At 43.5% G+C, this 1,006,726-nt stretch overlaps 2 protein-coding genes and 10 long non-coding RNA genes across 46 annotated transcripts; 6 read left to right on the top strand and 6 right to left on the bottom strand.

Annotated features, from left to right (window-relative positions):
* The first annotated feature begins 17,173 nt into the window (after nt 1-17,173).
* On the top strand, nt 17,174-23,296 carry LOC137477450 (uncharacterized). 3 transcript variants are annotated; one of them, XR_011001008.1, is made up of 5 exons: nt 17,174-17,867; nt 18,511-18,621; nt 19,681-19,724; nt 20,366-20,469; nt 23,254-23,296. It is a non-coding gene; the product is annotated as an uncharacterized lncRNA (long non-coding RNA). The 3 variants fall into 3 exon arrangements; XR_011001007.1 differs by lacking the exon at nt 23,254-23,296 and adding an exon at nt 20,621-21,720 and having other exon boundaries at nt 17,175-17,867; XR_011001009.1 differs by lacking the exon at nt 20,366-20,469 and having other exon boundaries at nt 17,183-17,867.
* Nucleotides 23,297-47,536: 24,240 nt separating this feature from the next.
* LOC137477462 (uncharacterized) lies at nt 47,537-50,147 on the bottom strand. Its single transcript, XR_011001013.1, has 2 exons — nt 49,370-50,147; nt 47,537-47,749 (listed from the first exon to the last, which is right to left on the bottom strand). It is a non-coding gene; the product is annotated as an uncharacterized lncRNA (long non-coding RNA).
* A 1,249-nt stretch (nt 50,148-51,396) lies between these two features.
* Nucleotides 51,397-168,020, top strand: IKZF2 (IKAROS family zinc finger 2). 23 transcript variants are annotated; one of them, XM_068196571.1, is made up of 11 exons: nt 51,399-51,667; nt 52,538-52,607; nt 52,740-52,816; nt 53,035-53,070; nt 54,359-54,407; nt 55,123-55,227; nt 113,116-113,382; nt 123,270-123,437; nt 146,132-146,269; nt 153,822-153,965; nt 158,967-168,020. In XM_068196571.1, the coding sequence occupies exons 5-11, from the start codon at nt 54,374-54,376 to the stop codon at nt 159,689-159,691; spliced, it is 1,581 nt and encodes a 526-aa protein (XP_068052672.1). In that variant the 5' UTR covers nt 51,399-51,667; nt 52,538-52,607; nt 52,740-52,816; nt 53,035-53,070; nt 54,359-54,373; the 3' UTR covers nt 159,692-168,020. The 23 variants fall into 23 exon arrangements, with proteins under 23 accessions (XP_068052689.1, XP_068052679.1, XP_068052683.1 ...); XM_068196573.1 differs by lacking the exon at nt 51,399-51,667 and adding an exon at nt 51,998-52,178; XM_068196568.1 differs by lacking the exon at nt 52,740-52,816.
* Nucleotides 168,021-243,320: 75,300 nt separating this feature from the next.
* On the top strand, nt 243,321-246,263 carry LOC137477637 (uncharacterized). The gene is made up of 3 exons (XR_011001116.1): nt 243,321-243,537; nt 243,633-244,743; nt 246,108-246,263. It is a non-coding gene; the product is annotated as an uncharacterized lncRNA (long non-coding RNA).
* Nucleotides 246,264-246,485: 222 nt separating this feature from the next.
* Nucleotides 246,486-250,575, top strand: LOC137477636 (uncharacterized). Its single transcript, XR_011001115.1, has 3 exons — nt 246,486-247,355; nt 249,431-249,532; nt 250,385-250,575. It is a non-coding gene; the product is annotated as an uncharacterized lncRNA (long non-coding RNA).
* Nucleotides 250,576-258,645: 8,070 nt separating this feature from the next.
* On the top strand, nt 258,646-841,552 carry ERBB4 (erb-b2 receptor tyrosine kinase 4). 6 transcript variants are annotated; one of them, XM_068196531.1, is made up of 28 exons: nt 258,646-259,061; nt 489,652-489,803; nt 572,147-572,333; nt 656,769-656,903; nt 676,257-676,322; nt 683,392-683,510; nt 687,436-687,577; nt 688,997-689,110; nt 690,954-691,080; nt 693,864-693,937; nt 695,452-695,542; nt 696,997-697,196; nt 706,152-706,284; nt 708,285-708,378; nt 709,846-710,000; nt 715,940-716,014; nt 733,796-733,928; nt 736,518-736,640; nt 737,962-738,060; nt 758,506-758,691; nt 813,995-814,150; nt 817,207-817,282; nt 819,263-819,409; nt 820,651-820,748; nt 823,717-823,887; nt 836,332-836,379; nt 837,205-837,496; nt 839,380-841,552. In XM_068196531.1, exons 1-28 carry the CDS (start codon nt 258,968-258,970, stop codon nt 839,814-839,816), a joined length of 3,924 nt encoding a protein of 1,307 aa, XP_068052632.1. In that variant the 5' UTR covers nt 258,646-258,967; the 3' UTR covers nt 839,817-841,552. The 6 variants fall into 6 exon arrangements, with proteins under 6 accessions (XP_068052632.1, XP_068052633.1, XP_068052635.1 ...); XM_068196532.1 differs by lacking the exon at nt 715,940-716,014 and adding an exon at nt 715,777-715,821 and having other exon boundaries at nt 258,647-259,061; XM_068196536.1 differs by lacking the exon at nt 258,646-259,061 and adding an exon at nt 327,027-327,156.
* On the top strand, nt 307,780-317,526 carry LOC137477635 (uncharacterized). Its single transcript, XR_011001114.1, has 3 exons — nt 307,780-307,937; nt 308,572-308,647; nt 316,896-317,526. It is a non-coding gene; the product is annotated as an uncharacterized lncRNA (long non-coding RNA).
* Nucleotides 513,465-516,910, bottom strand: LOC137477448 (uncharacterized). The gene is made up of 3 exons (XR_011001004.1): nt 516,841-516,910; nt 514,976-515,034; nt 513,465-513,759 (listed from the first exon to the last, which is right to left on the bottom strand). It is a non-coding gene; the product is annotated as an uncharacterized lncRNA (long non-coding RNA).
* On the bottom strand, nt 653,759-656,771 carry LOC137477449 (uncharacterized). Of its 2 annotated transcripts, none has more exons than XR_011001005.1 (3): nt 656,173-656,771; nt 655,795-655,890; nt 653,759-654,062 (listed from the first exon to the last, which is right to left on the bottom strand). It is a non-coding gene; the product is annotated as an uncharacterized lncRNA (long non-coding RNA). The 2 variants fall into 2 exon arrangements; XR_011001006.1 differs by lacking the exon at nt 653,759-654,062 and adding an exon at nt 655,330-655,580.
* Nucleotides 770,088-772,294, bottom strand: LOC137477634 (uncharacterized). Its single transcript, XR_011001113.1, has 3 exons — nt 772,059-772,294; nt 770,515-770,640; nt 770,088-770,432 (listed from the first exon to the last, which is right to left on the bottom strand). It is a non-coding gene; the product is annotated as an uncharacterized lncRNA (long non-coding RNA).
* A 14,235-nt stretch (nt 841,553-855,787) lies between the features above and the next one.
* On the bottom strand, nt 855,788-966,377 carry LOC137477440 (uncharacterized). 4 transcript variants are annotated; one of them, XR_011000995.1, is made up of 6 exons: nt 965,394-966,369; nt 961,527-965,048; nt 958,673-958,769; nt 890,038-890,283; nt 870,139-870,209; nt 855,788-856,045 (listed from the first exon to the last, which is right to left on the bottom strand). It is a non-coding gene; the product is annotated as an uncharacterized lncRNA (long non-coding RNA). The 4 variants fall into 4 exon arrangements; XR_011000998.1 differs by lacking the exons at nt 855,788-856,045; nt 870,139-870,209 and adding an exon at nt 871,296-871,412; XR_011000996.1 differs by lacking the exons at nt 855,788-856,045; nt 870,139-870,209; nt 890,038-890,283; nt 958,673-958,769 and adding an exon at nt 960,421-960,714 and having other exon boundaries at nt 960,777-965,048.
* LOC137477441 (uncharacterized) lies at nt 954,408-957,963 on the bottom strand. Of its 2 annotated transcripts, none has more exons than XR_011000999.1 (3): nt 957,860-957,963; nt 956,971-957,010; nt 954,408-956,425 (listed from the first exon to the last, which is right to left on the bottom strand). It is a non-coding gene; the product is annotated as an uncharacterized lncRNA (long non-coding RNA). The 2 variants fall into 2 exon arrangements; XR_011001000.1 differs by having other exon boundaries at nt 954,408-955,050.
* Nucleotides 966,378-1,006,726: the final 40,349 nt, after the last annotated feature.

Raw genomic sequence — 1,006,726 nt, 5'->3', positions numbered from 1 at the left:
GCCTTTACACAAAGCATTTTTGAACAAACAAAATGCTAAGCAATACCCTTCTCTGACTTCTCTCTCTCTGCAGTCCTAACTTCTCCCTACAAATGATACACGGGACATCTCCGTCTCACTAAAACATGGAAATGTATAGTACCCACAACTGAATGGGAGTGATGAAAGCTTAAAAAGGGCTCAGAAAGGTACTTCAGGGAAGATTATGTTTAGAAAACTGTTAATAGTGGCGGACAAAAGGATCTCAGACTTCTCGGTTTATTTAAGGAATCGCGAAAGATAATGTCAAAGGGTAGGAAAGGCTATGCAAAGATAGAACCATATCAAAAGAGTAGATCTGGGTAAGATATTAGGAATAAATGTTCCCTGTGAGGAGGGTGAGGCCCTGGCTCTGTCCAGAAAAGCTGTGGTTGCCCCACCCCTGGAACTGTCCAAGGACAGGCTGGACACGGCTTGGAACAACCTGCTCTAGTGAAAGGCATCCCTGCCCAGGGAAGGGGTGGGATTGGATGGGCTTTAAGGTCTCTTCCAACCTAAACCATTTTGGGATTCTATAATGCCCAGTAATACAGAGAATTCGCTAAGAATAAGTCATAACTAAAAGCAAAGAGCAAATTTGTTAACAAAGCCAACTGATTTTCAAGTATCCAGAAGGATTTTAAGAACCACGGGGTTCTTTTTTAAACATTATATTCTCCATTCAGACACCAGCTAGTTCAGGACATTTTCAGAAGTCAGATATAGTCAGTGCACTTGCTATGAAAAAAGTTGAAGCAAAAAAATAACCAATTCCATCATACATGGACGTTTGCCAGTATTGTAAAGGACCCATAGAGTTTATTTGATTACTTTTAAATAAAAGTCAGTTGGTCAAAGATTGTTATTTCCCAAAGATTTAAAGCTTTGTTTGGAAACAGTGTTGGGTTGGCAACTTCTAAACTCTTTAATGTCACCCCACTGTGACTATATAAATGGCCTCATCGTACTGACATTTTCCTTCAAAAGGCATAACAAGCCAACTAGTCTCTCTCTACCTCGTTCAGAGCCACCTGCCATAAATACTTTGTATTTGATTATTGCTAAGCTGAATTTCAAGCACCCAATTCACCCCGGTTTATAGCCTCATAACAGTCTGGGTTATAAATGATTATCATCTCCCAAATGGCAGCAACCAGTGCTGTTACTGTATCCCATAACTTCTCGTGAGAAAGACATGGAAGCAGCATCTGCTATAGCTTGAGCATTTCATTAGACAGGCTGTTTGCTTTTCTCACAGAGCAAAGACTGAGGCATGTACTTCCACCAGATCTGCCTGATAGATTGGCCAGACAAGGCAGAGGGTTTAAAAGAGATCGTTTATGAAAATTGGACAAGCTGGAATGCTCCAGAAGCTTTGCCTGTGCTCCCAATCCCTAAAAGCCGGGTACTCTTCCCTTTATACCACCACCTGAAAGACTGAGACTCTCCTTGCATTCAGAGCAAAATATCCCCTCCTGCTGAATTCAACAATCAAATTGGCTGCAATTTTGACAAGTAGAATTAAAAAACCAGAACAACCACGTGAGCTACTTTCAGTGACTTTCCCTCCCCTAGAGGAACACATCCAAAAGGTTCAGTATATGCGCTTCATCACAGCAGACAAGCAACCAACAAAGAATTTTCTGCCCCACTGACTTTCACACACCCATTTCGAATTGTTCTTCGGTGCAGCTTTTGGGGAGGAAGGACGAGGCAATGTCAGCAATTCAGCTTTCTGAACGAGCACAACGCGTGGCTCTAACAGCACTCTCGCAATGACAGTCAAGAGGCCATTGTCCACACGGTCATGGCGGAGCACGGGACCACAGCTGGAAGTCAGAATGAGTTGGCAAACATCTTGTTCCAACTTCTGCTGTGCCATCTGGCTTCCAGAGAGGTGACTGACGTTAAATGTATTTTCTCTGTATTGCCATCTGGCAGCTGCTTGTACAACAACAGAGTAACATGCAGAATTTGGCTAAGACTTATCCCAAGAATCACATCAAGGATACTTGTAACACAGACTCTGAAATGGGAAAAAAAGCTTACAAGGAAAGTTTTGTCAGCTGCAGGCATGAAAGGCACAGAGTATTGCAGGTGGGTAAGAGGGATTGGGAAATTATATATCCCTGTGTTTTGCATGTGCTTATTTTACAGAGTTCCCATAAAAGTTTCTACAGGGAAGGAAAGGACATGCAGGCAGGTTTCCAAAGGACACAAATATTGTATCCAGTGAAATGTCTGTTCTTGAGAAGCATCAGCACATTTGCCATGCTGTGGAAGCACAGTCACTTTCCCAATTTTAGAAAAGCAGGACTTTTTTTTTTCCTGCTGTAATGTTGTATGCCAAAGGTACTTCCAATAAAGGAAGGAGATTTAAGGAATTGATTAGTACAAACACAGTCTCAAAAAGAGAGACTCTGCTACTTTAACAGAAATTTCATCTAAAAATGTCAGGATTGCCAAATGCAGTGTAACTACAGTGTAATAATACCTGTAATACCAGGTCATTTTTATAAAGGTCACATTTGCAAAGCCATAGTAACCTTGCTGAGCTTTAAATGTAACAGAATAGGGTGCTTTGGAAAAACAGGGTAGGATTTTTAATAACTATGATCCCACGACAGCTTAAATCAATCAACTTTGTACTCCAACTCCTGCTGGGCACTCCTGCTTTTTTCCTTGCTCCTGTGTTGGTGCTCATATGATTCTCAAATAATTTAAACCTAAAAAACTGAATCCAGATGATTTTTTTTTTTAAAGGGGGGGGGAGTTAGTTTTTTTTTTCCTGTTTGGTTATTTTTTTTTTTTTTTTAAGAGGAAAAGTGACACTAAAATACTAGATGTTTGGCATTCAGAGTTAAGCTGAAGTGATTAAATGTATTTTATCTCTACTCTGTAAGAACATTAAATATATAAGGCTCTGTTTAATTTCCATGTATTTCTATAAATTAGATGTAGGATACACTAAATCTCTTTAAAAAGGGTTTGAGGGGAGATGATATGAAAACAAAAATGTCTGTTTTCCAACACATCAGTAGTTCTGCTGATGGTTGTTCTCCTAAGTATTTCATTGAAGCACAGTGAGCATTTTGTGGAATACTAGTTACACTACTTAATCACCAAATACAAAACCTTGCTTTCTTTAGTACATTTCTAAAATTCAGTCTGATTTCTGGCTTCAGTGTCACACAGCCCTTTCACAGGGAAGAAAGAGACAATAATCTGCTCCAAACCCAACAATATAAGTGAAAACAGAAGTGTGAAGAGTTTTGACTGCATTTAGAGGAAAAATTGGGAGTCAAGAGTCAAGCATTTTGTCAATAATGCAGCAAAGACATCAGTACAGCATGAGCCCAGGACATGGCTCTGAGGGGTGCAGGTTTCCCACTGCAGTCCTGGAATGGTAATGCATACACTCCAGTCTGTACACTGTAATGTATAATAGAGGAGTCATTCCATCCACACTGATGCTGCTCTTGCCAAGAACTACATTCTCCACACCTCTGGCTGGTGTTGCCCTTGAAAATCATCAGGAGCATGAGCTGTTCTAAATTTGGGAGCATTTCTGCATCACAGGTATAATAAATAGTGCTAAAAGACAAGAGACTTGCCACACAGTAACTTTTTACTTTACAAGTGGGTGGAGTGAGCAGTGTTTTCTCTAAACTCCAGCTTTGAGAACACAAGTATTTATACAGCTTATAGGGACTGATGATCATTGGTTCCTGATAATTAGAGGCTTTTTGCTTAGTATGTTCTTCTCCCCTTTGAAATTAAGTTTAGTTAACGTGCTCTTCAAGGCAACTGTGACCACAAAGCAGCTAATACACTCCTACTACAAGTTAAGAAAAAAATAACTCCATGTGGCTATAGTAAAAGGAAAAGTCACCACCCTTAGCACAAAAGACCAGAGAAAACAAAGTGCTGTATTTTTTGCTAGTCTGTACTTAGCAAGACATGCAAGAATTGAGACACCACCACATCAGAAAACATGAGCTAAAGGACAGGCAACAGAAAAGCTTGCAGAAACTGTTCCTTTTTCTTATTTTACCATGCTTCCAAGGGCTTCACTGCTTGTTACCCAGGTGATGTATCTTCCCATTGGAAACCTTAAGACTCATGCTAAAAATAAGCATATGCCAGAATCATTTTAGGTGGTCTCCTGATATTTTTGTTTTGTTTTGTTTTTGGAGGTCATTTATATACATGCTCACATTTAAAACCAGACATGACAAAGTTTTCTCTGTCAAAATTTACATAAAGGAACACATCTAACAAAACCACAAATTATTCAAAATTATTCGGTGCTTCAACAACATTTTCTCCCTGCACCCAATCCTGTCTTTTATCTTTAGTAAGATAGAGTGCAGTCTCCTTCACTTTCTTCTTTCTTGTTGCCCCCAAAACACTTGCCTGCTTTTTCTTGATGCTATCCTTGCTTGGTCTCACTCCTCTCTTTTTTTTTTTTTTTTTTTTTTTTTTTTGCTCTCGCTTTCCCTATTCTGACCAACTATTTACATTTCTGTTTTAGCAACTTTTACAACCCTTTGCCATTTCTTCAACCTGTGTTTTCAGAGATAGGCCTAGAATAAACTGTTTATTCCTGTTCTAAAAAAACAGGAAATTATACCCATAAATGGTCCAAGAGGTCACAGAATTTGATGCAAAATGGGCAAAGAGTATCAGGGGATTTGTAGCCAAAAGCAACATTTGCTAGCAGAGCTTTTAGCCAAGCCTTTCCTCACCTGCTTAAAGCTTGTTGCCTTGATGGAGACCAAGCATGGAGTTTTAAGTTCCTCAAGCATTTGCTTTGGTTTTATTGCAGTATCATTTTTTTCATATAGAGAATATGAAAATATAAATAATTTCAAAGTGTTCACCTGTAATCTGTTTTAGCTGAGCTGAGGGTGGCAGTGTATACTGCTTTCTCTAGCAGTATACTCTGTAATACACAATGAAGACTGCACTGGCTTTATATCCATCTCTTTGCTTTGTTATTATTAACAGAAATATAGAACTCTGGGCAACAATTCTATAAAAATGCACAATTTTGATTTTTTTTTTTTTTTTAGAAAAACCAAAACTCTTCTGTGTCAAATACTGATTGTCATTTGTGATGTGAATGAAGTATTTAATGCTTTTCATTTTCACATGCCTCTGATGAAAGCAATAGCACAATATTGGCACCCTATATCTAAATGTCAAAGCATTGCTTTGTGGGACTTTTAATATTTTGTTTAAATATTGAAGTGCCACAAAATTGAAACCTGGAAATGCTATGTTTAAGTTCTTTCCTTTTATTTTCATACTACTTATAGCACAGCCATAACTTTTGCTGTCAAGCCATTTGCTTTTTTTTGTATAGAACAGAGCGAGCAAATGTTGGTAATTCAGCTTCTCAAACTAGACATAAATCTCGGGCACCCTGTGCTGCATTTGAAGATGCCCAAAGTGGTTTGAAATGGACTCGCTCACACACTGGAAGCTTACCTTAATGTAAATTATTCTCATAATTATACTTCAGATACATTCCCAGTAACTTGGAGCCAAATACTTAACATAAGGTGAGAATCTAAAGAGGCCTACAGGGACACAGGAACCAGAACCCAAGAGGCTTTCACTGACTCCAGATCCTTACAGTTGGCTCTGCCAGCTTGTCCCCTTTCTGGAAATGGCAATTGCAGTGCCTGTGTCCAAGAGAGACTTGCTGCATCTGGGCCCCCAGTGGTGTGCAGTCCACCTCCTGGATCCAAGCCCCCAAGCAGGATGTCCTTTCAGATAAACTCTTTCCAGCGCAGCTTTGACCAGAGGAGGCATCTCCTGGCTCTGTGTTGATTTCTGTCCTCCCCTCCCGAGGCTGTGAGCTGTCCAAACCAGGCATTTACAAGGCTGTGGATTCCTCCCCACTGGTCAGGCACAGAGAGAAATGTAGCCTTACTTTTAATAGCAGCTTACTCTACTGGAAGTTAAATTATATAGCTATTTAAGGAATACAAAATTTATCTGTTTAAATGACCTGACTTTGCAACAAACACCTCCCTGTAAAGGCATTTCTGACCCTTCAAAATATACAGCTGAGTTTGGAAGAGAAAATTCATAATTTCCTCACATAAATTCACCTTCAAACTTCTGAACACATATTCAGACTTCACTGGCACATAATGTGAGTCTGGCCATGCCATTCACAGGCCAGCATGAGCATCTTTTCCTTCACAGAAAAGCCTCAGCTCACCTTGCTGGGCTTTGTAGGGTTGATGACTCTAGAAATGGTTGTGTTCAGAAGTGACTGTTCAGTGCCAGCTAGGTGAGGTGTGGCTCCCTAGGTATTGTTCTTCCCCAATTGAAACCCCACATCAAAGCGTGGCTCCTTATAGTCCATTCTTTTGGCAGTGAGAAATCTAAAACAAAGCATTCACAGAAAAGCAAAATATGTTAAGTAACCCATCCATATCCCTTTTGACATTTCCATCAGAGATGTGCAATTTTCACTTCACATTTTTCATCAAGTTTTTTTAAAGCACAGCCAACATTAAACCTTTACAAGCTAGGGACTACAAATCAGTTATGTCTGAACACATGACAAGTGGCTACAATTGCTATTCCCACCCTTGCAGAAGGCAAGATCTGTTGCTTGAAAAAAAACAAAAACAAAAACAAAAAAACCCCAAACAGCAACAAGAAAAAAAAACCCTAATAACAAAAAAACCAAGCCAACCTCGTGGACAAAAGCATCTTTACACATGAAGCTGGGGTTCTGAGTGAGCCAGAATTTTTGAAAGGAGTACCTATGTGTCCAGACCCCAATTCCTTCTCCCTCTCTCCTGTTCAGGAGAGAGCATGCTTGTATGGCACAATGCAAAGTACCTGTGTGTCTTCAGCTGTCCTGGGAGACTTCACACGACATCAGACCCGTGGTGGGCCATCAGCTGGAGCGCTCCTGAGCCTGGACAGCCTTTCTTTTGCACTTCAGTTGGCAAGGCAGAGCATCTTGCCAAGTCTACACCCTCCTTAGCCCATGCCAGGTGATTTCACAGTGAGCCAGCAATTACTCTGACTGGCACGTTGTCAGGTCATGTGTCAGATACATTTATCTCATTTACAAGCAGAAGATTCTCCAATGAATAATTCAGATAGAAATAATCACCTTCATTGTCCATTTTCCCAACCCCAGGCTCTGTCTCTAACAAGCACCCACTGAACCTGGCGAAACATGTTGACCACAGAAGGAGCAATTTAAAAATCAGTGTGTGCACACGCAGACATCCCCCCATGATTTTACTTACTGCTAAATGCAAACAGCAATCTGTTGGCCCAACCCTCAGTGAAATCATGTGAGGTTTTCCTATCAACTTAAAATGGAGCTGGACTGAATCTAATAATCTGAACCCATAAAGTTTATCATTCACAGGCTCTCATCATCACATGTAAAATGATGCGCCTTGTGGAAGCTACTTGTTATTTTCTACTCACCAGCCTCAGGGCATATGGGTTTCCACACAGCATATAAAAATAGCAATAGATACACTGTGATATTGCCCAGCAAATCTAAGGCTAAAGGAGGTAAAGTTATGTCAGCAATGTTTCCTTGATCCTTCGTTTTTTAAATGATATTTGCCATACTTTGTAAATCCATGGCTAAGTCTTTTTTCTCCTCATTGGTGCCTGAATCTCAATTATAAAACTATTAAGATGGTGCAGAGAACTTATTTCTTCATCTGTGTACTATCCCATGGGTTACCTTACTTTGTGCAAACAAAACGGCAGAAATTTTGGTAATTCGATTACGTGGCATAATTTGTGCTGAATAGCAACTCTGATGAAAGTGTTAAAACATAACCCATTCCCCCAGCCTGTTTTTTCATGCTGAGAATGGCTGGTGAGATCTGTGTGATTGTGACATCCAGCCCAAATCCCAATATCTGAAGGAAGATGTGTAGGAGCAAGTACCAGTCCATTTTTTCCCTAACTATATCAGCTAGTCCAGTTTAAAAATATTATGATTCTCCCCAAACTGTGCTTGAAGAGCAGCAATTTTAATCACAGGAGGAATGTAGGAATAACCTTTAAACTTCACACACTAAATTATGTCACAGACAGAATAGAACTATGGATTTTGCCTTTATGGCAAGAGGCACAACAGAGGATTGGTTTTCTGTTTGATTCTGAGCAGTCTAACTGGACATTTTCAGACTTGACATCTCACTTGCTTCAATTTCCAGAATCCACCACAAGACTTCCTGAAGGAAATTGGGCTCAAAGCAGGATGGCACCTGAACTGGACAAAATCTGCCCACATCTCCAGCTGCAACCCTGTCCATACTCTTATTCACCTGTGAGATGAAGGTGAGTGCCCTCCATCCAGCTGGAGCTATTCCCAGTAAACCCAAGTGAGGAGTTCAGTCTGTATATGAAAAGTCTTGTGACCATTAAACACTTTGCTTGTTCCATCATTACACAGAACACAATGCTTAATTAGCTTTTGATTATCACTCCCATTACTGTAAATTAATATTAACAAGTAGCAATGATTCTCAGCATTGATGAAATGGGTCCCCTTTTGTGGGTTTGTACCCAGACACACAGACCAAAAGCCTCACTGTGAAAATCCAGAGTGCACTGACACGGGGAGCTGGAAACCAGCTCTGGTTCCAGGTTCATGGATGGACTTTGCTGAGTGCTTATTCTTGCACATGTATGTAATGTAGATATCAGTTCTGCAGTTTTAGTCCACCTTGGAGCTACTGAGCATGATAGCATTTCATTGCCAATATAATTTTATAGAGGCACTGGTTGTTAGGATGAAGCTTTGTTCACCAGAGTTAACCATACTGTCTCAATTCATCATGCACCCACCAGACCATAAATCTGCTAATTAAAGAGAGATGCATCTCCAGCTACAGTATTTGGACTGTGCCTTCCTCCCAGGCAGGGATTCAGTGATGTTTCTCTCACTGCACTGTGTCAGCTTGATGCTTTCACTGGTCACAGCTAATTAGGACTGAGTGAGCTGTGCTATTGTAGCTCTAAAATGCTGATGTTATAAGCAGCTCAAACCCAACACAGGAGGCTGAGAGGAGCCTCCTGAAGGCACAGCAGTCTCCATAGCAGCCTCCCTGCTTCCCTGACCATAGTCACTGCTTTGTGCATCCCCCTTAGAGTTTGTCCAGGAGCAAAGACAAAGCACAACTTGGACCAGGCTCAGTTGGTTTCAATTCCAAGACTCATACCCATCTGCTGCAAAGTGCAGTGGATCAGGTGTGAAACCTTGGTAGGACAGGAGGTCTCTATCTGAGCCTTAATGAAGGGACCATTTGACTTGGTCAACATTAAGCCATGTGCCATTATCAATGTTGAAAGCCTGTGTGAGCACTGCCAGCTTTGCCCTTAAAATTCCCTGCTTTTCTGTAATTATATCATGGATAATAAGAGCCCTTAATGGGGTTATTTATAATCTTTGTCTGATCCATCCTCTTTACTCCTTAGCCATTACCACATAAAGATCCTTGTTTCTGCACAGGGAATTTGTATTCCAACCATGTCAATTCCTCTAACAGTGCACTGTCTGATCCTTTATTAGAGGGAAGATTCCAGATCTGTTAAAATCGGGGAAAAATCCTATGGCTGTCAATGGTCTTTGTATTAGGACCCCATGAAAACTTTTTCCTCCTGACAAAGCAGAGTAAATTTCCACAGACCAAGCATTGTTGAGGCAACCTGTTAATATTGAAAAATCAAACATGTACAATTCCTTCCCTTCCCATTTTCTCAGGTGTTGCCACATCAACTTATCCCCTGTGGCAGTGATGAACCCTGGCAGCAAGAGCACATGCATGTTGTCCACAGCCAAAGGAGAGACAGTGATCCTCTTGCAAAAGTCAGGTAATTTCAAAACTTCTCCAGGCATCCCAGAATATCCCCTTAGTGAGCAATTAAAATTATTCTCTTTTTTTAATATTTGAAAACTTTTAAACTAAAAAGCACTTTTAAATTTTAAGGTATTTTGGCCTAAAGTGTGAGGCCATCTTGCAGCACACACTTTGCATTCATTGTGCTATTTCCCCAAGGATGTGTTGTGCTACCCAGTTTCCCTCCCAACCAGCAATTTCACAAATTGACAAACTATAAGAAGGGCTTCTTTTATAGAATGAAGAATCAATAGCTGTCTACTTGGATAGCCTCAAAAAGCGCTTAACTTTTAATTGAATGCTGGAAAAGAAAATGCAAAGCACAAGAGCTCAAAACAGCATGAAGCCTGCATAATTATCTTTCTCCTTGCAGTTCCTCATGTGGGCTGGAGACTAATTAAACACATGTGCAGGCTACAAAATGATTTGCCCTGATATATCTTTTGTCAGTTTGCAAGGGGACGTAAGCAGAAGGAAAGTACCAGCAAGGAAGAGGAGCCACAAGCACCTGTCTGATACTGTCATTTTCACTGGTACCTTTGCTTTAACTTCAACCATCTAGAGCAAAGACAAATTAGATTTTGCATCTGCTTTGCAATGTGACAAAGTTCAAGACAATGGTGAACTCGGGCTTCTAGAGTGGTATAAACACACATGCAGGAGTTTTGAAGCACTTTGATGCTAACTTCACTCACTATACAGATATATTTTTCATTATAGGGCTACCTACCCTAACATGAGCCATTACATAACCCAAAAATAATTTAAAAGTAGCATTTTTCTTCCTTCTGGTGCAGAAACACAAAACCAAGTAAAGCTTTTAACCTTAAAATTCCTTCTTTACCATTTATCATGTTAACCAACATGATAAAAGAGCCATTAAAAACATATCTGTTTTTTAATGTAATACTTGTAAAGTATTTCTGCAGCATACAAGCCCTACCTCCCTCTTCTCCCTTCTCTCCAGAAGAAAAAAAGATTTCTGCCTGTTCACCAGGACCTTAAATCATGTCTCTTTTCACATCCAAAGTAAAAGCACCTGCCCAGTCTGGCAGGATTGAACTAGAGCCCAGCAACCGTTGCCCTAGTAGGAGGAAATATTATTAACTTTAATTCATTCACATCAGCATTGATCAAAAGCCGTTACTGAGTACCAGGAAGATACTGGAATGTCAGTACATGGCACTCAAGGCCAGTGTAATTCCCACAGAAATGAAGGATGCTGTGATCAGTCCAAACAATTGTGTGCAATTATAATGGAAAGTTCTGATCTGTGGATTTCCCCCCCCATGCACTCTATGAAGGCTCTTACATCCAAAGGCATCTGTGAGTCTTCAGTCCCCGAAAAATTGTCAGCTACCCCATAAACTGTAGCTTTTTGTAAAAAAAAGCACATTTTTAAGGTGATGATGAAAATCTTCAAATGATATTTCCCACCAGTGAAGCACTGCTCAAAAATGGTGCTGCTCCGGGGTGTGCAAATTAAAATGAAACTTTCAGATGTGGCAGAGTGTGGCTCTGGCAGAATAGTTCAATGCCACTCTAGAATCCCAAGAGTTCTGGTGGAACAAGACTGGAGGATTTTGGATGTGTTGTCAGTCTCTCAAAAAGCCATGAAACTTTTAGATACTGAAAATCCTGGAATCCCCCAAGCAGAGGGATGCCTTCCTGAAAACATTTGCTGTGAGAAGATGGAATGGGTGAAATCTTCCAAGATAAATGATCCTTCCTCATCTTTAGCAGCATTTGCACTCCATCATCATTTTAAGGCCTCCAACATAAATAAATGCACCACTGAACCCTGTCTCTGGTTCTTCTCCATTTTGCCACTCCTCTTTTCTGCTGAATGTTCTGCTCTCTCTCCGTGCCCGGGGAAGCACAGGAGGGGTTGTGGGGACACAGCAGGGGTGGATGACTGGTTTCTTTTGCTCTCACTCAAATGCTCTCTGGATGAAGCTCCTTTCATCAGCACCATTGCCCCACACTCCAGCAGGAACTTTCTGTCGCCAAACTGCCTCTCTCCCCTTTGCAAACCACTGAAAGCAGGAGGGGACAGCGGTGACAAGAGGGCTGGCTGCTCACATGTGTCCTCACCGTGGCAAACACCACGCTCAGGTTCAGCCCGGTGAATACCAGCTGAATACATGTGAGCTGCCTGGGGCCACCTCAGGCCATCAGCTGTCCCAGAGCTGTCCGGGAGTCGTTCTGAGTTCAGGTGTCCCCAAGCACAGTTGTCCCTGAGCGGTCCCCTGCTTGCCCAGCCCTGTAGCTCGGCTCCCATGGGATGCACAGCTCCTGCGAGCGCATCCCTGGCCGCCGCCAGTCCCCATAGCGCGGCCAATGCTGCCACCCTAATGCGAAGCAAAGAATTATCTGCACCGGGCAGGAGGAGAGAGCCTCTGTCCCTGTCCCTGCACTGAGTGACCTCAGGGAACCAAGCTGAGGGCGTGGCTGGAGGGGATTTTGTGCGCTCGTTTGCAGAGATTTAAGAATAGGCATCAGCGGCCTCCTGCAAGGCACGGGAGCTTCTCGGAAAGGCATCCCAGGCTGGGAAAAGGGATGCACAGTGTTAGAGGTACAGCCCTGGCTGATGGGGAGCAGGGAGATGAGAGGCCACTCGCCCTGCTCAGCCCCTGAGTGGTCAAACAAAGAATTATTAATTTCCTATATGATTTTTTCACAGTCATATGGTGTGAAAAATCGTTGAAGAGAAACCTTCAAAGTATATCTGGCAGAGCATTAAATTGATGGGAAAAGACCACTGTCATTTTTATCCATCCTAAATCATTAGGTAACATGATTTAAAAAAAAAAATAAAATCCTAGGAGTATACAGAATAGCTGAAACAAATGCTGTTGGGTATTAGTTGAATATTTTGTCTCTGGGAACGTCTCGGTAACTGGTGTCCGGAGCAGCGGGGAGGCACAAGGCAATGCTGACATCTACTGTCGGCAGCCCCGAACCGCCCGCACCTCCTGCCCGCAGCCGCACCGGCGCCCGGGAATCCCGGCTCCAGCTGGGGCCGAGCACACGCATCAATGAACCACGGCAATATAACCCCGGCCAGGATGTTACAGCCCCAGAGAACGAGTGATCCGAAGCGCAAATATTTATAGAAATGTGTATTGCACTGCTCTCAGTTTTGTTGCTGGGCTAAAGCACCTTCAAAGTACATATTCTCAGAGCAGGTAAACATTTGCTTTCTTTAGGACACCCACAGGACTTTGGTGCATTGATTCCCTCCTCCTTCTGGACTTACTTTCTCTGTTAAGTTTTACACTGTTCCTTTCATCCAATTAGTACTAAAATCTTCCCTTTTTTTTTTTTTTTTCATCACGGTGCAGATAGAAAACATGTTTTATTCCCTGCAGCAAGAAAGCATAAACTGCCAAAAAAAAAAAAAAAAAAAAAGCCCTGAAGATTACAAATTAAATTTATAAAGGTGTTTGTACTTCTTCTACAGTGCTTGAATGCTGTATCTGTAAGAGTGACATCCAGGAATCCCTTGTATTGTACCTTACAGGAACCACCAATGGGGGGAGGAATAAACCTTGGAGCTGCAAGGCAACTGCAAATACTGACAGGCACTGGGAATTATTAGAAGCAGAGAAATTGTGTATGGCTGTGCATCTGTTAGGGAGAATAAGCAGCATCCACCCCTTCATGCACAGCAAAGCAGGCAGAGTGGCTTTCAGGTGTGTGTGATAAGGTTGTAAAAGTTTATTGCAAGATGAGCTATTCCTGCTCATATCTTAATGGAGTAGTCTAATTAGAAACAATTAATTTACTTATAAAGTGGTATTGCAACCATTGCTGCTGGCATCTCCTTGACTCACTGTGCTCAACAAGCAGCTATTGTTGCAAAGTCAGACAGACATTGCAAAAGATCCTGCTATTTCTGACATATCTCATCAAAAGTCACTTGAAAATAAAAGAGGCTTTGGGCTTGTCTTTCCTCTCCCATCCTTATCTATGTTCTGTGCTGGTAGGCACGAGGCCCAGCTGGGGAGCATTGGAACAAACTCTCCAAGATCAACACCCCACGAGCATTTTAACTAAAATACCAGGTGCATTTGGATAGGGATGGTGGCTTTGCTGTGACTCTGGGGAGGAGAGCGCTAGGTGGGCTGGTCAGAATTTTTCTGATGGAAGAGTTCATCAAGAGAAACTCCTCAGACAGACTGGTAACAGTGGTGGGGCTCTCTGGTGTGCTGGAAAGCTTGAGCTAATCCCCTTCTGTTTCTCAGTTTGGGCTCAAATCTCTTTCTTGCTTCCTCTTGTGTTGGGTAATTTAGAGGAGTAGTATTTCCTCCCTGCTTCAACAATGTTGTGCTCCCTTGAATAAGAAATGGAGGAACCTTGGAAAAAAAGCTCCCCTTTTTCAAGATAGAAAAGTGGTATCTAGCCAGACTCTTCTCTTTCCTCATGTTTATATTCTAACACCATCTGCCTCTTGCAATGTGTTTACTGTACACATGTACCATAAAGAGTTGTTTGTTTGTTGGATGAGTTGGGTCATGGTGCTGTCACTGTCCCAGCTGTACCTTCCTGGTTGGTTCTGACTGTCTCCTTGCAGGAGCTCACAGGTTCCCTCTGCACAGGAGTAAAATGGCTTCTGTGCTGATGCTTGTTTTTATTAAGAGAACATTTGTAGAGCCTCAGTAGGATGGAGAGCTTTGTTTTGTGGGTACTGAACACTAATCATTCTCATGCGGGTGGGTGGGAAGGAGGAGGAGGAAGGACTGCATGAGACAGCAAGGGGGGAATGGGAGTCTGTGGGATCCTGGTGGCCACAGGCCACCCTCTGCCACCCCTCAGAAATGGGGACCTGAGCTGACACCTTGTCATCTTGGCTAGAAGCACTTTGGCAGATAAAAGGAGTCTGGATGGTTCCCAGGAAGCTCCAGCCCATTTCCTGCAGCACAGGAGGTCCCAACTGCAACCCCTGAGCTGGGGGAGGCTATGGCCTGTCTGGTAAAGCTGTTTTGAGGGAGATGTCGTGCTTTCTAACACAGTAACAGAATAAAACATCTCTGTGTCTAAAGGGAAAGTGGAAAACACTGTTCTTGTGCCCTGGCTCAGAGCATTCAGCCCTACCTTGTGCCAGGGCACTAAAACTAGCAGAGCAGAGACCAGGGCTGGCTGCTCTGGGGCAGGGTTTGGGGGGTGCCCACAGCTGGCACCCTCCAGCTTAAGGAGAGTTGAAGGGAGCTATTTTGAAGTAACAATATAATCCCACTCTCTTTTTTTTTTTTTTTTTCCAGTGTATGAGGTAATGAACATCTTTAGTGCTTAAAGGTGCTGTGAGAAGCTGCAGGGCATGTGTGAATGCCAACATTTTATAGAAGGGGTGGTTTTATTGCCAGCAGACTTTAAAAAAAATCCCTGCAGTTTATATTAATAAGATTGGATGTTATTGCATGTCAGGAGTTATTGTGATTTATAAAGTACTTCTTACGTGGTGTGTAATGAAAACCCTTGGCTTTCAGTCCCAGTCACTAACAGGAGATGATAGCAGCTTTATCTGCAATAGCCAACTTGACCTGGAACCTTCTATCACTTTTAATGATGCTTAAGTGCTGCCTTTTGCTTTCACCTGAGTTTAGGGTAGAGTCAACTTTCATAAAGTGAAAAAATAGCAGAATCCTTTTCGGAAAAAAAAAAAAAAAACAAACCTGTTAAGGGGAAGAACTGCACTGCTTGGTATTAATGTCCCAAACAGCCCTGCTCTGTAAGTGCAGTGCAGCAGAGTTGGTCCTTTAATAACATGCTCTGTCTGCTCTTCCCAAGCCTCTCATTCAGGACTATTACTCTTCTCTTGAGAATTTCACACGTCCTAGAGATGACAGAAACATAACAGGGAGAAAAAAGGTGTGGAGATGAGTGTAAGTAGATGGATGGGTCCGCAGCTAGGAAATTGTTTCTAAGTGTGTTTCTTGAAAATAAATTTAAGAAACCAAGCTGTATTAAAACTCCCACAAACCTGTATTTAACATCAAAAGTGTATTGCTGTGAGAAGAGACTCTTTCAGAAGGGGATTACATGCTGTATTATTCTTTGTCCCAAAAGCATGTGTATATATATATATATATATATAAATTTTAAGAAGCAACAGGCACAGGGCTCCTTTGTTACTTCTCTGTTGAGTTGTCCTTTGAAGGATTCGGTAAGTTGTGGGTACAGCTTGATAACTGGTCATCACCATCCTGCCAGAACACAACCCAGCACAGAACTTCTGACCTGTGCATCATCTTTGCAGCATGAGCTGTTTATTTATAGTCCTGTGGCACCCCCAGCGCTGGAGCAAGTGGGAATTCCTGGAAAGACAAAGAGCTTGGCAAACTCCCTGGGTCAGGAAAGGTGTCAGAAATGGCTCCAGCCTGAGCAAAGCCCAGGACACACTAGCACTGCTCTGGCACCACAGGGCAACAGGACAGGTTTAATTAATAAGTTAGCTAATCCAAAGCAATTAAAGTATCCTGTTGGGCTAATTGCAGCAGAGTTTCTGGGCAGAGCTGTGTTTTTCTACTGTACATGTAGGGCTGCAGGCACAGCAGAATTCCCACTCTTGCCTCTCCCAAGTCCACTGGGGCAGCCTGTGAGCCAGATGCTGGAAACAAGTGCAATAGCACTTTTTTCCAGAGGTAAGTAAAAGAGCTTCCCACCTAGGGGGCTGAAAAAATTCTCACAAATACCCAGAAATGTGGTCATTTTTTGGCAGTGAAGATCGGTGATGTCACTTGATCTGGTCTGGACCTTTTGTCACCAAGCAGGGCTGGCCCCATCCTGCCGCACTGCACATGGAAAAAGCTCCTCTCAGGCTCTTGCTGGATTTTCACACCTACAAAACCCCATGAGCTATTTTGCTGGCAGCTGGGACATATGGGAAGGCTGGAAAAACCTGTCTGAATGGAATTGCTACTGGATAAATTGTAATTGTACTTGGCAATCCAGTCTTTTAGGTTGTGCTTTCTTTATAACTAAACACAAGACTAGGTACAAGGCAGAAATATGATGTAAAAGGAAAATAAAAATAAAATATATTTAACTTTGGGCGATGACTGCCGTCTTCCTTTGAGATGCAAAGGCACATCAGGAAAATAGCAAGGAATAGACTTCTACAGAATCAGCATAGCAGCCACCAGATCCAAGTACAGGGGATGGTACAATTACTTAGAGAATGGCAAATATTTTACAGAGAGCCTCCCTCTGAAATGCAGGTGGAGAATGACCACAGATGCTTCCAGGAGACTTAATTGTCCTTGCCAGCAAGGCTCATTATCCATACATAAACATATGTGCTGCCTCTCAACAGCAAAGTGCAGTTTTTTCAAGAGAGTATTTTAAATCTGAACTGCTTGAGTGTCAAATTGGTTCAGTCTGGCTTCATTTTAATTACAGCAGCCATTGGATCATGCTGGTGGGTGAGGGAAGATGTGCTACTTCTGTAGGCAAAGGAAGATATATTTGCAAAATTACTGCCTAAAAACACTGCTCTGTCTTTCATCATCACCACAAGAGTGAGAATGGAGGTCAGCAATGAGCCTTAGGGCCAGTTCCTGTGGGGTTCTCCTCTGGGCCTCAGCCAGGGTTACCTTCTTAAGAGAATGCTGCCTTTTGTTGATGGAAACTATGGAAAGTGAGAGCTGGACCTTGGGTTTGTTGCCCTACAGCACCTGCAGCCCCTTTTACCAGAGCAGACACGTGGAAAACACAGCCAGGTTAGACCAATAATGGTATTTAATCCTCATGCTGCATTTGTGTGAGGCACTGGAGAGGAGAGCCCTAGGGAAGCAGGCAATTTCCTGCAGGTATTTAACAAGGTGTGGGAGGAAAATGAGGAGAGGGCAGTACCTCTGGAGGCAGGATTAGTAATGAAGGGGTTTTCTCCCCTCAGGCCCCATTTATAACCACCTCACTGGTGATGAAGGTGAGGCCCAGGTACTTCAAAGTAAGTGTAATGTTGGGAGTGGGCTCAGAAAGAGCTGCCTTTGAAGTGTGACTTGAGAATAGTGGGTTCGGCATGGGACAAGAGGGATGAGTGTCTTGACAAGTGCAACAATTTGGGTGGAAGGAGGGAGAGGATTTTTTTTTCCTAAGCTATTATATCAATGCTAATCTGGAGACCTCTTCCCATCTCAGCTTGGCCAGAGTTCTCAAATAATAGTTAACTGCGGTAGCAATGAAACTGCTGGATGTTCTGGTTGGTGAAGTAGAACTGAAAGGTGTCAGGCAGTGCTGGATGAGAAGGAGGATTCTAATAGGGTGGTGGTCACTCTCCTGGGAATGAACCATGGGCAGGAGTGAGCCAAACCCACTTCAGCAAGCTGGCCTTGGCTGGGGCACAATACCCTCAGCTTTCAGAGCTCAGTAATCCTGCTCTTCACAGAAAATGAAATCAAATCACTGTGGTTGCTTTACATGTACCCCAGCCCTTGGTGAAGGACCCTGGGGGCCCCACCACTGCAGCTCAGCAGCATGAAGGGACACTGCTGACACACAGCCTCTGCTGTTTACCCAAAGCCTGAGCACAGTCTGTGAGTTTTATTTATTTTTATTTCCATCCAGCACAGATGCCTATCAGTATGAGACACATACTTGCATGAGCTTCTCCCATGAGCAGGATTGCAGACTTTGCAAGCATTATTGTTGGGGTGTTTTCCTTCTTCAAATAGCCAAGTTGCTACACTTAAATGTGAGTTTTTGGGGATGCTGAAAGCCTTTTAGAAGTCCCTTTGTCCTTGTACTGCAAACTTGGCAGCACAAACTTTGAGAATGCAGGAATGGAAACTCGATGCCTGCAGCAATTCTCTCTAAGCTCGTACCATTTGTGAATAAAGGTTAATAATGTTTGAAACTCTTAAAACTCGGTTCCATTTACCATCCTTAGGCAAAGGAAAACAAACCACTACCAAAAAAAACCCCCACCCTGTAAGTAGTATTAGTTCAGGAAAACAAGTAGCAGGTTTTGTTCCATCCACTGTCAAGAACAGCAAACCAAAGTGTACAATCTAGCCCAGGCATTAAAACCATAACCAACAAAGCCAAGTGATAACTGACCAAGCAGTAATAGGTTAAAAACAAGATGATCTGACAGGCCATCATCATCTCTAACACTGTTCTTGCCAGTGTCAGTGTTTAGGGCTCTCATTCTTGCTGTTTCCAGCTAAAGGCGCTCAGTTTCCACTTTTTTCTACCTCCTTACTACCATGAGCTTTTACTCAGAAGATAGGAGTTTTCCAACTCCAGTGGCACATTTAGAAAACAAGGTGTTTTTCCCAGATGGAGGCTGAAGTCCCAAACACAAGCAGTGATAATACATTTAACCTACTGGGGACAAAACAATCACAAAAACACCCAACACGGTTCTTGCTCACTCCTCATTAGTAAGACCTGAAAAACAGCAAAAACCCACAAAGAGTCGTCTCTACAAGGCCAGGAATATCTGAGCCCCGCTGGCTAATTCCTGCTCTTATGGAGGAGTGGTGACTGCAGCCTCACAGCACAGCTGTAGCTGAGAAGAGTTTGAGGGGGGGCAAGAAGGGATGTGGAACTAGAGAAGCACGTGAGGTTGAGGGGTGCTGCCAATGTCTTGCCCTTGTTTGGATTCTAAAACTCCCAGTATACAGGCTTCTGCCCTGTATTCAAAATTTATGAGCCAAATCCTGCAGAAACAAAGACAGTGGTTTTAAAGAAAAATCACCCTGAACTGGGATTTGCATTGATCTGTTTGTTTTCCCTCTGGGTCTTTCAGCCTGCAGAGTGTTGCTGAACCAGGGTTTTCCATAACCATGAGAGGTACACATTTTCCTCTAAAAAACCCTCTGAAAGCACTTGGGGTGCTGACAAAATGCCTGGTGTTGGACAGGCTTTGGGATTTGGCTGCAGCTGAAGGTGGTTGCATGAACAACTTTCGTCATCTGCAACCTGAGGTGTGGGGTTTGTTAAGAAGACAGTGGTTTTGGTGTAAGAGTCTGCTGCACCTCACTTTGGCGTGTCCTGAGTGAAGGAGGGAGAAGATTGAGTTCTTGGCGGTGTGTTGCTGTGGAGGTGTTTGATGGGTTCTGTTGTATTTATCCTTTGGAGAATTTGGAGGTCTGTTCTCCTGTGTTGGTGTTGCAAGCCTGGCACTGAGTGTAACTCAGGGCTGCTCTCCACAGCATGTGGGGTCTGTCTTTTACAATGTGACCTAACTTCATCCTCTAGGAGTGAATAGTGTGCAAAGAAGTACAATAATATTCCTTGTCTGTGTTGTTTTCCTCTTGCCTTGCCTGTTTCTAAAGAGATAGCACCACAGTTATGATTCCACAAACTTGCCCCCTGTGCTCAGCTTTCTGCAGCACAGCACTTGCAGAGCCCAATCTCAGAGCAGTCCCAGTCCTGGTAGGAAAGCCTGGCTTGCGTTAATAAGGCCATCAAAGATCCAAAACCTTTCCCAGCCTTCTGCTGGGCTGATTGACCTTCTGAGGAGTTCACCTGGAGCCTCTGAAACGACTCAAGTCTCCCACTGTGTCGATCAAAGGAAGCAGCTCTCTGTGGTGAGGTAGGGCCTATCAGGGTGTAACAAATAAATCGGACTGCTGGCCAAACTGTCAGAGTTTATGTTAGATCTCAGGTGGGTGACAACCAGGCACTGCTATTATTATGGAAAACACCATATCTGAGATTATGTCCCCATGGCCCTCTTCCCCCAGGTGCTGTATCTACTTGGAGCCTCTTTCTGCTTGAGCAAGGCTCCATGGGGAGGAAGGGAGTTGCTCCAGGTTATGTGACAGCCCAGGGCAGAGCTGAGGCTGGACATGGGCTATGCCAGTTGTCCTAGCAGAGCTTGCATATAGCTCCTGCAACAGGAGCAGCTGTAAAAATAATCTACAGCTTCTTTTTTCACCTCTTCTTGGTCACGTTTTGATTTCCCAGGGGACTTAGATTGTCTGGAGAAGCTGTGGCTGCCCCATCCCTGGAAGTGTCTAAGGCCTGGTTGGACGGGGCTTGGAGCAGCCTGGGATAGTGGAAGGTGTCCCTGCCATGGCAGGGGGTGGAGCTGGATGAGCTTTAGGGTCCCTTCCAACCCAAACCATTCTGGGATTCTCTGACATCCCCTGAAAACACCAATTCCCTAGTGTTAGTGCAGGTGGGGCAAGCTGGCTCCAACATTTGTTCCCATCCCTCCAAACCCATCCTGAGTGGCAGCTGCTTCCCTCCTCCCCTCCCACACACCTTCCTGGGGAGCACAGGCTGCAGTCCTCCCCAGGTGTACTGCCCAAAAGGCCTTTGCCCGTGGCTTGCATACAAATTGCTGCCATTGAGTTTTGTTTTTTTTTTTTCCCCTTAGCTGAATTATTGTGAGAATTTCAATTTAGTAAGAGAGGAGCCTCAAAAGTGTAGCTTCTGTGTCCAGGGGGAGAGATTGCTGCTTTTAAGGTTTTCCTGAAAAGTGCAGGTGGCAGAAGGAAAGCCCACGCACCTGAGGCCAGCAGCTGGCACAGCAGCCTCCTGCTTGGCTCCTCTCTGCCATTTTTGGGATACTCAGGTGCTGTTTCAGGGCACATCAACAAATTTTTCACTGCCAGCAAGCCTGCAAGGAAAGACTGCTCTGCGTGGGTGATTATTTTATTTTCTTGCCTTTTTTTTTCCCTTTCCCACCCCAGCCAGAGCCTTGGCACAACTTCTGGCTCTCCTACGTTGCCATCTGACGGCAGCACACGCCTTGTGTGGTGCTTGGCACCTGCAGAAGGGCACCTCGGGCACGGCTTTGGGTGAGGAATGGTGAAGCCTCTGCCCTGCCTTAGGGATGTAGCAGGACCTGGATTCATGTGTGATATCTCACCTGGGGTTTCTTCCCCCTGGGCCCTAATCAGGAGCTCCTCTCTGCAGAGGAGAGAGCAGGAAAAGGAAAACCAAAATTCAGGTTTCTGCAAGATGCACCGTGCATGCACCAGCCTGCTTTCAGTGGCTGCAGGGGGATACCAGCATTGTTTTACCTCTTATTTTTGAGACCAGGCAGAGCTCACTCCTTACTTGTCATTGCAAATGGGTAACATCCAGCTCTTCCCTCTTCTCTTAAAGAAATTGCTTTAAAAATAATCTACTTTTTTTTTTCCTTTTAACTGAAGGAGGTTCATTTGTCACTCAAACATACTTGTTGGTTAGCTGCATGCATGTGTACTTCTCACTTTGCTTAGAGGGCTGTGATAATCCTTAAATCTGCTTTTAAGCCAGCCTGGTCTCCTCATTCTGTCTGCTGTGGGCAGCCTGTGGCAGCCTGAAGTTTAAACGGCTGGGGGCACTCAGGAATGGGCCATTACCACATTTAAATATTTCTTCTAAATGCTAGGAAAGGCCTCAGCAGGGGGAAAAAAAATATTTGCATGCTTAATTAACTGACCAAGATAATTAATACATGCCCAGCTCCAGGCCTGCAGGGAAGGTACCAGAGTCAATTGATCCAGCTGTTATTTAACAGTGCAAAAGCTTTAGTGCTTCAGTGAGGTTAGGCATGTAGTGGGCTAATGTCTCGTATAGCTGAAATATTTGGAAAAAGCCATCCCAACTCTGCTAGGGCATCAGGAATCAGTAGATTTTTTTACTCCTGGCCAGAGGAGGCTGCCTGCACGGGGCAGGGCTTGTTCCTGCCTGGCCCCACATGCCTGGGGCAGTGGACTGGGATGCTGAGCTTCTCCAGGTGCCTTCAGGAAAGTGCTGCTGGCTCAGGATCTGCCAAGCCTTCCCTGTGGGTAGACTGGAGGTGAAAAACAAGCAGGTTTATTCTACGCTGAACATGCCCACGTCTTGTCACACAAATGTGCAGCACGGATGAAAACAAAAAACAAGCTACAGATGGACACTGGCAACCTGTCGCTAAGCACAAGCCTCTAAATTCAAAATAAACATAATGCAGCAGCTCAGCGTGGTCTCAATGGGATCCATGAATTTCCACAGTGGATATTGTAATGTCCTGATCCTTGTGCACCTGGGACTTGATTTCAGTTCAGATTTCACCAGTGTGTAAAATAAATGCTTGAATGGGTCATAAAGTCTTGTATTGGCTCTTGGCTACGTAGGGGAGTGTCCAAGTCCAGTGAGGTAGAAGGCCCTTGGGAATCCCTGGAAGTTTGGCCAGAATTGCCTCCTGAAGGTGCCTTGATCTGTTCTGAGACTTGCAGATGCTGCCTAGGTCATTCGAGAGAAGTTTCTTCCATCTTAGTAGACACTTACAGCAAAGACATCACAACTTCAGGGCCCTTCCAAAGGATTATTCCCATGCCCATGTCCACCTGCTGTTCAGCCGTTTTTCCTTAATGCCTCTCCTTGGCCTCTGTTGCTGCAGGTGGCACCTCCTGCTTGCCCTGTCCCACAAGCAAGCCCAGAGACGAGGCAGCTCTCCCCAGCTCGTCTGACAGGCTGCACACAACAGAAACAGCCAAAGGAAACCATGCAAATGCTATTTTCCTTATTTCTGGAGGGCAGGAGCTGAGGCAGCAAAGGCATTTCTGTAGAACTGCAGCTCCTCTGGGCTGCCTCCCATGCAAATTTTTTTCTGGAGGCACTTAAGATTGAATTCCAGCTGCCAAGGATTTCTGCTCCTACCCAAGGAGATAAGAGCAGCTGCACTTGGCCAGACCCAAGCTCCCTCTTGCCTGGTATTTCATCTTTGGCTGATGAGAGATCAGAGGTGGCTGAGGATGCAAAAGCAGGCACTTCCCTCACCTGACCTCTCCATCAGCCACACATCACCTGCCCGTGGCTGCCAGAGCACCAAAAATCCCAGGGCCTGCCTCTCCTTGGAAAGGGCTCCCAAATGGGCACAGGGTGCTGTGAAGATCCTTGGCTCTGAGGAATTGATTGTGTGGCTCATGGATCTGTGTGTGTGCCAGAGTAATTAACTGAAGTGAAGCACATGCTCTCCCAGTCTTACACGCCGTGGTTAAGACAGAAATGAAGAAATGAAGATGACCATCAAAATTAATTATGTCTCTGTTAGTAAGGCTCAGGGACTTCTCTCAGCTATGTAATTAATTTTAATTGTGAGTGAGTGACTCCTGTTAGGGCTTCAACTGAGATACTGCATCTCTCTCCCCCAGGGAAGACCATAACTATTCCTGCACACGAAGGTCTATGGAGAGAGAAGACTTTTTCATGTTTGAAAATTTCCCAGCTGATGGAAATAGAGAAGCTCCTGCTGAGAATGTCCCTCTTCACCCTCTTCAAGGGACTGAAGGGGTCTCTGCACATCAGTGAGGAGCACAGTGTCTTGTACTTGGGTTTGCACAGCCAGAGACAGAAAACAGAATTAATACTCTGGTCCCACAAACCTTGTTTTTTTCTCAAAGGCCATGACTGACACCAGCCACCCCCTGGTGAGACGAGAGGACCTTGCAGATGCTCATGCTTCTTCAAACGTGCCTCACTTGGGTCAGCTGGGTTTATCACCCCGTCTCTGCTCCTTTAGGTGGTGTGTAGCCTCCAGCTGTGCCAGGGACTCCTGAGTACAGGAATACATGCACAGAGAGCAAGTTACAGCAGAGGGAGAGGCAGAGGTCACAGAAGGACTTTACTCTTCTCACTGCCATGAAGTTGCTGAAATTCCAGGACAATGACAGCAGCAGCTGGATGGCTTTCCCTGCCAATAAAGGGTGCATTGTTTCTGGTCTCCCCAGCCTCACCAGCGATGCTCTGAGGTCTTCACCAGAGGAGTTATCCATGGCTAAGCCTGGTGTAGGGGGTGCTCATGTGAGTGCAGCAGAGCTGCACGGGGGGTCAGGGAATGCCAGGATGGGAAACTTTGAGCAAGGCAGGTCCTGCACTCTTTGTTGTCAAGCAGGTAAAACTTTTTGTGTGACACACACAGATTTTAGCTATATACATAGCAATTTAACTTAAAATGCATTTAAAAGGTCAAAGTGCTAAAGCACAAAGACTTACAAAGTATAACTGTAATAATTACCCTTATGGAGAAAATACTTACACTATCTTAGCTTTGATTTGCTGCTGAAATAACTTCTAGTGGCATGGAAAAAAAAAAAAAAAACAAAAACCAAACCCAAACTATGCTATGTTTTAATTGCAGCCTGGCTTTTGATCAGATGTGTATTTTGAATGGAAAAAAAAAAAAAAAGAAAAAGAAAAAAATAGGAGGGGAGAGAAAAATGTGGCTTTGTGTGTATTCTGTGTTATATTATTATTCAGTAAGCCTTAAACCATAAAAGCTCCTACGGGAAGATTCATTATCGCATTAAGTACGAGATAGGGAGGGGATGCCTTGCTGGCAGCCGCAGACAATATGTTGCTGTTTTACTGTGTTTGGGTTGATCCCCCCCCTCCCCTCTGGGGGCTGCGTGTTCTGGAGAAACAGTTTAAGACACAGTTGGATTGTGGGGGGAAGAAGAAAAAAAAGGAAAAAAATTAATAAAAATAAAGAAGAAGGAAGGCAGATGGAGGCAAGTGACCGCAGTGCAAAGCGCTGCTTCGGCAGGCTGGAGGTTTATAACGGCTCCCTCCGACTTCAAACACCTCCCCAGGCTGCAGAGAGCCCTCGCCCTGCGGCTTCCAGCCCGACCAGCGCCGGCCGACAGAGACCCGCGGGGCCCGGCATCCCCCACGGGGCCCGGCATCCCCCACGGGGCCCGGCATCCCCCAGGGGGCCTGGCATCCACCCGCGGGGCTCGGCATCCCCCACGGGGCCCGGCATCACCTCACGGAGCCCGGCATCACCTCACAGAGCCCGGCATCCACCCGCGGGGCCCGGCATCTCCCCACGGGGCCCGGCATCCCCCACGGGGCCTGGCATCCACCCGCGGGGCCCGGCATCTCCCCACGGAGCCCGGCATCACCTCACAGAGCCCGGCATCTCCCCACAGAGCCCGGCATCACCTCACAGAGCCCGGCATCTCCCCACAGAGCCCGGCATCCCCTCACAGAGCCCGGCATCCCCTCACAGAGCCCGGCATCCCCTCACAGAGCCCGGCATCTCCCCACAGAGCCCGGCATCCACCCGCGGGGCCCGGCATCCCCCACAGAGCTCGGCATCTCCCCACAAAGCCCGGCATCCCCTCACAGAGCCCGGCATCTCCCCACAGATCCCGGCATCCCCTCACAGATCCCGGCATCCCCTCACAGAGCCCGGCATCCCCTCACAGAGCTCGGCATCTCCCCACAGAGCCCGGCATCCCCTCACAGAGCCCGGCATCTCCCCACAGATCCCGGCATCCCCTCACAGAGCCCGGCATCCCCTCACAGAGCCCGGCATCTCCCCACAGAGCCCGGCATCCCCCCACAGAGCCCGGCATCCCCTCACAGAGCCCGGCATCTCCCCACAGAGCCCGGCATCCCCCCACAGAGCCCGGCATCCCCTCACAGAGCCCGGCATCTCCCCACAGAGCCCGGCATCCCCCTACAGAGCCCGGCATCCCCTCACAGAGCCCGGCATCTCCCCACAGAGCTCGGCATCTCCCCACAGAGCCCGGCATCCCCTCACAGAGCCCGGCATCCACCAGCGGGGCTCAGCATCCCCCCACAGAGCCCGGCATCCCCTCACAGAGCCCGGCATCTCCCCACAGAGCCCGGCATCCCCCCACAGAGCCCGGCATCCACCCGCGGGGCCCGGCATCTCCTCACAGAGCCCGGCATCCCCTCACAGAGCCCGGCATCCCCCCACAGAGCCCGGCATCTCCCCACAGAGCCCGGCATCCCCTCACAGAGCCCGGCATCTCCCCACAGAGCCCGGCATCCCCTCACAGAGCCCGGCATCCCCCCACAGAGCCCGGCATCTCCCCACAGAGCCCGGCATCCCCCACAGAGCCCGGCATCTCCCCACAGAGCCCGGCATCCCCTCACAGAGCCCGGCATCTCCCCACAGAGCCCGGCATCCCCTCACAGAGCCCGGCATCTCCCCACAGAGCCCGGCATCTCCCCACAGAGCCCGGCATCTCCCCACAGAGCCCGGCATCCCCTCACAGAGCCCGGCATCTCCCCACAGAGCCCGGCATCTCCCCACAGAGCCCGGCATCCCCCGACAGAGCCCGGCATCCCCTCACAGAGCCCGGCATCTCCGCACAGAGCTCGGCATCCCCTCACAGAGTTCGGCATCTCCCCACAGAGCCCGGCATCCCCTCACAGAGCTCGGCATCCCCTCACAGAGCCCGGCATCCCCCCACAGAGCCCGGCATCCCCTCACAGAGCCCGGCATCCCCCCGCGGGGCCCGGCATCCACCCTCGGGCATCCCCGCTCCCCCGGGCTGGGCTCTCCAGCCCCGCACCGGCCATCCCTGCCCTCTCCACTGCTCTACAATGTTGTTTTCTCTCCCCTGGCGCTATCCCCTCCTGCCCTCTGAGAGGTTCTCTTTCTATTCCCGGGGAGCTGCAGGGTGACAGGAATGGCAGTGGTCTGGCTCAGGCAGGGAAAGGAATTCCTGGAAGCAACCAAAAATATTTGCAGAGCACCCAGATCTCCTAGTCGCAAGAAATGGGGAAATAAGTGTTTTCCTGCCTTAATCATTGATTTACAGTGGCTCAGCTTGTGGGTGACTGATCTGAGCCAGCAGTGGGGAAAAAAGAGCGGAGATTTTGGAAAAGGCTCAACACCTGTCTTCTGACAGGAGGCCGGATTCAGGCATCTCTTATGGGATGCTCACTAATGAATAGCCTGGCAAGCAGGGATTCTTTTTAAATAACAGTGTAGGCCGTCTTCTCATACTGATGCTACACTTAAAAAAGAAGATATTAAAGCCCATTTCTTCTGCTTTGAAAACTAAAATCCTTGCGACAGAGGCCTGGCTTGGATTGTTCTTTTGGCTACAAACCCCATCTTCCTGCAAGGGAATTCTGCAGTTTCAAGACTAACTGGTTCCCTAATTTGTGTCTTTAAAAGAAACAAAACCAAAGATACATCACTTGCGCATTATATTTTATTGATGTTACTGTAAAATACATATTTGCTTGCATTCCTAATTGGGGAAGCACAGATGGCAGTGGCTTCTGCTGGAGTGATACGCTCTTTAAAATATCTGGTAACATTACAACAAAGTGTAGTCATTAAAATAAGTGTCTGTGTGTGCTGCAGGATTTTCGTTCTTAGGAGCAAAGCTCTCCCCTGTTCTAAGGAGGGAAGGCTTGGTTTAACCCCTGCCTGGGCTGGTACCTGGCATGGTGGAATAAATCCAGAACAGTGGGATAAATCCAGCATGGTTCACCTGACTGTGGTGCTGCCAAAACCGCCTGCTTGAGGGCAAATTTATTCTTTCTGCATGAAGGTGTTCACAAGGGGGTGATGTGTCCACAGGGTCTGGAGTTGGTAGAAGTCGTAGATAAATTTCTTTTGGTGTTGTGTGTGCAACAGAAGGGTAGCTGAGGAGCAGCCACTGCCTCCTGGAAAATGCATTGGTGCTTAGGGTGTGCTGAGGGCTTGGCCCTTGGAAGGATACTGCTGTTCTGGAAGGGGAAAAATAAGAAAAATTAAGAGAAAAACATTAAAAATTAAGAGGGGAAAAAAAAAAAAGTGGTAGCATTGGATAAAGGCTGTTCATCTTCAGAATTTCTTACCCAAATCAAACTGTCGTGAGCAACCACAGAGCAAGTGAGCAGCACTTTACAGAACACTTGCAATGTGTTGGCAGCAAGCAGTGAGCATGGGCGGAGAAGGAGGGAGAAGCTCTTTCAGTGGTTTCATTTTAAAAGCAGCTTTGCGGTGAAGCCATCAGGTGCCCTCTGCGCTTTGACCTGTGACCTGCTCTTTTCCCCGGCTGCAGCTTTGCCACGGACACCTCAGCCCCTGCTGAGGTACCCTGAGGTTTGGGTACAGCTCTGCAGCATCACTTGTGGACCACACCGGTGCCCTGATGCCTTGCCTTGTGTTAGGGGGGTTAAAATGCCAGCAGCTCATGGAGAACTGGAGTTTCTCTGTTTTCAAAGGCTGTACTCTAGCCGTGCGCTCCCGGGCGTTCCTGGTGTTATGAGTTTTGCAGTCTGTGCAGAGGCTCATCCCGTGCCTGGATTGCCATTGCAGCAGCATTCCTCATCCTGCTCGGCCACACACTCAGAGCCATCAGCTCCTTTGCTTTTAATTTGCAGCCTTACTACCCAGCTCACAGAGCACTGGGGTTACCAGGGACTCCCTGTTGTGGTTTGCTATGGAAGTGAAGGTTGGCTGTAAAAATCCAGGCCTTTGGCACAAGAGGGAGTGAGCAACATGACAGCAAGGTATGGAAACCATATATCACTTACCTCCCATGCCTGCTCTGCTCCTGCTGCAGGGGGAATGTTGCCATGGGATGGTATAGGATGGCTGTAGGATCACTGTGTTTTCTCATGGCAAGCTTGCCCTTTGTTCATTTGTAGCAGGATTGAATAAGCCATTGGGAATGCCATGGGTGTAAATATGTCTCGTTGTTTAACACAGAGCGTGATTCACTGAGGAGGCTTTTCTGTTTTTTTCCCCCTATTATTTTTGTGTTGAAATTAACAGGTGTGTGAGGATTTGGGGGAGAGGGAGAAAGTTAGGCAGGTGAAGCCCTGGGGAAGGATTTCCCTTATGGCAGCACAGCTTCCTGATGAATGGATCAAGAGCAGCTTGGGGGTGTGGAGGGTGAGCTGGACATGTGCACTCCCAGCCCAGAAACCAAATGTGTCCTGGGCTCATCCCCCAGCCTGGGCAGCAGGGGAGGGGGGATTCTGCCCCTCTGCCCCTCTCAGCGGAGACTCCACCTGCAGAGCTGCCTCCAGCCCTGGGGCCCAGCACAGGAGGAACATGGCTCTGTTGTAGCCAGTCCAGAGGAAGCTGCTGAGATGATCAGAGGGTTGGGGCAGCTCTGCTGTGAGGGATGGCTGGGACAATTGGGATTGTTCAGCCTGGGAAAGAGAAACTTCCAGATGATGTAATTTTAGCCTTCCAGTACCTGAAGGGAGCCTGCAAGAAAGATTGAGAGAGATTATTTACACGGGCCTGGAGGGCCTGACAGGACAAGGGGGAATGGCTTCAAACTGACAGAGAGTAGGTTTCCATTAGATATTAGGAAAAAATTCTTCCCTGTGAGGGTGGGGAGACCCTGGCACAGGTTACCCAGAGAAGCTGTGGCTGCCCCATCCCTAGAAGTGTTCAAGGCCAAGTTAGATAGGGCTCAGAGCAACCTGGGATAGTGGAAGGTGTCCCTGCCCATGGCAGGGGATCAAACTGGATGGGCCTTAAGGTCTCTTCTAGCCCAGGCCGTTCTGTAATTCTGTGTTCACATTTTGGAGCGGGAGGAGTTTCCAGCACCTGGGCACGGGGAAGGTGCGAGAGCTGACTCGCTCTAAGCTTTGAGCAAGCTGTCAGTGCACTGCTAAGAAAGAGTCGCTCAGGGAAGAAGACTCCCCTGGCTCTCCACTCCCCCAGGCAGCATTCCCCAGGGGCACCAGGGAAGGATGGGGTATTTTTGGGGAGCGCTCTGGCAGCGGTGCCACGTGTTCCAAATGGAGCAGGTCAGCAGCTCTGTCTAAGGTATCAGTGCGCCTCCAGCCAGAGCAGGTGCTGGGGGAGGAGGCTGCGAAGGAGGGGGGTGAGATACCAGCTGCGTTATTAAGTCTGATCCCAAACCCTTTGAAGTCAATAGAAAAATTATCCTTGACTTTGATAGACTTTGGATAGCGCCTTTTAAGTCATGAGAAAGACATCCACGTTATTAAACCTGCAGCAGAACGCTACTGTTGGTTACATATGCTTTTATTTTTTAATGGCAGTGGTAGGCTTAGCCTTGGGCACTATCTGAGACTCATAAATAACCCATGTCAAGTGTAACACACCTACTGAACAGCCACAGAAGACAGAGGACTTGGCTGTTTATCTCCCTGCATTTTTCAGTAACGAGCCACTTGTACATTAGGAGGGGTAGATGTCCTCTAGCATTCATTAATAAAGCATCCCTAAACAGCCAGGCTTCTCCTTGATCATGCAGGGCTAATGCGATAAATATCTTCTTTCCACACTCTCCTGACAACTGAAAGGCAGGAATGCAGTCTAACTTACCGTGTCAGTCGGGCAGGAATATGACAGGGCTGACTTCTCCTTCACATCTGTCATGTTGAGGTCCGGCACCCGCTCGCTGCCAGGACAGCGAAAGCAGAGCAGGGAGACTTTCTGGGAAAGCATTCCCAACACAGCACTGGAGTCACCTCCCGTGGTTGTGGGATGGGTGAAACCCCATGGGAAAAATGGATGGGGCTTGGAACAACCTGGTCTACTGTGCACTGCCCCTGCCCATGGCCGGGGGTGGAACGAGATGAGCTTTAGGGTCCTTTCCAAACCAATCAGTTCTAACATTCTATGATAAATTCAGAATATTTTCAAAATATTATTTCATAGGCACCCACAGGGATGTGTATGCAATCCCCAGCCTGTTTGGTCAGCGATAGGCAATTGTTGAAGGTCAGATACCACCATCAGAATAGCTTGGGGACGACCAATTGCCCTCAGGACCCAAAACAGGCCTAAAAAGCATCTGAATTTGTTCATCACTGCTTTTATACAGCGTTTTGGTATTTTCTCCCAGTGGCTGATTCCAGCTGGAAGGCCTTATGTGAATTTACATCACTGATACATATATATATATATATGTGTGTGTGTGTGTGTGTGTACATGCAAATTTATATTACTGAGATATATCTATATGTAAATATACATGATATATATATATAAATATATACTGATACCAGCCATGCAGTCATTGACCTGTGGCACCAGCGTGTCCCACAGCAGGCACAGAGAGGCACTGGGTTAATTCAGGCAGCAGAGAATTGCACTGGGGACTTCAGTTCAACCCTCACATCACTTGCAACCCAGCAGTCCTTGAAAGCCCCCGATGTCTGTGAGTTTGTATCTGGGTTTTTGCTCAGCTAACTGCTCCCACCTCTTTCCCAGCATGCAGGTACCTCACTCGAGCCCTCCTGGTTTTGGAGGGGGCAGGACAGACTCCCCTGCTGTGACTGCTGTGTAAAGGTATTTTTCTTCTCTCCCCCAGCCCTGTGTTGATACTCATTCTCTCCCTTCCCACCTCTGCCCCCCACTAATGACCAAGGAAGGCTGAATTCCTGAATGGCCTGGCTGCTCCGAGGCTGACTCTGATGGCTTAGCTCAGCTCTCTGCCCCCATTTTATTGGGCTGATTTAACTGCACGGCACAGCCAGGGATTCCTGCTCAGGAGGTTTGAGATGGCTGGTGGGGAACAGGTCTGTGATGGGCTGTGTTTGCACAGCAGGATTACTGGGGATGCCTGGTCTAGAGCAGCCTCAAACACTGAGCCAAAGCCGGTTTGCTTCTAAGCCATTTAACCCTTTAAAAGGAGAAAAAAGAAATAAAGGAGGTCAACCATGAAAGAGAATTTAATAATTGCAGCTCATACATAAATATTTGCTGCTTCTCCCAAGTGCATGATTCCTCCAGTTTCTCTTGATAAAGAGGACTACCCGTGAGACTCTTGGTTTAAAAATATTTCTGTTTCCAAAGCCTTTTAAGGTCTTTATATAGTCCATACTGCTGTGGGGGAGGGACAGGGAGAGGGGCCAGAAGGGGCCTGCATATGCAGAAGCAGCTCTTTGTCATGTCCTCTATTCCCTGAGTCAGGGTGCAAAGGAGACCCCCTCCCTCCAAATTGTTGTTCCCTGTTTCCTTCCCCTCCCTGCCCCCTGGGCTGGCAGGAGCCAGAGCAGCAAGCCAAGGTCTGTAGATTTTTTTTTCCCTTTCCCAAGCAGCTTTCTCCTGGCAGCAGCCCTGTGCCATCCTCAGGGCAGCAAAATTCACAGAGGAGCACAGTGAAATAGCATCCTCGTAACTGGGAGTGTATTTCCAGGCAGTCTTGCTGCAGCAAGAGCAGGCTGAAGGACAGAGCTCGGGCTGAAGGACAGAGCTCAGGCTGCAGCTCTTGCCTTGTGTGTGAGCTGGGCTACCGGAGCCCTAACAGGAGGGAGCAGACAGGGCTTCGGCAGGAAGCTGCTTTAGGGGAATGTGGATTAATCCCCCTCCTTAGCCCCTCTTTAAATGATCACAGGCTGGAGGGTATTTTAAAAGAAGCTAAAAGGAAGACACTTCACTGCTTTATCCCCATGGCTTTGGATTTTCAAAGGAATTTGAGTATCCAGAAAGACTTTTTTACTCTGCACAGGCCATGCATTCTCAGCAGTCTCCTTTTCTTGTACCATCTTTTCATCTCTCTGATCCCTTTCTCTTGCTGAGCCACATCTGGCTTTCCTGAAAGCCAAGCCTCAAAAAAACCCCATACATTTGAAGCGTTCAACCTGTTCCAGCCCTCATTTTCCCTCAGAGAGGTTCGGACGTGCAAGGACAGTCCTCTGCAGCAGAAACCTTAGAGTAAAAGTGTTAATTGCTGAAGGTTTGGGGTTTGGTTTTGCTAACCACAAGTGCAAGTGGAAACAGCCTCGTAGGATACAGTTGCTCTGAGAGCTGGCAGGTGTTAAATAGCACACCAGGGCTCCAGCATCCTCCTGCTGCTCGGCTTTGTGGTGGTTTCTGACTAATAGGCGCCAGCTTCACTTCTACCTTTGAGGAGCCTTGGCAGATGCTCGCTGAACCACCCCCAAGGCTCCAGTCACGCTAAGTTAAAGCCTTGTTCAAACCCCGGGAGGCACAGTCCATCCCACAAACTGATGTATCAAATGGGGCTTCTCCGACGTCTTAAAAGCAGCTTTCCACTCTCTTGCGTGTGGGCAGAAACCCCAAATCCTTATGACATCTATATGAAACTGCCTCTTTCATGTCGAGCAGTTTCCATCCAAGACACTGAACTGAAATTTTATTTTGATGTACCAAGTGTGCCTGAGGTTAGTTTCTTACAGGGCAGGACATGGTAAAGAAGGAAAACTGACTTGGTTATTTCCCCTTTCAGAAAACAGGTCATTCCTAGGGACTCTTTAAACATCTCCCTTCTCCTCTCAGCCTCCTCTTTCCACCTCCTGATCTTTTTCAGGGGAAGGAACAAAAGTGTTTGTGAAATGCAGCCTTGCTGTATTTGTAGCACCAGGAGCCCCAGTGGGACAATTGCGTGTGTAGCGGTTGGGGAGCCAAAGCCTGGCCCTGCTCTGGTTTTATGTCCATGATCTTGCGTGTACAACAGGGCTTTTGTAATACAAGAAGTTCAAGATCAGGAACGTTCCAAGCTTCCCTTTTAAATTCTTAAAAAAAAAAAAAAAAAAAAAAAAGGGGACAACTGGGAAGTTCCTGGTTTTCCCAAATTTCAAGAATTTTGCTTATATGAAGAGGGTTTGGAATGAGAGTTTTTTCTAGCCATTGTGCTTCCAAGGCCAAGTGTGGTGTGTGCCAAGAGCCCAGACTGGAAGGGTAGCCAGGGCCAGGGCCATAAGCTGAAGATGGATTTTCAGGTGGGTTCAGGGAGAGCCAGCGCTCCCAGCCCTGCTGCTGACAGCACTACTCCAAACACAATCACAGCAGCATTCAGTCTAGGACAGCTCTGTCAGGCAGAGATCCCCCATTCCCCTGGCATGCTGCAGAGATGAGGCCGAGGCTCTCCCAGTGCCCGCACACAGACCACGGTGCCATGAGCAAGGACGTGGCTCTGTGCTCCTCCTGCCTGTCTTGGATGCAACCCCAGTTCCTTCACTGTGTCTTTTGCCACCCAGCCCCTCCTCCTGCCCTGTGTATCTCCTCTCGTGCACACCTGCCTCTCTCTGTTGTGGCTTGGCTTCTTTGCTCCGCTCACAGGAAGGGCCCAGGGGACACCCCAGCCATGTGGCATCACTCTTTCCCTCTCTCCCCCAGCTCCCACCTACCTGGATGCCCTGGCAGTGTTTTGGCCACGTTTGACAGAGGGGTAACCACTGTCAGAACGAGCAGCACCCTCGGTTTTCACCACTGGGGGCAGGTGGGGAGAGGGGAGGCACCTGCAGGTGGGGTCTGCTCCCCATCAGCACGTCTGGAGCCACAGCTGCCAAGTGGAGTTGGTTCAAATAGAGGTGGCTCTTCCTTGCAAAGAAAGATTTTTTTGGGGGTAGAGAGTGAGAAATGAAGGAAGTTCAAGAAATGCACAGAGGCCCAGAGAGGGTGATGGGGAGTTGGTGCAGCTGGAGCAGGGCGGGAGGTGCAGCCAACAGCTCCTGTTTCTGTGCAGCCCTCTGCAGCCAGGCTGGCTGGCCCTGAGCTCTGGGGTAACTGGTACCTCACCCAGCCCTCTGCTCTCAAAGGACCCTCCAAGATGTGTTTTTCATGTCCAATATGCTCCTCCAGACTGGTGCTGGGCAAACGTTCTGCAGGACGTGACACAGCCAGTTCTCCTGCAGGAACCTTCCCCTAACCCTGGCAGCACAATTCCCTCCTCCCTCTGCCTGCCCTTGGTTGTGCCCCTTTGATGCTGCAGCACTCTTCCTTGGGGTACTGGAGCCTGGATCCCATAGGAATTCCAGATCTGCACCTCAGATCCCTTCCCCATGGCCTGGCCCAGACAATGGGGATGTGCAGTACATCCCATGGGCTACTTTGGTCCAGCAGTGGGTGGTTCAGCATCAGTGATGCATGGCCCAGCCAAACTCATCTTCTAAACAAAAGGAGACTCTTGAACTGCCATGGGAGGGGTAGAAGGGAGTCTTTTCCAGGAGCTGTTAATACAGCATTTTTGCATTGGTTTATTTTATTATTTTTTACATAAAACTATAATCCGAGAGCTGAATTTTATCAGAATGTCCCTTATTGCACACCTGGAAAGAGGGAGGAAAGAGATTTATTTATATTTTAACCTGTGGAACACAAAGGAACTAAAACATCCCTGCAGATCTTAAAATCCTTGATACTTCTGCATTCCCTCAGAAGTTGAAAATGAGCAGAGTTTAATTTTAAAGCCCTCGTTCTGTGCCTTTGAAACAAACATTATCTTCCTGCTGATAAATGATTAAAGTACCAGCGATTTATTTTTTAAAGGAAAAGACCACAGGAATTTCTGAGCTCCACACCCCTGCTCAGGTATAAATTTGTCCTTGCTGAGATGATGTTCCTGTACTTTACTCCCCATACACTTCCCACCCTAATAACATAGGAAACAAAAAGGGGTTGCCCCCAAATAATAAATGCAATGACCAGGAAATGGTGGCTTTAGTGAAGTTATGCTTGATATGGCAATTTCCAGTGGTGATGTTCTGATGCTGAATTCAGTAACAGTGAATTTGGTTTTTCAGGGGTTTTTTGTATGTGTGTGTGCACACTTTGGTTTTAACAACGTTATTACAACCAATGTTATGGACAAACTTGAAGGTGCAAGATTTTATTCTTTCTGTGCCACCATGGATAATGAAGTTTTATCAACTCCCTTTTATTATAGTAATCTAAAACTGTATCCTGTAATAGGGTCATAAACATTTAATGAAAGAGAATGCTGTGTGAATTAAAAAAAAAGAGAGAAAAACAGGCTTTAGGGTGGACAAATGGAGAACAATAGGGAACCCAAATAGCTCAGGTGTCTCTAGTCCAGAGCCTCAGTGAACGGTGCTTCTCCACCCTCATCACTGGGCCAATGTGTAGCCTGGGCATCTCTTGCTTCATTCCCATCAGTGGGATTTTCCCCTGAGTTTAAACTTTACCATGCCCAAAGTGAGGTGCTGAAACACTGCCCTGATCTTTATGATGTCTCTATTTTTTCCCCCTGCAATTTCCCCTTACTACCCTTTCTGGTGTGTTCTGTGGTAACTTCTAAAGTATTGTTTCACTGTGTAAGTAAAGCAGGGGGCTGTTAATTCCTGAGCCTCCACGAGCAGCACAAATGCTGCCCAACTGCCACCCCCGGTGCTTTCAAAGAGCAGCTGTGCAGTGCTGTGCCATGGCGGTTGCAATCACTCTGCAATGACAATATAGGAAAAACTGATAATAAACATCAAACTCATCTGCCTTTTACCACAGAGAAAGTTCAAGTGTGGTGGAAAGTTTTGGGGGTTGTTGTGTAAATTACCCCTCACTTGCTGGCTCTGTAACCTTTACTGGGGAAAGTTTGCAGGCTGGGGAAGAGGGCAGGCATCCCACGCCTCCCCAGGTTTGAGAGAGGAGCTTGGGACCCTGCTTGGGGGTTTTGAGGATGGTGAAGAGCTTGGGAAGGATGGATGCCATACAGAGGGGGATCTGGAGAGCACTGGGAGCTGAGGCAGTGGGAAGATGTGAGGCGTGTTTCACCCTGGGAGAGTTCCAAGAGATCACCTGCAAACACATACAGCTGCACAGGCAACTCCGTCATCTGCTCTTGGTCCTTCAAAAAGCACACCTAAAAACATCCATCATTAATTTTGGGTAGCCAGCCTCCCCAGGGTGTACATGTAAATGTTAAGGTGTATCCCCTTGCTGAGAAGTAGCTGATATGACACAAAATAATAACCTGGCCTGTTATCAAAACACGATAAGGTGGCCTTTGCCATGCCAAAATTGGCTTACAGCACCCTAAAACAAATAGGCACAGGTAGGCAAACAAAAAAATGGCCAGGACTATGACAATTCCCTGTGTACAAGGGCCACTTGTTGGGAACTGCTCATGCTCAGCCATGTGAACTTGAGTTAGTGTGGAGGGGTAAAATAGGCAGAGAAAAAAATGATCTGGAACACCCTGGTGTTTGTGTGTAGCCATGATTTCATTTGGTAAGTACTGTGGTTAAAAAATCACTGATTGTTGGAAACTTGATCAGAGTAAGCAAATAATATTATTCCTTAGTTATCTGCACGTGTTCTCCTTTCACAGAGCTTTGGCTGGGTACTGCTTGTTTCTGTCCTTTTTTCCTTCTGTTGCCATGCCTGCAGCTATGGATTAACAGCAAGAATAAAATTATAACTAGCTGAAAATTTTCAGTGATTTTTTAATATAAAATTTTAATTTAAAAAAGAAATTGCTGGTTCATTAATTGCCATTTACCAACCTGTTTGTTGGGTTTTTTTTTCTTGAGAACACTGAGGATCATGAATCATGAAATATGTTCCCAAAAGTTGCAAACTTTAGTTCAGGTGGACATTTTTCAAGTTTGACTGGCAGAAATATAAATGGAGAAAAAAAACCCCAACAATTCAGAGTTTTGATGGAAAAGATTTTACCAAATTGCACATTCTTCTGTGTGGCAAGGTATATTGGAAAGGACATGCCTTCACTACAGTAAACTTGCAGAGCTGGTTGGTTTGCTTCTGTTTCTCCTCCTCTGGACTAATGATTGTGACAAATTTATAATAGTTTGTACTAAATCCTAACTTTTCCCTTTTTTTTTTCAATCTTAGTGGAGTAAGTTGTGTCCCAAAAGGACTAATGTGATGTAGAGAGTGATGTGATTGAAATTTTATTCTACAACTACAGAGGTTTTCCTTTAGGTCTGTTGCAGGTGGGCTTTTTGTTCCCCCTGCTTTGTTTTAGTGAAAATGGGGAACGTGGTTGTGGAAAGAGAAGCTTTAAAAATAACACAGGATCGGGAAGCTGCCGAAGACAAAGTACATAAATTACCAGAGTCAGCTTTCAAAATGCGCCTGTGCAAGTGTTACACTCAGACACGTTTCCAAAAGTAAACTGGAGTGGTTGCAAGATAAATGGTGCCCCAGAGAAAAGCAATAAATAGCCCAGCCATGTGCTCGCTGTGCCTCAGCTCTGTGCTCCCATTATTTATGGAAAGATAGAAGTTGAGCTGCAGAGAACCCTTTGATCAGCGTATTTATTTTTCTAATCACCTTTAAAGACAATATTAAACCACCCAAAACACAAGAGTCACTGCAAGACTGGAAATTGCCAATGGATTTTAAATATGCATTAAGGGCAAAAGAATTGGGATGAGTGCAGTTTCCCTTGAAGTCTCTCGCTGATAGCTGTGATACTACAAAGAATTCTTAGTCCACTGAAAACCAGCTCTTTTCTGTACTTTATATTGCTCTTTCTGCTCTGTCCTTGCTTCTTGCATATGTGGATTATAAGAACTTTCAGCCCTTCTGTTCTGTGATGGTCATGGGAGACTCTTGCAGAAATATAAGTACTGTAACTGTTAATATGCATGGGAAGGTTAATTTAAACTGGAAGAGGCACTTATGGAGCTCATTCAACTTCTGGATGAAAAAAAAGGGCTAAATTAAAATGAAGATACTGGTTAAAGTACTCTGTTGAATTGACACCGAAACATGAAAATTGAAAGGAGGAAGTCTATGTATTTAATGCCACTGAAAGGAACACTGAAAGAACAAGACAGAAAATGCCAGCCACATCTGCAGTACTTAGTTATCAAAGTAAAAGACAACCCTTTGTCTCACAACTGAGAAAAAGCTGGTAAAATGACAGAAATTCTGCTTGTGAGTGTATAAACAAGATTGCACTAAAAACACTGTTAAAACTGGCTCCTGGGATTTTCCCTCTGAATTCATATCACTTACAGAAAGTATCTGGATTGTACTGGGTGTTTGGATCTCTGTGTAGATTTTGAGCTATCCCAGCAAAGGTATGGGAGGTCAGCAGGGCTGAACACTCAGCCAGCAGGTGAGTGCATATAAACACACAGTAACCTATGGCATATGGGATATGGGATATGGGATATGGGATTAGTCTTTACCCAGCAGCACTGACTGGCTGGTGACTGTTTCCATGCAGGTGTGATCCCAGTGAAATACATGGATAGGTGACTTTGGATGGTGTCCATGTTGTCTCTCTCTGAGACAACATCCTCAGCATCCAAACCTTCAGATATGTTGATGTCAGTTTGCTGAGGGAATCTCGTGTGCAGTTCCCAAATGGAGCAAATTATCCCTCTTTGTGGACTTTGAATAAGCAAATACTCTTATGTGATGGGGTGGTCCTTTTCCAGAAATTGCTTTGAGAAGTAAAAGTTGAAAGCTAAACAGCACAAGGTTCATCTATATAAACAGTTCTCTCCATTAGAGTCCCGCTATATAGAGACAAATTTAGTGTGAATAAGGAAAACAATTTTTCAAACAGAAGTCAGCAGAGAAAGTGCATCATTTGTGTGGGCATGAATTGGGTTGGGGACTTACCTACAGTCTCATAACCCCACAATTACCTTAAAGTATAGCCTGAAAATCCCAGGACTCTATTGAACATCTTTTTTTTTTTTCCCTTCCCTGTATAACATAAAGAGCAATTTACAGACAGATCGTTCTGATGTTATGCATTTTTGCATGCCTGAAATCACGGCTAAGCTTTAAGCAGGGAAAATCAATAAACGATGCGTTGCCACCAGCCATTTCTACGGCAGCTTGGTGTTATTTTAATGTGTTACTGCTGCAGGAAGAAGGCAGGGGAAGTGTATCTGCTGCTGCAGTTTGGTGTTAAATGTTACCCTCTCTCTGGGTGGAGCACGGGGAGCCCAGCTCCTCCCGGCGAGGCTACAGGGTGTCCCTCTGTCCCAGCGGTGGCCGCCACCCCTGGGCAATGGTGACACCGGGGGATGAACGGGCTCCTTGTTCTCCAAGGAACCACCTCAAGCTCTGGCCATGAGGCTGCTCGTTGTGGTTTGGGAGAAACGGTAATTCAGACAAGACCAGAAACTGAAGTGAGATGCAATAAAGACTATTTTTTTACTGCGAGGGACAGGTTGGCAATTCCTGTAATAACTGCTGAAGCTGCCAACCCTTCCTGCTGTGCCTGTGCTTGCATGGGACTGTCCCTCCCACTCCTCCCTCGCTGCTCCTAAATCCTGGGGCAGGCAGGGCACCTCTGCCTGCTCACAAAGAGCCCTGGGCCGAGGAGTTTTGCCTTCCTTGTCCCTCAGGGACCTCTGTGAAAGGTTAACGCTTCAGACCCAGGACGCGGGCAGTCAGGGTGGGATCTTCGTCCCTTGTAACAGTGGTGCCGGATAAGTGGCAATTGGGCGTCCCTAAAGTCTTTGGGCAGCTCCCCCTGATGGCACTGTCCGGGGATGTTTGTGCTCTCCCTAAGGACTCCCAGCCTCCATGCAGCCTGTCCTGAAGTCAGGAATTTGTTGAAGCTAAAGTGGATATATATAGCATTAGGGAAATACAGAGCAACACTGTGCCCCTTCCTTAGAGAGGTAGCTGTCACATGTTGCCTCCAACTTATTAATTAACCCACTAGGAAACATCACCAAATAATGTGTCATCAATAGTGTGACATCAAATAAACTTGTCACTTCATCAAGTTCCTCTAAGACTATGGATGGGGTTGTTTTGCTTGCCTGGAGAAGTTAAAAGCTAAAATGAGAACTGTAAAATCAAGTCAGAGTATTAATTTCTGTGAGGGATTTAAAAAAAATAAAATATTAGAATAGCTTGGGATGATCTGAAAGTGTTCAGAAAGAGAGTACAGTTTACCCCAGTTTCCTTTTTCCCTTGAGGTTGATCCAACTCCAGCCCTGGCAGGAAGATTGTGCATGGATGAAGCTGCTCAGTGTTAAAAAAACCTCTTCCCTGTCTAACGCTGTAAGTTACCCTGTACTGTCTGCAAGCTGTGATAAGAAACAGGACAGTGCAGTCGAGATACCATGCTTTAAATTTTGGATAATGTACTAGCGGGATGTTTAAAATAGCTAAAGTGCAAACTGATCACGTGGGCATAAAAGCTGCGCTGGTTACATAAAATATAAAAATGTACCCTTCAGCCCAGTGACATGTTCCATGTAGGAGATGATGTACTATATGAAATCAGTAACATATAAGAGAGTGGAGAAGAGTTTCAAAGCCCAGATGGGAGCAAGGAGTAATAGCAGAGGGTAGAACATGATGATATATGGCCATGAGGAGGAAATAAGAATTAGATTGAATCTCAGCGAAAATTGAAGTTCTCCATGAGAAGATAAATATAATCTAAAACAAAGATGTTTGGTAGGAAAGAGCTACTTAAAAGGCAATCCCATTGGAAGTGCCTAAGTGGAAAAATCAGATATGAACATGACTGAAAAATAGATGTCTGATGGCAGTGCAAATCTGGCCTGTGCTGTGACAGGAAGGCGGGAGGAGACACTTCCTCACACAACACACAGGCGACAGCACTTGGTAGGAAACATTATCTTTGGGAGCCTTGATAATAACATTCCAGTGACTGGAGGAGAGAGGATTCTGCAGAGAAGTTTGGGATGCATTAGGGACAGACTTGTGCCAGAGCACAACTGAGCAAGTCTGGCTGAGTGGCCACCAGCACATGGATGGGCGCTTGCAAAGAGCTGATGCAGGGAAGTGTGGTGGACCGTGGGCACAGCAAGTCTGGGACTGATCAAATGAAACATCTGCTCCTATTTCAGGGGGAAAAATGGTCCGTTAAGCTGGTCCAGCTTCGAACAGAAAGGGATGGGAGCCCTGACATCTGTCATGTAAAAGGAGTTTTTACCACTGAGCGACTGCATTGCTCAGGAGCCAAAGGGAGCTCGAGTGGAACATCATGTGTCTCCCCACTTTGTGGCAGTGGGGTTTTGGGGCTACCGCTTACAAAGCCGAAGTCATGCACTGTAAGCAAGAAGGGCTGAGATGAGCTGGGAGCTTGTTACACCTCTCAATTGTCCTGCTCTGCCCTGAAGCCAGGCCTGCTCGATAGTTCAAAATGTTTCAAGTACTGGGGGTGGCCAGTGGGTGTCAGTTTTGCTCTATGAAGCAGCTGATGGAGCTTCCCTTATCTAAAGTGAGAAACCACCTTTTAAAGGAGGCAGTGGAAAAAAACATTCCCATGGAGAAATCTGAGGTCAGCCCCACAGCTCGGTATTCTGATTTTTCATAGCTCTATCTACTTCAAGAGCAGTCACAGACAGTAATTCTTAGACAAGACAGTTTTCCTCTTTTGGTATCTGTGATTTTAGGGCAATGACAACTAAATGAGGGTTTTCACAGAGCTCTTTTGTCTTACAAAAGAGGAAGCCACCACCTACAGCCAGACAAAAGCTTTCTTTTAAAGGGTCATATGTGTAAATGTGCAAAAGTCTCACATGAGCCTTCTTGGATAACTTCATTGAGGGTTGTGATTATGTTGCCAGCCAATTAAGCTAACTCAGTATAGTGCAGAAATCACTTAAAGATCAAGTCAACATTAAGGACCTATAGTTAGTTTGGATAAAATTTCCATAGAAAACATAATGTCATTTTAAGGATCTTTTCCAACAGCTATTTTAAATGAAACTTCAGAGCTGAATGTAAAATTATACCTTTGTTGAATTAAAAACCAGCCCAACAAACCAGCAGCAAGCCACTAGGAAAAGCATTTGCCTTTATAATGCAAGGATTAAGCTGAGACCTCGGGCTTCCATAGGACTTCTTAACCCACTCTGTGAGTGTTTGGCAGGAGGAAGTCTTGTTCTGAGAATAACACTCCTTACCAGTGTATGGATGCAATAAACCAGCAAAAGCAATGAGGAGAGTAATTTTGAAAACAAAGACAATGATAATATATGAAAAAGTTTTTCTATTCATGTCCTCGTTCATAATGCCGTAAAATTTGAATCTTTTATTTTTTACTTTCATAGATTTTAGACAGATTCTTTTCAGCTGGGGTAACTAGGAGGAATATGTTCATGTTAGAGGTATAAACTCAGGCTTGTGCATTGAAGAAAAGATACCTGAAAAAATAATGTCTTCTTTAGCCATCATTCCACCACCCAGAATTTTATTTGGAAGAATCCCTTGAAGTTACTAATAAATAGAAAGAAACACACATCTCAGAAGAAAATGACCACATATGTAGCCGGGAGCAAAAGATTGTCTCTTTAATATAGAAACCAAATGATGTGTTCATTGATTTATATCCCCAAAGGAGAATTAAAAAATAGAAACACCTCCCTCTTAAAAAAAACCCAAAAAAAAAAAATAAACAGGAAAAAGGAGGCATATTCAAACCACAAGAATGAGGTTATGTTTTCTTTGCTTGCACAGTTATGTGTGGGTAATGTCTGGATGTACAGAAATGTTATTCCTTTCCTCAAGTAAAATAAGAATAATAAATAAAACTTTGGAAAATGAAGAGGTCTTATACCACTAAAAGAATCAGTCTCCTAAAAAGCTGTGGAGCACTCTGTCAGCTCTGCTACTGGAGCGAGACAGAGCAAAGCCTTGCAATAAAAGTTAACATGCAGCTTTAAAAGGCTGTGGTCACGTGTTGTTTCATGCAGTGCTAAGAGTAGCATAAAAAGATGCTAATGTTTTATTTTTATGATCTAAATTGTTATTTGCGGTTAATCAAAGTTAACCTAGCTCTGCTTAAAGCTGATTATGTGGCCAGTTAATTTCAGGTGTCTCTTTTAATAATCAAGCCGCAGGACACCTCTAGGATGACACTTTGCTTACAGGCACAAAGGAGGCATAAACCCCCCTTTTTAAAATGTCCCTTTGCCCACTGGCATGGCTCCATCCCAGCTGTGTCCAAGTCCCTGCCCCTGGGGTGTTGCTGGTTCTCAACACAGTTGACAGAGGAGAAGCAGTACCATCAGCTTTATTTTCACAGTGAAGAACAGGAGTATGGACAGGGATATTCACCCACTGTAAGGAACTAATTTAGCCAGCTGGTATATGCAGCCTCCCTCCGTAGTCACCGGAGAAAGAAATGCTCCTCTGGAGAGTGACTACAATCAGGAATCTAATTTTGGTACTTGCAGCTGCAAAATGGACACATCAGTCTTTTCCATGGACTCTAGAAGAAGATGAGGAATAGGAGGCTAAGCAAGGTGCTTATGGCAGAATAGCCCTTGTAAATGGAGGGGGAAATTAATAAACTCCACCAAAGCAAAGCATTGTAAGCTAGTCATCCACAGTCCAGACTTGCACCTAGGCCCCAGGCTGTCCTTCATCTCTGAGATGACAGTGTCAGCCTTTGGCTCAGCTGTGCCTCTTCTGGAGGTAGAGGGCTGGGTGGTTTTGTTTTCTCAGACTATTTTATGTTCTGACTTCATTACCCATGAGACTCATGACACACCATCTCTGCAAGGACCTAAGGACTGGTTTGTATGACAGCTTTTCACCCCCAGTGCTCAGTGCAGTTGTGATCCTTCACACTGCACTGCTCCCTCTGAGTCCATGCCTGGTGCTGAACAGCTCGGAGGGGACTGACTAATCCCTGACCCGGGACTGCTGCACCCACCCCCTGAATCAGGTCAGACTGCAGAGCCACACACCCGCAGGAGTTGTTGTCAGGCTGAAAGATGCTTTACCTGTTCAGTCCCTGCCATCCACAGAAACCAGTTTTAGCAACCTAGCCTTTTCCTGGCTCTCTACAAGCACTGGCTTGATCCTGGAAAAGCAGAGAAGGAAAAGGAACAAGAACTATTGAGGGTAAAGTATGTTCCCGTAGATTCATGCTGACTTTTCTGTAGCTATGCACACTGAACAGGGGTGGTGTTGTTTTTGGAAATGTGGTGAGTGAGGACTGAAATGATTAAACAGGACATCCTTCAGGTGCTTTGAAGAAAGGCCCTGAAACCACCCAAGTAGAATCAGGGAAAACAGCCTGTTTAACTTGCTGGGAGATCTGCAAGCTGCTGCAAAGTAAGGTGTGATGTGAGCTCAACATACCAGTTACACCCCTCATGCGCAGCACCGCTCTTCCAGCAAAGGATGGGGGTGACAGCTAACTAATGGCACTCGGGGACACGGGCTGGTGGTGGGCCTGGCAGTGCTGGAGCAACAGCTAGACTCAGTCTTAGAGGTCTCTTGCAACCTAAATGATTCAATGATTTTGTACCAGCTCCTGTGAAGCGAGAGTGTGCACAGTCAGTGAGACAACTTCACTCCATGAGGTCATGACCTCACTAAGGTCAACTATTATTTTCCTCATTGTTCCGTATTTTTCAGAGTTCAAGCTGGGCTGGCACTAACAGACCTAAATGACCTGGATCAGCCTCAGCTAGAGCCTTCACCCATGCTCCTAGCTCAGGTCAGGAGCTCATTTAAGCTCAGCCCCGGACTTTGGCTTTGTTTGAGGAGGGCTGGTCTCCTGCAAGCCATGGACCCTGCTGTTCCTGACCTGCAGATTGACTCCTTGGCTTGACCCCTGAGCTGCCTCATCGCCACAGCTTTCCCTGTGGGTTCTTGGTTAGACTGGCCATCATCTCTGGCCTGGGTGCTGTGGGCTGGACCCTGGGCTGCTGAGGCTGCTGCCAGGCTGGCCTGGGGCACCCCTGTGGCCCCTGGGCCCGGGAAGCCACTGGCCAGTGCTGTGCACTTACAGGCAGGCTGGATTAAATGAGAAAATGTCCTTATTCCTCAATTCTTTGCCAAGCTTTAAAGAGATGCAGTAGAAACTCTTTTCAAGTACAGAAATGCATACATTGGGTGGCTGTATCTATTCTGTATTTCACCCAGCATGAATAGAGCAGGTCAGTGTTGGAAGCCCTACAAGACCTGCTCCCACAATGTTCATAGCCAAATTTTGGTAGAAGTCTTCTGTGTTGTAGAAGATCTTTCAAACCCAAATGGCAACTCTGACCTTTTGACATTCGGCATTCATGGTAATCCTGTCATAGAGAAGTGGAAGAACTCCATTCCCACCAAATTTTCAGCTGTTGCAAAGCTGTGAGCCTGGTTGTTTGTCACTGAATGTTCCCTGGTACTTTGCAATACTCAACATAATTGATACCTGTCATTTTGCCAAATTTTGAGTAACAACTGTCTCTCTGCCTAAATGCCTCCAGCAGCTCCAGTAATTTAAATAGATCCAGCACACTTCTGTATTGGCTGCTTCATGAGCTTCATAATTCTGTGGTGTTCTCTGTGCAGTATGGGATGTATATAATTCTGTTGGTACTGTGTTTTTCAGCCATAAGCAGAGCAAGAGTTAATTCTTATTTTTGTTGAAGTACTAAGTGGGAAGCTAGGTCATGCATAAATCCTCATTGTGCTAGGTGCTGTACAAGCAAGGAATAAAAATGATCCCGGGCTCAAGGATTCTCTGTTAGTAGCTTGTGTCATAATTAAATTTTGTTAGGACACTTTAGAATTTCCCTTCCTCATAAATGAAATATCCATATACATTTATAGCTCTATAATAAAAGACAAAATCTGTACACTTTTATTGTGGATGATAAAAAAGAAAATATAATACTGTTTTCCAAGTAACTTGGATATAGCAATTGGAATATGTGAGGGTGAGGGAAAAGATCTGTTTCTTGTATACGTCTGGGTTATATATGCCTAAAGTTGTCCACTTTATAGAGAAAGGAAGAAGTATTTGTTGTAAAAATAGTCTCACATGGAGCACACTGAATTCAGGTGGAGAGCACAGAGCACGAGTTGGTGCCCTTTTAAGAATCAAATATTGTGTCTTCATGAATAAAGCTCTGACAGTAAAGATAGAAGAAAATACAGGAACCATGTGATATATTAGCAGAATGTTTTACAAAGTCCCCCACAAAGCATCCGCTGCTCTTGAAAAGCCTAACCAGCCCAAGTGAGAAACTATTCACAAATTTAGTATTCAGATTACATACTCTGCCTTTTCAACTGCTCTCTGTACAATGAATGCCTGTACAACTACACTAACAGACACAGATCTACAGTTTCTGTGGCCTTTGAGCTAATATGAGTATTATGCCTCTCCATAAATTACATCTGCATGTCCTGAAAATACCAACTGTTTTACTAGGAGTTAATCTATAGGCTTTTATCTTGGTGAAATACAAGGGGTACAGTATGTTGCATCCCTTTCAAAATTAATAGAGTATGCTCTGAAGGTATTCAAGGATGTTCATTATTTTCTTTATAGGTCCATTTATTGATACATATAAGCATAAAACAGTGCTTCATTGTAGGGAAGAGGAGGAGATGGAATAACGAATAGATTCGTGCTTATATGGTTTTTAGATTGCCCAATGCACAGTTAAGTAAAGAAAGGTCTGTGTTTGTCCTCTTCACAGTATATTGGGACTGGATCCAGTTCGTCTTCAAAGTGCCCCTTCTGTGGGATGGGAAGAGAGGCCTCAGTCCAAGAGAAGAGAGCCGACGCAGCGGTCTGCTGCTCCGCCTGCTCAGCGCTGTCCAAGGCAACAGTGTGGCACATCAGTCTCTGCTAATTTGCAAAGTATACATAAGTCTGGAGCTCTACGCTGTGCTGAGCTACTATTTATGTGAACACCCAATAGAAGGTTTTGGGAGTGAATTCCTACAGCACCTTGACCTTATACAGGCATGCAAAAAAGGGAAATTAGAAACTTTAAACCAGAATTTATATAAAAAGCATGATGGAGGTTTTGAATACTAATTCTCACATGTGCATATACACACATATATGGGTTAAATGTTTAAATATTTAGCTGAAAACAGGCTGAGCCCATCAAACCTATCAAAGCACATTGCTGTCAAATGATGAGAAATTAAACTCTCCTGTGAGACCAGGGAGCTCTGTTATCTCCAGCACACAGGAGGGGAACCAAGGCTCAGGGAGACTGAGCAAGTGCCAAGGAGGACATCACAGCTCTTGTGTAGGTGGTTGTTGGCACAGCCTGTGATCCTGGGGACAGCTGGACTTGTGTGGCAGGACAGTGTCCCAGGGCAGGCAGGGGTCCTGTGGATGGCAAAGGAAAGGGGCTCCCAGGAGCTTCAGGAATGGCTCTTTCAGAGGTGTGCCAGAGAGACCTCTGTAATGTGGCAAAGCTGAGAACTGCTCTTGGGACGCTGCTCGGCAAAAGAAAAGCTCTCCTTGCGTTAATTGCTGTGTTTCAGAAATGCAGAACTAAAATGCAGGGCAGTAATAGCTTGGCCAAAATAATGCGGAGGCCTTCTGGTCATTGTTGGATATGAATCTGGCTCCCCTGATCCCCAAGCCATCACTTGGCCCTCAAGATCACCACAGCAGCTCTGCTGAGCTGGGCAATGTAAATCACCGTGGAGCTCTTGCTACAGCCCAGAGCCAAGTTCTGCCTTGAAACCAGTGATTCAGCCCAGTGTTGCTGTAGTGAGGATGTGCTCTTCTCTGCAGCCCTTGGAGTTAGCAAGCTGATTTACAAAGCCAAGTCCTGCTACTTTATTCCCTGCCACATACTCTTTCCTTGGTCACTCCTCCTTGTTTTCACAGCTTCATCTGGTTTCAAAAGCTTGCAGAGCAGCTTGATTTAAAAAATCAGAAAATATTTACTGTAGAGGATGGGTCTGGCTTTTCCCATCAGCTTCCATGGCTCAAGCAGGTTCCAGCAGCTTTGGGAGAAAAGCTGTTAGCTATTAAGTTATTACCTGTATGGAGAGCCAGCTGGAAGCTTTCAGTTTTCAACATTTTGATGAAAAGCACCATAAAAATCTTGACAACAAGACTTGTAGCATTTCAATGACATGTTTTGCATTTGTCCCTGCTTTTAATGGTCTGTAAAAGTGATCGAAGGCTTCAAAATGCTGCCGAGACCCACATCTCAGGAATTTTTACCCCCCAAAATGAAGAGGGGAAGGGGGTGGGGGGAAAGACAAAACACCAAGTGTGTGCTGTTGAGTGAATTAATTTGGACAGCTTTTGGGAATTCACTTTCCATCTGGAGGAGAGTGTCCGCAAGGAGAGTTATTCCGGCATAAACTGTTACGGTATAATTACCCAGCTCCAGCTATGCCAGTCTATTTTCTGGTGTAGGCAAGCCAAGTCTAGTTGTTGATACGTGGGCGTGGGAAACATGAAGTCTGCTTTCTAGGCTCAGCTCTGAGTGCTCTCTGTGGCCAGTCCCCTGACCTTTCAGCCTTCTTCCTATGCAAAATGAGAAGTGTTAAGTTAAACCCACTTCACAGATGTGGCATAATGACTAATTGGCTCAAATTGTGGTGTTGGGGAGAGAGCTGTCAATTAACTGTAGTGTCTTGGGCTGCCTGAAACATTTAGTGTCTTTTCCAAAGTGGGGCTTGTCTCCGTCTCTCAGGGTTGGGTGGCTCTGCTGCTGTTCTACAAAGCACAATCTCATTTGATGTGAAGTGGCAGTGCTAATAAAACCTGGGGTTCACTTTGTCTCTAACAACAGTATTGTGCTTGTGTGTAGTGAGAGCAAGAGTTAAGGCTTTAGCTTCAAGATTTTGTAGTAAAGATTTTGCCTCAAAGCAAATTTTTCCAGTACCTAGAGCCTTTGATATACAAAGAATGTGGGTATGCAGTGATGGTGGTAGTTCCATTGGCGTTTGTCTGAAACTCAGTGGCAAAATGCAGGTGTTACTCTCCTTTGGTACCAATGAAAATCAAGGATAACTCTTCCATTATTCCCATAAGTTGTTCTGTTGGGTCAAAAGGCTCAGGGGTGTATGGGCAGCCTGAATCTTGATCCTTTCTAGTGCTTACTTGCTTAATTTTGCAAATTGAAATTTCATAATGTCCCTGCATATCATGCATGATAGACCTCATGCATGACCTCAGCTTCTGAATGGGCCTTGAACTCTGGTGCCTAATGATGGCATTACCAGGGTCACCAGCAGCCAGCAGTTCATAGACAAGAGAGCAGGACCATGCTGTTGTACCTGGTGCAGGACCTGCAGGGAAAACTTCTGTGAGGAAGCATATTGGCCATTCCCCCTCGGACAAGAGTGTTGGGCTGGGTCAAGCCCCTGAGCGGGTCTGCGAGGCTGTCTCCTCAGTGTGCGGATGTCCCCTCGCTGTGGGAAGTACTCGGGGCCGTTCCTTCAGCCTTGGCTGTAGGGCAGCCAGAGGATTTCCCTCAGGATATCAATCACTTTTCCCAGCACACCGCCTTCTCGGTACAGGGGTGGAATGCCATATAGAGGCTTTACTCACACCCGGGCCGTCTCTCCGCGGAAACTCCGCTCATCTCGGCCGCGAACGTTCAATTAAGTAACAAGCCGGGCCGCCCCCCTCCCCCGGGCGGCTATAAATAGAAGTGCTGACTCATGACTCCGCCGGTCCCTCCGCCCGGGCGGCGGCTGCCGGCGGGGTGCGGGGGCCGCCCGGCGCGGGCCCGCGGCCGTGCCCTGAGGGCCCGCGGCCGTGCCCTGAGGGCCCGCCCGCCCGCCCGCGTGAGGCGCGGGGCGCGCACTGTGGTGGCGGCGGCGGCGGCGGCCGCACTTGTCCTGTAATCGATTGCCGAGCGCGCTGAGCGGCCTCGCGCCGGCTGCGGGCACCCGCCCCCCGCCGCGCCGGCCCCGCGGGGGCTGAGGCGCCGCGGGGCGGGAAGGGGTCTGAAGGGGGGGAGCGAGTGTGTGAGTGTGGCACTGAGGGTCCGTGGCACTGAGTGTGAGTGCGTGTGCGTGTGCGTGAGGGACGGAGTGGGAGTGAGGCTGCGAGCGTGTCCGTGTGAGGGACTTTGAGGCAAGAACTGAGTGTGAGGGAGTGCGTGTGCGGGGCTGAGTGTGAGGGAGAAGGTGTGAGGGGCTGGCTGTGCGCGAGGGACAGTGCGAGTCCGTGGGGGATGGAGGGGTACCGAGTGTGAGGGAGTGAATGAATGTGTGTGGGTTTGAGCCCGAGGGAGGGACGGTGTGTGTCTGAGGGAGGAGGTGTGTATGGGTGTGAGGGAGTGCGCGTATCGGTGAGGGATTGCGTGTGTGTGTGTGTGAGAGAGAGGCAGGGTGTGCGCGTATCTGTGTGTGAGGGAGGGAAGGGAGTGTGTGAAGGAGGGAGCGAATGAGTGTGTGTCTGTGGGAGGGAGGGAGGGAGAGCGGCCGCCGCCGCCGCCGGATCGGTTTCTCGGGGTTTGACCAGCTGTCCCAGGCTAACCCTCTGCTCTCTGAAGATGGAGGAAGTAAAAACAGGATTACCCTTAGCTACGGCTCCTCCGCCGCCTTAGTCCCCCCACAGCCAACTGCCGTGCACAAACACACCTCCACTGGGCAGAGGGAGCCGACACTAATAAACACACAAACAAAAGGGGGATGGAACTGACTCACTGCCTGCGCGGCTGAGGTAAATCTGCGCCTGGCTTCTTATTATTTCTTTCTTTTTCTTTCCCCCCTCCCTTCCTCCCCTCCTCTCCTCTCCCTCCCCGGTCCCCCCTTCCCCGGCGGGAGGAGGGACAGCTCCGTTCCGGGGCCGGCGGGACGCGGGGCTCGGTCCGTCCGTGCGGGTCTGTGTGTGCGGAGGGTCCCCGAGCCAAGCGCGGCTGTGCAGCATCCCCGCGGGCGCCGATGACTTGTTGCTGTTAGCCCGAAATATTAAAAAAAAAAAAAAAAAAAAAAAAAAATTAAAAAAACCCCAAAAAACCAGCCAAACGAAAACCCCCCACGAAGACCAGAAGAAAGCAGGGGCAGAAGCCGCGGCGGGTCTCGCCGGTCCGTTACCCAGCCCGGCCCCGCTGCCATTTCCCTCGGCGCCCGCCGCCACCTGCGCGCCCCCGGGGGGCTGCGGCCTGCGGCGGGGAGACGGGGGGAAAGGGAATAAAATGACAAGCGAGGCAGGACTTCCATGACTTTGACAGGTTGTGGCAGGGGCGGGGAGAGGCAGGATGAGCCGCGGAGCCCGGCGTCGCCCAGGGCCGGAGCGGCGCTCCGGGGAAGTTGGCCCGGGTTTGCTGCGCGGGGTGTGAGTGCGCCCACCGGGGCCCCTCTTCCCATCCCGGCCCTCATCCCCTCTTCTCATCCCTCCCCGCAATCCCTCCGCTCCCCCCGATCCCATGGAATCCGTAAGGAACCGGTGGATCAAGTTTTCCTCTCTCTCTCTCTCTCTCCCTCCCTCTCTCCCCGCGCTAGTTAATCGCATTGCTGTAGCACCGGCTGACCTCCCTCCCTCCCTCTCCCTCTTTTTTTTTTTTCTTTCGTTCTTCATCTTCCTTCAAAGTATGTGCCATTCCTGAGCGAGTTTCCCCGCCGGCTCATCCCGGGGCTTCCCGGCTCCGCATGCCCCACCTGTAAGTGGCGGAGGCGAGTTTCTCTCCCTTATCCCGCTCCCCTTCCCCGTCTCTCTTTCCACCCCTCTTCTTCCCCTGCCTTTAAAAAAAAAAACATTTTTTAAAACTTTCTCCATCTTGTTGTGTCTTCAGCTCGAGCAAAACTCTCCCCCTCCATTCCTTGTGGAGAGGCTCAGCAGCTGGGATTTGCCATCACCAGCCTAAAAATGGTGACCAAACTTTTTCTTTTCCTTCTCCTCTTCCTCTCCCTATTGAAGAAATAAAAAAATAAAATTCAGGCTATGTTTTAATTTAGGTTATGGATGTTTCTGTGTTTCTTTTTGTTTTCCCTTCTCTTCCTCCTCCCTTCCTCCCCTTTCTTTCCTTCCACTTCATTGGCTGGGATGATCTTTCCCTGTTGCTTCTGATGTTTCTTTCTTTTTCTCAGTGTGTGCCTGCCTACCTGGACTAGGGGGAAGATAAGGTAATTTTGAAGGGCTTGAGGAAGTGGCTTACCTGTTCTGAAAACTTTTTTTTGCGTTTTTATTTTTTTGAGATTTCTTTTTAAGAGTTGTGAAAATCAGTAATTGAAGAGAGTTTGGTAGCAGCTAGGCAGGTTGAAATTTAAGTGTTATGTGCTGAATGCCTTGGGAATTTGATCTGCTTTATACCAAAGAAGAGCACAGAGAAAAGTATTTATTTATTGGGGGAAAGGCAGGGAGTGGGGGGGGAGGGAAGGAAAGAGGGTTGAGGGAGGGGGAGGGAAGTGGTTTTGGAGACAAGAAGTGAAGCTGCCTGTTTTCCAGTAAGTAATGGAGAAATTCCAGGAGCCAGGGCTAAATATACTTGGCGATCAATACAGAAATGGCTCATTGTGAATAATTTAGCTGCCTGGTGCAGTGAGAGTTTTGAAACTAAAGGCAAAAAAGAGGCCATGGAGGGAGAGAGGAAATAAAATTTTCCTCTGGTCATGTCAGATTCTTAACTTTTCTACTTAAAAGAACATAGTTATGATTATTGATCTCTCCTCCCCCCACCACCCCCCAAACAATATATATCAAATGATAGCTAGGGGGTGTCATTCTATACAGTTACTTGGGTTTCGGGAAAGTAATAGCTTGTTCTGTGTCAGCAAAGTGCTTCCAGAAACTTTAAGATTGCTTCACACCACAAAATGCGTGATCTGGGAGTATGAAATGTGATGTTTGGCCTTCTGCTGTGGCGAATAAATAGGGTTAGGGTGAACAGGTGTGTATACAGGTGTGTGCACACAGAGGTGTGAGCCAAAGCTGGAACAACTGTGTCCAAGGGGAATGGACACGGGAGGGTTTATTTTGTTTAGACCAGGAGGCAGTGTCTTGTAGTGTGTGTGAAAAGAGCAGTTGTTATCCACATCCTCAAAGTCTGTTCTGGCTGCAGATAGAGCAGATAATTGATAAAGCATTACCATCCCAGCTTGAAGAAACAAGAAGTCAGGGAAGAACTCTCAGATCAGGCAGAAATGTGAGTGGGGCACAGAGAGAGAGGTATGGTCAGACCAGGATGATCCAGGTGCCACCTGGCCAGGAGGCAGCTGCATGTCTACTCACATAATTTACAGGAAGAGTTCGGTGATTTGCAAACGAGCACACACGCAGTGCACTTGTGTGTTTCTCTAGGCAGTGGTTGCAACAACAATAAAATGGGCAACTACTTAGGGCTTTAAGTAAGTTTAATCATTTAATGGTTGATACTGACAGGCGTCTCTGAAGGTGTACTTTTCTGCCTTGCAGCACTGCACTTTGACTATGGAAGCAGAGGCTGTTGATGGATATATTACATGTAAGTAATTATTTTGTTTGAATATTATAAATTACTTTTCTTTTCCTACTCTCCTTTGTATAATGCAGAAACCTGAAAGTTTAGCTTCCTTGTGTACAGTGTCTACACTGACGCTGAATTAGTAGCATTTAAATATAAAGTCTCTGTATGAGTGAAAAATGTATGGGGATGGGTGTATGGATGATTATCTCTAGGTTTAAATATTTGCTGAGGGTGAATGAACCTTGCAAATGAGAGAGTTCCTCTCCAGAAATTCAAACTGCAGCCAAAAACTTTTTATGCCTTTCCCTATGTATTTCTCTTGTTTTCTGTGTGAGGGGTTGTGCTTTGTTTAACTGTCAGTTAACCCAGAGCTTTTGGGGGAAGGTCTGTATGGTGAATTATTATTCTAGTCTTCCCTTGCCCAGCCTGGATTGTCCCTGTCTGCTAATGGAAAAGTAATCCTAACTTACTTAAAACCAAGCAGCTGGGACAGGGTTTGCCACAGGAGTGTGAGTAAAAGACTGGTGACAGTAGCTTTGAGGGGACTCTTAAAATCAGCCCAATGTTTACTTGGGGCCACTTAGAGTCGAGATCTGACAGGCTCTGGAAGACCCCCCCAGTAAAGGAGGGAAGGGCAGGGGCGAAGGGAGCGAGCGGTTGTGGTTCTTAATCTTTGTGTATCTCTGCTGAAGAAGGGGATACAAACTTACGGGGACCTGTGTTGTGCTCGCAGGTGACAATGACTATTCGCCTGAAAGGGAGCACTGCGGCATGGCCATCGACCTCACCTCTAGCACTCCCAATGGGCAGCACACCTCCCCCTGTCACATGGCAGGCAGTAAGTCTCCTCTTAAGCCTGTTTCTCTCTAGCTGAGGGTTGGGTTGGTCTGGTCCTCCCTGGTCCTTGGTTTGCTTACCAGGTCTTAGCCACTGCTGTTGGCATTGCTAATAACAGAGGAGGACAGGGAAGATTTTTTTTTTTTTTTTTTTTTGGTTCTTGTTTGTGCTGGTGTCTCATCCAAACATGAATGGGATTACTAGTCTGAACTATCCCAAGGTGGCATTTGAGAGCTGGTCCTTACCTGCTCCAGGTAGGAAAACACTAGGCTTGACATGTGCTGGTTTTGTTTCCTCGGGTTCTGAAATCCAAATAGAAATTATTGTTATTATTATTATTTCTATTACTTACTTTGCTTCCCAAAACAGCTTGAAGTAGCTTTATGTGAAAACAAACAAATTTTATTTACAAAACTATAGTTTATTTTAACAAGCTGAAAGGAGTTTGGTTTAGAATGTCGGGTAGAAACTGAGAGTTTAGTGAGTCTGCACAGTAAGTCTCAAGAGCTGATAACACTTATAGAATTATTTTCCTGTTATATATGGGAGGTAGATAAATGTAGTTTATGCAATTTCATAAAAGCAACAATCTTCATTTTCTGTGTGTGTGAATGCCCTACCTTGTTTAAGTGTTGGTTACAGTGTTACATCAAGATATTTACCTTAATGTAACCTCTGCACTTATAGTCCAGAAAAAATGTAGTGCGCTTTGCTTTCAACATACTTGGTGTTCCTCTCTATGTGATACTAATTTTCTTTCTGGTTTTTGTGTACTACAGATACATATTTCTCTATTTAAACCAATGGTTAGTAAAATGCCCTACTAAAATCTGTGAAAGAAAGAGAGGGCTTCTAGGATTGCTTGCTTAAAAATGCACAGTGTATTGCCTTCAGAGTCTTTCTGAGAAAAAGATGTTACTTTCCTTTAAGAATTCTTTCCTCTTGCAAATTACGGGTAAAGCGCAGTTTTATGAGCCTTTAAACTGAGGGTTATTATGAAGATCTCTCAATTATATACATGTTGCTGGAGAATATGATTTCTAATACCGTGGACTGAACTTTATATGACAACCACCCATAATTCAGCATCTTTAGACAATTCCAATTGTGCTGCACTGGGATTCTGATATACTTTATTATGTTGTAAAAGTTTTACTACTCACTTTCTTCATTTTCTTTGTTTCCCTTTTATTAATGGGAAGGCTTCATTGGAAGGGGAAAAAGTATCTGTGTTTTAAATCTTCTTTATAATCTAGACTGAAAACCAAAGTCAAATTAGGAATTAAAAGAATGAAGTCAGGCAAAAGGCTTTAACATACTCAGTGTTTTCATGTTCATGGTGTTAACATTTTCAATGGTTTTTAAGCTTCATTAGTTCTTTGCAACACATATGTATCTGCAGCCTTGGTGAATATCTTAGGGTTTTTTTAGAGGGGTTTTTTGGCCTATCATAGGTGTTTCAAATGCTTTGAGATTCGGATGTGCTGCTGTTGAAAAATTAAGGGCTCTGCCTGGGTTTCCCAAGCCAAACAAAACTCAAGCTTCTTAAATTTATTGTAATTTATTTACTCTTTGCAGGCTTAGGATTGTTTTGCAGAGAGGAAGCTTGTGCTGCCTTAAACATGGAAGATATTGATCAGAGGTTGTCGGCTTTTGTGGCAGCTGTTACATTGGTTCATTTAAGGTTTTTGGCCAAATCTTGAATCTGGCATGTGTAGGCTAAATCGTCAGGCTGGGCTTTTGAGCTTTACACCTGTTTTGTGGGGCACAGGAAATCCTTTTAAAGGTTTGGTAACTCAGGGGCCCGCACCACTTTTTAAAAAGTCTTTTGGGGGTTTTTTGGTATTTTAAAAGGAAAGATGGAGGTGGAATAGCTGTTTGAAATATTTTGTATGAATTTAGTAGCTCCCAGTGGATTGACCCATCATCCATTGTTTTAGGTACGGGCAGTGGTTGTGTTCTATTTCAGACTGGTTTGATTTCCAGTGGGTTGATGGAGATTAAGGGATGTTGGCTGCCATTACAGCAAAGCCCAGGACGTGTCATCCTGACTGGGTAGGACTTGGGAATGGAGGAGGTGATGCCAGGAGCAGACCCCAAATACTTCGTTTCTTGATTGATTGCCAGTCACTGCCAGAAGTGCATGGCCCTCTTTGGCTGTGTGCTCTGGATGTGCACCTGCAAGGTAGAGATTGAAGTTTTGACCTTTGTTCTTCTTGCCTTCTACTGAATTGTTTTGAACCACAGCTCTTAATTTAGTCAGAATATGTGCTTGGCTCAGAAGGAGAAACACCAAAAGAAGGAAATTTCTTGGATCTGTGCTTAAATGACTGAGTAGTGCTCTCCCAGCAACAGCAAAATTATGTGCTGGGTAAAGAGTCTTCTATGTTCATCAGCCCCTGGCAATCTGTGTTAGTAGTTCTGTCTGGATTACTGATGTTTTCAGGTTCTATTCCAAAAGGGTTTGGGTCAAATATTTTGGCTGCTGCATCCTTTAACCTATTGTCATTTTCAAGTATCTAGATGGTATTTGTAGGTTATGGACAGGGATGACACTCAATTTTCCTCGTGAATGAGATGATCCTGAAAGATGAATCACACTAAATCACCTGTCATAGCTAACTGATGATCTTACATATACCTGCCTTTAGCAGAAAACTGCATGTGTGTTGGCAGATGCTCTGTTCTAAAATACTTCACTGTAGTTTTATGTAAGCAAAGATTTTAAATACATGTAAATAGTCAAACTGTAGAGGCTGATAGATCATCTCACTTTTCTCTACAGCAAAAGATGAATTAGTGTTACACCTGCTGAGTACAGATAATATATTTACATAGCCCCAAATCTGGAAGTCCAGATTTTCTTTTGATCTTCCGTAGGAAAACTCTTACAAAGGCTGACACCCAGAGCTGGGTGTCACAGGCTTGCTCAATTAACTTTGTGTTGGTACTAGAGAGTTCCCTGCATGGCCCTAAGCCCCCCCACAGACCCCACTGAGTTCAAGGGAGTCTGTCTTGTTCCCGTCCGTGAATGTTGAACTGGGCTATAAGTGATCAGAAACCTCCGAATAGGAACTGGCATGCTAATTAAAGGCTAATGGGGAATCCTTATAAAAGAGGCTTTAAAAAGAAATAATTCCCAGTCACCTCCCCACAATGCCACACTGAGTTCTTACTACAGTTATTAGAGATATTTTTTTTTCCTGTAGGTTAAAATGGACTTAGAGGAATGTCTGCTTTAGAAACTGCAGGGGCACAGTTGTTCAATTAGTTTGCTCAATCATTGCTTTGTATAGGATGAAGGACACTTTTCTAAGATCACTGGCCTGGTATCATAGGAAAATAGTAGCAGCAGCTATTAGCATCTGACAGTCAGCGACAAAGGCAATTTCCCCTTAAATTAGAGGCTTGACAGTGGGTGTTCCAGTTAACTTTCTTATCTTTGCTTTCATAGACAAAAGGAGCCCTTAAATGAAACAGAGTCAGAACAATCATAAATATCAAACCCAACATCTGATGTTTGAAACCGATTAAAATTGTGGTATGCTTTCCAGAGGTGTTTATAGTAGCTTGAAGCGTTAGTGAGTTATGAGAATTATTTCATTAAGAGAATAAGCCACATCGGCTGACTCTGCTGCTGAAAATAATGAGGCGATCGCCTTTTCTGCGTGGTGGGGAACGATCGCGCTGTCTGACGAGATCACTAATTGGGACAGCAGCACTAAGTGGGAATGATTTCAGCAGTGGTGTTTATAGAGAACTTGGGCAAGGTTTTATTATAATGTAGCCAGTACTAAATTCCAAGTGATCAGGGTAGATTGTCGGTTGCATTTTTTTTGTGGCATCAAAGCCCCAAATCTTTCCTGATCACTTGCATTTTTCAAGCCTGAGTTGTCATAGGACTCCTGTTTTGTCACAGTTGTGTTGTCCTGAGCAGAGTTACATGTACCACAGCTGTATTGGCACATCTGTAGGGATAAAGAAATGTAATTTTGAAGCCTGACTGTTGGACTGAAACCACATAAAGTTAAAAGTTGCTCTCTGCCTCAGCTCTGTGGCAAACAAGTCTTGTCACCATCAGAATTTACTCCCAGGCATGTGAGGCTGAACCCTGCTCTGGGAGTCTTTCCTGGCTCAGTATGTGTTGTGGACTTTTTAGTAGGATGAGGTGATGGAGGCTTTCCTTTAGGGAGGGTGGTTGAAGCTGGCTGGTCTGGGCTGCAGAGGGGGACTGAATTAGTGCTTTGAGGCAGTTACTCCCCTGATGTGTGCACTGGGGCATGAAGAGATCTGGCAGCCAAACTGCTGTGCTCTGAACTGGGGATTCAGGTCTCCATTTCTTCCAAATATCTTGGAAAGTGCTAAAAACCCGGACCTGATCACCTCGAGATGCTGAGGAATCTGCTTTCCCTGGCAGCCTTTAAGGATTATGGTAGGCGGCATTTATTGGTCTGGGTATCTCCTGCCTCAGTGCAGGGAGGTGGACTTTTGACAGTCACTTGAGATGTCCTCTAGTCCTTTGTGTCTGACTTTGCAGTCTTGACACTTTGATTTTTTAGAGCCCAGCTATGGAATTGCTTGGTGATGCCCAATACAGATGTACCTGTGGTTTGGCAGGTTGAAGGACAGTGAAGATGGACTTTGCCAAGATGAGCTCAGACATGAGGGATGAGCTCAATAAAGTGTGGCAGGGAACTGTAAGAAGTGAGCTCCTTGGGCACTTACAAGAGCACGGTCTTTTATCCTGACTTCCTGAGAATTGCCAGGGCAGTAGTAGTAATCAAAGTTTTAGCCAATGCATTTAGCTTTCTTGGAGTTTAAGAAGAAAAATTATTAAATGGAAAGGAAATCATCAGGGTTTTAACAGTAATAGAGGGGTTTTCCACACCTAAGAAACCAAAGCTCTGCAAAGTAGTGCTACACTGTGTTTCTTGAAAAAAACTACAACCCAAACAGAGGAAAGGGTTAACTGGAAATTCAGCATTTCCTGGGATGTACCTTGAATTGTTACAGCGTTATCCACATCGGTTCAGATTTTTCACACTGGTGTGGTTAAAATAATGAAATAGTTCCTCTGATACGAACTCTGTAAACCAACACAGAGTAGCCACTGAAATGAGTTGGTGTTTGAGTATCTGTGGCCCACACTGCAATGGTGAAGGGCTCCCCTGTGTGCTTTTGCTATCTTCTGTCACAGCCCTGGCATTCCCTATGGAGCCGCATACTTGGCTGCAAAAACATTCCTCCCTCTCAGAGAGTGTTATAACGAGGGTGGAGTGAAATGATCAGTTAATCTCATTAAATAGGTTTTTATTCATTCTGATGGAAGTCCCTTGAAAGGTCATCTGCCAGGGCTTTGTTGCAGCACACACCTTTCTTGGGAAGCTTCTGTTATTCTCTTGGACTGTCAGGTTCAGTTAACTTTCCCTGGTACACACCCTGTTACAACACTGTGCTCTTGCTAGCTTTGTAGTCAGCAAATTTTCAGTGTTTGCTTCTGGAATTTCAGTTCCTTTTCAGACATGCCAATGAAAAGAGCAATCCTCATCTTCCATGAAATATGACACTTTGATAGCAGCTGGATGACAGATACCTGTTGGAGAGTGTTCTGTGTTTCCCATTCCTAAATCTGGGGGAAGGTGCGACTGTTGAAATCAATGGATATCTTCTCTCAGGAAATTGGTTCAAAGGCTTGTTTCCAGTTCCTGTGGGCCACAGGCTCTGTCTAGTCCTTCAGCCAAGTGATGTAGGTTTCCAGGTTGGCAGGACTAAGTTCTAGAGGTGGAAATGCAGCTGCCTGTGCTACCTTTGTGCAGTACTGAGGGTGAACAGTGCTTGTCTTTCCAGTACCAAGAGGGCACCTTGAAGGAGTGATGCCATTCTATCTAGGAGGAAAAGGCAGAGCCTCCTTTCTGCCTTTTGCTTCAGTAATCCCAGTGAATGAAAGTCCTTGAAGAACCCACCTTGAAACGGGTCTAAAATTGACCTGTTCTAAAATTCTGTAGAAAATTGAAGAGAAGGCTGAGCCACTGCTCTGTGTAGTATCAAGACCTGTTACCAGCCCAGGTGAGGAGCCTGTGCCACAGCGTGTTTTCCCTTCCTTAGGGTAGTGGGTGCTTGTTTGGAGTCCAGGCAGCTGACTGCTGCATCCCAGTGGAAGGAAGCAGAGCTGGATTATCACTGAGAAGCAAGGAACATGACAGATATGGCTCCAGGCTAGGTCACCAGAGGCCCAGTTTTTCTCCAAATTCTGGTCATTGTAGGGAGTCCCTTCATGTTTCTGTGCTTTTTTTTCCCTCTTGCCTTTTATTTTCTGAATCACAGAAGCCGTAGATCACTTAGGATGGAGACTTGGATGGTACATGTTAGCCTTTGTCAAAAGCAGGATTTTTTTACAATATCTTCTTTGCTTAGGGGTTATTTTGCATTTAATTTTTGCAGCCCCACAATGGGATGCATTCAGAAGTACCTTAATACCAGTGCAGCTTATTTCCTGTCCTGCACAGGAATAATTGTGGTGGTCCTAAAGTACCCTGTTGTGGTGTGATTACATTACAACAACCACGGAATTTTAACTATTCCCACACCACTGAGCATTGCCAGGTCTATGTGTGGACGAGCTCCTATTCACACTGCCCAGTAAAATGTGCCCTTGATCTGGAGCCAGGTCTACATTACTGGCTTCTGCTGGCACTGCTGTGTCAGCCTGTGGCTTTCAAGAACTGTAATCCCTCACAGGCAGAGAGATGCTGGCAGAAGAGCTCTGAGCATAGCCCTGGCTGGCAGGGTCACCTGCAAGTGCTGTTACAGGTGTTACATTGCAAAGGACTGTAAAACAGCAGACACTGTTCCTGGAAAAGCATGGGCTTGATTGATCCCCCTCATTTCTGTGCTGATAGGTCATGTCAACTTCTCTGAATTAGAATGTCTTTTTTGGGTTTTTAAAATGACTTTTGCTTTCTCTCTGCCTCTTACTTTCAAAAAATCTTTCCAGGTTGGGGGTTTATTCCTGTAGCGCTGTGTGGCCAAGGCATGGCACCACAGAGTGATGCTCTGCATGCATTGTATGAGCTCCTTTAGCTCATGGTTGCTCTATGTTTGTCCTGTCCAGAGAGGTCACAGGGCTCTTGGTCTTCCCTTTGGTGAAGCTCAGGTTGGTGGCCAGAGCCCTGTGTCCTATGGGTGTAGGCATTCAGCTCATGGTGATTGGCAGTGGGGCTGCAGCCCAGCCTCATCCCCAGTGGGCACAGCTGTGAGAAGCAGGTGAGCAGCATTGACAGCAATGAGCCATGGAGTGCCCAGGTGCACTGAGCAACCACCAAAGGGAACAGAGGGCACACAGGTGCACTGCATGCACAGGAGGCTATAAAAGGCTGGGCTGAAGGACAAGAAGGGCAGATGCTTGCAGCCTTCTGAAGTGCCCTGGTGTTGCTCTGTGTGGGCAGGTGGCTGAAGCCTTCTGCTGTGGTAAGGTGTTACTGTGTATGGGCAAATGCTTAAAGCCTTCTGAAACTGTGTGGTGATCCTCTGTGTATCGTGGCTGTCTCAGCTGTGACATGTGCTGTGACATATGGGGGGGAGGTCAGTCCTGGGGCCAAACCATATTCCCACCCCCAGTGTGGATGGTGTGAATATCTGTGTCTACCAGCTGGTAGTGAAAAAAAAAAGAGGAGTTGAAGTGTATCATTCTCCTACACAGGTAGGAGCCCCTCTTCTTAGCAGACTGTGGGTTTTACACAAGGCATGAGCCAAGGAATCTGATTCACTACAGACCTGTATGCTCTCCCCACCATGGTTTCATGTTACTTGGAGAAGCTGCACAGACTTTTTTTCTAGCCTCTTTTCCTGCTGTGGGATTGGTACCTATCACCTGTGAGGTTGCTCTGGGCACAGGTGTAGTCACTGCAATAGGGGAGAGAGAAGGGAAAGATCAGTGTGAATATTCAGGTCCCTGCCCTGTCTCGGACTTGGCGAAGGCCTTTGGAGGACTTGATGCTACTGTCCACCCTGAAACTTCATGCAGTGGGGTAGAAGATCCAGCTGCACCTTGGTGCTGCTGTTGTCAGGCCCTTTGTCCTGGGGGGTTGGATGTCTCAAATGTTTTTCAAAGGAGGTAGGGCATCCTGAAGTACATAAAGCTTGTTTATCCATTCACCTTGTTACCTGTCCCACCTATCATCTTTTTTTGTTATGCATCTTCTCGTGTGAGGGGGTAAGGCGGGCTGTGTTTCCTCTCCGGTGAATGGAAGATCTGAGCTGGGCTTATGGGAGAGATGCTCCGGTGGCAGTTAAACCACATTCACGGCAAAGCTTGACGTTCCGATGGGGGGATTTTCTTGTTTATCCCCTCTGTTCCTCCACTTGAACAAAACAAGTGTTAGACTAAAGGTATCTATGCTGTGAACTTTGGCATCAGGCTGGAGCTTTCTCATCTTCTTTTTCGTGATGGTTTCCTTGCATTCCACCCCTCCAAATTCCATCAGAAGAAAGTGATCTTGTCCTGGTTTTTCTCAAGGGGCATGTGTTGCCTCAGTCCATGAAAATCAATGTTGGTTAGTGGCACAGAATGCGGGCTGCAGAGCCCTGTGATATGCTTAAGTCTATGGTAATTTGTCTCATAATTGTTCTTGGATTTGGGAATGCCTGTGTGCAATTCTATGAGAATTCATACCTAATATTTTCTAGACATCAACTCAGCTTTTGGACATTTTATGATTCCTTTTGCAAGCAAAGTTGCTTTTTTAGGTAATGATCTAGCCATAAAACATAAACTGAGAGAGTTTTTGGTAACTCTATCTGTGTGCATCATTTAAACTTCAGCAGTGTGAATTAAACAACCGCTTTATTCCAAGGAGCAGCAAACAGGATGGTGTGAATTCCTTCATTTTGAAAATGAAAGAAGTTTCTTCTTTCTGTATGAAAACAGCAAGTCTTTTTACCCACAAGAGATGAGGTTTATTCATTTGAGGGAGAGTAGCTGTTCTCTTAAAGTTGTGGATGGTTTAAAAGCTTCCAGGAAAGAGTGGCAGTAGACTGAAGACCTTGTTCTGGTTAGCATCCAGGTCTGTGATAGAGGGAGACAGCTCAGGCAAAAGAATAAAATGGTGTTTGGTTTTTAATCTTGCTTCTTGAGAAATTGATATCCTGCAGGCTTTGCCTTGTCAAGATAACGGCCCCTGAAGGAGAATAAATCTTATTAATTAGCAGTTTTGCATACTGCTTTTAATTGTTCATTCCTAGGTACAGGCTTTGTATTGCACGTGCACTGTTGTGGTGAGGGGCCTCTCTCCTGCAGCCCTGGAGGGTCTACCCGAGTGTAGAAATATTTCAGAATGCACCATTGGGCCTTAAATTTACTCAGTGCCTTAATCCTCATCACCTTTCAGATTTAGGCATGTTCTAAATGCAGTTGTAAGTAATAGTTTTACAGTTTAATCTCCCAAAATTGGGTCAACCTTACCAGCTGTTTTGACCTGGTTACCAGCACAGGTAGTTCCTTGGTGAGTCAAATGCATCTTTGTGCAGCTGTGTGGAACAGTCTGGGGTGTCAGCTTCACTTGAAACCCCCTGTTTGAAATTTTCCCCCTGCCTTAAATGCACAGGCCTCTCTCTCTATCCCTGTAGGGTATTATCCTTTGGATAATCTCATCTTCGAGAGAGCAATATCACAATATTTCCTTGTTATATTGTGCTTTTTCAGTTTTAAGCGCTTTACAGAGGATACCAGTTGAAGAGATACAAATGAGTGGACAGAATTTTAGGCTGAAGAGGTGGAGAAAAAGTTGGGAAATTAATCTTAGAAGAATTGAGCTCCTGTAGGTGGAAGACAAGTCAGCTTCCTAATTTGTGTACGTGACTGCAAATTGTCAGAGTATAGGTAGCTCTCAGGAGTTCAGAAGAATGATGTGCTAGTTGTGTATGTAAGGGTCAAGTAGTATATAACGTTAGCAGACTGAGAGCTCTGTGAGTTTATTCTTGGCCTTCTTTTAAATTTGTATTCTACGAATTGCACAATTTCTTTTGCCACAATCCCAGTGTACCTCCATGTGAATCGCAGAGTGTTCTCATAGTCTAAACGCTATGACCCATCAGCTGCCCCCAAATTACCTAATATCAGGTAGAGAAGGTTGTCAGCCAAAGAAAATGATAGGAAAATGTGTCCAGCCCTGGTTTCTGACAAGCCTGTACATGTGCAGTGGAGTAATACAAATGGAAGGCACTTAGAGAGGGTTTCAGCCACATACAACAGAGAAGTACAGGCTTGAAAAATACTAGGAAAGTGCAATTCTTATGCAATGAGGAAGCCAGAAAGAGGTATGGGAATTGTGCCTTGGCTGAAGGAAAAACTATTTAGCACCGCCCTTTTCAAATGTCAAATGCATGGGAAAAAGTTGTTGGAAGCCAGTCTCTGCTAAGTTTGCTGCTTGCAAAACCTACTTTTTGTGAGATGTTTGTGCAAAAGCACCTCTCTGGTCTGCCTGTGAGACCAGACATGACTCAGGCTATCAGCATGTAACATGGTTTCAGGTTGCTGTCTTACTGCTCTTGGTCTAAAATGCTGGAAAGGAGGTGTTTGCTTTTTTTTCCTCACTTTTCAAGTGCTTCATTCATTTAATGTCATTAGTGCTATTGTTACTTAAATTTACCTTCTGACTGGTAGCCATTAAATATTTATAGAGAAATCAATAGTAGTGAGATTTTTGCTCAAGTAAATATATATCACATATGTACTCAAAACCAAAGCAAACTGCAGTGCATTCCAGGAAATAATCTATAGTGCTGCTCTGTGATGTTCTTCCTCATCTTCATGTCAGGATGTTTTATCTATGTCCCAGCTCACCCGTTCCTGCTCCAGAACTCTGGCTGTTCTTTTTGACGGCCTAGAACAACGGAGCCTTAGGAAAAGAGTAGAAGTGTTTTCACAGTAGAAATGTGAATGATAATTGCCATAAAATTATCCAAGGTTCCTTAATGACTGGATGCAGGGAGATCCTTAGCTTTGATGTTATGTCTGGTGGACAGCACCCCAGCCAGAGACGGCTGTACTAGAAGAAGAGAACGGAACTGGCTGGAGGCAAACCTAGCCCTTCCTAGCATTTGGAAAGGGAAAAGTATTTTTGAGAGAAGGTAGTGATGTGGCAATGGAAGATGATGGTTTAAAGCCATTTCAAACCAATGCCTCAGAAAAAAATAGGACTGGGCTTAAAGTGGCTTTGGAACCAGGCTTAAGCTCATTGGAGGGGAATAGACAGAGGTGTGATATAGACAACACAGCCCATATGCACAGGGCAGTTTATTCTCCATATTGGGTCTCAGCAGCATTTTCTTGTGCAGCTATAGATGGAATAAGTCTTTGTAGACCATCCAAGAGATGACCTTAATCAATTGTTCTGGCCAGGTGTTTTGGAAGGGGGAAAGCTTCCTTATGAGTCAGTGATGAAATTTCAATTTATAATTATGACTGTAGTTTATAATAATAATTCTAATTATATATTTACAGTTTAACCTACTACAATGTAAAATGGTAACATTTGCTGAGCTTTGGCTGCTTTCAGATGGTGAAAATGTGCTGGTGGTTGTTGGCTGGATTTCAGAAATGTTTGTCAAAATTTTGTGTGCTATGTGAACAACAAAATTTTGTGTGGATTAAGCAATTATTAATTCTCTCCCATTATCCATCAGATAAAACTACAACTAGCTCATTAACTAAAATTAATTGTAAATAAAGCCGATCTGTTGTTGAGGAAACTAGTTAGAGTGGTAATTGGGTAATGATGATGCATTTAATTTCATACTGCAGATTTAAAAGCTACTCCTTTTGGCAGTGATAGAGCAAGGTGTTCTGAAATGAAGCCCGGTGCTTGTCACTGTCATTGTCCTCTTAATTAATGCCACCAGGACTGCCTGTGTTTTGAATCTAATTAGTGTCCCCTGCAGAGCACTTGGAAATGTCCTGATTCTGCTCACACTGAAGCCAGTGGTTAAACTATTTTGTGACCTCTGTGGGCAGGAGGTAACACAGGAGGCAGTGTGGAAGTGGTGGTGTAGGACATGGTGCACTCCTGGCTTTCCTCCTGCCGCAGCACATCCTCATGTCTGAGCTCTGGGAATAGTGGCTGTGCTTTGGGATTTGCTACTCACTTGCCATGGAGATAGATCTGGAGTTTCAGGCCAACAAAACTGAATTGTGACTCAACCTTTTAAAAATGATTGAGTGAGTAATTTTCTATGCAGCTTCATTACAGTATCTTTTGCCCCAAGGATTATTTACTGTAGAGTAACTTCCAGCATGTTTTCGCTGCTATTTGTAATGTTAAATTTTCATAAGAAAGGACTTGTTTAAATAGGATAATGTTTTTATCCCAAATTGCCCAGTTCTAATGGTAAAATTGGCTTCACGAGTAAAATCAGCAGTTGTACCTGCTAGCTTACGTGCACAATTTCTTGGTTATTTGTTTCTGTTTTCAAAATTTATTAAATGCTATTATGAGATGAGCACAGTGTGTTTGAGTTTAGCCAACTACAATTTCAGTCCTTAACAAAGAAATGGGCATTGGGTACAGAATATATAATTCAGGAGAGCCACCAAGTTGTTCAGAGGGATGGAGCACCTTTGCTCTGAGGAGAGGCTGAGAGAATTGGGATTGTGCAGCCGGGAGAAGATAAGGATTTGGGGTGACCTAATTGTGGCAAGAAGAATTGAGAGTGACTGTTTACAAGGGTCTGGAGTGACAGGACAAGGGGGAATGGCTTCCCAGTGTCAGAAAGCCGGGTTAGATTGAACATTAGGAACAAATTTGTGACTGTGAGGGCGGTGAGGTCCTGGCACCAGGTTGCCCAGAGCAGCTGTGACTGACCCTGGATCCCTGGAAGTGCCCAAGGCAGGTTGGAGAGGGCTTGGAGCAAGCTGGGATAGTGGAAGGTGTCCCTGCCCATGGCAGGGGGTGGGATGAGATGGGTTTAAGGTCTCTTCCAACCCAAACTATTCTCTTATTCTCCTTGTCCTATCATTTGTAATCACTCTACTGATATTTTTTTTTCCCTTCTGACTTGGTTTAGAGGGAATTACAGAACTAAAGCATTGACTTAATCTTTAATGTTCCTACTTACCAGACATTAGGGGAATATAGAATAAATATATTTTACCTGTTTTATTTTTAACTTTTTCTCTGTGAGGTTTTTTTTCTTTTGTGCTTCCTGGTCCATGGGGAGAAAAACCCTTCAAGCATGTTGTAGTTACATCACTAATATTAGAACTGAGTAATCGGGTGGCTTTGGCAGCAGTCTCGTTTATAAATTGTTGGTGAGCAGATGGCTCACCAAGTTGGCATGCCAGCTCCAAACTTTCACAATCATGAGTCAAGTTTTAAATCCCAAGATTGTCTTACATACCATGAGGGGTTTTTTTTTATTTTTAATGTGTGTTTGTTTAATAAATGTAACTCTCGATGGGTCTTCTCATTCCTGAGCTGTGTTTTGTGCTGAAGCATGGCTTTTCAGCAGTCTCTGGCTTTGGGAATGCCTTTTTTCCTTAATTTAATGAAAGTGGAGACTTTTTTAGTCACATATCTTAAAATCTTGCTGCTAAGAAAAACTAATAAATGACAGTGTAAGGGACATAAAAGTGAGACTTGTAAGCTCTGGCTAATGTCAAGAAGTTCAGATGATTGAGATCATTCACAAATGAACGTATAACAACTTTTGGTTTGTATGCACAAGTATTTTTTAAGAATAATTTGCTGGTATTTGTTATCCTGGGTATGCAGTTCTATGCCGATTTGTTTGTTTTCTGAGTGCAGGGCTTAAGTCATTAGGCAGCATAGAGTACAAATGTTACATTTTGAAATGCAAGAGTGAATATTTTCTGTAAGCAAAATGTAGCAATAAGGAAACTGGGCCGAGCAAGAGCGCTCAGACATTGCCTGTGAGCACAATGAAGTTCCAAAAGGGTCGGATCTTGAGCCACTTGAGAATTTGGACTAATATTTCTGGAAGGATTTCTGCTTTTTTTCTTTTTCCTTTTCAAGCTATTCCTTTAACTAAAATTAATATGGTATATGTGGGTTATAATGCATTGTGGGACCTGTTATGAAATGATAATTAGACCTTATTTCTAAATGATTCCACACAAAGTGTGCTGTTGTAAATGCTAAACAACTGTGTTTCTTCCATAATCATGTAATTGGTGTGTGCAGCTAATTAGTGTGTGTTCAGTTTAGGCCCAGATTTTTTGGAAATGTCTCCTGTTCTGGTCCTGATTTAGCAAAGCTCTTAAACAGATGATTAACTTCCATTGGCTTTAATAGGACTTAAGCACATTCTTAATCAGGGCCATTGTGTCAAATCATGTCTCTTGGTGACAATCAGAACAACCTGCCAGAGCCGTAGTAAAAATATCTGTAGGCCCTTCTTAAATTTAGATTAATCATTTCTTTAATTTGTGAAGCATTTTTTTTTCAGAATCTGATACTCTGTGTAGGTACCCTTCTCTCTCTTTTTAAGCAAATGGTTATTGTCACAATCTAATTGTATGTGTAAAGTTTAAAGATTTTAACTAGCTTGGCAGGCTGTTTACATCAAATCTGTTCAATACACCTTTGAGATGGAGAAGAAGAAAATAGGCATCTGAGAGTGCCTCACTGGAATATAAATGTCAGTGCTGATAGATATCTATGATAGAAAATTTGTGTGGGAGTAATAATTTAGTAATAAAATAGGTCAAATTAATTTTTATGCTGAAGGGGATACCTTACAATAACCATTTTGTAATTTTATGTTTGACAGTTTGCTCTGCATTATGTGGATAGGTGGAGCTGAGATAATGTAATCCATTTCCAGTTGTAAACAAGATTGCTTTAAGAGCTGCAGTAGTAAGATGCATGTTGGCTGACTTTAAGCTGAAAGGTAATTGCCTCTGAATATTAATGTGCATGTGGGGATTTTGTTTTTAATTCTGGGATTTTGTATTTGCCCTATAGCAGCTCGTTTTCCCAAACCCCGCTTTGCTGCTAATTGAAGCTGATGGCAAGTGTTGAATTTTGGGTCCTTTGCTTCTATTTTATGTGGCCTGTGTTCCTTGGAGAACGCTGCTTTCTTTGGCTGTTACTTTTTTTTGTGTAACCACCTTTCAAGGTGAGGATTTTTGGAGATGCTCTTGTTGTCCTACAGCAGCTATGAGTAGTTCCTGGCATGGAGGAGGAAGGATGGAATTGTAGGTTATGGAAAAGGGGAGAAGTTGCTGCACTAACTAAATTGGAGCCTCTTAGAGAAATGAGAGTTGAGGTGCTGATCCATGTGCTCTGTAGCTGGCAAGCTTTCTCATGAGTAATTTAAGACCTATCCAAAGCCCACTGTACTCTGTGGGAGATTCTCTGATTCCACACACTTGTGGAGCAGACCCCTATCACGGGGACAAGCTGTAGGTAGTGACAAGCACGGTCTGGGGGAACATCAGCTGGGCTGTGTTTGAAATTGTTTTAGGCATGGAAGGCTACAGCCAGATTACAAGCAAGCTGTACCTCAGCTTTCCATTTAAATTCCAGCCCTTGGCTTGTACAAGCTGTTCCATTACCACTGCTTACAGCAAGGCCCAGCACTGGTAACAGCAGGATTGGTGTTGAGCAGGGTGTAGCTGCAGCTCTGCTCTGGAGCAATCTGCAGCTGAGCAGTGCTGCAGGAGCTTGGAAATCTGTTGTGTGCAGGGTTTTGACCTGCACATGTTTTAATTGCACCGGGTGTGTGGGCTGTCATTAGTTAGGACTGTTTAAAGGTGTTATACCTGGCAGGTGCCCCAGATGCCCTTCTAGCTGAGATGACTATTCCTGAGACAAGCATTCAAAGCAGAGTTCAGCATTCCTTGTTCTCTGTGGCAATGCCAGCAATTTCTTCTGGAAAAGAAAAGCCAAATAACAAAAAGGGGTATTTTTAGCTTGGATCGATTTGCTGATCCAGTTTAGTGCACGGTCTCACACAGTGAGAGGGGGGGTGTCTGAGCAGGGATGGGAGCTCCTAGCTCTTTTTCTGTTTCTGCAGAGGCAAAGGCACTGAGCTGTGCCGATACCTCACACAGGTCATCAACTGTGTGGTCAACAAGACAGGCAGTTGGCTTTTCTGCTGCCTCTAACCCAGTGCAAAGGGTGGTTGCCTCTTGCAGAGGGATGGGGCCAGCAGCTCAGAGGTGCTGGGTTCACAACCAGCCCTTTCACAGGTTGCCTTTATCTCACAGCTCACATTTGGACTGTAACCTCATATAACACCTTTAGTTAAACAGTGGTGGTGGTATGAGTGGGAACCACTGAACAGAGACAGACTTGAATCTTCCACACTCCTGCACCTTGCACAAACTTTGGGGTATTGAGCTTTTTGGCTCAGAATGATTTTTAAATTTCCATAGTGCCCCATCTCCAGTGATTTGGTCTGACACTTCCTGAAGTTCAGGGGAGTCTTCGTGGTATTTCAGTCATTTTTGCAACATGATGCTGCTTGTAGCAAAGCTGTTCTATGGATGCCTTTGCTAAAAAATTACTTAGCTACAGAAACATTTGACTGTAGGCTGGTAAGCAGAAAAAGTGAGGGTGTGTGGGTTTGTGAATGTATGTTGCCCATTAAGGAGTCTCACTCAATGCTGGGTGCTTCATTACAATGAGAAAAATAACATAAAAGGATTCTAATAGCTAATTAACTTGTTCACTAATGGATCAGGCACTGTCTTAAGGGCAGTAGTTTAAAAGAGTCTGTTTAATGAAAGTTGACTGCAGGTATGTCCTGTGGCTATTACAAACTTTGTTTTATAATAGCATGTATTTTTCAGTAGCTCCTTGCCATGCTGTAATGTGGTTGGAGTGGGAGAAATTAGAAAACTGACCATTTCCCGGCAGATAGCGATAAGTTTCTACTCAGTCAGAATGCTCTATACACTGTGATAGGTTTATAATTATTATCCTAAGATTGATGCTTTTAGGGGGGAGTGTAAATTTGTGCAGCAGTAATCCATTAAGAAATCAATAATCATTCCATCCTGAAATGCAGTTTCTCTACAACATTATAAATACACACCAAAGATTTGAAACTCTGTCGGTTTCCCCTTCTCCACCCCCCTCCTCCTGCTTCCCTGAACTCCAGGTTCAATGCCCTTTGTTGTGTTGGAGAAGCAGTTCTGTGGTGGGACTCTTCTGGCAGGAAAAACAAGGCTGATGGTATCAGCAGGACCCTGAGAGCCAGTAGTGCTTTTTAGTGCAAACTTGCTTTCCCACCAAAAGTACACTTTTTATCTTGGGGAAATTCTCCCTCTCCTCTGCCAGGGTTTCATCCCTGCTAGATGGGGATGATGAAGATTCATGCCTTGTTCCTCTGCAGAGAACAGTGGAGAGGAAGTATTGTAGAAGTGCAAAGTCCTTGTATGTGTACATTTCCTTTTCCTCGTTCAGACTTGGTTCTTCATGTAACAGTTCAGAGGTTTAGCTATCAGAGACCAGCACATCCTGCAGGACTTCCCTTTTTGCTCTGAATTCTCCCTAGCTGGGCAAACACATTTTTGAATTGCTGCTATAAGTTGTCCCCTGATATAAAGAGCTGGAAACATACTTTTTCTAGGAGTGAGGGTGATTATAACTGATAAATAGTAGCTGAGCGAGGAAGAGTGGGAGTATTATTTATGTTTCTTTGTGGAGGAATAAATTAAATGGGGTGAGGTGCTGGGTCAGCCTGGTTTTGATCTTGCAAGGAAAATTGTGGATGGAACAGGGAGATGCTATTGCTGTAGCAAGAACCACAAAACGAGGAGTATATCTAATATTACATTTCCATGGCTTTTACTTTTATTATTCCTCTACTTTCGTTTTGTTAGAGCTGGTTGAAAAATCATTTCTAATAAAAAAAAAATCTCATTTTTCCATTTCAGTCTAAATTACTATTATTTTTAGCCAGCTCTGCTGTTGGTTGAAAAAATGGGCATTTGTTAATGACAGAGTTAGTTTTTAAACCCATCATAGTTGTTTAGGCCAAAATTCCCTCTTCCTCATCTACCTCCAAAAAAGCGTGCTTGGCTTGGTATGGGTAACTCAGATATGCCTCTTCCTCCTCTGAGAACACTGTCGTCCAATTCATGGGTGGTCACCAGCCTCTTCAGCTTTGAGAGGGAGAAGAAACAGTATTTATCACACCTTTGCTTTTGAGATTTGAGAATCTCAGGTTATATGCAGAGGTCTAACAAGTGTGAAGTGTGAGTTTTGACTGTGATTTGGTACATGTGTACCTTGGCTTATCTGTGAATACCCACGTGGATAGAATCATACGTGTGTTTTAGTGCTTGCAGACAGGGAGTGTGGGTGAGCTGGTGATGAACAAAACTGGACACCAAGAAGCCAAACACTGATTCTCACCTCTGTAAGTTGCTCTAGAATAATCCAAGGCTATTGTCATGGTAAATTCTCTCACTGTGATCCTGTATGGAAAGAGCTTTCACACATGGCTTGACTGTGGGGACACTTGCCTTTCACTGGTTTTCACTGGAAGTGCATAGTTGGATGCTAATAGGAAAAGACCCAGATACCAGCAAAAGAAAGGTCTTGTCAATTGTGTTCAGCAGATTTTCATTCAGCATTGACTTCTTTTTTTTGAGTTTTTTTCTGTAAGGCCATGAACCCTATACTGGGTACTTTCAATAAAGAATAGTTCTTCATTTACCGAAAACTGTCCCTCTTGCTCAGATGCTGGTAGTATGTGTTTAGCAAGGGCTGACAGTTTATGGGTTTTGACTCTTCAGTACCTTGTAACTGGCTTCACTTCTTTGGTCTTCACACTGATTAATGCTTTTATACATCACTAACACCTAATTTTGAAAAAAAAAAAATTTCCTCTTTTCCATCAACTTGTGATACAGAAGCAGCAGCTGATTGACAGCTGATTTTTTTCTGCAATGGTTTGCTGAAGTGTTCATGCCAATGACATGTGGCTTTTCAGTGAAATAGGAAGACTTTATCACATCTTCTTGTTTTACCCATTACCTTTTTTTTCCAGTGGTTTGCAGAACAGTGAGTGCTAAAAGCCCAGTATCAGCTCACAGGATGCCGAATTTAACAGATAGACCTTTATTAGCTCTCGGTTGCATTTGTCTTTACTTCACAAGTCTCTATTTAGAATTACCTGTAAATGGTTATTTTCCAGTGTGGTTTTCAAAGACAAACCACTTTTTTTCTTATTGTTGTTGCTGCTGGTTTCTTTAACTGCTAAAAGCTCATCACCATGTATATAACTCTTATGTGTCCACTGATAGCTTGAGTGGCAAGTTACAGAAATTGATGTAAGTGGCTTTTTGGAAAGAAAATTCTTCAAAGAGAAATATTAAACAAACGGAACAATTAAGAGATGCCATCTCAATCAATAAGTTAGAGTTAATTGGCTGTGTACAAAGCATTTTTAAACAACTTCCCTGAAGAGTCTGTATATTGAGCTTAGAGTGCCTTTCTAGTGAGGCTATTTTCAAAGGCTGGTTTCCTCTAAAAAAGTGCTCGTTTTCAATTTTTTTTTCCTAATTTCCAGACTGAATGCCATCTTGCATATGGGTCTCATTGAGTGAATATAAGACTATTTAATAACAGCTTTTCATTTCTTCCTTTGTGTGTGTGTGCCCCTCTAGGAGTATCCCATGTTCTAGTGACTGCAAACTGCTGGTCTAAAAAACAGCCAGCAGCTGCTCTCAGCCTGTGGGCAATAACAGCACTTCAAATGGGCTGTATTCAGGCATCTGTGTTACCTCATTTTTGTATTTCTGTTGACTTTATCAAAGTCTCCCAAGTGCAAGACATTGACCACAAGCCACGTGTTGGGACCAACGGTCTTAAACTGATAGTTCAACTTCATACTTGTAAGAGGTGTCATAAACCCTATTGGAATTAAAAGGAAAAAAAACCTCTAAACCCCCTTGTTAGTACCCTCGGGTTATGGATACATTTCCAAAAGGGTATTTTATGCCAAGCCTTCAAAACCCTCTTTGATAATGAACAGGCATCATTCTCTGAACCTTCAGTGACTGGAGGTGGAAGAAGAGCTTCCTGTCTCTTAGCAGGAGCTACCTGTCTCTTTGGAGTGCCTCCCTCGGGGTGTTGTAGGCCTGACTTTTAGAGATGGCAGAGATTGCTAGACCACGTCCGAGCGGATCAGGAATTCGTGCAGTTGGACATTGGAAGAGTTGGTCCAAGTGGCTTGGTCAGTGGCACGTGGTGAGACAGCACCCAAGCCTCACACCTGCTGAAATGCCTGTCTTCTATCTATGAGTTCATTTCACCAGACCAGTGTTTTTTGCTTTTTGGGTTATGTAGAGCTGTTAAATGTGTTTAATGAAGCTGCCTCCCTATTTTTTTTTTTTCCCTCGACCCAAATGTCACCTGTAAAAGTCAAAGTAAATGGTAAGAAAGGAAGAAATCGCTAGCATGAAATCTGGAGAAATAAGTAGTTCAAAGCAAAAAGCAAAATACTTTCTTAATGCTTTTCCTGGAAATTGTTCTTCCCTTTTGACCCACAAAAGGTCCTCACTGTGACTTGTAAGCTAAAGGACTGTAATTCTGGGTAATAGTTCTCAAATAATTTGAGCAGTGCTGCATTCAGATGAAGAAATGTTAACAGGTCTTGTCCAGGCTGATTCTCCCTTGTGCGGTTGGGTAAAGGAGTGGGGAGTAAATCATTGAGTAGGTATATCTTCCATTCAGCAGGAGCCGCACATGATGGGATTATTAGTATTTCTAAACTAAAGCCCCTGACAGATCCTTGGATGCTTAAAGCTGTTGTGATGCTTTACCAGATGGTTCAGAAACTCAGACTGGAATATCTCATTGGCTGGTGCTAAACAATGACATTTCAAACCCACACGTTTGTTTGGATTTTAATTTTCAGGAGGATTAAAGCTTTTTGGGATATGGGCTGTCTCTTTCCATATATATGCTCAGCACCTTATGTAGTTTAGATGCTTTTGCAGTGTCTTTATAATTCATCATATTACAGAGTATTTGGAACTGTTGCACATTTTTAGCCATGTGGTCCAGCAAAGTGCAGACAGGGATAAGTGTGCAAGTTGTTTAATGCAATGAGTGTGATGACTGCGACTGCTTTGTCTTGTATCTGGTAATTGTGTGAGCAGGTGATTATGCTGAAATGTGCCACTTTTGATTCTGTATCCCTCTGTTCTTTTCACTTCTCAAATCTTGTCTTTGAAGCCTCTGTTCTGTAAATACTAATGTGTTTGCATAACTTGTATTCGGTGCAGTGTTGATGCTTATTCCTCTTAGAGGTTGAACTGTTCAGTCCTGACTCTACTTAATACATTGAATGAGACCCTGCTGCTCTTGGGGAGATGATCAAAGGAAATTGGTTGGGTTTTATTCCCTTTCAGTCCCATGACATTTTGAAAACTGGATGGAGTGTCCTTCTGGAAAAATCTAAAAAATTTTTAAGGCCTTCCAAATTAGGCAGTCCTGCCTGGCTGCCAACATGTCCGTCCTGGTTAAAACTATCTTTCTGCTACTTTGGAACTGTCTTGGAGTGGGAATGGAAATATTACTATGAAATTCCCTTCTGAATTCCTTAGGGCAAAGATTACTGTTTTGTTGTGTGCAGATAATACTGGGTAGAGGCAGGCTACTATGTGAAAATGTGCACAGATAATTTTGGGATCAGGGGAAGGATTTGAGATAAGTGTTTGAGGAATGGAGGTCTCATTTATAATGCTTGTTTAAACAACAGTGTTGATGTACATTCTAGAGAGCAGTGAACCAGGATGCTTTGTTGACAAGTCTGGGAGGTTCAGCCTTTTTTGTCCCTCTCTTACCCTTAACAACTCAATTAAGAGAATAGCATCAGTGGGAAAAGAGTTCAGTTATGGTGAGAAGAAAAAGGACATTTGACATAATTATTTTTGTGTTAGACTGGTACGTTCTATCCCACTGTTCTCCATATGATTCATTCTATTTGTGCATGATTGTTGCACAGTATTAAATAATGTGCTTTTCTTTCCGTTAAACAAGTATTCCCCTAGCTTGTCTCAAAAGCTGACACGTTCATTCTTCACTCAGGGAGTTCTGCATCTGTCGACACTTCAGACATAATCAGTTTAGATTTCAGCAGCTGATTAGTGCTCACCTCTAACCAAACTCAGAAGCTGTTCCTCCAAATGGTAACAAATAATTTCCTAATTAGTCCTCTGCATAATGAATAGCAGGGGCCGTAGCTGAAAGCTAGTGCTCTCCGAGGCCTTCCTGTTCTAGTCCACTGGCCTTACGGACTGTTGGATCAGCATTTATGCTGAGCTTTTCTTCCCCCACCTTAAAATGCCTTGCTGAGCAATTAATTATGCACCTGAAGATAGGCATTTGGCACGCAACAGTATTCCACACACAGCTATGAAGGTTTCATTAGAGGCAGGTAATTTCTGTGTGGTTATGAAAGCAGGAGCAGGAATGCTGGGCAGCACTCCAGGATTATCCTATAGCGCCTGGAGCCGGTGCGTGTCCCTGCGAAGCTGTTTGACCTGGCCGGCTGATGCAGCCGAGCGCGGCTCACGCTGCCTCAATGCTGCCTTCAATACTGCCTCAAACACGAGCCCGCCGAGTGCACGGAGCAGCAGCTGGAGAGGGGAGGACAGCGTGGAGAGAGACTCCTCTCTACTCCAGTGCCTGGCTACTTGTGACAGCACCAAGTTTTACCAGGAAGTTTTATATGGGTTTATGCTTTTCTGAGTCTGATTAGCTAGTTAGCAAAACATGCCCGTCCCTGTCCATTAAACTCTGTGTACTTCCTCTTAGCTAACACTTACTTTGCACAAGCCTGGGGATTTTTTTTTTTAATAAATCTATGTCTACAGAGGCGTAATTTAATAAGTACCACTCACCAGGATGGTACAGTAGCCACTGGCATCTCTCAGAACAAAAGTCATGTGAGCAACTATAGCTGGATTAGTGTGACCTCAATAGTACAGAGAATTGAGGAAAGAAAAGAGAGAGGATAAGGGGGAAAATGCCTTAAGATGCCTTCAGGAAGCTGTGCAACTAAAGTTGTCCGAAGGCAGGCTGAGCCAGCTGAATACCAGAGTACATAAATATCTGTTAGTTTAAAAAGAAGTTTTAAAATGTCAATTGGATTTTCAGGTTTGATTCAATTACTTTTTTAAACCCTGCTTAACTTTGAAATTGAGAGGGTCTATTTTAAAACATAAATCAACAGCAACAGAAAAATCACTTAAATAACAGCAAAAGTGCTGCTTAAATATTTGCTGCTGAAATGTTAGAGTGTCTAGCTACTAAAATTGGGAATGTCACAAAATCAGCACCTAAAAGCAGAGCTTGTTGCTTAAAGTGCTTTATTACTGTAGCTGTTACTTTTTCTGTTGGTATGGGGATATTTTCTTCAGTTTATTCAGAGTTCAGTCAAAGTGGGTAAGGCGGCTAGTAGGTGGAAAAGCAGAAAGATTTTTTTCTCCTCTGCAAGCTGGTGAATAAAAACTGGTTTGAGAGGTTGAGGCCAATTCCATTTTGCATTCAGAATAAGGATGACATGAGTGATGAATTTAAAAATCACTTACAAAATGAAGCTGTTAATTATCTTTAATGTATTAACATGTAAAACAAATGTGTGAATAAATGAATGTTAAGCTTTTTAAATAACTGCACAGTATATCCCCTGAGGTAATAAAAAGTGCCTAATCTACTATAAAGCTTTCATTTATTTGCAAAATCACTGGTCTCTGTGGCTAATAGTTTTTGTTTAGAAAACAGCTGAGAAGTGCAAATACAAGATTTAGCTACAGTATTTAAACTGAAGTTTCCTGGTTGCTTTATTAAACTCCAACTTTAAAAGACTTATTACATTGCTTTGAGTATGAATTGGTTCACTGTGTCTTCCTCTTTTATAAAATATATTTATCTTGGAAACAAGGACTAGTGTATACCTAATCTATCTGTGTTTTGGTGCTGTAGCTGCTATGCTTTCCTGAGAAAGTTGTTAGCTTAACTAAGATAGAAATTGATACAGCTTTTTCAGAGTACATGAGAAAATGTCTAAATGAAAGATTGTGGAAGGCTATAAAAGATGGGACTACAAGGAGGTGGCAAGCTCCTTCAGTCCCAAACCAGATCTGTTTCAAATATTCATTAAGGAATTGCCATTAAAAATGGGGAGCTACTTATGGCTCTTCTAATTCACGTCAAATGACAATATCAACGTGAAAAAAGCAGAAAATTGTACAGGAAGAGTTGCCTCATTTGGGCTGGAACACTGAAAATGAGATGTAACGTGGGAGTGTGTGGTGCAGGGTCGGAGACTGGGGACTGAATTTCCACTGTAACCTGCATGGCTGGAAATGAATAGGCTGGGTTTAGGTGATGTGAGATGTCTCTTGGGCAGCATCATGACAAAGTTAGGAAAAAGGCACGTGCTGTGACGTGATCTTGCAGGTAAAGTGTTTCCAGTGGAGAAGGGAAATACTGATGCTGTTTCACCAGCCTGAGCAGCAGGGTAGCTTGGCCCACACAGAGATGTGCGCTTCAGCCATGAGACATCTTCTGTTTCAGCAGTTCCCTTTTCAGATTAGTCTGGAAATCTCTCCTCTCTGTCAGGAAATGAAGGTCTGTTCTGCCATGTCCAGTCCACCTGGTAAAGTAAACCTTTTGAAAGGGCATGGGATCAGGCCCATTGAGCAGTACAGGAAGGGGTAAATACCAGGCAGGGTGGCAGGTTATTTAAACGTACAAAATTGTCACGAGAAGCAGCAGACGAGGAATGAAGCAGAGTTACCCTTTTGCTTGTGCCAGAATGTGGGCAGCAGTCTGACACATTTCTGAATGGGATCATATGGCACGATGGCCTGACGACAGAGGGCTGAGAGTCACGTAGGGCAATGAGGCACCTTTTACCTCTGTAGGGGTCACCAATTGTGTGCCTATCTGAGCCCTAGGCAGCACCTTCCTCATCTTCTCAAATTTGCACTCCAAGGCTGGTGGCAGCCCCTCTCTGCTCTGAAGTCCAAGCCAAGGCCTGCAAAGGCTGTACATGTACACCAGCACTCCCTTTGCATGGATCACAGTGTGGCTGTGCTGCAGCAGAAATGTCTTTTCCATGTTCTTTTTGTGACTTTGTGCAGCTCCAGCTTGAGTTTGCTACCCTATTGATTGGCATGAGCTTCAGTAAGAAAACCAAGATTTTCCTTGGCAAGACCTATGCTAGGTCTATATCAAGGAAGCAGTTGCCTACAGGAGGTCCTGGGATATGTGAAGGTATGGTTATGAACTCCCTTTAGCTGGACGAGCTTTTCTGTATTTTACTACAGAGCTGGGATAGCTTGGAGTTAGTGAGGACTAAAAGTTTGTTCCTCTTTGCATTTGCTTTGCCACAAGGTAGCACAAAAATGAAAGTCTTCAGACCTTCAGCATTTCAGATGAATGAGTAGCAGCAGCAGTCAATGCTCAGACTTATGTCTGAACCAGTGGAGATTTAACTCTTCCTTGGCTAACTGAAATTCTCACGGCTATGAGAGTTTTGGCTGAACCGCATACTATTTTTCATAAAACCTCCTGCAAGTTTTGTGTAAGTATGCTGGCAAGTTTGCTTTGATTTTTATGGAAGATGCTTGTACAGATCGAAACCCCTCCACTGGTGCCAAATTTTCATTTGGCATGAAGTGCCGTAAGTATGGATCTAATAAGGGCTTCTGATTTAGAGCATCTGATATTCTAGTTTCCTAACTACTGGTTTTGGGTTTTTCTATATGTGCAATCATTTTTATTTAAAGTAAAGCTCCATGATAAAACTTGGTTTTGTTTCCTTTCCCATGTGCTTATCATAAGAGGAAAACAAATGCCATTCTTCTGTAATACCATTGAAATAATGAATTCACTCCAATGATCAAAATTCAGTTTGGTCATTCCTTCACTGTGAATTCTGTCAGACAAACAAAGTGTGCTGCCCAGGTAGAAGATGAGACAAGGGATTAATTGGAGCTGGCTACCTGGAATTTTCGGGCAGTAGTTAGTAGAAAGAATAAGGTTTAATGTTTTTGAGATCTGTAAATGTGCCTCTTAATGCCAAAACATTAATGTCTGGGATATATTTTCAAAAGTACAGTTCACTAATCCTGCTATCAAATAATGGGATTTATGCATGTACCTCCCTTGAGCTGCTTTGAAAACATACCTTTAAGTGTCAACAGTTTTCTGGACGCACATTTAAAACTTACAGAATTCTTTAATTGCTGTGAGTAGGAATTTGCCAATGCCCTCAGCTTTGATCACATCTGAGGTACATACTGGAAGGAACTACTACAAGAGAATTTTTGGTATACATGGCCTAGAAAAGCTGGGTTTTTCCAGGAGATGTATTTCTGTAGGAACATCTATCTATAGTGCTGTTCAGGAGAGGCCATTCCAACCACCCTTTCCTCAAGATATCTTGTCTGTCAGACCCGAACAATACAAACTTTTTCATGGATATATGCACTGAATATGGTTTGGTGAGTTTTTGAGGGCATAAGATTCACCACAGATTAGTACGTGCTCACCCTGAGATGGGTTCTTGGAATGTGATAATTCATTATCTCATGGAAAGTGTGACAAATGGGAACCGGTCCTTGCAAATTCATTTCCATGTCTACACCTATTTTGGCTGCTGGGTTACTATCACTGCAAGGGCTGCTTGGCAAGAGGAAGGAAAAGTCTGGTTGAAAAATATTGCTGACTTTTTACCTGCTTCCTTGGAATGGAAGACTGAGCATCACATATACTTTTTCTTCTTATCAAGGAATTTGTTTCCTGGAGGCAGTCTGAAAAATGGCACCTGGTATCCCTGTGTGCAAACAGACCTCAGTGTAAGGAAGCATCCTGTAAATACCGCATTAGCAATACTGGGAAGACCTGGTGCCTTCAGGATTTTTCTGCAATAAAACTGGGGGAAAACAGAACAGTTGAGTTGAGAAAGATGTATTTAAAAGCTAGGAAACAGAGAAGTGTCTTCCTTTGTTCTCTCAGTAGTTCTGTGGAATAATCACTTTGGAAGCATCTGTGACACATTAGAGGAGCTCATTATTGCCATTTAGATATGGGCTATTTTGAGAGACCAAGGGCTTTCCTAATATTTTGCTAGATATACGACATGCTATGTGATAAGAATGGTAAATTTCCTGCTTTTCTTAATCCCTCCCAGTGATCTATAGCATTTGAGGTTCTTAGCTCAGTGCAAATGAGCAAAGTTGATGGTTTTGTCTGCTTGATGGTGGTATAGCTAGCAAATTTGAGGACATTTTAGGGAAAGGAGGAAGTCTTTGGAATAATTTTTTCACTTTTCTGAAAGGAGTATCAGGTGGCCTATGCTCACTGTCTTTTATTCTTTCTGAGCTACTGGATGCGGAATTTTTGCTGTTGACTGGCTTTTCAGCAGCAACTGGTCCAACACAAACCACTAGATCCAGGAGCTTTGGCAGATTCATCCAGGACTGCCACTTAGTAAGTCTGCTCTAAGCTCAGTTAAAAACTTCAGATTTCTCCTCCAAGTTACATTTGCCTGAGTTAACCAAGCATTGAAACAAATCTGTGTACTTCTGTTCTTCATTTTACACTGCTGCTTCATTTCTGGACCTTTTAGCCCTGTGAAACAGTTGGCGTGTGAACGATGTCTGTCCCTCCTGTACTGATAAAAAAAACTCAAAAAGGTCTCCTCAAAATTGTCTCTGCTGTTGGGAATCAACCTGCCTCCTTCAGTTGTTCTTCATAATGTGTAGGGTTTGGTATTTGGCATTTCCCTGATTGTTTTTCACTGGACTCTTTCTGGAATGGTAATAATATGCCCTTGAGAAAGTGAATTGGGACTTATACAAGTTCATCACTTTTAGCAAATGTCTTGGATCTTATTTTGGAAACACACTAAAAGCAGTGTGGGCAGAAGAGGGGGAGAGAATCTGTCTCTCTGCCCCCCTCAGGGGTGAGATCCCTCTGCAGGTGAGACCCCACCTGCAGAGCTGCCTCCAGCCCTGGGGCCCAGCACAGGAGGAACATGGCTCTGTTGTAGCCAGTCCAGAGGAAGCTGCTGAGATGATCAGAGGGTTGGGGCAGCTCTGCTGTGAGGGAAGGCTGGGACAATTGGGATTGTTCAGCCTGGGAAAGGGGAGCTTTAAAGGAGACCTTTTTGCAGCCTACCAGTACTAGAAATGAGCTGACAAGGAAGATGGAGAGAGACTATTTACTAGGGCCTGGAGTGACATGACAAGGGAGAATAGCTGCAAACTGACAGAGTGCAGGGTTAGATGGGATATTGTGAAGACATTTTTCCTTGTGAGGGCGGTGATGCCGTGGCACAGGCTGCCCAGAGCAGCTGTGGCTGCCCCATCCCTGGAAGTGTTCCAGGCCAGCCTGGGTGGAGCTTGGAGCACTCTGGGATAGTGGAAGGTGTCCCTGCCATGGCAGGGGGTAGGAGCCAGTGGTCTCTATGGTCCCTTACAACACAAAGCTGTTCTTTGATTATATGAACATTTATGTGCTTGTTTACCTTGGAGTAACGCTCTCCTCATTCCCCAGGGCACTGAAGGCCACTAGCAAGCCCCTTGGGCTGGTACCAGACTTGAGTGTGCACCTAAGAGCCTTGTTGAACGAAGCTTTCTAGATGTATTAACCCCATACTTTGCTTTTTTCCTAGTTCCCACGTGTGGTACTGGCATTTCTCATCCAAACTTCTGCCATGATCCATGGTTATGAATGGAGGACCCTCACTGACCATAGTCCTGGAGTGGCAACTCTGTTTCAGTTTCCTTAAGCCCCATCTTAAACTGGGCTAGACTTTTGTCCTCTTCTCCTCTGAAGCTTTTCTATAGCTCTTGTAGTTTCCAGAGCAAACATCTTTACATAGTCTTGTGACCCTCATCTGTTTTTTTGCTCTGTCTGGTGTGCTGAGCTGTGGTTTTGAGCACTTGTGCACACTAAACCCCAAGCATGAACAGTGTAGGCACATATGGCTGTAAACTGATGAAGCTATTTCAAGCTCACATTTATCAAACATCACTTGATATACGATGGATCTGTTCCTTCACTGATCTAGTCCTCTTTCAATTTAATTTCATTACTTTGCTTTTTAGCAACTGTAAAATGACGTGCAAACATTACACATTGAAGCATGGTGAAGGGAGAGTGGACAACAACCACATCTTGGTCTTGCTATACTTCTGTCCAATACATATATTGGGCAAGAAGATACATAATACATAAAGGCAAGAAGAGCTTTTATAAGTAAATTATATATTTTTAAATAGAGGTTTAAACTGACTCCTGGAGTCATCTTATTTCATTCCAACCTGAAATATTTTCACTTTTGGCACCCTTTGGCTCCAGCCCTTATCTCTATTTACTGTATAGGCTCCTCCTTAGATCTTCTTCCAAAATGTTTCACCTTAGCTGTTGCTGTCTGGTGCAGAATCTTGTGCTTTTTAGCACTCCGAGTATACAACATCCCGCGAAATTCCTTCATGGCACTGCAGTACCATCCCTGGGAATTCCAGAGGCTTTGCTAAGCATGACCTCTTCTGCCTCGGTCCAGCTGCCGCAGTCTTAAGCACATTGCTGTCCACATTATGCTAGCATTTCATTCCTGTGGCATGCAGTTTCCAAAACTTTCCCACCACAATTCATTTTCTGCATTAGGGCTAATAATACTACCTCTTATCTCTTTACCAGATATAAAGTGATATTAAACTGAAGGCCTTTCTAACATAATTCACTGGGAATTAAGTCTGTGTTGTAGAAAATTTGGTAGGGGGTCATTTTTGTGACAGCATAATTCTTGTGATAGATGAGAGTTAAGCTTCTTTCTATACAATAGGTTGTATTCCTTGTAAAAGTTTGATGTGAATAAAAAAGGGTTTGGGTTTGTTATTCATGGGGATGCAAGTTTGTGGCATTCCTTCTTTTTTTTCTTTTTTTTTTTCTTTTTTGATGGTATTATCTGAAAACAACGTAATAGGCTTATTTCTGGTTTGCAGAAAAGGCATTTTTAGTGCTAGCTGATAGTGAGCCAAAGTCTCTGAAACCTTAAAGTTGTGGTTAGCAGACAGCCAGTCTAGGAAATTAGGTCACCATTACCTCACTATTCTGTTTTCTTCTTTTATTTTTTTTAATTCTGTAGTATATCCTGTAGTTGACACTGCTGCTGTCTTTCCAGTGACACCCAATATGGTTGGATCCCAAGCTGGCAGTGAGAAGGCCCTGAAGGCAGAATCTGAGGCTTCAGAGGGGTGAATTCAGAGTGTGAAATTGGTGCCTGGTGTGAAGAGCAGTGGCTGGCTTATTCCAGAAAGGTCTGGGCACAAACTAGGAGTGTCGGTGATGGGTCTGGGGGATTACAGAGCTCAGGGCTGGAGTTGCTTCCCTGAGGACTGTGGCTCGGCAGGGAGGCTGGGTGTGATCCTGGTCCTTGTGGAGGCAGCTGTAGGTGCTCCTCCTGCCTGAGTGGGTATTTGCCCCTGCACGCTCAGGTGTCGCAGCCTCCACTGCAGCAGAATCATCCCTGTGTGGGTTGGTGGGATGAGGTGGGAGCCAAAGTAACTTGAAAACCCATACCTATTTATATAAATATAAAAAAAATTTGATTTTTTTCTCTCTTAGAAATGCTATTAGCGGAGTCTGGGAGTAGCTGAAAGCTTTATCCCCATCTGTTACACTATGCATGGCTCTTCTAGGTGTGACCTTATCAAAGCTGGAATCAAAACACACAGTAAAACTCAAGGCAGGCTTGATCTAGTTGAGATTCCCTTCAGTAGACCATGGCAATGGGGAACAATGGATGTTCATTCTTTCCTTAAGTGTGGTTTTATCAGCAATTAATGTGTAATAATAGTGCTTCCTGGCTTCAGGATCCTTCTCCCTGCTTTCAAATTTGTATTTGCTCACTTAACCTAAAATAAGGAAGGTTTCTACACCAACTTCACTAGTGACTGAGCCAGTGGAGTCACAGCAGCCACGTTAGAAGAACAGGTATTTGTTCCGTGTCAGTGGGATTATTAGTTAAATTCCAGCTGCAGATCTTTTACTGTTGAGTTTTCTTCACAGGCCAGCAGGAGAACAGTTTATTGCTGGATTAGTCTTCCAGGCCCAGGGGAAAAACCTTTCCAAGAAAACTGACATACCATTATACAGGGCTGGATTTTTAGATTTTTTTTTTTTTTGATTGCTTTTCAGGTGTGCTTTTCCTGTTTTGGGAGTCAGTGGGAATATTGTTACTAACTCGGTACAGGATTATGTTACAGGGAGAGAAGAGACTGGAAAGAGGAAAGAGAAATCCAGTGGTCAGACTTTGTACTTGTCTCTAAGGCCCAGACTCCAGCAGAGGAGCAGATGACTTGAGTAGATCAAAGCAAAACTGGCATCTCCCCCCTTAACCTGAGTCTCTTAGCCTGACTCAGTGCCTAGGGAGAATGTTCAGCCATGCAGGTTTGGGTTTTTGGGAGGGGTGGTTGGTTTTGGGGGAGGCAGTTCCTCACACAAGTTGAAAGGTGGGAACTGTAATTTATATATTGTTGAATTAGCTTGCAGGATTTTAATAAATACTACAGCATCAGCTTTTTTTTTTTTTCTCCTCCTTCACCTGTGACAGCTTCAGTTTACAGACTCCATTCTTCTTGTGGAAATTTTATTGTGTGACCGTTTCCTTGTTTAGTAATACAGTGGCTTGGGAGGAAGCAACTTTATACTTTTGATCTAATTTTAAAGCCTCAGAATAGGTCATTCACTCCTCCAAACAATTTCTGAAGATTTTCAAATAAGGCATAACTTGATTTAGAAGGTGAGGAGTAAAGTGTCAGGGCCAAAACTTTGAAGGAGCTTTTATGTGTAACCTTATTGGGATTTTTAATGGGCTAAATACAGCACTGTAGGCAGAAGCTGTAAGCTGAGAAGCCCTCCATCTCAGCAGATCCTTGGGGATATGCCCTTGGGAGGGTTTCAGACTGCAAGAAAATGTGGAAAAACAAGAAGATTGCTCTGCAGGGATGGACATAATGTAGGGAGAGGTTGGGAAAGATAAATCCTTCTGGCCCCCTTCATTATGAGAGTAAAACGACACTTTTGGCTAGAAGCCAGTGAAACCTGGGAGATCTAGGATGGCGCAGACAGGACTAGCAACAAGTTTTGTCAGGGAATGGATTGGATGAGTGCAGATCTGCCTCAGCTCTGTGGTTTTTGTTCTGAATACAGAGCATTAACCCCTCTGTTCCTGCTGCTTTCCAGAAGCAGAAACACGGCCGAGCCACTCAACCCCTCAGAGCAGATGGGAAAAAAATCTGCAGTGGATTTTAATTAAACTTGGAAAAACAAGCGGAGGTAGCGGAATGCTGTGACAGGAGGTGTAGGATTGCTGGAGGAGCATGTTGTTGTGATGCTGACCCGATGATACAGAGGTTAACAGCCATCCCATCTTCCCCACGCAATCAAAATTCAGCAGCAGCATGGAGAGGGAGGGGGCTGCCAGCCAGATTGGCTCCCTCATAAGGAGCATTAAAACAAACAAACAAAAAATGTATTTTTCAATCAAAAGAAACTGAAAACTATTTTCAGCAAGAAATGCTGCACTCTATTGTCGCGACAGGTGATTGTGATTTAAAATTTTGATATTTTGGCTGCACCTGTGTTGGCCCACCAAGGTATGGCTGAGATGGTGTTTTCAAGGAGAGAGGAAAAATGCCAGTCATCTTGAAAGCCTTAACTCTTAAATTAACTGAAGTGCAGCACATTCTTTATTTCTGTAGAAACACATTTTTCTGTAACTGCTAATTTATCAGGCCTGTGATAGGCACAAAGCTTGACTTTGAAATTAGACTTCAGGGGCTAGTTTTTCCAAAGCTTTTGGGGTTGTTCTGCTCCTCTCAGAGTACATCTGCAGTGTGGTCAGAGACATGAATGAGGCTTCTGGGCTGGCTCTAAATGAGCTGGTGTGTATGGGCAGGGAGGGCCAGCACTGCACTGGTTTTGGCTATCAACCCTCCCAGCCCAGGGCAGCCCTGGCACTGCAGCCGTGTGCCAGCACCCAGGAGAGCAAGGGAGCAGCAGATGCTGCTCAGAGGAACCTCCAGGCTGAACATTATCAAGAGTCTGTGGGCACTTGCACAATCCCATGATCTTCAGGGGATGGTATTTAATTTTTTTTTTTTTTTATGGAAGTTGCATGTAAACAAAACAGGGTAGAATTTTGACCTGTAAATAGGATCTATTTGGGAATAAGCCTTTTCCAGAGGTATATAATGATAGTTTTCATTTCTTCAGTTAGAAACAAATGAGGGCCACAATCCTAAAAAGGCTCGTGTGGAGGCTTTATTTAAGATACACCATGTACTGAAATTAGCCTGTAACTTCAGGGCTCTGAAGTTCAGTGTGCTCTTTTTGAGAGCCTCTGACCATGGAGTGTTTTACCTGGAAATTTTTGTGCTGACTGCTGTAAGTCTAGCCATGATATCTTTTTTGTTTCTAGAACCTACAATTTAATGTCAAGTCCAGCTTTTTACAGCCAGGAGTTAGCAAGGAGCATTTCACTTTATAATGATACAAGGTAGAGCTGTCAGGTTTATTAAAATGTCCTTTTTCTAACATGGAGGAATTAGCAGTTGTGTTTTAGAATAGGAGGTCAGAATGATGAAAACACCCATGTGAACAGCCTGATGTCATTGAAGCTTTCAGCAACCAAAACCCCTAGAAAATACTTTACAAGATTTAAGGACACCCGGCATTTAATTTTACATCCCTTGGGGTTTTGCACTGGCAATGCCCTAAGGAATGATACCATTGATAAAATAGGGTTTTTTTTCATGAAACTTATAACTAATCTTTTGCTGCATAGGAGACAAAATATGGGGAAAAGGTGCTGAGGTGTTGACTGTTGTAGTACCAAGGAATCATGAATGAAATCCGAATTGCCTTGTGTCTGAAGGCTTCTGAGGGCACTGGGGAAGTGTGAAAGGAGTTGCTGTTTGCAGTCAGGTCATCACACTTAGAACAGCATCTTAGCTCCAGTTCTAATTTTATGCTCTTACTTTGCTTGCTTTCAAATATTATCAGCCTCTACCATTCCCAGGGTGCTGGTTATAAACCACACCAAACCCTTGAATCCTTGAGTCCCTTTTTCTCGATGACTTTTCCTGCTCTGGGGTATGAAGTACGTGAGTGTTATCTGCCCACCTGGAGCAGATCTGAGAGGTGCTGTGGTCTGCAGGAATGAGAACTGGGTTGGAAGGCAGGAGGTGGTGAAATCTACTTCTGGATCACAGGGCAGACTTAAGCTGCTTACCTTTCTGTTTTATTTTCCCCCCCAAGGAAGTAAAGGAGTAAGGATGTTTCCCTGCCTGCCTCCAGGATGGGTGGTGGGCAGAGAGTTGATTAAATCCCACCTGAATCCAGGACAGGAATGTCCTTTAGAGGCAGTTAATAGTGGCCTGGTAGAACCATAGTGGTCTTTCCATGTGGTTGCTCTGTGTGGTGTGTGTGTGTGATCTGTGCTTTCTGCATTCCTGACCCTGTTTACTTGTGGCTCTGGAGAAGGAGATGTCACGAAGGTCAGACAGCTCTGTGCATTTTACACAGGCGTCTCCAACCTCCGGGTTTCTTGCGGGGTGCCCTGGTGCTCTGAGGACACTTCCATGGTTAAATGTGGTCAAAAGCTGCGTGTCCACTGAACACCAAAAAGTCACTTACGGGAATCCTGCCTCTCGCTTTTGGCTTTTCTTCTGCAGTTTTACTTTATGAGCACCTTTCCTCCAGTTGGGGGAAAGGCTGGCAAACAAACACCCTCTCACCTGCCAGCAAGGACCACACCTTGGCCTTCCTGAGAGTCATAGCAGTCAATAATTTATTGCAGGGAGTACAAATCTGTTTTTCAGTTCTGCTCAGGCAGCAACCAAAGAACTCAAACCAATTGGTGATAATGTCTGTTAGAGTAACCTCTAACCTGAGAGCAGCCAGTCTTAACAAAAGCCAACTAGTCTTTTTTGTAGTTTTTAAAATTCCTTAAATAGTACAGGAAACCTGTTGATCCTTCACAGTTTTGCTGTAGGAAGAAGTGATTGTTTTTCAATCCCTTAGCTAAGGACCCAGGCTCATACGGTGTGTTCCATTCCTGGCAGCAGGGAAAGGAAAGGATAGGACAGGACCCTCATCCTTTGCCTGCTTGTTCTCATGTACTTGCTATCACAGGCTGTGTGGTCCTCTTCTTCTGGTTGAGTGGTGTGACCAGGCTGGGCTTCAAAAATCAGATAAAAACCTAGAGCTGTGAAAAACCAAGAGTTCAAAAGCTAAAACAGTGTTTTCTACAAGTGGATTTCTTAATTTTCCCATTTTTATGTGGCTGTTCTGGTTTAGAACATAACCAATACATCTCTCTTCAGCAGTAACTAGCTTTTATAAAAATCACTTAATAAGAATCTTTTAAATTTATTAAAGTGATTTTTTCTCCATTACTTTTCTTAATTTTTTTTTTTAAGTCCTAGAAAATTTTCAAGCATGTGTTTCTTTAGGATATTTTCTTTTGTCTTTTTTTTTCCACCCCTTTCAGTAAACCTGTAGGTTTTCTTTTCTGTTTCAGTTCATAGGTCTTTGAGAAGATTGTTTCTTTCAGGGAGGGTGGGGAACTGTGTGAGTCAGCCTGCAGGACTTTAGCCCTAGCAATACTTGTGGAGTAAGGAGGTACTCCAGCTTCTGTTAATCCACTCTTTTCCAGCAGTATGCTCTCATGCACACTCATAACCTGGGATTAAACCTGGCCTTGCTCAGTGTCCTGGCTGGAAGCTTGATGGGGAGGAAGGCTTTGCATGACGGATGACCGAGTGCAGCCCTGTGTCCTGGCATTTTCAGGGCAGATCACAACATGCCTGTAACAAGTCCTGAGGTAATTACCGTGGTCACAGCATGGGAGCTCAGGCCTGCCCCCAGAAGAGCAGCATATGTAAGGGCCTGTTGTTTACTAGGCAGTGAAATGAGCTGATCAGAAACCTTCAAGCTCCCTGCCCTGTCTTCAATGGAGAGAGCGTCAGTGCTTTAGGGAAAGGTGACAGCCAACAAGCTGTGGCCTCTGTGCAGGCATGGACAGGAGTCCATGGGGGTGGACAGGTCAGACCAGGAGATCCTAACAATCTCTCCTCGTCCTAATGTGTCCAAATCCTGCCATTCTCTGGACTCCTTAAACCATCCTATCCCCTTCATTAGTGGTGTTTTTCCTTTTGCTGTTACAGGGAGTTAACAGTAGGTTCTGCCTTGCTGTGGGATGCTCTGTGTGAATGCACGTAGCCTTGTTGCAAAGTTGTAGTATATGAAAACTTTCCTAGCTTGGTCTGTCTGTCTCTGTCTTTCCCCTCCTGTTTTTCTGTAGTTGTTTCTCTCATGGGAATGGGGGAGAGAAAAGGGTCAGTTTTTACCACTCTAGAGCAGAAGAGTGGATCTTGGCCGTTATAAAACAGCATCACTGGAAAGATTTTGACTGTATGTGAAAGACAAGTGCATGTTATCTTTCCTTCTTCCCAGCTTGAGTTTGTATTTTTTTTTCCAAGAATCAATAAAGTAATTAAGATAAGTACAGAATTTTCTTCTCTCATAAATTAATCTGTAAAAGGGAATTTCGTATAAGCAATTCCAGTAACATAAAACACTCTTGACTAAAAACTTCTCAATGCCAGACAAGGCTTATAATATTGCAAGAACATGACCTGAACATCATGTGTAAAACATGGAGATGAAGGCAGAGGTAAGCCATGTAATTTTAGGATTTTTGAAGGACCAAAATAAGCAAGAAAATAGAATAGGGAGGTGGTGGGCCATCTGAGTGTCCCCCCACAAAGCTGGGGAGGCATAACAGTATGGTCCAGCTTTACTTGTTATCTGCCAAGAATGACTTGCTCTGAAGATGATTAAGGACCATTGTCTTAGTAATAAATGGTTTCAGCTGGAATGGCTGATAAAAGATTGTCCAGCTTCTATGTGGAAGGATCTGTGAAGTTCTGTACTGAATAATGCCATCCATGTGGAGTTCATTTTGAGGAACTTCAGCCTTGCAGAGGTGAGGTATCTAGTCCAAACTAGTAATTTTATCTTGTACTGTAGGCTTTTCCAGAAACCATCATCTCACAGAACAAGTGGGATGAAGTTATTTGCCCTCTGGAGACACTTATTTCTTTGGATTGACTTCACAGGGAACCTAGACAGTGCTAGCAGGGACTTGGATAACTAGCTGTTAGATCTGTAAAACTAGGTGGCATAAACTTGCCCTTGCAGCAGTAAATGGTGAAGTGATGGTGTAACTCCCCATGGGGAAGGACCAAGAGAGATGGGAATGTGTGCCCAAAACCGTTTTGGAATTTGAGTATGGTGAGGTCACCTCTCATGTTGGTTACTTCAAATGCAGTGGTTGTTTTGATATATATGCTCATAACAGTAAGGATCTTTGTAGCAGCATCCAGGGTGCTGTCTGCTAGTAGAACTCTTGTGCTCTAGAGTGAGGAATTTGGTTAAATATACACACCACCAGATGATTATGTCTGAGATTAAACTGGGGATAAAAATGACAGACTTCGGTATGTTTGCTCAAATAACAGAGATATAGTGACTGCTGTACAAGCTTGATAGTACTTTTTATTCCTTCTGGTATGACTGTGGTACCTGGAATCCTTACCGAGGAGCAAAGTCCTGAGAATATTTATGGAACTCATAAATATGAAACACTTTCACTTTCCTCTGCTTATTTTGCTGATATGACAAACTAAACTAACCAACTCCACTGAAACATTAGCACTGCTTATGCAACACTTCACTCAGGCTTACTGCTGTCTCCCATTGCCCATCTCCATTCTGATTACTACTTCTGTGGACTTTATGGAGTTTTGTGTGACTTTTATGGAATGGAGAAAAGGGTCTCAGTCTGGAAAGTACTTTGACTTACATCGTGGTTAGAATTATGTCAAGGATCTTCCTTGTTCTTAGGTGGAAGAACACTCCCTGAGTAGGAGTAGTGCCAGCTTTCATCTGCTTGTGGAAGTGACTGGACCAGCATCACACCCTTGGTTAGACCAGATACTCATCCACAGCTTGACTGAGTCACACTGGCTTTAAGCTTTGAGGCTTCAGTGGCTGCCTCTGGACCTGTCCTTGGGCAGCACAGCTGCTTCACAAAGGGCTGGCTTCACTCGAGGAGCCTTTGTGGGTTAGGAGCCAATTTAGCATTTGCCAGGTTGTCACAAGTGATAGTACAGCCTGACAAACAGCATAGTGGATAAAAGGATGCAGCCCCTCTGCTGCAGTTCTCTGCCCTAGATGAGGTGCAGAGTCCAATTTTGAAGTTACTAGGTCTGAAGCTTCTCTTGATCATATCTTGATCACATGATCATTCTTTTGAACATTCTTGCAAAAGAGCTGTTCAAAAAATTTAGAGCATATGAGGTTTTGTTTAAATGCATCTGAGGCATTGCCTCGATCTCCCCCCTTTTCTGTTTATCCAAGAGGGATTTCAGAGGGTGATGTGTTCTCTTAATGATTGCCTGACTTGTGGGAGAGTATGGAATGCCAAAGGTGTGACGAACACCCTAATCCATTAAAAATGTGGCTAGTTTTTTTCCCTGTCAATACAGAAAAAAATGAAGGTAGCAGGATGTAGGGGATGTGTAAGACCTGCTAGTGCCAAATCTGGGCTTGTGAGTGCTGTTCCTGAGTGTGAATGGTAGAGAGCTTGCTTTATATTAGCTCATAATAGTGTCTTGCTTTGTACTGCCCATAGCTATTGGTTTTTTATTTATTTATTTTTTTAACGTGGAATTTTGTCTGAAAACATGAAAAGTTTGAATAAACACTGAAATGTGAGGCTGGTCTGTTATCTTCAGTGTGTTCCCCACTATCTACGCTGTATCTCCAGATACATAACATTGCAGGCTGACTAGACCTTTCCTCCCCCCATGCCCCCTAATCTGTCAAGCCACATCCAGACTGCTACAATTCTGAAGTTTTCTGTTATTGTTTGGTGGTGTGGTTGTTTGGTTTTTTGGGGTTTTTTTTTGTTGTTTTTTTTAAATATGAACAAGTCCATATATTCAGTAACAAATGCCCTTGTAAACTATTTTTTTTTTGCAAAGTTCCCTCACTAGATCCACAGTTAAGAGAGCAACTGGGTGTTAATCCAGTAAGCAGAAGGGTGCAGAGAAGCTGCTGCAGCCTTTGACCAGCAAGAAGCAGTCCTGATAGCATCTGTTGTGCGAGGATAAGGACTGGAAATGACAAGGCCAGTTTTGGAGCAACGGTATCCGTGTTTCTCTACCCTTGAGGACGAGGGGGACAAGTGCCTACATGTGTTGGATTTTGTTAGCTGGATCCAGTTGCTGTGTTGAGTTAATGAAGGTCATGCTATTCTGTGGAATGTTGGGAAAGCAGGAGAAGCCGAAACCGAGCTGGCCCATCCCCAGGCAAACTGGTTTTAACCAGGAAAAAGTCAGAGAATGCTAAGAAACTTCTTGTACATCACCTCAGGCGGTTATGTATTCTGTTTCCTAGTTACATTTTTTTTTTTTCCTGGTATCAATTCCAAAACAAACAAATGGAGAGAGAGAGAGAGAGAGAAGGGAGAAAGAGAAAAGCATTCCTTAAAATAACCCTTTAACATCTTGGGCCAAATTCTCTTCTCCTCGAGCCTGAAGATGCAGCCTGTCTGTGCTGATACTGATAGGGAGCACCCCAGATCTGTGCTGCAAGGGTTGTAAAATTAAACACTGATCCTTGTTTCTTCATTCAGAAGTAGTGTCACAGGGCTGTGGCCCATCTTAGGCACTGCAGTAAATAACAGCATAGATGAGTAGGCAGTGCAGGTACAGACTTCCTGACAGACCTTTCTTCTGTCTCTTGGGTAAAACAGCACAGGGCAGGAAGGAACCCTGGCACTGTTTAGGATCTGCAGGCACAAGCTTTGATGTTCTAGCAGTAGCTTGGGTTTTCAGAAGCAGTTGTACAGCACTAGTGTTTCCTGTTGGGCTTACTGGGAGAAATGGCACGACCAAAGGCCACTCCCAGAGTGCTGCAGGTTACTGCCCTGCCTTGGGAATGCTGAAACCTCAGGCTCTAGGGCTGACTGCACATTTTCACTTCACTGGGGCATTTGCATTGCATGATTGTCATACTGCAATGCTTGAATAAACCTTCTTTTTTTGTCTGTGGGTGAGCACATCCACTTCCACTCCTACTCTGTGTTATTCTAGTCTTTCAGCTAACTTTTGCCTCCAAAAAGTTAGGGAGTTGATCATGCCCCACTTTGGAACTGACCATTTGATCTGCTTGAGAGCAAAAGTAGAAGACATTTCTCAACTTCTCTGCACCGCTGCCCTCTGTGTCATCATGTTTTGAGCTCCTCTATACAGCTCTTAAAGTGCTATATAAGGTTCTGAAAAGTATCACTTTTCAGATAGCTTGGCTGGGTGCTGGAGGCAGGAGGGCACACAGTCTCTTTGGCGTGCTCCAGCAGCCAGTGGAAACAAGGGTAAGCCAGCTCGCGTATGTCTTAGCTTTGGCAGGGATGATCAGAGCCGTAGCTCAGCAAGAAATCAGCATTCCCTCTGCAAGTGAAAGGTCAGGAATGCAGAAAGCTCACTGCCTTTTTAAGAAGGTTGAAAGTTTTAAAAGTTTGCCCTCTGTTTTTTTTTTTCCAAAAAGAGAACGAATCGGAGGATAACAGTCCCATTTTCTGGTGTATGTTTGGCTGAGAATGTGTCATCTAATCTGCTTAAGAAATGGTCGCATGTAATATTTTGAAAAACTGGTAACCTCTGGGTCAAATCCATTCCATTCAGCCCTGCTGTTTGCTTGATGATTGACCAGTAGCTGGTGATGTTTGGTATCTAGCTGACATCCAAGTCCTTTCCTGAATTCTCCTGCCAACAGTTAAAGGTACAGTAGAAACAAAAGCTATCAGCAGATATTTCCTCATTAAAACCTGTGCTGCTGGGCTCAGGGCAGACCGATGAGTTCAGGCTGCTGCTCTGCAATGTTTTTCAATCAAGGACATCCAAACCCAAGCTAAGAAAAGAGCAGAGCTTCACCAGCAGCAGCAGCACATGTATCTGCATTTATATATATGTGTGTGTGTACCTCTTCTATCAAAAGCACTGGCACAAATGCACTGTTATCAGCCTTGCTGTGAGAGTGGGTGGGAAACTATTCAGAGCAGCTTTTTCCCACTGGAAGCCTTTGGTGTCTAGAAATCAAAGCTCTCTGCAGATGTGTGTGAGTCTTGATGAGATCTAAATTGAGAATTCTAAAATCCAGATGGAATTTGTGATGAAAACAGATGCGTGATCAACACCCTTGCCAGCTTAGAAGGCAGAGGCTGCAGCAGTGCCATGAAGAGCTTGGGCTCCATCAGCCTGAGTAAGTGCTCAAAGTGTCAGGCAGAGGCCAAAGGGAGGCAGAGGTTTTTCCTTCCACCTGAATCAAGGTCTACTTCATCTTCATGACTTTCACAATGTCAGCCTTGATATTTTCTGTTCATGCAACCTCTCTTTAAAGTTGATACTCGTCATGTTGTTTATAGAGGATAAAATGGATTGAATACTAGATAAGATTTTGTTCCCTGTCTCTTCAGAGGAATGCTTCTTTAGCGGATGTTGTTTCTTCTTCTTTCCAAATTACTATTAATTATCTATTTTGCCCTGAATCATCATCCAGATTCTGTGTGCTTTAATCAATGTATTCTGTTTGCAGTGTAAGAAAAAATTACTGTAGTGACACAAAATAATTTCTCTTCTTAGTATGGTACCCAGCCGTACTTTTAACATTGGAAATAATGAGTCATGGAATCAAGAGCACGTGATGTGGTCTTTGTGAAAGACATCTCAACTGGCATGGGGTCATATTATAAGGCATCAGCCTTAGAAATTTCTTCCCATTCGCTCAAACAATTTCTCTATTGTGCAAACATATGTGAAGTCCTGCCTGCCTTTCTCTTCCTTGCAGTCTGTGTTAAACTTCATTTGGCACTTGGATTTATGTTCCAAGCTTTTCTTCATCAAATTCATTGAACCCAACAGTAGATAATTTAAAGGCTGTACAGAGATATTTTTTCTGAAGGGGTTATAAAAGAGGCAGACTGCTACTTCTAGCTTGAGCCAAAATATATGGAGTGAATATTGTGCAAGTTTCTTTGCAAGCAGATGTATCTTGTCCGTGACAGAGAAGGCACTGGCTTTACAAATGCTGGGAGTCATGTAAGTGCTCTGTGTCACCCTGAATTAGGATTTGTTTCTGCTTCCATTGACTTAAGCACATGAACATTAATCTCCAACGTTAATCAATTTATTGTCTCTGAGCCCCCATAAGATAAAGAATTACAATCTCTATTTTGCAGATGAACTGAGTTGCAAGGAGATTCAGATTCCTATTTAAACATGTGTTTGGGCACCTAAGGATGCAACTAGATGCCAAGTAAGATTTATGAAAGTGTCTTAACTGATCTTGAGGGGAAGTTTAGAGAAGTGAGGGGATTTATAAATTCAGTAAGGCACTGAAGTATCTATAAGAGCCTCGTGCTGACTTCCCTGGTCTCACCTGTGTCTGGGAGCAGAGCTAGAGCTGGGTCCTGGAAGAGCCTGAGCCCTGCACTTGAGCACTGCTCACACCGACACGCACAGACTTTGTTTGTTCCCAGCCTTGTCATTCCATCACTGCCCCCTTGCCACCCCAGGGTAATTTTCAGATGCTTTCTCTCCAGGCACAGCAGAGGGTGCAGCTCCAGGACCATGGAGGTGTAGTGGCTGCAGAGCTGCTTTGCTTTGTTGTGCCTGGGCAGCCAGTGAAGGCCTCTGAATGAACCGCCTGTGCTGAAGAATGGGCTAGGTGGCTTAGCTGTATCACTCTCCAAAATATTATGTAATTATCATATATTGTATAGTTAAGGACATGCAGAGGTGTCAAATGTTTGCTTTTTTATTTTTTTTAATTAAAAAAAATATTTATTTAAACAATGCCCATTTCAGAAAGACTTCCTTTGCTCCTGGTGCAAAAGACTGACTTGAGACTTGTTTGCATCCTTACAGCCTGCTGGGAATGAGCTTGTTGTGGAAACCACTAGGTGGAAATGACAAATAATAAATTTGTTGAAAAATGCAGCTTGTAAGCAGGAACCAGAATGAAAATTGAGTCAAGTTAGATGAAAACGTTGGGGGAGAAAATGTTTCAGCAACACTAAAATGGCTTTTGATGTTTGAAAGTAGAAAACGTTTCCATGTTTGTTTCAAAAATATGTATTTCAGCTCAAGAAGGCCAGCACTAGAAGGGGGGAGGTGACACAACTTCAGAAAGGTTTTATTTTCTTTTTGCCCAAACAAATTTCTTGAGTCAACTCAAATGATTTTCATAGCAAATGAAACATTTCTGTTTGTTTGACCCATATGATTATTTCTTTGTGTTTGTAGTCACTGTGAAAACTCTGTTTTCCCTATGTCTCCTACCAGAACTGCAGGTTGGAGACTGGAATATTCCACCTCCGTGTGTGCGGGGTGCAGCTGCTTGAAATAAATCTCTAAGTTTTAAACATCTCAGACTCTGCCTCATGGTAGATGCTTTATTCTTACCCTGGAGTGAGAATCCCCTGTTGATGGTATCTTTAAGGAAGCTGCTGATCCCAAAGCCCCAGGCCAGAAACCTGGCAACAGAGTAGTAACAAGGCATTGTTATAGGAGCAAGTCACTTTGTCCAAAGAGTCTTTAGTGTATATGCACGAATAAAAGTGGTTGTGAATGTTCCAGAACTTTAAAAGAAGTCAGTGAACTCACTGTGCCCATGCAAGCAGATAAATGAAGCATGGCATGTGATGTATAAAATTATATGTCCCTCCTGGGAGCCTTCCTGAACCCCTCAGATCAGATTTGGCACAGGGGTAGTTGAATCTAACATGGCTGTGACTGTAGCCTTCACAACTAGAATTGAGCGGGTACATACACTTGATGGGAATGTGACAAGGGAAAATTGAAGGTAAAGTCTGCTAGACAGCCAATAAATTTCCTTTATATCTTTATCTTTTCCTTGCTTGGCAATTATTTCAGCAGGTGCTGAACTACTTTCTGCCTGCTGTAAATGAGGGGGACTCAAACGACCTACTGTAAATTCTTGATATTTCTTGTACTTATGAGAAGACATAATCATCTGAAGAACTTGTATATTTAGTGTGGATTTGGGTGATTTTTAAATAATGCCTTTTTTTTTTTTTTTTAAGCCCAAGATTGGTCATAACTAGTGTTAGGTTGCTTAGTACTCTATAACTGAGATGTGTTCATATTGTCACCAAATAGGTAAAAATCTGTTTTTAAAATGGTAGGGTGGAGTTGCTGCTCGGTGGAGTTGCTGCTCAGGTCGTTCCACATTATTTGTTGTAATTCAGTAGCCAGTTATAGACAGCATATCACTATTAGGTTATAGCCCTCCTAGGTTATGGTTTTTAGAACCGTAAAGCAAGACTTGCAGGGTTTCAGGGGTTGATTACAGAGAGGTTTATTGTTATTTCTTACACTTAAATCTGCTAGGTATGTTAAAACATCCAAGCAGGAGATCTGGAATAGCAATGATGTGCAGTTAAACACTGAAAAATGCCTACCTCTTCTACAGAGTACAGCTACTAAAGTATTGCTTATTGTGCATTAGTATTCTGTGTTCATTACCTGCAGAGCTACTACAGGCAGTAGAGTGAGCAGGCTGTACCATTTGTGACTTCATGCTACAGTATTCTCGCTTGCCTGCACAGTTGACCCGATCCTGTATGTCATCAGGGAGGAGATGTTTAACTTGTGACACTGCTAATCCTTTCCTGAAGGCTTTTCGTTCTTCCTGCATGTTGTCCTTTCGTTGCTTTTGTGAGCTGGAACATGCTTGCTCAGCCCAGTGATGAATTCATGTAATTACCTATGGATGTACCGAGGTCCTGTTGACTTTAACATTAAAGATCAGTGATTGCCTAAGTATTGCACTGAAACAGGACCCCCAGGCATTTTCACATGCACAGGCTAACTTGGGAATTGGTGCACCTTATTGTAGTCCTCCACTGCTGGGAAGGGAGAGCAGGCTGGAGGCAGCCAGGAACACAGCAGCCAACAGGGTGCTCATCTCCCCCAGGAAATCCCCAGTCCACACAAGTGGGATGCATGGAAACAAATTGTGGCGTTAGACAATGTTCAGAGTGTGTATTTGGTTAATCCAGTTCTAGAGAGTTGGGCTGCCTGCAGGTGGGAGTTCACAAAGGCACATGTACCTGCAAGGAAGCTGCAGGGTACTGCTGTGTGTGTAGTGTGTACCTCTACAGGACCCCCCTTTGCTGGAGCTCTGGGGGACAGAGCCCTTCCTGGCTCAGCCAGGTTCTCGTGCAAGGTAGGGGTGATGTGTAGCTGCTCTTGGTAAACATGCTTGTCTCCATGTTTGTATTTTGCTGATAGAAATGCAGCTAGTGAATGCATTGTGATAGTGCTGTGATTTACAGGGACTGTTTCAATATTGTCAAGCCCGAAGAGTCTGGGTTGAGCTTGGTATGTGGAGGCATCAAGCCTTCAGAGAAGATGATTGTCCTCAGGTGGAATGACTGATATTCCTGGGAATCAGAGTTACAAAAAACCTTGAGTCTCCAGTTCGTGTATTGTTCCAACCCAGTAGTCACATTATATATTCCCTGTAGGGGCTCATTTGATCCTTTCAGGTACAGTTTGCGCTCACAGGAGTGCTCGCTCCTTAACAAGAGGGGAGATGGTGCTGTTAGAGCAGTTCCAGCCTGGGCTTCTGCTGAAGTTCTGTGGCATTGTATTCCCAAGCTGGTGATGGAGGAGTGGACCTTTCCTTTCTCCATCCCTTCAGAAGCCATCCGTGCTGCTTCCTCAGTGCTTTGATATTCTGCCAGCTGAGGGAGGGAAGAGCCATTTATAAATATTTCTGGTAATACAGTAAGTACTCTCACATGTTTTGCTCACTCATTTTCCGTATCCAGAAATCTATCCGACCAGAATCAGTTCACTCTCTTTTATTAGCAGAAATAGATCCACAACAATTAAAATTGATTTAAAAAAAAAAAAGAAAAAAGAGAAGCAGCAGCAAGCACATCATATTGACTGTGTGTATATTCACACTGCCTTCCAATCCATGGATAATTACCCCTCAGAGATTGTGTACTATGTACAGTATGATGATGGAATTATGCACTTTAAAGAGCTTCAGTGAGCCTCTTAGATTGCCAGTTTCTTTTCCCTTTTCTTCTTTTTTCCCCTTTTTTTCATTGCAGTGAGTAATGATTTTTAAATGCACATGACCTGTCCTCAAAACCAAAGTAAGTCATGTCAGTGATGTTTTGTCTCTGGGTCTGACTTTCCTTGAACTGATGCAGTAGAGGTGTACCCCTGAGATGAAGTTGCATGGTCAGGGGATCTCTTGGGATTGCTGATCCTCATTAGTGAGGGGAAAGGCAAGTGGAACTTAGAAGTGCTTATTCTGTTTGGCAGCAGGCACCCAAATTGCACTTCCTCGAAGGAAAGAGGGCTTGAATGAGCTTGTGGGTACAAATCCATAGGAAAGCAGGATTTGTTATTTTGGCTGATTGTGGGTCATCTGACCTGAACACTAAGAACCAGGGGTAGTGGTTTCTCTGAACTGGTCAGAGCCAGTTCAACTGTTTTGATTCGCAGTTTCACACACACTCACAAAATTAAAATATTGTCTATACATTTCAGCCTAACTTGTTTTTGGCAAAGTGATAAGCAAGTAAAAAACAGGGCCTCGTCGTAGGAAGTGTCAAGCCATCTTAATTTTAGGCAGAAATACCAGCTCCTCCTAGAGGAAAAGAGCCAGTCCGTAAATAGCTCCCAACAGATCCTTTACCCAAGCAGACAAAAGGGTGTGACGTGCAGGAATTGCTGCTAATGCCAGATTTCATCTTTCCACTGGTAATGTGTCACCTGGGTTTGAGTTTGTCTAAGGTGTGACTTGGTGTTCAGGCAGGAGCGTTCATTGATACTCAGTGAACAGCTCCCCAGATCCTTTGCAGCTCTTGAGGGAACATCTCCAAAGGAGTTGGAAGGGGAGGTACCTATTGAACCACAGCCATGGGGACTGAGGTTGCAGGGCTGCTGGTCTCTGTGTTCTGTGACTGCAGCTCTATTTACAGATTTTTATCTTTTGTTGACATCTTTAATAAATGTTTGGTAACAGCAAGTGGTGCTGCATCCTGTTCCACCGGCTTGGACCAGCGGGCTCTTGTGTTAAAGGGAGAGTTCCCGAGCACAACTTATTGCCCAAAAAGAGTCTTTTTAACTGGGACTAGAGCAGCTGTGATATCCTCACAGCTGCCTTGCTCCTATTCAAGGGTGAATGAAGGGGAGCTTAGGAGTGCTCCCAAGAGTAGGCTGGTGTGTACAAGCCAGCCCTCTCTTGCCATCCCTCCATCCTCAGGGCTCTGTGTCCCAGGAGGTGCAGTGTCCTTGCTGTCCCCCTGTAACCCTTGCTTCGAGCCTGTATGTGTGGCTCTGTGGGGTGGTTGGACACGTGGTTCCCATGGAGCAGCTGAGTTTACGGGACACGTTTGGGAAAGGCCTGAGGAAGTATCAGATGCTTCAGTGTACGCAGCTCGTATGTCTCTGACTTCCTGATTCCCCTGGGTAGTGGTGAGTGGTGCTCAAAGGCACTGACAGCACCTTTCCATGTGCTTGGTGATGGCCTGAGCTCCTCAGCAGCCTGAGCTGTTCCGCCTCAGCCTCCAGTCCTGCAGTCCATGGGGGATCTGCTCAGGGCTCCCGGGTGCTCTGGTGAAAATGAGGGGGCTTTTTGTGCTTCAGTGGGCAATAGGAGAAAATGTCCCTGTTTTTGTCCCTATTGTTATTGTTTTAATCTAACTTGGGGAGTCATTCCTTACTCGTTAAAGATGTAAATTTTAGGTGCCTAATTATGTATTTCACTTGCCAACTCTCTCCATCCCCTTTCTTCCATGATCCCACTACCCTCTTCCCTTCTCATTCCCTTAAATGTGTGTAGATGATGAATAGCAAATCTTCTCATAGAATTCTTCAGGAATCTTTAGTGTAGGGTTTTGCTTTTGTTTGCTTTTCTGGTGACTTGGAGATGGCATGGTGAGAAAAGAAACATGTGAGCTAAACCTGTTGGTTTGAACATTGTGTCAGAAAATATCCATAAATTGCAAGTTACTACACAGATGTATAGATTTAATGAGACTGTGTAATGCCATTTATTTATGCTAAAGAATCTGACACATACGGTACTGAAAAAAGTTAATACTCTAAGAGTTATTTTATATTTTTCCATTGCCATCTGTCACTGCCTACATAATAATGATACAGGTGAAAGCCTAGCACTGCTTTAAAAAAATCAGAATGAATAGTCATTTAAATGTCTTGCTGCTTTAATAGCTGGTGTGTTTTAAGTTGTGGGAAGGAGGCAGCAGAGATACCCTCCCCCTGTTTTCAGTATATTAAAATTTGAGTTTAAACAGATTTGGATTCTTGAAGTGATTTATGAAAATGGAAAATGACTATAAACTCTACTGTCCTTTACATTTGGAAAAGTTAAGGGACTAAACCAGATGCTGCCATCCTTGTAACATACCATAAGTGGCTCTTGGAGCAGCCCTTTCATGTGCATCTTGAGATGCGGGTGAATTTTTATGCTCTTAAGTTCTGCCTTAATGGGCTGAACTCAATACTGCTGGGATCTCTGAACTGTGAGCAGGTATTTCCAGATCCCTAAATCCTCATCCTCATCTTCCTTCTCAAATAATTAAAAAATAAACCATGTAAGGAAATACAATCTTTTTTCTTTAGCTGCCTCAGGTAAAAATACATGTTTCAAGGCAGCACCACGCTGACAGAAGTCAGCGTTTACAAAGACACTGGCTTTTAAGAGGTCTCCTTGAACATTGTGTAGTCATACTGTGGTTAGGCAGAGCTGCTTTCCCTTTTATTTCCTTGAGTCGTGCAGGACTCCAGCCCGGCCGTGGCTGCGAGGTGCACGGGGAGAAGTCCCTGTGCTCAGGCATTTGCAGAGATCCAGGGCTGCACATGGACCTGGGGACCTGCTCATTGCTTTGCAGCAGCCACCTGCCTCCCAGGGTGCAGACAAGGCTTTGGCTCAAACAAAAACAGGTTTTGTTGTTCGTCTGCTTTTTACAATATAGTGACAAAGACAGAAAATATTTTTGTGGCAGGTGCTTATCCTATAATTTTCCATGGGTTGATGAGTTTGGGAGGTGCCTTATTTAGAGGAGGAGGACATGGCTAGGTCAGGTTGCATTAAGATGATTTAGAGTTTATATAATGAGAAATAAATAAAACTTTTCCTGAAAGCTGTGAATGATGATGTATAACTTGGTAATGAAAACCTTTCACTGATTTAAGATAATGTCTTTAGTGGTAAAAATGCCGGAAAATGAAGCAAGGTCCTGACCCAGAGAAGTGATTCCACTGGCTTCAAACAATTTCTTCAGGTGTATTTTCAAATATAGTGTAGATTCCTAATGGAAAGTTCCTTATAAATGAAATAATCATTACTGTTTTAATTATGACCCTTTGTGTACGCTGGAAAGAATCTTAGGAAGTCCTGCACTTTTAAAGAAGCAGAGACAACAATGAGTGAGCCAATAAGGTTTTCGTCTCTTCAAATGGATGTTATCAATCACTTTATTTTTGTTTATAAGGGATGATCCATATATAGCTGTAGTTTATCAGCATTTTCCATTACAAACTTCTGCTTTTTGTACAATTTAGAGCTCTCAGCAGCCTTTAGGGGTGAATGTTGTGTCACTCCTCAACGAGTGTTTCTTCTGCTCCCTCATTAGGATCTGAACTGGTCTTAAAAATGTGTTCATGGTTTCATGTTTTGAGAGACAGCGTGGTTCACTACAGGACTGAGCCTTTATTTTTCCTCCTCTCTCTGCTTTTCTGTGTGTATCAGAAATAGCTCTACTGAAGTAAAGAAGAGCTGTGGTAGGAGAGGAGACTGACAGTATTTAACGTACATGGTGCAGACAGTAAGAGACTTGCTTTCGGTCGGCAAGGGAAAGACTGTGGGAGACCACCCACAGCACCAAACCTGCCTCCTGCACTGCACAGCCACTGTGACATGGAACTGCACAATGGAGGGGGCCCTGGAGAAGAACAGCTGCTGGGCACCACCGCCCCCAGCATCACCTGCCCCTCGGAAACAAGTGGGAAATTATTCACACAAAGGCACAAAGTCCCAATGGCTGCAGCATGCAGGAGGAGAGAGCAGGGGAGCACAAGGGCTGGGTAGGTCTTGTGTAAAGACAGAGTTTGCCAGATGACATTTCTCCAAAAAACCATGTCTTGTACAACAGCAAAAGGAGAGAAAAAAGAAACATCCTGCTGCCTCTCACCCCATCAAAACAGAAAAGAAAAGAAAAAAAAAAAGCAGAACAATATGTTGGATATAAAGATACATCCAACAATTGCTCCTAGTTTGACCTTAGGGAAAAATCTGTGTCCAAGACGATCATCTGAGTTAGCTTGAGCATCTGTAGAGGGGGCAGCAGCTAGGAGCACAGTCCTGCTGTGTTCACTCACCTTGCATAGGGATCAGGTCCTGACCCTGCAAAAGGGATGGGGGAATGGGAAAGGCAAACTCTTCCTTGCACCTATGGGGAACTGGCAGAAACCTTCTGTTATGTTAAGCACAATATTTGTTGCACTATATTGCTTTGTAAGTACAGGCACAAAGGGAGGGGGAGGCTGGGTCATCAGGAGTACTTTTCCTACCCTGGGATATGAATACACGACTCCGGCTTGTGTAAGTGCCGTTTGCGTAGATGCATTTGTGGGTGAAATTTGGCCTGAGGTGTTTCTGGAGAGGAATCTTGCGACACTGAGCAATCATATATATTCAATTAGGATTTCGTACTCTTGCCAGATGGAGGTATGCAGCATGGGTGACTTGTGGTGAGCAAACAGTCATGCCTGAAGGCTGGGCATCTGGGGAAGATTCTGGGATAGGTACTGCCATACTTACTTATGCCAGGGAACTCCTTACTCAGTGTCCCAGCCTTTGGACTTCAGCAGGAATCTCAGTGAATGTGACCTTGTGGGAGACTGGAAGGATTGCTGGCTCAAAACATTTCTGGCATGTGTGTTACTGAAACCATCAAAATTGGGCCCTGTGATAAAAAAGAGATCTCAGCTCTTAATGCTGCTCTTGCTGGGATGCTGTTTGCTTAAATCGGAGCCCTTCCATCTTTAACTGTGGTCTTTTCAGCTTCATATTTGCATAAGCTTGTATGGCCATTTGAGCTTAAAAGTTGTTTAATGCATTTTAGTGCAGTAGTCTTCATTCCTTGTGTCTGGCTCTGGAGACCTGCGTTGGGAGAAGCGACCTGGTGATTTAGAACCATTGCTGCTGAAAGTGTGTGGTGACATCTGGGGTGCTGCTCCACGTGAGCCAAAGCTGGTTGTTGTGATGGCACAGTGCACCTGGTCAGGAGCCTGATCCAGCTGAAAAGGGTTGATTTTTCTCAGAAAGATTGGTTTTCAACCCAGTTCCATGATCACTGGTGCCAGTGTAAAAGATGGAAGGGGTGGGGATTGAGGGAGGATGGCAACCACAGTTTGTGTCAGCTAAAACCTGACTGAAGCTTGGCTTAGCTATGCAACAGCATCCTAATTTAAACTAAACTTGGGTGTAACAGACCTGTTAGTCTACACTTACTGCACATACCACCTCCAGAAGATATGAAATAAGTCTTCTGTTGCATTTAGTGAGAGTTTAAATTGACTTCAGAGGTAGCAGGCTTAAACTGAGATTCTTCAATGTGAAAACTAAAAATTTCTAAGGATCCCTAAATAAGCCGATCAGTTCTCACTGAATTTCTGGCGCATTAAGCACCTCCTTGTGGGCTTGAAGAATCCCGTTTGCGGCACGCAGAAAAGGACTCGGCACAAAGTTTCTGAAACATTCCATTCTCTTTTTTATTAGTTGTGAACTATTTGGTTCGATTGAACTGTTGTGAATGAACAGAACCCTGCAGAGGTCACTCATGACAAGATGGTATCACCATCTACCATCGCCCTGGCTCGGTGGCCAAAAGCTAAATCTTTAGAGCTCTCAATAAAGAAATTTGACATCCAGCATTGGGAATGTCCGTGATCTTACATTTTGGGACTTGAGTCAAGAAAAGAGTTGGGTAATTTCCCTCTTTTGCAGGTGACATTCACTCTCATTTGTTCCATCCAGATTCAGCTTTACTTCTCTCTAAGCCTCCAGAAAGCTTCAATATACTGTAAAAGCAAAACTGGCTCCTTTGAAATACACATTTCTAACTCTTGACTGAAACATCTTCCATTTCTGTGTTGGAAAGACAGCACTGCCCACAGGTGCCATTGAATAGATGTCTTCCTTTCTCCTGAGCAGCAGATGTGCTGCTGGTGCCTTGAGCAGATCTCACTGTGCTTTATTCCTCAGCATCACAGCTTTGGAGTGATACCCGTTCCTCAAGTACCTGTTCATTTCTCAGGAACTAAATGGTATTTGCTAAAGCTATTTGTTTTTTAATGTCAACCTGTTAGCTAAGTACTTTGTGGCTGTGAGGTGACAACAGAGCTGATTCTGTGCCCTGTTCTGCCACTGCTTGGCTGGCATTCTCATCCCTTGTGTGTGTGCCTTTTTAAAAAGGGGAGACTTGCTGGTGCTCCCTTGTTTACACATTTAATAGCTCACAATTAAGCTGAAATGAACTTGAAAAGAGTCGTTAACTAAGGCCCAAATTCTATCAGCAACAAGAAACTCAAAGATTAAGTTTTCTTTCACTCAAGACTATTTTGTACCATTTCAGGAGGAAAGTGTGTTTGAACATGCATTAAAGTCTCACTACACTTCTGGAGTGATGTAAACACCCTCTTTAAGGACCCTTTTTGCTACCAGAGTGCTCTCAGATTGAACAAGAGCCAGGGATCATTGTTTCCAACTTCTGGCATTGCCTACCTTGAACTTTCAAAATCCATCAAGATAGAAGGGTTCTCCCCCTTCTTCCTTTAATTTTCATCTTACAAAACACTCATCGGTTTGCCATGCCGGTTCTTAAAATTAATTGTATTACACTTACCCTTGCTGAGTGCTTTTGATAGTGTAGAAACAGGGAGTTTAACAGTATAGGGACACACCAACTCCAGGCCTTGTGATGTGTAAGAATTGGGTTCAAAACCTGTTAGAAACTGGGTCATTTTCTATTTGTCTGTAGCTGCCAATTAGCAATGTCATTAATCCACTGCCTAGGAGATGTGCATGATTAAAATAGTGTCACTGATCACTGACAGGACAATATGCACAAGGCTGTGCTGTAGCTGCCTGTCATTGTGCTGCTGTAGGTAGGGCTTAGCCTTGTTTTCCAGAGGGAAGTAACAATTTCATAATTTCTTTGCATCTGGGTGTAAAGACAGACACATCATCTGGGCTTTGAATGCTGCTTTTTGTTGTGTTCTGGACAGGGAACCCGGAGCAGACCCTGGGATTGCTGGTGCCCCACCTGGCACCCACTCTCTGGCCCCTTTGGTTAGGGAACACATTGTGTCTGTGAATGTCCTTCGCTGTGTTCACCCACGGAGCCATCCAAGGCTCCTCGGGGGCGGCGGGTTTGAATTTTGCCTCCTCAAGGATGAATATCTGAAGCTGGGCCAAAGCTTTGCTTCCTGCTGGTGAGAGAAAGGGCGATGGGGGAAGAGGCGTGGGAGGCCTTGAGGAGTCTGGCTTGACTTGCTGCTGCTCCAGGGGCAGCAGGAAGGGGCTGGTGGTGCATGGCTGCTGCCAGGAACGGCCAACCTCCAGCTGGAGACCACAAACCCTTGGTGACAGTGGCCAGCCTGGCTTTCCAAGGCCACAGATAAAATAAGCATTGACCTAAGACAGCAGACAGTGGAGGAGACAGAGGGGTACAGTTCTGCTGCCTTCTTCCTGGTGTGTTGGACAGGAGGAATTTTGTTCCTTAGTGGGAATTGTGCTCTTGTTGCTTGCTTAAGAAGATGTCCAGTGCTTTAATTTAAGCTCCACCTGAGGATCAAATCTCTCAGCAAGACAGAAGGTTTTTTTTTTCCCCCCATCTCACTTTTGAGGGAAAAACATTCCATGACAGAGGATGAAATACCAGGAATGTTTTTTTTAGGTGAACCTTCCAGCTTCTGGTTTGTAGCCACAGTAATTTGTGGGTGAAGGAAATATTTTTGTACTGAAAATTTCCCAGGAAACTGTTTAACAGGGAATTGGAGTTTAATTGGCACTTATGAGACATTAACAATAATTGTATTCAATTTGGCCACTCAGGAAGAAGTGTGATTCAGGATCAGCTGATTTATGTGCTGAACAAAAAGGGGGAAAAAACCCCAACCAACCAACCCAAAAAAATAAAGAAAAATTTAAAAGAAAGCGACTTGAATGTGTGAACTGGTGAATACGTGCCATTAGCTTCGCATTCCCAGGTAGAAGCTTTGTTGTGCTTGTCATATGTTTTTCCCCACAAGGTGTTTTGCTGGACTGGAAAAAGTAGAAGGAACGTATATTAGCTGGAGGGAAATGGTATGACTTCAAGTTCATGTTTTGCAGTGACCTGGATTACAGTTTTATCCCTGCTATCTCATTTGCTGTCTTTTTTTTATTTTTTAGGAATGTCCCAAAAACTTTAAAAAACCCCAAAAAATCCATTTACTTGTTTATGCTTTTATCAAGCATGTGAACAAGAAAAGCAAGGGAACACAGGGTGAAATTTGATGTGGGGCCTTGTGTATGATGCAGGATAGCCATCAACATCCCTTGAACATTTATTTTTCCTTTGCAGCAGAGTTCATTGTGCTCCCTCAGTGCTGTAGGTGAAAACAAAGACAGTGCCACTACTAAATGATTGCAGCTTCCGAGGCTGGCTGAGAACAGAGAAAACAAACTATATGCAATTTAAGTGCCTGTTTGTTTGCAAGCTGCCACACAGCCTAATATATACACCCGTATGATGTAAGGCAGGGGAGATGACCTGATTAGCAATGCCCTCGAAACGAGCCAAGGAGATCCCTGCTCCCCTCCTTGGAGACCTGGTCCCAGCTGGAGGAAACCTTTCTGCAGCTACCAGAGGGTTTCTGAAAATGGCAGTGGCAGTGCTCCGTGTGCATGAGGATGAGGGAAGGAGGAAGAGCAAACAGCCTGCACAGCTCATGGAATAGCTGGGATGTTTTGAAGGATGTAGCTTGAGTTCCTTGGGCTTTGTGAGCTTGGTGTGCATGGGGAGGCTGTGCTTCAGCAAAAGGCTCATGCCGCTTGGTTGTGCTGCTTATCCTGCTGCATGAAAGCATAATTCAGTAGAAAGAAGTGCTAGGGGAAGGCAGATAAAGTAAGTGGTCTTCCCATTTGTAAGCTCTCCCAACCTTGTTCTCATGTGTGCTGAGCAGGCAGAGCTCCACAGCTGTGAATGGGAAGTCGTGGTGCTCAGCACTAATTGCATTCCAGTGTTTATTACTTCAAATCAGAGAAACAGACAAAAATTTATATATGTAAGAAAACACCTAAGATCCAAGACTTTCTCTTGTGAGTACATGCACAGTTAGGATGTGGCTTTTGGATATTTTGTGCAGTACCGTGCCAGGACAGCGTGCAGGCTCGTGGCAGCAACCTGGGGTTTTAGATGAGGAGCCCAGGGCACTATTTCTGGCTCTGCTGTAGCTACTTGTGTGGCCGAGTGTATTAAATCCTGCTCCTAAAGCCAGCGAACCGTTTCTTTGGGCTTCATTCTCAGACTTGCTGAATGCCCCGAAAGGCTGCTATTATTAGAAGGAACTGCCATTCCTTCGCTCTGAAAGTGGGCTGTCCATAAATCACCAGTGTGTGCTTCCCATGGGGAAGTGGATCTGGGACCTCTGCTCTCTCCCTGACAGCCCACGGAGCTGCCAGAGCTCCTGCTCTTCCTCCTTTCTGCTCAGCCTCTTCACAAGGGTAGATCCTCCCGGTAAGGCTGCTGGCTGTGCCACTTGGGCATGGCACTAAGGCAGGATGGCTTCCCATGGCTTTTCTTGCTGCCCTGGTGGGGCCAGTCCACTCCTGCTGCCCCATGCAAACTGCCTCCTCTTGACCCGTTTCTACCCCAGGGCACTGCCTGGGGCCACATCCTAGCTGACCTCTGAGTTTGGGCTGGTTTTTACTCTTTTAAGAGCAATAAATGCATCTCTGTGGCAACAAAAATATTAATTCCCTTTCTATAAGTGATGCACTCAAATGTTTTGTAGTTACAGACCATTTGGATGGTGGTGCCTGTGCTGATACTGTGATCTGCTGTGATCTGATGCAGCAGTGTCCTTGCTCTGGATGGGCTTTGCCATAATAGTACTTTCTTTTCATTTCTTAGCTCCCGTTCGTGCCTTGATGAGTAGTGGAAGATGTTTGAACAGTTTTATGGTTAAAAAGAAACATCTTACCATTGCTTGGTCTCTGGTTCCTTTACTCTGTTCATTATGCTTTCCCTGATAGTAACATCAGTGACTTTGCAGTGTCAACGTCAGTCTCTGAACCGTGTTTTCTGGGAAGAGGAAGAAGGGAAGATGAAGGAGGAACTCTAAATAGTAGAGTTTTTTCTTCTGACATTTCCAGGCCAGCTGTTTAAAACTGTAATGCCTCAGAGTTTACTTAAAATTCTGTCATTGGGTTCATGTATGGGGACCCCTTGGCAGTTGCCATGGAGTACATGTGGCCAGAGTTTGGTGACGCTGGGCAGGCCCAGGGCGCAGATGTGTGCTCCAGGTCCGCTGCAGTCACTGGCACTTGTGCCAATGGCCTCAGTACAGAGGTCAAAGACTGCTTAGATATGAAGGCTGAATCACCTCCTTGTTAAACCCCTCAGCAGGATCAAGGCTTAGGGAAGCAGACACGTGGGCTTGCCTTCTGGCTGACACTGTGGATGGAGGCTCTGACTCAGGGACGGACCTTTCAGCAGGTTTGACCAACTGTTGAGGTGTTAAAATGGGGGCATTTGGTGATTAAAACCCCCCTGCACTGACACGCCTTTGTGAAAATCCCAGTACATTTGTTTCCTTTAGACTTGTTGATCCCACAAGCTCTCAATGGTTAGAGGAGGTTTATCCTCTCACCTGAGGATCTCAGAAATCAGCAGTGAGCCTGCCAGTCTCACCAGGCAGATGTGAAAGTACTTCAACTGCACGTATTTCTCTTGCAAATATAAATAATCCAGCAGTGTAGGCTTCGCTGCAGCCCTGTTTGCCTTGGCAGTATCCCATTGATGTGAATCAGAAGGTGGGAGCAAAAAAGCACTGGAGGCTCATCCTGAGACTGCTCTCCCCTCCATCAGGGAACCTGTCCGTGCAGGCAGGGTGATTGGGAGATTACTGGCACAGCCCACAAGCCTGGCTTCACTAGATCTTTGCGTTTGGAGCAGTCCTGCTTTGTCTCCTTGTGCTGTGCCTTTGGGAACCTTGCCTCTCGGGGCACTGGGCAGGAGAGGCCTGGAAGGAGCAGCTCTGGCTTTGGCCTTTGGTCCTGTAGCTTTGGCTCCTTGAGAAGAAGGTAACTCTCGTGGTGCAAGTTGAGAAGCAGGAGGTTGGTTCTTAATCCTGCTGCATCTCTGCAACTTTTGGCAAGTGTCTGGGTCACACTGTACCCGAGTTCTTAAGATTTAAAATAGGGATAGAAATTAGGAATTGAAAAAAAACCAAAACAAACCAAAAGCTTAAAGAAGTAAGTGGTTTTAACTTGCGATGCCATCAGCACCATGAGACTCATGATGGTTTGAGCTTCAAGGCTGTGATTTAATATTGATAACAGTAAAAAGTTTATCATGGTATTAGTAGTTGGGAATGTGGAAAATACATGGGTTTAACTTTTTTTTTTTTCCTTAATTTCAGCAAATTCAGTAAAGCTAGAAATGCAAAGTGATGAGGAATTTGACAGGAAGCCCCTGATTCATGAAGATATTATCAGAGCTCACGATGGAGGAAGCAGCCTGGAAGATCCCTTCATTGGGAGTAACGAGATGGTGGATAACAGAAAGATGCAAGAGCTATCAAGCGAGGGAGGAATCCGGCTTCCGAATGGTAAACTGAAATGTGACGTCTGTGGCATGGTTTGCATTGGGCCCAATGTGCTAATGGTACATAAAAGGAGCCACACTGGTAAGCAGCTGAAAGAAAATCTGTGGCGATGTTGATGTTACCTGACAACTCTTATCTCTTCCCTTTTCATTCTTGGGGTAGCAGGAGGCTGGAGTGGGGGAAAATGGGCTTCATTGGTTTTGTTTTTCTTCCTGCTTTCCAAACTCTGGTGCTGCTCTCTTGCTGGCAAGCATGGTGCTTCCTTTACTTTGATTTCCAGCCTTTCGTTCTTAAAAACAGTGCAAAAGTCTGGAAATTGCTTTTCTTACTGTTCTTGACTAGAGCAAGATGGTGGGAGTCATTCTCTGGCGTGGCGTCGGGTGGGTCGTGTTGTTCGTGTGTGTGCAGTGCAAAGCTTTCGAGCCTTTAAGAGGAGTCTCAGATGTTCTTCCATTGGAGGTGCTCACAGGTGGAGAAGACCAGCAGCTTCCTGGGGATCTCACACTTCTTTTGGAAGTGGCTGGGCCTGGGATGAGCAAACCCTGGAGGGGACACTCATTACCCAGTGGTCCTGATGCCAGGGTGGGCTTGCTGCTCACTGTGTGACAGCTCCCTCAGGGAGACCTCAGCTGAACCCCGCCCCTGGCTCCCTCACACCATCTCAATACCATTCTGGAGGAAAGTTTCCGTGCTTGGTCTCTCCCAGCACTTGTATTTTTATTATTTTTAAATTATTCTTATTATTTTAAAATTACTGGTTTTCCCAGCTCTTGTATTTTTATTTTTAAACAACTTAACAGGCATGTAGGTTGGAGAATTTAAGAGGCAAAGGGAACTTCTGCAATATGCTAACTGGGCGGGTCTTTGTGGTTTGAAAAATGAGGCCCTGAGCTTAAACTGGGGTATTTCAGGGGACTTATGGCTAATGTGGAAAAATGGTGTGCCCAGGAAGCTGGTACTCACTCCCCTGTGCTGCCCACTCCTCAGGTGGGAGCAATAGTCACCTCCAACAGAAGTACAGATGGTGCCAGAAGATGATGCTCTGTGGTCTTGCAGCAGTCTACCTTTGATTCAAAAAAGCACTTAAGCTTGTGCTTAACTTTTATGAGATTTAAGCACATGTAAGTCACCTGAAGGGCTTCAAGATACGCTTAACTTTGGATGCACACTTAAATCTTATTAAGGTTAAGCACAGGTTTTTGTGGTGGAGCCTCAGCAGGTGTTTGTTGTTTGTAGTTTTTGGATAGTTTGCTTTTTATCTTTGCTATTATGTAATGGGGTGAGAGACTCACACTGGCTGAGATCTGTGAAAATATAAAAAGAAAGGTGGAATTTTAGAGTAGAGTAAGAAAGACTGTGTAATCCCTTTGTAAACTAGGTAGTTTGTAGTCCAGTAGTGTGCTCTTGATGGGCAAGAAATCAATAGAATTTCTGTACAGAGGAATAATAAATATATATTACATAGTTAATCTCCTGTATATGAGTTATATTGATGAAAACTTGACCTAAGTGTGTAATGCAAAGCATGGTAGTATCATTTATGATGTACTCATGATTTTAGACAGGAATTACGAGAGGGGAAAAGCATTGGCTGGAGAATCAAAACCTTGATTAACAATTTGACGTGCTGTTACTAGAAGAGGGAAAGAGAAACAAGAATGTACCAGACTGAGTCTCCAACTTGCAACCTCCCAAAAAGTTTTCACTGGTGCTTGCATGTGTCTGAGCATATGTATTGTAGGTGCATCAGAGTCCATGTATTTGAACTCCTGCAGCTACACTAGCTGGGCTAAATTTAGATTTAGGTACTTAATTAAATGGTCTGCATTTCTGAGATACTAAATAGCCGGTGCATCTTTTAAATGAAGGCAAGCTGCCTTTTTCATATTAAAAGAAAGATGTGTAAATTCAAAGTGAAAGAAACAAAATCTCCTCTGCGTGCGGGCAAGACGGCCGTCTGCGGGTGCATGGGCAGCAATTGCATAACTGGTAGCTTTTTCCTTCGGGCTACTGCTGGCTCCTCAGAGAGCTCTGACTCTTTTCCCATCAGAGCAGAGGAGCTGGGATGTGCTGTTCTATACAGATGATTTCAAGCATATAGAAATGGCATTTCTTTTAATGCGCAGCTCGGTGCTCTGTTCTCGGTAAACCAGTTGGCAAATTTTGCAGAGGATTTTTTTTCCCCTCCACTTTGTTTGTTTGTTTTTTAATACATGCTGCTACTTTGTTGTCCACAACAGAAGGAGAAGTTTGCTTGGATTTCCACATCCTGGATTTTGAGATGTATTTTTAACATACTGCTGGTATCTATCTTGTAAAGTGCAGTATTTTAAAATATATTGCCACTTCCTCAGCAGCCGGGTGTGATGGGCTGGCCCCAGCTCTGGAATGAGCCCTGACCTGTGGGTAGTCTGGTTTTGCAGCCCAAGGGAGAATGGTGGAGAGAAGGGAGGTTGTCCCTAGTGAGTGGAAACAGATGACATTCTTTATCAGCTAATCCAACCGGCATGTACATCCCTACCTCTCAAAGCCAATTTAAGTATGTTTTGGGAGCTGAATCCTGCTTTACTCTCCTCTTTAACTGCACACAACCAGATCTGGCCAGTTGTTTGCATTGGCAAAAACTGAAGTGCTTTTCCCTTCCCCGAAAACCTGTCAGCATTTTATGTAAATCACCCAAAATGCTGTGGTCCATAGCAGAAGCTGTAATTTGTGTGTGTGCTGGGATGAGTGCAGCTTTCCTTGCACAGGGGATCGAGTCTTGGCAAGAAGCTGTGCTGTGGGCTCTGGCTGTGCTATGCACAGAGAGGGACATTTCTTCAGCCATTATTCCTTTGTTCCTGAAGAGCAGTTGTCTTCCCTGCCAGATTATGGTAGTTCAGTCAAACAGATACAGGGATGGGGAAAATAATCTGTGTCATGAATGAGGCAAGAGTAGGTGAGCTCAGTGTCCCATCTCTGATCCTGGTGTGCAGTCACCCCTTCCTGTGATAGATCAAGCTGGGGATTGCCCGTTCATCCCTCAGATCATGGTCCAAGTGATGCTCTGGTCTGCAGCCCCTCCATCACGGGGCCCATGGCACTGCTGATTGTGTCAAACACAGCATTTCTCTGAAAAACTGATAATTGAAGTGAAGTGGTTTTGTACTCTGCCTGGGCACCAGGAGAAGTCCCTTCTAGTTATTTGTCATTGCTGACAGAAAATAAATAAAATGCTTGGTGTGGGAATTAAGCGTGATGCAATCCCTGCATTAGGGAGCAGGGTAACCCCCTCCCTCATGTGCCACATCCGTGTGTCAGAAAAATAGCTTGAGCTGGATTTATTTCCCTCTTTTCCCATACTATGTTCTTTTGGTCCAAATTTCATACTCCACAGCATATTCCTCAAGTTGCAGGATCTCTATCAGTTTTTTTGTTACTGCAGGAGATGACTTGGTCATAGAATATTGCCATTGGATACTCCAGAGATTTGTTCTTAGTGATGGAGAGGGAAGAGGGGGATGGAGAAGAAGCAAATAATCCAGGATTTCTGAGATCATGAGAAGGAACCTCAGTGGTTTCTCACCTCTTTATGTTTCCTGCTGTGGGCCTGAATTAAAATTTCCTTGCTCCTGGTTTCTGGTAAAGCAGGAACCATATTCTGCTATAGCTGTGCTGATACTTCTGTGCTCTGCAAGGTCCACGTGTTGTTCTCCCTTTTGCTGTCAATTGTGACCCTTTTAAATTTTTTTTTCTCTGCTGTAACATCCAGTCCCTTATCCAGTTCACTTCTAGATTTTGAAATGTTTTTTTTTTTAATTTCTAAGGAAAGGCTGGTATCATAGAATAATGGAATGGTTTGGGTAGGAAAGGACCTTAAAGCTCATCCCATGCCACACCCTGCCATGGGCAGGGACACCTTACACAAGCCCAGGTTGCTCCAAGCCCCATCCAGCCTGGCCTTGGACACCTCTGAAGACTGGGCTTCCACAGCTTCTCATCCTCATTGTTTTATGAAGCACAGAGGTTAAATGCTTTCTCTGTGTAGATGCAGCAGCAGCACGGTGGCAAAGCTCAGCCTGGGCAGAGGCAGTGGGGACGTCAGCCTTGCCCCACTCTTACTTTGGGCTGCTGGTATGTTGCTTTTAGGGTTTTTTGAGGGTGTTAACTACAGGACAGTCTCAGATCTTTGCTTGGACTCCACAAACAGTTTGATATCTTAAGTCAGTGAAATGAGTTGTGTGCCCATGAGGGGATGTTCAGCCTCTGCTTTAGCACCCTTAGCATTACATCTGAACTTATGAACTCTGGAACTCTGAATGCAATTTAACTTTTTTTCCCACGCAGAGTTCAAGTTTTTAGGACAGAAGTAATAAATGAGGAAAAACCCAGTTGTGTTGTTCCATATAAAAAGCTTGTATGCCTAAGCAGCTAACCAGGAGCAAATTTAAACAACTGGTCATATAAACACATTTTGATGAACTCCACTGGACTGCCTCTCTCATTTTACTGGTAGAAAGGGTTTTTTTGGTTTAATTTCTAATTTGTAACCTACTGCAGCCTTCCTGTCTCTTGCAATGTTAATAGATTTGGCACTGAATAAAAAAATTTAGGGCTAAATTTCTGAAAGTCCAGTTTTCTCTTAGGTTCTGAAGTCTAACTTTCTGAAAAGTCACCTCTTTTCCTACTTAAGCATAAGGAAGGGAAGGTGGGATCTTTGAATTTGCTCTGGGCAGAAGGATGTGTTTTACTTACAGTTCTCAATAACTAAGTTCTTCTGATAGTTTTGCCAAGTTCACTTACAAGATTTTTCTGTCTTAAGGATGCAGTCATAAATTTTGCAGAGGACAATTGGAAATCACCCAGGATTTCCCAGGAATTTTTCACAAGAGATTTGTCACTACTGTTTTATAATAAACTGCCCCATCGGGAAGCAGTTTTTTTTCCAAAAAAAACCCCTACTAAAATCACTGATTTCATGCAATGTGCAGGCTGTTGAATGAATTAGATAGAACAGTAAGGAGGTAATTATGGTCCCTGGAATAACAAACAGAGAAATGGAGCAAAGTCTGCTGCTTTGTGTCTCACTTGGGTAAATGCAGGTTGGAGCTGACTGCTGTCACTGTGCTGGGAGCACTGCTTATAATTCTCTTGTGTTCTGGGACAGAGCAGAATCACAGCATTCGCAGGATCTGATGGATTGGGAGAAATCTTTCATTTTAACAAAATTAATATTAACAAAAAGCCTATTGTGGAAGGGTGAAAATCGGTATTGTTAGTAAGAGCAAATACTTTCTGATGGCAGCATGGGCACAGTAATTTTGTATTAAGAGGCTGGAAAGGAAAAATCCCGTTTGAGAAGTACTTAAGCTGTACTTTGCATATCAAAAGTATCTGCCACACAAAAAAGGTTGAGTTCCCAGATACACATTTAACCAGGAAAGATGTTGAAGCCCCTCTGGACCTGGTTTTTATGTAGCAGGACTGCTGCTGTAGGAATACCCTGACTGTGTTATTGAGAACCAGTGCATTAATTTGTGAGTCACTCCCTGTTTGATTTCAAAAGGACAAATATTACCAGCCAAGGGCTAGGAAAATCGAAATCTCCTTGGTTGCCAGGTCTGTGGGCTCCACATCCTCAGACAAATTTCTGTTTTAATACAGAAAATATCTCAGCTTTGCAGCAAAAAGATCAGTGTTTTGCACTGGTTTGAGATTCGAAGAAGGTTAACTCATACTGAAACTTCTGCACAGCACTTCCGTGCCAAGGCGGGAAAGGCGTACTGTTGTGCAGGGAAGCTTCCAATTAAGCAGAAAAAGGAGTTGGTTTGCTTTTTGAAACAACATTTGACATCTGTGAAATCTATTAGTAGGAAGTTCATCGGTTCATTTGCCTGGTTTCAGGTTGTATCAGCCAGCCAGCACTCGCAGCTCGTGCAGGGAAGTCTCCATCCAGCTGTCATGTCTGAAAGATACTGTGAAAGAAAGGCCCAGGTCTGCTTTGTCCTGTCTTCAGGGGGCCACTTCACCATTTGTCTCAGGATTTGTTTACTCGAGAGCAAGTTAACCTGTGCACTTCAGATACTCGTATAACTCAAGAGCAGTAATATTTCATTACTATTTATTCATTATTAGTTTTCCTGGAGGAGACACAGCAGTAATGGATGCATGTTAAACAGTGAACTGTGAGGTTTCAGCAGTATTTTACTGTAATTTCAAGGTAAATATTGAAATAATACATTTTAATTAATATTTAACTGTACAATGATAAAACTCTATGGATGTATTTATTTATTAATTTAATTATTCCCTGGCACAAGCCCCTCTTACAAAGCCTTTAGGAAAGATAATACTTGGCAGCTCCGGCTTATCTTGCTTTGTCCATTCCTGAAGTAACTTAGGTAATTAAATTCCCTCTGCTGGAGAGCAAGGGTTTTTAGACATTCCTGGTTTTGTCTGGCTTTAGACTCTAAATCTGGAGTTGAAAAGAAACATCTTTTTTGTTTGGTTGGCTCTCCCTCCCCCTCTTGCCACTCTGAAAGTCACTGAGTTGGAGGCATTTCTGCGCTGATTTAGCTCAATAATAGAGAAGAGGTTTAACACTTAAAGTAGACGAAACGTTTTTTGTAGTTACGTTGCAGTCACATAGTTTCCAGTGCTGAAAAGCACAATGCTTGCTTGTGCAAAGTCGCCTTTCAGCAGAGTTCTTTTTTTATTAAATCAGTGTAAGTACATAGAGTCAAGGAGGAAATACTTAGATGTAAGTGATGAGGAAGCACACCGTGCTTATAATTGTCATTACTCTCTTGGAGTCGTGTGTGCTACCTTTAATAGGTCCATAGTTCTGGGTATATCTGTGTTAGCATCACCCCCCAAAAACACTCTAAGCACAGTCAGGGGCCATCATGTAGAGAAAAGCTGTGTTTAAAGACTTTTTGTGAGTGGATGTTTAGTTTGAAGGATGATTGATTTCAGCTTATGGATGAAACCTCTGAGTTTTCACAGAAAAGTGAGGGAGGTGAATAAGGATGTCAAGGTTGTTATGTTGTTACTGGTAAGTAATAATTCTGGAGAACAGTTCACAAAACTACCAGGAAAAGGCAGCAGGAGAAATAATTGGAACACAGTCTTTTTAAGGCATTGAAGTGATAAAAAAGGCTTGTTTGCTAGTATCTGGGATGGGCATCAGACAGCACAGTTCTTGGAAAACAACAGAGACTCTTCTTGCTATGCAGTCGTTACTTCTCTGTGCACCCTTCTATTGGATAATGGCCTCTCAGATTAGCTGTGCTAAATGTAAAAGCTGCTAATCAATAGCACGAAGGTGTGACCAAAATTGCATCCCTCAAGCCTGCGGCTTAAACAAGGAGCTGGAATGGAGTGATTGGACAAAAGTGTAGCAAACACATCAAAGCAGCTATTTACCCAGAATGAAGCCAGTAGGAGAAATGAATTCAGGCTGCCTTTAAATAGATCCAAAGGTTATTTAAGGTAAAGTGTGCTATTGGAGCGGATCTGTCTGTTGCAAGAGAGGAGCAGACTACGGGTGATTTTGTGGTGAGTGTTTTCATGTCGTCTTTGCCATCAAACTGTGGTGCAGTGGCTATTTGAATTCCTGACTGAAAGCTTTCAGCATCTCTAGAGCAGCCAGTTTTTGGGGGAGTAATACCTGCTCATATGTGGCCTCCAAAATGTCAGAGATAAGTGGGTGATGTACTGGGTAAAACGCAGTAACTGCATAATTTTAAATACAGCAGGAGTCAAAGGAAAGACTTTAGACTTGGTAAGAAACGTGCTACCTTCTTTCATGTTGTCATCCTGAAACTGAAGCTATCATTCCAGAATACTCAGAAATGTGTCAAAGGAAAGGGTTTTGCCTGTTTTCTCAGACAGTGAAAGCAAAACAGAAAAGAAAAAAAAAAAAAAGAAAAAGAAAACCCATGTATTTTTCTACTGCAGTCTCTTTACAGATCTCTGTTATGGACATTTTGAAATGATAGAAAAGAAGATAATGGCTAATCAGATCATTTAAGTATAGTGTGGGAGTTTGAAAGGGAAACCACAAACTCTTTATCAATTCTAATGAGCTCGTGTTCAGTGTATTGGAAGAAGAGCTTTATGCTGTGATTTTTTTATTGTTATTACTCCATAATGTTCTCGGTGAGACTGTAGGAACCTTAGTATCTCCTTGAGTACCTCTGCGGCGGCCTCAGATGTGATTTCCATCTCCTACGTGTGAAATAAAGTTGCAGAGTATGGCATATATGTGGCACACCTTGTGCTGCCCTCCTGGCAGCATCGTAGTCCTGGCAGTGATTTGAGCCACTGACACAAGAATTGCTTGTGGAAATCTGTAAGAACTCTCTCCCTCCCTCTCCTTGCATTTGAATCTCCAGATGTGTTTTGGACTTCACCCTAGACAGACACATGAACGACTTTGATACAAAGGGAGCATTCATTTTGTCCAGCAAGGGAGTAATTGTTTTAAAGCAATTGTAAAAGGCTTTGAAGAGATGTGAGAGATCACACAGTGTTTGTTTTTCACAAGGTCTGTGCTTCAGGCCACTGAATTCAAACTCAGAAGGTCCCAGCAGGATTTGGTCAAGATTCTATAATAGGTGATAACACTGAAAAATGTGGATAAGGTTGCTTACATCTGAAATCTGATGATCAAGACCTTGTTGAGCTGGGGCCCTGCTTAGTGTAGACATTGGGTAATGCTTTAAATTGGAAGAGGGTAGATTTAAATCAGGTATATATGGAAGAAATTCTTCTCTATGAGGGAAGTGAGGCCCTGGCACAGGTTGCCCAGAGAAGCTGTGGTTGTCCCATCCCTGAACATGTTCAAGGCCAGATTGGATGGGATTTGGAGCAATCTGGCATAGTGGAAGGTGTCCCTGGCCATGGCAGGGGGTGGAGCTGGATGGGCTTTAAGGTCCCTTCCAACCCAAACTGTTCTGGAATTTGATGATCTAAAGTCCACCTGCACTAAAGCACTTGGATAAGTGGCTAGCACAAGTATATGCTTGTGTTCAATTGATCTGCTCAGCAGGACATAAGCAGGTGATTAGAGCTGACTGCCTGTGCAAGACTGCTGGAACACTCTGACTGTCCTCAACAATGTTGATAATAGAGTATGGTTTTGATAATGTTCCAGAAGGCCTGTGTGAGTTCATCAGAGCTTTTCCTCTAAATATTTTTTTTTTAAAAAGGTGGGGTTTTTTAATGGACCCAATCCCCACTGTCTAAGGCAAATATGAAGGCTTAACATAAAAATAAGCTTTGGATGTGTGTGAGAGTGTGTGTGAACACATGGGATGAAGTGATAGGGTAAGGTCTAGGGTTTTTGTTAGTTTTTCATCAAATCAGTCTTTTTAATTTTATGTAGAGTGCAAATTTGTTTGCTTTACAGTTTAATGGTATAAGATTTTTCTCAACTTTCAGTACTGCCCAGAGCTTGCAACCCTGATCCTCACTCACATCCATGCCCTCCATGTCACTCTAGCAATGCAAAGCAGTTTTTAAAAAGGGCTGTCAGTTAAAGTATAACGCAAGCAAAAGGATTGGTTTGAACCAAAGACCTTAACACCTTTGCTAAGGTCCAGTTGTTATGATCAGTTCTGAATACTCATATGGATTGGACCTATATTAAAAATAAGTGGAAAACCATAGAAGTAAATACTGCAAAACCACAGCTATGGATCTAAATTTTCATCAGAGCTCATCTTTTAAGAAGGATAGATGCTCTGAGGTGAAGAACTTTCAAGAAAACCAGGAAGCATTGCTCACCTCAAGGAAAGAGCCTCAAATCACTATTGGAGGCTTTGCCCATTGTGCAAAAGAAACGGCCTCTGACTTTAGAAGTGCCGTGTGATGGTGGTGGTGGGGACTGTACCCATGTGCAATGGCACTGGTACAGAGTGGGAAAGTGGCCTCTGTGCATCCTCCGATGTGTGTTGACAGCTCTCTCCCTTCCCCTTCCCTTCCAGGTGAACGCCCCTTCCACTGTAACCAATGTGGAGCTTCTTTTACCCAGAAGGGGAACCTGCTGAGGCACATCAAGTTGCACTCTGGGGAGAAACCGTTCAAATGTCCCTTCTGTAGCTACGCCTGCCGGCGGAGGGACGCCCTCACAGGACACCTCAGGACACACTCTGGTGAGCCCACCTTGGCTTCTCCTCACACCTCTTCCTTCCTTTATCACTACCGTCCCAGTGCAGCAGGTAGTGAAAATAAAGTGTAGCTCTGGGTCTGTACCGTCCTCTTCAGAGAGTGCAGCTCTCAACTTTGGGAAAGCCTTGATGTGAATCAGAAAAGTTGTGGTTCAGCCACACCTCTCCTTTTGTGTAACTGAGCTCCTCTGCTGATGCTATCGCATTTCCCTCTCAGTGTCTCCTTGGGTGTATCCCGGCTTCGCTGGCAGATTGTTTTGACATTCTGGGCCCCAAAGTGGCTGTGAAATTCCAGAGATCACAAAGAATAACTGTGGGCTCTTGGAAGTCAGCTTTGCAGTTCATACCCATTTCTTCATCTAATAAATGCCATATGCTGGTTGAGTTCAAACTTGTTCATCTTTCAAAGCCCTCTAAATTGCATTTTTGATTCAGATCTTGCTGTGAAGTCCTAGCTCATGGCAGCCACGGCACTCACCCTAGAGCTGAAGGTGGTCAAGAGAGACTGGGTTTCTCTTTCCTTAGGTCATAGGATCATGTCTATATCAAGTCTACGTGATACAGTTCCTTGAGAAGTTGTTCAGAAATACCTGTCTCATAGCTGGTAGTTGTGTTGGAGCCCCAGCAGTTGGGATCAGCTGTGGTTTTAGTCCCTGTCCCTGCACCTGGGGCTGCATTCTGCCCATCCACTCATCTGTGCAGGACTCCTGAGTAAGATCTTAACTTGCTGCGTTTGTATCTCCTGAATGTTCTACTTGTGTGTTTGGGCCATTTATAAGAGGCTGTGTGTTTAATTGTTGAATGAGCAGAGATAATGGAGCTGGTTGCAAGTGGCAGCATTATGGATAAACTTCTTTGAGTTGTTAGCAAATGTGTGATTACTGAAATACAGTGGTGGAAGTGCAACTGCAGGCAGAAATCCTGCATGAGTTTCCTGACTTTATATGTATTTCTTCTCCAGAGTCAGCCTCACTTCAGTAGGTGTTTCTGTTTTAGGAGCATTGAGTTGGTCTTAGGATACAGAGTTGCTTTGGCATTTCCAAGAATAGGAAAGAATAAGCTAGTAAGCTTCTTCAAGTAGATTTGGGAGCATGCAGGATGCTGTATTGATGGGAAATGCTGACAGAAAGCTTTCAACTTCCACGGGAGTACAAGAGTTGGGACTAGGCTTTGAGAGAATTGCTCGAGCTGGATTTGATCTGAAAGTCAGTAGGAAAAATGTCTGTGGAACTGTGACATTTTCACACATCTGACAATAACTGTAGTTTCAACTGGAAATTTAAAAAGAAAACAGAACACAATGCAAATGTTCACAATTAAAACAAAAAGGGAGTTGTGACAAAAACATATCCCATATTACCAAACACAAACATTGCAGTTGAAGACCTCACAATTATTAATATACATTTTGTTACCTAGATACTGCCATTGACAGAGATTGTTCTTTCTGTGGGAAGAACACGTGGCTGATGGTTCAGTGTTTTGCGTGAGGATGAAATGTAAAGGTGTGGGATTTTCAGAAGGCACCTAAGTTGCTTGGCACCAGTTCCCCTGGAGCTCCTTCCCTAACTGACTTAGCCATGCTCAGCTCTGCTCACTTTGTAATTTTAGGCTTTGTTTTCAGTGGAGAAAGTGTCACCCCTCTAAGCACCCAGATACAGCAGCTTTCAGCAGAGGGCCAGCAGGAACAGACAAGTGCTCTCACAATACTCTCCAAGGCAGCTCTTAGAATTCTTAGCATTCATAGGTGAAGAGTTAAAACCTGGATTATTACCCTAAAACCTGGTATCCCCCTGCACAAAGGTGAAATGCCACTCGGGCCACAGGCATGGAAGTTAAGGTGTCTGTCCCTGCCATGTAAGCAAGCTGGGCTGGCTTGTGCACACCTGGATCATGGAGAAGATGGGTAGATGTCCCCAAGGGACTGTAAACAGTTTGGTATCAGTGTGCTATACAAGCATTCTGTACTTCATAAAGTACACATCAAAGTCTGTATGTAGGCCTGAAAGGAGGAGCAGATCCAGCAGCTGTAGTGAAGGTCTTTTCCAACCCAGATGATTCTATGATTCTGCCAATGTTTACATCTTCTGCTATTTCTGACAAGAAAAGAGGATATCTGATAAAATATAGAAAGAAGAGGTTGAAAACTGTTTTGAAATATGAGACTTCAAGCTAGTTTCAATCTGGTACACTTAGTGTCTAAATTGAGGTGAGTCTGAATATATTTTTGTAAGAGGAAAGCTCTTTAGATCAGATCCTTAGCTGATGGAGATCGGAATTACATTCTCTAAGTAAGGAAAGTACTTCTGTTTTGCACCAGCTGAGAACCTGGTGCACAGTTTCATAAATGCAACACCAATTCCCTTTTTTGTTAATTTATGTATGTATATTCTTTTCCTACTTAAATAAGAATTCTGTTAATAAAAAAAAAAAAAAAAAAAAAAAAAACAAGCAAAACCCCTTGATCTTTTCTCCTTCCCAAGAAGGTTGAAAATACTATGGAAGGCAAATTATGCAATAAACAAATTGAAGAATTCTGTCTTATCTCTTTTTTTTTCCTTAGTTAGTTTGACTTGTGGATTTCAGAGCACTTTCCTAGTGTCACCACTTAGTCAGTGACATCTTCTCACTGCTGCTTTTTAGTCAGTTCTTTCCGTGCTTAGTGAAGTTTTCACACAGTACAACAGGAAAGGTAAAAAAAATAAGGAAATGTAAATGCAAATAGAAATTAGTTGAAGCATCTCTGAAATATCTGAAGTAGCCAATACTTACTAGTAACATAAAAATAATTAATTTTTTTTAATTTGGATTGATGTTTGTTCATGCTTTTTAATGTTATTTCCTGTTAGTTTGAAAATGTTTCTAAGCATCACAATCTACATTTTGCCTCCTTTTCTTGTGCAGAATCATATCTTACTGTGTAAGTGTTCCCAGGTTAAGTGGTTAACAAAATATTGCTTTGTATCTGTAATGCTGCTACTGCTGTTTAGCCCTAAATAATTAAGGACTTATCTTGCAGTGATTTACTCCTGCAGTTATTTACCTTTTACGGACATACAGAGTTCTGATGAACTTTGTCTGTATTTTCCTCCCACATGCAGCTGCTTTGGTTTCAGGAATATAATGATGCCTTCAGGATGTCAGTAGGATAATGCCTGGGGAGAGATTCATGTGCAGAATTACACTAAGAGTGGGCATGTACCTCAGGGTACTTACAGGACTTTCAGGTGTTGTTTTCAGAATTAACTCCATAGTTCCACAACCAGCTAATGTAAGAGAAGTGCCAGAGAGGTCTTCCAGGATGGGAATGTAAGGCTGTGGAGTGCTGGGCCAGAAGTTGGTAGCCCCTTCCTGCAGGATGCACTGGATAAATCAGCAGGGATTAGCTTCACCTTGCCTGGCTTTTGCTGTGTTAAAGGGAAAAACATCCAGGCAAAGCCAATCTGCTGATGGCATTCATAGAGTACCTGCTATCTCAGCCTGAGACATGCCTGTCTTCTCCATCCCCTCTGGAATTGCACATCAAAACACTGGCAAAGACAAACTGTATGAGAAAAATTCTGCTGTGGGCAGTTAATGAGCAAGTTGTTTTAAGAAGTTTCAAGGAAGGCAGCTGAATCTGACAGGTCAATCTTATGGTTAAAGCCATCCAGATGTTGACCTCCATACTTTGAAAGGTATGACAGCCTGATGCTGTTTTACCCTAAAGAGCCAGGCATCCTCAGATGGGCACATAAACTTAGCAGTTAGGTTTTGGCATGGATTTCTCTTGTGTCTAAAATGGAGCTGAATCAGTCCTTCCCTCATAACGCTATTGTAAACATAAATGCTCTGACAATGCTTGAAAAAGTCAAGGCTGCACTGATGAGCAATGTGGAAGAGCCCATAGCAAACACAGGCACCTGAGTTTTCAGAGCAGGACTTGGGCAGTAAGCGAGAAATGAGGGAGGGGATCACTTGCTAAGGAGAAAACAAAACTCAGAATCGGTTTTGAGTAAGTGAGAATCATCCATCCATTGCACTAAGAAAGGATGGTCCTGTGTGCCAATTGCTTAGTGCTTAAAAGGCTGTCTCATCATGTTTGTCCACATAGACTGTCCACATGGACATTAATTCTGGAATTTCCTGATTTTTCTTTTTACTTGGCAGCTTCAGTCATATCGTTACTGTGGGAGTATGTAAGTGTTATTCGTATATGAAAGCAGTTTTACTGTCTTTTTCTTCCTAAAAAAATGGGTAGTCAGATTTTTTTTTCACAGAAGATTGTCCTCACAATACATTTTAAAATTTGCTTTGAAGCTACTACTTTCCTGTTCAGAAAGTGTCCCCTCCAAACAATTTTTTTGCTTTTAAGAAATATTTTTCTTTCCCATCTTCCTCCTGCATTGCTGCTGCATGTTGTTTGTTTCTGCTCAGCTCTCCAATAGCACTGAACTAATGGTACCCCTTTATTTGCAAAAGAAAAGCAGAAAGCCTTTGTTTTGAAAAGAAGGGCTTAGGCAAAAACTCCCAAAAGCACAATCTTAGCAAACTATGTACAGTGTGCAAGATGAAAGGCATGTATGATGAAACAGGAAAATGCTCCGTTCGTGGAAACTCTTTCCATATTTGTTGGTTAGCAAGTCCATCTTTGTCATGTCTTCTTGTCCATGAGGACTTTCCTTTCAGGCCTGCCTGGGTGGCAGTGAGCCATCCCAGGTGTGCTCACATGCCTGGAGTTGGGTGGCAGACCTGAGGAGTGCAGTCTGTGCGTGCAGCTGTGCTTGGAGGTAGAAGGAACCTGTTCCCCGATCCTGATGACATGCCTACCTCAGTACATGTCTGGGAGAGCCCCACTTCTGAGCAGCTCATTTTGGCTGAAAAATTGGATGAACAAGTGCTGGAATACACAGTGCTGTCCATGAGTTCCCCCCTGTGAAAAGACAGTCAGAATTACTGAAACAGTAGCAAGGATGGTTATTAAGAATAATGAAGTCAATGCTTTAAACTGCTCTTTTTCATCTTGAGGGAACTTTTGCCACTATTAACATCTCCACTCTTAAAAGGCCCAGTATCTACTCTGTGACCATGTTTTTGAGGATGGGAATGTCATAATTAGATGAATCTTGTGATCTGAAGTTCTCATTACACTCTGAACTGGACTGACTCAAACACTTTGTGAATGGGGAAAAAATTCAAAGCAGACACACAGGATACTGTCTGAAAAATCAAACATGTATGTGAAGAGGCAAGGGGATATTCTGCATACAAATGCCATTTCTCCAAATAGCTTAGCAAACAGCATCTTCCCTCAGTTGTGATGAGCTGGTGGGTATTTATGCTGTTGATCTGATACTTAGAGCTCTATTTAATCAGGCAGAGCTGCTCTTCCTCTCAGGTTTTCTTATGCTGTTTCAGTTAAACTCAGTGGAATTACCCTCGTCACAAAATCATTTTGGGTTTTTCTTATCAGGCTGCGGGTTCCAAACCGCTGTGAGCATGTGCGCAATCCTGCAGTGGCTCTGCTTCTCATTACTGCTTCCAGCACCTAGAGGCCTTCACTCCATGCTGGAGAGAGTCTAAAAGCTCTGATATTCTGCTTTGCTTTTATTTGTGTGTGTGTTTTTAGAGGTAAGCTCAAAATGTATACGGGGTAGGAGTTTGCTATGCCAGGGCTTTATGCCCTGGGGATCCTTGTTTAAAACTGAATCCTCTGTGGAGCCCTCTTGTATCCCATGCTTTGCTAGAGCCCCACCTGGACCTGATCCTTGGAGTGGAGGGGTCTTAATCTCCAGAGCAACTACTGTGATAAATACTGGTGTCGACTATATGGAACGATTATCTTTTATGCTCAGCATTATCTCAGTATAGAAGCTTGGTCTTTTCTACAGAGCATAATTACCACTGAGAAATCAAGAATCAAAGAAATCTTTGATTTAAATATGCTGTAGGATCTTGATCATTCCAGGAGTACATTTGGTCTTTGTTTTCAGGGCAGCTTGTGAAAAGATACGGTTCCATCCAAAGCAAGGAGTGTTCACTTGTATGTTTTGGACTTGAAATTCCATGAAGATTCCCTCTTATCTGCTGTAGTTTAGGAATCAGTCTTTAACTCTTGAATGCAGGAAATCTGCTTCTGACAGACGGAAGACAAACAGGAGGAGTGGTCCTGGCAAACAAAGGTAGATGGGCTGTGTACCAACCTCATGAATCCCTCTCTCTCTTAGGACTAGGGATCAGCTTTTCTTCTCCTCCACTCCTGTCTGGAGTGTGTGACTGAGACAGCAGGAGCAGATGCCCTGCAGCTCCCTGTATCTTGTGATGCCCCAGTGCAAGCAGATGAGGTGGTTTAGGCAGGAGCATCACAGTGTAAGATTCACATGGGGTTATCTCTCATTAATTGTGACCGGTTCATTCCTGATGAAATACCCACGCAAGCATGGAAGCTTGTGTTTGGGATGAAACTGCTGACATCCGTTTTCTGTGTGTCTCCTGTCTCCCCTCCATGTTAGCAATTCACATCCTGGCATCTTTACCTGGATTTGTCCCTTTCTTTGTTGCCTCAGACCACATGGAATGGAACAAAGCACCTGGTCCTGCCCTTCTGGGGTACAATTTGGAGAGCACACAGGCCCCTCTCTGCTGCTGCCAATTCCTAGGCCAGCCTTGCTGTTCTGGCACAGCAAAGACAGTGCTTTTATTTCCTCAGGGCTTTTATTCTGCCACAGTGCTATATGTGGGATTTCACTGGCATCAAAAAAGCATGAATGTGGTAAGACTTCTGCATATAGAGCAGCAGTGCTCCTAAACACCATGCCTAACCTGTTTTTTAAACATCCAGAGAACTGTTTCTGTTGCCTCCCTAGGGAGACAATTCCACTTCGCATCTGCTTTTTATAGCTGTGACTCTCATCCTGATATTTAACCTTAACTATTCTTTATTTTGGTGCAGATTATTGCTCTTTCTAACACTATCTTTTGTGACTGTGAGTAATTTCTGTGCTCAGTTCACACTATGATAGGCTGTAGTCATACGTCTAGCATTGATTCTCTTCTAGTCTGTCTTTATCTTCCAGTCCTCTAGTCTCTTTTTTATTACTAATTTTGAATGTTTTTGCTACCCTTATTCACTCGTTTATGAGGGAACTAAATTACAAAGTCATTTGATGCTTTGGAAATGGGGGCCAGTGCAGATGCAGACCCCTTAACCTTATCTCTGCCTCAGTTGCCTGCCAGTAAAATGGAAATAAAGAGCATTTCTCCACCTAGTTGAGATGGTGAGAGGGCAGCACGTGGGAATTGTGGCAAGGCACAAATGTATCGCTGTGATGAAGGTCATGTGAGTACATAGTAGAGTACTCAGTGGTGCTGGTGCCCCATCTGCACAGCGCTGTACATGATCTCCTTAGGTTTACTTAGCCTTTGTGCAGTAGTGAAACGAGATAATTACAAAGTGGAAGGAATAATAACTTCGTATTGTTACCATAACCACTGAGGTATTAGACCCTGATACCAGTGTGATTATCTCAGACACAATAGTAAGGTGATTATTAATAATACTAAAGGACTTACTACTTAGCCTGCAATTTTTGCGTCGTTTCTTTAAAAACCCCTATCTATTCCATCAGTCCCAAGCCTGTGTGAAATTGGTATGAGTTGTTGCCTCCTTGTTATCTGTTTTTCAGTGATGAGAAAATGAAGCAGGAAAACCCCCATGAGACCCAATTTGCAAATTCAGGGACCTAAGCACCAAGGTAGCTTTGTGTGCATCACTTGTCTTTGTGCACCAGAACTGCTGCGGACAGGCTGGCAGGTGAGACTCTAGTAGCTCAGGTATTTAAAGATCTGTAGTCCTTTGCTCCTGTCAGTTCCAGCTAGAAACAGTTCCCTTGTTTTTCTTGTCACCAGGCATTGTTTCAGAAATGCAGTATTTTTATGCTCAAGTTAGCACATGTACATACAAACCCAGGATTTAAGGTGCAGGTGTTGCATCTGCAAGGATTTGGGTGTCTCATTGTCTTAGGATAAGCTGGAGGGACATGATGCAGCACACCAGGAACCCTCCTGGTCCAGAGCCAGCCACTGAGGTATCTGCAGTGGGTTTTGCAGACAGAGATTCAAGAGGTGACAGAGAACTTTCTCATGCAGTTGAGATGTAAACATGGTTTAGACATGAGCAAGGCACATCTCAGCAAAGCCAAGACCACTTCTGAGCAGCAAATATCACAGCAGCTCTAAGGAGCAAACATGTGTTGGGTTCTTTTTTCCCCCCTGAGAAAATTATTTTCAAGGGCAAAAAGCTTCTGCATATTGTCTCCGGGGAAAGGAGATGCAGCATTTGGAGTTGGCCTTTGTCAGTTCTTGAAGGAGTTTGTGAAACATTTCAGCTTGAGAATGTTTGAGCAGTGGTGTGAGGCCTTCTTTCATTGATGTCTTGGAGCTGTGTTACAGGGCAGTGTGACAGGGAGAACCACCCCTGACATTTTTGACAGCATATGTTTTAAGGTGTAAAGAGGTATTTTTGCCATCTGGAAATGAACCCAAGAGAAACTAAAGGGGGACAAAAATAACCCATAACCCACGCCACAGCAGAGTTGAGGAAAGCTGCTGCTGATACATTCTCCTGAGCTCTCAGCAGCCTGTAATTATGAATTGGCTTACAGCTAAGATATTGATGGATATCACTCAAGAAGGAAAATGAGAATGTCTAGATTTTTTTTTACATTGAACCTGTACTGAACTCTGTGTGACTCTCCTCCTATTTATAACCCTGTGTGAAGTTCAAGGAAACTTGTCCTGGAGGTTTCCCATGAGAGGGAACTGTGTTTTTACCTGACTAAAGCTCTCTGGATATTTTCCCATTTTTTATTTGATCTAAGTGTGAACTTTCTCCACCCTCTGCCCCTCCTTCCCTTCTGGAGTGGTTAGAGAGGTTGATTGCAGCCAGGATTACACAAGAGATGCCAGTTGCATACATGTTTTGCATAACTGTGCTGTGTTGATTTCAGACAGGGTGCCCCAAGTTCCCTCCCTGCCTTGCAACAGCAAGTCAAGATCTCTATCTTCATTCCTGAAGCTGGAGAAATGCTGGTGAGGCCCTGACTATTGAACCTTTGACAAAGAGCACCTGGATGGGACAGAGCTATCCCTGTGGAAGGGCCTCTACTTAGAATTTGTTTGGGCTCTTTGTATGAAAGGTGCAAGAGGTACTGCCACTGGGAAGGGCTGCAAGTGATCTGTGCCAGCTGCTCTGTGTTAAGGGATTGTGCTCCCCAAGCACATGTTCTTTCCTTCTATTCCAGCAAGAGGCATAAATGTTCTCATCTGCTCTGAGACAGCCAAGGACCTCTCTTGGGGAGAATCCTGACTGGAAAATTAAGACAGGCTCATCCCAGTGCTCATTTTGGGACTAGTTCAATGTGGCTTTTATCTTTAGGAGCAGTGAGGTCTGCTTGATTTCAATGAGAATTAGGGGCTTTGACAGCCTAAGCCCTAGCCTGTGTTCCAGTTCCTTTTGCCAGGAAATAGGTAGATACTTTCTTCCTCCTGCCTCATTTATTTGGAGTGCAAGACAAGACCAAACTGGATGGGGCTTTGAGCAACCTGGTCTAGTGAAAGGTGTCCCTGCCCATGGCAGGGGGGTTGGAATGGGATAATTTTCCATCCCAAACCGTTCTGTGATTCTGTGACAACACCACAGGGTCCCCCCCCAGCCAAACAGAGCTGGAGCTGTTCCTAACAGGTGTTGCCTCGTGGGACAGAGCTGGCCTCACGGCTGGCCAGAGCCCAGATGATTTAAGGGCTTCAAGGTCTTTCTAAAAAATAAATCACATGCAAAAAATACACTGCAGAGAATCTGATGTCGAGATTTTTGTATAGAAAAGTGACATGGGCCATAGACTCTCTCTCACTTGGATACCCTTCATGTGCCTGCTTTTTGCTCGTTTCCTTGGAGACAGTGTCTTGTCTGAGAGCAGTTAGCCTTGGCTAGGAAAGGCCTGACATTTCTGGTTCGTAGGATAAAGCTCTGCTGATGAATTTTCCAACAACCACAGAGGCAGGATTTGGTGCAAACATAAGCAGTTCTGAGCAGGGTTATCATGTGGGCATCTCTAATACCTCTCTGGGGACACCAGTGAAGTCCCTGGTGTGAAAGCAGGGTTCAAAGATCCTCGAGGAGAGCTCGGCGATCCCTGTCCCTCAGGTATCAGAAACGTTTGACAAATTTCTCCCTTCCCTTTCCTTCTTCCAAAGAGCTGAGTCAGCTGGACTGGCATGTCTGGAACTCTGTGGCACCGGAGCAGGCAGTCTGCCAGCAGCATTACACACTGCATCCAAAGGAACACGTCACTCCTCTCTCTCCTTTTTTTTTTCCCTTTGCAATCCCCACCCTCTGCCTTTTATTTTTCCTTGTTGATCCGTGTAGGTGAGTCAGAGAAACCTGCTCATCCACAGCCTGTTCCTTCTTGCCAAATCCTGGAGCAGCACTCCCAGTTCTTGTTGGGTGTCAGGAATAGGTTATGAAAACAAAAACTGATATAGTCAGTGTACTGGGTATGGAGCCCATAGTTTAAATGCACACTGAATGTGCCACTTAGAATGGCTTCCTAACCTTTTATAGGAGACACCTTACTCTGTGCTTCATATAAAATATTAGTTTTATTCCGTAAAACACCAGGATGGAACAGGGAGATTATTTAAGGCATAAATTGGAGAACATTTGGGGAGAAAATCCATCTTCATTCTGAAGTTTGAAGCAACGAAAGAGTGGAAAATTTCAAGTAGGAAATCGGGTAGTTCATGGAAGTGGTTTTGACTGATGTTTTGGTATCAATTGTAGTTTTACTAATCTGAAGAAATTCTATGGATATTGCCACGTTTCCTCAGAGTTTGCACTATTGATGAGTTTCTGACCCCAGGAAATAGAACATCACAGATCTGGGTTCCCATATCAGATACTTACAAATAAGAGTGCAAGGTGATAAATTGGCCTTTTTATTTACCTTATAATATTTATTTCATGAGTGGGAAGGGAGTGAGCGAGCAAACATGCAAGGTAACTTTTCCTCTTTGGTCAGCTGACTCAGGAGCCGGGTGTCTAACTTGGGGTGAAACTGCAGGTGTTGGTAATGCTGTAGGGCCAGGTTTGTCTCACTGTCGTAGCTACATTTCCATCAGGCAGCATCACACCTTGATTTTTGGCATCTTGTGCTGGACTGAAGCTGTTCAGCTGCAAAGAGTAGATCGGTCACCAGGAAAAGTGCTTTGTTGGACTTTTACGTGCCATAGTAAAATGTCCATGTTAGCTATATTGTGAAAAATGTATCCATTTTGTTCATATGGTCTTCTACAAGCAGCAAGTTTGTTCCAAGAGCTAAAAATGAGCCAACTTTGAGAGGCTGCAAGTACAGTTCTGGCTGAGAAGCATAAGATTTCTGCCTTGATCAGCATGAAATGCTGGAGTGCAGGTCCTGGGACAGGATCACACCATGGTGAAGAGAAGGGAAAGGCCATTTTGTGTCAGGTGATCAGGATGACTTTGTGCCAGGTCACCAAGATGACTCTTGGTGAGATACAGTCATTTCTCTGAGTTCCAGCCCAAAAGAAGAGGAGAGGAAGGTTTATTGCCCAGCCACCTTCTGCAGGGGAAGAACCCAGAGGGCCAAGAGAAAGGGACTTGACAAAGGCAAGACATCAATGTCGCAGGTGGGAATGAACTCAGATATTCTAAATTCCCACCTGCTAACTCACTTACAAGACTTTCCACAGAAATTAAAAGAATAGATGATTAAAATAATAGATGTAAAAAAAGATACAGATTTTTTTTCTTCTAGGTATTGAGGAACAAGAAAATTTACATCTTTTCACTCTTGATTCAGACTTCTGGGTGAAATCACCTATTTCAAAGAGCTTAGTGTAGCCTTCAGTATGTTTTTTTTTTTTTTCTCATCTAATGTAGTAAAGTATATTCAGAGTTTCCTAAATTCCCTGCTTTTACAGGAAACCTTTTTAAAATATTTCTGGATATTTTCTGTTGTCCAGCTTTTCTTTCTTTACTTTCAGCCTAAGCAGTTGCTTTTTCTTCCCTTCTTTTCTTTTTCTTCCTTTTGGTTTAATTTCACACCCATATTTAATTCCCTTACATTTTGTAAACCTCCCTTTCAGTCACAATTAGTTTTTGAATCTATCCAGGACTTGTAGTGCAAAGCTAATTGCACCAAAAAGGAAACATCCTAAACCCCCAAATCTTTCCTTCCTTCCTCCCTTTCTACTCATTCTCCCTGCTGAACAAACCTAAAAAATCCTGGGTATTAAGAAGTACTCTGAAATTGTTGGTTTTTATTTTTTGTATTGAAACAAACAACTAACAACCCTCTCCCCCCCCAGAACAAACAACACCACCACATAGGAAAAATATTGAGACTAACAGGAATTGCAGAATTTTATTACTTAGAAAAGATTAATCTAGCTCCAGTATCAGACCTCGATACTTGTGCTAGAACAGAAGCTGTCCAGTATCTCAGATTCCTCTCTTAAAGGACCCCATCATCCTTTAAAGGATATCTTTACTGTTAATTCTGCTGTGCTGAGATCTGTTTTTACAAAATGGTCATGATTTCCTCCTGCCAAATACTGTGGTTAATTTTGACTGCGGAGCAGTAAAGACCACTGGTGTAGGTGAGAAAAGTCCCACCTTTATTTCAAGCTGCTCTGCATTGTTGGTGATAAACACACATGTTGTGAGGCAGAGAGCAAGAGCAGGGGATGGGAAAGCTGTACAGGTGGAAGGAAAGAGTCAGCTCTCCTGCTGTTTGACCTCATTTGACCCTGGTGCAAGACATGGCAAAACTGCCTGCCTGAACAGCAGATCTTGATGAGGGTAGCACGAAGGCATGGGCCACGCTGATTCCTGGGCAGTTAGAAAAGTGTGAATAACAATTTTCATGTCCCAAAGGAGCCCATTAGTTTCACAGCCTGACCTGCTTTTGGAAACAAGATTTCCTTCAATGTTGGCCTTGATCAAAATAAGTGCAAACTCCCAACATCAGTGGTGAGGAAAAGAAGAGGAGCTGTCAGTATTACTCTTCCCAAGTTGCTGTTATCTTCATGACAGCTTGGTCTTAATTGTCTGTTTCCAAAACTTTGTTTCTGACAGTGACAAGAAAAGGGAAAACTTAGAGGAAGGGAGTATGTTCTTCCTACCTGCTAATACAAGACATAAAACTGAAAGGTGCCAGGTGCTAAAAGATGCTTTTTCTCATGCATGAGCATGTAGGTGGAACAGGGGAAATCATTGCCACAGAATGAGAAGAAATGAGTTAAAGGGCTTGCTCAGTGATTTTATGCAGGAGAAAACTTACTTATTGTTCTAGTGAAAGCTAAACATGGTGTCTCTCTATCTCCTGTTGTTTATATAGTATAGGATATGTGGTAGCACTCTGGCACTGTCTGCTCCAAATAATTCTTAGATTCTGTTGGCTTTGTAATGCTCAGGGTTTTCTGCAGGATATGGAAAGGGGCTGCGCTTGGAATAAATGCAAACTGCACACAGCTGATATGAATTGGCTTCAGGTTATTTATTCCATAAAGAAATCTGGCCTAACATCTACATTTGTTTTACCCAAAGAGAAAACAAAAACCCCCAAACAAAAGCTCTTGTGAAGGGAGTGTTTGTCCAGCAGCATTCCTGATCTGCACCGAGGTGCCCACACCCTGCGCTGCCCCTGGGAGCTGTTCCTCCCCACCTGCAGTGGCAGCTGGGCTGCGGTGGATGACGTGTGGATCTCCAGGCACCTCCTGACATTCCTGCTGAGCTGTGGCTCTGACAGGGAGCGGACAGGACAGGGCAGAGAGGAACAACTAGGTTGGCAGAGAGGCCAACCTAAACTTGTTTTCATTTTAACTGCTCGCTCTGTGGCTGGGGCAGGGTTAAAATGAAGAGAAGCCAACAAGCACGTTTTGTAAGGTTTGCCTTGTGAACCAATTAACACTCTTCTTTATCAAGTCAACTTTATATAATGTTAAACATCTGAAGTGGAGTGGAAAGTCACAGAGTTAAGGTTTAACCTCTTTCTTCAGCCTGTTCCCACCCACATCCAGATAGCATGGAGACATTGCAGGGTGGACTTTGCAAAGTCACCTCTTGTATTCCTTGGAAGGCCTCTACCCCTTTTAAAAGTTAGTGATGATAAACCTTGCTGCTTCTAAGTCACTTTGAAGCCAACCAGGTGATAAAATCTGGTTGGGATAATAATAATAATAATAATAATAATAATAATCCACCAATTATTTGGTGGACTTCCTGGTTTGTGTTAGTTCATCTCAGCACCAGAGTGCAATCTAAACAGAGTCCTTTCTAATATTATTTAAACATTTCAGAATCCATGTAGAATCCCTAGCAACCCCATCAGTGCTGGGGTTCTGGACCTTCTGGGACATGTTGGTGTGGGACTTGGGCAGTGCATCCGGGTCAGTGGCCTCACAGCGTTAAGTTCAGAACATTTGCACTTGAAATGTCAAAATATATGTGGGGAGGGAAATCAGAATGCTTTGTTGGCATTAATGTAAACTACAAATTGAGTGTCAGGTTCCTTTTGCCAGATGTGAATGAAGGGAACAGTTAAACTATGAGAAATACATGAGGAGAGCTTCTATGTAGTGTAATATGTGTTTCTTGAGACATAGAATTGGAGCACATACCCATGAATTTAATCTCTTTCAAAACTAAATGCAGCATTATTGTCCCTATCTGTGTTTTCCTTGATTTGGTGAATAGTTTATTTTCATGTTTTCACGTAGACAAGTACATTTTCCTTTGTTTTTTGCACATACACAGATACAACATATAAACCTGCAAAGTGAACAGGTGCTGCAGGAAGAAAATGTGCTGCATCTTCTGTGCTGCAAAGGAAAAAAATGGGGTGTAAGATTCTTGCTTTTTCTTGGTTTGAATGGGTGCTGCAAGATTGCAGCAGGAGCCGTGTGAATATTTGGACAATTTAGAAGATTTCAGTAATTCTGTGACTGTGCCAATGAAATAGGAGTTTGTTTGCTTGTTTGTTTATTTGTTAAACTTCTGGCACAAAAAGGGCACCTATTTATTTATAACCCTGGTGGCAGATTGAAACATTGTTTTATCTGTAAAATTCTGCAGATTAGTTAATAAGTAAATACAGTCTAATGAATCATATAACACAGCCACTAATAGCTGCAAAATAAATTGAAACATCTATGAAAGTAATAACAGGCGGCAGGCAGAACCTCCTGAAGGTACAGATAAGGACCCAACTCCTTAAATGCTTTACCTGAGCACTGATATTTACAGATTTACTCTAGATTCTGGCTGTGTGGTTCCTATAGACAGTGTATGGATAGGAAAAGTTTCTCCTGAATAGCGCATTTACTTCTAGCCAAGCTGTAGCTTGGATGAAGTCCTCAGGGTTTATGTATAATCTGGTGTTCAGCACTGCTTGTTGTGGCATATTGAGGGAGAGCTGAACACTGGTACAGTACTCACTGCTTGCTGCTTATTTGACAGTGCTGTAAACAACTGGCAGGTGGATGCAGGTGTCAAGCTGCAGGTTTGTGCCCTGGAGGTGTTTACAGGAGAGGCAGGCATGTCTAGAGAGCACCAGGGTTGGAGGTGCGATGTTTTGCTGTTGTTTCACTGGGTGCTGATGTCCCACGAGTATCCAGCTGTGTTTCACTGCCAGCTGCAATAGGACGTGGTAGCTGTCAACAGAAATCATTTATCATTGACTGCCCCTGTGCAAAAAGTCAGGACAAGCTGCTTTTTTGTTTGCTGAGAACCTCACAAAATGTTGTGGCTGTTGGACAGCCACGTATATATCAATGGCAATTGATAATAATGTTGACTGAGAGGCATTGGGCCATGAGGTCATGAAGTCAGTCAAGTGCTCTATTGCGAGCTCCAAGTCAAGACCTGTATGTAGGCTTCTCCTGTTGTACAGTACATTTTAAGTTTTGAACCTTTTGAGGTGTCCAGAAACCTTATTAAGAGCAAATCTTAATAAGATTTGTGTGATCTTCTCTACCACATGATCTGGTGACCCAGCCCTTTACCACATGGCCTCATGAGCCCTAATACTTGGCCCAAAATATGTTAATCTAAAAGGTCCTTGTGAAATGGAGACATCAGAATTCCACGAGGTCCAGAAACGTATCCACATCCCTTGAAACATACCCCAGGTATTGCTGCCTGTTCTTGGACTGGGAAGATTAAAAAATTAATGTGAAGTTTTCATAATATGACTAGAGATTTTGTTCTTTCTGAAAATTAGATTGCGTTAAGATGTTGCAGGTTGGGCCCTCAGGAGAGGACGCACTTGACACTGCGTGTCTGCAGTCCATGTGTTTGTGTGCTGTAGCCTTTATTTCAGATGTTTACATGTTGTGACTTCTGCATGCAGGTTGCCTTGAACAATCTTGTACTGGTTGTGGGACTTGACCTTATTTCTGAAGTCCAGTATGTATGAGTATTGTGTGTGTGTGTGATTTCACTGGCAAAAAAAAAAAAAAAGGCAACGCATCAAAGAGCCCCCATGAATTTCAATTAACACATTTACAGTCATTAAGCACAGCAGTGAGATACAGCTTCAGAGTGGGAGGCAGTTCCCTTTGCAAAGCTACGTGCTGCTCAGAGCCAGCATGGGCTTAGGTCTTGCTCTAATTTTTTTTTGTGATTAGTTCGTTCAGGGGTCTGTTATTCATGTAAATATTTTTGTGTGTGAGACTTTGAGCCAGGCAGCTCTAGACAAGCCGAGGTGCAGTGTTTAATTACAGTAGCGAGGCACAGCCACCGTGTTGCATCTCCAGAGTCTCAGCCCTCCTGCTGCAGCCTCGGCTCTGCCTCGGCCCTCTCTGGCTTTCGGATCCTTGGCACGGGGAGCTGGAGGTGGCAAGGACAACCGCAGCTTTTATTGCCACCTTCCTGCAACTATTGCATCCTCTTTTTTTTGTCCCATGTGGGGTAAATGTCATCAAGCTCGGGGCATTTGACATCCCTTGTGCTCAGTTTCCCAGTCTGAAAGGACTCTGTGCAGCACGTGGCCTCACAATGCCACATGCTGTTTTATTTCTGATTTGATTTTCTTATTGTTCCTCTGTTCTGTGCCATCCTAAGTATCTCCTCCCGCTCTTTAATGTTCACTCCCATATCTAATATAATCACAGTGTATTATTAAGTCCTTAATTTCTCAGTAGAGGTACCAGTGCTATTTTTCTGTGTCTCCCTACTTGTGAGTGCTCCACAAAATTAGCCTCTGTGCATCTGGCAAAGTGCACAAGTTCATTTACATGCTGTGAAGAAGGGAATTATTACCTTAATCATACGTATGAATAATTGAAGCCCAGGAAATCAGAATAACTTGCCTGCAGTCACAAATTTGTAGTGTAACCAGGAGGTGAACTGTATGCTCCCTTGTCCCAACCCATTGCCTTAAATCACATTTCCTACCTCTGTGTTAAAGCTGATTGTGCTCTGATAGGTCCCATTCAAGGCAAAGGGCTGCTTTGTAGGCACTGTGTGACTGCAGAACAGTTCCCTTCACTTAGGCACCTTCCAGTTTGAGGGAAGAAAACAATTAGTGAATTAATAAAGGTTATGGTTATGATGGGGGAATCACTGATATGTTGAGATGCTCAAATGCATCCAGGAAAGGGCAACAAGGCTGTTGAAAGATCTGGAACACAATACCTGTGGAGGAGTGGGTGAAGGAGCTGGGGTTGTTTAGCCTAGAGAAAAGGAGGCTCAGGGGAGGCCTAATTGCTCTCTAGAACTCCCTGAAAGGTGGCTGTAGTCAGGTGGGAATTGGTCTCTTCTCTCAGGCAACCACTGACAGGACAAGAGAATACAGCCTTAAGCTGTGCCAGGGGAAGTTCAGGCTGGACGTCAGGAAAAAATTCTTCACAGGAGTGATTGAGCATTGGAATGCCCAGGGAGGTGGTGGAGGCACTGACCCTGGAGGTGTTGGAAAAAAGATTGGGCATGGCACTCAGTACCATGGTTTAGTTGATAAGGTGGTGTTAGGTCATAGGTTGGACTTCATGATCTCAAAGGTCTTTTCCAACCTAGCTCATTCTGTGATTCTGTGATTCCGTATCAGCTGAAGTATCAGCTCAAAAGAACATTTTAATTTAACACTGCTCCAGAAAGCTTCAGTCGGAGAATACTGGTGTTTGCTCCAGCTCTGGGGTGCTGGGGGCTGAGCAGGAGTTCAGATTTTACAGAAGTAAGTGAACTGCTGTCGGAGGGTCTCTTGATCTGAGCCAAAAGTAGCTGTGTTAGATGGCCATGCAGTGCACAAATCCTGGCTGGCTCCACTTCCACAGTCTGGCCGGGGCAGTAGAGCAAAAGTAATGGAAATCTGGGACAAGCCTCTGCTCCTTGGACTGGGCCAGCCCACGTGACACGGGCAGCAGTGCCCAGCCCTGCCCGAGCTGGACGTGTGAGTGCTCAAACTATGGCCATGGACATCAGCGAATGGACAGGGAGAAATTCTGCTCTGCTTTGCTGCAGAGGAGTATGTGCTGCCCAAACCAGGGAGTGTAGTGTCAGTGCTCTTAAGGGAGGCAGGATTTTAGCTCACTTAAGTGCACTGCAGCTCTGAAGCCATTCCATAAGCCTTTCTCGCTCTATATGCTCATGGCAAGGTGGTACCTGGGATGCCTTGTTGTTTCCCTTTGACTTACTTTATATTCTGCTATTCACTCCCATCTCTTTTGAGAGCAAAATGCTGTGTGAATGCCTTGCGGGCTCTTTCTCTTTCACTGACCTTTTTTATGACTGTAAAGAAGTTTCCTTAGGCCCAAGTCTGCTTTCTGTCTTGAATATTGACCTTAAGAGTTACACCATCTCGTTGTCGCTGCACGCAGAGTTCCCAGCTATCAAAGTTCACCCATAGGACTCAAAGTATTCCTAACTCGGAAACACCTAGCTTTTATGTCCTCCTCCTCTTTCCCCTCCACCCTCCACATGAGCATTTTAATTTCACAAGCAAAATCCATTTTGCTGTGAATTTTGATGAGTGGTTCACCTGTTTCCAGGGTAAAAATTTGTACTTCAAATTTAAATGTCTTTTTCACTGTGACTGTCATAATATTTTCCATTTGAGGCTGAGATTCCACCGTGGGTTTTCTGTGCCATGTTGTCATCTGTCCAAATCTGAGCTTAAATGTGTGGAAATTCTGACATTTCAGTAAGAAATATAAAGTGGGTTTTTTATGTTCTTCAAGTTAGCTGTTTCATAGGTGTGGCCACTGGGTTTTGCCCAGCACTCTGGTCTTTCCCAGTTCAACAACAGCTCGAAGATTTCTCAAGATTTTTGGGCTTGTTTGCATTGACTGTGCCATGTCATTTTTGTGAGAAAAAGCGACGGTGATTTTTTATCTGATTGTTGATCCTGAAAAGCTGATAATAGACTAATTACCCCAGACCAGGCATTTCCAGCCTGACTTTGCTTGGCAGGAGATGGTTGCGTGTGACGCCGAATGTGGTGTCCCTGTACGTGCAGATCTTGGAGAAGGCAGTTTCAAATCAAGCAAACTTGGAGCCGTTTCCCAATGAAAATCGCTCTGTGGTAGAAAGACCCATCTTTAGTGGGGGTTTTCAGAGGGGTTTGGTAGTTGTAGTGCTGTTGGACTCCTTCCCCTCGAGTCAATGCCCTTTAGTCAGACTGCTTATGCCCAGTAGTCTGAGCTACATGTTTTGGGGCAAATTGTGAATATCGCTGTTTACCTACACTCAAGTATTTGACAAAGGCTGAAATATTTTTCGTCAGTCATGTGGTTTCGTGTCAGGTTGTTATGTGGAACAAAGTATGCTGTTGAGATTATCACTGAAATTGCATTCTCTAAAAGGTTTTTGCAGCTTTCTATCAGGTAATATGAAATACATAGAAAAGTACACCCACTGGCAACATTCACTTCCATTTTTTTTTTTTTTGTCATTAACTTCTTTGAGAATACAAGGGGATATTTGCAGCTGTTTCAGTGGCTTGACATTTGTCACAATGATACAATTTCTAAAATGTTGACTGTAATTGCTGCCTCAGCTCACTGAACCTCTTACCAAGCGGGCTGTGAGAATTGCTGGTGACACAAACTCCTGCTATCAGAACTGATTCCATTGTGGTCTGACCTGATCAATTGCTCTTTAACGCAAGTCCCAGTCGCTCTGTGTAATTCTATAGTGTAAATCTCTGTGTAATTTTATAGTGTAATATTTTACACCTTTGGGGCTATGATGTGATTGCATCTCTAGAGCCAGGGGGACAGAGTTGGGAAATGAACCCAAGGGAGTTGGGTTCACTACTCAGCTGGTGCTCACAAACTTCATTCTTCACAGCTGTGTATTAAGGAACATGACCAACACTTGCCACATGTTGTTTATTCTCTTATCTTCCCGCCAGAGAAGGGAACATGTGTACTGGGCCTATTTCTTTCCTTGAGGAATTATGTTCCTCAAATCCCATAATGTCTTTATCATTAACTTTTATCCTGTCTATTAACCTTCAAATTTTATGGAATTTTGGTAGCTGACTGTTCTTGATATCATTGGAAAAGCTCTGCCATGTTGTATGTGAATAGTTACTGAAATGGTTGCAATGCAGGGAGCAACCTTTTGAAGAGGTCTAATAAAACCTCTTTTTTGACTGTTAACTATTAATTTTTTATGATATGAGCTTGTAGCAGAATATTTCTCTCGGTGTTAAATGATAATAATGTAATTAATTGTAGCTGCCTAAAATAGCTGCAAGCAATCACCCCTTTTCTTTCTGTCTTACAGTTTATCTAAGTTGCTTGATAGCTTTGTGTAGCCAAACTGGGTGGGCTAATTCAGCCCTGCTTCAGCTCAGTTAACATAATTCCTTCCATTGCACTGGATTTTTTTATTGGACACCACATTAACTTCTAATGAAGGTGTTGGACTGCCAGTCATTGATGCCATCTAAATGCACAATGAAGCATTGTAATGGTGATTATAGAAGCCTCTCCATCCTGGGGAACCTCTGGTGGTGTGTTTTCTTAAAGGTGCCTCCAGAATGAACTGGCTGGTTTATGTTTAAGAGCTGGGTCTCGATCCAGATCATTCACATCAAGGGCAATTATTGTGGGAATGATAATGAGTCTCACACTGGGCCTCCACTGAGAATTCCATTACCAGCATCAGTTATGGGAACAGTGTAAGCAAGCGAGCAAACTAAAATGAAGGCCACAATCACTCTTGGTCTAAGACACACTTTCTTGAGGATAAGCCTTATCTCGAAACAAAGAAATCCACAGTTTGGATACTTACTAAAAGCAGGGTTTTTTTCCCCTTGCTGGAAAACTTGGTTGCATCACTAAAATGTGCATACAAACTTTTTGGGAAAACCCGAAACTTTCTGCAAGCATGTTTTGTTCATCAAATTCCTTTTTTCATGTTTGAGCCCTCTGCCCAGCTTATTCTTGGCTGTGCCTGTCCCCCCACAGCTTCCCTGCGTTTCCCCATCCCAATGGTGACGATGCAGTTTGGCTGCAATTAGCACAGCTCAGGTTTCATTAAGTAAATGACTGTGAAAAGCTTTCAATATTGGGACAAACCCAATAGAAACATGTAGATTACCCAACAGAGGATGTTCTCCATTTCTTGGGCCAGAAACTAGAAATCTTACCTAAGATTTTCAAAACTCTGGAAGAAGTTTGACCTTCCCCTTCCCTCAGCCAGCTCTCAAGTTTGCAGCCGATGGTGTTTTACAAGACTTGCAGCACTGACTTAATAGCTCTTTAGTTATTAGAGGATAAATGTTCATGTTCTACAAGTTTAAATTATATTAAAAGCCTTTATTAGCACCACTTGGCAAAATACCTTCTGGCTAGCTCTCTGGCCTTGGGCTAGGCCATTCTTGTGGTTTCTTAATGACATACTATGAAATGGATATAATTTATGAGAATTTGGTGCCAGGTTTTGCGTGTATTAAGAAGCATTTGCCATTTGTGCTTAATGCTGCTGAGCAAAATGAAAAAGATTAAAAACTCGAGTTACGTCTTGCATTCATCTGGCTTGATTTTCATTGTACATGGCCTTTTGTATTATTATGTATATATATTTATACTATATATTTTTTTAATATTATCTGCTCTCTGAATTACTGGTGGTTTTTCAGTTCTGGCACATAGCAGTGCTATTACCAAAGTTACTTTCAATTTATTTTCCAACCCTCCCTGAGTAATTCTGGCAAAGTATTCTCAATGAAAGAACTCTGAGCCACGTAATAGGTTTCCCCACAGTTGGGAGAAGAATTAGGCCACTGGGGCAGCTCATTTTTGTGACGGCAACTGTGCCATGGGCCAAAGGCCTCAGAAGTTTCTTTCCCACGAGACTTGATGCTGGGGTGTGATTCAGCTGGTTGGTATTTTCCCCCTCTCAGCATCTGTTTATTTGCTTTGCCACCAAGGCCGCCTCCTTTTCCTTCTGCTGATACAGCGTCAGTGTGAAAAGCGGATGGGGCAAAGCACCCGGCGGGTGGGAGGAGGCGTGTGCGGTGGGAAAAGGGGCCTGGGAGAAAGACCTGGGGCTCGAGCAACCTTTCTTAGGTGTCTTTCCATCACAAGAGTTGTTTGGGGCGGAGGTGTGAGCTTTGGTGATTGCAGAAGCGGGCGGCCGTGGATCTGACCCGATGCTCTCATTCTTTCCGCAGTGGGGAAGCCTCACAAGTGCAACTACTGTGGCCGGAGCTACAAGCAGCGCAGTTCTCTGGAGGAGCACAAGGAACGCTGCCACAACTATCTGCAGAATGTCAGTCTGGAGGCTGCTGGGCAGGTCATGAGTCACCATGGTGGGTGCAAACCGCCTCCAGAGCTCCCTTGGACTTGGAGCGACTCACGCGCGTTTCTTTCCATCTCCTTTTCTTCCTTCCTTTCGTCTTCGCATCGCTTCCGTCTTAGAGGTTGCTTACACTCACAGAGGCAGGAGGAGAAAAGATGGGCTGAAATCCTCTCTCTGTCCAGTTTAACAGCCCTATTTGTGTTTATTTTGTTTAAGTCAGTATTTCACTTTTTAGTATGTGTACATATGCAGGCATGAAAATAAAGCCAAGTCACCTGTTCAAAATTATCCAAAAAGTCACATCATAGAATGGTTTGGGTTGGTAGGGTCCTTAACGTTCACCCCCTGCCATGGGCAGGGACACCTTCCACTACACCAGGTTGCTCCAAGCCCCATCTGATCTGGCCTTGGACACTCCCAGGGATGGGGCAGCCACAGCTTCTCTGGGTGACCTGTGCCAGGGCCTCACCACCCTCACAGGGAGGAATTTCTTTACAGTGTCCCATCTGTGCCTGCCCTCTGGCAGTGAGAAGCCATTGCCCTTTGTCCTGTCCCTCCATCCCTTGTCCCAAGTCCCTCTCCCGCTCTCCTGGAGCCCCTTCAGGCACTGGAAGTGCTCTAAGGTCTCCCTGGAGCCTTCTTTTCTCCAGGTGAACACCCCCAGCTCTCCCAGCCTGGTTCCAGAGCAGAGGAGCTCCAGCCCTTGGAGTATCTCCAAGGCTTCCTCTGGACTCACTCCAACAGCTCCATGTCCTTCTTATGTTGAGAGTTGAAGCCATGTATAAAATGTGTGATTCTCTTCCCCTTCCTTTCTGATAGTGAGTGATAATTAGGAAAAAAAAAAAAAAAGGATGGCAGAGGTATTCAGAAGTCATTATTTCTACCCTCTGTAATACTATCTTATTCCTCCAAAAAAGGGAGGGATGGATGTAAAAATCTCTAGAGCAGTATGGAATTCAATAGTGTTGTAGAAAGTAATTATAACCAAAAAAAAAATGTTTGTATGCATTTACATTTGCTAGTATTAGTATGTTAACTAACACTGCATGTGTTAATGTACATAAGGGCTGAAGATTGCCAAAAAGATTGTTGAAAGCAAGAAATGTCAAACTCTGTGAATTTGTTTTCAGAAATTTCTGGAGCTATTAGTATGGATAATGAGCATAATGTCTCAGACTGCAGGGTTGAAGGCTTATCTGTAGCACTAAATGCTAAATGGTAGCTGTCCAAAACAGTTATAATTTTATTCAAAATTAGTGTCTCACAAACTCTTCTAAAATGGAACTTCTTTTAACTTTTCAAAGTTGTCTTTAGATGTTTGATACTTGAAGACTTTAATTTTTTTTACTATTCAGAAAGTATAAAAATGGAATGTTTTCCATTTTGATTTAAAATTACCATATACCTACAAATACCAAAGAAAGTTAGTTTGTGGGTAAATGAAAAGGCAAAAGAACACTTCCATTTTTCTTTTCATTTTGCTTATCATGACTGAGTAGAGACATAGGGCTTCATCTGGAAATAATTTTTCTAAAATCATTTTTAAAACCCTGAAAATGCGAGCTCAAATAAAATGTATTCAGCATTGCTACTATAGGCTATATTTTGGTGACAGAAATCTCCAAAATATTTTAAATAGTACTTTCCCATGACCAATTTAAGCCTATGAAGGCACATTAGACAGTTTTAGTACACGTTGCCAAAATATTCATACAGCTCTATTAAGTAATTGCTCTCTTTATAGACACCCTGGAGACTAAAGTCAACATTTAAAATGTCATGGATGTTTTTAAGGTATTGACTCAAGTGATAATGTGCCTGAGGTGGCTTTTTTCTGGTAAAAATCAGTGAAAAGGCAGATTTCAGGGCTTTGCTCTTTGGAGGTACCTGTTGTGGGCTTGGCCAAGGAGTGTGAGGCTTAGGTAGAAATTGAATCTCTGAACTGATTCCCAGCAAAATACCCACTCCTTGGGCCTGTCTTGTTAACCAGGGAGGGATGCCTTCAGTCAGCCTTTCCTTAGGGAATAACAGGAGCCTGCCCGTAGCCCTGGCAGCCAGGATGTTTGAGATCCTGTTGTGGAGGAGCTTCCCAAATGCCGCTCAATGTCTGGCTTTATTAGACAGTAATTATTAAAATAATAAATTAATTAAAATTTCTAAGGAAATCTAAAGCTTTTTCTAAGCTGCCTAATGCCATGACAAGAAGGGTAAGTCCTTAACCTTGTCTGCCCAAAGAAGCTGCAGTGATTGACCTTGCATTGATTTTTCTACCACCTGAAGTTAAACCAGTGCAAATCCCATGTGGACAGTTCTTTTATTTACAGCCTGACTGACTTTGCTTGGGCTTAAAATAGAAGTGTTCACACAACCACTTCACTTTTCTCAACAAAATTAGCTTAAAGCAGCACTTTGAATTCAACTAGTGCCTCTTTCTCCTCCGGGCAAATATGTCTGTGCCTCCCCTGGTGAATGTTTAAGGGGATGTTTGATCCACTGTCTCCATTTAGTTGTTTAGTGAGGGCACAGCGAGGATAGGCAGCGACAGGGAGCTCCAGATTCAGCTGGGACCAGTCATAAATCTCAGCTCCCACCCCAGCACCACTCACACCAGTGAAGCTCAGCGGGAGGGTCATGAGCACCAACCTCTAGAGGTCTGCAGCAAAGTCCTTTTTCCTGAGACTGTAAAGACACCAGGGAAGAGTACAAAAATGGTTACGCAGCTTAATGTTAGGCCTTTTACTAACCCTGAAAAAACTGTATTCATTTCCTTGTCTCCCATGTCACACATGGAAATTATATTCCTGAGGATGACTAAGAGTATGTTTTGGAGACTTTTATTTTGTATCCCACTGGGGTGAGCTTTCCTAACTCTCTTTCCAAATACTTGGTGTTTTGGTTTTGCTGGGCATTTTGAAGCACGGGACTGCGTTTTGGTGTGACTCCTGCTCACAACTTCACCATTGCACACAGAACAGGGAGACGTGGGGATTTTCTGATCTCTACTAGCATTCTGCTCCTCCTGATTTTAACAGCACCAGCATTGGCCAACATTAAGCACTGATCCAAATTATTTCTGCAGAGACTAATTGTTCCAGAAAACTGGAAGCAGCCCCTGGAGGGTTTGGACTTTTTTCAAGCATTGTGCTCAAGCCCATCAGTTTTTAGGCATGCTACAGACATCTACTTTGGTGCTTTCAATTATCACTTTCTTGCAGATGGCTGGGTCACCTGACTGAAGCCACAGGGGGAAACAAGAGAGGAGGAAGGAGGGCTAGTTTATGGGGGTGGGTAGGAATCTCTGGGTCTTGCTTCATGCTCTTGCAGGGTGCCAGTTGCTTGTTGAGCTGCTCCTCCTTGTGTTCCTGTTCCCTGCTCAGTAGGACAGATACTGCAAGAGAGATCCCATGATTTTGTTGTTGAAATTTTTCAGCTAAGCAGTGGTGGCTCTGGAAGAAGAAATTAAGTCTCCCGTCTCCTAGCTCACAGTGCAAAAGGGACAGTCCCTGAATGCCAAGAACATGCCCTTTGCAGGAAAGAACAGGGAGAAATGTTGAAGGCTAGCTATGGTTTGCACCCAGTTATGTCTTCTTCTCCACTGCCACAAAGCCGAAAGTCCAGAGAAATTCTTCCAGGAATGGAGAAGGGTACTCTTTTCAGGAGAAGGAGAAAGAAGCCTAGCCCTAGGCTGTGTGAGGCTCAAAGGCCAGCTCCACATAAAACACACAATGGCCTTGTGTCTTTCCCTCTTACATAGTTGCTTAAAACATCGTTAAAATGCTGGTCCCACAGGACACTTCCCACCAGGGTCCATGGGAATATTTCCTGTCATTTCTCTGCACACACACACTTCTTTTAAATAGCAATATTGTGAGCCTTAGAAAGGAAATTGAGGTTGATGGAGTAATACTAATTTATACCAGCTGAGACTTAGCCCAGTGTCTGGTGTCTGCACACAAAATATTTATCAGTAAAACACACACTGGGTAATTTTTTTGCTTCTCTTTTTTCCCCTATTCTTTTCTCAGTGGTACAGCATAAACTCTTTTAATAGTTCATGTGGTTTCTTACAAATTAAGAAGTAAAAAGTTAAAGATATTCACTATAATTGAAAAAACAATGTCTTCAGGAAAAGAAAGACTGTTCTGAAGAATATCCAAGTTTATGAATTAAGAGTTTAGCTCAGAAACAATACTTTGTATTAACTACAATTGAGTATTGACAGTGTCAGAGGCAGTAAACTCTTCCATGGGCAATCCAGGAGCACACCCTGACAGGTGATGAACATCCCTGAACAGAAGCATACTCAAGCGTGGGCTTTTCCTGGGCTGGAAGTTTGATTTTTAGAATAAAAAAGTCTTCCTGAGCTGAGACTGTAAATGTTCAGCATAAAATGAGTTGCTGTATCTGAGCTAGTTATATCTTGTCAGCTGTTCAAGGTAATGAAGTGGGACGTACTACAACAAGAAAGGAATTGCATTTACTGCTGAGTAAATGTGTACATGAGCTTCTACTACAGAGCAGCTGATTGTTGAGAACTGATAGTTGTGCGTGATCAGTTTGGTTTCCCTCTTTCTTATTTTATTTTTCCTTAAAAAAAAAAAAAAAAACCAAAACAAACATCTGGGCTTTTTTTGTGTGTTTTTTAAATTGAAATGAAAATGAATATATCTAGAATTGTCAATGTGATATTTAACTTTTTGGGTTTCTGAAATGTGATGTCTCATCTGTTTGGTCCAGTTTTGTGTACTGTTTAAATGATTTCAGAAACTAGACTATTCCCTTCTTTCCCTTCTCCCGGGAAATCTGCATAACAAAACACACTCTGGTAACATATTTCCATCATAACACAAATATTGGTGTGATTCAGTGATTCTTTTGCAAAAGAGAAGTGCCCTGGATTATAGACTTGGGTTCTGAGATGGGAAAAATTACCTTCAGCATGAAAGATGGAAAAGAAAATGCTTTTATTGTTGATGATTTTAGTTTTAAAATGAGTCCAAGCAGGATTTTTGCCTGACTTAGAGAAGAGCAGATGTCTTTTTTAGCACTATTCATTTTTCATGGAAGAAAGGTTTCAAATTATGTGTAGGAAATTTTACTCACATATGCCCATCAGCAGAATTATTTAATTATTACCTAATTGTTATAAGACCATACAAATGTCACTACATTTGGGGCTTATTCAGATGACTTTTAAAGCAATCAGGAGCTTTGAACTGGTTCAGGATGCTTTGCACAGGTGTTCCTAGGAGGGATCGAGCACCTTCCTAGTACCACACCACCAGCCTTGTGTGTCCTGTGCACCAAGGGCTGGAAATCCTGGAAGTTGCACCCAGGTGGACATAGCCCATGGCAGTCACATTCCGGGATTCACACCCTGTGTGCATGCATCCACTGAGCCTGGGGAAGCCAAAAAGGACAGTCAGATGCCAGTTCCCAGTGAAAATCAGCAGGCATCTTTTCTTGCTGCCCAAATCTCCCTGGTAAATACTTGAGTAGTGCAGATAGCTCCTGACCAAGTACAGTATTTAATTAACCTTAAAACTTTACCCTTAGCTATTAAAGTATTCCAAGCCTCTCAGTCTGCATTGGGCATTAATTAGGTCACTTGAACACTGCATCCCATTTTGTTGCAACATTAGATTCATTTCATATTTATGCTTTTTTCCCCTCCCTTTCAGTGATGCCAGCAGGACTGCCTTGTAAATGAGAAACCATTGTGTTTCTCAGGGGGAGCATCCTGTACAAATAAAAAAGCAGCAGAGTAAATCATTTTACAGCATATGGTAGATTCTAAGCCTCAAAGTACTCAGCTTTCCATAGCAGCAGAGGCTCAAATGGAATCAAATGAATAAATTGCCATGTTTTCTTATTATGATGATGTCTGAATTGAGAAGTTCACCTGAGCAGATACTCTGTTTTGTAATTGCCTGGTATTTGCTCTTCCTTACTAGAAAGAAGGCAGAGACAAGGCTTTTATCACCCCATTTTAGTGTATTATGTGCTAGCAAACAGCTGTGTTTTGGAACAGGGGGGTGATTATTCCATGCCAGGATCCTGGAGGTAGTGCAGTTCCACGGGAGGAAAGTGGGCTGGTGGTGTTCATTTATGGCACTGTCTGGGAGAGGGTGTCTGTGACACACAAGGCTGCCATGGTGAGAGACCGGAGGAGGGCTGGCAGAACACAAGGGTGCCAGGCCTTCTCTGCCACCTCTGCAATACCCAGCACTTTGCTGGGAGCCTGATCTAAGACACACAACGCAATGGGTTCCTCTCAGTTTACAAACTGTAGGAACTCTGTGCCCCAGCACCCCAGTTTCTGTTTTTCTGCCATCCATTCTTTATACCCCAAACATCCCATTAGCACATGGCCTAGTGGCTGATCCCTTTCAGGTTCTTCTTGCTACCTTCTGAGGATGAATGCAGGGACAATTAGGCCTGGTATTAAACTCATAACAGCAGAGCAGAGCTACACACTTGATAGATATTGCAAATGACTGGGACTCTCCAGGCCTGATCCACAGTCTGGTACGGCTGATTAGAAGAGGATGATTAGAAGAGGGTGCTCAACAAAACCAAAGGACTTTGTAGGTGCTTAAGAATGACTATATCAGCAAGTGGCATAAAACCCTGTGCAAGTGGCTCACTGCCCTGGTTAGAAGCCTGTGCAATTCCTACATTTTAGTTTTAGCACCTTATTCCCTAAACCAACAAATTACAGGAGTGAAATGAGTAAAGACAGAAGTTATTGATTTTTTTGGTTTTGTCTCAAATACAGTATATGAGAATTCCCCCTGTTGTAGTTAGCACAGGAATGCTCCCTGCTGATCCCTCCTCCCTGATGATGTGAAGTAAGATGCAGAAAACCTCTCTTTGCAGACTGTTGGATCTGAGGGGATAAAATATTAATCAAAAAATGGGTAGTTTCTGGATCTGATTCTGAAGGGAATTTCCATGTGATGGTAATCTTGTAATTCCAGTACAGTGTGTGTTGATTTTACAGTCTCATTACGTTGTGAAGAGAGGAAATATGCTTTAGCAAACTGATGCTTCATTTGAGAACCCTTTGTCTTAGGGAACACACAGCCAGGCCCAGCAAACACGACTCATCAATGCCGTGTGTGATTTTTAATCATTGAGATTAGTGCAAAAAGATAATACCAGGAGTAATTATGCTGTATGTGTGAAGGGAATACACAAAGAATGATAACTAAAGATTTACATTAGTGACAGGTGACCATATTGAAGAGTAATTAATACAAAATGTCACCTACAGAGTAAGTTTTCAAAAGTGTCCTATCCTCACTGGTGATCTTGAGTGTCCAGAATAAAACAAGCCCTTTTATAAATGCTGAAATTTGGTTTTCTGCTAAATAACATGTTCCTGGGGAGGGATGTTTTGTGAATGTGGCTCTGCTTACAGGTGATTGCTGTCTTGATGCCCAAAGTGTTCTCACACCTTGCTTTATGTTGTGTTGCACAATCAGCAAGGCTCAAATTATTTGTGTTGTCTGTGAAGTGTAGGCCAGACCTGTCTGATACCATTTTTTTGTTTTATGTAGTACCTGCTCTGGAAGATTGTAAGGAACAAGAGCCTGTGATGGACAACAATATTTCTGTGGTGCCTTTTGAGAGACCTGCTGTTATAGAGAAGCTGACGAGCAACATGGGAAAGCGTAAAAGCTCCACCCCACAGAAGTTTGTGGGTAAGCTGGAAATGAGCCTTTTATTCTTTTTTGTGCATGGATATAGGTTATGTGCTATTTGTAATAGCCAGAAGAACAAGGGGAAAAGTAGCACTCTCACAACTTGGTTCTGATACAGCAATGGAGGTGGTTAAATCACAGCAAGAAATCATGATAATTATTGAATTAATTTTACTAGTCCAGAGAATTCAAAAGTGAAATCCACTATCATGAAAATGGCTCAGAAAACCTTTAGCATTTTACTTAATGCTGTTTTGTTTGTGGTTTTTAAAAACTTCTCTCTAGCCCTTTTGAGATTTAGACTTGTCATCTTCCCTTTCCTTGCTCCGGAAAAAGAAAAACAAACTAAGACTGTCATATAATTATCTGTCTCCATATGTGTTAAAAAAATAAACAACAAGTATCTCAAGACTTCTAATTTGTATTAAATTTTGGCACTTGGCAACAACTGGTCTGATAACACTGGAATGAGGAAGTAAATCACATCCCTTGTGTTGGAAGAAGAAGTTCTTGCTCTGAGTGCAGCACTCTGCACACAGTAAACTTATTAATGCATGAATACAAAACAGCATTGGGTGGCTTTTAGTTACTAGATTTAGAATCCTAGTTCAAGAATCCATATTTTGCTTTGTGTCTTGACATATTAAAATTATTCAGCTTGTAACAGGTGACAGTATGGAGAATTTTACTTGGTTTGAGCTGTAACTTAAAGCTTCTTTTTACTGCTACTGAAGCAATGTAAAACTTCCTAGGAGGGAAGCTGAAACAGAGATTTGTTTGGGAGAAGTGTCAGACTCTGAAGTCACGTAATAGGCGTTTTCCTTTCCACGCTCACTCCCTGAAGGGCAGTCACACAGAACTTAAGGGTGTCTCATTCTGCCTACACTAAGGACCCTTACAGAGAACATCACAGGACTGTAAGTAATTAGCACAGCCATTTAGAAAAATTGTTGCCCCTCAGCTAAATGGAGATTCAGATGGATTTGTTAAATCACCCCTGAAGGTGGCTGTAAGGAAGCCGCATGGCTTGGGACAGCAGGGGGCCAGCAGTGTGCAGCAGCTCACCTGGGGGGACTGACACACTGACCTGGCTGCTCTCAGTCAGCTGACCATTCCCAAATATCGGTGCTGAGCCAAGGTTAGGCCAGCAATGATCCATCCCACATGGGGAGTGTTGGGAGACAGCAGTATTTCCTATGTTGTTATATATTCAGACCAGAAAGGTGATTTTACTTGTCCACTCATGCACCATTGACCATATGTTGTTCTTGTGTTCAGAGGTAAATTTATTGATTGGAAATCTTTGCCTGAGAGATGCTATACTATGTTATTATTCTCTTCAGCAGGTTATACGACTTTGTTGTTAGATAAGTCTGTTTTTTTCTATTGATGTAACATATCACTATCCATATGTAGGAAAAGAAGTACCCCCTTTCATATTTACCATATCTTATTTTTCTGATCTTTAGTGGCATCAGAGTGTTTATATTGAATAACAGCAGTCTTCACTTGGCTCCCTTTCTTTCTTTTTTTTTTTTTTTCTTTCCCCTCCACCATGACCTCACTTTTCTTCCCCTTTTCTCCCCAATTAAATATTGTTCAGCTCTATCAGGAAGAATGTGTAATGGTTCTGTTGCTTGCAGGAAATTTTCCTGTGCATACTGCAAGCATGGCACCCGTCCAAAACAACTTAATGGTGTTTATGAGAAGGTCATGTAAGCATAAGCTAAAATCTTTGCATGCTACATCTATCAGTGCTTTACTGCTCTTTCTGCTCAGCAATCTCCAAGGGACTGTGGTTATGGACCACAGTCTCTCCTACCGCTGACATTTCAGGAGGAAAGGAAGCAGCGTACAGCAAATAGAATGAATTCATTTCTGAGTGAGAGACTTGGTTATATATCTGCTCTTGAGGTACTGGTCTTACCAAACCAGTTGAAACAGTGCAGGCAGAGAGTACAATTTGCAATGTGCAGGAGTGTGAGTACTTCATTTTGCTTCGTGTTCAATGAGGGAGAGGCAGACACCAGTTGAATTAAAATCAGACATCTTCAGGCTGGTCATGTGGAGCAGATTCAGATATTTTCAGTTGGAATTTGGAGCTTCCTCTCAGAACGTCACCGAGGTTATGAACTGGCAGGATGCAAAAGGAGACATTTATGTGGCTTACGATAAGACCGTGGTTGTTAGAGTAAGAATTAAAAATACACGGGCGTCTCAGAACAGATGAAGATCAGCCGGCTGCCAAATTACACTCAGCTTCTGGTTAATGGGGGTCAGGGAGAAACTTCCCCAGAGGGAAATGCTGGAACAGCTTCCTCCAAGGTTTCTTGGAGCTTTCTCCCAAGTGTCCAGCATTGCAGCTGCTTTAGCTACTTGATGAGATGAACTACAGGTATCACAGGACAGCTGTGTCTGTGTGCTTTGATCTAGCTTCAAATACCTGTTTTGGGGTTTATTTGAATGTCATATAGCTAGAGGGGAGGAAGTTTTTTCTTCTACTACACTAATGTAGGGCAAGGATAAATAGACTTTGAGCATAGTTTAAATGAAAATTCAGAATGATTGGTCTGATTAGCTGATTTTAAGTGTAGAATTGGCTAAAAAGGAATTTAATTTGGAAACCACATTGTACTGGTCTGGTACATTGGACTGTTTATTGGTTATTTCTGAGTTCTGCGTTTTACACCCTCTCCTTCCCGTGTTATCATTTATTTTGCTTTTTTATGTCACACTCCATTTCTCAGGCTCTGACATCTTTGGAACTGGTTCATAATTAAAGGAATAAATAATTCAGGTCACTGGCAATTTACAGCTTTCTTTGCTGTCTCTGCTGGAGTAACTAAACATGGATGATGAAAGGAATCAAAATAAGGTTTGCATCATTTATCCAAGTAGCCCATAAAGGATGGGTAATATTTCTTCATCTGTAAAGCCTACAAAGGACTGACAGTGTATTTGGCAGCTGGATCAGACCCTCGCCAGATACATTTCTTTATCCAAACACAAGAATGACACAGGAGGCCAGAGCAGGTGACCGGTACCAGTGGGCACCAGACACACTTGCCTCCTAGAGCTGTCCTCCAGTCCCCCTTTGGCCCTACTTGGGAAGGGGCTGCACTGTTTCACAGGAGGCTGGAGCCACGTCCAGTTGCAGAGCTGTCCATCCTGTCTGTGTCAGCACAGCCATCACAGGCTGCCAGAGCACAGCAAAACACTGAAAGGAGGATGTTTGATGGCAAGAATCATCCACCAGTCGTGTCAGATTACCAGGACCATCACTGAGTACACATCAGAGGTACACAAGCATGGTATGGTGTCCAGCCATGTGAACAGTATTGCTGAACAGAGGAGGAATATTCATGTGCTTCACTTTAGACTTACACTGAATTACCTTGATAATCAGGGCTAAGTTCCCCAGCAGAAGTGATGCATCATCATCTCTAAGGACATCATGGTTCTTCTCTATGCATCACTTTAGAATAAGTCACGCTGAGTGGAATGAATTATTATAGTAAAAAATAAAATGCTGAGTGATAGCTGTGTTGAAATGTACTAATGCAATTTGGAAGAGATTTGGGATTACAGTTCTGTTTCTTATAGTGGTTTATACACATTGTGTTCCAAACAATTTTGGCAAAAGGTGATAGAAGAAGCTTCTTGAGTAATTTAATTCTTGAGTAGCCAAACCACTTGTAAGTATTGTCTTCTTGAATATATTAACTTACACTACTAGGAAAAAAGTCTGGTTTTATGTACCAAGTGAAGTAACAAAGACAGTGAAAACCAACCAGTATTAATTATCAGACTTCATAAAATCAGCTTTAAATGTTAGCTGTCAACAACCATGTAATTGCATGTGTGAACACATAGGAGCATGTGCATCTTGTATCATATACATATAACCTTTCCTGTTTAACAAAAAGTTATTCCATGAGCTTTGCCTGTCCTGACTCTCCAAAGCCATCACTGAAAACGCAGTGCTGCTGAGCTGAGCCCTGGTGTAAGCAGTGGTCAATTTGTTCACCTCCAAGGAGAGCTGTGATGTGTAACCTGGTGCCCTGTGACTGCCGTAATGTACCAGCACGTGGTTCTGGTTTTGCACATCTGTCATGCCGTTGATGTTAAAAGGTTACTAGGATGTGAGTTAGGATTCACAGTGATGAACCAGCCAGCTTCAGCATCATTAGGTATAAATTTATCCTGTGTCAGTGAAAGGTGCTTTTATCTTTTGCTAAGTGAAACAAAGCTTTACACCTGGTTTCTCTATTTGTTTTCTTACCTAATTAGACACTGGAAAGGAAGCAGTGTGTATGTCTTTTTTTTCTTAGTCCAAAAAGGATAGAATCTTTTTTTTTTTTTTAAGGGAGGAAAACTGCAAAGATCAGCCTCCACTGCTCCTGTAAATGGCTTCATTCTTGGCCACATGCTTTCATTTAATGTTTGGGGGTTTCTTCTGCTGGTTAAAGGATTTACATATTGTGCCTCTAAAGGTGCCACCATAACAAGCCCCCTACCTGTTGTTTGGGTTTCTCACTGTTCAGCCCTGTTGTAAGGTAGGTGTGAGGCACCTCAGATTGTGGGCCACATGTGAAATAGTCCCTTGAATTTTGGGGAGAGTATGTCTAACGGTATACTCTGTCAGAACTTCAGTGGCCTCAGTATTTCAATCCAGATAACATGTATTTCCTAACTTGAAGAGTGGGCATAGTCAGGCTCAGTTGAAGATTTGGAATTGCTCTGAAAGTTGCTGCAGCCACATGTTTCGTCTGGAATAAATTTAAAAAAAAAAGAAGAAAGCTCTTGGTGAGGTTACTGTTTTACACATTACAGGACAGGAACTTTACAGGAGATCGGTAATAAATTAGAAGGAGATAAACTTTAGACTCTAGAATAATTTCACCCCAAGTAAGGGGGTTTCTGTCCCTCCCCACTCCTTTTGCAGTGAAACATTGTAGTGATTATGTTGATTTTGCTCATGGATTTGCTTTTATCTCTTAGGTGAAAAGTTCATGAGATTTGGCTATCCAGATATCCCCTTTGATATGAACCTAAGCTATGACAAGGAGGCTGAGCTGATGCAGTCTCACATGATGGACCAAGCCATCACCAATGCAATCACCTACCTTGGAGCTGAGGCACTTCACCCCCTGATGCAGCACACACCGAGCACAATTGCAGAGGTGGCCCCGGTCATCAGCTCAGCTTACGCTCAGGTCTATCATCCCAGCAGGATAGAGAGGCCCATCAGCAGGGAAACAGCCGACAGCCACGAGAACAACATGGATGGCCCCATCTCCCTCATCAGACCAAAGAGTCGAATCCAGGATAGAGAGGGCTCCCCCAGCAATAGCTGCCTGGATTCTACTGACTCAGACAGCAGCCACGACGACCGCCAGTCCTACCCAGGAAACGCTGCCTTAACCCCCAAGATCAAGCCAAACCCGGCTTATGTGAAGGAAGAGGCCAAGCCTTTGGATGTCACAAAAGCTTCTAAGGGCTCTTTAAAGGATACGTACAAGGTGATCAACGGAGAAGGGGAGCAGATTAGGGCTTTCAAGTGCGAGCACTGTCGCGTCCTCTTCCTGGACCATGTCATGTACACCATCCACATGGGCTGCCACGGCTACCGGGACCCGCTGGAGTGCAACATCTGTGGCTACCGGAGCCAGGACCGCTATGAGTTCTCGTCGCACATAGTCCGGGGGGAGCACACATTCCGCTAGGCCTTCTCATCCAAAGGGGACTCGTATGAAGTACAAGAACTGCACATGAAGAAATACTGCACTTACAATCCCACTTTTCCTCGGACATTGAGACGCCTATTTTGTTGTTGTTGCTGTTGTTGTTGTTGCCGTTGTTTAATTATTATTATTAACCTTATTTTTTGTGGACCCAACCTCATTTGCTCTGCCCAGCTTAAGAGTGGAAAGAAGGAAGGGAATGGATAAAAGAGGGGTTTGTTGTGGCAATCAGTTTTTGGGGAGTGACCCGCCTTGCTTTCTGTGGGAATTGGAAGGCAGTCTGTGTCCGTCTCAGTCAGTTGTACACCATGTCCTCTTTTGGGATGTCGCTCAACCATGCCAGGTGCTTTCAAATCCCAACAAGATGCCACTCATTTGGAATTGCAGAGGAATAGGTAGAAACATTTCAGAGGAGAGCCTTTTTCTAATGTGAACATATGGTGCGAGCTTTTGGTGGCTGGAGGAAAGGGGGGGAACTTTGTGCTGCAGAATGAACAATTATTTTTAAAGCAAAACTGGTAGGGAGTTAGGAGCATGAATCAAAGTCAATATTCCTCTCAAAATTACTTTCAAGGGTGAGCTGTTTTCCTGGGTTCAGTGTGTATTGCCCCTCTAGAATGTAAATAAATGGAAAAAAAAAAGAAATGTATGTCTTAACACTGTACCACATTACAGCAGTTTAGTTTCATAAGTCTGAGGGCCTTCTGTGGGAAGTTTGAGGCTTTGTGTTTTTATTTTTCTTAACTTATGAAGCACCTTTTTTTAGAATTGTTGATATTCTGTTACTCCATGCCTATGTTTTGTCTCACTGGCTTCTTAGAGACCCTTGGGAACCTTATTTCTTTAGTTGCACCCTAAGTTTTAAGAAAGAACATTTAGAAATAACATTTATACTTGCTTCTAGGACAGTAAGTGGCCTAGGAGTGGATGAGAGTCTGTAGTTTACTCTGCTGCTCTTCAGAAATACTTTTGGGTTAAAATTACGGATTTAAAAATGACAAAAGTACTAGTAGCAAATTGTTCTTTAAATATAGGTATATATAGATACATAATTATGTAAATACTTTCTCATTCTACTGTCACAGTGTTAACCTCTTGGCAACAGCCTAAACTAAGACTTGCAGCTGGGAAAGCGTTAGGAGCCAGATCCTTGGCCAGCATTAATCCTCTTGGCACCATTGAATTTAATGGAACTGCCCCAACTACTTCAACTACATCAGGATCTGAACCTTGACTGTTTTTTCTCTTGTTGACTCCTTACTTGGTAATTTGCTGAAACCACTGACTTCCTTTTGTTTGTATGTCATCAATTCTGCTTAATTCAGAGGTGGAAGTATTAGCAGGTTTTGCTGGATAGCCTTGGCTCCTGGTGAGCACAGAAACCTGGCAAGTCAACAGGTCACATACAACCATCCCTACTTCTTCAGAAAGAGATAAGTGGAGATGTAGGTGCTGTATATTGATTTGGACTTAAAAGATTTCATTTTTATTCCTAATTTAATAATTTCCCCGTAGGGAAAGCAAATGGAGAAATACACTCTGAAGAGAGTCCTTGACCTACAGAATGGACAAGAAAACAAGTCCACTGATATGTTTTGTTTCCTTTCTTTCTCTCTCAGTAAAAAACAAAGCCAGCAACCACCCGGCAAGTTGCATCAGTAAAAACTGGGCTTAAACTTATAGGACAGATTGCCATTGAAACCCAACTGTTTGTACCAATCACAATTGAAATGTTGTTGTTTGGCAACAAGAGCACAGCTTGAGAATGGAAAGATCTGGATGGGTTTAACCCCCTCAGCACACACGGTCTCCATGCGCTTGGGGGGACCTTTTCCAAAGGATAAAGTTACTAAAGTATAAAAGAGAGAGCAAGATCAGGCCATAATGAATTCCCATCTGCTCCCTCCAATCTGTGCACTTGATGCATATGCCAGTTTGCTGTTCGTTTTGAGGGTACTGGATTTTTTTCCTGCTCTTCCTAGACCTGGAGCATTTGAAAGTAGGAGCTGAAAGGTATTGATTGAAATCTTTTTATGGTGACATTCTTGGCAGCTAGAACCTGTGTTTAGAAAGAATACAGTAGATCATGGCCAGATTACCTGATGACTGCTTCCCAGCACTGCAATGCTATTAAGTAGGAGCTGGTAAAGTCTTGCAGTAGCCTATTAATTATAATACAATATGGAGAGAAATGTCATCTTGTGTAATGTGAGACCTATCAAGGCTGGGAATATGCAGGCTTTGGAGAGACAGATTTAAAGATCTATTCCCAACATTGTTCTTAATGTCCTTGGGTTGCTCCCCCTCCTTCTTTCTTCACCCTAATGTAGAAGAAACTGGGGCAAATGAACCGGTGCCATCCTCCAGACCATTCTCATTGTCTTGTGCCTGGTGCAGTCAAAAGAGTTTGTGCAGGAGAAAAGCAGGGAGATGCTGGAGGGCATCGCTTTTATTCTGTGTGGCTGACTCTCTGCAGTGAGGGAAGTGGGCTTAGGAGGCGGGCAGCTGTGCTTTGTGTCAGGATGTGACTGGAAATTAAGAAAAGAAAAAGGTGGTGGTGATTTGCTGAGGCAGGAAAGGTCCTTTAAGAACAAGGTAGAAAGGGAAAGGTTCTTGGGCCTTGAGGGTTGCTGGGCTTTCCTGGGCCTCCAGAAAAACACATGCCCAAGCTAGAGAGAAAGGTTGCCGGCAAATCCCTTCAGTCTCTGGGGGAAACCGCTCTCCCCTCTGTGGTCAGTGAAAGAACATTGGGCTGTGGTTTCTTGGAATAGCTAGCACTAGGGAAAAAGTGTTTAAAATTTCTGCCTTTGTTTGGGAAAGCACCGGAATACGGGAAAGGTAGAGAATCTCTTGTGTATCCACAGATCAGTTGGCTGCAATTACATCTGCAGTTCGTTAGTGTGCACTTGGGTTCACTGATGACTCACTGGTGCCTCCAGTAAGGTGTATTCTGTGGCTGTTTAAAGGATCACATGGGAGGCCCACTGGTTTTGGACCTGGCTTCCGTTAAGTCCAGCTTCTTGATCTAATGGTAGCAGCTCAGGTCTGTATGTCCTGGTGTCACAGGCACAGGGAACTGGGGAGGCACTGGGGAGTTATCTTAAAGAAACTACATTTTTTGGAGAGGAAGAAACTTGAGGGGTCACATTGATTTTTTACTGTCAACGTCCTTTTCTAAACATTCACAGAAGACTTTTATCCTAGGGTTAGGAAAAGAAGAAAGATTAAAGTCTAGTTCAAATTTTGAACAAAATTTTGAATTATGTACTTTAGAATTCACTTCCTACTGAAAATTATTAGAGAGCTTTATGTAATGCAGTTTGTTCCTTCACAAAAGTGAGCAAAATGGGGCAGCAGAGATTTCTTTGGTTTTTTTTTCTTGCTTGCTCTCTGCAAGAATTGGATTTCTAAGAAAAGCTCTTGAGTTTCGTCAAGTTCATTAGTCATTCATAGTGTACTAGGAATTTCAGTAGCTAATCCTTGGCCTCTAAATCCGTTTGTTCTGAGTATTTGGTGCTGGAAATCGGATCTGGCTGATTTTCATTGGACTCTTTTGAAATTCTTGGAATCAGGTTTCCGGTTAGAAACATGCATTTGCAAATTTAGAGTTGGCTTCCTGTGAGCATTCCCCATTTTCATTAAAAAAAAAAAAAAAAACTCTGCGCACTTCTCTGCCAGTAAACCCTTTTGCTTCTTTTACATCAAAAATGGCAATATTCTGACTCAGTTTAGAGGATTACAAGGCTATTAATTTAAAGAGAAGTGTGACTGCTTATTCTGCTCTTGGTGTGATCCATATCCTTGGAGCAAAGGGCATTATCTATATATCTGCAGTTATGACTGATTAATTTTACAGCCCCCTCTCTTTGTAATCTGTTAGGAGTGCACATCAAAATATATTGCATTTTTCAGTAAAGCCTGCTCTTTACTCAGTAACTTATGGGATTAAAATAATTTTATTCTCTTTAAAAAGTGCTTTCGTCTATGATGTGATGTGCAAGGTGTCTAGGCATTAACCTGTACAGGTCTGTAGCAGAGAGGAAGATTTTTAAGCAGAGGGCTTGATTGTTAGTGGTACTGGTTTCTACAATGTTAGGACCCAGCTCACAAAGTAGCCATGTGGACCTAAAGTATGTTTACTGCAAGGTGAAGAGATTCTCAATTGTCAGAGTTTGCAAATTTCTTTCTGTTTACAAGGGCTTCCCTAAATTTGTGCTGTCAGGCAGGAGGTCAGTAATGAAACCCAACCCTTCAAAACTGGGCTTTCATGGGGCATTATTACTGTTGCCCAGGCCCTGGGCTAGCTTGTTCTGATTTGAAAGAAGCCAGGCAACAGACACTCCTTCCTCCAGAGAGAAACTTTGGAGATAACTGCAGCAAAGGTGCTTATTTCAGCCAAGGGCAGGAGCTACAGTAATGCAGCTCCTTCACTGGATAAATTCCTTTCCTTAACTCTTGCTGTGCTTTTTAATGTAATGAGGGGGGATGAGGGAGGCTGCCAGGGTCACCTAAAGTCAGTGACTTTCCATTTTAGGAAAAGGGTGATGAAATTGGCTTTTCTGCTAGTAATTCACATCTTAGCTTGGCTTAATAGCATTTAAAAACAAAACTGGATGGCCTGTGGTCTGGGGCAGCTGGAGAGCTTGAGAAAGTACATTTATATATATATATATATGGTATTGTGTAGTTAGAGATATGCTTTATTGTATATGTGCCTTTTCCAAATGCATTTTGGGAGATCCTGATGTCGTTTGTGATATCCTACCAGACCCTTTCAGAATGCACAACAAAAGCCAACCCAAAGGAAACATCCCTTCTCTTGCTCTGCACCCTCCTTGGCAGCTTGACCCGGAGAGAGGACCCTATTCAGTACTTTGCTGTGAGATTTCCTGGAGTCAGGCAGCTTTTAGGAGTGGGAAGGGCTGAAAATCACCCCAGCAAAGTGCATTCCAGCTATCCAGCCAGAGCTGGTCTGTAGCTAGTCCCAGGGAGCACAGCATCCCCAGCACAGTGGCTGGACTTGCCGTGGCAGCCCCCAGCTGCACCGTGCCCTACGGAGAGCCAGGGAAGTGTCTCCTGTTTCCTCCCTCTCAGCGCTTTAAGTAAAGCACCCTTGGAAGTGGGCTTTGCTCTGCTTTAGAGTTCCCACTTAGGTCTGGGAGCAGACTTTAAAGCACTTGCTTCTTGCTTCAGCCTGGAAAAACACATGTGGCGAGTCCTTTGGAAGTGGTTTGCAAGTTTGCCTGTCGCGCTGCTGCCACCGCAGGCATTGGCACAGAGACCAGAGAAGCTCATCAGTAGGAGGCATTCAGGGGGCTCACGAGGTGGAGCACTGTGGTGACGAGCACAGTGCTGGTTCTGGGACTTTCCCAGCGGGTTGGTGACCTGGTTTCAGGTGCAGTTGTTCCCCCTGCAGGGCTGTAGAGCTGAGTGTGCCAGCACAGCCAAGGCAGGAGGGCCACCGTGGGCAAGGTGGCTGGGCCAGCAGGCTTTGGGCAGACCCTGAGCCCAGCAACAGCCCAGAGCCACCCCCTCGGCAACGCTCTGCTGAGCCCAGGCCAGAGCTGCCAAAGAGGGGTGGTGAGGGGAGCAATTAGGTAGAAAAGAGCTAGAATTTGCTTCATAGTGAATAGATTCCCTCATGTCCAATTGATGTGTTATGAGATAAAAGCAAAGGAGAACACCACTGGTTTCCAATTTAGTTTCTAATTTGACCTCCTACAACAGCACCTTAAAGGGTGGGTTGTGTCCTTCTTGTACCCAGCTCTGAAATGTGCAGAGGACAGTCAGGAGGAGGGCTGGGCTCAGGCTTTGCCATGCTGTGTGCTTATCAGGCCAAGAAAACAGTAAAACCAGTCTCTGTTTAGTTCACCTACCTTCCCAGTTGATCATGCAGATTCCTGGTTCCTGTTCACTTCCAGCCTTTGGAAAGGTGTTTATCAGTGTGCACACTTGGGTCCTCATCTTTGAAGATAACTTCCCATGCTATCTCCTTCTGTACAAACTTCTCCTTTTCATCTTGGGGCCTAATTAATCAGTGGACAGAAATGACCATTTCAACAAAAACCTGCATAGTTGTAGTAAAACTAACATTTTTTTACCGTTGGAAAAAAAAACACAAAAAAACTGTGATATTTTGACTAGCAGTACGTGAAGTATTTCAACAGAGTGAATGACAGTGAAGTTAATCAGATCATGTCTTGAGAGGGGCTGGTACCATGTGGACCCTGTTGGGAGAAAGGGAGCAGCCTGGCCCAGAGCTGGAGCTAGCGCTTCCTTTCCATAGCGGGTGCTGGTTTAGGCAACTGCACTGCAGCCCAGGAAAACATTAGAGCACCATCAGCCTCGTGCCATCCCTTTGGCTGGAGCTGGACATGCACAGGAGCTTTGCAGCTGACCGTGTGTCTGATCACTCCCATCACCTGTGGGATCAGGGTGCAGCACAGCAGCTCTGGGCAGGCCTGGGTGGCGGCGCTGAAGGCGTTCCCTTCTTCCGTGTAGCAGCCTTAATCCCTGGCCCTCGGCGGTACCTGGGTACCCACAGCCTCTGCCTGTGTCACCGGGCTGGGTAAAGACGGGGGGAGCACGGCTCCTTACGGGCACAGCGGGGCCACTTTGCAGTAAATTGGGCCATTTAGTTTTACCTCAAGTGACATCGAGTAAGAAAAGCTTCTTGCAGGGGTGGAGGTCACTGAGTCCCTACTATGCACTTACTGGGATTTGACATTGCTTACTGGAAATGGATGTTCGTTCCTGAACACACTGTAACAAGGGAAGGACTTTTTTTGCTTGTTTTTGTAGTCATTCAGATTCTGAAACTGTGATCAATTATTTGACGAATTGTCAAGTGTCCTCAGAGCTTGAACATGTTCACTTCCTCACCATGTAGCAGTCTCCTCTGGCTTTCTGTGCTTTTCTCTTTCCCCCTTTTCCTTCTCGGAGCTTTAAGTCTGGGCCTGCTCTTATCTCCTGTAGCTTTGGGCTGTCTAGGGGTTTTGGGGGGGTGGTTTTTGGGGTTTTTTTGTTCATTGGCTGTACAGTCTGTTTACATATTTTTGTACTCAAGTGTAGTTTTTTATTAAAAACAGAAAAAAGGAAAAAAAAAGTCGATTTGAGAAAAAAAAAATAAGGTACGTACTCTTTGTAACACTTTAAAGATCTAGGGTACCTTCAAGATGACTCTACAGTGATGTAATTATAATACTGTATATTTGCCTTCCTTTTTAGTTGGTTTTATTTTCTGTTTTGTTTTGGTTTTTTTCCTAAAATATATATCTTTTTATGAGAAACTGGAAACTTTTAATGCAAATGTTTAGAAAGATTTAAAATTGTAAAGTTAAAAAAAAAAGTCATATAATTTTTTTTTCCTGTTGGAAAAAATGCTTTAAAAAAGTTTTACTACTGTTATATTCCAGGGTGGGGGTTACCAACCCCAAATTTGCTTCTTATGCTTCATTCTTGGATCCTGCTTTCTAAACGTGATCATTGCAGACATGGATGATTTGCTTGTATTAATTCTAAAAACAAAAATCACCAACATTTGGGTTATTTTTCTGTTCAAGTGCAATACTTACCCTGACATCTTATTAATATACAGTGGTTTCTGTGTTCCTTCCTCAGTGCACACAAATCAGTGAAACAAAATGCTCTGCCCTAAATGCATTTAAAGATATGGTCCAAGTAAACTGATTGCGACTGACAAAAGATGAGAAACTGTAAATTAAGGCTAAAGCCCATAATTCACCTCCTGCTTGTCGTTGGCATTGAAACACATCCGCATCCAGAATTAAGGACATACCTGTTCTTGACTCTTCCTTCCTCTTCTTTTCTAATTGCAGCTTTTTTAAGAAAAGCACTTAATATTGGTGTTTATTAAAAATGACAAAAAATAAAAAAGATCTTTTGGTCTGATCCAAAACCCACTCAGTGGAGACTCCTGTTGAATTTGACGATGGATTTTGGATTAGGCCTAATCTCTTAGCTAGGGCAAAACTGCCATTTACTCTAGGGAGAGATTTGCCTGCGTAAGAATTACAGGACTCATGTCCTTTATCTACCTGAGAGACCAGAAAAGCTTCTTTAGAGTTGTCCTTGTCTTATATAAGTTTAGATGGGACTTGTTTTACATATCATACGTATTTATATATAGTGTATTTTTAATGCCTTCCCTCCCGCCCCCCAGTAGACTGAAGCCGCTGTTGTGTAAATATGTATTTAGGTACGTAATAAAAAAAAGGAATACAATCCCATTGAGATTTCTTGGAAAGGCAGTTACTGCGCATGCACAGTAGCCACTTTTGTCTTTTAAATTTGTATTTAAGAGATTTCTTTTTAATAATAACAAAGGCGAGGAGACTGCCTCCCCTTCTGATTGATTGCCAAAATCGTTGCCCAGCCCCTGGGGTCTGAGCTGAAGAAGAAGAACGCGTTCAGTGCTCACTGTGGCGGTGCCCGCTGGTCTCGCCCCTTGGGCCAGGCTCTGGGAGCCTCCCGTGGGCGGCTCGGCTCCCGCTGCTCCCGGGGCCCGCGCTGAGCAGCGGGAGCCGTGTGCGGCCGGGCAGCGGAGCTCCGGGCTGCAGGTGTGCCCGCTTGTCATGGCATCTCCCCCGGGCGCTCTGCCCTCCTCAGTGCTCTTTTCCTGACCACAGCCGGCCGACTGACCTGGGAAATTACCCCTTTTTTCCTCCCAGGTGTAAGAATTTTTAGTTCTGTGATAGATCTGAGCTCAAATTGAGGAATCTTTTAAATTAAAAAGAATATATACAAAAGAAAAAAAAAATTAAAATTACATCAGAGTTTACTCGAAAAGCCAGTGAAGATGCTGGGAATTGTCCCACTTCTTTATGTGTTCATTGGAAGGTGCTCTTACAAAAGGAGTTCAGAAACAATCCCTTTGACAGTGGTGCATGTGAGCAACCCTAATGTAAACCTGTATCCCCCTGCTAAAAGAGTTTTGCCGCTATAGACTGAACTATGGGACTTGTTGTTATTTTTATTTTCTTCTTAGCATACATGCATACATATGGTTGCACATCTGTATGTGTGTGCTCTGTACCTGTGTGAGTGTTGTACAGCCATGTGAGAGTGGGAGTCCGTGTGTGTGTGCGTGTATAAATAAAAGAAGCTGCAGAAACTTTGTAATACTTTGTGAAAAGGATTATATTATAAAGGTTTGTACTGTCTTGAGTGCACAGCTACTGGAATAAATGTAGGGAATCTCAGGAACAAGCATATAATTTGTCCAAGACTTATTTCTTCTCAGAAGTGTAAGTGCAGTTTTTAATTCTGTATATTATTTAATATTTTACCAATAAAAATAAACTTCTGACATGAAAGGGTTTTCCATTCAAGCTTTCTGGACACATTGGTGTATGCATACACTTTTACAGCAGGAAACACACGTGGTTGTTTGGCCCCTCCCAGGAATCATTTCTACCTGCTCACAAATCCTGTTAATTAGCTAGAGAGACTGGCTGTGTTATTGGCTGGGGTTCTGAGCACAGGTTATGAGAGAGGGGAGTTGAGCACAGATCTGCTTTTAACACTCATTGGAGCTAAAGAAATGCCTTCCATCAGCTTCAGCATCCGTGAGAGATGTGTCCACGAGGGTCCTGCTGTGTCAAATGGTGGCACCAGTCACCTGCCAATGGCTCTGTCATGTTTTTGAAATGAATTAGTGGCCTAAGATTTTTCTGGAAACACTTGGACTGCACACACATTTCCTTTGAACCCTTCCCTCAGCATGGGGTTTTGGCTGAGTTTGCTCTGTCATTTCCAGAGGTGGTGTTCCCAGTAGGGATTTGTTGGGCATTTCACATTGCCCAGCTTGTCCTTCCTTTCCTAACACAGCTATCGACCTGGTAGCATTTGCAGTACAAACTCTTCCGACTAAAAGGAAGATCTCATGAAGCTTCATAAATTGTTTGTTGTTTGTTTTACAAATCTCTTGTAAATTCTTGGTTAAAGATTAACCAGCCTCTCCCCATAATAAAAGTGTTCATCATTCACATGAGAATGGAAATTCCTTAAGATATCATCTGAATAAAAGTTAATCTTCCTTTAAGTCATGTTTGATGTATGTTGTCTCCAAGGAATGCTTCTGTTCAATGTGCAGAATTTCCAGATTCCTTTCACACAGGATTGCTGGATACTGATTTTGCTTCAAAAAGCCCTCAAAATTCAGCTAATGGGACAGTCTGAATCTTTAGTGTCTGGAGCAGAAATCCCATTGTGCTATTGTGGGATGGAAATGACTGGCTTGATGGACTCAAAACTTATTTGAGATGGGTGATGCTCTTTTCATTGACTTTAGCTCAGGGTCTGAGATGATCAGGGGAGAGCTCATAGGCAGAAATTAAATGACTTTACAATCCTTAGGATTGCTGAGTCATTTTCAGGGGTGAGACTGTGCATGGCCTCACATTATTAAGAGGCTCTCAGAAATCTCCAGGCCTTGATTCAGGGCCAGCATGGTGGTGCGCCTTGTCTGGGCAAGAGTCACACCATGAGGTGCCATTGCCTTTCCCTTTAGATCACCCTGTCAGGAGCTGCAAGCAAAGGGCAGGTTGACCTCACCCATTCAACTTTTATCTAGGCAACAGGGAATCGTGTCTGGTCCCTCCTCTGCATGGCTTTTGCTGGGAAACTCTTGCTGTATCAAAACCAGCCTTTTCCTCTTTACAGCAACAGATGCTTAAAAATTACTCCAGTGGCCAGTGTCGGCGATGCTGCCATCACCCAGTCTTCCTTTGGTCTATGGGAGGCCAGTGGTTTAAAAATACTGAATTATTTTCTTTGTTGCCACATCAAATGATGCACCTTCGGCGGTCTTTGAACTGCAGCATCACACCTCACATTGATAACTGGATCAGTCTCATAGCCAGGTAAGTGTTTGCATTTCTGATCTACCAGTCCAGCCCTGCATTCTGCCACTGGCCTTCTCCAGCTTTACCAAAACCTGTATCATTTTCCCGGTTAATAAAGATTAAGCCTTGTTTTCTGGCTTTGGCCTCTATAGCGCTAGTATTTTTATTTTTATGCCGTACTTTCAAGAACTTACTGGAGTTTCTTCTGAGGGTGAGATTGTTTTCCAAACGTGGCGAATCAAAGCACGTTTTTCTCCATCTCTGTGCTCAAATGACAAATCCCAGCCCTGCCATGAATCATTTCCCACCATGACACTGTGGAATATATAACAGAGCCCTTGTTAATGGGAGACAACGGCAGGGCCTCAAAATCCCATTATGAAACTCGCAATAATCGAGGGACTAAAAATAAATTTTGCTTGGATTGCAGTTTGAACATGCTTGGGTTGTTTTTTTCTTTCTTTTTAGTCGATTCTAATGTAGTTAGTCCTCAATAAACCCAGCTTTACCCTTGTGCCCTTCAGTGCTTATTTTTGTCTCCTCTTGGTGCATCATATAAACATTGTCATAACTTCCAGCATGCAATTATAAGTGTTTGTTTTGGATTTTTTCACAGCAGAGTACCTCAGGAGCCACAATGACTTCTGGATTCAATGAAATATGAGTTGAAAGGATTACTGTGTAAATGCAGAGTCGCCTAAAATTTTAGGCTAAGAATGAAAGCTCTTTTCAAAGGAATATACTTGTGAAATAGCCTTTGTGTTTCCTGTTAATTCCTGGTACAAAGATTAGGGATGGAGTCCCAGAGTACGGTATTTTCCAGGGATTTCTGTCAGGGGAGAAACGGAGCCCTGGTAATGAGACTATAGAAGTGCTCAATATTATCTCATTATTTTTCATTAATCCGCGCACACCAGCCCGCCTCCGCACGCTGTAATTCCATGTTACCACCCATGTTCACATTAAAATAGGAACAGATTATTCAAGACTCCCACACAAATCGTGAACCTCTATCCCTTCTGATCTGTCACCGGCCATCCCTGAGACAGAGGAACCTCTTCCCTAGGCGAGGAGTCATCTTTAAACCTGGCAACCCAGCCCTTCAGAACTAAATGCCTATTTTTATTCCTGGCAAATGCTCCTGTGGTATCCAACATCCAAGCCTGGATGAAACTACCCTGTCAGAACTGATTTTTAACAGAAAATTGCTTTTCAATGAACCCATTCTCTATGGAAAGTGTATGCTTTTCATAGATTTGGGGGATTTGGGGATTTTTTCCTTCAATAAGAAAGCCTGAAACTCTAAACCCTCGGAAGGTTTCTGTGCTATTTTTTTTTTTTTTTTTTTGGTTTCAAGAGGAAATACTTCCCTGCCCTCAACTCCTGTTTTCATATCAGTTCAAATAATGTCAAGACACTCTTTGCTGCTCTTTCCCATTATTTTTTGTACTTTTCCTGTTTCAGGCTGCCTGCATGTAGTTGATAGGGTGTGGTGAGGAATGTAAATTATTATTTTCATGTAGGTGTGGTAGCTATTCAGTTGTAAATCCTGTTTTCAATCCTTCTGACTATTTTATTTGTGATCTGTAATATTGATTTGTCTTCTGAGCAGAGAATGCTGCAATCTATCAGGAGCAGGGACATTTTATTTCTTGCTAAAATAATTCAAAGCACTCCCAGAAATCTGCAAGATAGGAAAAAAAGAGATCTTCCTTGAAGCCTTTTTTTTTTTCCCTCTTTGAAATGAGTTGAGGAATTTGTTTCTGCGGTTGATTTGTTTTTATCAGTTAGTTGCAAAATCTGACCAGCCTCGCCTTCCAAACCCATCTCCCATGATAACCTGCCACTGGCTGTCTCTTGATAACCGACTTTAAAAAAAAACAAGTTAAAAGGTTTGCATCTGAACGCGGCTCAGGCTGGTGGAGGAACAGGGCTGAGCTACAACAGGCAGCTCTGCAGTTGCTGTTGGAGTCAAGTGAAGATGTCAAGCTGTTCCAGTTCCACACAAGCCATAGCAGCCGTGCCTGGAACACAGCTGTATTTTCCCACAAGCTGTGAGGGCCCTTTGGCAGCCGCAGGCCGCGGGATCGCAGATGCTCCAGCTCTCCGAAGCCTTTCCAGCTGCTCCTGCCTTGGGAAGGAGGAGCTGCTGGGTCAGGCACCAGGGTACCTCACCCATGGAGCCGACCCTCTGCCTGAGCAGCCTGGAGGGAGCTAAGCAGATCTGCCCCATCTCTGCCAGTGATGCCTCAGGTTTTAGCTTTTCTATTTTTCAGATTCTGTACTTTAGTGTCTAGGTCTGAGCTTCATAATAGGGGATGGTGAGCTCTCTTCACAGAGTAGGGAGACAAAACAATTCCTTTCCTAGCTTGGGATCAAGGACAACCAGTCCAAATCTCAGGGCCAAGAGCATAAAGAATGGTGAATTGAAGACAGAAAACCAAGCAGGATGGGACTTCATAAGCTAAAGCTGTAACTGAACAATTAACTCCAATATGCAAATGGACCAGAACTTGTAAAAATGAGAGACCCCGTAACAAGTGGTGTATTTTGTGACCATTTTGGTTCATCTTGGGTGTAGCCCTGGCTGGGCTCTTGTGCTGCCCAAGGTGGATCCATTGAGGCCTTTTAATAAATCCCTGCTTTATTCTTTAACTCTGTCCAGCCTCTGTTCTAGGCCAGCCTTCACAGGGCATCACCAGTGCTGCTCTCAGCCCCGGGGCTGCTGTGTGAGCTCCTCTGGCTGTGCCCTCCTCTGTGCCCAGCCTCTCCTGAGTACCTGTCCTGGTAACAGCTATTATAGCCAAAACCATTGCTACAGCTTCTGCCTGTGTTAGTGCAACTTGGCCTCTAGCTGTCAGTTCAGTCTATCTCATTTTGGGATAAATCTGGAACCTAGGAATAAAAACACTGCTGATTTTTAAAAAATTATTTATATTTTTATGGCTAGCTTTAGGCCTGTAGCATTCTTGTGCCTGAGGCTGACTAGCAAGAGTTGATGTTCTCTGTGAAAACTGAAGTTTAGGTGTCACATGCAGCATACTCGAAGCTGATGGCCTGTTCTGGCCAGTGTACTACGAAAAGCCTGGAATACTGTTGTCCTTGGATACCTCTGCATATTGTTCTCTATCAAAAAGATCTTTTGAAGGCTGACCTGAAAACAACCCATGTCCTTGCAGCTTGAAAAGCTTCTCCTTTCCCTGAAGTGGCAGAAGTGAGCAGTATTTGGTCACAGGTTGTATTTCCCAAGCAGTGAGTGCGTGGTTGGGATGTCTGCAGCACAATACTGAGTGCTATGCTGCTGCTGTGTGGCCATCAGGAGGCATTTAAAGTGCTTTTTCTTGGGAGTTCTTTTCAAAAACTTATTTCTTTGGTCAAGTGTTCTCTTTATTTGTCTTCAACTTTCCTCCCCATTTCTTCCAGTAAGAAAACAGAAGTTGTCACTAGATAATAGAACACAGCAAGGTTTAAATCAAGGTGGTTAATATTGATTATTTGCATGATGTTTGTTTCTAGAAGCCCTTCTGAGCAAGGTGGTGTTCTAGCACTGAGCAAAAAATAAATCCTGGCTCGCACTAATGTATTTAGCATCTAATTATAAAAAGAAACCAAGCTTCTTCTCATTTTCAGAAGTCCAAAGACCTTTCTGTAATGCTTCTTTCCTTTATTTGTCTGAACCTGGTTATCAGATTTGGAGACAGTGTTCCCATAACTGTCTGTCTGGCATTTTGCTGCTCCTTGAGACTATTCCCTTTGTAGCTCCATATGGCTGTACACAGAGATGGACCTCCTTGTGTCCCCAGAGCAGCTCCACAGGATTGTGGAGCAGTGAGCTGAGCTCCCAGCTCAGCAGTGGTAGCTGAGCTCAGAGCCTTGGCTCCATCCCTGCTCTCAGGGCACAGCTCCCTGCCCATAAGCAGCATCACTTGGGTGCCGGATCTGGGGCCGGGATGTGCTGAAACACGTGCTGCTCAAATGAGTCCAGCTGCCCAGCAGATCCGGATGGCTTTGGATAACTGACATCCTGATCTTATCAGATCTGCCTCATCTCTGAACGTTACCGGCTCTGTTTCTCTGGGGTTTTTTGTTAGATCTTTTGATAAGATATTAAATTATCTGGGTCTAAACCAGATCTCAAAACACTCAAAACACTGCAGCTGGATGATGTCCTGGTTGTCGGTCCTAGGTGAAACTCACTGGTAGAAAGATCTTTTTAATATGTGAGCACTGATTTTTTGTTTTCTCCAGAAGCAAAAGAGAGGGGAACGCACTAACAGTGTCAAACAGATACCAGTTTTACCCTGGTCATATCTGCTAGAAAGGAAATCTCTAAGCTGAAGCTGGTGTGATGCACCTTGTACAAGACACTTCAGCTGCTCTTAGGAGACAATTTTATGTAAGAGGAAATGTAAAGGACTTTCAGCGTTTGATACAGACTCAGTTATAGAAGAAACCCTAAGCTCTTAAGGAAGAGGAGGTTTTGAAGATAACATCCCTAGCCAGTTGGCTCAGCCTCACGTGAAATTGCTGATATTTTAGTGATCTCTGGCTCACCTGTTCTTGTAGGACTGCTCACACACTTCATTTCATTGCACAAATGACTGCGTTGCCCAGACTTCTTTGAGACCCAGGCTGCCAATAGAGAGACCTTTGCTGTTATTTCAGGTCGATCTGTGCATGCCTAGGCAAGGCTGAATAAACCACAGATGACCTCTGATGTAATTTTACCTTTAGTCATCTGCCCCATTCCACTGCCAAGCTTGCTCACACAATCTCCTAACCTGGAGATTCTTTTTAGGGCAAAATAATGGTGGAATGAGGCAAATGGGGATTTTCACAGCATGGTAATTCTCACACTGCTGCCCTGCCCTGCCCTCTAATTCATCATTCCCAGAGCCTTTGCACCACTTGGCTTATCCCTGAGCAGAGGGTTTAGTGCAGGCACTGCCTATCTGTGTCAGGAGGTATTTGGGCAGGAGTATTCCACAACAGCTATTTTGGGCTATTTCCCCACATCGAGAAGCTCTAGTGCTTATCTCAATGGAACGAAAGTCAAGCCTGTTCTTCTAGATAAAATGCTTTCCCCTCCAACTGCCTGATGCCTTATCTCTGGTCTTGCAGCATCACCCATAACCCCTCTCCTGACCCACTTAACTTTCTGCTTTCAGCAGAGCTGGGCTGGGGGCAGGGAGATTGATTAATGAATAATATTCACTTCTCTAATGCGAAAACTCTTCAAATGGTCCATGCTCACGTAATTAGGAGAGAAATCTCTATTCTTAATCAGCTGATAAATTATCTATGGGCAGACCTTTAAGAATGTATTTCAGGTAGCTTTGGTTCACATAAGTTATTGGGTTTTAAGCGTTTTTCAGAATCTCCTGACAAAGAAAAGAACTTTAATGATATTATTTGACACTCGCCACCTTGATTTTCTTTGCCTGTTTAAAAAACAAACCAAGACTGTTATCTCTTTTCCATATCCAAAATAATTTCTACAAAATCAATATTTTTGCAAGCATAGTAATAAGGTAATGCTTGCTTCTTGAGCTTCAAAAATTAGATAGGGACTGAATATAGGCAGTCAAAGCAGCGAATGTGTTGACTCTTACATTCCAATTTCAGCAGCAGGTACAGCCAAGGCAAGCTTGTTTGTTAATTTATTTGGAATTAAGCTGATACTTTAAAGCCATTTCCTAGTGAATGATTATCAAAATGTTTTTATCAGCTGGAACTGACTGATGTTCTTTCAGATAGTTTCTTGGAGAACCAGCATGTGTGTAGTTAAACAGAATTCAGTCTAGTTTCCTGTTTGAATTTTTTTTTGTTGCCTTTGTTGCCTCTATTCTTTTCAGTGTGCCAGGGACTGCTCAGAAAATGCTCTTCTCCCTGAATGTGTATGCAGAGAAGTCCATTGGTGTGAACAATCCTGTTCACTTGTTGCCACTGGATGGTCTGGTGAAACCAGGAGGGGTAGAAATTCTGGCCGTTGTGAGTAAGATTGCTAAATGTGGGGACTCTGGACCTTCTAGGATGGAGTTTTGGAGAGGACGCCATGGACACTGCAGTTGTAAACATGATCAGGAAGTGGGACTGACATAAGGGCCTTCCCCCTCCTCCCCACACCAGTTTAGGGCACTGGTGAGTGCCTTAGAGAGGCTGAGCCCTGCCGAGGTACAGGTGAGCAGACTCTTGCTTGACTTTATCATTTCAGCTCCAAGGAGAGTCAGAAAGGGGTGTGATCCCTTTCCCACATCCAGGAGTTGTCACTGGGTTCTGCTATGGGGAAATGACAAAAGCAGCAAACAAATCAGTTAATGGAAGTCTTCACAGGGCACAGAGCCTCTCGTGTTCTTGCCTTTGCCTTCATTGCTGCCACTACGTGAGGTGTCACTGTCACATCTGCTGCTTCCCAAGGACAATTTCACCACATCACCTCTGGTTTTTGAATTTTTTTCCATGCATTCTTTCACAGGTGGGGAGGAAGAGTGAAGTCTGCCATACTTGGCCAGCGTGGAGCTCTGATTTCACTGTGCTGGCATATTGCATTGCAGCCATGTGTCACAGATCTTTTGCTTGTCATGTCCCATGTTCTCACTATTCCCTGTCACTTTAAAATTAATTCATTGTTAATCACTTACTCCACCCAGATGATACCCATATTCTTCTACTTGCAAGGCACCACCTGATGCTTCATTTGGGGAGAATGGAGGGAGGGACAAAAAAAGGCTGACAATTGCACTGTGAACCAGTAGAATTAATTTGTCCCATATGCAAAATGTAATTTGAACAGTATGAATAATGAAGCTCTTTGGTCAGAGCACTGCTTCTCTGGATACCGCAGTGCAGTTTTTGTATACAAGGGAACAGAAAGACAAAAGGAGTGAGATCTTCCTTTCCTAGTTTGTATGGGACACTGCGCTCCCAGCTCTTGGTGGATGACTGGGGGAAATTTGCATTAATCGTCGCTATATTCAAGTGTAACCGTCTTCTCAGTGCCACTGCCTGAGTCACTTCTGGTAGAATCACAGAATCATGGCATGGTTTGGGTTGGAAGGGACCTTAAAGTCCATCCAGTTCCACCCCCCACCATGAGCAGGGACACCTTCCACCACACGAGGCTGCTCCAAGCCCTGTCCAACCTGGCACTGGACACTTCCAGAGATGGGCAGCCACAGCTTCTCTGGGCAACTGTTCCACTGCCTCACACCCTGAGTAAAGAATTCCTTTCTACCATCTAATCTAAATCTCTCTCTTTCCGTTTGAAACCATTCCCCCTTGTCCTACCACTATCTGCCTGTGTAAAAAGTCACTCTCCCTCTTTTTTACAGCTGTGCTCTGAGTCAGGCAGGAATTTTCTGAGTCACAGAATGCTTGAGGTTGGCAGAAACCTCAAAAGATCACCTGGGACAACTCCATCCTCAAACAGGGCCACCTAGGGCAGGTTGCCCAGAGGTTTTGAATGCCTCCAAATGTGGAGTCACTGCCACTTCCCTGAGCAGCCCGTGCTGGTGTGTGACCACCCCCAGGGTTGCAAACACGTTTTTTTCTGGTGCAAAGCTCCCATTGGGAAACAGGATGTCCGCGTGAAGCGGGGCAGATAAGATCAGGGCAGAGTTCCTCCCTGTCTCAGCCGGCCTCTGGGCTCCAAAGAGCCCCTCATCTGCCAATCCCCAGCAAGGAAGCCTCAAACCACAGCTGGGAACATTTTGAAACAGATTTTTGTCACCCAGCATCGTGGGGGGAGAATAGGCCCTTGTAGCCGTGAACCAGCGATGACAAGATAAAGGCACCCAGCTCATCCTCTGTACCTGTCCAAGGAATTTCAATCCCTTCCTTTCAGGATGCGGTGGAACTGGGACATTTCTCTTTCACAGCTCTCCTCGCTCTTTTGTTTCCTAATATAATGTATATGCACACCTGTTTTTTAATGTATGTATATGTAGAGGGTCTGGCAAAGTGGGATGTGCTAAAATGGTGATTTTTGGTGCACAGTTTGAGGAAATACAGCCATGAAAGTCTACAGATGGATTCCTACTGCGTTGTGTGGTTCATCTCAGGTACCATTAAGAGCCCAGAGCTTTGCTGGGCTTGGTTGATGTTTGACATCAAGCCAAATCCCTTTGTACCTTCCTCAGTTCACAGGAGGCCTTCTGCTTGCAGAGGAGTTGCAGAAGAACACAAGAGTCATGAGGTGCCCAGAGAACGCCAAGTGTGGTTTAGGAGGGGTTCTTCAGGTGGCAGCTTGGAGATCTGGTGAGTGATCAGGTAATTGACAGCTGGTCTCTGCCATCCTCCTTGGAAGAAGGGACTAAGTGTTAAATCTCTCTGGAGAACAGAAGGAAGGGAAGCCAGAAAATCCCCCACAGGTGGAATGAGATCATATCAAAAGCTGCAGAATTCCAAATGAAATTGATTCACTTTGCTCCCAAATGAGCATCTGAATCAGTATGAATCAATATAAATGGCATCAATAAATGTATCTTGTTTTCTTCCAGTTTAACATCTGTTTTCAGAAGGTTCTCAGAAAGCATTTGGATACATCAGTGCAAGAAATACTGCTGTCAGATAAATTCAGATTATCCTGGACCACTACAGGGTATTGTATCACAGAATGAAAACAGGCAGCAGAGATATAAAAGCAAAGAAACTGTTAGTGCTGATTTCTTGGGAAATGTCAGAAAGGCTGATTTGAGAAGTGGTGGTGTTTGAATCCCAGCACACACTAACATTAGTTTTGCTGCTGTTTGCCCTGAACTTCTGCAGCACTAGCAGAGAGAGCTCAGTCTCCAGCAACACTAAATAATACTGTTTTATTCAGTTTTGTGAATTTCACCAATAAATAAGTATGACTTGTCTTTTTTCAGAACTTAGTAATCTCTGGCATATCTGGCACTACTTCTGTTTTGAAAAAGGCAGTATCGTTACCCAAATTGTAATGACTCCTGAATTCTTTGAAACCTAATTGCAGAGTATGTTAATCTGGTTTTTTAGCTGTTTTCTAACATGAATTGGTGTTGGTGCATGTTTGTACCCAATATGTGATGTGTGCCACCCAAAAAACATGAAGTTAACATGAAAACCAACCAATAGCTGGAGTAATAAAAAGGTCAAATACATTATTAAGCATTAAAATTCTGAGAAGTCCCTGTTGTGCAGGAGGTCGTAACAAGAAGAGGAAACAGCACAACACGAGCGATCTCTTGTGATAAAGATCTGGTGGGCAGAGAAGAGCAGAGGAAGTAGAGCATGTGTGATGATTCCCGTTACAGGACGTGGCCCTCCTCCTCCTCCCCATCAGGTGGTGTGCTCAGGGCTTTGGCTGAAATACTCTGGAATTTGGATAAACTCTAGAAATAACGTTACATTTTTGTTTATTTCGTCAAGCGAGTGGGAACCTTTGTTTTTATAGTTCTAGAAAGGCATCTGAGGCTGAAGCTGTCCCATCCCAGTAAAGCACCCTCTTCTCGTCTGCCTCTCAGGTCTGAGCTGGAAGGAGATGATGCCACGTGTGCAGGGTCATGTCACTGTACCGTGCCTCGTGTGTACCTCAGACACCAGTGCCCTGAGACCTGGGATGAGTCTCACTGTCCCATTTTGACACCAAGCAGGTCCCCCATTGCTAGTGACAAGTAGGACTACAACAAAGACCTCTATTAAGCTCTTGTGAAAAGCTGTAAATGTTTTGAAGCTTCCATTGCCACTTTAAAGGTTCTGTAAAGCTTGAGCAAGTTTGTGGTGTTGAGATGCACCATCTAAGGGATGAGCAAAAGTTGGTTAAATTTCCTCAATTATAAAGAAGTAATTTTTTGTTCCTGTCACTCAGTATAACCTGCTGTGTGCCTCCACCATGAAGGCTTGGATTTTGTGTCTCTTAATCCCTTCACCCGCAGGTAAAGCCGGTGAAGAGGGGGAGGTGCCAGATGTTCCCCGTGTCCCTCTGTGCCTCAGCTGCGGCTCATCCTGGAGCTTCCCGATGTCCCAGAAGAGAAGAGTGAGAGAACGTCTCTTGGGATACACTGCGCCAGACTGGTCCTGTGCCCTAGAGTGGGTCACTGGATGTGCTCCTCCGATGAGGACACACATGGGCAGGAGCAGGATGGTTTTCCCCGTGCCCTAGAGTGGGTCAGTGGATGTGCTCCTCTGATGAGGACACGAGGGGCAGGAGAGGGATGGTTTTCCCCGTGCCATAGAGTGGGTCACTGGATGTGCTCCTCCGATGAGGACATGAGGGGCAGGAGCGGGATGGTTTTCTCCGTGCCTGCGGGTGCTGGGATTGCTGCTGCTGAAATGCAGAGCAGCAGAGGGGGCATCGGTGTTTCTTGGTTTTATCTCTAGTGTAGGCACACGAAGACAAAGAAAGAGAATTGAGGAGAGGAGGAAAACCGTCCAATTTCCCGAAGCTCTCTGAAGAGCCGTGGGTGATTGACTGCTGGGAGCGCTCAGGCAGATTGGGTGGGGTTTGCTAATTCAGCCATGCGTGCAGTCACACCGGGGAGGGGGTGAGGAGAGGTGATGGCTTGGGAATGTGTCATGAAAGTCACTGAGGGAGCGAGGAGCCAGGGGAAAAACCAGCTCTGCTCCGGGAGAGGACGGGCATCACGTCAGCCACTGCGTTTGGGAAGTGCTGCTGCATGCACAGAGATGCAGGCAGGAGCCCACGCTGGCTCAGGGGAGTTTTTGACTTTACTAAAGTCACTCTATAACTTCACCAGCTTCACTCCCCACGCAAGTTTTATCAAGCTCCACTAATAAGTTAGAAGCACAGAAGTACAGACCTGAAATGGGCTGTAGGAAACCAAGCAGTCTAAGAACACCACACAGAGACAAGTTTAACTGCCATGGTAAAAAAAAAAAAATTGCTTAAATCAGGGTAATATTTCTTCGAGTCTTCATGCAGATCATCTCACCCCAGCCTGGCTCAGGTGGAGACAGTAAATTCTGGCCGTGTGTGGTTCATCTCCCCAGCTCCCTGAAGAACACCGGGTCCCCTGCTTGTGTCTCCCCATCCTGCCCCAGCAAAGGCCACTGCTGCAGGGCAGGAGGGGTGGCTCACCCCCCTGGCCCCGGGCTTTGTGTTAGAGCCAGCATGCAGAAGGCTTGGGATAACACAAACGGGTACTTTGGGTGCCGTCATGCTAATTAGTCAGCACTCATCAAGATAGCTGGAAAAATAATTTTGCAGATCGTATCAGACTAGTTTGTGGTTGGCTTGAACTAGTGCTTTATTCTGCAGATACAGAAATCTGCAGCATTTTTAAAAGGCTGGACTTTTAAAAAATGTTGACTTATGAGTTTTCTTTTTTCCCATTCACCACCGAAAGGAACAAAAAAAAAAATCCAAACAAAAGCCTTATCAGTGCCTGTTGATTTGCTTCCCTCCATGGCTTTATTTCTCCTTTTTGCTTGCTACCTGGTGTTTTCCCTGTCTTTTGAGATCCCTGTGAAGCAAAAGGGGCAATGAAACTGGCAGTGCAATATTTTCTAGCTACCTCTATGCTTTGCTGTGCTGATATGAAAAGATAAAACTTAAATCCAGCCCTGAGATGTTCCTGTTTCAGGCCTCCAAATAATATTCTAACCCTCTTGCAAGCATGCTAGGACAGCAATTCCTTGCTTTTTGTGTAGGTAGCAAAGAAATGATCCTTAGCTCCGTTGCTGGCTGTACTGTGGGAACCTCTCAGCTGATGCCGTTCTACCCCTCATGCAGCTGGTTTGAAGATCCCTGGGATTTAGTTTTGAAAAAAAAAAAAAAAAAAAAGTAATCATTCAAAAAACAAAGAGCTTCCTTTGAACTCCTTCTGTCTCCTTTCTAACAAGGGCTGCTTTTCGGTCAAGAACCTGCCTCTATTATCAAGCAGAAGCTTCTTGGGAAGGATTTTTTTTTCCTTTTTTTTTTTTTTTCTTTTTTTTTGTCCCCCACCCCGCCAGATGAACGATTGGCCTAATTCAGGAACACTAAAACTATTACTCTTTTTTCTGAGCAGCAGAAGCACACCTGTAATTTCTCGCGGAATATGCTTTGCGGCACAAGAACCGCGTCCCCTCCCAAAACGTATCCTTATGTAAGGAGCAGCTCAAGCTCGTGTTTCTTGCTCCATCGGACTGGCGGCTGTATGGGAACGCCTGGCTGTTTGTTTGTGTGCCGGTGGTTAATGCTCATTAGCAGGGAGACTAATAGCACTGCCTGGAGCCAGGCAAAGTGCAGGCGCTCTCTGCGTGAATTGCCCCAGCTGGGTTTGGCAAGCGCGGCCGGCGCTGAACCCGCGGCACCGCTGCTGCTCCTGCCCGTGCGAGCCCGTGCCCGGCTTTGGTCCGGGCTGTCGGGCGGCATCTCCCTGCTCCAAAGGCTCTGGGCACTGGGTGGGCTGCTGCTGTCCAAGGGGCAGTGATGGAGCCATCCCAGCAGTCCGGCTCCACCTGCGTTTCCTCTGTTTCTCCAAGCCGTGATCCCCTCTGCTGTCGGCTGCTCGCCCCAGGCATCCCCTGCTCCGTTTTCTTCAGGTTTTGCTGGCACATTTCTCTCCTAGCCTCTGTTATTTTTTTTTTCACTCAGGGGATTATCTGTGTGTGACAGCGAATGGGAAACTGAGGCACCTGGCTGCAGAGTGTGTCAAGTGAAATATGTCAGCGGTGCTGTAGTGCTAAACGGGGAGAAAATATCACCAGACTGGCAGCTCAGAGGGAGATCAGGGTGCTGATAGCACTCCTCTCTCTCCAAGCAGGAGAGATGGGCCAGGGCTAAAAATCTGACACAGCCCAAGGCACAATATGGGTTTTCCCAAGTCTTTTGCACTTAGAGAAAAAATTCAGTTAGGGAGAAAGATGAGAATCACAGAATCACAGAATAACGAGGTTGGAAGAGACCTCTAAGATCATCAGGTCCAAGAAGAAGCACTGCTTAAGTTTGATTCTGGAGATAAACAAGGTTTAGATGCTCAGAATCAGTCTCCCCCCAAGAAATGGTACCTGTGAAGTTGAGGTGTCTGTTGAGCTGGCCCGTGTCTGTCGGTAAGCATGAGATTGGCTGCATCACAGGTCTGCAGAGACAATGCCCAGGGGATATGCCTTATCCAAGGCACTGGATCCCAGCTCTGACAGCTATGAAATCACCTTGTCAGCTGCACTGGGTGGGGGAAACACAGCACAGACCTTGCAAGGAGGTAATACTTTAGGTGGTTATCAAGGAAGGAACCCGGCTCTAAATGGAGTCACTCATTTCTAATGTTGGCCTTTTATTAGCATTGTCCTGTTTGGGTTTAGCAAGATCCAAAGTCTCTCTTGAGGCACGAGTGATGGCAGGTGTGAATGACCAAGGCTGGAGTCTGGCTTTGAAGGTAAAATACGGTGTGGTGCTCCCTGCTGTGGCTGGAGACTTCCCAAGGAGGGGAAGGGGGACATGGGGACATGACTGCAGAAGGGCCTGGACAAGGGATGGCGGTGTAGTGTCTTAGTGGAGAGAGGGCTGTGCATCACTTGGAACCAAGGAGAGCTTTCCTTCAAATCCCTTGGGAGGAGAAGAGCCAAACAGGTGTCCTTCTTTGAGGTTTTGGGTGCTGCAGTTTGGGCTGGGCACAGAGGAACGTGGATGTGGCAGGGAAGCTGCCATGACTATGCTGAAGAGGCCAAGCTTTGGTCCAGGCATGTGCAGAAAACCATGCCTGGGTAAATGTCAGGCTGGTAAAAAAAAAAAAAAAAAATTAAAGAAAAGGTAATAGATCTTGGTGGGTGTGACTAGGAAATCTGCCACTTGTGGAGCATCTGGCTTTAAGTCACTTGGGATAAAATCCATCACATTTTTCCCTTGTAGAGAGAAGAAGATCTAGAGTCCAACAACACAGACTCTGCTGGATGGTCACACACATAAGGTCTGAAGGGGAGTGTCTTCAAGGCTTTAGTTAAGCAGGTGGTTAAAATGCAGTGTTCATAGGCCGTGCTTATGGCATCCATAGGGTATTTCCATTCTGGCATCCATAGGGTGTTCTTCTGAGAAGAGTGTCTAAGGGACTTGGCCACCACAGGTTCACTCGTTTTTTTCTGACAGCTTTGGGCTTCTCAGCTTCTGCAAACATTGCCATCATTTGTCTGGATGATGAGTGCTCATGTTACATGTTAGACAAGTGAGTCTCACTGAGGGACGGTGGCTCCACAGGAAAAGTAGCCTTTTCTCCTGGATGAGATTGTCTCAAGTGACAATTTCACTCTGCAGAAAAGATTCACCTCATCTTCTGAAAGAGGCTGAAATTAGGTCCCACGTTGGGTAAAAATACCTTATCCAATGAGATACTGAATTAAGGCTTTTGGTTTTACTTTCTTCTTCTCCTTTTCTTTTTCTTTTTCAAAGGAGAAATTCTTCAGTACCCAAGTTCTTGATTTGAAAGATCAAAGTGCTGCACTGAGGAGCGAATGCAGACTCATGGGGAGGTAAGATAAGACACCTCCATCCTCATCATTCAGTGATGGTTGCCTGGTCCTTTTGTTGAGCTGGGGACACTGCCACTCAGTGTGATGCTTAAAATTATTTTGTCTTAAGATGTGCAGCTCTTCCTACCTGTTCACAGCCCAGGGAATACTCCATCCACTGCACAGGTTTCTGCTGTGGGGATCGGCATTTTGGGAGCTCCAGTAAGTCTCAAGGCTGCAGCCCTTCAGCCTCTTTTCAAGAGCCTGGCCTAGTAAAGCCAATTAAAGTGTAGCCATGGCCCATGAGAGCCTTTGGATACACACAGATATAAAACAGAACCGTAAAAACTGATGCACTGAATAAAATATAATAGCACTCATTCTGGAATAGAAGCTGATTTATTTTAACTTGACTTAATACATTTTCTTATTCTAGTTTAAGAGCATCCAGAAAAGTTCCTCTAGTCAATTTTCAAGTGTCAACAAGCTGTTTTTCTTGGTCTCACAAACTCATCTTTGAAAATGGGAATAACTTAGTCTCCCATATGGTGTTGAAAGCTACTTCATAGCGGAAATCTCCTGTATATTCATACAAAATTTTAGAGGAGCAGGTGGAAATTATCTGGCAATTAAAGTTAGTGCTATGGAGCTAAGACTTGGAATGACACAGCCAATCTATTCAAAGACCTCATCTCCTACTGTCAGCTGTTGGTTATGTGACTGTTCATGGTGCTGCTCGTCATGGGGGGAAAAAGCCCTTGAGGAGGTGGCAAAAGATTTCAGCTGATTTCTGATAACTGGGTTTGAGCTGATCGTGACATTTATCTGAAAGGAAACGGTTAAAAGAAGGTCTCTAGCAGCTCTGGTTCTGACATCGTTCTGCAGACTTATTGGGGTATTAATGAAGAAAAGTACGTTCTGTGAATGCAGGAAGTGGCCTCCAATAAAGTTTGCAAATTTCACAGAAAAAGGGACATAAAAAGGTCAAGACTCTCCTCAGACATTTTGTCTAATTTTATTTTGAGCAGCAGATTTCTCTACTCACTTAAAATACTCAGGTCTGAGCAATAGCACAGCATGGTTGCCACCATCCTGTGGTGCCACCAAGGGGAAGTGTTCACCACCCTCTTGCAGCAGCAGTCCAAGGTTTATCCCTCACCATTTTTCAGAATTGCTCAATATTTTCTTGACTGTTTGTAGCTGGCGTTAGATCTCCAGCTTTTCCTCCATTGCAGAAATGACAAATTTCAGGGTTTTTTTTGTTTGTTTGTCTGGCTTTTTTCAAATTATGCAGAACTCTCCTACTTCCCTCAAATGGTTTCCTCAAACGTTCTAAACATGACTGGAAGACCCGATTAACTATTTTACCTCCAGAGTGCATGGTAGGGAGGTATAGGCGTGTGTAAACAGCTGTTTGGGCTGAAAATTGATTTGAGAGAGTTTCAAATATATATAAAAAATGAAACCCAGCACTTCATGGAGACACTGTCAATGGAGAGGAAGATTTGCAGCCTCTTTCTTTTAGACACTGCTCCTGTTTAAATTTCCCTCTGATGTTAAGGTGAGGAGCGTTGTGGCATTGCTGTGAAATCTCTGCTGTGCAGAGAGAATCCCAGGTGAGACCCGTTCCCTGTGAAGCAGATGCTCAGGTGACATTCCAGAGCCATTGAGGGCCTGGTGCTCAGGGAGCTTTCTCCATCCTGATGAGGCCAGGAGGTGAGCAGGGAATTCAATGCTTGGCATGAGGAGTCTTGGAAGAGGGGTGAGCTCAGCTACCTTAAAATTAAGCAATCAGAATTAAAAGGAAACACGATTGACCTCAGCTGGAAGTCGGTGCATTTTTAATATGGGATGGTGCTTTTTTGCAACCTGCCTAAGAAGTTTGCTAATGCCCCTGATTTATTATAGAGGCTGAGAGAAACAGCTTTGCACAGCAGGATAAGCATGCTTTTGACTTGGTTCCAGGTATGACAATAGCTGAGAGCCATCAGAAGTAGGAAGAAAATAGCTGCCAACAGTTCTGTCTGACTTGGATGATCCTGATTTTCCTCTTGCTCTGTCAAACCCTGCTTGCTCAGTCCTTTCTGATGGAATTGAGGACAGAACGTCCTTCTGAGAGCAGCTTTTGTTGCTACCAGCATTTAACTGTTCTTTCTCTGTACGATATGCAGAGCCCTGGGAAGAGAACTCTCTCCTCTGCCTTCCTGTGCTTCTCCAAGAGGGAATGCTGGGTACAGAGCACAGACAGTGGGTTGGACCTCCGTGTTTCACAGAATGCCAGCCGACAGCAGCAATATTCAGAGACAATATTCAGGGAAAAGGTTTGCCATTGGAAGTTACCGAAGAAATATTGTTTCCTGCTCCCGACTATGGCAACTGGAATTAGCAATTTCTTCCCTTTTCTCTGAAAAGGACAGTGGGAGGCCAGGTAAGCCTTCACCAAACCTTGGCAAGGAAATACCTGAGCTGGGGAAATTGGCTAGAAAATCATGCTAGAAAATGTGGAGTATTAGACTACAGGATTCTGGTCCGAAATAAAGCCAGAACCAGAGTTTTGGAGGTTTTTGTGACACTGGAAAGGAATATTTTTGCAGTGTTTGTGAGGGGGATGATGTGTGGGCTGTGCAGTAGTAGAGTTTTGTTTCACATGCTCACATGCCACCGCAGCTTCAGCTTTACAGAGCTTGTCCTCTTCTTCTGGGAGAGGTAAAGGACACATACCTGTTTGGATGACCAAATAGGTAAGGTGGTGTATAAAACAAGATTGAAAGATATGACCTTCTCACTGAAAAATTACAAACTTCAGGCATTTGGGCACTTTCCTAGTCCTTTTAGAAAACTTGGAAGCAAATGGGTAAAAGTCAGCTAAGAATATTTACCTCTAGCCACAGATTAAACAAAATGTCAAATTTTTTGCCTGTTATTCCCCATCATGCTGTTTAAACCTGCTAAGAAATTAGTTTTGAATGAGTTTTCATGCATAATTTGGGTAGCACGCATAGGGTTTTTTCTTCTAATATAATATATAATCCAAAATAATTGGATTTTGAGCAATGTTGTATGTTTGAAGCTAGTACTACATGTAATTAACGGGTATGAAATTTGAAGGAGGGTGCAAATCATTCTTTGAAGGTAAAGATGCCACAGTTTGCATAAGTTCAGTTTATGTACTTTGCCAGCTGCAGCTTTTGCTCTGTCCTTTGAATTTCCAGGACACCACCTTTCTCTGAGGGCTTATATTGGAACTGAACAAGCAGTCCATGATTTTGAAGGAGAGGATGAGGGCTTTTTCCCTTACCTGAGGAATCTGTTCTTGAACTGAAGACCACAGCCTTTAAAAGCCTGGAGTCTGTCTGTCTTTCAGAAATCTATGCAGGTGTGTAACTCATTACTTTTGTACCCAAAGGCATTTCTCCATGTGTTTCTTCACTAAGACTCAAAAATTCCACACTGGAATGCAATAATATTGCTTAAGGAAAGTGGAGATTGCCTTGCCTTGAAATAAATCCTGTCCCCTCATTGCTAGAAGTGCCTGAAGGCGTGTGCACTCCCTGTCCTTAGAGTCATCAGCTATTTAATCATAAACCACAGGTAGTGATGAGTAGCCATAAACAACTTGGATACACTAAAAATTGTGGAGGTGGAAAGGATTAAAAGTTTCAGGAGGGCAGAAAGAGGAGTCCGTGCTTAGGGCCACGTCTGCCCTGGTACCCCAGGATGTGCTGGAGGGGAAGAGGGAGCTGGGAGAGAGGCCCCAGCTGGGTGGAAGGCTGGGGCCTCGGGGCGCTGCTGCCCTGGCCCCAGGCTGCTGTCCAGCTTCAGGAGGGTCCAGCTCATTTGCTGCTCTCTGAAGGTCTGTGTCAGTTTTGGAGGGGATTTTTCAAGGCAGTGCAGAGTGTGAGGGTGGCTGGTTTTCGTTGTTAAGGAGAGCAGTGTGTTTGTTCAGCAGCTGCTGACAGCTCTGTCTCAGGGCAAACAGGGAGGGGGACAGGACGTGTGAGGTGGGGGAATGAATCCCTTTCCAGACTATCCTGCCTTGGCCAGCAGTTTCTGTAGCTTTATAGCAGGTGTAGAGTGTGTGAAGGGGTGGGGAGGTGTGGATTTTTTTCCCTCCTCCCCAGCAAAATCCATCTGTCCCCAACTCCTTTCCCCTCCAAAAATCCTCGTGCTGCACTCACCTGCCCTGCACTAGGGATGTGGGGTCTGGCACTTTGCAGCCCCTTACTTTTTCTCCCTCCACACCTTTCCGAGGTGTCTCAAGTTTGGGACATAGGTCTCTTTTTTCCCTCCCCTCCTCTCCTGTGGTGGATTCATCCCAATTCAGACCTGGAGCTTGGGGTGGCACTGAGGTGGGCACAAGGAGATTAAACTCATGGCCCTGTGGGTCACATTGGGCTGCCTGACAAATCTGAAGTGTCCCTGGGACACTGCACTGTGCTGGCTGACAGGGAGGAGGGGACAGCTGATAAATGAGTCCCAAAAATGCTGTTCTGAGTGCACAGTAAGTGCCACAGGGCTGCAGAGTAGATCTGAAAACACAACTACTGGGTACATGCAAGCTGTCTCTCCCGAGGCTGAGAGCAGCTCCTTGCTCTCTGGCAGCCCAGAAGCAGCTGGGGAAGATGGAGTAGTCACAGTCATTATTTTATGGCATGTCAGTAAAACTCCTTTGGGAAGAGACAAGCAGGCTGCCCAGCTTTTCACCCATCAATGCTCTTAAAAACACAACATCCACTTCTGAGGCCCCAGCAAGAGGGTCTGCACACCTTTTCAGCTGCTTGTCATTGGTCTTGAAGATGCAAATTGACAGTAAGTGAGGAGATTTTGTTTTTCCTGAGGTTGGAAGTGTTGTGTCAACTCTAAATTAAGACAGGTTTTGTCTGGGCGGTATCTGACACACAGCTTGCCACTTGCTAAATCTGAAATTAAGATGTTTGGACCGAAACAAAATCCCCTTATATTAAGATATTTTAGCTCTGTTGTCTTCTGTAGGATACTGAATAGAAGCTGCTATTTAAAGGTATTTTAGTGGGAAGCATCCATGGATGCTGATGGCAGCTCTCTCCACTATCTGCTTATAGGATGCAGACATTCTTCTTCAGCTTCTAGACACTACATCTGTTTGTTAAACTTAAAGACTGGGTTTTTCTCAAGCCTTTTCAGTCTGGCTCACATTGCTCAGGGATCATGGTGCAAATGCTGCTTCTTTTGTGCAAGATCAGTGCAGCCAGGCCATATAGTCTGTGCTCTGAACTGAGTGGTCACACTGCTCCTCCCTGAGTGTCACTATCTTGTGGCAGAGATGGATTAGGCTCCTTTGGGTTTTGGTGCTGACAGTCCACGTTACCCAGTGGCCACAAGGTTTGTGCAGGAGTGTTGCTTTGATATCTAACCACACTTTTAAGGAGAGTCCCCGGGGCTTACAGTTCACACTTGATGTTTGCTGATTTTTCAAATGCAACACTTCAGCTTGAAGAGGAGACCCTTAATATGGAAAATGTCAAATTCCAGTGAATGCAACAGTGGATCTGGCCCAGATTTCTGGCCAGAAACTCTGATCAGAGTGAAGTATGCTGAAGTTCCTGTTTTCCAATTAGGAAGATGTCACGGCTAAGCAGCAGTCTGGTAAACTTAGGGATGTTTTTATTAAACAGCTTTGGGATGCAGAAATATTTACACTGACCTTGTTCTTCAACTCTTCAGAGGGCCAAGGCAGAAGCTGGAGGTTGTGTAGGAAATAATCCTCCTTCATTATATTGCTTCCCATCTGCTGGGTTAGTTTTTAGGGTTTGTACGTATTCATCTCCCAGGGAGCGCTGGGGATTTCACAGGCAGGAAACTTTATCAGGGAAGTATCTCAGAGCACTTCTGTGTGGCATGGACAGGAGCTCAGTGCCAGGTGAGGGGGTTCCTGGGGGGCCAGCAAGCTCACCCCAGTCCTGTGCTGTACCACAGAGCACAGATGGATGGGGCAGGAGGGTGAAGTGGGATCTCAGGTCCACGTGCAGGGAAGTCACAGCCTTTGTGCTGCATGACGAAGGAGAGGTGAGCTGAGTTCTCCCCCTCGGTGTCTATGGTGATAGCTTCCCAAAATCATCATCTACAGTTGTGATTCAGTGCAGTGGGGGAGAGGATGACAGGCAATCAGTACTCTGGTGGTGTCACCAGTCCTAAGCCAGGAGAGAGGGTACAATTTCCCCAAGCACTTGAGAGACTCATCATTTCCACTTCAATTCTATGGTAGCTCAAGGGGATGTTTCCCATTTTCCTTTTTGGTGCCCAGTAAAATGGTCGGTGAGTTAAAGCAGGAGCACCCACCACATCTGAAATGCAGAGTGCCACATGTCCACAGCCACACAGGGCTGTGAGTCAGATCCTGACAAGATCAGGTGGGCAGAAGGCTGTGAGGAGCAATCTGGGCTCCCAAATCTGGTGTGGCACTAAGCAGGATGACTTGCAAGAGGTGAGGTGACACCAGGCTTGACAAGCAAGCAGCTGGTGGTTCGTGTGTGCTTTAATGGAACTATTTATAACCTTTTGGAAAACGTAATTAAAAGTGAAATGACCCATTTGACTTATGGTTTATTGGTTCCATCTATTTCAAGTGGGAGAAGAATTTCCAGGAGAAAAGTGCTGCGGTGAGTGCAGGTGGGATCCCAGTGAAATGGGATAAATAATGCTGGCTGCAGGAAATGGGTGGAATGGTTTCCTGTCACACCCAGCATGCTTCTCCTCATTGCTACCCCCAGTGAGTGGAGACAGGGTTAGGGTAGTGCTGCACTCGTGATCCTTGGGCCATTCTTGGAGCTGGCAAACATGTTTTTGCCACCCTTCCGCTCAAGGGACAGTGACCTGTGTGTGCTGCAGTGTTCTTGACCTCTTTTGTTGAAGGACCTTGAAATGAAGGCAATGCTGAGTCCTTTAGCAGTAGACCTATGTGAGTTAGGAAATAGCCTCATAAAAGCAAAAAATCATACGCATCCCATTCTATAGCGTTCCCTACTCAAACTGGAATACATTATAGGAGTTTAAAGAACAGGGAAGCACATGGTGTGGAGCCATGGAAATTATGTTCATCAGCCTTTTCCTAAACAGCCTTTGCCTATCTGGGCACAAATGCCATGGTGTTGCAACAGGGGAGCTGGGCATCACTAGAACAAACTATTTTTCATTTCATTATTACCCTCACAGGGTTTTTTCCTGCTCTGCCAGTGCCTGGTGTTTCACCTAACACCTGGCTCCAGATAATTTAAGGAGCCTGGAAGACTTCTGCTCCCATTTGGAAAGCTTGGGTTTGTTCAGGTGGCCGCAGCGTCACTTGGCACGAGTGAAAACCTTGCTAAAGCAGGAGACAAGTAACCTCTCTTGCCTGGTTCATGAGTTTCAAGGCAGTGTTGGACTCGCTGAGGAGCAAGGGGTTTGTTAGCTCTTACAGGCAGAGAGAGTTACTCCATTCTGTGCCCATCTTCTCAGAGCCAAAGCAGTCATGGCACCTCATCCTCCAGGACCGAGCCATGTTTAGCCTTTGCCATGGCTCTTCCCAGTTCTCCATGGGCAGGCTGCTCCAGACTAAAGCAAAGCTTGGAAGGAGCGTGAGGGAGGGCTCTGCAAAGCTGCCGTGGTGGAACAGGGAGAGCTTTCCTTGTGCTTGCTGCAGAGCTGGGCTCCTGGCACCCCCCTCCATTAACCCCTGCTCTCACACCTGTTCTCGCTCAGGAGACACTTCTTGCACCTCCCACAAGTGCACATGCTTGGGCTCCAAGAGCCTCCCTGGATTTCGGACCTTCGTGTGATCGGAATGAATTAGACTTGGCTGAGGGATGGGATTATTGCAGACCTGTCACTTCACAGTATGTTCCTGTTACAGCCCACACTCGTGTCTGCTAGTATTTTAAAGTAAACTTTAATTAGCATTTTCCCAAGAGTGTGAATAAATTGTTTTATTGTTGTTTTGGTGTTGGTTTTGTTTTAAGGAAAAGAGTGTTTACTCACCAAGGACATGTTTCCAAACTCTCCATCCGCACCAGTCCTGGTTTTTATGGTATCTCATCACAGATCCCTGGAAAGCTCTGTGTGGGGCTGGTGCTGGGAGCAGGGCTCCTCAGTGGTGGGGTAAGATGTGCCCTGGAGGCCCATGCGAGTGCTGGAGCATTTCTGAGTCGTGTTGGAGCAATGCTGTCAGAGTCCTGATGGCCATGGCTCACCCATTTACTAGCAAATTTCAGGGGAGTTTCTCCAGTCTAAGTAAAGCTGTGTCTGCCTTGGTTTGGTTACCTGTGGGCTCAGCTTGGGCTCAGTGACCTCAAAAGTCCTGATTAACTCCTGTCCAACCAAATCCAGCAGCGCTGGGCAGATCTCCTCTTATTGTAAGTCACATCTGAGATGCTCTTTGCAGGGGATGTTGAGCATGTTGTTTTCCAGCCCTCAGTCCAGGAAGGGTGAAGCAGGTGCCTGATGTGGTCCAGAGATCTGCTCACAGACAGCAAAGGAATGGAAAGGACGTTTTGTACGTGGCTGAATTCCTGCAGAATTACTTTACTGCTGAAAATAAGCACACTAATAATGTGTGAAGGTTTCTACCCGCCCAACCCATCTATTGGATGGAATTTGTGAAAGTGGTGGAATAAGGGATGAGCTACAGACCTGTTTGTCCTCTTTGTGGGGAGAGTGTTAAGGAAGGGCTGGGATATGGGGCTGGGGCTGGGGTGTGACCTGTGAGTGCTGGCACAGACTGGGATCCCTAGCCCATCCCACCAGTTTTAAAAGGTGCTGTGTTCTGTGAGGAAGGTAAACCCACTGCCTGGAATACTAGAGGCAGGGAGAAGTAAACCAGCAGCTGGCGGGGGGAAAAAAAAAAAGTAAATTTAAAAGCCTGGGTGGTAAGGAAAAATTTTTGGAGGGAAAAGGGTGCTGCCTTGGGTGAGCCATGACGACTCCACTGGCTTTTGCATTGCAGGAAAACACACTTGAGCAAATGTGCTGGTGTGAAGTGTTCAGGCACAGAGACTGACTCCTTTTAGTTTCACCCATGCATGGCTTCGGTTCCACCCATCTTGTTTAAACAAATACACTCGGTGGGGATGAGGCAAGGAAAATCCTGTTCTCCGCTCGCGTTTGTTCTTCCCTCTGCTCCTCCAGCAGGGACACTCAAAACACAGATGGAGATCAAGGCGTTAGGTTTTAACAGATCCAAATCAATTTGATGTGTCCTTAAAAAATCCCACAGTCATTTCCAGTGGCATCGGCAGAGCTGCTAACAGCTGAGCGTGTGCCCAGTCACTTGTTGCTGCATGTACTGGTTTTCCCATCATGAAACCATTCTTTCCCTGCCATGTGAAGACTCCAAGTGTGGCTTTTTGGTGGCAGCAACACAGGAGCATCTTTAGAAGTTGCAAAGTGGGTTATCTGGAGTGTCACCATGGGAGCAGCAAAACCGGGTTGTCATCTTGTGCTTCTGAACAGGGCTTGTTCCCAGTTGCCTGGTGAGACCTCTGTCAGTGAGTGCCACATAAAAACGCTCCATGTAGGTGATCAAAAAAAGGATAATGGATAATGCCTGGGAATCAAAACACCCAACTCTCTGACCTGTCAGTAGTGAAAATGGGCTACTCAGGCCCTTCCAGCAGTTCTCCAGAAGGCACAATCTACTTATCAAAAGAGACCCCTGTGCCTACTGGGAAGGAGCTGGCCCCCATTGCTTCCTAATATGAGATAGGGGATGCAAGAGAACTGGCAGCCCGCGCTGCGCTTACCCACTGGTGTGTGGCAGTGTCCTCATTTGTGTGAAAAATACATATTTGGTGACTTGCAAAATCCCAAGAGGCTTCAAAATAGGAAGGCTTATTCTTTTTATGCCACTTTTCCTTTATTCCTTCCCCTAGGGCCTCATAGTGGGATGGTGGGAACAGATCTCTGTAATCCCACCTCCCATCTGGAGCAGGACTGTCTCCAATACCAGATCACGTCAGCTGTGGCTTTGGCTGCCCAAAGCCTGATCACTGCTGTGGGTGTGGATGTCACCACTTTCTGGGTGACCTGTTCTAGCTCTGTCTACCCTCCTACCCTCCTAGTCCATTTTTTTTCCCATAATATCCAATCTGAACCTCATAAGCCACAATATGTGGTCATTGCCCTTACCTGCCAATACCAAGAGCAGTGGCATCATCACAACCCCCCATCAATCCAGTGGGCAGGAGGCACCAATTTCCCTTTGTTACTGGTTTTGTATTCAGGAATCACTCCTTTTACTCCTGGGCATTGCTACTGAAGGAGAAAGGGGTTTCCTGTGGCCATGACCTCCCCAGCTGGGGAAGAGCAGTGTCAGGCTCAAGCCCTGAGGAGAGGTGGGAATGTCCAATCCATGCTAATCCATAGAGCAAACTGTTTCTTTGAAGAAGCGTTCATTTGCTTTTCCCTGTGGCTTAGTCTACCAAAATTGAAGAGAGAGAATTCAGAAGTTATTTGCATCAATTTTTAGTATAAAAGATTACAAGGGACTGAGTGCTGATGCACATTCCAGGTCTCTCCTATTATCTTGCCCTTCTCCTGACTCACCTGGTCTGGTTGCTTTGTGTTGCTCCATCCTGGGGGAAGCAAAGCACTCAACATGTGTTGCTCACCTCTCCTGTGACCTCTCTGATGCCACACCTTTGTTGGATGACAGCAACAAAAACAGCACAGAGAATTCCCAAAAGGGTGAGGACTCCTTAATCCCTTCAGAAAACCAACCTGATACTTCGTGGGTGGGTCCCTGCTAGTCTCAGGGTAAATTAAAATCTCCTTCCTCATCCACAGCTCCCAGCCTTTCAGATCACACTAAATGCAAGGGCCAATCCCATGTGCCTCTGGCCCCTCTTGCCTCCTTGTTTGCAAAGGTGGTGCTTCATGGGGACAAGGGTCTCACCCTCTTAAAATCCCAGCTGTCTTCCCTTTTCCTAATTCCCCACATGACTGTCTAATCCATGGGTCAATTGTTTGCCTGGAAGCCAGCAAGACAGTCCCCTCATGTCCACCAGCTTAGCTCAGTTGACAGTTTTGCAGCTTCTCCAGTGACCTCCCTCCATGTTTTCCACAACTCTGTTTCCCTCTGGACTGAATTCTTTGTCTATTTATTTAGCATCTTTCTTCCATCCTGTGTTTTGCGCAGACACATCACCATGGTACCGAGGTTCCCTGTGGTCAGTATTAGATATTAATCATTGAGATGTTGGAGGATTTGTCTCCATTTTCACAGGAAAAGGATAAAATAATTCAGTTGTCTGTGTTATGGGATAGATTGTGAGTGAGACCAGACTCGTGGACCCCGTTCCTGTCTAGTCAGGCCATCCTTTCCATTTGGGGCTTAAAGAAAGACACTTTCCATAGGACAGACCCCAAACCCTATGTTATGAAATCTTGACATTTTCCTGCCTTCCCTGGATTTGTAAGGCTGTGATTTATCAAGCAAGAACACAGCAAACCAACACCTTGTTCTACAGCCTCACTGCAGGGGTGATTCATATGGGCTGCTGATGGCACCTGAGACTGCATTTTGGCTGCTCTTCTGGAAACAGTGAGCCCTTTGGGGATATCTGGTCATTAGATGATGAATTTTGTTTGCTCCCACCTGAGTTTACTTCAGGCTCAGATGCCACACATCTTCATTAATCCTCTTAGCCCTCCCTGATTTGGTTGCGCCTTGTTACCTGAAAGAAAGGAATTTGATAATGCACCGGTGAAATGAGCTGCAGTGATCTGACATCCAAACCCACAAACAAATAACACTTTCTCCAAAGAAAAGCCCCACCAATTCCTCTGTCAGTTGAATTTACCTGTCACACTCCCAGACCATCCCAAGGCTGGGACGTGTGCTGGGCAGTGCCCAGTGGCTGCTGGGACGGACTGGGGGCACACAGAGGGCTTCTGTGGGCTGGATGGGGCTGTGGCAATGCTGAGGGGCAAAGTCTCCAACACACAACAGCCACAAAATCTGTCTGAGTTCAGCAAAGCACATTCTGAAAGCTTGGGCTTGTTTAATGGGGAAAGAAAAAAATAGGGAAGAAAAAAAAGAAGGAACCTGCTGGAAAAGAGGGGTTTCCAGGCTCCATGGCTGTGGGAGGTGCAGACAGCCCAGACCCCATCGTGTCATGGGATTCCTCACAGGGATCCTTTCTGTCCTCAGCACACAGTCAGTGGTCAGGGCTGTGCCTTCACCTGCACCACCTCAGGGATTCCGGAGAGAGGCCTTTACTCCTCTGAATTTGATGGCTTAATGGTTATGGCTTACCTATGGTTTAATGATATATAATGATGTAATACTTCTCAGTTTTAACAATTTTCCCTGAAAGGCAGGGGTGACAGTAAATACATTTTGCTCTCAGCTTCTACGGCACAGCAGCTGGTTGTTTGTAGCCTGCATGATAAAGCCTGTCCCAGCCCTGCCTCCCAAGGCATGGCAGGGCCAACCTGTGAATCCCCAGTAGGGAATTCCCTGCTTGTCCAAAGGAATTGGGAATTTCTGAAGGATTTTAGGCACATGTGAAAGGCATATGCACAAACAGGAATTCACCGAGGTTTTTCCCAGCAATCTCCTTAAACCTTTCAGAGTAAGTGTAACTTTGGTGCAGCAATAGGAAAAATGCAACTTTTTAAGAACTTTCTGCAAGGGTAACAAAAATTTGTCCTTTCATAACAAACCAGCTGCATCCTTAACCATTGGAGAGCCTGCATCCCTCTGGTTTGGTAACTAATATCCCATCCCTGGTGTGTTGTATCCATCTTCCCAGCTGCCCAGAAGCCAATGCTGCTGCAGAGTCTGAGAGCCAAACCTTGGATCAGCTTGGCTTGGTATCATACACACCAGACATGCAATGGCTTTTCCTCATCATGACTCATGAAAATGGGTGTGCCCTCGACTTCTTTTGGAGCACTTAACTGGAATAACTCAAATGGAGAGGGAACACCTTGTACCTTGCCTTGTGTGCTTGTGCTGGTCTTGCCACAGCCCTGGAGGAAACCCAGAGTTCTCGTCCTGCCTTAGAGAGATCCTGGGCACAACATTTGCAGGTTTTCAAAGTGCCACATCCATGCCCTTCTGGATCATAGAAACAGAATATCTTATGTTGGAAGGGGCCCTCAAGGATCAGAGAAGTCCTGACTCTGATGTGGTGAATAGCAAAGTCCCCATGAAGCTGAGATTTCACAGGACCCTCCCAGAAATACAGCTCATCAGATTTATGGTGTAGCTTCTTCTTTTCCTTTGGTGCAAAGCTGGGGGGGGGATTTCACTAAAAATTACCTTTCCCATGTGCACATCTGCCTTCTACCCCAGATCTTGGGATTTATGTATCAGGCTACTGACAACCAAGCTGTCCTGGCTGAAAACCAAAGTATTTTTGTGCAAACAGCATTAGCATTTCCCATGGGAACTGTGGTTTTCCAGTACCTTCTGCTTCCATTCTCCTTTCAGGACCAACTTTTGTTGCAGACCAACCTGCAGCTCCCAGGGTGTGCTCCCAGCTTTCCCAGATGGAGAGTGGCTGTGCTAAGCTAGGAAAGTCTTTAGATTTCGAGGTCTTATGAATTTGGGTGGAAAAAAAAAAAACTTAGGCTGCAAAACAAAATGTGGAAAACATATAGGCTTTAAAGGACAAAAACTGAAGCCAAGTTGCACATTTTTGAGTCATGGTATTTTGCTGAAGTTTTTTTTCTTTCTGCTGTGTGGAATTCTGATAAAACCAAAATTGTGTATCAGCACTTTCTGAAGGAAAATACCTTTTCCTCCTAATTTCAGTCTAGTCTACTCCTATAACAAGAAGGAAGTTTTCACAGTAGTTGGCTTATGTGGGATTTTAACAACCTGACCAAATGCACCAGAAGTAACTTTTTAAAATTTTAATTAAAAAAAAAAAAAAAGATAATTTTTTTAATCTATCTGTTGCCACAGTAGTGGTTTTCTGGTATTAACTGAGTTTTGTAAATGATAGCAGCTCTGCTGACGTACTGATAATTGGGTGTATTCTAGTCCGCCTAAGAAGAAAACGGGCTTTTTTTTCCTTTTTTTTTTTTTTTTTTTTTTTTTTTTTTTTTTTTTTTTTGAGTTGCAAAGTTCCTCCTGGAGTCAGGAAACAATGCGCCCAGCTATGCCAATCCATGGAAATCACTGGTTGTGTTTATCCAGCAATTAAAGGAGGATTACAGCCGCTTCAGAGCTCGGCATCCCGTCCCCTCCCCTGCACGCACCGGGAGCCTCAAAGCCACATTGTTCCGCCAGCGCCAGCCCGGGGACAAGGCGGGCCGCGGGACGGGAGAGGGGAGAGGGGAGCTTCTGCCGGGGAGGCCTTACAGAAAACCAACAAACAGCGCAAACAAAGGGCAAAGGGCGGGGGAGGGAGCCAGGCACGCTTTCTTCTTGCAGAGGTGTTTTCCGTGCCCGTCCTCGGGACGGGGCGGCAGGAAGGGAGAGGTCCCTGCCGAGCCCCCCCGGGCGATCATCCTGCGGGGGATGTGCCGGGCAGGGCCTGGCCCGGTGCTGGGGGCGCTGACTTAGCGGGAAGGGCTCCCTTTGGAGGTGGCATCCCCAGGGCCAGGGCCAGGGCCCCTGCTCTGCTCGGAGCTGGGGCGAAGCAGAGGCGAACGTGTGTCCCTTTGAGCGGGATCCCTTTGAGCGGGATCCCTTTGAGCAGGATCCCTGTGGCTCCGAGCGGCTCTGTGAGCGGGATCCCCGGGCTCCTGCGGCCACCAGCGGAGCCGGATTCCTGCTCCCCATGGAAACAGCCTCCCGTAGCGCCCGTCCCTGCCCAGACAGCCCTAATCCTCCCTCTGCAGTCACCCTGAGCAGCCTCCGGCTCTCTTGTCACCGGGGATCTTTTTTTTTTTTGACAAATATTTACACGAGGCTGCATTGCGGAGGGAGCAGTGAGCCAAGGAGGGTGACGGGGGCCCACGGTGCTGGCAGGGACAGAGTGGGGGGCACGGCGTGGCCGTGGGGTCTCTGCAGCGTGTTCCCTGCCGCCCTCCTATGCTGGGGAGACGTGGCCGTGCTCCCACAGGTTGCAGAGGGAAGCAGAGGACGAGGGACAAGGTGCTGGGGACAAGGACACAATGCACACGCAGTGCCACCGAGTGCCACAGGGCGACTCCAAGCGTGGGACTGTGGGAAAAGCTCGAGCGAGCGACGAGAGCCGGATGATCCCGCCAGGAGCGGCGTGGGCAGACCTGGAGAGCCCAAGGCAATCCTGCCCAGCCCCTCCATGGAGCTGCAGCTCCAGCTCCCCCAGCTCCCGAGCTCCCAGGGCTCCGAGACACCCGTGCCTGCCCCACCCGCAGGGACACACAGGGTTTGGACAATCTCTGCAAGAAACAGAGATCTGCAAAGCAATTGAAAAAGAAAACAGCACCGCCGAAGAAATAAAACCCAAGCCCCCCACCAAAACAGGCTTGGTGAAGGTAAAGTGTTCTGTCCCTGCTCTTGGTTTCACCTTGGTCATGGCCACAGCTGCACCAAACCTGAGTGCCTCACTCCTCAAAATGACAGCACCTAGGGCCAGAAGTACCTGTGCACACAGGTGTAAGCTTGCTTTTCCTTTCTTTTCCCTCGTGGCGTGGAGCCTGTAATTCCTCATGAAGGAAAGATGAATGCAAAAGCTGAAGGGCGTCCGTTACCCTGCTAATGGTACAGAAAATATATGGGGGCCTGAGAAGCATTGAGCTGGGAGCAATCATCAACCCATGTGATGACATCCCACTCCCTGGGCAGGCAGCATCAAGAGCATCCGTGGGAATGAGGTGATGCTACACCATGCAAGAAAGGATATCTGAAGCCTTTTGCAGCATTTGTTGGCTTTTTCTGTCTCCCTGTGTGGCTCTTCTGCACTGTAAACTGGCCAGTGCAAAAGGAGATGCACTGGCACAGGAGGCAGATCAAAGGCCATTGGGTTTTGGATCGGTTCTGAATAGTTTTTTGCACACCCATGAGATCATGGATTAGTCTGTGTTGGAACAGACCTCTGAAGACCATCTAGTCCAATACCATCTCCAACCAGACCAGGCTACCCCAAGCCCAGTCCAGCCTGACCGTGGATGATTTCAGGGATGAGGTGGTTGATGATGATGATGATGATTTCATCCATCACCACTGTGGTGTCCCTTGCTGTAACACGACAGTGCTGGTTACAGAGGTAACACTTGCTGCCAAAAAGCCTGGCAAAGAACAGACTCCATCTTTTCCTTGGGTTTTGCCTCAGCTTTGTCTCTCCTGCCTGCGGCAGCCGGCACTGCCCAGCAGACTGCGTGGCTTGCAGGGGCATCTAGTGGCCGAACGCTGCAGGAGTGGTCGGGGCAGTGCAGAGGTGCCCGTGCCCTCTGCCACGCAGGGGGACTGTCCCACAGCCAGCGCCCGCAGGAATGCTGCCAGTAATCCGGTGTAAAAGAGACCCGTTTTCCCCCAGCCCTTCCCAAAATACCTGTTTTGGAGGGGCAGCACGACTTTGCAGGTGGCATCAATCCTCCTTGTGCTGAACACGTGGCACTGATGCTTAGTGACAGTGGCACCCTGCCCACATCACTGTGGCTTCCTGGGTGCAAACAGCACTTTGGAGGGGGCCTGTACCACCCCACAAGTTTTGGTTGGGTGATTTATTTAGCTCAGCTTAAAAAGACCAAAGGAATCTCAGAGTTGGGTGGGAAGAAGAAAAACCATCCCGTGCTGTTTTGCAGAGCCAAAATTTCCTGGTGTGGTACAGGTGACCAGAACTGAATCTGCTGCTGGCCAGGGTGATGAGGGCACAGCCTGGCCTCAGGAATGGGAGGGGGACGGGGAGGAGCCAGGCACACTGCAGTGACACCAAGCACTGCTTTCACTGTCTTTAAATGTTCAGAGAACGATACCTTTGTCAAAAACCCCTTGAAAGTAAAAGTGCAGTATGGTGTATTGGAGGCTGATAAACAAGGCTCTTTTTTAAGGCCCCGTGACTCATGTCTCCTGGATTTTATAGGAAAATGCACATAAAAGCAATTACTGGGGTGTGAATTATTTAGTTTCTTAATGGCCTGACAGCTTTGACAGCTCCTAGCTTGTTATCTAAGCTGTTATCACAAACCCTCTTGATCTCCCAACTTTAACATGACTTTTAATTATGCTTTCATAAGAGTAAAAGGACAGACAATCTGCAGTCTGGTTTCCATTCAGTCAAACTTATTTAAACGAGAGAAACTTTTCCTCCTAGTGAGTAAAAAGAGTGATTTGGATGTGTAGAGAGGTTTAAATATATGTCTAAAGGGATGTCTAAAAACAATTGCAGAGATAGGTTAGAGTCTGTTCTTTGTATGATTGCAGGATGGAAAAAGAAAAAGAAGTCAATTTAAGAGAACTTGGCAGCAATGGTGATGGACATAGTATACACTGAGAGATGTGAGCTGGAAATACAGTGTTAAAGTTAGGAAGGTTACACTAAAATTACAGTAAAAGACACAATGAACAATGTTACAAAGTAAGTTTTCGATATTCTTCAAGATCAGTCATCAAACAGGTGGGAGGGCCCAGGTTAGGGGTGTTTGTACAACCTATTTTCTTTCTCCCTGTGCATGTGCATTGAAACACGTTCCTTAATGCAAACATCATATATTTTTTTTTTCTATATGACTTATTATAAGCATCTCTTATTGGAAAAGAGCAGCCTATATGAGCAGAAGGGTTCTGGAGTTGCAGAGGTATTAAATAGATCCCATAGATCAGTTGTTTGTTGGTCTGTCCAGTGACAGGCTGCTGTTTATCTTAAGATAAAACAGCATGTTAGGGAAATGCCTCTCTCAACTGCATTTCTATGGAAAATGTTTTTGTAGAGGGAAAATATAAGGAAAAGGTAAGATGAGAAAAGGGAAAAAAAAAGTAACTTGAGAAATTCAGGGCAATAAATCAGCACACCAGATGGTATTCATCTGCAAATGCCGTGCAGAGCTACCAATTTATAAAAACTGCACGGGAGTGTGCCATTAAAATGCAGACATAATATCTGCCCAGTCTCACTGCCCTTCTTTGTGGTGCCTGGGCAGTACAAGGACAAGGTGACTTGGTTCTACCTGCCCACATCTCCAGGTGTCTTCAGAGTCCACCTGGCATCCCCACTGCAGCCTTGGAAAATTTTATGTGTCTTGGAAAATATGTGTCTGTTTACTGACTAATTCTCTTAATTGCAGCGAGGAAGTGCAACTAAATGTGTTCTGAATAATCTCCTTGAAATCCAAGAGACTGATTTGCAATGATCTTTCTGCCAAGTGACACTCCTGCAGAGGAAAATGCTTTGTGTTGAGCTCACATGCCTTTCATCCTGGGTTTTAGATGGCTTTTGGATGCCTTGGCCCTGTGTAGAGCAGACAGCTGGTGATCCACCTGCACGTGGTTCTGAAGGTCAGCAGGGGAGTTTCGTGTTGCTGTCAATGTGTGATCCAGCAGTGTGTGATCCAGCAGAGGCTGCTCTTGCTGTCAGGGCCACTCTGCAGACCATCCTGGCCGTGCTGAGTGGGGCTCTACAGGTAATTCTCCAGGCTGGGCTGCACTGGGTGTGGGAAATAAATGGCTTAATCCAGTTTTGGGTCTGCAGCACAGGGGATCATCATGAGAGAGCATTCCCAGCTGGTTGGAGGGAGCTGCTTGCACTCCCAGGGAAAAATGCCAAGTAAGGACCAAGCTGTAAAATGCTGGGAAGGTGCACTCAGTGCCAGCTCTGAGGAAAACAACACCCTTTTGTCTAATTTGGGATTTTAGCAATTCTTTGAAAGCAAAATAATGGGAATAATATGTGAAAAAAGGATAGCAGGTAGATTACAAAACCAATATTGAGAGCTTGGGAAATTGCAGCCTGCACAAACTGGGAGGTCAGGGACATTAAGCAAAGCCCCCTGAATTCTATTTTCACTCTTTCTTGCCTTGAGATTAAATTCTGCAAAAGTGTGAAGCTGTGGCAGGTACACAGGTGCATAAGACAGGGGACTCTTTTGGTTTGGGGATGAGCCACACATATTTCCCCTCTTTTAGATTAAAGGCAGATGCTGGCTGTGAGTCCTGCTTAGAATATATTCAGAGTGTGGGTACCTTTTTTTATACTTAATTAAAAAAAAAAAAAAAAAGAATAGAAATTGTTGTTTCATTCTCCAGTCTGAAAATTATGAGTTGTAAAGAAAAGAAAATTGATTCAAAGGCCACAGAAACAAATTGAGGGGTCAATTTTGATTTTAATTCCAACAATTAATTAAAGAACTCTTCTGGAGAGGTTTGTAAAATTAATATTGATCTCAGATACCAGGCACTCTGCAGTCATGTCTCCGTCCTGGTTTCAATCCTCCCATTTGGATTAATGGATGGGCTTTAGCAGCAGCAGAGCTCTGTGACAGGGCAGCTCAGCAGTGCTGTGCTGGGACTCATCCCAGGAGCACAGAGCTCATCCTGACAGCAGAGCTGGCACATTTTAGCCACATTTAGCCACACCAGTGTCATGTTCAGTGGGTGCTTTGGTGGCCAAGTGTCAAATCCTGCTGTCCTGCCCCAGCTCACCCTCCTGGCTTCTAGTAAACATCCATCTGAACAATATTTTTATCTGTACAGCAGTGCAAAATGAACTAAATTCTGCATTGTTGGGAAGGCAAGAGCACATTTGATACTGGAAGAAGCAGAAATAGTTGGTAGCCACTTGGAAGGGCCTGGAGCACAAGTCTGATGAGGAAAGGCAGAGACAGCTGGGAGTGTTCACCATGGAGAAAAGGAGGCTCCAGGTGGACCTACAACTCTACAATTCCCTGGAATGAGGTTGCAGTGAGGTGGGGGTCGGTCTCTTCTCCGATGTGACAAGTAACAGGACATGAGGAGACAGCCCCAGGTTGCACCAGAGGAGGTTTGGATCAGATGTTAAAAATGTATCTTCTCCCAAAGGGCTGTTGAGCACTGCAACGGGCTGTCCAGGACAGTGGTGGAGTCACCATCCCTGGAGGGATTTGGAGGATTTGGCTCTTGGGGTCATGGGTTGTTGCTGGGATCTCAGTTGGCTCGGGATGATCTTCGAGGTCCTTTCCAAATGTAACAATTCAATGGTTTTAAAGGAAAATGTCTGTAGAAGGATTGCCAGAATTGCTTCGCGTTTTTGAGTTGTTTTGGGCAGCTGGGTTGGGATTCCCTCACGGGCTGGGTTCTTTCACCACCAGGTATCTCTGATGGCTGAAGAAGAGATGCTCAGTGTAGGTGCAGGGGCCAGAAAGGCTCCTCCTGCTCATGGGCTTTGTTCCATCTGGATGTCCTGTTCCACAGGCTAGGCACTGCAATGGGCAGAAGTACAGCCCTCACTCACTGAGGAATGTGCCTTTTCCTGCCAAGATCTCATCCTATCCTGTGGTAATAAAAGGGAAAATCCTGAATTCTTACAGAAAATTGGAAAAAAAATTATCTCATAGGTGATATTTTCTCTTTTGTTCTCTTTTCTTCCCACTCCTTATGAACACTGGTTTTAAGCTGGCAGATTTCAGAGGCATGGAGATGGATGAAGGGCATAGTTCTGTTTCTGACCTCTGCTGTGCCATAAACATAAAAATTTAGGAAGGGTCAACCTGAACAGCTGCCCATAGCACTCCCCCAGCTCCCCTTCTCCTTGCAGAGGCTCTTTATACCGACTACAAACCACACATTTCTCCAGCTGTGTGGGAAGAGTTTGCCAGGAAAATCACCTCTGTCCAGGGAGTTTGGTAAGACAAAAACCACTTCAGTATTTGCAATCCTACAGTGACAATAAATGGATTTCTAGTGTTGCCTGGACCTAAACCAAGTAGCATCAGCTTAAACAACATCACTGAATGTACAAGCCTGGGAAGTGAATTTCCAGCCTCAGAAAATGTTTCTACAGGCTCAATATTAGTCATGTTCGCTTTATGAGAGGGTAGTCACACTAACAGGTGAGAGGTATTTAGCATAACTTTAAGAGATTAGGTGTAATTCTAGTCACAATGTAGCATGAAAAACAAAAATCAAGGTTTTCAATGTTGGGAATTGCTACATGGCTGAAAAAGTATCCCTGACAATGAAATACAGCTGATATTTAGTGTCTTATTCTTTTATTTACTACTGTCTTTACAGCACACCCAGCTAGTTAGCCAGCTACTTATAAAACATATTTAATATTTGGAGACACTCAGTACAGCTATAAAATGATTTTTAAGGGCATGCAAACATCGTGTTTTAATGACTACAGGCACACTCAAGTTCCCTTTGAAAAAAACCAAATGAGCCCCTATTTTCTGAGCAGACTCAATTGTGTCATCCTGAGTCTTGTAGATGAGCTACACATCTCAAACTGGTTGACTTCCCGGCACTTGATGGGAACCATTTAAAAGGATAAACGTGGAGAGATCAATACCCCTCACATACTGTAAGTGATGCAGCACCGAGTACTCAAGGGCTGTTAAAACCCTGTCGTGAACGACTGCTCAGAAATCAAACAAGAGGGGGAAAAAAACAAACAACGCTGCACTGTGGTTTTAGGGACTTAGTCCCATTTTGTTGCACGGGGGTTTTACTTGCAGAGCTGGTGGTAACCTTTCAGGCAGGTTTTATTCTCAGTTTATAGGAGATGGAAGGAAGACAGTATCCTAGTGAGCAGGCAGAGATGGGAAGAGGCAGCCATGTGTGTTTATCTGTTTGTGGAAATGGGGAATCCAGAGGCAAACAGGCTCAGCAGTCCCTGGGTGCAGGTAATTGAAAGTGAGTGCTGAAAGCACCCGCCCGTGTTTCATGCTCCAAGGGTTAATATTCTTCTGGGGCACTTAAGACCAAGCTCCTTTGAGAGCCCACATGATATCTCCAGCCTATCCCTCAGCCATTACTTTGTTTCTCCTTTCAGTAAATTCTGATTATTTAGGACAGGGAAGGTTGGTTTTTTTTCCGTGGCGGACTCATGCTGGCTCACCCTTTGCATATTATATTCATCAAGAGGCTCTACTGCATTCCCTAAGGATCAGTGCTTTTTCCTGGTAGTGTGAGGAGGGACTGGGAGTCTTGGGAGAACCATTAGTTCATTTTGAAAGGGTTGATATGGATCTGGCCTTCTTCCAGTGCCTCCACTATGGAAATTATAATTTATCATTGGAAAGCACACATTTTTTTTTGTTAGCAGATCAGCTACTTCTGTCTCAACTTTTCTGGACGGGTGCCATGGAAACCCAAATGATTTATTATAATTTAGAGGTTGGGATTGAACAAGCACCTCTTTATCTCTCTCTGTGCATCTCCATTGACTCTGAGCTGTCCTGTGGCATGTGGGAACACTCCATGTGCTACACCAGGGAATTTATAAACCAGAGTAATGCTACAGGTGTGCTGCTGCCTCTCATCTGCAGCTGCCTGTGGGCAGGTAATGTGTGGCACTTGTGAAGCTGCCGTATGTTATAAGCAGGGTGGCCAAATAATACAGGACAGCAAACTTGCTCTCCTGTGATTATTTTACTGGTGCAGATACCAAGACTGGCATTTAAAGGAGAAGATACATATCCCTGAGGCTGAACATAAAATATTTATATGTAGAGGCTGTGGACTAATAAATTTCAGTTATAAATGTTTACAGCTGAAGATAGCAATAAATAACCTTCCAAAAGCAATATTTCAATTTGCACTTATTGTACTTTACTACACTTTATATTTTCAGGAAACAATAATAATTATAACAGGACATGGAATTAGCTCATGTTTAATGAATGATTACCCAGTTTAGCTGTGATTGTTGCAACATCAGGGCACAATTAAAACTGGGAAATGTTGTTTATTCTGGAGAGACATGGGACTGTATCTCCATGTATACATCCAACCAATGCATAATCTGTTCATTAAATTGGGACTGAGGTGGGTACACTTTAATAAATTTGTCAGATGACTCCCCAGCTTCAGCTGTGCAGGCTTCCCATGATCTTCAGCAACAGAGGGTTAAAGCCAGGATAAAATTTCATCTTCAGCGACCTCAGTGTCCATCTCCTACTGATTTGCTAGAACCCAGCTTCAGATCATCACAGGTCATTCTACTCTGTGTTCACTGCACCCAGCCTGGCTGCTCTCTCCTCATTCCTTAGGGCAATACTGTTGTCATCTTTAACCTGCGTGTACCTTGTAGTTTTGCTTCGAGTTGTCACCGTGCAATTAAGTGTTTGGGACGGGTTTCAAAGAGAAATACCTTACCTGGTGGCGTGGATGGAAATGCTGCATTGACATCTCTGTTGGGTTGATTCAGCCTTGAGTGGTGCAAGTGGAGTGGTTGATGCTGCCTAAAAATGAGTCACTCGGTGCAAAGGAAGCACCTGCTAATAAATTTGATTGTCTGTCTCATCTTATGGTGACAAAGCTGTGTTGTGACACGGACCAGTAAGCTCTGTCCAGAAGGGGAGAGCTCCTGGGTTGTCTGGCACATCAGCCTCAGACAGGAGGGAGATAATAGTTACAAAAAACTGGATACTGCCTTGGCATGCAAGCTGGAGGACTCCTGTCTAACCCAAACCCCTGACAGATGGGCTTCACCTTGTCTTAGGAGGGGCAGCTGTACAAAATTGTTAAATACAAATTGTTAAATCCTGTGGGCAATGCAGAGACAGGGAGAGGCTTCTACTAATGATAATGTCACAGAATGACAGAATATTTTGAGTGGGAAGGGGCTCATAAAGATCATCAAGTCCTAACTGAACGGCCCATACAGAAACCAAACCCACAACCTGCCATTCTTAGCAGCCCCTGTGGCTATTTACCTCACCCTTGTCACAGGGAGCTGTGTCTCTCCTAGGGGGGCTCCTTACTTATTGCTGACTGTGGCCAGACCTCTCCAGTGGCCTCGGCTTGGCTTTCACTCAGCAGGCAGCTCTCATGTGGCTAAACATGATGAGATGACATCTCTTTTCTCTAATGTTTCTGATATCCTTCAAATGAGTGGCTGCTCTCCAGCTACACACTGTGTTAATTTTTCCTCTTCTGTTTCTTTTCTGTCTTTCCTCTGTGTCTTTCTGCCTTTCTCCAGCCCACATCTCTGTGGAAAAAATACTGACCTTGGCAGGAAATGTGTTCTTGGCCTTTCCCAGGGAGGACGTGACGTACTGCAAGGATAGACTGGAGCTGCAGCCAGGCTGAACCACAGCACAAAATGCCTCCAAAGCTCTCTACAGATAAGTCTCAGAAATGTTTTGGCCAGTGTGGTATTCAGGGTACCCCTGGGAATATGGAGATGCCCGTGGGGTGATGCCTTAGATGAGAAACACCTCTGTAACATCAAGACATGAGTCTTGGTGGTGGTGCTTGCCACTGTGCTGGTTGGAAGATCTGGGTGAGACAAGGTCGCAAGGAGCAGGCAGTGAAATGAACAGGCTGCCACAGCCAGCAGGAGGAAACAGAGGAGCCTTGGGCCTTGCAAGCAGAGAGCAGAAACAGCTTGTCAATGAAACCTGCACCTCTCAGTGCTAAGTGCAAGCTGAGTTCCTCCATGTCCGGTTGGATGAGCTGAGGGAAAACAGGATGGGCACACGTACAGGAGAGGCTGATTGGCAGCATGGGAGAGGAGGCTGTCTGCTGAGGGAAAGGTGCCAGCCTTTTATAATCTTTGTATTGGACAACTGGACAACTCTGTACTGCTTTTTCCATTTAATGAATGAAAGGAGTGTTTCCCAGGCACTGGCTAGCCCCACTTGGCAGGTGTTGGACTGCTGTACCTGCTCCTCCTGAAGGTTGGCATCCATGGGAAAGCTGTCTGGAGATGGGAAGAGGCAGCACTGGAGAAACACTGAGACAGAGTTCACTTTTCTTAGATTCTCCCTGGCCTAATGTGCTTGGTGAGGTTCCTTGTGTTATCCTTTTCTTTTCTAGGGGGGAGGTATGAGAAATTTACAAATTCCCTCTCATAGTTTGCAAATCCCTGAGATGAATTTAGCTGGGAAACCAAACCGGTCGGGTTGGCTTTGCAGGAAAGCAGCCCATCTGGAGGCTTTGATCTCCACTGCAATGCTTGGAATGTGCAAGAGACAGAAAAAAAGAGAACTGGGCAAATACTTGAAGGCCCTCTGTGACAGCTCCCTTTAGCAACACTTCACCCAGGAGCCCTTTGGAGAGCTTGCGGCTGCTTTGTCTCAGGAGTGGCTCTTAAATGGGCAGGGGAAGACAGCAAAGGCAAGACTGAAAGTAAGGAGGTGGCTGCTGAGGATGCACAGTGTTTGCACGCTCCCCTCCACACTTCTGGACAAGCTCTTGTAAGGGTTGTGACCCTCACACCCAAAAATTGTATTTCAGACAAATTTTTCCCATTGTGAAAGCAGGAGGAGTATTTCCCAAGGTACATGGGCAGCTCTGCTGCTCTTGAGGTCAAGAGCACAGTTGAGCATTTCTGTGTGTTGGCGCCTTGGAGTAGATTTGAGATCCTGTGCTCTGCACCTGCCCTCAGGAAATGTATCACTTTGGGCTCCTGCTCACCTGCTTTGCAGGAGTTCTGTGCAGGACAGCCAGACAGATGGAAAAATGGGCAAAAATTATGAAAAATATTCATACATATTAAGGTTCCCATTAATTATTGAATTACCAATTCACTTATTGAAGAATATTTATTAATATTTATAGCATCCAGATTGCTGATGATAGATTAACTGTGATGGCATAATTTAGCAAATATTTTTAAAATAAAACATTTAACAAATAACATTTCCACCATTTTTCCATCTTAAAAAAAGTGTGAAGGCCTCATGAATATATGCAATCCTTTCTGATTTAAAAGCATGCTTTTGAATATTTTATTATTATTATGGATTGCTTTATTGCAGATCTTATCCTCAGGTTGTTTCCCAATGAACTTCTACACTCTAAGGCAGAAAGAAACCTATGGCAAAATAAGCTTATGGTAACAGCACTATAAATCCACTGTGTAAGTACAGTAGTAAGTAAATGCATTATATGACTCCATTTCATTCTACTGATTTCTCTTTCTGAAGTCTCTGTAGAACAATAATTGATGTATATGAAAACCATTTAACACATATTAAACCGGGGAGTCAAAATATTATTTTAAAATTTTCCAAGAGCCATTGATCCAAATTTATGTCAGAATGTCCTGAAAGGTTACATTGGCCCATGTTTTGCAGTATTCATTTTTCATTGTAAAAGTTCCTATGTGATATTGCAGTAAAATCTAACATATATACAGATGCCAAAATGCAAAATTCCACAAATTTCAGAAAAAAAAACAACAAGGGAAATTTGCAGTTTTTTATAAATGTCAGATTTGTTAAGGCTTGTTTGTGCTTCTTTGTTAAAAATTATTTGCTTGTATTTTTATCCCCGAAAGGTTTATTTTATTGGAAAAATGGTTTTGGGGCAGATCTTTCCACCTGATCTTACAACAAGCCTATGCCTGCCATATTCTTCAGGCAGGATCTCTTCCACCAGATGTTTGCTGTGAGTGATACTGTAATGTCTTCTCAAAAGTACTTAACTGCAGTTCATCAGGAAAAATGATTCCTTGGCTTCCTTCACAAAAACATCGTGTCAGAAATAGATGTGAGATCTCGTTATTTATATTGCTGAAGTGCTGAATGGCCTTGCCTGAGAACAGACTGTTCCTGCATCAGGAACTAGGCTGGGAGATGGCCTTCCACTGAAGAAGCAGCTCTTGAAGGAGACAAATGGAGCATCCTAAAACTGCTGCACAGAAGTGCTGGTGGAATACCAGTGCTGTTTCCAAGAGAATCCCACCATTTTCTGTTCGTTCATCTCTCCTCCCCATCCTTTTGGCAGCCAGGATGGGCCTGAGACATGCTCCTGGTGAAAAGAGGTAGAAAATTCCTACTTTGCTTCAGTGTTTGTGCTGGAAAACAAGCTTTTTAAGGAAGCAGATCTAGAAATGTCCCAGGCTGTACCTTGTGGCTCAGCTGAAGATGAGCTGATAGGCAATGAGGATGACTAAATTTATTCAGTCAGTGGGTGGACATTCCTGTCTTGCAAAACCATGATGACTGATCCATCATAAAAAGTTGGGCTATCAGATTGCTATTTAGCAAATACAAACTGAAAAATCCCCTTGTACATCACACAAAAGATGCCTCCCTGCACGGTGTGAGGGTCCAGCTGCCCCACCTGCCCGTGGCATTGCTTAGTTACCACTTCATAGGCATGGCTACTGAGGCTGGTCCTTTAGGAGGTCATCCACCCTGAAGCTCACAAAGGAAGCTGGCTTGCAGGTTCACATTGTTTAAATGTGTCTGTTGTAATTTATTTATTCAGGGTAAAAAAAGAAAAAATAAAAAAGAAAAAAAAAAAAAAGAAAACATGTAGTTTTCCAAAGCACTGGAATATGTTGCTAATTTCTTTGTTAGTGCCCTTTTCAAGGTGCAGGTGCCACTCCATGAGACTGCTCTGGACATCAATTTCTTCTGCCCAGGGTCATTTTGCAGCTGTAATCTCCCTGACATTTTTTTTTCCTGGGAAATATGTAGAGTTTGCAAATAATATTTCCTTGCCTTAAAGACAAGACAGTGCTTCTGTAGTAGCTGCTGTTCTTTGAAGTGTGTGCAACGGCTTTGCCATCAAGCAAGCTCTCTTTGGGATTCTGCTTCCTCGGGTGTATCAGAGGCTATTTCTTGGCATGAAGTAATTGGAGGCGAGGCGGTTTTACAGCGGGAGGCAGGGGGGTGCTCGCTGATCGCAGCCTTCTCCCCGCTCCAGTGCTGTGCCTGCTGACAAAGCCCTGCTTGCTGGAGGCACTTGTGTTTGGTGGGGCAAATCAGGTCACCGGGATCTGCAGCTGCCTCGTGGCTAAAGCAATCAGCTGGAGCTCCAGGAGACGGGAGCCAGGACAGTGCTCACCGCGGGGGGATGCGGGCACCCTGCGAGGGTGAGGTGGCCACTGCCTGCCCACCTGGCAGAGGCCGGGGGTGGGAGCTGCTCTGCCAGGCTGCTCATTTGCAAATAGATGCTTGTGCTCGTCCAGGTGTGAGGAGAGAATGGGCGATGTCTTCTCTGAAGCAAGAGGCTTACCAGCAGGGTTTAAAGGTAGGTGAACTTTCACAGTGTCCGAGCACCCGCAGAGGGGAAACAGAGCACCGGCGTTCCTCAAACCACTGAGCATTTTAGAAACATCTCTGAACGACCAGGGTGGTGAGTTCAAGTCTTTTTACCCATGAGTGTAAATGCAAATTGAGATTTTCGTTGTACAGGATACAAGTGAAATTCAGATGTGATGCACCGAGTGTCTGAAAAGCTTGACCTATTTATCTCCCTCCGCAATTCAGGTCATGGTGATATTCCAAAAGCAAAGCTCTTCTCATTCAGACATGCAGAGCTTGAAGCTGCTGCTTGTGTGAGGCACAGGACTAGGATGGGTCTGTGTCATGCAAAGAGCTTGTTTTGTGAGAAGCAGGTGTTGGGCAGATACAGCTTCTCCAAAGAGACAGCAGTTCCCTTCCTCATCTTTGTCACCACAGCTGGAAACCAAAACGGATTATTTCATTTTTTCCAAGTCTTAGGTTCCTGCAAAGGAGATTCAAGTGGAGCTTCACTTGGTGGGACCTCAGTCTCATTTTAGGTTTTCCATGGAGAAGCTGCTGGGCTTATCCTGCTTCCCTACTCACACCAAGGTTGCCGGTGCAGCACTAGGACGTGGCTGATGGATGGAGCTGTCATTCACGACCTGCAGTTCCTCAAAGGCTGCTGCTCAGGGGTAGATGCATGGAAAACAGAAGTTTCCTTTGGAAATGGGGGAAGGGAGATGGGCAAACATGGTGGCAGTGGCATAGCAGGCTTTCCTGCTTGCACCTGTTCTTATTCTCAAAGTTAAAATCTACCATCCTTGCAGGGGGAGCAATGCAGGACTGAGCAGTGCCTTATCCTTTATTGGGGGAGTCACACCTGGTGAGGAGGGGAACCATCAACAAAATGGTTTTCCTGGAGAAAAGATGTCTTCCTGGCAGATGGCTTGGCCAGCCAGCAGGGATTACAAACCTCTCTGGGAACCTTTTCTTTATGGCTAGTGAGAAGGTGATATTGCTTGTGACAGCGCAGAAAGATTGGCTGAAATAAAATAAAGAGGTTTCCATGGTGATCCCTTCATATTGCAGTAAATTTTCATCTTGCAGTCAGCTGGGTTATGCTTCTTCCCCCAGAGGAAGAGTCCTTGGCTCCCCCTGCATTATTAGTTCCTGCTGGTGCTAAAGGAAGGCTGGCAGGCCCTGAGTGGAGCCGCTGACATGGACAGCTCTGTGGTGGCCTTGTTAATTATCCTAAAGAGGTGGGGCTGCCCAGACAGCCTGCAGGTGCTTCAGAAGCAATCCTGCTTTCTGACTTGAACTGCAAATAGATAAGGAATAGATGTAAAGATGTAGCTGTGCCTAAAGGTAACAGGAAGGATGTAGGTTTCTTCCCATTTTACAGCTGGGGAAAGAACCACAGTCAAATTGGGTGACTGCCCCAAAACCAGAGCCCAGGTGCTGTTAGAGGAGGGAATTGAATGTATAATTCCCAGATGGCACAGATGACACCTTTTCTCCTGAGGTTCATACCAGGGAAGGCACTGACCTGCAGGGGAAGGGAAGGGAAGGGAAGGGAAGGGAAGGGAAGGGAAGGGAAGGGAAGGGAAGGGAAGGGAAGGGAAGGGAAGGGAAGGGAAGGGAAGGGAAGGGAAGGGAAGGGAAGGGAAGGGAAGGGAAGGGAAGGGAAGGGAAGGGTTGGGTTCTTAGCAAGATCGCCTGTGGGAGCACCACAAAAGGAAAAGGCAAGGGATCCTCCCAGGCTGTGGCTGACAGGGGTGAAAACTGCCCAGCAAAAGAGTGACCTTTCATTTCAGGATACAGGGAAACCCCTTCAGCTGTGGAAGGCAGTGACTCACGGGTTCCCCATAAGTGTGATCTCTCCTGCCGTGCCGCAGAAATGAGCAGCCGCAAGACGTGTCTCACTGTGGGTAGGCTCAGCAGAGACTTTCCCAGCTTCTTCCCAGGATGACGGCATCTTTCCATCTGCATCTGAACTTGAGAGTCATGCACACAGTGCTAGTCAAGCTCTGCCACCCAAAACATGCTTAATATGAAAAGCGTTTCCCTGAGAAGGTGTGTCATTGAATGCAAATGAATGCTGCCTTGAGATCGTGTTAATTTATGCTACAGAGCAGAACTCTCCTGTCTGCTTCATGCATCACAAAGCCAAAATAACCCTGACCCACCCGTGGCCTCACCCAAACCTCCGTGTCTTTGGACTGTTGTGTATTATATACAACTCCTAATGGGCTGGAGACTTGAGAAGCAGGAGGGATGCTGTGATTGTGGCTATCTGGAATGGTCCAGGGTGTGTGGGCACACTTGGGAGAGCAGAATAGGTGTGGGGATGAGGGGATCCTTGAGAGAGCAGAATGTGGGGATGAGGGGACCCTTGGGAGAGCAGAATGTGGGGATGAGGGGACCCTTGGGAGAGCAGAATGTGGGGATGAGTTGCTCCTAAACATCAAAATTGCTGGGGTCAGCCACCCGCTGCTGTTCTGCTGGGAGCTCATCAAAGAGAATGATAAAATGAAGCCTCTGAAGACTGTCTCCTTATTTCCCTTGAAGTTATTATTTCTTCCAGAGCTTGGGAAAGCTGACATTTTTTTGTCTCTTGGGAGGACACAGGTCAAAAGAGAGCTTTGGTGGGGAAAGGAACGGGCATAAAGTAGCCACTGAGCAAGAGAGTCATCCCATTTCCTGCCACTGTCAGTGCAAACTGGGGCTCAAGCCTTTAGCTTGGTAACTGCAGTAGGACAGCTATAAAAGCCTGTTTGGCAGCCAGCTTTTAATGTGCAAGCAGTGAGGTTCTTCTTATTAAGTTAACAAAAAGCTGTGATTCTTTCTGTAAAGGAAGGAGCTATTAATAAGAAAACAACAACCAAAAAAAAAAAAAAAAGAAGGAAAAAAAAACCACAGAGAGAGATCACAAGCTGTCTAACTCTGCAGGGAGAGGTTGAGAAAGTCTCATTTTAATAAGAAATAAAAAGACATGTAAGAAAATAGGAGACATGCATTGGAGGCAGTGCTGTTGAGCTGCAGTGCCTCAGGTCCCAGGTAATCTGCTTGGGGTGATTGCCCCCATCGTCCCAGGAGTGACACGTGGGTTTTGCCAGGGTAAATTTGCTTTGCAAATCTACCTTTGTGTCTTTGGATTAGCTTTATTTACTCAAGAATTCTGGAGGTAATGTGGAGGAATATTCATGGTTCTGTTAGTTAAAAATCTTCTCTTCTTGTTAACATCATTTCAGCATGTCATTCAAGGCAAGCACCTAAAGCAGATATTTTGGGGATTAGAAATACATTTTTTTCCTCTTTGTTTTGAAATAGTTTATCTCCAAGTTAGGTATTTAGTTGCTTAGCTTTGCCAGAGAAGCCTTGTAATGCTCCTCCACCATCCAGTTTTATTCCAGCAGAACGGTTTATAATATATTTATTTATTGAAAGCAAAGTAGAAACTCCTTTCTGTAGGAATTTTTTACCTCAGACCAGCCTTGCCTCACATCTGCTGCACGTCCAAATTACCCTGGACAGTCTAACAACGTCAGCACGTTGTGCCTTGTAAACAGGATTTTCCATCAAAGACCACAGGCACAGTCAAACACACTGAAATTGCATGGAATGGTGACTTCAGATCTCAAAACTTTCTTTGGCTATGCAGCCAAAACTTCATCTTTTGTACCAGCAACACTTGCTGAAGATGGACTAGAGCTCTGTTTCACCTGTCCTGGAGGTCACCCGCACTGCAGTGCACTGCTCCCTGTGGGATCCATCCAGCAGAAGGCACTAGGAACATGCTCAGAAATCTCACTGAGGCAGGCAGCCACCAACTGCAACGACAGGGCAGCTGCAGGAATTTGTTACTCTTTATTAAAAAGAAACGGAGGAAGGTTTTTTGTGGTTTTTTTTACAATTCCCGTTTGTTAAAAAGCCTGCGAGCACCTCATTAACTCCGATGGTGTGGTATTTTTGGCTGGTTGCATTGCTGAGCATGTGTTAAGAGCCCATGAAGTGCAAGAAATTACCTTTGTAACAGCAGTGGTGTCTTCCGAATGCAGTTATCACCTCCCCAGCGCTGATAAGGTGTGAAAAATGATCTTCCCATCTACAGTTGTGTCAACTGAATGCAATTAGCACCTCTACATGTGTTTAAAATCATGACCGCAGGTTATAAGTTTGCAATACATTAGCACTTAGTCCCATCTTTGTGAATTGAGGGGGAAAAAAATATCTCGGCAAAACTGGTGCAGTGAATACAATTAAGTACCATTAACATTCCATTAACTATTTTTAATGAAGCAAATCCAGCCCCAGATGAGTGAACGATAGGTTAGGGACTTTCCTGAGCCCAGGACAGGAGTTGCTTGCTATGTAGACGTGTGTCAGAGGAAAGTCTCTTTACTCCTGCTGGGTTAAACAGCTCTGTTAAGCTGGAGTGGACAAGCCAGGCTTTCCCCTTTGTTCTTAGGCTAGAGGCACACCAGGATCCTGCACGGAGTGTAGGATGTGCCTTCTTAAAATGCTGCCTTCTTTGAAGGGAAAAAGAGAGAGGAAGAGGCAGAAAAAAACCTCAGTAAGTCGTTTTTTTCCTTTGCTGCAAGTAGCCAAGTCCCAGTGTATTGATCATTTATTATATCCTTCTCAGGGTATTAATCTCTAACTGCACTAAAAGATAGCCTGACTATGTCTCTGTATGGAAATCTCTTCAGGGGGAAAAATTATTGCCAGCAGTCTCCAAACTTCTTCTTGTTTTGCTGTTTTCCTTCCAAGTTTAACTGAATAAAACTTATTATATGGAGGCTCAGTGTGACTTACACAAGAGCTTTAGTAATTTTTTCATGCAAACATGGCATACAGAATGGTCATCTTCAGACACCAAACACTTGTGCTTTTCATAGGAATAACTGAAAGGTGCAGATAAGAATCAGTGCAGACACACCCCTCAGTGGGACTGAAAGATGTGCTTTGGTGATGTGGATGAGTCCAGACCAGTCTCTGTGCTTGGACTTGTCCAGCCCTCTTTGCCCAAAGCCATACTTTTCAAGAAGTTTTTCTGATATCACTGACAACGCTCCACAACAGTGACAAATCCTTGTGCTGGGGCTTGGGATGGAAGATGGATGCAACAGCATCAGCTTCTCTATCTCACCTCTATTAATTTTTAAAAAACTATTGATTTTTCACTCTCCTGATGGATCTGGAACAGCTGTGACTTTTAACTTTTATTTATATTTAAATTTTATTTTCCTTTTTTCACTAAATTTGTAATTGAAAGTGTTAGGAATGAGACGCTTGACTCAGCCAATATATCAAGCAGCAATTCAATTTATTAATTAATATGGTAATGTAGGAGCAAAGACAGCGCTGGGTACAGTGGTGGGGTTCCCCTCTGCACGCCGGTTGTTGGGCTTGCTGGTATTTATCGATCATATTCATGCATATTCATAATCTTTTCCCAGTTCCTACGTGAGCTTTCGACAGTTTCCATTTCTACCTTTAACATCACAATTCCATACTCCAGGATCATAAATCTGTGATGGTGATGTTTGGTTCCTTTCAAATTTCTATACCCTACTGTGTATATCCCAGGATGTGTGTCCAGATGGTGGGGTCCAACTTCTGTTTTCTGGGATCATTAATCTATGGTAGTGATGTCCAGCTTCCCCTTTCGAAGTCACTAATCAGCAATCTTGATGTCCATCTTCCTTCTCCAGGAGCTTGAGATAGGGTCGCTTCCCTTTCTGTTTAAATCCTTTGTACATTCTAAAGCTACAGTTTAAAATCCTTAGTACTAAGCAACATTCTAAGGTTATAATTCAAAAGTCCTTATTACAAACCAGCTTAAGACTTAGACATTCTAGAACTACAGTTTAATATCCTTAATACTAAGCAACATTCTAAAGTTATAATTCAAAAGTTCTTATTACAGAACAACTTAAGACTTATAATTGTTATTTGCAAACAGAAGATTGGTTCAAAAGCCTTCCTTCATGCTTTCCTCAGTTGTTTATTAGAACTCGTCTTTATAGCTGTCCCATTTCACAACCACAGCTACACAGGTTGCCTTTATTTACCTGACATGAAACACAACTTTGTATTGCACAAAAGGGACAGATCCTCATCTGGGACACCTGACAGTGGATGTACAGGGCTCCTCCCATTGCTGGCAGCAGTCCCATGCTGGTACAGACCCCGTGTCTTATTAGGGTAGAAGGGAACACCATGGCCAGCTCATTTCTCCCCCTACATCACACAGGACATAAAGTTTTACTCAGTGATCCCTGCACAGAGCCAAATAACTTGTGGCTGAACTTGGGCATATCTTTGAGAAAAAAATACTCAATCTACTACTGACCTTGCCTTGTTTTCTACGATTTCCACACTGCAGGGCAATCTGCACAGCCATAACTGCTCTGAGAATGATGAGCACCTGCAGAGAGCTCTCTGACAGCGATGTTGGCCTGGTTCTTAACCAAAATCCAGTCTCCAAGGAAGCAAGAGAGCTTGGCTGTCTGAGTCAGTGCAGCAGTGGTTAGGTCTGGCTGAGGATGGCTTTGCTGTTGGTTTTTTTGACTATCTGGTTATATGAAATCTACAGGTCCCAGCATGAAAATTGTCTGTTGGGGATTCACACCTGTACCTTTTCTTTTATTAAATCATGTCTTTTAGTAGTTCCCATAGTGCATGGGGATAAATGCCTCTCTGCTATATATTGTCCACATATAGCAATACTCTACAGTGCCTCAACCCTGTTTTTCACTGGCCTGGCACTGGTGAGAGCTGCAACATCAATCTGCTCCTTTCTCAGGGCAATTCCTGCTGGCTCCAGGCTCTAGGAGTCACTCTGGTTGTCGCAGTGGGAGCTGCCAGCAGGAAACAGCATCCAGACAAGATGAGGTTGCACCTCGTAGGCAGAGCAGAGCACAAATCCTGCTGGCTGTGGGGGAAATCGAGGGACAAAGGGGCAGTGCCGGGTGGTTGCCTCCTCTCTGAAAGGCACTGACACGTGGTGGGCATCAAAGCGGGTCAGGAAGGAATGAATGTGTTTGAAGGAAAAGGCTGAAAGCCGGGGTGAGAAGAGACAAAGCAGGGTTATTAGGAGTGAGTGGGTTTGGGGTCGGAGCCGGCGCGTCCTGCGGCACTGCTTGGGAGGACGCGGCGCTGACAGCCATCCATCCTGGAAATTAAATTCCACTCCCTCAGCCGGCCTGGCCTGCGGCCCCACGCTCCCCATGGAAGATTGCTGATGGTGCACATTGCTGCAGGCTGAGTCCCAAACCTGTGAGATCAGCCAGAGAGGCTTCAGCAGCCCCGGGAAGGAGCTGGGGACTCCCGGAGTGGGGTTCAGCTCATGTGGACATGAGGGGTGCTGTGGCACACGGTTCGTGGTGACTGGCAGCGGGGCTGTGCTGTATGCACACGGTTCATGGTGACTGGCAGTGGGGCTGTGCTGTATGCACACGGTTTGTGGTGACTGGCAGTGGGGCCGTGCCGTGGCACTCAGTTCATGGTGATTGGCAGTGGGGCTGCAGCCCAGCCTCATCCCCAGTGGGCACAGCTGTGAGAAGCAGGTGAGCAGCATTGACAGCAATGAGCCATGGAGTGCCCAGGTGCACTGAGCAACCACCAAAGGGAACAGAGGGCACACAGGTGCACTGCATGAACAGGAGGCTATAAAAGGCTGGGCTGAAGGACAAGAAGGGCAGATGCTTGCAGCCTTCTGAAGTGCCCTGGTGTTGCTCTGTGTGGGCAGGTGGCTGAAGCCTTCTGCTGTGGTAAGGTGTTACTGTGTATGGGCAAATGCTTAAAGCCTTCTGAAACTGTGTGGTGATCCTCTGTGTGTTGTGGATGTCTCAGCTGTGACAGGGTGGGATGAAACTGAGGTCCTTCCTTGGCTGCAGGTCAGCCTATAAACCATGGAATGTTGTGGGAAGCAGGAGCTGTTCCTAATGTCCTGCTGCTGTGAGGACAGGACAGGTAGCATTTCCCTAGAGCCTGCCTGGCTTCTGTTTTCATTCATCCCAGCCTTTCCAAAAGGGCTGAACCAGTGGACCATGGAGCCCAAAACATCTTGTGGAAGCAATGGGAGGGGGCTGCAGTCAGCCACGGGTGAAGTGTCCCTTCCTGAGCCAAGGTGCAAATCCTCACTACAATCTCCTACCTCAGTGAGCTGAGCTCTGGGTATCTGAGGGGAGGAGAGGAAAAGGTGGCTAGTTAACTGAGGCTGGGAGAGTATTTCTGTGTCAGCAGGGTCCTCCTCCTCTGAGGACTTCCTGGCCTCAGGAGCAGAAAATTCCAAGATCAAAAAGCATGATTCTTGCTCGTGAGTCCTGCTGGGTTTTCTGGTGGTACACTGGGGGAAAACAGTTCATTTAGGTTAATTGCACAATGCAGGTATTTATAAATGGTATCTGTTTAAACAGAGGAATGTGCCTTTGCCCGATGAGGTCTCTGCAAAAACAGCAGTGTGTCACTTGACCCAGGCCTTTAACTGGAACCGTCTTGGCAATTTAATGAAATTAAATGGCTGGACTGTGGGGAGTTCATTAGTAAGTAATCCAAAGGCTAAAGCTTTGTGAGCTAGTTCAGCTCTCAAGTGCTTATTTGTGTTTGCCAGATCCAGTAAAGTGAAACCCCTTAATAGGTGCTGGCAGTATTTGTAAGACACTCTCCTCTGGCCTGGAGACCGTCACACAGGCATTGGTGTGATTTCATGTTTCTGCATGATTTTTTTTAATGAAAAGCACCTCCAGGACAGCCGCAGGGTCCCCTGTGTGTCGGGTGGCTTTGCAGAGGCACTTCTGTTCCTGATGCCATGAACCTCTTGCTTCTGGCAAAGCAAGCAAGGGAATCTCATTTCTTTCCAAAAAGGCTTTCAGGGGTGGCTGCTGCTGCCAGCAGTGCAGTGCTGAACCTGAGAGGGGCTCTGGCTTCCTTGTCGTGCTGGGCCATGGCTGGGATTATGGGCAGTTTTATTTTGTGCCATTTGCCCAAGGGTGCGGACCAGGGATGTATAAGGTACCTCTGGGATTCTGGCAGGTTGTTTAAAAGGATGCTGAATTGCTGCTTATTTCTTGTGAGTGGAAATTCAGAGAAGTGAGGAGGGTATGGATCTTCCTCCTGCTGTGTAAAGGACTTCTGGGTTTCCAGAAGAGAAGGTGCTACAGTTTCACTCTTTAATTCACCAGATATAAGCAAGATTTACAAATGAGTGAACTGTGGCACCACTAAAGATTTGGCAGAGAGTTCACTGAAGGATGTTTTAGATAGTCAAAGGAAGAACCTAACTCCAAGATACCTGAATTTATTTTTCATCCAAACTCTGTGCTGGCCCTTAAGGTGCATCCACCATGAAAGCCCTCAGGGAAGGTTCTCTACCCTACATCCTAGAAGCAGCACTTAATTTTTAAAAAACTGTTTAAAGCTTCTTGGTGTGAATTTGGTACGAGTCCAACACCACCGTGCGGTCAAGCTCTTGGGTTGGAGTTTAAGGGCTGTGGATTAGATCCATGCAGGAAAATTTCCCTGACCTGAAATCCTATGAAAACATGGAGTTTTCATTAATGAACTGCATTTTGTGTGAAAATTCCTGCTGGGATTTACTTTAGCTGCTGCATGAGTTCTTTTAAAAGTAAATAATGTGATTGGACAGGTGCTCCTGCCAAAGAAATTGAATATTGAAATGTATGAATATTAGAAAGGAAAAAACCGTCAGTCTGAGGAATAGATATCCCAAATATTGTCAGGTCAGCAGCACAGTTTTTGTCCTGGATTGTGTGAAATGCCTCTGGAATCAAATAGATTTTGAAAGGATGGTCACTGCCACACATGTAGGAGACCTGTGTCTGGTTACTTACAGCATGGCAGTCCCAAAGGAGCTGCTGCTAAATTAGGCATTGCCAAATGGAACTTAAATTTACACCATGGAAAAAGACTGGAGATTTTATCCGCAGGTGGATGTGAAAGGTCCCGTGGCAGCTACAGCAGATTTAAAATTCAGCTTTAGCCCTTGTAACAATCCTGTCTTGTCTTCTCTTCTGTGGGCTTGGGCCAGCTGCTGACCTTTGCAGCTACCTCTTCTCCTTCTCCTCCCGGCTCTGTGAAGTTCAGGAGCTGATAAAGAGACAGAATTAGCCACAGCTCTAAAAATCTCCATTTGCAGTGTGGTGCTGGGAAGAGCACTGCCGTGCCCCTGCCCACGGTGCTGCACAGCTTCCAGCTACAGCGGGGAGGCAGGCGGGGCTTTAGCCCCGAGTGCTGCTTTCCCCATGGAGCAGCATCCCAGCAATCGCATCCGAGCAGTCTTTCTGTGCTGGGAGTCCTGCTCCCAAGGTCCAGCCAGGACAAAGTCCACACACAGCCCAGCGAACCCACGGATGCTTGCTCAAACACGGGGACGAGTGGTGAGAGCAGAACGTGGGTACTTCCCTCCCAGGCTGGTGTTTTAGCAAGAGAAACCCGTCCAGAGCTGTCAGAGCGGCTATGGAGCGCTCCTGCTGGGGTTTGGGTGGGAAAGGTGGAGCTCTTCCCAGCGAGAGAAGCGGGGATGGGCAGGAGGGACAAAAGTAGCACAGCAACGACATCTTGTGCTGCACAGCGCCGGCTGCAGGTGCCTGCCACGAGAGCCGAGTGCTGCTCCTCCCGGGCCTTTGTCCCCCCGCCCAGCTGTGGCAAACCCCTTGTCCCCCTGGTGTCCCCACTGTGGAGGGCAGATGGAGCTGTCAGAGAGGAGCCTCGTCCACAGGACAAGGAGTCAAAGCAGGATTTTGGCAGCAGCAGATGGGGAGGGGGACTGAAAAGGCTACGAAGGAAATGTCTGTGTATTGCACTCTCTTTTCCCCTTTTTCTTTTGCTATGGCATTGCTGCAAAGCAATGGAGGATCCAGAGTGCTCTGTAGAAACCTGTGCCTCACCCGCCTGCAGATATCAGGTATGCCAGCAACATTTCATTTTCTTCTTGCAAGAAGCTTGTTAGTGCAAATATTCTGTCATATCTGAGGATCACTGTGGCTGAAGACCCATTTTGAAGATACAGACTGGCATTTCATCCCAAACGAGGACAGTAGTACCCATCCCTCACCACTTTGACTGCACCAAAATTCCTCCAGACTTGCACCCAGGGACTCAAAATTCAAGGTTTCTAGTGGAGAGGGGGCAGCAAAGTGTGAAAGCAGGTTGGGTTGGTGCCTCACCCCTGCCCAAGAGCAGCCTCTGTGAGGTGCCAGCCCAGCCCACCACATGGGCAGTTCATTCTGAGACCCTTCAGTTGCGACCCTCGTTGAATTGTGACCGTGTTTATACTGAATTCATGCCAAATCAGCCAGCTTTGGAACAATGGTGGATGCATTTCTTTTTGAAGCTTTGTCTTTGCCCACACCGGTGCCTCTTTGCAGAGCTTGCCAGAGGGAGGCCATGCTCCAAGATGTGTCAGAAATAAAAAGAAAAACCTTGGCATGAAATCCTGCAGCATCCAACTGCTGTGCTGAAGGTAGCCATGAGCAGAAAGCAGCTCCTGCCTGGCCTGTGCTGCATTATGTCTCTGGGCAGGATTTTTGGAGACGCCTGCAGCACGTAGCAGCAGAATGGCTGCCCAAAGTCAATGAGACTTTGTTCAGAACAGCCTCGGGTGCTTTTGAAAGGCTTGGCCTCTTTAAAGACTTGTAAATTACAGTTAATTCCTGTGGCTTAGGTGTATTAGTTGATAGAGCCCAGGATTACATTCCTGTCCTCCTTGGGATCCCGACTAGACAGCCTGGCTTGAAGGGTTGTCAGGGTTCAGGAGCAGCAGCTCCTGCCTTTAACTGCAGTGTCCCATTCCCCAGCCTGAAGGGACAGGTCTGCCCGCTGCAGCTGGGACAGTGCTCCTCCTGCACTGCACAAGAACTGAAATTAACCCAGCATAGCTTACGGGAACAAAATAAAGTCCATTGAGATGTGTTCATCATCCTCCAGGTCACCTCCAGCTGAGAAATGGGGTACTGGCAGGACATGTCTGCAGGAAAAAAAAAGAGCAGCTGTGCTTTTATGTGGCTTGTGATGCCAGCTTCTCTCTTTCCTGTGGAAGTGGAGGTGCTGAAAGGAAAGCCAGGATTGTACCCAGGCCATCTGCCCACAGAGCCACCATGCCATTACATGCAGTGAGGGTTTTCTCACTGACTTTGATTTGGATTTTTTTAGGGAATATTGGTCCTTTCCATGTTGTTTATAGATCACCAGGAAGAAGCACCCCCCCACAATGAGTTAAATAGCCTGACAAGTGCCTGTCTGACCTGTTATTCATTTTGGTGCAACTTCTGGACTTGGCTGTGGGTATTGAACCAGCTGCAAGGTTTAATCTGCTCCATTGCTGGGTTTTCCAAATTTTTCTGATCAGAAGGAACCTGTTGCCTCCCGTAGTCAAGGCTGTTGGCTTCAGGGGCAGATTAAATAATCCTGGCCTGTAGGTCAGGCAGGTAAAATACAGTCTGCAAGAAATAGTAGAGGACTCTAGAAATGGAAGGTGTGTGATAAAAGGATTTTCAGAAAAGTCACTGGTTTTGTCCAAAAACCAGTGTCACAGCTCAAAGAATTGTAGACAAGGGATGTTATTTTCATCTGGGTGCTTGTGCAGCACCTTGCCTGTGGAGCAATGAGATTCCATGATTTTTGTTTTGGTGTTGGGCTTTGGTGCTGGACTCCATCAAAAAGGAGGCACAGTTGTGCCTGTCCTCTGGATCTGATGGGAATATTCATCTCCCAGAGACCATTTTCAGTGTTGTGGCAGCACATCTCAATTCTGCTGAGATTTCACAGAAAAGAAAACAAACTCAGAAGAGCCTTGTCTGCCTCAATGTCTTCTCAGGCAGGTTCAAAATGGAGGCCAGGGTTGTCCTCTTTTTGTGTAGTGCAGTAAAAATTATATTCAGAAATATATCCAGGTGGTTTGCCACTCTGAATCTTCCTCTGCTGGACTGGAAAAAGGCCTGTATAATTTAATTTGCAGTATCTTGGAGAGCTCAGAGTAGAGGGTGCTGAGGAGAAGACAAGGGGCTCCTGTCTATGTCCTGGGCTGTAGACCAACAGCCCTGAAGGTGACATTGTGTAATGGAGCTGTAAGTCAGCACTGCCATCAGATCCTGGTTTGGAAACTCTTTTGGAGGCTGCCTGACCACTGCCTTGGCCAAAGCAGAGGGAGAGCAATGGCCACGGCTGCTCCCTCTTCTCTTTGGTTTTCACTGAGGATGTTTGAGAAGCTGTGGCTGCTCCATCCCTGGAACTATCCAAGGCCAGGTTGGATGAGGCCTGAGGCAACCGGGGCTCATGGAAGGTGTCCCTGTCCATGACAGGAGGTGGTGTTGGGTGGGCTTTAAGGTCCCTTTCCATCCAAACCATTCTGGGATTTTTTTGCTCACCCCAGAGAGTGGGTTGGGTGAAATCATACTGGGGCTGCAGCATGTCAGAGGTTAGCTGTGTCACCTTCTCTTTCTGGATCTCTGCACACAGACAGCCTGGCTGCTGGTGAATCAGGGAACAGTGACTGAGAGTAGAAATAGCTTTGCACCAAGAAGAAGCCAATACTGTCTTCACTCTGCCCACACTGAAGGCTAAAACCTTTCACAGAAACTGGGAAGGATGGTTGGATTGCTCTTAGTCATCTCCAGTGCCTGTGTGGATGGGGGCAAGGATGGGTGACAGGTGTGATTCTTTCCTTTTCTTCTTTTTAATTATTTTTCTTTTTCCCTTGCACCTGCAGATTGAAGTGTCTGCAGTGTTGTTGCTCACAGCAGCTCAAGGGCCACCTCAGAACAGTGCTGGGTGGTCCACAAGTGCTCAGGCTTGCTCTTGGGGCAGGAGGGTAAGAAGTAAAGCTGTGAGTAAGTGCACAGAGTGTTGTGGAACAAAAGGGGGCTTGGCTGACCCTGGCATGCTTGTCGAGGAGATGCTTATCTGGGTGCAGTGTTAAAAAATTTGCCAAGTGAAGTACTTGTGAACTATTTTAAGGTGGTGATGGCATTGTTCATCTTACAATATAACTGAAGTGTGAAACCCCTTGAGTATTTTTAATCTCTTAAAGTTGCTCTTCAGGTGCTGGGTATGCTGCTAATCGATGCACAAAATGATATTAACATATAATATATCAGCTAATACCAAAGAGAGGTTGTCTGTTGAGTACAGCATTTGTGCCACAGCTGCTGGTACGATTTTTATGAACAAGAAGTCTTGTGTCTGCATGAAACCTCTCTGTCATTCTCTGGGCAGACGTGAGCTCCGTGGCTGATCTCTGTCCCATCTCATGTTTCCTCCAGGCCTTATGAGGGGATGTTGGCAGAAGGAACACTCCCCAGAGTAAATCCCCCGGGAGGGACCAGCTCCTGGTACAGGTTCACCTTTTTTTAGTTTCCAACACTTTCAGCAGCATGTTTAAGCAGAGGAGAGGAGACTTCCGTCATTTTGCTGCTCGTGGAACCAACTACTGAAACTGCCCGGGAGGACAAGCCCTCTCACAGCTCTCTGTGCCGCCTGCCATCTATAAAAAGATCTTGACAGCCTCTCCTGTGAAAAGCTCTCACACCTCCCCTCTGCAGCATGCCTTTGATGCTTGAGCAGGTGGGTAGTCCTCAGGCTACTGAAGTGCCTTTCCTTTGTCTTCCACGCTGCTCTGTTCCTGCCCACCCACGTGTGGCTTTGTGAAGGTGGCAGGGGACCCCCTGGAAGTGTTGGAGCCCTCACTCTCAGGGAGCAGGAACGAGGAGGTGCTTGAGAGGTCCTTTTTTTGCTTGGATGCTACAGGTTTGTCAGCTGTGGTGACTATTATCTGTAGATCCTCAGATTTCTGGGAAAAGGAAGAAGATACTTAGCACTGAAACTAAGCTTGGGTCAGATCCTCCATCCTTTCCCAGGCAGGAGTTCACTCCCTTCTCTTCTCCCCAGCTCCTGCTTCATATTTGACTGATATAAAGGAAAAATCATCCATTGGTGTAATGGGATCACAGAAACCCAATGAGGCATGACATTATTTTCCTTCTTTCCCAGATAAATCCCTTGCTGTAAATTAAACAGTTTACCCATGTAACTACGGGTGGATCGATGTCTGTGTCAGTCTGCTGTTAATAAGGAGGGAGATTATCCAGGACAAAGTTGCAGACCTCTTGGGTCTCTCTTGCTAGTGATGAAGGAATGTTCTTCACAAGTTGAGTTACCACCAAGATCCTGGGGAAGCTGGGAAAGGAGCCCAGTGTCAGCAGCTCTCAGGGCGGGGGATCTGCATGGAGTGATATCCCCACACTTTGGGTTCTCCATGCACAAAAAAGTTTCCATTCCAAAGAAACTTGGGGTTAGCACAGGATCAAGTTGTCCATGCTGGTAGACCTTGGAGCATGTGGAAAGACAGCTATCCTGAGCCAACAGGAGCAACATCTGGACAGGGACAGGGTATCCTTTCAGGGGCTGTGCTGAGCAGCCTGGCACAGGGAGCTTTGTATTTGTGAACCTCCCCAGCGAAATCTGAAATTGCATCCACGCTATAGCAAAAGCAATCGAGTATAGCTAAGCCAACTGAAAGACAGGACTCATCTGGATTTTCACTGAATTGTCTTTCCAAAATTATTTTGAAATACTGTTTGTTTCACACTGTGGATATAAATTCTTTTTCAAAGGGCTTGAAGCGTGGCGAGAGTTTTATTCCCATGCTTTATCCCCCGAGAAGGCTTGACTGTGTGATAGGAGGAGTAAGTGATGGGAAACTTAATAGTAAGAAGAAAGAGTTGAGCTTCTCAGACTGCTTGAGTGCAGGAGTCACTGAAGGCTGGATGGGGTTTGGAGGAACCTGGTCTAGAGGAAGGTGTCCCTGCCCATGGCAGGGGGTTGGAACAAGATGATCTTTAAGGTGACTTCCAACCCACATAATTCTGTGACTCTATAAAATCCATTTTGAGTCACAGCAGGCCAGGAGAGGTCTGGGTACAGGAATAAAACATGAACCTGTTACTTCCATCACCCTGCTGCTTGCATCTTCTTTGTTAGGACCCTGTTAATATCTGACCAGTCAGAATCACAGGGAAAAAAAAATATTAGTTTGGGCTGGAAGATACCTCGAATATTGTCTTGTTCCACCCCTCTGCCATGGGCATGGACACCTTCCACAAGATCAAATTGCTCCAAGCCTTGACCAGCCTGGGCTGGACACTTTCAGGGATGTGGCATCCACAACTTCCCTGGGCAGCCTCTGCCTCACTGCCTTCATAGTAAACAATTTTTCCCTCATATCTAATTTCAACCTACTCTTTTTCAATTTGAAGCCATTCCCCCTTGTCCTGGCACTGCAGGCTCTTGTAGCTAGTCTTGCCCCATTTTTCTTGTAAGTTCACTTCAGGGACTGGAAGGCCACAATTAGGTCACCCCTGTAGTGCCCTGTCCTCTTTGCTAGGTTCAGTGCAAGGTGGTTGGATTTACTCTGGGCAGTGTCAGGAGAAACAACAAAAATCTCAGAGTATTCAGGGGTATCATGCTCACAAGAAATAGGATGCCAAAATCACAGCCTTCTCAGGGGTCACCCACTCCCTCTCTGCTGAGGCAACATCTGTCAGATCAAACATCTACCAGGGATGGGTCCAAAGAAGGCTCCTCAACCTCCCCAGCCACCTGGTTTTTCTCACTCTCATAATCATCAATCTCCTTGATCTAAGCTTAAACCTCTGGATACTTCCACCATTCATGAGCATCTTAAAGGAACAATTTCTTTCCTGTCAATAGAAGTGATTTCTATATTGTCTCCTCTTCCTCTGCTCTGATCTTCCACTCTCTTCTCCTGGGTCCTGTTTTCTGGACATGTGCTCTTCTGCAGTCCATACCTTTGCCTTAAAGTCAATGCAGCACTTATCCAAGAACTGCTTCATTTCTTAATGATGACATTTAAGCTGCAGTAATCTTGCAAGGGCTTCTTCTACCTCATGTCAAAGGCAAATTGTTCAAATTTTGATCCTCTTGTTAGAACCAGCCTCCTCTTTGACAAAAGCTGCAGTCAGCATGAGATTTAAGTTAAGCAGCACTTTTCCTATTACCCAACACATTTTAACTTTGGACTGGGAGTAGAATTAGTTCTGCAGTTATCACTAAAATAATGTAATCTTTCTGCCGAAGTTAGCAAAAAATACCTGATTAGTGCTCTAAAAACTGGCTGAGTGCTTATAACTCATGGTCATGGTTGGCAGGGCTCAGATGCAGCTCTGTAACAAACTGCAGGGAAAACCCTGCCCCACTGCCTCTGACTGCTTTCAGATCATTCCCCTCATCTCCAATTTCATTTGATCTAACTATAGCTCGCTGGCAAATGACAATTCATAGCTAGGTGGTGTTCAAAGTCTAATTACTCCACAGTTTTCTCAGTGCTTCAGAATTTCTTAATTGCATTAGCCAAGGTGAGAATAATTGCTGCTTTCATATCCTTGAGATTTCTCATACAAAAGAGGATTATGCAAGAATCTGCTCATTCTCTCCAATAAATGATCTCTCTGTTATTATGGAGAATGTTTTTGGGGGACTGCTGGGAAGCATTCCACCACACCATTATGCACCTGAACAAAACCTGAAACTTGCAGGCACAAGACTAAATTATAGTCTGGGACAATCATTAGAACACACTTTGGGTTTGAGGATTTTTGGGTTTTTTTTCCTTTTTTTCTTCTTTTTTTTTTCTTTTTTTTTTTTTTCCTGGAAGTTGCTTTTTCAGAAGAAGAGCAAGCCCCAAACTAGAAATAAACCAGTGTGCTGCAGTTGGGGATCTTCTGGGTAGAGGAAATCTGCTTTTTACAGGTCACTGGTGCTCTGACATTGCTCCTGGTCACAGATGCTGATATGGAACTCCTAGTCTGTAACAGTCACTGTCCTTATTTTTCCTTTGTTCATGAAATCCTAGATCACGGACCATTTCTCCCCCTGGTTTGTGCATCTTCAGGATCTTGAGCTGTATTCAAGGCTTCTAGATGTCTTGGTATTGTAGCTGTGTACTTGTGCCTCAAGTGCAATAAAGCCACTCAGGCAGGGAATTAGACATAATGTTCTTCCTCAAGCTCCAGCAATTAAGTATAAACATATGCATGCACAATAAAATGTCATGCATCCCTTCTGAGGCTATGACTACCATTAGAACAAGAAAAAAGAACCATGTATTTCCTAACATGCCAATTGGATACACTTAGTGTGAGAAGAAGGCATTCAGTGAGTCAAGCACTTAATCCAAGAAGCAAGTTGTACACAAATTTCTGATAAGGTAGACAAATTTCACACCCTGTTCTGTGGAGAATATTACATTTCATGGTGCTTTACAGATGATGACAAATCCTATTAAAATCCTGAAAAAAAAATGTATATGAGTTAAACATGGATATTTTAAATGATCCATTTTTCTGGATGAAGGGAAAATAAGTGAAATGGGCATTTTGTAGGAATAACAGCAAGTGCTATAGAGGTATTACACAGGGTCCTTGTCAGGAAGTAATCTGATTATAGCTACAGGGCAAATTTCTCTTGCACCACATGAAATAATGCTCAGAAATAGTCCAAGTACCTCTTCCAGTTGCTAGACAAACTCAGAGGATAAATAGGTTGGAGACTCTAATGGTGGGGTTTGAAGGACTGCAAGAATATCACACCTTTCAGGTTTGCTCCAGGGCTGTAAATCAAGGTGGGTTATGCCATCATTCTGAGGCAGCTGAGCTATAATTTAGGAGCTTTTCCCAGCTACTGTGAGTGCCTGAAGTACAGTGGCAGGAGCTTTGCAGAGCTTTAAATGATTGATTGCTTTTTAAGATGAGATGCCAGAGCTGTGGGTGCAGGCCAGAATGTGCTGTATGCCATGTCCATCCCATCTGGGCTGGGGCAGGCCCACAGCAGCTGTCCTTCTGTGTCAGTTTTGCTACAGATGCCTCCAAATCCTCCATCTGGATTCTGTCTCTCCAGGACTAGATAGGTCTCAAAGTAGCTCTAAAGGTCTGGGTAGCAATGTGACATCACATTCCTGGGAGTTAGTGCCACGTAATGGCCCGAGGAAGAAGCTCTGATCCTGAAGGACAGAGGTTTGTAGATGCCACAGCCAACATTTTTGGGAACTTTCCTAGTGCTTTTTGACAAGCAAGTGATGTGGAGCAAGAAATTCTGCTCTAAGAGTGTGGCATGCTTTGGCTGGGAGTACAAATATGGACCCAATCCAGACATGCCCCATTTCCTTGCTGTAAACCAGGTAATGCTGAATTCCTGAATTTCTCTGAGCTGTAGTGCTTAGAGAAAACAAAACTTATTCCAAGACATGATTCCTAGTGGTGTGACAAAGACCCTGGCAGATGGACTCGATGGCTCTTTCTGCCATGGGTCCAGGAGAACATGGTTTCTCACAGGCTTGTCCTGCTACTTGGCACCTCAGCATGCCCCTAAGTCCAACCAAATGTCATTTCTTCCCTGTGACCTAATATGAAACCAATATTCTGGAACTATTTGTCTTGGAAACTTAATGCCAACTTATTTACTGAAGTTCAATAATGCCCGTCATTTCTTCATGAGAGGTAAGGACTGGGAGGTGCTGAAATAGCCATAAGTGACCTTCTCTGGTGAAGGCTGACAAATGATCAGCTTGTGGGGACTGTGCTGGTTATCAAACACCCAGAAATATTTGAGGGGGAAAATTGCCTCCGAACACAGATTAGTTTACTAAAAATAGCATCAGGAATTACTCTTATGTCAGATGGTGTGGAATGATGTAAGAAACAAAGGCTGTTTGAGAGCCCCTATTACAAGGGATGTATGGGATGCTGCTACAATAATAATTTATATGGTTGCCTGCTAGAAGTTGATATATTTGTTACCTACAAAGAGTGTCCATGTTCTTGGAGGGAAAAGGCTGAAATTTTGTCCAAAATTTCTTTGGAAAAGACAAGAAAATTTGTTCTCAAATTCTGACAAAATAGATTGTCCATTTTAGAAGGAGGGAGGGGCTCTCAAAGAACAATGTTATTCCCAGTTGCTCCTTCTGTGAGGTTTCATGGGCCATGTTGACTTTGGGAGAGGGAAGAGGACACAAGGTTTTCAATTTGACTGTCAAGGTTTGGACATGAAATTCTGGTTGAACCAAAGGAGATGAGACAGGCAAGCTTACACATGCAGCTCCAGGAGGGTGGGAAAGACATCCTGGAAGAACTGGAAAATCACCCCTGGAAATGAAAAGGAGACATGAACCAACTTTCAGAATTGATACTTGCTGTTCAGGTGTGAAAATACATGACTACACTGAGGATGCACTTTTTGATTAATATTTTCATCTAAAAGCTGGCTGAATGGTAAGTGGCAGGGGAAAGCACCATGATGTGGTTCCCAAGTCTGTGAACACACACTTAACGTGCCCCTGGACACAAGGGGTAGAAGAAGATTGAGATTGGCATGAAGTAGCATAAAAATCAGCATCTGCCTTTAGTCAGGGGAGCTGTTGCCATCATTATCAAACAGAAAATCCTAGGAATTGTTTTTGCTCTCAGGACATGTAGTGTTTGTTCTTATAAACATGCTCAGAAATATGTTTTAAGGTGTTCATATGAGGTGAAAGGAGAAACTGTGGGAGAAACTGGAAACCCGCTCAGAAATCTTACTTACTCCTGTTGTCAAATGGACCTGAGTGCAAACTGGGACCAGAGGAGATTTGTGGCTAATTTGGGATCCAAATGTGTGCTCAGGGCCAAAGGCTGGTAAAATTTCCTGGCATTCACTGGCTCAGTAGCAATGCAGAAGGTTTATGGAAACACCCTTCACTGCACATTTTTCTTGCAAACAGAAGGGATGGGTTCATTTTCCTGGGAATAAGACCTTAAATTTTCTGTGGCATTTCCCAGTAAGCATTGAGAAGTTACTCAGGTGCAGTCCCCTGCTGGAGAGGCAGCCCTGGCTAAAAGACCAAGGAGGCTAAAAGAGCTGCTTATGTGAATTAAATGGGTTACAGCTTCCTTCCCTTCCAGGTATTTGAAAAAACCACATCCTCCTGCCAGGAGTGCTCCTGAGCCCCTTACAGTACTGCTGGAGAGTTTCTGGGAGCCCAAAGCAGGGCTGACACCCCTCCTACTGAAACTTGTCATGCTGAAGAAGCTGGGTTTACTGCTCATCAAATCTGCCATCTCAGCAAATTACGTTCTCAAGGGTTTCTTCTTTTGGCCTTCTCTTTTAATAGTATTTTTCCTACACTACCAGAGGTACTTTCTGTTCCCCATTAAATCTCCTGAAGTGTTGTTCTCCCCAGGGTGAAACAAGGAACCCAGTGATGCTTCAGGAGGCTTCACATGGTCCTTGCTGATATGCCACGCAACAAGATGTGTGGATGTGGCCCTTGAAGACCTGGTTTAGTGGTGGACCTGGCAGAGCTGGGCTCAGTGATCTCAAGGGTCTCTCCCAAACTAAATGATCTTGTGGTTCTTAGATGATGTGAGACCTCTGGTAGGAGAAGAGGGAAGGCCAGGACTCCTGATTGGGAGCTGGTTGTATGTGAAAGTGATTTGAAAATTACCTGATGGGAAATGTCCTGTGTGGATAAAAGGAGCAGGTGAGGCTATTTATTCTTAGTTGTTTGTGTGAGTTTTAAGCTGGGGGACCTTTCTGTGGCTGTGACTTAAGCCTTTCTGTCTCTTTTTTTCTGTATGATCCTCTGAAATGTGTGTCCTTCAGCTCCCGAATTTTTGTCCTCCCACTGTATCCCTTCAGTAGAAGTGGATGAGCTGATACAGACCTCACTTTTCCTGGCAGCCTGCTCAGAAGGTGCAGCCTCCAGGTGAAAGAGGAAACATCTCCTTATCTGGTACAAGGTCTTATGCTGTGGGGATACAGACTTCTCTTCTGTGTCTTGTCAGCCTCAAAGGTGGGCAGAAATTGTGTGGTGTGGCCTGATGCTGTTGAGGGGACTGACCCCAAACCAGATTTTACAGAGACACACTAGCAAGGCTTCCAGGAGGACTGGGAGCTTGGGGATATGAGCACCCTGAGTGTCTGTTCCCACTGCTGCGATTTGGGGTGTGTTGCAACACTTCCTGGAAGTGTTTAGATAACTTAATGGTGCCTTTATGGCATCTGAGGAGACAGCAATTGGCACACCTTAGTCAGTGCTTTGATGAGGAGAATGTTCGTATTTAATTAACTCTGCCCTACAGTACTGGGTGCAAGGCAATGGAAGGCTGAGCAGGGATAGGAACAATGTAGTCCAAGTCCAGAAATGCAGAAAGAAATTATGAGTTTAATGGGGCATGAAATTATCCATTCTGTTTTCTTCAGAGTTGATTGTAGTTCACTACATAGTCTGACAAAACTCTGTCAGAAACCCAAAAACATTTGCCTTCAGTGTAGGAGGCTGATGTGTAGCTCCAAGGGCTATTAGCAAATTACTTGCCCCAGACACTAAAATGCACCAAAGACTGCTCCCCATTCCTCAGAAGAGTTACAGATGCAGATGGAAAACCTAGAACATGGTGAATTTGCTCTCTGAATTTTTGAGTGCCAGGGATGTAGGAAGTGAAAAACTCCATGACTCTCTTAGAGCTGACAAATGTTAGTTGTTAGGGAATTCATGGATGACAGTATGATGCTCTAAGGAGTTGGTTTTAATCCTTCCCAGGGAGGGGAGCTTTAGGGCTGGGTTCCTGGGCTGCTTTGGACATACAGTTGTGAACATGGGACAAGGATATTGCTCCAAATCCTAGACAGACTTCTGTGTCTGCATCTTCATTTTGTCTCGTTCAAATGGTTGAAAATTTGCTCAAATCAAGAACTGCTTCAGCATAAAATTTTTTATGTTCAAGAAGTCTTAAAATTTAGATGATCCCATGAATGTTTGAAGGTCTAGTAGTAGGAGAGGGGAAAAGGAATGAAAAGAAATTCCCCCAGTCCAAACAGTACCAGAATCTCAGACTCTTGCAGTCAATTTGTGTTTGAATATAAAGCAAATAAAAAACTTTACAAGTACTGCCTTTTACCTCAGACTTGTAAACTGTCCCATTCCCACCCCATTTGAAGCCCACCCCAGCTATTCCTGGCTCAGCATCCTTTACCTCTGCTGCCTTCTTGGTGTCATTGGTGGGACGTTCTTCAGGTTTAATGACAGGAAGATTTATTTCTTTTGCTGCTGTGCAGACGAAAAACTGGCTGCTCATCCAGTGTTATTTAGGTGTGGCTCAGTGGCTCAGTGACCCCTTTCTGAAGTTCTGCCACAAAGAGAGATGCTGTTGAATGTGATAGAAATGGGAAGAACCTTTAAAGCTAAAATATAAAGGTAAAACACTAGCAAATACATGTCAGTTGGCTGAAATGACACCTGTGAATGGCTTTATATGGAGTGATTGAGAATCAGCCCTTTGAGTATCAGTAATTGTTCTGTCACTGGTTTCCTGGGACCAGGAAAGAAGGCAAATATTTTCTATTTGTTGGAGACTGTAGTTGAATCATGAACAGCTTTAAAAAGGAGCGAGTAAAACCCTCAGGCTGATCTACCTGTGTTTTTACCTTGAATTGCACAGGGCAATACTGATTTCTGTCTGCTTCTCTTACAGAGGCATTGCCAGCTCATACTTCTTCTATGCCTTTGTGGTCTCCAAACAAGGAGACTGTTTTATGAACAATGTCTTTAGACAACAGTGGGATGTCTGAGGGCTCTCCATCAGTTGCATCCTATCCAAACTAGACTGACTATAAGGAGAAGTTTGAGGAGTGAATAGCCTGCAGTACACAAATCCATTCTGCTGTGCCTGGTAGCAGCAGCTGCAAACCAAAAGTTCATGGCTGATGTCTCAGTGACAAGTCTTGACAGGTTTGGGTGCTTCTGCTTTGGAGTGAAAGGCTGCCACAGTCACAGTTTTCCTTCAGCACCACTTTGTTCTGATGGGACATTTTTTGATGTCATCGGGAGCAGTGGCCTTGGCAAGCCACATACCAGGTGCTGACAAGTGCTCCTGACACAGTTTAAAAATAAACTTGTGGATTGTTGGACTCTTGCAGTGCCTGTCTTCTGGCTCTCCTTTCTCTCCCAGTAAGCTGACTTGGCTTTTCAACAGAGATTGGATTTCACCACAACAAATTGATGCTTTGTCCTGTGCTTTAAATTTATTTTATAATTGATTGTATGATTTATTGCTTCCAGCCAATCAACGGTTGAAATATCAATTTGTGTTATCTTTCCTTCAAACTTATATTAACAGTGACCCTCTGAGCCACTGTTAAAGCAGCAGAACAAAAGAGATCTGGGAAAGATCGCCAGTCACCTGCTGTGACAGTGGGACACTGGGCTCTGAAAGCACTCTGCTTTCCACCTATTTCTCTGGAGAAACCAGTTCAGTGTGTGAGAAGGTGTTTAAATAAAAAGCTGTGCTTCATGTTAAAAAGGGAGGAAATTCCTGTTTCCTTGCTTGTGTGCCATCCTGTTGGTCCTGGGTCTGCCTGACAGATGCATTCCTCCCTGAAAACCTCCCTGCTAATCGTGAGTAGCAGATGCCAGTCTTCCTCAGCACGTGTTGGGATGTAATGTACCCCACAGCGATTAGATTTGCTTTGACTCGTTCACACCACACTGATTCAACACACATTCTTCAGGCTGAGGCAACACTAACGACTTTTCAGCATATGGGATATGATGGATCATTAGATGGTCACTGATAGGTTTTTGTTTTTTTTTCCCCTTCAGGAAATGGACCAGAATTTTTTTTTTTTTTTTTGTATTTTGCCCAGGCTTTGTCTGAAAATAAGGCATAAATGTACCATTGTATTTGGCTGTGTTATTATTTGAAGTGCAAAGGTCCTTGATTTATTCTTCTAGAGGGCAGCTTAGCCTTAGATTTTATTTAAATTAAGAGTGTATCCCCTTCCTTTTAGTGAAGTTCTCTAGTTTTCCAGACTTGCTTGGAATCTTTGTGATCTTTGTAATGAACAGTGACATGACATAAGATTAACACTGACATTTGCATAGCAAAGACACCCCCTACCTTTGCTCCAAGACCCATAGGCTGCTGTTGGGTACAGATACCACCTCATACTTGGAATTCTTTATTGGTTGTAATGTGTAGGCAGACTGGAGAAAGAAAAAAAAGAGGATTTACTTATTTTGTGGAGCACAATTTCTCATTCAATTAACATATGCAAAGTGAGATAGAGCATATATGTAAAGCGATGGACAAAAGTCATCACAAAAACTGCACTTAAAGTTTGCAGGTGTTCATCTTTCCCTATGTTGGTTGGTTGTTTTAGTTGCTTCACTTTTTCTGATGTATGAGCACTCTGAAGGGCAAAAGAAAACATGCTGTGGTTGTCCAGCATGGAGCACCTGTGGGAGTCAAAGAGGGAGTTGAGAGGATCCTCTCCTTCATCCCTGTGTTGGGGAAAGAATGGGAGCAAAGAGGGAAGAGGAGCAGGAATGTGGTACATCAGAGACAGGACCACCGGGAAGCCAAGGGGAGCTCCTAATCCCTGCAGTTATTGCTGTCTCAGGAGTTTGCATGGGCTAATTTAAACTGTGTTTGTGCTACTGTAAATGATATTTTTTAGAAGTGATTTGTGCACAGAGACTGCATGCACAAGGAGTAGGGGTAGGACTGTATTTTGAACTGTGTAACTTACTGTTAGTCTGATATTGAGATGACCGTGGAATACAACAACCCTGGGTACAATTTTTCTTAATAGCTTGATTTGAGACATTTTTGATTTTTTCTAATTCAAACCTAAAGGAGATATGACATGAACCAAATGTTGAAGATACCATCTTTATTTCATGTTGTAAATATGTTTAAGAACTCAGTAAAATTGCTTCTGACAAAATTATGAGGCTTTTTCTAATAGCTAAAACCCCCCAACATTTTCCCAGTTTCTTTTTCAGGATGAAATGTGTGTTATACAGTGTAGAAAAAGAGGTTTCAAAGAAATGGGTGTGTTTCCTTCTGAATATTAAAACTTCTTGGCCAGATCTGTTTGCAGCTCTTAGCAAACACAGGAATCTTTTATATTATATAAAATATATGTATATAACATATGTATATCTCAAGGTATTTGTGGTATCATGCATGTGTTTGATTCAGCTCTTCCTTAAACTAATGTTTCTGGGCATAAACAAACTGGGGAGAAGGGAAAGTCGACTTCCTTTTGGGCACCTGAGAGAAGGAGAGGTTGGACTTTGGTACTGCAGATGCTTTACATTGTTTATTTATTTATATATTTATTTATTTGTTGTTACTTCTGCATTCCCAATGACTAGAAATTTCTGTAAATGTAGGTAAAACACTGACATCTAGTGCCTAGAAGAAAGCAGCCAAACATGCTCCTAGACTCCAGCTTTGGGCCTCCTGGGCTGGGTTTAGCTGCTCAGTAATAATATGGACTGCAGTATATTATGGGTATTATATTCATGTTTCTAAGTTCAGACTTGACACATATTTGGGGCCTTCTAGACTGACATGCTCTTGTGCCCTTGCTAATCATGCCTTTCTCCAGGAGACAGAAGGAGAAGTTGAGCTAAACACCAGCTGACAGAAGTGACTCCTTCAAGTGAACTGTCTCACCACGACTTGCAGTATTTTCCCATCTCCTCTGAAAAAAAAAAAAAGTGTCCCTCCCTTCGGAGGGTTTTTTGTCTTTTTTTGTAGCAGTCTCATGCTGGTGAGACTGCCTCATCCAGAGGCAGCCTCCAGATCCCTGATGAGCCATCAGAAGCTTCCCTTTCTCAGTTTCCAGCTGATGGACTCCTGCTGTCAGCAAAGCTGCGAAATATGTTAGTTAGCTTTTTATGCCTTTATTATTATAGAGGTCCTTAGAATTATTTACTTCTTTCTGCTTCTGATGATCTGTTTTAATGATGACTTCCAGCAAATGCTTTCAAAGAATCTCAAAGACCCACATTGCCCAAAGACAAAAACTTTAAAAGATTGGCAGTTCCTGGCAATAGGACTCCTCTCTCTGGCTTCATTCTTTAGGCTGCCCTGCAACACAAAAATCCCCCAACCAACTAAACAAAAACCCAACCAAAAACCCCAAACTACAACAAAAAAACCCCAACCTCTTTAATCATGGTTATCCCCCTAAATTTGATATTTTTTCCCCACTACAAAGAAAGAAGTCTGTGCAAAGTCTGCTTAGAACACTATCCTTGCCACATGGATTTTAAAAACATCTTACTTTTCCATTTCTTATGCTTCTTTTTGTCATCTTCTCAAACCAGGACTGCCTACTGATTTTTAACTGGCATTTAAAATTATTATTATTTGTAGTAGTAATTTCTTGGCCATTTTAAAGATGACAGAAGAAAACTCTGGTTTGCTTTGCTGCCACTGCCCCCTCGTGCCCTTAACGCCAGTCCCCCTTTTTTAATGCTTAATCAGATTTTTTTTTTCCAGTCATTCCGCAGGATGAGTAGTGCAGACGTGCACAGCTAGGGCCACCAAGGGGGAGCAAAAATGCAGTGAGTGCTACAGGGCTCATTTCTGCAGGTCAGGCTTTGGTAACTGGACCAGTTCAAAACACATTATTCTGCCCCAGATGATAAAGAAAGCATTTTAAATTCACATCCAGACTGATAATGTACCAACTTAAATGTCTTTAAACAAAGAAAAAAAAAAAACAAACAAGCAAAAATGTTTGTCAGGAATTTCCATGTGCAGTGAGGCAAATATTAACTTGTGTTATTTCTACAGGCGACTCTGGTGTCTTCAGATACAAAAATGAATGAAGCCAAGTTGGTTTTGGGCAGATGCTTTCCTAAAAAAAGGATTATCAACCTTCATAGATGCAACACTGCAAAGATCCTTCACTTTGCTCCTGCCATACTGTGCTGATGGGACAACAGAAGCAGAAATGCAAGTCCATAGCACAGGCTGGGAGCCACAGTGAGTGGGCTATTAAAACATGTATATATACACCAATAATTGGCTCTTCTTATTTCTCCAGAGGAGGCAGTTAAGCCTTTAAATCAGCTAGGAAACCAGCTCAACAGTGTGGAATAATTATAGGGCATTTCTTACTCATTTTTATATAATCCATTAAGAATTTCCTAGATTTATCTTCCTATCTCTCCTCTTATATGTCATTTGCAGTTCCTAGTCTAAATAACTATATTTATGGGATTAGCCAGCAGACAGGCTGATGAGATTTGGTATCTGGGATCTAAACTTAGTATTTATTTCAATCTACCATGAATAAACCACTTTGTATTTTTTTTTTATCGCTTGTTGTCTAAAATGAAAGAATGAGTATGTTCTAGATAGTTTTGCTTTATTCAGGCTGCTAAAATATAGGAATTACAGAATGAAGAACCTGTCTTTTAGGAAACCTGAAATCATATCTGAGCTATTAAAGTTTAACAGCTAGTGGTGGGGGAGAGAAGTAATTACTTCCCATAACATCTTTCTCTATCAAGAATCCCGTTGTAACATTGATGCAAAATTATTCCACTGGCATTATAAACTGCCATGTAATGTCTGATAATGACACCTCTTACTACCACAGAGAAACCTTTGTTATGACTTAGATTACACATTCATATCCTGCACCAAATATGAAGATGAATAAAATGAAAGTAGATAGCTAATATATCAAGGTGGCATTTGAGCTGAGAGTTATCATTTTTTAAATACATATGTGAGAACATGGAATAAATTAGCCAGATTTTTGTCTCGCCAAAAAGGGGTAAAAATCAATTGTCTGCATAGGCATTTTAGCCATTTCCCATCAATAGGAAGAGTATTAGCAAAACTCAAATTTCCTTTTGCCTTCCCTGTTGGCTCTTTAGTGAATTTTTTGACATGGCTGCTGGTGATTTTCCTTATGCCATTTGTTTAGACAGGACAGGAAAAGCCTGAAGTTTGTTTTGCCCTTCCTTTTTCAAACTGATAGACCCTAGTTTAAAGTCTCCCTCCATCCTCTGCTTTTCCACCCTTTCTCATACCAGTGTTCAGTGTCATTCCTCTGGAATAAAGCCTAGCCAGGCATGAGTAGGATGGCAGTGAAGAGGTTCCCAGAAATTGTTTTGCTGTTGGAAAATAGGGGCTTTGTTCAAATCCAACGCAATGAAGGAATGTCGATTCCTTCAGATGCAATTTTTTTTTTTTGTTACCTGTTCACTCTAATGTTGAAAAGCCTGTCTCGAACTTTCTGTAATTTAGTTTTGACTTTGTGCTTCCTTTTGTTTTAACCTTAAATATAGGATGTTGCAAAAATTTCATAACATAGGGAAATAGGATTCTATGTATAAAATTTCAGCTTTCTAATGAAAGAAATTATTTGGTATTTTTGAATAAGACTTTGTTGTGACCTTTTTGTCCCTTTGGACCTTTGATATATCTTTAAATGCTATATTCTTGGGACGAAGAGTTAATTTCTGATTTTTTCTGGTCAACCATGCTTGTCTGGAGCTGATTTCTTTTAAGGGAATTGAAACACATCACCTCTAAATTCTTCAGATTTTCAGACCCAAAGTAGTTTTTCGCTCTGTCAGGTACAGCCTGAATTGCTTTTAAAAAATTTTCAATTAAAATTTTTAATTTAATTTCTCTGATTTTTCTCAATTATATTACAGCAAGGTTGTTTGCCTTGCTAAAAGTTTCACTAATGCCCATCAGCAGGGCCAGGATCCTAACACACGTGGTGCTTCTGCTGATGGTATTTCAAGTGACCCTTGTAATCACTGAGCATCAACTGGCAATGAAGTTTCAGCATTAAACTTTCACTTCGCTCATTTGGGATCTTAATTGTGCTTTGAAACGTTTGATGGCTTGGCTGACCTTTCTCTGGGTTAACTGAAGACTGAGATTTGTCTGCCAGGAGGGACCTGCTGAGGAAACCTTGGAGCGTAGCACTTGATTGGTGTCACTGAGTCAGCGTGCTCTGGTATCTCCAGGGTTAGAAATGCCTCTGAACTTTTTATGGGCTTTAACTGGAGCTATAGAAAAAGGAAAACGTTTGGAATGCCAGGAATTTTACAAAGAGTAAGTGATGAGTATAAATTGAAGAGCCACTTACACATTAAATGCAGGGATTGGATGCTATAATCCCTTTTTGTACTTCTAAAGCATTTCTAACCCTTCCTTTCCCCATGGGAAATTTCCTAGGGGAGCAGTGAATTTCCCTGCTAGTGGGAAAGTCCAGCATTGCCATCTCCCCCAGGCTGCTTGCCTGCTGCCATGCAGCAAGGGCACCCCAGGTAGGAGTGGGGCAAGGCCTTTGCTGAAAATCCTCAGTTTGCAAATTCACCATCTCCTGATCCGGAGCTATTCTGGAGATCTGCAGTTTTCACCAAAACTAGCAATTTTATCTTTTTTTCTTTAGGTCTGCTTCAATACTACATAGAGGGACAGATGACACCCACAATGAGTGCAGATATTGCATCTGCAGACTTTCTCCTGCCCCTATGAATAGTCCTGATTTCCATGCTGGCCTTATGGCTCTGTGCTGACATTTGTTCAGCCAGTCCCTGTGGAGCCTGGCACCGTGTCCTGAACCACCCGCCTCTCATCTCTGTGTAATTAGTCTGAGAGCCATGAGACAGGAACATTTCCTGGCCATGTTTGTGCAGGAGGCCAAGGGCAATACCAAACTCAGAAGGTGAGCAGTGGGGCAGGGAGGTGAATTCAGGCTGAGGGATGATTTGGGGCAGTGTGACTGATGAAACTGATTTGGGGCAGAGTGACTCATTTCAGGGGTCTGCAGTACCTACGTGTCACGCCAAAGAGACAAACCATTCTTTGGAGTGTTGCTCTTCAAACCTCCTTTCTTGATGGCAAAAGGGAATTTGGTGCCTGAAAAGAAGTCCTCTGCAGTAAGGATGCACAAGCTCATCCCAGGCTGCAGGTAAGTGTCCATATTCCTGCCGTGAGTGCTCTCATTAGCAGGACCTGGCGGCTCTGGATCAGACCCTGGTGGGGAGGGTAGAGTGAGGAAGAAGATAAGGGCCAGTTTCTTTCCAGCCTGTGGGAGAGGGGAAAACCCAGTGGTGTTAGGAATGACATTGACAGCCAGGGATGTGGCACATTTTGGCAGAGATTATGAAATCAACTAATAGAAACCTAGCATCTTATCTGGGGCTCCCCAACAGTCCCACTCTCAGCATAGTATCCCCATGCATTTAAAGTCCTGTCCCCTTGGCTGATACCTTTTTAAATTCAGCATCCTGCAATAATATTTTATCTTGTAATTATAATCCCGGAGCATGCAAAAGAAATACCAAGATGAATATAGTCGATTACCTTACCTTCATCATTCAGAGCATTGAGTTAACCCCAGCCACTGAATAATTGCACCTGCAAAATAGGTTTTATTGGAAGAAACAAGAGCAGGAGGACTCTGCAGCCAGCAGAGATCAAGACTGGTTGCCTCTGCAAAGCCATTTCAAGCCTCTTGGCTTCAGACTATGTCATTAGCTTGTGTCAGTGATTAATTTGAGAAGTATATATTCAGTAATGGACTATTTATTGTACAAAGCTTAGTCCATAATCTATTTACTTACCACTGCCAGCACATCACACAGTAGCACTGCAGCTAATATCGAACAAAACCCTGAGCAGTACAGTATCACCTTTTGATTTCTTCACTTACCATTTCTTTTCTTACCAGCGATAAGTCCTGCAGACCTCGATCTCTCAGCAAACCCATGCTGGTAATTTTTCCTGCTTTGCCAGGCCTTGGTCCTCAGCTCACTGGTGATACCCATGGTTTAAGCACCGTCCAGTCGGGACCACTGAGGAGCAGGACAGTGATGGCAGCTGAGGAGGAAAGGAACAGGGCTGGAGGCCACAAGTCTGCAACAGGAAGGTAAATGTTGAGGGCCAAAGTTGTTCAGTGAGATGCAGATCAGGAGAGAACTGGAGTGGATAGACTAAAACTTTCTTGGTTGTGGTTAGGCTGTCAGAATGTAAAAGTAGCTCATGTTTATACCAGCCAGTTGTATTTCCAGCTCAGGAGCATGACTCTGCAACAGAAGTGGACGCATTGTCCATTTTTAGTAGCATCTTGCATTTTTTTTTTGGGGGGGGGTGGGGGGCTTGGTAAGGAGGGCAGATAAAAATGTTTGAGGCGCACAGGGTGTGTGAATCCAGGAATTGCTTACATTAAACTGAAAATGCCTAGTTTGGTACAGGCACAGTTGATATGCCTGGGCCAGAGGGCATATCAGCTTCTGGGGAACAGGGATGAGGAATGCCCTGGGGACCTCTCATCCCTCCTTAGTGCCAGACTGAAGGGACAGGGAGACCATTCTCCTTTATTTCCTTCTATCCCAGCTGTGTCTGCTGCCTACATACCCTGAGCCATCCTCAAGGGTCTTGGGGCAGCATCCAGCTCAGCTTTTCCAGGTGTCTGCAGCAGCAAACCTGCTGCCTTGTCATCTGTTGAATACACCTGCTCTGGGCAACTATCTGCTTTACCTGGGCTTAAAGCCATGTCGGCTTTAAGAAGGAAAACATCTCTTTCCAGTTTCTGTGCCAAAGTCAAAACAAGGAGAACGCAAGGTGTCCGCAGCAGTCGGTGTGGCAATGTGCTCTTCTGGGATTTTCATGTGGGTGTAAACCTGGTGTGAAGGTGGCGCAGGGTGCAGCCAGGGCTGGGTAATCAGCTCCCCCTCTGATTCCAAGACCCCCGTGTCAGTGATGAGTGGCTGCAGGGCAGGAATCCACCCCACCTACCCCGATTCCAGCCGGGGAGCGACTGCGGGGTGCGGCTGGCCGGATCCCTGCAGCGCTCTGCCCCCGTGGGACACAGGGCGCACCCCAGCGATGCCAGAGCTGTAGCGGGATGGAGCCCCGTGATTTTGGCAGGAGCTGCCTGTGTGCCCCGCCATCGCTGGGTTTTGGCAGCAGCGGAGCCGTCAGGGGGCGGTGTTGGACCGCGGCTGCGGCGGCCGCACGGGCAGCGCCGGCAGCGCCCGCCCCGGCGGGCTCCGGAGCGTCTTCGCTGCATTTTGGGGTGTTCAAGCCTTGGTATTTTGCAACAGGGATTCGTTGCAACAAAATCTCCTTTCCCCCTTAATCCTTTTTTCTTTTTAATTTTCTGTCTTTCATTTTTCTTCTTCTTCTTCTTCTTCTTCTTCTTTTTTTTTTTTTTTTCCTTTTCTATTCTTCTTTCCCATTTCTCCTTTTCTTTTGAGGTGTTTCCCAGGCCTTCCAAGCAGTGTTTGTGAGGTCTTTCCCAGACCTTCCAGCAGTTTATGAAGCATCCCAGCGCTGGAAGGTGACTCTTTGCCAGTTGAGCATCCCTGCAATCACAGGTGGGCAGCTGGCACAGCCAAGAGCTCCGTGATGCCCCACCACACCCAACATGTTCCTGAGAGGACTCCCAGCCAAAGCTCAGCATCACGGCCATGTCTGCCACGTGCTCCCTGAGGTGACACTCTGGATAGCAAGCCCTGGTTTTCCCTGGCTTGAAGAGAATAAAAAGCCCTATTGGTGACAGCAACATAAACAGGTGAAAATGTGCCAGGTTAGTTTGCTTTGCACAGTTTCCCTTTCCTTACACTGCTTTGTTTTATCTCATTTTCATGGTTGCAAATTATCTTCTTTCCCAAACTCCAAAACTTTCTCTAGATGCAAACTATTGCACCTGAGTGAGTGCGGTAGTGAGCTGCCTTCACCTTTATCTGCTGCTGTTGGACAAGTGAATCCACACTACAGCAGAGCACTTGCAGATTACTATCTTTCTTCTGTGAAAGTTTGCCTATCAGTGTAAGTGGCATCTGGAGATGGGAAAGCAGAGCTTCAGGTACTCCACCTTTCTTTCACCAGGTCAACAAGGAGATTGATTTTTCTTCTGCTATGCTAGCAAAGCCACAGGCTTGTTTTTGATTCCTACTCTGTATGACAGGGATAGGAGTTGAAGGTAGGGGGGAAGGAATAAAATTTTGAGGGACCAGCTCTGCCTCTTGCAGTCATTGAAGTGATGCCTACCAAGGGGGGTGAAAGGAGAGGTCTTGCCAAAGCAGACAGTACGATCATCTCTCTGTCTCACATAGAGGGGTCATTAATGTTTGGGCCAGCCTCTTATTTCACTGCAGTTGTGTGCATTGTCAAGGCTTTCCTCAATACATCAAAAACCTGAAGGACTTAACTGCCCCAGCAATAGCTGGAACAGGAGTTATTCCTGATCTAAAGCAAACCCTGCTGAGGGCCTCTCTTTCTGTGATATTTGTGACACTGAACAAAGGGAATGACCAACACAAGATGATTACTTTTCCTTTTGTGCTCCCTTAGGTTAAAGTTTTGAGAGGACAAAGATTACTTCCAGTTCTGAATCCTGCTTTTGAGCTGATGGATTCATTGCAGGCTCTGCTCCCTTTGCACCCTCAGCTTCCCCCAAAAGAGGAGGAGATGTGTGAGAGCCAGAAAACCAACCACTGGCAGCCCTGTATTGTGTGAGATATTTCATTTACAAAGGTGGGGACATTTGTACCATCACTTTCCCTTGATGGCTCCCCAAGCCTTGCTCTGCCAATAGAGCTCAATGCAGAGAGGTCATTAGGAAGACTAACATGAATGCCTTGTGAAAGTCAGGAGACTGTTCTGAAGAAAGTCCCTTCCAGCGCTGAATTTTACAGTGGTTCAATGGGCTGGCAGGTGCAGTTTGTTTTACCTGGTTGTTTGGTTGCTTTGATCTTTAAAAAGTCTTGTAAATACCTAAGAAGAAGAAAATTGTTCACCTGTTCTGCATAGTGGAAAAAAAAAATCCACCCCAAATTGCACGATGGAGGCAATATCTGTCTCTCTGTGTCAGTGATGCTAAAGTGGAGTTTCAGTGGGAGAGGGCTCAGCCCTGGACAGGTTTTCCAGGTTAACTGAAAGGAACGTGGTGATATCTGAAATGCTACTTGCTCCATGTGCTCGTGGCTTTGTTTAGCGTGGAGATCCACAGAAGTACATAGGTAACATCTCTCTTTACACCTGAGCCTGTGAAGAGAGGATGAGCTACTTTAATGGCTCTCTATTTTTATTAAAATCCCTCTTTGTTGGGTATCCTGTGGTTTACACTGACTAGTACCTTTCCGTAAGACATCTCTCAATCAACAGAGACAACTATGTTTACAGGACAACTTTTTTCCCCTGCTTGTCAGCATGTCAAGCAGTACCAAAACACACAATCTCCTCCTGAATCCCTTTTTTAAAAATCATCTACTGTCAGTAATGGTGTTGGAGATGGGTTAAGACAGCCACGCTTCTGCTTCCTACCTATGGAGAGAGGAGAGCTTAGAGCATCTGCCTGAGAGGAGCCAGGTCTATTAGGCTCCTCTACCGATCTATTTAGGAGGGAGACCCTTCTCAGCACTGTTTTGCTGTTTGGGTTTTTTCCTTGCAGTTAACTGTAGATACACTTGAAAAGGAAAACAAAAATAAAAAAACCAAACCGGTGGGCTATTAACAAGCGGGTTTAATGTTGACAATGGCACTTTGCAGTGGGAGTGTGATCTGCTTAATGTTCCAGAGCAGAACAGCCCGTCAATTCACATCCCTTTCCTTGGCAGCGGTGGCAGCGCTTCCCCACAGAAGATAAAGCCATGTCTCTCATTTCTGAGAGAGGCTTATTCATAAAAAGGGAGAAAAAATTGATTGTCCGATCCACAGAAGGAAAAAACACACAAGGGGATAAATTATGAGAATTAAGATGGGCAGGCAGATTTCTACAACTCATGTATGTAAAAATCTGTTCTTGGTAGACTTGAGCTGTGTCATTTTAGATGCATTTCTCTAACCCACGTAAATATTTCTGTCAAAAAATCAAATCTGGAAAAGAAGGAAATTTCATTTTCCATCAAAGCTCTACAGTGATCTCGTTATTAAAAACAGAGGAAAAAGATGTATCAGGAAGGCAAAGCAGTTGCAGCCACATAGTTGTTTTCAATATTCCAGTGAGTCACTACATAGAAGAGCCTTTCATTTCTCCCTGTGGTTCAGACAAAATTGTTTATTAAGATTTTGGTGCATTATTTTAAATTTAAAAAAAAAGGAAAGAGGAAATAGTACCTCTTTATTTTAAAAACTGTTGCAATAAAAATTCAGATTATTCAAATTTATCAAGTGCATTTTATAAGGCAGTAAACGCAGCAATTTTTTCCTCATACCACAAAATATTCCCTGGGTTTTCCATCTCATTCACAGTCATACGTAAGGAGGCTGTTTACAAGGCATTGCTACAGGGAGAAAAAATATTATAGAAATGAAAACTTGATCCAACCAATGGCTGGATTTGTAATGAAAGACCTAAATGGAAGGTAAACAGCAGCCTAATGCAATACTTTAAAGGCAATTCGTAAAAAGTCATGTATAATAGATGCAAAGGGGATCTGTATTTCAGATCTTCACCCATGCAGAGGTGTGGAATAGAAGCTAATTGCATATGTAGCTATAATGCCCACTGAGCAGCCAGAACAGACAAACACAAATATTTAAGATATCTCACTTTTTTTAAAATCACAAGGTTGTGAACTTGCATTTTGTTTTTGTTTCGTTTTCCCCAGGAAATTGGACAGGAGGCTAGCTGAAAGTGTACCAGTGCTCTACAGGGATTTCTTGTGCCTTTTCAAGGAAGGATTTGCTGTGTTCTAGAATGTGTAAATATTGTTTGGGGCTTGTTTTGTTTTGTTTTTTATCTCAAATGCTTGCCAAGGAAATTGAACTGCACAAACATAATTAGCCAGGGGCTGAATATTTAATCTTAAATTCTGAGTCTTCATTAAGTCTTAATTTAAAAACCTTAGGAGGGAAGCTTGCAACCATTCCTGTTCATAAGGATGGATGGAATTTTTGGCAGGTTTTTATGGCAGAAGAGGGAAACCACTCAAATGGGGAAAGCTCAGCAAACTGTGCTGAAGCCAGTTAGTGGTCAAGTGGTTGTGTCATGGACAATGGGACAAGATCTGGATTCAAGTCACCTCTTGTATGGTCAAAGCAGGCCATGGTGGATGTGGCTCGGCAACCTGATCTGGTGGAAGGTGTCCGTGTTTGTGCGGTTGGGGTCAGATGGGCTTTCAGGTCCCTTCCAACCCCAACCATTCTGTGACTAGGAATTTAAGAAGGCTGTGGGAGAACTGGACGGCTTGTGGGGTCTCATTTCCCTTCGTATGAGAGTTACTCCAAATCCAAATGGGGTGTTTGGGGTTATTTTTTTTTCCATGGGTGATCTTCCAATGGCATTGTTATTTTAACCTGAAAAAGGGACAATTTCTGAATTTGAATCACTTTTAGTCTATCAAGAAAAAATAAACTGCTAGTACCTTTTATTTTTATCTCAATTTACTGAGAAAAATTTCTACACTAGGCATGATAGGGAAAAAAGAACTGGAGGGAGAAAAAAATAAATAAAACACATCCTTTTATTCCTTCTGCAAGTATTTTTATAAGCTGGGAAGCCATGGAGAAATGTAAAAGTGATTTCTCCTACACCTTCCTCTGTCCTTTTTCAATGATAAGAGCTATCAAATGACATCTTTGTAAGGAACATGCCAGACCCTCTGCACATTGAAAAAAGTCCAAAAAGCAGCAGCATTAATTCCTGTGAGTGTTCATGCCAAATCTGTTCTTTGGTTTAGTGTTGTCAGGGGGGTGGGACCTTTGTCATAATTTGAAGTAGTCCTCTTTTTTTTCCTGATCATCAAATATTCAGAAAAGCAGTAACAGTATTTTTTATTTAAAACTATTTTTTATTTAAAAGGGTAAATATGAAACTCGATCTTAAACCTTAATAACAAGATTTATATAGTACCTAGTACTTGCTGAAAGTTTCTTTTTCTAGTGCATACTTTTAAAACAACAAAAAAAAGTAGTGCAAGAAGAGAGCATTCACCTTGCAATTGGCTAGATTCCAGGAAAGAAGAAAAAAAAAAAAAAAAGAAGGCAAGAAAGGGAAAATTTGGGCAGAGACTTTCACGGCTGCCTGCAGACAAGGCGACCCACTGGCCTGCTGCCTGCTGCTGGCCTGCCAGCGGAAGCTTTGCCCTTGCCTTGGCAGCAGCACCCTGAAATGCCGCTCGGCTTCGTGCCGTGGTTCCTAGTGGGCTCTGGCCCCAGGGAAGGCAATGAGGGGGTTTCCTGCATGGAAAAGCACCCCCACGTGAGCCGCCTGCCAAGCAGTGCCCAGATACTTCCCCAAGTACCCCGAGATCCCACCTCAGCCTCATCGCTCCTGCTCTTGCCACTTGGGTGAGGACAAGTGAGTTCAATCCCTGAGTTTATAACTAGTTCGGTTGTAAATCCTCTTTGCTGCAGTCTGCTAAGTTATTGAGTGCTTCTGCTCACCTCGGCAGCTTCACGACTCCTACAGCTACATGGAAAATTTAGAATAACAGAACTATTTCACATGGCAACAGCGACCTGGAAGGATCTGACTGGTGCATTCCTACAAATCAATCCAGTGTGAGCTTCTAAGCCAATGGGCTGGTCCCCTGTGAGCGACCGAACATCTCTTCCTGGGCATGTTAACAGCAAAGCTTGAAATAATGGTGACTTCTGGAAACCAATTTTGATAACCAGACTCTATTTGTAAGGTATTTGGAGCTAATAAAGCTACTGTGGTCTTGGGAGTGCCCTTTTCCTTGAGTACAATGGGAAACTCTTCTTGTCAGGATTGCTATAGAAACAATGACTTATCAGGCAAATGGGACTATCCAGCAAATTGTGCCAGATGGGGGATGTGTGCTGATAACGCAGCAGCATTAATTTGCTCTACTTTGTTATAAGCAGAGCTTGCATTGCCTATAGAAATGTAAAGAGGCAGGTGAGCTGGAGTGTCTATTATTTATAGACACAATTTGTGCTGTATAAATGCATTTTTCATAGGAAGACTTTTAGAAAAAAAAAAGGCTTGAGAAACTGCTTAGTAAATAATTATGACTGGGAGCTTCAAATGTGCTTTGAAGAATGGGTGGGTATCCTTTAGTCCCCCTTAAAATTTTTCAGATGCAACCTTGAACATGTGGTAAGGAGTGGAGTGCTTTGACCATGTGTGAAGTACCCCAGCCCCATTTCTAGCAGCCTGCAGCACGATAATGCTGAACCTAGGCTGGTATTGCTTTCTGTCATCTCACAAAACTGAGTCACCCGTAAGCAAATGCAAATATTATTGGTATGTTAATGTGCTTGTACTGTGTGGCTTGAGAAGTCAGCACCAGACTGAAGTATGATCCAACAACATGAAGAAGAAAGAAGGAGAAACTCCTCGGTAACAAGTGGATAACATCTACATTTTCTTTATTGTATTTTGCTCAATGCCACTTGGGAGGATGTTCCTCTATTTTGAAAAAGGAAGAAGACATGAAATGTGGCAGGAAATCATTGAGCTGAGAGGAGTTTGGCTTCAGATGTGAGACATGCCACCAGGATCATAGAGAAGGTAGGGGAGAGGTGGGAAAGAAGGATGAGTGAGAGGGGACTGGGCAAGAGAATGCTGTGTTTGGATGTCATGTATGAGTTGGGAAGAAAACAAAAACGCCCATGTTTTTGCATGGGGGTGAGGGGAAGAATACTGCATCTTCTACTGGGCTGAATGAGGGTGGTGAGGCACTGGCACAGGTTTCCCAGAGAGGTGGTGGATGGCCCAGCCCTGGAAACATTCTGGGTCAGGTTGGATGGGCTTCTGAGCAACCTGATCTAGTTGAAAATGTCCCTGCTCATTGCAGGGGGTTTGAAAGTACCTTTAAATCCAACCTAAACTATTCTATGATTCTGTGAAATGTGAGGCCCTTGGAAAAGGAAGTTGCCAAGGAGTTTGATATATACAGGAGGAGGAGAAAAAAAACCCCAACAATATGATACTGTAATTCAGAGTGGACAACATAGGCCTGTTTTAGGACTCTTACAATAACTGAGAGTGTACTTAAAACTTTTTGCTATGAATGAGATATAAACACCACTAAAACCAAGTACGGTCTAAAATCTATTCTTGAGATCAGCCCTTAGTTACATAAAATACAATTACGAAGCCTGTGTTGTATTGACTGCTGCTGCAATTTTTTCTTTATAAGATATTTTTTCTATTATCTAATTGGGTGGCTTCTTTCAGGTTCCCAGAGTACTCTTCTTTGTACTTCAGGGGAATTTTTGTTACTCCTCAAACAATAATTCTGAAAAAAACCCCACAGACACAAAAGAAAAAGACAAATTAGTGCATTACACCACCCAACAATGGGCCCAATGTTGATACTGGATTAACTGTCCCCAGTGAATGGCTGAGCTCACATCTCTCTGCCTGCCTGGAGCTCCACTCTGCTCTGCCTCTGGGGTTATGATATCATCTCTGAAGTCCTGCAAACACAGCTGAGCTCCACACTGCTCCCATTGTAGGTCCCACTTCTCGAAACGTGGAGCTGGGGATCTCGGCCACGCAGCAGAGTATTTCTGCAGGACATGGAGGAGGTGGGGACACCTCCATGTCACTCCTTCTCCCCACAGATGTTCACCACAGGTATCTGCAACGGCCATGGACTTACAAAGAGCTGCTCACCTGGCTGTGCACACATGGAGCCTGTATTTTTCATTCTGCTTCTCCAGGTGTCAAATGAAAAGCCTGCACCTATAAAGAAACCCCCATAATTGTCTTGACATCAGTTTGAGGTGGGCTAGTAGGTATTTCCAAGGGTCTCAGCTGTTTGCAGGTGAGAAGTCATCTTTTTCTTGCACAAGCTTTCTTCTTGCCTGGGCTTTTGCCTGCTTGTCACGTGTGAGGCTGTGCTGGCAGGCAAGAGGATACCCAACTGAATATTTCTCTCACACCAAGTGTTTGTATTTGTTTCAGGGTCGCTCACTCTGTGCAGAGATGCCTGCTTCCAGCTTTGTGCACTCTGGCACATGTTGCCTAATGGACCAGGGCTTCTCATTCAGCACGGCTGACAAGGAGCATCTCTGTCACTGCAGCTGACACACGCTTGCTTTGTTAAATGACATAAGATGCTGCAGTGCAAGGCACAAGTTCTCCCATGCTTTCAGCTAAACAATTTACTACTGTGCTGCATATACCCTTTGGTCCAGCGAGCAGGAGGGCCCAGAGATGGTTAGATGTGTCCCAGTGGCCAGCTCTGTCCCCCTTGACATTGCAAGGAGAAGTGGAAACAAAGTGACATGTTGACCTAGTGCCCTACAGGTAGGGCATTCATTCCTACCCAGGCTGACAGCTCCCAAACTGCCTGCTGAGGTTCAGCCCCACGTGGCATTTTCTGCTCTGCTACGTCCCAGCTTCTTCAATCCTCCTGCCTCTGCACCATCCTGGGCGTAAGTAAAGCCAGGGGTTTGGAATGCGTGTTTCTGCCTCCAAAGTGAGGTATTTTCTGCATATCAAATGCTCATCAGCGACTGGGAACACAACCAAGGAGGTTGTGGAGGAGAGGAGGAAGCCACACTTGATCCCACAGAAACCACAAACCTAATTTCACACCAAAGGCAATTAGCCAGCACACATTTGGTTAGGGTGGCTGTGCTACTTTGCAAAACGTGACCTTTTAATGAGCTGTGGAGGTGGATCTGAGTTTCTGCTAGTCTACACTGGCAAAGGAAAACCACCAGCAGTTAATTATCATCAGGAGAGGGGAGCAGGGGTGAAGTGGCCCTCAAAACCATCTCTGTGCACTTCCAAGGCGTGCTTTGCATGATGGGATTGTGTCCCTGACTCCATGCCATCACACTCAGCCTCCCTCCCAAAGCCAGCAGGATGCTGCAGCATCCTTGGCTGGGCAGTGCTGACTCAGACACAGGGTCCTGTGCCTGCTCCCTGGCACTGCTCTCCCCCAGATATTTCACCACTAGATATAAAAATCCCTGAGTTAGGCGCTTGCGGCTGCGCTTCCCTGCAAGGGGAAGCAGTAAAAGGCTGATTTATGCTCTGAACCACAAAAGCCTTTTATTGCTGCTTTTTTTTAATGTAACTCTCTTGCCCTTAAATGTGTAATCCCTTTCTAACAGTCTTGTGGAAGTGGCAGGGCTCTCCACGGGTTAAAGGCGGTGTTTTTCAAGAGGATCAAGTTGTCCACCAGGTCCCTGAAGCCCCTCTTGCCCTGTCACAGCCAATCCTCCTGTCAACAAGGGAGGAGGGCAGCAGTAAGCTATGTGCTGCCCGCATGGTCCACCACATTCTCCCAGCCCTCAGCTTTCTGGGTTTGTTGGAGAGTTATTCCATCACTTGGAGTATTCCCTGACAGTCTTGGGCACTGCTGCTCCTTCAGGGGAGAATAAAAACCCCAAGCTGATCTAACAGCAACAGGGATTTAGGAGTTTGACTCCAGGCATATACACTTAAAGACATTGCCCAATTATTTCTTCATTTTTATTAATTACTATTAGTCTTTTATGGCCCCTTTTAAATTCAACTTCTCAAGAAAAATATTGCTTTGGAAAAAAAAAAAAGGACAATAATTTAATGAACAATTAGCAAAAGCTACAGCTGCACCATAAAAGAGAAATACTGGGGGGGAGGAATATTCAAATTGACTGGGGCATGCAAGTTGTCGAATGGATGGAAAGCCAGCCGAGATCCTAAGGAAGGGGTGATGCTGGAGAGGGGCAAAAGTACACAGTGTGGCATTGCTCGGTTCATTGTCAGGCCTGCTGTTAATTACTGGCTTTATTAATGATTTGGAAGCAAATAAGAATTAATTGCATCAGAAAATGATGCTACATTGGGAAGAGCTGAAAGCAGAGGTGAGAGCAGAAGAAAGAACAGCGAGAGAGGCAGGGAAGGCAGAGGGGTGTAAGAGGGATTTGATTTCATTCAGGCTCTGGGGGCTTTTCTACAGTTTCCCCTAGTAAAAAGAGCACCAATAATGTTTGTGGACAAGGAACAGGCCCAAAGAGGTCAGAGAGGAGGGTTTGGTTTGAATCAAGAACCATGGAGACCCTTCCTGTCACCCTCAAGGGAGGAACAGAGACTTGCCTGCAGTGTAAGGCAGGCAGAGTCCCCGCATAACAAAACTGATGGGTGTGGAGGGACAGCTGACTTCAGAAGACCCCAGACTGTATAGCAGGATGTGTTTAAAAGAAAACACTAAAAAGGCAATACATTGCTCTGCCTGCTGTGCAGCCTAATTGAAGGAAGGGGAAAAACAAAACCCAGATTAATGTAGAAATTGCATTTAATGATCATCTTGAGAAGCCATAAGACAAAATCAAGGGAGTGAGCTGCCACAAGCTGTTAAGGAGGAAACCCTCTGCCCACCGGATGCCAGTGTTGCCCAACATTAAATCACATGGAGAAAATTCCTCTGGCAAGAGAATATTTGATGCTTAAAGACACCCATCACTCCAGCTACCCAATCACCACCACATCCAAAAACGCACTTGCAACTTACTTGGTGGCACAGTTAAATCTATTTGTGACTCATCATTCTGGAGGTAGGCAAAGGTGACAAAGCCAAGGACGAAGCACTGTGTAAAATTTTACTTTTACTGAGCGGGCCCTAAAGAAGCCCAAGCAGAATTTTATTGCGCGGCTCCTCGGGCTGACAGTCTCCATTAACCATTGCTTAATACTGCAGCGTCAGAACAAACCCGGAGTCGCAGCCCTGTGCTGTTGGAAAGTGTCCTTCATCCCAGCAAGAGACCTCGGGGTGAGAATATTTTGCATGAAGAGCCACTGGTCTAAGAGCTGAGCCTCTCAGCTCTGCATTGCAGTCAGCGTGTCGTGTGCCATCCCTCCACGCCACAAATAAATCTACAATTTCTCAGCTGGGTGCCTTTGGAAGCCACATACTAATACGCTTCTATGGGAAGAGAGACCAGCCAAGGTTCAAATAAAGAGCTCATGTAATAAATAAACATGAGGTCAGTATGGGAACAGCAATAATTGCTTTGTATGACAAGATTTGCATAGCAAACATTCGTGATTAATGTACAGCCGGTGTCAGGTAAGGAGCCTTCACTATCGTTGTTCCATCTGCACCTTCCAATCTAGAAGGTACAGCAACGCCAGCCAGAGCAATTAGTCACTGTTTACTGAGAGGCAGATCGAGCAAAATTTTTCTAGTTCAATATTTGAGCGAGTTTCGCCTCAAAGCCTCCTATTGGATCCATTTCTGCTCCAGGCAGGGATCACTCTTCTTTCCTGGGGGTGGCAAGGAGGGATGATCAGCACTGCTGCTGATCTGCTCAGCAAGGGCACGGGGCACGGGCTGACTCCCAGCCTCTCCTCCTGGCCTCACCCAGGTGGTGTTCTCAGGGAAAACCCTAAGGAAGAGGCTGAAGACCCTGCATTTCAGGGCTCTGCTTCCTGGCTGCCTTTGCTTTCACCTGCCTCTGCCTGCCAGTTTCACTGCCCCTTGGCCACTGCTGATGTAGGCAGTGAGATGCAGCACCGAGGGCAACAGCACCTCCTTTACAGCCTCCTTTCTGCAAAGCCTGGCTAATTCGTTCCAGCTAAACTTCCATCTCTTTGGCCAAAGAGCAATAATCCAACCTGAAATATTTTCTTGATTTGGGGATTTTTTTCCTTTTTTTTAAAGGCATGCAATCCAGGTAAAGCTGTTAGCATCACTGGGAAGTCACTCCCAAGGAGTACTGCACAGACCAGCTGGAAAGGCATAAGGAGAGTTCCTTCATGTTGGTGAGATCCAGAAGGGCTTGATTGGGGTGAGCAGGCTTCAAAACCTAAGGCAGACATTTTGGGTACATGAAGCGAAGAATCGAAGGCGTTCTTCTCTTGTGCACTTGCAGAGTTCAGTTACGACCGAGGATGCCAATCAACTCATCAAGAGTGATAAATGGCAGCTGCTGTCTCCCACCTGTGATGAGATGTTGAGATTTTCAGTCTCTGTCTTTCCAAGACAAGTCTTGATGAGACACTGTTCCCCTGGATCTGTTAGGGAGGACGTCTGTGCTGGCATTTCACCCTTGTGCTGGGGTGGATGGTAGTGAGGGGGGATACTGGGCTGATGCTTGCAGAACCCTGGAACTGCAGCTATCCCTGAGAGCATCTAGGAGGTGCCACTAGGCTAGCAGGGGACATCAAGATGGGGAGTGCATCGGTGGGAGATGTCATTACACCTCTGTGCCCCACAGAGTTGCAGGCAGGCTGGAAAACGCGGCTCTCATCAGCTGCTTCAGTGCCAAGTCCACCCACCACCACACTGAAGAGTGATCTCCAAGGGGCTGCCAACCGGCCCTACTGCCCTTAAAACCTCTCTCCCTCCTTTCCAGCCCTTCCACCCTAAAGCTTCCCAACCGCCTCGGCTGAGCACCGGGATGCCCTACACTCATCTTGGCGCTGAGAGAGCAGGTGGGGTGCTCATCACTGCATGAGCGGCTGTGAGCATTCACGGGAGTGGGTGTTTTGGGGCAGAACCCAGGGAGGAGGGTGACATGCCACGTCCTTGTCCGGATGAAGTGCACGGCGGGGTCCCACAGCGGAGAGGAGCCGGGAGCGCTTCACGCCGCCCGGGATGCTCTTCACGTTTCAGCTGCGGCCGCCGCGCCGCTGGGACGGGCTCAGCCCGCACTGGGGCCGCTGCTGTTTCGGGGGGCTGTGTCGGGAGGTGTCCCTGGGTCGCTCCCGGTGCCACCTCACGGCACAGCTCCCTCGGGGGCCCGCTCCCGCCGCTGTTTCCGCGGCCGCCCCTCACGCAGGGGCCGGGGGGTGCCCGGGGCGCGCGCCTGCCCCTCAGGCCGGGCGGGAGCGGCGCGCGGACACGGGCGCGCGCGGCTCCGCAGGTGCGGAGCGCCCGTGTGGGGAGGGGGGGGCGCGGGGCGGTCCCGCCCGCCGCCGGCCCCCGCCCGCCCCCTCGCTCCGTCCCGCCGCTCCTCCTCCCTCACCCCCCTCGCTCCTTCCTCCTCCTCCTCCTCCTCCTCTTCCTCGTCGCGCTCCCGCCGCTCCGCTCCGCGCGTGCTGGCGGCGCAGCGCCCCGCGGCCCGGCAGCGGCGCGGCCGCCCCGTCGGCGCCGCGGCGCGCCCGCGGAGGGGCGGCGCTGGGGGCGGCGGCTCGGCGGCGGCAACTTTTGGGAGCCGGCGGCGGCAGCGCGGAGGCTGCGCGGGGGATGGCGGCGGCCAGGCAGCGGCGGCGCTGAGGCAGCGGCGGCGGCGCGATGCCGGCGGCGGCCGGGGGGCTGCTGTGGTGGAGCTGCTGCGTGCTGGCGGCGGCGGCCGGGGCCCCGCGGGCCGCCGCGGCGGCGCAGGCAGGTGGGTGAGCGGCCGGGTCTGTCTGGAGCGGCGCCTTCCCGACAACTTCTCCGTGTCCCGCTGCCCGGCGCGGGGTGCGGGAGTTCGTGCGGGTCCCGCGGAGCGGCGGCGGCCAGAGGGCGACAACCCCCCGCGGGAAGCGGAGCGGCGCCGGCGGTCGCGGATCGCCCGCGCAGCAGCGCTCCGTGTCCCAGCTCGCTGTCCCCGCCCGGCCCCGGGGCCACCCTTGCCGCCGGAGCCCCGGGCGGGCGCCGCTCGTGTCCCCGCAGGTGCCGCTGCCGCCCCGACGGGGCTGCGCTTCCGAACTTCGCATCGCGGCGCGCCGGGCGGACGCGGCAGCGTTCGTGCCCCGTGCACCTGTGCGTTCATGTGCGCCGCGTGTCCCGGCCCCGCAGCGTGAACACCGGGCCGGGCTGTTCGCGCACGGGGGAGGGCGAGCGGGCGGCTTGGAAGTTAACGCTGGAAAAGGCGCTTTTGCCTCCGGCAGGGTCTGCCCGGAATTTTTAACTTTCTGGAGGGAAACTTGCAGCGTTGGCTTGAATTTTGTTTTCCTCTTGGCATCCAAGCAGCGCTTTCTGCCGCCGTAGTACGAGCTGTGCCGGCTCAGTCGCCCGGGGAGGGCACGGGGAATCGCCCCCCGCTGCATCGCCCTTTTGCTGTGAATAAAACATTAAAAGGAAATTCCTTCAGTCTTTGTAACTTTGCTTTTTTTTTTTTTTTTTTTTTTTTTTTTTTTTTTTTTTCTTTTCCCCCCTCTCCCTTTCCTCCCCGGTGATGCAAAATTTATGCTGTTTGGGCGGTATTGGTGCAACAGCTCCTCGTTCTCACAATTTAGTTTATATTTTGGGGCTTTATGTAACAGAGAGAAGGAAGGATATGTTTGGTGAGAAGCGAAAGGAGCGTGTCCTGGCTTTGCTCGTCTGACTGGGCTTTGAAGGCGGTTTTTGATCTTGGGACACAGTTTACTTTTTCGCTGTGTGATTGTTTCCTAACCCTCGAAATCGGGAGGGGTGAAATGCTGGGCTGCTGCTTTCTTTTGTATATTCTCTTCCTGCGGTTTGAGTCGGTAAATCCCCGCTGAAGAAGAATGGCACTCCTCGTTTCACAGGCGCTGCTTCTCTGTATCTTTTTGCCTGCCTCCCTGTTTACAGGCAGCCTGATTGTTCGCCTCACTTGATACTTTTCTGTCTCACACTTTTCCTGTAGCCTGCCCCGGTTTTGGGCAGCAGCCGTCCCCACTGGGATGCTCCCGTGCTCTCCTGCAATCCTTCCCACCGCTCGGACTGGGCTGTTGGCGTGGACGATCACAAAGACTCTCCATTGCTGGATTTATACCCCAGTGCAAATAAAAAGCATCGGTCCAGGGTTGCTCGCCTGCCTTCCTGTCATCTCTGGGGAAGCCTCCTGGATCTGTGCTGCTGAAAAGCCTCTGTGCCCTGCACTGTGCAAAACAGAAAATCCATTTATTAAAATAGAGGGGTTGGAGTGACATTTCCTATTTGGAGGGGTTTAGGCACTGCTGTGGGTGCTGGCAGCTAGTAATGATTGAGCCTTGCTACTTGGTGCTTGCTGGAACAGCAAGGCGGGCTGGACAGGGAGCCATGATTTGCAAGTATTTAGGACCCCCCCCAGAATTTGGGCTTTCTTGGCTTTTGGGGGCAATAAGATGGGGCTCTGGCCACTACCCTCATTTTCAGTGCATTGAGAGAGATGGTGATGCCGCTGCTCATGCAAGAAAGCTCTTGGCCAAACTTTTGATTTCATTATCCTGTGTGTAAATATGTAAACATGTTGGGTTTTCTGATTTCTTGTCTCCGTGCTTGGGCATATAATGTTTGCAGTGCACAGCTCAGTCGGGGTCACGTGAGCCAAACAGCTTGGGCTGTTACCTGGAAGCTGGCGAGTCTTTGTTCTGCTTGAAAATAGCTGATAAATTAACTCCATTTTCTGATATGTGTGGCTGGTGAGTTGTTAAATAATTACAGCCAAATTAACTTAGTCCTGTTTGAAGTATTCAGCTGTTCTGAGAATAATTGTACTTCAAATATTTTTTCTTTTTTTTCCTTTTCTTTTTGTTTCCTTTTTAAAAAAAATTCTTTTTTTTTTTTTTTTTTTTTTAAATTTCCCAGTGAGAAGCGTGTTCAGCCTGATGTATGGGCAGTCTTTAATTTCATGCCTTTAGTCCTCTCTGGGCCATGTGAGATGGGACATGCCACACACCTTCAGAGAGAGGCGGCTCCTCTCCTTTGCTACAGTCCTCCTTGGCACCTCTCCCGTTTATTCCGCCACGATGTCTATTTGATGGTTAAAATTAGGCTGAGCTCTGAGTGCCTTTGCAGAGGCATGATAAATATCGCCTGGGAGTTTCAGCCCATCACTGCCATCAGAGGGCCTGGCCCCTGCACGGGGGTCGCTCCGTCTGGGCCTTCTCACCAAAGGGGAGCGGGTGCTGTTGTGGGCTCAGCACCCTCCTGGGTGTCCCTCCTGTGCCACACAGCCCTTCAGGTGTCTGCGGGGACATCTCCGTGTGGTGGGCAGGGCAGCCTGCTGCTGTCCCTGCGTGTCCCCTGAGAGCACTGCGAGCCAGCGCTGCTGCAGGGCAGAGGAGCCTGGTTCTGGTGCCGCTCTTGGGGCATCCCCGGGGATCCTGGGGCAGCTCCGGCACGGGGCTGCACCACGCAGGCTCCGTGCCTGCACCTGCCCTGCCGAGACCGGCACTGCTGCGTGCCCCAGTGACTGAGTTGTGACTTCGCTTTTAAAAAAAGAGATGGTAATTGATGTTTATGTGTATGGAATTTGGCACTAGGAGCTGCGCTTGTAATTAACATGAAAACAGTAATAATAAGGACCTGAAATACATGCCTTATGAGTAAGGCAAATGAGGCTTGGCAGTAGCAACTCATGAAGGGGCAAGCCTTTTTCCTGAGCCTGCACGGTAGTGAAGTGGGATGGGAAGCACAGAAAGGCACGTTTGGTCCATGGCAGCAAAGGGCCCAGCACCCTGTGGGTGCTCCTGGCTGAGTCCCAAGTGCTGCATTGCACTCCTGACCGTAATGCCAAGTTGTTCTGAAATGTGCCCTCAGTTTTCCAGCAGGGTATTAGCCACACACCTTAATGGAATTATATGTTTTATTCTAGTTTTCAGGGGTTTTAGCTTGGTTGGGTTTTCTCTTGTTTTGTTTTTCAATTGAATTTAAGCAAACCGCAGCACGTTGACTCGCCCTGTATCTGGAAGCACAGCCTGTGATCCAGAGCACGCCCATCTTTCCAAAGGCTTTTTCGAGAAACACCTTTCCGTGGGTCACTGGCCGGAGCCAGGGAGCTGCTGGGGTGGGAGCTGAGCATTTCCTGGGTGGTGATAGTGGGGCTTGCAGTGGCCAGCCCGCAGCCTGGCTCTGTGAGCATCTCTAGGTGGCAGCAGCCCCCAGGAGCTCCCAGCATGAAGACGAACCGCCCGGAGCTGGGGCTGTGATTTCCCAGGCTCTGGTCCTCCTGCTCAGCTCTCCTCCACACCCCTTTCCCAGGCCGAGGAGCAGCTTTTTAGGTGGCTAGCGGGGAATCAGCTGTCCCTGGAGTCCTGTCTTTATCTCTTGTGCCCCTGTAAGTGTGACAGGGAAGGTGTAAGAGCACACTGGGAGAATGACCCAAACACTGAAGTGCTTAATATGAGCAACCAGAGGAGCTCAGGTGACTTGTTCTGGACGACTTGTTAAGATAAACAGTAAGTCAATATCAGACCAATGACTGGGTGCTGAAGGTGAATGAGTTCAAACTGGGAATAAAGTGCTTGGTCCTAATAGTGTAGGAACTGCTGTGATAAGCTAGGAAAGAGAATAGAAGATAGACAGTCACTCAGCAGCACAGGCTCAGATCAGATGGTTCTTCTGCAGTACATACACTTGCTCAAAAAGATGATGAAGCCCATAGGTTTCATTTCTTTTTTGTGTTTTTGCATGACAACAACCCCCTCCTGATTTCCTTAGGACAGTAAGGGTGAGGCAGTACATGGTGGTTGGAGTGGGGCAATAGGATGGTTCCCTGGAAGCTTCTGAACTTTGTGTCCTGCCTGTGCAGATTGGGGTTTAGTGCTGTGCAACCAGGCATTTATGCTCTTAAAACCATGGACAAGTGATGGCAGCTCTGTGGAAACAGCTAAGCCAGGTCTGTCCTTGTGGGCTCTACGCACTCTCAATGCACTGAGGCAATTTTGCTGGGAAAGGAGAGGGGGCTTGTTCCTGGGATTTGGTTTTTACTGTGGCAGGAGCGAAGGCAGGTGAGTGCAGCTGGGCTGTTTCCTGTGAATCACTTGTGTGCTGACAAGTCCTCGGGGTGTGCAACAGGCTCTGATTTTCACTGACTTAAAAGGTTTTGCTTTTGCAAACAAGTGCAGGCTGCTGGTGGATTTTATGTGTGCCCACGTAGCCAAAGCTGAATTATCCCATGAGAGTATGCAATCTGCCAGAGAGATTCATCATTTCAGCAACTTTAGTTAATGTTTGTTTAGCGACTTCTTGTTTTGGAGGAGCAGTTTAAGCTGTGCTCTGTGGCAGTTCCCTTTTGATGAGCTGTGTGTCCACGTGATAAATGGTGTCATTTCTACTGTCCGCTACCTCTGCTGGGCATATGGGCACATGCCAAGCCTCCTGAAGTCTTTGAACAGCTGCTGCTATATATATCTCCTTATTTTCTTTTTTTCTCAGCCTGCCAGGGGAACTTGTCCTTCTTCCCACTTTGTATAAAGGGTGTGCAAAGTCCAGGGCAGATGAATATTTGCTTGTGCATCAGTAATTCGCGAGGGTCTGATGTTGGCTGATGTTTGGGCAGCAAAGTCAATAATTCAAACTGCAGGAGCACATACTGGTCACACCATAAGCTTGTGCGGAATACTGAGAATATAAATATATATGAGGAATAGAAATTAATACTAAAAGAGTATCAAAAAATATTTTTTTTGTTTGCTGGTGGTAACTGCTTTTTGTTTCCATGCCTGAAGCCTATAAACTCTAGCTTCTGAAAAAGGAGGAGGAAGGAAAATCAAGTAAATAAAAGGCAAAGTAAGCCTCAGACTTTCAGCAGATACAGTTCTTTTTGAACTATAAAAAAATGATCAGTCATTGTATAAGTGTTCCTGTAAAGTCCTTTTTAGTGACTTCTAAGATTATACTCATGTTCAGCTCCTTTCTCTCCCAATGTCTGTGCAGCTACACGTACAATAACTGAATGGGCATTTATAGCTTGATCTTTCTTAATCTCCTAATAAGTCAGCAGTGCAATGTGGGCTCTTGTCACATGGTGACATGCTCCTGTGTCTCATCACCAGCTGCTGTTGAGCTTACAGAAATACAGAGCTTGCAGAAATCTTCCAAAATCCCACTGGAAACCACACCAAGCTCAGAGCAGTGCTGGCTGTGGTACCAGGATCTGAGCTGCCCCATGGCAGGCAGGTCTCCCTCCTAGTATGTGTTCCCTGAGGAACTGAGGAGGAAGCTAGACTGTGAGACGTGCTGCTGATGGGCTTTAAATTCATGTGCAGAGGCTACTGTGGCACTGCAAGGCATTATGTGACCCTCTGCCTGCAGCTGCTTGACTAAACTGCCTAATAAATGTCTATTAAAGAGAGTTGTGATACCTGACCTCTCTCTTTTTCTCACCCCTCCTGATTGTGATTCATGTAGGGAATGGATTGTGCCAGAGGAAGGTTGAATGAAAAACCTTGCATGCTGTAAGAAAAAAACCAAACAAAAACCCCTTTTGAAAAAAAAATTGGATTACGGAAAAGTTGGAAAAGCCCAAAACTGTGAAACAGTGGCACAACCTTGGCTGTAGCATTGCTGCAAGAGCAGGACACTCTCTTCTCCCAGGTTGGTGATGATACACTGGATAAAGCTCTGAAACCTATGCCTGTCTTACTGACTTTAGCTGTGGCTTGGCTCTTTTGGCTCTGCTGAGACTCTCCAAATGGTGCTTCCATCCCTTTGTCTCCTGTTTTTCCCAGGAAAGCCTCTCCTAGGGGGCAAGCGCCTCTCGATTGCTGCGTCTTGCTGAGGTCCCTGAGCAGATATTGCAGATGTGCTTGCACGCTTTGCATTTCAGCATATGCTTAAATAACCTTGGTGTGCAGAGCTGAATATGCAGAGGAGACATTAGTGGAAATGTTTGGCTCATTTGAAGCCCTGTGAGCTGCTGAGGACCTTCTCCTGCGGACATGGCTCCCGTGGCAGGGGCTGGTACGGGCAGGTTGGAGCTGCTTTGGTGCACACACAGGAAGAAAAACCATTACACTTAACTTGATACATATCCCAGTGTTCAATTTCCATTAATTGAAATTACGTTGAAATATTGAACATTTTAAACATAAAAGTTTATGTACCATGGTTAGTATGCTAATGGAATATTTTAGTAGTCTTTTAAGGTTAATGTCGCAGCCAGATGCAATGATAAGCATTTGTTCCTAAGAATTATTTTGCTTTAACCCCTTTTCCAAGATTGTCCGTATTCTGGTGAGTGTTCATCGGCTGCGCTGTGCCTGCCAGCCAGCTGTCATTTTAAGGTGGTCTTTTTGTCATCCAATCCACTATGCAAAGTTGAATTGTAGTTATTTTTGCTCATTATCTTTGGCAGTAAAAATGTATTTATCTAAATTTAAATTGCTGTTTGCTGAGGATATGTGACAGTATTTAGAATTCAGTATTATTTTATTATCTCTTTGAAAGGATAAAAAAGGCTCATTTATTTCAAGAGATATTTCTGCAAGCATGTAAAAATACCAATGAAGTAGCTAACGTTTTCCAGTTGTTGTTGACTTCAAATTTAGCAACCATTGTCCCTCTTGATATATTTGATGCTCTAAAAATGTACTTGCCATTAAGTAGGAAGCTGAAGTGATTGGTAGGCAGATAATATTCTTCAGTAGCTATTAATAATGTTCAGAGGACATATGCATTGGAGTGTATGGAAAAAGCCATGGAATTGTGTAGGACGGAGGCAAAAATAATGCATGTAACTGTTTGATTTGAAAGCCATCCTTCTGTACCGCAGCGGCTGCTGCCTGAATTAGCACGTTGTGAACAGGAGAAACCGATACGCAAACAGAATGGTGTGCAGCTAATTTTGTTTAGAAGATTGAGGTTTGATCCCTGCTCTTTCACTTCTTCCATGAGCTGATTCAGACCCAGTGCAGTGTGTGGGGACCCCATTCTGTGGGGAGCTTTGGTGGTGGAAGCTGGGAGCTGTTCCTCCCAGAGCCAGCTTAGCTCATGGGAACAAGGGAATTAATAGCCCATTAAGAGAAAATGGAAATTTTCAAAACAAATATAGAGTAATTGCTACTCTTCTTTCCCTTTACCTGTTCCTTTAGCCACAGGAGGACTTCTGTGCCAGCACTGTGAGTTTCTCCCTGCATTTCTCAGCATAGAGTATTTCTTTGTCTCCGGCAGTTTTGAACTGCTCTTAAAATCATGCATGCTCGGATCCTCTCGTGCAACATGTTTTAAACTGCTGCCAGCTCACGCAGCTGTGCAGCCCTGGTGTCACCTGGGGCTGTACTCTGTATTGGGAAGATCATATTAGAAAAATGTGGAATTATTAGAGCCTATAAATAGTGGTGATAACTTGTACAGCATTTATGTCACCCTCCTGCTGCATAACACACTGAAGTCATGGGCTAGGTTTGTTTCTTGTGTCGCTTCACGTGCCACTGTGAAACTTCATTATATCACGATATAACAAGCAGCTGCTGTGTAAGTAATGTGGTGCCTGCAGCACAGGTGGGGGGTTCTTTCTGGAGCAGCCAACAACTGTAGTGATGCTTCACATTTTCCCTGCCTTGGTCCAGCTTCTTAGAAAGGAAACAAAATCAGGTCTGTGCTGAATGTTTCTGGCTGTCCAAGGGTTTTGGTGTTCAGCTTGAACCTTTAATAAAATTTCTTATAAAAGATTATTTAAGAAGCTTTTACTTTCTTGTGGTAGCCAGAGACTGGGGACAGGAAGAGATTCCTAATCTTCCAAAAACAGAAGGAAAAATAGCAGACAGATTCACACAGTGTTATTTGCTGCAAATTTCTTCGTGTTAATTTAAGTCCAATATCTTGGATTGTGAAACTCTCAGGCTTCATGAAAAAAAGAAGAAAAAATCTTTAGCTCCTCTGTATGCAGAGAAAAGTCAAAACTCATGTAGCTTAAGAAATAGGGGGAAAAAATCCAGTGATTGTTTTTGTAAGCCATATTTCAAAACCCTTTGTAGTATTTTATACAGGGGCTGACTGAATTGTGGTTTTGCAGTGTCTTGCAAATATTGCTGGTGAAATTGGCGATGGAAACATGCGTTCATTAAGACTTAACAGCTTTGGTCCAATTGCTGCCACGACATGTGGTTAAGGCATTAAAATATGTGGGCTATGCCTCATGCTACAGTGCAGCAATTAATAGGTAGGTGTCCTTTGATACTGGAAAACAGTCTTGCCAGATGTTGCTGTTGATTTGAATAATCCCACTCTTGCTGAAGGCCCATGGAAATGAGACAAAACATGGCAAATAGTGACCTTTTGCAAAAAAAGACTGTAGAGCGTGTGTGATTTCTGTAGGTCCTCTCTGTCCCAGGTGGATCTTGTCCTTGTGGGTGTAAACCTTCTGCTCCAACACTCTGTACCTTGGGCTTTTCCTGTGTTAGAAGTGTCCAAATTGTTCCAGGCTTTGTGAGAATTGCTGTGACACTTGTTTCCTTCTGGGGTTTTTTTGGATCTAGTCTGACTGATTTTTTTCATTGATGTGACGAAATGACATTAACTTCTGGTACATTCCTGACATCGGTGTTTGGGAATTCATCTTTTTTGGCTTACTGGTGACTGGGTCCTTGTGTTGGGTAGCCCCTGTCAGGTTTAGATTTGTTTGTGTTGTCTTTTGGGGCCAGTGTCAGGTTTTCATTGTTTGTCCTGAGCTTTAATTCTGGTGTTTCCCTTGGGCACAGATGGCGTTTCGGTACTTTATGAGGCAGTGCTGCTGCTGGCTGGTGAATGATGAGCACTGGAGCAATGCCAGCAAAGAGGAGGGATGCACCTCTACCTGGCTTGTTACTCCTCAATTTGGGTAGTGCTGATGTGAGCCAAAGTGCCAGGGTTTCTTGGGGTCCCAGCTGACTCTTGCAGAAGATGGCCAAAGCTCATCTTATGTGTATTCCTTAAACCAGCAGTTGATTAAATTCCCCGAGAACTAGTATGAACTGCAGCGTGCCTGTTTTTCTAGGAATATCTGGAACAAACCCCTTGTTTATTTGGTGGCACATTCTGAGGCTTATTCTGGTGGGTAAAATAAAGTTTTCCTTGGGAGTCATCAGTATGAGGTGCTACAGCAACATTATTTCTTGATCACACAAGCCTGGCTTAGTGATATTAAGGAGGGTGTATCTCTGTGCCACACAACACAGGACTTCACTGTCTTGTGGAGATGTAATAAAGAAAACTATCAGTGTAAATGATATGTAAATGTAAATATAGAAAACTATCCAAAGTATCAGGGAAGGGCAGAGAGGAGCAAAGGTCACCTCAGATCCTCTGTGGTTTGGGTATAGCTGTGGGGGATGAACTGCATAATGAAAATGCCTGAGGGAATGGGAGTTGCTTTCCCTGGCTCTCTGAGGGAATTGGAGTTGCTTTTCCCTGGATCTCTGCAAGTGTCTGTGGCTCAGGGACTGTGATATCAGGTCATCCTGCTTATGTGCTTCTTGAGTAAGGTGGCAGTGACTACTTCAGACTGGTAGTCTTTGTTTTTAACACTCTAGTTAATTTCTTTCCCACCAAGTTTGGGTTTCCAGCAATATGATTACTTATGGATTTGTAAGTCAGAAATAGCTTGGTAATTTCTATATTCCTTTGCCCCCAGTAGCAACTAGCATCTTAAATTTAATGCATCATCCACACAGAAAATTGATATTTGGCCAAAACTCGCAGGCTCTGACAGCTAATCTTACAGAGCTTTTTCTTGACATGTAAAATAGAGACTTGGGGTTGACATGCACAGGAAAACTGACAGTATTTAGGATTATTCCATAAAAGAAAAATACTCCTTATGATTGGCTGAAAATAGTTGAGAATGATTAAATTTAGATAAAAACCTTTCCCTAGAGATCAGCAATGCAAAGGCCTGGGACATCAACCGCTTGGATCACATGCAGAAAACCCTGCACCACCTCAAAATTCAAAGCTGGATTTTACTTTGTCTTCAGGATTTGTCTAAAGAAACTGTACTCATGAGCTGCTGACCAGCTTGCTAAGAATAGGTTTCTTTTAATGTGTTTGTACTTTGATTTTACTCCCTAGAATACATCCTGAGTAGCAAGAAAGCCCCAGATGTCTTTCACTGAAAGAATTACAATAAGGAACTTTCCGGTGCTTCTGATGGAGATACCTTGCATGTTTGTACAGCTATTTGGCTCTCAGTTGCAATTTAAAGGACTAAAGTTTCAGCAGAGAATCTTGGGGCTCAGTTTGGTGGTCGTGTACTGCATTATACCAGGGTTACATGATGCTCTTTTTTGGGTAAATACACATTTCAGCATCTTTTTTCAAGGTTTGGTTTAGGGTCAGTAGGTCTGGATGACTGGGCTTCAAAACCACTCAATATCTATTTATTAAATAGAGCATTTGTGTTCAACAGAAAATATAAGACCCAATTTGAAAATTAGGCCCATGCAATTATGCAGTCAGGTAATCACATTTGTAATTGCTTGCACAAATGGTCAGTTAGATGTGTAACTGTCCATTTGCCTGCACAATTAACCTGTTATGCAGATTGGGCTTGGAATACTCATGGTAGAAAACATGGCTTTCTGGAGATGGCTGTGTTGTCACTCCTTACCCTTCCATTGGTGTCTTCCTTTTATGGGACTGGTGTGATTTAGTCTTCACCTGTGTTAGAAACAAGCTCCTGAGTAAGTCCAGTGCCTCTGGGCTCCGCTTTTTTGTGGTCCAGATCTGTGACAACTGTTGAAAAGATTGTGAGGGGAATGTGTGTATTACACCCATGCATGTATTAAATTTAAGAACTGCTAACACACATATGAACAAATTGCTCTGGAATTTACTGTTTTGATGACATTTAATGTGATGCTTTCACAGTGGCAAAAAAAGATAGTTTGATTTGTATATTTTATGTGTGTATTTTCACATACACTTCAGAGTTACTTTTATTTTCCTTTTTTATCTGGTGTGCTGTCAAAACACTTCTTTTCAATGAAAGAGTTCAAAGCAACAGCTGAGGAATCTGTAGAAATACAGTCATCACTTTGCAGTTAGTGCAAAGTCTTGTTCCTCTGGCACGATCCCTAGGTGCTCACATGGGCAAGGCTTTTTGTGTCTCTGTTGCCACTCCATGTGTTTGAACATTAATTCTCCGTTTCCTGAAAATCAGCATAATTGTGTAACTGGCTCAATGTGTGTAGGCTTTATCCTCCAGAGAGAGGTGGTGGTGATTTTTTATCAAAATTTGGTGCTGTTTCTGAGGAGGGAGTACTTGTTTGTACCTTTAGAGAAAGGTGGGTGCTTGTGCTTCTCTTCAGACTGGCATGCAGGTAATACTGTTGTTCTCATAGAGCAGGAAGCCTTGCTGCCAACCATGGCATCATCTAACTGTGCACATTTTAGGGCTCAGTCTGGCACTTTCTCATGCCTGAAAAATTAAATTTGGCAGAAACCTTCAGTTGTTGTTGTCTGGGACCTCAGAGTTTTGAAACTCTGAACAGCTGAAACCACGGCAAAGCCTTCAGGCTTGACCTGGGGCAGTGGAGAGGGGAGCGCAAGAGGGCATTATAAAATAAATCTCTCTTATTTAAAATGCTTTGAATGGAGTTCTTCCTCGCAGCTTCAATGGCAGCGGTGTCATGGGGCACTGCCTGTGTGGGTGCTGCTGTGCAGAATGCCCACTGCTGCTGTGTTGGTGGGTTAAGGAGCAAAAGCGGTTTCTCAGCTGGCCCTTTGAGCCAAATCCTGCAGCTTTTCCCTGAGAATCAGGAGGCTGGAGTGATTATCTGCACATCAGATCAGCTGCTGGTGGTCCAAGTGTGGCTGCAGTGTGCTGCTCCCGGTACCTCTGCTCCTGCTGCGGTTCTGCTCTCTCCCAAGGAGGGATTTTCCGCAAGGCGTCCCCCAGTGCGCATGTGGGGAGGGTGCTCTCGCTGAAGGGCGAGGTGGCACCTTGGTTTCATGCTGGGTTGCCTTCCCAAAGCGATGGTACGCTGAGCCCGAGAAGGATTAAGCAGGAGCATATTAAGGTCACTTTTTATTCCTGAGCTAGAGGTTTATGTCCTCTGTGCATATTAATTTCACAGCTTGAGATATGGTAGAAAGGAGAGCAAATAAGAATGTTGGGTAGCCTCAGCAATTGAGCTGCAAGAGAGAGCAAAAGCTAACAAGCTGCTTTTCCTTTCCAGGCTACATTAGCATGAATGCTGTAAAAACAGTGGAAAGATCCAAGGCAAAACTCCAAAATTACCAGCATTATATTTTAATTTTGTTTGTGTCCGTGTGGCATTTAATTCATTTTGGCTGGTATTTGTAGGAGGTTATGGGGAGAAAGAACAGAGAGTTGCAGGTTGCTGTATGCAAAACTAAAATCTTTTATGTCTTACATGCTTATAAAACAGAGGTTGCAAAACTCTTCCTTGCACCTTCCCAGTAGCTTTGATGGGGGATACACACCCACAGAGGGTGAGGGAGATGGTGTCAGAAAAGCACAGTTTGTAGTTGAGCTGCAGCCAAAAACACAGGTGGAGGAATGACCCGATAGGGTATTTGAAAGAGGCAGCCGGGAGTGGGAGTGGTGTCAGAGCACAGGAGGCTCTTTGAGCTCTGTCCTGGCAGCTTTGATAAATTGAAAATCCTTTGACTTTTTGTGGGATGCACAGGCAGTCTTTTCAAATTCCAGTGTGGGTGATTGCATTTTCTTTATTCTTCTGTATAGGACCCATCAGCCTTTGGGGAAGGTGGGAGCTGGATGGGGGGTTTGTGGGCCGTAGCTGCTGGCTCTGTGATGTTGAATGTGGGGTTGGCCTTGCTGAGCTTCCTAGAGCATTTAGATGTTGCTGGGAAAGTTTTTGTGGCCATTGGTGACCACTTGCTCTCTTTTCTGCTGTGGGAAACGTGGTTCTGAAGACCTGTAAGCTCTCCAAAGCCATGGATTTCTAGTCCATGGTGTCATTTCAGCTTCATGAGATGGACAGCCTTCTGAGTAAAAGTATAAATCATAAAGTGTTCCAGGAGAAGAAGGGATAACAAAATGTGCTGTGGAAATTATAATACTAATTATATTACATTAGTGCAGAGGAGCTAATAGTTCTCCTTGCTCCATAGCAACTGCTGTGCTTTGTCACGGGTACTGCTGTGGGAAAAGGCAGATGAAGGGGTTAAATCTTGTTATCCAGGAGCAGCCAGGCCTGCTCTCTTCCCAGTCTTGTTCTGGAGCTGTGTGACTTAAAGCACTGTGGGGTTGGTGGTTTGGCAGGCTTGACCCCACGGTGGGAGAGCAGGTTGAAAGCCAGTCCCACAGGGAGCATCCAAAGCCTTTTTACACTCGTGTTTGGGTCCCTCTGCCTCCTTCTGAGTCACCAGCACAGCTTCCACAGCCTCCGGTACAGACTGGTTTATCTCTTAATCTGGCCATGTAATAAGATATTATAGGTGAATTAAAAGATGTTTTCATTAGGGCAGTTTTGGCTTACTGTGAGCAATCTAAAAATAGACTGTGGATATTCTTGATCTTTAGAGGCATTAGCCTACCTTTAAAAAACAAGTAAAGAACGAGGTATTTTATACACAGCTTTCAGAGATGTATGAAAAAAAGCAGACTACAAAGCACAGCACAGGAAAATTGATTCATCATCAATTTATTGCATGGAGCTCTAGGCAAGCTCATCTCAAGACAGAACAGAGATCTATAAAATCTTTTCATCTGAAACTATGAATTAAATTGGGAGGAACTGCTGATGATGAGAGGCCAGAACCAACTCTTAAACCAGACATTCTTTCGGGAATGGGTCTTCTGCTGCAGCAAGATTTTCACCAGCCAGGGATGTGGGGCTTAATTCTTATTACCCTGCTTCTCTCCTTACAGTGAATCTGGCTTATGTGGGAGCAAGCCTGTAATACTCCCCCTGTTCTCCCCACCCTTGATTTCAGTATCAGTGAATTTCTTCATCAGTGTCTTGTTAATCTTGCAGTTTCTTTTCCTGATGTGTTCTCCTCTTCTTCTATTGTGTGTGTGGATTCTTTAAACCTCCTACTGACAAGGAAACTTGACTTTTTCAGCTGGAAGCCTCTTAAAACAAGCAGATGCATCTCCATTGTAAGATCACTATATAAATAAATTAAACTTCTTCATATATTCTCTTCAAAGAAGCAAGTGAGACAATGCTCAAGAACTCCTGTCTGCTTTTTTTTTTTTTTTTTTTTTTTTTTTTTTTTTTTTTTTGCATAGGGGGAAGCTGTATTATGTCAGCGACCTGTAATAAATAGCACTGCAATGAGAAGCGACAGCCTCATTCACTTTGCATCCATGCAGAAACAACTAAGCTCTCTTCCCATGCCACGGGAAAAAAGAAAAAAGAAAGTGAGAAAGAAGGGAATTAAAGAAAAGAATTGACCTTGGCTTGCAGTTGCTCTGGTACTAGCAGGAAGCAGTCTACCAGTGAGACACTGAAGTTTTGTGGTCATGTTGCCTGTGTTACTGCAGACTGTGCATCCCAGAGTGGAGCCTGTGTCGTCCTGCTGCCTGGAAGTGTAGTTAGCCAAGATCTTAACTGGCAAAAGACAGTGGTGTGGAAGGCTGAAGTATTTTGACAGAGGGTGGGGAGGGAAGGAGGAAGGGCTTACACAGTAGTGAGGTGTGGTGTAGTCAGACCACTTCTCTGCAGTTGGTTAGTTTTTCATCTCCTGGATTTGTCAGAATTTATGGTGATGTTAAGGTAATTTGGAGGTTTTCTTGCAAATAATATATGCTAAATAAAAGGGGGAAAATGTAAAAGGCCTTTAAGAGTACTGGTTGAAAGCAGACTAAAGGAAATGTACTTTTGTACATCTTTCTGTAACACTTGCTGTTAAATCTCTAGATGGTTTTCTTTATTGCTTTCTCATTGGGGTGTATGATTTTTGAAGTTTGTAAAAAATCTACCAAAAAAACCCCTACTTTTATTATGTGCTGGGGTTTTATATCAGCAGGTGCCTGCTCTTGCCCTGTGTGGACTCTCCATCTGTTTGTGCTGGAATAGCCAGAAAGTTTCTAGGGATTGGGAACCACAAGCTCCACTGGCTTTGGCATGCTCTGGGTCTGGATCCAGAATTCCCCATCCCCTCTCCTGGTAGCTTTTCATGGGAGCTGCTCATCCCACTGTAGTACCCTGGCTTTGCTGTGGGATCCAGCAGGTTGGGATGGCTAAACCTCTCCTTTGCTTTGCCTGGGAAAGGGGAATGGCAGCTGGCACACTCTTTTAGCATCAGGCTGCTGCTGAGCACAGTGCTGGTGGTCCTTTCAGTGTGTCTGTGTGTCCATCTGTCTGTTGCCTGCTGTCTCTATGGAGCAGCACAGGCCTGCATTGGAGACATGGGAGAAGAGCTCTTGTCTGCAGGGGTGTGGTTTCCCATGGCAAGATGAGGAAGGTGGAAGGATGCAGCAGGAAGAGGGCAACAGGGGAGAGAGAATACACAAACCACTTTTGTTTGGTTATGGTTAGGGTTTCTGAATGGTGTTTTTTGTTTGTTTTGTTTGGTGCTTTTTTAGGAGCCCTTTCAGGCAAGCCTCACTTGCCCAACATCATCATCTGCTGGGGTCATCCTGCAGTAAATACAGTTATTGGCCCTGCCCCTTGCTGAGCAAGGGAGGTGTTGGTGAAATTGCACTCAGTTATCTCCCCCAGCAGTGTGCCTGGTCAAGGCTCCTCGTGGTAAGAAAATGCAGGTCTTGTAGCAGGAAAAACTCACTTCCCACTTTTGGGAAGGGTTCTAGTCCCTGGGAGCTTGTCAGAAGAAATACATGTGCGTTCCATTGGCGGCTGCATGCCCTGGTGAAGTACACTCTGTTCATGTAGCGGTGCCATGTCCCCAGAAACCACACAGAACCTCCAGTTGGGATTTTGCATGGGCTGACCAGCCACATCCTTTCCCACTGGCAAGGAGCAGAGATGCTCTCTGGGAAGGAGTTGGCACCATCCCAAACTTCAGTGGGGGTAGCAGCATCACAGGGTGTCTGGTGAAAAGGGGGGGAGCAGGGTAGAAGACATGCTGGTGGCACTGCACCAGAGAGGCTTTGGGACAGAAATGCAGGGAGGAAAAGAGCTTGTTTTGTATTTAAGCCTCAACATGAAAAGAGTGTGACACTTAACCCTTTCCTTCTGTACTTTCCAAGATCCAGGGAATGGGAAGATGTGCAGTAAAAGCAGTTGTTTTGCTGCTTCTATTTCTTTGTGGGACAAAGTTTTCTTGCAGCTGTTTCTTTATTATAAATTAATTTGATATTCAGTGTATAAGCAGTAAAAATAATTAAGCCATTCAGTATTCCTGCAGACACCCTGTGTACTTCTGGAAGTATTTTGTTACTTTTCAGCATTAGTTAACGGATGCTTACAATAAATTATCACTTGGATTGCCTCTCATTTCTTTCTACTGAGTACTTTTCTGCTTTAACATCGAGTGCCACGCAGTTGTAGTTGATGGTTAATGTGGCACAGGAAACACCATGCAGTGTAATTTGCAGAGGGAGAAGGATAAATACACATGTGTACTAGTGGCATGATGCTGCCTGCTCCCTCTCTGTGACCAGGTTTGGGTTGGGATGAGGAGGTGGCCGTTGCTCTCTGTCTCACCTGGGGGCCTGGGAAGAAATTGCCCTTGTTGTGCTGAACTCCCCTGGCTGTGAAGATGACTGTTTCTCTGTTCTTGGCTTCACGGCTGGGCAGCCTCTCTGGGTAGGTCTTCTTTTCTGCCTAGTTGGTCTTGTAGTAGCTTCAGTGTCAGGCCCAGAAGTGCCAGGATTTCGGGCACTTAAACACATGTAACCTGCTTTACAGTCATCCAAAATCTAATTTCTGAAGGAACGTGGTGAAAAATGAATAGGAGAGGTTGTCTGCCCATGTTTGATTATTTTTTGATATAGTGTTTTTAGGAGGTTAAACCACTTTGTTTTGTTATCTATTTTTTCCAGTGTCTCGTTGTAAAGCTTTTGTTAATTAACATTTAATTACTGGTTATAATGGAACCATGGGAGTCTTATCTGAAAGCAAAGCAATTGGCATACGGATTCATTATGATCAGAGCAACCCTAATGAATGTCAAATTAATTCATAATAATGTGACACTAAAATGTTAGGCATATTGTTAATAATTACAGATGTGCTTTTACACTTTTAGTGTTATTGCTTTTTACTGTGTATACCAGAGAGCCAGCTTTCCACTACCTACCTTTTTACACTGGTAATTCCAGTCTGCTTTAGCTGCAAATAGCTTAATTATCTGTTCATCTCTTTCACAGTAATTAGATACAGCATGAATGCCAGGAAGTTGGTGTAAATAAATATAATTTATTTTGGAGATTCTGTAACTGTGGGTTGTTACATAAAAGTGACAATGTAAATAATGAGGATGGTCAGTTGCTTGCTTTCGTTCATGAGAGAAAGGGGAGGGGAAATATGTCAAACGTTGTCACACTTGTGATTAATGCAATTTCTGTGGTTACTTATAGCTATTATTTGAGAACACATAGTGATTTATTTTAAATAAAATTATGTATTTGATTCTTGGTTTTAACACAAAATCCCTAAAACCAGTTTTCCGTGTTAAACGCAGCTCTGAGTTTTCTAGCTTGTAGTTTATGGCTTTGCAGCCATATTTATTTTATTGGATTAATTTTCTTGCACTTTCGGAATAGGAATTCTTGAAATAAAAAAGAAAAAAAAAATCACTGTCCTAATGTCTGTGAGATACAGTGGTGGGAGGATAGCAGGCACATTTTCGTAAGGTGAGACAGGAGGACAGTGTAGTCTGTCAGGCAGCTTGATTGCTTAAAAACACCCATTGCACCATGCTCCAGAATTCAAAGGTGTTTATTAATACTTGCTCACCTACCCAAAACACTTCAGTGTTCTCCTTCCCCTGGTCACAAAATACTTGCAATGAGGCTGCAAGTATGTAAAAATTTGCTATGTAAAAATTTGATGGAGATCTCATGTCTGTGTTTCCCACCACTGCTTGCCCTACCTGCCTTAGAACTTGGAGCCTGGGGGATATTTCTGGAACAGCAAAAAAATCAAATCAAGAATTTCAAAAAGTATGGAATTTCAACCCGGCTAGAATGAGTGTAAAGTTACTGAGAGCCTTTGTGGGTGTCTGTGCAGGGCTCAGGCTTCACTGCATCATCACGGATCTCACACTTTGCTCTGCTTACAGATCTCTGGGGATGTGCAGGTTAGGTTGAACTGGTGGTGGTGCTGAGGCATGCCATGGTCCATTGCATCCTGCTGAAGGAGTAATGTCCCGGCATGGTTTTGTCTGGCTAAATAAAGTAAATAAAGTTGGTTTTGAGCAGAAGGCATCACCCTTGGGTTGAGCTGCTGGACCACAGCCATGCTCCTCCACCGAGAGCAGCAGGAGTGGTTTTTGTTCAGCTCAGTTTCTGCTTTTAAATCCTACCAAAAGGGTGTGTTTTCTTTTGTCCAGAAGGAAACAAACTGAATGCTTTTTCTGTTGGTGGAAAATAGTGATCAATAATAATTAACTTGCACCATCTTCTTCCTTTTCCCTCTGTGAGGAGTGCCTTACTATTGTTTTTGCAGAGCTGCAGGAGGTGCAGTGGTGCTGCTTGCTGCTCCAACAGTTCTTCACTCTTAATGCTTTGGCAACATAACCTCTGCCAAGAAGCTGGCTGTGAAATCCCTTGAGTTCCAGGTGCTGCGAGGCAGCCCCTTGGAGGGGTGTTTCTATTTTATCTTCTCTTTTCCCCACTGCAAACAGCGGCGTGGAAGCGAGAAGGAAGGCTTCCATGGGCTGTGCCTCCAAAGGTCATATAACACTTTATGTTTTCTCCGACATGACACAGCGTGACAGAACAAAGTATTTATCTTGTGTACTTGTCAGCTTCGTTCTGCCAGCTCCGAAATGATGAAATACTACCGAATATGCTGCTGCTTGTTTCCTTTAGGGACTTACGCTGATTTGTTTAAAGTGTCATCTGCACCCAGTAAATGCTTCATTTATTACAGCTGACACCTGAAAAATATCTGAGGGAAATACATCAAGGCATCACACAGATACTATTTTCATTATTTGCTGTTGTGTACTTATGCCTTAACACGAATAAAGTTCCCTAATGATTAGTTGTGTTTTTTGAGGGTGCCACCTGTGTGTGTGTGTGTGTGTTTTGAACTACCGCGATGGAGATGTGCTCCAGTTCTGTGACAAAAATGCATTTTGACTCCTGACAGGGTCAGCTTAACTGTTAATTATCATGGTGAGTCACTAATGAGCTTTCGCCTCAGGAACTTCGTACAGCCTCTCCTCAAACTTTTCCCCATTACTTGTTCTGATGCTTAAGCAAAAATAAAAATAGATCTCTTGTAAAAGGGGTGGATAGGGAAGTGAATGTTTGAGATGGTTAAGTGACCCTTGTAATGGTAATATGTGATGCAAAGGCTTTCAGATATAGCTCTCAGTACTTTGTGGGTGATTTTTAAATTTTTTTTTGTTTTACATAAGTATATATCCATTGTCCCTGAAGAATAATGTGAAATGGAAATTCCTCTCTCAGCAAAACAATCAGTGTAAAAATAACAAACATCAAAGAGAGAGGGAAGCAGTTTCCTCACAGTACTAATTGCTAACATTATCATGTGTCAAAGTGAAGAATTAAAATGTGACTCTAAGTTCCTAAAAGTGCACTTGCTGTGAGTTCAAAGGCCGTGTGAGGTTGAAGGTGTGTGGGCTAGCAGGGCTACAGACAGTATTGGGACCTCCTGCAGTTCACTGATGAGTGCAAATAGGAGCTTTGGGCATGCAGAGGAGCCCCCCCGACTGCTGCTTTAGCAGCACAGCTTTGCTTGGGCTTAGAAAATGCACAGCACAATGTGTCTGCAATTTCCTGTGTCCTGCTCTGTATGCAGGACGTCTCTACAGTCACTGTACAGCATGTGTGTGCACCTATGCAACACCCCAGTGCTGTGTAGTGGCAGGGGAAGTGATGGAGTCTAGATTTTGGATGTTTTATGCTATTGAGCCCAAGCCATCTGCACAGGGTGTGCTACAGAAGCTGTGATTGCACTGGAAAAATCCAAATCTAGGAGAAATATAAGAATATTTATAGGTTTTCCTACCCCTAGGTAAATAAGCAATGCTGGGGAAAGAAGGCCTTTTCTATACAGTGGGAAGTTGTAAATGGCAAGTATATTGCGTGCTTTAATGTTGTTTTGTTTTACAGCTGTTGTAACAATTTTAGTTAGTGAAATTAGATTCCTTGCTTGAGTAGCATCCTTGTTTTAATTTACTGTGATGTGCCTTCTACTCGGTGCGTGCAGGTTGGAGAGGAAGAAGGGCCCCAGTCCTCAGCTGTATTTTCTCACTGTGGCTCCGGACAGGGCAGCTGAAGAGGGCTTTGCAGTGATGCTCTAAGCTGGTCCTAGGGTTTACTGGCATAGCCCTGTGCCAGCCACTTCTTCCCTGCCTTGGTTCCCACTCCTTTCTCTGTTTTGTTCTTATGGAAATATTTTTTGGACACAAGGACTGTTTTTTCCCCCCATGTGGCTGTGCACAGTGGCACCTGGATTTTAATTTGAGGTGGGAGCATTAGGGAGACAGTTGCCATGATGGCTGTACAAGGGTAAGTCTCATGAAGATGGAGCTGAGCTGCTGTGTTATCTCCATGTTGTGGTGAGCAATGTTTGCTGCAGTTTTCTGCTTGGCAGTGTGACGTGTGTGCCCAAGGTGGTCCTGACTTCAGGTGCTCCTTGTGTGTTTGCTTCCAGAGGTGTGAGAAGGTGGGGCTTGACAGGTAGCTGCTGAAGTGGCCAAGTTTCTACCCCAGATGGAGAGGATTTAGCTTGAGTGGGAATTGCCATGGGAAGCAGATGATGCAGCCTTCTGATCTGACATAAAGCAGGGATGTTATTTCTGCCCCTGTTCTAGATGAGCCAGGCAGAGCTTGTGACAGTTCCTTACTCTACCAGAATTTGGTTAATTACAGTGAATTAAGAAGCTAACCTAGGTATGGGGCTGCATTTGTCATATGTGAGACTGAACATCTTCCTGGAGAGGAGGATCTGAGTGCCCCTGCAGGAGGGATAAGTGCATGCTTGAGGCAATGAGAACTGAGGGTGCTGGTTCCATTAAATTGAATATATTGGGAAAAACCATCACCAGTAAGCTACTGGTTTTATTCTCAGGAAAGTTTGGCTGCATCTCTGTCTTATCCCTTTCAAACAGAAATTGCCTCTCGTTGCAGGAAGAGCTTCAGTGAGGTGGTGAAATGTCCTCTGTGTAAAGGCAAATTCCTTAAAAACTAATTGGTGTCAGTCATTTCTGTGCTGATATTTCACTGCTGCTAATTTAGCAAACAGATGGTGGTCCATATTATGGCATATGAGTTGGGCTTTTCCCAGGGCCAAATGATTACCTCCCTGCTTTTCAATTAGGAGAGCTTGCCAGTTACCTGGAGTGGTTTTTCTTTTAATTATGCACCTATTAGGGCAGGTCGGTAGCCAGCCTAGGGAAAAAAGCAGAGAACTCAGTGGCATGAGCAAATCCTTCTTGGGAAAAACCCATAAAACCAAACACAAACTGAAAAGCCACATGATGGGAAAGAGGAGGAGGTGCACAATAGGGCAGCATGATGCACAAGTATTTTTTCTGCTACTGTGAGCATTGATAAATAGCTTTGAAATGCCTGTTTGGCAGGTTGTGGCACATAGGTGGCTGTAGCACATGGGAGGAAAAGTGAGGTCTGGAAGATGCTGTCTGCAGGCTGTATGCTTATTTTTAGCTCAGCAGAGTTCACTGGTTGAAGGAGACAAGCCAGGAGGAAAGGCAGCCCCCGAGCAACCTGCAGGAGCCTGCTGTCTCCCCGTGCTGGTGCAGGTGAGGGCAGATGTTTGCTTAATACCAAGGAGCAGCAACATGTGGTGCTGACCGATTTATGAAGTCTCTGATTGTCATCTTGTTTCCTATCCCAGCTAATAACAGTCCAGGCAATGAAAAGATACTTCTCTCATAATTATCAACATCTCATTTTCCCTTTGAGTCTCGTGTTTAAATCATCAGGTCTCCTCTTAATCTGAATTGTTTCCTCAAGCTTATTTTCCTCTGTGGATCAAGCTTTTATTTATTTTGACGAGACCATTCATCTTCCCTCTGCTCTGCTGCTACCCAAACCTGTTTCCTCATTGTCCTCAAGAACCAGGAAAGGAGATGAAAGAGGCATTGGGCTTGAATTAGCCAGTGATGAAGTTTGGTGTCCTTTGGGATGGAGACATTAATGCAGCATCATGAAATATGAGCTCTGTCTTCACTTTGGGTGACTCTGATAATGTAAGAACACAGTTAATCATATTTGGCTCTGCAGAGGGTGTCTAATCTGGGAAAAACACCTGCCCTGAAGATGGCAGGAAATATGTAAGAGGAGCAACAAAATGGAAGGAGGAGCTCTAGCAGCACAGACCACTTGTGTATGAGGATGCAGCACTGCTTGGGGCAGCCCTAATTGACAGGATGTTGCAAATGTCACAGCTTCTCCGTTTTTTGCTGTGTGCAGCCCTTGAGTGTGCACCTTCTTTGAAGTCTTCCCCAGATGAGCAAAACCTGTTACTTGGTGCAGTTTATGGCCTATTAAAAGGCAGCACTTGGTTGCTGAAGTGCAAGATTGGGTTTGAGCTTTGTTTGGCTTTACATTGTAAATGGGGAGTCACTCAGAACTCTCAACTTAGTCAAAAGCAGTTGCTTTGCTTACTTGAGTAGCTGTTTCAGGCCCAAAATAATTACCTTTTATTTATTAGCATGTTAAAATGCCTTACATTGGGTTTTGTTGCAGTATCTTCAGTCTTTTAACTTGAAAGTTTTTTCCTCAGTAGTAACTCAGCAGTCAATCCTTTGGTGTGGTGTTACAGCTCTGCAGATAATGTGTGGAGGTAATTAAGTAATAACGATTGAGGTGCAGGGTATTTCCTTGGGATTAATGACTGTCTGGGAGGAGTTGATGGCCCAAGGTGTAGCCAAGGGCCATTAACATCAGCCAACTAATAATTGTAAGAAAATGCCATGTGCCAAGGTCATTACTGCTATTAGAAGTTGAGGGCAATGAGGAGGTAGGTGTGGGGGGAGATGAAGTAACATAGGAAGAAGTATATGGATTTTGGAAAATCTAATATGGTCTTAATGGGTATCTGCATGATGTACTTGTTGATTAGCCAGTCTGCTCCTTCCCTCCATTCCTCACTGTTCTGTCCAAAGCTTAATGGCGAGGAGCAGGGTGAGTAAGGATGATGCTTTTCTTGTCTGGTGCCCTTTTTCTTAATGTTGCCTCATATTTGGTCCACTTTAGAGGACACTTTATGCATATTACTAGTGTCATTTTTTTCCTCTATGAGGAAGTTTTCAAAACCCAGCCTAGCAGCCACCAAAAGCATTGAGAATACCATGGGTCAGTAGGATGAAATGCTGATTTGTCTGTACGAATAGAAGGAAGAAGATTGGTGCTTTTGAAAAACCTTCAGGTTGGACAAGTGCAAATGTTATAGTGTGTCAAAGCACTTGGGTTTTGTAGCAAAGGGACTGTGTTTCAAAGCTGAAGTGCAGCTACAGTGTGGCAGCCATCATTTTGGGGGTTTGGTGGACAGTTAGACCTAACTGCCTCCCAGGGCTGCAGGATATAAAGATAAATCTTCAGATAACATATTGAGTATATAGTAAGTTAGAGGCTTAAGAGGTTGGCTGCACACAGCTTGAATTCTTGTCGTTGCTTGACTTCAGTTATGAACTTAAAATTTGTGACAGAGGAAGAGACCTGTTTTGCACAGATTTTTTCCTTTAGCTTAATATTCCCAGCATCAGAGGAGTAGGACTTTTGTTTACATGAGGCTGTTGTAGATAGTTGAATTTTCTCTGCGCTCTTCCCCTGAAGGGTAAGCTTTGATAGGAGTACTTACCTTTTTCTCAGTCCCAATATATCACTGATCTCCAGCAGCTGGCACCTGGATTTATGCTTTTAAGGGTTCAGAGCTGTAGGACTCAAATATCCCAAACTGGCAATGCTGGAGGAAGTTTGGAGGAGCCTTTTCCTGAGTGGAGGATCTCTCATGGTTGGAAGCATTCAACCGTCTTTATCTTGACATGGTGGTTTGTACGAGTGAGTAACTAAAAACAAATATAGTGCAAGTGGAGTGCTGTAGGAAAACTCATCAGAGGGATCCATCTCAGCTGGTGAAGGATGCCAGATATGTTGGTATCCATGGTGGTATCCATATCTGATATGTTGGTATCCATGGTGTAAACCACTGTTTACTTCCCTGCCAAGCTCTGGTCTTTGCTGGAGCAATGTGCTTGCCACTGTTTAAAAATGAGGTTCAGGATGCCTCTTCCAGTTGATTTCTCTGTTATTATTCACTGTGAATCCTGCACATTCTATGTTTTCTCGTTTGGCTGGAGTTCAGGAGGAATGAGTCTTTTAGAGGTAGGCCTTCAAGGTGTCCTTTTCAAAGGGGCTTTATTGAAAAAAAAAATATGGGATCCAAGCAGTCTTGGAATAGTTGAGCATCCTTCCTACCTTGGGAGAGGCTCCCAGCAGCTCAGGTGAGCAGCAATGCCAAAAATCAGCTTTGGGATACTTCCCATTTATGGCATCTTTCCACAGTGTCATGGAAACACTGTGGGACAGTCTCTGGTCATGTCCCAAAATGGGTGTCTGGCTGATGAAATGGGTTTCTTTTTAGGTAGGCGGATTTTTTTTTTTTAACTCTTTAGTTCAGATATTTAAGAAAAGTTTTGAACAGAGTGGGGGACAGATGCGATTGAAAAATCGTGTTTTTCTTAACTTTGTAATTTTCTTGCATATCATTGTAATCTTAATAATGATGAATAATCTGTTAAAAGCAATTATGGCCTGAATAATAATCCCAACTAATAAACAGAATGTACTATGTAATTTTGGTCGTTTTCAGCCATCTGGTTCCAGTCTTACTAATTGACTTAAAGCATAGCAACAATGTCAGCATACACTGCTCAATTCAGCTGAAGTTCCTGACCAGGCATTACTTACAGAAATCTACTTTTTTTTGAATAAAAAATAAATCAATACATCAAAATTATTGCTAGCTCTATTACAGCAGCACAGATCATGAATCCATCAGTACTCTCTTCCACTGAGCTCAAAAAAACTTTATTTATAATGATTTGATTGTGTATGGTTTCATTATATTCTTGTGAAACTGCAACTGAAAGACTTTGAATGTATCCAGGGATCTAAATTCGTGCTGGCAGTTACTTCTGAAGCTGCCAGAATTTAAATGTTTCCAGTGTTGACTGGACTTAAGGTGTCTCTTAAAGCTCAAGCTCTCCCTTTGGTTGGTTGCTATTTGCAGTTTGGGCTTTTTTTTTTTGATTAATGCACATCATTGCTGAAATTTCCAAGGTTTTCACTCAAGACTTTTAGACCCCTCAGTTTAATTGGCCAAAATGAAGCCGTGTGCTCATCTCTGTTTTTTTAGATATAATAGTTTGCCAACTTGGAGCTGGTTATTATTTTTTCTTACTGCAGAGGTGATTTTCTTCTATTTTTTTCTAGCGAAAACCGCAGTGTAGTGACTTTGTGGCTAGTTTAGCTCATTCTGGGTGCTTGAGGTCTGTTTTAATTGCTGTGATGAAGTATTTATAACTATGCCAGCCCCCAGCTTCACCACTCCACACCTATCCCTGGGAATTAGGGTGCCTGCTCCTTTGCAGTGAGTGGGCCTTTGTGGGGCAGGGAGTTAGTGAGGGGAGAGTTGAGTGCTGAGGTGGGATCAACCTGTGGTTGCCCTGATGGAGTTTTTGGGTTTGGCTTTTTCAAAGCACTGCTGGCAAAGCTTTGGCGGGCCCCATGAGCAGAGCAGGGTCCCTGTTGGTCACAGGCCTGTCCTTCACATCACCCTGTCCTCCCCTTTCATCTGAGCCATGGCTGCCCTGTTAAGTGTCTGTTCTTGAGGAGGACATGGATAATTGCCTGGATTTGCATAATGAAGCAAATATCCTGGTTTGCAATTCCAGGCACTAGCATTTTCTGCATAGTTGGCTAAATTTGCTTATGCCATTTGGACAAGTTCTTAGACTTAAACACTCTTAGACCAATTTAAGTGGTTTCAAAAAGTGGAAAGATATGAATTGTAGATTCAGCCCTCAATTTTGTGGAATAAGCTGTGGTTAAAAGAATTACATGGCATACTGACTAATTGCTTATTTATTTTCACCGCTATTACTGTGTATAATCATAGCTGCTCTCAAATACTGTCCCCTGTCCCTTGACATATATCATCAGATAACAGTCACCTGTTTGAGGGGCTGGATTTGTTGTAAGCTTTCAGTAAATAATGATGTGAAGAGTTAGTAAGGAAGAACTGCAATTTCTGTGAGGTCTGGTAAGGATGCCCTGGTAAAGACTTGAAGTTCAGAGGGAGCTCTGCAGTCTGACCCATGTTTTTAGATGTCTGTTTATGGATCTAGATGTGGTGGGGTGGCTAATCCCAAACTTTGCAGCCCTCTGAATGGGAGCAATAACCTCCTTCGGTTTAAGCAAAGCCTTTGGGTCAAAGCCATGTGTGGGATGTTTGCCAAAAACTGGGATGAAAGTTGTCTCATTTTGGGCTGAGGCAATAAGATGCTCCCTGCCAGTATTTTTAGATGGTTTGTGAGTGAACCTGTACTCCCTGCTGTGCAAAGAGGGTTGGACTCCATTCAACATCTATTCTGGGTTTTGTGGATGTTTTTTTTTCGTTGGGTTTTCTTTTTTTTTTTTTTTTTTTTTTTTGCTTTTTGGGGTTTTTTTTTTTAGTACGATCTGCTAAATTATTCCCTGTTTGAGGAGTGGACTTTATTGGTGTGTTTCTGATCAGTGTAAAACCAGAGATCTGCTGGGAATACTCCATTAAAGTGAATATTTTTTTTTTTTAAACAAGAAGCTGTATTTGCAGCGTGGGGCACTCAGTCTGTGCCTGACAGGGACATGTAAAAGCCCTTGCTTAGGTTGATTGCCTTCATGATATGCTCGATCTGAGTTAACTTGTTTTCTGTACCCTCTACCATCTCATTTTGCAGTAGCAAATAAAGCTTGGATGTGGTAAATGTAATGTCTGCTGCTGCTTGATAATACAGGCCAGTGAATAAATGAACTTCCTCTGATATTCCATATCTTCTCCTAATAAACAGAAATGCTGCAGTGGGACTGTGTGTGAGTGACTTGGAATTACTTACTTCTACCTTCTCTCCTTAAAGTTGTTTTTCTCATGCACTTGCATGCTTTCAGTTTGCCAAGAAAATAACTTGACATGAGATTTAGGATTGGTGATTTAAAGCAGAATCAGGGTACTCCCTACATGATTGTTGAACTGGGGTTTGTGATTCTGCAGTGTTTCAGAACTTGAGGACTTTGGGAATGAAGTAATATTGAATCAATAATTGAATCTATTGAAGCTAAAAATGAAGGAAGATATTTAGGAATTTTCTGTGTTGGAGACCAACGGGAGTAGCAACAACAGATTTTTAGATGGCTCTTCATGGTGTACTGCTTCTTACAGTTTTCAGTTGTTTTCCAAACATGTACTTTTAAAAAATGTCGGTGTGGGAGGCAGAGACTGTGAAGATTTTGGTACATTAAAACCCAGTCATTCTCCAAATGGGTGCCTTCCCATTTGCTGCAGGTGGAGGTCTGGGAGCAGGGCCTTTGCCTTGCGATGGGAAGCGGAGCAATGCCTGGCAGTGCAGGTGTCCAGGAATGGAATCATGCATTGGCATCATGCATTGGTAGCACGTTCCCCATGCAATGCTGCAGCTCTCCCGTGCTTTCCACAGCCTGGGGGTCCCTGCTCACCCACCTTGGTGCCCATGAGCTCCTCAGAGAACCCTTGGCACCTGATGCATTGGATCCTTCCTGGAGCAAAGAGCAGCAGCGTTCATCCTAGGCACATCACCGACAACAGGATTTGGGGAGGAGCCTTTTGGAATTAATGCTAAAAATATTCAGGTATCCATCTGAGTGCTTGAAGTAGGTTGTTTTGTTTTTGTTTTTTTTTTTTTTTTTTTTTTTTTTTTTTTTTTTTTTTTTTTTTTTTTTTCCCAAGGCATGGTGAGGTAGGAGATGAAGAGTCCTCATCTGTTTGCTGTCCTCATAGCACAGCCTGGCTGCTGAATATCTGAGTGACAGGCAATCTGGCCTATCCATATGACCATATTGTTTTCCTCCCCTAATTAGCCTGGTCCTTACTGTGCTGATGAGGAAACAGATGCACTGAACAGCAAATTACCTTCATCTTCCCTCCGCACAGAAAAGACACAGCACTTAATTGACTCATTTGATCTCCGGCAATTCAAAGCAAGTAAAGTGGAAATATTTAAAAGTGGCACTTCATTTTTGAATAGGGGGAAAGTATGTTGGGATGTATGCACTTGTGTATAATGTAGTTTTACAGTGTCAAATGTGAGGGTGATGGTGAGGCTTGTGACACTTCTGACGTCTTTAACGAGAGGCACAAGCAAAAACAGTGAAAAAGTACCCTATTACTTCTTTTGTCAACAGCAAAATATTTGCATACTTAACGGCACCGATATTTCTCTACAGATCCTTGGCTGTGAATGTTCTTTTTCTGTGCAGCATGCTATGCTGCACATATGGCCAGCTGAAATGCCTCATTCCTGAATCTCTGAGCTCTGGTCTGTGCTCCTGCCTGGGCACTGGCAACAGTGCAAGGGTCCCCTGTTACTCCTGTTTTCTTGACTCAGTTTTCCTGTGTTTACACAGATATATATGTATTTTTCCCTATTGGTTTTGTTGTTGTTGTTGTTGTTGTTGTTTTGTTTTTTCCTTTTTTGCTTGTTTTCCTTTGTTTCTAATGCACATATATATGGGTACATGACAGGGCTCACCTCCAGATTGGGGTGACCCCAAAAGATGGAAAATCTCTCCTCCAACCCGTGTCTCCAAAGAAAGACTCAGTAGTCTTCAGCCATCCAGTCTTAAGGTAGTTTATTGTGTGTTATCTAAAAGATTTCCCCTGAGCTGCTGCAGTCCGTTCAGCAGTCAGGCAAAGGCACACTCTGACTCCCAGGGGGCTGGTGCCTTCTTTTATATCACACATTACGTGTTAAATGTTTATGGTTTTTCCCCAATGCCCATCACCTACATTGAATGGTGACTTTCCACTCTAAACCAATCTGTGAGTGCCAACATCACCAAGAACATGGAGGTTAGGAAGAAGAAGGAGAGAGGACAGGGCACACCCAAGTCCCTCCATCTTAGAACTTCTGACCCTCATGTATAAAACTCAGACCCCTCTGTACAAGGCCTAAAACCCCCCTGTACAGCACTCAAAAACTCTTCCTCTCACTTTGTGACTACTTCTACTATAATATCTAAACTTTTGTGATTTCTTGTTCTTCCTGCAAGGTTGGTAAATTGTTCCATGGATCAGGTTCAAAGCCACAGGGGTCTGTGGCTGCATTCCAGGGTTTCAGATGCTTCTGACCTGGGCCCGGAGCATCCAAGAGTGTCCAAGGGACATTCTGGGTTCCAACAGGTACATTTTGAAGGTGCTGCTCAAGATATTGAGGAGGGTCCTTACTGGCTGTGTGTAGCTAGTGCCTGACATGTGCCCCAGTGCTGGTGTGGGTGCAGTACCTGGCCACTTCCTTGTAGCCCTTGGGGTCACTGGGAAGCTCTGAGCAAAGATGCACACTGCACATTCCAAAAATTCCCATGTGGACAAATAGGATGTGTCTGGCACAATGCAGTCTAGCCTTAAAGATGGGGGAGAAACTTGTCTTTTACTTTGTGCATTTATGTCTTGGGTCCCCAGGGTGGAAGTCATCTGGTCAAGGTGAACAGTCACTCCCTGAATTTACCAACTCAGTGTGGGTAAATGTTTCTGATGATGTCTTAATCCTTCAAGGGGTGGTTTCTCCTGCAACTCTCTGCAGAAGGGAAATTGTTACCTTGCTGACATTGTGGTGGCCATCCCCTTTGTTAGGACACTGTGCCTCAGCAGATCCTAAGGGATGTTTAAGGTGCAGATATTTCTTCTCCTTTGCCTCTGACCTAATGTGGCCTTCACCATGTATGATTGCATCACATGGATTTGCCCCTCTGCTGCACTTCAGAAAAAGCTCTCGCCAAGTCTGCTTCTGTTTCCATTTAACTCCCGAGTGCTTAAGCGGTAGCCTAAGTACTGTGAGAAATTATATTCACTTCCAAAAATTGTAAAAGGTTTATTAAAACCTTATCAAAAAAGACAACAGAAGACTGAATAGAGAAAGTAATACAGTGCTGGGAGTAAAGGATTTTTTTCTCACTACATGCTCATTTACTCAATGGATGTTTCACTTTTTAACTTTTTAGTTTCTCTTAAAGTTTTGTCCACAGACTCCTTCTTCCCTCTCTAGTAGTGGAGATCACATTTTTATATCCTGATTGGAGGTCGGGTGTTACTACAGTAACAAGCTGACCTTCTTAAATGCTCTGACTACCCAGGCTATCCTGTGATAACAATGCAAGAGAGGGTAAAACATAACTATAAATCTGTAGAATTTTTCTTAACATTCATGTAATATTTGTCTTTTAATTGTAAGAATCAACTATTGCATTACTCATCTATCACGGTACCCTGCATGCTACCAGGGCATATATGGGTTTTATTCATATCAGCTTGCATTTCTCACATGAGGGAGTTTTTTTTTAGAAATACAATTAGAATTTAGACTGCAATTTAGAAATATTATTCTTTCTCTTTAAATTACTAAAACTCTCTGCTGGCAAGATGATCACTGAAATGTGTTCAGGTAGTACCAACTTCACTCAGTGGACTGCATCTCATCTGCTTCTTCCCCTTTTCCTAAGCTTTCAACCTTCTGCATTTGTTACAGATGCCTATTCAATAAATTGTTGTTGCTGGTGGTTTTGAGATGGCTTTCAAAGACCTGTTGCTACTTGATTTCCAGTTCTACTTAATGTTTTCATCCAGTTTATAAAGTGTAAGTGTGAAAGAAAACTTTTGGATTGAGTGGGCCCAGTTCCTTCAGGAAAGCTCCTGAGCATATAGCAGCCCAAAAATGCAGTGCTAGTTCAGTAAGCAAAGTGACCATGCTGTAAAGAAGGGCAGATGTAATTGGAGGGGATATTTTGGGGATTATAAATGCTAGATTTGCTGTGGTAAGAATCCTGACATATGTTATCTTGGGGATTTTTTTGGTTGGTTGGTTTGTTTGTTTGTTTAGGTTTTGTTTGTTTGTTTGTTTGTTTTGTAGCCATGAGGTAAGGGATACTTTTTGCAATGAAAATTACACATGCTTATTCCAATTTACTTGAGCACAAACCTTCCAGAGGAAAGAAGCGGGAGCAGGTAGTAGAGTCAAATACCTGTAAGCAGGTTTATTTTTTTAAATTTTTTTCCCCCTCTGATTATACAATGCTGAATTTCTTACAATTGAACAAAGAAAGTAGAAACAAACTGCCACAAAAGGCAGAAACTACAAAGGCAAAGACAAGGATATCTGTAAAACAAGGGTACTGGAAACATAATTTTAGTGATACAATAAGTGGCACCTTTTTACCTAGTGTGGTATCACTCGCATTTATGTAATTATCTGTTGCTTTTAACATTGCACATGCTATAACAGAACTGATTAAATGAGAAGTGTGTCTGCTGTTGAGTCAGACTGCTAGGTTTGTGATGAGCGGTTCAGATTTAAAATAATTTGTTGGAGTCCTGCAGTTCACACTAGTAGTTACATATTCTGGGTGAGAGACCATTTGAAATGCAGTTGGTGCATTATTCACCTGTGTGCTTACTGTGCATTCTTGTGAGAAAATTGAGAGTCAATGAAAGGACAACTCTGCTAGTATCGGTTATTTTGGATTGTTTAATTTTAATTACTGTTTTCCAGTAGCTGTGTTGTGCAGAATGTCCAAGGCTCAGGACTCCTGCTCTGGGATGATGTGCATAGCACAGGAGAGGCTGTGCTGCCCTCACAGAAAGGGGATGTGTAGGGCAGCCCCTGCTGCCACATCCTGCCTGGATGATGAAACAGCTTCCCCAAGGTGCCATCCTACACCTGTGAGCATTTATGGATAATCACAGTGTAAGTGGGAAACACAGACATCCCCACCTAAAGTGGATGGGCTTGGTTTGTTTAGGCTCTCAGTGGGTGGTGTGCACTGCTTTTGCTCTCCAGATGTAATTGCAAGGGCATCTTGAAAAGCACAGGCACACTTGCATGGGTGAGTTGGGAACAGAGCAAAGCCACTGAAAGGTAAAAGGAGCTGCCTTGCTATCCTTCCTAAAGAAACCTATAAAACTCCTGTGGGTTTGAGCTGAGGAGGGGTGCTCGTCTGGGTGGGATTCAGAGCTGGGCTTGGAGTGTTGCTCTGGGACAGCGGCTCTTGGCAGCTGGGGCTCTTGTGCCTGAGAGAGGTTTTGCAGTGGGTCTGAATGTGGCTGAAGGTCTGGACTCTGCTGCTCAAAAAAATGTGGAAGTTGCTGGGGGATACAATGGGAAACCTGTTATCTACAGACACCAAGTGTTACCTGAGGGGCAGTCCATGAACCTCGACTTGAAGATTTACTCTGTTTCTGCCTTTTTCAAGATAATAGTCAGGATTGGATGGGTTTGGGTTTGTTTTGAGTGGGTTTTATGTTTGTTTGTTTTGTCTTGGGTTTCTTTGTTGCTTTTCCTTGTTTTCATTCTTGTTCTGCTTGGGCTGTCCTTGCTGACTGATAAATACATCTTGCCACTTCTAGGCAAGAGTTCTTTGGAAGTTTGCAAAATCAGGGCTGAGATTTCAGACCAAATGAGGCCTTGAAATGTCTCTGATTCCTGAGTGCTCAGAAATGTGTTCAATGCAGGCAGAGTGTCAGAGACCCGGGGCAATGCTGGAGGCAGGTGCTGGTGCTCGGTGCCTGGCTGGGTCTGGAGCTGTATGGGCAGGCAGAACAAGCCTTCTGCAAGGGGTCAGCAAAAGGGTTGAGAGCATCACTCCTAAGTTTGTTTTACTTTTATATTTATTGTCCTTCTGCTCCTCAGCCCAGGATGAAGGAGTGCCCTGGGCATCCCAAGTGGCTGGTTTGTTGAAAAGCACACAGAAGTGTATGCTCCCCTCCCGTCAAGAGAGATGTACAAAGGAAGAAGATTAATAAGTTGTTTAACTATGTAACCAAACAATGAGAAAAATAATTAAGAGTAGCAGGAAAAAGACATTAATCAGAAAAGAAGATTAGTGATTTTAAAATGTGGCAAAAAGGATCAGCTTTTGTGTGCAGCAATTGCCACGCAGGGACTTTCAGGCATTACTGACAGTGTATCACTGAGGACCTGTTTTGGTGCTCTCCTGCCTGAGGTTTTGAGTGGTGATAGACAAGTGTTTATGCATGTGCTGCACCACTGTGTCGGTCATCTCATCACAGAGTGGAAAATTAATTGTTCCACCGTGGAGAAGATCTGAATGCCAAGTGCCTTCCTCCTTTCCCCACCTCCCCACTTTTCTTCTTTCAATATTTAGCCAAGGCAGCTGAGCTTTAATATAGATTTCCCCATGTCTTTGCATACATCATTGAGGGACTGTAATTCCACATACTAGAATAGCTCTCAAATAATCACCTTTTGAACTCAGTGGTGAAGCTAATTGAAGGAAACTTGCTGGGAAAAACACAAAATAATTTAGTTTGTGTCTTAAGTTGTCAGTGTGGCTATTGTAACAAAGTTTCATTTTCCCATTTCCCCCCCGTTTATTCCCATGACTACAGTTTATGTATGTTTAAAGTATAATTAACAGGAGAGCCAGAAAATGTTTTCTTTCTTGGTGCTGAAAGTGACTAATTGTTAGTTGTCAAGATAACAGGATTTCAGGAATGGGGAGAGAAATACTGCATGTTTCATGGGGGGCATACCAAATGCATTTCCAAAGTGAGCCAAAGGTGGGGCTAAGGGAGTGGTGAGGCTCCAGTGAGAGTGTGGCAAGATGGGGGAGACTTGGGCTAGAATTTTGTCTAATTTCTTGACCACTGGTGATGGAGTTCCCCTCTCCAAAATGAAATCTCTCCTTTGCACTTTCCGTCTTTATGTTTGCCAAACTGGGAAGTGATAAAAATGAGGTTTCCTTGTGTTTGCGAAGTGTTTTGAGATTTATGTGTAAAACACTTCATAACCTGAGTAGTTCTCATTACAAATGTGGTCTAAGCTATAAGGCTTGTGGTCCTTACTTGAATAAAATGCCTTTGATTCACTGGGAGCTGGACCCAGGAAAAAAATGCGTGGTGTTATGTGTGGCTCACATTTCTCAGTGTTTCATCCAATAGGAAAAAAAAAAAAGTATAAAACTGCTGAAATGATTTTTTATTTAACTGACTGGGAGCTCCTGGTACATGCAGACTCCTTCCTGGTGCTCCCTGCTGCAGGGAAATCTTCAGTGCCCAAAGCACCCCAGAGCACGAGGTGTTTTCACCTGTGTTGGTGGGGGTGAACTCTAATGCGAGTTCAAATTGAGGAGGATGAGTTAGTGGTGATTCTTCCTACTGGCAAGGGAGATAACCGGGAGCTATTGTCAGTGCCTGTGGTAAATTGCAGTGTTTAGAGTTGGCAATTTCGCAGGACTATGGCAAGGACAGGTTTGTATCTGGAGCCAGCCAGACGGAAATCCTCTGACAGGGTGCTCAGCTGGAGCTGGCTGCAGCCAGGGCTGCCCTGCCGACATTCCTTCCTGTCCAGCTGAAGCGTTTTCACTCACGATTCAACTCCTCTCCTCTTTTAGCAGCAAAGTAGATGTAATTTTGGGGACTGCCTGAACATTACAGTGTGCACAGAAAAGCTGAATGCACGATCCATCTCACCATGGCTGCAACGTGTCAGTGCTGTGCAAGGTGCAGGTGTGCACCTGCAGGCTGTTAGCAGCAGAATATAGACCAAGTCTGTCAAGGAAGTGGCTGTTTCATTAATCTGAAATAGCTGCCTCTCCCGGGATCTGGCTTGCTGATGATTGATTTTTGTGTTTGCAAGGGTCCCAGGCCCCTCTCAGTGAGTGCTGTGTTTGCTTGCTTGCCTCCCAGCATTTTGGTCCCCTGCACCTTCTCTCAATAGCAATGAAAGCTCTGCATAGTAAGGACCTCACAACAAGAATGAGTATTACTTCCTTTTCTTTCTTCCTTTTTTCCCCTCTCCCTATTCTGCTCTCTGCATCCACAGTTTTTGCTCTGTGCTGCTAGCCAGGAGCTCCTTTGTTGTGTCAATAGGACTGGCTGAGCCCAGGGGCTGTAGCCCTCTTTCACCCATGACAGCTCACTAGCAATATGTGTGTGTTTGCCTGTATCCCTTTCTTTTTTCCTCCTGTTTTCCTGTCAGAGTAATTAGTGTTGGCTTTATGGCTGAAATCAGTGAAGAGAGGAACAGTGAAATCTGTCTGCACTGAAGTGCAGCAGAGGCTTTCATTAACCTTATAATCGAGGAAAAAAATCAAAATTTAGTAAGTCATGCGCAGTAAGGAATGTCACAGTTTGCTGCCCTTTCCGTTTGTGCAGGACAGGAGGCTGCAGGGAGGTTGAGCCCTGTGTCTTGTCGTGCATTTCTAACCCTCAGCAATTTGGGGCTGCAGGGGACAGGGGCTGCACCTTGTGCTACCATTTCCCCCTCTTCCACCACAAATCTCTATTTCCTCTCCCAAAAACGAATTTGCAAAAGTTTCAGTTCAAAGTGATGCACTTAGGAAACTGTTTTCAAATACTGTATGGGAAGCTTGGGATTCTGTTAAAATGAATGTTTAGGGAAAAAACTAAAGTTAGCATGATGAGAATGGGCTTCTAGAAGATTTTGGCTCACTCTCTTCCTCATTGTCTGAGAACTCATTCCTGTGTGAATGCCAGCTTTTCCTTGTTGGTACCCCTGGATTTGAATACCAGTGTAGTATCCAGTTGACTTTATGGTAACTTTCTTGTAAAATACTCAATTTTCATTAGCTTTCTTATTAGACTGCTTTTTTCCATGTGGAGTTTCATGTAATATTAATTGGACATTAGCTGAACAAATCTAAGTCAGCACTTTTCAGCCTATGGAGTATTTTTTCCTTTTTTTTTCTATTTTTTTTTTTTTTTTTTTTGACAGATGAAATGTTTTTTGATGAGAGGTGGTGGGTTGGATGCTAAAGGGGGTGAGTGTTCAGCTCCTGTGTTTTTGTGGATTTGAATAAATTAGTGTCAAAGATCTGAATTTAAATTCTGATTTCCCTGTTCATTCACTTAGGCCAGTTATACCTGTTCTATCTAGAGCTGGTCAAATTTTTCACATTAATAACTTTCCACTAAGAATATGTTTGGTTTAAGTCAAAATTCTCTCCGAGAAAACTGCTCTTGTGTTTTTATTTTTATTTTTTTTCTCCTAACAGCCGAGTTTTCACACTGCAGTAGTTTAAAGAAACTGTTAATTCCCTCTTCCCCACCCCTGCCCCCACTTCTCATCTCATTTCTTTGTATCTTTCTTTTTACATGAAACTGAAATGAAACATTTTAAGATCCTGAAATGGTCATCCAGAGGTTACCATGTGAATACAGTTACTGCCCATGAGGAGGGAGGATAGTCGGTGTCTCCTGTGGTCCAGATTATACATCTCATGTGTTCTTTGGAGCTTCATACTCTATATGTTTGAGCAAACAACTGCAGTTCTAACTGAGAATGACCTCGTTTGAGGTGTGTATTTAATAAGAAAATTTAAATGCCATGAGAATAGAATGCACTTTTTGTAAACAGGACTTGGAGTATTTGAGTGGTTACATTTTGCTTTAAAATCTCCTTGTTTGCTCATTATCCAGGGCCATGTCTCTGGCATTGTATATGATTTTCAGTACTTCCTTTATAAGTGAGAACTTTTATAAAAGAACAGGAGTTATTACAGCCCTTACTCTGTGCTAGTTAGAGAAAAAAAGTAAATAAAAAGTCTAACGACCATCATCAGTCTGTAGGAGCTGGAATGAGAAGAGCTAACGATCGCTATCCAAGTGATAAATGGGGGAACCATCTGAGAGGGCTTTGGCAACAAGAGAAGACAGATGAAGGCAAAATGGCTTCTCTCTGCCTGCCTTTTGTTCTTTGAGGACTATTATGATTAAAGCTTATTTGGCAATCTACCTCCTAACCTGGGCTTAAATGACATTGTGAGTTAACTGGCACACAGTAATAAATTAGAGCAATTGGTGACTGCATATTGCTTTTTCTCATGGAAGGGTGCGCCCATGTGGAAAGGGAGAACCTGATTTCAGGGCTAAGCATGTACCTGAGTGGTTAACACGTGTTGGGGCATCTTCACTGAGGGCCTCTCCTGCCCTCTCCAGTGGGTGGACTTTGCATCGTTGTCCATGGGGTTGGGATGCAGGATGTTGGAGACTAGCCTGTGTGGAGCACTCGTGCTAAAAGGTGGTGAAAGGATCGAAATGTGATTTACAGAGTTCATTTTAGAAACAATTTTGATCAGATCTGAGTGCATTTGATTTGCTGTGTTTGGACTATTTGGAATGGTTCAACTAATGACAATCCTTCTGGAGAGAAACATTGTTCTTTTAATGCCAGACCAGGCCAGTTCAGCAGGCTGGCAAGGACCAGGCTCTCCAGAGATGCCTTAGGAAACTTCCACGGTACATAAGATGGTGCTTTAAGTTCATCATCAGTGCTTTAATGTGGAAAGATGAGCTTAAGTGTGCGTAGAAAGCTTTATGGGCTTGGGCTGCAAGTGGGAGAGGGATGTGCTTTTTTCTCTGTGCTTCTGGAAAGGTCACTGACTTGGTGGGATCCTGTCCTCACAGAAACCACGGCTGTTTCCTTTGTCAGATTTACCTGAAGCAGTGTTTCAGGAAGCAGGAGGTCAGGTAAGATGTGGTGGCAGGCTGCCTGCTCCTGTCAGTACCAATGAGAGGCTGCAGCCATCCTTGGGGAGAGCTGTGCGCTGTCTCACCCACTTTGTCACCGGCTGGAAATGGCCTCTTACAGGGCACGAATCTGCTGCCTCCAGTCTGAAGTGTCATTGGTGCCTGGCCTTTATGGGGCTCATTTCCCAGCTGCTCCACCCCTTAGGACATAAAGCCAAGTGCCTGTGGTCTGACTATCGTCCTCTGGCTTGTAAACTGTGCTGACACTTTTCCCTTGCTCCCAGAGCCTGTAAAACTTCAATCCTGGAGCAGACACATGAGTGTGAAGCTTTTAAACTGGTGAGAGTGAAACTCATTCAGTTACTCCCATATTTGCAGAAGGGTGTGCAGGGGAGCCCTGTGATATTTTGTGCATCTGTAGGAGTGAGGACTTGAGGCAGATTTTGTCTGGCTGTTTTTACTCAGACATTGCAATTGCTAAGCTTATTTACTGTGCTGCCATGCTGAGCAATAAAACTTGGAGCTGCACTGGAAAAACCCTTGTGCTCCTCTTCTTGTATCATTGGGGCTGGAAATAGCAAAGCAAATTTGTCACATGGGAACAGCCAGGTTTCGTTCCCACTTTTTACCATGTGAGGAGAGCACATGCTAAACATTTATCCACCTTTTTTGTGTTCCTGCACAGCAGATGCAGCAGGAAGAGAGGTTTGGGCCATGGTGATGTTAGAAAGAAGGATGTGAAGACAAAGTAAAAGCGATTGCATTCTAAGGATAGATCTTACTGGAGAGGTGCCTCCTGCTTTCCAAGAAGACAAAAGGCTTATATAAATAAGGTAGGCAGTGAAGTTTAACTAAGAAATTGAATACCAAATTAAAAATGCAAGTGCCAACTCACTCAATACAGTGTCAGCCCTTCTGATGATGTGCTGGTCTCTTGAACTTAGAATTGATTAATCAGTCAACTATTCCTTTCTTAAACAAGCAGTTCTACACTGGCAGGAGAAAGTATAGTGGGGTTTGATCCTGTACATCAGATAATTAACTATACATTCATATAGTGATAGCTAGGCTACAATTCTATAAAACCACTGATAATAAGACCTTAAGTGCTAATTAGTTGACATCAATTTATTCTGTTAAATTCTATAGCTGCTGCTTTAATTGAGTGACTCATTTCCTTAGGTAGGCCTTAGTGCTGTGCTACTCTGTCACAGTTCCCAATTTAGAAGTAGCTCAGTCTCACAAGATTGGCAGTAATTTGCTGTTGTTCTCAAAGTAGGTATTTTGATGTCTTCCATAGAAAACAGAAGAGAAAAAAGTGGCGTAAAAGGACATTTTAGAGTTGCTAGTTAATACTGTATAGTTTGATCTCCAGTGCAGTTACCAAAAGTGCTCATGCTGCTGTGGGGAGAATGCTTTGATACTGACCATAGCCTTGGATGATCTCTCTCTTATTTCCTTAGATTTTGTTTTGTATGTGCAGCAAACTTCTTTCAAAGCTGTTTGTCAGCTGCTCATCACTTGTATGACCTGAGAGTATTAAGGGATGTGCCATCCACCCAGCTGGCTTTGGATGCCTCTGTGTTCACAAAGATTCAAAGAAGTGGAGAATTAGGTTTGTTCTGCTGGGCATAGGGAATTAGAAAAAGGACTTGTTTTTTACCTCCTTTCAGGTTTCACAGGTGCTTGGTGAAGCCTTGTGGTAGCCTTGGTGGTTTTCAAGTCTAGTTTATAAAAAAGCAGTTGAGATGCAGTGAGTGTCTGTGCTGTTTACTAACTTCAGAGATAAAAGTGCTTGGCAGATGGGATCTCTGAACTGTTCACAAATTCACGTTGTGCATCAGGCAACTCAGCCTGCTTAGTCTGGTGTCACATCACTGAATTAGGTACAGGATGCACTGCTCCATCTTTGTGATTTTAGGGGAGATCATGCCTAAGGAAAATACCTAACTTTGTTACCAGAATGAACTTGTGCAAAAAGGCAGTTGATTGCCCCATCAGCTGAGATAGTGCATTGTCTTTGTTTGACACTGGCCAAACACCAGGCACCCATGAAAGCCTTTTGCTCACCCTCTCCTGCTACAGCTGGGCAGAGGAGAGAGAAAAAGAAATTAATGAAGGGCTCATGAGTTGACATAAGAACTGTGAGAAAACACTCTAAGGGCAAAACAGGTTCAAATTTAAGGTAAATTCATTATTAGCAGAGTCAGAGGAGGATAATGAGAAGTAAAATAAGCCTTTAAAACACCATTCCCTCCAGCCCCTCCCTGTCCCACCAACAGCACAGGGACACAGGGCATGGGGGTGTTGGTCAGTTCACGACTTGAGGTCTTCTGTTCATTCAGGGAGAGGAGTCTTTCCTCTGGTATGCCGTGAGGTCCCTCCCGCGGGAGGCAGTTCTCTGTGAACTTCTCCAGCGTGGATCCACTCTGATGAGCAGCAGTCCTGCCAAAACTGCTGCAGTGTGAGTCCCTCCCACAGGCAAACAGTCTTGCCAAAACTGCTGCGGCATGGGTCACTTGTCCATGGGGTACAGTCCTCTAAGGATAAGCTGCTCTAGTCTGGAAGCAAGGGCTTTTTCTCTCTGTCTCTGGAAGGAGAGGCCTTCTCTCTCTGTTCAGGTCTCCACTGCAGTACAACTTTCTCCAGCATTCACCCACTCTAGTGTGAGCACTTCTCCATGGGCTGTGAGTGGATTTCTGCATCCCCCGTGGACTTCATGCGTTGCAGGGGCACAGCTGCTTCACCATGGTCCTCACCACGGCCTGCAGAGGAATCTCGGCTCTGATGCTTGGAGCGCCTTCTCCCCTTCTTTTTCCACTGACCTTGGTGCTGCCATCTTGTTTCCCTCACATGTCCTCACGTCCTCCTCTTCTCTGACTGGAAGAAAAACTGCTGCTCATGGGTACCGCTGCCAACAAGTTCCACTAATTTAAAGAATCTTGCAAGATTCCGCAGTGCTGAGAAGTTGATCTCACCTGGGTTCCGTGTCAGGGAATTGTGTACCATGTTTCTGCCACCATTGTGCGGGCAGTGGCAGCTGTGGCAACACTGGCGCTGTTTAATGCCTTTCCTCATGTGGGATGCTGGGAAGGAGAAGCCCCTGCCCCTGGAAAAAAATTATCTGTGCTCTGTCTTGATTTTCTTCTTAAGTGTGTCATCACAGAGGAGTTACCAACCTCTCTCATTGGGCCAGCAGCGTGTCCATCTTCAGAGCCGTCAGAGATTGGCTCTGTCAGACATAGTGGAAGCTTCCAGCAGCTTCTCACAGAAGCCACTTTTGTAGCCCTCCACCACTACCAAAAGCCAAGCTATGCCAAATCAACACATGCATTTACTAAGCAATTTTGGAGATAGACAGTAAATTCCCTTCCTTCCCAGTTTTCTTCTGGAGAGGCCTGAAGTCTTATCTGGACATAATCTTTTGCATTAATGTTATGTAATGAGTTGACTCCTCTGTTTTCTTTGAATTTCTTACCACCCTGTTTTGGAAACCACTGCAGACTCTGAAGGTATTCTGTAGAAAAGGCATCAACCCTGCTGTCAGCATTTGTGACACTGCAGTGCCCTAGAGCACAGATAAGTTCTTTACTCTTCAATCAAGAGGACAAATTGGTGTCATAAAAACAGATTCATGTCTGAGAAGGGTTGCAAGGAGGCACCAAGAAGGGGATAGTCAATTTGATCAACAATACAGGTAAAGCTTTGGGGGAAAGCTCTGAGGCTGAAGACCATGAGAGCTTGGTGACCTCCTCGAGGAGCAGGTGGGTAAGCGGCTGGCTGAAGAAGGGAGTGAGGGCACGTGGGCACAGCTGAACACTTGGTAGGGGAACAAGAGGACTTTGCACAAGGAAAGACTGATGCTTGAGTATGTCTGGACAGCAAGAGGATAAGGTGCTGCTAGAATGAAGGAGCCATAAGCCTATGGGTTTTGAACCTATATTGTTCACATTTATTAACTCAAAATTACTAAAAATCTTGAATAATCAGGGTCAGAGATGGCATTACATGGACTTAACCTTTCTGGTCCAATAGGTTGTGTACATATTGGTAAGTTGCAATCCCATAGTGGTTTTTTTTTTCCCTATCCTATGGTGTCCTTCTTGGCTCTCCAGCCAGAGGTGGGCTGCTCCCACTTTTCTCCAGTGGTAAGAGGCATTTGGTGAGCAGTGCTGAGTGTGGTTCTCTGCAGCCTTTTTGGGATCATGGCCTTCAGTGTGAGCAATTATCTCCTGGAGGGGGATGTTGTGAGATCTTAAATTAGAGGCATCCTATTAGCCACACTTCACGTACCAAGCATTTGCTATAAAAAGATGCACCTTGCTGCTAAGACTGAGTGATTAATTTGCAAGCCAGCAAGTTGTTATATTGTGCTAACAATTACCATATTTGATAGATTAAAGCCCACATGAGGGTATTGGTTACCTTGGGAATTTATTTACAGTTCTTGATCTGTGGCAGGCAAAGAATTTGTAGTGTGACAATGACTGTATCATATCTCAGTGATCCCATCACATTTAAAAATTATGTCCAAGCTGAGAGTTCTGAAAAATGTGCCCATCTGTTTGTTATGCATGGACTCAGCCTTTCCATTTTGAAGCTTGGCTTCTTCCTACAAGAAGCCATCAGCTGGATGTATAGTCTGTGGAGAACTTCCCTTCTGTGAAAATAAAATTAAGAATCCAGGAAACCTTTGTTTTGCCCTGAAATGAAAATGTTACCTTTTAGACTAGAACTGTGTATATACTGTGACCATCAGTCTATTTTTGTGTGTGTGTGTAAGATATATGTAACTTATAGTTTGCACAAGAAGCTAAATTTTTCTCTTGCTGGAATCCCTTCAGTTTGGCACTGAAAGTGTTTAATTGTTTGGGCAGAGAAAGAACATGATTGACTTTGGTCCAGTGGTCTTAAAGTTTCACATTTTTCAAGGTACAGGTGAAAAGAATTGGTGGTGATGGTGGCAAGGACAAGGAGAAAGTCACTGCCTCAGCTCTTTTTCTGATCAGAAATGATGTTCTATAAAGTGACGATGAAATTCTCATTATATTATTTTTTATTTTTTTTGCAAACTGATATCCATGCAACTGAGAGTTGTTGCTCTCTCCAGGACTCGGTGTGAGCATCGAAACTGATGTTAACAGCCCTCCTCTGCAGCAGTGGCACCTGGGAAGACAAAAATAGATGTGCCCCAAAACACCCACCCCTTCAGGAGATTTTTGACCTGCATCCTTGCTTATGTAAAGTTTTTGTACCTTTTGTCTTTCTCTTTTCCAAGTGGTTTTATTCATTCTGACTTGTGATCAGGCCCTGTTTTAATAACTCCTGAGCTGCTGTTGTCCCCGCAGAGCAGAGAGGAGCACTTTGCATGTCAGAAACCTTCAGCGGTGGGCAGCACACAAAAGGTCATCCTCCAGCTGGTGAGATTCATGGGCCATGGGCAGCCTGGCTGCTTCCCTCCTCCTCATTCCCTGCATATCTCTGTGCCCATGTCATTGCTGGGCATTCTCCCTCTCTCCTCCCCTTGTATTTCCACTGTTATTTTTTTGAATGTCAACATGAATGATGGTAACCGCCTCCTGCAGAAAAGTTTTGGGGAAAAGCAGTGCTGTGAGCTCTGGCAGCCCAGGCGGTGCATGGGAAACAATGTCACCCTTGTTCTGCTCACCCGTTTGGGCATCTGCAGCTCATCCAGCCCCGGAAGGCCGGCTCTGTCCCAGGGACACAGGACAGGCACGAGGACACGGCAGGGTGTGCCAGCTTGGTGCTTGCAAAGGCTGGCATGGCCCTCTGCATCCTGGTGATGTGGCGCTCGGAGCAGCACCACATCATTGCACAGGTTTAGTAGCCGTGGGGCTCAGATGAGTCACTTTGGGTTTTTTTTCTTTGCTGTTCTGGGGCAGTCCTGCAGCCCAGTTAGATTTAACAATGTGATTCATAGCCATTTAATCTCTGTCATCATTATGTTTATTCTGCAATCATCACTAACAGATCTCTTACTGTCTCTTTCCCTTGGCTTTTGGTAAATTTTCTGCCTTCTGCCCCTGGTGAAGCCAGTAGCAGATGATAAAAATGCTTTGAAATTATGTTAAAAGAACCACAGCTGGTATAAATAGATTTTACTTTGATGTATCTGATCTGATTTGTGTTACCTGAGGATCAGGCCTTAACTGTTAAATTCTGCTACTTTTGTTAAAAAATAGTACTCAGCAGTGAATTCCTTTTCATTGTCAGAGCCATCTCCAGCTCAAGGTCTGAGGTAAGTGGTTGGGACTATGCCACAAAGGTGGCTCAGGGGACAGTGGTTTGGAGCTGCCCATGAGAATGGTACAAACGTGAGCAAAAACAACAGAGCACTCAGTAGTATCTAAAGCAAAACTGAACGAGTTCTCAATGAAACTCAGCATTTCAGTTGGAAGGGTTGATTTCTTAGGGAATGTTCATAGTCAAAATATTTGCACAGATTGGCCTGTGGTCCTTCTCCTTTGTGTTTAGACATGGGTTTTCTCCAAGGAGGACTGCCTGGTCTGTGAGAAAACCAGGTGCCTGACACAGCAGTAAGACCTGCCATGAATGATTTGTGCAGAAACCACGAGGAAAATTGCCTAGAACAGGAAAGGAAATGGAAAATTGTGTGGGCGTTTTTTTGGTGACAAGATACAGAGTGGGTAAGAGAAGACAAGACTGCTGTTATTGCTAAGCTTTAGCATTAGGTAATTATTAGCAGTTAACAAACAGGGCAATGTTATTGATAGTTAATTGGTAGCAGCTAACAAAAATCTGAGCACAATCACTAATTTTTCTGCCTTGCATCTGAACCCTCTGGTGGTGATACAGGCTTTGCACTTGTGTGTTGTGGCCATCCAGAGTAGTTAAGGGAAAAATGGTGGAGATACAATCAGAGTTAGGACAGGAGAGATGCCTGCAGAGGGAAGTGTCATATAGATTTTGGTATTAAAAAAAATTAAGGTAATCAGTCTAGACACAGAAGTGAAAGAGAGGCTATAACCTCAATGGCCATATGCTACAAAAAAACAAGCAGGAGGAGGATCAGTGTACTGCAATATAAACTGCAAACCCTCTCCAGTGGGCTTAGCAGAACTTAAAATAAACGGGAAGAGAATAGTGCAGCAAGTACAAGAGAAGGAAAATATACTCCAGTGCTGCTGAAGAGATCAGCTAGTGTCTGCTTTAAAAGCTGTAATGAGCAGTGCCTCACTTTCTGAAACCATGATCTGGAGTCCTTGATTTGTGCCAGGATGCAGCACAGAGAGCGTGTACCAGCTGCTGAACTGAGACAGGGGAGGAGGAGCATGTAAAATCCCTCAGGAATGAGGCGCTGCTTGCATTTCCCACGAAGGGGAAACATTGGATAGGAAAAAAAACCTATGGCTTGACATGTGGGGGTTTACTGTCGCAAGCACCTATGCCTCAATTTCCTTACCTGTAAAATTATTAGAAGGGCTTCTTCGTGAAACATGTTTGGAGATACTTTCTCTAAAAAGTTGCAGTAACGCTTGGGGAAATACCTGACTGTGCCCAGGAAACACTTGGGAGTTAAGCAAACATCCTCTTGAAAATTAAGCCAAATTTACATGCCTGCAGGAAAGTGGTTGTGCCTTTCCTGAAAGATTTCCTGATTTCCTGAAAAGGCATTTCTATTAATTCTCTGCAAGGGACCTGACAATGTTTGCATCATTAATGGAATTGTCTGTTTGAGGAGGAAATGTAGGTCTGTTAATCGTGGGCTCTTTTTTCTTCTGTGTTTGTAACAGTCAAGGACCAAAGCATCGATATTTAGCATTTGTCTTAAGTTCATTTTAGTTCAGTCTCATTACATCTACTTGTTACTTGTGATGCTGCTGATATGAAAAGCACTCCCAAAATCCTGGGGATTTTTCTGGCTTTGTACCATTCTTTGAATTACGTGTTCTACAAGTTTTTCATGCATCACAGACTGGTGGTTTTTTTTTTTTTTTTTGGCTGTAAGTCAGAATAATGTTCCTGGGGATGATGAGAGTTCACTTTTTCACCCATTTGCTTGTCTCCTGAATGTGGCAAGATGCTTTTTTGTTGAGTGCTTGATTCCATCCTCCCACTCTTTTCTGGCTTAAAAAGGGCAATTATCCAAAATTCACACTTACCTTGTCACCTGTAGACAAGGCATCTCTGGTGCCTGGTGCAAGCTGCTCCCTACTGTCTGACAGGCTGGTGGGCACCGAAGCTGGGATGGGGAATTTCCTAGACTGGGAAGGAGCCCATGGATGGACCAGGCTCCAGGACACTGAGGCAGTGACACAGCTGCAGGTGTGGGTGGGGGATGTACACATTAGGGGCTTGCAGGTTTATGGGATCCTCTGCAAAAGCTGGGCTAGAAACCTTTGTGAGGCCTCCTAGACCTGCTGGCACTGAAGCTTCCCACTGCCTGCTGTCCTGATTGCCAGAGTGCTGCTTTGGGATTGAGGAAGGTAGGGTATTTAAACAGCAAATAGTACATCCAGTGTGCCCAGAAGGCTCAGAAGTCATGGTCTGTTGTTCCATGTTTGGAGAAGCCTTTCTCCTGAAGGCACTTTGGGTTTCACTTGCTGCAGCTTTGGTTCAGCTCTTCTGAACTAGAGGTCAGTGCGCACCCTGAAGCACAAGAATTTGGATTTCTTGTAAAGCTTTTAATCATCGCAGTGGTAACCCTAGTTGGTCTCCTTTTAATTTGTGAATTATTCACACGTGGTAGAAAAGGCAAAATGTGTTGAATGAGTTTTGCATGATTAATGGTTTTGTCCAGAATTATTGCTGGTGAAGATGCGGTATTTTATATTTTGGCTGACATATAAAAGCAAGGGAGAGCCTTTTTTTTTTTATTTGAGAGTTCAGAATGTCTGTCTCTTTATTGGCTTTATTTTTAGGGATGAAGACAAAGCAGATTGTAAATTGTGAGTAATTTAATTTTAATTAATTCTACTAAAAGCTTTATTACTCTTTCCTGTTCTCTTTCCATGAAAGTGATAGCACGGGAAACGTTTGTGATCCTGAGTGCTGTAAGAAGGTGCTGTTTTTCAGATCTCCTGGCACAGCTTGTCAGCATCTCTAAAATTCTTTGTAATCCCAAAAGCCTGCACTTCTGAAGTACTCAGCTCTGCCCAGAAAAGCTGTGACAAATGGTATCTGTGCCAGGGAGTGGGCTGAGGTTATTAAAGAATTTGCTGTTATGGTTATTTTACTGTGCGAGTTGCTTGTTTGTAGGGGCTCCCCCCACCTCCCCACAAGAAGCTTGTTAGATATAGATTAGCAGTGTCTGTTATCTGTAAGGCTTTGGAGTTATTCTTACCCAAAAATGAGGAACTAAAATGAAACAGCCAAACAATCAAAAACCTGAAAAAAAATTAAAAACAAAAAAATCCCCGACCCAGTGAAAGAGTAACTGCTCCCTGTTCTGTGGCACCCTGAGGCAGATTTTTGTTGCTCTCCCAGCTGGTCCAGGCTCTGATGATGAAGGGTGGGAGAGATTGTAAACCCAGAGTGCAGCCACTTACTCTTCTCCTTCATCTACTTTCATGAGCTTAAAATTTTGAAAATCATCCTTCATGGGACATCCTGCCTAAACCTCTCATTGCTGTTGTTTTATGCAGAAATTAACTTGCATTGTACTGGAAAAACAGGGTGCAAATTAATTCAGAAAGGAAATGGCTTTTAAAGTTGCAAGGCATGGTGGTCCATGCTGGTCAGTGGGCTGGTTCAGCTGGCTTGTCAAAGCCTTCTCTGGTCAGGTCCTTCCAAGCAGTTGCCCCTTTTCCTGGATCTTGCTGTATTTCTGTATAGCCTCCATTGCTGCTGGAGCACAGGGCAAGGACCAGGATGTGCCTGGGAACTGGTGGTGGTTGCTGGAGGTCATCAGTGGTGCCTTTCCCAGGGGGCAGGGACAAACACGCAGTTCTCTCTGAGCCTGCTGTGGCCCTCAGCCCTCCCTGACCAAGATTTCCAGCTTGCCTTGAGGTTTTGTGCTGTATTTGGGTTAACCAGCAAATGCTATCAGATGTCCTTGCCACTGGAGAGCTGCTGCAAGGTCAGAGTTACCTCGTTTGTCACTGCTGCCCTCCAGGGCCATGGAATGTGCTCCCGAGGCAGCTCTGCATCCCTCACCCAGCCCTGGCCATGGAGACGCCCTCCTGAGGAGCTGCCCTTGGCTGGGCTGCACAAAGGGGCTGCCTTGTGCAGTTGAGGACTTCTGCTGGCCCTCCTGCACTTGTCCTGGCTCAATCTGGCTCTTCCTGTGCCTTTCTCAGGGAAGAGTTTGTCCGGGACAGGTTTCCGTGTCCAGGTGATCTGTTGTGCATCCCGACATTTGGATCTCCCTGATTGCTGTGGGAGTGTTGGTTCACTACCAGGGACATTTGGCTTCCATTGCTGCTGCTGTTTACTTGTAGTGGCAACACAGCCAGTCTGTCTCTCTCTCACTGTTGTTGTTTGTCCCAGAAACTGATTTCCTCTTTGCTCTCCTTTCCCCTCTCCTCTCTTTTCCTCTCCTTTCCCTTTTTCCCTTTCCCCTTTCCCTCTTCTTTTCCTTTCCATTATTTTTTTTAATGGAAAAATCTTTTAAGCTTACGTCCAGCCTGATCTGGCCTCCCTGGGCTCATTCTTCCTAAACAGCACCAGAACCCACCCCCCAGGTGACCAGTTGTGTGCCATGGACTTGGTTGCACAGCATGAAAATGCAGCTCAGCTGAGTGTGATGATGGCTTTAGAAAAAACAAGGAGGGGGAGGAAACTTCCAAATGGGATTCTCTCAGGTAATCTCACAGTGAAGCAATGCAAGTGTTAATTACTGCTCTGAGTGACAGCTGGAATTATCCAAGTGTAATGCTGCTTTCAGGTTGAAAAAAGAAAAAGGGCTATATTTACAAAAAGTAAGTTATTTAACACTCAACAGGGTGCATCTTGGCTAGCATTGCAATGCACCTATTAAATTTTTAGTGCCAGATTATTATTCACAGCCAGGGTACAGAAGTTGTGGAGCAGCATAACCCAAGCAACAATTATTAATTAATCAGGTGTTGTAAGTGCCTAAAGAGAGCAGTAGGCAAATGATAAGAGCCTCCCTGGGATACAATATACTTTTTTTTTTCCAGATTGCAAATTAGTTAAAGCATGTATAATAATGTGATGTCCCCTTAGCAGATATTGCATCCATTATTCTTTCTACTCATATTAATAAACCCATTGATGAACACCCTCATTCTGTATGCTGTTCCCAAAAATGATTTGCAGTTGTAAAACCTTTTAACTCTGCAACTGTTTGTATTGAAAGGCAACTTTGGGAGATAGTGTAAATTATTTTGAGGGATTTGAAAATGCTGTTTATATCCATTAGTTGCTACAAATGTCAGGGTGCTGTGATTTAACTGCCTCATTCTTCCTTACCAGAAGATGATACGTTAGATAAATTTTGAAGTTGGTAAAGACTGAGGAAAAACTTCCTGTAAGAGACAAACACGATGAAGTATGTGCATAGTTTAATTTTCTCCCAGGGTTATCAATCAATTTTCCCTCTGGGAAGGGACTGGTGGGTCTCTGGAGCGTCCTGCAGAGCATGCAGTTTTGGGGAGGGGAGAGATGCCACTCCCATGGTGATGATGGAGGGGTGGGAGAGCCAAGCCAGGGCTGCCAGAGCTTGGCATGCAATGTGCATTATAAATGTCATCAATAATCGAAATGCAGGATTATTTTTGCAAAAACAAATCAGATTTTTCAAGCTTCCCAGACTTATTTTGAGTGAGAAACTATGTGTTAGAGCTTATTATCACATCTTCAGTGGTCATTTTGGTGTCACACTGGCTCTGTATAGCTCATAGTTTTCAATGTAAATAGTTTGCTTTCTGGGAGCTCTAATGCATATGAATTTGAGCAGCTTGACCTCTCAATGTAATTTTCCTTCCTTTTTTTTTTTTTTTTCTCCTTTTTACTACTGGCTTAAGAGTATATGTAGAAGGACAGGAGGAAAGCCGGGACACTGAGGTAGAAAGTCCTGTTCCTGAAGAGCAAAGCAATATCATTGCAGGGATATATTAAATAGCAGCAGCACTGCTGGGCAGAGCACGGTGCTATTGCCACTCTTGCTGGGCACCAGTCAGGGAATTTATGGCTGTGTGTCATCCCTGTGGCCTGCACAGCCATTCCCCTTGCTGGAGGGTAAATGAGTTTGCAGGCAAGGCATGAAATGATCCCACCAAGTAAAAAGATGCCTTTGTCTCCCCCCTCCATCTTTTTGTGGCCGCAGTTGAGAGGGAGCAGCTCTCGGTGGGGAGGGTAACTCCATTAAGTGCTTCCCATCACAGAGCTGGAGACTCTTCTCTGCCTGCCTTACCTTTTCAAGTGGAACTTGGTTGTTAATTCCTACCTAAAGAAGGGCTCCTTGGTGTACTTCCTGGTACAAAGTCAGCATAATAGCTGCTGTTTAGCTAGAAGCCATCACCTAGCTCATGGCCTTTGGACTGAAAACTGGAGATGGGGCAGGGTTGGGTATTTCTGCCCTATGGTTGGTTTGGAAGATGAACCCCTCCTGATGCACAGTTTTTGTTTTGCTTCCTCCCTGCAGCTCTCTTGGGAAACTTGGGTCCTTTGGTCTGTGTCACAACTTGGGAAGGCAACTGTGGACCTTTTGTGGTGCAGTTCTTTGTGACATTCCCATTCTCTGGACAGAGAGACATAATTCTGTCTCTCAGGAGAAGCACAGAGAGAAGAAGAGAAAACAATCTTTATCTCTGCTCCTTTGTTTTCCCCATGTAGAATGTGGTATGGAGATTGTTTACCTGCAGTGATTGCTGGATTGGATTCTGGTGAAGGTTGTTTGGGTTCAGTGACCAGTGGGATCCAGCTGTGGCTCAGACTCTCAGCAGAGAGTCAGAGTTGGTAGTTAGGCGAGTATGAAGTATGTTGAATAGGATAGTCTCTCTTTAAATAGTATATTAATGTAATATAGTTTTAATAAAGCAGATCCTTCAGCCTTCTGATCTGGAGCCAGACATCGTCATTTCTTCCCTGAGACACGGTCTGCCACATTTTTGCTATAGTTCTTCAAGTATTTTCTTGTGATAGGTGAAATTTAGTTGGGAAACCTCCTATGCTGAGCTGGAAGCAGGCTGGGTGACACACTTGGTGTATCATAAGTCGATTTTTGAAGCCTTGCTGTGGAGTGGATGGTATTTGGAGCTGAGGAACTATCTGGTTTTCTCATAACTGGGTATTCTGCATGGAGGCCCTGGGAATGGCAATATGATCAATGGTCATATCTTCACCATTCAGCTGTCATTCTTGCTTTTCATTTGCAAATGAATATGCCTGTAACCTGCTTTTTAACATATGGCCCATTAGCTACCTCCTGCTATTCAGATGGTAATGTAGTGGACCAGTGGTGATTTAACACTCTGACTTGTATGGAAAGTAACAGATTGTTTAGGCTGGTAATGACACTAATTTCCATATCAATTCCTCCTGCTAGACCAATGCCTTAAAATCAAAAACTTAGGGCAGGACAGTACTTACTCAGATCAGCTAAAGGAAAAGCCTTGTGTTTTTCTTGGGTACTGCCTTGGATTGTTGAGGAACCAGACAAGAGGAGAAAAGGCTCTTGAAGATAAATTATGTATATAAGTTTTAGGGTGAGTTACAAAATCCCACCAGGGGCAATGGATGTGAGGAGTTTGAGGCTGAAAAAAATAACGACTTTGAAGGATTAGTCAGAAAATACTGTTCTAGATTGCTAGAGATAAACGTCAGCAGGGGACTCTGGGAATCTATCTGTTTTTAATATGAGCAGGGTTCTGGTCTTCTGACTTCCCTGGAGTGGCAGTGATTCCTACCAGTTGAGTATCTGAACAATTCCAATGAGTGACTTGTTTTGTGGCCATACCAGGAGCATCTGAGATCTTCCTGCTGTGCTTGGTAGTCAACAAGAGATTGCCATCAAAACAGGAACAGTTGTTTTGTTTGGTTTTTTAAAGCTTTGAGTGGCTTTTTGTGCCCATTGCTGGAGTTCTAGACATGAAGCTGGCAGTGATAGGCTTGTGGAGAATGCACCTGATGCTGCTCTTTGGGCAGAGACTGTCAGAAGAGAGGTTGTCAGAGTAGGTGCTTCAAAGAGGTCAACAACAGCTGACAACTGACAACATCAGTCCATCCAACCCTTTGCTCTCTTGAACACTGTGACATGTGAAGTTAGTGAGGGTGGTGAGCTCATTAATTAGTCAGACTCGTGTCAGCATGGCACTGACAGCTGGGACTGATGGGACAGTCTGCCCGCAGAAGTGCACCAGGACTGCTGCTGAGTATCAGCACTGGGACTGCTGAATGTCAACACTTGGACTGCACCTTGCCAGCTCCTGAAACGTTGTTATATTTATTTGTTTGTTGGTGGTTTTTTTTTTTTTCCTTCTGATGAGGTCAACGCGTGGCAGGTGTCAGCCTGAGCACAGTTCTTGGATGGATGGTGAGCGTCCCAGTCGGAAAGGGGAACTGGGAAGAGTGTGAATGGAGCAGCAAGAATAATTGGGTGCTTAGGGGACAAAGTATTTGGTGATTGCTGGCTGTTTAGCTTACAGAGAAGGTGGAAGGTAGACCTGGTGACAGCTTTGAGGTGGCAGGTTGCTGCAGAGAGAATGAAATACCCACATCAGGCAGGATAAAGAGATGTAGCCTGAAGCAATAGCAAGAGACTGTCAAGTTACATACTAGGGGACACATTCTGTTGGAAGGAGTAGGGACATGTGGAAGACCCTGTGTTACACAGATCCTTGAGATACTTTGCAATTAGGCTTGTAGACACTGTTGGTCCTTTCAGGTCTATCTTACTCTATGTTTTTGTTATTTTGAGCATAGAAGGGAATACCACAAAGAAAGGTGTATGTTTATTTTTAGGGAGTTGAGTAATGGTGTGAGAATAGAGAGCTTTGCAGAATTTTGGTATTACAATTGCATTCTATTACACAGAAATGCTGCCAGCACCTGAGGAAAGGTGAGACACCAAACTGGAGGGGTGAGTTGGTAACAGAGCTAGAAAGGACCCCAATGTTAAAAACAGTGAAAGAGGAATTGAGCTGGGGAGGGAGATATGTCTCAGGTTTGCTCTGAGCAAACAACCATGTGGAGTTTTGCAGCACTTCATGCACAGGACACCACGTGCTTACTTGTGCACGAGCTGCCAGGCAGGAAACTACTCATGTCTCAGTCAGTGGAGCTGGCAGCAGTGCAGGAAAATTCACCATTATTTAACAGTAATCGATTGCAAATGGAACAAAGAAGCCAAGGGTAACAAAATGGGTCCCTCAAACCACAAACAGAGAGGGCAGAGCTGCTGCTGGGCAGGAGGTATGGGTAGGTAAGGTACAAGAGGCACAGGTTGTAGCTGCCACTTTGAAGTTCAGTTAGTTTCCTGAAGATCCCAGGTTGCCTTTATTACAAGTTGATACTTCTTACATTTTTTTTATGCAAAACATAGAAATTACGTATGTATATTCCATATGTGATGGGTGCATTATATTTTGAAATTAAAATTATCTAGAAGATAAATAACAGAACAAATATATATTATGGGACAGCTATTGTAATTATTGTAAATGCTCTGCTGAGCTCTTTCATTTTCTTCCACGTTTGGCTTCACAGCCATTTTCAGGAATGGAAGACAATTACTCAGGCTGAATGCTATTGTGGATAGAATAAAGACACTTGGTTATTAAGAAATCCAATAGACTACAGTTGAAATATCAATAAGCATTTGTCCTGTAGTATAACAACACGGGTATATTTTTGAAGACATGTACAGAAATGTTACATGGCATTGCAAAGGCCAGGAGCAGGATTTTGTTGTTAAGCACTCAAGGATGTGCAGCATCCATCAGCAGGTTTTCTGTAGTAGAATATCTGATCATTTGTGGAACTTGTAGAAGAGTTTGCTCAAGGTACAGGAGTGCATAAAACAAATTTTTTGGACATTAGCATGTTTTTGTTTTGAACGATATCCATCGAGGAGCTGTCAATTCTGATCTGAATCGTGCGAGACTGAAAAAGGCTGGCTATAAAACTCACCTTCATAGAGTGGTTTGGGGTGATGGCTGACGTATGGAGCATAGGGCATGGGGATTGCTTTAGGAAGTTGATGTGATGCTGGATGAAGAGTTGTAGAAGATTCTTGCTTTATCTCCTCTTAAACAGGTGAATTTGAAGTTGTTGTTTCCCAGAGCTGGGAAAGAGCTTTATATAAAGAGTTTCATTAACTACAGCTAATTAGGTAAATATCCAACCTGCAAATGCTGATGCTGCCTTGTACTATAAATTCTGAGGTCTAAAACAGAGGAGGGAAAGTAAATGCATTCCTTACAAGGAGTTGCTGAATACATGTAAGCCTTACTTATCAGAAGGAGCTGAAAGTTGATTAATTTTTCTAAGAAATATATTTCCACCTGTTAGTATGCAGTTTTTATATGAGAAAAAAGACAGCTACAAATTTGGTTCTAGGAATAGCTAGATTGTGCACTCTGTGGTAGCAGGATGCTGGAGAAAGATTAATTAAATAATCGTGTCAAAGAAGAAAAGGCAAATTGCACCATTTAATAAAAATGAAGATGGGTGATGAAAAAGTCCAAAATGACAGCATGAACAGCTGCAGGCTGCCATGGAGAGCTGGTGCTAACTTACAGCATGAAGATGCAGTGAGGCATCTCACCTAGGATTTAGTCTGACAGCTTTCACTTTCCTTCATTCCTGTCTCAACTCTGCTACTAAAAGCTTTCCCATAGTTACTGCTAAACTTATCTTGCCTTTCTGGAAGAAAGCCTTAGCTGCAGTTCCTTGTAAAAAGTGGCCGGTTATAAACAACTTAAAGATAAGAAGTTTTAAACAACCTTGTACCCTGGATGTCTCTGTTCTCGAGACACATGGGTTATATTGTGGAAAATGTGCAGTAAAGAAGAGGAAGGCATCAGTATCTCAATGGGAAAGCACAGCCCATGTGTAACAAAACCTGTGTATTCCATCGCCTTCTCATCACTCATTCCTCTCGAGCAGCCTGGCAGTAAGGACTCTGTTTGCATTTCCCCACTGTCAACTGTAGTAGCCAAATGTGATGTAAAAGTCACCTCAGTCTCAACAATCAGGCAGTTGCAAGAGAGGAACCCTTGGAGCTTGTTACAGGCCAGTTTGTGCGTTTCTGTGCACATTTAATAGGTTTATGTAGAAACACCTTCCAAAAAGTGCATTGAAATATTTAGCTTGTACTTCTGTAATCCTTCTGCAGACATTAGGAGTGAGGATGCTGTGTGTTCAGTCCTGTCAGATACTGAAGAAGAGATTCAATCAGGTTTAATAATCCATGAATTGCCATTGTGTCTTTGTGCCTTTGCCTTGCTCTTCTCGGGCTGAGGCCGGATGCCTGGCTGTGGATGAGCAGGGGGCAGGCTCATGGATTGGGAGCAGTGCCAGCCAGCAGGGCCACTTACAGCTCACATGTCTACCTTTCCAGAGACACAAGAGGAAGAAGATGAGGTACCCTTGGAGCTACTTTGGCTGTTTAAGCTACAAACAGAGCTCCCAATGCAATGCGCAGCTCTTTGTGCCTCCGAGTAAGTCCCTTCGACATCGTCATGTGAGAATTACAAGGGTTTTAATTTTCCTGTTAGCACAAGCAGTGCTGTATTTTTCCCCCTGCAGCATTGCTTTCCCTGCAGGAAAAATAATCTGTGGTAAAATCTAATCAGGAGTATTCCAAGCACTGCGTGGACCAAAGGAACCCAAAACAAATCCAGCTTATGGTTTCTGGTCAGAATCAGCAGAACTCAGAATGCCAATATGCTGATTTTTATCTTGGACATTAAAGAAACTGAGAAACGCTGCTAAAAAGCACTCTTCTCCAGCTGTAATGTAGGAGCTGCATTTATTTCCACTGCAGCTGTGCACACTGGAGCTGTCTGGGGAGGGAGGCTCAAGGCTTCCTACTTTGGGACCACGTTCTTCCATATAGCCAGGCTCAAAGGGACAGAGCTTTTTCTTTGTGCTAAAGGCGTTACACCAGGGTTGTTGGGCCCTTTGCCTTTGGACACTGGATTGTGCTTGCCCAGTACTGGAAAACAGCATGGTAATGGGTTAGTGGGATATTTCTAAGCCGATTGCATAGTGCACTTGGCAGGTGATTTCCTGCTGTTACATGGGTTTGTATTCCTCAACCTGGCAGCTAATGTTGAGACTGCTGACCACATATGAGAGGCAGTAAAATGGAAAGACAAATATTCAACACGAAATACTACCTGCTCCACTATTGAAACCCTTTCCCAACATGCATTTTGTAATTTTTGGGTTTCCCATGTCAGACTTTTGGTTTAGAGCTTGTTATGCTCTGCTCCTTTTTTAGGAGCCAAATATTTTTAACTAAACCTGAACTATTATGTTTTTCCCCCTCTGTTTTATGAGAGTGCTTTTCAAGGATGAAAGGCTCGCTGGAAATTTTTCTTTTCATTCAAGTACCTATATTTTATGGTAAATTAATACCTGCTGTAAGTTCCTTGCAGGTATTTATACAATCTTCATCAACAAAGGATTTTGGTATTTTTCCTGCTTTTAGCTTCATGCATGTAGATATTTCTGCTTGGGGCTTAGAATAAGATATGCGAAACTTGAAGGGAGGTTTAGGCTGAAGAGGAGTGTTCCCTTGGCAGAGGGTCTGCCAGAAGCCTGACCTTCTGTAGAAGGTTTTGCTCAGGAAAATTGACTGTTCAGACAGAGCCAGAGGTCACTCCCAGCTTGTGGAGCTTCCTTCAGGCCATAGCTTTTGGCCTCTTTGTTTTTAAACTCATTTTTCTAAAATGGAACAAAACAGGCACATGGGAGAACGGGCTGAGCACCGGGAAGGTCTGCCAGCAGCAGGACAGCCACATAAAACCCTGCATCCCGGCTGTTAGCTGTGGCATCACAGCATCCCTGGGCATCAATGTAAATCCATTCAGTATGCTTCTCGCTTCCCAGCCTTATAAAGTCGTCGGAAAATGAAGTGAAAAATAGTGCACTGATTTCTAGTAACTTTACTCTGCGGGAACCAATTTGGAAGCATTTGAGTGCACATTTGCAGGAGGATTTGGGCACGAGCACTGCGAGGTCTCCAGCAGTACATTTCCTTTTAGAGACTGTAATTGGAGCCCTGAAATGTCTTTAAACGCTTTATTTTAGAAATAGCTGAGGGTTTGGAATGAAGTCATATAAAGTTATGGCAGCACTTCATGATTTTAGGAGACTTTCAGCCTGCCAAATTGAGTGCCGGTATCGGTAGGCGCGAGCCTCTTGCTGGCTGTGGCAGTAATCAGGAGTGCTGTAAATCACAGCTGCCGGCGAGAGCAGTGCAAAACGAGAATGCAGCGTTTTATGACCTTTTCCGAGCAGGACAATGAGCGTGTCGCTTAGGAAGTTTTACGAAACGTCCCCTAAAGGAAGGGAGTTTCGTTGGTGACATTTTATGTGAGCAGATATCATTAGTGAACTTGACTGCTGGTGGCTCGGGGAAACTCGCCACTTTCTGCGTAGAACTGAATTTCCCAGATGTTGGTGCTTTCCTCCTTACATCTTCCTTTCTTATTTACGTAGGTGTGAGTGCAGGAAAGCAGGGCATAAAGAGCTGGCATTCGTTGGTCTCAGCTTCCCACTTTGTGATTCTCTTATGGGTATTACCTTTAACTGCTGGTTTCTTTTAACTACCATTTTCTTTTTTTTAGCTGATGGAGAACTATTATTTGCAGATCATTTTCCCTGACGTGGGCACCCCACCCAGTGCTGCAGGCTGAAACTCATTCTCAGAACTAGAATTGATATCAGCTCCCTGGGAGGTACCAGGGCAGATCTCAGCACCAAACAGTATCTTCATATCTTTGGGTAAACACAAAGCAAAACCTTCATATTCAGCTGTCATTTCTACTTCTAGTAGTAATTTAAGGTCTTCATAAATTGACAACCCCCTCCCCGTGGAACCAAATCTTAGTTGACAGCAAACGAATGAATGAAACACATCAGTCGCATCCTTTGGTTGGGCTTCATGAGGAGCAGAATGGCAAAGGAAATGAAGTGAAGACCCAAGCTCATGTTTGAGCTCCCTCCTACAGGTGTATTTGTATCCAGAGGGAATCTTTTTCTCTGCAGGACCAGCAAACCAGAAATCAAATCTGAGGGAAAGAATCAGCAACTGAAATATGTTTTCAGTAAAGCAAAAAAAGCAAAGATACCCTTTTAACTCAGAGAGTAATTTGGACTCTTTCTGCTTTTTTAAATGTGTTTTGGTGTCTAATGACTTTATTTGTGCAGCTGTAAATCTGTCTTGGCACTGTAGTCTGATAGCAGGCTTGGTTTTCCTTCTGTGCCATGGCTTTGGCAAAAACAATGCCTATGTCCCTGTAGTTCTTATTCCACTGGTGTGTAGGGGAGTGTTTTGGTTCTGAGCAGTTGCACAGTTTGAGGGCAGATCTTTCCAGTGCCCTCACGTGCATACACCAGTTTGGATGACTGCCTGTTCTTGGAGCAAGTATCCTAAATTTCCTTTCCAACGGGTAAAGTCTAGTGCTCCACTTCAGGTGTGCACCAAATGCACCTTCTGAGAGAGCCTGAGAGTCTGAACCAGACCTGCAGGCACTGCCAGTGTGCACGTGCTCTGGCTGGTGGGCTCATGGACCACCCTGGGCCCTCACTCTAAAACTGTAACCAGTTCTGGTAGTAGGTGGTTTTGACCTCCTGATCTGCTCCTCCTCGTGCATCGAATTACTTTATTGTCTGGGCATAATTTCTGTTGTTCAGTTTGGCTTTCCCAGGTTCCACTTGCTGTGCTTTCCTGCCACATTGTCTGTTTAGCAGAATAAAAAGAATGGTGAGGAGAAAAATAAAGCTCAGCATCTGTCCTGCCTCACATCTGTTTTACAAGGCAAAATTTTCTGTGTGTGCTGTTAGAATTTTTCAGAATTATTATAAATATAACAAAGCATTTAGAGCAGGCAAGGTTTTATCTGGAAGAGCCTTTCCTCTCTCCCAGGCGGCATTGGGCCAATGAGCTGTCATAGGGAAAGGAAACATCAACATTTTGTAACAAAAACTCTTCGGAACCTTTGTTCCAAGAAAATAATTAGGTTAATTTGACATTGTTGTCTTGATCCAGGATATATGCCCTGTGTCTGGCTGGCTGGCTGCAGCACTTGGAATTTGAGAGCATCAGATTCATGATCCAGTTCACACATCCTCTTGGTGTTTATAAACAGGGAGTTTTAAGTCATGTGGCTGAATTTTTTTTTTATTATTGATGAAAGTTTTCTGCTGCCAGGGTTACCCACAGTGGAAGAAATCAAATCTGAATTACACTTGACATCTTTTAAGAGTAGCCAGGAGGGTGCCTCAACACATCATAATATCTCTGAAGTATTTTATTTCATGTCAGTGTTGTGGTTGATATTGTGTGCATGTCTTTTTTTTTTTTTTTTTCCCTTTGTACACACCACTTGCTTTGCTGGCCAAAATGAAAATGATAGAAATACATTTCTGTAGCCCAAGTGACTTAAGGAACTTGTAAAGCCATTGAAATTAAAAAAAAGGAAGAAAAGCATACTTGACTCTGACCATCCCCCTCTTCAAGAAAAATAATAATCCTTTTTCAGCATGCATTGGATTTTGAATGAAAGCTCTGATACTTGTCCTTCAGGCTTTGGATGTTGGATACAGCGGGGGGAAGGTTCCTCCTTCTCCCCGGGGACATCTGGGAGTGAGTGACCCACTGCTTCCCATGGTGTCATTCACTGACTTTCCTGAGTCTGAATTACCTGCTTATTTTGTCCAGAGGTCCCAGTGTTGGCCCAAGCCCCTTCCTATACCTCTGTTGGTTTCAGCAGAATTTAGTCTGTGTCAATTTTAATCTCTAACGACCTTGTGAAGTCATTCATGCATTAACTCTGCTCCTCCTCCAACATAAATCTCATGTCCAGCTTTGTGGGTAAGGAGAGAAGGAGCACAGTGCACTCATTTCAAATGAGCAGATGCCCTTGGGCAGAGGCTTTGGATCCTGGCCTGGTGCTGGGAAGCATTAGAGGAAGAAATTCCCAGTCCTTTTGGTGAGGGTGCAGTTGCACTGCTGGTTTGGGGCTGTGCCTTCAGACACCGTGCCATCTGCCCACATCTGATGCAGCACCCTGCCTGGAGAGCATCACTCTCTTTAGACCCTTTAAAAGGTCTTTGCGTTCTTTGTTGTTCCTCATATATTTCTTCCTTCTACTAGCCTGTATTTTCAGTGTTTGTCAAATACAGAACAGGGCTAGTTTTTCCTGACTCAAACTCCCAGTTGGTTATATTTATTTCAAAAATCTGGCGTATAAGGCGTAGGACTTGTGGAGGAATGTTGATTCTGCTCTGCAGCTTGTCTTTAGACATTAAACAAGACTTCAGAGCTGGAAAGGAAATGCAATATTTTAAAATTGTATGGAATGGCCAGTATTGAAAAAATAATTAAAAAATAATGAATCATCTTGTGTGTATAAACAGAATGGCATTGAGTAAAATAAATAGAAATATAATTCATTTAATATAGGTGTCTAAATATAATGGCAGAGTTGAAACACAGCTGCTCTGTGCTTATTGAACAGACATGTTTTGACAGTATTGAAATGAAAAAGCAGAAGCAATTATCCTACATTTTTACCCATTACACTTTTGCTGAAAATTATCTATTCCATTTAAATGCTTCTATTTCGGTGAAGGGGGATTTTGCAGTATATATGATCTTTACTGAAAAAAAACCCCAAAACCCCTAGAAGGATATTAGGCATTTGTGGCATGTTAAAATTCCTGCCACTGATAGGATAAAACTGGCAGGATAACCAGTGAGACTCTGCTATTCTAAAACGTGAAATACATTATCATTGTACCAACAGTGTCTTCTCTGGTTGAAAGAAGTGTCAGACATAAATGAAGACTTAGCTGAATGTGTTTTGGGGAATGGGGATCAAGATTCTCACCTGTCTCTTCATTACTGCTCTCAATTGCAGAAGAAGTTTGTGTGTTGAGGAGTCCAGCCATTCCTCAGCCAGGAATGTCATCACAGAATCTCAGAATGGTTTGGGTTGGAAGTCACCTTTAAGGATTATCTAGTCCATCTCCTCTGCAATGAGCAGGGACATGAGAGTTGCTCAGAGCCCTGCCCAATCTGACCTTGGATGTTTCCAACCACCACCTCTCTGGGCAACCTGTGCCAGTGTTTTAGCACCCTCATTGTACAAAAAAAAATTAAAAATTCCAGTCCAGCTGCTGCTGGTGCATCCTCGGATGGGGGAGCTGGTGCTGGTTAGCTTTGGAAAAGGACAGCACGTAGCAGCACATTTCAGCTTCCCTTTCAGTTCAGAGTACAAAGGGATTTCTGAGCTCCAGGGGTTAAGCCTGGAAGTAATCCGACTGGCAGTCCCTTAGTGAGCTGCCAGTGGGAAACCCTGCTATGCCGGTGGCATCGGACTTTCTCTTTCTTTGAAGCCTGACTTTCATGGGATCAGTTAATGATGGTGAGTTAGAAAACTGGTTGTTTTGCAAAGTCAGTAAATGGTTCTAGTGTTGTGCGATTTTGTTACCAACCTCTCATTAGTGCCCTGAGCAATCAACGCATCTTCCAGGACCCATGGACAACCCAGTATCTTTTCCTCTTAATGTATCAGAGGAATAAAAAAAACAAGGGGAATGTATGAAATTATGCTGGCAGAGCTTGATTAACCTGACTGGAGGCAGCTTTTGAATTAATATAGCAAATTAAAGTCCTGATTGCATTCAGTGATACTTGCTTTTCATGGCCGCTCATTTTGGGAAGGAACCATTGGAGAACTCTAGCATGCCAAGGAGTTTGTGTGCAAGCACCTTTCACACTGCAGATTTCCATGGCATAGCCACCTGTGAGTTAAATGTGTATGCCCATGTATGCAGGTTCCATTTTACTGATGAGAAACAAGTACTACAGCTAAGTGCATGCTGGTGGTGCAGGCCAGGAGATGACACATCCATTGCCTCCTTCCTCTAGCAAGTCATTGCATCTGGTGATGTCAGGGTTGAGACCTATCCTGATCTGTATTAGGGGAGGTCCATTACATGAAAAGCAGTATTTGAAGGCTACTTTTGAAGTCTCAGGGTCTTCATACTCTTAGTTCTTCCTAAAAAGTACTGATAGTGCTATGTACTTGAAACCATAAAAACATACAGATGCCATATCAAGGTGTTCATTAGGGAAAATCCACCATGCCTGCAGTTAGGCTTCCACCATTCCAGTCATTATGCATCCTGTTGTCATCCCTCTGCAGCCCTCAGGGGTGTGAATTCCTGTTTTGTTTAGTTTGATAGATACATCATCCTGTGCATACTGTCACTTTTTGAATGCTGGGTGGTGACGTGCTCTGTGATGTATATGGAAATGCTTCAATAGAAAGAAAAAGTCTGTACACAGGCAGTAATTGCTATCAGATCCTCATGGTTTGGGCCAAGTCATTCCTGAACAAGCACACATTTGTTTGCTCTGCTTAGGCACTAGTGAGATTCTTTAGTATCTGTCATTAATAGCAAAGGAAAATAGTTGGTTTAACTGGGGGAGAAAGCAACAGTGGAGGACGAAGGTCCAAGAGCAGTTGCCAAATTTCTTTCAACTAAATTGGCTGCCAGTGTATACTGTGAATGAAGAAAATTGAGAACGGCAGCTAAGGCTTAACTAATGCAATCCTATTTGGGGCTGCAAACAAAGGCTTTGGCCTCTGTCCACAGGATCTGACCTTTCCATTGTGGATTGAAAGTTAAAATGATGGCTGGATTCTGTTTGACTAAGAAGATACAAGGAGAATGAGACGGAAGCAGAAACCTTGGCCAGGTGTTGCTGAAAAGTGCAATTTGTTCAATGCTGGAAAAGCAAAAAGCTCTATCTTCATCTGCAGCTGTTACTTAGAAGCAGACTGAACAAAATCCTTCAGGATTTCAGAGGGTGATGGTGTCCATCCAGTGGCACTGGCATGCTGGGCTGTTAAATAGTCCTCAGCCCTGCCAGCCTTGGGAGTTATTAGCCATTGTCACAACTTGCCTCCAACTCTGTCTCTTGGGGCATCTTTTTCCCATTTGCAGTTATTCATATGAAGAGCTCTTTGGGTCTTGTCCAGGCTTAGCTCTTCATTTTCCCCTTTGTTGGATGCCCAGGGAAAGGCTCTCTGAGAGGGGCCTTTCATTGCTGCATTCACAGGCCAGTCTTGGCTGACTTGTTTGGAAATACACACACCAAAGAATCAGGCCCAGCTGTTCCCTTAAAGCAAGAAACATTAAAATTACTACTGCTGCAGCAAAGACCTGGTAAAACTAATGGGTGATCTGCTGCACACAGGTAGGAGCACACACCTGTAAACCTGCTGGTACAGCCTCCTGGGGGTGGTTCTGGGATCCCCAAACCTGCTGAGACCAGAGGGCAGCCCAGAACACCTTGGAGAAGGAGGTGGAAATAATTCTATGGGCATGCCCTGGGTGCTGTGTCTGTCCAGGTTGGGGTGTCACATGCACAGTAACATCAGAGGTGCTCTGGCTGGCCTTGGTTCTGCTGCTGGGTATCTAACAGCAGCATAGCTGACCTGAAACAATGTAGGGGTTGGCTTTAGCAAAATATCTATGGTTTTTTGAGTGCTTTTCTACTCCAGTATTTTGGATTTTTTTTACAAGGCTAAGAAAATCAGAAAATCTGGAGTTGTTTTAGAGTATTGCTCATAAAAATTATTTTAAGAGCCTTATAACTGTAAATGCAAAAGCAATTATTAGCAGGAATCTCTGTTAGATCCTTGCTCTAGCCAAAGCTTAAAATTGTCAAATGCAATGGCAATTAAAATATTAAAGCCAGCTTTCTCTTTTTCTTTTCTTTAACCTTCCAATGAGATTTTACACAGTCCATTACTGGATGTCTTTTAATGCTGTGTATGTGAGGCTTTGGAGAGGTAGAGGCAGTCAGTACTTTGCTTTTCTATCAATAATGGTGAGAAAGTGGTTTCCTTATCTGGTGACAGCAGACTGCTACTTTAGTGGCACTTAGTTTGCCAAGAACCTCCCTGGTTAGTTAGGAATGAGCTGTCAGCCATGAGCAGTTGTCTCCTTCCTGGAGGAGGTCCTTCTGTGGATCTGCCTGTGCTGGGGTTGATGTTCCCATGATGTTCCTCATCCCAGTGTGATGAGCTCCATGGCATGGCCGGGAAGCAGCTGGGAAGGCATCTCCATCAACGCAAAGAATTAGGAAAGAATAATTTCCTACAACAGAGTAACTGCCAGTAAACAGAAGTATAAATAGGAGACATCCTGCTTGTAGTGAAAATCCATCTGCACGTTCAGCAACACAGCGTCGTGTTCAGAGAGGACGAAACAGCTCCTTTCTCTGAATTTTTTGCCCTAAAATGCACCATTTACATCGGCTTTCCACCGTGCTGAGCTTCACAGCCATGGCAGGTACCTCTGGCAGGCTGTAGAGCCCCATGGCATTCCTGCAGAAACAACGTGGAAGACAATTTCAGTTTTGTGGGAGAGGTGACCAGCAGCTCCAGTGGTGAGACGAAACACTTGAAAATGGAGCACTTTTAGACTCAATTGAACACTCTGACTCAGCAGGCTGTTCTTCCCTGCTGGCCCTGCCACTCCGAGGGACTCACCTTGAGAAGAAACCACTGAGGCATTGCAGCCCTACAGTGTGATCCCAATAGGGTTGGATTTTGGGGGAGTTTTTCTTCTTTTTTTCAAAGAAAATGAACATTTTCTAGTGGGAAAACATACTCTCTTTCTGTCCAGAATGTTTTCCTTTAGAAATCAAAACAGAAGCAAAATGCAATCTGTTCTGACAGGAGCGGGGAGGGAGGGAGGAAGTATTGGCTGGCTGTATGTGTGCTATTTTTGGTTTAACTCATGGAAGACAAGATTCTTGGAGTTTCCTTGGGATGCCTGCACATCACAGGAGGCTCCCTGGTAGAAGAGCACCCGTTCAGGGTGGAGGGAGTGGATAGAGAGATGAAAGCATGAGCAAACACTCCTGGGTCCTTACTCAAGGAGGAGGGAAGAGCAGTGGGGAAGGCTTCTTCAAGTCGTATCCAAACTTTTTCTGAGGAAAAGAGGCAAGGCTTTACTTCAAACAGAGTAGTTATGGGTTGCCTTTTTCCCCCCCCAATTGCTGTTATGAAATTTCTTGGCAGTTTTAAGAATTAAAAATGTAAAAAATCTTTAGACTTATATTTTCTTGTTCTTTTTCCTCAATGTTTTCCATTCTCCATTTTCCCAGAGATAAAATTAAGGAATGTTAATAGTGAGAAGAATAAAATAACTCCAAAACCAGCATTTGATTTTTTTTCCCATTGAAAACCACTGAAAATTCCCTTTAGGCCCCCTTTCATTTTAAGATATGATTTCAGTACGCTACTCAGCATTTCTTAGCTCTTCCTCTAAAGATCTTGCTTTCCACAACACCAGTGTATTTAGGAAGAACATAAGATTGTATTGCATTCGTTGCTTCCTGATGGGTCTTGGAAATGAGATGTTTATTTAACAGTACCACACTTCATCTGCTAATTGCTTGGGGTTTTTTTCCCTGTATGACTGAAGATCTGGGTTTTAAATGGCTGGTAAATACACACATGCACATGCACACCCAGACACTGCTAGGCCAGTCTGCTTGCTACAAACTCACTTTTTTAATGCCTTTTTTTTTTCTGGTTGTTTGAAAAATCATGTAAGCATAATAGGGATAATTAGCTTTGACTATGAGCAAATCTGGCAATAAAACACATTAGCTACAGCTTTAAATCAACATCTCAGCCTGCAGCCTTAACTCATAGTCCTGGTAAAATCTAATTAAAACTGAAATGATCATCTAGGCATTTGATTTTAATTGCATGTGCCTGTGTGTTTGGCTATTTGGCCTGCACAACAGATTTTCGTGAAGCAGCCGAGTTTGCGGAGTGCTTCTTTGAAACTGATGCCATAATCACAAGGAAAAGACACAAAAACTTAACAGCCACAGTTTAAAGCCCTCTGATGGGTGTTCTGAAAAAGTAGTCCAATAGGTAGCATGTCTGAGTTGTGTTACTAGATGCTGCCTAAGAATATTAGTCACGCATTGCAAAGAAAATATGCCAGAAACTTGAGCTGAAATGTACAATAGCAGAGCTTCAGCTTTCCCCTCCCTTGAAAGAAGAGCTCTGCCTTGGCTCCAGCCGTGAAAAGACATTTGTAATGCAGATTAAATCTGTTCACATGGGCAATTTGTGGGGAATCACAGATGCATGTTACATTCACATTTTGACTTCCTCAGCATCAATTTCACCTTGTAGACCAGCCTTCCACCCTCTGGAAAAGCCTGTGGGGGTCAGGCACTGGAGGCACCAGACCTACTCCTGCAGTTTGGAAAACTTTCTGGGCATCTGCTGGCAGCCCCTGTGCCCAGTGCCCTTGGAAAAGCACCTAAGGATGACACCTAAGTGCTCCCCTCCTGGAAATGTCTATGTTCCCAGTGATCTGTTCTGACTGGGAATGTCACCTCGGCTCTCTAACAATAATACCGAGAGAACAGATAAAAACAAAGCAAGTTGTCTTGTGTATTTCAGGAAGAGCAACCCCTTTGGGATCAGGGGACCCTTCTTGGAGCATGACAGATCCTTGGGAACCTTGGAAATCTCCTGGGGTGTTCCTGGACACCCTGAAGACAATGTAGGCTTAAACTGTGGTTGGGATTTATGCAAAATACAGCTTAAAACTGAAAGCAAGGATGTGGCTACTTTGATGGGACATCACTGAATTTAAGTGAGGCTAAAGTTGAAGTGACTTGCTCCTATTTTATTTCCCAGTGCTACCCGAAATAAACAGAAGAAAGGTTCCATGTGCTTTGAAAAAACAATGCTGCAGTATTTTAACATGGGGTGTCTACAATGGGCTGAGTGCACTCTTAATTGTGCAAGGTGACAAGGTCGAGGCAGTTCTGCAGAATGCAAAAAAACCCTTTGATGTAATGGCCACAATGGTTGAAGGTAAGGGTTTTTTTTGCAGGTTGTCACTGATAGTAGTTTATAGGTGTGTGGAAGCTACTGTGCTGCAAGATGCAGTGTGAGCAGAGTATTTGGGAAGGGCAGGAGCTCTGGGCTGAGCTCCTGCTGCACAGAGCGTGTGCTGTGGTAGCAACCCTTACACTGAGTGCAAGGTTGTTTTAGGTGTGGTGAGTGCTGGTTTGTTGGTTCAGTTTTTGATTCATACGGGGCACTTTGTTAGGTTACTTATTCAGACAAACTGACCAATTTTAGATGTTAATCAGGCATCCATAGGGTGTGGACCTTCTAGCTGAGGATGTGGGAGCATTTGCCACTCACTGACTTCATCGTGGGCTCCAACCAAGATGATCCAGCTTTTGCTCTGCTAGTGAATGACTGACCAACACAACTGACTGATTTGGCCAAGCCAAATGGGTCTGGCCTGTTTTTTCAAGACCTGGTGTTGAGCTTGGACCATGGCCCTCTCCTCTCTTGACTGAGGGTAGGGAAGTTCTGAAGGCACACAGTTTTTGGTGACTGGCAGTGGGGCCGTGCCGTGGCACACCGTTCATGGTGACTGGCAGTGGGGCCGTGCCGTGGCACACAGTTTTTGGTGACTGGCAGTGGGGCTGTGCTGTGGCACACGGTTTGTGGTGACTGGCAGTGGGGCCGTGCCGTGGCACTCAGTTCATGGTGATTGGCAGTGGGGCTGCAGCCCAGCCTCATCCCCAGTGGGCACAGCTGTGAGAAGCAGGTGAGCAGCATTGACAGCAATGAGCCATGGAGTGCCCAGGTGCACTGAGCAACCACCAAAGGGAGCAGAGGGCACACAGGTGCACTGCATGAACAGGAGGCTATAAAAGGCTGGGCTGAAGGACAAGAAGGGCAGATGCTTGCAGCCTTCTGAAGTGCCCTGGTGTTGCTCTGTGTGGGCAGGTGCCTGAAGCCTTCTGCTGTGGTAAGGTGTTACTGTGTATGGGCAAATGCTTAAAGCCTTCTGAAACTGTGTGGTGATCCTCTGTGTGTGTATCGTGGCCGTCTCAGCTGTGACATGTGCTGCGGCAAAGTTCAGTCTAAATTAAGGGATGAGATAAGGTTGGGCATGGGGTGTGCTGGTCTCAGCCTTGGAGTTGGTGTATGGTGCTGCAGAGCAGGAGTTTTAAGAAGGAGGACAGGTATGGGAGGAGAGTTTGCTTGAGAGTTAATTTACCAGGGCAGACTGTTCAGAGCATTTCAGCTGGTGGTGCACGGTGTTCCCCAAAGACTGGTTACTCATTGCCTAAAGTCAGCTCCAGCATGAATGCTAATGATTAATGCCTGGAGATCCCAGTGGTCTTGGAAGCAATATAGTTAAGTAAAAGGCAATGGGTTGGATAAAAGGGCTTAAATCAGACTAATGTTGGCAAATGTCACTTGAAAGAGAGGGATTTTGGAGGGGAAAAAAAGAAAGAAAAAATGAAAAGTAATTTAAGAATAAATTCAGAGGCGGGGAAGCGGACATTCCCACAAACTAATAAAATCTCTGCAAATGAGGAAATCAGCCTGCTCAGATTGAAATTTAATCACAGAAAGGATTTCATTGTAACAAGGAGAAATATAATTACCACTCAAGAAAGGAGAGGGCTTTCTGCCTCTTGGCTGGCATGTGGCTGCTGGAGAGATGGTGTCAGGAAGGGAAAGAAGGCCCACAGCAGTTGTCCACCAGTAACAACCACAATCCCTGCTGAAAACCGAGCCAGATTTGTTAGAGAGGCAGCTGTGGATGCTGCATGTGTAAGAACCCTGGAAGCACTGCTCCAGGAAGGAGCATCCACGTTCCCCAGCGCTGCGGGGCTGTCCCGGAATGCTCCTTGCAGGTTTTCATGGTTTTGCTCTTCCACCCTAGCTCCTACCTAGGCATGACTTGGGAGGCACTTGGGCCACTGGAAATACCCATGGGCTTATGCCACAGCTGTAGTTACACTTCAGACTCATTCAAGGCCATCTGAAAGGTCAATAAAACCAGAAATGAAGTGTGATATAAATACAGAAGTTTTTCTGTGGCCAAAGAAGGAAATATTGGTATGCGCACCTTATATTGCCTTTTGAAAATGAGCAGATGTTGATATTTGTGTTTTAAGAAAAAAAAAAAAGATAGAAATCCCACCTGTTGCTCATAGTGCAGCCGCATGAATCCTTCCAGGAGCAGGCTGACCACACTGCTGGACTTTTAGCTTTATTTAGAAACAATTACAGCCTCCTCAGAGCTCAAAATATGTCCACAGTTTAACAAGTCAATATTTTCTCTGTTATTCCCCTGCTGAATAGGCTGTTGTTTCCTTCCTTGTTTTGTTATGGATGCAATTCAAGCTGGGTTGGTTTGATTGATATGTTCTGTTTCTTTTCTCTATTTATGCCATTGAGCTCCTGGAGTCTCCACTGACTTCATTAGAGTATTTTAGAAAATAAGTATCCTCAGCATTATTTTCTTTCCTTGGCCTAGTGGGGGAAGAAAAAAAGTACAGTAGAAGAGCACATACTTTAAAACTGAGCAGGTAGTTTGGGCATACAGGGGAGTGGGGTATGATACCAACAATATTTAGAAAGTTCCCTTCAGCATTCTATCAGCTGCAAGGTTTTTAAAAGAAATTAGGATTAACATATTTGACCTCTTTTGACCATATTTGAAATTGCTGCTGAATTGCTTGGTAGGCAATACTCATGTTCTGCTCCTTTAATTTGCTTTTTAAGAAATTATTTTGTATCCACCTCTTTCCTGCTTAATTTTAGAAGTGTTGTTTGCTTCATCTCAGATGCTTTCATGGCTGATCTTGTCAGGAGGAAGGGATGGATTTCAAGTGGCAGGGAGGAGAATTAGCATGTGGCTGTGTCAGCCACCTGACATGGTGCAAGATAAGAAATTAATTACAGCTATTGCTGTCAAAATAAATGTGGTCCCACATCAATGGGTGCTCTGGGTCCTTCCCTGAATGTAGTGGGCCACCAGTGGATTGCTTGAAGAAAGTCCCCTTAACTTTTAAAATGGGAAATTTAATGGGAACAGATGTCTTTGTGTCAGCACTGGAAGAGTTAATAAGATTAGGTGAAAGAAAAAAAAAAATAGAACTCTTTAATTGGCCAGAATATGCAGTGCTACATCTCCAGCTCTGTGCCAGCAGAGGCGTTTGGCTAGTGGGAATTAAACAGAGAATTGTGCAAACATTGGGAAGTGTTGCTGAAATTATTAAATTATAATTATTCAGCAGTCTTTTTTTTTTTTTTTTTTTTTGCTACTTTAGGATTAATTTGTAAATTTGCTCTTGATAATCATTTATAAAATAACCATAACCCTGGAATATTTCAGGTCGTGTCAAGATAGTGGTTTAAACATGTTGAGCCTGGTAAAATGAAAAGTCAATCAGAACAGAAATATGACTCCTGTAGTATTTCATACTGCTTTGAAAAGACTGGTTCCAGGGAATTAAAAAAGAGAAGTCAGTCCCTGGTCTTCTACATTCATGCCTAGTGCTGCTGCTCTCAGTGAGCTGTATGTCTAGGAACTCTCTGAGAACGTAAATACTTGATTTATTTTTTTTGTTGTTTTTTTTTTTTTTATTCTGTGAAAATACTGTCTTTTTTCTTAATTAACTCCACTATTAAACAAAGAGCAGCGAAACATGCTCTTATGGTGTGTATTTTTACAGCAAAGTATTTAAAGCAGCCCGTTGAATAATTTCATGCTGCATTAAGTTCAGTAAGATCTTCTCATATGCATCATTTTTACTGCTTCCTATATCTTTGGCCATAAGCTTTTTAATTGCCATGCAAAGAAATATAAACCAAAATTCAATAAGAAATATGTTTTTGGCTGTTTGGCTCCATCTGAAGCAGTGTTTCTCAGATGATGGAGTGAACCTTGGTTGTATGTTTTGTTTTGGAAATCACTGGGTCGCCTTTAGAGTGCTGCCTGTGGCTCACCAAAGGCTCTAAAAGCAGCTGCCATGTGAAGAGGAGAGGTTCCATTAGGGTAGAAGTCTCAACCTCTGGAACAGAAGAGTGCTGGTAATTCCAGCACTCATAGCCATTAGTTAAATCTCTAGGACTTGGGAATGAGCATCCCAAAAGCACAGGGAGCACACAGCTTAGGGGTTGTCTCGTCCACCTCATTTTCTGTCTGGTCTTGCACCCATAACCCAGATAAGTTTGTCTTATCCCACAATGTTTTTTGGCTTTCAAAGGCCAAAATATCAGAGGTATGGAAATTATGGTCTTTTTTGAACAAAGCTTTCTTCAAGACCAGCATGGTTGAGTTTTGAGGATGTGGTGCTTGCAGCAAAGGAAAAAGAAAATGTTTTGCCAAAAAATTTATTCCTGGCATGGTCTAATTTAGAGGTGCAGACTTAAGCTGGACAGGCTTGGGACACTTTCCTTGGAGGTGTTTTTGAGACTAGACCACTCCATAAATACTTAGGATTACATTTCTAATGCTCACTTTCAGGGAGACTTTATGAATGCAAATACTGTGCTCATGATTGAACAATGGGCAAACTGAATAATGGAAGCTGATGCTGTATGTTTTAGAGAGGAAAAGGAGAATAGAAGATGAAGACTTGGACATTTCTATGACTCCCTGAGTGCCTGTGGGTGAAAGCCCCTTCCCAGAGAGCTGCTGCCTGATGGGCCAAAGAGAGATGCCCTGAGATGTCCATGTGTGTTTTAGGTTGGATTATGGCTCTGGCTTGGTGTTTTGGCATCAAATAGCTTCCACCCCATTTTTGAGATTTCTAACTTGATACTTACCCACTGTTGCCTCATAGTGATTTTAATTGTATGACAGCAAAGAGCTCCCATCTTAGCAATGTGTTTGCTAAGTGGCTGAGCTGATGTAAAAAGCAGCCTGAAAAGGCCAGATCCTCCCCAGGCTGAAACTGACCCTAGTTTGGTATTAAATCCAGGCTTTAGCTGCTGAAAGATTATATAAAAATTAGGCTTTTCTTATTGCTTTGCATTTTCTTTGCTATCTGTGAAAGAATTTTGTCAGACACACTGACCAAGAGGCTTGGGGGCTGTATTGGGTATGTGCACTTACTTGAGCCCTCTGTGCTCTGGGGCTTAATCCAGTGGTAGAGGACTATGGGGCTGCTCCAACACTGTCCCCTTCTCATCCTCAAATGCAGGCTAGAGAGGAGCTTGTGGCACAAACTGTGGTTTGTCTTCCATACTGAATATTAAAAATGAAGGTGGGATGAGGGGGAGATAAAAGCCCAGCTGTGTGAAACTGGGAGGATTGAGTTTGGAGGTCTTCACCTGCAGCATGGGAAAAGAAGACTGCACTGAGGCTGGGGGATTGGAGGTGGATCATTGTGCTCACTTCCCTTTCACATGGCTCAAAGGGCTGTGGGCTCTGTCTACACCCCAGGAGTGTAAATCTCTGTTGCTGGCTTTGTCTTAGGATAATTATTGCTGTGTTTGGCTATAGACTGTCTGGGGATGGATAGAAATTGTTCTGTTTCCTCCTAGTGGGTTTATTCTTTGGGTTTTTTCCTTAATTTTTTGAATTCTAGTTGAAGTAGGTGGAATATTCCTTATTTTCTTTCATTATAAGGTAAACACAATTACCGTGATATATCCTCTCCAATTTCTGTTATGACTGTGCTTTGAAACTATAACCTGTTTTTAGCTGAAAATCCTTAGAGGAAGTGTAAGGAGGCAGAAAATGCTTTAGTGGGAAAGCGATATGTTTAAATAAACCTTACAGAGATAGTGCTCACCCAGTAGATGAAAATATGAAGTCTGAGTATTGTTGGGTAGAGGAGTAGCTCTGAATCTCTCATTCCTTTCTATCTAAGGTAACTTGATTATCACTGTAATCTCTTTTGTTCTGTCACTTTGAAAAGACAGTATCATCTGTCATTCTTGTAGGGAAAAAAAAACCCCTGACAAATAATTGTAGGCAAAAGCAAATATTCCTTATTTAAGCTTTGGTTTAAAAATGAGAGTAATATTTATATAGCCAGAAGTGTACTTTATATATATTTTTATATATATGCGTGTATCTATACTAAAAAAAAGGCACTGCCTCTTTTAAGCCAAATACATCGCACAAGGTTTGTGCTTCATATGGTTTCTGCAGGAGATATCTGGGTTGTTGGGACATTACCTATTAAAGGCTTTATTTTCTTAGCAGATGATCTTCTGCAGAGGGGCACTGGCACTGCCTGAGCGTGTGCCAGCACATACATTTATCTTGCAGAAAGGGACTTTGGTCATCTGTAGGATTGAAGTCTTGATGGGCACCCAGGAAATGGGAGATATTTTGTTCCACCAGCTAAGGTGTTTATGAAAATAAGATTCATTTGGATTAAATAATAAATGAGAGGAGTTCAGTTATTTTTTGGTTTGTTGGTCCACCCTGTGAAAACTACCCCTAAGTCAGTAATAGTAATACGATGTGATAGTGCATTGGGTTTGTCACAGGCACATTCTTCTTTCTTTCAGGATTTTTTATAAAGGAGCACAGAAGAAAGAAAGAGAAAACAATTTCTATTTCTGCTTCTTGTTTTCCTCACGTGGAATGTGTTTGGAGAATTGTTTACCAGGGGTGATTGCTTGATTGGATTCTGGTGAGGATTGTTTGAGCTGATGGCCAATCCAATCCACCTGTGGCTGGACTCTCAGAGAGGGTCACAAGTTGTTTGTTAGTTGGATATGGTAGTTAGAGAAAGTAGGTTTGTAGTTTAGTATCTCCTTTAAATAGTATATTAAAGTATTGTAGTATAGTTATAATAAAGAAATCATTCAGCCCTCTGAACTGGAGTCAGACATCATTTCTTCCCACTGGGTTCACCTGCACTTACAATAGGTTAACTAAGGATTTCTATCTTCACTATGACCAAAACCAGTGCTGAGTGCCTCTCCCATTACCAAGGGCTACATCAGCTGGGCAGCAGATGCACTCAGATATACCGATTATTGTCCTCTGTGAACATCCAGCAGCTCCCAGGCCTCTCCCGGGCATCCCTGGAGCTGGATGAAGCGCTGGGGGCCGGAGAGGCGTCGGGCTCTGGCTGTGCAGGAGGGTGCCGGGTTCGGGAGCGCGGGTTTTTGGCTGAGGTCGGCACAGCTGCTGCCCTTGCTGGCAGGCAGGGAGGACACCTGTGTGCCCCTGTGAATGAAGGCAGCCTTCACTCGGGGGATGCTGCTACGAGAGCCGTGCCCTGCGCGGAAGCGCGAAGAAAAGGCCGATGCTCTGTGCCACGCGTGCCCGGGCGCATACTAAGGAAGCAGCAGGGGAGAAATAAAAGGCACTGGCTCGTTGGCTGGCCTCGCTGCTATTCAGAGCCTGCCTGAATTAGCAAGGCTGGTGTAAACCATTCTGCACACCGCAGTAATATGGTAATCCTGGAAATGCAGGAAGGGAAATCCTTGCACTGTTAAATTCGGGGGAGCATTTTTTGGTGAGATCAGTGGAGTTTTCACCTTATCTGTTTAGAGTTTGGGAGAAGTAGTTCCTCAGCATCTGAAACTGATTTTGTTGAAGGAAGAGTGTTATTTGTTTAAGAATGCACGATAAGAAAACCCGGTGACTTTCCAGTCTGAAGCAAAACTGGGACAGTTTCTTCTTAGTATTTCACTGCTGTTACAGCTGGTGTGAGCTCCTCTGGGCGATGCCTGTCACAGGGAGCTGGAGCACCTGGGAAAGGCTTTGAAAATCAATCAGGGCTCCCCTCTGGTCTCTCCTGCTGCCGTTTCCCCCTGGCTGGAGGAGCCTTATCCTGTTGGCAAAGGTTCAGTGGCACAGCCCTGCTGATGTCCAGATGCAATTTGAGCAGCAGCTCCCGTGGCCACATTCAGACCAGGTGGTTTCAGCTCTGCTCTTCGTGTTGGCCATACATTTGCCCTTGCAGTCTCAGCACACACAGTAAAATCTTCCAGCTGTGGCTGTCTATAGCTAACACTGTCTGAACCTGCTTTATTCTCCTGATGGAGAGACATTTCCCATCAGACATCTTAAATAAGAATTTAGTATGAGTGATGTCTAGTGATCTCTTAGTAATTTCTTCAAATGCTTAATCATAGCTGTGTCCCTGAATATCTTCTCCATCTCAACCACAAGAATTTCAAGCTGTGACAACTGCTTCAAGATAAGAGTAGTGTGTATAGAATTTTGGTATTTCTTTTTACAAGAAAAAATTATATATATTTGCCTTATGCTTTGTTCCCTGTACTTTCCTACCTAGTGCAATTGGACCTGCAAGTGAACTACTAGACCTCTTAGACAGACCTTCTTTTTCAGATGTTATCTGTTTTTCAAGTCATTGCTGTTCTTTCTTTGCATCACCTCAACAGAACCAAAGGGTAACAGAGAGCGATAGTAATCATAATTAAACAAAATCTAACTTGCAGGAGCTTAAAAACCAAAGGATACTGTTCCTCAGGGGACAAGGGATTATAAATGGTTCCGTTTCCTCTTAGTGGTCGGTGTCGCTGGAGGTCTCTGTAGGCTGAAGATAATAGTGTCACAAATTTTGTTGGCAGGTGTTGATCTCTCAAGACAGAAAACAAGCTCTCTGCCCACCTTTGAGCCTCTGTAGCCTGGAGAATGGCTTTCAGCAACACTCTGGTGAAGCTTTCTTGCTTCATTCAAGACTGAGCTTCCTGTTAAACTGACTGTGTAAATGTCCGGATGACTGACTAGAGGGAATGAAATAGTGGGGAAAAATAACTTTAAAATTAAATATAAATATATCCTTTTTTTTTTACCTAACTGCGTTTTTTCACCTTGCTTAACCACACAGCAATTTCACAGGGTATTTCAGCAAATTAATTCTTCTGTCCTAATGGTGTGCATGCATGTGTGAAGGTGTTTGTCTGTTTGTAATGATATACAACAGTTACATTTATTTTCTGAAGGAATCCTCCTTACTTGGGAGGGTTTCTTGCCCTCTAGCTCTTAGCCCCAGTCCACAGGATTTGGGACTTGGCTGTTATTTGTGTCTTCTGTGAGGTGGACTCACTCCTGGGCTAAGTGGGGTGTGTTATTTCTGGTCTCTGTTTAAAGAAGAAAAACAAAAAAAGGTTGTCTTTCCTAACATCACTGCACTTTAGCCAAATATTTGCATTGCAATTTGTGATGAATTATAAATGAATCAACAATGTACCATGAATTTAATATTCAAAAATATCCTGCATGTCACATTACCTTGATTTCCCCCTTTATTCCTAAAGCGTAGGCAGACTGCTAAGATTGGCAGATGCAGAGTGTGAACGAGGTACTTTCTGAGTCAGTGGGTACAGCTTGAATTCCTTCATGAGGAATGGTGTCCCTCATTTCAAGCTGTCAAAACAGCACTTGATGGAGGCTGCAGTTGCACAAGCACTGTATGGAGAGTAGTGTGATTATCTGAGCTGTGTCTTCCTCCAGGACTGGCTCCTCAAGGAGGGATCACCTCCCTCCTCCCTCACCTGTGGACTTGTACCAGTGAGATGGCCAGCTCAGCTTGGGTGGCCCCACCCAAGGAGGATGGAGGTGATCTGGGCCAGCCCTGGCCCCAGGTGAGGCTGACATGGGCTTTGCTCAGGGTCCTGCTGGTCGCTGTGATGAAGGCAGAGCTGGGGATGTGCCCAGCCCAAAGTGACTCCTCAGGAGGCATAACAGGCAAGTTATCACTCCCTGGTGCTGAATAGTTTTCTGACAAAAGTGAGCCTGGTTTTTATGCTGTATCCCAAATGATTGATGGCTTTAGGGTTGTTGGCCGAGGTGTGCAGTGGGAGCTGTCGGGCTGGTGCCAGACCTTGCACTGGTGTTGTAAATAAGCAGAGGCACCTCAGGAGTCTCAGTGTAGCTCAGCAAGGTCACGCTCAAGTAGTGAAATGTTTAGAGTGTCTGTGCAATTAAAAACTAGCTGAAGACAGAAATCCTGTACTGCTACTTCCAGTCTCTGCTGGAATACCCAGTGATCAGCACTGGGCTTTCTGAACAGTCTCAGATGATGAACTGCTGATCGTGTCCTTTCTACGCTCTCCATAGTTAGGTCTTTGTTTACCTGAACAATTCAGCTTCTATTTAATGTATTGCAAGCACAATCATTAGTTCCTGTGCTTTGCTAAGGGAAGTAAACCAGCATGTTTTCTGCTTTATTTTTTTTAATGCCATTAAGTGAGAGGCTGAGACTGAGCTTTAGGCTTTGCCCCAGCAAACAGGAAGCTCAGAAACTCGGAATACTGATACTTTTTCTGTTATGTTATACATAACTGACAAGATTTTCAAGGTGTGAAAGTTTTCAGGAGTTTTGCTGTGTACTTGGGAAGCAGGAAAGTGAAGCTTTTTTTAAGGGGTGCTGGGCTAACACTGTCATTATCTGAAAGACTGTGGTGTAGGAGCTTGCTGTGAAGTGGAAGTATCCTGGTACTGCTCCACAGCAGAGCAGACCTTTGTGTTCCCATGTCCATTTTTCCTTATGAATCACACCAGACGGATGAACTCATAATTAATGAAAACCATGTTTTGCTGCCATTGTTGCTGAGTTGAATCCCAGTGTGACATTTCCACGCGTCCTGTTAAGTTACTGTGGAAGGATTAAAGCTCATTTAATTGTCCATTTTGTTACCACGGCAGCTGTTCTAATTTTACCATCTTGTGTCATCCACAAGATCTGCTTTCTGTTCTCAGATACCTGGGAGTCCTGAGAGTTCATATTTTTCAGGTGCAATCATTCTTGACTCTAAATTTCCAGGCCTGTATGAAACCTATACCTCAATAGCTTTTAACCTGGGGAGTGTAACTTAAGTCTAAAGCCACAGGGCTTTGAGGGGATGCTCCAGATCAACACCAGGTAACAGACACTGATTATTCAAAGGAATCTGCCAACAAGGATCTTTTTGCTGCTGTTACTGCCAGAGCAGCCCTGTACATCACTTTGAAGGACTCTTGGTGACTTTCAAGCAATTTGTGTTATAAGTGAATAGATTTTCCTGCCTGAAATGAATGCTAAATGCTCAATATTCAGTATTATAAGGAAGCAAACTGTTAGATACACAGAAACTGTTGGCTATGTGAAGAGAGTGCTGTAGGAATATTTGAGATGGTGAATAAAATGGAAAATTGAAGGGGGAACGAAGGATAAACTGGTGCAGACTTTTTTTTGGGGGGGTATTGTTTTCTACAAATGCACATCTTCCCCATACAGCTTTTAGAGTTCTTGACAAACGTATGTGCAGCCATGGAGTCAGCAGACAGGCAGCTTTGAACTGTGCAGTGGATGCACAAAGAATATTGATTAATCCAAGCTTTCACTAGCCTTGGTAATAAAATACTTCAGAGTCCAGAATTTCAAATGGCCAAAGTGTTCTTCAACCTTGTCTGCATTGTACTAATGACAAACTGTCTTTTGTTCAACAAAAGGCATCAGGACTTCTCTTTCCAGCAACCTTTTTAATTAAAAAGTCATGAATGTAGTAGCAATCTTCCCTCACTGTGGTGAGGTTTGAGGTCTTTTCTATGTCCCTGTTCTGTCTAATGCTGTTTGTTTGGTTATCTGAGGTCCTTGGAGGGTAATTCTTGGGGAAAAAGACTCTAAAAAGGCCATCTGGAACACTAATGTAACTTGTTGCTGTTTTTCTTCTACATTATAGCAGCTATTATGGGAATTAGCTATCATTTAGATGATTTTTTTTACATACAGAAGAAAGAGTTCTTTTCATTAAGTCTCTCCAAGAAGACACAATCATCATCGCAGGGCATTTTTGTGGGATTTCTTCATGCTCTTGACATTGCACCTGACAGATGCAGTGATACAGTGAGAAAGGCATTTTTTCCTGAAGCAGTGTAGGAATTTCCCTCTTCCAGGTTTTAGGCTGGTACCCCATGCTTCTCATGCAAGGTGTGCACTCTGCTTTAGGTCCAGCAGAGCAGAAAGAGAGGTAGCTGAGTAGACTTTTCTAGGTCAGAAATGTTCTGTGGTTCCACCCAGGCTTTCAGTATTGGCTGAAGGAATTGTGGGGTTTGCAGCAGAAACACATGGAAAGGGTGATTTGTTCCATTCCTCAGCTTCACATGAGGAACTGGTAAGTGCTTCAAGTAAGCTTTTCGTTGTCAGCCGGCTCTGTGGCAGGAGGTTTTATCCAGGTTACCAGGATGTATTTCAGTGTCAGAAAGGGACTGGGAAGATGGAGGAATGCATTGGTGGTTAAAACATTGCAAAATTTCCTGCCTTAGATTTTCTGCTGCGACTGGTGACTTACCCAGTCATGCATCTCTCTGAGGGCTTGTTTTGGGGTGTTTGCCGTGCTGTGCCATGTTTGCAGTGTTCTGTTGCATTTCTCTCTCCTTGGGTTGAGTTTGGATAGGGAAAACAGTCCTTGTTTTCTGGAGAGCCTGTACACAGGAGTGTGGCTGGGTGGGCACGGTGTGTACCTTCACCTTGGCAGCTCTGCAGTTCTCACATTTCCCGAGCCTCTCTCGTTGGGTTTCCCTGCCAGATGTTTCCCATTCAATTCATATTGGTTTCCATTACCACCTTGAAAATTGACTTGAGGTAGAAATGAATATTGCAATTATATTGCTGACTTTTGCATAAATTAGTGTCATTTTCTCTTAAATGTCCTGCCATTTTGGACAAGCGTAGTTTATCAAAAAATAATAGTAGCCTCTTGAAAGTGTTGTTTGTGTTCAGGGAAGGGTTTGTTTTTGTGTCCTTTAAGGTGCCTGGCTCCCAAAGCAACATGCTGTTGTTGAGGCAAAAATCTGAGTAATTCCAGGCAGCACCTGGCAGGAGCAGCCCTTGGCCTGCTCCCCATGGGCATCCTGAGTGCCCCTCACATCCATGCTCCTGTGGCTGCCCCGGCAGGGAAGGAGCAGCAGAGGCTGAGTGGAGGGTGCAGAAAGCAGAGGCACAGCTTTGTGTGGAGTTGTTGTTCGTGGGAGCCTAATGCCAGCACACAAGAGTTAACTGGAACTCTGTAAAATCCTTAACACGGCACTTGATGTTCTCTTCAGGAATCACGAAGCATGTAACGTCCTTATGTTCTCCAAAGGGTTTATTTGGCAGCCTGTTAGCATCTCACTGTGACATGACTGAAGGGGGAATAACCAAAATAACAAGGTGCAGGGTAAGGAGGCAATGGGCACCAAATGGGAGTAACAGTTGCATAGCACAGTACCTTTGAACCTGTGACTCTTCTTCCCCTTCCCCTGGATGGGTAGCAGACTTTGATGACCTTGAAGACAGCATTATGCTGGTCAAATGGTGATGGGGACTCAAGTAATTTTCCCTAAGGTTCCCAGTTACTGCTAGATTCCAGTGTGTGTGAGGATGAGCCAGTCTGTGTAATCCAAAACAGGGTTTTCTCATTCACTTTGGTCTTCTGCAGTTATCCAGATTTTAGGCACAGAAGTATTTTTGCAGCTAACCAGGAGCATTGTGAAGTTTCAAGGTGAATATTTCTGCCAATGGGAAAGGAACTCTGCTATAGGTGGAAATGGCTGCTTATGAAGAGGCAGTAACTAATCAGGGTAGCAAAATGAAAGAAAAGGGGTGAACAAAATAAAGGATTGGGGTATTCAATGATAGATTAATGGGGCACAGTGCATACCTTTGGGTCTTCACTTCTTTGGTTTAAAAAACAAACCAGCTTCCAGCTCATCTGTAATACTACTTTTCATACAGATGCCCTTAATCCTACAGTTTCCATTTTCAGAGCAAACAAAGATGTGTTTATTTTCCTTATAAACCCTTTTTCCTGTCCTCAGTGCAGTATTTTTGAAGCTAATGACTGAGATAGAGAGCAGGAGTGAGTATGCAAATGACAACTTGTCAAAGGCAGCTTGGAACCACAGGCTGGGCAGCCCCAGCATCCCTGGGGGCATCCCTGCTTGGTTCCTTGGTTCCAGCATGGTCCCTGCACCTCCGGACAGGGAGTCACTGGTGTGTGGGCTACCCCAGGCTGCACATTCTTGGATACACACACACACATGTATTTATGTTTTACTAAGAAAGTGACTGCTTTGCTATCACTGTGACAATTTTCCCCCCAGGTGAGCATCTCACCCCATCTGAGCTGTAGAACTGATGCCTTGAGAAGGCTCCCTGGAACAGAGGCCAGACAGAATAAAGCAGGGATTTATTAAAAAGCCTCAATGGATCCACCTTGGGCAGCACAAAAGCCCAGCCAGGGCTGCACCCAAGATGAACCCAAAATGGTCACAAAATGGACAACTGGTCACGGGGTCTCTCATTTTTGTAAGTTCTGCTCCATTTGCATATTGGAGTTGATTGTCCAGTTACAGCTTTAGGTTATGAAGTCCCATGCTCCTTGTTTTTCTCTCTTCAATTCACCATTGTTTATACTTTTTGGGCCTGGAGCTTGTAACAGCTGTCCTTGGTCTCAAGCTGGAAAAGGATTGTTCTTTACCTACCCTGTGAAGAGAACTTGCTAATGCTTAATATGAAGCTCAGAGTTACACACCAAAGCAGCACAGAATCTGGAAAATATGAAAGCCAAGACTTAAGGCATCACCACCCACCACACTTATTAACTTCCACAGTGTCAATCTGCTGGAGTTCCTTTCAGAACCACTCCATTTGGGGAAAGGTGTTGCTTTGCAGAAAACCAAGAGAGGAGGCTGTGCAGTGGAAGTGGTGCTACAGTGTGAAATATTGGCACATGTTTTGTAGTGGAATTCCAGAGAGAAGAAAGCTCTGGGAAACCTTGCAGCCCTTCCCTCATCTTCCTGCTGTTCTCATTTATTTTAAATGTCTTTCCTTCCTCTCAGTTTGCTGGGGATTTGGACTGGGACAGCTTTCCCCTTCTTCCTGCTTCCCAGTTTTTCCTCTCCCTTTGCCTAAAGGAGTTAAGGTGCTGTAGACCTGGAAGGTCCATGCAAAACTTGGCAAAGAATGACAATCCCCTTTTGTAAGCCTTTTTTGTGTCATCTGGGATTTTCACAGTCTGCATATTTTTATGTTGTTTTTTTTTTTTTAAAGATCCCCAAAATGAAATGCAGTGATTTAGTGTCTGTGTGCCTAAATGTGTGTGTGTGTCTTGGGGTGATTTTATGATGATACTGTATTCCCCTATAGTCTGCTTCATGCCCAGAAATGGGTCCTGTAGCTTTCACCTGCCCAGTCAAAATAGTTCTCCAACGCATCTATTGCTGAAAGAAATGAGAGATGAGCCGTGTCTGAATTTTGCAGTATTTAATAGTTCTATACATTATATAGAATGCTTTAATATTTAATAAATATAATAATGTATTAATAGTTATAATGTAAATAATTTAATAATTATATAAATTATATTATTGTATTATTATATACACCTGTAGTTCCAGACAGAAATCTCAGATTCCTTACTGGAAGAACAAACATCCAACTGTAATCTCTGCAAATACTTAGGTTTGCAGTAATAATGTTTACAGCACAACAATTAACCAGCCCAATTTCTCCCCACTCAATTATTTTATACAGTGCCTCAGCTGATTTAATCAGCTCCCTTTCTAACAAGTCTGTCCTTTTTAAAACAAATGGATTTCCAGTAGGATCAGATTTTCTTCCCAACTCTTTTTATTGCTGGTTTCTTTAGAGATAATTTAATTGCTGTAAAAATGGTCTTCGTACTTGCCATTCTTGATTATATTGCTACTTAACAAGCTGTATTAAATGCGTGAAAAAACGAAATCAGAAAATTGAGCACTAGGCAGTAACAAGGAAAGCACTTTTTTTTTTACTTCAGTACTGTTGCCACTGATGGGAAGTGTGTGTAATCAAGTTATTTTTGTATTATCTTCAAGCTGGGAGGAAAAGAAAACTTGGGATAATGTATGATTTGAAAGTAACTACGCAGAAATGCCACTAAAAATGATGGCTCATAAGTTGATCTTGTACAGCTCAGTCTCTGCCTTCTCAGCTGAACCATTTCCTTTACCTTGTGCTTGCAACAGGAAGATGTTCATCTGGAGCCTGTCACAGTAAGGGGGTTCCCAGGTGTTTTGAATGGAGTTAGTGCTGGGGAAGGGACCTCTCCTCGTGTCATCTTGGCAAACCTTCCCCAGACAGAGCAGTTCTGGGTACTGTGCAGCAGATCCAACCCACTGTGGGCACATGGGCTGCTGGGCAGCTGCTGGGGCGTTTTGGGTGGTTTCATGATCCTTACAAATTGCTATAACTCCACAAAGAGCTGTGGCACATGGCTGCAGTAGTGTTCTCCAGAGAGGGGAGCCCTCTCAAACCATGGCACATCCCCTGGAATGGAAATCAGGTGCCTGTGAGGTCCATAAATTGAATGAGATCCTGATGTGGCTGAAGGCAGTGGTGAAGCTCCTGGAGCTTCCTTGGCACATGGTTGGGGCTGGAGAACCCCAGCCTCTTTGGGCAGCTGCTAAATATCAATAGTCCTGTGTGATACCATGGTCCTTGTGGTTGTTTCCCCACTTTCTTTTCTGCAAGGGGCAAGGCCTTGCAGGAGAGGTTGGAGCCTGAGGCTTCAGACTCCTCCCCTGTGGGAAACAGAAGCAAATCCCATGTGTCAGGTAGGATGCAGGTGCACAGGAGATGGACAGTGTGGGGCAAAAGTGTTGTTCTCCATCACAAATGTGAGTGGCACCGTTGGGATGTAATAACTTGCTCACAAGGAAAAGTTTCTTTCTAATGTCCATCATTTAATGCTTGGCTTATGCCCTTGAAGTGAGATGTCTTATATCTGTAATACAGCCACGGTAATTTCATTCTAAAAGTACCCTATTTGATTAAGAACCAGCCATGAAGGCAAATATCAAATCTCCAGATGGAAACTTGGCCTGGCAGGAGAGGATGAGAAGCTCCCATTAAGCGAGGCCGGGCTGGGGCGTCCCCTCCGACCAGGGACACAGTGCGGCACGGCCCATTTGTCACAGCAGGGATATAAATTTGTTTTCTAGTACTGACATGTATTTGTCCTTTTCTTTATTGCAGCAATAATTTCTTAAAAATACCATTAGAAAAAAGACAAAAGGAAGTGTCGAGAGCATGAAACTTTGATCTTAATTTTGTCCTAACCTTTACAAAATACATTAAATAACTCCTGCAGGTAACACCCAGCAGCATTTCTCACCTCAGTGTTGATGGCCCATCAAGGTGCTTTGGAAGCTCTTCACCTTGTGCTAGTCCTTAGAGCATGAAATGTCAGGTGCATTTAAAGAACAAAAAAAAAGATGATACCGTGTGGTAGAAAAGCAGGGAAATGTTAAACTGGTCTTGTTGAACTCGAGATCTATCTGCCACTGAGGTGGGTTTTTTTTAACTTGTGAATTATGCTGCCGCTATAAAATACTAAGATGCTCATGTGGGATGGTCCAGCATCAAATTAGCAGAGGAAGTGGAGGAAGGAAGGTGTTTTCTATTAGAGAGGAAGAATTGCTTTTCCCAAAGGTTTATGGCAAAGCTCAGTGCCTGGCAGTGTGCTGGCACCTGGGACAGAGACTGGGATTTAGAGAGCTCGTGCTGGTGGTTGTATGGAGCAAACTGTGCCTGTGAAATGGTGCCCCTGAAGCAGCTGGACACATTTTAAGCAAAGTGAGAAGAACTGCACAATATGGAAATAGCCTGGCTAGGGTGGTTTTTATCCCAGCACACCTGGAGGATGTTTTTTCTCTTCCAGCTAATTAGAGGGTATTAAATTCAGGGAGGTGGTAGAAGGGTACAAGAATAAGGTGGTTGTTTCTTGGAATGAACCCCCTTGGGTAAACCAGTGCCTTTTAAAATAAAACGAAACACACCCTGTGCATCCACCCTAGTGACTCACAGGTCCCTCTTGAGGAGTGCCTTCTGATCTATGGAGTGGGGAACAAAGAGGGGAGGTGGGATGCTGTGTTGAGAACATCATATTCATGTTTTCTGAAGCTACATAGGACTGTAATCAGGCTGACAGCTGCTAAATTGCTCCAAAAGGACTGGCCTCTCCATACTGGTGTGTCCTCGGCTGTATGGTCTGCTCCCAGCCTTGCCTTTGTGGTCTTGGTGCCATTTCCATCCTGGAAGAAGACACACAGTGCTTCTGGCCCTGTTAAATGGCTACAGCACATTTTGCTGTAATGAACTGGGATGATGAACTAGTGGTGGAGAGGCTGTTTAACTGCCTTTGCAGGAAAAGAAAAAAGAATTTTGTTGGTTCTGTTATTTTCATACTTTTTAAAGGAGGGAAATTAAATACAAACACAATAGAAATCTGAAATACAAATACAGTTTACAAAGGGAGAATGTGTATTTGTTCAGAAGCTTTTTTAGTTCTTCTCTTCAGTGTTTAGCCCCCACAAGCAGCCTGTCCCAGCCTGTGAGAGTGCTGACCAAGGATATTCTAGTAGCAGGAGACAAGAGGCTTGAGACGGAAGTGCATCATGTTGTTTTTAATACATAAAAGTAGGAGGTCCAACTGGAAACACCTGGGAAGGAGCATTTGTGCATTTGTAAAAGCTCTTGGGCAGAACAGCCTGTACCTGGGAAGAGAACAGAAGCAGCAGTGCTGGGGTTGGCCTTGGGGGACCTCTGGGGGTGCAGCAGCTCAGGCTCTGGTTTCTCAGCCCTCCAAGATGCTCCCAGGGACTTCCCTGACTCCTTTGCATTAGTCTCTGTGCATAGTTTAACTGTTCTAAACATTTTCTGTATAAAGAGTCAAGTTCTGTGTGTGATCCTCTAAACCATTAAAAATGGGTCACTGAGCAGTTTAACAGGAGTGTGAACTGGAATCTCCTCTTTTTCTGTATATCATTCATCTCCACCTGCTTTCCTTCAGCAAAAAGGTCTCAGAGTAGCATTCTGAGCTGTTACTGCTGTTCTACTGAAACCTGCCGTGTATGGGCACTCGGACACGTGCCACCATGCTGCAGGAGAGGCAAAGGTACACGTAATGCTGACACAGCTTCTGTTCAGGATTCACAAGCATAAAAACCATAGTGGATGATATTTTGAAGCCCTCTATCACTGTGGTGTTCACCCGGTGAAAAGTTGTTTTGTTGCTGGCACACAGAAACTGGCAGGATGTGATTAAAATTACATTTAATTAATAAATATTCAAACAAAGGTGCAAAGTGCAGGGAGTGGGCAGGGAGGTAGAGATTTGGGGGTGGGTTGCTTTAGCCTGGTGACTTGCTGGTGAGTTTTGTTCTCTGGATGCTGTGTTGTACTGAAATGTGTAAAAGTACGACTCAGTGGTACGTTCAAAGTGCTGTTCAGACATTTTTCCTGCTCTTGTAATGGAAGGTTGGTTGTCAGGCAGCCATGTGCAGAGGTGTGGGGATGTAGCCATGCAGATCTCTCCAAGGAAATGGCTTTTCAGTGGAGCACCTGCAGCAGGCACAGTGGTTGGGGCTCCTTCCCCATGTCCCTATCTCAACCTGGGAAAGCCCTGTAGCTTTCCAGGGGTGAAAAGCTGAGAGAGGGGAGCAGGAGGAGGTTGGAATCTGCTGTGATGGTTTTGCTGAGAGTGGGGAATTGGTCCTAAATGTGGGAAGGCACCAGTCCAGCCATCTTTTCAAGGGAAGCTGGCATGTCTGTGTGCCTTGGGTGGGGGGAGCCAAATTAATCTCTAACAGGAGTAGGCACAACCCATTTCTGGAATCAATCACTCATTTATGGTGGTGACAGCTTTAAAGCCCAAGTTCCCAAGTTCATTTAAACACCACTAAAATCTTTGACACATTCTAAAATACAGTGAGGAACATGTTTGTTCCACAAGGAGTCATTAAATGCAGAGAAACAACCAGTGGCTCAGGAGGTCTGCTCCATGAGCTGCTAGGGACTGGGAGAGGATTCTGAGAAATATGGAGAGATGAGTGATGGCACTAAACACATCCCTGGTGGACCTTCATCAGAACAGGATGAAACCAGCTCAGGTTTTTTGTGTGCCCTCTTGCTGCTTTTTGGGCTGATTTTGGAGCTCTGTGTTCCCCAGACTCATCTCCACGCCCCTGAGTCGCCCCCCAAAACCCCTTCTTTCAGCAGATTCCTTACCTGTTTTCAGGGGAGTGTTTAGAACAGCTAAAGATCTCAAGCACCTTGTCTGGGACACTTATGGTGATAATTAAAGCAGTGCTTTCCAGCCCTCTGCTGCTCCTCCTTGGATTGCTGGAAAATGGGCAACAGGGCTTGTGCCAGCCAAGAAGGAACCTGGAAACCCATGTTCATTGATCTGGTGTCTGTTATTTCTTTGGCTTGTTAGTGAGTCCTTGCTGATGGGTGCAGGTACCTGCCTTGTGAAAACCTCCAGGCAGGGGAGAGATTGCCCAACAATTGTAGGTCATATTTATTTTACCTCCTGTTCTTAAAAAAAAAAGCATCTTTATGTGATGTAATTTAATCATCATAAACATACTGTGAGTTGATTTATTCAATTATGGGAAAGGGGAGTGGGAAGTTATCTTTTGGGATTAAAAAAAAAAAAAAAAGCCAGCTGATTTGTCCTGTGCTACAGTTATGGATGAAGCAGCACAAAACATCCAGCTCAAAAGACAGACACACAGGTCGAGGCTGGTAATCAGAGTGACACCAGGATGAGTTTTTATAGACCAGCTGTGAAATTGTGCAGTAAATTACATTGCATGTGATGTATTATTCTCTGATTTAGTAAATAAGCCTCCTGATGAAGGCCCACCGAGGCAACTGCAGGGAACTGTGCTGGACTTGGGTAGCTCCAGGAGGTGCTGCTTGAGGACTCATGCTCATACAGCTGCAGTTCTCCTCTTTGCTGCCTCTTCCTTTGATCATCTCTTGAGCTGGGTGCTTTCCCCCTCTCTTCCCAGCTCATTCAAAGTCTGTTGTGTCTTAAGGCCCTGCATTGCCTGTTTCTGCAGATAAGCAAGGGCTGCTTGAGCACCATGTGCTGCCCTGTCTGCAGCTGTCTCATGGCCAGTGAGTGGAGGATGCGTCACTCTCTGATCCCTTCATCTGCCCATGGCGTGGCTGATCCCTGCCCAGAACCACTCTGATCCCTTCATCTGCCCATGGCATGCCTGATCCCTGCCCAGAACCACTCTGATCCCTTCATCTGCCCATGGCGTGGCTGATCCCTGCCCAGAACCACTTTCTGATCCCTTCATCTGCCCATGGCGTAGCTGATCCCTGCCCAGAACCACTCTCTGATCCCTTCATCTGCCCATAGTGTGGCTGATCCCTGCCCAGAACCACTCTGATCCCTTCATCTGCCCATGGCGTGGCTGATCCCTGCCCAGAACCACTCTGATCCCTTCATCTGCCCATGGTGTGGCTGATCCCTGCCCAGAACCACTCTCTGATCCCTTCATCTGCCCATGGCATGGCTGATCCCTGCCCAGAACCACTCTCTGATCCCTTCTGGGCAGAAAGAGCTGCTGCTTCTGGCCATATCTGAGGCTGGATCCTAGGATTATCTTCATTTTTTTTACCGGGGGACCACAGAGTAACTTTCTAAGAAATTGAACTGAGGCCATCAGGGTCTGACCTCTGGATAAAAAGACAGTTTGTTGTGAAAGCAATAATGCAGTGAGAACATCAAAGGCTCAGGTCATGTGTGAAGCTATGGAGTGCATCAGGTGGAAGCTGTTTCTATAGCCTGTTACCAAATCAGGTGTGCTCAGTGGTAACTTCTTCCTGCCTGGAGAGAATGAGTGAGCAGTCACCTGTCTGGAGCAGGTGAGCAGGTGTGTCCTGCTGTGGGGGTAATCACTCTGCACATCACCTCCCTGGCAGTAAATGCTCTCCAGGAGCTGAGGAATGATATTGCAGTGTCTTCAAGAGGTGTAATGACAGCATTAAAAATGTGGTCAGTATTCAGTCAACTTAAAATTTCAGCATTCAGTGGTAGTTTTTGATTACCTGTAGTAGCAGTTCTCTTCCCTGCAGTAGCTGTTAGGATCATTGGCCATGGCAGCTTTGTGGTATGGCACTGAAATCTTCGGCTGTAGTTTCTTCTCCAAATCCTATTTTCACTGAGATGTCCCCATAAGCAATGAAAATAAATGTACTCATATGTTTATTTGGAGTCTTCATTAATAAGGAGGTGTTTAATAGGCATCTACCAATGGAAACAAATTGAGTTCCTTGAGTCACAGCTGAAGTTGCAACTTTTTCTCCCTTGATTATTAAGGAATATAATCTGCATGGAAGAATTCAGAGCTTACAAAGACATCTGGTTGCTAAATAATATAATTAAAGTAAAGACAGCATAATGGGGAGTTACTCCCGTGTTCCTAACGAGCATAAAGTAGGGTTTGGGTGAGGGGAATGCATTAGCTGGTAGAGGGAAGGAAGAAGGGAAGAAAAAGAAAAGCTGTGGGGAGTAGCCAGAGAGAAGGGGCCAAGTGAAGTGAGGAGAAGAGAGTGCAAAAGAGAGGAGATGAGGTGCCCTGTGCTGGAGCCTGAAGCAGCACAACACCCAGGGACTGTTTGCTGCCAGAAGCAGATGATGCTGGTGATAAACAGCTGAGGGGCCACGTGGTCCCTCAGAACTTGTAGGACACTGTCTCGTGCAGCATCTAGCTGTGTTAGTCAGTTTAGAGCCTCTTTTTCTCCCTAAGTGACTGTATAAAGGGCATTTTTCTTCCTAAGTGACTGGCTTGTTGTTTTAACTCCTTTACTAATTTTGAGAGCAGAAAGGCAACTTAACGGGTCTGTGCAGTTCCTGTATTTAATCATGGGAGACAAACTGTTCATAAGAGCAGCCAGGTGGAAGCCAGCCAGCTGGGCTGGAGTGACCTGCTCTTTGCAAGCCACAGTGTTGGAGCAACCACTTGGGGAGCTCCAGAAGGGCCTTCCCACTCCTTCCAGTGGAGGACCAGCACAGAGGTAATGATGCCTTGAGCTCTCATCTCCTGATGGAATCTTTCCCACTAAGCAAAGCTCAGGTGCTGCTGTTGTCTAATGCCAGGGGAAGAAGGTGCCCCCTTTGCTCCATGACAAAGCCACTGTGGTGTTTGGGAGGGGGTTCCTGTGAGGTCTCATCCCCCGGGTGTGGCTGTGTGAATATCCTGGCTGGGCTGTGTGATGGATGTTGCTTTTACTACCTAAGCTTTGCTTTCTCTTGCTTGGCAGCTGCAGAGTCCACAGTGGGGTCCTCTTCCTTCTTGGAATTCATCTGCATGATGATTTTCAAGAAGTATTCAGAAGTGGTTCCATTTTGGCTTTGTGTTTGCACACTGTTCAGGCATAAGGGGAAAATCTGTAAGATTGGGAGGAGTCTTCAGGCCAAGGGTATTCTTCCTGCTCCATTGTAGACCTGGGTTGTTTAGGCAAAAAAACACATTTGGGAGACCCTGGCAAGGCAGACTGTCCTGAGGATAATTTTTCAGGCGCGATGTGGAGAATCTCTGCTGAGATAATAAACCCCACATGTTTGCCTGCGAGCCTGTCACTGCCTGTTTGAGCCTCGTTGTCTCCAGCGTTGTACCCAGCAGGAATTAAAGGCAGCAGTAACTTACCTTGCTGTGCCGGTGGCACGCCCCTGATGATCCCAAAGAGGCTGCCCAAGGACGGGGCCTCACGTTGCTGTGGAGAGTGAAGCGTGGAGAGGCTGCCCCTCGGGGCTGCTGCAGGAGATGCAGCATGACAGAGATTGCTCATCTGTTTTCTTTACCTTCCACAGACAAATCATAGCCGAGAAAAACGTGACTGTGTGTTGGTCTTATTCCCTTACTGCACTGCACCTCCTACAAAGCATTCTGTGTTTGTTATTCCCCTCCTCTTTGTTGGGAAACCACCCTGGGGTTGAGTGTTCTACCAGCTGGGAGAAAAGGTTGGGTGAGGTGATAGTGCCAGAACGAGGACTCTGGTTTTATGGAAAACATGAAATAATTGTCCTTATCTTTTATGCTTCACTGCATGAACCTTTCACCTACTCTGCTCCAAGGAAGATTCTCCCATCTAGTACTCTGTTACTAAATATATTTTCAATGCAACCTGAAATTATGTATTTCCTTACTTACTGTATGATATTGTAATTTTTGTGTGTCTGGTTGCACGTAGTGCTCTGTGTTTCATGGACACAGCACTGACAAATGTGTTCTCTTGCACCAGCAGTGTGCAGGTATCAGACACAGAAATCTCTGTAGTGAAACTCCCCTGTGACCTTCCAGTATGAAAGGCGAAATGGCATCCAGTTATCATCCAAAACGTCTCATAGGGTGCTTTGAGTTTTGTCCGCTTCTTGAGCTGGTATAAGATGGAAAGTCTTGCAAGGTCATCCTCTTTCCTCCTATACCTATGTGATTTTTGAGCTGGTCAGACTGATTTAGGAGGAAGCAGAGGTGTCTGTGTTTACCTTGCTCACAAAATACTGCCAGATAGCATCCTGGCATTCCTGGCTGCCACGTTCCTCACTGCTGTGTTTTGCTAGTTCCCAAGAGGAGCAAACCTGCGGAATCAAGAAACTGAATCTTTTCTTACACATCTTTGATTGCACAGACCACAAATGGATTAAATTCCCAATCAGTGTATTCCTGCATTGAAACCTTTGTGTGAGGAGCTGAATTATTTGCTGCTTAAGCAGGCAGAGCAGTAGCATATGTGAAAACACATGCAGGAAATGTAAGGTGCGGGTTTTGTGTCTGTGTTTTGTTTTTTTTTTTAATGGGGTTAGTTGCCCTCGTAATGGAGAACATTCATTTACCTGGTGTTCTGGTACCTCTTTGAGCTTCACAGGGAAAACAATTTGCCTTTGGGGACAAATGTCTAAGGATAAATTAATTTTTCAGGGTGTTCATACCTGAGTCACAGAAGGGTGGAAATTCAGCACACTGCCTCCCAAAAACCACCCATGTGATGTCAGCTCTCTACTGCACAGATGGGGAAGAAGCAGTACTTGGCAAATCCCCAGCAAGGAGCTCTCCGAGCCTCTGGTGCTCACTTTAGTAAATGGGCAGCCTTGCAAACCATCTAGGCTTTCTGTTGGTATTGGTTGTGTACTATTAGGTGCCCTTTTTTTGGTTTGTGTGTGTGTGTATTTTACAGGAAAATGGTTGGGATGGTTCTGATTGGGGCAGGCAAAGTGGAAGATAAGCCAGAAGCAATTGCTCTGCATGTCCAGGCAGTGTTAGCAACACTTTCTCTTACCTCTGTAGGATTTTCCAGTGCTCTTCAAAAGGCTAAGTTTGGGAAGAAGTGACACAACAGCAATTAAAGGACTGCCAGAGGTTTTCAGTGGTGTAGAGCATTGCTGTGAAGTGACATACAGAGAAAACACTGGTCCTGGAGCCAGTCTAAATTTATCACTGTGTCACAACAGATAGTTAAATTTAAATGTGTGTCCAGCAGTTGCCATTGCAGTAGGTTACAATCAGCTTGAATTGATATTACCTGAATAAATCAAAGAGCTGAATCCATTTCTGATATGGCAGTGCAGTGAACATTATCTGAGAGTAAAAGGAGTTGGTGCAGCTCTGACTGTTATTGTAACCCAGCTCAACACTACAGAATAAAAGCACAAATTTTGGTATATTCTGGACTCCTCCAAATGGAAAGTGCTTGCCACAGTGCAACTGTGCTTGCCACTGCTTGCTGCAGTGTCCAAGCTGGTAAATTACTGTGGTTGCTTGTACATGGATCGATGTACAGTCTGCTGAATGGCTGCATGTCACCATCTGCCCAGCCTGGCACTATTCACATGGCTGTGAATAAGGCATTCTTCTTTGGAGTTAAGTTACAGCCAGTTTTATGCAGCTGTATTTGGTCTTGGGACAGGTCAGCCCTGGGCAGCATTCTGTAGTTAGGCATCCCTGTGATGCATCTGTGCTTTTTTCCTAGGGAGAAGATTTTTCCTGTCACTCTCCTAGGTCACATCACATCTGGAGTTGTTTTTGAAGAGACTTTCCTCTCCCCACTTATGGAGTTGGGGTTTCTGCTGTGGAGCTGTCTCCAGGTACCTGTACTCAGGTACTTTCTTTGGGCTGAAACTCCACTGGATAGTGTGCTCCAAATCAGCTTTAGTTGAGAGCAACTAAAGCTCTCTACTGGCTCTCTCAGAAGCCTTAAATGCACAGGACTGTTTGGATCTGGTCTGCTCTGAAATTCCCAGATGCATGTGCTGTGGATGTTGGGGCCTGGGTGCTGCTCTGTTTCATTTTTGAGGTCTCTTGGCAGTGCTGAGCTCCCTTAGCTGACATGGGTGGTGGGCAGGGTGCTGCACACGTGGGAGGAAAGGAGTGACTCCAGCTGTCTCTGCTTTTCCTGCCCTGGCATATTTCCATCCAATGAGATGTGGAGTGTTGGATGGGGGAGCAGGACTCCTTGCATTCTGGACAGTCTTTTACTGCCTGACTTCCTCTCTGCTCTCTGAGATCCTGGGAAAAACCTCTATTGTAAATGCAGGTGAACCCACTGGGAAGAAATGATGATGTCTGACTCCAGTTCAGAAGGCTGAATGATTTCTTTATTATAACTATACTACAATACTTTAATATACTATTTAAAGGAGATACTCAAACTACAAACCTTCTTTCTCTAACTACCATATCTAACTAACTCAAACTACAAACCTACTTTTTCTAACTACTATATCTAACTAACTCACAGCTCGTGACCCTCTCTGAGAGCCCAGACACGGGTGGATTGGATTGGATTGGATTGGCCATCAGCTCAAACAATCCTCACCAGAATCCAATCAAGCAATCACCCCAGGTAAACAATTCTCCAAACACATTCCACATGGGAAAAACAAGGAGCAGAAATAGAAATTGTTTTCTCTTTCTTCTCTCTGTGCTCCTTTATGAAAAATCCTGAAAGAAAGAAGAATGTGCCTGTGACAAACCTCCATACTAAATCCACCTGATCGGATTTTATTTGGGGGAACAAACTGCTTCCCATCTTATGGCTCCATCAGCTTTGTAAAGTCTTTAGTTTTGCTCAAGTTCAGTTCTTCTTGCAGACATATGGAGAGATAATCACATCCCTGCTTTTCTCTCCTCTTTTCAACTCACCATGAACCTTCTGCTGCTGTCCTGCCTCATTTGTTTCTTCTTCTTATTTTCCTCATTAAGTAAATTTCAGCCAGATTGTCCTGTCAGATGAACAGTAAATTAATATATTGTAGCCCAAACTTCAAAAAGGAAAAAAAGGATTTAATTGCAATGACTTGTGTTCTTATCTCAGCAGGGTCAGTTTTAAGATAGCTAGTACCTTAATTGGGGACAAGGCATTGCACCCTCTAATTTTGTGTTGCTTCTTAATTTTCATTAATAACTTCACGTCCCCAATTTGTGTGGTGAGCAGTTGTGCCAGTTGGCCAAAATCTTCCCTCTTTGCTGGTATAATGGTTAGGGAGATTTGGGGGCTGTAGGCCAGCAACGTCCCTGATTGAGCTGGTACAGGGAAGTACCACTTCCAGAAACTCTGCAATATAAGATAGGAAATAACCCAGCACATGGCTATAAAATGCATTCATTTAGCTCTGACATTTTTTTGTTAAGTTCTGAAGAGAAAGCATATGGAGATTCTCTTTCTGGTTTATATATTGAAATACAGGAGCTCAGGGGCAGCATTGTAAATGGTGCAGTTATGAGTTTATTTTGCAACTCATAGATATGTTTCCTTACTTTGTTATATGGCTGCTTCTAGGAATCAAATATTTAAGTTTGCATTGCACTGCTTTTGATGTCTGGAAGCCTTTGGTTTATTTTTAGATGACACTTTATATCAGGTTTACAGTTCTCCTGGTAGTTTAAAGGAAAGGGAGAATATGATCTCATGACTCTCAAGAAGGCCTTAAAACTTTGACACTCTTTTCCTGGAGGACAAGCTATGTTCTGGTTATCTACAAGCCTATGATTTTCAGTGGCAGCAGCTTTTGGTGCTATCTGGAAAGCAAGGCTACTCACTTTGATGGAGAGAGGGTTTCTGTTTTTCTGTCCTCCTTGACTTTAGGAGAAAGAAAGAAAACAGCACTTCAGTTCTTTTTTTTTTTTCTTTAGCATATACACTGTGTCATTATGCAATTAAACATATTATTCCCTTTTTCTCCTGAAAAACCTTTTCCTTTCAGTCACTCGATGCTCTGGGAGCATTTCTGGTACTACACACTGCAGCATCTTTGTTCTGCAGACAACAGTGAACTAGAGGCAACACTGGGGTTGGATTTGAAGTTCTTCACTGGGAAAAGGAAAAGCCAAACTTTACACTTGTATTTTAATGCATGAGGCATGATCTAAAGCACATCACAGAGTGGATTTTTGTTTGTTGTTTTCCAGTCATACATCCTAGCTTTGCCATGTTCCCATGACCTGATGGAGTAGAATTGAGTAATTTCTGTATCTGGAGGGCTTTTGCTCTAGCACCTCATTACCTGCCAGGAATGTCTTAACACCTCTTGTGCCATTTCTGGTTTTCCAAGTGTGACGACCAGCTTTCTGTATTTCAGGGCATCACAGGTCAGCCTGTGCTAAGGCAGGTGACATCCCACTGCTGGGGGACATGGAGTTCCCCCCGTCCTGGCTGAACCTGGCTCCAGCAGAAGGCAGGTGCTTGCCTGCACCTCCTGGGCTTCCTCTGCACCTGAGGCATCAAGAGCTGGCTGATGTCTTTGTGGCAAATTTGTCACCCTGAGACTAAGCCAGAGGAGGGAGAGGAAATTAATAAATGTTAATATATGCTGGTTTAATTGAGAAGCACTGTTTTCATCAACTGCTGTTTGAAGAACAGGCTTAAGTATGTTTGTAAGCCCAAACAAATGTTGGCTTTTTAAAGCTGTTGCACAAATACAGGGATCTTGCTTCTGCTAAAGAGGTTTAGAGCTATGAGCCCAAACTCTATGGACGAATAATGTGGCTGGGATTCAGTAAAGCCTATTAAAGATAATATTCTTCTATTCAGTAGCTTAAGCCAAGCTTAAGCCAAGTCAGCCTTCAAATCCTGACTTACTCGCCTTATTTTGTGTGTTGCTCCAGCACCACAGCATTTAGCATTCTGTGTTATTTGGAACAAGCAGAAGTGATCTCCATCTCATTGTTGTTTTCAAGAGCATGAATATGTTTTTCCTTCAGACCTTTCAGAGGCTTCACCTCTGGTTGAAGAGAAGAATGAGATTTCTGCTGCTGACAGAGTTCAGCAGTTTCTCCTGTTCTTCTCACCATCTCCAAGGCAGAGGAGTCCTGGGGCAGTGATTATGACATAGGGGAGTAGGATCCCTGAAAGCAAAAGTGAGACTTTTGTTCAAAACTATTTGAGAGAAGTCTTTTTGCCTTCTTAGGGAAACTGGCTGAGGCATCCTTGCATCCTCAGGCTCATGTGACATTTGCCTTAGACACATTTTTAAAATTGTTTTTGGTGAAATGAAGGTCATTTCTGTAAATTAGTTACAATTGAGACTTGTAGAGCAATGCAATTTAAAAGTTATAAACCAGAGCAGCCTTTTCAGATTGGTGGAAAAGCCTGAAGGCTGCAGACTTGTTTCTAAATGTAGCCATGGTTACTTGGCTTCTGTCTTATGGAAAGGTTTGTGCCTAATCCACCAGGCAGGTAGGAAAGATAAGACCTAGAATTGAAAACAATGTGTAGCTGGAAGACCTTTAAAGAATGTGCTTGGGGAGGGGATGCATATTAATAAATAAATGTTACTCCAGTAGGTGAGTTCATGCACAGCAATGTAGAGCATGTAGAGCATGGCTGCCTTTCTCTGCATGCAGACCCAAAATAGGGTTGTTTTGTGCCCCAGGTACCAGAATTAGGGTGTCCTTGACTTCAAAGTGAATTCCCTGCTTGAAAGCAGGTTATGAGGGTCTTTGTGTTCTGGCTGATTAATTCTTGTGGTTTCCTATGGAAATGGCCCTTTCTTTATTTCATCGATACCAAAATTAAAACGTGGCCCCTACTCCATAGCAAGAACAATGAGCTCTCTGTGACACACCATATAGCACTGACCTTTCTGAAGCAGAACAGCAGATCCAGATCTATAATATTAGGCACAGCTTGCTGATTGTGCTGAGATCTCTGCAAACTGGGTTTCTCTAACTGAGATGACCCTGGAAAAACAGCCCTTGTCACTGCCAAGGATGCTCGGGCAGCGCATACATTTGTGTAGTGCCTTCCACCCTCCTCGCTGCCTGAAGCAGGGTTTATTTTACCCTGCTCAGGGCTCAGGGGAGAGTGAAAAGCTTTCAGGGCTGAAGCAGATCATTGAGGCAGGCTGGGCCTGCACTGACACGGGCTCTGTGTGCGCACAGACCGCTATTGATTTGGGCGGCACAGACGCCGATTCACGGGAAGGGCTGGCCAGCAGCACCCCTGGCTGGGGATTGTGCAGGGAACAATTTCTCCTAGGGAAAAACGGGCCAAATGAAAGGCATTTGTGTATCCAACCCCAGCTGAGGGGCTGGGGAACAGAAACCCGAGTATGGGGACTTTTTTGTTTTAAAAGTGTACAAGAAGGGACTTTTTTGTGACTCTGGGCAGATTAATTTCACTTTTTTGTTGTTTTTTTTGGCTTCCCCCCCACCCCTCTTACTAGTTCATTTGGCAGCATTAAATCAAAATGCAGGAAGCTGCTGGCTGTGCTCATGCTGTGTCAGGTGTTTTAGACAGCCTCAGTTGTGACCAAGAGCCGTTGCAAAACTCTAAACTGAGCAAAGCACTGCTGGAAGCCAGAGATTAATGGCATTTCCTGAGTAATTTTTGAGCAAATAATGCCATGTGTTTATTTTTTTATCACAAATAGCATCAGGAAATCTGAGAAGATATATCAACCTCATTTCCTAGATGCTTTGACGTTCAGGCTACAGAAAAAAAGAGAGGTGGAAAAGCAATCAGATGTGTGTGTTCCTTTAAAAAAAAAATCTGTTTTCTTTCTTTGGATACATATTTTTGTTAAGGAAATATTCCTTGCATGTAAGGCTCATAGTGCCAAAAGAAAATATTTCCCAAAAAAGACAAGAGAACTATTTTCATAGATTCATCATAGGATCACAGAATGGTCTGGGTTGGAAGGACCTTAAAGCTCATCCAGCTCCATCCCCTGCCATGGGCAGGGACACCTTCCACTATCCCAGGCTGCTCCAAGCCCTGTCCAGCCTGGCTTTGGACACTTCCAGGGATGGGACAGCCGCAGCTTCCCTGGGCAAGCTGTGCTAGGACCTGTGCACTCTCACAGGAAGGATTTCTTTCTCATAGCTAATCTAAACCTGACCTCTGTCAATTTGAAGCCATTCCCTTCTGTCCTGTCACTCCATGGTCTTGAAAAAGTCCCCCCTTGGCTTTTTTTTAGTGCCCTGTAGGTACTGGAAGGTGCTCTAAGGAAATTTGAGATGGTTTGCATACATTTGTGGATAGCCAAAAGCCACAATGTTCTGGTATTAAGTTTGGTGTTAGTAGAGGTAAATTAGAGGCTGGGAATGGCTTCAGTAAATGCCTGGGGAGGATCTTGTTTTGCTGCCGGAGGGTGATGGGGAATGGAAAGAAGTTGCTGCCTTAGGAGGATGCTGATGGTGCCTCCAGCAGTAGAAAGGATGCACAGAGCCAGCTGGAGAAGGTAGGATTTGCATTGCTTACTGTCCACAACATTCAAGTCCTGAGAACAGGAGAGTAAGCACTGGCTTAAATGAAGCAAACAGCACAGTGTGGACCCTTGAACCAAAAAGCAATTAAACTTTGGAGGCTGGGAAGGATCATTTCCATTTAGGGCTGCCCAGAGAGTCTGTGGGGTCTGCTGGGCAGGAGTGGTGGTCAAAGGGGGGTGAGGGAGGAAAGGCCAGGAGAGGCAGAGAAGCAGCACTCTTGAGAGGAGTTTTAGGAAAGCAGAGCAATGTGCAGTATTTGAGGGTTTGGGAAAGAGGGAAGTGAGCATTAGGACTATAAAACTCGATGCCTACTATGAGCTGCCTGCCACAAGTGCTCTGCAGAGAGCTGTGATGGTTATTTTCCCCGTCTGTTTTTTAATTTATTGTACCAGAAGCAGGAAGGCAATGCCCAAAGTCTAATGCAAAATAAAACAGAGCAGTTTTTGATTGCGCTGCACAGTCAAGTGGAAAAATGAGATAACTGGAACTTCAGTTTGAAGCCCATCTGAGCCAAAACCAAGAGGAGCCTGGCTCCAGGTTGTGTGGTGGAGCCATTGGGGCTGCCTTCAGGAGGGGAGCTGAGTGAGGTTGCTCAGCAGCCTCTGACAAGGAGTGCTGATCAGGAAAAGTGAACTTTTTGTAGACTTCAGAGTGGCTGTGCTATTCTGAATGTACCTTATGTGTCTGAAGTTCAGCTGCTTGTGATGGGCAGAGTCCTACAGCCTGGCCTTACAAGAACTGCTGGGGTTCATATAAGATTAATGGTGCTGCTGTCAGAGGTATTACCTAGGCAAAGAAAAATTGGCAGATGGAATACTGGATTCTTTTAGAAAGGTTGGTAGAAAAAAAAATAAAAATCCTGTGTTTTTTTTCCTTCCTCCAGGACTGAGTTAGTCAGGATGCCTGGGAAATAAAACTGAGTCACGGTGTTTACTCTCTGTGAAAAGTAATGCTCTCCTTTCCCTCCCTGAGGTTATGTTTTTAAAAAGGGCAGTGCGTGAGCATTGCTCCCTCCTTTGGCATCTCCTGGTCCTGGGGGCGTGGGAATGTGCCAGCAGGAATGGGCTAGAGGAGGTGGGGGCTGCTCTCCCCTCCGATGGCCTCCCATTGTGCTGCACCCTTGGCATCCAAGTGGGGAAGGAAGGATGGGAAGAGAAACTGTTGGCTGTGGCAGCTCCCGTTAGACTTGGAGTAACATGCATTATTTATTGGTTTTGCTGAAGAAATAGTCAGAAACAGAAGGCAAAAAAATACCATCTTCCAGAACGTTAGAGATGCCTGTATCTGTCACTGGAAACCAGTTGTGCTCTTGGAGAGGCTTCCAGCAGGAGTGCCCAGGCCAGCCACCCACCCTCTGGTATTCTGGAGAATGGCAGCACATCCCTGTTCATGAGGCAGTGCTGCATTGAGGTCTAAAACCTTGCTCAGACATGAAAAAAATGTTTTGGAAGTTGACAAGCACCAGCAACACCTGGGGAGTTGTGTTAAATTCAAGATTAAGAGATGGTATCAGAACTGGACTTTTGGAAGGATTTATTTGTAAGAGAATTAGTACAATTATCATAAATGAAGTTAGAGCAAAGGGAAATGTGCCCTGGCAAGGACTGAATGATTTCTGAATCTCTGACTCCCAAAAAAGCTCTGGGCTCACTAGCCCCTGGAAGAAACAGGGTGCTGTGCATGGAGGGCTTCTGATGCCATGGTAATTGTTGGTGAGCCATGTGCTCTCCTTGCAGGAATCTTCCTCTGTCCCCAGGTTAAATTGGTACCAAGCAGTCTGCAGCACATCTTGGCCCCTCACATGTTGTGCAGTGTTAATTTAGTCTATGGACAAATTCACAGGAACAAAATGCTGTGTTTTTCCTGAATTCTCCCTGAAAAAGTTCTCTCTTCTTCTTTGGCAAGCCAGCTTGCAGAGATGCTGAATCCCAAGCAGTGTGAGGCAGGTATTCCCTAGAGATTTACACTTTTCAGTATCACTCCTATTCTGAGCACCCAAATGCAGAGAAACCTGAACACATTATGCAACTGCTGACCTTGATCAGGTTCAAAATTATCTTAAATGTTAATCAGTAGCAAGCACAACTTTTTATTGTGGGAAGTATTTTATGTGGCATTCAAGCATTATTGCTGTAGTCTGGGGTCTGCCTTTGACTTTATTATGCTTCAGGTTTTCCCAGTTAATTTATCAAAATGACAAGCAGCTCTGGGGGGCAGCTTTGTGGTATATGATTGACTAAATAATGCTCTGCATTTCTGAAAGGCTTTTAAAGTTACTGCTTTCACACCAGGTACATTTGTTGTTCCAATGCGGGTCACTTCCTCTCCTAGTTGTGCTATCCTCCAAGCAGAGCCCAGTAGAAATAGTTTCTAATGACAGAAAGTGGATTGCAGGGTTGGACAGTGTCTGAAAAAGGTTGTTTTCTTACCCACATGGTACTGAGCCAGTTGTTCAGTTTCCTTTTGACACACACATCTATTTTCAGATGCCATTAACAGATTAAATGGTGAATTTTGGTAAGAGGTTCGGAGGCAGCCATCATTTTGTGGAGTGGCTGAGGCATTGTAATAATCTTCTCACTCTATTTGAAATTCACCCATTGCTTTCAGTAGAAAACTAAATAACTTCTTAGACCTTTTAAGTATTACTCATGGCACAGTAATTTTAATTGTTGTCAATTCCTGGCTGCTAATGAAAGAACATGAAATTTGAGTGTCCTATATCTTTGTATTTCAGAACAGTGGAGGAAGGATTGAAGAGGAGATGGAGCCTGGGCGGTTCTGATTAGTGCAGCAAGGCGAGGACGCTGATGCTGTTTCAGGATGGGGCTCATTTCTTTTCTTTCCAGGGAACATTGGCATTTCTAGTTCATTAAGTTCCAAAATAGGATTTTAGGCAGAAATTCCAGTTTTTGACAAGTCATTTGTCTTTACACCTAGGAAAAGACTGTTTTCTTATTGTGTTAGGGAATTTGGCAGGAGTGTATTCTCCTTCCCCAGTCATTCACAGTTGTTGCTGCACTTTGCTATGTGATGATACAGTTGTATGTAGGGATTTCTTCCTTCCAAACCTATTTTCTAATCTTTTTCTAGCAGCACACCTAAAAAGAGAATGATTATTTCAGGAATGTGCCAAAGGTTAGGTAGGGACTGAGAGGAGTAAGAATGTCAGAGAAGAGGCATCTCAGTAACAAAAGAAGAGCCATCTCAGGAATAAAGTAGATTTTATTGGGGGAAGAAAGTGGAGAACAGGTTCAACGATGTGGAGAAATGGAATTGCCTGAGCCACAGATTCTTTTTTTCTCTAAGGCAAAACTCAGAGCCTGGCTTAGGTCACGTTGTGTGATCTGTTGGCCAGCACTGGCTGCGTACCTTGGAAGGTCGACACAGCTTGATGACTGGCTGAACAGCTGTATTATTGTAACCATTTCTATTTTAGAAAAGCTAATGAAGCAGTTGTGAAGGCCTGAGAACAAGGTTGAGAGGAGAGGCTGTTCAGGGAAAGCGATACACTAAACAATAAAGGAGCTCAGGGTACAGGGACACGTTGCTTTCAACCTGACCCAGAGCAGGAATGAAGTGCTGAGAGTGCTCAGCACTGGAACGTGATTGTTTCGGTTTGGAGGTCTGTGGTCATGGGTGAGGCAACTTGGAAGTGAGACAAGGTGATGCAACACCATCCCTGCTTGAGTGAGTACGTCCCTCCTGTGTTTTGGAGCCTCAGCACATGCACAAACCCAGAGTTGCTGTCACTTTCAAATACACTTACTAAAGGCAACAGAAAAATACAAGCTCAGAAAGAGTTGTGGGAGTAGCTCTTGCAGACAGTGCATGGAGATTTAAGCTGGCTCCAGTTGACATTAATAGGAGGGGTGTAGTAATTCTTTTCATCCCTTCTCTTAGTTGTAGATGCTTTTTGCAAATCTCTCGAGGGTGACATCTGGTCCTGGTAGGAGGCTCTAAAACTGTAGGTTTTCTTCACTGCCACTGTGCACTCTGTGGAGTCTGCTGAATCTTCCTTGCCTAGTTGAAAAAGGGAGTTTTTAATTCAGTGAGTGTGGGATTGGTGATGTAATGGGAGGAGCTGTACCTTGCAGGAGTCACACAAATCTCTGACCACTTTCAAGCAAACTTTTCATTGTCTGTGCCTGTTGTAAGTCTAAAAGTCAGTGCCCCGTGACATGCTCCGATTTGGCTCCTGTGGCATTTGCACTGTCTGCAGCTGCTCTGGTAGATGAGATTGTGTGTGACTCAAGCGGGGAGTGGGGCTGATCTGACAATAAATGTGTATTTTAAGTGGAGCTGTTGTGTTGCATTAATGTTGTTTATCTTGCGATGGTCGCCATGCATTGGCACATGACATGGGCAATATTAATGATGTGGAAAAAGGCAGGGCTTTTGAAGGGGCTGTGCTGGTGCTAAGTCATGTGTAGTGTAATTGGAGTAGTATCTGGTCTGCTGATAAAATAAAGACAGCTAATTGCCAGCACTTTTGTTTTCTTAGTCTTTCTTACTTATGAAAGACTTTTCTCAGCTTGGTTAATGTATTTCTTTCAGGAAGTTGTGTGCTTTCACACACAAGGTAACTTGTGTGAAAGCATTTGCAAGATTAATTTTCACTTACTCTCAGGAGTGTTGGGGAAGATAAAACAACCATGTACATTCCCATTATTTTTGGGCTATATTTGCCCATTGGGCTCTTCCTGAGATGCAGAAGCTGTAGATAACAAACCATGCAGCATGTTGTACAAAGCCTCTTCCCACGTATGAGGCCCATTAGGAAATTTTCAGTTAGCATTTATTGAGACAGGAAGTATATTTGCCTTTTGCAATAATTTATTGGCCAGTTTATAAAAATTGCTAGTTAAATTGGAGTGGGAGGACTGAAGAATGGGGATGAGCAAGCAGCCACCTGAAAAGCCAGCCCTTCTTGCATGGGCCATGGTCCATACAATTTTTCAAGCAGGAACATTAGTAAGAGTCAGTTATTTCTGTTGATTTTCTTTCATCTTGTTGGAAGCCACATGGTTCTTGTTCCACTTCACACACTCTGTGACTCCTGAATCATCTGCTAGTTAAATAAAAATTTTGAAGTCAGTTATTGTTTTAATAGAGAGGATTTGTAAGCTTGCATTTGGAATCTCTTTAGAGGGATGCATTTAGTAAGGTAAAGAAATAATTATTGTGTGTAGATGTGTGCTGTTATGTGGATCTCTATGAGTTTGTGAAGTCCATTTCTGAGGGAATAACCTGGCATTGTTAGCATCTTCCTCAAAGATTCATGCCAAGGTTCTGTTATTTTAGATATTTTCCTTTTATTAAAAAAGAAAAAAAAAAGGATTATAAGATTTCTGCCAGCCTGTATCACATTTAAGTCTGTTAAATCCCCTGTATCTCTGAGAGACAGAATACCAGGGGCTTGGAGGAAAGTGTTAAACCTGTGAAGCTGACGTAAAAGATAATATGGCCACAGGCTTCACCCTGAGCTCTAATTGTGAGAGACTGCCTTTCCCACCAAGGTTTGCAGTTTAATATCGCTCCTGAGACGTGCTGTCATTAACCGTGACTCTGGAACCAAATCCTGTGTCTTGTTCTATCTTTGGGACACTCTGAGGGCTTACAGTGTTTATAGTCTGGAAAGCAGAAGTTTCATGGCATCATGGAGATTGCAGTTCCTTCAGTGCATTAATTCTCCTGCTCTGTCAGCTGCAGTGAGATGAGGCAGAGCTCCCTTCACTTGTCCTGCACTGCTGCTCTGTGAAACACCAGAAAAACTGAGTAAAGCCTGCTCAGGATTACTGAACTTGGGGAAAAAATTACACTACTTTTAGTAGATGCTATTTAAGTTGTTTCTGGAGGATGCAAGACTTTCAGTTCCTTCTATTACCTATCAGTGCCATAAAAATCACGTTGACTCCCTGGTAGTCCTTCCTTTCTATTTTCTTTGTAACAGCCTGTGTACATTTTGCCCACTGTAAGCTCTGCTGACCCACTGCAGTCATCAAGGAAAGGAAGAAGGGTCACAGAGAACTGTGGAGTGGTATTTTCTGTGTTTGTGGAGCCCACACTGCAAACCTGTCCCTGATTTATGTCTATGAGTGCAAGAAGAGTAAGAGCAAGGATCAAGTCATTTTGGAGGGTAAACCAGTTTTGGAGTTGTGAAGACAACTTGCTAGGAGGCAAAAGCTTAAATGACTTGAAAGTAGAGTGTAAGCTTCCACCTGCTGTGGTTTGAGGACTTCTCTTGGGGACGTAGCAGCCTCAATTGGTGGCATCCCTCATTCTTTCTCTGCCCTGGAGAAGCTGTGCTTGTCCATGAGTGTTGTAGTCTGTACTTCTGGGTCGAAGTCAAAACTGAAATTCAATTTACAGTCCCAACATAACTGAATAGGAGAGGCTGAAAAGCAAACCCTGGGTAGAGCGGAATGGAAATTTTGCATGTGGGATGTGGAGTTCTGCAGTGTTTAGTAATAATATAACAGAATGGAAATTAAAAAGAAGCAACTTGTGTAGGCCAGCACCTGTGACAGGTGTAGTTTTGCTCTGGTCATGAGATGATCACCGTGTAACAGGCCTTAACTCCAGTTTCTAATTCTGTAATTCCTGAGCAATTGTAACTGTCAGGGGAGCTCAGGGCAGGCTGTTGCATAAACCCTTGTAACATGGCCGGCAAAGACAGTGACAATGGATGCTGGAAGCCTAGGGGATGTCTGACCGTGGCATCCCGTATGTATATCTGCCTCAAACCTCTTATTAACCTTCCATCATGGATCATTCAGGAAGGAACTCTTCTTGTGTCTCTTACTCAGGAATGTGCTTGGGCTGGTGCTCAGCTCTGAGAGTATTTGCAAATCCGGCTGAGCCCTGTGGGAATTAACTCTTGCTGAACTGCGTGCTCAGCTGAGACCTGGATTCAAGGGCCACTCTTTCTGATCCAGAAGTTTCTGTTCTGTCATGATGCGGTGTCTGTGACTCCTATCCACAGCAAATGCCCTCTATCCCAGTATTGGTCTGCCTTTTCTCTCAGCTCAAAGAGGCTGTGGCCACCTGAGGAAAAGGAGGTTTTCCTTAGTCTTGGGTCTTAGTGGTGCCAGTGAGGAGCCCTCACTGCATGAAATACTTTTGGCCACAAACTTTTGCTTTTGGCTGTCATCTGTGCAAAATTTAAATTGATATATTTAAAAAAATATTGATATTTGTTAAATTTTTATTACTCATTTATATTATAGATAATTAGTTACATTTATTATATGTATATTTGTTTTGTATATATATATTTATATGTTTATATTTATGCACACATGCATATTATACACACATGCTCTGTACATGTATTGATTTGCACATATTCATCTAAATAAACATACATGTATAAATACATATATATTGTTGCTTTTCGGTACACAGCATTTCCTTCTTATGTTTCTGTGCACAAGGACTAGAAATGTCTACTCCAGGAGGTATCTACCTGAAGAGGATTAACATACGGAGCCCATAAATTATATAAAAAGTGTTTGTTGTTAAACTGTGATAAACTTAGCCACAGGGAAGCAGCTGGCACTTTATTGCCAGTGAGCTCCTTTGTGTTCCCCTTAAGCTCCAGCCAGACAATGGCACATTTATAACTTTTTAAAAATTAAATGTAGAGTAGAAAGAGCCATGTTGGACTTGAGATGTGAGGCGCTCTGGTGGGATTGCTCCAAAGTCACACAGTTGGTTATGCATCCAGTGGAAGCCTTTCTTCCTCCTTTTGTGGCTGATGAAACTAGGGGCAGTGGTAGAAATAAAAGCAGAACTTGAGGAATCCTTTTTCTGGTCTCTAGCTTTGCTCTCTATCAGCAATTAAATAGAAAACAAACCCCAGCAAATGAAACTAGCTTGCCTCAAACTACACATTTGCTATGGAATTACTTCATGGACAGGTTTTTCTCTCGTGGAGAAAAGGCACTCAATTTGAAGTCTCAAGGCCCAAGTAATTTTTCTCTGCAGTGAGAAATGGCAGGCAATGCAGTAACCTTCAGAACGTGTGAGTAACACCAGTTCTGTGTCAGGAAGCCATATAGCTGAAATGGCTTGGCCAAAGCACCTGGAGTCAGAGTGCATACAAAATGTGCTTGGTCACAACTCACCTTTTATAGGTGTGTAAAAGGAATGGAGCTCCCTCTGAATGGTTTTAAAGGCTAGTGGAGTGAGTTACTGACAAATCATCTTGGTGCTACTAAGGCAAGTCTGGAAAGTGTCTCTGGAAGGGGGTGAGTGTCCTGGTTTCAGCTGGGATGTGGTTCATCATCTTAGTTGCTGGTATAGTGGTATGTTTTGGATTTAGGGTAAGAGTAACTCATCCTAAAACTGATGTTTTAGTTGATGCTGAGCAGTTCCTACATGAAGTCAAGGTCTTTTCAGCCTCTCATGTTGCCCTGCTGGTGAGTAGACTGGGGGGAGCACAGAGCTGGAAGAAGACTGGACAACTGACCCAAGGGATATCCCAAACCATGTAGTGCCATGCTCAGTGTATAAACCAGGAGGAAAGCTGGCCAAGGCCAGTGCTTGGGCACCAGGTGGTGGATAACTACATTGTGCAACATCTGTTTTGTATATTATTATTTCATCTTTATTATTATTATTTTCCCTGCCCTATTAAATGGTCTTTATCTCAGCCTATGAATTTTTCCACCTTTCCCCCCCACCCCCGAGTTCTCTGTGCCATCCCACTGTGGGGCACAGAGTAAGGAGCTGTGGGGTGTTTCCCACCTGCCAGCTGCACAGGTGAGTGACTCTGAACTGAAGTGTATTTACATCTTGACCTGCTGTGACTGAACCCCTGACTGTGGATGGGGAAGTGTGGTGTAGGAAAGGTTATCCTGAAGGCATGTTTAAGGAGAAGGAGCATGAGCAGCAAATTGAGGGTTTCCACATTGAGGCAGCGTTGCCTTTTCTTTGAATAAAACTGGGATGGTGGTGGTAGACATGTTTATATTTGGAAAAATATGAGCTGTCACCTGATGGGGAGCAGAAGGCTGTCCAGTTTTCTCCTCAGTTATAGCAAACTGTTGTATTGTGTAATCCCTTCTGCAAAATTTACTGGGCCTTGCTCTAGAGTGCTAGGTTGCCACTTTTGTTTTCCCTCTTGCTCTGGTTAAGAAACTCTCACTGCCAGTCTGAGTCTCCTCATTGCCTACAATGCTCTTGCTCTGGTGCTAGCGTTGTATTTAACAGGTTCAGTTTGGGGGGTTTTGTTTCTTTGTTTTGTGGAAATTATTCTCTCTTTGGTAATGTATATGTAGGAAACAACTAAATGCCCTGTTAAACTTTACTTTCTAAATCCAAATAAGTTAAGTTCCTGAGTCTACCTGCAGAACGTGGGCTTGGTGTTTACTCTGCAGACATGTAGCTCAGCTTCTTTCTGCTTGAAACCATCAGTGTGAAGGAAGTTCTGTGGCTCCCCCACCAGACACTAACAAAGGTCTTTCTCCATCTCTGGAGAGACCCTGCTTGCAAAACTGCCCAGATGCCTCATGGTATTTGCACAAAAAAATCAACAAAACCAAAACTAAAACACTCCACAGCAACAAAACAGCAACAACAAAACCCCCAAACCAGAACAAAACCAAAAAAACCCCAAACAAGCAACATTCTCAAAACAAACAAAAAACCTCCAAGCAACCCCTGCTTCCTAACTTCTTCCTTGGGATTGTCTTTGCTTTCTCATTGTGCTCTCTTGTGCAGCAAATTTACTCCTCCAATCAATTTCTAATTTCCTGGGTGGATTTTGCTGGGTTTTTTTTGGTTCCATAGATGTATATTTCTTGTGTGATATCTGCACATAAGTGCCTGCAGGTCTCTAATCGTCCACGCTGCCTCTCTGCTGTTACAGCCTTATTCCCTCTGGCTGAACTCCAGCACCTTTCCCAACAACTTCTCTAGTCTTTGTACCATTTTGATGCCACTCTTCAAGGTGTACTTTGTGCATCATTTCTGTCAGATATTTACTCAGTGTGCATCCTATAGATCCTATATACTTTCATGTTTGTTGTAAATGTTTCCTCAATGCTGTAATATTTTATTCTCCTTTAGTGCTTGTTTATAGTCAGAGAGAAATTGAGCAAAATCATCAGATCTGTTTCCCTTAAGAAAATGTCCTGTTTTGCTTTCTGAGGAATCAAAACTTCTTGGGCCTAAGCCCTGTTTTTCAAGCTCATCTCTCTGCTGTAGCAGAGCTCAAAGGCAGGAGGGTGCTTTCACCTTCCAGTCTTGATGTACAGCCACCACCTGAATGCACCAGCAATCTTCAAGCAGCAGAATAGCCAACCCAGCAGGAACATGCTGATGTTCATCCACACCAAAGGAATACAGAACAGGAAAGGAACAAATTCCAGGGAAGCTCCCCTGGTTATTTTGTTGTTGTTGTTCTCTGCTTTTTAACTTCTCAGCAGGGATAGAGGCTTTTTGCATTCCTGCCTGGAAGCCGGCAAACCCACACTGGTAGTTCAGTTTTCTGTTTGGGAGCCCCTCCGAGCTGGAGAGGAGCCCTACAAATCTTGCAGATACCATCCTGGAGGCATACATAGCTCTGTGTCTGAATTGATTTCAAACTGCCATCCATAATCTGGATAATAATCTACTATTCACAATTAGATGTAGTTCCAATTTCTTGAATGCTCAAGCAATCATTTTCTTTGGTAATTGAGTTCCCCGTAGAATTCTCTTATTCTGATCTCCTGCTCGGAAAACGAAGCATATTAATTTGAAAAGCTGCATCAGTGCCTGGCCAGGACAATGGCAGCAGAATAATTGCATGGAAATCTCTTACAACAGGTTTATTTTCATCTAATAAAGCTTTCCCTGGTGGTTATGCTGCATGCCATGAATATGATACAAACTCCAAAGTCTGCATGTGTGTGCTTGCATTGGCATCTGGGTTTAACATTCCAAGATATCTTTGCTATCTTTTTTGTAAGTGTTTAAAGATCAATTTTTAAAGTATTTACCATTCTGTCTTTGTTTTTATGATGAATTTTGGTTAAGGGAAGGGGTCTGAGAGGAGAAGTGACTCCTGCCTGCAGGATTTCTGCACATATAGTACACATATGCACACACTGGAATAAAAGTTATGTTCCAGTCTCTAAATGGAGATGAAGTTGAGTTCTATGGGATGCAGAGCAAACAATTAATAAGGGACTAGAGGCCCTTAGAAGAGCTTATAACTCAGCAGGGAAACAAAGGAAAGCAGAAAACAGGTGCAGAGGGATGACTACCCCTAGTGTCAGGAGCCTCAGCCCTCTGTGTCAGTGTGGTTGAGATTTGGTAACAGTATAAACCTTGATTGAGCTTGTCAGTGATCACATTGTCTGATTTATGGTTTGACTTGGATTTGTAGTTCTAGTTCTGCAGTTTAGGGTGTTGTCAAATACTCTCTCTTTCTCCTAGGGGGTTTGCCCATGGGGAATATCTGTGTATGTTCAGACCAAGTAGCAGATGCCATTATCATGAGAGATGGTCTTCAGACATTATTAATTAGTTCTTGTGAGCTCTGGACTGGAAGCTGGTGAATGGTGGGCCTCCTGTGTTTCAGATTTCATGGAGTTACTGTCAGTATTTGTTATTACCATTACTGTTCTGGTTATTGTTTGTTGTTCCACCCATTGGGGTATTTTGTGAATTGAATGCTTAAATAAGAGAAGATGTGAAGAAGATTAAATAATTATAAGGTGATAGCAGGATCCCTCATATGGAGATGGAGTTCATGCTTGTATTATATTTCTAGATAGGACTTCTGTTTTCTCCCATAACAGGGTCAAGTGACATAGTCTGGCATTTTCAGAGGGTCTGTGTGGCCAGCTCCTTTTGAAGGTGACTGGATTGTATGAATCTTACACGTGACTGGATTGTGTGAATCTTACACCTTGAGATCCCAAACACATTTTGGGCTTGCTTTCTTGCCATGTCTATTTAGTAGTTTGATGGACTTAATGAGGCCCAAGGATGCAATGACTTGAATCAGCGTAAGAGAAAAAAAACATCAGAAATGTGTCCCACAGTGGGGCTGAAGTATTCTAGGGATGCAGAGCTAGTTATGAATGAAAGATCTGATATTTCCTTTTCAGACTTGCAGCCCCCCACTTTCCATAAGAGATAGCACAATCTGTAGATGAATGTCGCCATAAATATTCAGAGTATGTCAACAGTTATGGAGCACAGTGGTGTTAGCTTTTTGTTATTTACAAGGAGTTGCTGTAGAGTTTTTACACAGTTATCCTACAGCTGCACCATTTCATACAGAACCTTTACTTCCTGGCAATCAGATGAGTGATGTTTCAGATGTCAGATTTTCAAAGGAAAACTGGAAGTGCAAAGCCCTGTTCAGAACCTCTTTTCCTCTCCCACTAATACTGATCAGCTAAAAATATTTCAAAAGAGTGTCTTATTTTCCTAGTGAAAACGTGGAGAAATGCCAAAGAAAGATCTTCCTTATAATCTTAGCTGTATATGAATATATAAAACCAAGGAAAATACAATGTATGTACTAAGCCACACCTTTGCTGTTACCTTTCCACTTGCTAGGTTGGCTTAATGGGATGTAATGACAAGAGGCTGAATATTGAGGCACTTTTCTTCTGCTTCTATCAGTGAAGTCACAGTTTTTGCATTGCCTCCTTTCCATCAGACATAAATGTCCTTGGCAAAAGGACATTTATTATATATACAAAAAACAACCCATCCCTGGCATATTTATTTTCTTTTTCCTGCCTCAGTTTATTGGATAGTTGAAAAAGCTACCTGTGCCTGTCCAGGTATGTGTATAGATGTGGAATCATAAATGTTTACCTATTATTGAAGGCGGCATTTTATGTAAAGCAGAGGGTAAGCTGCAGAAGCCAAGCTGCTCTTTTTGCCAGTGGGTTTTCCCTAGTTCCAGCTGTCAGCCATGCTGATCTTCTTCTTGGTATGTTCCACATCTCTTTCCTGTTGGTAAGTATGATCCATTGCTACCAACCTTTACAGAACAGTTTTGAGGGAGGACTTACTGTTTCCCCTGCAGCAGCACCAGCAGCTTCCCTCCTTGCCCACTACTTCTGTGTGAATTAACCTCTTGGATGGGTTAATTCTGTTCTCTGTGAATTGTAACATTGTGCTCACCTGTGCAATGTTCACTTGTTTGTGTTTTTGACTCAGCAGTGGTCTCAAAACCCAGTGAGTGTGGAGCAGTTCTCCTAACATGGCCCTCATGCTGGAAGGGGAGTTGGCATCCTGTTTGGAGAAACTGCCTTTACTTTTATCTGATGGACTCCTGTGGCTCTATCCCCAAATTAATAGAGAAATGAAAAGGTTTGCACATTCTGGATTTGTGGAATCAGAGGGGATGATAGGTTAAGGAAAATTTACATTCCTTTCATCCCCTCTCTGATGCATTGGTCCCCAGAGGGTAGATGAGCTGTCCTTAGGGCTGGCAGCAGCATTCTTTCAAAGAAAAACCTTTCTGCCTTGTTCTTAGAGACAAAGCATGTCATGTAGGAAGGGGCCTGACTTAGAGGGAGAAGAACAAATTACATGTCCTGAAATAAAAACACTAACAAGTTCAATCAGGCCAGCCAAGAATTCCTTGATGTCATCTATGGTTATGTCAAGTCTCTGTATAAAACACTTGAACTTAACAACGGACTGTGAAGTTCAGCTGGCTGTTTGTTTTTGTTTTTGTTGGATTTTTTCCCCTGTTTTCTCTCTTGTTAACACAATGGTGGTGTTTTTTATAGCAAACACCAGAAACTGTGCATGTACCCTATACCAACAGAATATACTTGTTAATGTATTTTGGCATTCAGAAGTCATCTGTGTCAAGTATTGAGTATCTGCTTCGCACTCTGCTGGCAAATCCAGGGAGATGGCAGGGCACTGGAAAAGCATTGATTTCTAGCGTATGTCATTAGAATTGCATTATCAAAACTGGCACCAGGTCTGTCTTAATCCATCTTCTCACATCCTTTGGAGGGGAGAGAGAGAGAGATGAGGGCTGTCAAACCACCAAGTGTTCAAAGCTCCCGCATCTGATGGCAGGAGTGCCGGGGCATGGCTGCTCTTCCCAGCCCGGGTCCGTGATCAAAAGCGAATTGAGACGCCATCCTTCCAGCCATCTGCTGACTTTGGCATCTGCTGGGGTGAAGGATGGCCATGGAGATGTCTTCTCTCCCTCCTTGTATGACAGGGAGTGTCATTGAGCTCCCTAACGACAGGTAGCTGTTGATTTAGCTGACTGCTCGCTTGCCATTTTCTACCAGTAGGCATGCTAAGAGTGATGGAGAGAAATGCAGCAGTAAACCTGGAGGACAGGGTCGGGTGGGGGTTGAAAGAGTGCTCATTACTCTTAAAAATTTGCTTGTTTTGCTTTGGCTAAATGGGCTTTAGTGGGATGAATCTTGCAGGATTTAAGGAGGTAAATCCTGGTGGCTGCTCTTGTCCTGACAATGCTGCCTGGAGTGAAGTGTGCAAACATAACCCTGTTCAATTTTCTGAGGTGACTTAGCGGGGTTTAAAACCAGGCTAGTTTCAGATTTGTTCTTTTTGTTTGCATTATAAGTTTTTCCATTTCAGCCTTGTGCTTTACAGCTGTTCCTTAGAGGTCTGAGGCTTTGTCATGTCTTGCTCAATCTGTAGTTGTTTATTTGTCTTTTCCAGCTTGAAGAGGTATATAGTATGTAATTTCTGCCAGCATTTTTCTGCTTTACCAAAGACAGCTCAGTGCTTATTGTGGAGCCACCTTCTCAGTGGCAAGTACCTAAGGATCAGTGAGATCCTGGCTATGATGTGTTAAATACTGACAATATCAAAATGACCTTTACGTGTGTGTGGGGCTGAGCCCACACCTTATGTGTAGATATATGTAGTATAAATAGGGATGATTAAAAAGAAAAAAATCAGCTAACCAAATGTGTCTTGCAAGGGACCTAATTATAAATAGGCAACAAGCTGTTCCTAATTAGACCAGATGACATGGCAACCTTAATTTTTAACACTCCTTGACTCTGTAGATCCTTAGCAGTTGTAACTTGGAGTTAATACAAAGACACAGAGCTTTTGTCTTAGTATATAAGATTAGATCTAGGAGTTTCTGGAATGCCACAGTTAAAGAAGGCATATTCAAGCTGTTGGTAGCTTGAAAAATAATAAAGCCTGGAGCTATACAACCTGTTAAACATCAACATCCACTTTCAAGCCAAAAGAAAAAAAAATATCCTGCTCTTTATTAGAGAGGGAGGCCAAACTGGAATAATGAATGAAAAATTAATTTTTTACAATTATTTTTTTTAAAGAAACCCTCTGGGTCTGAATTCGTTCCTGACACCGAAAAATTACCCTGTTTTTGTCAAGATAAACTCGTTGCTCAGTTCCTGTCCATCATCTGACACTACATACTTCAAAGAGGGAATTTCTTCCAGCGCTAAATTGACAAACCACTTTTATCGGAATGCCAGGGGCAGTGTTGGGTGCAGTTCTGGGCAAGAGTGATGGGGACCCTGCTCAGTCCTCAGTCACTGGGGACTCGGAGGTAAATTTGCTGGAAAGCTTGTCTCAGCATGAGTGAGAGCTTCCAGCAGCTTGTGTACACTGAGAAGGGGAAGTCTAATGATGGGAGACAGAGACTGAAGTGGGAGTTGGAGTAGGTATTTGCTTGCTGCAGATACACAGGGGTTGAATCCAGTGAAAGGGTAACTTTGGGGATCCTGGACATTTGTCATAGTAAGCCAGCCAGCTGTTGTCCCTCCACAGAAGTGATGTTGGTGTCTGAGTCATGTTTTCCTCAAAGGTGAGGCATGGTGAATTTTAAATGCAATCCTTTGCTGAGAAAGGCTGTGAGAGCAGTGTTTGTCAACAGATTTTGCTGATTGGAAAATATGGTCATGACAGTAAAAATAGGAATTTGAGACCCAGACTAGAGAAGTTGGATGCTAAAATATTCATAGAGGCCTTGGGGGACTTTGCATCTCTTGTAGAAGCTGAGGCCAGCTGGTTTGTGCAATTTGAGAGTTGATTCAGTTTGTTGCTGGCCCATGTACACAAGTGGCACTACATTAGCAGGGTTAAATGCTATTTCCCAGGGCTCAGGCTGAGTACAGACCTGAGCTTGGTTTGACTTCAGGATGCAGAGCTGAGATCAGCTTGGCCAGAGGCTCCCTGCTCTTGTGCAGGCTGGAGAAGACACTGAGGTTGGTCTCTTGTGTGATGGTTGTGCCTTGCCAGATAGGGCTGTATAAGCACCAGGTACTACAGATAATCCTTTCTTCTCTTGGTCACATGGAAAAATGGCATTTGGGTTGGTCTTATGTAGCTCCAAAACCTGTTTAAATATTCTTGACTGATTAACAACGGCAGCTTCAGTGAGAGGGGAATCATACCGAGTTCTTCCTTGTTCTACCAGATCAGCTTTATCACAGATACAGGGTCATTTATTAGCACTGCAGTATTTTATGTATGTGCATCTTTCTCTTCTAGAGAGCTTAGGTAGCTGTTTTTCCAAAGATGTGCAAAAATCAGGAGGCATTTCAAAAAGAAATTGGTAGTGAATTTAGGCATTAGACAATGGGAGTTCAGAGGTAAGACACAGGCCTTTTTTGGAAAAGTATGTTTCTGTCAGTAGGTTTCATACCCACACTGAAGCCACCCAAAATAACTAGAAACTGAAATGTAAATCTTGTTATTAATCTCAAAAGCGGTGAAACATCATCATCTCATCGAGGATTATGGCCCTTAACAGCTCCATCTAAGACTGCATTATTAACTGAATAGTCTCATTTTGCTGGACATTTAACCTTATATACATGTAATTTATGATGGATTAATTTAACAAGTTTTAAAACTTCCAGAGTAGAACAGGGGTTGTGATCCCAATCCTGACTGTGAACAAGCTTTATTCCAATTTTCTGTGCTCCCCTCTCCATTGTGCCAGTGTTCTGTGGCAGTTCACAGCACCTGTAAAAGCCAGCAGTGTGCTCTGTGCTCATGCCACACAGGTCCAGGCCATCAGATCCACGGCAGACCTGCAGCTCATCTCAGGTATGTGGCTGCCTGAAGACTGGGGTGGCCTTCATTGTTTTGATTCTCCTTGAAATACGCTGTGGTTTCGTGCACGTGTGATTTTTTTTTGGTTGTTCTTGCTGTTTGATATGCAGGAGGTATGTATTTAGATAGGTGAACAGACAAGGAAAAACAGGGTTTAGTGGTGGTGGGAGTGAAGAAACACTCAAATAAATGGAATCACTTTTGCTGTGCACCCAGCAGGGAAATTTCATTTCTGGCAGTGCTGCTTTGCATTGACTCCAGCTACTATCTGAGGCCTGTTGCCACAAAAAAACTACAAAAACTTTGTAGCTGTGGGTGCATCAATATCCAGCCTATTCTTTTCCCAAAAATGCCCATTTTCTCATTGGCATGCATGACTGCGTCCTGTGACAGAGCTGGAAGTCTGCAAGAACACCTCCAGCCATAAGTAACCCCTCAAAAACCTGTAAGAAATTAACTCAGATTTTCTGTCTAACTTGGATCATTAATTAATTCTATCTCTGCCCCCATTACACAATTAGAAATATCGCCAGTGTCCAAATGGGCGATTACTACATCTGTTAGGAAAAGGAAGAAACAAAAGAATTAATGTTGATGATAATTTATACTGACACCAAGGATGGGGAAAGCACTCAAGGCACTGAAGACCTGGCTGGAACTTTCAGCTGAGCATTTGGAGCAATCTAATGATTTGGATATTGTTCTTCTTTCTTATCCTATTGTTTTTCCTTTATCCCTGCTACCCGGTGACCCAAAAGTCTTTTAAAGCACACTAGTGTACTGTCCACACATCAACACTGGAAAATGTTCCAGGGCTTTAGAAAGACTTGTTTAGCAGGGAGGTCTTTGAAATAGAAACATATAAATCTGTAACCTCTAAAAAATCATATTTGGATTTTTTTTATTTAGCTTTTTGAAGGACCTTACAAGGTTCTTCAGTGTAGCATGTTGTGTTAATGTCACTGTGCCTGCTTAGTGAGAACAGTTTTCTGCCTCTCTGCCTTCTTGTCTCTTCTGCATAGCAAAAGGCACTGGTGCTTAGTGGGTGGAGGAGGCAGCCTGGCCTCTCCTACAGCATCTCCCTCTACCCCCAGACCTTTTGGGGATGTGAGGTCCCTGCCTACCTATTGTCCATGAGTTATCCGGTGCCTTTTGAGTCCCCTGGCGCTGCCTGCCTCCCCAGCCCTGTGCCAACAGCAAGTCTCAGATGTTCACCACCTCCTGTGCAACATTTTTATTTTATCTCTTCTAAATCAATCTCCTCCTGATTTTACCAGTTGCTCCTACTTCTTGTTCTGCAGCACTTGGCACACTGCTCTTCTTTAAGCTTATCCACTGCATCTATGTTTCTGCAAACCTTAGAACTGCAAACTCCTCAGCTTTCTGCCCACAAAACTGGGTAGTCTGCACCCTTGGGCAAGGTGGCAGCTACATCCCCTTATGGTGTTCCTTGGCTTTGCTTAAGAACTGCAGCCTTCCCAAGACTGGCACTGCCCACGGGATGGGGACATGCCAAGGACTTGTCAAGCGGCAAAGCAGCACCTGTCCTTCTCACAATATTCCTCCAGATGATTCACAGCTTTTTGTTGATTCTTTTTTGGAGGCCGCTGCACAATGAGCAAATGATTTCAGATAACTGTCAGTGATGACTCCAAGATCTGAAGCTGTGACTCCCATGACTTCAGCATTACATAGGTGGGGTTTAGGTTATTACTCCTACAAGTAAGCTTATCTAGTGAGGCTCAGCTGCCTCCTTCTTGCTTGCTCTCTCGACTTTTTGACTTTCTGCTGGTGTTCTTCACCATTGCTGCAGCATTTGAGTTCCCCCCATTTAGTTTCACCTGCAGGCTATGAGGTTTCACTGTTTCTCCTTCTCCAGGCCTGTGTGGAAGGTACTGAATGAAATCTTCATGAATATGTACCCTTGGGGGACCCTGGTGCTGGCTTTTCTTGATTCTCAACCCTTTTGCTTCCTAACCAGCTTTTAGTCCATAAAAGATACTTTTCTTCAGGCCCATGACAGCTTAGTTTCTTTAATAATCTTTTGCATGGGCTTTGTCAAAGGCTTTTTGAAAATCCAATTATTTTGAAAATCCCTTTTATTCACATACCAGTTGACTACCTTGTATGACTCCAGGTTATCGAGGCAGGATTCCCCTTTGTAGAAGACATGCTAGTTCTTTTTCCATGAGGTCTTTCTTATCCACATGACCAGGGAGTTTTTTCTTCATAATAAACTCTACAACCTGAGCAGGGATGGCAATGGGATTTGGTGATCTCCAGTTCCCAGGACCCTGACCTGGGCCGTTTTACTGCAAAGGTGCTCCTGGTCCTTCTGGGGGTGGTGCAGTGACCTAGCTGCTGTGAGGGGCAGTGAGGTGGCTCCCTCACTGGGAAGCTGCCTTGGGGGTCTCCTCAGGAAGTGCTTTCAGCTCCAGATGCTGAGAGGGAGGTTTGAATCCTCTGGTGCTGCCAGACTGGCAGGTGACATTTATGTTTTGGGGTGGATTCCTGGGCAGCCCCTGTAGGTGCTCACTGCTGCCTCAGCAACAACCACTAAAATGTCTGGATACAACCAGGACCCTCCACTGCCTTTGGGAGCACTGATAGAGTTTTCTGGATCTCCTTCAGGTGTCTTCCTTGTCCTCTCTCTTCTGTTTTTCCTGTGCAAGTGCTGCTCAGGGCAGTGGGACCTCAGAGGAAATGGTGGCCACTCTCCATCTGGCTGCACCCTCACCTCAGGGATGGGCTGCTCTGGAGGGATCAGCAGAGCCCTGGTCTGCACAAAATGTCACCTTAGAGTGCCCTTCTCCTAAAGGGGAACATCAGTGCAGCCTCATGTCGCTGTCCCACAAAGGGCCCTGGAGGATCTGGCACTTTTGAGGCACTTCTGCCTTGAGAAGAACAGAGTGGCCATGGTTGGCCCCTGGGCTGGGGCAGCTCTGAGGGGCTGGGTTTGCAACAGGCAAAGCTGGAGATCAACAAAACCATGTGTATTTATCCAATGGAGAAAGAAACTTGTGAATCCATTCCAGAAACCATACGTGGAACAAATTAGAAAAAAAAAATTAAGAGATGTGGAAAGAAGAAACTTAATCTCCACATAGTTTTTCTTGTGGCTCTGGGAAACTTGGGGTGCATGCAGAGCAGAAGCCACAGTGTCCCTGAAACTTCATGGAGTCTCCAGTGATGCACAATCAGCTCTTGAGTGTGATGGTTGTCAGAAAGGAGTTCAAATGTATCAGGTCTCACATGTTAGCACCTCAACAGATGCTACTGTAAACATGATGTCCCAGCAAAACCATGTGATTAACGCTGCCTAACAGACTGGCACACAGAGAAATGCAAATTGAAAAAGCATTAACATGGTGTTGTTATTGATGTATTCTGTTAATAGCAGTAGGTGGTGACTCCTGAGATTTCTGATGAGTTATGCTCATGCACAGTTGGTATGAGAAGGTGCAGTGTGGGTAGATTTGCTGTGCTGCTCCCTTGTAGTCTTCTAAATATTTGGTAAGCAGAGGATGTATTTGTTTAGACCCTGGAGAGCAGGTTCCTGTTGTTCTGTTGCAGGCAGAGCATTTTGTTACCCTCCCATGAGAGATGGCTCATGGCATTGTGCTGGGCTGTGTGTGGTGTCCTTAATGCCACGCCTGTGGAATTTGTGGGCATGGTGGGTGAACCTGCCTGGGGCCATGCCTGTGCCCCGTGGCCTTTGTCCTAATGAGCAACTCTCCCTTTTCAACTTGGGAGTGTGGGGAGGAGGAAATCTTGATGATTAAAGATGCTGTGCTTTCTTTTTGATTTCTTCTTATCGATAACTCCTCACGATGCTGCGGCAATGCGTATTGCCTATGAAACATTGATAGCTACAGGCTTCTCCTTTCTGAGGCAGCCTTCTGGTGCCCTGTCAGGGGAGCCACGTACCAGCTGGCAGGCAGTGGAGCTGCAAGTCAGGATCAAGATATTCCTATAGATGCAGAGGATGGCTGGCCCTCTCATGTTCTTGCACTTAATTCAGCACAACTTTAGAAAGCAGTATTATGGATCCTTCCCAAATCAGTCTGTGCATCAAATCCTTTTCTTGCTCCTTTAGTGAGTTTAGCTGAAGTGGTCCTTGTAAGGAGCCTGCCCAGTTTCAGGAGATGATGGAGGCTTTTGCAGTGTGCTGGTCTCTGCAGCACCTGCCAGGCTGTGATTGTGGCCATGCTCAGGACTGGGACAAGCTTTGCACTGATCTGAGTAGGGGCAGGATGTTGCCTGATGTGTTCATACAAACTAGTGGGCTGTTCAAATGTGCCTTTTGGTTTGTGTGCATGTTCTTTGCCATTGCAGACACAGATACATAAATTAAATCAGCCATGTCAGCTTGTCAGCTGATGGTGCTGCACTGTGACTGCTCAAAAGCTGAGTTGTTGCACTGACTTGTTATATAAGTGAATTTACTACATGCATAGCTGTAATTGAGCTTACTGGACTAGATTTCATTGGGATAGCTTTCTTTTTTCCTTCCTTTTCTTGGCTTCTTTCCAGAAAATCTGTAGTCATATGGTGAGATAAATGGGAATATTGACACTACAGAATACTTGTCTCAAGCTCTACCAGATCAAAGCTTTTAGGGCCCTCTTTCTTCCTTTTGAAACTGAGCCCGAAATTGATCTGCAAAGCTTGTTTCCTAAAACTGGAACAAAGATGGGTATCTTTATTCAAACTGAAATTCTGATCCATAAAAATGTTCTTAATTTTAGATGGAATTTCATTGATTCTTGTATGGCAAAGTCCCAGTTGGTTCCCTAAGCTGATGGATGAAATGCAACTGAGGGAAAGTAGGCAAAACTCTAGGTTTTCAAGGACTAAGAAAATGTTTTCCCTTTTGCTGGTGTCTGTTTCCTTGTTCCCATGGTGATGGCTATTAGTGGATGGACCAGCTCTGAAGTTATAGTACTAGTCAAGCTGTATGTTCTATGCTGTAAATTAAGAGTATTTTAGTAATAAATTTTCAAAAGTATCTGCAATTCTTGGTGGCCAGCTGGAGCCACTAGAAGATTATTTTCTTTGCAGTGTCCTGAAAGGAAATTCCTTTAAAGCTTGTTATAAATCAGACGTTCCAAACTTTAGATCTTGTAGATGATGTAAGCTTGCAAACAGAGATATTTGATGTCTTAAGTTTTGTTTTGATTTTTTTTTTAAGTTCTGTTGCAAAAAGGCAGCTTTTGGGGGAAGTTAGTCAAAAGGAGGAATAATTTAGAGCAGATGTTTTGCACATCTATGGCTGTGTGTGCTGCTAGACAAAGTGGCTGTTTTAGAAAGGAAGCGTTTTATCAACAGATCTACAATCTGTCAAACACAACTGACTGCTGGAGAGTCTGTCAGGAACAGCAATTTGACAACTGAGATGGACTTGCTGGATCTGTTGAAAGCAGCACCTGCTGTCAAAGGGGTAAGGAAATATTTGGGCACTGGTTAACATACAGAAATAGTGAATTTTTTTCTTGGAATCCTGGAATACATATGCTCAAATTTAGAACAATCTTCATGTTCTGAAGTATCAGCATGCACTCCTCCTCCTTACATCTCCTGACAGGTTGAAGAGCTGCATGTGGTGAATTAAGCACAGACTCTGTTTTGTTTGTTTGTTTCTAGAGGATCTAATATACAAGAATCCTGATTTTTTAATGAGCATTCATGGGGAAAAGGAATGTCATGGCTTTTTAGTTTCAGCCTGAAATTGGATAAAATATTGACTTTCCTAATGCATGATTAATATTTTTTCTTAATGAAGAAAGCAAGCAGTGAACTAAACGTGGTAGGCCGTAAGTGCAGCTGGCATTTTCAGTGCAGCAGGAGCAGGGGTGAGCTGGCCATGTGGGAAATGCTTTTTTGCGGAGTGGAAAGAAATCCTCCCCGCAGTGCTAGACCCAGGCAGGCACACACACATCCCCTGACACGCTGTCTCTGCTCTGGGCTGGCAGGAGGCAGGGCTCTGATGGATGGTTGCCTTGCTGGAGAAGTCTGTCGTGGATGCCCCTCACCCGTTTCATTATTTAATTACACAGCAATCTGAATGCTGGGCAGTAAAACTGCATTTTCACCCAGAGCTGATTTCCATTTAGTCTGTCATGTTAATAGTGAAATAAATTGCTCTAATTGCCTGCAAACTTCATCAAATTCATATTTCTTCCTTTTTTATTGAATATTTATTAAACTTCATGTCATGTCTTGCTTGGTTGGTAAAAGCAGTCCAGTCTGTGCATAACATTATGCTTTAAAATGCAGGGTGTCACATTTTCCCTCTTCCTCTTGAATTTTAATTCAGATTGTGAAGTTTTGCATTCATGTTGATATTAATCATGCAATTTGAAGAAAAAAGAGCCAGTGTGCAAAGCATCCTTGTCTCTACATCAGCTCTGATTCTGCTGAGCCTCTTATTTAAAGGAAGGAGCCCCACTGGGGCCAAACCTGAGGCTGGTGTGAGTTTTCCTGGCAGAGGGGTCTGCTCTTGGTGTGTATGGACTGGGAGGTTTTTTCCAAAAATTCAGTCGAAATGTGTGAAGTGCTCTTCCCCTTTGAGCTGTATGTGTTCACACGCTTTTCAACTGCAGACATATGCACCAATGGTCAAGCAGTGTGTGTGGGACAAAAAGAAGCAACAGCTGAATTTTAGTGATAGTATTGAGCTGTTAGTGTTTCCCATTCCTATTCCAAGTATCTCTCACTTAGCCACTGACTCTTACTCTCAGACAGATTTCTCTGAGAATCTTTGTTGCTGGAGTTTTTTTCTTCCCATTTCTTGAAGTTAATTTCGGGACATCACATTTATGGAGATCATGTAATAGAAGTAAAAAATGAAAGGCTCCAAAACCATATGGCAAAGAAAAAAATAATGAAAGTACGAAGTAGTATTTTCAGGGACTGATATTTATTTCCCCATATCTCATTATTTTAGATGAAATTTGATGGTTTTATTTATTTCTGGTCAATTGATTTGCATACTGTGTGTATCTGTGAGACTGACTTGTAAACCTTCATGTATACTTAAATACATAGTGCTAAGCAGCATGCACAACGTTCAAAAGACTGAGGAATTCAGATGAGGTCAGGTATTTAGGGGCAGTTTTAGGTACCTTAATTGCCTGAGGAGGAAGGTAAATCACCTCAGCTCTTGTGAGAGTGGTGAAGAAACCTTGCATTGGTTAAGAATCCTTCAGCTGCTCTGTAAAGTACCATTGGCTTTTAGCTCCTCTGGAGCTTTTCAGTTTGGGTAAAGGGCCTCTGACCTTTGAGGTTGAGAGCACTTCTCTGCCTCTTAGATCTTTGTCAGTGAGTGCTCACCAGCTCCTCTTGATCATCAGCAGCAATGCTCTGGTTCTGCCCAGTGCCTCGGATGGCGCCTGTCAGCAGTGTCAGTGCTGCTGGGCAGGTGGTGGCCATGCAGGGACATCTTCCTTCCCCTGCTTGCCTTCGTAGAAGATCTTGGAACCAACTGTAAGAGCAGTTGCATTTTTATTCTTTAGATAAATCATTGTGTTCAAATGCATACTGATATTGCTATATTTTGCCTCCCTTGTCAGCTCTGTTGGTTCCAAAACTCACAGGAGGTAAAATTCAGCCTGTTCAGACTCCACGGAAGGTTGTTGCATGCCAAGTGATCTTTTTTCCAAGTGCTTGTAGGTTCAAATTGCTGCATAGTCTCTCCCCTTTTCCTGCTCTGCCATTTATCCATTGAAAACATGTCCCTTAGAAATTGTGATTAACTACCTCTTTCTTTGGTTTTTCTATTTTTTTGGTTATTTTTATTTTTATTTCCTCACCTACCCAAGCTTTTAACCACACCAACCGGTATTATTTATGGCTATAATTAAAATACGGTGCATGTACAAAATGCTGAATTGGGAATGAATCTGCATTTAAAAATATATAAAGAAATTAACTAGGCTATTGATCAACCCAAGTGGCAAATGCACTGAAGAGGGTTTATCTTTGTGTCAAATGCTTCTGTCAGAAGAAAGCCAGTGGAATTGTATATAATGGCTTCATGCACCATTCATAGTCAGTGCTGGTGTTACAACGATATAGACTTGCTGAAGGAGTCTTAGGCCTCTTTAATTAAAAGAAAAAAAAAGAAAGAAAAATAGTTAAAAGTATGATTTGTATTCCAACTAAAGAAATGAACGGGTAAGTACTTATCAACAGGCACAGCTTTTGTGTTTATTCATCCGAGGACTAGAAGCACATATTTTAGCATCTGAATGATTATAAATATGTTTACTAGCTATCAAAATCAGAGCTGTTTAATTTGAGAACACCAATTCATATTCAGATGCATTTTGCTTTTCACTACTAGTATTAGATATCCTGTTCAGTGTTCACAGTTCTGGCATTCATCATTTTTGGCTCACAACATATTGAGCTGTAACTGAGGACGGGTGTCACAGCGGCTAAGGGACATGGTGTGTGTTTTGATTACTCCTACGTCAATGTGTCTTGTCAGAAGGACTGAATGGAGAATTAGGAATACATGCAGTATTACCCACTGCATCAGGAAAGCAGCACTTTTTAATTTTTCTTGTTTCTAGTGGTGTACTTGTCCAAGGAAAAAATGAAGTACAAAGTCAGTTAATAAGCCTGCTGCAATTAAAAGTGATTGGTGCCTGCCTTGAAATAGCCATCTCCAAAACACACCTTTTGTAGCTGGAACAAAGCTGTTGATGATCATGATCTAAGAACTACCAGGGCACACTTGTGTGATGCTGCATTTGTTTCCTGTGCTGTCTCTTCCAACATGACAAAATGTTCATCTGCTGCATATCCCCATTTTTGCTCCTTTTAAAGTGCCTTTTCAATGTGTCTTTCCCAAAAGTTCATCCAGATGGGGCCTTGTATCAACCAAAAAATAAAAAGGGAAAAGGAAAGAGCAGGTCAGCAAGGAGGTCAGCCCAATGCTTCCATGTTCTGGATGGAGTCCTGACAGGCCTTGAGAGCAGCCTCTGATCCTGTAAGCACTCCATTGAAAACACTGGGAAGGAAACCCCTTCCTCATTTAGCATGGGTGGGTTGTGCTGTAAGTCCTGTTCACAAGCTACACTCTCATTTTCAAAAGTTAGAGGCAAAACACTGTATTTTAACACTGTCTTTTCGGGGTATAACTCCATCTTTCCTTCCTGTCTCTGTCCTAGCTGATCTCTCCTTTCTTCCTAACCCCTGTGACAGATATTGTAGTGGGTGTGATAATGGATACATGGATGTAATAATAATAATAATGTTTAGCAGCTCACTTTCTCCAAAGCCCTCGGCTTGCCTCACAAACCAGAACACAAATTGTACTCAGATGGTTGCACAGTGATTTGTGAACATCACTTTTCATTTCAGCAGCTCTTTGCTGGCCTCTGAGCCCGAGGCTCTTGGCAGTTCCTGTCACTCTGGTGCTGACTTTTCCAGGTTTTTGGGCCTGCTGAAGTTGTAGGAATTCATGCCAGTGTTTGTGAAGTCTACCATGGGCTCCCCTTTCAGAACTGAAGGACAGCTGGAAAACAAACTGTCCCAGAGACTTCATTGGACTCTGACGGGTCACTCAAAATGCTTTGCTAGCAACTGTGAAGACCTGCTGATGTTCCATGGATGTCCTTGATGACTCACAATAATAAATATGAGCTAAATATAGGGGTTTTCATCAGGCTCTTCTACCTGTTTGGAAGTTTTATTTTTTTTTTTTCTCCACTTCTTTCCATGGGAGCATTCTGCTGCTGAGTGGTGTGTTCATTGTTCTCTGCAGGCTTACTCTGGTAGTGCCCTACTTGTTAAGTATGGCAGAGTCTTTCTGCACCACAGACAGCCCTTTGCTGTTCTTCCATTCCTTTCCTGGTAGTCCTTTCCAATTCTTTGAGCTTCTTGATTTTTCTCTTGAAATCTTCTCCTTTAGTCAGCAGAAGTGGGCAGAGTTCCCCTCTGTACATTAGACTTAATGCTGGGTCTCACCCTAAAGCAGGGCTTCAGATGAAATTGAGGTTTTCCTTATGTTGATGCTCTGTCTAGAATTGCCTGTCATGTTTCCAGGCTCCTCTGGTTTCTTGCAGGTCTGGGAGATTACTCAAGGGATGCCTGTTCTCCTTCAGTACATCCACTCACAGGATGGAGAAACAAAATAATGGCACTGTTTTCCTGTTGTGTAGTGAAAAGTCTGTAGCTCTATAATTTTTCTTCCTGGTAAGTTTGTTCTTACCTAGGTTGTGCATTAATCATTTTGTTTTCCAGTGTATAATGTCTTTCCTCAGGAGATTTCTCCCTTCTCCCCCATCCCTGCCTTGCATACACTCTGGTTTTGTGTGATGCCAGCAGTGGCTGAAGGCAAATACTATTAATTTGAAATCCGAGCATGCTGTGCAAAGGCTGGGGGGGTTCCAATATGTTTGTTTTTGAAAAAAAAAATAGAGCTGTCTTGGGAAGTGTTATTATCATGCTCTTGCCTTACAGACTCTTCAGCGTTCACATTTTCAAGTGCCCCGTGGTTAAGAGATGGTTCTTAGGGGTGAGTGTCCAAAAGCACTTGACATCCCACAGCTCCTGTTGGGAGCAACTGTGGGCATGGAGGGTGACCCTTGCTGTGCTAGCAGGAGGATCACCAGGGCTGTCTCTTGCTGCCTTGGGTAGGGGGTATGTTAACCTCCTGCTGCTACATCTGTCTGGTGACATTTTGGGGAGATGGCTGATTTGATGCAAAACTCTACATGGGATAATCCATTTAAATTACCATAACTGCAGCAATGGTCTAAGTTCACTGGAGTCAAAGTAAATTGTTTGTCCATTATAATTCTCACTAATTGCTATAATTTTGATACAGCAAGAAGTACATAAATTCAGTAATTTTTGAAGATCCCTTAAGGTGAGCGAAGCGCTTACTGGGGATGGGGAAGCCTTCAACTTAGTAATGGATTTAATTCATAAGAATTATTGTTTTGCCAACAAAGCTTTCAGTATGCTTTGCAAGTTCCGTCTGTCCTTTTAAAATCATATTCAAACAGTGTTGCAGTGGTGATTTCCCAGAAACAAATCTGTTTCCTGCCAGTTAACAGGAAAATTGCCCATAATGTTGGGTTTTAGCTTCCTCCTCAGGTGAACCTGGTAGTTGGACCTAGTTAGTGTGTGAATAGTCACAAATGCTGCAACACCCAAATGTGGAGACATCCACAAAGTACGTGCTCTATTTGTTTTGTAGGCAGGGGATCCTCAGCGCTTTCTGAACATTGATCCTTTTTCTCTGTGTGGGTTTAAGTAGCAGAAGTGGTTGCTACTATAGGAAAAAATAATTTTCTTTGATATTGCCACTTGAAAGGCAAGTTACAGTATTGAGCTTAGTTATTTCCCACTTTATTTACTCTTTTTTTTTTTTATAGAAAATATGGGAGGAAAAAGTATTCAGCATTTGTAGAGAGATACTTGTGTTCTTCTGCCAGATCCAGAGGCGTGAAAGAAAGCATTATGCATAACGAGATATTCTCAGGAGATCTGTTTAGCAGAAGGGCACAGTGTTAGATGTAATTTGTTTACTGACAGAGTTTCCAACAATGGTGCAATGGACCAGGAAACATCACTAAAGTAATGAGTCCTTTCCTTTTTTAAAGTGATTATGTTTGAAGAGTGCAAATTAACCCGCTTTTTGAAGCTGCTGCTTAGGTGAAACAATTTGCTGATGAAAAGGCATCCCCCAACTGGCTCCAGCAGCTGATGTGGATAAAAGGTGCAGAGGCCATGCACACACTGGAGAAAAGCTGTTTTCTGTAAATCAAATGGCAGTAGAAACCAGGCTGATCTAATCCAGGACCTACTGTAGTGAAATTGTGGGGCCAAGAACAAAGGTGTTATATTGTGTGTAAAGAAACTGCTGTCAATAAAGTTGGCTTGACTGAAGATCAGCATAACTCCTGGGGGAAGGCAAGGGGTTGCCCAAATACTGCCTGCTCTCCTCACACAGCACAAATGTCTGTCAGCTAACCCAGCTCATTGGTGCCTGAGTCAGGCATTCCTGCAGTGTACTCTTTATCCTGGTGGCTTGTAAGGGGTGGGGCGCAGATATTATTGGGGATGTGATCTGAGAATAATGCAGGGTCATTACCCCTGTGTCTCAAACAGAGCACAGGTGTCTCTCTACAAATGCTGAATGCTTTCCTCCCATGTTTTCTATCAAAAAAAGGGTAAATAAAGCGGGGAATGACAATGACCCAGCTCACGTGGCTGGCAACGATCAGCCGCGTTCTGAGCACTCCAGAGAAATCGCTCAGGATCCTGCAGAGCATGTGAAAATAAGTGAATGTTTCCTATGTAGTAGGCAGATGCTATTGGTTATTCATGCCTGATGAAAGCAGAGGTGCACATTTATAGCACTTCCAGCCACCTGTGATTGTGAACTGTCCGTAGTGGCCTCTTTCCTTTCACGTCATGTGCTTTTTGTTTGTAGCGAATGCAAGAATCAAGTGCTCATGTGAAAACCAATGCAAAAGGAGTATTTGGCAGTCCAGTGAAAAAAGTCACATGGGAGATTTCCATATGCCCTACTGAGAATTAGGCTCAAGTAGCAGTGGGAACTAAATGCCCAGCTGCCATTTGTCTCTGCTTTTAAAAGAAGTTTTTCCATAGAAACAGTGCTTTTATAGTAGATAAATCTAACATTGTTTTTAATTTGGTCGAGTAAAGGTTTTTCTGGAGGAAAAATCTGGTTTGTCCTCTTAACAAATCATTAGAAAATGATCTGGGCATATAGTTTTGATTTCCTTAAGTACTGCAGTTGGGCTTGAATGACTGAAACAAGCATACAGTGTTATCTGATGCACTTGAGACTCCTGACAGATAAATAATTCAGCCATTCAACACTATGTTTTGTTAGAAATTAATGTGCCTACCGGGTATAAAGCAAAGAGGTGCCATTCATAGTAATGCACACACCTCCCTGGGGTTATTGACTATTCTCAAGTGAGATCTGCTCACTTGAAATGATCACCTTTTTCAGAAAAACACATTTACTTTAATGGCTTTCAGTATCTCTAGCTTAGCTGTTTCAGTGGCTGTTTCCATTTCAATGATTAATGCTGTTAATAACTATAATCAGAATTCTTTTTAATGCCATCCTCTGGTAAAACTAGTAATGCTGGAATTTCTGTTTTCCATGGTTAAATGTATTTTCTGTATAAAAATTACATGCGTATCTATTTCTTTCTGAAGTAGAGCAAAGCTACCCAGGATTAATGCTTGCCACAGCTTCTGCTAGAGTGTTAGAAAAGCCAAATATGAATGTGCTCTTTTGCCTTCTCTTAGCTGAGTTGCACATGAAAAACCAGAAAGCAGATGTCAATTGCATGTTATGGAACCTTTAAAAATTCTGCTTCAGGCTAAACCCAGTTTCTTCCACCTCCTGGCACACTGAAGATGATGACCTCTCAGCAACCTCTGAAGTATTCCATGATGTTTAATTCTCACTTAAGACTTGATGTGTGCCAGCAGATGATGTTCTCACATATTTCCCTGTGTTTGGCCCATGTAGAGAATACCAGGCAGCATTGTGACGTTCTGCTCTGGAGTGATTTTTGGCAGTAGGTGTTGCAAGGCCATATGGATTTTACCTTCTCTAAACTCATCCTTAATCCCATTCCTCCAGTTTCATTTTTGCAGTTGTATTATTAGCTGGCAAAGAACTAGGAATTAGGTCTGTGAGAAAAACAGGAAGCTGTCAGAATAAGCACAGGAAGACAGAAAGATGGATTGAAAGTGCCTGTTCAGTGGTTCACTGCCCAGTCCAACATGAATTCTAGTTCTGATGCAAATAGCTCAAGCACAGGTGTAAACAAAAAAAAAATAAAGAAAAATAGCATGACTTTTACACCACTAGTTAATAGATTTTATTTTGTGGCACTCATGTCTCTGATTTTCTCTTGGTCTTACTTTTTGGTAAGAAAACCTTCTCAAGAATTCTTGTTTTCTGAATTTCCTACTCCTTACTCTCAAGTCTGTGACTGAGAATTTTAGGGTTGGTTTGGTTGGTTTGTTTCATATTTTTTTTTCTTTTGTGGCTCTACAATTTAGAAATAATTAATAAAAAGCCTTAGGGATGGCTAACTCAATGAAAGTAACTTTTTTTGCAGAAGAGAGTTTCACACAGGCTACAGAGCACTGTTTTGGTCACAGATAGACAGTGGAGGACAACAGTGAATTAAGAATGCAATGGGTACCTGGAAAATTACCCTTGCTTCTTTTCCTAGTAGTGATGATGGTTTTGAAAAACACCAGTTAAGTGTAATAATGATTTTGTCTTCATATTATTCTTGCAGTACAAGTACTGGAAAATGTTCAGAGATATTGGTGCAATAATTTCCAGGGGGAAAACAACCGTCTCCATTCAGACTTCTGAATTTAATATGCAGGTGAATGCAGATGCAGCTGAGCTGAAAAGAGGCTTTGAAGGAATCTTCTTCTTGTCTTTTTTCTCCTCACCAAAATGACAAAAGGTGCATTTATGGATCAATTTGAGATTTCATTGTGAAAGTTCTCTCCAGAGTTCTTTCCCCAGCTCCACCTTCTTGCCCCATGGAAGCTCAACTCCCTGCAGGAGTTGGAATGTCATTGTGCAGACGATGCAGAAGATGGTTCAAGTTGTACGTGTGAGGGGCTTTTCCTTCTGCTTGGGCAACAGAGACTGCCTGGTCTGTGGTGATTCAGTTCCCAGAAAAGATGTGATCAGAATCAGCAGGTGTTCACTGTACCTCAAAGTTTTCTTTTAATTTATTTTTTTAAGCACTAGCATATTGTGTTTATTTTGATGTAAGCTAAACGGCTTCTCTGTAGAGCTATCAAAGCTTCTTCCAGTTACTTCCCTTTAGCAGTAGCTCATGGCAAAGCACCATAAAAGTGGTGTCTCACAATAATCTGTAGTAGAGTTGTTTGGTTTCCATAGATCTAAGGGAAATGCCTGGGCTTGAGTTTGATCACTTCTCACTGCTGTATGCAGAAAGACAACAAGGACTAGGGAACCACTTAGACAAGACACATCATACTATTTCTTGCTGTTAAAAGACACTTAAGTAGCACAGCAAACTTACTTTTGAACTCCTTTTTGTTGTTCTCTTATTTAAAAGGGGAAAAAGATCACACTGTACTATCAGCAAATTAAATCAAAAATAAAGAAAAATCGATTGGCTAACCATCAGATATTCATCCTTTTGATTTAAGCATCAGGATTTTGGCCTATATTTTGTGGTACTGTGAATTCCAATGAGAATGCCTTAAAATGTAGCTCATTCTCAATTTAAATGCTGTTTGGTTATCTAAAGTACCATGCATGGCAATTGAAAACGTAGCAGTGTCTTGTTCCTTTACCCCAGTCAGTAGCTGTTTATTAGGAGACTCCCTTCTAGAAACTGATTTCAGTGTTCAGTCTTCCCTTCTTTTTTGTTTGTGTTGGCATTCCAAGCAATTCCATGGGTACAGCATTTTTCTGTTCTCCAAGATCTGTGCAACATATTACGGATATCACATTTCTGTGCTAGGAACCAGGTGGAAGGTGATGGTCACACACTTAAACATGGCAATGTGAAAGATATGTGCAAACACGCATCTGCCTCCAGAGGCTGGGATTTGTTGGGTGGCTGCTGTGAAGGGAGAGATGTTTGTGCATGCCATGCTCTTAGTTCTCTGTAGGCATCTGCTCCAGCTGTGCCTGGACTCCAGGCAGAGGCTGGCTGCTGTCTAATGATGCTTTCAGCAGCTGGTGATGATGCTCGACCTGCTGTCCCTGAGCTGTTGCGTGGGGCTGTCTAACCTGTGTGCTGGCCTGCATGGACTAAGCACTGGTAGAAGAACGTGACGGAGCCCGTGAGCTGTTACCTGAGTCTTGCAGCTGTCCGGGAGCTGAGTCCAGCCAACTCACTGCCCACTGTTCCACCAAAACATGAGTTGTGAGAAGGCAGGATGTGAGTCTTTGCCTTTGGCTCTAAACTACAGAGATGGAAAAATGCTCAACCCAGCCTCTCAGAAGTATGACAAATACCATAATGAAATCTGTTATAATTTGTTTTGCCTTGAGTGCTTCCTTTTACCCTTGTCCCAAGTAGTTAAGCACAATACCAATTGGAACTGCTGAATACTTTCCTGTGTGTCAGTAAACTCTGGAACTGTCACTTGGGGAGTTGTTCAGGCTGTTTTGGGGCTCTTTGTTTGTAGCTAATGACCTCTGTAGTGGTCATACTACCAAATGTCACACTCAAAAGGCTGGAAGTCAAAGAAGCATCCGGGCCACTCAATATATCAGTGTTTAATTGACAATGTGCAAGACCTGCTTGTGATTTATAGCCCGATAAAGGGACACACTTTTTATGTTCTGCCAACACAATTGGCAGAATATTTTAGGCACAGATGGCACATTAGCCTTGGACAGCTGGTTCCCTCTCTGCTGTCACATCCAAGGACCATCTAACTAATACTGTCACACATGACCCAGTTCACTGGGTAACCAAGAGGGGTTCTCACGCGTGGCTTCGTGTCAGCCTGAAGGCACATGAAAATCAATCTGCTAAAAGACTGCCTTCAAGAGGTTTCCAAGACTTAGCACCCCACCATGCCCTTCTGGCTGTTCACTTGCTGACCTCTCTCTTTCAGCTGCGTGAGTGTAACCGAAGAGCTTGTTTCTGGTGGTGGAGCGTGCACATGTGCAGCCTGCAGAGTGTGGTTGTCTCCTTGCAGTGCCCTCTACTCTGCATCTGCACAAATGTGGATTTGAAAACACAAAAAGGCAAGAGGCAAAACACACATACGTAGCATGCATCTCTTTAAAGCAAGGCAGTAAGGGATTACTGGAAGGTGGCTATTTTGAAAGGTGTATCTTTAATACTTAGTAAAAAGAAAAAATAATACATGGTAGAGAGACAGTATATAGTGACAGTGTAAGTTATGTGTAGATGATAGTGAGGATAAAAAGAACAGAGGATGAAGTAAAACTTCAAATGCTTTTAGAAAGAAAAAATCCAACCCCACATTTTTTTCTAGAACACAGGCAGGAAAGGTCTGAGGTGGAAAGCTGAAAGCTATGTTTGTTGACAGATGAAACACATTTCTGAGATCAGAAACTTAGTATTTCAAGATATGGTCCCAATCAAAAGAAAACAGCTTTTCCATAATTTCTTGCTGAAATTCTATCAGAGCTTCACTGACTTTGCTGCGAACCGCTGTGCGGAAAGCCTTTAAAACATGTTTTGGTTTACAGCATCAGATACAGAGTCCAAGAAGAGGTGATGGGATTAGTATGAGTTTGTATTGATGCCAAGGTATTACACCAGAAACATTGGAGTTTTGTGTTTGTGTTTAAAGATACAGTTTTAATAAGGTAGAAGACTATTTGTCACAGGAACAGCAGTCTTGGATTGTGGAGAGGTAAACAACCAGGAACTAGGAGGGAGGAAACATCACCCTGCCAGGGGAGCACTGGGAAATATCCACTTGCATTATCCCTGATCTCTTCTGTCAGCAAACTTTCACTGTCTGTGCCTGGAGAACAGCTTGGTTTGTCTTGGAGCAAGGAACGTGTGGATGGATGTCTGTGTGCAACATGCTGCTCACAATATGCAGGGGATGACAGAGATCCCAGTCATCCCAGATGACTTGATCCCAGTCACATCTTGCAGAATTTCAGCTAACTGGAGCCCCAGATTGTCTAGGTGTGATTTACAGAAATTTTGTGCTGTTTTAGGGGTTAATGATAACAAAAGATAGACTGAAGAACCATTAAAGTTCAGTCATTTTTCAAATTAGAACTAAGGTAAAGGCTTGGCTTTGGATTTTTCTTACAATATTATCTGCTGTTTTCATTAGGGTTTGCCCCCAAAGGTGAGAATTTCATTGGGTTTAGTGGAGAAAGCTGCCTAAACATATCATGAAGCTCTTCATTTAACATTAATGGAAGCAGACAGCAGTAGTTGAGCTCTGGTTTAAACAAAATCAGTATTAAAGTTCCTATCTCCAGGAGGCAAAGCAGACTCAAGACATCTCTCTGAGCTGTATATGAAATGCCTCTGTAGAACTGCCATAGAAGTTGCAGGCTTTCATTTTCATGGAATCTGGAATATTTCAGCATAGAATTTGTAGCTCTGGATGCAGACCATGGTGTCAAATTTCATTTGCACTGAAGTCACTTGCAGGTGACATGTAAAAGTGGCTTTTAAATGTGCTTTCAGAGGCACTGGAATAGATTTGTAAGATTTCCTGTGTTGTGTGTATTACTTGACTGACCAACTGTCTCTGAAGAATAACATTTTTGAAGGCTGTGTCAGAGCCAGGTAACCTTTGAAAGACTTTGTGCTGTAGTAACACAGTGAAGTACATCACACTGATTTAGCCTCCCAAGGGATTTGGTAATCTATAATTAACAAATTAGTGCCAATCACCAGCCTGTTTGGACATTAAGGATCGATTAGCATTGGGACTGACACTGATGTGTTCCAGAGTCCTGGTATTTCATTTAGCAGATGAAGACCTTTGTGCAGCCGAGGATGACAATCTGCTGTGGTCTCAGTACAGTGATGAGGAGAGTTGTTAACCCCAGGTAGGAACTAAGAAGTAACTGGGTGTTCCCAAGCTGAGCAGGTGACTGTGGGGGCTGGAGGAGCCAGCTTTAGGGGGGTGGCATGTGTTTGAGTCACCTGGGAATTCTGCAAGTGGAATGACCTTCTCTCCCATTTGTTCTTTCCTTTTCACTTCTGCCTGTTTCCCTCAGTGGGGAAGTGCTGACCAGTTAGATCCATCGAATATGAGCTGTAACTTCAGGTCAGGCCATTATCTAAAATTAAAGCTTATGTTGTAGCAGAGAAATTTGCACTGTGCCACAGAAAGGCAGGTTTGTACCATACACCTGGAGGTTACTCTGCCTTTTGAGTTCTTGACTTCATAATTAGGCTATGGGTAAAATAAGTATGGACATAGGTGAAAAAGCACCTATTTGAGCTTGTTTGATTATTTATAATGTTGAAGTTAAAATTTTAACTACACTGAAAACTATATATTCTATTTGGTGTAATTACAGATAGTGCTTCTGATTACATACGAGCCATAGACAAAATTATTAGCAAATGGGTACACTTCTGTGTGCTTACTGGCATGCTAGTAATTGTTTTAGTAATTGTTTTATCCTTTTGGATCATCTGTGTAATGACAGAGATTGTGAAAGCACTCCTAAGCTTTTATTCAGTAAAGGAGCTGTGCTTGATAAGGCATTATGGTTGATAAGAACCATGCAACTAAATGAGTACATGACAGTACCAAGTGGACAAGTGGATGAGTAATGGAATATGCATTCAGTGACTAAGGAAAAGTTTACTTCATTTTGAAGAGTGGGCTGTTTCTGGTGCTTTGAATTTCCTGGTGCCTGTTCGTTATCTCTCCGCGAGTATTTTTATCTCTTGCTGCTACTGAGTTTTGACTTGGAGCTTTTGCTGCAGTGTGAGAAGAGTGTCAACTGATGGAACCAGTTCTCCCAGACTTCTCTGGCAGGAGCAGTGTTGCTGTTTGGGCTTTGCACTTGTTGGGCAAGACTCCTCCATAAATTTGAGACTCCAGGTTGCTGCCAGTGTCCAGCACCAAGCATCCATATGATTCTGAAAAGAGCCCTGGTTCACTTAGTGCTGGGTTAGACTGGCAGGGAGGACTGAGGAGGCAGCTGCAGGTTGTACAGGTGGTGGGCTCTGACAGTTTCAAAATATTGCTGCTGTTTTGGCCTGTAATGGGGGAAATGGGAATGACCAGGTTGGGCTTGGCACTTCTGGAATGTCCTGGGTTCCCCTGTGTGAGCTGGGAAGGTTTCCTGAGGAAAACTCTGTCAAGAGTTGACTCCGTCTGAGCTGTTAAGGTTTTTGGCGAAAGGAAGATGGTATTTTGAGTGAAATTTCACTCCAGGTGAAATTTCAAAACCTTTTTTATCACCTCCATGAGCTTCATGCAGACTTTTCTTTCCTCGTGTTGTGGTAGCTAGCTTAGGAAAAAGAAGGATGTGTCAGTTTGTTTTGTTACAGTTGGACACTTTACTCAAGTATTGTTCTCAAACAAAAAAATGCAGTGAAATCCAGTGTAGATGTAGAACAACTCATAATGACAACTTTAAATCGCTGCTCTAATTAGTGAGCACTTCCTGGGGACTCATTAGAATTATAAAAGCATTATTGTTGGTATGCAGTGGCTGGAACATGTCGAGTTTTGGGCAGTTCACCAATATTACCTTGAAGAAAAGAGTTTTACAGCCTTTAAGAATTTTCTGTGGTTTGTGAGAAGGCACAAACTGCAATGTCCTAGAAATCCTTTATGAATTAGGCCTTATGTTCACTCTTATAAATGAGGAGGGGTTTTGAGTTTATATGCCACAGTCTAATAGGTATATAGTGACTGCTTAATGGGATTTACATTCGCTCAAACAAAATTAGGCTGGTAAAAGACAATGCAACATGCTGAAATGTAAATGGGACTGACGGCAGAATTAAATGTTTGTGGAAACACGGCAGCAGATCTATCAAGAGCTAATTAGACAGAGAGTTCAGAGACAGACTTGGGAGTAAACAGCACCGACAAAGAGAGAGGGAGAGCAAGAAAGAGAGAAAATGGAGTCTTTGTGCACCGATGAAAAGGAGTTATAAACAAGGTTATTTAAATTGGAAGGTCTGATGGAGCCTGTCCCGTGAGAAGGACTTAGTCTTATCTGAACCTGTTGATTAACACAAGTTGAATGGCAACTTTGATAACCCCTTTTATGTGCAAATAGTTCCTCTTTGTTGCAGTTCCCTGTTCATGGTATCTTCCTCTCCTACACTTTTTCCACAGGATAATGTTTCCATTTGAGCCTTTCTCTCAGGCACCAGTTTAAAAACAAGACTGGCCAAAATATTTCCAGCAGCGAGAGAAAGCCTGGAGAGCAGCACCAGGGAAGACAAGAGAGTTTAGGTATATCCTGTTCCCTGCAGGGCTGTGTGCATGGGAGGAAGGCAGCCCTGCAGAGAGCCATCAGGTGAAAATGATGTTGTGGAATAAGGGCAGACTGGATGAAGTTGGCATGTAGAGGATGCTGCTTGCCTGCCATGCCATCATTGCACCATTTGGCACACCCACTGCCTTTTGCGGGCTCCTGTTGTCACATGAAGGAAGCAATATTTGTTTGAGTAAAACCTTGTGTATATTTACTTCACACAGGCTAGTCTCTGAATTTAGCAGAAACAAAATTTAATAATTTAATTTAATAATTTAAAATTTAATAATTTAATAAACATAAATTTGTTGTAAGGAAACTTGCAGAATCATTAATGCTGAAGTATTTAGATGATTTTTGTTTATTTTTTATAACGTCTTTCTTCAAGCCTAGCTTAAGAAATTCTCTGGAATTAAGAAATTCGGAATAAGAAATAACGTGGTAACTTTGTGATTTAATATTTATAGAAGGCTCATTCAGGGCAGACCATGGCATTTCCCTTATTACCATCTTTGGCAAGTCCCAGTTTGGGTTTGGTTTTTTTTTTTTTTTTTTTTTTTTTTTTTTTTTTTTTTTATTTGAGCTGTAAATAGATGGGTCTTGCTGAATTTTGCTGTTGAGTATTGCAGGATGATGTTTGTACTGGGAGGGGATCAGAGAAACCCTTGTGCTTTTTTTTTTTTTTTAATGGAAGAATTATCCTTTCTATTTTAACAGCAGAGCTGTGATTATAATAAGCATGTGAGAGTTGGGATGGGAAGCTGTGCTGGTTTCTCTGACAGAATGTCATTTTTCAGAGGCAACCATAAAGCCTTGCCAGGAGGGGTTGGTGAAGCAGGAGGAAGGCAGTACCATGTCTAAGGGCCTTTCCCTGAAATCTGTGCTCAGATTTCTGTCTGAAACCAAATCCACTGACTCTGAAAGCCAGATCAGATAGGAACACTCTGTGTGAAGCGTCTGACAACACAACTCTAGTTTCAACAGAAATACACCAAGTCTTGTCTTATTTGCTCAGAGATGCTGACTCTGGTTGGGGAGTATGATTTTATCTCTTGGGGAGTGTAATTTGATGAAAGACATCTGGCCTTGTGCCAGGAAGATGGAGCCCATGCTGAGTCCCGGAGCTGTGGGATAGGGAAGGTGGCTCTTGCCGTGCAGATTTGGCTCGGGACTACTCCAGCAAATCCTCCTGCACTCTCATTTTTGAAGTAAACTTGTGCTTTTGTTGGGATGCTGAAAATCCATGCTGCTTAGAGTTTATTCCTTTCCCTGAAATAATACTCCTGCAAGGATTAAAATAATGTAGGATTTTGTTTTTGGTTTGTTTTTTTATTTCATCTATGAAGAGGCATTCCCCAGGGAGAAAAGAACTGGCCTGGGTGTAGTAGTTACCCATCAGAAATCAATTACATTTTTCTTTTTTGCTTGCTTAGTGTTCTTACAAGTATAGGTCACAGTTTCTTTGTCTTTACTTCATCAGAGCAGCATCCTTGTGTTTGACAAGGTCTGTGGGAAACCATTGACTTTCATGTTCGTTTGATCACAGTTTAAAAATGAAAGCTCTGCATTTTGGCACTGACAAGAAAAGCACTGGGATATTTGGATCCCCTTTCTTTGGTCTCTCATGCAAAGAGGAAGGTGAGCTGGTGTGTTTGAGAGGGTTTTGTCAGGGATGTGATGTTTTTGCTGGGTGTGAACTGGTGACTGAGGGGGAAGTCTGCAGCAGGGTGGTCAGAAAGGCACTTTTCCAAGTCCTCAGGCAATACTCTCCGAAGAAACTTTATTTAGAGGAGGGTGCCCATGCTCAAATTGCAGGGAAGAATCTGCAGGTGAGAAGAAGCCCAAACTTGCCATGTGGAGAATCTGAGAGATCTCTTGCTGTAATAATAATAATAGATTATAATAGCAGGCAGCACCAGTCGTGCAGTGTAAATGGCACACGGCACAAGCCTTAGCATATGTTATTGCTTTGCTGGTAACTGTCACCAAGCTTGTGATTGAATGCAGAAGGATAAAACCACACACCCTTTTTACCTTGTTTCAGTCACACTAGAGCCTTTCACAAATTATTTTTTTGTTTCTTGGGTTTCAGCTGAAAAACACAAAGCAACAACTTGAAATTTCAGCACAACTGCACACACAGACCCCAAAGAGCTCTCCTTTTGTTCTCTGGGGAAAAAAAAGAGAGAAAAAAATATTAGTGCTAAACAAATATGGTTTGGTGGTTTTCCTTCCTGACTTTTAGGAAGCATTTCCAATGACAGTTTCTCAGAAGAAATGACCATTCTGAATTGGTGCAGTGAATCCTTTGCTTGCCTACCCTGTGCTAGCCCTGGGTTCAGTTCAGTCTGTGAAATGGAAACAGAGGTGTTGCTTTGGCAGGGAGGTGCTAATTTGAGGTCTTGGGTCCAGCTTTGCTTATAGCCAGTGTCTGCAGTCACAGTCACTGGCTGTTGCAGGCTGCAGGGGACTCTCAGTTGGTTTTATTATATTGAGGTTTTATATGGATTTTTTTTCCTGTAGGAAGCAAATATTTGTGCTAAAATTTCATCCCCCTCAATTTTTTTTGTACTTTTAGAACATTATAAAATGCATCAAATCATGTAATTTTGTTAATTTTGTGCTGTTACATACACTATATAATTTTAGTGCAGAGGTGTTCTTCCAACAGTTTTGTGTACAAGTTTCATTGTATTTCACAGTAGGAGAACTTCAAAAAGTAAGAGTGAATTCTTGGCTGTGAAACCCTGCCCCTTTGAAAAATCTGCCCACTCTGAGTTTCAGCTTCACAAGGCTGTGCTGAAAGCCTGGGTGGCTGTGCTCTTTTCCTCTGTGGTGTTCTAGTAATACAGAAGTGTATTGATTGATTACAGTTGCCAGATGCAACTACTGTACAGGAGTAGTGTGGTTTAAAATTTCAGGTGTAAGCAGATTTTAGCCCGGGCTGCTCATTGTCCACCCCCTCCCACCCGGCATCCTTGCCTGCTCCCTCACGTGATAAATAACAGTGTCTCATCAAGGTCAGTGGGAAAGGCCCTTTTTACATATCTCATAAATTTTAGCCAGGTGCCACCGATGTGAGATTAATGTAATGGCACTCCAGCAAGCACTCAGGCTTGTCTTAATTATGCTAAGGTTGCTGGTTCACCGTTTCTCTTCATCTGTCTCCCGCTTTAGGGAACACTAAACACTATGTCATTAGATTGTCTGTTCCACAACATTGGCCCTTTGCATTTACAAAGTCATCAGACGGCTTATGACCTAGCTTTGCTAAGGTATTAAATTAAATAAATAGTGAAAACAAAAAAATTAAGTAGAAAAGGAGCCTGTTGGTGGAAGGAGGGCAGAAGGAGAGAGCTGAGGGGGTATAAATGCACCTTTGTGGCTGGTTGCAGTGGAAAGGGCTGCAAGCTTGGGAGGTTTTAGATTTTCCTGTTTGGTTTTGTTTTTTTGGGTTTTTTTTTTTTTTTTTTCCTACTTTGGAATTAAAAAAATCCTCTACGGCACTGTTTGGGGAATCAGTTGAGAAGGGGTTCCCTGAGGCTCAAACCAACCTTGGATGTTTCTTCCCTGAGCTCTGGGGACAGGGGACAGCAGGGTCCCTGAGCTCTCAGAAGGGGACAGGGGACAGCAGTTCCATGGCAGTGAGCTGGTGGTGGCTTTGCATCCTGCCATAATAAAGCTCCTGTTGAGGCAGGGAACCATTTCCTCCTACATCTGGGGCAGTATGAGTAATATTTCTTGGACATTTGTTCCTTTTCATCTGCAGGCTCTGTTTAGCAGCCTGGAAAAAAGGCTGACCTTGATTTTTGTTTTATTTATTTTGTGTTTTATAGCCACAATGAAAGAGACTTTTATTTCTAGTCTGAGCATCCCCTGCTGGCTTTGCAGGGAGGAGGGTTTGGAGATAACCAGAAAGGACTATCTGATGCACCAGTTTTAACTTCTGTGAGAATAAATGCCTTGAAAGGGCCTGAACCAGGCTTGTGTTGGAGCTGCTTGGTGGCTGTACCCAGACTGGGGCAGTGTGAAACTTCCCCATGAGAAATGAGAAATTAGGGGTGTGGTATGTTCAGTGTCAGCTCTCTGTGATGTTCTAAGATGGGTCACTCTTACTTTCTTCAGCAGTTCCTGAAAATTAATGTGAGGATTGCAGATTAGACAAGTTTTTCTGTTGATTTGCATGCTCTGAATACGTCAGGTCCCAATTTCTGCAGCCAAGGCTAAATTAGAGTGTCGTGCTCCCTTTACTACCTAGTACTTCTAAAAATCTTTTAAAAAGGAAAGAAAAAGAATTCTTCACAAAGGAAGGCCTTATGTGAGGCACAGAAATCCAGCCAGAGCAAAGCAGCCATGCTCTGAATAGCACACAGGGCCCACTCTCTTCCCAGCCCAGCAAGCCAAGGGGAAGAACCCAATGAAGAGGTAGTGAGAACAATCTGATTTTTTATCATCTTGTACACGAAGCTGCTGACTTATGGCTGCTGCTATGTGCAGGGACTTGTGTACCAACATCTCCATCTCTGCCTGCATTTCCTGAGCCACCACAGGACCCTGAGCTCCCTGCCTTGGTTTCCCTGCTGTTGGTAATTAATGCCACAGCCACACGTAACACGGGGTGTTTTCCTGCTGGGAGGGAAAGCACAGTTTGACCTTTTAAAAATCAAGTGCAGAGGTGTAATGTTTTTAAATACATCAAAACTGATCTATTCAATCCATAACTAAAATTGCTGAAGACAGTCCTAAACAGTCCTAAAGAGTCCTAAATCACTTACTGGTTATTCCACCAGCTGCTGGTAGCTCCAAGGCACAGATCTGTCACCTGGATGTCAAAGCATCAGATCAATAAAATAGGCATGGGATGTCAGCAATTACCAGTGACACAGGAATTATTGCTGCTGCTTTATTAACATAATTTTTTAATGTTTTTTTTAGCCAGTAGACTTTCTATAGTTGACTATCCACGGAATTATTATTTTTTGTAATTTATTTAATAATTATTTTTAGCCCCTAGACATTGTTTTAAATCCACCTGCAGTGTATGTGCAAACAACATGGTTGAAAGTGTTTTGAAAATAGTCTTAGCACCTCTGTACAGGTGTAATTCCAGTGGAAGCTTCTGTCTGCAGTAGAGTTTGCTGGTTATTCCCAGCCACAGTAACTGGAAATGTGCTTTCCAGTAATGATCTGTGCTGGTGCACTGTCACAGCATTACAGTGAAAATAATTCCTGTCACCACAGTAGGAAGCACACCTATGACTTCTTCTAAAATGTCTGTGAGAAGAAACATAGCCATGACAAACCCAGTCCTAATGGCACATTTCAGAGCATGGAAGAAGTCTTGCACCATCAACTTCTCTTAGTGGGACAAGATTTATTTCATAAAGTGATCTATTAATGGAAATTAACATGCTTATACACAACTTGGATTTTAGCTTTGTTTTGCTTGTCTACTAGACAAAAAGAAATGCCACTCTTGGTTTTGTGAGTAACGTTTTTTCAAAAATATTTTGGGGTTGGGTTTAGGTGACTATTTTCTGGTAAATGCTCCCACAGAAAGCAGACCCCTGTGCCTGATCACCAGAAATGTGAGCAGGATATATTGTTCTCCTCAAAACTCTTGACTTTACTGCAGGGACTATTGACAAGCTTGTGAACATCCATCCTGATGGCCCTTGGAGGAAGGCTGAAGCAAAAACATTGATTTTGTTGCCTGACTTACCTGTATTTCTCAGAAGTAAAGGCAAAAGCTAGAGAATGTAAATGTAAAATGAAATAGTGCATTGCCTTGTTTTGGTCAGAAGTGAAATGTTTAACAATCGAGTGGCAAATGTGCTTTTAAAACACCAATATTTTTCACTGAAATTTTTCAGTCTTCTGGGGGTTTTGTGTTTACCCAACTAATTTATTACTTTGATTGAGTGCAGTAATTGCATGTTTAACTGAAGAAAATTGCTTCATTTAAACTATAGTTTTATCTCTGTGTCAAAAAGCTTGTGAGCAGTCTGGGTGGTTCTGGCACTTTTCCTTGCCCACCACCACGTTCCTGTGTTGACTGGATTTTTTTAGAGCTCCTTGCCCTTGCAAACAGGAAGAGCTCTCCCTGTTACCCAAGACCCCGGGGATAATGTCAACTTCTTTTCAGGTACCACATCCTTATTTCAAAAGGGAGACTGTGAGAAAACATTGGTGGAGAACCTGCCTAAATGTTTGCTGCAGACCATGGTGCATTTTTTTGGCCTTTGGAGTGAAAGGTGTGTGTCTGAAGGAAGAGGGTGGGGTAAAAGGCAAGATGTGGAAAGCCCCCCAGCGCCAAGTCTTTCGAGCCGTGAGACAATTTTGGAAATGCTGTGTTCACTTAGAGGGTGCTGGAGTTAAAAAATGAAAATTGCTTTTGCAGCAAAGTGCACCATAAGGTCTGCAGGGACAGATTAGCACTTGGGCTCTGTGTGCCTTTATATAGCAAATGCTGCTTCAGTGGTTACTCTAAGATAGGATATGAAGGTGAGAGAAGTTAAGAATTGCTTGAGCCCCTGTGATTCACAGTTACCATCACATTAAAATATGGAGAAGCTCTGGTTTTATTAATTGGCAGAGACAGCAATGGATCCATCAGGCAGTTCAGTGCAGGGTTTTTGTGTTGAATGGCTTGTACCACCTTCTGTGCAGCTGTGACATAGGAAGCTTCCTTTTCCCCTGATGAGGTGCATTTAGTCAAAACTGTCTGGATGAGGGCCTGCTTTGATCCTTGCTGTGCATGGGCAAAAGGAAGGGCAGGGGGGTTAATTTTGAACAGGCTGGAGAGGAGCAGAGGCAGCAGGGTTTTATCTGTGAATGCAAGATGCTGCATCTGTTATGGGCAGTGGTGGCACTGCATAATCTCTAGAGAATGAGGTTTAATTCACCCTGGTACTGAAAGTAAACCCTCAGCCCATGATCAACTTGATAATCCCAAATTAGGGCCCCACTATCACTGTTAACGCCTTTAAAGAGATCAGAATTGCCTTTTTTTGGCATACAATGCATTTATTTATTTATTTGTGCTTGTTTTAGAGCTGCCTCAAGCATACCTGTGACTTGGATGGGAATTTTGCACTCAGCTTAGGAACACTGTTTATGTATTTTCTGTGAGCACTTTGTTTTCATCCCTGGTAACACAAATCTGATCTCCCTTTGATCCTAAAGCAAGAGATAGCTGAGGAATACCCATGAGAAGGCAAATCCACTTCAAGGTGTTCATGATTTGGTTTAGGCTGGCAAATAGAGAGGGTAAATTGGCAAGACAGCCAAATGCTAGAACAGTTTCCTGCCAGAGGCACTGGGAAGAGGCATCCTGGCACGTTTGAGCTAGGAAATGTGAGGCAGGTTGTGTAGCCTGATGATCTGCCATGCCAGGGGCTTGCCCAGAGGACTTGAGGGCCGTCAAGCCAGCTCCAACCAGCTACTGAGAGCTGGGAAGGTGTGTTTTGATTTTGTGCAAGTTATTCATTCAAATGCAGGTTATTCTTGGTGCAAGTTCTCCAGGGTCCACGTGCTTCAGATGGTCTAACAAGACTCTTCTCTTCTCCACCATTGTCTTCTCACTTCCCTGAGCTGAGGTGCAAGCACAGGCCTGAGCAGGAGCCAAATCTTGGACATGATGTGCAGTCAATGACACACAGGTTTGTGTCCACCCTCTTCAGCCTGCAGGCTGACAGAGGAAAAGGGGATTTATGTACATGCAGCGAGGTCTGGGAAAATAGGGCAGCTGTGGGTCACTTCCCTGAGCAGCTCTGAGCTAGGGCAAAGCCTGCTTGTTGAAGAATCCTATAAATTGGTTTGATACTATTTGCAAAGAGGGCATCAAAACCTAGATGCAGAAGAGGAAAAGGTCATGGCTGGATTTGCTGTCATAAATGTAGTGTAGTTTCTTACTCTGCATACAAAACCATCTTTTTCAGTAGGGAATATACTTTAACAAAGACATCAGTAATAACACAAACCAAATATATTATGCTTAGATATTAAAATTTAAAAAAATCCTTCTAGTGCTTATATACATTCTGTGGATGCTGGGTGGGCCATGTTTATGGTCTGTCTCTTGCAGATTTTAGTGCTACAGAAACAAGCAGTCTGCTCAGGAATAGAGTTTCTTGCATTTTCCAGGTCACAACGACAGTGACTCAATATTGTTAAAAATAATGAAAACCTATACAGGATAAAATCATGATATGAGTAAAATGTTGTCTGGAACATACTGGAATAGGTAAATTTTTAATAAAAGAGACCCATCCCCTTGCAATTTTCTTCTTCTCACATTTTATTGAGTGCCTATTTCACTAAGCTTAATGAGACCAGTTGCTGCCGGTTTGGCCAAGTCTGGCTTGTGCTTCGTTGGCCAAATATGTGTCAAAAGTAAAGCTTGACAGAGATCTTGTCACAAGAGGGACTTCTCATGAGGGCATGTAGTGACAAGACTACAAGGGGAAATGGCCTTAAGCTGAAGGAGGGCAGCTTTTTATTATATATTAGGAAGAAATTCTTTACTGTGCGCTTGGTGAGGCCTTGGAACAGTTTTCCCAGGGAGGTTGTGCCCTCCCCATCCCTGGAAGTGTTCAAGGCCAGGCTGGATGGAGCAGCCTGGTCTAGTGAAAGGTGTCCCTGCATGTGGTGGGGGGTTGTAAGTGGAGGATCCCTAAGGTCCCTGCCAACCCAAACCATTCCATGACTAAATGCCTAAAGTTTTGCTATATTGGACTTGGGATGTGGAGGTGTAAAAGGTGAATATATCAAACATCTGCCTGGAGAGACAGAGGTTTGTTTCATTATACACTGAAGGAAAGTTCTTGGTACTGAGTTCTTGCCAACTTTATCCCAGTTAAATATTTGCCTCTTGTTTTAGAGAGTTTGTGTTTGCCTGCAGGTGCAGAAAAGGAAGAGAATTGCTTCATTTAAATGAACCTTTTGTTTTAAACTATAAATAGGAAGTCATCCTTGTTTCTCACTCCTTTAATCAGGCAACTTTTTATTAGTCTTATTTTGACATTTGTGTTGGAATTAATGTGATTGGCAGCAGAATCCAATAAATGAGAATTTCAGAGGTGTTTCTGTGCCGCTAAATGAACCTTTGCCTGCAGTTTGACTTGGCAGCACTTGTAGAGTTCTGCATCAGCTGGATTTTATTGTGTGGGGAGATAGATAATCAAAAAGGGAATCGTAGGTGCCTGCAAATTAAACATTTTGCTCAGAGTGCTCACTGGTGGTGGAGCAGCAGTGTAATGTCAGGGAGGCAGGGTGGGGGAGCGCCAGCCCAGCGCTAAATGCCTCGTCGTACAAAAGCACAATGGCAAATGTTCAACAACGCACTGGTGTCAAAACAAATCAGATCATAAGCAGCACCAGCTTGCTTTGCTTTGTTTGCAGGGAACTTCTCATCCCTGCCTCATGATGAATGGTGCTGATAAGCACAGGGGGAGTTGCTGTATATAGCTAATGTCTGCTTTAATACCTCTTTGAATATTAATTTCCTAGCAGAGATGTTCTTTACATTTAGCCCTTTGCAAGCCTTCCAGAGTAAGTCATTACACTGCTACACTAATGCTGTAATTGGTTGAATTGTGCCAGTATATGAATTTTTTTTCTTGTTGCATTCATAAGGCTTTGCACTGTGCAGAGAATGGCAGCATCCAGCAGTGGACATGACCTCTCTCGTGCTGGGCCAGGAGTTTCAAAATCAATGGGTCACACTCTGCTTCTTGGGTACAGAGCCAATCCTACTGAAGCACACAGTGCTAATTTGTCTGAATATTGATAATATGTTGGGAGAAGTCATCCCCTCTCTCTCCCTTATCTCAATGGATCTATTTAATTTTTATGTTATGTTTCTGTAATGCATAGAATTTGGTCTGATGGTTAAAGAAAGTTATCCATTGAGCAAACTAATTTTCAATTGTGTAAGGTTAGATATGGCATAAACCCTGTGGCTATCCAGTTTTAATAACTTTAAAGGTATTTGTCTGAGTCACAGTTCCTGAAAACAAACAATATTTAAATTTTATAAAGAATGCCAGTGATCCTTGCTGTTGTCATATTTGGAACGCTGTGTAAAAATGGAGATCATTGTTGTTGTTGCAGCTCTCCTCAGGACAGGACCAGAAGAGATGACTCACTGGTTTAAGCTGGCAACAGTCAGTCTGTAACCAGCACTTTTTGCTGTATTTCTGGGAGACAGTACTTTTCCTAAAGACCCCACTTTTGCAGTTACCTTCCAGAGAAACTTGGTGCTTTTCTCCATGACAGGTGGGCTGGGAAACGGTGATGTATCCTCCTGTAAACTTGTAGTCTGGAATATTTGTGTGCTGCAAACTGGGACCACCATCCATGTTTTGGGACAGGATGAGGAGCTTTGTGCTGTTGAAGCAAAGGAGGCTTCAGATATGGAGCCTTAAAGTGCTTTGAGGTAACTGTGAGGTGCTGCAGGGGTAAAAGGACTTGGCCTTCTGGCCCCCTGCCCTTCACATTGACATACTGCCTGCCTGGGGGCAGCCCTGCTGGAGGCAAGACATGCCAGATGGGTTAGTTATTAGATTATTAGGGTTAGTTATTAGATTATTAGGGTTGGTCCCACGGTATTCACTGAGCAGTCTGAACCAGGGCTGATGAGTCAACAAATGACACGGGACGGTTTTCTGATTGTTGTATTAATTGAGCAGACAGAAGGTATGTAATGGAACAAATACTCCTCACAAACCTTATTAAAAGAGCTTTAGGGTGGTGGTGGTGGTGAGCATTTGGAATACACCTGAGGAACTGCATTAAGCATGTACCTTTGAGTTTGCCTTCTTTCAGATGCTCTGTGAGGCAGTCTTCAGCTATATGTTCTTTTCTCCTGAAAAAGGTTTTCCTTGGGCAGGCTCTGGTTCAGCTAGGGATTTAATGTTGTTGATTGGACATCAGTGCATGCATGTGTCTGCTGGAAGGGGGACACAAACATCCTAGTGACACTCAGGCTGCTTACACAGGGTCTGTGATGGAGAACATGGGGATAAGGGCTGTTTCCTCATTTATTTACATGTGCTTTCTATACACATGTATACACACGTGCCTCTATTCCTCCATCAAGCATCCAAAATAAACTTTATTAATCCTTCATCGAGCCTGGGCTGGAGGCATCTCCTGAGAGTTCCCAGGAAGGTTTGATCAGGTACATGGGAGCTCGTTTTGCTGGTGGTTTTGCTCATCTCTTTGCCACAATGAGCACTCTTCACAATGGGTGAAGCAAAATAAAGTAACAAAACATATGTCATGGCTTACCTTCAACAGTTTTGTTTATTTAAATTAACCCAAACCAACAAAACACTATCCTAGCTAATGTTTCAATCACATATGAGGCAGTAAGACTGAAGACTTTTTCTTCCTGCCTTTTTTCATTCAACTTACAACAAAAGCATAAATGGCAAGCAGCAAATCATGAGCTGAAGCTGTGTATCCAAACAAGCAAGAAAAAAGCATCTCAGGGAAAGCCACAGGTTTCAAATCTGTTTTTTCTAAATCATAAATAATATATTTCATCTGGCTTTTCTGATCAGGTGTTTCAGCTCTAAAGGGCATGCTGGGCAGAGCTGATGGGCAGAACTGAAAAGATTAGACATGTAAATGACATGAGCTGCAAAGCGGATTTCATCTTTTCTGGAAGGGGGGGGAATCCTTCATAAAATTTTTAAAATTTCTTTAATAACTAGAACTGACAGGGAAATATATGGAGTTCCAGCAGTGATAATCAGTGCTTCAAGTCTCTAGAATAGCCAGTGAACCAAAAGATTTGTGTTTACCTAATTCCTTCATGACTTGAACATGTGAAAGTCATTGCATTCATGCCAAATAAGGGCACACACAGAGAGGAAAGAAAAAAACCCTAAATAAAAGAATGGAAGGGCTGAGTGTTGGGGTTTTTTTTTTTTTGGGTTGTTTTTTTTTTTTTTGTTGTTGTTTTTTTTTTTTTTTTTGTGATTTAGGGACTGCTTTCTACAGCTCATTTTTAGTGCTAAGCCTGTCCAGCCCAGTGTCCCACTGCAGGTGGGGGTCAGCCTTGGATCCTCTTGGGTAGTCCCCAGAAGCTGGTGTTGAGCCCAAACTCCTGTTCTTTCTCCCACTACATTAGCCCAAAATGCATGGAAGCATGCACTTACCTCCTGCATGCACCACACCCAGTGGCAGCCAGTTGAACTGGTATCTGCAGATCAGGGCTTAGAATTTCTCGCTCCGAGCTTGTGCTGGTTTTTTAATATGCAAACCCTTGCCAGAATTAGTCAAGATGGGCAGACCCATCCTGTGAGGCAGGCTCTGCTCTCTGGATGCTCCAGTTAAACACAGGGAAGTAGCCCTCCACCATGCCAGGGTGGGCCACCACCTCTGTTCCTGGTGTGCAGGAGAAGAGTGACTCCCTCAGAGTGAAGGTGTGTCCTTTTCTGTGCTTGGACACAGGATTTAGGAGGTCACGTGTCACTTGTCACCAGCTGTTTTCACCTGAGCTCGTGTTTTGCTGGACTGTGTAAATCCCAAGTTGAAAATCCCAGGTTGTGCCTCTTTCCTCTGTTTCCTTGGCTGTGGCTGCTGCCTTTCTTGCTCTCCCTTTGGATGAAAGCAGTCAGGGTGAGGGAGCCTGATGTTCAAGGGGACCACGCTGCAGCCTTGGCACAAGGTACAGCCACCCTTCCTCTCCACTCTGCCAAAATACACTCGGGGAGGCCTCAGCACAAAGGTTCACACTCCAGCCCTGAGGAGCTGCACCAGAAGTAATTATCTACTGTCTCTGCTGCTGAGCCATCAGTCAGAAAATGTGCGAGCTGCTGTGAGGAGCAAGGGGTGCTCCTGAAAGGGGTCCTGCTGAGCTGTGGTTGGGATATTAATCAGGACATTAATTGGGAGCAGTCCGACCTGGAAGCGAGCAGGAGCCCCTGCAGGCACTGTGAGAAGCTGGTTTGTTGTGCTCAGGGTGGGCTAAACCTCAGATTTAAAGGCAATTTAGAGCTCCATTGACTCGTAAGGTAAAAGGGTGATGTGGGTTTGCTTCATTCCTCCCGTGACTCAGGGACAGTGAACCAGTGCAGGGGAAATCCAAGCTGCCTTCACCAAGCAGAATCTTTACACAAAGTCTAAAGATGAGCCAGGTCTTTGCAGTGCCCAAGGAAAATATCCTTCTTCAAATGCATCAGGGAGGCAAAGTCTTTGTGGTAGGACCACAAAGCCTGGTCCAAAAAGCCTGATGGAGAAAATGGTATTTTTGGTGCTGGAGAGTATTTTCTCTACCCTTCAAATAAAATTGTTAAGAGTAGGAAGGTGAGGGAAGATCTGCATATTCTTTGTAAAAGCTTCATGTTGTACTCTACCTGATGCTTTCCTCACTTTGGAGTTGGCAGAACTTGTCATGTTTCCTTCTGGTGATGTCACTTTATTTATTTCTTCTCTTTCTTGGGGCCAATAGAAGTAAACCTCAGCAGTGTCTACAGAAGTTCTGAGTTGCCTGATCTATAGTACCTCTGCTCTCCTAAAAACATGAGTAGCTTGGTTTTTGAAAAGTGGCATGGTTAAAAGCCAGGCAGTCCTGCATTTCTTGGAGCTGCACAAGAAGGAGTAGGAGCAGCTCGTGATTGTACTTAATTAGACAGCCTGGGGCTGGGATGGCTAAATGTGAGTGTGGAGGGTATCAACCTCAGCAGACAGGTGTCTGCTTTTATCCCCCTGGCAATGGTAGGGAAGGGGTTCATTGTAGCAGTCACACTGCTGCTTCTGGTCAGCCAGCTTGCAAAATTCCATGTCAACTCTTCTGCACCAGAGATGTAATGACTTGGGATTTTGCCACCAAATTATCCTGTGTGGCAGATTAACCTGCATTTGTGCTCTGCATCTGTGCAGCACTGTGTAACCATTGCTTTTGCCACTTGTGGAGGCTTGTGTTTTAGCTCATTTATCTTCACAATGAGTTCTGTTTCACACTTCTTCAGACAGGCACAAATGTAGAAATGAATACCACTAGGGAAGGAGGAGGATCCTGGAGGCTGAACTGTCAGAGAAACAGGGTTTTTACCTCTAGCAGTACATGGAGGGCCTGCATCTTAATACCTAGCAAGCAGCTGATGTCTTTGCTCCCACGGAGGAGATGCAGCTTGTCCTCCTTCTGCTTTTTCAGACAACACCAGTTTGTCCACTGCTAGCCTGTGAAAGCCAGGGTAGGTCTGTTCTTCACAAGAGCTCAGCTGTTGTGTGAACAGTGCCTGAGATGGGGACCTGAGAGAGATGGAGTCCTGCCTCCAGTACAGCCTCAGTTTTGCAGTTTAAAGCAATGGTGGAAACTGTGCTTTTTTTGCCTTTTGTCTTTTTTTTTTTTCCTACAGCACTTCAGAAAGCCAAGTCTGAGAAAAAGAGGATTCCTCTGTGTAAAGTGTGTTGGCCTGTGCCCCCAGAAAGTGCTGTGAATCCAAAGGCTTGAGCTTTTTTTTGTGAAATGAGACAGATTGCTGCCGAGCGTCTCCAGAGGACAGCTGCTGCTCCTGCTTTTCAGGGAAATTTTGTTGTGGGAGAGAGTGGCAGGGAGGGCTGGAACAAACCCCTTGTTTACTCTTGGCACATGCTCTCCTTTTGTCCTTCCCAAGCTGCAGCAGGAGCTTGCAGGAGGACAGGGGCTGCCAGGACAAGGCTTTGCAGAGAGCTGGCCACGGCCACCAGCCAGGGATTTGTTGCCTCAGAGGTGGCTCCTTGGGAGGGTGCTCGGATTGGAGCTGCCATGTGGCTCTGGGAAAAACTTCTGCCTGCACTAGCTCTGAGCTGGGCTTCCAGGAAACCTGGATTATGATTCCAGGTACTACTACTTTATTATAATTTTAATAAGTTAATTGTTTTAATTATTATTGTGCTCTTTGAGGCGTTCATTGATTTATTTTTATGGCACGAGACTCCTGTTGTGTTATCTCGTCTGGGCTGTGGTCCTGATGCCTGATGGGGCAGATTTTTGTTCAGGGGACTGATCCCTTCCTATCAAGGGAACCTTTTAGTCCCATAGTTAGACTTCAGGCTCTCCAAGGTAGGACTTAATTTGTGTATTTATATGTACTTGACACAGAAGAGCCATGATTGAGTGTGTAGCTATTCCTGCAATGGAAATAACACTTTCCTTTCTCCCCTTGCATGAGCAAAGATATGAGGAAATTATACAGGGGTGGCCTCTCTGTGCAAAGGAGGACATGAAAGTCCTGCAGATCCTTGGGTATAGAAGGCTTCTTTCTTCTCTGTGTGAGCGCTTTGGCCAAACTGGTTTTTCTTACACTTTTTGTAGTCTTCCAGGCAGTAACATGGAGGAGTAAAAAAAATAAAATTATGCTTTAAAAGCACAGAACCATGAATGTAAGGCAGAGCACTGATACCCTTTGAACCTCAAACTGAGTAGCTGCAAGGTGAGGGTATTTTTTTGTTTGTTTGTTTGTTTGTTTGTTTGTTTTTTAACCCTATCAAAATAGCACATTGTAAGTGTAAGGATACTATATATTCTGAAAGATTTTCCAGGGTTTAAGTGTAGCTATTAGCTGCCTCCTTTTAAATGAGCCATTTCAGAGTGATAATCTCTCCCTATCAGATCATGATTTTGAGCAATTGGTATCTCTGATATTAGCTTTAACCTTTCTGGTGTAAGCTCATTAAGATGGAGAAAACATACACAGGGGAGACCACACAGAGCTCATCTTTCAGTGAGCCGTCCTTCCTCTTTAGCAAGGGAAACTGCTTAAAAAAGTCAATAGAATGGTGTGGTTTTTCCCAGGAGAGCACCATGGAATAAATGAGATTGTGGATTCATGAAAAATCATGTCACCAGTCGCTTCCAATGCTTTGGTCTGGGCTGTTGATCCCTCAGCAAAACCTGAGGAGTGGAGCAGGTGAGGGAGAACATGGTAAGGAGGAGCAAGGTGCTTATTGGTGCTGCTGAAAGGATGATTTTTCAGAAAAAAACACATATGGGGCTTGTTTCCTTTTTGCTGTGATCCCTGCAGCAGATCTGTTGCTGTTTACATTTCACCCTAATCTGTACAATGTTGATCTAGATGTTTAATGAGTGGATTGGTGTGAAATCAGGCTTTAGGCTCCCAGGCAGTGGCTTAGTAAATACAATAAGCAGCCACTGTTCTAGCCTGGAGGGGGTGTTATGAATTTTTTATCACTTTTTTTTTTATCACATACCATTCTGACAGCATTTGGATTCGTAGAAAGAAAATAACCCCAACCCCTCACTTTCCCAAGAAATCTCCATTTCAAATATTTACCCAGTGCAGCACAACTACAACCTAATTGTTGTGAGTAAGCCCTTCATGTTGTTATGACAGTGGGGGAGACAGACACTTGAAAGAATCATTCCAGTATTTGCTCTGACAGGCAGACTGAGACAGACCTGCTGTGAGAGGAGGGTGTCAGGGAGCCTTGGGGACAGGCATAACCTGCTGAAGGCCCTCATCAGTGTTTAACTCCTTCTGTCAGCTGAAGGTTGCATTTTGAGCAGCGGTGGTTTTGCCACCCCTGTTCTTTAACTATGCTCAAAATGCCTCCTGGAGCTGATGGACTAGCTCTGTGCAATTGCCCCACTAGTACTTTTTCAAAACGGTCGTCTTGCTCTTAGTCTCTTGCAAACAGACTAAAAACCCACCAGAAGACTGAAAATGAAAAACAGCCCCTTCTAGACAGCTCTGCTAAATCAGGAGGTGAAGCCTTTTGAGCAGGGAAGCTGAGGGCAGTGGAGGCAGCCCAGTTCTCCAACTTTTATGAGGAGATTACTTGCACTGCAGGGACACACAGTGCTGAGGGCTGTAAAAATACAGCCTTGGAGCACGAGAGTGCTCTGCAAACAGAAGTAAAGGCAGAGCAGGGAGAAGGGGGCGCCCTGGGTCCCCAGAGCAGCACAGGAGGAGGGGACACCAAGACCTTGTGCTGGCACACCTGGGAAGGGGCTGGGGGGCTGCCCTGCCAGTGGCCACCAGCTTGCCACCCTCCCCTGGGGCACTGCCCTGGCCCCCAGGATGTTGGTGAGGCTTAGAGGGCTCCAGGTGTACTCGCAGGTGTGCCAGGCTGCTGTGGTCCTGTTGTGCTTTTGTCAAGAGCGGGTGTAAAATGCTGAAAATGCCCTTTGCGTTTTCACGGAATGGAATTTTCATCCCAATTTTCACTGGAATGAAGCGACGAGGGGACAGGACTCCAAAACACCTGTACCCAGGTGTACAAGCAGAGCCTCCTTGTTCTGTGCTCCTTGGAGATGGGGGGCTGCAGTTGCAGTGCCTGCTGCAGCACACACAGGCTGGAGAGACAGTGACTCCCTATTAAAAATAGGTAATGGGCCGTGACGTCCACTAAATGAGGTCTTGTGATAGTCACAACAAATGCAGTGTTTCAGGCAGATGAACATAATTCTGTCAGTGGGATTAAAAGGAAATGCTGCAAAATTACACAGATGGTTTTCAAGAAGTCATAAAAATTTAATTGAAATGGCTTTTTTGTTGTTGTTTTTATTAGTTCTGTGCAATGTTGCCATAGAGCACTGGGTGTGTAGAATAAAAAGGGTTTTTAGGGAGGGTAGGTAAAGTGGGAAAGGATTTGATGGGAACTGCTTATGAAGAGCTCAGGGGAGGTTTCTTCTTGTCCTCTCCTGCAGCTTTGCATCTGCCCAAAAGGAGGATGCTCCTGCTCATTCCTCCTAGCAAGGCCACCTGAGGGGAAGAGGCAGGAACACTCCATGCAGGTGCACTGAGGATGGGATGGGCAGGGCTCCTGGGGTGCTCAAGGCACTGAGAGAACCTTCTCTCTTCAAGAGAAGAACCCATTTTAAATTGTTCTTTGTTGATTCTTGTCTGAGCAGTGCCATTTTGCTTGTGCTGAGGAGCTGGCCAAGCACACAGCCTGCCCTGGCAGCTTGTGCAGAGTGGCAGTGTCCAGTTTGCCCAGCAGTCTGACTGTGAAAAATGAGAGCAGTCCCAGGAACCCTCGGGTGCATATGGGCTTTCTCATCCGAGTACTTCAGCCCTTCCAACTGAGCTGCAGGCCTTGGCTTTCAGCCTTCACCGCCAATTTGGTTCCTTGAAAATTGAGTGTGTGTCACAGATTACAACAGACTTCTGTTGTAAGAGGTTTTTTCCCTACCTGCTGCTCCTTGCAGAGGTGGAACCTGAAAGCTGGTGGATGGGCTTCTTCTTCATGGCAGACCTGATGATGGGTGGTGCCTGTCTGTAGAATTCACATTATTTGGTGGTTTAACAAGTCAAGGGTGGCTTTGGTATTATGCCAAGATAAAGGCACAGAGTTCAAAATACAATTAATTTATCATCTCTTTTAAAAATAGCAGTGATGTGCCCTGAGATGTGGGATCCTTGTGCAGGAGGAGATGTGGCAGCAGCTGACAGAATGAGAGGACACAGTCTTAAGCTGTGCCAAGGGAAATTTAGGTTGGGTATTAGGAAAAAGTTTTTCATAAAAAGAGTGATAAAGTTCTGGAATGGCCTGCCCGGGGACGTGGTGGAGTCACCATCCCTGGGTGTGTTAAAAAAAGACTGGATGTGGCACTGGTGTCAGGGTTTAGTTGAGGTGTTGGGGCTGGGTTGGACTCGATCTTTAAGGTCTCTTCCAACCCAGTGATTCTGTGACTTCTGTGAATTCTGAGATGATCTCCATCCCAAACACATGGTGGGTTAGTTGGGAGTTGAACCAAAAACCAGAGGCACAGAGTCCAGGCAATCTGGCTAATCCTGGGAGCAGATTCTGCCTGCAGTATTTGGACATCTGATGTCTGGGCTGGAGTTTTGGATCCTGGATACCCTGCAGGTACTCACAGGGTGGTCAGTGCCCCACAGCTGTGCTGAGGGGACAGGATGCTTTTTGTGGAGGCTGCCAGCATCCCATGGGCTTTCCTGCCACGCCCTGGCCACCCTGCATGCGTGGTTCAGGGGGTCAGGATCCCTGAGACATGTGACAACTCTGTGTTCTGTTCCTGTGCTGTGCCAACACCTTTCCAGCTACCAAAGCACAGGACTGTGGGGGTTGCTATGGGGAAAATTAACTCCAGCTCAGCCAGACCCAATGCACTCCACTACTGACATTGTGAAAGCAGTTAAAAAGAGGATTGGGAGAGCAACAGCATGGAAAGGAACTGTGTACAGTGAGGGTTAGATGAAGAGGAATGCCAAAAATTATCACCTACACTTGCCAAGTGGCAAAACTGAGCTCTGGAAGTGCACTGTGTTGGCACCTCCCAGGCAGGGAGGCACTACAGGGTGTTCTTCCTCTCCCAGCCCCAGGCAGGCACTGCTGCCATGGGTCTTGGCACAGACACCTCAGGTGCTCACGAGCTGGCGTGGCTCAGACCTGCAGCATGGATGGGGTCTGTGGAGCAGCGATCACCCAGCACCTGTGTCTCAGCCAGAGGAAAAGGGACAAAGAGAGACCCAACCCATGTGCCTGAGCAGGCTGGCTGAGGTGGGCAGCCTCCCCTGCAGCCTCTTTGTAAAAGTCAACACCTGAAGCAGAGCAGAAATGCTCTTTCTGTAGAGATGCTTCCACAGAGGACAGGCTCTGTCTCCATCCAGGCAGGCAAGACCTCTGCCAGAGTGCTGCTGTGCTCATCGGTGCCATGGGAAAGTTTAGTGCCACCAATGAAACATCTCCCTCTGTAGAGATGTGTCTTTATTCAGTTTTACACGCTGGCCTCATGTGTGGTGTTTACATCCACTCTTTGAATTCCTGTGTGGTATTTAAAGCTTACTTCTTGGGGAGGGATTCTGGGCTCTAAAGACTTGGGTGGGGAAATGTGTTTGAAAGATTTCCAAAGTGTTGCAGTGTTTAGTGCACTGTTGGAGAGTTTATTTCCCTTTTTAGTGCTCACCTGGAGTTGCTTTGCCTGCTGTACAGCCTGTGGACAGCGCTGCAGAGATTTGCATGGGATTTGTTTGACCCTGCCATGTGATGAGTAGGATCAGGTTTTAGTGGTTTTATCAGCCTGTCAGCAAGCATCATTTTCTCTCAGGGGAAATAAGTGATCTGCTTGCCTTCCCTGCTTATTTCACATTTGACTTGATGCTCCCACTGTGGCAAAGATACCCTGAACTCTTTTAATTGTGCTTCTTTGGAGGCAGGGATACAAGGATGTGTTCTCAGAAGACATTTCCTCTGCCTGTGGGCTGACTGGGGCCAGTGGTGATTTGAAGTAAGCATCCTTGTAAATGAGCCCTGACCAGGTTTTGCATTTCTGTGTCCCTACTCTGTCCTTACATTTTAAGAATTTTGATCATCAAGATCATGTCTGAGGCACCAGATCTCAGTCAGAGCTGTGCTTAAAGCAACTCCCTTTATCTCTCTAAAGCAAACTCTCTTAATTGTAAGCAAGTAAGAAGGATTAACACTAGTTAGCAATTTGTCTCTTGCTCTTTAATATGCTTGTAGCCCCATGGGGACAGACACTGCCTCCGGTGCCTCAGAGGAGGCAAAGAGCTGGACAAACAAGGCAGCTGGAGGGCTCAAGTGGGCCTTAGGCAAGAAATAAATCTCTGCCTTTTGCTCAGGTATTCACTCAGGCTTCCCTCTGGCTTGATAGCTTGGAAATCTCCTTCTCCAGCAGCCCTGCAGCAGTTCTGCAGACAACTGTTGAAATCTATATCCAAACAGGAGGCAGAACTGTGCTGTTTTGTCAGAAATTTGTCCTTGAACGTTTCCTGCATCTGTGATGTACCTGGGGGATGAGTTTCAGCTTTCCCACCGTAGGTTTGTCAAATTTGCTTTATATGAACTGCTTTGAGACCAAAATGGAAGATATGGCCTTGTCAGGCACCTTGCTTTGTGATTTGTGCTTGTTCCAGCCTCAGTCAGTAAGGAAAAACAATGGCATGAAAACACCCCGCCTGAATTAAAGCGTTTGAAAATGTGGGATTGAACGGTATCTGCTGCACAGTGACATCCTGCTGCATGCTGGGACTTGCAGGGCCACTGGAGAGTTTCTCAGACGTTGCCTTGTGCAACCCTTTGAAGGCAGAACACGATGCAGGGAAAGTGTTCTCACCAAAAATCTTGGGAACTTTGCTGAATAAAAGGTTTAATCAAGACTGAAGAGGACTTCAGTGCTCTGAAACACTTCTGTAGTGCTTGGGTGAGTGGGGATAGACTGAAAGAAAGAACGCCTAAGGTTTTTTTTTTTCCTTCCTTGCACACAGACACTGGCAAAATCAATAGTTTCATCTTTGCAGTAATTCAGGTGACAGTGTGCATAGTCACAATCAAAACACTTCACATGAAAAACTGCCACTGCTAATAGGAGCTTTTTAAACAGAGCAATTGGAAACTACCTGCTTGGCTTGAATGAATTTATTAGAATAAATTAGCCATTTTTCTTTGTTTCCTCTACTACTGTGTTGCAGGTTTACACACAACCTCCTACGCCTTTCTGTGTATTTAAGGTGCATAAAACAGATGTGTAGAATCTGCCTCAATTCCTGGCAACTTGAGCAATTAGTTGCAATTTATTGGCAAAGAAGAGGCAACTTCCCTGTGAGAATTTAGTTTACTGCACTGTGTAGTGGCACACAGAAGGTGCATCCCTCAGAAGTTATGACTGTCTGGAGACTCCTCATCACTCGGACCTCCACTGGTGCTGCCAGTCCACTGTGCTTTAGCTGAATGGGGTAAGAACCCTGCAGTGGACCAAAGAATCCATGGAGCCTTGCTGCCTTTCTCCAAAGACTTGCAGAAGGATTTTTGGGCCAAGCAGGATGCATTGGGTTACCCATAACACAGGCAAATTTTGTGCTGGTTATGTCTTGCTGCTGGGAAGGGATGTGAACTGGTGGGGTTTTTGCAGTGCACTCTACCAGGTGATGCCTCAGGTTTTAGCTTTTCTATTTTTCACATTCTGTGCTGCTTTAATGTGTGGGTCTGAGCTTCATATGAGGGGATGGTGAGCTCTCTTCACAGAGCAGGGAGACAAAACAATTCCTTCTCTGGCTGGGGACCAAGGACAAATGATCCAAATCTCAGGCCAAAAGCATAAACCATGTGGACTGAAGAGAGAAAGACAAAAGAGGGATGGGACTTCATAACCTAAAGCTGTAATTGGACAATTAACTCCAATATACAAATGGACCAGAACTTATAAAAGTGAGAGACCCCGTGACCAGTTGTCCATTTTGTGACCATTTTGGTTCATCTTGGGTGCCTGCCTGGGCTCTTGTGCTGCCCAAGGTGGATCCATTGAGGCCTTTTAATAAATCCCTACTTTATTCTTTCTCTGTCCAGCCTCTGTTCTAGGTCAGCCTTCACAAAGTGTCACAGGTGCAAGAAGCCATGATGTTAATTTAGAAGAAAACCATCCTTCTGTTTACAGTTTTCCTTCATCTTTGCAAATCTTGTTGGTGTGTTTTGGTTTTGTTTTCTTTTGTTTCTTTTTCTCGATGCACTTCAACTTTACTGACCTCTTTTCAGACAATTATAGTATTTTCTGCTTTCCTCCATAGAGCCTTGGTCTCTTGCATAGCAGTGACCGAGCAGTGAGAATGCTTGAACAGTTGCCAGGAAAGTTCAGCAACATTCAAAAGCGGCACAGAAGAAATTATTATGGGTTCTGGGTGATTCATTCCACTGTTTTCAGCACTGCTTGATCTTGTTGTTCTGCCATGTTTTTTGGGATGACCCTGTCCTAGCTAGGATGTAATGGGATGGTGCTATAGAGAGCCCAGGAGACTGCAAACAGAACCTCCAACAGCTCAGGTGGGCTAATGTGTATTGAAGGAAGGAGTGCCAACCAACAGTAATTATCATGAAACAGCAATTAAGTTGTCTTGGTCCACTGTTGTGGGCCAGTGCTTTTTCAGATGTCAGAACAGGATATGGGCAGCTACAACCTCAGGTTGTATCACTGTGATAATTTTTCCTCCCTTTGTGCTGTCAGTTTTCATTTCAGGCCGTGTCATGTTCAGAAAGGCAGGATGCCTTATGAAAATCCCTGTCCATGTGCCTTGTTAGTGTCATTTACAGCTTGTGATTTTTTTGATGGCCTCTTCTTAATACACCCTGTAGCACAAGATGTTGTTTGGTCACGGAGCACCCATCTCTGGTGCTTTTCTGGGCAGTTCACTGCCAAGAGCATTCTGGGCTTCACCTGCGTCACTGGCCGATGTGTTCAGCTGTTCACCTCTTTGGTTCCCCATCACAGCTGATATTTTTGGGACGTAGAACTTGCCGCTACGTTTTCTGCTGCGGGTGATGAAGCCCTCCACAGGGTGAGCGGAGCAGGAACGTGGCTGGCTCTGATGTAGCATCTTTGGTGACACTGTACTTGCCCTAACTAATGTTATTATAAATGTGCTTGTTGATGCTTCATCCCTTGAACCTATGGTTGCTTGTCCTAAAACAAATCGAGGTTCTCCCTGCATTGGTGAAATGTGCACCAATTACAGCTAATGGTGGGCAATTAGTCTGAATCCAGCATCTCTGCTGGCACAAATTGGCAGCTTAACTTTGATTCCTCTGGTTCTGCTGTCATAGCTATAATTGGGTCAAACACTTCAGCAAGGAATGCACTTCCATTGCCCACAGCCCCCTCGGCAAAGCCTCTGTGCCACGTCCAAGGTGCCAGGGAGCAGCTGGTGGCTGCCAAGCCCGGACAGGGCTGGGACTGCACGTGGCACTGACCAGACGTTCCCAGTGTGAATTGGTTTTATGACAGCCCGAGAAGCAGGAGGGAGAGCATGCAGCCCAGTGCATTTTATCTTCTCGTCTCCTTGTGCGAGATGGCACTGACAATGTGGAGAGAGTACCTGCCTTGTTTTGGGGCTGTTCTCTGTAATTTGAGCCCATCCCCGTTCTGAAAACTTCATGGGTTTAAGTGCAAAAGCAGTACAAATTGTTTCCATTTTTCCTGATGGGTGAGACAGAGCAGTGTTTGACCTCCCACATCACATTGCTGACATTTGGCACAGCTGAGTATTTTGAGCACAGATTTCTTGAATGTCAGGCCAGTGCCCTATAAACACAGGTTGCCTTTTGTTGTTTGCTGGGCACAACTGTGTGGGAGAAGCAATAAAGCCACTCTGTAGGCAGGGCACTGAGGAATGCTGCTCGATTTGCATATGAAAACATTTATCCTAATACTCAGAGCTAACATAGCTACCACTGAGGGGTTTCCATGGGCCCCGAAGTCTGGCAGAAAGAGGGTCACACCACCCTCTTCAAATGAACTGCTTCACGTTTAATTAAGTCCACTACCTCCTGGGAAGTTGCAAGCTCCCAAATTCCTTAATTGCCAATCCTGCAACTGAAGCTCAATTGTAAGGTAGGTGTGAAAAATGCAGAATGTATGGCTCTACGCAGATATTTACGACATGTATTATGCTAGGTTGGAAAGTTATGCTGTAGTAACATTTTAATAATATAGTAAATGTAGTTTTGTAATTGAAATTAAGCTTCAGTTGTTAAAATAGAAAATATGTGTGTGTGTGGTATTCGTTTTGCTCAAGAGAAGAAGAAGATAATCAAGGAATTCTTCACACAGAGATAACAATTACAAAAACCCCTAAATCTTCCAGAGGAGAGGAATTTATGGCTTTCCTTATCAACAAAAAACCGAACTTCTCCAAACTCGACTTAGACTCCAAGGCGCCTGGGATTAACAGGAATTCCTCAACAAGTACCGGACAAACTTCTTGTTTTAAATAAATATATGCATATTCATGAAGTGATTTGTGTATGCAACAGGTTACCCCTCTTAAGGAGGGAATTCTTTTTATCGGGGTCCTTCTCCTGGCTCACTTTTGTCCAGAGAGAGGTACCCAGCCCGGGCTGTAACTTTTTGCTGTTATTGTCTCTTTAATTGTCCTAACTCTAATTGTTTAATCTTTATTACTATACTTGTATTATTTTTTTCCATTTTATTTTTAGTAAACTTTTATAAATTTTTAAAACGAGTGATTGGCGTTTATAACAAATGGTAGCAGAGGATGGTTCCTAATACCTCGCTGTGGGTGCTGTAGGAGAATTAGAGTGAGAAGGCGCGTCCTGCCCTGATTAGGCAGTCTCGCTCTGTTCCCCTGGTGTGACCACAGACCGCAGGTTACGATCCGATGGACAAAAAGAGACAATAAAGCAAAGAAAAGGGAAAGAATTTCTAAACCGCGGTAATTAGCCCCTAAGACCAAAGTGTACACGAAGAACAAAGACCCAAGGACAACGGATAGGTAAGTATTGGTTGGGATGAATGTGTGAATGGGGTGGATAAGGGGGGGATGAATGTGTGTGAATGAGAGGCGGGCTGGTTACCCCAGACCTGCTAAGTGAGAGCGGTAGTCTCCTATGCTGCGTTTCCGTCTTTTTCGCGAGAAAAGCGGCCAGTACAGAGACGAAGCGAATGATAAAAGAGTGAGAGAATCCCCCCCAGGGAGGTTGAATTGAATGGGCTGGGTTGAGGGGTTAATATTCAAGAGCACCCAGGGTTGCTGCTGGGTTGAGATATTAATCTTCAAGAGCACCCAGGGTTGAATTAAAAGTCTGCTGGGTTGAGATATTAATATTCAAGAGCACCCAGGGTTGAATGAAAGTCTGCTGGGTTGAGATATTAATTTTCGAGAGCACCCAGGACTGAGTAAAATTTTGCCGGAGTGAGGGTACACCCAAGAGAATCTGGGGTTGGTAACAATGCAGCCGGATTGAGGGGTATCCAAGAACACCGGGACTGGCCAGGGACACCTAAAAGTGTAATAGGTGTGTTGAAAAATAAAAGGTACCTTGTTGTTGTGGTTGTTTTGTTGTGTGTGTGCGTAAGTGAAAAATAAACTTGAGCGAATGGGGACAAATGAAAGTATACGTAATGCAGATTGTTTATTTTAAGCTTTGTTGTAGTTCCTTGGAGGAAAGTGTGTTGTGTTGAGGGGTGGTAAGAGAAAAAGGAGGTTTTTTTTTGAGAGTGTAGTCGAGGGAAAAGTGGTATTTGAGTAGGGGGAGGAAGGTGGAACAGAGGCAGGGGGTGAGTAGATAAAATCTTGAAAAATGGGACAGAAATCCAGTAAGAAATTATCAACAGAGATACCCCAAGATAGTCCCCTGGGAGTTATGTTAGCCAACTGGGAAAAAAAAAAAAAAAAAAAAAAAAAAAAAAAAAAAAAAAAAAAAAAAAAAAACCCTTGTACAAGAAATAAAGACAAAGTAAAGATGATACAATTTTGTATGCTTGAATGGCCAACAAAGGAAATAAGATCTGACCACGTTTATTGGCCTAGATATGGTTCTTTTGAGAAATGGATTTGTCAGGCTTTAAATGTATTTGTAAACTCAAAGGAACCGTTTAATTCAGAAGAAAGAGAATATGCCACGTGTTGGACAGGGGATTTTAGGAAAGTAAAAATCTTTAAGGTATCAGAAATCCCCGAAACAAAACAAGAAAAAAAAAAAAAAAAGGGAAAAAGAAAAAGAATGGGATCCTTTAGAAATGTTACCTCCTCCCTTCCCATTCGCGCCTGCACCGCCTGCAGCCCCAGCACCGGTTTCGGGGCCCAGCGAGCTGCTCCCCTCAGCTCCGCCGGTCCCGGTGCCGGTGCCTGTCCCGGTGCCTGCGCCCACCCCGGGCTCTGGCTCGCCGCGTGTTCCTGCCCCGGTTCCCGTGCCCGCGGCGGCGGCTCTGCAGGCCCCCTCCCCCATCCTGCCCGGTTTGTCCGCGGCCGGTCCGCTGGCCGCGCCCGGCGGGCTCCCGTTAGTCCCGGCTGTCCCGTCTCTGGCCGCTTCTCCCGCAGCGGTTTTCTCGGCCCCATCCCCCGCGGCTTTGCCCGTTCCGGCTACACTGGGCGCTGCCGCCGCTGCCCTGCCTCTGCTGGGAGCGGCCGGCCCAGCCGCCATGAACCACGTGGAGGCTGACCGCACTCCCATCAGGTATCCCCCGGACATGCTGCCCCCTTCAGCAGCTCCGGCAGCAAACCCCGCCCGTGCTCCGCCTTTGGAGGACCTGGCCTCTATGGTATGTCCTCCTCACACCGCCCTTCCTGCCCAGAGCTCCGTTCCCTTAGAAACCGCAGCTCCGGCTCCAAGGAACTCCCTGTCCCTGGAAGATGCTCCTTATAAAAATACTAGAGGTGCAGTTAGGAGGCAGCTTTCTCCTGATTTTTCCTCACCACACGAAAATAAAGCTGCAGAAAAACATTGGAATAAAGAAACTGGTCTATTTCCACTAAGAGAGGTCCCGATGGGAGGGGGTGGTATTGGATTTGTGAATGCTCCCCTGACTTCTTCCGAAGTCCGAAATTTTAAAAAGGAAATCAAAGGGATTTTAGAGGATCCCATCGGCACAGCTGAACAACTTGACCAATTTTTAGGTCCAAACGTTTATACCTGGGAAGAAATGCAGTCTATAATGAAGATATTATTTTCTCAGGAAGAAAGGGAAATTATAAGAGTTGCAGGCATTAAAGCCTGGAATAAAGAACATCCACAGGGGCCCTCTGGAGAAGACATAATGCCAACTGAACCTCCGGGGTGGAGTCAAAATAGTGAGGAGGGGAAAAAACTTATGAATGACTATCGCAATACAATAATCAAAGGAATAAAAGGGGCGGCACCTCGAAGGCAAAATGCTAAAAAGGCTTTTGAGACACAGCAGGGGAAAGAAGAGACCCCAACTGAATGGTTAGACAGACTTAGGAAAAATATAAAACAATATTCAGGAATAGATCCTGAAACTGATGTGGGGAAAGCTTTGTTAAGAATTAACTTTGTAACGAATGCTTGGCCAGATATTAGAAAGAAATTAGAAAAAAATTGAGGATTGGCATGATAAACCATTAAATGACTTATTAAAGGAAGCTCAGAAAGTTTATGTCCGGAGAGATGAAGAAAAAGCTAAACTGAAGGCAAAAATTATGGCAGTCACCATGAGAGAAAACAAGTACAAGAAAAATCAAAACCACACAGACTCTACTCCTAACGGTCGTAGAGACAGAGAAACAGAAAAGAATAAAACCCCAATACAAACCAAACCTCAGGAGCATTTTAGGAATGTCTGTTTTTACTGTCAGGGCGAAGGACATTATAGGAGGGACTGTCCTAAGCGGGCAAAAGATCTGAAAATCTTCAAAGAGATGAGCACAGAAGAAAAATAGGGGTGTCCAAGGCTCTATTTTCTAGGGGACAGATACCATCTGGAGCCTGTGATAACTTTAAAAGTAGGTCCCCAAGAAGAAGAATTGGAATTTGTAGTAGATACAGGAGCAGAAAGAACCTGTTTGTTAAATATTCCAAAAGGTTATAGTGTACCAACAGATAATCTAATACATGATTGTCTAGAAATTATCCAGTACCAGAAAAAGAATGTCAGGGTATGCAGCAGTTGATGGGAAAAACATGCAAACCATTGAAAAGGGGAAATTACCTTCAAACTGGTCAGCTCAAACCTGTGAATTATATGCTCTAAAAAGGGCACTGGAATATTTAGCACACAAAAAGGGAACTATATATACTGATTCAAGGTATGCCTTTGGAGTAGTACATACCTTTGGGAAAATTTGGGAAGAAAGAGGATTGCTTAATTCAAGAGGAAAAGGATTAGTACATGAGGGGCTCATTTTAGAGGTTTTAGAAGCATTAAGATTACCAGAAGAAATAGCTGTAGTACATATTAAAAGTCACCAAAAGGGAGTGACTCCAGAAGTAAGAGGAAATAATTTGGCAGACCAGGAAGCTAAGGATGCAGCAGAAAATGGAACTGAAAGAGTTATGCTAATATTAACTCCAAATGAGGAGAAATTGGAAATTCCAAAATTTAGTGAAGCAGAGGAAAAAGAATTAAAAAAAAATAAGAGGTTTTCAAGATGAATCAGGGAAATAGAAACTTCCTGATGGAAGACAATTACTTAATAAAATACTTACTAGAAGGATATTAGAAGACATGCATCAAAAAAACTCACTGGGGTACTCAGGCTCTGTGTGATCACTTTCTAAGGAACTATGGGTATATTGGGATTTTTGGGATAGCAAAGAAGGTTACTGAAAAATGTATAACTTGCCAAAGGATAAATAAAAAGGTAAGGAGAAAAACCACATCGGGAGGTCGGGAATTAGCTCTAAGGCCATTTCAAAGTATTCAAGTAGATTTTACTGAACTCCCTCAAGTTCAAAGATGGAAGTATTTATTAGTAATAACAGACCATCTAACTCATTGGGTGGAAGCGGTTCCCACTGCCACGGCTACAGCCAACGTGGTAAGTAAAACCCTTTTGGAACAGATTATTCCAAGATATGGAATAGTTAATAGGATAGACTCAGACAGAGGAACACATTTTACGTCAAAAGTGTTACAACAATTAATTCAGACCTTGGGGATAAAATGGGAATTACACACCCCATGGCATCCACAGAGTTCTGGCTGAGTAGAGAGAATGAACCAAACTTTAAAAAGAACCTTAACTAAATTAATAGTTGAAACCCGAATGTCATGGGTACAATGCCTACCTTTAGCCTTACTGAAGATTCGAACACAACCCAAGTCAGACCTGGGAGTGTCACCTTATGAAATGATGTTTAGATTACCTTTTTTGACTACTCTACATGAAAATGCTACCCATGAGGTAGGGGAAGAAAATGTTAAAAAATATGTGACCACCATTGCAAAAACTCTTAAAAATTGGAACTTAAAAGGAATAATCCCCCAAACCACACCTTTAGACTTTAAAATCCCTAATATTCACCCAGGAGAATGGGTGTTGGTAAAAACATGGAAAGAACAATCTTTAACTCCACAATGGGAAGGTCCTTTTCAGGTATTGCTGACGGCCAAGGCTGCGATGCGGACCAGAGGACGAGGGTGGATCCACGCCAGCAGAATCAAAGGACCTGTGGAAGAACCTAAGGAGTAAACAATAACATCTGAACCGGGTGATATAAAATTGACTCTTTAACGGGGAATGGGTGGTAATGAACTAGGAAGACCTGAATGATCCAAGAAATATACACAGGATCACACCTAACTGGGAAGTAAGACCGAGTTACATCAGTAGTTTCAAATACTGCCTGGACAAACTTTGAGGTGCCTCCGGTACCCTCCTTGGGAAGGAATACTGCCACCACAGACAGGAGGATCAGGACTGTTTCGGACAAAAAAAACTCCTGTATTTTGGCCTTAGCCTGTGATTTATACAAAGAGGAGGGCGGATTACAACCTCAATCAGTGCCACGTAATATACCCTGTTTGATTCACCCAAATACTGGGCATGTTAGTTGGGTTAAATGTAAATGTTTGAATTGTGGGAATAATTGGTATTGTAGTTCACACAAGCGACGCCCCCATTGCAAGAAGTGTCGAGTGTCAACTAGATCCCCTATCCAAGCAGAGCTCGAAACAACTGAAATAATAACTTTATTTTGTGGATGGGAATTATTAGTGCCTGTTGAATGGGAAATAGCTGAGGAACAGTGGGAGACCACCGTTAAGGAGTGTCAAAAACGATTTGCCTGGAAATTAGCTAAGAGAAAGTGACAAAAGAAGAGAGGGCAAGACCAGATTGGCCTCTATAATCGCCACCAAGAAGATCACATACACCTGCTGTGGGTTGCAACCCCATAGGCATGGGAGGTGGGAGTATAAGCCATACTGGACCTCTCCTTTTTCTGTCACTCATTTTCTGTCTTTTCCCTTTTGGGATATTGACAAAGCCATGCTACAGGTGTTACCAGAAGCTGTATATGGAAAGACACCGAGGCTCCTTTTTTATCTCGCACACTCATGTCAACAGTCACTGTTATAACCCATCCAGATTAGGAAACTGCATGCACAGTGGACAAAAGTACTGGATTACTGAGAATTTAGGAATAAGTGGTAACAGGGCGAGAAGTGAATGCCCAAAAGGGGAAAAATAGATTTGTTTCACATACGCTATTGGGAATAAAGCACAGGATCTGGTAAAAGAGCAATTGATAAACAAAAAAGCTAAGCCAGCACCACCACCTAAACCTGTACCAATCTCACTTGACAATTTGTATACCAATGCTGAATACTAGCTGGTGAGATAACGTGTTGGAAATAGAATGGTGGAAAAAGCTAGGCTTCTTCCTGTTATGCGCTACAGCTGGTCTAATATTCCTTCCTTGTTTGATCCCCTGTTTCATTCGACTCATCACCAGTGTAGTTCAAGGCATGCAATTAGTGACCATGGATCAAAAATTAGATACAACAAAAACGGTGCAAAAGATTATGGTATTAAAGAAACAAAATAATATAGAAGACCCCTTTCCAGCGGCTAGATTGATTTATGAAGAAAATGAACGAAAAGTGAAGACTAGAAAGCAGTAAATATTGCTCGAGCCAAAATAATTATAAAAAGAAAGAGGAAGGATTGTGAAAAATGCAGAATGTATGGCTCTACGCAGATATTTACGACATGTATTATGCTAGGTTGGAAAGTTATGCTGTAGTAACATTTTAATAATATAGTAAATGTAGTTTTGTAATTGAAATTAAGCTTCAGTTGTTAAAATAGAAAATATGTGTGTGTGTGGTATTCGTTTTGCTCAAGAGAAGAAGAAGATAATCAAGGAATTCTTCACACAGAGATAACAATTACAAAAACCCCTAAATCTTCCAGAGGAGAGGAATTTATGGCTTTCCTTATCAACAAAAAACCGAACTTCTCCAAACTCGACTTAGACTCCAAGGCGCCTGGGATTAACAGGAATTCCTCAACAAGTACCGGACAAACTTCTTGTTTTAAATAAATATATGCATATTCATGAAGTGATTTGTGTATGCAACAGGTTACCCCTCTTAAGGAGGGAATTCTTTTTATCGGGGTCCTTCTCCTGGCTCACTTTTGTCCAGAGAGAGGTACCCAGCCCGGGCTGTAACTTTTTGCTGTTATTGTCTCTTTAATTGTCCTAACTCTAATTGTTTAATCTTTATTACTATACTTGTATTATTTTTTTCCATTTTATTTTTAGTAAACTTTTATAAATTTTTAAAACGAGTGATTGGCGTTTATAACAGTAGGGCTTGGAGATTTTCCCTTTCCTCCCTCCTCGTAAACAGCAGCAGCCACAGCAAGGAGTGTGCGGAGCAGTTGATGCGCTGGCAGTGATGGATGAGAAGCCCAGGGAGACAGCAATAACGTGGCAGGTTGGCTGTGGTTTTTAGCTGTCTGGGAAGGAGGCAGAGGGGCTCTGCCTGCTCACCATCTGGATGAGGCACCGAGAGGTGCCGAGCTTCACGTGAGCGCAGGAAGAAGGGGAGGGTGCTTTTCACTCGTCGGAGATCAGAGCTGACACTTGGATGTGTTCAGGGTGCCATCTACCCTGTCTAAATATTTATTTCTTGTGCTGTGCTCAGTCTAATGCAATGAGACTACAGTGTGGAGGGCTGCCATATCCTCTTAGCTCTGAATTTGTCTTGCAGGAAGAGGCTCTGCTGCCCCCAAAGCATGCATGCATCTTGCAGGCGAGGAGGAAGGCTGGAGCACCAGCTCCCGTTCCTGCAGCCTGGCCGTGCGTCCTTGCTGCTGTCAGTGACATCCCGCAGCACTGGCTCCATGCACTACCTTGGCCTTCGTCACCTGCCACTTAGGGTGAGCCCGATTCCTTTTCGTTAGGAGGAGGATAAACGAGCCAGCGTCATCTCCTGAAATATGAAAATGGAAATGGACTTCTACTGGTGTTGGCTTGTTGTACCATTTCCACAGAACAATAATGCCCTCTGCTTGTTTGCCTGACACTCCTCCAGCGGAAGAGCAGTGTGCTGTGGCAATGCAGCCTGAAAACCTCTGCAGAGCAGAAACATGTTCGGTTTGAGTGTGCTAACCCGAAGTTAAATTACCCATTGTGTGTGCACAGTGAGGGCGGGACGGCTTACGAGAAATTCGGTTGTTTTTGTAAAAATCATGTGAGTCCCTTGGACCTGGGCAAGATACAGAGTTGAATTTGTTGAGCATAGCACACCCACTGGAGCCTGTTGTCATCAGTCCTGCATGCAGTACCTGTGGCCCTGGTGTGCAGGTGTCTCTGTGACACACTCGTACAGAACTCAAACACTCCTTGCATAAAAACACATTGAATGAAGAGGGTGTACAGTGTTTTACTTGAAAGAATGCTTATTCTGCTCACCTCAAGCATGATTGTGATAGTTTCATTTGGTTCTTTTTTCTTGCAGACTTAGTAATTTTTTTAATAGAATGGTTAACTTGGATTCACCACCCCATTGTGTCTGTAGTTCAGACTAAAACTGTTTCAGATCAATAACGTGGAGAGCAATTGTTCAGGCTTCTCAGCGTGGACGAGCTAAATCATCACGGGCTGTTCTTGTAGCTCTGTATGTTAGAGCAGCATGTGGAGGGGAGAAGCTGAAATACAGTTAAGGAGTGGCTTGACCCCCATGCAAGCAGTGCACTGTTAGGTATTCTGATTTTTTTAAAGTAAAATTTACCTCATTTTGGCTTTATAACCCATTCTTAGATCTGTTGTAGGCATTTAATAAATTTAAAGCAACAGTGATGCTTCCAGTTCTATAAAGGAATTACAGGAGCAATCCCTGAAAAAATTGTTTTGCATTCGTGCATTTACAAATCAATTTTCATGATCTTGTTTAATATGTGTACGACTGCATATGTTCACTGTGGGATTTACAATATTTACTGACTGAGTTGAACATCCTTTTAAGTTGCTCTCACAATTTAATGCCAGATAAGTAAAAATGCTTGTGATTTACAGGCACCATTGGTGACTGAGAACTGGTAATCCCAGCAAAGAGCAGAGGGGCTGTCAGCTGTGGACTTGGTGTGTGTTTTGGTAAGGTGTGTGAGTCCATGAGTGGTGATAGATGAGGGGCATTGGGTGAAAGACTGTCCCCCTTTCAGCCAGCCATTCCCAGGAAACATTTTTGAGATGCCATGTTGTGGTTTTTTTCCTTGTCTGAGAAAATAACATTTTTTTAAAACAGCAGCATAAAGGTTGGTGCTCTGTGTCAGGCAGGGACAGGCATCTGGAGGGGCTCAGACCCAGAGGCTCATGTGCTGCAGCACAGCAGCGGGGCAGGCTTGACAAGCTGTGAGGGGACCTTGCCTCCTCATCCTGTGATGAGAATGAGGGTAAGAGACAGTGGAAGCAATAGTAATACTTAATTAAAAGGTACACTATTGTCCCCTGTGTATATTTGCAACTGTGTATAATGTAATTAACATTACTTTCAAGATGCATGGAAAAATACCTGCTCCTCTGGGGACTTGGTAAGCAGCTAAAGGACTTTGTGTGCAATGCCACCTCCTTTCTGAAGTAGCTAAATGGAAAATCAGTGTTGAAGCAGAGCAGCAAGGCTCATTAGGCTGTATAGCTGCATTACACAGTGGGTTCTATTTGTCTGAGCTGGGCTGGGGGAGCAGGCTGTGCTCCTCTCCCTGCCTTGGATGCTCTGTTGGCCAGGCCAGGTCCCTTGACCACGGTGCCACAGCAGATCTAGAGTCCCCTGGGTGCCAGCCCATTCCAAGGGAGCCACAGCGACCCTCTGCACCTGCATCCTGCCTTGCCAGTGGCTCTGGGATGCCAGGGCGAGATGCCCCAGATCTTCCACTTGTCAAAAGATGGCACAGGAAACTTGCTGGATGCTCTCCCTTATCTTTAGCAGATAAACTAAAACACAGGGTGGAGGAGAGAGAATGGGACTGCAGGAGAAGCAAGGGAAGCTTGCATGCTGCTGCTGCATGGACCTCAGGCTCTCACTGTGGTGTCAACCTTCACATGTGTGGGTGGAAAAAGTACCCAGTGATAGACAAGCTGTTCTGTGCTGTCTTTGTGGCTGAAAATTTACTGTACTTCTGCTTTATAAGTTTGTAAAAGTTCTTACAGAAGCCCTGACCCTGCCACCCCCCAGCAAACAAAGTTTGATGCTCTTAGGGATTGTAACTAGAGCCTTTTGTAAAGCTCCCAAAAAAGGTGCTCTGCTTAAATGCATGTATTTTATCACTCCAGTATCTTTCTACTATCTTTACTTAGTTTACACCTCAGAGATTGTTTGTAATTCTTCACTTTGTTTGCATGAGGAATATTAAAAAAAGGTGTTATTCCTAGCTCTGTGTGAGATCGCCCTGTTTATGAAATCACACCAGCTTGAGACACAATTACCACAAATAATTGCCAAGAATGCTTGCTCTAAAAACAAAATCTTCTAATTATTGTTGGCAATGCATTTCACAAATGAAGGTTGGCTGCTTAAGGCTGAATATTATGTTTTCGTACTCGATTATCAGGCATTGAGACTGTGAACTCCAGTAAGATGTTATCCTTAAGTGACATTCTGTTTAACTGAAGGAATGAGAGGAGCAACGTTTTTGGTCCTTCGGGTGATGGGGACAAAGAATTTCGCAGTCATTTCATCATCATTTATATCATCCCAGAGAGGTGCCACAGTGAACAAAAAAACCAAACACACACAGCCAGAAAAACCCTGTCCTTTCTGGCAAAGACTTCAGAAAATGTGGTTCTGTAGCAGGAAACCACGCTGAGGTTATTTTTCAGCTGCACCTGGTGTTGCTGCGCCATGGATGCCTCGTCCCTTTGCTGTGTGGTGGGTGACAAAATGGGCCCCCCTGTGCCCCTCTGAAGGATTAACTCTGCCTATCACATGGCAGAGTTGCTTTTGATTCCTTTAGTGTACTTCTCTTCAAAATCCTAATTCCGTATACAAATAGATGTGTCTGAGATTTTTATCCAAGTAAGAAGCAAATGGCTAAAGGCAAGCCAGAATTTGTGGGAATTGTTTTGGAAGGAAATTCTCAGGTTATACTGAAAGGCATAGACACATTCCTCTTTCATCAAGATAGATAGTCGGGCTGCAGAGAGGGGTGAGGGATAAGAAATGGAAACTGAAAAAAGGGTTTTTCATTACACCTGCTGCCTTGAGAGACAAGGGGACATAGGAGAATGATGCTACTAATCATTGATAGTGTGGGGTCTTGCCTGTTACATCCATCTGGTCAGATAAAAAACTGGCATTAGCTGAGAATTTGGTGCTGAGTCCTTGCTCTTTGCAGGGGTTGGACAGAAAGGGCTGTTTCCTCTGATGATGAAAACTGGCAGGTTCTGGGGGGCTCTGCTGGGTGCTGCCCTAACCCTGGGAAGCTCAGCAAAGGGCTGGATAATGCTGCACTGTGCTCTTGCACGGGTTTCTGGCAGGCAGTCAGCTGCTGGAAGAGTTCATGGCTTTAATCTCAATAGCATTTTGTTACTGTTTACCCCAATGACTGGTGTATGCTTTTGTTTTTAGATATGGGTGCTGGTGGGGCCGTTTTTCCCACCACTCCTTTCCTTCAGGAAAGCCTTTCAGCCTGTCAAAATGTTAAAACCAAGGTGGACCATTTCCCTTGGAAAGCAATCTGCCCTGAGTTGTTAATGATGAGAGAAGTGGTCACTGGAAATGTAGGATTTTAGGAAGAATTCTGATGAAAATCAAGAGATTGGGAGAAATACTGACTGCCAGAGATGGTTGGGTTGCTTTGCTGTGTGCTGGAGGATCTGTCTCTTAGAAAAAGTGGCGAGTTTTGATCCTGCCAGTGCAGGAGCAGTGCTGCCATGGTCATTTCATGGTCAGAAAAGCTCCTCGCTGTGGAAGGAAAGGTTTGGGTGCTGTAATGATAAAAGTTTCTGTAACTTCAAGCAACCATGAAGCAGAATAGCTACTTTTGTATCTTAAATTTATTTCCAAGATACAGTGTATGAGCTCTTTTTTTAACTGTGCAAAATTCCTGTGTAAGCTGTGACTCTGCCATACCAAAGCATCCAGTCTAATATTCAGATGCTGAGTATCTGCAGATTCACCTAATTCCGGTTTTATTTCCTTTCAAAATCAGTGTTGTGGTGTTTTGCATTCCTGAAACCCAAACTCCAGAATTGCTGTGATTTATGGGAATTTCAGCTTTGATAAAAAGGAAATTGTAGCCCATAAACATTAAATGAATAAAACCAAGGAAAGCTCTGAATATATATATGTGTGTGTGTGTGTGTATATATATATATATATATACACAAAGATAGATACCTTGCGTGCATATGTATATAACACACATGATTCTGAGGAAGTCCACTCCATGGTGATGCTGATGTGGTTAAATTAAAAGCATTAAAAATGTCACATTTAAAATGCAGTGTCTTCACTTTAGGAAATATATTATCTTGGATGCCTATAGATGTTTCACTGAGTGCAATTCCAGGTCAGAAGTTCTTTTCCTCTCACAAATACAGCATAGAGATGTAGCAGGATGTGCTTAAAAACAATTCCTTTGTGGAGAATAACTAACTGAATTTACTGCAGAGGAAGCATTACTTACTGACAGAAATATGGCAGAGCTCTAGACGTGTGCTTTTGGTTGCTGAGCTAATTGAGAAAATTAAAGGATGATTCTCTTTGGCATGAAGTGCCTGCTCATGCATTGGGCTGGGAGCCTCATGCAGCCTTCTTGGAATTCCCTGGGAAGGGAAGGAGCTGGGGGCTCTGCAGGGCTGGACTCAATGTTTGTTTTATTCTGTGTTGTTCTCACTGGAGTTGTTCTCTTTGAAACTGGAGAATCAGTTAACAAGTAATTTATTAACTGGACAGTTTTCTCCATGTTTAAAAGCTTGCTCTATGCCTGTGCACGTCTGGCTCCTGCCAGCTCCGAGGCATTTGTGCATCTTAAAACATGTGAGCAGCTCCCAGAAGTCAAGGGCATTGCTCACGTGCTTTGGGAGCTTACGGGACTGAGACCTCAAAGAAAACCTGGTCTAAATCTGAGACTGACTCATCTGCCAGCCATCCTGTTACACTGAGTAGGTGCTTTAGGTGAAATTTCTTGCGGGATGAGGCTCTAAAAAGTGGAAGGAAAGAGCCAAAGTGATGTGCTCAAAAGCAGCATTTGATTTGGGATAACTCCCATCTTTAGGATCCCCCCTTGGAGCTCCCCAATCTTACTGTGAGCTAAATCTTCAGCCTTGTTAATGTGTATGATCCTAAGGATTCTGAGTCAGTAGCCATTTCTGGAAATGCTGGCTAAAAGAAAAAAGAGATGGGGAAGAAAAAGAAAAAAAAAATGCCAGGAATAAAGGGAGCAAAAGCTAGCGTGAGTAAATGGTTTTAGACAGAGAGTGAAATAAGTGATGGACAGTTTTCCTTATTTTCTTATAAGCTGTTCATCAGCGTAATAACATGACTGGTGTGGCATGGCCTTTAGCTGGAGTGGGCTGGCAGGGAGCCACTGGATCTCACTTGTTTTTTGCTTAGGCAGGGCATTGTCAAAGGACACAGTGGCTCCTCGCTGTAAATCTCACTGCTATTTATGCTGCAGCAGCGTGCGTGAGTCCAGGCAGGACTCATCTTTCATGAGGATTTTTTTAAACACTGACCAATAATCCATAGGGTTTGAGCATGGTCTCTTCCCTCTCTAGTCAACATCAAAAGAAGATCCCAGCGTGCTGAATAGGGATTTTTCTCTCTGCTCTGTGGCTGGGGGTGTAAAGCAGAGCACAGTTCAAAGATCTGCGTTGCTGAAATTGCCTTGTAATGCTTTATTCATATCTTTGATACTGCTTGACAGAAGGCAAATTTATTCATTCTGTTGCCTGGCTGTGATAGAGAGATTAAGTCCTAGAGTAAGTAAGATAAGTAGTTTGCAGAGATGCTGTTTAAGCCTTTACCTGTTTTTGGGCTGCAGGAGGACAGGGAGGCCAACAGAAGTGGCCCTTTGGAGATCACCCAGCTCAGGTTCCTGCTCCAGGAAAGCCCCAGCACCAGAGTGGGTGACTTAGGCTGGTACAAGGAGCATCACTGCAGGCAGGGATGGGGCCCTTCTTCTTGTTGGAAGACAAGAGTGGGCAGCTGTTGACCCCCTCTCTGCTAGCCCAGGGAGCCCCAGACACCTCCATGCCTCTGGTAGCCCTCTGGCCACTGCACACTGTTAACCTGCACCCCAAGGCAGAAACTGGCCCTTGGCTTATCAGACCTCACTAGGCTTCTGGTCGAGTCCATCCACAGGTTTAGCAGGATCCCTCTAGAGCTGAGTTTCAGCTGTTCCCTAGGTTGTCACCTGCCATGATTTGCAGAGGACTGCTCAGAGTTGGCACCTGTGTTGCTGAGGATGGTGCAGTTTCCTCCTCGTCCTTCACTGCTTGGAGATGGATGTCAGGAGGATGGGTGACTCACCCAGTGCTCCCCATGCCCCCCCTTCCCTAGGGGTGGGGAGGACACCAGTCCTTCCCAGATGTCTGGAACCTCCCCCGGTCACCAGTTTTTCACAGGTGTTTTTCCAATTTTCAGTTTTACAGTTTGGATTTTTTTTTTTGTTGAGTAAGTGATGTGACACATACACAGAGGAGATATTACAAGCTGTAAGGTTTCATGGTGTATCAGGAGTGGAAGAAAGCAGATCTAGCTGTTGGCAGCAAGTATTAAAAATGAAGCAGGTTTAGAAAGGATTATTTCTGCCTTTTTATTTGGAGAAATGATCTCTCTTTAAAAGTTAGTTACTAATATGCCCCGTGACTATACATTTATCCCTACCCCTAATAAAGGATTTTATCATTAATATGCATGAATATTCACTTACCTTATAATCCAATCAGAGACAAATCTCCCCCTTTAAATGCGAAGTGTTCAGCAGAACAGGGACTCCTGGATAATTTGTTGAGTAAGGTGGCTCCAACACAGCAGAACAAGTTTAATTTTCTCTATGCTCTTTGGTGCAGCAGAAGTTGCCTTTTGCTGTATAATTTGTGTTTTCATACGTACATCGTGGAGAGGTGGGAAAAACGGATTGAATGCATTGGGCAGACTTGGAGGCTGAGGGGTTTGTTGGGTATGGGGAAGGAACTGACTGAGGAGCAGTGGGAAACAGGGCTGCCCAGGGAGAGCAGGCAGACCACAGCTGAGCCAGGCTTGTGGACAGAGAGTGCTCTCTTGCCCCTGATATTTGGCTTATCTTTCCCTAGGGCTTTTACCCATCAGAAACCAGTACTCAGTTTGCCAGCCTTATTTTTACTTACACTCAGCTGAGTTTTGGTTTTTCTTTCAATAAATGCCAACTGATTCTGCAATTCACTTGTGCAATTTCAGAGTGGTACTTTTTCCCCCGATGTGACTCTGTTTCTCCCCAGTGTTACAAATTTTAGCAAGTCGGTAAAATTACTCCATGATCCACTTAATAGCACAACAGCCTGAAACTGCTTTTCTATTTTTTTTTTCTGTCATCTGCCACTCTGGCATTTCTGATGTTTGAATCTTGAAGTGCAGCTGCCAGAACAGAAAAAACTTGTGTGCCCACCCAGTTGGGAAGGTGAGGAAAATGCTGGGAGCAGAGTCTGTCCCAAGCTATAATGTGATACTGCTGTTTCTTACAGCTTCTAGCAGTTCAAGCAGAGTGTGCACTCAGGACCTGTGTAATGCTTCCCAGTCTCAATCGTGGCTCCTAAAGTGGTGACAGAGGAGAGGAGTAAATGCCACTCAAAGAAATATGTCCTTTTATTAGGGCCTGACCTACCTGTCCCTGAATTAGGGGAATCTTTGCAGAGCCAGGTTCCAAACTCTTCCCTTCCTGCGTTGCCCACTGGTCATGGCAGCAGTGCCAGCATGGGCCAGACGTGGCAGTAAATCCACTAGCTCTCTCTGAAGCTCAGGAGGTCCCAATTTCCTGAAGTGTGGCACTCTGGTGTACTCTAAAACCCTTGGAAGCTGAAGGGAAGAGCCAAGTGCTTTGCTTTCTGTCTACCTAGTGAAGCACGCAGGGCATCCCTCCACCACTGCTGCTTTGTTCATGGATTTGTAACTTCTTCCAAGGCAGGGATTTCCACCATCCACCCATCCCTTCCTTCCCCTTCCATCCCACCTCTCTCCACAATCCCTGCCTCTCCTACCACCGCTGTTTAATTGGTGCCTCAGAGCTCCGTGCTGGGACTCCGCCAGTAGAATTTGAATCTCATTTTGCCACGTCTGTTTCTTGTTATTCCTTGGGCAGAGGATAACACTGGGGTGTCTGTTCCCCCCAGTTTTTGTGGCTCTTGTGCTGAGCTAGAGGTGTGAGGTCGTTTTGGTTTTGTTTATACCTTGGCTTTATCAAGGACATTGTCAGGGACTAGGGACTGGTGTAGGACTGGTGTTGCTCAGATCTTACAGGACCCTGATGCAGTATGGGCTGTTCAGGGTGAATGTCTGGGTGTCTCATTTACTTCTTGCATTTAGGGTGTGCCTTAAAGCCTCTGGAGCCTAAAGAGGGCAGCGGGATGCAAAGCAAACCTTGCCCGTAAGCACTTGACTCTTCCTGCAGCTCCTCTTGAGGGTCCGTGCCTGGAGGAACGTGGGGGTTGAAGGTCTCCATTCCTACAGAATCACTTGGGAAGGCAAAAGAAAACTAAATTTCCTGCTAAGTCACAAAAGCCTAAAGGTGTGCGCCGAAATGACCCCAGTGCCACAGAAGCTCCAGGCAGGGATTAGGATTAGGGATTTACCAGGTCACCTAACACGCTCCTCCTTTCAAATTGCTTGTGCCACGCTGGTGCCTCTTGGTTTGCAGCATTCAGAAGGGCCCTGTGGTGAGGGACAGTGCCTTGCCAAGAGGTGAGCTGGCCTGAGGTCTGGTGCTGTTTCACATAATGGGGTCAAAATTGCACATGGGGAGAGCATTTAGAAGGAGGTAAAAATAAACCAGCTAAATATTTGGTAAACCTGTAGCTGCTCAAAATGCTGATGGCTTGATTATTTGTCTTTGTCTAGTTAAATGGTGGAGTTTTTTTAATCTCTTGCTACCAAATGACTGATCGCAAAGAGGCTTACAGTAAAAAAAATACATATTTAATTTGGAAAAAGTCTTGCAGGGAGGAATGTATTTTTGCTGGTTTGCACAATAAAAGAGCAAACCACTTTTCATTCTTGCCTGATTTCAAAGACAGAAAATTGTCATTTTGCCATGAAAGGCTGTTTTTGCTGACACAATTGGTAGTTTAGCTCTGCTTTGATTTCCTATTCTAAATATGTTGCAAGATTATAGGGTGCATCCCAAGAAATATTCAGCAATTTTTTTGCTTTTGAATTGCTTAAAAATTAAGATAATGATTATGAACATGGCATAAGTCTATGCAAGATGTATTTTGTTTCCCTCTCCTTGACACTGAGTGCGTGCACTGTTGGGATGATATTTTATTACACGACAGCAATTCTGGGACGATATTTTGAGTGTATCAGTAATTAATTCAAAACTAAATGTGAGACCAGAGTCTCAACTGGTGTAAAGTCAATGTCATTCCATAGAAGCCAGTAAAGCCATGCCAGTTTGTCCAAGATGGAGATGTGCCCTGTGGCTATTTTCTCCAGCTGTCCATAGCACAGAGCTGGTTTTGCCACCACAGGTAAAATTTATAGGTATATGAGGAACAGAAGAGGAGCTCAGTAATTTAAAATTGTGAGGGAACTCTAAATTTAAATACTTGCCCCTCCAAAACAGGCAGAGACAGCTAATCATGATTGAGATCATCTCGTGTATTGATGACTGCATATTTCCTCAATGGTTTCCCAGCAATACCTTGCTATAGAAAAGATCACCCATTTCTGCTTCAGCTGGAGCTGGTTTGGGACAGGCTGAGCCTCTCAGTAGCTTTCCTCAAATCACCTTTCCAGTGAGCACAGGTTGTGCTGCTCAGCATGGCCACAACCATTTTTTTTTAATTGAAAAGGTGTTGCTGAGGCAGGAGGGACCACTCTGGTCTCCCTCCTCCCCAGTTGTAAGGACCTGTGACAGAAAGTGGATGCACTGCACATTTTTTTACTTTCCCAGTTTCTCAGTGAATCAGGAATAAGAATTGTTTTTAAAGATGGAAAACATATTTTTCTTAAATCTTATTTGTACAAATGATGGATCTGTTTTGGTATTTCCACCATTACCCTTGCAAAGGAGGAAAAGACAGGTATGTACATCCAGTAAGGGAGGGTGGGAGCCTGAAAAATGCTACTGGACTATAACAGGAAATGTAGAGTCAAGGTAGAGGTACAGGCCCGTTGGAAATACCTCTGTTACCATGGCATTAAATTAACCTTGAGGTTTCACAAGTTCATTACATGCAGCTGTTTACACTGGCTTTTTCTGAGAGGTTTTATTCAGGGTGAAATCCATAAATGTACTATTTATACAGGCAAGGAACCCCTCGTGGTGAGGGTTGGGGTTTTTTGCCTACTTATTGATGGCAAATGCTTGAAAATGTGTTGCAGATCGAAATGTAAAAAAATACAGCTTTTGTTTATATGGAGTCACTCTTGCAAATGTCATGTTTGCATATTTTGAAATTAAAAATCAATACACCATTACATATCAAGAAAGAATATTTCACAGCATCTGTTGTAAAAAGGTTATGGATTTCCTCATTAGCAGCTGGCTTGGAATAGAGTGAGAAGGAATGGGGCTGTTGGCAGGGCACTTTGGGAATGTGCTGCTGAGCCTGGGCTTGGGAACACAAATACCCCTCTGCTTTTGGGAGGTTGGTCACTCTCTGACTTGGTGCCTTGTATATCCCTTCTCAGGCCAAATCAGAACTGCTTGTTCTTGTTGTACTTTATGTATCAGGTAGGGGATTAGTATTTTTTCTTGTAAGTAGCTACTGATGCTAATTTTCCAGGATAGAGCTAGAGGATTGAGTCTTAAATCCATTAAAAAAAAAAGAAAAAAGAAAGAAAGGTAAGACAAACTAGGAATGAAAATGATAAAACTCAAAGCCTCTTCCTTTTCTTCTTGTCTTTGTTTAACCAGTCAAGGCAACTTAGTCATAAAAATGTGTTTTGCTTTGTGTATTTTGCTTTCACAGTGTTTCCCTGTGTGTCAGTGGATAGGCTGGTGCAAATCAAATCCTACCTGCAGCTGTTCAGTGTGGTGGATGCAAGGGCATGTTTTTATTAAGAACAGACACCAACAGCCCTTTTAGCAGAAAACCACAAATAACTGCTTGCTGGGGAATGAATTATTCTTCTTGAGTTAAAGCCAATGATAATGTATTGAAGTAAGAATTTCCTTGTTGTTACAAGAATGATGTTTTTTGGTGGTCAGCATGTAAGATTTATGCTATGATTCACCTATTCACGTCTTTGATTTTTAGGAACACAAATTCTATACGTGATGTGCCACAGAATACAGACTTGACTAGCCCTAAATTCTTTGTTGAATGGATGTGTGTGACTAATTCCCTGTCTGGGACAGAAGCAAACTGTTCTCTTCATTAATCATAGAGGCTCCTTATTGGCCACCAGTTCCAAGTGATCTCATTTTTGTGCATTTCTTTGAAGTTTCTGGAACGAGCCAATGCATAGAGATATCTGTAGGCTGTGTTGGATTAGGTTAGCTGCTGGACAGATAAGTTTGTAGCACAACATCTTCTAGAACTGATCTGGGGTTGCAGTCTCACCTATCTTTCTTTCCAACCATTATGTATTTTATCAGCCTTCACCAATTTTATAAAATCTCCCAGGACCAATCTCCTTTTTATGTCTGTAGGAGATCATTGTATAGATGAAATGAGAGAAAAGAAAAACCAATTAAATAAAATATTTGGCTAGTATCTTGGCACCCAGGCTTGAAGCTTGAGAACTTGTAGGTTTTTATGTCTTTTATCTCTAAAATGATTTGATGGGACTGTAAGAAAACGTAAGGGTTTGAGCAGTTTGTGCTCTTCAGAGGGGTGACACCTCAGCATCGCTTGGGCATTTTTGGCTTGTGTGTTGAGTTTGGCCCTTGCTTTTGGTCGCTGGTCCTCAGGCTGTGGAGATGTGCTGGTAGCCAAAGGAGCAGGAGCAGCTATGCTGTCCTTTGGAGATGTGATGGCAGTGAAGCCACATCTTTAGTCTGTACCACAGCCATTATCCCTCCTTTCTGGAGGGTGAGAGAAGAGGACACAAGTGGTTATTTACACAACTCAATCATGTGCTTCCTTATCAGGCAGTTCCAACCAATAATCCCTAAGCTCAGCTGTCATTAACTTTGTGCTTGTGGAAGATTGAAAAATGTACTAAAAAAAAACCCAAACATGAAAGAACAAGCACACAAATACATTTAAAAAATACATTAAAAAAAAAATACCAACCCCTAAATGGAAAAGGGGAATTATTGCTTTTCTGCTGGAAGACAGTAAAAATCATGGTCACACAAATGGTATTGTTAACCCCTTGAAGTGAGAGAGTTTGGTGAAATGCAAATGACCATTACTCAAAAAGCTGCTGAGAAGGTAAAGTGACTGCGTGTGCTGGGATAGATGGTCACTGGGTAAAGATCTGTTGTGCAGTGAGTCGTGTGGCAATAAAAATAGACGGATAAATGCAGGTCAGCAGAGGAGATAAGACAGGCTATATAATGCCAAGCCACCTTCTGAGGGAATATATAAAACCACAAGAGCCTTTGCAACAGATGACATGAAAACTTACAGCATTGGTGTTTTCCACACAACAGCAGCGCAAATCTTTTTTTTATTAACTAAGTTGAACTTTAAAATTATGTTATGACCAAAAATCAATAAAGAGAAACTGATTTAAGTTCATCCAAGTGTGAAGGGGTTTATTACCAGTGCTACATCACTCTAATGATGTACTCTTAAAAATTTGGTTTTGTGATATATTACATCTATTATTGCTAAAAGGATAAAACTGCAAAGCAACAGTGGACATTAATAAATCAATTTAAAGAAAAATGGGCAGGTAGCCAGGGGAAAACGAAATCCAATTTGCAGTTTTTAAACACTGTGCAATTGTAATTTATGCAAATGACACCCACGCCAAGGCCCTGGGTTTTCAGTTGCTAATGGGATTCTCTCCTTTTGTTTGTTTGGCCTAGGATAATCCTCCTCAGAAGCTGCGCTGTGAGAGTGCACTGATATGTAATATTTCTGCAGCTAATTTTCTCACTTAACCTTCTAGATAGATCCACACTATAAAAACAGCCCACAGGGCTTTGTTGATCAGGTTGCATGAAGCATTTCTTGGAGCTGTTAAAACACAGAACATCTGTCTTCCTGTCTCTGTTTCCATCCTTGTCCTGCTTTTCAGGCGTGTGCCGTGCAGAGAGGTGCTGAAATGGTGCTGTCTTTCTGCTCATTAATTAATACAAGAGTTAAAGTACAACCTGTGCTGGTCTGGTTTTGAACAGTAGCTAGGAAAATATTCAAAAACATACCAAAAAATGTCTTTGTTGTCTCCACCTAATTGATAACCAAAGTGGACTTAGCAATGGGGTGTATTTTTGGCAAAGCAAACTTTGAATTCCTGTTGGGAAGCATTCATTGCCCTGTCCCCTGATGCTGTCTGCTTGCAGTCTGTGCTCTTCACAGAGAATTACAAAAGATCCTCTTTGCCTGCGACCTTTCTTATTCTAATGGCATCTGACAGTGAAAAATGCTAGGATTTTCAAAGGAGCCTGGGAATTTAATTGGACATCCACCTCTTTAAAACTCCTTCAGCAAGCCAGGCTTATTTATTTTTATTAATATGCTCACAACTCTAGGAGAGAGCAACAGCCGAAGCCAATGCGCGTCCATGATTACAGAGAATTTGTGAGACGCAGGCATTGAAAGAAGGTGTCGATGAATAAATGTGCTTTTGCCAGCCCCGCTCTAGCAGCTCTTCAGTCTGCATTTAGTCCAGGGGCTTCTTCATTAGGGCACTGATGTAGGGGACAAGTGACACCCTGGCAGTGGCAGCGTCAAGCTCCACGTTGATTATTTCCTAAAGATCACCATGCCAAAAGTGCTCGGATCCAGGAAGGAAGGAGTGAGGTTTCTACTCTGGTTCTACTTCTCCTTAGAGGAGATGCTTCATCCCAGGTGGGTCAGGTCTGTCCTGCTCTCTTGTGCACATGCTCACCCTGCAGAGCTGGCAAAGATGAGGAGCTCTAAAAAAATGCTTGCCTTTTTTTTAATGCCTGCGTTGCGAGACAGGTCTGTTGAGTATTTGTGTCTGTATTTCTTACTTGCTGAGTGCTGGCCAATATTGTGAGAGGACTCAGTGAAATTAAATTTTTAAGAGGTTGTTTGTGGGTCTTTTTAATAGCATGTAGTGCTCAAGGAATATGTATTCAAATTAGTTTCTGTAGTGTCCTCCAACTGCCCCCTCTAAGCTTGGGGAAAGCTAAATAAAACATAGATGCTTTTGGAAATTATTTTCAGCACCAAATAGGACTGGGATCTTTGCTTTCTCTCATGTAATCTCGAGCTTGTTAGCAGCCACTTTAACTTCTTGTTAAATCAGTTTTTAATTTCTTATAAACTTGCATATTACTAATGTAAAGTATGGACTCTGGGAACGGGAAAGTTAAGATGCTTCTATATTCAGGAATTGGCTTGAGTGTGATTTTTGATAGCCAGAGGCTGAGGCTACAGCAGTGTGCAGATCACCTTCAGGAAGCTGGAAGGTAAAGGCAGGCCAGCAGTCAGCAGAGACATGGCAAAGCTATTGCAGGAGGATCACTACAGTGATACTTGAGCGCACATCTTTATTAATATTGAAATGTCAATGGTATTTTTAGCCCAGCATTTATTACCCCTTTGAGCAGGGTGCCTAAATGAATCCAAATGTCTTGATAGATGTCTTTCCTTGATGCCTGCCCCAGAATAGTTGAGAACCAAACAATAATTACAATCACTTCTATACATGCAAGAGAATCATAATCTTGGATCTTGCAATTTTCTTCTGTCTTTAGCTATCATACAAGTCTGTCATTCTTGCAAGTTTTAATTTCTGGCATCTGCTTGGCAGGGGTAAAATTAGCTTAATTGCTGTTAGATTTTTCAGGAAGTCTTCCAAGCGTTACTCCAGCAGACAAATTGTGTTTGCCTCTCCACAAACAGAAGCAGTGCTAGTACGTGTCCCAGAATGTATCACATCCACTTACCAAGGATTTCACTGCAGCCCTCACAGCCAGAGCACTGACAGCAGAGTTATGAAGCAGAAAACTTCCCTGTGAGTAGTGATCTCCCATGATTATTGAGTTCTGGGAGGTGTTTGAATGGATTAAAGTGGGATGACACCACAGGTGATGCAAGGGCTCGCTCCCTACTGTGTTTTCTATCAAAACTTGTCCTGTGAGACATTGGACTGCAGTTTGCAGGCAAGGATGAAGGATGAACGTGGATCCAGTCTTTCCCAAACCTGTGGGATTCTGAAGCCTTTCAGGGGGCCACTAGTGAGAACCCAGCAAAGAGCAGAATGTGTCCATGTAGGAAGAGGCAAACACCCACCTATCTACAAGAAATGGGAAGCAAGTATTTATTAACTTCACACGAGTTAAGCTTTTGTGAGGAGGAACGCTTGTTGCCATTTCAGTTCAAATTACTAACATGGGTGGTGGTTTCAAAAAGGCATCTGAGTCCCCAAATCCTTGCTGTGGTCTTGGGCATGGGATAATTGAGAACTAATACAAAGGGATGTTGCCACATGTAGGATTATTTGTGTGCTGCCAATTCTACCTACTCTGGGAGGATTTAATAAGATAAAGAATGTAAAACTCAAGCCTAATCAATTTTTTTTAAACACCGAGGGAAAAATAGATCTAAAAGAGCTTGAGGAAGTAATTTTATTTAACTTGCAGTTTCTGTTTGCCTCTTGTTGTGGCTGGATTGTTTATCCACAAAGGATTAATTTGTTAGTCTTTCTTAATGATGGAAATATTTTGGTCATGAGTCTATTTAACAAAGTGTAATAAAAATAAAACCTGTGTTATTCAGTGGCATGGACAGGGCTTCAATATTTTCTTATTTCTCATAATCTAGGGATTCAGCTTTGGGAAAACACAGTTGAGCTGGGGAGAGTAAGACTTCTATAATCTCCCCTAAAGCTCAGCCTTTACACTTCATTCAGTGCATCCACAGTCATGTGCTGTGTGGGTTTGCAACTGATTGATAAATTTACTTTCATTTAGTGTTTCGTAAATACCGCAGTACAATTTGTACCAATGTCCTGCAGATGTATTTCAGGCATTGATTGAGCTTTTTCAGGTTTGTGCATGGTGTTTCTTGTGCTGTGTTTCTTTTGGGCATTATTTTGAGTAAGGCGTGTGATGCTGTCCAGCTCCGCTCACCAGGCAGCAAAATATGCTGTGTTCCTCTCCTGATCCACAAGATTTTCAACTTCTTCTGAGATCTGTTTGTGAAACCTTTCATTTCAGTGAAAAAAGGCAGCATTTCTGGTGTCTTGAATGAGGCTGCTCTTCATGCCATCTTAAAAAAATCCAGATTCCAGGGAATTCAAGTGATTTTAGAGAATCTGTTAGGTTAGTCCTTACTTCATCAGTCCTTCCTCTAAAAGCAGAGCCTCTAAAATTGATGATAAAAGGCAAGTATCAAAAACAGTGAGATAATTACCTCGAGCAAGCAAGGAGGAGAGTTGCTCTGCATTATGCAGGACTCCTGCTTGATAAAGACTTCACTTTTATGTGTTTGTTTCTGCAAGGGCATATTGAGTGAGAATTAGATGGAGCCAGTTTGGCTGGATTTATATTGGCAGGAGATAACAACCGTAGATGAGAAACATGTTTGTCTGGGCCAGAAACCTGGTGTTGCAGAGAACAGTCCAACAATATTCACTGATGTCCAGTTTTCTTGGCAAAAGCTGGTGCACTTCTTTCTTTTGAGGTACCTTCTGCTTCCCCTGGTAATTTAGTGTGATTGCATAATGATAGCAATTTAGTGTTAACAGACCCTTAAGTTCAAAGTCATTAGCTGCAATGAACTCGAGATGGAGTCAAGATTTATTTAATCTGCATTCTGCCAAAACTAGGAGGTAAAACCTAACATCAGTCAAATAAAGCATTGCCACTTGTCAGAATAAAAACTCCGTGGTTCTGGGTGATGGGTTAAACTAGGCTGCTGATTTGGTCACTTCTGAAAGGACGTGTCGTCTTGTACTTGAGGATCAGAAAAGCTGTAGGTGTCATCCCTCCGAGCCATAAAGCTTTCTTCTGTCTCTTTTACAACCTGTCATATGCCCTTCAAAAGTTCCTCAAGCTTGTGCAGTTAGAAGTCTCTTTATCTGTCATTTTGTTTGAGTTGAAATACTTTGTGGAGCCGTCAGATTTTCCACAAAATGTTCGGGATGTAAATGTGTTTTTGTAACCTGGGATAGAAGGGACTGGAGTTCCAGCTTCTGGCTTGCCTGATATGGCAGTTTTTAATGGAGTTTTTTGTCCCAGGGACTACACAGCTTGGCATTTCCCTAAGAAATTCCCAGGCTTCAACCTGTGATGTTTCAAGTGAATGTTTGGTCTTTGTTGAAGTAAGTCTGGCCAGCCTTAAGCAAAAATGGGGGCCTGCAAGTGGGTGGTTATTCTCCCAGCATTCTGGTGCTGTGGTTTATTGGTGAATGTGGAAGAAATAAGGAGTATTACAGCTCCCTGGGGTGATCCAGGTTGGAAGCATTCAGGACCTTTGATGGGAAACTTCCAGCACTTGGGCAGCCCTCGAGCACTGACCCCCAGGCTGACCAGTGTGCTTTCCAGAGTGCCATAGATCAAATCCATTTGCTGTTTTTGGTGCAAAGTGCACAAAGGCTTCATCACTGGGATGATTGGAAATGGACTTCTAAACCACCAAATTGCAGCACCTAGCACTGCTTGCCCTGAGCCCCCATCTCACCTTCTACCCTCACCCCTCTGCAGTTTTATAGCACAACAAAGCAGATGTGCACCATACAGGGCCTGGCTGCTGCTTTAAACATACTAAGAAATTTTAAAGAATTTATAGTTACATCTTTAATTACCTATTACCTTTCCCAGTCCATTATTAATTAATTTCCAAGCTTGCAAACTGGGAGGACAAGAGCCAGCAGTGTGTTTTCTGGCAGGCCTGGCATTGCAGGAATGGTTTTGGTGTCTAACACACCATGTCTGTTTGCATTTTCCATCTAATTTTTCTTCCCTCCATGTCGAGCAGATGATGCTGGTGTTGAAACTGATGTTGCTTTTTATTTTTCTTTGGGTTGTAATGTGTTAGAACATCTCTCACAGGAGAGCTGTGTGGGAAGAGTTATTTATACTTGTGAAGAAGTGTGCTTTCCCATTTAATGCCTGGTCCTTGAGTTCAGCAGCTCCTTAACTGTAGTATTCAGTAAGTAGGACTGAATGTCACATTTAGCAAGGTAATTTCTGAAGAATGTTGTTGAAAACAAAAAAAAATTGGCAAGAATTGTGCAGTTGGTTGCTTTTGGCCAAAGTCTTTTGACATAGATGACCTTGGTTTTGCTAAAAAGAATAAGATTAAAAAAGCAAAACAGAAGGCAAAGTCTTTAATAATCTGCACAGAGTCTCATGTGGGATCTCCACGGGCATTTTGCTCCTTTATATGTGTAAGAAAAAGGCAGAAATTATGTCTGTGTGGGTATTTTTTTAACTGGTACTGCATGGCAGGAAAGCAGTTATCATTCTGCCTTGATCCTGAGGCTGTGTGATGCCTTGGCATCGAGCCAGAGCCAGTCCTGCCAAAATAACCTGGCTGGGACACCAAAGGCAAGGCTTTCAGCGTATCAGGAAACAAGGACCAGCTTAGAGCTGGGATGATGGAGTGATGAGGACTCTGTGCTTGCAAACGTCTTGGCACGATTTACAGTTCCTATGTCATCTGTGCTCTTACTGGTTTCTATTGCTCTGCTTTCCTTTGGGCTCAGTGCTTGTGGAGGCTGAGGTGGACTTGGCGAGGTGGCCCGGGGAGATTATCTGTGACCAGACACTGGGCAGGCAGACTGAGCAAGCTGCAAGTCTGGGAGCAGGAGAGCTCCTGGGAGAAGTTCTGTCTGGCAGTTCGTGCTTCTGATGGTGTCTCTGCTGTAACTGTGTAAAACTGGCCTGGGTTTAGTGATCCTGGACAAGGCTCTGTTGCCACCTGAGCTCTGAGTTGCAGAAGTGACAGCCCAGCGCAGGAACTGTGTGATGGAGGTTCTCGTGCCTTACCTAATGAGGTCTGTGGTGACAGTTGATTAAATCCCAAGCCTGGGGAAATAAAAATGTAATGGCTGCCTGTAAACAACATCTTAGCTTAATTTAAAACTTTCTCCTAAGATAATCAGTGTTTATTAAAAAAAGACATAGGTAGCTGTCCCTAAGACCTTAGGATTATGCCAGTGTGTTCTGTGCCCTGTCCACAACACTTCTCTGTGGCTTTGTTGGAACAACAGAATGCAATATACGTTGTTGAGGTATATTAAGAAATCTCCATGGTTATATTCTTTTCATCAGATGGGCTTAGAAACATGGAACTTATAGCAATAACTGTGCTCTGGTTCTGAATAACAACCAGCAGTCTTGGAAAAATGCTTGGTTGGCATCTGTGTGCGTTTCTGCAGGTCAGCCAGATCATCTGATACTGAAGTGCAAACTCTAAAGGAAACCAGTCCTCAAATATTGTGCTGTTTATTGATCTGGTACATTTGCTGGTTCTGGAATACAAAAGCAATGAAGAAATGAGGAAATTCAGGGCTTTGTTTCCAAGGATGTGTTTGACACCAGCTGTGTGTCTCATCCGAGCTTTGGTGAGCACAAGGCAGAGCCAGTCACATGCTGGTGCCACTCTTTCCCTGAGAGAGAGAGAGAAAGCTCTGGTATGTTAAGAAAAGTGCATGTTTACAGTTTAGTGCCTTCCATTTTTGCCTTGAAGATCACTGGTAGAAGGATTTTTTCAAAGCTGTCCCTTTGTCACATCAGAACTGTGTTCACAGAGCGTACTGCATTGCTGAACCCCACAAGGGAGTTGAAGGAGTCTTGAGTATTGCTTTCTGTTTTTTTAGTTTGTCATAACCTTAATGTAACTTGAAACATGTCTCTGTATTTTGTCAGCTGTGTAAGAACATGTATTTGTCACAAAATCCCATTAATGAATACCCTTCCTTTCCAGTTTGATAGAAGGCACTGCCAGCAAACTTCCAGTTTGAGTTGTGTTTCTTTCTCTATTCCTATGAGTTAGTTAAAACATAGGAGTTAGCATAATAACTAAGATAAGGTCACTTTATCTGACACCAAAATGAGGTCTGCAATGCTGTAGCTGCTTTGCAGCAAAACCACCAGGAAATTTGGTTGTTGTGTGTTTTGCAGTGAGTTTCCTGACATCAATGTATTTATTTCTCAATTACTTAATGGAAACACTTAAATCTGAATGATATATGTAATAACAGATCCTGTCTTGCTTCAGAGGTTAGCAAAACAGAGAGGGAAGTCAGTGTGAAAAACTTGGTCCAACTACTTTTTTTGCTCTTGAGAAATTTGGTCCAAGGACTTTTCAAAACATGACGAGAATCAAAATGAGTACTGTCAACCTCTGTGCTGAGCAGCCATCTCCTGTGTCTTCCATGGTTATTCTGGTATTGTTCTCAAGTATGATTTCATACATTCTAATGGGGGAAAACAACACACTCTGTTGATTTTTATCATTTTAAGGTAATTTGATGTAGTAGGAGCTGCATGTTGATCAACTGATGATAAAGAAGGGAGTTAATCAACAGCCATTAGGTACTTAAATATTATAACAAGTGAAGAGAGAACCTGTGGAGGAAATCAAGGGTTCTCTTTGTTGTCCTTTTTGATTTGTTTTAATTCCGGCTTCCCGTAGTTGCTTATTTGAGAGTAAAACAAACATTGTAGGTGAGACTAGTCTGAATTAAAACCATACAGCCCTGAAAATCACTTTTGTGCATATTGCAGAAAAATACTCCCCTTAACGCCACCCTCCATGAGCATTTAGTATTTACCAATGTGGAGCTCAGAGTTTTCAGTTAATTTAATCCCAGAGAGAGGCTAGGTTTTTTTCCATTTCTGTTTGTGGGGACAGCAGTGAGTGGCACAGGAGATGCCACAGTGGGCAGTCGCTGTTTAAAGGGAGAGCTGGTGCTCTCTGCCAGTCACCCCTGACACCGCAAAGTGTTTCATGCTGAACTGCTTGATGCTGCAAACTGTGAACCCACCCAAACTCCTTATTTACTGCACGTCCAGGAGGGTTGTGTAACTCATGTTTTTGATGCACTTTGAAATTGTAATCTACCATTTCTGCGTAGGTAATGCATGGTTTTAAAAAACACTATTTGGTTTGTCATTTACTCAGTCTTGAGGGAAAAGAATGGTGTTTTTAGATATTCAAACACTTTTGGGCTAGACCCTGCTTTATTCAAAGCTTGTTGAAAAAAAAAAAAACAACAAGATGGTGCAATCAGCTAGCAGGGAAGTAGGCAGGAGGAGAGAAGTAATTTTTGGGCTTTTGTATGTTTTTGTTAATAAGAAACCTGTGATTTAACATGACCTAGAATCACATAGCATAAAAACAGATCAAGCAATCTTTTATTGGATAAGTTATGTCGCTTTTGTTGCTTTCTTTAGCTGTGCATTTGTACAAAGATTTTGAATTGAGAAATTGAGTTTGACACTTTTCAGTGGTGTCGTTCAAAAGGGAGAAAATGAGAACTTTTGAAATGTCTCGAAGCACAACAGGCTTCACTGCTGTGAGGGTGGTGACACTGCAGCTGCTGGGGAAAGTCCCATTGGTCTCAGTGGCCTCTGGATTTCTCATGTGATTTACATCTTAGTGTAAGTGAAATTTATCTTTTACCCACTTATTTTCTGTTTCTTTCTCTTCTTCTGTTTCTCTTTTTTTTTCTCTCTCTCATATTTACTATAAAATAAACCCCATGCTATTGTCACTGGCATATGGTCTTGTTTGCACCTTAATTTGGGCAGAGGCATTTCTAAGAACTTTAACAACTGGATCATGACACAAGTTCAGATATGTTCCTGTAAGATTGACACTATATCCCTATAATTCAGAGGAAGATTCAAGGACAAAAAGTATTTGTCCTTTCATATATCCAAGACCCCAAAAATTCACGGGACCAGCTGTGTGGCCACCCAGGTGCATGGTGCCTGCATGGGAGGGGGGGGTGAGGTGCTGGAGCCTTGTGTTTTCCAGACTTTGGTGAGTGCCCTGCCTCCAGGAGATGCTGGGACTGCACTGTGCTGTAAAGAGTGCATTTCACTGAGTCCTCCATGGGTGCTGCTTTCTTGACACAGACTTGTCTAAAAGCAAATTTGGAGACCTTTCTGAAGAGCTGGGAGGAGAGAGGAGCACCTCTAGGTATCCATGCTTGGCTGAATCATACTGGCAGCACATTTTCCCTGTCTTGGAAAAGGAGGGAAAGGTGAAGGAAGGACCAGTGGACCAGGGGACTTGTAGCCATGCGAGTGTTTATTGCCTGTTTCGGTTGGTTTCACGTTTCCTTGGCAACATACCCTGAGTGGCTTGAGATCCACGGTGAAATGGCACCTGTTGTGTCTGTGAGGGACTGGGAGAAAAATAGGTTTTGTGAAGCAGGTAGAAAATCAGTCAGCTTGGGGCATCCTTGGCTCCGAAGTGAGACTGCGTGACAGACACACGGCTTCACCGAGCAGGGACCCGGGAGTACCGAGAGGCTGCTGAGGTGGGGTTTCAGTTCAAGGGACACAAGAGGGGAAATGCAGAGTAAAATAATCTCATTGAGCTGATTTTTGTATTGAATAAATCAAAGTGCTGTTTTTAATGGAGGCTATGAAGGGAGCTGTGGTGATTGAGGGCTACAATGGAAGCACGTCTTGTGGAAGAGGATCATATTTCAAGGTAGACAGTACAGAGTAAATGAACCTAGCTCTTTGGGCTTGTCTACCTTTTTTTCCTGCTACTATGAGTCAGTCTATTAAAGGTACTTGCTGTGGTTAGTACCGGGCAGAAGCTGAAAACCTCAGCACTGACTTCAGACTGAGCAGTTACTCAGCTCCCATTAATTCACTTAAACAAGGGCTGGATTTTGAAAATTGCATGGCTCTCAGCGCTCTGTTAGTAAGGATTTTTGAAATTGGAACTCTCTGTTCTGGTGCCTGAACAGGCATTTATCTCATGATACAGCAGGGAGTAAAAGCCTGTGCTTGCAATGGGTTGGAGTGGGGCAAATGGCTCAGACAGTGAGGGAGGTCCTGTTGGTGGCTGAGCTCTCCAGCCCCTGAACTGTGGGACTCTGCACAAGGGGATGAGCCATAAGCCCAGGGAGCTCCAAAATTCCCTGTCTGTAAAAGAGCTTGTGGTTTAAACCACTGCTGTCCTGCAGCAGAGCTTTGGGATCTGCCCCTTTGCTGAGCTTGGAACGTGCCTGTCTCTGTGCCACCTCAACTACTTACCACGAGCACCTTTCAGTTCTGGAAGGGACACTCCTGCTCCTCCTTGTGACACTAAGTTTTTGTAGTACTGGATGGGGCAGACCTGCTTCTGCCAGGGAAGGGATCTCCCTGTGATGGGTTTGGTTCCTGTCAGCTCCCTGCAAGTGCCTGGAGGCCATCTCACCAGTGAGCCTCTCTGCTCCTATTTCTGACCCATCAGCCTTGCTTTCCATCCTGCAGACCTGTGGGCTGTGTGTAAGGTCCTTTGCCTGTCATTGCTCTGCATTCCCAAATACTGAGCTGGCAGAATGGTTGTTCCCCGAAATATTAATCCCTAAATCCCTCCTTACACCACTAAATCGGAAGCAATTACAATCTTTCCCCCTTCTCTGCTAATTATATTCGTTTGGAAGCAGACGTAGCAGTCTCCAAGGGCCAGCCTTTTAATTTCCCTTCCACGTGTAGCAATTAGCTGGGGGTTGTTAGTGGCTGAAACAATGAGTGCACCGAACAGGTTGGAGTATAAAGTACAGCAGGCCAGTTGTAGGGCTCTAATGGGTGAACATGAGCAGTCACCAGCCAGGGCTTGACATAAACATCTCATTGTCACGTAATCAAAGCCTGGGGAAGTCCAACCCCTGGGGCAAACAATGGTGGAATCCTCTTTTATTCACATTTTAAAGGAAAAATTAATCCTTTTTTTTTTTTTTTTTTTTTTTTTTCTTCTTCACAATCTATCAGATATGAGCTGGATTGCCCTGGGGAGACAGATGTGTGTTTTTTCAGGGCTGTACAGAGAATTCATATGGTGTAAGTAATTTTTGTATTGTCTGGACTGCTTGGTTTTTCTTTGTAAAATGCACATCTCTAGCCTTTTTAATGCCTTTTTTTTTTAAAGTCTTTATCACTTGGCAGGGATGTAAAAAGTTAATAACAGATTTATAATTTTATTAGCATTTATGCTGCAAGTACTAGAGAGTTCCCCAACCCAAGTTTAATGCATCTTTAAAGTCCTTTTTATTAGCTTGTTAATTCTCAGCAGTACCATTTTATGGAAATGCGAATTAAATTTTTTTTCTAGAGGAGAAACAGTGATTTAGATCCAGATGATGAAAACACGGAGGTGTGTTTTTTTTTGTTTGGTTGGGTTTTTTTTTGGGGGGGAGGAGGGAATGATTCTTCATTTTTATTTCTCCAAAAGTGACTGTTTTATTGTAGCATTACAATTCCTTCTGACAGGTATAGGTGACACCACCAGGTGACAAGGAGTGGGCACCTGGTGTCATCCTTTGCAGCAGGGAACCCTGACAGAGCCCTGGGCAGGCAGGAGCACTGTATGTGTACTGGGAGGGAATGACAAAAAGCCTCTTGGTGACCCAAACCTGCTCATTCCTTCTGCTTTCTCTCACACCTGGCCACTTCCAAACACAGGTTGGGTGGGGTTTTCTTTTTTTAATTTAATTTAATTTTCGTCTGTCAAAGATGAGGTCCCTTTCTCATATGCTTATTTTGATAAATACCCTTTATGTTAACAAGATAGTTTGACTTTTTCCCTCTAAGGATAGGGCATTATTTTAAAAACAAAACTAATTTTCTCATTCCATGGGCACACTAAAAATGAAATTACTTTGGAGGAGGAGCTGTGCATATATTTCAGTCTATTCAAACTGTAGTATTGTGCCCATGTTATTTTTATTTTTAGTTCATATAATGGACAATATGGTGTAAAATAAAGATGCATGGTGGCTGTTGCACCCCATATAAGCCCTCTTCATTGCTTGTATAGTCATCCATCCATGATTCCATGTGGGAGCAACTGAATTTGTGGTTATTGTTCTGCTTTGCACATAGCAGGAGCAGACTTGTGCAGTAAAATAGATTTCAATCGTTTCCTATATCACTAATTGTAATTTCCAGGGCTCCCTCTGTGACAGAGCGAACAAAATAGAGCTTTGAGAAAAACTATCATTAGCCTCGTGGATCAATATGGTTTAGGAAATACAAAACAACTTCAGTTGTTTAAAAATAGGAAGTGCCAGAGGGGGTTCCCACCACCCTGCTGGAAGCAAATCACAGCATTGATCTGTCTGCAGTGTAACTGCAAAATTTGCAGAAAACAGGTGAACCAGCTGGGAATATAAATGGAGCCTCTCTGCAAGCCATGCCTGCATCGGGTCTGGCCCTCCTGGGATCAGCTGTTAGTGAGACAGTCGCTGGTTTTTGGAGGATGAGCAGGGAGGGAGGCAACGCCAGCTCGAGGATGCCTCTGCCAGCATAGCCTTGTAGTTCTTTTCCCATTAATGTTTTCTTTTCATCTCGCTCCCTCTCGCAGATCAGAAAGATTTCTCAGGGAAGTCACAAGCCAGTTTCAAGAAGTCTACCCATGAACATAGGACAAGTCATAAAAAGAGAGAAACCCCAGCTGAAATGACACCAGTAGCCTTAGCCCCAGGTCGAGAAAAATGCTGGGGGAAAAAAAAGACAGTGACCCTTTGACTGTTTAAAATATATGGAGCAGTTGTATGGGGCTTAGCAAAACGTTTCTCAGATAATTTGCTTTGAGATTTCTGAAATAATCTCTGGCAGTTTCATTTCTTATTTACTCGTCAAGGTTAAACTTTTTACATCCTGCTACGAAAGACATTTCCCCTTCTCTCCTTGCCAACTTCACCTCCAAAATGACTGTAGGGCATTGGTGCCTTGGCTGGCACATCCTCCCTGCTTTGATACGAGGAGGGGTTTAGAAATTTGGAGCTGTTTTGGAGAAATGGAATTTTGGAAATTTGGAGCGTTGACCATTCATCTGTGGCAGAGCTGCCCTGTGAACCCGTGCGGTACCAGCTGTGCTCGGGGCTGTTAACGCTTGTTTTTGCACTCTTTCTGCACAGTGTGGGGGAGAGCCCTCCCAGGATCACAGCCATGGCACTCGCCAGGCTTTGCAGGGATTAAGGTCTGTAGCTTTGCTTTCTGGTATTTATTAATGAATGATTTATGAGGGCAAGGCTTAGTCCTCCACCGTTAACTCCAGATCGTGTTACATTCCTTCCCAGCCCGCCGGGTTGGTTTGCAGGAAAAACGCAGGGAGGGGTAGGGCGGCAGCAGCACTGATTTTGCTGCATGAATTTTGCTGCTGAGAATGACTGTGGGCAGCTGTAGGTGTCTAAAGAAATTTGAATCACCTGGGGGGTCCTGGGCTCTTGTCTTTTCTTGACCCACTGGAACTGAAGTTTCTTTCCTATGTGTCATGTTAGTTCCAGGCAAGGAGGAATTTTTGACTGTTTGGCTTGTCCTATTTCTATCTCAGCTTGCCAGTTCTGAATCTGCTACTTATTTTAACTGGTATTTTAGTTTGCCAGTAGAATCCCAAATTAAAACATCAGGGTGATGAAAGCCATCTTTGTCTTGACCAAGAAAGAAACTGTGGCATCCCAGGACTAAAAAAGTAAATTTCTGTGGGCTGAGCACATGTCTGAGAGAGTTTATTTACTGAAGCAGTTGCTGGCCAGTCCTCTGAACACAGGATTCCTCCCAGTCTGGCAATGAATGTCAAACCAGGGCGTTAAATCAGCTTCTGGGGAAACTATCCTTGTTTGCTGCGAGTCCAACTTGAAAAACCCTGTTTGCAGGATACTAATTAATGGTTTTCACTGAGGGTGAAATCAATTACAAATTGCTGTAAAACCCTGATAAGCTCTTTAAAGCAAGAAAACCGAAATCCAAGTAAGCCTGTATATAAAAACTAGAGAGGTTGACTTTGGTTAGGTCTAAAAGATGCTGAAATATAATTTTGCTTGAGTACTAAGGTAGCATGCCAGGGTCCCTCTTTTATAAACGGGTGCCTCTAAGCATGACTTAATCCCAACAGGAGCAGTCATGTGCAGTAGAATTCAGTAGTCATTGCCCTCTTTTAGTAGCAGGCTCTGTCCCAGACTGCTGGCAGCACTGACTGGTGGCAAGATGTTGTATGTGTGCATGGCTAAAAATCCATAGGAGGAACCCCACTCCTCCTGTTTTTGAAATCTCCCGATATTACTGCATTTTAAGAATCACTAGGCTAAAGACACACAAGTCGCATGACTGCTTAATCCCTAATTAACCTTTTTTACTGAATCTTTGTAGGTTATAATAATATATTAGAGGGTTTCTGTGGTTTCTCAACCTATGCTTAAATATGGGATTCTCCTGCTATGTGTTCAGAGAGCTCCCTGGCATTTGTGCAGTAGAGAATAGCTGAGGGAGATGGTCTTTTGTCAATTCAGAATCATTTGCTCCGAGCTGCCAGGATTTGCATCTGAAAAAGACATCTTACACAACTGTTTCTTTAAATATATGTATTTATTTTTTTTTCTCATCTGTGCTTTGTCCATGCTGTCAGCACATTTTTGAATACTACAGCGTGGTATTTCAAGACAAAAAGTCAGACTTTCCTACGCCTCAGAAAGCTCCACGGTTAAGTTTTGCATGCCTTTCAGGAAAACACTGTATGTGAGGCAGGATTTCTATAAATGCCAGTGATGTCCCAAAGATCTGGGCTTTTGAAAATGCCTGATGTAAAGACATCTCATCTTGAAGACCTAGTTTTCATAGAGTTGTGTTAAAACATGAAATGTTACTTTTTCCTGACTTTTCCTTTGTTACTGAAGGGCAGCCTAATAAATGATTTCTTAATTTTTTTTTCTTTTCTCCTTCTAAAATTTGCATTTTCTCAGTTTGACCAGGGTTTTGCAGAGGAAACAAGGAGAACACACCTTCAGTGCAAGCACATGGTAGAACACCTTGCTGTCCTGAAGGGGTCAACGACTGAGTCTGAGAGCTGCCTGCTCTTAGAGTTGCATTGGGGTAGCTAAATTCCTCATTTCTCCTGACCACTCTCTGTTTCTAGTGCCTGTGATGCAAAACTACAGCCTGGCAGGGAGGAAATAATAGCCAAGATTAAATGTTTAGAGGATCCTCTGCAGCTGGGAGGGTGGCAGATACTCCTATTGGCAGGCTGATTATTGTAGCAGAGCACTGGAAGAGACAGGCGGTCCTGGTATTGTCACTGATGGCAGAGCATCATCTGAAATATTCAAAGAACAGCTGTGGTGTTTTGGCTGTTGCAATCTTGATTGTGTCAGCACAGATAGATTTCTCTCTGTTTTTCCTGGAGAACATAATAGTCAAATGAAACCTGGCTAACTACAGCCTTGGGGCCGAGTCGCTGTGCTCTACCTGGGATGTGATTGCAGTTTTTGACAGGAAGACTAATGCGTGTTTTATTGTGTATTTAAATTTGATTTGGGGGTAGAGGGAGAGAATGTTTTATTAAAAAGAGAGGGAGAATAACTTCTTAAAATATTTCCTGTTGCTCCTCAGGCAGGCTGTGGAAGAGAAGACAGGGAGATCAAGGCAGTGCTTTTCTTTTTCAGGGGGTTTGGGTGCCACAGAAATGCTTCTGTAATAATTCCAACACAATACAGACGTAGCTTAGACAAGGCAATGTAAGTAAGGGCTTAAATCAATCCTGCTTCAGCAATTCAATGAAGCTGTAAGCATTGGCTAAGTTACATCTGTATTTTGCAGGAACATAGTTTAAAATCATGGAGTTCTCCCATCCAAGCAGCTTGGCTCAGATGAAAGGGTGTGGTGATGCCAATCTCTTGCTCAGGAGGTTTGTGGCACTGATTCGTTGTGTTCAGTGGCAGCTGTAGCAAAAGCCCCTTTGAGCTCCTAATTTCTGAGCACACTTGCCCTCCTGGATGGGCAAAGGGAGCCTGAGATGCTGCTGGGTGCAGGAGGGAGTGTGGCACATGTCCCTTCTCACTCTGCCTGACCCTTGGCATGGTCAGGTATGGTTCTGCTGTGTGTAAAATGAGGATGTGATTTAACCATGTAAAGCCTTGGATGAGTGTTCACAGACTGAGCAGCAGGAGGTTATGTCTCCCAGGGAGCTGCAGGGGTCCAAGATACCTGGTGCTGTCACCACCCCATGCAGCTGTACCCAAAGCTGAGCTGCTGAAGCAGCTGGGAAAATTCATGGGGATTTTGCAGAACAGCTTCTGAATTTGCTTATAGTTCTTTTCTTCTGGACAGCATCTGGCTTTGGAGAGGAAAGTGGGGTTTGGGGCCTTACAATACAAATAAACACTTTGCGTCAAAGTTACATGTACAGTCTGTATGTCAGGGACTCGTAACAGCTCAGGATCCCTCTAGCACAGGATTTTTAAATTATGATCTGTCATCTTAGGCTCCTGTGTGCATTTTGTGAGGAGGTCCATAAAACACAAAGAAAAGAAGAGGTTTGCTGTTAACTGAAGTACATTTTCTGTACACAGTTACAAGCTTTCACTGTGAAATTTCTGGACGCCAGAAACTGAAAAAGATTAAATCTGCTCTTTTGGCAGCTCTGCCAAACTTCTTATATTGCAAACCCTTGTGAGAGCCCTGGGCATGGATTAAAAAAAATATATAATAAAAGGGAATAATGGGCAAAGTGATACCAGCTTCACAGTTTGGTTTGTATACATTTGGAGACAGACTGTCTGCCTTGGAAATACACATTTTCAGGAGGCATCAGCCAAAATTATGGCAGGATTTTTATTTTTAGGTATGTGATGCTTCTGTTGGTCCAGTAAAAATAAAATAAAAATTCCTGTGTGGCTTTACACAGGCAATTTACAGCTCAGTTCAGCCACCAGTTGGGTCACCCTCAGGTGTGCAGGAAGCTCTGTCATTCTTGGTTTGGTGATTGCCACAGCACTGCAGGTGGCTCAGCTACTCTTTGTCTCAGTGTCTTAGAAGTATTACTTTTTTTTTTTTTAAGAGAAAAGGTGAATGTGGGTGGGCAGGAGGGGTGGACTTTGTGCTGTACTTGCCACTTCTGTTTCACTTTCCAGAATCTTCTCAGGGCAGGGTGACCTTTAGCAGCCTCAAAATGAAGGCGTGTCAAATGAGTTTTTCTTTCTTTTTTTTTTTTTTTATTTTAGATATAATACAGGTGGCTAATAAATATAACATTGTGATGGGTAGACGACTCTCCCAGACATAAGGCACGTGAAGAGCATGTTGCCAGTTGAGAACTGCTCTCTGGAGTTTGCTATGATTGTCAGCTGCTCCTTGTGTCAGTGTGTCCATGTACTGTGGGGGAGCCAGTGGTTGAGGGAGATAAAATATTTTCACTGCTGAAAATCATAAGGAGAGGAGAAATTGAGTGTAAACAACCCTGCAGGTTGTTCCTGTCTGTGCCATGTGGTCCTACCTGTCCCTGGCCTCATGGTCCAGGTGCTGTGCTCAGAGTGACAGTGGGAGAAGCTGTGGCAGTCATGGATTACAGCAGCATAAGCTCGATACTAAACTGCAAACAGAGAGGTGTTTGTGAGTGTATTCAGAATGAAAGGTGAGATCTGATCCCATCTCTCTGCAGATTTGTGTATTCATTATTTCAGGCCATTGTAAAATCCTGCAGTTCCTCTGTAGATCCTCTTGGACTTAAATTTATGTTACCTGGGCATAAACTAGAGGATTTTTCACCTAAAAAAAACCCTCAGGAGTAGAGAGTTTAATGGGTTAGTAAAAGGGATTCAGCTATTTAGCTGCTCTGAGATCCCAGGGGAGTCCCGTGGGTGTACAGCCTCAGGTGAGCTTTCTGGAGGCTGGCTGGAAACTGTCACTCTCCCCAAAGCTGGAGATGTCACAGAGGTGCCACCTGACAGGTCCAGAAATGAGATGTTACAATCCAATTAGGAGAACTACTTAGTAACCAGGTTTTGGGGAAAATAAGTAGATAAATGCTAGGGTTATTGCTGCAGATGGCAAAAGGGGTGTCCCAGATCAAGTGTGCTTGCAGGTATAATGGGTTGGAAAAGGGAAGCCACCCCATTCTGCATTAACTCTGGGTGCTGAGCTGGATCTGAGTCTCCATATCCACTGACTTTAAGCTGCCTGTCTGCCCTTCTCTTCACTGCCTGCAGTTGTCAGCTTCTGGCAAAGCCTGTCGAAGTTGCTGTGAATTTTCTTTCTCCCCCCCCAAAAAAAATTTAAGTGCCTTATAAACTAAACTGGGGTCTGATGTAATTTGTGTGAAAACTGGATGGAATAAACATTCTCCCTAAACACCTGTTGTTTGTTTTGCCTGTTGTTTGAAAGCCTGATGGTGGTGTTTTCCTCCAGTCCTTTGTTTTAGAAATTAATATGCATTCTCTTTTGACTTAGGCTGTTGTTGGGGTGGTGTACACTTGGTAGAAGTCTGACACTGTGAAAGCTCCTCTATAGGGTGTCCCCTGCATTCAGCATTTTCCTTCCATAATAGTGATTAATGAATAGCACAACATTAAATTAGTTTTAGGCTTATTAGCAGAGCTGGTCGAGTGCAAAAATATTTAAAGGTGTATCATCATTCAAGAATCAAATTTAGGGCTGTAAATTGAACTTGTGTTGTCTTTGGAGTTACGTGCACCTGCAGGGGCTGGTTCAGCATGAACAGCAGAGGACAATCTTTTCTTAGGATACAAAGGAAAACAGCAGAAAAATGTCTGTCTGGGTTTTTCCCCCTTCCTTTCTTCCCCATCTCTTACCTTGGGAGCCTGCAGGCTCTCAAATGACTGTGGGCTCTAATTGGAAATTGACTCCCTTGCTTTTAAAATCTTTTCATAAGACACTCTCCTACTTCATTAAATCATTAAATGAGTTTAGCAGGTATTAGTTTTGAGCTTTATTAATTGTGACTTGTTTTTCATTATGAGATAATTGTCAGTCACGAAACATAACTGCTGTAACATATCTAAGCAGACAAAAGTTTGCAGGAGGCAGGGAGATAAGAAATGCAGAAAGGTTGCTTGTACAGAAACTTCTTGAAATAAATCCTTCCTAGAGGTATTTAAGCATTCCTGGAGATACCTTGTTTGGTGTGTTAAACCAGGAGCCTAGAAGCTTCAGGACTTCTGGCAAGAATTTGGTGAAAAAGTGATGCATTTCTGGCTTGGGTTGACCATGGTTATAACCAGTCCTGCCCTCAGTGGGAAATATTTCCAATTTCCCAGCAGGGCAGAGATATCCAGCTTCTTGGAGGCTGTGAAAAATGAGGTTCACTCTCCTGGTAAAATGTCAAAGTTTAATAAAGGACAATAGGAGACAAAGATAATAAGTTTTAATGGCTGGTTGCTTGGTGTTCAGCCAAAAGCACACCTGCTATTTTGGAGACGCCCTTTACATACCTTTTCTATTGCATCAGTCTACTGCATATTCATAAACAATTATGCATATTTCAACTTTTCCCCAGACTTTTCATGTTCCAAGAACTGTTTATCATGGCTCATCCTTGGGTCATCCTTTTTAGATCATGCCCATTTCTTGGCTGTGGTTTTAGTACATTCTTGTTATCACCTCCAGCTTGGGCTTTGGTCCATATATTCTACAGACAGGAAGGTGGGTGCTGATAGTTGGCATGTGAGTAGCAGGAGTCTCCATCATATGTCCATTGGATGTTATCCCAACCAAGCAGGCAGTTCAATTACCACAAGCATAACTATTTCACTACTATGTTTAAGTTTTGTTAATAGCAGACATAGAAAATATATGGCAAAGTTACTTTAACATGATATGTATAGAATCCATTTTTAATATTTGCAAAAAGCCAATATTATAATATGTATTTATGCCAGGGGCTCGGTGCATACTGCAGGGTGCCAATGGTGCCTTGTGAAGTCTGACCTAGAACAGAGGCTGGACAGAGTGAAAGAATAAAGTAGGGATGTATTAAAAGGCCTCAGTGGATCCACCTTGGTCAGCACAACCCAAAATGGTCACAAAATGCACCACTGGTCATGAGGTCTCTCACTTTTATAAGTTCTGGTCCATTTGCATATTGGAGTTAATTGTGCAATTACAGCTTTAGGTAATGAAGTCCCATCCTTCTGGTTTTCTCTCTTTGATCCACATGGTTTCTGCTCTTGGGCCTGAGATTTGGATCATTTGTCCTTGGTCCCCAGCCAGAGAAGGAATTGTTTTGTCTCCCTACTCTGTGAAGAGAGCTCACCATCCCCTCATATGAAGCCCAGACCCACACACTAAAGCAGCACAGAATGTGAAAAATAGAAAAGCTAAAACCTGAGGCACCACCAAGGGAGACTCAGGCCTTCTTTCAGCCTGGGGCTGCTCGCAGCCAAAACTGCTCTTGATTTTCACAGGCTCCATGAATTGTGTTGTTCTGTGGGTCCCCCTGAGCATCCCAAGGTGCCCCCCATGCCGAGGGGGCAGGAAGGCACTGCAGTGATGCCCCGTGGGCTCGGGGCTGTCACTGACGTGGCACAAGTGAGACTGGCACAGGGAGCACAAGGCCTGCCTGCGCTGTGCTGACAACAGCAGTGCAATTTATCTTCAGCTATTTTCCCAGAACTTCTGGGAAACAAACTATGCATCATTTTAAAGATGCTTTCATGAAACAATTAGGCTGCATTAAATTATTTCTACTTTAGTGTGTAGCGCTTTCTCAGCATAGACAGACCTTGATGCACAACTCCAGGGACTGGAGAAAACATCCAAGCTGCATACACAGTTTGGAACTAATGCCTGGTAAATACATTTCAAAGTTTTTTGGGCTAGCAGTTATTAATCTAAATGTAATTCATCCTTCCACTCAGAAGAAATTACCGTTGTAATGCCAACATTTGCAAGCAGTAGTGAGTGATACTAGTAGCCTCCAAACACCCATTCTTTATTGAAAATAGATTTGCCATTGCCGAGCAATAAGATAAAATCTTTTCTGCAGATGATGGCTTCTGAAATATATATTAAAAAAAAATACAGTTTCTGAGAATCCTGAGAATAAAAGTTATGTGGTCTTTTAAGGGCTGTGTCTTAGAAATGACAGCACCGCTGTGATTCCAGGAGCCTGATATTTCATCTGTTGTTTAATGGGCTAACAGAGTAAAATATCACCCTGTAATGATTTTGAATGTGTGTGGGTTTCTTTATAGCCTTTCATGGAGACGCAGGCTTCAATTTTGTCCTGGAGAAGCTCCTGATATAAATTGGTAACAGATCAGTAAATCAGGCAGAGCTGCTGGAGGGCTGGTGCAGAGGAGAGGCTGTGCTGGTGGCTGCTCTCTGCCTTTTCTTCCCTCTCCAGCTCTGGGAGCTGGTGGGCAACAGGAAACTTGTTGACTTTCCTGTGAGGCTGGAGTAAACAAGTGCACCATCTCTAAACTGGGCAGCTCAAATTCATTTTTGGAGCACTCACAGGGGGATTCACCTGTTAAACTCTTTGTTTCCTGTTCTTTACTGCATTAATGGAAGTGGTTCATTCAGGTAGTGCTGCTGCAAATGTAACCTGAAGTAAAAGCGATTACACAGAGCAAATTTCAGAATTGGAGTCTAATCCTGTGTGTGGCAGGACCTTGCTGTAAAATATTTAGCACGTTGTGTTGGAATGGATGCAGAAGGTAAGAATTTCCCTGTCACAGCCATCATTAATGCACTGATTGTGAGGATTGTAATCTGAAAGCCAGGCATGAGTTCCTGTGAAGGTAGTTAGCATAATATTTGGTGTCAGAAAATTACTATCTTCATGAGGGGATGTGAAGCTGCTACTCGGCATTTCCCCCAGTTTTGGACAGAAAGAAAAAAGAGAAGAAAGATGAAAATTTGGTGTAGAAGAGGCCTGGGGCAGAGGAAGATCACTGGTGTCTGTGTATAAAAAGTGCTGCAGAGAAGGACATTGACTGAGTCATGGTCTTAAATGCCAGCAGGGAGGACAGAAGGCAGGAATTAGGGGGTATCTTTGTAGCACTGAGGATGACAAAGCATTGCAGTAAATAGAATGGAGAGATCATGTTCTTCATCACGAGAAGGTGCTGGGGACAGAAATGGTTCCAGAGGGCTGTGTGTTTGTCTCGGAGATGCAGCACATCTGTGTCAGAAACCTGTAGAGGTAGAGGGGTATTAGGTCTGGCTATACATAGCCTGAGCATCCTGTGAGTTAGAAAAGACTGCTTCTCACTTCAGGCACAGTCCTTGAAGTGAGAAGCAGTCTCACAATTTTAAAGTTGCTTAAGAGTCACCACAAGTCAGTAAAATAATTTTGAGCTTGTTCTAATGTAGCCAATGAACATTTTTGGGTGACAGGATTTGCTTCTCCTTCAACTAGTTGGTGACAGAAGCTGAGTTACTAGTTTAGGATTTAAAAAAAAAAAAAAAACAACCTTGCTTGTAATCTGTTCAAATTCATAAACAGATGCAGTTTCTTCTTCTTCGAGCTGATATATATCTTTTGCTTATAGCCCAGGAAGAGGAATAGATATTCTCCTGTGTGTACTTGGAAAGCTTCTACTACAGATTTCAATTCACTGCACTCAGAGGAGTTCAAGATTGTGCAAAGCCAAACAGCTCTTTTATGGAGTCAGTGGAAATGTTTTTTAGGGCTTTTTTATCTAGCATCTTCCTAGGCAAAGTTGTCATTTTCCTTTCTGCTTACAAACTACACCAAAAGCTAAATGTTATGTGCTGGAGTTAATCAAAAGGCTGAACCTGATGGAGTTCCTGTCATCATTTTCAGCTCTCCCTAAACGATGAAGGCAGCTGGATTTAACTTAGCAGAGCGAGGAGAAGGAGCAAATACTGTGTTAGTGTTATTTTCCAAAAGATCTGTGCACCTTGGCAGCCTGATTTGTTTATAATCACCTTGCAAGAGTGCAAAGTGGGCTGTCTGGCTGCAACACTGAAACCATTAGGAAGGATTATTGTCATGAATGCAGGTTGACATGGAGAGCTCTCCCTTCCAGTCTCTCCACACAGCAACTGTGAGGGAACCCCCCAAACCACGTCTGCTTTTGGCTGGCTGTCAAATCCAAAATGAAACACCTGTGTGCAAGATAAGTTCATGAGGATGAGTGCTAACTGGTCGTCTGTGGTCCTAACCACCTGCCAGGCTTTAGGAAGTTGCAGTTCTTTGTGTGTGGGGGTATTTATTACCTATTTGTGATTTCTTTGTTTCTTTTTTCCCTGGGTCATCTCTAGTAAGGGTCAGGCAGTCTGTGGATATGTTATTTGTGCATAAGGTGGTGTGGCAGGGAATGGGAGTTGTATTCATTCTTTGCTTGTTTACCTTTAATCTAGATCCCTCTGCTAATGTTTCAAGCAAGTGCCTGTGGTAGTTTTGGACTTTGCAGCTTCATTTCTTGTTTTAGTGAGCTTGAACTCCCCCTGAAAACCATTCCCCCCAAGAGGTATTTGGCTAACCTGGATGGCCCTCCTCCACACAGAGGGAAAGATTCAAGGTCAAACTGGATGGTCCTACTCCTTTTCTGTTAGTCCCATTAGCATTCACAACTGAGACTCTTGCATTTCAGTCTCCCTGCAGAAATATATGGGCTCTCCATGAAGAGAGGGTTCCATATGCACTGCTTTTGGTGAAATCTGTTTATCCTCGCAGTTGGCCAAGAATAAATAAAACAGCCTTATGGTTCCCGTGAGGATACACTATATGCTTCAATGATTGGTGCATTATATTAGGAGCAGATGCTACATTCCCCCATATAAAAGGGAAGAAGATTTCTGAACAGTAAAACCAATTTTTTTGCTTATGCACTGTAATTATCACCATTTCTTCATTTCAAAGGCATCTGCCTGACGCACCCTCGTTGTGTTACCATTTGCATTAATTTTACTCCTGAAGATAACAGTGACAGTGGTTGTTAAGGTTGGAGGGAGGATTCTGCTGTTTCAAGTACTTTGAACCTTGTCATAGCATGTTTTTTTAGCTTGAATCGCTTCAGGCATTTCTTCTGGGCAAGTCAAATTGCCAATTTGCCCTTAAGAGAGCTGGCATGGATACAGACCTGCTTGCTTAAGGCTCTGTGGTTTGTGCTGCTTGGGAGCCGCCCAGGGCAAGGGGCTGGACAGACAGAGAGCTGTGGCTTCTCCAGACATCATTTGATTGGCTTTTGCTTCTCTTACTACCATGTATTCTGTCTCTGTAAAGTGCTTTGGTCAAGTGAAGCTATGGACTCCCTTCTCCTGAAACTGTTCAACAGAAAGTTTTCAGGGTACAAAAAACCCCACAAAAATGAGATTGGGACGGGCACTTTTGCTGATACTGGATACCTCCTGTAGACTATGGTATGAAACAAAATAGATAGTTTTTAATAATTTTTCCAGGCTTCCTTCCTAAAGAACATAAAACTTGCTTTACTTCAGTGTTTGTGGCCTCACCTCCAGTGTGCAGGACTGTTAGCTCTTCTCTCATGCAAAGCTGAACAGAGAGCTGCTCTGAAGCTTTGCCCCCCTTTCATTGTAGGCATTATGATGGTAACACCAAAAAAGGGTATTTCAGCTGTCTCGGATTCTTGGACCCATAAAACTTTTCTAATGTATTTCTAGCTTCAGCACACTTCTAGGTGACATATTCTGGCCCCTAGGAGGTCAGCTCTTGGTAATTTTTCACCTGTGTCCACTGTGAAATCGAATGTATTGCTTCCCACTTGATTTTATCCGTGTTGCCTTTGGCAGATTGAACCTTACTGGAATAGGATGGTGTTTTCCCTCCTGTTTAGTGCACGACTGCATCCTCTTCTGCATCTGTGAGAGCTGCTGTGACAGGGGGACAGAATGGGGGCTCAAGTATGTGAGTGGCCACAGCCCTTCCCAAAATTGCCACATGAATCTGGCTTTCCTGGAGAAGCTCCTGTGAGTAATTTTTAGGACGTTTCACTCTAATTCTTGCCTTCCTGCAGTGTTCAGTCCTGCACAGGAGGCTGGCAAACAGCAGAGCCCTCCTGGGCGGCAGCGGGAATGGGAACAGTAGCAAGCCCCGAGGTGTGTTTATACAGTCGGTGTCGCTTCCTCCCTTCCTGTGATATATTAACTGCTTTGGAAGTTTCCCAGCTGTTTCAGGGGATAAATGATGGCAGTGGGAGCCCATATTTAACCTTCACTGTTCAGGCTGCATGCTTTGTACTTGTCGTCTTTTATCCGCCCGGCTATCTGGGAAAGGCTTCAGACGTGTCCCTGCTGCTCCCCCTGTCCGCCTGCTGCCGTGCACATGGAAGGCACAGCCACTGTCTGTGTCCTTCAGAGCTCAGCCTCCATCCTCTGCATCCATGGATGCACCACAGGCTCCCCCAGGGAGCTCCCAGAGGCTCCCCCAGCAACGCCGTGGCATCCTTTGGCCCCACGTTATTTGCTTAGATGTGGCCTGTCACTCGCTCTTGTTGTCAGTTTGTCTTCTTGCAGCTCAAGCAGAGGTGATTGGAGCAGTTTTCCATTACTTCAGTGAATGGTGGAGAGAGGTGGTTTGGGTAAATAGAGTGAATGTCAGCTGTGAGATTCCCCACCCTTCGTAGTTCCCAAAAAGGTTCCAGACTGGAAAAGTCCTGGCCTAGTGTGAATGAATTTCAGGTATTACCTGTGACAGTGTTGCACCAGGCTGCTTTGGGAGGCATGTGCAGCTGTGCTGAGACATCTTGGCGATCCCTCCTTTAACCCAAATGTTCTTTACCTGGGATTATTTTTTTCTGGTTTTCCGTGGATAGAAGGGAAAGAAATGGGTGAGCTGTTAGGGCAGGCTGAACTCGCCTTGGTGGTGACCCTGGGTAGGGCTGTCACTGAATGGCATATAAGCATTTAATTTAATTATTGTGGATCTGAAGCTATTAAATCCTAAACCATTTGAAAAAAGAAGGGAAAAAAGGGGGTTGTTCTGCACTATTTTGGACCACAAAACTGTCACTGCATATCTTGATGGACCCTAGAGCCATCAGAGGGCACTTGGGCATGTAGGACTGGGTGTACAGTCTGCTGCTGTTACCCACCTCAAGCAGGGAGCTGGTCTTGACCCTGCAGAAGAGATTGTCCTGCTGAGTGTTCAGCTGGGGTGGCTGCAGACAGGTGAGCGATGCTGTCACACACCATCAGTGGAAAGCATGTGACACCTTTTTGTCCTTAGCTGTTGTGTATGACCTGCAGTAATGAGTCACCTGTACAAAATCCAGGGATGGGAGATGCAGGAGAAAGTTATTTTCTGACTGGTAAGAAGTTACCTGTGTAAAAGCCATGAGGGTGTGGGGAGGGGAAAACTAGGCAATGTGTTCTCCTTCACATTTCCAGAAGGAAGAGAATCAGTTTGGTTATCGTTCCTCTGACTAAAATTAAAACCTGATTGAAGGTGTCACATGTGCTATGCAAATAATGTAGATAAAGTTCAAGTCCTCAGGATCTCACAGATAGTATTTGGACAGCAACAAGTAAATAGGGACAAAGAAGACAGAAAATGTGGCAGGATTCCAGCAGAAATGCATGGGCATAAATGTTTATTTTGACCAGGGACTCGGTGGCCTCAGGAATTTGTGTGGCCATATAACACACCTGTATCCAATAGTTGTCTTAGTCTTTAGCAGTATGTGAGAGTACACAGAGAATTTGAAATTATATTAGGTAAGATTATGTGGCTGGGCAGAGAGAAGGGCTCTGTGGCCACCCAGGGCTTCCTCTAGACCTGGCCTTTTCATTCTGTGATGAAAAGTTTTCTAAGAGTATTTTGCTGCAGAATTCCCTGGTTTGTTCGTCCCACTGCTTTACTTGCACTTCTGTGCCCACCCAAACAGCCTCTTTAGGTTTAGTGTGAGTGCCTCTGTCTTTTCTGTTTCACCAAGGTACCAGCTCAAGGAGCCACAGGCTGAGATATTCCTGCTCTTGTGAAGTATGTGTGAACTTCAGGATCATTCAGAATACACAGCAATCTTGCACATCGTTTGTCTGAATCTAAATTTCAAAATGGAAAGGGTTTGTTCACAGCGGTTCAAGGGTGCTCACCTTTGTTACATTCCCAAAATGAAAATGCATGCTGTTCCAAAACAAACTGACTTCTGTCCTTGATGCAGAGATGAGTGAGGTACTGTTTTCTCATGTCTCTGACTTGGAGGCTGTGGAATTATTGTTGCTGACTGTAAACTGTATCCTTGACTATAAATGGTGCGGGAGCCTTTTGTTTTAAAGTACAAGAGAGATGGGAGATGTGCAATTTATTCAAGACTAGCATTGCAGCCCTGGGTCTGGCAGTTCACAGTGGACATCTGCCAGCTAGATAGAGCCTTTTGCTTAATGAAGTTACAGGACAGGCAGTGGGAGTGTGATTTATGAGGAAATAATCGGAAGCAAACTGATAGTAGAGAGTTCTTATGCACTTTGTGTTCTATTTGTTCCCACTCTGTCTCCCCTTAGACTCTCAGCAGTATCTGGTAAGGGGAGCTCATCTCCTGACTTGGGGTCGAGGTGTATGCCCCAACTGCCTAGACAATTCAGCGTGATTGGCTTCAGGCATTGCCCATTCCTAACTACATCAAAAAGATCTCTTCTCCCTCAGTTGAAAATGTACAAAATAATGTGCATTTTCAGTTTGGGAGCAAGTTTTGACAAGCTTATTGCCTTATTTGAGTGTATTTGGTGTCCAGTCTTCCTTTAAAGCCTAAACCACCATCGTCAGTGTCCCCAACTGATTCTGATAACCATGTCTGAGCAATAAAGCAGTCACAATCGTCTGTTCTTTTCCTTTCCACATCCCCTCCTAAACAGGTGAGAGTTAGCAAGTGCTGCTAGATCTCTCCTTGCATTGTTGGTTTTATTTGCCTCCAGAGGGACTGCGGTGGAGGGTACCTGCTCTGCTAATGAGTGATGCTCAGAAGCCATTTAAGCCCCTTGGAAACTCAATAGCTGAACAGGTAGCCCCCGCTGAGGTCGGCAAAGCTGCTGCTGCTGCATCCTCCCTGCTGCGCCTGGTGATAAGGCACAGCTTGAATCTCCAAATGCCACTGGGAGGATGATCAATCTCAATCCGGTCCTTACTCTCTCCCCCAGACGATTTCTGCTGAGGAAGAGAGGAAAACATAAAAGCTGTGGCTTTAGGGTGTGAGAATGTGGAAGTTGGTGGAGTTAAAAATCAATCATGACCCACTACAAAGGACTTGCAACTTCATCTCAGGCAGTGTTACTGCTGTGCCATCCCAAAAGCAAGGGAAAAACCATAAATGCAGACTCAAGCAAAGATAAAAACTTTTGTATTCTTATTATTATCCTCAGTGGAGGAAAAACTGCTTATTCTATCCACTTACCAGGCAAACTGAAGTTAAAATAAAATAGGGAGGATCCTACTTATCTGATGTTTGCAGCAATGCTGTGCATGCAATAGACAACAGGGAACTGACACAACACAAAGTAAAATCTAACATTAATCCCCAGGAAACATTTTACAGACCTGAACACAAGATGCTATGGCTTTTATTCAAGAAGGAAATGGAGTATTCCCAGAAATGTACTTAATTCTGTTGCTTTCCTAAAAGAGAGTAACACTTAATGTCATAAGGCTGGGTTTTTTGGTTTTGGGTTGGTTTTTTTTTTTTAATTTCAGGAATGTGTTGACACCCAGATTCTCTCAGAGGTCTTCTTTCTTTTGCTGAGATTTTCCATCACATGTGGAAAATGCTTGCACATGTATAATGCTCTAAGATCTGACCCTGTGAAGCAGATACTTTAAATATAGGATTAAAAATCCATATGTTGGCATGCTTCATGTCAAAATGTATTTGCAGGTAAGCAATTCTTCCGTCTATGGAACTCAGTGCATTGCAGTACCTGAAATCCAGTCAGTGATTAACTGTTTGCCTGGTCCTTAGGTACATGGAAAAAGGCTTGGAAGTTTTAAAATCAGGTGTGAATTCTTACAGGGAGGTTAATTTAGTTGATGTTGTTTAAAAAAAGAAGAGAGATGCTGTTGTTCTTACTGATTGCCAGGCCTCTGAATTAAAGACTCCAAAAGCAGTGATGAAAATGCTCTTATTTCAGACTTGGTGATGTCTGATACCTTCCTGACTTTAAACCATTTTTCTTCCTTATCATGTGTTCTTCCACTGGCTTTTTTTTTTCCCTCCTTCTTCTGGCACATCCCCTATCTTTGGTTATCTGGCATTGAGAATCCCAGTTATCTCTGAACTCTTCCCCAGGTGATGGTTTGAGATCTGTGAGTCTCCCCTTTGCAGGAGCTTTCTCTCTTCTCTAGTATTTTTGAGACTGAAGGCAAAATGGACAGATATTGTTACACCCAGAATACACCTAAAATGAAAATAAATTGCTGCCAGGGTTGCTTTCCCCTTAAGTTACAGATTCCCTCAGAATCAAGTGATCTAGAAATAGCTGGGGAAAGAAAGAAATAGCTTTGGGAAAGAAAGAGATGTCTGAGTTTCCAGTTAAGCTTCTTTTTAGTGAAATGCAATGGCCTGCAAAACATGGTAATCTCTCTTCCTGCTTGTTTTTACACTAGAGCAGGGGCTTAGGGTTTGTTGTGTACTCCAGGACTGCTCTCTGCAAGGTGATTTATTTGTGTTGAGTTTGCTGCGTGTCCGTAACATCAGGAGCCCGGGTTGGGTAAATTAGAACTGAGTGAAAAGTTTTTTTGTCTGGGGACCAACAAGATAAATTCACCAAACCAAATAATTCTGATTTTTTGCTGGGTAGCGTTGCTTGATATTGCTTTATATTATTTCTTACTTTGTGTATGTATCTATATCTATGTCTATCTATATCTAGCTATATCTTCCTATATATATAAGACTTTATAAGAGTTGTAGCAATTTCTCACAGCTGGGAAAAAGAGATTTCCCTAAGTTCATACATTTACTTTTTTTTTTCCAAATCCAACCGAACTTCTACAAATAATGGCATTACATCCAGATCTAGAAATAGGTTTTTGTCTGCTATTCTTTGAGCTGTCACTTGCAGAGGTTTTATTTCAGGATGATGAAAAAGTACACATGCTTTCCTCCTGCACACGTGCTTTACATCTCTCGCATTGCCTCTCAAATCAAACACTGAAATGCATTGGGAGAATTTCACAGTGGAAATGCAAACCACAACTTTTGTTGTCAGTTTAATTCTGAGGTTAAAATAGGCATTTAATTAATTTCTTCCATGAAGTTGGGCTTTGAAATGGTGCCCAAATAAAATGATTCATTTTATCTCCTCTGATTTTTTCAGCAACAATGAAATGTGTTGGGGAACTCCTCTGCTAATTTGTCTTTTTATGGCTGAGAATTCCATTGATTTTTGCAATTATAAGGTTGGAAAAATGTGTCCAGTGTTTGCACACAACATGGCAACAGCCTGTGAGAGGGAGGGAGGGAGATGATATTGCACAAAATCAATCCTTTCAGTCACAGTTGACTCCTCTCACCTGAGTCCTGAGCACTTGCACTTACACAGGGGCTTCTGGAATTTGCTGAATCGCTGCCCTTGCTCCTGCCAGCCCTGCAATCAGCCCAGGGCTACTGGAATCTCCTCCTGAAGGAAGGGGCTGCTGCAAGGGTGCTCCCACCCCCAGGGCTGGGGTCTGTTGGCTCAGCTGCTGTTTTTTGCAGGTTTCTCTCACCTCCCCTGTGGCTGGATTTGGCTCCCAAGAGGGGACAGGTGTGAGCAAGAGGATGTGGCTGTAGGGATGGACCCGCTGCCGAGGCACTTCTGGGAGAGAGGGGCAGAAGGAGAGGTGATAAGGGAGAAGGACAGATAAGGAAAGAGGAGCATTGCCAGGGAAAAGCTTGAGGGCAAGGACCAGGCTCCTTCCCTGGTGAATGCCCCTCTCCCTGGGGTGCTGTGCTCGGTGAACTCGGGGTATTGTGTGAATATATAACCGGGTAATCCAGGCCCATCAGCAGAAATTACTTACTGAACTGTATTAAGAAACCCTTGCAAGGTCTTCTGTTCCTGTGTGAATAATTCCACTTCTGTTTTGCCGTCACTTTTGGTGGTGTTCTCCACCAGGTGGTACAGTAGGCACAACAGAAAGGAAATCAAAAATACAGGACAATCCTCGAGGGTCTGTGTAAAACCTTGATGCTTTAATGAAGCAAAAGTAATCTGTCTTTAAGAGAAGGATTTTATTTATTCTGTTATACTGGACTGAAATATGTTAATATCTAATATCCTGTGTGCTGGGAATAGCTAGTGAAAGAGTTGCAGCCCCAGCCTTTTTTCAGATATGATTTCAAGGGTAGTTCTGAGGCTCAGATCCATTTCCTCAAGGAGAAGTAGCATGAGATGAGAAAGAATTCAATCAGTGTTCTTAAAGATCTATGAGAAGTCAGATTTTTGATTTAAATATGAAGTTAGTGCCTTATAGTAAATGGCAGAAGAAAATCCCAGATACCCTGCAAATCAGGAAGATCTTTCCTCTGGAAAAGCCCCTGTTTGTGCTCAGGCAGGCTCATTGGTGGCACAGCGCTTTGTTGGAAGCAAGTTTCATGGCTGTGAGAGTAAGGATGGGCCAGTGGCCACAGTTCTGGTTCTCAGCCTTTGGTTTCTGCCAAATGTTCCTGGTACACTCAAGACTGAGATGTGCAAATGCTGTGGTAAATCAGGGATGTGGTTTTGGTGTTTTGATCAAAAAAGGGAGGCGTGAGTTGCAAACTGTAGGGTCCTCCACCTTCCTCTACACCCGTACTACAGGTTACGTTTCCTAAAAGCATTTCTTGATTCTTCTGGTGGCCCAGAATTAGTGGGGACAGTTTGGGATCCAGGAAAAAGAGATATAGGAAAAGGAAGGGATGTAACTGGAAGAATACTAGGAAAAGAAGGAGCTGCCTGGTGCGATTTCAAATTGCATAAACTTTGTTTCTACCATGATGCATTCAGCTTTTGTTACGTGCAAATCCATGTGCTGACAACACCAGGGGAAGAACTTTTGGAAAAAAGCATCAATCTGACAGCAGGGGAGTGTGCACTGGCATCCCAGGTGGTCAGCTCTGTTAGTAAACAGGATGCAAAGAAGATGAAAAAGAAAGTAATTTTGGCACCATCATTTCTACTTTTCCCATTACAAAGAAATTACGAACAAGATGTGTTTTGAAATAAAAAGCAACCAGTTGTATAATACTGCTACAAAGTACCTGAAGGAAGGATCATGATAGCATCAAACTGCCACAAAGAAAAGCAGTTGTGGCTGTGGAAAAATAATTTTGGTGCTTTTCCTACTCAAATACAGGTATGTGGAGGAACATCACAGCATGACAATGAGGTGATACTTGTCATTTGCGTGACAGAGACAAATTAGAATCCAGCCATCTCAGGGTGGGAACGATTTTCTTGAAAATTAATGACTTGATTAGAAGGAGAAATGAAGCTTCTTCAAGGGGACATGCAAATAAAGGAGGAATCACTAAAACTGTCACCTGGTGTATAGCGAACATTACACAAAGAAAGATTGGTGGGATAGTCTACAAAGACAAATTTGATGTGATATTAATCACACAGCACCAGTGGGCACAGAGAGGAGAGGGAGAGGAAGGATTCAGCATGTGTGTGACTTGGAGAGGTGTTTCCTGCTGAAGCAGGGGAGGAGTATCCCATTCCCCAGGGTGGGTACATCCCCTGCACCCCCAGACTGGGGTAGTGCACTCAGGTGAGTTTTCCAGGCCCTGTATTTTTCTGGGTGGTGCTGCCAAGCCCAGTGGAAGAGGTTTGCCTCCTTTCACCTACAGACAAGGGTCACAGAGAACCATTAATTGCAGTAAGTACTTATTGCTTCCCAGTGGCAAATCTGCAGTGTGGTGGGTGGGGTCTGGACTGGGGATTTCTGCCGCCTTTCAGGAGGAGTTGGTGCCTTGTGAAGGCTGACCTAGAACAGAGGCTGGACAGAGTTAAAGAATAAAGTAGGGATTTATTAAAAGGATCTCCTCAATGGCTCCACCTTGGGCAGCACAAGAGCCCAGCCAGGGCTGCACCCAAGATGAACCAAAATGGTCACAAAATGGACAACTGGTCACGGGGTTTCTCACTTTTATAAGTTCTGATCCATTTGCATATTGGAGTTAATAGTCTAATTATAGCTTTAGCTTATGAAGTCCCATGCTCCTTGTTTTTCTCTCTTCAATTCACCATTGTTTATGCTTTTTGGGCCTGGAGCTTGTAACAGTTGTCCTTGAACAAGCTGGAGGAGGATTGCTCTTTACCTACCCTGTGAAGAGAACTTGCTAGCACTTAATATGAAGCTCAGAATAACACACTAAAACAGCACAGAATCTGGAAAATAGAAAAGCTAAAACTTAAAGAATCAGAGTGGGGCCATGAAGAACTAAATCTACAGGGGCAATTCGTTTGGAGTTCAAGCCCAACCTTACCTTCCTAGGGAAGGAAAATGACTGAGGACAACCAAGGCAGCTAAGCCAAAAGTGGTGCTTTTCTTAAGCACAGGAATATTACCTGCGTTAATGACTACAGACAAGTAGTGTGTTCACAGAGGGCTGTGGTTTGAGCTGGAGGTGTTTTCTTTGATTTTCACTGAGTCCCAGTGATCTATAAGGTGTATAGTTTTGCAGTCTCTCCTTTCTGTGGCTGTGTAGATTCACAGGACTTTCAGCCTGATGTAGGTAAACACAATAGGACCCAAAGCTGTTCATCAAACACTGTTTTCTCTCATGCAGCACTACCAATGGAAAGGAGACTGACATCCACCTTAATTACATCAAATTTATCAAATGTAAGTTTGATGGAAATTTGTCATGGTCAAGTGAGGGATCATGCAGAGACCTAGGAGAAAATGAAAGTCTAGTACCATGGTCTAGCTGCACCTGACAAAAGCAGGTGTGAAGATAAGCTGGCAAGCTCATGATGGGGTGCTTTCTCTTTCCTTGGCTGCTGGGCATCAGCACCAGTGGCGTTGAGGCAGCCACACGCTCTCTGGGTGCTGATGCCAGGGACAAGCAGGGTGGATTTCTGCTGCTGGGAGAAGCAGATTTTTGGCCCATGTATCTGCAGGCTCTGCCAGAAGCCCTGGAAGAGTTTTCATACTTTCAGACATATTTTTACAACAATATGGCTTAGATTTTATAAATGATAAGGAAAGCATGTGTTGCTGAGCATATGATTTTCCTCTGGGAGGTAGGGTTCAGCTCAGGCAGGATTAGGGAAGTCTTAGGGAACAACTTGTTTCCTTTCCAGTGTTCACCCACATGTTCTTGGTCTACCTACTTTAGAAAATGCCTGTTTTACTGTTGGTAAGTACACTTGGTTTTCTAGCTGCATCGCACCTGTATCAGAACAATTTCCAAACATACTCCCTCCAGGTCAGGCATTACCATCTGGAATTCCCTCTGCCTGCAACATGGCTGTGATATGTTCTTCTTTTTTTTTTTTGCCAGAAAATAAGTGTACTTTGCTGGTCCATACAGGACATTTATTTTCCTGAGATCAGGGTGATGGCTTCCTGCAAAGCCACCAGAAACCTTGTGAAAATCAACATCAGCACGTGTGTGCGGTTTTCACACTGATTGTCATGGGCTTGCACAAATGCCCTCATATGTTCACACTGCATATGCTGGGTGCACATTTCTGTGCTTTTTCATGCTCTCAAAACATGATCCTTTACAGTCACTTCATGCTTTGTTTGCTTGTATTAAGTAAGATAACACCAGCCTTGGAAAGACTCTGTTAATAGCAGGGCAATTCATTCTCCAGCTACAAATTTCTCTTGATTTCCAACAGAAAGTTTTAAAGCCTCCACCTTTTTGCTGTTGTTTGAAAGCAGTCACTGGACTGTCTTCTTATTACCCATGTATATTTGAACATAAATTACATCTGACTGCGGTGACACTAATTAAGGTGGAGGCACTCAGATGCAGCCCCCCTTGCGGGGAGCGTGGCCAATAATCCTGCCGTGACTGGCAGGTGTTTCGACCACTTTAGACAGCAGCAATTTCATAAAGTGTCCTTCCCCTTCTCCTTGACAAGGAGGGGACAGCCAGGTCCCCTCTGAGGCACCCGCCACCAGGCAGGGACCGGGTGGCCTCAGGGAGCACAGAGCTGGCACCCAGCTTTTCGAGGGTGTTGCCTGCTGTCTTTTGTAATCATGGGTTTCAACCCCACCCTATCCTAAAATATAAAAGGATTTTGTATTCTCTCAGTGGTTTTATTATATCCCAGCGATGTGCACCTGAGGTATTTGACCAAATATTATTAAAACTCTGCAAGGGCTAATAATGCTGGAAGTAGTGCGACGCCTTCCTGTGACATTGCAATAATTCAGTAATTTTACAGTACATTTGAATTTTGGCATTGTTCAGCCGCTCAGTTTCCATTAACTTCACCTGGAATTTCTTATGTCTGTGCACACAAGCAAAAGTGTCAAGTTTCTCCTTCATGCTCCAAAACGGCACCTGAATCATAATTGTGCTGCAGCTAATTGTTATTAATTAAGCTGTTCCTAGCAGTCCAAGCTGGATTGTGCTTTTCTCTGGATGTAATGAAAAGCGAAGGCATTTAGTAAGCATGGCATTTGGGGGGGTAGAACAAGACAGCCTTGCTGCTGGGAATATCTCTGTGAGATGCTTTTGGGGAAGGTCTGGGTGTTTTTAAGGATGGGGCCACCGGCTCAGGCTCCATCACACGAGCTCTGCTGACCTTGGCTGCCGTTTCCCCGTCACAGGCAGGCAGCTCCAAGGACGTTTTGCAGCGGGTGAATTTGCACGGAGCCGCTCCGGCCGCACGTGCTCCCGCATCACTTAAGCACAAGGCCTTGGCCAGGGCCCCCAGCACAAGGTTTGCCAAGGAATCACATGGCAGGTGCCCTGTGCCCCCCCTGCCACCTGCCTCTGCTCTCCCAGGTTCAGCTGAAGGGGATCGTGGAGTGGAGCGGGCGAGAGGAAGGGATTAATGAAGTGGGGACCCCAGGAGCAGCCTCCTTGCAGAGGGAAAATTGGGAAAATTGCTTCCTGGCTTTTCTTGTCAGTGAGGCAGCTGAGGAACATGCCTGCTGCTCTCTGCCCGGGCAGGAGCAGTGAGGCACCTGGCATTCATTTGCCTTCTTCCATGTTTGCTTGTGAAAATAAAGTCAGGTGAGGAGGAATTTGGGCAGAACTGTCATCTTCATGTGAGAGGCAGCAATGGGAAACTGCTTTTGGTCTGTGGGAACATGCCACCCAAAAAAAAGCAACCTGCCCTCTGTTGTGTCTTCTCCTTTTGTCCCCCTTGCCTTGCATTAAGAACCAGAAAACAGATGATTTTGGCAATCGCTGCGGGCTGTTATTTTAACTGAGGTAATGGTTACCCTGTGCAGGATGAGAGGTCAGGAATAGTCTTGGGACTTCTCCAAGTCCAAAAGGATGGGGAAAGGCTTGTGTGCAGACCTTAGAAATGAGCCCAAGGGCACAGTCTGGCGGATGTTCCAGATTGCTCACTTAAAGCCTTGCTGGAGCGAGCAGGGTGGAAAGGGAGAATCCCTGGGGAATCATCATGGGTGGGTGGGAGTGGGGAGATGGGAATCTTCTACACCACGTTTAGTCTTGGAGAGATTTTCTCCTGCCATGGTCTCCACATGCCAGTGAACTAAAGCTTTAATCTGTCCACAGATCCTCCTGGTCCTGCCTCCGCTTTTCTGGGGTCATCTGCAGAGTTTTATATGGCATTACATTTCTTTCCTCCCAACAAATTCCCTGGCATTTTGCTGCTACACGTCTGTTCTTCTGCTGGTGGTGTTTGCAGAAAAAATGACCAAATCTCAGCTAGCAGCCTGGGCAGAGACCTGGGAAGTCAGTGAAAGGCTTTATGGCTGTTTGCAGGGTAAACCCCCTCACCCTGCACTTACAACTTCCTCCCAGGACTGCTATTTGTGGCTCCAGTGATAAACTAGTCCTGCTGTTGCTGAGTGGAGGATTCTGAACTAATGGTGCTTCTGCTCCCAGGGTTTACCATTTGGAAGATACTTTATTGCTATCTTGTGACATTTCCCTGCACTTTTATGCTCATTTATATAACTGATTTCTTTGATTTATGGCAGGGTTTCTTCATGTATAACAATGTCATAAATTGCACAGCCCTCCTTTAAGTGGTTATGAATGTGAGATATTCAGTAAACTATGGTATGGGGGAAAGGGTGGATGCCTTTTCAAGAGGCTTTTGACCCCAATCCCAAATAAAATAACCTGTTCTTCAAAAGAAATCAGAAGCAAGCATCAAAATAAGTTAGCATAGTCTGTTTCTTGACTAGGCAGCTTGTTGTGGGGTTTTTTAGTGCAAAATATAAGTTATTCATATAGATAAAAGAATGCATGAGGCCAAACCCACAGAGTGGTGATGTGTGTGGGGTGATCTCTGGAGCTTTGTTATCCAAGATGTGCAGAGGCTTTCAGAGAAGCAGCAAATTAATGTTTCTCTTTCAATGAACCTTTTTCTTCCCTTTCTGTTGGTAAACCTGCTATTTCAGATGTTGCTATTTTTTAAGACCCTCAAACAAGCTCATATTTCCAAGGAGTGTTCAGTGGCCATCAGGGACCCAAAGCCTATCAAAGGCACTGGTCAGGCCTGTGAAATAAAGACCTTGGGTTTTGATTGTGTTGGCATCTTGCTTTGTAGAGGAACAGAAACAGCACATTTAAAAATTACTTTCTCAGTTCAGCTGTCAGAGAAGCTTTCTGTTGACCTTTACAAATTGATACCGTCACAATCAATGGACAGAAGTTTAAGGGCAGTCTCTGGGGTGGGGAGGCGGGAATGAACCCAAACATTTATAAAATATATATGGAGTGTGTTTTAAAAAGCCCAAGAGAAATAACAGCAAGTATTAGAAGGGAGTATATTTGAACAAACTGTTTCATAAAGAATTTATAATACCTGGTTAAGTATGGTTAGTTAAAACTTAGCTATTGCGATGATTTTTGAAAGTATATGAAACTAAAAATAAATAAATGTGCCTTAGGTTGGTGCAGTGCAGCAATAGGTGGGTGAGGGAAGCAATTAGAGATGTTGAAGTTGCTTTGGAGATTCAGCTGGAGGGAAACTGTGTTTGAGGTGCAGCATGGACTCCCCCATGCTCTCTCTGGCCTTGGGAGGCGAAACCATTTACAAAGGCTCAGGAGGAATTGTGTGAAGAGGGAAGAGCCAGTCTGTGATTTCAGCTGCTGCCTTGCTAGTTCCTAAAGAATCTGTGAGACGCACTGAGAAGCTCCTCAAACACAAGCACGCAGTCCTCCCCTCCCAGGTAAAACAGGCAGAAGCTTCAGTGCTGCAGGAGCTTGCCCTGAATATTCTGCTCATGTACAGAGAGGTTATCAGCACACCAGGGACAGGCTGTGCAGAAGAGGCTGCCTCCACACTGGGGCTGCATGTTCGTATGCACAGCATATAGAACAAAAAAAAAAAAAGGCTCTTGCCTAGACTTTATGTACTGAAAGTTTGTTTTTCCTGTCTCTAAACTGCTATCTGAAAGCACCTGTTTTAATAAAACACATGGGGTTTATTACTTAATGCAGCCATGGGCAATTAGGCAAATAGAATCTTTGGTGTAAGGAAGTCTTGTGTAAGAGAGCACATTAATTCTTTGACTTGATGACCATAGCATATACGATCCTTACAGACTCCAGGACATGGTCTCTGTTCCTAGCCCAGAGTATTTTGGCTCTAGATGAGGTGTGGCATCCACCTGGGGGTCCAGAGAACCTCAGCACAGCCCCTGCCTTCCCCTCATCTGCAGTACTTCCAAGTCTAAGTAATTACCATTTCAGCTGTCTTACGTGAGCTGGATTCTCCTGCCTGCTTGACAAGGTTATCGTGTTGCTTGAGAACCTGTTATTTTCATTAATGAAAAATAAACTGCATTCAGTCTCAGCTTAATAGATGTGTGGGTATTGGCTCAAATAGGGTGTTTCTGTCATCACGTTCTCCTGCATTGCACAGTCACCTTGAAGCACTTGTGCAAAGCAGCTTCCAAAGTGTTGGCTCTGTTTTTGCCTGGTAGTGGGGACACCCAAACACTGTCTTGACCATTTCAGTTGTGTCCCATGTGATACTGGTTTTCTTTTAACTCCCAAGTGTTTTTCCAGGCACTGTTTCAGTCCCCCTGCAGTTTTGCCTCGTCGGGTTGCCAGAAGTTGGGAAGGTTGTTCTTTTCTTTAGGCGTTGAAATTTCACAGTCACTTTAATCATTTTATTAGGTGGTATTTGGGTTATGTGATAATTACTAATGTAATGCAAGGAAGATTTCTGTGGGCGATCCTGGGGAAATACCTTTTACATGTCACAAGTGGCTTGTGCTTAAGCTGTAATGAGGCGCCTCTTGCTGTGTGCTTTAGTGGTGACTAATTACCCATGGTACAGTAGAGACATAAAAGCACCTGTCCCACCCACCCGCTCCGAGCTGCATCTCTTACATAAGTGATGCTTAAATACTAGTAAGGGGGATCTGAGGGCTTTGTGAGCATCTTGCCAATCTATTTTCAGTGTTGTGCAGGCAGCGAGGGCTGCAATCCCGTTCCCCTCGCAGCGGCTGTCAGCACTCCCGCCGGATCTCCCATCCTGAATGAATGCGCTCCCCTGCGCACGCACAAACTCCGAGTGTTTGCACAGTGTTAATTAAAATGCATTTAAGTTGAGTGAGTGCTCGTGGTATTTGGGGGCCCTCTGGGGAAGGCAGAAGCAGGGAGGGAGGCAGACAGGCCTGCGGCTGTCGGGAGCTGTGGGAGTCCCGGCGGAGCGGCAGGAGCTGCCGGGGAACGCAGCCACCACCACAGCACCAGGGCAGTGCTCTGTGCCAGCTGAGCACCCCTGGAGACCACTGCCAGGGGAAAGAGCCCTTTGTGTCCCACCAAAGCAGCCTGCTTTGGGAGCTGGGAAATTATTTTGGTCCTCCCTCACAGCAGATCTTACTTGCTTGCCATCCCTTGCCAAATTGATTTTTGTTGAAGGTGCAAAAGACCAGACCAAGCGTCCGGTTCCCCTGTGCTCCCACCTGCACCCCCCTGGTGCTCGTGGGTTCATGCTCCATCGTCTTCCCTCCACTTCTTCCCTTGGCATTGACAAAAACAATCCAAATCCTTCTCACTGCTGGGACCTGTAGAGATTCCCACCACTTTGCCCTGGTAGGGAGCCAGGGTATGCCGTGACACAAGGATAGAGGGAAACGGGCTGCCACTGCTGCTGCACTGGAGCAGGACTTCAGAAGAGAGAGGGCTGGGAAACAGGGAGAGCAGTATTTGGACACTCTTAGACCTTCAGTTTGGCACTAGGAGGAACACGTGGCCTTGCATTACAGTCATTTATCTGCGGGCTTATTAGTCTTAGAAGGTATTGGTGATGGTCTGAATTTTGGTTCATGTTATTAAGGGTTAATGAAACACTTAATCTTGGGTGCTGCACTCAAGTGCCCAACTACTGCAGGAAGAGTTAGTCCGTAATGTTCTTCAGCAGCAACAGGGAGGATGATTCCTCTACGTGGTGGCTTGGAGCAGCAATGTTTGCATGGACTAACTCTCACTCTGGAGTGGATTTCCTTGGAGAGGAAGCATAGGTCAGGTGGAAAAGGGAAGCTGGTGATATTTCTTTTGTACTGGGAGGCCCACTTAGGAGCCCATAATGGGAGCCTGGTAAAAAGAGAAGAAGCTGGAGGACAGTGGAGACCGGTGTTGTATTTCAGAGCTGCTTGAAAATGATTTTGTTGTCTCAAAATGTGGCCTTACCTGAGCTAAGCCAGGGGCTGGGAGCAGAGACCACTCAATGTTCTTAGATAATGTCTGCTAATTGCTTGTTTCGGTTATGTACTTCATTGGGAAGTAGCTTGCAATTGCTGAAGATATTTTTATAAACTAAGTTATTTTTTGCATCTGGTATGAAAACCCCACAGTCTTCCTAAGCTACCCCTCTGCATTACTGGCTGTAAAAAAAAAAAGCTTTAATTTTAAATGTTTTCTTATCACAACATGCGTGCTGGTAATTTGCCAGTTTGACCACTGGAGCCACAAGCATCTCCTCAAAGCCATCCTGATGGGAGTGGTGGTGAGCAGCATGGTGCCACGTGTCACCCCCATGTCACCTCCATCCGTTGGCTTCCCCACCAGCTTGGAGGCTTATCTGCTGCCTCCTTGTCAGAGTGAGTGCTTCCAGATTCACAGCAAGACCTCAAGGAGAGACAGATGATAGAGCAGATGGTAGATGACTAATTTGGCAAAGTTAGATGAGTGGAAATTGTTTGCTTTAATTGCTTGTCAAGTCCAGTACCTACATTATAGTTAAGAAGTGACTATTTACCCTCAAACAAAACAAAATGTGGAAATGAGGGGGGTGTGTATGTGTGTCATGAAGAGGAGGGAGAAAAAGTGCAGAAGTACACAGAGAAAAAAATTTGGTACTAAGGCTTGAGGCAGAAGAACTATTGTTAAAACTTCTTGTATTCATTTCTGCCTTTTTTCAGTGGTAGCTGTGTGATACAGGTCCTGCATAACATTATTCCTATTTATTCCTTTCCAGCTGCTGTGCCGTAATATAGATGTGACATAACTAAAAGAGAAACAATGCTGGAAATACTGGCATAAAACAAGCTGGTGATGAAGGCTTGACGTGGTCAGTACAAGTGAATATCCGTGAAATGTCGCTGTATAAATCTGGTCAACGTTTTGATGGTGTCTTTGGTTGGTATGAACAGAAAGGCACATCAGTAAAATATGCTGTGTACCATCCACCAAAGGGATTTGGAGAGTTTGGCACAAGGAGTAGGTTCCATCAGCTCAGAAAAGCATTATCACACATAACTAATCCTTCTTGATGGAGTCGCAATCACTGTGGGTCTCTACTGTGCCCAGTTGTTTCTGTTCATCAAATTGGGAATGAGCTTCCATTTGTTGGTGGCACATGATCAGCCTCTCTTGAAGGTGGGACCAGGCTGGTAACACACATCCTTGCAACTTCTCTGAAGTGCTGGAAAGCTTTTCAAAGGCATATGAAATGATATTTGAGATTTTAGTGACCAGATTTCAAGAAATGAATGCTTTTGGTCCCTGGTACTATCCAACACAGGGACCACGTTGGATAAGAAGAAATGCTATGGGGAAAGTGTTGGTACTGCCTGTACTGTGTCACCTCATCCCAGTGACACCCTGACGGGCTGGGCAGCAGCTGGGTGGCCATGCTGAGCTCCTCTTGTGGCCATGTGGCTGTCCAGGGGTTCGTGGCACTCGGGTTGATTGCATGCAACTGGATTCAAATGGGATGATAATTTTCTAGTGTAGAGCAGACCTTGCGGAAGGAAAACACTTGTGCCAGCTGAGCTTTTAATTAGGAGTACAGAGAAAATTATGCTCTCCTTCATTACAGTCTCCCACCTAGGGAAAGAAAGCCTCCAATTCTAAAGCACTTCCAAACCACTGGGAGAATGGCTGGTGACCTCCAGGAGTGTTTTGCCTTCTCACGGGAAACATCTGCAAGGCTGTAAGTGCAGACAGCCCTCGCTTCATTAGGACGTGCCTAATTGCAAGAAAATTCAGGGCTTTTGCAGCTCATTCAAGGAGAACTGTAAATAATAATGAAGGGATTAAAAGTGTGTTTCCCCTTCCTGTGTGCCTATGTGACAGGGTGCCCAGGCTGTTTGCTTAGAGTGTGAAGCAGAAAGAAGTGAATGGGGATTGCTGGTAATTAGTTGTTCCTTAAGGGGCTCGAGTATTCCCCCCATCTGGGGGTCTTAACAAATTGCCACGAGTGTTTGCAATTATTAATAAACAGTTCTGTTAGCTGCCTTTCAAGAAGCCCTGATAATGGTGCTGTCTGTAAAAACACAGCTAATTAAGTAAACAAGTGGGAAGTATGGGAGAATGTGTTAGAAAGAGATGATGACTGTTGTTGGGCTCATCTTTTATGGGGAGAAGGAACCTGTGATTATCCTTTCTATAAAGACATTCCTCAAACCAGTAAGTCCAAGAATTTAAGCCTCCCTTTGAGTTTTTGGCCCACTTGACAAACTGATTGACAAAGGGAGGTTGTGCTGCCTTCAGGCAGAGGCTGGTGCAGGGCAAAGGCACTGCTCTCCTGCATCCTTGCCAAAGAGATGATAATAAATGTTTTATGATTCAGAGGAAAAATGTTCAGATGCTTGAGATAACAGCCTCGGAGTTCGAGACAAGGATGCCTCATCACTGCTTCTTTGAGTGTGCATTAGGAGAGGAGTGAGACACTGGGAATTCAGGTGGGGGTGACCGTGGTGGAGATAATGGATTCCACTCTTCTTTAGTACTCCAGATGTAGGCTGATCTGGAAAGGGGTTGAAAAAGAAATGATCTCCTTCCAAAAGTTGAGCTGGGAGGATTATAAAATCCATTAGTAGTAGAAGGAGCAGAACTAGATGGAGGCAAGTGTGATTTCTTAATTTAACATATAGATTTATCATCAACAGAGCAGAGCAAAATAATGGGCTGAAAAGCAGAATCTAATGGACATTTTTAAATGTCTCTATTATTTGCCACCCTTAAGTGAGCATTTGAATGATTTGGCTATTTTATGAAAAAAATGTCAATGGAAAATTAATTTCCAAGTCATGTGCATGAATATTGATGAAAAATATCATTTCAATACAGAGGATTATTACTGTTGTAATTGGGACCATTAGAAGCTGAAACTGTCACTTGAGGTAGCTGGTAATAAGTAAACAACTGACTGTGAAGTGTGAATGTGTGAGTAATGCTTGAAATCCACTTTTGTGATGACTAAGCAGTGCTCTGCTCCAGCACCCACCCAAAATCCCCCATGACTGGGGTGCAGGTGAGAAGTGGCCACTGCCTTGTTGCCGTCACTGCTGGTTTGGGATTTCCCAGATGGAAGAGGCATGTCCTTGAGCTTTGGGACAACCTTAGTGGGTGACTCTGCACATGAGCACTCTGTGAGGTTTGTTGTCAGAATGTGGGAAGAGCAGGAATGGCTGAGCACATTTAGGTGGAGAGATGGATTTGAGGGCTTGGTGGCGTGTCAGACTGGAGCTTCCCCCACAAACTTGGGCAAAACGCAGGGGAAGTCTGATTTTCCTGGGTGTGCACTGGAAGAGCACTGGAGGGTTTCCCTCATGGAGGTGCCCCTGTGAGGCCTCCCCTGAGCAAGGCAGAGTACGTGACCAGAGATGCTCAATAACGAGAGCAGCTTCACACTGGAGGCACATCTAAAGCTGCTCCTCTTTGCCCTGTGTCAGAGACAGGGAGTATTTTTTTATTAACCAGCACAGGTTCTGCTGCAGGAAGAGTTAAAGCACACATTCTTGATGCTTACCTGTTTCTGGGGCTCTGTAAGATTACACATCTAACAATATACAACAACGTGCTTTGAAGGGGCTTCATGAAATACAGATTATGATGGTTTTGCATGGCGTGACAAGGAAATACATTTTGTTGTGCTTGTGTTTATGCCTGTACACAGCTGGAACATCCCTGCAAATACATATTATTTTGGCACTTAATTTTAAAGGGCTGCTACAACACATAGATGCCTGTTGCTGTTCCAGGAGAGGAGCAGGAGGTGAGTGGGATATGTTCCTGCTCTGTGTTTGCTCAGGGACAGAGGGACTGGGATTCTTGTGTGACTCCTACTCAGCTCCCACTTCACACACAGTTACTTCAGTGCTTTTTAACTACTTTGGCAAATCAGACCCAGAACAATTATTTCTGCCCTGCAGTGGCTGGGAATTGCCTCATATGGCTAAAAACGGGGCATAAAACTTTTAAAGTCAGAGTTCACAGCCTGCTTTCTGGCCCGTGTCCCTCCCAAGTTTGGCTCCCTGGTCTCAGTAGGCCAACAGGAGCACCTTTGTGATTGTCCATGGCGGCAGCATTTCTCTCTCATGGCAGGAATGCTTTTTTACCCCTTTAGCTGTTATTTGCCTTGAAAAACCTGCCAAGAGCATATTTTATCTCTCTGTTTTAAAGGATTCTCTGCAAAGGGTTGGAGGTACTGTCCTAGCCCTTCCTCCAGCAAGTGAAGGACCTAACCTGCTCTTCTTAAACACTGGCATAGTTTCCTCTTTTGTATTTTAAATGTGACATAATTATTAGGTGCATCAAAAGCATACATTGCAAAGCTGAGACGGAGAGATTAGTGACTTATTGTAACAATGGATTATTAATGATCCATGATTATGCCCACATTTGCTTTGTGACTTCAGCTTGTTGTGCAGGTCAGAGCTCTCTCCTGCTCTGAGTTCTGTTTCTGCATCAGCTTGCACTGCTGGTTGGGTACCAATGGAAAGAAAATGTGCACTTCTGTACCCCTCAATTGATGTAGGATAATCACTTTTGGTGTGTGACTTGATTTGAGGCAATCTGTGACCAATTTTTTGTGGAAGGAAACTTCTCTTTTTAAGACGGACATTAAGTGCTTGGAATTGCTATGAGACAAATTTAAAGGATCAGCATGATTTATTCTAAATTAGCTTTAAAGGTTTGTTTGGGTTTTTTTTTTAATCCAAAAGAATTGATTACTAGCCATATCAAAAACTGGCAGAATTAATCTCAGTCAAATAAAACTCATGGCCCTGGTTCACATCTGGGCTGGCTTCACCCCTGCCGAATCCTCTTGCAAGAGCAGGCTCCAGGTGTTTCTGCCTCCTCACAGCAAACAAATGGCTGCATTAGATTTCAGGAGACGTTTAATGGGCGTGCAACTTGGAATATCAGTGTTGCAGTATATAGCTTTATTAGCTGAGCTGCAGGAATTGTTTTCTGAGCTGTGTTGGTCCTTAGCACGGATTGCAGAATGGAACGGAACGTATTTATTAGTCCTTGGGAGCCTTAAGACAGAATAATACTTACCTGGCTGGAAATATGATCAGTCTTGTAATGGATACTGCTGTATTTAAGAAAGGAGCACACAAACCCATTTTGTAACTGCTAAGCAAGAATTTTTAGGTGCCCTGGCAGGCATAGGGATGTGTCTCCCCAAAGAGTTAGCACACAAGGGCAGGTCTCGAGGGTTTTCTGAATAAAACTGTGTACATGAGCTAGGACAGGGCTTTGCATTTCAAAAAGAAAGGTGTGCCTTCTCCTAGTTGCAGTGCTTAATCATTCCAGTGTTGCCAGTCCACCAGAGCTAAGCGAGGTCTCAATATGAACATGTCTTTCCATCTCCCAAAATAGCTGTTAAAAATATTATGAATAAAATTGTGTTTAGGTATGATTTACTCTAAGTGCTAAGGTTTTAGCATTTTAGAAAATCTAAAAATTGGAATGTTCATGCTTTTAAGTTAAGCCTCAAAATGAGGTGGCAACTTCTATTTTAAAACCTGAGCAAACCAAGCAGTTCTGTTTTTCTTCAGAATGATGAAGAAATGAATAATGAACATAGGTCAAATATTTCAAAATTTTAACTGTAGCAAGAACATTGAGATTTTACCAGATCATAGAAAGAAATAATATTCCAGCATTTCCTATGGTGGGTAGACCCAATGCCTATTCAGAGAGCAGCTCTTGCAGTGCCTGTTCAGCTTTGGTCCATGCCCTTTAGCTCCTGGAAACACAACCCAAAAATGATCTGATCAACCCTTCACACTGAATAGTTTGTGATGAAATGAGCCCATGGGAGCCATGGCTCGGCAGGAACTTCTACTACCATTTTTGGGGCAGAGGGAGTTTCCTTAGGAAAAAAACTTTGAGCAGGTCATGGGCTTTTGGCTGCCTCCTGAAGCCCTTTGCTAAGAGGCTGCTGAAAGCTCGAATTGCCCCAGCACAAGAGCAAATAATTCTGCAGCAGAGAGACCAAGAGGGAGAAGAGATTAGAATTGTTCCCATTTCTAGTGAGGAAAAAAAAAAAAGTGGGGGGGGAAGTGGGTATAGTAAATAAACAGTCAATAATTGTAATACTCTGAAATTTAATTACTTTTGGTATTTATAAAAAGGACCTGCATCATTCAAAAGAGTATGTTTTAGCCAATTTTACTGATTATGCCTCCAGTCCTGGAGAGTTTTGTTTGTATTGATCTGATCCAGAAGTGGGATTGGCTGCAGAAATGCTATTCTTGTCAGGCTCCTGTTTTGCATAATATAATGCCCTTTTAAAAAGTTTAGATATACCCAGATTAATTTGCTGACCAATAAGAGCAACCCACAAGCTGTTGATTAAGAGGAAAAATAAGTGCACTGAAACAGACAAACCAAAACCAGCCCAGCCCCACACTTGACCATTTAAGCAGCATCGCTGTCCGAGCAGGCTGAGCAATGTGTGAAAAGCTGATCCTGTAAAATGCTGCTTCTGTATTTGTTTCACTCTTTTTTTTTTTTTTTTTTTTTTTGTCATTGCATGATGACAGCAGGCTGATGCCCTGAGCTGAGCTGGGAATCTGGGGTGGCTTTTAACTGGGCTTCAAAATGTAGAACAGAGTGGTGTAATATTAAAGAGTGTCCTTTGGAAACTGTATTAAGATGGTGTTTCCTGACATATCTTTGCTGTGCATTCAGCCTGGGGACTTGTGGAAAGACAATGTGCTTTTTGCTGTTGTTTTTCTCCTATTTAATTGCTTAAAGCTGGGATGAGCTGGGGTCTTAAGGAAAGTGATAGGGAAAACAATGTTGGGTGTAAATCTTCTGCTCGGGTTGCTCTTGGCTTGTCCAAAATACTATTCAGAATAGGGAAAATATTGAATTATCTAGGTCAGCTTGGATGCACAGGTCTCTCCAGCCTTGTGTCTCTCAGCCCATGATGGGAGTGGCTCTGCCCAGTGTCTGATTCTGTCACTGGTGGAACTGGTGGGGGTTTGCTGAGGCCTGGGTTTGACCCTTTGGCTGCTGGGGTCAGTCTGCTTGGCCTTTTTCCTGCATTTCTGCCTTTTCAGCTTTTCTGCATTTGGTGGTAAATACCACAACTTCAGCCCATTTGGTGAGAGGTGTTTAAATTGCTGAGATGATCACAGGCTGTATTTCTACGTTCCTGTCTCTGCTGCTGGTATTCAAGCAGGACTTGTGTGACCCAGCCCTGTGAATCATTACAGATTTTTGTTTCAACTCCCTGTATCACTGTGTACAGACTTTATTGTGCTCCAGTGCCCCTTTTCCACAGTGGCCTGATGGATTGTGCTGTGGTTTTTTGCAGTGTGTGCTGGCACTGAGAACAAGCTGAGCTCCCTGTCTGACCTGGAGCAGCAGTACCGGGCCCTGCGCAAGTACTATGAGAACTGTGAGGTGGTGATGGGCAACCTGGAGATCACCAGCATCGAGCACAACAGAGACCTCTCCTTCCTGAGGGTAAGCAGGCTGCTGTTCTCCTTTCCTCCTCCTTCCTCCCTCCTTCCCTCTGCTTCTTTTTGGGGGAGCAGCGATAGGCGCTGGGCTGGAAAAGACCAGACTTCTCTCCCACTAGCTCTGCTGTGATGGAAGAGGATGATAACATGCCAGGGATGTGCAGAGAGCAAGAGCAATGTCATTGCTGTGACAGGTGCTCTGAGTGTGAGTCATTTAGATTTCTCCAGGACGTGGGGGAGAGAGCTGTGCCACTGGAAGGTGACATCTCAAAGGTCTCTCATTTGTGTTCCCCCAGGGCAGGTTAGGTGGGGTTTAGGAAGGTCAGAGAATCATGCAGATAAGCACTGGAGGACTGGCAAAGCTAATCCTAATAAAATGCTAGATATGGACTGATTTATAGACTAAGCAAGGGAAGAACTCTGGGCAATGTTTGTGGAGCATTTAAGAGAAAGACAAAAAGTGATTGCTGAATCAACATGAAACCTCCTTTGGGTATGAGACTGGAGCTATGAGCCTAACAATCTCCAGCATCTAGGGGAAGTCTGTGATAGATGGAGGCTCTGCTGCTGTTGGGGAGCCTGGGTTGTGCATTTCCTCAGTCCTCTTTGCATCATATTTTGGATTTGTGAAGGAACATTCCAGTGTGGTTTGCAGATACCCTGTTGCCATGCTGGAGAGAGAAAGGTGAACACCAAGTTCAAAGAATTTAAGCCTGTCGTTATTTGGTGTTTCCCATTCTTTATGTTTAAAGAAATATCCCCCTAAAGGAGTGATCCAGGTGGGCATCTGAGGATGCTGCAGGTGATGTGGCTGTAATATGGAAGGTAGGTCTGAGGGCTAGGGCAGAAAAAGCAGCCTGTGCCAGTGTGGTTGCAGTCTGTGCTGTGATTGTACTCTCCATGACACAGATAAGGTTTACACGGCTCATACTGCTCACCTCTTAAAAATGTTGCTGTCATGTTGCAGGATGTGTATCTGCGTGTCAGTGGCACGTTCACATGGCAGGAGTGGTGGAGTTTAAATCTGGCAGCAGGAAGAGGCAGTGGGAGGCAGCCCCAGCTGGTTGGGTTACACTCACTCGTTCCCTGTGCTGGGTCTCGGGTGAGCTGAGTGCTCAATTCCAGTCTGTAAAACTGTGACCTTTCCACCACAGTTTCTAGCAAAGGCAAAGCCAAGCGGCGTGTTTAGCACCGCTTCACATGGAATTTGTTGGGGGTTTCACAGCCTTGTCACTCCATACATTGGTGTATATTTACTCAACGTCTACACCAGGCTGCTGAAAGATCTGTGAGCAAAATTCAGCTACCAGACATGTCTGGTGTAAAGTTTGGGGTGCTAATTGCACTCAGACTAACAGATTGCCTGTTAATTTGAGTGACGAGTGCCTCGGAAGTGAATGCTATCCCTACATTTCACAGTTGTGACAGGTGGGGAAAACACATATGCCTTTGCTCTGAAATAGATACAGCCTTGGTGCAGCTGGACCAGCGTTGGACAGGTGGCAGGTCCTCCTCTTGTGAGGGCAGGATCCCTGCTCTGATTGGGGCATCTCTGCAGTTTCAGATGCCTACTGAAACCCCCTGCTTCGAATTCATGGCAGGCAATCCTTCCGCTTCGGCTTTCCTTCCTCCTTCCTCCTGCTGGCAATAGGGAAAGCAAATTACTTGGGAATTAGGAATTAGCGTTCCTCGCAGAGCACTGCCATAAGCAGCTTAAAATATTGGTGGAAAGAAGGCAGTAAAATCATCAAATGAGAGGAAAAGTCCTGTTTGGTAAATGAAGGGGTTTGGTCACCTGTGCTTTTTGGTGACAGCCACTATTGCTTTTTTTATTAGTTTTATTACTTCTCTTACCTGCATCTGCTCCCTCACAGATGTCTCAGCAAAAAAGCAGAACTTGAAACAAAACTCAGCAAACTGGAAGGCCTAGTTAGTATGATAAATTGTAGTCATTAAAGTAGAAAACCAAACAGAAGAGAACATGTTCTCGGAGAGGCAAATAAATAAATAAGTGTTGGCACATTTACGCTGATAATTCGACATTCATTAGTCAGGCAGTATTACTCCTTTTATCATATTAAAAATGGTTTTAATGGCCAAATGAAGGTGGCAGATGGGACATAACTAAGAGAAAGGCTGTTTGTCTCTCTCAGACTTAAACACGGTGAACTCTCCGTGCAACATCACGCTCCTTCAGCCTGCTCCAGTGTTTTAGTCTCTGTTGCAGTAATTGCCCTCTTCCTGCACCAAAACCACTTCAGGTGGATGCTGGTGCAGCCCTGGGTTGTCTGTGTCCCCAGCTGATGACAACCATGGCCCTGTGTGCCCACCTGCCTTCTCTGCAGTGCTCAGCTTAGCTGGGCAGCTTCTTGCTCCAGGACAGAGGGAAGACCTGGTAAGCTGTAGGCATGGTGAGCCTTTTCATCATGCTGTAATAAACAAATAGCATAAATGAATTGAAGTGAAAAAAACCCATAATTTTATTTACCCGGCGGAGGAACATTAAAAGATCAGCATGCCATCTCACATATTTATTTAGACATTTATTCCCTAAGTAGATTTGCTTTATGTCTATGAGTTAGCTCTCTGGATATCTGCTGATGAAGACTAAAAGGGGCTGTCTGTCACCTGAATGAAGTGCTCAGGCACTTCAGCTTCCAGGCCTGCAGTTCATGAGTAGCTGGATTTCTGTAAGAAGGGATTGCACGTGCCAGTTGTTCCTTTTCCTGCTGCTCTTGTATGTGAGCAGAGCAGGAGGACATATCATCTGTGTTACTTTAATATATATTATTTTGGTTCCTGGTTGTGTTATAGTCTGGGTATTGCCTTCCTGTGAGCAACTGCAGTATGAACTTGTGTTCTGCACGTGCTGCCCTCCAGCTCTGTTCCTGCTGCTTGGAGCTTCCCTGTGCTGTGGCCACAATGGAGTCATGGCAGGGGAAAGGAGAGCTCAGTAGCAGGAAAAATTAACACTAAGCCTGAGCATTGGGTAAGGACAGATATTTGTGACATCTGTCTGACAGCTGGCTTGCTTTGTCCTTCTTCCGAGGCTCAACCTACTCACAGAAAATGCACAAGGGATCATTCAGTTTTTGAAGTCCTACCTCTGCCAGCTCTGGCAGTGAAATGAGGCTGAGGTTAATGCAGCCCATGGCTGCTGCAGTCCCACCTCCCTGTGGCAGCCAAGGCAGGCTCTCCTCTGGCACAGGTGCTGCCAAGAGCTTGATTGAACTGAGCAGGACAAATAATTGGGTGGAAAGCAGTCCCTGAGAGCTGCCTTGTCCCTGTGGGGTGTCCAAGCTCACCCAGGGAGTCAGCAGTGACAGTGGTAAGGGTCAGGCTCCATCTCCCACTGCTTCCCAAGCCACCAGCATGCCTCACCTAATTGCACAGCCAGGCTTCTGCAGTAGGATTTGCTCCGTGAAACCAGATAAGCTGCTGGAGCTGGTGCGTGTCTTGAGTCCCTTCCAGGCGAGAGCTGCGATTTACTTCTCTGCTTTGGACTTCAGAAAAAAAAAAAAAAACCCTTGAGAAAAGCTCAGGTTGTTCACTGGTTCATATTGCAAACAACTGTTTGAAGAACAGAAGGGGGAACCTATTTTAGTTTTGCTTGTCAGAGCTGACAGTTCCTATCGTGGGCTGTACTTATTTCTTAATAACATCTCCATATTCAAATTTCAAAATAATATACACAATTAGTGTATCACATAACAATCTTCTGCAAGTACTTCTGTTAAACACAGTTGGTAAAGGAGAGTTATCTTTGAATAATCCCCTGGCTTTTAGCAATTCACAGTCAGTAAATTGTCTTCTCTTGCCCGGATTTTATTTAACCGATTCAGATTATTTATTTTTAAAGACATGATCAAAGTTCTGTGCTGGTCCCTGCCATAGCTCTCCCAAGTGATTATGAAACTCATTTTTAACCATGATCAACAGTCTTCAAAAATTATCTACCACTGCTTTATGGGTTCTTTTTGCATTCACCTCAGCAGTGCTTGTGTAGCCCCTCCAGCCACACTTGCAGGGCAGCTGTCTGACATTGAACAGGGTGGATGTTTCATGGTAAATATTATATTTATTGCAGAGATGTAGGGCCCTATCTCCCCTCTGTCAGCACTCATGGCCCCATGCTTGGTGAGAACCCCTGCCAGCCCCACCGTAGCCCGTTCCTTACAGTCACATCTGGATTCCTGTGGCAGGTGGGATTTGGCCATTTGGACTTTATGTTCTTTGTTATTGGTTGTGTCTAATGTTTGGAGGAAGTTTTGGTGAAGCAGACCCCTCTGCAGGGCAAGGACTGCCAGAGAGCCAGGAGAAGAGTTTTGTTACCAATGCTGCCTGGCCCCATGGCATTTGGAGCTGTTGCTTGTTAAAAAAACAGAAGTGGGGGGAGGTTTTAAAACATTTTTGGTCTTTTACAGCAAAACAGGGCTAAGCAGACCCTTTTGCAGCTCTGGTGGCAGAGCTGAGAGGAGACGTTGGCACAGAGAGCGTCTGCATCCGAACAGACGTGTCGGGAGGGTGTGCATTGCTTGGCAGAGCAGTGTGATGGTGTGTGTGGCTCCTGAAGGCCTGGCAGCACAGCTCTGCATCCCTTCTGCAGCAAAATGGTATCTGACTGCCCAGCTGACAGGCTTCAGTTCAGCAGAAAGGGCTGTGGAGTTCTGTGCCTGTGAGGAGTTCCCAGAAACAGGCTGTGGGGGTAGCTGTGTCTCTGGGGAGGGGGATTTTCCCCAGAAGTGCTAGGAAAGCATTGCAGTGGAAATTGAGGACATGTATTTTTGTGTTCCTGATTGCCCTCCCAGGACCCTGCCTGTTAGAAAACAAAACATAGACAGCAAAGGTGTGGTGGTCAGAGCTGTGCATGCCACACTGATGCCTTGAGAAGGCTGACCTAGAACAGAGTTAAAGAATAAAGTAGGGATTTATTAAAAGGCCTCAATGGCTCCACCTTGGGCAGCACAAGAGCCCAGCCAGGGCTACACCCAAGATGAACCCAAATGGTCACAAAAATGGACAACTGGTCACGGGGTCTCTCACTTTTATAAGTTCTGGACCATTTGCATATTGGAGTTAATTGTGCAATTACAGCTTTAGGTTATGAAGTCCCATCCTGCTTGTTTTTCTCTCTTCAGTCCACATTATTTATTCTCTTGGACCTGAGATTTGGATCATTTGTCCTTGGTCCCCAGCTGGAGAAGGAATTGTTTTGTCTCCCTACTCTGTGAAGAGAGCTCACCATCCCCTCATATGAAGCTCAGACCCACACACTAAAGCAGCACAGAATCTGAAAATGTAAAAGCTAAAACCTGAGGCATCAACACAAATCTGGGTGGAAAGAGAACACCTCCAACTTGCACTTGAACACAACTGCTGTGCTGGGTGGGTTACAAGAGACCAGTTGCATGCCAGACCATGCCTCTGGCGTGGACAGAATGTTTCACACAGGCTGTGATCAGCTGCCAGCTGTGCTGGGTGAACCTGAGCTGAGTTTAAAGTGAGCTGCATCCCAGACTCAGAGGATGGAGTGGGAGCAAAGGCTCATTGCAGAAAGCATATGTGATACAGCTCTGCTGCTTCAGGAATAAGGCTTCTTCTGCCATTTCACATTGCTTGTGTAGAAATAGCAGCTGAAAATGATCACAGCAGTTTAAACTCTTCTCAGAATGGCTAGGAAGCAAGGAAGGGAATGCCACAGATTTGCATGGTCTTCCAGGCCTGTCCTGTGCTTGGAGCAGGTACCGAAAAGCTGCAGGCACAGTGAGTAGCTGAAAACCAGGCACTGTTGTGGTAACTGGTGTTCTCATGGCCCTCATCCCTTTATATTGACAGATATCACACTTCACATAGTCCCTAACATAGAGTCAACCAGCTCCATCCTGGCCCCACCACACCCAGAGCCCCCCAGCTGCTAGGGAAAAGGCATCCAGCACTTTCTAACCTAAATGTCCTCAGAGGTGTTACATTATTTTTGTGCTGCTGTTGCTTATCCCCCTTGTGTTTTGCTGACTTTCCTGTGCTCTCCCAGTCTCCATTACAGGTGTCTGTAGTTCAGGCATGTCCCTGTAGTTCTGCAGGCTGGCCTTAGCAGCCTCTGTGCCTCCCTTTATGCTCAAAATCCCCTTTTTAGCACTGCCTGTCATGGTTTCAACCCAATTTTGTAGACACAGGATGTGGTGCTGCTCATTTTGTGCCAAAGCCTCTGGTCTAAGCCTCAGGCTGCTGCTGCTGGATTCAGCTTGGTAGCCCAGGGACCCTGCCACACCCTAAAAAGCTGGGTCAATGTACAGTTAATCCTCAAGCTGAGTTTGCCAAGCTGAAACCAAATATATGCTCATTAGCATATATTATTTAGCAATTATTTTTGGTGGCTTGGTATGAAAGGTACATTTGAAGTGGCCAGTTGTGTTTAGGAGGAGAGTTGGTGCTGTGGGAATGCAGAGCTGGAATCTGTGGGAATGCAGGCTCCTGTTTTGGTGCAGCAATGAACTGTGGAGTGAGGATTTGTGTCTGTGCCTGCTGAGTGCTCTGAGGCTCCCCAGGAAGCATTTTTTGGGGGGTGGAAGTTGTTATGGAGGATGGCTGCAGATTTCCAGTACAGCCTGAGTCCAATGGGGACGGCACTGGGCTGCTCCTCACATCCCACCTGCTGCAGGGCTGCCCTTGTGAGTGCTGTAAAGCCACTGAGGCAGCAGCAGCCACATCCCTGTCCACGTCCCCGTGGTTGATTTGCTGTATAAAACTCAGACCATCATCCTCATGGGGTGACGAGTAGGGGGTATCAGTCTGCCCCTTGCTGTGCCATCCCCCCATGAAGGGGCACTTCAGAGGCCCCCCTGCCAGAGCTCTTGGGGGCTTTGGGGATGGATCCCACCATGGGGCTTGTTTTGCCCCTTCTCTGGGTTGGCAGTGGCCAAGAGCTTCCCCAGCTCTCCCACAGCCTTTCTTTCCCTGCGTCTCCTTCGATAAGCAGGAGCATCCTTCAGCTGTATCATGTGTAGAGAGGAGAGGTCAAGATTTGAAGTCCAGGTTGATTAAGGAGTCTCTTTAAATTGTCTTTCAGCATTTTTCATTCAGCTCCTATTGTACAGCAGGCACCCCATCCCCAGCTGCCTGGGAAGCCTGTCTGATTCATGTGCAAGGCAGCAGTAGCCACTCTAGATCAGGAGAGAGATCAAAGGAGCCTGACTTAAATAATTCAGAGTAGCTCAGACCCACACACATGCTCGAGATCAGCAATATCCTTTTCACTCTATTCCATTTGTGTGCCCTTGGTTAGGCAGAGCAGAGCACTGGGGAGGTGATGTGGGGTGGCTGCCCATGCCTGGGGGCTGCACCAGTCCTCCCTGTGGTGTGAGGTGGAAGTCTGTCCTTCTCTCTGGTCCTCTTGAACCTCACAGGCCCCTCTGGCAGCTTTTGGGTCCAGCAGGTGTGGGATGCACGGCATGGGAGTGCTCCTGCTATGCCAGTGTGCCATTGCACAGCACTCCCACCACCTGGCTGGGAAATTATGAGGTGCCAGAGGCTCCAGGACCAAAAACATGCCCAGGTCGTACGGATCACTGCTCCAGGTGGAGTGTTTCCCAGTTTTGCAGAGGTACATGCTGGATGGGTCACGTGTGGAGGATGAAAATACAGACCAGGAGTCAAATATTTAATGTGAACAAAACTCTTTGGATTTGTGGCTCTATCTAGGCTTGTTACTTTTTTAAAAATTAAATATAGACTATCAATTTATTTCTTTTCCCATTGTTTAGTGCCTGATCAGAGTCTTCCTTCTGTCCATCCATGAAGGGGTGTGATGCCTGGCTGTCTGTAAAATACATGTAGCTAAGCCAGACCACAGAAGCTGAGGGGATGAATACTATAAAAATGTTGGTAGTGGAGAGGAGGACATTATTAAAAATAAAACAGTGAAAACCTTCTTAATTAGGTGTTGTTTCTCTTCGAAGCTGATCTTCCCTCTGGGCCAGTGAAACCAATTATACCTCTCTCAACCACCTTATGTTGTTAATGATCTTACTCTTTAAGTGTAAAACTCTCCCCTACAAATGGGATTGGAAATGCTGGCCTTATTGAAACTTAAGAAAAACAAACAGCAGAGTAAAGCTAAACCAGCCAATGGGAAAAAAAAAAACCCAAAACAACTGTGATTGCAAACACTTTTAAATTATAAATGAATTTGTTAGGTTGTAAAGCAAATGAGGAGTTTTCTTTCAAGCATAGAAAGAAAGGTTATGTGGTGTAAGTGGTGAGTGCGATGAGATTTGAATCCTTAACCCCAGCTAGAGTATGGTATAAACTCTACCGTTTCACTCTGTTCACTGACAAGCTTTGCTCAGATGTCATTGAGCAAAGCTTGTTTGTTCTTATTTATTTTCCTCTTTGTCCACCCACCCTCTGAAATCCTTCAGTGGAACAGGGATGTAAGCTGGGAGCACAGATGAGGTGTGGAGAGGGATGTAGCTACATATGTAATAGAGGTATAGCAGCCTGTGCCAGTGGAAGTGTGTTACGCTTTCCTTTGAGTAACATTTTCCTATTTTCCTGAGCATTTAGGCAACACATTGCCATTTTTTCCTCTAAACCTCCCTCCCTCCAATCCCATTTTACTATGGAATAAAATGAAATTAGACAAACCAGCTGTGAGAGAGCTGAATAATCTTGCATTGTAATACACCGACTCAGAGTCCTGGATCAATGGGCTTGAATTACTGTTAAAATCCATATGAAAAGAAAAACAAAGTCTTTTGCTGTAAGCTGTGTCAAGGGGTGGAGGAGCAGAGGGATGGATTGAGGCTTAGCCAACAGTTTTTGTGCTAAACTGGATCAATTTTAAAGGTTTCCTCTGTAGATGCCAGCCTCAGGGCTTTTATGGTTCCGAAATGTCAGCACAATTGTGCAGATTGCAGAATTCAGCAACAATGCTCTCACCCCAAACCTGGCCACTAATTACAAATTACAGCCCCACAGTTGTGCAGATCCTAGGTGCCCAGGAAGGCTGGGACAGAGGGAGAAGTTGGCCTTCCTGAGCATCCTCCTCAAAAGTATCATGTCAGGGGAGTGTTTTCATGGATGTGTGCTAGTGAAAGCTGCTTCATTGCGTGGGGCTGGTCTGAGGAGCTGGGGGACTGGAGCTGGCCAGGCTGTGATAGAGGATGTGTCTTCGTGGGATCGGGGGATTGAGGATGGGTTTGCCCAACCCAACAAGCAGCCAGCAGGAATTTCTCTGTTAACCACACATGAGCTGGTTCTGCAGCTCAGAATTCTGAGACATTCTGAGAAATTCTGAGAAATAAGAGCTGCAGAGTTCTGCAGCTCTTCATTCCCACAGGGAATGAAACCAAGTACCACTGACTTCGCAGGGGAGATGTGCCCGGGGTCATACATCATCATGGGAAGATGGAATGGGAAAAATTAGGTTTAAAAGTCGAGGGTTTAGTCCTAGTTCAAGGCAGTACTTCCACAGGGTAAGCACAACCATTCTCATCCACTTGGTACTCAATGTATGAAGTTAACTCAAAGGCTAATAGAGTCTGCATACTGTACTGAATGGCATGCAGTGTTTCTTTTCCCCCTTTGGTGGTCATTAGTCCTTCCAGAGAGAAAGAATGAAGTGCTTTGAGGTAACGTCTGAACATAATAAACCTGAAAATGTCAAAAGGCAAGGCAGAAATATCACACTGATTTTGACAAACCTGCACTGTTTTGTGCAAGGAAAAATAATACTGATAGCTTAATGTTGCTTACTGGAGAGTTGCTATAGCAAAAATGAATTTTGTGAGAGAGTTTATGCTCATGCTTTAAGAAAACAACCTTAATGAGCACAACATGGAGCTGAAACCCTTGAAAGTAAATGCCATTCACTTTGAATATGGTGAAAGGGAGTTTTGTAGCCAAGTGATCCAAGGGCTTGAATGGTGGCCAGACCCTGATGCCACCACTTACTCAGATTTCTTATGTTTAGGGGTGCTCACTTCTGATTCTGATGTTTTGGGATTGACTCAGATCCTAAAGTGCCAGCAAAAAACCAGTATTACACATTGGTGTAATAATACAATATTACACATTGGTGTCTAATTCAGGCTAACAATGGTGATGGTGGAAGTATCTGTATATTGCTGCCTCTAGACAGGGGAGCTTGAGATGTGCAACAGGGTTGGCTTAAATTCTGTAAACTAAAAACAATCCCCTGGTGTAATACATACCCCAGGAATAATAATGACAGTTCAGCCTTAAAACTGTGATGCAGTGACAGCCTAAGAAAGCAAAATCCATCCTGAATATCAGGGAAGCACAGAAGCTGATTAGGGAAAAAGAAGAAGCAATGTTCTCCCTGCATTTCTGTCCCATTTGTGTGATGGTCTCATGAACACATGATACCTAAAACAGGGAAGTGTGTTAAAAACATGCCTGAATTCATGTGGAAGGGCACTTCAGGAAGGGACGCGATGAACTTCAGTTCCAAATAATTGTCTGCAATGTGCAAGCAGAGAGAAATCGTGTAAGAGCAAATCTTTGCAGGTATTTATGCTGTGTTATACCCACCACAGAGAGTGGAGACAGCTGCTCAGCTTCAACCTACATCGTTTTTGCTGGTGCTGGTTGCAGTCCCAGCCCTCCAGCTGGTGCTGGGTGTCCTCCCTGCACACCTCCTCTGCCTGTTTTTTTTTTTTTCCCTGAAAATGCTGACATTCAGAATCGAGGCCAGGTGAGGTCCACCAGTTTAGGAAGTGGGAGCTGACCCCCCTGTGCTGTCAATTATCTCTGGTGCCTGGCAGCAGCGTGGCCGGAGGTCACGGCAGCGGTGCCCGGTAATGACGGCAGGTGCTGGAACACGCTCCCTTGTCAGCTCATCATTCCAGTGCCAAAGTAATAATTTGATCTCAGCAGAACAGCTGGTTTTAGACTACAGATTATCCACTATTTCATCTCCTCACGGAGCTGCAGAGCTGATTTGTTTCAGCTACAGATCAATTATGTCCCAAAACAACACTCAGTTCACTTGTATCGTGTGAAATGAAGATAAAATGGGTTCAGGCATTAAGGATAGATCTTGTATTACAGACCCTCTGTCCCTGCACATAAATACCCATCACCAGGGAGTGAGTATTCATTCATTCCTGGGGCCAGTCGTGCTCATTTCATTAGGAGGCAGTGAATTATTTTAGCAGAACAATGCATAGATAAGAATGAACTGTGCTTAAAAGGGCATTTATTTCTTGCACTTCCTATAAGTGTCCCTGGTTGGGGGATACCCTAATCACTCAAAGTGATCTAATGTGTAGTCAAATACATCTGCTTAGAGCCTGTTGGGAAGCACTGAATATTGCGTGGGAGAAGATCAGTCCTTGCAAAGTAAGTGTTTTCATGTTGTCTTTCCCTTGATGTTATTGGCCTTTTAAGCAAAAGTTTCTCAGTGAAATTGAGAATTTTTGCTTCATTTGCAATGAAGACCTCTCATCTTGCAAATCAATGTTGAGTGTGCTCGGCCAGCACGTGCCTGGACTATGCTAAGAAGCAGCAGTGTCCCAAAATCATGGAATAATAGCATAGCTAGAAGTATTCCTAGCTATGCCATCCTAGTTATTCCAGCATTTCCTTGGGCAGGGTAGGTCCAGCACATGTAAATCTGTACCACCATGGATATGTTGGCATCTTTCACAGCAGCCCTGCCATCTCCTGTTGGGGATGGATTCAGCTCGTGCTGGTGGCTAAATAGAGCTGGCTGCAAGTATTCACCAAGCAAATGCTGGTAAAATGTTAAAATACTGCTTTTGCTTTGGCTTTGAGAGCCTGGTGTTTGACCAAAAGGTGCAGTGTTTATTTAATAGAAGAGGTAATGTGCACACACGTGCACAAACACGTTGGAGCCAGCCAAGCCTGCAGCCAGGGGTTATAAAAATCCTATTTATTTAAATGACTTTGAATAGAGTTCACCTACTCCCTGAGATTTCAGTTTAAAAATAAATCATTTTGGTTGTGTTTCTGCACCTCAGCTCCTCCTGTAAAAGGTCACCTTTCTCCAAATGTGCCTTCAGGTTGTGAGGCCTCATCATGATTTTTCTTTTGAAGTTTCAGTTGTTGGTTAAAGCCCTTGCTGTATCCAAAGCGTTGGGTTGTTCCTTCTGGAAGGAAATTACATCTAATACAGGCTGAAATTCTGCTAGGTGAAGCAACTGGTAGTTTTAAAATGTCTGCTGACTGAACTATCCCTGCAAATCTAAGAAGTCTAAACCAAACAGCTCCTTAAGGAATTTTCAATTTTTCTTTTTCTCCCATGAAATTTTAATGCTCCATCATGACATGAATCCATAGTGGATGCAAATGTTTATCAGATCTGTTGCAGACAACATCCACTGGATGGTAATTTGCCAGAAGCATGAATCCCATTGTGTGTGGTTAGCAGGGACTTCTCAGAAGCAAAAGGAGCCAGCCTTCATCTTGGCTTCAGGAAAGCTCCCAGTAAAGATTTCTCTTGTTTCCCTAAATAAACATCTCCAGCTCCATCCTCCAGAGGCCTCTCGGAGTGCCCCTCTGGGGCTCTCATGAAACAAAAAGGACTCTTGTCTGATAGCACTCTTAAAAGGCAATGATTTTTCTTACCCCTCACTTAACTGTCAGGTAATCAGCCATCATCTGGTTCAATACAAGGCTTTGGTTTTATTTGTTTATTTTTTAATTGAGCTAAATGCCTCCTCTGCTTTCGCACTGCCTCTGATCTCTGCTGGAGAGAACAAACCTTAGCAGCCTGGAACATCACACGTTTTCTTTTGTCTCCCATATGCTCTGCTTCAGTAACAGTTTTGGCTGATCACTGTGACAGCAAAACACCTTTTTTATTTAAGCTACAGCTTTCTAGAAATATGTCTTTGGGCTTAATCAACATAACCTTCAGCGGTTCTTTGAAACCCAGGATCTAAAAGCCATGAATGTCAGAAACACTTTATGGCTTGTGGGAGTCTTCAGTGCTTCTGACAGATAAAAGTGGAAGAGGAGGCCATCAAAAACGCTCCACATACAGGCTGAAACGGGATCTTGCTGGTGGCTGACAGTTGTGCCCCTGCACTGGAAAGGAAAGGCTACTGGAAGGAAAATGTGTGACTAAAATATGGGAGACGCTCCGCAAGACATCCGTGCGTGCTGAGCTTGGGCACCCTTTGCTGGCAGAAACAGTCCTCTGCCAAAAGGTCTTTTGGATGTCAGAGCTGTTAGTTTATTATTAGGACAGTACTGTTGTTGTTATTTTTAAGAAGGAGAGGATAAAATGAGAATAAATTACAGTAAAATGTCAGCAACTGCTGAAAATAGAGGAGTAGCAACAGTGTGTCTCTGGCATTTTTGCAGCCAGGCAAGCACACGCAGCAGGAACAGTGCCAGCGTGCAATTTCCATCAGCTCCAATTACTACCTTGGCCTGGTTTTAAATATTTAAAGTTTCATGTTTAATTTTGGATGATGTTGAATAACAAGAATCAAAATATGGAAATTCACTAAGGAGTATTGGTCGTAGCAAGTGGGTATCAATAATGTAAGCTGTGTGGGACTGAATGGCCCTGGTTTTCTAAGACTTTTCCATTTCTCTTGTGTTCCCTGTCTAAACGTGATTTATTAAACAATCCTCTGAAGGGATTGTCCTTCTCCACTATCTTTTATTATTGGTGGGAGCCAATTTGAGGCTTACTGTGTTGTGTGAGGGACCGGCTCCCTCGTGTGATTGATGAGCCAGATGGGAAGTGATCAGACTTTTACAAGCCCATGCTGCTTGGAACAATATTAACAGGAGGGAAAAAAAGAAAAAGAAAAAAGAAAAAGACTGTTGTTCAACTTTCAGATTCATAGGCTATTATTGTTTCTGAGGTTCTCCTTCCTCTTCCACGTCTCCTCATTTTTCTGGCTTGCTTTGCACCGTGAGGAGAGTGCGTGGAAGAGCGGCTGGTGGAGGTAACCGTAGGCGGCAAAGCTGCCAGCTGTTGTGGGCAGCCACGCTTTTTTCCTTTATTGCTGTTATTTTTTACGAAGGCTGATTGTGATTTGTTCCTGATACGCTTCCCCTGAGGTATGCCTTCTTCAAAGAGAGGCAATAAACCAGGCAGGCTGTGGAACAAGGCTGGTAGGAGGAACAGGAGGACAGGTAGGACATACGTGCTGCTTCCCTAAGCGCCAGGAGGGGCAAACCACAATCCTTTATACTGGGGCTGTCAGTGTGAAATCTTTCTGTTTGCCCTCTGTCTAAGAGCATTTGCTGGCTCACTCCATGGTTTGTGTGCAGTGATGGCCAAGCAGACACTTCTCCCAGGGATCCAGTGGTGTATCATCATCTTTGCCCCTAAGAGTCCTAAATCAATTCCTCATGTTTTCATTCAGGGCTTTTCACCTTGTTATTTTTTTTTTTTTTATTTCCAAAGTCTTCCTCAGGAAATCTCTAAAACTTTCCCACTGGAGCAATGGCAAATTGCAGCCAGACAGCTGAAACACAGGTACTATACAGCAGCCAGGTATTGCAGTGACTGGGGAATCCCACTCCCCTGGTACAAGTTAAATGGCTTATTCCATTTTTGCTTTAAAAATGTGCATTTTATGCACACACCAGAGCCTTGGACGACTCTCCCCTGTCAGAGCTGTTCACTGAAAATTAGCACTGAGGCCAGACTGAGGTGATGCCCAGCCCAGAACCTTTGGGGACAAACATGCTGGGGAGATGAGCACGAGCACTGCTGCTGGTGGCTTCTTGGCATCTCAGTGGTGGGATTTCATCCTGGTCACCTGGAGTGGAGCTTGGGCTGTGGCTGCTATTTTGGTGGCATTGAAAGGATACTTGTCCTGCTGCCAATGATAAAGTATTGTCTTGCTGTCAATGATAAAGCTTTTGCAGTAGGGGGAAGAAAAGATAATGGGTGATGTTTTATGAGAGACCTAACATCGCAGCATGTGGGTGAGGGAGGTGGGAAAGGAGGATTTGTGACCAAGAAAAGCAAACTTCTGTAAAAGCCAGAGCTGTAGAAATATTTCACGCTTCAACTGAACTGGGAAAGAATTAGAAAAGTCAACTGGGGTTGCCCCAAGTAAGAAATCTTTTTATTTTACTCATCAAACCAAAAGTCCTGCAAAGTGTTTCTTTACAAAAATTGAATTTTTTTTTGTTCATCTCCAGGTTCTTAATTTGTTTTAAATAATGTGTCCTAGTAAACTTCAAAGCAATAAGCACCTTGATTTTTCAAGTGTGTTTTTCCTTCCCCTTCTAAGGCAGAGCCATTTGCCACACTCAAGATTAATATGCATTTTACTTTGGTCAACCAAAAATTGATCCCCCCTCCATGCTGATATGTTTATTCTTTGCAAACTTTCTCCAAACTAATAAGGATGGATTCTTCCATGGCATTTTATCAAATCTGCCTTCTCTTTTCTGGGTTAAAATTTGATGGAAACAAGTTATTCATAGAAATGCAGGTCAGATTTTGTTGTAACAAAGAGTTTTTGTCTCCATTAGAAATAATATAAATGAAAGAAAATGAAGATCACAGAAGTTTTAATAAAATTTATAAATGTGTGTATTGTTGAACTTCATTGAAATTATTGTAAATGGTGCTGTTACATTGTTTAATTATGTACAATTATCCCAGGAACTGCTCAGGCCCTGCTGGAGCCTTTTCTCTTGGATTTACAATAGGTCATGGTAGAGTATTTTTCCCATTACTGTCACAGAAGCAGTAATTGAGCTGGATCTGATCTCCCACATTGACTGGCTTTATCCATAGAAGGATAATTTATATATGTACAACTAGTTGTCTTTGCCATTTTTAATGGGAGCCTGGAGCAGGCACAGAAGAGATGGCAGAATTTATAGTCCACTCAGGCATTTTTCATCAGGAGTCATCTGTGAAAACTGATTTGAGCATATAAAGCAGGAACAAGATAATTCTGGTAAGTCTTGGAAGTGCCTGTCTCGTGGCCCACGGACTGATGACTCCCTGGCCAGTGGGGTTAGGGTTTGACTACCTACATATATGCATTGGGAATCCTTCTCCAGAAGAATCCAGAGAAGAATCCAGTCCTTGCAAAGACTGATCTGGTGGATGCAAGGATTTTGCCTTGCTAAGCATTTCAGTACATTTGGGGTTTTTTTCATATTGATCTGCTAAACCCGCTCAATAATATGATAAATAATTTATTTGCTGACACTTTGCCCAGCCTGCTCTCTATGCACCTCAAAGAGATCTGCTGTGAGAGCTGTCTGTGTTAGCTCTGCAGGCAGGGAGGGCAGTCAGAAACAAACACAAAGTTCAGCTGAAGCCTTTCCTGTGAGCTCAGCTGCCTCAGGCACGTGCCAAGGAGAGAAGGATGGATCTGCTGCAGAGCCTGGAGAAGACTTTGGCTACTGGGGAGACTGTTGGGTAAGAGATGCTGTCAGGGGTACCAGCTCCTGCCTAGGCACAGCAGCTCCCTGTTGTGTTGGAGCTTGAGCCAGATGGGACTTTGGTTTTTAGAAAAGGCCAAACCACTCAAAGCCTTTCTGTGCCCACCTGTAAACACAGACTTGGTGCAGCTCAACGTGCACACACCATACTCAGGGAGGGTAAAAGGAGTGACTGCCTTGTGTCTCTGGACCAGGACATCTCTTTGCCTCAGCTGCTTTATGCAGCCTCCACCTTGCTCCTAAATCATCAGGCATTGCATCAGATGGAGCAACAGCACATCAGATCTGAGGCTGGCAGTTCCTGGCAGGCACGGTACCTGTGGATGGACTGGGGCTGTCTCAGCAAACACTGAGCCACGTGCAAGTTTATTCAAAACTGTTTCCATCAAAGGAAGAGTACATTATTTATGATTCCATTTTCCTCTCTGTTTGGAGAGCATTTATCAAATCAATCAGAGAATTAATTAGGTCATTATTATTTTTTCATTATTTGCCTAAGCCTTGGTGTATTTATGCTACACAAATAGAAAGGCCACCAGTAAATAGAATCAGGAGCTTGAAATAACTATTTTCTTTCCCATACTTGAGTGGAGGAGCCTGAGAGTGGCTCTGCAGTATGACAGCTGGCAATGAAGTTGTGATGTATAAGAAGCCATGGGATGCTGTCAAGTGTCATTTGTCATCTGTGTCCTGAATGAGATGGGCTCTGTTCTGTGCTGTTGGACAGGCAGAGTCATTTTGGGCCCCATTTCACAACTGAGGCACCAAGAAGTTATAAATCAACACACATGAAGGGCCTCAAGCAGCTGTGACCCCCCCCAGCTTAACCCTTTTGCGTCTTTGTTAGTGTCCCCTCTCACATCTAGTGTCACCTCCACCATCTTCTGGTTGTGGTTGGAGCTTCCCAGAGCAATGCCAGCCACCATTCCTCAGGTCTCTCCTCAGAAATGGGTTTGGTTTTTTTATTCAGATCGACTCATTTGGCCAGCAGGAGCAGGGAGGTCATTCTGCCCATTACTGGGCACTGGCGAGGCCACACCTCGAGTGCTGTGTGCAGCTCTGGCCCCTCAGTTTGAGAAGGACATTGAGATGCTGGAACATGTCCAGAGGAGACAACGAGGCTGGAGAGGGGCTGGGAGCACAAACCCTGTGAGGAATGGCTGAGGGACCTGGGGGTGCTCAGCCTGGAGAAAAGGAGATTCAGAGGTGACCTTGTCACTCTCTGCAACTTCCTGAAGGGTGGCTGTGCTCAGGTGGGGTTGGTCTCTTTCTCCAGGCAGCACTGACAGAACCAGAGGATGCAGTCTCAAGCTGTGCCTAGGGAAATATAGGTTGGATATCAGGAAGAAGTTTTTCATGGAAAGGGTGATAAAGTTCTGGAATGGCCTGCCTGGGGAGGTGGTGGAGTCACCATCCCTGGATGTGTTTAAGAAAAGACTGGATGTGGCACTGGTGTCAGGGTTTAGTTGAGGTGTTGTGGCATGGGTTGAAGGGGTCTTCCAACCTGGTAATTCTGTGAGTTATGTGGATTTGGTGATTTTGCCAAGATGAGACCAGCAGCGTGTGGGTGGCCTGGCTGGCTACCAGGTTTGGGGGCTCAGAGCAGTGGGGACAATGCTATTCCTGGCACCACATTTGCCATGGTGGCCGCACCTACAGACTCTCAGACCCCATGTAAGCACATGGGTTCTGTACTTTGGGATTTGCTGCTCCTTGACCTGCATGACAGGCAGAGGACATGTTCCTGCAGGGTGATGTTAGCTCAGGTGCACAGGGAGCTCCCTAGTGAAGGGGGCCACCAAAATAGTGCTTCCCATTTCCCAGAGCATGGGAGCTCCTGGGCCAGGTGCTGTGGATGGATGAGAGCAGGTGAGGAGGATAAGGGGTGTGGGGGATTTAGGGCAGCCCTCTGTCAGGTTGACTTAAACTGCTGGACAAAACCCAGCAGTTCAGACGTGTTTTAAGAGCATCCCAAGGTAATGAGCCAGAATGACTGTTTTCCAAGACCAAAGCAGGATAAGGGGATTGTTGGGAATATGATACTGCATGACCCCTGTGCCCCACCTCATCTACTCCATGGGACTTATTTTCAAGTAACTGTTGGGTTTTGTTCTTACAGCTGCTTGGAGTGTTAATGAAAAAGCTTTGCAGTGCAATTTTCCTCCAGGTGACCCAGCTATTCTGAAAAGCACTAAGGGCCACTGAACAAAAGTGTATAATGTATAATTAATGCAATAATTGTATAATTTCATTCCTCTTTTCATCAAAGTTGCTGTACACAGTGCATGTATTAAATATGACTACAGTGCTGTTTCCCAAGACAACTGCTGAAGATGAGTTAGGAAGTTCTCAATAGGCTATTCCATTTAAACATTTTCTTTGCAAAATAAATACAGGCTGTCTTGTGAATAAGAATGAGATTAGCTGAAGTTATTAATTAGTATGACTTTTTAAAAGGAAGCTGTAAATGGAATAATTTACCACATACAGCATCTTAATTTCTTAACTGTGAAATATTTTTCTTTTTTTACTACTTGCTGTCTGATGCTGTTAAAATGTTGCTGTTCAAGGCATTTCAGAAGTTCTGAACTTTGTCTTTGGTGTTTTTTTTTAGCTTGTGGTTTTTTTTCAGCCAGTCATCCTTCTCCTGGGTTTTGGACAGAGGGAATATTATAATTGTGACCAAACCAGATTTGCCTCCCTCAGACCTTGTCCCTCTGGGTGTTTCCCAGCACCAGAGGGTTCAGCTTGGTGACCAGAGCTCAGTGCCCAAGACAGTGAGTTTTAACCTGCAGTCAAATCTATTTTTCTAATAGATCAGAAAAAGAGATTGCAGGGCTGGAGATCTCTGAAGGAAGGAGAGCTCGGTATGGCCATGATTGTCTCTTGGCACGTGAGCATCATGTAAGTCCTGGCAGCGACCTGGAGACCTGAAATCCTGGAAAGGGAGACACAAGAGCTTTGCATTAGTGTCTTGACCTCATGTTTTGTTTGTTTTCGTTATGTAGTTCAGTTTGGAAACTGTTAAGATGCATGCTTAGGGAGATCAAAAAATCCTTTATGTTGGGTGGAGGGGGTTAAACTGAAGTTTAAAAAGAAAACTTCTGAGGGGTTGCTACATAAACAAATTCAGAAAGATGAAATTAAGATCATTTAGTCTCAGAGCTTTTCCCTAAAGCTTGGAGCAATTTGTTTAAACATTGATTTTAAGATTTATTTTCCTACTTTTTTTTTCAGTGGTGTGATTTTCATTCCTTGTCTGGTGTGCCTGTTAATTTTGCACGCTATCACAAGCCTAATTCTTCTCTGTTTCAAGTGAATATCATATAAATTAATTGCCATATGATTACCATGTAATTACATTGTGACTCATGACAGTTTAGACAAAGTATCATAGCTGCATTTTAAGAAGTGATAAATGTTTGACTAATGTGTCAGAAAAATGTAAATATATTGTGATTATTGTGGCACTGTTAAACACATTAATTCTCTCCCGAGTTTCTGCAAGCTGTCAGTCATGCTGTGGCAAAGAGCCGTCAATCCAGCTTCCTAAATTTATCTGTGTTTAGGCAACATTTAGCATTTGGGAAGATTTTTTGCACCAAAGGCCATGGGGAGGAGAGAGGTGGACTGAATGGCACTGCAGGATCATGCATGACACTCTAGAGACACCTGTATTTTCCAAGTCAGCTGCTTATAAAATAAATCTATCAAGTTCTATCTTAAGTTGAAAATTAGGAGGTTTTTTCATCATATTAACTGAGTTGCTGTTCAGTAAGTTCTGTGGTCAGTGTAAATGGGCAAATCATTTTACCAGCTGCTGTGAGGTGTCAGGCAGGCTCCTATTGATGGCACAACCATGTTTAGCATCAAATTCCTTAAAATAGTGTCTTTAGTTTAAATGGGTCTGAGGTTGTGGGAATTTGAGATGCAGGGAATTCTCAGAACTTTGGGCCTGTAAGCCAAAGCTTAGAATCAAACATAGGATTTGATCTGAGCCCTTGGAAAAGGCTTTCAAACTTAGGTACTAGAAGCAGGAATGTGGATTTATAGTTTAAAGCAGAGACATGTTAAGTTAAGAAGAGGAAAGTTTATAGTTTAAAATATAGAAAAAATAAAAGTAATTACAAAGGTGAACAAGAAGTTTAGAATACAGTACTACAGGTTTGTATATCTTAACATGATTGACTAAAAAAGCTTACACTATCATATAAATCCATAAGATTAAATATTTAAGGATTGAATCAAAAACATAATTAACATAAACATCTTGACAGTGTTAACATTATTAACAGTGTTTTATTAATCAATAAATCCTTAAAAAGGATTATAACTAAGAAGGTCTTATAACTAAGAAGCTTGTAACATTTTAAACCATATGATACAGATGTAAACCAAACTCGCCCTTCCTGTCTATGTAGAAAATAAGAAAATAAATCACATAATATAAAAAACTCAGAAGTCCTGTCTCTTACTCATTCAAAATTCCTTCAAAAATCCCCATATGAGGTCTTTAAAGGTATTAGGAAACTGAGCAGCCAGCCCAAGGAAGCTCCTGAAAGCCAGACAGTGGGTGTTAGCTCTCAGTTATGAATGCCATCACCGCTGATCTGGTCTTATCACTGAGAGTGAAGTGTCCCAAGCGAGACAGCAAGATTACAAAAGAGCACGTTGCTGTTTTCCAGCTTTCTTTCGTGCCTGGCTGTCAGCACCACACAAAAAGTGTGGGAAACATAGTAAAGGTGAGAAGACTTTCAGGGAGCTGTGAAAACAGGGCTTAGAAACAGAGAGAGCAGTGAACTTAGCGCTGCAAAGTCTGAAAGTAGAAGAAGTTTCAATGGTACAGCAAGCAAGGACGTGAAACAATAGCTTGAGTTTTAGGCTAAAATACTTTAAGACTGCAGAAAAATATGCTTAGCAAGATATTAGAAGGTTTTAAGCTTAATACTGGAGTATTGTGAATAATAGAGAGCAGACAAGCCAGCATTGTGTGAAGCAGGTGTACGTGTGCTTTCAGTGACTGGCTAGAACAACTGTCTGTGAGCTTTAGCAATGTGCTGTTGGCTAGAAAGTTTTTAAAATGCTCTGTAACAAAGAAATCTTTGGCTGCTGTTGGCTGTATGTGAGCTGTTGCCATCTTTCAATTGTCTCAGCCATGTAATGAGGCTGATGCTGCAGTGAAGCTCAAGGAATGTACCCCAGCAGTCCCATCCTGTTTGTGAAAAGCCACCACAAAAAGCTCAGCTAAAGCACAGTTACCCAGACTCCCAGAGACTCAGAGAGCTTCTGGGCTGCTGCAGGGATTTGGGCTGGGAGCTCACAAGTGCTTGTCTTGTCCTCTTCTGCTGCTCTGCCCCTGCTCCTGCCTTTACAGCATGTGCCTGTGGTACTTGAGGCCCTTACCAAGGGTGTGGAAGGGCTTCAGGAGCAATTCCAGAGTGGATCTGATTCCAGATTTCATTATAGCCCCCCACCTTCCTCCCCCACACTCTGCCTTGATCCTGTGCCCTAGGGGTTTGGTTTTGTCTGGATTAGCAGCGTAGTTGCTGATGTTTTGCCAACTAAATTAAGCAGCCATCAGTTGAAATGATTAATTGAACTGAGCCAGCAGGACAATGTCCTCTGCTCATTTCAGGTCCTGCTAGAAGCAGGCTAGTAGCAGCTGACAGCAAATAAAGCAAGTAAATAAAGCAAGCAAATGCATTTAAAACAAAGCAAGCTGTGGAGCTGGTGAGGAGAGGAAGGGTGAGGGAGATATTTCTAGTGGATTTACAAGCTGGGAAATATCAGTCCTGTGGCTTAGGATCCCCTTCCTTGATGCTGAGTGACAGCTGAGTCACTCATCCATCTCAGATGGGCTCTGGGCAGGGACTCCAGCTAGCAGGGCTTCAGGGAGCTGGGGAGGATGCAGGCATTTCCCAGCCACCTATTTACATCTGTCCACCTGGAAAACAGTGTCCCAATGCCCTATAAACCCACCTCTAGAGAAATTGTTTCTAGTCTGCAGCAGCAGTAAAAATGAAATGAAGCTGCCCTAATTCTGGGAAGGGTGAACTTCAAAAACCTGCACAGAGCTTGGTTAAGTTTTAACAGTGTTGAACATGGGGAGTGTCTTTCCTCTTCTTCCTTGCTCTCCTTTATTAGCTGAGAAAAGTGGGGAAGAAAATAAATGGAAGGACTTGGTTAATGCAATGTGTGACATTAGAAATTACCTTAATAATGAAATGCATGATTACACCAATTAGAGAAGTAGGATGGAAATGCTGTGTGTGTAGGTAGTGCATGCTTAGCATACACAACCCCTAAAACCAGGGCTGATAACAATCAGGGAGGCAAGAAAATCACTGTGTGTTTCCTCTGCTCCAGAACTCTGGTTTGGTGGTCTTTGCTGTGGCCAAAGCCAGGTCACCTTTGTCCTTCTGACTTCAATTATTTTTTCTCTATACCTTTGAGAAAAGACATTGCTGTTTCAGTGAGTAGAGTGAAAATGAACATTTTCTGACAATTGCCAGTCTTTCCTACTAAATCTAAATGTGGTGTATAACTTTGGGAAGGCTTAGAGCATATACTGTGATTGATGCCACAGATCTGTGACCACAGCCATGCGTGCTTGGGCTATGTACAGCAATGGTTTGCTTGAAAATGGGAGTATTTGCCTCTTTGTAGAGTATATACATGTGAATCCTGCGGGATAGCAGCTTCTGTCCCATCCCTCTAGGATCACCCATCTCAGCAAATCTCTCCCTCAGAAAAAAAAAAAAATCCTAAGGATTTTGTGTCTTTGCAAACTGAAAACTGATTTTGTTTTCTTTTGGTCTCTGAGGGGCCAAAATATAAAACCACTTTTTTCCATCCAAGTCTTTTCACATTACCCTGTATGAACACAGCAGCACTAACACTGTGGTAAATGATGTTGAAATGCAAGAAAAAGCTGTAGAAGTTAATTCAGTGAGAAGTGCTGGGTAGATTTTTTAGCATTGTTATTAGCATGCATGATATGAAAACCACCTACTTCGCACTATAGGAAAGACTACAAGTGGCTGACTGAGGAGGAAAATTGAAATCTGGGGCAGTTTTTTTACATATCCCTTTGTATAAAATTTGAGTGTTCAGGGTGTACAGCTAAGCATTTTTTCCAATGTTCCTTGAGAGACATGTTTTCTGGCCTGCCATTTCTCAATATTACTTATTTCTTACCTGGTTGTCCCAGTTTGTGCAAATTTTGTTACTCTTCTCACAGTATGGGTGAGCTGAGAGCCAAAGCAAAGTTTTGCTTGCAGAGCTCTTTGTCCCTGGAAAGCACGAGCATCACTTTTATTAGAAGCCCCACACTGGTGGCAGAGGCAACATTTCTGCTGTGTTTCTCAGGGAAATAGTGCTTTAAATAGGATTCTTTAGAAAGAATTAAAGGGGAGAAATACGATTCTTCCTCTTGCCTTGTTATATAGGGCACTGTCAGTTCTCTCTTTGTTTTCTGCTGCTGCATTCACAATCACAGGTGTGTGCTGGTGTGTTCTCCTTGAAGGCTGTTCTGCAGATAGCTGGGGGTTAAAAGCATAAACAGGCATAAACAAAGATGCTGTGTTGAGTAATAGCATATTCAAGGGCCTCATTTCAGATTGATGATGATGAATGAAAGAAGGGTTACAGACTAGAATAGGTGGGGGAGTCTGCTTATCCACAAGAAAATACTTGACACAGTAGAAAAGTAGGGAATTAAAAATAATTTGCCTACCTCAAGTGCTGTACTTTCTGTATGAGAGCTATCAATTGTTTAAATAGGGGGAATTGAAATTATACTATCTTTTGCCACAATAGGATTTAGTCTAATTCTATCAATTAGAGTATAAACTTGTCAGGAGGAATGCTGATTAGGGCACCTGGGTTGGGGTGTGACCAGACAGATTCAAAGAGGTGCCAAGTGCCTGGTTTTATTAAGTGGAACCTTTTGCTTAAAACATTGCCCAGAGGCTTCCAGGTTGAAAGTAAGTCTTGTCCTGTGTGTGCACCTCTGGGAGTCCACACACTCTTGCTGCAGGAGCTCTGGGTAGGAATTCAAGCCTGGCCATGGCAGAAAAAGGTAACCCCGCTGTTCTCGTTTCCCTCCCAAGTCTGCAGCATGGTGCAATGCAATTCCTGCAGCACAGTTACTTTTCCTCTCTGGACCTCTGTTTTCTTCTGTGCCTGGACAATGCCAATTTCACACTGCAGTGAATCCTCATCTTGCTGCCCTTCCTGATCTTCCATTGCCCAGACTACTGTCTAGCAGTACTAGTGTCCAAGAAAAGAGGTGGATTTTGAAGACAGGCATTTTCAATGCTTATTTCCCAGGTACACTTGTTTGTGTGGGTTAAAACCTGCCCACCTCCAGCTGCCTGTCCCCTGAGCAGAGGCCCCTCGGGCTCAGGATGTAGCTGCTCTTGTGTGGGTGACTGTAATGGGGTGACCCTGTCTGGACTCCAGGCACCCACCAGAGGCACTCTCTCAGTCCCCTCTGCAGGTGAACAGGACAAAACAGAACGAAGAGTTCCTAGGTTGAGATAAGGATTGGGAGAGATCTCCCACCAAATAACATCACAGGGCAAGCACACTTGAGTTAGAGATATGAATTGAATTTTTTACTAACAAAGAGCGGGATAATGAGAAGTAAAATAAAGCATTAAAAACACCTTTCCCCCACTCCTCCCTCATTCCAGCTCTACCTCCTACCCCAGTGGTGCAGGGAGATAGGAATGGGGGTTATGGTCAGTTTATTACCTGTGCTTTCTCCCACTGCTCAGGGAGAGGAGTTGTTCCCCTGCTTCGCCATGGGGTTCCTCCCGCAGGAGACAGTTCTCTGTGAATTTCTCCAAGACTAATCCATCCCATGGTCAACAATTCTCTTTTGACTGCTGCATCATGTGTCATTCTCCCATGGGATGCAGTCCTTCAAGGACAGGCTACTGCAGAGTGGGCTCCTCTCCCCATAGGTCTGCCACAGGGTCACAGCCTCATCTCAGGCAACCCCCTGCTCTGGTGTGGAGCTCCTCCACAGGCTGGGGTGGATCTCTGCATCCCCCTGGATCCCCAGGGGCTGGGGTGGATCTCTGCATCCCCCTGGATCCCCAGGGGCTGGGGATGGATCTCTGCATCCCCCTGGATCTCCAGGGGCTGGGGTGGATCTCTGCATCCCCCTGGATCTCCAGGGGCTGGGGATGGATCTCTGCATCCCCCTGGATCCCCAGGGGCTGGGGATGGATCTCTGCATCCCCCTGGATCCCCAGGGGCTGGGGTGGATCTCTGCATCCCCCTGGATCCCCAGGAGCTGGATCTCTGCATCCCCCTGGATCCCCAGGGGCTGGGGGTGGATCTCTGCATCCCCCTGGATCCCCAGGGGCTGGGGATGGATCTCTGCATCCCCATGGATTCCCAGGGGCTGGGGGTGGATCTCTGCATCCCTGTGAATCCTCAGGGGCTGGGGATGGATCTCTGCATCCCCGTGGATCCTCAGGGGCTGGGAGTGGATCTCTGCATCTCTCTGGATCCCCAGGGGCTGTTCATGGATCTCTGCATCCCCATGGATCCCCAGGGGCTGTTCATGGATCTCTGCATCTCTCTGGATCCCCAGGGGCTGTTCATGGATCTCTGCATCCCTCTGGATCCCTAGGGACTGTTCATGGATCTCTGCATTCCCCTGGATCCTCAGGGACTGTTCATGGATCTCTGCATCCCTCTGGATCCCCAGGGGCTGTTCATGGATCTCTGCATCCCTCTGGATCCCCAGGGACTGTTCATGGATCTCTGCATTCCCCTGGATCCCCAGGGACTGTTCATGGATCTCTGCATCCCTCTGGATCCCCAGGGGCTGTTCATGGATCTCTGCATCCCTCTGGATCCCTAGGGACTGTTCATGGATCTCTGCATTCCCCTGGATCCCCAGGGACTGTTCATGGATCTCTGCATCCCCCTGGATCCCCAGGGACTGTTCATGGATCTCTGCATCCCCCTGGATCCCCAGGGACTGCTGTGCTACAGCTGCTTCACCATGGCCTGCAGAGGAATCTCAGCTCTGGCCCCTGGAGCACCTCCTGCCCCTCCTTCTCCACTGACCTTGGTGTCTGCAGAGTTGTTCTTCTCACATGGTCTCACTCCACTCTTCTCTGGCCACAATTACAACTGTGCCATAACCTTTTCTTTTTTCTTCTTAATTTAATTATCCCTGAGGCATCACCACCACTTGTAACTGGCCCAGTTTTGGCCAGCAGCAGATCCATCTTTGGAGCCACCAGGGACTCGCTCTGCCAGACATGAAGGCAGCTTCCAGCGGCTTCTCACGGAAGCCACCCCCATAGCCCCATCGCCACCAAAGCTTGGCCATGGGGCCCAGGGCAGTGTTTGGTGTTTCAGAGCAAGCCCAGCTCTGTTGGCAGCCTGGGCCATGTCTGGGCTGGGAGTGTGGATCTGTCACCTTCTGCCCACGCTGCTGCTGCAGGGCTGAGGCACAGACGGGCTGCCTGGACACGTCCAACGTCTCCAGCCAACGCGGCAAGACTCGCAAGGGACCATCTGTCACTGCCCAGAGCCCTTTTCCTCTGAAGGCAGGAGGCATTTAAGAAATCAGAGGAGGTAATTGCTTTAGTTACTCTTCCAAGCTGCACCCAGCAGTCACTGCTCAGCCCAGCCGTGCTGGCCCTGCACGAGGCCTGGCTTTCTCCTGTGATGGGGGCTCTTGTGTTTCTGCCCCTTCCCCTGTTTCTCTGGGGTCTTTGAATTCCCACACCTGTCCCCCCACACACCCAGGACGTGGCCAGGCCTTTTGTTCCCGTGGCATCTGCCACGCTGCAGTCACTGGCCCAGTTGCTTTTCCCGTTTATCCCAGAGGAGGGGCAGCGTTTGTCCCCACTGGTTGTAGCATTTATTGTCTCCAGGCCTCCTGTGGGCCCTGCAGCAGGAGCTGGAAGCTCTGGTGTTGGCCAAGGCGTGCTGCCATGCACTGAATGGTGGGGATGGAAAGAACTGCCTCTTTCTCCAGCCCTGTGCAGCCTCACAGACTGAGAGGGCCGTGCATTCCTTCGCCTCAGAGAACAGCAATGTCTGCCATGCTGGTGAGGCCTTGATCTGACAGAAGCTGTGCTGGGGGTGACTGTCAACATGGTCGAGGTTTTTTTTTCCTGTTTGGTTTTTTTTTTTTTTTTTTCTTTTCTGTAAATAATGAGATTTCTGCTTAATAGGACTATAGAGATGTCGATGTGCTGTGAACAACATTCCCTTGGCATGGCAGGAGTGAGGAATCCCCCCCATTTCCCGTGTTGGTTATTGGAAGGAGTTGTGCACGAAGAAGTAAACAGGGTCACTGTTGGCAGTTTAACTTACTTTACTCCTCAGTTACAGCTTTACAATAAGAGGTAAAAGCCATTTCAACATGACTTCTGGTTTTTTGTCTCAGGACAGACCATATGAATATGTACATGTCATCCTTGAAAACTGTAACTTGTTTAATCTTGGAATGGGTCTGCCATGGCACTTTCTGGCGTGACAGTGGCCCATGTGAAAGAAATGGTGGCATGACCAAAAACCCAATTAGCAGCTACAGTCCTTCCAGCTAAAGGAAGGAGTCATAGCCTGGACATAAAAGCAGGAAGAATTAGCACAAGGATGCATTCCATTTTGCCAGTTTTCACATCTGATGTAATTGCCAGCTAATGCAGGTGAAGCAGAGCAGGTGCAGATATTGCATCCAGGCTGAAACCCCCAAAATGCCAAAAGTTTACTATTTTATCAGGATTCTTTTAGTATGACTCACAAGAATTTTTCTTCATTGTTTTTTTCTAATTTTATTTTCCTAATTTTATTTTATTAGACACCTAATTTTATTAGGTGTCTAACAACATCAGTCCCAAAACTAGCCATGTTAAGTCCATGCAATCTAAATACTTTCTAGAACTACAAAAAATGCATATCCTGATTTTGTTTGGATGTTTCACAACCACTACCCTAATACTGGGCACACAAATTCTGTCCAAATGGAATGATTTCTGGAATTTCAGTAAATACCTTTAGGTGCTGAAGGCTCTATATGCTGCCGGTACAGTTGAGCTGAGCTTGACTGATGCTGTGCAAGGTTTATGTTCTAAGCAGCTGGTTTCCTTGGTGCTGGCATCCCACAAACACAGCCTTCAGTATGATTTCAGAGGGAACAGAGACCCTGTGCTGCACAACACTTAGGAAAAACTTGGGCACAGAGTGTTGACAGTCTGTGCCCAAGTTTTTCCTAAGTGTTGTGTCAAAGGGTTAAGTAAATACAGAGGTGTATTTAATCCTGCAACCTGTGTATTTGAAGAGATCATCCTTGAAACTACCACCAAGTTCACCAGGAGCAAAATCCACAGCTTTGTGAAATTCAGTGGAAAATTGGCTTCAAGGAGCATTAACTCAGATTCTCAGTGAATGTCTTTCTTCTTGATTAAGAGAGAGTGGAAAAAAAGGGAAAAAGAGCACCTTTAGATATTAAAGTCACTTTTTAACTTTCCCTACAAGTTCGAATTTGTTCACTACCAGGATTATTTTATGATTTTATTTATTGATTCTGAGACAGAACTAGGTTTAGGCTTAATTCTAGGCGCCACATGGTTTGTAGAAGGCGATCACGTTTACAGTGCTGAGATTTGTGCACGGCTCTTTCCCCTTCCATGCCTTACAGCTAAACCCCGCTCGCTTAGATGTGGAAATTCTGTGGAATTTCACAGTTTCTGTGAAGGAAAAGATCTTTTTCTGCAAAGCCTTTAGCTTGATTCCCAAGGGAGATGGCAGCGTACTTTTCCTCAGCACCCAGGGATGCGTGGAGGGGTCATGGCCAGCTCTGCAGCCTGCCCTGCCTTGGCCATGGGGGCTTTGGAGAGGGGCATTTTCCATCCGGTCCTCCAAAGTCCTGTGGGGCCACAGTTCTCCCAGTCTGCCAGCGGGGCTGGGAGCCTGGAATCTCAGGCTTTGTGTGGTGAACCCAAATGGCAGCTCTGCTGAGGCTGGAAAGTGATGAATGGTGCTTTTGAATAATTTGGCTTGTTTTATCAAATCGTTCTGAATTAGGTGATATTAAGAGGAGAATTCTTGCTGTTCCGGGTCTGTTCAGTGTTGGAGGGTCACATAAAAACACAAAGGACCCTCTGGTTCCCCTCCTTGGAGCCCAGAGCTCCTCCATGGGTGCCTGCTGTATCCTCATCCTACTATGGTGTGGGAGAGACAGGCTCTGCAGCTCCCTTCCTGCTCTGGATTGGACTTGATACCACATGTGATAATTTTATTTTAGGCTCCATAGTATGGCCACGTGTTATTTTGTAGGAGCAGCACTGTGTCATCCAGCTGGTGGCTTTTTGTTTTGCTTTTTCTTTGCAAATACAAGCTTTAAACTCAGCTTTTACAGTAATGCAGGAGCATCAGCAAAGTGCACCAAGGCAGGATTTGCCTTTCCCATACCCTGTTCCTGTAAACCACACTGCTAAGTGTGCAAACTCTGTTTTTCATTAGGAACTAGAAAAAATCTATCTTGTTTTAGTAAAAAAAGTATGCAAGAGCTGTTTGCTTGAAGAGAGGTTTAGGCTACCAAACCCTTACTAAGTGTGGGTACCAGTGAAGGAGAAGAGCATGAGTAAACACTTGTTCCATCATTTCTTTGCATACTTGGTTTTCATCTCACTTGTGTTAAGCTTTTCAGCTTTTGCATCTGCTATGTCATTTTGCTTTTATTTTTTAAGTGTTCTGTGTACATCAAAACCCACGTGAGGATGATCTGTTTTCTCCTTTTTGATTCTTTCCAAGGCAATAAGACATCTGGCTGCTCCTAGTGTGAATTATCAAGTCTCATTCTTTTAACCCCCCTCATCACTTTATTTGTAAAGTGCTCACCCGCTGAGATACCAGGGGCCATGTGCAAACAGTTTGAAACAACATTGGGAAATAAATGGCATGGGTAAAAACGATGGGATGCTTTTTAAAGCAGAAAATCTGTGAGTGCTGAAAAAGGCATTTTGGGGAGTGGGGGAGAGAGAGGTCAGATCGGGCCAGCATTGCTGCAAAAGCCCAATGCTGACCCTTCTTCCAAAAATGGAGTGTAAAGTTCAGCTCTTCCTCCCTGGGTGGTGACCCCAGCAGGCACTGGGATGTGCCCTTAAATCTTCTTCTGGAGTTGGCCAATGCTGTAAGAAAAGCCACATCCGTGACCATTTGGGAGAGCAGAACCCCAGCGTTGCTGGGGTGATGATCACTGCAGGAGGAGACTGGAAATCTTTCAAAAACTGAGCTGCCATCCCTGCAGGTGTCCAAGGCCAGGTTGGATGGGGCTTGGAGCAACCTGGTCTAGTGAAAGGTGTCCCTGCCCAGGGCAGGGAGTGAGATGAGATGAGCTTTAAAGGTTCCTTTCAACCCAAACCCTTCCATAATTCCTCTGGAGGCAGTTAGTGGGGAGTCCTTTGCATGAAGGCACTGGGTGCCCTGGTGTTCAGATCTACCTATGCCAGCTCCTGTGCCAGGACAGTGTCTCTGGGAGCTCTGCTAGAAGTGGAATTGTGGTTCTAAAGCCTGCCTGAGCCACGTTTGTGGCTCGTGTGAAGTCCTTGGAGGAAGTGTAAGGATCGAGGCTGAGCAAATGAGCTGGCTGGCTCTGTTTGTGTGCCACATCTGCCAAATGGCTTTTTTTGGGAAGAGCCCTGCCAAAAAAAGGCCCAAAACAGCATCACGCTGCCAAGATGTTCAACTTCCTGTGCTGGCTCCAGCAGATAGAGATACCCATAAAGACAAAGCACTGCGGTGATGCTCCTCCTTCCTCTTGTTCATGCACGAGGCAGCTTCCAGGTGCCCAGATGGCAGCACGAGCCTGTGGCTTCTTTGGGACTGGCATAGATGGAGCGACCTGCATGTGCAGGGATGGGGCATGGGACAGATCAGAGGATGGGAAGGCATCAGCCCCACCTGCTTCTTTTCAGCAGTTTGTGGTCGTCCAGCACTGTCCTGTGCTTTCGCAGTATCTCTGCAAAGAAGCTTGTGGAAAACAAATAGGAGCTTTCATGGAAAATAAGAGGGTGATAAAACAAATAACACATCTTTGATCTATGTAATTTTAAAATAACTTAAATGCAGGAGAGTTGCCAGTAGATGAAAATGAACATCCAGGTCTGATCTCAGCTTTGAATGGCTGCAGGAGCTGAGCAGTTTGTCCCTCTGTCCAGGATTAACTTAGTTCATCCTGAGCACCGTGGGAAGCAGCACTAGCATCAAAGAGGATAAACACTGGTTTTCCTGGTGCTTTTCCATCTGACAAAGCTTTCCGACCCTCACACTCCACTCAGAAGTGTTAGGACTAATGCAAGCAGGAGGGGAGTGAACTCAAACCCTTCCTGGGAGCAGATTGCTCACGTGGAAATCTGTCCCTGCATTGTGGGGTGAAGAGATGGGGGGGCAGGACTAAGCCAGGCTTTAGGGGACAGATGCCAAACACCAACAAGGGCATTATTAGTGAGGTGGGTGCAGGTGTTGCAGAGACAGGGAGCCTTCAGCAAAGAGTCAAAGCAAATTCCTTTATGCCAACCTTCCATCCTCTGGACGTTTATTCAGATGCCATACATTTTTAGTAATCCTCACTGGGACAAATTTAGTCAGGTCTTTCAAGGTTTTCTTGGGTAGAGATGAAGGTAGGCACAGCCATGAATGCTTCAAGGGCAGGTGCCTATGGGAAATGACAAATTTTGACCAAGTAACAGCTTGAGCCTGAAGTTGAGAAATTTGGCTTTGCTGTGCTAGATGGCAATGAGAAGACTCAGTGGGTAGATCTGAAATTGAGTAATTTAATCAACATATCAAATGATGGGTTTGGTTTTAAGCACTAGTCTTTATCTTCAAATGGAAATAAAAGGTTTTTGGAGCTAAGAGAGAAAAAACCAAAATCCTGAGTAAGGGAGGTTGATGTAGAAAGTCAGTGTTGTTTTGGGATAGACTTCTGGTCAGATGGCAGCAGCAGGCTCTGCTGTGCTCTGTTTGTACGGAGGTGCTTTGCTGATATTTCTGTCTTACTAAATCAAAACTACTCGATTGCAAAGTGTTGACTGAAGAGCAGCAGCCATGGCAGGAGGGTGTGGCTGAAAGGAAGTAACAACCCCAGAATGGAAACCAGTGCCATCCAAAACTGTAGTGTCTGGTATTCCCACCAGCACAGGGCCAGAGACATCTCACAACTACATTAAAAGGATTTCAGCCAGGAGAGAGAGGGGAAATGCTGTACGGTAATACGAGTTGTTTGAACTGATTGGAAATCAAATAGACAATTTTCAGCAACAAAAATCAGGCAAGAGGACAAAGCAAATGAGTCCTGCAAGACCGACTAATAATCAAGATAAATGCTGACGTCTAACACAACATTATTGTGTACTGTGCAGTGTTTGTTAGGTTTCCTAAATGCTGTGAGAATTTCCTGGTGCTGCTATCTGGATTGAGTCAGACTTCTCAAATACTCACAGTGAGCATATTGTCTATGCTGTCCTTTAAGCTGTTAAAGAAAAAAGTGCAAAAATGCTTATGATTTTTTCACTGAGATATAAAATGAATAAGTATGAGGATAAAACTGATTTTGAGGTGTTTAGCCATTTCCTCCCTATTAGCAAGATCTTGTACTGTGGCTATGAAGTGTTTTGAAGGAGTAATTAATAATGCATTTATTTTTTACACAAAAAATCCTCTAATACTTCCCTATTCTTGTTAGCTTTTGGAAAACAAACTCAGTTTGAACTTGAGGGAAGAGAAGTTTGAAATATTTTAAACAAATTAACTTCTCCTAGGACCTTAACTACCATGCTCTCTCAGAATTTTAAATGAAATCTGTTTGAATAAAGCATATGAGGTCCTTTTTTTAAAATGGAGCAAACAAAACCCCAACCTCTGAAGCAGACCAGAGAAAAAGAAGACAATAGTGCTTGGAAAGCAACCTCTTGGCAAAGAGGAACAAGAGCAGTGGAATAATTTAATTGCTCATCAGCTAATTATACGGTATTATAATGTTAATGTGTCTTCATCATGACAATGTAATAGGTATAGATTGAAGCATATGAAAAAGAAAGTGTTGATGCAGTAATTATAACTAAGAGCAGAGCTGTTAGAGTAATTATAGTGCTTCATCAGGTAATTAACGTATTGTTCAACTTGAGATGGAGAACAAAGAGTGAAGAAGTTAAATATTGAAGGACATGCCTTCCCTGCTCCCCAGCTCCCCGCACTTGCTGCGGGAGGTGATACTCAGTATTGATACTGTTATTTTCTTATTTCCTTGGACGTCTTTTGTTGAGTGGGGGGAGCTGTGGGGGTGCTTGCAGCCAAACAGGCCAACAGCCTGGCAATAGTTATTTTAAGCTGTTTATGCTTGTCTTGGTCTGAAAAGACAGGTGTCTGCTAAGGAAGTCAGAAGTCTTCCTTGAAATGGAAAAATGTAAATCCCCTCCCTCCAAATTATTATAATTTTTGAAATCAAGAGGCTCTCGGGCAAAGATATGGGAGTAGAAATAGCAGTTGTTTGTTAGGAAAATTAAAAATACAAACGCAATAGTACAAACAAACAAGAAGAACCACTGACAGGGTCAGAATAGGCCCTGCTACCCTGTGGGTCAGGGTGTTGCTGGCAGTCCCATTCCATGGTGGCTGCAGCCCTCCTGCAGTGCCAGCTGTGCTTCTGCTGGAGCAGGGATCCTGGACAAGGGTGGAGTTTTCCTCTGAAGCTCCAGGGCTGGTGGAGATGGGCCTGGTCTTCCTCTGGGAATGCAGTGGAGAAGAAAGCTGCTCTTCTGGGAATGCAGTGGGCAAAGGCTGCTGTGGTGTTCCAAGGTCAGACTGTATCCAGGTAGGAATGCTTGGCTCCTCCCCCTGGGCAGAGCCTCTCCCCATGGGATGATGAAATTTTCTCAGCCATGCAGGGACACTCACTGGCCCATGAACAGAAGAGATCTCCTGGAGGGAGGATTGGTTGTGGGAGAGATAAAGAAAACTGCCCCATGAACAGGAGAGAACTGCCCCACCTCTGACAGATGGGAAATAGAATACCCCCAAACCATGTCTTATAACCCAGAACAATGCTGGACCCTCCTTGCTGCAGAGGCAGTCAGGGTGCAGACGGGTGTCCTGCACTAAAGGGCAGCAGATGCTGCTGCAAATTGACCTGTGGTCAAAGGCACTTACTCAGCACGGGCAGAACTGATGCACAGGAGAAGTCCTGGAACAAAACGTCCACCTGAAATTGAGATGGGTTTCTCCTGTCTGCCCACATGACTGTGGGGTGCCAAGGGCATCCCTGCCTGGGCACAAACACTGCCCTGCACTTGTGCTGCTCCTGTGCCCACCCCTCAATCTCTGTGGGGAAGCAGCACTGGCCTGGCTTTCACAGCTCCCAAGCTGGGGCTTCTGCTTATTTGGGTCAAATGCAATGTGTCCCCCAGTCAGGTCTGCTGTGGGGAAGGTGCTGGGCTGCCCCTGGGCTGTTGCCTGCAGCCAACAGCATCACTGGGGGAAACCACTTAAGGACTAATCAGGGTTTTCATATTGATCAGTTTTCCAAAGAGAGATGTGAGGTCTATCCCACCTGTGCAATTTGACTTAGGCTGTAGGAAAAACCTGCTCAGGATCAAGGAACAGTTCTTGAGAGGGGGTGATACATCTGGGTTTGATTTTTCATTTGCTGGTGAAGCAGACCAGGTTGTTTTCAGCTTTGTACAAAGCTGATAAGGAAGCCCTTGTATCTTGGGCAGCAAGTACTTGCAACATAAACATTATTTAAGTCATGTTTAAATTACTTAAGTAATGTTAAGGAGTGGTTGAAGTTGCTAGACCAATGCTGTAAACATGTGGATGCACTTAACCATGAGCATATACTTCCATATATGCCTGTACTGGTCTGTAAGATCTTATTCCCATCTTGGTGGGCAGATTTTGTCAGAATCAGTAATTTTTGTCAGGGATCTCCCAGCCAAGCCTACACCTAAAGCGTGGCACTAGCCCAGGGTGGGTTTGTTTCCTGTCCTTGGTCCATCAGGACATCTCAGCACCGCTGCCTTTTACCAGCCTGCACTCTGCACGCCTCCCTGGAGAGCTAATGATACTGGTGGCAGTACTTTTTCATTTCTGGCTGAACTTCCCTCCTTCACCTCTACACAGTTTTCTTTTGAAAATCAAACCATCTCGCAGCTGATTGTATTGCCAACAGCATAATTTGGGATGAAATTCGGGCAACGGTGGGACTGGGTTGGTGAGTTCATTTAGTGATGTGCTGATTTGCAGGTCAGTTTGATGCCTTGCTGCAGTTTATTTAAGTGTTGCATCCCGTTGCAGGCGCTCTGGGTGCAATGTGTAGTTCTATACCCAGCCTAAGTGCTCAGAGAATTTGCTCAGTTAGACTCAAATTGAATGTTAAAATGTTACTTTAAGGTAAATCATGTCATGCAGCAGGAAGGAGGATGTTGTTCTTCTGGTGAAAGGGGTGGAAACAGCTACTGTATGGTAACAGAAAGGTGGGATCAGTGTAAGAAAATGGGATTTGGATGAGGTGAGCTGCAAGGAGCTTGGCTGCAAAGGCAGCCAGTGCAGAGCCCTCAGGATCATGAGCTGAAATCAGTGAAGTGCAGTGAAAGAGGGCTGAAAGGAAATTGGATTTCTGGTAGGGAAGGAATAAACCCAAAAGAGCAAAAAGAAGTATGATGGCTAAAAGGACAGAGTTAGATAAGGGTGAGCTGAGTTCTAGGTTAAAGAAAGATGCCCAGGTATCAGAGAGCAGATGCTTTGGAGCAGCCACGTGATCATAAAGGCGAGGGGAATTTCAGGGTGGAGGTTGTTAAATTCATAAGGGGGATTACATGCTGTAAGGCCAGCAAGAGCACCTCCCTCCACCTTGATCCTGAGCAACCTAAGTACATCCTGCAGACAGTGGCTGAGGGTTTTGGAGGGGGGTGAGAGAGAGGAGCTGGAGCCCTTGTGGCTCCAGTGGCCATGCCTGGGATATGTGTGTGCATTAAGCTGACTCTGCCTCAGGAGTGAAGTAAAGAAATGTGATTAAATGTATATGTAAATATATAAAACTCTTATATCCTCATCTATGGAATGCCATAGTTTAGGACCTCGATTCATTATTGTTTAAGAACAGTGTTACTAAGGTCATGGATTAGCAGTAGGCTGTCTTTCAGTGCAGCTAACCCTGTCTGCCTGAGTACAGCTTCAGTTACTCTTCAAAATGAATGAAAAACAGACACCTAGGGATTTTGAATATCTATGGAAAAAAATAGCCTTAAAATACAGTTATAATGACATACGTCGTATGCAACCAACTGTAGGCAAAATGGAATAAAGTTATGGGATCAAAAACACCCCACATTTTAATACACTTTAATATTTTTCTAGATTGAATTTGCCATGTTCTGCAGAAGAAAAACCTTTTATTGAGCAGAATGATATATTAAATTTGGTCGGCCCTTTGCTGTTAGAAGCTGGGGAAGTTTGTTCCCTGGTAAAAAGCACATTTCTCTATCTTGAAAAGATTTAATTGTATTTCCGTGAGCACCTCTGTCACAGGCATGGAAGATGTGTTCTCTCTTAACAAGTCTGTCTGTTTAGACTTCAGAGTGTAATATCAATAGCACTCAGGAAAAGCTCCTCTCAGTGAAACAGGAGAGCTCAGTCTGATGGTGTGGCAATGATGGATGCATGGAGAGTATCTCCTGCTGGATTGCAGCTGACACTGTGCAAATAGCTCAGGACTTGCTCAGCACTGTGTGTGCAGCTCGAGGGAATCTGATCCAAATGGAGCCCCTCAAGAACTGGCACTGCTCAGCTCAGCTTGAGGATCTCCTCTTTGCCTGGGGGTTCCACAATCCTACCAGGGTGAAGCTGCCATGGCACAGCCAGTACGAGTGATCCTGTTTGTCCACCCACAGTGGCTCCTCAGGCTTGATAGGATTCTTTATGGAGGGCTGAACTTGCTGGTTTAAAATACTCATTCAGCTTCTTTACCTCTCCATTTCTGGTTTTGGGCCAAACCTAGCAATTGAAATGTGGGAATGAAAGTAGAAGAGATGGTTGCAGGAAGCAGCAGGATAAGCAGAGGAAGTCAAAGGTGGTTCTCCAGAGGAAGTCAAAGGTGTGCCATGCAGGCACTGATTCCTTCCCCCCAGACAAAGCTCCTTCTTGGCCCTGATCACAGGCATAGCTCAGTGCCCCAGACCTGGGTCTTGTATTTACACCTTTAAAAGATTTGCTTTTATACCTGAGAATACTCTGCTCCTCTCTTCTCTTTGGGATCCTGGCTGGAATCCTTTCCTAAATGCCTGAATTCAATGATACCTTAGACTGGCAAGAGCCATAGCTACCTGGGCCTTGGAATTAATGTTTTAGATAAATTTACCAGGTTTAATTTGGTGGCTTTTGCACCTTTTCATTGTTGGTTATGTTTGAAGTCGGGCTGAACAGGATTTTGCAATCCACCTCCTCTCCACCAATTAGTCTTGGAAATATTTTTTATCATTTTTCCTCTCTGTTTCAGTGGTCACCCTTTTATTGTGGTCTTCTTTATTTTACTTTATCCTTGCTAGTTGTAACCTCCATGTCCCACGTGGTTCTGGACTGCCTACAGCATGTGTTGCAGCATCCCTCTGGTACTCACTTGCCCTTTAATCCTCCTGATATTTCGCATTCTGTTCTAATGCACTTAGATCTGGGGTTATGGCCGGGGCTGCCCTGCTCAGAAGTGCTTGGTTTACATTTGCCAAAGGGAATTAAGCCCTGGGTCAGACACAGTGCTGGGAAGTGCTGCCTCTCTTCTCTGTAGGTAGCCATGGGCCTGCCCCATGTCCCCTTGCCCCTTTGGAACATGTCATCCAGCATCACCATGGCCTAATGCTCATGTCCTCCTCCCCAGCACCATGCACCTTTTTAATTCATCTTCTTTTCTTGCAAGTCATCCATTCAGATTTCCTGGGAGTGGAGAGTAATTTGCTGTCTTTTCATGAGCTGTTATGAAGCAGTAAACAGACGCACAAGACAAATGCAGCCACATCCAGGAAAAGAAAAATCATAATTAATATCTCACTAGAATGAAGTGTCTTTATAAGGGCAAGAGGGGAAATGAAAGGAGAAAGAGATATTAGCTTGACATATATCAGTGTTTAGCTAGATATATATTCACTGCAGTTGTGCTAGCATGTGATGGACTAATAAGGGAACACATCCACAGCATAGAAATGAAGCCTTTGAATGAACTCTTAAAGAGTTTTCATTCATTGACAGAGATGAAGATAAATCTTGGATGTCAAAATTGTGGGAGTCATGGAGTTGCATTTCCTTGTGGTGGGGATGCTGTGAATACTTGGAAGCTGAGTGTTTAACTAACTGCTATTAAAAATACTATAAATGCAGTGTATTAAGTGTATGTATCACAATGCACTGGGCAGCTCTGGTCCTCTTGAAAAGGGTTGCTCTTTGCAAAAAAGAGTTGGCATTTATATCAATAACAAGAGTAACTCCATGTATGGTGGGATCTGCTGAAAGAGAGGTCTCAGCCTTCAGCACATGTGTTAAAGGTGAGAAGGCACAGGATATATTCAAAAGCTGAGACATCTGCCCCTAATTTATGTAATCATTTGAGAATGTAGGCCTGAGGCCAAGAACAGATAAATTGCTCAGGCAGTACCCAATGAGTTACAGCTGATGTGTAACTACTAGTAATTGTGGGGTCTTTTACAAGATCCATGTCTTGCACAAATACAATTACTGTATTTTACAGCAGTCAGTGCAAATCACACATTTCCATACTGCATACCAACATGGTATCTGATTAGCACTAAATTCAATTTGTGTTAATAAGCCTGAGGCAAAATTAGCTCGAGACAGTGTCATTTAGCAGCATTTAGATATGAAAAAAACAAGTTATTTAATTTTGCTTTGTGTAGGTGTTCTGTAGTACAGCAAACAAGGGGATCCAGAGTGTTAGCCTGAAAGATTTTTCTCTCTAGGAAAGATGGTTTCTGTTACCAGAGAGGCTGGAGGTGTGAATGTTGACATTACACAGGGTGTGACAGTCACAAACTCAGGCCTCTGAGCTCTGAGGGAAGAGTTCAGTCACAATAATATGAGAGTATCAATGGAATTTTTCTTAGGAGTCCAAGAAGCCCATGGTACAACTCAAATCATACTTTTCTAGATGGCAACAGTAGTTGCCTTTGGTGGTGTGTTGGACTTAAGTACTTAAAGCTTAACATGATTTGGGAAATATTATCAAAGTGTAGCTCACAACACAAAGTTGCTACAAGGGACACTTTCCTGCTCCTGAGGCCTGCAAAATGCTGTCTTTAATTGTACCTGAGAAACCCCATTTGATAGTTTTGTTTTGCCAAGTCAGCTGTTCCCAGCAGGATTAGCCATAGCTGGACCTGTGTCCACTAATACTGTGTGAAATGCCTTTTAAAAGGGTAATATTAATCCCTTTAGTGGCAATCTTCATATGCAAATCCATTAGGAGTGCACAATTCCCTTGGCTGTTTGTGAGCCCTCAGGGCACTGAAGCACTCCTGTGAGGTTATTTTTCCTTTTCCCTTTGAGCTACCCCTCCTGATGCTTCCCAGTTCACTGCTGTACCAAGCCTGATATCTTCCCTAATTCTACTGGGGGGAAAAAAGTATTTCACTGGAGCTGAGTCCTTGCTTGGCTTTCAGTAACCTGAAGAAGTAACTTAGTGTTGTGCCTCTTCATTTATGTATGCACTTAATTAAAGATAACACACTGTTACCCCCATATAAACTGTGAAGTGGCCCAAAATATTTTTTCCTGTGTAATGAGCACGCTGCTCTGCTTGTTTTATTAGATATCTGCTGATTTACACTTGCTAAGGATCCAACCTGGACCTGCTTCCAGTCAGATGGGTGTGAAACTGCCTGCAGGACCTTGATTGTCAGTAAAAATCCAATGTTAGCAATTTTCATCATGCAGCATGGAAATTAATTAGCCCAATTTTATGGAAATTAGCTCATTATAAATAATTTTAGTTGGCCCATTCACAAAGCACTTTACACATTAGGGAAAAAAAAAGGAAAAAGGAAAAAGCAAAGCTTTGTGAATTGGATACCGAAAAAACCCTTTCTAAAAACAAATGCTCTTCAGCAGCTGTGCCACTGGCAGGGGAGGGGTGGCACCCGCAGATTGAGCCTCTAGACTGTGCTTTTTTCCCACTCGGAGCCTGAAAGAGCAGCAGGGAGGGATTTGTTGGGGGCTGCAGATGTCCTTGCAGAGCCTGAGGTTGCACGTTCTGCTCCTGCAACCTTTGGGCTTGGCGGAGGGAGGAGGAGGAGGAGGCAGAGTGGAGATGGACATCTCTGGGGGGTGCTGGTCCTGTGGCTAAGAAGAAATAAAACAGTTCAGACACAAATACATAATTACAGGGGTGAGAGGGGGTCCAGGTGCTGGAGAAGCTCTGCCATCTCCTCCCTTTGACTTTTTAGACTATAGGGTGTCAGCAGGAAGGGTACCTGGCTTCTGAGTGATCTTGTGGCTGTCACAGCCCCAGAAGGTCCCATGGAACAGCTTGGCCCTGTGACATTTCCAGGCAGTCCAGACCAGACAGTCCAGGGGCTGCTGTGTTTTGATCCCCACCTTTTTTAAGAGTTTCTTGGTTCTGAGGAGTGGCTGGCACAACCTCTGTCTCCCGTTTCAGTTTTTACCCACTTTGGTGCTTTTGCCAAGGGTTTTTTTTTTATAAAATCTGTCTTCAGACTACTCATAGAATACACAGGTCATGCAACGGGACAAACACCTGCACCCCAAGTGAAGCACTGTCACTTTACTTGAGTAGTTTTCATGATTTGCTATCTTCAAGGTGCCTAAAAGTTTGCCTGGGACTCAAAATTTTCTTCTTCAGTTAACAGAGCAGCCAGCATGGACTGGTTGTCCTGTTAGAAACCAGTTTTTCTTTCTGAAAGTGTTCTCCCTCCCAGTTTCATTCTTCTCTCAGATCTGTGTGTTTTTTGAACTGTTGTCTTCTCTCCCTTTGGGGATGGACAGGTACATCCCCACTGAGGTACACTGGTGGGTGCCTGCCTTAAAATCTCAAACAGCATTCTTGAAACGCCTAGAAAGAAGCTGGGGAAAAAAAACCCTCCTTATTTAGGGAGTGATGTGTCCTTTGTTCCCAGTGAACCAGATGTGCTCAGGTTCTGCCCTTGCTCAGCCACAGCCTTTCCTGTAAATACCAGTTACAGGAGTGGATCAGAGCATTGTGTCTTGGGAGGTAGATTCCCATTTGCTTTTTATATCTCTCTGGGCATTTTCCTGGGAATAATTAGCATCCAACTGGAGCAGCCACAGGATTTTCTTTCCTTGCAGCTCATTCCTTGGGTGTCTGGCATTGCAGGTGGGTGGCAGAGGAGCAGTGCACCCCAAAAGGCTCCTTTCTCTACCAAGAGAAGCCCTTTGTGCAGCCTCATGAGCATGTGAGGATGCTCCCAAGTGTGTGGCAGCACACAAGAATCACTCACTTCCATAATTCTCAATTTTCTCGACCCCTGTACATAAGGAATTAGGGCACAAAATATGTGGTTCACTTTAAAGTGTGAGCTTTAAATAAATTGAAGCTGAAGGAATGTTTTGGAGGTGAGAAAAAATCTTTCTGGCAAGTGACAACATCAGAATTATTACTCCTTCATAATTTGCTTAAGCAGCCACTATAAACAGCTTCTAATCAGGCTCCCTTGGTGTTTAGAGATATCTGTGGATTTATTTTAATTAGATTGGCACCTCTTTGTTAATTCTATAATGTTTGTTTGCTTATAAGTTAAGAGTATTTGGATGCTGTGAAGCTGTTTAATAACTTCTTTAGTTAAATTTGAATGAGTGGGCTCTTAGACATGCTGTTTTCTCTTCTAGTGGGATTTTACAAGAAATAAGTGTGGGCATTTTTTTTTTCTGATACCCCAACTGCAATTTGAAGCACCTTAGGCATCACCACTGAATTTACCAACATTACCAAATTGGTAATGGCACAGACACAGGAAAAATGTCAGTGGCTGGGTGTCTTACAAGGTAATTTTTGGTAGTTATTCCAGAGCAACAGGTTTGTGGTACTGATAAAAACCAAAGGATGGAAAGCATCTTTACAAGGTGTTTCAGAGTCATTAATGCCCAGCACTGAGCTTTATCTGGAGCACCCCAGTTCAGCCCTCCCAGAGTCCCTGCCTGCTGCTGGAGCTGCCTCTGTTGGGCTGGAGACCTGAGCCAACATTTTTCCAGACTGAGGAAGAGTTTAGATCTCTGCCAGCTGTGAAGATGCTGAACCCACATGAATTGAGGCTGGAAGTTGGGTTTTGCACTCCCTTCTTTCTTTCTTTAGTGTGAAATTGCTTCACTGGAAAAATAGCTGATTATCTCTAACCTGCACCTTTTCCATTATGTTTTTTGTTGATTTACCTTGATTTCAGTTTGTTTTTCAGAGCTATTACAGACTTTAGCCTACTTCCCACAGATTGTCAGAGCTCTTCCTATGCTGAACCCATTTCTGTCTGATTATGCAAGGGTGCTCCTGATGTGATCCTGATGAAAAGTACGTAGGGGGCTTGTAAATTGAAAAATGAACTTTGAAACACACCCTCCCTCCTGCCCAAAATGGAGAGTATTCTCCATAAAAAGAACATTCAGCAATGAAATACCATTTGTGCTGTACTGCCTTTATAAATTTGGGCTCAGAAAATGTGACAGGGCATGTTTTATCACTGATGTTATCAGGTCTGCATAATTGTTTCTGCAGCATCCTGCTGCAGCCAGGCTGAATTTGCTTAAATTCACCAAAAGAAAATAACTTAGGAGTAAAAGCCGGGCCACAGAGAAAGTGGCTATGGATTCACAGTCACAGTGACTGTGGGAACACAGAATTATCACACAGAGGAGCCTTAATTCAGCCAAGGTGTGGCACAGGAGAGGGGTGAGAAGGGGCTCCCAGAGTGGAGCAGGAGAGTCTGTTGGGACACCCAAGGGTGTCTTACCTCAGGGCTGATGCACAGAAAAGTTTCCAAAAAGAGGCTGAGATTTGCACTGGAAACATTGCTCAGGGTGAGTTTCCAAAGGACAAGGGAGGGCTGCATTTAGAAACCCCCCAAACACCATCAGCCTCCAGTTAGGATTAGGCACTGGGGATGGGCATCCCCCACACTGGGGTGGTGGGCTCCATCCCAACCCACGCTGCACTACCAACCTCTGTCTCTGGTGTTTATTTGCCTTCAGCACAAGGTACTGAGAGAATGCATGGGCTGGAAGCAAGCCCAGCACCATGGAGTTATCCATGCTTTACTTCCAGCACCTTTGTGCAGTTATTTTAAATCTGTGGGTTTCAGTTCTTCATCTGGCATTTCTGCCTTTCATCCTAGATCATCTCATCTCTTCTTGATCTCAAATCTGATGACAAAAACAACCCAAACTTTCTCCTGCTGCAACAAGTATTTAATTCAAAGGCTATCTGAAGATCAAGAGAAGAAATTTCACTTTTTGCTGAACTAGTTGATCCAAGCAGCCAAACATGGCTCAGTATTTTCTTTTAAAAAGATTGATTTTAACAAGCAAGATGATTCTTCTTGGCTGTGATAATTTTGATTCTTAAATTTGAAAAAAGGCACAAAATTATGTCTTGGGTCTAAAAATGTTTGTTCAGTATTTGCATGATGACACAGTCCAAAAAGCCCCACCTGAGTATCAGTACAGGAAAAAATATTTCAGAAGAAGGAGTTCTTCTCTGTGGTGTTTCAGTTCCAACAGTCCAGGGGTTGGAGAGACTTTGAGGGTGATGAAGCACTGACCCAGAGAAGCTGTGGCTGCCTGTAGTGGTTTTGGTTCATCAGTTTGAGGTTTGAGATTTTTTTTTTTTTTTTGACAGATCCCTGGAAGTGTCCAAGGGCAGGTTGGATGGGGCTTGGAGCAACCTGGGATAGTGGAAGGTGTCCCTGCCCATGGCGGGGTCTGGAAGTAGATGATATCTAAAGTCCCCTCCAACCCAAGCCATTCCGTGATGACAGTGATTCAGGGTTAGGATGGACAGGTACCCCACTGAGGTACATTGGTGGGTGCCTGGCTTATAATTTCAACATTTTGGCCATTGTGGTGTTGGTGATGGTTTCTGTATGACATGCCAAGCAGCAATCAAGCCCCCTGTCCCAGGGAGGCTGCTTTTCCATGTGCCTTCACCTCCACTTTCTTCTTTCCAGTGGCAGATTTGATTTCACTTCCCTCTGCAGTCTTTGCACGGAGCCACCGGCTTGGCATTAGCTTAAAAATCCAGCACACTGCTCTCCCAGGGAAGCATTTGATGCCCACCAGCTTTAATATTCTCAGACATACCCCTCTGGTGAAGGAGAGCCCACAGCCACATAGCTCATGTTTCATGTGGGCTGAGCTCTCAAATGTGTTGATATTAACCATTAACTTTTAATTAGACACACAAAATCCTGCAGAAAGGGGCTCTCAGTGTCTTGCTCCCGTAAACTTCAGCTTTGACTGTAGTGGTGATTTCCACGGCCCTCTCTTTGAGAAATCCCCATAGCAGTTATTCCATGTGCTTCTCTATCTGAGCAAGAGGTGAGCCCCTTGCCTTGACACAAGCAATGCCCGTGACTCCTGAAGTGCAGGCTAAACTGCAAGTAGAAAATGGGGATATATTCAGTAGGAAATATTCAGTAGAAAATGGGGAAAAGAGAGGTCTGGTCTCACTGCAGCTGTACCCAGTGATAAATGCAGGTGTGGGACTCCCTCCTACATGAGGAGATTATCTTAAAGACAGTTGTAATAGTCTGACTTAAACCTCTAAATGCAATTAAATCCTGAGTTAAGCCTGAAAAATTTGATCTGACATTTTGTCTTTGACTCACTGGGTTTTTGTGTTTCGGTATTACGGCGAACGCGCTGTAATGGATCACACACTCCAAAGAGTGTGCTGAAAGGGCTGGGGTAAATCAGGGACAGCACATCAGGCTGGATTTTCAGAATCAACCATCAATTTCCTTTTTGTAATGTGTGCTAACATCTGACAGCTGAATATGTATTTAATGAGATTTTGAAAACATAGACTTTTGATCTATTAGAACAACACGCCTTGTGAGAAGGTGCCTGTGCTGCTGTATGGCTGAATGCTTTAGGAAAATTAACTCACTTGAAAGCTACATAAGGCTGAAAACCAGCTTGTTAGCAGAAGAGATGCCGTCCACTCTGTCCCAAAACATTGTCTCAGCAGAGGGGGAGCCTCAGCCTTTTTTAGAGGCTCAGAAATGTTTAATTAACCTCACTCTTCCCATTAGTTTTCACTTTATTATGCCATGTAACCTATGAGCCCTTCCACCCAGATGTCCCTCAGATGCTGCCTCCCACCTCTTTGGTGGGAGAGCTCTTGATGAAAGCCCAGAAAACTTCAATGTGACTTTAATTTCAACTCCCTTGAGCACTCACCACTGCCAGATGAATTCTCTCAGCACAGTAAGTGTGAATGCGTTCTCCCCAGCTGATAATGCTTTTCAGCTTCATACCTGAGCTCTCTGTTTGCTGCTCACAGGACATTGCTGCATTTCATGGTTTTCTCATGGCTTGGGAGTTTGGCCAGGGGAGGGACTTGCCCTTTGGGTCAATGTTGTCCCCAGCCTCTACTGCAGTGCAGGTAATAAGTAGCATCCAAGAGAAATACAGCACACAGCAAGAGGATGAAGTGGGGGATTGTTTGGATTATCTGCCCCTGTCAAAAATACCAGATATAGTAAAAAGTACCAGGAGTACCAAAAATCTGTCAAAGATTGCTTGTGAAGAACTGCTGCTGCAGAAAAGGCCAGGGTGATTTAGGTAAGCATATAAACCACTGGGATTTCTTTGAGCTTTGAGCCTTACTGCAGCTTTCGTGTTATTCCTGTGAATCAGCCTACATCAGGTTTCAGTAGAGTAAACTCATCCCTGGTATGAGAGCAGTAGTTTAGGACTGGTTCTTTAAAGCTAAGATTAGCCCTGTATGCTGGAGATTTGCAATTATTTTCAAAATCTGGAAGGATCCTAATTATTAGCATCCTCCTGTGTGGAAAAGTGTGATAAAGTTGGCCATAGAGCAGTGCCTGGACTATCAGTTTCCATAAATATTTAGAGATGCTGGAATAAAGGAGAGCAGAGAGCGAGGTGATGTGCTCTTACTCTATCCCATTTCATGGTTATGATAAGGGCTGGTGTGGCACTTTCACTTGGGGAAATGTGGCAGTGTTGGAGCCATCTGGAGGGATTACTCTATTAATTTCCATTGTGCCTTTAGATATCTTTTCCTTTTCTGTGCCTCTGCCTGTGACTGAGCCAGCTGAAATTCATTTACCTTCAGTGACAGGCTGGTACCTAAACAGGCATCTGCTTCCAGCCTGTTGCAAGTTTTTTTTTTAAGCTGCACCAACAATTTTTTTGGGGGAAAACAATCGATAGAAGCAATGAGAAGCTTTGAGCTGCCCAAATTGTGAGGCAGTAATTGCAAGTGAATGGTAAATCGTGTTGCACTTCACCTGAAACACTGCCAGCTTAAATAACTCCTGGTGTTTTTCCTCTCTGATTGTTTTTGATCTTTATTTGTTCTGCTGAAGCTGGGAGGGAGATCTGAGCTGAAAAGTTGGGAAGGGCTGTGAGCAGCCACTTTCTAAGTGGCCATCACCACAAGTGGGGCAAGTGGGGTTCCTCTTGCTTTATAAAATACTCCTTTGTCAGGGTTATGTCTTGCAAAACAGTATAGAACAAGAGCCTAGTAATTGCTGACAAGGTGCAATTTAAAATCTCGTGTTTTCCAAAGGCAGAAAGCTGGGTAACATAGAAAACAGTCAGAAAAAAACATTGTAGAGGTGTCATGTATTGAGATAATTGTATTTTTCTTTCAAGCACTTCTGCCTTGCCTTGGTGGGCAAAAAATATTTACTAAACGCAATACATTTTGTATTTTTCTTAGATCCTGCAAGAGAACAGCAAATAGTTACAAAAAGGGGGTCAGCTAAAGGCTCAGGGCAGCAGATCAAGCAAGTGCAAGTTCTCTGTTTGCAGAGGAAGCACTTTGATACAGGGCAGTTGGGAAAGGTATCACAGGGTTTCATAGTGCAGGCAGCACTTCCCAATAATTGTTATTTTTTGTATTTGATGCAAAATATTTGCCATGGTCCTCAACTAAAGAGTAGGGAGCACATTTCCAATTTTTCCCAGCTACAGGTCTCCCAGAGGTAGCTGGAGGGGTAGAAGGCAGCACCATCAACTGCAGCATAGTTCAGGGTCTCCAAAATAGCACATCAGCTGATGTGCTTCAAAGCTGATCAAGTGATCTTGGCTTGACTGAGCAAGATTAAAATAAGGAATGCCCTTCTGGATGATTTTTTTCCCCTCCTTGTTTTCAATGCAACTTTCTTTTTCCTTAACAAAGCAGAGGTTTCTAAAACTGCCTCTATGATCAGACTTTGAGTTTGTTAAGGAAATACTGCACTTTTCCTTTGAAGGTCTTTGCCTTTCATAATTTTTTGTGTTGTTTCTAACACTGCTGTTTCCTGGCCAGCCATGTTTCTGGCAGTGTCTCCTTTTCTCTGGTTGGCTATTGCTCTTACCCTTTTAAGACCTTTTTCACACGGTAGTGTGAGGGAATTCCCACAATTCCTTATGAAATTGCCGTGTTAGAAATTGTGATTCTGGCTAGCAAGAGGCAGGGATCCCAGCCATTCCCTTGGCACAAAGTCACATCACCTAAACTCAAGCCTGCCTTTGAACCCATAAAGAAATGTCTCTTCCAGGATTTAATATACTTTAACTTAATTTTATAGAGACTTGACTTTCACGTTCCTCACTTTTTTGTATGCAAGCCTTGTGTAGCTACAAAAGGGTTTGTTTATAAATGCTGACAGTATATCTCTCTATCAGATCCATAGAGAAACCTCTGTTATGGGGTGTAGGAAATATATCTACTAGAGATAGGAGCACTGAAGGAGTCTCCAGTCTTTTTGTGAAGTCTCTGTCCCTAGAGGTGAGACAAAATCTCTGAAGTATAAAACAGTGTAGAACAGATTGGAACTTGTGCCAATTGCAGTGACTGGGGAGGGATTTCAGGGGAATCAGTTTGTATCTGCAAAGTCTTAAATCCCACCTCAAAAAAAAAAAAAAAAAACCAAACCAAAACCAAAAAAAAAAAAAAAAAGCAACCCATAAAAACCTTGGAAACTTCACTACTCAAACCTCCACAGATTCTAAAGCCAGGAAATATAAATAAGACCCCTCCCAGCTTTATCCAGTGGTGTTTTTTTTGTTGTTGTTTTTGTTTTTCTTTTCATCTTTTTAAAATGTCCTGCCCCAAAGACTAAGATTTCTAAGACAGGTAAAATTTTCTTGGAGCCTAATAAAGATTCATAAACACTCTTCAACTATGGAAAAAAAAAAATTTAGTTGTTTTTTTTAAAAAATAGTTCAAAGTTCTCTAATCCTTGCCTCAATATTTGTATCAAGTCTGTTGATGAGTTTTTGCAGAGGGTTCTGTGATGTCTGCTTCAGCCAATCCTACAGTATTTTGGGAAGGATTTCCATGTCACTGACACTTTCCCTTTGCCTGAGCAAGCAGTTGAGCTGGCTTTGTGTTTGAGTTAAAAGGGCCCCAAAATGTGTTGTAGTTTCATGTACTCTGTTGGACTTGGTTAAATCACTTTGCTTGTGGAAGCCCAAGAGCTGCTTTTTTTTGTGTTTGTGTTCTGAGAAAACAGTGAGCTGGTCTTCAAGAGGCCCATGGGGAGATTTTAGCCACAGCAGAACCCTTCCAGAGCTGGATAAAGGGCAGGCAAGAAAAGGCCAGGCCTTTCTAATCTGAGTGCAAGCCAAACTTCTCCAGGGGATCCTGCAAAGTGAGATTATTTACCCTCATATCGGTATTCTGTCAGTTGGAAGTGACCCACCATGGTGAAAAGAAAACATTACGGTGTTTCAGTCAAGGTTTGAACATAGGCACCACAAAGGGCTTTCAGGTCAGTCCCTTCAGAGATGAATGAGATGAGAGACTTTGCCCTTGTGTCACTTGTGAGAAAAGGCCTTGAGACCTAGAGAGTGTCTTAATTTAAGCTTGAGATAAAGCTCCCAAGGTTCATTGTTATACTCTTGTAATACATTAACAAGGCCATAGACAAAATAAAACGTAATTACCCTTGTTTGTTTTGCAAACTAGTGAAGAATTTAGGAGGCTGTGAGAAACAGCAGTGAATCATGCAGAAGTGTTTGTTGTTGAAATCAAATCTGCTCCTTTCCAAAGAAAAGGGCCTCTACACCTTAAGGCAAGACTCAGGGGAAAGAGCTTTGGTCAGGTGTCAGCAATGCTTAGGCGGATCCCGGTGGGTCTAGGTCAGGACTTGGCATATGTAATCATAAATCAACAGAAATTAACCCACCTGTGGCTTTTGGGTTATTTTTTGACTGGACCTAGTTTTTGGCACTTGAAGGTGATTTAGCCCTGAAGTGAGTGGTGGTGAGTGGTAGCCCTAAAACTGTAAGAGGGGAGTTGGAGTTGGCTGCCGCTGACGTGACCTGCAGTGAAGCTTCAAAAGCTGTGTCCTGGGGAAGTCATTTACCTCCTGGGTTGGTGTTCTTCTCCGAGTGCCTCTCTTGCTGCGCCAAGATAACCTTCAAGTAGCATGAGTTTGAGGCATGGAGAAGATGATAACACTTAGCATGGATGATGCTCTCAAATCACTCCAAAGAGATTTGGGCATGGGGAGCCTTTGGATGTTTCTTAAAAAGAGTATGACAAGCAGAAGTTTCTCCAGTAGGATTACATGGCTTGAGGGAAGACCAAATATATCAAAAGCTTCACAGCACTGGCTTAGTTATTGTGTCTTCTATTCAAAGCTTTTTCTGATCAAATTTGGCTTTGAATCCCTGCCAGCCTCATAAATCTGGTTGGTGGTTCTCCCCTGCCCCTAAAGTTAAAAATAAAGAAAAATTACAAAGACTTTCAAACTGTGCTGTAATGACATGATTAAACAGTCCTTGTGTACTTAATATAAAAACAGTTAAGAGCTTTTTTTTTCTCGTAGATTAAAAAATAGCCGGAAAGGAAATTCATGGAGCAAATGTAGTGCCTTGAAATATTTCAAAGAACTTGCAGGGAGTAAATATTTCCCCTGTTTGTGCTGGTGACCCTTGTGATGCCTGAAGGAAATTTTAGTGTAGAGAGACACTTTGAAACATTGAAGAAATACTATGGACTTAAGCAAGTCTCTAGTGGATTAAATTGTTAGGACTTCATTCCTACTTGGAGATGGGCCCTATCCCAGAGATTTTGGGAATGTACAGTATGGAGTCATACTAGGCATTTTTAATACTATTCAAAATAAGCTATTTAGTTCTTAGAAGATGTAATACTTTTCTACTCACATGCTTATTTTCCTAGGGAACATGTTCTCTAAAGCAAGAAAACTTCCTGCTGCTTAAACCTTCCTACTGAAAGTTAATGCCTTTTGTGAGTCTTCTTGGAATGCTGCACAAAATCCCTCCTCTGGACCAGGGATGCAGCAGACCTTGTAGATTGCCAAGAACTTTTCCAATACCTTTGACTTTTGAACACAATATTTGCATGCTGTTATCTCTTTCTGAATGTCACTGTGTTGCTGTTTCCCATCACTGTGCCTGGAGTCCATCTTGTAGATGCATCAACCCTTCATTCCCACCTGTAGTCCGTGGCTGACCATCCAGCAAAGCTTTCTGACATCTCTTTAACTCAGAGCATGTGGGTAAATGTCTTTGGCTTGCAGGACTCAAGTACATGCTTCACTGTGCTAAATATAGATGAACTCAAAGGTATTTACTTGTTTAAAGTGATCGTTTTTTAATGGCGTGAAGTTTCTTCTCTTAATGTGGTTAACAAATTGCTGATGGCCAGCTTCATATTCTTCGCACACATCTAATATTTGCAAGAATTTGCCATCTACTGTACTTTGGAAAAATGCCATGAGTTGGCACTGAACTATTCCAAGGGATATTTTTGCAAATAAGTTGTGTTCAATCATACCAGTCTTTGTTACCATTTACATACATCATTCTTAATAATTTCTGTTCTCTTACTAAATGACTGGAGCTAATTTTTAAAATGGTTTTCACGAGTTACCGAAGACAAATAATGTTTATCTTATGAATCATCAAATGGAGTTTTTGTGCTAAAACTATGTCACTATTAAATACGCAAATAGTTCTTTTGACAGAATTCAAATTTTCCTAAAACTTGACTCAATAAATGAAGGTGAATCAAACTTACAGTTATGATTCATAAAATTACGTGTGAACCTCACAATATGTATTTAAACTGTGCCCACTCCTAGGAATAGAAATCACAGAGCCAAGTTGCAAACTGGTTTCCAGAGACCTGTGACCAGCTCCTGTGCTTTGCCCTTCTTGCAGCTCCTGGCTTGGATGCCTGTGTCCGAAACCTGACGTTGTGCATCAGCTTACCAGAATTTCTGACTGTGCCTTCAGTGGGAACTCTATCCTCTCATGTGGCTTTTATGTAGCTGTGCTTTGCATTGTGGCTGTGGACATTTCCTGCCATGTAAATATGCTGTTTTATTGGTGTGGGTGTGTGAAAAGCTGATTTTTTGAGGAATCTGAATTGGCACAGTCACCATTACCAGTGTTCCCACAGGATGATTGATCTTGAGCCTCAAATATGAAATTGAATAGCTTTTCAAATTGCTCCAGTCCTTAACATTTCAGTGACATTCTAGAGCCTGTAAATGTAAATTCAAATACCTTGAATCATCTAGTGTATTACAGACTCTGTGTTGTTGGGTACAAGCTTGTTATTTTTCCCCAAAAAGTGCTGTCACAATTAGGTGGTATAAGCGTTTTCTGTAAATCAGTCTGTTAAGCTCCATATTGAAGGGTGACATAAATAAATGCCTGGCATTCGCTTGTTGCTGCTTGGTAATATTGAACCTAAATCTTAACATTCAGAAGAAGAATAAATTATAGACCTGTTAGTTTTATGTTTTTTTCCATCTTGTTGGTAGCGATCCCATCATCCTGCACAGCTGTTCTGCCTTTGTCTTGTTCCACCAATAGTGACATCCAGTCCCTTGGCTTATTATCTTCCTTTCAGCCTTTCTTCTTCCAGCCCTGTCTTGGTTTGAAAGACAGGTGTCTGCCAAGGAAGGTTCCATTGGAACGGAAAATGTGACCCCCCCCCCCCGCCCCCTTCACCCCAAATTATTAAAACTTTGAAATTATGGGGCTTTCATGCAAAGATGTGGGGAAGGGAATAACAGATCGTTGCTAGAATGCATACGTATAACAAGACAAACAAAAAAAGAGACAACAGGCAAGAACAGAAACCCCAAACCGTCTCTTCCCGCTCTGCCCGCGCTTTCTCCTTCTGTGCAGTTCCCGTCACGGCCACCAGGGGCGCTGCTGGCTCCTGGCTGGGCAGGGTGGGTGTGGAGATCCCCCCGTGCCTGCGGGGGGCGCTGTGCCGATCCCCCGGTGCCTGCGGGGGGCGCCGTGCCGATCCCCCCGTGCCTGCGGGGGGCGCCGTGCCGATCCCCCCGTGCCTGCGGGGGGCGCCGTGCCGATCCCCCCGTGCCTGCGGGGGGCGCCGTGCCGATCCCCCCGTGCCTGCGGGGGGCGCCGTGCCGATCCCCCCGTGCCTGCGGGGGGCGCTGTGCCGATCCCCCCGGTGCCTGCGGGGGGCGCTGTGCCGATCCCCCCGTGGCTGCGGGGGGCGCCGTGCCGATCCCCCCGTGCCTGCGGGGGGCGCTGTGCCGTGGGCGCTGAGGCCCTGCAGTGATGGCGGCCCAGCTGAGGCGGGTGCTCCCGGGCGGCAGCCGGTGGCGATGGCCGGGCCCCCGTGCTGAGGTGGCCGGTGCAGGGACACCCCACACGTCGGTTCCGGACCCCCCAAACGGCCGGGTCACAAAAAAAGAATCAGCAGAGCTGCAGCGCAGGGGAAGCGCAGCAGGCCGGGCTCTCCGGGCGCAGCGCTCAGGAGCGGCCGCGGCGGCGCCTCAGGGGCAGAGGGCCCGGGAGAGCCGGTCCCGGCGTTTCGGCGCCTCACGCCCCGGTCCTGAGCTCCGAGCGGCAGGGGAGCAGGTAAACGGCTCCTTCATCCCCGATCCCGGACACGGGGCCAAGCAAAACCCAGCTGAGCCTCCAGGGGAGCCCCCTCATCTTTTTCTCGCCCTCAGCCAGGGGGAATTTCAATGGAATGTTGCAGCACACAGCCACATCTTCTGTTTCCCGATTGTCCCGTTTGTCTCTCAGGCAATGTCATGACACCCCTGCATTGTCCTGCTTCCAGACAGCAGATCGGAGAAAAACTCACTGAAAAAACCGAACCCAGAACAAGCCCTTTTAAATTACTTCAATCTATTTTGACTAGTTGTGCAAAATTTTGTCTTCCTTATGCGCTTGCCTCTTTTGAGACGCACCATTCCTCTGCCAGTGCATGGAACAGTCACAGGGCTCTGGTCCAGGGCTCCCTGGTCACTTCATCAAGAGCTTTCTTGAAGGACGATGGTGGAGGAAGGCTCAGTAATGGTGATTATATCTTTATTAGGTACTTACACATTTCTGGTGAGGAATCTGTTCACTGGGGAGCTGTTCTAAAGGAGGATGACAGAACATCCATGTGATTGTTCTGGTTCCTTTTATAGTGCCATTTCTGCTTCGTGGAAGGAGTCTAAAATCTGTTCATTTCCCAGAATCTCATTAAAGACTAATTTGGAACGCTGGAAAAGAAAATACCTACTTTGGATCAGTCTACCTACATTTAAAATAATTGCAGTTGTTGAACTGACCAAAAGCTCTCCGCTTGAGGTAGTTCATCGGTAGTTTCTGTTTCCATAGATTCAGCAGTCAGGGTGAAGAAAGAGAGGAGACAAGAAGGGAATTACTATTCCTTCTGTTATAATAAGGCCTTGATTATTCTTGCATGAAACAGATTTTATTTATCTCCTTGAGCATTTCATAGATTTCCTTTTATAAGGTTAGTAGAGGTACTTTTTCATCTTGTCACAGCTCATTCCTCCCACCCTTCTTGGTGTTGATTTTCACTAGCTGCAGGGTCAGTGAGTCCAAGTGTATTTTGTCTTTCAACTCTTTGATCATTCAATCTTGGCAGGGTTATTTTGAAGGTTTGGGGCTTTTTTAATATATTTTAAGTCATTGCCAAATGATTTTGGATAATGAACTATTGAAGAGCAGCAGAAGACTTCCCCACCACTACCAGCAGCAGGATAAAATGAAGATAAATGCAGCATTGATATTCCTGCCTTTTGGGAAAGTTCTGCTCCTTCAACGTTTGTGGTAACCCTGGTATGGGATGACAAGTTTAAGTATCCAGAAATTCGGCAGAATTAAATGCCCAAAATGCAGAAATGTGTTGGCACTGACAGAGGGAATTGTGCTGGGAGATGTGATGGCACGAGCTTGCCACTGCGTTGTCTGAGCTGCCAGCTCAGCTTCAAAATCAGCAAAGGGATAAATCATAAGTGCCATGAAGAAACAGGTTGGCAAGCTGAGGATGAACTGAACTGAACCAGGTTATTCCACTCGGTTCCTCAGAAATATTTCAATCTGAGATTGCAGAAACGTTCTGCTTTCCTGCAGGATTTTCAAAATTACCGCAAAGGAAAAAAAAAATTATGGAAAAAGAAAATATGATCAGTTAAATAAACGGATGAAAGGAAGAGAAAGAGGCACTGCCAGGAAAGCTGGGCTTGGGTCAGTGGAGCATTTCTGGCTCAAAGCTTGAAATCCATCTCTGTTGCCATTCCCTCCTTTAGAAAAGCTGTGACTGTCATTTCTGGGCTGAACAACTGTGAAATGGTTGCTGCAATTTCAGGGTATGAGTTTTTGTCATCATTCTTGTCCTATTTTATGTAATCTGTAACAGAGCAGGTATGGATTTTATTCATCCTTATTGTTCAGAGGAACATTTAGGTGGAAACCAAAACTGAGCAGAAACAGGTAAGAGATGGTAAGTGACATCATCATTCATTCCCTCGTCAGGACAAGAGACAAGCACATTGCCAGGGTTTTCTATGGCCTCCGACAGAGGGCAGTGGGAATAATGAAAAAGTCTGAAATTTGTGCAACAAAAGGCAATGGATTTTCTCTGAAACTGCCTGCATTCGTGGTGGCTTAGTTCAAATGTGCCCAGAATTCTGGGTTATGCCTATCACAAATCATCTAGCAAATCCTTTGGGCTGTGAATTTCTGTGTAATAGATCAGGGATCACTGGCAAAGTCCTCCAAGGCCACTCTTCTGCAAATAACAAGTGGTTTTCAGGAGGAGACAACCTTTTGAAAACATCTGTATGTCCAAGGGAACTGTTACCAAGTGCTGAACACTGGACATAAGCATAAGGAAGGCTTGAGAAAAGCAGTGAAAGATTTACAATTCTATTGAAAGAATGAGCTGGTAGGAAAAGCAATTCCCAGAGCAATTATAATTCACCTCTGGAGTATCCAAAGTTCACGGGGAGGCAAAGTCAGCCCTAGATCTTGGCAACAGATAGAAATATGTCTTGTGTTGACAATGAAAAAGTAGCAGCTTGAAAACCAATGTTTAGAATATACGAAATGCTATAATAAAAAAGGTTAGTAAGGTAGAACAGTTAAAAGGAAGACATCTGTTCATAAATCTTTCTGATGTTCCCACCACAGGCGCTAAATTTGGTGTTCAGTTTGCTTTGCTTTTAGACGTCCTGCTTCATCCTACAGGGCCAGGTTTGTGGTGTGCCTGGGGTCAGGTTTGGATGCTGTTGTTCAGACCACGTTCTTCAGTGAGATACTTGCCTTAGGAGTGTTCATGGTACAATGCAGAGGAGTTCCCAGGGGTGGGTTCTTGTTGGTTTTCCATAGTCTGGAAGATTCCTCAGGACGCATGGTTTAGGTAGCAAAGGTAGTGTGGAGACCCAAGAGCAGCCTTCTAGTATCTCAAGGGGGCCTGCAAGGCCAAGGACTCTTCCTCAGCAGCTGCAGTGATAGAACAAGGAGTAATGGGTTCAATGTGATTGAAACAGAGAAAATTTGGGGTAGATATGCAGAAGAAATTATTCCCTGTGAGAGTGCTGAGGCCGTGGTGCAGGTTGCCCAGAGATGCTGTAGCTGCCCCATCCCTGGAAGTTTCCAAGGCCAGGCTGGGTGGGACACGGAGCAACCTGGGATAGTGGAAGGCATCCCTGCCTATGGCAGGGGGTAGAACAAGATGGGCTCTAAGGTCCCTTCCAATTCCAACCATTCTGTGATTATAAAGGCTATAAAATCTGTTCTGCTCCACTTCTCATCCACCAGCAGCAAAATCTCTCTCAGATGCTGCGCTGCCTCAGAAAAAGATTGTCAAATGGAAGCCTGACAGTCCTTGAGTGCCTGCTGTGCCAGGGTCTATCCCTGTGTTTGACACTGTATTAAGAATTGCCATGTGCTTCTAAAGCAATTTCCTTGCGCAGCATTCCCAGGCTGTGTGTGCCCCGGGGTCACTGCTTCCCAGGGCCAGCCCTGGGACTGCCAGCTCCCACAAAACGCCTCTGTGGCTGTTCCTTTGGCAGCACACAGTGTGCAGCCCCCTCTGGCCTGCCCCCGCACATCCATGGGATGTGCAGATCCCAGATTCCAAAGGAGCTAGGCTCTGGAGTTCAGTTGGAAAGCAAAGGTTGTTAGCATTGTAATTATGGAGTTCTCTCTGAAATAAGACATGAGGCCCCAGCTAGTTTTAGGTCTGTAGGAAGAAGTAAGCACTTGACGTGAGTTTGCACTGTGTGAGCTCTCTTCGGAGAAACCCTTATGCACTTCACAGGGATGTGTGCTTGATCTGAGAATTTCACTGTAAAAGAGAGGTGTGAGGTACTGGGAATGGGGGGAAAATTCCTTCATTTTATAGAGTGTGCATGATGCTCTCAGTAGGCAAATTATTATAGCTTAAGACTGTAATTAAATTAAAATGCAATGTCTTAGTATTTCCTGGGCAGTGCCTCCATGAAACACCAAACTATTTCTTTTAGAGAGAGGTTGTGTAACTTGCCTGGTGATGACTGGAAAGAAATACATGAATAATCTGGGGCAATGAAGGAGCGCTTGGAATTCTAAACCCTGTTCCCAGAGGCACTGGGATGAAGGGACGAGAGTGTGCATCCTCTGTGGACAGCCTGAAAAAGAAGCATTGCTGTTTTACCTCTTCTGCCCTAAGGGCATGGCTTCTGACTGATGCAGAATGACAGCTGGAAGAAAAATTATGTATGCTAATTACTCCAAAATTAATTAATTGCTATTAATTATTTTATCACAAAATCAATTAATATTGTACTGCAACCCATTTTTAATTAAAGGAGTCGATAAAAATCAGATAAACTGTGGACACAGAAAAATTGTGGCAAAACTCCAAAGTTAGTCTCTAATACGAAATGAATCCCCAAACAGTTCAGCAGTGAGATTGAATTAGCTGTTATTTTTATTAAAAAATAAGAGCCCACAGCAAAAACATGAAAGCAGAAGCTCCTTTGTGAGGGAGGATAAAGCTTTTTGTGGTCATGAATGAAGCTGAAAAGGGCACTAGTAGCTATGGGTTTTTTGTAGCTGTCTACATGCTTCTGAGGTAATTTTAATCATCATTTAAAGGAAAAAAAAAAAAAAAGAAGAATCCAGTGTTCCAGTGTTTAGGTTATTGTGCTTAAAGTGATGCTTGAAAGGGAATAGATCTTCAATACTTTTTCAGTACTTAATCACCCCTTGAACAAAAGCATGCTTTATATTCTGCACCTCCAGTTAAACAAACTCTTGTAGATTTGGTCCTAGTCTCGGAGTGAAGAGGTTTCTAAGGGTAAGAAAGTAAATGAAAAAAAAAATCGGTTCTGTGGAAGCATCTGGGTAGAAATGTGATTGAAGGGACGGTATGTAATAAATTCCAGGCCAGATCTCATGGTGACAAAACTCAGCACTGCTCTGTTGGCATTCCTGGGGTTCGTGCTGTGCCCATCTGAGAGCCACAGCTGAAAGAGGCTTCTGGGAATTCAGGGACACCAATCATTCACAACTGGATAATGGCAAGAACAAAACCTGGAGAACATCAGAGGCATAATTAATCTGCTGCCTTTGCTATTGAGTCATTATGTGGGGTATGTGAGTGGGTGGACGTTTGCATTAGAAAGGAAGATGCTGTACTGCTGTCTAGAAAAGGATGTGGATGTCTGGTGTGTGGCAAAAACATGCAGGTGTTTGGATGCTGGTATCTTATTTTTGGAATGATTTGCTGGCTGGTTAATGATGGCAGCCAGGAGAAATGGATACAGGCTTCCAGGGGATGGGTAGGTTTTGTGGGGAGATGCAGGAGTGCTGTAATGTATGTGCCTAGTAAAGATAAAGTTATCTGGCCTAAATTTTTCAAACTCATGAGCAGAATTTAATGTTTGGGGCTTCATTGACTAATGCACAAAGCAATTTGAGTAATGAAAAACTGCTCTTTGTCAAGCAAAAGCAAGAGGCATTGATGGAAAAGCTAATTTATTTACTGTTTTATGGAGAGAACATGCTTTGCTGAAGTTCAAAACTGACTGTATAGCTATTGATGAGTATTCCTGTGAGGAAAATGGCTAATGAAAGCACTGACACCCTCCTCGTGCCTCTCTTTTGAAACTTGAAATTTGCAGCTTTGCCGAACGTTTGTAAAGGAAGGACTCACAAGTGTTTGTTACTGTGTGGCAAAAACTTGCATTTTTCAAGTATTAAGTGCTAGAAATGGCTTGTTTCAGAGCACTGAATGGCTGGAAGGCTTTGGCTATTCATGGGCCTGTCCTGGCTGCCCCATCCTTCCCTTGCCCACAGCAATCTGCCCTCTCCTAAAGCCCTCTGCACTCCTGCTACAGCTGTGGCTCTCTCAGAGGATCTGTGATTCACAACCTGGGGGCAAAAGAAAACTTGCTCATTTTCCCTCCAGCTGAAAGAAGAGGGTCATTGTCAAAATTCACCTTGCCCCATGTCTCATCAGCAGTCCTGGCATTGTTGTGTATTTATGGGTCCCCATCTGATGTGCTGTTTAGGAGCACTTTGGTTCGTAATTCCTGATTCTAGAGACTTGTACAGTTTTGCTATGACCAGTTGTAACACCCACATGTGGAATTGCCAGGTGAGTTGTGTACTTCATCTGGCTAAAGACAAGTCTATCTTCCTCCCTAAAGCTGTGTCCATAACCTGGTTACACCAGGCTGGTTGCCTGAGCAAAAGAGTGCTGTGTGTTGCTGTCAATTTGAAGTCAGAGTATAAATCAGGAATTTTGCTAAAGTTTGATTGAGAATCTGTGGTTTTGCTCTTCTCTGTGCCACGAGTCCGAACTGAGATTTTTAAGCTGCAGCTTTTGCCCAAGGCCATTAAATGGGAGATGTTGGGGGTCTGTTTGCTTAAGGAAAGGGAAATAGTGTTTGGAAGATGGAAGGAGAGAAGGGAAGGAGCTGAGATTTGGGCAATTTAGTGTCTGCTCTGACAAATTAACCCCCCTAATGAATGGGGATTTGAATCCTCACCTGATAACTTCTCTTAGACTCACTGTATCACATCCCTGAGCTCTTGTTGTTACCAAGCTTAAGAAGTTCTATTATGTGACAACAAGGATATTGCAGTGAGTGTTAAAAGGTATCAGCTTCTCATAAAGACAGAGAGCTCTTTGAGTAAAAAATGTTAAAAATCTGACAGTCCTTTCTCTTGAAATCAGGGGGCGATTTGCCTGAGAAGACTTTTGGCTATGGTCCTGTAAAATTAATTTCCCCCTGTACAAACTCCTACGTCCACGTTCAGAAATGGAATGCCAGCTGAACAGTGCTCACACACACACACACACAAAGAAGTATGCTGGAATGGCACGAGTGCCTACAGTCTAAACTATGTCAATCCCACAGACATTTTTGGTGGAATTGTATCACAGTAACCTGTGGTGGTTTTGTGCAGACCTCTGCCCACACTGGAAAGCCACACTCATGTTTGGTGTGGGGAAAGCCTGTCTGGACTTCCACACACCACGCAGTGCCAGGCAGCTGAATGGATTGAAAGGAAACTATGGGAACATACCAGTGTAAAACATACCCTGTAATGTTAATATTCTTTTTCTACTGACCTCCTAAAAATAAAGTTGCAACCTGAGCTAACAAACATGGATTTTAATGATGGACCTTAAAACTAATAGCAAATGTGTTATTTTCATGTCACCTACCCAGAAGTCAGTAATGTCTCCCTGTCTGGGTACTCCTAGATATGAGCTTTTTGCAAAAAAACTGCACAATTTTTAAAGAAAGATATGTCTAGAGCTTTCTCATTCTGTTTTACACTTCATGTAGTTATCAGTATGTTGTTCCATCATGTTGTGTAGCATGATGTAAGAGGACAAGTGCAGTTATATGCTCACTGTGTAGATGGTGAATCTGAAGAGATGGAGGGAGTTCTCTCTAATAGGTGGCTGGGCTTCAGTCGTGTATTTTTTTTAGATTTTTTTTTCAATGCTTCACTTTTTGCAAAGGTCAGTCTGTCTGCAGAAAAGTGACATTTCTATGAGAAACACAATCTGGTAGGCATGTACAGAAAAAATGAAATGCAGACCACACCACATCATCCTTGTTAGTGCTCTTGAGTATACACACTCAGCTTTGAAGATCTCCAAATCACATTCCTGGTGAAAGGGGTTGCTTCAGAGGAGTCGGGGTCCTGCTTGGCATGTGCTGAAGCATCCCTTATCCAAGGGTCTCAGATGTTAGGCAGAATCCTCAGGTGTTAGGCAGAATGTTACAGAGCGTAAACAGGCAGAGATGAAATGTTCTGACTGACCATTTGATGAAGGTGGGGCCATGAAGTACCAATTCAGCTTTCTGGCTTTCAGACATTTTCTTGCTCTGCTGTCTCGAACGTGTTTGTCTGCCCTGGCCTCCTCCTCCTCCTTGCCTTTGATCGATTTTTCATGAGCTTTGTGCAGAGGGTGACTCATGTCCAAAACATGAGCACAGCTGTTTACTACTGAGACCTGTGTGTACTTCACAGAAGGGTGTTTTCTCTGCTTCTATAAATCTGGCAGAGCTTCCTTTTATCCATGGCAATGTTTGTTCAGAAGATGGAAGGTTATTTAAAGAAAGCAATCAGGGGACATAACCTTTTTTCCCCTTATTATCAGAGGTTTATGCAACATGACTTTGAGAGTCTTTATCACAGTTTTCTGCATTTAATCCACTTAGGTTGGAAGGAAGTAACCAGGAGAGGGGCAAGTGCTGCACAGTATCCCAGAGATAATAGTGTAACCAGAGATTGTCCCCAGAGCAGGATGTCTCCCAGTGCTTTATCTCCCTTCAAAATAATGCTGAGTTTAAGTGTAGGGCAACAGGCAGTGCTGCAGGGAGTGGAGGTGATGTGCTGGCTGTTCCTTGGATTTGATGGAGGAGGTATTTGGGGTAGGGTGCACAGGGTAGGTACTCTTAGGACCTATTTGTTCATCTGGGATTTAGTCCCTGGTTTTGGTGTGTGCATGTGTGATCAAATGGTGGCTCTGGAAAATACCAGCACATTTCCTATAAATCCCCAAGATCCTGTGCTTTGCACATGCATTGCTGTGCCTTATGGAAAAGCTGTGAGTGCTGATGCCATAGCACCTCAGCTGAGGTTCATGGACCTTGGTGGTCACTGGCCTCATTATTGTTGAGGGCATCCTGGTTTTGAGTATTAATTACAAACAGGTGAATATTCCCCTGTGTTCTGATTCTCACCTGCCCTTCAGCGGGGTGGCTCAGCGAGGCAGCCTGGCAGGGCTTCTGACCATTTCATGGGGGCTTCTGGTCAGAGCTGCCCAGCAAAACTGCTCCATATCTACTGCCTGGTGCTGCCCATGGAGTGATATCCTTAGGGACACCTTCCTGTGGGTCTGGTAGTCCAGGAACCAAGTGCTGTCCCCTGCCACGTGCCTGGGAACAGTGTGAGAGCAGCAGCAGAAGCTGACAGGCTGTGTTTTGCGCTGGCCCAGACGGCCAGTCTCGGGAGCTGTGCTTATAAAGCACTTCCTAATGAAGGGAAAAGAAGCCAGAGAGTTATTTTCTAAGAATAAAAATCCCTTTATGGTTTTTTGAAAACTACTTTACACTTTGCACAAATGATCGCCTAGCATCTGGCAGGCTGGGTTTTTTGCCATGTGTGGCAGAGGATACAGTTTGTGTAGTTGCAAGCAATCAACTCAAAAAGCTTTTGTGTGGTCCTGGAGCCCAGGAACTTGTTAATTTTGAGCAGTCGTTTTCTGCATTTAGCCCATTAGAGACTCTATTTTTGGTGACCTAGTTTGAGCTCTTTAAAAAATAATCAAGCAGCATTTTTCAGATCTGATTTGTAATGGGACTGTGGATTGGTTTTGCAGCTTGAAATGAAAGTTAGAGGAGGGGGTAGAACTTTTATCTGCTTGGTCCTTCAGAGCCAACATTTGCAATTGATTTTAGAGGGCCTCTAGGAAGGTTAATCTGACAAAGACTGTGGCTTGGCTTCACCACTTCAAGGGTTATTGTTTGACTTGCCGCTGGGAAAATAATAAAGTAGCCAGGTTTAAATAATACTTTATGTGCAATAACCTCCAGGAGTGCTAGCAAGTATTACTGGGCATCATCCAAACACTGTCAGAGCCTGTGGATTTGCCTGCTCCCCAGCGTGTAGGATGGGGTTTGGATTGGAGAGGAGCAATTGGAGCACATGCCAGAATGTCTAGCCGTGGGTTACAGGCTGACTGCCGTGGCAGAGCTGGGGTCAGGGCTCCCACACAGAGATCCTGTGCTCTGGCTCAGCTCTGGGAATTAGTGCCATGCAGGAGAACTGCCGGCCTCTGCCTGCCTGTGGCTGCAGGGGGTCCCTGGGCTCCACAGACTTTCAGTTCCTGTGAGAGGAGAGGGATGCTCACAGCTTAGAGCAGCCCAGGCCAGGTGATGGCATTTTCAGGTATGCACCTGGGACAATTCCAGAGAAACTAAAGCAAAGAAAAAGACCTACAAATAAAATCTCAGTTTCTAACTTTATGTATGAATTGTTTTTGCATTTTCTGGCCATTCAGGATTATGTTCCCATATACCAGGTTGCCTGGAGTGGCATTGCAGTGGAAACATACTTTTTTTACTTGTTTGTTCTTCAATTTCTCTGGATACTCCTTTCCTCACTGTGCCAGGAAGCTGCTTGGGGAGCAGACCCCAATTTTGGGCTCCCTTCTGAGGGAGAGCAGCCTGGTGAAGCTGGCATTGCAAACACAGGCACAGTGATCCTCTGAATCCCCATGAAGAGCCTCTGTGATATTTCTAAGGATCTGCAAATTAGAGATTAAATCTGCCAGCTCTGAAGGAAGGGAGAAGACAGCTCCCTCTCTCTAGGAGGCCCAGCAGTCCCTGGTGTGGAAAAGTTCACAGTTTGTTGAGGTGCCTACAGCACAAATGTGCAGGCAAGCATGTGTGATGCATGTGTGCACCTCCTGGCCATTGTCCTCGGAAAATCCTTCACTGGGGCACAGTAATGGGAGGGATAGAGCTGAAACATGCAGAATTACACCAAAGGTTTTAGCAGCTATGAAACTCTTGCTTAGGCCAGCTGAGCCTTCTTGTTATTGAGGTTAGAACTGATCCTTCATCCTTCTTGATCTCTGCTCAAAGGCCAGGTTGTGTGGGGCAGAGTACAAGTCTGGTTTAAACTGGAGTTTCTTCCTGTTGAATGCTCTGTGCCTCTCTTTTCTCAGTATAAATATTCTTCCAGGGGCCACAGACTGTCAAAGATGAGAGTATAATTCAGTTGACATTGGATAGTAATTAAAAATGTTTGGCCTATTAGAAATATGAGAATCCTATATTTAATTTATATTTGATTTTTTCTTAAAAGAAGAAAATCAGTAATTTACCAGTTTCCATGGCCATTTTTCTGTTTCTGTAGCTCAAAAGTATCTTGATCCAACAAACAAGATGTGGCAAATGTTCTAAATAGTGTTCAATTTTTTTTTTTTTACTGAAAAAATATGTAAATGCTCGAGAAATTATACTTTGAAAAGTGGCTACTGCAAATTAACATCATTTCACATGGATCTTACTTTGCATTTTTAATGCCCATAATGGGTGTCCCAAATTACATGATTTGCATTTTAAACCAGAACAGCTCCTGTGTCGCTGCTGCTGTCCAACAGTTGAATAACAAGGCTTTTCTTTCCAAACTGTATAAATACATATTTACCCAAATGATGCAATTTAGGGCTCTGTTATTTACGTTTTTCTGGTCAGTCAATCACGCTGACATCTTTAATTGCCAATGCTTTTTAAATGCATCTGAGTGAGTCTGGTGTTTGAGGAATGGAAGTGCCAGGCATAGGCTGGGAGTGATCATTTCATTATTACACTGACGTTTTTGCTCTTGAGCTGGTGCCTTCTCTTTCTCTGCCTTTGTCTTATGGGAAATGTTGGGTTATTGTGTTGTTCCACGTTCAGCAATGATGGTTTTACCTTTCCCCACTGGGCCCGTGGCACTAAGGGAAGGGTTGCAGACATGCTGTCTCCTTGGGCCACTCCTGTCCCAGGCTTTATTCTGCAGGTGGGTTTTCCCATGTTTCATCAGAAACCCAGGATGCAGTGTCCAGCCACTTAAGGCAGGAACACCTTTGGTGTCTTTGTTCTCCTTGTCCTGCCTTGTTTCTCCAGGCTCCTGCTGTCTGAAGCCTCTGGAGAAAGAGTTGAATGATCTCCATCATGTAATCCCGCCATCATCAATGTTATTGATTGTTCAAAGTCCTAGCTTGGTTCATCTTCACCTGCCTTCAGTAGTTTTTTGGGATTGCTGATCCTCTTTGTCCAAGGAGATTCAATGTAATTCAGTTCCTGCATCATTAGTGTGGTGCCTTCAGTGCTTGCATTTCACTCCAAGCTGGTGGTCAGAATCATAAATGAGTGAACTCCTCCGAGTCATCTCGAGCCAGCATGTGTTGACTTCTGGCTCAGATACGAGGAGGGAGCAGGTAACTTGATGTATAAATGGGTGGATAAACTCACTGTTTCTTTAGTGCTGTCTCCCTTACCCAGACAGGTTCCTGAAGCATCCAAGGGTTGTGTGTACCCGTTACTAAGTGACTTTCCCTGTTGACTGTCATTTTCTGATTTCAAACAGATTTATCAGGTTCCAGTGCCAGCATGTTCCAGCAAGGATTGGAAAATAATCACAGGGTAGATGGCAGGGACCCAAATTCATTGATATCTGATGGGATACTTGTGGCCTCCCCACAGAGATTTACTGGAGTTCATCTTCATCACACTGTCTCAAGACCATTTCCCCCAGGAAGCACTGGGAGAAACCAGCAGCTGTGCTTTTTGTTGTTCATGAACCTGCTGCTCTCCCCCACCTCTGGGCCCTGCAATCTCCCCAGCTTTTCTTGTCCATCCCTGTGCCACTCACAGAAGAAATTTGTTGTAGTGGGCAAGGGGGGTGATGCCAATGGAACAGTTTAAATACTATTTGCTTCAATGAAATAAACCCTGAAGAAAGGTAGGAGTTCTGTGTTGTGTCTTAGTACCTCATAAACAGGTACGATAGCTGCTGTTTGAGTCAATGTCCCAGCTCTGTCTGCAGCTTGTGAACTAACGTTCACTGACAAATGGGCTTCAGGAGGAGGGGAAAAGGCCAGTGCCACAAATCTAGCCATTGCCCAGGATCTGAGGCTTTTCAGAGAAAGAAACGTGATTATGATGAATGATGGAGGCAACAGCACTTTGTGCTGTTCTAATAATACCTAGCCAAGTGAAAAAATCCAATAAATGCCTGTGGTTACCTGGCTGTGCAGGAGCTGTGCTGGTGCCAGCAGTGTCAAACACAGCCCCTTCAGCTCATGGGGGATCAGGGAGGAGAGCTGGTTGATGTGTTGGTGGCTCAGGGGATTGTTTCTCATGCAGGAACCGCAGATGCAGGAGCTGTCACGGCACCCAGCAAACACCTCGAGAGGGCTGGTGGAAAAGCAGCTGGTTTGTGTTGGCCTTTCTCCTCCACTCAGAGGTCTGAGTGCTTCCCAATAGGAAGCTGCTACAATCCTCCTCTGGGTTTTCCAGGAGCTGCCATGCTGAGCCTCGGGAGAGCTGAAGGTGGTAGGAAGGGAGTTGTGGCTCCAGCAGTGGGTGAGGGCTGTGCTGGACGGTGGCTCACCTGGGGATTGCCAGGGTAGCTGCCAGCTTCAGGGGATGCTCACCACTGACACAGCACAGGATCAAAGGTTTTCCAGAACTTTTCTTCTGCACTTGCCTGCATTATGAAAACAGGCAATTTCTTGGCTCACTCCCTGAAACCACCGTTTTGTTTTTTTGGGGTTTTTTTTTTTTTTTTTGTTTTTTTTTTTTTTTCACAAAGAGCAGCAATGTTCTGCTTTCAATCAACATTTTCCTGGCATCCTGTTTCTTGTGCTGACCTCAGTGCAGCAGTGCAGAATGGAGGGATCTTTGTGCCTGGCTGTCATTTGCTATTTCCATATTACATGGGCCTGACCTCCTTCCCTCGTGTCACAGTCCCTGATCATGTTTGACACCTTGCAGCAATTCCAGACCTCTGGTAAAAGGCTGTGCACTGCATTTCATGCTTATGTGGAAGGCTGTGTCCTTCTGGAGTGTGTAATTAAATCCAGAGCTGCCAAAGCTGAGCCACACCATGGAGTCACCGTGAGTCACATCACCGTTTACAGGGCTGCCGGAACTGTCCGTGGTGTCCCATACTTTGTCCCCAGCCTGTGCCCGTGGTGTGGTGAACAGGAGCTTATCTGCTGAGCAAAATGCACAAGTATAAAGGAGCAGAGCTGCAAGTGACATTGCTGCATCAGTAGCAACACACGTACACCTCTAAGAAGAGGAGAGGGTGGAAATAGAAGCAGTGGGATTCTGACAAATCAGGAATTGAAGATACATAACATAAACAGCTCATTTGCCAGATGAAAACCCAGCAGGATGATGATAAAGTGCACAATGTTTATTGATATCTGAATGAATATTTGTATTTTAAAAAAAAGCATTTTAGAACTTAGCATAAACTCAGTTATTTTATTCTAGCACAGCTTATTATTTATTAGGAAATATATGGGGGTTTTATAGCCATAGTTCACCTTAGGGAGAAAATAAAAAAAAAAAAGAAGAGAGAGAGAGAGACATTTTATTTAATAGTACTGACTTCCTAATCTAAGCAGTCTTAGCAGCTTGGCTGCAGAGTGGAAAGAAATGGTGGATATTTCCACTTATCCTTTGTTATGGAACACTATCACCTCTCTCTATCTCCATCAGCAGAGCTAGGTAATAATTTACTGCAGTGGACGCTGAGGGATATCAGCTCCAAGCCGCTCCAGTCCAGGTAGTTTGTCATCATGAGCTTTCAAGAAGTTAAATTAAGTTGATTAAGGGAGAAGATCTGTCATGTCAGCATTTTTGCCCACCTAGACGGTAGCACTCCTTCCTTCCCTCCTTACTCCAGCCTGTCTTCCTTGTACTGATTTTTCTTGTGTATGGAAGTAGCTTTGAAGAGCTGCTTTCTTAGCTGTGCCTCAGAAATAGCAAATGTTATATATATGGAAATATAAATGATGCTGATTAGCCAAGTGGTGTAGTTTGAGGCAAAAAGTTCAATGAGAACTTGAAGAGCAGGAAGGGTATTTGGCCACTGTGCACGATCAGCCCTTCAGCAGCTGCCAGAGAGATTCATACTAAAGCTTGGGAAAGCAGGGCCTAGGAAAGGCAGCCAGTATCTGTAAAAGATGAACACACATCCCTGGTATAACACTGTCTTTCTGGAAATATTAACATCTTGACCCATAGCAAAATTTCATCATCCATCCTTGATCTGCTTCAGGAGCCTGTTTTGTGGTGACCCAGCACAATGTTCGGTGCTGTGACTCAGAGTTCAGATCCCTCAGTGGCTGCCTCAGCTGAAGTCCTCAGGCTGGAGCTAACTTTCATGTGGCTCTTTGTCCTCCTGCCCGCACCAAGGCTGAGCCTCAGCCAGGGAAGATGGACATCAGGGAGGAGGACATGGCTATGGCAGTGATAAGTACAGCAAAGCCTCTGGTGACATCAAAGGGAGTTCCTGGTCTTAACCCAGCACTTCAGGAATTCTCCAGATTAGTCCTGAGCTTGTTTTTTTCTCTGAAACGAAAACATTTCCTTCTTTTTGGCCTGTCGCATAACTGCTAATATTGAAATAAACATTCAGTGTTGTTGGTACAGCTGAAATTAATCCCAGCACAACTTCCCTAGAAGGAAAATATCTGTTGTGAGGAGCCCTGGAAGAAGACAAATATTTTTGTCTGTCCTCCTGCTCTGTAGCCCTCCACTCTGTGGGCACACACACATGCAATCCTATCAGCAGCTCTATCCAGTCCCATTCCTTGTGTGTCCTGCAGTGCAGGAAGGGATGGCATGCTGGCAAAGATATTTCCAGTTCCATGACAGAATACAGCATGAGGATAATTAATTAAAACTATTGGGAGTTCCTGTAAAACAGCCTGTGATTAAACAGAAGGATTTCTTGTGGAACAATTACATGAATTTGGCCTCGGGTATCTCCCCTGACTTCATGGCCACTGGTGAACAATACTGAAATTGTTAGAGTTCTGTCTGTTTTAATGGATTCAGCTTTAGTTATGAATCTCATCAAGAACAACCAAAGCAAAGGACAATTTAATTTAATTTGTAGGTATCCTGTGAGTTAACTTTGACTACAACAGAAAAGGAAAATGCAGTTTGCCTTGCTTTTGGAAACACCAACATGTGAAGAGACATGAGCATGAGCCTCCAGTGCCTTCCAGATCCTTGTCTCACACCTGTGTCTCCAGACTCATACTTGCAGAGAGAGTGGCAAAGGCCATGATAGTGAAGTTTCTCAGGCAAACATTATGCCTTAGAGCCAAAGACGGGTCGAGAGCCAGTTCTTTGTTCCCTACAGTTTGCTGTGAACCCAGCCATTGGGATTTTTGGGGTTCCATGTAGCCATTGTCCCATTCTGATCGATATTCTGGCAAAGGAAAGCATCGGAGTGCCAGGGCTGTAGTGATCTTTTTAGACAGAGAAGTGCCTTCTGATAGTTTGGTGCTGGTGAGACACACTAACTTTGGCTCACTGCAAGTCAAATGTGATCTGCTGGCAAGGAAATCATGGATAGGCCAGTGAACCTTACCTGGAAATGGCAGGCTTGCTGGGAGGTACAGACCTTACCATTGGCTCTGTTTTAATGAGTAATTTGAAAGTAATGCTTGAATGAAGCAGCAACTTTCAGCTCTTTTCACTAAGCTCTTAGCATTGGCTTGCAAAGATCATGGCTGTTTCTCTGTAACTACTGATAATTTGTGTTTTCCTCTTGACTTTTCAACTTCATTTCGATTAAAAATTCCATTACACATTGTGAGGGCACTGTGTGACACAGACCTTTCCCTTTTCTGGAAAGAGTGCAGCCTAAATGCACAAGAGAGGGCAAGAATGCGGGCAGTTTTCTGAAGGCAAAGGAAAATTTGCTAAATCCTCTCTTGGGGACCAGCGAAAGGAGACAGATGAGCTGATGGGCTGGTGGAAGGGGAACAGAGTCTCTAAAGGTGGAAGAAAGAGAAGAGCTGAGCTTGGCTTGTTTTGTGTAGAGAACAAAAGCTTAAATGGTTTACTAATTGCTGCCAATACGTGGGAGTAGTTCGAGCTAAAGGATAGTGGCAGCACACACACATGCCAAGTAAAATAAGCCCCCTTGGCTTTTGAGAAGGCTTGGGCAGGTGATGGTTCCCTTCTTTCTCAAGCTCTGGTTCAACAGAAGCCAAACTCCACAGCTCTTGCTGTGTCAGGTCTTTAACATTCACACCACCAAATGTAATTAAGCCTTGCGAGGGCTGCACTCTGGGTAGAATTTATCTCTTGGTTTGTAATGCTTTAATTTAGTATCAAATATTCATGGACTGGCAGGGTCAAGTGAGGATAGAAAAGTACTGTAACAGGCATAGGCAAAGTAGGATACGAAAGAATTCAGCTTAAAGGTTAGTCATCCATGGAAACCCATTAGGAAAAATACTGTAAATAACTTCTTGCATCTGTGAGTCCCAGAGCTAGACATGAGCCACTCCTGCCCCCACCCATGGAACTGCTAGAGCATGGGGTGTGCCAGCTCACAGAATTCAAAGCAGAATTATATAGTTACATATCCAAACTCTTCCAAATCCTGAAGCACGCTGGGTGTGCTCTGCACTGAACAAGACTGTTGCATCTCATGGGTTTAAGGGACAGAAAAGGGACAGATCTCATGGGTTTCAGGTTTGAGACATCTTGTAAATATCTATGAAGGATTTTTGTGAGACCAAATTTTTTTTTTGGGAATACCCTGCCTGTTTAAGGACATGGTTCAAAGCCTGTAAAATTATGCTTATTGACTTCAAAGGATCAGGATTGACACTGTCCCAATTTAATATTCACAAAACTAATTTATTCAACAAATTAAATTACTGAATTGAGAAAAATGAATGGATTTATTCATTCAGGTAGATGTTTATGGGGCCTGAAAGGTGTGTTTGGTGTATCCACATTGCATCCATCTGCAATGTGGAAAGAGGAGCAGCAACATCTGGAAGTGTGTGGGACTTTAGGAAGTGTGTGGACACAGGGAGCTGATGCTGAGTACAGACTGGATGCTCCATCTCCAGCAGTGAAACACCCATGGCCTGCATCTTCTGTTTTCCCAATTGCCTCTCCAAAGCACTGGTAGCTACAAAGTAGAAGAGAATTGGGTGAAAAGAAAAGTAATTTCAAGCCAGAAATGCCTGCAACTTAAACCTGGTGCTGGAGCTGCCAATTGAGCTTTCAAGCCAGGCGAGGTGGTGGGAGAATGAGAACTGAGAAAAACCTGCCATTTGAGCCAGGATTTCCCCCTTATCTCACAGCAGTATGCAGTGAGGAAACTACCTAAGGGACTGCATTTTTAGGCACCCAAAAAATCCAACAATAAATTCTGCAGGAATACAACACACAAACACACTTTTAAAAAACATATGTGTATATGTAAATATGTAAAAAGCCATACATATCTAAACTCACACACCTATGTTGTGCAGAAGGTCTGAAATTTCTGAAAACTCCACAGGTGCTAAACTTAATTCTGCAAAATCCTCAGGCACCTATTAGAGTTAAATTAATACTGATGTAATTAAAATGGTAATACTATTTGTTAAAAAGAAGAGTATTTAAATAATTCATTTTCCTACTGGTTCTGTGGAGTGTGCTTAGGTTTAGCAATTATATGCTAACTAAAATCAGCCTCTCCTGTAATGATTTCATGATAATCTGACCTTTGATGGTCCTGGCTCACAGCAGCTGGCACTTTCTGCAGAGTTTACAGACTGTAAAGTAATTAATATCCATGAAATACCACTGCTGGCCCTTTGATGTGTTTGGGTCCTTGAACACTCCCCTTTCTCTCTCTTGAGCATTTTTTTTCCCTGATGTCCCTGACTCCTGGGAGTCTGGCCACTGGACTGCTCCTGATAAAGGGCACATCTCAGCTGAGGGGTGCACTGGTGAGCACCCTCTCTTTTGGGGTTCAGAAGACATAACTGACAATATGCCAGGTTTAATTTGATTTAATATTAAGCACAATAATAGCTCTTGAAAAGCTGTCTTTCAGGGAAAGGTAATAAGGGTATTAATAAAACAGGTGAGGAGAGATGCCCTGGTTTTAGCTTCCTGCATTATTTCATTACTGTCAGTCAGCACAGAACTCCCTTGAGATTATTCCTGTGTAGTTAATAACATTGTTTCTGTGATGACTTTAATGACTGAGCCTTTCTTCCATCCTTAGCTGTGACAATCACCACTCTGCTTTTTTTCCTTCAACAAGCTATTGTGTGGGGTTCAGCACATTAAGAAACATTTTTAACTATAGAGGTTTCCTCTAATTAAGTTATTGGCAAAAGATTGCTTGTCCAGTCATTTGCTGATGATGAGTACTGAAAGAAATTATATCTTGTAGAGAGTATTACACTTTTCCTGCCATACTTCCCCTAAAAAAGAATAAAATTATATAAAAATAAGCAGTAAGATTGCAAACTCAGGCACTCAGAAATTAGATAGTGCCAGCATGATGGGTGTCTGGATCTGTCCTTCCCCACTCCTGATCATAAGCTTTACCTCTTTCTTCTCTTATCTCTTGCCCTGTACCCCATTTTTTTCCTTTCATAAAATCACCTTTTCTCCAAAAGTCTTAATTCTTAACCTTTTTAGAAATTTTATGTCAAGACCAAATGTCTTTTTTTGCTCTTGTGTCTTAGAAAGAAATAATTTTCTCTACAACTTTTGTGACACCCCCTTCCATAAACTCACCTGTAATTAAAAAATAAGGTGTTTGCACACCTTGAGGGAGCCACTGTTTGTTCATTGGTGCAATAATTTTATGTAGTAATAATGGTACATATAAGATGTCTGGTCATTCTGGGCACGATTTAAAAGTTCCTGTTTCGTATAAGACTGTGCATCCAGCTTGGTTCAGAAACCACACAGAAAATGCAATGAGTGGGAGAAGTTTTAATGTGCCCCCTTGAAGAAAAGTAGTGGAATTAATGCAGAGGAAAATCTTATTTTAGGGTTAGTGCAGTCACTGCAGATTAATGATGGTTCCCCTGGTTGGTGGCACCCTGCATAACCTCAGAAAGTGGAGTTTACATTTCTTTCTTAAAGTAAACCTCTGCATTTGAAAATCAGATCATTTACTAATTGCTCACATCTTATAAATTATGGATCTATCCTTGAAGGAGATTTTAACAATCTATTAAAGCCTGAGTAACAGAGTTATTCTCCAGCTTCCAGATAAACAAAACAAAACCACAGCTTTAAAAGCAAGAAGCCTCTTCACTTTTTATCTAAATGGAAATAAAGCCAGCCAGCCTAATCAAAAGCCAGCGATTAATGAATCTCTTCAGGGTTTCTATTCTTAAAAAGATTAGAGTTTAAAAGGCTGAAATTGTTTCAATAGGTAGGTGTGATGTTGAGCTCAGATGTTGTATTTATATATGCTCAGCTAGAAATAAGAGTTGCTAAAATCCAATATCTGGATGAAGATTCTCCTCTTCAGTGAAACCAGACAAACAGTTAAGAACTCCAATATTCACTAATTTCAGTGTGCAAAAATGTCCTAGAGCACCAATACAATCGGTTCCTCCCAGGAAATGCTTTTAAAATACTCATTAGAAAGTGGATGTTGCACATATGAAACAAACTGAAAGTGGGTTTTTTAGGAAACTTATTTTCTTGGAAAAGGGAAACAAAGCTCTCCAAAAATAAGCAAACTGCTTTTCCAGGATTGGACAGCCAGCTATTTGCTTCTTGCAAAAATGCAGACTGAGAATGTTGAGCTGAAATTTGGCAAGGTTAACACATTTTCACTATGTGTAGTCAGTTCCTGTGTCCAGAAATAGAAACAGTCTTTTGCTTGCAGTAGTGGCAGGGCACCTTCACCTGCAGTTTAAATAGAAAAAATAGAAAAGTCCTGTTGTTCAGCTCCACCTCTGTACCAGATCTCTGGGATGTTTAATTCATTCTGCATTATTCCAAAGAGTAGGAATTGCGACAGCCAAGAGCTCCTGTTGCTTCCACAGTAGAGACTGAAGAAATGTTAATAAATGCATTTAATTTACTTGTCTAACTATAGACTTTCCTGTAATTCATACCAACTAGCCTGCCTGTGTAGTAGGAAAAACGCAATCACAATATCTGATGTACAAAGCCTGTCACTCACCATATTTCAAATGAACAAATAAAGGTCCCTTGTTCCATTAAATGACCACAAAACATTCCTGGGATCTTCACAGGCACCTTGCTTACCATGGTGGGCAATTCTGGACACCCTGTTAGAGCTTGCACTGCATTTGTCCTGGGTACTCTTCCATCTGGCTTCTGATCAGACACTTGATCTCTCAAACCCATCGTGGGGAAGGCATCCTTCTTCACCTCTGCTTTTTGTGGGGTTTTTGTGTGTTTCATTCCTCTTCAGCCACAGGCTGTCTCAGGCTGTAAGCTGGAGAAGCCGGGATTGCTTCTGAGCTGTGAGAGACTGTGAATCCATCCTCCTCTTCCCTTTCTTCCATTTTCTCCCCTTGGGAAGATTGGGAATGGATAGATGGGCTCCCTGTGGTGCTCCAACCAGTCTCATGAACCAGAGAACCAAGTAAGCAGCCTGCTAGTTCAGCTTAGCCATGAGCAAAAACATGAGGGGACAGTGAGGAATTTAATGCTCTTTTCTTCTTTGGTATGGGATGCCTTGTTCTGCCAAAATAAATAAACCACCGTTGTTCACCCCACTGCCATCTCAGGATGCCTGTGGCAGTGCAGCCAGTGTAAATGTGACCATGTAGTTTTGACAGCACAGCCCTCATGTTGGCTTTTTCAGTGAAAGTGTCCTGAGACCCTTGAATGCACTCAGCTTCTCACGGGCTGTGGCTCTCAGAGGGAAATTGATAAAAAAGGATGTCTTTGCACATGGTTATTACTTTCCTAAAATCCTTCCAGAGTGTTGATATTATTTAGTTTATGAAGTATCAGTTTGTGCAATTTTACGTTGCCTGGAAAGAAACTGCGATTTACTCGATTTGAAGCTCCCAAAAGCAGAGGAAGCAAAAGGCATCAATCTGTGCTGTTGGAAATTCTGTAACTGGGCAGCTGTAAGCTGATGTGCTTTGAGTGTCTGCAAAATGCAGCATCTACTGAGCGGCCTGAGTGGTAAAGCACTTTGTAACAGCATAATGCTCTCATTGTAGTCTTTTCAATCTCATTTAGGACTAAGCTTTCCCTTGGGAGATGATACAGTAAACTCTCCTGGAAACCATGCTGCAAATACATTGAAGCCAATCAGGGAATACAGTGTAATGTCAAAAGTCTTACTGGCTGGCTAAACGTGTGTTGCACAGTGTTCCTCAGGACAGACAGATGTTAGCTGTGAAGATGGCCTTGTTACAGAGTGCAGGCTTTGTCTAGGTCATAATGTTGTTCAACATAAACAGCTTAGGATTTATTGTGTGCTCTCAGCCAGCCTGGGCACCTCAAACTTCTCAGCAGACACTTCTAGGACACTTCTAAGCAGATATACAAACAGAGGAATTATGTTTTAGACTGGAAACATTGGGAAGACTCCCAGATACTGGTGTAAGCCTGCTCATTTTCTCTGTTCAGAGGATGTTTTCATCTGAAAAGTGGGCAGAGACACTTGGGGCAAGCTGACACCTGAGTTTCAGTTGAAGAAGTATTAGGCAGGTAGAATACTTGTGTACATCATTAGAAACTGTATTTCAAAATTTGAAGGCGAAAGGGCTGAGGTTTTTGGTCCTGTTATTTGCATATTTCTACTTAATGTTACCATTCCCACATTATTTTATTATTTTATTATTATTTTGTTTTACAAGTCCAAAATTGTTTTCCCATCAGTACTTCAAAAATGAATCAATATACATATTTCAAAGGCTCCCCATGTTTTTACCCCTCACCTTTCTTTCCAAATGCCAGATTTGGACACTGTCCTGCAATTTAAAGGTTTCTAGACTGGTATTTGTTTTTCTTCCAAGACCTCCTGAGACCTTACTGTAATGTATGCTGTAATGGCTGCTCAGACACAGCCAAACTTACCTCAGATCAGCAACAATGTGTTTCCTACATCAAGCTCAGTAAATAAATAACTGCACAGCTAATCCTCCTATTTTAATGTATGAAAAGTCCCATTCTTGGAATAATGCAATATAAAGACAAGCCATTCAGAAAACAGAGCTTTAGTTCAACAACTCCCGAGGTGGGTTCTGTAAATTATGTAGCAAAATCTGTACAAATTTCCAGTGGCCTTAAGAAAAGGTGCATCTGACTAACTGCTGCTTTAGAGGGAGTTGAGTGCTGTGTTCAGTTCACTGATCTGCTGCTCAAGATGTTTTGTAAGCATATTACCAAAGAAGAGCAGATGTTTGTTTGAAGAGTATGAGTTAAAGTTCCTACCAACTGTCATAAATAACTGAATCACACTTCAATCCTGCAGCATGCAGCAGCGCAGGTACAGCTCTTAACAACATTAAATCCAAGCCCTTCCTTTGCTGTTAATGCATCTTGAAAGACTACCAGAAGATCCTCTTTCTTTATTAACCAGTTTGAATAAAAACTGCATCTTTAGTGCTGTGGACAGTAATCTTTCTGCAGCTGCCAAGGCAGCTCTAGTTAGGATACACTGCTTGCTCCTGACCAGGCACTAGGAAGGGTTTTCTACAAGCTGTGTTCTAGTATTGATCAGCGTGCTCAAACTTATGGGATTTTTACTGAAGCTTGTATAGAGTACCTGGAAAACCACTGGTGCTCAGGAAGACTTAACATCACAATTCCTTTCACAAGTGTTGATGTAATTAAAGAATGCAGTGTGGAAGGAGACAAGACATGAGCTTGTAGTGGGACAAAATTCCTTACATGCATGCCATGTTAGCTCTGACACAGTCTGTAAATGGGGTGTCCTCTCAGGCAGGAGAAATGTCAGTGTGTGCCACGTATTTCTCATTTGAGAGAAGCTGGCAAAGGCTGGATCCCTTAAATACCTGAACTGCTTTGAAAATCTCAGCTTCTCATGTCATTAGAAATTCATAACTCTCAATGAGCAATGCATGGAACAGCTAATTGAGCTCCATAAATTGCTATTTCCACATTTTGGTTGCTATTGTTTTTCCCAGAGTTGGAATTGCAAGTGATGTAGCTGCTTAGAGACTACTTTATGGTTATTCAGTAAACATTAATTTTTTAATTGTGACAGTGACAGGTGTGTTGCATTGCATGGGTAAAAAGGTATGGGAAAAAAATTAATTTATGGTTACCAGCATGCTCATAAACGTGCCCGACTGAATTTTTGAACTTACTTAAAGTTAGCCAGGTGTTGACTTTGCTGTATTGTGGGGTTTTTTGGTATAATAAAATTTTGTTTCCTCAAAATTTGACCAGTTAGATATTGGGTAGTTCTCAGCAGATACAAATGCATACTTTGTAACTGATAAAAAAGTGAAATGGGAGATACTCTGTTCAAGTCCACTTGAGATGTGAAAAAGTCTTCCATTTTTAATGTTTGTGAATTAAGCACACTTATTCTTCAGGTGATCCTCCCTTCCTGCACTAGTGTTTACTGGTGCTTTCAAGTGAGATTGAAGTAGATCAAACAGTTCTTAGCTTTTATGGAAAAGGGGAAAAACACGCTAAAAGAGAATGAATTGTCAGTGGTCCCACAGGTGTGAGCTGACCCGTGTGACAGGTTTTGTTGCTCTGACTCAGTACTGGGGACCAGTGTCTGATCAGCTGAGGCAGCAGGGACTTACCAGATCAGGTTCAGCGATTGGATAAATGTGTCTGCAGCTGAAATAAACCCCACAATAGAGTTCTCTTTGGTGCCTCTGCCACAGCCCAGCCTTTCTGATGGATGTTAAGAAGCCTTAGTAGTGTTTATAAGAAACATCAGCTTCTCTAATCGTTCATTGATCTGTTGTTCTGTGTGGAATGATGAAGCTTTCGCTGTTATTTTGCTCCGCTTCACTCAGATTCACTTGATTCAAACCAAAGGATTATTTAAGATGGCAGGGCACAATTTTACTCTCATTTACTCCCAGCTGACAGGATAATTCTGGTTTTGCTGTTGGGAGCTTCAAGTGCTTCATCTGTGCTCAGCTAGTATTAGTTGTAATTAAGGGAATGGGCTGTCTAGAGCTCATTTTTACAGTTCATCACCGGAAAAAGAACCTCCAAAAAGAACCCTTTTGCTTTTAGTGTCATTTTGAGTTTCTTCCTCACCCTCTGCAGGGCTGCCCGTCTTGTGGCAGACCCCTGGGGAGGGCAACACCTTCACTGACTCTGTTCTTATCTCAGGGTAGCTATTTTTAGGTTTAAAAACCAAAAAATTGGCTATGTTTTGGCTTGTAGAGTCTGTTAGGAGACTGGTTTATAGACTAACATGGCTATTCCTGGGGTGCAGGACACTGCTGGACAAAGGGACAGCAAACTGTGGAGTCCAAGTGCTCGTCTCCTGTCTGAAAATGGAGACAAAGGGATTTTTTTCCTGGTAAATGTATCAGAACCCTGTGGTTTGGTGTGTTTTTTAAGCAGCTCATGAGGCATTAGATATGTCAAGTGTAGGCACACAGTTTGGGGTGACTGGCAGTGGGGCCGTGCCGTGGCACGCGGTTCGTGGTGACTGGCAGCGGGGCCGTGCCGTGGCACACGGTTTGTGGTGACTGGCAGTGGGGCCGTGCCGTGGCACACGGTTTGTGGTGACTGGCAGTGGGGCTGTGCTGTATGCACACAGTTTGTGGTGACTGGCAGTGGGGCTGTGCTGTGGCACACAGTATTTGGTGATTGGCAGTGGGGCTGCAGCCCAGCCTCATCCCCAGTGGGCACAGCTGTGAGAAGCAGGTGAGCAGCATTGACAGCAATGAGCCATGGAGTGCCCAGGTGCACTGAGCAACCACCAAAGGGAGCAGAGGGCACACAGGTGCACTGCATGAACATCAGGGTATAAAAGGCTGGGCTGAAGGACAAGAAGGGCAGATGCTTGCAGCCTTCTGAAGTGGTAGGTGTTGCTCTGTATGGGTTGAAGTTTTCTGAAGTGTTGTAGTGACACTCTGTGCATTGTGGCAATCTCAACTGTGTTGTATGCTGTGATAGTCAAGGATTAATGCTTTTCCCCTGACTTTCCTGTTGTTTCTGCTGGAAGCTTGTTCTTACCCAGGGGCTGATGTCTGATAGTCTCAGTTCCTTTTTTGTTTTTCCTGAGGGACAGACTCATGGGAAATGTGTTTTTGCAAGTGCCTGCAAGCCCTAGCAGGAGAATCAGACTGGGAGATGGCACTCAGTGTTGTGAGCCACTCCACCTTCTTGGGAATACAGATGGAAGCTGGAGCAAAGCAGCTCAAACAAAGCATTAGGATAGCTGAGTCCAGCATAGCAGCCCAGGAGAATGTCCAGCCTTGAGTTCAAGAGATGAGACGTTCAAATCATGTCTGACCTTGGCACGAGGCGCAGGGGAGGAGACTTAAGTGCTGGTCCCATCTGGCATGAGGATTGGTGAGTCAGAAGCCAGCAGGCATCTTTGCAATGACTCCAGCAGGGCTGGGATTGAGCTCCAAGTGGGCAGGTGTCCATTTTCAGTGACAGTCATGTTAAACCTTGCAGTGCCTGGCCAAGTGACAGTGTTGGCTGGGAGTGGCTGAAGCTTGAGATGCCTTCTGAAACCATCCTGCAAAGCAGGTTATTGTCCTGCATTTTTCATTCTTATTTCAATTTAAACCCAAATGAAGCCTTGTCTTAATATATCAGACTGCTAGATTTGGTTGGTCAGGTGGTTGTTTCCTAGGAAATTTGAAACCCTTTTGGGTTTATTTTCATAATTTTGTATCGCAAGCATGAACATGGCAGTGTCTCCAGCAAATGAATGTGTGTTGCAATATGGTGGCAGCCATGGGACTGCAAAGAACCTTCTGGTTTGTCAAAATTCTTGCCGTAATTTGCCATTTCAGTTGGTTAAGCCAGACAAAGTGCAGGGCTTCTAAGGCAGTTCATAATTATCAGCAACAGGACTTTGTCATTTTCTCTGGTGGGGTTTTGTTTTGTACTTTTTTTTTTTTTGGCTTTTTTTCCTCCCCCATGTTTGGAATGAAGACTTGCTGCTCTGTGTGTGTGTGACATTTCAGTCCTGTTCTGAATTGTAGCTCTTTCAGGTGGAATTGCTGTTTGGCAGTGAGACATACCCTAAAAATAGAAAATGTGGTTATAAGTGACAACAATTGGCAGGGAGGACCTGTTCAGATGCAATTTTGGAACTGCTTTTAATTTTTTCCACTCAATTCCAAGTTAAACATCCATTTAAATTAATTGGAGCAATCACAGTATCCCTAGAATATCAGTGGAGAAACTGAAGCCATGAGTGTAATTTAAGTATTTCTTGAATTCTGAGGAGATGCTAAAAGAGGCCGCTTAAAGAAATTTTTGCATATGATGAAAAGCAAATTCCTGACCAAACTGACTAAGCTCAAATGTCTGAAGGCAAAGAGCTATCATGAAAGTGCTGTAAAGCTTCTGATTATAATGGAATGAGTGTCCCAGGGTATAATGCAGCTCTACACTTAATACTTAGCTGCTGAACTCTGCTTCTCAACCGACCTCCACTCACTGGGCTCTCATCAGAGTCCTGTCAGGACACTGGGCTTTGTTTAGCTGCCAGGCAGGTCTGGAAATGGCTTTTTCAGCAGCTTCAGCTGAGTACAAATGCTTGACTTCAGAAGGATAGCTAGTACCTAGGTTCTGTGGCCTAGAAATCATTCCTTATGTACACTGCCACACGTATTAATAACCTTGCAGGCTTTTATAAGCCTTATTAAAAGGCCTGTGCACACTTAAATGTGAAATCATGGCAAAGTGCTGAAGCAGCAAAGCAGGATCCTGTCCTTGGTGCTGCAAATCCATTGCTGCCTTTCCTTATTAATGATACATACATGACAGGTTGAATTCTCTGCCTGCTGTTGCTTGTCGGGTTGTTTTTATTACAGTATCGACTGGAGTCCTCCTCATGTTGGTTGTAATCTGGGCACGTTACTCGGAGCAGAATTTTTCTTTCAGTGTTTTGTTTAAGGTATTGACTTTGCCAAAGGGAAGGGAAAAGTGTATGCAGCCACTTAAGCACACAAGTAGTGGTATCAATTTCCATCCATTAAAATATGCACGTGCACACAAACACACGGCTCTGTACAGTGGTTACAGGCACAGGGTGAGGTGAGCTTTGAAAAACAGACTCAAGAGACCCTCTCCAATATTGAGATTTGGTTTCCAGGATCTAGCCAGGAGAATCCTTCAGCCTGTGCCAAGTCCTGCTGAGGATGGTGGGGTCATTGTGAGCATTGAAATGACATTTTTCAAAGGCATTTGTGTATTTCTAGGCCATTTTTTTCAATTTCTTAAAATGAACTTTATTTTCTAAGGGAGCATATTTCTCTGGGTTTGGGTGTTCTGTATTTTTTTTCCTAACAACATCTTAGTTCTGTTAATCTTTTGGACTTTGAAAAAGTTTTCTAGTTATTGGGTTTTGGGGTGTTTTTTTCCCTTTCCAGCCCAGGCAATCAATTCCTGAATGTGAGCAGGAGAGTTATTGAGCAGCTCATCTAGAGCCAGCAAAGATTTCAGCCAACTCAAAGGTGCAGCAATCATTTTGCTAAAGGTTTGGATTGCAGTTTTGATCCAAGACTGGGATATATGGGCATAGATGGTTCCAGCACTGCCAGATAAAACTAGGATATGAATCTTTGCAAATGTTCAGTGATCAGTTCCATTTGAAAGTACACAAAATGGGTGTTAGTACACATGTGTGTTATCTTTGTTTTCTCTTCCAAACTGGCCCCCCTGTCTCCCACCTGTTCCTGTTTGATGGTAAGCTCTTTCAGAGGTGTTTTCCATGTTATGTCCCTTCAGCCCCGCACTAAAATACACTGTACAACAGAGAGTTATTTGCAGACAGACCCTCTCCTCTGAACTGTGGCATTGCCCCAGTGGATTCTGTTCATGTACTGCAGAGGCCTTTGACCTGCTCCCTGCTTTGAGTTGTGCAAAGTCATCCTTTGGTGAATCCTTAGTAACTTACAGTGAATTTCTGTTTGAGTTTCAATAAACTGATAAAAATGGCTACCTCTTTATTTTCTACCTTTTAAACAACTATTTCCAGTAAACTCACTAAAATTAAAACAGAAATGTGCTTGAAATCATTAAGTTGAAACAGAATTTGTTTTTCGGATGATCTGGGTTTTTTGTCTTAGGTAGCAATGTCTTGTCCTAAAGCATCCGCTGTCTGGGAAATTCAGGACAATTAAAGATGGGCCATGTCTGATGTGTTTGTTTCATTTCTGCCTTTCAGTCTATCCGAGAAGTCACGGGCTATGTGTTGGTGGCTTTGAACCAGTTTGAGTACCTGCCCCTGGAGAACCTGCGCATCGTTCGTGGGACCAAGCTCTACGAGGAGCGATACGCTCTGGCCATATTCCTTAACTACAGGAAGGATGGCAACTTTGGACTCAGGGAACTTGGCTTGAGGAACCTGACAGGTAAGTGAAACTTGGGAATGTGGTGGATTAGTTGCAAGGAAAAAATAAGCCTGTTGAGTATTTCCCCAGTGCCATCAGTCACTTGCATTCTGCAGGAGACTGAGGTACCACAAGAGCCTGGCAGCTGTTCTAAGGGGTTTGTTGGTACATCTTTTTTTTTTTTTTTTGGTTCACAAAACTACTTCTATCCATAATGATCCATGAGAGTCATGGCAAGAGCATATTTGAAACAAAAACAGTTATTGAAAGAGTATGTGAACTTTTTTGTGTGTTGATATCATAAGCATGTTGGTGAGCCTTGATTATTGCACACGGGTTCCTTCAGGTGCTGGCTATTTTTTGCCAGGTTACCTTAGTTTTAGTATCCCCTGTGCCTCTGTATCTTTGGTTTATTCAATTTTAGAACTCCCTTTTCTAAGCAAAAACAGTGCATTGCATATAGTGAGAAAAGTGATTTTTTTTTTTGAGCCAAAAATGTAAGCAAAGTCCACAGCTTCATATTTACCTGTAAATTCAGGGCTGGATCATGTTGTGGCGTAGATCAACCATTCATTTACTCCATCTGAGGATCCAAAGTCAGTGGTTTGGGAGATTAAAACTTGCTAAATATCAACAGGCTGTAACTTAATAAAGAGCAGGCAGTAGGTCTTCTTAGGAAATTCACTGGAAGTATTTTATTTATACCTGGGTCCTCATCAACTATGATAATTTCTACCCTAAACTTTGGTAATTTGATGTGGCCTTGTATCTACTAGTGGCTGAAAGCTGACTCAAAATCACTGACCTGAGCTGGCTGTGGAAATTGAACCTCGGTATGGAGAGGTGGGAGCCTTCTGAGCTATATTTAGGCACCCTTCCCTCTCTGCTTCTTTTGTTTGTCAGTATTCAGAGTAGCACGAGTGCTTGCAATTCTCTGTTCAGCCTCACTAGGCTGTACAGTAAGGCTTTTAAAAACAGGAAGGAAAGGAAGGCCTGAAATATTTTACAAAATAAACTGATTTTGGGTGATTCTGATTAGGCTCTTTCCTCTAGTCATATTTTTGACAATTTTCTTTACCGAGGCCATCATGCCAATATCAGAGTGCTTCCCAAATGTCTCTAAATCCCTGCCATCTACTACTCTTTACTCTGTTGCTGTCATAAACCAATTTCTTCCTCTTCTGTTCCCATATTTCTTCCCACCTTTCAGATACAGGGAGTTCATTGTGACTGTCTATGCCTTCACATCATACAGAGCCACAGCATTGGGTGATATACAAAGAAAGAGATAATGCTGTTTTCTGGTCTTTGAGTCTCAAAATGCCTTGTAAGGACATTGGGCTGCGTGAAACTCAGAGAGGTGAGGTGAGGCTAAGACCAGAAAAGGACGGAAGTCTTTCCTCTTGGGTCTGAGGTGGTTCTGCCAGGTGAGAGTTTTACTCCTAGGGCTCATTTAGCCAGCTTTGCTGCTTAGTAGGGTAAAAATAAACTTATCTTGTAGGCTTCTGCTCCAATTTTGGTTTTGAACCAGCTTCCCTGTGCTATTTGGCAGTTCCTCAGACTCCAGAGATGCCCTCTGGCAGCTGTTGTGATGTGACAGACACAGCACCAAAACTGCCCAGCAAGTGGTTTCATTTTCTTTTGAAAGTCTTAAGAAAACTGGCCTTAGCTCAGCCTGTGAATCTCTCCCAACATGAGATCATCACAGCCACTTGTTCTGATTTAGGTGTTTACAAAGGCCTCTGATGGCATTATTTGACTTGAAATGAATTGTTGTCTTCTGGAAGAAGACTGCCCTAATAACACCAGCTTGTCTCCATGGGGCACTTAAAATAGCTTCTGGGTGCTGAACATCAGCCAGTGTGTGCTTGAAAATACTCTTAAAGTTTTCTAGACACCATGCCAGGGCCTCATGAGTCTCTCCAGCAGCTGTTCTCTGGCTGTTTTGTGCACGGGTGAAGATGCACCGGGTTATTTTAACCCACAACCGCCTCTTGTTGCACATGCTTTTTCCGGAGCATGTTCATCCTTCGTTAATTTTCCTGACACATCCTTAGCACTAGTTGCTGCATAAATATAACTGGTGGATGTGGGAGTTGGTGATGTTGCAAGGCAGTGATGGATCAGCAGTATCCGAACCTATTCTTTAGTTTTACCCCAGAAACCACGGGTGAGCTGCTAAACTGAAGAAGCAGCAGCCCCCATGGGCTCACATTCTTCAAGTCCACTGCAGATTAGAAGAGACTGGCTTTGAATCGTGCATCCCTTCCACTTGAGTAAAATATTACATGGCTCTTGTCTTGCATGTGAAAAATTGTCATTCGAGGGCTTATGCCTTGTTCATGAGAGTCTGGGAAATTCTGGTTTTATTTGTGCAGTGCTGGATGATAGGCTCCTGAGGGTATTTCTGCCTAGTGCTGTATGGTATACAAACACAAGCCTTACTCCCTGTGTTAAATAAATGAGGAAGCTGCTCTCACCTGCAGCTTCTCCTCAGACACAGAGTTTCAGCCTCCTGTGCTGTACCACTGCAGTATTTTCTGTGTGTTGTTAACAGCTGTGTTTTTATTGCCAGATATGTCTATCAAGTTTTCATATTTAAATGTAACTTTAAATGCTTGAATTTCCTCCCTTGCACTATAAAAAAAAAAAAAAAAGACAGCTGTGAAGGCAGTTAGTTTTATCTCACACAGAAAACATGATCTAATTCTCACTCATGATGTCTGTCAAACCACAAGGGAGTTTTGTTTGTATAGCTCAGCCCAGGACTATGTCCTAAAATGCATGTGACACTTGCAAAAAATCTTAGCTATAAAAATTCTGTTCTCACTTTTTATAAAAACTTAGTCACTAGTTCCACAAATGTGTCAAAACTGAACTGACACTGAACTAATGAAGTGGCTGCTGCCATCTCAGCTGGACTCATCTCAGTGTGCAGATTCAGCTGCCAAGGAGCCTCACAGTGAAAAGGAGGGTTTGACATCCTGGCTGTGTTTTTCAGCCTGAGATGAGCAGAGTAGGTGGTGCTGAGGGAGGTGGTGTGCCAGCTTCTTCCAGCCATTGCCCAGGAGCCACTGAAGGTCACCAGGCAGTCAACTGCAGCTTACCCAGGGAAAGGGCACCATTGGTGCTCACATTTGGAGCACTCCAAACAGACAGGGAACCTGATGGCTGCATCTCATTACTGCCTGAGAGGGGAAAGAGGGATAACTCACAAGTGCCAGAACTATTTAGGAAGTGTCTTGGTTAGAAAAGACAGGTGTCTTTTAAGGTAGGCCGGAGCATCCCCTGAAATGGAAAATGTAAATCCTGTCCCTATGAATTATTATAATTTTGAAATTAAGATGCTCTTGGGCAAAGATATGGGAGCAGGAATAACAGTTCTTTATTAGGGAAGAAAATAAAATTTAAAAAGCAGTAATGCAAAACAGCACTGCCAGAGTCAGAACACACCCTGACCCCCTGTGGGTCAGGGAGGTGGCAGCAGTCCCATTCAGTGGTGGCTCAGCCCTCCTGCAGTGCCAGCTGTGCTTCTGGTGGAGCAGGGATCCTGGACAAGGGTGGAGTTTTCCTCTGAAGCTCCAGGGCTGCTGGAGATGGACCTGGGCTGCCTCTGGGAATGCAGTGGAGAAGAAAGCTGCTCCTCTGGGAATGCAGTGGGCAAAGGCTGCTGTGGTGTTGCAGGTGTCAGATTGTATCCAGGTAGGAATGCTTGGCTCCTCCCCTGGGCAGAGCCTCTCCCCATGGGATGATGGAATTTTGTCAGCCATGCAGGGACACTCACTGGCCATGAACAGAAGAGATCTCCTGGAGGGAGGATTGGTTGTGGGAGAGATAAAGAAAACTGCCCGACTTCTAAAAGATGGGAAACAGAATACACAGCCTCAAACCATATCTCACAAGCCAGGACAGAATTATCCCATATTTTCCTCTGTGAAGATGAATAAGAGAGATCTACAGCAAATTGTGTCTTTCAGTAGTGACAACCTCATCTTCCCTATTGGCCTTGGTGACAGCAGGTTCCGTGCATCCCTTGAATTCTTTGTATATATTTGAATGAAGTCAACTTAGCAGTGAGAAGTGCAGTAGTGCAAAAAAGAAACAAACCCACAGCAAAATATTTAGGGGTTTTCATTGTTTGTTTTTCAGGAATGCAGATGAATGATAAATTAAGATAACTGAGGTTCAAGTGAGGAGTGGATATTGCAAGTTAAAGGATTTGATCAGTGATAGCCATACAAAGGAAATCTAATTTGATGAGCAGGAGAATCATAAAGGAAGGACCATTTTCACAGGTGTAGGAAGTAAATTTTGCAAAATTGTAAATTTCCCCTTCAACAGATGTTTGTAATTGATTTTCTGCCTTTTAATTTTTGATTAAATTTGGGTTTTATTTTTCTGCAGAGCAAAATTTTAACATTTGATGGTTATAGTAATTTTCCCCCGACACAGGAAACTGAAAATACTAAATGGTACTTTGGAGTAGCATCACTCCTTAAAAAGGCTGCTTTTCAAGCAGTTTTTTGTCTTTTTTTTTTCCTTAACAAGCTCATTTAATGTAATTATAATGCAGCTCAGTCAGGTGGGAGGGAAGGGCATGGGAGGAGTTAAGTTTTGTTCACTGTGCCTTTTTTGAACCTAAAATTCTTTTGGAAGTTGTGCTTGGATGTCTGCACATGACCCGAGTGAATGCAGGTTTTTGTGGCAGGGATGGCATATTTTTGCAGTAGGGATGAAGGCCACCTCCTTTTTCTTGCCTTGATCGCAAAGCCCTTTCCTTGGAGGACATGCAGGAGGCAGTCCTGGTGTCCAGGGGTGCCTGTGTGTGACACCCACCGGCTGCTTGCGGCACATTCCCGCATTCCTTAATCAGGATGAGCTGGGAAGAAAGCAATGTATAACTTGCCTCAGGCTGGCTGTGCAACAGGTGGGCGAGGCATAGCATCTGTAACCTCGGAGAGGGGTTGCTAGGATACATGGAGGTGTGAGGAATTGGTTTAAAAATCCCTGTGGTCCCTTTGCGTGCCGGGCTGCCGCGGGAGCTCTCTGTAGGAGAAGCTGCAGGGGCTCTGTGGCTGCCCAGGTGTGCTCCTCTCCTGGATCCTTGCAGCTGCCCTGCCCACCGAGGCATTTGTATCCCAGCACAGCTTTGTGGCTGGCCAGTGGGGAGGAGGAGAAGAGGGAGGAACACCTCTTTTCCCAAGGGACGTGTGGCTGTGCAGGATTCTCTGTGTGGTACTGATGCCTCAGGTTTTAGCTTTTCTATTTTTCAGATTCTCTGCTGCTTTAGTGTGTGGGGCTGAGCTTCATATGAGGGGATGGTGAGCTCTCTTCACAGAGTAGGGAGACAAAACAATTCCTTCTCTAGCTGGGGACCAATGACAAATGATCCAAATCTCAGGCCCAAGAGCATAAACAACATGGGCTGAAGAGAGAAAAACAAGAAGGATGGGACTTCATAACCTAAAGCTGTAATTAGACATTTAACTCCAATATGCAAATGGACCAGAACTTATAAAAGTGAGAGACCCTGTGACCAGTTGTCCATTTTGTGACCCTTTTGGTTCATCTTGGGTGTAGCCCTGGCTGGGCTCTTGTGCTGCCCAAGGTGGATCCATTGAGGCCTTTTAATAAATCCCTGCTTTATTCTTTAACTCCATCTAGTCTCTGTACTGGGTCAGCCTTCATAAAGCATCAGTAGCACAGACCTCGGGGGCATGCAAAGAACCAACCCTGAGTCCCTCTTGCTCATCCTGTCCCTATGGAGTGAGGGAATGAGGCTTGTGGCTGCCCCCAGGCTCATAAATGCAATTGTGCCTGCTAGAGCATGTCTGTCTTTTCTCCCAGTTATACTCTTTCCCAAGAAAAAAAAAAAAAAAAATCCCATTCCAGCTGCTGCTCTCCTCAGACATCACAGGTGTGATTTGACAGCTGGGAGAGCCCAGGTCCCATCCCTGGTGGCAGTGGGAGCAGAGGCTCGGGCTGCTCCCTGCCACTTGGCATCAATGCCTGGGAATGCTTCCAGGCTCTCCTTGGCTGCAGATGTGGCCCCGAGGAATCCCAGATAAGGGAGGGACCTGCAGGCTGAGGAGCAGCTGCCTCCAGCTGGCAGAAAATTGCTCTCAGGTCTTAGCAAGGCAAAAAACTGTGTTTTATACAGCCAGAAATAAATACTGATTTTTGAGCCTTGGGAGATTTATATTCATGAGTTTTTGTCCAGTAACAAAAGTGGGACATTGGTTTTTAAATTTCAGCAAGGCTAGAATTTTGCGCAGTGTCTCTGAAGGATTTGGATATGCTTTTTTCATGCTAAGTAGTATAACTAATGTCTGTGGTTCTTTTCAACTCATTGACCAACAAATTATGCTCAGTTTTCTTTATTTCAGACCACTTCACTGTTTTCAAATCTGTAGTGTTAGAAATGTGCAACCTGGTTTGGAATGACTATGGCAAGGATTTAAGCAAAAAGCTCATCTGAATAATGATATACTGGTAAATGTTTTTAACTGTAAATTCAAAGGATCACCCATGTATGCTTTTCCACTTCCCCCAAATGCTTTCACATGATCTAGGAATCACATCTATTGCAAATGGTCTAAACCAGCTTGCTGAAAGTAATGCGCAGAATTACTGATGTGAGGCAGTACTGCCATGCAGCAGGATAACTTCATGTCACACGGCCTCTCCTGCAACAAAGCAGGGCTTAAAATCAAGGGGAAGAGAAACGAGGCCTAACCCTTATCTGGTGTAAATTGACTTATTTGCTTTGACTTTGTAATGAGCTGAAATTTAAATTGCCATTTACTTCTTTCAGTGGATAATTTAATTCATACTTTAATTTATAAGTTAACTAGTGCCTAACATCCACTTAAGACCTTTTAAGGATGTCGTGTAGAGGGTGTTCTGCCAGGATTAATACCAGCTGACTCAAGGCATGTCTGCCCTGGGAGCTCTGGGCAGGGATCCTTGAGCCAGCATCCAGTCTTGCTGGCTTTGGGAATGATGCTGACCACACCACTTGGGCCCTGTGCTTGCTCTGAATAACCCAGCAGATAATTCCTGCTTAACTATGGTCTCTGCAAACAGAAGTATGTTTCCTTGGGCTTTCAGGGTTTTAATTATGTGGCTGCTGGGTAAAGAAGGGTCTACAGGTAACGACTTGGCTCTAGGGTAGATGGAGGAAATTCTTCCTAGCCCTGCAGTAATCTCCACATCTGCTGCTTTATTTTGTGAATCATAACACTTCTACATCAGAGCAAATAATGCTTGCCTGCTTTAATTAGACCCATTTTGAGGGTGGCATTGAAAATGCTATTCAGAGAGGATCTGGTATGATGTGGGATTCAACTTTAACACTGTCAAACATTAGTTTAAATGTCATTAAAAAATGCATCCAGGTATGTTGCCATTGTTACCTGATAATACCATGTAAAATAATAACACCACTCATTCTCTTTTTCCTTGGCAATTTCTCTCTTTCACCTCTCTGCAGTAGTTCTATCTGTGCATTTTTCAAATATGAAGCAAGAAATTCTCCCAGTTCTGGAGGTGCGAGGCACCCTTTAGCTTTCTGGAAATGTGGGCAATCAAGATAAATCCAGTAATACTGAAGCCTTGTGGTGATGGAGTAGCTTTGCCTGGCTTCTGTGACTCAAGTGCTTCAGCAGCATGGGGATTTCTCTGTCTGCATGCTTTGCAGGGAGTTAAATATCTGAACAGAGTAATCCCTCCATTTCAATCACACAGGTCAGGAATGGGAGACATTTCAAAATACTCAACTTTGGCAGACAGAGCTGTGCTGAGCTGCCCTATAACTTAAGTAAAGTGCAGTAAGCGTTGCAGTTGGGAAGGATCTTACAGTTTATAGTGACAGCACTGCTGAACAAATGGATATCCCAGCCTCCCACTGGCTTGGGAGAGAAAGGAACAGCTGGGTTGTTTTCCCCAGCCTAGGCTACGTCTTGACTAGGTGCTCTAGACATTTAAATCCTTGCTGCTCCAGTACTGTATCTTCTTCAGATGAATGAAAGAAGCATCAATTTCAGTGTTTGTTGTTTGGTTTGGTATTTTTTTTTTTTTTTATGTTTTCCCCCCTTCTCTCTACAGTCTTCTGAATTAATTGATTTTCTCATTTCCTTCTGACAGGCTACAGCTGACAAGGAATTTTGTGCTTTTGTAAAGCAATTAAAGTCTTGTGTTACGTGGGGAATGTAATCTATCTGCACTCCCTGGCCAAAGGCAAGTTGCTGAGCACGACAGTCCAGTTGTCACCATCCACAGTGGGGACATGAGCTGTGAGCCACTGGTGGGGCAGAGGGGCCAGCCTCCAGCCCTGTGGAGCTGCTGACTTCTAGGGCTCAAAATGGCAGGAAACTGTAGGGATCAGGTGTCAATTCAGTGCCATAACCTAAAGCTCAGCAGAGGCATTTCAGTGACATGGCACACAGGTCACAGCAAACCCCTCACAGGCCTGCATTTTGACCCAAGTCCAAGAATGAGCTCCTTTTTCTAGCTTTTCTTGCCAGCCTGTAGAAGTAACAAGTTTGGGTTTAGGTCACTATTCATTGCAAGAAAAAAAACAAAAAAAAAAAGTCCTGAGTTCAAAGAAGGTTGGATCAGACCCCTAGGTTTACATATTGGAAGTAGTTGGTGTCCCTAGGATATTTTCGTGCTGTTCATTTTCATGTCATTTGCTGCAGAGAGAAATTCCCTAGAAACCCTATATGGAGGGACTTGAGAGGCAATGAAGCAAAAACTTTCCTTTGCTGCATTTAGCTCCAGGAAAGCCCCTGCAGACAGGGGAGACAGGGCAGCCCCTAAACACTCAGCACAGGGGTGAGTGTCACGTAGGCTGGTAGAGGCAAGGCTCCAGCACAGCCTGCTTGTTCCTTGCCTGCACACCAGCCTGTTTCCTGCAATGTCACAAAGTTTCAGCCAGCCCAGCGCAGGGAGGAGTCTCATCAAAGCCCCCAGCGGGTACTTGCAGCTTGGGTTGGTCTGCAGCGGTCTGGAGATGTGCAGCAGTGCAGACTAGCACTGAGCAGCAGGTCATTAGAGCTATCTGAAACAGAGTTTGATCACACAAGCTTTGTCCACTGGGATGTGACAAGGAGCCACTGCTGCCTCGAGCATGTGTTGGGTGTTAGTCTGTAAAAGAAGTTGCAACAGACAGCCCCTCTGCAGTGCTGCACTGACAGGTCCTACCTGCAGTGTCCAGGGTGAGGAAAACTCTTGGTAGCTTCCAAATTTGCACACAGGTAACAGCAGTCCCTGGTGGGGAGGAGGGGGTTTGCTGTCAGGAGCTTCTTTCTGTGACTGGGAACTGCAATAACAATTGTCAATTGACTGACAGTGGCAATCAACCCTTCCTGACCTGTCTCGTGTGACTCCCTGCACCGGGATGCATCCAAGGGCAGCAGTTGCAGGCAGCTGGGTGCGAGTGTGCTCTGGAAACGGGGAAGATGCAGGAGGCATCTGCCCTGCACCTCTACAAAGACACCACGGCAAGGCAGAGATGGGCAGGAAAAGGTAACCTCGAGGGCAAATAGAAAGAGAAGAGAAAGAGAAAAACAGAAATGCAGCCCTGCAGAAGGGAAATCAGAGTGAAAAGAGGTGGGGGAGTGGGAAACATCTGAGCAGGTGCCCCAGGAGGAACAGCAGTGCTCACCTGGACTGTACCTGCACAGTGGATGAAGAAGCAGCCAGGCTGGACTTCTCTGGGATTCCAGACTCCCTGGTCAGTCCCACCTGGCTTCAGCCACGGAAAATGAGCTGTGACTGGTGTGAAGTGCCAGCATGAGGGAGTGAGAGCTGGAGGCAGGTAATATGTGTGGACATGGAGCTGTCCTGGGGCTGCAGGAGCCTTTTGTGCATCACGAGGAAGATGCCTGCGGGCATGGAGTGGGGGAACAAAGGTATCAGATGAGGAGAACACGCTGGAGGCCTTTTTCTTTGATGTTTGGAAATTGCTCAAGGGGCTGTCTTCTCTGAAACCCCTTTGCCTTGCCTTTTTTTCTTATTTTCTATTTTATTTTTTTTTCTCCTTGGTGAAACTTTCATAGATGTACTCCCGTTTCTTTAAGGCTTAGAAGTGAAAGCACATCCATCCGTCCAGCCCTTGTACAAATGCTGTGCTCATGCTGGAATTCCTTGGGGAGCTGACTTCTGCTTCTGCCTGTCAGAAATAGCAGAGCCACGTGCTTTGGGTTTGAAGCTCTTGATTTGGGGGGAGGGTGCACAGAAGGAAGGGCAGCATCAAAGACATCCCTGTCTGCCATGCTGTGGAGAAAGGAGATTGTGATGTAGCTTTGTGTTTTTTTTTTTTTTCCTGTTGGTGTTTTTTAGCTGGTCAGCTGGACATGCATTCAGATTGATGCTACAGGCTGTGGAAACTTTGGGTGCATGTCCCATCAGAAGGGAGGGCAGTCACCTTCCAAAATGACTCTGGGGTATGAGCACCCAAGGGCAGGATGAGTTTATGGGGGAGGTTCAAGATGTTCTTGCTTAAACTGCTGCTCTTCCCCTCCAGCCTCATGTGTGTAGACTAAGGGTGAGTGGAAGATTCTTAGGGAGCATTTTTAAAATTAAAAAATGTCTGACAGGGAAATCTTCTGTGAGAAAGGAACAGTTAGAAAAACAAGGGGGAATGTGCTGAAAGTGCTAGGCACCACTTTTCTTTTAAAAATGAAAAGGTATGGCTTATTTAAGAGCTTTTCATGCTTTCTCCTAACAATTAACTTGTATTTTCAATCAAACAAATTATGTTAATTGAACAATAATAATTGAATCTGGTTTAAACTGAATTTTCTTTTATAAAAGTATGCTACTTCCTCTTGTTAAGCCAAAGCAATGTCAAATAAGTGCACCTGAACTAGTGGTGAACTTTAGGTCATGACTGAGTTCATTCCCTGGCTTGAGGGCCCAGGCCAAATGCTGCTGAAATTACTCTTTACTAGCATTGTACAGGAAGCAGAGTGGATGTGTGGCCCAGGAGATGGCTTTCTCATCTCTGATGGAGTTAACTGAGTTTCCTTTCCATTAAATAGTCATCTTCTCCTAATATTCTTTACAAACCTCAGCCAGTTAAAGATCCATTATCCTGAGCACAGTGTTGCAAACGCTAATAAAAAATGTAACATGGAAGTGAGTCAACCATTAATAATAACAACAAAAAAGTCATAGTGCAGAAAAGGGTAAAGCAAATACAGGGAGGATGAAAGCAAAGCACCCTGTCCCAAGTGTGGTTGATGGGGAAGCTGGGCTGGACACAGTTGAATGTGTCCTAGGCTGTGGAAGGAGTCCACAAGGGCTGATAAAAGATTTTCCTTCATGTTGAATCAATAGGTACAAGCTGTGTTTTGGGGGGTTGGACATTGATTGGCATTGGCAGGACATCCAAAGCCTGGAGTATCAATAGCGTGGCTGCCAATCCCGCCACGACCAAGCAGGAATTAATTGTGTTTTGTTCTGAAGTGGTGATACCACACTCCCTAATTTTTTAAATTCCCCCCATGGCACTCTTCAGCTGGATGTCAAAGCCTCCATTCCAGCAGGGTTGCCTCTGGCTGGCATTTTCTCCCAGTAAGCTGCTCTCTGAAGTGCTGATCCAGGTGTGCTCTGCAGGGCTGCTCTCAGGTGAAGGTGGCAGTCCTGAAACACTTCAGCAACAGCCAGGCTCAGAGGCTCTCCTGCTTTAGAAAGTGCTGGTCTATGAGTGAGGTTTGATGTCTTAAAAGCAGGCACAGAGCTGAAGTATGCACAGGGTAAGGTTGCAAGGGCAGCATCCTCCTCTTTGTGTGTCACAGAAGAGCTGAGAGGGATATTTTAATGGCTTTGAATGCATAACAGCTTAATCCCATGGGCTGTGCAGTTAGCTCTGTGCCAGCTCCATAAACCTTACTGCAGCCCCCACCTCATCCTCAAGGAACAAGACTTGTAGATGTTCAGAAGTAGTGGTTTTGATTTAATAGTCAGAAGCATTCAGCTGCCCAAATAAAGATAATAGTTTTGCTAGTTGAGAGATTTATTAATATGTTAACATGGCCTTTGTTTTAAGCCTTCTATTCCTCCCTTTCTAGAAAAATGTCTTGCCACAAACCAGCCTTGAAGTTTGGAAAAGTAATCAAAGCTCTGCTGAGCAAATTTGATGACACTGATGGGTTGAATGAGCTATGACCTCTTCTGACCTCTTTCTGCTCCATTTCCCCTTCAGGCTGGTAGCAGTGGCTGGAAGTAAATATTAATATGATAATTTACCCTCTGGTATAAATAGAAAAAAAGTTTTGTCAGTGGCCTATCCAACCTTGCCGCTTTGCTTCTGAGGATGAAGTAGCAGTGCTGCCTGTGTTTCTCTGCTCAGGGGACTTTCTCTCAGAGATACATGGAGGGGTTGCTTTGCTCTCTACTTTCTTAGGTGGGTAATTAGAGGTGTAATCTAGGGTTCAAGGATAGCCAACAAAGAAACCTTGCTCGGGTTTAAATAAAATTGCTCCTTAACGTGACTTGTTAAATTGAAACAAACCTCACATGAATGTTCTTTTAAATCCATTTACAAGTGCCTTGTATTGATTTAGCCTACTTCAGTAACTCAGATGAGCTAAATTGATGTCTGTGCGCTAAGTTAAGTACATTCTCTTGGGACTTCATACCTGGCAAACTGACTTGACTTCAAAACTGATTGCAGTTAAACCAGTGCAAGCCATGTGTGAAGAATAGGCCTTTCTTATTTGTTGCTACTGGTTTGGCCAAGAGCAATGTGACACCCTGGGGGAAAAGGTGTCTTTGCCCTGTTAACTGTGGTGCTGGGGGGCCCTACTCACCCTGCCCCTAAATTTGCCTTTGAAGTGATACTACCATTGCCTAAACACCTTAGTAGCAGCCTTCCTTCTGCAAGGGAGCTGTTGGAAAAAGACTGTTTAATCCTTTTTTTTTCCCAAGGTGCTCTGTCCTCTGGTATCTGCAGAAGGCAAGAGAAACAAAAAGCTTGCAGACCTACTTCTCTACCTTCCTGTCTAATGTCCCCCAGCCAGACTACAGTTAGGAGCCCTCAAGCAAAGGTTTCTTTCCATTTTCAGACATTTTAATTGCCTCTCAGCTTTGGATAATCTTGGTGTCTCTTTGTGCCACATACCAGAGTCCCTTCAACCACTAAGCTGACGGGCTCTTTTTATCTCAGCAACCTAGAGCTAATCTGAAGTGCCCAAACTGACACTTGTGGCCAAACCTCTGCTACACTTGAGAGTGTGGAAAGGAATTGAAGCCTAACCCACCATCCTGCTGAGCATGGCAGTGAGGGCTGTGGTTTCCCTTTATTCTTCATGAAGACAGGATGTGGGATATGGTTCGGGTGTGCCAGTTACCACAGATCTGTGAGTTATTTGTTCACAAATGGTCACTCAGCATTTGAGCTGTGATAGCTGGTGCTGTATAAGTTCTTTGCACCCTAAATGGATTACAGAAATGTGGTTTGCCTGATTTTTACATAGGATTACTGGACGTATTGCCAAGGTTTAGATGGTGAGACAGTATTAAACAGCAACAGCAAAATCTCCTCAATAAACACTGAGCTTTCTTGTTACGAAAAGTGTTTCTGCATAGACACTTCAAAAGTAGGGGCTGTGTTCCTGCTTTAGGTCATGATTTTGCAAATAAATCTGAACTGCTGTAAATGGTAATGTATAGACCTGAACTACTCCCTTCTAGAACATAAGGGTCAGCAGTTTACAGCAGACTCATCTGTAAGTAGCACTTTCCAGTTGTAGCTCAAACTCATAGGAGAAGACTGAAAAAAAAAAAATAGCCCCTGTGCTAAGTAGCCCAATGTGATCAAGACAGGAGGCCACCAGTGGAGCCAGGGAGAGGGGTAAAGCAAGGACAGGGAGACAGAGCAGCTTCTCATGGAGCATCAGTTCTACACATCCAGAGCTCCCAAGACAGCCAAGTTTCATTTCTATTTGAAGGCAAAGGGGGTGTGAGGGGAAGGATTTGAAAGGTCAATGCGATAACTTTCTGGATGTCCGCATCTTTAAGCTACGCCGTAGAAGAAAGAACAAAAGATGTTTGAAAATGTATCTGGTGTTTGATGAAAGGTGGCATGACGGTCCTATTGAAGGTGGGAGAAGGCATAAATAGTTTATGAGAGAATGATAGGCTCTGGAAGATCCTGAAAGTGAATAAAATTTGCTTTTATTTGATGTGGTGAGGAGACATGAGATGTGGGCAGAAGGAAAAAAGATTGTTTTGAATGGTGAGCTAGGGAAGTAGTCACACAGTGGAATTCAGAAGGAAACAGAGAAGGGTGAAATTGCTTCTTAAAGGAGAGGTGCTGTCATCAAGACATGAGAAGAGCCTGGACAGGAGCTTGAGGATTCAGTGATAGAAAAAAAAGGCTCTGTTAGAGAGAACAGAGGTGGCATAAATGTGTCACATAGATTGAGACTCAAAGAAGAGGTGGGAGGAGAAAGGGCTGCAGGTGGCATTGGCTGGGGCTGAAGGAGGTGCTGAGTTTGTTCTCTGTGACAAAGTTATATGCCTGGCACTTAGAAAGGTATTGTCTAGCTCTAATCTGTAACTGCCATCTCCAGGTATATCTCCAAGGTCCCCCTAGGAGATTTTGTCAGGAGTGGTGGATGCTGAGCAGCTGGGGAGGATTGTCCAGCCTCCCCTGCCACCGGAGCCTGTGCTTTGTTATGTCAACACACTGTCACGGTCGCAGATGTCACCAGAAAACAAATCGTGGCTTTTGCAGCACAGGCCCATTCTGAAGGAGAAACATGGATCCCAGAAGGGAGGGTTTCAATAAATGCACAAGGAAGCTGCAGTGGTTGAAGTTTACACTGTGTTGTTCTTACTATCACACTTGGTGTATTATCTAAAGGGATCTGTGAGTGAGGTGGTAAAACAGGGCTTTTTTAATTGTACATCACCCAGCAAACTGATAAGGCAAACAAAGCAGCCAACCAAATAGCACAGGCATGAGCCACTTCAAAATAATAATGTAGCAAGAACAATAGGGGAGTAATTCACAGCTCCCTAAGAAGTTTTTGCAGTTCAGAGGGGGTGAGATAGCAAGCAGCTATTGACTGTTTTCCTTTCATGTTTTCCACCTGTCTGCCATGTGATTGGGAAGTATATTACCTGAATCCTTGTGGGAGTTTTCCCACTATTGTTTTAAAAGCCTTGCTCTGCAAGAAATAATCATAGTGGAAACCAAGATGTGGGTATGAAATGAATACAGGGAATGGAAGGAGAGTGACAACTAATTTAAACTACAGTTTAAATTCTTGTAACTTGAGTAACATGCAGATGTACAGGAGCAGCTCCAGCATTTCCCTAGCCCCTTTGGGGTGCTCTGGCCTGGCACAGTGGGGTGAACTGGCACAGGGGAAAGTTTTAACCTCAGCACATGAAGAATTTGGTAATTCTGCAGCCTGAGGGTGCAGGGTGATTGTGAGCTCTGCCTTGTGCACAGAGCCCAGGGATGGAAATCCCAGCTGTCTCCTGGCTCAGCTGCCCCTGGAGATGGAGTGAGGGAACCTGGCATGAGCCACAAAGGCTTCCCCAGGCACTCAGCAAACATTTAGGCTGCAGGCCAGGAACGTTCCCCATGCTACCAAAGTCATACTGGTCACAGGGTGAGAGCTGAGTGGCCTGAAGCCAGCCCAGAACACCCACTTGAGACACCATGGTTGCAACACAGGCATAACCTTTAAGGGAAAACAGGCCTCCTGAAACCCTGACCTGATCCAGAGCCTTGCAGCGGTGCACATTTGAGCTGCTGTCCAAACCAAGGAGTAGAAGAGAAAGCTCTCCTCACAGTGAATGAAGAACTAAAGGAATCAACCCACAGCTAGATTTCTTCTCCTTCCTTTTTAACATCATTATTCCTAAATAAGCATTTACATGCTGGAGAGATTTAGTAGAGATACTCATTGCAAAGGAATAAGATGGGGAAAAAGAAAGTTTTCTGCTTTGTTGCTTCTCTGCGTGCGTCTGTCTATCCCTTCAGCTTACCAGTATTTTTCTTGTGGCAATATTATAAGGGTCACTTTCTATAGCCAAAGATCTAAAATAATAACCCCTGTTTTCAAAAGGTGGTGATGGCCACATATTTAAAAATAGAGAAGCATGTAACTCACATTAGTAGGAGTTAGCCATCTAAGAACCTTTTAAACTGGTATGGACTAGGAACACAAATGCAGTTTGGAAAGGGCAGGCCACAATCCTGGAGTCTCAGGTTCCTGTGCTATTTTGAAAAAGAGATTGAACAGCTTAAGTTGCATAGGCAGGTTTGTGAAAGTCAGTTTGAAGATTCTTCTGAAAACCTTAGATGCTCAAATTTTGTGATGGCCTGAGAATTTCAGCTTCCATTTAAAACCAAATAAATCCATTTCCAGACATCACAAAGGCAGAGCAGAAGTGAAAAATATGAATTCTAAATTCTGACAAGATGGACTGCACATACAAAAAATAACATTGATTATTTTTAACATCTCAACAATTTTTAGTCATGATGTCTTGTGAGCTGGATGAGATTCTGGAATGCTGGGGGCTGGTTTATCCCACTTTTGTAAAAATAGCACATGCAAAAAAGCATGTCTAGCAAATGCAAAAAAGCTGAAGAACTTTCCACACCACCTTTTTTTGTGTGTTTGCAGGGTGGGATAGTGTAACCGACTTTTGCTTTACTTTTAGAAGGTCCTCATTGTGACTTTCTGACGAATGTACAAGTCATTTCTATTTCTGTGAATGCAGTGTAGAAGATGAAACTTTCTGTGGCTGGCCACTTTCCAGGCAGCACTATCTGTTTATTACAGGCCATGTGTGGGAATGGAGTCATAAACAACCTCTTACTTTGGCAAAACCAGAACACTAATCACTTTTGTATTAGCTCAAATAAATCCCAAAAAAGTAAATGCTGTGGATTAAAAAGATAATAATGTGCTAATCCTTTCTGTGGTCACTAACCATTTTAAGCTGTTCCATCTCTCATGCCTGAAGGATAAATCCTCTGGCTCTTGATGAAAGGCTAGATAGGGAAGTACGTCCGCACATCAAACCCCACACTTGTTATCAACAAACGCATTTTTCTCACTCCTGCAGATATATTTTGATCCACTTTTACCTTCAATCAGAGATCTCCCTTTTCCTCTTCCACCCCCAACCCTGGTCCCCTGCCACCAGGACTCCTCACTGATGAAGAAAGGGCCTTACAGAAAGACCTTCCTGAGCTCCTGACTGGTGATGGGGGTTCAGAGTTATTTCTGGCAGAAACTCTCCCCTGTGGGAACAAATAGGTGAAATTTCTGTATAGTCAAAGGGACTGATAGACTTGTAGAAGTCACATCCAGGTATCCCATTTTATAGATTAGGGGAATAAAAAAATTACCAATAGAATTGTTATGGATGTACTCTGACACCAGTTAAAGTCAGGGAAGAGGTTTTGCAGCTTTTAAGGGGCCATTTGGTAATGGAAGTGCCCTGAGCTAGAGCCAGAAGAGGGGGCAAGGGAAGCAAAACAGCTGAAGGCTTGGAGGTGCTGCACACAGTTTTCAAAGTTTATTTTTTCTTTTAAATAAGTTTAAAAAAATCACAGCTCGAAAAGCTCCTGACTCTAGGAAATGCAGTAGCTGGTTGCAGCAGTTTCAGTTGTACATGCCAAACTGAGACACGAAGGCAAAAACATCCTTCAGATCAGTTCCTGCTCTTAATCTCCAATAAATATTTTTAGTGGGTATATCAAACAAAGCCACAGCAAGTGCCAGCATGGCTTGTAAGCCAGTTACAGGATTGTTCACATCATACAGCCATCAACACGCTTCTGATTTTTCATTTTTGGCACTGGAAGTGGTGTTTTTCTGTTGCAAAGGGAATATTGTGCCTTACCCAGAAATGCAGGAACCTCATTGTATGTGGAACAAGCAGTTGATTAAAGATTGGAATAGTAATGAATGTATTAAAGTGGAATGTACTTGGGTAATTGATTAATTGGTGCAGTCTAAGCTACTTGCAGAGCATTACATTCAGTCTCTGTTAAATCGATTTTTGTCTTTTGTCCAAGCCTTGTGACTGTGAGCTGCAATGCATGAACAACTATTGAAATCATCCCGACTGGTTCTGTGGGAGCTGGGAAGTGCCCAGGATCCCATTTGCAGCCTGTTGCTCGCCTTGGATCTCTTACATTTCATTAGTATCTCAGGACTGCAGGCAGGTGGAAGATGTAATTAGTAATGCTCTTACCTTCCCACAGCCCACTTGTGCATTTCTTCCACTTTGTGCTGCATCCTTAAAATGAAAAACCCATGGTCTCATGCAGAAAGAAATGGCACAGTGACATTTTAATTAATGTGTTCATCCAAGGGAATATAGGATTGTGGTGAGAAACTTCAGCCTGGGATAGGAACTACACATTCCTTAGCAACACAGGAATACCAGAAAAGACTCCATGATTACATTTAAAAATCACAGAGCACCTGAAAGCCACAGATTGATGACTCTGGGCTAACACCAGAACAACAAGCTCTGCAAAGCAGGACTGTGTTCAGAACAACTTATTGTGGACCAGGGCGAAGAACAAGATGGGATAGGACAGACTTCCAAGAGCCTGCTTTATGAAAAGCTTCAGTCTCCTACTTTTAATAACTGTTTGGCTATTGGTAAAGAATGATATTTTAGCATACAGTTCAGTGAACTGATGGAGCACTTAAAATATACAGCAGACTTTGTGCCTTTTGTGGGTTTTCTTCTGGGCTTTTCAAGGTCTGTGCTGCCTTCTGCTATTCCGTGGCTGTGGCACTTCTGCTCTCATCTAGTGGGTGACACAAACAGATCAAGCCTCAGTGCAGGCACAGCATGTGCTCAGAGGATGCTGGGGCAGTCAGCAGCCCCGTAGGGATTTTGTTCTGTCAGATGTTCTAGAGAGGTGGGAAAGCCCCTCTCCCAGGAATTCTCCTCCCCGATGTGCTTCTGACCACTGTAAAGACCTGCAGCTCTGTGTGCCATCCTCCTCCCTAGTTACTCTGTCCCAGATGGATGTTTCAGGCATCAAATCTCTTCATCTTTCTCACAGTTGGTTGAAAACAATGAGTGAAGCTTTAAAAACATTTACCAATCAGAAGCTGGAGGAAGGTGAACCTTTAGATTCATTCACAGGGCACAGACCCATCCCCAGAATAACTACCTTACCCTTGTTTTGTTATTTGCTTAGGAGTATTTCAACAGGCTTTGAGCCTGAAGTTTAGAAAAATGCTGAAAGTGAAGCACTGACATAAAAGAGTAATTAGTAAATTAGTAAAATACTGATCTCCCAGTTAGAGAAGCATATGTATAAACATTTGCAGAATTAGGGCCTAGAGTGTTTTGTTTGCTTCTAAACCCTCCAAGTATGCAGTTGTTTGAATGTCTTTTACTTTGATGCCTAAATGTTCTCTATTTAAGAGCCTTCCTTCCAGTTGCTACTTTAAAGAAGGTTTGTATGTCTAGCTTTTTATTTCTCATACAACTTAAAGCTCTACCAAAAGCCAGTAACACTAAACATCAGCTACTGTTGGCATCTGAAAATTAGGGCTTAATTCCCTAGCATGAATATTCAGACTTGGGAGTCCCTAACACAGCAATATAATAAAGACTGCAGGCTGCTTCATTCACTTGCATAGGAACTCTTTATTATCAGCAAACATGGTTGTGACAACCACTCTGAGGCAACACAGCTCTATATCAAATATCAACAGAATTTGCATGAGTTTTCCTGTTAATTGCTGGAGTGCACTGTTCTGTGTGATGGCCAGGGAATGCGGCAGGGAGGTCTGAGCTTTGCCAATCACTTGCAATGTAGGATTCAGCTAATGGGAGTTTATTGGCCCCGAGGAGCAGCATTTAATGAGCTGCTACCCTCACATCAGGCCTGCTTTCCAAATGGAGAACGGTGCCTGCCAGCTCATAAGTGATGTGTGAGAGAGAAGGAGGACACAACAAGAGGTTTCTGGTGTTCTTTAAGCAAACCCACAGAAATCCCAAATGGCAAAGTGGGTGAGCCCTTGATAATCTCTTAGAAAGAGAAATAAAGGGTGTATTCCTCTGACTGGCTCTTGGTGAGTTACACTCACAACAGTCTTAACCAGAATGTATGGAAAGGGGATGTAAACATCTGTGGTTTTAAGCTCCTGTTTTCTTCATTAGCCTTTAAAAACTTTATGATTGTGCTGTTCATTTTTAGCACCATTAAAAATGGGTGTTTCCATGGGTGGATACTCTTCTGTCATAGTGGGGTAATTGTAAATTAATGTATCAAATATTCATGTTATTTTGAATGTAACTGGAAAAGAAAAATCCTTGATGGTGTACTCTTCCTCATCATTGTGATGTAAATATGCTTAATAGCATCACTGTAAAACATGATTCTTAACAGTACTTTTTGTATCATTGAGTGTAAACTGTTCCTTAATTAGTGCTGCTGTTACTTTGATTTATTCCTATAGGATGGTTGCTAGTCTTGACAGCATACCCGCCTCTCCACTCTCTTAATTGATCATTGTGTTGGTTTATTATTTTAATCAGAACTCTGTCCTGCCCTGAAAAATGAAATTAAGCCCATTTTGCAGAGACAGTCAGTCAAATCTCTTTTCTCTGCTTTCTTTAGGTGACTCGCTGTAAGAGTTTTTCTGATACTGCGACACTGATTGGCAAGAACAATTTACCACTAAGGCATAATAAGGGAAAATGTAATAAAATGTCACCAGACACTGCTCATTTACAGTTGTTTGGCTAAAAAATAGGTTTCATAAAGCTTAGGTGAACTTAGAAATCACCTGAACACATGACTTCCTGGATTTATACCTCAATAAGCCTCGATATATGCTCATAGCCACTTCAGAGTGCTGTGCCTATTCGTCTCACCTGCACTCAAAAATTGTGCAGAGGGTTGTACAGATCCAGTGTGGCAGGGAACATCTTCCAGGTGGCGGACACTGGCCTGAGACCCTGGAGATGTGGCTGCAGGTGCAGACATCCCATCCCGGAATGACCTTTGGCAAGCTGCCCCTCTTTATTGTGCTGTCCACACTTGTTTGGCCAGTGGAATAAATTTAGCCTACAAGTCACTAAAAGCAAGTTTCCTGGGAGGTACCTAAAGCAAAGAGGGTATCAGCCTCTTGTGAGCCCTGCCCACCCTCCTGCAGGGCACGTATTTAATGACAGGGGTATGTTTCCTTTATGGCACTCCTGAACTCATACTGCTGGGTCTATTCATGCAGGCACGTTAATTAATCAATTTCCAAAGCAGCATGAAAAAAAAATAGTGCACTCTCAAAGGGATTGCAAATTCACAAGTGGCCCCAAACTAGTTCAGTCCAGTGCTGCCCTGTGGCCCTGCCTAATGTATTTTGATGCTGATATCTCAGAGCATGGACTTATCTTCAAAAGAGAGACAAAAGTGGCATCCCTGCTCAAACAGAGATTGCTCAGATTACTGCCATGGAGTCATTTCCTGCTTGTCACCAGCACCCAGCAGTTCACTCTGTCCCAGAATAGCACTGAAGCTGCTCAGAAGAAATTTAAGTCTCTTGCTTGTGTTGCAGTTCCAGACACCTGTAGCCCTGTCCTTACCATTTCCCTTTCCTCCTCTTCTCTGGAAAGGCAGCTCCTCACTCTTGGTCTCCTGGAGTGTAACGTTGTCCTGGCTGTGGGAGGAGGAAGGCAGTGGCAGTCCCTGACGGTATTTCTAGGATAAGGAATTGAGTCACACCCCATTATTTCATTATCATTACTGATTACAGAATTCTTGTTCAAGAAGAGCTTGCTTCTCAACTTTCACTTGGTATAAAACAGAGTGCTTGCACACTTCCAGCCTGGCATCGTGTGGATATTGAGAGGGAAGGAGGTGTTCTGTGGTCACAGATGTGATTTTCTTCTGATACTGTCTAAAGACAGAGGGTTCTGTGTTTAGTGTAGTGTAGTTGCCCACAGCACTTCTGTGTTCAAAGGACTTCCTTGCTTTCCAGATTCTTTGCATCTATTACTTTAAACTTCCCCCTGCTTTTGTAGGGTTCTTTATATTCCTACGTTCTTTGGGACTCTGTCCTGACTTACATATGAGCTCCTTACCTTACAGGTTGCTGTGCTTACAGTTGCTTTCCTTTGGAGAAACCAGTTTGAGCTGTGTCAGGAACCTGCTCTCTTGCCAGCAGGAATTGCCTGAATCCAGTTGGCAATTCCTTCCATGAGACCTGGGCTGGGCTTGTTGCCCCAGTGCCGCCCTGCCCTCTGGTCCTTTGTTTGTGGCAAGGCAGTTTGTCCTGAATCAGAGTAAAGTCTGAGATAAAGCCAAAATAAAATTATTGGCTTTTTCCACTTGTCTTTTTCCATTGGTTTTGGATGAGACCTTCAGTCATTCGTCTGTGATATATTTTAATTTTTAAATTGTTTTACATTTTCCATGACAAAAGAATGATTTAAAGTGAGGATGAGAGATTTCCTTATGCAATATCACATCCTTCAGTGCTTGGCTCCAAGAAAATTGCACATTATTACAGCATGAATCAGGTTAGATGAGCATTTGCCCAAAGGAAATGTTTGTGTCTGTGTACCTGCACACACAACCTAAAGACACAGAGTTTGCTTTAAAACTCTTTTCCTTACTGATGATACTTGAGTTTTAAAAAGTATATACATCTTAAAAGCGTACGTATGCGTTATATGCAGTACATCCCCTGGAATTTTTGCTGAAAGCCACATGTATATTGTATCCAAGATAAAGACCTGCTCAGAAAGGGTGTCCACCTGAAGTTTCCAAGGCTGAAGTGCCCCACAGCTACCTGGTGTCCTCATCACTTCTTCTTGCTGCTGTATTTCTCATCAAATCTCCCATGAGGAAGCTGCTTCCCCTGGTTTTCCAGGTGCTGTGCAGGGTTGGGGTGGGAGCTGTAGGGTGGGATGTACCTGGGAATGAATGTGGCTCCCCACATGCCATGAAGCTGTGCCTCCCCTGGTGTTAGCTTGTAAACCCCACAGTTCAAAAAGGCCTTTGTAAAATGTGATCATAGGAAGGGAAGCATTTCCTTGGGACTATTCCTGGAAAGGTATTTGCAATAGTCCCTAAGCATACGGTTCCATTATACTTAATATGAAGAGCCAGGAGGGCAGAGAAGATGGAGTGCCGTAGTCACAGGCTAGGGTTGCTCTCACTACGAGCTGAAGGGAGTTGGGTTCAGCTGCTTGGCCAAGTGGCATCATGTGAGTGACAGGAATTCTGAGGGCGTGAGGCTGGGAGATGCTTCCTCTTGGTTCCCACCTTGGGTGGATACACTTGTGTGTGTAACTGTACACACAGAGCAGCTCAGCTGGAAAAGTGATCCCAGCGCTTGACACTGAGCTCGGAAGTGAAATTTCTCAGAACAGCAGCCAGCATGACTTGGATAAACTTTTAAATCATTGAAGATAGGTTTGTGTAAGGCTTGTACCATCATTTAAATTTCAGTAGGAGAGTTTATTTAACAGATGAAAACTTTCCCTGATTTCTCAAGCATGCAGTGAGAGACACTGCATCCATAGTTGTGTAAATCCATCCCCAGAGATGCTCATGTGGTCTGACTGCATCACCTTAAATTCACACCTTAGTGGTGCTATCACAACGTGTGTGTACAAGCCCTTGGTCAGGTTGCTGCCCTTGCTGAATTTGCTGTAGTGGAGCTCCGCTGAGCGTTAGTTTTTAAAGCAGGTAACACCTTCTGCTTGTAAACAGGGATTACAAACAAATGCCTGGCATTAGAGCCACAGCTTAAACGAGCCGCAGAGTTCAACAGAGGGTGAATGGAAGTCCCTGTAGGCTTCAAACACAAGGACATTTTCCTGCTGCTCTCACAGGTTCATAAGTGAGTGGGGGACCACTGCAACTGGTGTTGCTACAGCACTGTAATAAATTAAATTGGGGATTTGATTCCAGGACTCCAGTGCTGGGATAGTTACTTGGGTGCAGACTCAGGGCTGGGTGGGGGCAACACTTCTGAAGTCATGCTACATGGAGATATTCCTGATCCTTTCATTCCTTTTTAGGATTTGCTAAATAATTGTCTTTTTTGATCTAGGAATAGCAGTTACAGTTTGCTGCTGGTCAGGGAACAGTTAAGCCTTCCTCCAGGACTATTTTTAAATGTGGCAACAACTGTCTTCAGTGTTTGTAATCTGTCCAGAAATAGACACCACTTAACAAGAGCTCGAAGCAAAGAGAAGAGCGTTTTTCAGGAATTCCCACTCCTCGCAGTGGTTTTGTTTGGAGATCACTTTCAGCCCAAGGACACTTGTGGCTGCTGGCAGTCAGCTCAGTGATCCCGAAGCGGGTGAGAGCAGCACCTTCCGGAGCACAGTGGCTCCGGGAGGGGACAGCACAAACCCGCACTCACAAAACCCAAGGTCTGTGCAGGCAAGGACAGGGAGTTCCCCCGAGGCCAGCTGGAGCCAATCCAGCATGGTCCCGCTGTGTGGACATCCCTGCCACCATGGAGTGTGCGTCTTGCTCGTAGTTTGCGTCTGCATCTTATCACTCAGACTGAGCCTTATCACTTATCAGGCAATTCTAGTGTGAACAGCAGTTGTGTACTTCAGTGGCAGGTCCTGTTAAGTTCAAACCAGCTAGGCCACATTCATTATGTTGGGGAGAAGGGGAAGAAATCTCCCCAATTATAAGACTTTCCCCAGCTTTCTCCCCTGCTTCAAAGCAGTTCATTCTCTGGGGGGTGGATGGCATTTGCAGGAATTGCATCTGCCTTCCCTGTGCCTCATCACGTGTATTGGGTTATTCTTTGTATTTCATGTTGAGTGCTGCTGCATTACGTGCAAGAATCAAAAATAGCTTCTGGAAAATGTGTAAGTCAGCAAAGGCCTGCTTCCCTTGGTCAGTGCCTGTGGTGTGCAGTGCATCTGCCCACTGCTTGCAATAGCTGCCTACCACGGAGGAAGAGCCACACTTCTTGTCTGCTGTATCCCTGTGTCTGTGTCACACTATGCCCAGGAAGCTGAGCTCTGGACCTTTAATTTTAGGCAACCCAGAGAACTTTTTATGCCTGCAAGGCTGAATTAGGTTTGGAGTTGAGTCTGAAAGTGGAATCAGCTGTCTTTGTAAAACTGTGTAAGTACGGGAAGGTGCTCGAGTGTAACTGGAACACCGTTAGTAGAACTGAAGGGTGTGCAGCATTCAGGGAGCCTGGCAGCTTTTCAGGCTTCAGACTACAAAGAAAACCTGAGGTACCCATCCATAGTTACATCCCCAGGCGAAATATAAACCTGAATATTACCGGTGCGTTCTTGACTTGCTGAATCCAATGTGCATTTTGCCTTACTTGGGCAGGATAGAGCCCTTTAAGGTGTTATTTTCTCACTGGAGACTGGAAAATTATTATTTTAAAATAGAATAGAAAGCAGCTCAGTGTAGGCAAGCCACTGTCACTTGCCAGAGACATTTCTGGTATAAGAGCAAGAAGTAGTACTTTAAGCAAGAATTGAAAATGTGGTTTTCTGTGCCAGGGGTTGAAGATTATAGCTGCCTGTGATTTCTGTGTCTGATAGTTCCGAGCTGTGAAGGGAACATTTCATTCTCAGCCAACTCTGATACGTGAGAATCCTGAGATCTGTTCTAGAATATCCCTGAAAGTTAACACCACAGTTGCAGCACCTTGTGAACAGTTCAGGAGGTACAGCCAGACCTGAATTGCACACCTCATGGGACACACCAGCATTTACTGTTCTTAGTAGGAAGGCAAAGAAGTCACTTTGCAAAGTGGTGACTTAGTTTTGATTAAGCAGACTAGTATATAATATTAATTTAAAGATGAGTTTATGACAGAGTGTTTTTCCCTTATGTTGCCTGTCAGCATTCGTCCTAGTGGGGTTTTTTTTAATCACTAGATACGAGTGAAAAGAGTGACCTTCAAAGGAACTGAACTTCAAAACAAGGGTATGGGGAGTGCCAGGGACTGATAAGGCATCTATGAGTGTAATGCACCTCTGCATTGAAGCTCTGTGTAAGAAAAAGAAAATAGAGAACCCTGACAGGGTTCTCTTGAGGGCAGGAATTTAAACCACAGGTGTGTAATGAACATGGCAATGAATGGCTGCGTGTTGAAAATGTACAAAAGAAGAAAAATGGAAAGTACTTAAAAATTCTAATTGTGGCAATAGAAAGGTAAAAATTATGTAATTATTTACTTCTCTCATGATAGATAGATAGAGCCTAAAAGAATTTTTAGCCAAGTATGTAGATTGAGATGAAAAACTAGCACCCCAAAGGCTGTTAAAGGGAGTTCAGTTCAGCTATTTGCTGGCTCCAGCCAAAGGACTACACAAGGACAGGAGAAGTAAGTTGAGATGAAAACATTACTTTTGTTAGGTCAATATGCTACACTATCTGTTTTTAATTAGGCCATGACAGTGAATCTCTGCTTCTCTTGCACTGTTCCTATATTCAAAGATCATCCAGAATATGCTAATGTAAGGCTTTTAGTATCCTTTTAGGGATACATTTAGCATATTAAAAGCATACTCTGAGCATTAGCAAGACATATTGAACTGGTGGTTCACAGTCAGCCAGACCTGGAGTTTACTGAGGCCACAAGATGCTCTGTGTCCTGTAAATTATTACTGTGTATACTTTTTAAATTGAAAAAAGGTCACTGTTTTCCTTACTAATTAAGGCTGGAAGCTTATTCCACTGTGCCCATCTGCTTTAATGTGCTGCTTAATAAAATCTCTTAACTGATTTATTCAAAATATGTAAATATTTCTTAGATTCTTTTCCATCAAGACAACCATGACTAAGTAGCCATAAATGGTGAGTTCATAATTTAGCCACTGTTAGTCAGAATTTGGACTTCATAGAAATTCAGGCCAGAGGGAATTGCTATGTCCACTGGACTCTAGCTATGAGGTGTGGAGTTATTAAGACCTATCATTTGGAATTGCAGCAGACTGGGGGATCCTCATTCACTCCTCCTCCTTCCCTGAAAGCAGTCAAGCATTTTCCCTCCTCTCTGAGTGAGTGGCACTCCCTTAGGACTTCCATGGCTTCTCTGTGCTGCAGCAAGGACTCATACTTTCCATCCTTCTTCACTGCTCCCCAAGAACAGGCCACCTTTGGATGAACAATGGCCAAGAGCAAACCTTTCTGAAAACAGGAGGAACCCTTGACAGGACATCCAGGGATGGAACTATGATATGTAAACAGGAAATATCCCATATCAGAAATGGCAACAGGCTTTGTTGCAGGTAGATCCCCTTGCATTGTTTTAACCAGTTTCCTACACACTTCCTTCTGGTGTACCTGATGTGGAGTTGGCCATGAAACCTGGTTTGAGGAAAGCAAAGGAGCAAAATTTCATTATTCACTGACTTCCAGTCCAAATTAGGAAATGGTGAATTTGGTTCTCCAGAGGAGCTAGGAAATTAATGGAAGGAGGTGCAGAAAAATTTGCATCTCAAAAGCTGTTAGAGATGCAGCTGGGATGGGTGGTCATGTGAGGAGTGCAGTCACTGAGCCCCAAGTGCTTCTGTCCCTCTTCATTCCTCAAGTACTTCTGGGCCCTAATGAAGAGATACTGCCTCCTGTCCTCTGGAAATGCTTCGGGCTTCTTTGAAGGTGTGTGCTTCCTTCCCTTGTGCTTCTGTGCCATTATGTGAAAGATAGTTGTTCCACCTTTGCTTGTTCACACCTCTGAGGGATTGTTTCAAGAGCCAGCTCGGAACAGGACACTAAAATTGCAGGCATTTTATATAGAATTAAGTAATTTCAAAATTACCATAGCAATTTGCATAAATTTCTGTGTAATCACTTTTCAGGCTCCCCAAGGCAATGTTTTAAGGCATGTTACATAGCAAAAGAGGGATGAAACAAATGAATGCTCATGCACGTAGGGCAGGATTTTCCGAAGTGGTTGTTGTTGGTGGTGGTGTTCCAGCAGGATTTTGATCACTGAAATCCTTGATGAAAAATCTCCCCAGATCCCTGCTGAAAGCCCTGCCCACACAGAGTGGGGCTGCAGAGGTGCTGACCCCAGAGCCCTGCAGGGTAGGAGCACAGTCTAGTCTAGAGTCTCCTCTAGAAGCAGTCTATAGGCTTCAATGTTATTATTTGCATATTTTAGTTCCAAATGCTCAGGCTCTTAGAGGACTGAGCCTCATGTGACCCCACAATTTCCTAAGACCATCTCACTGTGAAACCTGGGAAAGGTGTGATTTGTGCCGTTACATCTCCTGCGTGAAACAGCCCCCAGATGGCCATTGATTTGTGTGCACTGGCAATGCCAGTTTGGTTTTTGAAGGAAGGCCTCCACAAAGGAGCTTTGCCTCAGCCCTGGCCATTTGCTGGGCTGGTTGGTACTTTTTCCCATTCAGAGCACATGGAGTATTCTTGCCTGAATTCCTGTAGTCTTACTGGTCATGTCCAGCATATTAGTCTTCTAAAATGATGAGCCTTTTCCTACCCAGAGTCTCTTCCCTGTCATGGTACGGGTGGATTGTGATCAAGCCAGCACTTAACTCTATTTCAGAAAAGAGAGTGGATAGAGGTTCAGAAGGCTCTCACAATAAATCATGATTTCCAGTCATTATGGCTCATTTCTGAACCATATTCAGTTCATTTTATTCAGATTTTGTCAGTAAAACCAGACACAACACTCCAGGGTGCTGCATTGGGTAGCCATGCTGAGAGCCCCATTTTACACAGAGCCCTGCTTCTTGACACTTTAACAGTTCTGGCACTACTGAAACTGTTTCCTGAACCATCTTATAGGTTGTGTTGGCTCTTCAGGTGGAGTTCAGCACTTGGCAGCCCCATAATTAGCATTTTCTTTTGGTTATTCCCAAGTTTAGTGTAGCTTTGGCAGGAGGGCAGAGAGGGCTCCATGCAGGTGTCTGTACGCTTGGTCAGTGCCTCAAGAAATTGCTGTGCCTCAAGAAATGCATCATGAGCACTGTAAAGAAGCTCCTCTATGCAAATCTGTTCTGGAACTGATTTTGCTGTGCATCACAAGACTTACTGAAGATGATCAATGTCACATTAAGTGTTGGAGGAGACTACAACAATTATTTCTTTATTTCATGTGTCAGTCTCTTATTGTTCCTTGTTCTAGGCCGTCTTATTTTAAATCTGTACATTTTCAAAATGGTTTCACTGTTGTGTCACTAAAGATTCAGCTTTCTTAGTGAAACATCAAAGAATCAGTTTTTGACTGACTTTCTGTCTTGGCAGACGAAGTGTTTACCTTTCAGCTTCTTCTCTGTATAAAAAATCTACTTCATTTTCCCTTTGTTAGGATTAAAAAGAGTACAGTTTGGTAGGGCCTACTGTGCAGTAAATTAATTTCAAGTCTGAAACTGGTAACACTTTCAACAGGAAAGAAATTTTAAGAGATACACATCTGGGTATGCACCTTTTTTTTTTTTTTTAATGAGAATTAAGGCAGGCATGAATTGGCCTCAGCATTACATGTTTATTTCTGTTGTAGTTTCAATAGGAATTTTATGTAAAATAAACTTTGTGTACACCCAGAAATGCACACACATGGCATGTAATTTTATGGATACTTACAAGAAGTCCTATTTAAGTTTAAAAGTGTTTAGTGTAAAAGCCAGAAATGCATTTCTTCAGTGATGGGTAGATCTAACTTGAAATGTGATTTGCTGCTTTTCCTATTTGGGTTAGTTTAAGACTCCTGTGCTAGCTATTGAAAAAAAAAATAGCTTCAGAATAAATTTAATTCAGCTGATTGAATAATCTCATCTTTTTGTTTATCCATGGAAGAGTTACCACTTTTTGTAGCATTGAATTTAAGGTGAGGTTTGCATATTGGCGAGGTGATTCCACCATAGTGATCTGTGCTGGAGAAGTTTTGCTCAAATCCTCAGCAACCCTCCATTAACACCCACAGGCACTTTCATTTTTCTTCCAAACAAAACAGAGGAAGTGTGTGTGGGAAATTGGAGAAGTAATTAAAATGCCAAGACATAGGAAGCAATTGGCCTCAGCATCATCAAAGCTTTACTTTATAGAATTTTCCAATTTAAAGCTGGCACTTGCAAAGGTGTAACACCAAGGTAATTAAACTTGTTTTGTAGTTTGGTCACTTTGCCTGTTATCCTGCTTATTTGGGTGGTATTTTATTAATGATCTCTCAAGGGAAAACTACAGTAGCTGGCAAATTAATGAAATATTAATAACAACGAAAGTGATGTGTATGTGACTGCACTCTGGAGAAGCCTGACCTGAATGTGCTCTGCACTCCCTGAGCAGGAAAGTCAGCACAGAGCCTGCCGTGAGCCCGGTGTCCCCAGGGACACTTCTGGGTGAGCAGGTGGGAATCCACTGTAAATCAGAGTCAGGAGTGGGCAGTGGAGCAACATCCACAAACCTGCTGAGCTGAAAAGGCTAAAAATGAGCTAAAAGAGCACGCCTAAAAAGATTTGGCATAAGTGAACAAAATCTCTGTGGCAGTCCGGAGGCAAAGAAACAGGACACAACTGTAAACGTGATTCCAAGAGAATGTGGCAGAGAAGAGAAAGTGACAAGAGAAGCCCATCTTGGTCCTGGGACAACAAAAGCTTCCCAGTGCAGCAGATACCCCTGCAAGCACCTTCCCTGATTTTTTAAAAATCCATCCCCTGTTGCTGTGCAGGGGAAGAGTTGCTGTATGTGAATAAATGACACAGACTCCATCTTCTTCATGGTGGAAAAAGCCCATTCTTTATTGACATAACTCCTTTTTATACAGTTTTATAGACCTGTGGGTGACTCCAATAGAGTTTTCTTGCACATTACTTTATTGGTTAGTAACAAGTTGTTACCCTGTATTGACTGTGTATATGTGCAGGAAAGGTTGTGTGTGAGAGATAGAGAGATAGTTTTCATTTTTCTATCTAAGGGTGTAAAAACAGTTCATACAAGTGCTAGTTGGTTTTTCACCCAGGAATAGATTGTTATGTTAACGAACTGCTTTCATTAGGATTGCTTTCACATGGGAACTTGCAAAGGGCTAGCCTGACAAGGCCAGCCATTGATTTTGGGAAAGTAGGCTTGACTTTAAGAGGCCTTTCTTTATAATTTTTCTACCTTACTGCAGCATTGCTGTTCTGCATTAACTGCCAGATCTCCTTTCTCTGGTGTATTTATCACAGGACATCTTTGACTTCGGCCGCTTCTGGTAAATTGAGGTGAAAGCTGTTCTTGGAGTTCTTTTCCATTGCAAACCTTAGTTTGTTTGCCCTGGTCATGAGAAACATATGTAAAGAAACTGCAGCTTTCCTGGAGCAGGCTTGAGGCAGAGCTGTAATACAGTAACAGTTAAAATAGCTCCAACAGGGTTTGTGAAACTTGCTAGTTAAAATTTTTGCAAGGCCTCTGGTAAAACAAGAGCTTTTTGGAGTCGTTCAACCTTATTAGCTCTGCAACTGTTTGTGTACCTCCATGTACTTAAAACACCAACTGTTTAAAAATAACAGCATTGGGAGGATGGCCCAGATTTTTGAAGAATAACAAGTCATTTCAAATTCCTCTGAACCCTTCTCCTCTTTCCCTGAGTGTGCAGCATTTCCTTAGTTTAGAAGCTTTTTGATCATTTCAGAAATTAACATTGCAGCGGGTTCTGAAGGGATGTGCTCATCAAGGAAACCAATTCAGATAACAAAAAGGCACAATTGTTCGTTGTCTCTCTCATTATGGGAAAAAAAAAAAAAGACCCTGCAGGCTGATCAGAGTCCTCCATACCTGCTGGCTCCCAGATACTGCCTTCAGTCCCCTTCCCTGATGGAAAAACTTCACTTCCAGCTGGCCAGATTACCTGTAGGTGATGATCTGAGGAAGGGGGATCAGAGAGGGAATGAATGTGCATGTTCTGGAGGGGTTTTCCCTGATAGATGGTTAGATTAATAAGGAAGTAAAAGGGGTCGTGCAGCCTAATAGGTTGGGAGATCTTGGGCCCACACCTTACTTATGGCATGGGTGAGTTATCGCTACTGCTTTTACCTTGTTTCTCCATCTGTAAAGCAGACCAGCAGTAATCATTTAGGATTTCCATTTTCTTTTTCAGTGGTGGTACTCCTCTTTGGATTTCCCTTTTCTTGTCCTTGTGCCCACACATGTTTGGAATCAAAGGCTGTCCCTCCCCTTGGGGTTCCTGTGGTGGCTGAAGCCTTGGGTTGCTCTGTAACCAGAAACAGCCTCAAGGTTGAGTGGTTGGGTTTTTCCCAGTTCTGAATATGAAGCCACAAGACAAAAGACATTTTAGCAAGGGATATATTTGTTCAGGTACTTATGCACACACCCCAGCGGTACAGGGAGTGAAGCTGCAGAAAAATATGCTGTTGCCAGTACGGCCTCTTCACTTGTCTTACACCCAAGTGCACACAGCAGAGTTAGTGACTGCTGATGTGGAAATGTTCTTTCAAACCAGGCATTCATAATTAAACTGAGATCAAATACTCAGCCTTCATTCTGGTGCTAATGATGTGCAATATCTTCCTTTTCTTGTATTATTTTTTCATGTTTGTCTGTGTGTGTGTGTGTGTGTATTTTTGCAGCAAGTTGGAAACTATATTTTTAGTCAAGAGGACTAATTAATAATTCATTCATGAATAATGATGAAAGTAGCTGATTAAAATGTATGTATAGCTTCAAAAGGAATAATCTTCAGAAGTTATAAGTGTTTATAAAGTCCATCTCACCCCCAGTCTTCTCTTCCCAGCCTCTCTGCAACAGCTGTTGCTATTCCCATTCACAGGTATCAGGCAGTAATTATACCAGGGAATGTGATCCAGAGTAATAAAGTTGCAGTTACAAGAGGTGGAATATGAGAGAAATCAGCTGCAAACCTTCCTTTAGCCATGTGTCTTTTGGTTCAGGGGCACAGTATTGGATGGTGTTCTACCTACTAGTTCTCAGTGTCTGTATTTCTCCCCTTTACTCTTTCTTTGGAAGGCAAAGAAACAAAACCCTGAAAATATAACACAAGGAGAAAAACTAAAAAGAGAAGAGAGATCAAAGTCTTTAATGAACGTAGTGTGTGTAAAACCACCTGCAGGGGCAGATTTGTCATGGTATATTTTTGCAAAAATCATTAACTTGTCATGGCAAAATGGAAAAACTAATAAAACAGCAGTAAAAACAAGTTAAATTCTGAGCCTGGAGAATCAGCTTGTCTAGAAAAAATAACACTTTTTTTAGGGGTCAGCTCTTACTTTCTCCAGTCCTGTGTGACCATGGCCCTTTCCGTTTTAGCTTAGCCCTTTTCCAGACCTCAACATTTCTGTAGTGTTTTGTATTTGACATGTTAAAGAACACTCATTATTACCCTTTCCCCTCTAGATGATCCTTTTTTTTTCTCCATCCTGGTGGTTGTACATAAAATTATAGGTTATTCCACTGTCCTAGTCCTTTTAGCTACTCTCAGCTTATATCCTCAGCTCAAAAGTACTTGAAAAAGTTCCAACAAGTTTTTAGGCAGAAGAGCACTTACTGAGGCCTCTCCTGTTGTATCATGTCTCTGTGAGCTGTGAGTCCTTATTTTTTGTTAGTGTGGATAAAGTTATTACTCCTTGTGAAACAAAGTCACATTACATGCACAGTTGGCAGTGTTCAACTCCTAATAATTCATCTGTGTTTGCATTCTGAACTAAATGACCTGAAAAATTGTGGGTTAAAATGGAAAGGAGAAGGAGGAGAGGGTAGGCACATTAGAAAGAAGAGAGGTTCAAGAATGCATCCAAAACTGAAAAATCTTAATTTTCCAGACCATCTGAAACAGGACTGTCATTGAAATTGTAGGACTAGATGTTCATCTGGTGTAAATAGACATGGTTCACTGGTTATAAGGGAGCTATGTAAATATCTATCTGTTAAGGATACAGGTCACAATTTTTTTAAAGGCATTTCGAAATCAAAGGAAATGTAAGAGAGCTGTTTATTTCTAGAAGCTGTGCCAGTTTCACCCCACATGAGCAGGAGCAGGACATCAGTGCTGATGCCTCACACCTTTACAGCCCCTGATGCCTTATGAAGGCAGACCTAGGACAGAGGCTAGACAGCGATCAAGAATAAATTAAGGATTTATTAAATGCCTCAATGGCTCCACCTTGGGCAGCACAAGAGCCCAGCCAGGGCTACACCCGAGATGAACCAAAAGGGTCACAAAATGGACAACTGGTCACGGGGTCTCTCACTTTTTTAAGTTCTGGTCCATTTGCATATTGGAGTTCATTGTCCAATTACAACTCCAGCCCATGAAGTCCCATCCTTTTTATTTTTCTCTCTTCAGTCCACTGTTGTTTATGCTCTTGGGCCTGAAATTTGTCCTTGGTCCTTTGTCCTTGGTCCCCAGCTAGAGAAGGAATTGTTTTGTCTCCCTACTCTGTGCAGAGAGCTCACCATCCCCTAATATGATGCTCAAAAGTAAACACTAAAGCAGCACAGAATCTGAAAAATATAAAAGCTAAAACCTAAAGCATCACCCCATTCAGCCAAACCTCGCCATCAGGATTTGCTCCTGCAGGAAGGTCCCTGCTGGCATCACTCATGCTCAGGCTGCTGCCACAAACAACACCTTTGGTGGCTTGGACAAGTCACCGTGGAGGCAGGGGTGGCATCTTCTGCTTCTCAGCTTGGGTCTCATGCACGCCATCCTGCCTGGGACTCATTTCTTCCTGGAGCTCATTAAAAAACATGTGGGAAAAGTGGCAGTGAATAAGTAGCACTACAGGCATTTAGCTGGAGTAGTGAAGCATTACAAGTTAGAGTTGCTCTTGTTTATTAACTGGCTTTTTTTTCTCCCTTTTTGAAATATAACAATTTCTGTTGGTGAGAGAGTGGCAAGTAGGTAGTATGATATAATGACAGAGCTGCTAACGAGCTCAGGAGCCCACAGACATTAACACACACAAAATCTATTGGCCCTCTTCAGAAACAAAATGTTCTTTGGGTTTGGTTTTTTTTCTGCTAATTTATGCTCCAGGGGTGAAGCTCCCAAATGCACTCTTGTGTTAGTTCCACATCCATTGAAATTCCATTGCAAAACTTCCCTTTGGTGCTGAAGGATTAAATGATGCCTCTGCATTTCTGGTTTTAGCTCCTCTGGTGCCATGACATCTATCCTGCGCATTGCACTCCGTGTGTGATGTGACAGGGTGAATGTCTTTTGAAAATATATTGTGGTTTTCATCTACCAGAGCCCTGAAGTGCATCAAGAAAGCTTTTTGAAGAGCTCAGGAGCAACAGAAATATGTTTGTTGTGCTTATGGGTTTTGTTAATCCATGTAAAGCATTTTTCTTTGAACCACTTTTCCTTGGAGGTTCCACTGAGCCATGCTGGCTGCCCTGGGAACACAGAGACAGGGCGGACTCTTCTTCAAGATGAGGAGTCTTGCAGAGAGACCTGAGCTACCAGGGACCAAAAAGCTACTTTAGGACACGGGTGGTGATACTCACATGCATGCATAGATTTTGAAATGCTAAGGTGAGATTACTGTGGAAGATGCCCTTTAGCACTACGGGTGGGAATGAATTTGGCTGTTTTGATTCTGTACCCCAGAATTCCAAAGCAGACTGTTATCTGATGGGAGCAGCACTTTACTAAAAGTAGAGGACTAACGTTTGACATCCATGGTGGCCACTGTTTTTCTACTGCTGGTTTGACCATTTTTTATTTTCTTCTTTGACTATCAGGCCTGACTTCAATCCTCAAAAGCGTTCTGCCCATCTCCTACTCCTCAAACTAATTAATCTTAGCCTCTGCCAGTTTTTCAGTAAAGATAGTGCTGGTTCTGTTTCCAGCTCTGCTCTCTTTTGGCTTTAGCACCTTTAGGCACATTTATTTTCATCTCTTCTTATCTCTCTGATGCAACAGTCCTTGTTGTTGCAATAGTCCAGGGGTCAGAGGTGGTTTTGATCTGTCATTCCAACATCTTTCTTAGTTAAAACCATGACCTGCAATATATTGCAGTTACTCTTTCTGTGAGAAATAAAGCTTTTGGGGGTGTACCAAAAGAAGGCCTGCCCTTATGGTTTAGAGTGTTTAAAGCAAAACTCAAGCATTCTTTGTATCAAATCAGCTCTTGTAGTTTTCCTTCGATCACACTGCCAGATTTTACTTTTATTACCTCGAAGCAATTTTTTCCTCCCTTCTTAACTTATCCACCCTTTTTATTTTCAAATCTTTGCTTATGTCCAAGCTTCTGCTTAAACCTCCTTCTAATTGGTAGTGATCCATAGGTGGCCATAATCTGGAAAATGCTCCTATTGCTTTGCATTCTTTTAATGATTAATATTTCAGTTGCTAATATTCAATAGCATCTCATTATGCAAAGTTTATGTCATCCTGAAGAGCCAGAGCTTTATCAGGGTCCAAAGCACCAGAGTTTTCTTCTGAGAAGATAAAAATTTGTGGTATTTACTGTCAATAAACTTGTAAGATAAAATTGTATCAGCAAGGGGGCAGAAAAGCAGAAAATTGCAGATATGTGAAGAGCTTACAGAATAAAGAATTATTTAATTATTTTTCTAAGATGGGTAGGACAGTGTAAAATCCACAGTTAACAGTAATTGGGGTGGCTCATTCCACATTTACTTTCTCAACACTTAAAAAGAATAATATTTTTTAAATTGAAAGCAGGACGCAAACTGGTTCCATTGGTTTCATGTAGAAGAGAGAAAACAAATGTGATGAGCTCAGCTGTTTCTCCTGCTTAATTCCTGCACTCAAGATTTAATGGACGCGATAGAAAAAGTTCTTCACAGAAAGGGTGGTGGGGCATTGGAATTGGCTGCCAGGGAGGTGGTGGAGTCACTGTTCCTGGAGATGTTTAAGGACAGCCTGAATGTGGCATTTAGTGCCATGGTCTGGTTGAGAAGTTGGTGTTGGAGCATAGGTTGGACATGATGACCTCAAAGGTCTTTTCCAACCCAGTTGATTCTTTGATTCTGTGATTCAGGCCTCACTGGGACTCTGAATCAGAACATTGCCTGGTGACTCTAAAGCAATAAGCACCCAGCCCAGGAGGTAATTTGGGTAGTGAGGAAAAAAGCGTGATACTCATCAAGTGACAAAGATGCTGGGAAAAGAAAGTCACAATGCTTTTGTCCACAGCAATAAATCTCCCAGCTCAGGATCCTTATTATCTGCAAAGGCTGCTGGTGACAGGGTTGTGATGCCCAGCACCAGTTGGCCTGTGGCTCCACATTAGCTGCAATAGGGATCCTAATTGTTTTTTGACAAATCCTTAGGAAGGCTGCCAGAAGTCTTCTGGCACACACTAACAACTGGTTTATGGTTCTGCACAAACGTACAAACTCCTGATAGAGGTTAAATGTACTGCATTAGCAATTGTCTTCTATTTGATTATGTCATAGGAAGAGAGATGTGATGATACAGTGATTCGCTCGGGAGCAGTTTGAAAATATTGCAAACTTGACAGATGGCAAAAAGATAGCTTAGCAATGTTGTATTATTCCTATAGCGTTTTAGTTTCTAACACCTGTGCTCGTTCCATGTTAAAACAAAAGCACTAGACCAGCACTTGGCATGGCTCTTTGTTGCAGATTTATCAAAGACATGGTTTCTCAGCTGGGAAGGCCTTACCTTCATTTCTGTACTAGAAATCGTGATGTCTTTCCGTAACAAACCAGGAGTGCAAGCAGGACATTCAGCTCCACTGAGTTCAAAGTGCCAGAGGAACCCAAGTGCTGCTTGGTTTCTTTGTACTCCACAGAGGAGCTGAAATGAAAATGCGGGCGGTGGCGCACAAAGCCAGTTTGTCTTGTAGCCCCTGTTCAGAACAGGCCTTCCTGCCCCTTTTGATGTGCAAGGCTTTGACGATGTGCCAGGGGAACAGGTAGTCACAAAACCACGTGCTTTCATGCAGGATCCCTCCACAGAAGAGTACTAAATGTGCAAGTCTCATTACAAACAGCCTTAAGGTAAAGAAATAAGGAATGGTGAGATTCCAAACTGGCCCCAGTACAACCGGGACAGAAGAGAGGCTGGGGCACTGGTCTCAGCAGGTTGGCTGGTGGTCCTGGTCCAAGCAGGAGGCAGTTCAGGGCAACGTAGTCCTTTGGATGAGAGTCAGCTGCCATGGGCTCACTCTTGGTCTCTTCTACCCATGTGGCTCAGCCTGGTGCCCAAAGCAAGGAGGGGAAGAGGCAGGGTTAAAACTATCTCCACACTTTTGTTCAAGGCTTTCTCTCTTTCTGGGACCCATTTTCTCCTTGCCCAATACAGCTATGAACATCACAGGCAGAACAGGGGCCTGAGAGAGCATGGTCCAGCCCCCACAACTGCCTGTGAGCCTTCAAACTCTTCATTCTTGTGTGTGGAACTGGACAAAACTCTTGGCAGATTGCCATTTCTAAAGCTACCGATGTCCATAACCTGTGTCACCACACCTACTATGTCACATTGTGAGATGTGTCATTCATCTTTTTCTTGGTATTTGCACTTAGTCTTGGTTTTGCCAAAAGAAATATTTTCTTTTCTCCCACCTGCAGAGGTTTTTGTATTCTTTCCCTCCCTTTTTAAATTCTTTCCACTTTCCATTGTATGAGGCAATGTTTGTAGTCTTTTCATTCTAAAAAATAAGTAAAAAAAAAAAAAGAAATAAAAACCAAAACATGTTTTGAGGAAATTTGTGTTATTCTTCAGGGCAAGTATATTTTATCCATTAAGGAAGAGATTAATTTTCGCACTGTGACTTGCAAGCTTCTGTGGGATGATGGAACAAGCAGTTTCAGATATGGTAAAATCATCCATGTGGAAAACCAAACTGTTAAACATTCCAGACAAGATAGCTTTTCAAACCCTGGCACGGAGACCAGTAAATATCCAGTAATTCCATGACCACCAGTTGTTTGATTGAAGGCAAAGATAATCAACCTGTTGCCTTAAAGGGCCATTGTGTCACACAGGTGTCTGATTAAGATATTCTCTATTATTTGAACTGCAACTGCTTACCAAGGGACTGAAATAAATCAGTACTGTTGGGAATTTCTGAAGCTGCTGGGCTGATATCTTGGAATCACAGAGGAGCTGAAGCTGCTCTAACCCCAAATCCAGTGAGCCAAAGCATGGTCAGGGCACAGGGAGCTGCTGGGAAGTGCCAGGCACTGCAGGGTGCTGGGTGAGGGTCCCCCACAGTTCCAGCAGCAAGACAGGACAGCCTCTGTTCTATCTTCATCCCAGTTCCTCAAAGCTCCCAATGAAAGATGTCTCAACTGAGTCTTGTGGGAAGTGGTGGAGGGAAAGGGTTTGTGGTGGCTATGCCCATTGTTCATTCAAGTGCTTGTTGGGGAGGAAGATTCAGGGCCCTGGAGGGAAAGGTGATGTGAATTCAGTGTTGTGTTGACAGTCAGACAACCCCTGTGAGCTGTGGTGGGAAGATGGAAGGGGTCTGCTCTAGGGTGTGTTTGATGGGCTCTGGGGAAAATGGAGCTTTCCAGCTTTTTTGTTCTTGTGCATTTGTCTTATCTTCTGAAAGGCTGTGGTGACAGGAAGTGGGAGGTGATAAGTCTGAAGGTGTTTTGAGTAATGACGGGGTGTTACATGGTTTTTCAGAGAAGAATGGCTCCATCTCATTTTCTGCCTGGTGTTTCAGTGAAGGAGTGCTGGAGGATTAATCAGACGTGACTCCTCTGGAGGAGATGTGCTTACGCTGCTAACTGCAGGGTGGCTGGAGTTATGTCTGCAGCCTTTGGCAGGTCTGTGTGAGTTTGCTCTGCTCATGCCCACAGCTGAGGCTGAGGTGTCTCTGTTCAGTAACACCCTGTGTCAGAATGCATTAGCCCAGGTCTAGCACTTGCTGAAGCACACACAGAGCTCTTGGGGCACTCGGAGCTCTGCTTGCGGATGAAGCTTGCTCACCTGTATGAGAGTAGTATCTGTGTAGAAAGGTACCTAACTAGCTCCAAGTGAGCCAGCTCAGCCACCAAGCGCAGTCCAGCTGTGCAGCACAGTAAATTGCCCCACTTGGAATGCCTGTGTGTGTGTGACAGCCCACAACATCCACAAGCTGGTCCCTTTTCCTTTGGCCACCCTCAGCCCTCAGGAGAAGTGGGGCTTTCTGTGCTTCAGGACCAAGGAATCGTTTCTGATGTTGTGTGACAGAGCAAAAGCTGTGGTCTGCACATCCCTGCTCTCTGCAGATGCCTGAGATGGGTATCTGGGGACGGGGGTTCAGCTGTGTTTTGCTGGGTGTGTTTGAGAGGCTCCATGGGTCATGGGTTAGGGCCTCACGTCGTGCATTCAAAGGCTGTGGCTCTGGCTGTTGTGTCCCCACACCTGGTGGTGGTGTCCCCAGTCTGTCCCACTCCCCTTTGTGTTTCCATGCCTTTATTTCACCTGCCTTGTCCATCCTCTGTACCACCTGCCCAGAGCAGAGGCAGTCATGCATACTCTGTGTGCAGGAATTCTTTATGGAATGCAGAGGAGGTGGTTTTATGCTATCATTTATAATAAACAACATCACAAGATAGCAACAAATTGATTTTCTAATAATTTCATCTTCTTCCCCTACTATTACATGGGATTATTCTGTCTGTTAACCTTTCAAGCTATGGTGCTAATTTGCTTTATTGCTTAAAACTCAATGTGAATTCCCCTCAGGCTGTTCCAGAAATTGCTTGCTTTGTTATCAAAGGATCAACAATTCACTGAAGACATCTGCTTTTTTTTTTTTTCCCTCAAGCTATTTTAAGAAGTATATGTACAAGATGTGTACAAGGAAGAACTATTGAAATAGTTTAGAAAGTACTGCCCATCCTGTAACAAGCTGTTCATGGTGCTGTGCAACAGTTGTACCATCCCAAAATGCTCACTCATTCCTGAAATGGTGTGTTGTCCCAGGCACCCAATACAAATACTGGCACAGAGACTTAAGATTTGTATTTTATTCCCTTTTGTACTATAAACTGAGCAGGAAGGAAAAGGTGAAAAGGTGCTGAGGGAGATTTCCAGTGAGTACTGAGTTGGTTGGTGGATTTAGTGATGGCACATGTGAGCAGACAGACTAATGCTCACTGTTACTCCCCTCCTCACAGGCTTTCATCACACAGCTGAGAAGGACTAACAGCACAAGCATGAAACAAGGAATAATAAATACATTTGCAGACTGCTGGCTGGTCTGTGGAAGCCCCTGCTGCAGCCAGGAGTGTAGCAGGCACCAGTAACGTTGGTGCTTTCACCTCTGTAGTGCTCTTCCGAGCGTGAATTTGCTGCAACTCCCCATTGGCAGGAATGCATTTCCTTTAAAATCGGGCACTTCTTTCCAACATTGTGTAGCAACAGAACAGGGAAGGACATAGGAGAAAACCTAGTCTGAGCTATGTTGACTGTTTCTGTGCTCCTTTACTGCTCATCCTTTGTGACTTAAGCTTTTGCATTTGCTTGAGTTTAAGCTTTCAGAGTGCCCCTTTGACTGAAGCTGTGTTTCAGGTACAAGCTATTCTTCCTGTCTTTAGATTTTTGTTAGACATAGAGTTTTTCTGCCATGAAATCCTATCCAGGGTTCACTGAAGACATGTTGTAATTAGTTCATTTGTTTGACATGATACTTTGAAACGACCTTCCATGAGAGCAGCAGTGTGCAATTGTCACCTGCTCAGGTCTGCTTTGGTTGTGTTGCTCTTCTCTTTGTTCTCACTCATCATTATGATTTAATTGGAATTCAGCAACGATCCTGACGGAAATGAAGAGAAGGATTCAGGCAGTAGAAAGCAAGGAATGTGAAAATGAAGCATAGTATAAAGGAAGTTTTGTAAATTGGATGCCACAGAAGGTGAAATCTAAGCAAGTTGTGTTTCCTGGGAGCATCTGATTTCATTCTTCATCTGCTTACTGAACTTAACGAGTACAACTGTTATTAAAACCAAGGCTATTTTCCATGACCCATTTTGTCTGTCTAATACCTCTGAGTCATGTAAACATCTCTGCCAGGGAAATGGGGCTGTTGGAGACCAGTTTCTGAGGGCATGGAAGAATCACTTTTCCCACCTGTACTTGATGGCCAGAACAACTCATATGACTTTACTGCTACTCTCCTGCTTCTCATTCAGTGACTTTAGCTGGCAGGGAATTAAGCTAACCCTTATCTCCTGGAAAAATTTAATAAAGATTGGAAATCACTTGTGCTATACAAGTGATCCACCAACCTAATCAAAAAGCCCTAATGAGATCTTCATGTTTCTGACAGGCTGCTTTACATATGGTTTTTAAAAGTCTATAACCTTCTTCAATTAAATTCATGAGATATTTTAATTTTTTAATTAAAAAAATCACTATTTTTGCAAGGGAACTTTTAGAAGTAAGAAGTATTTTCGTGTGTCTGTAAACTAGGAATAGCCCTTTCCATGTGTAACAGTAATAACCTAGCAGCTAAAAAAGCTAAAATTTTCATCATGGGGAAAGAACTCAGGCTCTGAGCTATTTGTTTTAGCTATATGGAACCAGTTTATCAAATAATTCTTTCTATATTTAGCAGATTTTATATATGTTCTGTTTTACACTTATAAACATGCAAGAATAAATATATATATTTTTTTAATACAAATTTTTCCTGCATTTTGCTTGCACTACCACTGATCACTAATACATCTGTGTTGGAAAGGAAACATTATCCATCTTCTCCATGTATGATTTCAGCTATGAAATCAGAAAAGTGCTTTTATTACACTCAATGTAGAGCTATCTGCTTGGAGACCTAAGTTCTCCTTCTGATTCAGTGTCTTTGCAAACAAAAAGAAAACAGAAGAGAATTACAGAACAGCAGTAGTTTCTTTAACTGGAAGCAATGTACCAGTTATTCCATCTGGCTACATTGACACCTTTGTATGGTTTGTAGCTCATTTGGAAATGATAGTCACAATTCCCTTGTGCAGAATGCTCTCATCCTTCTCATCAGAAGAGCTGACAAGAAAGCCCAGATCTCACAGGGCTTCAGGGCAGCTCTGGGCTGGGCTGGCTCCTGTATGTCCCTTTTCTGCAGCCAGGAGAGAAATGTGTTGGGAACAGAGTGTCAAAGTGGCCCCTGCACCCCCCAGAAATTGTCAGTGTCGGCAAATCAAAATTTTATGTAGAATGGGGCTGATGTTGATGGATTTATTTCATTTAATGGAGGGAATTGGATCATTGACGACAAATACTTTAAACTAAGGAAATGAACATCGCCCAGAATTACCTTTATTTTCAAATATGTTGTTCTAGTAGATGGAATGGAAATGCCAATACTCTCAATTCAAGTTAACAAAACACTTGGTATCATTATCTCAAAAATAATTTTTTTTCAAAATTAACCTTCCAGTTGGCTTTAACTCCATTAATATGTACTTTTGGGAAAAATCTAAAAGCTTCAGAAATCTCTCTTCCAACATTCCCAGCTGGTGGTGTGTTGCAGAAGACAGCCCAGGAAGAGAAATGCAGTTGTCTCAGTTGGAAGAGGGTGCATGAGTGAGCCTCTGGGGAATTGAAAATCAGACACTATAGGTTTTGAAGACCCTTGAAGGACACTAAGAGCATTTAAGGATGCTGCTACCCTGTGCCTGCAAACTGGAGGGGGGAACACTGCTGGAAATGGAAGCAGTTTGGTGCTCAGACACAGCTGCTTCACACAGATCCCACTCCCTTCCATACTGCCAAGCTCTGTTGTTCCAGACACTGCATTGTGACAGCTGTCAGTCAAACTCAGCTGAGTGTCAGCTGGCAAAATGCCACTGTAAACTGCTGCCTGTAGCAGTACAGAATTGTGCCCAATTTTCATAAAATACAGCAAATTTAAAGCATCTCACAGAAAAGAAGAAATGGTGGGTGTGATGCCTTGTGAAGGCTGACCCAGAACAAAGGCTAGATGGAGCTAAAGAATAAAGTAGAGATTTATTAAAAGGCCTCAATGGATACACCCTGGGCAGTACAAGAGCCCAGCCAGGAGCAAAGACGAACCAAAATGGACACAAAATGGATGACTGGTCATGAGGTCTCTCACTTTTTTAAGTTCTGGTCCATTTGCATATTGGAGTTCATTGTCCAATTACAGTTTTAGGTTATGAAGTCCCATCCTTCTTGTTTTTCTCTCTTCAGTCCACATGGTTTATGCTCTTGGGCCTGAGATTTGGATCATTTTTCCTTGGTCCCCAGCTGGAGAAGGAATTGTTTTGTCTGCCTACTCTGAAGAGAGCTCACCATCCCTTAATATGAAGCTCAGCCCCACACACTAAAGCAGCACAGAATCTGAAAAATATAAAAGCTAAAACCTGAGGTATCATCAGGGAGGGCAGTGTATGGAGCTATGAAGGCTTGGTTAGTTATTGCCTCTGGACCACGGAGCAGCCCAGATCATCATGGACTTCTTCATGTATTTCCAGGGGGAATCCCACTCTTGCTCTACTTGATGCTGTCCAAGTCCTGGAAACAGGAGAAGTGGGGGGAGCAAAGGGTGTGTGTTACTGTCCCTTACCCCCAGAAAAGATGCATTTTCTCAAGAAGTTCTGGTTTAAATGGGCTGGCATTCTCCCAGGAAACATCCGTTGGGTTCAAAAATTTCCAGAGATCTCTGGTGCAAAATAAGGCTATTACATTTCAGAACTCCTTTGAAACTGCAAGATGGGGGGAAACACTCACACAGAGGTGCAGGCAGACACATGGATTTGCTTTGGAAAGGGAATTCAAAAAGGAACTCACTTGACAACTACTTATTAGAGCCAAAACTGCAGAATCTTCAATTCTGAAATTAGCCTCCCTGTTCCAGTAGAAATGTCTTTGCTCCCTGTCTTATTTGTCCTTCCTTATGTCTCCACAGAAGTGGTCATGTGCAGGAATTTCTAACCAGCTATCTCCCACCATGTTTTGTGTATGTTTTGGGCAAAGAGGACTTTAGCCTAGGGATCAGATGATTTACAGAGTGGAAAAATACTGCTTTATAATAAAAGGAGGATATTGAATAAACCCCAGATTTAATACCCAACCTAACAGAACACCCTGATGAATGTAATTGCATTTTAAGCATTCTGATTGAATTTTTGATCCATATTGCATTTGTTTTCCTTGTGAATCTTTTATGGAGGAAAAAAAGTGTCTGGAGATTAAAGGATTACCGAGTTCTTAAGAAGCCAAGGCAGCTGCTAAAGCATCTGAATATTCTTGCCGAAATTTGGTGGGAAAGCTATATTAATACTTTCTATTCTAGCAAGCCCAAATAGCCCAGGGGAAAGGGGGACGAGTGAGAAAAGCTGTAAGGGACAATTGCTTCTACAGGTGAACAAACTGCAGGGTATTAGCAAGAGCTGGAACAAAACAGTGCTGTAATTGAAATAAGAACTCATCTGAAATGATTATGGGGGAGGATGAGGCTTTTCTTTTTTTCTCTCTAATTTTCTGATGAGGTGGAAAGAGTGAGCAGTATGTGGTAAGCACAAGCAGTACACTCAGTTTATAAGAGTTACTCATTTCTGTTCTCTTTCAGTGGCAGGGAGTGTGGGCAAAGTGCTGCAGCCTTTAACCCCTAGAAGTAAGGTTCCTCCTGCAGGAGACATGGAGGCAACAAGAATGTTTAAAAAAGAGGTTTCAGCAGGAGATAAGGCTTCAGCAGCCACCTTGAGCACAGAGTGTAAGTGATAGGTTAACAGAGGACGTGATTAAAGTCTTTTAGGGTCAGGGTGTGTCTTCAGGCAGGCAGAGCACAAAGTGGCTTTGCTTTATATATATACACACAGCTATGGGGAGCTGTGAAACTCTGGCTATGCAGAACACCCCTAATTATTAGGGCCAAATGGCCACTGCATGTGCATGTAAAATGAAGCAAATATGCTACGTTGATTTGGCTGCACACAGGAGCAAAGTCATCATCTCCCAAGGACATATGTACCCTACCAAGTACTGTGAGATCCAGGGAGGACTTCCAGGCTTTACTGGGCTCTCCCAAATCTATGGTGTGTTTTAGCAAATGCTGGCTTCCTCTTGAAAGCTGCTTCCAGCTGAACAAAACCTCAAAGCAAATCTTAAGAAGCCTGATCTGGGCACATGATAAGCAAAAGGCAAACTCAGCAGTGATGATGGGGAATGACTTTTGGCTGGTGGTTTTTGATCTGTGAGAGCAAGAGATCACCACGTCTGTTGCAGCTGAATTTGTTAACAAACTAAAGTGTCATAGTTGCTCTGAAATGATACAAGCAGTATTATTTTTAGTGTTCCAAAACTGTAGGTTTCATGTTTTATTGGTAGCACCACTTTAAAATATGCTTAGCATAATTTCTGTGCCAGTCAAAGCTTCACAAAACATTGAAAGTGAGGCCAGAACTAAGGAGCTGAACAACAAAAGGAGTATTGGAAAAAAATGCCTAGGGAAAGAACTTTTTAATTTCTTCTGTCTAGTTCTTTCGATTAAACACACAACTTGGGGCTGGGGGGAGGGTTTTTCTCCAAGTCTGGAGTAGGTGGATGAGGTTTGCAGATATTTCTAAATGCCAGACTTTCCAAATCAATTGGAGGTGGGTAAATTCCTTGAGAACATTGTAAAGTGACAAGTGGTTTTGTTCAGGACAAAGAAACCCCTTAGGCATGAGGACAGGGGTAAAAATCTGCATTAGACCTTGAGAGCAGTGAAACATTTCAAGAGGAAAACTGATGCCTTGGTGAACCTCTGGCTTGGTTTAAAGCCAACCTGAAGTAAAGCATTTTGAGTCTTCTTCACAGTTCACGTTGGGCAAAACCTGTAACCAGAGCTGCAGCTTCATGTCTGCTCCACCTTTTTTTTTTCCTTAAAAATTCTGTGAGGTGTTTATTGAAATTTGGGCTGCATAGTGTATAGTGGAGATATCTGAAGTTGTTCCATATACACTTGCCTTTGGGCAAATTTTATAAATATAATAAATTTTAATAAATATAAATCTAATAAATTATAACAAATTTTATATTCCCAGGCACATTGTTTAGGCTTGTTTGTCATTTTCTGGCAGCAGAAACATAGACATGCCCTGAAAAAAGGAGCAGCCTGCTTTGGTTATAACTGGAATCTGAAAATCTCAAATCATGTGGCACTCTTGGTTTTGGTTAGCCTTCCAAGCCAAGTGCAGGAATTTAAAAAGTCTTTCTGTGTGTGCTGGGAATGTGTTTCAGGTGTGGTTATGCCTACCCAAATCACTTGGGTTTGATAGAGTGCATTGGCACTTGGATTTTGTTCTTTTATCTATATACAGCTGAGAGTGCTGGGTGCCTTTAAAACTCCTCACAGCAAACCCTGCACCAAATGGCAGGAGTAAAAGGCCTGGCTGTTGTGCCAGTCTCACCCACAGCTGATGGCCTAAGAGCTGCCACCTCCTAATCCCATTTCTGCCATCTCAGCTATCTTGGTTCCCATTGGATGTGCGGATGATCCAGTTCCAGCAGCACTCTGGGAGCATTTATGGTCTTCTTTTTTGAGGTTGTTGATGGACGGAAGCAATCAGCTCTGAAAACTTTGGCTGTCACATGTAAAGGACAACAACTGAGTGGGAAAAATGTCATTCCATCCATTCCAGGGCCAGTGGGAACACCTGGATAAACCCTTCTAGCCTCCTGCACGAGTCTTTCCTATGGCCAAATGGGGAAAGGTTTTAAAAGAAGGGGGAAAAGAAGATAGAAAAAAGTGGTAGTTTCTTTCATTACTTTTTCCCTCTCCATTATACATTCTTCCAACAGAAAGGTGAAGCTGTCTTGTTTTTACTGACCTGTCTGCAAAGATAAGGCAGTGTGGAGTCAACGCTCTACAAGTCATTGGGAATGCATTTGAGAATAGCCACAGTCCTCTGCTGGCTCTAGTAATTCCTAGTTGAATTTGCTTGTGTCACTCTTTGCTTTGCTTATGATTATAATGCTTATGGAAATGGAGCTTAGCATCTCTTTTTTTTTTTGTTGGAAGAAAAAGATCCTTAAGCCCCATGTATTGAAATGAACTCATGTAATTCATAGGAGCTAAAGGATGAAATAATACAGGATCATAGTTATTTTTGCCCAGGAAAAAAATTACATTAATCCTGCCATCCCTTCACTGCTAGCAGGAGTCACAAAAGGAAATCTCCTGAGTTCTTTGGCAGTAAATCTGTAGCGACCTTTTTGTGCTTCCCTGACCTCTGCTCTGTTGTGATAGGAAGGATAGGGCAGGAATGGGAGATGATTGAAGGTGTTGTCCCACACTGGGCAGTTAGAATTAGTGAACCAAGCTGTCTCTGTCACGCTCAGAGCAAAGCCAGCTTAGAGATTCCCCTTCTAAGGGCTGGAGCTGCTCCTTGACTTCACTCTGCAGCAGTGGCATGGAGGAAACAAAACCAGCTCATGGCCTAATTTTGATGGATCAGACTTGTTTGCTTTTGAAATAACCAATTCCTCCAGCACCAGTCATAAGCAATTTACAACATCTAGTGATCAAATTAACTGTTTTGCCATTCAAAATAATGCTGCTGATCCTACTGGAGATATTAGTGCTGGGTGAAATAATCATTAGTAGGTTCAGAATGCACAGTGTGACATCTTATTAAAAGCCAAGATCTGCCCAGGATAATGTTCTAATGTTAAACTTTTTCTAAATATAATTAGATGTTTGTGTTAAACCAAGAAGTAAACCTGATGTATAATTTGGGGTCACAGATCACTGAAATCAGTAAATGCACTTTATTAATTTCATATGGAAACTTAGAGGTCAGGCAAACAGCATGGAAAGGGTGCCCAAATAATGCAGTTTTAAACATCTGTGATATATATTCAAGTCCAAGTTTGCTGTAAGTGAACTGTGGAGTGGGGTCTCAAAATGCTTGTGAAAGCTCTCCCCCTTCCTTGTTGCCTGGACCATGTGATTTTACACAAGTATAAAATGGGGGGCTGGTCAGTGAAGCTGAGGCAGCAGTGGTAGGGCTCAAGTGATGATGCTCAGCTTTTGGATTAAAGGAAAGAGAAGGCTTTTTGGTACAGAAGGAACAGAACAACGAATATCTCAAAGGCTCAAAAACCAGGCGAGAAACTGAACCTATCTTCAGTGAAAAGACAAAAAGGAACAAAGCCAAACCCTTCAAATTTTTGAACCATTCATGGGAGTTTGGGGGCCTTTTACACCGAAGAGTTAAGCTTGGCCTTGCTAACCCTGTTAATGGATGTTGTTGCTCCCTGGGCTTATCTTGTTCAGCAGGAAGGGAGGAAGTGAAGCAGGCCAGAAGAGCAGCTCTGTAGGAAAAGAGATGGAAGCCACGGCCTCTCTAGGAAGGGAGGAGGTAGCAGTGCCTATCAGTTCTCTGCAGATTTGAGCCTACCCTCAAATGTAGTCTGAATTTCTCAAAATGTCAGCTTTGCAAAACAACTTCCCTCCAACTTTCCTATTCCTCAGCTGTGGCAGGCAGTGCAGCATTTGTCCTTTTCACGTCTTTTTGCAGCACAAGTTATAATACAGTTAGGGTGAAAAGAAGGAAAAGCATTTAATTACTGGGAAATAATGAATGTCCAGGAATCAGAATATTTTAAGAGTCCCAGTCACTGTTTACAGGAAACCGGTTCTCTTCTAATGCTTGTGCTGCTTCTCATAGATACGATTAATCAGACATCTTATGTTCAGGTTCCTTTTGCCTTAATGTAAAATGGGCTTGTAAGAGCTCCACAAGTAGTATATTTTAGTCCTAGATGTAATTCAGTTTGCAGGAAAGATAAAATGCTGCTACAGGGAGAGGAGTTCTTGGAGCTGAGCCCACCGTTTTTTGAGGATATAGCCTTGATTCTTGAAAAAGGTTCATTGCAAACTATTGAAAAGCAAATACTTGTGAGTAAAAAATTCTGTGTGATTTGATTTAATTACTCTCCCTCAATCTTATTGTGATATTGTTTGATAATGTTTGCTGTGGCCCCACATATCCTAAGGTTGCTTGTTCAAAGGCACAATTGCCAAAGTGTGATCTTCAAATTCTTAGACCTGGATTATCATCTGTTCATCATTCAGGACAGCAGGTTGTAGGATATTTCCTGTCTTGTTTAAGCTTATAAATAACAGTTATTCTCTTCAGAAACATTCAGCAAACCTCTGCTGTCATGAAACAGAAAATATGTCTTTTCAAATAGCTTAACACAATGACCTACTTTGGGCTTCTGTTTTCATAAGGTACTTTAATTTCTGGAGGTCAGATCTGACATTCCTCAAAGTAGTTTGTGTTTCCAAGAGCAGAGGCTATTTTCCCCACTAGAAATAGACCCCTTCTTAGCATGTCAACTTACTCCCTTCTGGTACTATTTATTGCTCCTGAAAAATCTTGGCCCAATGACATAAATAAGAATTCTTTTGAAACCTTGGCTCTAATAATGGTCCCCTTCCTCCTTCTGCTCCAGCTCCATGTCTGTTCAGCATGGTCAGGGAAGGATATTATTCCCTATCTCTATGCAGGAATGACTTTTATCACCTTCCTCCTCCATCGTCTTCTCCTTAGACCAAGCAACTGTATTTCTACCTGCCTTTATAGGTCTGCTCACCTCTGATTTTTTTCTTTTTGGGTTTTTTCTCTGGCTTCCCCTTGTTTTGGAGAGCAGTACTGAAACTCAGCTGCTGACTTGCCATGGCTGAGCAGTGTGAAAGGATAATCTCAGCCACTGGAGCCTCCGTGCCCCTCTGCACACTGCAGAGGGGTGTTCACCTCTTCTTGTGACAAGGTGTCACAGCTCGTGATGATATCTTAAGGCTGAGGATCAAAATGCTTTCCTTAAGAACTCTCTCTTTCTCCTCTTTCTCCTCCAGTGTTTGTACAGTGGATTATTTCTGTTTAAGGATAGTCCTTGGCACTTGTCCCTGTGAATTTTTTTCTTTTTAGACTATTTTTTTGGATATGTCAGGACCATTGGAGTTCTAATTTTATTCTCCTGTATATTTGAGGGGGTTTTACACCTTCACATTGTCTGAAAACATATGAGCATATGTTCTTGTCTGTCCCTCAGGCAGTGGTTGTAGAGAATCAGAGTAAAGATCCTTGCAGGGCTCCATTTTGACCTCAAGACATCAAAAGCTGGTCCCTGCACACAGCTATTCAACCAGCTGCCACCCCCACCAAAGTTTTCCCAGGACTGTCTTTCCATAGTTTGCTTTTAAGAATATTAGGCAGGACAACCTGACATTCCATCTTGAGTAGAAGAATGTATATTTGCTAAAAAGATTTTTTTTTTTAAAGTGTTGGCCTTTTGCAGTGAGCCAGAGGCTCCTGATGTGAGCACCTCTGTGAAGTTCCAAGCTCTCCTGCTGGGCTGGCTGGTGGGAGGCATCAGTCCAGGCCCAGCAGCTCTTCCCACAGGCACCTGCAGAGAACAGAAATGCTTTAATCAGGGCTGGAGAAGGGAGTGAGTTGTGGATTCCAGACTGGCACTCCTGATCTCCCACAGAGCAGCTGTTCTAATTGAGGTGGCAAGTGGGGTTGGACAGACCTGCTGTTCCTCAAAAGAGGCTTGTGTTTGAGTCTGTGTGAAAAGCAGAGCTGCAGGTGTGGGGAGGGACACGTGGAGCTGGACACCAGACTTCTCCAAAGGGATTGTGCTGAGAGCCGTGAGGCACCTCTGCAGGCGTAGATCCAGGCTGCAGCACTCAGGGCAGCATAAACCCACCTCATGTTTTTTTCACGTGGTGGCTTCTTCTCCAGAGTAAATATTTGTGCCATACAGAAGGTTAAGGACCACAAAATGAAAGTCTGGCTAACCTCACAAGGCTGTAGTACCTGCCAGAAAATCAAGATGCTGGCTCTGCATTCAAAGTGGCACTTCCGGTTGTGTGAGCACAGGGAAGCATCAGGCTGCTACTGCACTTATTCCTAGTAGGAAAAATGGGCTTTTTTGGTGTGGATGGTTGTCTTGGTTTGAAAAGATAGGTGTCTGCTACGGAAGGCTCCTCTTGAAATGGGAAATGGAAAATGTAAACCCCTCCCTCCAAATTATTAAAATTTTAAAATTAAGGAGCTCTCAGGCAAAGATATGGGAATAGGAATAATAGTTTTTTTACTAGGAAAATTAAAATAAAAATGCAGTAATACAAAACAACACTGCCAGAGTCAGAACACACCCTGGTACCCTGTGGGTCAGGGAGGTGGCAGCAGTCCCATTCAGTGGTGGCTCAGCCCTCCTGCAGTGCCAGCTGTGCTTCTGCTGGAGCAGGGATCCTGGACAAGGGTGGAGTTTTCCTCTGAAGCTCCAGGGCTGCTGGAGATGGGCCTGGGCTTCCTCTGGGAATGCAGTGGAGAAGAAAGCTGCTCCTCTGGGAATGCAGTGGGCAAAGGCTGCTGTGGTGTTGCAGGTGTCAGATTGTATCCAGGTAGGAATGCTTGGCTCCTCCCCCTGGGCAGAGCATCTCCCAGTGGGATGATGGAATTTTGTCAGCCATGCAGAGACACTCACTGGCCATGAACAGAAGAGATCTCCTGGAGGGAGGATTGGTTGTGGGAGAGATAAAGAAAACTGCCCCAGCTGGTTTTAACAGCTGGCCCATTAACAGAAGATATCCCCTGGAGTTATGAGGGATGAATCATGGAAAATATAAAGAACACTGCCACAGCTGGTAATAGAATCCATACTTTTGGTTCCATCTTGCACTGCACCTCAGACAATGGTGCAATGCTAACTCTCCATCTGGGTACAACTATTAGAAGAAAATGTTTGCAGCTGAAAATATTGGATCTTTGAAATTCCTGCTTTTGCCAACTGTTTGCTTACTTTGGTGGGGAAGTTATCAGTGCTGCATTTTTTTAGAGGAACCAGGTATGTTTTTTCCTGATGAGGCTCCAGCCCTGCTGAGAGATCTGAAGCAGGCCTGTAAATTTACACTGTCCTTTTCCAGTACATCCCAGTTGACAAATATTTCCAAAGAATTGTGTGGGAATTGTGGCTCCCACAGGTCTGGGTGCTGTGTCCCTTTGCCTTGCTGACAGTGAACTATCACCTCCTGAAGTCTGTCCTTTGGTCTCTTTCTGTGATACATCCTGTACTGAGGGGTTTCCACAGTCACTGTAGGTCTCTGTATTGCTGTTGGACAGAGTCTGTGCTCCTGAGAGCTTCTGAATCCCCAAGTTCGGTTGCACGGCCCAAAATGTTGGGTTTGGAGCAGAACCCACCCTACCATGGGCAACACAGAATGGTTAACACAGGTTAAACCCAGAATGGTGTGCTGAGCAGGTGGGAAGGAGAGGTGGCCATTTTTTATTTGGAAGGGCCAGAATAGTTTAAGAAAAAATCAGCCCATTCCAAGAGCAGTGAATTTTTCTCAATGTTTAATCTTGTGTTTGAAAATGTTATTTGTCAACAGCAAGTTAAAGGAAACAATGTACTCAGGGAGCTGCTGAGCAAGGAAACTGGGAAGTAGTGATGGACATCAGCCAGTAGTTAGAGTTTGCTGCCTCAAGTGTTTCTACATGCTGCAGCTGCCATCTGAAATGGTTTATTTATCTAGAACACAATTAATCTTTATTATTATTATTATTATTATTATTTTCATCCTTGGACCAGTAATTTCAATGTCTGTGGAATCACATCCCTGATTTGGGAAGCAGGGTGACCATTGCTCCTAGGTGGGTGCTGGTGAAGTTTTTTTTCACTGATGCTGTGGATCTGTGCTGGGTGGGATGGTGCAGGAGAGCCATTCTTTTCTCTAGAGCTTTTCTTTCCTCTAGTTTTGAGGAGCTTTTTTAATTTTCTGTTTGTGTTTATTCTTGGTTTAGTGAAAAAACAGCAGAGGATTTTATGTATACAGCAGCAGAGTTAAAACAATCAAAACAATAGGATTTAATTACAGGTTGGCAAGTCAATAATGTTATTTATAACACAGGTGTTGTATGAGCAATTTCTATTTGTTAGTCTAATGCTCTTTTCCTACTTGTCTGAAAGTCATTCCTGTATTTCCAAATTCTGGTTTAGCTCACTGATGATAAGTTTAGCAGTTTTCATTTGAAAGTTACACCAATATAGAAGTTCTTGTTTCTTTCTTCTTTTGCGTGCATGAAAATAATACTAATAAAAACATTTTATATTTACACTGTTAAGGGTGTTGGTTCATTTCTTCTGTGAGAACTGGAGAAAAATAGACAAAAGCATCAATTTCAAACTCTAGCCCCTAGGATAGCTACAGAATATTGTCTTCAATTTAAGAAGAAAATTTTTTGAAATTCCCAAGGGAAGTTTCTGTATTTTTTGGACTGAATCATTGAAGTGAGAATATCAGAGTCATCATTCTTTTCTTATATTTTTAAATAAAAGAGCTCAAAAGCTTCAAGGAAAAAAAAAACTGGTTCAATGTAGAAGAGAGTAGGGAATGCTATAAACACAGCAGCTCTAATTTAAACCAAACTTTATACAAAGAATATTTTTCTTGTGTATTTTTATTCCATTACCTCTTGCTCCAGTAAATACTCCTGCATTTCTCCACATCTTGTACAAAAGATTTCAGAAACCAAATGTTTATGCATATAGTGGATTGCAGCCTGCTTTGAGGTGTAAATCAGCTTTTGAGAAAGCCTGTGCAACACTGAATGTCTCTTTGGTGGAGGAAGCTAAAGTGGGCATTGCTTGTTAACTGAAAGTGCAAGAAGTGCATTATTTCTCATTTTTGGTATTGGCAAAGAGCTGTGTCTGCTACTTTGTGGTAACCTTTTTCTCTTTTTTTAGAAAGATAGGGACTGCTTTTTTGCCTTTGATTTGTAAGATTTGATAAACCCTTTACCAAGAAGAAATACGTATTTATTTTTGAAAATATCTTTCTGTTACACTCTTCCTAGGCTGTGCACACAGATGACTAATCAACACATTAAAAAAAACAAAACAAAACCTCCATGATTTTCCCATAATGGTAGCTAGCTTTAATCAAAACTTCAAAACATTAATGTTATATTAAAAGCAATCACATTTGCCTTCCACAGGACAATGTGGGTATGAATAAACCAATTTCTTAGGGAGCTGAAGACAGCAAGATCCCTCCTGGGGTGAGGAGCCAAGGTGCATATTAGCTGTTTAGCCAATGAGCAAACTTGCAAGTTAATAAAAGCACTTAGTAATTCTGTTTCGGCGGCGAAGCTCTGCTGCAGTGGTGGGAGGCCTAAGGTCCCTCGGTGCTGGAGCCCCGTCCCTCGGCAGAGCAGGCAGCAGCAAGATGAAAGATTCCTCCCCAGAGCCGCCGTGACGTGTGCCTCCGGAATGGGGACAAGAAATAATTCCTGTCCTGCACGCATCACCCCATGCTTCTCAGAGAACAGGAGGTGGTTTTTGTTCGCTGTTGCAGCACAGGCAGATGGTAGATGGCTGCAACCTTGCTGAAGCGTCCCCAACAGGAGAGCGTTCCACCAAGCACACAGTAAATACCTTGGGCCTCAGTTCTGAGGGTTCTGGGAGATTTAACGTTGCAGACTCCTCTCAATAAGTTGAAAAGTGGTGCAAGTTCATCATCGGTGATTCCTAAAATTCAAAAAAAACCTGCTGTAAATCTTGTAAATTGTTGACATTGGTTCTGAGTTGTATACTTTGCGGCCTAATTGTTTACTCTGTGATTCTCCATCCCAAGTATTTCCATGGTGAGACTTCTTGAACTTTTGATGTAGAGACTTCCAGTCCTGCGTTTTGAACTTCTGCAATCACGCTGTCACGAGCCTCTTGCATTTCTTTGCGTGTTGACGCTGCAAAAACGGTGCCCAGCAAATACCATGCTCACAGACAGCAGCTGGTCGGTTATCTAAGCAGAGGCAGGAAGGGTCTTTGTGTAAGTTTCCAGTGGCAATTTGTTCCACCTACACACTGGAAAGAGTCCAGGGACAAAGACAGGGAGAGGTGGAAGGTCAAGAATTATATAGTGGTACAAAGGGGGGAGCCAACAGCAACAACCAATCACCTGAAGGTGTGGGCAGGAAAAGGATTATAGTGACCAATAGGGAGACACAAGGGTAAACAGACAGGGGTACAGACCAACGAGGGTACAAAGAACAAAGAAACTTCTAGAACCTTGACCACATATGGTTAACAGGCAGCTGAACAGCCTGTTCAGGGGGCGTGGCACTGGGGTTGATTGACAGTATGTCACAGGAGTGTATGGGAGAGGTTAAAGTCTAGGGGACTTTTTTTCCAGGGCATAGCCCCAGGAAGTCCCCTAGCAGGCACACAGGCTTCCACAGCTCCCCTCCCACCATCGCACACAGGGTGAAGTGTTTTTCTTCTTCCAGCTCCGCGGTAGCCTGCGGAACAGCCCTTCCCCAGACACAATATAAAGGAGCACCTTATGATTTGAGGTTAAGATAATGTTCTTTGTTCTGCTGGCCCCAGGGAGCCTTTGACAAAGCACTTAAAATGGAAGCCTTCAAGACTTCCCTTGCTTGCTCAATGCAGCAGCTGTTATTTTTCTATCTGCTGGTTTTGGCTGACGGAGGATCTTGTGTTGTCAGTGTCTGTAGCTGTGCAGCGTGTTCTGGTTTGAAAGCAAAACCAGTGAGAGACTCCAAGTCAGGAATACAATTTATTAGGAAAAGAAAAAAAACCCACAAAATTCATGCAATAATTCAAAAGAAAAACCACTGACAAAGTCAGAATACAACCTGACACCCTGTTGGTCAGGGTGTTGGTAGCAGTCCAAATTGGAATGGCTGCAGTCCTCCTGAAGTGTCACGTGTGGTTCTGTCGGAGTAGTGATCCTGTAGAAAAGGGTGTAGTCTTCCTCTGAAGATCCAGTGGAAAAGGCAGCTGTTCCTCTGGGAATCCTGTGGAAGGGCTGAGTCTAGTGTCCCAAAAACTCAGATTTTATCCAGTTAGGAATGCTTGGCTCCTCCCTCTGGGCAAAACATCTCACAATGGGATGATGTAACTTTTATCAGCCATTCAGTGACATTCAATAGCCCATTAACAGCAGATGTCTCCCCGGAGAGAGGATTGGTTTGTGGAAGAGATAAAGAAAACTGCCCAATGAACAGAAGAGAACTGCCCCACCTCTAACAGATGGCAAATGGAATGCATCTTGCCTTGCAATCCAGAACACAGCACCATCAGGAGACTTGCTGCTATGTCTGTAGTACAAGTGGAGGCCAGGATAGGGATAACCTGCCCAAGGGAGCAGAAAATTTTGTAGCACAGCACGGAAAGGAAACCTGGGTCTTCTGGGTTCCAGATCTTGCTGCGGCCACCAACAAATTCTGCTCTCAGAATTGTAGTTCTCCCCTCCTGTTGTAGAATAGTGTCCAAAGTTACTGTATTACCAGGTGTGTGATAAAGTAAATTAAAAAAAAAAAAAAAAAAAAAAACAAACACACAAGAAACCATTACCTTGCTTTGACAGAAGTGTTGCAGTTGCCCATGTAGGGAGCAGGAGGTATCACCAAGTGTCTCAGGTGACCCAGCTGCCTCAGGTGGCTCCAGATGTTGTTCTTTGAGTAAAATGGAGGTGAATTTAGTAACAGTGACAACAAATTATTCTCTAAGTTATTAGCGGTAATAGTTATTGTGGTCAATAAACCACAAGTCTTCTGGAAAAACTGGGGTTTTAACTTGGGAAACGGGGTTCTCTTTTTCAGGTAAAGATCAGACATGGTTTGGCTTTAGCAGATGGAGACCAGGAATGCAGGAAACATGTCATTTATTTCTCTTTGAGAGATGTTCTACGATACACTTTGTGCAGTACTTTTTCAAAGGCAAGTTAGTTCAGCTGGACTATTTAGATCTATAATTAAGAACACAAACCTATGGAACTGGTCTTACATCCAAAGGAGGCTGTTGTAGAATTACAGCAGGTCTTGAGAAAGGCAAATGACCCAGGTGCATGGAGCTGCTGCTTTATAGGGAGCATGTAAAAAGTCTGAGACTTTACTTTGGACAGTTTTTTTACTGTGTGATTATCATCTGAAAAATCAGGAAGGCAATGGATGAGTTGAATTTAGAATTACTGATCACTAAATGCTGCGATGCTAGAGCAAGGGGCACTCAGTGAAATAAGTACAAGATTGATTTCTAGGAGATAAAACAAAGGATTTCTTTGCACCGGAGGTGGTGAACACCTGGTGGTGAATACTCACTGCCTTGTGAGTCTGGAAAGACAGGTACTGCCAGCAGGCTCAAAAGGGTTTGGCCAATCTCAGTGAGGACAGGTTCATAAATGGCTGGAAAGGGACTGGACATCCCTGAAGCAACATCTCTGGTTAGAGGGGGTCTTAAAGGAGAAGCCAGGCCTCCTCCTCTACCTAAAGACCATCCCTTTTGCCATATGGACTGGACTGCCAGGCCACAGGCAATGTCCCAGCTGGACATTTCTGGTACTTAATAGGCTCACTGGACGCCTTCCACAAGTGCCCAATCCCCATGCAGTTAGTGTTACAAATATATGCACCTCTGCCCATAGCATTTTCTTTGTGGGGCATTTGTTTTACACTGGGAAGGAGACAGAAGCTGCTGAGAATCCTGAAAGTTTTCTGCTTTTCTGAGTGAATGCTTATCCATTTCACAATCCACCACAAAGCCTGCTGCCCATTACCCTGCTTTTGCAGTTGCTCAGGCAGGGAGCAGGAGGTGCCACCAAGTGTCTCAGTTGACTCAGCTGTCTCAGGTGGCTCCAGATGTTGTTCTTTTAGCGAAATGGAGGTGAATTCAGTGACAGTGAGAACAAATTACTCTAAGCTATTAGGGCCAAAAAGGCATCATCACATTAGGAACTTTTCTTAGCTGCCCTGACAGCTATTTTGTCTTCTCTCCTTAAAAACTTGAAAGCTTGCTGTGTAAAATTGTTGTGTATTACCTTTAACAAGTGGCTTGGAACTCACAGTGAACATGCCAAACTTCCTAAAGATTTGAAAGTTTCAGGCAAATATAATGAAAATAAGTATTCATCACACAGTGCTGTCATCCCTTGTCTTAAGGACATCAGGAAGCACTTTCATGACCTTTCTTGTGAAAAGGTAATGAGGAAAACATTTCTTGGCTTTTTATGCATTTCTAATCAAAATGATAATGAGAAAAAGCAGTTCACTCTCTCATGGTATGTTTTATTTCAGTCCTCTCTGCTAGTTTTGTGCAACTGCTAATATCTCGTTATCATCATATTCTCCTGTCAAGATTTCAAGGCAGGAGGGAGCTTTCTGACAGGACAACCTTACTATTGCCTGGGGAAGCATATTTTTAGTTTCCCAAGATAATGCACACTTTCTTTTTAGATTCTGCACATTTTGAGAAAAGATCTTAATTAGAGTTAGTTGTGAACATGATGAAAATGTAAAACCTGTTTGTTTCAGTTTTCAAGCACTCCACTTTTTGCAAGACATTTTGAGTACTGCAAACTAGCAAGAAAGAGCAGAAAATACCCTTCTAATTAAGTAATATACTAAATATTCTCTTTGCAGTAATGCTCCTGTTTTAGCAGCTATCCCTTTTTCTCACTCCCAGCTGGGAACACGCTCTTCTGTTCTTCATTATGCCCTAGAGAGTGTTTTGAGCCTAATTGGTGGAAGGACAGATCATTTCAGGGCTTGTCCTCTGGGCTTTTTTTGGGCCATGAGACTGTCTAAGTGGGACCCTGGCAAAGCTGCAAGTGAATCATGTTCAGTGGCAATATGTGCTTCTCTCAGAACTGGATTGATTTTGTAGGGGAGGCTGTTTCAGCACAAGTTACTTTGGGGATTTCCTAACTCTCCCAGGACAGTTCTGCTGATGCACTATCTCAGCTTTTTATTTAAAAAATACATTTTGCTTTGAATATTTTCCTTTGTAATATATATTAAATTTTTCTCAGGGCAAATCAAAGGGAAATATTTACATTTGCTGAAATGAAATGTTTCAAGTGATCTGAAAAAAGGATCTTTTTTTGCTAGAGGAATTTAAATTTTTGACTTTCAGCTTAAAAGACAATGAAATCAGACTTCAGAATTTCCAATCTCCTGAAAACAGGACTGGCAGGCTTTACCTAACATGGTTATGAAACCATTTCCCATGTTTTCTCTCTGTAGCAGCTTTACAGCTGGATTATTTTCTCATCTACAACAACATGTCTTCACTTACTGGTTCAGGAAACTAGGCCAGATAATGCTAATGATTTAATCCCAAATCAAAATATCACTTACAAATTTATCTCTCTCCTGCAGCAATTCAGTCCTGGGTGGTGGACATATTTCATTGACCAAAGCAGTCAGTGCAGAAAACAGTGTTGGGCCAGCAGAACTAGCATAGCTATTTTGGCACTCTCTGCATGCAGCAGGATTTGCCAGAAGAGCCTGTAAATACATAATAATGATAACATCTTCCCTTCCTTTGAGGCTGTGGTCCTCATACTGCACCACTGAAGTTTGTTGGGGCTTCAGCCAAAAAACAGTGTCTCCTATTGTTTTTAAATGGGGTGAGCCCTAGGTAGTTACACTGCAGTAGTGATAGTAAAACCAACAAATACTTGTTTTTCTTGTTGGTGTGCCCAGCCTGGGAGTCCCTGGAAATGCTGTCTTATCTGCCTCCATTTTTTTGGTTTAGGAGAGACATTCTCTTCTAAAAGAGATTCAAGACTTTTTTTTTTCTCTTCCCAGTGTTATAATTGATTTCAGGAATTAGTCATCTCAAGGTGGCTTGTCATTGGAGTGATTTGTTAGATCTGAGCTTTCTGTGATGTCACATTGGAAAATTTAATGAGGAATGTGCTGCTTCTGCTGTGAGAAGTGAGAACACCAACGGCTCAGTGATGGTGAAACCTCCTCTTCCACAGGGGTCTGCAGCACTGGAGTCAGGGCAGGCCTAGGACAGACCATCAGATCCAAGCCTGCACCTCCCAATGCTTTAGTAGGATTCTGCTAAATTCCACAGGAACCCAAGAAAAGCATTTTCTTAATGCCAGGCCCTTGACTTTTACCACAGCCTCCTCAACCCACTTTCCCAGAAGAAGCTGCAGCTGGGTACAAGACATGGCATTCTCAAGGGATGCTCATTAGTTTCTTTGACTCTGAAAAGGCCAAAACTCTGGCACTTTGCATACACCCCTTCTACCAGCTGTTACAATCCAAATTAATACAGAAGACTAAAGGAAACTAAGCCTCTGTGAAACAAATGAATTGAACCCAGAAAAGTTTGAAAGACACCCAAAAACATGATGAAAACCAAACGAGGTTAGATGTTGGTGCCAAAAACCTTGATATATTTTATTTAACATTAAAAGAAGTGTGAAGGAAAGAGGGAAGGGGAAGGGGAAGGGGAAGGGGAAGGGAAAGGGGAAGGAGAAGGAGAAGGAGAAGGAGAAGGAGAAGGAGAAGGAGAAGGAGAAGGAGAAGGAGAAGGAGAAGGAGAAGGAGAAGGAGAAGGAGAAGGAGGAGGAGGAGGAGAAGGAGGAGGAGAAGAAGGAGAAGGAGAAGGAGAAGGAGAAGGAGAAGGAGAAGGAGAAGGAGAAGGAGAAGGAGAAGGAGAAGGAGAAGGAGAAGGAGAAGGAGAAGGAGAAGAGAAAGAGAAGAGGTTTGGGGGGTGACAGGGAGAGAGTGACAGGGGCTCAGTATCAACATGCAGTCCAGGACCCCATTCAGGGTTTTGGTGATTTTCTCTGCAGCTTTAGTACAGTTTTGCTATAACAAGCAAAAGTCCTTCATGAAGATGTTTAAGCTATAAATTATAAGATTTCAGTCTCCAATGCCAGCAGCCTCAGTTCACCTCAGATTTCACCTTGCTCTTCCTGAACTTGGCAGGGACGGGTACAGCTTTCCCTCTGCTTGGTCCTTGTTAGAGCTGAAACATCCTGCAGCACTAAAATTGGGTGTTTGTGATTACTTGACAGGAGCAATCTCTCTGCTGGTTTATTTCTGACACCATGTCATCAAAGCTCTGCTGAAACAATGTGCATTCACATGGGAACAGAAGCATGTTCCCAGTACATGGGCACACTTCTATTCCAGACGTGCTGTGAGGTTTGTTCTGCCTTGTTATAATGAACTACAAAGCAAGCAACCTGCCATTACAGAAATGGGGTGGCAGCAGGGAATATTAGTAACTGGTTCCTGTTGGTAGGATTTTTCCAAGTAAGAAAAAATCCAGATTTGGAAGGTCTTCAATTTTGCATGAAATACTGTAGAGGAGGGCTGGGAATGCTGCAGCAACAAAAGCCTAACTTCTTTTTTGCTTTAATTCTGAAAGATAAAGCCCAGACATGGGCTATGAGTTGTTACTAGAAGTAACACAATTAACTGGGCATAGAAAAAAATTGATAGGAACATTTTTCCAATAATAATTCTGCAGACTTAAGAAGTGTCAAAAATTCTTTGTCCTGATTTACTTGAATTTGCCCAGAGAAAGCAGTTGGGGAAGGGACTGTTCAGATTGTTTTGCAGGTGTCAGTGTTATGCCAGCTCCATCTTCTAGATGGCCTTTCTGTGCAAACTTGCATACACAGCCTGTTCCAGAGCAGAAAATTTCATGTTCAGTTATGCTGAACAGTTAATGTTTGTTCTCCAGGAAAGTACTTTCATGAACCATTAAGTTGACATTTCCTTTATGTAGCCCATTTGATTTTTTTTTAAACCCTCCCAATACCCAGAAATGAAATCTCTGTTCCAAGCAGAGTGTACTGAAAATAGACCATGTGTTCACACTGCCTGTGTGCCCAGGTGTGGCATCAGACAGTCCTGCAGCAGAGCCCACTTCCAGAAGGAACCCAGGGACCAACCAGCACAAAAGCACCTTTGCTGCAAGTATCACTAAAGGGCAGTTGGCATTTATCCTGATGGAGCCTCTTTCTCCTGAGTGGTGACTTGTGACCTCTCACAGAGAAGATGAGTACACAGGAAGGCAGAAATAGCGTGTCTGAAGGGCAGAGATGAAGATTTGGGCAGGATTTGCAAATGCTGTAAATAAGCACAGCTCCTCATGATGCCTTGTAAAGGCTGCCCTAGAACAGAGGCTAGGCAGAGTTAAAGAATAAAGTAGGGATTTATTAAAAGGATCTCCTCAATGGCTCCACCTTGGGCAGCACAAGAGCCCAGCCAGGGCTACACCCAAGATGAATACAAAAGGGTCACAAAATGCACCACCAGTCACGGGGTCTCTCACTTTTATAAGTTCTGATCCATTTGCATATTGGAGTTAATTGTGCAATTACAGCTTTAGATTATGAAGTCCCATCCTGCTTGTTTTTCTCTTCAGCCCACATTGTTTATGCTCTTGGGCCTGAGATTTGGATCATCTGTCCTTGGTCCTCAGCTAGAGAAGGAATTGTTTTGTCTCCCTGCTCTGTGAAGAGAGCTTACCATCCCCTAATATGAAGCTCAGAACTGCACACTAAAGCAGCACAGAATCTGAAAAATATAAAAGCTAAAACCTGAAGCATCACTTGGGCTGGAGTGCCGTGCTAAGGCCTCAGCACTGATAAAATAAGGCACTCAGGTGCTTCTGGTTTCAAAGATGCTCTGATTTAAGCTGCTGGCCCCCAATTGGCCAGGTATAGCCAAACCCTAGTGAGCCACCAGAGCTGTCTCCCCAACCCTGTTACTTGGTGATAACCCTTGGCAAGCTCATGGAAAGGTGAATCACAAACACAGAATCACTGGGTTGGAAGAGACCTCCAAGATCTTCGAGTTCATCCCAGCCTCAACACCTCAACTAAACCCTGGCACTGAGTGCCACATCCAGGCTTTTTTTAACACATCCAGGGATGGCAACTCCACCACCTTCCTGGGCAGCCATTCCAGAACTTTATCACCTTTTCTGTAAAAAACATTTTCCTGATATCCAACCTCTGATTCCTTTGGTGCAGCTTGAGACTGTGTCCTCTGGTTCTGCCAGTGCTGCCTGGAGAAAGAGACCAACCCCACCTGACCACAGCCACTTTTCAGGGAGCTTTAGAGAGTGATGAGGCCACCTCTGAGTCTCCTTTTCTCCAGGCTGAGCACCCCCAGCTCCCTCAGCCGTTCCTCACAGGGTTTGTGCTCAAAGCCGTTCACCAGCATCATTGCCTCCTCTGGATGCGCTCGAGTGTCTCAACGTCCTTCCCAAACTGAGAAGCATAGGGCTGCCCTGGGAATGTTGCACCACCTGAGAAATCCCTGTGAAACAGGCATCTCGTGTGAGATAATAACCTCCATGGGACAGCCTGGCAGGCACAAGTGTTCAAGGGTGCCCTAGACACAGAGCAGAAGGTCTTAAAATAACTCCCTGGGCTTTGCAAGCCAAAGTTCATTGCTCCCCAACCTCATGGTGTCAGGACCACAAAGTGTCACTTGTGACTGAAGTGCAAAGGAAAACTGAGGTTTGGAGAAAAAGTCAGTCTGTTACTGGTACCTAATGATCCCTTTCCAATGCTTGGGGCACATGGGGAATGAATAAGGGATGGGGCCTTTGTTCTGTTTTATTTGAACTTCCTCTCACATTGGAAAGTGTCACTTTTGAATCCGGGTGTAATTTCTGGGAGAAACTTAAAAACTCCGTGACCCTCAGAGGAAAAGAAACCTCAATTAGAATCAGCAATATCAACAGAGGAAATTGAGAATGCAGTATCACATCTTCCAAGTGGCAAAGCATTGAGACCAGATGGCTTCAACTCAGTTTTGCAAGTATTCACGAGAACATCTGGTTCCTTGAATGCATCAGCTGTTTTACCTCCTTCTGAGCTGCAGTAAGTTACTCATTTCTCATGTTACCACCCCTTACACAGAGTCCTAAAGAAAGGCTAAAATCAGTGTGCAATCCATGACTACTTAGGCCTGTGATTTGTCAAGAAACCGAATGTTACAAGTAACAATCAGCTTTACTTCCTTCAGTCAGTGATAACATCAGGAAGATGCTGTACCTCAGCTTTTGGGAAAGCTCTGCAAGAGCCTTGCTTTGGTGAGATGAGTTCCTGGCTATAGATCCCCCCACCTCAATTCATAGCACTGCTGACATTTCAGGGGGCTTTTAAAATTGCTTTGGACTATAAAATTCAACTTGAATTTTAAGAGGGAGAAGGGCAATCCTGTGTAGAAGCTACTTTTTGTAGATCTACAGTGTTTTCTCATGATCTCTGCCTTCTTTCATAGTTCATCATTGTGTACTATGTAATGAAGAGAATGCTGAGAGAGCTGATGGTACTAGGAATTGCCCTGGATTGGTTCTTAGGACCAAATGCCTTTTCTTTGTGGCCTTTGCACCAGAAATATCATGGCAGATTACTGCCAGTTTTGTTTTCTGGCCTAGAAACCTCACGGGTGTGCCAAAACCAGTATTAAGCAAAAAGCCTTGGAGTGTCATACACTTATAGTTGTAGCTTTCTGTTTTAAATGTGCTGTCTTGGGTGGTAATGGGATGGATTGCAGATTGCCCTGGGCTGAAGCAAGAACACACTCATTTTGCAAAATGAGTGTATATACAAGGAAGAAGGGAAAAATGGGATGTTTTATGGGGTTTTTATTACTTAAGAACCTCCAGTCATAAATAATGGGTATGGTATTTGATCCAGCAGTGTGTAGGAAGTAGGAATCAATGTGAACTTCATTCTGGAACTGCAGCCTGTGGGTTTTCCCTTCTCTGTGCTATATAAATGCACAGTATTTCAGAACTCTGAGTTCCCTGCACAACTGCCCTTTTCTCTCCTTCTTTCTCTTTTGGTAAATGTGAGTTGCTCTTTCTCCTTGTTCATATAAATAAACCAAAGAAAATGGTAACAACTGATTTGAAAGGCTTGTAAGGTGTCATATTTGATTTACATATTTGCTAGAAGGCAGGGGCTTGCATCCTTTGGACAATATACTTTTAGCAGAGCTTATGATGTTTTGGGTGGTGGGGATTTTTTGAGCAGTGGTATTTACTCTTGGAATAAAGCAGGGCACAAAATTGTTCATACAGCCAGGAATTTATTAAGGTAGCAACACTGGCATGTGTAAGTGCATTTCATCGAGTCCTTTTGTTGCAGCAACAGTGACATCTTAAACTGGAGAGGTTTTGGCAGAGGCTCCCAAGCACTGGGTGTTTATTTTGTTGTTATTTCTCCATTTGTTTTTAATGACAACCTCTGGCACTCTGACAGATGCCTTCTGTTTGCTACTTCAGAGAGCAGGCATGGTCCCTTGAGAGCTTGGCAAGACAAGAAAGGGGGGTATGTGACAGGTGCTAGAGCAAAGGACATCATATCTGTACCAAGATTATCTCTACAATATGAATGCCCTAGAGAAGCAAAGCTTTGGAAAAGACCACTTGCCTGCCTTAACCAAAAATGGGCATTTAAGCCCATGCCAGAGGCTGTTGTCCTAAATAAACGAGTGCTTGTGTCTTCTCATGTCATTTTCCATTCCCAACAACTTTTAAATTAGGTCCAATCTATTTTTTTTCTTTCCCTCGCTTAGACTTTTTAGAGGAATGATTTTTCATTCTTCTCAGACAGCTGAGTTGGAAATGGACTTTTGCAGGATGATGGTCCTGTCAGTGATGGAGAAATATGGAGTGTCAGGGTATGATGAAATATCTTCCAGTTACTCTGGCTTTCTCTGTGGGAAGCTGGCTAAAGGCCAATTGCAGTGAGGCCTGGAATGTTCTGTAATTAATGAGTGAAAGCTCCCACCCCTGAGAAGAGGCACCAGGGTAGCACGTCAGCAGGTGTGGCTTAAAATCTGTCAGAAATGAAAATACTCTGTGCTTCCATGGGATTGTGGGTGTGCAGAGTGCTCAGAAAAGAGAACTTGAACTCACTGAGAAGAAGGGAGTCTTTCCAGTGACCTCAATTTGCCTTCTAAACCCAGCAGAGCATTTTCCATCTGCCCCAGAGCCGAGTGGTTCTGAAATTCTGGATTGCCAACTGATTGCCACTAAATGGTCAGCAATGGCTTTTAGGGAGAGGCAGCTGCAATGTCCTGTAAGTTCTGTGTCCCATGAACTTACAAATTCTCTGGGACTGATCATCTAGCATTCTAACTGCTGTTTGTATAAAGAGATGAAATCCCTATGAAAAGGAGTCATGTTTAGTAAACTCAGGCAAACTGAAATCCAAAGAAACCAACTCTTTCGTGGTATGATGTTGAGAATTTTAAACTTGCTGTGCTAAAGGGCACAAACCCACAAGAAAATACTATATTTAACCTGAGGCTGTAAAAAAAACCTTCCAAAATTAATAAATGACGCTAAGATTACAAATATGTAATTTAATTTAAAGTGTGTAATATCACTAAGTAAAAAAGTTAAAGTTTAAGAATATAACAATGTATAGAGCAAAATAAAAGTGTTAGAACAGTAACTAATTATTCTTACTCACCTTCTTCATGAGTTTAAGTAGTATTTTGTAATTAGACAGAAAAATCCACTTTACAGACTTCAAGTGATCAGTTATTAAGTTACAAGTAAAAATAATTTGTGTCATTTCTTAATTAGATATTTTAGCCTTAGAAACCTTATAACAAAAAATAGTTAACCATTTTGTAGCTAATTAGTGAAATACAGTAAAACTCACAACTTGTAATATAAATAAAAATAATAAACATCTAAACCTAAACACAAAATACTGTCTCAGTATATATATAGTATAATGTATAGTATATAGTGTGTGTATATATATATAATATAATAAAATGCAATGAGACCCTTTCTAGGTTTTTCTCATTGATTACAGGCATTATCTGCTTCATTAATTTAAGTACTGTATTGTATTGTATCAATCAAGTATTTTTCCAGTTCCTAATTGGCAGGCTGGGAGCTGATAACTAAGTTATCTTGACCAAGAAACAGTTCAGGAATGACAGTTATTTGAGTATTAATTAATTTTCCTAAAGGCCTTGATTAATTTTAAATCCACGTGAGTCTCTTGTATTTATATTTGTCTTTTTGAGCATTTGGTTGGCCTTTAAATGGGTCACTCCATTTTTTACTAGTAATATATTAACAATATACATGAGCACTGATTTTCCACAAATATAAAGTTCAGTAGTGATAGAAACATTTTGAGGTTACCCAGCATGATTTTAGATTTGTTTCAAGTGAGACTATTTTAAAGAGCAGTTCAGTCAAATTAACACCATAGGTATTTCTGCAGAAGGTGCTGATAAAACCATTGCACTGGAATTAAATCTAGTTGTTATTTGAAAGGCTGCTTGTGCTGCTCATGCCATTCATTTCCGGTCCTTGGTAGAAACTCTTATAGGCCATAGGAGGAGTGAAAGACATTTCAGGTTATCCACATGGATTTTTCTAGTTTTAAGTGATACACAAGGAATTCACACGTGCAAACAATCACAGCAAACACATGAAAACATTTGAGAGCATCAGCAAAACATATTTGTAGTCTTTGAGAAATCTCACTTGCATGGAGAGTGAAGAAACTCAAAGCCTAGAGTTAATTTTTCATTACAAGTTTCACCCCTTACACATTACAAGTGTTTGGCACCACCAAGAGCCCCACTCAGACCAAAATATTGACTGTAATAATTTGTATAATTAGGCTTTGGTTGTTACAGCTGTTAGTAGAGTACCATGTAAGAAGACTGGATGTGTTTTATTTAGAAGGGTGCTGGCACATCAGGACAGGGTTTTCTAGAAATTCATCAGACACAAGGGTAATTGCACAATGTATCAACGGACAAACAGAAACTTCTCAAGTCAGTACATCCTTCTGCAAATTCAGAGCCGAGTTAAAAGTTAAAGACTCTTCTCTCTCTTTAATATGTCTTTTTCCAAGCAGTGAGAGAGAAGCACAGAGGAAGTTCATGCTAACATCCCATCCAGTTTCTGCCATGCCTCCTGTCTGACCCAACATGCTCTCCACAAAATCCAGGCAATGCATTCACCCTGAGTCAAGTTCAGCATAACCTTCAGCCAGGGGAAGCACTGAAAGCTCTCAGGGCACATCTGCTTTTTAGTTCAGTGTCTTGCTTGCTCAGGCAAAGAGTATTGGATATTTAATGAGCAGTTCAAAATTATTGGGAAAAAATTCTGAGGGAAGGAACAGCATGTTTTTGGGATCCCTTATTTATAGAGCCCAATCTGCTCTCCAGCTTCTCTGCATCCAGGATACTTGCATTGGATTCATTTCTGAGCTAGGTATTACTGGAGGAATAATAATAATAATAATAATAATAGTAGTAGTAGTAGTAGTAGTAGCATAGTATACCTCAGAGGGGAAAAAATCACCTTGAAGTTACCTGTATGGAGCACAGTTCTGTATTTGGGATAGTGGCACATGCTGCTGATAATCAAAACTTCCCTCCATCACTGGGATGTGGGTTTATAATTTTCTGATAGGCACAGTCGGTTGTGTATCTGTGTTCATGGCTGATTGATAGCCCACTTTAACAGCTGTACCAAGGGAAAAGCTTTTGCCTATGGTGGCTTCTTCTTTATTGGATTTTTAAGATACAAATTTAATAAATCTCAGTTTTAATTAACAAAGTAAATATAAAACTGAGTTATGGGTTTAAAGGGAAAATGTACAGGAACCCTATGACTGCACAGATCTTATTTCTTTTCCAGCCTTGAGACACATCTAGTCTTCTGTTTATTCTTGTCTGGCGGAAACATTTCATATGCTAAGAAAGGTTAATTATTTCTGAAAAGAAATCAAAATCATTGAAGAAAAAAATCCTTAATTTTTAATTATAGGTGGTTGTTTATCAGTTTAAGGTTGTTCTCCTGTGTATTTGATATGTGGCCATATTTTTCTTCTGTCTAATTTTAAGAGAGTGCAGTGAGTCTCTTTATGGGGATTTTTTCTTAACAGAGATTTCTTTAGATCCCTCTGAGTCCCTAATATGCATCGGGCAGGTTTAGTTTTAATTTACAGTGAGGATGCTCCATGTGGCCTGCTGGCATGCTGGGGAGAAGCAGCTGGTGCCTGGTGCCTCTGCTTGACCAGCTATCATCTGTGTGTCAGAGCTGGGCAACTAAACTCAGGTTCAAGCTTGCTTGGACTTAAAGCACCTCTTCCATAACTCAGGAGCAGGTGCAGAAGAGCAACTGTAAGAGAGGTGTCAGCACCTGTGGCAGGGTCCACTGGGTCCTGGCAACACTGCCAGGGCACTCTTAGAGATATCTGGCATCCCAGACTGGTAAAAGTGTGACTCCAGAGATCTCAGCGTGGCTGCTGGAGCCCTGGGCACTCCGTCCCTCTTGTGCCAAGTGCTGGCATGCAGTCAGGGACATTTCTCCTTTGTTCACCTTAGGCAAAGGGGCTGGAGCTGGCTAGGGGTGAGCTGACACTCCTGCCAGTGGAAGGGCTTGGACAGGGGAGGAGCCTGAGCTGGGCTTCCTTATCCAAATTCTTGCAGTCACCCAATTCTTCTTCCCTGGTGTACCAGCCTACCTCCCCTGACAGTTTCACACCTGGCAAATTCACCGGAGAGATGGATACAGAGGGAGATGGTGCTCTCAGCTGGGGCCCTGAGCACTGAGCCCCGTCCCAAAGTGCTGCTTCTCCAGCCTTGGGAAAGGCAGAGGAGGAACATTGCTTGTCACCTGCAAAAATTCCTCAGCAATCCTAAGCTCCCCTGGGAAGTACCTGGCAGCTTTTGGGTGAAAAATAACCAAACATCTAAAAACTGCAGACAGAGTTGGCAACACATGCACCTTGTGCAGTGGCTCAGTGGGAGTTTTGTTGAACCACTGAGGGGTATTAAGCTGGAAGGGTTAGAAGGGTTAGCTTTGCTTTCCAAAAAAAAAAAAGGTGTCTTGCAAACACCCGCACCTGTAATTAAGTCCATAATTACTAGGATGGTTTTTAAGTGGATGTTGGTCCAATTCATGTGAGAGTATGAGCTCCTCCCAAAATGCACATGTACCAACACTGTCGTTTCCAGAGATCACTCAGACAAAATGAGGAGACAGCCTCTAAGAAGGTGTGGGGAGGGTGGTTTGGGAGCCTTTTTATTTTTTTCTCTTGTCACTGTGCTCATGGAATTGCTTATCTTCTCTGAGCACCCACCCAGGTGCTCAGCGTGTGTGGGACTGTGTCTGGGAGACTGGCTGGTAAATTTGACAGGCTTTTTATTATCTTTATTTTCATTTAAACTTTGACATCACATCTCATTGCCTTCTCTTGGCTGTAATTAAAGATCCTGTGGAATTAAGAAGCATTAAATTCCTTGAGATTTCAGCCTTGGGAATTTGCCCAGAGGCACACAGCTTACAGGCCTTCACTATGCTTCACTTTCCTGGAGTCACCTCCCCCTCCCCTGCTTCATCCAAGCCTTTGTACAAAGGAACCATCTTTTCAATTTTGCTTATTAATTGCTCTTGCCAGCCAACAGATGTTTTGTAGCCTTTGAAGACCAGGCATAGCAAGGTTTATAACTTCTGCAGCCTTACACTGCCTATGCAATTTGAACAAGGACAACTGAAGCTGAAGAGAAAGACAGGTTATTAAAGACAAATAAAGAGTTACAATAATTCCAAGAACACCATCCCTCCCTATACTGGATTGGATGAATATTCCCATCCCTTTACCAATTTTTTTTTAAGTTCTGGGCATGGTGCTCCATGGACTGAGAATGAAATTATCATTCAGGAGATCTTGTAGAATGATTTATTTGTTTATAATTTGTGATCTTAAAGGCTATGGTAAGAGAAGCCACAAAGGTAACCTTGGGCAGTGCAGGGGAAGAGATTCAGGATTGAATCTGACTTAGCTGAGCCCTGAGGCTGGGAGAGGAGTTGCTTTGGTTCCTCCTCAGCAACTCTGCTCACATCCCATGGGCTGTTCATCTGCTCCCCCTCTCTTGTGTAGGGTTATTTGGGAAAGGCTTTGGCAAAAAAATTACTAAGACTTGTTCTTATTGCTAAGGATAGCAGTTAGTACTGCAGAATTGGTGGGTCAGGGCACTTGATCTTCCCTCCTGTTGTCTACATTATTAAAAATGATCTCACTGAAACAAACACCATCAATCAGTGCCAGCTGCAGTTTAGCAGGAGTGTAGACAAGGACAAACCACACATTTGCTGCCTGCAGAGAGAGACTGTTTGGGCTGGTTTAACTGCACTAAAACACTGGAAGCAAACTGATCCTTCTGCCAGGAAGAATATATATTCTGCTATCAAATATGGCCAGGAAGGCAACCCACACTCCTGGATACAGAGCAGGAATGGGTCAGAAAATGCCACTACTGAGAGCTGAGCATATCCTGCTAGTGGAGACAGATCTTGCTGCAGTTTTACTTCTATGTCACAACAGGCCACAGCATCTCTCCTGATCTACTGCAGCATCACTGAGAGCACTTTGGGTTTGCTGCAATTCCTCTGCTGAGGGAGGAAAGGGGTGTCTTAGGAGAATGTTTGTAACCATCAAAATAGTGGTGGAAGGAAAGAAAGAAGAGGGTTCTTGTAGGCACACAGTTCATGGTGACTGGCAGCGGGGCCGTGCCGTGGCACACGGTTCGTGGTGACTGGCAGTGGGGCCGTGCCGTGACGTGTGCTGTGACAGGTTTTTTTGGTTTTTTTTTAAAAGCCATAATGGAGGGTGAGATGTTCTTAGAATTAGGATTGGTGGAGGATGAGAAGAGCTCCTATTTAAGAGCAGCTGGAAGAACTAGGAGACACTTGAGGAGAGTGATGGTGGTCCTAAAACAGGGAATGCACTCACCCTGAGCTATCTCTTGTGCTTAGCACTTTGTCACCCACTGTTTTAGCTCCCTGTATCCAAAGTGGTTATTTTGGCATGAATTCACATGTGCTTATTTTCCTGACCTGAGTACCTGGTTCAAGGTTAATAGTTTGTCATGGTTTGACACTGGGCAAATACCAGGCACCCATGAAAGTTGCTCACTCACCCTCTCTGCCACGGCAGGGGAGAGGAAAAAAAAATGAACAAGGTGTTTGTGAGTTGAGATAAGGACTGGGAGAAAACACTTCAAGGGCAAAACAGGCTCACCTTGAAGGTGCAAAGTGAATTTATTACTAACAAAATCAGAGGAAGATAATGGGGAGTAAAATAAGCCCTTAAAACACCTTTTCTTCCCCCAGCCCCTCCCTCCTTCTGACTGACAGCTCAGGGAGACAGGGTGTGAGGGTTTGGTCAGTTTGTCACTTGAGGTTTTCTTCTGCTGCTCTGGGAGAGGAGCCCTTCCCCTGTGAGACCCTGGGGTCCCTCCCATGGGACACAGTTCTCCGTGAACTTCTCCAGCGTGGATCCTCTCTGATGAGCAGCAGTGCTGCCAAAACTGCTGCAGTGTGAGTCCCTCCCACGGCAGCCAGTCCTCCCCAGGCTGCTGTGCCTGGGTCACCCTGCCAGAGCCGCAGTCCTGCAAGGTCAGGCTGCTCCAGCCTGGGAGCAGGGCCCCCTCTCCACTGGGTCTGCCACTGGAGCACAGCCTCCTCCAGGCACCCACTGCTCCGGCCTGGGCACCTCCCCAGGGGCTGGGGTGGATCTCTGCATCCCCCTGGATCCCCAGGGGCTGGGGTGGATCTCTGCATCCCCCTGGATCCCCAGGGACTGTTCATGGATCTCTGCATCCCCCTGGATCCCCAGGGCTGGGGTGGATCTCTGCATCCCCCTGGATCCCCAGGGCTGGGGTGGATCTCTGCATCCCCCTGGATCCCCAGGGGCTGTTCATGGATCTCTGCATCCCCCTGGATCCCCAGGGGCTGTTCATGGATCTCTGCATCCCCCTGGATCCCCAGGGGCTGGGGTGGATCTCTGCATCCCCCTGGATCCCCAGGGGCTGTTCATGGATCTCTGCATCCCCCTGGATCCCCAGGGCTGGGGTGGATCTCTGCATCCCCCTGGATCCCCAGGGGCTGGGGTGGATCTCTGCATCCCCCTGGATCCCCAGGGACTGTTCATGGATCTCTGCATCCCCCTGGATCCCCAGGGGCTGGGGTGGATCTCTGCATGCCCCTGGATCCCCAGGGACTGTTCATGGATCTCTGCATCCCCCTGGATCCCCAGGGGCTGCAGGGGCACAGCTGCCTCACCATGGTCTCACCACAGCCTGCAGAGGAATCTCAGCTCTGGCCCCTGGAGCACCTCCTGCCCCTCCTTCTCCACTGACCTTGGTGTCTCCAGGTTGTTTCCCTCACAAGTTTCCACCTCCTCCTCTTCTCTGGCTCAAAGAAAAACTGTGCCCCACTTTGTTTTGATTTTCTTCTTAAATATGTTATCACAGAAGCTTTCCCATCTCTCTAATTGGCCGAGTTTTGGCCAGCAACAGGTCCATTTTTGGAGCCATCAGGGATTGTCTCTGTCAGACATGGTGGAAGCTTCCAGCAGCTTCTCACAGAAGCCACCTCTGAGGCCCCCCCCATTACCAAAAACCAGACTGTGCAAAACCAACACATAGTTTAAAGAAAATTAGCCTGAAATCTGGATTTTTTTTTTTACATAGCAGTCACATTGTATTGGTTTCCACTGTTTCACTATTACCTTATGACAGATGCACAGAAAATGGCCATAATAAGGTCAAAAAAGTGTGGGCAAATGTGACCATCACAGAAAGCATGTGAGTTCTGGGGAAGGAGAACTGTTAGCAGGAGCACGTTATCTGTGTTACCACAGAGTCTGTGGCTCAGCCACATAGACAGGCTCCCTGACACCCCATCAGATCTGAAACCTGATGGAAATGTGCTTTCAGAAGCAAGCAGCAGGACTGACAGAGACCTCTTAGCAATTATGGCAGTTAAAGAGGAAAAATAGGAGCCGGGATAGTAGAGGCTCAGACCTTCTCAAATCCATGAACTTTGAAGGAGGCCTTACTAATTACTGTGATTAACATGCTTGTGCCTCCCTTTACAGGCCTTCTTTTGGTTATCTGGCTGTCCCCAGCTACAGCCCTGGGAGGGCAAGTGCAATCTAAGGTCTTAGAGATGGCAGGAGCCAAGAATCCCTCCACAGTCCTCTGTGCAGGAGGAGGATTTCCATTTCATTTGCCTAGTGTCAGCACAGGAGAGCCAGGGAATGGCAGAGGCACCTCCTACCTTAGACAAATTTCAATTAAAATTCTTCTTTGAAGAGTCAGCACTGTATCTCAGGAGAGGTTAACAGCATGGCATAGAAATGTGAGAGCATACTTGAACAGATCCCATCCAGAAATTTTAAGCTCAGCAGACACAGACTCCTCTCCTCACAGAGCCCAGAGAAAAGATTAGTTGGGTTATGCAATTGCTGGAGCTGGCATAAAACCAGCTGCATGCCAATTACTAGCCTGTATGCAAATACTTGTGCTGAAATTCAGGATGCAGCTGGACGTGGGTCTGGGCACCCTTCCAGGATTATTCCCAGCCACATTATGACAGTTTTGAAAGAGAAGGGCTCTATGGAGCCAGTAATTTTTTACAGCCTTTCAGAAAATGGAGGAAAGTACCACTACATTCAGATCTTGAATATTTTTTTCAAAGAGAGAAGGAATTTCTGCCTGTTGATGCCAATCAGGATGTACTTGAGGCACTTGCACTCCAAGACAGAAGGCCATCAGTCTGTTTGCCAAGTTTAAGGCCTGAGTGCCAGATGTGCTTGGGATAGAAAGCAGCCTGCTTGGTTTGTCAGAAGAGTTGGAGAATACACCACCAGATAATGCCAGAGCTGAAGCTCTTGGGGGTGCTGCAGGGAAGCCCTGCTGCATTCAGGTGCCCCTGCCGAGGTTTCTGTTCCTACTGCTGCTTGACTTCCATGTGGAAAGCTGGCCTGGATGCAGCAGCCATGCCAGACAAACTGCCATGCAGCATTTACTCTCCTAGAAAGAGCTGATGCCTGGAGAAAAGGGATGTGGCAGTCTCACAGTTCCATATCTCAGCTGATGGAAGGGATAGACTGAGAGCTGCCACCAGCATACATTAAACATGACGTGATCATTATCAAAATATTATATAGCAAATGTCCTAGCAAGGAGGGGCTTTTAAATGCTTGGGTCTGTCTTGGCAATACAAAAGTGAATCAGTCTAAAAATGCAGCCTCATCCTGGCTGAAGAAATGAGATTAATATCCTGTGAAGAGAGAACTTTGTGAAAACTTGAGGGGAAAAAATAAAAGTAAATTCTCTCAGTGCTATTTCTCAAATTTGGCCCACAGAGATGATGTGAAATGTAAGATAGTCTTCAGTGGAGAGGTGGTTTTTTTCCAGGTTGTATTTGGCTCAATGGATCTCATATCTATTACATGAAACTGAGCATCAGTTTCTTCTTTTTCTGCCCTGGAGTAGGACCCCATCTCCAGTGCTTTCCCATATTTCTTCAGATTCTCTTGAATGTTGTCTGCCTGCCCTTGACATCAGGGAAGGAAGGAGGTGGAGTGAGTCCCTGTTGGAGCAGAGGGACAGTAAGGTTTAGGTTTCTGTGTCTTACACCAGAACTCTGAGCAGTCAGAGGTGAAGGAGGGTGATTGAAGAATGCATCTGCAGTCTTGACACCTGGACTGGTGGCTCACTGAAGAGTTTGTGGAGGAATCTGCAGCTGGTGGAAATGTCCTGGAAGCCCTAGGAAGTTCTGCTGGCAGTAACTTATGTTGTTGTAGGGCCACTCACCTGGAGAAACATTCTAATCACAGCAAAAGCTCTGGAGAAATTATGAGCAAAAATGAATGTGAAACAACCGTAGTGAGTCAGGAGAGGCGGTTTGTGTGTCAGCTGATCAGTGTGATGCTCTAGGGCATTTCAGGAGGGCACACAAAGTGACACTGAGGTTTGTTCAGCCTTCACTGAGCAAATTTGGAGGGTGCCTGATGCAGAAAACAAGGGTTGTGTTGTGAAAGACACGGGCAAGGCAAGTGCTGATACAGCTGCTTTGGGTCATTACACCAGAGTATGTCCTGTAGGATGCTCACTGTTAAAGATAACCAGGCAGCAGAAATAAATTCCAGTACTGGGGTATCTGTCAGAGCCTCCAGGCTTTCTGGAGCCTGCTGGGATACCAAGGAGACTTTGCCCAGCTGGCGCACCCAGTGCACAACACATCATCACCTCTTGTGCTCCTTCTGTGAAAAGGGCAGAGGAAAGATGATTTTGTTTGGATTCAGAAGGTTTTAATGACATTTGAATATTTGGGTGTCCTGGCTGAAATCCTTACTCAGAGGTGTGTTTTTTGGAACAGCTGGAAGGAAAGCACTGCCCAGGAGTAGTGGTGTGTCATCAGAAGAGGCACACAGCAGTACCCTGCAGAACCAGCTCACCTCTTCATGAGTGTGCTCCTGTAACTGGGACACAGGTATCCCCATCAGGGAGGGCTGAAATACCTGAGGATGAAGTCATGGCTGCTGTGAAGGAGATGAGTACTCATTCCTGGCTGTTGGCATATTGCTGCTCTCACTGGGCACAAGAGTGTCTTCTGGGATGAGCCAGCCATGTGTCACTGTCTCCCTAGACAGTCATTTGAAACTCATCACTGATTCTCTCCAGTGACTTAAATGAATGCAATTTTCTTTTCGCTAACCAAAAATCAGAAGATTGAAGGGCAGCAGTTTTGTCATTCTTAGTCCACATGTCCCCTTTGCATGAAATGAGGGACAGTGACACAGGTTCTGTATTTCAAATACTGGAGCATTTCTTTATATGTACACATGGTGTGCTTTTAAATACATCTTCCAGGTGGGTGGTTTGTATCACCAAATGCTTATGAGTAGGTAAAAGTTTAAAATGAAGTATGCTTTGATAAAAATTGAGAGGATTGCTAATGGAGTGTTGAGAGGATTGCTAATGGAGTGTTGTGAGTACTGTGGTAGTAGATGATTAATAACTGTAGAAGGACAAAATAATTTGGGTTGGAAGTAATATCTGGAGGTCATCTGGTCCAATCTTCTGTTCAAAGCAAATTAACTTCAGACAAGAATCAAGTTGTTCATTGTTTATTAGAATCTCTAGAGATGGTGATAGCACCAGTTCTCTAATAGGTCTGCTCCTGTGCTTACCCACACTCTAGCTGGGAACAATACTTTTCTCAATTCTAATCAGTGTTTCCCATGTTGCAGCTGGTGCCTGTTGCCTCTTGTCCTTGGGCACTTCTGAGAAGAGTCTGTGTTCCCCTGTAGTCTTTCTTTAGGTAGAAGCTGGCTGTAATTTGAGGTCCCTCTCCCAAGTCATCACTTCTTCAGGCTTGTTCTGTCTCTTTCCCTGACTTGGAGCAACCCACGAGAAACCCCTTGGATTGTTCCAGTTGTAAGGTTTAGATCTGTTAGTCTACCTGTCAAGCCCACAAATTATATTGAGTAAACAGTAACTCAAGGCCCTTGGCTTCTAACACCAGGTTCAGAATTTGACTGAACAAAGTGAGGCAATTAGCATCTCATCCTGAAAATGAATATCCCTGTAACAGAGCCAATATATTACAGGAAAGCTCCTCCTGAAAAGTCAACAGGGTCAAACAGCTTTTGAAAAGCTCATGATGGGAAAAGAATGAGGTGGGTAAAGCTGTAAACAGGTAGTGCTGCTCCTGCAGTTACCATCTGCAAAGGAAATGGCAGTGCTGGGGCTGGTCAGAGAGTGTCTTCTGCTTATTTAGCATCAAGGACATGTAATGCTGGTGGCAGGGGTGTGGTTAACAAATGTAACCTTGATTTGAAGCTCCCTTGTCAAAGCAGAGTAATTATTACAGAGCAGAAAGCCTGTAGACTGGACGGGAAGGGAATGATTTTAATGTAAACCTGGGCCTGGGTACTTCAGGGAATCAAGATCCAAGTTGGCAGAAGCTGCTGTGCTCACTGGAAATAAAGGGAGAAACCACTAAGATCAGTGAATCTGGCAGGATTAGGGACTGAGACCATTTCCTTTAGCACAAGCTAAGTGTATTGAGTGAAAAAAACCACTTCAGAACAGGACTGTTTCTGATGAGCAAAAGCACATCTTAAACCGAGTTCACAGTTCACACCCAAGTGTTTTCTTCCCTTTTGGATGGGTTAGGGGCTTTTGTGTTACTCGTTGGATTCAGCTGTTGCTGCTCTCTTCTGTAGTATTTTGGATCACTTTGTCCACGTACAGAACCCTTTGGGGCCATGTATGTGTCTGACACCTTGTACCCAGAGGGTGCAGGGTGAAACGGTGTCCAGCAGCCTGACACAGACTTGCACCCACATACAGGCATTTCCCAAAGGAAAATGTGATCATGGAACATAGCTTGTAACTCTGGGATGTTCATCCCTAAGGGCTGGATATTTTGCAGTGTTTTTTCCTTTTACAGAGTTAACCAGGCAAAACCAGGACACCAGGTAAATTATTTGGTGTCTTATTTTAATAGGGTGTGAGAAGGAAGAATTTGAGGCATGCACACACAGAGGAATAATCCAAGTACAAATGTCTTCTCTGGCTGAGCCTGTTCATTAAATAGATATTCCCTTTGGGGAGATGGCTACAAAAGAGTGGCCCAGAGCCTGTTGTCCTCATGAAGTAGCTGAATGGTTGCAAGAACCCTGTGAGCCTGTCTTCACACACCTCTGTGGTGAGAAGGGCAGCCGTCCAACTCAGTGAAAGGTAATCAAATGATCCATTGTTATTTAAGCAGCAAAGCAGGTGGCTAGGATTAGAAGATTTATGCTCAGGTTCTGCAGTAAGTAGAAATAAATATTATGCTCGGGTTCTACAACCTAGTGTTCTTAGTTATTGAGCAGTTGGAAGTACAAACCCACAGGCTGCACATAACACTGATTGCTTTTGATAGAAATAAAGAATATCTTGCTGTTACCGTCAGGCCTTGAAACTGACTTCCAGCTAATGACCCAAATAAACTGTACTTGAAATTGTATAATTGAGATCGAAGGCTGTCTGGGGCTTCTGGGTTGGGATATAGATTCCACATCCATGAGCTTTTGAGTGTGGTCATTGAGCTGAAATGGAGAAGGTTAAAACTCTCATTTTCATTACCAAACACCCCCATCTCCCAATACAAATGTGACATTTCAATTTTGCACAGTCCAACTCTTCTTAAATCATCTGTATAAAAACTTCAGATCTTGATTGATGATGGATGAGCTATTGTCTCCTAAAGCACCCAGTTCTCATTACCCTTTAAGACAGAGCTTATTAATGATGGACCTGAAGTGCTTTCCCTGTGGGTCATCAGCAATGAACTGTGCTGAGGGATCAAAAGACTTGGTTTGGCATGAAATTTCCAGGCCCAAGCTGTTTTCAGATGATGCATTTAGCATCTTGGGTGAAATAGCAGAAGAGATCCCCATGGCTGGGTTATTTATGGTGAAGATGAAGCACTGCCAGCCTGCACAGGTGCTTCAGCCCTAGTGAGGCTGACCTTGGAAATTCAGGTGTCATCAGCATGTGTTATATAATACATACATGCAGGATATACCTGTATATGGCGGGGTGAAAAAGACAGCTGCTTCCTTCATAGCCAGCTTGAAAGGTGTAAGGTATATTCTGGTTTGCTTTTGAAGTGGTTAGAGTGGACTTAGCCCAGTTTTTCCTAATTGACTCCCTCCCCTTTGCCTGCCCACTTCGGAGCTGGTTCTTTTCCCTCTCACCATGCCATCTTCCAGTTCCTAGTGCCAGCTGTTTTTGTAGCACCAGAGAAGAGCTTTTAATTTGCAACCTGGAATAGCAATAGCCATTTTATAACCGTTTTTGCAACAATTTTAGAAACAGATTCTACAGCTAAATAGATATTTACAACCCCCGCTGCACAGAAACATACATGAGTGACTTTCACTCTAGGATACATTACAGAATGAGAATGTGTTTTGCCAATTTAACCCATGTTAGAAATTGGATAGCAGACCATGAGGGATTACACTGTGCACCAAAAAAAAGTCAGCTCAATAAAATGCCCTTTTAAGAGATGGAAGAAGAAAAGTTGTTTCCCTCTCTGATCTAAGCAGACGCCACCCTTGCAGAGCCAGTGTTCCCTTGCAGTGGTTGTATGCTTCTGGTGGCTGATAATGTGTTTCCAGTGACTCCAGTCAAATTCTGAGTCCCTTTTTGAATTTGGCAGACTAAGTATGAGCTGTGTGCGCTGTACCTGGCACTTCAGTGTGAGGTGCTTGTGTTTCTTGGATGCCAGAGACCTGTACATTTCCATCCCTCCTGTTAGTGTTGTATGGTAGATTACCAAAGTCTGTGGGAATGTTTCTCCAGGCTAATGAAAGCAAGAAAATAGCAGCTATAGCAACAGATAATACATTTGTTTTAGCTTCCTGAGTAAATAACCATTTAAGAGAATTTTAATAATATGCAGATATAAGTTCCCCACAATCATTTGAGAGTAATAAGCAAAATAATGACAGAATTCAGTGGCAAGGACACATGCTGATTTATTTTCGTGTAACTTTGGCTGCAGAATTATACTGCTTTTAAGCCAGTAGAGTAGTTCTAATAAGGAAGATGATAAGATTGTCATTCACTTCAGAACTAAGTGACAAAAGCCCTTGGTGCTGCTCCTTTGCTCAGGGCACAGGGCTGCAGCCCTGGTGCAAACCAGGAGATTGTGGTACTCTGAAGTGTTGTGCTTTCCAGAAAGATGTTCAAAGCTGTCTAGCACCTCTAGAACTCTTTTCCCAGTGAAAGCTAGTGAGTTTTGTGTTTAGAAATCCCTCTTTTGTACCTTGATGTTTCTGAGCAGGGTGGATGCCCAAGGGTAGCACTTGCTGCTAGCGGGATCATACTTGCACTAACAGTTTTCCAGTGTCACAAAAAATTGTTTTAGAAGACAAAAATACCCACAAATGGTATTTAAAATATGTTTCAATGTGAGCAATCTGTTTTGGGGCTTCTTTGGCAGGAACTGCTGGCTTCTTTGTTCACAAAATTCACTCAGGGACTTGGCATTTTCTCTTCTGCTCCAGCCTTGGAAAGAGCTGAGTACAGAGGCACCTCAGGTGTCACACACAGGAGAAGAAACCTCTTTTTGCCTGGCTTCCATTGCTGCCTGCACAGGCAGAGATCCTGCTTTCCTCCTCCTGTTCATTGTTTAACTTTATCTCTCACTTTCAGGGCTGTAAATTAAAATGAGATTATGACTTTATGATGATGAGTTCATTATACAGCAGCTCTATTGTATATTGATTACAGTTGTGCTTCATTTGCTTAACATGTAACAGAGTTTATTAGCTCTTCCCAGGCATTGTTCTTGCTAAGAGAGGGCAAAGAAGTGCAAAATGCATTTTGAGTTGAAGTCAGTGAAGCCAATGCATCGGTGCTGATTTACACACACCGAGGACTTGGTGTAAAGAAAAGGAGGTTGGATTGGGAAGGTGTTGTGGAAATGAATCTGGGGCCCAGACAGTAGGAAGAGTCAAATACAAGTGCTCTAAAGATTGTACTAAACCTAAAGTTTGAATCTAAATATTGATCTCTATGTCACTTAATATCCACAAGAGCCCACCTTGGATATTAGTCAGGTATGTTTGCACCTCAGTGCATCAATAACCTGGAAGCTTTAGTTCTGTCACTGGTGAAAAATGGTGCAGTGCAGGGAAATTGGAGGTACTGCATCCCTTCCTTGGGAAAAAGCAGCAGAAACAGTGTTTGCTAGTCACTGATGAGGCAAATCAGAGCATTTTGGGGGTTACTTTTAGTAAATCACAGTTGAAGGTTTTGGTTTCCCTGAAGTATAGTGTATGATACACTTCCTGGTTACCTTTGTACTGAAAAAAAAAGTCTTCCTTCACAAATTAAAACTATTAGAATTACTTTTAGATTGAGATCCTGCTATACAAGAGCGTGTCAAAGTTCCTAGCAGGAAAGGAACCTGGATAGGTATTGTCATGAGGAGGTGCTCTTGGTACCCAGAAATTGGGCCAGTTCTGTGTGCCAGCTGACAGAGGAGCTATGTAGAGTTGTGTGTGGGAAATGGACTTGTAGAGAATTTTCAAAGCTTATCATGTATTATAATTAGAAAATATTTGGCTTCTGATTGTGATAGCATGAACTATAACATCTGTATTGCCTCACCCTTCACATGAGACTGAAAATAGAATAAAAATTTTTAAAACATCTCTGTTACCCCATGTCTAAGTCAAAAAAAAAGATTACTCAAACAATTGTGTGTGTGTTTAAGAAGCTATGAATGCAGATTTTACAGTTTTTCATTGTTTTTATGTTCTTTTTAATCAAAATCTGGGTCATAATGGATTAGGTAATCCAGTGTAGCTGGGACAACACAGAGAAATCACCACTAATCATGATTTCAGGTGTTCTTCTAAGTCCCCCTTTCTCCCCAGAGCAAAATTGTTAACAGATGCTGTATGGTTTTTTCTGTGATCATAAGAATATTATACAGACAGATCATTGCTATATCTCTAATCTGGACTGTTTTTCTGTATCAGATTATTATTATTATTGTTCTCATTTATAAGCCCCTTTTCAATGAAAAGCCAAGCTTTTAAACCAGAGGTTTCTAAGAAATAGTAATACTGATTAATATGGTGGGAAGATGTATTTACAGATGATCCTTTATTTAATACATTCCTTGATTGGGGGCTGCTTCATTTACATGCTGTGACCTGTAAGCCCTGAAATTTAAAAAAGAAATTAAAAATAGTCATTCCTTTAATGGTCTGTGAAAAGGTTTGCATTCCCACTACAGCTTTTAAAGGTTTTCCTGGCAGATAAGGATTATCAGACTACCTTAATCAGGAATTATTCTTCATGTCTTTGTGAGAAGTGTGGCACTCCTGGCTCTACAGTACCACTTCATGTCATTCCAAGGTGTCATTAGTAACTAACCTTCAGCATTTCTTTGCTGAGGCTTGAAGCTCTGACACTGAAGGTTTTAGACTCACATTTCCTGTTAACTTTCATGAAAGTCACAGGCATTGTCTCCTGCTTTGGAAATAAAAGAGACAGGTTAAGTAGAGGAATTGTGAATTTGAGCAAGAGTTTAGGGGTAAAAAAAAAGTTTTTCAAGAGGAAACTCTGGTGCTACAACCAACAACTGTAAGATCATTTTCATGTTGAGATTTGATGAATCAAGTCTTTAGAGACAGGGCAACATAGCAGGTTTTTAAACAAACTGCTATAAATATAAAAATAAAAAGAAAACCCAAAAACCCCAACAAAACACATAAAAGCCCCACAACCTAAGAAGAACCCCAGAACTTTTACCTGTTTAAAAACCATCTCTAACACAAAGCTTCCAGCAAGGCGTGTCCATAGGAGTTTTGGACCACAGTGTTTGAGATTTGGATCGTTGCTTGGAGTATTTGGGTGTTTTGGATGATGGTATTGCAGCAGCACAGGCTGTAATATAACATATAACAGACCTTGTGCTGAGTGGCCCCTTCTGGTGTCCTGTGGGCTCATCGCAGCACAGTTCTTTATTTTAAGTTTTAAGCCTTTCTGCAAATGAATGAAATGCAGTATAGTGTGATTGATTGCTTGTGGTTTTAAAGTCATTTAAGTGTTGAAGGTTATTTTACCCACAAAATACAGAACTGTTCCATATGTGATCACACTGGAACAAAAAGTAAACAACCGTGTGTCAGTCTTCATCAGGTTTCTTCTGTGTGTGAATAAAGGGTTCCTGTTTACAAATCCTGTGAGCTGCTTGTCCTCCAGTTTTCAGATTAGTAAATGAGATTAGAGTGAGAATTTTTTTTGCATTTAAATTTCGTCCGCTCTCTCCAACACACGTTTAGCAATAGATTGAATCAGCTGTCTGAAGCCTTACAAGTACGTTGTTCTCTTGTTCTTCTGCACAGAGATACTGAATGGAGGAGTCTATGTTGGCCAGAACAAATTTCTCTGCTTTGCAGACACCATTCATTGGCAAGACATTGTGCGGAACCCCTGGGCCTCCAACTTCACTCTGGTTCCAACGAATGGCAGCTCAGGATGTAAGTACTGCTTTTATTCTCAGCCTTGTCATCCCCTCAGCATGAAATTGGATAAATAGGGCCACAAGTTTTCCCTGGTCCTCTGTTACGGAGAGTTATGTTGGTAAATTTTCCTTTCATTGTTCCCTGCATTTTTCTAAGTTTGTCCACTGCTTGGAGGACCACTTAGCCTATCTCAAAACCGGTGTCTGTAGTGTCTGTACAGGGTATTTGTGAACATCATAAATTTTCTGAATTTTCTCTCATCTGCTTTCTCTCTTCTGCATTTTCTTCTTTATTGCTAAAGCCACTGTGGTGCTGTGGAAGCACAGACATTGTTTGCTTTGCATTTGTTCCTGCTGCTCAGTCTGGTCCTTGAGCCACAATGATCAGTCTATGGCATCATAATTAACTACTGGAGTAATTATGGTGAAAGCTCACGGATATTCTGACTTTAGATGAGAAGTGAACCTCAAAGAAATAGTTATCCAGTTGTCTTGTGTATAGATTGTTGAAGAGAGGGAGAGAGAGAATTTGCAGAGGATGGGGTGTTCTTCACAATATAACCAATAATTTTCTGTTCTTTATTATGTTTTCTTTATTTTAATGCTTTCCATTCCAAACTTGAAATATCTGTGTGCTTAGGGTTTCTCTATTTCCCTTTCCAAGAATTATTTGCCTTCAGCGAATCATTCTTATGATTCTTGCAGCAATAATGAGTTGTAGTGAATGGTGGTGACAGGGATACAGAGTGTTTAAGCAAAATATTCCATAATGGAGTAAAGTGCATTCAGAATGAATGCTGTCCTGTTAAACAGTACCCTCAGGATGTACCAACACTGAAATTCAGAGACAGGCTGGGAAGGAATTTATATCACGTGTCGAAGGTGGCACCACAGTAGACCTATTGTTCTGAGCATTCCAGATTTGGGGACATTCTGGATTGCTTTCCCTATCTGAAGGTGTCCCTCGATGATGTATAAATGACACATTTCCTCTCTAAATTTCACTACAGCCGAGAAACATTTCATTTCTTCTGTTGTATGTTGGCAACTCAGGAAAAAAAAAAAAAAAAAAGTTGAGACTCTGGGTAGGGACCATTTGATGAGTCCCCATAATTTCTAAGCAGCAACTTGTTTTTAACCAGGTGCTTTGTGGTGTAGTAGATTTTATAGAAGGCTGACTTGCTTTTGTATATCTCATCTGCTCCCCTTAATACCAGAGCACAGGTACTTGTGATAAAGCTTCCTCCAGGAGCCTGCTCCTCAACATCCCAGCTCCAGAGCTGAGCCTCATCACTTCTGCCTTCTAGCTGGAAACCTGACATAGTTGTAATGCAGCCAGCTCTCTTATTTGCATCTTAAAAACCCTCATCACTGCTGATGATCTGTTCTAGGCAGAGTTGATGAAACCTTTGAAGGTGAGGGAATGCCTGTACCCTTTTAAGAGTCATTGCTTCAAGAAAAAGATTTGGTTCTTACTCTGTTTTGTTCTGTTACTGGGTTTTCTTTTAACCTTTCCCAGTTCTTCAAGACAAATGCTTCTGCTCTTTTAAAAAAGCCACCAACATCAATACTATCTTTTTTGGGTAACAGAAGTTTTACAGATGACTCCAGAAGAATTGGAACAAGATCCATGCCGAGTACTTTTAGAAACACACCCTGAAAGCAAAGGTGGCAGATATTAGTGCCCACACACAGCTAGATGAAAGAATGTATGAAGCAAAGTCCAGTTGTCTTCAAACTTTTTTTTTTATTCCTTTTGAGTTGTTTTGAAATATAGGGAAGGAACAATTTGTGCTTTTCCATTTGTACTTGAGAAATAAGATAAACAGCATTATTTCAATGATTGAGATTATTTCAATGATTATTTCAATGACTGAGAGCTGTGTACCAAGTCAGCTTCATTAAGATAGCCACCCAAATATTACTCTATTTTTCCTTACTTGGGATGAAGCAGTGCACAACTGGACTGTAATTTAATAAACATAAGTCTCTTCTGAGAAACTCAATCCTGTCTCAATACAATTCATGAGTCCTGTGAAATTTGATTGAATTAGCTAATCCCAACCATTTGTCTTCACAACTTTCACAGGTGAAAGTATAAACACCATTATACAAAAACCCAACAAATGCTTGAAAAGGTCCTAAGGCTTTGGATAACAAAGAACTCAGGTACAGAAATCACTATTTAAAATAGTCTGTAGTTAAATACCTGTCTGTGTGTGGGTGCTTGCATGTACTGTGCACACACATAGGACCTGTAGAAATGAACCTTGAATTTTAACCCTGGAAGTTGGTGTAGAATGTCATTAAATAAGGTATATGCTTCTCAATTTTGGCTTACATTTTTCACAACATGCTAAGGAGTATGAGTACTTGCTGTGCCCAGCCTTGCTTTTCTCCACTGCTGCAGATGATGCTCAGTGCATTACAAAGTTCTTTTCTGCAAGGACTGTGACTCAGGCTTTTCTGGATCCAGCATGTGTATGTATTTACTGTTTTAAGTCTCAGGTGAGTCCTTTCCAATGGAAATCTTGGCTAAATCCACTGAACTAAAGAAGTATGTATTGCTTGGCATTACTGAGAATATCACAATGTCAAAATATTTTGGAAAGAACTACTGGGTTTTACTGTTTATCGACAAACCTTTGTTAGGAGGGAATGTGAACCAGCCAAACCTGCCGTGTGAAGCTCAGCAAAGTCCATCCTAGCAGTAATTTAGGGAAGTCTTTGGAAGTATGAGATCCTGTAAGACCTGGCTAGCAGCATCATGTACCACGTTTAGCCATGACTGGCAGGACTGGAGTACACCTTATGCCCCAGGAATTGTGAGGGCAGTGGTCCCTGGCTGTCGTAGTTGAGACAGAGACAATACAAAGCAACACACTCCATTTTCAGAAGGCTTCAAACCTGTTTTTATTATAGCATGCATGCTTTTTATACATTCTTACAAAACTCATAAGTTTACACTCTACTCATTGGTCATGAGATACAAACAAAGTGCTCATTGGAATAGGCAGTTGCAGGTTTCTCTTATTTTTCCTTCTTTCACTCTTGGTTTCTATGTCAACAACCTTGGTAGAAAATTCTTTCAGGGGTAAACATGGATCCTCTTGTCAAACTTCTCTCTGGCTCACAGAAGTGGCTGTAAAACCTCTTCCACACCTGGCAGTGAATATGTGCAGGGACAGAGGCTGTGACCTGCCATGAGTGTCAGGATCTGGTACCTCATCCAAACACAGCACCCAACACAGTTTGGTGCTCTGGCATCACTGCCGTTGCTTCCAGCCATCAGTAGAGGACAAAAACTGTCCCCAGAGGTGTCTATGTGTCCATAAGAGGAGTGCCCAGCCTCAGAAAAGACCCCCATGCTTGCTGGGCTTTGGCCATGGCCAGAGTGGCTGCAGCAGGTTGATGTGAATGCAGTGTCACATCAGGCACAGCTGGGCACCAGCGTGTGTGGGAGCTCAGGACACAGCCCTGTCAGGGAGCTGCCACTGCAGGTGCCCATGCTGTTCCCTTCCCCAGCCAGCTGGAAAAGCTGATAATGGTCTGACTTGAGGGATAATTTCACTTGAACCCTCCCTCGCTGCTCCACTGCAATCAGCAGAGGAAGACAAAAGGGTGGAATGAAACGAAGATGCTCCGAAGTAAAATCAGTCCCCTGCCTCTGTGCCTGTTTCATACCTTGGGTCTGCCAATTCTGGCAATCTCCTTCATTCACCTCAGCGCTAGACAGAAGAGAATATGGCCAGTGCACTCTGGGAATAAAGCTCCTCTGATTCCCTTCTTCACAGGCTTTCATTGTCACATCAGTGCTAAGGAGCCAGTTGAAAAGGCCATGGTGTCTTAAACACTGACAGAAATACTGCAGACATGTGAATCCTGAGTGCTGCTTCTCCTTTTTTCTTCAAGTTCTGATCAAATGCATGCAGAAGAGCTCGTGTTGGAGGCCTCTGAGTGACACGGTGTCACCGTTCAGATGCACAGAGGCGGTGGCTGCTGGCGCAGCGCTCGGATAAACAAACCCTGCGCCAGGGGCCACACGTGCTTCAGCTCTCCCAGGACACAGTCTCTGTGCCTGGCATTTTCACTCACACACACACTGAAATATTTACTGCTTGCACCACCTTCCCACACTGCTATCTCGTAGCTGGAGCTTTTGGAATTAGTTGTAACTTGAAAGCAGCCTTCTTTTCTGTCTGCCTGAATTCTGCACTGCCAGCCTGGGGTTTTAGGCTGAGCACATCGCAGTGGGAATCTCAAAAGTACTTAACTCTCCAAGGAACAACATTTTCTCTTTAGGTTTGCGTTATTGAAATTGTTTCTGCAACAAAGATGAGAATCTATTTTCTCTCCTTCCAAAAATCAGCCATGAAATCAAGCATTGGCCAAACGTGCTGAAGCCTTGCTTTGCAAGAGCCTATTCCCCTGTTAGCACAACCACTTTTTGGATTCAGTCCCTTAACTGAAGAGCTGGAGCTCTGCTCTTCAGAGGTATAAACCCAGGGTGCAGCTCCCAGCGGGGAAAATAAATAAAGCAGGGGAAAAAGAATGAGGCTTCTTGCCTAAAATGCCTCCAGATTAGTAGAGCTCTTTGAGCAGCTTTTGGGAGAGTCCAGTGAAAATCTGGCTGCTTTCATCGGTGTCTTCAATATTCTCCTCAGTTTTGTTGTTAGCCAGAGCTGGACAAGCCTCACATTTTGTCACCTGAGCTCTTTTACAGCATTTGACAAAGACCATAGTATTAAATCAGAATTTTCAGAGGAACTTTACTTGGAGCTTTTGTTTTACAGAAAGCTTGTAGAGTTTGAATTATTACATTGAGGTCACTTCCATAGCCAATAGCATGTGTTCAAATCAGTCAATAATGCTCTTAAAAATATTGAAACTGTGGATGCGTGTTCATGATAGAGCTGGTGACTGTTTGGGTAATATGGATGCAAAAATCACTCTAAAATTTTCAAGTTTAAAAGAAAATTAATTGCTTCTCAAGGAGTTATTAAAAAAATGCTGGACTTTCTTGAAATTTGATTCAAGTATTTTCTTGAAACCAAGTTTCTGCTTAGTTTGAAGTGTAGTACAATCTCTGGAAAAAATTCCCTTTGTCGATCTGGCTTTTCATCTGAGTGCCTGTCAGCTGTGAATAAAGCTGGAGTTTTTGGCAAGGTACTTTTTCAGGCAGAACAACTTCAGTTCCTTGCTCTTCACAGCGTGGTGCTGTGCCATTGCTTTGTATCTAATTGCAGCCTGTGGTGTGAGGACACCCTGGTCTGAGCTGTGCAGAAGCACTGCTGCAGAGTTACAGGGAGAAAAGACTTGGTCTTCAGGGATGTGCCTGTGACTCAATAAATCCCTTGGTGTATTCCAGGGAAACACTGCTTGAAAACTCCTCTCTTCCAAAACTTGGCTCTTTTTTGCCTATTGATTCACAGATTTTTCAAGAGCAAAAAGGGCCTTGAAACATCATTAGCTCTATTTCCTGTATGCAGAGGCCTGGAATATCAGCCGCTTGCCTGGTGTGGAGCTCAGTGACTTCCCTGACCACAGCTTATCTTCCAGCCTGGCTTTGAGGTCCCAGTGGCCGTGGGCTCTGGTGCTCTGTGCACTCTCCTGGTACTGCCCTGGAGCTTTGCAGAAGTGCAGCTGTCCATCCGGAATTTGGTTACTTGGCAGTATTAAAAGGAATAATAGCAGCTGCAATTATCTCTAATCTGAGCACAATTTTAAAGAATGGATGTTGCATCTTGCACTTTCTGTGGCTGCTCAAGGAGCCCTCCTAGCCAGCTTTTTCTCTCTGTGTACTGTGTCATCAGCTCACCTCCTGATCTTCTTCCAAAAGCTGGACAGATAGAGGCTCTCCCATCTCTCTCAAGGAGGAATTTCTTTCCAGCCCCAGAGGAATTTTCATTGCTCATCAACATAAACTGTGTATTTTTCAGTTTGCTTTTAGAAGGCTGAAGCCAAAGCGTGTGTGGCATTTTATTCCTCTTATAACCAACAGAAGTAAAAATTATACCCTTTGTGTTTCAGCTTCATGTGAGGAATTTGGTGTTCAGGCAGTTATGAGATCTGTGTGCTTTAGAGACTCCCTTTTTTTCCCCAGCAAATACAGCCTGTGTGTTCTGTTCTGAAATATGCAATCTTATGTTTGGCTCTATAAAAGTCATTTGGTGTGAGTGACTCCAGCTTAGCTGCCAGCCTGGCTCACTCTCTGATACTGGCTGCTCCTCACTGTAATTTGCTGGCATTTCACTCTTCTGTACACTTTATTGCCTGGCATATTTTAATAATTTCTAAACCTTTGTCTGGAATATTAAGAAGTGTCAGTCCTGGGGATCCCTGGGGAGCCACACCCCAATTGTATTATAATTGCTTATTTACAGCTACTTTTGGAGAGTCCCCAATTAGCTGGGTCTTAATGCATTTTTCATGTGTTTTATTAATATTGAAACATAGAGACAAATCTAATTAAATGTTTACCATTTAGCCAGTGCTTTGCATTTTAATTAAAGGAACAAAAAAATGGACTTCCCAGCTGTGTAGCTGCTTATGAAGTCAGCCCTCAGTGCTCTTGGCAATCTGAGCTGTCAGTGACCTTACCTGGGCAGGGGTCTTTGGAAGCATTGCAGCTCAGTTTGACATACTTATCCCTCTCTTTGGTTGATGGGAGTCAGTGCTAGCTCTGTAATTTTTGTCGTTTTTTTTTTTTCCTTTCTTAATTTCTTCTGTCACACTGTGAGTTGCTTTTTCAAGTTAACTTGCCCCCAGCCCTGATAACTGAGCATTTGTTGGGCCATGTTCTACTGCCAGTTTTCCACATGCCAGCAAAAGGAGAAATAGGGTTTCTAAAATATACTTCTTTCAAATATTACAGAAATTGCAACAGTCTGGTAGAAACTGAGTTTAGCAGATATGTCTTTATGCCAAACTAATTTAAGGCCAGAAGCTCCTTACATTTTTTTAATTGTTATAGGAGAAAATCTCACATGTGGGTATAAGTACATTCTTCTCAGCATATATACTATATTCTTGTACTGTGTTTCACAAGAAGTACGAGTTAATAATTGCATGGAATTTTGTATAAGTGATAGGCTTTATATTCTCCCTTGGATATTAAGAGTCTCTGTTTGGAGTTGGCAGCAAGGGATGTGGGTGAATTTGTGTACAGGTGTTGATTGCAGCTACAGAATGAGGCCTGACAGGTGGGCAGCCCCTTGATTTAATGTTCAGTAGTGACCTTGTAACTCTTCACAGAGCACAGTAACTCAGCTTTTTTACCAGAAGTTGCAATATTAGAAAAGGATCATTTTTACACTTATCTGGAAATTTATACTTGGGTCAGACCACTGGGTGTTTAACTCTGAAGTAATTATGTGATAGCTATGAAGAACAAGGGTTTGTCAGATCCTTGCCATCTCTCCCAAAGCTCCTGACCTTGCACCAGTTCTCAGGTGTGCTGTGCCTGAACTGGATAAAAATGCTGTTCATGTCCACCCCAGTGTTTTCAGCTGGGCCACCCAAAACAGATTCCTGCTCAGGACCAGTCCTGCTGCCCTTGGGAAGCCACAGCCACACTGGTGAAAAACAGAGTCTTGGATCAGAGCAGGAAAAGGATGGAGTCTTTTCCCTCAGATGTAAAAAAGCCATTGATTAGTAAGGATTAAGGGAGGTGAATTCAGTGAAATTAAAAGTACAAGGAAAACTTTCCTTCAGAGCAGTGGATGCTTCTGTAAGAGGAGACAATGACGTGTAAATCCTGAGTGTTTGTAAACCAACCCCCCAGGCCTCAGTACCAGGACACAGATGAGATAACCACATTTTGTCCAGTTACTCCTGCAAGGTATTTTGTGTTTTTTTCCAAGCATGAGGATTTTGCTCTGCAGAAGGCCAGAGTAACAGCAATATATTTATGTATGCTGCTGAAAAGAAAAGAGGGAAGTGACTAATTCATGCTTAAAGCCACCTTTCAGAACAGCTAGTGTATCATTTTTGGTGTACATCTAAATTGGAAACTACCTACAGAGAAAATGGCATTGCAGAAAGTACACCCTGAAGACATTTGTTATTGCAGAGTTTGTTAAATTATAGCCTTTCATTGAGGTTATTACTTGGAGTTCAATTAACATTTTAAATGTATGTTTGGAGACCAGCAAACGGGGCCTCAGCAGACCAGAACAGTTCCCTGGCACCAGCATCACCATGGCAAAGCAAAGCCAGGAGGAGAAGCTGTTCTTTTCCATAAAGAGCCACAAACATTTTGTGAAAGCTCCTTCCGTGTGGCTTCACAGGCCTAAAGCACTGCACTTCAGCAGCAGTTACGGTTTCATGGACATCTCAGTTGGAAAGAAAATCTGTATCAGATAGACAGAAAGTCCCACATCTGCCTTTTGTTCAGGCTACATGGAGGCTGCTTTTCCTTTCATTAAGGAATCTCTAGTCCAGACATAATTTATTTATTTACCTGGAATTGAAAGGCAAATACAGTAACAGAAAACTTTGATTTTAAAGAATAGATTTTGCCAAGCAGATATATCTGAAGATGGAGGAATACATGAAATCTAGTGGTAACAATGAACTTGATTTGCATTAGAGTGGCAAGCTGAACTGCTTGAAGTTGCCTGTAATGTTTTTTCCTCAACCCAGAACTGTGTGTTTTAAATAAAGGGAATCAGTTTAGCTTTCTAGTAAATACCTTCAGCCAGCATTTTCAGAAGGGATTTCTCAATTGGTGACTGCCCTTGAAAGAGATTTGAAAGGCAAGTGGACGTGGCATCTAATGGAAATACAATGCCTCTCACAGCTTAGTTACTGAATAAAAAGCAAGTAAGGAACACAAATAAGAAAAAATAATGCTGTGAGGGACAGAACTCCTTATGCTGCCAGACCCCAGCAAAGTAACTGCTACAGACATGGGGATTTCCAGAAATCATGGGCACAGAGAGGAGGGCGTGGAGAAAACCAGCATTAACAGTTTCTGAGGAATCTCAGGCACGGGCATCTCTTGGCGCTGAGAAATATATTTTGCAAAAATATAAACAAAAAATACTCAGCTTCAGACCAACCCCATCCCTGCCACAGTGCTGAGCAGTTTCACTGAGTATCCTCCTTCCTTCTTTTAGCAGCTGCAGGGTGAAAGTCACTCACCCTGTGGCAGAGGTTACCATGCTGATGTATAAAATATTACAGTGGTTCTGTAGGTACAGAATTGAAGTAGGGCTCCACATAGTGGTGTGTAGCAACTCTTGGCAAATGCTCCTCTGTTAATGGCAACCTGTGTGTGCATAATGTATTAGTGCACAGCACCTGTTTATGAGCAGATTGGTGTTTTAGCAGTGTATTGCACAAGAGAGAGACTTTCAGGCTGAATGAAAGCATTCCTCTCCCTTACAGGCAGCTTGTTCATCACAAGCACCCGTGTTTCTTGAAAGTAGGAAACAACCCCCAAATGGTCAGAATATTTAAAATAGCCTAATTGCATGGTGATTGCCAGATTTGTAGTGAGTGGGTGGTGGGATTGGTCTCTCACAGCAAGCTTCAGCTGCTCTCACAACCTGCCTTCAAAGAGCTGCTTAGGGAGAGGGGAAGGAAAGAAAGTGTATAAAATCAGCTGCTGAATAGTGTCTGCAGGATCTGGAAGCTGCTGTGTGCCTCCCACCCTGCATGTCCTCAGATGGGCTTGGTTGGTGCCTCACAGGGTGGGTGCAGTGTCGGCACCACCCAGGTGGCTTCTCCCAACACACTGTTCTGCTCCCTTCATCAAACTCAAAACCACCCCAAGCCTTTGTTGCTCTGTGATTTTTAAGGATTTTACTAGGTCTGTCTGTTCTGGCTGAATCACTCAACTCTGTCATGAGAGTTGCTGTCCTGTGGACAGCCTGGCTAAAGGGCTCTGGCCACAGGTCTGCTCAAACCCAGGGCAGCTTCAGGGTCTTCCTTCCTTCTTTCACACCTCCTGCAGTATTATACCTATATGACAGTCCCATCATGCCCAAAGCATCACCTCCTAGCAGATCTCTGATAACTGAAAATTGTCCAGGAAATTGCAGTTTGAAATTTGCATGATTATTTTCATTAAATTTTTGTGTATAGCAAACACTCAATCTAAATATCAGAATATATGTCCAACCAGAGACATATGTTGTTTTCCAACAGAGAAGGGGCTTCTGTGTTCCAAGTATTGCTTTGAAACAATCCGTTTTGTTTCAAATAGCCAGAAATGCATTTTGGATAAGCACATTAAAAGGCTTATCCAAACTTAAAAAACTGACCTAAAACTGGACTCCAGATTTCATGGGAATGAGGAATTCCTTTCTAGTATTTCCATATAATTGAGTCAGAAGTTGATTAATACATTAGCAGTTCTAAATACACCCTGCCAGACTCTAGGAATACTACATGGGATCAAGAAAGAACAAAATTATTTTTAAAAGCCAATTCAATTTCAAGTTTTGATTTCCTTTCTTTGAGGTTATTACTTTGTTTAAAAAAATGAAATCTGTTTGTCCCTCTGTTGGAACTTTATTACTGCTTTGGCTGCATTACAGGAACATTATAACAGGACAGCATTTTGACTGATGTGGCATTGACTGACTTGACCTGTTTGAGGAGCTGCTGTTAAACCCACACAAGAACACTCTGAGCTGTGTGTTTGAGTTGGTTGAGAGCCTCCTCTGAAAATCTCATCTAATTGTGCAGGAATTTTCCTCCCAGCTCTGCATATCCTGTCCGTCCCCCCCCACCCCCCCCAAAGCAACTTACATCTGCGTCCTTCTGTTCTCAGCCGAGCTGTGCATCAGACAGTGAGTGCTGCTGCTCTTATGGACAGAGACCTGGCTCCAGATTTATTCCAGGCTCTGTCACAGGAGCCCATGTGCTCCCCTGCTGTTGGCTTGTTTGTGGGTTTGGATTTCCTGTGCTATCACACCAGAAAAGTGCCAGGTCTGAGAGCCAGTGGGCAGTGAAGGATGCAGTGTCAGTGCTGGGCATCGCAGTCACTGCTGCTGAGACAGGAAATGTGGGCACTTCCAGACACCCCCATGCAGGGGGAAATGCTGAGGTGAACATAAAGGCATAGAAGGTGTTGGCTTTCTGTGGTCTCTATCTGCTGGAATCTGCAGTGCCTTCCTCTCACTGACCTGTCTCCTGCTCACCCTCAAATTTCCTCCATAAGACAGGCTTTTCTCCCCTTTTTGTCCGCATGATCAGCTGAGGTTCTTCAGGGTGTGGGGGAGCAGGGTTCAGTTTCCTACCTTGCATCAAGGCATTCAAATCTGTAGGTCCTGGATCTCACCTCCCAGTGGAGACTGCCCCAGGTTGGTCTTAGTTGGCATCTTTTCTACTTTGTCTGTTGAAGTTCTGAGTATTAAGTAACCATTAAGTTAAATACAGAAATAGTCCTAGGGCTGCTCTGATCCATGGCTCTCCAGTGATCACAGCCACCAAGCTGCAGACACGAGCCCAGGGATGGTTGTGAGCTGTGGGCAGCTCTCTCCCTTTGGTCTGAAGAGCTCCCTGTGTCAGGAGAGCTGTTCTGGGAAGGGATGGCTGCCAGCTCTGTGCTCTCCCCTTCCAGAGAGCAGCCCCAGACTGTTTCTTGCCTTGCTGACCCGAGAGGAGAGAGCCTTCAGCAGAGGAAGCAAAGGAGAGAATGAGATATGCCACCCTGGGTAAGAGGTCACATACAGGTGATGGAATAGCACCCTCTTCTTCCCCACAGAGGAAAGAGGAAATAAGATCTACTCCAGGATTTTGAAGGGGCCTGGGGTTGTGATCTGTGTGCTTTGGGGATGGTCCACTGGAGGGAATGTGTTTCACTCTGACCCCAGTGTGCAGGCACCAGGCTGCTCTTCTGCTCCTGCTGCGCTGAGGGAGGAGGGGCAGTTACCTATGGATGGTTTTTTTAACAATAATGATTACAACGGAAGGATTCCTGAGGCTTTGTTATTCTTGATGAGCCTGCCAAGCAGCAGGTATGACTTGACCTATCCTTTTAGCCTTCTGGCTGTGTCTCCCCATTTGCTCAGCATCCCTGTGTGCGTGTTCAGGAAGGCATTTGATGCTGATTGGAACTAATTCACCATCACAGTGGGGGGAATTCACTTACATTGCTCTGTGCTAACAGCTATAAGCAGTGATAATTAATAGCTCCTAATTGCTTAATCAGTGTAAAGTTTTAGACTATGTCATATGTGAAGGTTTTTATTTTGTGTGGATGACTAAACCCCCAATTAATGCATCGAGTCACATAGCCTTACCAGTGCTGTCTGCTCCAGACAGAGAAAAATAACCAGTGTCTTCATTACCCCCCTCAGGTCCCTTTCTGTAGTCATTACTGTGGCCTGAAGACATTTTTCTGTAGCAGCTGCAGTAATGTTACAGTGAGCTCCCTATCAGCTCAGAGCTGTCAGCAGCAGATATGAATCCACCAGCCTGAGCCCGTTCGGTGCTGCTGACATGCTCTTCTTGACTTTCCATTTATTCCTTTACCCCTGGTGGCCAATCTCTCTTAAAATCAAAACTGTCTGCCACCAGCATATCTGGCAATACTCAGTGATTTTGCAGCTCTCAACAGACACCCAGTCCCTACGCACACACAAGGCTTGTCTCCATCCCACATTACTCAAGGTAATGCATCCCTCTTTGGTATTCAGTTTTTGTTTTCTTTAGTGCTGGCTAAGTTTTATCTCTGCTCCCTGTCCCCGCTCCCCCTCAAGCCGTCCCTGTATCTCTTTCTGTGCCTGTCTTTCAGGGTGTATCTCTAGGATTGTTTTCATTTCCCAGACCTGTTTCCCAGGCTAGTTTCTTTTCAGCTGCTTGTCCCCGAGTCCCTCTCCATTTGTGTTTGTCTCTTTTCTTATCTGCTGAGGAAGATGAAGGGGAGATAGAGGTGTTGACTGGCAGAACTGGAACTCCCTGTTGGAAGTGATCGTGAGCAGGAGTTTGCCTCCACCCTTACAGAGCTCCTGGCTGGATGCATCCTCCTGGCAGGTGGAGTTGTGTCTGATTAGGCCATCCTTTAAAACTTTTTTCTAGTTCTAGTTCTCTCTCAACAATGTCTGTCTTATTCTATAACATTTCTAAGTCAGCATTTCTTATCTCAAGGTTTACATACAGATACATACTATGTAAGTCTTCTGTCAAACCTTGAGAATTCTCTACAAATTAATTTCTCACAGGGTTGGGCTCAATGGATGGAAGGATGGATCCACAACAGGTGCTGACTGTGCTTTTCCACAGTGTAGGTGCTTGTTTATGAACCCTCTGTGAGTTTTCTCTGTAAAGGGATCCCATTAATACTTGTGCAGGGTGTCTCCACTGGGCATGGAGACTTCAGGAGAGAAGCAGAAACACAGAGAGGAGATAGAAAAGGCAGTTGCTGCCATTTACCACAATAAAAGTAACAATACCAATGCAGGCACAGCTTGTTAAAGAGAAGTCTGGATTTTATGGGACTAATCCTACATTGGAAAACTATTTGGTGATAGATGCCTACGTGAATTCATCTGACATGAGTGAAATCATATAGTTTGTTAGCAGTGGAGGAATTGACCCTTAGATTTCTGCATCCCATAATGCTTCTATACAGAGGAAGAGAAAATGAGCACTAGGTATTTCTATAACACATTTTCTTCTTTTATGGGAAGTTTTACTTTTTTTGCAATATGTGTATCTCCTGCCATTAGGGAAGGAGATCCTGGGAAGAGTGAGACTCTCTTAGGTAATTAACTTTCAAATCAATAGGAGAGATCTGAAGGCTACCACAGGGTGGGTAGGAAATGCAAAATTATTTTTACCTAACAAAGAAGTGTGAATGAATGAATGAATGAACATGTGACAATAGGAATAGTCAGACAAGGACAGGGAAAGCATTATGGCCTGATAAAGGCAGAACAATCCATCACAACAATAGTATCTTTAATTCCCCTCAATGCTGTGTTGCAGTGTTTGAATTACAGTTTGATTTTGTTATCTATGCATACATAGAACTAAGGAGTTTAGCTGCCTAGAAAAACAACACACAAAAGCCTATAAGAACCTTCTGTCTCACCTAAGCCATGCAAAGACCAGCCTGGGACTCTTACCCCAGAGTCTACCTGTAATTTCTTGGACTTTAGGGCTGGTTATGTCTAGAAAAAAACACTATTGCATCTCTAGCATTTTTGCAGGAGTGAATTTTTTAGGCAGAGGATGAGTTTACAAGCAGCTTACAGAGGCTAATAAATGATTTATAGCTGTTTTGATTGTTAATCAACTATTTTAGGTTGTTAGGTAAGTGAAGAGGCTGTTAAAACTATGGCTTGTAACCATCTAAGTATTTTTACTTTGTCTGTGTTTATTTGCACTTCAGTATCAGTGTGTTGCAGGTATCCTAACACTGAATGATGATTTATTAACCAGATAGAAACCATCTGTAAAAGCAGGCTTTGTGCAAAGTGCAACAGTTCTTCTCTTATTTCTGCTTTCCTTCGCCTACTGAGAGGGGTCTGCTGGAGGCAGCTGGCACGGCTGATGGGGAAGAAGCAGGGTTGCTCTTCTGTATGACACTGAGCTTAGAGCTGAGAGGAGGACTTAATTTTTCTTGTTTCTTCAGTAACTTAATTCTTTGTGGCTTTACTGTTTCTGAAATAATAAAATCAGTCTGGAGTCAAAGGAAAGCCCTTCTCAATTCTCAGGAAAACACAAGGATGAAGTAACCTTGGTCTTTCCCAAACTAGTGAGCAAACATTTTCTGCTAGTGACTTTCCCTGGCTGGGAAAGCAGAAGCATTTCCCACAAATAAAACTCTATTCTGGAAATGACAAGGAAGGTGCTCTGCCCAGAGTGCATAATCCAGATCTGGGAAGATCTTAGCCAAGGGCCAAGATAATTAGCCAAGAGAAGACAGCCCAGGAGACAAAACATTGGTTTCCTGTGTGCAATTTGCCAAAGCTAAATTAATTCTCATGTTCCAGTGGGAATCTGCATTTTCTTAACCTAGATGTCATTACAAAACCTGTGAAAATTATGGAAGCATCCAAACTGTCCCTGTGTGTGCAAAACAATGCTACTATTCAGGAGCAGAAATGTACTCCAGTGTCCCAGCTGTAATGGGGAGGAGACTTCTGTGGGTTCTTTCCTTCCTTATCTTGCTTGGAAAAGAAAAACATGTGTCTTCACTAATGTGGAGAATCAAGTGAATGAGCCAAGGTTGTGCCCTGCAGAGAGGTTTTTTTTGGCCAAATTCTTTCTGTTGTATGTTTAGAATATTTTAGACACAAGGAATAACAGGAATTATTTATGCCACAAATTGTTTCATAGTTTCTTCTTTTCAAATCTGTTGCCTCACAGTCTAAAAATCTTAAGAAATACATACAGGAAGATCTGTGAGGAGTAGTATAATTCCTCCAAGGGTTTTGTCAACCTTAGGGTCAATACATTTATTATCATTTAAGCCTGACATTCAGATCTCATTGTGAGACCTGCTCCTCACATGAGTGCTTGTTATGCTCCTGAGTGTGTATGTTGACTTCCACAGGACTGTTTCTGTCTTAATTTTGCAGAGTTGGTCTTTAATGGGTTTCAATCTCTCCTTATTACAGGACAGATTTTCCCTTAGTGGGGAAAACCTGGTGAAATACAGAAGGATATGAGGGTAGAATCTGGACCAGTTAATACTGAGAGCAAGGAAAGTTATTTTTCTCTTTAAATAACCAAGCCAATATAGATGCACTATTTGGAGGGAGTTTGGGTTTTAATTCTCAGTATATTTGACCTTCAAAAGGACACAAAACAATGCAATTCAGAGGTGTGCTGCCTACAAGCTCAGCTCCTGGTTGTGTCTGTACAGCTGAGAAAAGTGAAAACAATGAAACAGACACTTTTGAGTTCCCAGTGAGAAAAAAGGAAACTGGCAGTCTTTTCTTGCTTTATTGTTAAATATCTCTATTTAAATGCAAATCATCATCTGACACTGCCAAACAAAGTAATGTACCAGGCAGCAGGCATGCAAGTTAAAAAATTTTAAAATGATGTTTTGAAGATGCTGAATTGCTTTTATTTCCAGGAGGAATAGAGGTGGCTGAATAAATTTTTGGCTGCATACGAGGATCAGCTCAGCACCTAGGCGCTTCAGATATGAAGATTTGTGTTTTAAGTACAGCTTTTACAGAGGTGTGGGCAGACTCTCTAGTTAGGGATGACTTGGAGGTATGATGAAGTTTCTTCTGTGTTATTCCACAGCACGTATTACAGCGGAAAGCCCAGTGTTTACAGAATGTTTTGGAAGGGGGTGGAATCCAGGGACAAAAAGGGGAAGGAGCAGCCAAATTGCCGCCTTACGGTGCCTCAGGAATGTGTGGTTCCAAGTGACCAGTGCTTTATGATGCTGCATGCAGCCTCCAGCTTCCTCCCTGAGCTCCAGACCTCTGAGCCTAGAGAGGCATGACACTGGACCTCAGGGAAGGATTGGGGTAGAGGAGAGTCTTGCACAAGGAGCCCACATTGTGCTTGGGTTGTGGCTCCTGAGCTGCCCCAGCAGGGATGCTCCAGCTCAGGAGAGGAAAGGTTCTCTGAGTGTGCAACCATCCTCCTGCTCCTCCTGCTGATCAGGAGTAGCTAGTTAATAAAACCCACCTCCAGGGGAGCATTTCTATTCAGTTCAGCAAGTCCCAAAATCAGCTAACAACCTGTGTCTTATCAAGCCTCATCTGCTAAAATTCTTCCTTTAATTTGCTATTTACCTCACCATTTTAAACTCTAATTCTTATAAATCAGTGTGGATATATTTGCTTTCTGTGCAGGGTTCCAGTAGTCTCTTAATAATCATAATAGTTGTTATTACTGATTAAAGTAGCATAATTCATGCCAGATGGGATGCCCTCCCTGTCAGCCAGAATGAGTTTGCATTTATGTAGTTATAGTACATTTGTGATCTAAATAAACAGATGGTAGAAGGTGACAGAGAATTATGTGTTGGTGATATCAGCAACAATGTTTCCCAAGTATAATTGCTTTAAATGAGCATGAATGCAACAAGGAGCTGGTAGTTTTAACAAGGTAGTTGGCATTCAATGTGGTAATTACCAGCAGCATCATCAATAGCACCAGGAATGCCAAGGGAGGGATGCTGGCTTTGAAAAATTAGTGACAGAGAGTCTGACTTCACACGACCATCAGGGTGGGTTTGCTCAGCTCTGTAACATCTCACAGGTGTGAGCACGCTGCTAGCAGTGGAGCAGTGTTTGTCTTTAGGGTGCTCCAACCTCAGCTGAGAGACATTTTACACTTTCTCAAATGCCGTCTCCCATCAGGGCATATGGCAAGTATTTGATTTAGTGTAATGGAGCAGTGTTAGCAGCAGCAGCTGTTAATACACGATTGAAAGGATTGAACCTGGATCAGGTTCAAAGGGGAAATTCACTTAACAGAATCTCAGCAGTACTCAGTGATGTATAAAAGTTTAATCAAACACAAGGTTGGGTTCCTGTGATCAAAAGTGCAGCAATAAGGACTGTGCATAGTCTTCCACAGGATTTACATGGGGTGTCTTGGCTCATCCCATCAGCTCTGGCTTTCTGAAGGGCTGGCCTGCCTGCCCCTCAGGTACTGCCACACCTGGGAGCGTCCCTGCACTTTGGCCATGTCCAGATGGCAGCCATGGAATGGGGTCTCCCTTCCCTCGCAGCCCAGACTGGTGTGGGACTGTCCGAGCACCATCTCCTCTGGTGTTGAAGTGCAGCCAGAGGAGAACATTCCAGCTCTTCTCCTTGCTTGCCAGTCCCTCTCACATGGGTCAGCGTTTTACCATGACATGGACATGTGAACTGAACTCCCACCTCAGTCCAAGTGGATTTCAGTCACTAATTACTAGGTAGTTTATAAAAACCTACCATTGCTAATGCTGCTTCTTACAGCTGTATTTAACAGTGAAAGCACCTGCAGTTCTTTTTGTTCAGGGACTAAACCTATCAGTGTAGGCACACAGTTCATGGTGATTGGCAGTGGGGCTGCAGCCCAGCCTCATCCCCAGTGGGCACAGCTGTGAGAAGCAGGTGAGCAGCATTGACAGCAATGAGCCATGGAGTGCCCAGGTGCACTGAGCAACCACCAAAGGGAGCAGAGGGCACACAGGTGCACTGCATGAACAGGAGGCTATAAAAGGCTGGGCTGAAGGACAAGTAGGGCAGATGCTTGCAGCCTTCTGAAGTGCCCTGGTGTTGTTCTGTGTGGGCAGGTGCCTGAAGCCTTCTGAAGGGGTAAGGTATTATGGGTTAAAGCTTTCTGAAATTGTATGATACTCTGTATCGAGGTTGTCCTGACATATCAGCATATGGAAAGATGATGCAGAGCATCACATCCAGGGTCTGAAGGAACATGAGGTTCTTTCCAAAACATAACCACAGGCAGCTAAAGAACCAGCAGTCAAAAAAACAGAAGGTCCTGTAAGCTTTGCTGTCACTGGGGTTCAGGTGGTTGCACAGGGCATGCTTCCCTTACTATAGTATTGGATGTGCAGACCATGCAAGTTTGAGAAAATGGGGGGTGGCTTTTAACCAAAGGCATTGAGTGGAATGTCCCATTGTTTGTAGGTACACAGTTTGTGGTAATTGGGAGTGGGGCTGCAGCTGGGCCTCATCCCTAATAGGCTGCAGCTGTGCAGGACAGGTGACTGATATTGAGGGTGATGAGCCATGGAGTGCCCAGGTGCACTGAGCAACCACCAAAGGGAGCAGAGGGCACACAGGTGCACTGCATGAACAGGAGGCTATAAAAGGCTGGGCTGAAGGACAAGTAGGGCAGATGCTTGCAGCCTTCTGAAGTGCCCTGGTGTTGCTCTGTGTGGGCAGGTGCCTGAAGCCTTCTGCTGTGGTAAGGTGTTACTGTGCACGGGTTGAAGCTTTCTGAAATTGTATGATGATGCTCTGTGTATTGTGGTTGTCCCAACTGTGACGTGTGCTGTGACAATTGTTCAGATGAAATTGGACAGGTGCTGTATAGCCTTTCTAGCACAGCCATCCCTTCTCCTGTGAAGGAATCAGTAGGTCTTACTTAGGCTGTGGAAAGCAATAGTGGTAACACTCAGTGATGATATTGTTCCTCAGTCCTCCGGACTTGCTCATACTTCTTTTTGTTTTAAAATGTCCCAATCATTATGCATAGCAAAAAGGTATTTAGGGTGTAAAGCATTTAGATAAGTACTTGTATTTCATGTAAGTTTGACACCAGGTCTGGTTATTTAGTTAGGCCTTTTTTTATAGGCTCTGTTTCAACCTTGCTAAAGTATAAAAACCTTCCAAAGACAAGATGGACTCTTGTCTTTTGTGGTTGCTGGATGTTAAAGGAATGAAAGGAAGGCACATTTCCAATCTCTGTCTTTCTGTCTGTCCTGCAGGTGGTCGTTGCCACAAGTCCTGCACAGGACGGTGCTGGGGACCAACAGAGAATCACTGCCAGACCTGTAAGTGTGTAAGAGTGAGAAACAAAGAACTGGAAAACAATGTAGCAGAGATCCTACTTGTTTTTTTTTCTTTTGGTTGTGAAGGGATACTATAAATTCTGGGTTCAGTATAACTCTAAAATATACAAAGGTTTTTTTTCCCTGTATGTTTTTATCAATAGATGATTTGTTTTTTCCCACCTGTGTGAATGGTATTTTTCTTTCCTTCTTTGTGCTTTCTAAAACTCCTTATGTTAACTTGAATTTTCTTTTCACTCATGTGGCAAGATGGAGCATGGCTCTTGAGAATATTGATGGTTATTGATGGCAGATTTGGAGATCTTTAATGACCACCTGACGCTGCAAAGTTCCTGATGCTAACATAGTCTGTTAATTTCAATGGTAGCCTGTGAATATTAGTTATCTTGCAGAACTGTTTTCTTTACAATAACTTCAGACTACATTTGAATTGTACTGAAAGAGAGAATAATAGTTTTTTTTGTGAAGGAAGTAGTAAGTGAAGGGTCACTCACAATGTTTTTCTGTCCTTGTGAATTTAGAAAGCATGAAAATGAGTTTCTTCCTTCCTGAAGGAGCTTTAAGCTCCTTCACATAGGCACAAAAGAGCCAGAAGTACAGACACAATATTCGCAGATAGATAATAATAAAAGAGGAGAAAATTGAGGGCTGTTTTTTCTGTGTTTTTTTTTTTTTTTTTTTTCCTGCTTACAAGAGGGTGAAAACCAGTTGCCTGTACTGGAATCACTCTTCCTGGGAAATGAAGTGGTTGCTGGGAGCTCCCCCACAGAACACTTCCCCAGCTTGTGCTTGTTTCCTTGGTTGAGTGGTAAATGGGAGGAAGGACTGTGACAAATGAGCCACTCCCTGGCAAGCACCCCAACTGAGTTCTGAGCTGAGGACAGTCAGCCCAGGGTCACCTGCCTCTTTCCTGGGACTTGGTAGGAACAGTGCAGAGATGCTGCTTTTTGGTAGGATTTTGGGGGTTTTTTTGAGTTTGTTTTGTTTTGTTTCTTTGGGGTTGGTTTTTTTTTTTTTGGTTTTTTTTTTGGGTTTTTTTTGACTTCTTGGAGTGAGAGATAGGATGGAGTTAAAACTGACTAAGCCTGAGGTGAATGTCTGATGAGTCTGAGCAGGAAATCCAAGCTGCCCTGCTGCCCCGGGGGACAGAGCCACATACCTACAGAGATGCTGCTTTCCCTTTAGGAGCATCAGCTGATTCTGCTGGAGAAGCTGCTCACACTTACAGCTCTGTTAAAGTTAACCTGTTCTTGTATCACTGCTTCATCTGTGCTTTATCTGCAGGCATAAAACCCCTCAGGACATACTGTAGGACTAAGGTACAGTGATGCAGAGCAGATTCTTCTTTGTCTGAATTGAGCTGGGACATCTCCTTCCTTTGCTGGCTGTCTTTATGAAGGCACTGAGGAAGTCAGTGCTCCTTACCAGGAAAAGAAGTAAATTCTGAGTTGTGTGCTTAAGTAGATAATGGAAAGGGACTTAAATCCTAGCTGACCAAGTTATTTTATATCATGATTAGAGTTAATTAATGCCTTTTTTTTTTGTCTGGCCTAATGAGAAGCTTGTTTGTCTATTAAAACTAGTAACTCTGTAAGAAGCTGCATAACCCATCAAAAGAGTAGATGTATTCAGGCCTTCTGTGGCTATCTTATCCAAGAATTGTTTAAAATCTTGGCAGTTATGTTCTGTAAGGAACCTATGATGCTGGTTCAGGCTGTCTCTCCAGCCTCATGGCAAGTCCAGCTGTGTACCTGCAGAGGTCCATGTGGCAGGATCAGCTCCCATGGTCTCAGCCTCTACAACACACTGCTCTCAGATAAGGGAACTGATTTGGTGGATTAATGTAGAATTACCAGAGAGAGAAGAGCTTATCTGCAGGGCTCTGAAGGCAGGAGCTCAGCAGGCTGCACAGAAGGTTGGTTCCAGGAGTGACAGCTCTCTGTCCCTCCACAGTGGCTGCCCTTGCAAATCCAAACAGTGGGGACAGGCTAAGGCACAACCATGAGGTTAAAATAATAAACTAAGAAAAGCCATAACCCATCCAAGTGTCAGGGCGATACACGGATCACACTTTTCTACTTGAGTAGCTACTCCACATCCTCTTACCTTCAAGCCCACTCTGATGGTCAGGGACAGGAATTAGTTTTACATCACAGGTTTCCTCTTTGTCTCCATGACCTCACTGCACCTTGGACAAGCAGCAGGGTTGAAGGAAAAGGCTGGCAAATTCTTCATTGGATTTTTGCTCAATGTGTTTCCTTCAAACTGACTGAAGCAAAGAGGGAGAATTTGTGTAGGGATTCAAAACATAAAAATGCAAGCGGGACTATGCTTTTGCTGCCTTCGTGTATGATTTTAAAAGACATGCCTGGCTTTTGGGCTCACAACAGCTTGTTAGATACGAGCTGTTTTGTGCACATTGTGTCTACCTTAACCCCATCACCTTGGATGCGCATCTCTCCAACACATGTAGGAAAATACTCAGCAGTGCTACATCCAGTGCCAAACCATTTTGATCCTAGAAACAACTCAGAGCTTCATTTTGATAATTTCTTTTTTTTTTTATTGAGGATTGAAGCAAAATATTTTAATGAGCCCCCCTCCCAAGATAAGATTTAAATTATTTTCCTGGGAAAGGATAAAAAATGAAAGATCCTAATCTGTGTCTTTCATTTCAAATTACATATGGAAAAAAACCTAAATCCCTTTGTTTTTTTCATGAATATCATCTACCTAGCTGCTTCTTATGTTGCCTTCCAGCAATGTCTTTGTTGCTAACTCTGTCTGAAACACCACCTGCATCTAACGCTATTCTAATGTCTCTCTAAATGTGACAAGAAAATTCATGTGTTTAAGAAGACAATTAATCAGAATTCTAAGCCAAGCTGTTCTGTTAGGAGATAGAGAAGATAAAATCCCAGGGTACTGTTTTACACAGTTAGCAATCCTTTTTGTTTTTATAATTAAAATATTAGTAGATGTTAATAGGAAGAAATTGAAATTGAGATGATATAACTTGTTTCAGTGTCAGGAAAGGCTAATGTGAAAATACTTTGAAAAAGACTCTATTTTTTGAATTCTATTGGGCGCACACTGAATAGAATGTAAACCACTTAAAAATAATAAATGTCTTTGGAAGTCACTAATCAAATTTGAAAATCTATGGTTAAGTTGTTAAAATCTTTCCTGTTAGGAGTTTAATGCAGAAATTAAAACTTTTACTATTCAGTACATTATTAAAGTGACAGATTATGCGCTTTTTCCCAGAGGAATGTAACTGAAAAGACAACAATCTAAATTAGACTATAGACCCTATTAAAGGAATGCAAAAAGACATATAACCTATAAATCAAACCTGAAACACGGAACATTTAGCAAATGTCAAGTGCTCCTTGACTCTGTGTGTACAGGAGTGTGGTCAGAGCACAACTGTATTTATACTGTCCTTGTGCAGCTGGTGTTGCTGAGAAGGTGCCAAATTAGAGCAGCAAAAGGCAAGCAGGAGCCTGGTGGGGCACACAGAGCTGAACCAGCAGCTGGGATCAATCAGGGAAACCCACATTCTGCTTGGAGCCAACATCTTTAATTAAAACCCTTGTACTGCTCTAATAACTTTGCATGTTGGGAACACTTTCATTGATTTCAGTTACTTCCCATTTTTTTCTTTGTGGATTGATAGTGTCCTGACACAATTAAAGATGAAGGGAAAATATAGAGACTGATAATTTGCACGTGTACATGAGGTGGTCATTTCATCACAGTTTATTGCTATGAAATACTGGTAGAAGTTGACAGTCTCACCCAGAAATCCATCTCAATGCAAAGCACATTTTTCAGGACTTTGAGGTTTGTCCTTTGGTCCTGGCCCTGACTGTGATAGTTCTTTGTAGTTGAGCCCTCCAAATTCTTGGCATCACACACAGGATCTGTAGGAATCCAGGCAGGTAGTTGTGCTGACCCTCAAAAGGTCTGCTTTGAAGCTTGGGGTCCCAGCTGGGATTAGTGAGGCTCTCCTCACAGTTGTTGGGTGAAGATATGAGTACCTGGCACCTGAAATGCCATATAGTTTGAGATTTTTGGCAATATTTATAATTCGTTCTTTCAGATATATTGAGTTACAGCTATAAAATCAAATGATTGTATTTGGAGGAAAGAGTTTAGGGGAAAAAAGGTGTTATCTTTTTAAACCAGTACAGCTACGTGTATTTTCTGTGGGGTTACCCCCTGAGAATGATTGCAGGAAGCTGAACTGGTGAGTGATGTTTATTGGCATCTGAGCAATCAGATTATTTCAGGCCTTCAGATAATACATAGCATTGCCTTGTGGGAAAGGCAGTTATTTTCTGGGGAAAAACCTTCCTTTTAAAGTGTCTTAAATATGAGTCCTTAAGATCCAGAGCCCGCTAAGTTCATTAATGTCTGTGTGTGTGGTGCCACTAAAGACACCTGACAGGTTCTCCACAGACCTGGGCCTTCAGTAGCAGCTATAATGAAAATATGGCATACAGTGAAGCATATGATATGTTCTGGCCTCTTCCTAGAACAGCACGTGGCATTTCTGTTGGCATTGTTTGTTTTCCCTGAAAAATAAACAACAGGGGAAGAAGAGCAACAAACCTTTGCTGTAACTATTAATTTTGCTTCAGGAAAACTCACAGTGTTCCCTATCTTGAGCAGTGTGGTAGAGACCTTCCTCAAGCTGATGTCTAACCAGAAGCAAAATATGTTTTTTGAAGGCATCAGTTCAAGTACTGTGCTGAAGAGAGGACTGTGTTCCTCCAGATCAGCCCTGGTGGGAATGGCCCATCCCAAGATCAACCCCAAAACCTTGGTGTTACCAACACCATGCTCCAGCCAACTGGGCTGTTCCTCCACGAGGAACCAGTGGCTCTGTGGCCATCATGGCCCACACCCAACAGCAGCTGGTTGGGAGGTGCCAACAGAGACCCACACAGAGGGGCTTTACACCAAAACTTCCTGGGGTTTAAGCAAAATGTCCAAGAGCTGTGGGGCAGCAGCAAGGAGCGCATTAGCAGTGGGCTCCGTGCATGGCCCCGAGGCACAGCCACAAGGCCGAGTTGGCTGCGGCCGTGTCAAAACCTGAGGTGCCGTGGTGAAGGGGAGGCAGAGCCTTTGGGTGGTGGCCCTTTGGCTCCAGGGCCAGCTGCTCCCCTGGGCAGTGGCACAGGTGAACACAGAGGGTTTGGGTTGTAGGGTGACCTGAATGGCCTCCGTGCCCTCCAGTGGGAATTGGGGCCCTCCCTCAAGTCAGGGTAAGGCTGGGCTTTGCCTCTCTGTGAGGCAGACAGCCCCAGTCCAGTGCAAATCCTGAGCTGGCGGAAAACAAGACACACTCACAGACTAGGGAAGGAATTTGTTCATTTTCATGAGCCAAGACTGTCACCACAGTGTGCTGGTGGCACACAGCCACAGGTGCCTTTGTTTCACATCTGTCTTCATGTTTATCGATACTGTCACTTAAATAAACAAATCTTTTTAATGTTCTTTTCAGGCAGCGTTGACAGTAAGTGCCTTCACAGAATTTCACAAATTTCTCAAATTAGATTGCACAAGCCACAAAAGCATTTTCTTTCTCTCTGGGGGTTTACCTCTGGTATCAGCAAGATGAAAATGCTCTAAAAGTGCATTGTTTTATTCTGTAGATTACAAACAATCACTTCTCTTTAGTTATTTACATTTTTATATCCTAAATAAATACTGTATGTAGCAAGAGCCTTCAGAATTACTGTAAGTATTTCTGGCAAGTAGTGATGGAGGGATTTTGGATCAGAATGCACTTATAAATGTGTTACCTATATATTAAAATAGTAGAATTGAGCAGAAAGTTGGATGGAATTTTGATTTCTCTCACTTCCTGAAAAGTATTTTTCATAAAGAAGTAATTAAATGCTTTTTAAAAAATAGATGTTGAAGGTTAATTGCAGAAGTGTATCATCCCAGCTTTTATCAAAAGACAGCTGACAGCATGGTAGGCAGTGGTGGCTGGTATAGTTTGGATAATACTAATTTCTTTTGCCATAAAATAAAGATAAAGGTTACAGCTGAGGGAGGAAGGGGAGGCGGATGGGCCACTGGGTGACTGTTCTTTGCACAAGGTTAAGCCCCCAGTGGTGTGGAACAACAATGCAGCTGGTAGATCTCGTTGCTTCATTCTGTGAATGAAGGCAGGATTCTGTTATTTAGAAATAGCAAACGTGTTCCAAGGTTGTAGTCTGTTCTCTTCCCATCTGCCAAATGGATTGCCATCAAGGGCAGCATTTGGCTGTGACATTAGTGGTCTCACTCTGAATTTCACTCGTTTACTCCGTGTTGCTGTTCTTGGTGGGGAAAACTTGAATGCAACTGGTGGGCTCTTCTGTTATTTTCAGGGGATCGGGAGAGGGGGTGTCATATCCTGTTTAAAAAACCTAATTATTTGAAAGTAACATTGCCCATTAATTTTCAAGGCTAAGAGGGCACACTAAAAAGTCTTTCTCCACAGTCCTTGAGCAACATGTGTGCCCCTAAAGAGGGGATCGTGCAGGCATCCTGGATACAGGTATTGTGCAGGTATTCTGTATACAGGTGCCCTGCAGATATTCTGGATAAAGGTGTTGTGCAAGCATTGTGGATACAGGTGTCCTGCAGGCGTTCTTGATACAGATGTGCAGGCATTCTGGGTGCAGGTGTCCTGCAGATGTTATGGGTGCAGGTGTCCTGCAGATGTTCTGGGTGCAGGTATTGTGCAGATATCCTGGATACAGGTGTCCTGCAGATGTTCTGGATACAAGTGCCTGGCAGGGGTTCTGGATACAGATGTGCAGGGGTTCTGGATACAGATGTGCAGGGGTTCTGGATGCAGGTGTCCTGCAGGCGTTCTGGATGCAGGTGTCCTGCAGGCGTTCTTGATCCGAGCACTGGCACCACTGAGGCAGTTCCCTCCCTTCCTGGGGGTTTTCCCAGCGCGCCGTGGGCGTGTTGCTCCGGGAGCAGCCGGAGAGCTCTGTGCCTGGTCCCGTGTGTGACACTGTCCCTTTTCCTGCCCGTGCAGTGACCAAGACCGTGTGTGCAGAGCAGTGTGACGGCCGCTGCTACGGGCCCTACGTCAGCGACTGCTGCCACCGCGAGTGCGCCGGGGGCTGCTACGGACCCAAGGACACCGACTGCTTTGTACGTGCCATTCTCCTTATCCTTCCTGCCAGTCACTCTGCAGGTTCTTAATGCTTTAATCCATGAAATTCACGATTTTGTCTCTTCTGATGTACTGCATGCACACTCGCAGATTCAGGATGCATTTAGGATTTTTCATGTTCTATTAACATCATTTATCTACTTAGTATTACTCATTAACAGATCTATGAGATTTGTAAATACAGATTGGGAGCCATTAATATGCTTATCTCTGTGATTTTTATCTTTTTCTTTTCCAAAATTAGCTTTTAGAGGTTATAGCAGATTTTTAAAAGTATTTGTCTTTATATTTGAACATGGTTTTTATTAGTGCTCTGTGTGCTTTTCATATGAAAGTCAAGAATACAATTTAGATTCTCTGTGCAAGGCGTTCTCTGTTTCTGCCAGACTTAATTTAAATTCAGGATTTTTAGTGGACATGCTTCTTTGTGGAGATGGAAGGAAAGTGGTTCCCAAAACCCTCTCCTTCAAATGCTGGTTACTACAAGTGTGCTTCAGATGGAAAGAAGAAATGGCTTTTTCTTTAAAGAAATAGACAATCTAAATGTCCAGGCCTTTAGAAAATCTGTCTTGTTTCTAATCCATCATTTCTAAGAGTTTTAGCAGCCTTAGAACCCAAAACTTAACTCAAAAAAATGTGTAGCTCATCACGCTGAGTCAATGAGACAAGTTTTGCTAATGGTTTCAGGGGAAGCAAACCTAGGTCTAAAGAAGCCTAGATTTAGAACCTGCACAGAGAGGTGAGTTTACAAAGGCACCCATGTGTTTGAAGAGACAGATACCTGTGAAGTTGACTGCCAGGTGGGGTTGGGATGAAGGTGTGGAAAATTGCATATACTTTGAAACTGTGGGCAAGTGACTCATAATGAAATGGCAAAAATGCATCTTTCCCTGGCTGGCCCTGACTGCTTGATAGTGATAGCTTTTCTGCTTTAAAACCACACTCTAAGTGCTGTTCTTTGGCTGCGGATGCAATGTAGTGGTGTCCTGCCAGCCGACAATAGGATTTACTAAAGCTGTTCTCTGTGGCTTTTCACAAGTAGATGTGGTATGGGCGATGCAGCAGTCCTTGGAAATTCTCTGTTGGCTTTGAATTAGAGAGACAGGAAAATACCAGTCTTTCTTGTGTCATGTACAATATAAGTAGGTAAAGAGAAGAGGAAAATAGCAGTCATTGTTCCCAAATGAGTGTTGAGGAACATCCTTGGAGCTGATGTGTTGATGTAACCATTTTCAAAGGTTATGGGCTTTTACTGATAAGTAAAACTTTACAAAAGGAAGGCCTTGTAAAATCATGGCTCAGGCCTGTTACTTCAGCTAAGTAGAAAAGGACTGTGGGAAAGAGACTCGGCTGAATTAGGGGTAGAAAAACAAGTTATATAATTACATGTTCACGTTTTGGTGTATGGTGGTTGGTTGGATTTGTTATGATTTAAAACTATGTAACTGATAAAGGCCTAACTGCTTAAAAAGGACTGGTTTTTGCAATAAGGGGCTCTCCTCTGCACCTGCCTGGGGACTCTGCATCACTTTGGACCCTCACCCACAAAGGACAAATTATTGGCAGCACAAGTTGGTACTGCTGCATCCTTAAAGTTAGATTTTCTGAATTTTGACAGCTGTGGAAATACACGTGCTAAAAATCAACTGGTATGTTTTTTTCTGGTACAGCGGAGAGGCATCCAGGGTTTATTCTCATTCCCTTCTGGCCCCAGAGCAATGTAAAAGAAATTCAGCAGGGGTCTGGCAATTTTCAGGCCTAGTCATTACTTGCTTAGACACAGTGGGTGAAAAGTGTAACCCTTTAGGCTGTAGACAACTGTGCTTAGCTTTCAGCTGAGACACATAACTTTGGTTTTTCCCTGTGTATTTCCTGTGCTTTTATGCACAAATTAGCAGCATTTAGCACAAAGTGTTAGAAATTTGCATATATTATCAAAGCCATTACAAATGTATATAAAACATTTCAGTCATAAATTAAAAGTTTCCAGATCTTCTAGATGAATTTTTCCTGAGAATTGCCATGTCTCCAAGGCGTATGGGTGTGCTTTGCTTTATGCATTTGCTAAACTGTTATCAGAGAATTGTCATGTACATGATGGAGTACCTTTGAAGTCAACGTGTAAGAAATGGGTTGAGGAAACAAACTAAATTAGTATTTATTAATAAGCAAAAGTACAGCTTATGAAGCATTACAAATCCTTTAGAGCATTATGGGATCTTGCAGCAGCATCCCGTTCTAAATACGGTTTTAATATCTGTAGATAAAATTCATCCATCCTCCTCCATCTGCTGCCATGCACTCATTTGCATATTCAGTTCTAAAAGCAAGACAGTAATCATCATCTGACATAAATGCAAGCAAACATGCTAAAGCAAAGTTTTACTGATGTTTTTATCTCAGATTCAAAGTGGGTCTAGGACTTGAAATGCATAGGAGGGCCTGGCTGACTGCCTAGTGGAACCAGAAAAGTGACACAACCCTTTTCCTCGAGTGGACTTGCCATCCAGTTCTGAGTAAAGTGTTTATCTTTGTAAGGGGAAAAAAGTCTGTTTCTATGAAAAAAACTGGCAGGTTTTATAATAGACATTTTAAAGGATCAGCAGTTTTGCTTAGCACATGCTCCATGTAGGACAGTGCTTCTATGGCAGAGCTCCCTGCTTGTTCCTTTCAGCAGCAGATGTTGTCCTTGGATACATTATTAGCCTCTCCTTTCTGAAATCTTCTGGCATGACAGGTCCCAAGGTCCTGCTGGTCCTGATCCAAATGGAGATAAGGACTGCTAGTAAAATCAGCAGAAGAGGGGAGTCTTTTTCTCTTTTCTCTCAGTCCCAGCCCAGGAGGCAAGGGGACAGGACACGTATTTTATTGTTATATTTGTTGACTCTTTAAAGACACAGCACCATCTATATTTTAACAACCTGGAGAAAAACCCAGAAGGATTCACTCCTAGACTAACACTTCTAAAGCAGCCTGGATTACAGTGAGGAAGCAATACCCAGTAACAGTGGCTGCTCAGACTGCTAGAGGGATCCAAGCCAAGCTACAGCTTTCATATTCATACAGATTTTTCATTCATGGTATGCTCTGTGAAAATTACTCCAACAGTTTTCTTATGATCTGTAGTTAAAACCGTAGACATGATGTGTGCTGATAAGGAATGTCAAAATCGGTGGGGCTTTCTACTCCTAATTACCAACCTTGCATGGTCAATTGTTTTTCCTGCATCCCATTGCTTCTGTTATCCACACACTGGCCTCTTCATTTGTCAGGGCCCAGTCCTCTGTCAGCTGTTTGTGGCAGAGCCTGAATGCTAAGTGGGACAAAGTCCTGTTTTCCTCTCTCAGCATGTGAAGCCACTGACCTTGTTAAACTTGCCACTTAGGGAAACGGCCCCCTCCTGTGCTAGCTTAAAAGAAGTTCTTATCCCTCTTGCCTCCTAATTGGGAATTACAGTTTTCAGCTCGATGATGTACTCACGCTGTAAGAAATGTAAAGGGTTGGACCTCTGAAAAAGTCATTAGCATTTGCTTAGACGATGATAAATAGCTGCTCACTCTTGGCAGTTTTAGAATGTCCTATCAAGTTGAGAATTAGTTGATTGTGAGTAGTTATGAAACAAATTACAGCGTTGTTTTGTTTCTGTAGGAAGTGTTGTAACAGACAACTGTTGCTAATTAAAGGGGCTCACGAAACTCCCTAATTAAAAAAGTCACATATTTGCCAAGATCCTAGCAAAAATCCAAGTAGCCAAAATGAATGTTAGAGAGCTCTGTATCACACTCCTCACTGTCACAGCAAGTCTGAACAGTCAAGGCCATCTTTTACATCAAAAAAACCACAAAAACCTAAAGCAGCTGTATGATTTAATTCCATATTATTTTTTTCTCCCTTGTTTTGCAGGCTTGTATGAATTTCAATGACAGCGGTGCTTGTGTCACACAGTGCCCCCAGACCTTTGTGTACAACCCCACCACCTTCCAGCTGGAGCACAATCACAATGCCAAGTACACCTACGGCGCTTTCTGCGTCAAGAAGTGCCCGCGTGAGTGCTGTGTTACCTGCCCTGCTATCTGCCTTCTCCTGCAGTCATGGGCAGCTGCATTTCAGGAGCCTTAAAAACAGGGAGAGAATGAGAGCTGAGTGCAGAGCACAATCTCTCCAATCACTCCACATGTGCTTGCAGCCTGTAATAACTCAGGTGATAGCTAAAGGCAGTGGCATTCTGTGCTGCTGGCAGTTCCCAAGGATCCTAGAGTGATTTTCCTAAAGAAAGGTGGTTTCTGTTTTTGTGATCAGCTGCTTGTTACATTCATGCTTTAGATCAGTATTTGTAAATTCCAAAATTGTGGAAATAAGTAGTTAAAATAGTAGGCTTGTAAACGAGTACGAATTTTTGTTTCAGAAAAATAGCAGTCCACCACTCACACCTGGAACCAAATGCTTTCATGATATTGATGCCCTCAACTTGGAATAATGATGATTTGACAGAAAGTTACCCTGAGCAGTTCTGTCCCAATGGGGAATAAACTTGTAATACTGACAGGAATGCAGTCTTAAAACTCCAGAGTAAAATTAGAGGGGAAGAGTGAGTTAAATAAAAAGAAGAATCCCATGCATGTAAAACCCACATGCTTCTGAGATGCCAGCCAGATGATGACAAGAAACTGAAAAAATTATAGGGTCATCACTTACACAGTCTTTGAATCTGCTGGTTTAATTGGAAAGAATAATAAAGGAGATAGTGTTCTTGCTCTCCCTTTCATTCCATGAAGGTTTGCAGTTGTGCATTACTTTATCCATAAATTACAAAATGGAGCCATAATTCAACCCAACCCAAAATCCCAATTCTGAATCTCTGTGGAGGACTGACAGCAGCCAGGGGCTGTGACTACCATGGCCTAGTTCTGCCTATAATAGTGGTGGGTTTGTTGAAGCAAGATTGGTTTGTTAAGAACCTCCTGTCATGCACTACAAGAGATATAATTATTTTCCCAAATACTTCATTGAACACTTACCTTTTTTTTTTCCTTTCTTATCTGAATTAAGCATTTAGTTAAGTAGAGTCAGTCTATATTCCCTTTGGCTGTTGCTTTATTGGGAAAAATTGAAATAATTGTCATTGTCCCATGCACTGTTTTATCCCAGATGGATATTGTGTGCATTAAAAAGACAGGACAGACCATCTTGCTTTATTTCTGTCCAATTAATCTAACTTTTTTTTTCCCCTGCAAGAAATAATAAAGCCAAATGGGGGAGAAAGAGGGATCAGGCCTGACAACTCATGGATTTTTATAAGTCTGTGATAATGTGCCTGTTTTGCTTATACACTTCCAAAAACACAGAACTTTGAACATTAATGTCACTGGGAAAGTGCTAAGGTAACAATAAGTATTGATAAAGAGTTCAAAAACATCTTCTAGCTTTTATTCATCTGCTGCCAAGATCTCCTTTTTCTTTTCAGACAACTTTGTGGTAGATTCCAGCTCCTGTGTCCGGGCATGTCCAAGCTCCAAGATGGAGGTTGAAGAAAATGGTATTAAGATGTGCAAGCCCTGCACTGACATTTGTCCTAAAGGTAGGCAGTGGTTCAGTATAAATCTACTTGGAAGTAGTCTACACAGGGTGTTATTTTGGCATGAATTGCCCTTCATGAGTGTATTGTAGAATATGAAGAGTCTTTGAATACCCACAAAAGTTTGAGCTATGTAGGTTGTGTGTCAAGCACATACAATAGAGTGAAAATTTATTAGGTTGTAATGGCAATATAACCAAACCAATTACTTTTTATAAGATACAAATGAAGGGGATTTCTCTGTTGGTTTCAGAGAAATCTAAAAGATTTCTTCATTGTGTTATTTTAATGGCAAGTATTTCCTGGAGGTGTTTTAGCATTGTCCTTTTGTCATTCCAAAGGGGGCCATACAAAAAAACACCTGACTTCAATGTCTGGGATGTCTCACATTTGTCAATACAACCTTAGATTTCCATTTCCCTGCTCTGTCTCTGTTTTCCCAGAATCTTCTACCTCCTTTCTCAGTGTCTTGAACACAGACCAATGATGGTTCTGTTGAGAAGACTGAAATCTGTAGGTTACTTTACTCTTCTAGATTCCAGCAAGGAGACTTTCTGCTCCCTGCTTGAAGCTCTGTGGAGCAAAGCATCATAGGTTTTCCTACATGGGCCTATGCCACTTCTCAATCCTAATGGAAGCTACATCTGGCTTAATTGTGGTAAATAATTTTTGTTGTTGTTGAATAGATAGTTTTATCCATTAAAACACGGGTATGGAGTTCCTTAATTTCTCAGGAGGAAAGCTATCATGTGTCTGTAAAAGCTTCTGCTGGTAGTTGCCATTAGAGGAGCCCAGTTAGGAAGACAGAATATATTACATGGTTGAAGTCATGAGGGATTTGTTCCTGGATGCATCCTGTGTCCCAGAAGATGCAGCTAAATGACATAGTCAGGCTACACAGAGAAGTTTCCTTACTGGTTGCCTGTTTCTCCAGGTACCAGTAACTTGCTGATTGAGCTGATAAATAAAAAGTTATTTATACAAACTTTTAAAGGGCCTTATGGCATGGATGGTTAAGTCCACAAATCCACCAGAGAAGGGGACCTCTGTGATGCCTTGTGAAGGCTGACCTAGAACAGAGGCTGGACAGAGTTAAAGAATAAAGTAGGGATTTATTAAAAGGCCTCAATGGATCCACCTTGGGCAGCACAAGAGCCCAGCCAGGGCTACACCCAAGATGAACCAAAAGGGTCACAAAATGCACCACCGGTCACGGGGTCTCTCACTTTTATAAGTTCTGGTCCATTTGCATATTGGAGTTAATTGTCCAGTTACAGCTTTAGGTTATGAAGTCCCATCCTGCTTGTTTTTCTCTCTTCAGTCCACATTATTTATGCTCTTGGGCCTGAAATTTGGATTGGTTTTCCTTGGTCCCCATCTGGAGAAGGAATTGTTTTGTCTCCCTACTCTGTGAAGAGAGCTTACCAACCCCTAAAGTGTCAGAACTACACACTAAAGCAGCACAGAATCTGGAAAATATAAAAGCTAAAACCTGAAGCATCATTTCCCCCCAGCAATGTTAGGCCCCTCAATTTGTGCAGTGCATGGTGCACCAAGAAATGGCAAGGCTGGGCTGAGTGGGGTTTTGTGTGCTGGGATTTTGTGTGGTTGATAGTCACCTTTAAATGCCATGTGAAATACCTTAGCCTGTGTGCCAGGGTTCTGTGGAAGGTACTGTAGCTCATGTTTGGTTTAAACTGGGATGTGCTTCTTTGGGAATATGGGTCCAGGATGCTGTTTGAACACCTCTCTACTGAATGAGATGAAGACTCATCTGTAAGGCCAACGTGTTCTGATTCAGTAATTGTTCTCCCCAGTTTTTTACACAAGCCCCTTGTTTTGGCAGCATGTGATGGCATTGGGACAGGGAGTTTGGTGTCAGCTCAGACAGTGGATTCCAGCAACATTGACAAGTTTGTAAACTGTACCAAGATCAATGGCAACCTTATCTTCCTTGTCACTGGGATTCATGGGTAAGTGCCAAAATGTTATGTCGTGGTGCCAGCTGAAACCAGTTGCATCCACCTCTTAATGATGGCTGCAGGCTTCTTTTATGCAATAGCAGATCCAGGATAAATTAGTTTTCTGCTTTCCATTGTGAAGAAAATCATTGCCTTGATTCTTAAGATTCAACCTCTGGGAAAAGGAAGGATGGATTAATTGTTTGCACTAAAAAGCAAAAAGACAGCTATGAGTCTCTGGTTACTTTATGAGGTCCTCAATACTGGCTTACAGTAAAGGCTGATCAGAGAATAGAAGGGAGGAAAGGAAGTTAACTTCCATGAGTTTGTTTAAATTTTGTATGGCCAGAAGAATAATATGCAGAATATAATAATAATATGCAGAGAGGCAGCCTCTCTTAGCATAGCTTGTCATAGTCTGGGTGGCTGCCAGTACAGACAAATACACAAAAGCTGCCCTCCTGTCAATCAGTTTTGAAGAATCTATTCAAGTTTCAGTTGCAGAGGGACACAGAATTCACTGGTGTATAAATCCAGTATTTTGGTTTAAATTTTACTCATTGTAATAGGTCCTGAAAAACCTGTCACATGGCTCTGCTCTGGCCAAATGACCACTAAGAGGCTGGATGGAAACCTGTTAAATCTCACAGGACAGGAAAAAAATCAAGTAAAAGCAAGACAAGGAACTAGAGCCCATGAGCAATCTTATGTGGATTAATCCAGTGCATTACATGAAATTTAATTTTGAGTAGGAGAACTGCTTTTGCAGGAAAGATTATATTACCTCATTTAAAAATCTGTCTAAATTAAAAGAACCAAACCCAACCTTGAATAAAATTGTACTTGTCTGAAAAATACCTAAATTTGGACTATAAGCAGAAAGTAAAAATATTCTGTTCTATTTTACAGAAGAGTAGGACATGTAATGTTGAAACTGTGTAGCACTTTTTGTCTCATTCTTGATGAAGTAAAGTCACTTCAGGAAGCCTAAAATATGAAGGCACTGAGTGCTGCAACACTAAATTTTTCTACAGCATGGATTACATTAGTAAAGGTTAAAAGAAGATTTGAGCATGAAAGAAAATATCTAGATTTCTGGAACAGCTTTTTTAGTTAAAATTTCAATTACATTTTGCAAATCAGCAGTATGAAAGGGAAATTTTAAAAATTACACTGACTACACAAGTAGTTTGTTATATAAATGGACAGTATAGAGAAACAACAATCTTATTATTTCCTCTTCAACTTTTACTTCACTTTTGTCACAAATTCATTTATTCACAGTGAACTGCAAATTTTAGAGTATGAATTTTTAGTGTTTTGGATTGTAGGGACTTAAGGTCTGGTTCTCTGGGGACTTGGAAGACTTTTGTTGGTGGCAGAGAATAATTTAGGTGAAAGATGCAGAGGATATTTTTTTGTTGTTGTTTCCAGTGGAAACTGTGCTGTTGAAATTGATCCTGTCCTATTTTTTTGATCCTGTGGTTCTGTAGCCTAGTTCTTTCCTGAATGCATGAACTTCCAGTCTTTGTGAATTTGTTATAATTTATGTGAATATATATGTATAATTATGAATGTTTTATGCATATCTATTTAAGGTCATTAAAATATACACTATTCTATAGTTTTATATGGTGATAAAACAGCAGACATGTGGCTGTTTAAGGGGTTTAAGTGTATATCTGCATCTTTAAAGCTATTTTATCTTCAGAATTTAGAGGTGAAATTCAGCTGCCTCATGTTTATTGCAGGCAAGGGTTTTTCCTTTTTTGATGGTAATGCAATTTGAAAGCAAAGTGCTGTGTTTCTGTTAGGTAGTCAAAACTTGTTATTTAGTTTTCTGAGAGCTCCACATTGTTAAAATGTGTTTGATGCCTCTGTGGCCCACTGGGCTTTTCTGTTAACATTTTAGAACTCCTTTTGTTGCTGCTCAGGGCGGTTAGAGGTGACCCCACCAGTGTGTCACCTCACAGGTTTGTGAGGCCCGTCCCCAAAGACAGCCAGGTGGATCACCTGCATGTTTATGTTCCAAGAATCACGTGTCCTGGAAAACAGGAGGAGGAGAGGAGGAAACATGTGCTCCATGTTTATTTGGGATGTTTCCTACTCTCAGAAAACACACAAAAAATACCATAACATGCCATTGCAGAGGAATTTTGGTTTGGCTTAAGCTTCTGGTTGACTTTTTAAATAGGGGAGGAAAGTAACATATTTACTAAATGGTGGCATGCTCAAAATCGAGGTCAGCTTCATCTTTTTATACTATGGCATATCTAAGTTTAAAATTTTAATTTTTGGAGGTTATTTCATTTCTCACTGACAAACTTGCTTGGCAAGGATTCATACTTTTAGAGGTTCCTTGTTCCACACCTTCTAAAAAGTGTGCCCTTGAAATGCCATGTGTCAGGAACTGCTGGCATGCTCTTAGCTTAATTTTGCCTATAGCTTGTCACTCCTTTTAGGAGCAGATTTGTTAGTCCTGGTATATATTCCTGGAAAAAACACTGAAAATTCATCTTTCCTTTTGCAAGGTCACTCATGGTTGTTTAGAATTTCTTAATTTTCCATAGCATAAATATTTGCTTAAACATGAATGGGTTGAGCCTTTATGTTCCTTCAAGATGAGATGGGAGAAGTTAGACACAGACCTGCAGGAACAACAGGCTGAAGCTTGGTGCATATCCTCATAAGTGCAAAATTTTGAGCACCTTAATGCTGTTTCCTGCATGGTATGGCTTTGAGAAGCTGATCTTTTCTTATTTAGAGTGTCACATTGTGTGATTTTAATCTTTCAGAGACCCGTATCACACGATTGCTGCCATCAATCCAGAGAAATTAAATATCTTCCAAACAGTGAGAGAGATAACAGGTAACACACTTCTGATCTCCTAAAATCTGCATTAATTAATGAATTCGTTATCACTTTGCATTTATAGTTGTCATGTGTTGGGTTTTCTGAAGAACACAAGATACTTGTTTTCATTAAGCTCATCATGCTGTCATTTTTATGAAAGCTTAATACAGAAAACTTCAATATCAGTTGATTTTCAAAAGTGTGCTGTCCTTTAAACACAGGATGCCCATTATGGCAGATGCTAAGTGGACAAAGGATCTTGGTCCCATGTTAGCAAACAAGGACAAATGGTGCAAGGGAGGGAAATGTGAGGAAAATGGTGCTGAACTGTGGGAAACCATTTTCTTCACCTGAAAGCATTTGAAAGTTCTAGTCTGTTTTTACATCTCCTTCCCTTGGTGTAACAGAAGATGCTGCTGCAAGTTAGTTCTTGTAATTTAAAGACAGATGTATAATGTGGTGGTGAATGGTGTGTCCTGTTTTTTGTGACTTTTCAATGTGGTCATAGAACTGGGTACTCAGTACTTTGTTTTCTTGTTTCACCATGTGGGGGACAGGGAGGGAGATACTACAGCTCTGAGTTCTCATTTGATTTCTGATTATGTAGTGGTAGGGAAAAGCAAAAAAAATGGTTCTATTCCATGCACGGAAAACCCCACCAAAATGTTACACTATGACACGAAATAGTTCACACACCATGTTAGATGTAAAAGAGGGGGAGAAAAGAACTAAAAAAGATACTTTATTTTCTGACTCTGCAATATATAGAATCTTAAAAGTGACAGTGGACTGGAGGGTGAAATTGTCACCTCTCCAACCACACTGGTCAAACTAACAGTTTATCAATTTTCTCCACTCACAAAGAAAAATGTAAAACAATTATTATTTATATAAACATATGTGAAAACTCCAGAAGAAATATGTAAAGATCAGAAGGCATTGAAAACGTTTAGAAGAACTTTAAAACTCTCAAAAAAACAAGGTAACACCAAAATACCTTTGGGCACCACAGCTTGTTTGTAGCTGTGTAGGCTCAGCACGCTTCACCTCTCAAAAGTTGTGAATTTCAGCGAACCGGTGGGATTAAAAATGAAAGTAAACTCTTAATCTCTTCCTAATTCATATCAAAGATAATCTGGCACCTGAATGAATGTTATTTACCATTCCTAAACACACTAATTGACAGTCTCAGCCCTGCTGCTGAAGTGGAATTACCCCTGTTTGTAACTATGTGTACTGCATTTCCGCCCAGTGCTGAGGCAAAGTCATGGGGAACTGCCCTCTCTGGAGGTCTGTGCAGCACAACACAACTTGAGCAGAGAGTGAACAGCCCTCACCTTGGAAATCAGGACAAGTTTTCCTTCTCTTTTTTGGTGGAGATGGTGGTGAGCAGCCTGAGAGTCTGCAGCTTTCCTAATTTGTTTCTTTTCCTCAAGCTGGCACTGTCTTTCCTTTATAGGCTAAGCCTGTCCTAGCTCACACATGGCTGAAATAATTTGTGTTCCTGTGTTTGCCTTTTTCTTCCTCAGGGTATTTGAACATACAGTCATGGCCTGAGAATATGACAGACTTCAGGGTGTTTTCTAACTTGGTTACCATTGGTGGGAGAGCTCTCTATAGGTAAGGTACTTAACTTCTCTGTTGGTGGAATAATTTTTTATTAGTGTTCTGTGATTCTTTGTTCAGTAGCAGAGAATGCAACATCCTTTGGGAAGGACATTGTAAATTGATTTTTTTTTCCTCCGTTACCAAGGTGTTCATTATCAGTATCTTTGCTAATCAGTTGTTTATAATGGGTAATACCTCCTCAACATAATTATTTTAAAAACCAGTCTTGGTTCATGGCTGTAGCTATTATCTCATTGACTGGAACTTACATTTATGGTTTAAAATACCTTGTGAAGAAACATAGTTTAAAAGAATAAGTAAGGGTACTTAGCCTCATTATTAGGAGTTTATATGGTTGTGATTAGGCATGCAGACTCATATGCCCAAACAACAAAGTGGTTTTAAGAAGAGGTAAAAGGTGGAAGAACACTGAAACCACTGAGGCACCTTGCAGCTGAGGTGTTCATGAGCTCAGCAGTGCCATTTTTACCAGACATGTTTCACGTTTCTGTGTGGAAACTCGGATGGAGATATTGGTTTGAAGAGAAGAAAGCACGGTGAGAAATGCTGGGGGAAGCACAAGGAGGTACCTGAGCAATTATACAGCAATCCCTGGATTCCCACTTTGGAGATACGGAGTAAATCAGGCATGGGATTCTGCTGGCATCTTAAACAGCAACCTGAGCAGAATGTGAATAGCAGTGAAACCTTGAGGTTGAATTACAGCCCTAAATTCTGTTCCAAGGCAGCATTTTTTATTTGGAACAGCTGGAAAACAATTATCATCATTAAAATACAATAACTTAAAGGATGCCCAGAAACTGGATATTGTCTTCACTAATCTTCAGGCATAAAATATGTGCAGTCATTTTCATGTTGTGCAGACAATCATTTACTGTTCCTTTGATGAAGAAAGGTGATAACCACATCTTACAACCAGAGAAAAATGAAACGTAGAAAGTGGGCTGGGAAAAAATTCATGAAAATAACAATTTTTTCTGTCTTACTTGAAATAACATTAATTTGATGCCTGACAGAAGATGTTTTAATACATTCTCTTTAGCATATAAACTATCATAGTATTAATGCTGTTGAAAGAAAAACCTGAATTTTATTCAGTTTTCCTAACAGCACATTATCTCAAAAAAAAAAAAATCTGTTAATGGATAAAATGAAACTGGTTGAGGAGTTCTGCTGACTTACTTGGCCTAGTGCTATGAGCATCACGGCTTGTGGTATCTCACTCCTGACAGGACTCATAGTTTCCTAGCCAGTAGAACTGGATGTTGACTCAGAAAATATTTGTGTTATCACAAAATAAAAGTTTTCTGATCAATTCTCAGTTTTTCCAGAAAGATCATCTTGACACTTGGAACTAATTCCAGTTGGCAACTCCCTACCAGATATAATAATCTGTGCCTTCTGAAGCTAATTCCTATTCTCTCTCACTTTTGTCCTCATCCCAGTGGCCTTTCCTTGCTCATCCTAAAGCAACAAGGCATCACCTCCCTGCAGTTCCAGTCCTTGAAGCAAATCAGTGCTGGCAACATCTACATCACAGACAACAGCAATTTGTGCTACTACCACACTGTCAACTGGACCAGCCTGTTCAGCACCCCCAGCCAAAAGACAGTGATCCACAGGAACAAAAGGGCAGAGAACTGCAGTAAGTACCTGCTGCTCACTGCCACTAGCTCACCTGGGGGCTTGTGCAGCTCCATGAGCGTCATGGGAGCTGTGGTCACTTTGAGCATCCAGGGATTTGGCCCAGTCTGAGCAGGAAAATTAAATTTTTTTTAAGGTGTGGACAAAGGAAAGAGAGAAGAGAGGGAGAGCTGCTTCCTTAACATCATGGGAATGTTCCAGTTTCACAAATATGAATTCCAAAGGCTGTCAATGGAGTGTTCATGACTTTACAGCCCTTTCCTTACAGAGTGGGATTAGCATCTTCTGCTTCCCCCACCCTAAGTGGCCCTATCTTAATCCAGATTGGTGCTTTTGGGACTGTTCTAGGTCACCAAGTTCTCCCTTTTCATATTTGACTTACCTGATAAAAAGATACTACTTCAGGAAAGCTTACATGCCAGTACCTAGGCTGAGATCATAGTACTGAAAAGCCAAAGAAAACTCTGTAGCAGATAAAATAACTTGTTTATATAGAAATCAGGCAGCAAATTGCATCAATACAGGCATGTTGTAGCAGCAATGCAGTTCATTTTAAGCATCTGTTAGACTGCTTGCAGGAGAGGAGATTCATTAAATTGCTGTGTGTTTCAGTAATATTGCTGATTTTTGTGCCCTGACCAGCCAAAAATGTTTGCTTTGGGTTTTTTCAAGCTGTGGTCTTTTTTTTTGACTTGCACTTTAGTTCTTTCTGTTGGTTTGAGGGGTTTTTCGTTTGTTATTTTTTGAGGGATTTTATTTCTTTTTTTTTTTTCTCTCCTCTCCCTTTGAAGTGCTGTTCTGCTCTGTCTTGAGAGAGTGAATGGCTGTGCTCATCACTGTAGTGTAAGTGTACCTTCAGTGTTAATGAAGTACAGCTGGAACTTTGTCTCTGCTGCTCAGTTACTTTTCTCATCTCTCCTACCATGGGAGAGCCACAGGAAGTACAAAGTCTTCTTTGGTCAATCTTCACATGGTTTTGGTTGGGTGGCATTTTCATTATTATTATTCTTATTATTAATTTCATCAGGCTATTTCTTTACATGCAAGTTAAAAAAGTGGAGTTTAAGAAAATGCTGTGACTTTACTGTGACTGTGCCTGAGCATGTAGGGTTTTTCTTAAGCCAGCTACAGAAATAGAGTATTTATTGGAAAATAGAGGTGCTGCCAAGAAGGATGGCACATTTGCCCAGGGATGCAGCAATGATTTTTGCTTTCCCCTGCAGTGTAACAGGATCACGTGGTGAGGAACCACCTAGTTCTGTACTAGTGCTCTAGCAACAACTGTGTTTTGTATGGCATGAAGACAGAATTAGCCCTTCTGAAATCTCCCACATGGAGTTTTTGGGCTGACAGAACAGAAGAAGGAAGAAACTCAAGGTTTTGTGGACCATGAAAGAGTCACTAAGGTCACTGAGTAGGTCCCATCTTGCCAGGAGATATATGAACTTGTGAACCTTCTGGAGAGCACAGGTTTCCTCCCTACCAGATGAAAAACTGCTTACTATGGGAGAAAAATCATGCTCTGATGTTTTCATACACCAGATTGGCTCTAGCTGTCTGAATATCATGCAGTATTTAATGAAAGAACAATCAACTTTCCTTCATTCCCAGACACATAAAAGGAAATTAAGCAGTTATAAGGTGGAGCACAGGCCTCAGGTCTCATGTAGTAATGATTCCTCTTTGCTTCAAGCTTTCTGTAACATGTTAGGAGACAGTGGGAAATTACTCAAGTGAATTTTGTAAGGTGCTTTTCCCTTCATGAAGTAGTGTCCCATTTGTTTCACTGTTTTTGAGAGCTTTGGGACACAGCTGAACACAGCAGTTTGGAACAGCATCTTGCATTAGTTGTCAGGGCTCCTTTGTCAAATACCTCTTTGCCCTTTTCTGGGATCACTCAGTTTGAATCCCTTTGAAGCTGCCACAACCACTGAAACATGAGATTCCAGAGCAAATGGAAACTGGGATGTGCTGTCACATCATCTCTCACATGGAATGTCTTGTCACTACATTTGCACACAAAGTGAAAACGTAAACTTCGTTTCACCTTTAGCTTGGTGAGGATTTGTTATAATAGACACTTATTGTTTTCCAGGAAGAAAAATACTCCTGAAGACATTTTAGGAGATTTAACACTGTGGGAATCTTAAGGAGGGAAACAAATCTCATTCCTTTACTTTTTAAGCAGTCACAACTTAAGCTCCAGTACCAAGGGGCTGGTTTTAAAAATGGACTCTGACCTGTGTTCATTAAATGGGCAGTGTATGATGAACATAGGCCGGGGGTCAAGTGGCTCCATCTGGGAGGCAGTGCAGGAACAGTGGCTTTTTCTCTCCAGTTGGAGGGTAGTGCAATCCCAACAGGAACAGTGGTTTCCTCTCTCCAGTTGGGAGGCAGTGCAATCCCAACAGGAGCAGTGGTGTCCTCTCTTTGCACATCTGCTTTGTGCCCTTTTGAGAACCAGCATTACCTGAGAAGAGCTTTGCTGCTGCTTCAGCTCTGCCTGTCAGCCAGCACCTCTCTGGGGTTTAATGGCTTCTGCTGCAGGTTGGGTGTCTCACTAAACTCTGTAACAGCACCTGGTGTAAGGCAGCACTGGCCCGTGGAGCCAGATGCAATTCTCCAGCACCCTTTGGAGCATTTGAGGGGATGGAGTCTTTCATTAGTGAATTTGCAGATGACACAAAGCTGGAGCGTGTGTCCATCTGCTGGAGGGTAGGAGGGCTCTGCAGAGACCTGGAATGGTTGGATGGATGGGCAGAGTCTAACAAGATGAAGTTTAATCAGTCCAAGTGCCCAGTCCTGCATTTTGGCCAAAATAGCCCCCTGCAATGCTCTAGGCTGGGGACAGTGTGGCTGGGCAGTGCCCAGGCAGAAAGGGGCACTGGCTGACAGCCGGCTGAACGGGAGCCAGCAGTGTGCCCTGGTGGCCAAGAAGGCCAACGGCTCCTGGCCCGGATCAGGAATGGTGTGGCCAGCAGGAGCAGGGAGGTCATTCTGCCCCTGTACTGGGCACTGGTGAGGCCACACCTCGAGTGCTGTGTGCAGCTCTGGCCCCTCAGTTTGGGAAGGACGTTGGGACGCTTGAGCGTGTCCAGAGGAGACAACGAGGCTGGAGAGGGGCTGGGAACACAAACCCTGTGAGGAATGGCTGAGGGAGCTGGGGGTGCTCAGCCTGGAGAAAAGGAGACTCAGAGGTGACCTTGTCACTCTCTGCAACTTCCTGAAGGGTGGCTGTGCTCAGGTGGGGTTGGGCTCTTTCTCCAGACAGCACTGACAGAACCAGAGGACACAGTCTCAAGCTGTGCCAAGGGAAATAGAGGTTGGATATTAGGAAAAGTTTTTTACAGAAAAGGTGATAAAGTTCTGGAATGGTCTGCCCGGGGAGGTGGTGGAGTCACCATCCCTGGATGTGTTAAAAAAAGCCTGGATGTGGCACTGGGTGCCATGGTTTAGTTCAGGTGCTGGGGCTGGGTTGGACTTGATGATCTTGGAGGTATCTTCCAACCCAGCGATTCTGTGAATCTGTCATTTCCAGGATAGGCCAACAGACTGGAGTTTAGGAGTTTTCCCTGCACTTTCTACTGCCTGACAGTGTGGGATCTGAGGGTGAGCCTCCAGGGTTTCCATTTCTGCCTTTCCCTTATTTTGTCTGTTCTGGACACTCATCCTGCAGGTGTTTGGGCACATGCCCACACCTCTTGGGTGCCAAACGAGCCTCACCAGAATAGGGAAGGAGATGTGTAAATAAATATTTGGAGGATCAGAATCCATGCTGTGTGGCAGAAATACTGTTTGCTTGCATGGTAACCAGCAGGGTGTGACTTGGTTATTAAAATATCCACAAAAGTTTTTTGTTTTTTTTTGACATGGCTTTCATTCGAGAAACGAGTCTAAAAAATGTAAGTTATTCCAGCCACTCACAGGTATTTATTATTACTTCTTTGTGTATTTCGAGCCACAGTTAGCTTGGAGTTTTTTCCTTTCTACCCAGTTATAGTTAATGGCTTAAAGCAAATTACAGTAAACTGAAAACTCATGTAAGAGCTACCAAGATCTTGTAGCCAGCAATGTGTTTAAGTGACTTTTATGACCTGTCACAATATGATATCTTTTCCATGCCATTTAATCTATGTTCAGCTGACTCTACATCAGTGAGGAAATACTCAGAAGTTCCAGGGGGAGGAAAATTTTTGTGGAAAAGTTTGGTCTGTGTTAATGCTTTATCTTTGAGATAATACTGGCATGATAGAGTTTGGGAAATCTCTGAGATAGATAGATAGATATGTATATATATGTATATAACTTTTTTTTTTTCAATGAAGATGTCAGAGAAAACAGACTTCATCCAGTGGAAAATGCTACATTTTCTAGCATGCAAAATATACTTTATATTCCTCATACCCTCAATTACTTCATCTTGCTATTTACACCACTTCTTAACAATATTAAAATAGTCCCCAAATCTTTCACTGCCTCCAAGATGGAGTTTTTTTAATAGATTAAAAGCCTAGGCAGACTTCTGCTTTTTGTAGAATACTGAAAATACAGGAGCAAAATATATGGGTGTGTGTGATTTCAATTAAATAAAAAAAAAGAAATCCATTAACCCCCAGGATATTCTAGTGCTTTGTGTTGTCTTTCTAAGATGGTGCCATGCAGGGCCAGAAAGGGGGTGTACAGGGAAGGGATGTGACCTCTCCCTTCTCCACTTCCCAACTCACTTTCAGGGATAGAAATGTCAGTGTCCAAGCTCGTGTGCACAGGGAACGGAACAAACCACCAAGGAAAGGGTAGGTAGATTTTACCTTTGCTCCATGCTGAAGTGAAAATCTGCCTTTTTTTTTTTTCTTTTTTTTTTTTTTTTTTTTTTTTTTTTTTAATGGAACAGTCAGGGGTGAGTCATGTGAAATATGAGTGCACACAAAATAAATGGCAGGAAAAAATGTTCTTTTATCCAAAGTTACTTGAACAATTCGCTCAGCTTTAGTGACACCTGCAGTGTAAGGTGAAACCCTTCTAGGCAAAGGTTGTTAGAGATGTGATTATTATGAATTATATCAATCTAGCCACCAATTAACAACTTGAATAAATAATTACATTCACTATCGGGCATGATGTAAAGCTAATTGAAGTCTGCAGGAGTTTTTCTATTCAGTTTATAGAGCTTTGGATCAGGCTCAGAAGCATATAGCCAAATAAATTTTTTTCTTTTTTTAGTAGGTAATTTTCTTGTGTTCTTTTTAGACTGGGGAAACACACTGAACCTTTCTGTTTCTAATGTGGCCCCATTAATAAAGAATGAGCCCTTCTCCTAAAACTCCTGAAAAAAATCCAGTTTCTGCCAAGAACATTATTGTGATTTCTTTACATATAAGGCCATGTGATGCGCTGGAGCTACAGAACATGCTCAGCCCATGGAATTGCCAAATAATGTGTCAAAAATTGAAATGTTTCTTTAGCCATCCCCACAATTAAGGAAGAGAAAGGCGAGAGAAATGAGTTTTTATAAGTTGTCAAAACAACCACTCCCTCCTTGCCAAGATTCTTTTATGAAACCATTTCAGGAGGAAATCATAATTCTTTTGTTTCTGTTGCTTTTTTCATAATACTCTGGGCACTGTGTTGGCTACATTTCAATGGGGTAATCATGATTTTCTGTATTGAAAAGCTCTCTTTTTATTTGTATACAGTTACTCACTGTATTTTTGGAGCTATCTTGTAATAATATCCCTTGTTATTTGGACAGATATTTTAGTGAAATACTCTGTGCAAATAAATTCTGATCCCAGAGTAGTTTGAAGGGTGAGAAGAGTGAAAAGAAAGGAAATCATTAGTAGTAAATCACAATTTCAAGTTACAAAGATGGTGAGAAAGCAAAGAGGGAACTGCCATTCTGTGATGAATGTGGAAAAATAAAATCAGAACAACTAGCAATATTCTTAAAATTAAAAATGAGAAACCAAGGGATTTCCAAACCAGGTTAAGTTTTTCTTTGTTGCATGACAAAGACTTAAAATGAGTCATTGATTAGAAAACAAAAACTATATGAAACTATATAAAAATTTGTTTAATTGTAACTAGGATAGTTTCTGGGTTTGTGGTTTTTGTTTTTATTTGCATGTTCGGGCAGTGGCAGCAGAGTGGAACCACTAGCATCTGATAGTTATTATAAAAATGTTACTATGCTTAAAAGGAAGTCAGGTTAGGACAGTAATGGGAAGCTGAATTTTGTGTCTGTGCTCCTCCTGGCTGTGCTGGTCTGGCTCATTTGACTGCAGCAGCAGAGCTCAGGGAAGGAGGACAAAGCATCTCTCTGAAATGGCCCCGAGTCCCTCTTGCTGTGCTGGAATCTGTTATAATTAATACACTTTAAAGCATACGGAGCACCTGGAATGACTCTTAATGAAATAACTTTGTATTTGGCTATACCTGGTTTGAGCTTTGAGACAAAAGAAAAACCAAAAAGATCCTTCTGAAAACCTTTTGGATGTTGGCATTAAAAATTATATGTGATACAGAAAGGAAAAAAAACTAAATCCCAACCTTGATAAAACATGTTGAGGCTTCTCATGCCTGAGGTTATCTGTGGTGTATTGACTAAGTATTGGAGAGGGTGGTAGAAGTCAAGCAGCACACCTCCTTTTCATTTATTATTCCTCTTAAGTTGTTTCTGATGGTTTAAAAAGCACACAAGTGTCTATTGTTGCCATCTCTGATATTTCAGGTCCTTGCTGGGTTTAATTTCCTCAGTCCAGTGTGTAATCCATTTGTGTAAAACATTGCATTGTGCAAAAATAAATTCAAATAATGTCTGTCCTTTCACATGCCAGGGTTAGGTTGAAAGTGCATGCAGATTTCCTTCAGATGCTGGAGAGATAATGTGTTTCCTTTTGCTCTTTGCTCATTTTCTCCATCTGTATCATCTAGATATTTACACAGAGAGTGATTCATATAAAATAGAAATACAGACTTACACTACTTGAAACAAGCTTTCCCTCTAACCCTTAGTTCATTGTGTATTTTCATGTGGGCTTGAGGGTTTTAATGTAAAGGCTTTTTGGCTCTTCGGGTGTTTTTGTAGTAAATAATTTTTAAATCACAATTAATAGTGTATTTCCTTATATTATTTTCCTGCAGTCCATAGTTTTATTTCAGGGAGTCCTCAATTCACAGGTAGCATTTTATATTTTAGCTTAATAGAACTTTAGTGGATTCAGACAGTTGAATTTTTGAATCCTTTAAGTTTTTGGCCTTTACCGTGTCATGTGTCAGGGAATTTTACAGGTTGATCTTTACTTTCTGTGAAGAAAAATCTCAGATTTTAACCCTATTGGATTCCTGTCTCTTTGAATGCCCATGAGGGACTGGGAAGAAGCAGTGAACAATTGTTTCATGCTTACTTACCTCCTCCGTGCCATTCAGGATTTTAGAAGTTTTAATCAAGTCCTTTCTCCCCCACCTCTCTGGTTATTCCTGGTTTAGCGGCTCTTCTCTGATTTTGATCACCCTTGCAGCACTCATCTTAAATCTTTTTTTCCTGCTCAGTTTTTTCTGGAAGGAGCAGACCAGGAGTGTGTACAGCATTCCAGCTGAGTGCTTTGTGTATTTGTGTTTTTTTCTTTTTTTTTTTTTTCTTTTTTTTTTTTTTTTTTTTTGTCCTGTGATTTGTGGAAAAAACTCTATATAAAAAACTTGTAAAAGTTGTGAAGTAGGTATGTATTTTGATTTAGTGCTGGGTGCATGCAGGATAGTTCTTTAAAGAACATGTGCACTCTCTGGGAGTCTAGTTTCGTTTTTTGTCTCTTAATTTGTTGTATATGTATTAAGTTTCACAATCCATTTATATATATTTATATTTATATTATATAATTTTTATAATTTATATTTAATTTATATTTTGTATATAAATATTATATATATATTTATCTAATATTTTATATAATATAAATACTAAATATATATCCTTAGATTTACATACATTATTATAAATAATTATATTATTTGTAATAATGTATGAATATACTCTATATCGTATATTATATTAATATAAACTTATATTTAATTTCTATTATTTTATATTTATTTGCTAATTTCACATTACAATTTATTCTTATTTCTTGTACAGAGAGAGCTCTTTAGTTCTCTGTTTCTTGTAGTTTCAGTTTTGGTTTGCTTTTTGTTTTAAGGTCTAAGGGGCTTTTCTTTTCTTCTTCCAGTTTGGAAGTTTACATTCTTTTTATTTTGTCTGAGGTAGTCTTGTAAGTTAAAGGTTTTTCACCAGTACATTAAATTAATTGGACTAAACAAGTTAAACAATTCAAAACAGCATACTTCACTTAAATCTGAAATGGATTTCTAACCTAAGTGAATTCTTAACTTCATGTCTCACCTGCTTCTGGGAAATGGGGACACCCCGGTTACTGTGACATTCACATTGTCTGGACAGAGAGACATCATTCTGTCTCTCAGGATTTCTTGGGGAAGCACAGAGAGAAGAAGAGAAAACAATCTTCATCTCTGCTCCTTTGTTTTCCCCATGTGGAATGTGGTATGGGGATTGTTTACCTGCAGTGATTGCTGGGTTGGATTCTGGTGAAGGTTGTTTGGGTTCAGTGACCAGTGGGATCCAGCTGTGGCTCAGACTCTCAGCAGAGAGTCACGAGTTTGAGTTAGTTAAATAGGTAAGTAAGAATATGTATGTAGAATATGTATGTATGTAGAATAGGATAGTCTCTCTTTAAATAGTATATTAATGTAATATAGTATAGTTTTAATAAAGCAGATCCTTCAGCCTTCTGATCTGGAGCCAGACATCGTCATTTCTTCCCTGAGCCGGGGTCTGCCACATTTTACTATAGGTTACGTTTCCGAGCGTGTTGGGATGCCACTGGAATGTTTCCACCTGGCTTTGGGAGGGCTGTGTGCATTCCTGACAGCGCCCCTGTCTCTGCAGCTGCTGATGGGATGGTGTGCAATGAGCTGTGCTCCAGTGACGGCTGCTGGGGGCCAGGGCCAGACCAGTGCCTGTCCTGCAAGCGCTTCATCCGGGGCAGGACCTGCATAGACTCCTGCAACCTCTACGACGGGTAAGACACTCCCCTTGGGCTTCTCCCCAAAGCTGCTCATTAGCATTGTTGAGGGCTTCAATGAGCAAGTCATTTTGGGTTTGCATTAACCAGTATCTGGCTCTATTGCCAATATTACTGATTTTGGGTGAAACGTGTCATGGGGTAAGATTTAGGAATTTCTAAATCTGAACTTGTGTGGAATGCTTTCCCTGGTATTCTGCTGACTAAAGTTTTCATGCAGCATCATCACCTTTCACCTTTTGCATTGCTGGTAATATGGACAATTTGATTTAGGTGAAAAGTTACAGAAAAACCCTCATCATTTTTCCTTACTTGATACCCTTATTCAGAACCATACAATTAAGTTCTTTCAGATGAGTTGGATTCAGGCATCTGATAAAGAAATTCTCTAAATAAGGACCCAAGTAGAAAAACTCGCTCTCTTTTTCATAATGCACTGTGTAATTAATTGTACACAGAAATACAAATTTAAAAACCCAACAGGAGTTCTTGCCCCTTTTCCTATTGCTGTTTATACTGTGAGAATACCTCCACAACACAAGGTGGTTGAATCTGCCTTCTAACAGAAGGATAAAGCTGAACTGAGCCAAATGAACTCCCACAAATGCATGAAAATATTCTCAACTTCTCCATCTGGAGAAGGCTTGCGAAAAATACTTTGTCAGAGCACAGTTTTATGTGCTTAAAAGCTCCTCTTCTCTCCTCCCCCCTCACCCCCCAATAAGGAGAGTTTCAGACCCCAATTGTGTTGTCAGTGCACAGGAATAAGTTGGTTCCCCCTTGGTGTCTTTTGCTGCCATGGAGCCATGCTGCCTACAGTAAGAGCATGATGAGACTCAATCAGTACGTTCTGTTCTGTTCTCTATCCATCAGTGAATGGCATTTACACTTTCCACAGGCTCAGTTCTCTCCTCAATATGTGAAAATATTTATAACCTGGGCTAAGGAAGATTTTTTTTTTGTTTGTGGGAGAGCTCTGCATGTTGATGTTGTAGGGCAGCAACAGGGTGGGGTCAAGCTGTATTTGACATCTCTTTTAGTCCTCAGCAGGAAAAATCCAATCCCAGAGACAGGGAAGGGTGAGCTCCCCTGCAGCACTCAAATGAGTTTTTTTTCAGCTCCATCCTGATGTCCTCAGCAATCCTGAAGGTTGTAGAGGAATGGAGGGTGAGCAGTGACCACCTGAGCTCAGAGCCTTTACCTGGATGCTTCTGGAGACCCCAGCATGAGTGTGCAGCACATCTGTAGCTGGTTAATGCAAATTTTGTAATTGGTTAATGCAGCAAGTTAGAATCCCCCAGCAAAGCTTGGCTTGGTCCATTCTGAGCCTACTACATAAATTCAGTCTGTCTTTAGTGGGAGAGAAACAACTTGCTCAGATGTGAATTCATTGTGTTGGGAGAGTGCAGGAGGTTTGTGGTGAGGGATAACTGGCAGCTGAAATGTTTGAAGGAAGAAACTCAACCTGCCATCACTACCTTTTTTTCCCTTAAAAGTGGTTAAAAAAAGTCACTTGAGTGGTAGTTTCTTGTGGATCCATGAAATGAGTAAAAGGATTTGTTTTGACATTTTATAGATTGAGACCTCAGTCCAACATTATTGCTGAAAACATTATGAGCCTTTTGGAGCACGGGCTTTAAAACATGTGCTCCTAGAGCCCTGCCTGCAACAAGGGCAGCTCTGTCATCAGTGCTCACATGTGGCAAGTGGCTTCCTGAATCTGAGCCACAATCCTGTAGGTGAAAATCAAGAAGCCAGCAGTTTTGTCCTGTTAATGAAGTCTGTATTTCTGAATGAGAGGAAGGCCCTCACTATAGTTTTATGTTGGTGAGGAAGGCGTCTCTGCTTCACGTGGCTGTGGATGAGGTGGTGGCTGTGACAGGCTGCTGGCCTCAGTGCCCCGAGATCAATTCCATCAGGTGAAGACTCAACCAGGTGAGCTCAGTTTTGGCCTGGGGTCAGATTTCTCCTAACCTGCCTGCAAAATATTTCCTCAGGGAATTCCGAGAGTTTGCAAATGGCTCTGTGTGTGTGGAGTGTGATCCCCAGTGTGAGAAGATGGAGGAAAACATGATCACCTGCTACGGGCCGGTAAGGACAGAGTCTTGTGTTTGTAGGGGTTTGGTTTGGTTGGTTTGTTATGGTTCAGGGTAACTTGCAAAAATGTGCTGAAGGACAGGGTTTTCCTGCTTACAGACTTTAAAGCAGCTACTGCAAATTGGTGAAACAAAAACAGAAAACACATATTCTGTGTGTAGGGAAGGAATTCTGCTTGAGCTGGGATCTGCCTCCTTAAGAACATGATTTTAAAAGTTTTCCTTTTCAAGTTGTCTTAATGCTTTGGTGGTACAGATGCACACTATTTTTACAGATAGACAGCATGCAGTTGGGATTTGAGTGCCCTCTTTTATCCCTATTTTCATTCTTTATACACCCTCCAGCCAAAAAAAAAAAAAAAAGTGGGGGAATTTGATTTGTCTCAGTCCCTCAGTTTGAACAATATGCTGGGAGGTTTTTTGTACTTAGATAGCCTTTAAGTTCTTTTGATAGATAACGTTTTTGATGCATCCTAAGTGATGGTTAACACTTTATCACCTTTATAATGGCCAGTAACTTTTCTTTCAAAGATTTATTGCTCATTTGGGAGGTAATAGTTGTCTCTTTCTTCTAGTTTTCTGTGTATTGCCAAGATTAAAAGTCACAAGTATGCTGGAGATTAGGAGTTGTATTTTAGGCTCTTCGTAATTGAAAAAATATAACTTGTAATTTATTTCCTTATTTCTGTGACTTACTGAATGAAAAAAAAAGAAAGGCATGATAATTTTTATAGTTTTTAACAATACTATGTTTTTCTACAGTACAGCCAGAAGGCAAGAAGTTAATGTTTCAAGTGTTCAGCCTATCAGGGAAATTTGGATTTGTAGCAGGCCTTATGGACATAAAATTCTAGGCCAATGCTCAACCTGGACACCACATTTAGTTATACACTGGCTAATCATCACAGCTTTAAAATTTTACTTTTACATGGTCCAGGAGTCTTGGTTTGTTCTTAACAATTTGGTCTTCATATGTATTAAGAAGGAGGAGGGACCTTGTAGTTGTTTATCTTGTGGAAGGAAGGACCTTGTAGTCCTTCATTCTTGCTGTGACCAGATGCCATGTGCAGAATGCTTGTGGAAAGTAGTTTTGGGGTGCAGAGGCAGGAGATCCCACTGAAGGCTTTGCAAAGGTGGTTCAGCACTGAATAGTGTAGCAGGAAGTTTCTCAGTGTTAAAGTGGGCACTGACTTCACTGAATTAAGCACACCAATAATATTAAGCTCATCTAGAAGCTGGTATGTAGCCTTGCACTCTACAGAAGAAGCTAATGGCCAGAAGCACCAGGGTTTATCTGTCTGATGCTCCCTAACAGAGGCTGGAACCATGCAGGTGATTCAGTGATCCTTGGGAAGAGAAGCTGCTGCAGGTGTTGCTGAGTGTGTGCCAGTGCAATCCTAGTGCAGCAGCAAAGGACAGAGTAACTTGAACGCACTGCATTTCTTTCTTCCACGCTCTCCAGGGACCTGACCACTGCACAAAGTGTTTCCATTTTAAGGATGGTCCAAATTGTGTGGAAAAATGTCCTGATGGCTTGCAGGGGGCCAACAGCTTCATTTTCAAGTATGCCGATGAGGATCGGGAGTGCCATCCGTGTCATCCGAACTGCACCCAAGGGTGAGTGCAAGCTCTGCAGGGAGCCATCCAAACCACGTGCTGCTCCTAGCACAGGGTGTTTTATAGCCAGTTTGGCTTAGTAAAGCACTTGTCCCACTCCTGAAAAGAGAGTGTGCAGTAGGAATTTAACCCTTGATTTTCAGGTCTCTCATGGCATTCAGGTTTTAGTCATGAACACGCAGCAGTTTGTCACAAAAAAACCCTTTTGAAGACCACAGAGAAGAACTTTCCACAGCAATGCTCTCAGCTTTCCCTCTACATTGGTTTGTAGCAAATGCTGCCCTTTCACTTAATTCCAGGCCTGTAAAATTACTTTTTTTTAGTATTTGCACCTTGACAGAATCTCTGCTACTTGGTATTAGTGAACTAAGCCTGCAGCACTACTTTTCCTACAGGGAGTGATGCACAGAGTTTGAAACCAGACTTTTACAGGAGCCTGAGACTGAGCATCAATTTCTGAAGTCCCGTTAAAGTGCCTATAATAATTTGTTACACTTGGAATAATACAGCCCATGGATCAGAGCCAGAATTAAGAACCTGTACAGCACAACAGCAATAGTCACATGCACACCTATAGTTTTGCACAGGCCACATAAGTTATTCCTGCCTTTTCCATGGGGCAATTCAGAGTGTCCAGCATACAATAAGAGGAAGAGGCAGCAATGGGAAAAAGAGAAAACATCAGCCAGTGAAATAATCTTCAACAAGAGGCTCTTATTGTTTAGCAGCTAAAATTAAACCAGTAAATTATTCAATGTAATCTTGATGTCAACAGCTGTTGCCATTCAAAATGAGACCTTTTGCTGGTTTTGCAAATCTAATTACAATAGAGCCATTAGGGAAATGAGAGGGAGATCACAGAGACACAGCCATGATCTGTTACAGATTTGTCTCCCCCCTAGACCCTTTAAATCAGTTATGCAATAAGAAAAATGCTGCTACTGTGGAAGAAGAGGGTAAGAAGAAATGATATTCAAAGATGAGCTCACTCCAGGAGCTCTGGTCCTGGTTCATAGATGGAGAAGGTGCCAATGCTGATGTAATCTGACAAAACCACAGATGTGTGATGGTTTTACTGTCTGCCCAGCATAGGAAGTGCCTTGCAGCTCTCCTGGCCTCCAGAGAGCAGCACTTCTCCCTATTCCCTCCTCTTTCCTGAGGAGTTCTAACTGGCCCAGCTGTTTCTAGTGTTTACGGCCCAACTGTGTTTCTCCTAGACCAGGAAGAGAGCAGAAGGTTTTCCATGCCATTCCACTTCTGCCTAGGCATTTTGCAAGTGGTTGTTTATTTTCATCTGCCTGGATTGAGAAGGGAGATTTCCATGTCTTGTGCTGAAAATGTGACATTCTAGTTCATGCACAAATATGAAGGGCATTAGGCAGCTCTAGCTGACCTTGGCAGTCCTCATTGGCAACTGTTGCTGACACAGGGTCCCCTTATGCTGAGTGTTGTTGTCCTTTTAATCCTTGGACTTTGTTTTCCCCCCTTTCTGTTTTCTCCTTCTGATGAGGTGAATGTCCTACAGTGTGCCCATCCCCAAAGAAAGGACAAGTAAAAGGGCCGCAGTCTCTCCCCCAGTTACATACACAAAGCACATGATGTTCCCATCTCCCAGATGAGGAACCATCCCTTTTCCATGACACTAATTTTCCTGTGGAAATCTTTGTCCTCTTATTAAAGCGTTGATGTGTCTATTCTTAGGTATATTTTAATCCCTTAAAACAATGCTCTTTCCCCACCCCCCTCCAGTCTGGGTAAGCATGGCTTACTATTCTTTTTTAGTGTTCCTAGAGATTTTGTGGCATGTGATTGTTAATGAAGCCAATAATGACTGCCCAAGATATCTGGGGTTTGCAGGTTGTCCATCTTCTTGCCAACGTTGTCAGGGGCTGAATATGCCCATGGAGAGAAGGGAAATCAGTTACTCTCTCTTCCTTCAAGGCTGAATTCTCTGGTTTCATGCCCTTCCCTTAGAAAGTAGTATTTAAATTCCCCTTAGTCATGATTCTTCACTGAAACAGGTTGTGGAGAGAGCACAGCTTGCTATTTGGCTCATGGCTGAAAGGTAGAGAGAAAACTTAATTCTCCTTCACCCCTCTCATCTGTTCTCTTGGCTGCCAGATCAAGTGCTGGAATTACACCAGTGTCCTCTCAGTACAGCTGGGATACCCATCCAAAAGGGCTGAGCTACTGCAGAGCAATGTTTCCCAGTATGGTATTGTCTCATTCCTGCAGTGCTGCTCTCTATGAGCCAGGCTGCTTGATAAAATAGGTTATTAGTTCTCACATGATATTTCCAGTCATCCCCACCAATCATCACCAAGGAAGGATCTGTCCCACCTCTGTTTCCTGTGTTTTGCCACAAATTCCTTCTTGGCATTTGCAGAGGACTGCTTTAGTGAGGTTTGCTAGCACCATTCTCCTCCCTTATTCAAGTGTAATGACTGTTTCTCTTAATAGGTGGATAATTATCCAGCCCTGGTAATGATCTTGCTTTGACCAGAAGAGCTGTCAGACAGTGACTTCCTTGGGTGCAACAACTGTGCTCCTGCCCTTGGATCCCTGTGATAACTATCAGCTACTTGCAGCCAGTTTGGAGCAGATCTGAGGCATGTGGGACAGCTATCCCACTTAATTCAAGAGAGTTGGAAAGCATTTGGCACCTCTTCTTGCAGAGCCAGCCAAAACTGAACCCTTCCACAGGAATAAAACACTAATTACACAATAGCAAGTGACAGCCTGCTTCCTTGCTGGGCAGGACACAAATGGGAGATCTCACTGGAAACGTCCCCTCATCATACAAACACTGTTTGTTTTGTCACACAGCTTTTCGAAGGGAGGGCATTACTCCTCACCAAAATTCTCTTTTCCTTCTAAGCCATGACCAGAGAAGACAGGGGAGCTCCAGCAACAGTGTGTGGCCCTGAAGGGATTTGAGGGCAGAAGCACCCTCTTGCCTCTAAAGCTTAGGTATATTTTTAGGAAGAAAGTTTGAATTCTAGATGAAAGAATATTGCAAACACACTCTGGATAAGGAAAACTGTTACTCTTTTGTTTTGCAAAGTTGCCTCCTAGCCCCTGCTCCAGTTCAATTCTGTTCCTCTCACCATGAGTTAGTTCCTCTCACCTGTTAGCTCAGTAGCCCTTGGGTAGGGTTGTCTGACTTTACCCATAACAACAGCTGGCGACCACCACAAAAAAGGTTTTCTCCTGCCCAGAGATAATTCACTTACACCACTGTAAAATCAGTTTTGTTTCCAGTGACCAAGATTTTTGAGAATTCATCCGGCATGGAATGGCTTTGCTGCCCCATATCTGTGCAGTTAAAACCCCACCTTTCAATCTTTAAGAAGGCTGATAAACGACAATATTTCTGGATTGTTTCTGGAAAAAAACCCCAGTTGTTACTGCAATTTTCAAAACCCCAAATTTCCTTTCAGAGGATGATTATCCGTTAAGCTAGGATGAGCTCCAAGTGTAATTTTCTGGATCAGCTGTATTGAACTTCTGTAAGGTACTACTGAATATACTGAATATATCATTAATGAATTGGCATGTATCAATTAACCAGTTCATTTTACAGAGCCAACTTGGAAAAGAAAATACCATCCAGACTCCAAGCAGAAGGAACACTGGGTGTGAACAGCGTGATTGTGTCAGGCTTAGATGGGTCAAAAAGCCTGAAATGAAGGGAGTTCCCTCCTGGGGAAAAATACCTGATGACTTGTGGTACAAAATCCCCTGTTAATAAATATTGCCATGACTCACACAGTGTTGTACTTCACTGCATGTAACCAGGACAGCCACTCAGGGAGGAAACTGGGAACTGCCTAACTAGGTGTAATGGAATTGCACCTTGACAGAATTTTCTCTTTGGGGAAGCCAAGTCCACTGAAGAAGATGACACTTGAAATAAAAATCAATGATACTTCAATTTGCACTGGGTGAGGTCCAGCAGTACCAGTTTGGATTCAATCCTGTTCTCCAAAAGAACATGTGAAGTGATTCCGAGACAACAGGCTCTTGATCTCAGTCTGCCAATTCTCTAAACCAGTAGCAGGCTCTCAGACCTCTAATTTGAAGATTCTTTTTATTTACAGCAAGAGTCTGAGCTCAGCTTTTCTAGGCATGGTAGGAAATAGACAATCACAGGAACTCTTCAGCCTCCTTCATTGCTGAGCTTGTTTTCTCCAAATTGCTGAGAATGCCATGAAAAGAAGAAACATCGGATGTGTTTGAGATGAATTAGAATTCAGACAGTCCTGAATTCTGAAGTGCTGATGCCCAGGACAGCTGAAATTCCACAAGTTCTCTCTATTAAGTTTTTGAACTGTGTTGAAATCAACTCTTACATTTATGCATTATCTGGATTTTTAACACATCTTTTTTATGTCTGCATGTATGCTGGAGGAAGCAATCATTGAGGAAATCCTTCCAGTTTGTGTTTGCATGTCAGAGTAAATGTCTTCTGTAAAAATAAGAATTCAAGTAAACAAACACAGGGTAAGGTTTACTTGGTCTGCTCTCCCTGATGAGCAGGTAAGGGGAAATTGAATTCAGACTTCATTTTATAATGGCAGAGCGATACCAATTTAAATGCAGCAGAAGCTGAGGAGTGGCAAGTGATGGTGAAGCAGAAAGAAGATCTCGTGGGAGCTTATTTGAACTCTCCGATTTTTTGACATGCATATCCTTCCATCAAAGCCAACCTGAAAAAACAGCAAACTTTAAAAGAGATTGGGATCACACCTTAAATTTAAAATGCCTCAACAGAAGTAAGTTGCAGTCTAGTGATGTGTCAGAGCACTTCTGCTGCCTGTAGTAGATGTACAGCCAAAGGGCCTGTTAATAAAATGGCTCTGAGATCTTGTTAAAGAGTTCCAATAAACGGTTTGGTTTCCTTAAATGCCGAGGGCTACATACTCCCCATGGCTAGAATGCCTTGCTATGTGTGCATCACTGAAGGGGGTCAGGTGGCTTTATCCCCAAAAAGCTCAACTTTAGGTCTCTGAGAATCCTGACTGCTTTGTAAATGTATATTTGACTCTCTGTTTGAATGCAGGGGACCAGGAAACCAGTCTTGCTCTTCATGGGGGCAAGGGAAATCCACACATGCCACACATATGTTCTGCAAACTCTTTTCCATGGCTGTTTTAGTGGTACTGCATTTAGTGATTCCTTGCATTTCCAGTGCCTTTGGTGAGCACCTGCTGATTGTGCAGGTGGAGGACTTCTGGCAGCATCTAAGGAAAGCAGAAAAAAAATGTCTGAATCAGAAGACACCATTTTGCTGGGGTTTTTGTTGCTGGAAGTTGATCCTTGAGCTTCCCTGTTAAAACAGTATTCAGCTTCCAAAATATTTCTTCAGTTACCCTGGCTGGGAGCTTAGAACAAAACAAACAATTACATCAATTACAGTAAGAAAAGATTCTGGATTGTGCTCCTGGAAATCTCCGCTTGTAAATTAAGAGCTTTTGTGCAGTAATCACTGGTTTGATGACTCATAAAAACACGCAGGGAAAGCAACCCTGTTGTCAGGACTCCCACGTACACAGGTGAAACCTGCCTTAAGTGTTGTTCGAGCCAAGATATGGCCTGCCTTGGAATGCTGCTGCTATTGTTGTTCTTGTCACAAGCTGTAATTTTTGGTGATATAGGTCTCTCTTAGCGAGAGAAGAGCTAGAATTAAGAACACAAAGGGGATTGCTGCATGTTGGGTGTGTAAATAACAGCTGTCTCTCTTTCTCTCCCTGTTTCCACTCTGGATTTGCTGCAGGTGCATAGGGCCACACCTGGAGGACTGCATTGGGCTGATGGATAGGTACTGGCTGGGTGCTGGCTGCCTGTGTGTCTCCATCCTGCACGTGTGGACAAGGGCGCATGCGTGTGCATGTCCTGGGGCGTGGCAATGACGTGGTTTGTTCTGTAATTGCCTGCAGGTGTAGAGGCCCAGCTAGTCATGACTGCATTTTCTATCCATGGACACGGCAGTCCACTCTGCCACAGCACGCTAGGTAACATCCCCACCCCATCCTTCACACCTGCCTGCCACAGGAATGTCATAGCAGCCAGTTTGAACACACACCCACGTGCTGGGGAGAGTACAGCTCAAGTGAGATCTGCCTCTACATTCAAGTTTGCTTTCTGTTTGAAAGCTAAATAAATATTCTACTCATGCCTTTCTAAAAATTGGTTTTATTTTTAGCTTAAATCCTTATTTAAGCTTTAATCCCTAAATCAATAAGGTTTAAATTCTGGAATTTCCTGTAGACATTCATATTTCCAGATTAAATTTTATTAGATGGTAAAAATTCTGGTAAAATAGGAATGTGATTGTTTTCTCTTTGTTTTTTTTTGTTGTTGTTGTTGTTTGTTTACGACAAAATTTAAAAGTAAATGAACCGCTTTCTTCCATACACCTTCCCTTGAAAAAGTAAATGTTATAGCAAAACAAAATTTCTTCCTTACTTCAAATAAAACTATTATTTTATTTTTTGGTAATGACAATTAAAACTAATTAATGTAGGCTTTATTCTGTATTCTTGTTTATGAAAGCCCTACATTGCCATTGAGTTTGTTCATTCTTAAATTCAAACTGGTTAATATGACTTCTAGGCTTTGGGATTACTCTCCTGAGCTAAGGCTAGATAAAAAATGCATAAATTCTATCAAACCCACCTCATTGAGAGTTTCAATCTGAGTTTTTTTCTTGTCTTTTTCAAAAGGTTTTGAGGTTGCCTTTCCTTCCTAATTGTGTACATAATGTGAATATACCTATTTCTAGCTTATGAGGGAGAATATATTTGGACTTGAAAACCGGTGCACTATAAATGCTATCAAATGGTACATTTGTTTATGAAATCAGTGTCAGTTCTGACTTAATTCATTAACCAATGAATAAGCAACAGGAAATTAATTTTTTAATATTGCAATGTTTTGTTTAATCTTTCTGATCTGGGATATCCACTTTGAGATACTTCTGTGAGGCCTCATTTTCAGATGAACTCATCCAAACAGAGCTGCCCCAATTTCATCAACTTTACTCAAAGCACAAATACAGGAAATGTATTATTATGATTATTACTATTTCCTTAAGTTTAAGGGCCTTATCAAACAGAAATGAGAGGAATTGTTTTACTGTGTTCATTGGTTTTACTCCTGCTCCATTCAGTCTGAGAGGGAAGGCCATCAAATGTTTCCTGTTTCCTTTGGATCTGATGGATATTTTTTTGTTTGTTTCAGCCTTGCTGGATTTATTTTAGGGAAATTACCGTCCTATGTTTAAATGTCAGTATGTATTCTTTCACTTTCAAGGCAAAGAAGAAAACTTCATACCAGTGTATTAGATATGTGAAATTGTGTTGTTTTGTTTTTTGTTTTTTGGGTTTTTTTGTGAAAACGGTTCATTCTATTTGGGCTAAAAATGGGCAAAACTGCACTGGCAAAGTGACACTTTTTGTTACAGGAGGGTTGTAAATCCAAAATGGATGTGTTTAACTTTAGCTACAACCTTCTTCATGTCCCTATAACAACTGTGCACCCTCCTGAGACTTATCAATCTTAAATTAATTAATAATCAGTCTGACCCTTATCTATTGACTTGGTTTTTTTTCCATTGATGTGAATTATCAGTGAGTAGAAGAGGACAGAGTTTTCTGCTGAAAGTGAGGGCAGGGCTCTAACCCAAACAAGATTTCCCTCATCTTCTCCTATTTCCATTTTCATAGCAGTGTTGCTTTCCTTTCCAGTTTTTTAGTTTGCAAATTGTTTATGCCATGATCCATTGACTTGAAGGCTTTTGTAAGAGTGTGGTAGAATAGAAAAGGAATTCTTTCTGTCGTCTTTAATCAAGATGAATCAGATGTGCATCACATGGCTTGTTTTCCAAATGGCTGGTGAAACTTCAGTTTTTCTGCTTATCTTTAGTCCCTTCAAGTTTGTGGGAAACCAGCTTTGCTTTTGGCATTGCATTTCTTTCTGCATAGTTTGGTTTTGGTTTTTTTAACCTTTAGGTTCAATAGAGTTCTGTCCAAAAGAACAGCTCCTCATGCAGCTTCCTTTATGGATTATTTCTGTAGGGCTTTGGTTTTGGTTCCACCTTCCATACCAGTCTTTCCTAGAAATTGCCAAAGCAAAGATGAAAAGCAGAAGAAGGCTGGAATTTGCCAGGATGCCCAGAGACGTTATCCATCCTCCTTTGCTGCCTCTTATTACAATGCCCCTCCTTCTTTTGCTACTTTCTGGCAGTTGCATTCAAGTTTTTTGTTTTGTGGTTGGAATAGCACACAATAGAAAGTTCCAGAATATTCTGGAACAATCAGTAAAAAGATTAGTATGTCTGCTCCCAAGATTGGTATAACTGTTGTCTAAAAGGATGATTCAAAAACTGTAAAAATAATGCTCTGCTGTTCATTAAGAAAATACTCCAGAGAGTCATGAAAGGCTGGTTCCTTTCAAGTTCACCAGAAAAATTTGGCTAGTGCAGTTATTGGAGTGAGATTGTGGACGAAGCTTTTACCTAAAGTATGAATTTTATTGGTTTATCCTTACTAGGCTTCATTCAAGTTAATCCTAGGAGAGAAGAGATCATCAAAGGATGAGTGAAGTTTTTGTTTTCTGGTGTGTGAGATCGTATATCTAAAGATGTGATCAGGAACATATGTTGGATGTGATAGCAAAGAACCAGCACTGATGTTCCTGGTCTGAGTAAGCTGGTGTCTCTGTTTATGCCCCAAGAAAATTTCATTTACATTTCCCTTTTAACTAACAGAAAGTAATTAGCCAGGCCCACTATTGTCAAGTGCTTCAATAGAATGTTGTATAGATGTTAACTCTAATTACAATCCTATTGCTAGTTTTGCATCCAAAAAGGATGTCCTCTCAACAAATCATCACTTCCTCAAAAAAAAAAAAAAGCTGGTTTTATTTACTGCTTATGTGTACAAGAGCTAATTAGCAGTAAACCCTGTGTAATGCAGGCAGATCCTTTCATAGCTGTTTTGTACCCTGTCACAGTACGACTTCAACAGAATTTCACAGCAGCTCTCAGTAGTTGGTGGGGAAGGGAAACCACCTCTAATAAACTGCTTATGTTCATGGTTTTCACGGTGCTCAGCTCCATTGCTTGGAGGAGAGCATTCCATATGCTCTCTGCTTTTATAGAATAATTATGTTATTCCGGAGGGGCAGAGGATCTCTGTATAAAATAAGAGGGAAAATAAGATCTGTGAGTACCAGCTAAGCTATGTTGCTTGCTTGGTAAAAGATGCTACTCTCAAGAGACTCTTAATATGGAGCTTTCTGAAGCTGTATCGGAACAGAGCAGTTGAAGAAACAGGTTTATTTTTTTAAGAATCCAGACTAGAAAAACAGACCATTTCAGATCCTTCCTCCATGGGTTGCATAGATTTTACACATCATCAAAAAGGACAAATTCACAGAATCACAGAATGAGCGAGTTTGGAAAAGTCCTTTGAGATCGTTGAGTCCAACCTATGACCTAACACCACCTTATCAACTAAACCATGGTACTGAGTGCCATATCCAGTCCTTTCTTAAACACTTGCAGGGGTGGTGACTCCACCACCTCCCTGGGCAGCCCAGTCACCCTTTCTGTGAAGAACTTCCAAATGCCCAGCCTCCCCTGTGTCCTCCTGTCCCATTGCTGGTTGCCTGGGAGAAGAGACCAACCCCCATCTGGCCACAACCTCCTTTGAGGTTCATGAAAGACATTGACAGAGAAATCCCAGTTCTGTGGGTGAACGTGCCTCTACTGAACTGGTTCTGAAGCCAGACCTTTGCTGAGGGTACTTTAATCCTTGCCATGGCTTTTCCCTGCCTGGAGCTTTAGGAGGAGTACATTTGGAGTACCCCTGTGGCACGAATGAAAGTCACTGCAGTCAGTGATCTTGTGAGCTCCTCCATTTTTTTACCACTTCCACATTTTAAGACTGGTCTTCTTGTGGAAGGGTGTAAGTGGGTATTCCTTCCTTCCTTCCTGTTGTACAGATACAATCCTAGAAGGGTTTGAGTTGGAAAGGTTATTCCTTCTTTCCTGTTGTACAGATACAATCCTAGAAGGGTTTGGGTTGAAAAGGACCTTAAAGTTCATCCAATTCCAGCCCTCCCTGCCATAGGCTGGGACACCTTTCACTGTCCCAGGTTGTTCCAAGCCCCATCCAACCTGGCCTTGAACTCTTCCAGGGATGGGGCAGCCACAGCTTCTCTGGGCACCCTGTGCCAGGGCCTCACCACCCTCACAGAGAAGAATTTCTTTCTCATATCTAACCTGAATTTCCCCTCTTTCAGTCTGAGGTCTGACCACGGTTAATAAATGCTCAATGTGTTAAAGCTTCTGTTCTGTACCACGTTCAGAAAGATTTGTCTGTGATCAGTGATCACAGTGAGGGTTTGTGCTTTATCTGCTTTGCTCAGCAGGGTTGGCTGGCGTGGACTCGTGGTGTGGAAGGACTTAGTAGGGTATGCTACGATAGAGAAATACACTGGTAAGGTCAGGAGAGTGAAAGAACTGGAAGCAATTCTCACACAATGCTGTTTGAAATCTGTTCTGTGGCTCCAGTGGTTTGAGGATCCTGTTGAGAAGAGGGTAGAATAGAGTAAGGTCAGAAATCTGATGTTCCTAGAAGTTTGTTATACAAGGAGTAGAATGTGAGCAATAAACTCTTGCAGGATCTTGGTTCTGTTGATACTCATTGACCAAGTTTCTCAGTAGCTGTGCTCATTTTTGGTAAGAAAATTCTTTGTTTGGAAAATTGACTAAATTATCTTCACTGAAACTATGAGCAGAAAAAATGATGAGTAATGAAGGCCAAATGTGATAGGTCACTGCTGGAAAAAAAAAGAAGCAATAGGCAATGCAAATTAATGAATGGTTTGTTAGAATGGAAAACAACACAAAGTGCCATTGCAGAGGTGATTGCTTTGGTTTCTCATCACTCTTGTTTTGTGGGTCTGTACTGATTTGGCTACACAAATAATACACGATGCAGAAATAAAATTTTGCCATGGAGAAGTGACCTTATTATAAAGCAACAATATATATCTCACCACTCTCCAATGGGTTTCTCTCATGGCTGGAAATAAGGATTTAGTTTAGATTTAATGTTGTTATAAATTAATTATCTATTATTAAATATACATTTGTAGAGCTTTAGAAATATGGAAGATGTAAGGTTGTTTAAATCTCAGTGAATGGTTCCTTAATAATTCATTAATATTTAATACATAATAAATCAGAACTAAAGCTTGTGGTCTTACTTCCAATCTACCTGTGCAGTGTAGGATTGGTTACTCTTTCTTAGTTAGAAAAAATTACGTGACAAATGTATTTGAGTTGAGAGCCCAGCCCAGACTTAATTCTCTGCAGTTTGGCTTACTCCTTATGACCTTACTCAGGTGTGAAGAAGCTGCAATTCCTGCATGAAGAAGGAAGCCCTTGGCTGGGGTTGTTTAGAGCATTTTGCTTTTCATTGCCATTTTAACAGCAGTTTTCTGGAATGATGGTGCATAGACCATGTAATGCAGATGAGAATTTGCACATTGACATTACCTTTTTGTTTGTTTTATACACCAAAATGTATGTTTACTTCTCAGTTAAATTGCAACAGCTTTCCCAGCATTGGCTCAAAACTAGCAGATAACTTGTTAATGATGATAGTATAGTTGTCTGTCAGTCCTTTTCATTTGTTTTTGCAGGAATGGAAATACCAGTGTTCAATTTGATACTTTACTAGTGTGTAGCAAACACAATGGTAAAGGAGTTAAAGTAATTAAGCAAGCTGTAGGTTTCAAGGAATTAACAAAGTCCTGACTTTGGTGCTATGTGTGGGAAGTTGTACCTCAGCATTTACCAAAGGTGGAAGCATCACTACAAATACCAGCAATCATTCAGAAAGAGAGCATTAGGAATTCAAGCCATCAGACCAAATTACTTAATCTTACTATAATTTTTTCTATGTTGTAAAGTAAAATAACAGGCTGGCGAAATGTCATGTAAATTATCTGTACCTTTGGGTAGTAGTTTCAAAAAACTAAATTCAATTTCTAATGGGAAAAGGGGGGCTAATACTAAACTCATTCCCCATGCCTTGCTCTCTCTCTTTGTTAGTTCATCTTCCTTTGCATCTCCTTTCTGTAAATTAGAGGTATTTTGCCTCTTTTCTCCCTGGTTACAATGGTAGTGGAGAGAGTTGAACAAGAATGTAGATCCTGTACCTTCAGAGAGACTGACTGTTTTCCCAGGAATGTGTGTTAGAGAGGCTTTAGAGAAGAGCCATTGGAAATAGGACCTTGTGTCTTGGAATGAAGTGTAGGAACTGAAACAGCTAAAGCTTATTTTGGCTGAAAGTGAAGGTGTAGAGCCAGATTCTCCTCTAGAAGTACACAGGTAAGAAGACAAAGTTTGGTTGAGGATGGCACTAAGTCTAGCAGACTGAAAAGGAAAGTTGGGTGTCTCTGAGGTATAAAATGGGTGAAATCTGGGAGACATTCAAAGCAGCAAAATGCCAGTGCATTTCTAATGAAGGTTATTATTCCCTGGAATGATTTATGTGGTAATGTTCTCTTCTCCAGCACTAGACTTATGAAATCAAGATTGGGACTCTCTTCTCCAAGCAAGATGAGTTTGTGCTGAGCTTGGAGGCAGAGGGTGGTGTGGCTTCTCCTGCCATGTGACAGGACACTTCAATGTCTGTGACAGCTTCCAGCTGTGATAAGCTCTTGGCTCATGGTCTAGAGCTGTCCTAGCTAGAATTCCCTTTGAATTTTGATTCGGAGTACTGAGCTGGATGCAGACAAGCAAACCTAGCTGCTGAGTCCTGGGCTTTGGCTCCTGTCAGCTGTGGGTGAGGCACAGAGTGGGAGTTCCACATGACTTTACACAAGATTTCTGTTCTGTTCACATATGCTTGCTCATTAGCAGTTAGGTCAGGTAAAATTCTGAGTTTTCAGACTGTCCTTTGCTAGGAGAGCTGAGAAACTCATTCAGATCTTATCTGTACTTTTGTCAAAAAGCTTCACGCTTTTTTTTCCAATCTGATGTAAATTTTTAATGACACCATCTTCACTTGATGGTGAACAAGCTCTTTTACAGACATATTGGCTGTTTCATCAATAGAAGATAATGTTGAAAATCATTTCTCTAGTTATCTGAGATTGAACAGATAATAAAACAGGCAAGGAAAGATTATGAGATAATGTGAAGAGCAGGTGCTGGCTAGTTCTGATTGAGCTTTTCTTTGGCAGAGGGTTGTGAGGAGGTAACTCTGTATTTGCCTGATGTGGTACATTTCTCAGCAGAGCTGGTAGTTTCTCATACAAGAGAGTTGTGGCATTTATGCAGAAATCTGAGAACAAATACAACCTCATCATCAGGACTAGGGCCAAGCTTTGGTTAAACATGGTCCAGTCATGTTATCCCTGATTTTTCAATGACACAAAGTTTTTCTAGTAATGCCTAAAGGAAAACTCTTTGAAATGCAATCAACAATTTTAATGAAAAGTGTGAACTTTTTCCTCTTACAATTTGTCTTGGATGCCCAATACTGCCTGTGACATAGTGTGTCCTTTGGAAACACAGGATTTCAAAGCAATACACCAATGTTGGACACCTCTTAAAATGCTCACTTGGATATTTATTACATGTTCTTATTGTATTCACTGTTCCATTTCAGCTCATAGTTCTCTACTTGTAAATCAAATTATGTTTAGACGTGTCACTGAAATTAGGTAGTACAGATATGTCTTAGAAGGCACAGAAGCTAAAGCACCATAACATGAGGGAAAAGAAGTGGTGACAGAGGAAAAGTAGAAGCAAGCAGAAGGATGGAAGATGTAGTTTTATTTGTTGCCATTTCTTTTGCTCAAGTTAGTCCTGCAAGGTTAGAATCTGTAGGCCTGATGTCAGTGCTGGTCTGAAGGCTGAAGAGGAGACAAGACACTGCAATCCCTGATTTTGGTAATAAAGTATGTTCATCTGCAAATTGGTCAGAAAATAATGCTGGGAACATGGAGCAGGGTATGCAGATCCTGTAGGCTGGTTGGTCAGGAGCAAAGAAGCTGCAGTGATGTGGTAGACTGGAGGGAAGATGTGCAATTCCAGAATTACACATGTAATTCAGCAGCATGGCAGTGGCTAAACCCATCTCCTCCAAGTTCCCAGCAGGCTTGAATCAGCCATGGGGATATTTTCAGTTCATGCCAGTGGTATCTGTATCCATGGGCATTGTTCTGCTGAGTGAACAGTCTTCCTTAAAAAATATGTGCAAATTTCAGAAGTAAATCATATTTTTCCCTGCCCCTAATGGACCGATGAAGGGAAAAAATGAAAAGGTAAAAAGTATTCCTGCATTAAAATGGGCCACTAGTTGTTAATATGCATAATCTCAATCACAGCAGGGATAATAGACAAAGAACAGACTGAAGAGATAATATCCTTGCTTTAAAACTGTCCCATCTCCCATAGATATGCTTTTCCCTCCCTTGTGTCAGTGATGTCCTCTGCATGTGAATAACTTGGATGCAGGCTAAGTTCAGCTCTGAGTGAATTCTCTCTGCTTTCAGTTCCTGGATCAACCAGTGGATCAGGGCTGCAAATTCGGAACTTTGGGATGTTTGAGTCAACTTTTAATGAATAGATTTTTAAAACAGGGAAGCAGTTTCCAGGAAACTTCCAGTGAGAAGAAGGGTATCACTCAGAAAGCAAGCCAAAACCTGTTAGGTGTATCAGTATGGTTGGATATGCTCTCTCAGGCTTTCATCAGCCTTTTTGTGCTGCTGATTACTTAAATACTTGTAATACATATATTTTTGAAGTGGAATGAGAAGCAATCCCATTCTCCTTCATGACAGAGGAAGGGGAAAAAAGGTTTCTGAAGCCTTCTCTCTCCTTGGTTTTTATTTTCTTGACCTCTAATGAGCTTCGGATTCTGTGACACCTAAAAGGCACAAAATGTCAGCAGGATCCACTGCTGGTACTTAGGTTTAGGGATCTGGTGGAATGGGGGAAGGAAGGGGGTTGTGACTGAGAGAGGAAAAAGACATTTTTAAGCTGGATCACTGTTTCCCCAGATGCTTGGCCTGTTCTGTTCTGGAATTTTAGCAGCTGTCAGAAGATGAGTTTCTTTAACATTTATAAGTTGCACAGATAAAGCAGCAAATACTGGAATGTTCTATCATACAAATATTTGGGAGAAGGAAGAGCTATTTTACTAAATTATCATTTTCCTTGAAGTGGGCTGTACTGTACTACAAAGCAATCCTAATCAAAGAGCAGTTGGAGAGCCGGGGTTGCTCTTAGCAGTACCCTCACCATGGCCACGACCTGCTTTCCCAACCCAGCCCCATCTGTGATTGTGGAGATGGTGGGAGGCTGCTGTGTACACAAATCCATGGTCAGCAGAGCTGAGAGCAGCATGATGCTCACAAAGGCTCATTGCTCTTGACTCCTTTACAGCCCCTGGAGTGGAAGGGGTTCCTTTGGCTGGATGTGGATACAGAGAAGAGCAGTGACAGTGCGGTGAGTTTGGAGCTTCTGTGCTGAACTTTTCTTCTTAGAATGGCCTTTGGGGAAATGCTGACAGTGGGATGATGACTAGAATTAAAAGGAGTTGCAAGATACTTCAGAGTTTCTCTCTGCTTCATTTGGTAACATAAGAATGATAAATTATTAACATAGAAGAACATTTGGGCATAGTATCATTTAAGAGATGATCCTGTATAAACCTGTGTCAGGAACAGGATAGCAGTTTTATATGAGCTTTTTCCCCAGTAAGCAAATGGGGTTTTCTAATGATTGATGTAATTTGTGTAGGATGTTTAGACAGTATGCTGTTCCAGTAAAATAATAGTGATAAATCCAAAAGCAGCATCAGGCATACTCAAAGAAATTCCTTATACCCTGCTCTTTATCTGCCTTCAATTTTCCTCTATATTTATGAGCATTGGCTGCATTTCTTCCCTGCTATGCTCCACAAAGATAAATTCTGCATATTTAGAACTCAAAAGATGAGTAGCTAAATCTGTGTTGAAGTTAACAGCATCATGGCCATTGCTAGTGTTCTAATAAATGTCTCAAATGCTGTATTTATAAAAACATGTCAGTGCAGAGTGAAGTGTGACTGTTTTCATTTAGGCTTTGAAGGAAAGATTTTTTAACTGTAGGTGTACGTGAATGCGCGTAATACATGAAAGATATGGATGCATATTTCCAAACACATCCTGCTACAAATCCTCTGTGCACTCTCATCTCAAACATGTTCAAAAGATGCTTTAATGTCACCACTTGTTAAAAAAACTCGGCTGAAACCTGCGTAAGATCTTATTACAGAACAAATTATTGGATATGACAAGAAACTTGACGATGGGAACACAGTGTGATAGTTCTGTTCTCATCTGTTTGTCATGTCCTGTTTTGTTATCATGGAATCAGAGAACGGTTTGGGTTGGAAGGGACCTGAAAGATCACCTTGTTCCACACCTGCCATGGGCAGGGACACCTTTCACTGTCCCAGGTTGCTCCAAGCCCCATCCAACCTGGCCTTGCACATTTTCAGGGATCCAGGGGCAGCCACAGCTTCTTTGGGCAGCCTGTGCCAGGACCTGCCCACCCTCACAGGGAAAAAAAATTCTTCCATATATATAATCTAAATTTCCCCCCTTTCAGTTTTGATGTTTGTTTTTTCTCTTCTGCCAGTGTCCAGTGCTGAACCTTAGTCTGACTGTTCCCTTCTGTGCAAGTTGTTCCCCTTGGAGAGGTGCTTGGGCAGAGGCTGGGGCTCTCTTCAATGAACAGAATTTTTTCTTCATAAAGGAGAAACAAAGAATTCAGAGGAAGGAATCTGGTTCAGAATGTCAGACTTGGTCCCCAAGTGCAGTCTTTGGAGGCTCTCTACTGTGAAATCCTCCTGGAACTTGACAAAGCAAATGCTTGCTGTCCCAAATGACTCAAAGCTGGAACAGGAAGCAGTCCAGTGTTCTCAACCACAAACAAAATACCTGCTCTGTGATCCTAAAATGTTCTTAACGAGTACTTTCAGGAAAGCTTGGCATTCCAAAAAAGCAGGCAGGTATAAAAAGAGAGATAAATTAATTTTTCTGAAGAAAGATGCTGATTTGGGAAATAAAGTAAAAATGAAGGGCATGCGGTAGAGAAACCTTCTTGTAGCTCCTTAGACATAGACAATCCACCTGTGCAGTCTACAGGCACAGTCATGTGTGGGTTTGGATATGTCTTCTGTTGAATAGCTCAATTTCAACAAACACTTAACTGAACTTCAATGAATTATAAGCACTTTCCACCAGTGGAATTCAAAAAGTGTTTAAAAAAATAATAAAAGGAGCACAGTTTTTCTCCTGATAGTTATTTAAAATACTACTGAACATTCCTTCACGTTCTCTATTCTTTGTATTTATAAAAACCTATTGCAGAGCAAAATGTTCCAGTTTTGAGCTTGTCTTGGTTAGAAAAGACAGGTGTCTGCTAAGGAAGGCAGGAGCCTCCCTTTAAATAGAGAATGTAAACCCCCTTCCTTTGAATTATTATAGTTTTGAAATTAAGGGGCTCTAAGGTAAAGATATGGGAATAGGAATAACATTTCTTTATTAGGAAAATTAAAAATTCAAGTGCAATAGTACAAACAGACCACTGACAGGGTCAGAATAGGCTCTGGTACCCTGTGGGTCAGGGAGGTGGCAGCAGTCCCATTCCATGGTGGCTCAGCCCTCCTGCAGTGCCAGCTGTGGCTCTGCTGGAGCAGGGATCCTGGACAAGGGGAGAGTTTTCCTCTGAAGCTCCAGGGTTGGTGGAGATGGGCCTGGGCTTCCTCTGGGAATGCAGTGGAGAAGAAAGCTGCTCCTCTGGGAATGCAGTGGGCAAAGGCTGCTGTGGTGTTGCAGGTGTCAGATTGTATCCAGGTAGGAATGCTTGGCTCCTCCCTCTGGGCAGAGCATCTCCCCATGGGATGATGGAATTTTGTCAGCCATGCAGGGACACTCAGTGGCCATGAACAGAAGAGATCTCCTGGAGGGAGGATTGGTTGTGGGAGAGATAAAGAAAACTGCCCCATTAACAGGAGAGAACTGCCCCACCTCTGACAGATGGTGACAGAATGCACACCCCCAGCCACATCTTCCAACCTAAGCCAGAGCTACAGTGTGCATTGTCCATGTGACCCAGCTCCCACTGGATGTTTTAGTTCAGATTTTGTTTGGATTCAGATTTCATGTGTTTCTCAAGCAATGTAACAGGCCCTGCCATGGGTTGTGCTGCTCCATGGTGCTCTGGATCTGACAGGGAATGAACAGCAAGCAGTGCCACCAAGGCAGGCCATGTTTCTGCCGGAGAAAAGTGTGTTTTCTGGATGAATAGTTTCATGTGCACAGGCATGATGAGCGAGCAGACTGCCACTGGTTGCAGAGCAGCAGCCTGAGCTGATTGCTTCTAATAGGAATTCTTTATGCAGAGAGAAACTCCTGGAGCTAATGCTGATAGTTTTGGTTTCAGAGCAGTCCATCAGCATCCATGGTCATTACAGCTCTAGTTTCCTTTATTTAATGCAAAATATTATTGTTTCTAAAGAAAATGGGAAATAATACAACTTTATAAAGCATATTGCTCTTTTACTTGCTGAACTGGCTTCACCTATGAGTCCAATCTAGTGGTTTTAACTGGCTTTGTGTCACAGATAAATCAATCTGCATTACATGGGGCCTGACTTGGCATATTTTAAAAAGAAGGCTAGTCTGGTTATTTAAAGCACAAGCATCAAAACAGAGTCACTGTGCAAACTCTTAACAATAGCAATCCTTTTTTAAGTTGAGGCAGAAAAGAAAAATCTCAGCCTAAAAATGGCAGGAATGCAAGAGCTTTTATTGGGACTTTTCAGTTTTAGAGGAGAAGCCCATAAAAAGCCTTGATATTGATGCTGTAATCCCAGAGATTGCAGCAGTTATTCCTAGTCAGATGTATTAACAGGGAGGTAAAATTGAGAGTTCTTAGTAATTTATAGTGAAAACGTAACAGAGTGTTAGATCTAAATTATGCCATTCAGATTTGATCTGCAGCTCTGGTCGGATTTAAAACCAGTGTTAAGGAAATCCATTGTGCTCTTTGTGTGGTAATAAAAATGCCATCGATTTTGAATCAATATGTATTGATGTGTAGAATGTTGGGTTGTAATAATTTTCAAAGCTATACTTAATATTTTTTTCTTTATCCTCATTTACTTTGCTGAGTTAAATGGGGACTCCTACATTGAGGTGTGAGTAAAACATACCTTCACAGGCATTGATGCAAGAACCAGTAAGAAAAAGCAGTTTTGTCAACAGGTACATGTTTGTCCACATGAGCCTTGGCCAAAGTGAAAGCTCTGTCTGCTCTTTAGTGATGTTTAACTGCTGAGTGGACCCAGACACAGACTGCAACCCTCAGGTCATTTTGCATATTGAAAAGTCAACAGTTTGCCCATCTTTGGATTAAGTGTGGAATTTGTAGTAATTGTGTAACTGTGAGATCAGCTGTGAGTTAAAATTTGTGTTTACTCATGATAAAAACTCCCAGTCTGCACGTAAATAGGGCCATGTATCAGTATTCAAACACTCTCCAATTAGGAGGGGAAATGGGAAAGGTGCCTTGTTCTTGAAAAAGAGTATAAAGCAAAGCAGACTTGGTGAGAATAACATCAGATGAATCCTTGCCACCCTTGGGGTGCACACCAGGCACTCTGGACCTTGTGGCTGTGGAACTGAGCACAGCAGAGAGATGCTGTTGAAACGTCCACAAATTTGCTTCCCACCGGGTTGTTTATCTTGTGTGTTTTAAATACTGAGATTATTTCTATAGGATTAGTAGAATCCATCATATCTCTGAAAGGGCAGCTTTAAAGTTGGTTGAACCCCCACTGATGGGAAGGGGTGAGGAATGCAGAGTGTGGGAAGCATCCAGCAGGAAAAAATAATGCCTTGGTAACAAGGATCTGTGAGAAGGAATTGCTTAGCAAACACTCAAGGTTGTAATGAATCCTGTTTGGATATACAGATAAAAACTCCAAGCAGGAGAAATTTGATAGAGGAACTTGGAACCTTCTAACAGCTTGGCTTCAAAGCTCAGTTCCTTTACATCTCAGACCAGGTGGGTCAGTGCCAAGGATGAAGGAGCAGGTGGTGTTTGTCAGCTTTACTCCATGGGACACAACTCAATTTCCTCTCCCCTTTCTGCTGCACTCTGAAGTCAAGAGCGTGAGACCAACCCTGTACTCATCTAAATCAGTAATTAGGCTTTAATACCTGGACTCAGGGCACTGTGGGAATGGCAGATGTCCTGATCTTTTGGAGTGGATGGAATGGTGTGAGCCCTGCTGCTGAGCATCCTTGTCCATCTTGGAATGCTAACTTTGAACTCAGTGTCAGTTTTGGTGTGTGGGAGTGGGTGTTTTGTGTTTCTAAATGTGAAAACACAGTACTCTTTAAAAAGAAATACATATATATTATTCGTTTCTCCTTAGGGAATACTGGAATCTTTCTTTCAACTTTTAGCCACAGATACACAGTTTCTAGTTTAAGAGGCAGGATTTTCATGTTGTGGGTTTTTTTTCCCCTCCCACAGCCCCCCCCAGCTGATGCCTTTTCCACTTATTAACTGGGTATTCTGCCCTCAGTTGAGGGAGAGATGTGGGATAGCAAATTAATTATATGGTGTTGAACTATGATTCAGGGCCATGTTTCTTGGACTGCTAAGCCTGTTTTGATGAGCATGAAAATCCAGAAACACCTAGCAGAGATTGTTTCCATCCTCTGGAGTAGATTTCCAGTGTGTAAAGGAAAGAAGTGGCTGTAGCAGGAGTTTCCTATTGGTGGGTTAGTGGTGGAGCTGTAAGAACTGTGAGCCAGGTTTGACTTTTGGCTGTCCATTAATTATGCTGGACAGGCAGGACTGACATGGAACTTCAGCTTTTCTGAGGCTTTTCAGTCCTCCATGCTTTTAAAAATTACTTTAACATGATGGGTGCTTTTGATAGTGCATTTTTTGTCTTTTCATCAGCATTGCTCATGGAATTAGTTTTAAGTGAGCAGTATTCTGAGGGGGGGGTAAATGTCAGGAATTGCAGTCATGGAGGTTGCTGTGGGATAGTAATGTAACAAAAGTAAGTGGATTAAGCCCTTAATGCCACTAGAGAAAAGGAGATTTGTGTGTCCAGCTGCCTGTGAAGACAAACAGTTTGTTAGGTGCATATGCAAAAAAGGATTGGATTAAAAAAAAAAAAAAAACAAACAAAATGGGAGAAGGTTTTGTGACTTCAGCAGCAGCTCTGGTCAGTGCCACCTTGCAGAGATCTGTGTTGAACAACCCCAGCAATGGCCCAGCAGAAAGGTAAACAGCTTAATGGAATTCATCAGGGCATTAAAGGTAAGGCTCTGCAAGCATGAAAATAAGCAGAGAACTGAGGCAGGAGAACTGATATTAGCAGAACAGAGAGAAAAAGCAAAGTCAACCCAACAAACCCAACTGATGGGGTAACACCCTGAAAACTGGGCTTAGGAAATAATCCACGTGTGCTTGAAAGCAGCGTGAAGTGGTAACAGGGAGCTGTAGCTGCAGAGACTTGGCATCTGGTCCTCGAGCAAATAAACCACAGGGCTGTTGACTTAGGGGCTTAGCTCAGCAGCAGAGAGAGGAGAAGCTGCTGGGTATGTGACCATATCCAAGGGTTGGGTGTTTGTGATTTACAGGATTTGATGCAAGGGTAGTGGATTTGGGAGTCAAGGCAGCTGATCGCTGTTTGAGTGGAAAATACAGGTTTTTTCTGTATTTCACTGATTTATTTAGCATTTAAATGTATTGGTTTGTTGCACATTGTACTATCTCTTTCACGCTTCCTTTTTAAGCTTGCCTGATAATATGTTTAGGTGGTACCTCCTGAAAATTCAGGTGTAATATAGCACATTTCACATTAGCAACTAAAACGCTTGTTTGGTGAAGTCATTGAAAATTATTAACTTTTTTTTCAATTACCTACTAAAAATGAGGACATTCTTTCAAAGTCAGTGAGAGTTCACATGAGGAATCATAAAAATCCATTTTGAACCCCCCTTGTACTCTATAACAATAGAAGGGCTACAAACTTCATTTTATTTTCTTCATTACTTATTATATCCCCTTTAGAGCCATTTCTTTATTATAGTCTATCATGTAAATATTATTTGGACCGCTTTTAAAGTACACAGTACTATAAAACTCCAATTACTTACTTTGACAACTGTTATGCTAGTTATTAATATGCACTTTAAAGCTGAGAGTTCTCCTGCCTGTTTAGTCACTCTGTGGTTTGGTGGCATTTGTTAAAAATTATATGACTGCTCACACAGCATAAAAATGAATTTTAAGAATTCCTCTGCTCAAAAGCATTAGGCAGTACAAGCTCCATAGGAGGCTTTTGGTAGCCAGTTTTTTTCATAATTGCCTGTTAAAGAGTTTCTTGCAATGTAGAAAGACATGTAAACAAAGAGGAGCATTGTTTGGGGTGGATATTCCAGATCTTTAAGCTCTGCACTAGAAATCACAGAGTAACCACTGGGGTTAGAAAGGACAATGTGTTTTAAGGAGGAGGAGGTGGTACTGGACTCATGCTCCCCAAACACCATAACCCATTTCCCAGCTAGACAATATTCCCCTTCCTTTATTTGCAAGCTTAGAGTGTCCATCATGAAGTCTGTGAACTGCAATAGGCCTTTGTGTTAATGTGTTTACCCTGGGAAAACATGGATATAAACACATCTAAATACTGGATGTGGGAGTATGAGGCTTTCTCAGAGGTAGTGTAGACACACCTTCATGCACCATACCAGGTGAGATGGCACTGCTTCAGGAAAGGTTGTAAAAAGAAGAATAAAGAAAGGGTTGTATAAAGCAATTCAGTATTTCTGAGGGAGACTCTAAAATTTTCTGTAGCTGTGTGTTACATTTTTATTAATGGGCTGTAATGTACCTTTCATCATCATTCAGATGTTACTGAAGGAGTCTTTTAGAGCACAGCAGTGACGTTTCCACAATCTTGAAAACAGTTAATCTGTTTCCTGGGCTTACCAGGCAGTGGTTTCAGCACCATTGTACTCTGCAGTTGTCATGCTGTGGTTTTACCCATCTTTTCAGCAACTCTCCAGCCACTGTTGGAGGGATGTTAAATGCTCTGAGTGTGTTCATGTCGGTAAGTTGTTGGTATGCTGTGAAAATGCCTAATTTAAGGTATTGCTTTGAGTTTTTCTCTGGAGGGAGCCTGATTTCTCCATTGCCTGTGTAGGTGATCTCCATATCTTGCCTGTGAAGTTCCCTCTCACTTCCTCCATACTCAGGAAGACACATTGTTTTTCTAATCTGGGGATTTTTCATGGGCTTGTTTTCCTCTGAATGCAGGAGCCCATGAGTAGATGTGGGTGGAGCCAAAGTCAGCACAGGCAGATCTCTTGCAGGAACCTGCAGATACCTGTGTCCTCATTTTGCCATTGCAGATTTGCATTTGCCATCAAAGTGCATGTTGTGTTTCCTTGTCCACACGACTCCTCACAAGTGCATGGGGGTTTGTAAACAAAAATAGAATTGGCATAATGATTAAAAACAAGCAAATTCCTACCACGTGTCAATGTGTTTGCCCTGACTTTCCATCTGGGCTGGAATTCATAAGGCAGTTAATGAGCTTTCCACGTGACTGTGTTTTATGTACCCAAGCATTCTTTGGGCTCTTAGCCCTAGCTATGGAAGTAAAGTCTCTGATTCTGATTGCCAGAACCCCCCTGATTGCTGCGGGAGTCATCGGTGGCCTCTTCATTATCGTCATCATGGGCCTGACGTTCGCCGTGTACGTTCGGCGCAAAAGCATCAAGAAGAAGAGAGCGCTGCGAAGGTTCCTGGAGACTGAGGTGAGCCCGGGCCGCTCCTCACAGGCTGTCGGGGGAGATATGTAGGGCTGCTCTGCTTCTATATTAGAGATGTTCAGGTCTTCCCTTACCTGGAGAAATCCTTCTGCTTACTTGTGCAGACTAAACTGGTGAAAAGAACAAAGTTGTTTCAAGGTGCACAAGTATGGATTCATGGCTTCTGAAGACCAGGAAAAGTTCCCCATGGTCACTAGAAGGTGTGTCCCACTAGATTTCTCAGCTCCCATCCTGCTCTCCACTGAATTTCTATCCCAGTTTATCAGTACACTTAGCAGCTCTCATGCTTAACTATTACAGGGTTTCATTCTGGCCATGTTTAGGCTGACTTCTAAGGCTAAAGTAAGTTCCTTCAGCAAGCTCTGCTACCAAACTTCATGCTTAAAGGCAGATGTTGTAACTTACTGTTGTTCCTAGTGCCTACAATGCCTTTGTAGTCCAGATTTTGTAGCTTCAGATTTTGTAGTGCAGATTTTGTCAAAGGCTGTAGTAATGATCAGTAATAATCGTGTATTTTATTAAACCAAAATACTCCACAGAGCTTAACCAACTGAAGTTCACAGTTCTACTGTCAAAAACATGTAGCATAGCTATAGCAGAGTGCTGTGACAGCTTCATCCTGCTCTTTGAAGTGTCATTAGTGAAGGGGGCAATCTAGGAAGTATATTTAAATGTAACATTAAATGTATATCTATCAGCTACTGCAGTGGTGATTACGGTCATCTCCTCAGTCCTATACTTGAGACACTTTGCAAATGATGGTATTTTTAAATTAGGCTGCACCTTTGTGAGATAATAAAGCTTGGAAATGTTGTTTGCTAGTGACTCTTTGATAAGGCATTATTAACAGTGCTGTTTTCTCTTCTGTTCCAAGGGTTCTGCTCCCACTCAACCTCACTCTAGAGCCTGGGAGTAAATGATTTATGCATCCCCAGTCTGTTTGCACAAGTATCTTCCTGTTTGGCTAGAATTTGTGTTGCTTGTTAAACACTGTTGAGCTGTATAGAAAGCTTAACAATACTCAGTGCCTTTAGATGAATAAATCTTGCCACTGTATCAGCGCATACTTAAGCATAAATTATTTTAAGCAGGTGGTTCTCCTTGCATTAGCTTTGAAATCCAGATCTCATTTTTCATTTGGTCAGATAAAAGCTGTGGCTGGCAATACTCCTGAGGGACCAGGGCCTCCTACTGAACATGTGGGGAAGCTGCTGTCTTGGCTGAGAAACTGAAGATTAAATCAGGAGCATCCTGAAATAAACACACAAGCAATTAGCTTTAGTTGAAGTCTCTCTTTCTATCTGGAGGCTGTAGCACGACTTACTCTTTCTGTAGATCATTCTCCACAAAACCCTACAAGCCTGGTTTTAGACCCCCACAACACATCCCCACCTCTCCCTGCTATTCCTGTGTTGGTGGACTGTGGCACAGAACCTCTTTTCATCCTTCACAAACTGAAAACACAGAAGTGTGCTGCCAGTTTGCCTAATTTTCTTTTAAAGCAAGCCTTTCTTTCATGGTATAAATACTGAACATCTAAAGTGGGACGGAGGAAAGAGAAATCACTCAACTTGTTGCTGTTTGGATTTGTTATATTTTCTTCCCCGTTAATTGCCAGATACTGGTATTTTTACCTGAACAAAACTGATTAGTCTGGTCAACTAATTAAGTAGTTTATGGTGCTCAAAGAGCAATAGAAGTAGATCTCAATCTGCAGAGCATGGTGCATTTAGCCTTGTAAACAGGCAGCTTTGAAGTGCTGCATTGTTTTCAAACCGATTTGAGTAGCAGAAGCTCTGAATTATTTTCCTCATCCTGTAAAGGAACAAAATGTTTTTCATGTGTTGTATAGAGTATTGTGCTTTACATGTATTTTTAATTTATTTTTAAAGAAGCATTGTTTTTCTGGCAGAGATGGTATGAGATCTATGAGCATTTTTAACTGAATGTGCCATTGTGGCTCGTTTACAAAGTTTCTTGGGACATCTTGAGCTAATTGTTTAATTGCAGTAAATTAGTGGCTGTTATAAATTAGCTGCCTGCTCTAAGGTGTTTTCTCCCTAAAGCTGTCTTCCTGTGTGGTAAAACAGAAGTTCAGAAAAATCGTCCCTTCCTCAGAATAAGAATGTGATGAGCCGTTTAGTCCAGGCCATTAAAAAGAAATATAGCCAACTTAAAAGACACTAAAATGGGCAAAAATAGGATGTGGTAGACTGATAATAAATGCTATATTTCTGTCATGTAGAAAATATTTATACTGCCTTCATTATCAAAAGTCCTTGGATGTGTTAGTCTGACACCAATTCCATTTCCAGTTCATAATTCCATCATGCAGTTTCTGGTGGAAGTTACTGCATTTGAGTGAGGACTTGCTTTATCAGGTCTCTTGGTTTCTTGGTGTTGCTCGTTTGCTTTTGGAGATGAAAAATCCCTCCAAGAGTTGGCAGGGCAGGGGTCAATAGATCTCCACCACTGTCTGGTTCCAGTATTTCCTTGGGTTGGTTGCTCTCAGTACAAACTTCTGATGGGTCTCCATGTTCAGCAGTGTTTGGGACTGTTGGGTTTTCCTTGCAGCTGGTGGAACCCTTGACCCCGAGCGGCACGGCGCCCAACCAAGCCCAGCTCCGCATCCTGAAGGAGACAGAGCTGAAGAGAGTCAAGGTCCTGGGCTCCGGAGCCTTTGGAACAGTGTACAAGGTGAGAGCCCTGAGTCCCCTCTTTTACCTCTGGAGCAGGCAACTTCTGCATTGCAGCAGAGCAGCCTGTCCCAGGGGTGGTTCCTGAGCCACTCCTGGAGAGAAAGGACACTGGAATTGTGTGCAAGGAACACATCCTCAGGATCAAGTGGTGACATGCAAATATTATTTCTTGGTGAGCAAAGACATGTCAGCCCCAGTCATTTTTATGTGCAAGAGGGTGCAATCCACAAGCTGGATTGTCCTGCTGACAAAGTGCAGCACCAAGGTTTGCCCTTCTGTTCTTACCTAAGAGCATCTTTTATCATATTCCATCTTTTGGAAGTGGAAACACTTCTTGTTTCTTCCATTTAAATAGAAAAGATGAGTTACTTCAGGGCACGCTTTAACAACTGGAATGTGAGAGTGGAACCCACAAAGGAGAAAGTACTTCAGTTAAAGAAGTGTTTATTTTTTAAGATCTGTTGGCCGTGTCCACATCTCAGAGGCATGAAGTAGGGCTTAGTGGGCAAGTCAGACCAATTCCCCAATCTTTTGGGAGCAGCCCAAACCTGCCAAATCAAGGTGCTAGATGAGAGCAGCTGTATGTGTCCTCAAAGAGAGGAGGAAAGGAAGGAGGCACAGACCAGGTCACTATAGCTACAAGGTCATGGGAATAGATTTATGAATTACAAGTTTGAGTGTACTTAGATGATAATAAAGTGAATGCCACGAGGTTGACAAGAACACAGCAATAGTCAAGAATGATGGAAAAGTAGCCCAAGACAATTTGTGAATTTTAATTTTAAATTTCCTTTTTAGCCACCTAAGTTTTTGATTTTCAGGTGTTAAATAATTAGACAAACAGCCCCTAAATGCTTCACTCTAAGTATATTATTGTCAGGGTTTTCTGTTCCTGCATGATGTTATGATATGGTGATAATCAGTTTTGAGTTTACTGATGGCTTTAAATTTGAGCATCAGAATCCAGACAGAAAATCCAGATTTTTGTTTAATTATATCCAAATCAGTATCAGAATTGTATCTGAGTCCCTAGAAAATGTGCATCATGGCCATGCTGCCATTACTCTTTAGAAACCCTGTTGTGGACAAGAAAATTAAGGATGTTCACTGATACAAAATGTTTCATTTAACATCAGAGTTTAGTTTTGAGGTAAGAAGTAGTTTTATGGAAGTTTTTTATTTTGTAATTTTCTGTATTCTCTGTTCTGAGTCCCATAACTGATCTGCATGACATGACAGAATGTGTCAAAAAGAACTGTAACTCTGAATCAAGTTTTTCTGATTATTGTCTCATTAGTCTTCTTTTTTTCTTTTTCTAGGGGATCTGGGTCCCTGAGGGAGAAACAGTAAAGATTCCTGTGGCCATTAAGATCCTTAATGAGACCACAGGTCCAAAAGCCAACGTGGAGTTTATGGATGTAAGTAAAACACAAGCAATGTCTTTGGGTTTTGACAGGACTGGTGTCTTTCTGTAGCCTACAGAGGTTGTAAAGAGAAATTCTTGCCCATTTTTCTTTCTTTATATTTAAATAGCAGAAGGAGGCTTGTACACAGCACCTGGTGGGGCTGGGTTTTCCACTGCATGTGCCCCAAGATACTTGGAGTTTTCTAGTAATTTGTTTTTCTGTCAGGATAAGCCTAAAACTCCTCTGTCTCATGGGCCAGATAGTGTATCTTTCTGTGGCAGAAAAGTTATGGAAGAGAGAACAGGAGTTGCAGGGGAGGATCTTACCATGCATGCAGGTCTGTGTTGGTGTAGAACTCACAGGAACAGAAATTCAGCTCAGTTTTCCCCACTTTGGTGTTCCAAGACTCTGGGAGCTGACAGCAGCAGCAAAGCATAATAGTGAGATGGGAAAAATTAAAATATGCTGTATTTAAAAACCCTTTTGCTTTAATAATCTGAAATACCATGGATAAGAGGTCAAGCTGGTAATTTCCATGAATGTTCTATGATCACAGAGGCTTGGCACTCAGTTTTCAGCTCTGTGTCAAGATCAAGGCTTACTGACACCATGAATCTCTATATCTTATTCAGTGACAATTTTTTGACAAATCATAGAAATTTGCACTCTTTTTGTAGGTCCCTCTTGTGAACTTGAAAATTGCATATGACTTTTAAGTCTTGCTGATCTGTTCAGTGTGTAGGCCTAATTTGTTGGCATTAATGAGACTGTAAGCCAAAAGGAGAAGGTATTCCCATTATATAGTCTATTCTTCCACCTAGAAGTGAACAGCAATGTGCAGTTATGGATTTATGTGTTCCAGACAGCTGTTTCATGTCTGAGTTCTTAGGCAGTTGAAGGAAGGCTGTATAGAGGAAGGGATTTCCTGTGTTTTTTTACAGAGCACTACACATTTATGTTGGTTAGGGAATTTCCAACCTTGATTCTATCATTCTGTGGTTCTGTCGCATTCAGTAATCATTTTGCACAAATAATAACTAAAAAAGGCAATTTTGGCACTGTTTAAAAGGAATTAATTGCACTGAAGGGATAACAAGTATTAGATATTTTTGCTTAATGGACAAGGAATATTGCTAGTAATAAAGCTGCCCCAAGAGGAGAGGTGGGATCCAGTGAACTGGATGTCAGTGGTCAGTCAGTGACATAGATTCCAGCCTAAAGGTGAGGGAATCGTTATCACTGTGTGGAACTGAGCAATTTGTACCAGATCAGGATCTGAGCCCTGATCTCATAGAGAAATCGTAGTAATAGCTCCTCCTCTGATACTGATTAACCTTGAAGCAAAGAAAACATAAGGTCCTTGATAAAAGGCAACGTTGCTTGTCTGAGGTTTCACAGCTCAGCTTAGGTCAGTTTAGTTCACTGGACCCCAGTGAACGTCCCCCCAGTGTTTGCATCAGAACATCTGATAAATGGCTCAGAAATGAAGAGGCTTTTGGGAACTCTGGAGCTTTTTGGCTGTACAGTTACAGTAGGGAAGGTTTCTCTTTAAATTAATAGTTTATCCTGAGTCTCTGACCCAGTGGCTGCAAGATGAGAGAAAAATTAAAGTTGTTTTGAGTTCCTGAGGGTAAAAATAGCCCTTTAGGTTTTTTTTTAATCATAATAAAAATAATTAGACTTCATCATTAGTTGATACAAGTGGCAATAAGGAGAAATAATATGTTTTCTGTCAGTGCTGCTCCTGATATATGTGCAGTGATTTGTAATCCTTTTCCGTACTGCATTGATGAAGATGATTAAATTTCATTCTTGTGAAGTAATTGCTCATCCAATTATACAGAGGTTCTTGCCATCCTTATCTCCTAAACCAGTTTAGTTCCTGAACAATGCATTTTCAAAGAGAATGACCTAAGCATTATTTGTGGCTTTAATGTGACTACTCCTCCCTGTCCCAAAAAAGACATAGTTTTAAAAATTTAAAAAATTTAAGCCAAAATTTAGATTATGAGGAGAAAACGTAAATATCTTTCACTGAAATGTAAGTTAGAGTAAAAAAATGTGTTTTACCCATTCTCACTTCAAGACTTTAGTCAGTATAGCTATCCTGATAAAACTGGATACTGTTTACTCATTTTATGAGGAAATATTCAAATGTGCATCTGAAAGCAAAATTCATCAGTTGCCCTTCAATAAAAAGAGTGTCATGAATAATGGTTGTTGGTTAAAAGCACTTGTGTCAGATTTTGAAAGGTATATAGGTGGCTAAATGCCACTGTGAACATGGTGGGGTTAACTCTTTCTTAAAAAGGGTCTGCCAATGTTGGTAGTGAATGGGAAGAGGAGGTTAATGGGAAGGTGTCATTATATGAGTCACACCCCTGGCTTTGTAGGTGTGCTTTTGTCAGCACTTACTTCTTGCTGGCTTGGGAAAGTCCTTGTATCTGTAAGTAAAAGCTAGCAGTCCTTTTAGAAAGGCTCTGGAAAATGGAAAGCCTTTGGTAAGCAGCAGTTTGTGTGCAGAGGGAGTACTTGGGACACTTCAGTGTCCACAGAAATGGCTGCTGTGGGTGTTAGTGGCACTGCCCATAGATCTGATGAAAACTTCTGATGCCGGCAGAATGGGAGTCTAAAAGGGCTCTGCGAGCTCCTGAAATTCTGCTAAACCTTATGCTGAGGGAGTAAAGAAAAACAACTTGGCTCCTGGGCTGTCATTTCAGCAGCCTGGAGCCTTGCTAATGGAGCAGTAATGACTGTAATGATATAATGCCTGATGTCAGCTCTGCTGCTCTGGCCAAGCACCTCCCATCACGAGATGATGAACATCCAAAAGCCCAGCCCTTATTTGGGATTTTTCTTGAGGGAGCCATAGCAGAGTTTGTTTTCCAGGCTTTCTTCACCCATTCCCAGCTAGCCCTTTCCCTTTGCTCCCTGTGTTTGTCCCTAGATTTATCACTGCAGTAGGTCTGTGTCTGCTACAGCAATACAAACTGGAATCTGCAAAGTAGCCTGGACCAGGGCAGGCCTTCTGTGGATTTATTTTCACCGCACACAGGTTGCTGTTACTGTTTTGTCAATGTAGGTTTACCCCATTTCCCCACATACTTGTGGGTGTGTATTGTGTCTGGGATAATTACAGAGTCTAAAGGATTTTCCCCTCAGCATGGTCATGGGTTTAAGTTGCAGGGCAGAGTTTCTGCTCTGGCAGGTCCCCAAAAGGGGGCTGGAGTTTGAATTCAGAGTGCAAGTGCTCTGCCTGCACCAGCAAGACACAGGGGCATCAGGAGGGAGCTCAATTCTGCTCCTCACCCTAAGGCTGGGAACAGACTCTATGATGGTCCTGAGTTTTATGGAGGGAAGAGAATCTTGTGGTGAGGAAAACAGGCAAATGTGCAGCTGAGAGGCTACTTGATAGTAGAATAGGGACTTACAGTTTCATTTGGGAAAACAATTTCACCTCCTCAGCCTCAATTTGTTTGACTGTTATGATTGTCTGGTAAGTCAAGTAGCCATTGGGGTGGTCAGAGGGTTTAACATCAGCCCAGATACTCACCTGACAATGTAATAAATTCTGGAGACGTGCTGCAGTTGGAGAGTACAGCAGTCTTTGAGGCTGAAAACACGTCCTTAAAAAACTTGTCATGGGGAAACAGTTGATGGGGGCCTTTCCTCTAAGCTTGACGTTTCCAGGAAGTAATCCTATGAGCTGGAGTTGTGTCCAGGATTTTGATCCACTTACTAGTTTAATCTATCCTCCCTGAGTTTAAATGCTCCATTATCTGTTAGAATATAATTAGAGGCTGCAAGCACAAGTCAGCATACACAGAGTTCCTTGGGAGTCCCTGAGCTCATTGAGATGAAGACAGTTTGACTGATGGTGGTCAGCTGATATTGGGCCAGAAGCTAATAATAGAAGGCAGTGCTGCTTAGCTAGGTGAGAAAGTTAACTTGGGAAAAATTAAACTGAAGGCTTTGGGATTTATGGTTGGAAATAAATTTCCCATTCTCATTTGTTTCCTAGTAAGAGAGCTTCAGAGGCAGTTGGTTTCTTTTATGGTTTTATAATTAAGATCTAGAGGCTTCCTGGCTTGGTCTGTGCTCGCTGCAGTTGCTGCTGTCTGCAGTGGCAGCACTTGGAGTGTGGGAGGACATTTGTCACGCCAAGTGAAGAGGTGGTAAGTGACAGTGACCTCCACCAGACATGTAGCAAGCAAATTAAAGCTGCATGTAGGGGACTGACACCCACATCTTTTATTTATGTCTGGCCTAATGAACTAAATGAATAAATCACTCAGATGTGTTGCAGAAACAGCTTTTTCTAAATTGTATGCCTGTCTTACAGTAAGGACAAGCCTTCAGCTAGAGGATATCAATATCAAACTTATCTTCAGTTCAGAGGATCGGAGACAAAAAAAATCATGAAGCTGACTAGAGCATTCTTTCTCCTGTTCAGCTGAAACCCCACAGAGATATGGATAGCCCGAGATGCTTTCTTTGTTTCCTCAAGTATGTCTAGATGGGAAGCACAGCTAGCTAGCTAGTCAGGTGAAGAAGGTGAGAGAAGACTTACCTTTTCTTGGTTTCCACTGTTGGCTTCAGACATAGGAAAGTTCTAGGCTGAAGGTTTTTGGTTCTTTGCTTGGCCCACTGTGGCATTCACAGAGCCCTTGAGGCTACAGACACACTCTGTGATACACAATTCCTCAGCTGACACAGGTGCATTTGCCCTCAGCCTCCTTGTAAGATCCTGCCTTATGTGACTATGTGGGTGACTGGTTAAATATTTTATTTATTTAAATATTATTTATTAATATTATTTAATATTTTTAATTCCTTGTACACATCGTGCTCCTGCCCAGCCCAGTGTTTGACCCAGGTCTTCAACAGATGATGTAGATGCTCCTGAAAGTCTGAAAAGGCATTGCTGCTAGCAGTAGTTGGATCCAGACACTCCACAGTCATTCCACTGACTGCCTGGATGCTTGGGAAATACAACAGAGTTAATTCTGACTCTCAGTTGAAAGGGCAGGTTTAGGATCAAATGAAATCCTTTACGGCAGCAGTGAGACATTTTTCCTTATCCTCTTTTGCTGTCATTTCCAAGCACATCCTTTCCAGCTGCCATGAGGGGTCTGTGAGCACTGCCTGCCTCTATGCTCCACTGCAGCTCAAACAGGTTTTCACTCCATCATGTCAAGCTGCAGGAGGTGGGGGGCAAGGGGTGACATAACCCCTGTGATTGTAGGAGTTATGGACATAACCCCTGTGGCTGTAGGAGTTCTGGACATAACCCCTGTGATTGTAGGAGTTATGGACATAACCCCTGTGGCTGTAGACCTCGTTTTGTGCAGCTTCCCCCTCCTCCCCACTCGTGCACACTGTGAGTGTGAGCAGAGACACTTAGAGGGGAACTCTCTGCCTCTCAGTCCCAGGCACAGGAGCTCACTGTGATGGCAATTACAATTTTCAACTTGTCCAGAGATGCCAGAAATCCAGCTGTCCTTGAGAATGCGGCATACCATGCACAGGCCCCTAGAGTGCTCAGCCTCTGCAGAAGCTGGAATTCTGATCTCTGATGAAGGTTAACTGCTTTTAGTCATCTGGAGATTAACTGTTTCAAGGCTACCTTTCTGTTATTTCCATCTGAAGCCATAATTTTTCTTTAAATGTTGGCTTCAGTAATTTTCCCCTCCACAGGGTGTGAGGGTAAGGTGTGTGTGTGTGTGTATGTGCAGGGGGGTTTAATTTTCCATATGCAGGAGCATGTGGCTGTGTGGTGAAAGTACATACACAGAAAGGATGAGGTACAAGCACAGACAGACAAGCCAGGCTGCTTGGAAACAATTCTGCTGGCATAACACTCTAACTGGAAAATGCAGGGAGGGAAAGTGAGTTTGCCTGCTGCTGGTGATGGGGGAAGTCTGAGCCCTACTGAAATTCAGGGGAGCTGTGAATTGGCCAGTGAATTCAGCAGGGCCAAGACCTCACCTCTAGAGTAATCCTTCCAAGAAGTCTGCCACAGGTTTAAGGAAGAATCCCATGCTTTAGTGAAGGACTGACATTAGGAGCTACTCCTAAATGAGTCAAGAAGTACATTCAGCTGCTTTTTGTTATGGCTGTTGCAGAACTCCTTATTTCAGCTTTGCAATGCTTTATGATGTGGAAACCCTGCATAAGGCTGGGTAAATCTGTGCATGGGAAGAAGATCAGGTGGGAGTGTTCATTTACTCACAGGGAAATATAGCTGTGGATTAACTGAAAGTATTAAAGAGTCTAATCAAATTAAAATATTGAATTTGCAATATCAAATGCAAGTATTCTAGCTGTAAAGTATGTATAAAGGAAACATTTTGAGCTGAGATCTTGTATTGCGCTCCATTTCAATGTACAAGGTACCCCAATAACAGGGTTGATACTTGTCTCCTTGGCATGTACTTTTGGGCTTGGTTACTGGAACATGAAGTGAGTTATTTGCTTGGCTGTATATGTAATTGTTCTGAAGGTCAAGATCCCGGAGTTGCCAGTGTTTTATCAGGACACAGTAGGAGAGAGGTCTTTTGAAAAAGTGTTTAGAAATTGAACAGGCAAAGGATGGGAATATTAAAAAAAAAAAGATACTGAGAGGTGGTGCTGGGAGTATCATGAGTGGTACACAGTAGTTTAATTAGGGGACTTATCAGGAGCTTAGGGGATTTGTATTTCCATGATGAGTTTTCTGTTGCTCTCAATACCATGGGTTTTTTTTTTTTCTCTTGGCACTGTGCTATATGTTTCCACCCTTTACCATGGGTTAGATCTGGGCCTAGCTCAGAAGGCTCTCCTCCAGCTTCTTATCTTCCCTAGACTTACATGCTTGTATTCGGATGTGGGCTTTTAGGAGAGTAATCTTACAGACTTCAGTAAAAATTTCTCTTGGATGCTGTGAAGCCATGAATTCTGGGGACTCATCCCAAGAGGATATAGTGCCTGCAGGTGTGGGTCTTCTCATCTGCACAGCCAGTAGTTGGTGGTATTTAAGGCAGAGGGGAGATGTTCCTCTGCAGGCACACATCCTGCTGGAGTGGAAGGCTGTAGCTCACAGGCTTGTCCTTACAAACAGGAGAAAGTTTTCCTTAAACAGCAGCAAAGTGACTGGGGATACTGGGATTCTTCTCACAGTCTTGCTGAGATTCAGATGCAAAGTGCAGAAATAAAAGTGACAAAACATGGTAAAATTATTAAATTAAAGAAAATAAGGTTCTTTAATAATGCTTGATGTGTTATGAGAAGAAGCTGATGCGGATATCCAGTTGTAAATTGGAGTTTGGCACTGAAAACAGGGTAGGAAGTGTTGCCTTATCACTAAAACTGAAAACCTGTAGTCAAGAAATAGCTTTGCATTGTTTCTCTGTGCCTCCAGCTCCTATTAGCAATATAAAATAGGCACATGTTAATGTTTAAGTTCCTAAAGGGCACTGTGAATGCCAGAATGTTGCCAAGCTGCTAAAACATGCAGGGTTTTATGGGACCCAAGAGAGAGTTACTGTTTCCACAAGCTTAACTGTAATGCATCCCAAACAAGCCATCTCTGGTTTGAGGTTAATGGCAGCTCTAATGAGGTGCCAAGTCAACTTAAAGTTAAGGGAGAACAAGGCTTTTTATGTTGTAAGGAGAAAAAAAAAATCCATATATGCATACAAATGATCATGTTGTGACCATTTTTTAACAGGAATGCAAGGGTACAGAAGCACAGGATATAGGAGCTGAATTTCAAGTATCACTGTCAAAATACATTTTGCCTCCAAGTAGTGTAGTTTGCAGTACTTCTCCCTCAGTGCTTTGTTGCAAATAACCCCTCAGAAATTTTCTGTGCCTCAGCACTGATCCAGACACTTCTGATACATCAGCAACTGTCAGAGATTTATAAAATTAATTAGCATCTGTTTGCATTAATATTGTAGCTATTATTTACAACTGACAATCAGATATTCCTACTGCTGCTCATGATGGAAGAAATGAGACAGGGAAAGGTGGTTCCTGACTGGCTTGCTGATAATATTCTGCCAAGACTTTTTAGATATCAGTGCAATAATTGGGATAAGTGGATCCATTTGAGGTCACACTGGGGCTGGCAGTCCACAGAGCAGCAGATGCTGGTTGGAAATGCCTGGTCCTTCTATACTGAAGCTGGAGCTCCAAAAATAAGGGGATTTTTGCAGAGCAATATTTTCCATACTAACTATGATAGCGTTGCTTCTTGTGGTAACACAGCATCTCTTGGACCTGTGGAAGGTGTGGTGAGATTGTCCCTGCCCTGAAAGGTATTCAGTCAGGACAGACACAACAGATGAAGGGGAGAGGAATAGTTATTACTGTAGCACTTTATAGGTGGAACTCTGAATTGCAACACAGATCCCATAATCTCTGAGCAAATTACTTATTTTTGTTAATTGATTTTTAATCATCTTCAGGTTTTAAATTACCTTAGGATGTTCATGTAGACAAATACTATATAAGGTTTTTTCAGACAAATCTGTTTTATCTACTTATCTGTTGAGAATGTGTCTAAAATGGTGATTTCATTAGCTTTTTCTCAGGTCAGGTGTTGTAAAGATGCTCAGTGGCACTTGATATATAAAGCAAATTGTGTATTAGCAACAGGAGAGGGAGAATAGCTATTCTTCCCTCTTACTTGCAAAGTGATTACAAGTGTATCCTGAAGGTTTCTGCTTCATATAGAATACCAGGCTTTTAATTACAGAGACTAATACGCATTGTTCAAAATAGAATTGCATAGGTTTCTCAGAGGCCAGGGCTTTTTTTTATCTCCATGCTTTACCTGACAAAGGACACAGAAATGTTTAAGGAAGTATGGTTATGTGGATTTTTGAGCTGTGCTGACAAATTGCAGCTTGGAAGGCTTTCCTTGATGAGCTTGCTCAGGTAAATTCTGAGATGTGGAGCAGTGCAAAGGTAGGAAACAGCTGAGGTACAAAGAACCTTTTATCTGGTTATCTGAGACATAATCTGAGTTTATCTGATGGAAATGTAAGATCTCAATGAGGCAGGGGAATGTGGGACAGGGCCTGGCTACAGGCAGGTCCCAGGGCTTTGATTGACTGAGCCATGTCAGTGGATAGGCAGCCCCTGGGATGGATCCATTTGGAAGCATTCTCCAGTGTCAAGGATGCTTTTGCTGGCTGGGCAGTGCCCTTTGAAAGAGTTCAGTGGGATTTTTAGCATGCCTAGACGCAGAATTTATCTTCTTATTTCCTGAAGCCATGCAAATTGTTTTGTTGGTTTTTTTTTTAATGTTGTCTTGTTGGTTTGGATCAACAGCTAGAGTCACCAGCGAAAAACACAAGTCCCTCTGAAAAAGCTATTTTAATAACCAAAGCATTTGGAAAAAAAAATTATATTTGGGCTGAGGAGAGAAAATAAGTTTCCTTGTTGGAATTGTTTTCTAGGCAAAATATTGAACAAATATTTCTTGATAAAACATTTATTAACTTGCTGAAACCCAAAGGAGGAGTTTCTGCTGAAACTTTTCAATGGGAGATATATTCCAGTGAATTCCTTAGCCAGAAGATGTGTTTTGAAATGTGATAGTTATTGCAGCATGTGTTTTTATCACTTTCTGAATGAAGTCTGGTGAATTCCTCTTTTGAAGTATTTGTTGTTTCAAAATTCAGACTATGTTCATTAGGCAAGAATCTTGTCAAATCCAAATTGGAATGTTAAACACTTTGTGCATGTGGTTAAGTTGTGGACTAGAACTAGGCCTTTCTGAGGATCTGAATTCTGTGTCCTGCCTGGTTTTAAGCAGGGCTGGGAGATCTGTCTGTTTGTTCTGTGACAGATCTCTTCATTAGCTGAGGGGCACAGATGGGAGTGAAACTCCAGACCAAAAAAAAAAAAGTTATTGATGTCAGAGTTCATGTGACTGCTTGGAAAGCTCCTAAAGTGTTCTGGAGCTCCAGAAAACACCTTAAACCACATTGTGTCACCTTCTAAATGTTTGTAGCTCCACTCAAACTTGCAGATCAGCCAGCCCTTTGCAAAAAAAAAAAAAAAAAGTGGCTGGTATTCCTCTCAGTGACATGTTGCAGCTTTCTGGGACTTTGGCATTTCACTGGCACAGAAGTCCACTAAAAGTGACCCAGGAGCTGACAAGTGATGGTGTTTTGAGCTGCCCCTCAGAGGTGCAGCATCCTCTTTGATCCCAGTAAAGTGATCACACCATGGTGGTGTTAGGTCTTTTAAAGAAGCAAAAATGTGAAGGCATGCAACAGGGAATAGATGGATTAATTATATGTAACCATACTTCTGCTTTATAAAAGACATGTCAAATAGTAATTGTGTTGGTTAGGAAGGCTGGTGGTGGAACAGCTATGAATACATTTCCCTGCTTTTTATTAAATGTCAGCCTCTTGACTGCTGATCTTGGCAGTAAGATGCAAAATAGGTGCTGGCAGACGAAAGTCTCCACAGTGTGGATGGGATTACTGCCGTGTAATCAGGCTGCAAATGGACCCTCCCTCAGACCTGAAATTCAGCTTTGCATGGCACATGACACAGCTGCTCTGGATATGTCTCTAGCACTAACTTTGACACAGTGGTAGTGCCTTCAGCTTCCAGGTTTCCTAACAGTTCACAGAATCACAGAATGAGTTAGGTTGGAAAAGAAGTTTGAGATCAAGTCCAACCTATGACCTAACACCATCTTATCAACTAAACCATGGCACTGAGTGCCATGTCCAGTCTTTTTTTAAACACCTCCAGGGACAGTGACTCCACCACCTCCCCAGGCAGACCATTCCAATGCCCAATCACTTTTTCAGTGAATTTTTACCTCATGTCCAGCCTGAAATTTCCCTGGCACAGCTTAAGGCTGTGTCCTCTCATTCTGTCAGTGCTGTCTGGAGAAAGAGACCAACCCCACCTGAGCACAGCCACCCTTCAGGAAGTTGTAGAGAGTGACAAGGTCACCTCTGAGTCTCCTTTTCTCCAGGCTGAGCACCCCCAGCTCCCTCAGCCGTTCCTCACAGGGTTTGTGTTCCCAGCCCCTCTCCAGCCTCGTTGTCTCCTCTGGACACGCTCAAGCGTCCCAACGTCCTTCCCAAACTGAGGGGCCAGAGCTGGACACAGCACTCGAGGTGTGGCCTCACCAGTGCCCAGTACAGGGGCAGAATGACCTCCCTGCTCCTGCTGGCCACACCATTCCTGATCCGGGCCAGGAGCCGTTGGCCTTCTTGGCCACCAGGGCACGCTGCTGGCTCACGTTCAGCCGGCTGTCAGCCAGTGCCCCTTTCTGCCTGGGCACTGCCCAGCCACAGTGTCCCCAGCCTAGAGCATTGCAGGGGGCTATTGTGGCCAAAATGCAGGACTGGGCACTTAGACTGATTAAACTTCATCTTGTTAGACTCTGCCCATCCATCCAACCATTCCAGGTCTCTGCAGAGCCCTCCTACCCTCCAGCAGATGGACACACGCTCCATCTTAGTGTCATCTGCAAATTCACTAATGAAAGACTCCATCCCCTCATCCAGATCATCAGGGAAGAAACTAATCAGGACTGGCCCAGCACTGATCCCTGGGGGACACCACTGGTTCTTCCTGTGCCTGGAGCTTCCCTGGCACTATCACGTAAAAAGAGCCCTTTTCACTCTTTTTTCCCAGACAGCTGCAAGGCTGTTGAAAAGCAGATTCATTCTGGTTGGCCTTGTCAAAGTTTGCTGTAGGGAATGCTAGGAAAAAAATGTTTGGGTTTTGATTTGTAGAGCCCTATTAGTTGGATAGTTCCTTTGGAAATGCAGGATGTGTGATACCAGGCTGCCTTATGAGTATAAATAAGGATCTTGAGATTGTGGTAATCCACAAAAGAGGATAAAAACATGGCATAAGTTATTATTTCACCCTCTTTTTAGCATCTTCAAATTAGATCACTTATAAAATAGGCATTCCCTCCTGCAGTACTGCAGGAATGTTGAATGTTGTTGGTCTACAACTTTCTGCTTGGGTTCTGTAAATTCAGGAAGATTTTTTTCTTTTTGAGAGCAGGCCAAAATAAAAACTATTATTATTATTTACTATTTATTTTTGCCACACAGGCAGAAATAAAAACTATTAAATACAATTGTGTTTATGGATTTGACTGAGGTGTTTGTATTGGTAAGAGGCAGGCACTCATTGAAACATGTTTGGTTTGGGAGTTGTTTGGCTTGCCCTGACAGATGCCAGGACCTGAGCATGGCCATACATAAAAGATCTGATGTTATATTTGTTCGGGGGGTTATTTTGGATGCCAACATTTTATCAACATGAAAAAAAGAGTCATTATGATTATAATGTTACATATATATTACCCTGACAGCAGGCTGCCCAAATCTTGTGGAAATCCAGGGGGGAATTTAGCTGAATTTATTGCCAAGGAACATAAATACTTTAGAGCTGACCAGGTGTTAGCAATCCCACCCACACCTGCATGAGGCACGGGCAGCCCCAGCCCCTCCCCTGCCATCCCCACCCTGCCCTTTGAGAGCCATGGCTTCTTTAGTCTTTTCAGGGAGGTTTTAATCTTATCTTCAGGAGAGGAGTAGGTCAGCAGGATGGTAAAATAGGGAAGAAAAGGTCGAGGCAGAGCTGTAGAAACTTAGGAGGAAAGCACAGGCGGAGCAGTGTGGATGTGACACAGGGAGCAGGAGGCAGCTTTTGAGGACTTTGTGGCTCACTGATGCCCACATGGTCAGGAGAATAAAAATCTGACAGTGAGCCAAACAGTCCAGTGAAACTTCCCATGTTCAAATACCATCCCTTTGTAGTACCCAGGTGCTGAGGGTGAGGTTCTTGTGCAGCTGAATACAGATGAGGGAAAGATGGAGCTGAGTCTGATTTGAATTCTCCATTGTGAGAAATTAAATACCAGGCAAAATGTAGCTTTGATTTAAAAAATTCTTAGTGTTGATTATACACTTGATGAAATTAGGCTTTAATCTGATGCTATTTCTTTAAATTTATCCTTAAGAAGGGGCTTTGAGTGTGTGATTATAAAGTCAAGCTTTTCAGTGATACCAGAAAATATCAAAGCAATGCCTGAAGACTGTTCAGAAAGGAGTGACAACTCAACAGATTTTTTTTTTTCATTCTAGAGACCTTGCAATCACTCATCCTAAATCAAAAATCAAAGCAATAACTCCCTCCTTTGGAAAGGTATGTGCAGCCAAGGCTGACAATACATAGAAGCTGCTCAGGGGTAATGCCTGTTTACCCTCCTCTTTGAGCACCACGGAAATGATGGCTTTGTTAGACTGCATGGTTACAACTTCAAATATTTTTTCTAGTTGCATCAAAATAGTAAGAAACAAATCACTTTGGACAGACTGCTCTGAAATAATGATGTGTGTCACAGGCTGTAAGTAAAACAGTTGTCACAATGACACAATATTTTTGCTGTTAAACCACCTACTTCTGATCTCCAAGGAAGGAATCCCCAGAACGAAGCCCCCTGTTACTTGTCCTGACAACTTTCAATGGGAGCAATTCTGGTTGCTGAGGTCCTTGGCTTTTATGCATAAAAGTGAAGTGAAATGGGCTAGATTTTGTTTTCTCATCACCATGATGATTTTTTCAGGGCAAGATTCACAGGAAGTGCTGGTGGGAGCTGTCCCTGATCAGATGTTTGATGGAAAATCTACACTTGGTTTGTTGAGCACTAGAGGCCTGTTGCTTTGCTTTTTTTTTTTTTTTTTTTTTTTTTTTGTTACCAGAGGAAGTTCCTCCTCTGCTAACTCAGGCTCTGATGAATTGGGAGACTTAATTGGCACAAAGCAGGGAGAAGGAACAACCATGTGGTGTGGGGGTTCTACAAAATTTATCTCCTACACTTCCAAGCATTTCAGCATTAATTCTCAGCACCTGAGCCCTGCTGGAGTCAGCACAGTGGTGCATGCTCTCAGTGTTTGCAGGACAGGGATCACAGTACTGCTTTTTTTTCCTAGTTTATTTTATGTTGCTCCAAAATACATAGTGAGCCAGCATGGCTTCTCTAAGTGCATGGAGGCGTTTATTCCTGCATGAATAGCACCTACTGCTTGTCTGAGGTGGGCAGGAAGGTTTCACCCAGCAGTCTGCAAGTACGACCTTGAAGAGGGAGAGCTTTCACATCTCTGATTTGTGCTAGTTTTGGGTGTTTGGAGGAAAGTGGGGCATCTCTCTAATGCATTTGAGTCACATGGGGCAATGGCTGGCTTTTGAATTCAGTGTCAACAATGCAGGCAGTGCCTGTGAGGAGTCAGTCAGACTGGTGCCCTGTGTGCTGTGCAAGTGCTGTGACAGGCAGGGCAGTCTCAGAGGGTTTGCCTGCTCTGAGAGATGCAGCACATTTAAAGACACATCACAGCTCCAGAAAAGGCTCTCAGCAATGAGAGAGCAGCTGCACACGGGAGAGCACAGTGCTCCAGTGTTGTGCCATGCCTGGCTCCTCGCCAGGCTGCAGGACACTGACCTAGAGCCATCTTCTCCTGATGGCACTGGCTTGGTAGGAGTCAAGTGAGTGGCACTTGTGCTGTTTCCATCACATTTGTGCATAAGCAGGCTGCAGGGTGTGGTCCCTGAAGTGGAATTTTTATTTTTTTATTCTTAGTTTTAATTCTAGAGTAGTGGCTCACCTGACAGATGGGTTTCCAGAACTTTCTGAACTAAGTTAGTCTCAGCATTTAATGGTGCAGCACACTTGTGCTCCAGTGTAGGGATGCAGTGACTCCACTGACTACCCAGTGAAACTCTGTTTAAGGTCCTCATTGAAAACTGAACTAAAAAAAGCTCAAATCTCTTCCATCCGAAAAATATGACATCCAAAACCACCCTTTCAAAACCTGTAGCCTCCTTAATCCTAGGAGTTTGTCCTGGCTCTGAGAAATACATGCAAACAAGACTCATAGTGTGACTTTCCCTCTTCGGTTACACAGAGAGGTTCCTTAACGAGGCTTCCTAAAGCAAAACAGGATGGAGGGAGTTTCAAGGAGATGGTGTTATTGCAAAACTCTGGCTAACAGCTCATTAAGCCCCCTCAATGATAGGGCTTTTGGACCTCTAGTTATTTCCTGCTGTGCTAGCCAAATTCAGCATTTCCCTGCAGAAAAAGCAGTTGGCCAGGTGAGTGTGAATGCAGGATCTGGATGTGCAACCTCTGATGAACCTGTACTTCTGTAAGCATTCACCTTACTCTATGCTTGGAGCATGGAGGTGGATGTATAGAAAGATTATTACCTTCTTTTAATACCTTTGTTCATTTGCTCCTGAGTCCTGCTTCTCCAGAGAGAAGTTGAGAGAATGTTGTGCACAACCTAGGGCTGGCCTGGGGGTGTCCCAGGAGGGTGCAGTCGCAGAAACCTGTTTTCTCAGGAATACTGGCCCAAGCCAGGCTTGGGTGTATAAATCACAGGAGTTGAGCTTAATGGAGCAGTAATACACACAGACTGAGAAGGGGAAGAAGAGAGAAATTATCAGTGTGACGTGATTTCTTTATACAAAGGGGCACGTCTGAGAAGGGTAGGACTGAGCTGAACGTGGAAGGCTCAACTGAAGTCACCTGTGGTGAGGCTGGGGGGACACAACCATGGCCCTGCCAAGCTGCCTGCAGGTTTAGCTGCCTTCTGAAAAATTGCTTGAAGCACAGCAGTGCTGGAAAGCCATGAAAGCACCATCCTGCATAGGCACTACAGGGGAAATACACCAATGGGTGTCACTGTCCTAGCACCAGCGTGGGCATGTGTGTTGTTAAATGTGTATTTGTGCTGTCTCCTATTCGAAGTTGTTCTGCAGACAAACAAAAGGCTTTGAAATATATTAAATTCTGGGCTGTGATTGGATCTGCCCTGCAGCAGGTCAAAGGTGCATTCCAGACAGGTGCTTGCCCCAGCCAGTAGAAGAATTAATGTAAAAAGCAGTGTATTCAGTGTAGCATCTCTCCTGTTAGCTCAGCTGTGCTTTCAGAAAAATGCACAGTGCACTATGAAGTCAGCTTTTAAGTACATTTATTTACTCTACAATTATTAGGGAAAACATCTGAGTTGTTCTTTCCTGGCATCTTTTGTTTTGTTTTGTTTGACAGCGTTTTATGGCTGGAACATTTAGAAGCAGAAGGTCAGGAAAACAGATTTTTCAGACCTTGTGCTTACTTAACTCTTTATCAGGTGACTATCTTCCTCTGGCTTGAGAGGAGCAGTAACATTTTTCTGGGCTTGCCAAACTGGGGAAGCAGATCTGTGGTACTTCCCTTGAACAGGGGTTGTGTGGGAGGGGACAGTGGCTGCCTGTGAGTGAGTGTCCCCCAGTGCCCTGTGCATGTGCTAATGAATGACGGCACGAGTTGTGCCCTGGGCCGCTCTGGGTGGAAATAAATGCTCAACACGGACCTAAGTATGGCAAAGTAGGGCGTTATCTTACTGCTAGGGGCACATGCACCTTGCTGAGCCCACTGGTTTACAAACTGCATGGTCAGAGAAACAAAACCAGTGTCAAAGGCTGTTCTTCAGCAGGCGCCATGCTGGCTAATGTGTATGTTCTGTTTTCAGCCGGAATTGTTAGCAATTCCATGTCAAAGTAGGAAAGGGGGAAGTTAAATACCACCCTACACGATGTGCTGTCGGTGTACTCAGAGCACTCTTTCTTCTCACATCCTTAAGAACTGGGGTTTTTTTCCCCATCCTGGAAGGTGAAAATAAAAATCGTGCTTTAGCTGGATTTTGAATTCGTTTTCAGAAACAGCAGCCAAATTAAAGATATTTCAAACATGACTTCAGAGTATGGATAGATCAGGAAACAGGTGAGATTTCCAAATTGCAGTTGCACCTCCCTAGACCCCTTTTGACATAGCTCTGCTGACAGAAGCCAGTAATAGGTTTGCTGATTGCTCACTGGGACCTGCAAACTCAACCTTCTGCGGGCTGCTGTCTTCTTTCTTAGTGCACACAGCAGGCAGATAAGTGTGAGCCATTAAAATAACATTTATGTGATTGTTTAATGTTACTGTTTAATACAGGCTTGTGTATATAAATCACAGGAGTTGAGCTTAATGGAGTAATAATGTAATAATCACATTGAGAAGGGATGAAGAGAGGAATGATGGACATGATCTTTTTCAGGAGAGAAAAGTAAAGTCATCTGGGGCACTGTTTCCGCTTGTGCTCCAGACTTCCCATGTGACTTTGGTACCCTTTTGGTACCTCAGTTTCTTCTCAATTAAATTAGAATTCCAAACTCATTCCTGTAATTGTGCCAGTTGAGTGCAGAGACAAGAGCTGCAGACCCACAGCTACCAAAAGACCCAGAAAATTACAGAGGCTGGTTTTGAAAGATGCCAGTGCCACCAGCCAAGTTGGTGAGTTTAGGTACCTCACCTGCTTAAATGTTTTAGACAATTATATTAGGAATTATAATATATAAATATATTATATTTAGGACAGTTGTATTAGTTGAGTGTCAAACTGCCACAAAAATTACAGCTCTAGGGTCTTTCATGTCCAATCAGGTTTGAAACTGGAGACTTGTATTCCTTATTTGCTGAACAGATTCTTTAAATGCTGCTAAGTCATAATGTTTCTGTTGTTGTTGTTTGTTTTGTCTAATTAAGGCTCTAGCAGAACAATTGCAATCTCTTTTACTTTGTGTTTTGCAATGCTGGATATACATAGCCCTGATTTTAGTTCTTCTCTAGATGGAAGTTCAATAAAAATAACAATAGTTTTACTAATGAGGATAACTTTGTGAAGCCAGGAATCATGCTAAATTAGTATCTGTTGGTGACTTAGATCTATAGTGACTATTTCCTTGTCCTCTGTGTCTTAATTAATTACAGAGAAGTCCATAATATTTTACAATTTTTTTTTTTTTTTACTTTTTTTCCTGAAACTCTTGCCCAAACCTATTGGAAAAGCAGGTGCTTTCCTGTAACATCAGAATGAGACAAGTGGCACTTCTTGCTTTTATTGTTGTACAGAAGTGGTTTTCCTTTGGATCCAGATAGACTTGGCAATGGAAAGTAGCTGGAGACTAATGGACACAAGCTTCAAAGCTTTCTGTGTGGGCCCTTGGAAGACCAAAAAAAAAAAATCATTTCTGTTCTCATCAGTCTGGGTTATAAAGAAAAGTACTCCAGCTCCAGGCTCATGGGGAACCTCTTACCTTTACACAGAGGCAGAGTGGGCAGCAAGTGCTGGCCCTGTATGCATCTGCAGGAGAAAAATGAATGGGGTCAAAAGGAAAAAAATGAGGCAGAGTAATTTTGTGCTCTGGAGACTGGGTAATTCACCTGTCTACAGGTATTTATTCTGGTGGTCTTTAGGGACATTTTGAAGTCACAGCAGAAGAAAGGCTAAAATTGTTTCAAGGAACCCCCACATTTTAGAGTTAAGGGAGTGGGAACTGTATTAATTTGAATGTGACTAAAACTAGTTAAATTCAGATTCCTTTTCTAATTTGTTGCATCAGAATCTTTCTCAGATCTGCTCCTCCATTATCCCATCAAATAGCCCCTATTTATTTATTTCTTCACATACATTGAGGAAGAAAAGGGAAGGAGTCACTCCCCCCAGTAAGGACCATCTGCTCTTTTCTTATTGGGAAGGAAAAAAACCTACAATTAGTGCCTTGTTCATCTTTTTGTTTTACCAAAAAAAAAAATTAAAAAAAAAAAAAAGAGGGGGAAAGAAAGTAAAAGAACTATTATGCAAATATCTGCAATTTGGTTTCAAATATTCTTTGTACTATGATGAGCAATTTCCTTTAGTACAAACTCAGCCTACTTGCCAGAACCCTTTTTTTTTTTGCATTAATATAGGGAAGGGAAACCCCCCAGCTTTTATGCTCTTCTGGTGGCAAATTTGTCTTATCCTTTTCTCTCTTTCTCTCTCTCTTTCTCTTTCTTTCTTTCTTCCTCTCTTTCTTTCTTCCTCCTCTCTCTCTTTCTTCCCCTTTCTTTCTCTCTTTCTCTCCTTCCTCCCTCCCTCCCTTCCACTATTACAGCTGTTACTCTGTAAGTTGTCAGATGTCATATTGGGGTTTTTTGAGGGAAAAAAAAAAGCCGAAATAGCCTTACAGAGCCACAATTCCATCTCACTTTTCATTGTTCCATTGCCGCGATGAAATGGTTTTGAAATGGAGGACTCAGTGAATGAAAGAGGAGAGCTTTCTCCTTGCTGTATTTGAATGCCAGTTGCTTGTGATGGCAGCATTACCTCGAAGAACAGTTTTTTTAGCATTTTTATAAGGAGCTCCTGTGCTACTGGTCAGGGGTGTGAACTTTAGGGTCAAATAGCATAGCCAAGATTAAACCTTCTGGTTTTTGGTCCTGGACCAGCTTGGTAGCTGAAAACTTCTTATAGTCTGGAAAAGGGAAATAAAGTATTTTCTGTGTGAAAAGCTAAAGTGTGGAAAAAACCAAAATGAACTAATCCAAAATCTGATGGGAGAGGTGATGGAACAATCAGATGCTGAGCTAAGAGGCTCAGATTTAGAAAGCAAACTTGGGGTAAATGACTTCATTACCTGAAGCTGTAATTGGAAGATTAACTCCCAATATGCAAATGGACCACACTTAAAAAAGTGTGAAAACCCATGAGCTATCATCCAGTGTTTGGGTGTAGCCCCTGGGTGGGCTTCCTCTGCCCTAAATGTACCTGAAGGCCCTTCAATATATATAACTGCTTTTAATTCCCTTAATTTTGTCTGGCCTCTGTTTGTAGGTAGTCCCAAAAAGGCATTAAAACAAGACCAAGGAGACTTTAAGTGGAGTGTGTCACACCTGCATTGTTGTTTCTGTGGCTGCAACAGGACAGGGAATGTGAGGCAGTGCAAAATTTTAGATTTGTGCACACTCTTGTTTTTTGGGACTCAGAACATCAAGTGGACATTACATCAGCCTGGAGGTTCCCTAGGAATATCTAGCACTGGACAGATGGGAATTCACGTTGCTGAGGGGACACTGATGCCCTTGAGTCACTCGAGTATGGGAATAAATGACACAGACTCCATCTTCTTCATGGTGGAAAAAGCCCATTCTTTATTGACATAACTCCTTTTTATACAGTTTTACAGACCTGTGTGTGACTCCAATTGGTTAGAGTTTTCTTGCACATTACTTTATTGGTTAGTAACAAGGTGTTACCCTCTATTGATTGTGTGTACCTGCAGGAAAGGTTGTGTGTGAGAGATAGTTTTCATTTTTCTATCTAAGGGTGTAAAAACAGTTCATACAAGTGCTAGTTGGTTTTTCACCCAGGAATAGATTGTTATGTTAATGAACTGCTTTCATTAGGATTGCTTTCACATGGGAACTTGCAAAGGGCTAGCCTGACAAGGAGAGCAGGCTTGATTTTATGAAGCCTTTCTTTTATGATTTTCCTACCTTACAACAACAACTCGAGTGAGTCGAGTCTTTGAGCACACCGGGTAACCTTTGGGTCACTTTTATTGTTGCAGGAAGCTCTCATCATGGCCAGCATGGACCACCCACACCTGGTGAGACTCCTGGGTGTCTGCTTGAGCCCCACCATCCAGCTGGTCACTCAGCTGATGCCTCATGGCTGCCTCCTGGATTATGTCCATGAACATAAGGATAATATTGGCTCCCAGCTCCTGCTGAACTGGTGTGTCCAAATAGCTAAGGTATGTAGTTCATGTTGCGGTTTTTGAATAATTTCTTATTGTTTTCACAACTAACTTGAAAACATGACCTTTCATTTGTGCTGGGTTTTCTTCAGGCCTGTTTTTGTTTCCAAGAAAGTTGGGTAGTTCTTGAAATACACACTATTTTGGCTGTTTTACAGTATTATAGATGACTTGTCCACATGTGAACCAAAGTGTTTTTCTTAACTGTCTTTCCAGCTCTTTGTTAATGAGGGGTTGTTTTTTGGGGCAAGGGTGAGTGGGGGAATAAGCCCCCATGTGAAATCTGGGACACAGGGTGATTTTTCAGCCCCTTCTGTTGTTCACTCTTAATGTATATACTGGTTTTCAGCCCTTCTGGATCTGCATTACCACATATGTCATCAATTCTGCCCTCACACTGCCAGGAAGATAAACATGTCCTTCATGTCACTCCTGGGGTGGTGATCCTGCTATGTTTGGGTCACGAACTATCCTTGGCACAATGTTTTACAGCTGGTTTTAGGCATGTTTAGGTATTCAGTGTTGTACTAAGAACAAGTATTCGTTACTAAGAAAATTGTTTGCGAAGAATAGCAAGATCTTGCAGTGTAGAAGACCATAACTTGTCCATTTTAAAGGTGCTTCTGAACAGGTAGGGTTGTTTACTACAAATGGCAATTTGGAGCCTGCCTTTTGCCTTGAGTTATTTGGAAGTTGTTTAAAGTTTTAGATTATTTTGGAGAAAATGCTTGTTATAAACACATGCCCACAGACTGCTATCTTACATTAAATCTGCAACCTTAAGTGAATTTCCTACAACATCTATAACAAAATCTTAATTCAAGTTGTAACGTTAATCTTTTAGCACTGAGGAGAAACCTGAAGATTCAGCAATTGTTTTGCTGGACTCAATATCAAGTAAACATTTGCCTCTTTTAACAACTTAAATTTAAAAAAATGTTCTTACAAAAGTAAGAAAACATGGCAATTCAGCTACCCCTGTGTTGTTCTTCAGGAAGAGCAGAATTTTGAGGAGCATCATGAATAGGGACTGTTTTCTTTCCAGAATCAGATCTGTTGTTAAACCTTCCTGAAGAAGAAAGCAGATAAAGTGACTGTAGGGCTGGGTAGAGGTGGGGGGAAGCCAAACTCCACAATCTGCCATTGCAGCATTTTGTAGCTGTGTGACTCTCCTGTGCTGTGGTGGTAAAGCAGCCAGAGTTGCTGGGGAGCACTGGAACACAGCATTCGGGATTGCCTGTATGGAGATGTGCAAAGGTTTCTTTAGGGCTGATACCAGACTAGAGGAGGTGGGAGACAAAATCCACACTCCTGTTTGAGTCCTTTCTCTCAACACAGCCTCCTCCCCATCTGTTCTGCACTCTTTTGATTGATAGTGGCTGTTATTATTTAATGCAAAACATTTACACAGTGCCATCCGTGCAGAGGTAATCCTCCATGATTTTCTTTGTGTGTGTGCAAATGGCCCTTGACTCCTTGGACCAGGGCTGGGCTGGCTTTGCTCTGAGCCTTGTAGTGGAGTAGAGAGCCTGATCCACAGTTTACAGAGCTGACAGATCTCTGGGAGGGCCTGTGGAAGGCAGGTCCTGGCTTTCCCATGGTGATTTTTACCAAAGTGTGTGTTGGTGGTTTTTCACAAACAGGATGGGACTGCTGGGGTACGTTCCTTGAGCTTCACTGCAGCATCAGCCTCATTACATGGCTGAGACAATTGAAAGATGGCAACAGCTCACATCCTGCCAGCAGCAGCCAAAGATTTCTTAGTTACAGAGCATTTTAAAAACTTTCTAGCCAACAGCACATTGCTAAAGCTCACAGACAGTTGTTTTAGCCAGTCACTGAAAGCACACGTACACCTGCTTCACACAATGCTGGCTTGTCTGCTCTCTATTAACAATTCACAATACTCCAGTATTAAGCTTAAAAACCTTCTAATATCTTGCTGAGCATATTTTCCTGCAGTCTTAAAGTTTATCTTAGCCAAGCCTAAAACTCAAACTCTAGTTTCATATCCTTGCTTGCTGTACTGCTGTAACTTTTTCTACTGTCAAACTTTACAGCTGCAGCTAGCTCTAAGTTTTCTATTCTTTCTGTTTCTAAAGCTTACTTTTACAGCTTTCTAGAAATCTTTTTACCTTTACTATTTCCCACATTGTGAAGCAGCTTCTAAACTGATTGCCACTGTACATGGCTTCAGCTTAATGTGGGGTTTGGATTTAGGGACATTCCCTGGAAAATTATTGCCTGCTGCTTTTCTTGATCACCCCTGTGATGTGGGAGAAGATGAGATATCACAGGCACCTGAGGTCTGAGGTGGTAACCAAGCACTGCAAAGAACTGAGGTCATACATGTAATACACTGTCAGGAAGAGAAAGCGTGTTCCTTTATAATAAAAGGTGGCCTATTATTGAGAGACTTTAGTGAAGTTTAGCTAGTTTATTCAAATTTAATTAAATTTATGTTCTTTCACATTATAATAATCATGTTAAGTGTGGTTAGAGGGTGTGCACAAAAATTTGTTTCAGCTATGGTAAGTGGAAAAACCTTTGAGGTCACCAGACAAGGAGTCCCCTTATCCCAAAAAGTAGATTTAAAGTAATACTCACTTTGCATTAATCTGTCACATTTAACAGTGACTAGGAATTAGTCTGCTGCCTGCAAACAGGAAAGGTACTATTTGCCTTGAAATAGGCTGGTCTCCAGAGGAGTGAGTGCAGAAGACAGCAGCAGGCACCAATTCCCATTCCCTGCAGGAAGGTGCATGTGTGTGTGTCCCACACTCCTGTACCCACTGTGCCCGTGTTTCAGGCACTGCCACATGGCTTGGGAGTGTCTCTCCACGTGTTTCTTTTCTAGGCTGTGGGGAATGATTGCTTGTGTCTTTCTGAGACGTAGAAAAGCATGATTAGCAGAGTAGCAAGAGGCAAAAATCATCAGTGACTTCCCAGTGCTGTTCTCTGCTCCCTGAAGCAGCTCCTGGTATCTTTTGCTACAGCCATTGTTCTACCTTCACCTCCCCTGATTTCATGGAGATGATTTTCCCCAGCAAGAAGAGGACTGAAGGCACTGGAAATGGCTCAGACCTGAAGTTCATGCTGATTTTTAGGAATGGTTTAAAATCAAGTTGCTGCTGTGACACAGTCCCTCCCTAACTGTGCTTTTCTCCATCTGCCTGCGTGCAGGCACTTATTTATGGAAGCCATTGCTTCAGAGCTCACTAGTTCTGCCAGACTGTTCATTTCCATATGTCTCTACTTCTGTACAGCTAGATGCAAAGCTAGTTAGCCACTATGCCTGGTTGCCAACCTACATATGGCTCTGGAGATAGCTTCTGAAGGTTGATGACAGGGCAGTTATAAAGTATTATCTACTGCCAATTGGAAAAAGCTTGGGTGCTTTTTCTCTTTGCTTATACAGATTGTGTTGAATTTATTCTGATGTTACATCATTGTAGGGTAATTGTGTTCTCCTTCCAGAAGCTTTAGCTTCTTATTTTATGGTTGAAAGCTATAAAAATAGAGTAGCCCCCAAGCATTCTGCATAAAACATGGTTGTTAGACAGCAGCTGTGTCTAAGGGGGCTCTTCCCTTCTGCTCTGCACTTTCACAAGGCTTCTCCTTGTGTCTCACTTCCATGGGGACTGTCTTCCTTGGAAATGAATATTTAACCTTTTAGCTCTGAGATCAGCACAGCAATTTTATGTGGAGCTTGCTGTCCAGTAAAGCAGTGAACTGTGTTCATGTATCAAGGAATTTTTAGTGGGAGCAAGAGTTTCCACCTTGGTGACCTCAGGGTATGGGAAGAGGGAATAATACTTCATGAACACCCATAATGCTGGCTCCTTGAGAAGTGGATTGAAACTCCAATTCCATATGGAGGGCACAAGCCTGGAAGTGAATTCTCAGTAGGTGAATCCTTCTCAGCCAGGGTTTGACAGGTACAGTAAGTCAGGAAGATTCCACAAACACACAAAAAAGTGCTGTGTGCATTGATATTTCACTGTGTTTGATGCAGCTTCTCTCAGCTAGGGCTGCCCCAACACACCCAAACACACAACTTGGAGGTGTGAGGGTGAGGACATTCTCATGGAATTGCCTTCAGGAAGGAAAGACACATCTGGAGGGTTTAATCAGGAAAGGTTGGTTACCCTCTGCCACTGGGGGGGTTATCTAAGGGATCTGTATTTGAGGCTGTATTCTCTCTGTTACTCTAGTGGAAGGTAGGCTGGAGTTCTGCTGGAATTATGATAGTGGGCTTTTGTGCTGTGCTAAACTCTGTCTCTCTCAGGGGCTTACAGAAATGCAGTTTTGCTTCTGTAATGTTGCATACAACACATGCTTACTTCAGCATAGATCTGGGCAGTCCCATCTCCTCTTTTACTGGTTTGTTGTTTTGGTTTTTTTTTCCTGTTACAATTACGGTTTCTTTCTGCTGCTGTTGATTTGCATTACATCTGCACTCATTTTGCTGAACACTGTTCAGAGGAACTTTTCCTGCCCCAAAGAAGTCAAGGCAGAGGAGGAGTCAGGAAGCAAACTTCCAAACATGAGGCAGCTTGCCTATGATCACCTAGGCTGTGGAGGAGAGCTCAGCTCTCCTGGGTCTTAGTCCCATTCTGTTCTGCCCTGTATCCCTCAGGGGCTTCCAGACCTGTTTTTTTTTGTTTGTTTGTTTTTTGTTTTTTTTTTTTTTTTTGTTCTGAACTATAAGAATTCTTTTATAACCCCTCAGAATACTATCAGGTAAAGCAGAAGTAGGTGGTTACAATGCAATGTCGTGGAAGGAAAGCCAAGTACTTCAGGGGATTACTTTTTATACCTTTTCAAATATAAAAGAATTCTCAAATTACCTTAACTAAAGCTCTGCACAGCATCAGTTATCCAGGTATGCAGGAAAACAATCTAGGAAGGAAACAGAGAGAGGAACTTGGGGATCAAATTTTAATGAGGTAGATGCACATCTTCAGCTCAGCTGAGTGCTGCTGCAGCACACTTGGAGTCATTGCTGTGTCTAAGGATTCCCTTCCAGAGGCACAGAGCTGCAGCTGGGAGCCTCCGGGAGCCACCAAGCCAAAGGCTCTTGCAAAGCCTCCTTGCTGCTTCCTTCTGTCCTGTTTAGCTGCTGTGGGTCCCAGGGCTCTGTGCCCTCCTGCAGTTCTCCTGGCCGAGGAGGGCTTGTCCTGAAAGGGCCTCTCTCTGTGCCAGGCTTTTTGGGAAGGCATAATTAGCACTGCACTTGTCAGCTGGGTGTAAACTCACAGGCTGTGTGAAGTTCAAAGGATCTATGCTGATTTTTACAGCTGAGAAGCTGATCCAGAAGCATCCTAAATCCAGTGGGTTTGGGCCTGCGCTCCTCGTGTCTGGAGACAGGGAGGGTCTGTGGGGTTGCACTGTGAATTGAGGAGTCTTTCTTCTCCAGCAAGACTTGATGCATTAGGAATAACTTGTTAGAGCAAGCTTTTGTTACTCTGCTACAGGTGGGATGAGAGAGAAGCTATGAGCAATGAGAGGAGTCAGGGGTAACTGGAGAGGTTGGGAAGAGGTGGAGGACAGTGGCTGTGGTTCAAGGTCTTTCTTTTTCATTAAAGAATCCTACCCTGCAGCTCAGTGGCTATTTCATCCTGGAGTGAGCACAGGAGCTTAATGACAGTCATCTATCAGCTGTGCACATTTTAAGCTTCAAGATGTCTCTGTTCCCAGAGCTCCTTGCCATGACAAGGCTAACAGTAGAGTGACAATGCCCTTCCAGCCCCTCCTGACACGCTGGCACTGGCCAGGACCAGGGCCAAGGGCTGTGATAATTATCACTGCAAGCAGGTCCATTAGCAGAAATGTAGTTTGCTAATGGAGCAGCTCCATGAGGAAGTGCACAGAAGAGTAGGATCTAAACCAAGGGCTATGAAATTAAAACCATATTGAAACAAGGCTTTAATTTTGTAGAAGAGCAAAATCAAAGTACATGGGGTAAAGTGTAATTTTCCTCTCTTGAATCCCTCTACAATTTCCTTTTTCTCTTCCTATTTGTCATGACTATTTTTCTCACTCAGCTGGAAAGCTTGGGTATTCACAGATGGAAGGGAAGGATCCTTTCCTGGTGTCACTGGATAGCTCTCACTCTCAGAAAGCATTATGCCATCAAGTCTCAGGGGAATTACCCAACCTTGCCCATACCAAGGGACATTTTGGTACCCTGCTGGGTGCCTCCCAAAGTTCAGACAAACTTGAGAAGCCCTTGCAGCAAACTTAAAGTGGATCTTGCCAAGTCTTCATCCCAGCTTTTAATTTCTAAATGGTGGAAGGGTTCAAATTTTCTTTCCTGCTGTGATGAACTGGGCTGTCTTGGGCTTATGTGGGACAATAAGGAAGTTGCTTTGGATCCTCTCAGATACTGTTTTTTTTTCCATGCAAGGCATGTTTCTCTGCATAACTACGTACCTATTTATAGAGAATTATGTGCAGTTTTTCTTCCTCTTTGTTCACCAGTCATTTCTTCTGGAGCATTGAACTGGTTTAGTAACTTTTCTACCAAACCCAGTAGCCCACAGAGGTTTCCTATGGAAAGGATTAAAATGAAGGCAAGCACGAGAAAATTAATCAGCTTAAATGCTGACCAAGTTCTTCTCATTTCCCTTTCTCCTTTCATCTCAGATGGACTGTCCACTCACTATATTCCCAGTCTTTCTTTTGCTGTAACTTCCTTTTACTTTCTTTACTTCTGTCTTCCCCCTGCTTTCACAGTGCTTTGTGTCAGCGCCTGTTTCTTGCTTTATCTCCAGTGTCACCATTTCTCCTTCACTCTCAGTCCCTGGCTGCTTGGCTCCCTTCAGGAGCATCATGTCTGCCACCCATCAGAGTTCTTATGCTGTCCTGTGTCACTCCGGGGCTTGGAAAGGACTCTCAGTCCCTTCATTTCTCTCCTAATCATAAAGCATTGGGTTTTGAAGGTTTTATAGTGGGGCACAGGACGGGTTTATAGTAGGTTATAATCCTAATTTCTCCAGTCTTAATCTGACTCATGGATTATGTAGGTTCCCTCTTGCCTTCTCTCTAAAAATCCAGCGTTCCCAGAAGTGTGGTTCATGATTGTTAGGGGAAAAAAAACCAAAGCAGAATTTCCAGTCATTTACAAATCACATCAGGCCTTGTGGAGGCACAGAAATGAGCGATTTATTGCACAGAGACAGACAATTTATTGTTTTGTTAAATGAAAGGTGCACTTAGCCCTGACATTTATGGGGTTTCTGATATTAGAGACCTGACAGCCCCAGGCTACAGCAGCTCTGGAGGCTTTCCTTGATGCCCCAGCGTTCTCATCAAGTGCACTGAGCTGCGTTTGGGGACATGGGACACACTCAACATTGCATTTTCCCTAGCAGTCCCCAGCAGACTGGCTTGGGAAAGCATTATTGAAAACCACTCTTAAATCAAATTCAAGATATTACAGGAGCCCCTATGAGGGTCTGTCAGGATTTCCATTATAAGCACATATTTTTCAGGTTTATAACTCGGCCATAAAATTCTGCAGGACTGTGACGTGGCATAAAATGTCTCAGCCCAAAGCTTTTATTATTATTCCAGAAATATATGTATTTGGCTATTTTTTAAGTTGCAGAACTTCAGAAACAAAAGCTAGATTATTCTCTCTACATATCCATAAATTAAAATGCATTTTTCCCTAGTGAGTACATTTCTATCAACATTGTATTTTATAACAAAACATAGGCTGCTTGGATAACTACAAAAAACAAGGGCCAAGGAAAACACACACACACATATAAAAATAAAAAATATATAAATGTATATATGGTGATCTAGTGTGTGTGTTATTCTATAAAATTATTGGAAAGATAGTCATTATACATTACATGTATTATTATATACAATATTTATTATTGTATAAAATTTATTATTATATTATATAATTATACTATAGCATATTATTATTATCTATATATATATAGTCCATGGGCCAGAATAAAATCCTTGCTGCTTCTGTTTTTGTTCACTGTCTGTGTTAGCAGATGGGATCATATTCCACACTCCTGCAACACATTAATATCTCCTGATTAGAGGGGAAATAAAACTGGGTTATGTGTCCCATGGAAAATAGCAAGCATTAAAAGAATGCATTACCCTGAACTGAAACAGTTTTGAGACGTTCTGAGTTTTCCAAATGAAGATTTTTTTTGAGACTTTTGAAAAGCCTTTGGATTTGTATGGCCCTTTTTTAAGAATTAATGCTTAAAATTGTTTAGAAAGAGAAAAATACAGCTGTCTTTCAGAAGCATTTTGAGCTATCTTTTTTCCAAAATCGTATTTTTGTCAAGTTGTTTCATATGAATAAACCAGATCAGTTTTAGAAATATAAGGTTTATTTATTTTGGAAAATAAGGTTGCCTTTATTTTCCACAGCTTAGGGTTAATTTCTTAGCCACTGAACAACTTTTTCCTTCCACAAGGCATAAATGTTATTTATATACACAAGACAAATAGAGAGTTTGGTGTTTCTGAACTGAAGGGTGACTCTCTGCAATGACTTTGTTTTGGTTTTTTTAGTTGTTTTGGGTTTTTTTTTTCACATTTTTGGACTTAAATACAAACTTTGTAGTCTCACATAGAGGTAACTATAGGTCTAAAATACACCAGACAGGTGTGTTGTCATTACAATATAAAGCTCTGACTTTATCTCATCTAGATGACAGTGAAAAGCATCCACTTATACCCAAAAGAGGAAGTAAGATTGTAGAAGGTGCCGTGGTTTGGGGGTATGTGAGGTTCATCACAAGGGAGTTTAAATGTTTGGGTGTATTTAATCGAGCTAAATGCAGTTTTGTATGCTGAGTGTTAGCTATAAATTTAGCATGGTTAATTACCCAAGAGGAGAACAAGTGTGTAAGGTAAAACACAGCAGTGGCATGAGAATGAGTGAGTCTGAACTGGCTAGGAATAAATTTACAGTGAGATTAGAAGAAGGTTATTAGCCACTGCAAGTGGTAAGGTGCTCAAACCCAGTAAAAATAATGCAAGATAATTAATGACTTGTAAGGTGGAGCTTGGTAAGTTGATGAGGCAAGTGTGGACTGAATGGCACAGTGTCTTTCAAGAGGCACAATTTGATGGCACAGTTGCTTTTAGTTCCCTGTTTTGAAGCTGAGTAGTGACAGGACAAGAATAAACAATGAAGGAATGTGTACCCACACTCTGCTCAGAGACAGCCCAGGTCTGGAATTTGGAGCTTCAGGAGACAGAGATCAAGCTGTGCTTTGCACTTTGGACTGTTTCTTGTTTTTCTGTTTCTCACCTTACTCCTTCTTAATTCAAATTAAATCAGATTCTCATTCTGTTAGCTGAACTGAATAATGCATCACTCAGTTTTTATTGTAATCATCCAGAGTATTCATGCAATGATGATGCTCTTCTTGTGAGTAAACACATCAGAATCAATCTTGTGTGTTCAGCAGGCTTCACCCTAAGAAAGAAAATGAAGCTTTCACGTCATCTCTGTTTTCCTCTTGCCTTTGCCTAGGGCTTGCTATCAGTAATTCATAAGTATGTGTACAGTAGGTGGAAAAAACACATAATGGAATTATTTAATGAAGCCTTTTTTACATTTAAACATAAGGGTTCTAGTGTGTGATGGAGACTACTGACTCAAAACACTCTGCAAAACTGGCAGCTCAGAGAAAAGATAAAATAACAGTGTCTCCAATTTTGGCTACATTTAAAACCACTTCATTATAGTCCAGAGCTCACCCACCTGGGCAATATTTTAGTGAAGAGGGAATTTATTCTATGTTTTCCAGTCTCTCCCTATCTATCTTGCCTTCCAATTCTCATTGTTTCTGGTGAGATATTCAGACCTACACATCTTTTTGGATTACCAGTATTCACAGGATGTCTCATTTTGTCTGTCACCATTGTTGCATCCCTCCCATTAGTTATGAATTCTTTTCTACTCTGCTTCGTACAAGTACAGCTTGTTACCTCCTTCTCTGTAATCTTTCCAATTTTGTTCTTACTTGACTTTCTTTCCCATGCACTGTTCTGTCTTTCTGAGACTAAAATCTTAATAATGGTGTTATGCTCTGTACAGTTCTGTGTATCTTGAAATACAAGACTAAGACTAATAATAAACCTTTTTACATCTCCTTTTAAAACCATGAATGTCAGAAAGAAAGGAAGTTTAATCATAGAAATGATAGGAAAACTTTGTTTTGACAGCTCTGTATTGGGACTGTGTTGTGGGCTTTTTTTTGCTTTGCCTCCCAGCTGGGATAAGCATAGATTTAATTTGAGGCATTTTATTTTGGTCACAGAAAACTGCAAATTGGTTTAGAACTGTGCTTCCTCAAGGACCCTGGCAGAGCTAAATGGTGGTCAGCCAAGAATTGCATGAAACACACTTATTGTAGGATTAATTTGCAGAAAATTGTAATAAAGAAATGATCTGTAAAGTGAGCAGACTTTTGGCCCTTTCTCTGTGCAGTCTAACATGATGCACATTTTCTGTGCTCTCTGTCCCCTCCACACAAGTTAGGAAGGCTTCCTCTACAGGGCAGAATCATGTCCAAGATTTTGGGTGGTTTTATGTAAATTGTGGTTTAGCCCAGTTTGCCTGGTGCTTTGTGCTTTTGTGAAAACCTCAAGGGTTGTTTGCATATTGTTTGGCCTTCCTTGAAGCAGGTTTCAGCTTGACTGCCAGGCTTTACCTTGGCTGTTGCATGGATGGGATTAAAAATAACTGATGGAAAACATACGAGGAAGCCTGACAGAGCTGGCCACTCATCAGAACTTTAACATTTGAATAGAGAGCAAGATTATACTTTCCAAACAAAGCTGCAAAAATGCACTTGGCATATTTCATCTAGAAGTAAACTCAAGCAAGTTAGTTTTAAATGCATCCATAATTTTTACTTTATTTCCTGGAAGGTGTACTATGGAATGTCAGGTGGATCATATGATAAACATATCTTTTTCTGACAGAATATATATTGTAAAATAAAATATAAAAGCTTTTGAAGATACTCCTTAGTGCCTGTTTCATTGCAACACAGACCAGGAGATACTCTCAAAAAAAAGAAATCAGATGTGTCAGTTTTCTTTAAGTAGTAGATGCTCATAATGCTTGTTAATACTGCAAAATTTTACACAAAAGAAACTGATACTACCACTATGTATTTTATTATGATATGATGTCACATTGTGATTACAGGATGTTGTAACAATTTAAAATAATGTACAGCTCCTTAAGGAAAGGGAGAGAAATTTTAAGAGAAAAGTTAAAAGACCTTTTTTTAATGCATGCACACGCTTGTTTTTGTATTGGCAGCAAATGATTAGGGTTCTTGGTGCTTTGCCCAGCAAACAAAAGACAAACTGTATGTGGCATTCTTGAATTTATTTCCTTGGTGAGGTCCAATGTTGTGTTGCTTCCTGTGATGAATGTGTCTAAAGTGGGAATCCACAAAATGAGAAGCAGAAGAGCAGAAGCATTGCAGGGAATATTGCAGGAGTGCCCAGGGCCTGTCTCCTGCTCATGCAGTGCAGGAATTCTGCTGCAGCAGGTGAGTGGGGGCTTGTAGCTAGAGAGTGAAGCTTGTGAAGTCACCTGGCACTTTCACTGGAGGTACCTGGGAGGGTTTTTCATTTCACAGCCAGTTTGTGTGCAAGATCTGTCAGGAGCTGCCTTCTGCTTCCACATGGTGTGCATGAATTGATGGCCTTGCTCTCCTTCTGGGCTGCACACAGGGATAACAGGCACAGTTTTTAATCTTGAGTTTTTGCCCCAGAGCAAATTAAGGTGAAGAAAAGATCACTTACATTTTAAAGCAGTAGACAGCAAAATGCCACTGATTCCTAAGCTTAAACCTTCCTTAGCCTAACACACCTTCTTCAGTGGCACCTGCACCCAGTGTCAGTTCAGAAGGCAATGATTCAAAAGGGACTCTGTCTTTATGGTAAAAGAAAAGATACAAGGCTAGAAAGGGCTGGATTTTGTTCCTGGCTGTTTCATAGAATTTTTTATTTCTTTTTTTCTAATGAGGTTTAGACACATGAGTTGAACTCTTTTCAGCAAACGGGCTTGCACCCTTAATGAAGTAACGCATTGGAGGATCTAGTGAAAGGCACTACACACATGCCAAGTGTTACTGCTCAGCTGCTTCTAATTGAATTTCATAAGATCATGTATTCCAGACCTGTCACAGGTTTGTTTATTTACATCAGCCTGAAGTGCAGGAGTCGGATTCCAATTTCCAGACACAGCACTCACCTTGGTTTCCTGAGAGTGTGCAAATTGATAAATGCAGCTGTATGTTACAGCTTTCTTGGCTTGCACCGACAGGGTGGTTATGGGAGCTCCCTTTTAGGTAAACTTTTTAGATGGAGGTGGTTTATGTTAACCAGTTCTGCTGGGCACTCACAGAAGGTGTAAGCAGGCACGTGCAGGGTTTTATCAAATCAGAGCTGGCAGGTGACAAGTCTGAGATGTGACAATGCCTGTTCCAATACATGTGGAATATACATTAAAGTCAGGATGAAATCTTTGTGTTGAATACACCATGTAGCTGGTTTTCTCAAGTCACATGGGCATACTTTTATTTCCACCTCAACCATTTAAAAAATTCATTATTTCTCTATTTACACCAGGAGGAACATAACTTGGCAAAGTCAAAAGTGTTTGAGCCAGTTAAAATAGTCACAAATACCATGAGTAAGAATGATTAGGAACACAGATACATGTCTGTGGACTTGCATTGTGTAATTTAAGTCTTTGGTTTTCCAGATTTAGTTGACATGAGGCATCACATCATTTATGGCCCGTAGTTGGTTTATGAAGCCAAAACTTATCAAAAATGGATAGCAGAGACTTAACAGTCATCTTCTTTTTATAACTGGTAACATGGGCTTTCACTGCCGTGAACAGAGACAGCTAATGGTATTTTGAGCCCATCAGCAATTGGAGATTGTTAAAAACAGCAGGTATTTTAATCTCAGCAGATCTGTAACACACTGCTGTTTCTAATGTTTCTAATAGTACAGGTTCAATAACAGAAAAAAACAGCTCTGTAGGTGCTTTCTGTTTCTAAAACACAATCCCTGGCTTATTGCCAAGTACTTCCTGTGATGCTTTAGGAAGAAAGCAAAGAAAAAAACAAGCAAGTGAAAACCCAAAGGAAAGCCAGCCCTTGGTGTGGAACATCAGCAGTCTCCAGAAGAGTCACACTTTTTGCTAAGCCACATAATGACTCAGGTAATTCTGCCTCAAGGGTGCTAATGTACTTGGGTACCATATGGAGCTGGATGGCTCTTCTCTTCATTCTAATTAGCAGTCAGAGGAAAACTTCCTCTGAATGTTTACATACCCAGAGCTTTTCCCATTCCAGCAAACAGATTTTCCTGGCCAGCTACAATCTTTTGAAAGTGTCTGGGCTTAAGCATGGTGATCTAATAGAAGGACTGGAACATAAGAGCTCAGGTAAATGTTATGTAATTGAATCTGTCTCTACATTCTCGTGTCTGACTGCAGAGTACATTCCTTTTTTCATCCATCACCTTGTTGATGCTCATTTACCTTGGCATTTGGAAAGGCTTCTTCTCAGATAACATCACAATTAAAGAATGAGTTCTGAAATCGAGCTAGCCTTAGTGGAAACTGGTAAGAGGCATGTAAAACCATTTCATTTATTAAGACAGCATGCCATTTACAAGGAGAACTATAGATGGCTTTCCAAAGCTGCCATGTCTCATTAGGTTCAGCCTGGTTCAGACTGCAGTCTCTTGGCTTGTGTTGTCATAGAAGCTTGAGCTGAAATCACAGCCCATAATACTAGTCCCCACAGGGACTAATTTATGTTTCTTGCAGTAACAAGCTGTATTAATATTGCCCAAATGTGTCATTATTGGCCATTGGTGTGTGTGGGTGATGCTAGTGTGTGAGTGACACTTCTGTAACATAGTTGTTGGAATATCAACAAAGTTTTAGTGCCTAAATAGCTCAGACTTTTGTGAAAACCTCAGCCTGGAGAAAGTGTGGTGTTCTCAAATGTTGCCCTATTGCCTTGGTGCAGCCAGTTATTTCAGTGTCCAGTTTTTATTTTGAGCAGACTTCAGTAGGAAAACCTTGACTAAAAGTGGGAGTGTTATTTTTTCATGCTTTGAACTCAGTGTAAGTTGAATAACAACTGCTCACCTCACAGATGCAGTGAAAGGCCAGCTGGAGAGAGATGTGGGATGTCTTTGTACCTCCAGGGATGGTTTAATTCTTAGATCTTTACTTATTGCCCATGAAGAAATGAATCATTTAGAAAACACAATGTTTGCCAATTGCTGGCTTGTTTTAAAAACACACTAAATATTTAAATAGTAGACTCAGCACTGCTGATAGCCTTGCTTTGAGAAGGAGGTTGGAGCAGTGACCTTGGGAGGTCCTTCTGACATTTCTGTGTCTGTTCACAGCTCTTCCCAGAGAACATGTGGGCTGATAAAAGTTTCCCTGTTGTCTAACTTCTGTATGTATTCCAAGCCCAGGTAATGCCCAGCAACAGTCAAAGTAACGTTCTGTACAGGGTTTTTCTAAGTGTTGGGTCTTTGTTGATTGTGACTTGCAACAGGCATTACCCTCTACTACTATTATAAAATATTATAAATACAGTTATTTGAGATGAACTAAAGAAAGGTGAGAAAGTGGAGTTCTAGGCTGAGTAATTCTGACTGTTCAGTAAAGGGCAAGCAAATACTTCTATGAGGGGCACCATTAGAAATAAAAATTAGAAATTTCCAATTCATGGAGATGGTGAGGCACATTGTCAGAACTACAAAATAAAGTCTAAAAAGTACTCCTGTACTTTCATGCCTTATGCTGGCCCTGCATACTGAACTGCTAGTATTGCTTTACCTTTGTCTGACAGCAGCCATGTGCAGAGCACAAATCTCAAAGTGAAAATTAGGAAAGGAGCAAGTGTGAGTTGAGGAACACTGAAAACATTTAAAGGGCTGAATATACAGTCTCAAAGGAAATGTGATTTGCTTGGTAGCAGTTTGAATTCCAAGGACCAGCTCATAACACCTCTACTCATACATGGGCAGTGCGTCCTAACCTGGCTGTTAGTGGTTTTGCCCCAATGGCAAAAAGGGGTGCAAATCCAGAATTCTTTAGTAATTTTGCCATTGTTCAACTTCTGCAGAAACAGTGCCAGCTCCCAAGCAAGATGCCCTCCAGTTTCTTCTCCTGCCTCCTCCATTCACTGTCCAACCTCTCAAGCAGAGACAGACGCAGGGAAAGTAACCTCCCTGTACTTGTGGCACTGTGCTTGCAGATCCCTCCTACACTGTGTACAAAGGCACAATGGCATTGCAAAGGGTGGATAAAGAGTCCTCAAGCCATGCAGAGCCGCTTAAGTGCAGGTCATAAGCCATTCCAGATGTACTTGAACAGATAATGGCCATAAACAGATTTTTCTGAATTCTCCTAACTAATAACTAGTGGGATCTGTGAGACAGGAAAGCCAGTCCATTGCAGTGGAGCACCAGTAAATTCTCTGCTGCCTCAGTTGTCTTCTGCCCATACTTGACAAAAAACACGTGTGCACATTTATTTCAGCTTTAGAAAGAAACGTGCACAATTCCTTTTTCCCATGCATTTGCCTACCTTCTCCCAGAGTTATTTTAAGAGCACAAGCCACAAGTACTTGGGGAGTCAGAGGAGCATTTGTGAGCTCCCAGAGGTTCATGTGCTGCTGGCAAGCAACCCCAGCTGGAGGGTGGCACTTTGGGAGGAGCTAAAGCAGTGGGATGTTTGGACACTGGGAGGTTTGAATTGTAGCCAAGACTGGGAGCCTTCTGGGGAGAACTGAGCAAAGAATTCAATGTATAACCGATTAGATTAATTAGGGGCTTTTCCCCCCAGCTTTGTGAATTAAGAAAAATAAGCAAATTCTGTGCAGCTGTCGTGTTTTCATCACTGTGATGCTGCACTTCCAGGTGCAGAGAAAGCTTGGAGCTCCTCTTTGCTCCAGGCAGCTCTCTAGGGCTTAGGGGTTTGGAATGAATGTTCCTGGGGCTGTACTGGGGGGGTGGGGGTCCTTGGCTGCTGGAAAATTTGCTGGAATATTCATCCCGTGCTGGGCAGTGCATAAATGTCAGTTGGTTTTTCACGCCATGGCACTGAAGGCTATTAGACTGCTAATATTTCAAAAGTGGTGGCTGCTTTTGGCCAGAGTCCTTGACTCTTTAGCAAGAGAGGGGTCTCTGTAAGGTAGCAAACGTTAAATCATCTCTTCCATCTGCTTTTTTCAGGCAGTTCAGTAATGGCTGCTGCAGACAGGCCCACAAAATAGCTATTTCCCATTAAATTTTATTCACCCCATCCTTGTAAACATATCTGAACAGAGGGAAGAATCTGTCCTGTCGTATGCATTTATTTTGTGAGTTTTAATTTACTTTCTGCTGGCATTCAGGTCACCAAAACAGTGTTATGTTTCTTGTTCTATTTTTCATCATATAAAAATAAATTTCAGGATAATCATTTGAATAATCTTTCCTTTTTTTTTTTTTTAATCCTGAAAGGCTAGGTACTTTCCTTTCTCTAGTCTCCTGCGTGTCTTCTTTCTGTTTAATGTAACCTTTCATAGATTAAAAAGGCAATGATGTTAATAGAATTGCATAATTGTCAGGAGATAATGTTCTCACAGTGAAATATTGCTATTGAGGCTTAGCTAAGGCATTTAGAGCAAACAAGCATGCAGATACAAAACAAAGATGTTTATTTTCAAAGTGACACATCTTTGCCATCACTTGTGTATAAATCCTCAGATTTCTCATTCAGCCTCTGTGGGACTGGGGCTCCAACATTCCCAGAACAACTCTTCCTGCTGGGAGATGTGATGGCTCACATCCTCAGTCATGACCAGAGAGGAGCAGGACTTTCAGAACTGCAACCCAGATCCAGCCTTCCCAGAGATCCAAGCGTGTTTGGGGCCTTGGTTATAGTGGCCACCTTGTATTTTAATTTCTCATCAGTTCAACCTCTGCCAGTGCAATTACACAGGTGGGGAAAAAAGGGTAAAATATGAGCCAAATGCACTCACACCTCATCACTGCATAAAACCTCCTTCCTACAAGGTTAGATTTCAAAGGTGTTTGGGGCAGAGACCAGTCACTGCCAACCTCATTTCTGAAGGTTAAGTGCAGAGTGTTAGTGGATGATGGAAGTGAATTGTACAGTGTTTATGAAAATATTTTGCTAAATATTTGGATATTGGTAGCAACAGAGGAAGGTCTGCTTGGAACTGAGCAGAGGACTGATGGCATGGAGCAGTGTGGTCTGTAAGGAGAGGGAGCAGAAGAGGCTAAAGGCTGTACATTTGTGCAAAGCCAAGGCCCAGCATGTTCTTTTTAGCAATAAGAAAAATAAGCCAAGTATTGTCTCTGAAAATGCTTTTGAAAGCACTCCTAGATTTCTCCTTTCTGGATCCAAGTATGCTGACTATGTAGCTGAGAAGCAATTCAAGTTAGTGCCACTATCTAAGCAACAATTTGACATATAAAAGTTTACATTTTATATAAAGATATCTTTAATATTGCAGAAATATTAATCCCAGAATCTGCGAAAGTCTGAGAAAAACTGCTTGAGTTTCCTGTTGGCAGTTTCATGAGTGAAGCCATGAAATGAGCCTTGAAGTGGTTAATGGGTATCTTTCACTGTACCTTCTGTGGTTGTGTTTGAGACACCGTGCCCAAATGACATTAAGAAATTGGAGCTGGAAATCCATCTCAAATGCAAGTTTCCAGGTGGATGTGTGTGTAATAGAAGAGGTGATGCCAAGTGCAAGGGTTGTCCCTCCACCTTCTATTTAGGGGGATTTTGAATTTCAGACAAAGCCAAACAATAATAATATAAGGTTGCATGAAGGTTAATGTTGTTTAGGCAGATGGTGAATTGCAGATTCAACCTGTTGTCACAATAATGAACGTGTTTGAAAAGATGTTCATGTGGCAAATGGGAGAAAAATGAAACAGAATATGCACGTGCTTGCACACACAGACCTAGCATTGCTGCCTGCCACTCGTATCCAAACCTATACATATATGTCCTTTTTTAGGGATTCTGTATTGACCCTTTGCCACAAATCAATATGAGAAGTAGGACTACAGATTCAAAAGCATGCATTGTTAATACCGATGCCATAATTTTGCCTGACAGCAATAACAGAAGCATTTGATCTGAGTCAGGTGAAATTTTATATCCCTATTAAATGTAATTCCCCCCCTTCTCCACCATGGCCATTTTTTACCCTTCTCTCTTTTCCCATTTTTCGGCTTCATAGCAAAGTAGCCCACAAAAGAAGTGTTTTACAGGGGCCTGGAGTGCTCAGCCAAGTGTTTCTCCAGTGCTTTGAAACTCTGTGGTTCTTTCTCCTCAGAAGCCCTGGTAGAATATGGAGTGGCTTTTTGATGAAGCTGTATCTCCCCATTCAGTCAGGTATTTAGCTAAAATAGCATAGACCCAAAGCTTTATGTTTTACTGTAAATCCCTTTGAAAATAGGTAAGCAAATCCCCTCTAGTTGCAGAAAAATCCTTTGGAGTCAAAGCATCTGTGGGGATTTGTTCAAGCTAAATAAAAATAATATGGGAGGTCAGGTGTAGCAGGAGTGATAAATCATTTTATGAGGGACACAGCTTTCAAAAAGGATTCCTGGCCAGCCATACTTGATAAGTAGTCATCCACATTATCTGAGCTTGTTGCCAACACCTGGTTCAGGACCCTTGTACACAAGATTAATATAGATGGGCAGGAAGGGGCATAGCCCACTGCTGCAGAATTGATTCTGTACCTGGAATCAAAAGGAGATTTAGGATGCTTGCAGCTTTTGCAGGCTGTATCAGTTACGCATGTCCCTGTAATACTTCTATTTTTCTGCAACTTTTACTCAGAATGAAAGACTTGGGGACATCATTACTGAAAGTTTAGGACTCATGTAGAAAATTCCTTTTGTATTTGTACAAACCCACCAATCCCAGGCTGACGAAAAATGCATTTGCTGTAGAACGAGGCAAAGAAGAGATACAGAGGAAGCCAAATCTCTTAATGTAGCCTCTGCAAAGACTGCAACTTTATCAGGCTAGGTTATGTGTCTGCTGCAGAGGTAATTCTCCATTTGGACTTTTAACAGACCTTAATCTTTTTTTAGTACTTTTGCAATAATTCAGTGTAAAAATTAAAAATACTTTGCCCTTCCTCCAAAAGCCATTTAAAAAGCCTTACTTTTCCCACCCTTCTTTCTGCCCGTGAGGAGTTGTCATTTTCCATCAATTCCATTTTCTCTAAACTGTGTATTCAGATCTTTTTAAATATTCATTTTTCCATTATATTTTTTTAACCTTACTGTGATCATCTTTTGCCTAATTACTTACCTGATTGGTTTCAGCTACATCCTGAGGGGGAATGCCAGACTAAAACCAGCAGTGTCACTAGATAATGTCTGGAAATTGGGAAGATAGACATAGTTAACAGGGATCCAGCAGGCTCCTTTAGAGAATGACAGTCACCAGAACCAGTGGAGGCTGGAAAATGGTGGTGGTAGTAATAATAGTAATAGTAGTAGTAGTAATAATAATAATAATAATAATAATAATAATGATGATTTATGTATTGTTATATATATATTATATATAACATATACTATATCATTATGCATTTTTATTCTTGTTATTATTATTGATGTTATTGTTATTATATCATGTATTACTTTTTCATTGCATCAACGTTCTATGTGTAATCCTACTTGCAGAAAAAAATTGCTCAGAATCTCAGGACACGTGAATGTGTGCTGTGTCTGTTTGTGCCAAAAGGTGGTACTGACCTGGTGTTGTGCTGCCAGCTGCAAACCCTCAGTAGGGAACCTGGGCCTTTAGCACTGTGTAACCCAAAAACCACCTTTAAGATGAAAGTTTCTTGTCTTCCCTTCCATTGTGGCAGAAAAAATAGGCTGGAATAAATAGAAATAGCAATAGTTATGTTTAAACTCTCGACTGTCTACTCTTCAGCTGCAAATATTTACTTCCAGTACAATCCAAATGTTCAGTGAATTGGAGAATCAAAGGTGTGTTAGCTGTGTAGACACAACTGCTTAATATCAGAGAGCAGAGTAAACAATCTGGAATGAAATTTTGGGGAAGGAAGAAAGTATTTGAATTGATCAGCCTCATTAGCAGAGTGCTGCAATAACCCTTTTTCCTCTGAAATCTTTGCTGTGTAATTAATCACACCTTGTGAGAGGGGATTGCTGATATTTATACAGGTACAGCTGTGACAAGCAAGATATGTTTTGGCTCTCATGCATTTCCAGTGGTAGACACCATGGAGGCAGGGACAGAAAGAATGGCAGAGATGTTTCCAGCTTCCTCGAGGACTCCTGGCATCGCTCTCTGGCTCTTTGCTCCCCAGCAGTGTGGAATTCTCTGAAAAACCTTTAGTTTCTGTCTGTCTGTTGGAAAACTGCAGGTTACAGCCATCAAGATCAGTTTTAGATCCATGTTTTCCGGCACAGCATCAATTAACAGGGACTGACTTTTAGGCTGATGGATAAAGAATGAGTGTGATACAAAGGTGACCCAGTGAAGGATGACACAAATCTGGCCCAGTGCTGTAAAAATAGCCCTTGGCCTGGGGGTTTTGGTCTTTCTCCCAGGTGACACAGCTGCACACCTCTGCAGGAATGCTGCCCTTCAGGGGTCATACCTGGAGCAGCAGTCCTGCATGGGCTTCCCTGGCCCTTGGTGAGGGCTGTAGTGCTGCCTCTCACCAAATCAGCGGATGCTTGTTGGATCCAGATCTTATAGATGCATATTATATGATTGGCTCTTTGCAAATATTAAAATGAATATTATGTGTGTTATGTTGGAAAGTTATGCTGTATTAATCTCCTTCAAGTAGTGTGGTAAATATAGTTTTTAGGCTATAGCATAATATTAAAATAGAAACTATGTGATGTAAGATACTTTTTATAACTAGCTCAAGGAATGGATAAGATAATCAAGACATCCTTTGCATACAGATAACAGCAACAGGACACCAAAATCCAGGGAATTATTGCCTCCTTATCAGGACTGTTCAGACTTCTTCCAGACTTCTAGGAGCCAAGAAATTGATTTACAAGATGGAGTGGGGGGGCAGAAACTAAGCAGAAGACATCCTTTGTTTGAAAAATCATGTATGAGATAGATGAATATGCAACAGGCTGTTGCTTTTAAGGGGTAATCCTTTATTAGCAAGGTGTGCTTTTGTGACAGAGTGCCCAAGAGCATCTGGACATCAGTAATTCTTTGCTTTTTATTGTCCTAACTCTGATTGTTCAAATTCTTATTGCTCTAATTTTTATTACTATTTTTATAACGATTTCATTACTATTAAAATGTAAAAATTTTAATACAAGTCATTAGCATTTTTCACACAGACATTCCTGTGAAAGCTTGCTCTTTGTGCAAGCTTTTACAGGAAGTTTGAGTTTACACGAGTTTATAAGATTTTATTTGCCTTGTGCCTGGTGCTTGGCTTCCAAATACTCTTTTTTGCAGGTGTTATAAACGCCAATCACTTGGTTTTTAAAATTTTAAAAGTTTAATAATAATAAAATGGTTATAAAAATAGTAATACAATTAGAGTAATGAAAATTTAGAGTTAGGACAATTACAAGACAATAAAAAGCAAAGAATTACGGGCGTCCGGATGCTCTCGGGCACTTAAGCCCAATAAGCATGCCTTGTGAACAAAGGAATAATCTTTAAAAGCAATAGCCTGTTGCATATTCATACATCTCATACATGATGCATAAATTCCTTGCAAATTAAGAACTTTTCTGGTTTTTGTCAACTTCTTCCCCTTAATCCTGGTGGTTCCATACAGACGGAGAGAAGGTGGAAGAATGTTTGTCTTTTCCGATAAGGAGGCAGTAATTCTTTATGGGCCCCCATCATTGTCATCTCTGTGTGAAGAGTTTCTTCATTATCTCATCTCTTGCTTGAGCTAGTAAAAAAAACCCCCACATACATAGGTTCTATTTTAACTACAAAACTACATTTACCATACTATTAAAATGTTAATACAGCGCTTCTAATCAATATAACATAACACATATAGTATTCAATTTAATATTTGCGAAAAGCCAATCATAAAATATGCATTTTTCACACAGGGATGCCCAGTGCAGATGTGGCTTCCCCAGTAATTCAGATTTTGGGAGGGGCTGCACTCACTTCTAAATGCAGCTTTGTCTCAGCTCAGCCAGCGCGGCTTTGTTTGGGTAGGTGTGTGACAAAGGGAAGAACAAAAGCCTCGAGTTGTAACGCATTTTATTCCCCACCGAAACAAAGAGGAGAGAGAGAGAGAGAACAGGGCTGCAATGGAGATTATCATCGTTCTTTTGAGACACGCTGGTATTTTCCCAAGGAGGCAGTGACACTTTTTAATTACTCTCTCCATGGGCAGCCGTGTGTAGCGATTGCTGGGGGCTCAGCAGGGCGGGCATCGTTCCGCGCAGCCTCGGAGGAGGATATTGCTGACAGTACCGGCTGCAGCATGCACTGCTGCTCTCCTTCCCTCACTCTTCATTACACCAGCTAATTACTGCAGCTCCCGCTGCCTGAGCAGCGTGGCTTGGCCCCTCTCCCCCAGCAGCCCTTGGCTGGCAGGGTAATTTGCAGGAGCAGGGCTGCTCCAGAGCTGCTGTCATCCTCCTGTCAGGCGTGGCTGCCAGACCGACAGCCTCAGAGTGGGAGGCGAGCTGTGCTCTGAGCTGGGAAAGGACGTGAGCATCGAATAATGCTGGGGACTCCTCAGAGCTGCCGTGTCCCAAAGGGACATCTTCAAAGAATTTGCCTTAAAATGCACATTGCGGGTTTGGGTCTGTTTCTGCTCTCGGATGTTCTTCTCCATGTCCAGAGTAGAAGAAGAACAGGCAGTTTTTTTCAGCTTACTACCTCAGTTTCACTTCCAAGGAGAAAAGTTTGAACATGCTTGTGGGAAATGGAAAGATAGAAACGTCCACAGATACAGGAGGGTTTGATCTGCAGCCTTGGAAGGAGCTTAGATTTATGTAAAAGTACACAGACATTAAGTAGAAAAATCATAAACTAATGTTTCTATAATTGTAAGTAAGAATATGCCTTAAGCAAGTGAGAAACTGTATTCATAAAACGGTGAAGGGTTTATAATGTAGAGGTGTGGTTGTACAGGGTAGCCAGTGCAAGTGTTGCAGATAGCTTTTTATTCAATTAGGTGTATAGTAATCCCTAAAACACTGAAGTGCATAGGTATGTTTTCACCTTACCTAATATATAATTATAAATTATCTAATCAGCAAGAAATTCTTCTTTGTACCTTTGAAAAACCTCACTTCCCTCCTTCCCTGTCCCGTAGATACATATTTCTGTGGCTGTGTGTGGTTAGAGAGCATGAAAATAAATCCTGCTGCTCTCTAGCAGTGAATTCACATTTTGATTCCACTGACAGCACACTGTGATGCTATTGTGAGATATTAAACTTCCAGTTGATAAGAAGTCTGAACCCTAGTATCAGCTCTGTGTGAAATATGGTTGATTCCGGGTGTACACCAGAAAAACTGAAAGTAGACTTGCTTTGAGCCACGGCCTTAACAGCTTGATAGTTGCAGACACAAAACCAAAGTCTTAAGAACTTGGCAGCTGTGACATCCACCATCAGAGTCCATCAGACATTATATTAATAGAAAAAACAATTTTGAATATATGTAAAAAGGCAAGTCAGTCTTCTTGGTTTAAATAAACTAAAGTTGGGCTGTTTTTGTAACTGATTTGTAAACAAAATGTGCATAGGTTTTAAGTACACAAATATTTACATAACTGGGTGTAATTTTATATATATATATATATATATATAGATACATTTACAAACTGAACATAAAATGAGCAAAATGGTTTCTTGAATGTATTCCCTGCTTAGAACCATGTTTAAGTAGCCTGTGATCCTTTGCTGAAGGTAATCTTGTAAACCTGGGGTGCAAAATTTGCTTTACAATTAAGTGATGAGGCTCTGTCCTGCCATTCTTGAAGATGGGAATGGTGTCCCAGCTGTCCCCTTTGGAGTCCAGGACATGTCCCCGTTTTCTCATGTATTGAGCTGCTGCATTCAGGGGTCAATCAGATCTATCAAACACAGGCAGATGACATTTGCTATATTCAGTGTATCCTGGGTACAGTTTTGCAGGCCTGCCAGACTTCTTGTTACTGGCCTAGAGACTGTGACTCTAAATGAAGATTGTCCTGGTTTTTGGCTGTTCTAGGAGGCAGCCTTGTCCCAGCACCTGTACCCTGTGCATTTACTGTTCACATTTATCACTGATGTACATTTTAAGGCATCTCTGTTAAAGCTCTGTTCTGGAAGGGATAGCATGTCTAACAGAAGAAAGAGCTTGGGAATAAGTCATTAGTGGCCTGGAAGCTGTGGTGTTAGAGAGCTAACTGCCCTTACACGTGCCTGAGGCTCTAATCAGCAGACTTGGTGGTAATGAGTGATTTCATGGGGCCTATTGCTTAATTCCAAAACATGGAGCTATTTAAACAGCTCTGCAGTTCATTACAAAGTTAAATGTGTTTTGCCATTTAAATGGACAGAGGTGACTGTGAAAGATAAGTGTTTCTATTTATTTCAACTAAATATGCTGTATGTAGCAAGATGAAGGAACATTGAATAATTGAAGCTCAGGATTCATCTTGGTCAGTGTTTATTTGGAGCCTGTGCTTTTTTTAGCTCACAATTTTGTTCTGTTTGGTTTGGTTTTAATCTGATGCCATGAGGAGAGCAGTAGTCAGGCAAGAAGAGTACAGCCTTATTTCTTAATGTAAAAATTTTGAGCAGTACCTCTATTTGAAGAGGAGTTTGAACAGTAAATTGTTAGAGGAATTAAAGAAATAGACAAATAAGTTTACAGTTTAATTCATAATTGAAATCCCCTGAAAATAGTATATATGTCTCCTATTAAATACTGTTGAGTCAGTGAGCATGCTGTGAAAGCATACTAAAAAGCTGCTAAAAAGTAAAGTTACAAAGACTTACTAATGTTGCTAAAAAGGAAACTACAGTGTAAATCAAAACCAAGGATGCCATGATTTGTTCTTTACTTGCTGTAGAGGCCGTTTTGCAGAATGTGCAGTCTGTCGCAGAGGGGGTTTCCATAAAGCTGCTCTTTTCTTTTCAGAAGTGCAGGAATGAAGCCCTAGGACTGCTTGGATGTGTGTCTGTGCATGCATGCCAGAGTATGGGAGACTGGAGAGCTGCACCAGGGCGTTCAAAGCTGTGCAAGTTCCCAAAGATTCCAGGAGATGTCAGGCTGAGGCCTGTAGCTCTCTTGCTCCTGTTTAGTCAACAGAGATGATAATTCCAGAGGGGCAGGAAGAAAACAGAGCTCTGAGCAATGCCTGGCCCTTCTGGCTTTGAGGAGAGCAAAGAGAGAAATCACTTTAAGATATTGTCAGGGAGTGGCCTGCTAAGTCAAGAGAATGCAGAGAACCATGTGGTGCTGAGGAATCATGATCTCCCCAGGCTGGGAATGGCACTCAAAATGGCCCAAACACTCCTGTGTGGAAGAGGTGACCTGGTTGGATGCCATAAATGTGAGAACGAGCATTTTGCAGCTTGTGTTATCTGTCTGGGGCATGCTGAGGGTGAGTGTCAGAGACCCCTTGACCATGGGGGATGGTGAGGGCATAGAAGCGATGTTTTTGTCAAAACATCATCACCACTGGCAGATTTTCCCATGCAGAGCACTCCAGGGAACATCTGTCCTGTAGGAGTGTCCTCTTGAACCGAGTTCTGGTGGCCAAACTGGTTCTGGACAGGGAAAGTTAAATTGGCATGCATGTTGATGTTTAAAAGGGGCATCTCATCTTTCCAGTGCAGTTTTTGTTTTGTATTTTGATTGCTTAGTTTTGCTGTGGTTCATGAATTAATTAACTATATCCAGGGAAAGGAAACAACCCTATGGTAGAACAGAGAGAATGTGGCACATTAGCAGAAATGAGCAGAGCCAGAAAGGACATGAGAGTGGGGACTGAGGGGTTTATTTTCGTGGTGTGCACTAAAAAGCATCTACTAGGTCTCCTAACTTAGTTAAGTCTTTCAGGCTGAGCAAAGAGTGAAATTTCCTGTTCCCTCCCCTATTTCAAGTCATTTTGCAATGCTGCTAATGGAAGTAAAAGGATCTCACTCAGCACTTTAAAAAGTGAAGCTCTGCATCCTTTCCCTTTCTCAAGCATTTTCTAGCCTAAACTCTTGATGACTCTTCATCCTACTGCCTTTAAAGACTTTGGCCAGAGGAGCTTCATGAGAAGGTGCCAGGGCTTTGGAGCCGGTGTCAGCCGGGTCTGTGTGAGTGCCCTGCAGCACAACCTTGGGGTTTTGATGGAGAAGCAGGGACCTGACCATAATCTTCCTTTCTGTTCTAGTACACTGTCTTTCCCCAGATTACAGCATGAAATACCTATTAATTTTGTCAGGATTATCATAATCCTCATACAGATCCCACTCACCACAAGCACGAGGCTATAAAATCATTATTTTTTTATTTCTCTTTTTTTTACTTGTTGCACAGTGACTGATTTTAATTGAGGCACACTGGACACAAAGCAATGCCAATGAGGTAGTTTCCTTTAAAAATCTGCATGCCACCAGCATCTCCACTCGATGCTGACTGGCAGTACTGCCTTTCCTCAGGATTTCATGTGCCTTCAAGTGGTGTTTTTGTATCATTACTTTGCAATGCCATGGGAGAGATCACATCAGAACAGATAAAACCCCAAATCACATCTGTGGCTATTATGCAAAGAATAAACTGTGTGTTCCTTCTCTGTCTCATGTGGATGCTCTCCAGGTCTATGCAGATCTGTGTGTTTTAATATGCAGCTCTGTGTTTATTAATGCCACCCGTGTGGGGGTGGTACAACCACGCTGCAAAGGGTGAAGATTCCAGCTCATGGAAACCCACGATGGGTCAGGCTGGAAGGGACCACAGTGGCTCATCTGGTCCCAGCTCCTGCTCCAGCAGGGTTATCCCAGAGCACAGGGCACAGGATTGTGTCCGGATGGGTCTTCCAGTGAGGAAGTGCCGCACCCTCTCTGGTCTCTGTTTCAGGGCTCAGCCGCTGCCCAGGAAAAGTTCTTCCTCCTGTCCAGGTGGGAGCTCCTGAACATCAGTCCCTGCCCATTGCTCGTGTGCCATTGCTGGGTCCCCCAGGGCAGAGCCTGGGCCCTGCTCTGCCCCTCCCTGCACACAGGGACACCCAGGGATGAGGGCCCCTCTCAGCTGGGCTCCTCTCCAGGCTGAACTGCCCCAGCTCCCTCAGCCTCTCCCCAGCAGGGAGATGCTCCAGGCAAAGTTGCCACCACAGCCTCATTTTTTGGGTTGCCTCACCTGCTGGGGGGTCATGAAAAGTCTCCATTCTCCTTCAGAGCCTTTTTGGGGCAGCATTGGCAGGAGCAGAATTAAGGATTGATTGTGTTTGCTGTGTTCAGTTGTGTCAAGTGCCTGTGTTTGGTGTAGCTCCACAAGGAATGCAAGAGGTCTGTTACAGGGGTACCAATTAATGCAGACTTAGACAAACCCAATGGAGTATTACAACAGCTATGTTTGCTCCTTTTTTCTTTATTCTAATTTTAATTTAATGAGGCCTAATATTCTCAGCTAGCCTGGTGCACAAGACCTTCAGCTAAAACTGTCAGCTAATGAGGATTTTCCAGTGTGCTTAACCTGAGGCATAAAAGAGGAGCACAGATATGTCAGTATTTCCTTGATGTGGCTGTCTATTCTCTGGATTTTCTAGTAACTTTGAGTGCAGTTTGGGCTTTTTTAGCAATATAATTGAATATATATAATATAACTGAATATAATATATAATTATATTATATATATTAAAATATATTTAATATATATGAAACTATTATTTAATATAATATAATATAATATAATATAATATAATATAATATAATATAATATAATATAATATAATATAATATAATATAATTAATATAATATAATATAATATAGAATAATATAATATAGAATAATATACTATATAAGAACAATAGACTATATTATATTAATGTAATATTTTAATAAGATGATTGAATATCTATATTTGAACTCTATTAATATAGTATTATATTTTAATAATATAATTGAATGCCTTTTTGTGGTGCATTTCTGGCAAGCAGAACCTGGAGGTTCTGGTTCCCCTGCCCCCCCCCCAGCACATTTTGGCTGTGTGTGTGCCAGGGGCACACGTGGGGCTCAGCAGCAGCCGGGCTGTGCCTCCCCTGCAGCCAGGGAGGGATTTTGCTTCCAGCTCTGCTCTCTCTCTCATTACATGCAGGATCAGGTCTGTGCTGTTCCAGACTCCTGCACAGCCCCTCTGGAGAGCTGTCAGCTTTCTCCTCTCTGCCAGGCTGGTTGACGATGCAGCACATGAAATTGTGGAGCACAGAGCTCTGCCACCTTAAGGGTTGTGGGTTTTTCCTCTTTCCCCCTCTGGTTGGTTTTTTCCTCTATTTTTTGCCAAGAGAATTGTTTTCTAGAGGAAAACAGCCTGTTTCTTATTCAGGTGCAGCTTGTAAATTACCTAAGGCTTACAAATCAAATTGGTTTTAGTAATAAATCCCCTGGTGCATTATCTGTTGTTTGCAATATTTCATGTAAGCAAGCTATTCAGCTGATTCTTTTTTATACATCTAATTTTTAATCAGTCAGTCACTAGCATTGACCTTCCTAGTCAATTGGTGTATACTGATAACTTCTTACAGGATACTTTTTTATCAATGAGTGTCATAGATACCCCTTCTGTCCAACAAATAAAAGCAGACATCCTCATGCTCCTTCACAGCTAGGAAGTGCTAGTGCTGGCAACCAGTCACCTGAAGTTGTTGTTATTATTATTATTGTGGTTATTTGGGGAGTACTTTCTGCTTTTCATATGAAATCCCTACCAACATAATACTTCTTATTGTCAAAATAACCTTATTTTTTGAACCTTTTCTCATATTGTGGCAGGAATCCCACTCACAACAGGGTGTTCTCTGATCCTGTTGTCATCTTTTTGTCTATTCTCACAGGCAAACATTTGATCTCTACTTCTAAAGCTGAATGGTTTTCAGCAATACTGCAGGGCTGTTTTCTGTCATTCCTGGTTTTTACTTCTGAGTTTTGTCCTCTGGGACAAAAACACATGTGCTGTGTTCTTGTGGATATTTTTTGTTTGCTGCATATTTCCTATGAATTAATAGCCCTTTGTCTCTCTCTGGGAAGTCTTGTCTGCTCTGCATCACCTGAGTTGCTAACAGACAACTCATTAAACTACCAACATTAAACTACAACAATTTATGTAGTTTAGGCAAAATCTTTACTAGGCAAGTTATTCTGTGGGTGTTTGCAAAAGTTCAGGTGCATGGGACCCGAGTACAAGAATAAAGAAGAGAGGGGAGGGCAAAATGTAGAAATGTAGATGCTGTCAACACTGTAGCTTTGCAGAACTAATTACTTAAATTACTCAGATTTCTAGAAGCAAAACTCAGAAACTTTTTAAGATTAGTCAGCTGTTCAGAGAGGCAACTTCTTCCTAGAAAAAGGACAGGCTATTATAATACTATAGTTATTATAATGCTATACTGCATTTTTACTGAAAGTTTATATAGGGGATATGAGCTAAAAAAGCACGCTTCTCCCCCTAAGTGTAAATGTGATGAGGGCCTGAAGAGCTCAGCCTCTCCCTTTCCTGATTCTGAAAATTGAGGGGTCTTTATCAATTATTTTTAATGTAGAAATAGAACAAAAATTGCTGAGAAAGAGAAGGTGAAACCAAGCCCTTGTCAAATGTCTGTCACTGACAAGGAGGTGATGGCTCACAGCCAGCCGGTGCAGGGGCAGGCAAGAGGCAGAGCTGGCAGCAGTCACAGTTCTCTGCCTCAGCATCCTCAGCCCCAGCTGAGAGCAGCTCCTGGAGCCCAGGGAGCTCCAGACACAGCAGTTCCCTCCCCAAGCTGTGGGTGAGTTTGTGCCGAGTTGCATTACAGCTGCACATGAAGGGCAGCACATAAAACCACTCGTGTGCCATTGCAGGCAGGTATTTTCTCTTCCAGCTAAATGTTTTATCTACTTAGCTCCTCTCAGTGCTGGGAGGCACCTTTTTTACCTCTCACAGGAGGGCTGCTGACCCTCAGCTCATGCTAAGTGGAGGCCATTGTGTTAAACAACAATGCTGACTTACAAAGGGAAAACAAATCTGTGTAAAGGTTTTATAAAATCTTTCCCAAGGGCTGCTAAACCTGCCTTACTGTAATGCTGGGTTGGTCTTGTTTTGTTCATGGAAATATTGGAAGTAACCCACACACACTTTCACAATTTCTCATCCTCTTGTACATGATTTGTAGCTTTTAGTCTTTAGACAAATGTCATGAAAAGCACTTTTGCACTTCTGTGGGGCAGGGTTCCCAGGAAAATGGGATCATCCTTTACTGTTTGAAGTTGGATTTGTAAACAGTAAAGTCTGAAATTGTCATGACAGGACCTTCATTTGATACTGCTTTTTGGAGATCCCCACTGCTCTTTAGAATATTCACATATCAAAAAAATCTTCTTCCTCAGAGGCAGAAAACTGAAGTGCACTGCAGAGTTCACATCTTCTTGGAACAGACCATCATCTGACCACTCCAGTACCTCTTTAACAGATCCAGCTTTCTAGCAGCTTCTCTCTGAAGCATTTAATTCCTGTTCACTGATTAAAATGTAATCTTTGTGTTCATTTTCAGTAGTAGCATGCGACTTAAAAGTGGGAAGTGGGTGCTTGGTTGATAGTAAGAATGATAAGCTGATGCTTGTCAAGGTTCATGTTGACTATCACTGCCTTGTGTCAGAAGCTTTTGTTTATCTGCAGTTTCCTCACATGCAATGACTTGGGCATTGCAGTATTTCTCTTTTTGTAATTCAAGTGATATCAAAGTCAGCTTCTTGTTTCAGTCTGAGGATGATGTTCTGTTCTAATGGCAGCTGGTGAGTAAACACAGAATGCTGGGGTGGGTTTAAGCACAAAGAACCCTGCATGATCCCTTGTCCGTGACAGCTCTCAGCCTCCATGTTTGACAGCCAGAACAACCAGGGATGCTTCAGAGAAAATGTCCATGATGGCTTAAATTGCAAACAGAGAGGTTTGGGGAGGTATAGGAATACCAATTTCTTCTAAATCACTTGAAAAACTTGTTAAAAGCAGGTAGCCCTGCAGGAAGAAGACTCTCTCTCAGGGCTCTGCTGCCAGTTGGCAGCACTGTGCCATACCATGCACTGGCTGTGGGGGACAAATACGCACAGCCAGGCCCAGAAATGAGAACAGGTTCTCTCCTCACTCCAGGATAGTCACACACGTGAGAGCCACACTCTGGATGTTTCTCTGCTGTTTTTTTTTTTCCCCTCCTCTCATTTTGTGATGGACGTTCTGTTGATAAGAAAATGGCATTGCCTGGATTAAACATTTCAGCCCCCCTCATCTCACCAGTAAAGCGATGTGTAAGGGGAAGGTGGCACAGGGTGCCTCCTTCTGCACAGTGATAATTCCCCATCTTGCCACTTGCACAGAGCTCTCTTGCCTCTGTAAGCTCCCTGTTGGCAGTGGAAGTGTGCAGTTACATTCCCACATGGGCTGCCTCCTCTCCAGGGTGGACAACCCCCATCTCCTCACCCTCCCCTTGTATTTTGTCTGGTTCTTTCCCCTCCCTAATCATCTTATCTGTCCTCTCTGGGCTCTCTTTGGTCTGCTGACATCTCTTTTTTACTGCTACATATGCAATTTCAAATGAACAGAGGGGAATAATCTCATCTGATGAGCTGCTGGTTATTTCTTGCTGTACAGCTCAGGGTGGGAGCAGTCTTCAGGACAGCAAGAGTGCACTGCTGACTGCTGTTCAGCATTGTCCTGAAATGGACACTATGCATTCCTACCAACTGAATTGAGTATTTTCCCAAAACCCAACTATTTTACAACTTGGCATTTCTTTGCAGTGGGAATTTCCCTTCAGGTGAGAATGGGGGAAGGACTGTGAATTCATGGCTGGAGGCTGTATCTGCTCTCCTTTCATCTGGAGCAGAGGGACATCAACGATGATGGAGCATAAATAATGTTGGGACACGTTATTTATGCTGACAATGAAACTGTACCAGCAGCACATTCTTTTTTTGAATTCCTGTCTCCATCTGATGCTTACCTAAGGAGCACAAAAGGGAGAAGTGAGATTAACTGTGCTTTGGCACATGTTCCTATGGCAAAGGGAGTGAGAATACAAAGAGATTGGGATTGCTATAGAGCTTTAATATTCACCCTCTGTCTAGTGTTACAGGAGTGCCTGTGATTCTGACTGGTGATCCCTGTCTGTCTGTCCAGTCCACTGGAATCCCAGTCAGCACAGATCTCACAGGAGAATGCAGTGTAGGACAACAAGGAAATCTCCAGCTCTGTGGGCAACACTGTACAGAGCTTATTATTTATGAAGAATTGCATAATGAAATAACATGCAGACCTCACTCCCATCATAAAAATTTACCATGGGTACTAAATGGAGTATATGCCAGGGATCACAGGTTATTTATTTCCATGCTAAACTCTGACAACATGCCAAATGCCACAGAACCAGCTCTGTCTGAAACATCTTGTAAACCTGAAAAATCAGTGTTCTGGCTTGTTTCTTTATTAGTCTTGATCTCTCCATCTCCTGAAATAACGTGGTAGATTTGCCATCTTTTGAGTGGGCCTGCAGCTGCATTCGAGTGGCGGTTGTGCTGATTGTTGAAGAGGAGGACTAAACTCCCAGTGCCTTGGAAGTCCAGTGTCCCTGCTGTTGATTTGATGTTGTTAACATCACTCCGTATCAAGAGCAGGGAAGTGGGGGATGGCTTCAGACAGTGATAACAGCACAAGATTGGGGACAATGTTTGTGATAAACACGTGGACTTTCTGTCCCACCTTTTGCAGGCCTCCTAATTCTGCTGCATTTCATACTCCCTGCTGTGCAGTGCCAGTGGAAGTCCTAACCTAATTAGTGTATAAGCATAATGAAAGTGATTCATTACCTGGGTCTTTTCATATTCTCTGAGTTCATTTGTGGAAGACCATATAGGAATAGTGTGTTGCTGCCAGGATGAATTATCTGCTGTCCTTTCATTCAGATTGCCCCACACTGTTGAATTAGTGCACAGGTCAGACTTGAATGTGTATTTCTGTCCCCTTCTGTGGCATCCAATGTATGGCTGGCAAGGTGGCTTTAAAGAGCAGGAAAAGTTCCAGTCCCAGTCCTGCACAAAGGCAGGAATTTGGAGTGTGTTAGGAGGGTTCACATTGCTGGTGCAGGGGGCACAGTGCTACAATTAACTTAGAGGTGCAGGTGGTCAGGGGGTGAGTGGCTGTTAGCAGTGTGATATTTTAAAATAGATACTTTCCTCCTATTACTTTTGGTCAAAAATGAGAAATAGAAATAGGGAACAATTTTTCCTTTCAGGCTTACCACTGTCAGTTGGGTTTGTGTTGATTCAAGTGCTCTTCCTCAGTGACCTTCATCTCCCCATGCCTGTGAGATGTGAAAGATGCTGTTGACACAAGCAAAGGCTCAAGCTCCCTCAGCTCATATCCCAGACAGCACTTTAACATGGCATGTTTGATGCTGCATATTTCTGTCTTGCTGACAAAGTGGCAGTGAAAGTTATTGCATTCATCTGGGAAAGGGAATGGAGCAGAATGAAAGCCACAGCAAACAGTGCTACCTTTCCTTTCTTCCCTGTGCTTGGCCACTAAAACTTCTGAATGTAAGAGGCAGAACAGAAGGGTCTGGGCACTTAAAACAAGGTTTAGAAATGCACCCCGTGAAAAATTAAGGCCTAAAATTAAATTATCAGGTGCATAAGAGGAAAACAATCCCAAGTCTTTATTTGCGGGAGCAATGACTTCTGCATTTGCACTAAGAAATCAGCGTATACACACTAAAATGTGATTGCAGGTACTAGAGGTAGCACTAACCCTCCACACCCATTTTTGTCTCACTGTACTTTTCTCAAGTGCATTACACTGCCAGAGATATCTGGAGGAAGAAGAATCCAGCCTGTGTTGCTTCATCCACATCAGGGCCACTACAAATCTCTGCAACACATTTGTTGCCAAATCGACATGAATTAAAGCAATGAGGTTTGAAAAGGCAGTACTAGGAAAAGTACAGAATGAAGTGCTATATTTTTTTTAATTGCAGATTTGGTTCTTTTTATTCTTTGATTAAAACTAGGTCTGCCTCCCAAAGTGGCCACTGCTAGCTGTGCCATGGTGCTTTGTGGTTTGGACATACCCAACAGACAACTGCTGTGCAGCAGCACACTGTCATTTCTGTGTCATTGCAAGTGAGAGCTCATCTTCATGTCTTCTGCAGACTTTTCTTCCATCCCTTTCTATTTCTGAGGACCTTGGTGTTGAGGCACACAGTCCCCTTTGGCTGTGTTTGTGCTCTTTGAAGAGCTCCCTGCCTGTGGGACTGTCACTGCTGCTTGTGCTGGTTTTAGGCTAAATGAGCCAAGGCATTTGGAACAGTTTAGGAAGGTGGTAGTTGCTGTTCCTTGGACCTGAGAGAAATTTGGGAGTATTTGTGTGAGTAATACAGGTGTAGCAGGTCAAGGCAGGCTGGAGACACAGCTGGCAGCTGGAAGTGTCTGGAAAGGCAGAGAGAATTGGGACTTTTCAGACAGGACAGAGAGGAGGTTTAGATTAGCTATTAGGGGAAAAAATTCTTCCCTGTGAGTGTGGTGAGCCCCTGGCACAGGGTGCCCAGAGAAGCTGTGGATGCCCTATCCCTGGAACTGTCCAAGGTCAGGTTGGATGGGGCTTGGAGCAACCTGGGATAGTGGAAGGACTCCCTGCTTATGGCAGTGGGTTGAAGATAGATGATCTTCAAGGTCTCTTCCAACCCAAACCATTCTGTGGTCTGTGAGGAGACATGGAGTTGGTACAGAGGGAAATATGCCCTGTTCTCTGCTGTCCACGAGTAATGGGACATCTCTCTGCCAGAGTGGGAGAATAATAAAGATAACATATGCTGTGCTCTCAGTTTTCAAAGCCAAGAATGGTTGCCTGGAGCTCATTCTGATGCCTTAAGTTTTAGCTTTTATATTTTTCAGATTCTCTACTGCTTTAGTGTGCAATTCTGAGCTTCATATTAGGGGTTGGTAAGCTCTCTTCACAGAGCAGGGAGACAAAACAATTCCTTCTCTTGCTGGGGACCCATGACAAATGATCCAAACCTCAGAGCATAAACAACGTGGGCTGAAGAAAAAAAACAAGGATGGGACTTCATAAGCTAAAGCTGTAATTAGACAATTAACTCCAATATGCAAATGGATCAGAACTTGTAAAAGTGAGAGACCCTGTGACCAGTTGTCCATTTTGTGACCATTTTGGGTCCATCTTGGGTGTAGCCCTGGCTGGGCTCTTGTGCTGCCCAAGGTGGATCCATTGAGGCCTTTTAATAAATCCCTGCTTTATTCTGTAACTCTGTTCTAGGTCAGCCTTCTCAAAGCATCAGGGTGTAGGGAAAGACTTTTGGAAGGAAACCGAGGTTATGACAATCAGGGGTAGGACAGGGAAGGAGGAGGGCATCCCTATTGTGGGTAATGAGTGGAAATGCAGTAAGACACAGAAGCTGGGAGCCTCTGGAACAGCTTGGCCAGCTGGAAAGTTTCAGAGTTTTGGGTGCTGCCATCTACTGTGGAAACCTGCTCCGGCTGGAGCTGCAGCATTCCTGCTTTCCCAGCCCGGGGACTGCCATCCTAGCATGCATTTCTGTCTGTGTGCTCTGAAGAACAGCTCTGCCCACTGAAGTATTGCAGTCATTTCCCAGGCCAGCTGGTAGGAAATCATGGTTATAAGTCTATCAGGGAATTACAGTTTAATCGCAGCCTGTAGCAGAAAGACTGCACGGGAGTTGAGTATTTTACATGAAAGGCTGCTATTGAAAAAATGTTACCCTGCACTTCCATAGATCTTTGCTGCCAACTGCGAGCTGCTTCAGCTCTGTTCAGCTGGCAGAGTTCATTGATGACAGGCTAAGAAGTGGCAATAAAATGTGTGATAGTGCAGAAAGGCAACACACCAGAAGGGGTTTTAAAACAGTCCAGGAGAGGCAGACAGAGGGGTGGGAGACAAGTGAGCAGGCAGGAGAGCAGGGTCCTGCTCGGAGTCTGGGCTGGCAGGGGAGAGGTGAGGGAGCCATGATTGTTCACCTTTGGAAAAATGGTTTATAGGCAGTGAGCAAACATTGGTGGCATTCTTCTGCCAGCCAGTCAGCAAATAGCTTAAGCAAAGGAAGGGGACAGAGCAGCTCATGTGATGCTTGCAAGCCCTGTGAGAACTGGTGGCTGGTTTTGTGTGCCTAACAGCTGAAGTGATTACTTCTGCCAGTCACCATGAGAAGGTTCCCAGGGCTCCTGAGGACCCCTTTCCACTAAATAATGGCAATTACCATGGTCCTGATCAGAAGAGGGGCAAAGACAGAAGAGGAAGCTGTTTGAGAGGAGTAAGTAATTCCTGGTACGTTACCTTTGCTTGGCCTTTCAATTCTTTGTATCCATGTTCATTGGCAGCTCAAAATCAGAAAAAAATGAGGAGAGGAAAGGAGAGGAAAGGAGAGGAAAGGAGAGGAAAGGAGAGGAAAGGAGAGGAAAGGAGAGGAAAGGAAAGGAAAGGAAAGGAAAGGAAAGGAAAGGAAAGGACCAACCACTATTCTTTGTGAGTATTCTTCGTGTTGCAAAAATTGGTCGTGAATATTCTTTATGTTGCAAAAATTGGTCAAGGGCCGTGAGATGTTAAATACAAAATCAGAAAGAAAAACCTACTTTACAGGAGAAAGGTGAAAAGAGAGTCGGCATTTTTCCTGACATGTACTTTAGTAAATTCAGCATAAATAAGGTCATGGCAGGCTCTTCTGCTAATTTTCTTCGTGGCTGCAAAACAGTGGGCTTTTTGTAACTGTGTTTCTGAAATAAGTCCTTTCCTTTTGATACCTCAGGCTTCAGGGTTTCTGAAGTAGTCTCTTCTAAGTTTTGTTCCCTGCTAGCTTTCCCAGTTGCTGCTTATTTGTGAGCAGCCTTACTGGATTTTGGAAGCAGGGTGCCCATGGAAAGAGGTGAGCAGCTGCTTGAAATACAGGAAAGCAGGCAGACAGCTCTCCAGGGCCAGAAGGAGGTTATTTCTTTAAAGGAATTATTTCTCTCCTAGTGAGGTGGCCTCATTGTACAAACTCTTGCTCTTTATGGAGTAAATCTCTATACCAACTCTATCATCCATCTTCCATGAAAAGTAATTGGTCTGGGCTGCAGAACTGTGTTCTCTGTCCAGTAGGGGATGGATTTTGTTCCATGATTTCAGTTGGTGTTCTATCCATGCTAGAAATGCAGTTGCATGTCTTCTCTTGGAGTCTCAGGAGTTGGGTCTCATCAGCCTCTTGATCCAGTATCACTACACAGAATTGGGATGAGGAGGGAGGGTAAAGCTGAACCTGATAATTATGCAGTATTTGAAGGTGTGCAGGATGTGAAGGTACATTATGCTTCCTCTCAGCAGCTCTCTGTCTTTCTCACCTCACTCACTTTAATCCAAAGGCCATAGAAGTTGAAGAGGTTTCATTGCTGGTAGGTCAGGTTCTCAGGAAATTTTCTGTATCACAATAACCATTTCATATTTGCTTTTTTGGCATGTGTCATTATGAAAATAATTATTCAGTGAGTTGTTTGGATTAGCCACTGTTGCTCCAGTTGTTACTGTTAGAATCTGTTAATCAGCAAAGATGCCTGCAAGAAGCTTTTCCCTTTCTGTGTTCTGTAGAAGACTGTACTACTTCTAATAATATACCTGCTAGATCTTTCAGCAGTTGAACTGAACGCAATGTAACCAGGATGTGAGCAAATAAAAAGTCCTGGTACAAGTAGTCGTTAGGTATAAAAATGAATAATGGAGGAAAAAAAAAGTATTTCTTTTAGTAGAAGAATCTGTTTCTCTGGTCCTGGATTTACTTTAACTCGTGTATTGATTTTGCTTTATTGTTAGCTTGAATTCCAGGTGTTCTTGTTGTCCTCTTTGCTTCTGTTAATACTCTTTCAAAATAGTCCTGAGTAAGCAGGAAAACTTTGACTATTAACACGATCCCTAGAGTTTCTTATCTATTTGTCTAATCACATCTGTTTCCCAGTATTGGAAGACTTAGTGCTTGGAAGCAAATGAATTTGAGTCAGGCATAGCTCTCAGACAGAAAGTTTTGGGGCTGGATTAGGACTTGACACAAAAATTCTCTCAATTCGCATCTCGTGGACTTGGGTGCTGACTGCGGTCATTTGTGTTGCCTCACAAATGCAACCAAAATTTATTTATTTATCAAAAATATTTATCAAAATCTCAACCTGGAGTAATTCTTAGATTTCATTGTAAGGTTGTAGTTTACATTTAGATTTCATTGTAGGGTTGTGGTTTACATTTGGATTTTTTCCCTCACTTTATCTCCTTTTAGATAATTCTCACCAGTTTGAAATGTGAAATATCACAGTTTATATCACTGATTATTAAAATTAAAACAAACAAAAAATGTCTTTCAGCCTTTCAGTCATATACATATATATAGAGTGCATTCATCCACATCACCTTAAGCTTCCTAAATTCCCTAGTTTACATGCAAACTTGTTATATCTGAGGTGCCACATATGCACAGGCTGGACTCCAAATATTCCATTTTGGGAACATGTTCATGCAATTTCTGTGTTGTATCACTTGTCTCATGCTTCAGTTTGAGATCCAAAAGCCATGGGGTCGAAATGTTCTTAATTAAGGCTGTTCATACCTTTGAAAATCCCATCCGTCACAGAACTGTATTCCTATGGATGAGCTCTGGGTTTATTGATTCAGCTTCTGTTGTGAAAGCAGCTGAAGAAACCAGCCCAAACTAGAAATGAGACCAAGTTTGCATCTTCATCAAAACTTTCCCCACCTTGAAGAGCTGTTTGGGATTAGAATCCCAGTTCATGCTCATTATAGAAATAGTTCTTTTCTAGACACTCAGAGCTGACATTTCCCTGAACTTTTCAAATTAGGATATGGGGATGAGCTTTGAACTCATTGTTAGGACAGTTTTAAGGGCTTCATTCTTATGCAGACAGATGTGATGCAGTGAATTTCATTGGGTTTAGAGCAGCATAAGACCAGCTTGACAGAGGGAAAAATTAATTTCCTACTAAATCTGATCTTTACCAGAACCTGACTTTAGCAGCTGACTTGTCTGGTTTGTACCTTGTAGCTTTGTGTTAAGATTTGTATTTACAGTGTCATTAGGCACAAACTCTTCCAGAGAAAATGCCTTTTTTTTTCTTTCTTGTAATTAAAACAGTGAGAATTAATGATGGACTGGGGAGGCTTGCTGCTTCTGCAGTAATGAAGTGGACTGCTTTCTGTGGCTAAGGGAAAAAAGTTAATACAGTGATTATTTTGGTCTGAGCTAAGTCCTGTTGTAAAAGAAGTATTAAAATTGTATTAGACATGTAAAAAATCACGATCCAGAACAGTAAACACACTTCAACTAAGTAGTATAGCTTTGGTTTTAATGCTCAGCTAATTAAATGAGAAAATACAACAATTTCTTTCAAAATTTTTCTTTCCCTGGTTTTATTCTTTCTTTTTTTTCCACCTAAGAACATTTAAAGAAAAGTTACAGTCACTTCTACTGGCTTTGCTACATCCCTCTGCCCAAAGCAGTAAATTCTGCCCATCCCTGCCTTTCCTGTGCAGTTCTTCAGCTGTCACCATTCCCAGGGGGACTGGGGCACCTCTCAGGGGCCAGCTGAGGGCTGCAGGAGGAAGCCCAGCAGTTGTGGCAGAAGCAGGGCCAGGAGAGGAGAGAAGCTGGGGAAAGGAGCAATGATTGACCTGCTCATCCCATCAGGGAATAGCAGCTCACTGAGAGTCTGGGTTCGCACTTGAGAAACCCCATAAATGTTGGCAGCTCAGGCTGTTTGTATGTAATGTTTTGTCCCTTTTGTTTCTGAAAAGTCTTTGTGCCTCACTCTCCCTGGAGCAGTGTCTCTTACTGTGTCACATTGCCTTGGAAGCGCAGGGACATGGAGAGGTGGGAACTCAGAAGCTTCTGACTGGCATGATCAGCCAAAAATTGAGATCTCTTGTGCTGTTTTCATGAGCCTGGCAGATGGATAATGTGTTACAAAATCTTCCTTAACGATTTGTAGTTAATTTAAGAATATATGGAAAAGTCCTTCTTCTCTGGAGACAGATCCTGATTTCCCTCTGCCTTGGATTCAATGGAGCATCCAGCATTCTCAGGTTTTCCTATGAGTCATGCTAGAAGTCCTATTCTACCTTTGTCCCTCCTGCATGTCATTGTGCAGTCTCATATGGACATCCAGCTGCCTTTATATCCTTCCCCTTCTGCATGGCTGTGTTTTCACCCCACAGGAGGCATCTGGGCTTCCTGGCTGCCCTCCTGGGGGTGAAATCCCCCCCTTTCTTCAGCCACCTAATCCATTCAGCAGACTGAATGTCTTCTCACTCTCCTGCTGAATGAAAGCAGTTTTTCACTCCCATCTGGTCCCTTGTTGTTTCACACAGCTTCTGGAATAATATTCTCCATTCTCATTTGCCACTGTTAATTCTTTCATAAGACATGTGCAACCCAAATTCCTACTTAAAATATGTGCACTGAGATGTTTCCAAAACATTTGGTGCTTGCTAGGCCAGCTGCTTCTTGTGAGGTACCTGTTTGTTCAACACACACCAAGACTCTGCTCTTTGGGTGTTGCAAATGTAAACACAAACATTAATATTGCTCTGGGATCCTGTTTTCCTTGGCAGATGAAGGCAGCCTGGCACTGTGGGGCCACGAGATACAAATTATCCATTGACACTGTGAATACTGTAATAGGTATTAGAATAGATTTAAAAGATGAACTAAACTTTTAGATCTTTCAGGAGCAAGTTTGAGAGTCAGGTATTTGGGGAATGTTTTTCTCTAAGTCTTCTTGCTCCTCCATCCCATTGCCCCTGGTTGTGTTGTAAACCCCCATTCCTCAGGGTATTCTGAGGTCTCCAGCATCATGAGCTCTCTGATTTCATTTGAAGCAAAATCAAAGATTAGGTGAGCATGCACACAGAGTTAAAATATACCCTGATGTCTGGAAGGCCAAAAGGCAAATAAGAACAGAAGCCAGTAAGTATTTATAACTTTTTTTTTTTTTTTAAAGAAAGAGGCTTTAGCTCTGATTGTTTCAGTGTTTAACATTGGCAGTATTGTGTCTGTTATGTTGGCTGTAATCCCAGTTCATACCAAGACATGAAATGGAGCTGTATGATAAGTGTAAAGGTGAGCCTTCTGGAGTACTGAGGGACTGACTTCTGTGGCAGTCTGCTCTTACAGAAAATATCAGAAAGGTTTGCCAGCCTTGCTGTCCTGGGTGTGCCACAGTGGTCCAGTTTGTGGTATGATGGTGCTCCAGTACCGTCTGTCTCCTGAGCAGCAGCTCACACCTCAGCAGAAGCAGGTGGCAGCTGTCAGAGCTATGTCAGGTTTGCTCTCCATAAAATAAGGCCCAAACTGGATTTATGTAGTGCAGGGCTTTTCCCCCTCAGGACAGGGCTGGATAGTTACTTAAATATCCTTTAAAAAATGGAAAGGAGGCTATTTCCTGAAAAAGAAAGATATGTGTAAGGGCTTGAGTGTTCTTAGAACTTTCTGGACTTAGGCTGGTTTTCTATGGAAATTACCCTCATTGCAATCTCTGTGTTTCTCTTCAGTTTCCCTTGCAATAGCTTTTCAAAATGTTGGTTGAATTTATTCAGATTGGACAGGGGAGAAAGGGTCTCAAAGATATTATCTTTGTATGAGTTTCATAAAAATAGGCATCTAGATAGATGAGCCTGTGATTAGTGCTCCCACTAAAGGCAAAAAAGGCACTGTAGGCTCAAGACATTATTAAACAGCTGAGAGTCCGTGAGGGAGACTGCCAGGGAAAACCTGCCTTCAGGCTGTCCTGGGGAGTCTGGCTGCTCCTGTTTGCATTCCCTTTGCCACACAGAATGCCCAGTGCCCCAGAACTGAGAGCAGCAAAGTAAAAAGAGCCTGTGCCTTTTGTCCTGGATGTGTCTGCAGGAGGGTTTAGAGCAGGATAGCAGTGCACCTGCAGCATCAGCACGGCACAGCAGGACCTTCGGAGAGCACTCAGTGCTGGAAAGGGACCTAAATCCCTCAAAACCAGCTGCTCCCCAGCCCTCCAGTTACAGGAGACTTTTGGTTGGTTTTGGTAGAGATCCTTGAAGAGGAGTAAGTTGGTCTGGTAAGCTTTTCTTGTGGCTGGGGACATCATCATTGCTACAAGGTCAGTTCTGCAGGTCAGTGACCCCTGCAGAGGGAAGGGGACACAGGGATGTCCGGGGAACCTGGGACCTGCCCGTGGGACTCTGCAGTGCCCAAACAGCGCTGAGAGCTGGCTGCAGATCCAGGGTCCTGCCTTGCTGCTGTGGTGCTCCCAGGCTAAGGAGGCCTCCAGAGCTGCACAGGAGGCTGACACATCTGTGCTGCCTCCAACCTTTGTAGCCACCTTAGGCTTTCCTAAGATGCATGACCCACCCTGTGCTTCCACCCTCAGAATTAGTGAGGGAAAACTTCTCTGGTTTTGCTTTAAATGAAATCAGAAGAGCTCATGGAGCTGGAGACTTCAGAATTCCCCTGAGGAATGGGGGTTTACAACACAACCAGGGGCAATGGGATGGAGGGGCAAGAAGACTTAGAGAGAAACATTCCCTAAACATCTGACTCTCAAACTTGCTCCTGAAAGATCTAAAAGTTTAGTTCATCTTTTAAATCTGTTCTAAAATCTATTACAGTATTCACAGTGTCAATGGATAATTTGTATCTTGTGGCCCCACAGTGCCAGGCTGCCTTCATCTGCCAAGGAAAACAGGATCCCAGAGCAATATTAATGTTTGTGTTTACATTTGCAACACCCAAAGAGCAGAGTCTTGGTGTGTGTTGAACAAACAGGTACCTCACAAGAAGCAGCTGGCCTAGCAAGCACCAAATGTTCCCATTCCTGAACACCTTCTCATGGCTGTCACGAGTTTGAGGCCAGGAGATCTTTAGCCTGTCTGAGGCAATGTCACAGACATTCCCACACAATTTCCCACAGAAATTCCCACTCTCAGTGGTTTTCCTGAAGGCAGGGTGTCTCTGACCCCTTTAGCAGCACCACAGTAGCTGCTCTTCAGTGTCATTCAGCAGTTCAAGCAAGGAGGATCCATCATCTCGTGGGCAGTGGTGTGCTGGTCTGCAGCTCCCCAGAGTAGGTGCAGGAAGCCCTAATTTTTGTCCAGGGTAAGTGGTTGTAAATAGGGCTGCATTCTTTCTTCCAGTAGAACTTCATGCATTTGTGATCAACGAGGCCCCCTGGAGCTCTTTGGAAAAGCAGTTCTATGAGCAGTAGAGCTGCTGAGAGCTGGTTGCCTGTGACTTATATCTCATGATTAGGTTATCTGGAATTTAATATGTTCCTAGTGCTAGTTAAAGTATCCTCAGTAATGTCTCTCTCTCACGTGGAGTCTCTTGTGCCCAAGAAAGTCTGTGATCACAATAGCAGGAAAATAATACAGCCTTACTCCTCTCCTTGCCTCCCTGCTTTCAGGAAACTTAAAGGAACACAAAACTTTTGAGGCAAGTGTAGTTCCAAATCAGGTTGAAAACACTCATGAACTCTCAGAGATAGACAAATAAATATGCATGTCACAGCTGCATCAGCCTGATTTCTTAGGGAGCCAAGCGTGGCAATAGAAAATAAATGTCAGTTCCAGTAATGGCCATGTGTGAGCAGATGAGGTGCAGCTTCTGAGAAGCTCTCACTGCCATTCATTCTGTCTGTGCTCGGCTAGGAATTTATCAATGAATATTTCTGGAATCTGGGGTTGGGAGTTCAGTGTGTCCTTATGTGCCAGAAGTAATTTTATTATGGTGAGATTTGGAGAGGTTGTGCAAGTTAACTGGAGAGGCAGAGCCAGAATTGCATATGGGTGTGTTATAATCCAGTCATAATAATTTCATAGGAGTCCATGTGAGATCCCAGGCATTCTCACCCACCTCAGTACCCCCAGAAAAGCTCTTTCCATCACAGTCTAACACCTGGTGACTGGTGGGCAGCTTTTATTGACCTGATTGTTTTATCCTGTCTTCAGAGACAACTTGATTCTGCCTGCCTTGCTCCTAAAGAACCCTTACTGTAAATACCTCCTTAAAGGTATTTCTGCTGGGGGGTCATGTTGTGCCTCTGCCTATGTTTAATCAACGTGCTTCAGTCAAGGTAGAGAAATATTTTGAAGCTGGTGCATGTTAGTTTTAATTGGAGAGGAGAAAAAGTGCAGCAAGATTGGGTCCTCAGGGAAATGGTGAATTTCTGCATCTGATCCTTTGAAAGATCTCGGCAGTTTTAAAGAGAGATAGAACTGTGAATGAAGCAGCCAAGAGATGGAGAAGCAGCTGAAAAAATGCCAGCCAAGAGAGTGTGGGAACTGTGCTCTGAGATTTCTCATGTTTGGATCTGACCCAAATGAACCAAAAGCAGTGTGGTTCATTTCTACTCACTGCAATGATTTTGGTATTAGCAGATGCTTTTAGGAATCTTCTCATTTCAATGCTAAGAAGAAGATGGTTCCTGTGTCTGTGTGGCAATTTGTCAAAACCAGTTTTGGCACATTGGCAGTGCTGGAGCAATAGTCTGAAGCGTGGAAATGCTGCTGCAGAATCACAGGAGGAACAGGCACACCTTCTTAGCCAGGGTGTTGGTGGCTGATCCACAGAAGGTCTTGGTCACAGGTTAGAGGAAGAGGCTGAATCCTCTTAAGAGCCCTTTGGCTACTCCAAGCCATGTCCTATGTGAATTCCATAGCCAGGGCTAGCAGTTTGACATTGCAAATCATAGAAAAAATCATGGCAATAGATTAGAGTGAGAGGCAAAAGGTGATGGGCTTATAGCTGGGGAGAAAGCTCCAGTATGAGTCTTCTCAAAGAAAACTTGGGGTTTTAGAGGAGCCCAGGGCTGCTGGGTTTCCTCTGCTTCCCCAGTGAAAATTCCATTTCAATTTGATTTGTATGTTCCATCTGGGTGCTGTGCAGTGGGAGCAGCACTGACCCAAGGCTTGAACCTGTCTCAGTTGTAATTAATGGAAAAACTCCCTTTAAATTCAGAAAATCAGAAATTGAGTGTTAAGACACTTAAAATGTTACTATCAGTGGAAATACACCTGCCCTGATTGCTCTGTGTACCACTCAGGTCACATGTTTCTGCTCAGCAGCTCTCAAAATTTCCAATGTATTCACCACCCACATGCTCAGATCTCGAGATGTCAAAGTCATGAGTGTTTTTCTTTTCAAATAAGTCATGGCATCCCTGGCTCTGGAGACAACCTAACAAAAAAGAAGCTGTAACTAAAGTATTTGCTGTAGCTGGGAACTGTACAGAGATCAATTAAAACAGCCAGTTCATGCTCACTGAGAGGTTTCTCAGGTTTGGGAACTAAAACCTCCAATGCTGGGATTCACCTCAGAATAAATGGATTTCAAAAGCTTGAGCCAAACCTCAGATATTTCTGTGATCTAGGGGGGAAAAAATTGTTTAGAGGCCATGATGAAAATTTTTATTTATATATTTACTACTTTAGAAGTAGTTTCTCCCCTGTGTAGGATTGTGGCCCCTTTTACAGAAGGTGAACCAGTATATGGCACAAAATATCACTGCACTCAGTGCTCCAGACCTCAAGGGATAGAATTCTACTTTATTTTCTGTGAGTATCCTGTAACAAAGTCAAGCCAGGCTCGTTTAAATTGCCTTGGGTGTGTTGCCCCCATATCTCCATGGGGGTGGTGTCTGGGTAGGGCTGAGCTGGGGCACAGAGCAGGGGAGGGGACAGACCATGCACCCCAGTGCTCTGCTGTCCTTTGCCTTGCTCTGGCTGTGGTTTGCATTCCCGGCACCGTGAGGTGGCCAGGGGAGGGTGGCAGATGGTGAAACACCGGGGAAAGGTGTTTGATGATCCCCACACCATGGGATGGAAGGAGGTTCAGTCTGAAGGCAGGGAGCTCGTGGGGCATGGTGGCAGCTTGACTTCCACTCTGTGGGCTCTCACTGTCAGCACTGCAATGCTCTGAACCATTAATAATAATGGGATGGTTTAGCTGGGGGGAAATAGGTGTCTCCTGAAAGCACATTTCTGCCTTCCACACACCCCATTCCAGCACTCATCTGTATTTATTGAATAAGGTTAATGGGTTATTTAGTGGGTTTCTCCAGCCATTATCAGAGTGCACACTCTGTTTATGTGGCTGGCCTCTCCTGTTCTGTCACTGTCATAAGCTACTCAATTAGAAAAGGGAAGAAAAAAAAAGTATGTAATGGGTAACTATGGTTACCTGTGATGTGGGTTTTAAGAAGTGCTCAGAAACCTAGTGGCAACAGAGTTTGGAAGTTCAAAGCTGTAATTTATTCAAGAACTCTCTTGAATCAGAGTATCAGAAGCATTTAGAATAGATTCAGAACATTTTCTTTCGTGGAACAGGGCTGCAGTCCTAAGCAGAAGCCCATGTACAGACCAACTGCTTGCTCTGCTCACGTGAGAAGAAAACAGGAGAGGGACAGGGTAAATATGCCCTTGTTCCACTTTTCTCCTGCAGAGCCTGGTAGCCCTGGCACTGGAACAGCTTGTTAAAGTGGTGGTTTCTAAAAGTAGTGCTTCCATTGTCCTGTTGTTTCCCTATTTACCCTGAAATGGTGATTTTAAAAGTGGTGAAAATACAGAGCCCCAAAGGGACATCTTTCCAATAAAGATGCCTGCCTCAGAAATTCAACCCCAGTCATGCTGTTTGCTCAGAAAAGAAAATAAAATCCTCCATGCTTAATTTAATGAGGACACAGGATAGTGCTAACAGCTTTTAACTGGACTGAGAGTGCCCTATGAAACACATCTTGAGGTAAAAAATTTCACCTCTCAAGTGTTTCAGGGGAATTCTGTACCTATTTGCCTTTTGCAAAGCAGGGAGCAGTTGTGGGCTCTTCCTGTGGGATTTTTGGCTGAGCACACAAGATAGTGCCACCTGTGTTCCCTGTCTGCTCCCTGGGCACTGCCCAAGAGAAGGGCAGTGTCATTTCAGCTGTCCAAAAACACTCTCAGCCAAACCAGCAAGGTGCACAGGGTGCAGGAAAGACCTGTTTTGTCACATATTTTATTGTCATAGCATGCAGCTACATCAGATGAATGCTGGAAAACCATGCATCCAGTGCATGACATGCCAGTTTATCAACACACTTCCAGTGGAAAATTATCTGCTACAGGAGGCCAGGAGTCATTTCCCAAGAAAGCTGTCTAAAAAAAAGTTCGTAATTAAGAGAAGGCATTGGGCTGGACCCTCTGTTAGATGTTTGATGGATCCCACCTTCACACAGGTGGTTTTGCTTTGCCCTGAGTTCATTTCCAACTTCATTTCTCTGCTGCAGTAGGCCAGCAGAGAAACTCTGAAGGCTTCCCCTAATTCCTCCTGTCTAGCCCACTGGAAACACACAGCATGTAAGAATTTGTTAAGGGTGCATAAAGTTGGGGATATTGCAGTTCAGCAGGTGCAGGGCATGGCCATGAAAGGTCAGGGTAAGGTATGGTTGGAGTGCTGGAGAGTTTCCAGTGTTTGCACTGTGCTTGTCCTGAACCTGAGGGAAAGTTGTGCTTGTATCTGTTAATCTGGAGGTTCCTTATTAATAGGCTGCACACTTCATTGATTTTTAATTAATTTCTGAAGAGACACAGAGGATAAGTGCTGCAGCCCACAGACATCTCTGTACTTATTGCAGTCCACATCTCTATTGATTGCCTGCCTAAGGAGCAGAAGTAATCCATTTTAAATACACTTTCTTGGAGAGACTGAATGCACTGCACAATACTCTCTCCTGACTGTAATTGCATTGGCAAGAGGTCAGGGGCTGGCTGGGGGCGAAGTAGCCCATTGTTCAAGTGTGCTGCTATGGGCTTCCTTCCAGGAAAGCCAAGTGATCTCCCTGCTGGGCAGTTTGGAGCTACAGGATCAGGAAAGTCTCAGCTCCTCCATTACAGCTGCACTGGGAACTCCTTTATAGGCTGCTTTTAGCCTTCCTGCCTCTTCAGAGGGAGGAGCTGGAGCTAGTCTAACTGAAGCAATTAATGGAAGGGAGAAGAATGGCATTCAAAGAGCCTGTTCAAATTGATAGCTCTCTTTGGTTGCCACTTTGAAAAGCATCAAACGCTTTCCAGGAGTATGTGATCCACTGGGGGCTGTAAACCTGAAGTCTCTCAGCACTCCCCGAATCAGAGGACAGGTATGTTCCTTCTGCTGGCACAAGTAGCACAGATTACTATGATTTGCTTTTGAAACAGCAATTCGAAACAGCCTTTGTCATCAGGGCTGTGATCCTGCCAATCTCTAAACTGTAGTTGCTTTGCAGTAAATGTTATTGCCCAGCAAGGAGAGTTTTGCAGTGATGAGTTTGTTATTTAGGCAGTTAGTTCTTGTTTAAAGGCCTCTTTCACAGAAAAAGGTGGTGTTGGTGCAGTTGCAGCCAGAACTGCACAAAGTGCACTGCTGATACACTTATTGTGTACAAGCTGCAATTTCTCTCTCCTCTTTGGCTGCAGTCCCCTGAGCTGTGGTTTTCTTCAGAGCTAATGGGAGAACATCCCTGTCCTTTTCAGCTCTTTGGGAATGAGGGAGAGTAACATAGTCTGTGCACACAGCCCAGGAGGCTGGGACACCTGCTCTGGGTGAAGGGGTATCCCAGCCAGTACGACGCAGTTTGCCCACTGGATGGAGAATGGAGCTGGCGCAGGAGAGCACCTTGCAGCCAGCTGTCTGAAGAAATCCCCTGAGTTAATTGCAAATTGGAGATTAGGCCCAACTCCACAGCTCCCTTCCTCAGGAATCTCTTGGCTATGAACTTTGCAGAGCTGCACGGACGTGCCTGTAGGTGGGACCAGAGCTCAGAGCCACATCCAGTATGGCCAGTATTGAAACAAAAACCTGGCCTGCATCTCATTGCTTATACTACTTAATAGAGTTATGTAACATCTTCCATCAGAAGAATGTGAAGTGCTTCACAGACTCTTTATATTCAGCACCACCTAATCCAGAAAGCTGCGTAATTTCAGGGAGCCTGGGAGACAACTCATCTTTCCACAGGAGTTCAGACAAAGGACGCGTTTGATGATGCAGTGGAACGAACTCCCCTCCTGGCATTGCCCGAGGAGCTTCAGCACCTCCCCAGCATAAAGAGCTCTATTTCAAGGGCCCCACAAGCTCAGAATTGAGAACCAGTCAATTCAGCAGTGACCCACTTATCTGTGCCGTGAGGGGGTGAGATGACATTCCTGAGATGTTAATTTAAGATTGGACTGGGTCTGGGCCCATCAAAATGTCTGCTCAGTCCAGTCAATTAAGCATTGAAATGTCATAAGCTTATGAAATTGCTTCTCCTCTCATTTCTCTTCACTCTTTCTCCCTTTATGAATCACCTGTCATTTTGGAATAGACTGCATTTTTCCTGTAATTCTCATCTAATCAGCCTCACAGCCTCCTTCCCTTCACTTTGGCTTCTTGAGTTTGTTTCGACCTGTTGTGCTTTAGCAACATCTTTATTTTGTGTCCTGGGATGAAGTTTAGCAGTGTAGTAAATCAGGCTTTTGGACTCCTGTTTCTGGAACAGATAAACTGCAGCTGCCACTGCAGAAGTCTGGTGCTGACTTCTTTTTATCCAGACTCGCTCTTCTGATGTGCAACTGGCACTTTTATATTGCCATGGGTAGTGTGTGTCCTCCTGTGGTTGGTATGGAGCCAACTCATCCCAATTTTGTGCTTCAGCTGAGCCAGCCCATGTGTGAACAGACAGAATTTGTACTTCTCGGTGAGCCACACGTGGTGAGATGTAAAACTGACCTAAGTTCAAAACATTACTGCTCTTTTCCCAGCAGAACTAGCTCAAGTTACCTGTGCAGGAGTTGGGCTTTCACTGCTTGCCTTTCCATAAAGACAATAATCCAGCTGCACTGGGATCCCATCTCTTGAGTCAAGTACAGATGTCTTGGACTTGCTTCTGTGCACTCTGAACTGTTTAGTCTGAAAAGATGTAGCAAAGTCACAGCAGGACTGTGAGGAAAACTTTATCAGCAGTGTCCCCTCTTCTCGTGTCACACCTGCTCAGATGGCAGATCTGGCAAAGTTTCTGTCATCTGGTCCTGCTCAGGTGGACAGGACCAAAGCAACTGTAGGCAAATCCAGATAGTTGTATCAACTTCGTGCACCTGAAGATGGCCAGCTTGAGATAAAAGCACTTTTACCCTGAGATACAGCTTGTTACACATTAATAGCACATTGCTTCAAACTCAAACTGAAGAGAAATTAAACTGAAAGAGCTTGTCAAGTGAGCAGGAGATGGGAAGAAATACCTGACTATCACATATGCTTTCTTTGTCTGCCCTTTACCAAAGAGAGAGAGATTAACTCACCCCCTATAATTGAATTGAACTCCTAAATATTTGTGCTTCCAGGACTGGTTCTCCCTTGCCAGCTTCACCAGGGCTGGCAGAGCTGCAGACATTTTCAGGAACCCTTGGCAGGTGAGCTGGTGGAGGCGTGCTTAGCACGAAGGGTGAGCAAGTCCCCAGCGTGGGCTGGCAGCATCCTCCTTCCCTCCCCTTTCCTGTGAGGTGACCTCCAGTGCCAGCTCCCAGGCCAACCCACCCAGGACATCCTACTGTGGGAAATAGTAAAGGTAAGATGATTTTCAGAAAGCTGGGAAAGCAGGCCTTAGAAACACAGCAGAGAAACTTGGAATCAGCTGCAACTGCAAAGTCTGAAAGTAGAAAAAGTTACAGCAGTACAGCAAGCAAGGATATGAAACTAGAGTTTGAGTTTTAGGCTTGGCTAAGATAAACTTTAAGACTGCAGGAAAATATGCTCAGCAAGATAGTAGAAGGTTTTAAGCTTAATACTGGAGTATTGTGAATTGTTAATAGAGAGCAGACAAGCCATCATTGTGTGAAGCAGGTGTACGTGTGCTTTCAGTGACTGGCTAGAACAACTGCCTGTGAGCTTTAGCAATGTGCTGTTGGCTAGAAAGTTTTTAAAATGCTCTGTAACTAAGAAATCTTTGGCTGCTGCTGGCAGGATGTGAGCTGTTGCCATCTTTCAATTGTCTCAGCCATGTAATGAGGCTGATCCTGCAGTGAAGCTCAAGGAATGTCCTGCTTAAGGAATGTCCAGCAGTCCTATCCTGTTTGTGAAAGGGAAAAGAGAAACACCACAAGCCAACACAAATGGTGCCCCAAATGGGTGAGGATTCACTTTAGAATGAGTGCCTAGCACGAGGTGAGCCCGTCCCCTGCTCAGGCTGGCAGCATCCCCCTCCCTCCCCTTGGCTGTGAGGTGACCTCCAGTGCCAGCTCCCAGGGCAACCCAGGACTCAGAGCTCTGCAGCTGGGGCAGGGCCTTTCAGAGCAGTGTCAGTGTTTCTGTCCCGCAGCTCTCTCTGGAGGAGCAGCTGCCTGCATGAGTGCGGTTGCTGCTGACAACAAAGGGCACAGTGTTTTCCTTGGAAGTGTATTTAGCCCAGGCAAAGTTACACCTTTTCCATGGGGTGTTCGGGGGAAGAGATGATCATTTGAGGCTTTCTGCAGTGGTTCACTTTGCTAAGCAAGCCTTGAGGTATTAGGATGGTAAGAGAGCAGTCTCCAAGGCTGCAAATTAACATCCATGAGAATTGAGCTGGACTTGGAATTTTCTTCCTTCACGTACCTGAAGAATGAATTTGGTGAATCTGCTATGTGTGCTGGTTTTGGTGGGTGGAAGTTATTATTAAAAAAACAGGCTGCTTTTAATTCCTGGGTGACATGAGATCAACATGCCCTCAGTTTAGGGAAACAATTATATTTAGTGTAGAAAACAACCAAAAATCACACTGAAAAAAAAAAGTATTTATAGGGGGGTTTACTGTGGGCTGGTATTGCTGAAAATCTTGGGGCAAGTGAGGGTCTTTATGCTTTTAAAATTTGATTTGTTCTTGCAAAATGATATCTTGTGTCATGCAAGACAGAAGACATATGTTAAACTTCAGGTAGTGATTAAACACATTTCAGTTAATTTCTAGCAATTATCCCAACAGGACTTTGCATTTAATGACTTACATACCTGTTTGAATTCTCTCCTGAGTATTGAATATCTCTTTTTTTTTTTTTTTTTTATTTTTCTGGAGATGAAATCCAGGCACTTGAGGAAAGGAGCTTTCAGGCAAGAGTTGCAGTTCAGAGTTGGGCATTCCCTGCACAGTAGCTGCCACTTTTGAAATAAATTTAGAAGCATCCTGAGCAGGGAGGTGGAACTCCAAAAAGTTCAGGAAAGTGAAGGAAGTCAAGTTACAGCATCTGGAATAGTCTGTGCTCACACCTCTGACACTCTGAGCTCTTCAAATGGAGGCTATGCTTGAAAGCTTCCCCAGAAACTGGGAGGCAAATCACAGCAGTAGCAGAAGTAACACTGGTTATACTAAAGTAAAGGAACAGCAAATTGTGGCCACAACTTCAAGGCAGATCTCAAACCCGTGATTTGCCAGAAAAACTTCATTTTCCTTTTTTAAAAAATCCTTTTATTCTCCTCTTTCCTCCACCAGCTTAGCTTTGGTGATACTTCCACAGCACTGGAAATCCTAATTCTTTATGAACCTAATTTGATGTTTTCTCCACTGAAGTTCAGCACTTGGAAAGATCAGAAAGCTGTCCCAGATCATTGTCTTCTCTTGTCCTGTGGATTTTTTGACAGAGTCTCCTTTCCACTGTCCCACTTCCGTTTATTGCCAGCACATTTTCTCATTTTCAGGTCTGATATATTTTCCTGTGAAAAGAGCAAACCTGACTGTACCTAAAGTGACCATTCCAAAGCTGTCAAAGTGCCAGAGAATTTATAAACACTCCTTAATAAAATCGCAAGAGATCCTTTCTCATAGCTCTTAACGAGTAACTTTTACTCTGTTCAACTCATAAAATGTCCTCCTGGTATTCTCTCATGGGTTTTTTGGGTGGGGATGGCACCAACTGTGTATTTTTTATCATACTTCTGTATCATATTAAAAGATTAAAGATTCATATAGAGCTTTTTTCCCCTGCCAGGTTCAAAAAAGTCTCAGGTAGTAGTTCTCTGCATAATATATGTTTAGACAGTATTGCTGCAGTGAATACTGTAGGATTCCCTTTTTTTAGATTTTTTTTTTTTTCACTTGGATAGTCTCATTTGTTGAAAATACATACATACATATATGTGTGTATGTACATATATGTATAATATTATATATATATATATATATAGATTATTTTATACTTCTGCACCCACATTTAAAGCTTGTTGTTAGGGTATCAGGATAATGAAACATGGTTTCACTGGGTATTCTCAAGAGGATTTACATTCCTGCAGACCATGGGCTGTGCAGAGGATTTTGTAGCTGCCAACCAACCCTACAGGGGCTGGTTTTATCTTTTAGATAACACAGGTGGGAGACAGCCTCAAGAAGGTTGTTTGACAGAGGTGAAGCAAACTGCAGTGATCCACAGGCAGTTATTTCTGCCCTTTTTCTGGACAGAAAAGAAAAGAAAACAAACATTCTCCCACATATTTTCAAAGCTTTTACTGGTGTTTGGGCTGAAATGTTTCACCTAAAACCAGTTTAGGGCTCCATTTGATGCTTTTTGTATAGACATCCACTTTCATAGAATCCTAGAGGTGGAGTGGACCTTTAAGCCCATCCAGTTCCACCCCCTGCCATGGGCAGGGTTACACCTTCCACTATCCCAAGCTGCTCCAAGCATGTTTTGATGTTTTCTGCTCCAAGGCCCATCCAGCCTGGCCTTGGGCACTTCCAGGGATGGGGCAGCCACAGCTTCCCTGGACAACCTGTGCCAGGGCTGGGTCCAGAGACCATGGGAGGCAGCTTGTATGGGGACAGGTACCTGTGAGCTCCTCAGGCTGTGGAGGGACAATAAAATCTGGCCCATGACACTGAGTAATCTGGTTATTTTAATCACTACGTGTGACTCTCTAAATTATCATCTGTATTATGGGATAATATGTTCTCTTTGGTATTCAGCAATGACTTTTTAAAAAATTATCATATATATTATACAGAGCTAATATATTAAGAGATACCTTAAAGGCAATTGTCAAGTGTGTGATTTCATCTCTAAGTTCTAATAATGGTGGTTAATGTCATAAATGCCTTTTAATGAAATTATAGGCTTGTAACCCTGCTCAGCTATCCTTTGTATGTAATATAATTAACAAGACCAAGCTTTGGTGTTGATCTCAGTGTCACAAAGCATGGTGCAAATTTCCATACTGCTGGTGGATGGTTAGTCTCCCATCAGAATAAGAATAAGGTTAAGGCCAGGCAGTCTGAGTATATGTTACCTTATCTTTAAAGGCAGCTGGATGGGCTTGTTAACAGAATATACTTCTAACAGAATATATATGCTCATAAAAAAGGGCCATTGATCTAATGCCTTATTATAATACTACAGGCAATATTTTAAGGGAGTGAAAAGGTGAGGGAGTTGCAGCACTTGGAATAAAGAATTGTTTTCCTTCTAATCCACTGAGGATAGTGAGAATTTGTGACCAACTTAAAAACCATTTGAAGATGGACAAGAATCTTTGCCTTGAATTCAAGACACCTGTCTGGAATGTGACAGAGCTGGAATTGTTTCCCAGTGTGGTCTAATTTCTGGGGGGATTTGACTAAATTGATTATTTTTTTATGGTCATCACATTTCCTGTCTGAAGAAGAAGAGCCACAATAATTCTTTTCTTTGTCTCACGTTTCCAGATCTTAAGCTTGCTGAAGCAAAAGAGCTATCTGTATGTTATTTTGTTGGGTTTTTTTTTTCTCTTTGGTAATTGAATCTTATAGAATCATTCATACTGGACTAACTCAAGGTCATCTAATCCTGCCTCTGTTCAGAGCAAGAGCAATGTTGAACTTCTGCCCTCCAGGCCATTTTCTCATTGTAAATACTCATAATTGAACCAGCAATTTTACATGTCACCAGTGAAAGTTAGCTCTCCAAAACCATGTAAGTCTGATTAGCATTATTGTACTGTTCTTATTCCTTCAGGGAATGATGTACCTGGAAGAGAGGAGACTCGTGCACCGGGACTTGGCAGCCCGTAATGTCCTGGTGAAATCACCAAACCACGTGAAAATCACTGACTTTGGCTTGGCCAGACTTCTGGAAGGGGATGAAAAGGAGTACAATGCTGATGGGGGAAAGGTGAGCACTAAACATGTCTGGAGATAAATCTGCCATGCTGTGACAAACCTCCTGAAGATACTCCTTGGGTTGGTGTGTCCCTGTGGGACTGTTGTCTGTGTGAGAGAGTCCGTCAGTGACTGAGCAAAGCCCTGCCTTGGAGAAGAACTCTGTTGTGAAAGCACACATAAAGGCTGCTTGTTTTTTGCACAGTGAGCTTCTCCAGGCATTGAAATATAATTGCACGAGCAGTTTTCACACTCAGAATTAGCTTTTTTTCACATGCTCCAGTTTGTGTTTTGTTTTGAATACTTTGGTACAATGAGTGAAGGATGTTCTGGGGCATTCCTGCCCAGCTCCTTTCTCTGGCCAGTATACACCTCAATAACGTGCAGTCCCATTTTCCCAGACAAGCAGTTTTTGTGAAAACAAAAGGGAAGGCTGCAGAACATGAGAATTCAGCTCTTCTATCACGTTGGAAGAGCCTGCATATGTTATGTCATGTGTCCACCTCTCCAATACCATTCTGAATGCCAGGCCACTAAAAGCCAGCCTGAGGATAATTTTGAAACCAGATCTTTTCCCCTATTACTTTCCAGACAACCACACCATGGCCATGTAGTGCCTTACCTCATTTCTGCCAATTTCAGGTTAATGCATGATAAAATTCAGAAGGCAATAAGTACATGGTGCTTCTGGCTGCTCCCTAAACATCTTGAAATTCCCCATTTCAATCTGTCACAGAATCCCAAAGGATTTGCTTCACCTGTCATTCCTTTTCCTGGATGTTCAGTTTGCTTTCTGTCTCCTTGCTATCTGTGTTTTTTTTTGTGCTCACTCGTGCCCTTGTCTGGGACAAGCAGCTGTTGCCAGTGTGTGCTGTTCTCTGGGATGAGCTGCTGCCTGGTTTGTGTGGCTGCTGCCCGTGGATCACCTGGCCAGGTCAGTCAGGGAGGTGAAGAGCTTGAGAGGAGCCACCAGTGCTTTCCAATTTCCCCATGGAAAGAAACCTCCTTGCAGGGAAGGTGGTGTTTTGGCAGCTTCCCCTGGTTCCCTCATTTCTGTAATCCTCTTCTTGGTAACCCCTCAGCCTCTTCCCTCCATCTGACAGTGAATGACAGAAAAAGAGTTGAGCCTTGCAAACCAGCTGTTCCCTGGCAGCTGTGTCTTGGACTTGTTACCCTGCTGAGAGCTCTGGAGCAGGATTTATGGCAGATGTATCACCTCCCAGGTCCAGAAAAGCATCCTGTGAAATCAGTATTGAGAGCACGCTAAGGGAGGCTCAGACTGGACAATCAAGTGGTTGTCAACAGAGGTGGTACGGTTTCCCTCCTTAAAGATTTTCAAGTCCAGACTGGACAACTTGGCCTAATCTCCTAGGTAGCTGAACCTGCTGTGAACCTGAGGTGGGACTAGAGGCCTCCTGAATCACTTCCAACCTGAGTTATCCCATAGTGAACAAGGCAGCTTTGCTCCTTCAGCAACTATTCACATCTGGGATGCAATGGGAATGAAAGCAATGCACTTCTGCAGAATTTAGTGGGGGAGGATGAACTGTCTTTGCAAGAGTTAAGGCAGCCTTTATTACAAGGTGCTATTTTTGCCATAACTCTATAGGTTGTGTTCATTAGTGAACTTCATGGAAGGTGGTTTCATAAGGGTTTCAATGAAGACACATCCTCTGCTTTTACACCCACCATCTGTTCAGATTTTGCCTGCAGTTACTCATCCCTTTGGTTTGTTCCAGTATTTCTTCCATGGTTCCAAATTGGAGGCAACCCATACGAGTCCCTCCCTGCCAGGTAAAAATCTCCTAAGTGCTTGTCCATGAGAAATTCACAGACTTCAAGGTCGTGATGCCTTGTAAAAGCTGTCCTAGAGCAGAGACTAGACAGAGTTAAAGAATAAAGAAGGGATTTATTAAAAGGATCTCCTCAATGGATCCACCTTGGGCAGCACAAGAGCCCAGCCAGGGCTACACCCAAGAGGAACCAAAATGGTCACAAAATGCACCACCGGTCACAGGGTGTCTCACTTTGATCAGTTCTGCTTCATTTGCATATTGGAGTTCATTGTCCATTTACAGCTTTAGGTTATGAAGTCCCATCCTCCTTCTTCTTCTCTCTTCAGTCCATATGGTTTCTGCTCTTGGGCCTGAGATTTGGATCAGTTGTCCTTGGTCCCCAGCTAGAGAAGGAATTGTTTTGTCTCCCTACTCTGTGAAGAGAGCTCACCATCCCCTCATATGAAGCCCAGACCCACACACTAAAGCAGCACAGAATCTGAAAAATAGAAAAGCTAAAACCTGAGGCATCAGCTGTGCCTGCTGGGCCCAGCTCAGGAATGGGAAACACCATGAATCCCATTTTAACAGGAACTCAAGAGGACGGGCTGGAATGCAGGAATGAGGTTTGGTTTGCCTGCACACCCTTCTCTGTCAGAAGAGATGATTCCCTGATATGGGAATGAACGTGGGGCTGCTGACTTAGTTTGGGGAGCAACTTTTCCCACTCCTGTGCTGATACAGAGAACTGGGATGGCTAAGTTTCTAAGAAATATTAGAAGTTAACAAAAAAGCACTCAAATTCCCCTCATTGCCTCTTTACCATGATGATGATGGGGATTGTGAAGTGTTTTGGTCACTGCATTGTAACCTGGCCTCATTAGAGAACAGCTGAGATAGCAGTGTTGCTATCTCAGATTGCAGAGATTCCACACTGTTAAGGAAAAAAAGCTTCTGCATTCTACCTTCTCTGCTGCACTTCAGATTTAGGGGAATTTTATGCCATTTTTGTGTTGATCCCTCTTTTGTGTTCCCTTGATGAAAACACGGGTTGTTCCATTACTTCTGAATCAGTATATATCACAAGTTCTGCAGGTAACTGGTTCATCTTTCCCACCTGCAAGTTTTATGAGGCACAGCCCCATTCTGGAGGGCAGGAACAGCCATTTCCTCTGGGTTTTTTCAATTTCACCATTGAAGGAGGGAGGGAGAAAGTTGTTGTCTTCATACAGGATCTGTTTGTATTGTTTTAATAATGTATTTCTAAGGTTACATTTCTCTTGTCCTTCCCTAGATGCCAATTAAGTGGATGGCTCTGGAGTGCATACACTACAGGAAATTTACCCATCAGAGTGATGTGTGGAGCTATGGTAAATCTTCACATGATTAGTTTATAAATTTGTGTCTTTTAAAGCATTAAACCAAGTTGTGTTAAAGTATGTTAAAGATATCCTCTTTTCTCAAAGGAGTTAATTCCAGAGGCATTTGCTCTTCAGGTTTTTTGTTTTCCCCCTTTAAATGTGTAACTCTAAGCAGCAATTGTTACTGTCTCCTGTATTACTTCCCTGCTCACTGAAATATATTATCATGATGTTCCCCGCTGGGGTGAGTGCCTCCAGGTCTGGTCTGGTAGCAGTTTGGCTGATTATTATGACAGAAGAAGACCTCTTTCAGCTTAGCCATGGATTCATAAAAATACAGCTGCAGGTCACAATTTTCAGCAGCCTTTGAAAAGCTCAGCTCTAAAAGCCATGAATGTCAAAAAACATTTTCAGGCTTATGGGACTTTCTCTACCTAGAGTCAGATAAAAGGGAATTTGTCATAATACAGAGCAAATATGGCAAGAGAAAGAAAAGGAAGAGACAAGCTCTCCAAACTAACTAGAACAAGCATCTATTTAATTTCACAGATAACTTGGGAATTGGTGAGCTACACACGCTGAGAAAAAGTCATATTTGAGAAATGATGTGTTCGTTCAGTGTTGCTAATGGTTATTCAGATGAGCTGTCTGCCACATCTGCTGAGGTCTCTGCCTGTTTATCTGGTAGAGCTATTACTAATAAAATCATGTATACCTTTGTAAATGGAAATTTGCAGCAATATCTGGGGCTATGGAGTCCTATTTGCATTAGCTGTTGCCATATCATTTTGAACCAAAAGGGTGTACAGCTCTATTCATTACTCATTTTTACCTGTGGGTAGCAGCAAAAGACACTGTTTGCTGTGGCTGGGTAGCTGCCCTCTTCTAGTCAGCTGAAAAGAGCCTGGGAGAGTTCAATTGATCTTGTAAAGCTGCTCTTTCTCTTCAAATTCTGTATACCCTGGATCACTCAGGAAAAAATATGCTTTCATTTATGGTGTTAATTTTAAATGCAGGAAGCCCAGAACATCTATAATCAGAAAGGAAAAGACCATAAACATTTGACAGGAGTTAACAATATTAACAATAGTTATTTCATATCAGCAAGGAGATGAATGAGGGTGAAATAAATGTGGTTTACTCGTGGTAATTTTGCCCATCACTTTTCACATTAGCATGACAGTTGTCAAAATATGGTACTGATCTGAGGCCTGCTTAGAATGACCTTTGCAATACAAATAAAAGTTAAACAGTGTGAAAGCAGCATTTTCAATATTGAAGATTCTGTTTGGGCACAAATTCTTTTACATATGATACATGATCTTTATTTCCAGCTCTGAAGCCAAAACAAATCCTATGGCTTTTCTGAAAGAGAATCTTGGGTTTGTAGTGCAGCACTGTGATAAACTCAGATCCATAAGGTGATTTAAGGGAAGAAATAATAGCAGTGGCTGTGAATGGCTTCCAAGGCAAAGCCAGTGACCTAATGTTGCTCAGTGTTGTACCTTTGTGGGAAATTGATGCTCTAGTTTAGGGAACATCTGTGCTTTTCCCCCTTAAAATAATAGAGTACGTCAGGCACTCATTTCCCTTTTTGATAAAAGAGTGGGATGCATTCTTTTGTTATTGCACCCATTTACTTTACCACCCTTCATTTGTCTCAGACCTTTCTCATGTGCCTCAGGTCTATCATGCCATTTCTTACATCAATAAAAATGAGGGAAGTTGCTTTTGAACATTACCACAAAGTGCTGTTTCATACTTTTTAGAGTTTTTAAGTGGCAGACTGTCATGGTTTAAGCCCAGATGGCAGCTAAGCACTGTGCAGCCACTTGCTCAACTCCTCCTGTCCCCCCAGTCCAAACTTCAGTGTTTTTCCAGGCACTGGTGAAGAAGAAGAGATTGCAGTCCAGAGCTGAGCCAGGCTCTCTGCTGTGAAGGAATCTGAGCGGTGTGACCCCAAACACTGACACTCTTTCTTCTGCCTAGGAGTGACCATCTGGGAGCTGATGACCTTCGGTGGGAAGCCGTACGATGGAATCCCAACTCGAGAGATCCCCGACCTCCTGGAGAAGGGAGAGCGCCTGCCCCAGCCCCCAATCTGCACTATTGATGTTTATATGGTGATGGTGAAGTGTAAGGAATTGTCACTTTTGATACCCCTGTGCTGGCTGCAAGAGGGACCCTGGTTTAGAACATCTGCATAGGTAGTCTCTGACAGAGCTGGGAAACAGGGCAAGCTGCTGCTGCAAAACAAAAGCTTCCCAAGACACTGTAAATTCCATTTAAACACTGTCTGCACATCTTTTGCAGTTTTGCAATTGTTAGCTATGAAGGGCCAAGTTAGCACAGCCTCTTATTACTGTCAGATATTATCTCATATTCTTGCTGTGAAGTCAAAATTGTATGATTGTTACTGTAAACCCTTGTCATTTCCATGACAGATGATTCTGATGTAAAAAAAGATAGTATTTAAAATAATTATGGCACATGGATACCCAGCCAGGGAAGGTTGTGAGGAGAAATCCCATTTCCAAATATTGAGGAAAGAAATCACAAAGGTTTTATTGTTGGTAGCAAGAATGATGATTGCAATAGTAATAATAAAAAGTAAAATTAATAGAAGAAATGCTAGAGAGAGGATTATTTTTTTATCATTCTTAGTCCAGTACAAAAATTTATGAATATTTTTACGCTAGTAAAAAAGGAAAAAAGTCTGTACATGGTTTCTTCCAACTTTTTTATCTCCAAGATGCCCCCTCTAATGACAGTATCCTCCAAGGTTATGCTTCTAATTTAAAAAGAATTAGAAATATCTCTCTGATATTTCTGGCTTAATTTAAGTGAGATTAACATACAGACATCTCATCTATCATATATACTCCTTTCCCTTTTGCTTTGTACACAAAACCCTGCAAAAAAAAAAAAAAAGGAAAGGAAAGGACAACTACAAGTAAATTAAGTATTTTCTGAAAAGAGTTGTACTGTGCATGGAGGTGTGGAAATTAAATCATGCAAGGGCTTTGTTGAGTGCAAAAATGTCCCATGTGGTGAGATACATCCTTAATAAAAGTCAGTCAGTGCTGATATCCAAGTGTGCAAGATGGAGAAAATTGCAAGGTGGTGTTGCTGTCTCTGGGACAGAGAGGAGCCCAGCAAATTAAGGGAAATTCCATGCAGTAAGGAACAATCTAGCCTGGCCAAAACCAGGTGTTTCCCCTTTTATGCATCATAGAATTCTGACTTTCCATTCTTCTGCTTTATTGAAACTTTTCTTTGGGCCAGAGCTATCAAGCACTTTGAACTTGTGCATTTGAAAAAGCAGAATGATTTCCGCCCTTGACACTTAACTGTTTTCTTTCTCATCTTTCATCCAGGCTGGATGATTGACGCTGACAGTCGGCCAAAATTCAAGGAGCTGGCTGCTGAATTCTCTAGAATGGCTCGAGACCCTCAGAGATACCTGGTAATTCAGGTGAGCAGCCCTGCAGCATCACAGGGGTGGGAAAACCAATTTTTTCTGCAACACCCAACTCTTAGGGGCGTTGGCTTTGAATGTTTTGAAGTTGAAGGTGCTCTTGAACTTCAAGTATGAAGTAGAATGGACAGTGTCAGTATCACAAAAATAATAATAATAATAATAATAATATTAATAATACAATAGTCTGAAATTCATTTCCTAAGCTCATGTTTATGAGCATATATACAGTTTCTGCCTTCACAAGCTGCTCAGTGCTTTGCATTCCCTTATGAACAAATGACAAATTTTGTCCATTGGCAGACAGTGGATCTATTTTTAGAGCAAGGACTTCCTTGGTTCTAAAACTGATTAGGCTGAGTCTTTACCCTGCACTGCTGAGATCACCAGCAGGATTCTTTTCACAACCTAAACATTAAAGTTTCTTTCTAGAAGACCGGGCACTGTGTCCCACTGATAGCTCTAATGCTAAGGAGGAGCTTCCCTCTCAGTTCTCCTCACACTCTGAGGGCTCTGGAGGCTTCACATCCCTGTGACAGGGCTGTGAAGGGTTCATCCTTCATGGTTCATCCCATGAAACTGCCCTGTGGCAGCTGGTGAGTACAGGTAGCTGGAGCTAGCTGTGTGTGCCTGAGCACAGGCACGTGTCCTTCCCTAATTCTGTGGCAGCCTAGACCTCTGCATGTGTTTATTGCAGCTCATCTCCAGCCACAGATGGTGCAAGGGTCTCAGGTGAGGGCTCAGTGTGTGAGCAGTTCAAAGGAGAATGAAAACTTAAAAGTGAGGTGATGGTGTGTCTTGGTTAGAAAAGACAGGTGTCTGCTAAGGAAGGCAGGAGCCTCCCCTGAAATGGAAAATGTAAACCCCCTCCCTCTGAATTATTATAATTTTGAAATTAAGGGGCTCTCAGGCAAAGATATGGGAGTAGGAATAACAGTTCTTTGTTAGGGAAGAAAATAAAAATAAAATAAAAATGCAGTAATACAGAACACCACTGCCAGAGTCAGAACACACCCTGGTACCCTGTGGGTCAGGGAGGTGGCAGCAGTCCCATTCAGTGGTGGCTCAGCCCTCCTGCAGTGCCAGCTGTGGCTCTGCTGGAGCAGGGATCCTGGACAAGGGTGGAGTTTTCCTCTGAAGCTCCAGGGCTGCTGGAGATGGGCCTGGGCTTCCTCTGGGAATGCAGTGGAGAAGAAAGCTGCTCCTCTGGGAATGCAGTGGGCAAAGGCTGCTGTGGTGTTGCAGGTGTCAGATTGTATCCAGGTAGGAATGCTTGGCTCCTCCCCCTGGGCAGGGCATCTCCCCATGGGATGATGGAATTTTGTCAGCCATGCAGGGACACTCACTGGCCATGAACAGAAGAGATCTCCTGGAGGGAGGATTGGTTGTGGGAGAGATAAAGTAAACTGCCCGATGAACAGGAGAGAACTGCCCCTCCTCTGACAGATGGCAATAGAATACACAGCCCCAGCCACATCTTCCAACCTAAGACATGGTGAAACACCAGAGACAGAGCATGGGAATAGTTTGATCCAGGGAATGATATTCTTATGCTCTCTCTCATGCTGTATCTGCTCCACATCCTGCAGCACAGGGCAGAGGTGCACTGAGCTGATCCTCAGCTCCACACTGACGTAAGGATTCCTAGTGGAAGAGCCTCCAGGAGTACAGCCAGTGCCCCTTCATGTCTCCCAAGTGGGTCCAGTGCCAGTCCCACAGTGTGGTGTTTGATTTCATTGGGTAGAGCTGCCAGATGACTTGTGGTGTGTTCCTGCACACTGTGAATCATCCTGCTCTCCTTCAGCTTCAGCACAAGGGAAATATGGTTGGAAAGTGAAATACTAGTCAAGAGGAACTTTGGTGCTGAATGAGGAATTCCTCTTGCAGTATTCCCCACTGTGGTAAATTGTAAGTTCAGCTGATCCTGGAAAATCCAGTCTCATTAAATGGCTTTGTTAGACAGGATGTTTTTCCTTATTCCAAAGAATGAAGATGAGACTATCCTCTTGCCTCCATTTCTCCCCCTGCCCTTCCCTCCCCTGTTGCACAGTCTGGTGAGTATTCCACCCTCTCTCCAGTGCTCCTTGCAGACAATGTGAGCTCCAGGAGGACAAACCAGGGTCACTGCATTGCACTGGTGCCTCTGCCATCACCACTGCCATCCCTCCCAGGTGCAATCAACAATGACAAAGCTGCTGTTGAGCTTTTAAATGGGTCTGAATGCACCCCACAGCACAGCCATCATTCCCTGCTGGATTGCACATGGGGCATAGTAATTCTTGAGGAGTGGGAGGCCACTGTCCAGCCAGCCAGTGGAGTTTAGCATTGTTTCTATAAGTGTTTGTGGCATGGGCTGCCTTTTGTGGTGTTTTGTGGCACCAACAAAGTGCAGCCAGGATTTCCCTCTCCAGTTCCTAGGTGTTATTTCAAGGCACTGGTATTCCCTGATTTGATTTTTGTTGTTTTCAGCTCTCTTACATTCTGCAGAACTTTCCATACAGACAAGAGAAAAATTTACCCTCTAAGTCCCTTAAAGTGCAGATTAAAATAAAGCAAACATCCAGACACAAGTCTCCTTGTTATTCCCCACCCTTCCTATTTGAGCCTAAATGGCTGAGATATTTCACAAAATATGTCAGAACTTGGGTCAGAAACTGATCTTGTATGGGAAAAAGAGAGAAGAAAGAATAAAAGCTCAATCACAAGAGTGCCAAAAACATGGTTTTGCTTGATTTGTGCAGTTACTCCCTTTTTGTCATCATATTCCCAGTAAAAAAAAAAAAAAAAAATCAACAAAGAACACAACCAAACCACAAATTATGTGGATATAGTGGTTTTGAACACACAAAGCAGCATGTGTGGTCCCTGCAGCCTGGCTGCCAGGGCATTAGGAGGGCTGAAATTCTCTCTTTGGGAAGCTAATCCATCTTTTGATGTTTTTCCTCTCTCAATACAATCTGTTCAGGGAGATGATCGTATGAAGCTCCCAAGCCCAAATGACAGCAAGTTCTTCCAAAATCTTCTTGATGAGGAAGACCTGGAAGATATGATGGATGCTGAAGAGTATCTTGTTCCTCAAGCCTTCAACATTCCTCCTCCCATCTACACCTCCAGGACAAGAATTGATTCCAACAGGGTAAGAGCAAGCTCTGACAGAAAATATTGGTTATTATAAAAGCACAGGTGGAGATTTAAGTACAGCAATCAAACAGAGGCCAGCACTGCCTTGGGAATTACAAGCTCCCATTGTAAGGAGAGTGGCTATAAAAATGTTGTCACTGGGCTCCCTGTTCATTGTGCCTCAGTGAATTCTAAATTAATAGCCCAGCCTTGAGTGAACAAAGGCTCAACTTGAGCTGCCTGTCCTGAAAGCACAGCTGAGGCTCCTGAAGTCAAGCAGTGTTGCATCTGCACTGTGACGTGGCCAGGAAGCGCACAGCCCTGGTGCTGCCATCCTGTTGTCTTGGCAGGGCTGGCACTGAAGTAGCTGAGGGCAGCTGGAATATGCAGATAATGTAGCTTTTGTGAATGGAGGCAGATTTCCAAGCCAGCCCCTTTTCCTGTTTGCATGTGATGCTTTCACAGCCCCCCTTCCCAAATGTGTGTTTGTGCTGAGCACATGGCAGATGCTGGCAGGCTGAGCTGTGCACCCTCCCTGTCAGGGGAGGAAATGCTCTTCATTGTACGTGGGGACTTGAGGCACAGAGAGTGTTCAGGGGAATTCAGCTCACAGAACTCCAGCCATCTGAGGGAGAGCGATACTATCTGAGCTCTTCCACCGGACTTCATTTCGTGGTACTGGAGCAGCATGGGTGAACATCGCTGCCTACCTTGGGCATTTCCAGTAGGATAAGTTCCTTTCTGGAACTTTCTTTACCCAGCAAGTCCTGAGAGCTGCAGAGCAGTCTCAGCCCTGCTGTGGGAGCTCTGGGGTATTGGATCCTGTCCTACATGTTTGTGCCCTGCTGCAGGTGAGGAGCTAAGTCAGATGTCTGGAATCTGTTGTCCCTCCCCTGCCTGTTCCTGTCCTTGGCTCCAGCCCTTCAACAGTTCATTGCCACCCCTTCTCATATAACTAAGAGATGGTGAAATGCATTACTAATGTGAGGGCATTCACACAGGCATCAGGTGTGTTTTAACTAGGGACTTGTTTTAACTAGGGACTTGTTTTCTCTGCAGCCTCCTTTTGGTCTAGAGTCACAGTTTAAACACTAAGTATAGTCCTTTTGAAATGCTGCTGTTTATTCCTTATGGTTTAGACACCTTTTGGACATTGATCCTTAGCTGAGGTAGTTCCAAATTCATACCCAGGGGTGAACTGAGTACAGCGTATGGAACAGGGAACAGGTTGAGTGAAAGAGCCAAGTGTATAACCTGAGCCAGTGTCCATACCCTGCAGGAAGCTCCTCATCCTCTCCAGAGGAAATTGCTGCTGTTTTAAAGGTAAGGAAACTGGAGATGTCTGGATTCGTATAGCATTTCTCCTGCATCACTGAATGACAGTGAAGTAGGGATGATGCACAATTTAACAGTAAGTGAGAAACTTTCTTTTTGTGGCTACAAGAGTTAATTGATGGTGATCTGAAATAAGTCAGGTTTACTATTAGCTGTCTCTGGAGAGGTTGTTTCTTTTCCTGCCAACTTCTGAGGAAAGAAGGGCAGGACAGCAGTTGCCTTTGGAAGGTACTCGCTGTCACAGGGCTGTAAATCTCTGGAGCTTATTTTGCCACAGTGGAGTTCTGCCATTTACACCAATGCAGGGCTGAGAGGGCAGGGTCTGACACAGTGGATTTCTTATCTTCATCCCACTCCCATATCTGCTGGAAACACTGGGACACATTTAAAGAAGCAAGGCTTAGTAGAAAAATGTACTTTGTTTGAAAAATGTTGCTTTTTCAACAGCTCCCTTTGCCCTCTGTCTTTGGTACCAGCCCAGTTGAGGAGCCCACTAGAGCTGAGGGGATTCCAATAAAAATCCTAGAATTAATATTCTGAAAGATTTATTTACAGAGTGTTATTTGGGCAGCCAGCATGGTCACTGGGATATTCATGGAATGAAAACAGAGGCATTTATTTTTAATATTATCATTAGGGGTGGTGGTGGTGGTGGTGTTATTACATGAAAATTTAAATAACTTTCACAAAGCCTTTTCCCAACTTCAAAGCACACCGTTGCAGCTGCTTGCACACATGTGTTCTTGAACTCAGCAGAGCAGCAGAAAGAGACCCCAGGCCTTAGTTTTGCCATACAGAGAGACTCCATCACATTCTTGACGTGATATCTTCTTTCCTCAGCTCACAATTTCCCATCTTGGTTTGAAACTGTGATCCCGTACCACTAGAGACAGTGGGAGCTTTGCAATTCAATTTAACGACAGTAACAAGACTGTATCCTCTTTTCAGCAACTTGCTGGGAGTTTTTCTCTGGCATTGTACAACAATCTAACATTTAAACAAAGCTGGAATTACCTTTTGCCAAAAGTCTGCAGTTTGTGAGCCAAGTTGTCTGATCCAGATCAGACAGAGAGGTCAGAGAGGGCCAAGCTGGAAGCCCTGCACTCCTGGTTTCCTTTGCAGAGGTTTTTTCTGGAGGTAATATATGTGTGCAGAAAGCCACATACATTTCTGTTGCCTTTGTGAAGCAGTCAGTTTCTTGGAACATTCACTATTCTTTCAGTGAGGATTGATGTAAACATAACACAGTCACTCCTTTAAGGTAATAGTGCATCTGCTGTGCATAGCTCAGTACAGATGGATGTCAGCTACAGGAATCACATGGGATTGAAATGCTGTCAGAGCTCTCTATCTGCACTTGTCTGATTCTGTCTGGGTGTTTCCTTTGGATGGTCTCTGACTTATGCTTGTTTAGCATAGTGCATATTGATGTTGCACAAACTCATTATGGTGCTGCTGCAGCCATGGACACCAAATGAAAGGATGCAGCTTAGGTAGTTTGTGTTCAGTGTGTCTGGCAAATTGCATTTTATGGGAGATTGTGAGGCTGAAGGAAAACACACAGACAAGAGCTACATGATCTCCATGTCATTTTCAGGGAATAAGAAGCATGAAAAATACTGTACTTCCCACTTTAGCTGTTCCAGTGGCAGCTTTAGTGGCCAAGGAATCCATCAGGGCACCGTGCTCCTTCTCTGTGCTGGCGGTGTTTGTTGAATGTTCCAGCAGCACAGATCCATGGGGACAGAAGTGGGCAGGAGGAAAGCAAGGAGATCACAAACCTTCTCACATGTAGGCTTTGAAGTCGAGGAATATCATCATTGCTGCTAGTAATGAGGGGATGGGAAGGTTTTCAGGCTAAGAACCATTTATTGCTCAGATTAACATCAGTCTCAGAGGCCCTGAGATTTTAAGGGAGCAAGCAGTTGGCCATAGCTCAAAGTAGTCACAAGACAATATAGAACTTTCTAATCTAATGAACAGTTGCCACAAGGTTTATTTTGCTTTTCTAACCCATCACCTTTACTTATTCCTACTGCACTGTGGATACTTTTGTCTGATAGGCTTTTGTTACACTTTTGTTACACATAGGCTTCTGTTATAACTTCTAAACTCTTAGCTACTCTACACAACCACACCTCTACATTATAAACCCTTCACCATCTTATCAATACAGTTTCTTACTTACTTAAGGTATATTCTTACTTACAATTATAGAAACCTAAGTTTACGATGTTTCTACTTAATGTCTGTGTACTTTATTTTTATATCAATCCAAGCTCCTTCCAAGGCTGCAAATTAAACTCTTCAGTGTTCTGTTGTTCTGATTCCCACAAAGGAACAAAGGAAGAACAGGAGCATTTACTTTCTCAGGAAAGCCCTGAAGTTTCCTTGTGGTGGTCTCAGGTTAAATCCTTGCAGCTTCTTGGTGGGAGAGGCACCACTGGAGCAGGCTTGTGTAAAACACTCTCACCCATGGGAAGAAAAGAGCATTAACACCGCAGTGCTGTAGCCCGTGGATAGAAGACTGGAGAGAGGGAGGCTTCTGGGAAGTTGCCAGCTCCCCAGGAAGTCTCACATCCTTCTTCCTCCAGGGGTTACAGAGATTTATGAAGCTACAAGGCTCAGACACAGCTCCAGCATTTCCATCAGATCCATGCTGGCTCCATGATGGCATGTCCTTGGGACCTACCTGTGCACAGGCTCTGACCCTGACCTCTGTTGTGAAGTTCACTCTGAGACTGCTGCAGCTTTTAAATAAAAATTAGCATTCTAAGCTAAATTGAATTCTTTCATTGGATCTGAAACTCTTCAGCTGCAATTTTGTCTCTGGCTTTTTCCAGTTTTTATTTTCCACTGTCCAGAGATACTCCAGACAAACAGAGTTTTAGAAGCTCTGTGCTTCTGAGAGATAAGCTGAATCCTCAGCAGTGTTTCCATGAGCACAGGACCCCAGCTAGTGCTCGAGTGTCCTGCATTCACATCCATTAGATGATTCATTCAGGTATTTCTAACGAGTGCTGTCCTGTGTGTGCAGAGATAATGCTAATACAGTAAGCACTCTGTGTGCCCCACGATGCTTTTTGCTCTAAATCCTTGGCTAACTCCTGATGAAAACTGTCTATACTGCTTATTGATTCTGTTCCTGTAATTTTATTCCATACACTTTACACCATGGAAGCTCCTGCCAACCCTGCAATTAAATACCAAGCAGTTTTATTTTTCAGAGATGTCTAATCCATATGTCCATGGAGACTCTCCTGCTTGGCTAAAGGAGACTGTGGGACACTGGGAGCCAGTTTTCAGTTCTCTGAGCAGGATCTGGTGTGCCACTGCAGCAGTCCTGGCATGGCCTTAGGTCTGGTAGTGTCCATGGTTCCTCTGATTTGACCATGGTTCCTCTGTCCAGGGTTTGGCAGCGCCTGGTCTCCATTTCTTTTCCTGTAAGAGAAGGGAATTAGGTGTTCCTGCCCAAGTCATTTCTCCAGGTGTGTCCTGGCCACATGGGACTGATGGCAGTAAAACTGCTTCATCTTGAAGTTCATCCAAAATGTATGTGAAGAGACCTCCAGGCTGTGTGGGGCCATTAAAAGCATTTTGTCCAAACTTGTGGCAGAGCATAGACAAGAATCTCTTGTCTCTTAATTTCTGCATCAAGTGCAGAAATTCTATTTGAGGTGGAGTTTGTCTTAGAAAGATTGTCTTGATTGTGTCAGGTAAGATGGCAAATACATCACAGTCTCACTGGGCAATTAATGCTGACTCTTTAGCAGGGTTTGGATCCTGTTCCTGACTGCCATGCACACTTTTTTGTGCCAGATTTAAGGACCTGCCCGCTATCAGAAATCTCTAGTTCTCACGGTGTGATTCTTGGGGTGTCTTGTGCAGGGCCAGGAGCTGCACTTCTTGTGCAATCCTTGTGGGTCCCTTCCAGTTCAGGTTATTCTGTGATTCTCTGATTCTTCTGCTTAAAAGGCTAAACAGGATATTAACATTTGTGTTGGCCGTTCAATGGTGAAAACACAGATGTCCTTTTTTTTGGTTTGTTTGTGGTGTTTGGCACCTTTCTGCTTCTGCAGAATCTTCCCATAAAATAATATGACCAAATCTTCCCCTAAATTTGATACCTCTTAGGGCAGTCTGTCAGGTTGTGGTCTTCTTTAGTTATTTATATCCCTTTTCTTTAATTGCTACTCCTTAAAAGGTGATCAAAAACTTTCTGAAAATCTTAGTAGTCATTTTTTTGCCTCTGTCACTTCCTTATGCAAGTGTGGGAATTAAATCTCCAATGCCAGAACAGATGGTCTTGTAAATGAACTAGCCATTGATTGAAAGCATTTCAGTGTTTCAGATGATTGCACTGAGAAACTCTATATTTGCTCTCTTGCTTCTTTAAAACTGCATGATTACTTGGAGAAGTTTGTATTAAACCCTTCTGCATGTCTTTTGCTAAACACTACATTTTGTGTATTTCCCTAGGAGAGTCTAAGCAACTGCCTGCATTTACTGCCTTCAGACCTTTAGGGTAATTCTGAAAGTCCACCAAGCCCCCGTTCAAGAGCTCCAATTCCCATTTTCTGCTTTCCTAAGTTTTACTGACATTCTGGTGGTAGGAGGCTCCTGTCTGTTCCGCTCTGCTTTTTGCATTAAGCACTTCCCAAGAGCTGTTAGTGTTTAGTTGGTGTCTGGCACACCATCAGAAGTATTTTACCTACTTACTTTTTCTTCTGGAAAATTCTTCTGGGTCTGTTTCTAGTCTTTGTTGAAAGTGTGGATAGCACCAGGCCAACCTTGTCCACGAAAAGCAGGAGATGAGCCCAGACTAGTCAGCCTAATTTCATTGCTCAGGGTGACGAGGTACTGAGAATAAGCATGCAAAAATGCACCCTAAAATATATTACATGAAAAATTGTTTCGGTCTTAATATTTTACATAAAAAAGGAAAGCTTCTTACAAAATATATGTATCTAGAACAGGTATTTAAATACCTTTTATTTAAATATGTATTTAAATACCTTTTTTAAATGTGCTAGTCTTGCTAGAGGAGAAAGGAAGAAAATTCCTATGGAGGACTCAAATGGAATAGATAATTCCTGAGTCTTCAGAGAGAATTCTTTGGAAGTGCTTTATTGCAATTAGTTTCTTGCTTTGCAGCCAGGCTGGCTGAAATCAGTGATTTCTCTCAAGGAGTAAACTCTTCTCAGCCTGAACTGATTATCAGGACCAACTGATCAAATTAACTCATGATTTTGCAGGGAAGTGCCTTAAAACAGGGATTTTTTAAATGCATTTGCTATTTTCTGTCACATTCAGGCTTTTGTATTCAGGCATATAGCTTTAGAGTCGGAGAAGAAGACAAAGAGTTAAAAGGCATAAAGAGTTGGAGACTTTCCTAAAGAATTGGATGGTATTTTGGCTTCTACAAATAGTAAGATGGATTAATAACAAAACCACCACCTCTCGGTACCTTCGGCAAGCTCAGTGGAACTGGTGGGAGTGGCTGGAGCAGTACATTGCTTCCATCCTTGATGTGTGACATGTAAATTCATTGAGCTTTAATATAAACTGGTTTAAAATCAGGCAGCATCTGCTTGATCCATGAATAACTGCTGGCTGTGTTAACAGTAAAGAGAGCTCACAGCTGATCCATTTTCTTTTCTATCCTGAAAAGAAAAAGTCAATAGATACAAAAAGAGTAAGTAATAAATATTTTTACACTGCACTGATGAGGCATTCTTGGAAAACAGCAAGCTAAACAACTCTACATAATTCAGTAGATGGAAAAGTGGACTGATAGTCAGGAAATAATTATGAGAGCCAGGAGAATTTTTTTTTTCTTTTGTGACAAGATGTGAAGCAGAAATTGTTGGTGGAAAATATCCATTTGTGAGGAACACTATTTGTGGTTTTCTTAAAATAGTAAAAGCACCTGAAAAATATAAGGGGGCATGATTTGCAAGCGCACCAGGCAGAGCTGCAGGGAGTTGCAGCTTAACAACTTAAACACCAATCTGGCCCCCAAGGTGGGTGGGGAGTGCTCAGGGTCCCAGGGCAGTGGGACTCCTGGGATAATGCTTCAGCAGGACTCCCAGGTGGCAGGAGGACTAGAGACCATCCTGTAAAACCAGTACTAAATACTGTACTTTCTAAACATAGATGCAATGGAGCTAAATGCCAGCACAGCCTAAAAAATGCCCTTTGTTAGCCAGGGTAAAGAGTCTGTCTTTCTTGTTGAGTGCTGAGGGGGGGAGCAGAAAATAATTTTCAATGCTATAAAAAGACTCTCCAAAAGATGCAGTTGGGAGAAGTGGGAGGAGGCACAGATGAAGTGTAGATTTAGAATGTTGAAAAATGATTATTTTATCCAAATCAGCTGGATAGTTAGTTCTTTTAGACTATTATTGCCACCAGAACCTCAGCCCTGCTCTAAATCAACTCAGCATTTCATCAAGAAGCCTATTCTTTGCTTTAAGAGACCAAGAGTGCACAATTATGGGTTTCTTTTCCCCCTTGCATAATAAAATTGGGAGATTATCATCAAGTTTCTATTCAGATTTTAGGAAGGCTTTTTATTTTATTTTTAAAACTCATCTTTGTCTGTAAAAGCTCCCTGTTCAGGCCAGCATGTGGCAATGATTACTGCTGTAAAGGCTTCGATGGAGATGTGCTCTATTTCATTCTCAATGAGGGTTGATGGCATTTTGAGAGGCTCAGAATATCCTTTGATTACTGTATAAAAAAGGCTGGGGAAGATGGCAGTGCAGCTTGCACATAGGAGGGGGCTGCTGCTGCTCCCAGGATCACTCATCAACTTTCTTTTGTGCCTTTTTTTTTTTTTTTTTCCTTCCATGTCACAATCAAAAATCATGGGCATGTTGTGGTTTTGGTCTTGTTCTCCATCCTTCCCCTGTTTTGGGATTTGAAACTCGAGGTTTGTACAGAAAAGGAGATGCTGCTGGTCCTGTGTTTTGGAGAGCCCAGGAGCAGGAGCAGTGCTGACCCCTCTGTCCCACAGGGAATTGTTGGAACGGGTGGGAAATGGTACCTCATCCCTTTCAAATCGTGGGGAATTGGCTCAGTGTTAAAAGGTGCCATTTACTGTCTTGGAGAGTGTATTAAAGAAGAGAGTGACAGAAAGCTAGTCATGGGTGACAGGAAGGATGGGGGAGTCAAGGAGGTTGAAAGGAAAAGATAGGCAATGCCAGCTGTCTCTGTTCCTGCTCTGCTCTCTGTTTGACACTCAGATGCATTAACACAAAGTAAAAGGCAAAGGGGAATCCTTGCACCTCCATTCCTGTGTCATGCTTAGATCAAAGTGCAAATTGTGCCAGCTGAAATCCGCTTGCCAGCCCCTCTGAAGGTAGGATGGAGGATGGGTGCAGGTTTCTGAGCTCCAGAGAACAGTTGGGTTTCCAAGCCTTTGGTGCCATACAGCAGAATGCTTTTTTATTTCCAGCCTGGGCATCAGGCTCAAAGAGATGAGGCTACAGAAAAGCATTTCACCTACCTTTTCCTGTCAGTGTAGCTGGATGCTGAGTTTTGTGGCCAAATTTGGTATCTCTTAGGAGATTATTTTCATTTGTGGTGTTGTCATCTTTGACTTCTCTACTTGGTGAAGTGTTAGACTGAAAATATATGGTTTATATCTGGTATTTTCCAGTAACAGCACAGGAAATACTCTGTGCTGTGTATGGGTATGTTGTTTCCCATGCCAAGATCTTGTTTGTGATCTATGCCATTTACTGTTCACAGTCCAGACTGAATTACTCCTAGAAGACAGTTTGGATATCCCAATCCATGTGGACTGCTCTAAAAGAGTCAACAAGTATGAAAACAGAGTTGTTATGAGAGAAAATGATGCAGGAGAAAGTGGTGATGACTTATCTGAGGCTAAGAGGTTGGTCAGTACTGAGCTGAACCCAGGGGGCCAGTGAAACACCCAAAATTACTTTGGACAGGTTCAGGGATGTCTTAAACCCCTCATTCTGCCAGGACATGGGCTGGCAGATCTCAGCCTATGGGAACTAAGTTAGAGCCCAGGCTGCCTGCAAATCCTACCTGTCCTCTGGCAAACAGCAACCAGAAAAAACTTAGATGTAGAAAAAGACTTAATCTTTGTTTCTTCTATGTATTTTTTCCCTCGCTGATCTAAGCTGGATGTTTTGTGTCTCGATGGTGGAAGCAGCAGTTGTTGGAGACAGGTGCAAACTGATGCTTACATCGTTTCTGTACTTGTGATCAACATTTAAGTTAAAATATATGACACATTCTGAGAAAAGGTACTGCTGGAAAAGGGGCTGGGATGTCATCATTTCCCATAAAGATTCCCCAGTCCCCACCTTTATGGCCAGGGAATGCCAGACTTGTGTCAGGTGCTGTGAGCTGTAGGGATGGATATGCTTGAACCTTAACAGCCTAGGGAGGTGTCAAATCCTTTCTATTTATATATGGCCTCTCTCTGAGCAGGGGCTGGGACCAGAAACCCCCAGAGGTGTGCAAAGCCTTCCAGCAATCACTATACAAACAGCATTCCACTTCTATTGAACATGACACAGTGATCTCATGGTGCATGTTTTCCCCTTGGATTTTCATCTCAGAAATATTTGCTGGAGCAAATATAGGGCAGAGAAATCTGCAAATTCTGTGGAAGCAGGACTGCAGCCAAGCAGAGGTGGCTGTTCTCCTGGAATGGTCTTTCCTATTTGAATTTCAGTTTGGATCAGTTGTAAAATACCAGGCTGCTCCCTTGGAATGTAGCTGGAATTTGCTTGGGGGATGGCTGGACACTGCGTTGTGTGCTCTGCCTGCAGCCTCACCAGACCATCCCAAATATTATTCAGATCCACTCCCATAAATCAGAAATGCTTTGGTTTAGTGACTGGAGCCTGGATACTCCCTTGGTTTGAAATGAGGTCAAGAGTTTCTAGAAGGAGGAGAGTGAGTTGTTTCTGGGGGCACACAGCCCAGGACTGATGAATGGCACAAAGAAGTGTTGCCAGTTTTTGCTCAAAGCAGATAATTATTGAGTTGCCTGAGGCCTGGAGCACAGGATGTCCCTGAACAGGATTTGGGAGCAGCATCCCAGTGGCAAGGCTGGAGTGTTTTATTCCTGTTTGGTGCTTTTTGGGTGTGAGAGCAGAAGGAGAGGAAAAGGGAGCTGAGTTTTAAGCTCTCTGAGCAGTATCAGAGTGGGCTCAAACGTGTGTGTACATTCATGGTGGCAAAGTCCTGCCTTCAGCAGAGAGAAATCTTTCAGTCCTGTGAGTTTAACAGGCTGCTTAAGAGCAAGAAAGAGCAGTGATTGTGCAACCCTATCAACATTTCTGTGGCTGGCCAGGAAAATCAGCTCAGCAGCAGCAAGGGGGCTGAACCCAACAAGGCTTTGATTTTATTGCAGTTTAAGATGCAGCCAGAAAATATTGTGTCCCTGCTATAAAGGAGGAGATATTTACCTTCAGGAGATTTTAGAAGCAAGGAATTGGAAAATGAAATTAATAAATAGAAAGCAATAACACTAGCCAATATTCACAGAAATGTTATTTACCACTCTTGGATCAGGGCTCATTTTACACAAATATTGGCTGTTACAACAGCTGATGTGTCACTGGTATTTTGTACCAGAGAGCCTTGGAAAAAGGCTTTAGGAGACATTTTCTTGGATTTATTCTTTCTCCTTGTTGTCATGTTTTTGCCTAAAATTCAATCATGTGGTGTACAGAATGAAATCTTGGGCATTTCTGAGGAGGGCTGCTCGTGGGCAGTTAAAAAAGTGAGGCTCCTTCTGGAGTGTGATGAGTTCCCCTGTGGATGGATGTGTGCACTCCACAGCTAATGGGTCTAACTCACATTACAGCATCAAAAGGGAGCTATAAGGAGTATTGATTTTTTTTTTTTTTTTTTTTTTTTTTTTTTTTGTATACAAGCTGAGACTTCTTAAGTAGGCTTATGTAGTGAGGTCTTAGAGCAACCAGCCCGCTAAGGTCTCTGTCTATCTCAAAAAGACAGAGATAATAATTCCAGTGAGACTTTTAGGATCAGAAATCAAAAATTCTAGAGCTTTTCAATCAAGAAACACCCTCTGAGTTTTTCAATATAGCATTTAAAATTCAAAAACAACACCACTCTCCCCCCCACCGCCCCAGCAAAAATCAACTGAGTAAATTGCATTTCACATACAAAACAAGCTATTTATGTTCTACCTGGTAAAACCCAAACATATTTTCTTCTCACATGTCCTGACCAATAAGAATTGTCTGAGAGTAATCTTGGAAGCCTATAAAATTATGACCTCACATTGCAACTACCAGTCAATTTAAGGACACTTAAACATTTATATTAAATTTTTTTACATTAAATTTTCAAGCCAACTAAATGGCACCACAGCTGTTTACTTTGCCTCCTGTTCTAATGGAGCAGTGGCCACAGGGTATCAGCTCATGGGGAAAAACAGTAAAGAAGTAAAAAAATGTGCAGAGAGCAGTGGTGGAGAAGAGCCATGTGTAAGGTTCTGCGGTAAGGGGTGTTGCAAGACAGATATGTTTAGTACAGCACTAAAGGGGAGGCATTTAAAAACCACAATTATAGTGATCTTAGTTGGCAGGGCACTGACTGGAAAGGCTCTTGTCAGCAAAAATAGCAATACCCACATTAATGGCAGTCCATTGTCTGATGACATCTTGGGACAGGGCTGTGCTAAGAGGGCCTGGTACTGTGGTGTTATAGTTGCAGAGTATATATTTAAATATTAGAGTCACAGCCCAGAAGAGCTAAAGATAGGACAGTGGCTTTAGCCTTTTGTGCTGAGGGTGGAGCAGAGCCCACAGACACATAATGCCATCCTGGAACAGTATTATTTTAGGCTGCTAATCTTCTAAGCTTTTACTGGCAGGGGGTATAGCCCTGTGTGCAGAAGTCAAGCCTATTGGCAAAAGCCTTGCTTTTCCAAGACACACAGCTTGTTGTTGGGGGTAAGATATTTACCCTGACTGAATCTGAATTTGGGGTCCAGTTAGGAAATCTGACTGATGTGCATGTTTCTCCCAATTAGCTCATACAGCTCATGTGACTTGTTTCGTTCATGTGGCCTCTTGTTATGTATCCATCATCCATTTTTCTTTCCTATTAGAGTGAAATTGGACACAGCCCTCCTCCTGCCTACACCCCTATGTCAGGAGTAAGTATTTCACATTTAGCCTTCATCCTTCAGGCTTTCCTTCTTTTTTCACTATTTTTTTTTCTTTTTCAAACTCCTTTTTCCTGCATAAATGACTCAAAACCAGGCAATGAAGTGTTTATATAAGGAATCAAATAGTTAAAGATCTCCAGATTCAGCCTGGATTCATGTGCAAATTCTAAGGACCCACACCCAAAACTCTGGTAACTTTTCTGAAAAAGCATTTTGGTGAAAGGCTCGGATGGATCTGTACATCTTTCCTTCCTATCTGTAGGTCATGATGATGAAAGTTCCTTGCATGTCTGTGCTGACAAGCAAAATGGTAGGTTGAGTTAAACCATTGAGTTGAGGTGCCAATACAAACAGAGTTCACCAGCCTGAAATACACTTCCTGATGGAATTACACATGGTGTGGGTGACCCCATGATTCCCACCACGGCACACACTAGAAATGTCACCCCAGAATAAACAGAGATGATAGTGGTTTCTATCCCCACTCAGGAGGAGATTTCCCAAAGATGAGGTTTAAAGGGCTTTGATCAGAAGTCAGGGGAGGTTGCCAGAGTAATAGAAGAGGAAACACCACCTTCACCTCTTGCATTTGTGTGTGTCCAGCCTCCACGTGCCTACTAGGAGACAAGTTTTCCTGCCCCCTTTCCATCCCACTGAGCACCACTGAGCAGATGGATGTTTTGTGGCTCCACACCAAAGCCTGGAAGCTCAGGATGGGCAGGGCAGGCACAGGAGGCACAGCCATGACTTGCTGTTGAAGCTTCTCCCCTCGGGAGCCTCCTTTCCCATGCTGTTTGTCCCTTCTTCCAACAGAACCAGTTTGTGTACCGGGATGGCGGCTACGCTGCCGAGGTGCCGATGCCATACAGGGCTCCGGGCTGCATCCTTCCAGAAGCCCCAGCTGCTCAAGGGGCCACAGCAGAGATCTTTGAAGACACCTGCTGCAATGGCACGATGCAGAAACAGGTGGCAAGCCTGGCAAAAGAGGACAGCAGCACCCAGAGGTACAGCGCTGACCCCACCGTCTTCATTCCCGAGCGGGTCGTGCGGGGAGAGCTGGATGAGGATGGGTACATGACACCGATGAGAGACAAACCTAAAACAGGTAAAATATTGCCTTTCCAGAGAGGCTCCTGCTCTAGCCTGGCTGCATTTCTTCTCTTTCTACATCAGCAGCTTTTCATCAAAAATGGCTTTATTTAGTTACCCATCAGGTTGAAGCATTCTGACTAGGATAATATTCCTTTACACAGGGATTTGGTTTTCTCTCCTTAATTTTCTACTTTGAAATGCTCAAATGTGCCAGTATGTCAAAGCTGGTAAGTCCCCCTTTTACTTTTTTTTTCTTTTTTTTGGAGAAATAACAAGAGGAATGAAAAAAAGCCAAGCCCCCTTCTTACCCAAACACAAAGCTTCAGTTATTTCCAAAGAAAGGATCTATATTCAGCCAGCCATAGTTCCAACTTTGCTTTGTTTATTGATCTTCTTATTCTTGGCATTGTGCTTGGTAAATGTCATGTTGAACCTATCACAGAACTGATACACACAGCTGGCCTTTTATACCCAAGAGAAGTCTAGGATTGAAAGAACAAGATGTGCTTTAAAGAGAGCATCACTGCAAGGGGAAATTGCCTAAATCTGTGCCTGCTCAGCATGCTGCACTTCCCAGTTTGCCCTCATTCATTTCTTCCTCTTAAATAATTATAGCAGTCATTTAGATATAAGTGTCATTATTAATTTGCTTCCAAAGCTTTGCATTAGCTTTAAAGAAAATAATTAATGCAAATGTATTGCAAGTCACTAGTCACAAGTGTGTTTGCTAAGAATTTGGAAGCCACTTGTCCTTTGTGTTACATGATGGAGGAATGGATGGAGCCCTGGGGCTTGACCCATGGCAGTAGCAGTTGTGGGAGTCTCCCTTGCAGTGATTTACCTTCAGTATGAACCCACATTTTTGTACAGGTGCACCCTGGGGATCCTCAGAGTTCTGCAAGAGCCACCTGAGCCCTCAGGGATGTGGCAGTAGCAGCTCAGGAGAGAAAGCAGCTCCTTTCTGACCCCCTGGGCACAGACACAGGGTTGTCATGGTGTGGCCACACACTGTGTGTTCCATGCTAGCTGCAGGGCTCAAATCAATGCACTGCTTGGCTGTCATCACTAAAAAAAGAAATGTTCCTACTATTCAGCTCATATTCAGTGGCAGTTGCAGGTTCAGAGGTGTTCACTGGGTCATGAACTTTTGCCTTTAATAGTTTTGGCCCCATTCTGGATGAAACCAGATGACCCCTTGCACCAGGACTCTCTGTGGAGGTGCGTGCAGAGCCCTTGAGCAGGACTGTGCTGCTGGAAATGGGGTGTTGATCCACAGCAAGTGACTTGAGGCAACTGTAGCCTGCTCCAAGTCTCGTTTTGCAGCTGATCTAAGGCTCTCTTGTTCCCTTTCTAGGGCTCATTTGTACAACCTTTTTTTCATAATGCTTCAAGGCCCTTTGTCCTTCAGGGATGGAAGGTTTTTAATCAGGCAAATTGTTCTGTTAGAAATGAAGCTGTCTTAAAAGTTAGCCCTTGGGGATAGGCTTTGTGCAGAGAGCCTAACTAAGATTCCTACAGTTATCTGGATAGAAGGACTGCAGAGCAGAGGGTTTGCTAATAGGTCCAAGGTAGCAGAGGCAGAAGTCATTCAGTGTGTTTGGGTCTGTAGATCATACAGTGAGAGGAAGTCCAGGGAGCACATGGGCTGTGGCTCAGTAAGAGCTGTAGCTTAGTTGGCCAGGGTGTTTGATAAGTCAGTCTTCCAAGGTGTCTATTTTAACCCACGCTGTGTGTAGAAAACTTCATTTTTCACAAGTGTGTGTTCAGCATAGTTGGGTCCTGATCCCGTCTGGAGTTTTCTTGGATTGGCTGAGGTGGAGGGTGCTCTGGTCCAAGTGCTTCTACACGGATGGATTACTACCACTCTAGGCTGACTTATTTTTTATCTTTCCTTAGATTACCTAAACCCAGTGGAAGAGAACCCATTTGTTTCCCGACGAAAGAATGGAGATCTCCAAGCTGTGGACAACCCAGAGTACCACAGCGCTCCCAACGGGCAGCCCAAAGCCGAGGACGAGTACGTGAACGAGCCATTGTACCTCAACACCTTCGCCAACACCTTGGAAAACGCCGAGTACCTGAAGAACAATTTGCCAGAGAAAGCCAAGAAGGCCTTTGACAACCCAGACTACTGGAACCATAGCCTGCCCCCACGGAGCACCCTCCAGCACCCGGACTACCTGCAAGAGTACAGCACAAAATACTTTTACAAACAGAATGGACGGATCCGGCCCATAGTGGCAGAGAATCCTGAATACCTCTCCGAGTTCTCCCTGAAGCCTGGCACTGTGCTGCCCCCGCCGCCCTACAGACACCGGAATACCGTGGTGTAGTGGCTGTGCTCTCACTGAAGTGGAAAGGCAACCCCTTCTAGCTGCCTCACTCGTACTCTCTCGCTCCCCCTTTCTCCCTGCCCTCGCCCGTCCTTCCTCCCTCCCTTCCCTCTCTTTCTCCCATGAGCTTCCTCTTCTTGCCAGTTCACTCATTTTTGATATTTCTAAGTGAAAGGATGTCTTGGAGTTGGTTGCAGATTGGGTTGGGAGCCTGGAAGGAAGGAAAGAAGGAAAGAGACTGAAAGAAGGAGTGTACAACCTGGCCTTTCCCACTTTCGGCAGATGCAGGGGTTGGATGCCCAGAGAAGCCAGGTGGTACTAGGCAAGGCCAGTGGCAGTGCTGCTGTCGAGTTCGTTCTCAGTGATTCAACTGTAGGGAAAGCCACAGAAAGGCTGATTGTTTCAGCAGGAACTGATGAAAGTCTGTATAGCATTCCTGGAAATCTCCATGCAATTTCCATCAGGGTGAAAAATGGACAATTTTTATATCCTGTGTGATAGCGTAGTAATTGAGATTGAGAATCCAATTTCTTTCTCTAACACTTTCTATCCCAGCAACTGAAAATGGCTAACATAGCTTTTCAAAAACATTCAGATCTTCATTGTGGCTTTCCAAGAAATGATGATGTGACTCCCACATACAGCTAAGCCCCTCTTCTGAGCCACATCGTGATTTTGTGCCAATCCCCAGCCACAGAGACTCCTGCTCAGAACTGGTACTTGACATGACCATTTTTGTATGTGTGCCAAAACAACAATCACTTTAAACACAAAATACCCTTCAGAAGAGAGTAACAAAAATACACCTTCAATATGTTCATTTGAAGCTAAAAACCAGGCCAAGAAATGAAGATTTGTATGCCAAAAGTTTTGCTTTCCTGTTTTATACCTGCTGACTATAAACACTTCGAAAGATTGTCACTAATTCTTCCCTCTTTTTCTTCTTTATGGTCATGAAGGGAGCTGGGGATGCTGTCAGGCAACACTGAGGACAAGACAGAGAACTGAAGAGTTTGATGTTCTGTGGGGTGGGGTGGGAAGGGTCCTTTAAACTGGAAGACAGACACTGGACTGGAGAAAACGCACATAGCGGTTCACTGGAAAGTTAGTTTGCACTTAACCTCTGATTTTATTTGAACTGTTTTCTGGATTTTGAATGAAGCAATATGGAAGTGACCAGCAAAATACAAAATAATAATTTTAAATTAAAAAAGAAATATAAATTATTTGTAAAGGATGACTGTGGAAATGCCAAAATGAAGCAAATCAAGTCTTTGGAACAATGCCTGCCACTTCTGAGAGGCCGATGCAGTGACTGCTTCAGAGAATACAGTGACAGAGCAGCCAGCTCTTCCTGCTGCTCTATGAAGGACAGCAGAGCAAGCCCTGGAAAGGAACAGGGGAGGCAAATGTCCTCCTCTGGCTTGCAGCACAGTACAGAATACCATTTTTCTAAAAGGAGGATTACTCTGGCACAGAAGACAGTGCATATGAGGTTTGAGAAGTCAAAATGTGCATGATTTGCAGAGCTTTCTGTCAAAAATGTAAATAAGTATGAGTCAGTCTCCTTGCACTTAGTTCTGCTTTTATCAACCTCAGTTTTTAGGTAGACAACCCCTGACCTGCTCCTCTTTGGAAATCTCTTTGAAAGCAGAGTTCTGGATGTTTTTAGTGATCTGGGGCAGATGGAGCTGGGAAAGGAGGCGCAAGGGCCGGAGACACCAAGGCTTGCTCCTGGCACACCAACACTGTGTGTGTAAGAGCATTTGTGAGCCTACTTCCCACCAAACATCTTAAGGAACTATGAGGTACCTTTGGAGATCTGCCTGTCTCTATCCATCAAGGTTTTTAAAGGGAAGAAACAATACCTGGTGGATGGCAATCTTGGGTGATGCAACAGTATTTCAGTTTATGCACTTCAGCTCTGTTAGGGCTGAGATCTTTGGGGTGACCTAACCTGGCAACAAAACCAGCAACAACCAGTGGTCTGGAAATGGCATCACCCTCCTCTAAATTCCTGTCATTCCAACAGCTTGCCACCTTTAATCTTAGAGAAGCAGAGGAAGGGAGTAAGAAACAAGCAACAGCTACCTGAAGCTTAGTAGGTCAGCTTGACAAAGGTGTGAAAAGATGTTAAACCTGGCTTGGTTGTTACCCTTGTAGATGGAAAACAAACAGTGATCACAAGGCTGGTTCAGCCAGCGAGCTGTTGGTGCACCAGGTGTCCAGGTGTGCATCAAGTACATAGCTGAAGGTTCTGAAAGCAGCAACAACAGGTACAGATCTTTGAGCTGGTAAAAGGAGACCTTGGGTCAAGTGGTACCAAGGTGGTTTGTGGTGATACAACCAAATGGCCACTGCCATGGGATAGATGGATACTACCTGCACTGAGGGGGCTCTTCTGGTGCCTCTGGTAGCTCCTCACCATCTTAGGGGACAGGGGCACACACTGGGCAGGGGCTGGGGCACAGAGGGTGGCACAAGGCCCTGGGTGGCTGCTCCAGGGAAGGTTTACCCACAGCAGTGCTCACAGGGTGTCAGCTGATGCACAGGCCAAGGTCTGCCGGGCTGGGACAATGCTGCCAAGCTGCCTGGGGACAGGGACCAGCACAGGAATGTGGGGTGTTTCAGCACAGCAGCTGCCTGCAGGACCATAGGTAGGTGGAGAAAGGTTGATTTGTCCCTGAACGGTTCTTGTAACAGAGTAACTCCTAATGGAGAAAAAATAAAAAATAAAATGCTGGCGCAGCTCACGTGTTTGAATTCAGAGATGAACTCAGAGGCTGCTGGGGCAGAGGCAGGCACACCTCCAGAGCCAGGCACTGGGATGGAGCTGCTCACACAAGGTGAGGCCTGGTTGTTCCTCTGGTAATGAGGTAGTGCTTGTGTTAGAAACAAGCCCGTGGAGTAATCCAAAGGTAAATACTGCTGGGGTTTAACAATTTAACGTTTTATTTCTTACAAGGCTTGAATTATTTATTAATTTTATTTGTTGACTATGGGTGTGCTATAATATATTAAGTAGCATGAAAATGCAGAGGTTCCTGCAGGTGAGGCAGCAGGAAAGCTGGAAGAGGAGCTTGGGCTCTGCCTGGCAGCCAGGATGAGCCATGCAGAGCCATGCTAGTGGGGTCTGGGATAGCAGAGGACAGGCAGAGGCTTAATGAACACAGTGATTCGGGATGAGGGAGAGCTCCACACACTGCAGCTTCTCAATTTTTTTTTTTTTATTATTATTTTTGAGCTGCTGGTTTGAGTTGCAGTTGCCAAAAGTGGCCCTTGGGTTCCGTGCTGTGCCAGTCACTGCCCCTTGCCCAACAAATGGGCCTGTGTGGTGATGAGGCTGCTGGTGAGCCACCCCAGAGAGCAGCAGATATCTGAACCCTGCCCCTTTCCTCTGCAAGAGAAGTTCTGAGCTTAGCTGGCAGGTTTGCCTCTTTGCAACAGATAGTTTAATCATGGCTAAAGAAAAAAGAAAGGGAAACTGAGAGCAGAACTGTTTGGCTGCTTTAATTCCAGCAGAAATGCCCAGCTGTCCCTAACTCACATCTTTGCCATACTGGGTGTTGCTGCTGGCTTGGGGAAAGAGCTTGGGCAAGTGCACATGGCAAAATCATGGCAGGCATTCCACTGGGATTCATATGGGATGAAAGATGAGGGCCAAGGTCGTTAATGCATAATGACAGGTTTGGGGGAAAAGCATACACACACACACACACACACACACACAAACTGCATTTTGTCAGCACAAAGCAGCAGGTGAGCATATCAACAGAAGTACTTTGGGTGTGATTCACTCTCTAGTGCTACAGAAGTATCTGGTTAGGTTTTGTGGGTTTTAGAATGCGGTCTCCTGTTTATAAATGTTCTGTCGTGGCCTGTGTCACAGGAGAGCAGTGACCAACTTTTCAAGAGCACGTTTTTACCTGAGTGGGGATCAGCCATTATCCAAGGCACAAAGCAACCTGCTAAAGGAAAGAGAACATATATTATTTTCTCCTGATCTCTTTCAGTGTTCCTTGTCCTAGCTGTTATTACCTACCTGAGGGTTATTGCAAGCAGATGCTGGGGCCGATTGACTCACTGTAACGTAATTGGCTGAAACCAACTACTTTCACATTTACTTCTTCAGGTCTTTTCAGATTTTTCTTTTTCTGCAAAACAGCCAGGAGGGATTTTTTTATATGGCCATTGGCTCAGATGTAGCAGAGTATTTACAACTATATTTCAAACAGCTTGTCTCTCTCAGGTAGCAAGAGATGGAAATAAATCTGCAATAGGAGCCACCATGTAGATCTGTTTGAGGTACCCTGAAATCCTTTTCTGTGTACAAAGAAATGCTGTATTACCCCTGGATGTACCTCTTACTTGGTAGAAAATGTGCTTCTTGACTGCAAGGCTCATATGCAATGATCTGACACCAGTTTCCACTAAAGATGTCACCCTCAGCCACCACTAATCCCAGCCCAGAAGGAAGGAAGGTGGCAGCTCTGGAAGAGCAGCTCAGCCCTGACTCTGTGGATCCACTCTTTCCATAGCTTTAGGTAGAGCTGGGCAGCACAGGGGAGAAGTATGAGTTGTGAGGTAAGTCAGCCTAGAAATACAGCTTGGTGTTGGGGATGGAAAATCAAATATTAAAGAAAAAAACCCTATTTTTGTCTGTGTAGGTGTTGTGCATCATGGTGGCAGCTAACAGAACGATGGGATTGTTTGAGTTCCTTGATTCTATCTGGGAGATGAAGAGACAAGGCAGAATGAGGCTGTTGGTCATGTAACTCCTCAGGATAACTGGAGGCATCCCCATGAGCCGTGCTTCCCTGGCATCCCAGGAACCCTGGGCAGGCATGTCCCTGCTGAAGGGACAGCACCCACAGGGACACACAGGGACACTCCCACTCCAGCCTGCCAGCCCTTTAGGGAGGAAGGAATGGGAGCACCAGAGATGCCCAGGCCTGGCAGCTGGGCAGTGCCTATGACTGCTCCCACCCTGGCTTCCCAAGTGCATTTCAGAACTATGGAGCTCAGATAGGTGCTTGGAAGGATGCTTGGCTTGAGGCTGACTGGTGAAAAATAGGCTTTAGAATAATGAGAGCCAGGCCTGCAGTTTTCAGTCACTTCTTTGGCTCATAGAAGACACCTCAGAGGGGAATAATGTCACTTCAGTGTCCCTTTGGCAAGGCTTTTTCAAAAGGTGGTGGCACATGAAGTCCCTGCACCTGCTCATTTCCAGCTGTCACTTGCTATAGTCTCACTCCTGTGGATCTTCGACCTCTGCTGCTGACAAAACAGCTCATCTGTGGTTATGTAAAAATCCTGGATTTGGGTTCAGGTTGTTTTTCTAGGTACGGTGGCTGGCTCTAGTACTTATGTTCATCAAGCAGGGAGCTGCAGTTGTCCCACAGAGTAGCCTTAGTGAAGCACCACTGTCTGTGCAGGATTCCCTGTTTTTTTTTATTTTCTGCCTGTTGCTATAAAGGTGGAAAAGGTCACTGTTACAAATGGGGCTTTCAGACTGGGAACAAATAACAAAAATAATGCTATGTGGTTAGAAGCACCACTCTAAAATGTCCAGAAATCATGTCTCCATGTCAGTTCTAATGTTATTTTAGCACGATTTTATTTTACCACTGTGTGGAATAGTGGTTTGTTCTGATGGTAGGCTCCTTGCTCTTGAGGCAATCACAGGCAGGTGAGGCTGTTGGTGGTGCTGCTCCAGTGATGGCTGGGATCTGCCTGTAGGTTTGGACAATGCAGAGCACTTTTTAGGGAAGATTGTGGTTGTTCAGGTCTGACTGATGGTGGTGGGACTCAGTGGGGCTTGAACTATAGCCAGTCTCATCTCCTAACCAGAGGCCGAGGGACACTTTCTGCCCAGGGCGTCCTCCAGCTGGAGTCTGTGGCAGCAATACAGGAAAAAGTGTGAGGGGGAAGCCCAAGGACATCCCAATAGGAAACACGAGGAATCAAAGTTGATTGGGGTTTTTTTTTCCTTTTTTGTTATTTAATTTTAGAAGTGAGCTTTGTGGACCGTGGCAGAGAGAGGTTTTAAGGGGAGTTTTGTAAGGCGTTATGCAGTGTGAGTAGTTCTGTCCCAGTTCTTCTCCCCTCACCAATAAAAAAGCCATGAAATCACACTCCAGAAGTGTTGTGGATGAACCCTTGACCTGTTGTGAAGGTGCATCCTGCCCAGCACACTCAGGCTGCTGGCTCAGGTGTGACCAGGGCCACAGGAACACGGAGCCATCGGCTGTCACCGAGCGCCGTATGCCAGCAGTTTGGTCCCCAGCCCGACCTTTGAGCTCTCCTAGGGGGGAAACACTGTATTGTCCATAGCACTCTGAAGACTAAACCCTTTTGGGATAACCACAGTAGGGAACTGTGACTGGTATTTTCTAAGTGTAGATATGTATGCTGTTCTTTTGAGGTAAGGTACTCTGACATATGTAGCATAAACTGGTCCTGCTGTTAAATGGGTCGATTATTAACTGAGCAGCTGTGTAGGGGGTAGCTAACTTTGAATGCATGAAATCACTGTTCCTATGGATTTGGGATGGGAGGTAGGTACTGGCTGCTTGTGGGGGTACTTATGGTGGGGTAATGCAAGAGGGAAATGCAGGTGAATGAGAAAACTGGGATTTTTTATAGCATTTTAAAGATGGAAATCAGTATCCATTTGATACATTATTCACAATGGTTTTAATCCCTTCTTTTGCCCAGTTTTTGCTACTTCCCCAATATTGTAAGCTGGAATTGCTAAAGAGGTATCAGGGAAGGAAAACTGAGGGGAAAAGAAGTCTCTTTCTAAGAACAGAGATAGCCAAATTTCATTTCCTGACCTGGTGGTCTTGAACCACTGACTTTTCAGATGAGGCTCAAATTCAGGCCCGGGGTATGACATTACTGTCCCCTTGGAATCAAAGACTCCCACCTGACAGGTGACACTGGGGTAGCACTGAGCTCCTGGTGACTCCTGATCCCAGTGCCAGCATGGCCCAGCCCACAGGAACCAGCAGCACACACAGGTGGGGTGGCCTGGGTTTCTGTGAATCCTCCACATTCTGAAAGAGCCACAGCATAAAACAACAATACTTCTGCCTTATGAAGTACCTTCAGAAGAAGAGAAGTGTCGGCAAGTTGGGGAAGACACTCATTTCTTGCAAAGTGATGCATTCAGAGTTAGCTGCCTTTCTGAAACAAAAATAAAAAGAAATTCAATACCTACTGTATGTTACTTTGAAAATGTGAATAGTATTTTTATAGCTTGTTAAAGACACAGCTAGTTGCATTTGTAAATAAGGATAATGTTGCTTTTATTTTCCTTGTGGACACCATTGTTTGGAACATAATTGTCCTTAGGGTTGATTTGTATATAGGTAATTTGCTTGTGATTTAAGCCGCTCCTCCCCTTTGCTTTCCGTCCCTTCCCACCCTCTGGTTTTGGTTAGAAGTACCATTTTCAGCATTCTGTGTGATTCTGTGTTTTAGCACTGTTGTGGTGTGTTCAGACTTTCTGCACTTGCTTACACAGTAGGGTATGCCAATCGTGTGTGGCGTAATGTTACTTTAACCTTTTGTTTCTCATATTTTAGCTGTTGGGAATTATACACTGTTAAAATACTTACTGACCTGGGTTAATATTAGGTACATATTTTAGCATAATTTCCCTTCTTTTCATGGTTTCTCGGGTTTTTTCTTTTTTCTTTTTTTTTCCCCTTTCTCTTCCCTTTTGTCTTGTTTGGAAGCTGGGAAGAAACCTGTGGATCTTCTCTTTGTGTGGTTCTATTCCCCACTCCCGTGTGCAGCCCAGAGTTTCTCCTCATGGTCCTTGGGGTAGAGCTTTATCTGTTTGTTAAGGCAAATGTAGACTGCGACCCACCTTGCATCAACCCACGCTCATCCCAGCTGAACAATTTGAAAACTGTTCTGCCTTTTTGTTACATGAATCTGTCAGAAATATATTTTTAATTTAATATAAATGAAATTCAATAAAATATGAAACAAAGTCTCTGGCACAAGTGAAATCTCTTGGAAGGTGGCTTGAGTGCTGCCAGTGCCACGGAGTCCCTGTGTCCACGGAAGGCCCTGGCATGGCCCTGACCTGGGGCAGCCACACACACCCTACACACCCTACCCCAGCAATCCCAGGGTTGTGCAGTTCTGAGCTTCTCATTCCTTTTAAAACAAACCACAGCCCACGAATGTGTCGGTGCCCGTGCCCTGTGCCCCAGCTCACTCTCTGGGTGTCCAGTTGCAGCTCATTCACCCACAGCTGCCCTGGCTCAGCTGGGGTGATTTATCTGCCCAGCTTTTTGCTGGAGGGAGTAGAGGGTGGTGTGGGGGAATGATGCCTATGTATATTTAGACACATTCATTCAGTGCATACATAAAATCTAACCCCAACAAGTACATACCCCATTATGCCAACAGGCACCCTCTGAGTGTGCACCCCACACCTGCATGCCTTCATCTCACACCCCAGCACCACAGCTTGGCCAGGGCTGGCTCTGCCTTTGGCAGCTGCACCTTTAAATCGAGTTGGAAAACATGTTGGAGATGCTTCCTATGCTCTCAGAGTGAATTAAAATATTCCCTCCCCTGGAGCTGCCAGGTGCCCTCAGTGCAATACCCACTCATTTAAAATCCACCACTCACACACAGACCTGTGAGATTTGACTGAGCCATTCCCTGCCAGTGCCACAGGTTAATTCCCATGGGGTCTGGCACACAGCCTAACTCAGGCTGGTCCCACTGCCCCCAGTCTGCCTCGCTGGCTGCTGAGCATTGCCTTACATTGCCAGGCCCTTGGAAGGCATTTTAAATTTACCTAGAAACCTGTAAAGGTCATTTGGCTCTCTGAAACACATTTTAAAACACTCCAGTCTCCCTGGATTGCACCTCTTTGTTTCACGAATGGCCTCACCATTTTCTCCCCAGCAGCCTGGAAAAGTCATTGCAAACACACACAATTCTCAGTGCTGGAATCCTGGAGCATTCCCCACACAATTCTCAGTGCTGGAATCCTGGAGCATTCCCCACACAATTCTCAGTGCTGGAATCCTGGAGCATTCCCCACACAATTCTCAGTGCTGGAATCCTGGAGCATTCCCCACACAATTCTCAGTGCTGGAATCCTGGAGCATTCCCCACACAATTCTCAGTGCTGGAATCCTGGAGCATTCCCTGCTGCCTCCAGGGAGCAGGAGCACAAGCTGTGTATAACACCACCACCACTCAGAGTGGTTTAGGGTGATGGAGTTAAGCATTCCCACTTCAGAGCTGTCAGGAATATAAAGTCTGTTTTCCATAGGAGGGGAAGGGGCAGTGAAAGAGCCCTGCTGCAAGCCCACCCTTCCATGTCCAGCCACACACCACAAGGCTGGAGCACACCCAGGGACACACACATAAACACTGGTAGAGCCCCAGGTGCTGGAAACAGTGATTTGGCATCACTGAGATCTTCAAAATAAAACAGGTCACAATAGAACTCCAGAAATGCTTCAGAACTGAGTAAAACAAGTTTTAAGACACATGCAAACACACACCTCTTTTCCCCAAGTGGGTTTTACTTAACTGGCTGAAATATGAAGGAAAGAGTAAATAAATCACCTATTTTCTAATGAAATACATTAATTTAAAGCCCTCTGCTACTCATTCAGAGCAGCTTGGCAAAGGCCATGGGGTTCAGATGTTTAAAGTGGCCTGGAAAGAACAGTGTAGCTTTTGCAAGCAGTTTCATGCTGTGTTACTCAAGGTGAAGTTCTTCTCTTGTATCCTCACAGGTCAGTCTGGCCCATGGCTGCTCAGTGTTCATCTCACTGAGGTTTGCAGAGGCAATACTGGCCAGCTGGCACATTTTGTCCCACTGCAACATGCCTGTGCCTTGAGCACTGGGGAAATTGGTTTTGCTCCCTCCAAATGCAAAACAAGCAGCCATTGGTAGCACTGTAACACCTCTGTTAAGGCCTGGGACCTTCCCAGCAGGACAGGCTGCTTAAGCAATATCAGTAACAGCCCCAGAATTCAGTCAAATCTCTTTAAAGCTTGCACTCAGTTTGCAAACCACATGAGGACTGTGGAGCTACTGAAGAGGCCAAATGAGCCTCTCATTTCAAACAAGCTCTCCAATGCACTGACGTGAAGTAAAACAGGAAAGTGAAAACCATCAGCAGGTAAAAATCAGCTCAGCTCCACTGATGAGACTGAGGCCACTGCAAGGTTCAGGAGCCTTTCCTGTATAATCTCTCAACAACTGGGCCAGCAACAATTTGGAAGCTGCTGCCAGAAGCCAGGAAAAGTCAGGAGAGAGAAAACCAAGCTTCCCTTTGGTTCCTTTAACCTGCCTATAACACACTGCTCAGCCTAATTTCTCTGCCAGGCTGGCAGGGAGCCCATCCTTGTGGTGGGACAGGCTGTACCAGGCATTCCCTCTGGCTGGGCAGAAACACAGGGCTCTGAGAGAGAGCCAAGAGCAGTGCTGCGAGGGCAGTGAGTGGGGAGCTTACCTGAAGAGCTGGATTTCTTCCCTGATCCCTTTGTTTTGGCATATCCTCTCCTGGCACAGGAAGGCTGAGCCTGAAATGTGTCCTCCTGAGGCATTTTAAGGCCACATGACAGAATGTCTGCCAGCTGAACAACTGGGAGCATTTTGGCTTCAGTCAGCTAAAACATTTGCTTGGTCCTTTTTAAAATTTGGTGGAGGGTGGTGTAGGGGCAGTGGTGCTTTTTGGGGTTTATGTTATTGGGGGAGCTTTCACTGGGGATTTTTCTTTAGCTCTGTACACAGATTCCCCCCAGGCAGGTTCCTAGGGATGCTTTGGAGTGTTGGTACAGCACCAGTGCATTCCCTGCTCCCTCCAGCCTGTCCCAAATAGATAATCTGCTCTTCTGCAGTCAAAGCTTGTTTCTTCCTGGGGTGAAAATGATTTTAAAAGTTGTCCAGAAAGGAGGCAAAGCCATCAGACAACAGCTCAGACCTTTGCTCCTCACTCACCTGGGGTTTTGCTGTTTGAGTCTGAGCCCTCTCCATCCTTCAGTGGAGCCACCAAGGAGATGTCCCAGTCCCTGGCCACCACATAACACCCAGACTGTCTCAGCAGCCACAGAGAAAATTGACATGGGACATGGTGGTTATGACACATAAAGGCAAATTGTGTGGGCAGTCATGGATACCTGTGGCAACAATTTGCCCCTAGAAGAGCCCCTGAAACCACAGGGAGCCTCCACATCCTCCAAGAGATGATACTGCTGGGAACAGCTGGGTGAAGTCCCTGGCATGACCACAGCCCAGCTCAGGAAGCTGGCATGAATCTTTACAGGTGACTATTTAGAAAAATCAATTAAATTATTACACTTAGAAAACTCTTTCCATGCTGTCTGCAGCTCTCCATTCCAGCCCATCTTCCCCATCAGAACGAGGCATTGCTGGGTTTTTAACCCTGACCACACAAGTCTATCCAAAGCCTTCGCTCAAGGGCACAGCCAGCAATTCCAAAGGAGCAACCACTCCATACTCCAACCTGTCATGCCTGCTCACTGCTCCAGAAGGAGCAGCTGACAAACAGCCAGCACAACTGCAAAATGCTTCTCCCCATGATAAATCCTCCCCACTACTCTCTGCTTTTTTCACACCAAGAAAAGCCTTTGCTGTCATGCAAAGAAAACCTGTATGAGTTGCTTTGTGCAACACACTGGCAAGTCAACAAGATTGTGGCAACAAGGGAAGAAGTCATATTGTCCTTTCAGCCATGAGCACAGAAATGTGCTTTGTCCCTGTCACACAGGCACTGGTTGCTGTGCCCCCTGCAAGGGCCTTGCACAGAGCTGCACAAAGGAAATATTTTTTTTCCTACAGAATAGAAATCACCATGATTTTTTCAGACCTCTTTACCAGCATGTGTTCCTGGCAAAGCAAGGACCAAATGAGGGAGGGGTGGCCCAGGGGAGAGGAGGAGGGATTAACAAATAGCTCCATAAGAAGCATCTGAACATTTTGTGCCCTGCTGCTTTGGCACCTGTGACTTCCTCTGTGTCTCTGCCTCTGACCCTGCTGGTCCAGCTGGGGCTGGGCACTGCAGGACTCTCCCTGCTCTCCTCAACAGCTGAACCATCACATGCTGCAGCGTGGCACCGGGAAGCCAGCCTGGAAAGCCACAGGACACAGCTCCAGTGAAATCCAGCTTGCCAGCAGCTACTCAAAATCCAGCTACTGAAACACAGCTCAGTCAGCAGTGAGTGCACCTGCACCATTGCCTCTGAGAGACACAAAGCAGCACCTGGGGATGGAAACACCTGCCCTTTGCTCCTCCTTTGCCAGGGAGGGTAGTAGTTTTCCACGGAGGAGTTGTTTCCTTATTCTATTACCTTCTAACATGGCAAATGGCACATGTGGGTTCCCTAGTTGTGCTGAATGCCACATCATTGCTTTCTGTTTCAAAGGAGCTGTGACAGCCCCAAAACCTGCCAAAGCAAGGGAAACAAACCTTAGTTAGGGATACACAGCAAATATGACTGAACACTGAGGCCACCCTGCCTGCACTGCTGTCTGTGAGATGTGATTTACACATGAGGAGAAACCCAGCAGGAGCCTGTCCCTGTCAGTGCTGCCTGTGTGAACCAGGTGTTTCTGGAGGCCCTGACTAAATGGACAAAAAACCAGAGGCAGGGGCAGCAGCCCAGGAACAAAGCCATTTACCCCAGCACTGCCATGCTGTGCAGTTTGGTCTGAGTGACCTGAACAGAGAGCACGGAAGCAGGAAAGAAATCGAGAAATATTTTCTTGACTGAATTTGCTGCTTTGCTAAAAGCAGTGTTTGGTGGGGCGGTGGTGGCTTCCAGCCAGGAGCCAGGAGTTGTGGAAGGAAGTGGGGACCACAAAGCCTCTGAGGACCCCAGCAAATAGGATATCAGCCAGACTTAAACAGGAGTGGTTTGCATGTTGTGCCATTAGATATATTGTCTTGGCCAGAAGGGAGAAATGAGGCAAGAACTTTCTTTCTCTGCTCTTTTATCTGCTCTATGCAGAGTTGTCAGATTATGCAGAAATACCAAGCATCAGACAGTGAAATGTTTGCACTGCATTTGCATTGTTTCCAGAGCAGAGAAAACACTCTCATTTTGATTGAAGGTATCCCCTAACCTCAAGGGAGAAAATGATTGTGCGTGCAAGGCAGGACTGATGACTGAGTAGGTTTCCAGTGCTGGTCCAGAGCACAGTTACCATGGCCTGAGCTGGCTCCCAAGTCCTCAAAGGCAGCAGAACCACGAGCTGACCCTGCCAGGCCCTGGCTTGTCAGCACCAATGTACTCACTGGCCTCAGGGGATGGGCACAGAGCGGGCAGACATGTGGATAAGGCACACCAAATGTGCCGTGGGAGAGCTCATTGAGGCAGAGTGCACAGCTGTGCACACCAGTGAGGCTGGAGAGGTGGCTCATTTGTCTGAAGAGACCTCGGGTGTGCTGCCACTCCTCTCCCCACAGTCCTGTGCTCTCCAGCTGGTTTTCGTCCTGTTTCTGTACCTATGCCACAGTGGCCATGCGACCACTTCAGCACCCAGGGATATGTGACATGGAAAAATAACTCAGTGTCAGGGGTTTTACTGTTCCTGCTGCTTTTTTGTTCTTTGAGCTGTACCCAGTGGCAACCAAAATCTGTGAGCAAGGAATTTCTGATGGGTCTGATGTCACACAAATTCACAAAGAAGATTGCAGGTGGATGGAAGCCAGGCATTTGTACTGTAAATGATTAAGAGCAGCTATTTGTGTCCCAGCACAGAAGCAGAAACACCTGAGGCTGCAAGCCCCAGTGCTGCAGGGTTCTGCTTCCATCCTCTGCATCCAACCACCAAATGTGGGAGACATGATGGAAACATTAATCTCATAAATGATTCAGCTGATTTAATTGTGTATCTCTTTGGAATCCAAATACCGTTCTGGGTCTTTCTTAGTGAGTGGGGCAAAACACCACTGAGCTTTAATGGCATAGAAGAATTTTACCAGGTGGCTCTCTGGAACTGCAATAGTTAAAATAGGTTATTCTCCAAAATTATCAGAGCTCAGAATAGTGAATTATTCCGTGGGTACCTTTGTGCAGGGAAGCTGCTTCACTTCAGTCAAACAGAATGGAGAAACAATGGAGCATGTTTCCTGTCACATTAGAAATATTCTTTAGCTTTTAATAAAGACAAAAAGAGGAGGAGTAGGTGGATATTTTAGAAGCTATTATTCAATAGTTTCTAATGGTATCTACAGTAATTTGGGAATAATCTTGAGGAATGACATCCATAACACAGGAGATGGGCTATGTCTCCTGCTGCTCCTTGCAATAAGGGCAACACAAGGAAGATTAGGAAACCTTGGACAGCACAATGGGCTCAGCCATCCCAGGCTTCAGTGCCTTTCTGAATAACAGATTTAAAATGCTTTTGAACTTACCAGGAGAATGAAGACTTTGGAATAAAGCCACAAGGCAGGCAAAGGATAGCAGGAGATGATTTTCCTAAGTGCTAGAGCCAACAAACAAACCCTGATCTCCTGATTCCCAGGCCACGGACCTGCTGAGCAGGTGGCCACCTTGTATTGCAGCCCAGCATGGGCACCTGGGGATGCACAGGAAGCTGGAAGGGGACAAGGGACCCCAACCAACCCAACAGATAACCCAGACCATGTGAGCAGATCACATTCAGTATAGAAGGCAGGGGGGTGGAAGGAGGAACATTCAGTGCTTTGTCTTCCCAAGTTACCGGTACACGTGAAGGGACCCTGCTCTCCTAGAGATGGCTGAACACCTGCCTGCCCATGGGAAGGAGAGAATTAAGTCCTTGTTTTGTTTTGCCTGTTTGTGGCAGCTTCTGCTTTACCTGTTAAACTGTCTTTGCCTCAACTCCCAGTTTTCCTCACTATTACTGTTCTGATTCTCTGCCCTGTCCCATCGAGTGCAGCTGAGTTTGGGTTAAGTTGTGGCACACTCTGTTGTGCTCACACTCCCTGCTGCCAGATCCGACAGCTGGGTGAGAAGGTATGTGGGTCTGCCCTGAATTTCATTATTTTTTAACTCACTGAAGAGGTGATATCTTTTGGGTTTTCATACCATCCTTTCAAAATCCACCTGCTGTGCTTGGCAAGCTGGCAGTGAGATTCTGGAAGAGTGCATTGGGATGGCAGACAGCAAACCCAGACATCAACGTGCCACAGATCCTGTGAAGAAAGGGCTTAGACCTTAACCCCAGCATGGTTTTGTTGTGTGCTAGGTTTGGAGAAAGCAAGGAGGTGCTAGCACAGCCCTGCCACATCAGGCGTGGAGACAGGAGGTGCTCATTGCCACAGCTGCTTTGAAAGTCCAGCTGGAGACCAGAGCATTGCTCTTTTGAGGAAAAGGAAATATTTGTTCTTCATGTGTACCACTAGTGACAACAGAAATTTTAGATTTACCATACCTTCCTTTGGGTGTAGACAGCCTCTGAAACCATCAGAGCTCACAGCTCTTCTTGTGGTTGTGACTGGCACCAGTTTCACCATGTCTGCAAAACACATCATTGTAAACTCATTTCCTGCCCTGCCTCATTTGTGACAGAAGGCTGGGACTGCTGTCAAGAACTAACACAGGGCTAACACAGGCTAGGACTGCTGTCAAGAACTAACACAGGGCTAACACAGGCTAGGACTGCTGTCAAGAACTAGCACAGGGCTAACACAGGCTAGGACTGCTGTCAAGAACTAACACAGGGCTAACACAGGCTAGGACTGCTGTCAAGAACTAGCACAGGGCTAACACAGGCTAGGACTGCTGTCAAGAACTAACACAGGGCTAACACAGGCTAGGACTGCTGTCAAGAACTAACACAGGGACTTCTGAGGTTGCTGCCAATCCAGCACAACCAGAGGGTTTCCTTCAAATACCAAGACAATCACTTTTCAAGAGCATCAGTGCATGGGACATTACCCCAAATGAGAACTTCTGCAAGGTGCAGTGCCTTGTGTACTGGAGGACCTCCAGGCTGAGCTGAAATGAAATCTCTCCCCAGGGGAAAAGCCCCAGTGCTTGGATTCATGCAGCAGCAGTGGAAGATCCATGCAGTCTGCACTGTGTGTGCTGGTCCCACAGCAGGCTGTCATCCCCAGAAGTCACTGCAGGGTATCACAGGGGCTGTGCAGGGTTATTGCACAGACAGGGCATCTCCCGACACTCTGGACTGGTCCCTTTACATTAATAGCTGGACTTTGTACAAGTAGCTGTAATATTCTCACTTCCTTCTGGAGCTTGACCTGAAGGAAATAGACACATTTAGGATACCTGGCATAACACTAAAAACTTTCTGGTCAGATGAGGGCACCAACAGCTCAGTCAGAAGAGGAGACAAGAGAGAAAATGTCCTTGTTCAGAAAGACACTGTGCCCTCTTGCTATGCTTGTGTGGTCCCACTGTGCCCATAGGGATCCCTTGATCAACAGCCACTTCTCCTTTAAAATAAGTCCAGAATTACCCTGTCAGGACACTTCCCCACCATGAGGTTAATGAAGAGTCCACCAGATGGGCAAAACAGGGGAAGTCTCAGTCTTAAAGTTCGTCACTTAAATATCTCTTCACTGGAAAGCACTGATTGTTGAACAGGAAAAAAAAATTGAGTCTACTGGGAAATAAAGTGCCATCTATTACATTAGTTATTCCTCCCCATGCTCATTAACCAGGACACCAGAAGCAAAAGCTAGTGACATTTATATCAGGGAAAAAAAGCAGAGGTGTCTCTTTTCCTTTGCCCCACAGAACCAAACCTGAAAAAGAGAGAAGGATGATGACTTTTCAACTTGATTAATAATGCAAAAGGGGTGAGCTGGGCAGAATCCTGAAGAGAGATTGCAAAAAGATGGATTTGCTGATAGTACACTTCTGCCTCCTGCTATTCCTCTCTTGACACAGCGTCTGCTGCCTACCAGAGCAATCATATCCAAGTGTAATTGTCTAACAATTTTTCCACACTGAGGAAATAGTTCTGATTACAGACATTAACAAGTTTAGGCATTAAGCTTCCTCACTGTAATTACCCTTGAGCTTAGTCTCACAAATGAATTAATGTGCTGATCGCTTGGACTAATAGAACAAGCAAAAGGGTGATGAATTGCTTCCAAATCAGTTAAAATCAAGCGTGACATCATTTAATTAATTTCAGAGCTCAAGGGGAGGAGAAAGGGGGTCAGCACGATGCTGAAAAGAAAGGTCTTTCTCCCTTAGCCATTTCTTTGGAAACAAAAATATGCAAACAGGGGAGGATAGAGCTGGGAAAAGGGAAGAGATGCACCAGACAAGGAGGATGCTGAAGATGGAACTGTACAATTTCTGTGTCTGAGCAGGCAGGCCCAGGTGGCTGCGTGACTGATCCAGTACAGCTGACAAAGGTGCAATGCATGGATTTCTCCTGGCTGTGAACAGATGCATTGGTCACCTGACTCTGAATTTTGGTCATTCCTGAATTCATACACAAGCCCTGCTTCTCCCCCAAGCAGAGGGCCCACTCCTGGCTTCCCAAGGGTCCCAGTTCCTCTGTGAGTGCTGAGTGTCTGATGACAGCACTGCCAAAACCCCTCACCATGGTCATGTATCCTGGCAGGGGATCATTTGCCAGGCTGTCAGCACAAGGCTTGGCTGGCCACTGCTACCAAGAACAGATAGACTATTACCCTCCTTGACTTCTCCTCCAAGTCAGGTTTTTTCAGAAGGGAACAAAAGGAGTCAATGGAAAGGACCAGTTTGGCCCAGTAAAAACAAAACTGAACACTGCAACCAAATGGGGGCAGAGGTTCAAATACTTGGCACTGACGCCTTTTGGAAATCTGGCCATGCATGGCTGGAGACCCAGCTCTGCACTTGGTGGGCAAGCCACCTCTAGGGCTCTAGAGAACTGGAAGGGAAAGCAAAAAAAAGTAGTCAAGTTGAGAACTGATTTTTAAGGGCAACTAAACTTCCAGCACAACCCTCCTGTCAATCACTTCCTGAAAGTCTGGTGGGATGAACTTATAACTCAGAGGGAATTATTCACCTGAGCACCATAGGGGATCTGGGCCTTCTTTGTACGTCTGTTCTCCAGGTGCAAAAGGTAGGAATAAAAAAACCCCACTCATCTCTGAGGGATGAAAGGTTTACAAAATGCTCACAAACTGTGCTACAGGGGGAGGTGCTCTCCTAAGCTTCTTGCAGGGACTTCTTGGCAGCATGACAATGCCATGGTATTCTAATGGCAAGAGAGGGATTTGCTTTTACAATATGACATTTGCCAGACAATTAAGGTGAAGAGCTGTGTGCTATAATAATTTTTACTATTAAACACACAGAGTAAAAATAAATGTTTAAAGGCAGCTTTTAAAAAAATATAGGACATGATGCTTTGCACATTATTGAAAGAATCCTTACTGCTACCATAAGGTTCAGTTCAAACTGTAATTATTACACAGAACTTTTTTTTCTCCAATTATATATTAACTGCACCTAAGAGATCCAGAAATGAAAGATCTGATCTTTCCTAACTTAATGATTGGAAAATCTGCTCTGCGTGTTCCTTCTTTTACTTCTGTCATACTCAATGATGGTCTGAGAGACTAATAAAAACAAATATCTGAAATAATAAATATCTGAAACAGATAAATATCAAAAATCTAAAACAGAAGCAAAACATCTGAAACAAGAGACAGAAGACAAAGATCTGAAACAGATAAATAAAAATGTGTTATGCACTTATTGTCCAGTGTCACAGAAACCTGCATTACACTCACAAGCTACAGGGAGAGACAGGAAATCATATAATGATTCACAAGTATTTTTCAGTTTCCACAGGACTCCTTTTATCACTTCTCAGACTGGATGTAAGGTTCTGGAATTGTCATCCTGCAGCCCACAAACATCAAATAGGAGGCATCCAGGAAGATAAAGCAAAACCAGACACAGAGGCCCTCCCTTACTATATTCAGAGGGTGTTCATGTTCATTTTTTAGATCACATCAATGCCAACAAGATTGCAGACAGGATGTTCCTGTACTTCCTTTTTTCAATACGATAAAACCGAAATCCTTGATGCCCTGGTCCTGATCCCAAATGAAAACCTCACCTCCTCTCCTATAAAAGCTAGCTTCCCAAGAGAAGGCCTGCTGGGAACACAGGCTTTGGCACTACCACCAGAACTGTGGGGGTGAGATGCTGGACCTGCCATGCAAGAGTTATGTGACTTTGACCTGGTCTTCGGCTCAAATCATATGGGATGCCGATAATCTGGATTTCTAGTTAATCTGGACCTGGAGTCATGTCCTAATGTGCAAACCCTGCCTTAGGAGGTTTAGAAGGAAATGCTCCCCAAGAGGAGAAAGCCCTTGGGGCTGATGTCACATTGAATGCAGGAATCCTATCCCAGCAGCCATCCCCACAGTGTCTGCATTTCTAATTTAATATTCATGGCTATGCAAACAAATTCCTCTAACTGCAGCTTCAGCCCAGCCAAGGTGACTGACCTTCTTCATTAAGTGCTTCCAAATTTCCAATCTAGCCAGGATATGAAAGATCTTTGCTAATTATAGTTTGTTGGGAGGTCAGAAGTGCAGAGGGGAGATAAGGGGGTTTCTGATAGTTATTTAAAGGTACAGCATCAACTTCAACAGGGCTTTGGGCTTACACTGATGCACTGTGCTGGTCTCTGTTATTCAGGTCGGGTTATCCAAAGTAGAGCTAAAAATCTGGGAGAGCTTCAGATAATAGGACTTGACACTGATGCAGATCACCGAGGTGAAGCTCAGTAGTTTCAGGAGACACCCTCTCTGTGCCTCCCCCTGATTTTTGTCCCAGGCCATTCTAAATTCTGAACATCTGGGACCCTTGTAGACACCATAATACCATCCCAAACTGTGTGTGCACAGCACTTGCAAACAGTGCTTAAAACATAATGGCTTGTTAATATAACATATGTCACCACAGAAGTGATATGAGCTCTTTCCCTTTTATGTCCCTTTCAGTAAAGCACATTTGGAAACTCACTGACCTTTATTCTTTCCTTTTTTTTTAAGTTCCCTGGCATTATATAGGAAAAACCATCAGTGTGAAGAGGAATATAATGCAGCTTATTACCACTAACAAGGGAATGGCCCATAATTCTAAAGGGACAGAGCCTCAAGTGAGCTATGAAGGTCATCTTGTTGCATCCAGAAGGAAAATGCAATACTGACTGTGCCACGCTTCCCATTTCAGACATTGCAGTCTGCTTTCAGTTTTGTTGCAATAAATAGTAAAAATAAAAGGTTTTTCTTTCAGACAGAGTTTCACACAGTAGGTCCTCCCCACTTTGGGGTGATTGAAGGTAAATATCTGTCTGGATTTTCCAGCACTATTTATATTTCTCTGGATTTGCTGGTTAGTTTGTTCATGAATCTTCAGGACCTGACTTCATATCCAGCCACTACTTCTCCCTGCTGGAAATACTCAAAGCTCTCAGTGGGTAAAGACACAAACAGCAAACTTAAAGGCTTGACCAGGGTTACCTCCAGAGCTCTCCAATAATATATTGTTTAGTTCTTAGACATCAGTCTTTGCTGTGATCCCCCAGTGCTGCTTCCTGCAGCCACGAGCCTCGGAGCAGTGTTAAAAGATGACAGTGCTGTGCTAGAGCCAGTGTGGCATGAACAGGTCACTGGAGGGACCAAGCTGTAGATTATGTGCTGGACAAATACTCAAGGCTGAGGAAGATATTTTAAGCCTCAGGCCATGGATGAAGATAAACAGCAGTTTACCCTCCCAGCCCTTACTGCATCAGGGATGTGCCAGAGCCCTGCTGTGGGTGAGCACTGGGGAAAAGCATTGCTGCCCTCTAAGAATGGAGGTTTTCCTTTTGTCCTTGGCACAAACACATCAGTGCAGTGCTGCAGTCGCTGGTAACTGGGCTATAACTGGGATGAGATACCTTTTTCCATATCTCCCTTCCCTGGTCCACCTTTCTACAGCCCTCAGAGAGCCTTGAGGAGGGAAGCTAAGTTGAACCTTCCTCCTCTGTCTCAGTGCTGACAATCTGTGATTTTGGCCTTGCTAAATGGCTCAGGATTTGTGCTCTACAACTGTAGCAATATTGCTTTGTAGCAAAGTTGCTCTTAAGAGGAATATCTTCTTTGGGTGGGATGATGTAGAAAAGTAAAAGCTAGTATTTTCCCCTCACATCACTATCCTCCTTCCCAGTTGTAAACCACATAAAACGACATCAGGAAGAGTTGTGGCACTACCAAAACTTCATTTTCAAAATGACAATGAAACGTTAAGAAGATCCTGATCTCACTATTTCATTCAGTCAAAGAAGAGGCACATGCAAATCCATGGTTATGTTCAGGCTTGAAAGAGAAAAGAACACAGCAAAAAATATTGGACCGTGCTGGGCCACATACCTGAACATCAACTCCTCATCACTAACTAACTAGTTCCTCACTGACTGATGAACAGTTGGTTTTTTTTTGTTTTTGGTTTTTTTTTTTTTTTTGGGGGTTTTTTTTTTTTTTGGTGTTTTTTTTTAGCAGCTTTGCCAAACATTTGACCCTTCAAGTAGGAAAGACAAATTGCAATGCTGCGTAAGTAATAAAATCCAGGGAGCATCCTCAAGGCTGATTTAATGATGCAGAAAGCCAAAGAAGCTAGAAGAGAAACTGTGGTGGTGCAGCATTTCTGTCCATTCCCAGAGGACCTGAGCTAATTCTTCCTGTGAGAGGACTGGCAAGTGGCAAAATACAGCTCCAGCCTCTGAACAATAACCCTGCATGTCCCAGCCTAGAGCCACAAAACTGCTTTTGGCTGAGGAGGGTAATGTTGCCAGTGGTGCTAATTATACAGCAGCTTGGACAAAAGCCTGCTGAATGCACTACTCTAGAAAGGTGAGCAGCAGAAAGCTCTGCCAAATCCAAAACTTTGGCCCTTCTTCCTATTTGGCCACATCCCTCACTCACTGGTCTGAACAGTGACAGGAGGAGGTGGCTAGAGAAACTGCTTCAATTTTTTAAATAACAAGCAACACTGTCAATGAGTAAAAAAATGTAATTTTGTTTCTGGTGTATGTAGATACCCTCTCCTTTCAAAAAACCACTATCTCTTCCAAGTATTCTCCAGATGTCAGTGTTCTGTGTCAGTCCTGGCAGGGATGAAGTCTTGCAACAATATAATAGAGAAAAAAAAAAACCTTTTAGTCTCTATTAAATTGATGGATCAATTAAATCTGTTAAGATGGTTTCTAATCTGCCACCGCTCTGAGACAGACACAGGAAATGTTTCCAGTACAAACTAAAAACACCAGCACTAACTCTATTCTTGTTAAAGGTGTATATTTCATATGCTTAGCTTCATATGCTGATAGATGTACTAATTTTTATACTTATTCTGTACTCACATTTCTATCTGCCTGAAGTATTGATCCATTACAGAAAATCTGTGCTCTTGCTCTCAGGCTTCCTTCTTCCTTAGTCAGGAACTGAACTGATCGCATCTGGGGATCACAGGGAAATCTAAGCTACAAATCTGAAGGGAAAAGGCAACAGTTCCTATCCCTGCTTCACATACAGCTAGCCCTACAAATGCTCCCTGCCAGCTGCTTCAGCCTCCTGCTGCTTTTCATTTTAATTCTTTCAAATTACAGCTAAGCAACCATGCAAATTGTCCGATGCCAAGTTCCTCCCTTTCCTCCTAGAGAAGCCAGCACAATTTTCACTGGTGCAGCTCTCAAAGGAGAGCAGAAATGGGATACCACACTAAGCACTAAGTGCTCCCTGGCTTGACAGGCCACATTCCCTTAGAGCAAAAGAAGCAGCCAAAAAAACCCCAGAGAGCATCTGCATTTGGATTTCTGCCCACCTAAACTGTTTGCAGAGGAAAGAGCAGTTCAGTTTCCTCATCACCCTTTCAGACTTGACTGCCCTCTCCTCACCACAAATGTGAGCTGCTCCTGCTGGAGCTGTGTGGAATCCACCTCCTTTTGCTGGCACTGCAGTGGCCCACTGCAGTCCAAGCAGAGGCTCTTGGCCTTCAGTTCTGTTGCACTTCTCTGAAGACTTCGTCTAAGACGTCCCCAGATGTCTAATAATCATTTTATGCACAACTGTAATTTTTTTTAATTGAATCTTGTTGGAAGACTTGCAGCCATGTAGGATTCTGCACCCAAATATAGACTTTGTTCTGTTATCTGGGGAAATGTCCCATATCCAAACAGCAGAAGAAACTTAAATGCCTCTGTGAGAGGCAAAGCAGCTTTTATGTAAAATAGGTAACAGCACCCCATTTTAGCATTAGAGGGCTGAGAATGGGGCCCAGATGCTATAAATTCAGCTTTATTTGCTTACACATGGCATTTCCCTGACTACTACCATTCTGAACCAGCCAAATCTGTCAATCTAATGGAGATATATGGGCAGTAAAAACATGCACTGGAAAACTACTGGCAAGTTGTACAAAATGATCAGATTTAATCAGCTGATAAATTATTCACTTCAATGGAGAGTCAAACCTATGACTTGAATCTATTTAAGGGTGTCCGATTAGTGCAAGTAATTTTCCGTTGCTTTATTATGTTTGCTAATGCGTTATGAAAACCATGTTGTGATAATACTCTTGCTTAAGTCATTTTGCTGTAGGAGCACACACCAGAAAGCTCGTTCCAGCCAAGGCCAGGGACATGTTCCAGTGGGCACCACTTAGTTACACACCACTGTGCTATTTCCACAGGCTTCTGCAGAGCCAAGTTGACAAGAGAGTGGGAATTTCATTTAAGGGAAGCTATTACACTGCCAGGCTCTCTAAGTGGCACTGCTCTCTTTTCAGACCCAGCTGCCACTGTGACAAAGTGCAGCAGGAGGGCTGTCCTGGCTGCCCCCAGACCATGATGGATGTCTCTGGTGCCTGGAGAGGGAACACAGCAGTAAATTGCATCACACCATTGAGTATTTGTGTAGTAGCACAAGGACAAGAGAAGCAGCAGCACTGATGCAACAGAGCTTGGCAAATCAAGTCCTTGAGGCTGCAGGCAGACCTGGGAGCCAAAGGAGTCTTAGGACTGTCACATCTAACTCCTATGTGAGAGTGGCCTGAGCACTTCATCCCATTACCCTGTACTGAGGTCACCCTTGCACAGCTGCTTGCAGGTACAAAACAGGAACAGGCACAAGGCAGCATGATGGGGAAAAGCTTTGACCCCATCACTTCTCTGCTGCTCCAGACTCACCACACATCCAGAAACAAGGCTTGCACCCCAGAAGGCCTCAAATAAGTTTTCCTGGCTTTGGGGAGGACTGAAATGACTGCAGTAGCACATATCACACCTGCAGAGCCCCAGGTACTTTGCCCTGGGCAATGATGCACTTTTGAAAAGGACCAAGAAGGAAAGAAGCCAGAACTGAAGAAAGAGCTAGATGGCACAGGTCTGCCACCAAGCCCATTCGGGCCATGATTTTGGAGATGTTCATCTCAACAACCCATGTGAAAAGTCCATGGCACTGGGACACCCTGCCACAAGCCTGACTCTTCCCTGCCCTTCTGTGCCCTTCCCCATGGCACAGAGCTCCCAGCTCCAGTCCCCTCATGCCACTGTCTTTTTATTCTCCACAAAGTGTTGGTCTCCCTTTCCTGCAGCCATGGAAAGCATTGCTTGCTGAAACTGCAAGAATTGTGCTTGAAAGAAACAGGTAATTGTTATAAATGAGAGCAACAGGAGCAAGCAGAACAGGAGGAGCCCAAGTTGAGCAGGCTCCTAGGTCAGTCCTATGGCAATTCCTTCTCTGCCATAGGACAGGGAAAATTCTCCTCAAGAGGCAATGTAGAGTTTACCTATTTTTCACCTCTCTTCTGTGAAAGCCAAGCAGGTCAAACCATCCAAGGCTTAAACTTGCAGTGACACCACAGCACTGAGAAGCCCCAGGCAAGACTGGGCTGACACCTGAGCAGGAAAAGGCCATGAGGTTCACATCCCAGAGCCAGCTGCAGGCACTGGCATGGCAGGGACCTGAACATTCTCAAATTCATCGGCTGTTTCTGGCATTGTTCAATTTCTGATGGTTTTCCCCTATTCTCCGTATTTTTTGACTTTTGCCAGTGTGCTGAAGCAGAGGCATCCAGCTGTGCCAGGACCCAGGATGGGGCTGTACAGCTGTCCTGTCATCCACAGGGCAATTATGGCTGGCACTACCTCAGGTGGGCACTGCCCCCCTTTTCCAGCCACATCACTGCTACAGGGCTGTGTTTAGTGACCTGGCTCAGGGTCAGAAACTGAAAAGTTCCAGACTGACACTCACCCTTTTCAGACACGGGGAACTGATCCCTGACCCCACATACTTCATCCACCAAAGGTGTGAGGTAGCTCAACTGCTGGGTGAGAAATGAGGCAAAAGCACGGCACAGTCTATAGCTAATGGAGGTTAACTCCACACTCAACAAGCACATTGCCTCCAGCAACAGCTTCCAGCTGCAAAAAGCCCGGGGTGCCTGGAAACGTGGTCTCCCAACAGCCATGCTCCCCTCTGGGCACAGGTCCCTCTCTTAACACCATGCAAATGACATTAGAGGGAGGCAGCTGGGAGTGAGGAGGCAGGGGAGAACCTTTTGTTGAGACTGCGGAAATTTTCAGTAAAATGAAAACAAATTGCTCTAAATAAACCATTTGTCACAGTCTGATTACTCTGCTGCCACTCTGGGAACACCAATTTGTCATGCTAGATCAGGATAACAGCAGGCTGACTGTAGGAGATGGCATCCAGCCGTCTGGCTTTCCTTCCCGCAACTCCTGAGAGCAGCGGGGATCTCCTGCACTCCTTCCCAGTGCCCATCCCTCCCCGTGGAGCAGGGACACACTGGGGTCACTGCAGCCAGATCCACACTGAGGAAAGACCCATCCTCCCAGCAGCCTCTTCCATCTCCTGCTACTGCAACCTGAGGTCTGTCCAGTATTCTGCTTTTATTTAGCCCAGTGTGTTTACCTGGATGTCTTAGGTTGCAAATGCAAGATGTGGCTGGGGGTGTGCATTCTGTCACCATCTGTCAGAGGTGGGGCAGTTCTCTCCTGTTCATCGGGCAGTTTTCTTTATCTCTCCCACAACCAATCCTCCCTCCAGGAGATCTCTTCTGTTCATGGCCAGTGAGTGTCCCTGCATGGCTGAGAAAATTCCATCATCCCATGGGGAGATGCCCTGCCCAGGGGAGGAGCCAAGCATTCCTACCTGGATACAATCTGACACCTGCAACACCACAGCAGCCTTTGCCCACTGCATTCCCAGAGGAGCAGCTTTCTTCTCCACTGCATTCCCAGAGGAAGCCCAGGCCCATCTCCAGCAGCCCTGGAGCTTCAGAGGAAAACTCCACCCTTGTCCAGGATCCCTGCTCCAGCAGAAGCACAGCTGGCACTGCAGGAGGGCTGAGCCACCACTGAATGGGACTGCTGCCACCTCCCTGACCCACAGGGTACCAGGGTGTGTTCTGACTCTGTCAGTGCTGTTCTGTATTACTGCATTTTTATTTTTATTTTTTCCTAACAAAGAACTGTTATTCCTATTCCTATATCTTTGCCTGAGCGCCCCTTAATTTCAAAATTGTAATAACTCAGAGGGAGGGGGTTTACATTTTCCATTTCAGGGGAGGCTCCTGCCTTCCTTAGCAGACACCTGTCTTTTCTAACCAAGACAGTGGACTACAAGGTGCCCATGGCAGGGATTGCTTCTGGCACCAGTGGTTGGCATAAAATTGCCCTGGACTGAATTTTGGCACTGAAGTGACCTAGCAATGCATTTATCGGTCATCATTTCTCTTTAAAACTCCATGCCTCCTGTTAGCTACACCTTCAGGAATGCTGCAGCTGAGCCTGGCCCAGTCCTGATCCACATTTCCCTCTCCTCAGTGATACCTTACGAGCTTCAACATTCTGTAGATGGAATAATTAAAAAAGAACAAATAAACAGAGGAAAAAAAACTCCAAACTAAGAAAATGCTGCCAGACCCACATTTAAAGAGGTGCTCAAAAAAAGAAGATTAATGTAAGCAGGCAGCAAGTAAGGATTAGCCAAAATTCATAAAGAGTGGGAAAACAGCATAAAAAAATCCCAAGTCCAAGAATTAATTCCCTTAGCATCACTGTCCATAGCTAATAAACAATAATTTGAGTCTCCCCTGTTTGCATCACCCTGAAATGATGCAGCAGTTTGTAATGATGAAACAAAACAATTAACTCCAGCCCAAGTAAAAATATCTTTCAGCCAATAAAAAGAAGGACAAGAACCCTCAAAATGTAATTTTGGGTAAATGCTCCATTCATTCCAAAACAAAATGCTTCATCTCAGAGTATTGATCCTTTTTCTAAACCGCTTCTAGTTTTAAAATGGTAAGTCAATATTTAAATAAAGAAATGCCTTTTTGAAAGAAAAGCTAAACAAGTTTTCTTTGCAAACGATAGGAATGACCTGAGAATTTCCTTTTATCTTCTTTTCCATTTAGGGACTATTTGGGTTTGTCAGGTCCCCACTGAGCCAGCAAATTATGTATTTTCTTTCTTCTTTACTGATATATTTACTATATGTTCTCATCTTTTCCCACTGCTCCTCTGGCCAGCAGCAGATGGGAATGCCTGGACCTGTCACCCACCACACAGTCCTGGTCCAACTCTTCCTCTGAAAGTCATAAAATCTGGGAGGAAGAGGCCAGGAGAGATTCCAGAACACATCACCCCCACAGAACAGCAGAAATCAAAGCATTCAGTACTCACTGAAAGAACTTTGGGGTATTTTAAGAGCATAGGAATATTCCATGGCAAGGAAAGACAAAATGTTCTCGAATTATATAAATGCTTCCTTGCTCTCAGTCCCTGCACCCAGAGCCCCAGGAATGGACCTCAACCTGTAAGCACAACAATCTGCTCTGCCACATGGGTCCCCAGGAGCAGAGCTATCAGTGTAAAGTGAAGCGTTTAATAGAAACTTGTTCAACACACACACTGGTGGCACCGGTTACAGTGCCACTGCTGGTCACTCTACTTTATCCCCTTTGATTTTAGAGACTAAAATACCTTCAATATTAGCAATTTCTGTTTTAACTGAAGGGATTCCAACCTCAGAGCACCAGGAACATTATCTTGAGTACTAAGCACAAGGTGGGAAGTGTGAGGCTGAGCAGAGAGCAGAGATGAGGCAGAATTCCTTCAGAACCCTGGTGATGTTCTGGGGCTTTCATGTCGAGCGCTTTTTTTGACTCGGGCACGCAGACTTTTATTTATACACAGAGATCAGAGCTAATTAGACATGCAACAGGTCTCTGCTGGAGCTGATAGTGTTGTACAGGGTGTGATTGCTGCCAGAACATTTTGGATTCAAGGCAGGCAGTGTGGGCACAGTACATTTATCTAAGGGCTTCCAGGGGTTGTAAACATCAGCGTTATCTTTAGTAAAGATGGCAGGAAGATGCAAATTCTTACCTTGTTCTAGGCAAACACCTGACAGCAGGTCTTACAATGTAAGGTGTTCTCTCCAGCAAGTGAAAGGTGTGTGAGGAGGGCAAGAGGAAGGGTTCAGCCCATTTTGCTGCTTCAGAAGGAGCCTGAGGCACAATTCAGTATTTGTACATCTGCCTTCCCCATGTTTTAAAAGTATGGTTGAGTCTGCTGAGGTAAACGTTGCATCCTAAAGAAAAAAGCAAGAAAATACCAGCTACTTTGGAAAGTTAAACAGAGTAGTAGCTGTGCTTTTGTTTTGTTGCTCTCTAAGTGGTTTGATTTACTAGCAGAGAAAAATACTGATGCAGCAGCAAATACAGACTAAGAGTTGCATATCTGAAAAACATTTAACAGAAATGGACAGGTCTGTATGTATGAGTTTCAGCTAAATGTTGTATAGCAGGCATGTACTGTGCCTTTATTATGGCAATTATATAAAGTGTGTTTCCATGCATGGGCAAACAACCTCTGGGATCACTTCCAAGGACAGCAAGTGGAGAAGTTCTAAGGATACTTCTAACAGGCCAGAAGTAAGGAAGGAAAAAAAAGGACATACTATCAACATCCTTGCCATTTCCAGATGGGCCACATTTCATATTAGACCAAATGTTCAGGGCTCAACAAAAAATAAACCCCTACTGAGTTAAGCATTGATATTACTGCCTGGAAGGTAGTAATACCTACAAGGAGATCACAATTCCTTAACTATTCATATTTGTCTTAATCTACTTTTATAGAGCTTTAAGCAGCAATTTCCCAGGGATGAATGTGAGTGGTGACTGCAGTTGAGAGAAAAAGTTCTATGGGGAGGAAGCTGCCTGATTATCAATAGTATTTTAGGTCCTAATACAACAGCAAGGGTTGGTCCTATCATCCCATCTTTGCATCAATTCCAGACCACCACACATGCAAACCAACACAAGTGAAGTGGGAGATCAAGGTGAAAAGGGGATTTCTTTTTCTCTGCAAACCAACACAAGTGAGATGGGTGGCCAAGGTATAAAGGGGATCTCTTTTCCCAGCTCTCTCCTATCACTCACCAGCCTAAAGTCCCCAATTTCCCTTCAACAGATTGGTCACAAGCACCCGCAAATGGTGAGCACGCCAGGGTAATGCAGAGAAAAGTGCTGGGAATTTAAAAGGCACGTTCAGCCTGTGCTTCTCCGCTTCAGAGAGCACTGAGACTTTCCTTTTTACTGTGGCCCTGCAAATTCCAATTGATCCGAAACCAACTTGCATTTTCTAAACGTTGCTGCTGAGTCTGAACTTCGGAGAGAAATCCAGTTGCTAGAAATTAAAGTTGCCAATTAAAAATCAGTCTATTTATGTGGCTTAGGGGAGCTGAGAAGGAGAAAGGGAGAGAAAGGAAAAGCCAAATAACTCATTAAGTGATCTATATTGTGCCAGTACAGTTGGCAATTATAATTATCCTAATAAGACTTTCCCACTTATATAAGTCCTTCCATTCAGGGATCTCAAAACACTTTGCAACCACTAATGATGTTGGATTCATAACATTCCTGACCTCATTTACAGGAGAGGGAATTGAGGAAAAGAGAATAAACACCATTTTCTGTAACAGAGAGCCTTCATTTTATAACTGCCTGTAAAGTTTATACTTGAAACTAAATCACTCTTAAAAATCAGGGTCTGTTCTGAGCTCTTGAGCAGGCAGAAGTCCTAGACTCACAATGGGAGAGCAAACAAACCTCCCAGAAGAATAATGAGAATTTTGTGAACTGGGACAGGCTGTCTGCAAACCTTCTGCAAAGAGCCTTTGGTCACCAGCATTCATCACCCTGGACTAATGCAGAGAACTTCTTTCTGCCTCTGCTTCACACACAGAAGCATCCCTGCCCCTACCTGAAAGAGCAGTCACATGTGGGATGGGTGGTGTCAGTGTCCATGTCTGCACACCCTTGGGGTTGGCTCCTCTGGAAGGAAAAATGAAAAACAAGCAAAATGAAATCATGGGGGAAAAAAAATTGTGGAACAATGTCTTGGTTTGAAAGACAGGTGTCTGCCAAGGAAGGCAGGAACCTCCCTTGGAATGGAAAATGTGACCCACTTCCCTCCAAATTATTTTAACTTTGAAGTTAAGGGGCTTTCAGGCAAAGATATGGGAAAAGGAATAACAGTTCTTTACTTATATATGTATATATATATGTATGTATGTATGTATGTATAACAAGGCAAACAAACAACACCAAGAAGAGCACAAGCCCAGTCCCAGCCTCTCTCAGGGGTCAGGAGCTGGTGAGGCATGACATTCAGGCTCTGCATTTCCAAAAAATCAGATGCCATGAGCATAGATTGGAGCACTGAACAGAACCAGAGATCCGAAAAAAAAAAAAAAAAAGGGAAAAAAAAAAACACCAAAAAAACCAAAAACCAAAAATCTTCTGTGGAAAACACTGGAAGAATTTGAATAACCTGAAAAAAGAAAAATGAGACAGGAAAGAATGGCATCCTTCAGCTATGGTAAAAATTCTGTTTTCTGCTTCTGTGACAGCCAGGATAAGACCTGTCAGAGGAGGGTTCAGGAGCACAGGAGAGGCTCTTGCCCTGCACTAACACAGTAACTAGCATCCCAACAATCCACTCCCCTGGGAAAGAGCCTCTCTCTGTGGACCTCACAGCAGTCTCCCAGTGAGATCAGCCTTTTAAACACAAAGCTGGCCCTTAGGAAATAATTCACCTGTAAATAATAATTCACCTGTAAATATGTTTGTGCTTGCTGCAGGGTTTGTGTTAGAGGAAAAAGGCTCGTGCAATGGCCTTGGGACCAGAAAAGGCTCGAAATTAAGGGAGAATTGCAGAATTGCAGCTTCCATTTGGGGACTGCAAATTGTTGCCAGCACCATTCACCCCAGGGCTCTGAGAGCCTACAAAATTTGCTTACACTGGGGCAACCCACATTTTAGGGTTTTACAGAAATAAGGATGTTACTTTCAAGGCAGGGAGGAGCTTCTAAAACTATTTTCTGCAAAAATAAAAGAATTTTACTCACTGCAGACCACTCACAAATCTGCTAGAGAGGAGTCATCTTATAAATTCTCCTTTGTGTGGCTCTTCTCTGCTCAGTAATCTTCTTCTACAAATGAAATTAACTTTCTTTCTCCCATCACTGAAATTCCCTGTCCAAACAGATAGCCAAATAATGTTAATACTGATTTTAATTCTGAAAAGTACACAAAAAAGGAAAATTTTCTGATTATTAATGGAAGAAAAGCCCTATTTAGCATATCTAAATGTAAAGTGTAAGATTGATAACCCATGCAATAAAAATCATGAAAAAGTTACAAGATGGAATTATTCTCTCAGGGCTTTTATCAAGGTACTTACCATAAGTTAAATGTGAAATTCACACAGAAATCATTCAGAGAATTCGGCATTCACGTACTACTCTACTTTAAATAATTCCCCATGCAACAGTAAAATTCTCTCTTTACGACTACATAATTCTAGTTGTGTCAGCAATTAGCACGGGAAGTTTTAGAAGTGTGCTGCATCTTTTTAAGAGTTAGAGGGAAGTGTGCATTGCAGGCAGCCAGGATGCTCTGGATATGCTGGATTTGGGCACAGAGAGAAAGGGGATGTGGGCTATCACACCCACCCTAAGCCTCTCCTCTCCTACAAGAGAGCCCCAGCTGAAGCTGCTTCCCACACTGGAAACACTGCTGGAGAATTGAACACTGCAGGAGATTTGAAATTAAGATTAAAAACTCTGTCCCAGGGGAACACCCTTGTGCTGGGAGGATGAGAAGCATCAGGCCCTTCATTCTCTCTGTTCCAAAAGCACTGCTAATTAACTAATATTATTATTAGGTATTAATCCATGTTTTTCATTGTGGAGATGCTGTTTGTTACTCCTGACAGTCGCTGGAGGGAATTCCTGCTGTGCAGAGAGCAGAGCAGCATTCTCCCGCCTCATACCCACGACAGGAAAAATGCAGTATGCCATATAGCTAAAAGTACTTTCTGGTATTTATCAGCTGGTCTTCAGCAAGTAAAAGAAGGTCCTTCAGGTAGGAAAATGACCCCCTTTGTCCTTTTAGCTCTCGATAAATAAGTATTTTCTGCAGGCAACATGCAGCATTAAAAGTGACAGGAGCAAATCTTCATTTGTTTCCCTTCCTCTCTCTGCCTCTTACTCAATTTTGTTGCACACCTGGACTCTGGATCTGTGCAGGGAACATGCTGGGGAATGAGGTGAGCAATTGTGTGTGACTTAAAATTTGTCTGACTCCTCCATGTCCAGCTATATTTCCTATGAGATGAATACTGAAGGCCATATATTTTTGTGTGCCCAAATTTTAATCTATGTGGCCATTTTAAAATCACAGAAGTGAAGGGAGGGAAAAAAGCACTTTTTAAATGCCATGCTGGAAAATATGAAAATCAAGCCTCCACAAACAGAAGCTCAAGCCTTACTTAATGGAGCCAGAGGTAAAACTCAGAATTTAGGAATATCTGAACAGGAACAGACTTGACTAACTCCAAAGGTGGTACCATAGACAGGAACCATGTTTCAAATGCTGGTTTTTGCATTAGCAGATGATACAATGTGAGTGCAGTAGGAGAGATGCTCTAATACCCCTGCACAGGTTTGTGGGGTGCTGGCAATGGCAAACACCTCCAATTTTCAGCTTTGCCCTATGGGACAGCCAGAAGCTGTTCCAATCTTTTAATGACATAGATTTACCAGAGAAGCCAGAAGAGTGGAAAATGGAAGAGTTTGTAAATGCAAAACTAATTTTTTAGAAAAAGTTTCCAAGTCTGGCACCAGAAGTCCCCATTAAATACATTTGTTTCTTTCCATATTCATTAACACAATTTGCTATTTTCATCACACTAATGATATGAATTCATTACCACTGCACAGGGTCTGTACATATTCTTATGAACTCATTTTAGGCATTGTGTCAAGGTTTCTTTGCATAGGCAGATGGGTTTTTTTTTTATTTTCCTTAGCCTTTGTGGTTCAAAATTTTTGCTAGTTTTCTTTCTATTTTAACTGTTTCTGGGAAGGTTATTTGGAGCCATTTGGAGAAATCTCACTAAGGGAATGAAAAAGGTTCTTTCTTTCTTCTTACATTTCTAAGCCATACTTCAAAAGAGGAACATGGGGTATTCATGGTGCTGGTTTGGAGTCAGAAGAATGAAACCCCTCTGCACGCAAACGAAACACTGAATGTTTGAGTCACCTGTGACAATGTGCCCTCAGAATTGTGGCAGCTGTAGGAAGAGCTGTTCTGGACACAAATGTGGCCCTTTAGAAGATAAAATTTATCCCCATCTTTGTAGTGTGCTCCAGCAGTCACAGTAAAAAAAATCCCCTTTGGATTCAGAGAATAAAATTAAATTTATCGCAGAGATGGCCCCCTTAGGCTGCTTCTATATTATTTTTGATGGGGGATATTTTATTTTATTTCATTTTAAGCTGGATGAATGGGACAAGAGAAACAGATATTCAACAAGGCCAAGTGGCAGGTGCTGGACTGGGGTCACGACAACCCTGGGCAGGCTGGGGAAGGAGTGGCTGCCCAGGGAAAGGCCCTGGGGGTGCAGGTTACAGCAGCTGAACATGAGGCTTGGGGTTAGGTCACCTTAATATAAGCAGCAAAACACTGCATTTGAAAATGTTTTGGTGTCACTGTGGCAATCTGAATATGGCCACTGGTGTGCAGTGAGCACTCCTTTCAGCTCAATGCTAACCCCACACAGTTCCAAATTACAAGTGGCATGAAAGATTTTCAGAATTGTCTAATTATATCTAACCCACAGGTTGTTAATTGCAGCATGTCAAGTCTCAACTTTCCATGAGAATAAATTTCCTGCCTCAAGGAGGAAAAACAGAACAAACACTAAAACTTACCAAAAGAAAGAAAAAGGAAAAACCTCACAAAATGAAATGAGAATATCCTTTCCCAAAACTTTCTTACAGCTGAGGTACCTGTGTAACCTTGAAGTCCAGGGAGTGAGGAATTAAAAACTTTTTGGCTCTTTGTGAGCTTCAAGCTGGGCACAAATTTGAGACTAAGCATACAAAATAAATACCTATGTATACTAAATATAAAATACATAAAGGCACGGGTGTACATTTCTATCTGTATTATGAATTAACAATTATTCAGATTAATAACACCGTGTTGCTTTCTTCAATTCAGCCTTCTGCCTGCACCTACCATGTTTCACACTTCAACATCCAGCTTGTGTAGGCAAAACCAAGCTTCCAGGCTCTCCCAACCTGCCTGTCAGCATCCTTTCCACCCCAAACACAACACCCCAAAAATAACCCCAAAGCAGCAGCCTCGACCTGCCAAGGGGCTGGCAAGGGGCTGGAGGGGGTGCAATGTGTGGAATGTGCCCGATCTCTCACCTTGGACCAGGCACATCATGACTTCAGCCTGCAAAGGACCTGCCTAAGAAAGTTGTTCTTCAACTCCTTCCTTCTCAAGAAATTTGCTAAAATCCTGCCTGGGAGTCCTCGTGGAAGGGCACAGCTGAGTGCACTAGGCACCAAATGCATTTCACTGTTGTGCATTTGTTACTGTGCCCTGCCATGTGGATCGACAGCAGGGGAAGATCAGATGTATTTCAGTGCCCATGTGGATGATGATTTCCACCCTAAATTAACTAACTTTCAATCAATGAATCAATATTTCTCTCACAAAGAAGAAAAGAGAGCTAGAATGTATACTGTGCAGAAAAATACAGTATAAATGTATTGAATAGTCCAAAGATAATATGTCCAAAGACTGCAGACATTTAAAAGCCCTCAAATTCAATTTTGAAAATTGTTTTATCAAGCTAATAAAAAGGGAACCAATGAAAAACCCCAGAAAGATACATATTTATTAAGATTTTTTTTCTCCATTTTTCACAATTACTGAAGGTTAGAATTATTTCTTATTTGCCAGTAAAAGATTTTCTAGGACTCTTCAGGTACACATTACAGAGCAGTTACCCAAATGATCATAGCCAAATGAGACTACTTGGAAATAAACTGGCTGTATTTGTAACTCATACATGTAGCATTATGTGTAAGTTTCCAGGTTTTCAAAAAGCAGATAAAGAGTTATCCATCAAGACATAAAGAATATTCACCCCTCCAAAAAGACTGGCTGAGATCATATATGCTGGTAGATGTGGAGTCTTGACATAGTAGAGCCTTACCTGTGTTTGTCCTGGAGAAGACACAGAGCAAAACAACTCAGGAAGTGTCCCCAGGTACATGGGGACAATGGAGAGCTTTGCTGTAGGAAAGCTCTCCTTGGAGTTACCAGCTCATGGACTGGCCAGCAGGACTGCTGAGTCCTTGTCCTTCAGACTTGTCTTTGGCCTTAAAAAACCACTTTTAAGGGCTTTGCACCCAGAAAAGCCACAAGGTGATTTCCAGCTCTGTGGAGAAAGTACAAGCATGAATATATTTTCTTTCCTTGTTGCTCTGTAGCCTCAGAGGAGGGACTTCATTTCACACAAGTGTGATTTTACAAAATCCAGACAGTCTCAAAAGCTAAAGAACACAAATAATATTATCCAATATAACATCCAACCTCTATATCAAACCAACTGCAGCAGCTACACAAAATCACAAACATGTTTAGATGCCTTGCTCATGTGTTGTTGGAACAGTCCTTGCAAATTGTCATTAACGTACATAAAATCAGAAGAAAGGAACATAGTTTATTAAGATTGCATAAGCATTCAGCAATTTTGTTCCCCTTAAATGAGCTACAGTGTAGGGCTAACAGGATTTTCCAGGTGTAATAAGAAAGAAGGGAACACTGCAGGGGTGAGAAGCTCACCTCAGGACAGGCTGTGTGTTTCCCTCTGACAGTGAGGCACGACCCCAGCCCTCCTCCAGAAAAAGCACAGTACCTTCTACAGAGCCTAGGAAGCAGAAATGCAGGTCCTGTGGCATGAGATTTTTCCCTGTGGGGGATCAAAAGCCTTCAGAGTACCCACAGCATGGCAGCAGAGAGCCCCGAGCCAGGCACATCCCAGCCCCAGGTTTTGGCAGCAGGGTCCTGCCCCCAGGGCTCTTTCAGACATGGACTCTATGGGACATATTTTGCCTGTCAACTCCTTACTCACATTTCTCCCCTTGGAGGTATTCTGCAGTGCTCTTTGACCCTTGCCAGCCAGTGTAATGAAGTGCTTTTGACAGGGTGTTTTGGCAGGCTCTAGTGAACTGCCTACCTCCATCCTCAGGAATTTCTCTGACTCCAAGGGCCATGCTGAGAGCTCTGGACCCAGCCTGCACATTTCTGGGTGCCACACACACTGCATAGGGCTGCCAGTCTCCAGCACACCACAGCTGTCCCTGCACTTTTCCTTCTCTGAGGGATTTATTCCTCCCCTTCACTGGCACAGCAGCCCTGCTGAATAAGTCTGTGTATGCTTTAATTTCTACAAAACTCAACCATCAACTTGTCTCTAGGGAGTCTTTTCCAAAGGGAAAACTGTTGTCATTTTCTTCAGCAACAGGGCATAACATTACCTGGTTAACACAAGTTTTCTTGGAAAAGACAAGCTGTGATGCTACCAGGCTCCACAGCTCCTACTGCACATGGCTCCCAGGTGTGAGAGGCCCAGAGCCTCCAGGCTGTGTCCCCAGTTCACCCTATCCACCTTCTCTGTAGCTCTTGCAACTCCCCAGCTTGACAAATCTGCTGCTGCTCAGTTATTTTTACTGATCTCATTTCCCTCCAGCACACACTAACGCTACTCTGCTGTAATCACAGGAGTTAAGGCAGGGTAAACTCAGGGGAGAGGGTTTTGGATTTGTTTATTGATGTCCTTTTTGTAATCTACTGCCAGTGTGGAAGGGTTACTACCTCTAAGCTTTGTAATGGCAGCACAGCTGTCTCACAGAGACCCTGGGGCACTGAGCCACACTGCCCATGTCAATAATCCAAGAGTCAACTGACAGCCTGGAGTCCTAACAACAAGCAGCTCCTGATTCCAGCCATGCCATGCCACTAAAGGTTTGCATTTTCAGTTCTCTGGCACAAGCCACAGCATCTTCACAGTGGCTCCTGAGAACATCTTCTCCGCCCACACATTTTTTGGGTGCTGTGTGCTCCTTCTTACCTTCATCACAGTACCAAGGCTGACAGTGATGCCTTCAGAAGGCTAACCTAGAACAGAGGCTACACAGAGTATCTATTTGTAAAAACCACAAAACTACTATTCATGAAAACCATAATTTGTTCTAATTCTTATTACTCTTACTTACTATTAATATTTTTTCTTTATACCCTTTTAAAGTTTTAAGCCTACTTTACTTTTCTCCAAATCGTACATCACAACAAAAAAGAAATACACTATTAACCAAAACTAAACCCACCACACTCATTAATACATTAACCAAGAAATCTCAAAATTAGAAAAATCTCAAATTAACAAACCAAAACCACTACACAAAGTTAAAGGATATAGTAGGGATTTATTAAAAGGCCTCAATGGCTCCATCTTGGGCAGCACAAGAGCCCAGCCCGGGCTACACCCAAGATGAACCAAAATGGTCACAAAATGGACAACTGGTCATGGGGTCTCTCACTTTTATAAGTTCTGGTCCATTTGCATATTGGAGTTAATTGTGCAATTACAGCTTTAGGTTATGAAGTCCCATCCTTCTAGTTTTTCTCTCTTCAGTCCACATTGTTTGTGCTCTTGGGCCTGAGATTTGGATCATCTGTCCTTGGTCCTCAGCTAAAGAAGGAATTTTTTTGTCTCCCTGCTCTGTGAAGAGAGCTCACCATCCCCTAATGTGCAGCTCAGAACTACACACTAAAGCAGCACAGAATCTGAAAAATATAAAACCTAAAACCTAAGACAACAACAGGGCACTCAGAGCAGACGTGTTTGTGTCACTTCAGGGCTCCTCAATGACAGAGCAACCCCCTCCAGCCTATGTAGAAAGAGCCAGGACAAACACCTGCAATCTGAGCCTTGTGTCTCATTTCCAGAGTAGAGCTTGGCATTCTGGGGTCCTGTGTTTCTCATTTTTCATGTGCCTTAGCTGCCCAGCCTACAGAGACCCCAGAGAGTCTGAAGCACAACACCATTTCCCTGGAAGCCTTTACCTCTCTAACTTTTGTTTTTTCTCTCAAAAGTCCTCTGTCTCAGCTAGATGGCAGATCAGAAAACAGCAGGGGAATCGTGAGACTTGCATAAAAGCATTTGCTCCTAGAAAACCTTTCGCTTCAAATCCAGCAGAATCAGAAGAAAGCTGTTCTCCTGATTGCTCCTTTTGGAAACCAAATCAACCCAAATCAAGAGAGCTTGTGTAACTCCCCCTCCTCTGACGGCTCTCTGGGCACAGCAGAAACAGTGGAGGATCATTCTCCTGAGTGCTTTCTGCCAGGAAACCATGCTCCAGTGCTCCCTGTGAAAGCTGCTGGGCAGGAACCCATAGCCAGGCAAGCACTGAAACAAATCTGAGGCCACTTGCTCCTGCCAAACATCATTCTGCTTCTTAACCTCAAAATAATCAGTAGGAAACTGCATGGCTCATTGCTTTCTTTTTAAATCCCTGGCAACACCCCCCACATATGTAAGAACTGCCTACACAAAACAGCTCTAGAAAGGTATTTGTCTCTATCAGGGCTGTTCTCTAAACAGCACCATGCATGGATGGAAACTGTTCTGCACATTGCTTGCCTTAAAAAAACTGGTAATACCTCTATCTAAGCCAGTGGAATATTTATTTGGCCTTGTAAGGGTATGTTGAAAATAATGTGATCTGCTTTCATTCTAACTACAACCCCAGGAAAACCTGCATCTGGTTTGGCAGTATCTCTACATAAATATACAACAAGTCATTCACTTCCATATTTTTCACATTATTGCTAGTACAAGCATCACTGTAAACCTTCCTTGTGTCTTTCTAGAGGGTAAACTCTACTCTTAATCCTCACCTCCAAATACACCATGATAACCAGGCTCTGACCTAATAGCCAGAATGGTCCTTCTCATTGCAATTATAAAGGGCTAATGTATACCTATAAATGTATATTTCTATAGGTTTGAAATACATGTCTTTATATATACATGAGCCTCCCCATGGAGCTACATACAGACATGTATATATTTATGGAGAAAAAGACCTTCTTTCCTTTTGAAATCCTATCTCTAACCCTTGACACCAGGTGAACGCCATTTCCCACCTTAGCTTTTAAAGTCAGCAAAAAAAAAAATTGAAAAAATTGTTTTCCAACCACTTTCTTTCACAAAGCCTAGCATTCAACAATCAACAATATGGGAAACTGCTGTAACCCTAGAAAAAGCTTGTCTCTCCTTATTGTTCATGAGGTATCCAGAAACAAAGTACTCTCTTCACTCCTTATCTTCTAAAAACCTCAATTTATCGTGCCTAATCTGATGTATCTTGACAATCTATTTTCCATTGCAACATTGATCTTGAAAGATCGCCCCTTGTAGGAATTCAGCCTTATTTCAGGTTGCTAGACCTATACAGTACAGTGGGAACATTTTTTTCCTGAAACCCAGCTTGAATGGAGAGTAAACTAAGCCAGCCAAGTGCTACACCTCCCCCAAAACTGGCCCCAAATCTATTCCTTTAATCCTTTCCCTAGTATTCCTTATCCTTTCTCACCTCCTGGCAGAGATCAAGACCAAACCACTACGAACACTTCAAAATTAATATAATTAATAAAATTAATATAATTACCATTGTCTGATGGTACATTAAATGTGAGCCAACCATCTACTGACACCTGCCCAGTGCAGTTTGGCTCAGAGACACCTGAAGAAGGCTGGAAACTCACACCCAGGGTTTGCTGTCAGGAGGAGACAGCCAGAAACCCTCTTAGGAAAGCACCTGGGAAATCTTAGACACTCCAATCTTATCAGAGGTTTCCTGTTAAAACAGCTCTTCCTTTGATTTCCATACTGTGAGTGAGATTAAGAAAATTTTTTTTCCTGCATGAGTTCAAATGCCTTTGTGAATATAAGCACAGGTGAATTCCTGCTGCATGTAAGTAATTTATGGGATTCAAACATCCTGACAACACCAAAAATTGAATTAATTATTTGAAATAATCAAGATTTTTTTATTTGCATGGAGTTTCTTTCCTTTTCTCTAAAGAGGAGTGAAGCACTCTGAGAGATCACATTCTTTGTTCTCTTCCTCCAAATTAATTAGAATAAAATAGGAAAAAAAAATCAGAAAAATGAAGCCCATAATTCTTCACTCAGTTATTTCAATTTTCCAGGACTAGAATCTGGTTGCAATCACTCTTTCATGCTCTGTGAATAAGGGGTCAAGTGTGTATTTGAAGAACTGGTTTGAGTATGTAAGTTAATTTTCAGTGGTAATAGGCTTGTATCCCACCACAGCAAATCCAGTTTGCTAGTCCCAGCTAAGACAAAATCTTATACTAAAAGCCTAAAATACCATGGCTCCATGTTTGTGATTAGATTTTTGAAACCTAAGAAGAAAAATGCTCTCTCCTGAGCTTTTCTTATGGTTCCCAACTTCTGGATGGCTATGAGGAAGAGTGCACTAAAACCTCTTTATTTGTAGTGGGCAAATAGTTTTACACTCTTTCTGCTTTATCCAGCTGTTTATATTCATTGTGTTCATGGAAATACTGTATTTTGAGATTACTGATCTCTTGTGAAAGGTTAGAATAAACTGCTTCAAAAGTTACTGTGGTAAGAATGCCAGACTATCGCCTCCAGAGACAAATTTTATATCTGAAGCCAGGCTAAAAGAGCAGGAAGAGATTTGGTATGGATTTACATAAAACTTGAAAGCAGAGTTAAGGAATCTGACTTCAAGATCCTCCCTGAATCCTTATGGAATCTGGATCCAGCAGTTCAAAGCTGGGCCCCATCTGAACACAGAAAGCCCCACACCATGGATCATCCCAGTCCAATTTTCACTGGGGACATTTCTGTTTAGGAATTTTCTCTTTTGTGTGCTGCTTCACTGGAGCTTGATGAAAATCAGACACAAAACAGTCACACTTAACTAAAGACTAAGCAAAAAAGGCAACAGAATGTACTGACTTTGCAGTCAATTAATATATGAATATTAAATGTGTTTCCCCTCTTCAGCCCTCCTATTTTCTCATGAGTTCTGCCAAGGGGCATTGTGCTTTGTATATTCAGATACTTCTCAATTCTGTAATGGTTTTCTAGTTGAAGTCATGCATAAAGGGATGGAAAACATAGCCTGCTTTACTGAAGTCAGACCCTGCAAGCACTGATGAGCTATTTTTAATATTCCTAACACATGAAGCCTCTGCTCCAAGGCATTTATGTAACTTTTCTTTGTTTAGTACCACCTCCATCATAACATAAGTATTTGCAGATCACTGAAAGCAGATCTCTTTAAAAGCATAAACTACCTTGAAAACATTAAATCTGTAAAAACTTATCAGGTTTATAAAGAAATAATTGAGTGATAGGGCCTTATTTGAAACAAATGGAAAAACTACCTCAATGTAAATTATTTGTCGTTATCAGAATTTAACTTCTTCAACTCCTCCTCAATAAATTCCTTGGCTTTCACTACAGCTGCCTGTGCTAAAATGTTGCTATCTGAGACAGGCAGACATTGTTAGACACCCAAAATAGCTAGTTTAAATTTTTCTTATATTAGCAAGTAGGTAGAAATCTTTCTTTTAACTTATGCAATGCAACAGTACCAGAGTGTCATCTCAAAAGACTCACTCTCTGCCAGAGTGTCATCTCAAAAGACTTCATCTGGGACAGGGAACCTGCTTATGTGGTCCTGTGTACCACAGATCTTGGGGCCACAAGTGTGCGTGAACTCGTGGTTTGTCGAGTTTCCAGGGAGCCTAAAGCCAGCCTGTGATGGGCTGTGCAAAACTCTGTTGCAGAAATCAGATTAATACACACTACCTCAATTTGATAAATTAAACAGTTGACATGTAAAGTCAGGATGCAATCTGGTGGCCTTTCAGTGCCCATCACCGTCCACACCTGGCAAAGGCTGGAGTGGCCTTTAGAAATTCTCCTTGTCAGGCAATGACAGATAAAGCCTCCCCTGGCTGATGGGCTGTAGATCAGATTACCACAGAGGGAATTTCACAACCACACTAGATTCCAATATTTTTTTTCTCTCTTTATTCTGGCTAAGAATTCAATTTTCTTTTATATGAAAAAATATGGCCAGCATATTTTTTCTCATCTAAGCTGAAGGTAACTTCACTTAGAATAGCTTTGCTTGAAGCCCTTCTCCTAAATGTAGTGCAATGAACTTTGCAGCTTCTTTCCAAGTTGCAGAATGCCCTCCATTTTCACTGGCTTTTCCTGATTAGACCTTTATATTTCTGATTTCCTCTGTGATTCATGTCCATGCAATAAGGTGGAAATTTTAATAACACAGTTTTGGATGCAATGTTATTCACAGGTCTGCATCAACTTCTATGGCTACACTCCTGAAATTACCCTCTTCAGTTATATCTATTAATTTCCCATGAAGTGTAAGAGTTCTCTATATGTTATACCCCTAACCTGGAGCCACATCACATTGGTTTTCTAAGCAGCTTCTACTTCATTTCATCTCAAAATTCAAACAAAATATTTCTTATCATGTATTTTACTTTTCAGGTTTTTCATGCTGGTATCATGGCCAGGCAGCAGTTTAATTTTTTTTTTTTTAGAGTGTTCTCTTGCAAGTAGAGTCAGACTCACTTATGAGATTCAAGCAGTACAAGGAACTCTTTTTATGAGCCTGATCTGAATTTTGATTCTCTGATAAAAGTTGGAACAGGAGACAAAATTGGTGTGATTTAATTTATAATCTCTGAACCATGCCGTAAATGTAGCCCTCCTTCTCTGCTTTCAAATCAGTTACAATTTATTCCCGTGCATTATTTACACAGATCCATTTACTGAATAGTTTATTAAGAGATTTTCAGGTTGGTCTTGCTGCTTGGAGTTATTTTACATAAATTGAGGAACAGCTACTGGTTTGTTACCCTGTTCAGTATACATGCAGCAAAGAGGAAGATCACCTAAAACACACAGTATTGTTTCTGCTCCATCAAGGCTTCACAGAAGACACTTGCGCTATCTGAAGAAAAATGTATAGCAAGCAAAGAAATCCCAGAAAATACTCAAGGAGTCATAGCTGAGTTTGTGAAGCTTGTCTCAGCTGCCTGTGCTCAGAAATTTTCATATTGTGAGCTAGGAAAGAGGGCTGAAATCAAAATCAAGAAAAAGGGCATTAGGCACTTTGAAGGAGAAGGCTGTCCATCTGAGGAATTCAGCACTTCAGTTGGCAAAATGCTGGACATGACCATGCAGGCATGTGGGACAACCTGCTTTCTGAAACCAGGAGAGGCCAAGCCCCCCTCAGCACCCACAGTCCTGCTGACTTGGCAGTAATGATGCCTTAAGTTTTAGCTTTTCTATTTTCCAGATTCTGTGCTGCTTTAGTGTGTGGGTCTGGGCTTCATATGAGGGGATGGTGAGCTCTCTTCACAGAGCAGGGAGACAAAACAATTCCTTCTCTAGCTGGGGACCAAGGACAAATGATCCAAATCTCAGGCCCAAGAGCACAAATAACATGGACTGAAGAGAGAAAAACAAGAAGGATGGGACTTCATAACCTAAAGCTGTAATTGCGCAATTAACTCCAATATGCAAATGGATCAGAACTTATAAAAGTGAGAGACCCGGTGACCAGTTGTCCATTTTGTGACTCTTTTGGTTCATCTTGGGTGTAGCCCGGGCTGGGCTCTTGTGCTGCCCAAGGTGGAGCCATTGAGGCCTTTTAATAAATCCCTGCCTTATTCTTTAGCTCTGTCTAGTCTCTGTTCTAGGGCAGCCTTCAGAAGGCATCAGTAAAGCACTGCTAAATTCCAGAATGTACCAGCCTCTCCCAGGATCAAGAGCAGACAAAGGTCTCTTTACAGAACATTTCCAACTCCAAGACAGCCCTGGAGAGCTCCAGAAAGGAAAAGCACAACCCTTCTGAGAGCTGTTAACCTAAGGACACTATTTTAATTACTCAAACTGCAATAAATGCTACAGGTAACATACAGCAGAGGTGACTCAAAAATATCCACTTATGATTCTGGGATATGCAGTAGGATCATTACCATAATAAGCTCTGAGGAAATACAATGAAAACTATTACAGCTCCAGGAAAGATACATAAAATGAGTATAACAATATCTGCCTGACAGAGAAAAAGGAAGAAAGGTACATAATTTAGAGTACTGCTGTTACTGCCTTTAAGACAGATATAAAATGAGGAGTATTGCAGTTACCTAATTCTGGCAGACACACAGTGAAAATCATTAGTTATCTAGCTTTGAAGAGGACCTGTAATATGGAGTATTATTGTTACCTGTCCCTAAAAGACAGCAAGAAAGAGGGGGAGAGAGTGGTGATGGAAACCTGGACTGTTACCTGGTTCCTGAAGGCAGAAATTATGGGAAGATTTGCTGCTGCCCATAGCTGTGCTTTACAGCTACTAATTCATGGAAGGAGGGCTGGGGAAAATGGAATGGTCTGAATTATACCTTGGCTGACTGGTACAAGGCCAGACTTCCAGCTGGGTGCAGCTGATAAAACTTACTCACTTTACTGTGTGGAGAATGAGAGGATGGGGAGGCAGGAGCGCCACAGCTCTCCGGGAGCCAGGACAGACTGTGCCAGTGATGCCTTGGACTGGCTACCTAGAAAAGAGGCTGGACAGAGTTAAAAATAAAGTCAGTATTTGTCAAAGGCCTTTAACAGATACACCTTGGGCAGTGCAGGAGCCTGGCAGAGGCTATACGCAAGATGGATGATGGTCATGAGTTTTTCTAAGATATAAGTTTGGTCTATTTGCATATCAGGGGTTAATTGTGCAATTACAGCTTCAGGTGATGAAGTCATTTCCCCCAGTTTGCTCTCCCCAATTTACTTTTGTTTATAGTTTTCAGGCCTGAGGCTGTGCTGATGACCTTGGTTGTCAGTTCTGACCACACTGTGATGAGAGCTTTCTAACACTCTACACAGAGTCATGCACTAATCCAATACAGGATCTAAAAAATAGAAAAGCAAAAACTTAAGGCATCACCAGGTGTCCTGGGGGACTGGATTTCCCCTGGATCCCCACCTGGATCCTCAGCTGCAGCAGCCTCCAAGCAGGCACCATTTCTCCACGCACTGCCAGGAGCAGGTAGGAAGCTGTGGGCAAGAGCAAAGGTCCAGAGAAAGGGATGGCAGAAATGTAGTTTTTGAGAGCTCTGTGCCACAGGATGTAGAGCTGCAATACATATACATTTCTGCAGAGGAAAATAAAATGCTTGAAGCTTTCTGTAGCCTTCAGAGTCTATCCCTTCCCTGGATGAATGACACCTACTTGAACATCAAAGGGGCAACTGGGAAAAAAGTTTGTTGTTTTGGTTTTTATGCCTTTATCACAAGATACAGTCATGGCTCAGATGGCACAAATGCTAAATGCAGTTCCTACCACACTCCTCTGTATTTTCCTCATACTCAGGCTTTGAATTTCTTTTCCAAGGGCATAATACTGACAACACTTAAGGTCCAGTGAAGTGTTCCATTTTAGCTCACTCAGTTTTAAGGGTCAGATCCTTTATTAAATTCCAGCTCAAGGAACACAAAAGAAACTCCACTGCTGCTCAGATTAATCCTTTTTTCCCTGTTCTGACCACTATTTTCCATCCATCAGATGGAAAGATGTGAAGTTCAGCTGAAACAAGTGAATCTTGTGATTCATTTGTAATATTGAAGAAAGGTAGTCCAGAGAGCAAGGAAGGGAGCACTGAGTGGGCACGGAACACTTGCCTTGCATCCACAATAATACCATCCCTTCCTCTGACAACATGTCATTGGATCTCATCTCCTCCAGGCAGTAAAATAGACCACACACCACCCTGAGACTTTCAGGCAGAAGCTGTGAGCCTACAAACACCCTCCAGCAATGCCCCTTCCCAGCATCTATACCCAGCATTAAGTAAGGATGCCGTTTATCACCGGGGTGCAGCTGCTCGTGTACACATCAAAGATCACAGCCTGAAACTGCATCCCACAGGATGCACACCCTCTTCCAAGCTGGAAAAGGCTCCTGAGTTCTTCCCTCTGAGGGGAAAACCAGGCAGAAATCAGCACAAAGTTTTGCTCTTGTACCTGCCACACGGACACATTCCACTGAGCAGGTGAAAGCTCCTTGTGGCAGAGCCATTGGTTTCTCTTTAATGAGGACAACTGGATACAAGCAGTCAAGTTAATTTGTAAATTATTTCAATTTTCGCTCCAAACTCTGAAACTAAAAAAAGAGCAATTATTTTTTACTTTAATTTGACTGTTCTGTGCGTGCTTATGTTGACCTGAACTGGAAAGGATGACCTGCTGACAGGGCCCTTCAGACACTGCCCCATGTGAAGCCTCTGAGAACATCTTCTCTTGGGGACACTTTGAGACCTTGAGCCATGCAGACCCTAAACTCCAATCTTGGACACTGAATTCCTGTCCTTAATACTGTTTTACACTCTTTGTCAGGCAATAGAACCTTGGTTTTAAACCATGTCTAAGGCTGTTAATCCTCAGTCATGTTTTTTGTGACCCAAATTATTATTACCAAAAAAATTAGTGGTATTAGAAGTGGATCTAAGTTACGCAAAGTTATGCAAAGCTTTGCTCTCCTGGGTTGACCTTAGAGTCAGCAAGAAGACACTTCAGAATGCTGTTCACTTGGTGAGAGGAGAGTGGCACAATGCAGACATCAGTAATTAATAAAAAATTAATATGAATTGTAAATACCTAGTTTGATGATTATATGAAAAGATACAATACCCAGAACTGAACTTCTTCTGATTCCTGGGATCAGTTATCTAATATCAGGGACATGGTATTCTGGGAATAACATGTTCTTTCATTGACTTGCCTAAGTCTGAAAATAATTTAAAAAAAAATCCTGTCACCTTTTTCTTGTCTTTCCCCAGAATTTGTTTTTTTTCTCAATCTCTTTGGCTTTCTAATTTTTCTCTTTTGCTGTCATTTTTAATGAGTACACTTGGCTAGATGACAGGATTTCTGCAGAAATATGTCAACATTTGTCTTCTTTCCAATACACAAAGGCAAAATACATTCAAAGACTTTGAGTTTCAGAGTACCATGTTTCTCTCTGACTTTCATATTTATATGTGCATTTCACAAAACATACATGACCATTACTGGCATATTTCAGTGGAAAAAAATTATACACTATATAAATAATCTTTAAAAAAAATTTGGGCAGCTACTATTAAATATTTCAATTATCACTAAATTTCAATTCTCTGAGGAGAGCTGGATATAAAAATATATCAATTCTATTACATTATGACAAGAAATAATGTAAACTATCTAAGAAACATGCAAGAAATAAAGTCAAGAAAATTCTCAAGCTCAGCCCTCATATTAACATTCTCTGCCAATCTCGGGGCATGGGTCCTGCAGGAATATGAGGAATCACTGACACTTCATAGGGAAATGGATTTGTGAGCACTTCAACTTTGTACCTTTTTAGCTCCATAGCTTGAGAGACTGCTAATGGTTTTGTGGTTTCCTCTAACCACTTCTCCACTTCTTTGGCACCAAAAAGTTATTAAAAGTTGTTGTTTCAATGGAAAATACTTGATTGCAAGGGAAGGAAAAATCCCACCATTTTCTCTCCAGTTCACTCCAGCAATAATTACACTCTCCTGTACTGATCAAGCAGTTATCTGTTCACTCATACATAGAGGAAAGGAAAAAAAAAAAGAGGGGGGGGAGCTGAATGACCATGTAGAAGAAAGGAAAACAAAGAAATTCAGGTAATTTGAAATATAAGAACAACCTTAGCTCCGGAGGCAACTGAATTAATTCATACCTAAATGTTCCTTTTGCATCTTTGTTTTCATTCATTTCCTGCTTGGTACCAGCAACAGCAATACTGAAAAGTAGTGCATGACACCACAATCAGATGAGATATTTGTTGCAATGGCTAATTTGTACTCAGTAAATCACCCTTTCAAATGCTGTGAACTCTCCTTCCTGCTTTCTGATGCTTTTTATTCCTTTGAGAGTACAGTGAGTCCTACAGCCAAAGAAAACTCCCAGGATGCTGGAGGAGGATTTTGGCTTTATGACTCCCAAACATAAAAGGTGATAAATTTGTTTTCAGGTTGCTTTGACAGAGACATGACCAGAACATGTTCTATTCCCATACTTGGCCTTTGCCTGGGCACAAATAGGGAGATAATGAGACAGGTTTGTGCCACAGGGGATGCCCTGGTGTGTGGCAGGTTTTGGGGCAGGGGACCTGAACTCAGGAAGGCTGGGCAAGGAACTCCAGGTAAAAAAATCCCACATGACTGCTCTGATTTGGAGCCTAACTCAGGAACAGCACGAATCTTCCCTTTGAAAAGTCTTTGAAATCACTTGAAAGAAGGCAACAAAAGGCACACTCCTGAAAAAATAAGCTATGTGATTTTCTGCACCCCACAGTTCCTTCAGTGTGGGTTTAACTATCAGTTTAATTACTTCTGATTCCATTTTTTTTTTCATTTTTATATTGGTTGCACTGGAAATTCATGCAGATTATGAATGCTTCCCTCAGCGAGCTACCTGAATAAAGATTCAAGTAATAATACCTCAAACCTGTGAAGATGTCATTGCTAACCTCAGCACAAAGCACACGCTGCACTCCAACAACTCAGACTGCTATGACTCAAACCCAGAATCCTTTGGCTTGCAGCTGTACTTTTGTCAAAGAAATTCAAAGAGAAAAAGAGGAATAAAGTCAAAGTGTAAGTTCAGGAATGACCCCCTGTGTAAATTCACACACAACAAACCCAGCTTTGTAGTGACAAGGGATAATGAAGATCTAATTAAGACTGACTGGGCTCCCACTCTTGCCCAAAGGAGTGGGGGTGTCTCCTTACAGCCCAGACCATGCAGGGGGAGGATGCACAGCCCAAGGCTTTGCCCACCCACCAACAGTCTTTCCAAGCAGAGCCATGAAGGGAATTCTTTGGAATGCTCTAGGGAATGGACGCCTCTTCCCTTGCACTTCATATCTTGCTTACCCCTATCCTTTGGATGAGAATGTTGAAGAAAACTTGTTCACAGTAAAGCAGAAGGGATTTGGTTTTTTTGCCATTTTGTTAGTTTTTTTAACTTTCTTTGACTGACTCAGTTGTAACACCAACACACATTTCTGGGTGGGTAAAGAGACTATTCTGCATTATCGCAATTATTTCAAACTAAAGGTCTGAGCTCAGTCTAGTCACTGTTAGAGATTAAGACAAAGTTCCAGGGGAGCAGGTGATATATTTTGCCTTGTATCCTTAAATTCACCTCCCTCTGCAGCTGTCCCTGGGGTGGTATGACAGCAAAGAGCCCAGCCCAGCTGGTCCCATGCAAAAGGAACACCCTTGTATGGACAGGGAGAGCACCAGTGTTCCACTGTCCCTCTGAAAACAGTGACAGCTGGGGGGTGCCCCTGGGAATCCAGGGGATGTGCAGGGAGAGGTTTTCTTCATGGAGAAGGCAGTCATCACTGAGAAGGAGGAGAGGGTAGGAAGGGGACAGAGGTTGAGGGAGCAGCAGGCTGGAAGGTGCCAGGCCTAGGAAGGACTGGGTATTGTTTAGGGGGGTACTTTGCCCATTTCTATGCAGATGTCCACCATAACTAAAACCACAGAGCAGCCGGCACTCAGTATTTTGTTGTTAGTCACAAGTGAGCTCTAAGAAAGGCAAACACTTCAAACCAACCTGCTCTTTGCTGCCAACAAAAGCAGAGAACTCCCAGAGGCACAAGGCCAAGGCAGGGTGTTCCTGGTTCCACCAGGATCCAGAGTTCATGGCTTATTACCCACTTGTTCCTCCTTGTGGAGAACTCTGGGTTCTGACTTTTCCTTGGTGTCTCATTCAAACATCCACAGTATTGCTCTCAAATTTCCATTTCAAGGGCATCACTGCTTCTCAACAGGTTTTTGCCAATGGATATTCCAAAGGTTTCTATATGAGATGAAGTGACTTTTAGTTAAAAACACAACAAAAACACTGTAATTCATTAACACAAGGTAGAAATGCAGCATACATCACCAATAAACAAAAATTAATTTGATTTGCTAGCCTCTTTTAGCCCTTTAAAATACACCATAGCCCACAGGATTATTTCATGCGTTGCACACACCTGCTGTGCACAATGGAACAAGAACTGAAGGGCCCTTTTCATGGAAGATGAACTGAGAGGCACTTTGCTGCAGACATGTATTCCTTGAACCACCCTGTTCTCCAAGCAGAGTCATCTGCAGTGGGAAAGCCAAGAAAGCTCTATGGGGCTATAATATAATAAGATTTTTTTGTTGTCTGTGCATCTCTAAATCCCAAAGAAATGTCCTGGAGTACATGGATAGTAACTGTAGCACAGCTGCACAATGCTCAGACAGTCCCTCAAAAAATGGTTTTGGATGTAAGTAATACATGTTTAACAGATGCTTTAATAAATGTTTAATCCATTTTTCAGACCAGGAGATTGCTTAAACCCCTTTCATTCTCAGATCTATTGAACAGAGGGTAAGAAAGAACAGTGCATTAGAAATACTGGTTTTCAGTGACAAATTCAGCACAGTCACTGTCTCCCCACCCAATTTATGCTTTTTTTGGGAAGCTCAAAGGAGCACTGAAGTCCTGATCACTTTCTGCATGCTGGTCCTAGTGGTCCTGAGGGTGTCATCCTTGTTTTATATATCAAGGGGAGAGCATTAGTCTTGGGCCTATTTATGGTATTATTTCACTTTGGCTAAATAATTCCTTCTCGATTCTGTGGCCAGTTTTATTCATCAATCCCCATGAGAGGTTTACAAACTGTATCACAGAAAACAAATTTATTCCCTCCCTGATATTTAGCTTTCTTTTTTACCCTGTTCATGCTCAACTGACGTTTCCTGATAAAGACATGGTTGTCTTGCAGGCCATGCAAACTCAAACCTGAGGCAGGATCCTTAGTCAGAAAAGACAATGCCAGAGTTTGTGTCATTTTCCAGTGGATATATGGGAAATTCCAGGCTGCCCGGCAGGAAATGCAGCAATGAGCCCACCCACGATTCAGTGTGGCAAGCACAGAACAGCAAAAAGTTGCAAAAAAGGACTTGTACTGAGTATACAGCATGAGCTATATATTTGAATATCTCACAAATCCCTTTCACCTGTTAAAAGCACAGGCCAAAACTGCATTTTCCATCTCAGCATTTTTTGTAAATTTTCTCATCTTAACTTTTTTGCTTTATACTCCTGCCACTCTTGTGCAGTCTATTCCTCCTGTCCAGCCTGCTGATGTAGTAGGAATGCCTCAAGGAGGAAGCTGTGCCAGCAGAGGTGCCAATTCACCACCCATCTTGTGCTTTCAAATTTAATTCTAGTTTGCAACAAATTATGATCCTTTGAGCTGGAGCTTCTCTTTTCCTGATCCCTGTTAATGCACTTAATCCTTTTCTTGTTGCTGGTATCTGGAGGTCTTAATGTCTTTAATACATTTATTTTTTAAGCACTCCACAGAGGTGGGAGTTACATAATGCCCTGATCACAGCTGCCTGCATATCTCTGACTGTCTGGGTCCACATGATGTGCCCCAGGTCAAAGAGGAGGTCTGTGCTTGTGGCAAGAATATTATCTGCTCACCCAAGTCAGGCTGTAATACCCAAATCACTAATGGCCTGCTATCTTCTTAGCCCAGCCTTTCTAGTCTTAGTCTTTGAACTCCTCGTGGCAGAGATTTCTCTTATGCCAGGAAAGCATTTCAGCTTCTCCCACAACAAAGCCTGTGCTTGTAAAACAGCTGTACTGCTAGAGCTCAGAGAATCAGACAGAGAAGCTCTGGAGAAGGCTGAGTTTGGCAAAGAACAAAGGCCTGGAGGGGAAAAGGAAATAGGGTGAAAAATATGAAGGACATGAAAAATTTAGGAGAAAATTGCCCTAGTTCCCAGGAAATTGCCCATTATTTGGGTATTTAGAAATAAAGTAGCCTGTAAGCACATATTACATGAGTCAAATAACATTAGTTCTTATTTTTCATGCCAATGGATGCAACATATTTTATTAGAAGGACTCCTCAGTTTTCAGCACGGAAATTCAAAGTGGCCAGCAGGGATCTCTCTCCCACTCTGCCAGTTCCCTTTAAAATGAGCAGAATGTGGCCATCTGAGCTTGCCTTTGAGGCAGCTCTTTACAGTGTCCAGAAAGATGATTTCCCAGGCCTGAAGCAATGGAGAGTTTCTGCAGCAGCTCTGGTCACAGGACTAAGTGACAACACCTGCTCCAGCAGCGAACAGCAGCTCTGGTAGGAGGTGGGACAAGAGGGGACACTGGTGCTCCTTGGGGAGCACTGCCCACACCTCAGCTCCCCAGTGAGGACATTTGCAGGAGCTTGTGGAGGAGCTGGATGAGGTTTTATCTCAGCGTGGCCAGGAACATGGGCTGAATTGTGTGGGCTAAGGACAGACAGAGAGCCAAAGGTCTTTCCTCAAATACCTTCTCTAATGAAAAGGCTTGCTTTGAGAATTGAAATTGTTTTACCACCATGAAATAGGTAAACAAAGAAAACAAAAAGACACAGAGATATTATTAAAAATTATATATATATAGAAACTAAATTCAGATATTCCACAAAGGGTTATATAAATTGTCACAGGAACTTCCAGCACTTCACCAGATACCTTTTAGCCAGCAGAACATCTTTAATGTGCATTCACACAGGGAATAAAAGTGATCTTTCCCTTGACTGTCTGCCATTTGCAGTCTGTCAGTAGCTCCTGCTGGATGAGCATCTGTGTCAGAATATTTTTATGCCAGCATCAAACATTTTGACTGAAGTTCCCCATCAAACCAAGCTGCAACACGGGGGCAACCTGCATCACCCTATGCAGAGCAAGAATGTCAGAGGTGTTTTCACTCACAATCTCCTGCCTTTAGCCCCAGGATTTTTGGCAGGCAGCCTGAGCCTGCCCATCACACTGTGGGGATCGACCAAAAAGGCATTTTGTGCCAACAGCACTTGCTGATGTAAAGAAGAAAACAAGAACATCGGTCTGAATGGACCCTCTGCCTGGAACAAGAGGCAGTGACAATCCTAAACCAAGCATGCTTATATTGCTAGAACTCTGCCCATGGGGGTTTTTTATTGCAAACATCTGGCTGAGCACTTTGCACCCACAGAGAGGCCTGTAAGCTAAAGCAATGTCCTTCCTAAAACCTCTGGTGGGAGCTCTGTCTACCTTCACTGAGGCTGAGTTCAACTTTTTATTTTAAATCCTGAAAATGGATTTGAACACATAAATCTGTAGGAACTATGAGAACCATTATAAACCAGCATGGAATTGATTTGGGGCAGCCTGTACACTTGTCTTCAGTGCTGCCCATAGTGTTCAATTCCAAGTTGCAGATAACCCTGTTGTGCTGGAGCTGTTTTAATTGATCATTTCTTTTTTAATTGATAATTTTATAGAGTTGACCAACTCTATAAATGCCATATATTTATGGCATTTCAAAGGAGCACATGTTGTAAGTTAAACACATTGTAAGTAGTTTGCAGCCCCAAGCCTGCAGCCCCTTGTTTTTAGCTGAGGAGAGGTACTCATATGTAGTAACAGTAAAAGTGAAGGTTTTCAGCTGCCAGGGAATTAAACCAGGGGTAGAATTAAGTTATTTCTGAGGATGCCACACACTGCCTCTGCCCCACCTCCCCCTGGGCACCTGCCAGCTCCTGGCAGAGCCCACCCTCTGTTCAGTCTGTATCCAGACCTGCAATTCCCATCAGAAACAGAACCAGTCCTGTGCAGCACAACTCCTGTGCCTGTGAGGAATGCCAAATGTGGCATTAAGCATCATCACTTGTCCAGGGTAGTTTGCTGACAAAGAAAGGGCCAGGACTGCTTCACTGTGACCTGGATCCACACACATATGTTTAGGTTCCTCCAGAGTGTTTTGTATGCAGGTCTTAGCATATGATCTGCACAATTCAGTAATGACCCGTGGCCACAGAGCTCTACAGTTGCAGGGAAGTATGGAGGGGCATTTTTTTACAGGGGAAAAACATGCTTACCCAGTAGAGAAGGCAGAGTTATCTCCAGAAAGCTGGCACAGACCTGTGAGTGGCGGGCTAATTGATAAGAAAAATCTCACCGCACACCAGAAGCTGCAGAGCTTATTGCTTCTGCCACATCAAGCCTGTGCTGTCCTTGATAAGGTTTCTAACACAAAATCCCTGCTTCTGACATCTGCTACTATCACCCAACAGATCAGATGCCAGAGGAATGAAGAATACTAACTATCACTAGATAAAGCAATCAAGAAAATACACATATGTCTGTATATGCAGACAATGGAAGAGCAAACAGGACTGGAAACAGTCTTACTTCTTGGCACAACAGTGCACACTTCATGCTTGATACCATAAAGAAAGGCTACAGACTCTGCAAAGGCCTCTTCCTCAGCTGCATGCTTTCCATGGACAGTGATTTTTTTTTTTCCTCCAGACTTCTCAATCTGCTATATTGCAACAGACAGAGCAAATTTGGACTCTTATTTCCTGCAGGTGCATCTCCCCTACACAGAGGAGTGCAGAAGGCACTGGGCCATGGCACAGAACAATGTGTGGTCCTTAGAGATTATTCCTCACCTATTCTTTATTTGCTTAACAACTGAATCTTTTACACTGCTTAAAGACTTCACTAATTGAACCTTTTCAAAAATGTTGTGCTGAAGCAGTACCATTATGGCTAAATGACATAAGGATCTTTAGGAACAAAAAAAAGGTAAAAGCAGAAGGAGCCTGTGGGCTTTCATGAATGGTATTTAATCTGTTAAATACCTTAAACATCACCTACATTTTATCTACAATGTCTAGATCCGATTAGCATTTTTGTTCTTTTCCTTTTATCACTCAGAGAGAGATGGGAACTTTGCACTTGACAAGGGGTTACAGATTTCCAGCAAAATGGTTTTTGAGAGGTGTATTTATAAAAATTTTATTTGAAACTCAAATACTTAACTGTCACTGTATTTCTTCTGTCTACCTCTTTAGAGATATCAGATTTTTAGTAACATTTCTGCATGTATGCTGCCCCAGTTACAGACTTAAAACACCCTGATAACTAGATGGTGGTGACAGCATTTATTGAGTGGAAAGCTGTATTAATTTCTCAATCCACAGAAGAGAGAACTGACACGTGCAGTTCTGAAGTGGTGTTACTCTGCACAACAATCCACAGGAGCTACAAACTGCACTCATCAGCAGTTACTGAGTCTGGGGAATCAGAGGCAAATCAGAGCACCACTAACACCACTGACATTTGGAGTTGCTTAAAATGACCAAAACATAACTGAGAATGTTACTACTTTGCTTTTTCAGATGTTCTGAGACCCTCACTTCAGAAGCCTTTAAAATAGTAGAGCTGAGAGGAGAGATGGAGGGCAGTTTTGTCAATTTAGTGATTACACCACTCAGAAAGCAGGGCACCAACAGAGCTTCTTAGCAAAACCCTAGGTCTGAACTCCCTAAAAGACTCCAAGTTTGCTTTTAGTCCCTATATGAGTTTATATGCCAGGCCTCACCTCAATTTAAGCCAATCTATATTTTATTATCATTAATCTCTCTCTGGCAGCTTGTAGGGGACATAACTCCTAGAATAGATAGAGCAGGAGAGCCTCCATGCAGGTAGGAAGGTGTTACATGACTAAATCCACCCACAGCTTCAACCAGATGCAAGGAAGATTTCTCTGAAGAAAATTCAGTCACACCAGTTCTTGGTCCACCTGGGGATAACTTCATCTTTAAAACAAACTACAACCAGAACAGAAAGTGCACCTGCTGCTCACAGAGACCCCCTCTCTCTCAAAGTTTCAAACCAAATTTTCCCAAGAGTCACACCTTGCTTATACACTCAGAAAACCCAATTTAAAACCAAAACATAAAGATCAGTTTGTGATGCACACCCAGACAGCATCAATCCTCCTGTGCCACACAGTACACACATTTGGGAGCTGCTCGACATTTTGGCTTTCTGCTTGTAGAATTAATGTTTTTCTTCCCAAAAAGTCATTTTGAGTACAAGAGGATGGTCTGAGTGAGAGTGGAGGGATGTTGCTGCAGGGCTGGACAGCTCTCCTCAAGGGAAGGGCTGTTTGGGGTTAGAGATCAGAGCCCAGATACCTTCCACCCTCTGTGTCCACCCCGCCATGCTCATGTGTCACCAAACTCTCATTTTCAATTACTGACTGTCAGACTTTTCCCCATTTTTACACTTGCCTGTAGCATTCTCTAAAAGGCACAGTATTTTTTTTTTCAAGTAATTACTCACACTCCAGATGGATGAAGCATCACTCAGATCCTGCAGCACAAAAAGTCACTTTGCACTGCAGTCCCATTCATGACTTTGCATAAAGTTCCCTTTCCAGCATTCCCCCAGCCCCAGTCCCAGAGAACTGCAGCCCTGACAGGAACCTTTGCTCTGCCCCAGTCCACTTGACATCACATTCTCTCAGTTTTCATGCCTGCAGTATCTGAGCCAGCAGCTCCTGTAGCTCAGCTTAGCTCCAAGCATTTTAAATCCACAGAATTGAGAGAAAACTATTTGGATCTTTAATGAGCTGATCTCAGGGGTAAATCACAAAATAGAGCCAAAAGCTTTCAGGCCCAGAACATGACAGAACCTCAACACCATTTAGGATGTCCATGAGTTGTCACAGAGCCCTCAGGTTTTATGTCTATTCCCAACATTATGGGTCCTGCTACTTCCAAAAATTCCAAAAACTCCTACTGAATTTTGAGTTTTCAGTCCATATAAGGAAAAAAAAACCCATCTAATTTCATTAATCTCCAAATTTTTCCTGCAAGATGCTGTTAAATTACTCCCATTCTTTCCAGTGATACTGGTCTTTGACTCACAATTGCAAGAAGAAATAAAATCAGAAAATATTTTATTAAAACCATATGGACAATCAAGCACATATTTAGCTAAGACTTTTTTACTGAGTCAGATCTAAGGTCAAGAATTTAATAGATGCTTCCCTCTGTCTTTACTAAACTGTGTTCTTCTGCTCATTACTCTGAGATAGTCACCACTGCTTCCTTTTTTATCTGGACTTCCATTCTCCACTGCTTTTTCATCTCATAGAAACAGATTCTTTGATTTTACAACAGTTTTAATGTCACAAGAAAGGAATAAAAAATGAGGCTATTAATCTCCACGTAAAATGAAACTACTCATGATAGCTTCCCTTTCCAAAATCCATTTGTTACCTCTGCTTGGACTTGGCATCAGTGGCTGCTCCCCAGGAGACAGCCCAAATCGTCACCCTTTGGATTTAACACTTCCACTTCTGCTTTTTTTTGCCTTTTTTTTTTTTTTTTTTAATCCAAACAATAGTCTTAGCATTTGTAGGGGCTCCAGAAGCTGAGGTGCTCTCATTTTGCTGAGGAAAGCCTAAGCAATATCTCCTATAATTTTATTCTCCCTGGATTACCTTGCTACCACAGAATTTTAAAAGAGCTTGTTCTTTCATGTTTCTAAACATGACCACTTATTTCAAATGTTCTTCCAGAGCTGGATCCTATGATCTGGGTTTGGTTTTGGGTTTTTTTTTCCTTAAATGTTTAAATATGTTGTGGAAAACATTTCATTACTCTTTTAGACTAGAAATTTAAATATAGAACAGCAATAAAATCTTTCAGAAAGGTAATCTGCTTTCTTACTGTATATTTTAATCACAGAAGAGCACATATCCCTCAAATTCCCAAAGAGAGACAATTCCTTGAAACGTTTTCACAGTTCTGATGAACAACTGAATTTTCTCAAGAGGGGGCTCCTTTTTCTTCATTATTGATTATTTTTGCCATTTCCCTTTTTAGTGGAGGGGTCTTTAAAGACCTTCTGAGGAAGTACAGTTTTGAGATGCTTCTTTAAAAACAGGTATTTAGCTACAATTAAAATTATATCCTTTGACTTATAAGGGATTAAATATCTGATTAATGCTGAGAAAACTAATTTCCACATGGCAGCAGCAGGATTGCCTACCTGCAGAGTGAACGACCCCTTTTCTAAACAACAGGACAGATGCTACATGGAGTACTTAAGTCAGGAATACTCTTGCTCCTCTTTCCCAGACTGCAAACTGAGGTTTGGGAACCCCTCTCCCAGACCTGTGTTGCACAGGGACATCATCTTGGGGCAGAAAGCTGGAAGCAGCTGCTCTTTAGAAAAGGCTAGATTTTTGTATAGAATTGGCTTCTGGGACTTAGCACAATTGGAGCCAAATTTTACAGCAGAGGTGAAGGAAATGCAAGTATTGCACTGTAGGAGACTGGGAAAATTTCAGGGGTAAAAGGAAAAGACAGCACCACAAAGCCTGAGGCATTCCTGTTTTAAAGGTCTGAGAGAATCTGTAGATCAATTACAAGGGGCCAGGAGCATTCAGAGTTTTCACTGGCCAAGGCACTGTATAAAACTAGCTAGGAATGCATCCTTGTTGCTGTTGCCCTCTGCCACTTGTTCAGGTAGGTCTCCAAACCGCAATCCTTACCACTCCAAATCAAATTAATATGGCAGAGAGGGAAAGTGCAGAGAGAAAAGTCATTCCCTCATCAGGCATCCTTACAGAGCCCCACAGGATCAAAATGTGGCCTTCAAACCTTTCTTTTAATCCATATATATTGCTGCTGCTCCAGCCCATGGAAGTGAGCAGATCTGTGCAGTGCTGGGGGCTGTGACAGCACAGTCCCACTCCCTTGCACATTGGACAGGCAGAGTGTGATAAACTCTACTCTAAAGCTTCAAACAGCTCCTCTTTTCCCTTTTCCACTGCCTTTGACAGCTTTATTTTGCAGGAAGCAAAAGCTTTAAAAAAGGAGGTGAATGGAACTCTAGTTTGATCACATTGAGACAGAATGTCTCAGAGAGAGGTTTCTGGGAAAGAAGAGTTGGATGCTTAAGTTCCTGCCCCACCTGCTATCAGTGACAATAAATATGATATTGGTTTATGAACATGATGCAAAACATTGGCTTTTCCCCCACCTCAAACATCAAAGAAAGAACACTTACAGTATTCCAGGATTCATTCTGGCAGATCTACACACTTGTGTTCAGAGGTATTTACATAATTATGATTCTGTTTACCAGTGAAGACACGTCATTTCTTGTTTCTCTTTTATATGGTCATTTGAGTTTAAAAAAAGTCAAATGTTTCTTCTTCCATTAGTTCACCCATCTGCCCTAGTAAGAACAAACATTGGGAAACAATGAATTCTACTTGCTGACAGCTGCCCATTGAAGTTCTCTGTGTGAACACAAGCAACAAGTGGAAACATATTAATGCCAAATAATTTCTAATTTTTCTTTAACTAGAAAAGGGTGAGAGGAAGGCACCAATGTAAAGGACATAAAGTGATAAGATACTGGAGAAGAAAAAAAAGTGGCCCTCCAGTTATGGCAGCTGCAGCTGCCAGAACAAACCCACTGGCAACATTCAGGGTGAGGGGTGAGATCCTCTTCTGGACAGAGCAATGGGTCAATTTTTAAAACTGTGCTTCTTGTTGATGCCATGTTTTAGAAGTTTATCTCTAATGTCTGCATCACAAAATGAGTTTAAATTACCATGATCAGTCATTTGTATTGTTGTCACCTATAAGTCATGTCTAGTCCTGAGCAGGGGGAGCTAAACAGCTTTGCTGTAGGGAAAGTACATGCTCAGGTGTCACTTTGGGATACAGACTGACTCCAAAATAAAGGTCTGCAAAATTACTTCTCCTCAAGTTCACACACTGCATGACATCCATGCCCCTAGGTCACATACTCATGGAGTTACTGCATTGTGGGTTATTATATTTGCCATCCTACGCTGTCTTGAATCACCTTCCACAGCTGTTGCAAAAGATGATCTCAGGATGATGCTCACTCTTTCTTCAGCTGTTTTTTCCTGCAATTTGACACCAACACCAAGAGCACCAATTTAGCTACCCCTTGGACCAGAGATTAACTATGGAGCAGCCAACTACAGAGGAGAAAAAAACACACATGATAAGAAGAGATGGACAAGCAACTAACTTTGAATCCAGAGGGTCTTGATGGACCCATTTTTGTTGTCCCTGAGGCACACCAGGGATGGATTATATTTGCTGCTGTTATCCTGCAGTGCCGTGACCTTAAGTCTTCCTGAAAATACAGAGGGTAGGGAGGGAGGGATAGATATGGAAGAAGCAGCACAGAAGATATAAATGAACTTCCCCACAAAACTCCAAAAAAATTGGAGCAAGTTTGGGTTTTTGGGAAGCAGTGAGAATAGAAGAGAATGTCCTACTTGCAAGGGCCCCAGGAGAGGGAAGGGGGAGCAGAAGGTGATTCACTGGAGTGGCATTGCAGAGTTCCTCACTGCTGAGGAGGAAGGCAGCAAAGGGGCCTTGGAAAGGACATCTGAGAAGCTCCTTGGTACAAGCAGTGACAGGAAAATCCTTCACAAGTGATTGAAAGAAAAGCCTCAGTTCTGAAGGACACAGAAACAGCTAGAAAAGGATGGTGTTATTAAAAGGCATAAAAAATGCATATTCAACAACAACAACAAAAATCAATAAAAAGGCTACTCCATTTACCACAACATCAAGGCTATAGTTACTTAAGTAAACATAACTTACGAAGATTATTTCACTGATACAGTACTTGATCAGTAATTCAATTACCATGCACATGCCTACATCAAACAGCTACACATTCAGAAGATCTCTTTGGCATATTTCCCAAAAGTGAACCTTCATGCATCTTTCATATAGCCAGTGTAATCAAATTTGCTTGTACACATAGCAGAACAAGCACTTTAAGTAATAGGACATAATCCTAACGCCAGTTTTTCTTTTTTAAAGAAATAAGAGAAAAAACCACCCCACTCCGTGATAAAAAAAAAAAAGAGAGCATGGAAGGAGAGAAGAAAATACAGGAGTGAGAATAGATAATACTCTGATCGTCATGAGGGCTGGTCCAAAGCCTGCAATGCAGTGTGGATATCCTTACACTGATCTGGGATAAGTTTTTCTAGCCCACCAAAAAGTCTGTGAGAACCAAATGTCCTGTGTCCCCCTGTGACAGTCCCAGGTCCTGGCAGATCTGTAAAACAGCTTTGCCCTGCAGCCTGGCTTGGCGTAGCCTCACCCTCCCCTGCTCCCAGGCATGTTCCAGCCATGCACATGCTTTGGACATGGCTCCTCAGGACAACAGCCAAATCATGGAAAAAGGAGCACAGAGGTGTAAATTCAAGGTTCCAGTTACCAGTTCCATCCTCAAAATATCAGTGCAACATATTTCAACAGCACTTTATCTCGCTTTCTTAACTGAGTTAAATTCTGCTAAGAAAACCATTTGATTTCCCATCTAGCTGTAGTGAATAGAGATTTATTTCATACATATTTTATTTTAGCAAGGCTGCATTTAGGCAGTTAAAATTTAATGGGAATATCCTCCTTCAAATTCTTCCCATCTGGATTATATAATCTTTACTACCAAGCTTTAGTCTGCCAATCTGTAGACCTGAAACTGATTTCACTACTTTCATCCAATGAACTAAATCTTCTCTTCCCTTTTATTTAATGTTCATTTCCTGTCTTTTCCCCCACATAAGGCAAAGGGTGATCTGAGGGTTAACAATAATGAAAATCTGCATTTAATACTAATAGCAACCCTTGATTTTAAAGGCCAAACTGGATAAGATTTATAAGGGCTAAAGTGCTCATAAATTTTACAGCCTACTACACACTCACAGATTTATACACATAGAGAGGAGCCAGTCATCCACAGAGCTGTAGCAGTTTCAGATGTACAGTCCCTGTTAAGCAGATGACTTGTTCAACACTGCCTATTGCTGCAGTAAAGTAAAAAAAATTATAAAGAAAGGCCTTATAAAATCAGGCCTGCTCTGTTAAAATCAATGGCTGGCCTTGTCAGGCTAGCCCTTTGCAAGTTCCCATGTGAAAGCAATCCTAATGAAAGCAGTTCATTAACATAACAATCTATTCCTGGGTGAAAAACCAACTAGCACTTGTATGAACTGTTTTTACACCCTTAGATAGAAAAATGAAAGCTATCTCTCACACACAACCTTTACTGCACATATACACAGTCAATACAGGGTAACACCTTGTTACTAACCAATAAAGTAATGTGCAAGAAAACTCTAAACAACTGGAGTCACACACAGGTCTGTAAAACTGTATAAAAAGGAGTTATGTCAATAAAGAATGGGCTTTTTCCACCATGAAGAAGATGGAGTCTGTGTGATTTATTCTGACGGCCTGTAACTATAGGAGGTATCTAAAATCATATTTGTTTCCAGGTAATTACATGCTCTAGGACAGTCATGGACCTGAAGAACTAAAAGCCCCTTTTCCTCTGTCCTGCTTGCATGAGTTTCTTCATTAAAGACAGTGAAGGAAAAAGGACTGGGCTGTGAGTAAGGATTGTGGTGATCTTCCATGCTGAGAGGCAACAGCCCCTTTCCTGGCATGCCATGGCTGTTCTTGTCTGAACAAAGCTGTCTGAAGGGAATAATCAACAGCTACACTAGGACTTTCAAACTACCCATCTAGATCCAGCATCCTGGTTGTCCAAAGCAACTGCTACTCTGCATTTTTCAGTGACAGACTAGATGCACTGTTGTTTCTGTTTTTATTTTGCAGAGGTCTTTGACAATATAAATTTGGGGGTCACATTTCAATGTATGCCATGGACTGCTCTCCTCCAGGCAAGTCTTTCATGGGTTCTAAGGACAACCCAGCCATGCAAGGCTTTGACAGGGAGCACAACTGAGACTTCAAACAAAAGCTGATGGGGCAGGTACACACCAACTTCTCCAAAGTAAAGCAAAAGAAGTGCTCTAGAGAAAGATTCCTCAAGGAAGTTTTCTTCCTTACTAAAGAACTCTCTTCCTTTGCTAAATTGCTTTGTTGCCTAAACTGTGAATACTGTCCCTCCAAAATCTCCCTAGGCCCTCCCATTTTCTGTACTAAGCATTTTCTTACACAAAAACATTTTAAAATCTGATTATTCTTCTTATCTTGCTATGCATGTGCTAGCCAAGATATCTGATGGCCCTGAGTTCTGCCAGGCAACACTGAGATCTCATATAATATTTACATATAAAAAATAAATTGCAAAAGAATTACTGCAAAATTTATATTCTACCACCCCTGTTAAAACTCTGCTTTAAGAGAATTTTTGTTCCTGAGAAGAAAGTGACTTCAGGAAGCACAAATCACCTGGAAGTGGCAAATCAGACATTTGAGACCATCTCTCCACAGGCATGGAGGGATGCCATCACAGCCTGACATCACTGATTGTAAAAGCATAAGGAGATCCTGTACATGCTCAGACCAAAGATTTGTTTCCAAGTTCCTTTCTTCAGCAGGGGCCACAGAATTTCAAGCAGGGAAAAAATAATTAAGCCTGTCACACCACTCTCCATCCTCCATAAAATATTTTCTTCAGGTGGTAGCTCTACCTTCCATGGATGGTGCTGACCAGGAGAGCTCTCCATCCTCACCTCTAGCACATCATGCAGCAAGACTGCCCCAAAGTGCTCATGCAGCTGTGCCATAAAAAACAGGGAAGAAATATCCCTCCACAAGGAACCAAAGAGCCAAGGAAAAGTAGGGTGTGTTATTTGCATTTTACTGCAGCCTTTGTGTGTTTGCACCCCAGCTTGGTCTGCAGCGTGGTGTCACACATGCTCGTGCCAGCAAACCTGAGCTCACTGTGGCAAAGGTGATGGAATTGGAGTGGGACCCAGCAGGAATTCTCCAGGTTAATAGGATCCCTGCACATTCTGAATTATGCAATTAAAGCCCTCTTTCTTTTTCAGCAAATAAAATCAGTGACATGGTAGGAGGAGCCTGGCAACACGAGGATAAAGGAGAGGACACACAGCCTATGGCAGTGATAACCGCACCTGCCAAAGTCACACCACAGCAACAAAGCATTGCCTCTGCTTCTGAAAGCTGCTGGAAACACAAATGGTGTCACCTGATAAGAAATCCCAGACACAGGAACTGATAGCTTACCTCCTGTCAATGTTACCTCCTGCCCCCTCAGAAAGGCAGCATACTTTTCAAGGAAATCAACCCAGCAATTGTAAAAAGAAAGGAAATCTTCTCTCCTGGATTTTTAAAGGGTTTACTGCAATGTGACTCAGATTTAATCCCAAATGTCTAGCTGATACTTAATTTCAGGCTTCCTCTGTGAGCTCCTCACCTCCCTCAGTGGGGCAGCTGCTGCACATGGATTTGCAGCACAGTGTTAAGCTTTTCATGGCACTCCAGTTTACACTTGCATGGCAAAGGTTACATGACAAGAAAACTTTGCTCAGCAGGTCCATACTGCAGGACATGCTCCCAAGCCTCCTCACATGAATGGGGCACTACTGATCCTTATCACATCTCCCAGAAGAGGACCCAAGGTAGTGCCAGTTCTGCACAAATAACCCCTCAGTCTTTCCCTGTTAACAAGGCAGAACCAAAACCCCACAAAACTAAAGTTTCCTTCTCCTTTCAGGCCCTTTATCTCTGCATCCTGTATCACACTGAGACTCAGGACCTCTCTTGTACCTTCAGACAAAAAAAAAAAAAAAAAAAAAAAAAAAAAAGGAAAACTGGAGGGATCAGTGGAGGGGATGTGCTGGAATCAGCCTTTGAAAACAGGCTGCAGAGAGACAGCTGTGCCAGGCACAGGACAGCCACCCAGCTGCATTGCTTGCTGACCTTTCCAAGTAAACCAGGCACTGCAATTTGCACAACTGGCTCTGTAGCTTTCAACATACACTTGTCCCGTGACTCTGAGCCCCACCGTGCTCTATAATCACTCCATTTTCAGGAGGGCAAATCTCAGCTAGCTATCAGTTTGCACATTATGCTCAGAGCTGGTGCTGTGACAGCACCTGTCTCTAGGACTGTTAACTGAGTGGCCAGATTCCCAGTGAGGAGAATATGCTCCTGCAAAGCCTTACAGCAAGGAAAGGCTGCTCCATAGGATGCTCAGCAAAGCATGCTGCCTTATATTAACATCCTTCCCAGCTACCACCCCCGTTAGCTGTTTCTCCTTTGCTGAAAGAGCAGGAGGAGTGAGTCACCTCATTTCCTCAAGGCACACACGGGTTTGAGGCTGCTCACTCAGCACCACAGCCACACCTGGAGGACAAGCATGGGGCCAGCAGCTTCATGAACTCAAACTTTTGCCAAGCAGAAAGTGCTTCTACAAAAAGCAAAGAGCAGGTAAGATGGGGAAACAATGCAAAGAGAGTGCCACGAGCCAGGCTGGCCGGCAGCCTGGCCACACTGATGTTGTGGGTACCACCAAAGGCAATTTCTTTTTATTTAGGAATAAATACTGAATACTAATTTAGGGATGAGCAGGAACTTAAATAGTTGTTTTCCTTGGGATTGGATCGAATACCACATTGTTTTTTGCAGGTATCTAAACTAACGATGCTTGAAAAACCCACTTCCTGGGGCATCCCATTGCAATGCAGAGCAGTGCCCGGGAAGCCACCCTGCCCACCACAGCTCTGCCTCCCTGAGCCCATCACTAAATTAGCAGTCCCATGAGCACCCAGATTTGCATAAAAGAAGCAGTTATCAGCAATTAGGCTTGCCAAGGCAATATTCTTCGAGGCCGCTTCACAACTAGTGACAGATGCAGCATTCCCAAGTTTAAGCTGTAATTTATTGTTAGGCTGTGCAGGAATATAAGGAAAACACGTTGTGCATTTTGCAAAGTCTCTCATTTAGGCATCTGAAAAATAACAGAAAAAGGGGAAGGGGGGAGATGAATAGTGACTGTAAGATAGAATAAACTGCAGGCACAGGGCCAGAATTTAATACTCAGCAATGGTAAGAAGTATCCAGGCTATTTTGCTGCTGAATAAATCCATTTACCTGTTGTTCACATCAGAAAATTTCATATTTCCCAGCTGTCCTGCTCTTTCAGGGTTTAATCACAGGTAACAACCACAGTGTGCAGACTTTAGCCCAGCTGAATTGCAAATATCAGACCAAATGCCTGAGAGGAGCAGGAAGAAGAGATTGTACTAAAGAGCAAATCCACTCCCCCCTAGGACATTAGCAGTGGTGTCTTTCCATCGTTCCCCCAAATTTGCACTAGAAGGAAGCCCAGGCTGAAGAATGACCACAGTTTGCAGGAAATTCCTGTGGCTCAGGGTGCCAGGACATCCAGGACCTGGTGAAAGTCCTGTATGCCTTTCCTGAGATTCCAGCTGTCCTCAGTACAATTCCATCTCTTCAGGCAAAACCCATGGCAGAAAAGGTGAGTGAACTGTGCCAAGAATTTCTGAAGCAGCTGGTGCATGTAGTAATCATGGGATAATTAAGTCTGGAAGGGACCTGAGGAGGTCTTGAGTGCAAGTACTGCACAAGCAGGTCAGCAACAACTTATGATGAGCTTGCTCAGCTCAGTTCAGCTCATCCATGCTGCATGCTTTCCAGGATCTAATTAATTTTCTCTTTCCTTACAAGATGAAACAAAGCTGAGATGAGTTTTCTCATCATCTCTGGAGAAATGGGGACCCTTGCTGGCTACCCATCTAGCCACAATGTGGGATTAAAAATCCTCTGGGGCAAAGTCTTCCTCCTGGTCTACAGAGCCAGGGGAAGCAAAGTTTAAATCTTAAATCTTGGTATCAAAGAAAGGAGAGGAGCTATTAGAGGGGTAAGTGCCTCTCCTCACAGGGCAGCAGGCAGTGATCCTCCTCTCTCCACAGCAACTTCTCAACATATGCCCTGGATTATGATTTGCATATTCCTGCTTTAAGGAGGGTTTCCACATTCAGAAATGATGAGGCCACTGCTCAATTCAACAACCAGATGTGGAACAACCAGACATCAGCTGGGTGCGCGCTGCAGGAAGTCCCAAACTCACCCCAGTGCAGGCAGGTGGCACTTGCGACACAGCACAAGGGTGACAGAAAGGTCAGATAGTGTTAACAAGCAAATAAATAACAAATGGAAGCAAGAAGACAGAGAATCTGGCCACCTTTCTGAAGTCTTTAGAAGCAAGCAAATTTGTGTTCACAATCTTTTCTGGGGACTCAGAAGCCATTCTGATCTGATGATACACAAAGGTAACAGAGACGGGTTCATTCGTTTCTGCAGGATTTAGACATCTATAACTCAAAATAAATGGCATATATTTCAAATTGTTTTTCTATTTGATACAAAGGAATCCTTCTGCAAGCGAAACTTTTTTTCTGAAGCTGTGGTAGACAGTCCTTTTCCTAGCACCAGCACCAGGTTCCTTTAAAAAGGAACCTCAGCACCATTGATGAACAACATCAATAACAGCATAACTCTGTGCACAAGCTCCAAATCTTGATAAATGTCATTATTGGTACTGTAACATCACATTCACAGAACACCAGCAGTACAGCTTCATTTTTACAACCCTCCCATCCAGTCTGCATTTGAACAGGACAGGCCCCCTGCCATCCCTGTGCAAACAGGAGGATGCACGAATAAATGCAAACTCACACAGTGGTAAAAAGTGCGAGCAGAAAGCTGCAGCCATCTCAGACACTGCTAGAGGATGGCACATGCTCCAAGACTTTCAACTTACTGGAGGTTTTTCCACCATAAAACCAAGAGTACCTCATGTACAAACCTTTTTCCTCAAACACCTCATCAACCTTAGTCTAACTTGGCAGAGCAGAAAGCCAAGTGTTAAATGCAGCAGCCACTACTGCTCAAACACTTGAGGAAAAGTTTTTCAGAGTTTTTAGCACCTACAGATCAAAATAGCATTCTCCATTCCTGGTTTTCAAAAACAGGTGAACGGGCTTGGCTAAAATAGTAGCAATTTTGCAATGTCAGCCTTACAGCTGTGTTTGTACAGAAGATGAACCCAAGCAATTAAAGACCGAAAAAATTATCAGCAATTAAATTCAGCCTCGCAATTTCCAGGAAACTGAGGTAAAGAAAACACTATTTGACACATCTATTGTAATCTACACACAGCTGTTCACAGTGTTTGGATAAATACCAAAGCTATTTCTGCTCACAGGTTTTGTTACCTAGCTGTGGCTGTCTCATTTTGCAACGAAAACAAGAAAACAGCTTCCTTACACATCAGATCTCCCGGAGCTTAATTGTGTAGCTTGTAAATGCAATTTTTCCTGACACAAGGACAGCTGTGTAGCTTTACAATGGGAAAAAGTTGTCCTTAAATCTTGGTGTCAAAGAAAGGAGAAGAGCTATGAAAGGGGCAGTACCTCTCTGCACAGGGCATCATGCAGTAATCCTCCTCCTTGCTCCACAGCTACTTCCCAACATATTCCCTGGCACCCACAGCTTCCCAGGCTACACTGCTGCCTAAGCAACAGCCTAATCTTTCCTCTACCACTTTGCAAGGCTTTTTCTTACTGCCTTTATCTGTACCCTTCAGAAAAAGCAGGAGTCAAGTCCCTAATGAGTTTACAGCAGCCCTGATCCTCTCTTACAGTGCCAAGCCCTGCACAGGATCAAAGCTGTTTAATTTGTCTCTGCAAGCGGAAGGCAGGAGCCTTGGGAATCAGCTGTGGGACTAAGAAGTCACTTCATGTGGGCAGATTTTCTCCAGGGGGATGGCTCTGCACCCTCCTCTCACGGAGCAATCTGATCCCATTTCAATAAATTTTCTTTTTCCCTAGTCTCTGTTTTTCTCCTCGTATTTCCAGCTGATGTGCTGATAATACACACTTGTGACTGAAACAGGCACATCTAACAAGGCCTTCAGAGCCACCTCTCCTTCTCTTGTACTTCTACCACTTGCACTTTTCCCACTAAGCTTGTCTATTCAAATTTCACCTCCCTTTCCATCTTGGCCTTATTAGGGCTCATTTATGCTAGCACAGTAAATACCTCCTTAGCCACTTAATAGGAAGGAAAACATGGTTCAAAAATATTTTCTTACTTACATAAATACCTGTGTGCATGGCTTCATACACCCGACACATGAATTGTGTGTAGATGGTAGATTCAGGGCTTGCCACAGGGTAAAACCACTGAGAGCTCCTGTAAGAAATGAGAGGGAAGGACTGCCCTTGAAGTCCTGCTTATAGGAGTATGACCAATGCAGGCCATGGGACATGAAACATTTCTGTGCCTAAAAGACCCAGAAGGATATGTGTGGTTCTGCTTTCAGCTTCATACAATCTCAAAAAGTATTTGTCCTCTGGAAATAGAAGACCATACAGGGACTATGAATTATAATGGCAAGCTACAAACAAAAGAAGCAGCAAAGGATGATGTGCTTTCAGTGGGAATTTAGAGAGGAATAATGGCTGAGACACAACCATTGATCCAGTAAAACCAGGGAATCAGGGAGGTACACAGTCACTGAGGCTGAGGCAAGCCATTCAGAAGAACTGTGTTTTTAGTATCCATTTGCAACCATCCCTGTCCTGATGTTCTTGTTTTGCACATAATGAGTGGCACATTGCAGTATCATCTTCTGCTTAATTGCATGCACTGGACCAGTAAGGAGGAGCTGACTTCAAACCTAACACAAAATCAGAAAAATTGTATCACCATTTCAGTTAGAAAACTGGTCAAACTAATGATCTGGGAGGATATTTTGGGGTAACAGCTAATCTCTCCTCCTGCAATGATCAGGTAGTTATTTGGGACACTGAAATGAGATTTCATTACCAAAACACTAGTTACTCATCTCTGAAACTCCTAAGCAGTTTCTTTTTCTGTGAATCCTTGAAAACTTCAGCCCACCCTCAACCTGAGTAGCTTATTCCTCACTATTCTCTCTGTGTCTGTGGCTTCTGAAGTGACAATAGGCTGCACCTCAGTGAACATGATACTGATGACTTCTAAGCTCTTCAACCACACTCACACACAGAAAAAAATCCCATAGTCAAGCATCTGCCAGAATAAGGGTCTCCAGTCAAGAGGGAGGAAGGAGAGCAAGAAGGTTCCATCATCTGTTACCAGTTAGTGAACACCTTATTTAATCCTTCCAACAAAGTTGTTCACCAAAACCTCTGATGCTGCCAATTATGTATCTGTCTCATAAAAAGGGATGGATTTTTATGGATTTTTCAACAAAGTCCCTAAAATAGAGAACTTTCCCCACTTCAGCCAATTCTAATGCTGAAAATTGGACTGGAATTGTGCCAGGGAAAATAGAGGATAAACATCAGGAAAGCCATTGTGTAACTCGCATCTCCCAGATCTATTGCAGTGCCTCTCAAACGGAGCATGAAAAGCCCTGCTTTTTGTCTTAAACACCACAGCAAAAAATATTCGTCTACAGTGGCCAGGAACCATGTTGAGATACACCCTCACCACTAGCCACTAGAACAGAACCGTTTGCTTTTTCCCCACTGTACATGCCAAATTACATGTTCAGGCACAACTAAAATTACTCCTTTTCTGAAAAAAATTGTTAATTCACTCTGATTTGGTCCTTTTTTAACTTCTGCCAAGATTCTGGATCTGCTGCCAAGCTTTGGTTCCACTGCTAATAGAGACTTTGCTTATTGATCTTGGCACAAGAAGGAATCATTCTGTAACCCCCCATCCCAACTACCAAGCTGCTGGAGTGTTGCACTTTTCAATATGGGGATCTAGTATTTGTCACATGTTCCAAACCACAGTTATCATGAAAAACTTTTCACCTTCTAACACATGCACACGTACTGATGTAATTCATCCACAGCTAAAGGTGGCAAATGTAGGTGAGAGTACTGAGCTGTGTGGTGCTGGCAAACTCCCAGCCTCAGCACAGGTTTCTGCATATGATGTGTAGTTTTTGGACAAGCCTGGTACTGGACTTGCATGTGGCCAAAAAGGTTAATTTACCACACAAAGGTTTTCAGAAGACACCTAGTTCTTTACACTACTCTCTGTAGCTGTTATGTGTCCCCCCGACCAAAAACACTGTTGAATGATTCCCTACTAAAACTGGGAGAAAGGCTGCATATGATAAAGGGGAGTGACAAACCATATCTTCAAAGCAAGCTATGAATTTGGAAAGATTTACACAAACCTGTGTCCTTATTTCCTCCAGGAGGCAAATCCTGCCCAGAGCAAGCTCACAGTGAGAATGCATGCCTGACAGTACCAATAGTCTTTGATGTCACACATTAATGTTCCTGTGCAAGTTATGAGGCCATTTCCAAAATTCACACTTAATCCTGGTGGCTGCTGTTGTTGAACAATTCAGCCTTCTGTCAACAGCTGTCTGTGCTCAGTCACTGAAAGGCTCCTAGCTGGCACAGAAAAGTCATTATTTATAGCCCACCACGTTTTTGGGACACCTTCTTCACGTTCCTTTTGATAAACAATTGCAAGCAGAACACAGAGAGGTGATCAGAGCCTGAACACACAGCCACGGTGTGCTTAGAGCCATTTCCAGCCGGGTGGGCCTCTTCAGGCTGCTACGGGGTGTAAGTTTCCCAGTAAAATCTTCCACCCCCTGATTTTGGTGGTGCAGGAAAAGGCTGAATGCCCCTCTCCCATTCAAGCATGTGCACAGTCCAGCATGAGCATACATCTGGGGAAAAGAAAAATCACTTGGAATTGCAGTCCAACAGAGCAACTGTGAAGCTGCTGGGATTTCTCAGAAGGTGTCCCCACATATACAATCACATGTAGCACAAAATGCACAACAAAATAATCAGTTTTAGATAACAAGTATGCCAAAGATGTTCTTTACTTCAGTCTTTTCAAGTACTTCAGTAACTGGAGCACAGCAGAGAGTTCAAGGGCAGTAAGAACCTCGATGAATACAAAGAAAACTTACAGTTTCTGCTATTTTCAACCAAATAAAGGAGGCCAACAAGCTGCAAAGAGAGGCTTTCCCTCTAGACTAAGTGGTTTCTGAAATCCAGTTGTGGTACTACTCCCTTTTATGGTGAGATGTTCTTTATATTCTCCAAGTTGCAAGCTAATGTGACAAAATGCTACTACATATCACAATAGTGGAAAATAATACTGGTAGGCGCAATCCCAAGACTTTTCTTTATTTTAAGGAAAGAGTAACTTTGGTTGTTATCCAAAAGAACAACAGAGATATAGGGCAAGCTCCTTGACAGCTTCTAGCCCCAATCAGGCAGGTTCATTCATGATTCCACCACCCTGCATTTCTTTGCCAGCACATGGAAAAGCAGAGCTGCAAAAGACTTCTCTGGCAGAGAAGCTAGTGAAGCTCCCCTGGCCAGGAACGAGGTGCTGCCCAGGAGTGGCCCCAAGACTTGCTCCAGGGGGTGTGTGAGTTTATTCCTCTGCCCAAGTGACTGTGAGGACACTTTTGGCAGAGGGAAGGCAAGTGACATCTCCTCTAAGTGAACGGGACAGCTGATGGATCGCATGGGCTGGTCAGATAGGCTGTACCAGTGAAGGCACACACCTCTGTCACTCAGGGACACTTGGTGTTTAATTGTGCTGCTTTAAGGGGACAGGTCCTTAGATTTACTGTCCCTAGCACAGGTATTTTTGCATCAGGCTTTCCTAGTATTTCAAAGCAGAATGGCTTCAATCAGTGCAAGATCCTGGGATGACACCAGGGATCTTCACAGGCCAACACTGTGCTTGGGTTGGGACCCCACTTTCCCAGGCTCCCTCTTACAAAAACTGGTGATTTCAATTTCTTTAGAAAGTTACAGCCCCCACTGTACCAGCTGCTGGCCACAGCCTTCCAAGTTAAAGCAAATAACATGAAAAGCATGGTTAATGCTGGATTTCCTCAGAGACCAGGAATGTTTTAGAAAGGCCACTGAATGCCATAAGTCACATATACAACGGCAATGCACATCTCAACACAAAATCTCATTCTTCTTCCAGGTATGAAAAACAACCCACCAAACCCAGGTCTCAGTGCATGTATGTGCACTTCAAGTCTCTGGAGCGTCCTTCAGGTCTCTAGAATAATGTCACATTTTATGAGTCATGTACAGTCAGTCCTTATGAGTCAACCCTATTATTTGTAAGCATCATTCTTTTGCTTTTTCATCTGGCTATAAAAAGAGAGGAAAGATAACACCGCTGCCTCTCTAGATGACATTATTGAGCTTTCTTTTCCAAAAAAAAAAAAAAGAAAGGTGGGGTTTGTCTTTGGTCACTATGAGTGAAATCTGCTCCCCAAATGTGTACTCTGGGGCCTCAATCAGGCTAAAGGTGAGCTTGTAAAAGCAATTTGTTTTAATAAGAATTTAATGGGATGCGTCTTTGGTACTTCTGTTGCCAAATCTGTACCTCTGCCTGCTCCTTTCAGAGGCAGGATCTGGTGGTGGGACTCATGCTGAGTAAATCAGAGAGGGACTCATCTGCTTGATGACTGCCATGAATGTTTAATACCAGCCATGGAGCTCCAGTCAAGGGGGAGACTAAGGCACAAGGAGACCAGAAGATAACTGAGAAGCAGCAAAAGGAACAAGCACAGCCCAGAATCCTGGATATGCAGGAGGATGCCAGCATGTTGGTGAGGATTTGGCTCTGTGTCCATGGGAGAAGGACAACCCAGCTCTGAATCCCAGGCTGTCCCTAAGACCTGGGATTGCCCATCCACAAGACCCCTCAAGCTAGTTGCCCTCCCTCCAGGTTAGATTACCTACAAATCCTGTACATCTTTTCTGTCACCTGCACAGGCTATGAAGAAAACACACATTTTGTTTTCATTTGAATTATAGGAGCTCCACTGCCCTCTGAATGATTTCCTGCATGTGAGTAATGAAAAAGCTCCAAAAAAGTGCTTCTCTGAGGCATGTGTCTTCCCTCCTTGATATGCTAGCTACCTGTCAGATTACAGAGACAGCTCAGTTAGTTTGGGAGTTTTTGGACGAAAGAGGAACAAATACCTTGAACAGCAGAAACCTCCAGTGGTCTGCATGCAGTGAGGGTGATCCTTTATTGCAGTCTACTTCACACAAAGCTGTAAACCACATACATCTTTTGATACAGGTGGAGTAAACTACAGCCATTTGTGCCTAAAATATCACATAGCCTTTCCAAAAACCAAATTTGCAGTTTACACTAAAAAATAATCCCATGTGACCCTTGCAGACCAACCTTACTAAGAATCTCTAGTCATTCATGCACTCAGTTATTAGGGCTTTAAATGAGGCTGATCATAATCTACATACTGAGACTGTCTCTTACATCACCTCAACCTGCTAAAATGACACATTTTCCCCTAGGAAAGGGCATGTTATGTTAGCCAAGTTATTTAGGAGATGGTCGTGCTACAGCCAGCATCAGGAATTACATTAGCAAAGAAAATGCACATAGAAGAGCAGGATTTGGCTCTTCTAATGGCTCAAATTTTGGTTTCATTATAAGATATGACATTTTAACTTTATTAACAAGTACTCCCTTCTCTCCTTCTTCTAGCACATAATACAGACCTTTTATTATTTCCAAGTGTCCTGCCTTTGCCTGCTCTAAAAACCCTCTCTCCTCTCCCTGGCCTTGAATAGTTACTAGGCTGCAAAATCAGTTTTATGAATAGGTGTGACTTTGAATGCCTACACTGCAGATGTGACCTCAGGGTAAAATGGAAATGCAATGTCATCTGCTGGGAAGCAGGCAAAGAGGAGAGCTGGTGAGCAGGGAAGAGGTATCTGAAACACGGACTAAAGCCTTTTCTGCTCAGTTTGTTTTTATCAGGCCACTTGAAAAATGCAATCTCCTGCCTTTACATCCAGAGCACACTGTCCAGATTTACAGATACCTCTCACTACAGGTACCAATTCCATCTGATACTCTTGGATTTTCAGAGGTCCCTCAGCACTGACACTGCAGGTTTTTATTTCCTGGACAATTTATGCATGCAGCCCCTAGTAAGTGCCTTATGAACCCATGTTAATACAGCACCTGCAGTTTCCAACTTTTTTACTCCCAGTCTGGGATTTCTGCAAGCTACTTACATCATCGATGTGCTATGGATTACCATGCAGTTGTAGCCTAATTGACCCTAGGTTTCTCAGCACAGTCCCTCTGGAGCTAAGGGCACAGGGATCCCAGCACTGACAGTCAAGACATGGATACTGGAGGAGTAACAGATGTCCTGAACACCCCACGGCCTGGGAAGCAGCAACATATGCTGCAGTCATTAGTGACTGTTGAGCAACAAGGGACTCTGACACATCAGATTTGCTTTACCTTTGGCAGGAAGAGCAATCTGTGCTCTTCAAAAGACACCAAGCAACATGCTCAACCAAAACACCTGCAATAAATGGCATAATAAAACTGCAAAACCCCGCTGTTGCTCCTTCTCAGTCACACAGACCGTTGTTCAGAGCAGAAAGCAAAAGGCAAGAGCCAGCATGTAAACATCTTGGAGGCACTATAAAAAAAATGCACATAGTAAAGAGCAATCACCTGTCACCCCTGCCAGGGTTGGCACATCCTGAGGTAAGGCCAGCTGCAATCTGTGTCCAGTGTCAGCTGCAAGGCCCTGCTATCAGCCAAGCTTCTTTCAGCTCTATGGGGATTTTTGAAGGAATTTTTAATGAGTTAGAGATGGAACCTCTGAGTTTTTTAGATGATGAGACTTATTAGTCCTATCTTCTACACAGACAGGAAGGGTGAGTTCAGCTCACATCTTTACTGCATGGTTCAGAAGGTCACAAGATCCCTAGTTACAAGACCTTTTAAGGATTTACTGACAAATAAAACACTGTCAGCAAGAATTTATGTTTTTGACCCAATCATTAAATATTTCATCTTAGGGACTCATGCTACAGTGTAAGCTTTCTTAGCCAATCATGTTATGACTCACAAACCTGTAGTACTGCATTCTAAACTTCTTGTTTACCTTTGTAACTACTTTTATTTTTTCTGTATCTTAAACTCTAAACTTTCCTCTTCTTAACTTGTCTCTAAACTATAAATCCACATTCTCTCTTCTAGCACCTAAGTTTGCAAGCCTTTTCCAAGGTCTCAGATCAAATCCTGTGTTTAATTCTGAGCTTTGCCTTACAGGCCCAATGTTATGAGAATTCCCTGCATTTCAGATTCCAACAAGCCCTGCTGCAATGTGTGCTGTGTCTGACCTGTGTCTCAGGTATGGGGCTGCATTCTCCCAAGGGTCACAGTCTGCAAAAAAGCACGAAAACATCTCTGATATATGCAGAAAACAGAGAAGATTCTGCTCCTGTAAATGACAAATGGCATTAGGAGAAACTGCTTCCATTCCTTTAACCTTGCCTCTACATACACAACGTACCTCTCCTTAATTTCAGCTCTCTGGCCGTGACACCAACCCTGTGGTTTAGCAAAAACACACCTTTGATTGACTTTAATGCTCTTAGAAGAATAAAAGAAGAAAGAGAAAAGGAAAAAATATTTTGTGCACCTTTATGACAAATTAAATGAGAATATTTCTTTTTTCCTTTCCAGATATTTAATGTTAAACGGAGAGTGCTCCAAATGTGCAATATTTTCAGAATAAAACTAACAGCGTTTTTTCTATTACGATCAGACTTGACACCCCAGATACTTTCTTCTAAACTAAGCCCTTAATACTTACAATCACAGTGTACTTACAAAAATATGAAAAAAATAATCAAAAAGAAAATTACAATAGAAAATGAAGCTATCAGTGGGCTTTGGATGAGCCCGATTGTAGTCAAAATCAAGGATTAAGTGAAACATCCATCTTGTACAGGCAGAGAGCTCATGTTGCACCACTTTAATACGCATCTGTCCAGAAGAAAAGTGGGCTTTACATAGTCAAGAAAACCCAGATGAATTCCTGGTCTGCAAGAGGTGTTTCCCCATTGGGCTTGAAACAAATGCATTTGCTTTGTTAAGCCTCAGCTTCCAGCTATCATGACCTGCATCACAGCACATCTTCCCTCTGCTCCTCCTCTGCCATGAGTATTTATGACACAATTTTAGGGCCAGAAAAACCCTGCATCCACACGTGCTTGTCCCATACCAAGTAAAACTGTGATCAACCCTCACAGTGGGAGGGCTTGAATCCCTGCTAGAAACAACACTGACAGCTTTCTTTTTCTTTCACACACAGCCCCCGTGTTTTGCATTTCTACACGAGCTGATTCCTTGTGATGCTCTCAACATGAACATGATAGCCCAGCCATGCCTCCTCCCAGCTTGGATCAGACACTGTCTCCTGCCAGGCACTTTGTTTGTGGCACTTGGACTCTGGCAACAAAGCAAGGTACACAGCTCTGTGTGGTTTTTCACACACATACCCACACCCATCCTCTCCTACTTTTTTATCAGCGTTCAACAGAGAATCATTTGGCTTTGCGCTCTTTATGGACAAACAATTAACACCTAAGTTCATTTTGTAGACAAAAGGATTTTGCATTCATTTTGTTGACAAACTATCTTGAAATCATGGAGGAGACTCTGTTTGACAGTCCTGGCACATACTTGATTCAGTGGGGAAAATGCATTCAGCTAACTGTCCGATCAGTTATTTAGACAAAATGAATTTCATCATAATTCTGTCAACAAAATGCAAACTTGCTTAAATTATTCTCTCAACAAAATAAATTAACTTCAAGTCCTTTTGTCCACAAAACAGATTTAAGTGTTTAGAAAAGCCTTGTAAATACCATAGTCTGTTAGCTTAGCATGTGCAACTCAAACATTTGGCTCAGCAGAGTCACCAGGACTTGTCTTATCAGGCAGGGCTGGTCTTGACTCTTTCAGCTCCTCCAGTTTCTGTGAGGCCAGTCCAATAAGACCACCAATCACCTGGACTGTAACACATGGAGTCAGCCAGAAGCCCAGGAGGGACTCTTTTCCTTTTTTTTTTTTTTTATTTAATCAGTAGCAACTAGCAGGAAGAATTTGCAGTTAAGTATAGCAAGGCTAAACAAATCAGTCTGTTCCTCAAAAGAGAGGCTTCTTCCTTAGAGCTTAAGTTGAGGTGGAGTTTCCATGACAAAACTCCTGATAAAATAGCAACTTAATGAGGGACTGCAGCTGAGATACCTCAGTAGATTTCATATTGTGACCATGAAACTGTAATTACTGTGCTTTAGATATCGTGTGTCTAAAGTCTATCATGCCTACAGAAAATTCCCTTCTGCCTTTTGTGCAGTGCTTCAAATTCAAGTTTAAATTCACATATTCACATCCTGCTCAGCACCTAACTCAGAGAATGGAAAGCAATCAGAGCACAGGCATTGCTGCAGGGGGCAAAGTGCACCAAGTTCTGCCCAAAACAGTGTAAGGGCAAAAGGAACTGCACCAGAACCAAAGGCAACCACCTGCCCTTAGCTCATAGCACCATCAGTAAGGATATTTCTGATGTGCCTTCATGGCACCAGCCACTGCAGGGAACTCTGTGTTGTCATCTCATGTCCCCCTAAACAAATACATATCCCCAGCCTGCAGAAATGTCAGGGGTGACACCTTGCAGCTCAAGCCAAAAATGTCACTGTCATATGGATTCACCTCTGGAGAATGAAACTCCCTAAGTCTTTTATCTGTTTTTAATAAGTTTCTTCTTTACCAACCACTGCATCCCCTATTGTTCAGCTGCATTTTAACAACAAAGAAACATGGAGAGAATCATGCCTAAGTTTTTAGTGATGCCAGTCAAGGAATTTTTCAGGCCGGTGGAAAAATTAAATTCTTCCATATTCCTTCACTAGTATAAACAGGTTTTTTGTCCTTTGTTGGGGGTTATTTTGGTTACAATGGAGCTAAATTCCCGGAGTCTGGGAGGTGTACAGTAACACAAGGAAAATACCATATTAATCTAACACTTTTTATGAGCATGAAAAGAATTAAATGCATTCAAATGCAAATGCAGCTGCAAGAATGCACAAAACTCTATGTTTTTCCATCAACATCTTCATTTTACTAAAGACCAGCTTGGTCTCGAGCAAGATGAGTTCCTCTGTGTGTTCAGGTCCAGACCCTAAAAACCCTGCCTGTGGCCAGTCTTACTCAGTATTTGAGCCACTTCTGCATTACCACCTTGTTCCAGCCCTCACTGAACGACAGTGCGTTTATTAATCCCTTCAGAACCACATGTTGTAGCCCCAGAGAGATGAAGCCTGCTGCAGCGACTATCCTGACTTATGGGAATTTAAGAGAGTATCTAAAACTGTGGGATTTTTCCCTACAGCTCTTATATGCAATTTTTTTTTTTTCTGTGACTTGATCTAAGTATACCAAGCATAGCAAAAGGTCTAGCAGGGGATTTTCAATTAATTTTCTATGTGCTAGACAACTAGGTCCTCCTAAATTTCTGTAGATCCGTGTCTCTAGCTGCCACAAGGCTCTTTTGACATTTCCAGGTTAAAAGAATGCGTTCTGCTGACTACATTTCAAGAAAAAATAACAGTAACCAACTGGGGAAGCCCGTAAACAAATCCCTGCAAAAAAAGCCTAGAAAATAAGCACAAGCATCAGCCTTGTTAGAGGATTCCCTGGCAAGCAGCAGGAGAGCTTTTTTTCAGGAGCATGTGGCAGGGAAATTAGGTGTTCTTTAACTGGTGTCACTTCTGACTGTCATGAAAGTGCTCTTGACCCAGACCATCTAATAGAGCACAGCACTGGCCAAGGCCACACCACTGAATAAAGCTTGAGCACTTCTCAAGTTATTTGAAACCAATTTCTTCCTTTGTAATGGCTCTGCATCATGTGTGTCACTACCTTGTCTCTCAAATGGGTCCAGAAGGAGCAATGCACTGGAGTAAAAGAAATAACCCTGCAGGCAAAGCCAGGCATCATGACTGCCAAGTTTCTTTTTGCAGACAGAATCAGAGAATATTTTGAGTTGGAAGGGACCCACAGGAATCGTCGAACCCAGCTCTTAAGTGAATGGCCCCTTCAACACCTGAGAGCAGCACATACCCAGGAGTTAATTTAATACAAGCAAAACCTAAGATTATGGAGTAGAGAAAGACTTTAGGACACATAACACTGCTGTCCTGGGGCTCACCCCTAAGCTGCTCTCACCACGACAAGCTGCAAGGAAAGGAGCACTTCCGACTTCTGTATTAGTCCTTCTTGAACCATGCACTGTGAGCAAAGGGGTCAAGGACTTTGGTTCTCAGACTTGGGCAAATCTCCTCATCCAGACCTCCAGTACATTTGTAGCCAAGCCAGAAACACAGCTGCAGGGGAGTCACGTGTGGGAAATGGGTTTGTAGAGAATTTTTAACGCTTGATAGAAGGTTTACATAGGATGTATTTGTATGTCAATACTTCACTATACATAGCAAATAAGACCATCAAAAAAGTTTTTTTCCGTTCAAGAGGGGGGAAATGTGGGAAATGGATTTGTAGAGAATTCTCAAAGCCTGATAGAAGGCTCACACAGGAGGCATCTGTATGCAGACTTTGAGATAAGAAAGGCTGACTTAGAAATGCCATAGAATAGGACAAATATTGTTGAGCGAAAAATAGAACTAGAAACAAGTTTCAAAGGATGGCCTTGCAAATAAGACTAGATACTTTAGAGAAACAGAACAATCAAAGATGCATTGCAGTAAGATCTACGAGGGAGAATTTTAGATTATTGGCTTTAAGGCATTTACAGCATGGTACAGCAAAAGCTGATAGGCCAAGAAACATTTATAAAGTATTGTAATTAAGAAATAGTTGGCTTCTGATTGTGGTGGCCTGAATTATAACATCTCTATTGTCTCACCCTTCACATGAGACTGAAAACAGGACAAAAGTTCTTAAAACACCTCTCAGTTGCCCCATCTCTGGATCAGAAAAGGGCCTAATCCAACAGTCACAGACAGAGATGGCGCTCACAAGGAGACCCAGCATGGGCAGAGCAAGGAAATGTGGGAGTGGAGAGCTGAAAGGCACATGGCTCTGTTTGTTTGCTCTTTAACGAAGGTATCTCAAACTCTCCAACACCTTAACTTGGAATTCCCCTTTGTGAAGGAGAACTTCAGAGGACAGAAATGGAAATTTATATATAAAATATACATGAGGAGGGGAGGGGAGGGAAAGGAGTGATTCATTATTATGGCTTACATGTCATTACACATTCAAAAATTGCAAGGTAATATATTTTTCTTCATTGCTTGGATAATAAATCATCATTCGATTACAAAAGGGGAGTTCCTGAATGGAACAGCAGCATTTCTGAAAAATACTCCTGGCAGATGAACGACAGGAAAATTTATGGATAATTCAGTTGCCTGACTGTCCTGCCTCCAGGAGAGAAGTCTGTGCCAATATCTAAACCTTTCCAGACAATTCACAGCAGACACTGTACTTGATAGAGCGAGGTTTTTAGACCTCCCTTGGCTTGATTTTTGTTGTTCCTCCCTTGGCAGCCTGCAGAATATGTCATAGCAATGCAAAAGGGTTAGGAAAAAGCTATCAAAGATGCTATTGAGCCTGTACTAGCAGGACTGTCTCTAAGACATGTCCATATGAAAAATATACTGCTGTGTTCCCCACTTAGCCGGAGTTGTCCAATCAATCAGAGATCTTTCAAGGGTCACTGGTATTTGTAAGAGTTTTCAAGTACAAAAAAATGACCATCCAGTTTACCATCAGCTTGCTGTTTTCTGGTTTATCTTCATTTCATCTCCCAGTTGTTGTTTTTTTTTCAAGCCAACTCTTAATATTTTTCCCCTGTATAAGCAGAGTTATTTCACTCTTCAGCTGGGGCCTTTAAGTCATTCTTCATTTTTCTCCCACTAGACTCATAGCTAGGTGTAAATCTGAAAATCTGGCAAAATGTTGCAGGAGAGGGGCAAGGCAGCTGAAGGAAAAGGTGTGGCAGAAGGCAGCCAGCTGCAGAGGCAATCCTTACTTCATTAAGGATAGACAGGCAGGAATCAAGCCCCATCTTTTCTATTGATACTCACTTTTGAAAGGAAATTGCTGTCCTCTTTTATGAGCAGCTAAAAGGAACCCACATCTCACCAAGCCTGGTGTCCAGCCTTGGAAAAGTGTAACTCACCCCTTGCAGAGTCCACTGCTTTTGGTGGAAGGGCATCAACAAGCACTTCTTCCAATAGGAGCATGCTTTGGAAACACAGAGGTTTTCATCTGGGAATTGCCTAAGTTGGAGGACAAATTACATTTCTGCACCAGGCTTTGCGTTTTTGCACCGCTCAGCTGCCAAAAACCACAATTTCACTCAGAAAAAGTCTTTTTCTTTAGGAGGGCCAACTAAGACAATCAGGGGAAGCAGCTGAACATATGGGCTAGGTTCTCTGTCAGTGAAAATGAGACACCAACTTCTGAAGCAGACATGGAAAGCTTCTCTTTGCAGGTGGCAGAGTGAAGCAGTGCCTCCCACCTCCTCCTCGTGTCAGCATGTGAAACAGCTCACACAAATCATGCTCTAGGAATGCCTCTTCCTTAGCAGTGATTATAAGGAGAGCTTGGATGAGTAGCTCATCTGCTGCCATCTGAAGTAGAAGGAAGTGGATTCATTACTTTGAAAGCAGAAATAGAAGGCTTTATTTCCTGCTGGTTTCCTGTTTCTGGTGGCAGTTCAGAAAGAACAAAGCCAGTAAAGCCAGCATGGTCTCTGAATTTCTCTCTGGGAGATGTTTTATCTCCTACACCAGTGCCCGGATTTCAAGGGTTACACAAGACACAATGCTGTGAAAAATCAAACTCAAGCTTCCATCCAAACTGCGTTCCTATTAGGCACTAGCCAGTACTATACATCCAAAACATTAAAGACCCCCCCCAAGGCTCCCTGCACAAAGGAATGTGAAGTGTTTTCCAAAGGAGTCATCCAAGAATAACAGTAGTTGCGAACCAGTTTGTCTTTTTTTAAAAAGTGAAGACATTTGGGCAATAAATGCAGTACAGTAACTTCAGCAATGACACGAGCACAACACTCTGATGGGTCGCGTTACTCTTGGAAAAATCTCAGTCTTCCAGACACGTTGCCATACAGGAGACATGTTCTCCAGGGCTATTTTCATCACTAACTCTTGCAGTACCTTCCCCAAAAATTTAATAGCCATAATTACACTGGGATATGAAATGATTTATGCCAGCTTGAACATCTCTTATCAAGCCCCTCACCACTGAGATGCATTAGGTGTTGATGAATTCTCTGGACTGTGTTCATCAATGAGACCTGCAGGGCTGGGAAGAAATCAGGATCTTAGCCTTTACCACCCTGTACTGTGTTTGGACCCCAAAATCTACATTCCCTGAGTGCCAAACAGCGTATTTCCAGTCACTTTGGCCTTATTGCAATTGTATGGAGCTTAAGGATATATACTCCCCTTATACATGCCCTCATCCCCAGCTGAAATATCTTCTGTGGAATAAACAAGCATTTTACACATCTCTCCATTACCGTGTCCTTTGGCAGGATAAGGATTGTGAGGGTGTTTCACACCTGATGCAGAAAAGTACCTGCTTTGAGTTTTCAGCCAGGCATGATCTGTCAGTGGATAGAAATCTCATCTCTGAAGGCCCTGGGGCCTCGGCCTGAGCAAGGTAATGTAACAGATTTTATTAGCAGTTTCAGAAAAGTAATCTAACACTAGATTAGCATTAAATGGTCCAGCAAAGTAGACACATGAAGGCATCTGTAAACATCATCCCGTGCCTTTGATTGCAGGAATATCTGTTTTTTAGGTAAAGAGGCAGTAATTTATTTATTTTTTATTATTTTTTAGATGTTTTTATTTTATTTAGATGCTTTGAGGGACCGATTTGCTCTGTATACAAACTACTGCGTGCTTAATGTCTTGGTAAGCTCTTTCCCTCATCAAAGCAAAAATGACTGGATATATCATATGACTTGCTAATAGATGATGAGATAAAGCTAAATTGTAAAATGATCACTGCTGTCTCATGGCTTTCCTAATATGAGAAATGTGATCAGAAAATAATCTGCTACTGAGAAGGCAATCCGAATCCCCTTCGGGGAACAGTCTGCAAGAACACAGCACTGAGGATGATATATTAGCATTTCAATAAGAGCCTGGAATCAGTACAGAGAGTGCCACAGAGGAATAGCTAAAATTTCTTTATCTTTATCTACTAATATTTCTGGGAAAATTGTAATATTGGGAAATTGCAGAAAAACCAAGCACCTTGCTTAAATTGAATTAGACCTGCAACTGTGTATAACCTGTTCAAAGCCTACAGTATATGATTTTCCCAAATTAAAAGCAGAAATTTCAGCCCTGGATAGGGTTCCTTTGTCAGTGCTACTTATACATTTTTGGGGTAAAGATTAATACTGAGGTCAGAATTTTCAGAAGCAGACATTATGCCTGAGTGACCCACTAGAGACACCTTAGAGTGGTTTAATTTACTACAGATGTGGCATCCACCACTTACCCACAATATCTTGGAGGGATTGAATAGCCTCAGAATCTTTGTCAAAAGATGCCACAAGGTTTTTTGGTTTGGTGCTTCTGTTGTTGGTTTTTTTTAATGTGCAATATTTATCCTTCATGTAATATCTCAAAAGTTTCTTCCATGAAAACTGAGCAAGCAATTACGGGGATCTGCACCTGTTTTTCATAATAATAAGGAGTTGTAGGGATTTTATATATAGAATGAAATACTGCGTAGCAGAGAATTTTAAGATAGTAAACAGAGGAGCTTAGGCAACTTTCTAACGAGCTTGAATGATTTATAGCTTCTCAGGCTCTAGAGACATACTTGAAACTCCAATGACTTTCTGCCGTGGGCACAGTTAATAAAACTTGAATTTCTAATCTTGCATTTTCCCCAAATGAAAGTTTTAGCTAATCAAAACATCCAGCTGATGTACCAAAGCAAGTACCATTGAGTGCTCCAAGTACCCACAAAATAACAAACAGCTCAGGTTACAAAGAACCTTCTGAAAGACACATCAAAAGCATGTACCAAACTGTTCCCATTTCCCTCCTGAGTTCCAGTCATCTGGTATACGAGCAAGTCTCTTGGATGCTGTATAATAAAGAAAATTATCAAATGCACACATAGTGTCTTTTAAAGGGAAACAAGCATTAAGAATGAATAATTTTCACAAGCATTAAGAATGAATAATTTTTTGGGGGGAAGTGAAAGTTTGTCAATACTTTTTAAAGGTATTGGCTGTGTTTTCTACCATGGGACTGCATTATGTCCCTGTGTTAAACACTGAATGAGCTTTGGCATTTGCGTGTGGTGAGATGTGGCCCCGGGAACAGGCTCCCAGGTGAAGAGACAAGACTTCATGTGGAGTTCCTGACCCATTCTGGGGCACCACCATGCAATGCACATTGGTAGAGCTCCATCCATGGCTCTCAGCATCTCCCTGGAGCTCTCAGGGAGCACACTGCCCATGCTAGCACAGCACTGCATCCCCTTTAAATAATTATTTTCCAACTTGCCAAAGGTCTCCTGTACAGAATGCTCAATCCCCTGCCAGCATCCTACCTTACTGCATATGCAGTAGATCTCCCCCTCTCTCTCAAAGGCACATACCTCTTTCTACAGGAAAAAAATAAGATTTATTACTTTAGCTTTATGGAAAGCTAGCGTAATGGGCCAATGAAAATAGCTAAAGTTGTAGCCACTTTGCCTAGCAATTATACATGTGACAAATTCATTTATCTGCTAGTCCAGCAGCTTAATTTACATCCCAACTTAACTGTTAATTCTGGAAGTGCACTTCACTGCAACAGAAGCAGGGATGGCAAAGGCTGGATGAACCCTCTTGAAAGAAAACCCCCTTTAAGAAATACATCTGCAATTACTTATGCAACAAAACCAGCCAGCAGCAAGCAACAAGAGGGAAAACATCATAGTATTTACATGTGGAAATAAAACATCAGTGTAGTAAGAGGCAGATGATGTAGCAGAGTGAGACAGAAACCAAGCTAATATTCACAGGAATTCAGGTGAAGGAGATTTAAAACAAAACACTGATGAAAATTAATTGGAAGACATGGAAGCTCTGTTTCTGCATCGGGAGAGTAGAATTTTTCAATGTCTGTAATAAAATTATGATTTATCACTCTTCAGTGAAGAAAATTTACACACTGGCTAAGACACTGGTAAGGTTTAGATCAGGTCAGGGATTTCCTGATCATATTTTGCTTTTGTTAGAAAGTGTTGACTCATCAAAACCATGTCTGTTATTTACCACTACAAGTTTGAATGATGTTTATTTTTGTCTGGATTCCTCAGGTCCTGAATGAAACCTCTGGTCAAAAAGAAGAGGGGTACAGAGTAGAACCAACAGCTAAAGCACTTGCCTGCTGTGTAAGGATGCTGAGCCCAGTCTGAGCCAGGCAAGAAGGAGAGCTGAATTTCAGTATGTAACATGCAGGCAAAGGACACTGTCACAGTACCACAGTGGCATCTTGCTCAGGGTCCAAGTGAAAAGGCACAGCGTCCCACTTGCTCTCTGCACGCAAAATTAGAGCGTTTCCTAAATCCTAGTAAGTCACAAAGAATGGGAAAACAGTCCCTTGTGTAGTGTTCTTATGCAGAGATGGACCAAAACCCAAAAGCAACAGCAGACTTACTTGTCCAGTAATTATAGCAAGTCAAAGGAGAGGGTCTCCACTTTATTTCTTTTTAAATTAAAGCATGGTTCCCATTTTTGGAGGGCATCCAGTAACAACCACTGTAGTGGTTTACTGTAGTTTGTCTGACTGCTGTGGCTCATAATTCACTGAGCAAGGTGCTAAGATATCCTTCAAACAAGCCAAGGGCAATAGCCAGCGGATTTTCAGCACAAAGACAGCATTTTTTTGGCATATGGATGAACCACCATGAGTTCAAAATAAGCATTGGAAATTATTGCCCTGCATTCTACATGACAATAAATAAGGTGGTTTAGCACACATGTAGGTGGCTGTGGCTCCCCTCAATCCATTAAGATATAAATACATGGCATCACATGATACTGCACAGGTATCACATCTCATCCCATCAGAGATTGATGCAGAAGCGATCAGACCTGTTGTTTCTACCAAATTTGAGAAGCTTGGGGAGTGGGTTGAAGGAATCCACATAAAGCTCAACAAGGAAGTAAGAAACATGCTTAAACTATTGCATGAATATGAAATTTCCTGATGCCATCTAGACAGCTTAACATTTCTGGGGCTAATCACACTTTACCTATTACTGAGAGACAATTTTAAAGAGAGACACAGTAAAAGGGTCTTGAAAGGTGGCCTGATATGACTAAGCCCAGCGGCTGCCTCTGAAAAAGAGAAATATTTGGTCATTATGCTGGGGACAGGACAGTGCAGATACCTCTCTGGAAGTTTTAGCACAAAATCAAAGCCTTCTTGGGAACAGGAACAACAGGAGCACAAAGTTTCCTTATTTCATGATCCAGAATGTGTGCTCTCTCAGCATTGCCCTTGTTATTCTGACTTTGTACTGCCTAAGGATAACTTTTGCCAGACAGCACAAATCCTTTCCTGAATGACTCACAATCTCTCAAGGTATAATTACTATAACTGAAAAAAAAAATTAATTTTCAATCTTACAAGAAGAATGTTCAAGCTGAGATAAACATATAGAGAAAAAGTTGAAATCACAAGGCCCAAATCCTCCCATGCAGCCAGGTTTGACAGACATCATGTGAGATAAGATCATCGAAAAGGGAATTATCAGAGGAATTTTGTCAACCAACTGGAAATTAATTCCATCTGAAATCATTCTAATTGGCTGTTTTAATGGTAAAACAATAAACATATTAGGGGGAACCTGGGTTTAAACCAAAAATGATAATTTATTTAGTCTATATAGATTTGCTCAGCTGTAAATCACTGATGCATCAGATAATACTTTGCATTTTGTCTTGAAAAATCACACCAAGTAGAAATTACAATTTTCCTGTGTTATCAGGAGTGGCAGAGGCAGCTGGCTCTCTCCTTGTAATCCTTACTAACATAACTGCATAATCACCTCACTGAGGACTGAACCTCAGCTCTGAGGGCTCTGTCTTCTTGTTGTTACTTTCTAAAAGCACAGAGAAGATCCTCCCCAAGTGGAATTTGCATCACTAATTATTATGGAATAATTAGGCAGAACAGATGCTGACTTTTGAACTCAGTAAGCCTTGTAAAATTCCCAAGGGCTGGGAGTTTTGGCATCACTGAAATTTTGCTTTCTTTCATGTGGGAACTGGATTGCTGTCACCAAGAGCCATATGATGGTATCAGGATTACAGTGACCCACCACATAACCCCAGTTACACTGTCCTAGTGATTTTTTTTAAGACAGGCTCTACAGTTTTTTTCTGTCCTAGTGATTTTTTTTAAGACAGGCTCTACAGTTTAATATTTTAATAGAGAATATCTATGAGTCAGTAATAGGGCTTTCAAAGCATTATAAATGACAGAGGATTCTTCTAAAATACAGTGCAATTTTTAAGAGATAGATTTTTACTTTTTTTTCCAGTGTAGACAGATACAAATGAGAAGTTTTAAAAGAACAAAATCCTTTTGTAAGTTAAGGAAGACTTGCCTACAGTGAGTTTTGCTGTACTTAGAAATAGTCTATTACATTAAGTATATCTTGCAAGCAGGAAATGCTTTTACAGATGTCAAAAATTGCACTGGAATACTTAAATAAAGAAGCATTTTTAGATTCAGATGAAAAATCTAATTCAAGTTCCTCTACAAGCCAGCTGTCTATGATGCCAGCAGAGTTTCACGTTTTCCTCAGACATAGAATTCTAGAATCATGGAATGATTTGGGCTGAAAGGCAGTTTAAAGCCCATCCAGTCCCTCCCCTGCCATGGCAGGGACACCTTCCACTCTCCCAGATTGTTCCAAGTCCTGTCCACCCTGTACTTGGACACTTCCAGGGATCCAGGGGCAGCCACAGCTTCTCTGGGCAGCCTGCATCAGGGCCTCACCACCTTCACAGGGAACAATTTCTCCCTAATATCTAATTTACACCTACTCTCTCTCATTTTGAAGCCATTCCCCTCATTTCCTCTCACTACATGCCCTTGTGAAAACTTCCTCTCCATCTTTCTTTCTCTCCTTTCAGCTTCTCAACTTAAGCTGGGAACTATGCTCAATTATTTGCTCAAGTTTTCATTTCCTGAAAAAGAAGAGGGGAAAGTTTTGCTGAACTCACAACCACACACCCAGTGACACTTTCTGAAGATCTCTACCAACTGGCCTCTTGTGTTTAATGACCAAAAGAAGGGACTAAACTAAGGATAAATCTCAGTTTCTGTGCAGCTTTGGGATCAACACTTACAACCAGCTCCAGAAAGTCCAAATCAGTGGTTGAGATCAGTAGAGGTCACTGGTACCTATGTACCAGTGAAGGGAGGGTCAGGACAATTAAAATCTAATTCCCTTTGGGAAAGATCTGAACTTCTCCCTGGCAGCAAAACACTTAACCAAAGTATGAAAACTGAGTACAGTGACCTGACACCCAGTGAGACAGCTCTATTCTTCAGTGGTAAAACTGCTGATGAAAGGTAGTGGAAAAGAATTTCAACAAAGAGTAGGAGAAGGTGGTTCTGGGGAGAGTTCTCTTGGCCTGATGATGCTTTCCTTTAGGCTATTTTCACTGCCAGGTGGCAGAAATTAGCTTGTTTCTGAAAATAAATCACAGACTCAAATTCCTTTCTGGAGGATCCTCTCTCAACAGCTTACACTAACCATGTGTAGAGAAGAGCTTTTAAGCCACTAGTGAAGTGGCTGTAAGAGGTGGCAAAACAAATATCTGTGCACTTGTAATGGAGCTAACAGATGCTCTGGAATCAATTTGTCATTGATTAATAGAGAACCTGTGCCTCTGGAAACTCCGGATCAGTAAGCCTTGACTCCCACTGCTCCAGAGCTGCTGCAAGACTGCATAATTTACTTCTTCAGGTTACCAGATTTTATGAATTAATATTATGCAACAATATTGTAATAATTGCTGAAGAATTACAAAACTAACAGCAAAATCTATACAAGGCCAATCTTGATCCTGCATTGGAAGTTAATCCTAGCAGCCCCACCCTAACCTGAGAACTCTAGACATTTCCAACTCTATCCTTTTTCCAGGACCCCATACTGCTCCCAGTGGTTTTACCCTTACCTAAGCAGCTGCCTCAACAGCCTCACCCTCTCCTGAGCCTACACATCCAGCAGATCCCAGCTTGGTCTCTGGGCTCCATTTGTTGCAGAAATAGAAATAAAAGAGTCTTTTGCAGAAACACCTCGTTTCAGTGTCTAACAACCTTTTACTGGGTGGCTTAAGCCATGCATGGGATCACAATAATGGCAGATAATTTGGTGTGTGGAACTAATTTCAATTATCAGGATCAAATGTCTTAATTGCCATTTTAAAAATACAACTTCTGTCTTGTTTTTATATGCAATAAATCTATGATCAAGATGTAATTTTCCAAACACTCATATTTCTATCGCTCTCTTTAAAGCAGTACTTAGACATTTGCATACCTCCAAAGTTTCCAGTGCCACCTCTAACTCAGAATTTTGGATTACATGGCTCTAGGTGTACCTGTATTTCCTCTCTGCACAGGGGCTGTGGGAACAATGGCTTTTCTGGTTCAGTCGCTGAAGCACAAAAATACAGAGTGAAAATAAAAATGACAAAGAGTCCTGGATCAAACATTTTTTCCTCTGCAGAAAAAAAATCCCCCCACCAAATCATTTCACTTGACATTCCATTTGCTCTGTAATGAAATGCTTTGTTCCGCATGCCTGTGTGCAAAGGAAAGGAAATACTGACTATAATAAAGGAGCAGATCAGGGAAACCTGCCTTTCAGCCAGGAGTGCTGACCTCTGTGTGGGTGACAGCACTCTCTAGGAGGGAGTTGGGAAGGGTCTTGAGTACCTACAACCACCACATTCCTCTGTGCAATGGGAAGAGTCCAGGAGGGCAAGAGTGAGAAAGATCCCGCAGTGCAAACAGAACACTTCTAGTGAGGTGAGTGTCCACTGATCTGCTGGAAAAACAGTGCCAGGGTGCAAGACTGGGATCAACTTCAGAGAATCCCAGCATAAGCTGAGATAAAAGGGACCCACAAAGATCACTGAGTGTCACCGTGCTGTCTGAGTGACCACTCGGTGCCTCCCTGCTAGCTCGAGCACCATGACCGCAGGGGACACTCTCCTGTGCTCTGGAGTGCAGGAGGGCAGCTAAGAGTTATGAGCCCTTTTCTGGAAGAGATGCAGCTGATGATGGTGAAGCAATGGGAGTAGACAGTCCAGAGGGTATAAATCCAAGGTTTATTGGAGGCTCTGAGGAGCTCCTAGCCTCAGGGGATACAGCTCTGGAAAGCCCACAGTGAGACTGAAGCACCTCCTTTTATTGGGGTTGGAAACAGGGGAGGGCTTTGCTTAGCCACCAACGAGGGGATAGAGGGGAGTGGAACATGAAGTAATTGACAAACACAACAGCATATCAGAGAACATAACCCCTGGCCCTTGACCAATCACTCGACGCATGCTGTGGAAGCTTCCAGAGAGTGGGGATGGGAAGCCAAGTGACAGACAAGGAGCCAGAGACAGGGATGGGATTCAAGGATTGACAAGAAGCTCTCTAGGGATTCAGGTGGAGTAGGGATGGGATTGACATCTGGGGAAAGGGGAGACAACTTAGGGAAAACCATTAAAGGAAGGGAGAAACAGGAACAAATCAAACAACACTATACAAAAAATAAATAACACAATACAACAGTGGAAGAAACCGATGCCACAGAATACACTTTGCCACCTTTGTGGACAATCAGGACACTGGGTGTCCAGCTGGAGTGGCCACCACCTCCTGAAAATCCGAAAGGCACAGGATGCGTCCCAGACACAAAATGCCACCACCTGGAACTTGGGCTGCCTTGACTGTGTGGGTGGATGGATTGTAGAACAATAGAGATAGTGCTGAAGGCAATCTTACCCCTGAGGAGCTGCAGCTGTACTAATTACCAAAGAGTAGGAACAGCTTTGCCTTTAATAGGTCACAGCTATGTCCAATAAGGCCTGACTTTTTTAGAGTGCAGCTGTGTCCAATAAGGATTGTCCAATAGGGATGGAACAGAAAAGGACTCCGTGTTTCAAGGAGGTGCCCATGAGAACTAACCGAGAGCAGGTATGAAAGTCTTACAGTAAGACAAACCAATAGTGACAGGCAGCTCCCATCTACCATCAATTGGTGCCAAGGACCAACACCAAAAATAGGTGGCCTGTACGGTGATGAATCCTGACATGAGAGTCCCAAGCACATCCTGCAAACTGACATCAGGAACCTGGGCTGGTGAGTTTTGTTTCCCAGGGGAAAGGGCCAGCATTGGTGTTCAAGGACCTGTGGCCCTGAGTGGGCAGCCGCCTGCTGAAATTCCAAATGGTGTAGGATGTAACCCAGACCCAACCTGCCACCACCTCAATCTTCTGCTGCTTTGACAGTCCCACGCCCATCCTTCTGAGACAGAGTGAAAATTTAACAGTTTAGAAATCCATTTGGATGTAGGTGAAATGTGCTGCTTTGAGCTTGCTAGCATAGGTAAAATATGCTGTTTAGTCTGGTAACTGCAACACAAGTAAAACTTCCAAAGCTGAGGAGAAAGAATGCAAATTTCCAAGCTGAAGAGATAAGAAAGACTCCTCGAACCTTGAAACAGACAGCACAGAATGACCCAGGAGTTCTTTCTGTACTTTCTGACAAAAAAACTGAGTACAAGTGTAACTAGCTGTAAGCGTAACACGAAATCAGCAGGATGAATATGCATGAACCTATTGTGAAATTCTATGCATATGTTAACTAGTGAGGGAGAATAAAATGGGATCAGGACTCCTCAGGGGCACGCATGTCCTTTGAAGGGGAAGGATCTCCCACACGCATCCAGCGCTGTAATAAACATACCGTCCCTACAAATCTTTATAGGAATTGCGGGGTTTTGATTTTTCGTTCATGTTTCAACACACAGTGGTCACAGCTAACAATCAGTGGGCCTGATTGCCACAACTTTAATGATAGCTCTCAAAAAGTTGTGAAACTTCAGCTCATAGACTCACAGCATTAGGAAATTACATTTTCTTAAAAAAGTAGTTTCTAACATCCACGATGATGAAGGAAAACTTAGAAATGTAATTATCTTTTATCCCAAGAAGTTCACCAAAAGACAATGAAAGCAGCTTGATCCAACAAATCACCTCAGTACTCACAGCACATCACCGGCACTCAGAATTTCTCTTGGCAGCCTTCTCTCCTGATCAGTCAAACCTCTCACACATGGAAAGTTCTCTGAATTCCCAAAGTGCACACACAAAGCTCAGAAAAATCAGGAACTCAGAATATTTTGGTTTTTAACTTTCTTCTCCTGCACACACACACATTTCATGTCTGCCTGCTCCAGCAGCTGAAGATAACCTCTGGATAACGCGTGACTTACACACTATTGTCCTATCTATTTCTCATTATATCTCCTTGCTGTGTGTTCTTCTATTCACAGCAATTATTCGGATTATTTTGTCTTGTTTTACCAGCCCTCCCTGTGCATGCAAACAAACCAAAGAAATCAGCAATTCCAAGAGGTGCTTTGAAACGCTTAGCCTCCTCCTCAGATTTGTCCACTATTGTCTTATGGCATTATGCAGCATGAAGGTGCACAAAAAACTAGGAGCATTGTCTTTATTTTCCATTGTTACCAATCCTTCAGTAGTGAGAAATTGGAGGGCACATCCAGCCAATTCTTGACATGCTCACAATTGTACAATTGTTCATTTGAACCACAAAAGAGCACATTTTGAAGGTGCTTTTGTTTTATGCAATATTAAGATCACTACATAGTATTTTTTTCATAATGCTAAAAAAAAACATCTTTCCAGGACACTCAGACTTCAGTAGTAATTTTGTGATGCAGTATTTTTTCAGAAAATAAATTAAGTTCTTTTTTTAAAGAAAGAAGTTTTAGAAAAACATTTCCTACAATTCCTCTTTACACAAAGCATTTACTTCCTCTCTACACACAGCTTTCAGGTCAACAGGTCAAATTGCTCTGACAACATGTGAGGCAGTGTTTAAATTTCTGTTCCTTGTAAGTGGCACAAGACAAGTAAAAAGTTTTTATTACATATTTATGAATTTAAAATTACAGTAACTCATTTAGAGAAAACCTATTATTTAATAATGTGTAAATAACTACTAAACTTTACAAGCAGTGCATATCTTAATGAAAAAAGTAAAACCCATTAAAAAAAGATAATAAAGAAAAGAAAAAGAAAAGAGAGAAAAGAAAGAAAGAGAAAAGTAAAGTAAAACCCAAAGTCATCCTATTAAATCCCTGCAGGTTTCACAGAGCTCTCTTTGTTACAGAGGATGGGCTCCTCCTGAAAAATTTTAAATGAAACAAACCACTGCTACGAAACTCTACTGCTCAAGAGTGAAAGGGGTACAAATACCAAACTTCTTTCCGTGCATTAAATTCTGCACATCTTGGGTTATTTCCACATTCAAACTAAAAGGGAACAACTTTTTTTTCACAAGAGCCTTCATAACATTGCAAGATGGCAGCAGGCTGCACTCTCAGCTCACTGCTCCTAGGAGGATTTTGGAGCCCCAGCTCAGCAATGAACTTTAGAGTAATAGCAGCTGCACTGAAGCAATGCTGGGCTGTGTCTGAGCCTGCAGAGCTGCAGGAGAGGAGGCAAACCTGCTGTGACACCATCCCCTGCACAAGAGGGAGGGGAATGCTGCTTCCTAGGTGGGCAAGCAGCAACCTCATCTCGGCCAGCGAATCAGCCAGGCTGAGAGCAAAGCAGCAGGTGAAGAAAGGCCTCGTTTGGTTCTCATCCAGCAAAGCTCTAACATAGTCTTGAAACAGCCTTTTGTTTGGGATTGCCAGGTATGACAGGAACAGACCTGTTGTCAAATAGAGGGGTCTGATCATCCCCCTCTGCAGCTCTGTTTCCCAGGAGCCTCATGACCTGGCATCAAAGGGGGCAAAGGAGCACTTTCCTAGCCACTTTTTTTCTGGCAACTTTCCTATTCTCAGGCCAAATTCAATGCAGAAAACCCATCTGAATAAACATCATGGCATATGATGAACTAATACAAATGATTGTTTATTACATTTTTCTCTCTCCTCCCTTTTTGATAGGTTTGCAAAGCTAATAATCAATATCCTCATTAAATAGCTGTGCATCTGACCCAAATACAATATCAAGTGAAATATATATGCAATAAAATCTAAATGATCATATAGTTCTGAGAGCTCATGAAGATCTAGGCTGACAGAAGCTTTCACCCCATCCATCTCTCAGACCCCTACATATTGATATACATTAGCCCTCACAAACATTACCAGACAAGAGCAGAGTGAAAAGTTGTACAACAGAAAATCAGCATCTTGCTCAATATTTCCAATTAAAATCACTGGTAAAAAAAAATAAAATGTATAACTGCAATGTGAATAAACAAACTTGGATATGTTGCTTTATAGGAAATGATAGTTACGGATTAAAAGATAAATATGTCTCCAGATGCAAAACCAGAACAATTGCTAGTATTATTTCCACAAGATCAATACCAATCATACACTGCAGCCAACCAGGAATAGCTGATAACAATCATGAAGTGCTCAATTCTGCATTAGTGACAGCAGTGGTAAGCCAATAACTTCAAATGGCAGTTTTTAAAAAATCTAATATTTAGAGAGGCATATAATAGGAAATCATTTGTAAGTCAAGATTTTAAGCAGATATAAAAATAGAGCATGGCCCTAGTTACCCTTCAAAACATATTCTTGTTTGGGTTTAGCTCAGCACTGGGAGAGAAAAATCTGTGTCTGTGCTACCACCATCAAGCCCTACCTGGCATTTACTGACATGCAAAAGGTCTCCAAAACTAGAAACATTGAAAGAATCAAAAAGAAAGTTCTCCATGGCAGGTACATTCCTGCAAATGTGCCATGGACAGCTGTGGGGGAACCGTGTCCTCAAAGGAGCAGTCAGAGCCCTCTGTGGTTTGGTGGCCTCAGTTCAGCAGCTTTGATAGGAAGCAAATGTAGCAGGAGAGCTACAAGCTGCTGCAGTACCAGACTCCTGAGTACTGAGGGGTTTTGTGTGCCCCAGAAAAAAACAGAAAGGACAATAAAGATGCAGTGGAAAGCTGAACATCTTGTGGTTGCTGTTCCAACACAAAATCTTTACAAGTTTCTGTGCCCACACTGAGCATAGATAAGACAAGATCTGGTCCCTGGTCATGTACAAATAAAGATGGAATGAGTGACACTAATGTGGGGAGAGTGGCAAAGATCAAGGCACCAGGACTCTTACATACCTATTTGCACATGCTTGGAATGTCTTTCACTCATTACCCTCCCTCTGTATCTCTGGATTCTAATGCTCAGAAATTCTCAAAAATATGACAACAAAAGTATTTCAAGGGCTTTTTTGAGAGGTCAAAGCAACTAAAAAGTATTCCAGTTTTTGACCACAAATCTGTGTAGGCAATATTCACTGATCATTACTGTTACTCAAAATTTTCCCTATGATGATGTTCAGGTTTGTTTTTTGTTCTGTCAGACTACCCCCATTCAGACGGACATATTCTGTAAGTCAAATACACAGCAGCCTTTTTGTCTGGAGGAAAAAAGGGGACTGCATTTTAAATGGTGTGGTTATTTTCAAAACTAAGTGGGGTGAGGTAGGAGGAAAACATTTTTTAAGGATTAAAAAATAGTAGCAATTAGTGGGGAGATGGTTCTCTTCCCTGTAGAAAATTCTGTCATCTCCATACCAAAGAATAAGGATTCAACATCCTGCAAAACACCACTATTGCGAGGACATACAGCCCACTTAGATTTTTCTAAGATATATGAAATTTTGGAAATAAAGCACAGTGATTTCAGAGCAATCTAACTTCTAATTCTTGACCAACTCTAATAAAAAAATCCTAACTAGCTACATAAGAGACCCATGTCCAACAGAAATTTTTAACATCATTTTATGCTGCTGATACTGTAACATGAATGATGGCTGTGCTAATTAATCTCATCTCAAACATTTGATGGAGAGCTTAATTTGCTAAATCCCAAAGACAGGAGCTCAGAGTGTGTGTGTTTCCTCAGCCAGTCCTCACTGTGCTGCAATATGCAGTCACAACCATGTAAAACCTGCCATCAGGAGAATTACATTCAGACTAAAATATATTTCTGAGTTTACACCTGACTACCTTCTGGACTTTTAACTATTCCATGGCTTTCAGGCTTTTCTTTGTAGCCCAGATTTTGTTTCCTTTTGTTCCCAGCCTGAAGTTTGAACATTGATCACTTGTCTCTGGGAGCTGGGATGCACAAAAAAGTCTCTAACAAGACTTCGCACGTATGAATGTACAAAACCACTCTAAAAATATTCTTATGCATAAAGAAAACTATTGAAGCATCAGCTTTCCCATACAGCTGCAGATTAAACTTCTCAACATAAAAGCCAGTTTAGCCAAGTTTTTTGGCAGCAGAGACACAACACTTTGCTTTCAAATACTCCAAGAGGTGAGTGCTGACAGAGCCCAAGGACACGGTGCATTCCAATCATCCATTCCACACTGGGCACAAAACACCTCAGCCCTACCAAGGGCTGCAGGGCCATCATCCTATGAGAGCTTGTCCACATCTCTGAGGTGCACGTGGGATTAGCCACACAGGCAACAATGCAAACCACAATTCAAGTGTTTCCATACAGATGAAATATAAGCAGTGAAATCAAGAGATTTCACAAGAATATGTCTGGGCAGCATTGCTACCCAGTCACTTGGCAATATGAACCATTTCTGAGGCATGAAATACCCAACTGACCTTGACGGCAAGGAGCTGAGGATTTATGGACAGGAAGCAACCCAGAACACCTTACCATGGCTGAATTTTGACTCTTGGAAAATATGGCAGATCCCTCACATATGATAGCTGCTGCCTCCATTAAATGCTGCAACAGCAAACAAATTGTTTGGCCTGCCATGAAAACCCAGAGAGAACAGCCATAAAAAAAATAGATCTTCATTGAATTGTCAGCAATTTGCAATATCATCAGGCTCTGAATGAGTAATTTCTCCATGTTGTAGCTGGTATAGGACACAAGATGACATAAAAATAATCTGGAAGGCCCAAGATAAGAGGGATAAGGGTTGTTCAGAAGGACTGGACAACCAGCCACTGGTGGGTCCAGGCAGTAAGTTCTCAAGGGCTGTTTAGACACCCCAGAAAATAAACATCTCCCATCAATGCCCCTGCAGACTGGGGACCTGCAAGCACATGGCCAGCAGTGCTCCACCCTTGCAGAGCAGGGAAGGTACATCCTGAGCAGCTGGCAAATCCTAAGGAAAAGCATCGGGAACTGAACGGTACACACAAAACCCCTCTCCTTCTGCAGTGGGAAAGGGGCAACAACAGGGTGATATTTCTACCACTATGTCATCGATGTTGCCATTTCCTCACAAGGGGGGCATGTCCACCCCAAGAAAACACAAGATAGCTCCCTCCCTCTCAACTAGTGTCTTCCAAGGAAGTGGCGATTGACTCTGCAGCCAATTCAGTACTTAATTGGCATGGGGAGATATCAGAGAGAGAGAAAAAAATGACTGTACAGTGAAGCTGTTGAAAGCCCTTTGAAGATAAATCTCGAAAAGAACAAAAGTCCAGAAAACAAAAGCACCTAAAGAGGAGTAAAGGGAAAGGTCCCGAGCAATTTCCATATTATTTTTCATTGTTAACTAAAACCATCTCAGAGCCAGAACTTCTGAACTATTTATTCAGCTGCAAGAAGAGCTGTTCCAGCTGAAGATTGCACGGAGCCCCCAAGAGGGGCATGCATTGGGCACTCGGGTAAGCCCAGGCAGGCAGTGCCATCTGCAGGGCTCAGAAAGCACTCACGACTCTCCGTTTTTTGAAAAGCAGTAAAACAGTTGCTGCCGTGGAGGAGTGGTGAAAGAACACTCCCCCTGTGCACTGGCCAACAAATAAAGCACGTCGCATCTTCTGGAGGAAATTACTACTAACACTAACCTGATAAAAGCTCTTTCAGCAGCAAAAACAAGATAAGAGATGTCACTGCACAAGCAGCAAGACACCTTTCAAAGCACTGAAGTCAGAGGAATGAGTTAATTTTGATGTCAGATCATCTGGTAAGTCACATCAGCATTTAGGGAAGGCAGGACATGGCACTTGTCTCTTAAAAGGAGGGAAACATCTCTGGGGTTGAAGCAACAAAGACCTGGAATGGCCTCAAATCAGAAACCTCCACGATGAGGGACTGAAAACACAGGGCTTGTATTAACAAAAAGCTATATTTGGTGACCCGAAACATCTTCGTGAGTTCTCTATCTGTTTACATGCAATGTTTGCATCATAGAACAGATTTGGGAGGAGAAGGCATTCCCTGGAACGGAGACGTTCACTTACTAGGCAGTGTTTGCATTGGAAAACAGCTGGCTACGTGGCTTCCACACCATGATCACGGACCAGGAGATATTTACTCACGTGCTTTTTTCCTGCACTAACACACAGCTTTAAAATATTTGTCTTCCACCAGGCTTTTGTTCCAACCTAATTACCAAACAGTTTTTCAGCCTGCAGTGTATTTAAAGCCTAACCCCAAAAGAACAGGTCTTCTGATTCTTTCCCATCTTAATAGAAAAATACATCTGCTGCCATGTTGTTATCAGGGAAAAATATATATATTCATTCTGTATTCTACTGTCCACTGTCCTGCTCAATTTTGCATTTCATCTTTCCAGGGAATGGCTGAGATTCAGAGATCTTGGAATACTGAATTAGGGCAGGGAAACATTTCAGTACACAAATTCACCGGTCTACAAGTAGTGTGGAGATTACAGATTGAGCCAGAGGGCTGGAACAGTCAGTGTTCTCCAACTGCAAGGGCTTGAAAAAGTCCTATTAATTGCAGATAAGTACATTATGCTTGGCTCCACACTGGGCTGTCTACCAGGCAGGTTACTGAGTAACTAGTAAGATAAATGAACCACGCACCTCTCATCATTCGAAGCTTTGCCCATTCATAAAAGGCAGTCCGACATTTTTTAATATACTTCTGTGCAAAAACAATTTACTGTTAACTGAAGAACAGGGGCTTAGCTGAAAACCAGCAATGAAACAGGTCTGTTGCTGTGCACCAACATCCCACAGTAACACGAGCTTATTAATTCTAGCCTACCAAGCTCTTTGAATTTGCAGAAAACCATTGCCTGAAAATGCTATTATTTTCCTGAAATCAGCATCTGTTGTTTTCAGTGTGAGCTATTCACTGTCAGAAACAGCATCTGAGCATCCCTGCTCTCTGTTTCTGAGAAAATCACCGCCTCCACAATAACATTTGTTTACTCCCCGTGCCAGAGCAACTGTGGCAGTGAGAGGTCAGTACCCTGCCACAACATCTTATCCCATTACCTGCGAATCATGCGAGGAGGTGCAAATTACAGCTGACCCCTCACATATGCTTGACTAAACACAGCCTCCTGAAAGCAAATTTTGGTGGGCTGGGAGCAGCAAGCTCGACACGCCTTACTTGCAATTGCCTCTTGCTTATCTCCATGGGCAATTAACAGCATCTCCCTTGAGTGATGGGTTCTTGATGGGCTGGGAGGATGTGCTCCTGAACACTGCACAGTAGCTGAGGTTTAATTACAGGGCCAGACTGCTGCTTCCACAGCCCTGGCACTCAGGTGGAGGGCTGGGGACAGAGGTGGTGGCGGGGGGAATGACAAAGTTGCTTGGGCTCCTGTTGCCTGTTCCCACCATCCCACTGAAACATTCCCTTCCCATCCTGCAGTCCATCTCTCCTGCAAAATGGGAAAGAAACATGGGCTGTTGCTGATTTCAGAAAGGCTTTTAAGCCATGAAAGCACCCATGGAAAGCACTGCTGGAAACTTTTACAGTCACAATCTTTGGAAATCAGACCCAGGCAGACACACAATTGTCCCCTGAGGAGCACATGAAACTCGAATGGTTGCAGCCTTCTGGTGAGAGACAATCGTCCAGGACATCCACAGGCAAAAGCTAAGCTGTTCATTACAAATTTCAGTGTTGAATTCCCAAACACTCCCATGACAGAGGTCCAAGAGCAGTCAGCAAGCGTGACAGAAAGAGACAACGGGACTGGAATTCAATTTTCACAGAGTGAGTAAAGTGAGCAACATGAAGTTTAAGTTTTCTGGAGGCTCTTTCTTATTAAAAAAAAAAAAGTAGTAACATTGAATGGGAAAAAAACCCAAACAAACAAACAAAAAAAAAAAACCTGGAAAACAAGAGCTCTGTGCTAACTGCAAATATTTACCACTGGCAAGAGACTTTTCCATGGTGATTACACTAGCAATGACCATCATATTAGCACAGTAAAAGTAAGAATTATTACTTCATTTAATTATGTTACTATTGCAGATGTAAAGGGAAAAGTTAATACTTTACCGTGCAAAAAGAAGATATAGGTTCTATGACGAGATCACACACATTCTGCTGTGTATTTGGAATATTAGAGATTGCAAAAAGAGGGCAGATGGGAGGGAAGGTGAGGAGGAAGATGGAATTAAATTAGAATGAGGTTAAAATATATTAACTAATGTTGGAAAATAATTTTGAAGCTGTAATACCTCCTCATATTAACAGTTTTCAGGGTAGCTATTTTGCCCAGCCTCAGGCAGCAGTGATGAAAGGAAAAGTGGCTATTAAAAGAAAAAAGGCAAAGGAACCCCATTTAACACTTAGTCAGAGTAGAGGGAAAATGACAGGAAACATCCTTGGAGTCATGCCCAGCAACAAAGAGCTGAAAGGGAGGCAGGCATGGCTTCACATGAACATCCACCTGCTCAGCTCTGTTCTGTGAACACTGCTGGGAGTGTTCTCCACAAGCACTACACTAGTGTAGGCAGGAGCCACTTACCCCACAGTACCATTTTGAGATGCTCTGCAGAGTCAGTACCCTCTGTCCCTAGGGTTGTCAAGAGAGAAAGGAACAAAAAAAAACCCCAAAACTCCCAGAATTTGGCCCTGAACCACAATATATTAAAAAATAAACAGATTGTTGTGACAGGTGTCCCATAATCCAGCAATAGATAAAAAGCTTAATTCGGTTTCCTGTTGCACAAAAGTAACACTTTTGGCAGTTGTAGAGTAACAAGAGTCTTAAACTCACGGACTCTAACAAAAGATTCAACCCAGAATCTTAAGCTCACAGACTCAAAGACTCAACCCAGAATCCATAGTAGTTTTATCAAAGGAAGAGGAAAGGAGGGGAAAAAACATGACCAAGAACAAGTCATATTCACACTTTGAAGATGGTATGTGAAAGAAAATTCATGAGGTAAAGACAAACTGCAGTCAAGAGGGAGAGAACTGACTGACAATACCCACTGCATCAAAATGCCCCCTCAGCACACCAAGAGAATCATTTGCCTGAAATCCCCTTAGTTTACTGTACTAGGAAGAAAACCACCACAGTGCTCAGATCTGCACGGGGGAGGGACCAGGTGCCAGGATCTGAAACATCCCTCTTTTGATCACTGTGCCCTGCTAGAGAGCTGTGCCCTCTCTGGTCCCTGAGCAGGTCCCTCCATTCCTCACTGCCTCCTTGAGCTGGTGGCTGGACTTGTACCTGAAACACTTGGCAAAAAAGACAGGCAAAACCACAGCAAGGTGCAAAGTCATGCAAAGAACCCAAATATGGATAAAGTCCAAGAAGCAACATTTGGTCTAAAAAGTGGGTTGTTTTGGGTTTTTTTGGTTTTTTTTTTTTTTCCTCTTCTTGAATGCAGGACTGGACATACCTGTCACAAGCACTCTTGCTGCCCATAACACCCATCCTTACCAGAGAGCCCTGTTGAGTTCATGCCAGGTATTGTTACTGCAGGATCCAAGTAAGATCTCAGCTCTTGTCTTCCCCAGAAGCTCAACAATTATCTTAAGTGATTGGTTTTTACATGCACTGAGTTCCCTGGCAGTAGATCAGGAAACCTGTAAGCAGCTCAGAGTGGTTTCTCCTGCATGAAGCCACATCATTATTACAAGAATGACTGAACCAGCTGGGTCACATGAAGTGCAGCAAACTTCTGCTAATTCCTCAGAACAGACCCATGAACCCAACATAAGTTACTTCTTAAAGCTGAGCTGAGCTTTGCTCCTTCTCTCCCTGTTGCCTAAACAGAGTGGGCAAGTGACTGCCAAGCTGCCCAACACAGCTTAAGTCAAACCCTTTTCTTCAAAATTTAAGAGGACCTTCACTGATCCTCAGAGCTGAGCCCTGAAGAAGAGCACCAGGGACTGGGCACAAACTGGGTGTGACGCCATTCTCACCACTCTGGTCCCAGACACCCAGCCAGTTTTTCAAGCAGCAAACAATGCACCTGTCAAAGCCATGAGCAGTCAGTTTCTCTAGGAGAATTCCATGTGACACAGTGTCAAAGGCTTTACTAAAGTCTAGGTGAATAACATCCACAACTGAGCTGCAAAAGTCAACCCTCTGCTTTTCTGGCCAACTCTCCCATTCACAGCTTTGTTGAGATTATAGATTACACCATATTTTTAGACTAAAGCTGTAATTTCTTTGTAAAAATGAATTAAACACCTGCTTAATTTCAGCACATGTGTAACTCTCAATAACACAATGACCTAGAAGTATCTTAGTCATCAGTTACCCTGGTTTTGCTGAATCTCACACTGCAGAATCACCTAGGTCTTCATCATGTAAGGCTTGGGGTTTTTTTTAAATAAATTACATATGTTAAAATGTTTGTCATGCCAAACTGAAAAAAGACCCCAAAAATGACATGAAAAAACTAAGCAATATGACTCATGACAGACACCAGATGCAGCCTTATCACACTGCTTTAGCACTGGGGTAAACACACTGACAGCTGTAGAGACTCTGATGATCCATATTTATGTCAGCAATATCCAGACAGAATGGAACATATGCAGTTTGTGAGCTGAAATTTTCAGCCAGCTCCTCCCAGCTGCCTTTAACTGGATCCAGAATTAAGTGTTGTCAGACACGGTGCACGGGAAATTCACTCTTCTGAAGGTGTGCTAACACTAAAGAGAGATTATAAGCTTCTAAATGGCTTAAAGGTGCATTTATGGGCTCTTTCCTATCTATCAAAATGTTTGGGAAGGCCTCTCCCCCTGCATGGAGATTCACACAAACACTACCATACCTAAGCAAATTTACTTTCAGTACTAGCTCTAATAAAGCCAATAGTGCACTCTCAAATTCCCAGCAGTGCTCTCATTTACAGGATCATAAGCTTCAGGAGCCTTTTAATTTTTTAGCAGAGGGGATGAAAATCAAGAAAAGTTGATTTCCCTAGAGCGGCTTACCTTAGCCCTGGAATTGAACATGAAAACAGAAAAAAACAGTTCAAGATCCAGGGTCAAAAGCTGACCCTCGTTGCTTGCTGAAATCACCCAAGCACACCAAGGTCGACTGTTCATGCTGAGAAACAGCCATGTTTGAAGAGAAGACAGTATTTTTGCCACTTTTGCCGTGAAAGAGGGTCACCAAAGAATACTCATTAACAAAGAACATGCAAACTTTACTCTGCAGAAACTTGCATTAACTCAGCAGTGCTGAGGGTTAACAGTCTCATCACCAGCATCCAGAGCAGAGAAATGTATATCCAACATTTATTTTTTTTACTTCATTATCAGAGTTTGAGGGCTCTGCATGGGACATATGCACATGCTTTGCTTTGCTGTCAGCTTTTCACTGCTGCACCTGGTGGAGGCAGGAAAAAAAGGAACACAGATCCACATCACCACTTCTCCAGCAAGCTCTTGGCACAAGAGCTACTTGGGCTATTAATCAACTTGCCATCTGGCCAAGCAGCAGCTAAGAAACTATGCAGAGATAAAGAGGTAGAAGATGTTTTCAAACTCATGTGCAAATTTTTGAAGTTTGCATGCTCTTGTCTGGATAACCAGCTACTTTTCTCACTTCCTTTACTGTCCTTAGTAAACTGGGTCCTTGCACTTCAGTAGAATTCCCAAGGACATCCTTATAAATCCTCCAAGGGATGAGCCCAGGGCAGGGCCATCTCCCTACTCAGTGTGAAGTAACTGGAAAATCTCCTTTGGCATGAACATTGTGAGAAATCTGGAAATCTGAAAGTTATATCTTTAATAAGCATCAAAGGCCCCCACAGATGGTGGAGGCCACCAATCCTGGCCACATAACAGGAACACTCTCCAGCTGTAATGCACTGACCAGGAAACTTAAACCCCACTACTGACAATGCTGGATTCTGAGGCGGTGGGGACTGACCAAACAGTCCAGAGGAAACACAAAAAATTATGCACAGCTCATAGATCACTTAATCTACTTGAGATGCCAGCTTGTGATGCAGCATCACTCAGCTGCCTTTAAAAGCCACGCTGTGTAGGATCTGAAGGCATTGTCCTGCCATGCTCACAGGTGGGTTGTGCACACACAGCACCCTGACACTGTCTGCACACAGAAAATTCAGAGGCTGCTTTCTCACCCTCAGCTGCACAGGCACATGTCATACTAACAGCTGGCAGACCTGCTGTCTTTCTCTTGCTCTTAGTTTATCTATTTCACCTTCAGAGCCTGCTAATGAGTAGTGCCACTCTATCATAGAAACACTCTCCTGTGGGGCATTAAAATCACCCAGGGGCAGCCTCTCAACAGCTTCCTGCAGGGTCTGAAACTACCACAGATGTCTGAAGACATCAGACTTGATTCCAGATTCATTCACATTACTCTATTTAAATTAAGTCTACTGATGTTGATAAGTGTTGCTCCAGATTCATATGGCGTACAAAGTGAAGCTTTTCAGGTAGTGATTCACACTGAGTGAGTCCACTTAGCTGTGAAAAAAATCTATTTTAAATTACTAATTTCCATGACAAATTAAAAGCTGTTCATCATATCACATCCAGGCTGAAGAATCATCAAGGCATAATAGCAGAAGCCTCTTTTTAAGAGCCATGTTCTTTAGAACTGGCATGGCAAGAGACTAGGAAAGAGCTTCACCCATGAGAGGCTGCCTCCATTATGAGATGTTTGAAATTAAGGACTTTTCCCTGTAAAGGTTTGAACTCTTTATGACAGACCATAAGCAATGTCCTTCATCTTCTGCAGCTGCAGAATGTCCCCTCAGGATTGAGGTGCTGCCAGGGAATTCAGCAAGTTGGATTACAAAGGTCAGATGCTCAGCTGGGATAACCAACAGCTCAGCTAACTTTCATGGAAGTACAGGTGAAGATCTTGTTGGAAGATATGTCTTTAGCATTGCAAAAAGAGGTGCCTAGGAAGAAACGTGTCAGCTGGCTAAAACCAAATTTCTTCCACTGAATTCCCTGCCACATGCCCCAGCAGCTGATGGCAAAGCAGACAGTGACTGGCACGGACATGCTCTGACCCCAGCATGCTCTGCGTGCAGAAAGGAGTTTTGTTTGAGACCACCTCTTGCTGAGTGGCAGTTTGTAATTTACTTCCTCCAGCTTCTGGGATGGCAGAAGAACAACAGCAGAGCAGTAAACAAACACACATGCAAGTTTATGTGATTGATATGCTTGAGAAGAGCACAAACACTCCTAAATGAGTGGATCAAAGCCGCCTTTAACCAAGCTCAACTCTGATTTCCGCAGGATCCTTCAGGCTCCTTGCCTGTCTGTGCTGCCACCAACAACCACTGCCTTCAGCCCTGTCCCTGGGTCACCCTCCCCTCACTTGCACCTGGCAACAAGGAGGCACATCCACAGGACATGCATTTGAGCTCCCCTATTACTTTACAGCCCCAAAGGTGAACTCAAACCCATGGCACTGCTTCCACAAGACACCACCCTTCCTGATAAAGAATCTTGCTTTAAAATACCACTACAAAGTAGTGGTGTTTGGCCAGGAATTCTGTGTAGCCAGCTAGAAAATACTGAGATTTTAATAGTGGGTGTCATGGGACTTCCTGAAAATCAGCCCTTTTGAACATGTCAAACTGAGCACCCAGAATTTAAAGCACTCAATATTTATCAGCCACTTTAAAATGCTGGCCCTTGATTATGAAGGAGTACAGCTGTACAAGAAGAGACAGAAGCTCCTCATGGGAATTATTTGATCTTCAGATTAAAAAGGCAAGAGCCCAGCAATATTTACTTATTTGGCTTTTAAACAAAGTTAAGGGGGAGAAAAAAAAAGAGGCTGTGGCTAGCAGCAGCAAAGAATAAACTTCTCATTAGTGGGTTGTGCCAGATTCTTCATCTAAAAATAGTCTGTTCAGCAGCTTTTGAAAAAAAACACCTTCGTGTTTAATTGAGATGCTACACTATAAGCAAAAAAGCACAATCAGGAATATTATGCCTCTCTTCTGCAATAGCCATATTTCACATGCTGCTCACTGAATCTGATCTTGGAGTAAAACTACTTTACATTATTAGAACTAATGGGCTAATTTGAGCACAGAAGGGTTTCTGCCACCCCCTTATTTTCTGGGTATGTCTCAATAAAAAATAGAATTGGCACCAGTTAATATTAATTTACACAAAGAAGGAATAAGGTAATACACATAGAAGATGACAACACAAAAATCTTAAAAGAGAACTTGGCAGTGATTTTGTAAAACCAGCTTTGTACCTATAAACACGAACAAAGAAACCTCCCATTTTCTTTCCTAGAGCTACTCCAGTGGAGAGTAACACACCTTCTCCAGCTCTTAGAGGTGAAAATTGCTGCAGGAGATGGTTGTTTCTGTGTTATTTTTAAAGGATGACTTCATTTGTGGGAACAGAGGTTGATGCTGTAAAATAAATAAAAATGCTCTTTAACTGCACCTTTCTGAGGGCATCAATAGTTTGCATCACCAGTGTCTCATCCATTCAAGAAAAACTGCAGGTTATGTTTCAGCTGAGCTGTCTTTTGCTGACATTTCCCAGCTGAAGGCTCTAATAGACCAAGTAGAGGGAATTTTCATATATTTGTTGCCAGAGTGAGCTTTTGGATAGAGGATTTTAGGATGTCACATAAATATTGCAGGTTCTTATTGATTTGTAGCACAGGAACAATTCATGCAGAGAGCAAAGCAAGTCCCTTTACACCAATAAAGCCTGGCATTGTTTCTTAGCTGGATTAAAGTGGAGTCACTCAAAAGGGGAAAAGCTATTTCATTCTTTACTGATAAAAACAGCTTAAGGAAATTATCTGTTTTGTCGTGCATCCACGCCAGCCTGAATCTCTAGCAACTCCGTCAACATGCACTCAGTATCACCCTGCACACCCCAGCTAGTGGTGTCTGACAGGGACACCTGTGTGGCTCTGAGGAGAGGTACTGCCTAACGCACCCTCTCAGAATTAGGACACTCTCCATGGTCATTTCTTCTCAGAATTAGGACACTCTCCATGGTCATTTCTGGTACCGTGACCATTTCCCAGCAGTCCTGTGATTTCCTAGCTCAGTACTCTGCCAGGCTAATGAACAAGGGACATTATTAATTAGTGGACTAGCAGCTTTACTAGAGGAGCTTCCTGAAAGAATCCCTCTCCTGTGCCCCTTGCCCATGAGGTTTCCTATAGGAAATGGCAGTATGGCCCATTACAAACATACATCAGCCTTGTCAGCATTTCTCAGCTAATCAAATTAATCTCTTCTCAGAACAACTCAAACAGCTTCACAAGAGTATTTGCATTCTCAGGAAAATCTGAGCAACTTCAGATGTCTGGAGCTTATGTGATTTTATAGGCATTCCTCAGGTGACTTGGATCATAAGGCTTTATCATGAAGAGGGGGAAAAAAATCAATTTTCTTTTGTAAATTCTAACAACAAGGGTGGCCTGGGACAAGTAACAGTTGAAAAGAGATGGGACAAGGGGAAATAAGAATACTTGATAAACATCCCAAATGAATTTCTGCTATTATTGAGCTTCAGGAATGTCTTCTATGTCCTCTGTGCTTTTATAACACCCCTGAGGAAATCAGATTTACCCTTTTGGCAGCAACACACCAGTGCTAAAGTTATCCTGCTGTACACCACACCAGGTGAAGCACTATCCACAGGAAGGGAGACAGGGATGTACCAAAGGCAAGGACAGGTAACATCCACAGCAATAAAGCATTTTGTAAACATTTGCAGATGTGCTTTGTCGTGTGGAAAAGAATGACCAGAATGAGGTTTAAAATGCCAGGCTGATTTCTGGCACTGCACCAAGCTGGCACCTCTCCCAGTCCTGCTCAATCTGGATGTTTATTAGGCCATAGATGTACTGTAATTAGCGATTATACAAGATACTATCTGCTTAAATCCCCCAGCCCCTGTTTTCTGTGTTTGCCACATTCTTGATATTTCTTCTGCCCAAATGAGCACCCTTTTTGGTAGCCACCCAAACAGGGCTGACACCCAGCTTGTTGCTTGGTGACCTGGGATCAAGTCTCTGCACCATTCCTGATCTGCCTGTACTCAGGCCCCCTCATTCCACTGCACAAGAGATAATTCACAGCACTGCAGCATCTGCCTCAGCTTGGGTGGGGAAGACCAGTTTAGCTAAAGCACAGTTAAACATTCTTTACCAAATTAGCTGCAAAGGGGAAGAAAAACCCTTTTTCTCCTTTCTTATACAGAGATACAACCACAGAGCAATATTTTACTGTGGAAATACTGATGGAAATTTGAAGACCCCTTGAAATAATCACCACCCATAACTAGGGGTAGTTGGAGGCTAAAATGAATTATTCCCTAAGTGTCACACAATGTTTTTTAAAATTCTCCAAGACTGAACATGCTGAAACCAAAATATTTATGAGAACACAGAGCCTTGCATATCAGAGACTGAACCATTCCCCACCCTGTAATTAATACACATCAGAGTCACCAGGCACAGGGAGGCTACCACATCATGTTGCTGACCCTCTAGTGGCTCTTACCCAAAGCACAGCTATTGGGAGTCCCAGCTTAGGACAGGTTCTGGTTTTCCTTGCAGAGAAGTGATGCCAAAACTGTTCTAGCCTGAGCTTGAACCACGTGAAAACTAGATCAGTAAAATAAGAAAAAAAAAAAACACCAAGAATTAAGCTGCCAAAAATGCTCACCTTGCTGGAAAAGTTTTTCATCAAATATATTTTAGGATGCTGGCACAATTTCAAGGTCAGAGTATCAGGACAACGGTAGAGCCACAGCCACCACCAAAGATGGCTTCAAGCATCTGCTTCTCTTGTTCTTCAGCCCAGCCTTTTATAGCCTCCTCTTCATGCAGTGCACCTGTGTGCCCTCTGCTCCCTTTGGTGGTTGCTCAGTGCACCTGGGCACTCCATGGCTCGTTGCTGTCAATGCTGCTCACCTGCTTCTCACAGCTGTGCCCACTGGGGATGAGGCTGGGCTGCAGCCCCACTGCCAATCACCATGAACTGAGTGCTACAGCACAGCCCCACTGCCAGTCACCACAAACCGTGTGCATACAGCACGGCCCCACTGCCAGTCACCACAAACCGTGTGCATACAGCACGGCCCCACTGCCAGTCACCACAAACCGTGTGCCATGGCACGGCCCCACTGCCAGTCACCACAAACCGTGTGCCACGGCACAGCCCCACTGCCAGGCACCACAAACTGTGTGCATAAAGCACGGCCCCACTGCCAGTCACCACAAACTGTTGCCTACAACATCAGTGTGTCTTTTTTGCAATTTAGTTGGATATGTTTTAGCAACCATTAAAGCAGAGAGGCAGGCACACACTTTCTTAAAGTCAAGCACTTTGGAAGACTCTAATATTTATTAAAACACACCCCATTGTAAATTCTCCTTGTTACAACTGTCTGTGTGTGCTAGTAAGAGGAAAAATAAGCAATAACAGAAAATGGGCAAAGAATTTTGGGTAAGTGCCAATCAGAGGCTTTATACCCCTGGTATCTTTTCAGTGTTTTAATACAACTGATGTCTAATGACCTTCAGAGATAGCACTCGAAGAACATGGTTTCATTCCTCTCATATACCACATTTAAATACAAACATGCTGAAAGAATTATAATTACACTATTGCGGAACAGTGCTTTCAGAAATAACCAGATTTACTATTCCACTCTGAGGACACGTGTAGAGAAATGAGCTAACTATATACCCACCCATCTGAATGCTGACTTTGGAGTTTATACATCCTGGCTGCAAAAATCATAAATAGAACAGGAAGGTGAATCAGAGGGTACAGTTTTATGGCTATAATTTCACTTCCTTCTTCAGATCAGATGGCTGAGCTAGAAGAAATAAAGCCCATCACACATCATACCATATGCCTACTCAAAATGTTCATTAGGGATAATACACAATATATGGTGAACCAAATATTTAAAGGAAGATTTCTTTAGGTTACTCTTTCTTATGCATATAACCATGTTAAGGAGTTGATTTGAAGAACAAATCCCAGTTAAAAGAATTCCTGATTTAAATGCTTAATGATACAGCTTAAACATTTTATCTTCTTGAGTTGCCTTTAACTGGTTTCACTTAACTTCACAGCTCATGTTTTCTTTCACCTGAATTTCAAAAAAAAAACGTTAAGAGCATAAGAAAAAAATCACTAGTTTTGCTCTCTCTGTGATTCACTCAGGAGAAAGCACACAGCAAAATCAGATTCACCAGCAGGCTGAGATTGCCAGTTACTTGACAGGCGGGTTTATTACAAGACATGGCAATTTACAGACACAACCTGACATTTTGAAATGCCTGTTCTCATACTGCTATAAATTTCTCACTGCAACTTACATTACATTTAGGAAACAATTCAGAAAGGTCTAAAAACCACCTGACTCCAGCTGCTTCAATATCCCTTAAATCAAGACTATTTCATGTTGAGCAAAGCACCAATGAATCTGAAGAGTTGGTGTTTTGAGAAGGAGCAGTTTCTCTCACGTCCTATAGAAAGGAGGGAGGGAAACAGGTTGCAGACTTTCCTCCCAGCTCTCAGTTCCTTCAGGTCTCTGCACAGAAACCATTGCAGATCTCAGTCACCCTGAAAATACTAGGGGTGAAATCTCAGCATCAGCACTTACAGACTCACTAACTGCAGCAGAGCAAAATTCCACCTCAAGGAATGTGAGAGAGGAAAGGGACGATAGCTAGGTGTTTCTTGCTGGAAGAACCTAAGTATACCACTACATGGGGGTAAAAAAGGGCTGGAGATTCATGAATCTTTACCTTCTATTGCATCACTCAATCATTTATTATATGAACTATTTTATTTATAATATTCCTAGTTTACTGTCATACTAATACCTCCTTCTGCATTCGTTTCCAATGTCTGGCAAGTGCCTACAAAATACTACCAGGAATTGGTGCAAGAGGTGGCATGCTAAGACTTTCATTTCATAGTTTTGGATCACTGCACACATTGCCTTGTCCTCTCCTGAGGAAGAAGGTGCTCAAAAAGCATCTTCAGCTGGGGCAGTGGTAAGATTCAGCTTTTCATTTGCACAGCACCCAGGGAAGAAAGGCATTGATGCTTGGGAGGGTTTATGAGGCATAAAGACTACAATTACCACCCATGTGGTGTATTTTAATAGGACCTTTATGGAAGCCAGCATTGCTTACCTCACTTGGCATAAGCAAACACATTATTGAACACACAAGGAGTATCTGCTAGACCCATTACCTGCTTTGGCTCACTGCTAGGCACCTCCTGGCTGTCCCTAGGACAGGGTGAGACAGAGGAGCTCCCCAGGCTTGAGGAGAGGCTGAAGGACTCCTCTGAACCTTGGGCAGTCTTTAACCTGCAGCTCTAATTCTATTAAAGTCTCCCATCAAGATCAAGGAGATCAGTTCACATCCCTTTTTCCCCCTCTATAAACCCACAAGAGCATTTCCCTCCTCCCATCCACTGTCTACCTCACCTACTTTACAGGTCTGATTCCTCAGAAAAGGGGAACTCCTCTATGTGGCAGCTGTAGCACCACTGAAGCCAAGCTGTGACTGGTCCCTTACGTGATACTTTAAAACAAATACCAATACAAATATTTCCTAACAATTGGCTGAACATCCCTCCCACCTTCCCCCAGACAGGTATCAGGAATGTGCTGCAGCTATTCCCCAGTGCTCCCTAGACTTCCCCAGCAAGGTCAGAGAGGATGAAATACTCTAAGCAGAAAGCAACAATTTTTATTTCAAGGTAAAAGCCAAGATGCTGAAATTTGCCTTCCTGCCAAATGAAGAAGAGATACATTTGCAATTTTTTTTTTTCAAAGAACATATATGAAGATCTGCAGTTTGCAATGTCCCAAGGACTGCAAGTTATAAAGCATTTTTTTCCATTTCTTGCTTTCTCTTGACTAAAAAAGGGACTTTAACACAAGTTCTTTGCAGCAGAGGTCAGTGTGTAAAATGCTGCTTTCTGCCGCAGACCCAAGAGTCCCCAGCAAGAAGATCCTAGAAATAAATATGCCTCTGCAAAACCCTCCAGCTTTGATAAAATAACATTTTGACTGAATAGCTATTTTACCTACAGTATTCTTTCTAACTTAATTCCACCTACAATTAAGTTAAGAAATACTGCATCTACAATCCTTTCTCCTCTTCTGTAACCATCCTAAAGGATTTAAAACAAAAAGACAAAGCTTTTTTTCTTTTGTAGAACACTATTAAATCTGCATTCTCACTTTACAATACAGTTTGAAGCAATTTTATTAAACTATTTATGATTGTGGAGGGCATAATACAAAAATGATCCATGTCTCCTTTTTCTACTGATTCATAATATGAGAACAGGAGTCTGAGCAATGAAATTACCTGCATGCCAATGTCAAATAAATGAAAGATGCCACTTCACACAGCACACGGGCATCTTACGGAATTTCCTATCACAAAAAGCCTAAATGTCAGGCAGAACTGAATGGAAATGCAATTGCACAGCACAGTTATGAATGGTAAGAGTGCTGTACTTGGAGATGCCATTCCTGCACTGAGATACTCATGTATTTTCCTGGCTGTAAGGTAGACGATGGACCTGCAGCCCCCATCCATTCCTACAGCAGAAAGGCCATCATGGCATCCTTAGAAAATTGCCCAAGCCTAAGGTGACATTATTTCATGCATGTGCCATTTTCCTCCTCATCATTTCCAAGGTGTCAAATTGGACTTGTGTGGCCGGATTCCAGAGCTCCTATCTTGAAGTGCTTATTACAGTAGAATTATTACTGTTAGCACAAATGTACAGCAAGCAGCATGCCAGTAGGTAATAAGCAATGAATGTGCAATCAAATCTGGACGAGAGGGAGTTTTGCAAGCCTTTAAACCTCAATATATTTAACAAACAGAAGCAAATTCACAATCAGAAATGCAAGACACAATCTAAGACACCATTCCCTAGTTTCACATGAAAGTAGATGCTCTTGTTCCCTAGGCACACCCCTGGGTCCTCAGACAGGGAAGATGAGGCCAGGCTTGTATTTGAACAACAGATTTTGAAGTGGTTTCATGTCCACTGTGTTACAATGCAGGTCACGGGCACAAGCTGGACACACAGCATGGCATATTCAATAGACAACACACCAGACAGACAGCATGAAATCAGTGCTTCTATCTCTTTTTAAAATTCTTGGAGTACTTTGCTTTCCCTGAAACACAGAAAGGAGAAATGATCTAGTTGATTTCCTCTTGTACATTTGATTACAAAGGACGTAAATTACTTCCTTCAGAAATAGCTATGAGGAGTACTAAAGAGCCTCAAAACTTCAGGGCAGAAGCCACAGCACCATCTGGGCTGTGAATTTAGGGACAACAGCCCCCCTGGATGGCAGCTGCAGTGAAGTGAAGAATCATTATGGTTTTTACACAGCTCTTTTCAATTTCTTCTCTACTGCTGATTGCTCAGAAACCCATTGAAGACAAGGTGGCAAGCTGAAGTTTTCACCATGCCCTCTAAAACAGGAGAAGGACAGGGAGCTTTATGGTCTATGCTGACAAAACTCAGAAGGACAAAAGATATCAGAAAACAGGTGAATCTCCAAAAGAAGGAATCCCTCAGTTTTGCTCCAATTTATTGGTATCTGATAGAAACCAGGAAAACAAAGGCAACTACCTCAGGTGAAAATCAGCTACACAAAGCTTTCTTCATTCCTTTAACAAATAAGATATGTTCAGCTTCCATACCATATTAGGTATTTTAGGAATTTGCACTCTGGAGAGAAAACATAATGAGTTCCTACAGTTTCCACACCAATAGGCTTACATTTCACAGGAAAAAAATCCCAACAAAACAAAACACAACAAATGACAAACCTGGTATCACAATGTTCATGTGGTAATACTTTGATTTTTATGCTTTTTTGCCTTTTTTTTTGTTAACATGTACTTATGCACACTAAAGATTACATGAAAGTCATTTGGCAAAGATAACACACAGTAGGATTTGGGAATGTGAAATCAAATAATCCCATCAGCTTTGTATTTAGTACTCAGCTAGAAAAAGGGACAAGATCTACTACATCCTTTCTTGTTTACCTAGTGTAATTGCTTTTGAGCTTTCTTGCAAGTGGATTTGCTAAGCAACATTGTATTCTCTTCAGTAAGGTCAGCTTTCATCCTAATGCACATAGTTCTATGACTGTAGACAATAAGAAGGATAGACTAAGATAACTTTAAAGGCCAGTGTCTCTTCTATTTCTTTCCCTGTACAAAACAGGACCCCAATTTCTGACCATCTTCATAAAACACATGAGGAGCATTTTGCTGAGTAAATGCACAACTGTGAGCCTACAGCCTCACAAAGCACTGAGCTGATGTCCTGCAATGAGGCCTCAGGAGAGTAGGGTGACAGGAGAAGAAAAAGGAAAAAAAAAAAAAAGGAAGGATCAATATCTCAAGAATCAACTGACAAAGAGAAGCAGAGTAAAAGGAGGTCGAAACAGATACTGAAGTCAACTCTATGTGAAATCATTCTGTCAAGAGTACCTAGTCTGGCAACAATTTTGAGGTGATCATGGTCATAGAAACCAGGAGCTTCTGACCATTTCTGCTATGCCTGGCAGAGGGACTATCCTTTTTTATCTTTGGCAAGATCCAGCTTCTGCCAACTCATTGTACATCTGTTCAGCAGCACAAGTGATTCCTCCTCCTCCAGCCAGCTGCAAGAATGCCTCCACAGATTACATCCCAGCCCTACCAGATCCTGGGACTAGCTCAGGGAAAGGCACTCTCTGTGGACACTGTTAAAGCAAGTGAGAAGGTCCCAGACAGCAGAAGTTGAAAACATGCTAAGTGCATTTCAGGGCTCTTCTAGCTGGAAAACAGCCAACTGAGAACAAATCACATGGGTATTTTATAATAAAGCCACATCAGAAAGCTACATAAAAGCTGTATCTGGCTATATTTTTCCAGACAAGTAAACAGCATTTGTTCCTCAGACTACTGCCCCTCAGGATTTTTCCAAGGTTTTCAAATTACACAAGTAACTACATTCTTCTAAGTCTTTGCATCCTCTTCCTGAATAAAACAGCTCTTAGAATTATCAAAGCAGATATATTAGTGTAGTGGGCCAGCTACCTTTCATTCCTAACAGTTCTCTACATACACAGGAAGAGGAAAATAAAAAAAAAAAAAAAAAAACAAACAAACAAAAAAATACCTTTAGAAGGACAGAGAGATAGGCTCCATCCTTTATATCAAATCCAATCTGCTCTAGCAGGTCTTTTCTGAGCTCCCCCATCCTTATTGGCCATCACACTATTTTACAAAGCTGTCACTGCATGTGAGATACTTTGCTTCAGGGAGGAAATTATCAAGATGAAAGAATTACTTACTCCACTTCCACCAACCTTGTGAATCATTCATGTTCCTTACCTGAATCACAGCCAGCTGTCGTATCTGTCACATCCTGGACCTAAGCCACATACAATGTAACATTTACCAGTGAGCATTCAAAATATTTTAACAATCCTCTTTCAAATACACCCATTGTGTGTTGGCACATACCACAGGAAAAAACAGTTTATTGTACTGTTCAGTATCTTGCTAAAGCGTCACAATTTTAGCTGAAAGCTAAACAGCTTTCTCTATAAGGCAAAGGAGGTGCTTTGTTTATTATTTTTCTAAAGCTCCTTCTAAGGCGAAGGCACATTTTCCTTTGGGCTTTAGTAACAGCAGGTTTGAGATTCTCAAATGAAAACTGAAGTAGGTGAAATCCAGTAGCAAGGAAGCCTGTACCTATGATCAGGCTAAGTCTTACCAAGGATACTGTACCAATGAGCACTTGTCATCTGTGCAAAATCTCATCTAAAGCTCCCAAATATTGCTAGGAATGCTCCAAGTTCACCTTGCAGACTATTTAAACTCAGTTTTTAGCAGAATCTGGATGAAGTTTTATGTTGTGTAACAGGAAAATCAGTATTGTAGTATGCTATGCACACTTCAGTGTCTCCCTTTAAAAACCAGGTGTCTAGCCTCAGACCCATAATATTCTCTGTGCAAACAGACACTCCTTTGTGGCTAATTAAGATGTTTCATTGTTGCAGTAGACCTCTCATTAGGGGTAGAAATGAGCTGAGACACAGACTCTTGTTTCACATCATGAAAAGGGTCCCAGTTTACTTTCCTTTACAGTTCAGCCATCCTGACTCTGACACCAGCAAACTCCTGCTGTTGGCTTCTCTGACAGGCTCTGACTGCTGGCTGCTCCTGCTGGAATATCACTGCAAGTATTTCCCTGCTGCCTCTGACCACAGGCCTTTACCTGGCTCCAGTGTGGCTGCAGGCTCCCACAGCAGCCTCTAACTCCAGCAGACCCAGGCTGACCTCACAGCAGATCTTCTGCAGCAGCAGCTCTCTCCCTTGTCTTGTTCTTTGTGTCTCTCTGGATCGTTCCTTCCTCCCCTAGGTCCTCTTTGTCCAGGCTCTCCCAGGCCAGCCAGCCCACCCCTTTATCACACTTACCTTTATTAGTCACAGCTGCAACCCATTAAGGGCAAGGCTGCTCTTCTCTGGTAATTAGTACAGCTGTGACTTATCAGGGGCGAGGTCTCTTGTAATCCCTTCTTCTTCACCTACATTTTATAACCAAGTTGCTGTCACATTTACATGACCAGCAGGTCAATTCTGCCCTGAAGCTTTTTTATTGCTTGTGGTAGCCTAGGTCTCACCAAGGTAGAGCAAAGGCAGCACACATTGAGCTACCTAAACGTCTCCTGCAGTAATGGGATTACAGTGAGGATTGCTTTAAAGCCTTCATTTAAAGCCATTAAAAATAGTCACTTTGCTGTCAGATTATTAATCGCCTGTCATAATATTCTTAGAGGTGATTATAAAAAGTATATTTTTGTGTAGTCAGAACGCCCTCCTGTCAGACAGAGCAGGGAATGAAGAGGCAGCAGCAGGAAGAGAGCCTTGGCACAGCAATACTGCCACCTCCTGATCTCCTGCCAGGCACACAGCTGCATGGAAACAGAATGTCAGAGAGGTCTTCTGACCGGCCTTTGACTCACCTTTTGGGTACAGGCACACGCTGTTCAGCTAACACAGGATAATTCATTAAACTGCACTAACCCACCTTTGAGCCTGAGCTCAGTCTAGACAGATTTCTTTTCTCTCAGGCCCACGATTTGAGTGCTTCATTGCTGTAGCACCAGACACATCAGCAGCTGCTCCTGCCACCAACCGTAAAAACAAAGCACATTTAGTTCAGGGAGACCACAGAGAGATGCAGTGTGAAACGTTCCAGAGCCTAACATGTTTGTTTCACATAGAACTTGTTGCTAAATTTCACACAAAAACACAGGGCAAACCAGCACATCCTGAGACAGTTCTGGGGCCCAGACCTGCTGAGGACCAAGCAACCATGCCCAGCCCTGCCTGCCAAAAAGCTTTCAGAGGCAGGTAAGAGTTGGGCAGCTGCAACCATGGTGACTGTGGAGAGCATAAAAGAGTTTTGTTGTGAAAACTCAAGCATCTCACTCACTGGAAATGAGTAATTTCTTTCGTAGTCTTTGTGACTCAGTTAATAGCTTCTTTTCCTTCTGATTAATACCAATATGATCACGGTAAGGGCAAGAGTACATTTTATGCTTGGGCTGGTTAATTTTCATGATTATTGTGCAAGGCATCAGGGTCTCCTACTGAGGCATCCATGTATTCATTACACTTCAGCAGCACAGAATGAAATTGTAAATGAATACTGCAAATTTGGGCATTCTGGTTCAGTGGGAATAAGAAATTGTGTCAATGGAACAAGTGATCTGTTCCAAATTTCTGGGTATGATATATGGGAGAAAATGTAAAATAAAGTAAGGAGCATTACAGACAACAGCTATCTTAAAATAGTATGTCCTTGAAATAGAGAATAATACAAAAATATTCTCTTGCTTTAGGTTAGATTTCCACTCTATCAAATAAAGACTATGTTAAACTTCCAAAAGTAGATTTAAATCAACAGCACAGGTTCAGCTCCTGGAAGTCCACATATATTTGATGTGCCTTGTCATAGCCCATTTGCACTGGAAGCTGCTCTTAAAAATTGCCCCTAACACCTCACCATGGACCATAAATTTACCAAGAGTCTGATTCCCAAATATCCCAAATACGCAGATCTGCCTCTTAGGAAAAATGGCTGGGTTAAAATGTTTTTTTTTTCTGGTGGAGGATACTTCCCCTCCACTTGCAAGCAGACTGATTCAAACAGAGCTTGGAAGAAAAATAAAGTTTGCTGATAGCAAAGCATCCAACATCCACTTTGCGGCTTCAAGTGGGAAACCACTCAAAAGTGAGAGTCTCACCTCCTCCAATGGAGACACATCCTCCCTGGGAAAGAGCTGCTGGAAGGGCTGAGGGCTGGGCAAGAGGGGAGCACACCTGGGACCACCTGAGCAAAACAGCCAGTGGCAAAGACTGCACCTGCTGCTCCTCACACCCCTGCACATGCACCCAGAAATCCCGCCTCTGTTCAAAGAAATCCAAGAAAAAGCCATCCCCAAGGTACCTAACTAGGGAACATCAGTGACCCCTGTGTGCCGTGGGATGCCTCTGACAAGGATGGAATCACTCCCCAGCTGGCTGTTCCCTAAAGGAGCCCACTCCATGTTTCTGGAGCAGTTGGTAAGCACAGCTGGCAAAGCTGCTCCCTCACTCAAACAGAGGAAACATGAGAGCTTGAATTATGTGCATTTATTATGCTTGTCTCTGGTGTTTCTCTGCAGTCACATTTTACTTCAGGAAGCACACTATTTTTGTTACCCTAGACTACAATTAGCTACAAAAAAAAAAAAAAAAAAAAAAGGATAGTTTTTAATCTCATCTTTTTTTGTCATGTCTTAACCTCCTTAATACACATGTAATTCTTATCTCCCTCCTGCACTGTGATTGTCTGGCACTGCAGCAGCCACAGAGAATCCTCAGCCTTTTCCCTGTCCTGCAAACAGCATCTGGAGCTCTGACACACTGGGGCTGCCCTGTGAGTCTAGCCAGCCCACCCTGAGATGGGGGCCCTCCACGAAGGGATAGATTTCAGTGCCATCACAAAGTGGTGCTGTCCTCTCTACCTCAGAGAAAAGACAAGCACATGCTGATGAGCAGAAGCAGTGCTGTTACACCAGGTTCCTGTTATTAGTCAGTCTAGCAATCAAATAGCTCATGGAGCTCTGCTTGTCTTCTCCCTGAACAAACCAGCGTCCGAGTCTCTTCTGCACATCTGTGATTTCAGGGATCACATCATCATCTTGCAGGTTGATGCTGATGGAGGTCAAACCACTTCTTTCATGGAAAAAGAATGTTAAGATCTGTAACCTTAGAGGGTTTGGGTTCTTAAAAAAAACTTTGGGCTAGTGGGATGTGGCATAATGACTTCCAGTGACACTGGTCTTGAAATCAAATTCAATTTAAAACTAATTTGCATGTGTGGTATTCTTTTTTTTTAATACCAATGTAGTTAACACTGGGAGAAATTATCCAGGCAAGCAATAGGTTAATTTGAGACAAAAAGAAGCATTTCTATGGATTTCTGTAGGTGAGGCTCCGCACAAAAATTCAGTAACTGCAGCTGCAGATAGAGACAGTAAATGGTGTTTACTACTGGCTGCAGTAGCCATGCCCTCATATCACAGAAGCCCTAAAAGGTTTGGGTTGGAGGGAACCATTAAAGGTCATCTAGTCCAACCCCCCTGCCATGGGCAGGGACAAATGCACATGTACCCAAAAACACTTTCAGAGTGGAAATGAATTAGAACTGGGTGAATTAGTCTCTGTGAATAATTTAGCAGCTACATCTTACATTAATTGTTGAATAATTTATTCACAAATACATTTTCTCAATTATATGACCTCTGCTGCAAAGTAATGAATGTTATTTGGCAAATAATTTACTGTAGAATATTTATATGAACACATTAATTCTGAATAAATTTCACTATTACCTCATTACTTCCAAATTCACTGTTTGAGTGATCTCAGCATAGACAGCAGCCATCTTTTGTAACTTCTATTGCCTGGTCTGCTTCATCCTAATTCGAATGTCTCAGTACATATTCCAAAATATTTCAGCTTGTTCTGGACACATTCCTTCTGGATAAAGACTGGAGAACTTCTGGAATAAATACAGTGGTGTGCAGGCAGGTGCAGATACAGGTAGGTAGACCAGGGGGGAGCAGCAAACCTGGGAATAATTCAGACAGAGGTTTTGGGGGGTTTTTGAAATGTATCTGCAAGTATTCAAAGTCTCACTGAGATTTGAAAGGACTAAACACATAATTCCAAGGCTCTTAAGAAAACCACAGCCTTTGCTGAAATACGTGTTATCTCCATAGTACAATGATTTAAACTACTCCTTATTTAAGCACCAGGGCAGCAAACTGGGCACAGCTGGAGTCACAGTCCAAAACATGGAAAACACCCAGGCTACTTTACAGACATCATGTACCTTGGGCCTTTAGGAGAAGCAGGTGGGAAACTGGCTGCAAATACATTAAACTGGCCTGAAATATATGTAATCAACACAGCCTCAGGAACCTTTCTGAAAACAATGTTTGCTCTCTCTTCTTGGACATGAGCAACATCCCAACACACAGTCAAAGGGTTGTGCTGGATTTAACCCTGCCTTCAGGCCAGGCACAGCAATAGAGAAGCTGCAAGGTACGGCTCTGCACCTGCAAATGCAATGGGGGAGCATTAAAACACCTGGACAACACTTGAAAGGATGTTTGGTTCATTGGTTTATGGCAAACATATAAAACTGAATTTCTTCTAACCATGTTCTCATGGCTTTCAGTCCAGTATTTCACCTAGCCAAGAGCTCCAGAAGAACATAAGACACTCAGGGACTCTGGCTGGAGGGCTCCAAAAGAGCATTTTGCTTCGAATTATAGAAAGAAAGCAATGCAGCAGCAAAGCCGGGGACAAGTTCTGCAGGATTTCATCACCCTTGACTTGCCATTTTTAATGAAAAGCTGATATCTTAGAAAAAAATTACTGCTGAATTTTCTTAACTAAATTGACAGTTAAAAGCAAAAGTTCTCTGCTATTTTCAATCACACTGACAGCTGATATTTTTTCTAGAAGAGGATAGCATATCTGACATAAATATTTAACAAAAAAAAAAATCCCTGTAAACATGAAGATGGTAATTTTGAGTTTCTTCTATTTTTAACCAAACAAACTACTTGTTAGGCTGTCACTGGGGGACTTGTGATTTCCTATGTTCATAAATCAATCAACCATCTGGGACAGAGAATATAAGCAAAGGGATTAACTGTCTTGAGTCCCTTTTCAGCAGCATTACGTGTGGATATTATGGAGCTCATGTGTGTTTGAAGAAACCTACTTGATGGCCTGCTGTTCTCTGCTGGGGAAGGAAACACAGCGTAATCCTGTGCCACCACTGCAGCTTGGAACACCTCAGGTAATGAGTATAAAGAAGAGAAACAGCACTGTGTACACTGGGGATGATTTCATCTCCTTCATCCAGAGAGTAAATGTTGACCAAGACAAGACCTTTATCCTTGAGGGATCATATGTATTCTCTGCCTTTCTTCTAGGTTTTGCATGCTGTGTCCTGAACAGAGAAAACCAATCTTTTCTTCCCTGGATTTTAAGCTTCTTTTGCCCTGAGTTTGAATAGAAAAAACAGCTAAGACTGCTCAGGAACTGAAGAGCTTCTCCTGCCTTATATCAATTTATTATTTTATTTGTTTGTTTTCCAAATGCAACTGCTTAAAATTATTTTTCACTTTCCTGTGGCAACTTTTTGATGAATCTGGAGAAGGTTTGCTCACACACTGTCTAGAGCCACAGAGGAGAAAGTGACCCATAAAAGCTTTGGACTGTCGCTGCAGTTCAGGCTAAATGATTTCTTATTCCTATGAATCCCCTCCTATTCTAATAACAGTTCATACAATTTGTTCAAATACATATGGAAAGGAAAATATTATCTGTCCCACATACACTCAGAGACAGACTTGGCTGCAAGAGATGATGACCAGATTGCAGCAAGCTCTGAACACAGACACCAGGCTGAAAACTTCAGAGTCACCTCCAGTACCATCCCTTGTCTGTATAACAGGGTGTGTAATTAGATGACAGATCTTGATCTTCACACAACACAAGTCTGGTGTATTTTTGATTCATTTTCTGTCCCATGCATTGTGTTTCTAGTATTTGTTACTTTGTTTTAATACCTTGTTTCTGTAATTCCCTTCTAAACAATTCATCATGTAACTGATCTGCAGCTGGAGGAAACCAGGGAGAGACTGGGAGATTTGCCACTTTCATTTTACACCTGCTTGGTTACACCTACAGGGTGCTCCTTTTTCATGCTCATTCTCTTCATGTCTCTTTCAATTACAGGAAGTCTTCTTCAAAATATCATCTCTAAGTAGCTTCCCAAGGAGAGACTAGCTTCTTTTTCTTCCTTGCATTTGTCTCTCCAAAATATACCATTAATAGTGTCCCTTGGCATACTTTAGGATTACCTTAGGATGGTCTTCCCCACTATTTTCATCTATTTTTTCTTACTCCCTGTATTTGGCTTCTGTGTCATTCTCCAGAAAATATTTTTTCTAAATTATAATAAAGCTGGCTCTGTTAGAAAATTTGCACTAGTGAAAGACCATAAAAGAAGTGGTACTTTAAATATACGTAGATCTTGAGACACTCCACTAAAAGGGGACACAATTCACTGACAATTCATTTCTTACAGTTGTTTAGTTCCATTTGCTCCCAGTCATGGCTACAAATTATGGTGATCTCAGTTCTGGATCTTTTAAAAGAACTCATCACCATTCCCCACAGTGGAATGTGACATCTGCTTTTTCACCAAATTCTGGGCTAGGAGCATCATTTAGTATACAGTCAAAATAACTCAGCTCTCATTTTTACTGTCTAGCTCTTTTTCAGCTTTGGTTTTTGAAGACCCTGAGGACAAATCTCTTGAGCAGCTTCCTGGGAAGGTCAGGATGCCCTTGGTCCCAGCTGGATTGACGCAGGAGGCTTCAAAACACTCAGCGCCTATTTTTCGTCCCCATATTTGTCTACATCTTTCCTTGTTCTTCCATAATTCTATCACCTGATATGGTTTTGACATGCTCAATCTGATTTAGTTTCCTTGTATTTCCCCAGGGACTTGAATTGCTCTTCACACCCCATTTAGTTTTCCTTTAGAGAGAACACCATTTGGTGTAAATGTAGTGTCCCCAGCCTCAGGAACAGGAAGAGGAGAATGGAGCAATTTCAAGGCTGCTCAACTTCTTTGGCCCTTACTTTGCTCCCTTCCATCCATGCAGGATCCCTCACTAGACCGAGAGAGTTTTGATGGAGCAGCTATTTGATTTCTCTCATTTCATCCATTCTTTGCATTGTCTGCTGGAAAGCACGGCCCAGACACAGCTTTTGTCCCTCATGCTCAGCAGTGAGATGTCATGCATTCGCAACCACACAATCTCACACTGGTAAAGAAAAAGGAAAAAAAAAAGATGAAAAAAGAAAGGAAAAAAAGTCTTCAGGCAACTAAATAGTATAGAGTCCTTAAAAATGCAGGCTCTGTTTCTTAATCACCACCTGCTGCCTGCAAGAGCAGAATTTCCTTTTCTACTTTTAGGAATCACTTGTTTTATTTCCCTTTTTTTTCCAGCTCAGCTGACAGGATAGCAGTGTTCCCTCATTACCTTCAGGGAGACAGGCAGGCACCACTCAAAGCAGTGAGAGCAAATCCTCTGCCCTTGTCCAAAGGCACTCAGACGAGCAATGCGGGCCCTCAGATTCCCTCTGGATTTTCAGATACAGCAGCTCACCTTTTTCTGTGGTGTGGTCTTTTCCTTTCAACTCTGCCTGATCTGCTGTGCATTTGCTGCTATGATACAACAAACACCTGGAGGCCCACACAATACATGGCATTAAAGAGCCTTATCTACAAACGCTCACACTTTCCCAGATGATATTTCCTGATCCAAGATGGAAAATTGGGTGGAGCCTTATAATAAATATCAAGCCAGTAACTCTGGAGAGTTCCCAGTCAAGGCCAGTCCCTCACTGCTCTTCTGGGCTGCTTTGCCAACACCATAAACTGCCAGAGTGAAGGAGTTGAATGGGAGCATCTTGAAGAAGTACATGTTTGTCTGCCAGGCAGGCTTTAGAAATGTAAACCCATGTGGGAGGATCTATGCTTTAGGCTGGCTCCTCTAAAGTGAACAACTTCTAATTAATTTTTTTTAAAATACTGTTACAAGCTCCTCTTAAATTAAGGCAAAGTGTCTTCTACTTTCCTTTACAGAAAGGCATTTTAAATTATATTTAATCTGATTAGGTAGGGAAAAATAAACCAGCTGTACTTCTAGGAGATTTAAATATGTCCTTTTAAGCAGCATTTGAAAGAACACTCTTTATATCAACTCTCTCTAACATGAGGTAAAGCACATTTAAACAGTCAGTTTGAAATACCACACAATTATAATATTATTGCAGACCCCTTGTTAGGACAACACTAATGTGGGAAAAATATTTGGGAAAAAACTGCTGTCACCAAATTGTAATTTACTGACTCTGAAGGCGTTAAAAGATTAGACCTATAGAAATTTAAGATTATCCATCAAGGAAATGAGCCTTGCAATCTGTACCACAATGTATTTAGTTAGAATTTCATTTCTGAGAGAAATTATATTTTAAAAAAATCACATAAATATTTTCAAATAAGGAAAGATATACTGGGGAATCAGGAAGGGATTATGTCTTCTGGCCATTTCCTCCATCCAGAGGACTTTATTTTGCAAAGCAGATGAATCACCATTGCTCACCACATGAGCAATAAAAGTCAATTCATCATTTTAAATCAATGAAAAGGCCCCTGGTGCTGGATGTGATGGTGAAGGCTGCCCTGGATACAGTGTTTGGGCAGAGCAAGGAGCAGAACCTCAGCCTAACTATTTCTCCATTTTATTATATCACATCTTTGTTTGATAACAGAAGAAGGTGTGAACATCAAGACTGGTATTTACGAAAGAGGTGAAATTGTAACCCAGCCTTGTAGTTTGCTCCAGGTACACAAAACCTAACCCAGCATTTAACTTGTGACTGGTATGACCTCCTCAAAGAGGTCAGGACCAGAAGCACAAGGAGATGTTAAAAAGAAGGTTCAAACTGACAAACAGCTACAAATAAACACAAGTGTTTAGCAGAATCCCACTCTGTGACCAAAGTGTGTGTATCATAGCAGGGCTGAAACTAAAAAAAGAGAGATTGTCATTTGTGTTAGGCAATATGCTTAAATGAACAATAGAACTGGAATCATTTGTTATAGGATTTACAGAGATCCAAGAAAATATGAAACACAAATATGCCGTGCTGAGGAGAATTCTTCATTTTTGAAAATGGCTGGACAGTGGCATTCAGGAGTATTTTGTCAGCTCTATTATTTTTTTCTTCCTGGCCTCTTGTCACCTGATATTGAGGAAACAAAGGCAAGGTTATACTTTGTTGCTGCTTTCATGTTGTTCCTTCCTTATTAACTTCTGAGCCTCAAGACCTAAGGCACTTTTTTGGGGTAATGGGTGTCAGCTGGGGAACTCTGAAGATAGTTGTTGCTGCTAAATGCAGAAAATCTGGACCCTTTTCTACACTCTCAGTCCCACCCAAGCTCTTAAGAGAGAACTTACCCCATGGCTCTAAATGGCAGGCACAGCACAACTGAGAAGTCAGTACTGTGGAGATCAGATCACCTCAGAAGGGAGGATGCCTGTCATTCACAAGAATTCTGTATTGCTGTATACTTTACCCAGTGCAAAATGACCCATCAAACTTCATCATGTGTAATCCAAAACCAGGTAGGAAATAAAGGGAACAAACAGCAATAACAGAAGTCTCCCTTCCTGGAAAAGTACGGCACTTCTTTCACTCTAACCAGTATTGGTACACAAAAATCCACCTGACCCTGCTCATTTGGGCAGATCTTCTGATCAGAGACCCACCAACCAACTCCTACCTCTTAGGGAAGGATATTGATTAACTTATTACAGAATTATCCTCCCTTCTAAACCCATAAAAATCTAGAACAGTTTAATCCTCCTCACTAATGATTACCAGAATATTAAACTGTTCCATTCTGAAATTCAAAATAGACATAACACTTGGGCACCTGTAATTATCTTTATGGAAGTGAAGATTTCCATTAGGTTAGGGTACTTTACATAGATGAGGCAGAAAAATTACAGGATTCAGGGACCAAAACCTGAAAATGCACAGGCTCTAATGCAAAACAGGATTCACATTTCTGGTGGTGAGGACAATTAACCACAGGAACAGAGGAAGGTGATAGATTCATCTCCTCTATAAGTGAAGACTGGATGACTTTCCCAGTGGTTTACTGTAGCTCACACATGAGACAGTAGAAAAACAGTAGTTATTAAATTACATTTTCCACTTTGTGTTATACATGATGTCCTAACAATGGCAATGAGTCCTTCTGCCTTTACTGTTAACAAAATTTGCTGTTGTTACCTGTCCACATTTGCATACTTTATCATAGAATAAACTTTTAAAAAGGAAATGATATTGTTAAATCCTAGAACTCAGCTGAAAACCCTAGTACATGGCATGCAGCTATTATTAAAATGAAGTTGTAAAATTGGTATGTAAATATCATACTATCTATCATTCATGATTCAAAAACCAGCCAGGAGAACAGGAACAAAAATAACAAAAGGTATGAGCTGTAATTGTATCACTAGGCATCCTTTATGCCTCTAATAAAGTACTGGAGCTTAGTTGCTGCTGAGAGGAGGAAAAGCTGATAGTACCATGGTTGATGTTGCAGTACAAAGGAAGCAGAGAATCCTCATCTGCAGATAAAAGAGACATAAGCACTAATGAAGACATGCTTAAAAAAAAAAAAAACTCCCTCCCAGTCTAGTAGCCTGAAGGCATCTTAAGCGAAACATCTGAGAATGAAAACCAATCTGTTTAATTAATGCTGAACACTAATCATTAACACCAATTAAATAACAAAAACTATCTCAAGACAGGGATTAATGCACTAGGAAACTAGATACAGTAGACAATACAATAATTAAAGAGCCGAACATACTTGGTTCTCTGACAAGTTCTAGTACATTTACACTTGTGTAAATACAGGATTGTATCCCTCAGCTGTGACCCAAGCTTTTCTCATAACTGGTTTGGTTTAACTGGTCCCCGAGTCAGCATTTTGTGAGTAGAACAAGCCAGAGCATAAACAGCAGCTGTTCACAGCCTCTTCTCAAGCAGCAGTGAGGTGGCATCAAATGAAGACAGGAAGTGACAAGTTCAGAATACATGAAGGAAGTTACCTACTTCAAATACTGCAAAAGGTTGCAGATGCTACAAAATGCAGCGATTCCAAAAGTGAAGAAATACCACCATCGTGGGTGCAAAAGGAAATAAAACTCTACCTAGCTGGAAATTGGAACTGCAAATGTCAAAATACAGTGTAAAATCTGAGGAAATAGGGAATTATTTACTCGTTCATCCAGTCTTTCCCATTCCTGTTGCCGGAGGCTGGCTGTGGCTGGACATGAGACAGTCCTTTCAAGGCCGTCCTTTTACTTGGAGACTTTGAAATTGCATGTGTCTTTTTTTTCTTTTTTCTTTTTCCTCTATTAGGAACCTATAGTGACTTCCACTGTGAATACTAAGGGGTTTTACTACAGGGTTTTCAAACTGAGTAGCATGGTTACTTGGTGGACACATATGCAGGTCAAATGGCAAAAACAAGGCTGGTTGCTTTGTCTGTGGTGTGCTTCCATTTTAATTACACCTTGAGCCCTTTGCCTTCTGCTGCTGCAAAGCTGAGAGGTCCTCTTAGCAAGAGGAAAAGGCAACCCCTGCTTCAACAGCTGCAGCCAGCTCTGCTCTCCTCATAGGGCTGGAACTGCTGGCTGCCCACAGGTAAAATAAGCACAGCTCATCCCTCCACCAGACAGGTTATGCAATTCTGATTGCTGAGTCCTGCCAGCTGCACTTCCCGAGGTGCTCTCAAAGGAGCATATCTGTCTCTGGTACAGCAATCTTCACATCCAAATACATGCAGGGATCCCTTGCTGTGCCCTTTGCTCCCAGCACCCTCATTCCCAGGTGCTGTTCTTCTTCCTTTAAATCTAACAGAAAAGGCAGAGGTGCCCGAAAGCAAACAACCCAAATGGATCATTTTTTTGTCTGGCTCAGATCTTTGCACTGTGCAAAGCTCACACCTCCTGCTGGTGGACCTTAAGCATAAAACCTCAGCAGTGTCTCCAAGAGATATAATAGTTGGTGTTATCAAGAAACCGCTGAGCTTCTGTGTCTGATACACTGCCCATAAAGCAGTCACTTCCACCCAGCCTAACACACCACCCTGGATCAGCTGCTTACTCCCTTTTCAGCTCTGAAAGATGCTCACTCAGTTTAGGTCATTTGGCCAGAATTGGTTGTCTCAGAGCACTGTGCAAAGATGAAGCCCTTTCTCTCCCTCCCTCTCTGGTTAGTTTCCTCTATCTTCCCCCTAAAAGAATCAGAGCAGATTTTTTCTCAGTCCGTCCACTCCCTTCTGTTCCTGCTCCCTGTTAGCAGGAAAAAAGCTTTCCTTTGTCAGATTTGTTGGTCTGTGACTGACAAGCAATTACAATAAGTAATTTCATTTCAGTGGAAGGTAATAAAACGTGATACCATAACTACCCACAGAGCCCCCAAAGTATTCATGTTCACTTTAATAACCTGGTGAGATGCTGTTAATCTTGACAGAGGCTGCCCAGCAGGTGCTGGGGAGCTGAATCTTCATATTCTTTCCCTGTTTGATGATCCTTCAACAGGGAAAGCTTCAAGCTGTTAAAATGCAATGGCCCCGCTCTATTTTTTAATTACATTTAGTTTATTAGAGATATAATCAGATGCATAACTAATCCTGGAGCCTGCCCTACCTTATTGAGAGGGAAAGGGACATCTGACTCATTTAGGCTCTCACAATCTCGGACATGTGGAGCTGTTTCCCTCTGGGAGACAGAGGCATTGAAAGGAAATTCACAACAGAGGGGGAATTCTGTTCTTTTCAAAAGCACATGATTTTTACTGATATTTCCCTGCCGTGCACAGGGACCTCTTTGACACAAGTTGCCTTTTTTATCAGATGTTCCTCCTAAAGCCAAGATGTGCCAAGGAAATCTGGGTGCCTGTTTGCCATTTAAAATTCAGGCTGCCTGTTTCCTCTGGACCAGAGAGTAAATGAGCTCTGTAAGGGTGAGGGGATAGATGCATCTGGTGCCAAAAAATATAGGCCTCCCCCCTTTAGAAAAACTGCCTTTACCAGCACTGCAGAAACATTAGCTTCCCTTGAAATGACACTCCTGGGTGCACAAGAGAAGGAGAAGGGAGAAAGCAGAATTTGCACCAGAAGCACATCAGTGTTTCAACAGTGAAATGGGGATGCTCTCGAAGTATCTTTGAAAGCCTGGGTATTTCTCAGCACGTGCATCACCTCAGTGTACACCTGACCCATCTGACCCATGCTCCTGCTCCTGAGCAAGCAGAATCCCATCCTGCTGTGAGAGCAAAGACAAAACCAACCCCTCAACATCCTGCCAGCACTCCAGAGGGGATCACCAAACACACAGGACGTGCTGAGTCCAGAGAGGAGCTCAAGGCTGGAGCATGGTAACCTGAACTGTGCCCATCGCAGAAAGGAGCCTGACGCCTGATCTGTGCAGAGAGGGAAACAGAGAGAGAGGGAGCAGGGTCCAATCAGACAGGTTTCCACAGCATCAATGGCCCTTTTTGTGACAAACCTATTTTCAAAATTTCTTTAGCCATAAACACACAATAGTGGAGGTGAGAAAGCAGAGACCTTTCTTGGAGAGGGCTAGTTCAGGGGCTGAAATGTGAGGATGCTCCTTTTAAATTAAAGGCAGAAAGCCAAAAGAGCTGCTCCCAGCCAAAGCAAATGAGGCTACTGCTGCTAAAACTTCCATGTCCATTTCAGAAACCAGAGTCTAGTTACAAGATAAACTGGAAGGCCAGCATCTTCCTCATCAAAACCACAAGCTGCTCTTCGATAGCATCTTGTTCATGTTAAATACACAACTGTGATTAAATTGTTTTCTAAGTTCTTGACAAGTAACTTAAATGATCCAAGGAAATTACAACAATAATTGATACAGTTGTCTCCCTCTTGCAAAGGTAATATGCAGATTGCCATCCCCCAGCAGGTGGCTTCCTGATATGACCTCTTCCTGATATGACTTATCAGAAAGGAGGGTCTACACAGCTCAGATCTCACTCTGTTGAAAACTGAGAGATGGGAAAGTGTCGTGGTTTGACACTGGCCAAACACCAGGTACCCACAAAAGTCACTCACTCACCCTCCCTGCCACAACAGGGCAGAGGAGAGGGGAAAAAATAATGAAAGAATCGTGAGTTGAAATAAGGAACAGGAGAAAACACTCCAAGAGCAAAACAGGCTCAACTTAAAGGTACAAAGTATTACTAACAAAATCAGAGGAAGATAATGGGGAGAAAAATAAGCCCTTAAAACACGTTTTCTTCCCCCAGCCCCTCCCTCCTTCTGACTGACAGCTCAGGGAGACAGGGTGTGAGGGTTTGGTCAGTTTGTCACTTGAGGTTTTCTTCTGCTGCTCTGGGAGAGGAGCCCTTCCCCTGTGAGACCCTGGGGTCCCTCCCATGGGACACAGTTCTCCGTGAACTTCTCCAGCGTGGATCCTCTCTGATGAGCAGCAGTGCTGCCAAAACTGCTGCAGTGTGAGTCCCTCCCACGGCAGCCAGTCCTCCCCAGGCTGCTGTGCCTGGGTCACCCTGCCAGGGCCGCAGTCCTGCAAGGCCAGGCTGCTCCAGCCTGGGAGCAGGGCCCCCTCTCCACTGGGTCTGCCACTGGAGCACAGCCTCCTCCAGGCACCCACTGCTCCGGCCTGGGCACCTCCCCAGGGGCTGGGGTGGATCTCTGCATCCCCCTGGATCCCCAGGGGCTGGGGTGGATCTCTGCATCCCCCTGGATCCCCAGGGGCTGTTCATGGATCTCTGCATCCCCCTGGATCCCCAGGGACTGTTCATGGATCTCTGCATCCCCCTGGATCCCCAGGGGCTGTTCATGGATCTCTGCATCCCCCTGGATCCCCAGGGGCTGGGGTGGATCTCTGCATCCCCTGGATCCCCAGGGGCTGGGGTGGATCTCTGCATCCCCCTGGATCCCCAGGGGCTGGGGTGGATCTCTGCATCCTCCTGGATCCCCAGGGACTGTTCATGGATCTCTGCATCCCCCTGGATCCCCAGGGCTGGGGTGGATCTCTGAATCCCCCTGGATCCCCAGGGGCTGGGGTGGATCTCTGCATCCCCCTGGATCCCCAGGAGCTGTTCATGGATCTCTGCATCCCCCTGGATCCCCAGAGGCTGGGGTGGATCTCTGCATCCTCCTGGATCCCCAGGGGCTGCAGGGGCACAGCTGCCTCACCATGGTCTCACCACAGCCTGCAGAGGAATCTCAGCTCTGGCCCCTGGAGCACCTCCTGCCCCTCCTTCTCCACTGACCTTGGTGTCTCCAGGTTGTGTCCCTCACATGTTTCCACCTCCTCCTCTTCTCTGGCTAGAAGAAAAACTGTGCCCCACTTTGTTTTGATTTTCTTCTTAAATATGTTATCACAGAGGCTTTCCCATCTCTCTAATTGGCCCAGCCTTGGCCAGCAGCAGGTCCATTTTTGGAGCCATCAGAGATTGTCTCTGTCAGACATGGTGGAAGCTTCCAGCAGCTTCTCACAGAAGCCACCTCTGAGGCCCCCCCACTAGCAAAAACCAGACTGTGCAAAACCAACACAGAAAGGCATGAGCATCATTTCAGTCTTCTATTCTTCAACCAATATATGTCCAAATCCTGGGGAATTTCAAGGGAACTCATTATTTGTGGGGAACACTGCTCTGAAACACACTGCGTACTTGTCTCAGAGAGTTAATTCCCCTGCACCTCTGTCATTTCTTTACAGAAAATGAAGCTTTAGAAGAGAAGAGTAATAGATCTATTTAAGAAAGCTGAGCTGTGTTTTTCTCCAAACATTTCTCAAAGCAAAACTACAAAATGTTCCTGGTATTATCTAGAAATCTACTTATGTTGTATCATTAAATATACTTCCCCTTATTCCCCTTATTCCAGAGGGTCTTCTTGTTTTTGCAAAGCAAAAATGGAAAAAAATTAACTTCTGTATTTCCTTCATATTGAAAACCTGGGAAATAAATAACCTTGGGCTTTCTGTCTTTCAAGAAGAGAGGTGATGCAAGAACAAGCTAAGTGCAGCTGACTTTCCTCAGTCCAAACCAAAGAGAGCCTCTTGCATAAAATAAAAAGGTCAAGAGTATAAAGATGTGATCTCAATGGGGAAGAGAGCCAAGAAAACAGTTCAGTATTTAAATAGCTGATTAAATAAAATATAATTAGGGCTAAGTTGGCCCCTTTCCCAGAGTTCATAAACGCACACAAGGAATCTCCTCTGGGGGCATGCAGCCTGACACGTGCCTTGGTTAAATCAGGCCATTTAAACAGCTGACCTTTTTTAGTGTCAGCTTCTGTTTGTTCCCCCCCCTCAGCCCTCTCTGGAGCTACCCTTTCATACTGCTTGCCTCATGTCTCCCCCACCTTTAGATGTGTCAGGAGACTATTTAAATAAAGCAGAGCTACAACAGAATGAGAGGTTCCAGAAAGCCTTTGTTGTAATTTATTTCCCAGGTTTGTGGAGCAGAAGCCTGACTCGTATGGCCTCAGAAGGTTTGGTGACCCCAGCTCCCTAGAGTTTGGAAATCCCAAATTGTAGAGGACAAAGCTGTTTTGAGGGAAGCATTGCACAGAGCTAACCCAGGTAGGTATTTGACCTGTTCTCATCAAGCACCCAGGTACACCAAAGCCTCATTTTGCATAACTCCAGTCAACTGATGTGCTCTCTGCTTGACCGGCACCAGTACCCCACTGCTCTGCTAAGCCTGAGGAACAGATTTTTAGCAGCAAATTAAATCACTTGAGCACAGCCCACCTCAACCTGTTTCACGACTTCTAGACAGGTGCGTTTTATTACATTAGTCCATTCCTCAGGCAGAGAGTTGGCTTCCCATGTTGACACTGACCATACGGACACATGGTCCATATGGTATGGAGCACGGGGAGTCCCACATTTAGAAAGAAAAATTCACACCAGTAAAGAACCTGCAGATGCCCGGAGGAAAAAAATAGGTGAAGAGTGGGATGGAGAGGTTGTAACTGATTTCTCTCTGCTTAAGAAGACTAAAGTCTGATTGAAAAAAACTTGAAGTCAATGAGAGTCTTTGCAGTGCCTACAGGAAACTTTGAATCCCAATTTGATTTGGGAAGAAGGGGGAGAATTGCAGCGATCACTTTTTTCTCTGAAGTGAAACAATGACTCTGGCTCTAGAGCTAGAGATACTGAAAGGACAAATTATGCTGCACTGCTCAAGGAGATACACACATTTACCCTGCACAATGTGTTGTGCAGGAGGCATCTCCCTCCCAGGTTGTTTGGATATTTCTGATTAATTCTGATTCCTGTCAAAGTTCATTTGAAGGAGAATAATATAAATTCAGAACATAACCTCCCATCTACATATGTGGAAAATGTGTCCATCCAGTAAGTCCATATTCTAGTCAAACATCACCTCTCAATTATTTACAATGCTACAAGTATTGATTAAATATATACATTCATACTGATTTTAGTCTTAATTGATGCTCCACATAATTTGCACACATGGCTGTTTTCACACTCATCAGAGGAATACAGTATCAAACACTTTGAGAGGAGCACAGAGTGAGCAGAGTCCTAAACAGACAAATTCTAACAGTGTCGAATGAGGGTAATAGAGAGGATTTTGTATGTTTTGTATCAGAGATCCTGAGAAATGTCTCAAGAGTCTTTATTATCCCCATTACAGCAGTAAAGATGAATCTGTGAGATGGAAGGCCATGAACAAAATGAACATAAATATTGTGGAGCTACCTATGGTCAAATAACTCACAGGAGCCTTACCAGACTTGCTGGGTTTACCGTGTGTTTCTCCATCCATCCTGTATAACATTTCTTTAAATTGTATCTACTGAATGTCAGCACCAGGCTGCCCACATGAAAACTGACCCTCCTGGCCGGTAGTTTTGCACCCACTTCGTCTTCCTTTCAGACCATTATGGCCCCAAGCTGGAAAGATCAGAAGAAACTGCTTGGAGATTTCAGCCCATTAGTTTAAAGGTAAGGAGTAAGATGAATGGAAACTCCCTTTCAGTGGCTAACTGGGGGTGCCTCAGGACCTGTGAGCAGGCAATGTCATTTGCCAGCATTATTTATAACCCTGCCCTTCTGCAATAAAAAGATGGAGTTCATCCTTCAATGCCAAGAGCACGGAGAACCACAGGACTGCCTCTCACCTCACAAAGCTCTCTCCTACTGCCTGCCCTGAACACAGTCCTGAGGATGGTCTCCTTACAAGTCTCACTCACAGCACCCACGGCTATGACATGAAGATTCAGTGATTCAGAAGGAAACTGCTCAGAAAAAAGTCCTGGTGTCTGAGCAGCTTAACACACCCTGCTGTGATATAAATCCTCTTGCTCACTACCACCCCAGATCAGAGACTCTGGACATAAGAACCTGGCAGAAAAGGAATAAAGTTGTCTATAAAAGCTAATTGATCAACTATTTAGACAGCCTAAACTCTTTTAAAGGATGAAAACGTATCCACTTTCACTGACATCAGGGTGCTGGTACTGACTGTACCATGTCTACAACACTCCAAGTCTGCTAGAGCCCAAAGAAATTATTTTGCTGTCCCAATGACTGGCACAATCACGAGGTTTGGCAAAATCATGCTGAAGTCTCTGATTTTTTCCATCCTGCTGAGTTAGAGAGCTTATGGTTTAAGAGGAAATCCTCCAGTTGCCTAAGCACAAAAAAGGTCCAGACCACATCGGTGTAAAAGAAGAAGGCACAACCACCCATCTTGCTCCAGGCTTTAGCCACCAGCCAGCCAGTTGGCTAATGTATGAAGATATTCTTTTGAATGTCCAGCTGTGCCAGACATGAAAACATTACCACATGGATATTTTTGTGCTAATTCCCTTACTTATTTAGATTCTTTATGCTTACCCTTCCTTCCACTTGGTTATTCTGATGTGTTTTTCAAATGTGTCACAATTAGCAACATTTTCTCTGTGACTGACCTCTCCTATGCTCCCACCTTTTTTTTTTTTTTTTTTTGTTATCTTCTTTGCCTTGTTATGCCTTGTAAGGGAAGGGTTTCTCCGGAACTATTGTCTAGATCAAATAGCCTAGAGGCTCAAATGTTCTTATGAACACTTAGCTCCTCCAGGGTTGCAGAAAATTCTGATTTCACTGGGGAAGAGGAGCTATCCTGAGCATGAACAGACCAAAATAGTTCATTCACGACCATCCCAATTATCTTCAGTTTCCATGGTTCCCTACTCCAGTATATTTACTTTGTCCTGGTACCCTGTGGCACTGGAAGGAGGGAAGCTGGTATTAGAAGCATGAAAGATGAGGTGACTATTCTTCATCTCCAGTACAAGCCACACCTTTGCCAAGCTTCTGCTCCCACTGTGGGGCAGTGACACCTCTGACACTTGGCCCTTTCCAAGAGGAGGGCAGTTTACAAACCCACTCAAAACACTGGACAGCAGTGTGACCCAGCTTTCAATGTCTGACAAAGAAAGAAATCAGGACACACAGCTTTCACCTTCCCTGCTTGTGATGGAGGTAACCCTGTCTCTGTCTCTCTCCCCACCAAGAAAACACCACATTTCCAAACCCAGGCAATGACAGACTACAAAATGTAGATTCAGCACATTTTCAAATATATCTTGACTTACACATCAGCATAATGGTACTCCTCCTCTCTTGAAAATATTCTGATTGCCCAGATCAATCTATTCACAAAGGTGAAGAGAACTTCCTCTTAGCCCTTTAACAAAATTATCTCGGTCATCACAAGATCAGCAGCAGGGATCAGTTCATTCCTTGCAAATTTGCAGAGTTTGCTTTTTTTTTTTTTTTTTCATGTGTGGTTTGCTTTAAACCTTACTTATATAAGGCTTATTTATCACAGCCACACAGTCTAATTCATGTATATGTATTTAGTATAAAAGCATTTGAATTAATGTTCCCAGCTTGTTTACTTTGAAGGACTGAATGCCCCCTCAGGAAGACATATTGATCTTAAAGGAGGCCATTCTCTGATGAACACTGGTTCCTGCAATATTTATGGCATCTGAAGCCTTTTCTCTCCTCTTGATCTTTTGAAAAGAGATCCCAAAGGAGAGCGACAAAGCTTGGAGAGTGGAGGAGGGAGAAGAAGTACAAGAGGGGTCCCTTTGCTCTGAGTACAACATCAAAATGTATACAGGAAGGTGATCAAGGACTGTGGTTGTTTCTAAATTAAGCATTTAAAATGTATATTAATAAATATGAGAGGAAAAAACCCATTGAGCCAACTTTGTAGAGAATGTTAAAATGGAGGAAAAAAATAAAGATCTGCAGCTTTGTTCAGTTTTTAAGTTCAGTTTTGCTAATTTAGGGAATATCAGCTGTGGTTTTGAGGCCAGCCAGAAGAACAGATGTCAATGGAAACAGCAGAAAGCAACTCCTGTACAGTCTAGCACTTGCCATCTTTTTAATTACTCCACAAAGACATATTTCTTATTAAAAATAAAATATTAAATACTTTTCTGGCTGCTTCAGAACTGAGTTTGCACTCCATATGAGCTGAGAGATAGAGGAATGTCCAGGCTTGGATTCTGTTTTCATGGCATAGTAAGGAACAGAAAAGGCAAAACACAAGCTGAAAGAACTAAAGGCCAGATCCAGCACTCTAAAGGCTGAGTCTAAATATGTCACTGAGCCACTGTTTTATCCATACTCATTTATTGTCTCAAACATTCTGCTTCCTCACCATAAGCAGAGGGAATGCCTTCTCCTTTTTATCCCGAAATTATAATTCACCAGGAGCAGGTGACTCTGCCCATGTGGACAAAGAGCAAAGACCAAGGCAGAGAACAAGCAGTTTTGCTGCTGTGGTGGTCCCCACTGCCTGGGGAAGTTGCCTCCACACTCAACTTGCTTTATTCTGTCTGGATGCAATCCTAGGGCTGACCCACCTCGTCCACATGTCATCTAGGGATACAGCTACAGCGTGCACGTGCAGAGGACAAGCTCTGCTGCTCCACCACCAGCCTTGCCTGTCCCATTCCCACATGGGATGTGGGAGTGCAGGTAATGAGTAGGAAAACATCACTTTCTCCAGCTTTGGGAGGAAGTGCTGTGATATTTCACAAAGCAGGTAACAAGCAGATTCATTTGCACAGCTCTGCTGAATGGATGAGGTATGCGAAGCTTCAAGGTCTGAGCTGTGCCTGCCCCCCACCCTTCCCTTAACTGAGAATTTATTTTTCACAAAAGTCCATGCGAACATCAGAAACCAAGGCTGACCCATGGATGGGAAAGATGAGGCCAGGGACCTCACTGTAAAATGTTCCATTTTCAATCAGAGGGGTGTGTTGCACCTGGCTAAAAAGGAATTTGATGGGAGATTTGATTAAACCAAATTATTCATAGGTGTAATATGGAAAAGGCAAATATTCAGGGAAAGAAAAGGAATTAAAAACATTAGCTTTGAAACAGGTCTGGGAACCTTGACTCTTCAAAGAGACCTGCGTCTGATTCCTCCTTGTAGGAACAGGGGATGCAGATGGGATATAGAAAGGGGACAAATAAGGGAATAATAGTGTTTTGAAGATCTAGCGTAGATGATGGCACACAGGCTCTTTTTTACCCCTTTTCGAACCAGTACCCAGGAGATGTACCTGCCTGCTCCAAAGATTCTCACAACGGATTTACCCAGTGGAATAGATTGCCCCAAGATTTTTTGGAGGCCAATGGTCCAATGGCAAAAAATATTTTAGGGAGCTGTGACAAAACCTGTTGACACTTCTGTGGGTGAGTGCAGCCGGTGTGCACTCACAGCAATATATATCTCCAGCTACAAACCCTCAGGTGAGCCTTACTAAAGAAATCCCTCTAATTTGGCACCCAGAGATGTCCTTTGTCACATGTCCTGTGCTGACCTGCAGCCCTGCATTTCCAGGGATGCACCCACCAGCCCCCTCAGAGGGGGCTTTAAAATGTGTACCCAAGTCCTGTCTACATGAAAGATTCCTCTCAGCTGGGCAAAACAACACAGATCTCTGTGGCTGAAGATCAAGGGGTATGGCAAAAAACAGAAGCTGCAGGAGAAAAGACTGATGCCTGTCAAAGTCAGCACAGACACTCTCCCTGGTTTTGGCAGAGCTGGGATTTCTGCATTCATTTTGTTTCAATGTCAACGTGAGGGGAAGTGTAGAAATGTCTTGTCAAGAATTTTACGGGAGGAATTAAAATAGCCAATTTCAGGTTAGCTTTTTGTTTAGTTACTTGTGTCATCCTGTCACCAAAGGCCCTCTCTTGGCTGTATAAGGCACTTCCTTGGCTTAGTCACGTGCAACATAGATGTGGCAGCACTTCTCTCATCAAATTGTTTGTTTTAAGGGGAGACCAGAAAACTGAACCATGGCAGAGGCTCAAGAGGAGAGATGGGAAAAGGAATGTCTACTAAATAGTTCAGCATTGGAGAGATAAATGGACATTTGAGCTCATTTCACTACATAATGTTATTAGTTATATGAAATTAGACTGTCAAATACAGCTCTACAAAAAGCATGGGGAAAGCAAGAGGGCAAAAAGGAGAATGAACACACAGGGGACAAATCACTGTCACTCACAAAGGAGTGCCTGGCAGACTAAGAATTAAGTTCACTCCTCAGGGCAAGCCATCCCCAGCTGTTATATAAATACATTTTAATGCCCCTGTCAAGAGTACAGCAAGAAAAAGGCAACGTTCCCCAACACAGTGTGTCAGGTGTTCTCTGTCACTCACAGAGCTTCAAAGAGCCACATTTATATTGCAGTTTTGTCACTTCTCCCTGTAGCAGTGCTCAGGCAGCTTCTCTGGGTTGGATGGAGCAGCGCAGAACAGCCAGGCACAGGGCAGCAGCAGGAGCTGCTCAGTGGGGTTGGTGCCACGTTCCCCTTGCATTGCTCATGCAAACGGGGAATCTCTTGGATTCCTTCAACCCCCTCTGGGCTGTATTGCAAAACCTGCGTTTGCCAGGCTGCTTGGCTATTCTGCACGGGACTGGCGGGGCAGGAGGGGGCAGGGGAGAGCTGACAGCCAGCCTGCAGCAGACCTCGCTCAGCCTCCACCAGGAGCTCTTGCTTCCCAGCAGAGCCATTCCCAAGGGAAGAGGTGAAGTTCAACCTCAAGTCCTGAGAAGAAATGATGAAGAAGAAAACGATGGTCCCAATCCCCAGAGTATGCAGTTATATCCTCTTCACATTAGTCCAGGTCCTATTGCCTTCCCTAAGCTGCAGCTTGGTTACAAACAATTTCGGGGTGTCTGTGAGCTAGACTGGAGCCAATCTCTGCTCAAGCTACTACTTTATTTTTCATTTTGAAGAGTCCTGCAGCATTCTTCAGAAATAAATGCCAGGAGGGGACTTTTCCCCTTGCCATCACACAGCTGACAGTGCTACAGCTGTCAGTCCTAAACACCTTCTCCAGCAAAATCAGAATCATTACTCCAAAATTGGCTCTATTTGAGATGAGCAGCTCTCAGACACAGTTCCATCAGCTCAAGAGGAGTGCAATCACATCCCACCTTGTAAATGCACTTTTGGATTTCTGCTTCCTTTCCCTCTGAAATATGAGTTTGGCCCCAGCTAGTGTGTGATTCTGAGCAGGGGGGAAAGACATGATGTTTAGCACACAGGAGACCAAGCCGAAGGGTATAATATGATACAGCCACAAATAAGCAACTCAAATGGGTGACTATATGATACAGCCACAAATAAGCAACTCAAATGGGAGACTATAAAACAGGAGCTAATTTAAAATGCAAGCATTTTCATGGGGGCTAATGCAAGGCAACCCACAGCCACTGCAATCAGAGGACCCAGGTTTACAGGGAGAGACAGATTTTGCGCTTAACCCTTTGGGCACAAATCAGTAATTCGTTCTCTTGGCATCAGGCCACTGGAGGACATGGCACACCCATCCCTGTACCCATAAGTTGTACCAGTGCAAGAGTTTGCAAAGTTTTGCCTTAGCCAGAACACTGAACGAAAACAAAATCACAAAACCACAAGCCTGTGAAAGTCATTGAAACCCTTCTCATGGCACTGACCGGAGAGTGTAGCCCCAACACTTACTCAGGTAACAACAAGCAGGAGGTAGCAAACATCACTTTTACTGCCAGCATCAGCACAAGGCACAGCCTCAGAGCCACAGCCCATTCCTTGGCAGGCAGGTGTTGCCAAGGTCCCACTAATGCTGAAAAATGATACTAGTGTGTCTGCTGCTCTTGTGTTGTGACTTCTGTTTGCTGATGTGAATATCTGACCTGGTACAAACTGGCATCACCTGCTGCAAAGATGGACAACAATACCAGCTACTGACTCAATCCACAGGGCTGCCAGGGCTGAAGGACAGAAGCATCCTTTTGAATCAGAAAGGTTTTTCTTCTATGATTTGTTTCATTCTCATTTTCTTTCTAAATGGCTCCTGGTTTCCTGCAATCGCTTCAGCAATAGCTCATGTACAGTTACATGCCAAGCTCCCACAAAACACGTTGGGAAGAGCTATTTCCCTGGGCTCAGCAGCCCCCGAAGGGAAGCATCTGCTGCTGGGTGCTGTGCTCATCCCCCAGTGATGCATGGGCCTGTCTGGGCACAGGCTGCGCTTCAGTGCGCACCCCCTGCGAGGGGCACCTTTCATCAGCATCCCTGCAGCAGCAGTTCTTTAAAAGACACGGTGGGATCTCATATTTCTGGAAGCACACGCATGCGATTTACAACCTTCTAGCCAGCAGCACCACAACACAGATTACTTAATCCATCATTCCCAGGAGGGGAAGGCGGTTGCTAAGGCAGAGGGAGGTTTCAGTTGGGTGAGACTTGGTCGTAAGTCTGCTTCAGACAACACACAAAGCTTCAGCCAGAAGCAAAACTGCATCCTCCAAACCTAAGGCCTCATCCTGTCCCTTCCCTAACTATACATAGCTAAAGATTCCATCAGAAATACAACACCAGTGATTCCACTTACAACACACAGAGGTACCTAGTGAGTTGGCCTTTTCTTCCTGAACTTAGGGACCAAAGTCCCATGTTACAAAAGAGATTTCCTGTTCTCAGCCACGTGCCTTTTTACTGTCATAGAAACATTGAATCATTTAGGTTGCAAAAAACCTCTAGGGCCGTCAAGTCCAACTGTTCCCCCAGCATTGCCAAGTCCACCACTGAACCATTTCCTGCATGTGCCACATCATCACAGCTTTTAAACCCCTCCAGAGGTAGTTACACCAACGCTGTGCCAGGGTGTGATAATCCTTTCAGTGAATAAATTTTTCCTAATATCCAGTCTAAAATAGCCACCACTGATGAAGGTATAACAGCCTAAATGATTTCAAATTGCACCTCCATTTGCTATGAATATTAACCAGCAGCACAATGGAGGAAGAAAAGTGTTTTCTAGAGATATATTTTTACTTGAGAGACCTAGCCACAAGGCTGTTGAAATGCAGGATGGAGGGAAGTAAGGGAGAGAGATCATGATTAGCCTGACTCTGTCCATATCTTTAAGCATATCAGTGAAGAGCTTAATAGAATTATAATGGACATGTTCTTGGGTACATGTGCTTTTCCAGCAGGCGTTGCAGCTCTTGTATAAGACAGACAGCTCCCTCTCCTGGGATATAGCTCAGTCCCTGGAACATTAGCAGAGACCTTGAAAGGGCTCATCTTTTTCTTCTATTTTTTTCTACTTTCCCCTGTGAAAGTATTTGGTGATTGTGTGGGAACAGGGGGAAGGAGAATATATTTTACTTTTTAGATGGCAGCCTTTTGGAAATGTCTAACACAACAGTGCCAACAACCAGCTTGCAGGCTTGGGGTTTAGAAAGACCATAATTCATAGGTTCATTTCAGTGGACTCTAATTTTTGGCCCAAGGTTTCCCACTCCTGAGGGCCCTGTTAGGCAGCCAAATTACTATCCTTTCCCTGAAGGAAGTCAGCACTATGCTGAGATGGTACTTCTGCTCCCTGGGAAGTTCCCCTTTTAATCTCTGCTCAGACTGGGGCTCCTGGTGGGGGTTCTCATATAAAAAAAAAAAAAAAAAAAAAAAAAAAAAAAGCAGGTGGATGCCAAACTGGAAGCTTGTGGGACTTAATCACTTATGCTGCAGCACTCCAAGTCACTTGGCTCCTGAGTCTGGGAATTGACACAAGGATCACAATAAAAACACAGGGTTTGGTTAAGAATTGTTGGCTGAAATCACAATGTCAATCCAAATACGTAGGTCATATAAATGTGAAAGTCAAAATAACTTAAGAAAATACATTGCAAGAGTTAAAAGCAAAAATTTATGACAAACTATGGAAATGGTCTAAAAATACTTGCTGCTAGTACTTGTAATGAAACAATGACAAGATAAAACTGCAGCTCTTTTTATTAGACATTATTGAGTCCTTATGAGGACAGTGTCTAGCAGCTTTAGTTAGGGCAGGACTCAGTCCAGGAGATGCACATTACACAGGGTACATAAATTCCCACTCCAGGCTGTATCTTTGGAGGTATGGTCTGAAGGGCTTGGCCAAGGAAAAATCTGTTGATCAGTGCTTCTAAGGACCTGCTGGGCAAAGCTGTGAACACTGTGCCACTGAGGTGTGACAGCTTACCCCAGAGCCTAAGCCTCTCCAACCACTCACAGGAGCTGCCTTTCAGTATTAAGAGGGCTGCAGCACGTCAGCCCACGCTGGAGCTAATGGATGAGCAAAGGCACAATGCTGGAGGACATTAAAAAGCAAATAATAAAAAATAAAATCACTCTATAGCTTTACGATAAAAATGGGCATATAAAGGAGGTTCAGAAAAGATTGCTACTTTGTTCTAAACCAAGTCTGAAATTAGGTAGAATTTATCAGGCAGCTTTTGGGCCAGAGATACAATAAACGCTGCTGTCATTGTTATATCAGGTCTCTCATCTATTGTTCAGAATAGAAAACATAAGCTTATCTACACTGTATCTTTTCCCTTGTTCTTTTTTTTTTTTTGTTTCCACTGCTTTTCTCTTTGCTTTCAACAATTAAATGATGCTATAGATAATGTCCTCTTTATACAGGTACCCCACAAGTGGAGTGGTGGTGCTTTGGCAAGAAAAAGCCATTGCATTATATGCTGCAGAGGGCTTATCAGCTCACGGCAACAAAGGGCAGTGACATGCTTGGGTGACAGAAATTGCCCTTAAACAGTCTTAACTATCTGGGGAAGGAGAGCAGAAGGTAAGATGAAAGTGTGCCAATGTGCAAGAAAACAAATTTATTGCTTTCTCCAAGGAACAAACTTACCATATCTCTAACAGCTAATGAACAGCTCGCTGTTTTCTTCCGCTGGAGTTACATTTTTAGTGGGGCAGGAATTTATGTCTACCCACTTATTAAGCAATATTTTTAAAAAGTGAACTCCTCTTTCTCATTTCAGAGACAAGGAGGGTAGAATACAGAAGCTCCAGAGTGAGGTTTTCCAAAAGTTCTCACCACTGTCACCTCTGTGGTCTTGGTAGCAAAGTCACAGCTGATCCCTGATCTGTGCGTGGCTGCTTCTGGAACATGTCAGGGCCTATTATCTGTGCAGGAAAGGAAAAGGAAAAGGAAAAGGAAAAGGAAAAGGAAAAGGAAAAGGAAAAGGAAAAGGAAAAGGAAAAGGAAAAGGAAAAGGAAAAAGCAGGTCCAACCACACAGCAAGGTGAAGTGCTGTCTGGGAGCAACATTAATTTGGCCAAGACCGTGCCAGCTAATGTGGATTCCCTAATGACTCCTAATGTTCACACAGGAAGAGTAACTCTTTCATTTCAAGGGCCTGTTCAAGATGATTCTTGGCAGTTAAGCATATGGAAACTCACACCAGGTAGAAGCATCCCCTTGCCAGTGTCACCAAAACTACAGGAAAAACAAAGACCTTCCAACAATATTTTTAGTGTTAGAGAATCAAGGTATTACTTATTCTGCCCAGGATGCTGTTCTGGCCAGGATGTGCAACAGAAATAATTTCATCCACACATAGCCCAGGTGTGCAGAGAAAACCATTCCATAACACATGGATTTTACTAGATTTTTCAGATGCTTACCCAGTGCAACCCACAGAAATTCACTGGTTCAGTGTTCATTGGTCCCAAGTTACACAGTTCTTAATATTTGGCTTACTACTGGATTCAGATTTCTTCACCTCTGATGCTAATTAGGTCCTCATTCTTACCTCTCTTTTCCCAGACCAGGTGTCTCCCACCATGCCATGGGTGCTGTTTGGAGCTGATGGTCATTACCTTTTGCCTGAGAGACAAACGGGACAATCGGGAAACAGAAGATGTGGCTGTGTGCTGCAACATTCCATTGAAATTCCCCCTGGCTGGGGGCAAGAAAAAGATGAGGGGGCTCCCCCGGAGGCTCGGTTGGGTTCTGCTCGGCCCCGTGTCTGGGATTGGGGGTGAAGGAGCCGTTTACCTGCTCCCCTGCCGCTCGGAGCTCAGGACCGGCTCTCCCGGGCCCTCTGCCCCTGAGGCGCCGCCGCGGCCGCTCCTGAGCGCTGCGCCCGGAGAGCCCGGCCTGCTGCGCTTCCCCTGCGCTGCAGCTCTGCTGATTCTTTTTTTGTGTCCCGGCCGTTTGGGGGGTCCGGAGCCGACGTGTGGGGTGTCCCTGCACCGGCCACCTCAGCACGGGGGCCCGGCCATCGCCACCGGCTGCCGCCCGGGAGCGCCCGCCTCAGCCGGGCCGCCATCACTGCAGGGCCTCAGCGCCCACGGCACGGCGCCCCCCACAGGCACCGGGGGATCGGCACGGCGCCCCCCGCAGGATCGGCAGAGCGCCCCCCGCAGGCACGGGGGGATCGGCACAGCGCCCCCCGCAGGAACGGGGGATCGGCACGGCGCCCCCCGCAGGATCGGCACAGCGCCCCCCGCAGGCACGGGGGGATCGGCACGGCGCCCCCCGCAGGCACCGGGGGGATCGGCACGGCGCCCCCCGCAGGCACGGGGGGATCGGCACAGCGCCCCCCGCAGGCACCGGGGGAATCTCCACACCCACCCTGCCCAGCCAGGAGCCAGCAGCGCCCCTGGTGGCCGTGACGGGAACTGCACAGAAGGAGAAAGCGCGGGCAGAGCGGGAAGAGACGGTTTGGGGTTTCTGTTCTTGCTTCTTGTCGCTTTTTTTGTTTGTCTTGTTATATGTATGCATACTGGTAATGATCTGTCATTCCTTTCCCTGCGTCTTTGCATGAAAGCCCTGTAATTGCAAAGTGATAATAATTTGAAGGGAAGGGGGTCACATTTACCATTCCAAGGCAGGTTCCTGCCTTCCTTGGCAGACACCTGTCTTTCAAACCAAGACAGTAGTGTTTAACCAACAACATAAAAAGATTAGCATACAAGGTCAGTATTTCCAGGCTAGAAGGAAAGGGAAGAGGTTAATTGGCTAGAAATTAATGAACAAAACAAAAAACAACAATACAACCATAGAATAGACCTAGAAGCGGGTAAAGCCAAGTGCAGTCTTGGGTTGGAAAATGTGGATTTAGAGCAAATGTTTAAACTAATGTGTTTAAATTAATATGCATGAAACAAGTGTTTAAATGAATAGTGAAAATATTTTACCCCTTTTTAAAATAAATTGCAAGACGTTTTCAAAACAAGGAGATGTGAATATTGGCAATATAGACAAACATGTCTCTAACAAGAAACCCCTGTGGGTGTAGTCAACCTGGGCAGTCTGTTAAGTGGTAGCCTTAAATATGAACAGAGCAGCTCCTTTACTCTCTTGACTTGCACAATCCATCAGTGTCTGTGCAACCCTGCCTCCCTGTGGGCTTCTACCACAGCTCATTTCCCATGGCACCAGTTATTGCTTCAAACACACCACCAGGAATGAAAAATGGATAAAGAAATTGGATTTGCCAGTGCTTCTTGTGCCAGGTAAAAGAATAGGAAAGAGGAAGGGAAGGGAAAATCTTCCTCCATTGTCAGGGTGTTTGCTAGAGGAGAGAGGAGCCAATATGTCTCTTTTTATTTCCTTAGGAAGGCGGGAGTTAAGGGAAAGAGCTGGTGCTGGTGCCAAGACACTGTGTGGAAGGGGATCCCTGCTGACGTCAGGCTGGAATCACTGCTGCTCTGCCTTGCCAATGCCCCCAACATTTCCTGCCTGCAGAGACAGAACCAAACCACATGAGACGGAGTCTAATTAAATTACTCTGTGGTTTCTGAAATATGAGCACATCCTAAGACTTTAGCAGCATATCTTGATGCCTCAATCATAGAATGAGAGAATGGTTTGGGCTAGAAGGGAAAATAAAGCTCATCTTGTTCCAGCCCCTGCCATGGGCAGGGATACCTCCCACTGGACCAAGTTGCTCAGAGCCTTGTTCAAACTGGCCTTAAACTTCCAGGAATGAAGCATCTATAGCTTCTCCTGGTAACTTGTGCCAGTGCCTAACCAGCCTCACAGGGAAGAACTTTTTCCTCATATCTTAATCTAAACCTACTCTTAGTTTGAATCCATTCCCACTTGTGCTGTGACTACATGCTCCTGTAAATAGGCCCTCTCCAACTTTCTTGTAGCTCCTCCACGTTCTGGAGTGCCACAGTTAGGACACCTCAGAGCCTTCTCTTTTCCAGGCTGAACAATCCCAATTCTTTCAGCTTTTTTCCTTGTGGGAGCAAAGACTGCCTTGCAATTACAATAAAACCCACCCACAGCTTGTGACAGAAAAGAATGAAAATTGGATCTTGATCAACCAGGAAACTATCCAAAGGTAAAGAGAGTTAAGAGTTTGGAAAAGAGTCCCCAGCAGACACATCTCAGCTGATCGACTAATGGAAGGTATTAGAATAGATCAACTCCCTTCCAATTCAAACTATTCTCTCACTTATGTCATGGGCTCTAAGGTGCCTTTCCTCTGAGCCACAAACAAAAAGAACAGGAAAAAAAAACTTGAGCAGTATATAAGAGCAAAAAAGCCATCTGGAACATCAAGTCTGTCCCACCTTGTTTCAGGGAATTCCAGACATGACATGGGGCTATCTTAGAGGATTAGGCCAGCTCACCTCACCCATGGGCACACCCATGGGTCATACCTAGAAATGACTCCATCCCTTCCCAGCACAGCCTTTCTAATAGGAGCTGGAAGTCTTTTCCCTGTACACTGTTCTTCAGTCCCTGTACATGACTCAGTACAGTGAAGACAGAAATCACTCCTCCAAAACCTGCAGTCCCTAAAGATGTAGCAAATCATGTACCAAAGAGCAGTTAACACCTCAAAATCACAACTGACTTCTGAAAGCACTGGCTACTATTTTTGGAAGGCAATTCCCTTCTTTGAAGTACCTTGTTTTAAAAAATACCAGTTTTTCCTCCTTTCTGCTGATACTTGTGACAGTAGGATCTCAAGGTCTCAATTACTCTGCTGTGCTGAACCCCGTGGAGATACTGTGTTGCAGTCACCCTGAAATGAGGCACTTAATGAGATGACTGAAAAGAGTAATCAGGCACTAGGTGAAACACAAATCTCTGGATATTTGGGATTACTGACTCTAAACGACAAGTTCTATTGCATTTATTCACAAATCCATACAAGCCTTTTATCGTTACTTCAAAAATACATAAAGAGTGTGCTTTGGAGAATGATATTCCCTGTCACAACTGAGACTACAGGTCACTGTGGCTGAAGCTGGAGATACCAGCACTCCAGGAGTGGAGTGGTGAACATGGACAATTTACTCAGCAGGTCCCTTTCCTTCCTTGAATTCCTCCTTTCCAAGTCAGTTCAAGTGGTGGTGGTATGTTCACAGACACTACTGAGCAGCAGCAGCAACATTCCCATATTTTCTGTGCTGGTCTTTTCCATGCTGATATTTTCGCTGGTGAGAGCAATTGCGTTTGCAGCTACAGGGAAACTGCCAGTCTCTCCACAATCCCAAAGTGCCCTTTGTTCACAGAGGCAGAGAGCACTTAGTGTCCATCAGTAGAAGAGCTCTTTACACTGGTGGAAGCAGATGAGAACAAACCTAACAAGAGGGCAACAGGACCTGCAAGACAAAGACTCCCACCCAGAAGCTTTCACAGTCAGCCAGTGAAAAAGAAAGGGGAAATCTAATGGAAAACCTCAAACTGACCTGCATGGTGGAAGATGTTTCTCCTATCTCTTTAGCATCAAATATATGGCCATAAAGGAGTACAAGTAAGAAACTACATGGTCTCTAGAAGTCTTGACAACAGCAGTAAGCAGAGGAGTCTCCATCCTGGGCTGAGGGGAAGCTAAGAGTGAGAGGTAAAGATCCGTCTTTGATCTACCTTGCCTGTTCACAGGTAGAACGTGTATCACAGCTCCTGCACTTGATGGGTCTGCTCCCTCCACAGTTTTTCTTTTAAAGAAACAAGAACCACCACCAGGCAGATAAGCACTTCATTATAGTACATAAATAAGAACCAAAAGCAACCAGAACAGTTTTCCCATTAAATGTATATTGTCCCCGTGAGCCTAAAATGAAGGCCTGGGTCTGAATGTATTGTTGATGGGAATCCATTTGCAGAGGCATCAATTATTATGACTGCAGTAAATCATTTACAAAGTGCTATAAATCCCAAACAGAGTTGAACAAACACAAGGCTTCATCATTACCCATTTCTCTTACAGCCAGAGCTGGGCTCAGAAGAGGTGCCTATCTTAAACAGGATTGATTGGAGGTATTGTACTCAGGGACCTCTATTCTGAAAAAGGGCTAAACTTTGTAAAATAAAGGGTAAATCAAGGTTAAACCTCATTCAGGCAGTTACAGGGCTGCAGTGTTAACCTGCGGCAACACAAGAATTTGGAATTTAGAGCTGGCTTGAGAATGCCTGAAGGGGAGGTGCAGATACACCTCCTTTGCCATGGGGATATGTGTGTACAGAAGAGGCTCTCACACCTCTGGAGATGATCAGAAAACACTCCATAGCACCTTCTGCCTGGCTCCAGAGAGTCACTGTGCTAACCAATGGCTAACCAAATCACCTGCATAGGGATAGCTCTGGCCAGTGGGACATTCTCCACCAATATTAGGACTCAGAATTTCTCACTGCATCTTTTTAGAACCAAAATTTTGGACAGATCCTACAAGCAATGCTGTGTGAAGATTTCACAAGCACTCATGCAGTAATGAGCATTAAGGAGTAAGAGTCTGCCCTGCATCCCTAAGCCACAAGTGACAGTCTGCAGGCAGCCCACACGAGGGCAGATCCTGCTCCAGCTGCTCCAGTGCTCATCCAGCTGCTGGGACCCATTGCTGTGAGCAGGCTTTGCAGACTGTGGGAGCTTCTACAGCTCAGCCATTATTTTGCAAATCCCTTCCTTACAAACAAAAATATAATGCAACAGGTAGATGGCATTAACACAAGAGAGCAGCAAAATCAGCTAACTCACGCTTAAGTCAGTTGCTCTTTGGGATATATTTTCTCTGCCAGACTCTTATTCTGAGTCCTGTGGTTCACTATGCCTTTCTCTTCTGGGCCTAAAAAGTTGCTACTGGTTTCTCTGAGTCTGAGCCAGCCACATTTGGAGCTAATTTCTGCCAGTTTTATCCACTGCAAGATCCACAGAGGCATTGAAAAATTTGCAGCAAGCCACAAAGGCCTCGTTGATCATTTGGCCAAACCCAGGACTCTCTGCCTCTTACCCACATCAGACCAGAGTGACTCCAGCAAGACAAAACGTGATGTGACTCTGAGGTGGATCCAGCCCCCTGTCAGTGAGATTGCAGCCTGACCTGCAGGTTTGAGAGGCCATCTGGCCCAAGCATGAGCTCTGGATTCAATTTCTCTTCACAGGGGTATCACTGGCAGTATAACAGAGCAGAATCAGGCCTTTTGGAAGCAATGAAAGCTGAGATCCAAAGTCACAGGACTTGGCATTGGTGCTTAATCGCTGAGCCAGCAGTGATTTTCTCATACAGACATACCTTGAAATCATCCCCAGAATGCTGGCAGGGATCTGGAGAGACATGCTGATATATTCTGCAGTATGCCATATATCATAATTCTGTGCAATTTAAAGAATTGCTATATCAGCCAAATCTCCACAGAATATTAAAAATAGAAAAGAATTTATAAATTTTTTACATTCTAATTCTCTGCTAAGAGTTTGCAAACGTCCTGATGTAGCATAATGCAGTTGATGGGTGATTCATCTTCCTCAGTTTTGGGGTACATTTATCAAGTTGTGTCATTGCCCAAGTGTTGTGGGCAGTAATGGTTTTCTTTGGGGTCCATGTATGGCACATAGCCCAACAGATTCCTGGCCCACAACCCACCTCTGATGCTTAGTCATTTGGCTTATGACAGATAATAGATGCTGGGGAAAAAATATGAGAAAGAGCAATGCAAGGGTGGGCTTTCATGATGAACAAAGGCTACTGAAGACATCAAGAAATTATTCCCTTTCTCCCTTTCATTGCCTCACAGGAAACTTCTGCCATGAATTACTTCCAGCCAGGCTGTCAATCCATGTCACACACATGGTCCCCGGGCTAAACTTGGGCCATGCATCCAGTCTGAGCCAAGGAGCTCCACCTTGTTACTGTGCTTCCAGCCAAAACGAGGAAACTGCTCTCCTAGCATGGGCAGTGAGGGGGGGTGCAAGGGAGCTGGAGTTTTCCCAACAAAGGACAACAAATGATGCTGTTTTTACCAGAAAAGACACAAGGATAATGAATTTTCTGTCTGATTCACATGAAGGTGTGTGAAAGATGTTTTGCTCCCCCATTTTCTTTCTGTTCTGCTGGATCTGAAAGCATGTCTTTGCATTTCGCCAGCTGGTTTCCTTTCTGGGCTATGTTTAAGTTATTTGTGAAGGAAAAAAAATACACAATTTGCCTTGCTTCCTTAACCCAAAATAAATTCTACATATATCAGACCTACTCCTCACTGGCTGCACCTGGCACAGGATGAGGCAGTGGAGAGGGTTGATACTGGCCTCCCGGCTTGGAGCTACACAGCTCATTTGGCATCTGTGGTCTTGTAACCCTTTCCCTGAGATCTCCACATGCCACAGAGCTCAGGGAAGCCTGAAGGAAAGCAGTAACAAGGACGTTCTTGCCCCTTTCCCTGCCAGGCTCAGCTTAAAAGGTCAGGCAAACACAGCTGACCAAATTACTCACACAAAGAGCTCGAGAAAGAGCAAGTCTTTACTCAGCACATATTAGCTTTGGGATCAATACCTGCAGAAGGCAACTGCCAGCTGCACCATGTTCAGCACCACTCCTAACTCCAGTTGCACTGGGGTCAGAGCTAGATTTTGGGAACCCAACACTTCCAAATACCACCAAATTTAGCAGGATTTTGGCAATTCTTACAAGACAAGCTGCTGCCATGTTTGCCTACACAATTGGCTACTGCCTGCCAGCTGGTGGCATGGCTCTTGGCTGCTCCTTGTGAGAACCTCTCACGTGTCCTCCAGCACTCCCCTGCCCTGGATCCCCAGGCTGCCTGAACTTGGAGCAGCTTAAATGGACCCTAATCATCTTACAAGAGAAAAGTGCACACCTATGGCAAGAGGGGACCCATGGAATTACTTGCAGACAACACTCCATCAGACAAGAGTTGAGGTATATTTCCTGTTTGCAATCCTACCCAAACACAAACCTTCTCATTTTCCACAAACCTTTTGAAAACGTGTCCCTTCAAGCTTGTGAAAATGTCTGAAAGTACAGAAAACTCCTATCCAACTCAACCAGTGGGAACCCCTACAACAGAAAGAAGTAAACCAAAGCTCTTGCTCACAGGTTGGGAATTTTCCAATTCAGGCTTTTGTGACTCCCACCCATCTGCACTAATACAATAGCTGGGCCACACTTGGCTCTGTGGCAAACTCAAATGCAGTTGGCAGAAACGGGGAAAGAGATATGATTGTGTTTCTCCAGGGAAAGTTGGTCATTAGGAGGGTATTATCCAGATAGTGGTTATATAAACTGTGGCTGAATGGGCTTTATTTACAATAAGAAAAAATTGCCAGAAAGTGATCAGAACATATGCGGTCTGATGAAAAGGCTGCACTTGAGCAACATGAAAAGCCAATAATCTGTGAGGAAGTAGCTGTTTGATAGCTAGGAATTTTAAGCAGGGATACTGCTGGGGGGAGGGGTATTTCAAATCTAACCAAAACATCAGCTTTGAAATTTCTCAGCAGTCCCAAACCTTGTGTGAAATTAGGAGTACAAACAGGGAGAAGGCTGCAGCCCATGGGCCAGGTTCAGACCTGATTTAGACTTTCTACAAACACACAGTGTTTACAGAAATGTACCTCCTGCCCTTTGGCATGTGGCCGTTTCACACAGGCAAATCTTCTCCTCACACATTTGCTACCAAGGAAGTCATACACACCTGAAGGAAGAAATCTGCATTTATGATGCAGTGGATTTCTTTTTCATTAGCATGTTCCAAGTGTCCTTGAGTATGCATGAACTTGTGGTGACCATGTGATTCCCATTCCTTCTCTCTTTCCCCACACAGGTTTTTAGACTCCACCACAGAGAATCAGAGCTTTCTAGCTTATTCAGTATATGAAAACTAACTCTTAATAAGCCTTGTTTCCTTTTCCTTTCTCCTACATGCTTTATCTGAGGTAGAGATGAGAACTGCCTAAAGGCTTCACTGTATGGGCCATCCATGGATTTGTACAGCTTCACTGAGAGACGACCCCTACTGCTTTCCCAATCTTGTCAGTATTTTGGGGTTTTTGCTAAGCATTGGCCCAAATTTTCATGAGACTTTCCATTGCAGCCCTCATCTCTTCACTGGTAATTGACAAGTCAAAGCTCACTATTTCCCACAAGATCTTAGGTTTCTTTTTTTCTTAATGGCATGATGTTACACTGTGTTGTACCTCACACTTCGCTACTCAGTCACTTCCTCTTCTGAAGATGTTCACAGGCATTATCCCCCACCCTGAAGAACTCTGTACCACCAGAACAGAGACAGTCCCCTCCAAAGAGAGACTGGTACCTACCTGACAGACATTTCAGATAAGCAAGCTGTGGAAGTTTCTTTTTCTCCATGAAATGTGTGATGTGTAGACAGCAGAAATTAAGCAGGATGAATGCTGTAATCCCTGAGTTCACAAAAGTCTAAGGCATAAGGAAGATTCTGTAATGTCAAGCCCCTCTATACAACCAGTTAGAAAAGTGGGTCTGCAATCACTGGCAGAGCAGAGTTAGTTTTAGAATTATATTGGAGAAGAATTTAAAAAGCACAAGTTTCAGTCCTTTATCTCCACAGACTTTCCCTTCTCCTCCCTCATTGTTACAACTGCAAACACCCACAAGAGGCAGTACAGCATCTTCTGCAAACACAGCTATTTACTGACACCAGCTCAGTGACTGTGGAGCTTCCACTTCTGCTTGCAGGATAGGTATACACCTTCTGGGGTTTAGTTTCAATCCTTTCCTGTTCCTAAATTCAAGCCTCAAATTTAAGGTCTGAGAAATTTCTTCTTCATAGATCACAGGCCCTTCCCATACCACAATGGTCACCTGCAATGTTACACAGAGCATATGGAGGGGGATGGTTGTGTTTGTTCAAGCCTTGTTCCTTCAGCATGATGAATCCTACATCTTCCAGTGCAGGTGCTGACACATATGGCCGCTGTATTCATCATGCTCTTCAAACACACAAGTCCAACTTGCTCCTAACTTTCAGCTATAGAGTACTTACACATTGACAGAACCTATGCTAGTTTCCCTGATAATTTTTCTTCTCTGTTCAGCTGGACAAATGAACACTCCACTCCCTGAAGAGAGAAGCACATGGATTGTTCATTAGGAAATGAGTGTTTTATTTTATGAATTGTTCTGTAAAAAAAAAAATCTTCCAGCTGCCCCACAATTACATAAGGTCGTAGTTACTCAATATTTAGATAGGTGATCTTTAAGGAAAATATGGGCTTTGAATAAAGTGTCTCCTTTCCTTTCAGGGTTAATGGTGAGCTACACCCAGTTCTGGAGTTGGCTGGAGATTGGTTTTGGAAAGGTGACAATGACATGGTCCAGCTCTTCTGCCTATTTGTATTGTTTGACAATCTGATGCCAAAGCACTGAGCACAAAGGAAATTATCTTTATAAAGCTGTTTGAAATTGTCTTTCATTTACCAGCTTTCAATATGGTCTCTTTTTTTTTTTTTAACAAACACTCTCACAGCACTCAGATATTTGAGGGCTTTTCTGCTGTATTTGAAAAAAACACCATTTTGAAGGCCCTTCTTGAAGTTAAATGAAATCAGCAGTTTCTTTTCAAAATAGAAGAATAGTCATGTGCAATTTCTAAGATGTTGCCAAAACTAGACCAAAAAAACCCCAATCTCAGAACATATCTATCAGCCATTTGGATGCTGAAGCATTCTGGTAAAAATCTGCTTAGCATAATTACACCCTGTACAAAGTTCCCTACCAGCTCATCCTCAAGAAATTGAGTGCTGTTTGTCCTGTCTTAGCAAGGAGATGTCTGGTGGCATGGCCACATCTTCAACTGGAAGCCTACTTCACTGGCGCTACTTGGTTCTTAGCAAAATACTCAGAACACCTACTGTGCCATTCATGAGTGCATCACATTCCCAGGACAGCTGGCAGCCGTTGCTTGCTTCCTAAAATATTAGGATATATGTATTCTTGCTACTTTTCCCAGCTGCAAACAGTGAAAAGGGAATCGGCCCATGGAGAGATGAGGACAAACTATAAATCTCTTTGATCCTTTCATATGTGGGGAAATAATCCTCTGGGATCTCCATAACCCCCAAGAAAGTAATGGACGGTCTCCCAAGAGGATTGAGGACTCAAGTCACAAACTCCATCCCCATCATGGATATTCACAGGTGTATTCTTACAGTACTCTAATAAAGCAGGGCATATTTCCTTTGTTTCGGGGAGGGACTGAGATAACAGGCAAGGTTTGAATTTGATCAAGACCTGAAATAACCACTGGTACAAAATATGACTCACAAAAACACACAGCCATGAAACATTGCCAGATCTGCATCTTTATGTATTCAATTTCCTAAAAAATCTGATCCTAGGTGGCTGCTGCTCTGAATGCTACCTGCTTTCCACAGCTCCTTTTCCTGTTTAGGTGACAGGACCAACAGACCACCATAGCTAAGGCACCAGGGTCACACAGATGCCCCAGGGCACACCAGTTGCCCACAGCAGACTCACAGTTCCCACCAAGGCTGGGGCTTTCCTCCAGAACAACTATTATTGGAGATTAGACATAAAAAGTAAAGAAACCAGCAGGACCTTGGCAATGCAGGGTAGATTTGTAGGATTGCCAGCAGAGGGGGAGGGTGAGGGCAGAAGGGAAGCACAATGAAAAAATAGTCAGTAAAACCTTTCTTCTTGCAAGCAGAGCACGTTTTTGGTTGTGTGACTGAACAGCAATAAACAGAGAGCCAGAGACAATAACCACAGGGACATTTTCACAGAGCCTCTTCTCAGGTTAAACTCAATTTCCCACTAGCTTGTCATTACATTGATTGTGGGACCATTACTGTTGGTGTATCATAGCCTGGGGTGTAGCACTGCCAACACACAAGTGCATCACAACCCCTGGCCAGACAGCATCCTGGGAAGTGCATTGCTCCTACTGGAAGCCTGCTAGAAAACAGCTCCAGCCTGGAAGAGGCCAGTTTGGGAGCAGGAAATTGCATCAGAACTTCACACAAAGCAAACCATGATGGAGCTCAGTGGTGGTAGAGTGGGACTCAAAACCCCAGGATTAAGTCTTGACTTTGCAAAGGGCTCATTCTGTGAGACAGGCTGGGGAGGCTGTCCAGGCCTTTTTGTCCATTCTCTGGGGTGTGCCCACCTCAGACACCAAGGGGAACAAGGGGCAGAAGACAGGGATGCCATCAGCTTGCTGGTCTGTTTTCACACCCCAGGGGTCTGGCATGTTCCAAGGAGATCCATCCACAAATCACACTATCTATCTACTTTGAACAAGCCACAAAGGACTTGGCTAGGCCAGCACTGTAACCATCCAGAGTACCTGCTGCCAAGCCAGCTTCTCACTGTCTGGCTATAAATCTGGGCCTGACATATGCATATGCCATGTCTTCCAGCTTTCTGGCTTTCTATCCTTTATTTTTTAATTCCAGAACAATTACAGTTAAGGAATACTAGCTCATCAAAATGCCTATCAGCACACTAGCTTGTAAACAGTCATAATAAGAATAGCTAATAAAATACAGTTTATTAGCCAACCTTGTACAGTATTTTTACAGCTTTTCTCACTCATCATTGAGGAAAAATAAATCCTTTGCAGCTGTTCTCAAGCTGGCATTGCTACCAGCCTCCCTTGGTCTCACTTGTAATGAGCTGAGTAATTAAAGTCCTTATAGGAGCACCAGGGTTTTTTATTGCCCATGACAATCCAGTCCTCTGCTGTCTGACTGACTCAGAGAGGAACTGCCACAAATATTGTTTCCTAAACAGATCAGCAACAAAACTTGCTTCTGTTGTGTTAAGTGATGGAAAAATTCAGCAGCTCAGCTGTTTGAGAGTCCTTGTTTCCTGTGCCAGAATGCCAAGGAAAAATCCAGTGACCCCTCAGAAGTCTAGCAGATCAAAAAAATCCCTGGTCAGGATTGTGGAAGAGATGCCCATAAATCACTGGTGTTAAAATAGTAACAAGCAAATATCTTCACTACAGGAAGTTCTTAGGAATCAGTCTCGGGTGATGGTGGATAAGTGATTATTTGTTTAGGGTTTAAGGAAACCATAAACATTTTGCTTATATTTATGCCATGATCTTGGTTGTTCTCAGCCACCAACTGAGCAAATGAATCACTAGGTAGAAACATTGTAAAAAGCTTAAACCACTGATTCAAAAGAAAATGTTTTCCTTAGTGGAAAACCATGCATAGGCTTCTCTAGAACAAGATGCTTTTTTGTAGCAAAATCAGTTTTTTCAAAGGTACTTGGTGAAGTCAATTATCATGATATATGGAGTTACATTCCATGAGGTAAACATAAAACCAAATGCTTGGCTGTAAACATAAACCTCCTAAGTTTTCCTCCTCCTTCTGTCCTTTTATCTCTTTTTATTGCTACATTCAGAAGTATAAATTGGTAATTTATTGAAAAATTAATGGCAACATTTACCAAAGTGGCACTGTTCACTACTCATTTTACTGTGAAGAGTGGTTTTAGGAGCTTTTTCTTTATGTTTTTTAGCACAAGCATAAACAAAAATAATCCTGAAAAGATGACCAAAATTATTTTCCCTCTTTAAAAAAAAGAAACACTTAAATAAAGTCACAGAAAGGAATAAGGTTTCTTTGCTGAAATACTTTTCCTTATCAAGTTCTCAGTGTGGCAATCCAGCACTGCAGCCTAGAGGAGGTAGTACAGGTAAAGGGACACCTGGGAACCAGCCAGCAAAAATCCTCAGCAGCTTCAGTCTGGGATCCTTATCTAGAGTAACAAAAATCCCTTTGACTCCAGGTACTAATTTAGACCATTGACCTGGCTGAGGCAGCCAGATCATCAAAGGGATTATCCCTCCTTAGCACCCAAGCCTAGGGTACATTTACTACAGTAAATGTATGATTACAGCAAATCACTCCTTCGGACACTGTCATAACATATGTCACAGTTGAGATGGCCACAATAAAAAATTTGAAATAAAAAAAATTACACTCTGTTCTTCACTTGGTAAGTTATTTCCCATTACATCCCTAGCAGCTCACCTGTACCCAGGTGTCCAAATCAGTCTGGTCTGGACCAGGCAGCGTCTCCCAGCTGCTCTCAATGCTACACTGGGCTCCATGTCCGACCCTACAGCCCAATCCCAAATCATGTCGGGGTCACAGCATACATCACACTTGAGACAGCCATGATACACAGACTATCACCATATACTATCAGAAGGCTTAAAGCATCTGCCCTTCTTGTCTTCAGCACAACCTTTTATACCCTCATGTTCACGCAGTGCACCTGTGTGCCCTCTGTTCCCTTTCGTCATTGGTCCATATGGGTATTCTCAGTTCAGTCAGAGAGAAAGAGAGAGGTTTTCTAACCAGGCAAGAGCCTGGGAAACAGCTGGGAAAGAATGTAAATAATTCTCTATCTCTTTTGTTGTTCACACTGTTTACAGATATGTTCTGCCACTGTGCATCATTCACTGCACACCAGTGGTGTGAGATGTTTTTACTTTAAGACCAATTAAATTGGTCTGCACGATGTTCTCTATTTATAGAGCGGTGCATTTGAAATAAATCAATTCTTTCTTGCCTTCTGATATTGGAGTCATTCTGTTCCCATCCTGCTCAACGGCGACAGGTCAGAGCACCTGGGCACTCCCTGGCTCATTGCTGTCAATGCTGCTCACCTGCTTCTCACAGCTGTGCCCACTGGGGATGAGGCTGGGCTGCAGCCCCACTGCCAGTCACCACAAACCGTGTGCCTACAAGACACTGCCAACAGTCCTTAGCCCAGGGAAGGTGAATCACTACTAGTGGCACAATTTGCATCCCTAACAAAAAGAAATAATCCTTCCTTAGGACATAAAGCAGTCCCTGTGTTTGGGGGGCATGTGAGAAAAGTGCTGGGCAGCTGTTTTGGTTAGACGGGCCAGGCTGGTTGCCCAGCTTCCCCTGAGGGTTGCCCTGCAGAGGGGGGTAACACATCCTTGAGGAGGAGCTCCAGGCTGTCACTCCCTCCAGCCCAGATCACAGTGGTATGTGGTGCTGCTTATTACAGAATGCTGTAACTATGGTTTCTAACATAGTGAAGCTTTTGAGATTTACCACAAAGCAAAACCTTGGTCTTCCCAAGGCTCTTCCTTCCCCAAGCACCTATTACAGACTGAACTGAGCAACTGATGGCATTCCTTGTGCTATTAGCACATTTTAATGAAATCCATTACATTAATAATTTCACATATGTGAAGTAATTCAGATGGACTGGTAACTGTCCACGTAAGTCATCTGTGACTACACTCCCTATATTTTAATTTTTCCATTTCTACAGGGCAAATCACTCCTACCTTCTGCTACATCCTGGAACTGAATACACAGCGATAACTTTCTGTGGGACAGATAATTCAATTAAATCCATTCAGTTCCAGAAGTCATCACAATTCATAAGGAGGAAGTCTTTGTCAGCTGAACTTTCACAGTGCATAACAAAGGGCCTAATACTCTATATAATTTATATAGTGACAAGTATGTGAAAATTGTATAGAATTTTTTCTCTAAGAGCAGCATCCTGCATTGAGAGAAAACATCTCATTATAAATATATCCTCTGGAGCACTCTAACAATCTAAAAATACAGCCTAAGAGTGAAGTCACACTGTATTTAGTGCCATAGTTTTCTATTTTATACAGTACTTATGCAACCCCATTCACCAGATGCTTTAGGCAGTGCCCTTGAAGGACTCAGGCATCCTCTAAGTCATCCTCTCAGCACTGGACAGCCACACATGAGTGGAAATGCAGGATTTGGATTAGGTTCTCTGCATAAGTGGATTTTATGCTGCTGCCCATTGCTCTGGGTTAATATCAGAGATGAAAAGCCAAACACTGTGCATGGAATGGAAAGGCTGCAGGATTTGTTTCAGAGAATGACCCACAAAAATCCATGAGGCAACGAGCCCTACTCTTCAGCTGAGCCCCAGGGGCACTGCTGCTGAGCACAGTCCTCAGCCTGCAGCTCTTGGAAACTTCAGAAAGGCCCTTGGAGAAAACAGTTGTTAAAGAGAGGTGTGATACTGCAAATCTAGAGATCAGGAGCTTTGCTTGGGGAAATGCCACTGGCAAGGGATAGCTGTAGACAGAAAATGAGGTGTGGCTGGTCTCCAGGAAGGTGTACTTTGGCTCTTTAAGAAGTCTGTAGGAATTCCAAGCACCAAGCCAGCACTTCCAAATCAAGCTTAATATAAGTCACAGCTAAAATACCTGGATGGTCAAACTCAAGCCAAGCAAATGGGTGAGAAAAGAGTCTTCAACCAGCATAACAGCAGCTAAAGACAACTACCATTATGATGGGGTAAATCTGTAATATATCCTCCCCTCTTACACAGGAGGAGTTCTCAGACTGACACCAGAAAACCATTTTAAAAAATTATATACAGTACTGCCCATTAATACGTGGGTCTGAAAATCTAACCAGTGTGGAAGTGGCTTTCTCTAGCCTCACATTTCTGTTTCAATACTGGGAGAAGCCCTTCTGTTGAGTTAATCCTGATCTGCTGAAGATGATACATTAAATCAATACCTATCAGTTTTCAGTAATTTCTCAAAGGGAACAGCCTTTGTGATGGATTTTTTCTGGTGAGGAATGTAACAGAAAGGAATTGTGGTAAACGAAGGAATTCTGCTGAAAAGCCACTCCCAATTTAAAGTAGATAATGAGTACCAGAGCTATTGTGAAAGCAATTAATTCTAATCACTTACCAGACAATAGGATTTAATTATGGGTTCTTTGAAAACTAAAAACCCAACAATTATTCTTAATAGGCTTTTCTTGATGGCAGATAGGGAACAGAATTTGTTGAGGCTGGTTTTCCCGCAGTTAATTTTTTAAAAAATCAGCTTTCAGTTAAGGATGCCTAGGCTTACATTAATATATAAACCAGAGCTATTGTGCTAAGTTGAGATCCCACAAGACAGGAAAACAATCTTCAAGGAACTCCTCAATATGCTTTTATATAATTGGCATTCTCCTCTCTGCTGAGGTCTCAGATCTTTATTATCTGTTCAGGGGTGCTTTCAGCTCAGAACAGCTGAATGTCTCCAGCTTCAATTCAGGTACATTCTTGGTAGTAAGAACGGAAATTGCAAGTGTTTGTTTTGCCATGCAACCATTTATGTGCTGTTTAGGTGAGGAGCACCAGTGGTGTAGCCCAGACCACAGCAAACGCAGGTGACTCCTGCTCTGTGTCAGTGTGGCTGTGGCCCACATCCACTTTCTTCCTGCACCAGGTGCTGCTACAATTTCAAACAGAAAACTACCTACTCTGCTCCTGTCTAGCAGCCTATCTCACCCAGCCTGGACTACATGAGGAGAGCATGAAGGTAGAGAAGGACCATCCCTGGTATTTCTCATTTTGATGTCTTGCTCATCTCTTTCTCTCCCAACCAGCTACAGAGCACAACTCCTCTTGCACCTGAAATAGCTTCCAACTCCTTCAAAATCTAACAAGATGTGATTCAATCCTGTCTACAAGGAGTTACTGAAAAGCCTTTACTAGAAACATAAGCTATAAAATTTAGAATTTCCCTAATGACTTTAATGTCAATCCATCTTCCCCTGTAGACTCTCTGTGCCCTTTGGGGCTCGTACCCAAGTATCCTGCTTTTTCTCTGTTTCAGATGGTGAATGGCATTACTATCCTGTGTGTTACTGATGTCTAGGATAACACAGACATACACCTCAGCACCATGGCAGGACTTCTTTGCTTACCCTGCTAAGCTCACAGCCATGTTTTGTTTTCTGTATAAAAACTGCACAGGGACGCTCCTCACGCACCACTGCTCCTGAGGCACCAGGTGCTTGGGGATCCAAATGAGCTAAGCTGCAAACCACATAAATACTGGCATCTTTATAGCTCTAGGAAGAGCACTAAAAAAATCTCAATGCCTGTTTCAGGATATACTAAGAAGTCAGCCCTGCTGGCAGTAGGAACACACTATTTATGTCCTTTCAGCTGGCCACATCAATGAATTCAAAATTTGACTAAAGGCTCATATTTGACTCTCAGCAAAGGTCACATTTTGACCACTTCACCTCCACCATTTTGTCTCCCATGAATCCTGACAGGCAGCAAACACTTCAACCCATGCCCTGTGATGCTTAATCAGAACATAACCCACTTTTCTAAGAGTTGTTCCCAGTGCTTCTGTCAGAAGGGGATGGATTGTAATGCCTCTCAAAGAAAGTGAATAGCAGAGGGACACTTTAAACTAGAATGAGGTCTCATTAGTAGAAGAGATCTTGAAGGAGAAGAGCTTGGCAGCATTTAGTAATGCTCAGGAAGTCAGAAAAAAGAACAAGATTATCTAGAGCTAGAAGAGCAAATATTTTTCCTGAAAAGGCACCTGATTCTCCATATGAATATCTTGGGCGATCATTTACCCCAGAGGCTAAAAGTAGTGCAAAATCAGCACAGCAACATTATGCTGGCTTTGCACTACTGCAAGCAACTCCATAGAGACTACCAAAATCCCATATCCATAAGAAACTTCACGGTATACAAGTAAAAAAACTGGCCTTTAATAACAGGAAACGTTCCCTGGAAGGATGAATTCTGACAGAACTACAAACCCTTGGCACTCCTTGCAGCTCCTTGCAAAACAGCTGCACTTGCCACCCTTGGATATTGTTTTAGACAATCCAGAGCATTCATCCAAGATTACTGAAATCCCAAAGCACTAGCATTACTCCCTAGCAATTATTCATTGTTTCCCAAAAGTTCATTATCATAAAGCTTGAACATGATTTGCAACAAATGCTTTTGTCTTTCAGTTTCATCATTACAAACTTCCCTAAATGAAAAGGGTTCATCTCAAATGGTACTATCAGCCTGCAAAATTCAATATATTTTAATTATGAGGATGAGTGAGAGTTGAGCCTTCCTAGATAATGATAAAATATTCCCCATTTAATTAGGCTATATCAAAAGGTTCATATTTAAAGTCTCTTCAATGTAAAGGTGAAATACATGTTACAGCATAACTAGATTATTTCTTATAAATTACATTATGCACTGGTAGACACTGAGATGCAGAAGGAAGAAAAACAGAGGGTTTGGGAACTGTTTGGCAGCTGACTGTTGCAGCAGAGCGGATTTCCATGTCCTGCAGATGGCTAATGCAGTAGTGTTCATATGCTTCACGTGGCATGGCAGCACCTCCTGTCCATGCAGAGATGGCAGCAGCACCATGTGATGGAAGCTTCCCAGGGCTCAGGCTGCTCTGAGTATGGCTGGGTATTAGAAACACGGTGAACAGAAGGAGCCCGAGGTCCTCTCTCAGTTTACCACCTCATGTGGGCTGTGGCATGAGCCAGTGTTTGTTGGCATCAGACTGGGACACAGGCAGCAGGTGTGCATCAAGGCTCAGCACAGCACACGCTGCAGTTGTGGGTCTTAGTACTGTGTTAACTTCCAATCCTTCCCTACTTTTATGGATCCCTTTATTACAAAGATACAGAGGTGCTGAGGTCCCAGACAGACTCCTAGATGCCTCTGATGCAAGCACAAGTAGACTTTTAAACCTTGAGAGTGCAAAATATATGTGGTATGTGGGGGAAGGAAGAGAAGATGCCTTAAAGGCTGGTGGCAACATCCAGTCCAGGAAATCCAGCAACCTCCAAGTCAAGCAAGATTCATTTCTCTGCTCTCTGCCAAGAGCTCTTTCAGATCATGGAGCCATTTCTACCTGGTTGCTTCCTAGGACTGTCACAAACCTGACTTTTGACTGTTTTAAATGGCCTGAGAGCAAAGAGGTTCCCTAAAGTTTTTCAGGTTTTTTCTTTTATTTATATAAAGAATACACTTTCATCTTGCAGTATTTAAGAGCTCTATCAGGAAAGCAGAAAGTGGTAGTGCTAAATTATCTAATCTTTTACATCCTTTTCTGTTTGCTTTCACCAAACCAAACTATCCCAGCCTTGCTACTAACCTGTGCAGGGGCTGCCTGAGCAATCCCCAAGTGATTTAAAGGGTGCTAACTTCAGAAGAGTAAAGCCAAGAAGGTGATCAACTGGAGAAAGAGCCTGACTTCAATATTCAACAGCGTCTCCTGGGAAATCAAGCCTCCAGAGCTTCCCATCATTCAGCACACTTGGAAAGCTACCCTCCAAAGTGTGCTCAGCAGACTGACTACTGAGGAAAAACAACTCCACTGTTCCTAAAAATTAGTTCCCTTTATATTTCATCACGGCTCTTGTCACCATTTCTTGTGCTTATCTCAAAAGTTGTGCTTTGTACTGTCTCTTACACCTTCATGAATCTCTTTTATCAGCTCTCTTTTAAGACAGTAAAAAAGAGTAAAATTATTTGAGTGCTCGTAGATTAGGATATTTCTTAACTCTGAACAGCCTCCTCTTTCATCTGTCATTGTCAACCTCCCCAAGATTAATAAGAAAAAGACATTTGTAAGAGAGAATCCATTGAGAGCAGAGATGAGCTTGGTACAAAGGATACTAATTGTAACTTTTTTTTAGCTCTCCATTGATCCCAACAGCTGTAGATACTTAAAAATCTTTTCCTATAGTGTCTGCACAAAAAAAAAAAAGAAAGGCATAGCAAGAAAAAAATTCAGCCAAGCATCACTGTCGGCCTGAAGTAAGCTGGAGGATGATTTCTTGACTCCTTCTGACCATGACAGACGTTGGAGTTTCATCTTGCATCAGTCAGAGCAACGGGGAGGGAGGGGAGGAGACACCAAAAGGAGATGGAGCAAAGGCAGCAAAGGGGATAGTGTGTGTATAGAGGAGGGGAAAGGGCCCAGTGTTTAGCACCAGCAGCAAAACATTAACATTACTGCATAATTACAGAGTACTCAGCGTGTATTCAGCTCTGGTGTGTTTTTCTACAGGATTCCACTCCAACTGTATGGACACCAAAGAAGCTATGGATTAAGTACCTGCAGCTGCTGCAGCAACAGGAGTGTATGTACAAGTATACATAGACACACCCACACTGTCAGCTAACTGGCACAGGAACACTGCTTAACAAAGTTGAATTAATAGCAAAGTTTTCCTATTTTTCCAGAACTGGCAGCCCCTTTCTAAAAGCTCCCATCTCTCCAATATTTGTTAGCCCATTGCTCTATCCTCTGTCCCCCCACTTGTATTTCACAGGTCTTTCTCAGGGGATCAGGGCTTCTCCCTCCTCTTGAACACACACAGCTGGAGTCATTGTCCTCCTGCTCTTTTCCCAGCACCTCCTCACCTCTGAGG

The sequence above is a fragment of the Anomalospiza imberbis genome, chromosome 7 (genome assembly GCF_031753505.1).
Source record: "Anomalospiza imberbis isolate Cuckoo-Finch-1a 21T00152 chromosome 7, ASM3175350v1, whole genome shotgun sequence".
NCBI lineage: Eukaryota > Metazoa > Chordata > Aves > Passeriformes > Viduidae > Anomalospiza > Anomalospiza imberbis.
The sequence above is the reverse complement of the archived record's forward strand: the minus strand, read 5'-3'. Positions and strand labels throughout refer to the sequence as shown.

Bases quoted from the DNA above. Each gene is read 5' to 3' on its own strand.
- IKZF2 (XM_068196589.1), top strand. From the start codon at position 54,374: ATGGAAGCAGAGGCTGTTGATGGATATATTACAT. The intron at 54,408-55,119 runs GTAAGTAATTAT...GTGTTGTGCTCG, and splicing joins TGTTGATGGATATATTACAT to CAGGTGACAATGACTATTCG. The intron at 113,383-123,269 runs GTAAGCAGCTGA...CTTCCCTTCCAG, and splicing joins ACATAAAAGGAGCCACACTG to GTGAACGCCCCTTCCACTGT.
- ERBB4 (XM_068196531.1), top strand. From the start codon at position 258,968: ATGCCGGCGGCGGCCGGGGGGCTGCTGTGGTGGAGCTGCTGCGTGCTG. The intron at 676,323-683,391 runs GTAAGTGTGTAA...CTGCCCGTGCAG, and splicing joins AGAGAATCACTGCCAGACCT to TGACCAAGACCGTGTGTGCA. The intron at 836,380-837,204 runs GTAAGTATTTCA...TTCTTCCAACAG, and splicing joins CCTACACCCCTATGTCAGGA to AACCAGTTTGTGTACCGGGA.